The 1,061,540-nt window shown below is 46.3% G+C and overlaps 31 protein-coding genes, 1 long non-coding RNA gene and 7 pseudogenes across 84 annotated transcripts; 18 read left to right on the top strand and 21 right to left on the bottom strand.

The window, feature by feature from the left end:
• Positions 1-13,524: 13,524 nt before the first annotated feature.
• Positions 13,525-20,941, bottom strand: LOC132527904 (RWD domain-containing protein 1-like; annotated as a pseudogene).
• Positions 20,887-47,501, top strand: ZNF318 (zinc finger protein 318). The gene is made up of 10 exons (XM_060162957.1): positions 20,887-21,401; positions 23,851-24,002; positions 28,986-29,625; positions 30,634-32,079; positions 34,011-34,110; positions 35,948-36,252; positions 40,992-41,195; positions 41,654-41,753; positions 42,670-42,788; positions 43,077-47,501. Exons 1-10 carry the CDS (start codon positions 20,940-20,942, stop codon positions 46,395-46,397), a joined length of 6,849 nt encoding a protein of 2,282 aa, XP_060018940.1. The 5' UTR covers positions 20,887-20,939; the 3' UTR covers positions 46,398-47,501.
• Positions 47,502-51,713: 4,212 nt separating this feature from the next.
• On the top strand, positions 51,714-68,204 carry CRIP3 (cysteine rich protein 3). Its single transcript, XM_060164197.1, has 10 exons — positions 51,714-51,819; positions 58,336-58,448; positions 65,153-65,367; positions 65,628-65,722; positions 66,137-66,194; positions 66,291-66,422; positions 67,213-67,284; positions 67,407-67,501; positions 67,600-67,657; positions 67,834-68,204. The coding sequence occupies exons 2-10, from the start codon at positions 58,387-58,389 to the stop codon at positions 67,887-67,889; spliced, it is 843 nt and encodes a 280-aa protein (XP_060020180.1). The 5' UTR covers positions 51,714-51,819; positions 58,336-58,386; the 3' UTR covers positions 67,890-68,204.
• Positions 68,205-68,963: 759 nt separating this feature from the next.
• SLC22A7 (solute carrier family 22 member 7) lies at positions 68,964-74,718 on the bottom strand. 2 transcript variants are annotated; one of them, XM_060164195.1, is made up of 10 exons: positions 74,323-74,718; positions 73,573-73,700; positions 73,284-73,438; positions 72,992-73,160; positions 72,044-72,167; positions 71,599-71,708; positions 70,890-71,104; positions 70,576-70,684; positions 69,427-69,633; positions 68,964-69,018 (listed from the first exon to the last, which is right to left on the bottom strand). In XM_060164195.1, the coding sequence occupies exons 1-10, from the start codon at positions 74,716-74,718 to the stop codon at positions 68,964-68,966; spliced, it is 1,668 nt and encodes a 555-aa protein (XP_060020178.1). The 2 variants fall into 2 exon arrangements, with proteins under 2 accessions (XP_060020178.1, XP_060020179.1); XM_060164196.1 differs by having other exon boundaries at positions 73,573-73,676.
• A 9,448-nt stretch (positions 74,719-84,166) lies between these two features.
• TTBK1 (tau tubulin kinase 1) lies at positions 84,167-119,954 on the bottom strand. Its single transcript, XM_060164194.1, has 14 exons — positions 119,847-119,954; positions 114,563-114,710; positions 114,242-114,315; positions 113,901-114,041; positions 113,013-113,117; positions 112,507-112,572; positions 111,965-112,057; positions 111,754-111,879; positions 110,299-110,453; positions 109,137-109,368; positions 108,724-108,902; positions 105,015-105,576; positions 85,234-86,801; positions 84,167-84,566 (listed from the first exon to the last, which is right to left on the bottom strand). The coding sequence occupies exons 1-14, from the start codon at positions 119,952-119,954 to the stop codon at positions 84,167-84,169; spliced, it is 3,957 nt and encodes a 1,318-aa protein (XP_060020177.1).
• On the top strand, positions 115,928-116,316 carry LOC132528156 (small ribosomal subunit protein uS8-like; annotated as a pseudogene).
• Positions 119,955-135,409: 15,455 nt separating the features above from the next.
• DNPH1 (2'-deoxynucleoside 5'-phosphate N-hydrolase 1) lies at positions 135,410-137,889 on the top strand. The gene is made up of 4 exons (XM_060163924.1): positions 135,410-135,821; positions 137,280-137,348; positions 137,530-137,628; positions 137,783-137,889. The coding sequence occupies exons 1-4, from the start codon at positions 135,410-135,412 to the stop codon at positions 137,887-137,889; spliced, it is 687 nt and encodes a 228-aa protein (XP_060019907.1).
• Positions 137,890-138,448: 559 nt separating this feature from the next.
• On the bottom strand, positions 138,449-176,688 carry CUL9 (cullin 9). 2 transcript variants are annotated; one of them, XM_060162954.1, is made up of 42 exons: positions 176,593-176,688; positions 174,266-174,869; positions 173,558-173,712; positions 172,723-173,235; positions 172,067-172,202; positions 171,720-171,913; positions 171,035-171,434; positions 170,425-170,617; positions 166,901-167,108; positions 164,862-165,058; positions 164,261-164,478; positions 163,176-163,425; positions 162,981-163,086; positions 162,222-162,449; positions 161,873-161,963; positions 161,578-161,749; positions 161,132-161,227; positions 160,029-160,134; positions 159,641-159,736; positions 159,262-159,437; positions 158,883-159,016; positions 158,322-158,501; positions 158,030-158,139; positions 157,767-157,949; positions 157,481-157,641; positions 156,987-157,215; positions 156,709-156,898; positions 148,055-148,200; positions 147,775-147,904; positions 147,425-147,624; positions 146,731-146,981; positions 145,410-145,755; positions 142,227-142,367; positions 141,925-142,089; positions 141,594-141,757; positions 141,133-141,226; positions 140,531-140,605; positions 140,272-140,382; positions 140,026-140,143; positions 139,563-139,696; positions 138,876-138,949; positions 138,449-138,795 (listed from the first exon to the last, which is right to left on the bottom strand). In XM_060162954.1, the coding sequence occupies exons 2-42, from the start codon at positions 174,858-174,860 to the stop codon at positions 138,597-138,599; spliced, it is 7,665 nt and encodes a 2,554-aa protein (XP_060018937.1). In that variant the 5' UTR covers positions 174,861-174,869; positions 176,593-176,688; the 3' UTR covers positions 138,449-138,596. The 2 variants fall into 2 exon arrangements, with proteins under 2 accessions (XP_060018937.1, XP_060018938.1); XM_060162955.1 differs by lacking the exon at positions 161,132-161,227.
• Positions 176,689-177,351: 663 nt separating this feature from the next.
• SRF (serum response factor) lies at positions 177,352-186,901 on the bottom strand. Of its 2 annotated transcripts, XM_060162953.1 has the most exons (8): positions 185,996-186,901; positions 185,012-185,086; positions 184,106-184,372; positions 182,373-182,634; positions 181,694-181,813; positions 180,451-180,642; positions 179,965-180,041; positions 177,352-179,739 (listed from the first exon to the last, which is right to left on the bottom strand). In XM_060162953.1, the coding sequence occupies exons 1-8, from the start codon at positions 186,512-186,514 to the stop codon at positions 179,644-179,646; spliced, it is 1,608 nt and encodes a 535-aa protein (XP_060018936.1). In that variant the 5' UTR covers positions 186,515-186,901; the 3' UTR covers positions 177,352-179,643. The 2 variants fall into 2 exon arrangements, with proteins under 2 accessions (XP_060018936.1, XP_060018935.1); XM_060162952.1 differs by lacking the exon at positions 185,012-185,086 and having other exon boundaries at positions 185,996-186,898.
• A 7,412-nt stretch (positions 186,902-194,313) lies between these two features.
• PTK7 (protein tyrosine kinase 7 (inactive)) lies at positions 194,314-254,819 on the bottom strand. The gene is made up of 20 exons (XM_060162943.1): positions 254,558-254,819; positions 218,051-218,338; positions 217,563-217,665; positions 217,027-217,217; positions 216,781-216,931; positions 215,653-215,801; positions 215,137-215,403; positions 211,441-211,574; positions 211,144-211,279; positions 210,913-211,032; positions 209,470-209,619; positions 209,202-209,352; positions 208,977-209,104; positions 207,475-207,678; positions 206,461-206,616; positions 205,604-205,836; positions 204,626-204,706; positions 196,804-196,955; positions 195,812-195,990; positions 194,314-195,318 (listed from the first exon to the last, which is right to left on the bottom strand). The coding sequence occupies exons 1-20, from the start codon at positions 254,634-254,636 to the stop codon at positions 195,158-195,160; spliced, it is 3,213 nt and encodes a 1,070-aa protein (XP_060018926.1). The 5' UTR covers positions 254,637-254,819; the 3' UTR covers positions 194,314-195,157.
• Positions 231,408-232,455, bottom strand: LOC132527353 (large ribosomal subunit protein uL10-like; annotated as a pseudogene).
• Positions 254,820-256,038: 1,219 nt separating the features above from the next.
• KLC4 (kinesin light chain 4) lies at positions 256,039-268,013 on the bottom strand. 7 transcript variants are annotated; one of them, XM_060162950.1, is made up of 17 exons: positions 267,953-267,971; positions 267,471-267,618; positions 266,064-266,345; positions 264,831-265,061; positions 263,126-263,207; positions 262,331-262,541; positions 261,793-261,880; positions 260,608-260,709; positions 260,191-260,364; positions 259,777-259,876; positions 259,525-259,577; positions 259,241-259,311; positions 258,951-259,059; positions 258,220-258,360; positions 257,803-257,918; positions 257,385-257,448; positions 256,039-256,511 (listed from the first exon to the last, which is right to left on the bottom strand). In XM_060162950.1, the coding sequence occupies exons 3-17, from the start codon at positions 266,319-266,321 to the stop codon at positions 256,461-256,463; spliced, it is 1,851 nt and encodes a 616-aa protein (XP_060018933.1). In that variant the 5' UTR covers positions 266,322-266,345; positions 267,471-267,618; positions 267,953-267,971; the 3' UTR covers positions 256,039-256,460. The 7 variants fall into 7 exon arrangements, with proteins under 7 accessions (XP_060018933.1, XP_060018930.1, XP_060018931.1 ...); XM_060162947.1 differs by lacking the exon at positions 267,953-267,971 and adding an exon at positions 267,042-267,126 and having other exon boundaries at positions 267,471-267,923; XM_060162948.1 differs by lacking the exon at positions 267,471-267,618 and having other exon boundaries at positions 267,953-268,013.
• Positions 268,014-268,180: 167 nt separating this feature from the next.
• MRPL2 (mitochondrial ribosomal protein L2) lies at positions 268,181-271,744 on the top strand. The gene is made up of 7 exons (XM_060162951.1): positions 268,181-268,377; positions 269,504-269,672; positions 270,232-270,373; positions 270,483-270,598; positions 270,675-270,785; positions 271,064-271,137; positions 271,496-271,744. Exons 1-7 carry the CDS (start codon positions 268,282-268,284, stop codon positions 271,706-271,708), a joined length of 921 nt encoding a protein of 306 aa, XP_060018934.1. The 5' UTR covers positions 268,181-268,281; the 3' UTR covers positions 271,709-271,744.
• A 425-nt stretch (positions 271,745-272,169) lies between these two features.
• Positions 272,170-286,604, top strand: CUL7 (cullin 7). 2 transcript variants are annotated; one of them, XM_060162941.1, is made up of 26 exons: positions 272,195-272,462; positions 273,305-273,892; positions 274,326-274,477; positions 274,618-275,115; positions 275,651-275,789; positions 275,887-276,083; positions 276,355-276,583; positions 277,357-277,594; positions 277,681-277,786; positions 278,793-279,020; positions 279,297-279,387; positions 279,491-279,662; positions 279,837-279,942; positions 280,240-280,335; positions 280,470-280,645; positions 280,778-280,911; positions 281,251-281,433; positions 281,692-281,798; positions 281,899-282,081; positions 283,684-283,844; positions 284,008-284,224; positions 284,339-284,627; positions 285,304-285,449; positions 285,566-285,692; positions 285,782-285,987; positions 286,213-286,604. In XM_060162941.1, exons 2-26 carry the CDS (start codon positions 273,313-273,315, stop codon positions 286,534-286,536), a joined length of 5,085 nt encoding a protein of 1,694 aa, XP_060018924.1. In that variant the 5' UTR covers positions 272,195-272,462; positions 273,305-273,312; the 3' UTR covers positions 286,537-286,604. The 2 variants fall into 2 exon arrangements, with proteins under 2 accessions (XP_060018925.1, XP_060018924.1); XM_060162942.1 differs by lacking the exons at positions 285,566-285,692; positions 285,782-285,987; positions 286,213-286,604 and having other exon boundaries at positions 272,170-272,462; positions 284,484-284,627; positions 285,304-285,444.
• Positions 286,605-290,616: 4,012 nt separating this feature from the next.
• Positions 290,617-301,898, bottom strand: KLHDC3 (kelch domain containing 3). Of its 2 annotated transcripts, XM_060162936.1 has the most exons (15): positions 301,720-301,898; positions 299,295-299,507; positions 298,940-299,116; positions 298,672-298,787; positions 298,412-298,483; positions 298,089-298,302; positions 297,924-298,010; positions 297,669-297,777; positions 297,468-297,541; positions 292,662-292,809; positions 292,464-292,530; positions 292,280-292,384; positions 291,916-291,990; positions 291,690-291,807; positions 290,617-291,251 (listed from the first exon to the last, which is right to left on the bottom strand). In XM_060162936.1, the coding sequence occupies exons 2-15, from the start codon at positions 299,446-299,448 to the stop codon at positions 291,115-291,117; spliced, it is 1,653 nt and encodes a 550-aa protein (XP_060018919.1). In that variant the 5' UTR covers positions 299,449-299,507; positions 301,720-301,898; the 3' UTR covers positions 290,617-291,114. The 2 variants fall into 2 exon arrangements, with proteins under 2 accessions (XP_060018919.1, XP_060018918.1); XM_060162935.1 differs by lacking the exons at positions 290,617-291,251; positions 291,690-291,807; positions 291,916-291,990; ... (1 more) ...; positions 292,464-292,530; positions 292,662-292,809 and adding exons at positions 295,928-296,138; positions 297,266-297,344 and having other exon boundaries at positions 301,720-301,895.
• Positions 300,061-304,087, top strand: MEA1 (male-enhanced antigen 1). 4 transcript variants are annotated; one of them, XM_060162937.1, is made up of 4 exons: positions 300,061-300,219; positions 302,921-303,200; positions 303,284-303,386; positions 303,692-304,087. In XM_060162937.1, the coding sequence occupies exons 2-4, from the start codon at positions 302,931-302,933 to the stop codon at positions 303,841-303,843; spliced, it is 525 nt and encodes a 174-aa protein (XP_060018920.1). In that variant the 5' UTR covers positions 300,061-300,219; positions 302,921-302,930; the 3' UTR covers positions 303,844-304,087. The 4 variants fall into 4 exon arrangements, with proteins under 4 accessions (XP_060018920.1, XP_060018922.1, XP_060018921.1 ...); XM_060162939.1 differs by lacking the exon at positions 300,061-300,219 and adding an exon at positions 302,351-302,437; XM_060162938.1 differs by lacking the exon at positions 300,061-300,219 and adding an exon at positions 302,409-302,546.
• On the bottom strand, positions 303,965-323,583 carry PPP2R5D (protein phosphatase 2 regulatory subunit B'delta). 3 transcript variants are annotated; one of them, XM_060162932.1, is made up of 16 exons: positions 323,456-323,583; positions 318,496-318,573; positions 309,332-309,542; positions 308,877-309,076; positions 308,668-308,778; positions 308,454-308,546; positions 307,895-308,025; positions 307,698-307,757; positions 307,483-307,591; positions 307,215-307,268; positions 306,726-306,896; positions 306,492-306,619; positions 305,744-305,845; positions 305,577-305,649; positions 305,318-305,434; positions 303,965-305,171 (listed from the first exon to the last, which is right to left on the bottom strand). In XM_060162932.1, the coding sequence occupies exons 1-16, from the start codon at positions 323,480-323,482 to the stop codon at positions 305,034-305,036; spliced, it is 1,803 nt and encodes a 600-aa protein (XP_060018915.1). In that variant the 5' UTR covers positions 323,483-323,583; the 3' UTR covers positions 303,965-305,033. The 3 variants fall into 3 exon arrangements, with proteins under 3 accessions (XP_060018915.1, XP_060018916.1, XP_060018917.1); XM_060162933.1 differs by having other exon boundaries at positions 305,339-305,434; XM_060162934.1 differs by lacking the exon at positions 305,318-305,434.
• Positions 323,584-324,860: 1,277 nt separating this feature from the next.
• Positions 324,861-325,664, top strand: LOC132527902 (zinc finger and SCAN domain-containing protein 5B-like; annotated as a pseudogene).
• Positions 325,665-328,487: 2,823 nt separating this feature from the next.
• On the top strand, positions 328,488-340,145 carry PEX6 (peroxisomal biogenesis factor 6). 6 transcript variants are annotated; one of them, XM_060162927.1, is made up of 17 exons: positions 328,488-329,442; positions 330,973-331,136; positions 331,611-331,694; positions 334,746-334,848; positions 335,215-335,348; positions 335,989-336,100; positions 336,466-336,674; positions 337,052-337,214; positions 337,445-337,521; positions 337,671-337,803; positions 337,885-338,090; positions 338,209-338,270; positions 338,494-338,602; positions 338,904-339,020; positions 339,144-339,221; positions 339,374-339,513; positions 339,708-340,145. In XM_060162927.1, the coding sequence occupies exons 1-17, from the start codon at positions 328,561-328,563 to the stop codon at positions 339,842-339,844; spliced, it is 2,910 nt and encodes a 969-aa protein (XP_060018910.1). In that variant the 5' UTR covers positions 328,488-328,560; the 3' UTR covers positions 339,845-340,145. The 6 variants fall into 6 exon arrangements, 5 of the variants coding, with proteins under 5 accessions (XP_060018910.1, XP_060018909.1, XP_060018911.1 ...); XM_060162926.1 differs by having other exon boundaries at positions 337,052-337,247; XM_060162928.1 differs by lacking the exons at positions 337,445-337,521; positions 337,671-337,803 and having other exon boundaries at positions 337,052-337,247.
• Positions 340,146-340,266: 121 nt separating this feature from the next.
• On the bottom strand, positions 340,267-343,334 carry GNMT (glycine N-methyltransferase). Its single transcript, XM_060162924.1, has 6 exons — positions 343,000-343,334; positions 341,806-341,933; positions 341,240-341,356; positions 340,952-341,094; positions 340,726-340,847; positions 340,267-340,634 (listed from the first exon to the last, which is right to left on the bottom strand). Exons 1-6 carry the CDS (start codon positions 343,242-343,244, stop codon positions 340,463-340,465), a joined length of 927 nt encoding a protein of 308 aa, XP_060018907.1. The 5' UTR covers positions 343,245-343,334; the 3' UTR covers positions 340,267-340,462.
• Positions 343,335-350,488: 7,154 nt separating this feature from the next.
• On the bottom strand, positions 350,489-358,836 carry CNPY3 (canopy FGF signaling regulator 3). Of its 3 annotated transcripts, XR_009542953.1 has the most exons (7): positions 358,515-358,836; positions 354,550-354,673; positions 353,837-353,891; positions 353,637-353,759; positions 351,538-351,660; positions 351,185-351,409; positions 350,720-350,860 (listed from the first exon to the last, which is right to left on the bottom strand). XR_009542953.1 is itself a non-coding variant. In XM_060162925.1 (6 exons), the coding sequence occupies exons 1-6, from the start codon at positions 358,687-358,689 to the stop codon at positions 350,637-350,639; spliced, it is 861 nt and encodes a 286-aa protein (XP_060018908.1). In that variant the 5' UTR covers positions 358,690-358,799; the 3' UTR covers positions 350,489-350,636. The 3 variants fall into 3 exon arrangements, 1 of the variants encoding a protein (XP_060018908.1); XM_060162925.1 differs by lacking the exon at positions 353,837-353,891 and having other exon boundaries at positions 350,489-350,860; positions 351,185-351,302; positions 353,637-353,733; positions 358,515-358,799; XR_009542954.1 differs by lacking the exons at positions 350,720-350,860; positions 351,185-351,409 and having other exon boundaries at positions 353,637-353,733; positions 358,515-358,832.
• Positions 358,837-362,056: 3,220 nt separating this feature from the next.
• On the bottom strand, positions 362,057-368,103 carry PTCRA (pre T cell antigen receptor alpha). Its single transcript, XM_060164192.1, has 5 exons — positions 368,046-368,103; positions 365,205-365,234; positions 364,027-364,347; positions 363,131-363,175; positions 362,057-362,526 (listed from the first exon to the last, which is right to left on the bottom strand). The coding sequence occupies exons 1-5, from the start codon at positions 368,101-368,103 to the stop codon at positions 362,057-362,059; spliced, it is 924 nt and encodes a 307-aa protein (XP_060020175.1).
• A 15,709-nt stretch (positions 368,104-383,812) lies between these two features.
• C10H6orf226 (chromosome 10 C6orf226 homolog) lies at positions 383,813-384,673 on the top strand. Its single transcript, XM_060164193.1, has one exon. It carries the CDS (start codon positions 383,828-383,830, stop codon positions 384,158-384,160), a length of 333 nt encoding a protein of 110 aa, XP_060020176.1. The 5' UTR covers positions 383,813-383,827; the 3' UTR covers positions 384,161-384,673.
• A 2,892-nt stretch (positions 384,674-387,565) lies between these two features.
• Positions 387,566-392,540, bottom strand: LOC132527901 (mitotic checkpoint serine/threonine-protein kinase BUB1 beta-like). Its single transcript, XM_060163923.1, has 2 exons — positions 392,510-392,540; positions 387,566-388,743 (listed from the first exon to the last, which is right to left on the bottom strand). Exons 1-2 carry the CDS (start codon positions 392,538-392,540, stop codon positions 387,566-387,568), a joined length of 1,209 nt encoding a protein of 402 aa, XP_060019906.1.
• A 788-nt stretch (positions 392,541-393,328) lies between these two features.
• On the top strand, positions 393,329-965,475 carry TRERF1 (transcriptional regulating factor 1). 19 transcript variants are annotated; one of them, XM_060162906.1, is made up of 20 exons: positions 739,566-739,584; positions 765,497-765,582; positions 818,929-819,038; positions 819,571-819,738; positions 847,651-847,733; positions 902,306-902,420; positions 927,540-929,201; positions 930,616-930,662; positions 931,557-931,707; positions 932,757-933,059; positions 936,481-936,865; positions 938,270-938,336; positions 939,382-939,521; positions 939,656-939,759; positions 941,269-941,344; positions 948,964-949,052; positions 951,074-951,187; positions 958,235-958,438; positions 961,113-961,360; positions 964,930-965,475. In XM_060162906.1, the coding sequence occupies exons 7-20, from the start codon at positions 927,798-927,800 to the stop codon at positions 965,252-965,254; spliced, it is 3,657 nt and encodes a 1,218-aa protein (XP_060018889.1). In that variant the 5' UTR covers positions 739,566-739,584; positions 765,497-765,582; positions 818,929-819,038; positions 819,571-819,738; positions 847,651-847,733; positions 902,306-902,420; positions 927,540-927,797; the 3' UTR covers positions 965,255-965,475. The 19 variants fall into 19 exon arrangements, with proteins under 19 accessions (XP_060018891.1, XP_060018895.1, XP_060018894.1 ...); XM_060162905.1 differs by lacking the exon at positions 739,566-739,584 and adding an exon at positions 764,939-765,077; XM_060162916.1 differs by lacking the exon at positions 739,566-739,584 and adding an exon at positions 764,940-765,077 and having other exon boundaries at positions 932,757-932,999.
• On the top strand, positions 396,626-400,765 carry LOC132527339 (uncharacterized). The gene is made up of 2 exons (XR_009542952.1): positions 396,626-396,764; positions 399,803-400,765. It is a non-coding gene; the product is annotated as an uncharacterized LOC132527339 (long non-coding RNA).
• RPL7L1 (ribosomal protein L7 like 1) lies at positions 400,259-405,310 on the bottom strand. The gene is made up of 7 exons (XM_060162904.1): positions 405,044-405,310; positions 404,326-404,434; positions 403,491-403,654; positions 402,234-402,371; positions 401,453-401,562; positions 401,105-401,319; positions 400,259-400,682 (listed from the first exon to the last, which is right to left on the bottom strand). The coding sequence occupies exons 1-6, from the start codon at positions 405,082-405,084 to the stop codon at positions 401,111-401,113; spliced, it is 771 nt and encodes a 256-aa protein (XP_060018887.1). The 5' UTR covers positions 405,085-405,310; the 3' UTR covers positions 400,259-400,682; positions 401,105-401,110.
• BICRAL (BICRA like chromatin remodeling complex associated protein) lies at positions 411,091-493,563 on the bottom strand. Of its 2 annotated transcripts, none has more exons than XM_060162902.1 (12): positions 493,464-493,563; positions 445,161-445,206; positions 444,698-444,746; positions 444,541-444,609; positions 439,486-441,165; positions 424,762-424,867; positions 423,818-423,918; positions 422,695-422,756; positions 421,054-421,199; positions 419,873-419,967; positions 417,047-417,149; positions 411,091-414,977 (listed from the first exon to the last, which is right to left on the bottom strand). In XM_060162902.1, the coding sequence occupies exons 2-12, from the start codon at positions 445,199-445,201 to the stop codon at positions 414,190-414,192; spliced, it is 3,240 nt and encodes a 1,079-aa protein (XP_060018885.1). In that variant the 5' UTR covers positions 445,202-445,206; positions 493,464-493,563; the 3' UTR covers positions 411,091-414,189. The 2 variants fall into 2 exon arrangements, with proteins under 2 accessions (XP_060018885.1, XP_060018886.1); XM_060162903.1 differs by lacking the exon at positions 493,464-493,563 and adding an exon at positions 446,041-446,142.
• Positions 421,908-422,411, bottom strand: LOC132527410 (histone-binding protein RBBP4-like; annotated as a pseudogene).
• On the top strand, positions 460,219-460,764 carry LOC132527900 (mitochondrial inner membrane protease subunit 1-like; annotated as a pseudogene).
• On the top strand, positions 516,466-519,211 carry TBCC (tubulin folding cofactor C). The gene is given in 2 exon segments (XM_060164191.1): positions 516,466-516,611; positions 516,613-519,211. Coding segments are annotated over 2 exon segments (1,344 nt in total). The 5' UTR covers positions 516,466-516,480; the 3' UTR covers positions 517,826-519,211.
• On the top strand, positions 536,294-550,030 carry PRPH2 (peripherin 2). Its single transcript, XM_060164190.1, has 3 exons — positions 536,294-536,874; positions 546,709-546,955; positions 549,818-550,030. The coding sequence occupies exons 1-3, from the start codon at positions 536,294-536,296 to the stop codon at positions 550,028-550,030; spliced, it is 1,041 nt and encodes a 346-aa protein (XP_060020173.1).
• UBR2 (ubiquitin protein ligase E3 component n-recognin 2) lies at positions 554,760-670,519 on the bottom strand. Of its 9 annotated transcripts, none has more exons than XM_060162901.1 (47): positions 670,147-670,519; positions 660,585-660,844; positions 635,801-635,879; positions 633,645-633,758; positions 626,926-627,056; positions 624,838-624,976; positions 624,059-624,121; positions 619,690-619,810; positions 617,790-617,897; positions 617,356-617,444; positions 616,327-616,425; positions 610,831-610,994; positions 610,642-610,741; positions 608,498-608,626; positions 605,596-605,779; positions 604,417-604,478; positions 603,433-603,543; positions 602,283-602,348; positions 600,864-600,986; positions 600,663-600,726; positions 599,588-599,712; positions 597,251-597,303; positions 596,258-596,360; positions 594,984-595,032; positions 594,052-594,206; positions 592,226-592,328; positions 589,096-589,205; positions 588,909-588,989; positions 588,389-588,567; positions 587,456-587,655; positions 585,341-585,434; positions 584,373-584,534; positions 582,751-582,854; positions 581,967-582,045; positions 578,986-579,134; positions 578,520-578,575; positions 574,988-575,084; positions 574,663-574,730; positions 573,290-573,425; positions 572,788-572,878; positions 571,279-571,409; positions 564,245-564,353; positions 561,971-562,027; positions 561,572-561,649; positions 560,687-560,857; positions 558,317-558,418; positions 554,760-556,991 (listed from the first exon to the last, which is right to left on the bottom strand). In XM_060162901.1, exons 1-47 carry the CDS (start codon positions 670,222-670,224, stop codon positions 556,850-556,852), a joined length of 5,268 nt encoding a protein of 1,755 aa, XP_060018884.1. In that variant the 5' UTR covers positions 670,225-670,519; the 3' UTR covers positions 554,760-556,849. The 9 variants fall into 9 exon arrangements, 7 of the variants coding, with proteins under 7 accessions (XP_060018884.1, XP_060018878.1, XP_060018879.1 ...); XM_060162895.1 differs by lacking the exon at positions 616,327-616,425 and adding an exon at positions 616,158-616,256; XM_060162896.1 differs by lacking the exon at positions 616,327-616,425 and adding an exon at positions 616,158-616,256 and having other exon boundaries at positions 582,751-582,851.
• Positions 747,780-749,840, bottom strand: LOC132527899 (small ribosomal subunit protein uS3-like; annotated as a pseudogene).
• Positions 965,476-972,999: 7,524 nt separating the features above from the next.
• On the top strand, positions 973,000-983,737 carry MRPS10 (mitochondrial ribosomal protein S10). Of its 2 annotated transcripts, XM_060162893.1 has the most exons (7): positions 973,000-973,101; positions 975,780-975,844; positions 975,933-976,005; positions 977,953-978,089; positions 979,066-979,174; positions 980,297-980,386; positions 980,853-983,737. In XM_060162893.1, the coding sequence occupies exons 1-7, from the start codon at positions 973,054-973,056 to the stop codon at positions 980,934-980,936; spliced, it is 606 nt and encodes a 201-aa protein (XP_060018876.1). In that variant the 5' UTR covers positions 973,000-973,053; the 3' UTR covers positions 980,937-983,737. The 2 variants fall into 2 exon arrangements, with proteins under 2 accessions (XP_060018876.1, XP_060018874.1); XM_060162891.1 differs by lacking the exon at positions 973,000-973,101 and having other exon boundaries at positions 975,191-975,844.
• Positions 983,738-990,755: 7,018 nt separating this feature from the next.
• Positions 990,756-1,002,830, top strand: GUCA1B (guanylate cyclase activator 1B). The gene is made up of 4 exons (XM_060162894.1): positions 990,756-991,040; positions 997,611-997,760; positions 999,148-999,268; positions 999,976-1,002,830. Exons 1-4 carry the CDS (start codon positions 990,834-990,836, stop codon positions 1,000,101-1,000,103), a joined length of 606 nt encoding a protein of 201 aa, XP_060018877.1. The 5' UTR covers positions 990,756-990,833; the 3' UTR covers positions 1,000,104-1,002,830.
• A 638-nt stretch (positions 1,002,831-1,003,468) lies between these two features.
• GUCA1A (guanylate cyclase activator 1A) lies at positions 1,003,469-1,009,954 on the bottom strand. The gene is made up of 5 exons (XM_060162888.1): positions 1,009,895-1,009,954; positions 1,009,269-1,009,618; positions 1,004,412-1,004,561; positions 1,003,958-1,004,051; positions 1,003,469-1,003,641 (listed from the first exon to the last, which is right to left on the bottom strand). The coding sequence occupies exons 2-5, from the start codon at positions 1,009,467-1,009,469 to the stop codon at positions 1,003,469-1,003,471; spliced, it is 618 nt and encodes a 205-aa protein (XP_060018871.1). The 5' UTR covers positions 1,009,470-1,009,618; positions 1,009,895-1,009,954.
• A 5,729-nt stretch (positions 1,009,955-1,015,683) lies between these two features.
• CIMIP3 (ciliary microtubule inner protein 3) lies at positions 1,015,684-1,035,555 on the bottom strand. 2 transcript variants are annotated; one of them, XM_060162890.1, is made up of 2 exons: positions 1,035,091-1,035,555; positions 1,015,684-1,017,330 (listed from the first exon to the last, which is right to left on the bottom strand). In XM_060162890.1, exons 1-2 carry the CDS (start codon positions 1,035,178-1,035,180, stop codon positions 1,017,001-1,017,003), a joined length of 420 nt encoding a protein of 139 aa, XP_060018873.1. In that variant the 5' UTR covers positions 1,035,181-1,035,555; the 3' UTR covers positions 1,015,684-1,017,000. The 2 variants fall into 2 exon arrangements, with proteins under 2 accessions (XP_060018873.1, XP_060018872.1); XM_060162889.1 differs by lacking the exon at positions 1,035,091-1,035,555 and adding an exon at positions 1,018,206-1,018,380.
• On the top strand, positions 1,035,093-1,061,049 carry C10H6orf132 (chromosome 10 C6orf132 homolog). The gene is made up of 5 exons (XM_060162882.1): positions 1,035,093-1,035,427; positions 1,045,546-1,045,652; positions 1,053,136-1,053,211; positions 1,055,271-1,058,547; positions 1,059,179-1,061,049. Exons 1-5 carry the CDS (start codon positions 1,035,283-1,035,285, stop codon positions 1,059,294-1,059,296), a joined length of 3,723 nt encoding a protein of 1,240 aa, XP_060018865.1. The 5' UTR covers positions 1,035,093-1,035,282; the 3' UTR covers positions 1,059,297-1,061,049.
• The last annotated feature ends 491 nt before the right edge of the window (positions 1,061,050-1,061,540 follow it).

Raw genomic sequence — 1,061,540 nt, 5'->3', positions numbered from 1 at the left:
TCACCCAAGTTGGAGCATGTGTCAGTACTTCATTCCTTTTTTCTTTTTATTGTGGTAACATAAAATTTACCATTTTAAACATTTAAAGTGCACAGTTCAGTGGTATTAAATACATTCACATTCATAACCACTACCCATCTACAGTACTTTTTCCATCTTCCCAAACTGAAACTCTAGACCCATTAAATACTACCTCTCCATTCCCCCCTCTCTCCAGACGCTGGCAACCACCATTCTGCTTTCTGTCTCTATGAATTTAACTCGTCTAGGTATTTCATGTAAGTGGAATCATACAATATTTGTCTTTTTGAGACTGGCTTATTTCACTGGCTTATATATTTACTTTCATTCTGGATTGTTTACAGGAGTATAAAAATAAAATAGATTTTTTATATTGATCTTGGGTCCTGTAACCTTGCTGAATTTGTTTATTAGTTGTAATAATTTCTAGTGGATTCCTTGGATTTCTTATATACAAGATCATGTCACCTATAAACAGAAATAGTTTTGCTTCTTCCTTTCCAACTTGGATGCCTTTTATTTCTTTTTCTTGCCTAACCAGCCTGGCTAGAACCTCCACTACGATATTAAATAGAAGTGGTGAGATTAGACATATTGTCTTGTTCCTGATCTTCAAGGGAAAGCATCCAGTCTTTTTTTTTTTTTGAATTTTTTTATACAGCAGGCTCTTATTAGTTATCTATTTTATACATATTAGTGCATATATGTTGATCCCAATCTCTCAATTCATCCCACCACCACAATCCCCTGAGCATTCAGTCTTTCACCATTAAGTATGATGCTAGCCATTTGTTTTTCATAGATGACCTTTATCAGGTTGAGGAAGTTCCCTTCTACTCCTAATTTGTTGAGCGTTTTTATCGTGAAAGGGTATTGGGTTTTGTAAAATTATTCTTTGTCTACTGAGATGAACATGTAATTTTTGTTTTCTTTTCTATTGATAGAATGGATCACATTCATTGATTTTCACATATTGAACCAATCTTGCATTCCATTTCTTTCCTTTGTATTCCTGAATAGTATTATACTGTATGAATACATCATATTTTGTATATCCATTCATCCACTGGTGGAAATCTGGGTTGTCTCCAGTTTTGGCTATTATGAATAATACTGATATAAACATTCCTGTAAAAGTCTTTGTGTGGACATAGGTTTTCATTTCTCTAAGGCAGATACCTAATTGTGAAATTGCTAGGTCTTATGGTAAATTTATGTTTATCTTTTTAAGAAACTGACAAACTGTTTTCCAAAGTTGCTGGTACCATTTTACCTTCCCAATGTGTAAGATTTCCTGTTTCTTCACATCCTGGCCAACATTTGTTATTGTCTATCTTTTTTATTTTAGCCATTCTAATGGGTGTCAGATGGTATCTCATTGTGGTTTTAATTTGCATTTCCCTGATGGATAATAATGTTGAACAGGAGGTAGGGCAAAGCATAGTCCATGGCCCTTATAGGGGTTTCCATGGGAAAGACAAGGAAGAGCAAGAGAAACAGTTTAGGATTGGCTACTTTGAATAACTATGGTGGGCTATAAGCTGTAGGGGTAGTCCCTAGTTAGCTGGCACGTAGACCTAGCATGATTTAGGGTAAGGGAAATATAGGTTTGGTGTGTGAGAGTTAGATAAGAAGGTAGCTGGGGATATAAACCCTGGATTGGTTGGTTTACATATGAAAGGTATGCTTGTAGGTAAGTTATTATCTTTACGAATTACCTACCTTGGGAGGGGCAGTCTCTCCCCAGACAGAAAGGTTTTTTTAAAGATGTCAAACCATTATAATATATGGAAAATTTACAATGTGTTTATGATATATTTTTTTTCTTTTTTTGGCCACGCCGCACAGCTTGTGGGATCTTAGTTCTCCAACCAGGGATCAAACCCGGGCCCTTGGCAGTGAAAGCATGATGAGTCCTAACCACTGGACCTCCAGGAAATTCCCTTATATATTTTAAATATACATTTCTAATCCAAATCTTGTGGTGTACTTTTTTTTAAATAAATTTATTTATTTATATTTATTTATTATTTTTGGCTGCGTTGGATCCTTATTGCTGCGTGAGGGCTTTCTCTAGTTGCGGCGAGTGGGGGCTACTCTTCGTTGCAGTGCGTGGGCTTCTCTTGTTGCCGAGCACAGACTCTAGAGCGCACAGGCTTCAGTAGATGTGGCGCGTGGGCTCTAGGCGCGCAGGCTCAGTAGTTGTGGCACACGGGCTTAGTTGCTCCACGGCATGTGGGATCCTCCCAGACCAGGGCTCGAACCTGTGTCCCCTGCATTAGCAAGCAGATTCTTAACCACTGCACCACCAGGGAAGCCCCTTGTAGTGTCTTTTTAACTCATTCAAGAGTACTGGCAAAGTCAGTCCCTTTTGTCAAATACTTCATCTTTCAATTAAAATAAACAGGTTAATAATGGCCCTGTGATGACAACACCTCACTCTGAAGTTTAATGCTAAATAAATTGAGAATATATGGCATCTTGCCATGAATTTATCCTTGAATGATATAAGGTGGCATCACCTGCTGTGTTTCTTACCTACATTCTCTTTGTTTTGTTCTCACAGGGCCTTCCCTCAGGAGAGTCTTTGATAGTAATCAGGGAGCATAAGAGGGGAGGTGGCTAGGTAAAAATTACCATCACTCCAGCCACACTCCACAACATATCTGAATTCAGGACACCCCATCATGGGCCAAAATACCCCATTCTTAATCATGCTTGCCCAAGACAGAAACATATACAGCCACCCCTCTCACCTGCAGGGCATTGGTTCCAGGAGCTCCATGGATACTAAAACTCGAGTATGCTCAAGTCCCTTGTATAAAATGGCATTGTGCAGTTGGCCCTCTGTATCTGTGGTTTGACATATGTGGATACATAGTGTCTGCTGTATAAGACAGAAAGAGACAGCAAGTCCTACCACAGAACCCTGAGGAAAGAGGACCCTTTTGCCCTTGTTCCACAAATTTTTACACACTAGGGAATTAATCCATGCTTTTTTGTTGAATTTTTTTCAACTTTTTATTTTGAAGTAATTATAGATTCACAGGAAGCTGCAAAGGTAGTACAGAGGACTCCTCTGTATCCTTCACTTCACCGCATCCCCGCATTGGTTACATTTTACATAACTGTAGTACATTATCAAAACCAGAAAGCAGATTGGTGCAATATGTGTATAAAGTTTTATATCATTTTATCATGTATAAATTTGTGTAACCAGCTCTGCAATGAAGATACAAAACTATTCAATTACCACAAAGATCTCCTGATACCCTTTAGAGTCACAACACCCCTCCCCCAACTCCTGTCCTTAATCACCGGCAACCCCTCATCAGTTTTCTATCTCTGTAATTTTGTCATTTTGAGAATGTTATATAAATGAAATTGTGCGACATTTTGAGGCTTTTTTTTCACTCAGCATAACGCCCTTGAAATCCATCCAGGTTGTTGTATGTATCAAGTTTGTTCCTTTTTAATGCTGAGTAGTACTCCGTGATGTGGATGTACCACAGTTTGTGTTACCATTCACCTACTGGGGGACATTTCAGTTTTTTTCAGTTTGGGGCTACTACAAATAAGCTGCTATGAACATTCATGCATCAGTTTTTATGTGGATGCAAATTGTTATTTGGTGGGGATAAATGTAGAGGAGTGGGACTGCTGTGTTACATGGTAAATGTATGCTTTGTTTTTTAAAATAACTGCCAAACTATTTTCCAGAGTGACTATACCATTTTACTTTCTCATCAACAATGCATGAGAGATCTAGAGATTCAGTTTCTCTGCATCCACACTAGCATTTGGTACTGTCACTTTTTTTTTTTAATTTTAACTGATCTAATAGACCTAATATCTAATGGTAGTCTTAATTTGCATTTCCTTTTTTTTTTTCTTTTTCTTTTTGCCGTGCCTCACAGCTTGCAGGATCAACCCTGTGCCCCCTGCAGTGGAAGCTCAGAGCTCTAACCACTGGACCAGCCAAGGAACTCCCCTTAATTTGCATTTCCTTGATGGCTAGTGATGTTGAAAATTTTAATCATGTATTTATTTTCCATTTGTATCTTCTCTTTGGTGAAATGTCTCTTCATGCTTTTTGCCCATTTTCTAGTGGGTTATTTGTTTTTTTGTGTTTTTTTTGCGGTACGCGGGCCTCTCACTGTTGTGGCCTCTCCTGTTGCGGAGCACAGGCTCTGGACGTGCAGGCCCAGCGGCCATGGCTCACGGGCCTAGCCGCTCCTCGGCATGTGGGATCCTCCCGGACCGGGCACGAACCCGCATCCCCTGCATCGGCAGGCGGACTCTCAACCACCGCGCCACCAGGGAAGCCCGGTTATTTGTTTTTTACTGTAGAGTTTTGAGAGTTAGTTATATATTCCAGATAGTAGTATTTGTCAGATGTGGTTTGCAAATATTTCCTCCCAGTCTATATCATGTTTTTTCATTCTCTCAACAGTTTTTCACATAGCAAAAGTTTTTGAATTGATGGATTCCAATTTATGGGTTTTTTTTCTTTTATGGGTCATGTTTTTGGTATCAATTTTAAGAGCTCTTTGCCAGGCCCTAGGATCCAAAGATTTTCTCTTATGTTTTCTTCTAAAAGTTTATTAATTTTATGTTCTATATTTAAAACTGTGATTTAAATCTATTTCATTTTTTTGAGTGATTGTAAGTGGTATTGTATTTAAAATTTTTGTTTCCATGTGTTCGTTGCTAATTATAGAAGTACAACAGAATTTTGTGTATTTACCTTGTATCTTAAAACTCCACTGAATTCACTTTTTAGCTCTAGGAGTTTTTGTAGATTCCCTGAGATCTTCTATGTAGACTATCATGCCATCTGAAATTGGAACAGTTTTTATTTCTTCCTTTCCTATCTGTATAAATTTTATTTCCTTTTCTTGCCTGATTGCACTATCTAGATCTCCCAGTACAGTAGTGCTGTGTTGAATAGATCACATTTATTTTTATTTAACAAATTCATACTTTTTACTTTTCTGTTCTAAGCACTTTACAAATATTAACTCATTTAACCCTCATAACAATCCTGATTCAGGTACTATTGTGTTATCATTCTTATTTTACACATGAGGAAACTGAGGCTCAAAGAGGTTAAGCAATCTGCCCTACAGTTATCTACAGCTGTGTAAAAATTACGGCCAAGGACTTCCCTGGTGGTCCAGTAGTTAAGACTCTGTGCTTACACTGCAGGGGGTGTGGGCTTGATCCCTGGGCAGTGCAGCCAAAAAAAAAAATTACCACCAAATGTAGTGACTTAAAACAACAAGAACCGTTTATTATCTTTCACAGTTTCTATGAATCAGGAATTCAGGGATGGCTTGGCTGGGAGATTCTGGGAGATTCTGGCTAGGGGTCTTTCATGAGATATCAGGAAGATATCATCTGGGGCTCTTGTCATTAAATGCTCTATTGGGATAGGAGAATCTGTTTGCAGGTGGTTCTGTTTGCAGGGCAGTTCACCCACATCATGGGTGAGTGGGTGCTGCCTGTTTGGGGAGGTCTCAGTTTGTCTCCACGTGGACCTCTCCTAGGGCTGCTTGAGTGACCTTATGACGTGGTAGTTGGCGTTCCCAAGAGCAAGCAATACAAAAGAGCAAGGTGGAGGATGCAATGCCCTTTATGGCCTAGCCTCAATAGTCATACATTAATCACATAGACCAGACCTGATTCAGTGAGGTACAGGACAACTCAAGGATATGAATATCAGGAATCAAGCCATCTTGGAGACTGGCTACCATCATAATCACTGTGCTACACTGCCTAACTATAGTGAGATTTGGGCTGAGTGAGAGGTATGACTTATGTAAAGTGGGAGAAAGGCAATTGAGGAAGGGCAGCTGGCATCTATTTTGAGAAAATAGATCAATTTTAGGAAAAGAACATTTGGAAATTGAGTATCTGGAAACTGAGTCTCTTAAAATTATCTATACTGTGAACATCTTGGAAAGTTGCCTTATTCTCCAAACTGCTGTCCTGAATGACTGTTCTGTGCCTTCTCCAACCTCCTACACTTTCTCCCCTTCTCATTCTCTACTGATGACATTGCTTCCTAATCTACAGAGAAAATTAAGGCATCCACCACCACAGCTACCCACTGGTAGCATCTGTACCTAGCATCTGCCTGCCCTCCTCCTGCTATAGGTGGACTGTCTCTGCTCCCAAGGCCAACTCCTTGACTTGGGCAATAGATCTCTTTTTGGGAATTCCCTGGTAGTCCAGTGGTTAGGATTCTGTGCTTTCACTGCCAAGGGCATGGGTTCAATCCCTGGTCCAGGGCGGGGCGACTAAGATCCCACAAGCCCCGAGGCACGGCCAGAAAAAAAAACAGATCTTTTTCCTCTTAACTACTCAAGGACATTGGGCCTGTCAGCCGTTCACCCCTCTATCTTCAGTTTGTCCCATTCCCATCATTCCCATCAGCAAATATATAAGGCTATATTATCATCCTTTTTTTGTGTGTGTGTGTGTGTGGTATGTGGGCCTCTCACTGTCGTGGCTTCTCCTGTTGCGGAGCACAGGCTCCGGACGCGCAGGCTCAGCGGCCATGGCTCACGGGCCTAGCCGCTCCGCGGCATATGGGATCTTCCCCGACCGGGGCACGAACCCCTGTCCCCTGCATCGGCAGGCGGACTCTCAACCACTGCACCACCAGGGAAGCCCTATCGTCTATTTTTAATTGTTCTCATGGTTCACGGTGTTGTTGGAGAGACAATTTACAGGCCCAACAAGGCCCATAAATAAACATAAACAACATATGAAAATGAAAATTTTAAGTATAAGGTAACAAATGGTAATGTGCTAAGTTGCACCGATTCTTTTATAATGCAATAGAGACTTAGAAAATATAGAGAAAAGTGTGGTTTTAGGTGGTATAGAGAGAGAGCTGAGGACAGCTTTCTAAAAAGCTATATTTGTCAGAGTTCTCAGTCTCAAGCAATGGAAATAGATTCTGATTTTAAGTTAAGCTAAAATAGCACACAGAATCACTGGGAAAGCTGGAGAACCAGGCTCAGAGCCTAAACAGTTACCACCATGGCCCAAACCACTCTATAAATAGTGTCTAGTGAGGACACTGTTGTCCACTAGATGTCACACCTCACACTGTTGACACCATCAGGCAGCGACCTGAGCTCGGCACTGCTGCCACAGCTGCCATGGAAACTGGAAGTTGCTGGTGCCAGGAACACTCTTCCATTGACTCTGCTTCTTTTCGCCAATAACTCCAGAGTCAAAGTCTAAAATAGCTGCATCAGATTGACCCAGCCTAGGTCAGTGCCAGCACCCAGCTTCAAAAGCGGGTCGGGAAAACAAATATCTGGCATTTTCAGCTTCTATAGTGAGAAGTGGGGTCTGCTTCATAAAATATTCATAAGGTGGGACATTCTTAGATGCTGAACAGCCTCCATCCCCCCGCCGCAAGAGAAGTGTCCACCTACAATTGGCCAAAGCTAGAGGGCAGGAAAAGAAAGGGAATGGTCAGTCAAGAGATCAAGTAGTGGTCCAAGGTAGTGGGAATGAGCCTTGAAGAGCCTGGAAGGAGCATTCGAGGAAGGAAAGGTTAGAGGTCAAGAGCCTTGGAGAGTTCCAGGGAGAGTAGGAGTGGTCTTCGTATTTGGATTGAGAGGGGTGTCTTGTGACCAAGGGCAATTTCAGGCAAGTGTGGAGGTAGAAGCCAATTACAGGGAATTATGGAGAAAATGAGTACAAAGACAGGAAGGAATCTGGTATTGAAAATATTGAAAGTGTTTGCCTCTTTTAATCATCACAAAACCACAATGTGATGTGTGTTGATTACTTTATGAAGATGATCATCTTTTAGTGGTTTAATTTATTTATTAGACATTTATATGCCTCTTTTGTGAACTGTCCGTTCATATATTTTGCTTATTTTTTTATTAAGGTCTTTGTTTTTCTCCCAACAAATTGTAGGTCCTTTTCATAGACTACAGGACTGGATTGAGGGTATGAATTTTGAGGAAAGGAACTTTTTCTTCTGTTCAGCAGTAAGAGTCAAAACAGGCAATTTTCCTTACAATCCTCTGTGAAAAAGGCAGATTTATTTCATTTTTAAAAATAACAGGGGGGCTTCCCTGGTGGCGCAGTGGTTAAGAATCTGCCTGCCAATGCAGGTGACACAGGTTTGAGCCCTGGTCCGGGAAGATACCACATGCTGCGAGCAACTAAGCCCATGCGCCACAACTACTGAGCCTGCACTCTAGAGCCTGCGAGCCAAAACTACTGAGCCCGTGTGCCACAACTACTGAAGCCCGCACGGCTAGAGCCTGTGCTCTGCAACGAGAGAAGCCACCGCAATGAGAAGTCCACACACCACAATGAATAGTCCCCGCTTGCCGCAACTAGAGGAAGCCCAGGCGCAGCAATGAAGACCCAAAGCAGCCAAAAATAAATTAAAAATAATAATAATAACAGGGACTTCCCTGGTGGCCCAGTGGTTAAGAATCCATTTTCCAATGCAGAGGACGCAGGTTCGATCCCTCCCTGGTTGGGGAACTAAGGCCCCACATACCGCGGGGCAACTAAGCCCCTTGCGCCACAACTACTGAGGCTGCGTGCTACAACTACTGAAGCCCACGTGCTGCAACTACCAAAACCTGCATGCCTAGAGCCGGTGCTCTGCAACAAGAGAAGCCCCCGCTCACTACAACTAGAGAAGGCCCAGGCACAGCAACGAAGACCCAATGAAGCCCAAAAAAATAAAATAAATAAATAAATTTATTTTAAATATATATATATAACTCACATACCATAAAATTCACCTGTTTTAAAGTTCGCAATCCAATGGTTTTAGTATATGCACCGGGTTGTGCAAACATCACCGCTATCTAATTCCAGACAATTTTCAGTCCCCTAAAAAGAAACCATAAACCTAACAGTGGTCACTCACAATTTCTCCTTCTCCCCAGCCTCTGGTGATCAGTAATCCTCTTTATGTTTCTGTTGATTAACTTACTCTGGACATTTAATATAAATGGAATCATACAACATGTGTCCTTTTGTGTCTGGGTTCTTTCACTTAAAATAATGTTTTCAAGGTTTTTCCCTGTTGTGGCATGTATTGAAACTTCATTCCTGGGACTTCCCTGTTGGTGCAGTGGTTAAGAATCCGCCTGCCAATGCAGGGGACATGGGTTCGAGCCCTGGTCCAGGAAGATCTCACATGCTGCAGAGCAACTACGCTCACAAGGCACAACTATTGAGCCCACACGCCACAACTACTGAAGCCCGTGCACCTAGAGCCTGTTCTCCGCAGCAAGAGAAGCCACCGCAATGGGAAGTCCACCCACCGCAACGAAGAGTAGCCCCCCACTTGCCGCAACTGGAGAAAGCCCGCGCACAGAAAAGAAGACCCAAAGCAGTCAAAAATAAATAAATAAATTTATATATAAAAAAAAACTTCACTCCTTTTTATTGCCAAATAACATTCCACTGTATGGGTATACTACATTTTGTTTATCCATTCATGAGTTAATGGAGATAACGATAATTACTGATTACTATTCATTGACTAGAATAGGAAACCACAAGTCTATAGTGACATAAATGAATTGAATGTACAGTGAGGAATGAGATATTTACAATTTCATATACCTCCCACAAAATATTTATTAATTACTAAAGAAAAAAGTAACTTCACAGCCTGGCAGACACTACCTTCATCAAGTGACGAAAGTGGACATTATCAGTACTGGGAGGGAATGTTTGAAACCTTGCACCACCTGAGAGGATGCAATGAGAGTAAGGTATCATCCCTTCTATACTATTCCTATCAAAGCTGCATAATCTGAATCCAATCATGAGGAAACCCCAGCAAACCCAAGCTGAGGGACATGAAATAACTGGTCTGTAATCTTTAAAAATGTCAAGGTTATGAATGTCAAGCAAAGAGTGAAGAACTGTTCTTGATGAATAAGACTAAAGAGATATGACAATGAAATGCAATGTATGATTATTTATGATTACGATCTGGATCTTTTGGGGACGACTAGAGACTCTTGAAAGGAGTCTGAGAATTACATGGTAGTTATGTATCAATGTTGATTTGTATTGTATTGGAGTTATGTAGGAGAATGTCCTTATTTTGGAAAATACCTGCTAAAGTACTCAGGAGCAGTGGGTAACAGGTAGCAATTTACTCTCAAACAACACAAAAACAGGAAAAGCTCTACAATTTGTACAATTTGCATTTTTTCAAAATAAAAATATGTAAGAAATACAAAATAAAAAAACGAGAAGAAAAGAAGCACATGCCTACAGCAACTTTGGATCAAGAGGAAATAAAAAATTGAAATGGGGATTAATTAGGAAACCAGGTTAGCCTCAGATAATACCTATCTGTTAATAGGCTAGATAGCTGGTCTATTATTGGGATAGATACCAACTGTACTAAGAAAGAGCTAGATTAGCTCAGGTGTACAGCCTTAAATTAAGGTTTATTTAAATCACCAAATAAAACTTTCAATTGGAATTTCTATAGGAAAATTATCTTTGTTATTGCAAGGGTGAAATCCTGTAGGCCTAGTTTCCCCCATTTATACAATTTTTTTAATGTTGCTGTTCTTAATAAATCAAGGTTTCTGAGGTATTACAGGAAAGATGGTTAGGTCTATAGATTATTTTGTGTGTGTGTGTGTGTGTGTATAAATCAAGTTAATTACTTTAGGGAAGAGCTAAAATTATAATGAGTGATTAATTTGTCTTGTTTTGAAATGAAATTATGTCAGAGTATAACTACTTAGAATTAAGGTTCCTGGTTCTTTTTAATTTAATAATTATTTTGTTTGTAAAACTTTTTAAAATGAAGTGATAAACCATCTAGAAAGGAATGAAGAAAAGCATTGTATGTAAAATCCTACAGGACACAGCGGAAGAAAATGCATAGCCTTAAATATTTCACTATGAAATAATTTTTTTTTAAGAATTCATTGCCCATTTTATGAAACTAAGAAAAGAATGACAAAATAAACCCCAAGTGGAGAGAAATAATATAGACAACAACAGAAAATAATGAATTAGAAAACAAAAACAATAGTAGAAAGGAAAAAAATAAGTTCAAGTGTTAATTATTTGAAAAGACCAATAAAATATATCAACATTTCATGAATCTGGTTAGGGAAAAAAGAGAGCAAAAATATCAAGGTTAGGGGCTTACCTGGTGGCGCAGTGGTTGGGAGTCCGCCTGCCGATGCAGGGGACACGGGTTCGTGCCCTGGTTCGGGAAGATCCTGCGTGCCACGGAGCGGCTGGGCCTGTGAGCCATGGCCGCTGGGCCTGCGCGTCCAGATCCTGTGCTCTGCAACCGGAGAGGCCGCAGCGGTGAGAGGCCTGTGTACAGCAAAAAAAAAAGAAAAATCAAGGTTAGGAATAAGAAAGGAGATACATTCACAGACACAAAAGAGGCTGAGAGAATTATGTGCAGCTCTACAGCAACAAATGTGAAAAACTAGAGGAAATGGATATTCTCAAAGAAAAAAAATTACCGAAACTGACCTATGAAGAAATAGAAAACTTGAAAAGACGAGTTATCACAAAAAAAGATCAGGAAGATGAATACAGATTTACCCTTAAAGAAAGCACCAGAACCACATGGTTTCACAGCTGTATTTTATTTCTTTTAGCAAACAGATGATTCCAATGGTGTTTAATTATGCTAGACTATAGGAAAAAAATAAGAATTTTCATGCTTTTTTAAAGTAGATCTTGTAACTACTTATTTGATTTCTTTAATGGTTATAGGTTTATTCAGGTTGTCTATGTCTCCTTGATATAGTTGGGTAAATTGTAGTTTTAAAGGGAACCAATCATTTGTGCAAATTATCAAATTAATTGGCACAAGGTTGTTCATATTGTCTCATAATTTTTTAAACTATGCTGATCCACGACTGCCAATATGGTGGTTTAAGCACAAGCTTGTCTGGACAAGGAGTGAGTGGGAGCAGCCTGTACCCGGCTTTCCAAGTAACAAGCCCTAGGTATTAGGGCTGTGGCCACCCACAGGGGAAACATTTTCCTAGTTCACACAAAGGTACTGTAAGGGCTAGTGGTAGCCTAGCTATAACTTATCTGTAGCCCTCTTTTCTAAGATTATTTATTTGCTCTCTCTCTTTTTTCTCTTGATCAATGAATTCTGCCAGAGTTTTGCTTATTTTATTAGTTTATTTCAAAGAATAAAATAAATATTTATTTTTATTTTATTTGTTTTTTTACCATCTCTGCATATCTCTGTCGTGGCCTCTCTCGTTGTGGAGCACAGCCTCCGGACGCGCAGGCTCAGTGGCCATGGCTCATGGGCCTAGCTGCTCTGTGGCTTGTGGGATCTTCCCGGACCGGGGCACGAACCCTTGTCCCCTGCATCGGCAGGCGGACTCTCAACCACTGCGCCACCAGGGAAGCCCTCTGCTTTCATTTTTTATTACTGCCACTCTTCCTCTTTCTTCAAGATTACTGTGCTTGTTTTCTTCTTAAGTTTTTGAACTGGAAATTTAGATGAATAATTTTTAACTTTTCTTTTGTAATATAAGTATTTAGGACTACACATTTCTCTTTATGAATCACTTTATCTGCATCCAATGAAGGTTTTTTTTTGGGGGGGTTGTTTCTACACTTATTTTTTTATTGAAGTATAGTTGATGTACAATATTATATAAGTACAATATAGTGATTCACAATCTGATGAGGTTTTTATTTAATTCTGAAAATGTTCACAAAGTTGCAAGAATTGTAGTGATGCCCAAATACCCAGCACCTAATTTCTACAGTTAAGATTTTACTATACTATATTTGCCTTATTACAGCACTTTCCATTTATCCATCCCTTCTTCTATCAATTTCAAGGATCTTATTTTTGATTCATTTCGAAGGAAGTTACAGACATTAGTACATTTGCTCTTAAACACTTCAGCACACATATCACTACCTGGAGTTCAATATTTTTTTAAAATTTAATTTATTTATTTTTGGCTGCATTTGGTCTTTGTTGCTGCGCACAGGTTTTCTCTAGTTGTGGCGAGCGGGGGTTGCTATTTGTTGTGGTACGTGGGCTTCTCATTGTGGTGGCTTCTCTTGCTGTGGAGCACAGGCTCTAGGCACGTGGGCTTCAGTAGTTGTGGCTCAAGAGCTCTAGAGTGCAGGCTCAGTAGTTGTGGCTCATGGGATTAGTCGCTTGGTGGCACGTGGGATCTTCCCAGACCAGGGCTCGAACCCGTGTCACCTGCATTGGCAGGTGGATTCTTAACCACTGTGCCACCAGGGAAGCCCCTGGAGTTCAATATTTTTATTTATTGATCGATTGATTGAAATGTTAAGGTCAGTTTATTAAGTTTAATGATGAAAGCTGTCAGAAAATTGTTCTCCTGAAAATTATTTTTTCTTATGACTAAAGAAAAGAAAATCAACACACACTCTCAGCATAGACACAGATGCTGTGGCAGTCAAGCCTCTCTAAGATGAGGATAGTTCACTAGTTGGTCAAGTCGCTCTGTGGTCAGCAGGATGGTAGTCTGGATCATCCACCTCATCCTGTAGCTCCAAATGATTCATTTCCTGGACCAACGACTCATCTACCTCCACGCTGTATCCAGCATCCTCCAAGAACTGGATATTACATGTGTCAAGATTATGATCTGTTTCAAACAGCTGTTTCCCACTTAATTTAGCTTTTCCTGCTTGTTCTTTTTAATTCATTTCTTTTTAACTTCCAAGAGTTCTGCATCAAACTTGGCCTTCCAACTTAAGAAATTCTTAATGGTAACAGGAGTGTCTTCAAATAATTCCTTTTCTGCTTTGCTTCTTTTGTTTCTTTTCTCCTTCTCTTCCAGTTTTTAGTTGATCTACCATTTCACTTAAATTTTCTTGCACAGCTGTAACTAAAGTAAAGATCGTCACCATACCAAGGTTTTCTCTGTTTGTAATACTAATAATTTTTAAATGTCTGAGACATCATTATCTTCTAGGTTTTCCTGGGAGAGAATTTCCTAGAAGGGAGCTTCATCTGGGTGCTTTTCCCTATATGTAAACTTGAGGATAGTCTGGAAAGTTTCATCATTTTCTCCAGCCTCAGATGTCACAGTAATGGTGAAGCTGGTTGGGTTTTCTGATAATACTTAGCTAAAACACTACTGAAGGAGAAAGTGGTATCAGGAGAGTTCATTTCTATTTTGGAAGACCAGTTGTTAGGAGGGTTGGATCAATGTATAATCAAGCTCTGAAGGAGTCAGGATAGATGGACTCCAGAGCCTCCAGTTGCTCTGTTCCTCTTGATAATCTGTCACTGTGGCCCTCACTGCTGCCCATGGATTGTGCAGACACCCAGGTTGCCAGGCAGGGACAGGTGCAAAGTCCCTAGCTGGGAGGCCTGGGGCCCAAAGCCAGGCCAGGCCTGCTGAGCAATGTATGGTTATTTTTTAAGGTAAAATTTATATACAATGAAATAAACAAATCTTAAATGTACCATTTGATGAATTTTGACAAATGTCATCCCATGAGTTTCAATATATAGTATACTCTCTGTCATTCAGTTCTTGTGCTTTCTAATTTTCACTATGATTTCTTCTTTGATCTACCAGTTTTTATTTTGTTAATGACTGATTTCTTTATACGGCCAATACAATAGTAGGCTTATACTGATGAAAAAACAGATGCAATCACTACATGGGTCTTTGCATCTGAGTTTAGTTATTTGAAGGATAGAGGAGGATGTCAGCACAAGCAGGAAGCATAGCATATAGATCAATTCTAACAATTTCCTGGACAGAAGGAAGAGTGGGTTTCCAGACCCCCAAATCCTAATAGATAGGGTTGCCAGATTTAGTAAATAAAAATACAGTATTTTATCTGATAATCCTACAAACAAGAAACAACAATTCTAGATAATAACTCTTAAATGAGTGAACATCATATCATTCTTTCTGGATGGCTAACTGCCCCTCTCCTGGCCCAGCGTAATGTGTGCAAGGCTGGAGTCATTGCACACTGGAGCTAGTCTGGATATGCGCCAGCAATTCCGTCATCTATGCCAGTTGCCCTCGTTAATATCAGACTTAAAAAATATACAACAGGATTAAGCAGTTGAGTCAAGTATAGTATGTACACAGGCATGAACACAGATTAATATTAAAAATATAGTGGACATAATCAACCTTCACCTACATCTTCAGCTCCCTTTCTCACTTTTCTTCTTTTTCTCTGCCCTCCAGTCACACTGGCCTTCTGTGTGGTCCTTGAAATCACTATGGTTTCTCCTGCCACAGGGCCTTTGCATATGGCAGAGCTTCCCAAACCTTATGTCAGGAATGGGTTACAGGTGTGTCAAGAAATGATTCCTCTCAGCCCTGGAGCGAGGATGGGTGGAGACTGAGTAGGTGGTTGGAGTGGACAGAGCCAAAGACAATGAAAAAGGTAAATGTAGGGAAACACTGGGTGGGGGTTCCCTGTGCCTAGAAGGCTTTACTCTCCACTTCTACCTCCTACTTACCTTCAGATCTCAGTCAAACATCACTTCTCGGGGAAGCCCCCCTAACCCCTCTGACCATGTCAGATCTCCTTACTATATGTTCTCAGGCCATCCTGTGCCCTTTCTTCATTGTACTTATCACAGTTGTAATTTTGTATTTATTTATGTCTTCTCAGCTTGACCTTAAGTTTTATGAGAGCAGGGACTGTGTTTTCATATAGTTGTTGCATCTAGCGATAGTTTATACTTTTTCATTGTTATAAGGTATTCCACTGTATGAATCTACTATAATGTATTCATCCTACAGCTGAAATTTTTACTTTTATAAATAATGCCATGAGAACATTTTTGTATATCTTTTTTATCGTGCTAAAACATACATAATATTTACCCTTTTAACCATTTTTAAGTGTACAATTCAGTGGCATTAAGTACATTCACGATGTTGTACAACTATCACCACTATCCATTTCCAGAACTTTTTCTGTACGTATCTTTTTGATGCACATATGGGCATATTTCTGATAAGCATACATTTAGGAAATGCTGGATCATAGTGCATATATTCAACTTTAAAAAATATTGCCAAACAGTTTTCCAGAGTGGTAGTAATAAGTTACATGAGCCCTGTATGACAGTTCCCATGGCTCTATGCCCTTGCTTACACCTGGTACTAGCGATCATTTAAATTTTAATTATTCTAGTAAATGTGCAGCGTATATTTTTCCATTTCTCTGATAACTAAGACAGTTTAGCACCTTATCACATACTTAATGATCATTTAGACAATAAAAAGGGCTAAAGAAACAGAAAGAAGACAACCTATAACTTATGAAATTTGAAGCTCAAGTAGTAGTATTTGTGTGCTAGCAAGCAATTTACGTTTCTAAACATATGTCTCTCATTGATCAAATTCCACTCCACAGGGCAATATCTCTCTCACACTTCCACATTGCACATATGAATTTATGTCTTAAAAGACAAACAAAACCCTTTACTGGCACTTTAGTGGGGTTTAGGGACTTAATAGTGACAAATGTATGGATCGAATCCACCATGTTTAACATAATATCATATTTTCTAATTGGTTATTACTGGTGTATAGGGTATCACACTATTGCCATTCCACTCACCGAGCAGGGAGTGCCTAGGCTCAATTCTCATCTACAGACTGTCAACATTTTTGTCCCACTCTCTTGGCACACAGCTTTCCATAAGGCTATAACCCCAAGCAGAAGGTTGACAATAGTTTTGTTCGAATGTATGTAGGGGCAGGGGTGTCCTTGGCTTCAAGCTGAAAACCTGGCGCTTGTCCCCACCTCCTAGGAGGCACTTATATCTCCATCTACAGGAGCCAAATCTCTGACTCCTACCCTTGCTTCCAGACTTCTTTCAAAGCCCGGGGGGTCTGTGGCTTCAGCAAATTCACAGGGGTGTTCATGTTTTAAAGCTTAGATATCTTTACCCTTTTCAAGTTTTATCTGTCATTGCTGTATGTCTGCTACATGGGGTGTGTGTGTGTGTGTGTGTGTGTGTCTGTGAGTGAAAGCCTTAAGCCATTTTACCATTTTCATCAGTCTAGTAAGAGTTTCTTGAATTGATGACAGACAAGAGTTGTGACAGGATGTTTAATTAGATTCTCCCTGTTTTCTGTGAGGTTTCTGCAAAGGCCTAAAAAGCAGAAAGCAAACAATAGATGCCAGGTAACCTCTTCCCCCATCCACCTCAAAGGGAGATGGGAAGAGATTGTGAACCAGTCTGCCAGCATTACTAATTATCCACACTGAGTCAATACAAGAGAATGAGAATTGTGTTGGGGAGTTAACTGTGAGCTCTATATTTCCTCTCTCGCCATTCTAGGGAGGGACAAGTGAGATAGAGGCCTCCACTAGCACCTCTCAGAATGTTTGGCTTATATCTCCTGGGGTTTGGAAGTCCATAGGGACTAATGTTCTAACTCCCACCTGAGGTAGTCCAGATGCAAGGTGCTGGCTGACCGGCTTCCCTGGGATGGTGAGTAAGGTGGGTGGCATGGAGAGCGAGCTGCACCACCCTTGCCAGCAAGGCAAAGACGCATGAGTTGTCCTGTGGGCCAAGTGTACCTAGAAGGAAACCAACTTGGAGTCATTTAAAAAGGGTCCTTCCCATGAGGGATACCCAGAGAGGAAAGTGACCTCAGGAGAATATGTTTTACATGGGATGAACCTCCAGAAGGCCAAGAAGTTGGGGGGAGAGGAGTCATAGGCAGTCAACCAGAGGAGCGGCATTGCCTAGGCCCCAGCAAGAGGGTCATAAAAAAGCCCACAGAGGTGACACACACAAGAGAGAAAGAGCCAACATTTGTGAGTCCTCCACGTCCATAGGGAACCAACTTCCAAAGATAATAGTATCCTGCACCAATTGGAAAAAACTGTACCCCTTTCCTTTAATCCCTTCTTCTCCTCACTAAACCCTGGGGGAGAGGGGTTCATAAATAGCAGCTGGCCAGCAGGAGAGGAGGAGTAAACTCTGAGCAGTAAAGGCAGGGATGTGGAGAAGCTCGGCACACCTTCCTTTATCACAGCAAGCATAACACCTGAAGCAGGCAAGAGATGGGCGAAGGGAGATCCTTTAGCTTGAATGAAGTTTAGAGTTGAGTAATGTTTAGGGCAGGTGTGAAGGGGAAGCAAGACAGTTTTCCAATTATATACCATGGAGTCCAGCTCCCTTGATAAAAATAGTTATTGAATATTAGAGAAGGATTGAGGAGGAAAAGTTGATACAGAGTATAACTAACCCTGATTTAGAATGTATGTACTCCAAGTATCTACACATACCTATTCACATTTTCTTCATATTTACTTAGATCCCACCAAAAGCATGGGTAACCAAAACTCATATACAGGTTAATAAAGACAGGGTATACACCTCTGGCAGAGTTTTAATTGGTACTCTGCTCTACACAGTCACTCAGGACCCAGGCTGATAGGCTGCACCATCTGGAACACGTAGCTTCCTCTGTTGCCACAGCAAGAGAAGAGCATCTTATAACTCGTCTTTCCTGATTGCCTGGAAGTGATACAAGGTGCTTCCATTCACAGCTTGTAGTGATTAGAAATAGTCATAAGACTCCCCTTTCTGAAATGGGGAAGGAAGCGTTGTCCTTGTGCCCAGCATGAGAGGAGCCCCAGATATCGGTGAGCCCTGGTAATGTCTCCTAGATCTCCTAATCCCACCAACCCAGAGATGACTAAAATCAACTTCCATGACATTTTACATGGCAGCTTCACTTACAGAGGCTGTCACCTTTCTCTGACAGACCTTTTATGCTGCTGAGCTGGTGTATCCGAATCTCTGATTGCAGGTCTCTGCTGCACAGGACACATTATGAAATACGTTTTTAGACTGTTTGGAAACCTTGTACATAACTCATATTTTCTGGTTAAGAGCTATCACTTTCTCAGATTGTTTACTTTCTTCTACTTTTACCATCAATCCTGGTAGTTTTCTTTTCCCAAAGAAATCACATTAAACATTTTTTTCTTTACTGTCAAATTACACAGTCAAAAGAAAACAATGGAATTGGATTGAGATGTGGACAATGGGCATTTAGCAGTGTTCATTCATTAGCTGATAACTCATTTCCTCACGATGACTTCCCAGTATACAGATAATCCCAACTCATGTTTCAAATAAAATTGGCTATCCATCTGTAAAAAATAATCTCAGATCTTAATTTAATGGATTATGTGAGGATTCACACAAAGAACTCCTTGTAAACTGAATATGGGTTAACAAAATATATGGAAGAATATATTAAGAAACTTGACACGATGGCCTTCTTAAGCGACAAAATCCAAAAGTCAGGAATTCGTAATTCAAATGCCTGGAGGGAGCAAGCAAGTAATGTTGAGTGAAGAAAGCTGAGTGTGAGACCAATCAAATTGTAAAAAATTTATTTTTACTGAGCTATGACATAAGCAAAAGCCATTATACAAACATGTGACACTGGATACTTTTTAAATTTAATATGAAAAATGTAAATTAGGAATTGGAAATCTTGGGGAATTCCCTGGAGGTCCAGTGGTTAGGACTCCGTGCTTTCACTGCCAGGCCGGGGTTCAATCCCTGGTCTGGGAACTAAAATTCTGCAAGCTCAGGAGAGGCCAAAAAAAAAAAAAGAAAAACAAAATGGAAACTTTTTATAATTAATTTTTTCTTTGTCCTGCCTTTGCTTTGCAATCCCAAACCTGATTTTCATACCAATTTTGGGTTTTGTGTTTCTAGTTGATACATGAAAACTGTCAAGCCATTACTTTATTTTGAAGTTTCACTTGGTCAGGGTCAGCATTTTTTTTTTTCAGGTTTTGACCATTGCTTTTCTTCTTTTACGTGTTATCTTTTTTTTTTTTTTTTGACTTTTGTACTTAGCATGCAGGACCCTGAGACTGGGGACTACCACTACAGCCAGGCGTCCAGGAAAATTCTAGTCACAGACTGGGGGCTCCAAATCGCTCGCAAAAACTATCCAGGCCTCCTATCTGTCACGATGTGGACCCCTAGCGGTGAGTGACCTTCCCCGTAAGTACTCTGGGTTAGACAGCGACAATTCTACTCGGATGCCTGCTTTGAGTTTGATTCTCGCTCCCGAATCCGCCCCCATTCCGCACTTCCCCATCCTCAATTTCAGCCTCTAAGAAAACAGGCAAACTGGAAAGTAAACTGTTGGCCGTCGTGCGGCTTCTATGGGATCCGGGACTTCTTTGGTCGCTCTTGCCGAGGTGCGTAACTTCCAACATAACCTAACGCTTTGCGGGTTATTTATATTCCCATCATTTATAACCATTTATTGTCCCCACGTAAATTAATACCGTTGCGGGTAGGGAAAAGGCAAAGATGCTTCCGCTCCCTCGAAGCCCACAGCGTCCCAAGGCCTGGAGCATCCCCGGAAGACCCGGCTCCACTCCCGCTAATCCCTTCCCTTCCGCCAGGGCCAACCGGCGCGGAGCTCTCGGGGTCACGTGGTCGCCGGGGGAGGGGAAGTGGGCGGCTCGGCGGCCGCCATCTTGCCGGCTTGGAGGCGGAGCGTGAGGAGAGCAGGTCGCGCGCTTTCCCGCGCCTTCCCTCGCCCAGCGCCGCGCCGCCCTCCGTGCTCCTCCCCACTTCTGGCTCCTGTGGCCGCTCCCTGAGTGGAGGAGCGGGGAGCCCCGGAGGGCGGGGGGGGGTGTGTCGGGCGCGTGCTCGCGCCCTCCAACCGCCAGCCGCGGCCGCGGAGGCGCGCTTGGCCGGGCCCCAGGGGCGGCGCGGGGCGGCGGGGAGGGGGCTGCTCTGGGTGCGGGGGCGGTGCGCGGCGGCTGTGGCGGCCCGGGCTGCAGCTGCGGTGGCGCGCTGGGGGCCCGCGTCCAGGGCGCCCCCGGTCGGAGCTGCCGCCGTGGCCGCGGCTGCCGGAGCCATGTACCGCAGCGGCGCCCGCTCCTCCGTCTCTTCGCACCGGCCTAAAGAGAGCGGCGGGGGCGGCCCGCGCACCGGCCGCAGCTCCGGCTCCTCTTCAGGCCCGTCTCGCCGCACATCGCCGCCGTCCTCCGGCTCCTCCTCGTCGCGGACACCGGCTCGCCGACCCCGCTCGCCCTCAGGGCACCGCGGCCGCCGGGCCTCGCCATCCCCTCCGCGGGGTCGCCGCGGCTCCCCGTCTCCGCCCCGCGGCCGCCGGGCCTCGCCGTCCCCGCCGCGGGGTCGTCGCCTCTCCCCGTCCCCGCCGCGGGCCCGTCGCGGCTCCCCGTCTCCGCCGCCGCCGCGGGGCCGACGACTCTTCCCGCCAGGCTCGGCCGGATTCCGAGGGAGCAGCCGGGGGGAGTCTCGCGCCGATTTCGCCCGGGACGGCCGCGGAGACCATCCAGGCGACAGCGGCAGCCGGGTAATCCCACCCCCTCGACCCGGACTCCCTTTCTACTGCAGTCCTGTCGCCCGGGGTTCCCGCTTCCAGAAACGCCCTCAGCCCGGGCGACCCGAGGCCTCCAGGCCGGGGTCCCCACATCGAAGGCCATCCATCCCCCCCGGCCTCCTCAGCGACGCCCAAACCAGGAGGTTCCCGGTCAGCCCATGGAGCTTCATTTGCACAATAACGGACTCGGGACGCGCCCGGGCGCCGGGTCGGGAGGCAGTGCTGCATTTCCTGGCAATAGGTTGATTCTCTCAGTCTGGGTGAGGTGTGGAAAAGTTTGCCGGGGCAAGGGGAATCTCCTCCAAGCCGTGTGCCTGATACTTTTTCAATAGTTGGTGTCCTCAGAGTTCCGTGGTTTTGTATCCCCTAGACCTGAGCTGCGCCCTGGATCTTGGAATGGCTGAAATGTCTTTGTGGCGAGTTAGGGTGGCTTACACAGTTCCAGGGTAGACACCGAGAGTGTAAACTGTTAGCTCTCTAAGTTAGAGCTGTGCCTCCGAAATCGAAGTGTGGGTACCCACAGTTATTGTAATAGCTGTTGCTGTAATAGCTACCTAGTTATGTGGCAGGAATGATGCTTAGCCCTTCACTTTACACGTTCTCTTTGAACATTAACGACCGTTTGAGGTGAGGGTTCCTCATCTAACAACTGAGGAACTCAGAGAGGTTTAAGTAACTTGATCAAGGCCACGCAGCTAAGAAGTGGTGGAGTGTGATTCAGTTCATCTCTGCCTGGTTCCCAACACCCTGATTATAACTGTTATGTTTCCCTGCTAAAGGGACAGAGCATGAGGTTAAGAAGTTGAGTTTAGACGTAATATTGACTTCTCACCATAACCACCTTGCTAGTAGAGCCTCCTGGCAGAATCTGGTGTTTTGGAATTTGTTTTTATTATCAGTTCACCAATCTTTAAAAAACAAACCAAAAAAAACCCACCCCGTGACAAAGTTTCTGTCTTACTGAGTGGCTTTCTAACAGTATCTGGATACTCTGGTCATAGATGAGTTGACTTGTCACTGTGTTAAGATTTTCATAGCTGAGCATGTATAGTCTGAATGTTAGTCACTACAGAGAAAGTAAGGAAGACAGAAAACTACTAGTTTGTATAACCTCCCCTTTCTTCTCCAACGCAAAACCTATTTGCTCCAGTCTTTTCCGTCTCAGTAAATGACATCACCCATTGCTCAGCCAGAAACAGTGAACATCTCCCTTCTCCCAATCCGTAAGAATAACTTCATCTATCTAACCTGTCAGCTGTACCTCCAAAATACATCCTCCAAACTGTCCTGCTGCCATCACTCTAGTCTAAACCCTATGACCTCTTGCCCAGGTTATTACATTAGTCTCCTTTACACTCTTGTTACCATCCAGTTTTTTCTGTACCCAGCAATCAAAATGATTTTTAAAGACCTTCATTTTATACATTTGAGAAGTATTTATTGAACATTTACCATGCTGTTCTGGGCACTGGGGATACAATACTGAACAAACCTGTCAAAAACCCCTGCCCTCATAGAACTTATATTGTAACAGCAGGAGTCGGATAATAAATAAGAGAAGTAAAAAGTTTTGGCATGTTAAATATGATTAAGTGCTAAGAGAAAAAGAAAACAGAAGGGAGTTATAATTTTTGATAGGGTAGCCAGAGAAGGCCTTCTGGGAAGGTGACTTTTTAATAAAGACCTGAAGAAGATGAGGGTTATGGACAATATGAGCATCTGGAGGAAGTAATGTAGTTAGATCATATCACTCCCCTGCTTGAAACCCTTCTGTGGCTTGTTATACTAGGAATAAAAACCAAGTTCCCTAACTGTGACTTCTGACTCTCTTCTCCTATCACTTTGCTTCAGTCACACTGGCCACCTTTCTGTTGCCCAAAACATGCTAAGCTCATTACAGAGCATGTTCTTTTTGCCTGAAACATCTTCCATCTGTTCTTTGCAAGGCTGACATCTCATCATTCAGGCTTCAAATTAAGTAGTATCACCTCAGAAAGCCTCCTCTAACCAGCTTATCTGAAATAGCTCCTTTTCCCCAATCTCTTTCATGTTATTGTGTTTTAATGACTTTATACTGCTATCAGAAGTGCTTTATTTTTTTTTTAAACCTGTTTTTGGCTTGCCTCCTTTACTGGAAATGTATAGGTTCTGGCAGCAGGCTTAATTCACTCCTCTAGCCCCATGCCTGGTACCAGGAAATTAAAGAATAAGAGGTCACTGATTAGGAGGGTTGGAAGCATGGACTTTCATCTAAGAAAAATGATAATTTTTTTACAGTCCTTTATTTTTGGAGTAGAATCTTACCGTAGCCATTTCACACCTTGTAGGACCACAACTTTGTGACTAGGGAGGAGAACATTTTTGAATGTAGAGATATCTTGACCTTATTGACTACTTATTGTGTTATTTTTTACTTTTGTAGAGACGCTCTCCTGGTCTGCGTTCTGACTCTTCTTTGGAACAGAGCTTAAGGATCACTGTTGGCAATGACCACTTCTGTGTTGGCATACCAGAACGGCGGCGGCTTAGTGATCGACTGGGGTCACCAGCGGATAATCTGGAGGATGTGGACAGGTAGGCTTCATCGGAGACAGGGCACACCATAGTAGTGCTTGAAGTTAGAAATGTTGCTGTTTTCTGAATGATGTATTTGAAAGGGTGGCGACAGCACTGAAGTTATACCCTGCATCCAGTACAAAGTATAACATTGGAAAAGGGTTTTTCAATGGGGTAGACTCTGAAAGAATTATGTAGGACTTCCCTGGTGGTGCAGAGGTTAAGAATCCGCCTACCAATGCAGGGGACACGGGTTCGAGCCCTGGCCCGGGAAGATTCCACATGCTGCGGAGCAACTAAGCCCGTGTGCCACAACTACTGAGCCTGTGCTCTAGAGCTCGCAAGCCACAACTACTGAGCCCATGTGCTGCAACTGCTGAAGTCTGTGCGCCTAGAGCCCTGCTCCGCAACAAGAGAAGCCACTGCAATGAGAAGCCTGCACACCGCAACAAAGAGTAGCCCCCGCTCGACGCAACCGGAGAAAACCCGCATGTAGCAACAAAGACCCAACACAGCCAAAAATAAATAAATTAATGAATGAAAAAGAAAAGGTTTAGCTAAATTCATGATATATCTATATCTATCTATCTATATATGAAACATATACACATTAATAGAAAGTGAGAGATCTTTTAAAATGTGTGTTTTCTTTTTTATATTTTCTCGGCTGCGTCGTGTGGTATGTGGGATCTTAGTTTCCCCGACCAAGGATCGAACCCGTGCCCCTTGCATTGGAAACGCAGAGTCTTAACCACTGGACCTCCAGGGAAGTCCCTAAAATGTTTAATTTTAGTTACTACTTTACAACCACTGAGGGCTGAGGAAGGGCATTTAATACTCCATAGTATTAAATATAGATCTCAGGTACTAGGAACTTAGGTATATCTGGGAAGTAAATAATCACATTAGGTGTTTTTCACCTCATAAAAGAGTAAGGATGGGAGTACAGGGAAGGCACTCTTTCTGAGAGCTGAGAACCATGTCTATTAATGGTCTCTGCCCAGTACACTAGGAGTTTTCACAAATGTTTAGCAGTACCAATAAATCAATATAATGTTCTTTCAAACTGAGATTGTCCATGCAGTAGTGCACAGAGTATAGGCCGGCAGGTTGGGGACAGCTGGGCAGGAAATCTGAGGACCACTGCTGCCCTTTGGTAATATTTACTTCAAAGCTTCAGTGGCTATTCAATGTAGTGAAGCAAAGCGGGACAGTCACATAACAGTGAAACTTCTGAGTTTCAAGGTGTGTAACTATTAATTGAGGCAACAGCTCTTGCATTTCTGGCTGCTTCTATTTTGGGAGATGATTGAGTAGGTGGTGCATGGTGTGATTCTCTTCCTTCCTTGCTGAGGTTTTGAGGTAACTTTAGCATTTCCTCTTGTTAGTTCTGGGTATCACCTCACTTTCCCATAAACTTTGTTATGCATGTGTGCTTCAGATAGCCAATTGTCTGTTTAAGTTATAAAAATTAAAAATTTCCTCTTAGGATGTTTGAGGTTGTAATCTTCTTTCACGAATACTGTTTCAGAGAGACAAATTTATTTTAGAGAAAGTGAGATTAAGACTCTAAAAGGAGGTCCCAGGCCATTCTTTAGACTTTTTGCCCCCAGCACTCTTGCTCAATATAGTTTGTGTGGATAATAACTGTCGGCTAAAACCAGGCCATAGGAATGTTGGCACTCTCAAAATGTCTTCTCGACTGTGAGTCCACTGTTCAGTTGATGAAATGAGCCATTTCCATCCTTTGTATGTAGGTGTGTGTTTATTTTTTTCCTGAGACCCTCTATTCTTTCTCTTCCCATATTGAATTTGTTAAATTTTAATACCTGGTTTGGGTTATAGCCAAATCAAGGGTTGTCAGTCTCCTCACCATGGCATCTCTGTGTGTACGATTGTAACTTACTCTGAAAAGGGAACGTGAACATGTTGTATGAAGACTCTTAGCTTCTAAAAACTTGTGGATGTGAGGTTGATTTCCCTTGTTTATCAAAATACTACGCACATTATACGTTCCATTCATGGAATTCTCATCTCCTAACTCCTCCTTGCCCTGACGTAGGTTGAGGGAGTAGAATTTTTTCCCTCTGATTTGCCTTAGGGAACAGACAGAAGCAAACAACTTTCTTCAGGCATTTTGGGGATTCAGCAGAGGAAAATAATGGGAAGTTTGGGTTCTGGAGAACCTTTTTTTTTCCTTATATACATTTTAAGCAGCTTTATTTAGCCATAATTCACGTACCATACAATTCACTCATTTAGAGTGTACAGTTCAGTGACTTTTAGTATATTCATAGAGTTGAACATCTACCACTGTGATCAGTTTTATTTTTATTATCTTATCCTTAGCTATTAGTCTCACCGCCCGCCCCAAGCCTATTACTAATCCACTTTCTATCTCTATAGATTTACCTATGCTGGCCATTTCATAGAAATAGAATCATACAACGTGTGGTCCTTTGGTGACTGGCTTCTTTCGCTTAACATATGTTTTCAAGATTCACGTTTTTTCATATAACAGTGCGTCATTCCTTTTTTTTCTTTCATATAACAGTGCGTCATTCCTTTTTTATTGCTGATAATAATTTCATTTTATGTGTTTTGTTTATTCATCAGTGATGGATGGATAACATTTTAGTTGTTTCTGCTTTTTAGCTATTATGAATAATGCTTCTATGAACATTGGTATACAAACTTATGTGGATGTATATTATATGTTTTTTTAATTTCTTTAATGGAATTTGTAAACACAGAAAAAGTAGAATAGTACACTGAGCCTCCATGTACCCATCCCTACAGTGAACAATCAATTTTTTAAGTAGATTTTATTTTAGAAAAGAGTTGGACTTAACCAAAGCTTTCAGAGAGAGTTTGTCAGTGGACTATTCTGAGCTGCAGGGGATCGGGGCCCTTTTTAGGACTTACTTTTATTGCAGCCAATTCTCTTTCTTATCCTTTGGGAGAACTGGGGAAGGAGGACGTGAGCTTCTAATCAACCTGATTTCTGCCTGTATTTACATGATAGCTCATTCTTTTAACTGTTTCTATTCCTTCTTTCATTGTTTTTTGCCTCCTTTTGCTGGAGATTGCAAGTTTAAAGTGAGTCTTTCTGAGAGCCATTTCATTATTTCTAGCTTCTTGATATTTAATGTTGGATTAGATCTTGGGCTAGTATGTTGCTTGGTGGAGACATGTAAGAGTCCTGGTGAGGAGCAGAATGTGGGAGCACGGATGCACTTTCCACTACCCATGGAGCCTGTGATTTTCCTCTACACTAATGTGATCAGAGACTATGTATGGTAGATGGTGTTTTGGCAGTGCAGTGACTCAACTCATGGATGTTCCTCCCTGGAAATAGATGTCTTCGTGGCTGACAAACCTACAGAGTAAAATGTTTTACTCTAGTTACGTTCGATTTCGGAGATCATCCTTGGTCATTCTCATTCTTTCCTATTATTTCATAGTACATTGGGACCTCAGAATTCCCCAAATTCTTAGGGAGGAGGTGAATAACAGGAACCTCAATTCCCATATGTGGCATGCTTATAGAGGAGGTGATAAAGTTTATCCTTTATAGTCTTTCATAAAGTTATTTATAGCTGTTACCCAGGTCTAAAACTGAACAAAGACTGGGCTGGCGAATGAGAAAAAGCAACTCTTTGATGTTCTACTTAGTCCCAGAAATAGGAAAACAACTATAAAAAAAAAGAAAAGTCATTTCTCAAAACTCACAAAAAAACAGAAGTAGCTACTAGCATGTAGAAGACAGCAATAATTACCATCCTCTGAACAGTAATTCACTCTGAAGTGTGAGTGACATGTAAGTTTTTCAAAGTGGTATGCTTAAAGTGCTAGGGGATCTTTATTTCTATCTGTGATTTAAGTCAGAAGCTTTTAGGGGGCAATAGAAACTCTGACCATAGTGCCCAAAAAGATTAGGATATTGTGTGTGATATAGAGATCTGCGCTAAAAGGACAGATGTCCAATCCTGTATTTTTACCTTCATGCCATGAAAGTCTAAGACCTTTTTGTTTCTATAAAATAAAAATATATAGTGAGATAAACCATCACATACTCTTTCTGGGCCAAAGATTAGCAGAGTGCTTGTGGATATCCAGGCAGGGCAGGAAAGAGGGTAACAAACAGGCTGTGAGGGAGTTTTATGGTTTTTAATATATGAGCCAGCAAAACAAAGCATTGGAGAACCTTCTAAAACTTATGAGAAGATCATGCCAATTGGATAGATCAATGGTTAAAAAAAATTTTTTCCCCACAGTGAAACTCTTTTTTCCCAAAGGAAATATTATACAGAACTTTATTATATAAACAGATAAAGTTGGGACCAGTATGATTTCAGTGAGGTGGAAGGCCCAGAGCCATGCAGGCTCTTAACCTCCTTCCTTTAGGCAGCTCCTGAGCACTCTTCAGAATCTCTGTGGAACACAGCTTGAAAATCATTGATCTGAACTGGTGTTTCTCAAATTTTAAAGTGCATACAGATCACCGGGAGGGCTTGTTAAAATGCAGATTCTGATTCAGTAGGCCTGAGTGGAACCTGAGAACCTGCATTTCTAAAAACTTCCTGGGTAATACTGATGTTGCTGATTCAGACCACAGTTTCAGTAGCAAAGAGCTAGAATTTAGCTAGTGTGAAGTTGGGTAACCCATGTCTCTTTGTAGTCTGGTAGTGGTGTTTTTGCGTCTCCCAGACCCTAGCATGATACTATGCATCCCCAAAGTCTAATCAGAGAGATTAGCCTAAGAATTCTGTCTAGATACATTAGTAGTATCTTTGGTTAGAGGCTCCAGCTGCTTGTGCCCTGGGGAAAGGGAGAAGAAGTATTCCATGTATATACATAGATTTGTTCTTGGACTTCATGATTATTGTCTTTTGTTCTAAGCATTCTACAGCCCCCTTGCCAGATGTCAGTCTCTTAGCCTTGTCTGGTCTTGCTCTTTCCAAGTCCATTATATTCAGTGATGCTTGTCTCTTTTCTCAGGGATGACCTGACTGATGATTCTGTCTTCACTCGAAGCTCCCAGTGCTCTCGAGGTCTTGAACGATATATTTCCCGGGAGGAGGCACCTCTCAGTCCCTTCTTGGGACAACTTGACGAGGACTACCGAGCAAGAGAAACTTTCCTGCATCGGTCTGATTATAGTCCCCATGTCAGTTGTCATGATGAGCTGTTGCGGGGAACAGAACGGAATAGAGACAAACTCAAAGGCTCCTACTCTATACGACCTGAGGAAAGGAGCCGGGAGGCCAAACGGCCCCGTTATGATGACACAGAGAAGATACACAGCATGGGAGGTGATCACACAAGTTTTACATCGGGGGCCCGCAACTATCGACAGCGTAGACGGAGCCCGAGTCCTAGGTTTTTAGACCCTGAGTTTCGAGAGCTGGACCTTGCCAGGCGAAAACGAGAGGAAGAGGAGGAACGAAGTAGGAGCTTGAGTCAGGAACTGGTGGGAGTTGATGGTGGTGGCACTAGCTGTCCCATCCCTGGATTGTCAGGTGTCCTAACAGCATCGGAGCCAGGATATTCTTTACATCGGCCAGAGGAAGTATCTGTGATGCCCAAGAAGTCAATTCTGAAAAAGCGGATTGAGGTGGACATGGAGCCTTCCATGCAGGTCTATGCTGCATTTCTTCTAGGGTCTCTTGCTAGTCCCTGTAATATTTTAAAGCCTAGTTACTTTCCTGGGGGCTGTGTCCCTAAGGTATCTTTGGAATATGTGTTGGACCAACATTGTTATGCCTATGAGCCGTACCTTCCAGGACTCTCCAAAGGAAACTGTAGGCTTCATAATGCAACAGTAGAGGGCTTCTACTGTCATGTATTAGGCTTTCTAAACAGACATTTTGGAGAGTATCTATTAAAGGTTTTTTTTTCCGCCTCTAAATTGGATAGTCCTTTAGGATCTTTGAATATGGGTTTCTTGGAAATGAAGCTTGAAGAGCAAAGGGAGGAGCTGATCTGAATTTTCCTCATCTCTCTTTAAAGAGAAGAAAAAATGTATGAGTGGTAGGACAGTAGACCAGAAATCAGATGATTCTGATTCTGGACCCGTCTCTACCACCAACTTGCTGTGTGATTTTTAAATAAGTCACCTAACCATTCTGGACCTTGATATTTTTTTCTCACTTATGAAAAGATGGTCAGGCATGAGCACTTGTTTTTACCTGTCCTTTTAGGAGCTAAATGTTTCTGAAGAAGTGCCTGAGGGCACTTAGGGAAGTAAGGGAAGGCGATCAGTTAGGGTTAACAGAGTTTCCTGACCCTACTTCAACCAAAGTAGCTCTGCTTTTATGTTTTTTTCTTTCAGGGATCCATAAAAAAGAAAGCAAGTAAGCTAGGGCATCTCTAAAGTCCTTCTGAATTCAAATTCCTTGATAAAGACTACAACAAATGGGCAAAAATGAAGACTCAATCTGCCTTCTTTTCTGTTTCCCCCTGCTATGGCAGAACCATCTGGAGAAACGGGAACCCAAATCTTGAACCTGGCTAAGGACCTCCCTTTCATCCACATTTATCTTTTCCCTATTAATTCAAGAAGAGCAAAGTATTTATGTATTTATCTCAATTACTAGTTTTCTGAGATTCTGCATAGAGGCTAATTCAGTTATGTTTGTCTTTGCAGCTTGAGAGTTTTTCCAGCAGTACCAGCTCCAGCCAGGATCACTCCCTTTACTCTGGACACTCATCTCTTCCACTAAGTGGTGCTATTGCTGCTTTTGCCTCAGAGGTTGAAAACAACAAGGGAACTGTGGTAGAGACTACCCTGAAGGAATCTCAGGGCAACCTCTACCAATGGGGCCCCCTCTCTGGGATACCCAAAGACAGCAGTCCCCTCAGAGAGCAGTTTGGAAGTTTTCTGTGCCACAAGGAAAAATTGGATATGAAGGCTGAGGGACCAGAGCGACACACAGACTTCTTGCTTCCTCATGAGAGAGCTAGCCAGGATGGCAGTGGTTTCTCCTGCATTCTGAGCATGTTAGCAGATTCTACCAGTACACAGGAAAAGAGGCGACGTAGCTTCCCTGACATTGAGGATGAGGAGAAATTTCTCTATGGGGATGAAGAAGAGGATTTAAAGGCAGAATCTCCACCAAAGCCCCTTGGGGGCTCTGAAAGTGAAGTTATGAGGCAGAAGGGAAGCTCCCTACCCTCTTCAGCTCCAGCTGTAAAGCTAGAATCAATAGAAGAGACCAGTCCAGAATATGCAAAGATTCATGACTTGCTCAAGACCATAGGGCTGGATATTGGAGTAGCAGAGATTAGTAAACTGGCTGCACGCACCCAGGAACGACTTCATGGCAAGAAGCCATCACGTTCCTCTGCTGACCGCCGTTCCTCTGTTGACCGGCACTTTTCAGCAGACCGCTGTTCCTCAGTTGACCGCCGTTTCTCAGCTGATCGGTGCTCTGCAGATCCTCACAGACTGGAGAGTGGAGAGGCACACCATAGCAATACCCACTCCCCAGAGGTATCCCATCCACACCCAGTCTCCCCTGTGGATCCTTACCTGCTCACAAAAAACAGCCCCCCGTTCCTAAAGTCTGACCATCCAATGGGTCATATTGCAGGACCTGAGGTGGTTGGCAGTGGGTTTCAGTCATCTGTTGCAGTCAGGTGCATGTTGCCATCAGCCCCATCTGCCCCAATTAGACTTCCACACCCTGCTTCTTTATCTCAGTTTCATATGCCAAGGGCCTCTCAGTTTGCTGCAGCTCGGATACCTCCAAACTACCAGGGACCTGCCATTCCCCCTGCTTCCTTTGATGCCTATAGGCACTACATGGCATATGCAGCCTCAAGGTGGCCCATGTACCCTGCCTCCCAACCTTCAAACCACCCTCTACCTGAACCACACAGGATAATGCCAGTTACCAAACAAGCTACCCGTAGCCGTCCCAATCTCCGTGTGATCCCCACTGTGACTCCTGATGAGCCCAAGCAGGAGGAGTCAGTGCTGGGCTCAATTCCTCCTGCCCAAGTGCCTGTCCATGTGTCCATCCCATCACTCATAAGATATAATCCAGAGAAGATCTCGGATGAGAAGAACCGTGCTTCCCAGAAACAGAAGGTGAATATTAGCTTTGGGCATCCTGTGCCTGAATCTTCTATTTTAACATAAATTTTTATCTTTTAGAGGGAGCTGAAAATTTGCAAGGCCCAAGGCAGTCTTTAGAGACTGCTGTCTTACCATAATTTTTTCTTTTATGTTTTCTCATTTGGACTAAAGTCTGGCCGTAGGTCCCACTGTGATTGCTAGACTTCTTTTTTAAGTTTATTTCTCTATCTGAATTATCAGCCTTAGGACCCTATGGGTAGGAGCTGGGAACCTTGAAGTCTTTAATATGACCTCATCAGGGAGAGAGGAACCAAAATTGGGCTGGGTGAAAGAGAAATCAGGAAATCTATGTTTCATCCCAGTGAGTTTTGGATCTTTCTCCTGTAGTGATTATGGGGTGTAAAAACTAATAACTAGTTGTTGCTTGGTAATTAAACCAAGAAGTAAGCTTTGCTTATTCTGGTTTAACTTAGAGTCCAGGAATAATAATATTTTTTGATACTTTTTTTTTAAAGTAGTTTTTATAGTGTCAAAAATAGTTTTTATACTTTTTTTTTAAAAAGTAGTTTTTATACTCTTCATCGGGTTCCCAGGCTATAGAAAGGGAGCAGTGGCTGGGGTAAAGATATAATAATTCTAGATGCTTTAGAGCAGTAGGTAAAAATTATGTAGGGATGAGGAATACAGAATAGAAGAATTTTGAATAGAAAAATTAATATGTACTGTTAATTTTACAGGTCCTTAATAACTAAAAACTCATTTTGTTAAACAAGGTGACCTAAGGATGATAAAATTGTAATATGTGTAAATTTGGTTTGCTAATAAAATTAGAAGAATTTCGAATAGAAAAATTAATATGTACTGTTAATTTTACAGGTCCTTAATAACTAAAAACTCATTTTGTTAAACAAGGTGACCTAAGGATGATAAAATTGTAATATGTGTAAATTTGGTTTGCTAATAAAATTAGAAGAATTTCGAATAGAAAAATTAATATGTACTGTTAATTTTACAGGTCCTTAATAACTAAAAACTCATTTTGTTAAACAAGGTGACCTAAGGATGATAAAATTGTAATATGTATAAATTTGGTTTGCTAATAAAATAATTAAGACCTGAGGAGAAAAGTAGAAAAGGCAAAATTGTAGGCCTAATCTCATTTTTTTTCCAGTTGAACAGAAATTTAGCTAATCCTTGAGAAGACAAAAAACACCTCTTAATTTTCCATGGTACTTGGGTGCCCTGAACCTCAGTCTTTTGGTTTTTTTTTTTTAAGTCTTTTGGTAAATAGGAAGATACGTTCCATACAACAAAACCTAAGACTGCAGAAACACTGTCTGGAGACTAGTGCTTTCCCTTTACGTTTAAAAACCTAGTACTTAAGTCAGGGCTGACAATACACAGATTTTTCACATGAGCTCCTTATATAGACAAGCCATATTTGTTTTTCCATTTGGTGATAGTAATACAGTTGAAAGATCAGGGCTTTAGGGCATGCGTAGCTGGATTTTAAATCATCTTACTATATGATCTTTTGGTATGTTACTTAGTTTTTTGCAACCTCAATTTTCTTACCGTGAAACAGATAGTTTCATGACTAAATAAGATGATATATGTAATGCAGCTAACACAGTGCTTCATCCGGTAACACATATTATTTCCCTTCTTGATGGCTCCTTTTGGGCTCAGAACTACTATCTAATAGTGTGGTGCTTCCTGTATGAAAAAAGTACTTTCCGGTCAGTACAGTTCTGGAAAGGATAATTCTATTCTGGCACTTGGATTGGAATGAAATATCACCTTCACTATAAAGTCAGAGCCTCTGTGTGCAGGCATTTGGATTCTTGCATTCAGATATTATCTAGTGTGAAGGTTTATGGAAAAGAACAATAGAAAAGGGATGTTGGAGGCTAAAGGATCTCTTACCATTTTGTACTTTGCAGGTTATTGAAGAGAGGGAAAAGCTGAAGAGTGACCGGGAAGCTCGCCAGAAGAAGATGTACTATCTCAGGACCGAGTTGGAGCGGCTTCATAAACAACAAGGTATCAGACACTTCTTTGCATGACTGCCTTTTGTAACTTTAGTAGGAGACCCAAATGGAGAGCTTTGGGGATTCTCAGACAGTTCATTGACACTGAAGCTTCACTTTCAAACAATTTTTGATATAATTAGACTTATAGAAAAGTTGCATTAATGGTGTAAAGAATTCTCAGGTTCCATGATTATTAACATTTTACTATATTTGCCTTATCCATTTTTCTCTCTCAGTTGTGTTTGTGCATATGTGTATATTTTTCCTGAACTGTTTAAGAGTAAGTTGTAGATATGTATTCCTTTACTCCTAAACACTTAAGTGTGTGTCTTCTAACAACAAAGAATTCCCTTGGATAACCACAGTATGCTTATCAAAATTAGAAAATTAACAGTAATATACTAGTCTACTGATCTTACTCATATTTCATCAGTTGTCCCAATGATGTCCTGAAGCAAAAGAAAATGAAAGATTACACATTGCATTCAGTTGTCATGTTCTTTTAGTCTCCTTTAATCTGTAGTAGTTCGCGAATCTCCAGAAGAGGTCACATGTTTTGTAGAATGTCCTTTAATTTTGGTTTGTCTGATGTGTCCTTATGATTAAATTCAGGTTATGCATTTTTGGCAGGAACATCACAGAAGTGATGCTAAGTTCATATCAGGTGTTGATTTGTCCCATACTGGTGTTGTCAACTTTGATCATTTGGTTAAGGTGGCGTCTGCCAAGTTTCTCCACTGTAAGGTTACTATTTTACCCTTTTCAGTTAATAAGTATCTTATAGGGAAGATACTTTGAGACTATGTAAATATTCAGTTACTCCTCAAATTTTGGCCCACTAGTTTTAGCATTCATTGATGATCCTTGCCCAAATCAGTTATTATTATGATGGTTGTTAAATAGTAATTTTCTAATTTCATCATTCCATCTTCGTTAATTAGTTGGCTTTCTACTATGAGGAGGAGCTTTCCACCCACACCTCCTCCCCCATTTATCTGTCCATTTATAACAGTATGAACTCATGGATTCTTAATAGGTAATAATATTTTACTATTATTATTTATCTTCATGCTCAAATTGCCCCAGATTTGGTCATGGGGCAATTTAAGTTGACTCCTGTGTCCATCATTTTTTGAGTACTTCCTTTTTGGCACAAGAAGATGCTCCATGATGCCTCTATTGATTCCACCTCTTCATCTATGCTTTTAGGAATTCACATACACTAAGAACATAGCAAGGCTTCTATATTACAGCTTGGTGATAGCATGGAAGAGTAGAAGTGGGAGAATATATAATTTCTTCTGTTTGGGTTTGGGCTGTTTAGGGATGAGAAACTTAGTTATTAATCCTGTGAGGATTAATTCATGAGGACCTGCAATTTGGAATAGGAGATAACATTAGGTGAGCTTGAGGCAAAACCTAAAACTCAGTGGAGGTATTGGTGAAGGGTCGTTAAATCAGGTAAAGTCAAATATGTGACTGAATGTTTTTTGCCCTCTGAGTAATTCTTTAGTTCTCTGAAGAGGACAGCCACAGGATTCATAGTCACACATGCACACAAACTTGTATATACCCTTTTAGGGATTCATGCAGTGCCTCCCTGACACCTATCCATAGGTGCTTAGTTAATGACCCTTACATAAGAAATAATGTAATCACTCAATCACTTTACCTCCATAGGAGCTTCAACTAAACCAGCCCATGTGGAAGGCAAGTCTCACCTGCTTTTAGAATGTTTTATGGAGAAAGATTTTGTGACCATAAAGTCTTGAGAATTAGTACTTATGACTGAAATATGACTTGTTAACTTTCCTTGTGCTTCTTTCTGTTGACATTTGACTACTCAGGGGAAATGCTGCGTAAGAAACGAAGGGAGAAGGATGGTCACAAAGACCCACTCCTGGTAGAGGTGAGTCGGCTTCAGGATAACATTATGAAGGACATTGCAGAACTTCGACAAGAAGCAGAAGAGGCAGAAAAAAAGCAGTCTGAACTGGACAAAGTGGCTCAGATCTTGGGAATTAACATTTTGGATAAATCTCAGAAGTCTTCAAATGACAGTAGGGATCCTACAGAGAAGACTGGGAAAGCAGAAAAATCCAGGAGTCCAGAAAAAGTGTCATCATCCTCAAACTCCTTTTCCAACAGCAAGGTAACAACTCAACTTTTCCTTTTTTATTGTATCTTTTATTTCCATGGACTCCTAAAGAAGCCTTCTAACTAACCATTTTCTTAGCATCCTTTTCCAATCTGTTCTTAGTCTTGCTAGAGTTATCTTTGTAAAGCATAGTTCAGATCATGGTATTCTCCTTCAGAATTTTCGCAGTTCCCCATTGCCCACAAAGTAGAATCCTGGGCCCTCCATGTTCTAGTTCTAGCATTTACTCCTTAACTCACTCCAGTTTGGCTTCTAGTTTTCTCATAACTCGTAATGCCATTTTGTAGGTTCATATTTAGCAACAAGGTCACCACTATGTTGTACAGCCTCAAATTCAGTTCTCAAATCAGTATTTGATATAGGGAACCACTGTCCCCTAAAAACATGTTTTCTTCCCTTGGCTCCTATCACATTTCTTTTCCTCCTATATGCTGGTTGCTCCTGTTTAATCTCCTGATCTTTAAATATTTTAGTTCTTCAGGGCTCAGTTCTAGCCTAATTCTCTAGAATTCTGCTTTCTCCCTAGGTCATTTCATTCAGTCCTATGCTGAAATACCATACTGACAACTTTCAGTTTTATACTCTAGCTCAGGTGATTCTTCTAAGGTTCAAATCTGAGTGTCCAACAGACTACTTACTATTTCCACTTCATTGTCTCATAAACACCTCAAAATCAATATATCCTAAAGTAAACTAAGATTGTGCTCAACCTCCCTCTAACCTTTTCTTCCTCTGTTGTTACCCATCTCAGTGAATGATACTACTATCCAACAGTTTTCATGCCAACAACCTGAAGAGCATGCTTAGTGCTTCCCCCCCGCAAACTGCTCCACACACCAAGTCAATTACAGATTCTGCCAATTTTCCCTCCAAAGTAAATCTCAATTCCATTCATCTCATCATCTCTATTGCCATCCAAGTTCAAGCCACCTTCAGTTCTTGCTTGTGCTGCTACACTCTTAATTCTTTCTCCATATTCAGCTGGTGATTGAGATACTTCCTTGCCTACCTCTTAAGCCTCATTTCACGCCTCTTTTTTCCTTTGCTCTCTGTAATTTCGTTACTGGCATTTTCATTCCTTAAATGTTTCATCATTAATGTCTTTGTGTCTTCTCCTCCTTCTGGTTACCATGTGAAACCCACTCTTGTTATCCTGTCTTCTAACTAACTCATATTCATCTTCAGATCGCAGATTAAATTATTTCCCTGACTCCCTTCCTTCATTTTCCAGGTTGTTAAATTTGCCTGATATACACTATCATAATACCTGACATTTTCCTTCTTAGCATTTATGGCAGTTGTAATTATATAATTACATGTGTCCCCCAATTAGATTTTAAGGTTCAAGGGATCAGGGACCATATCTGTCTCATTCTCCTATATAGTCCCCAGTACATAGCTCAGTGCCTGGCATGTAGCAAATGGGTAGTGCTCAAGAAATATGACACTACACTTTATACTCCTGCCACCTTAGAATGCTTGCACTTTTCCAGATGTGCCTTATGCTATTGTGCCTCTCTAATTTTGCATTAATAATCTTCTTAGCCTGTCTCCCAACCCTACTCATCCACTAAGGTCCAACTTGAATACTACCACCTCCGTGAAGAATTCCTGAATTCCATACAGATTGAGTCAGCCCTTTTTTAGCACTCCCGTAGTATGTTACTTTGTTTCTTTATAAGATTTATTTCATTCTGTCTTATTGAAAACATGATTACGGTCATGCCTGGGGGCTTCCCTGGTGGCGCAGTGGTTGAGCATCCGCCTGCAGATGCAGGGGACACGGGTTCGTGCCCCGGTCCGGGAAAATCCCACATGATGGGCCCGTGAGCCATGGCCACTGAGCCTGCACGTCCAGAGCCTGTGCTCCGCAACAGGAGAGGCCACAACAGTGAGAGGCCCGCGTAGCGCAAAAAAAAAAAAAAAAAAAAAAATCATGCCTGTTCTCATGCCTGTGTCTTCCACTAAATGAGAGCTTCTTGAGAATAACAGAATATAACTTATTTATTTTGGTGTGTCCCATGGCATCTGGTATATCTAGTACATAGTAGATGGTCAGTTAATGTTGGGGGTTAGAGAAGAAGATATTCTGTATTCTCTGTCAGCCAAGCTCTAATTTTTTCATGTCTTCCTGGGAGAGTTCTCTTTCTCAACCAGGTAAGACTGTATTCTTATATCAGGATCACTGAGTTCAGGGCCTTTGATGGGAGAAGAGCTTGAAAGTTCCGACCCTTTGTAGCTGACTTACACGTTGTTTGGGGTTCCATTTATGCACCAACCCCATGATAATCTATCATCTTGACTTGAGTGAGCCTTCATGCTCTCTGAAGCTAATAAGGATATGTTGCAATTGGATTTTCATTTTAGCAGTAAGGAATATTCTCTTTACAAGCTCTGTTTCCTACCTGTCCTTGGTATTTCTTCTTTCTTTGCCTCTTTTTATTTTATTATTTATTTTTTTTTTTTTTGCGGTACGCGGGCTTCTCACTGTTGTGGCCTCTCCCGCTGCGGAGCACAGGCTCCGGATGCGCAGGCTCAGCGGCCGTGGCTCACGGGCCCAGCCGCTCCATGGCATGTGGGATCTTCCTGGACCGGGGCACGAACCCGTGTCCCCTGCATCGGCAGGCGGACTCCCAACCACTGGGCCGCCAGGGAAGCCCTGCCTCTTTTTAAAATGCATAGTTGGTTTGAGATTTTCTTTCTCTTGAATAGGTCATTTCATAAAAATAAACACATACACACAATTCCACAGTTCCGTTCACCTAGACACAATTGTTACTAATACCTTGGTGTTTATTATTCCAAATTCCGTTCTTCCGTTCGTTCATTTAACAAATATTTCTTGATCTCCAAAAAAGTGCCAGACACTGTTCTAGATATGGGAAGTATAGCAGGGAACTATATAGACAAGGTCCTTATTCTAATGAAATGGGAGAAGATAGTCAATAAGTAAACAAGTGCAGGTTAGGTAATGACAAGTGCCTAAAAAAAAGAAAACAGGATAAGGGATATAGAGTAGTTAGGGAAAGTCTTTTGGATAAGGTGACATTTGACATTCTGTGCCTATTTACATATCTGTATTGATTATTCAGATGTATTTTGTTACTTACTTTCCTAGTCTATCATGAACATCTTTCCATGTCAATAAATAGACTTTTATAATATCATTTTTAGTGACCTTATTTTTGTTGTTGTATGGATACCAAAATTTATTTAACCAACGAAATCACCTGTAGTTTGACATAATTTTCTAAGGATAAATGTCAAGGAGTAGAATTGCTGGGTCAAGGGTATAAAGAATTTTGAGGTATGTAATATGTATTCCTAGGTTATCTTCTGGAAAGATGGTGCCCGTTAGTACTCACCAGCAGTGTATGCATGTGCCCATCCCTTACCTGCTGGGTGCGATCTCTTTAGTGACTCTTGAATAGGACTCTAATAGGGGAAGATTATCTTTGAAGTCTTAATTGTTTCCCTTTCTCCATATTGTCTTCCTCTCCCCACCAGCCAGTATTCAGAATGCCCAGTTCCCTGATCTTGTCTACTGTGGAACCTCATTCATACTTACCTTCTCTGTGTTCCAAAATTTACTGTTTGTCTGTGCCTCACTCCCCAATGTTATTGGGGAAATTCTCATTTCCTGAATTATCTTGTTCCCAGCTTGCTGACAAATGATTTCATATTAAAGTATTTTTTAAATTTATTTATTTATTTTTTGGCTGCATTGGGTCTTTGTTGCTATGTGCAGGCCTTCTCTAGTTGAGGTGTGCGGGCTTCTCATTGCGGTGGCTTCTTTTGTTGCCGAGCACGGGCCCTAGATGTGTGGGCTTCAGTAGTTGCGGCACACAAGGCCCAGTAGTTGTGGCTCACAGGCTCTAGAGTGCAGGCTCAGCAGCTGTGGCGCATGGGCCTAGCTGCTCCGCGGCATGTGGGATCCTCCCGGACCAGGGCTCGAACCCGTGTCCCCTGTATTGGCAGGCAGACTCTTAACCACTGTGCCACCAGGGAAGCCTTAAAGTGTTTATTATTGATACCTAATGTTGGGGAGTTGATATGTTTTAAAAGAGGATTCATGTTAACTCAAAGGTGTTAAATTCTAATGGTGATACTTTAGGCAGGTAGAAATATTTTACCCAGATCCTTTTAAGTCATCCCACATAGATGACTATCCCCTTTGTCTATGCCAGCCTTACTCTCTAGTTATCTGTATCAGGATGTGTCTGTGATAAGAGAGTTCACTATCATCTGTTTTTTGCACTTGCTTAATCTGTCAGTTACCTTTTCCATTTTGGTTTTTCTTCCCTCCCTAGTTGTCATTACAGTTGATAAATTTAATGTATTTAATCGCATAGGTAGCACATTTAACATCTACCAAAGGGTATACGGTAAAAGACTCCTATCCATTTCTGTTCTGTATTACCCCTTCCCAGAGGCAACCAGTGTTTCCATAATCTTGAGTATTCTTCTAGATATTTTAGGATATATAAGTAAATATATTGCCATTATGATTTATTCTCCACGATGACATGGCACTATGGAATCTAATTAGTTCTGTTTGAGCCTTGCAGGAAGATTTCTCATGGGGTTATTCCTAGTTTGTGCAGTTTTAGGCACTGGAAATATGGTCATATGGTCCTATTTCTGTTATTGTGGTAGGCTATTTGCTTTTTCTGAGAGAAGACAGATCTAGACTACTTTGAATTCCTTCTTAGTGCAGGTTTTTCCCCCTCTAGGAATCAAAGGTAAACAATGAGAATTCCCACACTAAGAGCCCCAAGCCTGCCGAGAGCCCCCAGCCAGCTGCTAAGCAGTCTGATCAGCCCATTGCTACCTATGAGTATTATGATGCTGGCAATCACTGGTGCAAAGACTGCAACACCATCTGTGGGACCATGTTTGACTTCTTCACTCATATGCACAATAAGAAGCACACACAGGTAGGTATCCTGCCCTCTGTTATTTCCATTCTTGCCCTCCTTCCCCTCAAACTCCTATACCCCCATCTGCATTACAAAGCTGGAAAATGAAACATTCTCATATGGGCAGGAGCCCCAATCTGAAGAGCCAAGAGATACCAACAAAGGAGACACCATCCCCAGGGCTCAGTCCAGGGGACCTGCCTGTAACTAAACACCATGACAAGTGTAAGTGAGGCTTCTGCCTCTTTTGATTCCTTGAGTACCTGATTATTTGTTTCATTTTATCCATTGCTAGTACTTGCTCTAACATATGTTTACCTTTTCCACAGGTGATTTCCGTTTAAACAGTTGGCAGAGTGGGTGGGGGTGGTTAGCTGGGGGCTTCTTGTCCCCCTGGTGTGGGGGAGAGAAAGAGAGAGAAGTGGGTCATTGAGTTTTTAGTGCTGTGTGTGAGCACCTCTGCCTCTTGCAAATAGACACTGGATCCCTACAACAGACCTTGGGCTTCAAAGACCCAGAGTGAAGCCAAGCAAGATGCTGTAAAGCGCATTGACAAGATAACTGTTCCTGCAAAAGGTGTGTTTCCTCCCTGCCTTTTCTGTGGTTTCCTTACATTCAGTCAGGGAAGAGGTATCCTTGAACTAAGGTACAAGGAAGCAGCATAGAGTGAGACATAACCATTACTTCTAACAAAGCTGTAAGATTGCCTTCTATATGCAAAACTAGTTCCTAAAGAAATAAAGAGAGCTATAAGACAAGAATGATCTCTACCCATATGGCTAAAAATCTAACAGATGTTAAACATACACATTCCACTGAAAAATATAACTTCCTTTGTGCTTGCTTTGGCAGCATATAGACTAAAGTACGGCTTTCTTCGTCACTGGCTTATGCACCAAAATCTTATTTATTTGAAATCTAGGTAAAAAAGAACAGTCAGAGGTGCAATATGACTGCCTTTTCAACTAAGAACTATAAAATATTTTTGAATAGTTGTTATTAGGGGCTAAGTTGAGAAATAGAAAGTTTCTTTGTCTTTAAACTTCTTAATTTCTTACCTTTATAAGTAGTCAGTGCTGCTACATCCTTTACATCTGTAGAAGATAGATTCTTAAGTAATTAATACCAACATGAGAGATCCTCATACCAATAGTACTGGGCTATTTGGGAGTATAATTTTTAAATCTCCTAAGATGCTTAGTGCTAGTTGGAGTTTGAGGAGAATCAGCAACAGAATTGAGTCTGGCACAGAAAACTCCTGAATTAACCAGTTAGTGTTCCCAAAACGTAGAAGGGGTAAAGGTCCTGAGTACAAGCTTTAAGTTAGGAAGACATACCACTGGGATTCATCTAAATGCTCCTGACTTGAAAGTGAGTAAGGTCCTCTATACCATTAACCATTTTACTACAAAAGGGAAGTGGGATTTCCTTTGGTTTCTGTCATCTTGGGTAGAAATGACTTATTTTCTTGACTTTCTTCCACTTCTTCCAGGCTCTGAGTTTCTGATTCCCATCACTGGATATTACTGCCAGCTCTGTGAGGAATTTTTGGGGGATCCAATTTCTGGAGAGCAACATGTGAAGGGTTATCAACACAATGAGAAATATAAGGTTGGTCTTTGTAGTAGCTTATGGAGTTTCCTACTTTCTGCAGTAATCCTTTTGATGTTGTCAAACAAACTCAGAGCCAGAAAAAATCATTAATATTTCAAATTCCATATAATCACTGGGATGTTCTCCTCAATCCTAGTAAGCAATGCTGACCTGAGAGAACCATTTATCCTTGAGGAAGGTGACTCTGAGGATTTCCACTAAATGAATTCTAACAGTGGTAGGGCCAACTTTTCTCTCTTATAGTATTTTGACCAGTTATTGAGCCTTTATCTTTTCTCTTCCTAGAAATATGTGGTTGAAAACCCATTGTATGAGGAGCGGCGGAATCTGGACCGCCAAGCTGGCTTGGCTGTGGTCCTAGAGACAGAACGGCGACGGCAGAGTGAGCTAAAGCGCAAACTCAGTGAGAAACCAAAGGAAGAGAAGAAAGAAAAAAAGGCAAAGATCATGAAGGAAGTAAAGGAGGATGACAGGGTGTCTGAGGAATTAGAGGACCAAGTGTCTGAAGGTGGGAACTCCCCTGAAAAGGCTGAAAATAAAAGGAAGGCTAGCATCAAACTCCAATTAAAAGAAGAAGTAAAGAAAGAACCACCAACATCTTCCTCTTTTGGGAAATTCAGCTGGAAGAAGCCAGAAAAAGAGGAGGAAAAAAGTTCAGTGGCCCCAAGTATTCCCAAAGAAGAGACTGTGGAAAATAGTAAGGACAAAGAGGATGGCAGAGCTGAAGCTGGGAAGGCAAAGCCCATCAAAATCAAACTCTCTGGGAAAACTGTTGTTGCACATACAAGCCCTTGGATGCCTGTAGTGACAACTTCAACCCAGACTAAGATCCGACCCAACCTGCCTATCCCATCCACAGTCCTCCGCAAGTCAAGTTCAGCCACAGTAAGCAAGCCAGCTCCTCTTAACACCTTTCTATCCATCAAGTCCTCTGGAACCACTGCTAAGCCTCTGCCAGTGGTGAAAGAGTCTTCAGCTGATCTCCTCTTGCCTCCCGACATCATCTCTAAAGCATTTGGAGGGGAAGAGGTGATTCTAAAAGGGTCTCCAGAGGAAAAAATGGTGCTGGCTGAAAAGAATGAGCCATCACATGTACCTGAACAAATGCTACCACCTCCACCACCACCACCTCCACCGCCACCTCCACCACCCCCAGTTATACCTCATCCAGCTGCCCCATCTCCTGCTCAAGCAAATGCTATTTTGGCTCCAGTAAAATCAAACCCAACTATATCTCACACTGTCAGCCCTGGCTTCCTGGGTCCTAACATTTTGAACCCAGTATTACCGGCAGCCATCATGGCCTCAGCACAGCCAGCTGCCATTCCTTCTGATGAGACGGCTCCTGGGGTGAGTGAGAGTGACCGGGACCAGACCCTATTCTCTGTGTTAGTGCGTCCTCCACCTCCCCTCTCAAGTGTGTTCAGTGAACAAGCCAAAAAATTGGAAAAGCGAAATTCATGCTTAGCCACAGCCAATGCTAAGGATCTGTATGACATATTCTACAGTAGTGGTGGAAAAGGGGCCCCTGAGACTAAGCTGAGTGGTGGTCCATTGGCTAATGGGGAAAATAGAGCTGAAAGTTCAGACATCTCTTCCACTTCTACTTTGAACAGCAGTGCATCCCAAGAGGAGTTGCCTCCAGATAGAAATTTGGTCTCTGCTCCTTTAGTCAGCAGCCCTAAAAAGCCCATTTCAAAACCTCTGGTGTCCCTAGGGAAATGGTCGGTTGTAGAAAATGTAGACTCAAAAAGCAGAGGCAGCAGCTATGGCTTCTTACAGCCTCTGACAAGGTTGTGCCAAAACAGGCCTTATGAAACTGTTACCCCAAAGACAGAGACTTTGGCCATGTGGACTTCTAGTTCCTTCCAGAGTGATGCTAATAGGGATGTATCTCCAGAGGGGAAAATTGAACTTGACCTGGGAGACCCTGGGCCACCAGGTGTCAAGCCAGCCCCTGAGCTGTCACATGTACACTGTCATACCATGGAATCTCAGAAGCTGTTAGAAACCCACCTTGTGGAATCTAGTAACCAGGATGAGGAAAGCCAAGAGCTCCACCAATCTAAGGATTGTGGAAAAAGTGAAGTAGAGACAAGCGCTGAACTAAAAGAAGGGGGAGTGAAGCTCTCTGAGAGGACAGTGGGAGAGGGAACAGATACCAATGTTGGGCCCAATCGTGTAGAGGATTCTAATTTGAACCATGGGAACAGATACATGTGGGAAGGAGAAGTAGAACAGCCCAACATGCAAATGACTGACAAAAAGGCTAAACAGTCCAAGAAATTGATAACAGGAAGTAAAACTCAAAGTAAAGTAGTGACTGAATTGAACGCACAGGCGCTCTCTTCCACAAAGGCAAAAATAGACTCATTTCCGTCAGAAGCTAGGTCTTTACTCCAGAACCCACAAGATATACCTGTGAAAATTTCTGCCCCAGAATTGCTCCTTCAGTCCCCAGCCAGATCAGATATGTGTTTGAAAGATAGTGAACAGGAGCAAGGAGTTTCAACTGCTAGTGAGGAGTGGCTAGAAAATTCAGCTCCAGGATCAGCTTCTAGAGCTTCTAGGTACAGAAGCCTTAAACTGAAGAGAGAACGATCAAAAGAGTTTCAGGGTAAAATGATCTATGAACTGACTGTTTGGGATGAGAACAAGAAGCCAGAGACCTGGGAGAGCCCAGAGAAACCCAAAGCAGAAGCCCTGGATCTTCGAGATGTCCATCCAGAACTAACACTGACAATAGAAAGCAAGACCTTAGAAAACTTTGAAGTTACAAACTTAAAAGTAGAAGAGCTTGCTGCCCTGGGGAACCTGGGGGATATAGGTGTTGATTTCTGCAATACTCGGGTAGACCCAGCACATAGATCCGCAACTGCCCTGTCTCAGAAAGTACGTGAAGAGAATTCTATGTCACCTATAGGAAGTAATCCCTCCATTCTCCCTGACTTTGAACCAATACCATCCTTTTCTGAGTTTCCATTAGATTCTCCCAAAACCCTGGTGCTTAACTTCGGAGCAGAGGGTGAACAAAACTCATCTAATCCCGGAACTGGGAGGATCACTCCTAACATTTTGAAAACTGGACTTTCTATAGGAAATGTTGGCCTTGGCTTGGGGAGCCTAGAGGGAACACACCAGGCCCTTGACCTGTTAGCAGGAGGAATGATGCCTGAGGAAATAGAAGAAACTTCTCAGTTAGAGAAACAAGATTCACTCAGATTGGAATCAGAAACAATTAATCCTTTAGGCCTTGGGCCATCTCCTTGCCTTCCGGACCTTGTTGACTTTGTCACACGGACATCTGGAGTTCAAAAAGAGAAGATATGTTCTCCTCTCTCTGAGCCAAGTGACCCTCCTGAGTGTAGTTCCCTGGAGATGGGACCACTACAGTTAGAAATACCGAATGCATCCATCACGGAGGTAGCAATTCCTCAAGTAGCTGAGTACAATGACAGCCCTTTGAATATGGTAAAATCTATGGCTTCAGGGTCCCATACAAGGGAGCAGGTAGTTGGAGGCAATACAGTCCCTCAGGAAATAGCTGCACAAGAAGCTGCAGTTGATGACATCCAGGACCACACAGAATCCAGTGTTCACAACTGAGAATACAAATTCAGAGCTACTTGTGGATGAATCAAATTGGCTTCTAGAAATCAGGTGCCCAGAAGATCCAGGACTAGTTGGCTCTCTCATCTGGAACCTACATCAAGAGATGCAGTCAGCATCTTAGAGTAAATGTTCATGGAAGCTAAAAAATTTACCTCCTTTCCTTTTTTCCGTTTTCCTTAAGATACCAGACAAATCAATCATAATTTCTATACATATCTGTAAAAAAGTATTTTCTGTTAATTATTATTATTATTTTTGCCAATTTATTTTCTTCTACTTTGTCATTAAAATCAAATGTCTATCTGGCTCACCATATAGTGTGCTTTGATTGTATTTTGGCTTTGACTCTGCCATTTCTGGAATGTGGGGGAGGAGGGAGACAGAGCTGACTTCTCCAATTGCTGTGTTGTATTCCCACCCAATTTTTTGGGCAGCTGATGGATCTCTGGGAGAAACACAAGAAAACCTGCTGAAATGGAAAACTACTGCTGAAGGAAGGATTGTTCATCTCTTAGGCTTCCATTTGGATGGGCCTGCCTTAACATTGTTTGAAATGCAGCGTGAGTAACTCTTTTGTTTACTGTTTACTTCCTTGTGGCATGTCAACCCCCCACACTTCCCTCATTCTGTTGCCTTTGCTTGAGATGGTCCTGCTAATCCACAAACCTGTTTGGAAATGGCCTCAGTAAACGTGGAAGAAAATCTAGCAGGCTCACTTTTCGAAGACGACAAATCGGTAAGGCTTATTCATGCCTCAGTGCCAGGAGCAGATATGCTTTTTGGGTCAGTTTTATTTTCGAAATGGCCTTTGTTCACTGTATTGTGATTCACTGACACTTTGTGTGAAATTGTTTAGCAGCCATTTCTGTTCTAAAGAGGTAGAAGATCTGAAACTTGCTTTGGGATTGGACTCATTTTCTCTTCCCACACTCATATGTATTTCTTCCTCTGCCTCTCCCTTTCCCAAGTTATTTCCACCATAGTGTGATGTTTTGGGTTGTACATTTTGTTCAAAAGATTAAAGATTTATGAGTGGCTTGGACAAGTTTAACTTTATTTTTAATGTATTAATTACTTGGAATAAATGCATTAATCTCATGTTTCTTTCTGGATTTTTGTTTTGAAACCACACACATTTGAACTCCACAGGGAAACTAGAACAATGCTGCTGCCCTATTGCCTGTCTCCCCCTCCCACCCTTCTTTCCCCAGTTGTTAGGGCTACTTTTGTTAGCTTATATAGTCTGTGCCCCAGTGCTTCCTGTTTGGGTAGTGAGTAGGCACCAGTGGTCTGGTTTTGGCATCTTTCTATTGTGAAGTTTTGTATATACCCTTATGTTGGCTCTCCCGATGCTCCTCTGGGAACTGAGCTCCCCAAGAATACTCATGTTCTTGCTGAGGGTGCTCTTGGGATCAGGGAGCTTGGTCCTTATATTTCTAATCTCTGCCCCAGTTTCCTCTTGATACCCTTGTTGTCAGCAATTCATAACCTGGCTCAACAGAGGCTTCAGAGTCTTGTTCTCCTACTCCTCAAACATAATGCAAAGTTGCTGATCTTTTTTCCTAAGAACTCTAGTTTTCCTGTTTCCTTGTGTGCAGAGCTACAGAATCCCTAGGTTGAGTGCGAGGAGGCTATTTTTCTTAACTAATTTAGAAGTTTAGAAGTTGTACAGGCCTCCCTTCTTCATCTTGTGGAAAGGGCACAGATTTGGAATAGTTAGGTCCTTGGATGTTCCTCGGCCATTTGCCTTGCTGTGATTTTAGACAAGTTACTTTGCCTCACTGTGCCATAGGGTTTTTTTTTTTCTTTAATATGGAGGATCATTATCTCCATCTCACACCAAATGTGTACAGGGTAGGCCATCCTGAGCAGTCTTCTTAGGTCTGCTTTTTAGGCTGAAGCCTGAGTTCAATGCATCTTTCTGACCTGGAAACCATAGACAGACTTAGAAGATGCCCTTTAGCAGAACGTAAACCCAGGTGAGCTTCAGAGATATATTTGTTTCTCCAGAGAACTACTCCCTCTCCATTCTAGGAGCCTATCTACAGGAATTTAGAGAACATAAAAGAGTTTTAAAATGCCAGTTATTACTCATTTTCAGGCCTGTTCACTTAGTAAGTTCCACCTCCCTTTGGGGAGAGATGGGTGGGTTTAGGGTAAGCATGGAGAGGGGTTAATCCTATCCAGATCTCAGTCCTAAACTCACTCTGTCTCAGAAGGAGTCAGAATCTTACTCTCTAGGTTAGGAGAGGGCCACTTGAGAAGGGTGGAGAAGGGAAAAGAGGCAAAATCTAGGAAGGGCAGAACTAATTCAAGTAACTGGGTCTGGAGTACTTAGAGCCGCTCCTCTTGTACTCTCTTGATAACTCAAAGGCACCTACCCATCTTAGGCTTTTTCTAGAATAATGCCCACTTCTAAGAGTTGAAGCAACAGTGTTCTTCATATTTGCCTTGAACCAGCAGAGGGAGAGCTTTTAGGATTCTGTAGTTTGGGCGGGAAGTGTTGCTAGCTTCCTCTTTGATCAGTGGGATCAGGTTTTGGAGCCTATCTAGAGAAGCCATGTGAAAGGAAGGGCAGAACTCTAATCCAGTTGCCAGCGCCTAGAGGTAGGGCCTGTTTCTTTTTATTCAGTACTATCACAGTGCTGAATAAATTTTCGTCTTAGGAGACAAAGGCACATGCAGAGTGGGCCCTAATCTTCTCATGTGGCCTTTGGTGTCATATAACTATGGTTTAAATTTCTGCAAACATCAGAAGCAGTTTTTATTTGACTCCCTCAATTGTGAGAACAGGTGATCAGCAGTTAGTTTTAAATTTAGGCAAACACCAAGTTTTACCTAAGTTATGTAGATAACCCCCTAAAACTTCCCCTTGGCTTTGTGAATGGAGGCCTCTTGCTTTATAAACCTCTTTCTTCACAGCTAGCTTCAGGACACATAATACTCTTAGTGACCTTTCTGCTAAGTATACCCATTTTACGCTATGCCACTCCATCTCTCTAAAACAAGTCAAAAAGTTAGCTAATGTTTTGGTAGTAAAGCATGCCAGAGCATATGTCCATTTATCAGACTGCCAGGTTAAGGGACTGAAAAAGAATGGGGAAGTGGGAATGGGGGGTTTGGATGTATAGGATACAGGAATCCAGTAGGGACATTAAGTGTGTTATAAAAAAAAAAAAAGCTGGAGGTGGGATCATGGAGACAGCATATAAATTATGGAACTAAGTGAGGTGGGGTTTTTAGAAAATACATATTCCAAAGCCCTGGTTCTCACTTTCACAGCGCTTACCTACCAAGCCCGGGATGAGAACCTAAGCAAGCTCTTCATTCATTGACAATTCTGTGAGAATATGGACAAATGAAAATAGTTTGGGATTGTGAGCACATTTCTTCTTTTAGAGTTTAATTTTACAATAATGTCTAATTTTTAACGAAAAAACCCTTATACACTTTCAAAGGACCATGTGCATTTTCATTGTAGCACTTAATGTGGTTGTACTTTTACATTTATGTGTTTCTTTGATTAATATGTGCGTCCTTCCCACCCATCCCCCCCCAACTAGATTATAAACTCTCGAAAGCAGGAAGTCTGTCTTTGCGTACTGTTTTTTCATCATTGTATTCACAGTGCACTGTTGCCTGGCACATTAAGAGTGCTCAATAAAAATTCATTAAAAGAATCAGTGTGGTAATAGTAGCTATTTTTTTAATTAACTGTGAATACTTAGCAATTTATAAGTGAGTAAAAGCTGTAAATTGCTGATTGTATTTGCTGGGTGCTTAATACTGCAGAAGCCAACTGTCCTCTTGCTTCTGTCCTAGATCTTTGTATACAAGGCACTGTCTATAGCAGTGAGTGCATATCAAGGCTGCCTGTGGCCCCTTCATTTCAACAGCATTTGGAATAGTGGTGCCAGGCCAGGAGGGGGACACATTGCCCCTGAAGCTCCTAGAAGAAAAACAGGATAGGAAGGGTAGGGGTACACTGACTTTAGAGTTAGCAGTAAAAGGCTTTGGGGACTCTGATTTTCAGATGGCTCCCTTTCTCCTTCCAGCCAGATTTCATAGGCATGTTGAAGTAAATTAAACCCCAAATCCCTCTGATGTAGCTGAAGGAGTAATTCAACTTTTCATGGCCCAGCATCCTCGTCATGTCATCAAAACTGTAAATCAAGCCATCAGTTTTATTTCTGGAAGGAAACCAAAAAATTAACCAAAAAAAGTTGCCTTTGGAAGAGGAAGGAGTGATGCTTTCACTCTTTATTTTTTATCCTTTTTGTTTGAATATTCAGACCATGAAAATGCATTTTATATAAAATACAAATATTTTATACACATAAAATATGTACACACACATATAGGAAATTTTTATGTCAGTAGGGGTTATCTGGTGATGTGGAATTACAGACCAGGTTTTTTTTCTCTTCTGTATACTTTTATGTATTAAAAAACAGTGGTTTTTTTTAAAGTTGTGTCTCTTCCCACTCAGTGCATCTCTGTCTCCCCTCCTCACATCAGTTTTCCATTATTACAAATAGGTCTTGCTGCTTTTCCCTCAAGATTTCCTAAATTCCTCTACTCCCATCAAGGCTACGTTACATACATTCAAGAATACCACTCATCTTCCTCTCCTCCTCTTCCCTTTCTCTGGCTCCTACCTCTGTGGAGCTGGTTATGCATTTCCATTCATGCTGTACAAGCACTTGGACATTATATAAATCAAGATACCTGTCTTCACAAAGCTTACTTTAATGCAGGTACACAAAAGATACCACAAAGTCTTTGTTGCATGCAGAAAGACAGAAGATAACTCATATCTAGATGTATTGATTGAAAGCTTTACAGGCTTTTACTCCTTCCACTCATGGAGCATCAGGCAAGAAAAGTGTTTTGTAGAAAACAAGGGAAATGAGCATGTTTAAGAGAAGTGAAAGAGCAGAGTAAAAAAAGAGACAGAGGGACTTCCCTGGCGGTCCAGGGGTTAGGACTCCGCGCTTCCACTGCAGGGGGCAGGGGTTCTATCCCTGGTTGGGGAACTAGGATCCCGCATGCCACACAGCGCGGCCAAATATAGAGACAGAGTTACGTTACAGTAGAAGAAGATAGCAAAAAAATTAAATCAAGCATATTCTGGTACTGTTTTCTTTCATCTCTCCGATACTTTGCCCCTCCTAAAGTTCAATCCAGCCCTCCCATAGCCGGTATACCTACATAAGGATGATTATGATGACATTTACCGACTCTAACCCACCTATCTTCCTTTCTTTTCAGGAGCAATTGCAGAAGTCTTCATATTTCTAGAAGGAAGGACTGCAGAAGACATTTTTGCCCCAGGGAGACAGGGATAGAAGCCACAGAAATGATGAGTACCCTTGGGGCCAATGGGCAGTCACCTCTAGGGTCTGACTTCCAGAAGGTGGGTATGGTTGCTGGGGCAGGAATGGGTTATGGAGAAGGCTCTGTTATTTTAGCTGCCAGGAAATGGTGAGTTGGGTGAGCGAATATGTTATTTATGTATGTCTATATCTTTGTACCGGTAGAGGAGGAACAAGATGAGGATAGGCATAGAAGGTGTATATTTTAAACTTTCCACTCCTCATCTCAAATTATCTCCTAACTTCCATCTCTCATTTTGTGCCACGATACTCACGTTAAAGCTGTGGAATTCAGATCTTCTCATCCCTCCTGGGCCCTGAGCCCAATGCTCCCAGCTAGTAGAACATCTCCTATCTTGGCTTTAGCCTTCCTACCTGGTCCATACAAGAATCAGGGTAAAAATTGGGTATGTCCTTAGAGGAGTGGGGTATAAATAGACAAAGGAGTCTCAGGGAAGGGGGGACAATCACAAAGGATGTGTTTGAAAAATTCTGGGATTTCAGACTTCAAGACAGCTGTCTTGCAGTTTCCATTCAGTCTTACTACCTCTTCTACACACAGTAGAACTTTTGGTACACAGAAACAGGCAAGCATTTCAAAATACCAAGGAAACACCTTACTCTCTGTTCATCTAAAAAGCCAGTAGGTGTTTCTTTTACGCCCTTTTGTGCTTTGGAACTGGGCTCGGGAACACAGTGAGGATGAGAACCTGACCTTTAAGTCCTTTAAACTCTGAGATTTATTTAAATCTGAGCTGCCCCAACTCCAAATTTACCCTTAAAACTGTTAACCTAGTTTTATTTCTGATTTGTAAATGCTGGCACTTTTAGAGTCCTGGAGGTCTGCTTTACTGCCCAAATAAATCTGTGGTTTGGGTAACTTTTGGGACTACTCATAACACTATAAATATAAAGAACTGCATAATATACAATCAAAGCCATCGATAGAATAAGAAGGAAGAAGTAAGGGGTAAAAAGTATCTCAGGACCTCTTTTTGCTGAGCTTATATCAGTTAATGACTACTCATTCCTCAGGCATGACACTGTGGATGAAGCAATGGAAAGCAGCCTGGTGCCAGGGCTGCCAACACTTTGTCACCACTACTTTCTCTCCCTTGCTCCAGTCCAAGATCTGTTTCTCATCAGCTACCACATTCCTCTGCTCAGGGACAATCAAGGGTGTTGGTCACAGCTTTTATTCCTAAATGTGACTCACCTACCTACCAGCCTGTGGTTTGCTGCTTACACCTCCCTTCTTCAGTAATGTCTGGAGTCCACCTTTGAGATGTGCTGATCTAGGGCATGGGCAGAGGGAAAGGAAATATTTTTTAGAATAATATTTTTCCCCTTGGACTTTTAAAATTTGATATGCTAGAGTTCACATACATTATGAATGATTAAATATTTAAAATCTACTTTTTTATTGAAATATAATTCATATAACATTAAATTTCACATAAGATTAATCATTTTAAAGTGTGTACAAGAAGATCGTGTTGAAGATTGTGCAACAATCACTGTTATCTAATTCCAGAATATTTCCATCACCCCACTTAAAAACCGCAATTAGCAGACATTCCCAATTACCCCAAAGCCACCAGCAATCATCAGTCTGCTTTATGTCTCTATGAATTTACCTATTCTGGACAATTCTGGGGTCATATAATATGTGGTCTTTCGTGTTTGGCTTCTTTCACTTAACATTTTCAAGATTCATCCATGTTGTACCATGTATCAGCACTTCATTGTTTGTAGTTGAATAATATTCCACTGTATAGATATAAACACATTTTGTTTATCCATTGGTTGGTAAACATTTGGATTATTTCCACTTTTTTGCTATTATGCTGCTGTGAACATTTGTGTACAAGTATTTGTGTGGACATACTTTTCAATTCTCTTGGGTATGTACTGGGTCATGACAACTCTTAACTTTTTTAAAAATATAATTTTGTATTAAAGTATAAGGTACATATTACAAAACAAAAGCACACACAAGTGTTAAGCTCAATACTTTTCACACAGTGAACAGTTTGTGTAACACTTCGGGTAACCAACACCCAAATCAAAAAATGGAATGTGACCAACAGCCCTGAAGCCCCTCTCCTGTTCTCTTGCAGTCACTACTTTCCTGAAATATAACTGCTATCTCAGGTGCTTTTTGTTTTTGTTTTATGGAGCTGAAATTCACATAACATAAAGTTAGCCACTTTAAAGTGAACAGTTCAGTGGCATTTAGTACATTCACAGTGTTGTGCCACCGAACCCTTTGTCTAGTTGTAAAACATTTTCACCACCACAAAATAAAACCCTGTGTCCCTTATGCAGTTAGTTCCCATTCCTACCTCCCCACAGACCCTGGCAATCACCAGTCTTCCTTCTGTCTCTGTGGATTTACATATTCTGGATATTTCATATAAATGGAGTCATACAATCAGTGACCTTTTCTATCTGCTTTCACTTAGAAGAATGTTTCTGAGGTTCATCCGTGCTATAGCAAGTATAGGTATTCCATTACTTTTTATGGCTAAGTAATATTCCATTGTCTGTGTATACCACAATTTATTGATCCATTAATTCATTGATAGACATTTGGGTTGTTTCCACCTTTTGGATATTATGCCTAGTATGCTATGAACATTCATGCATAAGTATTTGTTTGAGTACTTGTTTTCAGTTCTTTTCAGTATATACCTAGAAGTGGAATTTCTGGGTCATATGGTTATTCTATGTTTAACATTTTGAGGAACCACCAAACTGTTTTCCACAGCACCAGAATCATTTTACATCCCTTCCAGTAAAATGTATGATGGTTCCAGTTTCTCCATATTCATAATACTTAATTTCCTTTTTCATATATTATAACCATCCCAATATTTCATTGTGGTTTTGATTTACTAATGTGGTTCTGATGACTAATGATATTGAGCATCTCTTCATGTGCTTTTTGGCCATTTTGTATCTTTTTTGGAAAAATGTCTAGTGAAGTCCTTTTCCATTTTTTAATTGGGTTGTTTGCCTTTTTGTTGTAGAATTATAAGAATTCTTTTTTTTTTTTTTTTTTTTTTTTGCGGTACGTGGGCCTCTCACCGTTGTGGCCTCTCCCGTTGCGGAGCACAGGCTCCAGACGCGCAGGCTCAGCAGCCATGGCTCATGGGCCAAGCCGCTCCACGGCACGTGCGATCTTCCCAGACCGGGGCACGAACCCGTGTCCCCTGCATCGGCAGGCGGACTCTCAACCACTGCACCACCAGGGAAGCCCCAAGAATTCTTTATATATTCTAGATACTAGATCTTTACCAGATATTTTCAAATATTTTCTCCCATTCTGTAGGTTGTCTTTTCACTTGCTTTTGTTAGCTCCGTTTTTTTCTAGTTCCTCAAGGTGTAAAAGTTAGGTTGTTGATTTGAGATCTTCTTTTTAAAAATGTTTACAGCTATAGTTTCCCTCTGAGCACTGTTTTCACTGCACCCCATACATTTTGATATATTGTGTTTTTATTTTCACACATCTCAAAGTATTTTATAATTTCTCTCTTGAATCTTTCTTTGACCCATTGGTTCTTTAAGAGTGTGTTGTTTAATTTCCACATTTTGTGAATTTTCCAGTTTTCCTCCTGTTATTGATTTTTAGCTTTATTCCATTGTGGTTGGAGACGATCCTTTGTGTGATTTTAATCTTTTTAAATGTACAAAGACTTGCTTTGTGGCCTAACATACGATCTATCCTGGAGAATGTTTTATGTGAGCTTAAGAAGATTGTGTATTCTGCTGTTTGGGGATAAATGTCTGTATGTCTGTATGTCTACAGACATTCTGTATGTCTGTTAGATCTAGTTAATTTAGTATTGTTCAAGTCGTCTATTTCCTTAGTGAACTTCTGTCTAGATGTTCTATTCATTATTGGAGTATTGGAATCTCCAACTGTTATCGTAGAACTGTCTATTTCCCCTTCAATTATGTCAATATTTGATTTAAAATATTTGTCTAATAAGTCCAGTGTCTGGGCTTCCTTGGTGATGGTTTCTATAAAATTCTTTTTTCCTGTGAATGAACAATACTTTATTCTTTTTATACCTTGTGATTTTTTGTTTAAAACTGGACATTTTGAATATTATGATGTGTCAATCTGGGAGTCAGATCCCCCTCCCAAGTTTTGCTGTTGTTGATTATTGAAGTCTGTAGTCATCATTTGTTTACTGACTTTTCCAAACTATTTTTGCTAAGACTGTATGCTTGTGTTTGGTCCTTAAATCTCTGTTCCAGTATCTCAGCAGTCAGTGACCTGACAGAGATTTCCTTAAATGCCTGGAATGAAAAAATGAACAAAAACAAACAGACAAAAACCCCACTTCTCTTGGTCTTTGCAGACACTGACCTGGGGCACCACTTTAATGCTAAGCCAATCTGCCTAAAACTCTGCCTTGGCCTTCACCTCCTGGCTGCCTGGAACCCAAAGTTCAGCCAAAGGTGCAAGCCTAGGGTCCTCTCAGGTCTTTTCTGAACTCTCATCTGTCTCTGGGCATATACTTTACATGCTGGATTTCCCCATACACACGGTAGCCCTTCAGAGTTCTTATTTCCCCATGTATCTTCCTCCTCAGACTCCTCCTTTCCAGACTTTTAGATCCGTCTGATGCTTGTTCCATTCGCTGTTTCTTTCTGTATGCAGCCACTGGTAGTATATGTCTTTAAATGCTTTCAATGGATGCTTTGAAAGCTGCTTCAGCTTGAGGGGGGCAAAACAAGGTCAGCCTCAGCACAGATTCCTCAGGGAACCGCTAGACAGGGCAAGATTCACAGCTACAATCTTTTGAGAACAAGGTGCATATTATCTTCCCCTGGCACCCGCAAGCCACACCAGGAATATGGGCTGCTGTCCCAATGGCCACCTCCAAGCTGCGGAATGGGGGATGTTAGATGGGTAAGCAAAAATGCTACAATGCTTTGTTACTGAAATTTTGCAGCTGCTTTTTTCATTAAGCACACCACTGGTTGGACTCCATTATAAGTTTTTTATTAGATTCCAGAGTTCTGAAAAAGTTGATTCTGTCAGTTTTTGCCAGCTTAATGATAGCTTTAGTGGAGGAACTGATTCTTGGAGATCTCTGCGGTGCCATTTCTGTGACATTACAATATGTTGCTTTTTGAGGAGCTGTCAAACAAACTGTTTTCCACAGCAGCTGTACCACTTTATATTCCTACCAGGAATGTGAGGGTTTCATTTTTTCCACATCTTTCCAACACTTGTTATTTTCTGTTTTTCTTTTTTAATTATAGCCATCCTAGTGGGTATGAAGTGGTATCTCCTTATGGTTTTGGTTTGCATTTCTTTAATGACTAATGATGTCAAGCATCTCTTCATGTGCTTATTGGCCATTTGTATATCTTCTTTGGAGAACTGTCCAAATCCTTTGCCCATTTTTAATTGGATTACTTGTCTAAAATCCATTTCTTACATATTATTTTCTAGTCTTTTTCTTACAACGTTATCCTGAAAATCATGCATTAAGAAAATGTGTGTATATTGGGCTTCCCTGGTGGCGCAGTGGTTGAGAGTCCGCCTGCCGATGCAGGGGACGTGGGTTCGTGCCCTGGTCCGGGAAGATCCCACGTGCCGCGGAGTGGCTGGGCCCGTGAGCCATGGCCGCTGAGCCTGCGTGTCCGGAGCCTGTGCTCCGCAATGGGAGAGGCCACAACAGTGAGAGGCCCGCGTACTGAAAAAAAAAAAAAAAAAGAAAATGTGTGTATAAAACTACCTACGGTTTCAGAACTTTACACAACGTGATGTAATTCTTAAACACAAGAAGAAGCACTTCTGTCTGTATAAAGATACATATTGTATTAATTAGGATTCTTTTGGTTGTAACAGAAACTAAACTCACACAAGCTTAAGAAAAAAAATGAATAGGTGGTAATTTGTGGTTTGGTAATTGGGAAACCGAGTCAGAATTAGATCCAGGAGGTCAGAGATGTCATCAGCACTCTTTGTTCCCCATTTCCTCAGCTCTGCTTAACTTCTTATTTTCTCTCCACTCAGATGCAAGTTAGCACCTGCAGGCTCAAGCTGCCATGGTTCTTATAGGCCTCTGTCTAGAAAATGAGGTGTATCTTTCCTTATAGCACCAAAAAAATCTCAGGGAGTATGTTGATTAGTGTGACTTGGGCCACATTTCTCTCTCTGAACAATTACTGTGACCAGGTGGATGAAGTATCCAGACCAGGCCCTGGTCATAAGCTCACCCTGGGAAGACAGGGTCTACCCTAAAGAGGAATCTAGACTAAGTTGAATTAATGTGCAGTGGGGGAAGATGAAGTTCTCCAAAGGAAATGCTTTCTAAGTAGAAAATAAAATGTCCCCTATAGAGCTGCGAAGATTCAGTGCCGCCTTTGTTTGTAGCCTTCCCTCTTTGTGGCTTTTTATCAAAAGATGGTGCTCAGGTTCTTATCCCCACTAAGATACTAGTAATTGCTGCCCTTTTTTTGGTGGTGAGGGTATGGGGTAGTAAGAGATTAGAAATAAAGATCTTACAGTTCTGCCTGTTCCAAAAGCTCAGGAGAAGAAGAGAAAAAGCCCAATCGTTTTGGAGTTGGGAAGAGGCTAGAACATGGCTTCTGATTCTGTGACCTTGAGCTTCATAGAGGAACCGAAAGACTCCTCTATAAAAAGGTAAGCATTTGCATTTGTCTGAATTCATAAGATTAAACTGTTTTTAGTCTTATTACATAGTCTCGTGACATGGAAGGACTATTCTTGTATATTGTAAAAAAAAATTACCCCCCAGACCTTAGTAAGAAGATGAGGAAGTTGCTGGTAGTTTCCACCAAGGAGCACTGTCACCATCTATCAGATTTATAAGTAAGCTGACCACCAAGTTTCACTCTTATTCTTCTCTCAGTTTCCAGAATATGGATACATTTTTCATGCTGCAAATTATTTGGAGGTCATTTTCTAAAATATACTTTCAGATGAAATACACATTCCCAAGTGATACTTGAGAGCCCAAATCCATCTTTGCATGGAAAACCATCATTTAAAGCTGTTGTTGATATCTTCACAAGCATAGGTTGAAGGCACACATGGTGAAGGGGCAAAAAGTCCTTTCCAGCAGTCTTGATTCTGAATTAGTCCAGCTGATACCACTGAATCACAAAATGTAGCTCACTCAATAGCCCTAAGCAGCTAACCACAAGTAGCTAATACAGAGTGCTCTCAACAGGTTCATATGATGGCAAGTTGATGCTGGGAAACAAGGGCAATATCGGACAGACTCTTGCAAGAGCCATAAATAATGTGTGATTATACAGCAGCAATTATCTACAGGTGGGAGGATTAGTGTATTTTAAGAAAGCATTTCAGTCTGGTTTTGTTTTGTGTGTATGTTTCTATTTTTATTTTTTGTTCATAAACTATAGAAAGTAAAACTAGTTGTAGGGGATATTCAAAACATGGAGTGAGAAAGCACAAGGGTTATGGGTAATAAAGGTTGAGAAACACAACAATAAAGAGGTAAGACTGATTTTTCATTAACATACAGAACTGAGTGAAACCTTTTAAGAGTCATCCATAGATACAAATTTTGATAATGCCTTAAAGTGACAAGCATATGGCCATGTACTTGAACAAATCTACAAAGGTATAAAATGAGTGGAATTTATAGTTATAATCAAAACTCACTGCAGTGCCAACCTGACACATGATAGCAGCCATATTTGTAAGGTGCTTTACAGTTTACACAACACTTTTCCCTCATTCTCTCTCTTGCCATATATTTAATGATAGGCATAATTGTGCTACATGCTAATTAGGCTTAATTAGTAAGTTCTTGTGAATGGCTGTAAAGTGGGACTGATTTGCTGCCAAAGCAAATTTTCAGTTCTTTTTACTGTATTAGTCTCCTAGTATTTATAATCAGGATCAGTTTAAAGCGTATTCCATTTTGCATCATACATGCTGATCCTCATGTATATTAAGAAACAAACTCCTGAGTCTACTCCTAGACAACTGAGCTCCCCTTGCTCCAGGGCTTTTGTTATAACAAAACTCTCAACCCCTACCAGTCCACTCGTAATCGCACATCTCTCCCACTGGTCCTCATCTACTCACACTTGAGGGAGACTTGTGTGCAAAATTTAACATTCATTCACCAACAAATTTTTATTGAGCACCATGTGCTAGAGATTGAGCAAGGCATTGGAAGCATATGCAGTGGTTGGCAGAATAGTCCTGGTCCCTGCCCTCATAGGGCTCACAGAGTAATGAGGTACACAAAGCCTAGAATGTGGCAGGGGAGGTGGGTGGGAAGTTGGCAGACCTATTTTACCCTCCCACTAAGCTACAAACTCAGCTTTTATCATGGGGTCTCCATTTGACTTTTTCCCTCATTTGGTTCAGCACTCAGGCAGGGAAAACACAGCTGTCATAGATTGTACCCCCTTTACCCCCAGCACAAGATGCTATAGGAGGGAGTGCCTGGGGCCAATAACCTGGTATTGAATAGGTGAGGGGAGGGAGCAGGATTAGTGAGGTGAAGATATTGGAGAAGCAAGTTCCCAGAAAAAAGATAGCTTTTGCAAAGGCCCCGAGGCAGGAAAGAACTTGGCAGATTTAAGAAGCTCATTTACTGTAATTACAGAGGTTGAGGCAACAGGAGAAATGACTTAGAAGACTGGAAAGGTGGAGGGTCCTAGAGCCAAGTTAAAAACTTTATCTTGAGGGTACCGAGAAGCCATGGAAAAGTTTTAATGACATTTCCCTGCCTCTTGTATCTCAACCCATTATTTACGTGGATAGGCCTTCTTATCAATTAGTACAGAGATGCTGTACAGACAAGAGTAGTATCCTTTCAGACTGAAACACATGGGTAGCTTAGCAGAAACCATGCTTAGGAACATCAAGTAGAAAAAGTATGAGTTCAAGAGTCACAACGCATGAGGGTCTGTATGGTGTTGAACCATTTCTTAACCTCTCCAAGCCACTTTCCTTTTCTGTACAGTTGGTAATGTAATGTTTAAATCCTTCATCAGGTTTTGTAGGATCAGAAATAATAACGCCTATGACTGGCATTCCATAGGTGGTAGCTGTCACTATTTTAGCAATGCTCTCTTGCTAACACAGATTTCAAACTCTCTTGGGGAATGGAATCACAAAATAATACATCGTCAAGTTGTGAAGAAACCTTAAAGATCTGTCTGTATATGCTGCTTGCATTCCTTCTGCAACAATGACAATTAGTTGGTTTGTTCTCCGGCATTACTTATAACATCCAGAGACAGGAAGCTCACTACTTTCTGAAGCAGTCACTGCATATTTGGCTCTATTAGAAGGTTCTTTTTGTGGACTGAATCCAAATCTGCTTCCCTGTGGCTTCTATCCAGGGGTCTCGGTAGTACCCCTAATGCCTCTTCCATGTGACAGTCCTCCAGGTATTTAAGGCCATTATCTCCCACTACCACTCACCTAGAGTTGAAAAGCTTGTTTCTTCAGCCTAAGAACAACAATAAAAGGGTCAATTCATCAAGAAAATACAACAATCTAAAACATATATGTACCTGACAATAAAAACATGAAGAGTGTTAGTGGAAGATTTTAATAATAGTAGTAGTAGTAGTAACTATCATTTACTGAGCACCGCCACTATACTTGATACTATAGATACACAGATAAGTAAGTCTCAATCAATCCTGTTAACTGAAGAAAGTTAGAAAAGTAAATAAGTGTAACACAACATTACAGATACCGTGACAGAGGTCTGTGCAGGAAAAAAGTGGGGTGGGGCACCAAGGGAATAGTTATCTTTATGAAAGAGGGGTCTGCCTCTTATAAGAGATAATATAAACTACACCCTCTCAACTGAGTAGGCAATACTTACACTCAACTGGACTTATCCATTTGTGGTATTTGTTAAAACATCATTTTAGAAGTTTTAGTCACACAAAGTATTCAAAACAGCCACTGTTAGTGACTGCAAACACATTCCTAAAAAGATGTTAATTCTCCCTGTTAACATTCTTTTTTTTTTTGGTACGCGGGCCTCTCACTGTTGTGGCCTCTCCCATTGCGAAGCACAGGCTCCGGACGCGCAGGCTCAGCGGCTATGGCTCAGGGGCCCAGCCGCTCCACGGCATGTGGGATCTTCCCGGACCGGGGCACGAACCCGTGTCCCCTGAATCGGCAGGCAGACTCTCGACCACTGCGCCACCAAGGAAGCCCCTTGTTAACATTCTTTACAAAGACTTTTGGGTTAGGGGCTTCCCTGGTGGCGCAGTGGTCGAGAGTCTGCCTGCCGATTCAGGGGACACGGGTTCGTGCCCTGGTCCACATGCCGCGGAGCGGCTGGGACCGTGAGCCATGGCCGCTGAGCCTGCGCGTCTGGAGCCTGTTGCTCCGCCACGGGAGAGGCCACAACAGTGAGAAGCCCGCGTACCGCAAAAAAAAAAAAAAAGACTCTTGGGTTAGAGTCAGAATAATGGAAGCCAGGCAAGGAAGAAGAGTGGAATACTGTGATTTGTTGTACCTGTAAATAGATGGCAAATATTTGAAAACGAGGAGCCTCAACTAGTCTTTCATAAGCACTGAAATAGAAAAGATGAGGCATACTGTGTTTGTTGTGGCCATGCAATATTGGAAGGCCACAGAAGATGGAGAGGAGTAAAGCACTTCAGTCCTTGTTTCTTTATATGGGGCCCTGTGCTGGATGCCAGGGTAAAGATGACCCAACTAAGAGGCTGAGGCATGGGCACAAGGCGATTGAATGCAGATAGAGGTGGGGAACCTTAGAAAAGGATTATTTGATGTGGCCTGGAAATTCTGAGGATAGATCCTTGGACAGATGAAGTTAGCCTTCCTAAAGGAGGCAGCTTGTCCAAGAATAAATACAACAGTGAAGTCCTCCCAGCCTCCTAATGTGGACCTTCTTCGTGTGAGCCTTAGAGAGCAAAAGGCAGTGAAACTTGAGCTGCCGTCTTGAAGAAGAAACACATGAGAGGCAGAAACACGAGAGTAAAATAACAGTGGAAACTAAAACTAGTACTTTTCAAGTTCGTTAAAGAAGAATCCCTTCCAGAAACAGTTATAACACTAAGGATCTTGAAATGTTCCCCAAAACAAACAAATAATGAGAAAGTGTAGAAAAGTTCATTTCACAATGTGCAAGCCTTCCACCTTCAGAAGTCATCAAGGAGGATAAAGCAAGTGTTGTTAGAAGCAAAAAGTACTCATGGAGACAAGTGAGGAAACAGGAGTGTTAAGCAGAAGTTCAGAGACACCAGTCCCATCCCCATTGCCCATCTGAGGGGATTGAAGTCCAGAGAGGATCTCCAACTCCTAAGACACAGATAGGACTCCTTTCACCTAGCAGGGCACAGCGCTGCAACCCAGTGATGGGGTTAGTGCACGCCTCATTCAGCCATTTCTGAACTGACTTGACAAAACACAGGAACTTATTCCCGGAAAACTCTTCATTTCACCATGATACTTCATCGAGGAATTTTCTCCTCTGCTGGGGCCCTGGCACAAAGTAATCAAGGCCTCTCTTCTGCCCCTCATTTGCTGAGCTACCTTTTCTTGTTGTCGTTTTTTTATTTTGGGGGGCGGGGGGGGCCACACCTCACAGCATGAGGAACTTCCCTGACCAGGGATTGAACTGATGGCGCATGCATTGGAAGTGTGGAGTCTTAACCACTGGACCACCAGGGAAGTCCACTGAGCTACATTTTTTTAAAAAAGTTCCCTTCAGGCATAATTATTAAAACATAATCCACATACCATAAGTTTCACCTTTTTAAAGTATACAAAGCTATGACTTTTAGTATATTCACAAGGTTGTGCAAATATCACCACTAATGCCAGATCATTTTCATTTCTCCTGTAAGGAGACTTGGTCCTCATTAGTAGATACTCCCAATTGTCCCTCCCCTAAACCCCTAGCAACCACTAATCTACTTTCTGTCATTATGGATTTACCTTTTTTGGACATTTCATATAAATGGAATCATACAATATGTGGTGTTATGTGTCCGGCTTCTTTCACTTAATGAAATGTTTTTGTGATCCATTCATGTTGTAGCATGCATCAGTACTTCATTCCTTTTTATGGCCAAATAATACGTTATTATAGATAGACCACATTTTATTCATCCATTCATCAGTTGATGGGCTTTGGGTTTTTCCATCTTTTGGCTGTTGTGAATAACAATACTATGAATATTCATTTCAAGTTTTTGTGTGGACATATGCTTTGTGTGTGTGTGTGTGGACAGTTGCACCTAGGAGTGCAACTGCTTGGTCATATGGTAACTCTAAGTTTTAACTCTTTGAGGAATTGCCGGACTATTTTTCGAAGGGCTACACATTTTACATTCTCATCAGCATTGTATGAGGGATCCAATTTTGCCACGTCCTCACTAACACTCTTTATTATAGCCATTCTAGTAGGTGTATAATATTACCTCATTGTGTTACTGATTTTCATTTCCCTAATGACAAATGATGCTGAGCATCTTTTCATGTGTTTGTTGACCTTTGTATATCTTCTTTGGAAAAATCTCTATTCAAATTCTTTTCCCATTTTTTAATTGGGTTGTCTTTTTATTGTTGAGTTGTAAAAATCCTTTCTATATTCTGATTACTAGACCCTTATCAGATATATGTTTGCAAATATTTTCTTTCATTCTGTGGGTTTATGTTTCTTGAAGTGTCCTTTGAAGCATTGCTGAGCTACTTTTAACAAATATTAAAACATCTTAAACCAAATTAGGAATATGTAATTGGTGTCTGAATTATACTTTTAAATTTAATAAATAAGCATTATAATTTTATGAGCAAACCATAGCATGCAGACCCCGTTTGGGGGCTTCCAAACTGAGTTTTGGGTTCACTATGGGATCCATCATAATGATAGTTACTGCTTTTATAGCATTTAGGTGCCATGTGCTGTTTGGGCACTTTGCAAGTATTAACTTATCTAATTCTCACCACAGTCCTATGAGGGAGAAACTTATTACTTTACTCATTGTACAGATAAGAAAACGGAGGCAGAGGGAGGTTAAGTAATTTGCCTGAAGCCAAAGAATGAGTAAGTAACAGAGATGGGCTCCAGATTCCGTAGCTCTTAACTATCTGCCACGGAGAAAGCGGAATGAAACCATTTCAAAGAATGCCTAACTCCTCGCTTTGGGGAAATAATGGTGTTTTCATGGCGTTTACACTCTGAACAGTTTTCCTCTCTGTACCAAGCCAGGAACTAGTGCCACCCTTCCAGGCGTCTTCATTACTCCCTCCCCTCCCAGTCTAGCTTCAGGATCTTCTCTCCTGTCCACCGGTCCGATACTTCAGTGTTTGGAAGTAACAGCAAATTTGCCTGCGTTCCCCAGGTGGAGTGGTTCTAAATTTCTGGCAGCCAGTGGGAACAGAGGAGCAGCGGATTCAGCCCAAAGAGGCTCAAGGCTGAGCCATGGGAGGGGCCAGCGAAGGGGGCGGGAACTGAACCCCGGAGGACTTGACCACAGTGTGCAGTGTGCGGCGCCGGCTGCTCAGAGCGGAGCCATGAGCTGGACCTGCCCACGTTGCCAGCAACCCGTTTTCTTTGGTGAGGCCTGGGCGGAGGAAGGGGAGAAGACGGGGCGAGTGAGAGCCTTTGGGCTCCATGAGGACGCAAGGAGCTGGCCACGGTGTGGTCCCAGCCCCCTTTTCCACCTATGGGGCGCACAGCACTCGGGCGGGATGGAACTGGCCTCCCGGAGACACTCCCCATCGTCTCTAGGAATCACGGTGGGGGGGGAACAGGGGGGAAAGGAGGGCGCCTTGTGCTTGGACTGGCTCTGCCCGGTTGCACCTTGTCCCCCACAGCAGAGAAGGTGAGCTCCCTGGGCAAGAACTGGCACCCATTCTGTCTGAAATGTGAGCACTGCCACAGCGTCCTGTCCCCAGGAGGGCATGCAGAGGTGAGGCCGGGCTGGGGTGCACAGCCTTGTGTCTGTCACTGTCGCCGAGTCACCAGCCCCCGGTTTCAGCCCCATTGGCCCACCAAAGGCAACCTCAGCAGCCAACTCCCAAGATCACCTACCCAATAGGCACCACACCAGCCAGCATGTGGGGAGCCTGAATTGTGCTGGTGGATCCCATGCCTTTCGTCAGGTGGGGGAGGGAAGCAGCACTGCTTCCTGAGCTGCTCTTTCCCTGTCTCCCTGACCACAATGGCAGTTCTGGCATGCCAGCCCACCCATCACTGCTCCCAGCCCCCGCAGCCCAGGCCAGTAGACAGACACACCTGGCAGCCTGTCCTGGGGAAAAGCCTGTGGGGCACAGGAGAGCCCCCTTGGGCCCTAAGCAGTCCTCTTCCCTCTGCTTGTGCCTAGCACAACGGAAGGCCGTATTGCCACAAGCCATGCTATGGGGCTCTCTTTGGACCCAGGGGTAAGTACCAGCCTGGAAGGGGCCAGGGGACAGCAGAACCCTCCGTGTGGCTGGGAGCTGGAGGCTCAAGCCTGACCTCCCCTCTTCTCTCTGCAGGGGTGAACATTGGTGGTGTGGGCTCCTACCTCTACAATTGCCCCACCCCCACCCCTGCCAGCGCTACTCCTCTTAGCCCCAGCAGCTTCAGCCCCCCCAGGCCCAGGACTGGCCTCCCCCAGGGCAAGAAAAGTAAGTGAGATCGAGCCCCAGCTACTCCTCCTCCTGACCCTTCCCCAGGATGGAACAGGGGATGGGGACCAGGTGGCAGTATCCCACCTAGTCCTTTGCTTCACATTCCTACAACTTTGTTCATGGCAAAGACTTCTCTTCTCTGTGGCCCCTTTTTTGATGTTTCCTCCTGTCAGCTGCTGAGTAAGAGGTAAATCGGGCAGGTGGCATTATCACCCCCATTTTACGGGTGAGAAAACTGAGGTCTGTAGAGGGCAAATGACCTTGTGCAGTCACACAGCTAGTCAGAGGCAAAGCTGGCCTGGAACTCAGGCCCCTCCCAGGCCAGGGCCATGGAAGGAATGACCTAGAGTAAGGGGTCATTGAGATGGGCCAGCCCCTCACATTCTTCCACTTCTCCCCTCTCCCTGTTCCTTCCTCCATCCCCTGGAGAGGGCAGTGACATTGTGCTCCCCAACACCTGACACCCCTGCCCTGGCCAGCTCCTATATCAGCTCAGGTTTCCTGAGGATTGAGTTGCTGACGGGGTTGGGCTGGTGGGCACCTGAGCCCCTGGGAGGATGAGAAGGAAGCAGGTGGTCCCTCCTGCAGGTAGGGATGGGGCAGGAAGTGGAGTCAGAGGGGACTCAGCTCTGCCTGAGGAAGGCAGGCTCATGTCCATGAGGGTGGGAGGCTCTGGGATGAGCATGGCTTTTGGAAGAGGACAGTGCCATATGCAGGGCAGGGCTGATGGGTCCTGTTTAGGCCTGGCCTCCACCTCAGCCCTAGCGGGGGCCTCTTCCCCTTAAAGGCCCTCCCCACACGAAGACGTTCACTGGGGAGACCTCGCTGTGCCCTGGCTGTAAGGAACCCGTCTATTTCGGTAAGTGACAACAGAAAGCTAGGAGAGAGGGGTGCAGGATGGGCATCAAAGGGCAGGGAGGTGGTACAAGGCAAGTGGGTCTCCCTGCCCTGCCCCTTGAACTACCATCTCTCCCCCACCAGCTGAGAAGGTGATGTCTTTGGGCAGAAATTGGCACCGACCCTGTCTGAGGTGCCAGCGGTGCCGGAAGACCCTGACTGCTGGGAGTCACGCTGAGGTGAGCAGGGCAGGGGTGGGTGATTATGCTGGGAGGAGGGAGGCTGGAGATGGGAAAAGAGCCAAGCTGAGATGTCTCTCTTTCTCTCTGTGTCCCAGCATGACGGCGTCCCCTACTGCCACATCCCCTGCTATGGCTACCTGTTTGGCCCCAAAGGTGGGCAGCCCCACCCCAGACAATGGGCCTAAAGTATGGCATGTGGGTCTGTGGGGATGTGTGGACAACTTCCCCTGTGGTCAAACACACCCCAGACCCCTCCCAATTCCCTCCAGCCTTCAGCCCAGCACCCTCCCCAGCCCCAAGGCCCTTGGTGATGCGGCTCTCTCCCTCAGGTGTGAACATTGGTGATGTGGGCTGCTACATCTATGACCCCGTGGAGATCAAATGAGATGCTCATAGCAGAGGTCACCCTAACTCAGGCCTCCCATCATCCTCTCCATGGTCCAATGGAAGCTACAGAATTCTCTAGTCCCACGAGGGTGCGAGAAGGTGTGATTCTGGCAGCCTGGGCCTAGGCTCCATGGTAGACCAGAGTCTACACTTTCTCTGCCAACTCCTCCCTTTCCCATTCCTATCTGGTCAGGCAACATAGGCCACCCCATTTGAAGGTTAGTGTCTTGGTCTTCCCAATCCCTTGATCCAGCAAATTCTGTAACTTCAAGGTACTCATAAAACTTGTGTTTATTTTGGCTTCTCCAATAAAATGTTGGCTCCCATGCCTTCAACTCTTCTTTGGGCATGAGGCCTAGACAGTGGGTTGGAGGGTGGGGAGTGTAGGGGTGTGGGGATGCATTACCCTGCAAAGTGACTGGGAGGTAGCAAAGCCAGCCATGGGAACAAAGAGCTCTGTTCTCCTGGTCCCCTGGCTCTGGCACTGGGCAGCTCCCAGCACCACGCAGTGGACAGCATGCCCACCAGCCTTGTTGGTACCAGAAGTTGTCATAGGACAGTTCTTTCTTTAGCACCATCTCTAGAGGAAGCACCTTATTCAGCATCTCATTTGAGCATGAGAGCAGATAGATCCTGCGGCGAGGTCTGCTAAGAGGCTTCATTATCCATTTGAGAGATGACCAGACAGACCCAGAGAGGGAAAGCCACATGCCCAAGGTCACCCAGAAATCAGTGACAAAGCTGGGACCAGAACCCAGGGCCAGACTCAGTGGCTTCCCATCCAGGGCTCATCCCACAGCTCCTCACTGTTGCCCTAACCCAAGGGGCACCTTTATTTACAGAATCCCCCCAGCCATGAGAGGGGTGCCAGAATTCTCAGCAGCCCACTGCATTCTGGGAAGTTGCTCTGTTGCTGGAGGCCAAATAGTCAAGGCTGGATGAGCACAGAGAGGGGGCAACTCCAGCCCTGGACAGGGGGCTCACTGCCCCCAGCCCTGGTCAGAGGGCCTGCCCTTCTGTTCTCCCAGCCCCTGCTGCAGAACTTCCATGGAGGGCCTGCCCCTGATTCCATTCAGTCCTGGACCTGCTTCATGGGCATCTCTTCCTCCTGAGGGTTGGATGGGGCACTGAGGAGGAAGGAGTCATGAGCAATGGTGGGGTTTATCCTCCCAGCCTACCACCCCAGCCTGCCCCATAGGGCTGGCCTAGGGCTCCCCCCAGCTCTTGATATACAAACACATGTACTCCCACAAGTGACTCCCACACATGCTTGACACATCCCTGACATGTAGGCATACCTGAGTGTGTGTACACATCCTCTTCTTCCTGGACACACACACAGGTATGGACTCATTTACACCTCTATACACGCAGTTTACATACCTCAGGTCACACACCCATGCACACTTGCATACACGTACCAGACACACATGTGCAGACATGTCTTCCTCTCTGAATCTTACCTAAGGTGTCAGGTACCTCAGCACCCATACCCACATGCATGTGCTCACACAGATACAGTCCTGTGCACACACCTCTTCCTCTCCACGTCTTGGATGGTCTCTGGTAGTTGTGCCTGCTTTGTCTCTGGTAGCAGGAGGGCAGTGCAGGCAGCCAGCAGGGCGATCCCCCCATAAGCGAGCTTGGGCAGTGACAGCCATACTCCGTCCAGCAAGGCTGCCAGTGGGGCCAAAGAGCCCCCCAGTCGGCCCACCAGTGCAGTCAGCCCCATCCCTGTCTGTCTGCTCAGAGAGAGAGGATGGAGGAGGGGGTTGCGGTCTACTTGCGGTCATGCCTCATGGGGCTCCCTTTCTGGGCTGGCAGGGCCTGGTGCCCCCTTCTCCCCAGACAGCTAAGAAAGCTGAGTCTTCTTTCAGGTGGTCTTCCCACCCACCCCTAGGCCAGAGGCCCCCAAGCCAGCACCCACCAGAGGATGGGCCCCCATTCTGATAGTACCAATCAGGTATTACTGAAGGAAAAAAACAAGTCATCAGAAAGAGGATGGGGAAAGGGTAGCGTGAAAGGAAAGGGTCAGCAGCTGGAACAGACCCTGCCATGTTACAGGAGACACAAGGCTTTCTAAACATGCCCAGCTGCCTACCCATCTCCTCCCCACCTGTCAATAGCTACCTGAAAGGGCCAGGGCCTTATGTCCAGAGACAACCCCCAAGGGCAGTTCTGCTTAGGCTGTGTTGAGTAGGATGGGATGGACAGATGGGGCTTTTTTTTTTTTTTTTTTTGCAGTATGCGGGCCTCTCACTGTTGTGGCCTCTCCCCTTGCGGAGCACAGGCTCCAGACGCGCAGGCTCAGCGGCCATGGCTCACAGGCCCAGCCGCTCCGCGGCATGTGGGATCTTCCCAGACCGGGGCACGAACCCGTGTCCCCTGCATCGGCAGGCGGACTCTCAACCACTGTGCCACCAGGGAAGCCCCAGATGGGGCCTTTTGCGACTGTTTTCTTTTAAAGGAGGCCCAGAAAAGTTGTCTGACCTTGCTCAAGGTCACTTAGTAAAGAAGATTAAATGCCCCACCTCCTCCCAGACTTAGGCAAACACAAACAGCTCTGATTAGCTCTGTAAGGAATGGGCGACAGGGACTGGGGTGCAGTGTGTGTATGTAGGCGTGTTGATAAGAGTTGTGACTAACAAGCCCTCCCTCCAGGTGGCTTGCCTGGGACCCCTCACCTGAGCACGGTAGGGTACAACTCCGACGTGAAAAGGTAGGCAGTGGTGAAGGCAGCTTCAGAAAAACCTTTCCCCATCACCGCCAGGGCGGTGCTCCAGGACTTCACCTCTGGAGGAAAAGGGGTTCAGGCAGTGACGAGGCCTTGCAGAACAGAGGTTCTCCCAGGATAGGAGGTGGAGCCTCCGGAGAGGGCCAGACTTAACTGGCTTTGAGTCGGGGCTTCCGGGAAAGAGCCGGGTGGCGGTGGGGGGCGGGGTTTTCTCGGCCAGAAGGCGGGGCCTACGTGAATGGGCGGGGCTTGGGCGGGGCTCACCGGAGGACACCAACAGCCTGAAGCCCAAGGCGAGGGCGGCGCCGAGCAGCGTTCCTGCCAGCGTGAGGCGGCGTCCAGCGTGGCGCACCGACAGGTAGACCAGCAGCTTGGAGGGCAGCTCCACGGCCCCGAAGAGCAGCTGCGTCTGGTACACGTTCAGCCCCAGTCCCGACACATCCAGGCTCACGCCGTAATAGGAAAAGTTCACGCCAAACCTGAGGGGGGTCGCGATGCCACTCAGGGGTCCTCCTTCGCGCCCCCTTGTCCTCTCTTCTCAGGAGCCTTGGCATTTTAGAGGGACCGTCTCCCCCACCTTCGGAGCCCGCTGCCCACGGTCTTCCGTGTCCCCATAATCCCTTCTGAGTGTGCAGCACATGCCAGTAGCCCAAGCACCTTTACCTAATCTTCACAGCAACCCTGTGAGATAGGAACTAATAGCGTCCGGTTGTACAGAAGAGGCACTGAGGCTCAGAGTGTTAAGTGACCTGTCAAAGGGCTCACAGTAAGGAGGTGGCAGAGCCTGAATTTAACCCCACGTGTCTCTGATGCCTGCTCCATCCTGACCTCCCAGAGCCCCCTTCCCCCCTAGAGGCGGATCCTCCTGCCATCCGCAGTTACAGTTTCACTTGTCCCTTGTCCTCTCACACTCAGCACCAGTGGAGTGTGCCCCTCCCCCACCCCACCAGGCCCAGGTCAGCCCCCGCCTCACCACACCACCATGCAGCACAATGAGATGTGTCGCAGCCTTGGAGTCCGGAACAGGTCTAGGTATGAGGGTGTTCGGACCACCCGCTCCGCAGCAGCCACTTTGCTCAGAGCCTGGTGGGGAAGGAGGAGAGTTTGTGACCTCGGAGTTGGCTATGTGGCCTGAACAAGGCACCTTGTTCTCCCTGGGTTTCCATCCTTCTCTTCTGCAGTAGTGGGGGAGGGGATGCACGTGGGAGCTGAGTAGGTGGGTCCTGAGTCAAGGGTGTGGCCCACCAGGGCCAGTAGGACATCCTGAAGAGTTTGGAACACTCCATTGGGGGCCAGGAGCTTTTCTTGCACACAGAGTGGATCCCAGGAAGGGGACCCTTGACACAGGGCACACACACACACACACACACACACACACACACGTACTTGCATGCACTCACACATACATTCACTCTCACCTCCTGGCTCAGGCCGTCCTCACCCAGAGGCCGCCCATTGAGCCTGGCACAGCGGAGCAGGTACCTGTGGGCCTCTTCCACACGGCCCTGGGTCAGAAGCCAGCGTGCAGACTCAGGCACCCACCTGGGGGGCAGGAGGAGGCCCTTCAGTCAGAGCACCCTAAGCCACATCTCCCTCCTGGGCACACCACAGGCTGTCAGTTTCCAGACTCTTCCCCACACAGTCCCCTCAGCCTGGAATGTGTTCTCTTCCCAAGCCCTCCTCACCTGATGAACTATTATTCATCCCTTAAGGCCCAATTTCAAAGCCACCTCTTCCCACTCTTCCTTGCCCAGGCCTAGGTCCTCCACAGCCTGGGAGTCCCTTCTCTACTCAACTGAATTGGTCTTGCTCCCAAAACCTCAGCCCCCAGGACCAGCTACCCACTTCACCCGCAGGTGACAAGAGGGCATAGGATGGAAGAGAGACAGACATACAGACATACCCACAGGGATCATCCAAAACCAGTTCACTTTGGGGAGGCAATGAAATGCCCACCTCACCCAGCCCCCCACCTCCTGCTTGGACTCCCTACCCCTGTGCTGGCTTGGCCGCCACCCCCACCCCTCCAGGGTGCCAGCCTGTCTGTGCTTGGCTCTGTCTCTTCTGTCACTCATGTGTTCATCTCTATCTGTGCCTCTGAGTCTGCCTTTCGGTCCTGGTTTCTCACTGTCTCTCAGTGGTTCTGTCTCTGTCATTCCGTCTCTATCTCTCTATATTTTGTTCCCTGTTTCTCTGCTTCACATGCCTGGTGCCATCTTCTTTGTATTGATCTCTGTCTCTCTTTCTCTCTGTTGGTCACTGACAGTTTCTCTTCATCTCTCAGTCTGTCTTCGAATCTCAGCCTCTGATTAATTCTGTCTCTGGCCTCCTGTATCTCCCACTCCCCAGCTACCCCCAGGTCTCACCAGATGCTGAGGATGCCTGGGGCACAAGGCAGGGTGACAGCCAGCAGAAGCCATCGCCAGTCCCGTATCAGGTAGCCGACCAGTGCCAACAGCATCACACCCCCTGTCCAGAAGGTGCTGCTCAGGACACCTGCCACAGTACGGTGTCCCACGTCCAGCCACTCCAGCTCTGGACCCAGGGCGCAGTTGGAGACAGGAAGACAGTTAGCAAGGGCCAGAGGGGCTCAGTCTCACCCTTGACAACTGCCTCCCTGCAGTCTTCTAGGCCCTACCCGTCCTTTGCCTGCCTCACCCAGTGGCATCACGATGATGGTGAAGCCAGCCAGAGCCGTGCCAGTGAGGGTGCGAGTGATGGCAAACATGGTATAGCTGACTGAGGCTGCAGATGCCAGGCCCAGCACCAGGGAACTCACATAGGCCACGAGCAGCAGACGGCGCCGCCCAAACCTGCACAGGGGTCACGCAGGGTCAGTGCCCTGTAGAAGGGAAGTCCCAAGACAGAGGTATACTAGGCCCATACCCCAGCTAGTGGAAAGAGTTCCCCACCCCACACCCTTATTGGCCCCCCTACCTCACCCCACCTGTCAGACAGGTATCCGAAGGCCACGGCCCCCACCAGCACACCGGCGAAGAAGAAGGTGGAAGTGGCTCTGTTCAGGCCTTTCTGCTCACACACCAGGTCCCACTGCAGGGACAGGCAGGGAGGGGCCTCCTATGGGCACAGGGCCCTCTCCAGCTGGTACCAATCCCTCTTCTCCTAGACCCCAGGTTCTTCTGAGGTCAACTGTGCCATCCTGGTACCTCCATGTCAGATAGCCCCCAACTATTCACCCCAGCTTGGGGGGGGGGTGGTGGAAAACTTTGCCCCTCCCCAATTCTGCAGCCTCAGTGTCTTCCCATAGAAGGCCTTGACCCTGACAACAGTTCTGCTCCTTCCCAGAGAGACTCTGCCCCCACCTGCACTCCTCTAGATGGATTATGCAAATTCTAGACCTGGGGCCCGGAAAAAAGGAAGAGGGAGGAGTCCTCTATTGTTTCTCCACCTCTTAGTACAGAGACACCCTTCTCAAATCTCTGCCCCAGCTCCCTAGAGCCATCTTAGCCCTCACCTGCCCTAATCACCTCCCAGTTAATGATAGCAGCTCTCACACAGGGGCTTTACTACAAGCCAGGAACGAAGCTCAGTACTTTGAATTTATAGATCCCATCTACAGATTGGTAAGCTGAGACTCTAAATGGCAAAGTAATGTGTCTAATGCCCACATGGTAATCACCCAAGGCAATGGCAGGCCCATCCACTCGCATGTCCCCCAACCTCCCAGCTCGGGTACCTCAGTTGCAATGGTGGAGGAGAATTCCGAGTGGTCGTACTCCCAGCCCTGAGGGCAGGGCACTGTGGAGGGCTCACCCTCCAGCTGCTCCCCAGGGCTCTGCCCCCCTCCCCACAGCGTGGTGTTGGGGAGGGCCTGGAGATGGGTGAAGAGGAGGCAGGAGCTGAGCCTGCCATCAGGCTCCCGGGGCAGGTGGGCCTCCAGCCACTCGTCCTGGTGACTGAAGTTGGCAGGGACTCCAGGCAGGGCACAGCGGTGGGCTGGTACAGCAGCCAGGAAGATGGGCAGGAGGAAGTGCATGGGCAGCAGCACACGGGGCAGGGCCAGCAGTGCCACATTCCGCAGCTGGAAGGGCCCAAAGCCTCCCACCTTGTGTAGCAGCTCCTCGAATCCCATGCTGCCCACCTACCAACCTTCTCCAGCACGGACTCCCTCTGTAGTGCCCAGCACAGCTCAAACTGCCCACCACTTGGACCCTTGGACTCTGGAGGCGGGAGTAGACTGACTGATGAGCAGAGAGCCTGCAGCCAGAATCCAGCCCTCAGGGGCTGGCCCAGGATTGGGCCCTCCCAGGCCACCCAGGTCTCCAGGGATCCCTGCCTGTCTGGCCCAGTGCCTGGGGGGAGGGGCTGCCATCCATTCAGAGGTCACTGACTCCGTGGCTCTGGGACTTACATATTGGTGCTCAAGGACCAAGTGGGGCAACCTTGTGCTGCCATGATGGGGTAGCTGGGTATGTAGGAGGTGAGGCCCTAGCCCCTTGGTCAGCAGAGCTTCCAAGGGTCCCTAAAAGGGGAGGTCCCCTGGAGCATAGTGCCAGCTCTCCCTGGTTGCCCTTTGTCCTGTGAAGCCTTAGTTCAGCTTGGTCTATTTGCAGCCACAGCCTGACCAGCAGCTCAGGATACAAGACTGACAGCCAGGCCCTAACCAGGTGAAGGGTTCTTCCTGCTGAGCCACAAGGCCTCCTTGTACCCCTACCTGGAGCTTATGCCCTGGCCTGAGACACACCTGGAACCACACTGGACAGCCTGGCTGATCTGGGGGTCTGAGACCTATCACCCTCCCACTTCTTCACTCAGGGGCTCTTCTCATATACACAGTCCCTTCTGCCTGCCCTCTGCCCCTGTTTCAGGAGCTTCCTAGATTACCCCGTGGTGTCTGGGGGGTGGGTGGTGGTGGTAGGGAAGGAAAGGGTTTGCCAAGGTCCTGGCATAGTTGCCTGCAATGAATGCCTAAGACTCAGAATTTGTCTGACTCCCCACTCAGTTCTCATTCATGTCCCCCTGCCGCGAAAGCACAGAGAAAGCCAGCAATGTCAGATTTATTCTGATCTGATTCTCCAAACACCAGGTTGGCAAATAAGCTTCTAAAGAGCCTAAGCGACAAAAATATTTGAAAACCTCTTATTTAATCTAGCCCCCACTTTGAAGAGTTAAGAAAAACTGTTTTGGAGGCTGGGAACACGGCTTGCTGGGTTCACACAGTGACTCAGCAGCAGAGCTGGAGAGAGGACCAGGACCCCTGGCGGTCCAGTGATTAAGACTCCGCCTTGCAATGAAGGGGGTGCGGGTTCAATCCCTGGTCAGGGAGCTAGGATACCACATGCCTCGTGGCCAAAAAACCAAAACATAAAACAGAAGCAATATTGTAACAAATTCAATAGACTTTTTAAATGGTCCACATCAAAAGCAAACGAACAAAAAAAACTCCTCACCAGCTCCCTCTGCTGGAGGGTGAAAGTCCAGCTCCCTAGCTTGGCCCATATGACCCTCCATATGACTCTTCTCCCCAAGCCTGTCTCTGACCCCTCCCTACCATGCCCCATTCCCTCCAGTACCCTGGGTGCGGTCCTGAAGGCAGCCCTGGCCTCCCTCCTATTCACCTGGTGCGTGCCCCAGCCACTCTGGAGACCAGCTCAAGAGTGAGAAACTCCTTCCCTCTTGCTCTCACCCATATGTGACCCCCACATTGTTGGTTCCTCCCTCATTTGATACTATGTAATCATTTCTATAAAAATATAAAATACCATAACTGTTTGCGGTTCCTGAGAGGTAAGTTTTGCAGCCATCTCATCACCATGGTCCCTCCAGCGACTCCACAGGGGAATACTCTGAGGTTTTTCCACAGCCAGAGAGAACAGCCAGTGAGGCCAACCCTGGGCATTGGCTGTGGTGCCTTCGTTTTCACAGTGGAGGGTTCTCTCCTGCCTTAACATGAGACGTAGCTAATAGTCACCTCTCTCTCTTTGCATTGGCTTCTAGGCAACTCAGATATAAATCTGAAGCCCCTTTCTACAGAGAGTAATTTGACATTAACTGTACCACCAGCTTCATCTTATTCCCTGCCTCCACCCCATATGGCAGCTCTCCTCTCTGATGTCATCAAGGAATGGTGGTGATAATGACCATGATGTTTGGAGGCTGGAAAAGCAAGGACAAGCAAGGTAGGAAATGCCAGGAGTCTAACCAGAGTACTGATCAGCTCTGAATCACCAGTCAAGAGCTGGTTTTGATTAAATTTTTAACCATCCCCATGCCCCTCCAACCTGGGAATCCAAACTTGGGCTCAGAGGCCAAGATAGAAGGAGACCCTCATTTATACCAGACTAGATGAGAAGGAGCCTTGTGCATGGGAAAAACAACTCCTTACTTGAAATTACACTAGAACTGTTGGAGGGTTTGGGAAAGAATAAGTTCCTGGGGTAAACAATTCCCTATTTGGGATTGCCTGCAATAGAGACTTCTTACACTTTAGTGTTTCTTACTCTTTTTCCTCTCTCTCCACTGAGTGACCTCCCTATCTTACTTGGGGCTTCACTGACCATTAATCATTGCTACAACCCAAGTAATCATTTCCTACATTGATGATGGTGGTAATGACAGAATCCATTGTAGTGGGAAATATGGTGATGGGATGGATGGTATACCAATGATGGAGGTGGGCATACTGATGGCAGAAATGATGGTGACTGGAATAGGGATGAAGGGTATGGGGCTAGGGATAGTGGTAATAGTGATGTGGTTATGAGGGCAGTGGTGGTGATGATGGTGATAATGGTGGTGGTGGTCATGTTGAAGATATATAAGCTCCTGGAGAACAAGAATTTTGTCTCTCTTGTTAATCGTGTCATCAGAGCCTAGTAGTGGTGATGGTGATGGTGGTGGTGACTGCAGCTGATGGAGAAGGGTATCTGTGATTTGAGTGATAAGGGTGCTGGTAGTGGTGGGTAATAGAGTTAGAAGCAGGTAATGGAGATAGAGGTGGTGATTGTGGTAAAATTGATGGTGGTGACAATGGGTGATGTTACACTACTTCGGGCTTAATTGTACATGGGATGGAGAGGAATGCAGAAGATGCCACCTGGAACGGATGAAAATGTGCTTGTCTCATATTTCCCTCTGACTAATGGCCAAATTCCAATGACCATGCAGATTCTCCTCCCCCATCAGCACATCACCATGGGCAAGACTAGGCTCCTGCATCGGCTGAGGACTTAGAAGTTCATCTTGACCACCCTTCAGTCTTGGCTTGGTCTCAGCTCTTATCCTGGCCTTGACTCCTGAGTAGACAATGGGAAAATCTCAGCAGGCCCCAGTGTATGACGATCAGAGACATGACACCCTCCACGTTCCCACTCTGGTCTCTTTTTTCCAGAGTGTCCCCCATGGACCTCTCTTTACTAACAAAGGCCCCTCCAGTGTCCTGGGTCTTTTGGCCCCTATCAAGTCCCTGATTGAGGAACCTTGCTCAAGCCACTCATTTCTCTGTGCCGCTGTCCTCAGAGCTCTCTTGGCCCTAGAACAGAAAAGATAGTCTTTCTGAGGGAGTGGAGAGAAGGTCAGCAGGGGGCTGGGCAGGTCCTCACCTGTGGAGCCAAGCTGTGAGGGAAGTGAGTGTGCCTCGCAGGTCTCAGGCTCCTGGGGGAGGAGGGCGGGCAGGGGTTCTCTGTAACCCTCTAAAGCTGTCCTCCTTGGCGTAGCCCACTCCTGCCACAGGCTTGGTCCTGCCCCCCCTCACTCCTCTCTCTACTCCCCGAATCACACCAGGGACCACCACACTGAACCACACATAGTCCTCACACCTCCACACCTTGCCCCCGCTGCTCTCTATGTGCCCAGCTCCTGTTTCTCCTTCAAAATTCAGTCTAAGAGTCATATTCATCGGACGGCCTTCCTTCAAGTTTGCAGTCTGACCTGGGAGGCCCTACCTGAGCCTCAGGTATCAGCGCACATAGAGCCTCGTGTAAAGTGAAAGTTAATTTACAGCCACCTCCTAGAGGGCACACTCTGCCTTGTCTCAGTTCCTGGATGGTGTCCCATGTCTGGCATAGCTTCTGGTACATGTGGGACTCAGAATTAGTTGAACGAATGAATGATTGAAGGAATTCTAAACAACAGTGAATGAATAGTCCTTGGCATTCTTTCATTCATTCATAATAATAAAAGAAATTACAAAATAGAACAAGATATTTTTCATCTACTTGATTATTCTGGGGATTTCTCCTAGAATTAGACGTAAGCAAAGATTGGAGCCAGGATATTGATTTTGGCACTATTTGAAATAGTGAGAAGTTGGAAAGACTCTAATGAAAGCACAATGTGGAGCTGGTTAGATAGATGATAGAACATTCATGCCATGGACCATTACGTAGCCATTAAAAAGAACACGAGGATCCTCCTACATTGCTGGTGGGAAAGTAAAATGGTATAGCCCTTGTGGAAAAGTTTGGTAATTCCTCAACATATGAAACATAGAGTTACCATATGACCCAGCAATTCTACTTCTATATTCTACCTATATACTTAGAATATAGACCCAAGAGAAATGAAAACATATGCTCACACAAACACTCGTAAATGAATGTTCATAGCAGCATTATTCATAATAGCCAGAAGGCAGAAGCAACCCAAAGTCCATCAGTTGATGAATGGATAAACAAAATGTTGTCTATCCACGCAACAGAATATCATTCAGCCCTGAAAAGGAATGAAGTACTGATAAAAAACTAAATATGATGAACCTTGGAAACATGCTGTGCAAAGAAGGCAGTCACAAGAGTCACATAGGGTGTGATTCCAGTGATATGAAATGTCCAAAATAGGCAAATCTATATAGAGCCAGAAAGTAGATTGCCTAGGGCTAGAGGGGTTGGGGGGAAATGGGAGTGACTGCTATAGGTATGGAGTTTCTTTCTGAGGTGATGGAAATGTTCTAAAATTGATTGTGATGATTGGTTGTACAACTCTATGATATACTAAAAACAAGGAAGATCTGTATTTTAAGACATTGCTGGGTGTAAAAATCATGTTTCTGAATAGTAGGTGTAATATGCTCGTCTATTTATAAGAAATATATGTGGAGAGAGTGCTATTATTATAAACATAAGAGAAGGTCTGAGATGGTATACACCAAGTGGTTCACAGGGGTTACCTGTAGATGGTCACATTTGTGGATGGGAGGCTTTCACGTTTTATTTTATATGCTTTTAGCGCTTGCCTTTTCACTACAAATATGACCTGCTTTTGACATTTTTGAACAAGAAGGAAGGTAAAAGCACATGGGGGCCCCACCGAAATCTAGTGAATCAGACCCTAGAGCCCCCTTGCATCGCGTCAAAAGAAAGGGGGGCCCAGGAAGTCACGGAGGGAAACAGGAGATGGTTACACAGATTCTGGAATGTCAGAGCTGCGGTGGAGTGGTCTTCTCGGAGGGAGAGCAGGACATCAAAGCCTGGGCCCTTCTCTCTCTGATCTCAGACAGGGCTGGGAGCCTACCCTGGGACAGAAATTATTTACGTATTGCCTAGGTGAAAGATTCACACATAGTGAACCTAGGGTCCAAAATGCAAAAAGCACAGCGAGTACACTACACTGCAGCCTCCCTCCCCCCAGCTCGCCTCCCAAAGCAGCCAGAGGCCTCTAACTCATCTGCCCAGTTGGACATTACACACACAGTTCTTCTACTGTATACAAAAAGCCGCCTCCTTCATGGTAGAGCTTCACAGTACCCCACGGTGTCACACGGGTGGCCATGTTCTACTAACAGGCCCCAATTAACGGACATTTAGATGACTTCTGAGCACTTGCTTTTACAGGTCTACAGTCTCTTACCCAAACCATCGAAAATCTTTTAGAATCCAGAATATATTTATATTTAGAAAGGCAACTCAGTGCATATTCCATATATTATGAAACACCCTAGTAGGATCTAAGGCAGCGCCGTGCAGTCAAACACATGAATATTTCCACTGCAAACATGTATGGTAAATGGAATTAATAAAGACTATAAATGGTCTTGGCAGGTTTTGTTACCAAATGAGTTTATGCCAATCTAATGGGAAGACTCCCAAGTTTCAGAAACTTTTGGCTTTCGGAATTGCAGGTGAGGCTTTGCAGAGTTCAAAGAATGCTGCCATGAATAACTTGGGACACATATAATTTTGCAAGTTTACAAGTATATCCATAGGATACATTTCTAGGAGTGGAGGCTCTGTTCGTTTGTGATTTACATAGGTTTTGTTAGAATAATGACCATTTATCTTCCTTGCCTGTAAGCTGCTGTACTTTATGGTTTTCCAAACACTTGTATGTTTGTCTGTTAATTTGGGGGGCAATGAAAATTCTTCCTCCCTCCCTCTCTGCACAAAGCTAGACTTAGAGTCTCTGGGAGCCAGGGGAGCCAAGAGAGCCTGAGCTTTGCTGTCAGAGACAGCAGGACCATCCCCTTCCACCGGCGTAAGCCTGAGCAAATTTCCAGTATCCATCCTGAGCTTCCATATCCTTTTCTGTAGACAATCTGCCTCCATGACAGTCCCTCCCCACTTTCCCACCAACCTGCTCTCTTCTCTCCTGTCTACCCCCAGCCCCAGGGCCTGGGCTTTGCCCTCTCTCCCAAATGAAAAAGAGTCCAGGCCAACAGAAAGAAAGGTCCACAGGCATTTTAATGGTGTGATGGCTACTTCCCTTCCGAGACCCGATCTAATCATGGGCTTCCAGGGGGTGGGGGTGGCGGGTGGACAGGTGCAAGGTGGGCAGAGGCCATGCAGTGACTAGGAGGGGTGGGGGAGGGTGTTACATTCTTTTTGGCATGTAAACATTCTTCAGTGGCTTCCCCAGGGGGAGGGCAAGGGCAACTCTCTGCCCCCTACCCCATGACCACCAGGGCTGGTCCCCAGAGCTGAGAAGACTGAGCAAGCCAGGCCCCTGCGAGGATCTGGGAAGGGGGCAGCCCACGTGTTTGGGGCCCGGCTCCTCGCCTGCACCTTCTTCGTGCACAGTGCGGCTGGGGAGGGGAGGCATGTTTTGGGGTGAGCAGACCTGCATCCGAGCCAGTGACACAGGCTGTGGTGATGAGGAAATGCTGGAGGGGTGTGGTGGTGGTGGTGTGACACTCTTTTATAGAGAAGGCTCTCAGGACTGGGAAGGCTTGGTGGCAGGGAATGGGTGCCCAAGGGGGAAGAAGCTGCAGCTGGGGGTGGGGGCACTGGAAGGTGTGGTTTCCTCTGCCCTGGATCCTTCTGAGGGAGAAGAGCAGAGTCAGTCCCCTAGCCCCCTCGCACACTCGCCCCTTCCTCTCCTCCCCCCACCTCAGTGACATTCAATGACGCAGAGGCCTGAGGTCAGTTGGGAGCCCTAGGGAGGTCCGGAATCCCAAAGGCAGACAGGGTTTTGTGTCTCTGCCCAGCTCCAGTGCTGGGTGAAGCGAGAGGGTGGGATGGGCCTGGGGCTCTCTCAGGCCGCCCCCTTTTCCCTCCCAACACCAAACCAGGGTGTTGTTGGTCCTGGGGCAGGGGTGAGGCTGGGGGCCCTACATTCACAGTTCGGTTGGTGGCAAGGAGCAGGCCCAGGACCTGGGCACCAGGGGGCATGCCCGGGTCCCCACCTGGCACGAGCTGATTGTCATTCGGAGAAGCTCTAGGTGGGAGGGAGTGGCCCTTCCTCCACCCCCTCTGCTGGATCCAGAGGGCAGCAGAGGCCTTGGGAGGGTCTCCGGTTGACAAAGAGGGCTCTGTCCGGAGAGGTTTCCTGAGTGTTCTGGGAGCTTCTGCGTCAGCATTGGGTGAATCTCGAAGGCCATCCACCCTGGAGTCCTCCCCCGGGCTGGTCTGCAGAGAAACCACCACCTTGGCATAGAAGCAGCTGCCCAAGCTGCCGACTCTCCATCAGGGGCTTCAGCTGGCACCACCAGGCTTCTCTCGGGGCCCATTTCCTCACGGGCATCCTTCTAAGTGATGGTGGCTGGATGCTGCCAGATCACTGGGGCAGGCTGGGACCTTTCTTCCTCTTCCCTTGGTTGTCTTGCCTTGCTGTCTATGACCCAGGGAAGAACAGAGGGGCCAGGCCAGGGGACAGAGGCTGTGTGTGCTGAGGATGGAGAAGGCCTGCAGGGGACCTGTCCCAGATGGGCAGGGTTGGCTATCCCTCCTGCAGCCCCTTGGCCCAGATGTAGGCAGTTGAGGCTGATGATGAGTTGGGATGAACTATGCAGGAGCCAGACCCAGGAGGAGGCCCCATATCCATTCACGGAGCAGCAGAGGCCTCCCCCGCTGCAGGGACTGCTCAGCCACATGGGTTGGGATTAGGACAAGAGGGGACAGGCCGAAGGGTGAGCTGGAGGCGGAGGGGGCTGGGGCTGGACCTATCACACAAGCATACAATCTGGAAGTTAAAAGGGCCTTTCTGTCTTGAGTCCGGGGCCAGCTGTCTGTCTGTCTGCCTATTTCTGCTCTCTCTCCCACTGGGGGAGATGATGGTCTGATCCAGCCTACTCCCCACAGGCAGGAGGACAGGCATGGTGACCCAGCTAGAACTGAGTCCCTGAACCTCCAAAGGGCCACTGCAGAGAAGATGATAACCAGCCGTTCTCCACCTCCACTGAATTCAGGAGAGAGAGAAGTTGGCTGAAACTGCAGTAGGCAAGATTGAGGTTAGATGGCAAGAAGGAATTCCTGATGGTGAGGGATCCTGAGCACTAGATCCGGGGACAAAGGGAAGGGGTGAAACCTTTTTTAAAGCCCCCCTCTAACTTCCCATTGGGAAACACTTGCCCAGGAAGGCAGCCCACACACACTTGATGGTTCCCACTGAGGTCCCACACAAACTAAGGGGGAGGGGGTCTTGGCACCCTAGAGGCGCAAGGGAGCACCCTTCCCCCATCACCTGTCCACTGCCTCCTACAGGGGTGTCCAGGATGACTGACTTTGGGGCAGGTCAGACCTGCCTCCTCACACCACAGTAGACCAATGGCTCCTAGGTCTCACCTCCCCAACCCCCATCTGGCAGCTGAGAAGAGCCCTTTCCAACCACCACAGCTCCCGGGAGATGTGAGATTAACCCCTAGTGGGAGGCTGGAGCCTCCACTTCTGGAATTTGAGGCTGCCTTTCCGAAAGGGTTGGGGCGTGTAGCTTTGGCTGGATGAGGGTCAGGAGGAGGGAAAGGCGCCGCAGGACGTGTAAGCAGAGTTCCCTGGGGGGCTTGGAGAGCAGCAGAGGCCTGGTGGTTAGCAGGGCGTCCCCATTCGTGGAGTCCTTGGTGAAGAGTCGCTGAGCCTTCCCCGGGGCGTAGGGTGAGCCTGCCCCACCTGAAGGGCAGCAGGGGGAGGGGCGGAGACAGGGGAGGATGGGGAGGCGGACACTTCCCCCGCGGCGCCGCGTCCCCTTCCGCAGGGCCGGCGGGTGGGCGCGGCGTGTGCTGGCGCGCGTCCTCGCGGGTGCAGGCAGGAAGCTGGGGCCGCGGGTGGCGCGCGTCAGGCGCGTAAGGCTGTGCTGGGAGCTGTTCCAGTGTGGCCGGCTGCAGGTGGGGGGCCGGGGTGAGGGTGAGGGGCCACGGAGCGCCGCGCGCGTCATTATCTGGCCCCAGCCCGACCCTCCGCAACCCCCGCCCGGCCTTTGGTTGCGCGCTGAGTCTGGAGTTTCCCTCTGGGTCCTTTCTTGGGGGCCCCCGGGGAAGGGGTGCCTTCAGGCTGGGCCCGGGCCTGCGGGGCGCCCCGGAGTGGGGGGGCCCCCGGCCGGGCCTGGTGCGAGGGGGAGGGGCTCTCTTTGCGGGACAGGGACCGGCTCCGGGGGGAGGCGCTGGGATGGTGCGCGGAGGAGGCGGGGAGGCCGGGACTGCGCGGGGCTGGGGGCCTGGTGCCGGCTTGGGCTCGCCCTGGGCCCGGGCCACGGCTCGCCCTGGGCCCGGGCCACGGCTGTTTGGGACGGAGGTCAGCAGCAATGGCCGTCCCTGGGGGCTTCTGCAGCTGGAGCCTGCGGGAGGTGCGGAGGGCAGAAGGCAAGAGACAAGAGGAGGGCAAAGAAACAAAAAGACATTTTCAGAATCTCCCTGGGCACTGAGCTCCAGAGTCCTGCATCCTCAGAGCTGGATGAAACTGAGGAGACCTTGGCACAGATGGATAAACTGAAGCATGGTGCCCCATCCTCCAGAACGGGACCTCTAAGGGCCACACACTCCCAGGCTGCTACCAAAAGAGCTTGCTCCAGGCTTTGTTTGATGTCTCTGTTTTATCTTTAAAATTTGCATGGATTTTACATTCTACTCTATTATATACCCATGTTTATATTAATATGAATAATGTTTTCTCCCAGCTATTCTGGCCTTTATCCTTTGGCCTCAAATGCCCCATGGCGCGCCAGAGGCTGTGTGTGGACCCCACTGGCCCCCATCAACCTTTTCCCAAGCCTGGCCTCCTTGGAACCCCTCCAGACACACTCACTGCAGCCACTCCCTTGAGCCCAGTGAGAGGGCTGGGACCTGAGTCAGAAGAGAGACTTAGTTGGGGAGGTGGTGGACAGGGGGTGTGGCTGAGGGTCCTTCCTGAATTATCAATGGCCCTTGGCTCCAGGGAAGCGTCTGCCGGTGGAGGCCTTCTGTAGTCACCCTCTGCCTGCCCTGGGACTAGCAGCAGTTTCTCACCTGCTGGTGATGGCTGTGTCAGATGCTGGGGCCGCACCTTGGGGTCTGTCAGGGGGCTGCTGGGCTGCGGCAGGCGTGGGCATGCGTATGCTGATGGGACGGGGGATCCGGCTCCGGGTGGCACCTGCCCGCCCGGCTTTCCTGGGCACCGCGGGCTCAGAGGCAGGCGTGTCCTCCTCCGAGCCTGTGCCTGAGAGCGTCTCAGAGGCACGGCGCTGCTCCTCACTGGAAGAGGATGAGGCCCCAGAGGCCAGGCGCAGCAGCAGGCGGCCCTGCCTCTTCTCCATCACCAGCCGCGCCAGGTCCTGCTGTGGTCGCGCCCTCTTGCCCCACCGCTCTTTGGCCGACAGTGAGCCTGAGGGCTCCGAGCCTGTGTCCTCCTCAGACAGCAGGACAGGGATTCGGCTCCTGGGGCGAGGGCCTGGCCTGGCCTGGCGACTGGGGGAGATGGTGGCCAGTTTCTCGGGACCCGGCTCCAGCAGGGACGCCGGGGCTGGCCCATCGGCAAGGGCTGGGCCATTGGGCAGTGAGTCTGTGGTCATCTCCAAGGGGCTGCTCCCGGGGGGGGCGGACAGGACACAGCTCACCAGCCCTGATAGGGCAATGCCGTTCTCCAGGTACACGGAGGCCCCCTCCTCCGCAGCCCTTCCATCAGAGGGCACCTCCAGGCCCAGCTCCCCCCCAGCGCTGAGCTCCTCAGACCGGGAGGCTTGTCCACCAGAAGACATGACATTGAGGTGGGTTTTCTCTGCAATGTGCACAAAGGTCCTCTCGACTTTGGTGAAGGGCGAGGAGGTGACTGCCACTCCCCCTGCCCCTATGGTCACTGCCCCAGCCCCCGGCCCTGTCCCGGTCCCAGGGGGCTTGGGCTCAGACTTGAGGACAGAGGACAGGGTGCCTGGCTCAGACACGTCCAGCTGGCTGCCAGTGGGCTGGGGCCGTTCGTGCTGAGGAGTGAGGGCAGCCAGAGTGCCCAGGTCAGGGTCGGGGGCCAGGTCGGCAGTGACAGGCGACTTCTTCATGTCGCCAGGGGAGACGAGCACCAGCGTTTTGGAGCCCTCCTCGGGCTCCAGGTCCCCGTCAGCCATGGAGGCTCGGCCCCTGGACTCTTTCTGATCATCGGCCAGCAGCGTGGACGGGGCGCCCTCCTGGCTCCGGTCCGTGCTCCTCTCACTGCCCTCACTGCTGCCGCCACTGTGTGGCCCCAGCACCTCCCCCAGGGCCACTGCCTCCTCCTCCTCCTCTTCTTCCTCCTCTTCTTCCTCCTCTTCCTCCTCCTCCTCCTCTTCTTCTTCCTCTTCTTCTTCCTCCTCCTCCTCCTCCTCCTCCTCTTCCTCCTCCTCCTCCTCCTCTTCCTCCTTCCCATTCGTTTGAGGCTGAACAGGAGCCAGCGGGACCTGTGGGGTGGCAAGTAGCATGTGCGAGAAGTCCACCCTCCGGACCCTGTTGAGCAGCCGAGCCCGTTCGCGGTAATCGGAAAGATCCTTCTTGTAGTCCTGGTAGGGCAGGCTCAGGGGCACAGCTCGCGGGAGACCATTCACCTCAAACGGGGGCGCCACGGAGAACACCTGCAAGGGGCACACACAGGGACCCACTGAGGTCACCCCCCCATCCTGGGCCGGAGAAGGCCCGACTGCACTCCCAGGCTACGAGGCCCACGAGACTGTGAGTTCCACTAGAGCACATGCTGGGGCTGTTTTGCTCATCGCTCTGTCCCCAGGGCTTAGAATGGTCCCTGGCACCTAGTAAGTGCTCAGTAAATCTCTGATGAATAACTGTGTTCATGCTCCAGTTCCCCTGAGGTCCCAGGCCTTGATCCTGGTGGCTTTTCTGTCTACCAGTCTTCCATTTACCCCCACTCTTCTGTATCCTATGTGTATCCTGAAACCCAGAGGCAGCTCTAGTTCAATCAACAGAAGAAAATGACAACTGCAAGCCATCATAGCCACCATGTAGGAAACCGGGTCCAGAGAGAGGCAGCAAGTGTCTGGGTCAGCCCTCACTGCCTCCTCACAGGGCACAGTTCCTCTGCAGCCAGGGAGCTGGCCACCAGGGCCACCAGAACCTGTCAGACAAGGGCAAAGTCCAGGCTGTCCTCCACCCCTTGAAGTGCAGGCTGGGCCCCTGGAGCTCCAGCCCCCTTCCCACCTGCCTGTCAGCCAGGAATTTTCCCGTCCTCTGTAGGTATGTGTTGAGTCCACACTTCCTCCAACAACTCACAGCCAGCCTGTGAAAGGCAGTTTCTTTTCACTTGATTAAGTTTTACCCTTTGAAGCTTTGTGCAGAGTTCTTGGCAATGTGATGGCATGTCCTTGGTTTTCTAGATTCTTGCCACATCTGCCCTTAGCCCCCTTCCTTCCAGACTCAAAAGGCCTGACCATCTCACCAGGACCTCAGCTGCTGTGTCTTCTCTAGCTCTGCCCTTGTCAATCACACACATCCCCAGGCACCCACAATGCACCAGGCCCCATTAGGGCGGACATGGCTTTGTTCCTGGTGGGATGGTACTGATGGTATCCAGCACTTTGTTAGCCTTTTGAACACACAGGGCCTCTGTTTTCCTAAACACAACCCAGGCAGACCAGAAGCCCTGGAGGGGCTCCAACACCTTCAGGTGCCATCCAGACTCTCAGGGAGTCCTGCCAGGCATTCCTCTTGAACATCTGTGTCTGCTGCCCTATGCCCCTGGGCACAGCCCTGTCCTGCCTCGTGGTTCCCCAGCCATCAGCCTTTTTCCATTCTGCATTGCCCATCCGTTCTTTTTACAGCTGCCCAAGTGATCTTCCTGAAACTTAAATCTGATCCCATTTCTGTCTGCTTCAAACCTGCAGAAACCTATGGTGGGTCCCACAGTCCTCAGGAGACAGTTTCAGTCTTTGGCTTGGCACATGACCATCCCCACCCCCCCCACTTGGCCCCACCCCACCGCATGATCTGACTCCTACCTTGTGCTCCAACCTCACTTTGAGCAGCACCCTCTGGTCCCCCACTTACGTTCCAGCAGTTCTCTAAATGCCTCATGCATCTCACACTTCTGCGTCTTTCCCTAGGCAGTTTCCTTTGCCCAGGGGGTCCTCTCACTCTCTCTATTGACATGACAAATTCCTATTCTTCCTCCAGGACCCAGCTAAAACAGCTCATTTCCCCAAAAGCTTCTTGTCCACCCACCAAGCCGACTTCATCACTCTACTTGTTTTCCCACATCCTTCCATTACAGAACCTTCCACCCTCTATTTCACAAACATGTGTTTACATGGCTCTCTTTCTTGATAAACACTGAGCCTCTTAAGGGTTTTTCATTCATTCATTCAAGAAGTCCTTGAATGTCTATTGCCTTGGCCGCTGTGTTAGAGGCTGTGAATTTGTGGATCAGCAAGACAGATCTGGTCCTTGTTTTCATGGAGTGTGAAATCTTTAGATTAGGAAATTAAATGGGGATAATGCATTCTCCACAAAGGCTGTGACCATAAATGAGGTCATGTTAGCCATGAGGCTGACTTACAGCGGTTGACTGATAAATGTTAGCTCCCTCCCCACCCTGCCCCCCACCTCCTACCCCCACCCTGCTCACTCTGGTTTGAAGATCATTGATTCCTTCCTCAACCCCAGAAACTCCTGGATGCCACACCTGTGGGCGGGGAGTGGGGGGTGGGGAAAGAAGGGGCTCTCCCAGCTGAGGTCTCTGTGCAGTCAGCCCAAAGGCTGGTGGAGGAGAAGGAATTTGCTCAAGCCCAAGATTTGCTCGAGGCTGTGACTTCTCCCCTCCTTAACTGCCATAATCTTCCTCACAGTCAGACCATCAGTGAGGCCTTGATGGAGTGGGGAGGAGTGATGCAAGACAAAATAGCATCAGACACTGGACAGGACCCCAGCACACTCGGGGGTGTGTTCTGATTATGTTTTTATCCTGTCTGGCTCAGAGCTCACCCACCCAGCACTAGATACATCCTACCCAGTAGGGATGTCCTTCAGCCCCACCAAGCCATTCTTTCTCAGCAGAACCTCTGCCTATGTTCCCTGTCCCATCTCTGACACTTCGGGCATCCCTGTTAGAACCACCTTTTCCCTTGCCATCTGGCCAGTTTTTGGATCTCTCAGGAAAAGCCCCATCCGTAGGATGGATCCTCTCCTCACAGTGCCCACATTAGATGATCACAGCTGGAACCCTCTCTCCTTTCATCTCAAAGCCCTCCCCTTCCATCACATGAGGGATGAGAGCTGGAAATCAGGCATCGCCGATAATATCAGACTGGGAAACTGAGGCTTGGAGAGAAGCATCAACATGCCCAAGTCACAAAGCGCACCACCCAGGGTAGCCCAGAGCTCAGAATTCTCTCCACTGCCTCACCGGCCTCCCATCCTCCCACGTGGAGAAACTCAGGACCCTCTGCCCTCTAGCAGAGCTGTGAACCTCAGAGTAGGGACAGGTTTGCCCTAAGGATCACTGCCAAGCCCACCCTGGCCTGGGCATGCTGGGTTTTCTATTTCAAAGCCCCTCCCCATCTGGCTCCATGTTGGGGAGGGCCAGGGCTGGGCTCAAGTTCCTCCTTCCTCAGAGAGCGGGAGGTCCTCCCACACCCTTTCTGGCCTCTCCTGGATGCCTGGGCCCAATGAGTATTCATGCATTTGCCCATGTGATCCTGTGCTCATTCAATCAGCCAACGGTCACTGGATAGCCTCTGTGTGATTGGCCCTATAGGCCTGAGGACACCATGGGAGGGGGACAGCAGTGACACTCTCCCAGTCTATCTCAGAGGGAAGAAACAGTGCTGGGTGTCACCAAGCGGAAGTCGGGGTCTGGGGAAGCTCACACCTTCCTGCTCCCTTCCCAGGGCAGTGGCCCTTTATGATTCCAGTCTGCTTATCGTGGTACTCCAGCATGCTTGGCACAACGTGACTTGGGGGTGCTTTTTAAAAAAACAGAGCCTTGAGTCCTACTCCCTAGATTCTGTAGGTCAGAGTTGAGGCCCAGAAACCTGTTTCAAAGCTCCCTGGTGAACCGATGGAGTTTGGCCAAAGGCAGATGTGGTGAGGGTGAATAGTGTGGGAGGAGGAGAGGCAGGCCTTTGGAGCTGAGACAGAGAGAATGAAAGCCTCAGCCCTGCCCCTGCCTCCGCTGAGCCCAGAGCAGCGGCATGTGGCCTCACCAGCTTCAGAACTCAGCCCAAGCCCGTGTTTACTCCAGTCAGCCGGAGAAGTGAACAGAGGTAGACGGACCAGACTCCCAACTGCCCCTGCCACCAACAAAACTGGGCTCTCCTCAGCCTTGACTTCTCTGCTACTGACGCTGGAGACAGGTTACTCCACATACCCCCATCCCCACACAGCGTGCATTGAGCAACTCTCCTGCCTGGACCCTAGCCAGTCCCAGACATTGTGCACTGCACATCAGCCCACAGTCCCAAGGGCAAAGAAGGGGGGCTGCCGATGGACAAGAGGAGTGTGAACTCTGACACCTCGCCCCTCCCTCACTGCAGGGCGGGGAGGGCTTTGTGCCTCTCACAGCAGTGCCCCATCTCCTCCCTCAGCGGCTGCCCAGCGCATACCTCCCATCTCCCCTCCTCCCCAGGGGACCCCCCCCCAATTGCTGTAATTTCCCAGACTGAAAATTGGAGATGAGAAGTCAACAGGGTAGCTTCCTCTGCCCACCTCTGCCTTTCCCAGATTCTTCATCTGTCTGTCCGGGTCTCTATTCTCAAACCACGTCTGCCAAGCCAAGAGCCCTCCCTCTGCTCCTCCACCCCACACCCAGGGCTGCCACCCACCACGGGCACACTGGCCTGTGGCAGTCATCTGGGTGGAAGGGGTAAGATGACCTGGGAAGGCAGCTGCCTACCCTAGGTCTCTACAGATCCTCACATACTTGACCCCCAGATCTCAGTGTCCCCAACCCCTCCCTGGCTGCCCCAGGGCAAGGATCTGACAGCATGGGGACATTCTAAATGCTCTTCGGGTCAAGAAATGCAGCTGCAGCTTGCCCTTCTTCTACCCACACACTTGCTTTAGGCCCCGAGAAAAGCATCTTCCTCTTTTGGTGCTGTGGCTGCAGGCTTGCAGGGGTGGGGTGGGGGACAGAGAGAGGGTGAGCCCCCCTCCACTTTCACCCTCTCTCTGCAGTCTCCAAAGTCTCTGTGATCCTCTCCTTCTTTGAGTCCCACCCCTCTCCTTGTCCTAGTTTTCCCTCAACCCACATTCTATCCCTGCATTCCCTTGGCTCTGCACAGTCCACTCTCTCACTGATCCCCCTCAACAGACCATTCTCCCCCAAGCCAGGGCTACTTCAGACCCCCCATTAAAGCAGGGGACGGAGAAGGCTCCCGTGCCCTTCCCTCCCACAGGGCTCTCTGGCATTCTGGCTTCCCACCCCCAGCACACATTTGGTCTCCATTGTCTGATCCATAGAAAACTGATTAGTACGCCCACCTTCCTACTCCGCATCCCCCCTCCAGCAAGTTGGCGATTTGGAGTCGGCCCCAAAGACCAGAGTCCACCCCCAAAGCCCTCCTGCGGATGAAAGGAGACAGCCAGCCGCCTCCTGAGGGTTGCTCAAGTCCAACTAGGCTGAAACCTCCGGTCCCTTCCCGATCTAGCCCGTCTTAGCGGAGGTAAGAGGAGTGGGACTGGATCCATTGATCTGGAGTTTGCCCCCCACCCCATCCCTGAGTCAGCAGAAGACTAGACCCTGCCCTCTGCCCAGCCCGGCGACCCCAGAATTGGTTCTGCATCGAATGGTGGGTTAGGAAGGAGGAGGGTGAAAGAAAGCAGGCGCAGCGCAGGTTCCTGGAAGGCGTCTTTAATCAGGATTTGGTAGTACACAAGCTCTCCGGATTGTCTGCATTAACATACAGGGACTTTAAAAGGCACAAGATCCCTCGCACAGCGACGCCTGAAGGCGGGGCGCCCCCCACCCCCGCCTGTGCGTGGCCGTGTGCGCGGGGTGCGTGGCCGTGTCCCACCCCCCTCCCCGGCGGCGCCGCGCGTGTGCGTGTCAGTTTCAAGTGTTGGATTTGTACAGTACTCGCAGTCTAGGTGCGGGGTCTCAGTGCATGCTCTTCTACCCGGGCCCGGGACCGACCCCCCCCCGCCCCCGACGCCGCTTTGTACACTGAGGACGCACCCCGGAGAGAGAGAGAGAGAGAAAGAAAAAAAAAAAAGCGTCCCATCTTCCTGTGTGTGTGTGGTTTTGAGTTTTTCGCGCATGCTTATGCTGGCCGGGGTCGGGAAATAGTGCAAGCTTATAATACAGTATTATTGCAGTACAAAATGCGGGGGCGGGGGGGGGTGTGATGGGATGGGGAAGCCCAGGAATAAACAGGCTAGGATTCGGGACCTCCGGGAGGGAGGTCCTCTCACCAATCCCCTTCCTATCCCTCGCTCCCCTCCCCACCTCGATCAGGAAGTGTCTCCCAACAATGCGAGGGGGCTCCTTGGGTCCCTGGAGGGAAAGGGCTCAGGTGGGCCCCAGGGGTGAGCTTCCCCCATTCCACCAGTCTCACCTCTTAGGGGGCAGGGGCCAGCCCTCTCCTCGCTCAGTACTGTCAGCCACATGGGCCCCGAACCCCGCCTCTTCACCCTCGGAAGCCCCTCCAAGTGTGGGGGCAGGGGTCGACGGAGCAAGTGCAAAGGAAGCAGATGTTGGTCCCTGAGTTTTATTTTCGGGGGTGGGAAGAGAGAAGAGCTGGAAGTGGGGGCATGTTTGGGGACCCCCAGGGCCCTCAGTGGTGTAAGTGGGGTGGGGCAGGAGACATGGACGCAGGGGCTTGGGCCAAAAGGGGGTGTTGGGTGGCTCTGAGAGACCTAAGCTCAAAGCTTGGGTCCCCCTCAACTCTGGGCTCTTTGGCATCCAATTGCAAGGCCAGTTATTTAGCGGGGGGAGGGGGCAGCTCTGTAGGCGGTGAGGTAACTGGAATCAGGGGTGGGCGACAGGGGCTCTTCGAGCCCGGAGAATTGGCCAGCTTCCACTCCCAGCCCTCGTCAGCATCCTGCCCTGAAGCCTTGAGGGGCGAGCTACCACTCCAGCCCCGCCCCGCCCTGGGCCAGGGACTCTGCGACCGAGAGCCTGCGGAGGGGAAGCTAACACAAGCACAGCGCAGGGCGGGGGCGGCGGGCGGCTGGGGGCGACAACCCGGGGGAGGACTTTAGCAGCAGGCAGCTCGGCGGGAGCGGGGCGCAGAGGCTGACACCCCCTCGGGCGCACACGTCGGGGCGCCCGGGAGGGCAGCTCTGGCGGCGTGAGGGGCGGGTCTCGAGCCCGGGGCTCGGAGGCCTGGCGGTACCCTGATCACGCCGCTTAGCAGCTAGTTAAAAAGACTGAACGTACATTCGTGGTGCGACGGCCGCGGGGGCGGGTCCAGGGGTCGCGGACAAAGGGGAATGTGGTAGATGGGGGTCCCGATACAGTGAAAAACCTGTGAGAGGGGCCCGGAAACACGATCCTCGTGCTCTCCTGGGCGGGGGGCTGCTAGTTTGCTGTCCGGAGAGTGCATGAAGTGTGCCTGCAGCTATGTGTGTGTGTGTGTGTGTGTGTGTGAGAGAGGAGGGGCTGTTAGTCGTGGCAAGGTGAACCCCAAGCCCCCCCACCCTCAGAGCCTGTGCAGGTAGAAGGGAGGGTACGTGGTGGGACGCACGGCGGAACCAAGTGGAAGCGGAGGTCTAGAAAGGTTCCCATAGTCCTTTGGGCTTCATTGCCCCTCTTCCCCCACTGCTTCTTAACTACTCACTTGGGGGGCTGGGGCCATTCAAGCCCAGGGGCTCCCTAAGCTGGGAAGCCCACTGGGTGGTGTGAGAAACCATTTGGGATATTTGAGGGATGTGGTCCTCAGACTGGGAGCCTCTCCCTTAGGGAGAAGGATGCTTTAAAGTTTTCAGAGGCTGACCCCACCAGTCCCAGGGGGCACCTCTGTCCCTAATGGGAATAATGCGAACTTTGGGGACGTGCCCCCCAACTTAAGAAGAGTGATTTGCCACACTCCTTGTTACCAAGGACTGCCCATGGGGGTGGGCTGATTCCTGCCTATGGGCTGGAATCTCAGTGGAGTTTGGGGTGGGGGGGGTGTTCGGGCCCTCCTTAGAGGTCTATTCTTCCATCCTCAGGTACCAAATCAACCGAAGGACAGCAGGAGATACAGCATTATGCTCCCACAGCCAGGGGCCCCCATATCCTCCCTAAGCATGGTCCCCTCCCCTGGCCACCCAATATAGACACATTGCCACAGCTCTTTCTGCACACCCCAGTAGCCCAGGCCCCCCCAACCACTGCCTGGGCAGACAGCACCACCCCTCCCCAGAAAAGGAGATCTAAGCAGGGCAGAGGAGAGAAATAGCAAAGGAGGGTCCTGGGCCCCTCCACAGAGAGGAACCCTGGCTTTTCCTGGGATTGGAGGGGCCTGCCCCTCTTGGCTGGGGGAGCAAGGGTTAAGGTACCAGCATGGCTCAGAGTTTCCGCTATTCCCCCATGTGCTGGGCAGGGCTATTCCCCTTTTCCCTACAACTGGAAACGCAAAGGAGATTGCCGGGTTCGGGATGCTAGCGGCAGGGGTGAGTGTTGAATGGTTATTGCTGTGACCCAAGCTGCCTTAAGTGGGTGGGGGGGTGTCTATTCATTACTGAGAATTTACTAGAGCATTTTTCACTGACTCAGGTTCCTGCCCCACAGAGAAAATACTGGTCCTCTGAGGAGGACCCCACTTGCCATGAACAAACCCACCGGCCCACACACACACTTAGGCACACACACCATGAGCTCACTGACATGTACACACAGCACCCGGCACACAGCCCCACTGGCCACGAACTGCCTTCTCTTAAGAAGCCCACCCAGTTTGAGTTCCTGGGGCAGAACACTGCCCCCATTTGAGTGCTACAGCCTTGGATAGATTTGGGGGGGTGAGTGAGTCCTCAGGCTCAGAGAGGTTCAAACTGAGTTCAGGGTCTCTGCCTGTAAACCGGTTTTGTTTAGCTCACACAGTGATTTTTCTTTAAAAAGTTGTTGCTTTTAAAAAATTAGATGCCACTAATTAAAAATTGTGAGATTTCACTTAAAAATTGGAAGATACTGGCAACAGTTGGCTGAGCTGAGGACTGGTGGTGGTCCTTCTGTTTACCACAATCCCCACAAGTGCCCTCTCCCTGACACTGCTCGGCTCCTGTTGACATGTGAGTTGGTGACATATCACATCTCCATGGTCAGTGGTCACCAATGCCAGTACCTGCCCTGCCTGTGAGCCTGACCCCAAGGATTCCACCAATACCACTGAGGACAGGGTTTTGAGCACCTGCTTTCTCACCAGAACTCTTACTCCACCCATCTAATCCCCAGAGCTGCTATGGGATGCTTGGGGCCATGTGGGATTGAGAGGTTGGGGTCTCTGGAGAGACAGGGTCCAGCCATTTCAACCAACCCCAGTACTCTGGAGTGACCCCCACCTGGACTCTGGGATGGAGAAGGAAGGAGAGTCTGACTCATAGACAACTTCCTTCTTCCTAGATAGAGCGAGGAGGGGCCAACCAGAAAGGACAGTAAATGGTAAACAGACCAATACACAGACTAAAATGCTTTAAAACTCCCGTCAAACAAGACCTCAGTTATTCGGCATTGGTGGGGTTTTTAATACGCTTTTGTAAATTAGATATTCTGACTAATCCATTTAATGCAGATAATCCTGGGATCTACTTCCTAGGCTATTGTGAGGATTAAACAAGTTATTTTTGTAAAGTGCTTAGATCACTGCCTGGCACGTAATAAGCTCTGTGTGCCAGTGACTGTTAAATAAAATAAATTAATTCATAATTGGAAGCCAGCACTACATGCAGGGTGTGACTTTAAAGTATGAAAATATCGTTTTCCAATACAACAAAGAGTACTGCTTCTTTTCAAAGCCGACCTTGGGGAGGCTATGTGCTTTCCCCAAGCAGGGCATCATTTCTTGAAACACACTGACCTCTTCTTTGGGAAACCCAAAGGAGCCTGACAACACTGCAGGGCCCTACCCAGCCTGGGACCTAGAGACAGGCACTCCAACTCCAAACCACGCAGGGCCGGCTGAGCTGCACATGAACTTGCTCCAACACACGTGGCTTCAAATGGCCTTAGATGTTCCAAAAGTCAAAACTACCTTTAAAAGGTAATCATTCCTAGATGGAGAGGGTGCTCTTGGCCCCGATAGCCTCAAAAAGAAGCAGATTTTGGAGAAAGGAGAGTGGTGGGTGCAGGCTTAGCTCACATGGATGAGACATCCACGAGAACAGTCTGGCTCAGGGCACTGCCCACTCACTACAGCATCCCTAGGCTGGGGCAGGGGCCCTGAGATAATCTCAATATTATCAAGATCACTTCCTGTTAGTTCAGAGCTTTATGGCTTATAAGACAGTATCTCCTCCACTACGGAGGACACGTAAAAGGATGTCCCCCAAAGGACAAAATGTTTTGAATCAAGATCTTACTTTAAAGGACACACCCTCTCCCACAGTTATCAGTTCTGGTGTGTGTGTGTGTGTGTGTGTGTGTGTGCGCGCGCGCGCATGTGCGTGCGCGCGTGTGTGTGTGTTTGAAAATTCAGCCACTTTGGGGTTGCTAAACAGGATTCCCCACCTCCAAAAGCTTTGGAAACAGAAATATGTGTTTAATGCTAAAACGAGGCTGAAGCTAGTGCCACCGTCTTTGATATGTCACAAGGCACTTTGGGATCTTAGAGCACCTCAGGGTGCTGGTCACTGAGTGGGAGCTGTGCTCAGGGTCGGGTAGTGGACCCCTCTGGAAGGAAATGCCGGATAACAGAGTGCTTGGTTTCATCTAGTCCCAGATAACAGGGGCCCTGACCCCACTGCTGCTGACTTTTAGAGTGGCTGGTGGACAGACTCCTCTTCATTTCAGCCCCTGTCACTAGCTGGAGAGGATGGAAAGAGGGCCAGAGGGCAGCAGGGAGAGAGGGGGGCAGTGCCAGAAGACGGGGAGTAGGGCTACTGTCCATCCCACCCCCTCACCTTTGTGCTTTGTGTTTTCCCTCTTTTCTTGAGGGTCTACCCTGACCCTCCTCTACCTTCTGCCAACGCAGGATGCAGAGACACACAAAACGTCCCGGAGGGCAACAGAGGCTTGGACTTGGGGAGGTTCAAAAATGAGCAGTCAGGATGGGGGTGGGCCCGAGTCTGGCTTTCATCCCTAGATGGAGAGGGTGCTCTTGGCCCAGATATCCTCAAAAAGAAACAGATTTTGGAGGAAGGAGAGCGGTGGGTGCAGGCTTAGCTCACATGGACGAGCCATCTAGGAGAACAGTTTGGCTCGGGGCACTGCCCACCCACTACGGCATCCCTAGGCTGGGGCAGGGGCCCTGAGGCCTCTACTGCAACCAGAGACAGGAGTTGAAGGGAGATGAGTTGGGAGGGAAGCAGACATCAAGAGAGGAAGGAGGGAGAAAGAGGAGCCAGGATGATAGTAGGTACATAGGAAACTACCAAGGACTGCACAGACATGTTTCTGACTCCCTAACACACACACACATGCGCACTCATACACATGCACACACACAGGACTGCAGCACTGTGCAACTTCAGTGGATGCCATTCACGTTAGGGTCTATGTAAATGGCAGCGCACAGCCTGAGCATCTATCCGTGACAACCCTGCCACATGCACAAATGCTCGTACATAAGCACACTCGTACTCATAAGCGTCCCTGCATGCGCACAAGCACACACACAGATGCAACCTTACTGCAGTCAACGTTTTGCAAACCTTCAGGTCTCCTCCCCTCCTTCCCTCCCTATACAGGTACTGCCCTTCTTGGAACCATCTTCACCACTGCCGCATTCCCCAGGGGAACAGAGGTGCTGGCTGACGTGGGCAGGAACGAAAAAAGAGAACCTTGGGGGTCCCTTCAGTGACAGGTAGGGTGCTGAGAAACAGGCAGAAAAAGCATAAGCAATCTGGCATCCTGATCCCCCACCCATCTCCAGATCCCCATCTGATCAGCCTACCAGGTGCCCTGTTGCTCTGTCTTCACCACCGCCCCTGGGGGGCAAAAAAGGTTGGCGGAGCACCCACAGGAATGAGTCACCCTCTGAGAGGGGCAGTGGCGGGACTGCTGTGTCTGGAATTTGTCCTGAGCTCACAGGTCCTACCTCATCCTTTACAACCACCCTCTCTGCCGCTGCTACTAGACGGGGTCCTTTCACGCCGAGGTTCCAGCTCGCTTTGAGAGGCAGATCCCAGGCCCCTGTTCATACTTGCTCAGCTCCTAAGGAGCTGGGCCAGGCAACCAATCCCACCAGTGGATGGTGACACATATGCCTTGGGGGACAGGCAGCCTACAGTGGATTGAGCTCCAGGCCTCCTGGGTTGAGATGTGGGAGGGCAAGGACTCTGTCCTCTGTGACAATGGCATGGGAAGGGCTCCGTGGGTTACAGGGCTGCTTCCTCCCATACCACTGAGTGTAGAGGCACTTTCCCACCAAGCCCCAAATATGGCTGGCCAGGTCCCCGTCTCACACACAGGGCCACACACCTTGCCCCACGCGGATAGACAGACACACACACAGCACACCAAGAGGGACCCAGTCTCCTGGCACTCCCCTCAAGGGTGGACCAGGCCCAACTATGCCAAGAGATCACAGATTAAAAAGAATAAGCCTCATTCCAGACTGACTCTGACCCAGCATGCCTCTCCCTGACACCCTGGTTTCCACTGGACTCTGGACTCACTGGTGGCTCCAGCCCAGGGCCCCTGTCCTGTCCCAGAAGCTGCACCAACAGCCCCATCCCTCCCTGCACCATTTGGCTGGCGCCAAGCAAAGGGAGACGATGGGGGGTGAGGGGCGGGGCGTTACAGTACCTTGGGCCAACGTTATAGGGGGCTGTATTGCATGATGGGGAGGGACAGGGTGTATGAGTGTGTGATTATTGCGTCCTGGGAAGGAACCACGGTCTCTGCCTGCTCCCCACCCCCCCCACCTGCCCCCTCCAGGAGGGGGGGGGCCCAGCCTAGGTCTTGTGCGTGAAGCGGGCCCACACCTGCTGCAGCTGTGACCGCGAGATGCGGAGCACCGAGGGCACGAGTCTGTGGTTGCCGGCGGCCAGGGGCGCGTGGCGCCGGTGGGGCGCCCGCACGGGGCTGCTCTCCGCCGAGCGGCTGCGCTGAATGAGGGAACCGGAGGAGCCGCCGCCGCCAGGGTGAGGGTAATGCTCGGTCTCCAGCGTGGAGGAGGAGAAAACGGAGGACGCCAGTCGTCGCAGGGGGCTGTACCGCGGGAGGGAGTGCCCCGAGAGTCTGTCCTCCTCCAACTGAAAGAGACCAAGAGAGTGGAGGGAAAAGAGGCGTCAGGCACAGACTCGACAGCTCCGTCTCGGGGGGCCACCCCACCGCTGACAGCCCCTGCGGCACCGGCGTCCCGGGCAGGTCGGCAGGGTCCGGCAGGGTGCAGAGGGGTGCAGACTGTAGTACTTTCCTGCCTCACAATCTAGGCTCCGGCCTCCAGTGCCCTTTCCCGGCCTCCTCCTCACACCATGGTCTCCTTGCAGAGACCTTGGTCACTCACTTTCTCCAGGATGCCTTCCTGGCTTAGCTCTACATAGCTCGGGGTTCCCTCTGGGCTGGGGAAATCCTGCCCCCCAGGAAGGCCGCTCTAAAATGTATTAGCATCTGTGCACCATCTGTCTTCCCGGCTGGACTCCATGCCCTTCATGAGGTCTAGAGAACACCAGCTACATGCCCTCTGAGGTGGCACTCCTGCCCCCATGACAGGGGCAGCCAGGGTCTCAGTGACAACGTAGCAGAGGGTAGGACTCTGAGGTCCGACTACTTATGTTTGAATCCCAGCTACACCACTTACTACCTGGGTGACCTCAAGCAAGTTACTTTACTTCTTCATGCCTCAGTTTCCTCATCTGTAAAATGGGGGTGACTATGGTTCCCACATCATAGGACCTTTATAAGGATCAGATGTTATAATATGCAAAGCCCTTAGAACAGTGCTGGCCATGGTGTAAATGCCGTGTCATGTGAACTGTTCTATTACCCTTTAAATCACTCTTGAGAATGAAGAAAGGGATAGAGGACTGGAGGGTGGAGGAGTCGATTGAAATCATTTCTCCAAGGTGGCTTTTTCCCTGTCCTCTGCAAGGTCGAGCCACATGGCAGGGTGTGGCCGCCTCACTGGGCCACCGTTGGGAAGAATCACGCCTGTGCCCTGCTGCCCTCGTGCCCTCAAAGGGAAAAGGGAAAGTGGGGCTCAGTGTCCCAGGCTTATGGGGATGGAAATGGTGACTTGGCTGTCATCAGATGTTTCCCATCCTGACCCCTAGCTCTTCCTGGGACTGAGGCCAGTTTACATATCGTTAGGCGGGACCAGTGAGGACTGGCTGGGCCAGCTGCTAGAGGGCTGAGGAGGAGGGGGCCCCTGAGGCCATTGAATGGGGGTCCAGGGACCCGGCATGGAACCTCCAGCAGAAAGGCGAGGAGACAGAACATTCTGTAGGATTGTCTTTGCCCTCACTCTGCTTCCCCTTCCAGCTTCTTTGTGGTCAAGTCTAGGATCCTTCTGAACCGGTCCTGTCTGCACTAAGGGTTAGGGGTCCAAGGCCCACCTGGGGATACTGAGGGCCAGAGGTACCCACAGTTGCCCACAGTCCCTCTAGCAGCACATGTGGGTGGCTCAAGTTCAGCATCTCAGCCAGAGTTTGGTCAGCTGCCAGAGGGATTTAATCCCAGCCTGCTCCTGCCCTTTCAGGCCAGGTACTTCTTGTGGCCACCTCCCTGTCCTCAGCGCCCCACTGAAGTGTCATGTCTCTGAGGCCACCCCGGCTTCCCAGGCAGGCTGGCTCCCTGTTCCTAGCAGAGGAAAGTTCTCTGTTATCTCCCTATGTCCCTTGACTGTAAACATCGTGTCTCCACCTTTGCATCCCCACCCCACCCCCTTGACTGTGAGCTCCGATTCATCTTTGTCCCCCAGCCCCTCGCACACGTGGCAGGGAAATGCTCTAGGGGCTGCCAAACAAATGTCCATGTACTCAGGGAATGCTGACCCCCTGGGTTATCAGCCAGAGACAACCGCGAAGGAGGGTAAACATCCCTCCCCCAAATCACACACTCTGTCCGCTGCTCTCTCCTCTGCTCTGGCTTTCCCGGTCGCTTCTAATTTGCACCGTAAATTCCCGAGAGAAGAAAACGAGGTGTGTGGAAGAAAAAAATTAAAGTACCATGCTAGGCACACCAAAGAACAATAGATGCTCTAAAACTGCCTGGTTCCACGTTATCCTCGTCCCTGCTCCCCACGGGGGCAGGTGACAGAGTTGCAGGTGCTCCTATCTTAGGAGCTGTTAGGAGGAAGTTCACACGTCAGACACCAAGCCGCCGGAGCTGGGACTAGGAGGGGCTTCCTTGCAGAAAGGCGGCAGGGTGGGGTCCCTATAGAGACTTCCTGCCTGCCCTGAGCCGCTTAATCTAGTTACATTACAGGATGGGGGGAGTTCCACAAACTGTGATTCCAGGGTGCAGCCAGCTTTGGATCCCCCACCCAGGCTGGGCTCAGGACTCTTTCCAGACCAAAAGAAGGAAAAAATGTGCCCGTCCATTCCTCCCTCTTCCCCTGCCCTTGGCGAAGGAAGGGGTCAGCTTCACCCTGCTGTACTGAAATACTCCAAGACATGTCCTGCCCCATGTGCTCAAACCCAGACACACACAGAGGCTGCACCACACGCAATGACACGCCCACAGGCACACCTGCTGCCACAGTCCAGCCAGCAGGCGCACACACATGTGTGCATGCAACACACATATACACACAAAGGCTCTTCCTGATCCCGCACAAGTCATCTGCTCTCTCTGGCCTGTGTTTGCTCCTCTCTTAAACACACAGGCCTCAGACTGTGTGGCTCCGGGGACAGCCCTGGAGCCAGCTGCCTGGATTCAAATTCTGCTTCTACCACTTAGCCGCTGGTGACCCTGCGCTAAAGACTTAGCTACTCTGAGCCTCAGTTTCCTTACCTTGTAAATGGGGATGGCCTCTGCACGGTATTGTTGTGAGGAATACGCATGTAGAATATGGAATTTCGGGAGCAGTGCCAGCTATTATATCCTCATTAGAACTATCACTGTGATGATTACCCTGCCAGCTGTGACATTCTAGCCTTCCATGGATCTCCACACACTCGCAGACCCACTACGCGCTCTACACAGACACTCTGACATGTGCACCCACACGCGTGTGTACATACATGGACACGCCCACACACCGCTGCACGCTCTTGGGTAAGCTGACACCGACATTCTATGGCACACACGCAGCCATAGAATGCTGTACGCTGTGGGGAAACCAAGGCCCGCACACGCCTAACATCCCCTCCAGGCTCACACGACTCATCAGCTCATCGCTCACTGAGACAGGCAATGCCCACCCTTGTCACGAGGAGGACCTGAGCCCAAGACTGACTGTACGAAAGGCCTGAGTCTGCTCCCCCAAATCTCTCCTCACCCCCTTGGCTGGAATTCCCCAGTAGGAGGCTGACTCCTAGGACAAGGGGGGTGCATCTGAAGGTGAGAAACACCTCCCAGATAGCTCAGCACCCCAAGTCTGAGACCCAGTTGGCCTACAGTCACCAGGAAGGGACTGGAAGAGCCCAGGTCCAGAACTCGGCCTCCTGATTTTAATTCTGGGCTTTCTCTCCACCCCACACCACCACCGCCTGTCTCCTTTCCTCCACTCTGCACGTCCCAAGAGCACGACCTATTGTGTGTCTGATCTCTGATGCCTCCGGTCCCCGGCACAGTGTAGTTACGCAGTAATAGGGAATGACTAGGTGATGAATGAGTGCATGAATGAATGAGAGGGGAGCAAGGGAGCCCAAACAGCTCTTGCTCCCTCTCCTGCTTCCCAGTGCTGGTTCTGGTGCGCACAGTGTCCAGGTCAGCAACACAGCCGTGCTGCCCACATCCTGCCACAGCTGAGCCTCCAACTCAGGCTGGCTAGGACCCCTCTGGGTGGAAGCTCATGGTCCCCACTTTTTGAGCCCCCAATTTTCCAGTGTCCAGGGCAAGGCCAGGATGAACACTCCTCAGGATCTTGGGTCAGAGGTTGTCTCTTCTACACACAGGGATAGGGCGTAAAGACAGCCCTACTCGGAGCTGCCTTCTCCAGAGCACCTGCGATCTCCCGGCCAGACCTCCCAATTCTGAGCACACAGCAGAACTGGCCCCAGCCCTGCACCTGGCATCTCCCAGAGCCTTCTGCGTGCATGCCCCCGACGTGGGACAGTCCAGTGGAACGCGGCACAGCCCCTGAGCCCTCTAGCATCACCTCCTTGCTCTCCCCAGTCCTCTGAGGGAGCACAGACCCCATTCAACACCCAGGGTGAGTGCTGGAGCCATATTCCTGGATCAGAGGTCAGCCTCTACCCCACACAGAGAAGCCAGGCCAGGCCAGTGGCCTGCTGCCTATTCTGACACCCCATGTTTGCCAGAAGAAAATACCATGAGACGTGCTGCAGACCCTCCCCCTGGCATTTATGATGCAACCACCATCCGGCCCCTCCCTGCCCGTCCTGCCTTGTCCCGCAGTCCTCCCACACGAGAAGGTGCCATGGCAGTCTGACCGGGTCCACCCAGGGCCCCCAGCATGCCCGCCCCTGTGCCCACTTTAGGGTCCCTGCTGCCCAGGCTCCTTTTCTCCCCATCACTGTCTGAGCGTCCTGGTCCTCAGGGCTCACCCCCCGCATGGAGCCTGCCCTGACCACAGGACATCCCCTGCTGGCCTCACCCTCTTTCAGCAGCTCCTTCGCTGACTTCCAGGAGCCCTCTCCCCAGGTGTTCCACGCTCTGACCCCTTCAGCTCACTCGTTCTCAAGGGCTCCCTTTCCTTTCTCCTCCCCCCTCCCAGCTCTGCCTTCACCCTTGGCTCTCCCCACCATCTCGGGTGTCCTCTTGGGTGACATCATCCACTCCTGTGGACTACAAGACCCCCCAGTCCGTATCTCCTGGCGAGATCTCTCTGCTGAGAACTGATGCCTCCACAGTGGACATCCCACAGGTACCACGAGGTCATTGCTTCCAAAGCTGAGGTGCTACTCCTTTTAAAGCCACTCAGTGACGGCACCGCCACCCACCCGGAACACTGGGCGTCAGTGGAGAGCCCCTCTGCTCCGTCACAGCTCCCTCAGTCCTCACCCAACACCTCTCGGCTGCATCCACCTTGCCCCAAATCCGAAGTCCCCACCCTGGTCCAAGTCACTAGGACACTCTCCCGCTGGCGCCTGCCATGTGGCCTTCCTGCTGAGAGTTTTGTGCCCCTTCAATCCATTTTCCACACAGCAGCCAGAGGGATCCTTCAAAAGTACCCGTGTCATCATGTCGCACCCCCGTTTAAAAGCCTGCGGTGGCTCACCAAGCCTTCAGCATCCAGCCCCAACCCCAAGGCCCTCCCAGACAGGGCACCAGGACCCACCTCGCAGCCTCATGTGCTGCGAAGTGCAAGCAGAGCAGTGCTTTCTGATGGCCCCCTCTGGGGCTTTGCACACCCTGTCGCCTTGGCCTGGGAGGTCCTTCTCCTGCTATGTCACCTGGCTGACACCGCCCAGAATGCAAGACTCAACTCAGACCCGGGAGGTACTTCCTCTGGGAAGCCTTGCTGCCCCCATAAGCTTGGTTTCAGACCCTTAAGCCTGTCTCCCTTTATCAGAGCTGCAACAGTTTGGTGCTAGTCGGCAGCCCCCAGGGAGCACACAGGAGCACTCCCGGCTACGTGCCAGGACTGCGGGCGTCGGGCGTGGGGAGTGGGGTGCAAGCCCAACCTTACCTGTCTCTGAGGGCCCGTGGGATCCGACTCTCTCCGTCGAGGGCGGGGTCCGGAGTGCAGGGGCGAGTGGGAAGGGCTGCCGGGCGTGGGGGGCTGTGATGTCTCTGACCGGCCATCGGCCTGGTTCAGCTGGGGTGGCAGGGGCTGAGCCGGCATCAGCCGCAGGTCCTCCTCGGCCAGTATGTGCATGCTGCGTCCCCGGGGCCGGACGGCGGGCTCCGGCCCTGGCCGCCGACGCTCCTCGCCCTCCTCGGGCAGCGGCCGCAGCTCCTCGGGCTCCTCGTCCGTGGTACCCGACGTACTAGGCTCCGCCCCCGGGGGGAAGTCCTTCAGCTCTGTCTCCTTGTCAATGATGACCCACTCCTTGCTGTCGAAGTCCTCCTCCTCGGCCAGCGGCACCGAGCGGAAGGCATTGCTCAGGGCCTCCTGTTCCACGGAGGCTGACACGTCCATGCGGCCGCTAGCCTGCCGGTCGGCGTGGCCCGTGTCCACTGACAGCATCTGGGCCGGCTGCGAGGAACAGGCCTGGCGCGAGGGTGAGCCGGGCAGATCCATTCGTGACCTGCAAAGCCACCCAACGTGGGGCTCAGTGCCCAGCCTCTCTGGACCCCCAAGGACCCCAAGGAGGTGGCAAGGTGGAAGCTGATGCCTGAGACCCCCTGACCACTGCACTTCTCCCACCCTGGGCCAGGCTCAGCCACGTCCTGGGTTGCCACCCTCCAACCTCAGTCCCTGCAAAGATCTCATTCATTCATTTAGTCATTCATTCAACACACAATTTTTTTTCTTTTCTTTTTTTTTTTTTTTTGCGGTACGCGGGCCTCTCACTGTCGTGGCCTCTCCCGTTGTGAAGCACAGTCTCTGGATGCGCAGGCTCAGCGGCCATGGCTCACGGGCCTAGCTGCTCCGCGGCATGTGGGATATTCCCGGACCGGGCACAAACCCGCGTCCCATGCATCGGCAGGCGGACTCTCAACCACTGCACCACCAGGGAAGCCCCAACACGCATTTTTGAATGCCTACTGTGTTCCAGGAATCTAAACGGGCGAAAAGTAAAACCTGGTTCCTGTGCCCAAGGAACACTGTCCTCCAAACCACGCCCAGGAACCTGGATCTTCTGACTTTCCTAAAGGCAATTTGATGTTTGCCCAGCTAGGGCTCCCACCCAACGCAGGCTCTCTCCCGCTGCACCCAGGGCAAACACACCCACCTAGCCCTCGAGCTGATGGTTTTCTAGCCTCTTTTACCACCACCCTTCAAGCCTACCTGGCTGGTTTCACCACCTCCAGCAAACTCCAGTGACTCCCAGCCCAGGACAAAGTCCGCATGCCTTAGTTTGGCATTCAAGGCCCCTGACGGCCAGCCAAAGGCCCCATTTCCCCCTTCCCCTAGCCAGACCCATCTCAAATTCATTTGCTTTTCCACAAATTGCTCACACCTCTGTGCCTTTACGAATGCCACTCCCCACACACAGCCTGTCCTCCCACGCTTTGCCGTCCACCCCAGCTCGATGTCACCTCCTGCAGGGAGCTGTTCCCTCCTGCATTGATGGGGGTTAATTTGCCTTTCCAGCGCTGCCTGTGTCCCCTCTCATCACAGAGAGGAGCATGTGTATGTTTACGAATCTGCCACCCCAGGAGACTGCGAGTTCTGCCAGGCAGGGGCTGGATCCCTTCTGACCTTTGCTTCTGGGACCCGGATCCTACCTGGGGACATCTCTTCCATCGTTATCTTAACCTGTGCTGTGAATCTCACGTTACTTGCAGAGGTTCTCAACTGGGGAGTACCAGCCCCAAGGTGAGGGTATTCCTGGTTGTAGGATGCTATACAAGGAAGAATTGTCCTCTCCCAGATGCCAGGGTGCCCCCCTGAGAACCACAGAGGCCTCACTCACACTCAGGCTGTGGACAGGGGGCAGACTGCCATCCTCCCCCTTGCATCGAGCCTGTGAGGGGAAGGGTGAAAGATCAAAGCCTCCTGTGGGGCTTTCTCAACATCGTACCCCAGCCTATGTGGGACCTGCCAACTCCAATCTGCACAACATTTTTATCAATTTGTTCATACGGCTTAAAATAAAACCCCCGGAGGGAGGTCACCCAGGTCTTACATTCATACTCCCATGTAAGTGGCTAATGTCACTTCCTTTCCCAAGAGCATGGTTTGTCTAAATAGATGTGAAGGAGAAAGGAAGCCAGAGGAAGAGAGGGGCCGAAGATTGTGGGGGGAGCGGGAACTGAAGAAAGCAGGGAGGTGGGACACCCTGATCTCACCAGCTTCATAGGTTCTCCTGCTCCCAAGTGCCCCAGAGCACCCCAAACGCTTTTGCCCTGCCTGAGATCCTGAACCTTCCAGAAAATCTCTCCTCAGCCCTCTCCTCTCCCCAGCATCCCTGAAACAAGGGTTCAGTCTGAACCAAACCAATGTGCTCTTCAGGACTGTCTTTGCTCAGGGCATTTCCCACCTCCCTTCTCCACTTGTATCCCTTCCAAACTGCCCCTCCTGACTCCTCCCTGTTTCCTGAACCCTCTGGGCGACGATGGATGAAAATGTGGTCTTCTGGCCCAGGTAGTTCAACCTGTGAGAGTGTGAGTGTGGTGAGGGTGTGTGTGTATGAGTGTGTGAGTGTGGTGGGCGTGTGAAAATGAGTGTGTGTGAGTGTGAGAGTATGCGTGTGAGTGTGAGTGCGGTGGACGTGTGAAGGTGAGTGTGTGGACGTGAGTGTGAGAGTGTGCGTGTGTGTGTGTGTGAGCGTGGGGGTGTGTGTGGATGTGAGTGTGTGTGTGAGGGCTGTCGGCTCCCTCCGGACAGGGCCTGTGTCTCTTTGTCCTGGGGTCGCCACAGGGATTGGCACAGGGCTGCCCTGACTCGGGCGTCTCCACACCCCAGAGGGGCACTGTGCCCATCCCAGCGGGGGCGTGCAGTTCGGGGCAGAGTCCAGAGGGGGGTTCCTGGCTGAAGTGGGGCATGAGGAGACAGGGACCTCCTACCCCAGGGCTGGACCCCGGGAAGAGACGTCTTTCCTGGTGCAGAGAAGGCCTCCGCCTTGCTGTGAGGTGAAGCCCCACCCGGAGCCAGGGGAGGTGGGGTCATGTCTCCCACCCGAGGTTGTCCCACCCATCAGATCTAAGGTGAGGATGGGACCCTGGTCCCTAGCAGCCATCAGCCACCCAAGGTCAACCAGCCACCCTCTCATCCCCCATCCTAAAGGCTCACCTTAAGTCTAAACTCTCCAACACTGCCACCCACCAACCAGGTCCCTCCTTGACATTCAGATCCCCGAGGCCTGACCCCCCAAAACTTGGTCTGTCTTCTCCTCAGGCGCTCCCGAACCCTTCTCCAGGCCCCTCCCCCAGAGCTGAAGGGGGAGGGGCCTGGAGAAGGCCCCAGCTGCTCTGAGGCATCTGTGATTAGTCCCCAGGGAAAGAGGTTCTGGAAGCACGCCCACCTACATCTCAGCTCTCACCTCCTCCTACACCTTCCTCCAGCCCCACGCCCCTCCGTGGTCTGAGCCGGGCCCTCTGCATCCCCCACCCCCTCTCCAGGCTGGTCACTGACTCTAACTGAGTCTGACCCCAGGCCCAAGTAGAACCCTCTTAACGCTTCCAAGGTCCCCCCACCTCTGCCTGGGATCTGAACTTTCCTCCAGACCAGGCGTGTGAAGGTGGAGGGGACCAGGGGCCCCTGACCATCCCCCTGGCTCCAGACCCACCTCCTCTCATGCAGTTCCACCCGCCCATCCGCCGTGGACAGCCTCTCCGACTCAGGGCTGTTGACCCTCCGGTAGTGCAGAGAACGGACTGGGGTTGTCGGTGAGTCTGGGGGGACACGCACCGGGGAGCCGGGGAGCCCCGCAACTCGGCTCTGCTCCTCCTCCACCACACAGGGGGTCTGCAGGGCAGGGGAGCTCCATGAGTGGGGCTGACAGGGCAGCTGTGGGCAGGTGGTTTTCTGGGGTGAAGGAGAGAGAGGGAGGTCCGAGCACTGGGATGCCGGTGATCCTGGGATGGGGCCGGGCCAGGGAGGCAGGGCGAGCAGGCAGGCGGCTGGGGAGAGGGGCCCACGGGTGGGGAGCAAGGTGGGAGGGGGAAGGCCACCCGCGTCCCCCTCCGCAGCTGCAGTTACTTTGCCAATGTTGATCCGGAGTTTGTTCCGGTTGACATCTGTCTCCTCCCAGACTTCAGCCTCAGGACCCCCGGGGTGGGGGGCGAGGTGGGGGCTGGAGCCCGGCCCCTCGGGGGGCCGCCCCGGCAGGATCGGAGGTGCGTTCTCCTGGTCACTCAGGTGTTCGCCCTGCAGCACATCCTCAGTGTTTTCCCGGAGCAGGTCGCCGGGCACCGGCGTCACGTTGACCACCCTGTGGAGGCCAGGAGGGGGCCGTGGGCAAGGCTGGCAGGGGTGCCCTCTCCTCTAGCACAGGCCCTGGAGACCACCCGCCACCCATGAGAGTGGGCACAGGCAAGGTCTGGCAGGGTCGGGGCGTCCGTAGGCCCATCTCCATCCCTGGCTTGCAAACCCTCTGGGACCAGACCACTGTCAGGTGGCTCAGGTGGTCAGAGGGCTGGAGGGCAATTACGGCCCCACCTGGCTCGGTTTATTTAGGAGATCTCGATGCTCTCCGGCCCTGCCAGCTCCCCACTACATTTCACTGGCTGGCTTCCTTGAGACTAGGAAATGGGTCTAAAGAAAGAATCACTTTGGAGTTCCTGGACCAATATCTTTACAGACCCGGCACCTCACGTGCTGGCAAGTCCTGTGGAGTCTCTGCAGTGTCCCCTGGCTCACCCCTAGGGCTGGGTGGGGAGCCCTTCTCACTCGGGCCCCTCCCTGGGCCACTCTATCTTTGTGCTTTTCAGTTAGATCTGAAATCGCTGACCCATCGATTACAAACATCCCAGACTCAACTAAGAGTGCTTGGAGGGCAGGGGCTGCACACCTCTTCTCGGAGCCCCCACAGGGCCTGGTGCCAGGGCTCAAGACCTGTTCCCTGAATGGATGCGTGTGACCACCAAGAAACAGACAGACTGTGGCACTGGGGGAATCTCACTCAGGGCTCCCTGCTCCCCAGTAAGGTCAAGAACTCCAAATACGGATGCCCCCTCCATCTCCAGATTGAAGGGAGAGATGTGGCAGAGCTCCCTGGGATTCAAGAACCCTGCTTCTGAGCACCAAGAACAGAAGAGACAGCCAGGTGTGTCCAAGTAGGAAGAGGAGGAGAGGACTGGCTTCTCAGGTGACACCTCGGGGCAGGGGTCATCTGCCCCCCGTCGCCCCTCCCAAGACTCACCCAAACATGGCTGCCGTCTGCCGGGTGTTCTGCTGGGGCGGGGTGGAGGTGCTCGTGGACAGGAGGGCATCATTGCCCGCCTTCTCCCAGTCAAAGGCCTCGTTCTCGGCGATGCCCCGCTCCTTCATGCTGTTCTCAAACACTGACATGATCAACTGCAGGGATGGGGGTGGCGGGAGGACAGAGAGGTGACCCAGGGGCTAGCCAGGAGGAGGGGGCAGTTGCTGGGATTGCAGGGGGAAGAGAGGGGCCTTCCAGGACAGGGATGGGCCACGAGGGGGCATTGAAAGAAGGGCACATTGATTTTAAATGACAACATGCACAAAGTATGCAAATCAGCATGCAAATTATCATCTTGACTTAAGCTCCACTGGCTGGACACAAGCCCTTGGAGATCTGTCCCCTGATTTCCAGCCCCAGCCTCCTCTGCCACCTCCACATCTCAGCAGAAGCAGCAGGAGTAGTTTCCCAAACCCACCACCTGGGGTCATGCCTCTGCACAGGCTGCTTCCTCTGCCTGCAGTGCCTTTCCCACTGTCTTCTCCACTCTGAAGCCTTCCCTGAATACCCCGCCCACACGATTGGGCACAGAGCAGCGGTTTGAATTGTTCACAGGCCTATCTGCCACCTCTACATTTCTAGCAGCCAGCCCAGGGCCCAGGACAGGGTGTGCTCGAAGCTGTGTGGTCTGGGGCAACCCATGAGGCTGAGCTAGGCCTGGGGGGCTTGGCCTCCCACTGCCCGAGTAAGGGACCTCTGCCAACAACTGGGTCCCTGGGTTCAGGAGGTGGCGGCCCCACAGACCTTTCCACTTCTGACTTAGGTCTCTCCAGAGGGTTGTCTCTGCTAGCAGGACCCCCTTCACTGCGAGCCCACTGTGTGCCTGACACTATCTGTGCTCCCTGCGGTGTGTAGCCGTGCCTCGCACATAGTGGATCCTGGGCAGAACATTCTCTGATCAGTGGGTCCCATAGGGGTGTAGTGATGGCGCCTTGGAAAGAGCACTGGACTTGGAGTCAGATGTGCCTGAGCCCTGCCCTGCTCCTAACCAGGCTGTCAGGCCTCAGTTTCCTCATCTATGAGATGGGGATAATCATCCCACTTGGCCTCCTGCAGAGTTTCAGTGTAAAGTCCTTGAAAGCACTTGGCTTCATTAATTGTTAAGTGCTGGAATAATAACATAAAGAACACGCAATATCACCAAAGGCTTGTTTTAAAGCTTAAATGAGTTAATGCAGGAAAAGTACTGAGAACAGGGTGAGCTCTTGATAAATCTTAGCTGTGACTACTGTTTACAAGAGCACACAACAGTTTCTTTCGTGTGGTTGGAAGACCGGGGAAGGTGCTCAGGGCCAAGCCGGCAGGGGCGCAGGGCCTCAGCAGGATGGGTGGCGCTGGAGACAGTCACCCATAGAGAGGCGTCGGGGGCGCAGGAGCAGGCAGGCAGGCTCCCACCTGGTAATCGGGCTTGGTGAAATAGTCGAGGCTGGCGATGTGGTCCAGGAAAAGGTGGAACTCGGAGGGCATGTGCTTCAGCAGCATCCGGTGCTCGTACTTCTCCTTGATCATCCCTACCTGCTCCTGGAGACAAGAGAGCACTGGGAGATGCAGCCCCAGCTGCCCCACACGCCCTCCCTGCCCTCAGACCCAGCTGTACCGCCCTCACCTTGTCCTTGATCTTCCTCCAAGGCAGCTGACCCACTGCAAACTCCACAAGCATGTAGAAGAGGGACCACAGGTCATCGTGGCGGCCCATCTCCTGGGGGTGGGAGCAGGGAGGGGGTCACCCATGGCTCTCAGGTCCTTCCCTGGGAGTGGAGGCTGACCCTTCACTGAGGGACACCAGTCAGGGTGCCTATGGGCAGAGCTGGGGTCTCCCTGAAGTCACGGCTCCATTCCTGACCCGCCAACACACAGAATCCCACAGTCAAAAGTTCCGTGTGTGCTTTCTCATCCACAGAGATTTGTGATGGGGACAGAGAGGAGGGGATCCCCAATACAAGGAAGAAGGTGACGTCAAGGGGAGACGCCCGCCGAGCCCTCTTCCAATCAGGGTCTCTGGAGGAGCATCTTCCAGCCCCTGCCCTGCACTCCTCTCCCCACCTCCCATCACAGCTGCCTGCCCTGCTCTCTTCCTCAGCAGCATATTCTGCACCTGATCTCTGCCCTTACTGTTCCCACATCCCTCAGTCCCGCCCTGCCACTCACCCGGTTCTTGTGAGCATTGACCGAGGCATAGCGAACAGTCCCGCGAAACCCGGCCACATTCCGAGGCTGCAGAGGGGAGGACACCACCAGGAACGTCACCCACTGCCCCTGACCTCGGCCACATCTCAACCCTGCTTACCAAGCCTAATTCTGCCTACTTTAGCCCTGACTGCCTCCTCCCCCATCACCCCCCGCCCCCCGCCACTGCACTCCCCAGTGGGTCTGGTCAGGAGCAACCTGACACACCAAGCCCAGTCCTAAACCCGTCTCCCGACCCTGCTCATTGCCCCTGCGTCTGCCCTTGACCAGGCAGACCACAGGGTGTGGAAGTGGCATCCACCCAGGCCAAGGGGGAGAGGGGGACACGCCGAGTGTGGACCCAGCACTGGGTGACACTGAACACGAGGCCAGGCCTGTCTAGGCAGCTGCAGGGAAAACTGGTGAAGGGTCCCCAGATCAGGGGGTGGGGCGAGGATGCCAGGATTCCCGTGAGCGGCGGTACTCACGGGCCGAACGTCCCCCGTGGTGTTGGTGTACTGCCGGGCCAGCCCAAAATCCAACATGTAGCACTTTCTGTAGGTGGAGGGCAGCCTGCCCATGGCAAAGTTTGACTGGGGGAAGACAGTAGCTGTGAACCTTGGGGCTCCAGGCCCACCTCAGGGGACACCAAGAAACAGCTCTGGTGAGGGGCCTTCCACCCCACATACACTCACGTGAGAGTAAAACATCAATATGTACAGCAGGTCACGGACCTTATCTGAGGGGCAGGTGTGATTATGCTCATTTTAGATAGGAGGAAACTGAGAGCAAACTGCAGGCTTCTCCAAGATCACACAGCGAGAGGTGACCCAGCCAAGGTCACCTGGCTCCGAATCCTTGGAAGTCCCAGCAGGCCTGGGAGTAACTGTCCTGCTCTGAGGCATCAGGAGACCAGCATTGTTCTTGCTGTGTGACCTTGGGCCATTCAACCAACCGTTCTGGGCCTCAGTTTTCACCACTTTAAATTGGGTCCAAGCACCAAGATCCAAGATGTTACAAAATCAGCTACTTGGAATCTCTTACCAAGCCCCAGCCCCTCGTCGCCCTTCCTTCTTCAATCCTTCCATCCTTCCCCAACCCCTTCACCTTTCCAGGTTCAAGGACTATTCAGGTCAGGGGTGAGAAAAAGGAAGAGAAGAGAAAAGAGGGGAGGACACCGGCACGCCCAAGGGGCAGGCAGGGGTGCTCCTGAGAGGCAGGGGAGAGGAAGAGTTGGAACTTGGGATGGAGAGCAGGAGGAGGGGACGGGTAGAAGAGGCTGTCCCCACCCAACCACTGCTCTGGAGAAGAAACCAGGGGACCCAGGGAAGGAGAGGAGGCGGGGTGTGTGCTTCAGAGGAGGGGGCAGCCCTCACCGGCTTGATGTCGCGGTGCAGGAAGCCCACGGAGTGGATGGCCTCGATGGACTCCAGGATCTGCTTGCCCAGCCGCAGAGTGGTGCTCAGCGTGAAGGTGCCTCGAGGCTGGCTGCGTCGCAGGTCAGCCAGGTTCCGGCCCTGGGGTGGGGGTGGGGGTGGGGACAGGCCCAGCTCAGCTGCCATCCGACCACCACCGCCATGACACTCTGCCCAGCCTCGCCCCAAAGGCTTGCGCCCACTCCCCATTCCTCCCAGGGCCACAGTCTCCATCCCACCCCAGGAGCCACCACCAGAGCTCCTGGGGGAGAGTGAAGGGAGGACGGGCCACGGGGACTCACCTGGAGCTGCATCACTACATAGTTAAACTTCTCGTTGCGGCCACAGCCAATGAACCTGCACACGTGGTCTTTCCCTGAGGGATACAGACAGGGGTCTCCCAACTCCTACTCCTTCTTCCTCACTCCCAGCCCTAAGCTGGGCTTCCCGTGCACTCTTGATTCCTGGTTCCCCCAGCCCTGGCCCCATGGCCACTTCTCCCACCTCCCCCTGCCCTTAGGCCCATCATCACTCTTGGACTCTGTTCCCACATCCCCTCGCCCATCACCTCTCAGCCCCTGGCTCCATCACCTCTTCCCTCCCACCTTGCCCTGGACCCGCACCTTGCAGCTTTTTGAGCACAGCCACCTCCATCTTGAGGACCTGCTTGGGTTGCTGGGCCGACTCCACCTTCAGGGCCACGTTCTCCCTGGTCAGCAGGTCCATGGCCTCGTAGATCTCACCAAAGCCCCCGCCCCCGATCTTTTTGAGCTACAGAGATGGGTGAAAGGGGAATAGGGGACACAGGGATCAGGCTGAACAGCTCCTCACCCCACCCATTACTGGGTCACTTCCTTCACTGATGGGGGCAGGGGCTGTCCTTGAAGGGGAGGACCCCGTGGCTCCCTTCTTCACCCCACCCACCCGTGCTCCCACCTCCTCTCCTAGTGCTGGAGACAGAGAGCTCAGTCCATGGGTGTACAACTATTCACAGACACAGACAGACAGACAGACACACACACACACACACACACACGCATGGGGCTAGATGTCAGAGTGGGCAGTGGGAAAGTTATGAGACCTGAGACTCCACAGAGACAAGGAGACAAGCCGATGCAGGATTCTGAAGAGATAATGGGCCATCGTGAGCCTTTTTTTTTTTTTTTTTTTGCGGTACGCGGGCCTCTCACCGCTGCGGCCTCTCCCGTCGCGGAGCACAGGCTCCGGACGCGCAGGCTCAGCGGCCATGGCCCACGGGCCCAGCCGCTCCGCGGCACGTGGGATCCTCCCGGACCGGGGCACGAACCCGCGTCCCCTGCATCGGCAGGTGAACTCCCAACCACTGCGCCACCAGGGAAGCCCCTCGTGAGCCTTCTAAGGACAATAAATATCACGCTCCCCCATCCCCCACCTAGACTGAGCAGCCTCCGTCCAGAAGCCAAACTAATTTCCAGAACCTTGCAGCTTCAGGTGGGTCCCTCCCCCAGGGAGGCCAGCCCTTCCTGGGGTTGGCAGTCTCCTGAAAGATGCCACCAGGGGCAGAGAGCATTTAGAGGGAAGTGTTCGGGGGAGGGTACTCAGCAAAGGGTGTTCTCTGCCCAGGCCCCCTGCTGAAGCTCACGTCACTCCCGAGGCCCCAGGTCAGATGCCCCAAACCAGGGTGAGCCTCCTGTCCAGGGGAACATGGTGGGGATGGAGGTTTGAAGAGTGTGTGTTCCCAGGGAGCATTGCAGTGGAGCTCTGATGTTCTGGGCAGGCAGTGAGAAAAGGCAGAGGGGAGAACTGTGACAGAGGCGGAATTGGCCAGGGGAGATGAGCAAAGCTGAGTTACGGGGTGGGATTAAGTCAGGGGCCCAGGGGTCTTGGAGAGTGAGGGTGCTGCTGGCAATGATGGGGGGACAGGGGAGAAGGTGCTGAGTTCTAAGTTGGGACTCATTTGGCTTAAGAAAGATGTACACCTCTTTCCGCCAGCTTTCCGTGTCGTCATAATGGTACGCACAAAGGTCCCAGCTGATGCTCTCAACAGCATCAACAAAAGTGAGGCAAATGCCAGGTTCTTATTAGGCTTTGCTGCTCCAAAGTCACCGTCCAGTTTCTAACTGGGATGCCGAAGCATGGTTACACTGGCGAGTTTGAAATCACTGATGCTCACAGAGCTGGGAAAATTATTGTGAACCTCACAGGCAGGCTAAACAAGTGTAGAGTGATCAGCCCCGGATTTGATGTGCAGCTCAAAGAGCTAGAAAAATGGCAGAATAATCTGCTTCCGTCCCGTCAGTGTGGTTTCATTGTACTGATAACCTCAGCTGGCATCATGAACCGTGCGGAAGCAAGATGAAAAAACACAGGAGGGAAAATCCCGGAATTCTTTTTCTAGGGATGTAACACATCTGTGCAAAGAAAATGCCTCAACAGAAAAAAAAAAAAAGCTAAACAGTTCAATTCTCCCCTCCCCAGGGAGCCCCCCACCCATGGGTGGCCTGGCCTCTTCCAGAGTCCTCACTTGTGTCCTGTTGGCTTGTAACGTGCCAGCCGCAGCAGGGCTTGCTCATGATTGGATGGAGGCTGCTCTGAGCATCTGTAAACTCCTGACTCTAAGCCTCCTGCATCTGAGCCCGCCCCTTGGCATTTATTCAGCACGCGGATGCCCAATAAATGTTTAATGGTGGTTGAAACATGGGAATGGTGAGAGATAGGGGGCAGGGCAGAGCTGAGGACTGCGAGTTCCCAGCAGGTTACAGTTGTAAACACTCTAGAAAAAGAGAGAAGGATGAAGGGAAGATTTGGAAGACAAGTGGAAGGCTGGCTGGGTTCTTGTGCCCAGGAAAGAGGAGGGAGGAAGAACAGTGATAAACCGGGGTCCCTCTCTACTTGAGATGAAAGTTAAGGTCAGACTTCTAGCAGAATTTCAGGACAGGAGGAGACAGACGCAGACTCAGGGGAAGCAATGGCATGTCTTCCTCTGGGAACGGGAAACTCAGGGGAGATTCTAGTATCTTCTAGATTCTTTTACGGTTTTCTTTGTGGGAACGTGGAGGAAACACCTCGTTTTCTGTGCTCCAGACTCACAGACATCATCTTAGCTCATCCCCAGAGGCTCCCAGCAACACAGGTAAGGAAGGTCACAGGAGTTGTCATTTTGCACAAAAGGAAAACTTAGGCACAGAGAGTTAAGTACCTTGCCCCAGTTCACACTGCTAGTAAGTTGCAAAGCCGGGTTTCACTTAAACCCAGGGAATCTGATGCAGAACCCACAGTCTTAACTGAAATAATAGGAACCATTGACTATACTGTGATTAACAGTGTGAGTGCTGAGATTCAAGGCCAGATCTGCCAGGCTCCAAAATCCTTGCTGGAGATGGTAAGGAGGGCTCGGGGCACCCAAGACATTTCTGACACCTACTGTCCAATTTCCCAGGATGCCAAAGGGTATTTCTCTACCACCTCCACTTCCAAACAGAGTCTGTTTCTCTTTCCTTAGTTCCTTCCTCACCCCCCACCCACCCATTACAGAACCTCTGGGGGCAGGGGAGTACTGCAGGCACCCTAATAATACTTTTAGGAGGCCATGAAAATGTTTTCATTTCTTTTACAATCAGAAGGGGGAAATGAACTTTTAGGTCAAAAAAGTTGTATTATATAGTATTAATTTATTCCTCATTATAGCAATGCAGTCATACAATTGCAATCTTTAGTACTTTATTATGTTGGAAGGGGCCGGTAAGGGCAAAAGTGCCCAAGGCCCACGAAAGTCACAAAACAGCTCTGCCCACAGCCCAGTGACAGGAATGTTCTCTCAACCTCCCTGCACCAGACCCTATTCCTCCCCTCCTAAATTTTTTCTGGACCCTCTCCCCTGCCGAAGGACCTCAAGAAACATGACACAATAGGACTAGCATTCACTTAGGAAAAAGGAAACCAGGTTTCTTGGCCCAGTTCTGGGTGAACTGGGGTGAGTTTCTGCTTTTCCCCTTCTGTAAAATGAGAGTTGGACTAGAATATATGTCACAACTCTCCCTCCGTTCTCTGATCCTGATTCTCAGATGGGCTAATTCTTAGGAAGCAACATAGTTCAGTGACTGTTGCCCCAGCAGTCAGACAAACCTGGTTCCACCGACTAGTCACGGGAACTTGGCAAGTTAGCTAATCCCTGTGCCTCAGTTTCCACAACTGTGAAACGGGGATAATAACAGTATCTACTCCATAGGTTGTTGAGATAATGCATGTAAGGCATTTTGCATAGCGCCCGGCCACAGTAAGTGCTCAAAATGAATGCTAAGTTTTTATTGTTATTATACTTTGACGTTCTGATTCTAAGGGGCACCCCTCAAGAAGAAAAAAATGCTATTATTTTTAAATACTCCACCAAATGCCATGGACCCTCATTTTCTCTTGGCACAGCCCATCTGGGCAGTTTTCTTGGTTCCTGAGCTGTGCCTCACTCTCTGTCTGTCCCTCGTGGAGACTGGCTGAGGGCAGGCATCTGGCACCCCACCCTCTCTATTTCTCCAGGGTCCAGGGAGGGAGGGGAAAGCGAGGTCACCTGGCAAAGACTGAGGGCTTGCCCCTTTCCCCTCCCCCCCTGCCACTTCTCTCCCCACTCATCTCCCACCCCCTCCCTCAAAAAGCACAGGAAATTTCTAACCCAATTTCACTATGTGCGTGAATACCCTCTTTTTCTCACCTATTCAATGCAAAAGTCCTCCTGCCTCCAATCTGCCAGAAACTATGCCCTGAGCAGGACCCGGAGGGGGTGAGGGTGGCGTCTTGGAGGAACACGCCTCACTTTGCCAGACCCTCATGCCTTTGATTACTGCCCTGGCTCCTCCTCTCCCAGTTTCTGTCCCCTTCCTCTCCCCCTCAGGAAGTCCCCCTCTGGGACAGAGACAGCCCTTTCCCTCAGCTCTCGGGCTCCTCCAGCTCCATCCCTCACCTCCTGCAGTCCCAGAGACATCTCTGACAACGTTGCCACCTTTGCCCCTCTCCCTGGCCACTAGGAGACCTGCTCACTGGGTAGTTGTTGCCATGGAGACCTGCCCGCAGCCAGGCCCCACTCTCCTCTCAACCCCGCACCTCTGGTGAGCCGAGCACGCACCCTATGCAGACCCACAAGCTCACATAGTCACCCCAAATTCTGCCCCACATCATCCTGCCCCCATAAAAACAGGACATCAGAGTGCCCTCAAGCATCGGAAAGAAAAGGGGGGCGGTGGGACAGGGATTGATTTTTCATAGGTTCCGCTCAACATACACTACACTGCCTTTGCCTCGACCCTCATGTGTCGCCCTCCCATCCGAGAGGCAAAGCCCTGAAGAGGCTCGGACTACAACTCCCAGCAGACCGAGCAGCCCGAAGTCCTGGGCTGGAGGAGCAAGGCACGCTGGGAGATGGAGTCTCGGCATGTTGCACCTGCCGCAGGAAGCAGTGAAGGGAGGAGGATGGATAGAGAAGATGGAGTGCGGATGCGGTGGGAGCCGCCTTCAGGTCCTCTCTCCCCGAACCCAAGCTTTTCTGTCCTCTGCGGAAGAGGAGGGGCTCACTCATTGCCCTTCTCCAAGGTCCAGCAGAGAAACGGCCCCCTCCCCCACCCCCGCCCTCCTCCCCTCAATGAGCTCTGCAGCTCCTGCTCTGACATCCAACCAGGAGTTGTTGCAGGTTGGGCCCGACCAACTTGACCTAGCGGGGAAAGGGGTGAGAGACGGCGGGGTTGGAGAGAGGGCACTGGGAGAAAGCGATTGTCCACAAGTGTAGGCAAAATAATGACCTGCAAGCCATATGGAAATGAGCTTAGGGGCACCTCCCTCTTAGGGTAGGGGCGCCAAGGGCACCTGTTTTAACAGGTCTCCAGATCCTCTCCTCCCATCCTCCCCCACCCGTCCCTCTGCCCTGCTGGGTCACTCACTCACCACCTTCCAGCGATCCTTGACCACGTAGTTGGCCGGCAGGATGTCGGCCTGCTCCCCTCCCCCACTCATGTTGGTTTCGTTCTTAAGAGCGGCCGCTAGGCACTGCATCCGCCAGCCGGAGGGAGGGGTGTCCGCAGGGCCTGCCCTGAGGGGGCCATCTACCTGGGGGAGTGGGGAGGGACTGTGAGGGGGGCAGGCTAGGACCCGGAACCCACTTGCAGATATGGAGGATGGAGGAGGGGAGTTCCATTCTCCTGGCAGGCATCTTTCCCTGGCCCACTGGGTGGATGCTCCAGGGGTCAATGGGGGAAACATTGTGTAAAAATCAAGTGGAGGTCAGAGGAGAAGACAGAAATGCCATTCACAGGAAGGGAGATACAAACTGGAGATGTGAAAACCAGCAATGGGCACACACATGTAATGGAAAAAGGAGAGGAAAATGATTTGTGAACAGGCTGTGGGGAAAGGGTTTCCCAAAGAGACATGCTAACTAATGTGGGGAAGACTTGCTGACCGAGGGGCGCACCAGACTGGAATCAGTGCCTAGGCCGGGGAGACCTGAGCCAAGAAGGGCCAGTCTGGGGATTCGATCTGTAGCCCCCACACCCGCACATTTCCTGTGCCACACCGTTCCCAAGGAACTGTGTATCTGAGGCTTATTGAAAGGGGAGACCTGCTGAACCAAAGGGTGACCCAGGGAAGACACACACCAGAGTGACAGAGACCTCCAATCAACCATGGGAGATGTGATTATCTGAAAATGAGGAGCTACCCAACAGCCCCTTGAGGACGGTGCTGAGTGAGGAGGCTGCCACCGTACTCAGAGCTGAGCCCAAACCACTGACACGGCCATGGGCGTGAGAAGCAAGGACGTGAGTGATGGGGTGAACATAAGGCGATAGATTCAAGACATGGATTTTAGAGGTATGGCAGCCCTGTGGCCACTCAGAGGGAGAGAGGCAGGCTGAACTGGGGGGAGGTGAGGACAGCGGGGAAGTGGAAGCGACCTAAGAGAAGGCAGATGTGCCAGGGGGCAGTGGGTCTGGATGGCCAGTGGGTGAGAGAGCCCCTGCCCACACTTTTCTGTGTCTGCTAAGGAAGAAACACAGCTCTTGTCGCATTCGGATAGGTAGAAGTTGGATATCAGGGGGAGTGTCCCAAGTGTGAGGGCTGGGAAAGCCAGCCAGGGTTACCCAGGGGAACGTCAGTGTGCGCATGTGTGTGTCTGTGGGTGTACCCTCTGTGTGAGTGTGTATATGTCTTTGTGTGTCTTTTTGTGTGTGTCTATCTATGTATCTGTGTCTTTGTGTCTGTACATCTGTGTCCACGTGTGCTTATGTGTGGTTTTGTGTCTGTTGGTGTGTGATGTGCCCGTGTGTAGGCAGGGTTGAGATCTCTTTGAGATCTCTGCCACCCCGGTACAGGAATGGATCTTTTCCTCTCTCTCTTCCCCCTACACTTTTTATAAGTACACGGCTCTGGCCTCCCAGTGACCCAGGACAGTCACAGATAGAAGGAAGCTCCTCAGGCTGGATATGGTGGGGGAGGTGGAGAGGAGGAAAGTGCCTAAGATACCGGTGGATGGGGCGGGAACTCCATGAGCCTGTCTTTACTTGGGATGGACTCATTCCCCAGGGCTCCTGTATCTGACCATCCAGGTACAGGGGCAGCGTGGGATAGCGAAGGCGTGGGAACAACCTTCCACAGGTCATGGTGTGCTGTGAGGGATCTTCAGGGAGAGGGACACTGTCACTCTTGTTCTGCCAAATGACTCAGCTGACTGTTTCCTCCAATCCACACAACTTCAGAGTATCAGGACTGTGAGGATATTAAATAGGCCTCTGCCTTCCTTCTGCCAAGTGGCAAATGGGGCATCAGGAATTCAGAGGGCAGTGAGAGCAATGGCAGGATGAAGGGAGAGGGAGGGATGGGGGATTCTGAAATAAAGGTGGAGAGACAAGTTGAGGACAAGATCGAAGAAGCAATTGAACCAGTAGGGAGGGAGCCTTAAGGAGTTAAACAGGGTGACCTCTGGTGGGCCTTCCAGTCCTGTGATGGTGGATTCTATAGACTGATGAGGAAGATGTGAGTCCTGCCCCCATTCTATAGATGGGCAAGCATAGAGGAACAGGTGAGGTGGGAAAAGGGGGAGTGGAGGCAAGAGGATAAATGAGGGTTCCCTGCCTCTCCCTGCCCACCATCCTTCCCACTCTCTGCCTCAGAGGACTGCACTCAGCCCAGGCTAGGGTTGGATGACACAGACACAAGGAACCTGACTGCCCCATGACCGCCCCCTCAGGACCCTTTAGTGTGTGGAGGGATGGGTGTGTGGAGAGAGAGGGCTTGTGGAGGAGGTTTTATATCTGTCAGCAAGTGTGTATGTATGAGAGTGTGGGACCGATGATGTGTGTGTGTGCGTGCAGGTGTGTATGTTGGGGGTGTATATCTAGGTGGTTGCGAGCTCATCATGGCATGTGCATATAAGTGTTGGCATGCACCTATGCAAGGTGTAAGCCAGGTGTGTGTGGGAATCTGGGAGCCCAGGTAAGGAGAGGTGAGGGAGATCAGTGAGGGGTAATGGGAACAGGTGAAGAGAGGTGTGGAAGGAGGCACAGGGAATGCAGGGGACAAGGGTGACAGGATCAGAGGAGGGGGTTGCATAAGACAGAGACAGGTGAGGGATAATCATGACAGGTGAAGAGGGGACAAGACCATGAAAGGGGCTTCTGGGCACAGTTGAAGAGATGAGGAAGTAGGCAAGGAGGCTGGTGGGAGGACGAGGGAGAGAGGTTATGGAGAGAGCAGGGAACGACTGTCAGGGATGCCAGGAGAGTGAAGCCATAGGGACGGGGACAGAGGTGAGAAGCAAGGAGCAAAACCCCTGGAGGACAGGCTGGAGAGGGTGGGTGTGCTGGGGGCAGGGCGCCGATCCAGGCCTCGGGATGCGGCCCAGGCTGTGTAGGCCAGCGTCCCACCTCGGGCGGAGACGGAGACGGCACAGGGAGGGGGAACTGGAGAAGGCTGCGCTGGGAGGTGAGCCAGGCCGGAGGCCCGATGGGTTCACAGAAGGAGACCCCTCCCCGACCCCCGCCCGGCCGGCCGGCCCCGCCCCGCCTCGCCTCGGCTCGCCTCGCCTCACCTGCTCTGAGCCCGCTGCGGCTGCGGCTGCGGCTGCGGCGGCGGAGGCAGCGGCTCCAGGCGGCGCATCCCCCGGGGACGGGGCGGAGAGGGGGCGGGGGTGGGGGCGGCTCAGTGCGGTGCTGGGAGTCCCGCTCCCTCCAGCGGCGGTGGCGGCGGCCTCCCGACCGGGACCATCCCGGCCCGGCCCGGCCCGGATCCTTCTCGGGCGACGGCGACGGCGGCGGCAGCGGCAGAGCGGGGAGCTGCCCACAATGCACTGCGCCGCCAGCATCAGCACCAGCCCTGACATCACCTCCTCACCGCCCCGGCTCTTACATCACCGCCCTTGCTCTGACATCACAGTCTACTCTGCTCCTTTCTCCACTACTGCGGCCCTAGGACTCTCTCTCGTATGGACCTGTTTCTGATCATAGATTCTCTTCACTGGTCTCTGCCATTCGCTTGACCCCCATCCCCCAGCAGGGCCCTGTCACTCTTTACCTGTCCCCACAATCCTCACCTGTCTCCATCCTGCTTTATCTTCTCCACTCCCAGCGTGTCTCTATCACTCCTCACCTGTTCCCATCAGCCTCAACTGATTTTCCCACATAATCTTCCATACGTTCATGTTACTTTCCTCTAAACTCATTTCCCCTCACCTGTACCCATCCTCTCATAAGCCCCCCCCCCATTTCTTCTAACACCATCCCTCACCTGTAACTCTCACCTCGCCATATATATATATATATACACCTTACCTCCTGGCTCAGCCTGGCCCTTTCTTTCTTTGGTCCTTTCCCCCATCTGTTGACAAACTCTCGTTTCTCTTAGCAAATTAGATGCACACTCTTTACTGTGACATGAAACATTCTTCCCAATATGGGCCCAGAGAGGCTATTATTACCCTTCTGACAGATTGGATTACTCAACATTCCTGAGCATACTTTTGCAATTTGTCTCTCTCAGGTCCCTTCCTTCCGTCCTTCTTGTCTTCAACAAATGCACACTGAGTAACTTCAACAGCAACCACAACGACAACAACAATAATAATAGCAGTAACGATTTACTCCTGCCAGACACTGTTCTGACCTTTCACATATTAACTCATTTAACCCTCATAACAACCCTTTGAGGTAGCGTATTAGTGTTATACCCACTGTATAGATGAGGAAACTAAGATGCAGAGAGGTTGAATAATTTGCCTTAAGTTACGTACACAGCTAACAAGTGGCAGAGCTGGGATTCAAACCCTGGCCCCAGGGTGCATACTTCTAACCTCTATGCTGGCAAGAAGGATCATTGAATCTGCAAAAGTAGCCAGAAGAGACTTCTTGGAGGAGGTGCACTCGACTGTAATTTGAAGGATTAGTAGGAGTTTTTCAACAGATGAGTGGGGCCAGGGCAGAGGGTGGGACAGACTTCCAGGCTGAGAAGATAGTGTGTGGTGAGCTGGGGGTGACCTTGTGCAAGATCATTAATGATGGGCCTTGTGTGCTGCGCTAAGGAGATTAGATTCTCTCCATTTAGTTTTTGGAAGCATAGTGGACAATGTGGTGAGCCATCAGATCCTCCTTCAGAATCCAGGGACACATTTCCCTGGCTGCCTGGGGTGCTGCAGACTGGCTCTCTCAGCTCACTGTCTGTCTGGAATTGCCCTTGACCAAGGGAGCTGCTGTGCCCAAGATCATGTGCCCTTCCTGGGGCATCCCATAGCCAATCGATGATAGACCCGTGAATACAAAGGCCTGGCACCATCACCCCAACTCAAGGCCACTCTGAAGGAACATCCCATTTGCGAACCCCCGATAGGGTGAGCCAAGGTTTCTGTTGAGGCTGCGTCAAAACTCAGCATCTACTCTGCCCAGTGCTGCTTCCTTCAGTCCTCCCCAGATGTTGATTCTCAGAGCACACCCCAATAAGCCTACTGCATGAGCATCTCTGTCACAGAGTCAATGTACAGAGGACTCAGACTTCTAGACAGGAAATCACTGAAGAACTTTGAGCAGAGATAAGACAGTCTGATCTGAGTAGACTTCTAGGTTAGACTTTTAGGTTGACTTTTTTCTTTTTCAGTATTTTAGAAATGTTGCTGTACTGTCTTCTAGCTTGCATTGCTTCTGATGAAAAATCTGCAGTTATCCTTATCTTTGCTTTCTCTGTATGTAATGTTTTCTACTCCTCTGGCTACTTTTACGATTTTCTCTTTATCGCTGTTTTTAAGCTACTTGATCATGATGTGCCTTGGTGTAGTTGTATGCATGTTTCTTCTTTTTTTAAGTTTTTAAAAAATATTTATTTGGCTGCATCTGGTCTTAGTTGTGGCACATGGGATCTTTCGTTGCAGCACTTGGGCTTTGTTTCCGTGCCAAGCTTCTCTCTAGTTGTGGCATGCGGGCTTAGTTGCCTCTAGTTGTGGCATGGCATGCGGGATCTTCGTTCCCCAACCAGGGATCGAACCCGAGTCCCCTGCATTGGAAGGTGGATTCTTAACCACTGGGCCACCAGGGAAGTCCCTGTGTGCATGTTTCTTGTGCTTGGGGTTTGTTGAGCATCTCGTATCTGTGGATTTATAGTTTTCATCAAGTTCAGAAAACTTCTGGCCACAATTTACTCAGATACTTTTTCTGCTCTTCTCTTTCCTTCAGGGACTCCAAACACTCTGTCTACTAGGCTGCTTGAAGTTGTCCTGCAGCTCACTGAGCTTTGCTCATTTTTTTCCCAGTCTTTTCTCTCACAGTGTTTCATTTTGGATAGTTTCTACTGCTATTTATTCAAGTTTATTCATCTTTGCTTTTGCAGCATGTAATCTGGTATGAATCCCATTCAATGTATTTTTTTTATTGTAGTTTACATTTCTAGAAGTTTGACCTGGGTCTTTTAAAAATCTTCCATATTTAATTTTCCTTCTAACTTCTTAAACACATGGAATAGTAATAACTCTTTTAATGAACTGTCTACTAATCTTATTATCGGAATCATTTCTGAAACCATTTCAGTCGGTTCATCTTTGCACTGTAGGTCATACATTTCTGCTCCTTTCCATAGTGTAATTTTTTAAATTGGATGCCAAATATTGTTAATTTTACCTTGTGGTGTCCTGGATATTTTTGTGCTTCAGTAAATACTCTTGAGCTGGACTTCCCTGGTGGCGCAGTGGTTGAGAGTCTGCCTGCCGATGCGGGGGACACGGGTTCGTGCCCCGGTCCGGGAAGATCCCACATACCGCGGAGCAGCTGGGCCCGTGAGCCATGGCCGCTGGGCCTGTGTGTCCGGAGCCTGTGCTCCGCAACGTGAGAGGCCCGCGTACCGGAAAAAAAAAAAAAAAAATACTCTTGAGCTTTGTTCTGGGATGCAATTAATTTACTTAGAAACAGTTTGATCCTTTCAAAGCTTACTTTTTAAGTCTTCGTTAGGAGGGAACTGAGAAGCATCTAGTCTGGGCCTAATTTTCCCCACCATTGAGGCAATCGCTTTGGTATCATCTACCCAATGCCCCAAGAATTATGAGGTTTTACCCCTTCATCTGGAGGGAAAGGCATGATTTCCACCTTGTGTGGGCTCCAAAGATTGTTCTCTCTGTTCATTTCAGATGGTTCTTTTCCCACCTCAGATACTTTCCTCACACATATGTGCTGATCAGTCCTCAGCTGACTGTCCCAGGGAACCCTCTGAAGATTCCAGAGCTCTCTCTCCTATCCTGTGCTCTGTCCCGCAAGCTAGCTGCCTTGGCCTCCCCTTCCATCTCCTAAGCTCAAGGAGACAGCCAGGCTCAGCCTGGATCCCTCCTGCCTGCAGCCTAGAAACCCTGCAGACAATACTCTCACCTGGCTTGTTTCGTCTTTCAGGAGTCACTGTCTTAGGCCGCCTGATAGCCAATGTTCAAACGTCATTGTTTCATGTATCCTCCCAGTTTTTTGGTTGTTAAACATGGGAAGGTATACAGCAAAGGAAACCATCAACAAGATGAAAAGGCAGCCTACGAAGTGGGAGAAAATATTACAAATCATATATCTGATGAGCAGCTAATATCTAAAAAATATAAAGAATTCATACAACTCGAAAAAATCTGATTTAAAAATGGGTAGAGGATCTGAATAGACATTTTTCCAAAGAAGATGAACAAATGACCAACAGATATGTGAGAAGGTGCCTAACATCATTAATCATCAGGAAAATGTAAATCAAAACCACAATGAGGACTCCCCTGGTGGTGCAGTGGTTAAGAATCCACCTGCCAATGCAGGGGACACGGGTTCAAGCCCTGGTCCGGGAAGATCCCACGTGCCGAGGGGCAACTAAGCCCGTGCACCGCAACTACTGAGCCTGCACTCTAGAGCCCGAGACCCATAACTACTGAGCCTGCACGCCACAACTACTGAAGCCAGCGCACCTAGAGCCCATGCTCTGCAACAAGATAAGCCACCGCAATGAGAGGCCCGCGCACTGAAACAAAGAGTAGCCCCCACTCGCCGCAACTAGAGAAAGCCCGTGCACAGCAATGAAGACCCAATGAAGCCAAAAATAAATAAATAAATAAATTTTAAAAAAACATGAGGAGATACCACCTCACATTTGTCAGGATGGGTATTATCAAAAAGACAAGAGGGAGTGCCCTGGTGGTCCAGTGGTTAGGACTCTGCACTTTCACTGCCGTGGACCCAGGTTCAATCCCTGGACAGGGAACTAAGATCCATCAGGCCGCACAATGTGGCCAAAAAATAAATAAATGACAAATAACAAGTGTTGGTGAGAATGTGGAGAAAAGGGAACACTTGTGCCCTGTCAGTGGAGATGTGTGTGTGTATATATATATATATATATATATATATATATATGCAATGGAGTATTATTCAGCCATAAAGAAAGGAAATCCAGCCAGTCACAACAACATGGATGGACCCTGAGGGCATTAAGCTAAGTGAAATAAGTCAGACAGAAAAACACAGATACTATATCATATCACTTATATATGAAATCTGAAAAAAAATGACCTCATAGATACAGAGAACAGACTGATAGCTGCCAGAAGTGGAGTGTGGGGGTAGGTGAAATAGGTTGACGTGGTCAAAAAGTACAGACTTCCAGTAATAAGATAATAAAGTCCAGGGGATGGTGACAGTAGTTAACAATACTGTATTGTATATTTGAAAGTTGCTAAGAGAGTAGATCTTAAAGTTCTCATCACAAGAAAACAATCTGTGACTATGTGTGGTGATGGATGTTAACTAAACTTATTGTGGTGATCATTTCAAAATACATACATGTATCATATTATTATATTGTATACTTGAAACTAATATGATGCTATAGGTCAATTATATCTCAAATTTTTAAAAAAATCCACATAGGAGAAAGCATGACAAACAAATAAAAAGAAGTGAGGAAAAAGCATAGTAAATATAAAGGGATGAAACAGGATAATAGGAAAAACTTCCAAACATATAAGTAATCACAATAAATAAAAATTGCCGAAGTTCACTGATTAATAGAACATCGGCTTTTTTAAAATGCAGATATAAGCTGCTTACTAAAGACACACTTGGAATACAGAAAGGTTGAAACAAAAGGTGTAAAAATATATGAGTCCAAAAGAATTTATTAGGAAAAAAGTGGGTCACTTCATGAGGACAAAATGCATACCACCAAGAACATATAACAATTCTGAACTTGTACTCACCTACTAGTCTCAGAATACAAAGTAAAAGTGGTTAAAATTACAAGAAAAAAATTTTAAATCCACTGTCAAAGGGAGATTTTAACAAAATTACCTCAGTAATTGATAAATAAAATAATTTAAAAAAATATCGTAAGGATATAGAAGATTTGAAAATAAAACTGTAACTAACAGGCTTCTCTGGTGGCGCAGTGGTTGAGAGTCCGCCTGCCAATGCAGGGGACACGGGTTCGTGCCCCGGTCCGGGAAAATCCCACATGCCGCAGAGCGGCTGGGCCCATGAGCCATGGCCACTGAGCCTGCGCGTCCAGAGCCTGTGCTCCGCAACGGGAGAGGCCACGACAGTGAGAGGCCCGCGTACAGCAAAAAAAAAACAAAAACAAAAACTATAACAAGCATGATCTAAGGTGTATGTGTGTATAGACTATCATATATATAAATAATATATTATCTACTATATTATTATATATTTAGGTATTAGGTTATTTTTATACATAGATATCAATACTATATACATACATATATACACAATACATAGTGTAATATATGTGTATTTATAATATTTATAATATAATATAATATATATGGATCTGAAATAGATATAACAAAATTTAAAAATTTGATGAAACTGGGTAGTGGATACAAGGATATTTGATAAACTATTCTTCATTCTTTTCTCATACTTGCTAAATTTTCTGATAAATTTTAAAATTCATAATTATTCACAAGAAAATACAAAACTGAGCACTAAGGCTGAGTCTCCTGTTTAGGCCTTTATAGATTCCAGACCCAGGAAAGACAAGGACTAGGACCCCAGATGTTCCCCACTTTGACAAAATTGTCCTCATAAATGACGTCACCAGCAAGAAAACAGCCTAGATGCTGGGATGGGGAGGAAATCAAACTAAGAATGTACCTGAGTAGGTGGGTATAGTATATATTAGGTATAGTACATATTGGGGCAGAAAATCTCAGCGCTGCTCTCTCTACAACATTCTGAGAAGGGAAAGTCACATTTGAAAAACAAAAAAACAAAATATAAGGGAGGGTAAATCTGCTGCCTGCTACTCCTTCTTGGCTGGAAGTGATATTTGATCTGGGAGTTAATGGCTGGAGTGCAAGGATAAACGGGAAGGGATACCCCCATGCTTGATTTCTACTTTCTTTGAATCTCTCCACTCATCGCACATCCCTGCATGACATTGATTTGATTTCTACTCTTGAGCTAACTCTGGCCCTTCTCCAAGCCAAACAGAGTCTCAAGTCTCAGACTCCTCTTCACTCCTTTTTTTTTTTAGTTCTTTGAGTGCCCACTGAGTGTCTCACACAAAACACATGCTTAAAAAAATGTATCCCCAAAGCTATAGCTTAAAAGAGATTTAAAAGGCCTATAAAACAATGAAGAAGGTTAAAGTATATGACGAGGGATGCACATTGAGTGATAAAACCATAAAGAAACATAAGGACGTTTATTTTTGTCCTTACCGTAAAAGTATGGGCAGTGGTTACTTTTGGAGGGAATGAGGAGGCTGAGATTGGGATTGGGCACATGGAACCTTCTGAGTGGGAGAAGCTCTATTTCTTGACATGCATGAGTGGTGGTTATAAGAGTATTTTATTATACTTCATTTGCCTTAAGGTGGCTTTCTGCTGGTGAGTTTTATTTTAATATTAAGACATTTTTATTGGTGTATCCAATGAATGAATGGGTCTGGGCATTGACCATCCATGGTTGCTAACATCAAACAAGAGAGACATCCAGACATTCTGTGCCCTGTGATGGGAGCACACACCACCACCTGTGACGTAGTCTAACCCCAGATTGAACCTGAATCTGGTCACGCCTCTAGATCCAACTCCAATTTATAGCACAAAGGAACACTTTAAATGGCACTACAGGTATATCATCAGTCAACTCCAGACTGTAAGAACCTCTGCAGGACAGATGAGGGGAGGAGAGAAGATATGCAAGGGGAACGTGTTGATTAAAATAGACTTAAAAGGCATGTCAGCCAATCACAATGTGTGGACTTGATGTGGCTCCTGATTTTATTATTAATTTATTTATTTTTAATATTTGTTGTGTTTCTTTGAGTCCGGAATCAAGGTGTGTCTCTCATAGGTTGTAATCAAGTTATTTATTTATTTATTTGGCTGTGTTGGGTCTTCATTGCTGCGCGTGGGCTTTCTCTAGTTGCGGAGAGCGGGGGTTTCTTTTTTTTGTGGTGCGTGAGCTTCTAGGTGTGGTGGCTTTTCTTGTTGCAGAGCACAGGGTCTAGAAGCGTGGGCTTCAGTAGTTGTGGCTCGCAGGCTCTAGAGCGCAGTCTCAGTATGTGTGGCGCACGGGCTTAGTTGCTCTGCGACATGTGGGATCTTCCCGGACCAGTGCTCAAACGTGTCCCCTGCACTGGCAGGCGGATTCTTAACCACTGCGCCACCAGGGAGGTCCCGTGGCTCCTGATTTTAAACAGATAACTTGTAAACAAACATTCATAACATTTAGAACATAATTGGATATACCAATAAAAACAATTCAAATTTGAACATGGATAAAATATTTGATGACAAGTAAGAAAATCTTACTAAATTTTTCAGCTCTGATAATAGTATTATCATTATATTTTTTAAAGAAAAAAGAGTATCTTTTAGAGACACATTAAAATATTTACAGGGCTTCCCTGGTGGTGCAGTGGTTAAGAATCCGCCTGCCAGTGCAGGGGACACGGGTTCGAGCCCTGGCCCGGGAAGATCCCACATGCTGCGGAGCAACTAAGCCCGTGTGCCACTCATACTGAGCCTGCGCTCTAGAGCTCACGAGCTACAACTACTGAGCCCATGTGCCACAACTACTGAAGCCTGCGTGCCTAGAGCCCGTGCTCCGAAACAAGAGAAGCCACCATGGTGAGAAGCCTGCACACTGCAAGGAAGAGTAGCTCCTGCTCGCTGCAACTAGAGAAAAAAGCCCGCACGCAGCAACGAAGACCCAACGCAGCAAAAAAAAAAAAAAAAAAAAATTACAAATGAATTAATATGATCTTCAATTTGCTTTTTCTCACATAACTTCTTTTTAATTCATCTGTATTTGTTACAACTTTTAAAGGAGGATGTGACTTGAGCACTACATTTCCATTCACAAAACTTACTCTCAGTTACTTTTCAAACAGCTTTACAACATGCCTAGGTAGGCTTATAATCTTGCTACTCTAAACAATACTTTTCTTTGGAAAACAAGCCCTATGTATGGATAGTGACTCCCATCAAGTTGGTTCAGTTTAACATACTAATTTCTAGAGGCCTGGCACATGCTGTTGATAACTACAGGGGATAGAAGTTTTAAAAAGTAGATCCCAGAAGATGAAAAGTTGCTTTAACTAATATTTTTCTTTTAAACATCAAGGTATATGCTTCAGAACATTTCAGTGACAAAAGATTTGGTCTACTAAAGAATCCGCTTGATAGCTAGACACTTCAGACCACGAAGTTAACATAGGTTACATACACCTTACAACAAACGCTACTTCCGTCTGTTAAAATAAAATTCCATCTGTTAAAATGCCAATATGAAACTAGAAAAGAAGAACTAGCTGTGCTTTAATGCCTAAAGAATCACAGTATCACACTTAGTAGAAAGAAATCTTATCTTCCCCTTAAGTAGTTGTCAAGCCATACAGATTTTTAAATGTAACAAAAAAATACTTGAAAACATATTATCAGAGGGAATGAAGACAGTGTTGAACACGTAGCCAATTTGCATCACAATAGGACAGCGAGGAAGTTGAATATGCATGTAGGTGAAACAAGATCATAAATTGGTCATAAATTGATAATTGTTGAATCTCATTATATTGATACTACTTACTATTTTCAGTACTTTATTTTTGCCTTTTTAAAAACAGCGTTAGGGCTTCCCTGGTGGTGCAGTAGTTGGGAATCTGCCTGCCGATGCAGGGGACACAGGTTCGAGCCCTGATCTGGGAAGATCCCACATGCCGCGGAGCAACTAAGCCTGTGCGCCACAACTACTGAGCCTGCGCTTTAGAGCCCGTGAGCCACTACTGAGCCCATGTGCCACAACTACGGAAGCCCGCACGCCTAGAGCCTGTGCTCCGCAACAAGAGAAGCCACCGCAATGAGAAGCCCAGGCAGCGCAATGAAGAGTAGCCCCCACTCGCCACAACCAGAGAAAAGCCCACGTGCAGCAATGAAGACACAACGCAGCCAAAAATAAAATAAATAAAATAAAATAAATTTATAAAAATAATTAAAACAGCTTTATGAGGAATAACTTACATGTCAATAAAATCTGCCGTTTGTAAGTGTACAATTTAATATTTTGTAAATTTATAGAGTTGTGCAATCTTCACTACAGTCCAGTTTTCGAATATCTCCATTACCCCAAAAGATTTCCTTGGGCCCTACCCTGCAGTCAGTTCCCACTCCCACCCCAGCCCTCCACTGCTCTGCTTTCTGTATCTCTAAATATGCCCTTTCTGGACATTTCACTTAAGTACAATCATGCAATAGATAGTCTTCTGCTGCTCCCTTTACTGTTATACAAGTTGGATACACTGACCTGCCCACCACCGTTGCTCCCCCAACCCATCACTTAGTGCCCTGTCCCTCCGACTCAGGCCTCTCTGCATTGAGGCAAGGATCTGAGCTGCCAGCCATGGCTGGCTCTGCATCCTCACCCAACTCAACTGTGGACATAGAACCAATCGCAGGGCTTTATATCGCATTTAGAGAAACAGACAAAATATCTCTCTCCTCTTTCTCCTTCAGCCTGAGGTGGGGATGCTAGGCACATCAGAAGTGTGGGAGCTAAGGAGACGGAGGCCAGCTTATTTTCTTGAAGACACCGAGGCAGAAACAAGGTGCTCTGTGTCTATATGTGCACGTGTGTTCCTCACTGTGGCGAGAACCAGAGGACGGCATGACCGAGGGTAAGGAGAGTGAAGGAAGTTGCCCCTCAAGGCCTCTGGCACCTGAGGCCAGCCTCCTAAGTATGCACCTGTGGCTGTGTGTACGAAGGTGCTGAGAGCACTAGTGCACAGCTGTGCACACACGTTTGCCCCATGGTTCATGTATCTTCGGAGCTGGGCCCATCAGAGGACAGAGATAGCCTAAGATGTCTTTGCCTTCTCTTTGTGTCTTTGCATTTAAAACAAATGGTTATTGTGTCTGCTCTGTCACCCCATGCTTTGATATTTTATAGTTAATCAGGAAGAATTCAGAAGAAACCTCCGATGATGCGCTCCTCTGGGGAATGGGATTGGGGTCTCAGGTCTCCCTTTCCACTGTGTACTCTCTCGTTCCACTTGAAGTTTTTGTCCTATATTTGTGTAATTTTCAAAATAAAATGAGGGAGAAATCATTGTTATTACCAGTGAGCCATGGTGTGTTTGCCTGGCTCCCTGCAGACTCTGCTTCTATTAGCTTAGTCTAGGGCTGAGCAGATTACAAAGTGCTATCAAATGCAGCTGCTCATTTAATCCACTCATTCATTCAACACATATTTGGTAAGTGTTTCCTATGTGCCAGGCACAGTTTTAGAAGCTAGGGATAAAAAAACAGAGAAAAATGCCTGCCCTTCTGGGGACTTACATTCTACTGAGTGTAGAAAGACATACAACAAAATTAATCCGTTATATGGTAATGAGAGGAGAAAAGACAAGGCACCGGAGGGTGATAGGGATGGGAGGCTGCCATATTGAAGAGGGTGGTCAGGGAAGGTGACCTGAGCAGACTTGGAGGAGGTAAGGGAGTGACCAGGGAGCTCTCTGGGAGAAAAGGGCTCCAGAGAACAGCAAATGCAAAGGATTGGAGGCAAGAGCATGTCCAGCTTGCTTGAGGAAGAGCCAGAAAGGCAACGTGGCTGCAAAACAGCCAGTGAGAGTAATGGAGCTGGGATGAGAGAGGTAAGCGGTCCCCAGATCCCGTGGGGCCGGTGGGCCACTGCAGGGGGTTGGGGTTTTACCCCAAGTGAGGTGGGAGCCGTTGGAGGGTTTGGCTGAGGAGGGCATGACCTAACGAATATGTTCACAGGGTTCCCCCGCTGGAGACCAGACTGTGTAGCAGGGAAGGGAGGTGACCCTGAGGAGGCTGTTGAGAGAGGTGGTGGAGGTGTAACTACGCAGGACCTTATGGGGTCTTCCCGGGACAGACCCCGCTCCCATATCCTCTGCTCTAGCTGCTCTCTGAAGTGCCTATAGGTAACGGTATCTGCACATTTTCTGAGCTGTTGGGCAGATGCTCAAACCACCACCAAATGGAAGAAATTAACCACCTGATGACCATGAGCTCGTAGCCCCCAGACCTGAGGGACCTGAGGGACCTGAGGATTGATAATGTTCACCCCCGTGACACAGCCCGTTACCTCACCATCAACCAATCAGAGAATTGTGCTCGAGTTAATCTCCTACCCTGGGACTCCCCTCCCTCGCCTGGCCTTTAAAAATGCTTTCCTGAACCCCAAAGGGGAGTTTGGGTTTTTTGAACACTCCTGTCCTGAACTCCTTGCTTGGAGCCCTGCCGTAATCGCTGCCCTTTCCTTCACCACAACCAGGTGTCTGCAGAGAGGCTTTACTCGGGGGGGGGGGGGGGGGGGGCCGACCCAAGGTTGGTTCCCCAACAGGTGGGCGTCAGAGTCTGTATTTATTTGGAAAGGAGAAGCCACCCATAGAGGTCGCCGATAGATTGGAGGTAGGGTTTGGTGGAAAGAGAAGAGTCAAAACTGATTCCAAGCTTTGGGAGCTGAGGAGCTGGGAGGATGAAGTTGCCTTTGGCAGAGACGCGGTGGCCTGGGGGCGGCGGGGAGCAGTGTATAAGATCGGGAGGACCCCGCCTTCTGCCTGGACGAGTTAAAGAATTCCGGGAGGCAGTGGCTTCACACACGTGGGTACAGTTGACGTCTCTATTTCACAAGTGTGGACACTCCTGCACCGGAGCCCCGCGGGCTGGCCGCATCACGTGCCGTAGGCGGGCGCCCCCTGGCGCGGGGAGGGAAGTGCGGCGGCTGCGGCCGGAGCGCGGGGAGCCGGGCCGCCCCTCCTTGTACTTCGGCGGGAGCATCCCCGGCGGACGCGAGGACCGGGAGCTGTACGGGCGGATCGTGTCGCGGCTGCGGCGCTTTGGGGCGGAGCTCACCGAGCACTTGGCGGCCGCCGATCAGGGCGCGGGCGGTGAGGCTGCCGGGGCGCGGGGCGCGGACGGCCGGGAGGGCGAGGGCAGGTCCGCCTCCTCGGCCCAGGCCCGCTCTCTTGCGGGGAAGCTCCCGGCAGGGCCCCTCCCCTGCCTGATAAGGAAAGGCTGCCCGCGTGCGTCCGACCTGTGAGCCCACTCTCCGCATTCAGTTACTATCTTGACCTTTGGGTCTTTGGAAAACTTTGTCGGGCTCTTTCCGGAGGCGTTTGTAGAGAGGAGCAGAACGGGAGTGGGCCGGGTGCCTCAGCGAGATGCCTCACCCGCTGGCATCTCTCCCACCTAGGACTAAAGCTTTCCCTCCTGCTACCCCTCTTTGGGCCGAGGTATCAGCCCTCCCTCAGACCCGACAGACCCCAGCTCCCGCGACCACCGTCTCTCTCAGGCCCTCTGATCAGACTGTTACCAGTATGTGCTGCTCCTGCGGCGTGATTGGCCCGGAATCTGGCTGACTTTCTAGAAATGGTGCCAGAACTCTTGTACTTCTCAGAAAACCTTAAGTGTTTTCCCCTTTTCCCACCAGGGGCAGATCTAGGATCTGAGGGACCCAATGCAATTCTGGGCAACCTCTTTAAAGAGACGAAATCACAAATCACAATTGCTGGGGCTTTTGGAAGGGCCTGTGCAAGCCAGGGACCCTGAAGCTTAAGTCTTTTTGGTTTCAGGGTCTGTGCCCCCCTGCCTGGTGGCTCTCCAACTTTACTGTGCTCAACAATCATCTGCGGGAGCATGGTGAAAATGCAGATTCTGGGATAAAGCCTTAGAGTCTGTTTTGAAGAAGTTCTCCAGTTATTCTGCTCTGATCTGGGGGGCTGTGAGCCTCGTGCTCCTGGTGGATTTTAATCAAGCTGGAAAGCTGGGCTCCTTGCCCTGTGACCCCAGCGCCTCTCCTGCCTTCCTTGCCAACACCCCTACTGGTTACACTCTGCATTCCAGCACAGGTTCTCAAACTTACCTGGCTATGAGAATCACCTGGAGATCGGCCTGGGCTCATCGACACCTGGGTCTTTGTAGTTTGGTCAGGTTCTTGGGTGGTTCTCATACCCAGCACAGTTTGAGAGCCTATGAGGCCCTAGTTTCCCTGCACGGGGCCAGCTTCTTGCTACTGCCTGCCTTTCCCCCACCTGGGATGCGATTCCTCCTTCTCTCCACCCCAATCACGGACCCATGGTGAATTAGTCCTTCCTTCCCTTCATCTCAACTGTATCACTCCCCTGGCCCTAATCACACATCCGCCTGCACAGGAGTAAATTTTTTTTTCGGGCTGTTTCATTTCCTCACTCATTTTCATGGAATCTTAGTGTTGGGTGGGCCCTTGGAGCTCATCTCTTCTGTCTCCCCGCTTCCATGAGCAGGGTGGGGCTGGGCGGGGGGTCGACATCAGAGGAGAGGAACTGAGGACCAGGGCGGGCCCTTGACCAGCTTTCCCTCAACCACAGGAGAAGAGGCTGCTGGGGGCGACAGGCTCATCCATGAGCAGGACCCGGCCTGGCTGCAGCAGGCAGAGGGTGAGTGGCGCCCCCCTCTGCCTGCAAACTCCCCTGGGGTCTTAGATCCCCTGGACACGCCTGGCCTCCCCACCTAGAAGGGACTTTCTAGAGCTCCCTCCCCACTACAACCAGACTCTCATGTCTCCCTTACAAACCCAAGTGAGCCTTGGTCTCCTCTTTCTTCCCAGTGGTTGTGTAGAAGTGGCCCAGCCCTGTCTGGGTATAGGCTACGAGCTGGACCGGGCCGTGGCCCGCAGTAAACCAGTCCTGTGCCTGTTCCGCCCGCAGTCTGACCGAAGTGAGCACCCCCAACTCTGGATGGCCACCCCTGCCTCCCCCTCCCCAGCTCTCTGAGGACCCCACCCTCCGCTCCTTCCCACCCAAAAAGGGACAGGAAAGGGAGGGGGGGGAGTGTGGGAGGCAGCCACCTTCACCTCCCTCCTCCTTCCCAGTGCTCTCGGCCACGATCCGGGGAGCAGCCGAAGGCTCGCAGGTCCAGGTGTGGGGCTACGAGGCGGCAGAGGCGGCGGATCCTCCTGAGCGGTGGCTGCCCCGCTGACCCCACCACTTGACTTCACCCCAGCTTATTAAATTCTCCTGACCCCAGACTTGCTCTAGTACCATTCCCACCCCTTAGCCCCAGTACCAGATTCATGGCACGTTTACAATTCTAACTTTCCGCCTGTGTGAGAGTGGGGTGGGGGCAGGTCCCCCATAATATCCTCTTAACACCCCACTTCACTTCAAGATGTAGAGACCCTTTAAAGATCCACAGACCCCCAAGACGAGGATACTTCCTACGCCCTCAAGCTCCCCCCAGGAATACTCAGGAGTGTGGAGGAAGCTGATCGATCATGGGAGTGGCCATTCCTCTCTGTCTCTGATGCAGGGCTGGGTCTGGGGCAAGTGGGCCAGCCTGTACCTGGCCCTGTTATCACGTGGACCTTTATTTCCCTTTATCGGTGTAAGTCACACAGGTCCGCCGTGGGCTTTCTCTGAGGATGGAAGTCTGGACGCCTAACGAAAACAGTAAAGGAGGAGGATGGCTGGGTGTGTGCGATGGAGGGGGAAGTTGAAGTGGCCCATTGAGGAAGCTGTCTGGTCTGCTTCCAGAGAAGTATATGAAAAAAAGAAGTTTATTCAGTGAACAGAAGACGGTGCCGCAGACACTGGTAACCGCCTACCCTCACGACAGGGGGAAGGGTGCACTCCTGAGCCCGTGGCCCCAGGACTCTGGCGGCTCCAGCGCTCCCTGCATCCTACCCCTCAATCGTAGCCCTCGTCGTCTTCCTCCTCGTCGCCAAAGAAGAAAGTCTCTCGGTCCAGGTTCTCAGACTCCTCGTCATAGGAGAAGCTGTCATTGTCCAGCTCCTCTTCAAACTCATCCTGCTGCCACTCAGGCACATCGTCCTCGTCGTCGTCCTCCTCCTCCTCCTCCACCTGCAGCCCCGAGGAGCCCTGGGGCCTGGGAGAGCGCCACGCTCAGCCCCAGAGGAAGCCTAGCGCCTCCCACGCCCCCTCCGTGGCTCTGCCCCCTCCACTCACTGACTGCCAGGCACGTTGGATCCTTTCACCTCCCGGGCCTCTGATGATGGGCTCTGGAGACCAACCCGGAAATCCTGGAAAGGAAACAGGAGGATGCGGGGAGCAGGAGAGTAGAGGACACAGGGCCTCTGTGCCCAGGCTCGCTTCACCCAGCGTCCTCTGAGGGCCAAGGGGGGCCCGGCCCCTGCCAGGAATGCCCCCCGCTCAGCACCGCCCTCCACAAGCCACTGCCTCTGTGTAATGTGACTCAGAGGTGGTCTCCAGGGACCCAGGATACTGCGGTGAGGCACCACCCCCACTTCCCATGTATGTTCATGCCTTTTCTGCCCAAGTTACTACCAGTCCGCAAGCTCCCTGAGGGTGGGATTCCTAGTTTAGACTAGACAGCAGAGTGTTAGAGCAGAAAGAACCTCAGATCCCCTATTCTAGTGGATGCCAGTCCCTTGCCCCAAGTCCCAGGATTCTAAATCCCCATCTGCGAAGAATCTTCTGAAGAAGCTCCCCAAGTGATTCTGGGGAGCAAGCAACTGGCCAAATACTCTTGATCTGGGATAACCAACTCCATTTTCCAGGAAACGCCAGGTGGCTAAGGGGCAGGCCTGGGAGCTGGGATGAACGCCAGGTCCATTTGCCCTTGACGCCTTTCCTTCAGGATCCCCCAGGCGGCCGGGCCGGGTGGGCGGCTACCTGGGTGGAGTGCTGCAGGATGGCCAGCAGCCGCTCCTGGATCCGCCGCAGCAGCTCCAGGCCCGTGCTGAGGTGCTCCGCCCGCAGGAGGCGCAGCGAGGAGCCCAGGTCTCTGCAGCGCAGCAGGGTCTCTTCTGCAGAGGGGGCAGGGCACGGGGGCTCCCTCCCTTCTTCCCGTCCTTCCACAGATGCATACTGGACGCCCACCATGTGCCACCCACATCTACTGGGGCCTAGCGCCTAGAGGTGGGGACAGGTCGTAACCAAAGCAAAGGTCGGGTGAAGGGCTGTGTACTGTGTACCTGAGGACTGGAACTTTGTAACGGTGATAAGGCTATGAAGGACAGGAAGGGGACAGAATAAAGGTGGGCAGCTGGCTCTGGTCACCCACCCGTTTGTGTGTCGGGGGTGGGTGCTGGGGGAGAGGGGGCAGGAGAGAGCACTGAGTGGGCAGGGGGCTCACCCAGGAGGATCTGCAGGGCGTTGGTGTGCAGCTCCAGGGCCTCGGTCTGCTGTTCCACCACGTCCATGTGCTCCGTGTCCTGGTTGTAGAAGCTGTACACGCAGGCGTAGGCCAGCACCTGCGGAGCCCAGGCCGCCGATCCCGCTGAGGCCGCCTCCCGCCAGCTTCTTCCTCCCTCCCTCCCTCCCTCTCCCAGCCCACCAGACCCCTGGGCACATCGCCCACCCCCCCCGCCCCGCCCCACACCTTTCGAGCCTGCTCGAGACCCCGGCAGGCGTCGCTGAGGAAGGTGAAGGATCTGGGCGGGGGGACCTCGTGGATGGCAGACACGTGGTTCTGCAAGTTCACAGCAAAGTCCTGCGCAGGGAAGGCGGTCAGTGCCAGCACGCGCAGCCCCACCCAGTCAGGAGAGCACTCGTCCCGTTGGGACCTCTGGCCTCTGCCCGGCCGTCTGGCCCAGCCCTCTGACCTCCTCACCGACCCAGCCGTCTCCCCCGCTGCTCACCCGGGCCTGGTGATGGAAAGTACACCTCTCATTATAGTCCTGGAACCGCTTCTCCTGGCGAGCTGCTTTGCTCACCTGGTAAAGACAGGTCGAGAGGGCTGTCGGGTGCTTGGCAGGACAGGATGAGCTTAATAATCAGACCAACTGCCATTCACGGAGGCCTTCTGATGCTTTACCCAGGTTTTCTCACTCAATTCTCATAACTGTGAGGTAGGTCAGACTACCATCCCCTTTTACAGATAAGGGCACTGAGGCCTGGACAGGTTAACTGAGTACACAGTGGGGCCAGGCTCTGACAGAGTCCTTGCTCTGTTCTGGGCTGGTGCTTCCTGGGAGCGCCCAGCCCGCCCCGGCCTCTCTGTAGCCACCTCGGTGTGAGACGTCTGACTCCGGAGCTGAAGGTCTTCATGCACAGACCTCCCAAGATAGAACTCTCAGCACCCGTAGGCCCAGGTGGCTTCTGTCTTCTCCCCACCGAGCCTTCGCCCCAACAGCTGTTCGGCTGCTTGGGACACAGAGACGTCTGTGCCCAGGCCCTGCAGCAGCATCTCATCCTCACTGCCCTTGGGCCTCTGCCCCTCCTTCCGGCACCGGCCCCTTACCATGGCAGAGCAGTTGTAATAGTCTTTGTGATTTGGCTTCCAGGACTTGAGGCAGCGCCAGCAGAATCCATGGTTGCATTTGGCACAAGTCATGCTGTGGAGGAAGCTAGCTGGTCAGAGGGCTCCTGCCTCTGGCCAGGGCCACACCAGGAATGCCCAGGGCCTGGACTCACCACTGAAGATGCCCTGGTCCCTCTCATGCCCTCTTAGTCTCCTTAACCTTACCAATCCTTACTGACCACACCCTGGCTTCTGAATTCCCCTATGCAGCGTGGGCTTCAAAGTGCGGGAAGGAACACTCAGATCCAGGGAACACTCTGGAGGGTGCAGCGAAGGTGGCTGAGTAACTGCCCTTGTTTGCTGAGCTTTCGGGTAGGCCCACTGCCCCTTCCTTCCGCCAGGCCTCCCACCCTCTCCCATGCCCCCCGACCCTGCCGGTGCCCACAGTACCCCCTTCTTACTGCAGACACCCCTCGTTCTTCTCGATGGGAGCCTGACAGCTGGGACAGCGCTTGGAGATGAGCTTGGCCAGATGCTTGCTCTGGGCCTCCACGCTCATGCCATCGTAGTAGCCACCATCGTCCACCCACTGAGACATGTGGCCACAGCTGGCAGGGTAGTGCGCCTAGAGCAGGAGGGGCAGTGAGGACGCAGCCCACCCCTTACTGCGGGGAGGGAGGGGGAGGCCAGGTCTGGAGGACGGCAGTGTGGGGAGGACAGGGAAGAGTCCTTGTGGGTGGCAGGGAGAGGTGCGGATCCCGGCTCCAGGGCAGAGCCAGGGTGGGCACCCACCTCAGGGAAGCTACAGTTGAAGCAGGAGGCCCAGCCACACTTGGAGCAGCTGGTCCCACAGCCCAGGCCCTGGCGGCACAGGATGCGGTCGCAGCCCTGGGGGTTGGTGCACCAGGTCAGGTTGGCACAGCTCTCCACGTAGCCACGCAGGAGGGCCTTCTCGTACTGTGGGGACGCAGGTGCCACGAGGTGAGGGCCTGGCTCTCCGGATGCCACACCTCCGGGCCCCCCCACCCCCCGCACACTGCATGTCAGCCCACCCCCTGGGGCTGTGCACTGGAGCCTCTCCGAGGAGGCGGTACCTTGGAGATGACCTCTGGCGAGGAGATGATGGTGCGGATGAAGGCCCCCGTGGGCTGGGCGGGGCAGTCGGCAATGGGGCAGGTGCAGTTCAGCACAAGGTTCTGCTCAATTCGAGTTGTCAGGTACTCCTTCCAGCAAGACTGGGAGGGACACAGGAGCAGCCGCTCAGGGGCAGCGCGGGAGCAGCACAAGTGTGACTCACCTAGCACCCCTCCCCGACGGCGCACGAGGCCAGAGACAAGCCTGCTTCTACGTCAACCCGGAAACTGACCCTAAGCTTTCTGGCCTCCATGAGTCTTCCTGAGATTGGCCCAAATTACAGTTCACTTTGAGGATGTGCAGGCCATGGTAATGTAATTATAATTATTGTTGGGATGGATGTGAAGGGAATGGGAAAAGAGAATCAGGAAAAAGGAGAAGATTCAAGTTCTAAGAAAGATTTGGAGACAGCAAGAAGGTCAGAGAGAAAGGAGGCCTGGGGGGCTGGCCAGGGTCACTGCACCGCAGCTGCAGCCTCGCCTCCCGGCTCCACTGCTCACCTCAGTGACTGTCTCGATGCTCCCGCTTCCCCAGACTCAGCCTCCTCCACAAAGCAGCCTTGCCAGCTGCACCCCCAAATCCTAATCAGCCACCCCACCGCTCCCCCAGTCCCCAGTGCTGGAACTGTCACAACTCCTGAATCTTTTTCTTGCTTCCACGTCACTGCCCCCGCCAACCCAGGCCATCATCCCCTCACCCCTCAACTGCAGCGGGAGCCGGTCCCATCAGTGCGCTTCCTTCCCCCATCGCTCCTGACACCATGAGCACCCGAGCCTCCAGAAGACTCCATTAACGACCCTTTCCCTCACACTGCCAATGGCCGAGCTTCCCCAAATGACGCGTCCAACCCCTGGAGAGTCCCCCGGGTGGTTTCAAAGCTCCAGGATAAGTAAGAAACACTTCACCGGACTATTTTCACTCAAAGTACTAAACAAAACCAACCCCTTCTATAGTGAAACAAGCCCAGATAAACTGGGAAGTTGAATGCAAAATTCTTGCATTTTTGAGATCATACAGGGGAAATTTCAGACCCCCACGCTTGCAAGCACACAGGCCATGAGGGCCCCTCACCACCATGGGGTGGGAGCCCTGCCCTGTAGGACGAAGGCCAGCATCTCAGTTCAGAGCCCACTCCACTCCCACAAGGGGTGGACTGGACTCCCCCTCCCGCCCTCTGCCACTCAAGCCTCACCCTGGGGAGCCACCTCCGACTGCTCCAGACCCCAGGATTTCCCGTCTGATCGCTCCTGCACTGCCACTGGCTCCCCTTTGGCTGGGACCTCTGCCATCAGCCTGCTTTTCCTCAGTCCCATTTTCCGGCTCCCCGTCTCTTCACCTCTACAGGGGCGGGGTACAGCTTGGGCCTGCTCTTCTCTCCCTGGGTGTTGCCAGCCAGGCCTCTCCACTTAATTCCAAATCCAAAGATCCACTGTCTGCTTCCCAGTCCCACTCAGGTGTCCAACAAAGCAAAAGCAGCTCAGACTTCACTTGGCCCAAACAGATGGAATTTCCCCTCAAAAACCTGCCCTCCAGCCCAGACATCTTCCCCAGCTCCGTAGAAGATGACACATCCCCTCCTCCCAGATGCTCAGGTAAAAAACCCAGAACTGCCTTGATTCCCTTGTCCTAAGCCACCAAAACCTGTCAGCTCCATCTCCACATGCGTCCCAATCCGTCCACTCCCCTCTTCACTGTCCCTAGGCCCAGCTGCCACCCACTCTTGCCTCTTTGTACAACAGTCTCCAAACCAGTGTCCCTACTTCCACTCTTGTTCCATCCAAGTCTTTTCTCCACAAAAAGTGATCTTTTCAAAAATGGAAATCAGATCATATCATCTCCCTGCTTAAAACCCACCAGGGCTTCCCATAAATTAAAGGCCACTGTCCACCAACCCAACCCATCTGGGACCCTGTCCACCTCCCAAATCGCCTCTCCTTCCGCTGTCCCACCAGTTGGCTCACCTACCTCACAGAACTATTTTGGGAATTAAGCAAGATGATGTGTGTAAAACAGCACAATGGCCCAGAGTGAGTCCCCCATAAATATTAGCTGTGGTTAGTACTAGCTCTCGGGTCCTTGCCAGTTGGGGTTTCCCCACTCCCTCACACAGCACCCACAGCTGTGCACATAGTAAGTCCATGACAAGTATTAGTTGAATGAAAAAGTGAAAGTGTAAAGGAAATAATTAAGAACCTGGAAAAAGGGAGCAGAGGCAACTATGTGAGAAGAGTAACCTGAAGCCGAGCAAAAGGGAAGGAGAAAAAAGTACAAGTACACACGCATGCAAACGCACACAGCCCCGGTCACCCACCACTGGGGCAGCACTGCTGAGAGAGGCGACTAGAATTCAGGGCAACAAGGGAGCTCATCCCGCTAAGTAGATGGGTTTGGACACCGGTCCCACAAGCTGTGAGGCAGGGAAGATGAGGCACTCAGTACCCGGCTTCCTGCCTCAGCCCCTCCCCCTCTGAGGACTACTCCCTCTCCATCTACAGCCTTCTCTGCCTCAGCTTTCCAGCAGCCTGACTTCTCATGCTGCCCTCTGCTTTTGTGCTATTTTTTGGTTTAAACCATTCCTTCTTATTTTTATATTAAATGAGAGTATATATGGTAAAAATAAGTGATGATGTTCTGGGATAAAGAGCCTTGAATGGTGATAAGGAAACCACAAACTACAGTCATCACCAATTTCATAACACTTTTCATTTAGAAAGTACCTTGATTCTGTATATGTGTGTGTATATCTACCTACCTACCTACCTACCTACCTACCTATAGTTCTCAAATTTGGCTGAACACTGGAATCACCTGAGGAGCTCTTAAAACTCCAGATGCCTGGGTTTCACCTTCAGAGATTCTAATTGGTCTGGGCCATAGTTTGAGCATCGGGATTTTTCAAAGCTCCCAGTGATTACAATATGCAGCAAAGAGAGAACCACTGACACGTACCGCCAGATCCTAACAACCTGCAGGGTGTCAAGGCGCCACTTACGATGACAAAACCAGTTTAAGGGAGACTAAGAGACTCGTTCAACATTGCCCAGGATGGGAAATGGCAGTGCTGGGGCCGAAGCCCAGAAGTTCCCAAGGAGTTGTGCTGTCGGGCGAGAGCCGGGGCAGGAGAGCAGCTGGCAGGGCCTTACCTTACAGCAGTAGTGCATGCAGCACAGAGAGGGCAAGTCGTCGTCGGGCTCCAGGGGGCTGACACACACAGGGCAGTGGTCCGGGCGTGCAGGGGCAGCCTGGGCCTGGGGGACGCACAGCCCGGCCGCCAGCAGCAGTGGCTCGGGGTCATCGCTGTAGCGCTGCAGCAGCTGTTCGGCGCCCCAATGGGAATGAGCCAGAAGGTGCTGAGCCACGTCTGGCTCTAGGTTCAGCGTCTCCTGCACCTGCCTCACCGTGTGCTCCATCAACCCTTCCACCTCCTGGGGGCTCATGGTGCGGCCCGCAGGCAGCTGTAGGGATGCCAGGGCAGCCACAACTTCCGGGCTTGAGGGACAGAAGAGTCAGCGGTCAGTCTCGCTGCCCTGCTTATCCAACCTGCTAGCTGAACCCCACCCTGGTCCACCAGTCCCCGCTTGCACATCTCCATCCACACTTGCTTAACCAACCTGAGGATAACCATCCAACCGTCAGAGCACAGCCTCCACAGGAGCATTTGTAAGGGGGGGGTGCTGGCAGTTGCAATGACTGGGGGCACTACAGGAATCTAGTGGGCAGGGGTCACGATGCTAATTGACCTACAGTGGATGGGACAATCCTACTGCAGGTCCCGCCCAAAATACTACCAGGGTGTCCGGTGAGAAACAATCTACAGCTTTATGCCTCCAAGTGCGGTCTGTGGACCAGCAGCCTAAGTGTCACTGGGAGCTCAACTGAATTTGAACGTGTGTGCATGTGAAAGTTGGAGAAAGATTACTCTAGAGAACTTGTTTTACACACAGTGTGAACAGCAGGCATAAAAATAGAGCCGTAACAACTCCTGGTGAACTGGAGTTGATGTAAAAAGCTTTAGGGGTGCCAGCTACTTAGGGGAATCCTACGGCAAATTCCTCTGTAGAACAGACTTCCTGAAAGCTAGAATTTGTATATTTCACTGAGCAACGTGCATGGTTAGGACTCAATACATATCTGCGTAATATTTCAATTTTGCTTAGAATGAAAGACACCCAGAAAGGAGTTTACATGTCTGGGTCCCTTGCCTAAGGGCTGGCTTTAGGAGGCTGAGGAGAGCAAGGCCCCTGCTTGGGAAGGAGGCAAAGAAGGGGATGACAGTGCTGGGAGGGGGAATGAAGACTAGCAAAATGGGGGAGATAACAGAGACAGGGAAAATGGGGTTAGACAAAGAAAGAAATGAAATATTTTTCCACTGGGAGCCTAACTTTGGCACTACGACCCCTCCCATGTCACTGCAGTGCCGTCCGTCCTGCGTGGCAGTAAGGGGACAGAGCTAGGGGTGGCTACCTAGGCTTGGAGGTCTCAGAGGTCTGGCTGCCACATAAGGGGACCTCTGCCTGACCTCGGCAGGGCCCCATGGGCTCTGGGCTGGCATACATCAGGATCTGGGGGCGGTCATCCCGCCGTTCCACGTAGCCCTGGCCCAGGAGGTGCAGGATGCAAGAGAGGACATCGGTGCTGGTACAGGCCACGCCCCCGGCAACAGCACGGCCCAGGCTTCCAGGCGGATTTGGACCCTTCTGCCAGGCCTCCAGCACCTGGACGGGAGGAGAGGAAACAGGCGGGACGCTTTTACCCAGAGAAGCCAGCTTGCCTGGGTTCAAGGCCTGGCTCTGCCCTTACCAGCTGGGTGACTATGGATCAGTGCCTAATTCGTGCCTCATTTTCCTTATCTGTCAAATGAGAATAGTAATAATAATAATAACTCCACCACCACCTAGCTCATAGTATTTTTGTGTGGATTAAATGACTTAATCACATAAACTCTTAGAATACAGCCTGGCACATGGTCAGCACTCATGTCTGGTCTCTACCTTCTATCTAACTGCCTGTCGGGAATACAAAACCCAGATGGAAATGTCACCCTACCAGGTCTCGGGCTGAGACAGTTCACCTTCCCTGTGATGACCCCTGCCTTTAACCCCACCCCCAAGCACGACTCCCTCCCTCTCCCACCACCATCATGGTCTCCTCTGCCTACCAGACAAACCAGCTGGTCGATGTGGAGGCCCTTCTCTCCGTGGGCTTTGAGAATACGGACAAGAAGACAGCTCAAGAGGTTCCTCTTCTGCTCCAGGGTTTGGCCCTCATCCTCCTCTACGTTCAGGTACGTCTGGGGAGGTAGCAGCCACAGGGCCTCCCCGTGGGGCCAGAGCCCAGGCTCACGGAGCTGCAGCACACCTGGAACCCGCTCCCAGTCAGTGCCCGAGGAGGGGAAGGGACAGAGAAGTGGGGGCAGAAGGGACCCCATTCTCATTCCCTACACCACCCCCACCCGGAGAGCCCCGCCCCCTCAGAGCAGAGGCTCAGCCCAGCCCCCCTCAGACCTACCCCCACGTGGGAAGTCCTGACCCTCCTGCAGGGTCAAAGGGCCGCTATCAGCGGTGAGGGGCAGGAGTGCCTGGAGCAGCAGCTTGGGGCTGAGGTCAGAATTCTTCAGCAAAGCCTCTACTGACACCTCCTGGTCAGGAGAAACAGGGCTAGTCAGGAGAAGACAGTCAAGGGAAGGGAAAATAAGAGGGAGGACAGAAAGAAGGAGGGAGACACTTGAGAAGCACAGTGACAGACAAAGAAGAGAAGAAGACAGCGAGAGGCCAAGGAGCTGAGGCACCTCCGTCTGATTGAAATTCAGCAGCAGCCACATCTGCACGGTGGACACATGCAGCGTCTGGTCCCCAAACTGCAGCTCAGCCCGGCCCAGCCATGTCCACTGCAGTCGCCGATGTGGTCCCATATCCAGGACTGGATGGTTCTGGCCTGGGAAAGTGTTGAGGGAAAATGTGGAGACAGAGTAGGGGAAACAAGGGGTCAGCGTTGAGGTGAGGGTGCACCATTTACCAAACTTTGCTAGTCTCTGTGGGGAGCAGGGCTCAGCATTCACAGACACAGAGGTGCCTCGTCCAGCATCCAGGGCTCAGCCTCCTCTGTGTCTGCCACAGGGACCTGGGAGCCCACCCTGAGCCTAGCCCTGCGCCAGGCGAGCTCCACAGCAGAAACACCAGAGAGGAGAGCTGGGTTTTGCTCCCAGGGAGCTGACAGTTTTAAAGACCCGCTGGGCTGGGTCTCTTCCTTCTCCTGTGAGCCTGGGCTGTCTGCTCAGACTAGAAAACAAGGATGCTGTCAAAGGGAGAGGGTATCAAAAGGAGCCAGCCTGAGAGGTGCTCTCTGGCCAAAGATGGGACAATGTGAAGATCAAAAAAAAAATAACACCTGCGATGAACTGAAACACATGAAATGTTTTAAAAGCCATGAGTTCAAAATGATATATTTTTTTAAAAAGACCTCACCAGTCATCTTTGGAGGAAGCTAGAGAACCAACACATTATTTTGAAAACTGGTTAAAAATAAGGGGGAGAAGAGAATCAAGCCTTTCCTGTATAAACAGTACTTCAGGGCAACCAAAAAGCTGATGAGAGGAAGTTTCTCTTTATAGAGGAAGCATTCTGGCTAACACATGGAGAGGGAATGACAAAAGCAGAATGTCACTAGTTCCTAACCCTAATGGCAATGAGAATGAATGAGCGTCTAGCAAACGGCTAATGGGAAATTATATATAAGGTATAAATTGGACAGACAACAGTGAAATCCACTGATCCACTTTAACATCACAGAGAGAGACAGCCTCCAGGAGGAAGTACACGATACTACCTATGAAGTGCCCTTGCCCGAGAAATCAACTCTGAATCTGAATAAGCTCCTACGTCTAAATATCGGTCTTCGGGAAAGCAGACAGAATACGGTGCCTAGAGGACACCGTGTAGACACAATCAGCAAAATTCAGTCAGTGGACAACCACCCAGTTTATTCTACAAACAATTGCAGGGGGAAGAAAACAGAGGCAGGAACCTATACATTAAGGGCGGCAGGAGATAGAACTCATCAAATGTAATGCGTGGGCTTTGCTTGGATCCTCAACAGGCAAAAAAAAAAACAACCTAATTTTAAAAGCTCGAGATAATTTGGGAAATATGAATATTGACTGTATATCTGATAATATTAGGAACTGTTACTAATTTCTGTACGTTTGATAATTGTAGTGTCCTTGCTTTTAAAAAGAGAGTTCTTACCTTAAATTTGAGGGCTAGGGAAAGCGGGTGGGGTACAAATGAAGCAAAATCGGCCATGAATTGATAGATGTTGGTATACCGAAGTTTATCTATTCTGTCTACTTTTGTGTATGTCTAAAGTTTCTCATAGGGCTTCCCTGGTGGTGCAGTGGTTAAGAATCCACCTGCCGGGCTTCCCTGGTGGCGCAGTGGTTAAGAATCCACCTGCCGGGCTTCCCTGGTGGCGCAGTGGTTGAGGGTCCGCCTGCCGATGCAGGGGACGCGGGTTCGTGCCCCGGTCCGGGAGGATCCCACATGCCGCGGAGCGGCTGGGCCTGTGAGCCATGGCCGCTGGGCCTGCGCGTCCGGAGCCTGTGCTCCGCAACGGGAGGGGCAGCGGCAGTGAGAGGCCCATGTACCACAAAAAAAAAAAAAAAAAAAAAAAAGAATCCACCTGCCAAGGCAGGGGTCACGGGTTCAAGCCCTGGTCCGGGAAGATCCTACATGCCGCGGAACAACTGAGCCCGTGTACCACAACTACTGAGCTTGCGCTCTAGGGCCCGCGAGCCACAACTACTGAGGCCCTCGTGCCTAGAGCCCGTGCTCCGCAACAAGAGAAGCCACCAGAATGAGAAGCCCACGTACCACCACGAAGAGTAGCCCCCTCTCGCCGCAACTAGAGAAAGTCCACGTGCAGCAACGAAGACCCAATGCAGCCAAAAAGAAATTAATTAAATAAAAGTTCTCATAATAAAATGATTTTTTAAATGACGGTAAAAATAAGCCATTCTGAAATAAAAACTCATAAAAGTCTTCCAACAATATTCCATCAATTAAGAGACTTCTTCATAAACGAAGCGACAAAGGATTAATCTCCAAAATATACAAAAAATGAGCAGAACGATGCTTTGTGACCACCTAGAAGGGTGTGATAGGGAGGGTGGGAGGGGGGCGTAAGAGGGAGGGGATATGGGGATATGTGTATATGTATGGCTGATTCACTTTGTTATATGGCAGAAGCTAACGCACCATTGTAGAGCAATTATACTCCAATAAAGATGTTGAAAAAAAAATCACTATGCTGTGACAGCCACCACCATCCATTTAAAAAGTACAAGACAAGCTCTTTAACAATCAGACATTTTACATCATTCCTTTTACTCCTTGAAATTATATTTCCATTTCACTTCCCCCACAGAATTTTATCCTGATGTAATACATTGATATTTTTATGCTTGTCAGTCTTTTACTGATCAGTGTCTCATATATCACAGCAACAAAACATGTATGCAAATTTGTTTAAAATTTGTTTCCTGTAACTGTAAATAATAAATAATTATTACATTTTAAAAAAGGAGTGGAAAATCTAAATAGACCTTTCTCCAAAGAAGACATACAGATGGTCAAAAAGCACATGAAAAGATGCTCAACATCACTAATTATTACAGAAATGCAAATCAAAACTACAATGAGGTATCACCTCACACCGGTCAGAATGGCCATCATCAAAAAATCTACAAACAGGGCTTCCCTGGTGGCACAGTGTTTAAGAGTCCGCCTACCAATGCAGGGGTCACAGGTTCAAGACCTGGTTCGGGAAGATCCCACATACCATGGAGCAACTAAGCCTGTGCACCACAACTACCGAGTCTGTGCTCTAGAGCCCGCAAGCCACAACTACTGAAGCCCGCGTGCCTAGAGCCCGTGCTCTGCAACAAGAAAAGCCACCGCAATTAGAAGCCTGCAAATCGCAACGAAGAGTAGCCCCCACCTGCTGCAACTAGAGAAAGCCCACACGTGGCAATGAAGACCCAACGCAGCCAAAAATAAAATAAAATAAAATAAATAATTTTTTTTAAAAATCTACACACAATAATTGCTGGAGAGGGTGTGGAGAAAAGGGAACCCCTTCTACAGTGTTGGTGGGAATGTAAATTGGTACTGCCACTATGGAGAAGAGCACGAAGGTTCCTTAAAAAACTAAAAACAGAGCTACCATATGATCCAGCAATCCCACTCCTGGGTATATACCCAGAGAAAACCATAATTCGAAAAGATACATGCACCCCAGTGTTCACTGCAGCACTATTTACAATAGCCAGGACGTGGAAGCAACCTAAATGTCCACTGACAGAGGAATGGATAAAGAAGATGTGGTACATATATACAATGGAATATTACTCAGCCATAAACAAGAACGAAATAATGCCATTTGCAGCAACATGAATAGACCTACAGATTGTCTTACTGAGTGAAGTAAGTCAGACAGAGAAGGACAAATACCGTATAATATCACTTATATGCGGAATCTAAAAAACTGGTACAAATGAACTTACTTACAAAACAGAAATAGAGTCACAGATGTAGAAAACAAACTTATGGTTACCAGGAGGGAAGGGGGGTAAGGATAAATTGGGTGATTGGGATTGACATTTACATATTCCTTATATATAAAATAGATAACTAACAAGGACCTACTATACAGCACAGAGAACTCTACTCAATACTCTGTTATGACCTATATGGGAAAAGAGTCTAAAAAAGAGTGGATATATGTGTATGTATAACTGATTCATGTGCTGTACAGCAGAAAGTAACATGACACTGTAAATCAACTATACTGCAATAAAAATTTAAAAAGAAAAAAAAACTTGGGCTTCCCTGGTGGCGCAGTGGTTGAGAGTCCGCCTGCCAATGCAGGGGACACGGGTTCGTGCCCCGGTCCGGGAAGATCCCACATGCCGCGGAGCGGCTGGGCCCGTGAGCCGTGGCCGCTGAGCCTGCACATCCGGAGCCTGTGCTCTGCAACGGGAGAGGCCACAACAGTGAGAGGCCCACGTACCACAAAAAAACAAAAAAACAACTTCTAAAGGATGTACTTTAGGAATAAAATTGAACTCAGAAAGAAGGATCAAGATGCAAAAGGAGGGACTTCCCTGGTGGTGCAGTGGTACAGAACCTGCTTTCCAACACAGGGGACATGGGTTCAATCCCTGGTTGGGGAACTAAGATCCCACACGCCACAAGGCAACTAAGCCAGTGCGCCACAACTACTGAGCTCGCACGCCTCAATGAGAAAGTCCACGCACCACAACTACAGAGCCCATGTGCCACAACTACGGAGCCCTCACACCACGACTACAGAAAAGCCCATGCACTGCAACGAAGAGCCTGCATGCCACAACAAAAAAATCCTGCATGCCACAACTAAGACCTGACGTAGCCAAAAAAATAAATAAAATATTTTTCAAAAATGCAAGAGGAATGGTGACTAAAGCAATTGTTATGATGGCAAATCCAAACTGAATAAAACAATAATAATGATGACCAGCTGGAAGGTAAAAAAAGATACAAGATGGGAGTTAGAGCTGGAATTAAGATTTTCTATGGTCCTTTTATTGTTCAGGAAGATGCAAAGTGATAGTAACAAGTTAAGTTTACATTAAAAATATAAGGGCAATCAACTATAGAAATAGAATGCATAACTTCCAAAACTGATAGAGACAAAAAAGGAATTTTTAAAATCCAAAATAATAAAATGCATAAAACCTCAGGGCAGAATCACATCAATAAAGGTGTTCCTTTTTTTTTTTTTTTTTGCTTTACCTGTACATTTTATATACTCTTTTGTGTATATGAAATAACTAAAATTTAAAATTAATAAGAAGAGTGAACTAAGAGGTTAAAAATAAAAGCCAAATACGTCATTACTCATAATAATTATAAATAGGCAAAAATTGACAATTCAAAAAGAGATTATTAGGTTGATTATAAAAACAAATTCTAGGTATTTATAAGGCACATTCCTAAAATATAAGAGCATGGTAAAGTTAAAAGTTAAATGAGGGAATTCCCTGGCAGTCCAGTTAGGACTCCATGCTCTCAGTGCGGGGGTCCGGACTCAATCCCTGGTTGGGGAACTAAGATCTGCAAGCCACAGAGGCAGCCAAAAAAAAAAGTAAAATGCTACTGGGGGAAATTCTGATGAGAGTAGAATATTGGCATGTTTTAAAGTATACTGCCAACAGATTGCTTATTTTTTTTTACCTTTTTATTTTATATTGGAGTAGAGCCGATTAACAATGTTGTGAATAGTTTCAGGTGCACAGCAAAGGGATTCAGCCATACATACACATGTATCCATTCTCTGCCAAACTCCTCTCCCATCCAGGCTGCCACATAACATTGAGTTCCCTGTGCTATATAGCAGGACCTTCAGATTGCTTATTAATAGTAGCAAGGGAAAAAATATTAACTATACAGTGGAGAAATCAAACCACCTCTTGACCAGGTTGTCAAAATTAACATCACAAACAAGGGGCAGATGGTAATCCTGTGCTTCCAGATGTAATACCCTAAGAAGTATATAATATCAGTTAGTACTCTGGCCAGGAATACATAACTTGAATCTAATCATGAGGAAATATACCAACTTAAGATAGGAACTACTTAGAAAATTTTAAAGGACTATATTCTCCCAAAATGTCAACGTCACAAAAGACAAAGAATGGCCAAGGAATTGTTCCAGACTAAAGGAGACTAGAGACATGACAACTAAACATAACGGGTGATCCTAGACTGGATCCTCTCCTGGACTGGGAAAAAAAAAAAAAAAAAAGATTTTGGAGTAATTGACAAAATTGGAATATGGAAAGTAGATTAAAAGTATTATATGAACGTTAAATATTTGAAAGTAATAAATGTACTGCGATTTTATAAGAGAATATTTTATTCTGAGGAAATGTGTATTATTTAGGGGCAAAGAGCCAGCATATATGCAGCAGTTCATGAGAAAAAAGTATACACACACACATACCACATATACATACATATACACATTTATAGATATGTATATGTACACAAAGAGCAAACGATAAAAGCAAATGAGTGAAAAGTTAACAAAAAGTAAACTTGGATAAAGAATATATGAGTGCTCTTTGTATTATTCTTATAATTTTTCTGTAAATTTGAATTTCCAAATAAAAAAATTTTCAAGTAAAGGAACAACTGAATTTTATACTTAAAATGGTTAAAATGGCAAACTTTGCTATTCATATTTTACCACAATAAAAGACACCTAAAAGAATGATGAATTCAAAAAAAAAAAGTAAAAGGATAGAAAAAGATATACTAAAAGATATACTAGAAAGATACTAATCAAAGAAAGCTGGTACAGGGACTTCCCTGGCGGTCCAGGGGTTAAGACTCCGCGTTTCCACTGCAGGGGGCACGGGTTCCATCCCTGGTCGGTGAACTAAGATCCTGCATGCCGTGTGGTGTGCCCAAAAAAATTAAAAAGAAAAAGAAAGCTGGTATACTATTAGTACCAGATAAAAATAGATCTTAAGAGAAAAAACTTTACTAGAAAGAAAGATGGTCATTTCACAATAATGAGGCTTAACTGACCATGAAGATTCTAAACCTGCATAGTCCATTACGGTAGCCACTAGCCATATGTGGCTCTTTAACTTTAAACTGGTTAAAGTACATAAAATTAAATATCGAGCTCCTCAGTCACACTAGTTCCATTTCAAGTGCTCAACAGACACAATTGGCTGTCATACTGAACAGCACAGAAAAGAACTTTTCCATCATGGCAGAAAGCTCTATTGGACAGCACTGTTAAATGATTTTAAGCTTGTATCTGATAATACAGTCAAAAAATATATAAAGCAAAACTGACATGATTAGAAGTTTAAAAATTCACTATTATAATGGTAGATTTTAGCATACTTCTCTAAGTAACAGAGCAAACAGACAAAAATGAGTAAGGTTACAGATTTGAACAACATAAGGTCAATTTAGTGGAATATACCGAAATCTATATCCAACAGTTGAAGAATACACATTTTTCTTAATCACACATAGAACACTTATAAAATCTGACCATCTACTAGGCCATAAAGGAAGTCTCAATAAATTGCAAAGATTCAGAATCATAGAAATCGTGTTTTTTGGCCACAAGGGAATGAAGGTTAAAATCTAAACCAGATAGATAACTAAGCAAAATAAAAGTTTGGAAACTTAAAAATATACTTCCGGGACTTCCTTGGTGGTCCAGTGGTTGAGAATCCACCTTCCAATGCAGGGGACACAGGTTCGATCCCTGGTCGGGGAACTAAGATCCCACATGCCACGGGGCAACTAAACCCACGCACCACAACTAAAGAGCCCACGTGCCGCAACTACGAAGTCCACACACTCTGGAGCCTGCGTGCCACAACTAGAGATGCCACACGCTGCAACTACTGAGCCCATGCGCCACAACTAAAGCCCACGTGCCTCAAGGAAAGATCCCGCATGCCGCAACTAAGACCCAACACAGCCAAATAAATAAATAAATAAATAAATATTTTAAAATATACTTCAAAGAAACTAATAAATCAAAGAAATAAAAATGGAAATTAGAAAATTCTTAGAACTAAACAATAATAAAGTACTACATGATAAAAACTTATGCAACATCCCAAATGTCCATCATTCATGCAGTGGAATATGACTAAGCAATACAAAAGAACAACGTAATGACATAACTGACAACCTGAATAACTCCCACAGACGTTATGTTGAGTGAAAGATATCAGACACAGCAGAATACATACTCTATGATTCCACTTACCTGATGCTTAAAGGCAAAAATCTATGATGATAAAGGGAAAAAGAATAATTTCTCTTGGAAGAAGATGCTGACTAGAAAGGGGACATGAAGGAGGAAGCCTTTTGGGGTGCTGGAAATGTTCTGTATCTTGATCTGGGGAGTGGTTATGGGAGGGCATATGGACATTAAATTCATTAAGCTGTAATTAAGATTTGTGCACTTCACTGAATATTAATTATACATCAAAAAAAAACTCTAAAAGAAAATAAAACCAAAAAACTTACTGAATGCAGCTAAAGTAATGTTGCGAGGGAAATGAATAGCCTTAAATAGTTTCATTTGAAAATCAGAAGCCTGAAAGGACTAAAAATTAAGTAAGCATGCAACTTGAAGTTAAAAAAAGAAAAATAGAACAAATTCATACAAAGGTGAAGAAAATAAGAGAGAAATTAATGAAGATCTAATCCACGCTTTTCCACCCTTCCTTAGGAGATGGTTCTCTCTAGAGGCTATTTTTCTTCATATCTACACATTCCTGTCCAAAGATCCTCTCCTCTTCCTCTCTGAGATGCCACCCCAAATCTCACCCCAGTCTCCAAATGCCTGCCCCTATCTCCTCACTCTGGTTGTAGAAATTGGAGAAGTGGTCAAGGGCATCACAGAATTCTGTGGGAAGGCACTTTCTGGGATGGTACAGGTAGCAGAGTGGAGAGACCGGCCAGCAGCGTGGTGACAGGACCAGTACAGAAACTGTTGGACTTGGATCTTCGATAAATAGTTCTTTCTCAGCCTTCTCTTCCTCCTCTTCCTCCTGAGAGACAGAAGGATTTCAAGGGCTCTTGGGCCCCCTTCTTTGGTCTAGTCTTCCCCTGCTCTCCCACTCTTTCCCTTGCTCTCACCTCCTCTTCTTCCAGGCCCTGTTCCTCCTCATCCTCCTGCTCCAAGAGCAGCTTGTCCAGCTGTTGGAGCTGGTACACATGGAACTGGCGCTGCAGCTCCTCCGAGGTGCTCAGGCTCCGCAACATCTGCTGGGGGAGGCGGTTGGGGAAGCAGGGGCCGATCTGCTCCAGCACGGCCCCCTCCAGCCAGCTCGAGCCCACGCTCAGGAGACGGTCCGCCATGTAGTGCCTGCAGCACACACAGCCCAGGCCGAGCCTCAGTGTGGGGGCTCGGCATGGCCCCCCCACTCCAGAACGTAGGTACTACCTCTGTTGTAGCCTGCCTGGGTCACAGGCCATCCCTCACCTTGTCCTTCCCACCAGTGCCACGGCCATCTCTGCATCTTAATCTCTCCTCCCTACTGCTCCTCCCTCACCTTCCCTCTAAGACTCAAGTCTCCCCCTTCTCTAGACTCTATGCCTCCCATGCCCTACTTCTCCAGCCCTGCACTCACTGGTAGAAGTGCTCAAAAGTCGTGGCCAGCTCCAGGCCAGAGAGGACCATGATGGGCTCCAGGTGCCACTGGAGCCGTCCCAGCATTTCCACTCCAGGAGTTCCACCCATCAGGCCACCCTGGATCTGCTGGTCGATGTGCCTGGCAAACTGCTCACTCATCTGGGGGCAACAGGAAGGGCAGCAGCAAACCATGAAGAGGGAGTGGAGTAGAAGGGTGGCGGGTGGAAGGAGGTGAAAACGCAGAGCAGAAATGGTCTGGGAAGCCGGCGGTCCCCAGCACTCACGTGGGCAGCGGTGAGGAAGGATTGCTGTAGCAAGGCGCCCGAGAAGCCGCTGCGCAGGGCCAGCATGAAGGCTGCTCGGGGCCCGAAGAGCTCCAAGCCTGCTCTCTGCAAGCGCCCATAGAGTTTACAGTAGCGGGGCACGAAGTCTGGCGCCCTCCAGGCCGCAGCCAGGAACCTGCTGACCTGAGGAGAAAGGGGAAACTGCATCCAAAGGGCAGCCCAGCAGCCTCGGTCCCGCCCAGACCTCAGCTCCCTCTGCCCACCTGCTCCTGCACCACACTCAGCCAGCACTGGGTTATGTTCCTCAGGCTGCTGCTTGGAAGAACTGGTGAAGGCCCAGGGCTCCGGTCCTGACCCTTACTGTTCTTGCTGACTGTGGACACAGAGGTCAAAGAACGGGGTTCATCTCAGTCCCTGGGCGAGTCCCAGCATCCTGGGAACTGACCCCTTGGAAGGCCCATGGCAAAGCAGAAAGGATGAGTAAAACCCAGGAGAGAGGAGTCAGATATCACCGCTGCCCAGATTCTTAGTTCAACTGGCCAGACTGGGACTCACAGGGCCGAGTGGACGGTTCAGGAGAAGGCCCAGGAGGAGGCTCCACGTGCACCAGCAAGTGGCAAAGGCGACGGACTCGAGAGGCAAAGGCTGCTGCTCGACTCAGGGGGTTCCGAGAGCTCTCTCTTTGCTCTAAGTACTGATCCAGCAGCCACCCCAGGGAGCTCACACCTTCCACATCTAAAAGGAGGTGGGTCAGGAACAGGTCTCCATGGGTGATGGGGAAGGGACAGCCCAGGAGAAGGACAGAGAAGGAGTGATTGTACAAAAAGGATTTGGGGGCAGCAGGGCCTTCGTCCTCCCCTCACCAAGGTTTGCTTCAGCTGGAGTCTGGGGACATGGGAACAGGTTGGGGGTGGGGGTGGGGGTGGGGGTGGGGGTGAGAATTCAAATACCAGAGTTTCAGGGAGCAGTCCCTGGGGCAGGAAGGAGAGGAACACTGAGGTGACAAGCCTTCAGGGATAAAGACAGGAACCAAAAGAACCAAGAGCATTAACTCAGGTCAGCCCTGGGAATAATTACAAGGAGCGGGTTAGTTGGGCCAGGGGTGGGGACGGTTACCCGGGGAGGTGATGTTCTGCACCAGGGGGCTGACCAGGGCCTCCCAGCAGGTCTTGCCCAGTGCTTGGGCGGCCTCGTCGTCAGGGAGGAATCGATCGGCAAAATTCTGCTCGTGACGCAAAACCCTGTTCAGTCTGGGAACAAAGAGTGTCTGGTCAAGGATTAAAGACTTCCCTGAGGCCTCCACTCAAGCCCGCTCAACTCCCAATCCCCCCGAGCTGAGCCAGTCCCTTACCCTGCTCCCCGCCTCAGCACACACTTCTCACCTCTGCTCTGTCCCCGATCCCGGCTGCTGCTTTACCCTTCAGACTCCCCTGAAGCACATCTCCTGCTCCCTTAACCATCCCCTCTCCTCCCTGCCTGCCTCCCGCCCACTCACCTGGGGCAGAGCTGGAGGAGGCGCTTGCGGTCCTCTGCAATGTCCCGGCTCCAGGCTTGCGCCCGAATTGTGTAGAAGAGACATGTACGGCGACACAGCTGCTCTCGGAATAGTGGCCAGAAAGTGGGCTTGGGGCCCAGGACCTCCACGCCCCGAACCCGGGTGTCAATGCCGCCCTGCAATGTGCACACGTCTCATACCCTCGGCTCCCTGGAGACATTCCCGCATCTCTGGAACTCAACAGGTTCCTGGGCCATCCACGAGCAGACCAAGGGGGACCCTTGGCCTAAGCCTGGCCTGAATGCTGAAGAATCCAGGCACTGCGGAGACCCTGCACTTCCTCCTGGTCCCCAGCCCCCAGCCTTTGCCCTCGCCCCACCTGCTGGCAGCGCTTTATGCGGATCTGGATGACAGGCCAGAAGCGGTTCAGGTTCTCCAGGAGGACCACCCGGCTGGCGGAGGGCATCACGTTCACCTGGTGGGGCAGGGGAGAAGAGTAAAGAGAGAGCTGTCACCTGCAGAAGTGGAACGGGAAGGGCTGTTGACAGCAACCACGTCTGTGACAGCGTGTGCCCTCACCTCTCCCGCCCTGCGCCCGTGGACCTACACGCCTCCACAGTCCTAATGCTATTCTCGCTGCTTACGAGGCAGTTGCCTGCCTGGGAGGAAGGGATGTGGGAGCTCCCCATGGACTGGGTCCTTCTGCTAAGGCCCCGGGACCAACAAAAGGATGGAGAGTAAGGGGAAGCGGGGCACAGGGTCCCCACCGTGTTGAGCTCCGTGCTGATGCAGCTGACACCGTCACCCCCAAACACCACCACCCTGGCCGGCATGTAACTTGAGTCCTCGCTGGCCACCAGAAGAGTCAGCTGCCTGGCAGGGGAGAAAGGAATCAGTCAGAACCAGGGCCCTGGTCTTGGTTCAGAACTTCAGCCCACCACTTCCTCTTCAGACTCCTGTCCTCTGCTTAAGCGTCAGTTTTCCCCAGACCCCTGCTCTTACATTTATCCTCTCCCAAAGTGGCTTCATTTAAACCCATAGTTCCAGCTGAAAGTTCACACCCTAATGACTCCAAATCCACATCTCTACCCTAGACGGCTCTCCTGAGCTTTCACGCCATGCCTCCAACAGACGTTTCTATGTCGCGCCCACAGGCACCTCCAAGCCTACATGCCCATACAGACCGGTCATTTGTCTGTAGAAACCTGCTCCTCTTCCTATTTCTCTCTCCTGGGAAAGAAAACTGCCATCCACCTAGTTCTCCAACTAGAACACATGGCTTCTCCCTCGCGGCCGCCCTCATCCAGTCAGTGGCAGGCGCTGTAGATGCCACCTCTCAAGCTCCCCCAGTCCACCGCCCCCTCGCCATCTATTCCCATCCCCTCTGCCTCACTGAACGTTCATCACTCAGTATGCCTTCCAACTCTCTCCCAGCCTGCCACCCGAACTCGCATAGTTGCCAGAGTTCTCTAAATTAAAAAGCCTACTTTTGTCTCTTTCCCTCTTAAAATCCTTCAGTGGCTCCTCGAGTTTCAGAATAAAGCTCAGAGTTGTTAGATCAGAACTCTGTGGTCCAGCTCTGCCTCCGTTTCTGGCTTCCTCTCCTGCCACTTCACTACACATACCCTTCGTTCCAGCCAGACACAATTACTTAAGGTTCCCCCAAATACATCATTGTTTCTTGCTTCCATTTTGCACATACGTTGTCCCTCGACCTGGAGTATCTGTCGCCCTCTCTTTACTACATCAATTTCTACTGCAAACTTAACCCAGTCAGCCCCTCCTTCCGGCAGCCTCCTCTGAGCTCTCAGCTGGCATCAGGATCCAGTGCACACATCAACCGTAACTTTTTTCTTACTCTATTTCTTACTGATTTTCCAGCCTGGCTCCCCAACAAGACTGTAAGTTCCCTGAAGACAGGTCCCTTATCTTACTGTCCGCGCAGCTCCAGACCCTTGCAGGGTGCCTGGCACAGAGTACACAATAAACAAATGCCCATGGGAGGAGTGGATAAGTGAGTCATTGCTCTCCCTCGACCAAAACCACAGGGCAGTGACATGTGACCTGTAGGGGGACTACGGCACAGGCTTGGGGAGTGAGGGGAGGTCTACACTTAGCTCAGGGAGATGAGGCCAACGTGTCTATGTTCACTGCACAAAATGGGTTTCAGCGTGTCCCTCAGGCATAGGGGTTCAGTCGGGGTTGTGTGTATGTGGGCAATCCGCTGAGGATGTGTACTGCGGCATATCAGAATATTCGTGTGTGTGCACATTCGTGAGGGCACACATGCACACATGGACATGGGCACGCTCACACCTAACAAGAACACCGCGGTGCATGTGTAGGGTGATGTAGTGGGAGCCGGTGCTGCCGTTGGACTCCCAGTAGGTCTTGGGGTTGCGGTCTGTCAGCTTGCTGGCCCGGTGCGGGTTGGAGGACACCTCCACCTTCTCCCAGCACTTGTCCTCCTTCACCTCCACGCTGGAGCCTGCGGGCAGGCGGGAAGCCTGGTTAGTTGAGAGAGAAGAAAGGAAGGGGACTAGGGAGCACGAAGGGAAGGGGGGAACAGATGCTGGGGTGGCAGCAGGAGAAAGTAGATGGGGGCACGAACCCTGGCAGAGATGCCTAAGGAACACGTCAAAGAAGGGGATGTTGATGGGGCGGTAAGTTCGTCTGTGGTCTTCGATCTGGCCCAGCACCATCTGCAGCCCGGACATCAGAGAGAAGGGGTGCGGGGAGGGGGCAGAGACACGGAAACACATGTGGAGGAAGAATCAAGGGGCAACAGAACACTCAAGCCCTTTCTTCCCAAAGTGTGGCAGAACAGAACCATGTGGGGTAAAGGCTGGGGAACAAGTGCCCTAGATTTGCTACTACTTATGCCAAACAGGGACAAGCACTGAACCACCTTCCCCTGCTTCTGGCTTACTTCTCAGCTCCGGACCCACACACCTCCTCACCTGAATGCAGCCAGCCAGGATGCTGGAGGTGAGGTTACTATAGAGCTGGGCGTGTTTCTCACACTCTGTCACCAGGTCCCGCAGCTCACAGGCCAGCAGCAGTTGAGCCGGGTGTTTGACCAGGACTTTGGCCAGGGCCTCTTTGGCTCCCAGGCAGCAGAGCACCACTGCATAGTCTTTGTGCATGGAGGCCAGGCGATACAGGAAGCAGAGCAGCTCCTGAACAATCTGGCCCAGAGCCACAGAGATTAACGTAGGGAAACAAAGGGCAGGCTGTACAGGCTGAGGGGTGGGTTTAGAAATGGGGATGTGGTGGCTGAGATTTTGGAGAACTTGAAAGCAGAGTACCAAAGCCAGGCTGGCACAGAACACTGGGGTGCCAGGACTCCAGAGTGAGGCGGCAGGGGCGGAGCTCAGGCGCAGCTCCCCAGGCTTCTTCCTGCCAGGACCAAGCTATCTCAGGAGCCAACCTCGGTGTCTGAGCCTTGTTCCACAAGGCACAAACCCCAAAGGCGGAGCGCAAGGACTGCGTGGACTGGTGAACGTGGGCTTCTCCTAAACCCAGAATCTTAAAATTCAGGTGCAGCCAGAAGGCCTCAGTTCTGGAGACGCTCAGATGACGCTGGCCTCCTTCCTACACACCCCTCCCAGTTTCCAGACTCATCCAGGAAGGCTGTGCTGTGCCCTCCAGAGCCTCACTAGGTAGCTGGTGTCCAGAAGCTGCCTTTCCCTCCCCCACCCTTGCCAGGGCTCTGGTACCTCAAAGTCACTGCTAGGGCCACTCAGACAGTTGAGGCAGGGCTCCAAGACCTCGTGCCAGGGAAGGACCATGGCCTCCGGATGATCCAGCAGCCGGGTCATGACCCTGGCGAGGGATGGAAACAAGTGAAGTCCCTGCAGTCTGCCAGCTGCCCTTGCCCCCGACGCACAGGTGCCCCCGAGCTGGCCTCTCACCTCAGCGCCGTCAGCAGCAGAGTTTTGTTGGGCCCGGGGGCGTCCAGAGTCCGCAGAAACAGGAGGAAGGGCTGGCTCTCCTGCTGGAGGCGCCTGAGGAGAGGTCTCACGGCACCCCCTGGGCTGCCCTCTCGGCACAGCACACGCTCCAAGTCCAGGAGGAGCTCTGCAGACGGGCGCCCCACCAGGGATCGGATCAGCAGCTCAGGGGACCCATCCTGGCCCTGGGCGCCAGGCGTTTCCAGTGCTGCTGCTCAGACACACAGGAGGCAAAAATGGGAAGGAAGGAGAGTCATACAAATTGGTCAAACTGAGAAACTGGCAGATGCAGAAAATAACCGCCGCCCCCCACTTTTCCTCCCGTTGTGAGGATGTCTGAAGTTTCTACTCAACTGTGGGGGATTTTCTTTTCTGGCACCAAATATATACCTAGCTACATCTGTAAAAAAAAATTAGTATGGCAAAAACTGTCAAGTTAAACAGCACAGTTTTAATCTCATACAGTCACACAACTACCTTTTATTATTAACTATCAGCTTTGTTATTACACAAGTTAATAACTATTAGCTACTACAGTCACATCCCTATACTACCTAGCATGGTGGCTTCAGATGTACAGACTAAAAGACACACAGTGCTTATTCTGATTTGCCCCCATACTTCCAGGTTTCACTTGTTTGTTAAATACAAAAGGTTTCTTCCCTATGGCATCAGTAGGTTCACATTCTAGTCACCAACTTTCTGTACCATAAGCTACAATTCCTCTACAGAAGGCCCCTCTAGAAGTTATTTCAACCAACCTTCCAGTGTCCAATAAGAGCGGACCAAACCCAGCCCAGAGAGATGGAACCCCTTTACGTTTAAAGCCATTTAGAGAAGGCAATTTCCTTGTACCTATTCTACAGTCCCCCTCTCCTCTCGGTCAGGAAGTTCTACTTGAGACCTAACTTGAGCACCAGAACCCTAACTCATTTCCTGAAGGTTCATCGTGTCTTTCCAGCACGGTACTAGGATGTAAACCTGAGCCCTCCTGGCCGCGGGCGGGGACCGATTCCTCAGCACAACCACTGCCTCCCCGATGGTACCTGCACGCTCGGGACTGCCCGGTGGCTCCGAGTAGCGATTGAGAAGCATCATGAGGATGGTGCGTGTGGTGGGCATGGCTTCTGTCCCCGGTGCTATCCCTGAGTGTCTAAACAAGGTGTCTCTCAGCTCTCTGGTTATGATCTGGTCTCCCAGAGTGTGGTGGTTACACAAAAGCAGGTTGAGGAGGAGCAGGCCGTTTCTCACCGCGGAGGAGCACCTGGGAGGAGGGAGGTGACCCAGAAAGAAGTTGAAAGAGAGTGAATGCAATGGAAGCAGGAAGCCAGCCTCCTGGAGGGAGGAGCCCTGCAGCTGGGGAAGGAGGGGCTCCGGGGGTCCCCCTGAGGCCAGACATCTGGCCTCTTGACCTCAGGTCACTCCTCCCAACTCCAGGAAGGAAGATCAGGTGTCTCTGATCTCTCTGGAATCTCCCTACCCTCAACCACTGGCCTCTCTTCTAACAACAGCCAGAGAGGGCCACCACATTTCCTCCAGAGGCAACGACGTGAGGGGAATTTCTGTGGAATGCATGAGACCTGGGCAGGGGAGCAGCAGGGCTTGGGGCTTAGCAGGAGTTTGGAGTTTGGAAGGGGAGGTCCTGACCCCTCCGTGTTCAGCATCAGGATCACGGCAGCAGGGACGGCGAGGAGCAGGCTCTCGGAGCCCAGGCGTGTGGCCGAGTCAATGCTGGCAAAGATCTCCCTGGTCATCTGGGCATCAAACAAAGGGTGGATGGAATCTCGGCCGGCAACAAGAGTGGGGATCTCCGAGGAGCTGGCAATGGCCAGCATCTTCAGCGCCTGCGAGGGGATGTGAAGGCAGAGTAAGGAGTGGGCAAAGCCATCGTGCAGAGGAGGGGAGAGCCGGGCCATCATTCTAGGCCTCAAACTTTGGGGCAGCTGAGCTGTTTGCAAATAGAAATGAAAGAGGTAGTGATGGGACATCAAAAAGAAAGGAAAGAAAAGAAAGCCAACCAAAACACCTAAGGCTCCACGGTAATGTGAGCCTGTAACTTCTCTCTGCCAGCACCGAGGCTCGCCAGTGCTGGGGTGGCCACCCCTCCGCAGCTTCCCCTCAGGACGGAGCCCTTTCACAGCCTCTACTTGCCTTCAAGGCTTTCCTTTAAGCTGTCTTCCATCTCGCTTGGCCACTCCTCCCTTTGAAAAACCTCTCTTCCCTTGAGTTCCATAACTTCTTGTCCTCCTGGTCGTCCTACCTCTCTGGAGTTTCTCTGCTGCCAGGTCCCAAATACGGAAGTTCCTTGTCCCCCTTCTCCTCGATCCCCGCACCCCCTCCCCACGCAACCTCGGCCATTCCCACAACTGCCGCTAGCACCTGTGTGTCAACACTCCCACCCCTATGTCCCCTGGCCTCCAAAGGCAGTAGCCAGCCTGCCTGGACGAGGCTACTTGTGCTGACTCACAGGCAGGGCAACTGGAATTATAGGAAAAAATACTGGTAATATGCCAACTTGTTTGCTGGTACTAAAGAGAATCTTAAATTAGGATGAACACTAAACCATCAGGGTGGAGAACGTCTTGGCTGGTGAAAGGGTTGACTCTTGAGAAGAAACCTTCTAAGGATGAAGTAAATTAGAAATAATTCTCAGGACGATCCCCCTTGTGAGGGCTGGACCCTTCAAGCAAATGCTACCTCATAATGAGGCTTTTTCCCTTTAGCTACCTCCCCCTCCCCCAAGCTGAATTCTGTAGACCTTAAGTTATATACAAAAAAATGCAATTCTGTTATAGAGCAAGAGTTCAAATTTAGAGGCAAATGTCGTATTTTGGTCATGCGGTTTGAAAGGATCAGGGAATTTTTTGAGCAGACACGGCCTCAACTAGGAAAGCTTGGCTGCTCTTGGGAGGAGCAGCACCAGGCTGGCCCCATAAAGGACGAGCCTCCCGGCCTCTCCCCGGGAAGCCTGCCCTAAGAGCACCTGTGTTCCAGTCCATGCTGCTGCCGTTACACTGCTGGAATCCATTCTCAGAACTGCTCTGGACGAGGTCTACCTGTCCCCTGCCCATACCTCCCTATCAGCCAGCCCTTCTGTCTGGAGTACTCAGGAAGCCAATTCTTCCTCCCTGAACGAGGGCCTCCTTTCACCATTCTCTGGGCCCGGGGAGGGGGCGGGGGATGGGGGTGGGGGGCGGGGCAAGGCAATGGCAATGCTGGCTGGGCTTTACCCACATCTGATGAGGAGGTAATTTCTGTGTACCGGTACCACTCAGACAAAAGGGTTAAAAAATACTCTGTCACATCTAGAAATTTAGTCTTTAATCAGACACCTAGTTGTAACTAAAAAGCCATGGGAAAGTCAGCATACCTAGAAACTCAACCTGACCTTCTCTCCACACCTCTTCCCCCTCCAACATTCTCCCCCTTGGCAAGTGACCGCCTCATCCATCCCTGCTGCTCAATTTTCAACCTGGGAGTCATTCTCAAAAACATCCTTCTCCCTTGCTCCAAATACACATTCAACCTCCAAGACTGTCCAGCTGGATCTCTTCCATCCACCTGCATCTTTCCATCCCAATGTCTCCTCCTTGTCCGAATCACCAGAGAACCTCCTTGAGATCAGCCACGCCCCCAACCTGCCCACCCTGCCCATCACTCTCTACCCCCAGGCCCGGTCCACTCACCGCCAGCCCTGCCTGCTGCACCAGGACAGAAGTCTTATATTCTTGCATGCAAACCAGCACAGCGTAGATGCCACCCTCCCTGGCGAAGAGTGGACGCCACTCGTGCTTGGTCATGAGCAGGTAGAGGAGGCGCAGGGCCAGCACCACCACCATCTTCTCTCCCACCTGGTTGGTCAGCAGCTCCACCAGCGTCTTCACTAGCTTCTCTCTGAGAGAGAAGAGACATCGGGGTCCCCCATCCCAAGAGTCATGTCTGACTGCCCGCCCAACCCTGTCCACCAATATCCAGTCCATCACCCCCCAGCCCCCTCCATCCTACTCTCCCTGCCTCAGTCCCAGTCCTGCTGCCCTCTCCTCTGCAGTCTGTCTCAGGCTCTTCACCTCATCAAGTAGGGAGTACTACAAAAAGGTTATGAACTCTGGTTCATCTTTTCAAATAAATCTATAAATTTAGTATAATGCTAATCAAAATGCCCAAAAGGTTTAAAAAAAAAATGACAGGCAGAGATTTAGGCATAGGAAGAGAAAATGCAAGAATTGTCAAGAAATGTTTGGAAAGAAATAATTGTAGACTTGCCTACTACTTATCAAAATATAAACTTACAATAATTAAAACTCTGGAAACAATACAGGGTAGCCAAACAGATGAATAGATGAGAAGAGAGATAAGGGTAGCATCTCAGACAGTGAGGACAGGAAGGACCATACAAAACGTGAGGCAGAGACATGTGGCTATCTATCTGAAAAAACGAAGGCTGGAGCTCTGCTTCACTCCATTTGCAAAAATAAACCTCAAACAGATTTTAAAATAAACATGAAAAGTAAAATCATAAATATTTTTAGAAAGTAAAAGGAAATATTTTTATAATCCTAGAATGGAATAGACCCTCTTAAAACCCAGAAGCCATTTTTTAAAAGTTGAAAATATAGCAACATGAAAATCTGAAACTTCAGCATAATGAAAGATACTACCCACAAAATTAAGAGCCCAGCCACATAAGCTAGAGAAAGGGTCCGGTGGAAATGCTGATCTGAAGGGAAGGAAGAAGTGTCTCCAGAGTTTCTAGATCACAGTGAGCATCACAAGAGGAAAAAAGCCGGGACTGACATTTTTCTCCACAGTGACAGAGATGTATATTGAGGAGGTGGCCTGGGAAATAGGAAGGAAAGGAGGACAAAAAGAGAAATTCTGGGAAATAAGGCAAATAAAAGCACTGAGAAAGTTCTGTGTTTATCTCTGTCTTTTTTGTTGTCATTGTACTGGGGTCTCGAGGTCCAGAGGTCCTGGGGTCCATAGAGCCCTAACTCGACCAGGTGCCGATGGGGACCAGCGGCCAGAGTGCTAACAGCCCCTCCCCATGTAGAGATGCTTTCTGTCTTCTCTCATGAGCTTTATGATGACTACAACGTGAATCGAAAAGTGCTTTAGATATATATCCCTCTCTGTAGCCATGATTTACTATAAACAAGTTAACATACATATGAATGCATCTGAACATGAATAAATAAATATGAGTAAGGATGTTTACTAAAATGTTAACAGTGACTATCTCTGCATAAAGGGTTTTCAGATGATTGTTATCCTCACAATTTTCTATTTTTCTTACAGTGAGCATGTATTTTATATTCAGAAAATTAAGTTAATATGATTTTGAAAGAAAAAGACAAGCAAAATATTTGAAACAGAAGTAATGGATTAATATCCAAAATGTCTGTAAATTAAAAAAAAGGTTAAGGCCAGGGACTTCCCTGGTGTCACAGTGGTTAAGAATCCGCCTGCCGATGCAGGGGACACAGGTTCGTGCCCCGGTCCAGGAAGATCCCACATGCCGCGGAGAGGCTAGGCCTGTGAGCCATGGCCGCTGAGCCTGCGAGTCCAGAGCCTGTGCTCCGCAACGGGAGAGGCCACAACAGTGAGAGGCCCGCGTACCACAAAAAAAAAAAGAAAAAAAAGAATCCGCCTGCCAGTGCAGGGGACACAGGTTCGATCCCTGGTCCAGGAAGGTCCCAAATACCGAGGAGCAAGCCCGTGCACCACAACTGCTGAGCCTGCGCGCCACAACTACTGAGGCCCGTGCACCTAGAGCCCGTGCTCCGCAACAAGAGAAGCCACGGCAATGAGAAGCCCACGCACTGCAACAAAGACTAGCCCCCGCTTGCCGCAACTAGAGAAAGCCCACAAGCAGCAACAAAGACATAACGCAGCCAAAAATAAATTAACTAATTAAGAAAAATACATTAAAAAAAAAGACTAAGACCCAATAAGAAAGTGGGCAAAAGATAAGAATATTTATAGAAGAAGAAATACAATACATGCAAATATGACTAACTTCTCTAGAACTAAGAAATTAAAACAAGGAGGTACCAATCACTTCAAATTTTCCCAACCTGATAGATTTAAAAAATGATTAATATCCAGTACTGGCAGATGTGAGGAAAAACAGATCGATCAGAACACTATTTGAGAGAACAGACTTGTGGTTGCCAAGTGGAGGAGGAGAATGGGGGGGGAAGGATTGGGAGTTTGGGATTAACAGAGGCAAACTATTATATATAGAATGGATAAACAACAAGGTCCTACTGTATAGCACGGGAACTACATTCAATGTCCTGTAATAAAACATAATAGAAAAGAATATGAAAAAGTACATATATATGCATAACTGAATCATTTTGTTGTACAGCAGAAATTAACACAACATTGTAAATCAACTATACTTCAGTAAAATAAAATTTTTAAAAAGAACGCTATATTTGAACTTGGGTATAATCATACTGCAGAGTCCGAGGCAGTAGTGAAGAATGAGGTAGCACCATGCGGACTGACATACTGAGTGTAGACCTACTGCGTGCAGGGGGAAAGCTGCAGAAACAGGAAGAGTGAGATCACATATACGAAAACACAAACTCAGAAAACACACTAACAAACGTCAATCTCTATAAGGTCTGAAGGATATGTGCTGGGACATGACAACAGTGGTAAAAACGGACCTTGCCTTTTCATTCTGTTCTTTCATATGCTTTAGATCTTTTAAAATAAGAATGCAGTTGTGTATTATGTGTATAACTAAGAAGTATTTAAAATTTTTTTTTAATAGATAGAAAGCAGGGAGGGGGGAAAAAGAGGGGAGAAAAAAGAAAACTCAAGCTCAAAAGCCAAAAGGACCTAGATTTGAATCCTGGCTCTGTTATCTGTGAAACTGGACAAGTTACTTAAATTCTCTAAGCCTCAGTTCCTGACCCACACAATGGATAAGAACAGCATCAAATTCTCCTCTGGAGATAGAAGGATTTAATGAGAGAATGCTTATAAAATTTTAAGCACAAGGCCTGGCACTGAACAAATGCTCCAAGAATATTAACCATCGTTAATATTCCACCCTTCTGCTCAGCTACCCCTCAGGCTGACCCTTCTTTCCTCCTAGCCTTTCTAACTCTTGATCTCATAGCTCCTTCCCTCCCCAACCATCCTCCCCCACTGACAGCTTAAACCATAACCCCCTCCACCTCTCCACGGTTCTAACCTTAGGGATCTGTCGGGACTGACCAGAGGGTGGTCCCGTTCAGTGACTTCCTCCACGGCCTGAGAGAGGGCATAGAGTCCCGAAAGCTGCAGATTTGTGTCCAAGCTGGATACCTGCACGGTGGCCACGACCGCTGCCACATGCTGATCCAGGGAACTGCGTGGCCCAGGACCCCGCAAGGCTCTAGCCATTTCTGAAAGCGGTGAGGGAAAGGCAGTGCCTTCAAAAAACTGTGGCACCTTCACGTTGGAAGTCTTTAAAGGTCAAGTCCAGTTATCCTACTGACATTTTAACACACTGTTCACTACTGTAGCTTGCACCTAGAACTTTCCCAATTCTGTGTGAGGGATTTAATAGTCAAGCAATGAAGATGACCGTACTCTGGAATATGGACCCTCCTTTTCCAGGGATACTGAAGAAAGGGAGCAGTGATCAATTACCGATGATCAAGGTCGAAGGAAGGAAAATGGATGCACGCTTCCAAAGCATTTTCCCATACAAAAGTGACCTCCCTCCACGGCTTGCCCTCTGCCCTGACTACCCACTTCTCTGGGGACCACCCGGGACTTGCTCCAACCTCTTTGCCCTCACCTCCCAGCACCTGACTCACCACTGGCTGCCTCCTTCATCTCGGCGGGCAAAGCTATCCCCTCAGTCACCAGAAGCTGGTTAAACAGCTGCGAATCACTCTGTGCCATGGGGGGCTCAGTTTTTCCCCTGGCAGGCTCTGCCTCTAACTTAAGGGGCTTTGCTTTGGGGGACTCAGCCTCTTCCTCTGAGAAGTTGGCCTCTGACTTGGACTCCTCTTCCAGAACTGGAGAACTGGAGTGACTTCGTGAAGACGACGAGCTGCTCAGTGCCTTGGGTGGCAGCCCGTACTTGGTGTAGATCTGAGAGTTGAGCAGGTCGCTGAGGGCGCTGCCCTCAAACCGATTACTGAGAACCTGCAGCAGACCCTCAGCCATCGCTATGGGCACGGAGATTTCACCTAGGGCCTTCTCACCCAGGGTCTGGCAACAGAATGGTATGTATTTTTTAGGAAGGAGCAGACGCAAAGGCCTTGGGGACAGGAACAGAAGGGCGGCCACCTCCCACCGTACCTTGCACACCTGCTACATACTAGACCCTCCCAGCATTTGCCTCCTCCCCCAGCAGGACCCCCCCCCCCCCCGCCGCCCGGCTCTCTAACCTCTCGCTTCAGCCTTCCCCTAGGCAGTCCCATATGGCAAACTACCTTAGAGGATCCCGCCTCCAATGCCATTGCAAACCCCCCAGGTATCGCAGGCCTGTAATACCTCATCCAGGTTCTCCCGAAGATTCTGGAAAATTGGCTGCTGCTCACATACATCCAACTTCTTGATGAAGAAGAGGAGCTCCCACCACTCAGCCTGGGTCAGGTATCCCAGTTTCTCGTTCTTCTGAGGCTCGGGCTGGAGGTAGGGCAAAGAGTAGAGCCCATCCACCGCCTTCCAGTCCCAGGAGGGAAGCGCTGAGGAGACAGGGAGGAGGGGCCTCAGCTCCGCCAGGAACAGACTGAATTTCTGAATCTGTGGGGCAGTTCCTGGTCGGGAAGGGCTTCATTCCAGCCACTCCTCCTCTGTTCAGAGACACGACGTCCATGTCCCCTCCCTCCATGGCTCACCTGTGCCCAACACAGCGGTCCCCGCCCCCTTGGCCACAGCTGCTGAAGCCATATCCTCAGCAGTTTCCTGGGGGCCCAGGATCTCCAGCACGTGCCAGTGCACCCAGTAGGTGCGGCCCGTTGACTGCCAAAAGACCTAGCGTGGAGGGAGAAGGGAAGAGAGAAGACAAGGGGGCTCAGCCCTGTGAACCCTGAGCTGTGCAGGCTGGAGAAGACACGGCTGGACCCAGACCTGGGCACACAGTCCTCAGGGGCACACCTGGCTAGGCTTGGGAAACCTCCGTTCAGCAAAAGGCTCCCTTCCCCTACCAGGCAGGCCCTGCCTCTCATCTCTTCCTAATCCGGATGGCCTCCGCGCCCACACTCCCTCCTAGCCAGCTCCACTGGTGGGGGCCAGGGTGTGTGAACATGTCAGCTCTGCTTCCTGGGTGGGAAGGAAGAACTGTTTCCTTGACCTCACAGCCCACCCACTCCTGCCAGATTTTCTCAGCCCTTCAAACAGCCCCCCTCTCCATCACTGACCCCCTTTAAACCATTCCAATTTTCTTGGGGTTTTCTCCTTGGGTGGCCTGCAGGAGTCCCCTGTGTGGATGCCCCAGCTATGCCCCACCCAACACAGACCCCCAACGGTGGACCGCCACCGCACTCTTGCTCACCTGCACAGGGGGCACGCCATTGTTGCTCTGCCGGAACTCGCCCTCGTCCCCGGCACTGATCTCCTCGTAATCGTCCAGCATCCGCACTCGCATGCCCGGCTGCAGGGTCTGCTGCACGTACTCGCCGTAGCCACTACGGCTGGAGAATTCAGCGCGCTGGCGGAAGGCCCGCCCTTGCCTCCTGGGGGTGGCGACGTTGGTGGGGAGTAAAAGGCTGGGGCCTGAAATGCCAGGCTGAAAGATGGACCGGGTTGGCCGGGGTGGCGATGCGGCCTGTTCACTGAGGTTCCGGGCCCAGCCCATGTTCCGCATGAGCTCTGAGATGAGGTTGCCCACAGCCATACTGAACTCCAGCTCCCGCTGCCCCCGGCTTTTCTCCCGGCCAAAATCCTCCCTTGAGGGTCGGGAGCCTCGGTCTCCAGTCCCTGGCTCTGGACTGTTATTCAGCTGATCCAGCAGGGAAGTGACACATAGGTATCGTTTCACCAGGGAGAAGAGCAGCTTTCCTGGGATCTGGAGGACACAGTCCATGGTGTAGGCTCCTCTTCTCCCGGCTTTAGCCCCTCTCCTTTCCCCTCAATATCACCCTCTCCAGAAAAAGATAAAGGCCTCATCCCCATACCTGTAGTTCTCAAACTGTGATTTATAGAAGAAATACACAAGGAGTGCCCTAAAACAGAGATTCCTGATTCTCATCTCAGAGATTCTGAGTGGGGAGGGTAGCATGAACCTTCATTTTAATAAGCTCCCCAGGCTGACGCAGTCCTGAACCACATTTTCAGAAATGATGCCATAGGCCTTGTACACAGCATTTCCCCCACAGCTGCCAGGGTACCTGAGGCAGATGAATGCCCTCAAAGGCCATGCAGTGCTCCTCAGAAGACGTGGTCTCTGCAAACAGCTCCAGCAAAGTATAGCGGCTGTCAAAATCCATGTGCTGCTCGATGCCATCTTGCTGGCTCAGTGACAGAAGGACGTGAGCCCGACTCCCTGCAATCCACACCCAATCTGTATCTTCTCCTCAGTCCCCACTACTTACCCACTGCCTTCCCCCAGACTCTATCCCCTACCCCCAGAGGCTTTCAAACTTCTCTCTGACTGAGACTCACAGGAACACACACATTTTACATGGTAACCTAATGCAAGTGTACACATATGAAACTGAAACATATACTTCAGGTTACAAAACCTACACTACCAAGTGCCATGTACTGATATGTTACACTTTTAAAAATGTTGGTTACAACTCACCAAACTGATTTCATAACCAACTAACAAATCTCAAACCAGTTTAAAAATATAAATTTATTCCCTTCTCTTCTCTGCCACTGCACTGAGAATGGACAGATAAACCAGGTGCTATCATTTTATCCTGTTTACGCACCTGTGATAGCTTAGTTTATATTTTTCCCTTTGCAATGAAACTGATGTCCACCAAATACTAGGTATTCTTACAGAGCTGGGAAATCCCTCCGCTTCCTGTTCTTACTCCTGTAGCCTCATTCTCCCCAGTGTTTACCTTCTTCCCCTGGCTGTCTCTTACCAGCATCATGGGCTGCCAGCGCCTGCAGCATCTTGCCCGCACTCCGACGGATCTGAGGCTCAGGGTTGCACAACATGTGCATGAGCAGGTCTAGGGCGCCTGTCTCCCTGAAGACACCAGTGAGGGGCCCGATGCTGGCGTAGGCGCTGAGCACATGGATGGTGTGGAGCACAGCGGCCGTGAGGCTCGAGGTCCCACCTTCTGCCAGCTGCCTGGCAGCCCTGCGCACCAGCGCCCGCACATCAGCCTCCATCTCTCCCATTGCCACATCATCCAGGCCTCCCGGATCTCGGGGAAAGCTTCCGGAACCCCCAGCTGTTTCATGCTGAGGTCCCTTAGGTAATGCCCGCTCACCTAACAACATGGGGCAGTTGGCGTAGACCTCGGGGGCTGACAGCCACATGAGGATGTGCTCTGCCTTGCCCTCTTCCACACCCACTCTTCCCACTTCCTCACACTTCAGGACACTCCATCGGATCAGGTATTCAGGACGCCCATCATGCCCAGGCCGCTGTCGAAGAAGTTCTTCAGGATATGCTTGCAGCCGGGGCCCCAAGGGCACCATGAGGTCCCCAGGGCGCCGTTCCCCCACCATCCTGACTTCCTGGGACACACAAGGAGAAAGACAGAGGCTGTGTTGGAAAGGGAAAAGGCTACATGAAGGGGGTGGAATCTTGAGGCGTAGACAGGGTGGGTGGTGATTGGTAGGTTGCATGGAATTTAGTGGCCAAAGAGAAAAGGCCAAGAATAGGATGGAATGAATCACTTGAACACACTTTGGGATTTATAAGAGAAGGAGAATGGAGTGAAAAACGGCGATAGAAGGAAATGAAAAGATTTAAGAAATACAAGAAATTACAAAAGAGGATGAGAAGAATAAAAGGCAAGGTGACAAGAAGAGTTGACAGTTAATCAGGACAATTTGGGCAGAACAGCAGGGTGGCTGAGGGGTACAGATCAGGACTTAGAAGGATGACACGGGTGAGCAGGTAGGACAGCAGCCTGTGAGACAGTGGGGCCAGAACAAGCCAGGAAAGTCAGGATGGGGAAGTGGCAGGACAAGGAGTATAAATGACAGGGTAAAACTGGACTGTGGATATAAAAGGGTGGGCCACAGCAGACACAGAGAACAGAGATGAAAGGAGGCCCCCAGGTGCAGATAGCTGAATGGGAAAGGGGTATGAGAATATTGTGAAAGGGGGAGGGGACTAGGGGGCCAAGTAAAATCATGCGAGAAAAAAACCAGGTCCCACCCTGCACTTATGCAATAGGTACGGTGAGGCTCTAAGTCAGGTAGTTATAGACAGAGATGGTAATCGTGGAGTTGAAGGCTAGGGAATGAGGTCAGGAGACAGTAGAGATTCTAGAGAGGCAATATATCAACAGTACAGATTCAGAGTCAGATAAATGGGACTCTGAATTCTGGCTCTTTCACTTACTGTGTGCATGCTTTTGGACAAGTTACTTAACTTCTACGCCACAGTTCCCTCCTCTGAAAGATGGTAATAATATTCATACCCAACTCACGAAGTTGTTGTAAAAACTAAAATCGCTACATAAAGCATTTAGAACAGCCTCTAACATACAGTGAGCGCTTAGTAAACAGAATCTAATATTATTATTCTTAGAGAAGGAGAAGGTAGGATCAGTCCCCAGATAAACGGAACGCTGTTAAGCCAGAAAGGATTATAAATACGTGTGGGGTGATGGCTATGCTAGTGGTCAGGGAACACTATGAAGCAGTGGGGGACAACAGGGAATGATGAGGATAAGAACGGAGGATAAACCAAGATGAAGAAATGGTGATCAGGGCAGGGGTCATGTTGGGGTACAGGGATAGAAGATGAGAACAGAAGGCGTGAAGAGGAGGGGAAACATGGGATGTGGACCTCGATGGGGGTAGGGGTCCAGTTAGCATGGGGGGCAGGACAGGGAGGTAACCAGAGATGTGCGATGGACAACTGATGAGCAGGGTGAAGTAACACCATCGGAAAGGCCTAAATGGGGGGAGAGGGAGGGCTTAGAACAGGAGCAATAAACTGAGGTGTGGAGTCGAGGTCTGGATGCGGGGATGAGACAGCAGGTAGGCGTAGGTGGCAAGATCAGGCCCGAGCTTGCAGGCCCAGGGGCCGTAGAGGAGGCCTGTATCGCCACAGGAACGGGCTTGGGGGGCTGGGTGAGGATGGAGAGGCGCGGTCGCAGGAGGCTGACTGGTCCGAACGAATCTCAGCAAGACCTGGCTCCTGTCGTCAGCCCCACGGAGAGTGGGCAAGGGACCGGGGAGGGAACGAGGCAGGGACCGGGTCGTCGCAGAACTCTCCTCTCACCTCCCACCGCCCGGCTCGGCCCTGCTGGGACACAGCGCTGGTCCTGCCGTCCTGGCCCCGCCGTCCTGGCCCCGCCGTCCTGGCCCCGCCGTCCTGGCCCCGCCTCCTCAGCAGCTCCCTTCCGGGTCACGTCGCGAGTGCACGCACTGCCGGGCGGCTACGGGTCCCACCGCGGCCCACAGCCGAGCGCGGCAGCAGCGCAGCGCGCAAGCGGAGCATGCGTAGTACTCGGGGGCTGCTGCGCTGGGGCGAGCGGCCGGGGGAGGGGTGAGTGGGCGGTTGCCCGCGGAGCCCGGGGTAGTGGTCACATTGCTCCTTTCTCAGCAGCCGTAGGCAGCCCTTTCCATCCAAAATCAACTTTGAAGCCCTCCCTCCCCTTCACTAGGTCTGCCTTCCTCATCCCCCACTGAAACTCACACTCCCACCCTAGGGCTTTCCTCTTATTTTGCACTAGGTCACGTGGCCCTGAGTTTCCCAAACCCGATGCTTTGGATTGGTTGCGTCACTTTTCCTATTAATTAAAATTGCTCCTCTCTGTGTTGACCTAAGCACCTAGCACAGCTGGGGCCAAAGATAAATGCCCGAGCCCCCCCGGAAATGTTCCTCAAGTATAATCCTAGAATTTCAACAGCCCAAAGCACCCCTTAGCATTTCATCAAACAGACCGGCTTGCTTCTCAGAGCAGCAACTTTTGGGGTTTGATTCATGTTCACACCTCCCTCCCTCCAATATGGGAAAACAAAGGCAAAGACCCCACAGTCTGTGCACAAAAATGATACATTTATTGAAAGAGTATTTTTTCTTAATACAAAAGAAAGCTCTGTACATAGGACTGTGACCATGTCCACTATTCCTGGGTCAGCATCCCAGGGAAGTAGAAACCACTAACATACACACCCCACATTCACACACACACATTCACTCAGGCACACACACACCCCCCAGAGCCACCAAGGAAGGGAAACACCAAGGGTCGCTGCACATATAAATGCCACCTCATCCCTAACGCACACATGTTCTCCCAAGGCCACGCTCACACAACACACATTATAAGCACTTCGCCTGATTCACTCACTGGGTCTGTCTTTTGTGGGAAGGAGAGGAGGAATTCATCAAGGTCTCCTCCCCTGGGTGAGAGGGGGGAGTGAGTGAGTGATGGTGGAGTGAAAACAAGAGCAGAGAAAAGGGGCTGGGCAGTTACAGACCTGAGTCCCAAGCTCCCCCACTCTCTAGCCCCTGATTTGCCATGCCCCAATCTTGTAAGCCACCCATAAGCCCCCAGCTACCTCCAGGAGAAAGCCAGAAAGATGACTTCCATCTTGGCACCCCAAACTGGGGCAAGACAGCAACGGGGGTTAGAGGTTCGGAGGTTCTCAAACACGTCGGCAAATCACCCCCTTGATAACTAGGCTGTGCGTAAAAATTTCCCCCACCCCTTCACCTAATCACAGAAGCAGGCTTGTTCCTACTGAAGGCAGTCCTAAGGGGTTAATAAAACTCCACTCCACCGCTGCCCTGTTCTGAAAAAGCTCCCTCTCTGGATACAGGTGGTAAAGGTAGGCTCTGACACAGGGTAAAAGACCCTCCCCCTATGTTGGCCCACCCTCAAGGTCTACCCCGAAGCAGGTAGAGGGCGTGGGGCACGGCCCCTGTACAAATTACATAAATACTGAGGTTACACTTAGAAAAATAAAGTCATTTTCTTCAAGGCTTTTTGTCTTAATTTTAAAAAGTTACAGTAGCTGCTCACTCCCTGGGAGAGCTGCCATTTCTGGCTCCCCTATCCCCACACTCAGCCCAAGAGCTGCTCCCATTTCTTCTGCCCCCCCATTCCTGCCTTCCGCCCCCTCCCAGACCCCACCCTGCTCACTGCAACTTGGGCCCCAGGCAGCTGCAGGCCTGGGGGCACACAAGGCTGCAATGCCCATGCGTGTGGCACAAATGAAGTCGGTTGCCTCTGACACCCTCCCACCCCCATCCCCACATTTGGTCTCCCTTTTCCCTCTCCCTAGCAACAGCCCTGAAGGACAAAAAGAGGCCCAGAGCTGTGGGTCACCCTCCCCACCCCGTTGGGGCATGGCCTGAGGGCCCCTCCCCCGGTTTTCTCCTGGAAACAACCCAGGACCGGGTGATCCCAGCATCTCCCCCATACACTGGCGGGCCCCAAGCTCATGGGGCAGCTCTGTCCACAGAAGCCCAGCCAGCTCCAGGGAGCCCCAGGGCTCCCCAGGGAAGGGGAGCTTGGGCAGGGAGGGGGACGAGAAAAACGCCATAAAAAAAAGTTAAATATTTTAAAAATATATATTTATAGATTTGTTTTCACTTCGTCTCCTCAAATAAAAAGTTCAAAATCAACTTTAAGTAAAGCAGCTGGGAGGACGGGGGGGAAGACGGGGAGAGGGAACACCGGTGGTTCCCTCCAACCCAGTAGCCCCCGGAGTTCCGAGGGGAGCGGCTGGGCAGGGCAGGTCACCCAAGGAATCTGCTCCGCGCACAGGCCCCGCTACTCAGGAGCTGCAGGGGCCACAGGCATGGGCAAGTCTTGAGGGAAGAAGCCCCATCTCCCCAGCTGGCTCCCTGAGGGGCAGGGTTAGGGCTCTTTTGACCCAGCCTGTGGCAGACGCAGAGCTGACGTGGGGTCAGCAAGGAGGCTGGGGAGAGGACCCCGACCGCTTCCTCAGGGGGACACAGTGCCTCGTCCCACAGAGACCTGTGTGTGGGAGGGGGAGCACGGTCCCATTGGGTAAGCTAATACTCATGGCAAACACGGAGCCAAGCTGGCAAGGGGAGTCTGAGGAGGCAGGACAGCCCCACCATCAACAGAGATGGGAGGTGGAGCTAGAAGGAGGGGAGGGTGAGGGAGGATGGGGTGGAGGGCAGGCTGGCCCATTTCTTTGGCTGGAGTGAGAGGGCTCAGTCCTGTGGCTGCCCACTGCTCCTCCCCGCCTCCCTCCTGCGGCCCGTCAACATGTGTGTAAAGAAAACGTGAAAAGGCAACAATAAATAAGTGGTGCCGTCCCTTGGGCCATCTGTCCAGGGCGGCAGGGCGGATCAGTCACTCTTGGTGCTGTGGGCGGCATCCAGGTTCACCACCTGTAATTCGGTGAGGTTGCTGCTGCTCCCGGCCTGCTGCCCTATCACAGCCATCTGGAGGGAAGGGGATGTGTGAGGAGGACGTAGGGGGCTGGACCTGACCAGCCAGCTCAGGCTGCCCCCTGCTCACCTGCCTGCCTGCCCACCACACAGGCCTGACCAGGCAAATGGAGAGGCCTCTCGGCTAAGGATCTTGGCTTGGACCACCCAGTAATGGAACCCCTGAGGTCAAGATAAAGAAGGGGCTGGCTGACTGGGGTGAAAGGTGCCCCCACCTACCTGGTGAAGCTGAACTGCAGAAACAGGGATCTGCACTGTCCCAGATGGCGCTGTCAGGAACACCTGGGGGACGCCACCTGCATTAAAAAGCCACAGGAGAAACTCAAATCACTTGCTCAAGAGAAACTTCCAGATCTTGGAGGTGTGGTGATAAATGCACAAGTGACTGGGTGAGTCTCAGATGTAAGTGCCCAAAGGTAAGTGTCCAAATGTGTCTAAGTATGTATGTGGGTGTGGGTGTTCAAGTGTGCATGAGTGTCCAAGTGGACAGCCTGGGTGCTGGAGTATGTGTGCAAGCATCTGTGTGTGTAAATGTGTAGGTATATGTGTGAGCACCTGGTTTGGGTTACGTGTGAGTGTGTGCATCTGAGTTGGGGGAGGCATTTGAGTGTGAGTGTGTGAGTGTGTGTGTGAGTGTGAGTGTGTGTGTGTGTGTAAGGGAGGAAATGGCCCTCCTTTCGGCAGCCCTGCCCCCCCAAAACTCACCTTGCTCCTGGACCTGGCTGTGGGACACCTGCATGGTGGATGGTGCCTGGGAGAAGGCATTGAGCACGGTGAGGCTGCCATCAGCCAGGCCCGAGGTGGGTGCATACATCACTGCATGGGGGCTGGGGTACATCATGTGGCCTCCCACAGTTGTGGGCACAGATGACGTCATGATGGTAGCGGGCAACGTCACTGGCAAACACAAACACCCGTCAGGGAGGTCGGCACTGGTCCATATTAACATCCCCCATCCCACCCCCGGGAACCCCAGGCCTCCGGAGCCCTCTTGCCATTTCCCAGGTCAAAAGCTAGATAAAACTTATTCCTCGGTTCCCTGTCATCAACTAAGAATATCCTTATTTTTTCTTGAACACAACCACACCAACCTTTAAGTGTATCCTATCACATTGTTCTATTCCATTATCTATCTGCTCTGTTCCAAGACCCCAAGGCCCTGGGAAAAGCAAAGATTACAATGACTGACCCAACCCAAGGAAACTCAGATACTCTTCTTTTAGAGAGCTCCCTCATCCCGTTTTTCACTTGTTCTCACTCCTCTTCCCTCTTCTTCAACATGTGGCTAACAGATTCAGCTTTTAAATAAGCACTTCTCCAATGTTAACGTGCATACAGTCACCGGGGGAACTTGTTAAAAGTGTGGATTCTGATTCAGTAGGTTTGGGGTGAGGCTAAAGAGTCTGCATTTCTATCAAGCTCCCAGGTGATGCTGTGATACTGGTCCTCTTTCCACAGACCAAACTTCGTGTAACAAGGTTGCAAATAACTTAAAGTACTTAAAAGTACTTTTATTTTTAAAGTGTCTCGTCATTTCTGAAATGACTAGAAACACAGAGGGGAATTATGGTTACTCAAAACCTAGAACACCCTCCCACAAGGAGATAACTACTCTAGAAGTCCTTCCTGGTAATTGAGCAAACGTGTGTCTTTGGGCAAGTAACTTCTCCTTTCTGGGCCTCAGGCTTCTCACCTAAGTAAGGAGTGTAGCTTCAATGGTCCCTAATTTCTTCCTGAAATCCACAGCCCTACTGCAAGGCAGGAGTCAAAACCCAACCATCCTCACCTGACTTTCTCATAACGATTAGGGTAAGGGTTAACCCCAAAGCCTCAGTCTCCACATGAAGAAATTCTCTGACCTTAGTTATGGGATGGATACTGCTGGGCACCTGCTGCTAGGCCTCATGAAGGAGGCAGAGCAGGGAGGTGACAGAGCTTCGAGCTATACCTGTCCCGCTGGAGGAGGTCTGCGTGAGGTCTGTGCTGCTGTCGCGAGAGGGAGACGCTTGCTGTGGGGCCTGGTGCACCTGAATGGCCTGCACTGGGACCTGCTGGGCCACTGCCCCACCTATGAGACACAGAGACTTACTCGTGCTCTGTCCTACCCAGCCACCACCTGCACCAAGCACCCTCAAACACCCCCAGGCCCAAGGTCTGGCATTCTATCCCCGACTCCCATCACTATCTTTCCTGGGAGCCAAAGAGGCCCTTCATGACCAGAATCTTGTCTCCAGGGGCTTCCACACTCTGCTCTTGCCCTTCCCTCCTCCTCCTGCCCTAGGCCCTGACTCTACCCTCTTCAGTTGACACAGGAGCAGGCACTGACCCATCAAGGACATGACCTGCCTTCCAGTCAAGGTAAGGAAGTGGTAGAATGTCTGCTGTCCTTGTGGCAATGGAGGCACAGGACTGGCTTGCTAGACAAGGCCAGAGCATATGGCTGAAACTTACTGACAAGGATAGTTCAAGTCCCAGTGGGGAGGGACCCAGTGCCTACCAATGGGACATAAGAGGCTTCTCTCAGGCTCTGGCCCCTGTTTACCCTCCTTCTGAGTGAGGAAAGTCATTCTCCTTGTGCCAGCCCTAAACCCACTCTTAGCATGCTCAGTTTGCCCCTTGTGACTCACCAGGCATCAGGGTGAAGCTGGTAGGCAGCTGCATGAGGCCCCCAGAGGAAACAGGGCCACTGCCTGTACTCTTCAGCACAGTCCCGTTGGCACTGCTGACAGCGCTGGGGCTGACGCTAGCAGACACTGGTGCCAGGTAGTTGGTGATGGGAAAGGAGGGGCCGCTGCTGACTTGCATGGTGGTAGAGGTGCTGGGTGCTGTCTGGATGGTGGAGGTGGTACCCGGCAGGTTGGTGACAGTAAAGGCCGGTTTCAGTGTATCCTACACCCAGAGTAAAGATGGAGTGGTGAGCCTCTACCAGACCCTGCCCCTTCAAGAAACTGTGTGGATTGACAGCCCAGAATGGAACCAGTGTGCTTGCGTTCAAATCCCAAGTCCACCATTTACCTGCAGCCTGACTCTTAGACAAGTTATTGAGCTGCTGAGCTTTTTTCTTTAGTCTTCTGTCTGTAAAAGAAGGATAATACCTACCCCATAGGTGTTGTGAAGATTAAAGAGGTTAACATATGTAAAACACTTAGAATAGTGCCTGGCTGATAAAAAAGCAGTATTTGCTGCTCTTATAATGATGACAATGATAATGTCACCTGAGGTCTGTTCCCAGCTCTGGCAATGATATCCTGTGTGACCCTTGGAAAACCTCTTCTTTCTGAGCCTCAGTTTTCTTCTTCTGTAAACATGAGGGGGCTGGGCTACTATGTCATCCTTAAAAGGGTCCTTCCAGATCTGAATTGCCAGGCTTCTGAGATAGGGACCGACAGTTTTTCAGGGAATTTAGGGTTTGAGAGCGATCTTGGGGGTTCGGCAAGGAAGCACCAAAAGAATTTATTCATTCAGCAAAATTTCATGCGAATAAATTAGCCCTACTGCTAAAAGAGTGGGGAGCCTAGAGCACTGACTCGCCCCTCAGGGAGGCTTTGTTCTTAGAAGAGGAAAGAGGAAGCCACGAGCTGAGAACCAGGCCCAGAGAACTGAGGTGGCTCCGATACTGGAGCTGGGTCAGCGCGGGATGTTTGCTAAGCAGTGGAGCTTGAAGCCCCTGATTGGCGGAGGCGTTGCTAAGGCAAACAGTGCTGCTTCCTCCGATTGGCCAGTTAGTGAAGGGCCACACAGAAGGTGGAGCTCCCCAGAGCAGCAAGGGAGGAAGCTCCGCCCCCTCTCCTTACCGGGAAAAGGAAGGGGGAGGCGTAACCACGGCTGGCATCCCTAGCAGCCGGGCGAATACACTCCCTAACGTGCGCAGACCCGGACATCCTGAAGAGGCAGGCGGCTGGCTAGCAAGGTAGTCTCCAGCCTAGTCAGCCAGCCTGCCTGCTGACAGTGCTGGCTTCCCAGGACCCTGGAACCCATGAGCACTCCCTTCCTACTCCCCGGCCACCCAGCCGGCCAGGAGGGCAGGACTAAGCGACGCCCCCGCCCCCAGCAGGGAGACAGCTGGCGGGAGGAATGCAAGGGCCCTGCCAGGCAGGCGGGCTGCAGGCGGGAGGCCGGCGTGGAGCCGGAGCCGGCCTTATATGGGCACGGAGGCCGCCCGCTTATCTAGGGGGCCAGCCTCCTGTCAGAATAGAGAGGATGGACACCTGTACCCTAAGATGCGGGGCACTAACCCGGCTCCACTCCACATCAGTAGGCACCTATCCACCTGTCCTGGGCGAGGGAGAGAGACCCCTTCCCCTCTCTGCCGGTCAAGTCCCTCCCCTTCCTTCCCCTCAGACAGGGGACCCAAACACACCTTGGTCTCCCCACTGCTGTCGGACTCCGACACCTGGTAGGTGAGATCTGTTTCTTCAAAGCCCGTGGCACTCATTCTCTGGTCTGTGGTGGGGTCTGAGCGGGGTGGAGAGTCTGGCGAGTTGAGGCAGGTCTGAATCAGTGCCTTGCCAGTCTCACTGGTGATCATGGGCTGCAGTTTGCGGGTGGCAAAGGTATACACATGGCCTGTCTCACTGGCCACCAGCAACAGCACCTGTGTCCCTGTCAGCGTGGACAGCTCATAGGCCTGGGGGTAGGGGGGGGAGATGGGTAGGTCAGCAAAACTTTTAATCTCTACCTTCCTTGGGTAGTGGGAAAGAGAGGGAAGTACACAGTGATCTCAAGCCCCCACTCCCATAATTACCTTCCTCTCCAGTGACTCTATAGGGGTCTTATCTGAAGGATATCTGAAGGTGAGCTGAAGAGTAGAAAAACCCCATGCTTCTCTTTTGAGGAACAGCCTCACTGACCTGCAGATACCCCAAGCAAATAGCCACAGCTCCCAGTGACAGAACATATAACACCTCAGCAGACATGGAGGGGCCCAGGTAGCTGCTCCTCATTACAGCTTGGTGCCCAGAGCCTCACAAAGAGATGGCTCCCACTACCTCTTCACTGTCACAGGGACCAGGATGAAGTCGCTACTACACTGGAAGTCACATAGATATTAGGGATAAGGGGCCACCTAAGCTCTAAAATGTCCCATGTTTCTTCCCAGAAACTGCACAGACACTAACCTGTTGCCATTTTGCCCTGCTCTATAATACTCTGCTCCCCCTTTTCTCTTTCTTTGTCTTGATTCAACAGTGTCTGGAATGAGGGGAGATGGCAGCTAGATTAGCAGCTACCACCCTGCCATAAACCCAGGAAGGGGACCTTCACAGACCTTCAAGGATGGCCCCATAGGTAGCATCCTCACTCCCAACAAAGTTCCACAACCCACTGGAAGCAGCCTTGGTTTCTATATGGGATAAATATAAACACCGGCCAATGTTCCCAGAGTTCTAGCTTCTTGTTTCCCAGTTCCTCTGCTTTCATCCCTTCCCATGTCTTCTATACCCCAAGACAACTCCTTTCCTCATCCTTTTCACTGGATAATCAGCCAGAAGAGGAGGCATTTCTAGGTACCTCTGCAAACCTTCTCCCCAAACTCCGTGCACAGATTTTTCCCTAGGCCTGGAAATCCCACTTGTTCCAAGGGCAAATGGTTCTGAAGCCTGTCCTGCAGGGAGTGTGCCAGCTTCCAGTGGATGCACGGAAGACACATGGCCATCTCAGGACTTGGTTTCTGATGCTCAGGGCATCAGGTCTCCTGCCCTGCTCCCTTACCTGGGGCTCTTAAGCCCCATTCGGTCATCAGCCCTGCCCATCCTTCCAGCCTGCACTACTCTAGTGATGCCCACCTTCCTCCCACACATGTTCGCTCATTGTTGTTATGCAGCTCCAACCTCCTCACCCCCATACCTTCTCTTCTCCCTGCTTTTCCGGCGCCTTCCCCCCAACACCAGAGCGCACTGGACCTACTGACCCCCGGGTCTCATTAACCACCTCCCGGGCAGCCCCGCAGCCTCCCATTACCACTCCTCACTCCTCCGCTCTACGAGGGCCCCGTTCCTCTCTGGCGCCCGTCACTCCCACCTCGGCGCCTTTCCTCTCTTTTCCGGACGTTCCCGGCATCTCCCCTCTCCCCACATTTCCCTGGCGGCCCCTCCCCTTTCACCCTCCTGGGGCAACAGCCATCCCCTCCCACACACCTCCTGCGGACTCGCCGCCTCTCACCTCCGCCTCGGCTCTGCCTCCTTACCGGGCTCCCCTTGCGCGTCCCCACCCTCCCGGTCTCCCGTGGCCAGCCAGCCTCCCGGCCCGGTACCTTCTTCATGATGCCTGTCTTCCTCTTGCTGAAGGTCGTGTAGCGCCGCAGCTTGTTGTCGATGAACTCCATCTTGATCTTCACGCGGCCCCGAGTCTTCTTACCCGGCTTGGCGCCGCTCACTGCGCCGCTCACCGGCCCGTAGCCCCCAGTGGCCGCCGCCGCCGCCTCGGGCCCACCGACCACCACGCCGAGCTCCATCTCGCTCAGGCTCCGCTTCAGGCCGCGCCGCTCCGCGCCCAGCTCCTCCTCCTCGCCCGACTCCGAGTCACCCTCGCTGCCGCTGTAGAGGGCCCCCGCGGTGGGCGCCGGGGTGGTTGTCGCTGCTGCTGCAGCCTCCCGCTCAAGGCGGCCCGGGCCGAGCCCCGCGCCGTTCCCGGGGACCCGGCCCCCGTTAGCCCCGCGAGTCCCGCCGCCGCCTCCACCGCCTGGCCGCCCCGTCGGGGTCCGGTTCAGGCTGCCCCCCAGGGCCGAGCCCCGGCCCAGCGCCGCCGCGGCCCCAGCTTGGCTCGGTAACATGGCGCTCAAAGTAGGAGGGCGGACGGGCAGTCAGCGAGGAATCGGAGCCGCCGCCGCCGCCGCCATCGGCTTCCCGGCTCAACCCGGCGCTCCCGCTGCTGCTTAGTGCCGCTATCGCTGCCGCCGCTGCCGCTGCGAACCCGGGGCCCCTGCACGCCCGGGCCGACCTGGGCCCTCACTTTCCTGCCCCTGTGGCCCGGGTTGCCCCAGGCCGCGCGGAGCGCCCCCTGTCCGTACTCTAGGGCGGCGCGCCCGGCGGCCGTCAGCGTCCCCCGGGGGGCAGGGGCTGCTGGCCGCGGCCGAGACGGCGGGTGGAGGGGGCCGGGACCACGCGCTGGTGGCGAGGGATCCCCCGACCCTTCCCCCCATATAAAGAGATACAATGTTTCCTTTTATGGCGAGGCCGCTCCTTATATGGTGAGCCCCTGCACCCCCGCCCCATTGGTCCGCGGTTCCAGCACCTCCGCTCCCCATTGGCCCACAGGGAGCGCTTATTTGCATAGACATACCGAACTCGCTGCTGTCATCACGCGTCAGACGGCTACTCCGAAAGGGGAGGAGCCGACGCCTCTTAAAGGAACAGGAGAGGAGATACGACTCCGCCCCCCTGACCAGAGAATGGTAGAGAATTGGGAGGAACCTGCGGTAGAGGAAGCCTGGCAGAGCACTGGAGCGCAGTCTTGCGGAGGAGAGGGAGCGGTACTGGGAACCCGGAGCTGGAAGGGCTGGAAGCTAACACTGGGATAGTCCCTGAGTGGATTGTGCGGATTGCAGTAAATGATATGCAGCCCAAATTCCCAGGGACTGCAGGGATTAGAGCATTTCCCCACGCCTTCCCGAGGGAGTCAACGTTACTGGCGGAGCAAAGGGGGCTTGTGTCCCCGCTGTCTACACTCTTCGCCCTGCGGCCTCTCTGCTCCACCGCTTCCCCTCCCCCCCACCACTTCCTTTCCCTTTCCCTCTCTTTTCAAGGCGACGACACTTTCCCACCAGGCCAGCTCCCCGGTCCTCATTCATCATTCTCTATACTGGTTTTGGGGGGGGCGGGGATCTTTGGCAGACGTACATCTGGAAAAGACCGGGGGAGACAGTCGGCCTCCCGGTCCCCAATGGGGGCAGGGAGGAGAGATGATGATCTGTAAAGACTTCCAGCTGCGGCCTGGGCTGGGGGAGGGGGTGGTCGCGGGGATAAAGCCCACCCCTCAACCAGTGCAAAGGCCTGGGAAAAAGTGTAGCCGGACAGAAAGTTTAAGCAAGCAAGCAAGTGCATGCGTCACACACACACACACACGCACACACACACACACGCACACACACACGCCCTTCTTTTGAAAGCCAAGCAAAGCCCATAGGAGGAAAAAAAAAAAGAGTGGAGTGCTGCAAAACCCAGGTTCAGGGTCTGGGTCTGGTTCTTAGCTCCAAGGCAGTGAAAATAGCTTGAGCTTTACTATTACAGAAATTATTAAAATCTGGAAGCTGCCTCTTCCCAGCCCTGTGCCTGGAAACAAGTTTTTGACCTCTCCAAACTCCACATTGCTCATTGTCGGTATGAGGTCCTTAAAAAGATTAGATGAGATATAAAGTGCAGTGGTGGTCTAAGTAAGTGGTTAGGGAGTTAATCACCTTGTCCCTAGGATAAACAGCCTCTTGTGTTTAAGGGGATGGCATAGGGTGATGATTCCCGCCTTAAAAATTGTTATGAAGATTAAATAAAGCAGTCAGTTGTGAATAAAGTGGTAGTGATAGTGAAATCAATTTAGTATACTGCAACCAGCATTTAAATTAATAAAGTAATGGGTCTCACAAAAAAAAGAGACAAGAGTAAATATTGTTGCATAAAACTTTTCTTTGCATTATTTTTAGTTTGAACCATAAAAAATTGCCATTTTATAGGTCAAGAGGGTAGGATACTGTCAGTTTCATATGATTCAATGTGTGTATACGGGATGACAACGTCAAATGCATTTCTTACTGTGAATCGCAATCCAAAGACTGAAAAATACTGAAATAAAGTATGTTCAAGTGATTTGTGAGATATCATGTGTGTATATATACATACATATACACATACATACTAAAAACATGGCTTGTTCATCAAACCCCTAAATACAGGAATTAAGAGCCCTCCTCTCCCCCCCCCTTCCCCAATAGTTTTCTGAAGAGGTTTTTTTTTTTCTCTTTTCCTAACTTACTCTGCACAACAGGTAGTTAAACATATGGAATGTGTTAGCTCAAGAGGAAGAACAGGTCAAATAGATAAATAGGTTCCAGACGGGCTTCAGGGGCCACAAACATTTGCTTGGGATTTGTCTAAGCCGCACAGTCAAAATCACAGCCGTTGGGGTTCATTCTTGCCTGGCTTCTAAAGACTTTTCCATTTGAAAAACCTACTTTAGACATGCAGGGTGGACAGCCCTAAGCGGTGGCACTCCACTCAGCAGAGGTCGACAGCCGTCTGTCACGTCCGCAGGGAAGGGGGTCCAGGATGACAAAAGTACTCAGCTTCCCTTCACAGAGGCTGCCATCTCTCCCAGTTCACCGAACCCCAGGGCAATTGCACAGCAGCATTAGTGCCACAGCTCCTTCACAGCCCTTTATCACCGGCGGGGGAAGGGGGGCACCACTCCACCCACACCACATTACTGCAGGTTCAGGAAACAAAACTGCTGACGTGGATAGTTACAATCAAAAACTGGCTCATAGGTGTGTCTTCTTTGGACCATAGAATATTTTAAAATCAGGAGATTTTACATAGAAATCTGATTATCTGGCCTCTCTCAAAAAATTGGAATTTTTAGCAACCCCGGGCCTACGCGCCTGCAGGAGCCCAATATTATGGAGCAGAGTTGAATGGTGGCCAGAGAAGAGGCATCTGCTCCCAGGTTCACTATAGACTCTGCACAGCCCACTGAACTCAGATAAGTCCCCTGCCTGGCCTCCCTGGAATGTGAGTTTGGTGCTTCTCCGATAAGGCCTCAATCGCAGTAGCCCCCTGTCCATCCAGACCATGAAGGACCTCCAGAAGGGCATCAGAATTTCAGCCAGATCCCCTCATTCTACACCATTCCCACCCTGAACTTTCTTTCTCCTGATTTTTATCACCCAAATAAAATTGGAACAAAAATTTATTACTTTTTTTAAAAATTAATTTATTTTTTGGCTGTGTTGGGTCTTTGTGGCTGCATGCGGGCTTTCTCTAGTTGCAGCGAGCAGGGGCTAATCTTTGTTGCGGTGCGCAGGCCTCTCATTGCGGTGGCTTCTTTTGTTGTGGAGCACGGGCTCTAGGCCGCGGGCTTCAGTAGTTGTGGCACATGGGCTTCAGTAGTTGTGGCTCTCGGGCTCTAGAGTGCAGACTCAGTAGCTGTGGTGCACGGGCTTAGGTGCTCTGCGGCACGTGGGATCTTCCCGGACCAGGGCTCGAACCCTTGTCCCCTGCATTGGCAGGTGGATTCTTAACCACTGCGACACCAGGGAAGTCCAAGATTGCTTTTAAAAAAATTGCTATCACCAAAAAAAAAAAAAAAAAAAAATTTGTAACACTCTAAAACTGTTTTCATTGGGAAATAACCAATTAACAACGTTGTGATAGTTTCAGGTGCACAGCAAAACGACTCAGCCGTACATATACACATATCCATTCTCCCCCAGACTCCCCTCCCATCCAGGCTGCCACATAAGATTGAGCAGAATTCTACACAGGGATTCTTAACTTCACATAGAAGAAAAGAGGTCTCAATGGTGATGGCAGCATTAGGGGGAATGGAAAGGTCATGAGTCAGTGTGCCCAGGAAATTTCAGGAAAAGCCACACTGCAAACACTCATCGTGCTTTCCATCAGACAAGAGGAATGTGTTTAATTTTTACTGGCGTATAGTTGCTTTACGAGGTCGTGTTAATTTCTGCTGTACAGTAATGTGAATCAGTTATACGTAAAAATATATCCCTTCTTTTTTTTTTTTTGCGGTACGCCGGCCTCTCACTGTTGTGGCCTCTCCCGTTGCAGAGCACAGGCTCCGGACGCGCAGGCCCAGCGGCCACGGCCCACGGGCCCAGCCACTCCGCGGCACGCGGGATCCTCCCGGACCAGGGCACGAACCCGCGTCCCCTGCATCGGCAGGCGGACCCTCAACCACTGCGCCACCAGGGAAGACCTAGCCCTTCTTTTTTAAGAGTTCTTTCCCATTTAGGTTACCAGAGAGCATTGAGTAGAATTCCCTGTGCTATACAGTAGGTTCTCATTAGTTATCTATTTTATACATAGTAGCCTATATACGTCAATCCCAATCTCCAAATTCATCCCACCCCCCTCTTCCACCCTTAGTATCCATGAGTTTGTTCTCTACATCTGTGTCTCTATTTCTGCTTTGCAAATAAGTTCATTTTTTGGATTCCTTTTATTTCTTTTTCTTCTCTGATTGCCATGGCTAGGACTTCCAGAACTATGTGGAATAATAGTGGCAAGAGTGGACATTCTTGTCTTGTTCCTGATCTCAGAGGAAATGCTTTCAGTTTTTCACCTTTGAGAATGATGTTTGCTGTGGGTTTGTCATATATGGCCTTTATTATGTTGAGGTAGTTTCCCTCTGTGTCCACTATCTGGAGAGTTTTTAATCATAAAACGGTGTTAAATTTTGTCAAAAGCTTTTTCTGCATCTATTGAGATGATCACATGGTTTTTATTCTTCAATTTGTTAATATGGTGTATCACATTGATTGATTTGCGTATATTGAAGAATCCTTGCATCCCTTGGATAAATCCCACTTGATCGTGGTATATGATCCTTTTAATGTGTTGCTGGATTCTGTTTGCTAGTATTTTGTTGAGGATTTTTGTGTCTATGTTCATCAGTGATGTTGGCCTGTAATTTTCTTTTTTTGTGAAATCTTTGTCTGGTTTTGGTATCAGGGTGATAGTGGTCTTGTAGAATGAGCTTGGGTGTGTTCCTTCTAGAGGAATGTATTTTTTGCTTTATGCAAGTCTATACCACTTGACTTCTTCCATGATCAGTATTACTTCTATGCGAAGATTTTTCTCTTAAAATTAAGCAAAGGGCTTCCCTGGTGGCGCAGTGGTTGAGAATCTGCCTGCCAGTGCAGGGAACACGGGTTCGGGCCCTGGTCTGGGAGGATCCCACATGCTGCAGAGCAACTAGGCCCGTGAGCCACAACTACTGAGCCTGTGCGTCTGGAGCGTGTGCTCCGCAACAAGAGAGGCCGCGACAGTGAGAGGCCCGCACACTGCGATGAAGAGTGGCCCCTGCTTGCCACAACTAGAGAAAGCCCTCGCACAGAAACGAAGACCCAACACAGCCAAAAATAATTAATTAATTAATTAACCAAAGATAGAAACAGGGCAGAGGTAGAATAAATGGATCTTGGTGATGGCCTGCATGGGAAGGGGGTGCACAGAGAAGAGGGCTCATGATGGGTTGAGATTCTAAGTAAGGGTGACTATTCTCCACCAATAATGGGAACAGGGAACTTGGCTTAAAGAACAGGTTTGGGGCTTCCCTGGTGGCGCAGTGGTTGAGAGTCTGCCTGCCGATGCAGGAGACACGGGTTCGTGCCCCGGTCTGGGAAGATCCCACATGCCGCGGAGCAGCTGGGCCCGTGAGCCATGGCCACTGAGCCTGCGCGTCCGGAGCCTGTGCTCCACAATGGGAGAGGCCACAACAGTGAGAGGCCCACATACTGCAAAAAAAAAAAAAAAAAAAAGAACAGGTTTGGGAGAGAGGTAAGTTCAGTTTGGGCCCAGGGAAACAGGTAGAGAGAAATGTCCTGTAGAAAAAGGGGAGCGTGAGTCTGAAGCTTGAGGTAGAGGCTGGAACTGGAGCTAATGCTTTGGGAACTGTCCACACTGAAGGGCCAGTTAGAGTCACATGAGGTAAGATGAGATTCCTGAGGGTGAGAATGTCGAGAGAGGAAGGCCAAGGACAGAAGCCAGTGGAACAGCCATCTCTGGGGCAGGCAGAAGAAGGAAGCCACAACCGGGGATGGAGAAGGCCTGGTCAGAGAAGGTGGATACGGCGTACCATCACCAAAGACAAGAGAGGAGAATTTGAAAAGGCAGATGTGGCCAGCAGTGTTAGCCACTGCAGAGCGGTCAAGGAAGACCAGGCATCTTCCTTGATGCCTCTAAGAAGAGGCTTAGTGATAAATGACCTTCTACAGTACTGCCTTCCCAGTACTTCTGAGTGCATCCCACAGGAGGAAATAATTTTTACATCACAACATCGAGTGAATTCAATTATTGTATCCCATTTTTACACCCTGTGTTGGAATAAGATATCCACATCCTTTGCAGTCACATCCTACTAGTGCTGATGTTGGGTTTTGACATGTGACTTGCTTTGGCTGATAAAATGTTAATAGACCAACGCTTTTAAATGTGCTGGCATGATCTGGCGGGACTTCTTTTGCTCCTGCTACTGCATGGGAGCATGCTCTGGGGGCCAGCAGAGTAGACCCAAACCAGACCTACCACCTGGTGCCAAGCCCGCCTGAACTCAGCTAAGTCCAGCCAAGATCAGCCAAACCTCTCCAACTTGCAGATCTGTGAGAAAAATAAATTGTTGTTGTGAGATTTGGGGTTTTTATGCCGCAGCACCACCCCCATAGTTGACATAAGCTAACATACCCAAACGCATATCAAATATAATAAATGAAATTTTGTAAAACAATACTTACCCATAAGGTATACAATGTACTCAGATAGTTTTTTATTGTCTCATATTTTTAAAATGATGGTTACAACCCACAATTTGAAAAGCACTGCTCTAGAGAAATTGTTCTTATGGGTTTTTCTTGGTTTTGTTTTTGTTTTCTTACACTCCAACACACCTGAGGGATGTACCACACTGTATATCTACAACAGTGGCTCACTTACCATTTAACCTTAGGGAAACTACCTGACCTCCCTGAGCCTTGGTTTCCTAATCTGTGAAATGGGAACAATAATATCTGGCTAACAGAGTGATCACAGAAGTTCAATAAGATAATGCATGCTAAGTGCTTAGCAAAGAGACTGGTACAGAGCAAGTATTTAATAAAAGCTGTTCTTTTCATTACTGAGAAATTTGGTGAAGAAAAGAAGGAACTAGGGCAATTCCAGAGGTCAGGACTTATCTCTTTAGGATGGGGAACCATGCTGAAGTTACGATATGGTAGAGTGTAACTGATGACACAAGGTCTAGGTAATGAAGAGGCAGGAATCAAACCAGCTGAGGGCTGAAAGCCCTGGAGCAGTGAGGCATTAAGCGCATCTCTGCTCAGCCTTATCTCCTCCATCACCTTCCTAGAGTCTTAAAAGGGATTCAGAGACCTGAATCTGTCACTAACTCCTTCTCCAATCCCACTCTAACTAGTTCCCTCCTCACACTTCTACGCTCAATACCTGAGTGTGAGTACCAGGCCAGCCAGCAGAGAATAATTAGTTGGCATCAAAGAGCAACACAGGGTCACATGAACAAGAGGTGGCCTCACCTCCTCTGAGCCCACATTCTCAACTTCCCCAGGAGGAAACTCCCTGGCAGTCCAGTGGTTAGGACTCCATGTTTTCACTGCTGTGGCCCGGATTCAATCCCTAGTTGGGGAACTAAGACCCCGCAAGCCACGCAGTGTGGCCAAAAATAAAAAAAAGTATTCAACTGCTCCACAAACCAGAGAGAAGGACCAGTGTCTGCCAGTTATCCCTGCCCAAGCACCCCCCAAGACTCCGGGAAGGCACATGGCTCCTTCCGATAAGCGAGGGAAGAAGGCACATCATTTATGGGCAAAAAGTAGGGAATGAGCATCAGAAGCAGGTTGTAAAAAAGGCTTCTTTATTGAGAGCAGCGAGTGTAAAAAAAAAACCAAAACAAACAAACAAACAACAACAACAACAATAAAGGTGTGAGGCAGGGGTGGCCCACTGTCCCATCTCCTCCAGGACCCACCCCTACGTCCCATGCCCTCCCACCCCACACTGCAATTACATACAAAAGCCGCCCACGGTGCATACAAAAAGGGCGGGTTATATAGTGTCAAAAGCTCCTGAAAACTCCTTCATCTGCCAGGCACTTAGGATGAGAAAAGGAGAGAAGGGTGGGTAGGAGGCGCAGGTCTGGGTCAGCGTGCACATGTCCATTGCGGGGGTGGGGGTGGGGGGGGGGACTCGCTGGCTGGGTCCTCCATGATCCTAGTGCAGACCCCACAGTGGTCCCCAGAGGCCAGAACAATCCAGGACTTGAGTATATTAAGGAAATCCCCTTGAAGCCAGCTCACCTCCAGCCTAGCCCTCCCCCGATGAAGTTGGCAGGTGAGTGGCAGAACTGGACCTGGTAGAGGGGAGGAGACCCAGGCCAGAAATTGGGTTTACCTGAGGCACCCACACTGCCCCTGATGGGGGAAGGGGTGGTAGAGAAAGCTGCCCAGCCCAAAGCCCCAGTCACCCAGTCTGGGTCCAAATCAGCCTCCCCAAGGGCTGAGAGTGAGGAAGAGGAAGAAAGCCCAGGCCCTGCCTGACCTCAGCAGTGCCTGTGGTGCCCGGGCGGGGCCCCTAGGGCCCGAGAGGACCAGGATCTTGCCCATCATGCTGTGGGCACCCCTCAGGAGGTCCTCCCCTGCCCACGCCATCCTGAGGCACAGCCTGCCTGGGCTCCCTCCTCACGGCTTGTTATCCGCGGGGTTGTCTCCCAGGGTGTTGGCGATCTCGCTGAAAGAGGGCCGGTCCTTGGGGCTGAGGGCCCAGCAGCGCTGCATCAGCCGGTAGAGTTTGGAAGGGCAGCCCTCAGGCTGCGGGAGTCTGGCCTTCCCAGCCTGCAAGTCTGCAGAAAGACGGTGGGAAGAGGATTAGTCAAAATATTTAACCACCTGTCCAATACTCTGTGGAGCCTGCAGTTCCCACAGGCAGCCACGTGAGGGAGACTCTGAGGGACGCTGGCCAGTGCGGATGAGCAAGGATTCAGGGAGTTTATAGAAAGCATCTTGCAAGCAAAGGGGAGGACTCCCCTGATCCCAGCTCTCTCTGGCTGGCGGGGGCAGGGTCCAAGCAGCACAAGAAGCAGCCAATACACAGGGGCTGAAGTGGGGTCAATAGGCAGGCACCACAGTAGCTGGAGTGAACGCTGGGGACAAGGGCTATTTACCAACCAGTATGAAGGTATTTCGGTAATCTAACAAGTGGAGTGGCCATATCCACGAACGTGCTGATACCAGCCCTGAGAGAGGAGGGCGGGGGCTGAACTGGCCCCGGGACCCTGAGCAAGCTCTCCACCTAGAGAACATCTGGAACTGTCTCTCGGAAACAGAGCTGCCTACCTGCCAGCACTTCGTCGTCTGCCTGCCCTCCGTGGGGCATTTCCCCGTGAGTGAACACTTCCCACATCAGCACACCGAAGGCCCAGACATCAGACTTGGTGGAGAAGTCGCCCTCCAGGATGGCCTCAGGGGACATCCAGCGCAGCGGCACCCAGGCCTGGCGGAAGTGGTAGTACTCACTGTGGGACAAGAGGACACACAGGCATGGGGGTAGGGGGGTGAGGGGCACAGCCTGGGATCCCCACCTCATCCCAGGTCTGGGTCTCATACCCAAGCTACAGCCCAGATTTTCTGTATCAAGGCATTCAGGGAAATTGGAAACGTTTTTGCTTAGCAAGGGGTAGGGTGGGGGGGTTGTATACTGGATGAAACCTGGAGGCATCCACATGGGGTCTGACGGTTAAAAAATTCCCTTAAGAATCAGACTTCGCCTAATGTCAATATTTAAAAGCCACTAATCGTACATACTTTCTATATTAGTTTAAAAGTGTGAAAAATCAACACGTTAAATGGAAAGAAATCTTAAAGAGCTTTAGTAGTGATAACCCAATCATGACTAAAGCAACGGTCAGACAAACCAGGGTGAGTCAAAACTGGGATGACTCGAGGGGAAGCTCCCGGAGGCACCAGGTAATGTATATTCCAGCGCGATCTCTGGCTACGGGTGCTGAGCTTTAAGTCTTAGCCTTAAAAATAACTACTGAGTTCAGGAAGTTACAGAGAGAACCATATGAATAGTTAAATTCTATAGAAAACCATATAAAGTGTGACTAGTTACTTTTGAAAAAGGTTTATAATTTTTTTATCACTAGAGAAAATGTGTAAGATGAGGGAGCTGTGGTCCACTGGCTGGGATGCCTACTGCACCCTTGGGAGAGGGTGGGAAGGTTCTGCCCCTCCAGGGGCCTCCAGCTTTGGACTAAGCCCTTTCCCACCCCCCCACCAGCTGTGTCTGCCCTCTGCCCCTCGCCCACTCCACCTGTGCCCCCTACCTGTTGTACACGTCCTTGCTGAGCCCCAGGGCCGACACCTTCACCTGTCTCTGAGCGCTGACCAGGCAGTTTCGAGCGGCCAGGTCCTTGTGCACAAAGCGGTTGTTGGACAGGTGCTCCATTCCCAGGGCCACTTGGGTACACAGAGCCACCTGGAACGAGAAAGGGGGCTGTCAGAGCACATCAGGACTGGGGTACTGGCGGACCGCCCTTGACACAGCTCTTGGTGGGGTCTCAGCACCATTAATGTGATGCTGAAGGAAGCCCCAAAACAAAGGCACAACAGCCTGTTCCCTTCTCTGTAAAATGGGAATAACAGGACCTGCGCCTCCTGGGTTGTTGGAGAACTGAATTGAATGAAATAAAGTTTTCGGCCCCACTCCCATGCACAGCAGGTGCTAGATTAAGTGAGTGGCAGGTGGGGTGGGGAGACCACACAGTGACCACCTGCTGAGTGAAAAATAACTGGGCAGTAAGTATAGCTCACATCTTTATGGGCTGCTCCTCTTTTTTTTTTTTACTTCAAAGCTACATATTTTCTACTAGTTACATTTCATAAAAAACAAAATAAACAATCATATAGATCTATATATAAAATATGTGTGAGCAAAGGTAGATAGGCACACACACACACACACACACACACACACACACACACACACACACACACACACACACACACACACACACACACACACACACACACACACACACACACACACACACACACACACACACACACTGGTTGCCTCTGAGAAGGGTAGCTGGAGGCCAGAGAGAAAAGGTAGGGAAACTTTTGCTTTATATTTTGGTGTGAACTACATATAGAAAAATTCATAAAATATGTCTACTTTCACGAATAACTATAACGCCCACACCCAGGTAACAGTCACCAAGTTAAAAAAAGAAACCAATGATAGGCCCCCAGAAGCTCCTCACTGGCTCCTTCCCCATCACAAATTCTCCTCTCTCCTCAAGAGGTAATCACTATCCTGACTTGTATGAAAATAATGTCTTGTCTGTTCTTTACAGTTTTACCGCTGACGCGTATGTTCCTAAACAAACAATACAATTCCATTTTGCCTGTTTTAGAGCCAGATAAGGCTGCAATCATACAAATACGTATATTCCTTTGTGCCTTGATTCTGTCACTTAACATTGCAAGGTTCATCCTTTTTTTGGGATATCATTGTACTGAGTTCTTTCTCATCATAAACACATCATAATTTATTCCTTCTAATGTCAGTGGAAATTTGTTTCCCCCGCCCCCTGCCAGATTTTCACTATTAAGAACAGTGCTGGGCAACTACTGAGCCCACGTGCCACAACTACTGAAGCGCCTAGAGCCCGTGCTCCACAACAAGAGAACCCACCACAATGAGAAGCCCACGCACTGCAACGAAGAGTAGCCCCTGCTCGCCACACCCAGAGAAAAGCCCGCGTGTGGCAACGAAGACCCAACGCAGCCAAAAATAAAATTTAAAAAAAGAACAGTGCTGGGTACTTCCCTGGTGGCACAGTGGTTAGACTCCAAGCTCCCAATGCAGGGGGCCCGGGTTCGATCCCTGGTCAGGGAACTAGATCCTACATGCATGCCACAACTAAGGAGCCTACGTGCCACAACTAAGGAGCTGGCAAGCCTCAACTAAGGAGCCCACAAGCCACAATTAAGGAGCCCACCGGCCACAACTAAGACCCGGCACAACTAAATAAATAAATAAATAAATAAGAGCATGACCTCTCTCTTCCTCCCTCCCTTCCTCCCTCCCTCCCTCTTTAAAAAAAAAACAGTGCTGTTATGAATGTTCTTATGAGTGTATATATGCATGAGTTTCTCTAAGATACCTCGTGGGGGGTCATGGACTGTGAGTAGCTCTAGCATTACAAAATAATGCAATACTATTTTCCAAAGTGTAAGAGAGTTGGGGAGATTTTTCACTGATACCTTTTAAAAGTTTTTGAGCCATGTGAATGTATTACATATAATACATTATATAACATATTAAGTGTAATTATAATTAAGAAATATTAACATTTAAAAAATATACACCAATGCACTGAACGAATATCAACTGAGCATCTACTATACACCACATACAATTGGGTGCTGATGGAATATGACAGGGACGGCAAGACTGGGCTCCTGGTGAGAGGGCAGTCTAGAAGGGAGGTAAGAATTGTACCTGCAGAAGGGTGTCACCAATTGGGGGAAGGTGAGCCATGCCAAACAGAGGTAAAATCAGAGCACCAGGACAGTGCCTGTAAAGACCAATGGTCCCTGTGCCTCTGTCACCTTATCCAATCCTTGGGAGCAACACCAAGGGACACAGGACATGTAGCATTTCCTTGTGTATAAAAACAAGGCAAACAGAAATGCAAAGAGGTCCGCGTGGAAGGTTATTTAACAAGTTACTGGCCAGCTGTGTATTTCTTCCAGCACACAGACTCACTTTCAGGATCCATGAGGGAGAAGCCACCCACCACATACTAAATCACGGAGAGACAAACGTGGCTAAGGACCAGTATCATGGGTGACCAAGAAAATACTAATCAAGACCTGACAAGGTATCATTTGCCACACATCTGATTGCAAAAGGTCAAAAGTCGGCCTCTAACCTACCTCCAATGGTTCAGAAAAATGCATAATAATAATTATACAGACACAGAGAACAATAAAGCAAATGGGGCAAAATGTAAACAACTGAATCTGGCTAAAGGGTTTGTAGGAGCTCCTTGAACCATTCTTAGTCTTTTAAGTTTGAAGTATCAAAGTGAAACAAACATACACACATACATACACATGTCAATAAACACATTAAAAAAATAACAGTAAGTAAGTAAAAGCAGCCTGTGTGTGGACCAATGACAGTATGTCACCGATTAACCAAGATTATGGTTTATCTGATTCTATGTCCCTGAAGTTCAAAAAGGAACAAAGGTGAATGTGAGTGGTAGAAGGGCTGCTCCCACATTACCCAGGGCAAGGAGGAGACCAAGCAGTCAGAGAGAAGGGGGTGGGAACACTTGTTGTGCACCTACTGTGTGCCCGGGCCCTGAGCCAAGCTAGCCGCTCCCCTTCTTGCTCTCTGTGAGGTGGGCTCCTCCTCAGCTTTGCCCACAGTCCCAGCCGAATGCCAAAGCCTGGCTCTTTCCTCAACACTGCAGCCGCCTTTCCTGGGTCACCTCACTGTGGATGGGGGCACAGGAAGGGCTGTCTGCCATCAGTGACCCCAGGGGTGGGGTGCTGGCTGTGGACTGGCCCTTCGGCATCCCTGGCTGGCTCCAAGCAGCTTCACCGGCCTGGCTCCCAGGGTCACGGAAAGGCCAGGAGAGGAGCTGAGTCCAAACACTGGGAGAGGGGTCACTCCAAAAACAGATCTTCTCAGTCTGTGTGCTCTGACCAGTGAGATCCCTGCAGGCCCCACTGCCTCCACTGGAGAGTTGCTAATTGTGGTCACAACCTACTAGTATGGCATAAAACCCATTTAGTGAATCTTAACCAGCATTTTTTTTTAAAGGAATAGAAAATATCAGAGTATCACACGTGGTAAGGATAACTATCATTCATGGAACTTTTTTCATTTTTTAAATATACACGTCTGGGACTTCCCTGGTGGCGCAGTGGTTGAGAATCCACCTGCTAATGCAGGGGACAACGGTTCAAGCCCTGATCCGGGAAGACCCCACATGCCGAGGAGCAACTAAGTCCATGTGCCACAACTACTGAGCCTGCGCTCTAGAGCCCGCAAGCCACAACTACTGAGCCCACGTGCCACAACTACTGGAGCCCGTGCGCCTAGAGCCTGTGCTCTGCAACTAGAGAAGCCACCGCAATGAGAAGTCCGTGCACCGCAATGAAGAGCAGCCACCACTCGTCACAACTGGAGAAAAGCCCGCACGCAGCAACAAAGACCCAACGCAACCAAAAATAAATTAATTAATTAATTTTTAAAAAGTGATACTTTAGAATATTTAAAATAAATAAATAAATATGCACGTCTGTGTTGCATTGTGATGTAAAATGTGCTCTCTTTTCTTTTTCTTTTTTTTGCTACTGTGGGTCTCAGTCAAAAAAAGTTTAAAAACAATGGTCTACACCTGCGCTGTCCAAAACAGTAGCCCCCTAGACCCGTGTGGCTATTTCAGTTAATTAAAACTTAATAAAATAAAAAACTCAGCTCCTCTGTCTCTCTAGCCACATGCTAAGTGCTCAGTAGCCACGTGGGGCTGGTGACCACTGCACTGGACAGCACAGGTATGGAATGTTTCCACCACCTATTCTATTCAGTTCTATTAGGCAGCACTGATCCCAACCACAACCAGTCTGGACCCATTACATATCCAACATATCGACTGACACTGCATATGCAGACGGGCTGAATGCGGGCCACTACCAAGAGTTAGGGGAAATCTCATCTTTTTGGTGCATTTTCTTTATCAAAAGTGAAGCCACGGGCTTCCCTGGTGGCGCAGTGGTTGGGAGTCCGCCTGCCGATGCAGGGGACGTGGGTTCGTGCCCCAGTCTGGGAAGATCCCACATGCCGCGGAGCGGCTGGGCCCGTGAGCCATGGCCGCTGAGCCTGCGCGTCTGGAGCCTGTGCTCCGCAACGGGAGAGGCCACAACAGTGAGAGGCCCGCCTACCGCAAAAAAAAAAAAAACGAAACACCAGGGCATTGTCCAGCCTTGCCCCGTTGTCCGTAAGGGGCAGACAAAGGATTTTGTAACAAGCCCTCATCAGACTTGGCTTTCCCCTCAGCCTGCCCTCTCTGCTCTGGCTCACAAGCTAAACAATCTGCTGCTAGTCATGGGAACAGAAGACAGAGGTCTTGGCCCAGTGACTAACTTGCTATCTTTCCAGAGAAGCAGTGCTTCTGGAAATACTGGCTAAGCGAGGACAGTAAAAGGGAATTCTGTTAACCCAAGCCAGTTAAGTGTTTCCTTACTGCTGGGCAAGCCGCCATCAGATGGCCACGGGATTAATTTTCAAATGCTGTTATAAACACCTGCACTTTGGTAAAGACCAGATCCACCCCTCCTTTCCAACTTTAACACCCTGGGGGCTCGCCCAAGTTCTGGCTAAGCCACCGTGATGCTTCCCTGCTCTTCCCAAACAGGCTGCTGCTTCCTATCCGGCATCTGACTGCTTAAAGCAAAGCGTTGTCCACCAGGTGTGCTAAGCGGCCCCTGCTCCTGGTCCCATCATTAGCTTGCAGGTGATCCATGGAGAAATCACAGGTTACAGTGCTCCAACTTCAACATCTCCATTATCTTATCAGCTACTCTAACAAGCATCACCTACAATTATGCCACCACCCAGGGCCTGTGTCTTTGATTGCTATCACGATCCCACAGCTACCCTGGAATCCTCCTGAGGCTCCTCCCTGTCCAGGCACAGCACCCTCATTCCAGCTCTAGCTGGCCAGGGAGCACCCTGCTTACCACTCCACCTCCCTTTAAAAACTGAACGTTGGGCTTCCCTGGTGGCGCAGTGGTTGAGAGACCGCCTGCCGATACAGGGGACAAGGGTTCGTGCCCCGGTCTGGGAAGATCCTGGGCCCGTGAGCCATGGCCGCTGAGCCTGTGTGTCCGGAGGCTGTGCTCCACAACGGGAGAGGCCACGCCAGTGAGAGGCCCGCGTACCGCAAAAAAAAAAAAGAAAACAACCTGAACGTTTTCTCCTTCTATTCCCCCAGAACCCTAGGAATATAAAGTGGCACAGCAGCTCACTAAATTATTAGCGCCAGAAAGCATCTACAAATTTTAATATAGCTTTCCTAAGAATTTTCATTTTCATGGAATCCCCCAAAAGAAGTGTTTTTCAAACTACTGATTGAGACCCATATGGGTCTCAAAACCAATTTAGTGGGTTAAAAAAAAAAAGGATAGGATAGGAAATATTAAGTGCATCAAATACAGGGTTGTGAAAGATTTAGTTGCGTGTGTGTGTATGTGTGTGTTTGCTGGGCCATGATGTAAAATGCATTTTTTTAAATAAATTTATTTATTTTATTTATTATTTTTGGCTGCGTTGGAGTCTTCGTTGCTGCGTGCGGGCTTTCTCTAGTTGCGGCGAGCAGGGGCAACTCTTTGTTGCGGTGTGCGGGCTTCTCATTGTGGTGGCTTCTCTGGTTGCGGAGCACAGGCTCTAGGCACAAGGGCTTCAGTAGTTGTGGCTCGCGGGCTCTAGAGCGCAGGCTCGGTAGTTGTGGTATACGGGCTTAGTTGCTCTGTGGCATGTGGGATCTTCCTGGACCAGGGCACAAACCCATGTCTCCTGCATTGGCAGGAGGATTCTTAACCACTGCGACACCAGGGAAGCCCTAAAATGCATTTCTTATAGGGGACTTTAACCAAAACCATTACAAACGCACTATCCTTCTCCTGGGCTCCTTGAACCTTAATGAGCTTAAGAATCAGCTGGAGAGCTTGTTTAAAAAATGCAGATCCGGGCTTCCCTGGTGGCGCAGTGGTTGAGAGTCTGCCTGCCGATGCAGCGGACACGGGTTCGTGCCCCGGTCCGGGAAGAGCCCACATGCCACGGAGCAGCTGGGCCCGTGAGCCATGGCCGCTGAGCCTGCACATCCGGAGCCTGTGCTCCCCAACGGGAGAGGCCACAACAGTGAGAGGCCCGCATACTGCAAAAAAAAAAAAAAGAAAAAAAAAGCAGATCCTCAGACCCCACTCTCACAGATTCTGCAAGTCTGAGGTACGGTCCATAAATCTCCAATTTTTTTTTAAAGCAATGCCCTTCCCCCACCATCCAATGCAGAATATTGTCCTTGGAGAGTATGAAACCCAACTTACTGAATTTTCCCCATCAAGTTCAAGACACTTGGACAAAAAAGTGTGGAGAGATCTTCAGCAACAGTGGTGACGACTCAGCCAAAGAGAGTCCCTCGGATCACGTGATGGAAATAACTTCCCGTCACCTGCCTACGCCCCTGTCCCAGCCAAAGCAACAAACCTAAACTCCTCTTCTTCCCACCATTCACCTACTTCTTGTCCTCGAGACTTGAACTCGAATGCCTTTCTCTACCAGGAGACCTTCTTTGTTAACCACACTGTCTGTCCACCTAAAGGACCTGGATGTCTTCAACGTCTCTTATTTTACGTCTCTCACTTGCTTTCTGTGTCTTACCTGAAGTCTGTAAGGCACACGCCATACTCACTTACCCAAGCTCTCCCACTAGATCCTAAGTGCCCCAAGGACAGGCACAGTCTCAATTTTGCATCCCCAAGGGCCCATCATGCCAGATTCACTGGCTCCACGCGTGCCCTGATTTGTGAGCTCTGGGGTCCTGACATCCCACCCAGCTGGAGAAGCACATCCTGTCCTGTGGCTTTCCATATACAGCCATAGCAGACAATCCTGTGGATTCTCGGAGATGGAGGCAGGGGCACCATGTCAGGAGGCCAGTTCACACGCGGAGGATGAAGAAACGCGCTCAGGGCCACGCCCAGCCCCGAAGGCCCCTAGACGCCCAGGCTGCCTGCTGCTCCTCCAGCTCAGCGTCCAAGGCAGGGGACAGAAGGTCTGCTCCAGCGGCCAAGGTGAAGGGCAGCTCTTCTCTCCGAAAGCAACATGGCCACACAAAGGCACTCACAGGCTCCACGACTGGGACAAGTCACCTAATCTCTCTAAACCTTGGCGTCTTCACCCACAACTCGGACAGCGACATGTATCGCAGAGGATCACCGTGATCGCTGAGGTAAGTACTTACACGGGGCCTGGCCCACAGGATGCCTTCAACCAGTGCACTGTTAGGTAACTGCCCCAGGTCCTGGCCCACCTTGGGGGCCTCGACCCGCCCCCGTCCTCACCTTCTGCTTCGTGCTGAGGGGCTGCGACTTCAACTTTTCATCCTTGCTCTTGGAAATCCTCAGGAACTGTTTGAGGTCTCCCTGAGGAAAAGCCAAGTGTCTCTGTCAAGTCAGAGTCCAGTCGGTATCTCCAAAGCATCCAACCCAGCAGGTGCTCACAAGGTACCCGCCCCGGGGGGATGGTGGGTGGGGGGGGGGTTGAGGAGCTCTGACCTGAACGCCCAATCCCCAGCCCAGACCCCCTCCCGTGGGGAGTGTCCAGTGGGAATTAAAAACTATAGGAAGTGCCTCCTAGAAGCTCTCACGTCGGAAAGGGAGGAGGACGGTCATTGCGACCCTCAGGGGAGGCCCCAGATGGGCAGGTGAGGAAGCCCCTGCCCTGAGGGAGCCAGGAGAGGAAAACCCCACAGCCCCCAACCCTCCATCCTCACGGGGTCTTCACGGACCCGACAGGAAGGCTGTGTCCTCCAGACATAACGAAGAGGGGACATCAGCGGCAAAAACATGCACAAAGTGCTCACGAGCACTCGCTAACGGAAAGACGAGGGTCACTCCGCCCCCTTCCTGCCCCGAGCTGGGGAATTTGACAAGCAGCAGCTCGAAGACCAAGGGGATTAGGCCTAGATGGGCGAGGGAATGAAGGGTGAGGGGTGGAGCTGGGCGTGCCAAGCAGGGTGGAAAGAGAAGGCTAGTGGCTGGGTTAACACTGTCCCTCAAGTGGTGCGGGCTGCAGGGAAAGAAGGAAAGCCAGTTTCTGAGCAGCGGGCAGAGGGAGAAGCCGGAAGAACCTGGGCCCCACCCCCAGACCTGGGGCTGGCAGACGGGGTGCGGGTCAACTAAAGGTGGGTGTCGGAGAGCTGGGGGGACAGGAGGCTGAGCATCTCAAGGTGGTGACAGCAGGTTCCCACGGTGCCCCCCGCCCCCCAGGTCAGAGCACTGCCCAGCCCGAGACAAGCAGGGCCCCGGCCAGCAGCATACCAGGTCCACATACTCCAGCACCATGTAGTGGGGCTCGGCCTCCCGGCACAGTCCCAGCAGCCTCACCACGTTGGCGTGGTTCAGCTTCCCAAACATCTCGAACTCCCTCCGGAAGTCCAGCTGCTGCTGCTCGTCCCGGCTCTGCAGGCTCTTCACAAGCACCAGGGTCTCTGGCACCCCCTCCTCCAAGCCCTGCGCCTTTGCCAGGAACACCTCCCCAAACTCGCTCTTCCCTGCGGGCACACGTCTGAGTCGGCCAGCAGCCTTCCCCCGAGCAGAGAAAGCCCCTGACTTGGGAGGCACCTGGCCTGTGTCACACAGCAGGGAGTCTCTCTGCTCCACCCACCTGGACGGGGCGGTGGCCCCAGCTGTGTGGGTGACCCTGAGCAAACCACTTCCCCTTCTGCCCTGGGCCTGGCAGTTGCTAACAGTGAAATAAAGGGGTCAGATTAATAGTACTTTCTAGAGGGTGGTCTGTATGAGAATTTTAGGTCATTCACCATAAATAGATCTTAGTTCTACATTCTAACCTATGCTCAGAAAACATTTAACTAGCACAGATCCGTAACTTTCAGAGTTATTCCTAAAACAAAGCTAACTTTAGTTGATTTCTTTTTAAAGGTGAGGGAGAATCAATCTAAATAAATCGTCAAGTGAATAATACACAGGAATGACAAAATCTGTGGAGGTGGGGTGTGGACAACAGGTGGGGGACACACTGGACCGGGCCTCTCCAAAGCTCCCTCCATTTCTGATGTTCTAGGCCTCAGGGACTCCAGAGCCACCAGCCCTAGCGCAGCCCCAAGACAGACCAGAGCCTGTAGTTAAGCAGGGGTGATGATGGCAAGGCAACACACCCAGTGTGGTGATGGGCTGCAGGCTGGCCCGAGGGAAGTGCATCTTGTCACTTGTGCTGTGGCGTTTGTTGGTGGCCACGGAGCTGGAGCCCAAGCTGGTCAAGGCCACTTCCTCTTGGATCTCTGCTGAGGGCTGTCCGTTCTGCAGAGGGCCGCCTGGGAAGAAGGGGCAGGGAGGGTGTCAGGATAAGACCTGACACTCTGGCCACCATGGCGGGGACTGCAGTTCTTTTCCACAATCTCCCACTTCCACCAAAGGGGTCCAATCCTGGGGTCCCACACAAAATCCACACACAATCCAACCGAAGAACTGATGGGGCTGGGGCGAGGGAGACAGGCATCCCTTAGGGTATGACCACTTATTGACACAGCCGATTACAACTTTTGAAATGGAAAAAACTGCACAAGTCTTATCTGAGTCAATGGTCCCTGGACAGCATGGTGACATAAGGGTTTTTGCTTTCATAGGGTCTCCTACAGGCACAAAGGGAAAATCACGACAAGGGAAACCCAGGCCCTGCTCCTGAACTCCTAAACTGAGAGGGGAGACCCAGCAATGTCCCCAGGGGGCTCCCAGTCGGAGGAGAGAATGGCAGGAGGAGGGAAACAGGCAGACAGATCGCCCCTGGGGAAACTCAAAGACTAATGGGGGGAGACAAGGTGTGCAAAGAGACATGAACACATATACTTAAATTATGTCTGTGGTTTCGAACTGCAGGGAGAAGGCAGGGAAACGTAGGAGGCTGGCCCAAGAGGCTCCAATGAGCAAGATGTAAGCCAGGTTGCGCAGAAGCCAAGGCCCAGGGAATCGGCCAACTCCAGGCTTCCAGCTGGGATTGGGGCAGGGGGGCGGCGGGGGAAGGGGAGGGGGGCGGTGCGGAGCGGCTCTGCTCTGGCTCCAGCAGTTCCCTCCAGCGCCACAGCGCTGTCCTCCGTGGCCACGGGAGGGCGCTCAGCACCTGCGCACAGCACCGCCTCCCTCTTCCTGGGCCTCCCTCCTCCAGGGCCCCTCACCGTTGAGGCACTCCATCTCTGGCTCCTCGCCCTCCGGCTGCTTCTGAAGCCGCTTGGCCTTGCAGCGCTTCTTGCAGTAGAACATGAGGCCCAGCACGGCAATGATGTAGGCCACGGCGGCGCCCACCGACAGCCCTATAGTCTGGATCATCTTGTAAGGTGGAGGGCTGCCCAGGCCCTCCGACTCCTCCAGCACCGGCTTGTCTGAGAGACATACAGATAGGTGTGAGCAGGGGCCGCTGAAGCAAGCCCAGCCCTACTTCTCTACTGGCTGCTCCCTACCAAGCCAGAGCGACCCAGGGAGGGTCACCACCAGCAATGGCATCAACAAGGGCCAGGTCCTCAGGGCCCCACCAAGGCCAGAGGGAGCTCTGCAGGAGTTGAGGCCAGTGATTCCCAAGCTGGCTCTGCATCTGGACACGAGGCCGGGGACACACCTAAGAGGCACATCTGTCGGCCCCACCACAAACCCACACTGTTTGCTAACAAGCTTCCTTAATGACTTAACATCATGAGTCAGGCTCTGAAGAGCTGCATCTGGGAACTTTTGGTTTAGAATCGCAGCCATCGCCCAGCACAGAGTGGTTCTTCAGAAAAGTATTGGTAGGGACTTCCCTGGCGGTCCAGTGGTTAGGGCTCTGCACTTCCACTGCAGGGGGCATGGGTTCAATCCCTGGTCAGGGAACTAAGATCTTTCATGTGCGGCATGGCCAAAAAAAAAAAAAAAATTAAAAAAAGAGAAACGTATTTGCAGAAGGGATCTTCTAGTCTAGGGGCTTTCAGTGGCCTCGGGTCCCATGGAGAAAGAGGTGCCTGGAGGGAGAGAGGCCCAAGGGGGAGGCCATGCAGGATTCCCCAACTCTCACACACACCCAGTGGCTTCAACCAAGGAGGCTGTCACTTCACCTTACTCATTTAAAGTTCCACATAAAACTTTGTCTAGAAAACCAGTTCTGCTGCTAAACCAAAAAAAGTTTGAAACCTCTCATTTAAACCACGCCCACCTTACAGACAGAGAAAAAAGCCCCTGGGGAGGAAATAACACCTGCAAGGGCACAGAGGTGGTTAACAAGAGAGGCCAGACCCAAACCCCAAGTCCCTGACCCTAGTCAGGGTGTTTCACCTGACACACCATCCTCTCTGGGCCTCCAGCGTAAAGGAAACTTGTGCTGCTGCTTCCTGGCCTGATCCCCTCCCTGCCCACCCAGGGACCTGTGGGGAGACCTGGGAGGAAGCATTTTAGGACAAGGGCACCATCCCCTGACTTCCCCGGAACAGGCACACACCCACTAGCCGTGGAATGTTTAAGGGAGAGCCCAGGTCCAGGCAAGGAACCCGAGACTGACGGTGAGGTGGCCTGGTGGAGGGGACACAGCTGAATGCCCGCGCCCACCGCAAAAATGGTTTCGTGCCTTCTGTGTACAGGGGCTGATGAGCACAAGGATGAGACAGAAGTGAGGTGCCCCCACTTCCTGTGCAGGACACCCCTCCGGGCCCCATACCCACGACATAGAGGGGGGCCTCCGTGTGCTTGATGTTGCAGCTGTTGCCCGCGATGCAGGTGTAGCGGCCCGAGTCCTCGGGGGCAACATCGTGGATCACCAGGGAGCCGTTCTGGAAGATGTGCATCCTGCCAGGAGAGAAGTCACAGCGTTGCCCACCAGGCCAGCTCCAGGGAGACTGGGCTGCAGGAGAGGCAGGGTGGGTGTGGGAAGGAGACAGCCTACCTGGGTCCCAGCTTGGTGGGGTCCAGGATACGGTCTTTGCCCTTCCACTGAATGAGTGGCTTGGGGTCCCCCTGGGCCTCGCACCGCAGCAGGGCCGTGTGGCCCTGGTACACGGTCGTGCGCTCCGGCTCCACCTTGAAGGTGATGAACACTGGATGGGAAGAGCCCGGTGAGGGGCAGGGAGCACTGAGCAAAGGGGCTGGCGGGGTGCAGGCAGCTGCCCCACAGGGCCCGCCAGCCCCAGCCCCAGCCCCCTGCACGGTCGCACCTGCCACGGTGAGCTGGACGTGGGCACGGATCTGACCCTGCAGCCCATTGGAGGCAATGCAAGTGTAGTTGCCGGCATCATTGCGGGTCACCCTGGAGAAGTGCAAGGTCCCAGCGTTGTCCGTCACCCACTCTGGAAGGCTGCTCCCATCTACAGGGGCAACATTGGGGAATGATGGGATGGACCAGAGTCCCATGAGTGGCCAGCAAAGCCCTCAGTCACTCACCTCTACTGAAAAACACGGCATCGCTCCTGGCTATTCACAGACAAGATCCAAACGCCTGAGCCAGGCATTGGGAGTCCCTATTACTTACTCCTTTTCTAATTTTTCAGTCTCACGTCCTTCTATTGCCCTGTATAACGTTCCACTTCCACCAAACTGGACTTCTGGTTGGGCTTGGAATTTGCCTTGCTCTCACCCTCACTGCCTGTCACTCTCCACTCCTAGAACCCATTCCTGCTCTTTGCCATCGTCCCACCCATTCTGAGTCCCACCCCCCACAGACAGCTCCCCCAGACACCTGAGCAGAGACAGCCCACTTGCTGCTCAGAATCTACAACCCCCCTCTCTCTCACTGTTAATGGGAATGTAAAAACCTTTTAAAAAACAATTTGGCCATTTGCATCAAGGGTTGTAAAAATGTGCATACCCTTTTATACATAATTATTCCATTTCTGGGAATCTTTCCCAAACGAAATAAACCCAAGTCCAGAAAAAACTCTGCCTCAAGATGTTTATTGCAGCAATAAAAAGACAGAGAGAGAGAGAGAGACAGAAAGAGGCAGAGAAAGGGAGGGAGGAAGGGAGGGTGGTTAACAACCCAAATGTCCAACATTTAGGGGATATTTAAGTAAATTACAGTGAATCCAATCATTGGAATATTATTGCAATCATCAAAACCAATGTTTATGTACAAAACCACGGGGAAATGCTTGATAATGTTAAGTAAAAAAAGATAAAATTACATACAGTTATCTGCATCTTCCATTTCTATAGTAAGCATGACTCAACTCATGGAAGTATAATAAGTGAAAATTATATGTACAGTAAAACTGCTATGTAAAAACAAAAAGATGTACACACAAAAAGGTACACACCCAGAGATGACTGATGGTGGGATTATGCATTATTTTCTGCCAAAATTTTCTAAAGGATTACTTTTACATTGGAAAGGATGACTATTTTGAAAAGAGGGAAAGGACTTTACGGCCCTGTCTGGACCAATCCAATCATTTGTTGCCTTGAGTCGTCTTATATGTTGTCTAATGCTGTAACCTGACCTCTTTTGTGTCTGGCTTTTTTTTTTCTAACTGGACCATAAATCGGCCCCTACATTTCTTGTCTATCCCAAAGTTTGGGGCACTCAGCTCGTCCTCAGACAGGCATACATCTGACCAGTGGACTGCCTGCTGCCCCCCACCCCATGCTCACACAGTACCCACCTGCCCGGACCCACTTAATAGTGGGCTTCTCTCGGCCTGTGGCTGAGCAGGGAACCGTGGCCTCCTTGTCAAACTCCATGCACTGCTGTGGCCGGGGCGGTGGTGTGAACTTGAGCTTTTCTGTTTCAGTAGCAGAAAAGGGGAGGAATTGAGGCGGCAGGCTTGAAGATTCTGGACGCTGCTGCTCCCTCCCTGGTCCTCTCCTGCCCAGGAGGCCAGGCGCCAGCTCACCCAGCACTTGGACGCGGGCCTGGGCCTCGATGCTGCCAGCGGGGGTGCTGCTCACGCAGCGGTACCACGTCCCGTCGTACACCTCCACGCTGTTGATGCGCAAGGTCCCATTCTTGAAGACCTCGAACCGCGAGTCCTGCAGCACAGAAGATGTGCCTGAGAGCGGGTCTCGGCCTACCCCCCACCAACATCTCCCTGGGGGACAGCCTCAGGGTGGGGGGAAGCGAACCTTGGAGGTGAGCACAGAGGACTCCGTGTCCCCGCCCCCCCCCCCCCAGCAGTAATCCCCGTTCTCACCTCCGAGATGAGCATCTGGTTTCTGTACCAGGAGACTGTGGGTTTGGGTGTGGCCTGGGTCAGGCAATGCAAGTAGCCTGGCTTGCCCTCCTCCAGCTGGCTGTCTTGGGGCTTCTCCAGCCACGTGGGCACAGCTTAGAGGGACAGGGAGGAAACAGAAGGTTGACCAACACATCTACAAAACCAACAGATCCAATCCCAAGAAATTTTAATACCCTCCCCCCCAACCCCGGCCCTGAGTTTAGAAACCCTTGTCTGCTCCGGCGATCACTGCAGCCATGACCCCTTAGTGAAGGCCCATGTGCCGGTACCTTTTGAACATTATCCTAGCTAATGATCACAATATACCCCCCAGGTATTTATTTTTATACCCATTTTATAGATAAGACAACAGAGGTTCAAAGAAGTAATGGTGATTTATTAATCCATGATAGAGAGAGGATTGAAAACTGGTCTGCATGACTCCAAAATCCTTGCTTTCTTTATTACACCATAACGTTCCGAGGCTTGGTCCCTGAATCTCTGTTCCGTTTTAGCCATGCTCATCCCCTGAATGATCTCATCCAGTCCACGGCCTTCAGTACCATCCAAGTGGATGAGTCCCAAATACACAGCCTGGCTCCTGGCCTCCCCCCAATGAACTTCAGACCTGCAAATCCTACCGGCATTTCCAACTGGATATCTAATAGGCACTTCAGGCTTTATACGTGCAAAAGAGAATGCTCAATTTCTCCCCAAACCTGCTCATCACAGTTTTCTCTATCTCAGTAAATAGCACCACTATCCAGCCAACTGTATAAGCCAAAAACTTAGTTGACTTCTCTCTCTACGGCTCCCCCCGCCATCACATTCATTCTATACAAACCTCATCTACCTCAGCTCTAAAATGTATCCTAACTTTCACCACCTCCCACCTCCACCGCTACCACCTCTGTTCAAGCCCCTTAAACACCTCCCCTAGATGATTACAGTCATCTATTAACTGGTTTCCTGTTTAGACTCTTGCCCCTAACAGTCTAGTCTTCTCAGAATAGCCAGAGTCACCTTTTGAAAATGTCACTCACACTCAGTCCCTGCAAGGACTTCTCATCCTCTGACTTGGTGGGGCAGACTTTGCAAAGGTGGCTTTAAACAGTCCTCCCATCTCTTGCTTCTCTTTGTAATGTGGCGTTGCCACTTTCCCATCAAGAGGCAGGGTCTATTTCTCTACTGCCTGGAATCTGGGTGGCCTGAGACTTGCCCGGTCCAATAGAATATAGTGGACAATGTCTAAGCTAATGCCTTGAGAAGGCTTGCAGCATCCAGTTTTGCACTCTTGGAACCCAGCCTCCACGTGAGAAGCCTGAGCTAGTCTGTTGGAGTGGCTGTGTGGAAGGGAACCAAGGCACCCTGGTCGATATCCTCCCTCAACTGCCAGACTGAGCGAGGCACCTGAGGGAGGACATCAGGGAACAGCCAGCCACCAGCTGACGTACCAGCTGCCGCCAACAGCACATGGAGCTGAACCATACCCACAGAATCAATCATGAGCAAATCGGTGGCTATTGTTTCATGTTTTGGACTGGTTTGTTACACAGCAGTAGCTAACTGGTACACTTGTATTACAAACCAAAGTCCTTACCATGTTCTTACAAAGCTTCATATGATCTAATCTCTGCCTCTCAGACAACCTCAACCACACTCACCATCACTTATTCAACACAAGCCACACAGGCTACTGCTGTCCCTTCAATTTACAAGCCCATTTCTTGCTCAGGGCCCGTCCACGTGGTTCCCTCTTTAATTTAAGCATCAGCTCAAATACCACCTTCTAAAGAAGCCTTCTCTAAACTCCCCCTGGCCCTCATGCCATCTCTCTGTCACTTACCCTATTTGATTTTTCTTCATGGCTCTGCTGCCACCTAAAATCATATATTTGTTCATTCAATTGTTTTCCTTGCTTGCTTTGTTGCTATTAGACTACGAGCTCCACAAGGGGAAGGATTTTTGTCTGCTTTGTTCATTGCTGCATTCCCAGTACTGGGAGCAGTGCCCAGCACAAAGAAGGCACTCGATAAAGCTGTTGATGGAATGCAGGGATGGAGTCCTTCCTCCTCCGAACTGTACCCACTACCCCTTCGCACCAGTCCAGCCCTGCGTGCGTCACGCACTCTCTCTAATTCCACAGGTCTTCTCAGGGAGCAGGGCAGGCACAGGGCACTGTTGGTGCCTGTCAAAAGACTGATCAATGCCAGCACTCCCACCTCCAGCACGCATATGCCTCACTTGGAGCATATGCTGAACACTCTTTGTCTGGGCCCACCCCCAGAGAGGCCGGGGGCAGGAGATGTGGAGTGTGGTCCCAGATTCTGTATTTTTAAAAGCATCCCCGGGACTTCCCTGGTGGCGCAGTGCTTAAGAATCCGCCTGCCAATGCAGGGGACATGGGTTCGATCCTGGTCCAGGAAGATGCCACATGCCGCAGAACAACTAAACCCATGAGCCACAACTACTGAGCCCACGTGCCACACTACTGAAGCCCGCATGCCTAGAGCCCGTGCTCTGCAACAAGAGAAGTCACCACAATGAGAAGCCTGCACACCACAATGAAGAGTAGCCCCTGCTCACTGCAACTAGAGAAAGCCCGCAAACAGTAACGAAGTAACAAAGATCCAACGCAGCCAAAAATAATTAAAAATAAATAAATAAAAAAAATGCAAAATTAAAAAATAATAATAAAAAAATAAAAGCGTCCCCAATGAAACAGGTGAACAACAGACCCCGACTGGAGAAAGGCTGATCATGGCTGCTTGCATTTGTCTGCACATCGCTGTGGAAGTGTCCTGAGCGCATGTTACCTGGATGCTGCAGCTTCCCACCCGATCCAGGTACCTGAGCACGAAAGTGCATGTCTCCTAGGTTTTAGTATCTTAATGGGAATAATACCATCACAACTTCCAAGTGTACAAAGCTCTTTTCATGTTTGAAATCTTTTTGAATTTTTGCAATTTACCTACTTGGAAAGATGTAGAGGTAAATGGAAGAAGCAGGTTGCAAAATGGTATGTGTGTGTGTATGAATTTGTCTCGGATATCCTTTTAAATTATCATAAACGTTTGACACAGGCATGGTGTAAATAAATAAATCTCTATGCCTGTAGCAAGGGTATATAGGTCTTTATCATTTATTTCACAAGTCATATGTTCACTGTAGAAATTTGGAAAGTATAACAACAAATAAAATAATTACTACCTATAACTCTGACACATCACCTTCCCCAAAAAGAAAAGGAAAGATCATTTTTATCTACTTCACTGATCTTTCTGGCCATCTAGTAGGGAAGGTAGTGAGTTATTAAGCCCTATTTTATGGATGAGGAAACTGACGCCTGGCAAGGCAGGTGACTTTCTACCCGTGGTCATTCCATGCACTGGGGACGGAGTGGGACCTGGGTCTCAAGACTCCCACTCTGTTGCTTTGTCCTCTGCAGCCAGAGGACCACTCTTCTGGCACCACAACCTCTGTGCCTGACTCGCCACTGTCCACTCCAATATCACCTCCCAACGGCTGACTGGTTCCCAAGCCGGCAGGGCTCAGAGCTGAGGCAGGGCCTCAGGTGAGCACCAGGGAAGCCTCTATCCATCACACCCAGAGCCCAAGACCTCCTGGGACCTGGGCTCCCCTCCTCGCCTCGCCCTTCAGGGCAAAGGTGCTCACTGGCCACGGTGATGTTGACATCCTGTCTCCGCCAACCAGCCAGGTTGGCTGCATGGCAGGTATAGACACCAGCATCGCTCTCGGCAGTGCTGGCAAATACCAGCTCATGGCCCTGCTGGTAGACTCTGCCGTGGGCAGGCAGACGGGCTCCCGCGTGCTCCCACCACACACTGGGCTCCGGCAGACCCTGGGGGGGCGGGCAGGCCACACGCTCCTCGCTGCCAGCCGTGAACACCCGTGGCTCAAATGGTGGCATATCTTCAATCTCTGCAGGGATGGGAGCAGACAGCCTGGTTACTGTGGGGCCCAGGGTACCTGACGTTCTCCCGCAGCAAGCCTTGCCCTTTCCAGCACGAGCCCTCCCCGTGACCTTCAGCATTTCCTCTTCCAAGCCCAGCATCCTCTTCCTCCCTCTGCCCTCCAAGCTGCTCTGAGTGGAAACAGGAGCCTAAATCTCTACGTGCCCACAACGTTGAAGGCGGCTCCCACCTCGGCACCCCAGACCCAGGGACCCACCTGCCAGGTGGAGAGTGGCCTCCAGGATGACAGGAGGGCCCCTCTGGCCCTGGCCTACGCAGCGGTAGACCCCTGCATTGCGCGGCCGGACCTGGGTCAGCAGCAGGGACCCGTTGGCAAACACCGTGGCTCTGCGGACGTGCGGGGGGCTGTGGAGGGGAGAGAGTGCTCTTTGAAAGGAGTGGCCCACAGGCCTTCTTCTGGAGGGCGGCCAGTGGAACCCCATCCTGCACAGGTCAGATATGCAGGAAGGAATCAACCAGGAACAGGGCAGAGAGAAGGAAGCCAACACGCCACTCTGGTGTGTGCGTGTGTGCCTGTGTGTGCACGTGTGTGCGTGCGCTTGTCCGCGTGTATGTGGAGGTGTGTATTCTAATTACAAGAGACGCAGCTTTGGGGCAGCCAGGCGAGCAGCAGTGCAAGTGGGAGGCGGCAAGCAATCAATGTGGAGACAGAGTCAAGATACGCCTGCTGGTAAAGCAGCAACTCCAGCACCAGAACTCCCTCAGACGCACCAGACGGACTACTGATGATGTCCTCAGGGCTGCAGCCAGGCGGGATCCCAGCCCACAGCCTAGGGAGCCACACCTCCAAAGGACCATGGCCACACCTGACACCACACAGGTGGTGTGGTCTCTGCTCTCATAGGGCCTGGATGAGGACAGAAGTCCCTATAGAGGGGCTGACACCTCCCGGCACCTTCTAGTAATGTCTGCTTCTTCCAAAAAATGTGCGTGTGCGTGCATGTGTGTGAGTAAGGTATCCTTGCCCCCCAGGACCTTCCTGTGCAGACTGTGATCCCCCAGGTCCCCTGTGTCCCTCCATTCTTGGGTCTCTACCCCCCATCCCAGAGGACCCATGTGGGCAGAAGGGGAGGAGAGAAAGTAGCAGAGCCATCGCTGGCTCACACAGTGTGTCTGTGGGAACTGGAAAAAGATGCCCTTCCTGGAGACCCTTCCCTTTGTTGGAATCATTTTGTAACAGGAAGACATTCTACTGCCATCTGCTGGAAAGTCGAAGTAATACATGTATAGATCTATGATGTCTGTGATAAGAACTTCATTCCCTTTTAGAGAACCATACACAACTTCTATCACCATACTGGAAAGCTGCTGCCAGATGCCTTACCGGCTGCGGTTAGTGATGGGAGTCTCATCCTCAAAGACCCACTGCAGGCTCGGGGGCGGGTGGGCTGAGAACTGACAGTGGAACATGGCCTCCTCATTCCTTGCCACTACCACGTCCTGGGGGGCCAGTACCACCCTGGCAAAGCTCTCATCTGGGGTGAGGGAGGCACAGACACATGAGCAGGCAAGGTGGGGAGGCCCCTCCCCCATCCCCAACTCACCTTCTCCATCCCTGCCCCAGGCTCACCAGCAATGCTCAAGGTGAAGTTCTGACTGCTGCAGGCCTGGCCAAAGGCATTGTGGGCACAGCAGGAGTAGATGCCACTGTGCTCAGGGCCGGCCGGCCGGAGGGTCAGGTTCTTCTCCTTACTGCTGACCGTGTGGTTGCTCTGACCATCAGACAGGGCGCTGCCATCTTGGAACCACTGGTAGGTGGGCCTGAGGGGCCGAGGGGGTCAGTAGCAGGGGGGCAGGGAGGGCCAGAATCAGAGGGTCAGGGCTAGACCCCTCAGTTTACAAATGGGGAAATTGAGGCCTGGAGAGGGACCGTGACTTGCACAGAGGCACACAATTCAGGGGCAGAATCTGGCTGAGATTCTAGGTTTCTCAGCTCCCAGAATCCAGGATCACTCCACAGCACAAGGCTGCCCCTTCTCTGGTGACCAGGGCCCAGTGTGGAGCAGCATGGGGCAGGGACGGTGGCAGAGTCCACAGTTTGGGGAGACAGCTCTTGACATCAGTCCAGAATAACCCTTTCCCTCCCCACCCTCAGTGTCTCCTTACCGAGGGTGCCCGTCAATGTGACAACGCAACATGACCTGGGTCTGTGGCTGGATCTCGGCTTCCGAGGCTGGATGCTTCAGGACCACGGGACCGGACTCAATCCCTGGAGCAGAGGCCGCGGTTGCAGAGTGAGGGGCAGGGCAGAGCAAGGGTGAGAGAGCAGAGGAGGAGGACAAGCAGGAAACGATGGAACCTGGAGGCTCTGGAGCCAAGAGACACTGGGGCACACTGCCTCACCGCTCCTGCCATTTGCAAAAGTATCTGGCAGATCAATGGGTTCAAGATTTGAAGGGGAAAAAAAATAAGTTCTGGAAAAATTAAAACTTTTTAACTTCCTCTTATCCACACAAGCAGAGAGCTGACCCCAACTGCATTCTCCCTGCCCCATTCAACTGGAAATGGGAGAAGCTGAGGCAAAGGAGGAGTCCCGCAGGGCTCAGGAGTTGAGGGTCTAGAGGGAGGGGGCGGGCACAGCTCCCGGCTCTCACATTTGATGTTGAAGGAGGCATTGGCACTGTGGGCCTCCTCTCCGGTGGCATCATCCCGCGCCACGCACTGGAAGGCTCCCGAGTCCTGCAGCCGGTCCACAGCTGCGAAGCTCAGGCTGCTGCCCTGGGCGAAGCGCCGCTCGGTGTCCTGGACTGGGGCCCCATCCAGCAGCCAGTACACGTGCACTGGGCCTGGGGCCTCGACCTCACAGCGGAGCAGCGCCCGGCGCCCCTGCAGCGCATCCTGGGAGGATGGCTCCTTGATGAAGACAATGGCTGCCTGGGCACCTGCAGATGGGGAACACGGGAGAGGCAGGGTCAGGGGGAGCTGCAGCCACTGTTCTAACACAGGTCACCCACTGTCCTGTGCACAGGAGACGTCCAGTAAGTGCAAGTGAGAAGGATCATTAGACCACAATTGCCAAGTGTCCACTGAGGAACGTTTACACTGTGCTGGGCGCTCCGCAGGATACAAAGATGCAGTACCCTCCAGGACGCTAGTCTGGAGGCGGACCCAGGATAAGGCAAAGCTCGTGCCAAATGAATGATGTGGGCAGTCGGTGCCTCTAGAACACCGAAGAGGGAGGGAGCCCCAAGGGCTAGGGGAAGGAGGGGATTAATGCCACATGGGACACTCCCTAGAGGAAGAGGGCCTTGGAGCTACGGGACCAGATCATAGGAAATGCCAGACCAAGGAGCGGGGAACATCAGCAAGCAACCCTCCCACCATCTTCAGAATGCAGGACACTGAGCAAAGTTAAATCATGATCCAAAGAGCTTCTTGGAAGGATTACTGGCACTCACATACCCGCTGAGGGTCCAGCATCAGAGGTGGCCACAGGTCAGGGAGGCGGCTCTGAATCCTATCCACAGACCACTCTGCAGCCCAGCATTCCCCAGGGGCGTCTTTGGGAGAACCCATCCCATCACAGGAGAAGCCAATATTCTCTTGAACTGGCATTATTCCCAAAGACATGCCAGGGCCACCCCCACGTCCTTCTCTCCATCCTTAAGGATCCGTCTGTGGCCAAGGCTGGCTCTTCTGTGCTAGGTGAGAGGTGAGCTAAGTGGTCCCAGGTTTTCACCTGAATCCACTCCTCCTCCTGCATGGCTACAGTTCAGCTCTGGCAGGGGTCAGGGGGGCACCCTCGGAGGAAGGGGCCCTGCAATCAAAGGTGGAACTGTAGCCAAACAAAGGGGAGAGTGAAGAGCCTGTGCAGAGTGGCAGATGGGCTGGGGAGGCGGAGGGCAGGGCCACGCAGGTGGCATAGTTACCAAGCCAGGAATAATACACCGGGCTTTGTTCCTGGTCCGTGTGGGCGCCCTGCAGAGGCCCAGAGCTGCAGAGCCCGGGACACCAGCCGCCTGGGGAGTTTGGCAGGTGCGGGGGGGCGGTGATGGCACAGAGGAGGATGTGTTACCCCTCCAGGAAGAAGGAACAGGCCACCTGGGGCTGCTAGGTGAAGAAGCAGGCTCTGCCTCTGGCCAAACTGGGCCCAGCAAGGGCAGGAAGGAAGAGGCTAATGGGGTTCTGCCCATCCCATCCCAAACCACTGGAGACTGATCTTGGCCCAAAGAGCACCCTTCCCAGTCCCTGGGCGGAGCCGGGGGGGGGGGGGTTGGTTCTTTAGGGCACAAGAACCTGTCTCCTCATAAAGTCAGTTTCAAGACAAGTTCAGGATCCCCCAGGGCTGGGGCCAGAGGAGGGGCTGACCCGATGTTGGTCCGCTTCCCAGCGTTCCAGAGGGGCCGGCCCGCAAGACACACAGAGCTGAAAGGGGCTGGGAGCTCCCGCATTACTTCTCATTGGGTTCCTGCTGGCTCTCTGGATGGGACAATTCTCCACCACGCTGGGCTACCCCACCCACTGTGCAAGTTAGCAAATCTGCACCCAGTCACCCTAACAGCCCAAACAACCCCACTCAGTTCCAATCTCTGCACAGGAGTGCGGTCCTGCCCCCGCTGAGCAACGTGGTACAACCCCTGTGTAGTACAGATGGGTGGGTCAACTGAGGTCCAGAGAGATGAAGGGATTTGCCCGAGATCAAACAGCTAACCGGTGGCAGAGCCAGGACCATGATCCAAGGAGGCCAACTCCATACCCCACGCTCTTCCCAGCCCCGTCCAGGAACTCAAAACCAATCCTGGAAGTATCTGATCTCAGAATGGGTCTCACTCCCCGCAGCCAGGTAGAAAGATAGACACACCTCCTGCAGACAACGCCAGGCTCACAGAGGCACTCAGCGAACACTAGCTGAACTGGGGTGACCTCAGGAGAAGCGTGGGGCAAGAGCTGGCGGACACAGGGGCATCCGGAACACTTCCCGACCCCCACTCCTGACACAGATGGGCAGCCTCACACCGAGGCCTCAGCAGGCCTCTGCAAACGTGACTCACCCAAATCTTGGGGCCCTCGACCCAGAACTAAAGATGCTCATCAAAGACCAGAGAGAGATCATCTGCCTCAAAGTGTAGGGGACTCCCCACTTCCCAGCTCAGCTTCTCCAGACCCAGTGGGGGCCAGGAGTCTCGTCCATACACAGGAGCGTTAGTTAAGCGTTTGCAGTCAGGTCCGACTCGATCCTGACCATCACACTCGGTCTGCCTGACCTTGGGTAAGGAACACAGACCGTGCCCCAGCTTCTTCTGCCTCTCCCATGAGGCCGTCGTGACTCAAAAACGCAGTAACACGTGTGAAGTGTCTTGGATGAGCTCGCTCGGCGGGCGGCTACCGTGATCCTTACCACTGTCACCCATCCTGCCCAAGGACTCGAGTTTTAGGGATATTAAGAAGCTCCCCCCAGGCAAGGCCCAGCACCATCTCAGACCCCAGATGGGAAAGGGATAATCAGGTGGGGGGTAGGATGGAGGGAAAGGGGCTGTGGGGTTGCAGGAACCACAGACCACTTGCCACAGAAACCTGAGCTGGGAGAAGAGATGGCATGACTCAGAGGGACCCCAGCTCAGCCTCCAGCATCCCGTCTTGTCCCGGGGCTGGAGCTGCAGGAGCTGTGGTGAGACGCTGCATTCCCAGACTGCCGCTCAGAGCCCCCGCCGCACCCCCAAGACAGGGCCTGGGAAACATCAAAGCCGGCCCCGCGGGGCCCTCTGTCCTGACGTCAGCTCACAGCAGGTCCTGGTTAGTGCTTGGCTGGGGCAGACTTTAGATGTAACAAAAGGCAGGGAGGGCAGCCACCAGGCCTCCTCTAAGACCCCGGCCCCTGCTCTGAGCGCACACCCCTGGCCGCCAGGCTTCTCACGCAGGAGCCTGGCCCAGTGCTGTGGCACCCACGTTTACTGCGCCCAGTCTGGCCATCTGCATGGTCTGCAGGAGAGGCTGGTCTGTTGTTTTGTTTGAGGGGAAACGGGCAGGCCGAGGAGCCCCTGGCAGATATGCCAGACTCCAGACACGGAGGGGCTGGGAAGTGAGGGACTCTTCAGAAGCTTCGGCTGAATGACAGAGAAGGAGGAAGGCTCTGGGGATCGAGGTGGTACCTGCCTCGAGGTGGCACAGTCCCCAGCACATCCCTGTCCCTGCACCACCTGACTTGAGGATGCCCCCAGGGCTGTGGTCCAGGGAAGACCCACTCTGGAAGCACACCGGTCCTGGACTTCCCAAAACCTCCCCCCTTTCAGAGTCCGGTCCTCCGTGCATGACACCTTCTGCACCCTCACGGAACACCTGGCCCACGTGCTCCTCAAGGAAGCCGCTCAGCATAGCAGCAGCCAGTGGCCCTGCCGCTCCCTAGCAATGCCACCTCCGCTGGCCTCTCCCTTGACATGAAATGAGGACCCCAAGCCTACCACTCAGGGGCTGTGTGAGGCTAAGTGGGTTCATAAACGCAAAGCCCGAAGCAGAGAGGGCATGGTGGGCTCAGGAAGCACAGAGAGGGCATGGTGGGCTCAGGAAGCACAGAGAGGGCATGGTGGGCTCAGGAAGCACAGAGAGGGCATGGTGGGCTCAGGAAGCACAGAGAGGGCATGGTGGGCTCAGGAAGCACAGAGAGGGCATGGTGGGCTCAGGAAGCACAGAGAGGGCATGGTGGGCTCAGGAAGCACAGAGAGGGCATGGTGGGCTCAGGAAGCACAGAGAGGGCATGGTGGGCTCAGGAAGCACAGAGAGGGCATGGTGGGCTCAGGAAGCACAGAGAGGGCATGGTGGGCTCAGGAAGCACAGAGAGGGCATGGTGGGCTCAGGAAGCACAGAGAGGGCATGGTGGGCTCAGGAAGCACAGAGAGGGCATGGTGGGCTCAGGAAGCACTGGCACCGTGACCGGCAGGCAGAGTCATCTGCCCACATCAGGCACGACCCCAGCAGAGCTGGCGCTGCAAATACCCAATAAGGACATTTTCCAAGCCATTTCCTTGGCTCCTCGACAGCCATCTACATGCAGACACTCACTCTGCCTGCGCCCTGGCCCCAGCCCCCTGAGAAAGGCCTGTGTGGGCAGCAGCCCAACTCCCGCCCCCCACTCACCAGCAAGCGGCTGGTCTGGTGCCCACCTTCCTTGATGCTCTCTGGGCTCCAGGCCCAGTCTACCCACGTGTATATACGTGTGCATCTGCGCACACACATGTGTAAACATGATTTTGTGGAGAGCAGAGAGCAGCAGGAAGTTTTTCTGCTTTGATAATTTCAGCTACTTCGGTCCAAGTAACCATCTGGGCCACTCAACTACCTGTCTCCCAGAGACCAGTCCTCTTGGTCTTGGAAAGACAACCCCTGAATCTGTACAGGTCCCAGAACCTGCCAAACCTGACCAGTTGATTCCATCTACCTTCTCTCCCTCCTACTAAAGAAATTCCATCCTTCGGACAGCTGCCTTGGGACCAGGCAGAGGTACCAAGATGACCCTGGGTGGCCCGGGCATGGGCATTCTGCACGGATGTGTGTAATCACGAGTGACTGTGACCTTTCTCACGCACGAGGCCAACGAGCCACAGGCAGGAAGCTGACTCCTCCATCCCCGAGACTCAGTCCTTGGTTCCAGGGCCCACGTCCCTGTGGGGACATCCTGCCTCCCGGATGACCTCGAGAGCACAGGCCAAGACAGCTCCTATTGGGCATATGGTCCCCTGAGGGAGAGGTTTGCCAACTTCCTGTGTCCCATGTTGGGTGACAGCATCAGGACACAGGCCAGGAGAGACAGCCCTCAACCCAAGAGGCACAAATGCTCTGTTCCAGGAAAGAGAGCAGCCCCAGGCCTCCTCACCCACACGAGGATGGCCCTGCTCACAGGTCCCCTCCACGTGGAAACTCTAAGGACACCAAATGAGAGGCCCCAGGGGTACCAGGGTCCCTGCCCCACTTCTCCTCCCCAAGGGGCCAAGGCACCACTGGACTTTGGCCTTCAGGGTCTAACTGGTGCACTTTCAGCTGCTCTGGGACACTCCAAGGGTCCACGGCTCACAGGCGTGCGTCAGTTTTTTGAGGGACAAATCTCAGTCTCTGTAAGAACAAGTCGTTTGCATGAACAGCAAGCCCTCCCCAGTGCACCTGGGCCGGCGGGAACACAAAATGCTGCAGTGGGGTTTGTGAATCTGGGGATCTGGAACGTCCCCCTCCACCACCACCAGTCCACCACCAATATACCACAGGTGGTTTTAGCACCAACAACCCTGTATGATGATAAGCCCCAGAAAATCAGGGTTCAGAGGGTCGCTGAAAATCCACCACAGCTGACTCAGAGACCCAGAGGCAGAGCACAAAGTTCTAGCTGCCCCCCTACCTCGGCCCCCTCTCCCGAGTGTCTGCAGAAGGCCCCAGGTTCGCTGACAGCAGCCCCGCAGCCCTCCACAAGCCATCCAGCCCTCGCTTGGAGCTATGTGGGAGGGAGCAGAGCCAGGGGCCCGGCTGAGTTTTCGTGTCCTGGGATTTAACTGTAAATATCTGGAGAGGCTCCCACGTCCGGATTAGAGAAACAGAACAAAATCACCAGGGATTAGCACAGAAACAACCTAGCGGGCCAGCTCTTCTACCTTAGATGAAAACCACAGCTCAGCCTTGCCCTGCCCACTCCTGGGAGGCCCTGGAGGGGGAAGATCAACCTCTGACGGCAGAAGCGGTCCTCGTGTCCAGTATCAGGCGGCATCCGAGCCCAGAGGGGCAGATACACCGGCTGGGAGATGTGCTTTAAGAAGCTCCTCAGCCAGCAGCCACACCACCTGATCCTCGAACCAGCCTGTCTTCTGCTGGGGCTCAGAGGGCCACACCTAGGACACATCTCTCGCCCTTAGTAACCCTCAGATGGCTGCGACGTCTCCAAGGAAGCGGCAATAAATTAAAAGCTCAGCCAGAGTGACGTGGTGTGATCAGGCAGAAGGAACATGGGGTAGAGAGACCTGGGTTCTAGTCTCGATACAATCCCTCACAAGTAGGGTGACCCTGACAACCACCACCCGCCACCAGGTAGTTTTATTATATGTAACATTAGAGAACTGAAAGGATGTGACTGGACAGTCACCAAGACCTAGTCCTGGATTCGCTGGCACTGAGCCTGAGAGGCAGTTACAGAAACAAAGGGCTCACTCCCCAGAGTCCCCTTCCTGCCCCCCAGCCTCCAGCTGCACAGCCGGCCCCTAAAGCCCACACACCACATGTAGGGCCAGCCCCGGGAGGGATTAAAAGTGATGCTATAAATGGCAGGTGTGCAGTTAGAGGCAGCTGGGAGTCGCAAACCGGGACCCAGCATCACTGCTGATGAGCTACTCCCATTCCTGCGGCTCAGCTTGCATCCTGCCTCCCCAGGAGATCCTGCCTCTGCCTTGGCCACACACTTGCACTGCCAGCTCACTGCCCATGACACCCCTGATACGCCCGCCTGTGCTGTGACCGAGAGCCATATCTTCCAAGCTAGACTGCAAGCTCAAGGTGAGCTTGAATGGGCACCTTCTATGCCCATTCTCAGCTCCAAGGAGAGAGGGAGACAGCAGCCAGCTGTCTCCTGAAGACGCCAGTGAGCGGCCTGCAGAAATAATCTACATTGCGGGAAGGCAATGGGGCTGCTGGACCACGAGACTGGGAAATGATCCAGGAGCTCAGGCCCAGGAAGACTTTTGGGATGCTCAGATGGTGTGCTCAAAGAGTCCGCCCTCATCATCCAAAGATGGAAAGGGACTCGCTGCAGGTTCCACAGCCATTCGTTAGGTGGGCCCAGACCCAGGCCCCAACCAGGTCTTCCTCCCAGGTGCAGTGGGGAGGGGCCCAGGGACACCACAGCAAGAACAGTGCCAGGGTGAGCCCGGGGGTGAGCTTCCCACGGTCCTTCCTGTACAAGCAGAGGGCAAACTAAATGACAGTCTGGGGACTGGTTGGACCTGACTTCATCTATTAATTTTCAAGACAGGCTCAGAAAACTCTGGGAGACTGTTTTCTGAGCTCTTTTTACTCATCTCTGAGGCACACACCCTAAACTCCCTATGCAGGGAGAACATGATTCCCTGCCCTTTAGGTGGAGTGGCCTCAACTGCACTCAATGAGGGAAAATCCTCCCTGGCTCCTAAAGACAGTAAAACATCCCTTCGGCCTGTTCTGTCCAATATGGCAGCCACTAGCCACATGGAGCTATTCAAATGTAACTTAATTAAAATGAAACAAAACTGAAAACTCATTGCCTCTGTTCCACTAGCCATATTTTTAGTGCTCGGGAGCCGCACGTGGCTAGTGGCCACCGTACTGAACAGCGCCGATGCAGAACAGTTCTGTCCCCACAAAAAGTCCCATCAGTCAGCACTGCCTTAGCTACTCTGACCGTCTGCTTCTTGCCGGCCCTTATTACATGGACGCATTACTTCTCATCCAAAGAACTCTCCACACGGACCAGCCTCATTTCACAGAGGAAACTGGGGTCAAGGCTATCCCAGTAATGGCAGGGTCGGGAACTGCCCCTGGATCTGTCTGGCTCCCACGTCTGTGTTCTTTCCACGCTGCCACGCTAGCTGCTCTTCATTTCTTTCACTTTGCTCCCTTTTATCCAAGTCCCCCCAACAACCATTCTGTCCTGTTTCAGGTAGGTCCTCTCTTTGTATGTGCTCTGGTCAAATGTGATGTTGTTTCGTGCGCAGCTATTTTTAACCCATATAAATGATCTTGCATGATCTCTCATTCTGCCTCTCACTTTATTCCATTCAGCACTATGTTTTGAAGCGCCTTCCCTGGGGCCATCACCTACATCCTGCTGTTTTTCCCAGTAGAAGAACATACTGTTGGGTCTGGGGAAGCAAGAAGCAAATGAAATTTTTGAAAACAAGTTAAGTGGCTGAACATAGCTGCCCAAAGTTTGAAAATCAGTCTTTGAGCCTACACCCTCCTCTCTGCCCGGGCCTCCAGCACTGCACCTAGCCTCACGCTGTGCCCCGGCACGCATACGGGTATCAGCAGAGCCCGGGGAAACACGCATGCAGGCATACCCCCCCCAGCTTCTCCCGTGCCCCTTCCTCCTCCCACCAAACCCCAAAAGTGACTAAAGAGGTTGGTCCTCAGCTGGTTCCAAAGGGATAAGAGAAAGAGGCAGTCTCATACTTTTATATTTAGAAGTGCTCTGCAAACCACTTCCTGGAGCAGACAAGAGTGGGGAATGTGAGGACATCGCTTTGCTATGTGTGATGTGGAAAGCACGAGCCACCCAGGGCCTGCAGCAATGGGCTGCGGGTACCACACACCCGATGACATGCGGCGATGCCAAACACATGTGCAGGAGATGAACGTGGCCCTCGGCAGCCTGGCCATCCCCTCGGGGCCAGGGCACAAGGCAGGGCCCAGGAGTCGGAGCCGGACACAGTCCTCCAAGTGCCCCTCTCCCAGCCTTCCTTTCTTTCCTTCTCCACCTGTCTGACCAACAGCTGCTTCTGGAAACCAACCCTTCTCTCCAGGGAAAGGGTTGCTCCAGGCTTTAAGCCTCAATCTGAAACACAAAGAGAAGAATCCTGACTGAAGGAGCCGGTATGGAAGAGCCAGTGTCTTCAAGAGGCAAGGGTGCCCTCCTCGCCTCTAGGCTGCTGGGGGGGGGGGGGCAGGATTTTGCACAGTGTCCACTGCCTTCTTCTGAAGGTAGACCTGCTGCTGCCATCAAAGGCCCTCCCCTCAGCCACCTCTGCTACCACGTGTGGCTGGAAAAATGTCGGAGGGGGAAGCTATCTGGAGGTGGGGATCGACTACTGTGGCCATGGTCACTGCTCCGACATCACTCAGATGTAACTGATGCTTGCCCAGTTGGGGGAGGGTGTGGTCAGGGGACAGAGAGGGGGAGGGGAAGGCAAGCCAGCTGCTTAATTAGAGTCAAAGCATCAGACTCCTTATAAACTTCACTTTACAGCTTAAAATATAAACTCTCTAGTAAGACAAAACCGATTTTATTCTTTTATTTCTTAACTGCATCACTGATGATTTGCTCCTTTATTGTTTAAAAGAACATAACCAAAAAAGAGTCGTTTTTGAAAAATCAGCTGTTCTGAAAAAGCATTCTGGCTAAAGATGGCAAAATATGTATTTCAATCTCCAAATCAGTAACAACAGATGAAAAAAATACAATCTGATGAATAACAGACAGAAACAATTCCTTGTAAGTTATTTTTAAAAGCACCAAAAACTTGCAACACATTACCAGATGCTTAAAGCCTAGGGATAACTGACTTTTGGGGGCCGGGGGGCAGGGTGGTGTTATAAAACATAAAGCACACACAAATAGCTAAAGAAAAAAAAAGCCCCTAGGAGTGGCTGATGCAATAACTGAATAGCCAAAAAAATGACAAAGACCTAAAGTTTATTTTATGCCTACTCTGTCGATCTTGAAGTCAGGGTCTGGAAGGTACCAAGATCTGGCTTCACTTAAGTCTGGAACCGGCTGCCCCTCCATCCCAGGAGGTGCCTCTTACAGGCCTCTAAAGTCACGCAGAGAGAGAGAGAGAGAGAGAGAGAGAGAAGCAGACACTGATGGAGAAAGACAGAGGGAGACAGGAAGATGAGAAAAAGGGGGCTGGAGGGAGATTGATGGTGTGGGCGGGGGAAGGGAGGGAGGAGCAGAGGAAGGGAGGGAGGGGGGAGGGACGGGGACAGAGAGACACAGAGAGACCCAGATCAACAGAGAGACACGGACAAACTGAGAGACAGAGAGTAACATACAGTCCTAGAGAGACCCAGAGAAAGGGACAAAAAAAACAAAGACCCAGAGCACACACATGTGCACACACACACGTAAGCACACAAAAGGCTCCCCATGCCTGTAGAGCAGCCCCCAGCCCCACATTGACCCCAGCTTCCCCCCGACCCCCGGCCAAGTAAACCCCCCACAGGGCTTTCCCTGCATCTCTAGTAGGAAGGGTCCTCCCCACTCCCTCCTGCCACCCAACCCAGTGGCCACAGGGACTTCAAACTCAAGAGAGTTTGGCAGCCACGGGGCTGCCCAGTGTAACACTAGACACGGAAGGTTACAGCAAACCTGTAGCTGGGAGACCGGGGGAGTGAGAGGAGTCAGGAGGGACTCTAGATACACCCGATTCAGACCACTCATAGTGGAGAGCCTCAAATTAGAGGCTCCTGGTAAATAATTCACCAGGAAAAATACAGCACCTTCCCTGCGCTCATCCATTATTCACCAAGATAAATGTACCATATTGTTACACTTCCTGACATCTAAAAATGGTCTGAGCCATTAGGCCAGGAGCAAGAAGACAGCAGGGCACTTTCTACCCAACTTCCAGAACCCCTGACCCAGCAGTCCTGGTGCTCTTGGAACACACTCTGTTGCTCCTCACACAAGGGCAAAGACGTCAACTTCCAGAAACGGCCACAGCCTGGGCTCAGACCATGAGATCCCGAGAGCAGGCCCGCCTCCACAGCCCTCAGGAGCCCAGCAAAGTCCTAAGTAAGACGCCCCCTGTTCACTAGACCCCAGAGGGGTCAGCCCTCTCAAAGGGAAAAGGCAACCACTGTCTGTACCTGTCTAAGAGCAATTCTGTTCCTAGGAGATTCAAAGAGTTTGACTTTGATGCCAAACGAGTGTCACCTACAGAAAGACCTGCATCTGACTTGCAGACGGCTCTGAGCAAATCACTCTGTCCTTCAGGCCTCAGCTTCCCCATCTGTAAAGCCAGCTGCTCCTTATCCTGCAGGGACGAAATGCCCCCTGGGAAGTCTGAAGAGCTGCACCACTTTAAGGCCCTGGCTCACAGTGTACAGGCAGGACCGAGGTGCGACAAGAGCTCAGAGTCTGGAGTCAGACTGTCTGCACTTCAATTCTCCTCTCCCACTTACCGAGCATATGACCTTGGGCAAGCTGTTTATCCTCTCGGTGTCTCCGTTTCTGTAGCTATAAAATGGTGCTAATAACAGTATCTACCTCCTAGGCTTGCGAAAAGTAAATTCACATGTTAACCAATGTAGCGTGTTTGGAACAGTGCCTGGCACGTATTAAGTATCATATGAGTTTGGGCTCTTAGCCATTCTTGCTCGTCATTATTATGTTCAAGATTTTTTTTTTTTAAATCTTTTAAGGGCCTCCGTCCCATGACAACCACCTCTCACCCAGTGCAGGCCTTGGTCGGCACCCCTCTCACGTAGACCGTCTGCAGCTGCCGGCTGCCCTGTTTGACTCGCCACCCACTCAATCTCTGCCATGTGGGTGTATAGGTTCTGAACAGACCCTGGGGTCCAAAACTTTGTCCCACAGCTGCCCCATGGAGCCTTGGAGCTGGCGGGTCACATAAGCGGGTCTCCACAGGGAAACAGCTGACTGCTGGGACCTCTGCGCTCTCTGGCCCACTGCCCCGGGAACCTCCAGGCAGTGCCCAGATTAGCAGTTGCTCATCGTTTCAGTCACTCCCCCACCTTCACTATGAAGAAGAGTCAGAGCGAGTCTGTCTGGGTGAAAATATGGATCCAGACCATGTTGGAAGGAGGCAGGACTCTGGCCTCAAGGGACCCAACAGTAGTTAGGTGAGGACAGCACAGTGAATGTTTGGGTGCCAACTAATGTCTGGAGATAACTCTTAGGGCTCAGCTTTCTGATCCCGGAAGTCCCCAATGAGAGAGGACTGGAAAATGCTTTATAAAGGAAAATATCTGACTACATAAAATACAAGTTGTCATCAACTCTCAATGGCAAACGACCGATTAGGAAAATGGTTTCTAGCAATCGACAGAAAAGGGGTTGCTGGCTTTGATACACAGTTACAAATCAATCATAATAACTACTAAAATTCTAATAGTAACATGGTCAAAACAGCATGTCTTCTCAAAACAAATATAAGTGATTAATAAAGATAAGAAAACATTCCAAGGCACCAGTAACCTAATGAATGCAAATTGGAACATAAATGCAAATAAGAAATGCAAATCATTCTGCCCTATCAAATGAATGTCAAGTTTTTAAAATAACACTCAACACTGGTTGAGTATATGGAGAAAATGGTCCTCATGCCTTGAAGATGGGAGTGTAAATGATAATAATGTCCTTCTGGAAAGTGGTTTGGTAATATTGTACCAGTATCCTAAAAAATTCATGCCCTTCTTCCTTGGAGAAGTACCTGATTCCAGGTCTGGGCAGGAAATGTGCCAAATGAACCTGGAACATCTTATCATACCAGGAAATGAGCAAAGACAAGCAGGGCCGCATCAAAAGGTTCAGGGCCAGCTTGAAGAGGCTCCCACGAGGCCAAGAAGGGACCTTTTAAGCTTCATAAGGGTAAGAACTACATGGCCTTAACACACTGGTAAGTTTAAAATCTGTGAGTTCATAATGATGTTTAAAAAAAAAGAGCCCAGGGCTTCCCTGGTGGCACAGTGGTTCAGAGTCCGCCTGCCGATGCAGGGGACACGGGTTCGTGCTCCAGTCCGGGAAGATCCCACATGCCACGGAGCGGCTGGGCCCATGAGCCATGGCCGCTGAGCCTGCGCGTCTGGAGCCTGTGCTCTGCAATGGGAGAGGCCACGATGGTGAGAGGCCCACATACCGCCAAAAAAAAAGAGCCCAGAGGGGAGGGATAAATTGGGAGATTGGTACTGACATATACACACTACTATATATAAAATAGATAACTAATGAGAACCTACTGTATAGCACAGAGAAGTCTACTCAGTACTGTGTAACAGCCTACATGGGCAAAGAATCTAAAAAAAGAGTGGATATATGTATATGTATAACTGATTCACTTTGCTGTACTCCTAAAACTAACACAACATTGTAAATCAACTATACGCCAATAAAAATTTTCTAAAAAGACACCGGTAATGCCAAATCATAAGATTTAAAAAATTAAAAAAATGTTTTTAAAATTAAAAAAAAAAAGAGCCCAAAGTCCTCCATTGGTCACCTTTGAAGGATGCTAGAAAACCAACTCATTATTTTATTTTATTTTATTTTTTGGTAAGAGACGTAAGCGTTTATTTCCTTGTTTCACAAATAACGCCGGCTGAGTCGGCTGCTTTTTGGCGATTAGTCAGAGAGACCAAATCCCATATACTCGTCCGACTCCTCTGACTCTTCCTTTGCTTCAACCTTGGCTGGGGCTGCAGCAGCAGCAGCAGGAGCAACAGTGGTGGCAGCAGCCACAAACGCAGACGGATCAGCAAAGAAGGCCTTGACCTTTTCAGCAAGTGGGAAGGTGTAATCAGTCTCCACAGACAAAGCCAGGACCCACCTGTACCCACTGATGATAGAAGGGGGTACAGATGCAACAGCTGGGTAACCAATCTGCAGACATACGCTGGTAACACTGCGGACACCCTCCAGGAAGCGAGAATGCAGAGTTTCCTCTGTGATGTCGAGCCCTTCAAGGTTACAGATGCTGCCATTGTCAAACACCTGCTGGATGACCGGCCCAAAGGAGAAGGGGAAGATGTTCAGCAACGGGGCTTCACTGGCTCCCAATGTGTCTCCAATCTTAATCAGCTGCACATCACTCAGGATTTCGATGGTGCCCCTGGAGATTTTAGTGTATTGCCTAAAGCCTGGAAGAAGGAGGTCTTCTCAGGGCCCAGACCAGTGTTCTGGACCAGCACAGTGACTTTGCAGGGCGGCAGGCGGCATGTCATTGGCCAGCAGCATGTCCCTGATCTCAGTGAGGTCCTCCTTGGTGAACACAAAGCCCACGTTCCCCTGGATGTGAGGCAACGGTTTCTCCAAAGCTGGGTTGTTTCCCAGATGCCCTCGGATCACCTTGTCCATCATCGTGTTCTTGCCCATCAGCACCACAGCCTTCCTGCGGAGGGACACGCGGATCTGCTGCATCTGCCTGGAGCCCACATTGTCTGCTCCCACAGTTAAGCATTTCGGATAATCATTCAGAAGTTGGATGATCTTAAGGAAGTAGTTGGACTTCCAGGTTGCCCTGTCTTCCCTGGGCATCACGGCGGTGCATTAGGGATTGCTACGCAGGGTTTAAAGACGATGTCACTCACTCGAGGACACCTGGCAAGAGGCTCATTATTTTAAAAACTGGTCAAGAAGCATTTACTCTCCCTTTCGTGAACAGCTATACCTCAGGGTAACCAAACAGTTAATAAGGGGCGGTTTATCTTTATAGGAGTCTCCAGCTGATACACAGAATATCACCATTTTATAGTCCCTAATGAAATACTGGATCTAGCAATGATTATTGACGGCTGCTAATTCCAGAGAGACAACCAGATGTTATGTGCCTACTGAGAAAGTATACCTGGAAAAAAAAAAATCAAATCGGACCCTGACGAAGCCTCCAGATCTATATGTTTCATTATTAAAAAGAAGCTCTCTATGGAACTTCCCTGGTGGCGCAGTGGTTAAGAATCTGCCTGCTAATGCAGGGGACAAGGGTTCAAGCCCTGCTCCGGGAAGATCCCACATGTCACGGAGCAACTAAGCCCGTGCACCACAACTACCGAGCCTGCGCTCTAGAGTCCGTGAGCCACAACTACTGAGCCCGTGTGTCACAACTACTGAAGCCTGCGCGGCTAGAGCCCACGCTCCGCAACAAGGGATGCCACCGCAATGAGAAGCCCGCGCACCGCGACGAGGAGTAGCCCCCGCTCGCCCCAACTGGAGAAAGCCCACACACAGCAACGAAGACCCAAAGTAGCCAAAAATAAATAAATAAATTTATTTTATAAAAAGAAGCTCTCTAGAAAGAATTTGGAAAACAAGGGCTGAAATAGTTAACTGTGAATGCACATTCTTCTGTTGCTCCCACAAACGGTTAAGACCTAATATTGTTGTTGTTAATGTTTCGTGCACTTCCACCATCTTCTCCACCAGATTCTCAGCTCCCTGAGGTCAGGGGCTGGACGTCCACTCTTCCATCCCCTCCACTGTGGACGCCTTGCCCATTGGAGGAGCTTGGGAAATACCAGCTGATCTGTGGTGGGTTCACTGGCCCCTGCATGATGTGAATCCAAACAGAGTTGAGCCCAATATGGGATCCTGGTCGGCAATTACATTAATTATCATTATTAATTCAACAAACATTTATTTAATGCCTACCATGTGCCAAGTACTCTGCAAGACACTGGGGATGGAGAGAGAAAAATACAATTACTGCCTTTAAGTATCTCTGTTTAGTGGGGGAGTCAGACAAGTAAACATATAATTACAACAGTGAGGGCTTACTGACCGCTTATTACGTGCCAGCCACTATTGCGAGAGCTTTAACCCCATTGTTAATGCTTAAAACCACCCAGTGAGGTAGGTACTACGACCCCCGTTATGCAGATGAGGAAACTGAGGCACAGAAAGGTGAAGCCACTTGCTCAAGGTAACATAGCTAGTAAGTGACAAATGCAGGATTCAAATCTCCAGTCACCTGGCTCCAAAGGAAAACCTATCATAATCACTAGGCTTTACCACATTATCACACAGCATGATGGGTGGGTGCACGATGGGTGGGTGCACAAGGCAGGCTTTTAACTCAGAGTGAGGGTATAAGGGGGCAGAGAAGCATCCTGGAAGAAGGCTCTTCAAAACAAGATTTTAAGAAGGAACGGGGCTTGGGGACTTCCCTGACGGTCCAGTGGTTAAGATTCTGCAATTACAATGCAGGGGGCATGGGTTCAATCCCTGGTCAAGGAACTAATATCCCACATGCCACACAGAGTGGCCAAAAAATAAAAAAATTAAAAACACAAAAAAAGAAGGAACAGGGCTTGGCAAATAGAAAAAGAAGCACAGAAACAAAACACGAACTCAGGGTAATTCCAGATGCTCAGAGTTTAAGGGATGATTGAGGGGGAACACAGCAAAAGGCCACTAGGACACTGGTTTGTGAGGGGTGGAGAAGGCAAAGGAGGTGAAATCCAAGTTTACCCTGCTTAGGCTGCCCCCGGACAAAAAAAAAAAAAAATCACCAATACAGTGAGTCCCCGTTCCCAAGGAGGTGGCTGTTAGGTTAGAAAATGGACTGAAGAAGCTCTTTGTCACGCTACATTCACAGAAGGCATGATCATGGGATAACGTCATACCTGGTCTATTAGTTTCCTAGGGCTGCTGTAACAAATGACCACAGCTGGGTGGCTTAAAACAACAGAAGCTTATTCTCTCACAGTTCTGGAGGCCAGAGGTGCCAAATCAAGGTGTCAGCAGGGCTGGTTCCCTCTGGAGGCTCTAGGAAGAGTCTGTTCCATGCCTCTCTCCCAGCTTCTGGTGGTTGCAGGCAATCCCTGGCACTCCTTGGCTTGTGGCTGCATCACTCCAAGCTCTGCCTCCGTCATCATGTGACCTTCTTCCCTCTGTGCGCATCTGTGTCTCTTCTCTTCTTGTAAGGACATCACCAGTCACATAGGATTAGAGCCCACCTTAATGACATCTCTTTACTTGATTGCATCTACAAAGGCCCTATTTCCAAATAAAGTCATGGTCACAGGTCACAGGGCTTAGGACTTGAACATACCCTTTTAGGAGACACCATTCAACCTATGAACACCTGCTATTCTGCAAACTGCTTTTTTTTGCCCTACAGCTAGCCACAGGTATTTTTCCGTGTCTGTTCACAGGGTTCTGGCCCATTCATTTCAACCACCGTATGTTATTTCACTGTATCGGTGACCCAAAATCTATTTGTCTAACACCCTAATCATGGACATTCAGATGGTTTTCAATTTTTTGCCATTACAAACAATGCCCCAACTGAATCTCTCTGTACAGGCACCTATGCACATTGGTAATGGGAATGTTTCTTGTAGTATGACTTCCTAGAAACAGGACTCCCCCTGGACCAAAGAGAACACAATTTCAGGGCTTTGATAAATGACAAATTGCTCTTTAAAAAGGCTGTACCAATTTATGCTTCCTTACCAACACTGATACTTATTAATCTTTGCCAATCTGAGAGACGTAAAATAATACTTTGTTTTATTCTGCAACTCATTTAAGACATTTAGTCTGTTCTTGACAACATAAAGCCATCTTTTGTATGTTCACTGGTTAGCTGAATTTTCTATTCAACTTCCTTGTCTACTTTTTTCCTTGTTTATTTTTACTGTTATCTTTTTCTTATTAATTTGTAATCAATAAGATCACTAATATAAGGCCTTTTCTGCATTTCATGTTACACTTTTCCCCCCGAGAATGGTCATTAAGTTACTGAATGCCTACTAAGTGCCAGGCATTGTTCTAAGTGTTGGGAATACGGCAGTGAACAGGGCAGTGAGGCTTCCTGTTCTCAAATGTTACTTAACTACTCAGAAGAAAATGGGTTTGCACATAATTTGGGCTTGGAAATAGATAGGAAGTGAATTTTCACCCTTGGGTGCAAAGCTGTCTTGGAATTCATTTAAATACTGTCCTGTTTTGCTTCGAGAGCCTTTTAGGGGGAAATCTAGTCTGTTCTCCAGGTGTTCTGGAAGCACCCACAAAGGAGCAGTGCGGTTAGTGAAGGTGGAAGCAGGAACAGCTGACAGCTGTGCCCTTTCCTTGAAAGGAAGAGCCACACCCCAGGCACCCACACCTCCTAGAAGTCCAGGGCCTTCAACAATTAAGCCCTGGTGAGCTCAGAGAGCAAAGGAAGTTTTAAGGAGGAATAACTCTTCCCCATTTCAGTGGAGGGGGTACCACTGGAGTCTCACTCCACCTCCTCCCAGAAGTTCCAGGGAGGCGTGATGTCTCCCCGAATATGTTTGGCTCTGATCCTTCCTCTCCTGCCCACTTGGGGGAGGGGGAATATACCCCCTGCAGACACACACACACACACACACACCCTAATTCAGGGATGAATCAGACAAGCTTATCCTGTTCAGATTACAGCCTTGTTCCTCAACCTAGCCTTTATCTGTAATAAAGGTGATACATTAATTTCCATCTGTCTAATTCCTGTCTGTCTTTCTTTCCTCCCTACATCCACTGGTTTAAAATTCAGAGGAAAGAAGTGTGTTATTTACTGACTCCTTCAACATACAGTTTCCATTCTATTGCTGTACGCCTGCGTATTTTATGGGTTTTCTTATTGTTGTTGATTTTGTGAATGGGATAAACGTTTCCATTGTATTTTCAAAAAGGTTACTTGCTGATAACTAGTGAAACTTCTGGGTTTTGTGTAGTTTTGTATTTGGCCAAGTGACTCAACTCTCTTACTGATTCTAATGGTTTTCAGTGGATACTTGGGTTTCACATGTAAAAATAATGGCACCACCTGCAAAGAGCATTAACTTTGACTTTCGTTTTCTTACAGTATTATCTCAGCTACAATTTCCAGAATAATGTTAAATAGTAGAGACTTTATTATTTTAATGTAGTGACTTCTTTAAAGAGAATAGCATTAAAATTTCATTTTTTAAAATTTATTTATTATTTTTTGGCTGCGTTGGGTCTTTGTTGCTGCACGTGGGCTTTCCCTAGTTGGGGAGAGCGGGGGCTACTCTTCGTTTCGGTGCGCGGGCTTCTCATCGCCGTGACTTCTCTTGTTTCGGAGTACAGGCTCTAGGCGCATGGGCTTCAGTAGTTGCGGCACGCGGGCTCAGTAGTTGTGGCTTGCGGGCTCTTGAGCGCAGGCTCAACAGCTGTGGCACACGGGCTTAGTCGCTCCGCCGCATGTGGGATCTTCCCGGACCAGGGCTCGAACCCGTGTCCCCTGCGTTGGCAGGCGGATTCTTAACCACTGTGCCATCAGGGAAGTCCCTATAATTTCATTTTAAAATACGTTAGCTGTTGTTTAAGATTAAAAAAAAACAGGAATGGATGTTAATTTGTATCTAATGTCATTTTCACATCTACTGAGATAACTGTGTGACTCCTTTGACTTATTTTGATGAATTACATTAAAATAAACCATCCATGCCATTTTTGGAGTAAATCCTAATTATTTATGGTACATTATCTTTAACGTAGTATTTGCCAATATTTTCTTTAGACTTTCATACCAATATTTCTAAGTAGTGTATTTTCCTCTTCCGCACTGTCAGTCAGCATTTGGGATCAAGGTCATATCAACTTTGTGACATGCACGGGGTGGCCATCCATCTGTTCCTTGGCTCTGTGACTGCCTATAAAGCACTACAAGGCTCGATTTTCTACATTTTTCAAAATTTCCCCTCAAGGCCCTCTGATACAACAGTTTGGTGGGGGGTGTTTTGTTTATTTTCTCACTATCTTTCAATTGCTTTTAATAGTTACTGGTCTAGTTAGTCATCCTAATGGCTCATTACATTTCAATAATTTATACTCTCCTAGCATCGACTTCTCAGCACAGCATTGAACATGGTAACCCTTTGTAACTTAAAAAATCTTTTCCATGGCAATTACCACAACTGTAATTATTAGTACACATTTTCATAAGCCCTCCCCACTAAAAGGTAAGTTCTATCTCATTCCCTGCTCTAAGTCCCCAGAATCTACCAGGTACCTAGTATGTTGAAATTGGCCTCAAGAAATTGTTGTGAGGCCAGGAATGAGGTTAAAGCTTCTTTTTCCTTTCTTGCTTTGCTTACTGACCATGTCTCTCCTTTTCTTGACTGCATTGGCCAAAGTTTTGTTTCTTTTGTTTTTCCTGAAGCAATGGAAGTTACCAATTCTATATTTTTTCATTTCAAATTTATTAATTTCCAAGCTGTACTCAGAAGAAAATTAACAACCTTAAAATTCTTTCCTAAATAATAAGTGAAATAAATTAAGCTATTGGTCTAAAGTTAAAAAAAAGAATAAAATGAACTCTGTCTGTATTTTAGGTTTGTCTCATGTAAAGAACATGAAACTTTTCTAACTCAACCTTAATTTTGTCTTACCTCTGTGGGAGACATATTCCACTGAAGTTTATCATACTAACTGCTATATTTACCTCTGCTTTTATCTGGTTTATGTTTTAATACTACAATTCTTCCTTTGTTATATGTATTGTGTTTTATTTGCCTCTTAGGATTTGCTTTTTAATTCTACTTGTATATCCTTTGTTTATTCCTTTTTAAAATCTTGAATCTATTTCTCTAATTATCACATTTTTTCATCGTTTTCGTCTCACTGTACATTTTCCTCTGGAATCTGAGAGCTCCTCAACTGCATGACATTGATTAGATTAACTGCAGTGCTGATTCAGCTCCTTAAAGTGAATACTGGAAACTGAATTCTGCTATTGCATTTTTTGTCTCCTCATACTCCTTCATTATCTCAGCCAGTCCTCTTATTACTTCTTCATCCTTCTCGGTCAGTTTCCTTTTTATCTCAGTCTGTTGAGACTCACCGGATGTTTTTATCTTAGGTTTCATGAAGTGCATGACTTCTTGACATTTTTGAGAGGGAAAAAAAGATGCTGCCTTCAAAAACTCACTTCTTTTTTCCAGCAGTATTCCAAGGGAGAAATGGCAAAGCCACAGACAATAGGATAAAACGGGAGGGAATAGATACGAGAGCAATTAAAGGGATGGTAATAACTGGAGAAGTGGAAAACACAAATCTACAGCCAGCAATGCTCAAGGGCTCCCAAGTCTATGTCAATAAGGAGTGACAACACATGTCAATATGTGTGTCCCTGAAGCCTGCCTCCCACAAACAAAGGCCACGCCGCAACACCCCTGCACAAACGTTCCTTCATTAGACCCTCACCATAGCTCTATGAGGTGGATATTATCATTGTCATCCTGCAGATTAAGAAATGGAATTCAGGGACTTCCCTGGTGGCACAGTGGCTAAGACTCCACGCTCCCAATGCAGGTGCCCCGGGTTCGATCCCTGGTCAGGGAACTAGATCCCACATGCATGCCACAACTAAGGAGCCTGCCTGCTGCAACTAAGACCCGGTGCAACCAAATAAATAAATAAATATTTTTTAAAAAAAGAAAAGAAGAGAAATGGAATTCAGAAGTTACAGTGCTTCCAGGACTCAAATTCTGGTCTTGGGAATCCAAGAACAACTTGAACAACCGAGCATCTGGGAAAACAAAGGTCAGGAACTGGACCCACCCTACTAAGCTCATCATCAAGTTGGGAGCAACAAAAAGAACACAGCTGCTAGAATGGAAAAGAAAATGGAGCAGGTAATTCAGAGCTCCATGGTGTAGAAGAGAGAACATACATGGTCCCAGAGATCAGGGGAAGAGATCTTGGTGGGCACTGGGCTACCATCCTCCCAAGTTACTGGAACAACCCTGGCTTATGCAGGTTGTCTTCGCATAATTATTAACAATGCCCCAGGTTGGATGATAAATTCTCCAGTCACCCCAGCAATGTCTCACATCTGAACCATGCTTACTAGTTTTCACACTTTAACCCGTGCGATTTTCACAGGCCCACTGTACAGCAGGGATTCAGAAATTTGATGAAAGCTATAAACACCCTCCCCAGAAAAATAACATAAATACAGAATGCTGTACCCAGTTGTGATAATATTCCTATTCTTTGACAGAGCAGCTCCACTTCTGGGAATTTACCCTTCAGGTACACAAGCACAAGGGTACAGATAGATACAAGGATATTTGTGGTGGCACTGTTTACAAGAGCAAACCCTCAGAGACAGCCTAAAGTCCATCAGTAGGGAACAGGGGGTGGGTGGGGTGAATGGAGGCAGCACTTGCTTTCGGCTAAGCTTCCCCTTAAAATACGTAGGAGCCTTCCTGCCCCCGCTTGTGCCCCCAACTCAGCAAGGTCCCAGGGGAGGAAGAGACACGAGCAAACTCGCAGGAGGAGGCTAAATAATGAATTGTAAGTGTATGTTTTCTTTGGCCAGGGCAGTCTGGCCAAGCTCTGGGGGCTTCTGGGCAGACATTTTTCATATTTTAGCAGCTGGCCTATGCCCAAGGCAGTCAGAAGTTAAGTAAGCTCTGAATGAGCTACGCCCATCCACTCCCCGGCCCCAAGAATTCTTAATGAGGCTCTAAGGCAGCAGCCTCCACTATCACTCACCCTTCGATACTTTTTTTTTTTTTTTTTTTTTTTTTTTTTGCGGTACGCAGGCCTCTCACTGTTGTGGCCTCTCCCATTGTGGAGCACAGGCTCCGGACGCGCAGGCTCAGAGGCCATGGCTCACGGGCCCAGTCGCTCCGCGGCATGTGGGATCTTCCCGGACCGGGGCACGAACCCGTGTCCCCTGCATCGGCAGGCAGACTCTCAACCACTGCGCCACCAGGAAAGCCCACCCTTCGCTACTTTTAATGAATGCAAATGATTCAGCAACAAAACACTTAGCCTGCGGTGAAATCCATCTCTGTGCGCCTGGTTTCTCCAGCTTATAGCCCAGCTCAGGTGGGGCCCTACCGGGAGGGCAGCCCAGCACAGCCCGGGGTGCCCAGGCTAGCCCAGGCAGACCCCTGCACACCAGGACAGTGGGAGCAGGATGCAGGAAGCGCACAGCGGGAGGGAAGACACCCCCCCCACCGCCCCGCCTCCACCTACCACCCCAACTACCAGATGCAGACCCTCACAACTCCACCTCTTTACGACCCTGGCTCCAGGGCAGAGGAAAGTGTGAGCAGAAAAACAAAAGGTATTTCTTTGATCTAATGAAAGAGGCTGGTCCCAGGCACCTCAAAGGCCTGTCCAGTCACCACACTTCCTGCATTCAAGGGCACTTCACCCCACACGCCCACCCCCTCCTCCTCTTCACCTGATGTCAGGTACCAGAGGAACCTGAAAAGCTCCCTTGGACTGGCGCCCTCCTCCACCAACCTCATGGAAGCAACAAAAACAGAGACAGTGTCAATAACCCAATTTACACCGCGTTTTCAGAGTTCTCTTTTGGCAGCAAAAACTGAAAACAATTTGTCAGGAGTCTGAGAGCAACGTTTAACTAATGTACTTCCAACCTGGGGCTCAGGGGGATTTGTTGCCCCATCAGCCTGATCAACACCTCTCCCCAAGGCTGAGGCAGCGGCCTGGCCCAGAACAGACGGCTGTTAAGCCGCACCCTCAAGGCCAGCAGCTGGCAGGAGCCCCAGAGAGGTCCAGGCAAGTCCTCTCAAGGCTTCTCAAACTGGACAACTAGTTACACTTAGGACAATGGAGGGCCCCGCGGGTAGTGCTCTGGGTGCTTGAGATACAAAAAGGGCTTCAAAGAATTCGTTGACCTGGTTTAAAAAGAACCCCTGCCTCCCAGGACAGACGATGGGAAGATCAGCTTCCCCAGAAGTTTCAGAGTTTTATCAAAATACATTTTTATATCATCAAAAATGCCCTGAAAAGAGCACTGGAATTTTCTTAACCTCAATGCCCTTCTTCCTGATTGTTCAAGGCACATGATCTGCAACACTTTATTCTCCTTCAAAACATTCCCAAAGGAAGTAAAGAAGAGCACTGACTCCGTGGAGGGGCTGAGTCTCTAGACCCTGGGACTTCTGAGTTCTTGCCCTCCAGGCGAGCCCTTAATCAGCCCCTTTCCTAGCTGGGCACACCTACCAAGGGTTAAAGTTTTGGGCAACCACACAGAAAGAATGCATTCTGAAACTCCTGTAAGGTGAGGTGCCTAAAACACGTATCGACACAGCAATCTACTAAAAAAGAAAAGAAGCTTTGCTCTCGATATCCACTAACACATACAAAAGGGACATATTTTTGTCTTTTCATGTGCCATCCAAACCCCAACCTGACAGCCAATCCATCCCACCATCAGATGAAGCAAAACTCAAGCAAAGGAAGAACTCCCCAGCCTTTGGGCCACTTGTGTCCTGAGGGGGAACGGCACCACCCAGCCAATGCTCCAGTAGCACCAAGCAGAATGATTAGCACCAGCTGTCTCCACAAAGCTTCTATCAACCCCATGCAACTGTGCGGCTGTGAGCGGAAGCCCATGCTACCACCCCCTGTGCGTCTCCCGCATGCCCCCCTCAGGTCTTCATCCTCTGAGCACCTGGCATTTACTGTGTCTCCCCGCCTTTGGTGCTTCTCTGTGTCCTTGCCTTGTTCATTACCCTCTTCTGGTTCTGTCTCAGTTTGCCTACCAGACAATCCATTCCTGGAGTGAGTCTCCAGTCTCCCCCATGGAATAGCTCAGCCTTTTTATGTCTTTTTTTTTTTTTTTTTTTTTTGGCCGCATGGCTTGTGGGATCTTAGTTCCCTGACCAGGGATCAAACCCTGGCGCCAGCAGTAAAAGCGGCAAGTCCTAACCACTGGACCGCCAGGGAATTCCCCGCTCAGCCTTTTTAATTTTTTTTAATATTTTATTTATTTGGCTGTGCTGGGTCTTAGCTGCAGCATGCGGGATTTTTTTTTTTTTTTTTTTTTTTTAGTTGCAGCATGCATGCGGGATCTATTCCTCGACCAGGGATGGAACCCGGGCCCCCTGCACTGGGAGCATGGAGTCTTACCCACTGGACCACCAGGGAAGTCCCTCAACTTAGCCTTTTTAAATGGAGACTCTAGGGGAATTCCCCGCCCAGGCCCAGGTTCAATCCCTGGTTGGGGAAATGGGATCTCATATGCCAGGTGGTGTGGCTAAATAAATAAATAAATAACTAGAGACTCTACCATAAGAGAGGTATTTTCTTTCCACAAGAGACTGTTTGCCCTCTTAGGGACAGCTACCTCATCTTCTGGGTATAGCTTGCTTTTTAAGGATTTAGAAGTTCCCCGACCTCCCCTCCCACATTACCTAGCATGAGGCCTTCTGTCTTAAACATCCTTTGTTATTTATGTGCCAGACTAAAAGGAAGACAGCTTCAATTGGAAGTTACTAATCGACAGGAAGCAAAAACAGGTCTGTAACGAAATCACATTCTAACTACCTTTTATCAAGTATTCACAATAGGACAGACAAGTCCTTTGCATACACTGAATTTCAAAGATGTCACTGATTTTAAGATGCACCATTATTTATGTTCCAGCAAAAGGAAATGGTACCAGTTAAACTAAGACACAACATTACATAATTATCTCACAACCAAAGAAGTGAAACTGGGGAGGGGGAGAGAGAGCATCTTAGAGTTCGTGAAATACAGTACTAGCTCATTTAATTCTCACGAGACCTCTAAAGGGATGGGTATTACCACCCCCATCTTACAAAAGAAGAAACTGAGGCTCAGAGAGGCGAAGTGAACGAAGGTCTCTCGGGGAGCAAGCTGCAAAGCCAGAACTCAGTTCCTGAACAGATTTCTGAATTTCCGGGGTCGGGGCGGGGGGCACGGGGGCTGGCGCGGGGCAGCCAGGCCTCAGACAGCCCAGCCTTGGTTAAGCTGCCCCGCCCCTTCAAGGGCAAACAACACTTGCTTGCTGATTCCTGAAATTAGGGTCTTTTTGCAATTGCACCTTCACAGATCCTACCTCCAAAAACAACAAAAGGAAAACAGGTTTTCCTAGCTCCTTCCTCACAAAACTGGCTGGAAATGAAGGGGGGAAGCTCTCAGCCCACTTGTTATACATAAAGCACATTTAATGAGCCTTTCAAGCTCTGGGAGTGGGAGAAGGAAGGGTTCATTGGAAATCTGATACTTTGGCAGCCAAGTGAGAGGGGCAAGGCCCTGAGCATCAACCCTGGGGATTAAACACCATCCCAAACCCCTTTGTCTGCCAGAAGGAGATACTTCCTGGGGGGCAGGAGGCAGCAATGCTTTTTATGGCAAAGCCCACCTAACAACAACCCTCCACCGGAGACCTGGCTGGGGCCTTTGTACAACCCACCTAACCATAAACCCTCTGTCCTCTCCCAAACTTGCTGGGGTTCCTCTTCCCACAAATACCTGTGACCGTCATAAACGCCCTTAAACAGCCCCCGTTTACTGCCCAGCCTGCCTGCTGCTAAATGAGGGCATTTGTTTCAAATTTGCAAATACCAAGAGCGCTGGAAACCTAAGTCCACTCCTAAAATGAAATGTTCTGCATTCCTCTGGGCCGAAGCTCCGCGCTTCAAAAGCTGCAAGAGGCCCTGGCTGTTTACTCACTGGTGGGGCTATTGGGAGAGGCATTTCCCTGCTCCCTGAGGAGGCTGCTTTGATCCCGGCCGGGTGGGAAGGGGACCGAGGGAGGTGCCACCCAAGCCCAGGCCCGGCTGGGCCCAGGCTCTCCTGCCCCCTTTCTGGGTCGCCAGTGGCAAATCTGGGGGGCCTGGGAAAGTGAGTCTCATGGGGAGGCTCAAAGTAGAGACTCACCGGAGACAGAGCAGGCCAGCTCAGCGGACCTCTCGGACCATCTTCAAAAGGCCCTCGAAACAAAGGCAAAGAGAGTAAGGGAAGGCACGGAGGCTGAGAAGCAGCTGACGCCACCCCAACCTCTTACACAGAAATAAAGAGGCAAACTCCCCACCCATCCCCCTTGCGGCACCAAGCAACTCAGGACACTGCATTGGGCTGGGTGCCAAGCGGGTGTTTACTAAATAAAAGCCTTTTGTTTTAAGGAGGGTTTTTTTTTGGTGGGGGGGGTAAAGAAAAGACAGAGATCCTCCTCCAGGCCCCCAGGGCTGTTCCAAGGCACAGCATTCCCCCCTCCCCTCCAAGCTCCTCCTGCAGGAGGCCCGAACCCCTACGGTAGAGGAGGAGCCCAGATCACAGGCTACAAAACTGCTGGCAAGTTGGGCATTTTTTAAATTGGTCAGTTTAACAATTGGTTTAATCTGCTAAATTAACCAAACAGAATGATTTGCTCTTTGTAGCTGCAGCTCCAAGACCAACAGCATTTCCTTTCCCCGCCCCCCCGCAAGACTGTAAGACAACCGTTTTCTTTGTCTGTGATTTGTTTTGTTATTCAGGTGGCTGGACGTGAACTTGGGATCACAAATGCCATCCTAGCACACCACCTCTCAATGGAACTGCCAGCCTGAAGGAGCCTACTCTTTCTTCTCCCAGCTGGGAAACAGCTCATCTTTGTGGGTTTTTTTAATAGATGAGCTACAAAAGAATCAGAACACTGAAGTGTCGCTTTGCACCCTCCATGATAGAGCGTAAGTTCCCGTGTTGCAACCTGAGAACTTCAGAAGCGGAAGAACAAACAGCGGGATTGCCAAGCACGGTCAACGGCTGAGCCAAAGGGAGATACACCTGGCACCAAAGAACCTACGTCTCTCAGGATGTCGAGGTCATTGTTCAACCTCTTCCGAAACCTCTTGAGAATTAAGACTCGCCTCCAAAGTCAGAAATGGAAGGAAACCTACATCCATCAAGCCCCTACTATGTGCCAGGGCACGGGCACATCTCTCTATACAAAAGACGTTAGAGGCAGTAAACTGAGAGCAGAGATGATTCTGTTACCACCTACGTAGTCTCCACCGCAGCATAACCCAGTATGCAACTCCCAGCAGGCACACCAGTCTGGAATGTGGCAGCACACCTGCAAGCCCGGGCCTGTAACTGCCCATGACCTTCCAGAAGCACCAGGCGGAAGAGACTCAGGACTCATGGGTTCATGAGAAAAGCTCACATCTTGGGGATGCAGGCATAGAGTTCTGGACTTCTAGATTACATATAGTCTGATCATAACACTAAAAACTTTAAGACGTATACACACCTCTGAATGGGCCATCGAAAACTTTAACCTGACTGTTGTAACCAAAAAGGCGGGGGGGGGGGGAGAAAAATGAGCAATCCTGAATGCTGTGTCCCAAAAGATCTCTCCAGGTTTAAGTTATGGACACACTCCCTCTGACTCTAGCAGGGTTGCCTCTAAGCCCACCCAGAGAGTTATCTCGGCTGCAAAATCCACTCCCCAATATTTACCTGGTTCCAAGGCGTATGTGCAACATTTCATAGCCTCTAGTGATGACATACATACAAGGACATATGAGAGCACGGAAACAGCTCTATTACTTACCATCTCTGCAGTCCTGAGCGGATCGTATTTTGTGCCTCAGCTTCTTTACCTCTCAAATGCCTCCCACCCCCACTCCTCCGGAAACAAACAAACAAACAAAACCCAACCACCCTCATCCTGCCTCTGGGGCTTGATAGGATGGAAAGTCAGTGCGCGTGAAAGCATTCTGTAAACTGCAAAGCTGAGTACAGCTGTCGGTTATCACGGACGAGGCTCTCCCAAAGCACACCCAACCCCTCTTCCCAACTCCAAGCCTCCCTCCAGTTGTCCTCCCTTCTGTGCAAAAGAAGAAAAGGGGTTCCCCACCCGGACACTGGTTCCTCAAATACTGAGACTGAAACGAACCAGGTAAAGATTGCTGCTTTCCCATACTCAGATAAAAACTCTCGTGTTTTTTTTTTCTCGTAAGAACTCCCTCCCCAAACTCTCCAAACCTTTCATTCCCTTTGGCACCCAGGGAATGACACCCTAATTCCAGCTGATCGAGTCCAGACGCATCTGTGCCCATGCACTAGACACTCCAGGATAAAACGCAGTCCTCAGACGCAAATGCTCTCCCAGCACTGAGGGCGAGGAGGACAACCTTACAAGGTGTGGCAGAAGCACAGCTGGGGGTTGTGGATGGTAAGGCTGCGCTGGCCTCAACGGTCACCACAGGCAAGGTCCTCCAAGGGCTTCTCAAGTTGAGGCCCGAGAGGTAGGTGGGATTTGCCCAAGGTCACACGAGCAATCTGGGGCAAATGTGGAAGCAGGGTCCACATCTCCCAAGTCCCAACCCGGTGCTCCTCACAATGTCTCCTCAGGCTAAGAGGGAGGAACACCCGTAGGGTACCCAGAGCTAAAGTCCAGCAAGACCTAGGACCCATCCTTTCCACTGAAGTGACACCACTTCTACTGCAGGAATTCCTCTGAATCAGGAATGCCCACACACTTTACCTGGGGCTGTGGGAGGCCCCGGGGTCCCAAGAGAGAGAGGACACAGGAGAGAGGTAAGCATGAAGCTTCTTAATGAAATGGGAAATAAACTGTGAGCAGCATTTCTTCCCTGAAGACAGCCAGTCTTCTACATCAGTGATCACATCAGGCTAGATGCCTGAATCTGCAAGGCAGCAAAATCCTCTGGCGGGGAAAGGAGCCCAGAAACAGGCCAAGACCTCAGCAGCCACAGACATATACTATGGAATGGGTACAGCACTGGGGGCCCAGCCTCCCAGGCTTCTCCTAGTGTACGTTATGAGCAGTAGTGCCCCACGCCCCCACCACAGGAGACAGGAGAACAGTGGTGAAAAGGGCTCCTATGAAACATATTATTAGAATAGAGGTCGCCAAAATCATCTTGGCCTACCAACTGGGAAGCAAAGAGCAACTAGTTGCAAGGCTCTCATTCCAATGGCACAGCCATGTACGACCGTACAGGTTGTGCACTGCTCAAATGCCCGGCCAAGGGGGTAATACTGAAATACTGCCTGTGCTCCACTAGCCAAAGCCCTGTGTCCTGGTGCAGGGCTGCAGTCACTTGGAGGAAGGGTGCCTATTTCTAATTTGCACAAAGGCACCTTATGAGCTAGCTGCTAGGACATCCCAGAAGTCCCAAGAGCAGACAAGCATTCTCTTCGTTGCCCCACCACCACCACCACCACCACCACCAATCCAAGAAGGGGACAAAAGAGTCAGTGTCTCCTGGAGGAGAAGCGGTGCATGCCAGCGCCCACTCTGGCCACCTTAACCCCCTCATAGGGAGACCACACCGCACCTCGGGAACCTCCCCATGGTTCTCATAGGAGGAGTTCCTGCAAGTTATACAGAGTAACGGACGGGGGAGACCCCCACAGCCATCCTGTGATGATAAACACCCTCCCTTGGGTATTATAAAAGTCCGCCTCGGCTGCAAGAAGCACACTTTCCTACTCACTCCCTGGAAGAACCTCAGCAGGCTGAGGGAGGTGGCCCTGAACCAGCATTCATCACCCTGGGGAGAATCTGCCACCGGGATAGAGGGAGGAAGAGTTCCTACCAGGAAACGCAAAGTGGCTATGCCCACATTTCCGAGCTGCTGTTGGAATACTGAGACCCGTTTAGAAAATCTGTGCTTTAGAATGAGAAAACCTTTTCTAAAGCTATCGGTCAAGAGTGACCAGGTTGAGCCCTCGCAAACCATTCTAGACAGACGGGAGTGGAACGAAAGGTGACAGCTTAAAGGGAGACAGAAGGTCAGGACCGTCTCTGGGAAGAGACAGCAGGGCTGGCCAGAGGGGCTGCTTCCCCGGGTCAACCACCTTCACAGCTGTGACTGCTACACCCTAACTTCCCGGAGGCGGGCAAGGCAGGGGTCAGCGTCATTTGCATTTTGCAGAGGAGAAAACTGAGGCTCGGAAAGGTTAATTAAACAGTTCAGGGTCGTGTGACCAGCAGCGGTGAGCCAATAGGTGTCACTTCTCTTCCTTTATCGTGTGTGGTATCAGCAGAGAGCCACCCAAGTTTTCAGAGTCTTGATCCAATGCCTTTCCATCGTTCTGATCAGTCACCACAGACTACAGCTACTAGCAAAGTGAATCCTTTCTCCTCTCTGAAGCCCTCCCACTGCCCCCAGTTGCTCCTGCATCATGGACTCACCTTCCTACACATTCTGGAATGTTATTCCATCTATTTAGCACTTTACCAAGTGTTGCCTCCCATTATATTTCATCTGATTCTCATCATCTTGTCTCCTTCCTGCCTCCTGCGCCACCTGAAACAGCTTCACCCAAAGAAGACACCCAAAAGCTTTGAATTGAGCCCATCCTCAACCCCTCTCAGCATTAATACCTCTTTCTCATCACCACACCGCCACTTTAGACAAATTCTCCTTACGGCTACACAGTGGTTCTCAAACTTGAGAGTAGATAAGAATCTACTGGGAAGCTCTTTTAAAATGCAGTTTCCTTTTGAGACTTGAACTATGTGAGAGGACTGGCTATTCAAACAATACAATGTAATCTAACAAATGGGAAAATAAACTACACGTTCTGGCTCCTCCCCCAACGACTCTGATGGGCAGACCTGCAGTTAAGGTTCAGGGGACTCAAATTTTAACCAGTACCTCTGGCTACCTGCCCTCCCACTATATTCCCCAATGGTCTCTGGACCACGTATTTGAGAAACACAAACCTACGTCTTCTTAATGTGTGACTCACAAACCCTACCCCAAAGACTCAGGACCCAGTTATCAAAAGTTACATACACACCAGAGCCAGCCAGTTCATGTCCTGCACATCAGGGTCTACGTTTCTGGCAGGGAACGTAGGATCTGCAGGACAGCCGGTAGATTGCATTCCACTCACCTGTGCGTTCACTCAGTTAATGCACCCAGGGACACAAGAGCTCCGGGACCCCAAACCAAGCTGCGAGAGGGGGAAGGCACCCGCATAGGTCAGCCCTTCCAGCACAGCTTCCTCCCTGCCCCACTGCCGCTGTGTAGCATTACTGGGAGGGAAGTGGCCTGAACTCAGAGAAGAAAAGAGGATGGAAAAAGTGACAGACTACAGAGGGCTTCCTCAAACCACTGATTAGCTGTAGCAGCTCCTGCGCCAGCTCCACCAAAGCGCCAGGGGGCTCGGCGGGGCTGAACGTGCACTGAGCAGTGAACGCCAAGAACCCCAAGGCGGGACTCTACCTCAGCCACATGGCAGAACCCCCATACCCTCGGGACAAAGGACCAGACAGCTGGGGGGTGGGGGGCAGCGCAGGACTCAAGGAGAGAGGCAGGCTGGCAGCCCGAGGGCAAGGCCAGAGCCCGCGCCAGCAACCGTGGTCCCACCACGTGGCTCTGCCGGGCAACAGAGCAGAGAGGCATGTACTGAGGTTAGGGAGAGCCGAGGGAGGCTAAGGGACGCAGGCCAAGGATACCCAGCCGGGTTTAATGACCCTTTCCTCCATCAGGAACACACCAAAGACTGAATCCCTGGTCCCACACTGCTCTTGGCTCAAATATTAAGAGTCTGAACTGGCCACCCTCCCTCCCAGATGAGTCTCACAGAAGCTGTACTGGCTTAAAAACACACAACTCACCCAAACCCGCCCCACTCCAAAATATGAAATCCTCCAAAACTTTAACAACTGTTGCAGCCCAGTGGAGACATTGCCTCCCTTTATGAACCAAACGTATTCCTGAAAAGTCGTCCACAGACCAAACTTCTTCCTAACAAATCCAATTTCTCCACTGGCTCTCTTTATAAATTGAGACACACGCTCCTCTAGGAAAAGCTCCCAGAGGAACAGAGCTCCACCCTTAGTGTTGCAAATCCTCTGGAGTCACACCTTTAATGGACAAGTTTCCTGACAAAATCTAATTCAAATTCAACCCAAAGTGAGGTCATTTTTAAGTGTATAATATCACACCGGAGAGTTCACATGAACTAAAGGTTATTTAAGCTAAGTCTTCAAATACTGTGCAAGAGCTAGGGCTCCTGATTCGTACTGTTGCAACGGGAAAGCTCTGTACCTCGAGTTTCTATATAAGGAAGGATGCTTAGAGCAGGACTTCTGGAACCTTGGGTGCAGTCACCTGGGGAGCTTGTTAAAATGCAGTCTGGAACTCCGATTCATGCTCTCAGGGAATGCTGATGATGCTGGTCTTTGGCCCTTGGTTTTTTTTTTAATAATTTTATTTATTTATTTTATATTTATTTTTGGCTGCGTTGGGTCTTCATTGCTGCGCGGGCTTTTCTCTCGTTGCAGTGAGCGGGGGCTACTCTTCGTTGCGGTGCACGGGCTTCTCATTGCAGTGGCTTCTCTTGTTGCCGAGCACGGGCTCTAAGCACGCGGGTTCAGTAGTTGTGGCTGCGGGCTCTAGAGCACAGGCTCAGTAGTTGTGGCGCACGGGCTTAGTTGCTCCGCGGCATGTGGGATCTTCCCGGAGCAGGGCTCAAACTTGTGTCCCCTGCATTGGCAGGCGGATTCTTAACCACTGCGCCACCAGGGAAGTCCCTGGCCCTCGTTCTGAGTGGCAAAGTTGTAGATAATCTAGGCCCCTATATAGCTCATGGTGGTTAAGCTGTGGCCTTTCCAGGCAGGTCAGCTCCATATGCAGAGGTGGATGCCCATGCCTAGCACTCTTAGAGAAAGCCAGAAGCCCTGCCACATCAAAACTCAGAAAACCGCCGCAGAGGACAGACAGCCCAGAGACAGGGAAGGAAGATCTGGTCCCTTGACTGGGTCACAGTAGAACAGGCACAAGGAGAGGGGACAGGCAACCCCAACCCAGAGAAGTGGGAAAGGGCACAAAAGACCCCCCCACTGCCTAGCAGGCAAAGGGACTGTTTACCTTTGCCATTGGTCACTCTGCCCTGTACCCAAATGCTTCATTCACTTTTTAATAAACCTAGATAAGGATCTACTATAAATAAGATACCACCATAATAAATTCTACAGTAAGTTAAATCCCTTCAGTAAGTTAAAATCCAAGTGGGGCAAAAATATGGAAGATGGCCTAAGAGTCCAGAGGTTCTCCAGGCATCCACCTTCTGGTAGGAGAGATGGGACAGCTTCAGGAAGGAAGTGGAGGTGGGGCTGGGCAAAAGAGATGGGGAAGGCGGCATATACCAGGAGACCGGCCAGAGAGAAAAGAAAGGTCTGCGAAACCCCGTATGTTTTAGGGGATGGGAAAGAGACTAGTTGGGCTGGAATGGAGGGTTCCAGTGAGTGGAACATGTTTATTGTTGGGGGTGACTGTCAAGCTGGAAAGGTATGCTGGCAGCACACCACCAGAGAGGGAAGAACAAGAAAGGGGCCCTTTATATACTTCATTACATTTGATCCTGAGCACAACTCCAGGAAGTAAGTCCCTTTACAGAGGAGGCAAACTGTGAGGTGAAGAAATCTGCCAGGGCCTGTCAAAGAACCTCGAGTTGCTGTTTTGGCAAACGCTTCGTCCCGATGGCCTGGGCTCTCTCCACCACTCAGCCCTGCTCTGAACGCCAGGAGTCTGACTAGATCCTTTGGCAAGGGATGAGCAGAAATTACTCTAGCCCTCCCGCCATACTTCCCAACATCTGAGAAAGCCCATCACTGATAAAAGGGCTGAATTACAGGCTGCGGAAGCCATCTCAGGACGTGACAATTCCATTTCCCCAAAGAAACAAGATCCTGGAGGAAAGAACCCAGTGTCGGGGGTGGGAAGAGGGATGGGTGGTGACCCCAACCAGCCACTCCAGCGGCGAGGCGAAGAATCCCAGGTTCCAAACGTCAAGCCCTCTCCGCCTCCTCCACCATGTTTATCACAACGGGGACCTCAAAGTTCGGAAAGTTCCTCAGCCGTTTACAGCATAATTACCCAAACTTCAAAATGGCCTAATCCACAAACCTAGCCGGCCTAGGTCCCCGACTCCTGCCTTATTAGCAGCGGGGTCTCACTACAAATCCAGCTAATTACACAATGAGATGGAAAGATCTACCGTTTTCTATTGAAAAATCATCGCCCGCTGAAGTCATGCCATCCAGGGGTGGGTTGAGCCCCCGGATTTCACCAGAAGACAGACAGCAAGCGCCTCAGCCTCGATTGAAACTGTTTACAGCGCATGGGCAGGTTCCACACTAAGACACATCTGATGGGACTGATTTAAGGCTCTCATTAAAATGTTCCTTTGTTGAGCACAAGACATCTGCCCACCCCCAGAGGAGATTCCAGACCTCCAGTCCCCAGCCCTCCGCCTGCCCTAACTCCCCCCACCAGAACCCACCCCTTCGCTAAACACCAGTCACCGGATTAACATCGCTGAACATCAGAGTCGTCTTCTCACGGAAGGAATTTAGGAATTTAGCATTTGTTGAACAAGAGCCCCGTCTCCACCAGAATCTTCCCCAGAACTCTAAACATCAGCAGTGAGGGCAGCCATAGCTGGCACCCCACACACCAAAACCCAAACAGCCTGCAGACCGAGGAAGCCTGCGAGCTCGGGCTACCGGCCCATATGGCTGGGCCCCCATGCTGGCTGTGCAAAAAACTTCCATACTTCCTCCCGGAGCAGATGTGGGTTCTGCCGTGAGCCTTACCACCCCACACATCAGAAGGAACACGGGGCAGCTCCAGAAACACCTCCTCCGAATCCCAGGAACTTGTTCTTACCTCTGGGTCCTGGGTTACAATTACCTCTCCTTTTACAACTACGGGTGTGGGAGATGTTCCATTCCATCAGCACCAAACCCCTCAACAGCTGGCAGGCCAGGGAGATGTCAGAAAAGGCAATTCTCTACCCCCACCCTCCCCACGGCCACTCTTCAAAAGAGGAGGAAAGTGATAAGCTTGGACCAGGTCTCTTGGGCAGAGTTGCCCCAGAGAGGGCTGCTGCCAGGATCATCACCAAAGATCGTGGGTTTTGGAAGGGGGCACAGGGTGCGAGGGGCATACTTCCAGTCCAGAGTGTTTGGGGTGTGCGGGTAGCTCGGGGCTTTCCTCTAAAGCACTTCAACACCTCGGTGGTGACTCTCAGGTGTGACCAAGCCAGGAAATAAAGCGAGGGGAGGGTTCGGGTCCAGTCTGCCCTAGAGATAGGGGCCACACCCTCATCAAAATGCTGAGGCCCTCCAAGAAGACGGAATGAACTCTTTTTGCCTTTCTGCCCGTAGAAAGAGAGATTTTCTTTCCTTGCTGGGGAGAGGATGGAAATCCAGGAAGGAGCAGAACCAACCCCGTCCGCACCTTTGCAGGCCGGCCATGCCCGATTTTGGCAGCGGCCTTCACACATGAGTCACCGAGACAGCCTGGGACTCTCAGCTCCCAGATCCGACCCTGGGAGGGAGTGGGCTCAGGGCTGGGGCCGGGAGCTGGAGGAGATGGGACGGACCCTCACTCTTCTTTCCCTTCTTCCGCCCTCACCAGCAGGGCCGTCTGGGTCCCAGCCTGGCCCAGGAACTTGGAGGAGGGAAGCCGGGAGCGTCGGGCCGGCATAGGTAACAAAGCTCCGCGCTCCGCGCGCCGGTCGGTCCCGCATCCGGCCACAGGCCGGCCTCCCTCACCTAGGCTGAGCCTGCCGGGGGGACTCCATCTCCCCCACCCTCAGCCACCGCGCTGCACCCCCTAGGTGGGGGGGCGGCGCCGTTTCTCCCCCGCGAAGAAACGCCCCACTGGAGCCCGGGAGCCGGCAACTCCCGGCAGTTCCCGAGCAAACTCTCGGCTCGGGCAGGGAAAACTCCGGGGAGGCTGGAAACGCGTCCTCGCGGGCGCGGGGACGAGAGGGGCCCGGCCGAGTAAGCGGGGGCTTCGCCATCTCCTGGCCGCCGGGACCTCGTCCCCCGCCCAGCGAGCCCCTGCCCTACGCCCGTGTGTCTCCCCTGCTCCAGTTGTCCAAGCCCACCTCCACGGCGCCCCCTTTGGCCCTAGGGGCTCCCGCGCTCCCCCAGCTCGCCGGGACTCACCGCCCAGCAGCGGCAGCAGCAGGACACTGAGCAGAGGCAGCCGGCGAGGGCTGCTCGGGGTTCCGCGCGCGGCTCCCATCCCGGCGGGCCCGGGAAAGGGGGCGGGCGAGCGCACGGCGGGCTAGCGGTCAGCGCTCCCCGGCGGGCCCAGGAGGCCGAGCGCACCGGAGCGCGGGTACCGCTGCAGCAGCCGCAACCAGAGTCAGAGCCCGAGGCGTCCCGAGCTGGAGCCGCGCGCGCCCGGTACCTCCGTCCGAGCCGTCGCGCGCCGCCGCCGTCGCCGCCGCCGCCGCCGCCAAGCCCCGCCCCGCGACGCCCCCTCGACGCCCCCCTCCCCGCCGTTGTGGGGAGGAGCTCCTACTTGGGGGAGGGGTCTGGAGACGGATGGGGGACAGAGAGAAGGAGGCCCCGGGGGAGTGTGGGGACCTGAGAGAGATAGGGGAGCGGATGCTGTGCCTACCACCTAGTGTGCAGGGACTCAGGGGACCTAAAGTGACTTTTGTGATTCCGTGGCTCCTGGGGAAGATCGTGGTTTCTGGGCTTTCCTGAGGGCTGTGACCAACAGTTCCCCCAAATTCTCCGGGTGGGAGGGGAAAGGGTGGGTTCTGGCTCACTTCTCAGCAACCTGAAATCCGGAGGGAGATCCAGAACAGAAGGGTGTCCTTGGTGTCCCCAGGCAAGGTAAACTGGAGATACTGTGGCGCCCCAGGAGAGAAGTAGCCTGGAGAAGAGGAGGACCAGTGCATGGCTAGGGTCTGGTTTGGCTCTGGACCAATCTGAACCCAAAGGTAGAGAGAGACTGGGCTCTCTGAACACCAGGCTGAAGGCTGTTAAACTGACAGATTCATCCCAAGTCCATCTCCAGGCAGTCTGGGCTGTGTCAGGGCATGGCCAAGTCTCCAGCTGTGGGGAGGCCCAGTACAGCCCTTGTTCCAGGCGCCCCCCCCCCAGCGCCACCACCCCCACATTCTTTCTTTGTTGTGAAAGCAGCAAGGGGTGTAGGAGGCGGGTCAGGAGGAGTCAAGCTTTGGAAGATGGGCCCCAGCTGCTGCTGGGCCTCCAGGATATGCCGAGAGGGTATGGATAGTAAGTGCCTCATCCCCCTCTGGCTCCAGAGGGCCCCCCAGGCCTGCTTAGACCTCCCTTCCCCCAAGCAGCTGGGAGGAGGAGGGGCCACCACAGAGGGCCTCACAGGCCAGGAGCAGTGGCGCCAGGACTCCAGGGTCCTGCCACATGGCCGCCACATGTCCCTGACAACGCAGTCCACAGCACCTTCTCCTTGGGTTGTGGGCCTCCCCCCATCCCCCAGACGCCTGCCTGCAGGCCCTGCTGGAGAGGATACAAACAGGGGAAGGAAGAGAGGAGAGATCCAAGAAGCAACATTCCTCCTATTGCCCCATCCATCACTGCCCCTCACCCTTCTGTGAGGGGCCCCAACACCACCCTTGCTTCCTACCCTCTTCAGTTAGGACTCAAGTGGCTGAATGGTTACCTGATTCTTTTATTTAGGTAAAGTGAAATACACGGACCTGAAGTGAGGCAGCAGAGGGAACAAGAGAGGCCAGGGCAAGGCAGGTTGGCTGGCCAGCCCCAAACCCTCTGACAGAAAAGCCAGCTGCAGGCTGCATCTCTGAGGTGCAGACCCGCTCCTTACCCACTCTGGGGCCCCTAGTAGCAGAGCTAGCTACTCTAGAGTACCACAGGGTGGGGAGAGGATGTCCTGAGGGTCCTTCCTGAGGGGGATTCCTGAGGAGGGAGCTGAGACCCTAAGGGCAGCAGCAATCTTCTGGTTAACTGCTCCCCCTTCACTGTCCCACCTTGGGGCTGGAAGAGCCAGGAGCAATAGGGAATGCTGTGAGGACTGTGTGGGGGACCCAGCAGACCTGGGGGGGTGGGATGAATGTCAGCTGCTTGAAGAGAGGTCCATACTGCTGGCACTGAGGCCTCGGGAGACCTGAAATAGACAATAGCATGCCATCAGCCCAGGGACCTCAGCCTCCCAAAGACTGTCCCCTGGAGTCTTATCCATCTCACGGCTGCAGTCTCTCTCTGGACCTAGGATGGAGCCCGTAACCTCAACCCCAAGCTCTGGGCTTTGTTTAGTCTTTGCTACGATTTCCCAGAAGGCCACAATCTGGTGGAGAAAATACCTGGAAGAACCACATGAATATTGGCATATACTTTGAATGTGTTGATACAGGTGGTCGTTTCCCATTAAAATGTCATTGCTACTTCTTTAACAGAGACTCATTTCTTTTTATATAACTTGTACAGTCTTTATACGATCTCTACAATATCATGATGTAAAAGTGCTTCGGGGTAACCTTATAGAGACTAATTCTCATCAATACATCCTTTGCATAATTTCTCACTGACGTCGCTAATGAAATAAAGCAGAGAACTCTTCTCCAAAAAAAAAAAAAAAAAAAAAAGTCATTGCTGTTTTCTCAAATGGAGATGAGTTAATGCTTTTTTTTTCTTTTTCCCTTCTCATCTACTGCTGAGTCCCCAAGGTGAGGAGTATGGTGGCTATAGGAGGAGACCAATTAGTATCCCCAAATCATTCCTGAATTATTCATAATTCCAAAGTACCCATTTAGAGAACATTCATTCCCGTTCCCCTCCTGATTAATTTATCTGCTACTATCTCTGGCCCGAAACTGTCCCTTGGCGGTCACCACCCCCAACAAGCTGCTTGATTCCTGTCTGCCCACCTCCAATTCCCTGGCAAAGCCTTCATCCCAGATGATTCTCGACTCTCCCCTCTCCCCACTGGGCTTATCCTTTCTTTCTCACCCACCAACACACTCACGAGCACTGCTCTCACCTGGAGGGGTGCTGCACTTGGTTGGTTCAGATAGTTCAAGGAGGCTGCCCGCTTCATGTTGCCGCTACAATGGAAAAGAAAGAATCGAGGACTCTTCTCTTCCCATGGGTGGCCCTAACGCTTGGGACTCTTGGGCACCACCATACACACTCAGATCATTGCCTCCCCACCATCTGACCCCCCGTCCCCGCACACATACACGCACTCTCTTGTCTTCATCAGTCACCAGCATCTTCTCAGGTACTGTTGTCCCCGCACTGGGGCACCCATTTTTCCCACACTCTCTCTCCACAGCCACCCCAGTGACCTCCTCCATGTTTCTCTCCAAGATTCTTCTCCTCCAGAGGTGAGGGGCCAAGCGGAGTTGGAGGCCAGGGCTCACCTGCCCACTCTGCCATATCTCAGTCTCAGTGTGTACCTGGAGGGCCGGGGCTCGGTCCCCTGGAGCTTCCTCACCAGGAGTTCGCTGCTTCTACGAAGCACATCTCGGATCTTGCCCAGAGAGCCGCTCCTCTGCAGGGCCCCACTGCCATCCTGGCAGAGAGGGATGGGGAACAGAAGCTAAAGGGGTCCCAGGCAGACTGGCCTCTGAGTCCACTCCTGCCATTTATTCTGCACACCTCCCCCTCCCCCCAAAAGCCCAGCGACTGAAAACAAGAGCCTGGTCAACAGCTGGCTTGCAGAGAGACCCCTGAGAGGGATGGGCTAACTGAACTGGGACGGGGACAACATCCCCTCCGACACGCACATCCTACATGCATCCTACAGGCTCAGAGCCTCTCACCACCACCAGCAGGAGAGGCAGGAGAGATCAAGGGGCGACGATCAGACTTACCCCTGACCACTCCACAGCCACTGAGGCATCTTCACCTCCCTCGAATTTCACACTGCCACCAAGGCCCTCCTGGGAGGTCCTTCCACTGTCACCCTCCCCAAGCAGCTCAGCCACCTTGGTCTGGCTGATAGGGTCAGTGCCCTGGAAGGAAAAGGAAGGAGCTGGGACTTCCCACTCCTGAACTCCTCAGGATGGGGCTTCCAAACTTTTTCTCACCATCAGCCGCAACAAAGAATACATTTTTCTTTGAGACTTCCCAGTACACACATACTGGAAAGGAGACACTCACCTTTTCTATTTGCAATGCGTTCCTACATAAAGATACACATCCATCTTTAGCCGAGGCCCACACTGAACTGATTTCAGGACCCACTGAGTCAAGACCCTCAACTTGAGAAACTCCGATTCAGGGCTCCCCTCAACCACAACCCTCTCACCCACACTGCCCGTGCCCCGCCTCAGAAGATTCTTCACATTATCAAAAGGCAGGGCTTCCCATAATAGTCCCATTTAGTGAAATGAACCTTGGAGTCCTGACCACAAAGGGCAGGTAGGGGGTAAGAACACACTTAAAAAACAACCACGGTCACAAAAGAGTCTCACCTGCCTGTCCTGCCTTCCTCCTCAGCCTCTCCTCTTACCCTTCAGAGAGTCACAAGCAGCCTCAGTGGTCCTCCATCCTGTCCCCAGGGCCCTACCTTGCAGACCTCCTTCCCCTCTTGGTCTCTGACCTGTTTCCGGGAACGCAGGGCACATTCCTCCAGGGTCTCAGCTGCCTCCAGCTTTCCCTGGCGCCTGTACAGAGCTCCGAGGTTTCTCAGGGTCGTGTTTACTGTGGGGCTGTGACAGGGGAGACCAGGGAAGGAAAAGAAGATGGACTCAGAAAACAAGCAGGAGAGAGAGGGAGCAGAGCTAAGGCCGAGGGAAGGTCCAAGGGAAGAAGGGGAAGGTCCAGGAAGCCGGAAGCCAGGCTTGGATGGAGGGCATCGGAGGCCAAGCCGGCTGCTCACCCGCAGCTCACCTGCTCACTTTGCAGGCCTTGTACCAGCCTCCATACTCGGCGTAGGGCGTACTGCCCTCACGGTGCCGGCTCTGCAGGAGGACAGAGGGGGAGGTGAAGCCAGAGATGAGAGTACCGAGACGCTTGGGTACAAGCTGGCACAGGGCCGGGGTGCAAGCTGGGCTGGGGAAGGCACCATGCACCTGGGGCTGGTGCTTGGATGGGAAATGAGGAGCTGGGCTGGGTCAGGAGTAAGTCAGAGGCCCTGGTAGCCTCGGGCTCCCCAGGCTGGGCCCCCCACTCACTTTGCTCATTTCCTCCCGCTCCTCTGCATGCATCCAGATGGGCTTGTGGTCGTCTGGGGGTGATACATGGGATGGGATGGCACGGTTAGAGAACGGAGCTGGACAGTACGGGGGAGCCAGGACCCAGAGGCCGACAGGGCTGGACTAAAGGGGTCTGGTTCCCCCTTGGGAACCACTGTGGTCAACCCCCCAACCTTTGGTCTGCATTTCCTTTCCTCCCTGCAGCTCCCTGCCCAGGCCCTCACCACTCACCATCCACAGACCCAAACTCCTGCACATGGGCACGGGTCAGGATCTCTTTGTAGAGTGTCTCAGCCTCAGCATACTTCCCTTGTTTCAGGTAACAGGAAGCCTGGGGGCAGGAAGGCAAAAACACAGGAGCAAGAGGTAGAGATAAGGTCTCGGCCAGGCCTGGGATTTCCACTTCTTGGTCTCTTTATGACTTTCCCCAGAGATCCACCTCACACCTCTTTGTCTAGCTGCAGGGTCCAGGGTGTTCCCACTCCACTCCACTCCCAAGAGGCTATGGAACTTCTGCCTTCCCATGGGAAGGAAGCAGACCCCTCAGCCCCAAAGGCAGCCCCAGAGCTGGGCACAAAGGCGATGAGGTCAGTGTACCAGACTGTGATGCTCCCCCTTCCCTCCTCCCACCGCCTTTGCCCTCACCAGGTTGTTCTTGGTCCGGGCTACGTTAGGGTTGTCCAGCCCCAGCTGCCCCTCGTAGATGGCCAGTGCCCGCCGGTAATAGCGCTCCACAGCCTCATACTTGCCCTGGTTTTGGCACAACAGGGCCAGGTTGTTCAGCTGCTTTGCCACATCTGGGTGGTTGGTGCCCAGGACCTGGAGGAGTACAAAGGACAGACAGCTGGCTGTGACTATGTGTGTGCTTGTGTGTGTGTGCGTGTGCGTGTGTGTGTGTGCATGTGCCCATGCAGGGAGCAGGGGGAAGGGAATGATGGAACAGGGAATAAGGCAGAGATGGGGGGTGAGACGAAAAGAAGTGAGGGGCAAGGGTAGATCAGAAGAGAGATGGTGGGCGAGGGGTCACCGCAACAGGGAAGAACAGGCAGAGGGCACAGGCACCTTTTCTCGAATCTCCAGGGCCCGCTGGCACAGCGGCTCCGCCTCCTTGTATTTGCCCCTCTTGCCATAGAGCACAGCCAGATTGTTGAGTGTGGCAGCCACCTAGGAAGACAGGCCTGCCCCCATCAGAAACTGGATGCAAAGGACCTTGAACAGCAGGGCCCCACACTGCACAACGCCCAGACAAGTGGACTCTGCCACCCGAACCAGAGGCGGCGGAGGGGAAAGTACTGACCCTGAGGTTCTCCATGGGGGTGGTATCACCCTCTAAATAGACTTTTAGACATTTCTGGAGGCAGGGTATTTTTGGTTGCCATAAATATTGGGGGCCTTTGGGGAGGCAAGGATGCTACAGATGTACTGCCTGTGTGGGACAGCTCAGGCAACTTTTGAATGTCCTGCCAGGCTTTCAAACACTGAATATAAGCTTTGAAGCTTGGTAGGATATCAAGACAGGAGTTATGTTTTCTGAGATACATCATCCCTGCCTATCATGCGTCATAACACAGGGAATTCTTTTTCCACAGTCAGCTCATTTTCAAAAATATCTTATTTCTCATTGTCTCCACTTTGACAAATCTAGCATTTGTCTTGGCATGCTATCCCTACTTAAGGTTATTTCTCTCTCTCTCTTATCACAGACAAATAAATCTGGTCCATTATTACTTATTCTAACACTGGATTTTAATCTTGCATGCGCCAATTCTTCTACTCTGTCATTTTTCTAATATGTACTTTTATGTAGAATGACTTACTGGTTTTACTTCTTCTAAATCTAAAGTTATTCTGTCATTATATATCAGACTACTATATTATGTCTTCTAGCATTGTTGTACTCAACACAACTGTTATTGTTTTGCATTTTCATCTTACTGTAATGTATTATACATATAATTTTATTATAAACTACCTTCCTTGTTTATTTTTTATATTAATAGGGTATCATTCAACTTTTGAGGAAATTATACAGGTAGGTTGGTTACATTATCTACGAGTTAAGTTTTAGGAAAATATTCATTATAAGGAGTCATTGGGTCTCAGAGTTGAGACCACTGGGATCAGCAGACAGTGCCTAGGAGAAATGAGTCTTCATGCCTCCCTCCTGAGAAGCCCCAGGGAGTGGGCTGAGGGAAGCAGATGAACAAGCTGAGAGAGCACAGGGGAAGGAGGGCAAGGAATACTGACAGCAGGGTGGTCCCGGCCCAAGGTGCTCTCCCGGATGCTGAGGGCATCATTCAGCAGGAGGGCAGCTTCCTTATACTTATTCTGGTCCCTGTAAGAGGACAAAAGTGGCAAGGGGTTAGCCCGAACTGTGGCCCTAAGCCATCTCCTTACTTCCTTCCCTTTGGGACAATTGAGGTACATTTAGGGATTGGGCCCCCCCCATGAGGAGACAGGAAGCCTGGTGGGAGCAGTGAGAGGGGTTCACTGACGCACACTGAGAGTTGCCATGCCCAGAGAAGGCCATAAGGCATAAGATGCAAGAGACAGAAACAGAGAAGGAGACCCTCCCCAGAGGAGAGATGAGAGAAGCAAAAAACCTGAGGGATGAGTATTCTCTGAGGTCAAGGGCTCAGGTATGAAAGAATAAGAGTCTGGTATAGAAGAAAGCCCCCAGGTGGGAGGGAGAAGAGGTTCCCTGTGGAGAGGAGGAATGAGAGCCAAAGGCGGATCAAGGCGGGAACGTGGAGGCAGGTTCGTGCGAGGAGGACGCCATACTCACCGATACACCAGAGCCAGGATGTTGAGCATAGTGGCCACGTCGGGGTGGCCGCGGCCGGACGTGCGCTCCAGGTCCTCCAGTGCCTGCTTGCAGAGTGGCACAGCTACCTCATAGCGACCCTGGGCTGCATACTGGATCACCAAGTTGTGCAGTGTCCGCAACCTTGCCGGGATCTCATAGCCACTGTGCTGGGCACCCGGGCCACGGGCCACTACACCGTCGCAGAAAAAGACAGGAGACTTCCTCAGATGACGCTGCCTCTCCCTTTGCTGTCTGCCCTCCCCACCCCACTCCAAGACTTGTTCCGTGCCTGTGCCTACCCCCCACCAGGCTCCCTGCATAGACCTGCCTCAGCTGCTACTCTTTTGACCATTCCCTTGCCCCGTGCCCAACACAATCCCATTTGTTCACCCATTCCTTCAACAAACTACTCAATAAGCATGAGGCATGGGCTGCCAGGGATACAAAGTTAAGAAAGACCTGGTCGTTTCCCTTGAGGAGCTCATACTCTTCCCCTCCAGGGTCACTCTTCCACTTGACTGTGAGCTCCTTACTGGCAAGACCTGTGTCATGCTCATCTTCGTCTCCCTGGTGCCCAGCACAGTGCCTGACACAGCCTACGTGCTTAATACATGTTGATGAATAAGGGGGAAGCTGAGGAAATCAAAGTACTGGTCCCTGGCCCATCTCCAGAGGAAGTGGAAAGCCTATTCCTGGATGGTGAGCATCCTGTGTTCAGGGTAGGCCACAGCTGCGACCAGCCTCCTGACGCCCCTCCTTCACCCTCCAACTCACAGCCATTGCTGGGGTCCTCTTCCTCCTCATTGGGGAAGAGGTCATCCAGGGAATCCTTGGAGGCATCACCTTCCTTCTCCTCCTGGAAGGGAAGAAGCAGCATGTCTGGGCCAAGATAGCCTCAGCAGCCTCTTCACGCCCCCTCTAAACCATGAAATCATTGACAGGTGGGGCCTAGTCCCTTGTTCATGTCCCTGCCCCTGGGAAGGCCAGCATCTGTCCCGCCAAGCTTAGGCCTCTCTTGTTCATAAAAAATGAGAGATGGGGACTTCCCTGGCGGTCCAGTGTTTAAGACGCCGTGCTTCCACTGCAGGGGGCACGGGTACGATCCCTGGTCCAGGAACTAAGATGCCGCATGCCGCACGGCACAGCCCAAAAAACAAAAAATAACAACGAAACAAAAACAAGAGATGCTTCGGCCAAAATGTCATGACTTTCCCTTCCTTCACATCCAGAGAGCTTCCTTCCTTCCTAAGCACCCTCACCCTCCACCTCTCTCCCCCTCAACTCTTGTAATTATAGTCCCGTGTTGAGCCCTGTGTGTTTACACTGATTACATGTCTGTCCTGTCTCTCCTGAGGGCAGGAGTGTGTCCTATCTTATTGACACGTACCCAAAGTGTCTAGCTCAGCCTGACACCCTTATCTGCCACCACTAACTCTGTATGTAGTGCCCAATCCTCACTGAATAACCTTTCACACCAGGCAAAAATGCTTCACCCCACCAGGCACTGCAGCCTTGTACAAACACTTGCAACTCTCCTGCCCAGATTCACCAGTGTGTCCCATACAAATCATCCCACTTTCCCTGGGTCAGACCACCTTTCCAGCCCTGGCGCCTTATCTATGAATCTATCTCACACACACACACAGACACACACATACACAGACACACACACACAGGTCTAGAAAACTCCTCCCTCTCCCTCATAGACGACCAACATCCATCCCAATTCCTAAACCAAATAAATAAATAAATTAAATAAAATTTAAAAAATCCAACCTAAATCTTGCCCATCCCTGTTCCCCGCCTCTTCTGTGAATCTTTCAGACCATTCCAGCCCCCAGGAACCTACCTCCTTGGGACCCTCCCACACTGACTGAACCACTCCTCCAGCACTGGGCACTTCCTGTTTGTGTTGTCACATACGTGTTCTCACACGTAAGCCTTGTTCCTACAGCTACACTATAAGCTCAAGAAGGCAGAAACTCTCTTTTGTAGTTCCTTACATCTACCTGCCACACATCTTCTTGCATTGCCTAAGGCACAGAGATATACAAATGCCTGTTGAGTGAGGGTTAAATTCCACACATTTTGAGAGCAAATTTTAGGACTTGCTCAACTGGGCTGTGCTTTCCCTAATTGCAGAGCTCAGGATTCTGAACTGGAATTGTCCAAATGCCTATCTGTCCCCCTCAAAAAAACCTATTACTGTCAGAGCAGGAACCCTGCCTTGTTTACTTTGCATCCCCAACAGAGTGCACTGCGCCTGACATATAGTAGTCATTTGATCAAATGTTGACTGAATGAGTGACTCTTGTTTCTCCCTTGCTGTCATCTGGAGTTGGTGTCAGGACCTGAATTCTGCGAGGTGGGGGCAGGCTGGGCAGGGCTGCTGGCCCTTATGGATGATGGAGCAATTGCCCATGTTTGTGGTGACTCCCAGCTATCCGCCCCCCAGCCAGCCTCGCCTGCACGTGCTCACCGCGGTGTGCCCATCCTCGTCATACTGACGCAGCTGTCCCAGGAACTCTAGGTGCTTCTTTTCCTCCTCCAGCTGAGCCACGGCCTGTTCGCTGCGCTGCAGCCGCTGCTGGGTGCCCGCCAGCTCGTCCCGGAGCCACTGGTTCTCCTGGCACAGCCGCCGGACCTGAGCCCGCAGCTTCTGTTTCTCCGACTCCACTGTGCTCAGGTGGTTGGCCAAAGCCAGCATCACCTAGGTGGGCAATCCTGTGAGCGCCGGGCTCTGGATAGGAGTGTTGAGGGATAGGCGGGAGAGAAGCCGGCAAGACTGGCAGGGGCCAGGAGGAAGGGGTGGGTAGTGATGACTCTACCTTCAAAACATACCCTGAATCCAATTTCTCACCACCTCCAGAGCTACCGCCCTGGGCCAAGCCACCATCAAGTCCCACCTGGATTATGAGAATTGCCTCCTCACTGGCCTCCCTGTTTCTGCCCTTGTTCCCCTAGAGTCTGGTCTCAACCCTGCAGCCAAATGATCCTTTTAAAATGTTAAACCACATCACTTCTCCACTCAAAACATTCCAATAGCTTCCGTCTCACTCAAAGTGGAAGCCAAGTCCTTACAATGGCCTACAGTTCCACAGGATCTGTCCCCTGCCTCCACCACCTCTCCAACTTCATTTTCTAGTTTGCTTGCCCTCGTTCACTGTCCTGCAGCCACACTGGCCTCTCAGTGAACTCATCGGGAAGGCTCCAGGTCGGGGCCTTTGCACTTGCTGTCCACTCTGTTTAGGATGCTCTTCCCCCATTTACTGTATGACTCATTCCCTCATCTTCAAATCTTTGCTCAAATGGTGCCTTTTCAATGAGGCTTTTATTGACCACCCTATCTCAAACTGTATCCTCTCCCCATACGCCCCAGTCCCCTTCCTTGCTTTATTTTTATCCTTTTACTCTTAACAGTTATCATTGTGGCATACTGAATCACTTAGTTATTCATGTATTGTCTGCCTCCCCCAGCTAGAAAGTAAGCTCCAAGATGGCAAAGGTTTATGGCTGTTCTTGTTCAGTGATGTGTCTCTAGTGTCCAGGAGAGTAGTGCCTAGCACATGGTAGAAGCTTAATACATATTTACTGGGTGAATGAATGCAAGCAATTACTAGGACAAGGGGATCCCGAGTGACCTCAAAGCCCTAATCAGACAACTGCTCCTCCATCTACCCTGGGCCACGTGGCACCACCTCCTCCCCCTCACCTGGGCCTCACTCAGCCCCAGCTCGATGTTTTCCATGGAACGGCGCAGCTGCCGGGCCTTCTCATGCACCAGCCCTTCTTCATGGCCTCCCTGCTGCAGACACTCGATGGTTTGGGAGAGGCTTTGCAGCACAGCCTGGTGTTCACTGTGGAGGGCCTCCAGCCCTTGGCTCACCAGACGAGTGCTCCCCAGGATCTCCTCCTGGCTGAGCCGGTGCCCTGCAGGCTCATCCCGCTGTCCCAATACCAGGCCCGACATCCTGGCTGGGGGACCTTGCCCGGGCTACAGAGAAACAACAGAGCTCAGGCGGGGTAAAGATTGGAAAGAGTGGCTGAGCGCCTTGGGCGGGAGGGATCCAAATGAAGGGACGAGAACCAGTAGGGGGGGACCCTGTGGTTTAATTGGAGAGAGAGAGTGACCAGTGGGGAGGCAGCCTGTGATGACACTAGACACAAACTAAGGTCGTGGGAAAGAGAGAGGGAGACAAATTGACTTGAACGAAAAACTGTAGAAAGAACAAAGGTGCTGAGAAGTAGCAGAGGGATTTAGAACTAAGGAACACAATAGAAGAGGAGCTGGAGAGCGAGCTTGGGTTAGGAAAAGGAATCAAGAGAGGAGAGACAGCACTATAGGGAACACAGAGGGTGTCTGAGAGAGCTGCAAAGGGAATGGAGTTAAAGCAGACCAGAGGTATGCAGAAAATAGTGCAGAGTTTTCAAAAAAGGGGAAGGAATAGTTTTCAAAGTTAAACCAAGAAAGAGAGGGAGAAGAAAAGGAGAGGAGCCTTCATCACAAGACCCAGATGAGAGGGGCCTAGAGGCTCAAAGTCTTCAGGTTGCATCACCCACGGGGCTAAGCCCAGCATCTCCAAACCTGGTCAGCTCTGCCTCTTTCCCCACTAGCCTGAAACCCCAGGTCTCAGGCAGTCTTCCTACTTCCTCAAAAGGGCCTTGTTTCTCATCTTTGAAGTTTTCTTACCTGTATATAGCCCTTGGTTGTGGTGTTCAGGCAGGAGCTCAGAGGAAACTCTGTTCAAACAGCCAGGAACTCAGAAGGATCTGCCCTGCCCAAAGTCCAGAAGCCCAGAGTTCCCACCCCTTCTCTCACCACTTCACAGCCACCCAGAGGACCTGGCATGGAGCCCCACCCAGGACAAACGCCCTCCCTCCCCTGCCTACAGGTCTTCAAAGACTACCAATGTCCCTCCTCCTTCCCCAAGCCAACCTCCCACCCCAAGCCTGGGGAGCTATTTTCTCCCAAGAAGGGAGTGAGATTTGATCTGAGACCTGCGGCAAGGGGCGTGTCTGGGAAAGGGTGAGGAGGAAGACCTGGTCACTCCTAGCCCAGTCATTTCTATGGTTTTGTGTCTATCATGATCACATACTAACAGGCTCTGAGAGGAGTCACCTTAGGGTACCTCCCAGACGCCCGATGATGCAGGGAAGAACGGCAAGTCTGCTGAGCGGCTGCGGGATCACAGGGAAACGCGGCGCTGGGAGCTGGTCTCCCGGGCCTGGGAATGCGGTGGAGAAGTGTCCCAGGCTGTCGACCTGCCCTGAGGCCCAGGGTGGGGATAGAGTGAGATGGGCAGAGGTGACGGGAGGTGGTGCGGATGGACGGCCGAGGTCCGCGTCACGGACGAGGACACGGGACTGTCAATCCCGAGGTCACTGAGTCAGTCTGTAGCGCAGGGGGCGGGGCAGGCCGTCTGTCCCTCTGTCTAGACGCCGAGGGGCGGGAAGAATCGCGGGGGGGGGGCGGAGTTTTTAAGGCTGACTGGAGTTGTGTAAGTTCGGTCGGAGGGGCTTATTTGTTCATTTGTCTGGGAGTGCAGGAAAGAGGTAGCGGGACTTCAACTCTCAGCCCCAGAGGTACCCTCAAAGACTCACCCGCAGTCCGTCGGTCTGGCTGCCGCTCTTGCCGGTACTGCGCCTTTAAATCCATCATGGCTGCCGCTCGAGGCAATTGTTTTGACGGCTCCAAGGGGCGGGGCCTGTTCCACAGTCACGCGACCTAAGAGCCACCCGGGGATTGGCTCTACCGCGAGCAGGGAGCGTAAGTAGTGTGTGTCCAGCTTTGTCTCGGGTTCTCTGACTGCCTCTTTTTACGTCATTAAGGAGCGACAGAACGGGGACCTGTTAGAGTCATCCAGTAGCACCAGACGGCCTGGCTACAGGTAATGGTGGCGTGCTGAGCCCAGCCGAGCCTGGCCCAACTCATGGCCCTGCGGGCACTGACCCGCGCTCTTGGCTCTCTGAGCCTGACGCCCCGGATTGCCGCCGTCCCCGGCCCAAGCCTGCTCCTGGCCACCCAGGTAATCCACCTTACCCGGGAATGTGGCTGTTTCCGTTCGGGCAGCCGGAGAGGGGGCTCCAGGAGAAGCGAGGTGGGGGATGCGAGTCTGGTTAGGAGTCACGCCGGCCTGTGACCTTGGATAAGTCACTCTCAACCTCAGCTTTCTCCTCTGTAAGTGTTGCTATCTCACAGGGTCCCTGGATTCCTCAGACAAGATACTGGAGGTGAAAGTGCTTTACAGACAAATGTACAGGTTTCAATAATAATTAACATTTATTGTCTCTCATAAGCCAAGCATAAGTAATAGACGTTTTAAATAAATGAATTCCTTTCAATCACTTTACAAATTAGTTATTATATTCCTATTTTACATATGAGAAAACATAAGTAGTCGAAGGTCATACACCAACCATTGGAGCTAGGTAATCTGGCTTCAAAGCCTAGGCTCCTTAACCATTATTATAACCATTAAGGATGAGTTACTACTGAGATTAGAGAATTCAGGGCAAGATACCAAGAATAGGAGCCTAACATGAAGATATCTCAAGGTTCCTAGCGGGCGACTGGTGAGTTACAGGAAAGAGAAGTTAAGTCTTACCTCCCCGGACCTTTCAGACTTATGGTAGAGTTTGGCAGATGCATACTTAAAATTCAAAACCAAACCAGCCTGGGAATTCAGCAGGGAACAAGACATAAATGATCTCTCCCCTCCATTCATATCTGAAAAACTCTCAGAAACATGCAGCAAAATGGGCAGAAGGTATTGATGCCAATGGTGGTACATGGGTGTATGGAAGTTACCAGCCCTGGAGAAGGGAGTTGTTTAGGGAAGGAAAAGTTTCTTAGAGAAGAAGAGTTTTGAGCCAAATTTGGAAGAAGATGCACCAAGGGGAGAACATTCCATTGAAGAAATACTTGAGAGGTGAGAGGATCAGATGAGGAGAGGTAATCAACACACATACACCTAGATGAACATTCCGAACTGGTATTTGTGCAAGCTGTGATGGGTGGAGTTTTTGGATAGCTGGTCTGGGACTTCCAGGAGGAAGGAGGCTACAAGCTAAACTTTGTGCCCTCTCCCTTGGTTCTCTGAAGCTTTTCCTTCAATTAGCTTTCAAGTGAAAGAGATTTCTGTTTATCTCTAGGTGACAAACAATGTCCTCCTTCCGCTGCCCTCTCCCTCGATGTTGCTTCCCTGCCGCCCAGTCCTTACCTCTGTGGCCCTTAGTGCTAAGTTTGTGTCCTGGAAGAGTCGTACCAAGTATACCGTTATGCCAGTGAAGATGAGGAAGTCTGGGGGCCGAAACCACACAGGTGGGAGCAAGGACACGAAGATTTCAGCAGTAAAGGGCAAAAACATGGCAGGATCCTAGGCCTGTATTTTGATACAGGCAGAGGAATGTAATTAAAAAGCATTTATTGGACTCCTTCTGCATGTAGTATGTGTGTAAGAGTGAGAGAGTAGAATACAAAGGAATAAACAAGTGGTCTGTGCTTCTAAAGATAATGTAGGTAGTTGAAGAAAACTGGACATACTCAGGAAGTTATATGACATTTCTCTTCACACCCTTCAAAAATTGACAATAGTTGAAATTGAACAGGAGTTACATGGCTCTCAGTAAACTTACTGAATTCAGTAATTTGTAGAGATTTTATCTGGATGTTTTATACAATTTCAATATCATAATTATGTTTTTACCAAGCTCCATGTAGGTGTTCACCCTGACCCCATTGTGCTGTGCAAATTTTTATCATTTTCTGCTTGTGTCATAATGTTGGGGAGTGCTGCTCTCTGCCTAGGATGGGTCTGTTCCCAATGCTGGGAACTGACTCATCTGACTGGGGTCATGTCCCTGCACTGTCCTGACCACAGGCCGAATCCAAGTGCACGGTATTGGTGGGGGCCACAAGCAACGTTATCGAATGATTGACTTTCTGCGGTTCCGGCCTGAGCAGCAATCCAAGCCAGGACCCTTTGAGGAGAAGGTCATCACTGTCCGCTATGATCCCTGTAGGCAAGTTTGGGATGTGAGGTGGTGGTATGGCTGAATGACTGCTCTGTGGCTTTTCAGGAGATGTGAGGCTGCCTAGATGGTCTGCTTACCTGTGCCTCACTCTGAACAGGTCATCAGACATAGCTCTGGTTGCCGGGGGCAACCGGAAACGCTGGATCATTGCCACAGAAAACATGCAAGCTGGAGATACAATCCTGAACTCTGACCACATAGGCCGAATGGCAGGTGAGAGATGGCTGCCAGATGTGTGTGGCCTGGGAGGCTGCAAGGGTTCTGGTGCTGATGAAATTCTGTCTTTTAGTTGCTGCTCGGGAAGGGGATGCACACCCTCTTGGGGCCTTGCCAGTGGGGACCCTCATCAACAATGTGGAGAGTGAGCCAGGCCGGGGGGCCCAGTATATCCGAGCCGCAGGTATGAAGAAAGGAGCTGCTTGGGATCTTACAGTTTGGAAGGCCAAGGGGTACCTGCGGTTGCAACTCTCTGAACCCATGGGCCCACATCTGGTCCAATGGCAGAGAAAAAGAAGGAAAAACAAGGCTGAAGAGGTGCTTGTGTTTTGACCTAAAACCTTACATGCATCCTGCTTCAGTGTTTCTCCTCCTCAGAGTGTGTGGGGTGTGGCCCCTTGGAAATCTGCCCCCCACCTCCTGCTCTGTGGAGGGTTGCAAAGCTGTTTCTCCCTTTCCCAGGGACCTGTGGTGTGCTGCTACGGAAGGTGAATGGGACAGCCATCATCCAGCTGCCCTCTAAGAGGCAGATGCAGGTGTGTGTGGGGTGCAGGTGGGAGGGATCAGCGAGGGAGGAATTTTTGGAATGTACCTAACCTGTCCAGGATAGCTCCCAGGTGTTTTATGTTGAGAACTGCCTCGAGCTGGGTCTGTCCTTTTCTGCCATGTGACTAGGCGTGCCTTGTCAGGCTGGCACCATGATGGAGTAGGGAACAGTGCCTTCTGTTTTCAACTACTGTAGGACTTGCACTCAGGTTCAATTATGTTGTGCTTTCCCCCTCTCCTCTCCTTTCTCTCCTTAAGTGTAAGAAGTCTCCCAAGAGTCCATGCCCTCAACAATGTCAGGCTCTTTCCCCCCACGGTGCATTCCCCTCCATCTGCTTTCTCTGTCAGGTGCTGGAAACGTGCATAGCAACAGTGGGCCGAGTATCCAACGTTGATCATAACAAACGGGTCATCGGCAAAGCTGGGCGGAACCGCTGGCTGGGAAAGAGGCCCAACAGTGGGCGATGGCACCGCAAGGGGGGCTGGGCTGGCCGAAAGATCCGGCCACTGCCCCCCATGAAGAGTTACGTGAAGCTGCCCTCAGCTGCTGCCCAAAGCTGATATCCCTGGACTCTAATAAAATGGCCCCCATTTTTATCTGTTTCTGGTTTTTGTGGGAGGGAGGAGGTACATACTGGATGGGGGGGGCCGCGGGGACAGAAGCAAACAACCGTTGGCGGAAGGAGAAAGGAAAGCAAAGTATGGGGCAAAAACGGGCCGTTCCCCTCTCATTTCCAGTGCCCCCGCCCCACCTTGCTCCGTGCCTTTATATGTAATGGAGGAGGGGGGAATAAATCACCTCCAAAGTCTTTCCCAATTCTGACTTTGGGAAGCGGGGAAGGCGCTTCCGGTGCCAGGAGGAGGGAGACGGAAAGGGCGGAGTAGGAGGTGCCGCGCGTCGCCGAGGTGGCACCGGCGGCTCCGCCCCGGCGCTCTCCCAGGGCCCCTAGCTTTCCGCTGGGCCTGGCGGAAATGAGCGGCGGCTCCGGGCGGGCGGGCGACGGGCCCCCAGAGCTAGGCGGGCGGCGCCGCTGGTTGGGGACAGGCCCCGCCCTGCCAGGCCCCGGAGGCCGCAGACCTGCGCGGAGGCCGGGAGCTGACGGCGCCACGCCCCCAGGGCGTTCGATCCCGCGCGCCACGCCCCCTGCGGCCGCCTGGCCTGCGGAAACACGCCCCCTCCCGCCTCTACGCCTCGACCCCTTCGGGGGGCCCAGGCGGGGCCCAAATCTCCGCCAGCGCTGCCGCCATAGTCTGCGCCGCGTCCTTAGCTCGGCGAAGGACAGGCCTCACGCCGGGACCCCCATCGACTTCTGAGGTGGCCACAGCCCCGCCGCGGCCCCCCGCCCCGAGTCCGGGTTTTCCTCCGCCCACTCGCCCACCGGGCCTCGCGCCCCCGATTCCGCCGCGCTTCGGGATTCTTGTTTATCTGGCCTAGCCCCCTCCCCCGCACCTTGCCGCGCGCCCCTGGCTTCTCCTGTCTTCGACCCGGTCCTACAAGCCTCGCGCCCCTCACCCATCGGGTCTCCTGTGCACCCTGTTCGGGGCCTCACGTCGCCCCCACTGGCCTTGCTGCTTAAGCGCCTCCAATCTTGGGCGCCTCCAGCCTACCAGCAGCCCCTTCTCCCAGCCCGTCGCGCCCTGCACCCTCACTCCACCACCAGGTCTCTGGGTCTTTTGCCCCTGCAGACTCACTCTCCGATGCTTCAGTCATTGGAGCTAGCACCCCTTCCCATAGTCACTCGGGGTCTCGATCCCCAGCTCCCCAAAACACACCCACCCCTCTGGGCTTCGCATACCCCCTTCTCAGGTCTGCTGGCTCCTGTCCCAGGGCCCTGGGATTCACTTTAATTCTAAGGCTGCCCTGCCTCCACTGTCCCCTTTCCTCTGCTCCAAACCAACTCGCTCCATGCTGCATGCAGGGCCTTGGAGCCTCCTTTTAGCCCCCAAATTTTGAGTTCTTTCAGAACAAACACCCCAGTGTTCCTCTGCGTAGGCCTGGCCCCACCCAGCATGCAGCAGGCAACTCCTGGGCCCTGCTTTACCCCACCCAGCCCGACAGCTGTTGCCACATTTGCTGTCCCAACTTCTGGGTGTCCTTGATTTTCTGACCTCCCCTCTCACTCTAGCTTGCCTATTCTCTTTTCCTTGTGTTGCCAGGTGCCAAGATGGTGGGGGAACTCCGCTACAGGGAATTCAGGGTGCCCTTGGGGCCCGGCTTGCACGCCTATCCTGATGAGCTGATACGCCAGCGAGTGGGCCATGATGGGCATCCTGAGTACCAGATCCGCTGGCTCATCCTCCGGCGTGGGGATGAGGGGGAAGGGGGTTCTAACCAAGTGGACTGCAAGGCTGAGCACATCCTGCTATGGATGTCCAATGACGAGATCTATGCCAACTGCCACAAGATGCTGGGCGAAGATGGCCAGGTCATCGGGCCCTCCCAGGAGACAGCAGGGGAGGCTGGAGCCCTGGACAAATCTGTGCTGGGGGAGATGGAAACCGATGTGAAGTCTCTGATTCAGAGGGCCCTTCGGCAGCTGGAGGAATGTGAGGGCACCATTCCTCCCGCCCCTCTGCTTCACACTGTCCATGTGCTCAGCGCCTACGCCAGCATTGAGCCCCTCACGGGCGTCTTCAAAGACCCAAGGGTCCTGGACTTGCTCATGCACATGCTCAGTAGTCCCGACTATCAAATTCGCTGGAGCGCAGGCCGGATGATACAAGCCCTGGCTTCCCATGATGCTGGTGAGGGGCAGTGTGGGGAGGAAAGGGGAGCAGGACAGGGACTGGGTCAGCTTAGCGTCTCACAGGTCCCTGTGACAGAAGCCTCTGATCTCATCAGTACGTAAATGATTCTGTTGCCCTTGTCTTAGGATTGGAAGAAAAGGAGGTGGGATGGTGAGTGTGGGCATCTCGGCAGAAAGGGGAGACTGAATCCTCAAGAACTTCCTGTTAACTGTCCTTCTATGCAGAGGAAGAGTTTAGACTATTAGATTATTGCATATGAGACAGTAATAGGATAGGATAAGATAGTAAGTTTTGGCTTTTGAAGCAAATCAGCAAATCATGTCATTCTTAGTGTGTGGCAGCAGAAGGAGTGAGAGAGTAGAGCGTCTAAGAGAGATGCCTGGGAAGGGCAAGGTTAGGGAGCTGTTACTGATTGGGTTGTGGGTTACAGGGACCCGGACTCAGATCCTTCTGTCACTGAGCCAGCAGGAGGCCATTGAGAAACACCTGGATTTTGACAGCCGCTGTGCTCTGCTGGCACTGTTTGCACAGGCCACGCTCTCTGAACATCCCATGTCTTTCGAGGGCATTCAGCTGCCACAGGTATTCTGTGCGGAGTGTTGGGAGGTGGCTGTGGACAAAATCTAGGGATCAGGCCTTTGCACCTGTCCACAGAGGACAGTGTGGAAAGAGGCACTAAAGCTGGAGCAAGGGGGACATAGGCCAAAGATTGTGTCCTACAGGTCCCAGGAAGGCTGCTCTTCTCCCTGGTGAAGCGCTATCTGCACGTCACCTCCCTCCTGGATCAGTTGAATGACAGTGCTGTGGAACCAGGAGCCCAGAGCTCCACTCCCGAGGAATTGAGTGGGGAGAGGGGTCGGCTGGAGCTGGAGTTCAGCATGGCCATGGGCACCCTGATCTCGGAGCTGGTACAGGCCATGCGCTGGGACTGGGCCTCGAGCAGACAGGGACCCTCGGCACGGCCCTCCTGTTCCATCTTCCAGCCCCAGCTGGCAGATGCAGGCCCGGGGCACCCACCCGCCCAGGCCCTGCCCTCCGTTAGGAGGTCAAGGCGGTTTCGCCCTCGCTCTGAGTTCGCAAGTGGCAATACCTATGCCTTGTACGTGCGGGACGCGCTGCAGCCGGGCATGCGAGTGCGGATGCTGGACGATTACGAGGAGATCAGTGCTGGGGACGAGGGCGAGTTCCGGCAGAGCAACAGTGGCGTGCCCCCTGTGCAGGTGAGCAGAGTGCGGTGGCGGGCCACCGTTGGGGGTCTGTCTTGGGTGGGGCATAGCTGGGGCTTCAAGCTGGGGCCTCTGGCGGGCCACTCAAAGCGAAAACCCTCAGTAAGCTGGGTATGGTAAAAGGGGGTCAGCAATTGAGAGGGGAGCTGTTTGGAGGGCTGAGAAAATCTGCCTTTAGGAGACTCTGAGGTCAGGAGGACTCACTCCCAGGAAGAAGACTGATACAGCAAGACCATCCCAAAAGTCAAGTTCAGGAAGACAGTGTGGTTAAGGCCAGGAGGAAGTGTGGGGCATAAGCCACCAAGGATAGGTGAGGGGAGAGAGCCTGTTCCCGTTTGGGGAAGGCATCCTTTGTGTGCGTGTACGTGTTCTCCATATACCACAGGTTTTGCTCTTTAGAGGTTTTTCCACACCTGGCCAGGTGGTCACCCTGAGGGCTGTGAGGGCTGTGTGTCCTCGTCATCGGGCCACAGCCAGTCATTAGGTGAGCTCTCTTCCCCTTCCCTCTCTTCTTTCCCATATCCCCCAGGTGTTGTGGGAGTCAACAGGCCGCACCTATTGGGTACACTGGCACATGCTGGAGATTCTGGGCTTTGAAGAAGACATCGAAGACGTGGTGGAGGCTGATGAGTACCAGGGGGCAGCGGTCAGCGGAGCTGTGGGTGTAGGTGAGCCCAGAGGGGAAGCAGGGATCAGCTCTGTGCAGAGGAGCGGCGGTCTGGCTGGGCGGGCAGTGACGTCCCTGTGCCCCTCTCATTTCCACAGCCCTGCCCTCCTGGCGGTGGAAGCCCATGGCAGAGCTCTACGCCGTGCCCTGCGTGCTGCCTGAGGATGAGGACGCTGAGGAGAGTGAACACCTGAGCCAGGCCGAGTGGTGGGAGCTCCTCTTCTTCATCAAGAAGCTGGATGGACCCGACCATCAGGAGGTTCTCCAGATCCTCCAGGAGAACCTTGATGGGGAGGTAGAGCTGCCCAGAGACACACAGAGGTTGGAGGGCTGGACTGTGACAGAGCATTTGGAAGACTCGGGATGGGAAGTGGAGGGTGATAGCATAAGGGCTGCAGGGGAGGGGTCTAGGATGTTCGGAGATGTTGGCGAGCTGTTTGGGAGGAGCCCCCATGAGAGACTGGGGATGGAGAAGGTGTATGCAGAACTCCTTTCCCCTGGCAAGTGCCTCTGGAGCCTCTGCGCCGGCAGAGCCGCCTGCAGTGAGAGCTTCTCCCCAATGACAGATTCTGGATGACGAGATCCTGGCCGAGCTGGCCGTGCCCATGGAGTTGGCCCAGGACCTGCTGCTGGCTCTGCCACAGCGACTCGATGACAGCGCTCTCAGGGACCTGCTCAACTGCCATGTCTACAGGAAATACGGGCTCGAGGCCCTGGCAGGGCAGCTGGCCTACCCATCCCTGCTGGAAGCCCAGGCCCAGCCTCAGGAATCAGCAGATGCAGCCAGAGTGGAAGGTGGGGTGCCAAACAGACAGCAGCTCTGCACACTGGCCTCTGGGAGGGCATTAGCCCGGGAGAGACGTCTGTGCTGGTTTTTGTGCAAATCCTGTCTGGAAGAGATGGCACTTTAGGAAGAATCTGAAATTTCGAGATAAGCAGTGAATGGAAAAGCAGACATTGTCCTCCCTCCAAAGTATGAAGGAGAGTGTCAAGTTAGAACATTGCAAGAAATTTGAAGCCTTGAAAGCCCTCACGTTGAATTTTTTCTATTGTAGAGAAAAACAGATTATTGCATGCTTTCCGATATAGGGAAATGCTCTTCTATTTGCAGATAGGAAGCTCCTTTGCTATTTTAAGAATACAAAATCAAAGGTTTGTCATGAAGCTGTCTTAAAAGTACATTAAGAGGGCTTCCCTGGTGGCGCACTGGTTGAGAGTCCGCCTGCTGATGCAGGGGACACGGGTTCGTGCCCCGGTCCGGGAAGATCCCACATGCCGTGAAGCGACTAGGCCCGTGAGCCATGGCCACTGAGCCTGCGCGTCCGGAGCCTGTGCTCCGCGACGGGAGAGGCCACAACAGTGAGAGGCCTGTGTACCGCAAAAAAAAAAAAAAAAGTACATTAAGAGATGCTATGAGATCCCCAAAACCTGGCGTTTAGGGGGAAGAAATGTAAAATATTTGGGAGAGAAATGAGGAAACAAGAGTTGAGAGTTATGAATGTCTCTCCTTTTATGATCTCTCACGTCACTAACAATGGCCAACTCTTCTGACTTTCCCTTTCCTGTAGCAAAAGAAGCCCCAACTCAGTGCCCCAACACTCCCCTGAAGCATCTGGTGGAGGGTTACGGTCTGGCTGGGAAAATCTTCCTGGATCTGGAGCAAGCTCTCAGCTCAGAGGGGCCCCGGGAGAGCGAGGTCAAGCCACTCCTGCTGCAACTGCAGCGGCAGCCCCAGCCCTTCCTCGCGCTGATGCGGAGCCTTGACACTCCCGTGGCCAACAAGGCCCTGCACCTGGCCGTTCTGAGGTGAGGGGGTGGTGAGGGGCGCTGCTGGGCAGAGGGGTCTCTGAGGCAGGCTGCACATCTCTCTCCTACTGCCCCCTGCTCCCCAGAATCCTGATGCGGCTGGTGGACTTTCCCGAGGCATTGCTGCTCCCCTGGCATGAGGCCATGGACGCCTGCATGGCCTGCCTGCGGTCCCCAGACACTGACCGAGAGGTACCCCTGCCCTGCCCTGAGGAGATGCTGAGAGGGGGAGGATACCAGGCAGCTTCTGGCAAGGCAGACCCCCTGGGCAGGGCTCAAGAGGGCACCATGGAGCCTTTGTGCTCTTGGTTTGGGTTTCATTTTTAAAATTGAATTGTAGTTTTAAAAATAGATCGTACGTTCACACAGTTCACAAATCAAAACAATATAACAAGGTAGAAACAAAATTCTCACTCCCACCTGAGTCCCTGTCCTCCTAATGCCACCCACATGCCCCTTACAAACGGTAACCATTTGTATTAATTTATGTATCTTTCCTGTATTTTATTTTGCAGATATAATCCAAATGGGGGATCTTATTTGCCATATTCTTTGTTACATAAAGGATGATATCTGTATTACATTAAGAGCCTCAGTGGCTCCTGTTTGGCTGGGCCTGTGAAGGAAAGGGGGGTGAAGGAGGCAGAGGGGACCATCACATCCCAGAGTCCCCTGCCACAGAGCGCTCCTGAGCACAGAAGGCTTGGGAAGCGGTCAGAGAACTAGGGTCATGGAGGCAGCGGGTGTCTGCAGCACACCCCTTTGGCGGCTACCCAGATTTTAGCTCTGTGGTGGGCTTACTGAGTGTCCACACATACATCTGGTCCCTCTCGGCCCCCTCTTTGCTGTCACGTGTCTGTGCTTGGGGGCTGAGCATCTCATAACACAGCCCCACAGCTGGTTCCTGGGACAGCTGGGCCTGAGAAGAAACAACCGGGGATGCCCCCTGCACCTATTGCCAGCGTAATCAGTAGTCAAGACCCCCAGGGTCCAGGGCACCTCTTGGCTTTTCCACTGCAGTTTGTTTGGTTCTCTAATTCCACCGAGCCCTCATGTCTCCTCATCCTTGTCTTTTTACTTCCTCACTCTGTGAACTGCAGTAGCCCTGGCACCCAGCACACAGTAGGTGTGTAGTCAGTACTACTGAAGACGCTTGTGGTCTGTCCCCTTTATTCACCTCCCCCTGCCTCCTTCCCAGGTGCTCCAGGAGCTGATCCTCTTCCTGCACCACCTGGCCTCGGTGAGCAGGGACTATGCCGTGGTGCTGAATCAGCTGGGAGCCCGAGATGCCATATCCAAAGCCCTGGAAAAGCACCTGGGAAAGCTAGAGCTGGCTCAGGAGCTGCGAGACATGGTGTTCAAGTGTGAAAAGCATGCGCACCTGTACCGGAAACTCACCACCAACATCCTGGGAGGCTGTATCCAGGTCAGGAGGGAGGGCAGGGGGAAGCCTTTGGGTTCACAGCTGGGTAAGAGTATGACACCCAAGCAGTGGCAGGGGAAGGGGCTGTGTTCCTGAAGTTGGAAGGCAGGTGAATCTAGTGAACCTGGGGGCGTTTGTTCCTGGCCCCGCTTTCCCAGCTGCTCCTGCTCTGCCAGTGTTACGGAGTTAGTCCCGCTGCTGCTGGGGTTTTTCCTCCACGTGCGTTTCCATGTTCCTGCCCCCTCCCCGCACCCCTTCTCTCCGATGTCCGGGCTGCAGATGGTGCTGGGCCAGATCGAAGACCACAGACGAACGCACCGCCCCATCAACATCCCCTTCTTTGACGTGTTCCTCAGATACCTGTGCCAGGGTTCGTGCCTGTCCCCCCGTCACCCCGCGTCCCCACACCTCCGTGTGTTTTCCCTCCACACCTGCCAGGGCTGTGACCGCCACCCCTTCCCACCTGCCCGCAGGCTCCAGCGTGGAGGTGAAGGAGGACAAGTGCTGGGAGAAGGTGGAGGTGTCCTCCAACCCGCACCGGGCCAGCAAGCTGACGGACCGCAACCCCAAGACCTACTGGGAGTCCAGCGGCAGCACCGGCTCCCACTACATCACCCTACACATGCAACAGGGCGTCCTCGTCAGGTAACATGCTCCACGCCTGTGCCTAGACACACACCCACGCTATCCTGTGACTTCCCTGCCGTTTGTCTTGGGGAAGCACCCACACCCCCCTGAAGGTGACCAGAGTCCCCTCGGCTGTGTCTGTGAGAACACGACTGGATCCGGTTCCGATTGGTCCCTCTGCCCTGCTCCCAGGCAGCTGGCTCTGCTGGTGGCTGGCGAAGACTCAAGCTACATGCCGGCCAGGGTGGTGGTGTTCGGGGGTGACAGCGCCACCTCCCTTAACACGGAACTCAACTCGGTAGGGACCCCTGTGCCATTAGGCCACCCCTCAAGGGATCCACCCTCCTGCCCAGACCCCAAAATGCCTATATTCCTCCCTGCTTTGAGCCCCATAGTAGATGAAGTCCATGCCTGTGCCCGTGTGGCAGCATCAGGCCCTGAGCAGTGAGGGTGGCATTAGGACCCCTCGGTCAGGACCCCCCCAGGGCTGGGGGAGGGAGGGACACAGCAGGCAACAGGAGCAGACTAGGGTTCTTTCAGCACTCCCATCCACACGCGTGACGGCGCTCTCTGCCTACCACCCCCTTGCCACCAGGTGAACGTGATGCCCTCCGCCAGCCGGGTGGTCCTCCTGGAGAACCTGAACCGCTTCTGGCCAGTCATCCAGATCCGCATAAAGCGCTGCCAGCAGGTGGGGCCGGGGGAGGGGGGCAGCCGTGGGCAGGAGGCTCTATGGCCTGTAACCGTTGCAGATCTTGGGCCACCTCTCCAGCCCCTCCTGAGGAGAGTATGGGGCCGGCGGAAATGGGCCTTTGCACATTGCAGGGCGGCATCGACACGCGCATTCGGGGATTAGAGGTCCTGGGCCCCAAGTCCACGTTCTGGCCGGTGTTCCGGGAGCAGCTGTGTCGCCACACACGCCTCTTCTACATGGTCAGGGCGCAGGCTTGGAGCCAGGACATCGCGGAGGACCGCAGGAGCCTCCTGCACCTGAGCTCTAGGTGTGTGTGAGTGCGTGTGTACCTGTGTGCGTGAGAGGGGTAGCTGGCGATCTTAGGCTGGTGGACTCTTAGGCCTAAGGAGTCACTTAGGTCTCCAGCCTCCAACACCTTCCTCCCCACTCTTCTCCCCAGACTCAACGGGGCTCTACGTCAGGAGCAGAATTTTGCCGATCGCTTCCTCCCAGACAGTGAAGCTGCCCGAGCACTGGGCAAGACCTGCTGGGAGGCCCTGGTCAGCCCCCTGGTGCAGAACATCACCTCCCCCGGTAACTGTCCCTGCCCCTGGCCCCTTTACTATCCCGTTGCTCGGCCCTGCTTATCAGCCCCTTCTTGCTCTGGCCTAGAGCCACCTGGGTTATGCTCTTGGCCCTGTGGATACCTGCGTTCATTCAGTACCCCCAAGCCCCCTCTTCACAGCCCAGGGGCCGCCTCCTTTCCCGTGTCTCCCGGCTGCCAGCTGACACCACATGGTCAGGAGGGACCTTGCTACCTCCCTTGCCATATCGCTCTGTCCTGCTGCTCTTTCTTGGCACTGCTGTCCAGCCCAGCTTCCCCACTGCCCTGGAGACATGCCCTGCCTTGGCTTGTTTTTCCCCCGCCTCCAGATGAGGATGGTGTCAGCCCCCTGGGCTGGTTGCTGGACCAGTACCTGGAGTGTCGGGAGGCTGCCCACAACCCGCAGAGCCGCGCAGCAGCTTTCTCCTCACGAGTGCGCCGCCTCACCCACCTGCTGGTGCACGTGGAGCCCTGCGAGGCAGCCCCTCCGGTGGTGGCCGCTCCTCGGCCCAGTGAGTGCTGGGGGCTCAGGCGGGAGCTCGGTTGGGGGCCTTCCCTCCCCCAACTACAGGTGTCTGTCCCTCCTCACCCCCCCCCCCTGCTCCCTGCATGCTCAACCTGTTCATCTTCTAGTTTGTGTCACCCCCACCTGGGAGCATCATTTTGGGTGGCAGAATGTCAGGAAAGAACCCCAGGCTCACCCTCGAATGGGGACCCAGGAGCTGAGGGCTGCCACCGCCTTGCCTCTGCCCCTTCCCCTGTCTCCACAGAGGGCAGAAACAGAAGCCATGACTGGAGCTCCCTGGCCACCCGGGGGCTTCCTGGCAGCATCATGAGAAACCTGACCCGCTGCTGGCGGGCAGTGGTGGAGGAGCAGGTGGGCAGGAGCGGCGGAGGCGGGGCGGGGCGGGAGGGCGGAACCGTGCCGTTGATTTGTTGGGTTTCCCTTCACACTGCCGCCCCTTCCCACCCTCCAGGTCAGCAGTTTTCTGACCTCACACTGGCGGGATGATGACTTTGTGCCCCGCTACTGCGAACACTTCAGTAATCTGCAGAAGTCAAGCTCCGAGCTGTTTGGGCCACGGGCAGCCTTCTTGCTGGCGCTGCAGAACGGCTGTGCTGGTGCCCTGCTGAAGCTCCCTTTCCTCAGAGCTGCCCACGTAAGCCTCCCATCCGCCCCTCCCCTGGGGCCTCTCCCCCAAAACTCTCCCTTCCCCTTCTCAGAATGGCCCACCCTTCCATTCCCACGCAACAAGGAGCATGTACAATACTAATATAGAGCCATGTTATCAAAAATTCAAAAAAACAGGAATACCCTGGTGGTCCAGTGGTTAGGACTCTGTGCTTTCACTGCTGTGGGCCCAGGTTCCATCCCTGGTCGGGGAACTAAGTTCCCATAAGCCATGCCCACAGCACCCCCCCCCCGCAAAAAAAAAAAGGAAGGTAAAAGAAAGAAATGACGCGCTTTGTACCATCCTAATACATCTGGGCATACTTTCTTCTACTTGTGTGCTTGATTTCACATAGTTTATTCACAAGTAGCTAAAATGCTTTATCCTGTTTTCTTTTGACCCTTACATGAAAAGCCATTTTCAGTGTTGCTGTTTGTCTTCAAATTTTGGTATAAATTCCATCCAATAGATGTATCAATACTATAATTTACTCCACCATTCCTGTCATTCCACAAATATTTAATAGGCACTTACAATGTGTCAGGCACTGAGATAAGAGCTGAAGATAGACGAAATCCCTTCCCTCAAAGTTTACAGTCTCCTAGAGAAGATGCACAGTTAAGCAGAGTGCCCTGGTAAGCAGAGAACAGCAAAGTGGGAGCCGGAAGCATGGCTGTAACAACGTGGTGTGACCATCTTTGTGCACATAACTTACAGGAATACCTCCTTTTATTGCTCTTCGCTTTATTGTGCTTTGCAAATAATGCATTTTTTGGCAAATTGAAGGTTTGTGGCAACCCTGTGTTGTCAGGTGATGGTCAGCATTTCTTAGCAATAAAGTATTGTTTAATTAAGGTATGTACGCTGTTTTTTAGGCATAATGCTATCGCACACTTAATACACTATGGTATAATGTAAACATCCTTTTGTATGCGCTGGGAAACCAGAAAATTTGCGTGACTTGCTTTATTGCGGTGGCAAACCTGCCATATCTCTGAGGTGTGCTTGTGTCTCCTTGCATTGAGTTACTATTGTTTGATTTTAGACATGCTAAATGTGAAAAAAACAGTTTTCAGGGCTTCCCTGGTGGCACAGTGGTTGAGAATCTGCCTGCTAATGCAGGGGACACGGGTTCGAGCCCTGGTCTGGGAGGATCCCACATGCCGCAGAGCAACTAGGCCCGTGAGCCACAACTATTGAGCCTGCGTGTCTGGAGCCTGTGCTCCGCAACAAGAGAGGCCACAATAGCGAGAGGCCTGCGCACCGCGATGAAGAGTGGCCCCCACTTGCCACAACTAGAGAAAGCCCTCGCACAGAAACGAAGACCCAACACAGCAAAAATAAATTAATTAATTAATAAACTCCTACCCCCAACATCTTCTTTAAAAAACAAACAAAAAACAGTTTTCATCATTTTAGTATTGTTAATGTACGCAGTTGTTAATGATTTTATAAGAGTTTTATAAAATCGCTGACCAGTTGATGAACCTGCTGGCCATTCATATCTCCTTCCTCAGACCCTCCCCCTGTTCCCACTCACCACCTCCGTTCTCTCCTTCATAGTTTTCCTGTGCTCTCCCCACTGCCCAGGTAAGCGAGCAGTTTGCACGGCACATCGACCAGCGGATCCAGGGCAGCCGGATCGGTGGGGCCCGGGGGATGGAGATGCTGGCCCAACTGCAGCGATGCCTGGAAACCGTCCTGATCTTCTCTGGCCTGGAGATAGCCACCACTTTCGAGCATTACTACCAGTGAGTGTGGACCAAGGGAGTGGGAGGTGGGGGGACGCAGGGTGACGGGCAGGGCCAGCCCTTGGGGCTGGGAGGCCGGGTTCCCGGCAGGCTGGAGTCCCGGAGCCGGGGGGCCATGCCGAGCCCCCACACTGAGGCTCGGCCTGGGCTGTGCGTGCTGCAGGCACTACATGGCGGACCGTCTCCTGAGCGTGGGCTCGAGCTGGCTGGAGGGGGCCGTGCTGGAGCAGATCGGCCCCTGCTTCCCCAACCGCCTCCCCCAGCAGATGTTGCGGAGCCTGAGCACCTCGGAGGAGCTGCAGCGCCAGTTCCACGTGTACCAGCTCCAGCGGCTTGATCAGGAGCTCCTGAAGCTGGAGGACACAGAGAAGAAAATACAGGTGGGCGCTGGGGAAGGGAATTAGCAAGTGGGAGGGTGGGAGGCACAGAGAGAGGCACGGGGCAGACCAGAGGAGCCGCTGGCTTTGGGGCGCCCTGTGTTCCGTCGTCTTCAGGTGAGCCACGAGGCCAGCGGCAGGGGGCACGAGAGAGGGACCGGAGAGGAAGCTGAGCTGGAAGCTGGGGCAGCATCGGCGGCCGGCGGGGCGGGAGAGGAGGCAGCGGAGGAGGAGGATGAGAACGAGGACCTTTACTATGAAGGGGCGATGCCAGAAGTGTCTGTGCTCGTCCTGTCACCACGCTGCTGGCCCACTGCCTCCATCTGCCACACGCTCAACCCCAGAACCTGCCTGCCTGCCTACCTGAGGGGCACCTTGAACCGATACTCCAACTTCTACAACAAGAGTGAGCAGTGGGCCGAGAGAACTGGGGGCTGGGACACTGGGAAAGAACCTGGGCTTGGGGGTGACCCCTGGGGCTGGAAGCCTTCACGGGGTAGATTTGAGGAAAAGGGCAGGAGCTTAGGTTCTGGGTGGGGCTACAGGCACCAGATCCCCAGCCTGTTGTCTTTTCTGTCTTTAAAATAAGACCCAGGACTCCCTTTGTGGGTGGTGGGGAGGATGGAGGCAGGAGGCACCTGAGCCCACCAGAGAGTGGTGGGTGTCTCGTTCCTGGTCAGTCATCGTAACCTAAGCTCCCCAGTGGGGGCTGATCCTGGGCTGGGCAGCGACAAAGGAAAGGGGGTGAGACTTAGACCCTGCCCTCAGGGAGCTCCTACACTCCTGGGGGAGACGTTTCCAGTTTGATGAGAGCCCCAGTCCTTCCTCACTTCATGGTTTTGTCTCCCTTAAAAATTGGGGAACTCCTCGAAGGCACTGATCACAGCCTGCCTGGCACAGGGTGGGCTCCCCTTACTCAGGAGGCAGACACAGAGAGGGCTGAGCTCTGGAAACTCAGACCAGGAACCACAGTGTCCAGAAACACTGGGCCCCAGACTCTGCAGAGATTAACGGGGACAAAGCTCCGCCAATGGTGCGTCCTCACCAGCCCCCCTGACTCCCTCCTCCTCCCTGACACTCAGGTCAGAGCTACCCTGCCCTAGAGCAGGCCCCGCAGAGGCGACTGCAGTGGACATGGCTGGGCCGGGCTGAGCTGCAGTTTGGGGACCAGACGCTGCATGTGTCCACCGTGCAGATGTGGCTGCTGCTGCATCTCAATGAGCTGAAGGTGGCCCAGCCCCTCACGCCTCCCTGCTCTCTCCCACCTGTCCTTCCTTTTCTTTCCCTCCACCCTCTCTGCTCCACCTCCTGGGGAGGCCCTGACGCTTCCCTTCTCTTCCTAAGGCCGTCTCCGTGGAGAGTCTGCTGGCGCGCTCGGGGCTGTCTCCAGACATGCTGAATCAGGCAGTTGGGCCTCTTACCTCTTCAAGGGGCCCCCTGGACCTTCACGAGACAAAAGATGCCCCAGGAGGTCTGTACTTAGGGCCCCGGGGCCTCTGCCCTGAGCTGGGGCCAGCCTCCTCGAGGCCCCCCCCACCAAGTGACCAGCGCTTATTTCAGGGGTGCTCAAGATTCGAGATGGTAGCGAGGAACCCAGGCCTCGGAGGGGCAACGTGTGGCTCATCCCAGCTCAGACATACCTGAAAGCTGAGGACGAAGAGGGCCGGAACTTGGAGAAGAGACGGAACCTTCTCAACTGCCTCATTGTCCGAATCCTCAAGGCCCACGGGGACGAGGGCCTGCACGTTGACCAGCTTGTCTGCCGGGTAGGCGGGGGTGGGCGTTGGGTGAGGAGGCTTTGCCGGGAGCAGGGGGCAGTCCACAGGAGGAGATGGATCCACATCTGAAGTCCCTGGCTCACTGTAGAGCCTCTAGTGGGTGAGGAGTGGGGTTGGGGTGCCCCTCTTGGCCTCGCTGTCCCGGGGCTGGGAGCTAGAGGTACGGTAAGCTGGGCGGCTGACGTATCGTTTCTCCTCCCCGCTCCATACCAGGTGCTGGAAGCTTGGCAGAAGGGCCCGTGTCCTCCCAGGGGCTTGGTTAGCAGCCTTGGCAGGGGGTCCACCTGCAGCAGTGCTGATGTCCTCTCCTGTGTCTTGCACCTCCTGGGCAAGGGCACACTGAGACGCCAGGATGACCGGCCCCAGATGCTGTCCTACGCAGTCCCCGTGACTGTGATGGAGCCGCACACCGAGTCCCTGAACCCCGGCTCCTCGGGCCCAAACCCACCCCTCACCTTCCACACCCTGCAGATTCGCTCCCGGGGCGTGCCCTATGCCTCCTGCACGAGCACCCAGAGCTTCTCTACCTTCCGGTAGCCCTGGAGACGGGCTCAGGGTTATGTAGGGCGGCGCTTTCTACAGAATAAAATGCAGCAGTTTGATTACTTGGCCTGTGTGGTGACTGCGAGGGAGCTGACAGGGACAGGGGCTTTCCTGGCTGGAAGGGAAGAAGAGCCCTCCGCTCTGAGGCAGTCTCATGAGGAGAGACTCATGAGGAGTCTCTCTTCGGGTGAGGATGGCAGGCTGGGGAGGAGGGTAGAGGGAGTTGGGTGTGACTGAGCATCCCCCTCCTGGCCAGGGGATAAAGTGGACTCCGGGGATGGGTCTTCTCGGAGGGTACGTGGTCAGAAGTGCTTTCACCTTGGCAGGGTGGAGATTCAAGCCCACCTTGCCACACGCTGGATGGCTTGCAACTTCGGCAGACCATCCAGCAGGGCTCCATTTCACTTGTTTGTGGAATGGGACTGTCACTGTGGGACTCACGTGTGGGAGCCTTTGACATGGTGAAGGCTTTGCCACCAAGTCCCTCTTCTGGCCACCACACTCAGCAGTGTGGTGCATGGCGCCGTCCCGAGGTAAGGCTGACAAGGGGACGGTGAGGTAAAGGACCCTTGCGGCCACTACAAGCACCCAGGACCCTAATGTGTTCCCCACGGACGCTCTAGGGTCTGGGTTAGAAGCTGACCTAGAAGGATCTGCAACTCCCACGGGCTCCTCCTCTTTGCCCCTCTCTACTCCCCTGCCTCTGCCCCCCTCTGGCTGTGCAGAGCTGCACCCCAGCTAGCTCCAGAGGCAGGCCTGTTGCTCTGTGCTGCTGATTGGCCCCCCTGGCCCCACCCACACTGAGGCAGGGTAGGTCGGGCTAGGGGACCCGGTGCCAGGGGTGGAGCTCTGTGTCTGGGCAGGGCCCTTAGCGCAGGAGGGAAGGAGTGACCCAGGCGTCCTGAATCCACGACTAGGTGACTAGGAGAAAGCTACAGAAGAGTCAGGTGGTGGGAGAGGGCACATCGGCCGGAGGGAACTGGGTGCCACCCAGGACTGACATTTGGAATAAAATCTGTAAGGGAAAAAACAGCCAGGGCTTGGGAGTCAGGATGCTCAGGATGAGGCAACAAAGCAAAGTGTGGACACAGAGAGCCCCTGCTTGCTTTGCAGTGTGGTGGCCCTGTGGTGCCACTGGTGGTTCTCACAGCAGAGCCGCCCTGTTGGTCCGTGCTATTCTGAGGCAGCAGCAGGCTGGGGCAGCAGTGGGCACACTGGAGTTGCTGCACCTTGTCACTTGGTTGCTCCTCCACCTTTGTGCCAGAGATCATGGCCTGTCTCTCTTTCACTGGCCCAGGCCATGTCCTCCTTTTTGAGCCAGCTCTGTGGGGCCAGCGCCTTTTGCTTCTCTGGGTTCTCATGCTCTTTATGAGCCTATCCTTTCCCACAGAAACCCAGAGAGCCCCCGGGCTCTAGTAGCCAGGCCAGCATGCACCACATGCGGGGACCAGGTGGGACTTTCTCCCACTGCCACCTCCTATACTGCTGCTGTCCCACGGGCTCTGGTGTGGGCTGAGCTCCAGGCCACTAGTCTCATCCACGGCGTTTGCTCAACCCCTTATTTGTCCCACTCAGTCACAAAGTCTCCCACAGGGTACCCACCTGCTCATCTGCAATGGACAAACCTCCAACAGTCCTTAAAGAGCCCACCAGCCATGACGCCAAAACCCTGCACATTCCTGTCCGCAGTCCTGCTCCTACATTGCCCACTGTCCTCCACACAGTCTAACCCCACTTCGACTCTGATCTGCCTGATCTGGTACCCAAATCCACCCACCCAGGTGAGCAGTTCCGATTGCCCTTCTCTCACCCACACCAGTAAAGATCTGAGCCTCCTTCCCTGCCCTCAGGCCTTTCCATCTCTACAGGGCAAACACTTCCTGGCTGACTCGGGATGGAAGTTTGCTTCCCTGATCCCCTTGTGAGACCATCCTCACAGCCTCAATTCCTTATATCCCTTTAGCTGGTTTGCACACCAAGGACCACATAATGATCCCATTTATGTGAAATGTCCCCAAATCGGCAAATCTAGAGACGGAATGTGGTTTAGTGGTTGCCTAGAGTTGGGGGGATTGGGAAGAACTGAGGAGTGACTGCTAGAAGGTACGGGGTTTCTTTTTGGGGTGTCACAAATGTTACAAAATTGTGGTGATGGTCACACAATTCTGTGAATATACTAAAAACCACTGAATTGTACACTTTAAATGGATACACTGTATGGTATGTGAATGATATCTCAACAAAGCTGTTAACAATAAAAACCAAAACCAACCAGACCAACCCACAGCTGCAGCTCAGGGCTCTCCATCTCCTCTGGCTCCTCGTTGAAGGGGAAAAGTAGCAGTTTGGAGGCTCGGGGACCAATACAGCCGTGTGGTGGACATACATTACGGTTTCTTGACTGTCCTTCACCTGAACCCCCTTCTTGTGCTTAGAAACTCCCTACCACAAACCTAGGGAGAAGATAGAGCCCACCTCCCACCATATGAAAGACCAGACACTTGGCTTTCCCAGCATCACCTTTGCAGCCAGGTGACTCGATGCCTCTGCCAGGAATGCCTCAGTCTAGCGCAGAGCAGGGGGAAGTGGGGCACCTCTGGTGTCGGCACTGACATCTTCACGTCGACACTCGTTCCCAGGTAGGGCTTACAGTGCTTTTAACTGCTCTGACTTTATCCCCCACTCCTTTTTTGGAGCTTCTCTCCAGCCTTCTTAGTGTTTCTGTGAGCCCAGTAGTTCAATAGTGTATTTCTGCTTTTATCAGCCAGAATCGGTCTTTTGGCTTTAAACTAGGATTGACACACGTGACACTGGGGACCCTGTAGCACTGGCTCCCTCACTCCCCCTGGGACAGGCGAACTATCCTGGTAGCTAGAGCCCTCATCTAACAATCACTGGGAGAAGCGCACTTTATGCATTTCTGTCATCCGAACTACATCTTTTCCCCCATCCCAGAAGCATCAAGCAATAACAGATGTCTTAGCTTCTAATTCTACCTCTTCCTTTCCCTTACAGCTGCTTTTTATTTTTTAAATTATTATTTTTTTGGCTGTGCCACACAGCACACAGAATTTTAGTTCCCCGACCAGGGGGCCCCCTGCAGTGGAAGCTGGGTCCTAAACATTGGACTGCCAGGGAATTCCCTATAGCTGCTTTTTAGATGTTAATCTTTCTAATGTTCTGTAGTTTTTGTGATTTACCTAGGTCCCCAACCCCACCGTCTGTGATTAACTGGTGTTCCTGATTCTTAGGGTTTATAAATTATCAATTATAATTCTCATCCCCTTTAACATACTCTCTGCTTCTGGAACTCTGATTTGTCTCACATCTCCTCACTCTATCCTCCGTGTTGTTTAACCTCTTTTCCTCAGTTTCCATTTCTCTCTATCCCTGGGCTCCATCTGTGTAACTTCACATCTACTTCCAGTTCATTCTCCTTCTAGGTGTGTCTAATCTGCAGCTTAACCATAAAGTTTCTAACTTCAAATATATATTTTTCAAATATATTTTTCATTAAAATTTTTTTTTTATCAATCTGGTCCTTTTTGATATTTTTTTTCATCAGGCATAGCTTTTCTTTAAACGTAAGTAAGACATTTTATATTTTGTATTTTATACTTCTAACATCTCAGTCTTTGCTGGTCTGATTCTCTTGCCTGTTGTTCCTAATGACTCTTGCTTATGGGTTTTTTTTTTCCTCGTTTGCTTTGTTTTCACTGTAAGCTTAGATTCCTTGAAATTTTATCTGAAGGAATTCCTTGAGGCCTGGGTTTAAAGTACAATCCTCAAGAGAGGAATGCATTTGCTTCTGCCAGGTGCCTGAAGGCACTATCAACCTGAGATCACTTTAAACTGAATTGTCAGCTCGAGGATTTTCCAGTCCACACAGGCAATATGAATTCTCCACCCAAACAGTACTGAGAGCCAGCTGTGCTTACATATTATCATATTTTTGTCCCCACCTTCTACCTCCCCTGCATCCAAGACCAAAGCTAAGTAGGTGAGTTGTGGGATTGGTTCCGTCTTTGAATGATCGTGTCATCTGTTCAGTTTAAATAGGAAGGGTCTCTGATCTGACTTCCCACTTTGTAGGAGCATTAGATTTATTGCCCACCCAACACGTGGCCCCTGAAATGGTAACTCTAGGCCACCCACAAAAGAAGCAGAATAAAAAGATGAGTGACACGAGTGTTCATGAACTGGCTCCTACATATAAAGTCCCAGTCCTGGGAGCCACTCACAGACTCTGTGGCCTTCAACTGGCCTCAATGTCACTCACCAGTCCTTTTCCTTCTATGCCAGAATCATTATTTTAAGGCAAGAACGGGAGGACTTGAGGACATGATGACCCAGATCCAAGCAGAAGAAGTGTGGAATGGCAGAAGGCTGAGCTGCTCTTGTCCAGCCCTCAGGCAGTCCAAGAGCCTTCTAGTCATCTCTGAGCCAGTTGGGCTCCCAGGCAGCTGTCACCCTTGCCCTTGAATGGGAAAGAGTAGAACGGGCCAAGCCCAAATGTGTCCCCACAGATGCATTTCTCACTGGGACAGTGGCAGAGCTGAGGACAGCTCCTTACTACTCTTTGCTCAAAGGGAGATGTCTTCTGTCCTTGCCTGCATTTCGGCGCCTCTTTCGACTCAAGAAGCTCTCTAGCTTCTTGCTTCGTTTCAGCTCCTTGAACTTCTCAGCTAGGACCAACTGGCGCTGCTCAGCTAGAGGACAAGGAGAAAGAAAGCCGGTAAGCAAAGGAGGAAGCTCGCTTCTTTCCCCTTCCCCAGGTCAGTAATTCTCAACCACTATGCAGTGATATGTGACTCATCTGGAGTTCACCGGTGTGTGTAAGCAAGCTGACTTCTATGAATCTGCTCCTTCTCAATTCAACCAACTACGAGCTCCTTCTCTGTGCCCTACCCACATATGTGGGGGTGGGACAGAGATAAAAACAATACTCCCTGCCCATGGTCATTAGGGATACAAGAATGGTTACAAACAACAACTCCCTACTATTTCTACTTTCCTCCAACTTACCATGGGATCCAGCCTTCATGCCTCCCTTAGGGAGCTCATGGACCCCTAACGCAGTATCCTGCCTCTATGGCCACCCAACCCCTGTTCCTGTAACTAGCCTGTCATAGCTGTGTCCCACTCACATTTCTTCAGGAAGTATGGCCGATGGCCCTGCTGGGCCTGAGCCCGCCGCTCCTGCTTCAGGGCCAGGTGCAGCTCCTGCTGCCGCTTCCGTTCCTGCTGTGCCATTTCTTGCTGCTCCTGAGGAGCAAAGATGAGATCGGTGAGACACGTGAATAGCGGGGACTGTGAATCACCTCCTGCCTCGACCTGCTCTCACCTTCCTCCCCCGTATTCTGACTTACTCACCATTTGCTGAAGCAGCTGCTGCAGTTTCTCACGCTCCTCCCCTGAACGGCGCTTCTTCAGCTGCTTTTTCACAAGCTCCACGTTGGAAAATGAGTATGACAGTTAGCATTCTGTAAATGTTAGGTGAAACTCTGTGCCAAGCATTATTCTAAGAGGTTCGCATATGTTGTTAACTCACATAAACACTACGAGATAGGAATTATCTTTCTGTGATAAGGAAACTGAAGCAAAAAGAGGTTAACTAACTTGTCAATGATCACACAGCTAGTAAATTGACACGCCCTGCTCCCCTCTGCCCGACTCTCTGACCTGTGCTCTAGTCTCACCACTCGGAATCCCCACAGACCAATCTCACGTTACTCACATCTTTCTCTCTGGCTCGGATGTCATTTAGGAATTGATACGTTTTATCAAACACCTCAGGATTATATTCCCCTGACAGATCGTCAAAGCGGGGGTCCCGGGCTACCTTTGGAGCGAACAGAGAGAATATAAAAGAACTGTTCAGTCTCCTTTCACTGAGAAAGAGCTTACTGGCTCCTCCTCACCTTCTTACTGACAGGAACAACTTGACGCAGAAATGGCACCCGGACCTTGGCTGACATTTCCAGAGGCCTATGGAGAAATTAAACAGGTCAAGGGAACTCCAGTCTTGTCAAAGGCCTCCCACCTGCCACCCAAGAAAGCAGACACCTACTCAAGGTCCCACCTATCCTCCAACTCCTGGGGCAGGCCTTGCTCCTCACCTGTGTTTATCTGCAACACATGCTTTTTGGACAGGTGGTCTGGAACTTTGCTTCTTAGTGCTGTTTCCAGTTACCAATTGTTTGTACGTCTTAGTCCCCACTTGGCTCTGCAATTCTAACAGCTCCTCAAATGACATGTGAGATGTGCCTGTGAAAGGTAGGTGGGGGTGGGAGGGAACCGCAACTCAGCTCAGCATCTGCCACTGCTGCAAAGGTGCCACCCCATCTTCATTCTTCATAGGTAACTGATCCTTTCCAACATCCCCTTCAGACCAATCACTGCAGGTCCTGGGCAGCACAGCTTGTAACGGCGCTACACTGACACCTAACTCCCCATCGGTTCCAGGTACCTGGGGCCTCACCTTGCTAAAGAAGGTGTATATGTAAGGCTCTTTTAAATCACTCCTTCACAGGTTTCCCCATAAGGACCTCTGTCTCCCTTGCTCAGCTACCATCGCCATTATTCTGGTTCAGGATACGCTCAGCACCTCTCACCTCAATCAGTACTCTAGCCTCCTCACTGCTCTCCCAACCTCCAGTCTCACTCCTCTCAAAGCTATGCTCCCCGCTTCAGCCTGGGAGAGGCATCTGAAAAGCAAAACCTGGGGAGGGGGTAAATTGGGAGATTGGGATTGACATATACACACTACTATTGATATATATAAAACAGACAACTAATAAGGACCTACTGTAGCACAGGGAACTCTACTCAATACTCTATAATGACCTATATGGGAAAAGAATCTAAAAAAGTGGATAGGACTTCCCTGGTGGCACAGTGGTTAAGAATCCGCCTGCCAATGCAGGGAACACGGGTTTGATCCTGGTCTGGGAAGATCCCACATGCTGCGGAGCAACTAAGTCCGTGTGCCATAACTACTGAAGCCCACGCCTGGAGCCCGTGCTCCGCGACAACAGAAGCCACCGCAATGAGAAGCCCGCGCACCACAACGAAGAGTAGCCCCCACTCACCGCAACTAGAGAAAAGCCCACGTACAGCAACGAAGACCCAACACAGCCAAAAATAATATAAAATTAAAAAATAAGAGTGGATATATGTATAACTGATTCACTTTGCTGTACACCTGAAACTAACACATTGTAAATCAACCATACTCCAATAAAAATTTTTTTAAAAAAGGAAACTGGGCTTCCCTGGTGGCACAGTGGTTGAGAGTCCGCCTGCCGATGCAGGGGACATGGGTTCGTGCCCCGGTCCGGGAGGATCCCACATGCCGCGGAGCGGCTGGGCCCGTGAGCCATGGCCGCTGAGCCTGCGCGTCCGGAGCCTGTGCTCTGCAATGGGAGAGGGCGCAGCAGTGAGAGGCCCGCGTACCGCAAAAAAAAAAAAAAAAAAAAAAAAAAAAGGAAACTACTTCAGACCTGAAGTTTTCACTTTAAGTTCTTTAATAAAATAACTTTCTCTTTCCAAAAAAAAAAAGAAAAAGGCAAATCTGATCTTATCACTCCCACCTCATTTCTACATACATATCCTACACGTTATGTCACTCCAGAACTCAAAACTCCCCAATGGCTTCCATCTTGCTCAGAAGAAAAGCTCTAGGCTTTGTAATAGCCTGAAGACCCCATGTGACCTAGCCCGGGTTTTGGCTCTAATCTCATCTCCTACCATCTCCTCCTTCCTACTCCTCTCCAGTCAACTGGCCTCCAAGCAGTTCCTAAGCAGGAAGGTATGCTCCCACCTCAGTTCCTTTGCACAGGACTTTGCTTGGAACACTTCCTCCAGTTGTACTGCTTGCTCCCTCACCTCCTTCAAACGGTTTCTCAAATGTCACCTACCCAGTGAGGCCTTCTGTGATTACATAAAACTGTAACCCCTCCCCTGCGTTCTCTTCAAAGCTCTTATCACCTTTTTCAAAAAATTTACCCTTTAAAAATCTGCAATTCCGTGTTTTATTGTCTTCTATTAATTTGCTTGGTTTTTTTTAACCCCTAAAAGGTAACCTTCATGAGGACAGTGTTCTGCTGCTTTATCTACTACTGTATCTCCAGCATCTAGAACTGTGCCTGCACACAACAGATGCTCAACAATGTTGGCAAAATTTGTTGAATCCTCACCTACTAAGCCTTCTCCAACAATCCATCCCCCTTCCTGACTCTGCTTTTGAACATAACGTTTCCTCCCCTGCGAAAAACCCTCTTCGCCCTTTAAAAAACTGCTCAGGATGTTCTAATCCAGGAAGCATTCTCTCTCACTCCCCACTTTCCAGTGCGTTGGGGGGGAGCTCCCGGTGTTCGCATCTTTCAGAGAACTTAAGTCTCACGGTCACGGCGTCTCCAGGCTCCGAGCCCGCACCACACGCGGTGCCACTGGCCCCTCACCCCGCCTCCACGGCTGCCCCTCGGCCCGGCGCCGTCCCCTCACCCTTCTGCAGGTCCCCGGGCCCCAGGCCCCCGCCGTCCCGAGACCCCCGAGGAGACCCGGAGGCCGCCCATTCCCGGGAGTTTGCAGCCAGCATCCGCTCTCGCAGCGCGCCGAAGACAAATGGCGCTACTTCCGCTCCGGCGGCGGCCGCCCCGCCCCACTCCTTCCGGCATCTCCGGCAGGCCGAGTCCGCGAGGCTTGGTGACAATAGAGCAGATCCCGTCCAGCGCCGGGCGGGCCGCTGGTGCGCTCCGCTGGGCGGAAAAGGGCGCCCACCGTAAATAACGTTGCCCCCTCCCTTTTGTCGCTTGGCGCTGCACCCCGCGCCGAAGAGAAACTCCGGCCAGTCCGTGGCGGTATTTGGTTTCCTAATGCTCTTGGCTGAGAAGCCAGAACCTCAGCACCCTGGCCCCACTGCAAACTCCTGCCGTCCCCTGCCTATTCCACACAAAAGAGAGCACACGTTTGGAGACTTTCAATTCATTTTTATAAAATGTGAGCTGGCTGAGAGCGTCAGGGTACAGCAACAGCTCAAGGAACGGTAGGATTATCTGCTGGTCCTCCCCTCCCCAGGTCAGGGAGAAGGAGATTTCATGCCAACAGCTGCAACTCCTCTCAGCTCCCAATCAATGCTCAGGGCTCAAGCAGCGGGAAGAGGTGGAAAGAGGGGTGGGGAGGGGAAGCTCCTGAGGCTGACACTGCTTGCTTCTCCCTCCTCCCCATTCCCTTCGCTTCCCAGCAGAGCATGGCTGACCTGGGGCAGAGCAGAGGCCCAGGAGCAGTTGGAGGGAGGTGAATGGGACAGAGCACCAAGGGGACGGGGCCCTCGGCCCAAGGAGGAAGGGACCTAGCCCTCCCCCCTGCAGCTCCCCACTAAGTTCACAGCACAGAAAACACCTCTAGTCCAACAACTCCATGTGGAGGTATACCAAGTCCAGGGTCCAAAGGGGCAGGCGGGGGAGAGATGGGCAAGGGCAGTGAAGACACCAGCAGGCTCAGGAAGGGAGGCGGCAGAAACTTCCTCCTACCCATGGGAGGAGACAATGGGGCGACTGATATTGCTGTTGGTGGTCATGGCATTCAGCTCCCACCTGGAAGGCCAAAAATGACAGGCAGAAAGGACAGAAGGGGGAGCCTCCGCCCCCAAGTCCAGAATTGCTCAAACAAAGCAATGAACACACCAGTGCCTTCAACTTCCTAAAGCTCAACCACCCACGGCCACCTCTTCCTTACAGCCCTATGAGGGTTAACAATCAGGTCTCCACCCACCACCAAACCCACTACCACCCACTAGTCCACCTGCAAGCTCATGTGGACTTCCTGTTTATGTTTACATATTGATATTCTTGTGCCCAACACCTGGAGAAAAACATTTGTGTATATATTATCTCAATAAACTTCCCAACCTACCTTTCCTCCTCTGCTCAGATCCAACCAGGATGCCCCTCCCCCCCACCAGGAATGTCAGTTTTTGCTCTCAACTCCCATCCTTTTAAGGCCCTGATTCAGCTCTCCTATCCTCCCTGAGGCCTTCCCCAGCCATCCCACCATATTAAAATTAAATTCCCCTCTTTTTGACAACTGTCATTCTACGAAGTACCTCCTTATGCCAAGGCTCTACTCTACTTGGTACTAGGCACTTGCACATGTGTTCATCTTGGGCCAGCCTGGGATCCATCTGTTCAGCCTTGTATACTCTATCACCAAATACTGAACACACAGACCCTCAGCAAGTAAGGATTAAGCTGAACTGAATCAAGGAGAGGAAAGTGTCGCAGAATGACCCAGAAGGGCACAATTATACACAAGATAACTTTCAGTGCTTGATTTAGACCTAAGAATGGAATTCATAAGGGAAGGAGCTAGGAAGGACCTCCCTTAATTCTGGAATTAATGTGATCCAGAGGCTCCTAAACTTGTTTTTTTCTCCACAGCTAGGGTCTAAGATTTAATCAAATTTTCTCAGCATATTAACAAAAATAACTGTATAAGCTCAGGAATTAGGAAGTGATGCCTGAGAGCTTGGTTTGAAAACTGGACATTTTTTCCATAAAACTTACCCAGCTGACAGTTTTATATTTCCTTCTAGCTCCCTCTCCACAAGTACACTACAGAACAAAATCTCTCTCCTGCACACTGAGACCAAGCCAATCAGGTCACGCGCCTGTGCTGCCCACTCACCCTCAACCAGTCCCTCCTTTCCAACCATTCACTGTACCTGATGTCATGGGGCAAACAGGACTGGTCCAGGTTATACTGAATCACAGCCAGTTTGCACAGAGTCTTCAGACTAGGGCCTTTAAAGGAGGAGTGGGGGAGAGGGAGATGGTCAAAGCCGAGGAAAGGGTCCAGTCCTGGATATCACCACCCAAAGACAGGGACCCTGAGGGCAAATGCATTTAGGGAATAAGTGTACTTACTAAAGTCCAAAATGTGTAAGTCAGAATGATCTATGAGGTCAAATTCATCTCCCAGGCCTTCCTCAGGAGACGGACTATAGGGATCAAAAGAGAGATGAAGGAAGGAGCGAAGACTACCCACGAGACCCTCTTGCTCAAATGTCTCCCATGTTAGTCACAGGCTTAGGCCCTTCCTGGAGCCCTCCCCTCTCTCCTCCTAACCTGGTACCCCCAAAGAGGACAATCTTGTCACCAACAATACAGCAGCACTGGCGCCGGCGGGGACATGGCCCCTTCCCCTTCGGTTCAATCTTTTTCCAGGTAAACGACACTAAAGAGAAGTTTAAATGGAGGTTCAACACCTGCTAGCCCAGATATCCTCTCCACTCCCGCCCCTCACCCACTCAGGATTATTCTTTTCTTTTCCACGCCCCCTCAATTGCTCCCTGTTCCTCCCTTAAAGGCAGTGCTCTTTACCAGGGTTAAACTTCCAGAGGTCATGGAAGTGCCGGTTCAGCCTTGCATTATAGCCACCAAAAATGTACAGCTCCCCATTGTAGCCAACTGGAAGGGGAGAGGAATGTCAAGAATGTAGGGGCAATGGGGGGACGGGGACTCGGCAGGGACCTAACAGACACTCACAGGCTGAGTGGCTCCGGCGCCCCTCAGGCAGCACTGGGGTGGGTGGACAGTCCAGCCAGGCCTCAGTCCTCGTGTCAAAGACACGGATGCGGTTGCAGTAAATCTCATTGTTGGAATGGAATGGCCCAAAACGGTCTGCACGGCCCCCAAAGACATACATGTGACTGCCCAGCATTGTGGCCGAGTGGAAGTCCCTCCAGCGTGCAGGGTTGCCCTGGGCAGGAGCAGAGATGGGAGGGGGAGGGGTCAGCTTTCACTGTTTGAGCTCCCTATGGTTCCTTAAATTGAGGGTGGGGATCTGGGAGAGAGCAAGAAGGGCCAACCTTTGTACAGATCAGGGTCCATGTCATGGTGCTGGTGTCCAGCTTGTGAATGTCATTGGAAAAGCAGTCCGCCTGACAAGGAAGAGAAAGGAAGTGAAGGAAGGAATAAAAGAGAGGAGCAGGGGTCACTCTCCGACCCTCCGTCCCTCCCACCTCAGAACCTGCAAGCAAACCAAAGCCTCCCATTCCACTACTTTCAATTCCCCTTCCTCCTTCTCATTCCCACCCTAGGGAAACCTCTAGTTTCTTCCCAGACCTACCAGCTGCTCGTAGCCCCCGAAAATGTACATGGTCTTGCCCAGGACACAAGCCGAATGTCCATCCCGGGCCCCAGGAACTGTTCCTGCCACTCGGGGTGTGGACCATTTGTGAGTATCTGAAGGAGGGGAGAGGGTGGGCCCAGTAAGCAAGCTGGTGCTCCCTCCTCGACTCTGGGGCGCCTTATTCCCAGCCCCCCTCAGCCCACACCTCCCCCAGTCCCGCGAGGCACCATTTGGCAGAACACAGCCTCCAGAGACTCATACTCACTGACGTCAAAGGCATAGAGCACATTGCAGGCCCCTTCGGTGTCATTCCGCCCACCCCAAAGGAAGACTGTGTCGTCGATGAGGACGGTGGAGTGTCCATACCGCATGTAGGGTACCACGGGAGCCTGCCCGCGGGTGGCGGGCCTCACTGGGGGCAGCTTTGTCCAACGCAAGGACACTGTGGGCACAGCTCTGCTCAGCCCTGGGAACCTCTCTTCAGGCTATCCACATTCTCGCAAACCACATGTTAGTTTCCCCCACCCCCTCTGGCCGTGGGGGCCACCATCAAACCTCACTCAGCCACCCACTGTCCTCCCTGATGTGAGCACCCAGAGATGATCCCTGAGTTAGCTTACCTGCATTGAAAATGTGCACATCAATCTGACGCAGCGTCTCATAGTCTTCACCAGAGCAGTAACCCCCGAAGGAGTACACCCGGTGTCCGACAGCCACTGCAGCATGGTTCACCCTGCGGGGCCCGCCCTCCAGGTGCACCGTCCACCGTAACATCCCCTGGGCCACTGGTTACAGCAACATGCCCCCCCGGCACGGCCTGCTGCCTCTGCTACCTGCACACAAGTTAGGGCCAGGGGCTCCTCAGGCAAAGCCTTTGCCTGGTTCACCGAGACTCTGCCCAGGACTAGCCTTGCCTCTAAGTGTCACCCTGGTGGCCCTCCCACACCACCCCTCCACAGCTCAGGTGGCTGGCTCTGCTCCAGGGGAGCTGCTGAGGTCAGGAAGCTAGCCCTGGCCCTGTGTTCTCCAACAGCAAAGGGTGGGGCCACTCTGACCTGACTGCCAGCTCAGACTGCTGATCAAGGGCTCAACGTGGTCGTCCCCTACTCATGGCGGCTGCACCCTGTCACTGGCTTGGCCCAAGCTCCAAGCCCCCTTCAAAGGTCAGTGAGTTCTCTTGTCTTTCTGCTTCTGCTCTGCTTACTGCCACCTCTCTAAGAATCTCTGTGCTCTTTGAGGTGGGGAGAGGGATCTCAAAATACTTAGAGCTATTAATAGCCCAGCCAACCCCAGACAGTCCACTGAAAGCTGGCATGAGTGCCTCCAAGCAGAAAAGCTTTTAGGCTTTTAGAGTGGAACAGTTCCTCTATCCAGGATGGGGTGGGATTGATCCCTGACAGGGACCTTCATGGATGAGTAGCCCCTCATAGGGGTCTCTTGTCAAGCAGAGCTGTTGTCATCGGGGTCACCCAGGGCCCCTCACAGGCAGGAGGAGTTCCTTTGACAGCTGTGCCTGGCATGCTGCCAAGAACTTAAGCCAGAAAGGTATGTGTGTGCTGGGGATTGAGGGGGTAGGGTTTTCTCCTCTTGCCACTTGCCCAACCTAGCCATTGTGGTAGAGAACGAGCTATTTCCAGCAGCTCTTCTCCCACTTGGGTCTCTGAAAGGGGACAGGGGTGGGGGTGTGCACTGGAAAGGGAAAGGAAAGCAAAATGCCCTTGGGCAGGACAAGAAAAAGACCCAGGGATGAGAGATCATGGTCTCTTAAAGACAACCCGCTAACCTAGTGATAATGGGTACATCTGAAGGCTCTGTCAGGCAAATCCTGCAGCTGGCACTGCCTGCTCTGGCAGGCACCTGCTGGGTTTGGGTAGATCATCTGCTCCCTGTTCAAGAAGCCCTGGCAGAAGGGGGAAAAAAAAAAAAAAGAAGCCCTGGCAGAAGGAAGAGCCAGGCAGAATCTCAAGCAAAGAAAAAGCTCAAGTAAGGGAGGCCCCTCGCAAGAAAGACACACTGGTTTCAGCTGGCTTTTGCCAGCCCTCCTGCCCCTGCCCAGCCTCCCTCAACCCCCAACCCCATGCTTTAAATAGCCACTCTGCCAAACCTGAAATAGCCCCTCAGGAAACCACTCTCACTTCATTACTCCTGTCCTCAATCCAAAAGCTCTTGGATCTGGGCTTGTAAGGACAGATAGGAAGGAGGTTGAAGAGCTTAAGAACCGGAGTCCATCTTCCCTCATAGCTTCCACTCCCCACTTCAGCTATATCAAGGTAAAGCAAAGAATTCAGAGGACAAGAGAGAAGCAATTCCATCCAAAGGTGGAGAAAAAAACCTTAGCTTCTCCTCCAAAAAAAAAAAAAAAAAAAAAACACAACTCAAGCTCGTGAAGAACAAGCCCCCAGGGTCTCAGGGGCTCCTCTTATCCCTGGGTCTCTCCCATCCTCCATCACTGCCGCATCCTCAAGCTTCTTCAATTCCCTTCATGTACCTATCCCCCTTGCTATTCTCTTGCAATTTTCATTCCCCGTTTCTGGCCCTTCTTGATCTCCTGAGAGCTTTGCCGTTTTCTCCTTCTTCCTTCTCCCACAACTCCAAGCTCCACCCCGACAGCCCTCCATTTTCCCTCTTCCACTAAGGGGAAAAAAGCTAATATCCATTGACCTCTTTCCGCCAGAGATATTCCTCCCTGTATATGACGCTATCCCTGTCGTCTCACAGTCATCCCAACCTCCCCTCCCGCACAACTCCAGACACCCCCGCCCTTTTCTTCCATTATCCTCAGCTTCCCTGTTCTCCTCATAACCCGATCTTCTTTCCAATTTCCTTTAGTGCCTCCTCCGGCTACCAGGCCTCTCCCACTGGTTTCCTCACCATCCTCCCGGAGCCCTTCTTTCCCCATTAACACTTTCCTTTCCCATCATCCCCCTAGCTCCCTCCCCACCCCCACCTCTTCACTCTCAGGCCCGTCCCCCACGACTCCAGCGCTAACCATGGGCATCCCCAGCCCCTATAGTTCTCCTTGTCCTTCAACCCACCCCGGACTACCTGCCAGGCCGGGCCGGGGCGGGGCCGCGGGTCCTCGCGCTGCCTGCAGCCTAGAACCCGTTGCACGCCAACCGACGACTCGATCCCCAACGAGATAAACACAACCAGGCTCTATCCTTCCGGCGGGCAGCTGTCTGCGAACATGCAGTCAGAGCTAAGTGCCCGAAGCCTACCGGGACTTGTAGTTCATGGGGTTCCGGAGGGACGTCGGGGGCTGAAGAGTGGGCAGGAGCCTGAGGAGATTCTGGGCATGTGCAGATACGTGTCAAAAATCGCGGGGTTGGGCTTCCCTGGTGGCGCAGTGGTTGAGAGTCCGCCTGCCGATGCGGGGCACACGGGTTCGTGCCCCGGTCTGGGAAGATCCCACATGCCGCGGAGCGGCTGGGCCCGTGAGCCATGGCTGCTGAGCCTGCGCGTCCGGAACCTGTGCTCCGCAACGGGAGAGGCCACAACAGTGAGAGGCCCGCGTACCGCAAAAAAAATAAAAAAATAAAAATTAAAAATAAAAATTAAAAAATTAAAAAAAATCGCGGGGTTTACTGGGTAATGTAGTCCTTGGTTGTCCGGGAAGAAGACGGTGGAGGCGGGGCAAGGGGCCGACTCTTCGTCCTCGCTCGCGTCAATCATGAGCGCGCGGCAGGGTTGGAGGACTAGGCACCCCGGCACGTCCTGCCGCGCCGGAAGTGAAGGTGCGAGTTTGGCAGCGGGCTCTGAGCGGGTAAGGCGCGCGGAAACGCCAGCGCGGAGAATCGGTGGGGCGGCTGGGGCCGCCGCAGCTGCGGCCGTTTGAAGGAAGCCTCTGGGACCCGAAGGGCGTTCGTCAGGCGGTACAGAGGGGAACCCCTTGGAGAGGAGAGAAGGGGGCGGGTACGCCTTGTCTAGGGGAGCTTATTTGGCGACCCGGAGTTCCTAAGTGGACTGGGGGGGAGGGGCGTCCTCGAAGGGATGTCTTTTGGGAGGTGGCATGGCCTCTGGCTGGGCTGTTAAGAATTGGCGGAGTAAGGCGGGTGGGCCTCCGTTGAAGATAAGTCGGCTTAAGAGGTGAAGGGCCCAGGAGAGGCTTGGATGGTGGGGAGGGGGGCAGGAAACTTGGGGCGTTTAAATGTTTCGTGACGTAGGAGACCACAAGGAGCTGGATGAGAGGCTGAAGGTGGACTTAATTTCATCTGATCACTATTCTCCTGCCGCCCTGTTCTTGCAGCCCCTGCCCGATGGCAGCAGTAGTTCTAGGGGGAGACACCATGGGTCCTGAACGTATCTTCCCCAATCAGACTGAGGAACTCGGGCCACACCAGGGCCCTACAGAAGGCACTGGGGATTGGAGCAGTGAGGAACCAGAGGAAGAGCAAGAGGAAACGGGGGCAGGACCAGCTGGCTACTCCTACCAGCCCCTGAACCAAGATCCTGAACAAGAGGAGGTGGAGCTGGCACCAGTGGGGGATGGAGAAGATGTAGTTGCTGATATCCAGGATCGGATCCAGGTATGGTGGAGGAGGCATTGTTCCTGAGCAGGTGAAGCTGGAGTCCTTGGACTGGCCCTGAACTGTCGTCTCTGGCTCTGCAGGCCCTGGGGCTTCATTTGCCAGACCCACCATTAGAAAGCGAGGATGAAGATGAGGAGGGAGCTATAGCATCGAGCAACCACAGCTCTATTCCTATGGACCCAGGTAAAAGAGCTCATTCTTTTATTCTGGAATAATAATGGAGGAAGGGAACTGGTTAGTGCCAGTAGAGGGAAATCACAGGAACACCCTGTTCCTAAAACAAGTTTGTAATCTAAGGTTTTGCAGACTTCAGAATCCAGGTGAAATGCTGTTCTTCTAGGCTGGGGGAGGATGGGCAGGCTTGCCTAGGAATAACAGGACAGATTCAGTGACCTCACTAGCCCAAAAGCTCTGGGTTAATTCAACGAATGGGGAGAGGAGCTGGTCTTACTGTTTCTACCCCCTAACTGGTCTGCCTGTGATTTCAGAACACGTGGAGCTGGTGAAAAGGACGATGGCTGGTATAAGCCTACCTGCGCCAGGGGTTCCTGCCTGGGCTCGGGAGATATCAGATGCCCAGTGGGAAGATGTGGTACAGAAGGCCCTCCAAGCCCGGCAGGCTGCCCCTTCCTGGAAGTGATCACCCTGAGAGTTGCCTTATCTCCCTGCATTCCAGGCCAGAACCAGCACAGGACTGAACACATCCTGGTTGTAATGTCCATCTCCATCCTCCCCATCTCCCTTCCACGTCAAGGCAAATCAGACTTCTTCTCAGAGACCCACTTTATTCAGTTCTGTACATATGGGGACAACGGTCCAAGCCCAACCCACCTTAGCATGTATCACTCTGTGGGGAATAAAGCACCCTATGTACACAGCCAAAAGCTGCACTGCCTGTGCCCCTGGAACCCGGGTCCGGCCCCCCCCCAGCCCCTCGCCCCTCCAAGGTTCCTGAAAGGGACAAGTGAGAGCCTGCCCAGCATCAGCACAAACAGGGAAATAAATAGGTGTTGGGGGGAGCCATGCTTAGGGCACTGCCCCCTGCTTCCTTCTTCCTAGCTTTGGGGACCAACAGCACAGGAAAGCAGTCAGCCCCAGGATGGTCCCTTCCGTGTCAGTGATCCCAGGGCTGCTGCTCACCAAAGAGGGGGTACAGGGTAGGGTGTTTGTTCATCCCCTTCTCTTGGTCCATCTGGGCCCTATATTCATCACCTACTGTCCAAAGCCTATGCTTTTCTCCTTTTGCTCTCCTATGTTGTCTTGATCAGGCAGGGGTAAGAGGAAATAATGCAGCCCCATCAGCCTGCACACTGCTGGGGCTGGGGGCCTATTTGTGCTGTTGGGGGTTGGCTCCCCTCCAGCTAATTCACTCCAGGGGCCAATGGGGTTTGACATAACTTTGGTGAGAATCATCTCCTGCTGCTCCCTATATGCCTGCAGGGGAGGGAGACAAGGAGGAGACACCTGGAGTTCAACTGGGGCTGCAGGGGAGAGAAGAGGAGCACGTTATTCCCGTGTGTATTTCTCAGAGCAGCCGCAGGCAGCTGTGGGATAAGGAGCAGGAGGGGGCCAGGCATCCCCAAGTTGTCTGAGCGCTGAGCATTGCCGCGCTCAGCCTGTCTGTACTAGCCGCGGGGAGGCATGAACACATTTCGGGGGAGAAGAGGGACCACTCTGCGGGTGTCCCCGCTTCAAGTGCCTCATCCCCCTCCCTAGAGCAGAGAGGCCCTGCCTTGCCCCAAGTCAGCCAGTGGGGAGCAGAAGGTGGAGGGCTGGGGCAGTGTCCCAGGGCTGAGTGGGCTGTGGCCCTGTGGTGGGAGGGTGAGGAGGTCAGAGCGCCTCCTGGCTGGCAGTTAGAAACTCTTCCGCCCGCTTGTGCGCCTCCAGTGCCTTGATGGTGTACACGTCCTGAGGCAGCTCTGACTTCCGCCGAAGCAGCACTTTCTCCTTCTTGATGTCCTTTAGCATCTGTGTGGGGATGTGCAGGAGGTGAGGAATGGTGACCAAGTCCCGAGAAATCCCACTGTTTCCTGCCCTGATTCCTTGGCTCTGCGGCTCTTGTCTCCTCTCCCTCCCCGGGCTGTCTTGTCTTTCTGCTCCCCGTGCCCTCCCACCTGCACGGCCTCTGTCTCCACCGTTCTCTTCAGAAGCTGGATGTCCTCTGCCGTGGGGGTCTCCGTTTCCATTGAGTACACAGGAGGCAGTGGTGGAGGCGCTCGGAACATGGGATACTGAGAGGAAAGGAGGCAGACAAGTGGCGAGAGCCACTTGGGAAGTATGGGGACCCTGTTTGCTTCCTGCCCCTCCTCAGACAAACCCTCCCCCAACCCAGGCTGGACCCCTCAGTTCAGGGCAAGGGCAGAAGCACCTCACCTGGGGGTTAAGGCGAGCTAGCTCCTCAATCCTTTGCCACATCTCTTCTCTCTCCTTCATTCGGAACCGGCCCCTGAGGGAACAAAGACAGGATTGGGGTGGGCTTGAGAGAGAAGCACAGGGGGCTGGTGTGGAAGCGGAACACCCCCAAGGAGAGAGAGACTCACTTCTGCTTCTCTGCCTTGTACTGTTGTGTACAGTCATCAAACAGCTTCTGATTCATCTCCATAAACAGCTTCAGGGCATTGTAGATCAGGCCATGGATTGTCCTGCCACCAGGAAGAAAGACGAGGTGTAAGAGGCCAGAGCCTGCCCTCAGTGCCGGGACCTCAGTTCGCTCTCTCCCACAAGGTGTCTGTGCTAAGAGCTTTCTCATGTACTACTCCCGTCCCACCAGCCTCTGTACAGTGTAAGCTCATCGCTCTGGCCAAATCACGTGACTTGAGATTGGCAGTTCAGGCCCTTTACAAATATGAGTCTGCCTGCCCATCCTTCCTGCACCCCGTGCTCCAAGAGCTCCCTTTTCCCCACTACCTCCTACTCTTCTAGCCCACACGAATGGCCTCCCAGCGCACAGCTTTAAACAGGAAAGCCTTTTAACAATGCTGGGATTTAATACATACTAAGAGGATCACATCAGCTTCCCACAACATGGAATTACATCTCCAAAGCTGCAGAATATCTGACCTCAAGAAGAGATGCGACAGAGGCCACTGCTCTGCTGCTGGGTAGCACAGATCTCTCACGTGGGTATCTTTTCTCCCCGGTCAGTCCCTCAAGGCCCTATTAATATGCAGTGGGCACCAGCCCCGCTTGCTGAGGGACCAGATGAGACCACTGGCTCTTGAGTCCATCCACACCCTCCCACATTCCAAAACCAGATCCTCAGTGCCCAGTGCCACCCCAGTTCCCTACTTGTTCCAGTGGCTCTTGGAGTTCCTGTAGAGTGCAGGGAACATGATGGGAAGGACTCGGGCAGCATTGTCACTTATCAGGCTCATGATGTACTCATTGTTCCAGTAATAGAGGGCACGCTCTGCCACCTGGTGGGGACAGGCGAGACTCGGTGGGGACATGGCTCGCTATGCCGAAGACCCTCCTCAGTTTTCTGGGAGGCAGGGGCTGGGATGTTCTGGGTCTGGGTCTCACCTGGAAATGGGGGCTGGAGACACACTTGGCAAGCTGGCGGAAGAGTGGTTCCATCACTTTGCTGAACTCTGAAGGTTCAATGACATCCAGAATCTCCTCTAGCTCATTCAGGAACATCACCTCCTTGGGGCTGTGGGTCTTGGGCCAGAACTTGAGAAGGCCCACGATCACCTGCGAGAAGAGGAGGACACGGGAATAAAATTCTCACTCAACACCTGTCTGGGTCTCCAGGAAGCCACCCTGCCCTCTCCCCCCAACCCCGGTGGGCACAGCTTGGGTGGCCTCAGCTAAGTGCTCGTGTTTCTCCGGCTTGGATGCTTCCTAGGTGCACAAAGGTTTTACTTCTCCTTTAGAGAGGAAACCATGCCACCTGTCGGGTTACATCGCCCGTGAGTGCTTGCGGCACCGCTCGATAGCTGCTGCTGGCAAGTGCTGCTGACAGGGAGAGCAGCAGGGGAGTTACCGGCTGGGGCCCAGCAGGGGAGTTACCGGCTCAGTGAGGCTGCTTTCCTTCTCCAGGAACTGTACCACGCAGTACGCCAGCTGCAGAAGGTTGAGACAGAAAGGAGGTGAGGTGCAGGGCTCAGAAGGTCACAGAGAGGTCGGTGACAGAAACCAGACCCCGGAACAGAAGGGGAGGCGTGGAGAGGAATTCTGCCCCCTGCTCCCTCTGCCGCCCCATCACGGCTGGAATGCTTCCCCTTCCCTCTTTTTTCTGCAGCCAGGGCCGGGGATCAGCAGGAGGAAGGCCGCTCACCTGAGGGTGGTAGACACTCAGAGACTTGACCTTGTGAAGGGGAAGCAGGACACGGATGAGGAACATCTTGTGCTCTTCTTTCAGGGGCAAGGCAAAGCCATTGATGATGCTGGGAGTTAAGGGAGGGTTGTCAGGACCAAAGGGCCAGGTCCAAGCTCAATGCATCAATCCTCCCGACCTTCTCTAGGCATGTGTGCCCCCGCCCCACCTCTCACCTGCCCAGGATCTCCAGGAGCTCGGCAATCCCATTGTGATGCTCCGTCTCATAGATGAACCTGAGGGAAGAACAAAGACTCTCTTGATAGCCCCTGATGCCCCTCCAGCATTCTGTGGAGTCCCGCCTACCACCCTTCTCCCACCCCATCTTAGTGAGGGGCTTGCTTTGCTCCTGAGCCCAGGCTCCTGGCCTCACCTGTAGAAGATGTGGTTGATCTGCCTACGGATATAAGCCCGGAGCCCCAAAAACTTGCCATAGATGCGATGCAAGATGGTCTTGAGGAAGTCCCGCTCTCGAGGGTCCTCACTGTCAAACAGGTCCAGGAGCTGGGAGCAAGCGGGAGGAGAGGCGGCAGTGAGGCAGGAGCCGGGGAAAGCCAGGGCTGCGGTGACTTGGGTCCTGGCCAGAGGAAGCCCTCTGAAGAGGGTGCGTGGAGACAAGTCTCTGGGAAGAGTGATTCTATTGCACTGCTCTACCCCAGGTGATGTCTGGGAATACGTGCTGCATTCCCCATTGGGTGGGGCGGGGGGTAACAGTGTTGCTTTTTTGTTTCCTTCCATTATGCTGGAAGCTTCTTATGGACAGAGTAGGTTTGTTTAACCCCCATGGTCAATTTGCACCAGACACAGCTGAAACCCAATACAGTACCTATATTCAGCAGAAGCAAAAAGAGCAGCTTGGACTGGAGTCAGGGGACGTGGGGCTAGAGTTCATGGACTGGAAGGAGGGGAAGGCAGGAACTTCAGGGACTCACAGCAAGGACAAACTTCTGGTCAATGTACTTCTTGGCTATGTTTGGCTGGAAATCGGGAGACTCAAGGAAACGTAAGAAAAACTCGTACACGAGCTGCGGGGGGAAAGGAACATCACTTAGGGGCATTCCCCAAGGACTGGGAGAGCCCCCTTGCTGCAGGGCTCAGAGTGCCCCACTGCCCACAGCCAGGCCCCTGCCCTCTTTGCTCTGGTACCTGGAGATGTGGCCAGGCGGCCTCCAGGGTGGGCTCATCTTCCTCAGGGTCAAACTCGGCCCCAGTGGGATTTGAGGAAGGTGGCAGCGTCCGGAAGAGGTTCACTGAAAACTGAGGGGTAGGGAGGGCCCAGGTGAGAGCTCTCTGGGCAGGTCTGGGCTTTTCCGGGGCCCCCGTCCCTGCCCGCTTTCCCCTTTCCCTGTGCCTACCATAGTGACGGCCTCAGGGTAAATGGCCTCGGTGACAACATCGCGGCTGTGGGTGATGTACTCCACCATTTCGTTGAGCCCCGCCCGCTTCACCTCCTTGAATTTGAGGTCACTGAGTGGGTCTGACACAAAGTCAAAGAGGACGCAGCACTGGCGTAGCTTCTGGATAAACAGCTCCTCCCGCTCCTGGGTTGGTGAATCTAGGGGCGGATGGGCCATGGTCAGGTCTCCTCTGTGGTCCTTCACTGCTATGCCCTGCTCACCTCGCAGGGCATTCCCCGATCCCTTCCTGCCACCATCCTGCTCCCCTGACGCCCACCCCCAGCCCCAGCGCAACTCCCCCTCACATTCTCTAGAGCTTCCACCCTCCCCCAAACACCCCCAAACCTCCATTCTGCCAACACCCACTGTCCCCTAGGTCTGATGCCGCAGCCCTCTTGACCTTTCCCAAGTACCTTTCAGGGCAGGAAGCTTCTGCAGCTCCCGGTTCTTGCTGAGGTTGAAGCGGGAGGAGCTTTGCCGTCGCTCCTTCTTGACAATCTGGGGCCCCCCTGAGTACTTGATTTTGCTGAGCTGTGTGGGGGGCGGCGTGCTGTTGCTAGGCCGCTTGTTGGATGATGGCGGCTGCGGTGGTGGCTGCGGTGGCGGCTGCGGCTGGGGCTGGGCCTGGTCAAACGAGCGAGTCACTGGAGTGCACTCGCCAAGCTACGCTTCCCACCCCAGGCCTGGCCCACCGCCCAGCCCCGGGTCCGTTTATGCCTCTATGGGCCTGGGCAGCAAGCAGCTGCCTCCCGCCCCGAAGGAGCCAAGACCAGGGTCAGACATAACTGCAGGACGTGGTCCTGGAAGGGGGCGGTCTAGAAGGCGTGTCTCCCAAAGTGACGCCCGCTGCCTGTGCATCAAGAGCCTTCAAAAGGCTCACTCCCGTTCCTGAACAGGCAAAGCTGATTGATGGACTGACAGTGACAGAAGTCAGACAAGTGGCTCTCCTGCCGGGGAGGGGGTGGCAGCGGTGTGGGTTGGGGAGATGCGGGTGGTGACCGAGAAGGGGCACGAGGACCTTTCTGACTAATGGAAACATTCCGTATCTTGACCGAGTCTGGGAGGTGGTTCATAGCATAAACATATGTAAAAATGCATCGAGCAGTACAGCGAAGATTACTCTATTTTATCATTTACTGAACGTGTGATAGTCTTCAGTTAAAGAAACTCCTCCCCATACCTCAGCAGTTTAACTACTAGAAATATAGATTAAGCGAAATCCTAAATATAAAAAAGGCTTTGTGCAAAAACACTTTTTATGGTCTTATTTATAATGGCAAGTATATAAATACATGGAAATCATGGAGTTAAAATTATGTTTATGAAAACTATGTACTAAATGTAATGATACGTGATTCAGCTGTGAAAAATGTTTACACAGTCAGAGTAATTTACCCAAAACGGGTGATAAGTATTCTGAGAGGAGGGGAAAAGTCTGCACGGAGGTATAAGACACTCGGGCCTTAATTTTCCACGTTAGGAAGTCAAGAGATATCTAAAGCTCACAAATTAAAGGGAAAAAAAATCAGTAAAAGGATCTCGTTTGGAGGTATAAAAGTCAATCTGCAAGCAAAGAGTTAGGAGGTGAATGTGGTTGCCACGAAACAACAGGAGAAGAGGGGCTGGCGACAGGGGCTGCCCTGCTCATTACAAGCCTGAGAGTATTATCTGACCTTCTGAACAATGCACCTATCACCACGCTGATAAAAATTAAAAACAAAACAAAAAGAGTAAAACTATGGAATGAGAGAAAATTGCTTCCTATATGCTAAGTTAAATAAGGATAATACAAACCTGTATATCAAAATGAGCTCACCCATATTAAAACATGCACAGAACCCAAAATCCAGTTAAGAAAAAGAAAGAACAAGTGCATTGTGTTCATGACTATCTCCTGTAATGACAGAATGAGACATGACTTTTTCCTATTTTCCTAAATTTTTTACAAGCTGACACTGCTTTTATAATGGAGAAATAGGGAATGCCCTGGCAGTCCAGTGGTTAGGACTCTATGCTTCCACTGCACGGGGCCTGGGTTCGATCCCTGGTCAGGGAACTAAGATCCTGCAAGCCACACAGCACGGCCAAAAAAAAAAGGCAATATAATGGGAGAAATACAGCTAATTTCCAAAAGTTACTTCTTTACTTCCTCCCAGACACGGGTGTCAGAGCCCCACGAAGCCCATTTTCAGAAGCATACAAACAGGTGTTTGCAGGGCTGTCCACTCATAGGTACTGTCCAGGTAACCCCCTGCTGGGAGAGGGGAGAGGCTGAGCCACAGGACAGCCCTTCCCCCCAACCAGAGAAGAGACTGCGACAGGACCAGAGGAGTGAGGTCACGTCCAGCCGGGTCCCCACACCACAGGAAAACTGCCCTCCTGTGCTCACACCTGCCATCCCCGCCTCCTCTCCAGCCCGCTCCATAAACTCTTACTTCATAAAATAAGAATGGGAGAATACGAAACTCTCTGGGATAAGGGGCAAGGAGGAAGACAAATGTTATGCTTTGTACGCTCTTGAATTTTTTATAGAAACAATTACGTCAAGCTTGTGACCTATCTGGGGGTCAGAGGCAGGAGAGGAGCGCTGGATCCAGCCCAGGGCAGGCCTTGGGTTCAGTGTAGCTCATTACCGCTTTGGCCATCTGGCCCTCTCCTCCTCCTGAAATGAGCCCCAGACACCAATTTGACTAGGGGAATGCAAAGAAGTGGGACAAGAGCAGTCATCACACACCTCCCTTGCCATGACTACACTCAACCAGTGTGATTTTTCTGGTTAGACAGTGCAAGGCACCCTGAAGTCTGGGGTCTCTCTTCCTGTATACGGAGGATGGATCACACCTTGGTAGAGGATGAAGGAGAGGGGCAAAAGGCCAGGGGGCCAGAGCCTGGTGTGCATCAGACTCTCCCCATTTCCCTGTCGCAGGAACAACCCAATCCTTATCAGTGGAGCTCAACAGTCAAGGGCACAGACTTGAGCCTGACTGCCTGGGTTTGACTACTGGCTCTGCCATTTATTAGCTGAGTAACCTCCAGGAGGTCATATAGCCTCTCTGTGCCTCATCTGTAAAGTGGGGATGGCAATAGTACTACCTCACAGGGTTGTAATAAGGATTTAAATGAACAGTATATGGCACACAGAAGTGTCTTATAAGCAGTATCTTCTACTATTGTTGTTGTTATTATTATTATTTCCCATCCCTGGATTTTAGGAATACAGCCTGGAAATTCCTGAAAGTAGCACACCTCAAATGTTCCTTAGAGTTTATTATCTTTCTTGTTTTAAAATGGGGGAACCCAGGGAATTCCCTGGCAGTCCAGTGGTTAGGACTCCGTGCTTTCACTGCTGTGGGCCCGGGTTCAATCCCTGGGTGGGGACCTAAGATCTCACAAGCCACATGGCGTGGCCAAAAACGTAATAAAATAAAATGGGAGAACCCAAGAAGGCACTGCATCTTTCAAGACCCACCTTCTTCCAAAAAGCCTTCTCCAATCACTCCAGGACTTGCATGTCCACCCTCCACCCTCAACCTTCTGACACTGCTTATCTGTTCCATTGGCTCTGGGATCATTCCCAGTGACACCTCTTGATCACTTTGCTCATGTGTCATCTCCCCACTAGAAAGCAAGTCCCTTTAAAGCCAGGACCCTGGTTTGTGCCCCTCTGGGTCTCCTCAGCACTGGCACTGACACCTAACAGGCATTCAGTGAACGACTGGTTATTTGATTGATGGGGGGACAGGGCGGGTGGGGGACACCAAGCCCAGGCCCATCTCCATAGGTCCCTCCTGTCCTGACCGGGGACCTTCAGAACAAAGCCCTGCACAGTGGTGGGAGCAGAGTGGGAAGGAGAAACATCAGAGATACTAGGCTGAGGGGCTCAGTGGCAACTGAGGAACAACACTCGGGAAAAATATGTCTCTCTCCATCCTTCCAGATAAGATGCAGAAACCCTGCATCTCCATGAATCTCGCACTTAGGGGACATCCAGAGAAAGGAGGCCTTCTTCCCAAAAAGGGAAAAGCAAGACCTCAATTTTCTCTGCTAACGAGCAGAGGGTTGGACTAGATCAGTAGTCCAAACACTCTCCAAGTAAGGTGTTTTTGTTTTTGTTTTTTGCAGTACGCGGGCTTCTCACCGTTGTGGCCTCTCCCGTTGTGAAGCACAGGCTCCGGACGCGCAGCGGCCATGGCTCACGGGCCCAGCCGCTCTGTGGCATGTGGGATCTTCCTGGACCGAGGCACGAACCCATGTCCCCTGCACCGGCAGGCGGACTCTCAACCGCTGTGCCACCAGGGAAGCCCCCAAGTAAGGTTTTAAGAAAACAGAGATTGCATGGCTGAAAATCCTAGTTTAAAAAGCCACCCAATGAGTTGATGCCTAAGGTCCCTTCCCCTTCAGGATGGCATTATTGAAGGCTGGGGTGGCCGGAGAGCAGCTGAGCCGGCTTAGTCTGCCCCGCCCCCAGCCCACCGGGCCACCCTGGTTTTATAAGGACCATTGGCTCCCAGGCCCCAGATACAAGGAGCAGCTGAGAGACAGCTGGGCCGGCCAGCAAAGCCCTGGAAACATACTTGTCAGAAGGGAGTATAGGTGTGTGCCGGCAACTCACTTCACGTTCAACCCTTTCTCCTAAAAGCTCTAGCTTCCAACTTCTCCTTTATTGACCTGGGCTGGAGATGAGAGGCAGCTGCATCCCCAGGAGAACCTTCTGCAGCCATCAGAGCATGGGTGGACACGGCCCAAAGGCAAGCTGGTGACCTGCCTGCTCCCACTTCTGAGACTCCACAGTGGCTGTCTCCTCTGCCTGAACAACCGTCTCCTCCCACTTCTAAACTTGCAACAGGATCCAAACTCCAAGAAGCCTTCCTAGATTCAGGCCTCCTGCAATCCAGTGGGGCTTTTTTTTAAAATATAAATTTATTTATTTATTTTTGGCTGCATTGGGTCTTAGCTGCTGCACGCAGGCTTTTCTCTAGTTGCGGTGAGTGGGGGCTGCTCTTCGTTGTGGCTCGTGGGCTCTAGAGCGCAAGCTCTGTAATTGTGGCGCACGGGCTTAGTTGCTCCGCCACATGTGGGATCTTCCCGGACCAGGGCTCGAACCCGTGTCCCCTGCACTGGTGGGCGGATTCTCAACCACTGTGCCACCAGGGAAGCCCCTCCAGTGGGGCTTTGAATTTATACACCACCCTCACACTCAGGAGACTGCAACTATACTTGCCCACTCTGAACCAATTCCATTCCAACCTGACCCTAACACAGACACCGGTAATCATTAAACCCATATATTTAAACATAAAGTAGGACGTAGAAATATAAGTTAAGCACTATAGAAGGTACTGTAGTAGAAAGACGAAAGATAAAATTATCAGTGAAAAACGCAAAGATTAATGTTATAGCTTTTGCATAATGAATTAACTAGCTGAGTGAAGATCATTTTAGTTTCAAACCCTGAAAATCAGAGAGGCATTCTCTCCTATATTGACACCTAGAGCACTGTTGGGTTGGCCAAAGAGTTCATTTGGGTTTTTCGTAACAGCTTACAAAAAAACCAAATGAACTTTTTGGCCAACCCCATACCCATTCTTTTTTTGTTGTTGTTTGTTTGTTTGTTTTGTTTTTTTCAGTACACGGGCCTCTCACTGTTGTGGCCTCTCCCGTTGCGGAGCACAGGCTCCGGACGCGCTGGCTCAGCGGCCAGGGCTCACGGGCCCAGCCGCTCTGCGGCATGTGGGATCTTCCCGGACCGGGGCACGAACCCATGTCCCCTGCATCAGCAGGCGGACTCTCAACCACTGCACCACCAGGGAAGCCCCCCATACCCATTCTTAATTCATTTATTCAATAAACATCATGCTACGCATTAGAGATTAAAAAGGGAATAAGACATGGCCCGTGCCCTCGAAGAGCTCAAAGTCCAGTGGGCAAGACACGAAAGCGGCCATTAGTACAGGGCAATGCAAAACCAGAGCGCCGCAAGAGATTCAGGAACTCAGAGGGCTGAGTGACAAACTCTGCCTGAAGAATCAGGGAAGCCCTCCCTGAAGAGGTGACTTTTGATTTGTCTCTTAAAGGATAAACACGGGTTTAGGCAAAGAATGAAAAGAGAGAGATAAAGCAGTCCAGGCCAATGGGATGACACCAATAAGAGCCCTGAGCCACAAAAGGCTTGTCGGGTTGGAAGATGGAAAGTCCAGAGGGGCTGGAAGAACAGGGCAGGGCCAGCCCAGGAGGCCTGAGGCTGCATATTTGAATTTGTGAGCAATGAGATGCCAAGAGGGGCTTTTAAGTAAAGGACTGATAGGACCAAAAATGTTTTTAGGGTAACAACTCTGGCTACAGTGATGTCAGGCTGAAGTGGGGGAGACCAGGATCGTTTCTTCCTCCCTCTGTCCCTGTTCCCAGAACTCAGGACAGGGCACAGCACACAGAAAAGTCCACAGCACTGAAATGCTTTTTCCAAAGACAGGCCAGGAAAGACCCCTGCCTTGTAGCAGAGTCTGACCTAATCTCTCAAGGCTCCTTTCCATTCTAAGACTCTTCTAGAATCTTAGAACCAGTCTATTTGGTCATTAAGAACACGGGAGCACTGGCCACAGACCTGGGCTGAATTCCAGCTCTGCTATTTTACTGCTGAGTAAAAGCTACTTAACATCACTAAGCCTCAGTTTCCTCTGTAAAATGGGGCTGATGATGATAACAGACGACCTCAGGGACTGCTGTAGAGATTAAGTGAGAAGATTATAAGATTAAATGCATGCGTACTTAGCACAGTGCCTGGGACAGACTGTACTGGGTTGAACAGTGTCCCCCCAAAATTCACATCAACCCAACATCTATGAATGTGATCGTATCTGGAAACAGGGTCTTTGCAGATGTAATCAAGTTAAAATGTAATCAAGTTAAAATGGATTTAGGGTGGGCCCTAAATCCAACATGACTGGTGTTCTTATAAGAAGAGGGAAATTTGGACACAGAGACAGAGGCACAGGGGAGAACGCTGAGCGAAGACGGAGGCAGAGATTGGAACGATGGTTCTACAAGCCAAGGAGCAGATCGCAGAAAGCCACCGAAGCTGGGAGAGAGGCGTGGAAGAGATTCTTCCCTAGAACCTCAGAGGAACATGGCCTGCTGACACCTTGATTTCAGACTTCTGACCTCCACAGCTATGAGAGAATAAATTTCTGGTATTTTAAGCCACCCAATTCATGGTAATTGCTTATGGCTGTCCTAGGAAACTAATACACAAGTAACTGCTCAATAAAATAAATGTTGGCTGCTATAAATTATTAAGATCAGTTGGAAAGACTGGCAAATGCTTGACACGGGGTAAGTTTGGCTGTAAGAACCCAAAATTCTTGACTAGAAAAAGGGCAAGGGAGGGATTTCCTTGGCGGTCCAGTGGTTAAGACTTTGCCTTCCAATGCAGGGGGTGCAAGTTCGATCCCTGGTCGGGAGCTAAGATCCCACATGCTTCGCAGCCAAAAAAAAAACAAAACATAAAACAGAAGCAATATTGTAACAAATTCAATAAAGACTTTAAAAATGGTCCACATCAAAAAAAAAAAAGGAAAAGAAAGAAAAAGGGCAAGAGAAGGACTGTGACAAACAGCTTTTGATGACCTGGGCCTCACAGCCTGGCCCCCAACTATTCCATGTCCCACTGCCTGGGGCCACCTGGGTGCATTTCTGCAAAATCATGGAGAATTCCTGCAGCTGCCTCAGACAGGTGAGCCCTGAGCGGCATTTCATAAAACAGAGCCCAAGGTGAACACGACACTCTCCTCTTCCAGAGGGCGGTGGAGAAATCACAGCAGCTGGTCTCAGCTTATTTCTTAAGGTGCTTGAGCCTTCGTTTTCCTACCTATGAAAGGAGACGTTCCTTCCAGGTCTAATTTGAAGTTGGTTTGTTTGCTCATCCATTCACTAATGCATTCAAATGCTGGTGCTTCCGGTGGGCCAGGCCCTTCGGTGTGAGCGAGAGCCTCTCAGGAGCTAAGTGTTAACACAGGAGACAACTGACACACAATGAATTCCCACGGAATTGTTTCATCACAGCTGTGGTTAAGCACTGCCGTGGAGTGATGCTGGGTACCAGGGGCCCTGACCGCATCCTGGGCATGGGGATGGGGGCAGGTGGTCAAGGAGGGCTACTTCCAGGAAATGACAGCCAATCTGTCTAGTAACTGAATGAGCAGGAGGGAGTCAGGCAGAAGGCAGGAGTGGCCCCCCAAGCTATTCCTTTCTGTGCCTTTAAATCCTGTTTCCAAGTCTCTTGCTGCTTTGAGTATCAGTTGCCGGCTCCCGCCACCTTCCCTGTGGGTCCCACACATGTCACGGCTCCTGAAGGGGAGACTGAGCCCAGAGGGTGTGCCCTCCAGAAGCATCTCCTGGTGATCTCCTGTGAACCAAGGGCGTCAGCACACAGGTGTGGGGAAGAAGCAAGCGCCTTCCCTCAGAGGTCACAGTCTGGGGGAGAGAAACACATCCGGGAACCAACAGTGCCAGCACTGAGTGGCCAGGACTGGCCTAGAGACATGTTCAGATGCCAGTGCATGTGCAGAGGAAGGAGGAATTTCTCTTCTGTGGTCCTCAACTCTCACGTCTGTAAGATGGAGAAAACCTACCCTGCTTCCTCCCATCACTCAAGTGAGGGTAAAATGATGGTCGCAGGTGTGAAAAGTGCTTGGCTCTCTTTGGAGGTGACAGGGACCAGAAGCATCCAGAAAAATCCAAATCCAGAGTTAACCCCAACCAAACACTTTTCAATCGATCTCCTCTCCATGACCTGCCCCCAATCCACAAGACCTGCTCAGAATTAGACAGCTCCATTTCCTGTTCACCTCCATCCCTCTGAACAGTTTAGCACAGGAGGGAGGAAGCACAGAAAGCAAGGATCACCAGCTTCCGGGTAACACAGGCGCTCGCTCAGTGTGCTCCCAGGACCGTTCAGCATCCAAGCATCCCACTGAGCACACGCCCAAGCTTCCACGGACACACTCTGGACTTCCTTAAGTCCCTCCACCCCCCGTGTGCTCTCTGCTTGCCATTTATTGCTTTACAGCCCTAGATTGCCAAGCTGCGCTGACCTCTGCTCATGCCTGTCCTTCAGCAGCTCCCGTCTGATCGGGACCAAGAGAGGTGTGCCCAGCCCTGCCCGACTCAAGGGCATCAGCCACTCCCCACCCCTGCCCCACCCAGAGCTACCCTGAAGTCACCCCACTGAGCACCCATGTGCACCCGTGTACTTTTCCCTCCTCCCCAGGACTCAGTGCCCCTAGCTTCTTGCCCTAAGAAAAAAGGAATTCTCAACACTTTGGTAGACAGAGAATTGACTTTCACAGGAATCCCTGCGGAATCGGAAAAACTGGAGGGCTTATTTGGTTCATAGCCGCCAAAGGGAAAGCCTGCCTGGGGGCAGCCTGGATGGGCTGTCCAGGCCCCTCCCTGGCTATGAAAGTATCCTTCCCTTCTGCCCCAATAATCTCCGGCCCCCTGAGATCCCCCACCCCACTGGCCATCAAGCAGGTGGAACTGGCGCCTGCACCGTAACTAGGGCTATGCCCACGTTCATTACCTCTTCAGCGCTCTCGCCACCACCATCCTTGCTCGAGCTGCTGGGCTTGGCCGCGCCTTTGGCAAGCTTGGGGGGCTCCTGAAGGGAGAAGACGGAGGTAGAGTTAACAGATGCCAAGGAAGGGAGAGGCCTCATCCTCATCCCTCAGGTCTCTGTTGTAATTCTCCTCCGTCCAATTGAATCAATCAGTCAATCAGCACCACTGAGCACCTACCTTAAACCTGGGGCGGTGGGGTGGCAGGTTGGGGTACACAAAGGGAGATTCAGTCCCTCAAAGGCACCAACGAGTTCAGAATCTGGTTAGGAAGACAACTCTAACACACATAATCCAGCATGACCATGCTCCTTCACCTCACAAGGCTGTTTATGCCTTAGGCCTCGGTCAAGTAAGAACCAGGGTGACGAGGCTCAAGGGAGAAGCAGCATGGAAGAAGCTGCTCAGACTGGCTTCTGGCTAAAGCGGGCAGAGGGGGCCTGAGGCTCTCATGCTGGAGGGAAGGGAGTCACCACTCTACCTTCGAGGCCATCTGGAAAGACCTGGAAGCCTTTTTAGGATATCACAAACAGCACCCAGACTAGAAACTGCTACTGGCATAATCAGTGGGGCCCAGGGATGCTAACAGGTATAGGAATCGTCCCAAGAACGCCTCGGTAGACAAGCACAAGGACAGGGATGGCGACAAGGCCCAGAATTGCTATAAAGAATGAGCACTAGTCCAAAGTCTCCCTTGGGAACCTGGCTGCTGGCTCAGAGCCCTGGCCTGCCCAGCATCTCTTCCTATGCTTTGGGCCAAAAAAAAGCAACTGCCCAGGGACAGGATGAGGAAAATGTGAAAAAGACTTGGGGATTTAGGTCTGACTGCAAGCTCAACACAAATCATCCATGTGCTGTGGCTGCCACGGCAGCTCATGTGACCTGCCATCCAGTTAACAGACCTGTGCAGAGTGCCTGGCACCAGGGGACGTGGAAGTGCCCCGTCCTTGGCACTGATGGGGCCATTCTGGAGGATCTGGTTCAGTCCAGAGCATCACACTTTGGGAGGGACAAAGACAAATGCTAGGTTTTCTTCGGGGAATATACAACCCATAGAGGGAGTAGATTCAAAAGCAGGTCCTGAGAGCCACAGCTGCAGGAACTGGGATAGTTAACAATGGAAGGGAGGAGTCATGGCGGGTGGGGGAGCAAGAGGGATCTTTACGAATAAATGAAGGGCTGCCATGTGGACTAAAGACGCAACTTGTTCTATGTGGATCCAGAGGCCCAAGAGCCACGGGCAGAAGTGGCAGGAAGATAGGCTGAGGCTCCAAAGAAGGAAGACTTTTCTCCTGGAGCAGCTGCACAGAAACCAGCTGCCTAGTGAGGCTGTAAGCTCCCCAACCCAAGAGCATTCAAGCAGAGGTGCATTCATGCCTCCTCCAAGGCATGATGCAAAAGGGTCCCGAGCCTTAAATGCAGATCGGATCGGAGGACCTTGGAAATCACTTCTAGCTCTGAGATTCTGCCACTTGATAGCACCTGAGCCCCTTCAGTGAGAAGTGTTAAATCCAGTGATTATACCCATGGGGGCAAAAGGATTTCAGGGAGAAGAGAGCTCTGCGTAGGCTGGAGCAGGGGGAAGGCTTCGTGGGGGTGGGGAGGCAGGAAGCCGTTCCCAGGTGTGGAGCAGCTCCAGGCAGTCATAGCAGTGGGAAGGAGCCCTGTGCTCTGGGTGGCTAGGCACTCTCCCAGGGCCCACTGACCAGGTGGGGCACACTCACCCCTTGCCGAGGGGCCAGCGAGTGGTGCAGAGTGTGGGGTGGAGAGGAAAAGGATGAGGGGGGGTGCAGGCAGGACGCAACACTGAGGTGACCGTCTGCACATACCCCAGACGTGGGCCTCTCGGACAAAGCTGGCCCATCTGCACCCACGTCTCACCTCTCTCCTTGATCGTGAGCTCCTTGTTCCTTTTTGTACCCCTCCACCCACCCTGCAGCACTCAGACATATCTCCCAGGCAATGTGCAGAAGAAAGATCCCGGCTGCCTGGGGGGTGGTGTTGGGGGGTGGGCATGGGAACCAGGCCACCACCCTTGCTCCCTGGCTCCCGCAGAGCAGGTGAAATGCACGCACTTCAGCCCAGCCCAGCTATCCAGTGTTGCATGGCAATGTGGTTTAGAGCCAGCCCTGTGTTCCTGGCCCAGCTCTTACTGGCTATACAATCATGGGCAAGTTAACTAGCCTCGCTGAGCCTGTTTCCTCACCTATTAAGTGCTGACAATCAAAGTACCTAATTCCCTTTATTTTTTTTTAAATTTTTAAATTTTAAATTTTTTTCTTTTTTGTCTGTGCCGCACAGCATGCAGGATCTTAGTTCCCCGACCAGGGATCGAACCTGTGCCCCCTGCAGTGGAAGCACGGGACGACTGGACCGCCAGGGAAGTACCCCTAATTCCCTTTAGCACAGTGTCTGGCACATGAAAAATGAAATGTTAATCAATGTTATTACTATTATTATGAACAAGAAGAGTATGGGAGGGCGCAGAGGCACGCCACCATCCAGAACCTAAAAGAGAGAAGTCTTAGATCAGAACATGAGGGAAGAGGAAGGATGAAAATCTCCCCAAGGATTGACTCAGCACTCATCCATTGAGCACCTACTGTGTACAAGGAGATGCCAAACCAAAATGGAACTTAGTTATTATCTCAAGGGGGAAGAAAAGACTTGTCTACAATTAATTCCAGTCCAAGGGAACACAAAAGGGCCATAAGTGACCTACCGAGTACTCTGCAAATCCAGGGGAGGAGGGAGAGCTCACGCCCAACTAAGGGTTCAGGATGGGCTTCAGGGAGGAGGCCATGTGGTTAGGCCAGGCATGGGACCAGCAGAGATGAAGGAGAAAGGGGAGAGGTGATGGATGAGCAATACAGACCCTCCATCCCCACCTCCTCTCTGCCCCCACCCCTTTTAGGCAAACCCCAGTGACATCGTCAGGACTTGTCCACCACTGAAGGAGGCCAAATGCAACTAGAAATCAAAAGTGGAAAGTTAAACCTTAAAGGGGATCAGAGATGCCTGGCCCCATGCAAACCAATCCTTCTCATACTCTTTCCCAACCAAACACTTAACACCTGTGGTCCTAGCAAGTCTTAAGAATTTTTCTTCTTCTTCTCAGTCCTCTAGTAGATTAAGGCTTTCTGTGGATGGGACAGTATCTGTTCCATCAGACTAACAACTACAGATCAGTGAGGACCTCACCAGCTTCCCCTGAACTGCCTTGCTCTCCACACTCTTTGTAGGAGCCCTTCAGCCCCTGGTGTGGCTGACTTTTGTGTGCATCACCTACTGCTAAGCTGCCCAAACCACCTCAGCATGCCTGCTCCCCAAAGACACAGGGCCTGGGTGGGGCACCCAAACCTGCCCAGCTCAGCACCCAAGGAGGTTCAGTGCCTGCTATACCACCACCAACTCAACACTCAGAATCTCAGGCCCTGAGAGGTTATGGGGACAATCCAGAATCAGAGCTGCCTGGCAAATCTCCAACAGCCCCAGGATAGGGAGTTTAACTGATAAGGTCAGAGATGGCAGCCCAGCAACCCAGCCAATCAGAGGGCAAATGAAAGCAAGACACCTCTGGGGTCATAAAGTGGGTGAGCAGAACACCAGGCCAGAGCTAGCGCCCATCATGAAGGACCAGCCCCAGGAAAGAAGAAGCTGGGGGAGGCTGGAACTGGTATCCTAGCATCCTCTGTGTGAGTCTGTACCTCAAAGGAACCACACCTCTGAGTCAGACATCAGCAACAGCAGGAAACAGAGGGTAGGGAAAGACAGGGATGAAGAAGAGGAGAAGGCAGTTCGGAGGTAGAAGAGGAAGGCGAAAGAAGGCAGCATCAAGAAACAGTCTGTGTCAAGACAACAAGACAAAGGCAAGGGTGTCCAGGGGTGGCTGCCCTGTGGAGTAAGAAGGATAGCTAATCTGATAGTGAGGGCAGATTCCCAATTTGAGGACAGTGTGGCCCAGGAAAAGCAGAAACCCAGCACTGGTACAAAAAAGGAAAAATGCAAAGGTTATCTTCAATTAGGAATAAGGGGAGTAGCCTGTCCAGATTAGGAAAGGTGACTGGTTGACGATGAACCTGGGAGTGGGTTGATGCCTGTTAGAGGGGCTTTGGAACAGAGGAGGCCTTTAAGTCAGGAGACCTGATATTACAGCTGGGCCTCCAGCAGGCTGTGTGACCTTGGCCAAGTCCCTTTCCCTGTCCCCCTGTCGGGGCTTCAGTCTCCTCGTCTGTATCACTAGGGATTGCACTGAATGCGCTCAGACACCCTGACGTTCCGAGGTTCCATCGGCAGAAGGAAGGGCTCAGTCCTGGTTTACAAGTTTGTGTGTGAAGGAAGAACTAGAGGGAGGGGTCTAGGCCAGATTCGGTGGAGGAGAGAGAAAGCAGAGCCGTTCTAGGTCAAGGAGCCTGGCAAGGAGGGAGAAGGGGCTGTAGGGGACGGTGGAGAAGGCAGGCCCAGGCCCAGGCCCAGGCGGGTGGGAAGAGGAGGGAAGAGAAGGGGCTGCGCGAGGTTGGAGAGGGGGCTTAGTTCTGGAGGGAGGTGCAATCTCAGATAAGCGGCTGTCCCAAACGGCAAACGGGTGGGGGATGGGGAGGTGATGGGGAGGGGATGGGGGCAGAAAAGGCAAGGGAGTAACCTGGGAGTGGGGCAGGATCTGGAGGGAGGAGGTTACCCTGGGCCGGGGGTCGGTGGAGGGAGGTGCATGTCGGGGGACTCTACCCCGGACAAGGGAGGGAGCTTTCTCAGCTGCGGCACAGGCTGGGGGTGCGACCAGCAGCCGGGGCGGAGGGCCGGCCCCGGGAGTCCTGCGGGGGCCGGACGGGAGGGTCAGTCCGGGGCTGTCCCGGGCCTGGCTCGGGCCCCTCCCAGAGCTCCGCACAGGCCCCGAGGCGGAGGCGCGGGGAAAAGGGCCACGCTTACCTTCTCCTTCTTCAGTTTATAGGGCATCTCGGCCCGTCCGGACCCGGTCCGGCTCTTGCGGCCCCGCTCCGGCTCCGGCTTTGCTCGGCCGCGCTCGGCCCGCTCGGCTTCTCTTCGCCACCGCCTGCGCGCTGCGCCCCGGGTCGAGCGGTGTCTGTGTCTCCAATTGGCCCGAACTCTTACAAACCTGCCTGACAACCAGGCGCCGCCTTCTCCGATTGGTCATTGGAACCAAGCGGCTTCCTTTTTTTCTCATTGGAAAGGAAGAGTACAAACCGCCAGGGTTCGGCTCCCAGAATTGGCTGAAGTGGGAGGTCCCGCCCTAAAGGGGGTCGAGCTTAGCGTGAGAGGCGCGGGTCAGGGGATGCCCGGGCTTTGCACCCAGTGCTGCACTTCGGCATCTGGTGTGCCTCAGCTTCGGCCGTCCTTCGCGGCCCGTTCAATTCTAAAGTGGTTCTCACTCTTTCCCCACTGCGATTCCGCCCAGTCCGAATTGAAGGAAAGAAGCCCTAAAATGAAGGGTGCCTTTCTTCGTCAGGGTAACGTAACACTAATTGCCTACGCAAAATCGGTGGTGAGAGCTACCAGGAGCCCTCGAGGGCATCCTTTCCAAGACAAGGCTTGAGGAGGATCAAAGGGGAAGCCTGGCAGGCCGGAACCGGGGTGAAATGAGATGAGAATCTAGGGTTTGTTGCAACTTTGGGAAGAGGATCCCCGTTCCTACTGCATATGCTCTAGGGTTGGGGAACCGGCTAGACCTGAGCACTTGGGAACGCAGTGGAAATGCTACCTCATTGTTGAGTGTCTTGGAAATACATCCCTTACTCCCCACCCTGCCAAAGCCAGTGTCCTAATGCATAAGATCAGTTCCTGCCCTCAAGGAGTTAAGAGTCTGGTGAAGTTAACAGCCGTGTATAAATAGATGATTAAGAAACAATGTAGTAGGGCTTCCCTGGTGGCGCAGTGGTTAAGAATCCACCTGCCAATGCAGGGGACACGGGTTAGAGCTCTGGTCCAGGAAGATTTCACGTGCTGTGGAGCAGCTAAGCCCATGGGCCACAACTACTGAGGCTGCGCTCTAGAGCCCATGCTCTGCAGCAAGAGAAGCCACGGCAATGAGAAGCCCGCGCACTGCAACGAAGAGTAGCCCCCCTTCTCCGAAAGCCCGCCAGCAGCAACAAAGACCCAACGCAAACAAAAATAAATAAAATAAATTTATTTTTAAAAAGATACAATGTACTAAATTACACAAACCTAGAGGTGGCTGGAGGAATATGTTTCAGAAAGTCAACTCCAGTAGCAGGTTGACTACTGGAGAAGGCTTAAGAATAAGCCTGTGGTTGCTCAGGATTTGTTGATTCACAGGATTGTGGGGAGGATGGTAAGGGAAAGGGAGGAGTTGAGGATGAATTCTGGAAGCCATCAGAGATGTAGGAGGTAAACTGGTGTCATAATGGCAAAGGAAGTATAAGAGGATTGGTCAATAGTGTCAGATCCCAGAGACAGGTTGAGTAAGATCAAGATCAAACAGCATCTCAAGAGCCTGAAATTCTCAAGGGTCCTGAGGGAGAAGTTTCCACTAAGAGTGGATACAGAAGAGGTTCTCCGAGGAGTCTAAGATGTTTCAAATGGAAACAGGCCAACAGTCCCACTTCCCAAGAAGTGCGTCAGGAAGAAGCCACGTCTTTGGACAAAGGAGAATTCTCAGGACAACTTGGGTCCCATTCTGTTGGTACACCTAGCGCAGTGGGACCAACCAGTCTTCCTGAGGGAAAAGAAGCCTGGGGATGGGCACCCTATGAATATGGTATGCAAGAAGAGATTTCCTTATCCATCTCAGCTTACCCTTCACCAGAGGACACACATGGGAGAGACACCCTTTAAATGAAATATCTGTTCCAAAGGGTTTATGCAGCCTTCGGACCTGCAGGTTCACCAGCGAATCCACACAGGAGAGAAGCCATACTGCTGTGATCTCTGCCCCAAGAAGTTCACCCACGACTCCACGCTGGACGCTCACAAGAGGATCCACACCAAGGAGAAGCCTTTCCGATGTGAGCACTGTGACAAAGTCTTTAGCCACAGCGAGAACCTCAACATTCACTGACACACTCACTCTGTGCTCAAACCCTACTTGTGTCCCGAGTGTCACAGTGCCTTCCGTCAGCTGGGGACTTTCAAATGCCACCAGAAAACACATTCCAAATGACTTTCCCAGGACCCTGCACGCAGGTCCACGTCCCTTCTGCTCCAAGAAGGGAATTCAGGATGATTTGTCACCTCCGTGATACAAAGGATGGATGACATGTGAAGAACTTAGGAGGATACTGGAACCCAATGGGGTTCCATCCACGTGTATTAAAAGGATCTTTGAGGGCTTCCCTGGTGGCGCAGTGGTTGAGAGTCCACCTGCCGTTGCAGGGGACACGGGTTCGTGCCCCGGTCTGGGAAGATCCCACGTGCCGCGGAGCGGCTAGGCCTGTGAGCCATGGCCGCTGAGCCTGTGCGTCTGGAGCCTGTGCTCCGCAATGGGAGAGGCCACAACAGTGAGAGGCCCGTGTACCGCAAGAAAAAAAAAAAGGATCTTTGAGTGATGACTTATCTTTCCCTTTGGATTTTGTTTTCTACTTTAGTATAGCCTATGTTTTTTAAAATAAATTTTTGTTTGTGTTCTTCTTTCAACAATGCATGTTGTAGTGGTTTTAAATACTTCATCATGAAACCTAGGCTGCTGCTGATTGTCTTCCTTTTAGGCATGATTTCATTGTAAAATAGGATGCTCCTGGCATGGCAGCCAGATAAAATATAGGAAAACCAGTGAAATTTAAATAAACAAATGCATTTTTTGTCAAAAAAAACAAAAGATCAAACAACCTCACCTATATTCTGCAGTTAAGAGGTTACAGATGATCTTTGCAGGAAAGTTTCAGAAGAATGGAAGGAACGTTATAGCAGGTTGAAGAGCAAGAGGTATGGAAGTAAAGGCAACAAAATCTAGGCTCCTGGCTATCTTACAGAAGTAATATTTGGCATTCAATGACAAATGACGATTTCAAGGTAATGCAGAGTGGAAGGCATGCCAACCATTATTTGCTGGGGGAAAAGCCTAGAAGGAAAGCACGTTTATTTGTGGATGGATATTTGTGTCTGTATGGATGCTGACCCAGGCAGGATACCAGATGTATTTACCCATTCCCAAGACCTCAAGGAGCACGATAGCCATGAGGCCTGGAGCTTGCCTGCTACTGTGTAAAGGAGGCATATCCTGTTTGGACTCACCCCACCATCCTCCCAGTCCTTGGTTCCTCTGAGAGGCAGGGGACAGAGCCACATAATAATTTAGAACTATCAAATGGGAACTTCCATCCTTGTGAATTCAGGTACATTCTTTTTTTTTTTTTTTTTTTTTGGCTGTGTTGGGTCTTCACTGCTGCACGCAGGCGTTCTCTAGTTGCAGCGAGTGGGGGACTACCTTCATTGCGGTGCTCGGACTTCTCATTGCGGTGGCTTCTCTTGCTGCAGAGCAGGGGTTCTAGAGCGCAGTCTCAGGAGTTATGGTGCACTACTGAGCCCGCGCTCTAGAGCCTGTGAGCCACAACAAGTGAGCCCACGTGCCACAACTACTGAAACCCGCATGCCTAGAGCCCGTTCTCTGAAACAAGAGAAGCCACCACAATGAGAAGCCCGCACACCGCAACGAAGAGTAGCCTCCGCTCGCCACAGCTAAAGAAAGCCTGTGCACGGCAACGAAGACCCAACGCAGGCAAACATAAATAAATAAATTAATTAATTTAAAAACAATGGTCCACATCAAAAAAATACCTTATAACATGTAAATCTAATATTCACCTCTCAGATTTTCAGGAAAGTAGAATGTACAAAGTAGAAGACTGCCTCAAGATGAAGGAAAGGAGAAAGTTAGGCAGGGAATGCAAGGAAGAGAATGCAAGGTCCGGAAAGAGGAGATTGCCACCAACCAATTCACTGATTCTTTTCTTTTTTCTTTTTTTCTTTTTGGCCACACCACACGGCATGTGGGATCTTAGTTCCCCAACCAGGGATCAAACCTGTGCCCCCTGCAGTGGAAGCACGGAGTCCTAACCACTGGACCACCAGGGAATTCCCCAGTCCATTGATTCTAAATGCAAGAATATTGTTAATAACCGAAAGTGTGGCAAGCCAGTGTCCAAGTGTTTTATACAGAGCAGTGGAGGTGGAGACAAGGATGAACTCTAAGTAACAGCACAGATGGGAAGCAAGCAAGCTGTTGGTTTGGTACTCGTGACTGAAACCTTGAACCTCTCTCTTCTGTCTGCTCTGCTGCCCACTCCTCTGTAGGGTGAAAGTTAGGAATGGATCTCCACTCTGCAAGAATTGGTGGGGGGAGAGCATCTGGTTTTGGAGAGATGAAAGAGTGAGGCTACTTTGTCGTTGCTTCAAGCTTGGTGGGAGTAGAACAAACAGGACAAAAAACACTGGAACGTGGGTTTTGTGTAGGATGTGTTGGAACAGGTGTGGCAGCACCAAACACTCCAGGGCTACATGAATCACATGTAGTAATTCAGCCAGCAGCCACTACATATCCCCATAAGCCCGTCTGAGCCAGTTTTATAATCCTATCACTCCCTCCTGCAACCTTCCCCACAACCCTCAAACCTCAGTGCCTACAGTTCCACAGAGTGGACTCCTTCCTAAACACTCCACCCACAGCTCCCAGCAGTGGGCCGAGTTTAGTGCAGAACATAATGACCGTTCATTGATCATTCAGTAAACTGTTAAGTACATGTTATGGGGAGGGTAGTTGACAGGACTTACTCCCCAAGCAGGCGCGGAAGGTAAATCCCTGTAAACACTTCTCAAAGGGTGCTTGCGTAGACTACCCGACCACAGTGACTGTGTTACTGCCACCATGGCACCACCCGGATCGATCCAAGGCTTAGCTCACCTTCCTGGAGCAAGCTCTTGCACCCGACGCCCCGCCCACTTCCTCCGCACCTCCCCTGACGGAAGCGGAAGCGGCGTGTGAGCCGCTTGGACGTCTGGCTCCTCGGCTCCCGAAGGCGGCTTCCTTCGCTGTGCTCTGTGCTTGTTGGTTTCCTGTCACCATGGCGCTGGCAGTCTTGCGGGTCCTGGAGCCCTTCCCGACGGAGACACCCCCGTTGGCGGTGCTGCTGCCACCTGGGGGCCCGTGGCCTGCGGCGGGGCTGGGCCTGGTGCTGGCGCTGCGGCCTGCTGGGGAGAGCCCGGCAGGGCCGGCGCTGCTAGTGGCCGCCCTGGAGGGACCGGGCGCGGGCACCGAAGAGCAGGGGCCGGGGCCTCCGCAGCTGCTGGTGAGCCGCGCGCTGTTGCGGCTCCTGGCCCTGGGCTCCGGGGCATGGGTGCGGGCGCGGCCGGTGCGGCGGCCCCCGGCGCTGGGCTGGGCGCTGCTCGGCACCTCGTCTGGGCCCGGGCTCGGACCGAGAGTCGGGCCGTTGCTGGTGAGGCGCGGAGAGACCCTGCCAGTACCCGGACCGCGGGTGCTGGAGACGCGGCCGGCGTTACAAGGGCTACTGGGCCCAGGGACGCGACTAGCTGTGACTGAGCTCCGTGGGCGGGCCAAACTGGGTCCGGAGACTGAGGACAGCAGCCGGCCCCCACCCCCGCCGGTGGTGTCCTCCTTCGCGGCCTCTGGCGCAGTCCGGCGACTCCGGGGAGTTCTGGGAGGGACTGGAGATGCATTGGGGGTGAGCCGGAGCTGTCTCCGTAGCCTCAGCCTCTTCCAGGGCGAATGGGTGTGGGTGACCCGGGCTGGAGAGTCATCGAACACTTCCCAGCCACACTTGGCCACGGTGCAGGTCCTAGAGCCTCGCTGGGACCTCTGTGAAAGGCTGGGACCCAGCTCTGGGCAGCTGGGAGAGCCCCTCGCTGACGGACTGGCCCTCGTGCCTGCTACTCTGGCTTTTAATCTCGGCTGTGATCCCCTGGAGGTGGGAGAGCTTAAAATTCAGGTAGGATACCAGACTGAGGTCAGGAATGCTTCCTCGTCTTTATCCCCTCTTCTTTGTCTTAACTGATTTAGAAGATCAGGGCTGTAGAATTTAGGTCCCTTACTCCTTTAGATCTTGGACTTTTCACTTAATGCCTCTTAGCCTTGTTTACCCATTCTCTACAATTAAAAACATGGTGGTGGTGCATGGGAAGGGCTTTCACGATTTGGGTGAAAGGTGAAAATTACGGTCAAATTACCACTTGTATATATTAATCTACTAAATCTAATCAGTTGTTTGTTGAATTGCTGCAGTGTATCCAGTATTGTACTGGGTGGTATGGAGGATGATACCTCCAGCTTTTGCTCATGCTATCCTTGACTTCAAGTTCCTTCCTATTCTTTTAGCCTCCTTGGTTAAAATCCTACCATGCTTTCCTTGAAGGCCCATCTAAAGGTGGCACTGTCTTCTCAAAGCCTTATATAGTCTCACCACCACAAATTTAACATTACTTCTTCTTACTGTAGCATTTTGTATTGTACCTTTCAGAGAGCATTTATTTTATTGTGTTGTTATGCTCATGTCATCTGTCTAATGCTCAACTGTACATTGTAAATTCCTTGAAGGGAAGGGCTCTTGATTATCTTTAGTGCTTGGTGTTTAAGTTTAATATTTTATTAACTATATCCAGGAGGAGTTTTTGGTTTCTGCCTTTAAGAAGCTTACTTCAAGAAGGTAATTATTTTGGGGGTACAAATATAGTCTACTGTTTAATTAAGCACCTGGATGTGTGGTTTAGGCCTGCGCTGTCCAGTGTGGAAGCCACTAGCCCCTTGGTGGTGCTTTAAATCAACTGAAAGTAATGCAGTAAAAAATTCAGTTCGTTAATTGCTTTAGGCATATGTTGAGTGTTCAACATCCACATGTTAATATAGAACATTTCTATCACTGTAGAAAGTTATATTAGGTAATGCTGGCATAGCCAGTTAGTGCTATGGGTTGTCAAAAAGAGATATAAGATACGCACGAATGGGAGTTAGGTGTGGATTTCCTTCTGAATGGAGGGAAAATACTGGATTACTCAGACTGGAGCTCATTCAGCTAACAGCAGCCCTTTCAGCTTCATTGTGATCATATCCTTTAACTACAGCCTGAATTCAGAGTGTCCCCACTAATGTCCAATTAATATTCCCAGTGGCTGCCTGGTGTCACTCAAATGACTTGTGGGCATTAAATGTCTTCACTGTTTCACTGGCTCTGGGCCAGTATAAAGGTATTACGGAATGGTTATCTTTCCTGGTGAACTTTTTGGAGGGAGAGTCAGAAAAGTCAGAGTCAGAAATCTCTTCCTGGTGCCCATTAGAAGGAGAGGTTTCTGTTTTCTCAGGAAGATATAGGTATTCAGCTCTGCTACCTTAGGTCTCCTCTCCCACAAGCCTTATGGTTATGGAAAGGATAAAGGATGGAAGCAGAAATATTGATTGCTAAGGGATTGGGTAGAGCCTGACTCCTTGGGAGAAGGTTATAAGGTGGTGGTTATTTCTCTAATAGAGATACTTGGAGGGCTCCAGCACCCCTGAAGACAAAGGAAGCTGCTCAGTGCTGCCTGGGCCTCCGTTTGCCAAAGAGTTACACATCGAAATTGTGTCCTCTCCTCACTACAGCACTAATGGAACTTATGACCATGTTCTTTACCGGCACTTTCAGACACCCAGGTTAGCTGCGTCCCCCTTTCAGGAGGATAGCATCTTACCCTCATTGCTCTCCTCCCATCCCATGCCTTAGATTCAGGTACCACAGAGCATCTGATTTTAAAAAGCCACAGTTTAAGGCAATATTGTGGCTAGAAGCCTCTTGCTGTGTCAGGCGGACAATAGAAGAGTAATCTGGACCAGGAGGTGAATCCAGCCATCCTAAACTGAGAAACCACTTTGATTTGGGAAGACCCCAAAGCAGCCGGGATCCTGCTTTGCCTCCCTCTGGTCTCTGATCCCCTCTCTAGCCTCTCTGCCATTTCCCGCAGCTCTTTCTAGGTCAGACTTGTTCTCTGTAAAACTGCTTGGGATCTCTGGGTGGGCAGGAGGCCCCTAAGAAATAGTCTGCATGTTGGGGTTGGCTGTGCGGGCACGTGTCAGGCCCATGCTCTTGACTCCCATCGTGAGCTGACCAGGGCCACTGCTGTGTTACAGGGCAGTCCAGGAAGGGGATGTTCTGTGTGTGCCAACAGTCGGACAAGTAGAGATCCTGGAAGGAAGCCCAGAGAAACTGCCCAGGTACGCAGCTGCCTCCTTTCCCACAGCTGGGATTCTTAACCTGGGTGCAGGAGTCCTCAAGTTGAATGGAATAATTTTGTGCATAAGAACATTTTGTTGTTGTCACACATATTTCTGGACAGAAGGCACATACCTTCTTCAGGTTCTCAAATAGGCATGTGACTGAAAAAAGAATTAAGAACCACAGCCTGCTAGCTTTTGGGAGTGTTTATCCTCAAATCGATTGGTGGTCCTAGACAAAGTAAAGCATTTAGAACAGTTTAATGGCCTAGACCAAGGTGAGATTCCTTGCTTTCCATTCTTAACCAGTGTTGTTTAGGCCACACCTCCCATACACTCAGCAGGAGGAGACCCAGGCCTTGATTTCTACCCTAATGGATGGAATGTGCACACGCTGCTTTCAATCCTGTCTCCCAAGGCAGGGGAGGGAGGGATTTCTGCTGTCCTTGGGATGCCTCCCCTCTTTCCTTATCCTCAACAGAATGAGAAATAGAGCATAACTGAGCTAGGGACCCAAAACAAGGAGTCCAACCTTTCTCCTCCTCCTGTTGACTCTGACTACAGAAGTTGCATGTAAAATGGTGAGGCGAAGAATTCAGAGACCACTTGGCCTTATGTGAAGGGGGAAGAATGTGTAGCTCCACACCCCAGGACTGATTTCCTGTAGGGATTTACTAGAAGGAGAAGACAGCTGGTAGGTACACTAACCCAGCCTTCCAGGAAATCTCATTGAGGTGGTGGGACCCGCCTGCAGGAACTTGGGCATAAGAGCCATAGTGCCCAAGGTTCCGGGCCGAGCCAGCCTGGGCCCTCTGCCAAGAGAGGGACGCCTTGTCTGGAGCTCCTGATTCGTCCTTGGTCGGTATTCAGAGCTGGGTTCTGGCCAGCACTCTGTCTCCCCAGTCTCAGGGCTATGGTACCCAGAGGAAGGGGCTGGTAGTGCCCCATGTAATCCCACTTGGCGCTGCAGGTTCAAATCTACAACTGGGAATTTGAGCTTTCCCAGTTCAAATCTACAACTGGGGCCTGGTGGAGAATGCCAGGCTGCTATCCGTCACTTCCTACTCTGTATCCCATCTTAAATATAGCAAATGTCTATGAGCTAGCTTTCTGTAGGAAAACTGCAGAATGCCCACCCTTTGTACTTTGAAAGGAAAAGAGGCACTAGGCCCTCCTGAAGCAGACTGGGAAGCCCATCCTTTTCCTGGACCTCTGCCATTCCAGCCCCCTGGAGACCTGTCTCCCTCCTCTGGTTGCTGAGCACATGGTTCTTCCACCCTGAGCAGGTCCTGGAAAGCAGGGTTGGGGTGGACAGGTGGGTCCAAGGACAGAGATGAGTGCTTTAGCCCCACTTCTTGGACTTGGTAAGGGAAGCCCTGCAGGGAGGCTTCTGTGATCCCTGGCAAGGAAGTCCACTAAAGCCCCTTCAGACTCCCCAGCGTTCCGCTTCCACGCCAGGCCTATGGGTTCCAGCTCCACTGTTTCCCGTCTGGCTCTCGGGAACGCAACCCGGTGTTCCTCAGCAGTGTCCAGATATGTTCCAGAGGTCTGGCCCGTGTGCTCACTGAGGTGGTCCCTCCACTCTCCGTGGAAGGGGGTGGGCATGTCTCCCTCTCCCTCCCCGCCCCAGTGCTGTTCCTCCTTGGATTCCACTGCCTGCCATATGCACTCTGACTCAGGATGTTCAGCCTGACTGAGTGTCTAGGTTATGGACCCACCCATCATTTATTTATTTATTTCCATCATTTATTTATAATGAATAACAGTAGGACAGTTTTCCTTATGTTCTAGTTTTTACCACAATCACTGCCTATGGTTACGTGAGTTTCATAATACTAACCTGGTATGCTTCCCCCTCCACCTGAAAGCATTCCCACCCCCACCCTCCTGTGCTGCCAGAGGGAGCAGTTCTGTGACTGTGAGACACTGAGCAAAGGAATTTGCACCCTGATTGGACCTTAAAGAGGCCCAGGTTCTGTCATTGCTGTTCTGCCTGAGGATTAAAGATGGGAGTAGTTCATTTCTTTATCTGGAAAATTGGACTAGCGACTGCTATCTGCTACCCACCCCCTTAGTAGGCTGAGTAACCCTAACTCACTCTGACACTAGCCAGTGACTGCACAGCCCTGGTTATGGCCGGGAGCTTTCGAAAAATACAAATGTGTGAGTCCCACCCCAGACCTATTGGAGCAGCAGGGTGAGGCTGGGACCTGTGCAGTCTTTATTTTTTTTCCAAAGGAAGGAAAATGTTAATTTTTAAATTGAGATATAATTCACATACATAAAATTCATGCTTTTAAAGTGTACAATTCGGTGGCTTTTAGTATATTCTCAAGGTTGTGCCATCAACGTCACTAATTCCAGAACATGTTCATCACCCCAGAAGGAGACCCCTCCCCGTTAGCAGTCACTCCGTTCCCTCCTCCCCTCAGCTCCTGGCAGCCACTAATCTACTGAATGGAATCATACAGTATTTGAGAGATGTTGATTTTTTTTTTTTAAGTTTCACAGATAATTCTAATGTGCAGCCAAAATAGAGAATCATTAATCATTAAATGTCATTATGAAGGAATCTGCCTGCAATTAGATTTTGTGGATGCTTGAATAAGAGCCAAGGGACTCTTTCCTCTGAGGTTTTGGGTGGCCTTGGTGGGTACGTATTTGAGGGTGGGACTGTTCTGAAGCCAGTGAAAACAGTCAGATGGTCACTGCTTGGTGCAGGGGTGGCTTCTCCCATTGGAGTGGGTGGGCAGGCCATTTACCTGAAGAAACACACCCTCAGGTGATGTTGTCATGAGGGATGCGGAGGACAGGCACAGTTCCTGCGCTCAAAATGCATGTGATCCAGTCAGGGAGATAAGAAAGACCATCTGCTTTCCTTTTCCTCCACGTCCCCCACTTCCTCCCCACCTCTGCCATGTCTAGGGACATGTATTTATGCTGCTCTTGAGTTTGTCCCTGCAGTGGACCTCTGACTGAGACAGCCACCTTGCCCTTGGGGAGGGGTGTGTGTGCTCTGGATCTGGGGTTCATTGGGCCTCTTTCCTGCAGGTGGCGGGAGATGTTCTTTAAAGTGAAGAAAACAGTTGGGGAAGCTCCGGATGGGCCAACCAGGGCCTATGTAGCTGACACCACCCACACCTCCTTGTACTTGGTGAGGCCCTAGCGGTGGGGGTAGACTTGGGGAAAGGAGCAGAAAGAACTTCTAGAGAACAGACTTGTGGTTGCCAAGGGGGAAGGAGGGTGGGGGAGGGATGGACTGGGAGTTTGGGATTAGCAGATGCAAACTATTATATATAGAATGAATAAACAACAAAGTCCTACTATATAGCATAGGGAACTATATTCAGTGTCCTGGGATAAACCATAATGGAAAAGAATATGAAAAATAATGTGTATGTTTATATAACTGAATCATTTTGCTGTACAGTAGAAATTAACACAACATTGTAAATTAACCATAAAATAAATTTAAAAAAAAAAACTTCTAGAAACTAAAGCTTCCTCCCACCTTTCACAGGTGGGTTCTGCCCTGAGCCTTGTTCCAAGGCTCCCTTCAGGTGAATCCACTCCCTGGAGCAGCTTGTCTCCTCCAGGCCTGGAGGGCTTGGTGACTGAGCTCTGTGCTGCCCTGAAGCCTCGCCTCCAGCCAGGGTGAGTGAGGCCTCTGTGTGAGGAAAACCTGCTGAGAACGTCCCTGGAGGAGCGGCAGGCCAGACAAGTAGTTCCTAATGCCCTGTTCAGAGTGGAAGAATTAGGTGGACCTCCCTCCAACTGTTCGGCCCACGCCACTAGCCCATGTTCTTTCTGTAAGCAAATTCCCAGGCTCCTTTCCTGGGATAACCACAGTCCTCCAGGGTCAGCTATGGAGGAAGAATCTCCACTGGGGACAACTGTCTCTGAGACTGCCATTCCCCTTGGGGAGCCCACTAGCCATCCTGACCTTCACCATCCTGTACCTGAAAGACACAGGTCCTCATACCACTGGCCTAAGTGTAGCCACACACGCCTCCCTAATTCCGCCCAGTACAATCCAAACCAGACAGAATAGCCAAGACTTTCTTGATGACAAAAGAGAATTAGTCTCAGCTGCTGGATATGCTCCATGCCCCTGCCAGAGTACCAAGGTGGTGTGGGAAATATGGCCTCACCGTGTGGCGACAGCCCCGAGGGTTGGGGAGGGGGTTTGCTTCAAGGATGGTATCTGCTTTCTGGATCCAAGGGGCCCTGTGTCACTGGGGACTCTCACATTTGGGCAGAATGGAGGAAACAAACGTCTCTTCTCTGGTTGCAGGGGTGCCCTGCTGACAGGAACAGGCAGTGTCCTTCTACGGGGCCCCCCGGGCAGTGGGAAGACCACTGCAGTCGCTGCCGCCTGCAGCTGCCTCGGGCTCCACTTACTGAAGGTGAGGGTCCCTGGAGAGTAGATCCCAACCACGTCTCCTCCCCAGCCCAGATTCTCCCTCTCCCCCTGGCTACAAGCCTGACCCTGCCACCTCAGCCTAGTGGGCAGTGGGTCAGGCATAGTCCCATGATGCTGAGCTACTGAGAGATGCTTTCAAGAGGGAGGATGCTCCAAGGTTTTGGTGGACAGTCCAGGAAGTGAGGTTAGGGTAAAGAAGAGTTAGGGCTCGGCCAGTGTTACCTTCCTCCCCCATCCCTGCCCTCCAAAAAGAGATGGCCTGTACCTTCTAGTGACTCCTCCCTCCATTCTCCTGCCCCAGTCACCCCTGCCCCCTTGCTCACAGGCCCATCGGGACCCCCTCCCCAGGTGCCCTGCTCCAGCCTCTGTGCAGACAGTAGCGGGGCTGTGGAGACAAAACTGCAGGCCATTTTCTCCCGGGCTGGGCGCTGCCGGCCTGTGGTTCTGTTGCTGACAGCTGTGGACCTGCTGGGCCGGGACCGTGATGGGCTAGGCGAGGATGCCCGTGTGGTGGCCACACTGCGTCGCCTCCTCCTGGATGAAGACCCCCTCACCAGGTATCATCCAGCGCTGGGTCTGGAAGGGGGTAGGGTCCAGCCCTCTCTTCACCACCCCCTCAGTGGCTTCTTAGACGTCTGCTGCCCATCTGGCTGCTCTCCAGGCAGCCCTGAGCTGAGGGGCATGGGGGTACCCAGAGGGAGGAGGACGCAGTCCCTGGTATTTCTTGGGGGACACTAAAGCACAGCCTCTGCCCTCACTGAGCGCCCTGTGTAGGGGGGATGCACCATCCAGGAAGCTTTGGGGCGCCCATCTCCCTGTCCCATCCCAGCCCTACCCTCCTCCCTGCCCTCCTGCACCAGCCTCAGGACGAGGCAGTGCTCAGGGGCTGCCGGCCACCTTCTTGCCCTGAGTGCTGCCCACTCCCTGTCTGCAGCTGCCCTCCCCTGATGGTCGTGGCCACCACAAGCCGGGCCCAGGACCTGCCTGTGGATGTGCAGACAGCGTTTCCTCACGAGCTAGAGGTGCCTGTGCTGTCAGAGGGGCAGCGGCTCAGCATCCTGCGGGCCCTCACTGCCCACCTCCCACTGGGCCAAGAGGTGAACCTGGCGCAGCTGGCACGGCGGTGTGCAGTGAGTACCCAGGCAGGATACGGGCCGCCCTGCACTCTTTGCCGGGGGTACTCAGTCCTGCTGCCATGCAAGTGTACAAGTGAGGGTAGAAAACCCGAGGCATCAGTGATGGGCCTCTGCTGCAGCCAGGGGTCCAGCCCCGCATGGGTTCCTGCCTACTGTGACCTGCTCACGTGTCCTCTCCTGTGGTTCCCCAGGGCTTTGTGGTAGGGGATCTCTATGCCCTTTTGACCCACAGCAGCCGGGCAGCCTGCACCAGGATCAAGAACTCGGGGTAAAGAAATTGGGCACAGGAGGGGCAAGGCGGCAAGAGGCGGTATGGGTGGGTAGGGGCTGGTGAGGAAGGGAGGAGGGTGAGGGCCCTTATGGGGAGGAGACCTCAGGTTAGGTCCTCCAGAGGCCTCCCTGGATTTTCCTTTGCAGCTGGGCAGGTGGCTTGAGTGCGGAGGATGAGGGGGAGCTGTGTGCTGCTGGCTTTCCTCTCCTGGCTGAGGACTTTGGGCAGGCGCTGGAGCAGCTGCAGTCAGCTCACTCCCAGGCCGTCGGAGCCCCCAAGGTAGACACTCCAGGTCCTTGGAGGTGGGACCGGAGCTCCCTCCACCAGCAGGTGTCCAACTGTGCCCTTTCCATCTCCTAGATCCCCCTGGTGTCCTGGCACGATGTGGGTGGGCTGCAGGAGGTGAAGAAGGAGATTCTGGAGACTATTCAGCTCCCTCTAGAGCACCCTGAGCTGCTGAGCCTGGGCCTGAGGCGCTCCGGCCTTCTGCTCCACGGGCCCCCTGGCACGGGCAAGACCCTCCTGGCCAAGGCAGTAGCCACTGAGTGCAGCCTTACCTTCCTCAGGTGGCGAGGGGGCCTGGCAGGGAGGGTGGGTGGATTGGGGGCAGCGGCAGGGGGCAGGAGGTGTGTTGTGTGCTTTCTGCGTCTGAGGAGTCTCACCCTCTCCCATCCCCTCCCTCAGCGTGAAGGGGCCCGAGCTGATCAACATGTACGTGGGCCAAAGCGAGGAGAATGTACGGCATGGTGAGTGGGGGGTGGGGGCAGGGCTTCTGGCCCCCGAGCCGCCCCTACCCTCAGGCTGCTCTCGGTCACTGCTAGTCTTCCTCTCCCCAGGTCAGGTTCCTGCTGGGTGGGGCCTCTTACCTGAAGTGCTAGTGCTGAGTTGTCAACATGGGTTTCCCTCCCCATCTCCTGACTTCAAACCCCCCTGGGCTTCCCTGTCCTGTGGGCCCTTCTCTCTCCTAAGTGTTTGCCAGGGCCAGGGCCGCAGCTCCATGCATCATCTTCTTTGATGAACTGGACTCCTTGGCCCCAAGCCGGGGGCGAAGTGGAGACTCTGGAGGTGTGATGGACAGGTGGGGGTCTGAGCCAGAATGGAATCTGGGGTCCAGGACAGAGGGATGTGAGACAGGCTGCACTAGTCTTTGGAGCCCAAAGAGTTCCTGCCCTTCTGGTTCTGCGATAAGTATAACAGAAGCTAAAAGGGGCCGTGGAATTGGGTGTGGGGCATTGAGGAGATGGGGGCCTGTGTGGAGGGGTACACAAAGCACAACCGGGCAGGGGGCCCTGTGGAGACAGCCTGCAAGGAACACCGCAAGCAGGGCAGAGGCTGGGGATGCACCAGGCACTCTCTCACCTTCACTTCCTCCTTCACAGGGTGGTGTCTCAGCTCCTGGCCGAGCTGGACGGGCTTCACAGCACTCAGGATGTGTTTGTGATTGGAGCCACCAACAGACCAGACCTCCTGGACCCTGCCCTTCTGAGGCCCGGCAGGTGTGCACCCCGTACCTTTCACCTCCGCCAGGCCCATTTGGGCCTGTCCCTTGACCCCCATCCGGTGGCTCTCCACCCTCATGCCAGGCACCCTGGCACTCACACCCAGCTGTCTCCCTAAAGGTTTGACAAGTTGGTGTTTGTGGGAGTGAGCGAGGACCGCGCCTCCCAGCTGCGTGTTCTGAGTGCCATCACGCGCAAGTATGCCCTGTTAGAGGGAGACCCCCACAGGGCTTGGGCCTTGGGATGGTTAGGGGATAAGTGCAGAGTGCACAGTAAGCTGGTCAGGGATGCCTTCTGACAGAGTAGGGGGTGCCAGGTAAGTCTCTTTGTTTCCTGTATCCCCACAACAGATTCAGGCTCGAGCCCTCTGTGAGCCTGGTGGACGTGCTGGACCACTGCCCACCCCAGCTGACGGGCGCAGACCTCTACTCCCTGTGCTCCGATGCCATGACAGCTGCCCTCAAACGCAGGGTTCGGGACCTGGAGGAAGGTGAGCCACTCACCAGCCCCAGAGGTCAGCCAAGGACCTAATGGGCACCAGGCCTGGTTCTGGATTTCAGAGGAGGGACTGTTGACCCCTGGGGGACTCTGGGCAAGAAGGTGCCTACCAGGGTGCTCTCCTGCTTGGGCAGAGACCACAGCCTCCGTGCCCCAGCTGGCCTCACCTCCCCTTGTCGCCCCCAGGCCTGGAGCCCGGGAGCTCGGCACTGCTGCTCACCATGGAGGACCTGCTGCAGGCTGCAGCTCGGCTACAGCCCTCGGTCAGCGAGCACGAGCTGCTCCGGTACAAGAGCATCCAGCGCAAGTTTGCTGCCTGCTAGGAGCCTCCTGCAGCCCGGGACCTTGCCCGCAGGGGCTAAAGGTATCTCCACAGAGACCTGAGAGAGCAAAGGCTCTTTCTCAGGCCAGTGCCACCGGCCCACCCGAACGCTGCCTACCTCCAGGCACTCCCTTGAGTGCCGAGTGGCATCAGGAGCCCTGAGAGAGCTCAGGAGGCATCCTCTTCCCACCTGTCCGCCCTCCAGGCCAGCTCCAAGACTAAGGCCCCTCTGCTCAGGAGGAAGGATCAGGTCCTGAGGGAGCCCCATCTGTGGCTGAAAATAAAGCATATGCCGCCCCCTGCTGGTGTCGTGGTCTAAAAGGTTGGCGTGGAGAAGCCGGTGGCGGAGTAAACTCAGGGGAGGGCAGGGTGGGCACCGCAGGAGCCTGATCCTTCTGATACAAACACAAGGTATACAGGACCTGAAAAAGGCATAAACTATATTGTTCAGCCTTCCATCTGCCTGAACCCAAATCCCTGTCCCCCAGCTGCAGTCTGCCCCTCCCCACACCCCCAAGATCTGCACTGGAGGGGGCTGGGCTTGGTGTGGGACTACTGGTCCCTCCTCCCCAGAGCCTGGCAGCGCCTGGGCAGAGGGCTGTGGGAGCTGAGGGCCCGTTCAGTCTGTCTTCTTGAGCACGTGGATGAAGTAGCAGGGGATGTAGGCCTGGCCCGTCTTGTAAGGCTTGAAGTCGCCCAGGACGCTGTGCTGGCACTTGCCCCCGAAGGCTGTTTGAAGCAGCTCCGTAAAGGATGCCAAACAGTGAGGGTAGTAGGAGAGCCGGAACTTACTGCAACAGAGCCCCCGACCAACCATGAGGACTGGTGGTCTCGGCACCCTCACCCCGCCCCCCCCACCCCCCTGCCTTGCCAGGTGGGTACCTCAGGTCAGGAGAACCGCTCTGGCCAGTCCCTGGCACCTGCACCGTGTAATCCAGGGTCACCATGTGGGCCTTGTTGTTCACCGTCAGTACTGATGTTGTGATGTCCTTGGTCAGGTCACTCTGCAGGTGGTGGTTAGCTGCGTTAGCCTCTGCAACTACCAATGGGACCTGGACCCCAGTACCACACCTCCCTCTCTGGGCGGCTCCTCCCCCAGGGGCCCCACCTTATAGTAGATGTTCTTTCCTGGCGGTGCACAGCCTGTGCTGAGGATGTGGTCGTAGTTGCGATGATCGATGACCAGCACACCCCCTGACCTCACCATGCTCGCGATGTTCTTCAGGGCCAGCCGGTGCTCACTCTGGTCCCCTGAAGTCCGCCGGCCAGGGACAGAGAGGCTGCGTCTGCTCAGGGCCCCCAGCACCAGTCTCCCTCCCATCTTTCTCCTCCCCAGGGGCATGGAAAGGATATAGTTCAAAGCAGTGTCCATGCCCAAGGCCACATCCTCTCTCACCTTTGCAGTCTGGCAAGTGGGCAAAACTGTTTCCAAGGCAGATGACAGCATCGAAGCCACCCCGTGGTGGGTGGGGCACATCTTTGTCCAGAGTCATCCAGTTGGCTTCTTCAATGACTGAGGGCCGGGAAGGGGAAGAGGGATCAGGGTGGCACCATGGTACCAGCAGTACCCACCTCCACCAAGTGGAGTCCTGCCTCAGTTTCCCCTTTAAGGCACACACAGGGACTCCCCATCCAGTCAGGGGGAGGGGATCATTATGGACATGGAGGGTGAAGGGGAAGAGGGGCCCAGGGAGGAGGAAGCCATGGTTGGGAAGGAAGGCTCTGTGCTTACGGGTTTTTATTTGGGGGAAAGACAAGACACTATAAACATAATTAAAACTAGCCCCTCGTACTCAATACCTCATTCTGGTGCCTAAGCCTCCCTTTTCAGGGAAATGACAGTGGTTTTACTGTCTCCCTTGAGGAAAACAAAACACCCACCACAGGAGCTAAAGGAGCCCAGGGCAGAGAGAACCGTGTCCTTGGTGGCTGGGCTGAGGGCGCCTGGCTGGACCCACGTACCCCACTTGTCAAAGGCAGGCTCGTGCCGCCGGTTCCAGCGCTCTTTAAGCGCATACTTCAGCATCTTGTCACTGGCATCCACGCTTGTCACACTGAAGCCCTCTTCCACCAGCATGATGGAGTCCACCCTGGGCAGGACCAGGGATGACAGGCAGAGAGGGGCAGTCAGGGGGGCCTGGGAACGCAAGGAGGAGACCCTGTGCTGGACACTTCCGTCTCCTCTATATCCTGTCCCCAGCCTCTCTCCACTGACCTCAATTGACCTGGCAAATCTGTTACTGAGAACCCGGTAGCAACTTTTCTTTTTTGTTTTAGCACCGAGTCAGGTATTCTACAAATGTGCATTAATCCTTATGGCAATCCAGTAAGGTAGATGGTGTTATCCCCATTTGAGAGATGGGGCAAACTGAGGCTCCTGGAAGTTAGGTAACTTGAGCACAGGAGGTAGTATAGCATGATTTTTTTTGTTTTTGCTTTTGGCTGCGCCACAAGGCTCGTGAGATCTCAGTTCCCCCAACAGGGGTTGAACCCCGGGCCCTCGGCAGTGAAAGTGCGAAATCCTAACCACTAGGCCACCAGGGAACTCCCAGCATGGTGGTTCAGAGCACAGGTCAGACCCTAAACAACCTGGGTCCGCATCTTCTCTCCACCTTTACCTCTCTGAGGCCAAATTTCTACAGCTGTAAATGGATATCACTTCTTACCTCATGGGGTTTTGTGAGGATTTTAAAAACTGATGTATCAAAAGCACCTGGCACAGTCCTTTGGCCGAGGCACATGTCGAACAAGTGTGAACGCTGCAGCGCTGGAGCCCGAACAGAGCTTCCGTCGGTGTGGCCCCAAAGCCTGGCCTTTGCGCCGCCCTCCCGAACCCGCCTTCCCCACCCGATGTGCCCACACCCTCGCTCTCACCCTGGGTCTCCTGGGCCCCGTCCTGCCATCGTCGGCCTCGCCCTGTCTGTTCTGCCTGGGCAAACACTCATTCCTGGCCCTGGCGTCGCGCCCCCGCCCGGCTCAGGGTCGGCGGAGGAGGCTGCCCTGACGTGCCCGGCCATGGTCCTGCGATCAAGCTGCCCGGGCCGAGCCAACTCCGTCGCCCCAATGCCCCGGGTCCCCACTCACCCCGGTCCCCCACCACCCTACCCGCTCCCTGCTCCCGCTCACTCCGGTCCCCTGGCCCCTGCCCGGGCTCACCCAGTGCCACAGGCCACGTCGAGCACCCGCTGGCAGCCGTGCTGGCGCAGCAGCCCGAGCAGCCAGGCCTTGTACTCGTCGGTGCGGCTGCGGGTGTCCCCGATGTAGAGCTGCCACACGCGCGCCGCCTCTCCGTCCGCGTACTGGTCCGGGAGCCCTTCAGCCGCCACCCCTAGGGAGCGGGTCCGGTACACGCTGTCCACCATTCTGCGACGTCCCTTGCTCCGCTGCCACCGGCTCCGCATTTATAATACGGCCCCTGCCAAAGCTCCGGCTGCCCCACCTGCCCAATGGCAGGTGAGCACGGGGACACGCCCCTGCTGGGCTCCGGGCCCGGGGCCGCGGCTGCTCGGGCCGCGGGGAGGGCGCTGCCTGGCAATCCTGGACAAGCACTTCTCGCCCGCCTGAAGATCCGGCCCTCTGGCCGATCCCTCGGCGGGAAAGGATCTTCCCAGACCCCTGCCCACTTAACCCAGGTCGCAGGAGGGCCCAGGAAGGGCCAGGAGAAAGGGGAGAAGTGAGAGTGCCCGCTCCACCCCCGCCCCAAGCTGGAAAGAAACTTTAAGTCCACAGAGATGGGCGCCCAGGGCTGGACCCTCCCTAGCAGGGAAAAAAAGGTATTCGAGTATCTAAAGAAGGACTGTCCAGGGACTTCCCTGGTGGCCCAGTGGTACAGAATCCCCCTTACAATTCAGGGGACGCGGGTTCGATCCCTGGTCAGGGAAATAAGATCCCACATGCTGCAGGGCAACTAAGCCCACCACTACTGAGCTCGCGGGCCTCAACTAGAGACCGCTTGCTGCAAACTACAGAGCCCACACGTTCTGGAACCCGCACGCCACAACTAGAGAAGAGAAAACCCGCACGCCACAACCAGAGAGAAGCCTGCACGCCACAATGAAAGACCCCGCATGCCTCAACAAAGATCCTGCGTGCTGCAACTAAGACCAGAAGCAGACAAAAAAATAAATAAAATAAATAAATCTTAAAAAAATACCCTGTCCAGCTGAAGGAGGGCCTGGTCAGCCAGGGAAGGAAGGAATGGGGAATATCTGGGTAAATGCTGGCTTGGCCATTCAAGTCCAGGAGCAGTTCTGGCCCAAGGAATCATTCCACCCACCTGGGGGCAGGTGTTCCTCTGTCCTGTAGGTGAGGCATCAAGCTTTTTTTTGAGCTGCCTAAGGTGAAGTCTGGTTCCAATTCCTCTCCAACCAAGCGCCCTTCTAAAGACCAACTGCTTTTCATGGAGGTGCCCACAGAGTGTGAAGTCCAGGGTCAGGGCTGGGAGTGCTTGGTGCTCTTGCTATCATATTGCTCACTGTCACTTCATAAATGGGTCGTTTTGTTTGGTTACTGTACATCCATCCTTCCTCCCCAAAGCAGAAGGTCTCTTCCTGGGACAAGACCCTGGACTGAGGTGGATTCAGGAAAATGATGCCACCCAGGGAAGCCCAAGACAGCAAGAACAGCCTTCCCCACCTGTCTTTGTTCTTCTGGCTTCAGCAAAGCGGAGGTATGGAATTTAGAACAAAGGAGCCTCCCTATCCCCTCCCCCTTTTACCATCTATAGAATCCGGGAGCTGGAGGAACCCCAGAGATAGGTAATCATTCTTACCTTTCTATTTTTAGCACACAGACGACCTCAAATGGGCCTGCCCATGCCCAAGCAGTGGAGTCTGTGCTCACACTGACCCTACAGACAGGTCTTTGGCTACAGGCTTAAAAAGACACTGTACTAGGGAGTCTATAATATGATTTTTTTTAATAATATGAATGCTGATGGTAAACTTGGCTTTTAAAAAAAATATATAGGTTGTGAATAGCTTCTAAACGTACTTTTCATTTCAAAGACAAGATTTTTGTCCTGAAGTTAGTAATTATTTGATTTCTTTCTCATCCAGAGGCATTTAAATAAAAAGTCGAGATCACAGTTCACATGGAATTGCATGGGCCTTTTTTTTGTTTTTGTTTTTGCTTTTAACTATCAAAAGCATATTTTCTTCTCTTGACCATAAATTACTTGGCCTTAAGCATTTCTTGGCTACACTGAGAGGATGTGCTGCAACCTGTTTACTCACTCCCCAAGCTCTGAACATTTAAAATGCTCCCACAGTTTTTCAAAAGAGTGAACATGTGGATGGTTATGATGAAATTATTTTCCAAATGAAATTTTTCTATTTATTGATGCTGTCACCCAAAACAAATGTTTGTTTCAATCTTCTCTACATGAAGATATTATTCACTGGTATTTCATTGGGTAGAAAATTGTATTTAATTGTTGTAATCGTCTTTAATTACCACCAAAATGTACCAAGTAATGGCAGTCCTTCATTGCTAAATTGTTTGTCCATGTCTTCTACCCACTGAAATATATCAAAACCGCCTTTTGTTTTACTTGGTTACTCTATGTGAATTTTAGATAACCCAAACCCAAATTTAGATAACCCTGGGCCATGGAAGACAAGGTCACAGAATATAAATCAATTTACAGTTTGACTTAGCTGAAAATAAGGTGCTATTTTTAATATGCAATGCTTATTATTTGCAACTGGCTGAAAAGACTAAATTCTTCATCCCCAAATGTATAATATGTTTGCAAAGAGATTTTAGGTTGGGAACATGGCTGCAACTGGACAAACTCCAAGGCTATACCTATTTGAGGACACATGAAAATCTTAGAATTGTGAATTATGTATATAACAGTAACTACAAATGGAAGACATTCTGGCTGGTTTTGTTTTGATTCAGAACAGGTAGAAATACATTGCTCAGAGGAGGGATGCCAATTTCCAAACTCTAGTCCAAGCCGCTGGAAAAAACTCTTCTCTGCTGACTATCTGTCCAGATTGACCATTGGGATGCCACCCACCCACATGAACTCTGCTAGCAGATTTATTACAATGGATCCTTTTTTAGCCTTTTCAATATATGATATGACTCACTCTGCTTTAATAAAGCCCCGTCAAATGAGTATAAAATTGGTCCCTACATTGGTGGGTTATAACACTAATTAATGGTGGCTACATTACTTTCTTTTTTTTTTTTTTTACATTTTTGGCCACGTGGCATGTGGGATCTTAGTTCCTGGACCAGGGATGGAACCCGTGCCCCCTGTGGTGGAAGCGCAGAGTCTTAACCACTGGACCGCCAGGGAATTCCCACACCTGGCTTTTTGAGTGTCCTGTTTTGTTTTGTTTTTTGGACAGAGAACCTTTTCTATTTTAGAAAAGTAATGATGGTAGGAGACGTTGCCACCCCTGGAGCTGGTTGGCCCACTTCTCCCGTCTCAATGTGCAGCTACATCTCCTGTAGAGAATCACACCCATTTTAGCGGAAGTTTAAGCTCTGTTGGCCTGGATAAACTTGATAGATGGAGAGTACACTTTTAAAGAAAGAATGAGTAAAATTGGATTCCTCTTAAAGACACTGTAGAGAAGCCAGGTCTTGAGGGCAGCGTTAAAGGTCAAGCTTCCTTTAAGCTATACAAAACTGTAAACTTTGAAAAGGGAGAAAAACTTGGTTAATTCACTCCTAACTGCATGTCCAACCTTAAACTCTGAAAACATAAATAGACTAGTGGACAGCAGCTGGTCTGCTTTCTAGAAGAGAGAGCCATGTCTAAGGGGAGGATGGTGGACGAGCCAACCAGCTATGGCTGCAAGATTCTATGGCATGGAGGCTATGTCCCGGGGCACTGAAGCCATTCCATCTGGGTTCAAAACCTGGCTGGGCCACTTCCTAAATGTGTGGCCTGGACAAGTTATGTAAACTTTCTGTGCTCCGTTCATTCAACAGATATTTATTAAGCAGCTACTCTTGGAATTCCCTGGCAGCCCAGGGGTTAGGACTCTGAGCTTTCACTGCCGAGGGCCCGGGTTCAATCCCTGGTCTGGGAACTAAGATCCCACAAGCCCTGTGGTACGGCCGGCGGTGGGGGGGAAAGCAGCTACTCTGTGCCGGGCACCGCTCTACTAAGCACTGGGAATATAGCAGTGAACAAAGTAGACAAAAATCCCTGTTCTTTTTGTAGGGTGTGTGTGGGATGTTTCTGGAGTGATGGTAATAATGTTTCACAATCTGCATGCTGGTGACTTTGGTGTTCAGTTTGTAAAAATTCATTGAGCTTACACTTATGTGTACTTTTCTGTAGGTGTATTTTACTTCGATAACGTGTTTAAAAATCCATGGCCTTGTGTGGATCACAGCTGTATTAAATGAGTTAATTAAAGCATGTAGAGCTGTGCTTGCCACATAGTAACATGCACTCAAAAAACAGTGGCTACTATTATTATTCCAGTGAAATTTCTTAATAGTGCAAACCAGGCCATCAGTGGATGTTCAAGAGGGATTCAGCTGGCTCTGCTGCTAGGATTAGTACACAGAGTCCTTCCACAAACCAGTTAGGCATGGACCATGCATCTGTCACGAAAAAAATGTGTTTTTCTTTCAAGATCAAAGATATGAAGAATTTTGTTCATACTTGTGAACTAAAGTGATTTAGGGCTGCTGTGCACATGTGGACAAGTTGTGAACTGCACAAGGTGTCCTTATTTAAAGGGCTTCCATTCAAACTGCAAACCTCATGGGCTTGTATATTTATTATCATTTTCTGGCAGGAATTCTGGCAGTCAAGTGTCTTATTCTAACAAAACTTTTATTAAAACAACTTTCTGACAGATGGGGAGTCAAAGGTGTGAAAAGCACCACTTTCTAACTTGCGAAAAGATGTTGCATGAAAATACCACCCAGGAACTTGGAAATAAAGAGAGGAGCCTGCCTCCTAGGAGCTGTTCCTTAAAACGAATACACAGAGGCCCCGATGCAGCCACTTCTGAGACTACAGAACCCCAACCCCTGAGACTTGACTGTCATTGAACTGGAACGAACTGGCCTTGTGCTTTGTCCATCAGCCTTTGTGGTTCTGGATGACAAAAGTCTCCAACAGAGAGACAGATCCTCTCTGGGGTTCTGATAATTCCTGTTTCTGAGGACAAGACTTCCTTCCAGTGTGGCTTCATTGAGGTCTTGGCCCCTCTTAGCACAACACCCGAATTTCTCCTGGTGGAGTGGGTTGCAGCTGGCCTCATCTTAGGACCCACACAGACTCCCCAACCCAGCAAGTATGAGGGGGGGCCCATCTGTATGTTTAACAAGCATCCAAGTGACTCTCATGTCCAGGTGAGGGTAGGAGACACCGTTCTAATTGGGTTTCTAACAAAGGGACTGAAATCAGGTTCACTCGAGCTCAGCCAGACCCCTCACCTTATGGGAAAGTGGGAGGCAGTATCCAGTTCAGAAAGGCTTGTGTGTGTGGTGGGGAGAGGAAAAGAAAAACCTGGGAAGCCAGATCCTGCCTTCTTTCTTTTCTAGGCTGGGCCAGGGAGAAGCTGCCTGCTGGGGTGGGTGCGTGGAGAGCCAGTGAGTGTGCAACACGCCTGGCCTTGTGGGGAATGGGGGGCAAGTGAGGGCACTCATCCTGCAGCAGCCGCAGGTCAAAGAGCAAAGCAGTCGCAGCGCTGCCCTCCCTCTGGTCTGGGCCTAGGCCTGGGATTGGGCCCCTGGGCCAACACCCCAGTAAGGGGATAGGTCTTTGTCTCATCCTATTCTAAGGACAATGAAGCTCTGGGGACAGACCTAAGCCAAGTACTGAAGTGCTGTGGGTTAGTGACAGGATGGGGTTGGTCAGAGACTGTCCACCAAATCCTAGACAGTCCAGGGGCCTGCAAATGGTTCCCCAGCCCTGGGTTCCAATCCCAGACCCCCGCAGTCACCTCCTATGCTCAGACCAGAGTCCAGGATGGGACCACAGTCTAGGCTGGAATCTCTGCCCACAGCCCCTTCAACAGGCACCAGTATCAGCGCTGGAGATGGGGAGGGGGGTGCTAGACCAAAAAGTATCATCCTCCAAGGGCCTGTTCTAAGCCTCATGGGCCAGAGAAGCAGCTTCCAATTTGCTCCACTCTCTATGGCCTTGGTGTTCCCAGCCCTGGGGAGCGGGGAGGGGCTGAGCCCGAGTTGGGGGGACCCCAGAGCCTTTTTGCCAGAAGCTGGGAAAATCCTCCTGGGGCACCTCAGCAGTGACCCCTCCTACCTGCTGGGCCCAGCCTGGAGCGTGAGGGAGCCTGGGTGCGGGTGCTCAGGGGATGTGGTGTGGGCGCAGTGCTGGCGGGACCTTCCACTCTTCTCTCCTTTCTAGAAGCAGGGGCTGCGTCCTATTTTCCTTCTAAAAGAGACTTGTTGGTGGGCATGGGTTACGGGCAAGAAACCAAACTAGTTCAATGCGAATCACATGGCCAGTGCCAGGTGTTGGGAGAGGGGCCCTGGGGCTGCGGGAATACAGTGGGCTGGGGTCTCAAAGCCAGGGTCCGCGTGCAGCTGTGCCACTGCCAACAGGACTTTGGGCGCGTCCTGTGACTTGAGCCTCAGTTCCCTCTTCTACAAAATGGAGCTAACAGCGCCCACCCGAGTGCACTGCAGGGTTATAGCACTGACTACTCGCAGCTGTCACCACTATTGCTTCTGACCCACCACAGATCTCTGCCTTCAGGACAGACAAGGAGGTGCCGGAGCCTCCCATCCCTTCTCCCCAGAGGCCAGCCTTCCTGTTTCTCCCTCACTCCCAGAGAACATGGTGCAACCAGCTGTTTTGGGGGGACTGGGGTGTCCTCCCTCCCCTGCGGGCTCCGGGCACAACAGCTAGGAGGCATGGAGTGGTCAGGTGTGGTCATCAGGGAACAAGGTTCAAGACCAACAGGCAGGGCCAGGCGGAGGTGGAGACGAGGGGCGGGAGCTGGTGGGGTCACTGGCGTACACTTTACACAACCAACGGGAAGGCCTTGGTGGCGGGGAGAGGAGAGGCGGGAGGGAGGGAAGGAATGAGGGCAGCCAGGTACCAGGGCACAAGTGAGGCCCCTCCCAGCCTGGGGGGCTCGGGGAGACCAAGAGCAGCTGAGGGGCCCCACCGCATACCCAAGGCCCACCCCTCGCCCCAGCGCCCCCGGGCCCTCCCTGCACTTGCTTTCCCCACAGTCAGCAGGTTCGGCCTCAGGGATGGGAGGATGGGAACAGCCTCCCATCCTCAGCCCCCAAGGCTGGAAGGTGAGGGACAGGAAAGAGCCACAGGGGGCTCCAGGCCCCTCTGAGGGGCTGAAAAGGACTCAGAAATCCAAACGAAAAAGGCCGAAAGGTTTTTACTCTGTGAGCCCTGGGGAGGGCTGGGCAGAGTGCAAGGTGTCCACAGGACGGGTGGGTGCAGAGAGGAGGAGCTGGGGCCTCAGTCTTGCTTCCCGGTGTCAGTGCCGGAGAAGCGAGGGGGTGCGGGGCTCTGGAGCCCCAGTCCTGGGGCCCAGCTCGACACCTGCCTGTCCGAGTTCACACTGGAGTCCTGGGCAGTCCTCAGAGCGCAGAGCCCGCCTGAAGTCTGGGTCAGGAGAGGAACGCTGGGCAGAGGGAAAAGGCCGGCCTGGGCTGCCCGCAGCTGATCTGAGTTCTTCCAGGGCTGGAGTCTGTCTGCGGCAGAAGAGGCGCAGCCCAGGCAGGCACAGCTGAAGCCCGGTGCCGCTGTCTGCCAGAGCCGGGGCCCAGATCCTCCAGCTCCCAGGTCAGGGCTCTGGGTCAGCAGGAGAGCGGAGTTAGGCTCAGAGCTCCTCGGGGGCGCCGCGGGTGAGGGGGGAAGCCTTCTGGATGCCCTCGTCCTCCTCGGGGCTGGGGTCTCCCTCGAGGCCACCCAGCTCCTTCCTCTGTTTGCTGCCACCGCTGCTGCCACCCGAGGCCTTGGTCCTGCCACTCTTCTTCTTGGATTTCTTCCCCCCCAGGGCGGCTGTGTCCCCCTTCTTGCCAGACCACCGCTCTGCCAGGCAGCCTGGGGCAAGGAGGAGAGACACCGTCAACAGACTGCTTTGCTGGGTGAGGAGCACTGGCTGCGGAGCCACTGGGGGCGGCGACTGGAACGCGTCCCAGCTCTGCCTCGCTGTGGCCCCAGGCCCGTTTTGGGGCATCTGAGGCATCCACACGTTACTCTGCACCGGGCGCGTCAGGCCTTGACCCCACCCTGTCCCATCCAGCTCCCTGAGGACAGATGCTACGATGCCCCCATTTCTTATTTCTTTTCTGTCCTCCCCCTACCCACCTCCCCTGAGGGGGAGGCAAACAACACAATCGAGGGCTGACGTGCCCTCAGACTCACTGGTATCCTTGCCCTTCAGCACGTGATTGGCACAGAGGAACTGAGTCAGGTCCTCTTCCTGGTGGTTCCTGTACCAGTCCTCGATCACCTCCTCAAACTCCTCCACCAGCACGTCGCACTGTTAACCACAACGCCTCGCGTTGGCAAAGCCCGGCGCCGACTTCTCCCAGAGGAGCCCAGCTGAGCCCCGCCGCCCACCAGGCTGGTGGCTGATTCCCGAGGAGGCTGCAGCCAGAGGGGTGAAACGACTTGACCACAGTCCCCCGGCTCCTGGTGGCCTTCCTCAGCTGAGGACCCCCCACCACCCAGCTCTGTGGGGCACAGCTGGCCTCTGAGGGCCGAGGGGTCCGTACCTGCTTCTTGAGGTCAGCCACCTCTGCAGAGGTCTCGTTCCACAGCTCGTAGGGGATGTCCATCACTACCTTGACCCCTTTGTGCACCAGGTTGTGTAGCGTCTCAAAGGTCTCCGACATGCCCTGGAAGAGGCGACCAGACATGAGAGGCAGAGACCCTTCCTCTCCCTGCCTCCTCCTCTCCCAGTGGAGCTGGAGGCCCAAGGACCCAGCTGGAAGTCAAGACGCCCTATAGCTTCTCACACTTGTCCTGACCTTCCCCTCCCCTCTTTGAGACCTGCATCCCACAACCCCTCCACACACACGCCCTGTCCTGCCTCCCCTCACTCCTTCTTTCCAAAAGGTCTGCTGGGGCTTCCCTGGTGGCGCAGTGGTTGGGAATCTGCCTGCCAATGCAGGGGACACGGGTTCGAGCCCTGGTCTGGGAAGATCCCACATGCCATGGAGCAACTAAGCCCATGTGCCACAACTACTGAGCCTGCGCTCTAGAGCCCGTGCTCTCCAACAAGAGAAGCCACTGCAATGAGAAGCCGGCGCACTGCAATGAAGAGGAGCCCCTGCTCGTTGCAACTAGAGAAAGGCTGTGCGCATCAATGAAGACCCAACACAGACAAAAATAAATAAATTTATTCAAAAACCCAAAAACCAAAAAAGCCTGCTGTTGCCCTCAGGCCCTTTGGACAAATACTCCTTTTCCAGGAAATAAGTTGGTCTTGGCTCTTTCCCCTCACTGTGACCTCCCCCATATCCAGGCCCACTCCCTGCTTCGGGTTCTTCCTATGGCTTGTGTCTTTCCTTGAGGGGAAGAGGCACAGGCGAAGCAGGGAGGACTCTTGGTTGCATAAAAAATATTCTTCTCCACGGAGACAACACACTATTCCTCCTCTATCTTTCCAGAGATCATGCACGCGACTAGAAGCAAATATACACACAAATATATCCTCTCTTCCACCCCCACATTTTACACAAGCAGCAGTATGTATCATACACACCATTCGGCACCTTGCCTTTTTCACTTAATAATATACTTTGGGGCTTCCCTGGTGGCGCAGTGGTTGAGAGTCCGCCTGCCGATGCAGGGGACATGGGTTCGTGCCCCAGTCCGGGAAGATCCCACATGCCGCGGAGCGGCTGGGCCCGTGAGCCATGGCCGCTGAGCCTGCGCGTCCGGAGCCTATGCTCCACAACAGGAGAGGCCACAACAGTGAGAGGCCCGCGTACCGCAATAATAATACTTTGGAGATGATCTTAGTTCAGTTCATAAAAAGCTATCTCATTCTTCGTTTTACACTTTGCAAAATGGTCTACTGAATGGCCACACTGATTTATTTAACCACTCCCCTACTGGTGAATGGTTAGGTTGGTTCTACTTTTTTTGCTATGGAAAATAATGTTAAACATTTTTAAATTAAACATGGATTTATTACCAAGTACAACATTAACACCCATTATAAAGATAAAACCTAAGACTTCTGTGGTTTGATACTATTCATCTAGGTTTCCCAGGAGTTTCTGATGGATCTCCTTTGCTATAAGGGTACTTAGGTGGAGAAATGTGGGAGACAACTCTCCTACCAAACATGGAAGATGCAGAGACAAAGAAACATGGGCCTTGTTGCAAGAAAGCTCATTCTCCAGGGAGAGAAGCATTCGTGTACACAGTAAGCACAATAAATGTCACAAAGGCACCATGATGGAGGTCCAGGTAGGGGCCCTGTGGGCCCAGAGGAGGGACGTGGCAGTCACCGCCCCCTAAGAGTCTTCTGACATCTCCTCTAAACCTCACAATTCGGCACAGCCTGAGTTCTCACTGCACGAGTGCTTAGGCCTCCGAGGGGGCTGCCACCCGGGAGCATTTCTATCTGGGGCTGAGGCAGGACCCCAATGGGCAGGCCCAGACCATCAGGGATGTGCCCACTGCCACTGAAAAGTCAGGCCGCTCAGGAGGGGAGGGGTGCCAACAGCAATGGATGAAGAACGGGGAGAGACCGAGGAGGGATGCTCCCAGGGCACGATCTTCCAGTGGCACCCAGACCAGCAGACACACTTAAACATGCAGCCTGGCCCCGGTGGGGATGAAGGGCCAGCACAAACCCAACCTTGGCAAATCGGTTGCTGCCGGTCCTCTCCTTGTGTAGGCTGTAGTCCAGGAGCCGCTTGCAAATGGTCTCAGTGACTTCGATTAACCGTAAGTCCCTGCCGAGACAGCAGCACGAGAGGGCCTGAGTTCCCCTCCTCACCCCCGTGGATTAGTGGTCCGTCCCTCCAGCCCTGCTACCCCAACACCTGCACATCTCACCAACGGGAAGGCAGAGCTGGAAGGAAGATAGGTCATCTGGGGGGGCTCTGAAATGCTGGAACACAGACCAGAGAGACACAATTTTAACAGCTCTACAGGAAGGAAGTTTTGTTTTTGTTTTTTTTAATAAAGCTAAATGATTCAGTAGATTTTTAAAAAATAAAGTAAAAATGTATTAAAGTTTGATGTTAAGATATCACTTCATTTTGAAAGGATGATCGTAGTTGATGGAAGTGTTTTTTGGTTTGTTTTTAATATTTGTACCTGGCAAAGTTAGAAGTTGGTAATCTTTTCTTTTTTTCTTAGGCCACGCTGCGAGGCTTGCGGGATCTTAGTTCCCTGACCAGGGATTGAACCCGGGCCACGGCAGTGAATGCGCCCAGTCCTAACTACTGGACCACCAGGGAATTCCCCAGTAATCCTATATTTAAAAAAATTAATCCATAAAATCCAAGAGCCTGGGAATCACTGATAAGGTCCAACAGTCTTGCTTTTACAGATGAGGAATGTGAAGCCCAGAGGCATTCAGGGATTTATGGAGGCCACACAATTAGTTGGGGATAGAACCAGTGGGCAAACTTAGGTCTCAGTTAGAGCTGCCTCCCTTTGGTGGGTCTGCCTAGCCAGAAGGGAGAAGGGAACTTCGAGCTGCTGATGCCTCGAGGGACAAAGCAGACCAGGCCAGTGCCCCCCCTTCCTACCACTTCACTTACGACTTGGTGTATTTGACTCCTGAGGTCTTCCGGTCCAGGATGCCATAGCCCATGTCAATCACTTCCTTGGTCTTGCCAGTTTCCTCAAAGGCTGACTTCAGCTCCACTGCGACGTACTTACACACTGGGGGAAGGAGACACAGCACAGCCTACTGAGTGCATCTGAGCCTTTGACGGGAGCTGGCTCCCAGCAAAACAGACCCGAGTGGACGCCTCTCCGGGACTGGGTTGAGTCAATGCTTGGGGCAGAGAAAGGAGTTAGCACCAGACCACCAAATGGAGCTCAGTAGGTGAAAGCGGGCTCCAAGATCCCACTGCCCCCTGTCCACTCCTGGCCCTTATTCCTACTGGCTTCATTCCTCCCAGCTCCTTCCTGCTCCCCACCCCCACAATCATTTATTTTACTTAAAAATTTTTCAAACATATAGAAAAGCTGAAATGCTGAAAGAGTACAACGAATAACTATATACCTTCCACTCAGTCAACAATTGTTAGTAAAAACAAACAAACAAAAAAACAGTCGTTAGCGATTTATCACACTCTCTCCCCAATATATAATATAAAGCAATGTGATAATAGATGTCAACAATATACACATTGTTTTTGCTAAACCATTTTGAAAGTAAGTAGACTTACATCACTCCTAAACAAGTCATCACGCATCTCTTGAGAACAAGGACCTTCTCCTACCTAACCATAAAAATCACCATACTCGGAAGATTAACAACAATTCCAATATCATCTAATACTCAGTCCATATTCAAATTTCCCCAGTTGTTCCCCAAATGTCTTTTTTAAATTTTTTATTTATTAAAAAAAATTTTAATTAATTAATTTATTTTTGGCTGTGTTGGGTCTTCTTTGCTTCGCGCCGGCTTTCTCTAGTTGCGGTGAGCGGGGGCTACTCTTCGTTGCGGTGCGCGGGCTTCTCATTGCCGCGGCTTCTCTTGTTGCAGAGCACGGGCTCTAGGCTCACAGGCTTCAGTAGTTGTGGCATGTGGGCTCAGTAGTTGTGGCTTGCAGGCTCTAGAGCACAGGCTCAGTAGTTGCACTGCACAGGTTTAGGTGCTCCATGGCATGTGGGATCTTCCTGGGCCAGGGCTCGAACCCGTGTCCCCTGCATTGGCAGGCGGATTCTTAACCACTGCGCCACCAGGGAAGCCCCCCAAAATGTCTTTCATGGCTGTTTTATTTCTTGATTTCATATGTTGTTCCAACACCAGCTCTCTGTTCCTACCAAATTAATTTGCTGCATTCCCCCCACAGGCCTGTTTCTACTGTTTTTGTTCATTTATTTTCTCATTTCCTCTTATGCTTCCTTGAACAGTTATTAAGCAACTCCTGTGTCAGGCACTGCCTGGGGATACACAGACAGAAAGAAGGTCCCTCCCTTCTAGATACTCAGTCTAATGGAGCAGAGAGAAGGGTAAACAAATAATTACCATTGCATAAGGAGTGCTACCACTGAAAGTGGGCAGTGCCACCACTGAAAGTGGGCAGTGCCTGGGGCTTCAGGAAAGTGCATGATGTCCCCCTTCAGGGGTTGTCTGTCCATTCTCCTAACCTCACCTTAAAAACCCCCTCCCCCAGGAAGCCCTTCTGGATGAATCCCACCTGCTCTTGATTTCATTCTGAGACTGCAGGATCCATGCTCTCACTAAGGGCCTCCGTCATCTCATGTGTCTCTCTGATTCGACTACAAGGGCACTCAAAATGAGGATCATGTACTGTATTTTTTTCTTTATTCCCCTAGTCTTGGACTTTATCAGTTGGATACTTGATAAATATTGCTCAGAGAGACTGTGCTGGTGCTCGAGCAGCTTCTGACATCTCCGAGTGGAACGTGGTCTGCAGGCTAAATGCCATCAGCGTTGTTATAACACCAACAGCAGAGTTGGGTAGAAAACCAACTTACTACTGAAACAAATAAATCCCCTGCAGGCTTGTTTGGTGAAATTTTATAACATATGCATTAATAGATGGCTTGGAGAACTTGGAACACGTGAAAATTCCAAAATGTAAGCCAGTGACCTCAGAGTCTGCAATGAATTGTGGGTGTCTCACCTCCCTGGCTCTCCATCCAGGACCATCTGGGCTCCCTCCCCTCTTCTGTCCTGTACTGTGTACAAGCTCATCATTTTTCTGGCTCCTGTGCCCCCCGCCTTCCACACCCTCAACATGCAGTATGCCAGGCCCCGGAGGTTGGAACCCATCAACTCATCTTATACCCATCAACCACAACCTTGCTGCCCAACTCTTCCAAACCTTACCTCTTCAAGACCCCCTCTGGGGGTCCCACCCAGAGCCAGACATGGAGGAGACTCATGGCACAGACCCCAGAACCTCATGCACATCCACCCACTTTTTTCTGGGCAGGTTCTCCTTCCTCTGTGCCAAGGCCGCTTCCACTCAGGCTACTGAGCCAGGAGGCAGGATTTGTTGGCCAGATAGTCAGCATTTAATACCAAAGATGTCACAGTGATAAGTAAAAGTAAATATACGTGATTAAGAGGAGCCTAAGGGTTGGAGTTTGCCAAGCCTTCCTATGACTGAAAATCCCTTTAAAATTATTTTTATTAATTACCTATAAAATCAGGTTGGACTAGAATGATCTAAAGATCTTTGCCAAGCTCTGTGCTATTATGAGTCTAAGGAAAAGAAATGTGAACTTCTTAGGCTATGAGAATAATAAGAGAAACAGTAAGGGCTCTTTGGTATTAGAATAAGATAGGAAATGAGAAGGGGAACTGAAACCCCCAAAAGATGTTGGCTATGACTAAAAGAAGAGTGAAAGAAAGGAAGGCATCATAACCCTCTGACTGTCTATTCAAGACAGTGGGGGAGAAAGTAGAGGCTAGAATCCACATTGGGAGGCCGACCAGTGAGGTCAGCTCAGCTCTGAAGCATCTCACCTTTAATCTCTCAAACAAAAAGATTATGCTTTCCAAACTACCCCCACTTCCCAGTGCTTGGGGAACCTCTGGCCGACTGTACGCTTTGTGTTAGGATGCAACAGATTTATAGCCAACTTTCGTGGGGGGCTGGGGTTAGGGAGGGGAGAAGGAAGGAGTGGGTGTAAAGGCCTGAGGAGGAAACTGAGAAATGGAGGGGAGGAAATAAAAGGTAGGCCCTTCCCAGTCCGTAGGCCCTTCCCAGTCCTGAATCGCTGGTTTGCGTGCTGGCGCTCTTTTCTCTCTTTCCCACTCCCTCTCCTTCTCTCTCTCTCCAGTGCCACACCTTGGGAGGCCTTTGGGATTCACTCTTTTCCCATATTCCTAAAATCTTCCTCCCTCAGGAAGTTCCCCCAGGCTCTCTTCTTCTCCTCAAGTGACCCCTTCGGCCTCAGACCCTCCTCCCCCCTCCACACACACCCACAGCGCCCCCCACCCCCTTCACTCATACTTATTCCAAATACAACTACTGGCTGCTTACTAGGCACTGTGTGAATCGCTATCTGAGTCAAGGTCGCTGCCCGCAGCTCACAGCTAGTGGGGGAGACTTCCAATGACACAAAGTAGGTTGCCGTGAGGGCACAAAGGGAGCGTCTCAAGCTCTTCTTCCCCCAAGACCAGTCATGTGGATCTTTTCAGTTCCTCAAACTTGTCCTTTGCTTGTAGGCCTCTCCATCTGTGGCTTCACTTCTCTTCACCCGGCTAACTCCTAATCGTTCAGGGCTTCCTGGACGAAGCCTTTCCCCCCATCTCTGGGCTAGATTTAGATGCTCCTCACCCAGCCCTCAAAGTTCTGTGCCTCCCCTACCACGGCATCTACTACCCCGATTATAAGTGCTTGTTTTCACCGATTTCTGAGCTCCAAGTGCACTGAGACCTGAACTCTCGCCCGCCCCTGTGTCCCCAACATCCAGCACAGGGCCAGGCACATAGCAGGTTCAGGGAGTGGAGACCCGCTGGAGAGCCCAGGGCCTTCGATCCCCCGACGCTTCTCCTCAAGCCCCGCCCCCTCACCTTCGCATTTGCTGGGCAGTCGAACCCAGTCGGTCTCCTCTGCTCGGGCCTGCCTCGGGCCCAGTTCCGGGGCCGCCAGAAGTAGCAGCAGCAGCAATAGCAAGGGGAGAAGCAGAAGACAGCGGGGCCTGGGCCCGGGCCGGGGCCGGGACGCAGGCTCAGGTAACGGCTCCATGGCCCAGCCGGACCCGACCCGAGCGGACCCGGCTGCGCTTCCTCCGGCTGCGCGAGCTAGGCAGCTTCCCGGAGCCACTTCCGGGACTGCGCACGTGCCTCAGCGTAACCAGGGCAACGAGGAGCCCCTCCTGCCTACTCCCGCTTTAGGCCGCTCGTCCGGCCCCCAGAGCCGACGAAGGCCCGCGGACTAGGCAGCCAATGGGCTTTTCGGGGTTTGCCTTCTAGCGAAACGGAGAACGATCTTTTTTCGGCCTCGGCCAATGAGAGAGCGGATGGTGCCCTCAGTGACCTATGGCAACATCTTTGCCCATCCCATAACGGAGTCTCTGGGAGGGGCTGGAGGACCAGGGCTAGGGAAGAGGAAGCAGCGCCCTGGTCCTGAAAGGTATGGGAAAGAGAGTCTTCACTGCCTTCTCCGCCTCCTTGCACGTCGCTTCTCCCCTGGGGTCATTATGAAGCTAATACTAACTGAGCACCAGTTTTAAAATTTTATTATTATTATTGCTGCTGTTGTTATTGTTCTAATTGCTGGTCACTCTAGTAGGCGCTGTGGATGAGACCTGGACGATTCCAAGAGTCCCCAGCCTTCAAGCAGCTTTCTTAGGGCCCAGTAACCCTAGATTTGTCCCAGTGAGAACTAGAACAAATCATTTCCTCTCTGAGCCTCAGTTTTAATCTGTATGATGACAAAGTGATCCTCCTAGCTGCTGTTCAAGACTTGCCTGTTCCTGCGACGCTCAAACAGGTTAATAGAATTAAGGCTTACTGAGCAGATTGTAAAAAGGTCATGCAATAATTTTCTTTTTAGTGTGTAATCTGGCTCCCTTTTCTGGCCTATTGTTTTTTTCTTTGGATTCTGAGCTCCCACAAGGCAGGGACTTGGCTAATGAATGATTGATTTCCCTTCCGCTTCCCCAGCAACAGGGTGCCTAGCACAAGGAGTTGCTCAGTGAAACCCCCTTGTGCTGTGTCATCAAGAGGAGGACTCTCTGGGTCTTTGGGGCTGCAGGCTGGCCCTGAGCTCAGTGTTCTATGGACATGCACAGACCAAGGCTGCTTCTCTGGGAGGTTGTCTGCAAATTCCATTTTTGTCCATAAATCCGTGTTTCCCAGTGCCTCTTGTTTCCTTCCTAGAGGTTGGATATTTATGCTACTTTATAAAGACTTTAAAGGACTGATGCTCAGTCCATTGACTTGTCATTTCCTGATCTTAGTTTCTTTTTTTTAAATTAATTAATTTATTTATTTATTTTTGGTTGCGTGTGGGCTTTCTCTAGTTGCGGCAAGTGGGGGCTACTCTTTTTTGTGGTGCACGGGCTTCTCATTGCGGTGGCTTCTCTTGTTGCAGAGCACAGGCTCTCGGCGAGCGGGCTTCAGTAGTTGTGGCTCGCGGGCTCTAGAGCACAGGCTCAGTAGTTGTGGCACGCGGGCTTAGTTGCTTCCAGGCATGTGGGATCTTCCCGGACCAGGGCTCAAACCCCTGTGCCCTGCATTGGCAGGCAGATTCTTAACCACTGTGCCACCAGGGAAGCCCCTGATCTTAGTTTCTTAGCTTAAAAGAGTTGTGTGGGTGACAAGGCACTTTGGATAGGCAGGAGCTGTGGTATGTAGAATTTCACAGTGTAGAGGGTCAGGACATTGTCCTGAGGTCCTCCATGCTCTCTAGGCTTTAAACGACTTGAGGAGGCTCAAGAGTCTGGCCAGGAACCCTCTTGGGAAATAACATTAATGCAGCCACAGTGGGGATTCAGAGTCTGGGGCAGGGCAGGATTGGGGGAAGGGGGGCAAGATGGGTAGGAGCGCTGAAGCTAAGGGAAGCCTGCTTTCAGGATAAACAAAAGGGCCTCTGGGAGGACATTTACGGAGACACAGATTAGTTTGGCAGGAGCCCTGGGCTCAACATCTGGGCTGAGAGCTGGGAAGGGACGGTGGCTGGAGAAATTCTGAGATTATGGCTGGATACGCCCCCACCCCCACCCAGCCTACCCCTCCCTCATTCTGTGTGTTAGGGAAGGAGCCGGCTCTGTGGGGATGGTGGACAGGTTGATTCCCCAGAAGTTGTGCCCTGTCCCTTCTTGAAGGATCCAGAAAAGAGCTAGGAGAGTCTCCTTACAGGCTGGTGAGAGATGAACAGTGGAGGAGAGGTGAGGGTTTTCGTGGAAGAGTAGCTAAAAGGGCAAAGGGGCTCTGGCAAGCTGGGAGTCACTGACGCCATGTGTGTGGGGAGTGTTAAGAGTACAGTTCCTCACCGCCACGTTGGGGGAAGGAAGACTGAAGTAGGGCCATTGATCCAGGGAACTGTCCTGCACTGCCCCAGGGGACATCTGGATTCACATGAATGCACCCAGAGATTCTTGGGGTGATTACTGGAGAGGAAACTCTGGAAAAGGCAGGGTTTCCTGCAAGAGCTGGACTAACGGAGGACACACAGGTTACACCCCACTGTGGGAGCCTCATATTCTATCAGTGCAAGAACCCTCTTTAGGAAACAAAACAAAACGAAACTAAAACCTCTTTAGTGCCTGGCTCAGAGTCGAAGCTCAGTGAATATTTGTCAAATGAATAATGACCCTTAATTGATTAATAATGTATAAGTTTGGAATTACAATCTGTGCTCTTGGCAGTGGTTATGATCCTATTACTCTGGAATCCTGGCCCTATTCTTTTTTTTTTTTTTTGCGTACGGGCCTCTCACTGTTGTGGCCTCTCCCGTTGCGGCTCCGGACGCGCAGGCTCAGCAGCCATGGCCCACGGGCCCAGCCGCTCCGCGGCATGTGGGATCTTCACGGACCAGGGCACGAACCCGTGTCCCCTGCATCGGCAGGCGGACTCTCAACCACTGCGCCACCAGGGAAGCCCCGGCCCTATTCTTTTCTGTCAAGTCTGTACAAGACTTCACATCAGGACCAGCGCCCCATCTTCCTGGGTTCCTGGTCTCCTCACCCTGACCTCTCAGAGAGGTCAGGGCGAGGGTGAGGAGACAGAGAGGGGGAGGGGGCCTTGCCCCATGCCTGGTGATGAGGAAAGGAGACAGAGTTGGGACCACATCCACCCCAACCCCCAGCCCCACTCTGCAGTTTCCAGGCTCTCACCCTCAGGAAGCCTTCCCAGATTTCTGCCTCCTGTAAATCTGCCAAATTCCCTCCTCCCAGAGCAGACAGGAGTTAAAATATTTTTCATTTGCTTGTGTCATATAAGTTCTCCTTTAATTGTTCTCAGTTATCAGCACCTCAAATGTCCCAGTGTCTGGGTCACTCACCACCCTCAAGGCACTTCCAATCTGATGGGAGAGACAAAGCCTTTTCCCTCAGAAAGCCGTCAGTCTGAGGGGGAGAGACGGAGCCTAGCCCCCGGGGAAGCTCGGGTCAGCTGGAGGAGGCAGATCGCAGAGAAATGCTCCAAGGCTGGAGGCAGGAGTACTGAGGGCAGGTCCCGATCGCCACGCCCTGAGCACCGGCGGCCCCCTCCTCCCAGACAGGGCTCCTGGGATCCCGACCCGGAGGGCGGGTGTGAACCCAGCGGCCGTCCCGGGGCTGCAGCGCCGGCGGGGTGGACAGGCTGAGCCCTCGGCCTGTGGTCCACCCATCATTGCGGCGAATCCAGTCGGTGGGGTCTGCGGACGATCCTCCCGGTGGCGGAGGCTGCGGGAGGAGAAGGTGGTCCGCCCACGGGGCCGCGGGGAGCCCGGGGTCCCCAGGGCGAGGCGCCCGGGCCGGGTACCCCCGCGCGGCGGGCGGGGCGCGGAAGCGGCTGCAGGTCAGAAGCACATCCAACAGCAGCAGCTTGAAGAGCAGCAGCCGCAGCGCCTCGAGCCGCAGCGCCCGGCCCCGGGTCCCTGCGGGAGAAGAGGAGCCGGTGAGCGGCCTAGAGGCTGGCGCTCAGCCCCACGCACGCGAGAAGGTTCACCAGAGGAGAGGGAACCCAGGGGACGTCCTTCCTGGTGTCTAACCTCAGCTCTGACTGGTGGTAATAACACACACCTTCCTAGCCTTCATTTAATTTGATTCCCCAGCAACCAAGGCGATGCAAGCCAGGCAGGAATTAGCATTCGGTTGCAGAGGAGAGACACCAGCTCAGATTTCTGTTTGGTAGGGAAGTAGAACCTGGCTCATGACTGCATCCAGCGGGGGGTGGGACTTTCCTCCGCTCTGTCTTCAGGGGCGCCCTAGACTCCTAAGAGTCTCCCAAGGCTCGGATGCTGAGGCCATCCCTCTGAGCTGCCCAAGGAGAGCTTCAAGGACCCTTCTGCTAGCTCTCACCTGTGCTTCTCAACTGGCGTCCAGGAGTTATGCTGGGGTCAGAGGATCTATCCCCACCTGACCCAGGGGTAGACGGAGGCCCAGGCTAGCCAGTGTCCCAACCCGGCAAGGCAGCCTCTTGAGGGGACCCATCAGTCCCAGAGCCCAACAGGGCCTGAGGTCCTGGTTCCTGGTACTCACCCCTGAGAGGCTCCCAGTGGCAGGTCCTGGCTGAGGAAGCCTCTCCTGCGAGTCAAGGAGAAAGGAGTAAGTCATTGGGACGGGCTGTGCCCTCCACCCCAGTGCTATGCCCTGGCCCTGCTCAGGGCAGCTCTTCTTGGAGCACTGGATAAATGGACAAATGAACCCGTGGTGGGAATCCTGAGCCCATCTGCAGCAAGTCCTCTGAGGGGCCCAGATCTCCCTCTCTTCTGGCTGTCCTCCTGCCCCTAGAGATGCCTCAGCACTTTTAGACAAGGAATCAATTTTCTTAGCAGCCTTCTTTGGAAGGCAGTGCATTTATTCAACAAACATTCCTATTTGGAGGTTGAGAAAACAAACATAATTCAAAAAGAGAAAGTAAGTCATCTGGTCAATAATAATAATAGCTGGCTTTGGACATGTTACTTAACCTTTCTGTGCCTATAAAATGAGAATAATATGACCTACTTCATAAGTGTAAAGTGTTTACAACAGTGCCTGGCACAGAATAAACAATAAGTAAGTGATAGCAACTTAATATTTAATTATTGTTTGATTCTAACAGGGTGTCATGTTTAGGGTGATATAGATATAGATATTAACCCTGGGTATACATAGAAAGATATTAACCTAGGAGGGAGGAGACATTATTACCTCTTGGAAGTCATGCATCAGAGCCTGGATTTGAATGAGATATCACTGTTTCAAATCCCAGAACTCAGGGCCCTGAAGCCACCCTCCTTTGACCCCAGACATCACATCACCTAGATGGTTGGCACTTAGATGCCCTTCATGCCCCCATGGCCTGGATTCTGCCCTCCCTGCCACCATATCCTGGTTTCAGGGTGTGTGAAAGGGGCAGGGAGCAACCACAGGGGCCCAGGCTCTGTCCCCACCTGACAGCTGTAGAGGCTGTGTGCTCTGGCTGTGGTCCCCAGTCCCAGGTCCAGTGTGGCAGACCAAGGTCTCCCAGGCTGCCAGGTCCTCAGAGGGCAGGGAAAGCTGAGCCAAGCTAGTCCAGGTGCCATCAGCTGCTGGGGAAGGGCCGTAGGTGAAGGCATCTAGTGAGCTGCCATTCCCAGCTGAGAACCAGATGGGACTCTCAAGGCCAGGGGGTGCAACGTCGAAGACCAGGCAAACCACCAGAGTCTGCTGCTTCCCATCCACCAGCAGTGTGATTGGTGGGGCCAGAGAGGGGAAGGGTGTGCTGCCCACACCTGCAAGAGAGCACGCACTTGTAGGGGGCTAGGTCTGTCCTTGCCCTCCCAGGTCAGGATCTCACATCCTTCCCTCTGGATTTCTCTCCTTCCATCTATCCTTCCACCAACCATCAATCTATCCTTCTACCCACTCATCCATCCCTCTCTTCTTGCATTTACCTATCTAACCACCTTCCTTCCCTCTATCCTTTCATTCTCCCATCTATTCATCCATCCTTTCTTTTTTAAAAAAAAAAATTTATTTATTTATTTTTGTCTGCGTTGGGTCTTTGTTGCTGTGCGCGGGCTTTCTCTAGTTGCGGCGAGCAGGGGCTGCTCTTTGTTGCAGTGTGCGGGCTTCTCATTGCAGTGGCTTCTCTTTGTTGTGGAGCACAGGCTCTAGGCATGTGGGCTGCAGTAGTTGTGGCACACGGGCTCAGTAGCTGTGGCTCGCGGGCTCTAGAGCACACCATCAGTAGCTGTGGCACACGGACTTAGTACTTCCGCGGCATGTGGGATCTTCCCGGACCAGGGCTCGAACCTGTGTCCCCTGCATTGGCAGGTAGATTCTTAACCACTGCACCACCAGGGAAGTCCCTCATCCATCCTTTCTTCCATCATCCATCTCCTCTACATCTCTTCTTTCTACTTTCCATCTATATGTTTTTCCATCCATCCATCCATCCATCCATTTATCCATCTTTCCTTCCTTCCATTCATCCATCCATCCTTCCATCCTTCTGTCACCTATCTATCATACGTGAATCTCTCTGTGCCAGGCACTGGGGATACACATTAATTAAAATATTGTCCCTGCTCTCAATGATCTCAGTCCCATGAGAAAGACAGCAGATGCAAACAAATACTTATAGTACCTTGTGCCAGCCTCAAGAGAGTGGTTACCTCTGAGGAGGAAGGGAAGGAAATAGAATCTGGAATGAGATCAAAAGGGGCCTCAAATGTATCTGTAACTTTTTGTTTCTTTTAAATAATATTTGATTCAAATATGGCAACATTTTAACTATTTGCTAATCTGAGTGGAGTATGCATGGTTGTTTCTTGTATTATTCCCCGTTCTTTTCTGTAAGTTTGTAGTATTTTTTAACAGCGTTGTTTAGATACAATTCAAGTACCATACAATTCACCCATTTAAAGTGTATGTCCGGGGCTTCCCTGGTGGCGCAGTGGTTGAGAGTCTGCCTGCCGATGCAGGGGACACGAGTTCGTGCCCCGGTCCGGGAGGATTCCACATGCTGCGGAGCGGCTGGGCCCGTGAGCCATGTGGGCCCGCCGAGCCTGTGCTCCACAACGGGAGAGGCCACAACAGTGAGAGGCCCACGTACCGCAAAAAAAATAAAATAAAATAAAATAAAAAAATAAAGTGTATGTCTGGGGACTTCCCTGGTGGTCCAGTGGCTAAGAGTCTGTGCTCCCAATGCAGGGGGCCTGGATTTGATCCCTGGTCAGGGAACTAGATCCCACATGCTGCAACTAAGAGTTCACATGCAGCAACTAAAGATCCCGCATGCCACAATGGAGATCCCGAGTGCCGCAACTAAGACCCGACACAGCCAAATAAATAAATAAATTAAATAAAGTGTATGTCTGTATTATTTTATAATTAAAAAAACAAAAATAAGTCATGTGGGTACTGCAAACATTTGTCTTATATCTTTCAGAATAGTCCTGATTTTCCAAAAACTTATTCTTTTTGGTAAAGATGACTCATTTAATATACGACAAAATCTTAGTTTTGAATAGTTGGACATCAGGAATTCCCTGGCGGGCTAGTGGTTAGGACTCAGTGCTTTCACTGACATGGCTTGGGTTCACTTCCTGGTAGGGGAACTAAGATACCACAAGCCACTTGGTGCAGCTGAAAAAAAAAGAACAGTTGGATACCTTTTCATATAAATAAAATCTCAAAGGTTAAAACCTACAAACAAGGGACTTCCCTGGTGGCACAGTGGTTAAGAATCCACCTGCCAATGCAGGGGACACAGGTTCGAGCCCTGGTCTGGGAAGATCTCACATGCCGCAGAGCAACTAAGCCCGTGCACCACAACTACTGAGCCTGTGCTCTAGAGCCCTCGAGCCACAACTACGGAGCCCGCGTGCCACAACTACTGAAGCCCGCGTGCCTAGAGCCCGTGCTCTGCAACAAGAGAAGCCACCCTAATGAAAAACCCGCGTGCCACAACGAAGACCCAACACAGCCAAAAATAAATAAATCAAACAAACAAACAAACAAACAAACCTACAAACAAATTCACACCATGAGTTAGGTGCAGCCAGGCTAAAGAAATGCCCCAGGGTGCCGGGAAGGGAGGCCATAGAATCTCGTGGGGACTTAGAGGTGGGGGGGGTGTTCTCAAAATATTTCTTTTTTTTGGCTGCATCACGTGGCATGTGGGATCTTAGTTCCCCGACCAGGGATCAAAACTGTGCCCCCTGCAGAGGAATCCTAACCACTGGACTGCCAGGGAATTCCCTCACAAAAGATTTCTTGAAGGTCAAATAACTGACCTAGAAGCAGGAGTATGGTAAGTAGCCCGCTCAGGATTTGAATTCAGACCTCGGTGACTCCAAATCCCACAGACTACCCCACTTGGAAGGATGACTAAGATTTGCTACATGACACAGTGGACCAAGCCTGGGACATGTCCTCAGACAGAGTTGATTTGACTCTTGACTTGTCCACTTAATTTAGAGTCTTAATTGTCCCATTGATATAATGGGGTTAATTACACCAGCCCAGTAAAATTGCTGTGAAGAATAAAAATCATGAATATAAAACACCTTGGCAGATAAGTATCAATACTAATATTGATAAGGCATCACAAACAAAGGGAGGAGAGAAGGTTGGCAATGAGCTCCAGGACCCTCAACCTCCTGAGCCTTCTCAGCTGTACAGAGAGACACACTCCCCTAGCTGAGTTCAGCATCTCCCTCCTCCTTGAAACCTCCCAGGATTGCTCCTCCTCACCCTAGCTGCTTCTTTCCCAGAGCTCAGGCCTCCCGACACTCCCCGATCCACATGGGTGTGGTTTATCTCCCTAGCGAGGGCGAGGTGGTGACATACTGGGGGCCAGCTTTAGAACAAGATGCCCCAACTCAAAGTCAAGGACCTATCCCCACCACACACATGCAAACATGCACAAGCTTCTAGATGAAGCCGGAATTCTCAGAATTTGACTCCTTTGTCTCCAGCCTTGATCTTTGGAGGACCGGGATCGGGGTTGGGGGTCAATACACTGGGAAGTCACTGAGGCCTTGAGACTTCTGAGAGCCCATTTTTAGGGGGAGCTGGGAGTGAACGTGAGATACCCTGAGCCCTGAGGGTAGGAGACTGGACAGTAAGGAGGGTGGGACCTCACCATGTTGCCCGTGCCCCATCACCCCATATAACACAACACAGCCAGGCTACCCCCCCCATCATACACACCTGTCCAGCTTGCTCCGAGAGGTGAGTACCCTTCTTCCCAACACTGTGGGCTCCAGGGGAGCAGGACTTGGGGGCCCCAGAGCAAGATAGCTGGGAGGTATAATACAATGGGGAAGGGGATGATGGGCTTCTGGTGAGACCCTCCCCAGAGGACCCAGGTACCTCTGTCCTGCCTGCCTGCATCCCTCCCACACCTAGGGACGCCCAGAGTGAGGGAGTAGGCTTGGGCAGACTAACGGGGCACAGAGAGGGATGCAGGGAGGGCGCTCACCTGTGGGCAGGGCTGGACACCCGAGGGCCAGGAGAGGCAACAGCCAAGTCCCAGGCATGGCCCACCTGAGAGGAGGCAGGACCCAGCTGCAGACCTGGGCTGTGGGCTGGGGGAGGAGGCAGCCACAGGACTGCCTCGCAGGCCACAGGCCCAGCTGCATCTCAGCTGCTCCACCACGGAGCCGTTTCCCCAGGTGAAGGGCCCCTCCCACCTTCACCCTGGCCCCCAAACCCAGCATTCTCTCACGGGTCCAGGGAACTCAGAGTGCCACTACCACACCAGGAGTCAGATGCCACACCCCCTCCCATCTGAAGAGCACTTCACAGTGTGCAAAGCCTTTTCCCAGTCACTGCCCCTGCCATCTACAGGATCCAGAGCACTTGACGGTAGGTCAGGGGCTTAACATACAGCACTTCATTCCATCCAGCCAACAACTGTGAGTTCCATTTCACAGGTGAGGCAACTGAGGCTCAGAGAGATTGAGTGACCTTCCCAAGGCCACACAGCTGGCAGGTGGCAGAGCCAGGGCTTGAACTGTTTTCTGATGGCTGGCCTTACTATAGCCAAAAAGCCCAATAAACTTACTTCCATGTAGTTACAACCCTTTTAAATAGAATTTATTTTTTAGCGCCATTTCAGGTTTATAGCAAAAGTGACCAGAAATTTCAGAGATTTCCCACATACTCCCTGCCCTGTCATATCAAACCTCTTCTTAAAAATAAACGTTTTAGGGAATTCCCTGGTGGTCCAGTGGTTAGGACTTGGCGCTTTCACTGCCATGGGCCTGGGTTTAGTCCCTGGTTGGGGAACTAAGTTCCCGCAGGGTACGGCCCCCTCCCCGCAAAAAACTTTATAAATTCTATTTTCAGTGACTCCACTAAACTTAATCTGTAGCTGTTATTTTGACCCTGAAACTTTACATCTAAGTATATACCCTAAGGGAATAATAAGAGATTCAGTCATTATAAGACAAAGATTTATGCACAAAAATATTCTTTGAAGTATTATATTAAAAAACCAAGAGAAATTGGAAACAACCTAATTGTTCAATGCTAGGAGACGGTTCAATGATGTTTGGTGTATTTATATTAGTGAATATTATGCAGCAGCTTTTTTTTAAATTAATTAATTTATTTATTTTGGGCTGTGTTGGTCTACCTTGCGGTACGCTGGCTTTCTTTTGTTGCAGTGAGTGGGGCCTACTCTTTGTTGCGGTGCGAATGCTTCTCATTGCAGTGGCTTCTCTTGTTGCAGAGCACTGGCTCTAGGTGCGTGGGCTTCAGTAGTTGTGGCACACAGGCTTAGTTGCTCCACGGCATGTGCGATCTTTTCGGACCAGGGCTCAAACCTGTGTCCCCTGCATTGGCAGGCGGATTCTTAACCCCTGCGCCACCAGGGAAGTCCCCATGCAGCAGCTTTTTAAAAAAATATTTATTTGGCTGCGTGGGCTCTTAGTTGCGGCATGCGGGATCTAGCTCCTTGCCCAGGGATCAAACCTGGGCCCCCTGTATTGGGAGCACAGTCTTAACCACTGGATCACAAGGGAAGTCCCTATGCAGCAGCTTTTAAAGACATGTTTTCAAAAGAATGTTTAATGACTTGGGATATAGAATAGAGTTTGGTTCAGAGTGTGGGCTGTGAAGCCAGAATACCTGGCTTTCAATCCTGACTATATCATTCAGCAGTTGTGTGACTTTCACCAAATTACTTACTTCCCTAATCCTCCATTTCCTCATCTGTACAATGGGAATGATAATACCTCAAAGGGGTTCTGTGATATTTAACAAGATCATCCTGAAGCAGCTCTAGCATTATTCTCTATACATAGTAAGAAGTCAATAAATGTTCTCCCTTTCTTTATATATGTGTATACATAATTACATACACAGAAAGTCTAAACAAACAGGATGCAAATTTAAATGGACAATATATACCCAATTTTGTATAAGAAATATATAACTGTTCCTAGAAGGATGCAGACCAGATGTTAACAATGGTTATCTCTGCATGTTAGGCTTTTGGATAGTTTTTATTTTCATCTTTATAATTGTTCATTTATTAAATTTTCTATGATGAATTTTCTATGATGAATCTGTATTATTTTTAAAATCAGGAAAATAAACATTATTAAAACATAGAACTACAGATGTACTATAGTTTATTTAGCTATTCCTTTACTTTCAGACATTTGGGTTTTCCAATTTGGGGCAATAAATATCTTTGGTCATAAAGTATTTTCCAAATTCATACTTATTTTCTTAAAATTGGCTTAAAGGCCTCTGTGATTTGCGGGGGGGGATTTGTTTAACTTAAAAAATTTTAAATTGTAGTAAAGCACATATAACAAAATTTACCATCTTAACCATTTCAAGTTCAGTGGCATTAAGTACATCCACATTCTTGTGCAACCACTACCACCATCCATCTCCAGAATTCTTGCAAAACTAAACACTCCATTTCTCCTCCCTTCAGCCCCAGGCAACCACAATTCTACTTTCTGTTTCCGTAATTTTGATTACATCATTAAAGTGGAATCATACAGTATTTGTCTTTTGCGCTTGGCTTATTTCATTTAGCACTATATCCTCAAAGTTCATCATCCATGTTGTAACTTGTGAGAACCTCCCTCCTTTTTAAAGGCTGAATAGGGACCTCCCTGATGGCAAAGTGGTTAAGAATTCCTCTGCCAATGCACGGCACACGGGTTTGAGCTCTGGTCCGGGAAGATCTCACATGCTGCGGAGCAATTAAGCCCATGCACCACAACTACTGCGCTCTGTCACCTAGAGCCGGTGCTCTACAACAAGAAAAGCCACCACAATGAGAAGCCTGCGCACCGCAGCGAAGACCCAACGCAGCCAAAAATAAAATAAAATAAAAATACATTAAAATAAAAAGGCTGGGGCTTGCCTGGTGGCACAGTGGTTAAGAATCCGCCTGCCAATGCAGGGGACACGGGTTTGAGCCCTGGTCCGAGAAGATCGCACGTGCCGCGGAGCAACTAAGGCCGTGCACCACAACTACTGAGCCTGTGCTCTAGAGCCCGTGCTCCACAAGAGAAGCCACCGCAATGAGAAGCCCGCGCACTGCGACGAAGTGTAGCCCCAGCTCACGGCAACTAAAGTCCGCGCACATCAACGAAGACCTAATGCAGCCAAAAATAAATAAATAAAATAAATTAAAAATTAAAAAAAAATTGTTTTTTTAAAGGCTGAATAATAGTCCACTGTATGTACATTCTACATTTTGCTTCTTATCCATTCATCTCTCAGTGGACATCCCTCAACGTTTGTTTCCGTTTTAACTGTTGTGAACATGGGCATACAAAACTCTCTTCAAGATCCTACTTTCAGGTCTTCCCTGGCGGCGCAGTGGTTGAGAGTCCGCCTGCCGATGCAGGGGACACGGGTTCGTGCCCTGGTCGGGGAAGATCCCTCATGCCGCGGAGCGGCTAGGTCCGTGAGCCATGGCTGCTGAGCCTGCGCGTCCGGAGCCTGTGCTCCGCAACGGGAGAGGCCACAACAGTGAGAGACCCGCCTACCGCAAAAAAGATCCTACTTTCAGGGAATTCACTGGCAGTGCAGTGGTTAGGACTCCGTGCTTTCACTCACTGGACCCAGGTTCAATCCCTGGTCAGGAAACTACGATCCCAGCAAGCCACGTGGCATGGACAAAAACAAAGAAATAAACAAAAAGATCGTACTTTCAGTTCTTTTGTGTGTATACCCAAAAGTGGAATTGCTGGATCATATGGTAATTTAATTTTAATTTTGATAGTGGCCATCATAATTGATAGTGTGAAGTGTTATCTCATGGTGGTTTCAATTTGCATTTCCCTAAAGATTGAGCATCAGAGGCCTCTGTGTTTTAAGTCTCCCTGATACACCTGTTGTACTAATTTATGTTAGTATAAAACCACCACAGTGTATGAAAGGTCCACTTCATCCCCATCAGCATTTAACATTTCTTTAAAACATAAAATTAAAAATTAAAAATCTTAATTTCTTCAGTTAAGATGGTATTCATTTCTCTGATAACATTATTTTCCCATCTTACTTGTTTCCTTCACTGTATTGTCTGTTGTCTGCTTGTAGTCTTAGTGTCTTACTAGTTTTTTTTTAAAATTTATTTATTTACTTATTTTTGGCTGTGTTGGGTCTTCGTTGCTGCGCATTGGCTTTCTCTAGTTGCAGCAAGGTGGGGAGGAGGGGGCTACTCTTCCTTGCGGTGCGCGGGCTTCTCATTGCGGTGGCTTCCCTTGTTGTGGAGCACGGCCTCTAGGTGCACGGGCTTCAGTAGTTGTGACACGCGGGCTCAGTAGTTGTGGCTCGCGGGCTCTAGAGCACAGGCTCAGTAGTTGTGGTGCACGGGCTTAGTTGCTCCACAGCATGTGGGATCTTCCCGGACCAGGGCTCGAACCCGTGTCCCCTGCATTGGCAGGCAGATTCTTAACCACTGCGCCACCAGGGAAGCCCCAGCCTTTTTTTTTTTTAATGTATTTTTAAAAATTTAATTTGATTTTTGGCTGTGCTGGGTATTCGCTGTGGTGCCAGGCTTCTCATTGCGGTGGCTTCTCTTGTTGTGGAGCACCGGCTCTAGGCGACAGGGCTCAGTAGTTGTGGTGCATGGGCTTAGTTGCTCTGCAGCATGTTAAGGTCTTCCTGGACCAGGGCTTGAACCCGTCCCCTGCTTTGGCAGGCGGATTCTTAACCACTGCGCCACCAGGGAAGCTCCTCACTGACTACTTCTAATTTCACTTTTTTTTTAAGCCTACAGTTTTTTTGTTTTTGTTTTGTTTTGTATGAACCAACATGTCCATCTTCCCTATCGGGATTTATCTCATTCCTTCAAGCCTAGAAAGTCCTCTCTCCTCCAAAGGATGGATACATTCCTACTTCTATTGTCTTTTTGTGCACTTGTAGTTTAATCTCCCGCCCCCAATTTAACTCCATCAGGAATTGAATTAATTTTCGTGTATTATAGAAGATGTGCATCTATATTTCTTTTTTTTCCCCAAAGAGCTAATCAGTTATCCCAGGATTATTCATAAATAATCCTTTCTGTCCCCACTATTTGCAAAACATTCTCTATTACGTGTTAATGTCTTTTACATTGGCGGATTTACTTCTTCCTGGCTCCCGGATTTCTTTATTTTGGTGCCAGCCTCACTCCGTTTCCTTCTGGATGGTTATTTTAATAATCATGTCAATAGCACTCTCCGGTGTCCTAAGGGACTCCCTGCAGCCAGGGCTGCGCTCCCGCCCCTTTTCCGCGGGGTAGCCTGGCGGCCTCTGGCGCCAAGTGTTCCCAGGCGCAGCGGGTGCCCAGGTGCGCGCAGTCTCGGTGGGTTCCCGCCGGGCGGGGGAGGGAGAGAGGCAGGTGTCCCTAACGACTCTCCCGCCTTCCAGCCTGGGGAGGTGCTAGCTCGGGCTCAGTTACCACAATACAGATGGGGAAGAGCCCTCCGGCTTGCTTCGTTTTTTTGAGTTTCAAGATCTTCCCAGGACGAGAAAGCCGAAGATCCCCACCCCGCGCAGCCAGCCGCCTGCCTCGCCGGCTGCCCGCTTGGGCCCCCTCGCGCTGAGACAGCTACCCTTCCCCTGGCCCACTCCCAGCTCCCTAGACACAGGTCGGCCTGGAAGCTTTCTTTGCCCTCTCTTACAACGATTCCCTCCTTCCAGGAGCCCCAGGAATCTCCCCCTACCCCACAGTCTTGCTGGTCCTAAAGATGCCCTCCCCCAGGGCGGTGAGGATGCCCCGACATGCTGGCTTTAGATCCCCGAGCTGAAACCCTGCTCTGAGCTCCTCACTCGGGACGGAACCTGTCATTTGCAGACCCGCTACCTAGAGCCAGGCCATGTTCACAGACATCTCATTTAATCCTCACAACCACACATCAGGTATTTTCATCCCGGTTTTGCAGTCGAGGAAACGGAGGCTCTGCAAAACGAAGTTACTTCGAGGAAGATTCTCTAGCAGGCAAGTGGTGGAACTGTGCGTTCATTACAGGGTTGTGTTTACAGGTCTGTCTCTCCAAAACTCTTTTCACAAGCTTTTGGGGAGAATTCAATTAAATATGAGGGCACACCTGAGTACCTGGTACACAGCAGATTATCCCTCTTCTCTCTTTTTTCACATGCACAGGTAGAAAACCAGGGCTGTGGTTAAACTGAGATGAGCCACATAGAATGTGAAAGAGAAAATTAAGGAAAAGTAGCAGGGCTTCTTAGAGAAGATTGCTGATATTACCAGATAATTACTGAGTGTAAATCTGACCTATCTGATTAGACTGTAGCCAGAGGGGCAAACGGGGTCAGCATGCCTGTGTCTGATGAAATAGCAAGTATAAGTCTCTTCCAGGGGCACCTATTCCATTGATCAAATGAAAATCCTACAATAATATTTAAAATGAAAAACTAAAATCACCTAAATGTTCAATGTTAAAGTAATAAAGGAACAATCTAGGGTGAGTCTACATGATGAAATATTTTGTAGGCCTTAAAATGTCCTTTCATTCAGACCCATTTATTGGTCTCTGTTTTATGCCACAGATTGGGGTTGGAGATAATAAGACAAAAAGAGAAGCTCCCTTCAGTCAAAGAAGGAGACAGACTCATAAACAGATAAGGGACTCTAGTGTGACAGATGCCGTGACTGAAGCGCGTGCATGCGTGCGTGCGTGCGTGCGTGCGTGCGTGTGTGTGTGTGTGTGTGTGTGTGTGTGTGTTTAGGGGTAGAAACTGGGGTTCTGAGAGAGGGAGATTATTCTTCTAGAGCTGGAATGAGCATCAGGACAAGTGCTTTAGAAGATGGTACTTGAGCCAAGTCTTGATTCTTTCTAAAGAGTTTGTAATGCTATTGGAAAGCTTTTGTTATGATGTTAATTTTTAAAGGATACAAAAAATAGTATGATCTGATCTTCATGGAGCTACCATACCAGCTTTGGGTTGCTTAACACCAAGTTTAATTTATATAAGAAAGACAAACTTATCTTGCGTACACTATTGTTATTTTAGGTTTTCTGTTGCTCATTGCCAAAACTAATCCTAATTAAAATACATGCTCTATGTGCCAGGGTCCTAGCAGGAACACTCATGGGTAATTTTGAAGAGAGTTTAATAAAGTGATTGTTTATAAAGGTGTGGGTGGGGTATGGAGAAATCGCTGGGGCTGCTGCAGTATCTCATGGTTAGTAATAGTGGGGTGTCAGCACCTGAGGTCTGAAGAGGGGAGGGAGCAGATGACAGGAACCCCGAGCCAGAGAGAGCTGTGTGGAGAGGGTGCCTGACAATAGCTGTGACCTTCAATCATCCTAGGTAGTGTTGATTCTGCAGGGAAGGAAGCCGCGAATAAATTCCCTGTCTTCACTATCCTCCCATCTTCAGACCCCCGACTGGTCCCTCACTGGCTGAATCCAAGTGGCGGGGTGTGGGAGTCCTCTGATGCCGCTCAGCTTTCCGGGGCACAGGGCTGTGGGGGGAGGTGGGGAGGGGGAATCTGGAGCATCTGCAGGAAGCTCCTCTTAGCCTTTTCCAGAAGAAAAACCCATGTCCCCAGCACAGAGGACACACTGGGTCACATTGGCTACTATATCATCGGGAGGTGATGTCATATGTCCACTGAGACCTAAAATATTAGCTCCCATAAGTTAGCAGGGGACAGTGGGGGTTATGAGGCCTAAGTTCATATTCAGAGCTGCCCACTTTTTCCTCCAATGATGTATTCTTCTTATCCTTTACCAGCACCTTGGCTGGGCAGTTTTTTTTTTTTAATCGATCAATTAATTAATTAATTAAATTTTTGGCTGCGTTGGGCCTTTGTTGCTGCATGCGAGCTTTCTCTAGTTGCAGTGAGTGGGTGCGAGGGCTTCTCATTGTGGTGGCTTCTCTTGTTGCAGAGCACGGGCTCTAGGCGTGCGGGCTTCAGTAGTTGTGGCTCGCGCACTCTAGAGCGCAGGCTCAGTAGTTGTGGCCCACGGGCTTAGTTGCTCCGTAGCACGTGGGATCTTCCCAGAAGAGGGCTCAAACCTGTGTCCCCTGCATTGGTGAGTGGATTCTCAACCATTGCACCACCAGGGACTGGGTTCTTTACCTGGTGGTGACTCAAACCTTTATTCCTGTGGGGTCTGAGTCCTTGGTAGTCTTGACACTGTGGGTTGCTGAAGTTTTCTGCTAACCAGGACAACCGAGCAGAGGATTATTAAGAGGCACTTTGTGAATCCCCTGGGTTCCAGTTCTAGTGCCTACCTCTGTTACGTGGTAGCAAGCTTATTTTCTCTGGTAATTGGGATTAGTCAACCCAGGCATTACAGTAACCCCTTTCTCTGCCTGTTGGTTCAGTAGCATGAGAAACCAAAATGGCCAGGGCCATCTCAGCTTCCAAGTCATCAATACTGTGATCATTCCACAGTGCAAATGTTTCTCCCTCGAATGCTAAGGATCGCCAGACTCCCTGAGGACAAGGTTCTGGGGATGGGTAGCAAAAGTTCTTCCAGTAGTTTACAGACTTTAGCTATAATAGCGAAAAGGCTGCTGCTACCCCCACCTCTCAGTTACATATAATACGATTCTGGTTTTGGTTTAAAGAATACACCGCATCCTGTAGGATAGCGCTTCCACCTTGTAGGGTGTAGTTTCTTAGCTCTGCTCTAACTGTGCCTTTAGCTGGCCAATCCTCCATTCTGTCAAGCCAGCTGCTCCTGGGTCATGGGGCACATGGTAAGACCAGTGGATGCCTTGGGTGTGAGCTCATTTGTCCATTTCCTTGGCTATAAAATATGTGCCCACATTGGAGGCCATGTTATGTGGCATGCCATGGTGACGGATAAGGTATTCTGTACGTCCATAAATGGTGGCACTGACAGAAGTACTGTAGGCAGCAGTGAATTTATACCTAGAATATGTGTCTGTTCTCTCTTTTTTTATATACGTTATTTTATATATGTATGTATGTATGTATTTATTTATTTATTGGCTGCACCTAGCGGCATGTGGGATCTTAGTTCCTTGACCAGGAACCAGTCCCATGCCCTGTGCATTGGAAGCGTGGAGTCTTAACCACTGGACCACCAGGGAAGTCCCCTGTGTCTGTTCTCTTGAGGATAAAGCACAGTCCATCCACACTGGGGGGGGGGGCAGTCAAATCAGTCTACACCAGGTGAGAATGGCACCCAATCAGGCTGTAAGTAGGATGGTCAATCAGCACTGGCTACAGCCAGATTAGCCTCAGAGAGGGGAAGACTATGTTATTAAGCCAAAGCATAGCTTCCATCCCTGCCATCATGGGTCCACTGAACAAGCCCTGGAGTGCCTGGGGGAAACGGCTGACTGTGGTCCAGCGCCTGTCACTTTGTCCACCTGATGAGCATTCTTTCCCACGCTTTATTCTGGGTCATCGTAGTTACCTTGCCTTTGGCTGTTAAGTACTACCATCTGCTCTTTACCGCACCAGGATACCCTTATTCTCATCAAGATCAAGGAATTAAGTTTCAGTATCCAGTCCCCCATTAGCATCTCCAGCCTACAGAGGACAGCCGTCAGAGCTAGCCAAGGATTCTGGTGGCCCTTACCAATGCATTTCTTTTTTTTTTTTTTAAATTTATTTATTTATGGCTGTGTTGGGTCTTCGCTTCTGTGCGAGGGCTTTCTCTAGTTGCGGCGAGTGGGGGCCACTCTTCATCGCAGTGCGCGGGCCTCTCACTATTGCGGCCTCTCGTTGCAGAGCACAGGCTCCAGACGTGCAGGCTCAGTAGTTGTGGCTCACGGGCCTAGCTGCTCCGCGGCATGTGGGATCTTCCCAAACCAGGGCTCGAACCTGTGTCCCCTGCATTGGCAGGCAGATTCTCAACCACTGCGCCACCAGGGAAGCCCACCAATGCATTTCTTAATGCGTTGGTGAAGGGAGTGTTTTCCAGACTCCCTTAAAATACATGGCTGGGGTGGCTAAGCAGATTGCACATAATAAATCCAATCCAGCATTCCCATCTCTCTGAGATTTTGGATTCCTTCCTCTATAGTATTCCAGGGAAATTCTGGCATTTCAAGTTTATGAACTCTAGGTTACCATTAAGTCCAGGCTTTAGTTAAGCAAGCTAGCAGGCTATGAATTCCTCTCCCAGGTGCTCAAGCCAATACATGAAGTCCCAAATCCTGGATGAGCATCCGTGGCCATGAGTTTGGCCAAACTGGATCTTCCATTCCACGCTCCTGAGTGTGTTTCCCTTCGAACCCTCTTCCACACATGCTCCTGGGGCTCCTGCCAAGGCAGTTTGCTAGGGCCTGTGACTCTTTCCGTCTGGGGGCATTCTCCTCTTAGCGTGGGTCTTGTGCTTCTCCACCCAGGCTGTACTGGGATCTAACTCATGAAGGGCATGGGGCCAGGAGGGATGGAGGCAGGAAGGGTTCTGAGGCTGATGTCCCAGGAGACAGGATCACGACAAGAGGAGATTGTCTCTACAGACAAGACACTTCAAAAGAATTTAGGAGTTCAGAATTAGCCTTTTCCATGTCTGTACGAATGTCCCCATCTCAGGGTCCCACCCCTTCCCCATCAATGCCTTCGCCTTAACATAGGAGACCTAGAGGGCTGAGGTTTTTTTGTTTTGCTTTGTTCTGTTTGGCCAGGCTCTGTGGCTTGTGGGGTCTTAGTTCCCTGATGGACAGAGAAGGCTCGGAGTCCCAACCACTGGACCACCAGGAATTCCCTAGAGGGCTGAGTATTGAGTCAGCCATATGAACCCTCTCTGTAGGAGTGAGGGACTCCTTCAGGGTCCCATCAAGGAGTCCTAATTGCTCACTCACATTCCTCATTAGGCACTGGTAACTCCCAGTCCTCCATTCCCTTGCACATGTTCCCGGAGGCCTCAGAAGCCAAATGACTCCCTACCATAGTGAAGAAGGGCCACAGCCATTCCATCTCCCATCTCCCCACCCCAGCAATGCAGTACCCTACACTTCATCCCATGCCACCCCCAATGATAATTTTTGTTTTTCTTTTTTTTTCCAATGAAAATTTAAGTAATAGTGATACCTCTGCACGCAGTGCATTACCTGGGTGCATTTCCCCCACTGTAAGGAGGTTTCCTTTACTCCCTGAATTTTTTAAACAAATTTACTTATTTATTATTTTTGGCTGCATTGGGTCTTCGTTGCTGTGTACAGGCTTTCTGTAGTTGTGGCGAGCGGGGGCTACTCTTTGTTGCAGTGCGCAGGCTTCTCATTGCGGTAGCTTCTCTTGTTGCGGAGCACAGGCTCTAGGCGTGCGGGCTTCAGTAGTTCTGGCTCGTGGACTCCAGAGCGCAGGCTCAGTAGTTGTGGCACACGGGCTTAGTTGCTCCGCAGCATGTGGGATCTTCCCAGACCAGGGCTCGAACCCGTGTCCCCTGCAATGGTAGGCGGATTCTTAACCACTGCGCCACCAGGGAAGTCCTGGACTGCTTATTTCAGTTGGCACATGACATTGTTACCACACCAGGCATCATACTGCATTACTTATATAATAAATTCTGTGATACATGTATATCATAATTATCATAATAATTTACTTCTGTGACTTTTCAGTAGGTTGTGAGCCCCTTGACGACAGGGGTCTGTATACTAAGCACTTGGCACTGTGCACAGCACATGGCAGGCTCTCAACCAATGCTTGCATTGAGTTGAATTCAGTCTTTTCTCCTTGAGTTTATAATAATAGATTCAGTCAGGCAGGCATTTAGTTAACATTTTCTTTCTTTTTTTTTTTTCTAGCCCCATCCCAGTAATACTAATACAAAACTTTAACATACTATTGTACATTAATTTATAATTGTAACAGTGTACATTCCTTGAGGGTAGTCAAATTTTTTAAAAAATAAATTTATTTGTTTATTTATTTTTGGAGGTATTGGGTCTTCATTGCTACGCTTGGGCTTTCTCTAGTTGCAGCAAGAGGGGGCTACTCTTCGTTGCAGTGCGCAGGCTTCTCTTGTTGCAGAGCACGGGCTCTAGGCACGTGGGCTTCGGTAGTTGTGGCTCGTGGGCTCCAGAGTGCAGGCTCAGTAGTTGTGGCACACGGGCCTAGTTGCTCCACGGCACGTGGAATCTTCCCGGACCCGTGTCCCCTGAGTTGGCAGGCAGACTCTTAACCACTGCGCCACCAGGGAAGTCCCTAGTTAACATTTTCTGAGCACTAGGTCTCTGCAGGTGCTGGTCTGGGCACATAGGGATACTAGATGTGTAGGACTCATGGCCTAAGAGTATGTGGATGAGCAAGGGACTGTGGGAGCGTAGAATAAGGATCGGTTCATTCTGATGGCAACGATGGGAGGGGTGGGCCCACTGAGAAGCCTTTGAAGGATGAATTGGGCTCCAATAAATGAGGGGGGTGTGTTTCCTATTGAGATGCAATGTTGAAAATCATGGGTGAAAGATGTCTAATGGGTTATAAGTGAGCTCAGGGGTGTTTGGGGCCTGTCTCTACACCTAGAGGTTGACATCTGGCCTTGCCACCCCCTGCCGACGTGACCTCTTGTCTTCTGAGGTCCTCGCTGATGAAGGCTGTGGACGGGCCTGGATGGGAAGTGTCTTCCCCGGCCTGTGGGCTTACTCGATTTTCCTTCTTTTGCCTCCCTGCCTTCTGCATGCACATATGTGGCAGGGCACAGACTCAGAATGGCTGCCCACAGGGGCAGGAGCCTCTGTGCCCCATCAAGGGGAGGCAGCCTGGGTTACGAGTCAGCGGGCTCAGGTTCCCACCCCAGCCCTGTTACTCCTTTTCACAGGCTCGGTTTACCTCTCTGTATATAAGAGGGTTATGCTCAGTGATGTGTGAGGTTCCTCCTGACAGCCCCTGCTTCCTAGACTTGTCCTGTCCATACTACAGACTTGTGCTCAGGAGATGAAAGAATGCGAGGGAAGAAAAAAGATGACACTGAGACAACTCCCCACTTCCCAAACACATACATATTTTTTTTTTGTTGTTTGTTTTTTTTTTTGCGGTACGTGGGCCTCTCACTGTTGTGGCCTCTCCCGTTGCGGAGCACAGGATCCGGACGCGCAGGCTCAGCGGCCATGGCTCACAGGCCCAGCCGCTCCGTGGCATGTGGGCTCTTCCCGGACCGGGGCACGAACCCGTGTCCCCTGCATCGGCAGGCGGACTCTCAACCACTGCATCACCAGGGAAGCCCTCCCAAACACATACATATTACTGTCCCTAATTCTGAGGAAATTTGGTCCTTACTGAGCCTGGGAGGACACCCAAGGTTGGTCTTAATCTCATAAAGATGTCTTCATCTTGCCCTTGGCTGGTCGGAATGGTGGAGCAGAAAGCCCCCAGGTAGGATGTTGGGAGTGGAACTGGGGCCAAGGACATCTGAGAATGGGAACCTGGTGATTAAGGAGGGAGTCCAGAAACTGATGCAGGCTACAGAGAGAAAGGTGAGTTCTTCCTTCATTCAGCGTTCGGTTAAAAACCCCAAATGGAGTGCTGCCATTCAGCTCTAGTGCTAAGCACCCGTAGTTAGCGCAGATCCCACAAGTTCAAGAGCACAATCCCCAACAAGACTGCTCTTAGTTCAGGTACCAGCTGCAAGTTCAGAGGGGTCCCAGGCCACAGGCACTTCTGATTCACTGGGTACAGTTTGGGGGATCCCACAACCCCCTTCAGTTTCAAGAATTCACTAGAACTACTCACAGAACACACAGCTCAGGAAAGTGCTATTCTTAGGATTACAGTTTTATAGAGAAGATACAAATCCGCAGGACCAGACAAATGAAGAGGCACATAGGGCAAGGTCTGAGAAGGTCCGGCATGCAGGGCTTCTGTGTTATCTCCTCGTGGAACCATGGTACATCACCCTACTGACACATTGATGAGTTCACCAACCGGGAAGCTCCATTGAGCTTTGTGTCCAGAGTTGTTATAGGGGTTTCATTATGTCGGCATGGGTGATTAAATCATTGGCTGGAGGCTGAACTCAATCTCCAGGCCCCCTTCCTGGACCTCCCTCCCAATGGCTCAAAGCCCCAACCCTCTTCCCATAACTGGCCAGTCCCAGTCCTGAAACCATTTAGGGGCCACCATGAGTCACCTCCTTGGCATAAATTATCAAGGCCCACCATGAATATCACTTCTAATACTTGGGAAATTCCAAGGATTTAGTCTCCCCATAAGGAACCAGGGACAAAGGCCAGTCAAATTCTTTGTTATGTACAACACTTAGTTTGGTCAGTTTCCTCCAGACTGGCTTCTCAAGCTCACCCCTTCCAACTTTTCATCTTGACAAATTTTTTTAAGTTATTTTTTATTTTTCTTTTATATTGGAGTATAGTTGATTTACAATGTTGTGTTAGTTTCAGGTGTACAGCTAAGTGATTCAGTTATACATATATCCATTCTTTTTCAGGTTCTTTTCCCATACAGGTTATTACAGAATATTGACTATAGTTCCCTGCGCTATACAGTAGGTCCTGTTGATTATTTTATATATAGTAGTGTGTATATGTTAATCCCAAACTCCTAATTTATCTCTCCCCCCCCACCCTTTGGTAACCATACGTTTGTTTTTGAAGTATCTTGAGAAATTTCAAACCATTTAGATTCACCAGCTCTTAGCAATTTTGCCACATTTGCTTGCTCGCTCTCTCTTCCTCTCTCTCTCATGACATTTCACCCATAAATACTTCAGCATGTCTCTCCTATGAACAAGGTCATTCTCCCACATAACCAAAGCACAGTTACTGCACCTAATTTAACATTGATGTAACACTGTCATCTAATATACAGAGTATATGCAAAATTTCCCAAGGGTAAAATGTCCTTTGTAACTGATTTTCCCCTCATTTTGCTCCAATACAGGATCACAGTTTGGATTTTTCACATCTCCTTTAGTCTGACATAGTTCCTCAATCTTGTCTTTTTCTTTCTGTCTTTGTCTTTTATGGTATCAACATCTATAAAGCATCCAGGCCAGTCATTTTGCAGAATGTCTCTAACTTTGGTTTGTCTGCTCATTTCCTCCAGTTTAGATTCCGAGTGAACACTTTTGGCAGGAACACAACAGAGGAGATGCAGTGTCCCTGCACCTGTCGTGTCCCTGCAGTGCATCACTTCAGGGGGCAGATGCTGCCAGTGTGTCCGATTAGTCGTAATTAAGCTTTGCTTACTTGATTAAGGCGGCCTGTGCCAGATCAGGCTAGCTTTCGATAAACTTAGAAACCTGGGTTTTACTGGCATTGGCTTCCCAAGCAGCTGGAGGGAATGTAGCACTCCTGGCCCGCCTTCATCTTCTCTTCTCCCCTCTGGGAAAGTCTGGAATAGTCCTGACGGCAGGAAATGGGGAGAGAGTGGCGAGGCTCTGCAGTGGTGTCCTTTGTTCCAGTTTTCCTGAGACCACTGGAGACATTTCCTCCATTATTTTCTGTCTGGTGCTCTGGAGCCTGGGATGGAGGTTATCTCCCCCACCCTCCCCCCACCACGTGGCTATGCAGTAGTCTCAGCGCATGCATGAACGCAGGTGTGTGCGCGGTGCCCGGGCGAGTGTGCAAACTCAGGTCTTTTTGCCTGCATCGGCGTGTCGGCAGGCACGTTCCATTCTGTGCAAACCTTCCCGTGTTCTAAAGCATTCCATGTTGGAGGCTCTGGGGCGGGTTAAGTGGTGTATGTGTAGGTGAAGCGTTTCCGCGCAGAGCATGTTTTCCAGTGCTCCCCGCTCTCTGGGCCGCTTGGTACGGTCTACGCCCCCCTTCACTTCCTCCAACGGTGGTTGCACCCATCCCTCCCGGAAGCGCTCAGGCTCCACGTCAGCCATGGAGCCATCCGGCAGTCAGAGCGGGAGTGGCGCGGCTCCTGAACCCGCGGACTCAGCCTCAGCTTCGGTGACCCTGGCGCAGCTCCTGCAGCTGGTCCAGCAGGGCCGGGGACTCCCCGGCCTGGAGAGACGCCACGTCGTGGCGACCCTCGGCGAACCCACGGCGTCCCGGCTCCCGCGGAGGCCCAAGCCCTGGGAGGCCTCGGGCTCCGCCGACGCCCTCGCGCCGCCCTTCCAGACCCGGGGCCACAGGCCCGACGACCCTCCCTATGGGCAGAGGACCCTCCTGGAAGAGCCTGGCTCCGGGGAGACTGCGACAGCGCCTTCCTAGATGGCACATAGTGGGTTCCTGAGGCTCGAGGTCCTTTGCAGCTGTGAATGAAAAATGTTGCTGCCCTATCCGCAAAGGACGCTGCAGCCATCTAGCCGTCAGCCAGTGCTGCGGCCCCGTCGGCGAGCCCTAGGGAACCGAGGATGGAGACAGACGGGCCGCCGGCTGCCAAGCCCTCAGCCACTGCAGACACTACCAACGGCGCACCCTGAGGGGGCTCAAGATGGGAAAGAACAGGATACTGGCCTTGGATAGCTAAGGCGCATATCAAAGGCAAGGTGTCAGTGAGCCCAGACTCTTGAATCTACCTGTTCACAGAAAAAAGCTCAATCCACTAACGTGAGATGTCGGGTTTTCTTTAATTAACAGTAATCTTTTGATGTTCTGACTACCTGATTTTGTCGCAGAACTCCTATCTATCCTTCAGAGCAGTCTCTCAGAGCTATCTGAGAGGCTGCCTCCTGGGCTTGCGTCCTCAGAAAGTCTGCCAAATAAAATAATTCTCAACTTTGAGGTTTTGCTTTTTTTTTTTCTTTTTCAGTCTACAGTTTTGGTGACCATGGAGGGAACCAGAGCAGACTTCTCTTCGCCTGAACTCTACGAGGAACCGGACCCTTGGTACTGGCAGAGGCTCTTGTGCCCATCCGCCTCCTTGGAGAGTTCATACGAACTTGGGTGAGTCTCTCCTGGTTCTTGGATCTCCTGATTATTGGTTGATTATCCTGAGTTTTATTTGGCAGTGTCTAGCAGATGCCTGGCTCCCCAGTTGAAAGACATTGGGGAGTGACCTCCCTAGTTGAAAGATACTAGGGGAGCCCAGTTGTGAAAGACACTGGAAGAAAATGCCCCCCAGCTGAAAGATACTGGGGGGAACCTGGTTGAAAGACACTTGGATTTGCTCAGTTGAAAAGATATTTGGGGACTTCCCTGGTGGTCTGGTGGTTAAGCCTCTGCGTTTCCGCTGCAGGGGGCACGGGTTCCATCCCTGGTCAGGGAACTAAGATGCCACACCTGCGCGGACAAATAAAAAAAAAAGTACTGAGCAGTCTGGGCTGAATGTTTAGATAAGAGGGTGACCTGATGTTTTCATCAAATTGGCTACCTTAATAAGACTTTGTCAGGATAAAAGTGCAATAGTAAATTTTATCCCCGACGAATTCAGCTTTAAAACGGGAAATAGATTCTCTCAAACAAAAACGAAGGGCATCAGAAAACCAACCTCCGATTAACACTCCAGCCAGATTCATGAATGTACTGAGCTCATACTTGCAAGTACCTACTTAATTGGGAGAGGAAATCTCACCCTGAAAATGACTCAGATTGGGCTCATTTATTGAATACGCAGTTAAGTTAGAAAAAGCCGGCTTGATAAAAACATCTTTTCAAAATTTTGACCTTAAAAAAACAAAAACAAATAAAAGCCCTTCCGGGGGAAGTTTCATTTCTCTTCCTGTGTCTTTGAGATGTAAATGTTCTACTTGATCTTCTTCCAGCCTTTTGCGTGTGTGGCTTTTGAGAACTTGGTCTCTGCCATCCAAAAGGTGCACATATGGTGTACATTTGGCAGCCAATCAAATAGACTGGGATTCTGAGCAGTCTTTTGTCTAGCTGTACCAACTCTCGGGGATTTTTTGCCATCTTAACCTTCATTGCGTCAGCCTGTACAACAAAGGCCTTTACTTTCTTAGACTATTTTTGGGAATAAACTTTCTGGATCTTGTTTAGGCAGCAGCCTTCACACACTCTTGTGGGGAATGCCTCTTGCATCTTATTGGTTTGAGTCACTATTAAGATACATCTTATTAATGGCCAGATGATGGAGCCTTTAAATTGGGAAAACTCTGAATTGGTAAAGTTTTAGGGAGCTCTCATTATAACTAGCTGTTTTATTAGTACCTATGAGGAAAAAAAAAAAGGTGGGAAAAATATATGTAATGGTTAACCTAAGAACTCCCTTAGTTTAAAACAACCCCCCACCCCCAAAAAAGTGGTTTGGGAAGCCTTATTGTGGTCTCTCCTTCCCCTCAATGGGTCTTACGGATAACAATAAAAACAGAATAATTAATTTAAATTAGGTTGATTAACAGGAAAACAAGAAAAAGGTGAAGGGAAAGTCTAGGGACTTTTTCCCAACAAGTTGGAAATTTTCAGGTGGTTACTTAAAAATGGAATAAATAAAACATGTTAATGGAATTAAATTAAAGGTTTGATACAAAACTACCTAAGGTTGGATGGGCCAAAGGGACGCACTATTGGTTCCCAACATTAAAGGGCCCCAAACAAGTCTGCTCTACTTACCCCAGTTTAAAAATACATATTTAAAGGGCTGGAAAGAATTACACTGAGATACTTGACCAACAATTACTTGGGACAACAGGCCAATTAATCAGCTTAAAAGATTGACAAAAACGCCTGAATTCCTTGGAGCCCACTGGACCACCAGGGGAGTCCCTGTCTTGCAAATCTTGACGACAGAAATGTAAATACAGCCCACAGAAACCTGAGACTGAGCCTAATTAACTCAATCAGAAAGAACCTGAAACTAAGGAAGGAAAAAAGGAAAAAGTGGCCTTTTTAAACTCAAACAGGTGGAAAGTCTCCCTCAGCCAAAATCTAATTCATAGCCTCCTTAAAGGTTTATCAAGGACAAATACAAATCTTAAGTCTTTTCCATAAATAGTAAAGGCTTAGTAATCTGAGCAAGCAAATTTAATTCATTCCAAGTGTTATTTATAAACTAGTAAGTTTATATTGTAATAACTGATTCATAACTAAGGTTTTTTTTTTTTGGCTGTCGCACACAGCATGTGGGATCTTAATTCCGCAACCAGGGATCAAACCCGCGTCCCTTGCAGTGGAAGCTTGGAGTCTTAAACCACTGGACCAACAGGGAACTCCCAATAACTAAATTTTTTTTTTAACAAATACTATTTTATTCTTTACAAAATACATAGTGGTCTTAAGGGTACAGGTCACAAATTACAAACGGGAAAAGCACAGGGAAAAGTTGAGAAAAATGCGTTAAATGACAACAAGGTTGTGTTCACCTAGAGGGGTGGGATAGGGAGAGTGGGAGGGAGATGCAAGAGGGAGGAGATATGGGGATGTATGTGTATGTATAGCTGATTCACTTTGTTATACAGCAGAAACTAACACACCATTGTAAAGCAAATATACTCCAATAAAGATGTTTAAAAAATGACAACAAGGTACCCATTAATACGGAATCCATTTAGAATAAAACAGTTCTTTGTTAGACAAGGCCAAGAGGAGGTACCTTGCTGAGTAGAAAATGCCAGTTACCTAGAAATATACTTCTATCAAAAAGTAGAAAAGTGTTAGTAGTGTACCTATATTAAATCATAGCATATACAGGTCCAGTGTTCCACAGTACAACCATTGGTTTTAGGCAGGAATCTGTGAGAAACTTGACTGCATATCTTGCTGGAAGAGGAAAGCCCCAGGACTGATTAACTTCCCTACCTTCCATAAAGCTTTGTTCAGGTGACTTTGGAATGTGGTGTCAAACACCCTATTCATTTCTGCCGCAAGTTCCCGCAGAACAGACACTGTGGACTCATCCCTGGCATTCAGAATCCGCACAAAGAATTTATTCCACAGTTCACCACCTTTTAGCTCAGAAATATTTTGGCTAAGTTTCCAGAGGGACCCATCCCAGAAGACCTGCAGGTGTTCCTTGAACAATAGTAAATGTGCTAAATCTGCTATACCAAACAGATAGGGAGAAGAACAGTTAGCCAGGATCTTTTGTCCTTCCAGGATCTGTACAGTCTGAAAGCCGCTGAGGTTAAAAACGTCTAGCTGTGCCCTAAGGTCAACACTGTAGGAAAAGTCCACTATCTTCAGAGCTTGATTGTTCTTATTACAATCATAGGGATCGTGGATTCTGTTTCTAAGAATCAGACTCCTTGGATTCAAGTCACCATGGACTATTTCTGCTTTGTGTAGTTTCTCCACCATTGTCAAGAGGTTATAAATAATCAACACTGTCATTTCATGGGTCATAAAGTCACTGTATTGAAGAAGATCCTGAAGGGTGAAGCAGTTTATATATTGGTGCCAAACGATACAGCCATCTTGGTATTGATACCAGCGACACAAATTATCACACTCCTTATTTAAACGTTCCTTTAACTTGAAGTTGATATAAAAGTCCCATGGGACAGGTTGAGAAGATACCTTTATTATGGTTAACTCTGCAGAGTTTCGTGGCGTCACCCAGAATAATTTATGGTCTTCGCATAACGGGTATTCTTGTTTAATGCAGTAATCCTCATTGTCTAATTCAATTTCCTTCTCTATTTCCAAATTAGGCATTGGTCTATCTTCTACGAAAAACTCTGCAGAGGTACTCAGCTCTGGTTGGGATTTTAGCAGTTGTCTGTGGTACTGTGAACACCAGGGTGACTGAGTAGGGCTGTCTGTAGTCTCGCTAGTGAGCTCCAGTTTCTCAGGAATTTGAAGACATTTGATGGAGGAGGTGCTTGCAACTGAGGGAGAAGATCCGGAGAACCCAGAGGAGTGTGTGGCTTCACAGCTGTCTTCAATAATTGGGCCCCAAACTGCTGAACTCCACACTCCAGAGGCCCTCCTTTCCACATGCTGCCTCTCCCCTTCTGCGCAGTTCCTCCCAATAACTAAGTTTTAAAGTGAAGCTATGAGATCTCTAGTTTTGTCTGTTTATGTGTCTGTGTGTACATTATTATGAGATATTATTATGAGAAGTATGTACTTCTAGAAATATCAAAATTGAAATTTAAAAAGCTCTATATAATTAACTTAAAAGTAAGGTGTTACAAACTAAATATTTCTAAACATAGAAGAAAGTGGTCAGAATGAATTTCAGGTTTATGTGATCTAAGAAATATTCAATATTAAATTAACATTTCATTTTTAAAAATATGTTTTTATTGATGTATAGTTGATTTACAATGTATTAGTGTCAGGTGTATAGCAAAGTGGTTCAGTTTTATATATATACTTTTTTTCTTTTTCAGATTTTTTTCCTATAAAGGAAAAGAAAGTATTGAGTATAGTTCTCTGTGCCATACGTAGGTCCTTGTTGGTTAACTGTTTTATATATAGTATAACATCTGGTATTAAAGCTAGCTTAAGCTCACTGACTTAATTTAACATAGACATGTCTTACTGTATTGTACCTAGGTTTACTAAAGGTTAATACATTCATGTCTCTTTTTTTTTTTTTTGGCTGTGTTGGGTCTTCGTTGCTGTGTGCGGGCCTTCTCTAGTTGCGGTGAGTGGGGGCTACTCTTATTGGTGGTGTGCGGGCTTCTCATTGTGGTGGCTTCTCTTGTTGTGGAGCACGGGCTCTAGGCGCACGGTGTTTGGTAGTTGTGGCTCGTGGGCTCTAGAGCACAGGCTTAGTTGTGGCTCGTGGGCTCTAGAGTGCAGGCTCAGTAGTTGTGGCGCACGGGCTTAGTTGCTCCACGGCATGTGGGATCTTCCCGGACCAGGACTTGAACCCGTGTCCTCTGCATTGGCAGGTGGATTCTTAACCACTGTGCCACCAGGGAAGCCCAGCATTCATGTTATTTCTGTTACAGACTTTGTCAACAGCAACAACAGCAACAAATTAATGTGGTAGGATAATATTTTCATAAGTTATAAAATGAAGGTAAATGAGATAGGAGTTTTCAGGTGAACTCTTTTAGAAATAATTATATCTTGGGTATGTCTGTCTAAAATAGTTTCTCTAGATTTTTGGTAACTTGAGTTTTGCTAAGTTAAGTTAAATGATGGGAATTTATTGAATGTCCAGGTCGTTTCAAATGAGATAAAATGCTGAAACATTAATTGCTAAACAGGTCTAAAGTTAATCACTTTATTCGTCTTAGGAAAGGAAAAACTAAAGATGTCTGGGTTTATTACAAACATACCTTGTACCACATTGAGGAAAGAAATTATTTTATATGTTTCTAGAGGTTATGGGATACTCCAATCAGGGAATGCTGGTATGACAAACAGCTTATAATTACTTGCTGCTTGTTGGTTTGTACTTGAGATTAAGTTTTTTTATGTTTCTTTTTTTTGCGGTACGCGGGCCTCTCACTGTTGTGGCCTCTCCCGTTGCGGAGCACAGGCTCCGGACGCTCAGGCTCAGCGGCCATGGCTTACAGGCCCAGCCACTCTGTGGCATGTGGGATCTTCCTGGACTGGGGCACGAACCCGTGTCCCCTGCATCGGCAGGCGGACTCTCAACCACTGTGCCACCAGGGAAGCCCAGAGATTAAGGTTTTTAACAGTTAAAATTGTGGTATGTAATTAGAACTACTAAAGATAATAAGGGAAATATTTCAGTATGCAAGGAAAGTAGGATGTGTGTTTTCAGCAAAAGAAGGTATGAGGAATGGAAGTACGTTTTGTTAAGGGGAAAGAATGATTTTGTCATAGAGCTGGTTATTTCTGTATTAAAAAAAATAAGGGACAAATTAATATGAATACAGAAACTTGTAGAAGATTTGTAAAAAGGGAGCCCTGAAAAAGGAGTTTTATACATGGTCAGGCTCATATTAGATTCAATTTAATTTCGTAAATGGATTTTGTTATTAAAAGTAGACTGGGGCTTCCCTGGTGGCGCAGCGGTTGAGAGTCCGCCTGCCGATGCAGGGGACACGGGTTCGTGCCCCGGTCCGGGAGGATCCCACATGCCGTGGAGCGGCTGGACCCCCCGTGAGCCATGGCCGCTGAGCCTGCGCGTCCGGAGCCTGTGCTCCGCAACAGGAGAGGTCACAACAGTGCGAGGCCTGCGCACTGCAAAAAAAAAAAAAAAGAAAGAAAGAAAAAAAAAAGTAGACTGGTGCAAGACTGGATTTGGTTCTCTCTTTTAAGAGAATAAAGTTTTCTTGAAATACTGCTTTTGGTAACAGATTTTGTGAGCCTTTAAGTGATCTTTTTTTTTTTTAAGTGATCTTTTTTTTTTTTGAAATTTTTTGTCACTTTGGTTAAGTGAGTGTTGTTTCACAGTGACCTGTGATCCTATTTGACCAAGTGTTAATATTTCTGACAAATATCCCAAATATCAAATTCTAACAAAAGTTCTTTTGACCTCTGGTTACCTCTGGGATCTGGGATGCTTCAAAGAGACCCTAAGACATCTCAGAGAGGATTATTAAACTAATTAGGCCTATTTGGTATGTTAAATTACTTGAGAAACATTGTCAAATGATTGGAGATGAGCCTTAGTTATATGGCATGGATAAATGTTATAGATATTCCAAAATTTATGTGAAATTCCTAAAATTCTGATATGCTCTGGTATAGTGTTATCAGTCATAATTCTAGTTATTATCTTAAAATGTTACATGTCATAGAAATATCCAAGTTTCTTGCCAGTTGCCTTGTAATCAGATCTTTAACCATGCCATTTAAGTCTTGTCATTTATAGACAATCATTGTTTTACTCTGAAGCTTTTATAAAATGGAAATCTTCAAGAAAATTCATAAAAAGCATTTCTGACAAATATAAGTTTCTGATAACTTTTGGATCATACCACTGAACTAGGTAACAAATTGCAAAACTAATGGAAAACCTGAACACTTCATCCAGATCATCAGAAATTAATTACATGGGACTGAATGAACTGATAAACGTGATTTATAATTTTATGACTTTTTCTGTAATATCCTGGCTTTTAATCTTTGTTTTCTAGAAAAACCTTTCCTCTTATGCTATGACCTACAAAAAGTTGATAAAGTATACCTTTATAAACAAAGATGAATCATTTATCTTCTTCACTCTACCTAGTCCTTACAGAATTTGGCTTCTCCAGCTGGGTCTCCTGTGGACTTGATGGTTTATTACAACCAAATTACAACTAGTTATACTAATCATTGTTTTAATTTGTTCTCTTTGTTTCCAGATTGTTTATGCTTTGTGTTTCTCTCTGCTGTACTATGACCTTATTAATGTTACTAGCTTTATTACGTATCCCATCTAGTTTATAAGATTGTCTCTTGCATTACCCAATGTGTAACCAGGTCTCCAACAAAGTTAATGATGGCTAAACATCTTGAGGAAATAGATCAATAATTATAACAGTGTGATTCTAGATATGAGAAGAAGCAACAAGGGAAAACATTTCCTGGATCATAATAGACTAGTAAGACAGGTGATCCAGAGGATTTTACATTATCAACAGGGCCTAATCCAAAAAGAGTTAACACATCAAGTAGGCTATCAACAGAATCTTTGCCTGATCTAGGAATGAGCCTTCCTAGCACCATGGGACAAAATTGGTCATGAAATGTCTCCCAAATGTTGGTCAAATTTTATTACTAAGGGGAAGCACTGTGGGTGAAAAATGTTGCCTGCCATATCAACAAAGGATGCTGCAGCCATCACGCCATCAGCCACTACAAGCGCCCCTGACGGTGAGCCCTGAGGGAACTCGAGGAGAGACAAGCGGGCTGCCGCTGCCAAGCCCTCAGCCACTGCAGCCACCCGAAGGGCGCACCCTGAGGGGACTCAGGAAGGGAAAGAGCAGGATACTGGCCCTGGACAGCTAAGGTACATAGCAAAGAAATGATTTCAATAAGCTCAGACTCTTGCATCTTCTCATACATAGAAAAGTGTTAAATTCGTTAACTTGAGATGTTTGGTTTTCTTTAGTTAACAGTCATCTTTTGATGTTCTGACTACCTGGTTTTTGCTGCAGAACTCCTGTATATCCTGTAAGGGCTGCTCCCTTACTTCTTTGGAGCGGCCTCTCAGAACTGTCTTGAGAAGCTGCCTCCCAGGCTTGAGTGCTCAGAAAGTCCACCTAATAAAACATAATTCTCAGCTTTTAGGTTGTGCATCTTTCAGTCGATGTAACTCTGAGATCTGGAGGGTGTGACTGTGTCCTGCTTAGACTAGGACCCTGGATACTGGCCACTGCTGTTTCTCTTTTGTGCATTCACCACCACCTGTCAGCTGGACTTAAGCCTCCTTGGAGCATCACTGTGGTGGTGGTGGTGGTTTTTTAATTTATTTATTTATTATTTTTGGCTGCATTGGGTCTTCATTGCTGCGCGTGGGCTTTCTCTAGTTGCGGTGAGCGGGGGCTACTCTTTGTTGCCGTGCGCGGGCTTCTCATTGCAGTGGCTTCTTGTTGTAGAGCACGGGCTCTAGGCACGAGGGCTTCAGTAGGTGTGGCTCGCGGGCTCTAGAGCACAGGCTCAGTAGTTGTGGCACACGGGCTTAGTTGCTCCGCGGTATGTGGGATCTTCCCAGGCAAGGGCTTGAACCTGTTTCCTCTGCATTGGCAGGTGGATTCTTAGCCACTGCGCCATCAGGGAAGCCCAGCTGTGGTTGTTTTGTATTTGTATCTCTAGACAGTGAGCCTCAATTAAAAAAAAGAAAAAAAAATGTAATCCTGTTTCAGTCCTTATATGTAATTGAAACAAATCTCATACTTTACTACTTGCAGTGCATAGATGTGTTTTTATTTTTAAAATGCTACTTAGGACACACTAAACGGTTCTGACCAACTGGGAACGATTTCTTAGGAGTGTAGAAATTAGTGTTTATCTCCCGATTCAGCTTATTCTGGTGGTTGTGGAAGTGAATTTGGGATCCAAGTGGCATTTTTATTTCAGACAGCCATTCTCCAGATAGGCAGTGAAACACAAGGCTTGATGAAAAAACTTGGCCCCAGAATGACAACGAATGAAATCTCAAAGCATAAAAAAGAGCCAGTCAACAACAACCCCTAGAACCTCAGGCTCTAAGAACCAGCTGGGTCAGGCAAGGGGCTAGAGGCTCTAGAGCCAAGGAAAAGCTTTAACTACCTTGTAAAGTCAGTCTCTTTAAATCAGCCGCATGACTCACTGCACCTACTATTGTTTCCTGAAACTAGGTCTTTTGTTCTCCCTACACCTAGAACATATCAGGTATTTATGCTGACTGTCGTGATCCCACATTAGCACACACTAATAGGACTAATTTTCCCCAGAAAAAAGGATAGTCCCATAACTTGTTCAGGGAATGGTATATAACATGGTACACAATACAGAAGAGCATAATTTTTAAAACTTCCTTTACATAGATTTCTAAGTTAAAAACTGTTGTTTTGCTTAATACTCTTAACCATGGGAGGCAGACAGGCTAGGCTATATTAGCCTCATTTTATAGGCAAGAGTGGAAACATTTCCATATTTAGTATACAACAGATCTGGGATATAAACCCTGGGGCTTCCACACTCAACTGCTCTTTTCCCGTGACTTTTTTTTTTTTTTTTGCGGTTCGCGGGCCTCTCACTGCTGTGGCCTCTCCCGTTGCGGAGCACAGGCTCTGGACGCGCAGGCTCAGCGGCCGTGGCTCACGGGCCCAGCCGCTCCGCGGCATGTGGGATCTTCCCAGACCGGGGCACAAACCTGTGTCCCCTGCATCGGCAGGCGGACTCTCAACCACTGCACCACCAGGGAAGCCCTCCCGTGACTTTTTGATACATCATTTTAAAGTAATCTGACTTCACAGTGCTTTACAGTATAAGAGTAACATCTATAACATCTCATCCTGGCAGGTTCACTCTTGAGCCAGTTAACTGTGAAATAAAATTCATATTTTATGGAAAGAGAAGAAAAATTTAAACAAAAAATCTTCTCTGCCTTTTGGCCTCCTCTCTCCCACCACTGTGCATTGTGTATCTTGTATTATGCATTGACCAAACCTTTACCATCGGCGGAAATTTCTACTCAACCATAAAGAGCAACATTCTCCTAAGACAGTTCCTTAAAGGTAACATTCCTTCTTGATAAGGGGTCACATGGTGCTCAGATGTGGATTATGTAAATTGTCAATAATATGTCATTTGATGTACAGCCCTCCTCTGTCTCAAAAAGCATATATAACTGTATCTTGACTTCTAATCGGCGGAACAATTCTCAGGGCTTTGTGAGATGCTCTTCCTGGGTTATAATCCTCAAATTTGGCTCGAATAAAATTTTCCATTTCTTTTTTAGATCGACTGATTAAAATTTTTCATCGACATATGCTTGGTGTAGTCAGCAGGATATCAGAGACTCCTGCCAGAGGCCACCGGGAGTCTATGCAGAACAAGTGCTTGGTGCCAGCGTGGGCCCATTGAGCCCCACCTGCTTCTCAGCACTCCCCAGGTGTTTTTGGTGGGTTCTCCTGATATTTGGATCTCATTGTTTGGGTGTTGATCCTAAAAGTTTTATTTGAGCTGGTTTTCACTTAAGACTTAGAGTCTTAAGGGGCACCGGTGCATTTCCTAGGCACCTAGGGCGTCTGGGCAAGAGGCCCAGGGAAACATGTGGCTGGGGTTTTGTTAAATTTGGCTTAAAAAAAAAAAAAGAGTTGATATATGGTCTGAACAAAACTTTTGCTAGTGAAATCAGAGACTGAATTATTCAGCGCCAAAGAATAAAGGGACATTTTGCTCCTTCCAGCCACAAGCCATCCTCAGATGACTGAGGATCTCTGGGAAGTGTCTGAGGATCAATTTTCATGATGTGTAGCGGTCCCATAGGGAAACCCCATTACAGTCATTAAGTAAGTACTGCTCATCCAGGCGACGTGACAGAGGCTGATCACCTAGTGTTCCGAGCACCCAAGATGGTTTTAGGCTGTCATTGGGAGAAACTGAGCCACCTAAAAGAAGTCGAACCAGGGAATTCCCTGGTGGTCCAGTGGTTAGGACTCTGTGCTCTCACTGCCAGAGGCCCAGGTTCAATCCCTGCTCAGGGAACTAAGATCCAGCAAGCCACATGGTGCAGCCAGAAAAAAAAAGGTTAGTATCTGCAGATTTTGGTAACTTGAAACTAAACCCAGGTAAATTATGAGAATTCATTCACTATCAGGGTCATTTCAAGCAGGATAAAATTCTGGAACATTAATTGCTGGGGAGGTCTACGTTCTTAGAAGAGGAAAACTAAACCATAAGCATAAGTTTGTCAATCAGGAAATGCTGATATGACAAACACCATTTTTATTTATTTATTTTGGCTGCGCCATGTGCGGCATGCAGGATCTAGTTCCCTGACCAGGATCGAACTCGTGCCCCCTGCAGTGGAAGCTTGGAGTCCTAACCACTGGACCACCAGGGAATTCCAGAGAAAAATTAAGGTTTTAAGGTTAAGAATTATAAGGGAAACATTTCAGTATGCAAGGAAGTAGGATGTGTGTTTTCAGCAAAGAAGGTATGAGGATTGAAAATGCATTTTGTTAAAGGAAAAAAGGTTTTAAAAAAAAAAAAGGTTTTGTCCTAGAGCTGGTTGTTTCTGAATAGATACAGAAAGTTGTGGAAAGTTTGTGGAAAAGGAACACTGAGAGTTTTGTGCATGGTCAAAATTGGCTGAGATAAGATTGAACTTAATTAAGGAAATTTTTTTTTTTTTGCGGTACGTGGGCCTCTCACTGTTGTGGCCTCTCCCGTTGCGGAGCACAGGCTCAGCGGCCATGGCTCAGCAGCCATGGCTCGGCGGCCATGGCTCACGGGCCCAGCCGCTCCACAGCACGTGGGATCTTCCCGGACCGGGGCACGAACCTGTGTCCCCTGCATCGGCAGGCGGACTCTCAACCACTGCGCCACCAGGGAAGCCCAAGGAAATGTTTTAAAGGTAAAGTAGTATAAAACCTGAATTTGGTCCTCTAAGAGGACAAAGTTTTCTTAAAATATTGAACTGCTTTTGGTAATACATTGTGAGTTTCTTTGTGTTTAAGTGATCTGTATTTGCCATTGAGATATTTTAAGTTTTTTATTTTTTTGGCCATGCTTTTGGCTCATGGGATTTTAGTTCCCCGACCAGGGATCGAACCTGGGGCCCTGGCAGTGTGCGCACTGAGTCTTAATCACTGAACCACCAGGAAATTCCCTGCTATTGAGAACTTTTATCGTCACGCTGGTTAAGTGAATTGGTATTGTTTCACAGTGACCTGTGATTCTATTTGACTAAGTGTTTTAAAACTTTTTTTTTTTCGGTACGCGGGCCTCTCACTGTTGTGGCCTCTCCCGTTGCAGAGCACAGGCTCCGGACGCGCAGGCTTAGCAGCCATGGCTCACGGGCCCAGCCGCTCCGCGGCATGTGGGATCCTCCCAGACCGGGGCACAAACCCGTGTCCCCAGCATCGGCAGGCGGACTCTCAACCACTGCGCCACCAGGGAAGCCCATAACTTTTTGATATTTTTGACAAACTTTCCTAAGATCAAATACTAAATGAAGGTCATTTGACCTCTAACTTTGAGGTTTTCCAAAGGGTCCCTGGAGCACCTCAAAATATTTGTTTTCTCTCCATCTCAGAGAGAGGAGTATTTGGTATGTTAAATGGGGAGCAGTTAAATAGATGGTGATAAAACTTTAGTTTATGTCATATGTGTAAACATTATTAATATATACATTCTAGAAATTAAGTGGAACTCCCAAAATTGTGGTATGTCCTGGTAAGTGATATCAGTCATAATTTTAGTGTATGTCACAGCAGTAACCAAGTTTCTTTTCAATTGCATTGTAATCAAGTTCTTTAACCTTGACTCTTAAAGTCTTTTGTCATTTATAGCTAGCTATATGGTCAGTTAACCAGATATTTGGTAGAAATGAGGTTAACTTTAGAAAGAAAAAGATTATGTTTCAGTGAATATTCTAGTTTTGTTAATTCAGGCATTTACTGGCTAAGACTCACTTCTCAGATAGCTCCTTGCAAAGTTTAATTAAAAGGACACTGTTTCTGAAGGCTATCACAGTACTCTAACTTTGGATGAAGATCAGATCCACCGTGACCTGCAACCAGGACATTATTCATATTGGAAAAGGCATCAGGTAAAGGACTCCTTGGGCTTCCCTGGTGGCGCAGTGGTTGAGAGTCCGCCTGCCAATGCAGGGGACACGGGTTCGTGCCCCGGTCTGGGAAGATCCCACATGCCACGGAGCGGCTGGGCCCGTGACCGTGGCTGCTGAGCCTGCTTGTTGGGAGCCTGTGCTCCGCAACGGGAGAGGCCACAACAGTGAGGCCCGCGTACCGCAAAAAAAAAAAAAAAAAAAAGACTCCTTGCAGCCGTGTTGGAAGGGACCATATCAGGCCTCTCCTGAATGAACTGAAACTCGCTTTTGTTCTTTTTAATACATTTACTTATTTTTGGCTGCGTTGGGTCTTCGTTGCTACACGCGGGCGTTCTCTAGCTGTGGCGAGTGCCACAGCTAGAGCGGTGCGCCGGCTTCTCATTGCGATGGCTTCTCTTGTTGCAGAGCACGGGCTCTAGAGCACAGGCTCAGTAGTTGTGATGCATGGGCTTAGTTGCTCCATGGCATGTGGGATCTTCCTGGACCAGGGCTCGAGCCCGAGTCCCCAGTATTGGCAGGCGGATTCTTAACCACTGCACCACCAGAGAAGCCCTGGCAGGTAGATTAACCATTGCATCACCAGGAAGCCCAGTGAGACCCCCTTTGACCAGCTAATTAATGCTGCCTGTTCTGGCCATAAATAATCCTTTATATTAGATGTTGAGTATCAGGTAGCTCCTAATGGGAACCAGTGGATTTATGGAACAAGTTTATGACCTTGGCTGTCCCCAGTAGGGAGATTCACAATTGGTTTCCCTTGGTCACTTACTTACAGGCAGCCTTGGAAATAGTTCCTGCCAAGCTGTCAGTCTGCCTTTAGCGCAGGCACACTGGTTTCTATCAGTTTTCCAACGGTACTACCATTTGGCCGTGATATTTAATTCACCTCATGACCCATGAGGAGTCAAACTTTTGCTCTGAACAACCCTCTCTCCCAGTTTAGAGGAAGTATTGATACTACGAAAATGGTTTGGTCCAGAATTTTGGCTTGAACTTTTGCTAATAACATTGTTCCTCCTCCTACCAATTTAAATGAGTTTGTGGAACTTACAAGGTGATAGTTTCTTGCCTTTCACACTGTGTCATTTGCTCCTACTAAGATAATGATGTTTTAATGACTTGGAACTATAGGTCACATCTATAGTTTTCTATAAAATTATGGACATACACAATGTACATGCAAGGAAAACTGGCTTAAGTACCTTTTTGGACAACTTGGAATTGGCTGTCAATCCTTGACAAATATTCTGCCAGTATAACCCTCTAAAAGAGAGAACCGGGCTACTAGGAGCCGGCATCAAGGGACATGATAGACACTGAGGCGGGCAAGCAGCCCCCTAGCTTTGAGGGACCAAACATTTGGTCACCTAATGCTTTCTGTCAAAAGATTAATGATCAACAGGGGCAAACTGTAAGATACACATTTTATGGCAAGACAAGAAAAATTTAAACAAAAAATCTGTGCCCTTTGGCCTCCTCTCTCCCACCACTGTGTGCTGTGTTATCTGCGTTATGCATTGACCAAACCTTCCCCATCAGCAGAAATTTCCACTCAACCATAAAGAGAAACGTTCTCCTAAGACAACAATTCCTTAAGGGTAAAATTCCTTCTTGATAAGGGGTCACATGGTGCTCAAGTCTGGATTATGTAAATTGTCAATTATATGTCATTTGATGTACAACCCTCCTCTGTCTCAAAAAGCTTATACAACTGTGTCTTGACTTCTAATGGGCAGAACAGTTCTCAGGGCTTTGTGAGATGCTCTTCCTGGGTTATAATCCTCAAATTTGGCTCGAATAAAATTTTGTTTCTTTTTTAGATCAACTGATTAAAGGCACAGGGGCTCAGCAATCTACCACCATGTTCTTAATAGGAAACACCCACTGGCTTGAAGGGAAAAAAGCCACCTTGGTAAGCCTTGGTCTTCCACAGGGCACAGAACCAGAGGACACTAGCAAGGTCAAAGCCCACGTGACCAATCCTGGTAGAGCAGGACTTCTTCACATAAGATGCCTGGGTCCGAGAAAGATCTACCAACACCCTAAACTTCCAAGAAAAAAACTGGAGTGTATGCATGTTTGTTTTCCTGGGGAAAGGGTCCTTCCCTTCGCATAGATCCAAGAGTCGGTTAAAATCCTGAGCTAGAGAAAAGCACTAAGCCAGCTGCAAAGATGATAATAAGGAAGCTACCAGATACACCCAGAGCCAGCCAGTCGGAGAGCTCACTAAGCCGTCACGGAAGTTAGAACACAGACTCACAGCAGACAACAGGGCATTGTTTTTGTGCGCTTCTTTCTAATTGTATTTCAAGTTCTTTCTAAAACAAGGCCCTTGGATACCCCAGGTTCAATATGCCCCTGGGCCTGGTCCACTGCTGTCTTGTATTCATATGTGGGTATTTGTTCGTTCACCAACATTAAATCCCAGGATAGGTGTGATAAAACAGGACTCCCTCCTCCATGGCACAAGTCCTTTGCTGGTTTGAGGTGGATGGCGGTCTTCGCAGAAAACACACAGGAACTTTTTCTTGGAACTGAAGTGGGATGAAAAGTGCCTGCCCTGAACATCACCATCTTTTCCCTGACCCTTCCCCTCCAGTTTCTGAAGATACAGCAGAAAATAATCTTGCTTGAAGATACTGGGTAACAATTCCATAAAACAAAAACACATGCTTCCAATGCACTGTGCTTTCAGATGTGCTGAGGAAGAAAAACACAATTTCATTAATTCAAATGCAACTTGGCACCTAAGAGTAATCACAATAAAGAGCAATTTCAAAGAATTAACATTCCTTCAACAAGTGATGATTTAGATCTTCAGGTCCTTTTTGAAATTAGTTTTCAATATTATTCTCTCTCTACCTCCAGCTAAATGACCACAGCAACACAGAAGGTTTTCTGGTTAGTCAGTGTTTTCTATCCTGTAACTCTTGGGGTACACAAAACCCCATGCCCTAGCCAGGCATTCACTCTTCCAAGTATCTCCATCCATTAGACTTGGGAATACCAGCCCCCCTACCCCGAGTTATTCTCATACATTCGTAAATGCAAAAAGATCTTTTAAGAGGCAAGGCATAGCCCATCCAAAGTCAGCCCAAGGGCAGTTTTCAGCCCTGCCTTACCTGGGTTTAGTTCAGCTGCCGGATGAGCTGATTGATGCGTTCACCTCGATAGCCAGGTGAGCCCACTTCCTTGAGGAAGCCCACTCTATTCTTGGTAGCGTGACGGGCTACTGAGAGTTGGAAAGGGCGCAAGAATCCTGAGATCACCTGAAAATTCTTCCCCGGAAAGGCAATTTCGTGAATGAGGTCTTCCAAGCAAATGACACCAAACTTCCCTAAGAAACATAAAGTTCAGATTCCTTTATTCATTTTCCCAGCACACAGAGTGAGGCTCTTATATGCCAGAGCTCGGCACTCTGGCAGGTTCTTGGGACTCTTTCTGCTCCGACTCCTAAGGTGTTCACTTACCCAGGTGCTCCTCAATCACCGTGTTGTCTGTCAAAGGGATGATTTTATTCTTGACCTTGGCTTGTCCACGTTTCAAGATGAGTTCCCGAACTGACTTCAAATTTGGAAATCTATGTGTGGCAGAGTAAAATACAACCTCAGCCACCTCCCCACAGCCACCAGGCGCACTGTATTAACTGGCCACACAGTCCAGCAGCCTGGCTAAGGATTCTACCAACCCCCCTCCCCAACGTGTCCTGCAACATGCTGCAGCTGGGATGCCTGGAAATTCACCTGAAGGAGGTGAAAAACCCAAGCGGCCCTATGTAATTAGAAATTAAAATTTATGCATACAAACGCTCACCAAATAAAGATTTAGTTTCCAGGCAAAAATACGTCCTGGCTTATCGTCTAGGACTTTGGCCTTAAGTGACCCTATTCAAGAGTTTGAAATGAAATCCAAGGCTTTTTTGGGTTTTACTGTTTGAAGGAATACTACCTAGCTCTGCTTCAAGATTCCAAGAATTAATCTGTCCTCTACTCGTCTTACTCAGCCTTAGCCTACAGCTGACCAAGCCCTGCCACAGCCCTGTTCAGACCATTGTCAGCCGCTCTGGGAACCCCCGCTCTACCCGCCCCGTGTTCTGAGACTCTCAAGGCTGGCAGCTGATTCCTGGTGACTGTGGTCGCAGCAAAACGTCCCCTGGACATGGCAACATGAGCACTGGAGGACAGTACCCTGTGCCTCCCAATGTTCTCAACCTTCTCAAACATGTGAATTCACACAAAAATCCATACTCACCCCCAGGTCACATAAGGTTCCACTATACGAAGCGTTTTTATGGTCCGAGGAGTTACTTGCATAAAGACACCACTGAAAATCTTACTCAGGCGAAGTCTTGCGATGGTCCTCTGCACCAGTAAACTCACCCCATTAATCCTGAAATGAACACCAGAGCAAGTCAGGCTCTGTCCAGCAAGCACCCATGAAATGTCTGCCACTACTGGGCACCCAGAGGGTAGGACACAGACTGACTTACAAAGTGCAACTGAATGGGAAGCAGCTATGTAAACAGGTCATTTCCATGCTATGTGGAGCAATACCTGAGGTGCTAAGGGAACAGAAATGATCCCTGAATTTGTGTGTGTGTGGGGTTGAACACATCAAGCTAAGGAAGCCAGGCTTGCTTCTGTGAGCATTAAAAGCTATGGAAGATTTTAAGGACTTCCCTGGTGGTCCAGTGGTTAGGACTCCAAGCTCTCACTGCCGAGGGTCTGGGTTCAGTCCTGGTCAGGGAACTAAGATCCTACAAACCACACAGCAGGGCCAAAAAAAAAAAAAAAAAACCCCAGAAAAAACCAAACTATGGAAGATTTTAAATAAAGGAGACATGATCAGATTTGTTTGGCCATCACTGAGGGAGCATATAAAACAAAATAGCGCATGACACCAGAGTTCAGGAAACCCAGCTAGAAAGCTGATGTGATAGTCCAGGAAAGAGATTATGGCAGTGGTAGGAGACTCATACATATTTAAAACCCACGGGTGACTGGGTAGGGAAACAGAGGCAGAGCTGTATGTGCTGATAGGAATAGGTAAGGTATCACTAAACGTGGAAAAAGCTTTCTGTACTCTCCCCAGCACTGAACATGCTCCATCCACTCGACCCTGGTTCAGTTCCTAGAAGATGCCTTGATCCCCCACTTCAGGACTTTTTCCATCTGTGCCTGGAAAGCCTTCTCCCAACCCTTTCATGTTTGTAGGTCTCACCTTTAAGTTCCTGCTTCCCAGTGTCCCAAACCATGACACACCACACCGAGGGCCCCTTGTCCCCACATCCAGCAGTTTACCCTCAAAGCAGTCAGTGTATTCTCATGTCTGTTTGCTTAAGCTCAGTCTCCCTAATCTTGAAGACAAAAATCTATGTTTTGCTCAACCCTGCATTCCTAGCATAACTTGCATTAATGGCTTAAGGCCTACTATCTCATGTCTCTAAAAAGGGCCTAAAGCTGAACCAATAGTTTGCCCCAGCCTCATGAAATCCAGCAAGTTCCCTACCTTTCGATGCGTAAAACAAAGGCCAAGGAATGTTTATCTGGCACTTCCAAGCCATGAGGTTTCACTTCTAGTCGTCTGAGTCGCACCTTGTCACGTAGTTGCCGCCAGGAATCGTGTAGGAACCATTCTAGTCGCTTAAACTTGATCTCTTTTCCTTTCCTCTGCTACAGAGAAGGCAAACCATCACCGTTTTATGCCTCTGGTCATCTTTACTTCCACAACAGTAATTCATTAGTCACTACTGATAAAGCTTATTTCCCCCTATGTTCTGGAAAGGGGCGCAGACAAACATTCTCTATTCCTATATAGTGGGAAAACCAAAATACCCGAGTGAAGGTGATGTTGAGAAAACTTGGGAACTTATTGGGAAAAGTCCCTGCTAAATAAACAAAAACCCAATTAATTTACGTGCTGTCAGCCAATGTTTACCAGCAAGTGTTTATGGAACCTAACACTATGTTAGGCATCATAAAGCTCACACTTCTTTTGTTACCTGCCTCCAAAATACGTATTTCTCCAAAAACATTTAGCAAATAGCAAAAATCGTTTGGTATATTAAAAAAGTTTTCTTTCAGGTACACAAGCATGTTTGGTCTCTCAAGTCACTTGGTATGAACCTGGAACTCTCCATTCACTTTTTCCTTAACAACTTTATGCCAGTATTTTGTTCGCTGAAAGTGATACATATTTGCTAAGCAAAGACAAGAATCCTATACCTTGCATAATCCAACCGATGGGAGAAGAGACTGTCAGTACCAAATCTAGTTCAACATATGCTGGATAAAACTCATCAAATACAAATTCTAATTCCCTCCACGTGGTTCTCCACCATTACCTCCTTCCTTTGCAAAAGCGCCTGCTTTGCCTGGGTGGCTTTCAGGGCCTGATAAGCCTTCCTCTTTTTCAGGAGATTTTCTGGAACCAAAGGGATCTTTTTTCTTGGCCTGACACAGAAAATGGAGACAAACGATAGTATTAAGTAAACAAATCTTCAGTGGATTTCCGAAACATATCCTGGGCTTCGGGAAACATTACTGTCTTCAAATTACTAAGGACTGAGGCGCCTCTTAAATCTGTGGTTTCTGGCGCCAGTCTTCAAAATGGACCTCTCACATTCCCTCGTCTCCAAAACCTTTTAAAAAGTCATGAACCCCTTAACCACTGGTCCTCATATACGTCAACAGAGCTTTTAGTGCCACAGCTTTACAGACACCATCAGCGATGAGATTCGGCCCCGTGGGGCTGGGACGGGTGCAGACCCATCTGTAGGGGTAACACTTAAGCCAGGCTGGAGTAACCCACTCTCCAGCCCCGCTGCCTAAAAGTCAATCCTCTCCCCTTGAGGTAACCCGAACTCGACTGCAGCCCTCTCCGCCCGCCCACCCACCCAACCCCTACGGCTCCTTACTCCTCCCTCTGTAATCTGGAACCTTTCCTATTCTCTCCCTTCAGTCCACAATTATCCTTATTTTCCGCCACCGAGAAATAAACACTGTGGATGGCACCGGATGCTCGAGACGCCAAGCCAGCGGCTCACAGCCCCCAAAACTTACTCTTCCTCCGCCATCTTTCCAACTCTGCGGCTATTGCTCATGCGCAGCCCCACCGCGTGGGGAAGAGAGAAACTTCTGTTTACTCGACCATAGAGACGTCTACTCTAGCCCATGGAGGGGCGGTCCGGGCCGTTTTAGCGGCAGTGAACAGCTGAGGTTTTGCTAATCCCGATTCCCGCCAAAAGTTGCACAAAGCTTCCTTCGCACCGCTTCGAAGCTTTTTAGAGCCGTGTTATCTTCAAAACACAGCCTTTTTTATTCCAGCTGTACTCTCATAATGCTGGAGGCCACAGTGTAAACAAACAACGAAACGCTTCCCACAATGCACCGACCTCCGGTGGGGGTGGGAGCTGCTCCTCCAATTTCCGCTCGCTGGGCTGCACGTTTCCTTTCCTGGGTGGGGAGAGCTGGGGCTATGGTTTTGCCTCTCACGTGTGGGTGGAGCTGTGTATGGACTACCTAGGACGGTGGAAAAAAGGCAACTCTGATTCTGTCGGCCTGGCTCCGTCAGTGGGTCCCTGAGCAAGTTCTTTAATCCCTCTGTCCCTTAGTTTCCTTTACCCATTAAATTGACATAATGATGGATCTTGCTATAGCCTTAGGCGAGTTATATGAGCTACTCCATATAAAGCGTTTAGCACAAAGTCTGGCAGTAAGCAGTTAACACTTTGTTAATTATTATTGAACCGAAAACTAGAAATTCCAACTTACCAAGTCAGGACCTTCCCTCATATAGTTCTTAACCACCTGCCATATGCTTCCTTCTTTCCCGGTCTTCATAAAACAATGAAAAGTCCCTTCCTGTGTTTTTCTGAAACCTCTAGAGCAGGCGCGTCTCAAGCATTAATGTGCATAGGAGTAACCCGAGGATCTTGTTAAAACGCACCTTTTTTATTCAGGAGGGGGCGGGGGTCGCTATTCTGCACTTTAAACATGCTTCAAAGTGATGGGGATACTTCACGTCTGTGACCAGCAGAGTTCTTGAGTAGGCTCTATCCTTCTGAATTCCTTCAGCAAGTTGTTATATTTTTAACATTTCTTCGCCATGATACTAGGAGAGCAGAGATCATGCCTGCCTTGCTCATCACTGATCCTAAGAGTCTAGCACAGGTTTTTCAGTCTCGGCACTATTGGCATTTGGGGCGAGACAATTCTTTGTAACGGAGGCTGTCCTGTGCATTGTAGGATGTTTAGCAGCATCCCAAGCTTCTACCCACTGCATGCCAGTAGCATCCCCACCCCAGTGGTGACAACAAAACTGTTTCCAGGCATTGCCAAATGTCTAGCACAGTATGTATATTTCTCTTAAGGTCTAAGGCAATGTCATATTTTGACAGTGCTTACAGGCATATCCACAGACTTTATCCTGTATTGTTTGGCTTGTTTTTCCTGATTAGACTGGCTTCTCTGGAGGCTGAGAAGTTGTCACATACTTCTCTGAATCTTCTACAGCACCTCTGACAACAATGGGCACCTGCAGGGGCTTGTTAACCATCTTAAGCGCAAGGCATCGTATTGGTATGTGCTATGTAATTAGTTCAACCAGAAAGACAGTACCTTGCGCAGAGCGCAGTAGCTGATGAATAAACGTCAAAGGTCTACATAGTCTTCAGAGTCACAGGCTATGGCGTGAGCCTCATTTTTACTCGCTCTTTCAGCACCTCACCATGTGTCTTACTTTGTGGAAAGGCAAAAACAGAAAGGTTGGTAAACTGTAAAGTGTCCATTAAATAGTAAACAAGAAACAAAAAAAGTAAACATTTTGTAACTTCCCTGTCTACAGATAAAAGGTAGGTTCTGTGCTACTGAAGGTATTTCAGAGGTATTAACAATACAATACTCCTGGATGAAAGACTCGGAGGCGGGGATTCAGGAAAGGCTTTCCAGTGCCAGCAGATGGTGCTAGAAGAGCACTTATTCTCAGTGTGGAAGCCATCGTTCCACCAGACTGATCCAAAGAAAAAAGAGACAGAGTCCTCCTGAACCCAAACATGTTCACTAACTGAAAACATGCTTACTGATCATTGAGCATATGCCCTGGGCCCTGGGCAAGACATGAGATTTTTAACTGACATTCCTGAATGAGAATGGGGCAGGGCCATTTACAGCCTGAAGAATCTTATTCTTTTTAGCCTGTCCTCATAGGCCTCTGTTCTCTTTTTTCTTGACCATTTCAGTTGTCCATCATTAGGGAATAGTTAAAAAATGTATGGAAGACCATGCAATTATACGGAGTGAGGTAGGTCTTTGTGTCCCGAAATCTCGATGGGGAGTATTTTTTATTTTTTTGCCCACCGACATCCATCTATTTCTCTTTTGGACTGATCGCTCCCTCATTGAATAGTCTTTGGAGGGTGGGGTATCTAATCCAAACACACTTGCTCTCCCAGTACATAAAATGAAGGGGGTCTTTGGAAAATCTTTTCAACTCCTCCCACTTCTCCATAAGACCCTCTCTTCCAGGTTTTGAATCTTCAGCAGAGTGATGTTGGAAGAAGAGGAGGAGACCGGTTTTTTTTTTTTTTTTTTGCGGTATGCGGGCCTCTCACTGTTGTGGCCTCTCCCGTTGCAGAGCACAGGCTCCAGACGCGCAGGCTCAGCGGCCATGTCTCACGGGCCCAGCAGCTCCGTGGCACGTGGGATCTTCCCGGACTGGGGCACGAACCCGTGTCCCCTGCATCGGCAGGCGGACCCTCAACTACTGCGCCACCAGGGAAGCCCAAAGGAGGAGACTTTTAAGGATTTCCACCTACTAAGACCTCTTGGAGTTTTCTTATTCCTATCTTTCTCAAGCCCTTTTTTTTTTTTAATATTTATTTATTTAGGCTGTGCTGGGTCTTAGATGTGGCACGCAGGATCTTTGTTGTGGCATGTGGGATCTTTAGTTGCAGCATGCATGCAGGATCTAGTTCCCCAACCAGGGATCAAACCCGGGTACCCTGCATTGGGAGCTTGGACTCTTACCCACTGGACCACCAGGGAAGTCTCTCTCAAGCCTTTAAGTTCTTCAATCTTCCCTTTAATTTTTATCCTTCCTATAAAACTCCTTTATGCTGGTTAACCAAGCAGACTGGTCTCTGATGCTTAAAACCAAAGAATCCTGACTATAAAACTGCAGATATTTGGTTACATTTGAAAACGCAAGATACAGAAGAGAATAGGGTGTTAAGAGAGTGGTTCCCAGTTGTTTTGTTGTTTTTGTTTCTTGGCTATAGATGTACTTGTATATAACAGTTTTGGAAGGATGTACAAGAAAGAGTTGATGGGGGTTATTTTTGGGAAATGGGAGTGGGTCCTGGAATGGGAGGAAGACTTACAGTTGTGCTTTGCCTTTGTTTATCACTTACGTATTAGTTTAAGAAAGCGTTCTCTGGGTAATTAGGTTCTTGTGATTTGCCTGTTTTAGAAACCACTTGACTATACTTTTTTTTTTAAAGACTCCTTTCAGGACCAACATTTTGTGGTTCTTTGAATTGACTCCAGGATCCCTTTCCTAACATATCCCACAATAAGTTATTTCAGTATTGTCTGCATTTGGGGATTATTTGGAATCCATGCCTTCTCGGTAAGGCAAAACCACCACACCCCACACACCGAAAAGGGGGCTCAATTTGCAATTTCCCATCTGCCCCAAACCTCTTTCTTGGATTATGACCCTTCTTGCAGTTGACTTCGTTTTGCCTCAAGTTTTCCTTGTTGCTTCCTCAGAGAGTGATGTGGGTTACCAGGAGGCAAGTGGGAAGAGCAGCCAGATGAGCCTGGAGTCAGGGAAGACAACATGGACAACAGCTTTTGATCCTGATGCAAAACGAGCAAAGGGAGCAAAAGTGAGAAGGAAAAGGAGAGAACAGCTGGAGGGCAGCAGCCTTCTGAGGGTCGAGGGTAGACACAGGAGAGCTAGGGTAGGAAGGAGACAGTGTGCAGTAGGTAAGAATAAATGCAAAATGGAAAAAACCCAAACCTCTTCTCAATTATTTCGGGGATAATGGAACATTAGCTTTTCCTACCTTCCACACTTCTTCAGTAAGACTTCATTTTACACCCTAAGAAGTAGAGGGTCGGGACAAGTCTTCCTAGTTTATCTGCAAGGAAGCTGAGGCTGAGAGTAACTTGCACAAAGGTGTCTGATGATGGGTTAGGTGAAGTCCTGGGACCTGTTTCCAGATTCTGCTGCCAAAGGCACCTTCTGCACCCGCCCGCCTCCCACCCCCCATTGTACTGCTTTCCTTGACCTTCACAGACACGATTTTTCCCTAAGGATCTCACCTTTGAAAGTGTTTTCAAAGGCCAGGCTCCAGCACATGCCTAAAAGGAATATAGATGAGGGACTCATACAGGCCTTTTACCTGCAGCGGTGTACATACAGGCTGTTTACAATACAGAATCCACTTTATTACTGCAAATGTGCTTCTACAATTTGTGTGTCCGCTGAACCAGTTTTCTCCACGTAGTTAACACTATAAAATTCCTCTATCTTCATTCCTGTGAAAAGTGTCATACTTTTTTTCTCAAACGTACCTCAGGAAGTTTCACTAAGAACCATGGAACTAAGCGGGGCACAGGAATAGAGGTCACAGCTCTCTACCAACTGGCAATCTGGAAGAATTTTAGCCCCAGTTTCTTCTCTCTTGAAATGTAGTTAGTTATGTGCTTGTTTCCTCTCTAGACTGAGCTGAGAGTAGAAATCATACCTGAATGATCTGTAGACTCCTAGTGTCTAGCACAGCGCCTGTAAACTGCTCAATAGTTCAGTGCTTAATGCCAGACACCCAGGAATCCTCCGTCTCAGAGCACAAAGGCTGAAGCAGAGCCAGAGCCCAGATCCAGGGCTCAGCCCTCCTGAGCACAGCAGAGCTCGAGTCCTGCCTGAGCAATGCTGTTTCAGTGCCCCCAGACACTGGAGTTTCTTTCTTTTCCCATTCCTTTCCCCCCAGTAAAACCCTGGCTACTCTCTCCACACCAGGCAGTGCTAGGGCCCCTCTCCTGGGACATGGCCTCCTGTACACAGGCCTGAGGGCTTTAACCATCCTAGGAGAAGGTGCCTGGTCTTTCCTCTGGGCGTGCCTCTGCGGAACACACAGACTCTGATCCCGATTGAGCGGTCAGATGATCCTTCTAACTCTTTGTTCATGGGGCACACCCATTGCAAATGGCCTGAAGAGGGGCGAGACAAATGTGTGTCATGTTGGACACACATTTGTCCTTAGCAAGGAGAGAAGCTTGACAGCAGGACACCACTGTAAAAGACATTAAGGGATCCATCCACTGATGTAATTATTCTAGCCATAATTATTTTAACTTCTGTTAGTTATATGAGGACAACTTCCACTTTATGTATCGATTACTGAAGAATCTTGATATCCTGACTGCTACTACCTTATTGGTGGTAGTGGAGAGCAATTAAACCATAAAGTAGGGAGTCTAAAAAAATAAAAAATAAAAAAATAAAAAATAAAAATAAAATAAAATAAAGTAGGGAGTCTAAGTATAAATTCTAGGCCCCGAAGGAAAATTTAAGGAGTCTTATACCCTTACCCCAGGAAGTTACCCCTCTGTTAGTTTCCCTAACAATTTGCGTAGAGTCACACTTGTGAGGGCAGGAACTCAAACGGGCTCAGTAGGGCTGATCTTACAGATAAGGTTACAATTTGGTCAAACGTGTGAATCCAAAGAGAAACATGTTAATTCTGGAATAAGTTTTATGTAAAATAGGTTTTTATTTTTTTCATTTCTTACCTATCCCTTAGCCTTCTCGTTCCTGCAGAAACAAAAGAAATGTAACGATTAAAGAAAAATTCCTGCAGATTGAGGCACATTTATCTAACTTTTAAATGACCTCATTTTTCCTTCCTCAGTTAAGGGCCCATGTGAGGGGAGCAGGGAGGGAGGCGGAGATGTTCATGACTAAACTTTCTCCTTGACCAATTTTGTTTAACTTGTAATTTAGAAAGGCTGATCAGTTAAAATCCTACCCCCTCACTGGCAGGGGTATTCTTTGGTAATGGTATTTAATAACAGAACTCCCACTGGACATTTACTTACCCTTTTCTTCTGGGAAAAGCAGCCATTCCTCTTTGCAAAATCAAGACAATCACAGTTGCACATTTTCCCAAATCTTTGGCTGTATTGCAATGGTTGTTTCATTTTGTAATCTCCAACTAAACATTTCCTAACCATGGATTAACAATATAGTTACTGACTGGTTTCTTTTAACAGTATTTATCCAACATAACAAAATAAACTGCAATTTGTTATACTTTTTTTTTACAAAACATTTTATAAATATTTTTACAAAATGTATACAAAGCAATTTCAAGTGAGACATACTATACAAATGAAGGTATTTAAGCAAATAAAGCCCACACCACACTGACAGTGAGTGACGCGTCCTCTTTAAGTCAAGTCAGTCTGTAAGGCCTCCCTAATCTAACAAAGTCTGCTAAATTCTTCAGCGCTAAAATAGTTCTTTTTCGTAATTGCCAGTTTAAAATTTGCTTTATCTTTAGGCAGTACTTAAGGACACAGAAAATCAAATGCTTAATAACAAATTCACACTTTTCCACAACAGAAAAAAAAAAAAAAAGAAAAGAAAATGATTTTTGTTACTGAGTATGAGTAGCTCTAAAACTTAACTTTGACTAATGAATCTGAACAACTGAATGTTGGCCATCCGAGGCTGAGCTCTCACCCTCCACCAGAGGGGCCTCGACATGCGAGTTATGACCTAATCACAGGAGTAAAATACATTTCATAATCGTCATTTGTCATTATCTAGAATCTTTCCTCCATAAAAAGTAAACTTACATACAAGGACACAAAAATTTACAAGTTTCATTTTGGTAAATTAGGCTCTCCGTTTTCTAGACAAGTGTCAAGGCTTAAAAAACCCTTTAAGATGGTATATCGAAAAGTTGGGACTGGGGTAGCAGGGCAGGGTAGGGAAGAAAGAGAGGTGACAAACGTACATGGAGCTTATCTTGTCTCTTAAGCATTCCACTGATTCAGTAATTAGTGTAACTCATTAGTAGCCTCCGTGAAGGCTTCTAGGTATAAATTTCCACAATGAGAAGAATTTGATCAGGAGGGACCATCTTTAAGTCTTGCTAGGAATTAGGGGAGCATGAGCCCTAAGAGAAGAGCCTATGAAATCATGGGGTTCAGGGCAGGGTGTTACCCCAGGGCTACCCAAACAGAAAGTTCCAACTGGCAATACCAACTTATCTTTCTAATATGTTACAATACAGGAAGAAGGGGAAATCTGCAACTTGGACATTGGCACAAATAAGGAAAACATGGTCACCGTAAAATGGCCCAGATTTTCCAATTTCTATTGGCTCAGGGGTGGGAGTGGGGAGAAGGTATTTTGCTTTTGTAAAGACTGGCTGTCTCACAGGGTTTCTTTGTTTGGGGAACTAAGGAGCAGGGAGAGTCTAGGTCTTCTGTTACTGTGTTTTCTAGTAATCAGAAGCCTTCCTTTCCATTGCAGGCCAACCTGGAAGAGAAATGCCCAACATGACGACAGGGGGGTCATCCCCATTCTGGGGATGGCCAGAAGCGGATCTTGGCAACATGTTAGAGTGGCGCAGCATGGGTTGCGCCTCTAAAGCCAGAGAGATGGACAGAATAAATGAGAGCCCGTGCACATAACAGGGAGGGTGAGCGTGTACACACTGTCGCCAAAATGACCTCTGGATCTGAACAGCCCAGACACACGCACGCACACAGGTATGTAAGAGGGTACATACAAAATACCATATGTAGCTTTCCCAATGCTAGGAGATACTGATGGTTACAATGACATTGAGAATGAAAGTGTCAACAGAAACGGGATGACCTGGGGCAGGTATACAAGAAAGGAAACTGGGGAAAGCTCCCTGAAAAGAAATATAAATAAATAAAGCAATAAATCACGTTCACGAACATGAACGTGGGCCAAACACCAACTATGGCAGGGAATGTCCTTTGGCTCTCAAGTGGGAATCCCGGGTCTCAGATCTTTCCTCTCAGTGGTGGGCTGGCTGGTTACCTTTGGTTTGTCTGTGTTTTGGTAATGATTGCTGCCAGGGGTGACTACTGTTCTCAGACAACAAGAAGCAGAAACAAGGCCAAAGTCCCCTTAACGTTTAAACTGAAAAATTACAACATAGTTTTCAAATGAAAATACTTTTGACGCTTGCCTATTTGTTGTGGGAGGGGTGCAAAGAGAGGTTAAATGCAACAAAACCCAGCAACCAACAAAAACATACATTGTATGCTGCCTAGATCCAATTATAGAACGCAAAACCCTTGTTTTTTCTCAATAGTTAACATATATATGCTTTTACATATATACATATTATAATCCTCATGGCTCTATCCTGGCCTCCCCTGTACACTGTGCCACTTAACTGGTTTCCATTTTCTTTTATTTCGCCTGGTGAGATTATCTCAAGTCGTGCTGTTGCAACTCAAAACAAAGTATTCCCTAGATGAAACTCACCGCGGATATGCTGAAGAGGTGAGGTTTTGCTCCGGGAGCATCAGAAAAGCACTTGAACGATGAACAGGAAGCCCTGCTTGTGCGCTACAGGTGCTCACGCCAGGGCCGTGGGTCCTGGCAGAGCAGCTAGGACTAACTGCTCGGAGGCGGCCAAGGGGAGAGCCATGTGGTCTCCCGCCCATGACACCCCAAGACCCCCCCCAAAGCCAAAATTTGGAGATGCAGTGGGATTTCTTTAACAGGTATCTTCTATCAGTCCTGTTTGATTTTCTTTAATAAGTCTGTTCTTTTCAAATGACTTATGATTGTCAGAATTTTACCCAGGGCCTAGTGTACTGTGATCTCATTGAGTTACAGTGTTTAAAAAAAATAAAACAGATAAACAAAAACAAACAAAAAAATGACTATAAGCACTTTCAAAACACTTGAAATGTGTAGGGCCCATCAGACTGCTTTCTAACAAGGATCAGTTTTACTGAAGGATCTCCCTGTAACCACGACGAGTATTGCTCTTAAACAAAGAATGGGATTGAGATTAGAAAGAATAAGCTGTGATGAAAGATCAAGCAGGCTGGAGACAGGAGACTATTTCCATTGCTTTTGCCAGGAAAGAATGTAACTTGTCCGGGGCAGGGTCTCAGGGGCAGGTGGGGGAGGACTGCGGTTATTAACACTCTAGGATACTATTTACAGCTGCTTCTAAAATGGAGTCAGTTTCTACAATGCCTTCACTGTGGTCCGGGATGAACTTTTCCAGGCAGTTTTCCTGCGAAGCCATTGGAGAAAAGTTGGGGAAATCTAACTCAACAGAGCCGCTAACCGTGGGGTCACTCTGGGGCTGCCGCCCCGCCTTTTTGAGTTCCAAGATGTTCTTAAACGTTGTTTCTAAACTCTTAGTGAGCTGGAGATCAGGCTGGGGCTCGGCTGACCCTTTCATGATGTCTGTGTGTAAAACTTCATTCTTTGGAGAATTCCGCAGAGTCTTGTCCTGGAAGGAGCTATTACACGTCATCTCCAGGTGCGAATCTACTAGGAGGCTTGAGAGTTTGCTCTCAGGACCGTGATCTGGTCTGGACGAGTTCTTCCGGTGCCCTTCAGGGCCGGGAGAGCACTCACTGCCTTTCACGGAGTCCTTCCGGCTGGTTTTCTCTTCAGACGCACTCCGGTACTGAACTGAGCCCATTTTGTCAAATTTCAGCGCTCTGCCGAGGCATTCGGTTTTTTTAGCAATGTTTCCTTCTGCGGAGACCACGATGTGATTAGGCACTAGATGAAACTGGTCATGATTCGTGGGTTCTGCCGCGCCTGCTTTGGCTCTGTCTCTGCTCTGGGCCTTGGCCGTCAGATGCACGGAACTGGCTGTTTTACTGCCGTGCTGGTCACTCCTGCCAAACTGCGTCTCATGAGCAGCTTTATCGAGTTTGAAGGAACAACAGAAATCAGCCTGAAAGCCCTCTGGAAATGGGAACAAAAAGAACGTTAATGAAAGAATGAGACAGGACTAGACAGTGGCCCCTCAGTGGGTCAGGTGCAAACCCACCCCACCCTACCCCACCACACCGAGTCAGCTGTTCATGGCCAGGAATGTGCAGAAGCACAGTACTTGAGGGGCGTCCTTGAAAAGGAACTGAGGCTGCGGGGCTGCAGCTTCCAGAGGAGCTTAAACCTCTTTGAAAAAGGAGCTGCTGGATGACAAATGGGAAAACCCAATGGGCAAAAAGCTCCACTTTGTCTTGGTCTCTCACTGTAGTTTTGGATCAGTTTTTTATTAACGACTGCTTTGAAACAGTCTGAAAACAGCAATCAGATGTTAGTATCAGCCTCGTTTCTTCCTTGGAGCAGAAGGCCCTGAACAGAGGCTCTGGCGGGGGGCCGGGGAGGACACAACTACTTGTCTGTGGGTGATCGCACTTCAGTCCCTCTAAACGCGTGGCAGGGGACCTGGCATAACTGGTGGCACTTTGCCAGGAACACAAAACGAACGATCAACATGCACCTTAAATGGCATCTGCTTGGAAGGGCGGTGGGGTATGGAGGAACCGGGTCTGAGGGTGAGTGCTGACCTGTGCCAGGCTTGAAGAGCCAAGGATGGCGAGAGAAGTGTTAGTGAGGATTTAGCGGGTGGGGGGTACGGAGGGAGGGAAGCAGGTTGCTGTTATGCAAGGGCAAAGAAAGTGTTCACTCTGGAAGTAATGAAAGTGAAATAGAGCTTTGGTGATACCTATAAAGCCACAAACGTGGATTTGTTCACTAAATCCCAAAATATGAGATCTAGGGGATACAGCCTTGAAATCAAAAAAGGCGATTCCACCCAACAAACACTGTGCACGTACAATACAGAGGAGGACGGAGCATGCCCCTGCCCACGTGACACCAGGCCTGAGGGGCTGTGACAAAAGAGGAGGGTTTATCCCCAAAGCCCAATTCACCCAGTGGCAATAGGGGATTTCACGTTCTAAGAAAGAGGGGCAGAAATATATCTCACATTATTCTCTTGTTTTTTGGAAAGATTTGAGGATTCTCCTAGGTATACAGCAATTCCTTAGGACTCTCCCTTTACACTGAGTATAAGGATCATGTATTCTCTTTGAAAATTCCTTAAGCCACATCAAACACAAGGCTGAACCTTAATATTTAAGTATCAGAAAAGATGTTAGAAAAATAGAAGTAAAGCCAGAGGAAAATAATATTCCAATAGGAGGGGAATGGATTAGCCAAATTATCGAATTAGTATATTAAAAATTTATTAAATATTATTTTGAAGACTATAGCAACAGGATAAAAACTTCAGATGTGTTAAATGGAAGAAAATTAGAATAACAAAATCACATCTAGCACACGACATATGATTATAATTATATTATAAGTGATGTATGCAAATGGGAACCATAACTGGAAGAAAACTTGGAGAAATGAAAACATTCCTTTTCTAGGATGGTAAAAGTCTGGGTAAAAATTGATATTCCACAAATTGTTATGTTATTCGATTTAAGAAATTTTAGACGCTAGAAAGAAGTACAGAGAATTCATTTTTAAACGGCAGAATGTGGGTTGAATCTAGCACAGATGCAAATGGCAGGAAGCTGATGGGGTGCGGGAAGAGTACCAACAAGGAGCACTACAATCTACTAGAGCCTGTGGGCAGGGACCATGTTGCACTGATTCCCCCCCAACAATGCATTGCACATAGTGAGAAAACTCAATCATTTGCTGAGGTTTAGTTGCTTCTGGGAAGGCTTCTGACTTACTTTAGTTCTCAAAAACTAGGGAAAGATTGATAAGTCTGAGTTTACAATGGGGAAGAAGAATCACTTAACTGAACGTAAAATTCCAGTTTGGATTTTGCAGAACAACCTTTTCAGAGTATTCATATCCTGCTCTCAACTCTGGATTTTTTTCTCCCCAGAATTCAGGATCTACCTTCAGGTTTCAAACTCCAAGGTCACTTCAGACAGTCTCCGCAAAGCCATAGTCCCTGAACCCTGGCGGTAGCTCTCCTCTGCTTTTACTCTGGCGTTTCTTACCGGGGTCTACAAGTGCCAGACGCTTGTCCCGGGACAGAGAAGCTCTTTCCTCTTGGTTGAACATTCTGTCGATCATCACCATCTCAGCGGAGGGATTGATCCGCTGAAAATGAGAAAGCCTAGTCATTTCAAATGCCCTTTAACAAGTGCAAACAGCTTGCTGTGTTTTGGGGACAAAGGAAGCAATCAGAAAGGAGAATATGTTTATCCTTGACATACTTTTTTGAATCGTGTTTTTTGGGGAAAGGTAATTTACCACATTGGTACAAACTTCAGAAGGTACTAGAGGGGATGTGGAAAGTCAGCCTTCCTTCTTCGCCTCCCCTGTGCACTGCCTTCCTCACCCACCCAGGGCCCTCCCTGCAGGAACCCTCGTGCCAAGCAGTTTAATAAACTCTTCCAGAGATAGTTTATGCACACACACAAATTTACGTTCTTCGTTCTTTATTTTTGCACACAAATGGCAGCAACTATACACACTGTTCTGTACTTTTCTTATTTCCTCCTCTGCTTAATATGTGGGAAATCTTTTCATTAGGATAACCTTTTACTTTATATTCTGCTATGCTATAATTGTGTTGTGTTTTGACCATGCTGCATGGCTTGTGGGATCTTAGTTCCCCAACCAGGGACTGAACCCGTGTCCTCAGCAGTGAAAGCACAAGAGTCCTAACCATTGGACCTCCAGGGAATTCCCTATAATTATGTTTTGTATTAAGGCTTTCCTTAGAATTATTTTTTGCTGCACAGAATCAAATCTTAAATTATATTTCTGGGTCTTATTTAACATAAAAATTCATGGCAGATATAATTTGTCCAAGTAATTAGTCCATTTGTCCAAGTCTGTCCAAATGGTCCTTTTCTCACAAATGACAGAGTTAGTCTTTTTGATATCACAGAGTTTAGTTTCAGAAATGACTGTCAATATAAGAACAACTATTTCAGACTTTGGTGGCACAGTTTTAATATACATAAGTATAGGCATATCTCATTTCACTGCGCTTTGCAGGTATTGCATTTTTTTTTTACACATTGAAGGCTGTAAGCAACCCTGCATCGAGAAAGTCTATTGGCACCACTTTTCCAACAACATTTGCTCACTTCATGTCTCTGTGTCACGTTTTGGTAATTCTCCCAATATTTCAAACCCTCCACCAGCAAGAAGACTACAACTCACTGGAGGCTCACATGATGGTTAGCATTTTTTAGCAATAAAGTATTTTAAAATTAAGCTATGCACATTGTTGTTTTAGACACAACGCTACTGCACACTTAATAGACTGCAGTATAGTGTAAACATAACTTTTATTTGCACCAGAAAACGAAAAAGTTCATGTGAATTGATTTATTGCGATATTCACTTTATCGAGTGGTCTAGAACTGAACCCCCACTGTTTCTGAGGTATGCCTGTAAATATATACACGTTAGTTAAACACAAACACACACACATACATATTTATACTATATTGCGTACGTGTATAATGTAGTTCAGCTAATCTCTCAAGGTACATTTTCAAAGCTGATCTCAAATTAAAAGCCACTGGTAAGAGACCAATTTATTAAAGTCTGTATGATTTTAGAACTGCTTCTAAAATCTCAGCTAGGTTTGGTCTTTCCATCATTTTCTGAGATACCTTACTCCTTTCTCTAATTATCTGGTGTTTTAAAATTAATTTTAGGGGAGTTCCTCAGCGGTCCAGTGGTTAGGACTCAGCGCTTTCACTGCTGTGGGCTGGGGTTCAATCCCTGGTTGGGGAACTAAGATCCTGCAAGCCATGCGGTGCGGCCAAAGGGAAAAACAACAACTAATTTTCGTGTCTATTTGGGGTGCTGAAAATGCTCTGGAATTAACGAGTGGTGCTGCTTGCACAGCCTTGTGAATATACTAAAATCCATCAGGTTGTACGTTTTAAAATTAAGCGTGATTTTTTTGGGGGGAAATTATTATTGTAATATATGACAAAAGAGTCATATTTATTTATTTTTTTATTTTACAGTTATTGGAGTATAATTGCTTGTTGTGTTAGTTTCTGCTGTACTACGAAGCGAATCAGCTATATGTATACATACATCCCCATAACCCCTCCCTCTTGAGCCTCCCTCCCACCCTCCCTGCCCCACCCCTCTAGGTGGTCACAAAGCATCAAGCTGATCTCCCTGTTAAGCATGATTTTTATGACATGCTAGTGATCTCTCAATTGAAAACAAGACAAAACTAACTTTTTTTTTTTTTTTTGGCTGCACCACGTGGCTTGCAGGATCTTAGTTCCCAGACCGGGGTGAAAACCCGAGTCCTCGGCAGTGAGAGCACAGAGTCCTAACCACTGGACAGCCAGGGAATTCCCAAGACAAAACTAATTTTAACACCTGTCACCACCTCATCTTTTCAGATATTATTCTGAACAATATTCAGCAGAAGTGTTGCTGGTCCTCTCCCACGTCTTCTGGTTGGTGAGAGGCAGTGGACAGCATCGGAGTGCGGATGGGGGTCAGGTGGTCCTGGTCTGTATTCTAGCTCTGCTAATTACACTGCAAACTTACTGGCTGTATGATGTTGGGCAAATTACGTAACCAAAGCCCTAGTTCCTCATTTGGAACCAGGAAAACAATAGCACTGACTCAGTGTGATCAACCATGGAAAGCATAGCAGATATAGCTGCTGTTAGTAGAAGATTCAGTCAAAGGTAAGTTTTTCTACAACTTTAAGTATCTGTGCCTTTTAAGCTATGTTGGCAAAATGTAATTTCTTGAAGTTTTTCTCTCTGAATTAGTAGCTGTGACCTGTGGAGTTTAAGAAACAAACATGCTTGGTAGTGGAACTTTACCATGGCATCTTCCAGGAGCAGGCATCTGTACTTGTTAAGCATAGCTTGGGTCCTTTTTAGGAGCTGAGTGGCAACTGTTTCAAATTCATTGTCAACTTTAAAAAGAGAGAGAGAGAGAAAAAAAAAAGTAAGAGTGCAAATCACTCACTAGGTCCTTTTTTCCTTAGGACTGAAATGAATTATTCCTCCATTTTCTCTTCTTAGTTTAGTTCTCCCTTGGTTAAACATCATCCTTCTGCACTCCTGTCCCTCACTATTCACTGGAATGTGATCACAGAAACTCATTTTAATACTAGCTTATTTTCACTCTAATCAGGAAACTAAAAACATAATGCCTTTAATTAAGATCATTTATAAAAGAAAACCACGTTAACACAGACCAGCAGCAAATATCAATGAACAGAGAATGATCTACTAGTAGGTGACCTAAGCCTCCACTTCCTTCCAACAGCATGAAAAACTGAAACCGCTGAGACAATGAAGTCCTACTGTCCGGGCTGGGCAGACCAGTTTCACGTAACGACACCAACTCGTCTGTGGCATCTCGCAGGTCATGGTCCTGTGGCTCTGTCCTTTGTCTCTCTGTCTCCAAAGGTCTCACGTTTTCCACTTCACTCTTCTCAGAACCTCCACATCCCTGTTTAATGCTGGATGTGGAGGTGAGCTTCCTCCCAGGGAAGCTCACAGTGGATTGACTGCTGCACTCCCCTCAGAGACCCTGCTCTGGACTCACTTTGGAACCTCAAAGAATGCCTTTTGGGAGCTACAGGATCTATCTAATTCATAAAAGTGATAGCAGCAGCTCAGGGTACGTATGCATTCTATCTAAACGCAAGGACTGTGCTTGAATCACCGTGCACAGCACCTCGTCCAGGGCCGTCCTGTCTGCAGCCAGCGTCCACACAGTGCTCTGGATTCACTGCCCTCAAATGCGTCCATAAAATATTCGGACATCTGGGTATCCCTCCAAAGAATGCTGAGAAAAATAAGTCACAACCCTCAACGTGGACTGGGAAATCGAGTAAATTGGGAAGAAGGTAGGTCTGCAATGAAAAACAGTAACCTGGCTACCATCTGAGGGTGACGAGGCTCTGGTTCTCCTGTGGGGTGAGTCCCCAGGAGGGCGTCCCTAGGAGGGTGTCTGGTGTCAAGGTGGCACTCTGGGGGTCCAGCCTGCTTACCTTTCTTCAGGTCTTCCTCCGTGGGCATGGAGCCCTGGCACACATGGTAGGAGAGCAGCCTTTGCACTGCGTCACTGAGTGATCGGAACTGACTTTTATCAGGTGTCACCGTGTGGGTTTGGTCCCTCTGTAACTGCTGGAGAATGCTGTTAAAGAGAAATCACCAATGGCAGTGTTGAGTCATGTGAAGAAATCTAATCACGATGGTTATTTGCATGCAAAGACAATGAGAGACACAGGAATGTTATTATCCAGAGTATAGCAGGTCTTTTTTCCCCTCAGTTTTTTTGGTTTTTTTGCGGTACGCGGGCCTCTCACTGTTGTGGCCTCTCCCGTTGCGGAGCACAGGCTCCGGACGCGCAGGCTCAGTGGCCATGGCTCATGAGCCCAGCTGCTCTGCGGCATGTGGGATCTTCCCAGACCAGGGCACGAACCCGTGTCCCCTGCATCGGCAGGAGGACTCTCAACCGCTGCGCCACCAGGGAAGCCCTCCCCTCAGTTTTATACTTCATACATCATGGTGGGTTTAGAGTTTAGTCTAACCATCAACACAGGGGACTCAAACTATGACCCTGGCCTCAAAAGCATGGTGTTCCCCCCAGCCATTCAAGTGTGGGCGCTCACACAGACCTTGGCAATGCCTGACCACTGGCCAGCTACGCTTATGGTAATATTTCTGTTCTGAACATAGAAGTTTATTTTTTTTTATTTTTTGGACTAATAAACATCATTGATAGAACTTATTATAGACGAATAACCAAACAAAGTCTGTGTCTCAAAACCAGTGTTAAATCAATCTCAGGGCTGAGAGGAAGAAAAGGGGAGCCTAAAATCACAAGAAGTGCAGACATCCCCTAGGATCCCTGTCCTTCTGGATCCACGCTCCCTTCAGGGTCTTCACCATCATCCATGTTCTCTGCCACTGGACAAGCTTGCATGATATTGTCTTCTGATACAGAACAAATCATCCAAGGTTCACTGGGATTTCAGGAGAAATCAGATAGCTTGGCAGTGTGACCACCATGAATAAACAACAGCTCTGCTGGCCCATCTTCTGCATCGTCCTGGGATTGTTCCTCTCCAATTTTACTTAAATCCCAGACATTCAGCCTGTGATCAGTATAACTGCAAGCCAAAATGGTCTCATTGTGAGGCGACCACTGAACCTGGAATATTTCATCCTTATGTGATTCAAAGGAATGCAACTTAAGTTTCGGATTTCTCAGATCCCACAAGGCAACAGTCTTGTCAGCTGATCCTGTGGCAAGAAGGAACTCACTAGAAGGACTGAAAGAAAGGCAGTTCACTTCAGCAGTGTGAGTACCAACTGCGCGGCTTGGTTGGACATAGGACTTCATTAAACCTTGCTTCTCCTCAGAGACCCTCAGGCCAATCAAAGGGTATGTGGTTGCTAAAAAGACAAAGAACTATTCTCCTTAAGAACAAAAGGGTGAACGGTAGTCTCAAACTACATTTGAGATAGATATAGATATCTCCTAACAGAAATAAACTATAGGGAAAGATTTCCAAAGTATACTTTAAAAAATACGTAGTATCATAACCTGACTGTTGTTGTATATTTGTTGAAGGTTAGGAACCTAGAAAAATGTTCAAAATGGGTCATTTCCGAAGGTAACTCACAAAGCTCCTTTAGTTAGCTGTTTTGCAGCAGGCCTCTTTTGTCCTCCCGAATGACTGTCCACCTAAAGACAAAACACACCTCTTATTATTCCCTTTTGTAGAATAAGCAAAATACAGTTATACATAAGGGTCACTATGTTTCCAATATTTTCAAATCCTTATCAAGAGCAGACTCTAAATGTAGCATTTGCTATAATTTGCCAGTGTTGAAAAATGAAACAAAGAAACCCACAGACCCATGTAGCGAAGTTGCACTGTGTCAAGATTATAGAAAGCTGTACTATCAGCTCCTTGGAAGGACTTAGCTGTACCCTAAAGCCTGATTTCCCAACTCCCTCTACAAAGCTTCATTATATTTTTGAAGAAATATATTTTAAGTAACAACTCCATAAACATCTGAAAATTCAGTAGACGGTCCTTAATTCATCCTCTCAGTGGTAAATAAGGGAGCAAACACGTCTGAGCTCCTGTCACATACAGTCCAGGTGTGTGACCTAGCAGAGGGCATTTCTTGGATCACGGTAAGGAACAAATACGCCTTACATCAGAACCTGAGAACTGAACCAGATCCTTCACTGAGTATTCCAGGCAGGCCCAGACTACCACAGATTTCATTAAGCTATTATAAGTTTGATGGAGAAGAGACTAAGGCCTTAGAAAACTGAAAACAAAAATTTTTTTTCTTCTTTTTCAGACAAGTATGGGTTAAAAGACCATAGGGACTGACTACTTCATACACTCCTGCAGGAAAAAAAAAATCTCTAGTAACTAAGAGGAACAGATTCACTCTTGATAGGATAATAATCATTATCATTCAACAGTAAACGACATTTTTTGAGTGCCTATGATGTGTTGGCTGCTGGTATACTATTAATTCATGAGGAAATGAAAGAACTGTAAACATGTGAGAAATAGAACAGACACATTCATCCTATAAACATTAACATTACAAGGCACGGCTCTCGGGGAAGGTCTTCAGTGAGCACTTTTGTGGGCACACAGGGTGACAAGGCTGACTGTGCAGGTGATGCCAGACAGCCACTAGCAAACAGAAGGCGACGCGACCACATTTTCTGTCAGTCGTGCTGAACATTGAGAAGAAGCTGTGCAAACTGTTTTCTACCTGCACAACTGGCTGGCCAGGAGATGATCCAACGACTTTTTCCTGCTGTGGTTGTGTGGTTCCTAAGGACACCGGTATAGCTTTGCTTCCAGAATCCTGTCCTATTAGAATGAACACATGAGACGACGTTCAACAGAAACAGTAAATCAGGCCCATTGTGTAACCCCTAGAGTCCAATGTACACAGATTACTGAACATTCTGAAAGGGATTTGTTTATCATGGGTGCTGGCTGTGAGGAAGGAGAGCAGGAAGTACACTTATCTACCAAAGCTCTAAAGACAGAGGTAAGGATTATTAAAGCTTATTTAGGTAATAAATAGAAATAAACACATAAATAAATGGTAATAAATAAAAGCTGTCAATGCTACAGTTTCAAATTATCTAAGGTCTAAGGAATAGGCCTCAAAGCAGTGATCTGTCAGTATTACAGAACCCCTGAATACTCACAACTTAAGAAAGGGAGGCCCAAATAGAGGACTGGCTAGGAGTGTTCATGCCGTCATCTTTTCTAGTACTTATTGAGCAGTGCGGGTGTTCAAAGCTTTAGAAGAAATGGAAGACACGGCCCACCGTATTTTTTGTTTTTGGCTGGGGTGGGGGAGTGTGGGGGGGAGATTCTAAATATACAAATACAGGATAGTCACAGAGTCGCATGTGCCGTATGATACTAGGTTTCATTGTTTCTAAGCAGCACATTTTTTTCACATAATTTAATGTGTTGTAATTTAAACAGAAGTGCTTTTCTTTTCCTCATTAGTATATAAGATACTACAGATGCAACATGGTACATTATTTGGGTGGAAAGGATACGGAAAGAAGGAAGGATCAGAGTGGAGGTGAGGCTGAGTGGAAGAGATGCAGGATGAGGGATGCGTGAAGAGTGTGCCCTGGTGCTGGGAGGACTGGGACAGACCAAGGAGAGCTCACAACAGGGGCTCCTGACCTGGCAGTGCTGTGCTCAAGAGGCCTGGGATGGGCGCTTGTCTCAGGCCATCTGCAGTCTTGGAAGCAGAAATGGGGGAAGTCTGATTCAAACTTTTTTTTTGAGCCTGTGAAAAAACATTGCCAAGATGGAAAAATTAATATCATGATAAAAGCTTTAATCACTTAAAGTGCCAACCAAGTCTGTTAACGAGTCTCCCGCATCACCTTCGGTTTAGCTTACAAAAGTTTATTATACTTTTATACTATAAAAGTATAATAAAAAAATAATAAAACTATAAAAGTTTTATTATACTTTTATAATATACATTATTCTCCTATCGCATCGGGAGAACTGCAAAGAGTACCCTTTAAAGTCTACAAGCCTGCTGAATTTTCTTGACGCCATTCAGGAGGGATGACTGATCCCAGCTGAGCTGATTGATAGCCTCTGCTTTCTCACTCCTGGAACTCCTGTGTTCATGGTGCTCAGATGCAAAGCTGAGCGTGAAACCAGTCTCTACCCCCAACAGTTTCTATCCTCAGTAATGCAATGTCACGCCTGCAAGGATTATGACCCTGAGTATCAGTTCCCATGTGGGGTCTGCAGGGATGCTGAGCACCCGGTCAGGGCCCAAGCACCAACCCCAAATCTACTGTCAACATTCGCTGTCCACTGTGTGGATGATCTAAAGGAAGTCTCACCCCTGCCGTCTGGGATGTCTCTAGTTCATGTCATGATAACCTCAGGTGCCATGTAATTGGGAAATGTAAATTCAACTGAATATTAGTCTGAGCAAAATATTATTAGAAAAATTAATCTAATGTTTAAACTGTTGTGTGCTTCCCTTCTATAAATAAGGAAGATGAACTGGATGATGTTTAAGGACTAACAAATTCCTTTTAGCTCTAAAAAAATCTGTTATCTCTATAATGCATTTAGAGTAAGATGATAAAGTGTTTCTAAACTACTCCCAAATTTTAATCCTTTATGTCATTACTACTTCACAGTGCAGTAAGTTTTCAGTTTTTCCTTCAGTTTTATATTTTGTATACCAGCAGGTGATTTAGAGTCTAGTTTAACCATCTCCTGTGACCTTGGCCTAAGCAAAATGTTCCCACCAACCATTCACATGTCGCCGCTCACACAGACCTTGGCAATACCTGGCCATTGGCCAACTAAACTCATGTTAATATTTCTGTTCTAAACAATGAATTATTCTAAACAATTAATTATCTATTTGGTCCTTTTTTCTAATACAGAAATGGAGATGGATTTGACATCAACCAAGAAAGACTGGAGGAGGTCTTTACAAAGTTGGAAACCGTCACTTTGCTCATCCTTCCATTAGCAGGGAAGGTCGGACCTGCATCTCTTAGTGAGAACACCATGGGGGAAAATCTCCCGGTCTTCACAGCATTTGCCCTAGAAGATAACTCCACACTTTCCTACTGTAGGGAAGCTCTTCACAAGAAGGACACCTGTGTTGTGAGGAGGCCTAGGGTGAACAGTGAGCACAGGCCTTCCTCACAAATATTTCCAAGGGACGAACACTAAGGGCCACCTTGACCTAGTGGTTAGCATTCCGGGCTTTCACTGCCATGGCCCGGGTTCAATCCTTGGTCGGGGAACTGAGATCCTGCAAGCCGCTCGGTGCAGCCAAAAAGTAAATAAATAAAAACAAAACTAAGGGCCACCTTGAATAAAACAACAAACAGGTAAAAGTTGGAAGAACGTAGTCTAACAGGGCAAGGCTATATTCTAGATGGGACTCTGAAATAACGAGATCAACAGATGAATAGATGAACCAGAATGAGTATGTTCAAATGACCAAAATCCTCATAGCAGTGTTGCCAGGACACAACATTTTTGGAATTTCTTTCAATATGCCTAGTTCACATGAAACAGAAGAGTATCACCCTAATTGCTTAAGAGCACACAAGTTTTTTTTTTTTTAATAAATAAATGTCATTACCCAGGCTGATCTCCCACCTTATTTATCAGATATCACCTTGAATGATTCCTAGCTATTGAACAGACAGATAAAACAAAATCCATGCATACAGAAGTAGTAAAACTGTAAGAACAGCAAGGAAGAAATCACCATAAAAGTCAGGAGAGGGGCTAGGTTAGGAAGGTACATGGAAGGGGGTACGTTCTGGGGTACCGATAATCTATTTCTTGAGTGGTTACCTGCATGGGTATTTGCTTTATAATTATTTGTTAACTGTACATTTATGTTTTCTGTATTTTTCTATGTGTTTCTTCATAATACAGAAGAGTAAAGAGAAAAAAAAATACTCTGAACAATGTAATCTAATGTCAAAGCTTGAAAAATTGCCATCATTTAAGGGTATAAAGTACTGTTGTGTCTGAAAACAAGGTTACTAACTGTAGGGACACCTCTTGTTTGAGCAGGTTTTTTGTTTTTTGTTTTTTTTGGCTGCAAGGTCGTCTTTCTCTAGTTGCAGCGAGCGGGGGGCTACTCTTTGTTGCGGTGCGCGGGCTTCTCATTGTGGTGGCTTCTCTTATTGCGAAGCACGGGCTCTAGGCGCGTGGGCTTCAGTAGCTGCGGCACGCGGGCTCAGTAGTTGTGGCTCGTGGGCTCTAGAGTGCAGGCTCAGTAGTTGTGGTGCACACGCTTAGTTGCTCCGAGGCATGTGGCATCTTCCCGGACCAGGGCTTGAACCTGTGTACCCTGCATTGGCAGGAGGATTCTTAACCACTGCGCCACCAGGGACGTCCTGAGCAGGTTTTGGTGTGTTTTACAGTCCCCTTGCCCACACCCATGTGGGGGTTGAACACTGGCATCAGTGCATTTTCATCTTTCAGCTACTGCCAGTACCCCTCACTGTGTCCCTCCCCTTGGGACTGGAATGATCTCCCCACCTCTTATGCTATGAGGGTAACACAGGTTGGGCGGGGCGGGTAGGGCCAGGATGGTGGTAGAATTGTAATCCACTGGGAACTTGGTTTGGTGTCCCAACTGGAATCTCCTCCATTCACTAGGTCTGTATGTTTGGAAAGCTCTGCTGCCCGAGGGATCTGCTCTGTTCCCAGATGTTCGCTGGTCACTGGTCACTCCCAGTGTCCTGATCTCAGAGCAGGACTTTTGTGTGTCTGGTTCACTGCTGTATCCCCAGCACCAGAAGAGGGCCTGACGCCATAGTGAGCACACAGTAAATCATCGTTAAATGAAAATAAGTGAGTGAATTCCACTGTGGCATTAAGTCATAGGAGTCTGTACTTCCTCCTAGTCCAATGCCCCTGCCCAGGAGCCAGCAACTTTCTCTCATTCCCCCCAAATTTAGGTTGCCCCCGAACTGACAATTTTTCCAGAAAGAAAATAAATCATTCAGGTTTTTTTTTTTCTGAACTCTTAGAGAAGACTTTTTTAAAATTTTATTTATTTATTGCGCCGGGTCTTAGTTGAGGCAGGCAGGCTCCTTAGTTGCGGCATTTGAACTCTTGGTTGCGGCAGGCATGTGGGATCTAGTTCCTGGGCCCCCTGCTTTGGGAGCATGGAGTCCTATCCACTGTGCCACGAGGGAAGTCCCTCTTAGAGAAGACTTGCTCTTGAAATATATTTTCTTCACAAATAGAGAAGCTATTTAAGGATATTTTGTTGAGAACTTGGCTCCAAGAACTCTGCTCATAACAATGTACAATTTTAACTCTTTAGACCCTGTATTATCTTGATACCACGTGAATATACAGAAATCCACCAATGAATCAGAATACTCAATATATCTCTATCCCCCTCTGTGGTACACTTTGTAAGAAGCCAACGACAAACTAGCAAGATGATATTCGTCAACCGACAGGCATTTGCTGGGTGAGGGAGGCCATCTGGGATCTTCCCAGCCCACAGTCTCCTCTGGAATTGCCCCACTGCCATAGCAATGGGTTGGAGCCAGCACAGTTGGACACACAAAGGTCTGTTACCTGCTAGAGGGCATTAAGAGCTAGAATCCAGGGAACGAGCACCTTTTCTTCCCATGGAAAAGTGCCAAGCCTGTCAGTGAGCAGCTTCTCTACCCAGAGGGGTGCTTTTTTCTATTTTGGCTCAGAGGGGCACTTTTTCCTAATTTGAACAAAGGCTCCATATAGAGCATCAGCTCTATATGTATAGAGCTCCGTATAGAGGCCCTGCGTGGCCACTTCCTCATGTTCCCCACGACTGGCTCCTCTGGTCAAGGGTGACTGAACCATGGGTGGGCCAATCAGACTCTCTGTCCTTGGAACTGAGAATTGGGGGGGGGGAGGGATACCTAAGGGCCGCGGTTCTCAAATGCAGGTTTATAGCCTAATTGCATCAAGATCACCTGGGGGAGCATCTGAAAGACAAAGTTTCTGGGTTCCATCCACAAAGATCGATTCAGAAATCCAATGTGGGGCTTAGGAATCTATAAATTTCAGAAGCTCTCCAGTTAATTCTGATACATTGCTAAGTTTTGGAAACCACTGCACTTGCCAGTCTGTTTTTGTTTTTTTGTTTGTTTTGTTTTTGCCAGTTTCTGTTAAACGCTTGGAAGAGTGAGAGAGGACCATGAAGGAGAGAGGTGAGGCCATGCTATCTTGAAGAGGCCAAGGGAGGAGCAGAGAGCCTGGTTCTGACTCTTATAAAGAAGCTCCACTACACGAGACGTTCTCCTTTTTGCTAAACGTGTTAGGGTGAGTTTCTAGAGAGCTGCAGCCCGAAGTACCTTGACTAAGACATTTGGGTGTTCACTGTATGCACAGCACCATGGTAATCACAGAGAAGGCAGCTGAAGGATACCACACACAGTCTTTGCCCTCTGAAAGTTTACCATCCAGAAAACAACCAGGCCCACCCAAACACAGTGTACCATATTATGGTGTCTGACCTCAGGCCCTCATGCATGACCAGCAATCCTCTTTTTCCCCTGGCCAGCTCCTTGCTTATTTTCCACTGAAGCCTATTTCATTATCTTCAAACCTGTAAGCCAGGTGAGAATTCATTCAACTTTCTACCACTAAAGCTACGACATCACCTGCAACCCCATTCATCCCTTCCCGCTTCTCTGTTACAGTGGAAGAAGCATCCCCCAATGCTTTTATAAAAAGAATCCCACCAACGTTCTGGAATTCATATCCTTCTCCTTCTCATGAGCTTGGAAAAGAGCTCAAGCCTTTCTCGTATCTTATAAAAACCACACCCTGACTCCACACATCCGTGGAGCTACTGCAGTGTCAGTTACTGTCATTTTTCTGGAAGTTGTCTGTGCTTATCACCACACTCCCCTACTCCCCTTAATCTATTGCAACTGGCTTCTGCACATATCACTCCATGGAGACAAATCTTACCAAGGTCAACAACTGCCTCATTGTTGCTACATGTGTCAGAAACATTCCCATCCTGACTTCCACCCACTTCCCAGCAACACTCCACTCTGTGGACACCATCCCTCCCGTCTGCCTCATTTTCCTTTCTTAGCTTCCAAAGCTAAGGGTTTTACGCCTCCTCTCTGGAATATTCTGAGTCTTACCTGCGGACCCCTCTTTGTGTGTCCACCCCCTAAGTGTGTTGGTGCTTTGGGGCTCTCTCCTGGCTGCTCCTCCTCTACTGACACACTCTTCCTGATCCGTTTCATCCACTCCCACCGCTTCCATCACGATATATATGCTGGTCAATCCCACTTCAGCTTACAATTCACTCTCTGCTTCAGCACATGTAGCTGTTGCCCATACAGCTTGGCTGTCCCAAAGGTACCTCACCCTTGACAAACAACCTAAATTGAACTCAGAACTTCCCTTCAAATCATGATTTCTTCCCATGTTCTCTATTTTGGTGAACCTGGGTGTCACTGCCAGAAACTTCTGTGTCACCCTTATTCCTCCACTATAGCCAATCAATCAGAAGTTCTATCTAACCTGCCTCAAATCCATTCACTTCTCTCCATTTCTTCTGCCACTAGGCTCAAGTGGGTCTGCACTATTTCATGCTTACGTTACGACACTGGCTCCTGAGCCCGGCATCAGCGTCCTGTAGCGTTTAGGGCTCGCTTACCTTTCCCACCTAAATCTTCACATCTCACTTGAACTTGTTTTCCTTCTCCTGCAGAACCACATTCTCTTCTCTCTGCAAGGCTTTGCACTTGCTGATTCCACTGCCTGAACATTCTTTACTCAGACCCTCTCTTGCTGGATAACTTCCTTCTCCCATAGTAGGGGTCAGTCAGAAACCACTATTTCGTGGAAACCTGCTCAAACCATCCCATCTTGGTGAGAGGCTCCTTTTTGGAGCCTGGTGCCCTGAGCTGCTTCCATCAGAGCACTTAGAATACTGTCTTGTGGCTGTCGGCTTATCTGCTGCCTCCTACTCTGCAAAAGACTGTTGCATCCCTGGGACTTGGCCCAGGGCTGGCCCCGGCAGCTACTGATACACTGTTGAATGAATGAATCAGTGAAGGAAATATTGTACCTGGTGGGCAGTATAAATAAAAAGTGCAGAGGGGAGATCAGTGGAGGGTCCGAAAAAGGCTTCATTCTTTTAGGGGCTTTGGGTGCCCTGAGGGAGGAGAAGCATCTAGGCCAGACAGGAAAGGACATTCAGTGAATGCCCATCAGCAAAGGCTTGAGGCTCACGATGAGTCTGGCCTGTTCAGGGAGCCATGAGGGGTCCTGCCTGGCTAACCTGGAGCAGCAGTTCAGCTTGAGAACCTTAGCGGCCAGGCTGGGGGTTGGTACTTTCTCCCGTGCAATGGGAAGCTCCCAGATGATTTGGTTCAGGTCACCAAGCAAATGTTTTAGGAAGATAAATGTGGTGGAAGCCAGACTTTAGGGAGAGTCTGAAGGCAGATTAATCACCCCGACAATTGTTACAGCTGTCTAATTACAGTACAAATGGGCCTTGGAAAACATCTACCCAGCGGTCCATTCTTCCTCCTTTGCACTTCAGAATCACTTGGGGAGCTTTTGAAAAATGCTGCTGCCTAGAGCCTTTAGTCTAGACCATGTAAATCAGAATTTATGAAGGTGAGGCCCAAGCATCCATATTTTTCCACAGCTCCCCAGATGATTCTGTTGCATTGCTAGGGTTCCTCACTTTCAAGAGAAAACTAGGGCTCAGAATGTAAGATAGGAACTTAGATCACAAAACCAGTCACTGGCAGAGGAGGACCTTCAAGTGAGCTCTGACTCCTATTCCAACTCTTGTTTTCCCCATTATACTGCTGTCCCTCTTAAAGTCTAGCTCAGGGTATAGATGTAGAAAAGAGAGAAATGGGAAGCAGTGTGGTAGAGACAGCTAGCTGGTGGAGTCTGCCTTTACAGCAATTTGCCCATGCTCTGAACCTCCATCTCCTTGGCTGTGAAATGGGAACAGTAATGCTACTTGTAGCCCCAAAGAAAGGATTAGAAATAATACAGATAGCCCCTGCATGTACCAGTTGTTAATAATATGATCATTATTTTCATTATTATTGGGAAGAATGGATATAAGACGTTCAAAGAAGAATTTGTAGGATTTGTAACTTATTAAAGGTACAAAGGAAGAGGAAAAAACAAGAACATCTAGATTATGAAGTCTGGGTGTCTGAAAATACAGTGCCTCCACAGTAAGGTAGGCAGGCTGAGCTGGATGGGGAAAGGAATTAGGGAGGGGCAGGGCAGGCTGGAGACTTCAGTGGTAATCGCTTTGGAAATCTCACACGGCAAAGCGCCGCAAAGCACCAGTAGGTGCTGCTCTCAAGGAATTTAAAATCTACTAAAACTTTTAGTGATCTAAAGAGATTTGGACTTAAAATAATTTGTTTACTTTTGTTTGATAGGCTAAACTCTTGCAAACTGCCTTCTTTGTCACTAACTTTTGAAATATTAATCCATTTAAAAGAAAGTTTAGGGCTTCCCTGGTGGCGCAGTGGTTGAGAGTCTGCCTGCCAATGCAGAGGACACGGGTTCGTGTCCCGGTCCGGGAGGATCCCACGTGCCGCGGAGCGGCTGGGCCCGTGAGCCATGGCCGCTGAGCCTGCGCGTCCAGAGCCTGTGCTCCGCAGCGGGAGAGGCCACAACAGTGAGAGGCCCGCGTACGGCAAAAAAAAAAAAAAAAAAAGAAAGTTTAAATCCTGGAAATGACTCCCTGCATTAAGAGATTTAAATTCACAGGGCTCCTCAGAGACACGGCTGGTTCTAGGTCTGTGGCAAGGTAATCACAAGACATGCCTACAATATCTTGTGCTTCAAAGTGCTCAAAGGAGGTAGGGATGTGTCAGAAGTGTAGAAGTCAGCTTAAGTAGGCCTCCACTGACCAAACTTGGGACAATATAAGCATCAAAAAGAATAATGAAAGCAATAAATTGCAATGTTAACTTTAAAGAGAATACATGGCCTTTTGGAGATATACACTAAAAAATTACAGATGAACTTATGTCTGGTTTAGCTTCAGAGTAATACTGGGGAGGGGAGACTGAGTGGGGTATGGATGAAACAGGAACAGCCATGAGCTGGTAAGCACTGGAGCTGATTGAGCATGGGGGCTCATTATACTAACTTGTCTTTGTTCGTGTTTAAAATTCCCTGTAATAAAGTTTTTAAATTAATGCAAAAAAACAACTATGATTTCATAGTGTTGAACACACACACAATGTGAGAAGAAAAAGCTCTTTTTTATGGAAAAATCCCAGTCAATAACAGTAGATAGGATAATATAACTAGAAAATCATTTTGCAACCACTAATGCAATATATACCAATGGAGTCAAATCACTGGGTGAGAGGCCGGGAAACAGGAGAGTCACGTGGTCCCAAAGCACCATCCTAGAGATCATTTCTTCCTTATGTGGGAACAAGATACCTTTGAATACCTTGAGGAGAAACCTGGCAGGGGGCCACCATAACCAAGTGCTCACATCGGAATCACCCATAATGGGAAAAATCAACATTATGTGCCAACCATTCAGCCAGAATCTAATCACGAGGAAACAATCAGACGACACACTGAGGCCACCCTACCAGACAACTGATCAGGCTGCTGTAGCCTGAAGAGATGTGACAAAATGAAATCAGTGTTCTCTGCTTTCTAGAGTGAGGCATTGTCATAAAGGACATTACTGGGTCAGCTGGAAGAAATGTGATATAATGTTATTATGTTAATGTTAAAGTTCTTGGGGGTGATAGTAATACAGAGATTGTGTTGAAGAAGGTCTTTGTTCTTGGGAGATACCTGCTGAAGAATTTAGGGGTCAAGGGTCATACCATTTGCAAGTTACTTTCAAAAGGTTCAGAGAAAAGAGTGTGTGTATATATGTGTGCGTGTGTGTGTGTGTGTGTGTGTGTGTGTGTGTGTGTGTAGAGAGAGGCACACAGAGACACACACAGAGCAAATGTTGCAAAACATAAACAACTGGTGAATCTAGGTGAATAGGTTCACGGTACTCTTCCAACTTTTCTGTGGTTCTGAAAGTTTTCATAATGGAAAATGTGGGGTGGGGACTTAAGTTCGCTCTTCAAGAAGCTGGTTACACTGGTTGCCTGCAGGCAACTGCGTGCCTGGGGAGCAGGAGGAAGGAAATTTTTCACTGTAGTATACACCTTTCTGCACCTTTTGAATTCTGAACCAAATAAGTGTATTATCTATACCAAAAATAGTTTATATTTAAAAACTCATTGTTCTCTAATATTAATGCTTTATAGTATCAAAACTTGACATATTAAATTTCTCCAAATAGATAAACACTGTAGGCCCCTGATAATGGTATTTTTGTTCATTACAATGTTCTATAAAGTAACTTATACAGAAATTATAAAAAGAGTCACTGCAAGTGTCTCTGGATGTCCTAGGAGTTTAAATGTTAGATGACACCTCAGCACTATTTTTCCAACTTGTGTTGCCTCCAAGGCTGTGTCTTCCTTACTCCAAAACACCTGATGCTTTAATTGTTCTGGAAAACCTGCAGCAGAACACACAGGACATAATGCAACTGATCTAGTTCCCAATACTCTTTGGCATTAAAAGTCACAAAAACTACTTTGGAGCTGCCAGTGTAGGCTTCTTGTTACCTTTGGATAGTTGAAACTTTGGGGAGTCAGAAAGACAGATTTTTTTCCCCCCTCATTGAAAAAAAAAAAAGGAAAAAGAAAGGAAATGACCATGCTGTGGCTGATTATGTATAATTGATTAAAATAAACATAAAGCAGATCAATATATATAGATATAAAGTAATCCTCAAGTTCTATAATTAAGTAAAAACAGGTATGGTGTGTTGCAGAGATAAGTATATATGTGACGTTTGTGCTGTATATGCAGAGGACATATCTGGGGCAAGAGAAAGAACCTAGAAACAGTGGTGGCCTCTGGAAGAGGAAGGCTTACTTTTCATTCTGAACTATTTTGGAACTGTTTCTAGTGATTACCAATGGCATGTTTTACTTATTTTTGAAAAATGCATCAATATGTTGATAAATGCTGTCCAGGTATCACCTCATCTACCTGGGGTAAGTTTTTAAAACTAGAAGAAAACAAGAGTATCTGTAATTCCACCACCCAGAGAACTGCTGTTAAGCGAGCAGTACATTTCCTCCTAATCAAGTTTCTGGTTGTTTTGTAAGCAAGAGGGTTTTCTATTTTCTAGTTCACCATATTGTCTTTTAACATTTTTCTAAAAGAGAAAACAAATTGCTTATTAAATATTTTACAGTTAAATGTGCATTTTAAATATTTCACATTTAAAATGTCACTTAAAATGACTTTGTAAGCCTTCCCCCAGATCTTTAATTATTTTTCAGAAACATTTAAAATGGCTACATAATACTTCATTATATCCAATAATCCTCCTACTATTGGAGAATTATTATATTGGGTTTAGAACACTTTTTTGCACCCAAAGTATAGAAGAATATCTATCTATAGTATGCTATATTTGAGTAAGAAAGGAGGGGAAATAAGAAAATATACATGTAAGGAAATAAGAAAATATACATGTATCTTCTTATCTGTGTGAAAAAAAACAGAGGATAAATAAAGGAGAAACTCGGGCTTCCCTGGTGGCTCAGTGGTTGAGAGTCCGCCTGCCGATGCAGGGGACACGGGTTCATGCCCCGGTCCGGGAAGATCCCACATGCCGCGGAGCGGCTGGTCCCGTGAGCCATGGCCGCTGAGCCTGCGCGTCCGGAGCCTGTGCTCCGCAACGGGAGAGGCCACAACAGTGAGAGGCCCGCGTACCGAAAAAAAAAAAAAAAAAAAAAGGAGAAACTAATGATATTGCTGAAAATAGGGGATGGATGAGAACTGGCAGGAAAGGATGGAGGGAGGGGTGGGAGCAGGGAGAAAGGCCAGGGAGGAGGGAGACTGCCCGGCACACTTTCTGCATAGCCCTGACTTTTGGGACCGTGCTAATGGTTCACTCATTCAAAAGAAATTAAATAGATAAAATCAACAAGAGTAGTGGGAAAAGAATTCTAAAATGAAACACAAACAGAAACAAGCAAAAGTATAGTTCAAAAGAATAGCATAACCATACCAAGAGAGGAAAAAAAAAGTACTAACTCTAGTAACTTTTGAATACAGTATTTTTAAAAAAATTTTTATTGGAGTATAGTTGATTTATAATGTTGTGGTATTTTCAGGTGTTGAACACAGTATTTTGACTACACACCTTTAGGTTAAAGACAGAATGTAAACCAATACTGGAGTCTGAAGTAGGTTTGTTTTTCACAGTGCTATGAATTAGCAATTCTAAAACTATTTTCTTTGTTTTCTAGGATTGGGCAAATAAGCAAATATATTGTGGGGCAGGTTTTCTCACTGTTAGAAAAGAGAGCTACAAATATGGAAAAGGAGACTTGAATAATGAACCTGGTGGTACTGGATTAGAATTGAAAGTATCAGTAGGAACCCATGGTTTTTAATATAGATAGACAGCTATAGATGTTGTGTATGTGTAAATACATATAAGTCCCAGCTGAGACAACCTCAGTAGCAATGAATATGTAGTGCTCAGATCTTGGCTTCTAAATATTGTTCTCCACTAGAAGGAACAAGGTCCCTCAAGTGGTTGATTCCAGGGCAGGGGCAGGGAAAGTGAAAGACGAACGTGGAACATCATGTTTTGCCAGAAATTAAAGGAAGTGCTCAAAGCACGATGGAAACATGTCAGAAGGACCAGCAGCCAATATGGAGGGGTGCCCAATGGCATCAAAGCAATTTGAGCATCAAAATAAATGATTGTAACAATTTTTAACACATTAAATAAAATAAGAATCTATGTGTCCATACTGGCATAAGTAAAAGGGGGAGACAGAAAAACTCTTCCTTAGGGTAGAATGCCAACAATTAATGTAGAATAAACAATGGAATTAGAAAGTCTCTATTTGGTGACTGTCACAGTAACAGCTGATTTAGTAATAACTGATTCAGTCAGGAATTATCAATGAAAGTTTAAACTAGTGTGTTCAAGTTTGACAAGAAATTGGATATCTACATAATGTCAATGTAACTCCCCGAAGAAACTTATTAACTATGCATCAGACACCACATGAAGCAGACACCATCTTAAGCAAGTGTTCAAAGTTAACATCACCAGGAATGCGACAAGTTCACATCGTGAGGACACATCCATCACCTCTGTGGCAATCCTACCAAAAATGTATAATCTGAATCTAATCATGAGGAAACAACAGAGAAACCCAAATTGAGGGACACTCCACAAAAAAGTTGGTTTGACTCTTCAAAAAAAATCAAGGTCGGGCTTCCCTGGTGGTACAGTGCTTAAGAATCTGCCTGCCAAGGAAGGGGTCACGGGTTCGAGCCCTGGTCCGGGAAGATCCCACATGCCACGGAGCAACTAAACCCGTGTGCCACAACTACTGAGCCTGTGCTCTAGAGCTCGAGAGCCACAACTACTGAGCCCACATGCCACAACTACTGAAGCCCACGTGCCTAGAGCCCATGCTCCGCAGCAAGAGAAGCCACTGTAATGAGAAACCTGTGCACCGCAATGAAGAGTAGCCCCCACTTGCTGCAACTAGAGAAAGCCTGCGTGCAGCAATGAAGACCCAACACAGCCAAAAATAAATAAATAAATAAATAAATAATCAAGGTCATGAAAGACAGCAAGATGAAGAAACTGTTTCCAGGACTTCCCTGGTGGTCCAGTGGTTAAGACTCCACGCTTCCACTGCAGGGGGCATGGGTTCGGTCCCTAATTGGGGAAATAAGATCCTGCATGCTGCGCGGTGTGGCCAAAAATTAAAAAAAAGAAAGAAAGAAAAAAAAACCTGTTTCCAATTTAAAGACATGACAACAGAATTAGGCAGTGATCCTGGGTTGGATCCTAGACCATAAAAACAAAACAAAATATAATTTATTCTCTCTTGCTGTAAGGGACATTATTGGGAAAATGGACTAAATCAGAATAAGGTCTGTAGATTAGATGATAATACTGTAATAATGCTGTTTTTCTTGGTTTTGATGACTGTACTGTGGTTATGTAGGGGAATGTCCCTGTTCTTAAGAGATACACACTGAAGTCTGAAGTATGTAGGGGTCAAGAGGCATCATGCCTGCAATTTACTCTCAAAACTATGTGTGTGTGTGTGTGTGTGTGTGTGTGAAAGAGAGAGAGAAGGATAAAACAAATGGGGTAAAAAGTTAACATCTGGGGAATCTTGGTGAAGGATATATGAGAATTCTTTACACTAGTCTCGAAACTTTAACTTTTCTATAAGCCTGACGTTATTTCAAAACACAAAGACACACACACACCTTTAACACTAAAAGTAATACAATGAACAGCCTTGATCATAAATAATCTTTGTTTCCTTAGGATTCTTAGTGGAATTACTAAGTCAAAGGTATACAGTTTTAAAAATATTGATATACATGGTAGAGAGAAGTTTCTGAATTCTTCTAAATGTGGAGAAGAAAGGCAGGGAAAATGGAGGAGTAAGGAGGGTAGACCACCGGCAGGGGGTTGGTGGGGAATTGGGTATGGAGCTGGAACTACAGAACATGCTAAGAATGAGTGAGAACCAAAAGCCAGAGGAGTTCAAAGATCGGCAGATGGGGTGAAGGACCAAAGCTGATGACCCTTTGAAATGCTTTTCAGAAACATAATCCTTAACAGATTGCCCGCAGTCATTTACCGGCACAATGCTCTGGTAAGAGTAGGCTCAGGTACTTGGTCAAATCCATTGCCCTGGATCCCTCCCTCCATATGCATCCCTCTGTGCGGGCCAGTTACCCACTGCTGAGTCTCACTGAGTCCCGGAGCCTTTCCAGTTGGCACCCAAGAAACAGCTGCGACTTCCCTACCCAGTCCATCCAAAACAAGCTTTCCTTTTAAATGCCTATAATACATTCCATCAAGTATATGTCTTAATATTGGCTCTTATTAAGTATTTACCATTTGCCAGGGACTTTGCTAAGTGCTTTATATAGATTATCTCATTTAATTCTCCCAATAATTCCATGGGATAGTAGTATTACTATGTCCACTTTACTGATGAAAAAACTTAACCTCTAGAGAGGTTAGTTAAGGTAAGACTTGCTCCACGTCATTAAGCTTAGATTCAAATCCATGAGTCTCCACTCTAAACCACAACACTATCCTGGATAAAACATTTTAGTTAAGAAGAAAAAAGGCAATCAATAGTAAGTTGAACATCTTAAGATAATAAATTGGGAGCCTAGGATGAAAATTATATTCTACCAGATACTCATTCCACTCTTCCATTCCGTAATCAACCAAACATTTGTTTGATATTATCATTTGTTTGATAATATTACCTGACAGAAGAACTGTTGCTGGCTTCCTGCTCCAGGTGTGTTATTGAAGGTGCTAGTAGATTTGGAAGAAGGAACTGGAAGACGATGAGACACACTGACCGGTACTGGAGTCCTGTTTGGCTGGGTCAGCTGATCTCCCGTAAAGTTTGATCCTGATGCACCAGACTGAACCGCAGCCCCAAGACTAGGATGGGCAGTGCTGGATGAGCTGACAACAGGGAACCGACTAGGTCCTGACATGCTTGTCACCGAGGGCATGGCGGCGAAGCCAGGTCTTCCTTGGGAGACGCTGCTCTGCCCAGGGGACAGGTGCAAGACGGTTGGCGATGCCTGCTGCAAGGGCATCTGCCCACCAACGATCTGAGGAGAGGCATGATTGACTATCACTGGACTTCCAGAGGCGGTGAACGTCTGCCCAGACACTAACTGGACGGCAGTATTCTGGTTGTTCAGCATCTGTCCAGAATATGGTTGGTTGGTCCTGAGCATGCTGGAAGAGTTTCTGTTCAACATGACATGCTCTGAGGTCACTTGGCCAGAAATGAGCTGAGAGGGTTGAGTCTGAAGAAGTTGCCCATTTATGGTCTGGACGTGGTGTACCGAGTTGGAACTGACGGAAAGGCTTGTAGGTATGAGGAACTGACTCTGGGGTGTGTGAGGCTGGCCCATGGGAGAGTGAATAACGATACTGCCCCCAGCGCTGCTCACGGCCTGCGAGGTGACTGGCTTCCTTGTGTTCTGTTGGTTTACAATGTTCACCGACATGTGCGGACCAACCACTGAGCCCTGGGGTGAGCTCGCAGAGGCGAACGAGATCCCTGGCTGAACGTGGTGCTGCTGTATTCCCAAATTGTTCACATTGTATGTGTTTTGCTGACCCATTTGGATAGGCTTTGGCTGGATATTAATTGGGACTTTATTTGAATTTGGTGCAAGACCCCTTTGTATGATGATGTTATGCACAGGTAAAGATGTTTGGAAATTTGTGCTATTAAATGGAACGGTAACAGGCTGTGCTGCTGGGCTGGAACTGGAGCTCCCAAACAAGGAGCTGCCATTAGGAGTCTGTCTGTGGACCAGAAGCCCTCCACTCACATCTGATGGGGCTTGTTGCCCACTGCCCTTTAATATGATTTGAGATCCATCTAGGTTATTAATAGTCATCATGGAAGGTTGACTACCAAATGACCCAATTAACTGTATTTGACCAGAACCACTAATCTGACTGTTATTAGACAAATGCTGGCTGGGCACACTGATCCCCACATGGTGCATAAAGCCATGGTGCACACCCACTGTATTGCTTGCAAACGATGTGCCAACAGGCACATGAGTCACCCCTATAGGCTGCAGCGTCTGACCTGAGTAATTAGAAATATTAGAAGCCTGAGTAAAGGATGCTGATGAAGAGGGATGAAGCTGAGCTTGTGCAAACTGTTGGCTTGAACCTATACTGGCGTCCAGATATGCCTCTTCTGCCAATGTCTGTTCAGTGATATTGGCCTCCTGCAAGGATTTCTGAAGAATGTCGAAAGGTTGGTCCTCACTGAGATCAGGAAGAGGAGAAGACTCAAGTTCATCTTCAAGAAACTGAAGGCTACTTGAAAGTGGCAGTCCATCACTGGGCCCTTCTCCAAGCTGGCTGCTTACAGCTTTGAGGGATGACTTAGGATCAGCATTCTAAAAAAATAAGCAGGATGTTACATGGCATATCTAACCTTGGAAAGAGATTCTTAAACAAAAAACTCATCTCACTTTTGAATATGAATAAAGCATAACAGTCTGCTTTTCAGGCACAACTCTCCAAACTGCTCACCTCATTCTCTTTTTTTTAAATAAATTTATTTTTATTTATTTATTACTTTTGGCTGCGTTGGGTCTTCGTTGCTGCGCATGGGCTTTCTCTAGTTGCGGCGAGCGGGGGCCACTCCTCATCGCTGTGCGCAGGCCTCTCACTGCCGTGGCCTCTCTCGTCGTGGAGCACAGGCTCTAGACGTGCAGGCTCCGCAGCTGCGGCTCGTGGGCCCAGCTGTCCCGCGGCATGTGGGATCCTCCCGGACCAGGGCCCGAACCTGTGTCTCCTGCATTGGCAGGCGGATTCTCAACCACTGCGCCACCAGGGAAGCCCTGCTCACCTTATTCTGATACTTGATTTCCTTAGGAATGATGTTTAATGTTGTTTTTGTAAGTATATGCATTCACTGCTCTGATAAAATTATTATAGGAAACAGATCAATAATGCCACAGCGGTGTCTAGTTTTTTGTACCACAGGAGTAGCTGTGAGTTTTGAGAGTTCCAAGTGTGGTTCTACTAGAGGTCCAGAAGGTATCCCAGATCCAGGCTTGACTTTAAAGGTTTCTCGGAACTCCCCTAGTTCTAACCTGCCCCACTCCAGGCAAAATCGGCCTGGATAAAAACAAGCTTCCCATATGAAATAAGTGAATAGTTATTTGATTTCTTAGAAGTTATCAGCTTATTATGATGCTTTAAAAACCATTTCAATGTCCTATTCAAGAGCAAAAGTTGGTCAACATTTGTCAAGCGCTCACTTCTGCGTTTGTGTCTGTCAGTAACGAGTCCTTAAGGACTGCGCATTCCAACTAGAGACAACAACACAGGCAAATGAAGGGAACTGAACACAGTCACTGACAAATAAGAGACACGCTGCTGGCCAGCAGTTTATCATGGGATACGTCAAAATTATAAAAGAAAAAAAAAATGGAATCAGTCGTTATTTAACATAAGGTGAAGACAATGTGAATATCCTTAACACTACTGAACTGTACACTTAAAATGGTTAAGATGGTACATTTTGTTGTTATATATATTTTTAACACAATTAAAAATTTTAAAAAGATGAAGAAAAAAATCAAAAATAGATCAATCAAGTATAAACAGTCCAGGACTTCCCTAGTGGTGCAGTGGTTAAGAATTTGCCTGCCAATGCAGGGGACACAGGTTTGATCCCTGGTCTGGGAAGATCCCACATGCCGCAGAGCAACTAAGCCCGTGCGCCACAACTACTGAGCCCATGCGCCGCAACTACTGAAGCCCACGCACCTAGAGCTCGTGCTCCGCGAAAAGAGAAGCCACCGCAACGAGAAGCCCGTGCACCGCGACGAAGAGTAGCCCCTGCTTGCCGCAACTAGAGAAAGCCCGTGCGCAGCAACAAAGACCCAACGCAGCCAAAAGTAATAAATAAATAAAAATTAAAAAAAAAAAAAAAGAAAACAGTCCAGGGAATTCCTTGGGGGTCCAGTGGTTAGAACTTGGCGCTTTAGCTGCCAGGGCCTGGGTTCAATCCCTGGTTGGGGAACTAAGATCCCACAAGCTGCATGGCGCAGGCAAAAAAAAAAAAAAAAAAAGAATGAATAGAATAGTCCAACTTTCAAAACTATACAGATTCTCAGCCCTAGGCTAATAAGGTGTGTTGGGGGCTAGATGATGGGAAGACCCAGGTAGAAAAGCCAAGACTAGTTCACTTGACACCCAATCAACAGTTGAAACGGGACTAATGTGGCCTCAGTTAGGGTGGACACCACCTTAGGACTTGAACAGTCATTTGAAAGGAAGTGGGAAAAAGCAACTGAAAGCAAGGAGGTTTGTTTGTTTTTGCAGAGAAATATCAAGGCAACAGTGGATTATCTCCTGAGTGGTGGTACACAGATTAATGTTTCTACAATGCACAAATTAACAGACCATAGGTTTAAAATTCCATATTTTTAAAAGCTTTTAAAATGTTTTACTGACATGAGGCAACTCAAGTTTACAATAAATACACCCTGAATGAAGCAGCCTGGAGAGTTAGAATTAATACTTACGTGGAAGTGGGAGAGCTGGTAAGTAAAAATCATTAGTGTTGGCAAACAAGCTCAGTATCTACTTTATGGGTTTAATGGCATCACATGCAGTTATTGCCCACTCAGAATGAATTTCAGCATTGCTACTAATTCATAAGCCTTACAGGAAATCAGTGTTGTGACTTTAAAGCCACCCCTAGCATGTGGAGGAGTCTTGCATGTTATGATCTGACATACTTTACACATACTCAAATACTTTAAAGAATTGTGCATTCCCAAGGACTTTCTGAATACTATTCCATTTTATGGATGAAGAAAATAAAGACCCTGATGATGACGATAAGTTGACATTAACTGAGCACTGTGTCAACTGATTTCCATGGACTAGTCCATTCATCTTAACCACCCTATGAGGTAGATTTATCATTCTCCTGGATTCACAAATAAGGAAACTGAGGCTTAGAGATTTAGTGATAGATGCAAGGTTATAAAGCTAGTAAGTGGCAGAGCAAGGATTCAAACTTGGGTGGTCGGACTCTGGACTGCCATCCATGGTAGAACAAAGCAGTTGAAAAGATTAAAGTAACATAGGCTTAAACACAACAATCCGGATATAGTTTCCAGGCAGGACTTCCCTGCCCTCAGGTCAGATTTCTTGTCTAGATGTTCCTAGAGCTTAAGAACCTGCGCCCTGGAACCTGGTGGCCTGGGTTCCTAGCTTGCGACTCCTGGCTGTGTAATACTGGGTAAATACCAACCTTTAGTTCTCTCATCTTTAAATATGGATAATAATAGAACCTACTTCACGGAATTATTGTAAGGTTAACGAGGTTAATATATGTTAAGCTCTGAGTGCCAAGAACATACCAAGCGCTCAGTAGGTGTCAGCTACTGTGATCTTTCTCCTTGTTTAAGATGAAAATGATTAGAAAGTAACCACAATACAGAATGATTTTTTTTAAAGCTTATGTAACAACATTCAAAAGACTCTAATATAAGTTTCTCAGGCTATAACGTTTCTGAGGCATTTTAGAAAGAAAGTTGAAACCTTAGGAAAATGGCAAAGTAAAAATCTTAATAGACTAAGTTAAAAGTAGAAAATGTCAACAAAATTCAATAGATTTTCCTCTTGTGTCAATTACAAAAGACAAAGTAGGGATTCCCATCATGATACAAAGGCAATTAAAGCTTCAATTCACTAGGCATCAATGAGACAGAAACATCTGATCATTGCATTCAGTTTCCAATACTCACACTAGAGTTGGCGAAAATTGAATTTGAATTGGCTGCAGAATATCCTGCATTAGTCAAGTCCTCATTGCTCTGCAAAAGTACAAATTCAAAAGAGTGATCACTTTGACTCTCAAGAAGAAACAAAATGTATGCCTACGATGGTCTGAGTATTACTTACCGATTTATTACTAGGTCCATGTAGAAAATAGTTCAATGCCTGTGGGTCTCTAGAAAACAACAGCCAAAAAGAGAAAACAGCAAATAAATACATTACTTATATTTAGGGTTCATTTTTACAGGGGAAAAAGAAAATGATGTATTAGTTTGAGTAAAATCCTCTCCCTGTTTTAAAACTATTAGTAGTTTTTTTTGTTGGTTTTGTTTTGTTTCATTTTGATGTTCCATTTCCTATCATCACTCATTTCTGCCTCCTAGGATTTTTTATAAAATAAATTTAATAAAGGATTACCTAATTATGACCCCTATGTTAATCCATGTCACTTTGTCTCCCTTCTATATCTATGATGATTATTTAATCTTTATTTTAAAAACCCACTTGGTTTTAATATGCTTATTAGGTTGTTTTAGTACAGCAAACCTCACACATTTGATTTACCCTTATTTTGGAATGAGCATCTTACCCAATAAGATCAAGGAGACACGAGTCATCATCATCATCCATGACAACTATAAAGAAAAGGAATAAGAAAGCACTGTTTCAGCAAAGCAGATTAAAGCCAGTAGCATCAATGCAACACAAAAATATACCTTATACTTTCCTAGATAAATAACTAATTCATGTGAGTTTTCCCTCTAATTGCTTATTATGAATGTGACTTTTAAATTTTTGTGGTCATTCAAGAGATGAAGTATTCAATTTACGTTGTTTTTATTGAACACAAATCCTTAACTTACAAGTCAAAAAGCAATCTAGACAAATCAAGGAGAGTTGGCAGCAACCACTCACACACAGATTCCTCAAAGGGGCGGTAAACCATGAACAGTAACTTCCTCAAAATGTACACAGTGAACAAGAGGAGAAATCGTATTTTTGTTTTAGAAAAAAATCTCATGCATACAGAGGTCTTTGAATTTTGCGACTGGATATTTCCAAACCTGGTGAGCAATCTGGATTTCTAGCCATATTCTGGCTATCTTTAGGAAAACAGAAAAGTCAGTTGTCCCTACTTTTTGAGACAGAAGAGGCACCATCGCCCCAGGCAGTACTGCAACAGGCTCTGCCCTGAAGGTCCCAAGTTTCTCCCTCTGCAGCAGTAACGCCAACTGTTCAATTCCAAACAATCTGCATCCCAACACTGGAATCTTTAAAGTTGAAACCCTCAACCCCAAATTCACCCCAGCTCCAAGCCCAAATCTCTCTCTCTCCCCAGCCATCGACGGCATCCAGCTTAACCAGCGCAATCACTGTGCTCTGGCTGAAACAATAACAACTGTATAAATTCCAAGAGCAGCTCTCCCCCTTTCTTTCTCCTCCCTCCCCCTGAGATCCAGCAAACTTACACTAGTGATCCGACACCTGGCAACACTGCTTCGCACCCATTTCGAGCCATGCAGTGGAATAATTTACATCATGGAATGCCAAGGCCAAGAGTTCTGGAGCCGTTGGAAAGGGCAGTTGTGAACGGCAGTTGGACGGAGGAATGAAATCCTGAAGAGATGCCCAGAAGAGGGACACGCCCGAAGAAGGCAGAGGCAGAGTTTCTACTAAGTTTTTTTTCTCCGTTAAAACTGCCATCTCCTCTCCACTTCCCCTCAGCTTCCCATCCTATCAGTCACAAGGCCAAACAAATATAAAATGTACTCCTGCCACATGGAAGGAAACTTGCTCTCTTCAGGAAGGGTCTGGAAGGGGTAAGTATCCCCCCATGTGGGACCTTCTCATTGATGGGAGAATTGGTTCAGCTGCTGAATGATCCGGACGATTACAATCCATTTGAGTGGATCATCAGTGGAGAGGAGAGGTGATGGGTGAGACAGGAGGAGGTCAGAGTGGGGAAAGCCTGTCAAAAGGTAACATCCATGGCCAAAACTGTGAAAGGCACAGCAGGCTAAGTGAAGTCTGCATCTAGCACTCAGATGTCCAGGTGCTCAGGGGCACGCGAGGACGACTCTACTAATACGACTTTGAGGAGTGAAAAGGGACAGGAAAGAGAAACAGGAAAACTATCATTAAGTAGATATGTAGACATCAGTGTGAAGAGCTTCCCTTAAACCATGGTAGTTAATATGTAGAACTGCACTAGCTGTTGCTCATTACCGTATCCTGGGCTTATCTCCCAGACTGCACACTCGCATGGACTAAATTAGCCAAATATGAGGTATAATTAAGCCTATAAAGTGGATATTATTTCTTTACTTCAACGTGACCATTTAAATGGAGCTCCACTGTATCCTTTGTAAATTTATTTTTTTAAAGTGTCTAACAGTCTCTGGAACAAACTAATTAATAAAAACGTACGTGAAAAATAGCTTACACCAAAGCAGAACACTTTCATGCCTCTCCCAGCTTCCCTCACTACTTTACACCTGTACCCGGCTCCTCCAGTGGATGAGATGCCCAAGGGTTAACACACACTGAGGGAGGGAGGCAGCGTCAGTCACTCCTCCGAGGAGGTGTCACTGCCACTGGGACTTTCAAGCACAGAGAACATTTGTTACCCCAAAGCTCAAAGTGACAAGCTACTCCTTGAGTAGCCCAAATAAAAGAACAATTTTACAATACTGAATGAAATTAAAAGCCATTGCACATCCCCCACAGCAAACCAAGCAGACCGCTCAAATGCTTGACGAAACGCTCCTGGGGGACATCCGCCCTACTCGGGGGCATCAGTCCTAACAGACAGACCTCCTCCTCCAGGCCTCCTTGGGTAGAACTCTACGAGCCTTTATCGTCAGGGGTCCCCTGAGAATTCTGCTTTTTAAAGGGCCGCACTCTTTTCTGACTATAAACAGTTTCAAATTAGAAGAGATGACTCTTATCCCTACATGCCCAGCTCTACATGGTGCCAAAACACAGTCATATTACAGCCCGAGCCAGTAGTCCTTTCCCAGGAGGACACACGGCCCACCAAAGCAAATCTACCAAAGTAAAACTGTAGAAATTGCCTACGATTCTAAAGTGGGAAGACAACCTGAGGATCAGAAACTGACTCAAAAGTGAAGAGCTTAGTTTTTTTTGGAAAAGATTCGCCCATTACTTCTGGACTCTTGTTGAGGCTCTTTTCTCATTAAAGTAACAACCCTGGATTCACTAGATGGGCCTCTGGCCACAGGTGAAACCTATGAGGCTGTGTGAAAGATAAGTCCCCCCTCTAAGGGGTTAAAAACTACTTCTTGGTTCAGCACACTTGAGCAAGACACATCCCCTAAGTAATAGCAGTTTACAGCAGTAGAATTTGTCAGGGAGAGAAGGGGATTGCAGCTCTTACAGAATCCTCATAGGCACCCCAAGAGATCAGAAATCACTGCCCCAGACACCTGACTACCACTCTCAAAAAGTTAAAGCTAATATTTAAAATGGCTCTTACTATTCTTAGTCAAGAGGCACTATGAAAGTGACATTTCCAATCAGTGGGGGAAAGATGTTAGCCTTCTAGAGAAAAGGAAGTGGAGCCATACCTCACATCTTACACAAAAGTAAATTCCAGGTGGATCTAAGAGTTAAATGGGAGGGAGGAGGAGAGCTTAAAGTACTAGAATAACATATGGGAGAATTTTGTTTTTATAATCTTGGAGTAGGGAAAGGCTAAGTATGTCACAAGACGCAGAAGTCATAAAAGAAGATTGCCAAATGTGATGACAAAACATTTTAAAATTCTGCATGATAAAAGAAAAAAAAACCATGAATAAAGTCAAAGACTAAAAAACCCCCAAAAAACATACGACGGGAAAATACTTTCAATTCATATCACAAACAGCTTTTCTCCTTAATACATAACTCCTATTTTTAAAAAGTCAGCTACCCTGCAGAAAATCAAAGGGTATGAAAAATCAGTTCATAAAAAAAGGAAAGACAAGTAGCTCCTAAACATGTAAAAGTAATCACCCTCACTTAGAATAAGAGAAATGAAATTAAAGTTACAATGAGATACTATTATTTGTCAGACTGGCAAAGATAAAAAAGTTTGGTTAAGGACTATGCTAGTCAGGAAATGGGAAATAGGGACTTTTATACCCTGGTAGTGAGAGTGTAAACTCATGTGACCTCTGGAGAGGGCAATTTAGCAGTCGCTTTCAAAGTTTTAAGGGCACAAATCACTTCACCTAGCAAATATTTCCAGGTACTCGTCCCGCAGATACTCTTCTACATGTGTGAAATGATATGTGTATAAGAATATCCAGTGCAGCATGATTGGTTTTAGCAAAAGACTAAAAACCTTGATGTCAGGGGTAGGGGGTTTCTTCTTAAGGTGATGGAAATGTTGTGTAATTAAACCACTGAATTGTACACTTTACAGGGTACATTTTATGGTATTTAAATTCTATTTAAAGCATTTTTAAAAACTCTATGTCCATAATGAAAGAGGTGTGTACCTTTCTTGTTCCTTTGATCATATATCTTTCTAAGTCAGTCTGTATAAATATGCCTCATTTTTCTTTGTATTTTTGAATTTTATTTTTTACACTGCAGGTTCTTATTAGTTATCTGTTTTATACATATTAGTGTATACATGTCAATCCCAATCTCCCAATTCATCCCACCACCACCCTCCACCCCCGCCACTTTCCCCCCTCGGTGTCCATATGTTTGTTCTCTACATCTGTGTCTCTATTTCTGCCCTGCAAACCAGTTCATCTGTACCACTTTTCTAGGTTCCACATATATGCATTAATATACGATATTTGTTTTTCTCTTTCTGACTTGCTTCACTCTGTATGACAGTCTCTAGATCCATCCACATCTCTACAAATGACCCAATTTCATTCCTTTTTATGGCTGAGTAATATTCCACTGTATATATGTACCACAACTTCTTTATCCATTCGTCTGTCGATGGGCATTTAGATTGCTTCCATGACCTGGCTATTGTAAATAGTGCTGCAATGAACACTGGGGTGCATGTGCCTTTTTGAATTATGGTTTTCTCTGGGTATATGCCCAGTAGTGGGATTGCTGGATCATATGGTAATTCTATTTTTAGTTTTCTAAAGGAACCTCCATACTGTTCTCCACAGTGGCTATATCAATTTACATTCCCACCAACAGTGCAAGAGGGTTCCCTTTTCTCCACACCCTCTGCAGCATTTGTTGTTTTTAGATTTTCTGATGATGCCCATTCTAACTGGTGTGAGGTGATACTTCATTGTAGTTTTGATTTGCATTTCTCTAATAATTAGTGATGTTGAGCAGCTTTTCATGTGCTTCTTGGCCATCTGTATGTCTTCTTTGGAGAAATGTCTGTTTAGGTCTTCTGCCCATTTTTGGATTGGGTTGTTTGTTTCTTTAATACTGAGCTGCATAAGCTGTTTATATATTTTGGAGATTAATCCTTTGTCCATTGATTCGTTTGTGAATATTTTCTTCCATTCTGAGGGTTGTCTTTTTGTCTTATTTATGTTTTCCTTTGCTGTGCAAAAGCTTTTAAGTTTCATTAGGTCCCATTTGTTTATTTTTGTTTTTATTTCCATTACTCTAGGAGGTGGATCAAAAAAGATCTTGCTGTGATTTATGTCAAAGGGTGTTCCTCCTATGTTTTCCTTTAAGAGTTTTATAGTGTCCAGTCTTACATTTAGGTCTTGAATCCATTCTGAGTTTATTTTTGTGTATGGTGTTAGGGAGTGTTCTAATTTCATTCTTTTACATGTGGCTGTCCAGTTTTCCCAGCATCACTTATTAAAGAGACTGTCTTTTCTCCATTGTATATCCTTGCCTCCTTTGTCATAGATTAGTTGACCCCAGGTGTGTGGGTTTATCTCTGGGCTTTCTATCTTGTTCCATTGATCTATGTTTCTGTTTTTGTGCCAGTACCATATTGTCTTGATTACTGTAGCTCTGTAGTATAGTCTGAAGTCAGGGAGTCTGATTCCTCCAGCTCCGTTTTTTTCCCTCAAGACTGCTTTGGCTATTTGGGGCCTTTTGTGTCTCCATACAAATTTTAAGATTTTTTGTTCTAGCTCTGTAAAAAATGCCATTGGTAGTTTGATAGGGATTGCATTGAATCTATAGATTGCTTTGGGTAGTAGAGTCATTTTCACAATATTGATTCTTCCAATCCAAGAACATGGTATAGCTCTCCATCTGTTGGTATCATCTTTCATTTCTTTCATCAGTGTCTTACAGTTTTCTGCATACAGTCTTTTGTTTCCCTAGGTAGGTTTATTCCTAGGTATTTTATTCTTTTTATTGCAATGGTAAATGGGAATGTTTCCTTAATTTCTCTTTCAGATTTTTCATCATTAGTGTAGACGGATACAAGAGATTTCTGTGCATTAATTTTGTATCCTGCAACTTTACCAAATTCATTGATTAGCTCTAGTAGTTTTCTGGTGGCATTTTTAGGATTCTCTATGTATAGTATCATGTCATCTGCAAACAGAGACAGTTTTACTTGTTCTTTTCCAATTTGTATTCCTTTTTCTTCTCTGATTGCTGTGGCTAGGATGTCCAAAACTATGCTGAATAATAGTGGTGAGAGTGGACATCCTTGTCTCGTTCCTGATCTTAGAGGAAATGCTTTCAGTTTTTCACCATTAAGAATGATGTTTGCTGTGGGTTTGTCATATATAGCCTTTATTATGTTGAGGTAGGTTCCCTCTATGCCCACTTTCTGGAGAGTTTTTATCATAAATGGGTGTTGAATTTTGTCAAAAGCTTTTTCTGCATCTATTGAGATGATCATATGGTTTTTATTCTTCAATTTGTTAATATGGAATATCACATTGATTGATTTGCGTATATTGAAGAATCCTTGCATCCCTGGGATAAATCCCACTTGATCATGGTGTATGATCCTTTTAATGTGTTGTTGGATTCTGTTTGCTAGTATTTTGTTGAGGATTTTTGCATCTATATTCATCAGTGATATTGGTCTGTAATTTTCTTTTTTTGTAGTATCTTTGTCTGGTTTTGGTATCAGGGTGATGGTGGCCTCATAGAATGAGTTTGGGATTGTTCCTTCCTCTGCAATTTTTGGGAAGAGTTTGAGAAGGATGGTTTTTAGCTCTTCTATAAATGTTTGCTAGAATTCACCTGTGAAGTCATCTGGTCCTGGACTTTGTTTGTTGGAAGACTTTTTATCACAGTTTCAATTTCATTACTCGTGATTGGTCTGTTCATATTTTCTATTTCTTCCTGGTTCAGTCCTGGAAGGTTATACCTTTCTAAGAATTTGTCCATTTCTTCCAGGTTGTCTGTTTTATTGGCATAGAGTTGCTTGTAGTAGTCTCTTAGGATGCTTTGTATTTCTACGGTGTCTGTTGTAACTTCTCCTTTTTCATTTCTAATTGTATTCATTTGAGTCCTCTCCCTCTTTTTCTTGATGAGTCTGCCTAATGGTTTATCAATTTTGTTTATCTTCTCAAAGAACCAGCTTTTAGTTTTATTGATCTTTGCTATTGTTTTCTTTGTTTCTATTTCATTTATTTCTGCTCTGATCTTTATGATTTCTTTCCTTCTACTAACTTTGGGTTTTGTTTGTTCTTCTTTCTCTAGTTTGTTTAGGTGTAAGGTTAGATTGTTTATTTGAGATTTTTCTTGTTTCTTGAGGTAGGCTTGTATAGCTATAAACTTCCCTCTTAGAACTGCTTTTGCTGCATCCCATAGGTTTTGGATCTTAGTGTTTTCATTGTCATTTGTCTCTAAGTATTTTTTGATTTCCTCTTTGATTTCTTCAGTGATCTCTTGGTTATTTAGTAACGTATTGTTTAGCCTCCATGTGTTTGTGTTTTTTACGTTTTTTCCCCTGTAATTTATTTCTAATCTCATAGTGTTGTGGTCAGAAAAGATGCTTGATATGATTTCAATTTTCTTAAATTTACTGAGGCTTGATTTGGGACCCAAGATGTGATCTATCCTGGAGAATGTTCCGTGCGTACTTGAGAAGAAAGTATAATCTGTTGTTTTTGGATGGAATGTCCTATAAATATCAATAAAATCTAACTGGTCTATTGTGTCATTTAAAGCTTGTGTTTCCTTATTAATTTTCTGTCTGGATGATCTGTCCATTGGTGTAAGTAAGGTGTTAAATTCCCCCGCTATTATTGTGTTACTGTCAATTTCCTCTTTTTAGTTGTTAGCAGTTGCCTTATGTATTGAGGTGCTCCTATGTTGGGTGCGTATATATTTATCATTGCTGTATCTTCTTCTTGGATTGATCCCTTGATCATTATGTAGTGTCCTTCCTTGTCTCTTGTGACATTCTTTATTTTAAAGTCTATTTTCTCTGATATGAGTATTGCTACTCCAGCTTTCTTTTGATTTCCATTTGCATGGAGTATCTTTTTCCATCCCCTCACTTTCAGTCTGTATGTGTCCCTAGGTCTGAAGTGGGTCTCTTGTAGACAGCATATATACGGGTCTTGTTTTTGTATCCATTCAGAGAGCCTGTGTCTTTTGGTTGGAGCATTTAATCTATTCACGTTTAAGGTAATTATTGATATGTATGTTCCTATGACCATTTTCTTAATTGTTATGGGTTTGTTTTTGTAGGTCCTTTTCTCCTCTTGTGTTTCCCACTTAGAGAAGTTACTTTAGCATTTGTTGTACAGCTGGTTTGGTGGTGCTGAATTCTCTCGGCTTTTGCTTGTCTATAAAGCTTTTAATTTCTCCATCAAATCTGAATGAGATCCTTGCCAGGTAGAGTAATCTTGGTTGTAAGTTCTTCCCTTTCATCACTTTAAATATATCGTGCCACTCCCTTCTGGCTTGTAGAGTTTCTGCTGAGAAATCAGCTGTTAACCTTATGGGAGTTCCCTTGTACGTTGTCATTTTTCCCTTGTTGCTTTGAATAATTTTTCCTTGTCTTTAATTTTTGTCAGTTTGATTACTATGTGTCTCGGCGTGTTTCTCCTTGGGTTTATTCTGCCTGAGACTCTCTGCGCTTCCTGGACTTGGGTGGCTATTTGCTTTCCCATGTTAGGGAAGTCTTCGACTATAATCTCTTCAAATATTTTCTTGGGTCCTTTCTCTCTCTCTTCTCCTTCTGGGACCCCTATAATGCGAATGTTGTTGTGTTTAATGTTGTCCCAGAGGTCTCTTAGGCTGTCTTCATTTCTTTTAATTCTTTTTTTCTTTATTCTGTTCTGTGGCAGTGAATTCCACCACTCTGTCTTCCATGTCACCTATCCATTCTTCTGTCTCAGTTATTCTGCTATTGATTCCTTCTAGTGTATTTTTCATTTCAGTTATTGTATTGTTCATCTCTGTTTGTTTGTTCTTTAATTCTTCTAGGTGTTTGTTCTTTAATTCTTCTAGGTCTTTGTTAAACATTTATTGCATCTTCTCGATCTTTGCCTCTATTCTTTTGAGGTCCTGCATCATCTTCACTGTCATTATTCTGAATTCTTTTCCTGGAAGGTTGCCTATCTCCACTTCAGTTAGTTGTTTTTCTGGGGTTTTATCTTTTTCCTTCATCTGGTACATAGTCCTCTGCCTTTTCATTTTGTCTATCTTTCTGTGAATGTGCTTTTCGTTCCACAGGCTGCAGAACTGTCTGTCTCATTATTTTTAATGGCTGTGTAATATTCCAGTGTGCATGAATCATGATTTATGCTCCCAAGTGCTGGGTGGAGGCAGAATATATACATGTGTTTGTAAATATTCAGACCCTGAAATGAGGCACAAATAACCAGCAACACCAGCTGCTTCTGTGAGGGAATCTGGGTGGCTGGAAACACAGAGGAAGGTATACACTTCACTTATATGTCCTTTTGTACCTCTTGAATGTTATGCCTCATGCGTGAAAGGCCTATTTTAAGAAATAAATACAATTAATATGGGAATTTCCTGGCAGTCCAGTGGTTAGGATTCTGGGTTTTCACTGCCTGGGGCCCGGGGTTTGATTCCTGGTTGGAGAACTAAGGTCCTGCAAGCCACACGGTGCCCCCCACACCAAATACAATTAATAAAACAAAGAGGATGGGGGAGACCCATGAAACACAAGAATCTCAAATCAGTCTCACTCTAGGTAAGCACACCAGAGATCAAATACCTGGAAAATTTTCAAGCAGCCTAGTGGCCTCAAGAATAATCTACATCAGCTATCTGTAAAAAATATCTTCCAGACAGTCTGATTTTCATTAAGATCACAGAAAGATTTTAAAGACCTCTAAGACAGGGATAAAAAGGAAGATGACAGGCTATTTAAAATTTTTTTCATACAGTGGGAACAGTCTGAGCTCTCATATCAAGAAATGTATTGGTTTCAAGAACAGCTATTTCAGGAAAGCTAGCTAAGCAAATCAATTCTACTGATTTAAGATATTATAACCTAGCAGCAGTAGAAGAAAATTTTTAAAGTCATACACAGGATTTCAAATACTTCACAAAATGAAATTTGGTATGTGACTGCTATAACAAATGATTCTCTTCTCTTCCTTATATGCCTCTCTGTTCTTTTTCTTCTTCCAAAAACATTACATAGTGAAAATGACTAGGAAGCTAAAACTTTAAAAGATCACCAAGAGTCAATATAATAGGCTATTTTACCAACATACAAAAAATTACTGACATTTGCTTTATTTGCACTAATTTGGTATAGCATCAGTATATGCCATAATTTCCCAATCATTTACAAACAAATTTACCTTTAAAAGGTGCTGAGGCTAGCAGAGGGATCATTGGGAAACTTTATTTAAGCAATCATGAGCTGTGGAATGGTTGCAGTGTTCTCATGTGATCTGTGCCTGAGCTATTCAAGGTATAACGAGCTGTAGTCACTTTTATTTTTACCCACATATTTACCAGTTCCAGTGCTGTTCATTCCTTTGAGTAAATCCAATTTTCATCTGGTATCATTTTCTCCCTTATGAAGGATTTCTTTTTTTAAAAAAATTAATTAATTTTTGGCTGGGTTGGGTCTTCGTTGCTGTGTGCGGGCTTTCTCTAGTTGTGGCAAGTGGGAGTTACCCTTCGTTGTGGTGCGTGGGCTTCTCACTGCGGCAGCTTCTCTTTGCTGCAGAGCACGGGCTCTAGGCATGAGGGCTTCAGTAGTTGTAGCACGCGGGCTCAGTAGTTGTGGCTTGTGGGCTCTAGAACACAGGCTCAGTAGTTGTGGTGCATGGGTTTAGCTGCTCCGCAGCATGTGGGATCTTCCCAGACCAGGGCTCAAACCCTTGTCCCCTGCATTGGCAGGCAGATTTTAAACCACTGTACCACGAGGGAAGCCCCTGGAGGATTTCTTTTAATATTTTTGTAGTACAGATCTGGTGATGAATTCTTTCAGTTTTCGTACGTCTTTAAAAAAAGTGTTTATTCTGCCTTCATTTTTGAAATGTATTTCATGGGACATATAGTTCTAGACTGAGTTTTTTCTTCCTTTTGGATCTTTAAAGATATTGCTACACTGTTTCTTGCTTGCATTGTTTCCAAATAGAATTCTGCTGTCATTCTTACTTTTGTCTTTTTGTACATGATAGGTCTCCCCTCCCCACCCCACCCCCACTCCAATGCTTTAAACTTTTTCTCTTTATCACTGGTTTTAAGCAATCTGATTCTGATATGCCTTGGCATCATTTTCTTCATGCTTCTTGTGCTTGGGGTTCATTAAACTTCTAGGATCTGTAGGTTTATAGTTTTCCTCCAATTTAGAACAATTTCAGCCATTCCTTCATATATTTTATGTCCCTACCCCTCCTTCAGGGACTCCAATTACCTACGATTATGCTGCTTGAAGTGGTTCCACAGTTCACTGGTGCTCTTTAAAAAAAATTTTTTTAAGTGTCCTTTTATCTCTCTGGCTTTCATTTAGGATAGTTTCTATTGCTATGTCTTCAAGCACACTAAGTTTTTCTTCTGCAGTGTCTAATCTGCTTGTTAATTGCATCCAATGTATTTTTTATTTTCAAACATTGTAGTTTTCATCTCTAGAAGTTGGGTTTTTTTAAAATATCTTCCATTTCTTTATTTAATATGTTCAATCTTTCCTCTACCTTCTTGAAATTATGCAGAATAGTGACAGCTTTTTAATGTCCTTCTCTACTAATTCTATCATTTATGTCATTTCTGGGTCTTTTTCTACGGATTGATTTTTGTCCTCCTCATAGTGGGTGGTATTTTTCTCCTTCTTTGTATGCCTGGTACTTTTTTATTGGATTCCAGACATTGCTAATTTTACATTATTGAGTACTGGATATTTTTGTATTCCTATAGATACTTTCGAACTTTGTCTAGGACACAATTAAGTTACGTGTAAATGGTTTGATTCTCTTGAGGTCTGCTTTTAAGCTTTGTCAGTCTTTAGTCTAGGGCTAATTTTGCCCTATAGTGAGGCAATACCCTTCCGAGTACTTCACTTGATGTCCCATGAATTACAAGGATTTTTGCAGTCTTGCAGGTGGAAACACAAACTCTTCTCTGCCCTGTGTGAGCTCCAAGTGTTATTTCCTATAATGCTTTTGGTTGATTCTTTCCCATGACTTGGGTAGTTTCCCCACACACATGTACCGATCAGGTTACCAGCTGAAGACTCAAGAGAGACTCTCTGCAGCTCTCCAGGGTTTTATCTTCATGTAGCTCTCTCCTCTGGTGCTCTGCCCAATGAGTTTTAGCCACTTTTACCCCCCAGCTGCATCAGCTCAACTCAGGAAGATTACTAGACTCCATCTGGATTCCCCTTCCCTGCGCTATGGCCTGAAAACTCCCCAGACAGAAGCTGGGGCAGTTACAGGGCTTACCTTATCTGTTTTCTATTTCTGATGAATCCCTGTCCTGTGCTGCCTGATATTCAATGTCTAAAAACCATTGTTTAATATATTTAATCTAATTTTTAACTGTTTTATGCAGGAAGGTCAATCCAATCTCTGTCATTGCATCTTGGTCCTCTAGTGATTTTTAAGGTTTTGGAAGAAATCACTTTAGGAGGTAAAAACAGCTTATATGAGTTCATTAGCATGAATTATAGAATCAGAGCATCCTCAAAGGAGGAAAGGAGAAAGGGAGGACAGTAAATTGTAGTTTTATCCCCTGCCTCCTTCTGTTTTCTACCCTGAAGAATAGCTTAGGGAATGGGGAAAGCCGCTTCACTAATTACTACCTTTAATGAACTTGTTCAGTGGTTGAAAAGAATAAGCATTTAAACAACATTTAGCACCCACTATGTGCCAGGTCCTCTGTTAAGGACTGGGAATATCAAATGAGTATGAAATAAAATGCAATAATAAATGTAAATACCCTTAACATTTTTGTAGGACTGTAACAGCAAGGCCAAGAAGTAAATCATTATGTTTAAGCGAACAATATTCTGATAAGTGTCATGATGAAAAAGTTACACCATAAAACAGTCACTTACCCAGGGCAAGTAACTGTTTACGTCACCTAAGATATAAAGTATTTTCATCTTATTCCTTTTACTATATTGTCATTGTTATGCACTGTTAAATTTTATTTTTATTATTTTTTGGCTGCACCGTGCAGCACACGGAATCTTAGTTCACCAACCAGGGATCAAACTTGTGCCCCCTGCAGTGCAAGCACAGTCTTAACCACTGGACCACCAGGAAAGTCCCTGGACTGTTAAATTTTGTAATTGCAAGGCTGTGTCAAACTTCCTGGCACAGTTCCTGATTGTAAGGAACTCCCTTTCTTTGGGGAGAGAGATGCAACAATTCATCACAACGCAAGGTAAGAAGTGCTAGAGCTTTTGGCGGGGGTTCCCAAGCTTTTTCAGGTGAAGTCACTGGTCATTTTTTTTGTGAAATAATATGACATTTTACTAGGAGAAAACACTAGTATATTTTCACAATTATGCCCATTTGTAAGAAAAAGAAGCTGTCAAACTCAACAAGATGGGCTCTGAGTTTTTCCTTTGTTATTCAACCAAGACCTTCATTCTTTTTGTAACTAGCTAGAGCATACTAACAGCAAGGAAGAAAGGTGGAAAAAACTAAGAACATTATTAGGAGAAAAACTTAGGAATCAAAAAAAAAAAAAATTCCGGGCCTTAAAGCTGCTTTAATTCCAACTTGGAATGAGGTGGAATAGAAACAAACCTAATATATTAAGCAATCCAGCTGGCTAAACAATGCACTATAACATGGGGGGAAAGAGTGACCAACCTTGGGGGGTCAGGGAGAAGTCTGGCCAGGCTTTACAGGGGCTGGGGACATGTACAGGTTGGGGCGGGTGGGACACGGAATTTGGAAAGGGCTTGTTCTGGATACTGACATTGACTAGGCTTGTGATTACTGACAAATTCCAATCTCTCAGGGCCTGTTTTCTCATCTTTAAATGAAATTAATTGCCACATCGGTGATTTTAAAACTTTGATCCCCAGGGACCTAGGATTCTCCGAGGGGTCCAGGAGCTGTCTTGGAGGCCTAAAGGTTGGTGGTAGAGGCACTGTAATGCTCCACTTCTCCCCTTTAACTCAGTGATAGAACTCTTAACTGGGAGAAAAAAGTCTGAAAATCATTTAACTTATCCAACTCCAGAACTCAGCGATTTGTTGTGTGCTGTAAAGGAATGACCTTTAATGGCGGTCAAACTGAAAATGGAAACACAAGGATCCACAGAAAGCAAGACATTCATGATTATTTTAGCAAGAAAACAGTGATAAATATATCAAACTTCTTTAAGATAAATTCCAACACAGTGATAACGATCCTAAGTTTACTGACTATAGAACCATTAATTGTACACAGATTGGTGTTTCTCAAACTGGGATCTGCAGAAGTAATCTTGGGTGGTCTGAGTTCTCAAGTTGGAGAAACATCAACAGATTTTAAAACCAGCCAGAAATACACATCCTGAAAATTTTCAGGGCTGATAAAATTTCTGCTTAAGATGTTTACTAAAAGCCTCTCAAAATCTTGAGATCTAATGGGAATCTACTGACAGAAGACCTGTGTATGCATTGTCTGACTGATGCAAAGATGGTCCTGGGGAAAACATTTCCAGGTCTCTCTTTATCCTCCTTTAATCTCAACTGCCAATGCTGTGCCAGGCTGGGTAGAGTAGGTCTAAACAAAGGATGGCATCAAAAGAGACTGTGGGTTGGGTCTCAAAAGTCTTTGAGGTGGTTCAAGAGATACCAAACTCTGGAAGTAACAAAGCCCTGCAGCGTGGGAGGATGCACTTAAGTGCCTACTCTCTCCCACTGCACAGCTAGTGGTGGTAAAGAACTCTGGGTATTAAGTTATGGCTCAAGTATAGTGGACTAAAAGACTGACTTCAAATCTAAATGTTACTAACAGACTACCTTCTAGAAGCTTACAGTAAAAAACATATTACAGTGCTACCATCAAAAGTAGGAATCTTGTCATATTCATCTTCATATCCCCAGCAAATAGCACATAAACAGGTATAATAAATACTTAATAAATATCCCGGGCTTAGATGTAGGGCAGCTGTGGAGAAAGAGCCACCTGAGTGCTGGGCGAGAGCCTTCCAGGGTTCTTTGGGGCTAGAGGAATCTTGAAACCATGGATCACCTATATATGTTTTGAGACATGCTTTAGATGTTTTTTTCTGGAAGCCCTGCAACTACCGTAAAAATTGAATGTATTGTTGAAAAGACATATGGCCAATGGTGGCAGAGTCTGCATAGAACCATGCTTCGTGGTGTTCCAGGAAAAACCTTTCGGCTTGTTGGTTATATTATTCAGTCTGGCTGTATAACTCATTGTGTTTTTGAAGACTTTGGTGGTGTTGTCATGTGTTCTAAACCATCAATAGAGCTTAAAATTCAAAATTCAGATATTGTCTTTGCAGAAAATTTTAGTCGACATTTTTATGGTATCCAAAGAGGTGACACTGTGATTGCAAAAAGCCCGAGTGATCCAAAATCAAATATTTGTAAAAGAGTAATTGGTTTGGAAGGAGACAAAATTCTTATCAATAGTCCATCAGGTTTATTTAAAAGCACAGTTATGTGCCAACGGGTCATGTTTGGTTAGAAGGTGATAATCTATAGAATTCTACAGATTCCAGGTACTGTGGACCTGTTCCATATGAACTAATAAGAGGATGTATCTTCGTTAAGATTTGGACTCAATGATTTTGGATTTCTACATGACAGCCCTAATGGCCACAGATTTTCTGATTGGCAAGCATTTATTCTTTTGATTTGATTACTGTCTTCTGTTCAAGTGAATTTATTATTGTCACTAAAACCATGTACTTGCTAATAAACTATTTGCTATTCAAAATAAATAAATAAATAAATGAATGTAGGGCAGCTGCATTTTATGCAAATATTGTGTTCCCAAAGGCCGTGCCTTAAAAACTCACATAATTCTAGTTTAATCCTGAAGAAGAAATTTATAATTTCCCAAAGTCCATCAGCATTGAAAATTTGCTATTACATTCTGTTAAAATTTTTTTTAAGGGTTTCCCTGGTGGCGCAGTGGTTGAGAGTCCACCTGCCTATGCAGGGGACGCGGGTTCGTGCCCTGGTCCGGGAGGATCCCACATGCCGCGGAGCGGCTGGGCCCGTGAGCCATGGCCGCTGAGCCTGCGCGTCTGGAGCCTGTGCTCCGCAATGGGAGAGGCCACAACAGTGAGAGGCCCGCGTACGGCAAAAAAAAAAAAAAAATTTTAAGGTGTAACAATGAAACTTGGGTTACATTTTTAAAAATAACTCATATCTTTTAGAGATCCCATACTGAAATAGGTATGAATGAAGTAATACGATGTCTGGGATTTGCTTCAAAATAATATGGACTGGGGAATTCCCTGGTGGTCCAGTGTTAAGACTCCACGCTTTCACTGCCAAGGGCATGGGTTCAAATCCTGGTTGGGGAACTAAGATTCTGCAAGCTGCGTGACACGGCAAATAAATAAATAAAATGAAATATAATAATAATAATAACAATATGGACTGGAGTTAGTTATTAAAAACATGGAAATCCGTCTCCCCTGCCCCTTCCAGAGATTCTGATTCACCAGCATTCTGGGGTTACTACGGGGTTTTCCCCCTGACCCCCTGAGGTTGGTCACTCTTTTCCCCCCCATGTTACAGCACACACTTGGGCACATTTCAGGCAAACTGGGGAAACTGTCCCCAACTGCAGGCAGATGGGACCTGCAAACAATGGCCTCTGGTCAGCTCAGAGACCCAAATCTAGGCTGCCAACTTTCCAAACTCAGGGGAAGGGTAGCTTCTTGGTAATCTGACTAAAGGAAATGCTGTAGGTGAAACTTTATTTGAGGATTCATCACTCTCAACCACCTTCAGTACCAGTCCCTTTCCACTACTTCCTCTCAAATAATTTATTTCTCCCTTCCTCTCTGTACTGTATTTACTCATATTTACATTACGATGTCAGCTCCACCAGGGCAGAGGTTTGTCTGTTCACCGACGAACCTCAGAATAGTGTCTGGCACGTGACAGGAGCTCAATGAACATGCCCGCCAGTTTTATTGAGATATAATGGACAAATAAGATTGTGTAAGTTTAAGGTGTACAATTTGATGATTTGATATATATCTATATTGTGAAATGATTACCACAAACACATCCATCCCCTCATATGGTTAATTTTTTTTTTTTTTTGGTGTAGTGAGTACATTTAAAATCTACTCTCTCAAGAAATTCCAGGTATACAATATAGTATTGGTAACTATAGTCACCATGTTATACATTAGATCCCCAGAAATTATTCATCTTATAACTGAAAGTTTGTACCCTTTGACCAACATCTCCCCATTTCCCGCACCCCCCAGTCCCTGGCAACTACCAATCTACTCTGCTTCTACAAGTTCAACTTTTTTAGATTCCACATATAAATGAGATCATACAGTATTTGTCTATCTTTGTCCAACTTATTTCACTTAGCTTCTGTTTCATCCATTTAGTCACAAACAGCAGGATTTCCTTCTTTTTTACGGTTGAATATTATTCCACTGTACGTATGTGTATATCCAACTATCTATATATTTGTATTTATATATAACAATTTCTTTATTCATTCATCCAACAACAGACATTTAGGTGGTTTCCATATCTTGGCTATTGTGAATAATGCTGCAATGAATCTGAGGGTGCAGATATCTCTTCAAGATAGTGATTTAATTTCCTTCAAATATACATATAGAAGTGGGGTTACTGGATCATATGGTAGCTCTATTTCTAATTTTTTGAGGACCCTCCATACTGTTTTCCATAGTGGCTGCATCAATTTACATTCCCACCAACAGTGCACAAGGGCTCCCTTTTGTCCATATCCTTGCCAACACTTGTCATCTCGTCTTTTTGATGATAGCCATTCTAACAGGTGCGAGGCGGTATCGCACTGTGGTCAATGAACATTTTTTGAAACGAACTTATCACCCTTTCCAATATGTTGGTCACATGATGGCAAGACCTGCAACAGGATCAGGCGTACCAGGGAAAGTGTGCTTATTCCCTTTTTCTTGAAACTTACTTCAGTTTTCCAAGAAAGCATGCTTACTTTGGACACCAGGTTATTCCTATGGGAGAGCAATCTAAAGTGGAAAACAAAGAATTATATTTAAACCTAGAACATACAGTGGTGCTAAAGTTACTTCCCACTATTCCCCTGCACACTATTCTAGCCAAACTGCCACTCTCCTAGCCCCCAAACACAATGCACACTTTCCCAGCATCTGCCCTGGTTCAGGTGACAATTTTATCTGAAATGCTCTTCTTTCTCTCCTACATCTACTGAAATTCCATCCATTATTCAAAACTTAGTTTGAATCTACCTCTCTGAGTCTTTCTCTGACAACCTTGGGCTGTCTTTTGGATTTTCTACCGAGAATTCTAAAAGAACCAACCATGTCTCATGTCTTTTGACATTGATCAGCCACTGTTCTGTGTGATTAGCTTCATTATACCTATCTTCTGTACCCAACTAAAGCAGAGCCCAAATTTAAACAAAAACAGTATAAAGTGCTACAAGAGTACAATGAATTCTCCCATCCTAAGGCCAAGCAACTTTTAGACTGCATGGCTTTTCGGCATTAGCGAACTTAAAATTCTGGCCCATTACAATAGGCTCTGGCCTCATTTTGTACCTTAACCCACCTCACCCTCCCCTATATGGAACGCTTGTTTCTTCGCCATCTTGACCATTTGATGTCCCCCAAACTTATCATGCAACTTTTTCAATTCTTTGGCTTTGCACTTGTCCCTTTACTTAGAAGACAAAAGATCTTCCCGCCCATCTCCAAGTGGTCAACTGAGAATACCTCTTTATCTTTTAAGGCTTTGAGTAAAATGATTTTGCCTTTCATTTTTTTTTTTTTTTTTTTGCGGTACACGGGCCTCTCACTGCTGTGGCCTCTCCCGTTGCGAAGCACAGGCTCCGGATGCGCAGGCTTAGCGTCCATGGCTCACGGGCCCAGCTACTCCGCGGCATGTGGGATCTTCCCAGACCGGGGCATGAACCCGTATCCCCTGCATTGGCAGACGGACTCTCAACCACTGCGCCACCAGGGAAGCCCTGCCTTTCATTTTTAAAAAAAATCCTGGGACTTCCCTGGTGGCACAGTGGTTAATAATCCACCTGCCAATGCAGGGGACACAGGTTCGAGCCCTAGTCCAGGAAGATCCCACATGTGGCGGAGCAACTAAGCCCGTGCACCACAACTACTGAACCTGCACTCTAGAGCCCACAACTACTGAGCCTGTGCTCTAGAGCCCATGAGCCACAACTACTGAGCCTGCGTGCCTAGAGCCTGTGCTCCACAACAAGAGAAGCCACTGCAATGAGAAGCCCGCGCACCGCAACAAAGAGTAGCCCCCGGTCGCCACAACTAGAGAAAGCCCACGTGCAGCAATGAAGACCCAATGCAGCCAAAAATAAAATTAACTAATTAATTTAAAGAAAATCCTGAAGCAAAATTAATTGCTCATTTATTTGTATCCCTAGAGCACGTCTGACATGTTACTAGATCTGACATGTGTGTGACAAAACTTTGCTTTTCTGACTCCCTCATTAGCTTACAAGTTCCATGAAAGCTGGGTCAATTTTGTTCCATCTTCATGTTACCAGAGTTTAGTGCAATGCCTGTTACAAATGTGCCCAATAAACATGTTTTACTCCGTACTTAAGTAAAATTTTGGTCTTAAAACTAACTTTTTCAGGAGTGATGTCAGTTCCTTATCATTTGGTTTCCAAGAATATTCAGCTAGGCTACACAGGAGCACTTTAGCACAATCATAAAACACAGGATTCGGATGCAGGCTGGTCATTCATTGTCCAGGATCCACCAGCTTATGCTGGGCCCTTATGTGTTTAGCCAGGCATTCCTGCCAGGGAGAAAAAGGCTTTCAAGGTCAACTGATTCCCCATCTGATCAGACAGTTCAGCTCTCTGAGGCATATGAAAATGTCATTTTTTAAGATCCATATGACAAAAAAATTGTGTATCCTTCCATAATAACCTAATTAATATTTAACAAACCTCCTTAAAACAGGGATTTGGGCTTCCCTGGTGGCGCAGTGGTTGGGAGTCCGCCTGCCGATGCAGGGGACACGGGTTCGTGCCCCGGTCCAGGAAGATCCCACATGCCACGGAGCAAATGGGCCCGTGAGCCATGGCCGCTGAGCCTGCACGTCCGGAGCCTGTGCTCCGCAATGGGAGAGGCCACAACAGTGAGAGGCCCGCATACAGCAAAAAAAAAAAACAAAAAACAAAAAAAAAACCAGGGATTTATGCACTGAACATAAACATAAAATAACTCCTGGAGTCCCAAAAACTTGAGCAGTAATTTATATTAATAACAGTTGTGTTCAGGGACTTCCCTGGTGCTCCAGTGGTTAAGAATGTGCCTTCCAATGCAGGGGGACGCGGGTTCGATTCCTGGTTGGGGAACTAAGATCCCACATGCTGCAGGGCAACTAAGCCCGCGCGCTGCAACTACTGAGCCCACCCGTCACAACTAGACAGAAGCCTGTGCGCGGCAAGGAAGAGCCTGCACGCCCTAATGAAAAGATCCCACGTGCTCCAACTAAGACCCGACACAGCCAAAAAAAAAAAAAGTTGTGTTCATCAAAAGACTCAGAAGTAAAAGTCTAAGATGAAGTCTCTGGCACAGCCATGTATGGCTTTGTGAGGGCATCAACACTAGACCTTTAAAGAAAAGAAAAAAACTCTGCAGTACAGGAAAAACAGATGCTCTGCCAAAAATGTTTTCATAATTTCTTTACTGTGTTTTATAAGAGACAAGACTTTAATGACTATGGAAAACAGTAAACAGGAAATGATTGAGAAATGACTGAGAAATACTGCTGTCCTGATTGCTATTAAATGTTAAATAAAATTAAGTTAAAACTATCTTTGTGATAATTCACAATACTGCACTACATAGAATAATAAGTACTAAAAAGATGAGTCAGTTCTTTTCAGTTACACTACCAAATTTCAAAGAACTCTTGTATTATACTTCCAAATAAAAGGTGAGTTTCTGTTTTAATCAGTGATTGCCATATTTATTACTTTCTTCCACTAAAAATAAACAATCATTCAGAGAATTGGCTCCAATGACAAGCTGACTTAGCAAAAGGAAGCAATGCCAACATTGAAATAAACACTCATGAAGATGAACCTGGTCATGCATCAACCAAAAACACATTAAGCCAAAATTTTAGGAATAGGAATTAAAAACTAGAAAGGCAAAAGTAAGTCTTACTTGCATCCTCTCCATAAAAACAAACTACCTAAATATTAAACACAAACGGCTCGTGACACTTTTTATATTTTTAGTTTCATTCAGAAAAAAGATATCTTTTATTAAATGGAGATTTAATGAGTCATTTGTGTTTTTTTTCTAATTGAAAGGGATTTCTTTTAGAGAGCATTTTAAATGAAGCAAAAGAAAAATCCTCCCAATGCGTTCTTTTCCTGCTTTTAAAAACAATGGATATTATTGCACAACACCGGTCATAAACAGAAAAAGGACTGCTGTTTGCATTTCCATCTTACAATCACAAAATTTACTAGAGTACAGTATGGTAATAATTAAGCTATTAAAAAATAAAAACTGCCTGATCTTTCTCTATATTTCCTCACATACAATAGGACACCATTGCTCTGTGTTAGTGCAGTTTGTACATGTTATTGTTTCTATGTATGGAACTGCTTTAAAAAATACTTTGAAATGGCAGTAATTATAAATAAAAAATCTTTTTCTTTTATTGAGCTTTAGTATTAGCAATCTGGTTAAAGTTATCATGCAAACTCTTGACTCTCACTGCTCTCTGTCAATGAGTAACATTCAAAATATTTTGGTTTTACGGTATGTTCCAAGAAAAACAAGCCCTATAAAAACAACTAACAATATTAAACAAAATTCCATTTTACAAAGTCAATGATGTTACCAAGGAAGAGATGCTGAGGATTCTCTTTTATAAAAGCAGGCTCAAAAGGAAGATGTGTGCATGAGTCAATTTTTTAAGGAGAAGAAAATAAAAGGAAACTTTTAAAGCTTAAAAACGATTTAAGAAAGAATATGGGTAAATATATATGTAGCATATTACTCCAAGAAAGATTTCCCAGTTTACACAAAAATTTTAAAGAAGCTGAATTAATCTCACTCTTCTAAACTCCGTTTAAGAAATATAAACTTCTATCTAGTGTGAAATCTTTTACAAACTTTAAGAAATGCCATGTGGACTGGAATTTAAATTGATAGTTTTTTCTATCAAAAGACCATAAGATACAGAGTTTCAGTTGAGGAAGATGAAAAAGTTCTGGGGAAAAACGGTGGTGACGGTTATACAAAAAGTGAATGTACTCAATGCCACAGAACTGTACTTAAAATGGCTAAAGGGCTTCCCCGGTGGTGCAATGGTTGAGAATCCGCCCACCAATGCAGGGGACATGGGTTCAAGTCCTGGTCCAAGAAGATCCCACAGACCGCAGAGCAACTAAACCCGTGTGCCACAACTACTGAATCTGTGCTCTAGAGCCCGCAAGCCACAATTACTGAGCCCGCACACCACAACTACTGAGCCTGTGCACCACAACTACTGAAGCCCACACATCTACAGCCCATGCTCTGCAACAAGAGAAGCCACCACAATGAGAAGCCCACGCACCGCAATGAAGAGTAGCCCCTGCTCGCCACAACTAGAGAAAGCCCTCACACAGCAGCGACGACCCAACACAGCTAAAATTTTTAAATAAATAAACAAACAAACAAATAAATAAAATGGCTAAAATGGTAAATTTTATGTTATGTATATTTTACCACAAAAAAAGAAGAAAGCATCTCTGAATATTCCGACTTAAAAAAATACCCAAAAGGGTTTATTTGAAAATAACTAGCTGTACATCTATGATTAAAAATCTTAAAAAATTGCAGAGGAAGGAACACTCCCAAACTCATTCTATGAGGCCACCATCACCCTGATACCAAAACCAGACAAAGATTTCACAAAAAAAGAAAATTACAGACCAATATCACTGATGAATATAGATGCAAAAATCCTCAACAAAATACCAGCAAACAGAATCCAAGAACACATTAAAAGGATCATACACCATGATCAAGTGGGATTTATCCCAGGGATGCAAAGATTCTTCAATATATGCAAATCAATCAATGTGATACTCCATATTAACAAACTGAAGAATAAAAACCATATGATCATCTCAATAGATGCAGAAAAAGCTTTTGACAAAATTCAACACCCATTTATGATAAAAACTCTCCAGAAAGTGGGCATAGAGGGAACCTACCTCAACATAATAAAGGCCATATATGACAAACCCACAGCAAACATCATTCTCAATGGTGAAAACCTGAAAGCATTTCCTCTAAGATCAGGAACAAGACAAGGATGTCCACTCTCACCACTATTATTCAGCATAGTTTTGGAAGTCCTAGCCACAGCAATCAGAGAAGAAAAAGAAATAAAAGGAATACAAACTGGAAAAGAACAAGTAAAACTGTCACTGTTTGCAGATGACATGATACTATACATAGAGAATCCTAAAAATGCCACCAGAAAACTACTAGAGCTAATCAATGAATTTGGTAAAGTTGCAGGATACAAAATTAATGCACAGAATTCTCTTGCATTCCTCTACACTAATGATGAAAAATCTGAAAGAGAAATTATGGAAACACTCCCATTTACCATTGCAACAAAAAGAATAAAATACCTAGGAATAAACCTACCTAGGGAGACAAAAGACCTGTATGCAGAAGACTATAAGACACTGATGAAAGAAATTAAAGATGATACCAACAGATGGAGAGCTATACCATGTTCTTGGATTGGAAGAATCAATATTGTAAAAATGACTATACCACCCAAAGCAATCTACAGATTCAATGCATTCCTATTAAATTACCAGTGGCATTTATTACAGAGCTAGAACAAATCATCTTAAAATTTGTATGAAGACACAAAAGGCCCCAAATAGCCAAAGCAGTCTTGAGGGAAAAAAACAGAGCTGGAGGAATCAGACTCCCTGACTTCAGACTATACTACAGAGCTACAGTAATCAAGACAATATGGTACTGGCACAAAAACAGAAACATAGATCAATGGAACAAGATAGAAAGCCCAGAGATAAACCCACACACCTGGGGTCAACTAATCTATGACAAAGGAGGCAAGGATATACAATGGAGAAAAGACAGTCTCTTTAATAAGTGGTGCTGGGAAAACTGGACAGCTACCTGTAAAAGAATGAAATTAGAACACTCCCTAACACCATACACAAAAATAAACTCAGAATGGATTCAAGACCTAAATGTAGGACTGGACATTATAAAACTCTTAAAGGAAAACATAGGAGGAACACCCTTTGACATAAATCACAGCAAGACCTTTTTTGATCCACCTCCTAGAGTAATGGAAATAAAAACAAAAATAAACAAATGGGACCTAATGAAACTTAAAAGCTTTTGCACAGCAAAGGAAACCATAAACAAGACAAAAGACAACCCTCAGAATGAGAGAAAATATTCGCAACCGAATCAATGGACAAAGGATTAATCTCCAAAATATATAAACAGCTCATGCAGCTCAGTATTAAAGAAACAAACAACCCAATCCAAAAATGGGCAGAAGACCTAAACAGACATTTCTCCAAAGAAGACATACAGATGGCCAAGAAGCACATGAAAAGCTGCTCAACATCACTAATTATTAGAGAAATGCAAATCAAAACTACAATGAGGTATCACCTCACACCAGTTAGAATGGGCATCATCAGAAAATCTACAAACAAATGCTGCAGAGGGTGTGGAGAAAAGGGAACCCTCTTACACTGTTGGTGGGAATGTAAATTGATACAGCCACTATGGAGAACAGTAAGGAGGTTCCTTAAAAAACTAAAAATAGAATTACCATATGATCCAGCAATCCCACTACTGGGCATATACCCAGAGAAAACCATAATTCAAAAAGACATATGCACCCTAATGTTCATTGCAGCACTATTTACAATAGGCAGGTCATGGAAGCAATCTAAATGCCCATCGACAGACGAATGGATAAAGAAGATGTGGTACATATATATAATGGAATATTACTCAGCCATAGATAGGAATGAAATGGAGTCATTTCTTGAGACGTGGATGGATCTAGAGACTGTCATACAGAGTGAAGTAAGTCAGAAAGAGAAAAACAAATATCATATATTACCGCATGTATGTGGAACCTAGAAAAATGGTACAAATGAACTGGTTTGCAGGGCAGAAGTTGAGACACAGATGTAGAGAACAAACGTATGGACACCAATGGGGAAAAAACTGTGGTGGGGTGGGGATGGTGGTGTGCTGAACTGGGCGATTGGGATTGACATGTATACACTGATGTGTATAAAATTGATGACTAATAAGAACCTGCAGTATAAAAAAACAAACACAAAAACTAATAGTAAACTTTCTTTGGGTTATTTGTATGGAAATATGTTAATATAAATATTTCAGACATTACATGAAATTTCTAAAAATCTTATATGTTCTGGTATAATGTTATAAGTCACAATTCTAGTTATTACTTTAAAATGTGTAACTCAGAAATAACTAAATTTCCTTGTCAATTGCATTATTATGAACTTTCACCAAATCTTTAACCATGGTCATCTTTAAGTGTTTTGTCATTTACAGACAGTTCTGGACTCTGATGCTTTCGCAAAAATGTTCCTATAGAAGGGTTTCATCTTCAAGGAATTCATGGAAAATACTCTGACAAGTACAGGTTTTTGGTAACTGACTAAACTGCTCAACTGAATGAATAAGCATTTTCAGAACTCTAATGGAAAACTGATGAATTCATAAAAGTGCTAACAAAAGATCAAGATGAAAAAAGAATTAATTACATGGGACTGAGTGAACTGATGAGGATGATTATAATTTTTGTGACTTTGTTTGAATAAAAAAAAAAAATCCCCCCCCCCAAAAAAATCTTTCTATTTCTGGAAAAGTATTCTCTCCCTCAAGCTGGCAGCTTCAGGACACACACTCACTGAGGGAAAATGAGGGACCTATGGCACATCAGTTAAAATTAACCTCAGCAAACAGTGGGGTGAAAGAAGCTGAGGCAGATCACTCCACAACTACCAAGAGGCACAGATGTAGGAAGAAATCATCCCACAAAGGAAGGAGGAGGGTTCTTAACCCTGTTGTGCCTTCTGTTTGTCTGGCGAGGCTTATGGATCCCTTCTCAGAGTAATATTTCAAGATGCGGAGTATATGGAAGATTTTTAAAAAGTTATAAAAATATTTAAAAATTGTAATATAGTTATATATGTGGTTCTTCATCAATCCATTAATATACTAGATGTAGTGGTGAGTCTAGTAACTACTATCATTTAGGAGATAGTAATCTTTCAAGATACCTGCAAATGTAATGTGATAAACAATATTTCTACTGGTAACATTCCCCAGGCACTGTTAATACTACAGTGGCTGGTGGCCTCCACTCATAGATTTAGGAAATAATAAATTTCAATTGGAGTCTAGTGAAAATAACATGCAATTTTTTTCGTATCCAAGTTCACGGGCCTCCCTCTCCCCAGTTCTCCCTAATTCTAACCACAGATCCTTTAGGGGTCAGTCCATGGAGCCCTTGTACCGTTGGGGTCCAGGACAGTTGTTCAACATGTGAAACAAATAAACTCAATCCAGTAACAAATAACAAAGGAATTCTGAACATCTGAATATAATTCACAATATATTTTTAAACTTGCTAAGCACACAATGGCCATTTCTACACACTGTTTGGATGTACATTTTTGCAATGCAAAGATGCTGAAGGTGCTGCCAGATGCACAGGATGGTAGCAGCAAGCTGTCAATTTCAACAGTGCAGAAAGGATACTCTTCACTATCACCAAAGATACCAAAGAATGCCCTGAGAGAGGAAGGTGAAGTATAACCTAGTTTTCTGCAAGCTTAGTAGAGGGCAACAGAAATCCATTTTACAATTTAAAAAACCTGACACTGCAGTGGAAAAGCCCATCTACATTCTCCACCTTGGACCAGAGTGAGATACAAAGGTAAGTTTCATCTGATAAACATGCAACAGTCCTTTCTGGAAAGCTTAGTCAAAATTCACATCTTTATTCTCCCAAATGTCCACTGTAGAAATTAGCCACATAATCATTTACTTTTCTAGTTTTTACATGAATGCTTGGAATTGAACAGACATGTAAATTAACACCTTTTTCTACACTCACTTCTGGGCTATCCTGCTATAGATTATTGAACCTTCATATAAGAGTCAAGTAACTTAGAAACAGCCTCTGGCGATCTAAGAATAAAACACTATGTTTCGTTTTTAAGGCCAGCTCAGTGTAATTAAAAAAAATTTTTTTTTGACTTAAAACCACATCATTCTGAAGTGGCAGTCACATGTGCTAGAAACAAGTGATGTCGGGAAACTGCGTAACTGGTTTCGAACACAGTCCCAACTTCTGAGAGATTTGTGCCACAACACAACCCTTTTCCTTAGGAAAGAGGTGAAGACTTTTCATTTAGTTTGACCCTCTTCTATCACTTCTGGGTCATTTAAAATAGGATAGATCCATAGCTCTATTACCGCCATTATTCAGTATCGTTCTTTTGAACAAATTAGAATAAATTTTTTTTGCTTCATTATGTCTTCATAGTCTTGCCTTTAGAACACCTTATTTACCTCTCTAAATATTTAAGTTCTTCAGTTTTGCTTCACCTAGTAAAATTATTTTTCTATGAAGGTTTGTCATTATTTAACTTTTTCTTAAACTTCTAATGAAAGCTTGCAAATTTTGTTAATGAGTCTCATATCATTAATATCATAATTTTTCTTTAACAAATTACATTAAAATAGCATGAGGCTTCCCTGATGGCGCAGTGGTTGAGAGTCCGCCTGCCGATGCAGGGGACGCGGGTTCGTGCCCCGGTCTGGGAAGATCCCACATGCCGCGGAGCGGCTGGGCCCGTGAGCCATGGCCACTGAGCCTGCGCGTCTGGAGCCTGTGCTCCGCAACGGGAGAGGCCACAACAGTGAGAGGCCCGCGAACCGCAAAAAAAAAAAAAAAAAAAAAAAGCATGATATATTAAGCAGAACTGTAATTTATCATACTAATGATAATGAGGGTTTGATTCAATGATCATTTATTTATTAAAATAAGCCTGTGATGGAAGGGCAGGGTAGAGGGTTAAAGAAACATAAAAAAAGCCCCACACAAGTGTATAATATGTCCCAGCTCTCAAGTAGCTGATAATCTTATTGGAAAGGCAAGACAGCTACATCTGAAATAATCTTCCAAACTGTAGTAAGCATTATCAATGTGCATGAAAATAAACATATACTAGCATGGATATTTACAGTAACATTAAGCCCTTTTTACAATTAATGATTCTTGCTATAATTATTACTATTACCTATTTAAAAATATAAATTAAATTAATATTATTAATATACCAAGGCGTATGATATGATAAAAACTGTAGTAGCAGCTAACATTCACTAAGCGCCTTCCCTCTGCCACACACTTTACACAGTCCTAATCCTTCTAATACAATCCTGCCAGGTATGTATTATTATCCCTATTTTTAGAGAGAATGTAAGACAGTTGCCCAACATTGCAGTTTGTAAGCAGCGAGACAGAAGTTTGAATTCAAATCTCTAATTCCCAAGCCCATGCTTCTCATCTCTGTGGGTGGATTTTTGGAAGGTCTGATTTCTGTAAATGTTTCCCATGCCAAAAAACAGCAGTTGAGAATCTTAAAACACTTTCTCCCACAGCAAAAAACCTCATTATTCCATCAATTACAATTCTAAAATTTTAAATCAACTTATTATAAGGTATTTTTGCTGAGAAAAGTGAAGCACATTATTGTAAATCTATCACTATAAAAAGTAGGGAGGGATTTCCCTGGTGGTCCAGTGGATAAGACTCCGACTCCCAATGCAGGGGGCCCGGGGTTCAATCCCTGGTTGGTGAATGCATGCATGCCGCAACTAAGAGTCCTCATGCCACAACTAAGAAGTCCACATAATGCAACGAAGATCCTGGTGCCACAGTTAAGACCCAGTGTGGCCAAAATAAATGAATAAGTAAATAATTATATTAAAAAAGTAGGGAGAAATATAAGTAAGGAGAAATACACTGGCACTGGCTTCGAGAAAAGGAGCTGTGGGAGCATCGTAGCTGAGAGCAGCACTTTAGTCTTTTCCATGTAAGACTTCAGGGAAAGGAGTCCTTTAAACAAAAAAGGCTGGCAGAGGTTCCATAATGAAATAACTTTGGGAAGCGTAACATATCACATACCCGTCTCAGTAATTCATGATATACATCAGACCTCCTGCTTTTTATTTATTTATTTTTAAAGTCCTTCCTTCCTTCCTTCCTTCCTTCCTTTCTTCCTTTCTTGGCTCTTCGTTGTGGTGTGCAGGCCTCTCTCTAGTTGTGGCATGTGGGGTTTCTCTCTATAGTTGTGGCGTGCAGGCTCCAGGGCGCGTGGGCTCTGTAGTTTGTAGCAGGCAGGCTCTCTCGTTGAGGCATGCCAGCTCAGTAGTTGTGGTGCGTGTGGGCTTAGCTGCCCCGTGTCATGTGGGATCTTAGTTCCCTGACCAGGGATTTAACCCGCGTCCCCTGCATTGGAAGGCGGATTCTTTACCACTGGACCACCAGGGAAGTCCCCAGACCTCCTGCTTTTTAAAAGTCACTGTTTCCCACACTGACTTTGCCACAGAACCCTCCATTCTCTCCCAACTCCACTCCCAAAACCTATTAACTCCCGTGGGTCTAGAGCAGCACAGCTGTCCAATAGAAACACCATGAGTCACAAGTGAGAGCCACACATGAGATTCAAAATGTTCTAGTAGCTAAATTTTTTTTTTTTTTTTTTAATGCGGTACGCGGGCCTCTTACTGCTGTGGCCTCTCCCGTTGCAGAGCACAGGTTCCGGACGCGCAGGCTCAGCAGCCATGGCTCACGGGCCCAGCCGCTCCGCGGCATGTGGGATCTTCCCGGACCGGGGCACGAACCCGTGTCCCCTGCATCGGCAGGCGGACTCTCAACCACTGTGCCACCAGGGAAGCCCTAAACTTTTTAAAGTGTAATTTGTTGTAATATACAGTTGATCCTTGAACAATGTAGGTTTGAACTGCGAGGGTCCACTTATACACAGATTTTTTTTTCCCAATACATTTACAAATATATACATGTAGAACATCATGAGCAAGACTTGTATGGAAGTGGATAGCCTCTCCTTACATAGGCATAAGGTGAGTGATATTCAATACAAAATTAACAGTGCTTGTTTTCTTACTGTTTTATAACTTTGCTTTCAAAGAATTACATTACCGTGGGGCTTCCCTGGTGGTCCAGTGGTTAAGGCTCCGTGCTGCCAATGCAGAGGGCGCAGGTGTGATCCCTGGTTAGGGAACTAAGATCCCACATGCCGTGCGGCAAGGCCAAAAAATTAAAAAAAAAAAAGGAATTACATTACTGTAAAGTATGCCTCTTTCTCTTGTAATCGGAGACCTGCATATCAGCCTATCATAATAGGTAAGTGGTTTTTTAGAAAAATATAACAATGTTTCCAATACTGTATTATGAATATGACTGTAATACTATATGCCATAAACATTTTATAATGAATGATTCATTCATTCATTCATTTTATAATGATTCATTCATATAATGATTCATTCAGCCCACAGAAGCTGGGCTACTGTGAAGCAAGCGTACAGGCCACCATAAAGCAATCATATTGCTACTTTTTCTTTACCAATGCATGAATCACTATACCCATACATAAATATAAATTTCTTTTTCACATTATCTTTTCATTTTTGATGTCTAGTGTTAGAGATACATGTAACATCTATAGTGTTTTGTATTATATAAGACAATATTGATGTAGGTACTGACAAGACAATTCATCTTGTAAACAGATGTCATAAACTTAATGGTATGGATATACGTAGTATAGTACTCTAAATAATGTATTTTCTCTTCTGTATGATTTTCTTTTCTTTTCTTTTTTTTTTTTTTGGCCTCGCTGCGTTACCTGATCAGGGATTGAACCCGAGCCCTCCGCAGTGGAAGTACAGAGTCCTAACCATCGGACCACCAGAGAATTCCCCCGTGTATGATTTTCCTAAAAACCTTTTCTTTTTTCTTGCTTACTTTTTTTGGTAAGAATTCAGTATATAATAAGTATAACACACCAAATATACGTTAATTGACTGTATGTTATCAGTGAGGCTCTGTTCAACAGTAGGCTATTATTTAAGTTTTGGGGGGATAAAAAGTTATATGTGGATTTTTTTTTTTTTTTTTTGCGGTACGCGGGCCTCTAACTGTTGTGGCCTCTCCCATTGTGGAGCACAGGCTCCGGACGCGCAGGCTCAGCGGCCATGGCTCACGGGCACAGCCGCTCCGCGGCATGTGGGATCTTCCCGGACCGGGGCACGAACCCGTGTCCCCTGCATCGGCAGGCGGACTCCCAACCACTGCGCCACCAGGGAAGCCCCCTATATGTGGATTTTTGACTGCATAGGGGGTTGGTGCTCCTAACCGTCACATTGTTCAAGGGTCAACTGCGTTTTATTTTGTCCAGAATACCCAAAATCTATTTTGGACAAAATTAAAAAAAAAATTTATTTAGTATTTATTTAATCATTTCAACATGTAATTAATATAAAATTAATGAGATATTTTACATCCTTTTTCTCATACAAAGTCTTCAAAATCTGGTGAGGACTTTATACTTAGAGCACATCACAACTGGCGCATTTCAGGCACTAATAGTCGTCTGTGGTTAGTGTCCCCCATACTGGACAGCTCCCATCTAGAGACTTTTATAGAACTTAGTTTAGGAAAAACACTGGCCTAGAGGCTCATTTCCCCTTGTTAGCCTGTATGGACAGCCACAAGGTGGAAATCTTTAAGATTTAAGAACAGTTAAAGAGGTATGAATAATATTTACCCTAATTATTTACATATGGTTTCCAAGAGGTTTTGCTTGTGGGATTTTTTTTTTTTTTTTTCGGTACGCGGGCGTCTCACTGCTGTGGCCTCTCCTGTTGCGGAGCACAGGCTCTGGACGTGCAGGCCCAGCGGCCACGGCTCACGGGCCCAGCCGCTCCGCGGCATGCGGGATCTTCCCAGACCGGGGCACGAACCCGTGTCCCCTGCATCGGCAGGCGGACTCTCAACCACCGCGCCACCAGGGAAGCCCTGCTTGTGGGATTTTTTTATGGAAGGGGGGGATGAAGGGAAGGGAGTTGCCATAACCCTTGTTTTCACCAGATTACAACCCCCTACACACACACACACACACACACACACACACACACACACACACACAGATATAATTTGGAAAAGGAAAAAAGTTGAATATTAAGTATCAGTTCCAAAGATAACCCTAGTCTAGCCATTGGACTGAAATAATCCTAATCTTCTAAGAAGCAAAGTTAATTTCACATGCTTCTTACATATTTAAAGACTTTAATATATATTTCTAAAAATAAGTTTCTTCTATAGCACAGGGAACTCTATTCAATATTCTGTGATAAAGAATATGAAAAAGAATATATATATGTATAACCGAATCACTTTGCTGTACAGCAGAAATTAACAATATTGTAAATCAACTATACTTGAATAAAATAAATTTTTAAAATAAGTTATTTCTTCATGTTTGTGTAAAATGATCTTAAATACACGAGAAAAAGATCCAATAGTAAATTATTTGAGGAAAAAGCAAACAAACAATCTGCTAAAAAGAAACTAAAACTGATGCTGAGAGCTCCTGAACCAGGTACTCCCACATAAGCCTCACAGCTGACAAACAGACCCACTTTTACAAACAGGGAACTTGCTGTAGGCTCTCAATCACCTGGGAGCTTGTTAAAAATCCAAATTCTCAGGCCCACCCCAGACCTACTGGACCAGGAACTCAGGGGGTGTTAAACAAGCCATCCAAGTAATCCTGATGCACACTCATGTTTGAGAAGCACTACATCAACACAGAACTAGTATTTAAACCCAATCTGTCTAATTCCAAAAGCTATATATTTTTTAGAAGTTTTTTGGGGCCTTTCTTGGAGAGGGGGCTGAGAATTTTTGTGTGTATGTGTGGTAAAATACACATAACATAAAATTCATCATCTTAACCATTTTTAACTGTACAGTTCAGTGGTATTAAGTACCTTCACACTGTTGTGCAACCATCGCCACCATCCATCTCCAGAAGTCTTTTCATCTTGCAAAACTGAAACTCTGTACCCATTATATGCTAACTCTCCCTTTCCCCTCCCCCCAGCGCTTGGCAACCACCATTCTACTTTCTGTCCCTATGAGTTTGACTACTGTAGGTAACTCATATAAGTGGAACCCAGTTTCACCCAACAGCCTCAACGGCAGAAAGTTTGGAAAGTACAGAAATGCATAAAGAAGAAAATGGAGATCACTTATGATTCCACTGCCTATAGCAGTAACTGCTGTGGACTGAATTATGTCCCCCACAAAACTCATGTTGAAACCCTAAGCTCTAATGTGACTGGATTTAGAGACAGGGTCTCTAGGAAATAATTAAGGTTAGATGAGTTCACAAGGGTAGAGCCCTAATCCAATAGGGCTGGCGATCTTATAAGAAGAGGAAGAGAGTCCAGAGCTACTGTGAGGACAGCAAGAAGGTGGCAATCTGCAAACCAGGAAAAGGGCCTTCCCCAGCCAGCGAACTACCTGGCACCCCAATCTTGGACTGCCCAGCCTCCAGAACTGTGAGAAAATAAGTTTCTGCTGTTTAAACCACACAGTCTATGGTACAGTTGACCCTTGAACAGCTCAAGGGTTGGAGCTTTGACCATCTGTGCAGTCGAAAATCCATATATAACTTTATAGTCAGTTCTCTACATAGGCAGTTACTCTGCATCTGCAGACTCAATCAACTGTGGATCATGAGTACTGTAGTAGGTATTCCGTGAAAAAAAAAAAATCCGTGCATAAGTGGACCCATGCAGTTCAAACCCATGTTGTTCAAGGGTCATCTGTATTCTGTTATGGCAGCCTGAGCTAATACTTTGGAACATACTTTTTCAATCTTTTTCTTTAGTATATTTTTATTTTTTAAAGTATGTTTTATATTTAAACGAAATCAAAGCCCATATGCCTTTTTTCACTTTCCCAGCATTTTCTAAACCTCCATTCTGCAGACCAGTGATCAGCAGGACACTGATTTTTGGAAAGTGGGTTTTAGAGTGACATCAGGCTTCTACTGCTAAATTTCTCAGTCTTTTCTATACTAAACTGAGAATGTCAAGATGGGAATTTGTTATATTTGATCTCTAAGTGTTTGAGGGGAGAGCTCTGTATTACATCCCCTGCTGTTCTGATAAAAGTATACCACTGGACAACTAACAGGAATTTCAAGGGGCATTGCCTAGTCTTGGAAAGCAATACTGACTGACAGAAATAATTCACTTAAGACAAAAAGTCAATTTCATTTTCTAAAGGAGCCATTCACTCATTCATTCACTATTAGCAAACTAGTCTAATTAAACACTGCTTTAACATTTTTTTATAACAATAATTTTAAAAAGTAGTGATGGTTAAGCTCCAAATTAGTGAGGCACTGTTAACTCTTTGTATGCATGGTCTCACTTAATCCTGGCAAACTTCCTCTGCAAATCCTCAAGCCAGAGAAACTAAGGCACATGCCCCCAGAGAGGTTACATAATTTACTGGAGACAGCACAGAAAGGAAAAGAGCCAGGACTGGAACACAGATCTGTCTCGTTCCAAGGCTATTATTAACTACAATGCTTCTTTCTCTCTTAGTCAAATAACTGCCTTGCTTGAAAAACTTTATGATTTTTTTGTACGTAAAGAAAAATTCAAATACTTTGGCCTTGCATTGAGTGCATTTCACAAACTGTTATCCCAATGTCCCATCCCAGCCTTCCTTCTTTTCTCTCTCGTCTTTGAGAAACTTCTCACTTCATCCAACGAAGATTCCCCACTGTCTTGCTCCTCTTATATACTTCTCACTTAATTTCTTTCTTTCCCACCTAAATTCCTCTGCTTTGCCATCTTCTCCTGGTCAACAAATTCCTTAGGTTCCAGTTCAAATTTAATTTTTTATATGTGACCCTTCATTGCTCATTCTCTCACGCCCCACATCCCATCCATCAAGAAATCCCATCCGCTATACCTTCAAAACAGATCCAGAATCCAACCACACACCACCTCCACTGCTACCTCCCTAGTCCAAGCCGTCATCACCTCTCATCTGGCCTCTCTGCTCTCCCTCTTTTACCCCCTGCATCTATTCTCACCCCAACCTCCTGAGCAATACCTTTAAAACAAATCAAAACCCTCCAATGAATCCCCATTTTTCTCATGGTAAAAACCAAACTCCTTTTCTATGTTCAATTGTGAATAACCATTGAGTAAACAATGGCCCCCACCCCCACCCCCAAACCTCTCTGACTTCTTTCTGATTCTAGCCCTTGCTGACTTCCCAGGCCTAGAACTCACCAGGCATGCTCATGCCTCAGGCCCTTTGCACTGGCTGCTCTCTGCCTGGAATGTCATTCTTTAAGATAAGGCTCACTCCTTACTTCTTTCAACTCTCTGCCCCGAGGATCATGACCTACCAGTGACCACCTTCCCATCCCCGCAGCATTCCACATCTTCCTTGTCTTGCTTTATTTTTCTCCCTATAACTTACAAGTTTACCTAGGTATGCTGTCTGTCTTCTCATGAGAGTCGTGCTCATTGAGGCATCTTGGAGCCTAGAATGGCACCTGGCACATATTAGGTACTCAATAATATTTGCTGAATGAGTGAATGGATGGACGCGCTCACACACTTCGGTCCAAGGCTCTCTCTCCTTTGCTCTCTCATTTGGCACTTATCACATGCTGCTGTGTACTTTTCTGCATGTACTTATTATCCACCCACCTAGATCACATGTTCCTGTACCCTCCAAGTGCCCTGTACAAAATTAGCATTTAATAAATATTTGATGATCAATTATCAGTGCAGTGCCTTTTTCTTTCCAAATAGTTACAGTAATAACTTTTCAAAACATGACATTCCATTTAGAAAAGAGACATTCTGGAAAGGAAGAAAAACACCAGAATATTTTTTTTATTTATTTATTTTTGGCTGTACCACGTGGCTTATGGGATTTTAGTTCCCCAAACAGGAATTGAACCCAGGCCCTCGGCAGTGAGAGCACCGAGTCCTAACCTCTGGACTGCCAGAAAATTTCCAGAATATTTTTAACTTTAAATTAATCTTAGGGCTTCCCTGGTGGCGCAGTGGTTAAGAGTCCGCTTGCCGATGCAGGGGACACGGGTTCGTGCCCCGGTCCGGGAAGATCCCACATGCCGCGGAGCGGCTGGGCCCGTGAGCCATGGCCGCTGCGCCTGCGCATCCGGAGCCTGTGCTCCGCAACGGGAGAGGCCACAACAGTGAGAGGCCAGTGTACCGCAAAAAAAAAAAAAAATTAATCTTAAAAGGGTGGAAAATATTTTAAAGGTATATACATACAACGCATATACATACACCAAATCCATGTCATGTTCTGAAAATAAATTATTTGCTTTGTGCCTTTCATGTATATTATATCCTGAAGACATACTTGAGAGTCAAGCTCAAGGTAACATTTGGATAGTAAGGTAATTTGGAACATAGAACATATTTTAAATAATGAGTTGAGAATTTATGTAATGTGTGACAAAAATAAAAGGTTAATGTCAAATAGGTTTTATGTCACATTTTTTGACACTATCAGTTTTCGTTGGGGAGCATCTAATTGTAATGAAAATGTGTTCTATGAACAATTTAAGTTTACATGTATGTATAGAACTAAAGTATTCATTTACATGAAGACTTTAACACATCTCTCTATATTGTTCATTTTGTGCTGCATATCCAATGTGCACATTTCTGAAAAACAGTTTAGACAACTTTTTAACATTAGATGCAGATCTTTTCAGTCATCTTGACTATAGCACATGCACTATTCTCTTTGTGAGTATTGGTGGGGAAGACATGTAAACAGACCCCTGCAAGACTTATGGTGATTTCTTAATTGATTATTTATCTCATTTAACCTTAGAACCTTAACATGACAGTGCAAATGAAAAAAGAATGTACAGTAATAATATGGTACTCATAAAATATATTAAAAAGATAAGGAAATCTTCTCTGGTATGCACAGGTTTTCACATGGCACAATGTCCATTTTACATTTCTAGGTAAGTTAAAGCCCTCTCCACTCCTCTTTTTCAAACACAGTTCCCCAAATTTCATTTTTCTTTGATTATTCTCTTTGGACATTTACTTTCAGATTGTTTTACCTACGTAATATATGCTGTAACAGAAAATAATTCTAAGTATACATGTGACATAAAAATCAGACTAATCAAGAGAAACAAGTAAAATAGTTTTAAAACTTTGGGGAAAAAAACCCCAACAAAGCTAGAGAAGCAAAGAATTAGGGCAGTAGCTGGAGGGAGAAGTGAGCTCAAAAAAAAAGAAATCAGTTATTCTTTACCTTGTAAATTAGACCAATAAAGTGAAAAAAAAAAACTAAAATAAATAAATAAGCAAGCAAGCGATCTTGAGGTTTATGGATAGAGGTAGCTCCAAACATCTCTAGGTGTAAATCTACATCTTTTAAGTATGATCACACCTAGAGAAAAGGGGCTGGACTCTCATGATCTTTCCAATCCTGATTCTCACAGATCTGGAGAATCAGAATACAAATAGGTCAGTTTATTCTTACTTCCTATTCCTAAATATATTTCTTTGCACTTCTAGGAAGTATCACAGTTAAAAAATCTAAATGTAGCAGCATTCATTTTTATTTTAAATCCTAGGAGAAATACTTCCAAGTTAAAACGACACAATCGAAAACTTTTACTCTCAGTAATCAGGAGAAAATAATCTGATTTTTTTTGTGTGTGTGGATAACAGTCTCTACACATGGAATGAGTTATTTCTAAATCTGAAGACATTTCTCCAAATTAAAAAAAAATCTATTATTCTACTTCCCAGGTTAGGTCCAGTTTAAAAAACTAAACTTTGCTCTAGAAAACTTTCTTTGACAGTAATTTAAATTTTGTATGTAATACCTTTGTTTGGCAAACACAGATATAAAGATTTTAAATTTAATCTCTCAATATGGCATCCAGGTTTCTCCAGCTCTACTACTTATTGAGAAATGACTACTGAAAATAATTATAAACTATCCTAAGTTATTTTATATTCATAAAACTTTCGTGTATATTACACTAAAGCTAAACATTCAACAACTATGGCATTTTTTTTTTTTAATTCAGGGGAAATGCTTAGGGCTTTAAAAATTATTGCTAAAAATCAAATGATGGGGCTTTCCTGGTGGCACAGTGGTTGAGAGTCCGCCTGCCGATGCAGGGGACACAGTTTCGTGCCCCGGTCTGGGAAGATCCCACATGACACGGAGCAGCTGGGCCTGTGAGCCATGGCTGCTGAGCCTGCGCGTCCGGAGCCTGTGCTCCACAACGGGAGAGGCCACAACAGTGAGGGGCCCGCGTACCTCAAAAAAAAAAAAAAAAAAAAGAAATCAACTGATGGTTGTGGCCCTAACACTGTAAAATATTATTCGAAGGAGAGATGAATACCAACTCTACAATAAAAACCAAGAAATCGGATAAATAAACTGATTATCTTTTTAAAAAAATTACAATAAAAATCTGAAATCACTGCAAGCAACTGTTAAAGATGGGTGATTTTAATACATACAACAGCAGTCTTAACATTCCTTAGTAATGTTCAAAATATTTAGTCTACATAACAAATTTTGAAAGTCTCTCCCATATGACATTTACCACAAGATTCTGAAATTTTTCATCTCCCCAAATTAGGCTTACCACTAGTAATAGTGAGAGGGCTGGTTCTCACTGGGAAAGAAGGAAAATTCAGGTTAGCTCTGGCAGCCTTGCATGAACTCATGCACTACCTCAGACTGTTCAGGGACCAACTTAACGATCAAGAGCTGTAGGTCAGCCCCAGTGAACTAAAAAATCCACAGTAAGAATGTTTCATCATCTTTTATTACTGTTGTCCATCAGGGCTCAGCTTTCTCATAGGGTCAAAAAGAAAAGGAAAAAATCCTTCTGACACGTTATTTTACTGGCCTTATATTCAACCTACAGTATGGCCTCTTTAAAAGAATGTTTCCTTAAAGCGAATCACACTTTGTACGTTTTAAATCCAAATCTGTACTTTGATTACACTGACAACATTCCAAGCAAGGGAACAACTTGAGCTGTACCATATCATGTTTAATTAAGGTTCTAAGTGTTCTTTTTTCCAATTAGGATTTTTGCTAAGTGAAAGATATGATTCATAATCCCTGATTGCTCCCAAGTATAGAGCTTGGGAGCAATACTATGCATGTCTGACTCACCATACTATGCAAATAAAAAACTGAATTATCTGCAGAAGGAGCAGAATAACTGCTCTGACCTAAAATTTGACTATCGACATAAGATTCTGGGTTAAGATTCTGGGTTTTTTGATCACCACTTTTATTTATCAATAAAACACTACTTTTCCCTATTCGTCCTATTGAAACAAAGGTCATCCAATTTTAATTTTAAAACCTCAAAATGTTTAACTAGTAGGCAGTCATTTGTAAATAAAATCTTATACATGGGCTTAATACTAAGGGCAAAATGTATCGTGCATGGACATGCAGTATATATTCAAATCCCAGCTCTACCGCTTAGTAATGTAACCTTGGGCTAGTTATTTATCATTTCTAAACCTCAGTTTCATTATCTAGAAAATGGAACAAACCTACCTACAGGGTGTTGTCAGAATTTAATAATACTAAACACCCGTCAGGGCTCGAAATAATGTTAAGGTTTAACAATATTCTTTCTCCTTTCCCCCATTTTCTTTCTTGTGAAAATGTTACAGTCACAGGTTGGGACACCTGTGACACATGTTTAATTTCTGATGCTACAAGGAAGCACCCTGGATTTCAGATGAACTGAAATAAGTCTTTCCTAGAAAGGCAATACCGTTCATACCTCATTCCCTCACATTTAGGATTTTTATTTCAGGTAATATGAATGTTCAATGTGTTTGCAAGATAAGCCAAAGAACCCACAAAAACAGAAAATGTTCAATTTTCCAACTTTATTAAAAAGAAATTTATAATTAAATAACAACTATATAAAGTTGATTAGGATTACAGGGAAGGGGAACCTGGGTTTCAGATCTGGTACAGTGAGGTCTCAGGATCTTTTCCTGAGCGGAAGCACATATTAGGTAAGGGGGAAAAAAGATCAAGCTGCCTCTCCCCAAGACCTCTTTCTTCCATGTTCCCAAACTGGGTATGTTGCCAGCCCTGAGCACTTGTGAACTGCACTACACGTGGGCAAGCCACCCCAGCAGAGCCGCCTCCTGGGCCCATCTCCATTCAGCGAGGTACCACTTACAAGGTTTCCCTTTTAGGGCTTTCAAGTCCACACCTCCTTCCTTCTCTGTCAGCTCTCCCACTTCACATTCATTTAACATCCACCCCCCCACCCCCCCGCTTTCTGCCAGCCCCCTCACCCACTGTATTTTCCACTTCTACCCTAGAACATTATTGATCACGAGAGAACCATGCCATGCAGATGGAACTGGTATGTTGCTTAATTCATGTTGCCTCACTGCAGCTAAGTACCATTCCTTTCATCCACCTTCCCCACATCTGACACATTCCACAAATTTACTCCCCTCAAACTCAAAACCTTTTGCCTCTGCCCCTGACAAATGACCTTGCTATCTTCCCAGGAAAGACCACAGACCTCTATTTTGTTTTGTTTTGTTTTTTTGCAGTACGCGGGTCTCTCTCCGCTGTGGCCTCTCCCGCCGCGGAGCACAGGCTCTGGACGCGCAGGCTCAGTGGCCATGGCCCACGGGCCCAGCCGCTCCGCGGCACGTGGGATCCTCTCGGACCGGGGCACGAACCCGAGTCCCCTGCATCGGCAGGCGGACTCTCAACCACTGCGCCACCAGGGAAGCCCCAAATCTCTATTTTGAATCCTATCATCTACCCTGCTCTCCTCTTCTCTAATTTTACTTTACTGTTACTTATTCTGTAGGCCATTTGGGGAACAGAGGAACCTTATGAAAAGAATGACAGCAGTCTGAGGAAAGAATAGAGAAAGGGAGGTTAGGGAGAATGCTACAAAGTTCCACTTGGTATTATCTGAATTTAAAAAAAAATGACTTTCCCTGTTTCTCTCCCTTTAATCTGATTTTCCTCTTACCCACAGAGATCACAATGTACTATAAGGCCTTGCTGATTTCTACCTATCTCAAAAATGTTTTTTTCTTTGGTTCCCACCATTCTACTCTAACCTGGGTTGTCTAAGTATTTAGCCAGAAAATGGTTACTAAGTGCCCAGCTTGTTTTAAATGCTATGCTAAAGGCTTAGAATAAGTGCGGGAACAGGGAAACATAAGATTTCATGGTCCTACGCCAGAACCTCTGTGTCTACAGGTGACTGTTATGCCTACTCAAGTTTGGGACCATGATAAGAGGGGATACTGTCTCTTTAGCCTCAATAATTTGAGATATGCTTTCTAAGCCTTTCTTCCATAGAAAACATAGTACTTTGCAAATAGTCCAAGGCAGTGTGCAAGTAACATTTGTACCTGCCACAAACCTTTAAATGTTAATTCTTTTTCTTTCTTTTTTCTGGCCGTGCCATGTGGCTTGTGGGATGTTAGTTCACCGACCAGGGATTGAACCCGGGCCCTCCTCAGCGAGAGCACGGAGTCCTAACCACTGCTCTGCCAAGCAACTCCCGAATGCATTTTTTTAAATTGTGGTAAAACATACATAAGATTCACCATTTAAGTGTACAGTTCATTAGCTTTAAGTACATTCACATTGTTGTACAACTGTTGTCACTATCCAGCTCCAGAACTTTTTCATCATCCCTGGCTGAAATTTTCTACCCATTAAGTCACTTTTTATTAACCAAAACTGATTTTCATGGTTAAATTCTTCGCCCCCCACCCTCATTATCCTCTCTTGCTTTCCTACCCAAATAACATCTCAAGGTTCATCACTAATCACACCCTTGCAACCACCCTCAATTCCCTAGCTCCTCTCTTCCTATCACACCTGGGGGGCCAAACGCCAATCTTGGTTGAACTGATCACCTGGCTGCTTTTGCTTCCCTTGTTATAGCTGAACGTTGGTGGCAGAAAACCACACAACTAACTGGGTTGATTGGTTTCACCTTAAATTCAGACCTACCCCCTACCTCCAGCCATTCAATAATGCCCAGCCACCCTATCTGGTGTCTCAGTGAGTTCACTTCCTGCTGTCCAAGGTGAGGTGTCCTCCTCATCTCAAACCATCCACACCCTTTCCTCCTTTACTTTAGGTTGCTGGCCCTGCCTCAGACTTCACTGAGAAAACAGAAGCCACCAGAACAGAAAGCCCTATATTCTATCTCCAATTCCTAAACCTCCTTGCACTTGTGCCAATTTTTTGCCTTCTCTCCTGCTACACTGCAAGATGACTGCAAGTCATCTTGCCCCCACCAAAGGCAAACCCTCTTCTTGTGTTTTGAATTCCTTTTCTCCTTCTGAAGAATTTTGCTCCTTTGGCAGGAATTCCCTGGTGGTCCAGTGGTTAGGACTCGGCGTTTTCACTGCTGGGGCCTGGGTTCAACCCCTGGTTGGGGAACTAAGATCCCACAAGCCGCGCAGCGAGGCCAACAAATAAATAAAGAAAGAAAGAATTTTGCTCCTTTGGTAGTCTTATTTCTCTTCTGCATTAGTCTCTCCCTATTAGATATTCTCGCTAGCCTACTTGAAAATGCTCTTCTATTTCCCATCATTTCTTAAAATGCGCTTCCTTGATCACACCTCTCCAACCACTGCTGCGCAGTTTGTCCTCGCTTTACGGGAAAACTTCCCCAACAAGCAGTTTACATTCACTTCACTCCCATTCTCTCAATGCATTCCAACCTGGCTTCCATCCTCATGTGCCACTGAAACTACTTGTCAAGAGAGCCAAATCCAAGTGGAATTTCTCTATCCTCACTGTTTAACTTCTCAACAGTATTTGGCAGAGCAGACCAGTCCTTCTTTTCTTGAAAGGGATAATTCGCTCTCCCGCTTTAATGCTTAACCTTCTCGGTCTACCTTACCCAACCTTTACACACTGGAACTTTAAGGGCTTGATCTTAAGTCTTTCATGATCACAAATGATCTCAACCAGTTCCACGACATACTATCTCTATGATAGTGACTCCCAAAATTTATGTCCACTCCACTCAGCTCAACTTGAATATTCACTGCCTACTCGACTTTCCACTTGGATGTCTCACAAGTTTTTCAAAAACCTAAAAGGTTCCACAAAGAACCCACCCCTCACACCTCTCCCTCTCCTAGTCTTCTCTACAAGCAGTTGGCACCACCAGCCACCAAAGCTTAGGCCAGGAATCTGAAGGCATCCTTGATTCCTCCTTCTCTCTCCACAGCCAACCCATGAAGAAAATACTCCTGATTCAACCTCCAAAACATATCTGAAACCCACCATCTACTCTGCTCCATCTCCACTGCCACTGTACTTGTCTAAGATACTATCAGCCTTGAGCTGACCATTGCAATAGTCCCCTAACTGCCCTCTCTGCTTCCTCTCTTGCACCACAGAGCAGCCAGTGATATTTAAAAACAAAAACATATCACTGTCCTAATTAAAGTCCTACAATAGCTTCTCATTTTCATTAAAATCTCAAAACTCCCAGAAGCCCTAATATAAGAGGCCCTGCACTCTCTCTCTCTCTAGGTCACTGCATTCTCCTCCTGCTTTTCTCTTTTCCAACACCCGCACCCTCTGGGCCTAAAGGTCTTTGCACTTGTTCCCAGGCCAAGAATGTCTCCCCAGCTTTTCACATGGCTAGCACATGCTCATGTGTCAAGTCTCAGCTCAAATGTCACCTTTTCAAAAGGGACACTCCTTGACTCTTACTAGCCAAAACAGCCATTCCCTACAACACACTCTTTTAGACCCAACAGCTTATTAACTTCTTATAAATTTTCTTAACCTGTAATTATCTTGTTTGTGTTTACTTATTTCCTGTTTTTCCCACTATACTATAAAGTCCATGAGGGCAGAGATCTTGTCTGTCTTGAATTTCACTAAAGGCTACTTTAAAATAAAGAAGCTACTCTTTCCCTCTGAGCAGGTTTATTTTAGATTTCCCCTCCTTTCAAGCTTTATTGGATTTTAGTCAAAGAAAATAATTACTCTGGCATTTACCATGAAAAACAAGGGGAGAAAAACCACATGACACAAATACTAGGACTCCACCCACTCACTAGTCTAGACTGGACACAGACTGCACACAGGTATCCAACAGTTTGCCCTTTATAAAACTTTTCAAAATGTAGGACAGAGGAACGTGGATATACACAAAGATAATATAATTTTGACATCTGCATCAAAAATCAAAGTTTCCAACCATTCCCCCTAGCAATCACTAAACACTTTAGAATAAAGAAAATCTTAGAATTTTAGAATAAGGAAAGAAAAGCACAAAGTAACTAAAATACGTAGTCCTTGCTCCAGAGAAGTTAATGATTTCCTCACTGACTCGGTTCTCATTTTGGTCTGGTTGGCTATTCATTACCTGCTCTGGATGTTTCTTCCTGACCTTCTGTTTCTTTAATGCATACTCTGTTCTTATCAAGTCTCATGTTTAGAATAACTTTCCCATCCTACTTCCCAAAACCCAAAAAAAATACCTTCCCAATTCAAAATCAGAAAGAACCCTTCCTTTCTAGGTTTTTATTTCAGGGTATTTCCTACCCTATTCCTAAATTCTGTATCAACCCTAGATTCAATTCTATCAATATTTTTGTTGCATAGCTGTCTTGACTAAACTAGATGGCCCGGCTAGACCTAGAAGCCAGTATGTTATGTAACTTGTAATAGAATGAAATTATATACTTTAAAATATATGCTAAGATTTTAAAGGCTTGCAATACTTAAGTTTTCTTTCTGTAAGAAAATCATTTCAACGATTTGATAAATGGCAGAGGAGAAAAATAAAAATAATGTGAGCAATAAAACTGTGCTGAGGGCTTCCCTGGTGGCGCAGTGGTTGAGAGTCCGCCTGCCGATGCAGGGGACACGGGTTCGTGCCCCGGTCCAGGAAGATCCCACATGCCGCAGAGCGGCTGGGCCCGTGAGCCATGGCCGCTGAGCCTGCGCGTCCAGAGCCTGTGCTCTGCAACGGGAGAGGCCACAACAGCGAGAGGCCCACGTACCGCAAAAAAAAAAAAAACAGAAAAAAACTGTGCTGAAACTCAAAATGATATAGACCTCGTCTCATGTTCCAATTCAAGAGAGCCAGCAGCACAGTCCATAGTGTAGTACAGCGATGTTTTGAATGTGTATCTGTGTCACAATGGAATCACCTGGAGAGCTTTGGAATAACACAGAATCCTACATATTCAGGGGATCCTGGATGAGCCAGAATTTCAAAACTGGAGGGAGTTAGGGGCATTGAGAAGTTGAAAGCAGGAATCTTAAAACTGAGACTGCCTAACACATTAGACCTTTTGAAAAAACCTCAACTGTCCCTGACAAATGGATGTTACAAATCTGTATTTTAAAACATCTCCCCAGTGGATTCTGATGCTCAGATTTGGAAACCACAGATACAGAGCCAGGAACATGGCTTTTGGGATCCACTGTCAATTCTACCACTTAAAACTTCCGAGACCTTGAACAATTCGAATATCTTGGCAAACATTTTTAGTTCCTCCCCTGGTAAATATATACAATTCCTGGCATACAACAGTGTTCAACACATGGTAGGTCTTATAGGGCCTAAAACATCCACTATAGTATTTGTAAACACAAGCACACACCTAATGGTGCCACTACGTTACTTTTATCCACCAGAAATTAACTATTTACTTTCCATCTCGGTGGGCTCCTAGAGAGATCAGAGCTTTACCGATGTTTTTCCTCCTCCCAATAATCTTTTCAGTAACAATTGAAAACAAAGTTAAAACCCACACACACCTTGATAAACAGCTACTACAGGACAGATAAATACTTATATGAATGCTTCTAAGGAAACACTTTAATGAGTGGGGGAACTGAGAAGTCTTGTATGATCAGAAAGAGATGAACCAAAACACAGTGCTTTTTTGTTTGTTTTGTTTTTGTTTTTAGAAAGGAAAAGGAAAAAAGTCTCCGGGGTGTTTCAAGACGAGTTTAATTTTTCAGATCAGAGTTCTAAGAAACTATTGTAGTTTACTACCATTTGGAATAGGGGATATGAAAGCCAAAAAGAAGTTTCAAGTCACTGGAACCCATCAGCTTCCCACAATTTGACAACTAGAGGAAAGTCTCTCGAGGGTTGTGATAAGACAACCAACTAAAAAAACTAACATAGGGTACCTATACAGAACCACGCTACTAGAAGGCAGGCAGACACTGTCCTCGACTCTTTTTCCTGCAATTTTGTAACCTGGTTCGACTTTACTCTCAAAATGAAGTGGAAGAGGATGAACGAAAAGCCTCCATGCCCTCCCTGCCCGAAGCCGGGCCAGGGAAAGCAAAGCCGTCCAGGTTCAAGCCGTAGGAAGACGACGGGAAGCCCTCACCTCCAATTTTGACTGGGGCGGGGGCGGAGGGGGCTGCGGGTTCAGGGAGGGAACCCCTCGGCTGCAAGGCCCGACCCTCAGCCCACTTCCTTCCTCAACGCAAGTGGTAAAAGGAACAAGATGCCGCCGGCCCCAGCCCCTTCCCGCTCCGAGCCGGCTGCCTCGCCTTTCGGGTCTGGGGGCACTGGGAAGGACCAGGCTACTCGGCCCCGGGCCCAAGTACAGATTTCGGCCCCCGGAGCGTAGCCCCCACGCCCCGGACCGCGCAGCGCTGGGGTCGGCAAAGCGTCCCCGAAGGGCGCCGCCCGCGCCGCCAGGTAAGATGGCGCCCGCGGAGCAACTGCGCCACCAGCCCTGGCGACAGGCCAGGCCCAGCGCCATCTTAGCGCCTTCCAGCTACCACCCCCCCACCCCGACCCGCAAAACCCCCGCAAGATCCTGCGTCCGGGATGATCCGGGGCGCGAGCCGCGTCGGGCCCGCGCACTCTCGGCCAAAAGAGTGCCACCGAGCCTCTCGTGTCTTCGGACCGGCCGCACAGGCCCCGCAGGAGGCGCCTGGCTGGGCCGAGGGTCCTCCGCGCGGCACAAGGGCTCGTCCGGGCCAGGCCGCGGGTCGTCTGCGGTGCTTTGGACCCAGGCAGCGAAGCGACGGGGAAGGGTCAGTCCTGCCGGCAGGCGCGCTCCGAGAACCGGGCCGGACCGGGCCGGGGAGGCTGACCGGCCCCGAGCTCTCCCAGCCGCGGCCGCCCGCACAAGCAGCGGGAAGGAGGAAGCCAGGATGAAAAATAAACCCCGTGCAGCCGCCGCCTCCCTCCCACCCGCTCCCCTCCCCCTCTCGAGACGCGGGGTCCATTTTGCCGAGAAGAAAGAAAATGCGATTCACACCCAAGAGCTTCCGAGAGAGAGAAGAAACGAGGGGGGGAAAACCGAGGGGAGGAGATTGGAAAAGCTTATTTTTCTTCCTCGCTCGCCGTCACTCCTGGCCCTCCCTGCCCCTGCTCACGGCCCCGCCGCGCCGTCCTCCCCTCGCCGAGCCCCGCTCCCTCCTTCCCGGCTCCCGGCGGCTCCGGGGGGTGGGGGGGGGGCGGAAAACACACTCGCACACACAACTAATTTTAAACCGGCTCAATCAATGAGTCATTAAACGGCTTCCCTCCCCTCTCCTCCCCACCACCAACAGCCACGCCATCCCCCTTCCCAGGCTCTCCCTCTCCCCGCTCCAGAAATTTGCATCCGCGGAAAAGAAAAAAAAAAAAAAAAGGCGCCGGGGCCCCCACCCCGCCTAGGCGCCCCCATCCCGGCCCCGCCGCCCCCTGCCCGCCCGCGCCCTCGCCCGAGACACTGAACTTGGTCTTCCCGGGGCCCGGGCATCGCTGGGAAAGGCATAAACACTCGATTCCCCTTTTCTCCGTGTCCATTAAACATCCACCCACCACCACCATCACCCACCCACAAACCCACCCCCCCCCCAAAAAAAACACAGCCTTAGCCAATAGCTCTCTGGGCTGAAACCTAATATCCTGGTTTTGGCAACTCGGTGTTTAATTTGCTCCTCTTTCTTTTCTGTCTGGAGATATATCTCCAGCTCCCCCCCTCGTTTTTCCCCTCCCCGAAGGAAAGAGGCAGAGGAAGGAGGTTGTGTGTGTTTTTTTTTTTTCTCCTTGAAATTTTTATCACAAAATTATAATACACTCAAAGGGAAACTCACCGTCATGAAAAAGCAGTGCCTTGTCAACGGGGTTTCTGCGCCATCGCACCAGGGGCGGCGGCGGCGGCGGCGGCGGCGGGCGCGGGGCGCGGGGCGCGGGCGCGGGAGCTCCCGGCCGAGCGGCGCCGGCCACACGCGCTCCGCTCTCTCTCTTGCTCACCCCCGCGCCGGGCGGCGGGCGCCCGCTCCCCGCGCCCGCCCGGCCTTCATGCTCTGCGCCCGGGCAAACCGCTCGCCTGCTCGTCTACCTCCAAACTTCGGTTCTCGCCTAGCAAAAAATGTGAAGATTAGGATTTTTTCAATTAAATTTTTTTTTTTTTTTAGAAAAATCAAGCTCCAAAGCTGATAATTCCTGTTTCCTTTGGGATTCTTTTTAACTTCAAGAAATGCCGTGGTTTAGTCAAGAAACAGGGTTATTGGCTTTTTTTTTTTTTTGAAGATCTACAAGATGCGTGCTATTCTCCGGAGGCGCCCTACGCGCGCACACACACACACACACACACACCAGTTTTAGCTGGGGGGGGGGACGCCGATGGGGGGGGGTTAAAAACAAAAAACAATATTTGTTTAGAACTCTAACTGGAACATGTCCCAGTACATACTTTCTGCATATGCTTTAAAAAAAAAAACACACAAAAACGAAAACAACTTTTAACTTAGTTATTTGGCAAATAACTGATTCATTCCAACTTTTAAGTCTAAGCTTTCCTTTGCAACACCCTCTTTCCATTCCAAAATGCAGTGAAACCTTATCTGTAAACCTGTATATTAACATTAAAACAAAAACAACAACAAAAAAACTTTAGCAGCCAAGATGAAGGTGAGGAGCTAAGTAAGTCACTCTCAAAACATCCAGTTCCCACTGCTTTCTCTTTATTGCAGATAATTGTACGGCCACATTTGTAGAATTTTCATGACGTGATCCCCAGTCTTAAAAAGAGAGCTTCCCAAACATCCAGTGAAATAGAATAGGTTAAAAAAGAGAAAGAGAGAGCTACCCAACCTTTTAACATTCTGTAGTCCAAGTATAATTACCACCCATTTTTAATATCAAATCTCAAACTGAGACGTTTCCATAAACCATCCAGCATCCAGAGCATTTAAATAAATGTTAATTATGACTGTGGATTGGGAGTGGGTGCCTTTGTGGTTTAGGTTAATTACATTTACTTTTCCTGTAAATGCCCACAAAAATATAGTGGGGGTTTTGTTGCCTTTTATTTTAAATAAACATCAAGGTAAAAGATAAAGTGAACAAAAATGTGATTCAGATTTTAAAAAATACATACGTAAGCCCCAGAAAAACTCTAAAATTATTTTATTTATTTATTTATTTATTTATTTTGCGGTACACGGGCCTCTCACTGTTGTGGCCTCTCCCGTTGCGGAGCATAGGCTCCGGACACGCAGGCTCAGCGGCCATGGCTCACGGGCCCAGCCGCTCCGCGGCATGTGGGATCTTCCCGGACCGGGGCACGAACCCGTGTCCCCTGCATCGAGCAGGCGGACCCTCAACCACTGCGCCACCAGGGAAGCCCTCTAAAATTATTTTAAATTAGTTTGTAATGCATATAGCAATGGGGTCCTGCTGATAAACAGGAAATCTCAAACCCATATCCCCCAGATATTTGTTGAGTTCTAAATACAATTATCCCTAGATTTAAATTACTTAAGTAGAATTCGTTAGTTTCTAATATAATAATATCCCCTTAGCATTAAAAAACATAATGGTAGCACACCTTGTTTGCTTTTAGAAGGATACTGTAACTATGCTATTTTATTGCACAAGGTAAGTATGTCAAGGTTGGCATACAATGTTGTCATATTTAAGATAGAAGATCTTCTTAAAAAACAAAACATATCTTGTTCTAGTAACTGCCACTCTGTCACTCACAATGTGTGCTTTGTATTTAGACCTACCTCAATAAATACAGTCAGTGATTTAGTATCACATAGTATCATGGAGGTGTTTTCTTAGATGTGTGTTGTGTTCACATTCAGCCAAGGTCTTCCTGGAACAGTAGTCTTTGCATAAATTTGCATATTTCTCTACACTTGACAGTTGGACCAACCAGTTTTCTAATTGGCTTGGGGAATTTTAAAACCTGTTTTAAAGTGCCTTTGGATTGGCTGGATTTTAATTATAATACACATTTTGAAGAATTACATTTCAAAAGAGTCCATAGATTATTCATTGCAATTAGGGCCCACCAAGCAAGTTTTACAGCTGTTGCTCCACAGCTCCAATGAAATATTAATGGATTTCAGAAAGCTGTTCTCCCAAGTAGGCCAAGACCCCTAAGAAACACAAATCTGACTTTTAAGAGATCACCTAACAAAGAGGTGAATTCAGGAAGAGGATAGGGCATGGCAGGCTTTTTCATGAATGCCCAAATATAAGAGCACTAACACTTATTGAGGGCCTACTAACTGCTGCCAGGCATTATTCTACATACTTTATTCTTATCTTATACATTATTGCATGAACCTTAACACAAACTGATAGAATAATGTTTAATTATCCAGATTTTTGCAGATGAGTCTCCCAGTGGTTTCTGTAATTTGCCTGAGGTCATCAGTCTAATAAGGGCTGGAGGAACCCAGGCATGGTTGATTCCTCAACTCACCCTCTCTTCAAGGCCCAAAACGGATCCTAGGAACAAGCAGTCCTTGATGTTTCAATATAAACCAAGTTCAGTGGTGTGGTATAGGCAGAGGGGACCACCCTCTAATTGGGGAAGACCTACTTTGAGAATGCCAGTTGTCAAAGGTAATTTAAAATATTTCAGGGGGGGGGTCAAAAAATATTGGGACAGCAGTGGGGAGAATCTCAGATTCACCAGGTAACATGAAAATCGATATCATTTAATAATAAAAAACAACTTCTTAAATTTTTTTGCCTGCAAATAAAAAAATGTAACATTTTAAAAACGGGATATCCCTTTGTACATAAAATTTTAAGTTATGATTTATATAGACAGGATTTTGGTATCTGAATGTAAGATTAGGAAACTTCTAAAGAGGAAAGTTCTTAAAATGGCTTGACTATATGCAAAAGACTTTAATTGTATTGCCTACAATTTAATTATGTACAATTAAATGTTCACTCCTATGATGCTCGTCTGTGTATGTGACCTAGAAAGAAGGGCAACTGGACACAGGAGAAAAAAAAAAGTTGTAATCATAATTGATACATTCTAGCATGTGTTTGGGCCTCTAAATAAAAAGGTCCAATGTCCACATAACAAGTAAAAGTGGAAATGTTCCTCTTTTTCTGTGTTCTTCCTCCAAATGTTCCCCTTGGTTGGTTGGCTGTTCTCAGAGGGGGAGAATGCAAATGCTGGAGATTAAGTGGTGATATGCATGACCAGATGTGTCCAGATGTGACCAGATCACAGAAATCTGAAATATACCTGATAAGTTAGTAAGTGCTCTATACAGTGTTTGTGACATAAAAAATTAAAAGTTCTCAACATGCATAAATAAGGTAGTTACTTTTATTTGTACCTCTTGAGGTACTTATATTCTGAGACTTAAGGGCACTGGCTGTGTACTGAGACTGACTACAGTTCAAATTCCACCTTTGTCACACACCAGGTGTGTGGCTCTGGGCAAGTCACTTCACCCCACAGAGCTTCAACTTCCTCATCTATAAAACCGGGATAATTATAGTACTCACATCTGAGAGTTATTTTAAGGATTCGGGAACTAGCGCACATAAAATGTTTAGCATGGTGCCTGAAACATAACGAGAGGTCAGTATATTCAGCTAATCTTCTATCGCCTCATTTTAGTTATGTGTCGAGTTGAACCATGTGAAGTCTTCCCATGTAAATTTCCAATGGCAATCTCACATGATTCCACCTAATATATCTCTCTCATGTTCTGTCCAGGATAGGGAGCTCCGCAAAGGCTTTTTATTTTCTAAGGGCCTAGCAGAGTACTTTGTATACAGCTAGCTCTCAATCAGTACTTGTGGGATAAAAGAAAAACAGGCCCAATCCACAAGATGTATAAAAATATAAGAAATCAGGGACTTCCCTGATGGCTCAGTGGTTAAGAATCCGCCTGCCAATTCAGGGGACACAGGTTCGATCCCTGGCCCGGGAAGATCCCACATGCCTCGGAGCAGCTAAGCCACAACTACTGAGCCCACATGCCACAACTACTGAAGCCCGTGCACCTAGAGCCTGTGCTCTGCAACAAGAGAAGCCACGACAATGAGAAGCCCGTGCACCACAACGAAGAGCAGCCCCCACTCGCTGCAACTAGAGAAAGTCCGCGCGCAGCAACGAAGACCCAACACAGCCAAAAATAAAACAAATAAATAAATTTATTAAAAAAAAAATCTGCCTGCCAATGCAGGGGACACGGGTTCAAGCCCTGGTCCTGGAAGATCCCATATGCTGCAGAGCAACTAAGCTCGTGTGCCACAACTACTGAGCCTGCGCTCTAGAGCCTGCGAGCCACAACTACTGAGCCCATATACCACAACTACTGAAGTCCGTGTGCCTAGAGCCCGTGCTCTACAACAAGAGAAGCCACTGCAATGAGAAGACTGTGCACCGCAACAAAGAGTAGCCCCTGCTCGCCGCAACTAGAGAAAGCCTTTGTGCAGCAACGAGGACCCAACACAGCCAAAAAAATAAATAAATAAATTTATTTAAAAAAAAGAATACAAGAAATCAGTGTATTTCTACCTAGATACCTATATATTAAGAGGGTAATACAGTAAGTCTCCCTGAACCACATAAAACCATTGCCCAGTTGATCACAGGCAGTATTGCCTAACGGTTTAGAAGTTTTTCCTCTCCCTCTCTCTCTCTTCCTCTCTCATCAAGTAGACCTTTATCATTGCCACTTTTTAGCCATGTAAACTTGGCCTATTTTTTTTTTAACTTCTCTCACCTCAGTTTACTCATATGTATAGTGAAGGTGACAATATGTATATCTCGGGTCAGTAGCAGGGAGAGTTCAATGATATTAGGATGCAAAACCCTTGTTTTAGTGCCTGGTATACACTAAACATTCAATATTAGTTGCCATTACTGTTGTGGTTGTTAATAGTATTATTAGAAGTAAGTGGGGACTTCCCTGGTGGCTCAGTGGTTAAGAATCTGCCTGCCAGTGCAGGGGACACAGGTTCGAGCCCTGGTCTGGGAAGATCCCACATGCCGTGGAGCAACTAAGCCCGTGTGCCACACATACTGAGCCTGCACTCTAGAGCCCACAAGCCACAACTACTGAGTCCGTGTGCCACAACTACTGAAGCCCGCATGCCTAGAGCCCATGCTCTGCAACAAGAGAAGCCACCGCGATGAGAAGCCCATGCACCGCAACGAAGAGTAGCCCCCACTTGCCGCAAACAGAGAAAGCCCACGCACAGCAACGAAGACCCAACACAGCCAAAAATAAATTAAATTAAAAAAATAAAAGAAGTAACGTGGAACTGTTTTCAAAGCAATGGTAAACAAGCAAATTACTGGAGTAATTACAAATGTTTTCAATAACTTGCCTACATTATTATTTTATTCAATACATGAGTATAAACACTTTAAATCATCTTTGTAGAGACTAAGGCTATTCTAGTCCTGACACATTTCAAGCTGGTTATTTTCCTTGACAGACTTTAAAAAAAAAAATCTGAACTCCTACAAGCTTCTAGTACAAGGATAAGGAATATAGCAGACCTGTTTAAAAAAATAGAGGCATCGGCACTCCCACTGGCCTTGCTGTCTTACACATCCAGCCTGTTTCCCCACAGAGTATGTGAGGGGGAGGATAGTCATCAGGTTAGGAGGATGCCACACACATGCCTTGGAGGTGCCTCTCACCAGCTCCCAGGCCCCTGTGATGCCAGAACTCCCAACATCTCCTCAACAGAGCGTCCCTTCCACTCCACCACACCCAGGAGGATGACGGGTTGTAGAGGCAGTGGAAGAGAGGTCTCATAAGCTCAGAATTTGGTGAGAAAGTCAGCCTTCAAGATAGGATACGCATGCAAAGGGGCTTGCTCAATAAATAAATGTCAGTGTCCTTTCTGAAAATGAAAGTAAGAGGTAAGACATCTGAAGAAAGAACCACCCCTAAAAGATGACTTGTAAAAACAAGTCGAATACAAATAAATAAGTAGGTACAAAGCAGGCACCAAGATATATCCTCAACGCTGAAGAAAAACAGTGGAGTAGAGACACTGTATCACCTCCACAAGTACTTCGATCACATTACGTGAGCATAGTAAAGTTAATAAGGCAATTGTAGAGCTCCCATGAAATACCCCTCAGACCATACAATTCTCTCTTTCCTAAATCTTCTAATTACTAGGGCCATTTTCCAGGTACTCTGATACTGAACAAAGGTACAAGTACTTTTGTACCCAAAAAGGTTTAGACACCTCCCTCACTGTAAATCATACTAATCAACCAGCAGTTTGGGTATACTGATCAGTCCCTTGTGAGTTAGATTAACTTGAGTCAGGTCTAAGACAGCAAGGAGGTTGTTCAGAGATGGGCAATCAGAGCAAAGGACATGTACTCTCAACATATTTTAGGATCATGTATGATTTCTTCTTATTCTCTCATCTACCTTAACCCATGCAACCCACCTCCAAAATCTCCCTCAAATCCAGCCCCTTTTCGCCACTAACTGCCTCACCTAAATTCAAGCCTTTACCTCTTGCTTCCTCCCGATTTTACGTTCCTCCAATTAATCTTCTATCTAAATTACTACCCCAAATCACCTTTTGAAACCCCAGAGCTGTTCATGTCACACCTCCATTAGCACCTCACTGCCTGGGGAAGCTTATTAGAAATACAGATTCTCAAGGCCAAACCCATCACCAGAAAAATGGAGTTTCTGGGGAGAGCTGAGGCCCTGATATTTGTACTTACAAGTGGTTCATTAGCTCCACCTGTCTTCCCAGGAGCATCTCTAGCCGCTCCTCTCCTGGTACCCTGCAGTCCAATCACAGAGAACACCTATCCCTGAACAAGAACAAACTTTTCTCTATTTGGGCATATCCTTTTCCCTCTGCCTGGAATATCCTTCTTCTTCTGGGGCAAGCCCACCGTTCTGCAAGGTCCAGTTCAAATGCTACCTCCTCTGGGAAGACTTCCTCCACCCCTACATCAGTGGCTTCAAAACATCGTCTGAGATTCAACTTCAAGAAATAGATTTCACATTCCAATGCAATAGATATATAACTGAAATGAAGGTTTCAGAAAACAATATCTAAACTTACTATGGAGGATGTAACTTGATCTATTTCATCCTATCATCCCATTTTAAAAAATGCTGTTGGCCGCCTTCTACATCATGGATTTCATGATCCACTAAGGGAGGCAACATTCATTTGAAAAATACTGCTGAAAGTGAACAAATGACCCCCTTCCCTATGCATGTGATATGTACTCTATTATACTGTTTATCACACTCTACAATAATGATCTGTTTACAGTCTGTCTCCCACTCCACTTCCCTCCCCCCATCACGCAAGCACCACAAGGAAGTCAGCATATCCTTGGGCAGTTACCCAGCCGTTGACAAATGCGGAAATGAGAATATTGAAGAAGGAATAATTTAATTGCTTTTGCTCATGTCTAATTTTTTTTTTCCATTTCTGGTTATGGTTCACAGCATAGTCTATCAGTGATTCCCATGAGCCTGGAAATCATATTAGCTTCAACCCTTTAAGTTAACAGCAATTTTTAAAAAACAGCCATTTGTACTTCAGTACAATTTAACCAAGGTGTAAATTTTTCTTCCCCTCAAAAATAAAAACCACGTATAGGCAAAACCAACCAGAAAATATTCTGTCGGGTTGCTAGCTTGCTAAGATAGTACAAATGTGGGCAAACAAATCTCTTACTTAAGACACTTAGAAGCAAATATTCAAAAACCTCAAAACCCTCCTTCCGTACCACTTCAGAAAGGAAACCCCCCTCCCTCAGGGCGGGTGCAGATATAGAGACCTTTCTACCTGTGCTGCCTAAAGCTCCATGTCTCACTAGGCTGTCCCCATCGACCCAAGCACATGCAAAAAGTAGGGAAAAAAACCCAAAAAAACAAAAAGAAACCAGACCAGCTAAAATGAACCACAGCAATGAACCTAAGCGGCAAGTTCCGGTGCGAACTGTACCTGTGAGGGATGCGCGGGGGAGACAGCGGACTCGCAGGGGGAGGGATTCTTTTTCTGCAGCACGTGGCTCCATCGACAGGAAACCTGCCTGCAACACCCCCCAACTCTGCACACCGCTCATTTGCAGCATCGTCATTTGTGTGATGCTAATTTGCTCAATGTCCTCCTAAACGTACTGAGATTCAGTGAAAATATATTGTGGGCTTGGAGGAGCTGGCCCTAGGACAGGCTGGAAGTGGAGGAGGGACCAAGTGTCAGTGAAATGTTCTGGGGGCCAGAGGATGGGGCAGGCAAGTCTTTCCAAGGAGAGAGGGGAAGAAGGGTCACTTTAAAGCTGGGTTTTAAAGGATGAATAAGAGTTCTCCAAACCATGTGCGGAAAGAGAGGAGAGAGCTCCAGGTAGAGGAACTTTATGTGGGGGAGTCATTATTAAATATGAATGAGGAGGGGAGCTGCAGACAGGTAGATGGTGAGGGGCTTTGCTGCTCATGGCAGAGAGTCTGTATGACCCTTTAGGCTGCCACTTTCCACTCTGCAGGTCACAATGCAATAGGTTGTGAAATCCATGAGATTGTGACCAGCTTTCACAAAAATGAAATTGCCTAGAATAGAAAATATTTGAATATATTGCAGGCACTGAGGGTATAAACTCTTCTGTGAAATTTGTTCCCAATATAAATGTGTCTATGTATATACTGGTTTGTGATATAAAATGTTATTTCTTACTGTGGTGGTGATTTAAACTTAAAAAAACAAAACATCTGGGCAAGAAAGGGATCCATTGGAGGATGATTAAATAAGAGACTGCTATGAACAGATGTGAATTTCATGAGGATAAGTGTGATAGCTCAGGAGACACATGGTGATGTTTTTAAAAGGTATCCCCCGGGCTTCCCTGGTGGTGCAGTGGTTGAGAGTCCGCCTGCCAATGCAGGAGACACGGGTTCGTGCCCCAGTCCAGGAAGATCCCACATGCCGCGGAGCGGCTGGGCCCGTGAACCATGGCCGCTGAGCCTGCGCGTCCAGAGCCTGTGCTCTGCAACGGGAGAGGCCACAACAGTGAGAGGCCCGCGTACCGCCAAAAATATATATAAATAAATAAATAAATAAATAAAAGGTATCCCCCACCAGACAGTGAGCTCCTCAAGGACAGAAACTCTGTGTCACATAGCTCTCAATTCTTAGCACCTGGCACACAAGAAGGCACTAAATAAATGTTGATTGAGTATGGTAACTAATGTTCAAGAAGATTCCCAAAGAACCTCATCTCCTGGCATCTCCACCTTTGTGTATCCCCCTCCCACAGCGTACCGGGGTTGGTCTGTGTGACCAACAGAATAGGGCAGAAGTGACTGTCACTTCTGAGGGTAGGTTATAAAAGGCTGCAACTTCCATTTTAGGTGCTCTTTCTGGAACACTCGCCCTGGGGAAAGCCAGCTGCCATGTCCTAAGGATACCCAGCCTATGGAGACACCCATATGGCGAGAAACTGAGGTCTCCAATAGCCAAGAGCCAACGAGGAAAGGAGGCTTTCTCCCTGTCATGGAAGCAAATCATCCCCCAGCCCACCCTTCAAATGATTACAGTCCCAAGGGACAGCTTGACTACAACCTCACGAGCGACTCTGAGGCAGAAACACCCAGCTAAGTGGTTCCTGGGTTCTGGACTCACAGAACTGTGTATATAACATAATAAATGCTTATTATTTAAGCTGCTAGGTTTTGGAGTACTTTGCTATACAGCAAAAGATAACAAATACAGTGAATTATTCATGAAGTCTAGAAAAGCTGAACAATAATACCAGTATACTAGACTTATCCAGGGTTGACTACCTTTTTTTTTTTTTCCTCTAAGAATCTATCATGTCACGTTTTCAGCCTGACTAGATTAGGAAAAGGCCTCTGACCCAACTTGGACAAATGAGATCCTCTCTTCTAGTATTAGTACTTGAGACACAGAAACTGGGTCAGCTGTGAGAAGCAGACTGTAAGTCTGGAAAGACTAGGGGTCAAGGCCACCATTTTGGAGAAGTTATAATGGGGCCCATGCAAACAGATGGGAACAGAAAGGCCAATGTGTCTGGAAGAAGAAGAAAGCAGATTCTCAGTGGACGTGGAGAGAGGGAAGTGGGGAGGGGAAACTGTCTGAGATATTCTAAGTCCCAGGAGGTCTGGCTGCCTTTCTGGTATTAGGGTTGGAAGATTCCCCTTCCTTATAATTATTTCCCATTTTACTTGCTCATTGATGACTGAGTTCCCTTTCTTGAAACCAAAAGATCCTCGAATATGCCTCGGGCCAGCTTCTCCCCAGTGCTGGCAAGGGGAGTGGCTCCTCCTGCTGCGGCAGGCCAAGGATCTCTCCAGAGAAGAGCAACAGCTGGCCAGAGACTAAGCTGTGTTATTACCGCTATGCAAAAATGGCTACAGATGGAGTAAAAGGTCCTTTCAGACCATCCAACTCCTTTTGCCTTAACTCCATTTTCACCAAATAATCCTGTGATTATTAATGTACTTCAATTTAGAAAGCTGTGTTCTGGCCAGCTGAATTAATCATTCGAGTGGTTGGGTAGGTTCATGCCCATTATAAATTCACAGATTGGTTTTCAAGTACAAATCATTCTGGAGTAACCTCCATTTCATTTCCACTGCCCTTGGTCAAGCCCTGTCATTTATCCAATGACCCACTACAGTAGCCTCCCATGGCACTAGCCCTGCTCCAGTCCATCCTCTTCAACTTCTCTTCCTAAAACACAAAGAATCCAATGCCTTGCTCTCTGCTCAAAACCTCTGATGGTCCCCGGTGCCTTGGGAATGACTGCAGGCAACAGCCCTATCTTCCACCACACCCCTCGACACTCCTCCTGACTCCTTCTTGCCACGTGGCATTATTCCAAGTTCCTCAAATGCAACTGGTACCCACGCTGCTCTGCTCCTGTTCTTCCCATCACTAGCATCCCTTTCCTCTGGGTACCTCCCCTGCCTGCTCACTTTCCCTCACTCCTCTCTGTGCCCCTCCTCCCTCTTCCCTTTGTACTTCCACAGAATTTCCTCTCTCCTTTATAACACACACTGCAGTCGACCTGACTTATAATTAGTTGTCTTCTTGTCTATCCCTGTATGGTGAGCCTCAAGGAGACGAGGACTAAGCTTTTTTCATGTTTATCTTTTTCTCATCCCAGGGCCAAATAAAGCATCTTCCATCAACACTTTAACATTCATTGAGTGTTTTCTGTATCCAGGTGATGGAGGTAGCAGGCACTCAACAAATGGCCACTGAATCGATGACAGTCAGTTAGGTGGCAAGAACAAGTTTCCCCTGGGTCTGATGATGTTCAGGTGAGGTGCCCACCTAGCCTCTGCATGTGCAGAGGTGAGAGAGCAGAGTCAGACTCCTCGTGACACCCACGGTGCAGCAATGAATGAATGAATCTCAGCCTCACTTTTTTTTTTTGAATAAAAAGCGAGGCGCTATTTCTCATATCCTGATAAACTAACATGCTGCTCCCCTTTTCTTCTCTTTCCCCCTCTTTCTACAGTTGCAACTATGACTCACAGGCACATTACAGAATGGAAGCTTTAGGTCAACAACTACTGGAGAATGGGAATGGGGGTGACCTCCACAGTTATATAATTTACATGTTCTAGAAGAAGGGCACGTGAGTCAACCCACAAGTGACTTCATTGCCCCTCTTTCAAAAGAGTCAGCATCAACATGTGAAGGAAGAAGCAGAATCTGGTCCTGATTTGTCCACTGATAATCCTTGTCCTGTCCCCAATTCTTCCTCTCCCTCCCAGAGTTGTGGGAAGGACTAGCTCTGGGAAGACATGAGACAGACAACCCAGAATCCTAAAGAAAATAGCAGAGAAAGTCACATAGTCATTCCCAAAGCAATGGATCAAGAAGTATCGGAATTAATAAGCAAAAAAACAACCCCCCCAAACCCATACACATGTTTTCTCCTCTTTCTAAACAAAAGTGAAGATTTCTACATTCTAAATTTCTATCTTCCAGAGACTATATATTAAATGAATATTGCCTCAAATCAATGCTTACCCCACAGGTTCTAAAAACGCAGCAAAGCATATTGCATAGACCCCTGACAGCCTCTAGAGCTACCTACACAAAGCACCAGGAATAACCAACTTGTAGAACACCGGAATACCCGCAGCAGCTTTGGCTCTCCGGGGAATCACACTTCTGTCAAGAGGCTATCTTTCTCAGCTTATCTTCAGATCCCAAGTTTCACTCAAACTTCACCTTTCACTTCGTGGTCATTCACACAGAAACAAACTTTTTATTACTGTAAGAGAATTGTGCTCTTAAGACAAAGAATAGAAAAACTCTCATGCTCTGTTGAAATGCAGATGGAGGGCAGGGGACGTGGCTCACTCATGAGCTGAATCACTGTCTCTCCCCAGCCACAGGCTTTCTAGGATGTGCTCAGATTTGTGCCCCAGCAAATTTCAACTTACGACAGGTCACGGACCACTGGATCCCTCTCAGAGAGTGGCACTCACACTTGTCAGAGCCACACGTGCCTTATGCTGTAGCTCCCGTACACAGCCACATCCCTGAACTTTATGTGCCATTGTTCCCACAACCAAATTGGCATCTTTTACAAATAAATAAATAAATAAATAAATAACAAATTGGCATCTTTCACTTTTTGCAAGCAAAGGTTCATTATCCTGACAAATGAAGGAGGAGAAAGTATCTGCAGCACAAATGGGTTCCCACTGTGCATCCACATTTCTTTATCCTTATCACATCATAATGACACAAAGACATCGCGTTATCCATGTCAATGAGCATGTTTGAACACCATAATGTGCAAGGCAGCAATCACCAAACCATTTTTTCCAAACTTTTTTGACCATAACCTATAAAAAGAAATACATTTTTATCCTGCAAGTCATGTATATGTAAAATGTATATGTACACTATAAACCTGCTTATGCAGTACAATGCACTCTGACAAATCTATTCTATTTCGTCATTTTTTAAAAAAATGCAGACTTCCACCCACTAAATGGATTTCATGTCCTTATTGGGTTGGAACCTGTGGTTTGAAAACATATAGTATTTCACACATAAGTGGTGTTTTGTAGAAAATAATGAAATTCTATCTAAAGAAGAGAAGCTTTCAACTTTTAGGCAGAAAAGTTGAAGAGGAATACTTTTTTGCTTCTTCTCTAACTTGCAACTGCCAGGACATTTTAAAAGCACTTGATTTCAATAAATGAGCCATTTCTACAGAAACCTATCTCAAAACTTTGTGGGTCACTATTCCCCTTACACTGAAGAAAAAAACTGAGGTTGAAAAGGTATTCCCCCAACCACGTGTATTAAAAATGCACATCTGTTTGGGAATTAAAATTTGGCTGTATCTTTTAAAGAATCTTAAAATTGTGTTGCTTCAAATTATTACTCTCCTGGCAAGGTTACCATGAAGATTAAATGAGATAATGTGAGAGAAGGGCCACGTGGCTCCTGCTATCTTTCAGGTTCTTGGATTATCTTTTCCTGGACATGCCTGAACTCTGTGTGACTTGGGGGCTCATTCACTGAACACCTACCCTGCTGGGCAACGGAGGACAGAGGATCCCACAAGGAGTTTACTGGCTCCATCAATAAGAATAAATATCATCACAAACTAGGATTCTAGAGTGCCTGGGTTGAGTATTTCACTTATTCCTCCAAAAGATAATTACTGTGAGCCTTCCATGCCAGGCATGATCCGCCTGTGTGCAGGGATTATGGGGTATAAAAAATAGACACACCACAGCCCTCACGGAGCCTACAGTCAAGTAACAGCTTAGAGTGTGTGAAAATACTTCACAGTCCATTAATGTTACATAGCATGCGAATGTTTCACACTCCCTTACCTGTAAAGGGAGGTAAGATTAGATCAATGGTTCTCAAAACTGAAGCTATCACAGATAAAAAGGATTTCATAAAAGAAACTGAAAAAAAAGGGGGGGGGGAGAAAAAAAGAAAAAGAAATAATATGATCTCACAACACAATTCTTTAAACTGAATGACTTGTCAGTAAAAAAAAAAAAAAAAAAAAATCATTACATAGCCTTATTTTTCCCTTTTACTATATAAGCCAGTTTTTGTCCTGGAATTTAAGAATCCCTCAGGGCTTGCCCAGCTCTGACTTTGTAGGATTCTTTGGTTTTCTTTTGCAGTACTACTTACATGTAAATTCTGACCAAATATCCCCCAGAATTGCAGCAAGGCCAGAGACCTGTTCCTAGGAGAATCATTACAGGGTACTTTCTGAGAAAGTCATAATATATACAGCAAATTCTGACTCCATTCTTGACCCTGAGCTCTGGGAAGTACAAAGGGACAAAGGTCCTGGTGATTGGAAGGCAGAAAGGAATACTTGTTGAGGATCTACTACAGGTCTGGCCCAAAACTTGGTACTTTCCCACACGTCACTTTAACATCACAACTATCCCATGAGAAATATATTTTTTTCTTTATCTCCACTTTTTAGTTGGAGGTGACTGAGCTCAGAGAGGTTAAATATCATGCCCAATGTCACACAGCTAGTAATCAGAATTTAAACTCAGATCTCACTGGAAGGAAGAGACATCAGAGAAAGACATCACACCTCACTGGAAGGAAGAGACATCAGAGAAAGAACAGATACAGAAAAGCTTTAAGAGATTTATGTGCCTTTTGACATGAGAGAAATTTGAAACTATGTTCAAAGGACAATTCAGGGCTTCCCTGGTGGCGCAGTGGTTGAGAGTCCGCCTGCCGATGCAGGGGACACAGGTTCGTGCCCCGGTCCGGGAAGATCCCACATGCCGCAGAGCGGCTGGGCCCGTGAGCCATGGCCGCTGAGCCTGCGCGTCCAGAGCCTGTGCTCTGCAATGGGAGAGGCCACAGCAGTGAGAGGCCCGCGTACCGCAAAAAAAAGACAATTCACACTTTTGGTGGGAATGTAAATTGGTGCAGTCACCATGGAAAACAGTATGGAGGTGCCACAGAAAACTAAAAATGCAACTACTGTATGACCCAGCAATTCTACTCCTGGGGATATATCTGAAAAAAAGAAAATATTAATTTGAAAAGATACATGCACCCAAATGATGTTCATAGAAGCATTATTTATAATAACCAAGATGTGGAAGCAACCTAAGTGTCCATCAACAGATGAATGGATAAAGAAGATGTGGTACACACACACACGTGTGTGTGTGTGCGCACATGCACAATGGAATACTGCTCAGCCATAAAAAAGAATAAAATTTTGCCTTTTGCAACAACATGAATGGACTTGGAAGGTATTATGCTTAGTGAAATAGACAGAGAAAGACAAATACTGTATGATATCACTTAAATGTGGAATCTAAAAATTAAAACTAGTGGGCTTCCCTGGTGGCACAGTGGTTGAGAGTCCGCCTGCCGATGCAGGGGACACGGTTCATGCCCCGGTCCGGGAAGATCCCACATGCCGCGAAGCAGCTGCACCCGTGAGCCATGGCCGCTGAGCCTGCACGTCAGGAGCCTGTGCTCCGCAATGAAAGAGGCCACAACAGTGAGAGGCCTATGTACCGCAAAAAAAACACAAAAAAACAAAAACTAGTTGTTATTTAGGGGCTTCCCTGGTGGCGTAGTGGTTAAGAATCTGCCTGCCAATGCAGGGGACACGGGTTCGTGTCCCGGTCCGGGAAGATCCCACATGTTGCGGAGTTGTGAGCCACAACCACTGACCCTGCGCGTCTGGAGCCTGTGCTCCGCAACGGGAGAGGCAGCGACAGTGAGAGGCCCGTGCACCACGATGAAGAGTGGCCCCCACTCGCCACAACGGGTGAAAGCCCTCGCACAGAATCGAAGACCCAACACAGCCAAAAATGAATATAAAATAAATTAATTAAAATAAAATAAAACTAGTGAATATAACAAAACAGACTCACAGGTATAGAGAACAAACTAGTGGTTACCAGTGGGGAGAGGGAAGGGGGGGAGGGGCAAGATAGGGGTAGGGGAGTAAGAGGTACAAACTATTGATACTATGTATAAAATAAATAAGCTACAAGGATATATTATACAGCACAAGGAATATAGCCAACCTTTTATAATAACTATAAATGGAGTATAATCTTTAAAAATTGTGAATCGCTATGTTGTACACCTGAAATTTATATAGTATTATACATAACTGTACCTCAATTTATTTTTTTGCTTGTTTTCTTGCGGTACGCGGGCCTCTCACTGTTGTGGCCTCTCCCGTTGCGGAGCACAGGCTCCGGACGCGCAGGCTCAGCGGCCATGGCTCACGGGCCCAGCCGCTCCGCGGCATGTGGGATCTTCCCGGACCGGGGCACGAACCCACGTGCCCTGCATTGTCAGGCGGACTCTCAACCACTGCGCCACCAGGGAAGCCCTAGATGACTATTTTTAAAAGTCTATTGAATCTGGGGGCTTCCCTGGTGGTCCAGTGGTCAGGACTCCACGCTTCCACTGCACGGGGCATGGTTTGATCCCTGGTCAGGGAACTAAGATCCCGCCAGCCGTGCTGTGCTGCTGAACCCATAGAAACAGAGAGTAGATTGGTGGCTGCCAAGGGTGGGGTGGGAGGTGAGGAGTTGGATGCAAATGAGTGAAGGCAGTCAAAGGGTACAAACTTCCAGTTATAAGATGAGTAAGTTCTGGGGATATAACATACATCATGGTGACTATTGGAAACAATACTGTAATGTATATCTGAAAGTCGCTGAGAGAGAAAATCTTAAAAGTTCTTACCACACACACACACACACACACACACACACACACACACACAAAGGTAACTATATGAAATTATGCATGTGTTAACTATATGGTGATCATTTCACAATATATAAATATGTCAAATCATCACAATGGGCACCCTAAACTCACACAGTGGTATATGTCACTTATAGCTCAACAAAGCTATAAAAAATAAACCTAATTACCTCCCCCCAAAAATTTTTCAAAAAATAAATAAAATTAAACGTCTAGGGCTTCCCTGGTGGCACAGTGGTTGAGGGTCCGCCTGCCGATGCAGGGGACGCAGGTTTGTGCCCCAGTCCGGGAGGATCCCACATACCACGGAGCAGCTGGGCCCGTGAGCCATGGCCGCTGGGCCTGCGCGTCCGGAGCCTGTGCTCCCCAACGGGAGAGGCCACAGCAGTGAGAGGCCCACGTACCGCAAAAAAAAAAAAGTCTATTGACAAGGGGCTTCCCTGGTGGCGCAGTGGTTGAGAATCTGCCTGCCAATGCAGGGGACACGGGTTCGAGCCCTGGTATGGGACGATCCCACATGCCGCGGAGCAACTGGGCCCGTGAGCCACAATTACTGAGCCTGCGCGTCTGCAGCCTGTACTCTGCAACAAGAGAGGCCGCGATAGTGAGAGGCCCGCGCACCGCGATGAAGAGTGGCCCCCGCTTGCCACAACTAGAGAAAGCCCTCGCACAGAAACGAAGACCCAACACAGCCATAAATAAATAAATTTAAAAATTCACGACATATGTCAATATTAAAAAAAAAAAGTCTATTGACAAGAGAAAGAGAAAAGAGCATTCGCTTGGGTAGATGAAAGGACAAAAGGAAAATTGTTTTAAGCTGAGGGAATTTGCTTGCTCAGAGGTGATGCCAAAGAAGAGGCATTAAAGATCACAAAGAATGAGAGGATGGAAGTGGCTCGAGGTCCTAGGAAATGGGAGGGACACAGTTCAGGTGGAGGGCTTGGCTTCGAAGAAGAAGGACAAGAGGCAAAGGGGTGGATCTTCACGGAGAAGTCATTAGTGAGATGGAGGCAAGGTGAGGTTCACATCTATTGCCTTTTTTTCTCAGAGAAGAGTAGGTAAGGTCATCTGCTGACAGGCAGTGCGGGTCTTGGAAGAGTGATGTAAATTTCTGAAGATTTTGTAGGGAATGCATGAGGGGCAACAGAAGTCAAGCCTCCAGACTCTTCGACAGAAGCTGCTCTATGGGGATTCCTGCCTTCTGAGGGCCAGGCTCTCCACACCAGCTTCTCTCCTCTGGCCTGAGGGTCAGGCTCTCCACACCAGCTTCTCTCCTCTGGCCTGACCCAAACCCATCTCCTTCCCCTGAGTCAGTCTAGACTGCCGCCTGGAAGGTTCTTCACTCTCCAAGTATTTTCTGAACATACACACCACGAGCCCCATTTTCTCCGGGCAACACGCTCTCCCTCTTCCCACAGGGTTTCCAAACCTTCCCCCCACCTTTGCAGACACCCCCACCCCTTTCGCCCCCACCCACTGTCTACTTTACAGAGCACACAGACACCATCAGACTCATCTGCCAACTACCAAACATGCAAATTTACCTACAGCTGCACCCTCTGCTGCTGATACACCATTTTAAAACTGCCGTTGAACTTAGGGGGTCTTGACCAACATTTAAAAATACAATAAAAAGAATAGAAAACAGCATCTATTGTACATCCTAAGAGTATATACTGTTTCTTAAAGCTTCTGTTTCAATTATGATGCATCTGTTACTATGAGTTGAGGTCAAAAAGTTTGTGTATGTTTGAAAACTTTCACAATAAAAAGTTAAAACAACACTGCCATGGAGAAGGCTGTCCTTCCCTCCATCTACGGCTAATCCTCACACCTGTGTTTTGGGCCCCATCCCCTCCAGGACCCTTATATTATGGACCTTATGTCTTCTTTCTCTGTAAAAAACAAAAACACCTCACTGGCCTCCTCATACCCCCCATTTATTCCCTGTTCCTCCCTCACAGTCAAACTTCTCCAAAGAGTTATCTGGGTTCAGCATCAACTCCATACCCTGCTCCCACCCCTTCGTCTCACCCCTTCGGTGTGCCTCCTGCCCACAGCACTCCTGGGACACGGCTCTCCGCAAAGTCACCAGTGACCCCTGAGCCCACACATCTAGAAGACACTTTCCAGTGTTCATGACTCCTTGTTCATTCCTGCTCTTTCTTCCAGCCTGGGCTCAACCCCTCCCCCTCCCTCCGGAAGGCTTCACTGACCTCCCAACAAGGTCAAACCTCCCACTAGGGGCACTCACTGTTCCTCTGTCCTTCCTAACAGTTGTCAATTGTTGCTGTTACAATTTTACATGTTTTTGTAATTATCTGCCCAGATTAGGCCTCCTCAAGGAGGAAGGGGACTCTGCCTATCTTGATGCCCCTTGGCAGCCCAAGAGCCTCCTGGGCTCAGCGCCGGGCACAGTGCTTAATAAACTGATGTTAGATAAATAATCGGCACCAGCCCCTGTGCCAGGCATTACGTGTAAAATGATGAAAAACGTCCCAGAAAGTGAAAGGTGTTGAGGGGGAGGAGAAAGCCAGGGGCAGAGGTGGAAATAAGGGGCAGCTCCTGTCCTGCTTCCCGGACCAATCTGGGGCCTTTTGCAGAACAGCACATGCCTTCACGGCTGACACGTTTCACTGTCTTTGTGTCAGAAAAGTCAGCAACTCAGGTAGGAAAATTTGCTTAATAGTTCATACTTGACACGCAGAACTCTTAATGAATCCTTTTAAACCACTACATGTTCAATATTTGCCGAAAGATGAATAGGGGACACCTCTTTCTGGCATCGAGCTACTAAAAAACAGGACCTGGATCTTTTCATTTGCCCAGGTGTGGCTGGCATGTCCCACCTGCACAGCGTTCCTGTAAACTCCAGAGAACACAAAAGGCCTCATTCTTTGCTGTCTAACCACACCCAAAGACTATTTTATTGTGTTACACGCTTTCACTACTTGGTTATTGATTTCCTGTGGCATATCACTATACAAACACTCACTTAAAGACTTTAAAAGACCAAATAAATATGACAAGTATTTAAAATTAGAAACATAGTACGGAGATGCAACCAGCAAAATCCAGACTGTGGGAAACTCTATTAAACAAATGACCGTTGTTTTTTTTTTTCCAGCAAAACACTTGGGAGATGGGGGAAGGATTTAAAAGTGATTAAAGAGGCACATTAACTAGGCACGTTGTATAGAACTTGTTTGGCTCCTTAATCAAATATAGTAACTTTTAAAAAAGGAAATTATAGGGCTTCCCTGGTGGCGCAGTAGTTGAGAGTCCGCCTGCCGATGCAGGGGACGCGGGTTCGCGCCCCGGTCCGGGAAGATCCCACATGCCGCGGAGCGGCTAGGCCCGTGAGCCACGGCCGCTGAGCCTGCGCGTCCGGAGCCTGTGCTCCGCAACGGGAGAGGCCACAACAGTGAGAGGCCCGCGTACCGCAAAATAAATAAATAAAAAAGGAAATAATAGGATAATCAGAGAAATGTGAATATAGCCTGAAACTCTGATTATAATGAGGAAATAATCAGCACTTTTTTGGAGTGTGGTAATGGTATTGCAGCTATGTTTTTAAAAGATAGCCTTGATCTTTTTGAGATACATATTGAAATATTTATGGTTTGTAAAATATGAAATAATATAAGGTTTGGGATTTGCTGTAAAATAATCAGAGTGAGGTGGGGTGGGGAAGGTCTAGGGTTGTAGAAGGAACAAGCCTGCCAGTGGGGAATTGTTGAAGTTGGTACACATAACACTCTGCTCTCCACTTTTAAATTTTCAAAAAGTTAAAAAAGAAATCTAACGAACAAACTGAACCATTAAAGTATCTAAATTTTTGTTAAATGATTTTTAAAGTCTGGAACACCTTAGAATTCTTTCACTTTCCAAGATGTCTACAATAGAGCAGTGCTTTGATTCACAAGCTCTGTAAAGTATCTTTGAAAGTGGGATTCAGCACTCACCGGCTGCTTGCCTTTTGCCACATTTCTACTGTAATGCATCACCCTCTTTCCTTCCATCAGAACAGGCAAATACAGTCTGGCAATGCCTTCCTACTGCTTTTGAAATGCAACTTTAAACCCATGTCTTGACCACCTACCTTGGCCTGCAGTTGTGCTGGGGTCTGTCAAGAACTGTCAAACCAATGCTTCATGATGACCATACGCCTGAGCCCTGTCCATTCCCAATGGGGTCTCACATCAGTCTTTGAAGGTGCCTCCCACACACTGGGCCTGCAGGGTAGCCTGTCCATTCTTGTCCTTTACTGCTCCCTTCCCATAAAAGTTTGAACTGGCCAACTTAAAATATTCGGAAACTTACAAAGTCTACTGGACTCTATGCCAAAACCTCTTGTTGGGCAGAAATGAAGTTCTTGAGAGGGTTTAACGATCTTCCATTCCACTTCTGATACAGACAACACTACCCCCTACCCATAGGTTCACTATAGCTAATTCAAAAATGTTGCCTAACTCCAGCTGCAACTCTCAAGTCCAATAAACTTTGTTTGGCTACAGACTTTCTTAACTTGAGTAGGACAGATTGAACTGCTGAAAAATTTAAGGGAGGCAGGTCAGATTTTTTTCCCTAGCAAAAATAAATCTTCTCTAAACCTTCCTTGGGTAAATCAACACTTTATAAAATAAAGCATCTACTGCATTCCCCCGGACTACCCAAAGACAAGATAACCAGTTATATTTCATTCACCAGCCTTGGAACCATACCTCATAAAAAACCAAAAGCCTCCATCTATCTCGCCCATGAAACAAAGAGAACAAAAACTTAGAATATATACTACAAGCGCAAGCACAGGATTTTTTTTAGCAACCCCGTTTCCATCAGGTGCACGTCTACCCACACAAACACACAATAACCCTCACCCCACCCCCCCGTGGAATTTGCCAGTGTGACTTGTGCTGACTTTCAGCGGAGAAAGACAGGAATTTATGTTTAGTTGTGGTTTTGGCTTTCAATGGGAAGGAAAGGAAGAGTGTGGGGCGTGAAAAACTGGAAATGAGTCTTAATTCTCTTGTTTCCTCCCATCCTTCTCTGCATCAAAATACAGGTATATCATTGAAATTTCAAATGTGTTTCTCGGGCAGTTAAATACCCCGACGGAGTCTGGGAACAGGGGGTGGAGATAAAGGTGAAACCGAAGATTGGAAGGGTGGGCCGGGTCAGAGGCCCCGGCGCTCTGCCGGGTTGCACCGAGCATGCGAGGTCGCCCCGCGCCTGCTGCCGGCCGCGCCCTGGTTCTGGCCTGGCCAGCTGTCCTGGGTTTTGCCAGCGACTGCGCCGTCCGGGGTGCCCACTCACACCTCTGGCTGGTCCTGACTTTAGGCTAGGTTCATTCACTTCCGGTGACAAATCCCTCCCACCACTTCTAGAAATAATGTAACATTTCCCCCATCACTTTCCTAACAACCGACTGCCCCTCAGACAGCAGCCGAGTCCGGGTCCGGGGTCTCACCCCGGCGAGACCAGCAGCGCCCAGCTGCGGAGGGAGTGACGGCCAAGGTCGGGGGTGGGGGGAGGGCGTGGGAGGAAGAGGAAGGAGGTGTGGAATCTCACCTCCCCCGCCCCCACCCCTCCGACTGCAGTAATTGGCAAAAAAAATAAGCCGTTTTTAGACTTCCCCAGGGCCCCCTGAACCTGGTTGCAGTGAGGAACCCAGTCTCTCCCATTCCGGTGCCCCTCGCCTTCTCCCGGCCCCGTAAGTGACTGCGGGAATCCTGGAGCCCCAGGCCACGCGGAACTGCAGCGGCGGGGGTGGGGTGGGGTGGTAGGATGAGGGTTTAGGGGCGGCAGGAATGGGTGGGAGGAAGGGGTGGTGGAAGGGAGAAGGAGAAAAACAGAGGCATGCAAAAGGCTCCGTAGCTGTTCCAGCTGCCGCTTCCTCCGGCGCGGGCCGGGCGGTGTAATATTCCCCCCCCTCCATCTTTCTCACCACTACCTGTCCCACCCACCCACCACAGGCACACATTCCCCCCACCAGTAGCGGATCTGCAGCCTGTAAGGGGGTAGTAGGAAGGAGCTGGGGGGAGGGGGAGGCCTGCGAGTTTCTAACCTTGTTCTTATAAACAAACCCACATGTGCAGCTGCCGCTGCTGCAACTCACCCCACAATCCCGGATATAAGTCCTGCCCCTTTAAGAGGAAAAAAAGCTTCCCCCGCCTGCCTTCCACCCTACCCATCCACAAGGACCTTTGTCTCCCCACCCACTGTCAGTCGGCCCCGCCCCATATCCCCGCCCCCTCCAACGCAGAGGAACCAATGGGTGAAGAAAATAAGGCCGGGGTCTGACGTCAGCATGTCCGGCCAATCACAGGGCGCGTTGGTGGGAGGCCTCGCGTTGGGCGCGCCGGGAGGAAGGAAGGCAGGAGAAAGGAAGCTTGAAGGCAAGATGGAGAATGCTAGTGGCTCTGCTACTGCTGTGGCGAGCAGGGACTTGGGATCCCAGAGGGGCCGGAGCCTGGTGCCTGAGCGGCTTCAGAGTCGAGAACATGAGCGGCAACTGGAGGTGGAAAGGCGGAAGCAAAAGCGGCAGAACCAGGAGGTGGAGGAGGAGAAGAGCGACTTTTTCGCCGCCGCCTTCTCTCGGGAGCGATTGGCCGTGGAAGAGCTTCTGGAAGGCGGGGAGTCCGTCGAGCAGCTGGAGGAGGCGGCCGCTCGGCTGCAGGGGCTGCAGAAACTAGTCAACGACTCGGTTTTGTTCTTGGCCGCCTACGACTTGCGGCAGGGGCAAGAGGTGTTGGCGCGGCTGCAGGAGGCCCTGGCCAAACGTCGCCAGGAGCTGCAGCCTAAGAAGCGTTTCGCTTTCAAGACCCGCAGGAAGGATGCTGCTTCAGCCACCAAAGTAGATTCGGCTCCCGGCGCCCCGGCAGCGGAAGGCATCCTGGCCTCCCCGCCGCCCTTGAAGGAGGAGGAAGGCTTCGACTCCAGCTGGATCTGCGGCTTCTCCAATCTGCAGTCCCAAGTCTTGGAGAAGAGAGCCGAGGAGCTGCACCAGCGGGACGTCCTTTTGACCCAACTGATTAACTGCACGATCAAACTGTATGGCAATCCCAACACCCTGCGGCTGACCAAGGCTCGAGGCTGCACGCTGCTCTGCGGCCCGGTGTCCACCTCCGTGTTCCTGGAGAACTGCAATGACTGCGTGCTGGCCGTGGCCTGCCAGCAGCTCCGCGTACACACCACGAAGGACACCCGCATCTTCCTGCAGGTGACCAGCAGGGCCATCGTGGAGGACTGCACCGGGATACAGTTCGCCCCGTACACCTGGAGCTACCCGGGGATCGACAAGGACTTCGAGGGCTCTGGTTTAGACAGGAGCAAAAATAACTGGAGCGACGTTGACGATTTCAACTGGCTGGCCCGTGATGTAGCCTCCCCAAACTGGAGTATTCTTCCTGAAGAAGAGCGAAGGATCCAGTGAGACTAAGCAATTGTCACTCTTTTCTTCACTCCTACCAAATACACTCCCTTGTGGGACTGACTCCAGCTAATGGGACCCCAAAATTTACTTCTTGTCACGCTGTCTGTTTTCATTATTTTAAGGCTTTAGATTGTGATAGGCTCCTACTTTCGATTTCCATTAAATTTGTGGCAGGTCTGGCACTTTAAAGAATTTTTGCTATTTTGGTGATGTTTCGGAGCTTTTGTTTGACGGTGATAATTTGAAGCCATAAGGGGAAGAGAGTGTGGTTTTTAATGCTTTGTGGTGTTTAAAACTTACTGCAGAATAAAGTAAGCCTTCAATAAATATTTGTTTAATAAACGAATTCAGTAGGGCTAGTAGGAGCCAGTTAATGTTGAAGTAAGGTATCAAAACGTGTTCAAACTGCCATTAACCAAGAGCTTTTTTGAATTGCAGGTTTGACTTCCATACGTATTTTTCAGTGGGGCAATGGAAATATTCCTCTCTGGTCTTCAGTTACATGTTAGCTTGGGTTTTTGGCATCCAGCTAGGCTTCGACTTATTTGGATCCAAACTTTTGGCACGGACCCCAAGAGCCTCATGAGTCTTAATCACCTGTAAAGCCAAAATAGTTATAGCTGCCAATTTTTTGTGCACTTAAAATGTTATCGACACCATTGTAAGCACCTTACTCATGTAAACTTATTATAAGTCCTCAAAATATTATGAGGGTAGTTTCTGTTAACTCCATTTTTCAAGTGAGGAAACAGATAAGTTGCCCAAAGGGCACACAGCCCAAGTGGCGGACTGGGATTTGAAATCGTGTAGTCTGGCTCCAGAGCCCACGTTCTTAACCTCTACTAGATATTGATTTTTGAGTAGTGTTAATTGAGTTGGAAAGAAAGCTTCCAAAAGTAAAGAGGGAAAATTGCTTTTCTTAAATTCTCAGGCATAATGGCGCTACGTATCTATCCTCATACAAAAAGAATTGAGGCAAACATCTGGCTGAGTCTTGATTTTTCCACCCATTTTGCTACATTTTGTTATTCGCTACTGTTACAAATTTGGCTTTCTGCTCTATATACTACCACTCATTATTCTTAAATGGAAAGTTGTAAGATTTTCAAAAAGCTTTTCTGGGCCTGGTGGCCTTGTAACTATGGATGTGCTTTTTATTTAATAATTACCACAAGTATTAAGGTGCTTAAATATCTCAAGTATTTATGTATTTAATATTATATGTTCTCTTTTGTTCTGAAAAAGGATTTAAAGTGGCTTCTAGGATATGTGAAATGTAACAAGATAATAAAAACAAATGACAAGGAGGAACAAGGGTAGAATGATGGATTGGAAGCAGAAATGAAGCCAATAAAAAAAATGTAAGCTGCGAAGCCCTATTCCTTAGCTGGATGTGAATCCTGATTTTTTTCCCCTCAACTATTAGCTAACTTGAAAAGGGATCCTAATCAATTTCACAGTTCGCAGCATCCACAAACGAGGGAAAATCGTTTACTTGGGAGAGTTAATCCTTATGATAAAAAGAAACAACATATAATGAAATTTTCAACCATATCTTTACATTAGAAACTGACCGGTATCCTAAAGCTGTGCCCCTAGAGACTGATAGTTTAACACAAGTGCACTTAAGAATAAACCATGCTTGGTTTTTTTTGGTTGCCCCACCTGGCTTGCAGGATCTTAGTTCCCGACCAGGGATCGAACCTGGGACCCTTGAATTGGAAGCGCAGAGTCCTAACCACTGGACCGCCAGGGAATTCCCAACCTTTTTCTACTAAAGCTCATAATTTTACACCTGTAACTCTGCTGACCACCTGACCAGTTGTAGGCCATCCAACTAGCTCCCCCTGACTGACGTCCCTCAATATTTGAAAACATTTCTATCTTTGCTGGTCTTCTTCCTTACTAGAGGCATATCTCTTTTTGCCCAGAGATTCCTCTTACGCTCGTGCCCATCCCCTCCAACCTCCTGTGGCCTCCCTTTCCACTGGCCTTTGTTCTTTTAAGACACCAGATCCTGAGGTCCTCCACCCTACATGTCACTGAATGATTTTCCAGCTCCTTCCCTGTGTGTCAGACATCTTAAAAGAATAGCTGTGTCCACATACACCTACATTTTTCACTCTTTCAGTCTTTGTAATTTTAACTCTTCTCTGCTGAAACTGCTCTTTGATGGTATTAGTGGCCTAATCGCCAAATCTACCGGCTCCCTCCCCTCGCCCTCCTCAGCACTTTTACTCTTGGTGAAGTTTACCCTTTTTTGTTTGTTTCTTTGTTTTAGGTACAGTTTACTCATCCTTGAAGTTCTCTCTTTCCTTGGCCATAATCTTTAACCTGTTTCTCTTATGTCAGCTTCCTTCCTTTCATTGGGATTCTGATGATTTGTAGCCCTTAAATATGAGTGATGCCCAAAGTTTTGCCATTAGCTTCTTTGTATTCATTCTCTCAGAGCCTCAGCTCTCAACCTATATGCATAGTCTTGTGTCTGTCCCTAGCCTCCACCCTTATTGGGCTCACCTGCCTTTCAAATTCCATATATTCTTTTTTTTTTTTTTTTTTTTTTGGCCACGCCTCGCGGCTTGCAGGATCTTCTTAGTTTCCTAAGCAGGGATGGAACCTGGGCAAACAGCAGTGAAAGCACCACGTCCTAACCACTGGACTGCCAGGGAATTCCCTCAAATTCCATATATCCTTTTTTTTTTTTTTAATTTATTTGTTTATTTTTGGCTGCGTTGGGTCTTTGTTGCCGTGCGCGGGCTTTCTCTAGTTGCCGCGACCGGGGGCTACTCTTCGTCGCGGTGTGCGGACTTCTCGTTGCGGTGGCTTCTCTTGTGGAGCATGGGCTCTAGGTGCGTGGGCTCAGTAGTTGTGGCACACGGGTTTAGTTGCTCTGCGGCATGTGGGATCTTCTCGGACCAGGGCTCAAACCCGTGTCCCCTGCATTGGCAGGCGGATTCTTAACCACTTTGCCACCAGGGGAGTCCCTCCATATATTCTTAAAATCTCCATTTTCACTTCTTTCCCTCCCAAGTTCCATGTTTATTTTAAGGATGTCACTCTTCTCCAGGCACCCAATGCTTACCAGGGCCAGGCAGGTGAAGTCCATGAGTAAGGCTGCTGAGAGTAAGTCGCTAGGGAGTGGGGGACCAGATAACGTGGTAGACAAATTCAGGCATTTAAAAAACATTGGATAAGACAAGCAAAACTTTTTCTGCAGTCTGCGTCTGGTCCTGGAGCTGGCCAACTTGTAACTAAAATAAGTGATGCCCCAAGTGATGAGTGACGCCCATATCATGTCAGCTCCTTCCCTGGAAGGTCTTGCCTATTCATCCTGTCCTCTCAAGTCTCTCTGCCGTTTCAGGAAGATAGGCCCTATATGTTTCCCGACGCTTAAACTGGGATGGATTGTTTTTTGTTTTTTACAAAGACAACAACAAGACAAAACAAATCTATATTAAAGTCACACCCCTGAATTAAAAGCATTGACTTAAAGTCACTTTAGTAAGTTTTTATCAAGCAAATCTAATGACAGTGGTCATTGCAGTGAGGGCATATTCACCAATAAGTGTAATGACCATATATTTTCATTAAGATCAACTCTGGAAAAGCAATAAAATTGCATATTAGTCAAGCAATCAGTTTATTAAACTTCATTTATGATCAGGTATGTTAAATACAACTTAGTACAGTATTATATGAGTATTATAAAAGTGTCATTCCAGGGCTTCCCTGGTGGCGCAGTGGTTAAGAATCTGCCTGCCAATGCAGGGGACACGGGTTCGAGCCCTGGTCTGGGAAGATCCCACATTGCCACGGAGCAACTAAGCCCGTGTGCCACAACTACTGGGTCTGCACTCTAGAGCCCGCAAGCCACAACTACTGAGCCCGCATGCCACAACTACTGAAGGCCACACACCTAGAGCCCACGCTCCGCAACAAGAGAAGCCACCACAATGAGAAGCCTGCGCACCACAACAAAGAGTAGCCCCCGCTCACCGCAACTAGAGAAAACCTGTGCACAGCAATGAAGACCCAATGCAGCCAAAAAAATAAAAAACCCATTATGTACAATATAATGCAAAATTTTAAAAAAAATTGTTACTCTAGTCTCAACTGCATAAGAATAGAAGAAATGGTCAATTATGTTTTAATGCTGAACTTCTGATTGCAATGCAAGAGTCATTATTTAACAAAAAAAATTTAGTTTTATTTGTGTTAATCAGGCAGAAATAAAAACAGCAAGATGTAAAGATTCAACTTTCTATGGGTAATGTTACATGGCAATACGTTTTATAAACATCATGGCAATTACTGTAGTACCACAGAAATTGGACAGCTAAATTACATTTAATTCAAATGTTTCACCACCAACTCAAAAACTTAATTGCACTATTTGACAATTTTCTTCTCTTATAAATGAGTTGGCCATTACAATTAGACGGTCAGTTATTTACTAGCTTTAAGTTTCAAGAAGGGCAGGGACAATATGACACAAAAGCCATGTTCAATTCAACTAAATAAATATCGGAGCATCCACTATGCAACTTTTCCACGTTGGGTGCTAAGAGCACAGTGGTAAACAAGGTAAGCGTGTGCTCTTCCTTGATGGAGGTTGCGGCCTAGTTGAAGATCAGATGAATGAAACAACAATCATGAGAGAGAAACCCTGAGAGCTCCGATAGGGTAGTGCCCTATTATTATCAATATAACCTCTCCTGGTTAGAAGGGACCTTAAGTAAGGCTTCTATTTTAACCACCAACCCAGGGTTTGAATTCCCTGGCTGAACTCAGATCAGCGGCACTCACAGAAGGAAGTAGTTACTATTCAAAGGCCTGCTTTCCAAATTTTCAGATACTGTTACACTCGGAACTTTAAGAACTGACAAGACCAAGCAAAAAATTCAAGGCCATTTACTCACCTGGTAACCAAGCTCAGCATTCTGTGCAGGCATTTAAGTAATTTATTATATTTTGAAAAATATTTTTTAGTTGAGTACCTTTTAGTTGTGTTTATTTCACCAAGAAAGCTATACATAAACTAATTTTTAGAACTGATAACAAGGTAGACGTTTGATTCTGAGATGATAGTGCAATGGATTTTCAAAACAGATAATTCATGTACAGGTACAAAAAGATTAAAATAAAATCTCCCTCCTTCCTTTGATCCCAGTGATTCAGTTTTCTCTGGAGAGTAACCACCCTTTACCTGTTTCCTTTGTATTCTTCTGGTCTATGCATTTACAAACTTATGTGCAATATATCCTTCTATCCTCCCACCCCAGTAGAAGCACACTATGTATACGCTTGGGCACTTTGCCTTTGTCCTTCACATTATATTGGAGATCTTCCCATATAAGTATGTAGTCATCTCATTCTCTTTAACTGCTGCCTAGTGTTCTGTTATATGCAATGTGCCATACTTATTTAACCAGTCTCTAACTGATGAACATTTAGGTTGTTTCCAATCTTTAGCCAGTAGAAAAATGCTACAATGAATATCCTGATACATGAATTATTTAGCATATGTGCAGTGGGTTCTTAGGGGTAGGCTAGGTACCTAGAAGTGGAATTGCAGGATCAATAGGTTATGAACATTTATTATGTTGATAGATATTATCAAATTGCCTTCTGAGGAGGTTTATCAATTTACACACTCACTAGCAATGACTGAGAGTGCTATTTCTTCACATCCTTATTGACATACTGTGCTATCCAATTTTTGGATCTTTGCCAATCTGAGAGTTACAAAATGTTAACTTTCTGTAATAGTAATTGTCTCCTAACTTGTCTCCTCAGCTCCAATTTCTAAAGCGTTCTGCATGCAGCTACCAAATTAGTTTTCTTAAAACATGTCACTCCTGGTCTAAAACCTTCTGAGATTCCCATAGCCCGCTGGACTCCCTGGCTTGGAAGACAAGTCCCTCCACCACCTGCTTTCAGCCTACTGTTCCTACATGATGTTTTGCTGTTTCAGCACACACACTTCATGCTCCAACTAGTCTGAAATAAGCCCCATTAATCAAACACACGGTGTCAGTGAGGGACCTGGCAGGAAACAGATGGCACACTTAAAATGGATAATTTAAGAAAAGCCTAACACAGGAGCTATTTACAAAGCTGTGGGCAGAGTTTAGGGAAAGCAATAACAGATAGTGCAATACCTCTTATCACTCCTAGGGCTGAAGGGACAAAACTGTTACCTGAAACCAGAAAGAGAGCACGCTACGTGGCAGGAGCTGTGGCCTTCAGTAGAGGGATGTAGCCAATCCGTTGTGACCTGTGGGCCGAAGAGCAACAGGAATTTCAAAACTCTCTTCAATTGTGCCTTCCGTTGGCTGAACCCAATTAGAATTTTAGGGCAAGGACGTCTGTTTCCCAGTTTTAGGGCAAGGAAGTCTGTTGATGCAGTCCATATGGGCCAGCTCCCAGGACAGCTCCAGGGTGGAGAAAAGTAAAGAATAGATTTGGAGGAACAAATGGAAGATATTTCCTACAAACACCTTCTGCCATACTTTCTGGTCTTTTCTCAAGCAGTTCCCACACAGCTTGAGTCCATGTGCACTTGCCAAAATTTTGCAAAAGCCAATCTGGGAAGTCTTCTGGGATTTCCCTCAGTCTCTTTGAGAACGAAGCCTGATATTTTGAGACAATAAGAGCAAGAAAGAAAAGTGAATGAGCCAGTCTCTGAGGCCAAGTTGTTGCATTCTCCAGTAGAGACAATTTTTGAGGGAAAGAAAAAAATTTGAAGAAAGTGAGACGTGTAGGCCAATTCAGACGACATTCATGTGATGGCAGAACTTTAGAAGGCCTGGCAGCATGATTAGATACAGAGAATCCGGTATGCCTCTGAGTTAAGCAATACTTTCAGCAGTCATTGTCTTTTAAGAAGTTTAAGAAAAGATAAGACATCAAAGGAAAAACTTCTTGGGACTTCCCTGGTGGTGCAGTGGTTAAGAATCTGCCTGCCAATGCAGGGGACATGGGTTTGATCCCTGGTCTGGGAAGATTCCACATGCTGCAGAGCAACTAAGCCCGTGCGCCACAACTACTGAGCCTGAGCTCGAGAGCCTGCAAGTCACAACTACTGAGCCTGCGTGGCACAACTACTGAAGCCCGAGCACCCAGGGCCCGTACTCCACAACAAGAGAGGCCACGGCAATGAGAAGCCCGCACACTGCAATGAAGAGTAGCCCCACAACTAGAGAAAGCCCACGCGCAGCAATGAAGACCCAACGCAGCCAAAAATAAAAAATAAAATTAAAAAAGAAAAAGGAATAACTTCTCAGAAAGACCAAAGAATGACCTCTACAGGAAAGGAAAAAGGGAAGCTTCCAGTGCCAATACAAACGTACCGAGACTTACACAAAAGTTAGCTGTAATCTTTGAAGACAAGGAAATGGAGGAGGGAGGAGAGGGGGAGAGGCATTCACACACATCTCATTGGTCATGGAAATTTCCAAGAAAGATGCCTGGAACGTTGAAAGAGTTTTAAGGTCCCTGAGTAATGAGAAGGCTTATGGACATTCACCAAGAACATTTCATTGAAGCTGCAGTTTACGAAACATTAGCAAACCCAACTTGTGCACAAATTTTCCTCAAAAAGAATATCAAGGGCTTCCCTGGTGGCGCAGTGGTTGAGAGTCCGCCTGCCGATGCAGGGGACATGGGTTCATGCCCCGGTCCGGGAAGATCCCACATGCCGCGGAGCGGCTGTGCCCGTGAGCCATGGCCGCTGAGCCTGCGCGTCCGGAGCCTGTTGCTCCGCAACGGGAGAGGCCACAACAGTGAGAGGCCCGCGTACAGCAAAAAAACCAAAAAAAAACAACAAAAAAATATCAACAACAGCTTTTTGACCTTATACATACTTAGTTTATGTTTGTTGTATATTCATATTTTACTTTTATTTCTTTTCATCTTCAATTTTGGCATTTTTATGATAGGAAATGTGTTTCCAGCGCTGGAAATATGGGTGAGACCTGAAGTGGCTTGACTTGTAACTGACGATAAGGAACAAATTAACTTGTTCAGTACAGTAGCTCCTACTGACTGGGATATGTCCCCAGGGGGCTTAATAAAAAGTGCTGCTTGTGACTCATAGATACAGAGAACAAACTAGTGGTTACCAGTGGGGAAAGGGAAGGTGGGGAGGGGATTAAGAAGTATAACAAAGGACTTCCCTGGTGGTCCAGCGGTTAAGAATCCGACTTCCGGGCTTCCCTGGTGGCGCAGCGGTTGAGAGTCCGCCTGCCGATGCAGGCGACATGGGTTCATGCCCTGGTCCGGGAAGATCCCACATGCCGCGGAGCGGCTGGGCCCGTGAGCCATGGCCGCTGAGCCTGCGCGTCCGGAGCCTGTGCTCCGCAACGGGAGAGGCCACAACAGTGAGAGGTCTGCGTACTGCAAAAAAAAAAAGAAGAATCCGACTTCCAATGCGGGGGAGGCAGGTTGGATCCCTGGTCCGGGAACGTGGGGCAATTAAGCCTGTGCGCCACACGAGGACCCCGACCGCACCCCAACGAAAGTTCCCACCTGCCGCAACCAAGACCCGACGCAGCCAAAAATAAGTAAATAAATAAAAACAACTACTGTATTAAAAAAAAATTCTGCCAATGCGTCACTAATCTTTAAAAACATGTTCTGAGACCCTTGTATTATCCTAAAGGAAGGAAAATATACTTATTAAGTTTAGACTTTATTAAATACACATGAAAAAATTTCCAGGATAATTATTTAAAACATAGTAATAAAGTGTATAACTTGTAACCGGTAAAAAGGGAAAAGTTAAATGAGGAAGAACACCTTAACCAATCCTAAAGAAGTCAAAATAAAGGGAAGAAGAAAAAGGAGAAGCCTAGAAAAAGTTGGACAATGAAAAAACACTAAATAAGTTTGGTAGAAATAAATCCAAATACATCAGTAATCACAGGAAATGCAAAAGAATAAGGCTTCCACTTAAAACACAGATTGTCAGTCTGCATTTTAAAAATCAACTATATACTGTTTTCAAGAGTTAGATTTAAACATATGGACTGAGAAGTGTTGAAAGTGAAAGGCTAAAAATTATCAGGCAAATACTTTTAAAGAAAGCTGGTACAGATCTATTAATATCAGAAAACACAGACTGTAAAGAATAACTTTACTAGGGATAAAAAAGGTCCCTATAAGATGAAAAAGGCTCAATTCACAGGAAGATATAATAGGTCTAAGCTTGTATGCCCCATTACAGAGCTTCAAAATGTATAAAACAAAATTTGGCAAAATAGCAAAGAGCAAACAACAAATTCATTGTCAACTGGGAGGATTTTAACCTTCTCTCAGTAATTAACAGATAAGTAGACAAAATTCAAATATAACATGAAAGATTTAAACAACATTAACAGTTTTTAACAAGAGCATTGCATCCAACTATTATATAAGACACACATTCTTTTCAAACACACATGGAATATTGACCACATGACAATTGGCTACAAACAAGGCCATAAAGCAAACCTCAAAATTTTTTTCTAGGTTTGGTATTGTTACATCATTTTACTACAATGCAACTGAGTTAGAAATCAATTTTTTAAAAAGAGAGAGAAAATTTGAAAGTTATAAGGACTTAAAAGAATGTAACAAAACTTACTCCGTGTGTATTATATGATCATAAACATAAAAATTCCAAAATAATCTATAGAGCAATTATTAGTGCTAATAAGAGCATCACATTTTTATATATCAGCAATAAACATCCAAGATATTCTTGATGAAAAAGGAAAAGGTGTGTGTGTATGTGTGAGTGTGTTGCCTAATCAAATATGAAGACCTTTTTTTTTTTTTTTTTTGGCCACTCCGTGAGGCTTGCGAGATCTTAGTTCCCTGACTATGGATCTAACCCAGGCCTATGACAGCGAAAGCCCAGCATCCTAACCACTAGGCCACCAGGGAACTCGCAAGACTTATTTAATTAGAGCAAAATGATGATGGCACAGGAATATACAAAGTGACTAATGGGACAGAATAGGGAACTGAAAAATAGATCCATGCACGTATGGAAAACTAGTTCACGACTGGGCAGTTAAGACTATTGGGAAAAGGAGAGATTATTCAATGAACTGTATGCTGGGACAACTGGTTATGCATATGGAAGAAAATTAAATCATATTCCTTCATCACACCATACACACAAATCTACTCTGGATACACTCAAATCTTAAAGAGAGAAAAAGTATAAAATTTTAGGAGGCAATGGAGGATAGTACCTTTGTTTCTATGTATGGGGTAAGGAATAATTTCTTAAACAAGCACTAGGAAAAGATTGAAAAATTCTACTATATCAGTAAGTACTTCTGATCTTCAAAAGATGCCATAAAGAAAGTGAAAAGTCAAGTCACAAATTGGGAGAAAATCATTGCAACACATATAAACACCAAAGAAATATTATATGGAAAATATAAGGAAGTCAATCAGAAAAATGTTAACTACTGATATGAAAAACGGGCAAAAGACAAGAACATACGTTTTGCAGAGGAAACACAAATGGCAAGTAAATTTATGACAATGTACACAAACTCATTAGTAACCAGGGAAATGCAAATTAAGACCACAGTTGAAACAGGGAAAACAAAAAATTAAGAAGTCTTGACTCAATAGTAATAGTTGGAGAAATTGTGGATGATAAATATTCACTGCAAGTGGGAGTAGAAGTTGGCTTGATCACTTTAGATAATATGTGGCATCACTCCATAAAGGTGAAGATTCATATACCCTACTTCTCAGCAGTTCCCCTCTTTTGGCTACACCCCAGAGAAACTTCTGCTCAGTGGGAGACAGGTACAGAATGTTGAGGGCAGTTCTGTTCATAAAAGCAACACTAGAAATCATTAAAAAATAAACATTAGGGCTTCCCTGGTGGCGCAGTGGTTGAGAGTCCGCCTGCCGATGCAGGGGACATGGGTTCATGCCCCGGTCTGGGAGGATCCCACGTGCTGCAGAGCGGCTGGGCCCGTGAGCCGTGGCCGCTGGGCCTGTGCGTCCGGGGCCTGTGCTCCGCAACGGGAGAGGCCACAACACTGAGAGGCCCGCGTACCACAAAAAAAACAACATTAGAAATCATCTCTGTATCCACCTACAGGAGAATAGATCATACGTGTTATGATCAACATATGATAATAAACTGAAGCTGCATGCAGCAACATGCATGAATCTTAACACATAATGTTGGATAAAAAAAGATACTGGAGACTATGATACAATTTTGTAAATCTCAAAAACAAGCAAAAAAATATATATATGTAGGGAAACACTACATGCTTTTTATATGAAAAGGAAAAGCTAAGGTATTTAGAATAATGGCTACATCTTGAGTGGGAGGGAAGGTGTATTAGTCAGCTCAGGCGCCATAACAAAATGACACAGACTGTGGCTTAAACAACAGACATTTATTTTCTCACAGTTCTAGAGGCAGCAAGTCCAAAATCAAGGTAGTGGCTGATTTGGTTTTCTGGCGAGAACTCTCTTCCTGCTTTCTTGCTATGCCCTCACATGTCCTCTTGCTATGTCCTTTCCTCAGTGCCTGTGAGCCGAGAGAGAGCCCTGGTCTCTCCCCCGCCCCACCCTTGTTTTTGGCTGAGAGGCTTGTGGGATCTTAGCACCCACGCCCACAGAAGTGAAAGCGTAGAGTCCTAACCACTGGACTGCCAGGGAATTACCTCTCCTCCTCTTCTTATAAGGACACCAGTCCTCTCGGATTACAGCCCCATCCTTATGACTTCATTTGACTTTAATTACCTCCTTATAGGTCCTATCTCTAAATACAGTCACATTGGGCTTCCACATATGAATTTGGAAGGGACTCAATGAGTCTAGAACAGAGGAGAATGTGATGAGAAGAATCATATATATTGATACAAGTTACGTGTGATATTCGAGTTGTGTGATGAGTGAATATTTAATTTATTATGATGATTTATAACTTATGTTACATATATTCTTTATATCAAAAATTATATTTAAGATTCAATGCATCCTATCAAAATTACAATGGCATATTTCACAGAAATAGAACAAATAATTCTAAAATTTGTATGGAACCACAAAAGATCCTGAGTAGCCAAACAATATTGAGAAAGAAGTACGAAGCTGGAGTTATCACACTCCCTGATTTTAAACTATACTACAAAGCTACAGTAATAAAAACAGTATGGTACTAGCACTAAAACAAACACACAAATCAATGGAACAGAATTGAGAGACCAGAAAGAAACTCACATTTATATGGACAATTAATTTATGACAAAGGAGCAAATAACACAATGGAGAAAGAATGGTCTCTTTAATAAATGGTGTTGGGAAAAATGTACAGCCACATGCAAAAGAATGAAACTGGACCCCTATCTTCCACCATACACAAAAATTAACTCAAAATGGATTAAATGTAAGACCTGAAACCATAAAATTCTCAGAAGAAAAAACAGGCAGTAACCTCACCAACATCTGTCTTAGTGAAGTTTTTGTGGATCTGACTCCAAAGGCAAGGGAAACCAAAGCAAAAGTAAACACATAGGACTACATCAAACTAAAAAGCTCCTGCACAGCAAAGGAACCCATCATCAAAACAAAAAGGCAACCTACTGAATGGGAGAAAATATTTGCAAACCATATATCTGATAAAGGGTTAATATCTAAAATATATAAAGAACTCATACATCTCAACAACAAAACCCCCAAACATGCCAGTTAAAAGTGGGCAGAGGATCTGAACATTTTTCCAAAGAAGACATACAGATGGCCAACAGGCACATGAAAAGATGTTCAACATTACTAATTATTAGGGAAGTGCAAATCAAAACCACAGTGAGATAGCACCCCATACCTGTTAGAATGGCTGTTATTGAAAAGATAAGAAATAACAAATGTTGGAGAAGATGTGGAGAAAAGGGAACACTCATACACTGTTGGTGGGACTATAAATTGGTGCAGCAACTATGGAAAACAGTATGGAGATTCCTCAAAAAAAACTAAGAATAGAACCACCATATGACCCAGCTATTCCACTTCTGGGTATTTATCCAAGAACACAAAAACACTAATTTGAAAAGATATATTGCACCCCAATGTTCATTGCAGCTTTATTTACAATAGCCGAGATATGGAAACAACCTAAGTGTCCATCAGTGGAGGAATGGATAAAGAAGATGTGGTATATATACACAAAGGAACACTACTCAGCCATAAAAAAGAATGAAATCCTGCCATTTGTGACAATAGGATGAACCTTGACAGTATTATGCCAAGTGAAATAAGTCAGAGAAAGACAAATACTGTGTTATTTGACTCATATGTGGAATATATATTAAAAAAAGAGCAAACCAACAAACACAGATATAGAGATCAGATTAGTGGTTAACAGAAAAGAACTGGGTTGGGTGTAGGTGAAATGGGAAAAGGGGGTCAACTCTATGGTGACAGATGGTAACTAGATTTGTAGTTTATATAGACCACTTTGTAGCGACCTCTTTGTACTATATACAGATGTTGAATTATAATGCTGTACACTTGAAACTTACATAAAAATTATATTTAAAGATTAAAAATTAATGAACTATAGCTGTGTGTATTAATATCAGTGAAATTCAAAATAAAATTTTAATGCTGATTGTACATTTATGATATGTGGGCTTTCCTGTATGTACAAAAGATTTAAAAGTAATGTTTGGGTGAAAAATACAAAAGCAAAAAGAATACTTACCATATGATTTTATTTATGGCAAGTTCAAAATCATGCAAAACTAAACAATATATTGTTGAAGCACACACGCATAGGTACTAAAGAAAATCAAGAGAAGAATAATTACCAAATTTAGGTTACCTCTGGGAGTACAGAAGGAGGGGCACCCAGGTTGCTCCATGGGGCTGGTGATATTCTATTTTTTATGCTGGGGGAGGGAATATGGGGGAGGGGGAATGTTCATTTGAGCATTATACTTTTTTTTACTTATATTAATTTTAATTAGTCAAAGATTGTATATAATTGGTTCCTTAAGATGACTATTTTCCAAATGCTTATACTCTTCTTTGAGATACATAAAAACGAACCTGTTTAGTTACTATTCTCACTTCTGTCTTCTTCCTGCTTTAGTCTAAATCCAGCAAACAATTAAATATGTGTCAAGTGATATCAAGTGGTGTAATCTCACTCTTCCACTCAGATTGGCACCTGTGGGAGGAACACTGCACTCCTCTGCTATCTTGGAGATGTTTACATTTTGTCTGTAAAGTTCAGGGACATTATACCTGCAAGCCAGCTCCAGGTCAAGCTTTTGGGTTAGCTGGCTGTTGCAGAGGGACACTCAGAGGGATATTTTCTTGCTCTTTACGTCTTTCTGAAATATTCTTTCATAAACAGTCCTTATGATCTTGATTTGTTTGTTCTTATGTGTTGATCTTGATCTTGTTTGTGTTCATTATGGAATTTTCCATTTTAAACTGGTTCTAATGGCTCTGTTTGATCTTCATTCTGAGGAGAAACCAGGACTATACCTGAAAGAGGGAGGGCAAAAATTCATGAGAAAAGGTTTTTGTTGCTTTGCATTTCCTTCCTTTATTTATTTAATGAGCATTATTCTTTATGCTCTTTATGTATAATATATTTAACAAGAGGAAAGGAAGAAAGAATGAAGGAAAGAAAGAAGAAAGAAAGAAAGAAAAAGAAAGAAAGAAAGAAGGAAAGAAAGAGGGAGTGAGGGAAGGAGGGAGGGAGGGAGGGAGGAAGGAAGGAAGAAGGAAAAAGAGTAAAGAGAAGTCAGGATGACAAGGGAGAGAGGTTAAGAAAGCAAGAGTCGGTTAATTATTCAAAGAGCCAACCTTTGCCTCATTCTTCCTTGGGTGGGAAGTCCAGAGAGATGATCTCTTGGGTTCCTTTATTTTTTTGTTTTAAATGTACAATTTCATTATTTTCATTCCATTATTATAATAACATGACAGGAAATTCTAAGGAAGAAAACTAATCACCCCTAATTCAATTAACCTATTCTATTATCTTTGTAATAGATTTATAGCGTCAAGACTTACATCCATTGGTCCAGCAGGGGAGGTAGCCAGCTTTCCCCATCCTCCAGCAGGGATGTATTATTCCTTCCTCTGCAGTCTGTTTTTCTTGGCTCGTTCCTCAGCGTATCCTGCCTTGCTTCCTACTTGAAAAGTTTGGCCAGGGACATTTCTGATGTGTCTGGTCTTTCTCTTTTGCCTTTCTACATAATTTAACATCCTCAGAGATGCTAGCCTGAGAGGTGAAATCTCCCTTTCCCATCCACTGAAGTCATTATATTTTTGGCCACCAGGGGGCATCCACAGACTTGCCATAGACTCAACCCTGCCTCTGGGTCATTTGAGGAGAAAGAGGTCGTTGACTAATTGGTTTATCCCTGTAGAACTATTTTTAACTTTTGTTTCTGTTTTCTACAGCAAATCTTTCTTCTCCTTCCCTCTGATTGTCTCACATGCATGTGTGCTCCTAAGAGATTCTCTGAGACAGCTTCACACTCATTCATGTCCCTTTTCTCTTGGGACAGTTGTCCTCAGATTTTGTGTATATGAGGTACAAATCTGGTCGTACTTCTGGCTGTCTGAACGTCCTCTCTTGGGGGGAGGGGGAACTTCAGAAACTGCAGCACATTCTATTCGATGTCTCTGATGATGAAGAGTTGAAATCCTTTGAAGGTCCAAAGCTACTTAGAAGCTGAATCTTGGCTGTTAGAAGAGTGATCATTCTGGGTAATATTGTTTTTGACTCAAATGTGGTCTGACAATAAAATAACAAGACTGATTTCCCCAAATGGCTCAGAACCTGGCCTTGGAAATCACTCTCAAATTGGAGTTTAGACTTGGGTCCAGCAATGGAATATGTGTTTTGTTTTCCGAGGTGACTGTGCTGGAGGACAAAAAAATCAGGTCCCGTTGCTTTGTTCTCACACCTCCTCTATATGTGGAGAAATACTCCTTCGATTTTACTTAGTGATTTGGAGATCTTAAAGAGGAGTGTGTAGGTGGTGAATCTAGTGGAACCCAACAAACACATAGGGAAGAAAGGAGATTCCAGGTTGGAGATTTGACCCTCTTACTGCCTTGAGCTCATGGGCCTCTTATTCTAATCATGAAGACTTCCTTGGTATTTGGTGGACATGAATTTGAGGACAGGATCGGTTTCTTCTTAAAATGGCTTCTGGTTATACACAGGCTGTTCTGAGAAGTGGAATTGCTGGATCACTGGCCATATGCATTTTAAATTTTAATAGAGATAGATAAATTACTCTCCCAAAAGGCTGTAAAAACTTATAATCGAAAGAAAATAATCCAATTAAAAAGTGGGCAAAAGTGCTGGACAGACATCTCACCAAAGAAGATATACAGATGGCACATAAGCATAGGAAAAGATGCTCTGCAACGTATGCCATTAGGGAAATACAAATTAAAACAAGTGAGATGCCACTACACACTTACTAAAATGGCTAAAATCCAGAGCACTAACAATACCAAATGCTGGCTAGGTCGTAGAGCAACAGGAACTCTCATTCATTGCTAGTGGGAATGCAAAATAATACAGCCACTTTGGAAGATAGTTTGGCAGGTTTTTACAAAGCTAAACATAATCTCACCATATGATCCAGCAATTGCACTCCTAGGTGTTTACCCAAATGAGTTGAAAACTTATGTTCACACAAAAACCTCCATAGTAGAGTTTTGGTAGCAGCTTCATTTATAATTGCCCTAAATTGGAAGCAATCAGGATGACCTTTAATAGGTGAATTGATAAACACACAATGGTACATTCACATTAATGGAATGTTATTCAGCGATAAATAGAAATGAGCTATCAAGCCACAAAAAGACATGGAGAAACATTAAGTGCATATTGCAAAGGGAAAGAAACCAGCCTGAAAAGGTTATATGCTGTACGATTCCAACAATATGACACGGAAAAGACAAAACTATAGAGACAGTGGCTGCCTGGGATTGGGCAGGGAGGGGAGGAGGAATGAACAGGTGGAACACAGGGGTTACTAGAGCAGTGAGAATATTCTGTATGATACTATATGATATAATGGTGGAAACGTGACATTATGCATTTGGCAAAACCCATAGAACCGTGCAACACAAAGAGTTAACCCTAATGTAAACTATGAGCTTTAGTTAATAATGTATCAAAATTGATTCATCAATTGTAATAAATGTATCACACAAGGGCAAGATGTTTAGTATAGGGAAATTGGTTGGGGGAAAGCAGTATTTAGGAACGCTCTGTACTTTCTGTTCAATTTTTTTTGTAAACCTGAAACTACTCCAAGAAATAAATTAAAAATAGTAATAAATTTACAGACTCATCAAGAATGTATATCTCATTTCTACTACCTTTGTTTATATTGGTGACAGAATTTTGACAGATGTGCAAGTTTGGTCTTTTATTATTGTTTTAATTGCATTGCCCTTTGTCCTACTCAGATTGACAAGTTTTCCAGATCCTTGGACTTTCCAGGTTCGCTTGTTATAAATCACCTGTTCCTTTCCTTTGCCTGTTTTTCCAGTTGATGATTTTTTTTTTTTTGATGTGGAACTGTGGCAGTTAATTTTTTTTTCTTTTTTTGCTTATTCATTCTTTTTTTTACATGTTGCAAATGTTTTCTCACAATCTGTCATTTGTTTTTCAACTTGGATAATGATGTCTTTTGTCCCATTAGAAAGTTTTAAATTTTGAAGGAGTTTGGCCCAGAAACATGCTCTGGGGAGACACATGATGTGATCTGAGCCAGACCTCCAGATAAAGCCCATTTCTCTGGCCAGTCTTGTCTTTTTGTTTTGTTTTGTTTTCGCGGTACACGGGCCTCTCACCCCTGCGGCCTCCCCCGCTGCGGAGCACAGGCTCTGGACCAGCAGCCATGGCTCACGGGCCCAGCCGCTCCGTGGCATGTGGGATCCTCCCGGACCAGGGCACAAACCTGCATCCCCCGCACCGGCAGGCGGACTCCCAACCACTGCGCCACCAGGGAAGCCCAGTCTTGTCTTTTTTACTCCTGATTCTTCAAGCTGAACCCAGAGCTCTCTGCTCCAGGGTGTCCAGGGAGGCTCCTCTTGACCATGTTCTGAAACTCGCACGGCTTTATCTAATGGGATGAACCTGGCTAAAGAGATTAGCAAGATGTCTTGTGGATCCCACTTTTAATCTGCAGCCTTCAGTCTGTCCCTCCTCTGCTGGGAAGGGAGCTGCAGAAACGACACGCGGAGGACTGGCCCCTTCATGAGCTGTGACTCTGAGGCCCCTGCTCCCACTAGTGAGTTAACAGGGGTCCCAGGCTAGGGGACGCAGCATGGGCAGCCCCCAGAGCAGCTCCCTGCAGCTTGGGCCATCTGCACCCTTCCCAAGGCCCTGAGTCTTCAGGCTCCGGGCTTACTGAGGTCAGGAGTGAGAGGCTGCCTGGACTGCACTCTGCAAGTATGGCTTTGCTGAAAGTCAAATTTGACCAGAAGAAGCGGGTCAAGTTGGCCCAAGGGCTCTGGCTCATGAACTGGCTCTCCGTGTTGGCTGGTATCATCATCTTCGGCTTAGGGCTGTTCCTAAAGATTGAACTCAGGAAGCGGAGCGATATGATGGACAATTCCGAGAGCCATTTTGTGCCCAATTCCTTGATAGGGATGGGGGTGCTGTCCTGTGTCTTCAATTCTCTGGCGGGTAAAATCTGCTATGACGCCTTGGACCCTGCCAAGTACGCCAAGTGGAAGCCCTGGCTGAAGCCATACCTGGCCGTGTGTGTCCTCTTCAACATTGTCCTCTTCCTGGTGGCCCTCTGCTGCTTCCTCCTGCGGGGCTCCCTGGAGAGCACGCTGGCCCACGGGCTCAAGAATGGCATGAAGTTCTACCGGGACACAGACACCCCAGGCAGGTGTTTCATGAAGAAGACCATCGACACGCTGCAAATTGAGTTCAAGTGCTGTGGCAACAACGGCTTTCGGGACTGGTTTGAGATTCAGTGGATCAGCAACCGCTATCTGGACTTTTCCTCCAAAGAAGTCAAAGAGTGAGTAGCCTCCAGTCCCGGGGTCAGAATGATATGGGGACACGGAGACACGAGCCTGTGACTCCCCCTGTCCAGTGCCTTTTCCTCCCCATTGGGTGCTCTGTGTGCACAACTTATTACTGCGTGTGAGGGTGTATTGGGTTGGACCATATGGAATTGTCAATATTCTATCATTTTTGAGCGATAAAAATAGCAACTTCATATGGTTCAACCTATTGTTTGGCTAAGATGGGAGGAAAGTGTCAAGTTATAGAAACTATTTGAATGGGGGTCACCAGGGGGAGACCCAGCCAGGACCGTGTGTCTGCTTCATTCGGGAGGAGGGAATTCATGGATCACATATACCGAGACTTCATCTGGCTGCTTGTCTCATTCACTCAAAGTGAGTGCATTCGGTCCTAAAAGCGTAAATTTCTGGGTTGGTTCCCTTGTTTTCCAACCTTTCAACCCTGAGCAACCATTCTCAAGGTGTTTGTCCTTGGATACGGTGGAAAGAGCAGAGGATGGGGCAGTCAGGGGGTCTAGGCTGTAGTTTTGTCTCTGTTGTTAATTAGATGGTGATCTTGGATAAATCATTTGATGCCCTGGGCCTTTGCTTGCCCATTTTTTAAAGGAAGGCACCAGAACACACAACTTTGGGGGTCACCTCCTCGCTCTGTCTAGAACCTGGCATACAACAGGTGCTCAATAAATGCCTGCTGGTGTTTACTACTTAAATCATGATAGTGCAACTAGATAAAGTGTTTCTAAAGTGTTCTTGGCATGTGTAAGAATAAAATCCTGAGCGGCGGATGTAGGGAGGTGTTGGTGGGAAAGAGAATCTCACCCTTTGTGCTGATCCCAGCATACCCCTTCCCAGAGACCCACCATTGCGGGTCTTGAGTCGTTTTCCAGGGAAAGGTCAGCCTGTCCAGAGCCAGTGGCTCTCCCTCACCTCTTCCTTCTGTCCAACTCTACCCATTCCCTGCCTGAGGCTAGGGCTTCAATTGTTCATCCAGCTGGTTTATCCTCTGAGTGAGGCTGGTGAGTCCAAGGGGACATGCACCCTAGGCGCTGGGCACACTGGCATCAGGACATGGTTGAAGCCCAGACAACACCGGTGAACCCCAGATGGCTAGCTTAGCTGCTCCTCAGATGGAAGCGAAGTCAGACTGAAGGTCACTGCTTGGGATGGTATTTTCTCTGTGGGTGGGGATTACTGCTACAAATCCCTTGTCAAGGAGGTTTGTAAACCACTCTGCCCTTCCTAGGGGACAGATCCGCAGGGACAGCACAAGGTGGCATGATTTATACGAGTTGCCCTAGGAGGGTGTGAAGCCAGAGGGACAAGCAGGATTCCTGGGGATGGGGAGAGTGGGGGAAGCAGAAGCTGAGGGCAGAACTAGCCTTTGTGATGGACGGGAAGGGGCTTCTCATCTTCTCCTCTGTCATTTTCCTTGATCGTCTTCCGCACAGAGTCAGTCCTTGATGAGACTTACAAGATCTCTCTGTGATCCCCAAATCCCCTTCTGTCCCAGGGTGGAGAAATGCTCCAGGCTGCTCCACTCCCAATGGTCGGCATATCCAAATTTTCAGGCAAACATTAAACTTGATCAAAATTACCTCAATGCCCCATACCAACTTATTGGTGTGAAACAATCTTAACTCCATTGATTTGGAAAAAATTTTCTCTGCGACACACACACACACACACACACACACACACACACACACACAAATATGGTCACAACCTTAAGAGGAACTGAGCATCCCTAACTGAGCCTGGCACTTGTGAGCTTGGACAAGCATGGAGGGATGGCTGGTTTTTGGAGATTTCTCAGGGGAATATTTAAGGTCAACAGCTGGTTCCTGAAGGCTCCTGATCTAAACATGGAGATCAGGTAGGAACAATTCAAGATTTTTTTACAAGAATTTACAAGCCTTTGACCGCACCCCACCCCCACCCCAGCCTGCCCTGTTGCTAAGTTGCTGGGTCTTTGGGGAGGAAAAAGGCCCTTATTTGGTGTGCACAAAACCTCTCCTGGGGGGTTTGTATTTTTGTTGTTTTTACTGTTAATCTCTATTTTGTGGATGAGAAATCTGAACCTCAGAGAGCTTAAGGGATGTTCCTAAAATCTCATAGCAGGAAGTGGCAAGCTGGGGTTGGGGGTGTGGGGCAAATTTTTGGAAAAACCAACCAACCAGCTTTATGGAGATATATTCCACACACCATACAACTCACCCATTTCAAGTGTGCAATTCAACGGTTTTTAGTACATTCACAGAGTTGTGCAACCAATGCTGAGGTTGATTTTAGAATGTGTTCACCACCTCACAGAGAAACGCTGCACCCTTCAGTGTTCACTCCGGCCTCCCCTGCCCCCAGGCCCAAGTAATCACTACTCTACTTTCTGTCTCTATAGGCTTCCCTGTTCTGGACATTTCATTTGAATGGAATCATATAATATTTGTCCTTTGGGGTCTGGCTTCTTTGGTTTAGCATACCGTTTTCCAATTTCATCCGTGTTGCAGCAGGCATCAGCACTCATTCCTTCTTCTTTTGGGACGGTATCCCACTGTAGGGAGCGCCAGGTTTTGATTCTGCTCTTTCCACTCTGCCTCATACAGATTCGGTGTTAGATGAGTGCTTGTTCTCCGACAGCTGGGGGGTGTTGGAGTGGGGAGGGGCCTCAGGTCTTCCCTCTTCCTCTCTCTGTCTTGCTCTCTTCTTCCTCCTCCAGAGGGACAGTGGAAGGTGTGGGCAGATAAGAGACAAGCTCGACAAACACCTGTGGATGGTGATGGGATTCTGGTCCTTCTGTGCCAGGGTCTCAGATCATCATGAGGCCCCACAGAAGCCAGAACTGCCCCCTCCCCCCCACCCAGCCTTTCCGTGGGCTGTGGCACGTGGAGCCACGCTGTGCTCCATCCTCCTGCATCTGGGTTTCCCTTCTCACTCCCTCCCCAGCCTGGTGGTCCTGGGGTGGGGGTGGGCGGGGACACTCTGTTATAACTGGGGGAGGCCCTCAGAGGGAGGAGTCCAGGAATGCCGCCTCCCTCAGTGACTCAGTCTTCAGAGCACGATATCGGGATATAGATTTGTGATTCTTAACCACCAGAGCTGCTTTTTTTTTTTTTCATTTTCAACTTTTATTATGGAAGATTTCATGCATTCACAAAAGTAGAGAGATTATAACAAACCCCCACGTACCCTCGCTCCCCCATAACATCTTCCCCCTTCTGAGTATTAAGAAGCGAATCCAGGGCATTGTTTCCTCTTACCTGTAAACACTTTAGGAGGAATTTCTAACAGATAAAGAGGGTTTGCTTTATTGCCTTTTTGTTTTTAACAGAAGCACAATGTTAATAATGCCTACTGACATTACTATCGTCTAATACCCAGCCTGTGTTCAATATTCTCTGATTGTCTCAAGATGCCTTTTACAGGTGGTTTATTCAAATCAGGATCTAAACCAGACTTTGCATTTGGTTGTTTGGTCTCCTAAGTCTCTTACTCTAAATAGTTACCTTTCCATGCCATGTGCGTCTTGGAGGAAGTCGGCCATTTGTCCTGCAGAATTTCCCACATTCTGGGGTTGGGCCATTGTAGCCAATTGCTGTCTTCTAACGTGTTCTTCTGTATCTCCCTGTAAACCAGTAGTCAGGGCTGAGGTGTGGCTGGATTCAGGTTCAGTTTTGGCAAAAGCACCCCCTAGGGTGCTGCTATGGGTACCTTACTGCATCACACCAGGAGGCAGAGGTCTTCAGCCAGTTTATAACAATTCCTTTAAAGTTTCCTCCTGTTTTCAGGATGAGCTGAGCTTCAGTGTCTTGGGGTGAAAGGCAGAGCATGAAGCAGCTCAGGGGTCTTGGCACTGTCAGCCTGAAGGAACTGTCAGCCAGGAAAGCCTGGCCTGGGGCCCTCAGTTTGAGAAAGAAGCTGGCACTAAGCTCTCACTTTACTGTCCTTCCCACAGAACCCACAGGCCATGACACCTGTTCCCTCTTCTTAAACAATTAATAGATACCTAGAGAATTCTGGACCTTGGCCTAGGAGATTCCTGAGGGCAGGGCTGTGTCTCCCTTCAGACTGGGGCTCCCTGAGGGCGGGGCTGCATCTCCCCTCAGACCAGGGCTCCCCGATGCGGGGCTGCGCCTCCCTTCAGACCGGGGCTCCCCGAGGGCGGGGCTGTGTCTCTCCTCAGACTGGGGCTCCCTCAGGTCAGGTCTATTTCTCCCGATAAGACAGGACTCTCTGTTGCTGTCTAGATGTCCTGTCGATTGGTTCTCCCTGAAAGCAGCGCTGTGTCTCCCTTCAGACTGGGGCTTCTTTAGGGCAGGGCTGGCTCCCCTCCTTCTTGTGTCCTCCATCACCACCTGCAGTTCTTTATATCCAGTGACTACTCAAAAAAGAAAAGAAATACTATTAGTATTTCAAAGAAATACTAATACTGCACTTGTTGTATACCAGGTGCTCTATGTGTATTATCTCAATTAATCACCACCACACCCGTCAGAGACTTATATTGTCATTTCTCAGGTGAGAAAACTGAGGCTCACAGAAAGAAGTCAAGTGAGTTGCCAAGATTCCACAGGTGTCACTCAGCTGGCATTTGGGTTGGGGATTGACACACCATCAGTTACACTCCTGGCTCCCTCCTCTGCTCATTTCCATATGGCTTTCCTTATTGATTCACCTACTAAATTATGTTGCTTTTTCCAGGAAAACTCCAACATGACGATTTTCCCAAGTCATATGTAGCTTGGCTATGGGAGAGTGGGCTAAAAGAAAGCTTTATCTTAAGACCCTGACAAGCCTTGGTGAGCCCTGAGCAGAGATTTGTAGCCTGGGAAATACTCTGATATAAATAGTCAGCTCACCACCTAAGCAGCTCTCCTCTGCCTTTGTCTTAAGAGGGTGAGTGGAGCCTTAATCTGTGGTTGGAACCAGGGCAAGTGCTAAGTCAACAAGACAATGCTTCTGATGGAGAGGGAGGGCTAGTTTCAGAGATGTGGGACCCCAAGAGGTCCTAGGCTGGGGGTCTGGAGGAACCCCAATGTCCACCAAGCCAGGCATACCCTCAGGGTCCCCAGTCTGAGGGAAGACACAGCCCTGCCTCAGGGAGTATGAGGCAGATCTGTAGGCTTCACCCCACCTTAGGGACACCTGGAGAGTGCATAGGAGCGATGATGCTGGACAAGGAAGGGCTCCTGGGACAGGGAACAGGGGAGAGAACTCACACTTTCCCAGGAAGTTTAGCTAGAAAAGCCAACAGGCAGGAAGGACCTGAGAGGCTCTGAGGAAACTCTGAGGAGGGGTGGGCAACTGCTGTGGGCTGCACTTCCACTTACTGTGTAACTTTGTGTGAGGCCCTGCCCTGCTCTGGGCCCCACCTCCTCCTCTGTAGAACAGCCTGGTGGGTTGTAGGGTCCGCCCCAGATGGCCGTGAGTGGGGAAGAGCCAGCATTCTCATAGGGCGTGTCAAGTGCATCCTCCTACTGCCTCATTTAAACCTCCCACAGCCCCTGAGAGGGGCTGTGATTCTCGCACCTCACACAGGTCCACAGCTCACAAATGCATATTTGAGACTCAAAGGCCAGCTCTCTGTGCTCTACCCACTCCGTTCCATAGGGACACTGGGAATGGCCCAGGTGGGACATTGTGCAGGTGGAAGCGGGCTCCAGGGACAGCCTGCAGGTCAGGAAGAGGGACGAACAGTGTTTGCATTTGGGGACCAGGCCTGCTGGGGTTGGTCCTAGGGGTAGGAGACTACGTCTGCTCAGTCCTGGGTGGGGCTGGCTCGCCCCTCAGAAGGGGGTGGGACCCCAAGCTGAAGGGCCTCTGCTCCAGTCCTCCCACTGGGACCACCCAGGACCACCCCAGCCAGCGGAACCAGGTGCCGTGCGGGGCTGTGCAGGGAGAGCTGCTCCCATGGCGCTCGGTGCAGTTCAGCTTCAGCAGCAGCCACTCCCATCATTGGACAAATGTCTCACAGCCCCTGCCTCAGGCTGGCATTGAGCTCTGCCCTTGCAGTCTTTTTTTTTTTTTAATTTTTAAAAAATATTTTATTTATTCATTTTTGGCTGCATTGAGTCTTCGTTGCTGTGCGTGGGTTTTCTCTAGTTGTGGTGCGCGGGCTTCTCATTGCTGTGGCTTCTTTTGTTGAGGATCATGGGCTCTAGGCGCACAGGCTTCAGTAGTTGTGGCACGTGGGCTCAGTAGTTGTGGCTCATGGGCTCTAGAGCACAGGCTCAGTAGTTGTGGCGCATGGACTTAGTTGCTCCGTGGCATGTGGGATCTTCCTGGACCAGGGCTCGAACCCATGCCCCCTGCATTGGCAGGTGGATTCTTAACCACTGCGCCACCAGGGAAGTCCCTGCCCTTGCAGTCTTGGTCACAGAAGGCACTCTTCTCCACAGCTGGCAGAGGCCACATCACCTACGCACAAGAGACTATTCCCCAGCGGTGTCATGTGGTCTGTTCCACTGTCACAGCTGCTCCCCAACGACACACAGAGCTCACGTGAAGTCTCTTGCTCTGTCACCCTTCCCAGCCCTAGCCCAGGCGTCCACATGTCTTACACACTTAGTACCAAGCACTCTTCTTAGCCTCTTTACGTGGATCCCTTCATACAACTCTTATGTCAACTCCATTTTACAGATTAGTAAGCTGAGGCCTGGCGAGGTTAAGGAATTTTTCCAGAGGGATGAACCAGGAGTAAACTCAGGCTGTCCTGCTCTTATCGTGGTCCTGGTCCTGGACCACCTGTGCATCCAGGGCCAGCTGTTCTCTGGGCAGTGGGCTCTGACCATGAAACAGAGGGCAGGGACTACAGGGTGTGTGGAAATACGGTCGTCATAACCCAGGCGAGGACTGTTCTGGAACCAAGGAGGCCACGTTTTTCAGAGCCTTCCTCAGGTCTTAATCATACCGATCAGCAGACAGTTCACTGAAAAGAAACCACAAATGGATCTTAAACACATCAAAAGATACTTAACTTCACTTATAATGAGAAAAACAGAAATCAGAACGACTCTGAGATATTACTTTTCATCTGTCAGGTTGGCAAAGATCAAAAACAGGACTTATGTGGGTCTGGCTGGTGTGGGTGTGACTGTACAACCCCCGAGAGGAGAAATATGGCAGAGCTCGGGTGCAATCACAGGTGGACCCTTTGATTCAGAGATGCCTCTTCTAGGAATTGATCCTCTAGATATATTCCCAATATGCAAAATGACCCATGTCCATGTTTGTATTAACAAGTCACTGGGGGGACTTCCCTGGTGGCACAGTGGTTAAGAATCCCCCTGCCAATGCAGGGGACACGGGTTTGAGCCCTGGCCCGGGAAGATCCCACATGCCACGGAGCAACTAAGCCCGTGCGCCACATCTACTGAGCCCACACGTCGCAACTACTGAAGCCTGCGCGCCTAGAGCCCGTGCTCTGCAGCAAGAGAAGCCACCGCAATGAGAAGCCCACGCACCGCAACGAAGAGTAGCCCCCACTCGCCACAACTCGAGAAAGCCCACACGCAGCAATGAAGACCCAATGCAGCCAAAAATTAAATAAATAAGTTAAAAAAGAGAAAAGAAAAAAAAAATAACAAGACACTGGGAAAATCCCAAATGTCCATCAATAGGAAATGGATAGTACCCTATGGGCCATCCGCACAAGGGGGACACCATGCACCTCATTAAAACCTGGAGAACACTCTCCATTTGACAGATATAAAAAGATCTCGCGGGGGCTTCCCTGGTGGCGCAGTGGTTGAGAGTCCGCCTGCTGATGCAGGGGACGCGGGTTCGTGCCCCGGTCCGGGAAGATCCCACATGCCGTGGAGCGGCTAGGCCCGTGAGCCATGGCCGCTGAGCCTGCGCGTCCGGAGCCTGTGCTCCACAACGGGAGAGGCCACAGCAGTGAGACGCCCGCGTACCGCAAAAAAAAAAACAAAAAAAACTCTAAGGTATTGCTAAGGGAAAAAAAATGATTCAAGACAGTGTGTATATAATGCTACCATTCGGATAAACAAACAAACATACAGGAAGAATAAGAACTCTGCAAAATCTGAGCTTGCTTATCCATGCTTGAAACTTCTGTGAAAGGACAGACAGAGCTGGCCACAGTGAGGGAACTTGGGGGCCAAGGGACAAGAATGAGTGGGAGACTTTTTTGTATTGAGGGTATTTTATTTAGAAGTTGAACACGAACATCTGTTTTTTAAAGAGTATAATTAATTACCATTTCAATGAACATTGTTGGAAACAATTTCTATCATGAACAATTACATGCTCCCTATCCTTGTGCTGTAAAAGTCTGCTGCTATTATGTAATGCATTGTTCATGTGCAACTTAAAAAAAACCTTTTTTACTCAAGATAACATGTACACAGTCAAGGGTGCAAATCTTAAGTGTGCAGCTCCATGAATTTTTTTTTTTTTTTTAATTTTTGGCCGCGCCATGTGCCTCGTGGGATCTTAGTTTCCTGACCAGGGATTGAACCTGTGTCCTTGGCAGTGAAAGTGCGGAGTCCTAACAACTGGACCGCCGGGGAATTCTCTCCATTAATTTTGACACGTAAAGTTGCCTGGGTAACCACGAACAGGTCAGATGGAACATACCCAGCCTGCCTGATGGGGAGGGAGTGAATTTTCATTATAATGATGGCTGCCCCTTTTGAATTTTGAACCTGCATGAATGTATGGTGTGCTCTAACCAAATATATGTATAAGTAGAGAGATGCAAAAGTTGTGCAAGTTGCATCCTTCAGGTGAGTACGGAGCTCCCACCCAGCTGGGGGCAGAGGTCAGTGTGTATGGAGAGCAAGCCATGGGCAAAGACCCATTCTCTGCTCCTGCAAAGGCCCAGGGACAGAGCAGGCCTTCTGGAAACATCTGTTGAGCAGAAGTGATCTGGCCAGAGGGGACCTTGGTCCCCAGTGATCTGTAAGGAGGAGATGAGGTTGGGGAGGGGGCTGCTGAAGTTGATGGTCATGAATGCTAGGCAGTCTTGTCTCAACAGTCACCACCTGTCCTGCTACTCTTCCTACCAGCTTGGCACGGACCCAAGAAATCATTGCATGCCAGGGCCTGGCAGCACAGAGTGGTTGATTTTTTTAAAAAATAAATCTTTATTTTGCAGTTTACAATGCAGTACTCCACAGACTGGTGTTAAATGTTGTCTACAGTGCAACATCCATGTTCCAACACACCTAATAATTGCCAGGAGTACAGTGCTCTTGTCGATCTTGTATTCAGTCAGGTTAAAACAATGGGCAATAAAAGAATGAACACGTTTCTCATGTGTGTGACTCACTCTTGTCTAAATGCCCCAACTTGTGACTTCTTTACTATCTATACCGCTAGTTATCCAGGACCTTGAAGAAATCCTGAACCTCTAACAGGCCATCCTCTGGCAAATCAGTACGGTGAACAGCATTCTGGATCTTAGTTTTACCAAAGATTGCTCAGAGGCTTCCAGGACGTAAACGCCAGGCAGTTTCAGGATCAGCAGGTCCACAGAATTCTTGAAATGTCATTGTTAGGTTTTGTTGAATCTCCATTGCTCCACAAGGGCTAGAATACGTATGTTCCTTATTTACTTGCCTCTTGGTTTATCATCTATCTTAACCCTCTAAACATAAGCTCCAGGAAGGCTGGGGCATTGGCTCTCTAGGGTCACTGCTCCATCTTCAGCACCTAGAACAGTGGCTGGCGCATAGTCGGTGTACAGTAAATATTTCTCAAGACAGCAAATGAATGAATGAATATTCCAGATTTTCAGAAGGGGATGGGAGGAGCTGGCCCCTGGTGAGAAGTTCAAGAAGCTGGTCTTAAGCCGTCTGTTTCTCCTCCAGTCGCATCAAGAGCAACGTGGATGGGCGGTACCTGGTGGATGGAGTCCCCTTCAGCTGCTGCAACCCCAGCTCGCCACGGCCCTGTATCCAGTACCAGCTCACCAACAACTCTGCACACTACAGTTATGACCACCAGACGGAGGAGCTCAACCTGTGGGTGCGCGGCTGCAGGGCCGCCCTGCTGAGCTACTACAGCAACCTCATGAATTCCGTGGGCGCTGTGACGCTCCTCGTCTGGCTTTTTGAGGTAGGCCCTGGGCTGGTGGGGGGCAGGGCAAGAGGGAGCCACCTGCCCCATTGGGATTTGAGGGGGTGGAGCTGGGCCTGGGTCTCCCTCCTGGGAACCAGCCCTCTGCCCGCCGTGCAGGCAGGCCCAGGCTTGAATACCAGCACCTCTATTTTTTGTTTCTGTCCCATCACTTAAAAAAAAGAATTCGTTGAGTTGAAATTCACAGCACATAAAATTAACCATTTTAAAGTGAACAATTTGGTGGCATTTGGTACAATCACAATGTTGTGTGACTACCACCTCTACCTTGTTCCAAAATACTTCCATCGCCCCCTCAAAAAAACCTCATACCCATTAAGCAGTCAGTCCCCCTCCTCCCCTCCCCCTAAGCCCCTGGCAACCACCAGTCTGTGTTCTGTCCTTGTGGATTTATCTATTCTGGACATTACATATAAAGGGAATCATATAATATGTGACCTTTTAGGTCTGGCTTCTTTCACTTTGCATGTTTCAGAGGTTTATCCTGTGTCTCCACTTTTTGAGTCTAAGGACTCGGAAAGTTATTTAACATCTCTGTTATAGGGGGCTGCCAGCATTTAGCTTTGGAACTATTGGGAGGCAACAGGAGCTACAGGCACATCAAAGTGTTGAGTCAATGATTTGTGCTTCTCTTGAGATTCTGGTAGCAATTTACCTGGTATTCTAATTATTTGTAGGTTCATCTTATCTCATCTATTAGGTTTAATTCCTCTCTGTAGCTGCAGGTCTTGGGATATAGCAAGCCCTCATTCATTCATTTACTGAAGAAATAGTTTCTCAAAAACCTACGAGTGCTGGGCGCTGTCCTGGGTGCTGAACGAGAGCCCACTGTCAGCGAGGGGTAAACCAAGGTGGCACAGAGAGTGACTCATGGGCTCATGCTTTGAGCTGACAGCAGAAACCCAAACTCCAAAACCTAAATGTACAAAACCAGAAACATTAGGTGGGGAAACTTTGCCCATCAGAGAAGATTCACTGAAAGATTCCCTTAAATAAGTCAATCTTTAGTGCTATGGAAATTCACACATAGCTGGGCTCTCAGCTGAGACGCACCACTTCTAACTTACCACATCACACCAGAAGAACTGTACTGCCTGTTGAGGGGGTGAGATGGGGAGGAAGGCCTTCTTTTCACATTAAGGCAAACGCAAGCATATTCATGATGATTTATTAGTCACCAGCTCCTTGAGGCAGAGTCTTGGGAATATGTGGGTAGAATAAGGAGAGAAGCTTACTGCTAGAAGGTTAGAAGTTTGCATCCCTTGAAAACACATGAAAAGAAGACTGAAAGGATAAATGAAGTCAGTGGGGAAATGGAGTTCCATTGGCTGCCTCTCAGTTTACCCACCTTTCCAGGAACCTAGTGACCGCTTAAGGAGAGGAACTGTTCACTGGGAACAGGGAGTTTTAATCCCCTTTCACTTTTCCCCTGAGTCTTTTAGTGGGCAGAGCTCTGTGATGGGCACAAGGGGGGCTGATAAGATCCTGCCCTCAGCCTTGCCCTCCTGGGTCTCACAATCCATGAGTCCACATCAGACTCATGAACCAAAGGGACCATTACCTAGCACAAAATTCATAGTGCAACAGGGGGCCTTCTTGAGGAAAGCAGGAAGGAATCAGAGTGGGTACACGCACACCAGGAGGACTTCCTGGAGGTGAGTCTTTCCACTGTAAAAATATCTTATTAAACTTTCAGTCAACAATAACCTAAAACTATTCGTTACTATTATCATCTACTGCTGTAATTATAAAATGCTCCCAGAGCATTCATTCAACAGACGTTTACTGAGGCCCTACCACCACTGGGTGCTGTTGTAGGGGCTGGGACAGCAGGTGAACAAGATGCATCAGGGCCACCCCTGCCCTCAGGGGGTGGATGTTCTCCATTAGTGGGTCTAGGCCTCTCACAGAGTTTGCTATACCATCAAAGGAAGAGTGTAAGACAGCAAACCAGGAATTCGTGTAGAAACAAGTGGCTAACACCATACAGGGTTAGAAAAGTGGAAACAGTACTTACCATGCTCACTAATAACCAACTACAGCTGATATTCCTATTCATCCCTGCTGTGCACCAGGTACCATGCTCTACACATATGGAAGCATCACAGCATGCCCATGGAGCAGGCGGTACTTCATCTGAAAATCTGCAAACCAGATGAGTAAACTGAGGTTTCCTGGTCACACAGCTGGCTAAGTGCCAGGGCTGAGGTTTGAACCCAGGCATTCTGGCACCAGAGTCTGCTGCAGTGACTTCCAGTGAGCAAATCCAAACAGATCACCCACTCGTGCTCTAGTATCACAATAACACAAGTAGAGGGGAACTGTATATCACTATTGTTTGCAGAAAAGGAGATGACTTTCTAATTCTGTCCAGCGAATAGATGCTGAGCACCTGCTATGTGCCTAGCAACGTGCCAGGAACGGGGTGGGGGTGGGGGTGGACACAGAGAGAAGGAGCCCAGGATTAATGCCCCCAGGAAGGGGGAGACCTGAGGGCAAAGAGGGGAGAATTCAGGTGCAGGGGCACCCATAATGTTCTAAGTAGAGAAAACAGCAAATGGTAAAACTGGAGAGGAGAAAGGCTGGGTGTGGGCAGGATCCAAAGAAACCCAGGGTGACTGGAAAGGGAGGAGAATGGGGTCTGAGATGAGGCTGGAGCACAGGCAGATCGCGAGCACCCAGGCCTGGCTGGGGCGGGCAGGGCCTCGCCAACCCAGCCCCAACAGTACCTTGTTTGAAGGGCTCCCAGGATGAGCAGGCTGGTGGCTGCCATGGTTTCCTGGTAACCCCTGCCCCAGCTACTTCTCCCAGATCTCCTCTAAGTCTCCTCTCCCCACACAGGTGACCATCACCATCGGGCTGCGCTACTTGCACACGGCGTTGGAAGGCATGGCCAACCCCGAAGACCCCGAGTGCGAGAGTGAGGGCTGGCTTCTGGAGAAGAGCATTCCGGAGACCTGGAAGGCCTTTCTGGAGAGCCTGAAGAAGCTGGGCAAGGGTAACCAGGTGGAAGCCGAGGGTGTGGATGCAGGCCAGGCCCCAGAGGCTGGCTGACGGTCGCGGGACCCCCTCCCCTCTGAACACTGAAAAGTAGTGGACTCCAGGAAACGCGGATACCCCCGATCCAATATGAATCTCCCAAGGAGGGTGGCCGTCTCACAGAGACTCTTCTGGATGGTGGGATTTAAAATTCAGGGTCTCTAAAAACTTCCGTTGAATGACTGTCCAAAGTGTGAGTGAATGAGTCCCACTCAGGCTCACTGCCCTAGGACGCACCCTCACGGTGGACTCAGGGGGGCCTCTCAGTGGATGACTCCTCATGGCACAGGAATTCAGTTCCATCCTGAGGCTACTGGCTACACCTGAGGGCTGCTCCCTCTTTATGAGCTGGCTGTCACGTTGAGCTCCGAGTCGCTTCATTCTATATACAAAGTGTCACTTGATGCATAAGCTTAAGAGTCTGAAAGATGTACTGGCCACGCTGTCATGTTTTTCAAATGCGAAGATTGACACATCAGCCATTTTATGTAATTACAGAAGGTGAGGGACAGTTACACTTTTCTAAGAGTAATGGTCTCTCCAGAGGACTGAGGGCTCAAAAGAGGAATTCTCAATCATGAGGCAAGAGAACTTAGAGAGAGGGGATTATGTCCCTCAGCAAAAATACAGCTTTTGGGCTTCCCTGGTGGCGCAGTGATTAAGAATCCGCCTGCCAGTGCAAGGGACACGGATTCAAGCCCTGGCCTGGGAAGATCCCACATGCCGTGGAGCAACTAAGCCCGTGCGCCACAACTACTGAGCCTGCGAGCCACAACTACTGAGCCCGCATGCCACAGCTGCTGAGCCCGCGTGTCACAACTACTGAAGCCCGTGCGCCTAGAGCCCGTGCTCAACAAGAGAAGCCACTGCAATGAGAAGCCTGTGCACTGCAACAAAGAGTAGCCCCCCGCTCGCTGCAACTAGAGAAAGCCTGCGTGCAGCAATGAAGACCCAACACAGCCAAAAATAAATAAATAAATAAATTAAAAAAAAAATACAGCTTTTGTGTCACCTTCACAAGCCCTCAGTCACTTGGCCAGGAGTGAGCCACGGGCTGAGGGAGTTGGGTTGTAGGCATGTTCTGGCTAAACTGCCGGGTGACCTCCTTTGGCTCATCTATGGAAGCACTGGGTTAGACGGCTGCCCTTCTGTGGAAGAGGAGCAACAATCAGACAAGAGTCCACCCTTTGGAGACCAGGCCTCACCTTCTGGGACGCCCACACAGGTGCCGTGACAGGCCCCACGGACAACACTGTCTACAGTGGAGGACAGAGTCCTCTGCGAGCTTCGTCCTGCTTCTTGCCCCAGATACCCATCCTGCAAAATGATATTTCCCGAATGCCTCCGCATTAAAGGAGATTCTTTGAGACAGCTCATCTTCCCATGCTAGCAACTGCAAAAGAAGTTTTTACTTCCTTCTGGAAAAAGAGAGAAAGGAAGCTTTCAGGGGAAGGAGGGAATGATTTCACTGCTGTCCTAGGAGTTTTCAGTGTGGAAAAAATAAGACTTCTGGTGCTGCCTGGGGTATGTTCTGGGGCTCTAATTCTTTCAGGCTTAAGACCAGATCAAAGATGTTTGGACATTCTGTCAGATTTTGGTCCCAGGTTTAATTCAACTCGACTTCTGAGTGTGGAGACCAAGGAATGACCCACATGGACAACACTGAGGGAGTCAGCCCCTCTGATGAGGGTCCCGGAGCTCTCCCCTCCCAGGAGCACTGAGAACCATCAAGAAAATGCTGCTCTAGGTCCACACGTATAACGATGCTGTTGACAGCTGTACAATAGACATTAAAAATTATATTGTATGAAAATCACTTTTGTTAAGTGCCTGTCTTAAATGTATGTGCTACATGTATGTAGCACAGGATCCCTGATTCTTGCTAACATTTGTTAACAAAACCAAACCAAACCTGACACTGAAAGGTAGCACTGCTAATGATCACGGCAGCTGTTTCAACAGCGTGGGTGTCACCTCTCTCCCTCTTGCTATCTCTTATCTGCAAGAACAGGGACTATTAGGTTATCCAAATAATCTCAACATTTGCTAGAATTTGGACCAGAGCTGAGTTCAATATTTTAGTATGTGGAATCTTAATTTAGTGATTTAAGCAAAAATTCCATTTTCTATCCCCCCTGCTCTGGTCAGAATCCGAGAGCTGTTGGGAGGATCAAGGGGAAAATGATCCCACAATAAACACCACCAGTTGGTTCAGAGCAGACTGTGCAGGGGGCCTGGAGCTGGCGTACTGAATTAAGAACATGCAGATTATGACCTGCTGAATGAGGGGGCACTAAGCCACCCACACAGGGTTGGCAGGTAGCTCCCTCAGCATCCCAGCTCCCACTTTGGGGAAGTGAAAACCCCAGGGTTGTTTTGATCGAAGGCAGTTTCAAGGCACTCATACAAAGGGAGTAAATTCACAAGGTCTATTACTCGCAGGTCCCAGAACAGAAGCAAGGGGTGTGTGTGCAATGAGCCAGTGGAAGGGGGGTCCTCCATTCCAGGTCTCGAGAGCAGGAGACAGAGAGCAGGGTAGCAAGCACCTATTACTTAAGAAGTGGTTGGGACAGGCTCCACTCTAAGTGGTTATTTTGAAACGTGCTTCGGGAAAAGCAAAGCAGGAATTCCAGGGACGGGAAACCTAAGCTCAGGTCCTTATCTAAATGACCTGAGCAGGGCTGTCACACTGTAAATGCTCAGGCAGCAACTCACAATAGCTCTTTTCTCATTACACAGACTTAGGGTGGGCTGCATTCTCACAGTCTTCTCAGGTAGCCAGGTAGTTGCTAGAGGAAGCTGCCCATCTCATTTGGTCATCTACCAGTGCCTAGCAAGACTGGGACCAGGTTTTTCCTTATGTCTAACCTCAGTCTTTCTTTGGGCCAATGTAGGTTCATTTCTCCCAACGGACTCAGCCAGCTTTTCAAGTCCTGTCAGCCTAGCCCTGGGGAAAGGTAAGAGGTAAAGACAGTGCCTTAGAACTTTTATTTCTGAAACAATTACTCCACAGTGAAGTAGTAATAGCTACTTATTCCCAACATTTAGGAAGATAAGTGTCCTAGTGTCTGCAGCTCAAGAGCCCACAGCCTCTTGCAACATTTTCAAGCCCAGGACTGAGCCACCAGCCAATAAACCCTTAGTAACCTCAATTTAGGTTAATAAGATTAGGGGCTTGCTCCGCACACTCCCCCGCCTCCCCTCGTCTGGGCACCTATAATGCTAGGTCAGCAGGTTTGCAGCTTAGCCAGGGGCCGGAGGGGGGGGAAGGGGGGGGCACTATGACAATTATGGTCTCTGACCTGCTACTACATAAAAAAAAAAGGCTCCCGATGTCAGTGTGGCAAGCCAGCAGCACCGTGTGTTAAGGACTAGGAATGTGGGGGAATAACACGGAGGTTCAGGGGGAGAGCGGATGCCCTCTTGGTGTTCAGAGGACATGAGACTGGCTGGAAGGGAGGAAATATCAGCCCTTAACTCCTGATGGCATTATATCTTGTCCTTCAAATCAGAGGATGCGTATAAGTAAGCAGCAAAGTCAAAGTGTGAGGATGGTGTAGAGTGGATTAAGATATGAGTCAATTCCTAGCTATTTGCCTGATGGGAATGAAAACTCAGGTCCATACAAAAACCTGTAACAGGATTGTTTGTCATGGTTCTATTCATAACCACCCAAAACTGCCCAAATGTCTTTTACCTGGTGAGTGGGTATACATCTGCACAATGGAACACGATTCAGCAACTGATTCAGCAACCAAAAGGAACGTGGACGGCTCTCAAATGCATCAGTCTTCTTAGAGAGAAGCCAGACTCAAAACTCTACATATATGATATATTTATATAACATTCTGGAAGAGGCAAGACAAAGGGACAGAAAAAAATTAGTGGTTGTCAAGGGTCAGGATGCGGGGAGAAGGTGCCCACAAAAGGGCATGAAAGAACTTCCTGGGTGATGGAATTATTCTAGTCTTGAGTGTGGCTTGTTAAAACAACTATATGCATTTGTCAAAATGCATAAAACCATCCACTAGAAAGGGTGAATTTTACTATTTGGAAAATAAACGTCAATAAACCTGACTCAAAAAACAAAAGCAGGGAGAAAGCAAGGAAGGAGCATGTCAGAGGGAATTAATGAGTCCTGGAGCTGATGACATTAGGACCAGGGAAGGTAGTAAGCTAGCTAGGAGCAGCATTAATGACCAGGAGACAGAGAAACCTAGTGTTTTTAGTTTGATGCTTTCCTTTTAAGAGGATTTTCAAGAGCACAGCAGAACTTTCATAGGCAATGACTCCCTTGCAAATATAGGATGTAGCTTCCTTCGTACATGTGTCTTTTCTAAGCAGGAAGTGTCTGGGGAGTGTGTTAGAACAGGCACCTGGAGATCACTACGTAAGAATAAGCAAGAAGAGTTTAACCCTTCTTGGAGGAAATGACTTGGAGCTGGGAGAGACTTTGAGTGCCCTGTTTTCCCAGTGATTTGAGGTCCACAGTGGTTCAGAAAGGTCACAAGCTGTCACAGTCAGTGAATATGAAACTTAATCAGCTGAAATGATGATCAAGCTTTCTTCAGAAGGTCAAGATCGTTTGGCCAACAGCCATAACTGACACTAATAATATAAGCGTCTTAAATTCCAAGCTAATACAGGTGTCCCACTTTATCTATAGGAAGGTGACATGTGGAACACCTCCACTGCATTTAACTGTGTGAAACAAAACAGGAAGAAAATGTAGGCAGATGCAAAGTAATGTCAACACCTAAAGCATTTATTTGGATATCTTTAAACTTTTTACATATGCTACATTCCAAATTTTACAAGTTGTCCACAGATAATAAAGTTATAGCCAATTTTTTAAACAGATATGATTTTCCCTGATATGGAAAGCATGTTATATAAACATTTCTACAATAAACATAATACATGCGGAACAAATCATAAGACTAAGATGATGCGTTAGTTAGGGAAGACAATTAGATTAATGATACACACACCAGAAGATAAAGGGGCACATGTGTTGCTATCTCATGTAAACCCATCATCTCTCAGACTCCCTGACATTCTCAGAGAATGGAACCCAGGGACACCCTCTGCTAACAACAGGCTTACATGAAATCAGCTCTGAAAGCTGAAGTATTGTTACGATTTGGTGAACATGTTTATAAATTCAACTACAGAAGGAGAAACCTGGTCTTATCATTCTAAATTTAAGCTTGGTTAACAACTGGAGAAAAGCCAAAAGAAGCTGAACTTAAAAGCTAAAGGAATGAGGATGTGACAAAGGCCAAAACAAACATTAAAATCACGATGCCATCCACAGCCCATACCACCAGATCTTATGAATGGAAGGAAGGCCAGAAAAGGGGGGTGAGTGCTGTGTTCTAAAGCAGATTTTCTTCCTCCTGGGTGAGAAGTGCCGTCTCTCAGATGGGTGACTCAGTCCCAGGCAAGAAGGGTCAAGGTCATCCTTTCAGAGGAAGGGGTTCTTCACACACCACCCTGGAGAAGCACTCAGTGTGGCTTCTACATCTCCACTTACTTTAGCTGAAAGTCTGGATTTCCAACCTTCCTCCTGGGTGTACCGTGGAGTGTGCAAAGCTGAGCAGGATGGAACTTTTAGATGCAGAGTTCAAAGAAAACTGAGTGAAAGGGTTATTTTCATTGGCTAAAAAAAATCCAAGAGCCTCTAATTATTCATTTATCCCTTAGCCTCACCTCAGAGAGGCTCTGTATTTATTCTTCCACCAAATCTGCCATCACTCTCCATGTACCCAAGCTCTCAGCACATGTGTATCACACAAGAGTGGTACATGGCATGTCATGGTTATAAACTATTTTACTAAGCGGCTATCATTCTAGGAAGGCACCTCTTAGTAAGAACAATAATGTTTAAAAATAATAAAAAGCCTGGGCGCACAGGTGTCCCAGAAATGTACTAAGTGAGCCAGCAGGTAAACAGCAGTTGATCTATTCCAGGAAATGCTGGAAGGGGTGGGGGTGAAGGAATTTTAAAACACTGAATTCTCATTTTTTTTGCTAGTGTTTGATTCTAGATGTATACACTCTTTCAACTTAGTCTTAGAAATAAGAGACTATATCATCTGAAAAATTAGGATACTCTTAAGTTTTCAATAAGCCCTTGAACATGAGTTTATTCCTCAAAGCCAAAAGTCTTGCAAAAAAAGGGGGGGGCGGGGGAATCCCACCTTGTATAGCCCTGAAAATCACCCAGCACACAAAGACACCACCTTCTCTCCTTCTTCCCACAGGTTCCTCCAGCATGAGAGTCCCCCAACCCCCTCACAGCCGGTAGAGACAAGGGAATGCCACTTTTGAAATCCACTGTTTTGCTTAGAGGTAGGGTCCCATCAGCTGTGGGGACACTGACCCAGGCCCAACGTTGAGAGTCACTGAGAGGGATCAGGAAGTGTGACCCCCAAAGACCAGAGACTTTGTTTCCTGCTGCTGTTGCATCAGCTTCAGGCCTGGAGTTCCCTGTGTTCAGTAATGTGACACGGCTCAGACTACTGGGAACAGTCAAATGCAGTCAGATGCCCACAAAGGGGTTGAGTCCAGCCCAGGAAGAGAAGCTCCTTCCTGGATTCTAAAATTCAAGAAGTTACGTTTGAAGTACACAGCAAACAATGCAAGAAAATCTGCTGACCGAAGATGATTTTCATCAGTCTCTGGAGCCAGAAACTATAAAAATAAAACTGGGAAGAAAAGCTTAAATAAAGAATTTATTTCCAAATTCAGTAGAACCTATTTCCTATTCTCTTTCTTGAAAAGCGAACTGGGTTACAAAAATCCAAATTTATGTATTTGGTAGTGAAGTAATTATAAATGTTGCCAGTCAATGCCAACCAGTGTCTGATTTGCTTCCTGTGCATGTCCAATTTCCTCTGTGATACTGTGCTGGTGCCAGAGCTTCTGAATCTTCTTAAATCGCTCTCTGCACAAATGTAAAGGATTTCCCCGTCTAGAAAGAAGACACATGTCACTCAGGATGCATTCGGTTTATTCATCTATTATACTCCAATCTTTCCTGATTTAGGAAAAGTTACAAGTTATTGGTTTTAGATCCTCTGCAGAATTTCTCTTTGGCAGGCGCCTGTGGCTATTAATGTGTTAGCTCTGATGGTTTGCTAGGAGCAGCTGAAGGGGAGTAAGTGCTGAAAAGAAGAGGAAAATGAACACAAGCTACATCTACTCAGACTGGGGTGAGGAATTGGGGGTGGGGTTGAGCAGGAGGGTTTACGCTGAGAGGCTAAAACTATGCATTTATTATCCATTTTGTTGGTAAAACGTAAAACAGGGAGGGGCAGGGAAGAGGATGGAAAAATTGCAGGGGTGAAAATGTTCTTCTAAGTACTGTTTTTCAGCTACAAAGTCTAAGCAAAGCAGTCAAATGTGAATAACTTCGGGGTCTAATTTGACCAAAGCACAGGCACTGGTGAGCTCATGCCTGGGGCCTTGGCTCCTGGCTCAGAGTGCCAGTCCTCTCACTCTCCGTCCAGAGCTCTTCCTCCTAAGAGCCCACATTTCGCAGAGCAATGGTAAGAACCATCAACAGGTGGCACAAGCCCGTATCCTTGCAGTCAAGTGCCTGAGGAACCCATCTACTTATCTTGCCTTGGTTTCCAGGCCTTCAACTTCTGCTCCCCAAGGCTGGGAAGTTACATCTAGGTTAAGACTTTTATCCCATTTGGGCAAAAAGAAATGGTCTGAAAGTTCTTTAACAGTGCTTGAAGGAACTGCTGTTAGCATTTTGCTTGTGATGTAACAGAAGCTACCAAAGTAGAAGTGATTAAGCCTCAAATACTGTTGTATTGCTCTATATGTTCTAAATCTTTGTTCTCTCAGATTCTTATGTAGTAAGATAAGCACAACTCTTATCAATCAAGATTTGCTCTTTTATATCACTCGAAGAGGACTGGGTCTCCCATACAAAGCCGCACAATTTACAAAGAGCTATCCCTGCAGTGCTCTGATGCTGTGGATGCCACAGGACAATTCAAACAGCTCTCTGGAGTAAGAAATGGAAAAAAGTTGCACTCTGTCCCATCTTTTCCCCTTATGTATCTTGATGGCCTTCGTGACACTCTGAGGGCTGGGAATGGGAATGTCAAACCAGCCAGCCAGGGTAGCCTCCTTGGAAGTGTCCACAGACAACAGCCACTTGTGCTAACCCTCCAGGCAGTTAGCAGGCAGGCTTCAGGACCATAAGGTTCATTGTGTTCACCCCATGCTGAAGGCTCTGGTGGCCCAGAGCCAGTCAACCTAGTTCCCCAGGATGGGCCTTACCTGAGACCCTGGTCAGTCTCCCCATAGTCATCAAGGTAAGGAGGAGAATAAAAACAGCCTTTGGTTTTGCCAGCTAAAAATAGCACTTGACATTCCCGTACTCTGTAGAGAGACCATTTATACATTAGTAACCAAGGTTTGGATTCAGTTCCAAATGGACTGAAGTCTTATAAAAGTAAACAAAACCATTGGGAATATGGGGTTAACAGACACAAACTATTATACATAAAACAGATAAGCAACAAGGATTTACTGTATAGCACAGGGAATTATACCTAATAACTTGTAATAACCTATAATGGAATATAACCTGCAAAAAACAAAACAAAAAAACACTGGATCATTATGATGTACACCTGAAACTAGTGCAATATTATAAATCAACTATATATCAATAAATATAAACAAACAAAACCACTGTTGGAAGAGAAGAAATGGCGTTTATAGCAGAGACACTTGAAAAAGTATCAACACCCCTAAGTTTAAAAATAACTAAAAGGATTGTATTGTAACCAACATAAGGAGGGAGAGGGACATTTAGGATTAGGATTCGACAGCTCATATAATAGTGGCATTTAAAAAATTAAGTGTGAGAAAGTTAACTACTTCTAAACATAAGGTAGTTATTTATGTATCAACCACTATTATGAGGAAATTATTCATTTAAAAAATTGTACACAGGGCTTTCCTGGTGGCACAGTGGTTAAGAATCTGCCTGCCAATGCAGGGGACACGGTTCGATCCCTGGTCTAGGAAGGTCCCACGTGCTGTGGAGCAACTAAGGCCATGCACCACAACTACTGAGCCTGCGCTCTAGAGCCCGCAAGCCACAACTACTGAGCCTGTGCTCCACAACAAGAGAAGCCACTGCAATGCGAAGCCCGTGCACTGCAATGAAGAGTAGCCTCCACTCGCTGCAAATAGAGAAAGCTCACATGCCGCAACTAGAGAAAGACTGTGCAGCAATGAAGACCCAATGCAGCCAAAAATTAAAAAAAAAAAAAAGGCACACAAATATTACGAACTAGGTTGACCTGAAACACAAAGCAATACTCTACACGACTAAAAGAATTCTGAAATGTGCCACACAAGGTAAATGCTACTTTTACATTTCTCCTAAGGGTTTTTTAAAAATGTGTCTCCTGATCCCTTTGAGAGGTTTGCTTAACTCTTTCTGGTGTTAACAATTCAGCTCATCTCAATATCTATTGAGAACCTATCATATACAAGAAATTGTCAGGCACTGGGGGGTACTAAGGTGACTAAGATGTGGATATAATCTATGCCCCAGAGGAGCTCAAACTCATGTCACTTCTCGCCTTCAGACCCTGTGATGGCTTCCATCTCACTCAGAGACCTCGCTAGGACACACCAGGCCCATGACTCTCCCCCTTGTGCTCACTACTGCAGTAGCAGCAGCCTCCTTGTTGTTTCTTTTCTTTTTTTATTTTTCTTTCTTTATTTTTTGGCCATGCCATGCGGCTTGTGGGATCTTAGTTCCCCGACCAGGGATTTAACCTGCACCCTCAGCAGTGAAAGCACGGAGTCCTAACCACTGGACGGCCAGGGAATTCCTTTTTTTTTTAAAATAAATTTTATGGAGGGATAATTTTTTTTTAAAAAACCTATCCATTTTTACAGGACAGTTAGATGAATTTTGTCCTTGCTCTTTCTTGAACACGGCAGGCACACTCTCCAGCAATTCTGCACTTGCTGCTCCCTGCCTAGAATGTTCTCCCCACTTCTTTAGGTCTTTATTCAAGTCACCTTCCCAGGGAACCTTCCCTGGTTCCCTATCTAAAATTCAACTCTCCAGCTGCCATTTCATATTCCCCTCCCTAGTTTATTTTTTCTCTTCTGCATGGATTGCTTTCTAAATTCTTATTTTATTTTCTATCTCCCTCACTAGAAACTGAGCTCCATGAAGGCAGAGATTTTCGTATGCTTTGTTGACTACTGCATTCTCAATATCCATTACACAGTCACTGATAAGTATTTGCTGCACGTTGTCGAATGTACACAACTACATACATCAGCCTGTGATATGTATGACTCCAACCATGAGGATACAACAAAAGAAGTAATTCTGACTGTGCCTGGGTAGAAAACCAAACACAGCTAGAAGTTTCACATTACAATGAGGCACAAAGAAACAACAGAATTGTCATGGGGATGGAAATGATAATGAAAAAACAGCACAGAGTTAGCATGAGCCAAATATGAGATGTGTGGAGACAAGGCTCCCCATTTTCCTCAAATGAATAAAAGAGTGGCCTCAAATCTTTGCAATGTAGCAGTTTCTTGTTCCACCCCTCAACAGATGTCTACTGTGGCAGGTCCAAAGCTAGAAAGCTCCTTCCAGGGCCTTACCTCAGGAAGATGCCCACCCCAGAACCACAGGAGTAGGTGTGGGCGGTGCAAGCTCCCACGTCCTCCCCTTCCAACTCCGTCTGACAGCAGTAGCTCTGGGAGCACAGCAGAGTTCCACATACAAGGCACAGAGTTGGAGCTCTGCTCTTGTCACCACCTGATTTGGGGCACCTCCATGAAATAAAAAAGCACAAGTCAAGGCTCTATAAGACTGGCTAAAGAGCTGAGGGTGGTAAAACTGCCCTGGAAAAAAATTCTGCAATATCAAGTAGAGCTGAAGATGCATACAGACTATGGACCAGGCAAATTTATTTCTAGAATAGGTAACATCTCACATACCATGTACTGAAACAATCAACAAGTGGAGAAAAGAGAAATAAAATTATCAATAGGAGGAAAAAAATATGTAAATTAAAAAAAATTACTGCTACTGTCATATAATGAAGTACTACACAATAGTGAAAACTGATGAAAAATTATATGTGTCAAATGTATAAATAAATCTTACAAACAATGCTGAGTGAAAAAAGCTATAGGATAATGTACAATGCTATTCTAAAGCTTAAAACAATAATATATGCAAAATAATAATAACTGCTTAGGAATATAACCATTTGTAGTTAATGTGTTATTTAAAGTGCAAATTGTTTAGATAACATCTAATGAATCAAACTTGTCCCTCATCACCCGCTTTCTCATACCTTATTCTGAAACATGGAATCATGCTTTTTACAAGTTTGGTAGTACAAGTTAGGTGGTACTACTGATGTTATGATTTCCCTACCCAAACAAAAGAAAACAATGACAAAGTCCTTCAAGTTCTGTGTAGAGAAGTGAGTGTTTCCAGTGGTAGGAAGTGCTCAATAAGCTAATATAAAAACTTACAAGAAATTAGATGCTTGATTAATGAGGCTGCTGTAATCCTCTGGAAGGTCTATTAATTTGTTAGATTCTCTTGGATAGCTAAAACAAAACAAAACAAAAACCACATAAAAAACCCAGTTAATATGAGGACATATTGTAACAATGACAGGGAAACTCTTAACTTAGTCAAAATAAATAAAGGAAGCCTGAATCTAAGTGACTGGGCACTACCCACAGCAGCAAAAAGCCAAAGTAAGAACTTTAAAATGCATGCTTAAATAACGTAGGGCCTTAGGGCTCACATTTTTACTTGAAGAACTCAGGATGAATTATCAGGACAATGGGCTGTCCTGTACACTTATATCCTGCTTCCTTCCTACTTCTTGCCTCCAACCAAGTCTTTGACAATCTTCAGCTTACCTTATAGCGTCTCTTTCACCTTCCAGGTATCTCTTAACTTCAATGTTATGACACCAACTTTAATGTAAATGGAGAAAAAAAAATTTTTTACTTTTGAAGGGCTAGAACCAAAAAATTTTCTTCTCTAAATCCAGTAAGAGAGAAACAGTTTTCTTGGCTTATTATATTTATCTCTTCATAAGAAGCTTAGAGGAATACCACATACTTTGCCTACCATATTTTAAAATCAGAAGAATATGACCTTTGATTTTCTGAAAGCAACAATGCTTAACATATTAAAATTTGCTATTACCCCCACTAATTGGACACTCTGAAAAACCAGTCTGGGGAATTCCCTGGTGGTCCAATGGTTAGGACTCTGCGCTCTCATTGCCAAGGGCACAGGTTCAATCCCTGGTCAGGGAACTAAGATCCCACAAGCCACGCAGTGTGGCCCAAAAAATCAAACCAAAACCCAAACCAAAACAGTCTGAATCAATGAGAAGCTCTTATAATCTAGAGCTAGAACACTCATATAAAATAAAAATTTTTTAATTGTGGTAAAATACACAGCACATAAAATTTACTATTTTAACCATTTTTAAGTGTACAGTTCTGTGGCATTAAGTATATTGACGTTGTTGGGCAATCATCACCACCTCTGTCTCCAGAACTTTTTCAGCTTTCTCAAATGAAATTCTGTGCTTGTTAAACACTAACCCATTCCTCCCCCTACTCCCAGCCCCTGGCAACCACCATTCTATTTTCTGTCTCTATGAATTTCACTATTCTAGGTACCTCATATAAATAGAAACGTAATGTTTGTTCTTTTGTGACTGGCTTATTTCACTTAGGCTGCCTTCAAGTTTCATCCACATTGTAGCATGTGTCAGAATTTCCTACCTTTTTAAGGCTGAATAATACTCCACTGAATGTATATAACACATTTTGTTTATCCATTCATTAGTTTATGGACATTTGGGTTGTTTCCACCTCTTGGCTATTGTGAATAACGCTGCTATGAACATGTGTGTACAAAATTCTATGAGTTCCTCCTTTCAATTCTTTTGCAATACACACCTAGAAGTGAAACTACTGGATCATAGAGTAATTCTGTTTAACTTTTTGAGGAATCACCATACTGTTTTCCAGAGCAGCTGTACCATTTTCTATTCCTACCGACAGTGTACATGGATTCCAGTTTCTTGACATCCTCACCAACATGTGTTATTAATGTCTGCCTTTTTCATTACAGCAGTTCTAATGGGTATGAAGTGGTATCTCACTGTGATTTTTATTTGCATTTCCTTGATGACTAGTGATGTTTAGTATTTTTTCATGTGCTTTGCTTATTGACCATTTGTATATCTTCTTTGGAGAAGTCCTTTGCTCATTTTATAATGGGTTGCTTGCTTTTTTGTTGCTGAGATGTAGGAAATCTAGATGTATATATTCTGGCTATTACTCCCTTATCAGATATATGATTTGCAAACATTTTCTCCCATTCTGTGGGTAAATTCAGCCAAATTTTATTCTTAACTTAGTCACTAACTTGACATGATTAACGGGTCAATTTCTCTAGACTTCAGTTTTCTCAAATATAAACTGAGGATAGGGTGTCCCTGGTGGTGCAGTGGTTAAGAATCCGCCTGACAATGCAGGTGACACAGGTTCGAGCCCTGGTCCGGGAAGATCCCACATGCCATGGAGCAACTAAGCCCGTGTACCACAACTACTAAGCCTGCACTCCAGAGCCCATGAGCCACAACTACTGAAGCCACAACTACTGAAGCCCGCACGCCTAGAGCCTGTGCTCTGCAATGAGAGAAGCCATGACAATGAGAAGCCCGTGCACTGCAATGAAGAGTAGCCACCGCTCACTGCATCTAGAGACAGCCCGCAGGCAGCAATGAAGACCCAAAGCAGCAATCAATCAAGCAATAAAATAAAATAAAAAAATAAAGTGAGGATATTAGACTAGATAACCCTTAAGGTTTCTTTCAGTTTCAAAAATCTACAGAACATAGTATTTAACAAGTAAGTTAATATGAGGAAATAAACATTTCCACCACTACTCTCCTTCCAGGCAAATATGCTTACGCTATTCAGTAGGCCTGGCAAAAATCTTACCATAAAGGTAAATCCTTAACTAAGAAGACCTAATAATTATACTTTGAATCACATGGATTGAATTCTGCCAGGCTATCTGAGAATTTTGTAAAATATGTGATAAACTGAAGTTTGTTTCCATATATATATATTCCAATATAAAGAAGAAAAGTGTATAATCGTTACCTTTCAATCAGTAACTTCATTATCTCCTTATTTTCTTGAAAAAGGCAAATGAAGTTGTTTGGCAGGGAAAGATAGTTACATAAATGTTCAAAATGGCTTGTTCCAGAAGCTGCAAATAGAGAAGAAAACAGTTTTGCATATAACAACTAAGAGTAGATCCTATAGGAGAGTAAGCAACAGCAGAGCTTAAAACAAAAAAGGCATGAGATGAAATATTTCAATTTTGCTAGGTACATAACCTGTAGGAAGTAAATAAGATGGCACATGGAAGGGATCCACAGAAAATGACATAACTGAAAGTGGAGTCAGGCGACTCCTTTACCAAACTGGTCACAATTTCTTGATGTTTCAGTTTTACCATCTGCAAAATGGGGTACCTGTGTGATATACTTCATGGGGTTGTGAACATTAAATGACAAAAATAACATGGGTAGCTCTGGAAAAGTATAAGGCAGTACAGAGACGTAAGATGATTTTATCACCGAGAGATGGATTTAAACACTAACTTAATCATCACTGAAAATGATTAGGAAGGGTAAATTATTTTCTCAATGGTGCCTGGACAACTAGCTAAATGGAGATGCTATTCAACAAACTTCTAGAAAGCAGCATAACATGCAGGCACCCCATGACTTGTGCCAGGCACTATGAGGTACAGTAAACTTTAAGTCTACCTTTAATTCCTACATTAAAATCAGATTTATGTGTAATTATGGCTATTTTGAACTTCAAGGCCTCATGTTTCAGATTAAAAAATACCTGAGGGGGGCAGACAGGAGAAGCAAGAAGAACTACAATCCTACAGCCTGCAGAACGAAAACCACAATCACAAAGTTAGACAAAATGAAAAGGCAGAGGATTATGTCACAGATGAAGGAACAAGATAAAAACCCCAGAAGAACAACTAAATGAAGTGGAGACAGGCAACCTTCCAGAAAAAGAATTCAGAATAATGATAGTGAAGTGACCCAAGATCTCGGAAAAAGAATGGAGGCAAAGATTGAGAAGATGTAAGAAATGTTTAACAAAGACCTAGAAGAACTAAAGAACAAACAAACAGAGATGAACAATACAATAATTAAAATGAAAAATACACTAGAAGGAATCAATAGCAGAATAACTGAGGCAGTAGACCGGATAAGTGACCTGGAAGACAGAATGGTGGAAATCACTACCGCAGAACAGAATAAAGAAAAAAGAATGAAAAGAAATGAAGACAGCCTAAGAGATCTCTGGGACAACATTAAATACACCAACATTTGCATTATAGGGGTCCCAGAAGGAGAAGAGAAAGGACCCAAGAAAATATTTGAAGAGATAATAGCTGAAAACTTCCCTAACATAGGAAAGAAAACAGTCAACGAAGTCCAGGAAGTGCACAGAGTCCCAGGCAGGATAAACCCAAGGAGGAGCACACCGAGACACACAGAAATCAAATCGACAAAACTTAAAGACGAAGAAAAAAATCAACAAGGGAAATATGACAAATAACATACAAGGGAACTCCCATAAGGTTATCAGCTGATTTCTCAGCAGAAACTCTGCAAGCCAGAGGGAGTGGCACAATATATTTAAAGTGATGTAAGGGAAGAAACTACAACCAAGAATACTTTACCCAGCAAGGATGTCATTCAGATTTGACAAAGAAATCAAAAGCTTTACAGACAAGCAAAAGCTAAGAGAATTCAGCACTACCAGTCCAGCTTTGCAACAAATGCTAAAGGAACTCCTCCTCTAAGTGGGAAAGGGACTAGCAACTTAAAAAATAAAAAACCTTGTACATACATAGACTGCTGTATCAAAACTGCATGGGAGGGCTTCCCTGGTGGTGCAGTGGTTAAGAATCTGCTTGCCAATGCAGAGGACATGGGTTCGAACCCTGATCCAGGAAGATGCCACATGCTGTGGAGCAACTAAGCCTGTATGCCACAACTACTGAGCCTGTGTTCTAGAGCCTGCGAGCCACAACTACTGAGCCCACGTGCCACAACTACCAAAGCCTGCACGCCTAGAGCCCATGCTCTGCAACAAGAGAAGCCACCACAATGAGAAGCCTGCACACTGCAATGAAGAGTAGCCCCCACTTGCTGCAACTAGAGAAAGACTGCATGCAGCAACGAAGACCCAATGCAACTGAAAATAAATAAGTAAAACAACAACAACAACAACAAAAAGACTGCATGGGAACAGCAAAACCAAAACCTACGATAGATACACATACAAAAAAGAAAAAGCAACCCAAACACAACACTAAAGATGGTCATCAAAACACAAGAGAAGAGAGCAAAAGAAGAAGGGAAGAAAAAAGACCTACAAAAACAAACCCAAAACAATTAAGAAAATGGCAACAGGAATACACATATTGATAATTACCTTACATGTAAATGGATTAAATGCACCAATCAAAAGACATAGACTGGCTGAGTGGATACAAAAACAAGACCCATATACATGCTGTCTACAGGAGACCCACCTCAGACCTAGGGACCTATGCAGACTGAAAGTGAGATGGAAGAAGGTATTCCACGCAAATGGAAATCACAAGAAAGCTGGAGTAGCAATACTCATATCAGACAAAATAAACTTTAAAATAAAGACTGTTATAAGAGACAAAGAAGGACACTACACAATGATCAAGGGATCAATCAAAGAAGAAGATATAACAACTGTAAATATATATGCACCCAACATAGGAGCACCTCAATATACAAGGCAAATACTAACAGCCATAAAGGTAGAGATCGACAGTAACACAATAATACTGGGAGACTTTAACACCTCATTGTCATCAATGGACAGAACATCCAGACAGAAAATCAGTAAAGAAGCACAGGCCTTAAATGACACATTAGACCAGATGGACTTAACTGATATTTATAGAGCATTTCATCCAAAAGCAGCAGAATACACTTTCTTCTCAAGTGCACACAGAACATTCTCTAGGATTGACCACATGCTAGGCCACAAGGCGAGCCTCGGTAAATTTAAGAAAACTGAAATCATATCAAGCATCTTCCGATAACAGTGTTATGAGATTAAAAATAAACTATAAGAAAAAAACTACAAAAAACACACACATGGAGGCTAAACAATATGCTACTGAACCAATGGATCACTGAAGAAATAAAAGGGGAAATCAAAAAATACCTAGAGACAAATGAAAGCACAACAATCGAAAATCTATGGGATGCAGCAACAGCAGTTGTAAGAGGGAAGTTTATAACAATACAATCTTATCTCAGGAAATAAGAAAAATCTCACATAAACAACCCAATCTTACACCTAAAGCAACTAGAGAAAGAAGAACAAACAAAACCCAAAGTTAGTAGAAGGAAAGAAGTCATAAATATCAGAGCAGAAATAAATGAAATAGAGACAGAGGAAGTAAGAGCAAAGATCAATGAAACTAAAAGCTGGTTCTCTGAAAAGATAAACAAAACTGATAAACCTTTAGCCAGACTCATCAAGAAAAAAAGGGAGAGGACTCAAATCAATAAAATTCGAAATGAAAAAGGAGAGGTTATAACAGACACCACAGAAATACAAAGGATCATAAGAAACTACACGTGGCTATATGCCAATAAAATGGACAACCTGGAAGAAATGGACAAATTCTTAGAAAGGTACAGTCTCCCAAGACTGAACCAGGAAGAAATAGAAAATATGAGCAGACCAATCATAAGCACTGAAATTGAAGCTGTGATTAAAAATCTTCTGACAAACAAAAGTCCAGGACCTGATGACTTCACAGGCGAATTTTATCGAACATTTAGAGAAGAGCTAACACCTATCCTTCTGAAACTGTTCCAAAAAATTGCAGTGGAAGGAAAACTCCCAAACTCATTCTATGAGGCCACCATCACCCTGATACCAAAACCAGACAAAGATACCACAAAAAAAAAGAAAATTACATGCTGGAACTTCCCTGGTGGCGCAGTGGTTAAGACTCCGTGCTCCCAACGCAGAGGGCCTGGGTTTGATCCCTGGTCAGGGAACTAGATCCCACATGCATGTTGCAACTGAGAGTTTGCATGCCACAACTAAAAAGCCCGTATGCTGCAACTAAGGAGCTGATGAGCTGCAACTAAGGAGCCCACCTGCTGCAACTAAGACCTGGCACAACCAAATAAATATTAAAAAAAAAAAAGAAAGAGGCCAATATCACCGATGAACATAGACACAAAAAGCCTCAACAAAATACTAGCAATCCGAATCCAACAATACATTAAAAGGATCATACACCATAATCAAGTAGGATTTATCCCAGGGATACAGGGATTTTTCAGTATCTGCAAATCAATCAGTGTGATATACTACATCAACAAATTGAAGAATAAAAACCATATGATCATCTCAAAAGATGCAGAAAAAGCTTTTGACAACATTCAGCACCCATTTATGATAAAAGCTCCCCAGAAAGTGGGCACAGAGGAAACATACCTCAACATAATAAAGGCCATATACAACAAACCTATAGCTAACATCATACTCAATGGTGAAAAGCTGAAAGCATTTCCTCTAAGATTAGGAACAAGACAAGGATGTCCACTCTCACCACTTTTATTCAACATAATTTTGGAAGTCCTACCTATGGCAATTAGAGAAGAAAAAGAAATAAAAGGAATCCAAATTGGAAAAGAAGAAGTAAAACCGTAACTGTTTGCAGATGACATGATACTATATACATAGAAAATCCTAAAGATGCTACCAGAAAACTACTAGAGTTCATCAATGAATTTGGTAAAGTTGCAGGTTACAAAATTAATACACAGAAATCTGTTGCATTTCTATAAACTATGAAAGATCAGAAAGAAAATTCAAGGAACAATCCCATTTACCACTGCATCAAAAAGAATGAAATACCTAGGAATAAACCTACCTAAGGAGACAAAAGATCTGTACTCAAAAACTATAAGACACTGATGAAAGAAATCAAAGACGACAAAAACAGATGGAAAGATATACCATGTTAGTGGATTGGAAGAATCAATATTTGTCAAAATGACTATACTACCCAAGGCAATCTACGGATTCAATGGAATCCCTATAAAATTACCAATGGCATTTTTCACAGAATTAGAACAAAAAATCTTAAAATTTGTATGGAGACACAAAAGTCCCCGAATAGCCAAAGCAATCTTGAGAAAGAAAAACGGAGCTGGAGGAATCAGGCTCCCTGACTTCAGACTATACTACCTATAGTCATCAAAACAGTATGGTACTGGCACAAAAATAGATATATAGATCAATGTAACAGGATAGAAAGCCCAGAAATAAACCCACACACCTATGGTCAATTAATCTACAACAAAGGAGGCAAGACTACACAACAGTGGAAAGACCGTCTAGTCTCTTCAACAAATGGTGCTGGAAAAACTGGTCAGCTACATGTAAAAAAATGAAATTAGATGGTTCTTTAACACCATACACAAAAATAAGCTCAAAATGGATTAAAGACCTAAATGTGAGAACAGATACTATAAAACCCTGAGAGGAAAACATGGGCTGAACACTCTCTGACATAAATTGCAGCAACATCCTTTTCTATCTGTCTTCCATAATAATGGAAATAAAAACAAAAATAAACAAATGGGACCTAATTAAACTCAAAAGCTTTTGCACAGCAAAGGAAACCATAAACAAAACGAAAAGACAACCCGCAGATTGGGAGAAAATATTTGCAAATGATGTGACCGACAAGGGATTAGTCTCCAAAATTTACAAACACCTCATGAGGCTTAATATCATCAAAACGAACAACCCAATCAAAAAATGGGCAGAAGACCTATATAGACATTTCTCCAAAGAAGACAGATGAGAAGATATTCAACATCGCTAATTATTAGAGAAATGCAAATCAAAAGTACAATGAGATATCACCTCACACCAGTCAAAATGGCTATCATCAAAAAAATCCACAAACAATAAATGCTGGAGAGAATGTGGAGAAAAGGGAACCCTCCTACACTGTTGGTGGGAATGTAAATTGGTACAGCCACTACGGAGAACAGTATGGAGGCTCCTTAAAAAACTAAAAATAGAGCTACCATTTGATCCTGCAATCCCACTCCTGGGCATATATCCAGAGAAAAACATGGTCCGAAAGGATACACGCATGCCAATGTTCATTGCAGCACTGTTTACGATAGCCAAGACATGGAAGCAACCTAAATGTCCATCGACAGAGGAATGGATAAAGCGAATGTGGTACATATATACAATGGAATATTGCTCAGCCATTAAAAAGAATGAAATAATGACATTTGTAGCCACATGGATGGACCTAGAGATTGCCATACTGAGCAAAGTCAGTCAGAGAAAGAGAAATATCATATGATATCTCTTATATGTGGAATCTAAAAAGAAATGACACAAAGGAACTTATTTACAAAACAGAAACAGGCTCATAGACTTAGAGAACAAACTTACGGTTACCGGGGGGAAGGGTGGAGGGAAGGGATAGTCCAGGGAGTTTGGGATCGACATGTACACACTGTCATAATTAAAATGGACAACCAACAAGGACCTACTGTATAGCACAGGGAACCCTGCTCTATGTTATGTGGCAGCCTAGATGGGAGGGGAGTTTGGATACATGTATATGTATGGCTGAGTTGCTTTGTTGTGCACCTGAAACTATCACAACATTGTTAATCGGCTATATTCCAATATAAAATCAAAAGTTAAAAAAAAAAAAAGCAACAAAAACCACACCTGAATTTGTCACTTTTCACTTTTTAAAATCTGAAGAACCCAGTCTATGAATAATAAACAATTGAACAATTTTAACATCTGAAAGCAAAACAAGTACATTTTTGTACATGTACAAAATCAGTACATTTACTGAAATCCAAATAAAATCAGATATTTACATAAATATGCACCTAATTATATAATCGGTACATCACCATAGTCAATTAGCTGTGACCTAAATTGTTAATAAGTTTTCATTTTTGCAATGCACTTTAATTCTTAACTTGCTAGAGTGAAAGACTACATACATTTCCTACATTTTGAAAGAAATTAGAAATTACCTTGAATTTCAGGTGGGGAAGGAACTCCATTTAAGTAATGGAAAAACAAAGCAGAACACCTCAGGAAAGGCATGATTCCAGCTCTGACATTCCTCAACAGATGCCAACCAGAGTGCATTTCTTTCAAGGCACTGTGAAAGAGAAAAATGATAACTGGGAAATGTAATTAAAAAATGGTCATTCTAGTTATAGCACAGTGTGAAAACAGACAACTACTATTTGGAATTGATAGCACATTGGCTTAAAAGGTATGGGTAGCCCTAACTATTACAGGACATCAGGTATAATTGGTGATATACCCTTTAATGCTGTTATTAAAATTTGTAAAAGTTATACAGCTATATAAAGAGAAAATCTGGAAAATAAAAAAACTATCCACTATTCTATAACCTTATATCAGCAAGCATTACTTTGGAAAACTATTTTCATACTAATGTGTCTTACACAGTTGTACTTGTAACATATAAAATTTAAAATTAACATGATTTTCAGATCATAAACCATAATTTTATTGGAATTTTAAGATTCTGGATAACATAAATCATAACCTACACTAAATTACTTCCCTGTAAGCAAACTCTTAGATTGCTTCAAATTCTTTGCTAATATAAATAATATCAGTGTACATCTTTATGTCTGTAGGTTTTTCTATATGTTGGATTATTTTGCTAGTGTGGATTCTCAGAAATGGGATAACTTAGTCAAAGAACAAACAGTATGGTTCTTGACATATACTGTTGGAAAGCCAAGTGAAGGGACTTATCTGCTGGCACAGTGGTTAAGAATCTGCCTGCCAATGCAGGGGACACGGGTTCAAGCCCTGGTCTGGGAAGATCCCACATGCCGCAGAGCAACTAAGCCCATGTGCCACAGCTACTGAGCCAGCGCTCTAGAGCCTGTGAGCCACAACTACTGAGCTGGCACGCCACAACTTTTGAAGCCCACATGCCCTAGAGCCCGTGCACTGCAACTACTGAGCCCACGTGCCGCAACTACTGAAGCCTATGTGCTGCAACTACTGAAGCCCGTGTGACTAGAACCAGTGCACCACAACAAAAGAAGCCACTGCAATGAGAAGCCCGCGCACCACAAGGAAGACCAGCCCCTGCTCGTTGCAACTAAAGAAAGTCCGCACGCAGCAACCAAGACTCAGCACAGCCAAAAATTAAAAAAAAAAAAAATTAAAAAAAAAAAAAGAAAGCCAAGTGAAACTGTCGTAACCAAATCACAATGACTCCAATAACATGAGGTTCTAAGAATGTCACTCCTGCCGGCCCTGGATATACCTTAAAAATGTGTGGGAAGTGCTGTATATTACTCCTCTCTCAGAGATTTCCAATCATGTTAGTATATTAAAAGTTGAGAAGTCCTGCAGGTCACTCCCCCATCTCTTATTTTAAACATGTCAACAGACAGCAACTTCCCTTATTTAACAAATGAATTCGTTTTTCATACTACCACCTCCTAGTATTTGGGGAACTGCCTATCGTGTAAAGATTACGACCTCACCTTCCTGTATACTGGTGAAGTGTTTTATACAAAGCAAGAACTGCTAATTCTTCTTCCCCAGAAGCATTTTCTTGATCCATGCCATTCTCTTCTGAAAGATAAGGCAATATTAGTACTCTGTATTTGCCTACTAAGTGGATTGATGACCACACCATTTAAGCACTCAAATATATTCATACACTCACATGTAATATGAAAATACTCTCACAAAACACACATAACTTTAATCCCTCAGGTCGGAACACAGTATTGATCTCCATCCTAACAAGGAGCCTCTTAGGGAGAGGAAGCCAAAGTGCCTCAGGGTGCCAGGCAGCAAGCGGTGAGTAAAATCTGCTAAATATACAGCCTGTGGTACTCAAATATTACTAAACTTATGAAATAAAAAAAATAAGTAAAAACATTCACATCACTAAGGTTTTTAACAGAAGGGAAATTGTTTCAAAAATTTTCACGAGGATAAACAGGATTTTACTTCAAGAATCTGACAAAAAGGAGTTACCTGTACATGAGGTAAGTAAGATCTGTATGATGTGTGCCATAGTAACCAGATGGAAAATGTGAAGGTCCCCAGTGCCAAGGCTGATCCCTGAAAAATCTTGACACTGCAATGCCGGGAAGGCGAGCACCAAGCCCACCTGGATACCAAATACAGAAGGTCAGACAGAGCACCTTTCCTTTCACAGCTGAACACGTTTCCATTTTCTTAATGTGATCTCTTTGTGAGCTCAGTCCCTCCCCTTAAGAAATCTTTGTTCTTAAAGGGTACACATGTTAGAAATTCCACTAGGATTGACTAAAGAAAATTATTTAGAGCGTTATTATTTCATTTGATGGGCATTATTATTTCATTTATCCACTGATTCCCCTATATATAGTTTATTGTTAATAATAACAAAAATAAAACTTGAACTCTTTCTAGGTAGTGAGCAATGGAAAAAGCATGAGGTTTGGACCCACAAAGATCTAGGTAAGAATCCGAGATCCTCTTATGAACCTTTTAGACAATTCCTTTGAGTCTCAGTTTCCCTGCTGGTAAGCTGGAGATAATATACGTGTTGTTAATACCTCAGTAATAAGGATGTAAGGACTAAATGAAGATGAATGTGAAAGCAGTCAGGTACACAATAAATGCTAGCTCCTCTGTTAACCTCCTGCTGCCTGTATGGTGGTGTCAGTGGTGGTGGTTTTCAGAGGGGTAATGGGAACAATAACAATGGCTGACATTTACTAGGGACACATTGCTCTAAGCTCTTTACATTGATTATCCCATTGAGTTTTGACACAATTATATCAGGTAGGTATTAACCAACTTACAGGCACAGAATATGATGCCCAAAGAGATTAAGGGGGCAGCACTTGGGGCTGCTGTGCATGGCAGTACACTCAGTGTCCTGAGTAAGGGGACCTGGTTGAGGTGGGGCTGAACTTCAGCCACCCACTGCCTGGCCAGTGCTGACCTGGTACCACCTGCACCTGTTCAGAAGACATGACTTTCCCTAAATCACACAAATAGACTGTTGCTAAGTAGTGTTACCAGAGGGCTGTATCTGCCCCAAAGCACCGTATGGGTTGGCAGCAGCCCTTACATTACTAGTGTTTTTTACTTCTCTATAGTGAAAAGCATAGAGAGGTTACATTACTGACCTCAGCCACAAGGCAAAAATAAGAGACCGGATTAGACACCCAGGTCAAGTCTCTCAACTGGATTCCTTAACATTTTCTTTTTGAGGATCTTCAGGAAAGAATTATACTCAGAAGTAGTAAGAATAATAGGTGATAATTCCTCTTGTCTGCCTCTGCATTACTCATCAAGTCTAAGATAAAGCTATATAATATGATAAAAATTTCAAACACAAATTACAAGATACCCACCAATAAATGAAACATGTCGATATCTAATATGCATGGAAGGTCTCCGTGGTTGTCACCAGGCACCAATGCTAATGTTTAAAGAAAAATACATGAGCACATATTATATGTCAACGTAAGTATTAAATTATTTTTAAAATGCATATAATCTACTTTAAATTTATTTTTTGCAAGCTATATAGGAATTCATGAGCTAGAACTTGTATATAAGACAAACAGTATTACCAAAATATTTCTTTCAAAATGGAGGGAAGTTTCACCACTAAAAACAAAATTACAGAAGATGAGAAATTATCATAACATATATGGTACATGTATTAATACTCACATGCAAAAAGTTTACAAAAGTGTCCTTGTACCACTGAAAGTGATGCCACTGTCCAATGTGCTGCAGCAAATCTTGTTAGTGACCTAAGACAGTCATCCTGAAATAAAGAGACGACAAAATTAACAAAGAAGCCAGCATATGAAGTAGTTCTCCTCTTTCAGGAATGTTAGTTCAAAGCACAGCTAGTTGAAGTAAAGCTGGATGCACAATGAAATCTCTAGATGGTATGGAACTGAATCTATGACATCTTTAATGGCATGTCTCTAACATGGAATGCATGGAATGGAGAACATCTAATTGTATGATGAATAAAACAAGGCTATCTCCTGTTACCATGCTGCTAGTTCTCTATGGAAAAGTTAAGAAGGACACATGTGTCAAGACAGACAGCAAACAAAAGAGACTCCCAGGAATGTGATGCAGTATTTCTTTATATTTAGTCTATAAATATTCTAAAATGTGGGAAACACTTCAAATACTGGGGAAACTACGTGAAAGAAGATGGTTATACAAATCAGGGTGTCTGTAAACATCAAAAACTGTTATGGAGACTATGTAGGAACAATGAGAAAACTCTTAATGTAAAGTGAAGAATAGAGTAGAAACAAAACTACATGTAAATATCTATTATAATAAAGTATAAACATGCTAATGAAAAAGACAGATGGGTGATTGATGTAAGTTTTTTCTTCCTGCTTAATTCTCTATTTTCTAAATTTTTTGTAATGTTTGGTTCAATAGATATTGAGGACCTACCATACATTAGTCTTGGTTTTGAAGATCTCAAAATGAAAACTCACCCCCCCACCCCCTGCTCTCAAGGAGCTCACAGCCTTGAGGGTGGGAAGGAAAAGAAAAGCGGGGAGGGGACAGCTAAAGGAGGCAGTATCACAGATGAGGTATACCCCACTTCATGGCTCAGAAATTTCCCAGGGAAGGCAAAGCTTGAAGAACTTCTTAAAGAGGAGTCATTTGCTTAGGGCACTTGGGCAGAGGCAAAAGTCTGGGATTAGCATTTGGGGACCAGTAATGATTCTGCAATCCTGGCCCATGGATTTGGGGATTGGCAGGAGGTGAGTGACAATGGAGAAGTAACATTTAAGAGATATGATCAGGGTTACTTTTTAGAGAACCTCTCTGATAATATATTAGGAGAGAGTGAGATTCAGGGTAGAGACAGTTACAATAATCTAGGCAAGAAAAGATATAGGGGCTGAACCAAATCAGTAGAAGTAGGAATGGAAGAACTAGGACAAATATGCAGGAGAGAAATTCCACAAACTCTGCTGATCAATTGGATATGAACATCCAGACCAAAAGATGCATCCAAAAGGACTTGCAACTTTCTGGCAGGCTTGGTCACCTGGATGGACAGTGGTGACATTAACTAAGACTCTAAATATAGGAAGAAAAATTAATTTGGATTGTTCAGTTTGAGGTATCTTTAGGAGATCCAGGTGAAAAACTGGCACTGAGATAATAGATCTGGTTTAGAGATAAACAGGTGGGAATCATTTGGATATAACTGGAATCAGAGACATAGATGGGGCTGACCAGGGAAGAGTATCAGATGATTGAGTCATGGGCCAAACTCTGGGGGTTTCAAATAACATTTACAGCACAAAGGAGGGAAAGTAGACTGAGAAGGAGCCGCCAGAAAGGCAGGGAGAAAACCATGAATGTCACAGAAATCAAGAGAGAAAATGAGTTTCACAAAGAAGTAGTTATCAGAATTAAGTAAATACAATGTCAAATAAGGGCTGAAAAATGCCCACTCACAATGATAATGAGATCATTTGGTGAACTTGGCAAGAGGTGTTTCCGAAAAGTGAGAAAGTGTTGGCGAGGGGTGGTGGTGGTGAAGCCAAACTGCAGGGAGTTGAAAAGTGAAGAAATTGGAGCCAGAGTATACATTATTGTTTAAAGACGTTTCGCTGTGTATAAAATTTCTCTTAGGATGTGAAGTGAAATTAAAAACTGTAGGTGCTATTTATCTGTATTTAAACATTTTTCATTGCATGGTGAAATAAGTGAAATATGCTTTAAAATCGCTTGCTTGGTCATAAAAAGGAATGGAAAAGCTAGGGTGATAGAAGATATATTGAGGGCAAGAGTAAGAGGAATAATGGAGCACATTTGTGAACAGGGCAAGTGCCAGGAGTGAAAGAGGTAGAAGAAGGGATAACTGATGGAGAGGGGATGGATTCCAAACAATAGATGGAAAGATAAGCTACTTTACCCGGAGGTCCCTTATCCTCTGATATAGGAGGGAAAGGTCAGTGGAGAGGTATGTAAATTTGAAAAGCAGAAGTCAAAAAAATAGAATGAGTTCGTCTCTAATGGCTATATACTTAAAAAAATTAAATTTCTCTTATGAACGTAGAAAAAAAACTTAGATAAAATATTAGTAAATCAAATATAATCATATATAAAAAGGATACTCTACATGACCAAGTTGGGATTATTTCAGGAATGCAAGGTTGCTTTAACAATCAATATAAACAGATTACACAAAATCATATTAGCAGAAAAACAGATGAAGAGCTGACAGTGTGCCAAAGAGGTAGAGTGAAGTACACAAAATCAAGAAAATGTGTAAGAACTGCCTTAAAAGCCAAAGTAAACTCTATTCTATACATGTGATTGCCTTTTCAATATCAGCATACTTATCAACTCTTATTTACTGTAGCAAAAGAATGTCACAGTCAATCCATCATGTATCACAGTTAAGAATACAGGGTACTGCTATTCTGCTGATTTACCACGAAGATACAATTCAGGGCAGTTTTAATACCAGGTCTACTCCTAGATATTCCAATTTAATAAGTCAAAGTGACCAGCTATTTGTATTTTTTAAAAACTCCAAAGAGTTAGGGCTCTTACATCAGTGGTTCTCAATCCTGGCCTCGGGGGTGGGGGAAGCTTTTTAAAAAATATTAATGCCTGGGGCCTATCTCCAGAGACTCTGATTTAACTGACCCATAGTAGGGCCTAGGCACTTTTAAAAGCTCCCCAGGTGATTCTACGTGAATAAAATTACATGCACTTTTATGATTATAAGTTTGAATGGTAAGTAGTAGAAGCAGCTGACACTAGCTACATTGTAAAAATTAGCAAGCTTTAATTGTATATTCCTTCACTTTTCTAGGCATTAAATGTACTGTTTTGAAATTAATTTGTACTTATTTACATGTTGCTTATAATGGGTAGTCAAATGTGGTAGAGAGTATGTTCTGATCTCTATTTCCAACTACGGCACTAAACATTCAAGAACAAGCACTTTGTTTTTAGTTCCCCATCCCCCCATTTTTTCACATGTTTAACCAAAAGAGATGAAGTCTATTTAAAAGAAAAATAATGAAAAATTAAATAAGAAACATTACGTCTCCAGTGTTGTTACAGAAAATGGGTTTTACCGCAAAAGGAGTGAACCTATGCTTAAATAACCACTTCAGGTTTTTTGGATTAAAAAAAGCAGAACAACCTAATTTCTACTCCACCATTCCATGAATTGAGTAAACTGATAACTTACCAGTCTGCAAGGCAAAGGACTGAACAACGGTTTATCTTCATCATTTAAAATTCTTTCTGAGGATTAAAAATGGTAAAGATGGTAAATTTTATGTTTTGTACATTTTATTACAAGTTTAAAAAAAAAGTAAAAAAAAATTCTTTCTCCCGAAAGCACAATATTGTCAGGTTTTGAAATCTTTAAGTCATTTCACAAGAATTAACTCTGGATAAGAAGTAAAAATGAGGAAATATTCCCTTAACTGACAAGAAGCTATAACCACCATTAAAATGAGTTCTCTGCTGCTGTGGTTAATTTATAAACCGTCAATCTAATATTCTGTCAGCACACTACATTTCCTGCTTCAAAGTCTTTATATTATTTGATATTGTTGCCCACATTAAACATCTCTGTTTAAATACAGGATTCTACACACAACTCATGTCAATGTATGCTTGAGATTTAAAGACACAACTGAATCTCTTACCTATGCTTTGGATGGTGTACGCACAACTACCCCAGCACATTATGGGGACACGGGGATCCTCTTCATTGGGATGAACCTTTAGTCCCACCTTATAAGTAGCAGTTCCAAATGTTGTTAGCATTTCTTTTATGCTTTCAGAATAAGGATTCCTGAAGTGAACATGTACAGGATTAGCTCAAAACAATGTGCTCACATCAATCAAAGGGCTCAGTTTCTTAACAGCTATTTTCTATGTTGGAATTGAACCACTGAAACTACCTAAAGATAGTTGTATGAAAAGGGGGAATGAAAGACATGCAAACGGTCCCTGCCTGAGAGGGGTTATGCTCTACTTGGGTTGGCAGCAGTGACGCACAGGCCTGAAAACAAGCTATTAGGGTGAAGGTCTACACACTGAACTATTGGATCCTGGACCTCTTCCCCATCTCAAGAACATCAGCAATGTGTACCTACTGCCATAGATTTTAGTTTCTCCAGTGAAGAATTCTCAGGAAAAGCCGTTTTTACACATTGACATTTGGGGGTCCCAAGCGAAAGACTGGCCGGGGCCTGATCACCTCGTGAGGCTTATAGGTCAGCAAGCTCCAACCTGCCCACCAGGTATCCAGTGAGCTTCTTAGTGCCTTGTTCTTGAAGTCACCCAAGGACCAATAAACATTTAAGAAAAGAATCAAACATCAAAGACATAAACACCAAAACAAACAAGCAGAAAAAGGAACTCAGGGAAAACGGAGACAGGGTAGAAAACAACCAATTTATAAAAAAATTCGGGGACTTCCCTGGTGGTGCAGGGGTTAAGAATCTGCCTGCCAACGCAGGGGACACGGGTTTGATCCCTGGTCCAGGAAGATCCCACATGCCGTGGAGCAACTAAGCCCGTGTGCCACAAATACTGAGCCTGTGCTCTAGAGCTCACGAGCCACAACTACTAAGCCTGTGTGCCACAACTACTGAAGCCCATGGGCCTAAAGCCTGTGCTCCGGAACAAGAGAAACCACCACAATGAGAGGCCCACACACTGCAACGAAGAATAGCCCCTGCTTGCCGCAACTAGAGAAAGCCCGTGTGCAGCAGTGAAGACCCAATGCAGCCATACACACCTACATAAATAAGTAAGGAGATCAGTCCAAGAGGGCCAAGAATGAACTAACAGTAGGACTACCTCAAAGAATGGAAAAACCAAGAGAAAATTATCTAAGGAACAAAATAAAACATTCCCCAAACTGAAGGATATGAATCTTCAAAGAGCCTGTTGAAAACGTGGCGAAATGAATGAAGACTCACATACCAAGGAATATCACAGAGAAATTTCGGAACATTGGGAATTAATGAGACAATCACAACAGTTTCCAGAAGTAATAAAGTTACAACGGAACAGGAATCAGAATGGTGTTAATTTCTCAGTGGGTGCTAGAAGTTAGTTAACACTGCCTTCAAAATCTAGATGTAAAGTTACTTCTAACCTATAATTCTATACCCAAACCATCTATTAAGCATATGGATATAATAAATGTATTTTCAGACATGGAAAATTTAACACCCAGGCACCTTTTCTTAGGAATCTGCTGAGAGATGCAACATGAGGGAGTAAATTAAGAAAGGAAGAAGAGGACTTCCCCAGTGGTTAAGATTCCGCACTCCCAAAGCAGGGGGTGTGGGTTCAATCACTGGTCAGGGAACTAAAATCCTACATGCCACAGGTGCGGCCAAAAAAAAAAAGAGAGAGAGAAGTACAAGATCCAGCAAACAAGAGGAGCAGGGCTAGGGGAAGTCTTAGGGTGACAGCTGTGCCCTGTCCTGATTGGCATGGGAGGGCAAAGGCTGTGGGAGGAGGGCTCCAGGAAGGAAGATCATTTGATGAATCTGAGCACTGATAGCTACTGCTAGCCATCTGACAGGTCTACTGCAATGTTTAGGGGAAAAAAAAGTATTATATACAAAGAAAACCAAGTATATGAAAAAAATAAGGTAATTATTAACCACAGGAAAACAAAATGTATAAGAAAGGAAAATTTACCACACAACTTATCAGTAGAAACAATTATAATATAAAAACTGACAAATGATTTAACCAAAAATTGTGAAATTATAGGTAGACTGGCGAGGAATAGTGAATAGGGTAGAGGTCAAAGTTGAATCCTAAATTACTAGTCAACAGAAAGATACTGTTTAAAAAAATGATAAATCAAGACACAGCTGATTAAGCATTTTAATTAGAAATATGGAAGTACGTAGCAGAAGAAACAAAATGACAGGACTGGGGATAGGGAGGAGGAATGTGAGAGGCACAGGACTGATGTTCTTTCTGTTTAAGCCCTCCAGTAGTATTTTTACTGAGTAATTTAGTATTTGCCAGGCACAGCTTCCAGGTAACGTTAAATGTATTGTCACCTTATCTTTATAACACTTATGAGGTAGATATTATTATCTTCCCTTTACAAATGAGGAAACTGAGTGAGGTACAGAGAGGTCAAGCAATTTGCACAAAGTTGCACAGCTTATAAGCAGTGGTGCTGGAACTGAACAAAAGCAGTCTAGCTCTAGAATCTGGGTTATACCTTGTAACTTACTGGCTATGGGTAAAATTAGGCTGCAAACACTCTGGTTTTGGTCCTGAGTTACTAAGAGGTTGATGGGGCCATAAATAGAAAACAGAAGTCAGAAGGAAGCATGGGCTTTGGTGGGGGAGCTGAGCACCTTAGGTTTAGATGTACTGATGAGGTGTTGTCAAGGAGAGCCAGATCAAGGGGTGTAGGAGGGAGTCAGGAACACAGACTAGGAGAGGTTTGTGAGAATTAAACATGCCATGTAGTTCATAGGTTTTTATCAATACACCTGCAGTAAATATTCTTAAGTCTCAGAATTCAAGATCAGTGTCCTGTAACATTTTGCTCCCTAACTTGACAAACAATATTCTTACTAACTGCTGACTTAATTTTTCATTTCAAGTGGGCCAAATTTAAAAGGAATAATATACTCACTTAGGATGAAAATCAGGCCTAAATCCTTCAGGGAGCTGCAATTCATCCACATTTTCTAAATTCTTTGATAAGGCAGTATCTACAGAAACAAGCATTTTATACTATTATTCTTTAGTCCACAATATTTCTATAAATTTCAGTCACAAATTTCATTCTAAATTTAGGTCAAAGAAATTTTAAAAAATGGGAAAAATTCCCATTAATGAAAACCAGTATAATATACATTCAAAGCATGAGAAACACTATTGCTCTGGATGACCTAGGTACCTTCTTCAGTCACCTGTGCTTCTCCTCAAAGTAAAGCCACTGGAATGTAGCTAGGGAAGGTAAGAAAAGGAAGAGTATGCCGTTTTGTTTCCTTATAAACCAATGGTATAAATTCTGCTCAGACTGTTTTCCCTCAAGGTCGGAAGTGCAGTGCATGTCTATCAAACTTGGGAAGCCTTTGGTAATGCCAACAATATAGTGAGTCAGCCCACAGAGAATAAAGCCAGCTCTTCCATACTCAGTTACATCTCCCCGACCCCCAGAAGCTCTTCAATAAAATGGGGGAGTAAGTGAGAAGTATTTATCATAAACTTCACATGAGCTTGTGTGTTTTCAAGGAATAAGGAGTAATGTAGCAGATTCAAATTTAGTTCATTAAGACAAAGAAAATTAGAGAAAGTCAAATTTTAAAGTGACAGGCTTCATTTTTAAAATATTTTAAAACAATTTATTCTGAAACTATTTCCCAATGGTTTCAGACGTTAGGGAAAAATGAAAGCAGGTTATCAGAACTTACTAGGAGTATTTTCTTCTTTCCTAAGAACCTGTAATGCTTTTATTTGCTGAGATATTGTTCTAATCCACTGAGTCAGATTTGGTTGGTCTGAAAAATGTAACCTGCTAGAAAAGATTATAGAGAGTGTTTAGTATTCTGTTGCTGCTTAGTTTAAGATACAAAAAAGACTCCTTAAACGATCACAGGTATATTTTAGACACACTTCAAATATTAAAAAAACAAAAAAACAAAAAAAAACCTAGGGGAAAATTTGTTGCTTTTTAAGAAGTCAGAATAGGTATTTACCAATGGAAATGAAAATACATTATTCATCAATATGATGCTGATAATTATTAGCACCATATTGAATTATCTGTCAAATATTTCACTTTTTCGGTACTGGAATTTATTAGTATTTCTTAAATATCATAATCACCACACCACGGACACTATTTATTGAGTGCTTATTATATTGCAAGCCCTTAGTTATGTTGTGAGCATTTTACAGTATTATATTTAATCCTCAGAATCTTTAATGAAATAGGTTATATTATTGTCCCCATTTTACAGATGAGGAAACTGAGGTTTAGAGCTATGTTACTTGACTAAGGCCATATATGGGACAGATGTGGCATTCAAACCCAGCTATATCAGACTCCACAGCCTGTGTTCTTTTAACAAATGTGCCATAACTGACTCTCCTGGGAAAAAAAGCAAAATCTGAACCACAAAAGTGATTGTTTTCTCCTTACATGCAGAGAATTCTTAATCTAACAATGACTAATTTCTTTACCAGTTCAAATGCAGGTATAAGTCAGCACCATGATATGCTTTTCTGATTAAAATGCATGAGCTTACATGCACATCTAATGGTATTTTAAGAACACTGTGTAGTAGCATAGACTAAGACACCATGGTTTTAACTCCTAAAATTGAAGAGAAAAAAACTGACCCTGCTTTATTTAAACCCAAATAGTAGCACAGAAATAAACAGATGATTCATATTCACAAAACTCAAATTAGTATTTGTGAATGTAAGACAGACACCATAAACTGAGTAACAAAGGTCAGGTTTGAAGAGGAGACACTATCAAATTCATATCTGAAATGAGTATGTCTAATACTCCTATTAACTAAAAGTGCACTAAAATTATGAAATGACAAAAACTTTGCATTTTAAATACACTAACAGATTTTCACTTTTTGGCCCAATTTTTGAATTGGCCAGTAAATTGCAAAAAATTATATTTAATTGTTAGTATGTTCAAAAATGTCCGTTTGAGCTGCCCCTTCTCCCCCTATCAATTTACTGAGCATCTCTTAAAACGTATGAGGGAGATATTTAAAGTGGGGTCTTAGAAATAAAGGAGACAGTTTTCATGAACACATGGGAACTTTATATCCTTTATAGTGCTTACAGGTGACCAAGAAACTGTTAAATTTTAGCCTGTTCCTTTCTAAAAACCAAAATCATATTTCATAGGTCAGCTAGAAGAAATAACTAAATAAAAAGTTTGGAAAGTACCTGGAAAACATTATGCATTTACCTAGAGTGATCTCCTCACCCAGCTGTTGTTTATTATTTCATTACCTTCAAAGGAAACTAGTTCTTTGATATAAAGGTTTTATGAGCCAAAACTTACCTATTAAAAATATTTCTTGGAGGAAGCAGCAGAGGAATAACAGTATTACTCAAGCATTCACAAAGGGGACAAAGGAATTCTCCATTTTCTACATCATAGCTTGTATGTAAGCGTAATCTCTGTTGCCTTCGCTGTTCTTTAGCTTGAACGGAATCAAAATACCTTTAACAATTAGAAAACATGAGGTATCAAAAACAATGGTAATTTTTAAAAATGAGAGCCACAAGCTTCAACATTTTAAATAATTTGTTTCCACAAAAAAAATCTAAAAATTAAAATCTTGAAATGACCTGAATTATTTTTAACAGTGATACTCTAATTTTGAGTTGATGTAATTACCAAAATGGGTTAAGAGTTCTAAAACAGGAGAATCAAAAAAAGACTGCCTTGCAAACAATCATTCACAATGTAGCATATTTCTTGGTCCCAGTGCTCTGCGGTTACTCCCCCAGTGCTGGTGACTACTTACTAGGGGCAGTTCATAACAACTCCCTGAGCAGAGCACTAGAATAACAGCACTGATTTGTTGGTTTTGCGGAAGCATAGAAAGCACCAAAGTAGAATAAGTTTGAAGTTATCCCATCTTAGCTCAGGGAGCCATGACAATCTTAGGAACTAACCAGACAAGCACTACCATCTTCAGAATCAAGAGCTGTTCACCCTGGACCCAAAGAAAGACATATTTCTAGGGTTTATACCACTGTAAAAGTCCTTTACTTCATCTAGTCTGTTAGATCCCCACATTAAAAAATACATTTGATATACTATGAAGTTTCTAAGTCACTCCTTTAAATGTAATGACAAAGCAAATTAATTTTGTTATTTATTAGGCAGTAATACGGAGTTTTCTTCTTCAAACATCTTTAGTTCTTTCTCCCTTTTTCTAGAATGGAATTTCCTTTATTAAAAAATTTAATTTTGAGCCTTTGGATAAGCTTCTCTTGCCTAATATTAAGAATATAAATTACCTTTGCCAACAATGGGCATGCATAATGTGCCCACAGCTACCAGTGTGTGTTCCACAAGACAGATCAGGGTGCATGAATAATGGATCATATTTTTCTGCATTATAAAACAAACAAAAAACAAAGCGAAAAAACAAGCATTTAATATTCCTATAACAAATGTACAACTTTAAACTGTGAAATCCTTACTAAGGGCCTGTAAACTTCAAATGATATGCTAGTTTATTCCTTTGATTTGAGATACCAATAATTTATGCAAGACCCCGGATTATTCAGAATACAGGACTTTCTAATTTTCATTACCCTGAGCAAGTTAATGAAACATCCCTGAATTGTTAACTGAAACTGGGATCCCATATTTAAGTACATCTAATCTTTTGAACATTTCACATTTTCAGGGCACTGAGAGACTCCTATTCCCCGAAAATGCCCTGAGCCTGAGGTAAAAGGGATATTCTTCAGGGAGAGGTCTTTAATACCTTCAGGGCAGCTGGGTCACAATGATCTCTAACAAAAAAAGATGTCCTGGCAGTAGAGGAGAATCTGCCTAAAAACAATCATGCAGAGACTAGCAATAATTACTATACCAGAGTCAAAGCTGCAGCAAAATATCTGGGACAGCAGCCCAGACCAGAGTAGGGAAAAACAGGCAATTCAGACAGTCTTCTGCTCTGGTACTAATTTTTTATATTTAAAGGAGATGAAAAATGAAGACAAACATAAAGTGGGTAGCTGGCTTCTTTGGGAATTCTTGAATTCTCTACATAAATTAGTATAATCTTAGAAATTCCCTAACATTAAATTACTCAAGTTTCAATTTGCTTTATATAATAGAACAGTACAAATTTCACAGCATAAAGAAAATCTTTTATGACATAAATTGTGAAAGCATTAAAAAAATCCACTTATAGCCAAGTACTAAATACAATTGGTATTTTATCTTTATCTTCAGCCTGGAATAAAATTTGTAAATCGCCTAGTACAAATGATCATTTCTTAAGGTGAAGCTGACCAATGTATCTTAACTAGGGTGCTTGAGAGCCACACTGTGAAGACTTTCATTATAGAGAAAAGGCAAACTTACCAGTGGTCTCTCACACCTCCTTCCAATCATACAATGTGAAAAGCACTGGCTAAATTAAGTGCTTTGGAAATTAAAACACAGTTCCTACTCTCAAGAAGTTTACTGGTATCATTGAGGCATATGCACACATAAACAAATGTAAGAGTAGAAACATAAAAGTATCTGCGGAGGACACAATAAGGTGCAGCCCAGAAGCCCCTGCAGGAATGAATGACTTACTCCCTCAGCTGTTAGAAGAGAGCACTCAACTGTTATCCCTCTTTAAGGGACTTTGCTCAGGGTCACACTACTTTGATCAAGGTCACACCTCTTTCCAGAGGTAGGCCACAACCAGTCACTGATCAGTGTCAGGGTATAAAGACCTAGCCCCCTTGCCCCAAGTTGGGACACCTCTGAAGGGCCATTCAGCTCCAGAGATCCCATGGGGTTGGTTAAGGTCTTTTGGGGACTGCATCATAGCTCAACTTCTCCCTTTGCCCAAACCTGCTTCCTTCCCCTCCATTCCACGTTGATCCCAAGACTCTCCTGAATAACATCCTGCACTGCATGGTAATCTCTATCTCAATAATCTAAATGAGAATCTGGCTCAAGGACAGCTTCTCACAGGGGTGACTCACACCACTGTTAGATCAAGGGATTCCACTGATAGATCAAGGGATTCCACCCTGGATCTATCCATGAGATAAAATAATTATGGAGATAAAATAGTTATTGTTATTTAAGTGTCAACTAATTATTGGACTTTACAAATGTGAAGAATGGGAAAGACTGTTAAGTACCAAAGTAGTTAATGAAACAAAGAACAGCTTTCTTTTGAATCCCTGCTATTTATCAGCTGCGTAATTCAGGCATAATACTTAACCTTCTGGAGTGTTTCCACATCTGTCAAGTGAGGAATTCCTGTCTAAGTTACCTGCTCAAGATACCACCAAGCCTACAGTTACTATTAGGTTAATAAAATCTCTGTATATCACCTACCATACTATGTGGCAGTCATTATTAAGAGGGAGGATGAGGATATAGCTATGGCTTACCTGGATCCTGAATGAATTTACTTCTGTTTTTAGATAATACAGTTGATCTCTGAACAAATGCTGCCAGGACCATTGCCCTGCTTTCCACCTTGACCTCTTGCTCTTCTTGACACAATATACAGGTAACAAATTGTCTTTGTTCAGGGACCGGAGTCTGTGCTGGGCCCAATGCCGTACGAGTCGTATCTGAAACCATAGGGCTGGAATAAAAAGGTTAGGAGTATAATTAATGAGCCTAAGAAGTTTCTATAGAATCATAAAACAGTAGATTCTAGGTAAGTAGAAACGTATTTAAAACACGCAGTTTTTTGTTTTTTTAAAAAAATATTTATTTATTTGGCTGTGCCGGGTCTTAGTTGCAGCACGTGGGATCTTTGATCTTTGTTGAGGCGTGCGGATCTTTAGTTGCGGCATGTAAAGTCTTGGTTGCAGCATGTGGGATCTAGTTCCCTGACCAGGGATCGAACCCAAGCCCCCTGCATTGGGAGCGCAGAGTCTTAGCCACTGGACCACCAGGGAAGTCCCTAAAACACACAGTTTTGATGACTTGATTTGAGAGATCCAAGTCTTTCATATGTATCAAAACCATCTCCTTCAATCCTCATAGCAATCCAATATGCAACACATAAGCCAGACACGAAGTTAACTGAGCCCAGTGTATTCATTCTTTTATGAATCTCAAGGGTCTTCTGTATAACTTACATTTTAAGCATACATATGAATTCTCTTATCTATAGTCAAGAGACATGCTCATAATCATATGCTAATAAACTCAGATTTCTAAGATTAAGTCCTCTAACTACAAGGCCACAAAATTTATCAACTCTTCTAAGTTATTCTATGATTAAGTGTACTTATAAAGAAAAAAAACCAAACATCTTCCTCAGTTGAGAACCATGGTCAAGAGTTTCAAAAATTGTGATTAATTTTTACCTATTATCAAGAACAGCAGAGATAGAGGCATCCAGTTCTAATGTCTGCTGAAAGAGTTCTTTGTTCTCATCAATAAAGTGCCGCTGCATCTCAGACATCTGGGCCATGATCTTTTCTCTGCGCAGTCTGGCAATCTCGGCTTTTCTCTTCCTCTCAGCTTTGTCTTTGTCTCTCGAACTCTGAAATTACGCTTCATTTAATTAGACCATTAGAGGCTAAATGCATATTTTTTCCCCCAAAGCAGAAACATCTTTATTGTAAATACTAATTAAAAACTATTCTATAATCTCACTTTTATAAACGAAGAGCAAAGATTTCTTAATCAACCTAACATGTTAAAAGAAAAAAAAAAAAGGCAGTCCAAAAAGACAGCTACAAAAATATAAACAAATGGTGGCACACTTCTTGGGATTTACATGTTTGTGAATAACATCAACTACCAACTTAATGCAGATAAATTTAATTTTTTATAGTGAGCTTGCCACAATTTTTCAGCATTACCACACTTTACATCTTATACCTCTTCCATTATGGTTCCTTCTGTCTCTGCCACAGGACTGGTGGATGAACTCTCCCTTATCTTCTTAATAGCATTAAAAGTCTATGAAAAAAAATATCGTTATTCTGAAGCTATGAAACATTATAAAAATTTAAAGATAAACATTTAATATTTCTCACAAAAAGCAGAGTGATGCAGGAAATTGTACCTTTAATATCCACTTAATCATATCTTTGTGGACTTCTAGGTAGGGAGCATTTTGTAGTGTTTCCAGCATAGCTAGTATGCTAGGAGAGTTGTGTGGTGCTTCACCAGGTTCTGAGGCAGAAGAAAAAAAGGGCACACGAACAACAGCTAAGACTTCATAGTGCTTATTACTGTGCACAAGAAAATACATGAAGTTGCTTATAACATTTGCCCATCATTTGATTACAGCTCAACTTAGAAATTTTCAATACCTCTCGAAATGTGACATATTTGTATTTTACAAACAAGTTGTTAACAACTAGAATGCTTTAATCATTCAAAACTGACATCTTACACCAAATGATTATTTTAACATAGCCTCTAGCAAAATCAAATAAAAATCCAGCTGAAGGGCTTCCCTGGTGGCTCAGTGGTTGAAAGTCTGCCTGCCGATGCAGGGGATGTGGGTTCGTCCCCCGGTCTGGGAGGATCCCACATGCCGCGGAGCGGCTGGGCCTGTGGGCCATGGCCGCTGAGCCTGCACGTCCGGAGCCTGTGCTCCGCAACGGGAGAGGCCACAACAGTGAGAGGCCCGCGTACCGCAAAAAAACCCAAAAAACAAAAAAACACCCAGCTGAAAGGTCTACCTGAGATTTTACAAGTCTAAGAAAATGAATCAGGATTATAGGAGTCCATGTGTATATAACATGTATCTATTTGTTTTGACCTTTTCTCTAATGAAAACCTAGATTCAAAATAAAACAAATTTCTTCCTCTATGGATTACTTTATTTTGAGAAAAAGACATAAAAGTCTATTACTCTCAGGAGTACATTTAATACAATATTAGCTAATTTAGTTTTATAGTTGGAAATATCCAATTATTAATTTTATTGATTTAAGAAACATTTGTGGCAAAATATTACTCTTTCCTAAGAGGGTAAGAGACCAAACTATGTGATATTTTTAAAAAAATGTAATTTAATTTAATTGTTATTTTTTTGGCTGTGCCACATGGCTTGTGGGATCTTAGTTCCCCGATCAGGGACTGAACTTAGTTCCTCAGCAGTGAAATCTCCAAGTCCTAACAACTGGACCGCCAGGGAATTCCCTGAACTATGTGATCTTTAATATTCTTCCAGATCTGAAATTCGGTCGCTGTGGATTAGGGATCTGTCTCTAAATGGTTTGTCTTTTGTTTGTATGCATGTATGCATGTATTTATTTATGGTTGCACTGGGTCTTTGTTTCTGTGTGCAGGATTTCTCTAGTTGTGGCGAGCAGGGGCTACTTTTCGTTGCACTGTGCTTGCTTCTCATTGCGGTGGCTTCTCTTGTTGTGGAGCACAGGCTCTAGACGTTCAGGCTTCAGTAGTTGTGGCACGTGGGCTCAGTAGTTGTGGCTCGGGGGCTTAGCTGCTCCATGGCACGTGGGATCTTCCTGGCCCAGGGCTTGAACCCGTGTCCCCTGCACTGGTAGGCGGATTCTTAACCACTGTGCCACCACAGAAGTTCCAATAGTTTGTTTTAATTATATAAAATGTTTAAAGAGAAATAGGAGGACTGTCTAGAGAAAATGATGATTGTTGAAAGAAAAAGAAAGAAGCAAAAGAGAACCTGAGATCAAATGAAATAAGGGAGATTTCTGTGTGGTTATCCCAAAGTAAAAAAACTGCAGATAAAGAATGTACAACAGATACAATGTTAATGTTAATCGATAGAAAGAAACACTGGCAGAGAAAAGAGCTGGGAAAGGCTGGCATCCAAGAACATAGTCTTCAGTGGGGAAAGACAGCTCCCCTTCTTCCTCCCACTTACCTGGATGTGGGCAAAATGGGAAAAATAGAGATTTAGCAGCAACCAGGACTATTCCTCCTCATCCCCCAGTGGAACCTAGTATTCTCACAGTCATTATCTTTTAGGAAGAAATGGCAGAGAACACAATACTAAACAAAGTTACAGAAATGCTCCCTTGCAATCAGGAATTCAGAAACTCCTATTATACCACCACAAATTCATTTAAGCATCTCAGCAAATCACTGATTGCAGGTCTGGAGCAGGTAAAGTACAAGATGAGCCTCAGACACCTTTTGTGCCAGAAAGCAAGGTGGTGCTCAAATACTAATGGGGTTGGGTCAAAAGGACACAGAGCCAATTGAACAGACTCCCACTACCCAGAAGTGGCACAGTTTGAGCATCAAAAGGAGTATTGATTATAACTGACTATAAAACACTGAAAAAAACCCCACGAGTAATATTAAAAAACAAAAGAACCACAAAAGAACGTAAGCAAACCAAAAAGATTCACAGCTGCCACTACTTCAGGTACCTATTAGAACTGCTTATTCTGAAAATTAATAAAGGAAACGTTTTTATTTAGAGATGAAGTATTATGACATCTGAAACAAATGGTTCAGGGAATTCCCTGGCAGTCCAGTGATTAGGACTCTGTGCTTCCACTGCAGGGGGCCCGGGTTCGATCCCTGGTTGAGGAACTAAGATCCTGCATGCTGTGCAGCACAGCCAAAAGATAAATAAACAAAAAACCAAATGGTTCAAAAAAGTGTTCAAACATAAAGCAAATATAGCAAAACACTAACTACTGAATCTAGGTGGCAGGTATATAGATGTTTACCGTACAACTCTTCCAACTTGTCTGTATGTTTGAAATTTTAATATTAAAAAGCAAGAAAAAATATTTCTTTGGTCCTCTCAAAAAAAGTCACATTACTTTATATAATATGTAATCCTCTATAGCTAATTTTCTTATTTTCATTATTTTTTATAAGATAATAGCAACAATTTAAAAGTGAAATCCTAATAGCAAACTCTGTGTTTTTAAAAGTATATACTAGAGTTTAAATTTATGTCCTATACTGATTTCAAACTAAGGAATCCTCATTACTTTTTCCTGTTTATGAATTAAAATTTATGTTTTTAAAGTATGGGTAGGCCCTAAGTATTTTTATAAAAATGTATCAGGATCTGATACAGTACACAGGATCTGATATAATACACAGGTGAATACAGACAGTCTCAGAAATTTGGATTCATTATAACCTACTTAAAACTTATATGATCAAATAAAAGAGGTTATACTACATTTAAAAATCATGGACATGTTGAGTTAGTTTAGTAAAAACTGTATACATACTCGATATCTTCTGAGTGAAGGTAAACGTTACTACATGCTCCTCCATGACGTTCTCTAAATGCTGTTTTTCTTCTTGTAGTGCCATTCCAATTAAATGTAACACCTAAAATACAGTATGTTTTGTAACTTTTAGTGAAACAAAAATCAAGTACATATTTTTATAAGAAATAAAAAAAATTCACTATTGAAAAAAGATAAACTATTAAACACTAAGTGCAGTAAAAAATAATTCGAAGTACCAATTTTCATGAAATCCAAACTCTAAAGTTCATTTTCTAATAAAGAATTCTCAGCAAGGAAACAAAAATTTCTATTTCAGCTAGGAAGAAAATTCAATTGCAAATTCTTAGGGTAAGTTAAAATTACTAACAGCTGTGACCAGCAATCCATATAATTTTCAGTTTTATTCCATCCCTACACTACAGTCTTAAAAATCACTGATTCTAAGAATCAGTGGCCAAATAATTAGACCTGAAATCATCTATCATGCAATGATCTAATCTATAATACTCCTAGTTCAATTTCTCTAAGGACTAAAAATCTTAATCATCTAAGAGACACACTTTTATCTCTAATGCCATATCATTTATAAAGATGTTCAGCATACCTCATGAAAAATTCCTTACTAGACTTCTAAGAATATAACTACACTAATCTATTTGCACTTTTATTGTTCTTTATCCTGCTCCCCAATTTTTGAAGGAGATAATGTGTGTGGTGTCTCTGTATCATTCCCTACACATAGGGCTACTGTGGTTGTTAGACTTGGAAGAACTAAGTTAGCCTGAATGACATAAAGCAAATGTATATATAAGATAAATGATGTTCATTCCTCTTTTCTCCATCATTTCCCATACATCTTTTGCTCATTTAATACTGATGGTCTCCAGTATACTGCAACTCCATGCTTTTATATTTTAAGTGTATGTTTGTAAACTGGAGGAGGGTATACATATACAAAAATCTTAGCCAATGAGATACTAGAGCCTGCTGAGACAATGGAAAGAACAGTAACTTTGAAGGAAGGCTCTGGAGGAAGGCTCACCTTCATCTGAATTCTGGCTTCACTGCTTTCAAGTCCCACTAAGCCTAACTTCATCATCTTCAAAATCAAAATAAAAAAAAAAAGCTTTCCTCTAGAGTTTTGAGGGTTACAAATATGGTACATACAAGTGCCTAGCATAGAATAAGGCACAGAGTAGGCTAATAACTGAGTATTATTATTATTATGTTACTTACTAGTTGGGTAACATGGACAAGTCTATCTCACTGAAACTTGCCTTCCTCATCTATACAGTGGAAAAACTATCTACTGATACTCATAGGGGTATTACGTGAATTTAATGAGATAATAATTTATGAATGACTTACATTAAATCTATAAAGTAAAATACAAACAACGTTCTAGACTTGTCACTAATTAGTTATAGGAACGTAAGTCTCTGACTTTCAATTTCTTCAACTGCAAAACGTAAGTATTAATGAACTCAGAGGTTTTTAAAGAGAATTAAGTAAAAACAAATGCAAAGATAACACATAATACAAATATCAGAGTACTGTATAAACAAAGACATATCAGGACCAATCAATGAGAGCAGATCTGCCAACAAGACCAAGGTAACCACAACCATGTGGTGTAAAAAAATCTGCCAGGCTCTCATTTTTATGGTCAGACACAAACAGTAACAAAATACTATATTTCGAATTAAGTTAACACTACATTTTATCCTAAGTTTCCTGTGTACAGGTATTGACAGGAGTATTTTGTATTTTGGTTTTTACTACAAGACCACTAAAATATAAATAATAAATGTCTTCAAACTTACCCTTTGCAGCATGGACTCAGACCAGACATGTCCGTTATGTTCTACAGTCCACTGCAATACTGTTCTCATGATTAACAACATGACATCTGACTGCAAAATGTTAACCAGACTTGCAAACAGAGGGCAGAATGGGGGCAAAACTGGAGGTGGAAGTGCTGAAAATAAAGTTATAATTGGCTTCTTTTGTAGAACATCCTTTAAAAAACAAATGAACAAACAAAAAAAACAGCAAAAAACTATCCCTTTGTTACATACTTCTGATAGTCTTCAAAGAATATTCATTTACACACATCTTAAAGCTATGTTTTACCTTCTCAGGTCAGTCAAATGCATAAAAACAGCTGTGTAAGTAGCAGTAGTACAAAAGAAGGCCTTTCTTTTCCCTAGAAATGTCTTACGATCCGAGATAAAACCATTAACCCAAAGGTGACTCAGTACAGACTATGTCTACATTAGCATATTTATTAGCCCTTGAAAGTTCACTCATGGGGCTTCCCTGGCGTCCAGTGGTCAAGAATCCGCCTCCCAATGCAGAGGACGTGGGTTCGATCCCTGGGTGGGGAACTAAGATCCCACATGTTGCAGGGCAACTAAGCCTGTGCGCCACAACTACTGAGCCCACATGCTCTAGAGCCCAGGCACCACAACTAGAGGGCCTGCGTGCCACAACTACTGAGCCCACACGCTCTGGAGCCCATGCGCCACAACTAGAGAGAAGCCCGTGTGCCACAATGAAAGATCCCGCGTGCTGCAAGGAAGATCCCATGTGACGCAACTAAGACCCAAATCAGCCAAAAAAAAAAAAAAAGCTCACTCAGAAAGCTTGTATTTAAATCTACCACTTCATTAAGAATCATCATCATAGTCAATAGAAAACAATGTTTAACAAGTAAAAGAGACTGAAACGAGATTTTGGGAAAGATTAAAAATACCTGTATCTTCCTTATTTTGCCTTTTCAATTTCCGTTGGGCTTCCTCTGCCTAATAAAAATGAATGTAATTTGGACAGGGAATTAGTAACATGAAACAATTTAATATCCAAAACTACTGATATATGTTAATCTTTGCCATACTAACTTCTGATTTTAGAAGATTTCTATCCTTAGTTTTGCAACTCCCCCGAAATTGGTATCAAGGTTAATTTCCCCCTGCCACTAAGAGAATCCCAAGTGGATTCTTTCTTGATTTAAAATGCAGGGGAAGGGCTTCCCTGGTGGTGCAGTGGTTGAGAGTCCGCCTGCCGATGCAGGGCACACAGGTTTGTGCCCTGGTCTGGGAAGATCCCACATGCCGCGGAGTGGCTGGGCCCGTGAGCCATGGCCGCTGAGCCTGTGTGTCCGGAGCCTGTGCTCCGCAACGGGAGAGGCCACAGCAATGAGAGGCCTGCGTACCGCAAACAAACAAAAAAAAAAATGCAGGGGAAACATGCACCAACTAAAACCAAAAACTTATTTTTGATTTGAGCTTTATTTCATGCATCAAACACTAATATACACTGCTATATATAAAATAGATAACCAACAAGGACCTACTGTATAGCACAGGGAACTATACTCAATATTCTATAATAACCTGTAAGGGAAAAGGATCTGAAAAAGAATATATATATATGACTGATTTCACTGTGCTGTACACCAGAAACTAACACAACATTGTAAATCAACTATACTTCAAAAAAGCAAAGACAAAAAGAAACCCCAGAAAACTAATAAACAAAAGCTTCATGTTTAAGTTTCATTTACTGCCATTTATTGAAAACTTATTTTTAAGAGTAGACTGCTAAAAGGCAAAATTTAACCCGCTAAGAATGATCAGGAAAATTCCTTAAGTCACCATGGAAAAGCATGTTAAGTACTAGCAATTCTGAAATGAGTGTAAAATAGGTTAACTGATTAGAATACACGTTGATGATGTCTTCAAAAGCTAATAAAATACATACAATTAGATATGTGTGGGTATGTATATAATTATATAGACCTTTTTTATGTACGCACAAAATAAGGGAAAACCCCAAATGCTACGTGGTGGTATAGGTAATCTGTACTTTCTGCTTTATACCTTTTCATATTTTCCAAATTTCCTACCATAAAAATGTGTCCTTTTTCAATCTGTGAAAAGCAGTAAAAGTTGTTTAGGAAAAAACAAAATAAAAACAAAAAAACTCCAAGCAACCCTTTCTCAGTACACTTTTAATTTTCTCAATTACCTTGGACTGCTCTGCCCTCGAAAAGTGATAGAAATACAAATTGAACTCTTTGGCACATTCTGGTTTCAGTTCATACATGCCTCGTCCTGTTAATCCAGGTTTCCTTTGGGGGAAAAAAAAATTCTTCAATCTCATATACTGTTGGTGAATGTAAGCTGGAACTACTTTCTGTGGGTTCATTTAATCATCTACATTCAAAGCTTTATGTGCGTTCACTTTATCTAGCATGTCCACCTTGAATTTATTCTAACTGGACAAGTGAATGTGACGGTCACTGCAGTGACAACAATTTAAAGTCTAACAACAGGGGACAGGTTACACACATTATGACATCTCCAAACAACTGAACACTATTAAAATTGATGTTAACTTGTATACTTTGACATGTAAAGATGTCTGTGATAAGTTCTACCAAGTGAAAAAAAGCAGATGCAATTTTAGGGTTTAGAGAATCTTTTCTATAATTTTTTCTATATTTTCCCTAAAAATATGTACTGTTTTAAAATCAGCAAGAATAAAGACAATGCCATTGGAATGAGGAGCACAGAAAAAGCAGGATTAAGAAACTGCCTCAACAACCTTAAGGGGATAGACTACTTATAGTTTACTGACTGGGCAACACACGGGACACCGAAGAAAGCATTATTCAGAGGCTATCCCACAACTTAGGTGGCACATTCAAATGGAAACAAAGAAAGCACAATGCATTTACTCAGATCACCTGCTCAGGTTAGTTTCAATTATCTGAAACTATCAGCTAGGGAACACCTGAAAACTGAAAACTCTCATAAAGCTACTTCAAGTTGCTAAGTGCAGGGCTAGATCATAAAAGTGAAATGTCAGTGAGAAATCTAGTTCAGAATTATATGTTTGAAAGTGGTTGTCACTCTCTGAAAACAACAGTTTTATTCTTAGTTCCATCAAGGGAAACACTCTAAGAAAAATTAATGTATAAAATAAAATTGAATGTGAAAAAGCAGAAAATAAACTCACTTGAAATGGGCAACTGCTTCAATTACACTCTCCATGCCAGTTTCCTTGTTCTCCTAAAGGTACAGGAAACAAATTAAGTGTGTTTCATGTTAATAATAATATCTGCTAGCACTCTTGAGCATTGTGCTTTTATCTCATTAAGCTTCATACAGCAATTGCATAAAGCAGATATACTATTCTCCTGATTTTTACAAATGAGGATTCCATAGTAAACATAATGATTAACAGGCAGTTGGGGAAATTCAGTTGGTAAGCTAACATTCATTCAGATTGACATAATTAAAAACAAGTTACTACCATATGGAATCAAGGTGACAGCTTTCAAAAGGAATAAAGTAAAAACACAAAGTACACATAACGTTTAAATTTTATATTTAAAATTTATATATTTGCAGTATTTTGTGAAATAGCTACACTAATTTCTTATCTATTTTTGTTAAAACATCATTTCCCAAATCATATCCCATTCACGACAAGCTGTTCACAGGAATTCCGTGAAATATTCTCTGGTCAAAAATGTTTGGTAAATATAGATGCCATCACTTTGTACAAGGCAGTTACACTTTTAAAATACTGTTTTAAATTTTATTTCTTCCTTATTCCAATGGTCTAAATGAAACTGTTAATTGTTTCCTCATTTCCTGCATTAAAAAGTACATGTATACACAACTAGAAATGGCAAAGTAGTCCATTAACAAAGATCTATTAAAAAAAGTACATGTAATTTTTATTCTGACTAGATATTCAGTGATATTAAAAAATCATTATTTTTTTTTAGGTGTGATAATTGGCATATGCATAGGTTTCTCTAAAAGCTCATATCTTTTGGATCAACCTTGGCACTACTGACATTTGGACAAGATAGTTCTTTGTTGTGGGAATCTGTCCTGTGCACTGTAGGATGTTTAGTAGTATACTGACTGGCCTCTGCTGAATAGATGCCAGTAGCATCACACACCCTGCCCTGAGTAGTGACATTGCCAAATGCCACCCCCTCCAGGGGGTGGGGGGGGAATCATCCCTGGTTGAGAACCACTGTTTTAGATATATACAATTCTATTTATAGATGAAATGGTAAACTTGGTATTCTCTACAAAATAACCCAGTGAGGGTGAAGAGATCAGTGGCTGGGGTATAAATAAAATAAGATTGGTCATATGTTGAAGCTGGAGATGGTTCACTATACTATGTTTTCTATTTCTATAGATGTTTCAAGTTTTTCAAGTTTGAAATAATACGAAGTTTAAGAGAAGTATTACAATGCAACAAATAAAAAGGTTTAAATCCCAGAAGAATGAACATTAAGGTTAAGAGTTTTGATCTATGTTTCAAATTCGGGAAAACATTTTGAAAAGCCTCGATGAAAATAAAGTCCTTTCACAACTGTAATCTGGGTTTCTGAAAAGCCCCAGGGCTGAAAAGTAGGCGGCAGAGGAACTTAAGGTCCTGGCAGGAAAAATAGTTACAACTGAATCTATGAATGCCCATATGAATATTAGCTTACATTCACTAAAATGAGAGAGATGGCTTAGCATAGTCTTTGGATGCTTTAGAAGGAAAAAACTCTAGCAGACTTTAGTCAACACAGCTGAGTAGATATTTCTAGGTTATAAAGCGTTCTCTCTACCCATGGCAACTTTGTACTTAAACACCCTATAAAAACCCCTCTTTAATGGATATATAAATTCTGTTCTGAGGAACAGGTTTTTTTCTCTTTTTAAAAAAAAATTAATTAATTAATTTTATTTTTGGCCGCGTTGGGTCTTTGTTGCTGTGCGTGGGCTTTCTCTAGTTGCGGCGAGTGGGGGTTACTCTTCATTGTGGTGCGCAAGCTTCTCATTGCTGTGGCTTCTCTTGTTGCGGAGCACAGGCTCTAGGCGCGCAGGCTTCAGTAGTTGCGGTGCGTGGGCTCAGTAGGTGTAGCTCACGGGCTCTAGAGCACAGGCTCAGTAGTTGTGGTGCAGGGGCTTAGTTGCTCCATGGCATGTGGGATCTTCCTGGACCAGGGCTCAAACCCATGTCCCCTGCATTGGCAGGTGGATTCTTAACCACTATGAAACCAGGGAAGTCCTGGAACAGGTTTTCTTTTATTCAGCATCCTTATCTCTTTCAAGGCTTCATTGTAAATGATTCTATTCCTAGGCTGCTTTCCACTCCCAGCCCCTAGTATTCTCTTTTTCTAATTATTTCTAATGAGAGTGACTAGAGTTATACATATTCTAGAACTGTAGTTTTTACAATTATGGAAAAGGTACAGAGAAGTAAATCTATACATACTAGACTGGTAGGTAGGGAAGGATTTCCATAATTTTCTTTTCTTAAAATGCAGGTACTTACATCTTCAGGTAAAGACTTTACCAATTCACTATGAGCCATAGGTTTGATGCTCAACTGATGGATAATCTCTCGTTTAATCTCATCTGTAGCATTTACCTGTCCAACTCCAGGACTAAATCTCTCTCCTGTCAACAGTGAATAAGTACATATACACACACTTAACAATCATAATACTTATAAGTGATATATATTTATAATTCATGCAACACAATGTATTTTTCTTTCTGTGCAATGGGAAAGCAATGACTGGTCTGGCAACAAGGTAGGGTGAGAGCAGCACTTAACCATCTTTGTGAGTCTCTGACACAACAGGTGAGTGTAGTCTTCAGCAACAGAGAGAGAACTCTGGTTGCTGTTTTGAAAAAATGGGATCAGAAGGTGGGAAAGGATTTGAAGTAGTCAAGAACTGGTACAGCAGTAGCTGTACTAGCAGCCTAGGTAGGAGGGAGAGCCTTCCTTTGTTCTTTTATCTAGTGGCAAATAAGATATCACCTTCTGAGACCTTCTTCATTGGTATTACTTCCTGACAGTAGCCAGGATTCTCTGCTCTATGGACTGTAGAGAGACTGAAATAGTACGGGAGGTAGGAGAAAGTAAAGGATAAAAGAATAGGAAAGATGGAGGCAACAGGACTGAAAATTTAGGTAATAAGAAAAAAAAATCTGTGTCTATTAGCCATAGGTCTCTATTAACTTGGAATTTTCATATCTGAAGTCAAGAGGACACTTTTGTACCACAAAACCATGGAGAAAAACATAGCTAAGATATAAAGTAACTGTAAATAGCTCCTAAATATCCTATTCTTGTTTGCTGAATTCTCCTGTCCCCCGTTTTATTCCCAACACAGTCTTCTAGTTTATCCTGCTTTAGCAGTTGTCCTCTCTCCTTCCAAAGGACCACAGTGCTGTTTCTCTCATCATTACAGTAACCAGAGGGGAGATAAAAACAGACACCCTCATCTCCTTCCCCTAAAACTGAGTAACTGCTCAAATAGAGGAAACAGTTCAGATTCTAAACTATTTGATACCACAAAAGTCAATATAATACATAAATGTTCCAAAAGATCCAAACTTACCAACAAGCATTATAATGAGGTATAGCATTTCTTCTATTAGAGTGTTGTTCTGCTGAACTAAATCCTGTAACAATCAGGGACAGTGGGAGAAAGTTCACAGATAATAAGAATACTGTATTACCTCAGATGATCAAAATAACCAAAAAGAATGAAAGATGCTTCTCTAACAGTGTGTTGTGGTCTCATAAAGCATGCTCTTACCTTATGAGTAGTCTCAGAACTAATTTTTTTTCCATAGTCTGGAGTACTGAAAATCTGATGAAGTTCAAAGCGGCTAAGCATTATCATCAGGAAATGATTTGGATCCATCATGGAGACACCTGTCTTTTTTTAAAATGTTTGAGATAAAGGAAAAGAGGAAGGTCAAAAGGGCTACTAAACAACTAGTGAGAGATATTTTGGCTTGCACAAGAGGAAGCAGCTAACTCGTTCATCAATTCCAATAAAAGATGAAAACCCATTGAGCCCCAATCTCTACTTGTGGTAGCTACAAGTGTGGACAGGGATCTATGCTGGTAAAACAAATCAAAACAAAACACTCGCTAAACCCACATGTCATAATTCCTATAAATTCAGTTCAAAGATTTGTGTCAGGGCTATCTTACCACTGCCAGGTGTACAGACAGAAATGTGGTATGGTAATAAAACTTCTAGCATTTAAAAAAATATGTATCATATTAAACTCTTATCAAGAACTCAAACTAATTTTTAGTGATAAATGCTATACTAAGTGAAATGACAGCTTTTAAATATTATCTTGTATAGCTTCTCAATCAACTTGAATTTTAATTTATCTTGAACCAATAATTTTTTTTGAAATTTACATTTTGTAACTTTTTCTATAATTTCTAAATCCATTCAGCAATAATATGGAAACACTACTTTGTGACAAGCACTGTGCTATGTAAAATGGACATAAAAAGGAACAAGATAGAGTTGCCACAGTTTAGTGTAGGGGACGAAAAGTAAATAGGCAACTACAATCCAGACTTATGAATGCTATGGTGGGGATAAGCATCATGCTATGGGCCCTCCCAAAAGGGACACAAAGCCACATTTTAGTGTGTCAGGGAAGGCTTCCTGGAGAAAGTGACTCTAAACACAAAGACACGCAGGAAAATATTATACATGGTAAACAGAAAAGGAAGCGGGTGGGGTGGGCAATCTAGGGAGCAAAAGAAATAAATGTGCAGATTTTAAGACTTAAGGGAGAGTATGACAAATTCATGGAATTTTAAACATAGCTAAGTACTGAAGCCCTTGAAAATCAGTTTGAGGGATTTGGGTCTTCAATCAGACGACAGTGAAGAAAGGATGGCTTTCAGGTTTCTGACTCTAATAACTACAGATTGTTGAATAATTCACTAAGGTAGGGAAACCTCAAAGATAGGAAGAAGGTATGGAGGACACAAGAGGAGTTATTTTGAATGTGTTAACTGTGAGATGTGTCCAGGAAACTAGATGTAAATGTTCTATCAGCTGTTAGCCATATGAGTTTGGAGCTTAGTAGATAAGAGCTAGGCTGCAGTTATAGATTTGAGAGTGATCATAAATGACTGGGTCCTGTGGAAATAACAAGAAGAAAAACTCCCCACAACCTTTAAATTTAATGCTTTTTACCTGAAGCATTACTATATCCTTGTCAAACATTTCACGTCTGCATTTCACATTGTGGTAGTAATAAATCTAAAAAAAAAAAAAAGTAATTATATTGGGTAAACAGGTTTTTATTTGTGCAGTTCCCTCCTCTCCCCACTCACCAAAAGAGCACATGGGGGCTTCCCTGGTGGCACAGTGGTTAAGAATCCGCCTGCCAATGCAGGGGACATGGGCTCGAGCCCTGGTCCGGGAAGATCCCACATGGCGCAGAGCAACTAAGCCCGTGCGCCACAACTACTGAGCCTGTGCTCTGGAGCCCGTGAGCCACAACTACTGAGCCCACGTGCCGCAACTACTGAAGCCCAAGCACCTAGAGCCTGTGATCCGCAACAAGAGAAGCCACTGCAGTGAGAAGCCCACGCACAGCAACAAAAAGTAGTCTCTGCTCGCCATGAATAGAGAAAGGTCACGTGCAGCAACGAAGACCCAACACAGCCAAAAATAAATAAATAAATAAATTAATTTTTTTTAAAAAAAGAGCACATGACTCTTGTGCATGTGAGCATGAACACGCAAATGTGCACACGTAATGTGGTTTCCCCAGCAGTTAATGCTATCTTAGTAGAGATTATTTAATTAGAAATCTCCAGATTATAGTAGTCACTCTATGGTTCACATTTTGCAGCCAACTTTCTGGGTCTCCTAATAAAGTTCCTTCAGTGAGATTTATTATACCTATCAAAAACAGAAAAGTCCTATACCAAGCCTTGGTGAGGTTTAAAAATTAAAACCTCAATTTCAGAGCTATACTAACAGAACTTTTATCTTTTAACCCAGTTTAATTTAAGTAAGTGAAATCCAGACTTTTTATGTTTTAAAGATATCCAACATTGTTCTAAAAATGACTGCAAGTGAAAATAAAGCTCATTTCTACTTTTGATATTGTTTCTTAACAAAATATGAATAAAAGCTCTAAAAAACCTTTTGGTTTAAGGTTACATTTCTTTTGTCAAACAGTTTTTTAAAAAAAATTCTTTTAAGGTTCGTTTCCAGGGGCCACAAACAGTTTTAATATAGAGGACTTTCAGTGACTAAGTACATTGAAAATTATAACCTTCATAGAAGGTAAAGAATGGACTGAAAACTCTTCGTAGAATTAAAAAACACTTACTTGATTTACAAGAGAGAAACCATTTCTTCTCCACATTCCTGCATGTACTTGGGCACATAAAACAAGGCATCTAAGAGGGTGTTCTATCAACATGGGTGGGCTAAGTTCACTCTGTGTATACAAAAAAACCACAAAAATCTCAACTCTAAAAAGAAGATTGGTTTATAGGGATGGAAGCTTTATCTAAAACACAAGTCAAAATTATTTTAAGGTATGTTTGTGTGATAGTTAATTTTATGTGTCAACTTGGCTGGGCCATGGTACCCAATTTTTGATTAACACCAATGTAGATGTTGCTGTGAAAGCATTTTGTAGATGTGATTAGTATTTATATCAGTAGACTTTGAGTAAAGCAGATTACTCTCCATGATATGGGTGGGCCTCATCCAATTAGTTGAAGGCCTTAAGAGAAAAGACTGAGGCTTCCCCAAGGATGAAGAAATTCTGCTTCCAGATTGCCTTTGGACTTCAGACTGTGACATCAACTCTTAAACTCTTAGCCTGCCAGGTTGCCGGGCTTATTTCAAACTTGCCAAGCCCCATGACTATGTGAGTCAATTCCCTACAATAAATCAATCTCTCTCTCCTTCTACACACACACAAACACACACACACTCACTCACTCACTCATTCACTCACTCTTTATTGGCTCTGTTTCTCTGGAGAACCCTAGTAGTTTGTTTCAAAGTGATTTCAAGTATGTAGAACATAGTAAATATTTACTTTTATTTATTTGTTTGTTGATTGCTGAAATATAGTTGATGTATAGTATTACATCAGTTTCAGGTGTACTACATAATGATTTGATATTTGCATACATTATGAAATGATCACTGTGATAAGTCTAGTAACCATCCGTCTCCATACAAAGTTGTTATGATATTATTGACCGTATTCCTTATGCTGGATATTATATTCCCATGACTTACTATCTAACTGGAGGTTTGTAATAGATATCTACTTTTAAATGTCAGCACTACTTACTAGAGGTAGGAGCTCTGGAAATTTATATGCCACTTCACTTTTGCTTACCAATACATGCAAACCTGCATGGAGAACAAATAAAAAAGTATTTCTATAAGTGAAAATAATTCAGATTAAAAAAAAAACATAAATATTCACTCAACTTTATAGCTAACTTCTTTTCTGTTTCTCTTTGGGAACCTATCATGTTACACATTAAGATATAAAATGAATTGCACCCATAAATGAAGCTTTTCAATTGTTATTCTCATGAACCTCAGAATTAAAGGCACACTTGAACTGGAGTCTTAATTACAGGTACCAACATACACTGATGACATTTTACAGAAGTAAATGTTAGACATACAAACATAGCAAAAGCAGCTACATAACTATCAAAGCAATCTGTATACCAATTTTAAGAGTCGTATTCCACTGGATCATGGAGTTTGTTCCATTTAAAGTATAGTAGTGAGAGATCCTCCTGGCAACTGAACAGAGAAACTGGCCATGGAATTCATGGTCTGCACTGATCCTGACCTCAGAATTCAGTTCCCCAGAACTTCCAGTTTAGGATCAAAGCCTCTTTAGTCCCTAACTGCAAAGGGCTCTTTTATAGCTCAACCTTAGTTAATTGTTAACTAAGAATTAATTGTCCTGTTTATGTTGTTGTCTAAACAGAGAATGCTTTTTACAATCTTATTACCCCAATTTGGGACTCACTCCAACCTGCTGATTAAAAGGTTATCAATAAATAAGAAACAGCTTAGAGAGAGAGGAAGTATAGGGTGGTTTCAATTTATTAGTGATCACTTAAGTGATAGACCAATTTGAATCCTAACAACACAGACTTTGAAGCTGGGCTGAGATAAACAATAAAACATGTGGTATATGTAGTTAAGAAGTCTGAAAAGGCATTATGGTATGGTCATTACAAACATGGTTTCTGGTGCCAAACTACCTCAAAATCCCTACTCTGACTTGTTGCGGTGTGACGCTAAGCGAGCCACCTCCATGTCTCAGTCTTCCCATTTGTGACAAACCTAACAACAATACCCACCTCATAGGCTGTGATGATTAAATAAGTTAATGCATGTGAAACTCTCAGAAAAATGCAGTGTAGGTATTCAATTAATGTTAACCACAAACAACAATTTAAAAGACAATTTCAGGGTTCTCTTTTAGGGAGAAATGCTTTACCTGCAAGTAAGCGAGAAACTGGGAGGTGAATGCTAACTTTTTCTTTGGAAACACAGTATCTGATAGTTTCCACTGAATGTCCACAGATGCTTAATGTTACTGGCTGTTCACCATCAGTAAAACCACCATGACACTGCGTCAATACAGCAAGGCATTTCTTGTAAGCTTCAATTAATACCTTTTCCTAAAAAAGATGGTTTTCTGTAAGTTACTCAAAGGTTTCTACAGCATTAACCAAGCACCTCAAATTCAACGATGTATAAGTACTTCAAATATCAATATGGGCAAAATTAAACTTAGTCTTTTCTTCCCAACTTGCTCCCTCTTCCAGGGCCCTGTTTCAGTAAATGACATCTTTATAGAGCTGTAGAAATCTAGAAGTCATTCCAAAGTCCTCCTTTCCCTCATTCCCAATTTTTTTTTTAATTGAGGGATAGCTGATTTACAATATTACATTAGTTAGAGATGTACAGATAGTGATTCAAAATTTTTATAGATTATATTCCATTTACAGCTATTTTAAAATATCAGCTATATTCCTTGTGCTATAGCATAATCCTTATAGCTTATTTATTTTATACACAGTGGTTTGTACCTCTTAATCCCCCCATCTTGCCTCTCCCCACCGGTAACCACTAGTTTGTTCTCTATATCTATGATTCTGTTTCTGTTTTGTTATATTCACTAGTTGTTTTTTTTTTTTTAGATTCAACATATGAGTGATAACATACAGGATTTGTCTTCCTCTGACTTATTTCACTAAGCATAATACCCTCCAGGGTCCACCATGTTGTTGTGAATGGCAAAATTTCATTCCTTTTTATGGCTGAGTAATATTCCATCACACACACCTACACACTCACACCCTCCCACATCTTCATCCACTCATCTACTGATGGACACTGAGGTTGCTTCCATATCTCGGCAATTGTAAATAATGCTTTAATACACAAAATTTTTTTTTCTCTTTCTGACTTACTTCACACAGAGGAATGGATAAAGAAGATGTGGTACATATATACAATGGAATATTACTCAGCCATAAAAAGGAAATTGGGTCACTTGTAGAGACATGGATGGACCTAGAGACTATCATACACAGTGAAGTGAGTCAGAAAGAAAATAATGCTGCTATGAACATTGGGGTACATGTATCTTTTTGAATTAGTGTTTCCGTTTCTTCAGAGAAATACCCAGAAGTGGAATTACTGGATTATATGGTGGTTCTATTTTTAGTTTTTTGAAGAAACTCCATACTGTTTTCCACAGTGCACCAGTTTACATCCATACTAACAGTGTACAAGGGTTCCTTTTCTCCACATCCTCGCCAACATTTATTATTTGTGGTGTTTTTGACGACCGCCATTGTGACAGGTGTGAAGTGATAACTCACTGTGGTTTTGACTTGCATTTCTCCAATGATTAGTGGTGTTGAGCATCTTTTCATGTGCCTATTGACCATCTGTATGTCTCCTTTGGAAAAATGTCCATTCAGGTCTTCTGCCCATTTTTTAATTGGGCTGTTTGTTTTTTTGATATTGAGCTATTTATATATTTTGGATAATAACCCCTTATTGGGCATATCATTTGCAAATATTTTCTCCCACTCAGTAGGCTGTCTCTTTCCTTTGTCGTGCAAAAGATTTTAAGTTTAATTAGGTCCCATTTGTTTCTTTTTTGCTTTTGCTTCCTTTGCCTTAGGGGACAGATCCAAAAAAAAAAATGTTGCTATGATTTATGTCAAAGAGTGTTCTGCCTATATTTTCTTCTAGAAACTTTATGGCTTCAGTCTTACATTTAGGTCTTTAATCTAATTTGAGTTCATTTTTGTATACGGTGTGAGGAAATGTTCTAATTTCATTCTTTTACATGTAGCTGTCCAGTATTCCCAGCAACACTTACTGAAGAGACCATCTTTTTTCCATTGCATATTCTTGTCTCCTTTGTCGTGGATTAATTGACCATAATGTGTGGGTTTATTTCTGGGCTCTCTGTTTTCCTCATTCCCGGTTGTCCAGTCTATTACCAAGCTGGCAATTTCATCTAAATTTCTCTCAAACCTGACCAGTGATTATTTCCAGTAACTCAAAGGAAAGCCAACATGTCTCCACTGAACTCCCTGCTTCTACTCTTACCCTCCTCCATCCATTCTCCACACAGAGTAACTTTTAAAAACATGTAAATTGGATCATGTCACTTTTCTGCTTGGGAGTCTCGAATGGCATCCCACTTTAATTAGAATAAAATTCAAACTTCTTTCCATGGCTTCCAAGGTCCTGCAAAGCGAGGCACCTGTTTACTTCTCTATTTTCAACCTCTGTTCCGACCAGAGCCTTCTCACAGCTCCTGGATCCGTACTCGTTCTCATCAGAGAGCATGATGCAGCTGTCCCTCAGTCAGGAATATTCTTTACTCTTTGATCAGTTAACTCTGACACATAGTTCAGATCTCACAGAAGCCTTCTCTGACCTCCCAACTTACACAAGCTCTCATCTAGATTTTTTTTTTTTTCTCATCTAGATTTTATAGCCAAAGGAAGGCCAAAATAATTTTAAGACATAGGACAAATGTACCAATAGTAAAATTTCATTTTTGGATAAATTTATAAACTTCTTTTTATATGCTCAAAATCTTGACAGGATTTTATATATATATATATATATATATATAAAAGATAGTAACATAAAAGAAGAGAGAGTGTGGATTATATCCTCCTTTATCTATCTTCTAAGGTTTCAGAATTTGAACTTTTACTGAATATACAAGTGAAAGCAGAAAATATGCTGTTTTATGAACATATCACCACTATCCTCTCCAAACTGCCTCAGATTTTACTTAGGAAATTGTTTCTCTCTGTCTCTCCTCCATTTATCTCCTATCCCTGACCCCAGAAGAGACTCACATCTAAAGCACACCAGTCCTGCATCATTGAAATGACATGTGTTAATTTCATTTGCAGTGTGAAGGCTGCTTCCCACTCTGGTTCCATTTCAATATGCTGTCCTACTTGACGTGTAACTGGATCCATTCCCTTAAAAGGAATGAAAAGATTTTTTAAATAAACTAAAATTACATCTGTTCTTTTACATCAAAACTTAAGAAATAATGCAGAAGAAATACTGATTACAAAAACATATAAAGTAAAAGTTCTAACAGGAAGTTTCAAGTAGTATGAGAAGTCCAACTTCTTAAATAACACGTTTATATAACATTCTCTAAAATTTTATAAATTAAAAATCCCAGTAAAATATAGAACAACTTATTTTAGAGGCAATCTTCTATATGTTTTAGACAATAAAATGTATATACTTCACTGCAACAATCCTTCAAATCCCTTTTTAGCTCTATCATCCATAGAAAAAACTGTCAGAAGAAACTTGGCAGACTTTTAAAACGCTACTGAATTTATAAATATGTTTTATAATATACTAAAATAAAATTTTTATATTTATTTGTAATCTGTAACTAAAAGTTTTCATAGGGCTTCCCTGGTGGTGCAGTGGTTAAGAATCCACCTGCCAAGGCAGGGGACACGGGTTTGAGCCCTGACCTGGGAAGATCCCACGTGCCGTGGAGCAACAAAGCCCGTGCGCCACAACTACTGAGCCTGTCTTCCAGAGCCCGAGCTCTAGAGCCCGCGAGCCACAACTACGGAAACCTGCGTGACTAGAGTCCGTGCTCTGCAACAAGAGAAGCCACCACAATGAGAAGCCCGCGCACCACAACAAAGAGTAGCCCCCGCTCGTCACAACTAGAGAAAGCCTGGGCGCAGCAACGAAGACCCAATGCAGCAATCAATCAATCAATCAATAAAGTCTTCATAGAGACCGAAAGAAAGCAAAACAAGAAAAGATAAACAGCTTTTAACACAAAAGAATATAACTTTTTTAGAAACTAGCCTAACTACCCTGGTGCACTGGAACTGATTAAAAATAATAGAAAATACAGGACACTTCAAGTATTCAAAATGACCAAGGTAGATACTCTTTCTATAGGTACAAGGAAAAAAATAGAAGTACTATAATAAAACACCCAGAAACCACCACCAACATGGGAACTAGAATATATCCTACAAATGATAGGTTAACTTTGCTTATTCCTTTCTTAAGAAAGCCAGACAGCTACTAAAGGAATCATAATGATATTCCTCAGATTTTCTGAAATGTCATCTATCTTTTTACAGTTAGGAGAATTCCCTGGCAGTCCAGTGGTTAGGACTCTGTGCTCTCACTGCCAGATTTAATTCCTGGCTGGGGAACTAAAATCCCGCAAGCCTCGAGGCATGGCCCCAAACAAACAAAACCAAAACAAAAAACTGGTTAACTATACCAGTTTCTGCTTCTAGATTCTATTTTGTATACAGAAGTGTTTCCAAAAAGAAAATTAAATGGGGGGGGGAGTTCTATATCATATAAATATGGTATCAATGAAAGAAAAATATGGAAACATTAAGGAGACATAGTTTCCTAAATAACTAATTTGACAATACTTCCATGTAAGCATATTCAAAACAAAACCATCTGACACCCCCAAGGAAAGAACATTAATGGTAACCAAAAAAATAACCAAATACAAAAGTACAGCAGATGTCAGAACCTCTGCTGGGATCTCATGCATTCTACACCTTTCTAAGAGTTTCCAATTAAGAGGAGCTTCTTTTTTTTTAAGAGGAGCTTCTTGATCCAAATTGTAGCTATCCAAATTATTCTTTTAAAAATGTGCCCAGTATCGGGCTTCCCTGGTGGCACAGTAGTTGGGAGTCCGCCTGCCGATGCAGGGGGCGCAGGTTCGTGCCCCAGTCCGGGAGGATCCCACATGCCGCGGAGCAGCTGGGAGCAGCTGTGGGCCATGACCGCTGAGCCTGCGTGTCCAGAGCCTGTGCTCCGCAATGGGAGAGGCCACGGCAGTGAGAGGCCCGCGTACCGCAAAAAAAAAAAATGTGCCCAGTATGAAAAAAATGCACAGACAGAAAGGTATTTAGTTCAGTGAACTGAAAAAGGGAGAAAGTAAATGTTTCACTTTTGAAATGCGTCAGCTTATACATACCTGCATACATTTGAGTAATTCCAAAAAGGCATCAAATCCTTCTAGGAACTTCTGCCTCAGATCATCTGACCATTCAGTTGGTTTGCTAATTAACACATACCTGAACAACACAAAAACAGCAATGAATATATGGACAAACAATGACCTTTTATAAGTTGCAACTCGTTCAATAATTAAGCGAAAACTTACTTAAGATCTAAAATAAGGCTCTGAACTCTCCTAAACTTGAAGGCTTGTAAAGCAGTATATCGTTCAAACTGAAACCTGCCCTGCGCATCTCGATGTCTCAAATGATCCATAAAAGTCTTAATGATAATGGTCATTAGGTTTTCTTCTGTGATGAGCATCCGAGCCTAGGACAAAGTATATCAGAGTACATGGTAATAAAAAACTATTTACCATAAAGCTAAAAAAAAAAGTCACCAACGTTGGTTAGCTCTTTCAGTTTAGACCTTTTTCAACACAGCTATGTAATATCATAAATGCATTTTTGTGTATTTCTAAATAACAATTACTTACTCCAATTGCCACGTGTATGAAGCAACAATTATATCACGGAGAAAGATGCCAGAATGTAAGGAGACAGATCCAAGGCTCATTATTCAAAGACAATTCAGGGTGGGGGATCTGAACCAGGCTGCAAATTTTCCTTAACTGAGACATTTAGACACCTATAATGGTATGGTATAATTATTCTAGGAGCCACAGGTTTATATCACAGATTCTGTAGAACTCAGTATGAAACTATATTTCCTCTTAATCTTAGTTGAGATTTATTTTTTTGTTTTTCTTTCTATATATAGATATACATATTAATATATTTTTGAATAAGCAAATACACTTAAATGATGCAAAAAACAGGTAAAAAGTTAAGTCTCCTAGCTCCCAAAGTCCCCCTTGCAAAGGCAATTTCTGTTAGCAGTTTTCTTGCATATACTTCCAGAGATGGTGTGTATATTATACGTGTATGCATATATACACACATATATACATTTATAGTACATGGATAACTGTTATTAAGTAGATGTAAGTATGGGTATGTATAATGATCTCCCCCCCTGCCCAAAGGACAGCATATTATAAATACGGTTCTGCACTTGGTTTTTACACTTGATATATTTTGGAGATTGTCCCATACCAGTTCACATAAATTCCCTCATTCTTTTTAATTATCCCCAGTACTCTTTTCTATCATACTTTATTAGCCAGGCCCTTACTGGTGAGATATTTGGGTTTTTCCCAGTCTTATGCTATTTATCACAAAAGATACTGCAACAAATATCTACTATGTACAGTTGCAAGGATATTTATAGGATAATTTCCTAGAAGTGGAATTACTGGGTTAAGGTGTATATACATTATAAATTTTGACTGATATCACCAAACCCCTCAAAGAAGACAAAAGAATGCAGAAGTTAGATGTCTAAGAATATAGTAAAACTGTATTCTAATGTAGAGGTTAAGTTGTAAAGTCATCAGATAAAGAGAAAATCGATATAGTTAAACATACCTTTGAAAAACTCTGAAATCATCATCCCATTGCCAGGACTTAGGCCCCCAAAAGCTCAAAAGTCAATAGGATTAATTTCTGTTAATTTTCCTAGACAGTGAAGACTAAGTTCAAGTTCGAAGGAGGGGAGGTGTTGACAAGTAAAAGGATTTTCCTTCTTGTTTGCTATATTAGTCAATTTTGAGACAATTAAATGACTATATGTGATTTCACTGACCTAAGAAAAAACTCTGGTCTCGGGGAAAAGCTTTTACTATTTCGCCATCAAGCATAATGTTTGCTTTGGGTTTTTACTTTTTGCTTTGTCTTCAGGTATTTTATCAGATTAAATAAATTCTTTCATTCCTATTTCATTTACTATGAGGTATTTTTCGTTCATTTTAAATCATGAATTCAGGAAAAGCATCTAATATGATCTTTTCTCTCCCTTTTGTCTGTTAATAAGTTGAATTACGCCAGTTGATTTTTTTTTCAAATGGTATACTACTCGCGTTAAGGAAATAAAACCAAACTTGGTTGTGATGTATTATCCTTTTTCTATATTGCTTGATTCAATCTGTGCAACCTCGTTTGTGAGAGAAATTAAATGGTAATTTTCTTTTCTTGTAATTGTTGGGTTCTGGTATCAAGGTTACAGAGGACTTAATTGGCAAGTATATTCTCTTTCTCTATTTTCTAGAAAAAGTTATATAAGACAGGTATTATTTTTTTCTTAAATATTTGGAAGAATTCTCCAGTATAGCCTTTGGGCCTGGGGACTTCTTTGTGAGAAGATTTTTATATTAATTAAAATTTTCTATTTCTTGTTTCTCTTCTAACGACCTGTGTTTTTTTCTTAGGGATTTGTTCATTTCATCCAAATTTCCAATTATATTGATTAATTTGATCCTAATATTGCCTATTTTCTATTTAAAATCTGTAAGATTTGTAGTTTTTTGTAGTCCTTTTTAAATAAAATTTTTTCTGTTTTTCTTATTAAACTTTCTAGAGATCTACCCCCATCCCTTTTTTTCAAAGAAAAATCTTTTTTGCACATTTACATTGTTTTATTAATTTCTGTTCTTTACTATTTCCCTTTTTCTACTTTCTTTAGACAAAAAATGTAAGTACTTGTATTACAATGGCCTTCAAGGTCTGGCACTAATCCACTCCCATGTTCCCCTTATCCCCAGACTCAATGACCTCATGGATCATTCTCCTCTTCACTCACTCTAGCAACACGGGCCTGTTCTGGGTTCTTTCTTCCAAAATGCCAAGTGCATATTCATCTCAGAACTTTGCACTTGCTGTTCCCTCTGCCTAGGAAGCTCTTTCACCAGTTAGTCACATCACTTAGTCCCTCACGTCTCTGTCCAAACACTACTTCTCTGAGAGGCCTTTTTTGATAACCTTGTATAAAGTATGACCCTTCCATTGTCACTCTCTAACCCCTTAACCCGCTTTCCTACTTTACAGCACTTCTCAACACTTGATTTATTATAAATATGTAAATATTATACACATCTGTCTCTCCCCAGTTGCACTATAAATCCCATGGGAACAGGGTCTTTTGTCTTTTTTGTTTACTGCTATATTTATTTCCAGAGCCCCAAACAGTGCCTAGTTAATAAAGGTGCTAAATAAATATTCTCTGAATAAATGAATACATATGTTATTTTTCTAGTGCTTCTAACTAAAGGAGTCAGACAAGAAACATAAAAGGTTGAAATATCAGAAAAAAACAAAAATTATTATTTGTAGATTACCAGAAATTCCAAGGAATCAACACAAAATATCGGAGAAAATGTTAATAAGAAAACCAGCCTCATACAAGATGGATATATAAAAATCAGTAGTTTTCTCTTTTTTTTGCGGTACGCGGGCCTCTCACTGTTGTGGCCTCTCCCGTTGCGGAGCACAGGCTCCGGACGCGCAGGCTCAGCGGCCATGGCTCACGGGCCCAGCCACTCCGCGGCATGTGGGATCTTCCTGGACTGGGGCACAAACCCGTGTCCCCTGCATCGGCAGGCGGACTCTCAACCACCATGCCACCAGGGAAGCCCAAAAATCAGTAGTTTTCTTGCTTATTAGCCATAGTGAGATTAAAAATGTGAATAATTTACAATAGTGTCAAAAATATAAAACATAAACACTTTTAGGACAAGTTATGTTCCTGGATGGGGATACTCAATATTGCAAAGATATCAGTTCTTCCCATATTATCTATAAATACAACATCTTTTCAGTCAAAAACCCTAATGTGGTTTCTGAAATTGACAAACTGATTTTAGTTCTTCTCTAAAAAAAAGCCTAAAATAATTAAGAATTTTTTTGAAAAGAATAACGAAAGAAGATTTAGCTCTATAAAATATCAAAATGGAATAGTAAGCTAATATTATTAAAACTCGGTACTGGCATGGAAATGGACAAAAGGATCAATGGAGGAGAGAAACAGATTTGAATACACATGGGATTGTCTCAGAGGCTTCTCAAACTCATCCCTGACTCAACTGAAAGCAACACTTTCCTTTTTTATAAGTTCTCATTCTCCACTTGGTTACAAAAGTCAGAAACCCAGATATCACCTTTATATTTTCCCCTCAAACCCAACAACCAATCACTCACCAAACCTAATATTCCTCAAACCCAACGTGTGGCCCGTCAGTAGATTTCACTACTTACATATCTCTCACAACTTCTATACCCGCTGCCACAATCCCCACAGGTTTCCCACATCCACTACTGCTCCTGCAAATTTGTTCTCCAAATTACAAGCAGCATCATCTTTTAAAAATCACAAATGTGATGATATAAGTGTCACCTAAAACTCTTCAGTGCCTTCCAATGTTCTTAAGAGAAAAACCAAAATCCTTAATTTGGCCCCAAATATCTCATTAGTGGCTAAATAGACTTCAGACAGCTTCAAATGTCCTACAATATACCCTTGAACATAAAAATAATCTGGGGAAAAAACAGTCATTAAAAAAAAGAAGCTGGAACATAATACCTTGTTAATAAAATAACTGTAGAATACTCTTAATTCCATACAATTAGGCCCTTGCCTATGTTTCTGGTCTCATTTAACTCCGTGTTCAAGGATCTTCGACCGTACTTCTTCCCTTCTCTTCCCTTCCCTACTTCAGGATTTTCTCAAGTGTTGATTCCTATGCATGATTTCTCGTCACACTCCTACATAAAGTTACCTTCCCTACAGAATCCTCTTCTGAACTGTGGGAAAAGGTCAGATCTCTCCTACTCTATCAAAACAACAGAATTCTTCAGTTTTTATTATAATTTTAATTACCATTTATGTGAGTCTTTCCCTCCCTACTGTAAGTTCCATGACGGCAAGGCCCATATCTGTTCACCGTTCATTCCCAAAACCTAGAATTGTGCCCAATAAATAATAGGTGCTCAGTAATTTTTTTAATGAATTAAATATTAATAAATTATTCAATAGAACTAAAACATAGTGATGTCTCCTGGAACAACTAGTGAAACTTAGTACAAGATCACCCAATCACCATGATTCAACTGCCTTAGTTACCCCTTCCCTTAGCAGGGAAAAGGAGGCTTCTTAGAATGTGAGATTATACACAATATGCTGTTTCTTCTTTTTTTGGCCGTGCCATGCAGCTTGCAGGATTTTAGTTCCCCGACCAGGGACTGAACTTACAGGCAGTGAAAGCACTGAGTCCTAACCATTGGATGGCCAGGGAATTCCCACAATATGCTGTTTCTAATGGATAAATTTGTTAAACTAATGAATTTAATTTTAACTCATCAGTTCAAAACCTCGGGGAAGTACTATGAGAAAGTACAGATTAAGTTCAAATGACTTTCCCCCTCCAGATTACACATTCAAAGATACATGTTCTAGTATGACTGAAGGCATCTGAAGTCTGATCACCCATTAATAAAATATTTTTCTATTCAGGAATATACAGATCTCAGTTCTCTATTATTTTAAGGCTTTACTTCTTCTAATGGAAAACAAGAAAATTCTTCTTAGTCTTTTAGTACTTACAAGTGAAGGGACTGTGAAAATCTGAACCGAGAGGTCTGCGATTGAAAACTCTCTGTCGTGGTCATCTGTCACATAATCACTCTGCAAACGCTCATAGTTCTATTAAGAAGGCAAAAAAAGGCAAGGAGTGCCAACTATCAGTTACAAAGAAAAGGCAAGCACTACTCACCAGAGTAGGTGCGGTGAAGAACTGGACAGACAGAGCAGTCACGGACACTGCTCGCTCGTGATCATCCTCCATAAAATCTCTCTGCAACTGCTGGTAATTCTAAACAACAAGGGGGAGATTCACCTCTAATCCACAATGACCAATGTTTAAGGATTATAATGAAATATCAGTGCTGGAGGAGTCAATAAGATATTCTATGAGAATGATAACTGGAATGTACCAACTAAACTCTGTGTAAATATCAATTCACTATACAATCTTCTTTAGCACAATGGCAGTTTGTGAGCTCAAATAGGAGTAACAGCTACTAAAATCCTGGGACGTCACTGTACATGGGTGGAGCCAAATCACAGTAGCTTTACACTGTCTCTGATGAAACCACACTTTCATTACTTCTGGATGCCTATCAGAGTCACCTGATGGCTCTTTCAAAGTATACATGCTTGGGCCCCATTCTTGGTGAATCTGCTTCAGTAGGTTTGAGAATGGAACGCAAACACATGCATTTTGAAAGAGCTGCCCAAATGATTCTTGTATGTTTCCTTTGTTAATAACCCCTAATTCAGGTGAATAAAAAACCAAGCAGGTAGTTTAATCGCATGCTGCTGAAAGGGAGAAGAACATAATTCAATAATATCAACAACCTAGAGTTATGATTCTTAAATCACATCCAAATATACAGGTAATTTCAACTAAAATTATCTTTTCTTACACAAAATTTAACAGGAATAACATAATTCAATGACATAGGTTTAAAGTCTTCATTTATCATTTCACATCATACACACTGCAGAGATGGATATTCACATTATCATGGCAGATGATAAACAAGAAAAACCTCACTGCTAGAATTTTATTCTATTGATGAAAGATAAAATGATCATTTATGAAGTTTCTTAGAATTTAAAATCAATGCATTGACATATTACTATCAGCTGTTAATTTTACAAACACTGGATGTAATCATGGACTACAGTTACTCTGTATATAACCTATTTTGTTAATCTTTAAAAGTGAGAAACTACTTACCTTTGCAAATCGAACAGCAAACAGTTTCTTGTATTTCAAATCCATAAGTAGACTGCTCATGAACAACTGATGATACACACTCCTAGCACCTTTCACAAAAAGAGCAGACGTTAAGATAAGGATATATCAAACAAGCCAAAAATTACATTTCCAAAGTTTTCATATGATCAACTGTATTTTAAGTGTTAAGAGCAACACTCTACATGTGTTCCTTAATCAGTTTTTCTAAATATATTTTTCAAACAAAACATAAAGGTGATTTAATTTGGATCATGGATCCCCAAATCTGTTTTTTCCCCAAAGAATAAGACTGCATGTGTTAATTCTAAAAACCATAAATATATTTATTAAATACCTCCCAAATGAAAAAGAAACTAACATCCCAATTACTTGTGTAAGTTCCCCTATACCTTAAAAGTAGTTAAGATACGTACCTTTCCACAATTTGGAATCACTAAGCATCAACCTATCCACTAGAGAAGAGTTTTCACCATTTGGCCCTTCTTGTAAACCAACTTGACATAAAATTCGGCGAAGACCATCTTAAAACAAGAAGAAAAGTAGTCAAGAAACAGTAACTTCAAATATTAAAATAAAATGACATATTAGTAGAAATTTTCAAATGGATCTACTATAGAGTCTTACTTTTTTTTTAACTAAAGGTCAAATTTATTCAGAAAAAGTAAACATATTAACTATTTTATTAACATGTTCACAAAATGGAGAAAAATTCCAAATCTTGCATTATACACCAACTCTTATTCCAGAATACCAAAATACATGTGTATCGGAACGGCAATGACCTCTTATGCTGTAAAGAATTTAAATAAACAACAAAGAACCCAAAAGCCACTGAAATAAATATGGTTCTTTAAGCATCTATGCTAATTAAACCAGGTTACAGTAAAATTGTTACATATCACATGATAACTGAAGATACATATAATATAAAATTGTACTACCATTTAAAAGAAAGAATACATTACCTCTGTACTTTAATATATACCAGTCCATTTTATTAACGTTATGCAAAATGTTCTTCATTAAACAAAAATACACTATGTACTTATGTATACCTACTATATGAGGGGTTTTGGAAGGCAAATTCCTTTATATTCTAAATGCTAAACTTATAAACTATATATAAGCATTAACAAAACCAGAACTTTAATACCTTCTAGTTTCATATTTTATATTTAAAATCACTGTTTTTAAGTCTTCTACAAGCATGCAAAATAATCCGAAAAAAAACCCCCAAAATAGAGTAACTTTAAAATTTAAGAGTCACCAACTAGAAATTGTTTACAAGGCTAAAGAGAAAACTTTATATATGAATTAAATAATAGATAAGGTCTTTAAATTGTTGATGGTAAATAAATTTTCTCAAAGAAAATTTTCAGCAGAAAACTGATTCCATGATACTATTCATTAATGCTGTAGCACAGTACTTGGCATACAGATATCCAATGGAAAACACCAAAGCCAAAAAAAAAAAAAAAAAAAAAAGAGGATGAGTGAAATAATTGGAAAGACATTTAGATTAAACAAACACATTCTCCTAAATTTCCACACCCCCATATTTTCACCTGTCAATTCACAGTGTGGCAATACTCTTTCTAGTAGCCTTTTAATACAAACGTTTTAGAAATTTTCTTTATAGCAAACATTGGAATGTCATTATTCAAACCACCTCTCTTGCCTGAAGAACAGTATGACAGCTTAAATCTATTCCTAGTTTACTCTTCAGTGTTACAACAAACTTGTATTTTTGGCATTGGACGTGCAGGTTCTTAATTCTGTTTATCACTACTTTTAAAAGATTATCTAATTTGTAGACTGGAAAAACAAAAACTCAAATACACAGTAACTTCAAATTTGCAAATTTTCAGAGTTGCAAATTATTAGTAACCACAAGTTGTAGAAGTCAAAACAAAGACAGCCTTTAAACAGTTAATCATTTAGGTTTTATATACAGCAGCATTATGCAGCTTGCTTTGTGGAAGAGAATTCCACAGGATACGCCATTAAGAAATAGGTTCTTTTATCAAGTTGGTAAGATTTAGGTTTCATTAGCGTATTATAGTCATTTACAATTGTTTAACCCACTGTTTCCTGCATTTATTTGAACACAGACTCCTCTGTATGCATATAAAAAGATCCCGTGGATCAAAATTGGGAAACAGATTTTTTTCTATATATAAAGATATTATGAGATGGTATTTTAAAACATGAAACTAAAGCAAAAAAATGATTCCACTTGCTATTTTTTCCAAAACAGTTTTGCAAAGGCATATGAGCTCATTTTTAAGTCAATTAGCACAAGTATGAACCTACCTGAATATCCAATAATACTTCCCAGCCAAGACAAAAGTTTCAAACCAAAATTCTGATGTGCGACAATAGACGAATGCATAACTTGAACTTTGAGTGGCTTTGTCTGTCTACTGGTATTTCTCTTAAAAAGAAATGGCAGGATGAAAAAACAAACTTAAAAAGGCTATTTTAGAGAAAGAAGTTAATATTTTTATTTAATATAGCTACACTCTCATCATTATAGGGGAGTTTTTCATGTATGTATGTAAGAAAAATACCATGTGGCTTGCTTTACTCAGATTCTAATTTTCTAGAAGGAATCTTAGGATTCTTACAAAAAAGTAAGAAGTTACAGCTTTAAGTAACCTGAATTTTTGGTCTTATATTTGAAAATCTGCCCCACCAATTATAAATTATTTAAATGCTTAAATTGGCTTTATGTCTTTAAACTAATTTTTAATGTAATTACACACTAATTTAAATAAGTTACTTCATTGCACAAATGTGATGTTATCAATACTTTAAAAAGATTGTAGTAAATACACACAAAACTTTCCAACTTAACCATTTTTAAGTGTGCAGTTCTGTAAAGCACACATTGTTGTATAACCAGTCTCCAGAACTCTCTGTCTTGCAAAACTAAAACTCTGTACCCATCAAACACTCCAGGTACCTCATACAAGCAGAATCATACATTATTTATAATATCTTTTTGTGACTAGCTTATTTCACTTAGCATAATGTCCTCAAGGTTCATCCACACTGTAGCATGTATCAGAATTTTCTTCCTTTTTAAGGCTAAATAATATTCTATTGTATGTATATAGACTTCGTTTATCCATTCATCCATTGATAGACACTAAAGTTTCTTCTACCTTTTGTCTACTGTGAATAATGTTGTTATGAACATGAGACCCTGCTTTCAATTCTTTTGTGTATATACCCAGAAGCAAGACTGCTGGATCATATGGCAATTCTATTTTTAATTTTTAGAGGAACCACCATACTGTTTTCCGTAGTGGTCGCACCATTTTATATTCCTACCAATAGTGAACGAGGGTTCCAATTTTTCCATATCCTTGCTGATACCTGTGATTTTCTGTTATTGTTTTGTTGTTGTTGTTGTTTGTTTTTAATAGCCATCCAAATGGATATGAGGTGGTATCTTATTGTGGCTTTTACTTGCATTCCCCTAGTGATTAGTAATACTGAGCATGTTTTCCTGTGCTTTGGCAATCTGCATATCATCTTTGGATAAATGTCTATTTAAGTCTATCAAAGCTTTTAATTTAACATGTTTTCCCCCCTTTTCCTTTTTTGCTTGGATCATCTTTCTACCCACCAGTTCATCCCATCTCCATAACCCACATTAACACAGTACACCTTTGCATACTTTATCCATCTATACGTATTATATATGTACTCATTTATAAAGGTTTTTATTTGATTTACAAAAAATGGGATACTACACATATTCTGTCGCATCTTTGTGTTAACAGTTTTTTTGTTGTTGTTGTTAATGACTCAATAATATTCTGTGGTGTGGATTTATTTAGACATTCTTTAGAGAAGGGCATTCATAGTCTCTTTGTTTACAGTCTTCTATGACTATAAAAAAACGAAGTACTGAACATCTCTGTACACACACTAACTGGTGTTTGTATTTTTACAGGATAAATTCCTAAGAGAGATTATAGATGCTACTAGATTGTTTTCCAATTATGTGGTAGCAATTTATTTTTACACAAATATTTCTGTTCTCTGCATCTCTGCCAGCAAGGTACTTTATCACTCTAATTTCTCCATCTTGTTGGGTATGAAATCTCTGTCACTTTACTAAACTAGGTAGTTTGAGTCTCTTTTTACATATATTTACCACCTAGATCTTCTCTGTTGTGATTGTCTTTTCATACCCTATGTCCATTTTTCTATTTTGTTGTTTGCTCCTTACCTGATAATCTATGAGTGCTGTTTATCATAAACATTAAATGTCTATCCTTTGTGTTAGAAATAATTTTTCTAAATCTACTGTCTACTGACATTTTTTATAATATTTTGCTATGCAAATTTTTTATGTAGCCAAAAATAAGTTCTTTTCTAACTCCTGGGGTTCTAGTCTTGGTTAAGAAGCTCTCCTCCTCCCTTAGAATGTACTTGTTTCCTAGATTTTCCTCATACTAGTATCTATTTCTGGACTTTCTATTCTATATTATGCATATAGTATATCTATACAGACACTACCAGAGATTACAAGTACTGATTTTTTAGGGAAAAACTGTAGTAACACTGTGAAGCAACAAATGTAAAGGGAAAAAAAACACCTCCTTTACCTGGATTCATCTACTGTAAACATTCTATTCCAACTGCTTTATCATTTGCACATTATCTTTCTTTCTCCACACACACACAAGCATTAAAAAAAAAAAAAAAAAAACCACTGAAGGTTAAGTTATATGCATAATGTCCCTTTATCCCTAAAAACTTCAGTATACATTTCCTAAGAATGGGAATGTTCTTTTTATACAACCACAGTATAGTTTCTGATGTATTATTAAATTGGGTATGTCCAGTTATCAATAAAGAATTTCTTGAATAAGACACAAACTCATGAAGAGAAAAATATATTTTGCTACATTAAAATTAAAGCTTTTGCTCAAGGAGAAGCATCACAAATAAGCTTAAAATAAGTCACATATTAGGAAAAGATACTGCAACAAAAGATCAGGATTCAGATTATGTAAAGAGCCCCTACAAATGAGTAAGAAAAAGACAAGTAACCTAACAACAAAAAAATGGGTAAAGGGTATGAACAAGAAATTCACAGAAAACTTAAATGACCAATACAATAAATATGAAATAAGATACTCAGTAATCAAGGCAGTGCAAATTTAACTGATGAGATGCCATTCATACACATCAGGTTGGCAAAATTTTAAAAATCTGACAATATATAGTTTTGACAAAGCGGTAGAGATATGGGAACTCTACTTCGATGCTGGCTGGAATGTATATTGGTACCACCATTTTGGAGATTAACTTGGCAAAATCTAGTATAGCTGAAAATGCTCAAAAGCTAACAACTCAGAAATTCCATTTCTTGGTATATACCCTAGAGAAACTTTTGCTTCTATGCAACAAGAGGACAAAAAAATGACCACAGCAGGACTGATAGTTATAGGAAAAAATTGGAAATATCCTAATTGTCCATCAACTGGAGAATGGAAAAATTATGGTACAGTCATCAATGGAATACTTACAGATACATGCATCAACACAGATAAATCTATAAACAACACTGAAATGAAAAGGCAAATTGCAATATAATATATTCAGTATGAATCTTGTTATATAATGTTTAAAGACTTCCAAATCAATACATATAATATGGATAGATATTTAACAGATGAAATATAAAGGCATGTATGAAAACGAAAGATAAATTAATGAAAGTAGTTATCTCTAGGGAAGGAGGAAGGGGAATGGGATTTAGAAGGGATAATACAAGGGCCTCTATACTATTTTATTTATTTAAAATACGTATGAAGAAAATAAGGTATAATGTAGCACACAGGCATTTACTGTTATATCTATTGTCATCTGTATATTTAAAATATTTCACAATATATAAAATTATATTTTAAAAGGACATTTACATAAAATGCAGTTACATGGAATAGTTAAAAACAATAAATTATAACTTTTAAAAATAAATCTAAATGTGGGGAATAGTTTTCTTTCAGATAAATTATACACTAAATGCTATCAGGATATGCAGCATACCTTGCTATTAGGTACCAAGAAACAACTTCCCTTGAATTCTAATCTTGGTGCTAAAGGCCAGTTTAATTCCTAAAAAGTAATGTGAAACCCTATCAAAAACAAAACAGAAAGCAAAAAACTTTCTAAGACATCTCTGATAAAAAAATAAGATGACAGAAATATATACAAATATGTCTCATCTAAACATTCATTTTCTGTATCAATCTTACGTAGCTTAAAAAAAAACTAGATAAAGCAATAAGCAATGCTCAGGTAACATATATTTAAACATGATTTTTTTTTTTTTGCGGTACGCGGGCCTCTCACTGTTGTGGCCTCTCCCGTTGCGGAGCACAGGCTCCGGACGCGCAGGCTCAGCGGCCATGGCTCACGGGCCTAGCCGCTCCGCGGCATGTGGGATCTTCCCGGACCGGGGCACAAACCCGTGTTCCCTACATCGGCAGGCGGACTCTCAACCACTGCGCCACCAGGGAAGCCCCTAAACATGATTTTTGATTGATGTGGCTTTACATTCAGGAAGGCGGAAAAATGTGTTCATACACACCAAAATGTGGGATTAGTTTTATACTAATAAAAAATAAGAGTGTAGACATATTTTTAAATTACTTACCACAATTACTGATTTTGCTTGTTCACAATACTGGAAGTCTCCATATCGAACAGACCTACGTCCCTGTAAATAAAGATATTTGAAATTAACTTGCAGAAATATTTATATTCAGTATTAATAACTTTTGAAACAGTAAACAAACGCAGTGTCATCTGAGCACATAACAACTCTGGTCAATTTTTTTTTTTGCGGTACGCAGGCCTCTCACTGTTGTGGCCTCTCTGGTTGCAGAGCACAGGCTCCGGACACGTAGGCTCAGCGGCCATGTCTCACGGGCCTAGCTGCTCCGCGGCATGTGGGATCTTCCCGGACCGGGGCACGGACCCGTGTCCCCTGCATCGGCAGGCGGACTCTCAACCACTGCACCACCAGGGAAGCCCTGGTCAATTTTTAATATCTACAATGTTTATTCTATTTATTAATTAAAAAGTAAATTAAAATATTTTCCTTCAAAGCTATCCTAACATTTTTCAAGCCATTAATAAGTTCAAGTTGTTATCCTTGAACAACACAACATTTATTCTTCTAGGCTGCTATCATTTCTATTTTCATAACTGAATATTTCTAACCACTGTGTAGTATGAGAGCAACTGTATCTATGTTTCCTCCTAAACTTTCTGACAACAGCTTACAGTTATACCCAATATATATTTGGGTCAATATTCATATGAAATTAAAGAAAAATAGCCTAGATATATATACCTCTAACTCAATTTTCTAGGATAACTTATCTGTATTAAAAGTTTATTATGTGACATCAATATAATGAAATTACTTACATCTCGATCTACTGTAGTTGCAAAGCCAATGGCTTCTTTTTGTGTACAGTTAACAGCTTTCTGAAGAGTATAAATAACTTGTTCATAGGTATGAACCTCATCATTAAACAGCATGCAATAGTAGGTGTCACTCTTCTCTCTGTGGGATAAAACATTAATTATATATTATCTGCATTATCACCTTGCCAGGATGATTTATTAAGAGCACAGTTTGTTCTAGGGAACGTGCTAGGTACTAGGCACATAACTGTAATGAAGCCATCTGTGGTCCCCACACTCTATGACACTACCGGATGGTGGGAAAGATAGATACTATACATATAATCTATGTGAATTGGCTTTTATCAAGAAGAATAGGATGCTAGAGTGGGATAAAACCAGTATGGGAGTTCAGAGAGCTGCCAAAGAAGTAATTTGAGAGCTGAAGTCAGAATTGGCTATCAGTGGTGCTCAACTGGGGGCAGTTCTCCTCTACCCTCCATAGATGACCACTGGACAATGTCTGGAAACTTTTGGTTGTCATGACTGGGGTGGGAGTGCCACTGGCATCCAGTGGGTAAAGGCCAAGGATGCTGCTAAAAATTCTACAGTCCACCAGTTAGAGCCCATAATATCTGGCTCCCAAAGCCAATAGTACGAAGGTTGAGAAACCATGGGCTAGAAGAAAGTGAAAGCAAAGGACCTGAGGTGGCAAAAGTAAATACTGGGAGCTGGAGCACAGGGAGGAAGGAGGAGATTAGTCTGGAGATAGGCAGAAATCTTAAAGACCTTGTAATGGATTTCGATTTTGCCATACTAAGGGCAATCAAAGATTTGAAAGAGTGAAATAGGAGCTATGGTCAGATTTGTCTTAAAGTTCACTTTGGCTATATGTGGAGAATGGATCATGAGAGACACGAGTGGATATGGCAGTCTAGTTAGGGATGTCATGTTGTCCAAGGATGAAATTAACGCAATTTGGACTAGGATAGTAGTAATGGAGATGAACAGAAGTAAACAACTTGAGAGAGGGAGAACCAGCTGGACCTGAAATCTAAATGGATATGCGTGACTCAGGTTTTTGGGTAGATGAAATGCCATTTACTAAGATGGGAAAACATTACAAGAGACGCAAGTTAGATTCTTTTCCCATTGTAAGCTGGTGGTCCCAAACTTACAATGGAACAGAAAAATAAAAACACAACTCTTCTATTCTCTACGGTCTAAATTTGGATCTCAGATTTAGATCTTAGTTGGTCCCCAACTCAAAATACATGAAGATAAAGTCATAAGGTAACTAAGCCATTTTCAACATTTCCAAAAAAGGAATACTAACTCCTCATTTTACTAAAAAACAACCTACAACCTAATTATTTGGAACACTGTTGAGAAAGCAAAAAAGAAACACCACCAATGTCCTTTAGACTCTCACTTGTATTCAACCTTAACTGTGAATACAATTCCAACAAGCTTGGCTAGAATTAAAAGTAGAAGAGAAGGCTGCTTGAGGCAAGCACATTCATGCAGAAAAGTAAGCCCTTAACCTTAAATACAGCTATAGCAGAATCCAGCTCTCTGGTCACAAATTTGCAATCTCCTCAATAATCTAAGAACAAATGGTAAAAATGTTAGATGTACTCTAAAAGAAGTACAAAGTGTAGAATAAATTTTATACAAATTTAGAATCAAAAATGGTTAAAATTGAATTTGTGTATTTAGTCAAACCAGAAAACTCACTTAGATCAAAGTGCTCATTCCCTAATCAAATCTCATACACAAACAAAAAGAACTGTAGAGTTAACTTAACAGCTTTATCACACAAAGAAGAGAAAAATGTCTGTGCTTGAAACCGTGGTAGAGCCTTGATGTGGCTAAAATATGGCTATAAATCGGCGAAATCAACAACAGGGAAAAACCTCTACCAATTAAATGGCTCACACATATTTAAAAACTATAAAACTAAGGTTATTATTATGCTGAAAACTAATTATTAAAAACGATTATGTTCTATCCTAGCTGTATTAAAGTTAATTTGAGGAATTAGAATCAAAATGCTTAAAACTGAGTGTGAGCAAATACAAATACAAGGAATAAACGGGCTGTACTTACACCATCTCTAAATCTGGTGGCAATTCACTTTCCTTTTCCCAGGTTAATATCTCTACTGCATACCGAAACATAATAGCAAAAATGTTATAAGTTCTTGCAATCACATCTTCTGATAAATGCACAAGAGGATCCTGAAAGAACAGAAAAAAAAAAAATGCAACCATGTTAAATGTACATTAATTCTCCTTTTTCCCATCTGCCTCCCTCCTCAAAACACTACTGTAAAAAGCTGACATCTTCCAGCTTCAGCTTCTCTTCAATTTGATCCTATACGTTACATCTCAGCAAATCAAACTTCCTAAAACATTCTCTTCATAATAATCCACATTACTGAATCATATGAACCACAATATTCCACGGCACTCCAATGCCTAATAAATAAATCTAAAAATTTTAGAATGGCATTCTAGGATCTTTAAACCTAACATCAAACCATGGTTACAGCTTCACATCCCTCTAATCCCCAATTTCCAGAACAAACAAAGGAATGTTATCTAAGGATGGACAAGTAATATTTAGTTTTATAGGTATAAAGGAGAACCCGATTTTGAGGATTCTAAAGGCGAGAAGTCAACAAGGTCAGAAAACTGCTCCTCGATGTTGTTAAGAATCACTCACTTTCTCTCAGCGAGTCAAGCTGTGTATGTATTTAACAGAGAACTTTGTATATTAGACTTAACAGTGAGTAAGTCACTAAATTTCAAGGTTAATGTAAAAGAGTATTACTATAAACATACTCTAAGGTTATCTTTCAGTCAAGGTTGGCAAAATGTTTTACACAATCTAATCTTAATGCTTTATCAAATCTAAACATGTTATTTAGCTTAATGGCTAAATAGTGTTATATTCATCTCTCAATAAGAAAATCAATATATTCCAACATCATTGAATGGGAACCAGCACATTCTTGAAAATATACATAAGGATACAGAACATTTCTGTGCATCTTCACCAAGGATCAGCTTAGTGGAACTGATATAAAACAAATGGAGAAGGAGAATAATGTCAAGGATGAAGGAAAAAAGACAAAGATTCCTAAAGGAGATGGGTCTAGGGCTTAAAGAATGTAAGAAGTAAGAAAAAGATTTTCCAAAGTCTTATAGCACTTTTTACCTACAACTCTTCTCAATAAACTGCTTTATATGTCCCATCAAAAAAAAATTTTTTTTATACTGCTACCAAGGTTTGCTACTATTTCTTATGGAGACTTTAGAAGTTAACATGGCAAAACCACCTGCTACAAAGAAGGTACTGGAACTGGTACCTTCTGGCGATTCATAAAAGAGTGGCTATTAATCATAATACGAACCTCACACTGTACTAAAATAGAAAGTAGAACCAAAACTCAGTTTTCTTCGTGATACTATCTCACTATACAGTCATTCCATTTCTTACAATTACATCCCATAATACAAGACATTTAGAGGATTGAAGAATTATGATAAACAGGATATATAAGAATTAAATGGTGTTGGGACAGAAACAACCGCCAATTCTTGAGAATCCAAGCCAGCAGTGTCCAAACTCTGTTCTAAAAATCCCAGGGCCTGGTAGAGATGTTTCCTATTTGAAATACACACCAGTTTAAAAACATATGATTATCCATATTTTAATTATTTTTTTATTTTTTTGCGGTACGCGGGCCTCTCACTGTTGTGGCCTCTCTGGTTGCAGAGCACAGGCTCCAGACGCGTAGGCTCAGCGGCCATGGCTCACGGGCCCAGCAGCTCCGCGGCATGTGGGATCTTCCCGGACCGGGGCATGAACCCGTGTCCCCTGCATCGGCAGGCGGACTCTCAACCACTGGCGCCACCAGGGAAGTCCATGATTATCCAAATTTTTAAATGGCCTATGGATATAGATTCTTCTGCCATCTTTGTATGCACATGTTAACTTCTTGAAAATGGGTTACTGATTAAAAAACATTATTTCTGAAGTGAAGAGATGCTAGGCTGTGCAAGCCTACTCATATACAACGGTAAATTAAACGTTATTTGAATAGACTTCTGTTCCAAGTGCTCGTATCACAGCATAAGTCAGTTGGAATGAGAAAATAAATAACCATCTTATCCTATGTTGTATTATCTAAGACTAATAATTGTTTTTCGTGACATTTATGTTAGAGAATGCAAGCCTTCGTGAGTCAACTTTGATTTATTCTTCTTCCAAACTAGAAGAATAGCATGCTGTTAAAAAGGTTACCTGTGGTTGGGACTTCCCTGGTGGTCCAGTGGTAAAGAATCCGCCTTATGATGCAGGGGATGCGGGTTCGATACCTGGTCAGGGAACTAAGATCTACATGCTGCAGGGCAACTAAGCCCATGCGCCACAATACTGAGCCCGCGTGCCACAAACTACGGAGCCCGTGCGCTCTGGAACCTGCGCGCCATGATTACAGAGCCCACGCGCCCTGGAGCCTGCATGCCACAACTAGAGAAGAGAAAACCTGCCACCACAACTAGAGAGAAGCCCACGCACTACAATGAAGAGCCTGTGCGCTGCAACGAAAGGTCCCGTGTGCAGCAACTAGACCCAATGCAGCCAAAAAAATCAATCAATCTTAAAAAAAAAGAAAAAAAACTAAGCACATATTATAATAGTTTAACTGTTGTCATATGCAAATAAGGTACGAATGAGGGTTTTCTCCACACTGCCCAACTAAAACTAGAAATAAACTAGAAACCAAAGTTATGAATCGACTTTCTAACAAGAAATAATATACATTCCAACTTATAAAAAATAAATTCATTAGTAATACTGCTTTTATCTGTTTATTATTGGGATTTCTTAATTAAAATTTTATTTAAAAAAATTCCACTGCCAAAAAATGTTTTCAAAAACCAGTATACTGTACTGTCAGAATTGTCTATACTACCTAGGTTTAAAGCCCAGCTCTAGCACTTACTGTGTGGGACACTGTAGGCAAGTTTCTTAATCTAAGACTCAAGCTTCCGCAGCTATAAAATATGGGTAACAGTAGTATTTATCTTACAGGGTTGTTCTGAGAATTAAATGATATAAACCAAGAATCGTATTTAGTATGATATTCAGCTACTAGTTACCACTGATCTGTATTCAAATGGGATGAAAGCAGCATTGATAAGTGAAAATTTCAGATAAAAAATTTCTCACTGAGGTTGTTCATTCAGTTAATATATGTTATTGAATTAAATTTCATTCCAAAAAGGATTTACAGCAACTTTTTTTGGCCAAGTGCAGCTTGCGGGATCGTAGTTGCCCGACCAGGGATTGAACCTGCACTATTGGCAGTGAAAACATGGAGTCCTAACCACTGGACCTTCAGGGAATTCCCCTTCAGCAACTAGAATACATCCAGTGTAATAAAACAGTATTAAAAAATAGATATACAAAGCAGGTAAAATGAAAATAAAGGAAGTAAAATAAACTGAAGTCAAGATAACATCTATTTATAAATGCCAATCATATAAATTTCCATACAGCTACTACAGACAAGCTGTTTTCAAGATGCCCCAACAAAAGGAAACACAGTCAGTTACGAGACTCACACCAAGAGAAACGTAACATTTCCTAATGCAGAGACCTAAGACAAATTTCTTACGGTTTTTATAAAGATCAACAAAGGAGACACTAGGAAAGGTACCATCCCACCAGCCTCTGTACTCACCCCCCATGCTCAAGGGCCCATTTGGAAAACTAGTTGGGCATTTATTGTCACGGTGATGGAAGATGCTATTACAATTTAATGAGTGGGAATTAGGTATAATAAACACAGTGCTTCTGACAGTGTATACCTGGAGTCAGTAAAGTTTTTCTATAAAAAGTCACTAAGTATTTCAGTTTTTGCAGGCTACAGGGTCTCTGTCATAGCTACTCAGTTTTGCTGTTGTAGTGGAAAAGCAGCTATAGACAATACATGAACAATTAAGCGTGGCTATGTTGCAATAAAATTTTATTTATGGATAATGAAATTTGAATTTCACATAATCTTCACATGCCACAAAATACTACCCTTATTGATTTTTCTTCAACTATTTAAAAATATAAAAACCATTTTTGGATTATGGTGGTGCCAGTAACACGTTGCAGACAAGATCCGGCCTGTGGGGCCAGGGTTTGCTGATCCCTGGCCTGTACAATGAAGAATGTCCCACCCCAAATGCCACAAGTTGAGAAGACCTGTGGAACTTCTAAACACTACCCCAACAGAAGTATATAATAAAATTTTTTACAACTTTTTCTTAAGATGTAGGCTGAATGTATAACAAAAAAATTACATTCAATAAAAACAATCCTATGACAGGCTAAAGAGGTTCATTTCAAATATTATATAGCTTTCTTCCATTTCAAGCATAAAATAGAAAAACCCTAGATAATGTATGGATTTAGTGAGTGGGGACCAGGTATGCTAAATATAATGTTATCTGTTATCTTTTTAATATCTTATAGTCTTCTCGAAGACTTCATTTCTCTTAACTGAATTCTTAAATAGGAATTAAATGGCAAAGTCTGGAGGTTCGATTCTCTGTCAAGTTGCTGGAATATATATTCTCCAGGCAGAACCATACAATTTCAGCCAGGCAGGTTATTTTGCTGGCATCTTCTAAAAATTCAGGAAACTAACCAAAGTCTTCATTATTTGATAGCTACCCCGCTAATATATGAGGATAAAGCCAAGAGAGTAACTGCAGGCAGATTCATAAGTTTTCTTAGAAAATTTAAAGCGAACAATCTGGTGGTATCTAGTACATTCATAATGTTGAGCCACAATCACCTCTATCTAGTTCTAAAACATTTCTATCACTTCAACAAAGTAAAACCCCTTACCCATTAGGCAGTTTTTCTCCATTTTTCCCTTCCCTATTCCCTGGCAACCACCAGTCTGTGTTCTCTACAGATTTATTTATTCTGGATATTTCACATAAATGGAATAATACAGTATGTGACCCTTTGTGTCTGGCTTCTTTCACTTATCCTGATGTTTTGAAAGTTCATCCACGTTGCAACATGTATCAGTACTTCATTCCTTTTTACAGCTAAGTAATATTACACTGTATGTTTATCCATTCGCATACTGATAGACATTTTGACTGTTTCCACCTTTTGGCTATTATGAATAATGCTGCTACTAATGTGTGTGCATGTACTTATTTGAATACTTGTTTTTAATTCTTTTGGGTATATACCTAGAAGTGAAATTACAGGCTTACATGGCAATGTTTAACATTTGAGGAATAGCCAAACTGTTTTCCACAGTGCTAAATCATTTTGCATTCCCACTAGCACTGTACAGAGTTCCAGTTTCTCTATAGCCTCGCCAACACCTATTTGCCACTTTTTTGATTACAGCCATCCTAGTGGGTGTGAAGTGGTATCTCACTGTGGTTTTGATTTACATTTCCCTAATGACTAATACTCTTGAGCATGTTTTCATGTGTTTGTTGGTCACTTGTATTATATCTTCTTTGGAGAAATGTCTATTCAGGTCCTCTGGCCACTTTTAATTGTGTTTTTTGTTGTTGAGTTGTAAGATATATATTCTGGATACCAGACACTTATCAGATATGACTTGCAAATATTTTCTCCCAGAGTCCTGAAGTTTTACACTAGCTTTCAATTTTTTTTCAAAAGCAAAACCGTTTTTTCCAAATATGTCTTTGTTTGCCTTGCTTATATTTTTATATACAGAATGCCAACCCAGTATGTAAGAGATAAAAACAGAGCTGCTCCAATTGCAGTGGAGAAATCTGAAACCCTGATCACTTGGCATCTCTCTGTAGCAAATCCTAGAGCACATGCACAAAGCAAATGAAACACAAATATATGTTTTCTATAGCACTGAATCATTCTGCACAAATTTTCATCTGTCTAAAACACAGTGAAACACAGTCTAAAAGATACTGTCCTACACCATAAGTTCTCTGGTCGTTCTGTTAAAATATCTGAGACCAGGAAGACATGTGCACTAGGAAGGACTATTAATGTCCACTTGCCCCAAATCGGTATCAGACCTACTTACTAACAATGCATAAGTTCTTTTAATGTACCCACCTCTCTGCCATTTAAAATTAAAATCTGAAATAAGGATCTTAAATCAAACATCAGATTGTCACAAACAGCAGAGTTTCAAGTATTTGTTTAGTGAGAGCCCATTATATCATTACAAATATCATCTAGAAAAAAATAATAAAGGATCAACAACAATTTTAGAAAGCACATATTTACAGCTGGAATGAGTGTAACTTGTACTGAGCTATCATCCCAGTGTTTGGTCTCATCACATATCCAATGACATTGATTTACCAGGAGATGATGAGTAGGATTGGCTGCCATATAGGACTACAGAAAAGAAAGGTATCTGATCTACAAAGTCTTAGTCACAACACAAACAAAAACCAACTAAGTTAACTGATCTACATATATAGGAAAAATAATCCCTTTAATAATAAATGAGGACTTAAAAAAACTCATCTATGCTTAAAATAAAACAAACAAATGCAAAAGTCCAAATTAAATTAAATTTCTAGAATTTCAAGTGTGTTCTACTAGTACTGGTATGCCATCCATAAAATGCAAAAAACTTTCGAAGTATATACTTGGTCACTGTTAATAGTGAGAGGACTATTGATATTTTACTTATCCATTGCTATATTATAACCTAATTCTTATGTCTGAAAATATTTCAAACACATGGTTAAGACAGTATTTCCTTAGGAACAATTTTGTGAAAATGTTTTTACCTCTTCTTCCTCAATTTCAGAGGTGTTAAGTTCATGTTTCTGACAGTAAGGACCCTCTTTCCAAGCTTCAGTATCACCACAGTCACAGAAACCTCCACCTCCTGATGTTGTCATCTTGAAAAAAAATTGTAAAGTATCTTGTCAATAAGTATTTACTGAGGTCTACTGGATTATAAATAGGAATATCAAGTGCTAAGGAAATAACGTTGCTGAAGTGTTAATTTCTTTGGAGGGATAAAATTAAATAAAATGCCAAACCTCTCAATGTTTTAAAGCTGATTTTAAATAAGCCTATAGGCTAATTTAAGTGATTTCAAAATAAAATAAGCTATTCTGTAGTGTCTAGCAAGCTACAGCTATTTTAAAGAGGTAAAATATGTCCACTTGCATGACTTCCTAATTAGGAAAATAACAAGGGCTTTCTTGCTAGGTTTTGGCTAAATTGGTATACTGTTGGTATCTATGCTACCAGGTTATAAACGTAACAGATTCAAGAGTGACAAAGATTCCTATAGCTGCTGTCTTCTACAAAAGTCTAATAAGAGTGCATCTGCATTAGAGAAAGTGACCAAAAAAACTACAGAAATAGTTTATTTTTCTTTTCTAACACTCTCTAAATAGCATTCTTTGAAAAGGAAACATGGAGTGCCTAGTCATAAAACCTTTTACCACCTGTGGGCTTCAAAATTATTCATGCTTCCTTCAGATGTAGCAATGATTCAAGGAATCTAGCAAGATAAAACCTATTATTTAATAATTAGTAGACTGGAAATTTTGCTTTTTTAAAAAATACTGTGAGAGTTTATGGATGGGTATGAGAAGGAAATTTTAGAAAGAGCCTTTCATATTTTGCCCAAAGTATTTGCGTGTTACATATCACAAGGTAATTAATGTAAACTCACAAATGACAGTTATTCTTAGGGGCTGCAAAGATATATGCCAAGAAACATGGGCAGGCAGCCATATGGAAAATGATAACATCACCCTATAGCTTTTATGCGTGTTCTGGTAACCAAAGATAGGTAGAACAGTTTAAAGGAAACTAGGATTCTCTTACTGATTTATGAAAATAAAAAGAACATATAGGGCTTCCCTGGTGGCGCAGTGGTTGAGAGTCCGCCTGCCGATCGGCAGGGGACACGGGTTCGTGCCCCGGTCCGGGAAGATCCCACATGTCATGGAGCGGCTGGGCCCATGAGCCATGGCCGCTGAGCCTGCGCGTCCAGAGCCTGTGCTCCGCAGTGGGAGAGGCCACAACAGTGCAAGGCCCGTGTACCGCAAAAAAAAAAGAACATATAAAAATATGAATTCAATTTTGCAGCTGTTTTAGTTCACTGTTAACAATACTCGGGTAGAGTAAATAAAAACAAACAGGAGGAAAAGTCCTGAATCAAAAGTCTTGAATTAGTAAGACTGTAGTATTTCTTCTCTATTTTTATTTGAGATTAGGGTGAAAAGTTCCAGCTACTAACAGTTCCCTAAATTTTTGAATGTTCATAGCTCTGTTTTCAGCTTCCAGTAGAGGAACCAGGACAGGCTTAGCAATAATCTGCCTATGTATTTTGTATCCCTGACTTAAAAGCAAACATACTTGATTTTTGGAAAAGTACTGATTGCGTTACAGCGGTTAAAAAAAAATTGATTAGTCTTATGTTCTGAAGTTGGCCCTTTTCTACATTGTAGTAGATGCCTCTTTAATATTAAGAAATGACAATTCTGTAGAAGCTGACCAATAGATAGAACCATTTCTTAATGGTATAATCCTGTCACTTTTACTTCATTGCTCACTCATCTCCCTTCAGAACCTCCCTCTTGCATTTTAACTCTCACCTTTATCCTCTAATTTTTGATAACTTGCTTTATAAACCTAGAATTATAAAGATAATAAACATTAAAAAAATAACAAAACAAACTAGTTGAAAACCAATACTGAAAGAGCTGTTATCTATAGTCTTTTAATCTTAAACCATGTGTTCCATGAAATCTGGATTCATAATTCATCTCTACACTGCCATCGTATGTTTAATGGTATTTGAGTAACACATTTCTTAGACCACTCTCCCCTGTTTCAGTGTTAAATCTTGGAATTTTGAGAAGAAAAGGTATTGAGTATAAAATTCAATACTAGGTGTGGTTATTATCTGGATATTACTAACCCTATATCGATGGTCTCTGTGAATACTTCCCAAAAAGCACTCCATGCATAAAACACAAGTTGGATCAACTGCACAGTCTCTGTAAAGTTAAAGAAAAAAAAAAATCAGAGTGTCATAAAATAACTGTATATTTTACCACATAATATTTCAAACTGGAATCCATCTTGGAAGAGCCAGAATAGTGAAATGCCTTAGTGTTAGAAGAAAAGAAATTATTTTTCCCAAAGATCTGTGAGATCTTTGATCAATGCAGTCAGCTTAAGAACCTGCTTCTCATACTGGATGTGCACTAGGGGGTCTTAGAAGGCACATATTACTAGAATGGCAATTTTCCCTAAAGATTTGGGGAAATCCTATTTTATATTAAAACATACAGATGTATATGGAATAGATTTTAAATATTATAAATTCTTAAGATATTTTAACTAATTTAAATGGTAATAACGTATTAAGTGTTCAATATACAAGCTGACATGGGTCTCCACACTCCGTCTGTATATCTGATGGTCACACAAACCTATGGTTCATAAGACATCCTGATGGGGGAGTAGGAGTTCCACAAAGTGAAGGGGTTGACAGTGGTGCCTTCGATCATTTCATTTGCTTTTATCATACTGCCATTTAGATACATTTACAGATCATATCTTAAATAATTTCTATGATTCTATGAAATGAGATGGGGTGTCATGAAAATCTTTAAATTTCCCCTTATCCTTGTTTCTGTATCCTCATAGGCAACCACCCTACTATGCCTATTGTATGCCCTTTAATTTGTATGTGTTCTTGCAAAATGTTTTGAATGCATGTATTTAAAAAAAATTTATTTTTAAAATTGTAGTTGATTTACAATATTTTATTAGTTTCACGTGTACAGCAGAGTGATTTGGATATATATATGTGTGTGTGTATATATATATATTTCAGATTCTTTTCCATTATAGGTTATTACAAGATGCTGAATATAGTTTCCTGGGCTATACAGTAAATCCTTATTGTTTACTGAGTGCATGTATTTTTTTTTTGTGATACGCGGGCCTCCCACTGCTGTGGCCTCTCCCACTGCAGAGCACAGGCTCTGGACGCGCAGGCTCAGCGGCCATGTCTCACGGGCCCAGCCGCTCCGCGGCATGTGGGATCTTCCCGGACCGGGGCATGAACCCGTGTCCCCTGCATCGGCAGGTGGACTATCAACCACTGTGCCACCAGGGAAGCCCCGAGTGCATGTATTTTTGATGTGTGCAAATCTTACTGTGTTATATCTCATTCTGTTCTTTTTCAATTCTGTAACATAATTCATTCATTTTGTATGTGTACATTTGATTTGCTGTTTCTGATTGGTATATAATATGCCATGGCATGTATCCAAAACATTTTTTCTCTCTACTATCCCTGCACCGGACACCTGGATTACCTCTAATGCCTTTCTACCACAAATAATGCTGCAATGAATATCCCTGTAAATGTTTTCTTATGGATCTGACTGAGATTTTCTTCGGCATATAAACGCAAGAGCAGAATTGCTGGGTCATATACCTATAGAGTTTTAATTCTGAGTGCCATGCTACTGTCCAGAGTGGCTACATGTGCCCCAGCAGTGTGTAAGAGTTTTTTTTTTTTTTTTTGTAAGAGTTTTTATAACCTGCATCTTCATCAGCATTTGGTTTTTATCTCGTTTGCTAATATGTGCCAGCTTAACATATATGAAATATCTTACTGTCTTTTTTTGTTTTTGTTTTTGGCTGCATTGGGTCCTCATTGCTGCACGTGGGCTTTCTCTAGTTGCAGCGAGCGGGGGCTACTCTTCATTGCAGTGCATGTGCTTCTCATTGCAGTGGCTTCTCTTGTTGCAGAGCACAGGCTCTAGGTGCGTGGGCTTCAGTAGTTGTGGCACACAGGCTCAGTAGTTGTGGCCTGCGGGCTCTAGAGCACAGGCTCAGCAGTTGTGGCACATGGGTTTAGTTGCTCCGCAGCATGTGGGATCTTCCTGGGCCAGGGCTCGAACCCGTGTCCCCTGCATTGGCAGGAGGATTCTTAACCACTGAGCCACCAGGGAAGCCCCTATCTTACTGTTTTAATTTGTATTTCTCTGACTGCTAATACATTTGAGCAACTCTTCATATGCTTACTGCTTTGAGGATTTCCTTTTCTATAAACTGCCTGTTTATATCCTTTGCCCATTTTTCTGCTGGGATTGCTTTCTTTATCTTGTTTATTTGCAGGAGTTTCCTATATAATCTAGTATAGAGGACATTAATCACTTGGCAATTTAAACATTGCAAATATTGTCTCCCATTTGTCACATGTATATTAGTTTTGCCCATGGGGTCCTTTGTTAAATAGAGCTCCCTATTTTGATGCAATTAAATTTACACAAAAATTCGTTTGTGCTTTGAGGTTTTAGAAGTTCCTTCCCCAACCCTAGGTCACAAAAATATATGTTTTTAAAGAAAATAATTTTCTTCTATTAAACCTTTTGGTTTTATCTTCCCCATTTAGGTGTTTAATCCATCTGGAATCTACCTTTGCATATGACACAGGATAGAGATACTGTTTTACTTCTCCATATATAATGAGCTTTTTCTAAAACCATTTACTAAACAACGTAACTTTTACCTATTGATTGTGCTGTCACCTATATAACATATTAAGTTTCCCATATATCCTTGGGTCTATTATCTAAGCTCTCTAAGAGTGATCTATTTGTTTGTTCTTATACTATTCCACATGGTATTACTATGGCTTTTTGTAGTATTGATATATCTTAATATCTGATAGGGTAAATTCCCCATTATTCTCCTTTTTTAAAGGTTGATTTAACTATTCATGAATTATTATTTATTCTTCTACACAATAAGTTTACAGAGTTCCTCGAAAATACCCAGCTAAATTTTGACAGAGATTATCTGGAATTTATTGATAAGAGTAAATTATCATGTCCATGATTATTTCCTATATCTTTTATTGAAGTTTAAAATTTTTCTTAATGAGTCCTGTGTATTCTTGATTAGACTAATATCTAGGTATTTTCTAGGTTTTGTTGTTTTAATGATACACATTTTTTAAAAATTTCATTTTCTAGCTGGTTAAGGATGATGAAAAGAAATAGTATTGATTTTTAAGACCCTTGATGAACTCAAGGCAGTTTTAATAGTTTGCTGATTCTGTTTTATTCCCCTGAAGTAAATGTGTATAGTCTGTACATAATGACAATTTTATCTTTTTCCTTACAATAGTTATTCTTCTTCCCTTATACTGTTGACAAGGACTTCTAGTAATATGTTAAACAAAAGCAGTAATAGTAGGCATCCTTTTCTTACTTTAGGTATTAAAGTAAACACATCTAAGTATTATGTTCACTGTAGGTTTACTAAGAAAGTGCTCTTCTAGAAAGAATCAAGCATTTATCTTGTCTTTCCTATATAAACTGTGCCTCAGGGTTATCGAAGGATCAATGAGGACTGTTTCTTTCATAAAAGACTAGCTCATAAACAAAGAAGAGATGATAAATTAGAGTAGCAACATTTTGCTACCCCCTAATGAATAACGATCCAGGCAGCAAGCATCAGTGACTGCTAAAACATTAGGCAAAAAGACTGATGGAGGGACTTCCCTGGCAGTGGTTAAGACTCCGTGCTTCCAACGCAGGGGGCACAGGTTAAATCCCTGGTTGGGGAACTAAGATCCCACATGCCACAGGGCGCGGCAAAAAACATCAATAAATAAGAGGCTGCTGGAGACCTTCACGATGGTTACTTGTGCCAGGTGCCTAAACCCACTGATCAATTTTAACAAAAGCAGCCAAGCATCATATACTTCCTGATATTAAGAAGTTATGCATCAGGCTTCCTTGGTGGCGTAGTGGTTAAGAATCTACCTGCCAATGCAGGGGACACAGGTTCGAGCCCTGGTCCGGGAAGATCCCACATGCCGTGGAGCAACTAAGCCCGTGCGCCACAACTACTGAGCCTGTGCTCTAGAGACCTTGAGCCACAACTACTGAGCCCACATGCCACAACTACTGAAGCCCGCGTGCCTAGAGCCTGTGCTCCGCAACAAGAGAAGCCACCGTAAAGAGAAGCCCGTGCACCACAACGAAGAGTGGCCCCTGTTCCCTGCAACTAGAAAAAGCCCGTGCAGCAACGAAGACCCAATGTAGCCAAAAATAAATAAAAATAATAAAGTTGGGCTTCCCTGGTGGCGCAGTGGTTGAGAGTCAGCCTGCTGATGCAGGGGACACGGGTTCGTGCCCCGGTCCCGGAAGATCCCACATGCCGCAGAGCGGCTAGGCCCGTGAGCCATGGCCGCTGAGCCTGCGCATCTGGAGCCTGTGCTCCGCAACGGGAGAGGCCACAACAGTGAGAGGCCCGCGTACCGCAAAAAAAAAATAAAAAAAAAATTAAAAAAAAATAAAGTTCGTTAAAAAAAAGTTATGCATCAATAATTATGAAATTATTATCCACCCCCCCCAATAATAGAAGTTAATCAAGCCTAACTACCTGTTCCGAGGAAAGACAGGGAAAAAAGAAACATTTAAGCAACACCATGGGGCCACAATCAGCCAAATCTAGAATGTGGAAAATTCCATAGAACAAATGACCTGGTTTCTTAGTAACATAATGGAAAAAAGAAGGAAGGAAAGAGGTAAAAGAGCTATTATAGTTTAAAAGAAAAAACGAAGAATAACAAACAAATGCAACGTGTGAACTCTAAATTCACAGTTATGAGTCAATCAGGACAATTTCAACTCTGCTAGACAGCAGATAATATTAAGGAATTAGTGTTAATTATTTTAGGATATTAATGGTTATAGAGAAAAAAGGTACATACTCAGTATTGATTAAAAAGAGCATGTTGTCTGGAATATGCTTCAAAATAATCTAGCAGGGCAGGAAAAAAGTGTATGAGAGTGTATGTGTGTGTATATAGATTAAAAAGAGTTGCCATATATTGATAATTGCTGAAGCTGAGCAATGATTACCTGTCACGTCTATTGTACCACTCACCCTACCTTTATTATGTTTGAAACTGTCTATAATAAAAAACTTTAAAAATCTAATATACAAATACTCAATAAAGTTCCCTTATATATTCTTTGTTTGCTAAGAATTAAATCACAAACAATAATTGAAATACATGAAATGCTTTTCTGAATCAAATCAGAAAAACATTTTTCTTTTCTCAACTATTAAAATGGTGAATTACATCAATAATTGTTTTAAAGATGAACTACCTTTGGATTGTTAAACTAAATTCCATTTGATCATGATGCATGACTCTTTTAGTATATTCTTGGATTCAGATAGCTAATATTTTATTTAGGATCCCTTTCATCTACATTAATAAGGGAAATGGCTTTATAATATCTCCTCTTGAATTTATCAGGGTTTCAAATCAAGCTTATTAAGTAGCTGCATAAAGAGTTAGGCAGTTTTCACTCTTTCCCTCATTTCTGCAGTAACTTGTTTAAGAAAGGAATTAACTGTTCCTTCAAAATTTGATAGAACTTACCCATACACAGACATCCAGGTATGCGATTTTTGGGAGGGAAGATCTTTGATTACCATTCCAATGTTTTCATACTATATTGAAGTTGCCTATCATTTTCCTACAAATCTATCCATTTCATCTACATTTTCAATTTCTTTTTAGCATTTACTTATTCATAATTCTATTTCAGAGGTTGTCAAACTTTCTTAGTTCATGGCATCTTTAGTGTCTCAACAGTTTCTTTCAGGGTATCACTAGACCAAATGAAACACCTAATCATTCTATTTATCAAACAGTTAGACTCAAAGAACTTAGTACCTGTTAGGCACTGCACAATTTCTCAAATCTTAGAATCAGACTGGATACTGCCACCCTCATTTCTTATTCCACAGGTATTTGCTTTTTAATCACAACAACGGAGAGGGCCCAGCTTCGGCAAGAAATGACATCACTAAAAGGAATGCAGTGAGTGTACGTCTCAATCTTCATTCTGAATTTTATATATGTGTATCTTCTCTTTTCTTACTCAGTCTTCTCAGAAGACTACCTTAATAATTCCAGAGAGTAAGTATCTCAACTTTTTACTTTTGCTTCATTTTCTGATCTTTTTATTTCCTTTCTTCTTTTTCCTTTGAGTGTGCTCAATTGTTCTATTTCTACAAACTTCCTGAACTCAATGTTTACCTTATTTTTCTTTTTTATCTTTGAAATAATTTTATTTATAGAAAAATTGCAAAAATAGTAGAGTTCCTTTACACCCTTACCAAGCTTTCCTTAATGTTAACCATAGTACAAGGAAATTGGACAAGGAAATTGTACCAAAAACATTGGTACAATATTATTAACTACAGACCTTATTCAAATATCATTGGTTTTCCCACTAAGGTCCTTTTTTTCTTTTCTGGATCCAACATAGGCTCCCACATTACATTAAATGTAATTTCTCCTTAATCTCCTCTAATCTCCAAAAGATTGACAGTTCCCCAGTCTTTTCTTGACTTTGAAACCATAACCCTTTTGAAGAGTACTGGTTAGTTATTTTGCAGATGTTCCACAATTTGCATTTGTGATGTTTTCATGATTAGACTGAGTTATGCATTTTTGGCAAAAACACCAGAGGAATGATGCTGTGTCTTTCTCAGTGCATGATAACATGGGGCACGTGTTGATTTGATATGCTTTATTACTGGTGATGTTACCTTTGCTCACTTCATTAAGATGGTGTCTGCCAGATTTCTTCACTGTAAAGTTGTTATTGTTCCTTTTGTAATTAAATATATTTGGGGAGATACTCTGTGACTATGCAAACATCCTCCTATTTCTCCTCAAAATTTCATCCACTAGCTTTAGCATCTATCAATGGATCTAGACTACAATTATTACTGTGTTACTTGCCTAATGATGATTTTCTGTTTTATTTATTAACTGTAACTCTTCAATACAGGAAAACTACTGAAAACATCCCTTCTCTCCCGCTTATTTACTCAAAGAGTATGGACTCATGGATATTTATTTTATTCTATGGGTTATAATTTAATACTATCATTACTTATTTCATTACCCAAATTGTTTTAGCTATGGCCATTGGGAACTCTTTCAGTTTGGTCCCCATGCCCTTTCAACAGGCCCTGTTCCTTTTTGAGGACTTTCTTACCTCTGGCAACATAACATGTTCCAGGCTTATTTTTTATCTTCCTTGTCCCAGCCCTGGAATCAATCATTCCTCCATGGAACTCTGATTCTTTTTATTGGACAATGGTATTTAGAAACCAGTATTTGGGTACCAGGTATGCTCACTGCTATGGTAGTTTCATTGTTTCTAGGCCCTTTCAGCAGACACAGCCAGGAAATGTATGTTTGTATAGTTTATTTTTAACCTTTCTTTTTTTGGGCAAACATTTTAAAGTTATACATTTCCTTCTAAATACTATTTTAGCTATGCCCCCCAAATTTCAACATGTAATCTTATATTCAGTTCTGTTTCTAAATTTCCTCAGTACTTTCAGTGATTTTCTTTTACTTAATGTTAGCAATGTTAGTTCTCAAACTTTGTTTAACCTACTCTTTTGTTATTTGTTTCTAATTCTTTTTGCAATAAATATAGTGGGAGAACAATCTGCATGGCTCTAAGCCTTGAGAATTAAGTGAGGTTTGGTCTTTAAGACAAAATATACAGGTCACTTTTTTATTTTATTTTATTTTATTTTATTTATTTATTTATTTATTTTTGCGGTACGCGGGCCTCTCACTGTTGTGGCCTCTCCTGTTGTGGAGCACAGGCTCCGGACACGCAGGCTCAGCGGCCATGGCTCACGGGCCCAGCCGCTCCGCGGCATGTGGGATCTTCCCGGACTGGGGCACAAACCCATGTCCTCTGCATCGGCAGGCGGACTCTCAACCACTGCGCCACCAGGGAAGCCCCAGATCACTTATTTACAATTGAGATATAATTCACGTATTATAAAATTCGCCTTCTTAAAGTATACAACTTAGTGGTTCTTAATATATTTACAAGGTTGTGCAACTATAACCAACCGGAGCATTTAGAGAAATGTCTATTCAAATCCTTTGCCCATTTTTTAATTGGGCTGTCTTTCTGTGTCCCTTACGTTTTCTACCATAAATATTAAATTTGTCAAATATGGAAACTGCTACTTTAGCTTTCTTTTTTTTTTTTTTTTGTGGTATGCGGGCCTCTCACTGTTGTGGCCTCTCCCGTTGCGGAGCACAGGCTCCGGACGCGCAGGCCCAGCGGCCATGGCTCACGGGCCCAGCCGCTGCGCGGCACGTGGGATCCTCCCGGACCGGGGCACGAACCCGCGCCCCCTGCATTGGCAGGCGGACCCTCAACCACTGCGCCACTAGGGAAGCCCTTTAGCTTTCTTTTGTATCATACTTTTTGCCTGGTATATTTTTCTCCACTGTTTCTATTCCTATTTTTAGCGACTTTCTGTTTTACTTTGCCTCTCACAGATAACATTTTTGGATTTTTAAAAATCTGAGAACCATTGTCTATATTTTTATACAATTATTAAGAAAAGTAAAGCCAGTGACTTGTCCTCTAGGAGCCCATCATTTAACAGAAAAGACAAATGTGCATAGTTACTGTACCAGTCGTTAAATGCCATTATATTAAAGGTAAGTTGGGGGTTGGTGAAAGCACCCATCTCCAAACTCTCTTGATCATGGATCCCTTTTATTAGAATGTTTAGAGCACACACCATCTATCTATATGTAAATATACTCATATTACATATATATTTATATTAATAAATTTATATTGATAGGTTATACATATGCACTGCTGTACTAATTACAGTCCCTCAATTATACTGTAACTGGAGTCCCAAGAGTGGCAAAAACAAGGCAGAAAATATATCTGAAGATACAGTAACCTAAATTTCCCAAATTTGGTTAAAGACATCAACTTACAGATCCAAGAAACTCAAGGAGCCTCAAGAAGATAAATACAAAGAACATATAGCTAGGCGTATCATAATCAAACTGTTAAAATTCAAAGATAAAGTAAAACACTTGAAGGCAGCTAGAGAAAGCCAACACATTTCACATAAGGGAATATAGATATGCTAATAAAAGCTGACTTATCATCAGAAACCATAGAGGTCAGGAGTGGATCAGGATCTTTAAAACACTGAAAAGGAAAAGGAAGTATCAACCCAAAATTCTATATTCAGGAAAATATGCTTTAAAAAAATGAGCACAGACTTGCAGTTTCCAGCCCAGCATGTAAGAAGTTTGGAGGTCGCCACTCTGTCCTAACAACAGTAAAAAGCTGAACAAACTGAAATATCAACAACTCTTCTTAGACAAGTAAGACAAGTGAAGTCATAGGGCAAACTGCTAACCCCAAAATTGGAGAGACCAACAGGTGAACACAGAGAATAACAACTTATGAGAGCAGAAAGCCACTAGCACAAACCTCCACAGGAACCAGTGCTGAGGTAGGGAAACATGAACTGTAATTAACCAACTGTTGAAGGCTCAGTGTGATCAAGTTTGAAAAATTAAAAATTCCAGGGGGACTCCCCTGGTGGCTCAGTGGTTAAGAATCCGCCTGCCAATGCAGGGGACACGGGTTCGATCCTGGTCTGGGAAGATCCCACATGTCGTGGAGCAACTAAGCCCGTGCACCACAACTACTGAGCCTGAGCTCTAGAGCCCGTGAGCCACAACTACTGAAGCCCGTGAGCCACAACTACTGAAGTCCGCGTGCCACAACTACTGAAGCCCGCATGCCTAGAGCCCGCGCTCCGCAACAAGAGAAGCCACCGCAATGAGAAGCCTGTGCACCGCAATGAAGACTCAACACAGCCATAAAAAAAAAAAAAATTTCCAGCGACCTGGTCATTGGGGGTCCCATACTTTAGTGACTTTAATTTCCTGGAGTTCTACTAGGTTCTCACAGTGAATATCAGAGAAAAATTCTCTCGTGCTTCCAGCAGAAGATGGGTAAAAGGAACCACTTTGAAATATTCCAGAGCATTCTATTCTTAACAAAGTCTGCCTGCAGAAGAAACTATTTAATCAGAGCCTAACCTGCTGGGGTATTATCAGTCAAACTGACCTGAAAGAAGGGAAATACCCAATTCCAGCCCACTCTAGCCATCCTATCCCAACTAAAGGGGGAATGCAGGGGCATTGAGAAACACATGTGAAGTTCACAGCTCAGAGGTACAGGCACACTAAAAGACTGAGACTTAATCACACGACTACGGAATGCTTCTACTCCCTGACCCATTACCACCACGTTATTTTTTTTCCTGTAACACATTTTCTAGCAGATGCTTTTTGTTTTTTTTAAATTTTATTGAAGTATAGTTGATTTACAGTGTTGTGTTAATTTCTGCTGTACAGCAAAGTGACTCAGTTATACATATATATATATTCTTTTTCATTATGGTTTATCACAGGATATTGAATATAGTTCCCTGTGCTATAATGTAGTACCCTGTTGTTTATCCATCCTATATACAATAGGATTGCATCTGCTAAGCCCAAACTCCCAACACTTCCCCCCTCACACCCCCCTCTCCCTTGGCAACCACAAGTCTGTTCTCTATGTTTGTACCACCACATTATTAAAGGACTATTTACAAGATCCCTTTTACCCAGTATATCACATGTCTAGCGATCAAGAAAAAATTATAAGACACACTAAAAGACGAAAAAATACAGTTTGAAGAGACAGAGCAAGCATCAAAATCAGACTCAGATATTGGAATTACCAGACCTGGAATTAAAAACAATTATGATTAATATGCTAACGGCTCTAATGGATACAGTAGACAGCCTGCAAGAACAGATGGGCAATATAAACAGAGATTGAAATCCTAAGAAAGAACCAAAAAGAAATGCCAGAGATCAAAAAACACTGAAACAGAAATGAAGACAGACTTTGATGGACTTATTGGTAGATTGGATATAGCCGAGGAAAGAATCTCTGAGCTTAAGGATGTCTCAACAGAAAGCTCTAAGGCTCATGTATGGGAGGGGAATTTGGGGGAGAATGGATACATGTACATGTATGGCTGATTCCCTTTGCTGTGCACCTGAAACAATCACAACATTGTTAATCTGCTATACTCAAGTATAAAATAAAAAGTTAAAAAAAAACAAACCTTTAAATATACGTCTTGGGGGAAAAAAGAAAGCTCTAAGGCTGAAAAGCAAAGAGAAAAAAGACTGGAAGGAAAACACAACAGAATGGCCATGAACTATGGGACACCTACAAAAGGTTTAACATATGTGTAATAGGAATACAAAAAAGAGAGGAACGAGAGAAAGGAACAGAATATTGAAAACAATATTTATTGAGAATTTCCCTAAATGAATAGCAGGCACCAAACCATAAATCCAGGAAGTTCAAAGAACATCAAGTGGGATAAACACCAAAAAACCTTGTACCTAGGCATATCATTTTCAAACTACAGAAAATCAAAGATAAAGAAAAAATCCTGCAAGAAGCCGGAAGAGAAAAACAACTTACCTACAGAAGAGCAAAGATAAGAATTACATCTGACTTTTCCTCAGAAACCATGCAAGCAACAGGAAAGCAGAGTGAAATATTTCAAGTGTTGAAAGAAAAAATGCCTACCAACCTAGAATTCTGTACCTACAAAATTATTCTTCAAAAGTGAAGGTGAAAGGAAAACTTTCTCAGGCAAAGTGGACTTGGGTTAGTTGTAATATATCACAAATTCTAGGGCAACCACTGAAAAAGGTAAAAAGTATATATAACACTGATATGTTATGAAAGGAGTAGCTATATCAACATCTGATAAAATAGACCTTAAGACAAGGACTAAGTACAAGAATTAATAAAGGTCACTGATATTTCATAATGATAAAATATATCAGTATATAGGAATTATAAATATCTATGTATGTGGTTAATAAAAGAGCTTTTAGATACATGAAACATAAACTGATAGAACTAAAAGAAGTAAACAAATCCACAATCACATTTGGAGATTTTTATACCCCTTTCTCAGTAACTGAAAGAACTAGTCATAAAAATCAGTAAGTATAGAAGACCTGAATGGCACAATCAACCACCTTGTCCTAATTGACATTTATAGATTACTCATCCAGCAACTGCAAAATACACCTTCTTTTCAAGTGCATATGGAATGTACAAGACTGACCATGTTGCTAAGTCATAAAACAAGTCTCAATAAATTTAAAGATTGCAAACTTACAAAACTTTAATTGTGTTAGAAACCAGTTACAATATATCTAGGAAAGTCTCAAATATATGAAAATTAAACAATGCGCTTCTAAATAACCCACGGATTAAAGAATAAAATATGAGCACATTAAATCAAAAGTTAAGTAGAAAGAAGAATAAAAGTAGAAATCAAAAAAACAAAACAGATAAAAAAGAAAACTAACAAAGCCAAAAACTGATTCTTTAATCAGTTTTATTAATCTTTTCAAAGACAGAAAACACAAATTACTAATATCAGAATGGAAGAGGGGACCTCACTACAGATACCACAGATATCAACAGCATAAGGAAATATGCAGAGCTCTATGTCAATAAATTTGACATTATACAATGAAACATATTTCCTGAAAAGTACAGTGTACCAAAATTGCACAAGATGAAATGAAGCTCTAAATAACTCTAGTAAGCATCAAAGAAATTTATCAAAAACTTCCTCTGAAGAAAATACCAGGCCTTAGTGGTTTGTTTTACTGGAAAATTCTTCAAATGCTGAAGGAAGAACTCATACCAATTTTATACAAATTCTTCAAAATTATAGGAAAAAGGAATACTTCTCAATTCATTTTATAAGGCCAGCATAACTCTGCTCTACCAAAACCAGATGAAGACATTACAAGAAAGTACAGGTTTATATTATTATTTTCTTTTTTAATTTTTAAAAAACATACAAATGAACTTATTTACAATACAGAAACAGACTTACAGATATCCAAAACAAACTTACGGTTACCAAAGGGGAAACGTGTGTGGGGGTGGTGGTGATAAATCAGGAGCTTGGAATGAACATACACACACTACTATATAAAAGACAGATAACCAACAAGGACCTACTATATAGCACAGGGAACTCTACTCAATATTCTGTGATAACCTATATGAAAAAAGAATCTAAAAAATGTATGTGTATGTATAACTGAATCACTTTGCTGTACACCTGAAACTAACACATCATTGTAAATCAACTATACTCCAATGAAATTAAAATATATATATATTTTTTTGTGGTACGTGGGCCTCTCACTGCTGTGGCCTCTCCCGTTGCGGAGCACAAGCTCTGGACGCGCAGGCTCAGCGGCCATGGCTCACGGGCCCAGCCGCTGCGCGGCATGTGGGATCCTCCCGGACCGAGGCATGAACCAGTGTCCCCTGCATCGGCAGGCAGACTCTCAACCACTGCGCCACCAGGGAAGCCCCTAAAATATTTTTTTTAATAAAAGAATGGCAGAGGACAGGGAGAAGGAAGCTGAGCCCTGAATGATATGATTGAGCCACTGAATCAAGCAACCTGAAAGCTTGCCCCATCTCTGCACTTGCTGTTCTGACAGGTTTATGCTATAAGTGACAGTGTTATATTAAGGTTTTTTTGTGTCTGTAATCCATGAAATGTACAGACACAAAAACACCTTAATAACACTAGCAAACTGAATCCAGCAATATATAAAAGTTACAATACATGATAATCAAGTAGAGTTTATCTCAGTAATGAAAACCATTTGGAAAAATATCAGTCAAGGCAATCATTAATGGAATAAAAAAGGAAAATTATGACAATCTCAATAGATGTAATAAAAGCACCTGACAACATTCAGTCATTTATAAAAAAACAAAAAACAACCAAACAAAAACATCACTCAGCAAACTAGGAATAGAAGGGAAAGTCCTCAATGAGATAAAGGGTGTATATCAGAAAACTATACCTAACATCATATTTAACAGTAAAAGACTGAATACCTCCCATCCAAGGCAAGGATGTCCTACTTTCGCCAGTGCAATAAGGCACAAAAAAATAAAAGGCAGAAAGACTGTAAAGGAACAAATAAAACTGTCCATTCAGAGAGGACACAATTATGCAAAAATCCTAAGGAACAAAACCCAGAAGATAACAAAAACTACTAGAACTACTAAGCGAATTTAGCAACGTCACAGGACACAAGATCAATATTAGAACCCAACTGTATTTCTTTATATTCACAGAAGAAAACTGAAATTAAAACTAAGAAACTAGGGGCTTCCCTGGTGGCGCAGTGGTTGAGAGTCCGCCTGCCGATGCAGGGGACACCGGTTCGTGCCCCGGTCCGGGAAGATCCCACATGCCGCGCAGCGACTGGGCCTGCGCATCTGGAGCCTGTGCTCCGCAATGGGAGAGGCCACAGCAGTGAGAGGCCCGCGTACCACCAAAAAAAAAAAAAAAAACTAAGAAACTAAAACTAAGAAAAAAGAATACCATTATAAAATACTTACAGATATGTATAAATTCTACATAAAAACAAAAAACACGGTTAAGAGATTAAAGAAGACCTCAATAAATGGAGAGACGTAAGATGTTAATGGACTGGAAAACTCAATATTGTTAAAACGTCAATTCTTCCCAAACTGATCTATAGATTCAATGCAATCCTGATCATAATCTCAGCAGTCTTTCTTAAAAATAAACATTGACAAGCTAATTCTAAAATTTATAAAATGCAAAGGATCTGAAACAGACAAATGAAACTTTAAAGGAACAAAAATGGAATCAACTCAAAGTTTACTACAAAGTTACAGTAATCAAGTTAATGTGGTTATTGGCATACGAATAGCCATATCAATGAATGGAATTGATTAGAGTGTTCTGAAATACACCCACACTCATATGGGCAAATGGTTTTTGATAAGGTACCAAAGCAATTCAATGGGCAAAAGAATAAACAGTGCTAGAACAACTGGATCCCCACATGTAGTAAGTAAATGAAACTCAACCCCTACACCTCAAGCCATACAAAAAAAAATTAGTTTTGAGACAGATCACAGACCCACAAATAAAATCTAAAATTTCAAAGTTTACAGAAGAAAACCGAGAGAATGTCCTTGCCACCTGGGAGAAGGCAGACATTTCTTTAACACAGGAAACAATCATAAAATTTAAGTTGGTAAGTTAAACTCCATCAAAATTTAAAACCCCTGCCATCAGAAGACACCGCACAGGGACTTCCCTGGTGGCCCAGTAGTTAAGAATCCGCTTGCCAATGCAGGGAACATGGGTTCGATCCCTGGTTCGGGAAGATCCCACATATCATGGAACAACTAAGCCCGTGCACCACAACTACTGAGCCCGCGTGCCACAACTACTGAAGCCCGCGCGCCTAGAGCCCGTGCTCTGCAACAAGAGAAGCCACCGCACCACAACAAAGAGTACCCCCACTTGCCGCAACTAGAGAAAGCCTGCGAACAGCAACGAAGACACAGTGCAGCCAAAAAAAAGACACCATATAGGCAAGTCACAGACTGGGAGAAAATATTCACAAAACATGTCTGACAAAGGACTCGTATCCAGAACACATAAAGAACTCCAGAGAATTCCCGGCAGTCCAGTGGTGAGGGCTCTGCTCTCTCACTGCCGAAGCCCCGGATTCAATCCCTGGTTGGGGAACTAAATCCCATAAGCTGCACAGCACAGACGAAAAAAAACACCACAAACACAAAGAAACAGAACATATAAAGAACTCCAAAACTCAGTAATAAAAAATATACAGAAGCCAATAAAAAACAGACAAAAGACTTGAACAAAAACTTCATTAGGTAAATGGGCAATGAACACATGCAAAATTGCACCAACATCATTAGTCATTAGAGAAAATTAAACTGAGATATTTTAAATTAAATTAAGATAAGATAAATTAAATTGAGATATCACTATATAGAACAGCTAAAATTTAAAAGACTGACAACATCAAATGTTGGTGAGAATATGGAGCAAGTGGAACATTACTGGTGGGAACAAAAAAAAATTTTAGAAAAAGTTTTGGCAGTTTCTTATCAAGTTCAAATATACCTGACCCTTGACACAGCAATTCTACTCCTGGAGATTTACCCATGAATATTTAAATATATGTCCACAAAAAGACTTGTTTTGCAAATGGTTGTAGCCAGCTAAGGGTGCCTTCTCTTAGATAACAGTTTAGGAAAGCCTATTTTAATGGTGTCTTAATATTCCTAAAATGTTTCATAAAAAGCTGAAGATTTTTAATAGTGCAAGATTTATTATCTGGTATTTTATCTTATCTTATTTTTGTTTGGCTGTGCCGTGGAACATGTGGGATCTAGTTCCCCAACCAGGGACCAAACCTATGACCCCTGAGGTGGAAGTGAGGAGTCCCAACCACTGGACCGCCAGGGAATTCCCTTATTTGGTACTTTAAACACACAGATTTATAGTCGAGTACAAAATAATAATGCCTAATACTTTAATATGTTGCATTTAATATAATGTTGGCATAAGCTGATATGATTCATGAAATAAACCATTTTCCTTAGCTCTAAATATTTAAAGTATCTACCAAAAAGTAGAATGAGCTGATAAAAAAGAAGTCATAGAAGCCTTATTTATGATACCCTCAAACTGAAACAACTCAAATGTTCATCAGTAGTACAATGGATTATGGGCAATTACAATACACTCATACAATGGACAACTACTCAGCAATAAAAATGGAAACAATCTCTAATAATCATAGGATCATGAATGAATCAGATATATATTATGCTGAGTAAAAGAAGCCAGGCACCAAACAGCATGATTTCATTTTGATGAAGTTCTAGAATGGACAAAACTAATCTAAGGTGAAAATATCAGAATAGTGGTTACCTAAGGGCTGGAGCTGTTAAGGAAATCTCTAGTTAGATGAAAATGTTCTCTATCTTGGGAGGATGTGAGTTACATGAGGTTAACTATTGTCAAAAATGTACAATTAAGATTTGTGCCTTTTGAAATATATAAATTTTCCCCTAAAAAATAAAGAACTCAAATAGGGTATCAATAGGAAAATTTTGTTGATATAAATCCAAGTCTCCTTACCCAAAAGGATTACCAGTAATCTATTCATACCTCTATTATTTCCTAACATCTGGACAAAGGCATACGTGTAAAGTTGATATTATACCCCACATACTCCTATGTTCGATCTTGCACCAAACTGGTGCATAAAAAATAAATAAATAAAAATGATCACAAATGTCCAAACCAAGAATACAAGATTCATTTTAGACAACCACAGGAATCCAACCTATCTAGGAGATATCAACTTCCCACTCCCTGTTATTTTCCTAGGTTGGAGACAGCAAGGTAGACAAGGGAAATTCCAATATATTGAAGGCCACAGTGATAATATACAGCATTGAAATTTTATTTCTAGGTATCTCCCTTGGAAAATACTGAAATGGGTATAAAAAGAGAAGTATACAAATAGGTACACAATATTCTTTGTGGTGCAGTTTGCTACAGAAAAAAAAAATCCTAAAATATACCGATTTCTAATTTCATTAATAAACAGGGCAATCAAATAAATCATGGCCTGTCCTTACTATGGAAACACAGCAGTTAAAAGAATGATGGAGATTTATATATACTGACTGGGAAAGATCTCTAAGACAAATTGTTTCATGAAAAAAAGACACATTTACAATACATACAGTATAATTTCATTCATGTGTCACATCCATAATTAGAGGTAACCAATATTTTTTAAACTAACACAGCATTCATTTCAATCTCTGGACCATTCATGTTAAAAAGAAACAGTCTTAGGAACTTCCCTGGTGGCGCAGTGGTTAAGAATCCACCTGCCAATGCAGGGGACATGGGTTCAAGCCCTGGTCCGGGAAGATCCCACATGCCACAGAGCAGCTAAGCCTGTGTGCCACAACTGAGCCTGCGCTCTAGAGCCTGCGAGCCACAACTACTGAGCCCACATGCTGCAACTACTGAAGCCCGCGCACCTAGAGCCTGTGCTCTGCAACGAGAAGCCACCTCAATGAGAAGCCCGTGCACCACAACGAAGAGGAGCCCCTGCTCGCCGCAACTAGAGAAAGCCCGCATGCAGCAATGAAGACCCAATGCAGCCAAAAAAAAAAACCCAGTCTTAAAATAGAACTCTCCTAAAAAGAGATCAAGTGTTCAAGTTTTCTAAAAAGCAAGAAACTAACAAACAACTCTTCTTACTAGAAATAAGTGGTTCTTCCATATTAGAGCTTTATATTTCCAAACAGAAAAGGAATGAAACCATCTCTATCCCTCTGCTTAAGATATTACTCATGGCTCAGTAATGTATTTTAAGACTGAGTATTGCGCTTAAAAAATCTTACATACAAAAATTCCTTATAGGGCTTCCCTGGTGGCGCAGTGGTTGAGAGTTCGCCTGCCGATGCAGGGGACACGGGTTCGTGTCCCGGTCCGGGAAGATCCCACATGCCGTGGAGCGGCTGGGCCCGTGAGCCATGGGCGTCCGGAGCCTGTGCTCCGCAACGGGAGAGGCCACAACAGTGAGAGGCCCGCGTACTGGGGGGAAAAAAAAAAATTCCTTATAGTTCCCCAAGTGCTTTTATACACGTTATCTCATTTTATCCTAACAACTCTGTGAGGGAGGAAAAATAACCCCCAAACCCTGAAGATCACTGAAAACACTTCTAATGTTCATCCACTTCCAAGTTTGCATCTCTTACAGACATAGGAGAATTACACTTCCCTGCCCTGTTTTGCAGTTGGACAGAGGCCTTCTAACTAGTTCTAGCTAAAGGGATGTAGGCATGGACATCATTTCTGAGCCAGGGCAATTTATCTGCTGTGCAAGACCCTCCTCTTCCCTTGCTGTGGTGAACCCTAAAAACATTAAGTTTATGGAGATGTTACATGGTATGAAGTAACTACCTAGAGTAGAACCCTCCACTCATCACCCCCACTGATCTGAATTGGTCACACAGTCTGAATAATAAATGTATTTTGGATATTTAAAGTCTCTGAGATTGTAGGGTTGTTTGTTATTTTTAGCATAACCTTATCCATCATTATTGACAGAATTGGAGTTAAAAAAAGTTAAACAAGCAAAACTGTTTAATAAAGTTTATAATAAAGCATCATAAAGTACTATCTGGAAACATATGCTAAGAATATTCCTAACTGGTGGCAGCATAACTCCCAACCCCAAATTCTGGTAATCTATAACATTCATGCAGTAAGTTTTTAAATGTTAAAAAAGAATGTTTTTAATTTAACTATACAACAAAAACAATGGAACTAAATCTAGCTTAGTTTAAGTTAAAATGTAAACCATACACCAAAGTATGATTTCATATTTTACTAGTATTTTATTTTTCTTAATGGTTATGAGATGTCAAAATATACATAGCTATGATCAACATCAACACTAAGATGATTGCCCCTAATAACAATCACCTCACAGGGTGATAAAGACGCAGACGTAGAGAATGGACTTGAGGACGTGGGGAGAGGCAAGGGTAAGCTGGGACGAAGTGAGAGAGTGACATGGACATATATACACTACCAAATGTAAAACAGATAGCTAGTGGGAAGCAGCTGCATAGCACAGGGAGATCAGCTCAGTGCTTTGTGATCACGTAGAGGGGTGGGATAGGGAGGGTGGGAGGGAGAGGCAAGATGGAGGAGATATGGGGATATATGTATATGTATAGCTGATTCACTTTTTTATAAAGCAGAAACTAACACCATTGTAAAGCAATTATACTCCAATAAAGATGTTAAAAAAAACACAAAAAAACAACCACCTCTATTTAGAAAGAAATAACAAGTGACAGGTTTGATTACATTTTTCCTAATAGAGAACTAAGTACAGACAAATATAAACATTAGCCCACTGCCTGAAAACACAGCTTTTTCTGACATCACAGAGGCTTCAGAGAGATAATTTGGGACCTACACAATTTTAGAAACAATGAACAAATAACAGAAAAATTAACCTAATTCCCTTCACAGACTCCTTTTCTAAGTACTAAACATAAAAGACTCCTGAATATCATTTTTTCTGGCTAAAGAAGACCTCCACCCTATAGACATAAGTCACCTTTATCCTGAAGGGTCAGTTTACAAACTCTCCCAGAATTCCAACAACCATATTTCATCTTTCCAAGTAATAGACTCCATTGTCATTTTATCAGGGTCCTGGGTTTCACGGGAACACCTACTTTTAACATAAGACATTCATCCTCAGGACCCCAGCATGGCCATTTACTAAGAGTTTACTATGTACCAAGTACCGTGGAAAGCACTACACAAAGGACCTCATTTACCTTCTCAACAACTGTGTGATAAAGAATATGGCTGACCTTTGTCTAGGGTTCCTAGGAGGTAACCTGTAAATCCTCGAAATTTCCCATGTGATAGTGTCTTTGCTAGTCATGCTCCCACCCGTCCCCCACATATCTGAAAGTTTATACTAATGAGATAACTTAGAGTGGAGGTTGGCCATATCAGAAAAATCAACCACGTAATTAAAGGGCTGGGGTTTTCAGGCACATAATATTAGCCCCACCTCTGGGAAGGGAAGTAGAGCTGGATATTGAGTCATGTGGGCAATGATTTAATTAATCATGCCTATATAATGAAACCCAATAAAAACTCTGGACACCTAAGCTTGGGTGAGCTTCCCTGGTTGGCAATACTCTGTGTGTTGTCAAGCATTAATGTGCCAGGAGGATAATAACATGTCACTGAGAACAACAAAAACTTAGCACTTGCAAATCTTGCCCTTTGGCTGGTTCTGATTTGTGTCTTTTTGCTATGATAAAACTTTAATCATAAGTGCAGCATTTTCCTGAGTTGTGAGTTGTTCTAGTGAATTATGCAACCTCAAGTAGTCTATGGAGATGCCTGAAATTTGTAGCCAGCTGATGAGAACTGAGGATGGCTCTCGGGTTCCCCAAACTTGCAGCTGTATTTTAGACAGTCTTGTGGAAGTCTGGGCCCTTAACCTGGAGTCGGCCAACTTCAAGCCACAACAAAGTTTAGAAATATCCTCTAAGAGTCTGGTTCAAACTTGAGTCCTAGTGGGGCCATCATATATTATATCCCTCTCCCCCATTCCAGGCTACTTGTCTGTCCAAGTGCAGGTCCCCAGATACTGCTTTCTTTCTTCAGTAGTTCAGGGAATTGGCCAATCTGCCTCTTCTTTCTGGCTGCCACAGCCTATCCTCTGCTCCCTGGTTTCTTCCCCTCATAAGGCTGGCTGAAAGACATTTTCCAATCTCTTCCATCATAACTATAGCAGTTTCTGTTGTTTGTTTTCCACTCTGCCTTTCCTCCTCCAACTAGGGTATTATATCTCCTTTTCATTTGTTAAGTTTTTGCTACCGGCTGTTAAAAGGAAATAAATGCATGCATCCTTCCATCCCAAAATTCTACTTCTAGGAATGTATCCTGTGTATATACTTCTACACGTGCACAAAGACACAAAGTATAATAATGCAGTATTATTTATAGTCCCAGAAACAACCTAAATGTCTACTAATAGAAGACAAGTAGGTAAAGAACAGAACATCCATACAAGAGAATAATAACCAGCCATTAAAAAGATAAGACAAAGTCAGCTCTCTCTATATATGTTATTTAACAATCTGACGGACAAATTTTAAATGAAATAAGCAAGATGAAAACAGTTTATGTGGTATGCTAGCATTTATTGAAAAAAGTATAAATGTTTGGATCTAGATATTCATATGATATCTAGATGAATACCCAAGAAACTAGTAACAGTGGTCACCCCTGGATAAGGGAACAGGGAAATTAAGGGATGAGTGGGAGAGGGTACCTTTCATGGCATATACTTTTGTACCTCTTGAGAGACACAACAAAATACATGTTTTGCCTATTATATTAGTTTTTCAAGTCAATTTTTAAAAAGCAGTGGCCAACGCTGTTCTTGGTGTTGCCTATCCTTAATAAATGTATCCTTGTGACCCTTTAGATGATGTCATGAAAATGAAAGTTCTCTCCTCAAACCATGAGGCAATCCCCTTACCCAAGGTGCCTTCCTTTTCATTAATTCTATACATCCTCTAAATATACAGTTAGAGTCCCAGGACAGGTATGAATGGATTAACCTATACCTCCATGCTCTAGTAAAATGATTTTATATCTCAAAGAAACTCCAGACTGACACATCCAAGTCCAAACTCCACCATGCACATACAGGAAAACTCAGCTGAGATCATCCCTGACTTGGTTTCATCCACAAATCCTTTAGGCACACTTAATCTTCAAGTACAGGCAAACAGCTTTTCAGTGCACCACTTTCATTGAGGGAATAGATATACTCCTCCTCCCGTCATCCCACCTCCACTCCTCCAAACTCCCAAAAGCCTATTCCATGAACACTGTTGAAAACACAATTCTTCCTACTTCTTCTTCTAGTAATGGAAGCTCTCAGAACTCTGTCAATTTAATCAAGGCCTTCCTACAAAGCATTCAAACCTGCACCAACCTGTTCTCCCCTGGGATGGACCCCACACATAGACACATATGACATCAGCAGAGAAGGGAGTTAAAATATGCGAAGGAAGAAAACAAGAAAGAATCCTGTGGTGTTGGACTGGAACTAGAGAGACCTACAGATACATAGATCCACTGACAGGGCCTGGGATTAGTGACATACCAATGGCAACAGGCACACTTAGTATCTTATTTCTGAACATTAATCTCTACTAAAAAAGAACTAGGCTCCTTAGAGAAATGGTTCATTTCAGGGCTGAGGTAGGGAAAAGCCCAAGATGTGTCCAAAATATCTTGTGTCAGAAAGAAAAAGGAAGTGCTCAAAGAATGATGGGGACATGAAAAACAACAAAGACATCTTGAAGGGTCTCCCACTGGTCAAATCTAGAACAATTTTGACCACAAGAATAATGGAGCTCCATGAACATATACTGATATAAATAAATTAAAAAACTGAACATTGATAAGAAACAGGATATTTAATAGTCTCAAAGTATCTCCCCACCAAATACTTACTGATTAAAGAGGGAAAAAGAGTAACTTACAGTGGAGAAGCCTTGCAGAAATCCGCTTAATCAAGTGATCAAACTTAAAGAGTTATTGAACCAAATCAAAATCATATGCTACTAGATAGGATACAATGAGAACACGTGATTTCTGCAATATTTCTGTGAAAGAGGCAACCTGACTCTAATCATGAAGAGTATCAGACAAACCCAAATTGATGTACATTTACAAAATAAATGGCCTGTAATCTTCAAAATGTCAAGATCATGAAAGTCAAAGAAAAACCGAGGCAACATTCCAGATTGACGATTAAAAGACATGACATACAAATGCCTTCTTTGGAACTGGATCTTTTTGCTACAAAGGATGGTACTACAACAATTGGATCTCAGTTTTCTCATCTGTAAATCATGAGGCTGAACTAGATCTACTGCTCCAAACACCAATAAAGGACTCAAAGAGGTTTCTGTATAGACAAAAAACTAGATCTAACAGCCTTTCAATATATAAAAAGATCTCTATCGGTATTCTAACCATGCTGATAAAGAAAGATTACCATAGACACCCGGAGGTCTTAACCAAAATTAAGCTTATTAAATTTAAGTTGTATGGGAAAAAGTCTTAAGAAAAAAAATGACTTTATCAATAGTATATCCAAACAATGGAATATTACCTAGCTATATCAGCTGATATGGACAGATGTCAATGTCAAGATTTTGTTAAATAGAGAAAGGAAAATTTAGCCCAGTATAGCTAACGTATTCCCTTTTCTATGTATGTGTGCGTATGTGTATGTCTAAGATAGCCCCATATGTGGGCATGTACATGCATAGAAAATTTCTGGAAGGACATATAAAAGTATGTTAACAATGATTAGTTCTGAGAAACAGGAGTAGATAGTCATAAAGGGAGACAGAGCACTTTCCTCTCCATCTTCTACCCTTGTATACTTAATTCTCAACAAGAAATCAAAAAAAAAAAAAAAAAAACTCAACCTAGTAGCAGTAAGTACATATAGCACCCACATCATGATTTCTAACTAACATTCCCAACTAAAAGGAAATTCCCTGCATAAATGGCTGATTCTACATATGGGTCAGAGTAAGTACAAAGTGAGGTGTGGACATCTTATGCCAGAAAGCAGAGGCACTCAAAAACTGATAAAGGCATGTGAAAAGGGCAAAGAAGCTAGTGTAACGGGGCTCTCAAAGGTCAAATGTAGGATAATTCGAACATCAAAAAGAATCACTGTAACCATCAAGAAAAGCAAGGAAGTGGGCTTCCCTGGTGGCGCAGTGGTTGAGAGTCCACCTGTCGATGCAGGGGACGCGGGTTCGTTTCCCGGTCCGGGAGGATCCCACATGCCGCGGAGCGGCTGGGCCTGTGAGCCATGGCCGCTGAGCCTGTGCGTCCAGAGCCTGTGCTCCGCAACGGGAGAGACCACAACAGTGAGAGGCCCGTGTTAAAAAAAAAAAGCAAGGAAGTGATTATTACAAGAGTCAAGGTAGGAGCTAATTATGGGGGAGGAATAAAGTACACAATGGGTTTCTGGAATGCTGGTGATGTTCTATATCTTGACCTGGAAAATAATTATATAATGTTTGTTTATAATAATTTATTAAGACACATTTATTTGTTGTGGAAACTAACACACATATATACATATATAATACTGATATTTCATAATTTGAAAACAAAAATGTAAGGTTTCAGGAATAAAAAAGTCAAGTAAAAACAAGGAAAGAAAGAAAATGACAATATCTTACCTGCAAGAGTATGTAGGTTCTCCCACTTTAAAAACACGACCACAAAGATGAGAAGGTTTGTTTGTTTGTTCAAGTTTTGAAAATCCCAACTCAGGATCTTCACCACAAAGGTACCATTCCATTGGTCCCAACAAAACTTGGTGTGCCAACATGTCTTCTTTCTGTGGAAAAGGGTTGGGACCCCTGCAGTAGATTTTGGGTACATAGTGAGCCAAATGCTGGTTCACTTCTCTAGTGAGGTCAGTTGCTTGCAGCCATTTCTTTAAAAAAGAAAAAAGAAAAAATAGTTTTAAACAAGGTCAATAAACTGCTAATTTGAATAAACATACTCTATTTTCTTTTAGGTGCAAAAATAATGAGTCTTATAAATTATTTTATTGACATTCATCACTGCATGTCTTCTTTCCAAAAAAGGATAAAACTCAATTTAGAATTTTACTAAAATGCCCAGTATTTTAAAATTCAACTTAAAGTGAAAGTAAAGTGGAACGAGCCCATCTCCTCAAAATGACTCTTGAAGCAACCTTCTGTAGGCAATACAGGAAAATGACCACAACATATCATCTTGTAAGACACTAGCCATTGAGCCCATCTGACTTCCTTTCTAATTTCTAATGCTTTGCTCAAATGATATTCTGATTGTGATCTGGATTCTCCTGTCGGTTTGCTGACAGGAAGAGCATACAGTGAACATGAACAGCCAATACACTAATTCTATTTCTCAATGATTATAAAGGACACGCCAGTCTCTTATGAATGTCAGTCCATAAGAGAGTTTGTTCTATCGATTATATCTTTATTCCCTGATCAACCTCTCTATAAGCCCTTTCTGCTTTGCTCTCCCTGTTAAAAACATTTTAAAAAGTCACTTTCCCCTGTCCCCAAACTTTCATGTCCTACTACCTGTGATAATTATACTTAGATATCTAACAGATACTGTGATATTATGATAAGAAAAACATATTTGGTCTTCTCATTCCTAGCACAGAGCTCTTAAAAATCTTCCAATTTCCTAAGTGATATGTGAGATAAAAGTGAAAGGAATGTCTTTTGCTATTCATAACAAGCCCCCTTCAATCAGGCCTGAGTTGATATTACTAAGGTGAGTTTTGGAAAGCCCCTAAAGATGGGAAGCTAGTTGCCAGGGGAACTAGCCACATGATTAGTAGGGTGGAACTTACAGTCTCCACCCCAACCAACTTCAGGGAAGGGAGAGGTGCTGGAGGTGGAGTTAAGCACTAATGACCAATCATTTGATCATCATGCCTATGGAGGCACAAAGCCTCCATAAAAATCCAAAAATGTCGGGGTTCAGAGATCTCCTTGGTTGATGAACAAACAGAGGTGCTGGCACGCCCAGAGAGGGCATGGAAGCTCCACACCCCTTCCCACATACCTTGCTCTATTCCATCTGGCTGTTCCTGAGTTGTATCATTTTATAATAAGTAATCTAGTAAATAAACTGTTTCCCTGAGTTTTGTGAGCCATTCTAGAAGATTATCGAACCCAAAGAGGGGATCATGGGAACCCCCTAATTTGCAACATAAGTTGTGGGTAACCTGAGGACCCACTGCTTGTGATTGGCATCTGCAGTAGTGAAGCGGGGCAGCCTTGTGGGACTGAGCCCTTAATCTGTGGGATCTGATGCTAACTGCAGGTGTACAGTGTCAGAACTGACTGAGTTGTAGGACACCCAACTGGTGTCTGCTGAGAACGAGAGAATTGCCTGGTGTAGGAAACCACCACCACCACCACCACCCCACACACACACACACGTTTGGCGGCCGGAAGTATTGATGTGAGAATAAAAAGAAAAGGAAGAAACAGTTTTTCCTTTCAGACACCAACTCAATATGTCCAAAATTGAACTCATGATCTCCCACACCACAAAAAACACCCTGCTATTTTCTCCATTTCTCTATTTCAGACACCAGCATCTACCCAGGTATCCAAACCAGAAAAACTCAGAAATCTTTTTTCCTCACCCCAACATCCAATTAGTCATCATGTCTTGTCTATTAGGCCTCCTAAGTATCTGTTGAATCCATCCATTTCTTTCTCTCCATCTCCGGTGGCACTACTTCCACTACCCTAGTCCAAACTCCCCACTCCTGTCTTTTGCAAGGATTAATGCAACTGTGTCCTAACTAGTAATCCCCACTAGTCTGGTCCCTCTACAGTCCATTTTTCCAACCTCACTACCAGAGTGTTTCTTGCAAAATGCCAGTCTGATCATGTCATTCAGCTTCCCCTTCTATTTAGGGTCAAATCAAGTCCACTGACATGGTTTACAACAGCGGTCCCCAAACGTTTTGGCACCATGGACTGGTTTAATGGAAGACAATTTTTCCACAGACGGCGGGTGGGGGAGTGGTTCAGACGGTAATGCTAGCGATGGGGAGCGGCAGATGAAGCTTCGCTGGCTCGCCTGCTGCTCACCTCCTGCTGTGCAGCCCAGCTCCTGACAAGCTGTGGACCACTACCGGTCCTCAGCCCGGGGGTTGAGGACCCCTGGTTTACAAGGTCCTTTGCCTTGTATCATACTTTCCAGTTTCCTCCTCCTGATCAGTATTGCTCCTCTCTCTCTGCTTTACAGGGCTGTTATCTACTCATTCTTCAGATCTCAGTTTATGTTTCACTTTCTCTAAGACGTCTTCTTAGCCTCTTCCTCACCCCCATCTCCTGTTCCCCTATCCCCCATGTCTAAAACAGAACCAAGCCCCAGTGGGCAGTTAGTAAAATCCGTTAACTGAATGACTATAAATATGTATATACTACTGACTGTCACTTAACATTGACATTACAGAAAGATGTTTGGCTTTAATGGAACGTGGCTTCAATGGACACAGAAATAAAGCAGATCCAGGCCTGCAGGTTCTTAAAAACCAAACCAAATAAGTCCTATATAGGCATCCTTCAAACCACCTCCTTTCTTTTCCCTTTCTATTTCCTTAAGTCCTAAGGCTTTCCCCTATATTCTGTCATTTATTTATTCCTGCTTCCCATGCCAATTCCATCTGTGTTTATTTGTCCTCCAAATAAACATAATTTATTTAGTTACAAATTATGTCATTAAGACCTGCTCATTTTGGCTCTAAACCAAGTGAAAATTTGAAATCAGAAAATATGAAACAACTCACTTCTACAAAAATGCAGTTAACTGTTAACTCATAAGTCCAATGTTTACCTATAGATTACAACCTAAATTTCAAATTACATCCTTGTTAAAAAAGAGTTTATGAAGATTGGGACTGACACATATACACTACTGATAGTATGTATAAAACAGACAACTAATGAGAACATACTGTATAGCACAGGGAACTCTACTTAATGCACTGTGTTGACCTAAATGGGAAGGAAATCCAAAAAAGAGGGGATATATGTATATATATAGCTGATTCATTTTGCTGTACAGGAGAAACTAACACAACATTGTAAAGCAGCTATGCTCCAAAAAAAATTAATTAAAAAAAAAAAGTTTACGTTTATGTGATGTCTAACACTGTTAAGACAAGAGTATAAGGTCTTCTTTTTAACTATTACTTGCACAATCTTCAGCTCACTTCCTTCCTCTGAAAAAATAACATATATAGAGAGATTTTACATATTCATGAGGTGATATATACTACCTTTCTAGTCAATTTCACATTTTAGAGAACTTTTCCTAAAAATGTAAAAATCTCTTCATAAGTTAAGGGGCTGGATGGAAACTTGTAACAGTGAAAAACTTTTCACCCCGGAAGTGAAACAATCCTTTCTAAATGTTATTAATTTTGCTGTGTTTGCTTTATGCAAGTAGGAAAGAGACTAAATTACTCTTAAAACAGTACTTCTGGTGAGACAATCCCATAGGTTTAAAGATTGTTCAAGAGATGTCTAACACTGTAAGACAAGAGTATAAGGTCTTACAAGGAGAAGTGGCTCCAAATCAAAATTATACACACACACACACACATTAAGTTCAGTAATTATAAAACAAACGAGAAAAAAAAAAAAGATAGTCAATAGTAAAAGACAGAGTCAACCAAAAAGCAAACAAAAATCTAATTCTTTGAGCTAAAAAACATGTTTTTGGCCACATCAAAGGGGTTTTCACCCATTGTCAGCAAACCCTAATTCAAAATATGAATGCAGTCAAATTATCCTAAGCAATTTATTGTTTATGGATGAAAAATTAAGCATTCAGATTCAAGAATTCACCTCCACAATCCTAGAAAACTATGCTTCAATTTTAATTTACAACACATTTAAAGGTTTTATTTTAACAGCAATTTTTTGTTTTATATTTTATGTTCCCATTTCTCTTAAAATATCACTTTTGCAGAATTTTAATCCAGGGAGGATAAAGGGTGATGCTTTCTAAAAGAAATTATGTTGTCTTGTGGCTCTAACAACACTGATGGGTCAAATCTGTTCACAGATTTCTTAAACAAAAAATTCAGAAACTAATATCAGCTTCTGGTTAAGGAAAAAAAATCAGTTGCCTTATACAAAATATATCATTAGTAAAACAAGCATTTTACTCTAAATATCTTTTATTATATATTATTATAAATTATTAACAAGACACAAAAGTCTGTTTCAAGAAAGGCAGGCATATGCTCCATTTAAAACCACCTCACAGGACTTCCCTGGTGGCACAGTGGTTAAGAATCCGCCTGCCAATGCAGGGGACACGGGTTCAAGCCCTGGTCTGGGAAGATCCCACGTGCCACAGAGCACATAGAGTGCACCACAGCTAATGAGCCTGCGCTCTAGAGCCCGTGAACCACAACTACTGAGCCCGTGTGCCACAACTACTGAAGCCCACACGTCTAGGGCCCATGCTCTGCAAAAAAAAAAGCCACTGCAATGAGAAGCCCACACACCACAACGAAGAGTAGACCCCGCTCACCACCAACTAGAGAAAGCCCACTCGCAAAACAAAACAAACAAAATCAAACAAAAAACCACCTGATTTGGGATTTTAACTTTATTAAATAATAAACACTTAATATATAAAGCAAGACACCTTTACATGAAAAAATCTATACCAGAAATATAGAATTAGTGGTTAGCGACGCTATAGATTAAAAAAAAAAAGTTGTGAAGAGAAAATTTCTGGCTGCCAGAAAATTTCTGGCTGCCTTTAAGAATAATGGTTCACATATTTCTCAAAAGAAAGAAAACCTATAGCTTTTCATATCAGATCTCAGTAATATAAGCTAACTGTAACTGTTTCTTCAACATGAAGAATTATTGATATTTCTAATTTGGTTGCATGTTAATCTGTCCTTATTTCAGACACTTGTGGCTGTCACACTAATGTGCACACCAGAGTAATAAGCACTATCTTATTAGAAGTCCTCAATAACGGAAGTAGAGAAACTGTCAACTCATTCCACTAAAGTAAACATGTTATGACAATGTTTGCAGGAGCTCGCCTTTTTTTGAAAGCTAATTTCAGCCTTGGGATAGAGAGCAAGTACAATAAACACAAAAATCAAAGAATCCCTAGGGGTTAGCCTTTTATCACAGTATCTAATTATTCTATGCCAAATTAAAATTGTACTCTATTTAAGCACATTTGATTTTGTTTTCGAACAAGGATAACCAACATGTAAGTTAACTACAAAACAACAATCTAAAACAACAATTGCTAGGGCCAAAATGGAGCTTTCGGGACTATACTAAGAAAAAATTAGAACTAAGAAAAATTTAAAACAAATCATATTAAGAGTTCTAGAAATGAAGTAAAAACATTCACAAATCAAAATAATACAGAAACTCAGTAATAAAAAACAAGAGAATCTAATTTAAAAATAGGCAAAAAACAGAAGACAAAATGAAAAAATAGGCAAAAGATCTGAATTGACACTTCCAAAGAAGATATACAAATAGCCAATAAGCTTATGAAAAGATGTTCAACATCATGAGTCACGAGGGAAATACTGATACAAATCAAAACTACAAGGAGATGCCACTTTACACCTAACAGAATGGCTATAATCAAAAAGACAGACAATTAACTAGTGCTGGCAAGGATGTGAAAAAACCCACTGAAAACTTCACATCTGCTAGTGGGAAGGTAAAATGATGCAGCCATTTTAGTCTAGCAATTCCTGACCCAGCAATTCCACTCCTGGGTATATGCCCAAGAGAAATGAAAACATATGTCCCCATAAAAAATTGTACAGAAATGTTCACCATAGCACAATTCATAATATCCACAAAGTAGAAATAATCCAAACATCCATCAACGGATGAATGGATAAATAAAATATGGTATATCCACGTAATGGACTATCATTTGGCAGTAAAAAGGAATGAAGTATTGATGATACATGCTGCAACATGGACGAACCTTAAAAACTTATGCTAAGTGAAAGAAGCCAGTCACAAAAGACAACATATTACATGATTCTGTTTACATGAAATTTCCAGAATAGACAAATCTATGGAGACAAAGAAATAGGTCAGCAGTGGGCCTAGAGTTTGGGAGGCTAGGAGAAAATGGGGAGTGTATAGCTAATGGATATAGGATTTCTTTTTTGCAGTGATGAAAATGTACTAAAATTGATTGTGGTGAGGGCTGCACAACTCTGCATATACTAAAAACCACTGACTTGAATTGTAAGATACGTGAATTTTATGTAAAACTGTTGAAAATTTTAAGGCAAAAAGTAACCAATATAGGTATAATACTCTACATAAGACTTCTATAATGAATATGTATTTCTTTCAGATTTGGGGAAAAACAATATATGTACCTCTTAAATCATAATCATCCACTGGAACATATAATCAAATCTGTGGAGCATGAAATGTAGATAGAGTCAAGAAGTGTTGGGGAAGTCATACTTGTAGAATCAACTCTATCAAGGAAAAGAAAAAACTACAACAGAGGGCCACTTTAATATCCTAAACTTAAAATTATTGAAGTGAGTAGTACTTAAATACTTTTATTTGTGAGGCATTCTAGTAAGAATAGATGGGATCACAAAAAGTCCTTCCTCTTCATAATACAAATAAGAAAAGCAAGTGTGTAAATAAATTGTGCGAAAAATGCCACTAGTCATTATTAAGTAACTTTAGATGGATGTGATCCCAACAAATTATCAGCAACAGAGGTCTAAAGGCTGTTAATAACTGCTTTGCTTGTTTACCCTCTCTAAAATTTATTTTTACCGGAGAAAACTTTATTAATTCATTTTAATTTAAAAAAATATATTTATTTATTTTTTTGGCTGTATTGGGTCTTAGTTGCGGTAGACGGGATCTTTGTTGCAGCATGCAGGATATTTAGTTGCAGCATGAGAACTCTTAGTTGCAGCATGTGGGATCTACTTCCCTGACTAGGGATTGAAACTGGGCCACCTGCATTGGGAGCGCTGAGTCTTAATCACTGGACCACCAGGGAAGTCCCCCAATTAATTTTAATTTGTGATAAATGGCTGGGCTGGGGCCTAAGCTGAAAGAACAGTAAAGTGTTATGCTGTTTTAATCAAATACAAACAATAAACTCCTCACAAAGTAAGGGCAAATTATACTGCTGCAAGAATCTTGTATTTTAATATTAGATGAACGCTTCTTTAAGAAATTTTGTTGGCCTTCAGACTAAATTTTTTTTTAATCTTATTTTTCAGAAAGTCATTTAAAAGTAAACAGAGCAAAGGGACTTCCCTGGTGGTCCAGCGCTTTAAGACTCCGTGCTCCCAATGCAGGGGGCCTGGGTTTGATCCTTGGTCTGGGAACTAGATCAAGCATGCTGCAACTAAAGACCTGGCGTAGCCTAATAAATAAATAAATAATTTTAAAAAGAAGAGTAAACAGAGCAAAACTAAAATGTAGCTCAGACTGTGAACTTCACAAACTCGAATTACGTCCAAATTTATAAGTTTTGACTGCATTTTCCTTAATTTCCCCCACTACATCTGAGAATTTCACTACACAAGGACTAGGAGCATTGCTCTCTAGCACCAGTTTTATAACTAGTTTCCTCAGGAACCTCAACAAACTGGAGAAGCTCTAATCACTTGATAGCTTGCACTTTTATTTGTTTATTTTAATTTTTATTCTATATTGGAGTATAGTCCATTAACAATGTTGTGTTAGTTTCAGGTATAAAGCAGCTTGCACTTTTAGAATTGGAAAAACAGAGTACATAGCCTGTATCACTGGGTCAACAGACAAAATTTGGTGGGAGTAAAAAAAAATTTTTGAGGTAAATAACAGATTAGCTATCAATCTAGATATTGATAAGATCACATGGATAGCGAATAGCTGTCATTACCATTTTACTATTTACTTTGAACACTGCTTTCGTTTTCTTTTTCAACCTCTTGATAAATGAAAAGGCAGATGGGGAAAATCCTTGGGTTGCAATACTAAGCGGAAAGTAAATGAAAACAGAACTAGACTAAACAAGTTGGTTTAAAAACAAACAAACAAACAAAGATGCATCATTCAACAATGTATTTCTTTAAACTTTTCACCTCTACTCCTGACATTTATTTCCACTATGAGTTTCGTGTCTTCATCAATTCACCCAAAATAACTCCTCACTAACCAACAGCCCCACAACAATTTTGCTCCTAACATTCAGATTGTTGACTTGTGCTCAAAGGTCACTCCCTTCCTATGAGCTTTTTAAATTGGAGGCCCTAGAGGTGGGGCCTCTGCTGTTTTGGCCCATTCAGAATCATTATGGACAATTTGTTCTAGGGGGTGTTCCCTGTCCTTGAGGAAAGATACCATCGAGTTTTATTAATTATTTTACAACTCTGCTACTTATACAGCATATTCGTATTACAGTTTAAGTACAAGACTAGGTCTGAATGCTTTAAGTTTGGGGCGTAACTGCTCCCACTATGCTGTGACCAAACCTCACATTATTAGCTTCCATTTACTGAGAGGTGCTCTCTCAAAGTTATATAACGTTTGTTCTCCATCCAACTACCCCCAACTCCTAGACAAATTATTGTTTTAATCTCCCAGTCTCCACTACCACTTTCTCACACTCAGTTAACGTGTCAAGACACTACTTTCCGCACATTCATCAACGTTGTAGACTGACCAAACCGGTGCGAAAACGCACTGAAGAGGTAAAGAGGGTGAACAGTGTCGCTGGCATCCTTTGGTGCCTAGGGCGGTCCCAGAAACAAAATAAGGTAGCAGGTTTCAGAGGAGGAGGCAAATGAATCAGGAAGACAAAGTACCCAAAAAACCAGGAAGCGTCTTTCCCTCCCCTCTTCTAAGAGTTGACATAAAGGGCAAAGGCCCTGTGCTGGGGACTTACTGGGAGTGTGGGGGAAAGCAGAAATAATGGAAGAGCGAAAGGGTACGTGAGGGTGGCTGGTGCACCCAGCAGCGCTGCGGGCTACTCGTGGATAAAGAAGGAAGGAGAGGAGCAAGATCTGGGGCCTCCCCAGGCCGTTACCCACAAGGCGAGGCCGGCGGGGCCAGCGCGGTCGTCACCCCAAGTCAGGGCCCGGCCGCTCCGGGATTTCCAGTAATCTGTTCCTCCCCCGGGGCGCGGCCTGCGACGGCCGGACGTCCCCGCCTGGGTCCCGGCACTCACCCCCGCGGTCTCCTCAGCCGAACATTCCAGCAAACTCCGGTCTAGGCCCTGCACCTCGGGCTCCAGCTCCGACGCCATCTTCCCTCCTTCGCCTCCCCAGCGCTGGCGCCGCTACCGCCGCCCCGAGGGCCGCGGCCTCGCCACAGCCCCGGCGGCCGAGACCGCCACCGCTGCCCCGGGCGGTCGGTCCCGAGCCGCCCAGGCGGCCGCGGGTGGAAAAGACGGAGAGTAGCGTGAGGTGAGCCGGGCAGAAGGGACGGCGCGTCCTGCGCTCCCTCGCGGGCTCTGCGCCCAGAGTCAAGTCACTGCCTCGTCCCTGCCCCGTGGAAGGACACAGAGAACCCGGGCCTGGCACTCTTGCCCGCTTCTACCGCGTCCCGCTCCGGGAAAGGGGCAACAACACCCAAAAGGCGAAGCAGAGCACTCTGGGAACTGTAGTCGTCCTCCGCACGGCCAGGGAAAAGGTGGAGCCCTTACAAGGAGGCCCCAGGATGGCATTGTGGGAGTTGTAGTCCATCTCCTCCTAAGAGCCTTGGGCAAACGGCAGATAAGCGGGCGGGCGGGGCTTTCGTGCCCAGCAAGAATCATAGAATCATAGCGGCGAGAGACGCCCACCAGGGAAGAGGCGAGAAGCGCGAGATCATGTGTGGTACTGAGTTTTATTCCCTTAACACCCTTTGTTCATTTTTGTATCCCCAGAGCTTAGAACAGTGCCTGGCACGTGGCAGAACTCGAGTACTTTTCAAAGCCTGGCATATGTACGAACTCAAATACTTGTCGAATGAACGAATTACGTTCTATCCCTATTGTTCTAAGGCCCTGTCATCCATCAACCCCTCATTCTTTAGACTGGTAACTGAGGTGTACATTTCTCAGGTTTTTAAAGGTTTTAAAACACGTTAAAATGGTGTTAAAGGAAACGTTTCCAAGTGATTTAGATATGACCGTTTATTAAAATTTATAACAAATCTTGCTGCAGAGGAGAAGGAGTCTACCAAGCCAATTCAAAGGTTCACTCTTGATAGGGACATTTTATAGAAATAAATAATCATTGTTAGATTAGATACAAAAGAAAATTACGTTTGGGTAGAGGTAATTAGGCTCTTGACTGATAGTTGGGTGAGTGGATTTCTTAGAACAAGTCTCCAATTCCTTTAGAGTTATCAGAAAATTGCTTAACATTTTATTAGGCATGCTGATTTATTCCCACAAAGAAATTGTGAATTACATTAGGCAAAAAAAATTCTGAACCAATCCAGGTTTGGGACATGTTTTTGTTGTTATTGTTAACAAAATTATAATATTAACCAAGTTTTTTTTTTTAAGGAAATAAAAATTACCCATCATCCCACAGTCCAAATAAGCCTTGTCATCACTTAAAAAAAAAAAACTAATATATGTATAAGATTAGAACTTCAAGCTCAATGGAAATATTCAATATTTTTAAAGGAAAAAAATTAAAACTATGCCTCTTACCCCAAGTCCCTCTCCCCAAAGAAAAGCCTTTTTAATACTTTCTTATGATTCTATCCAGAAAAAAAAGTATGCATCTATCTGCATAGATATCTAGAATGAGAGATCTTGAAATGTTCTACTATATGTTACTTTCTTCTTTGCCCAACTTCCTTGCACTGATGCACTCCCTAGTCAGAGTCAACCTGGAGGAAAACTGGGGTTGTTACAACCCAGAAGCAAAGATAATGCCTCTTTAAGAGTCCTAATATAGAATTAAAGCCATTAAAATACATTGTAAAGAAATTTTTATTATTTTTTATTCTTTTTGGATTGATTTTAGTGTCCTTTTTTCGAAATTCTTGAGTTGGATGTTTGCTATTAACCATTCTCTTTTTTTTCAGTATGTACATCTAAGGCAGTGGTTTTCAAACTTGAGCATGTATCAGAATTACCTCGAGGTCTTGATAAAATACAGGTTTCTGGACCCCACTCTCAGAATTTCTGATTCAATAGATTTTGAGTGGAGACTGGAAATTGCATTTCTGTCAAGTTCCTGGTCATTCTGTGGGCCTGGGGACCAACTTCAAGAATCACAGATTTATTAACGCAGTACATTTCCATTATATAATGCTTTAATTACATTACACAAATTTGGGTATATAGTGTTTTCATTATCATTCTTTAGTATGTTCTTAAATTTTCATATGTGTATGGCATTGTGATCTTTTCTTTTCTTTTCTTTTTCATATACATGACTCATTTATTTTGCAACTGGAAGGTTATACCTCTTAATATCCCTCACTTTTTTCTTTCCTCCTCCCACCCGCTCCCCTATGGCAACCACCTGTTTTTTCTCTGTACCTATAGCATTGTTTCTGTTTTGTTATATTTGTTCATTTGTTTTGCTTTTTAGATGCACATATAAGTGAAATCATGCAATATTTATTTTATTCTGTCTGACATTTTTCATAGCATAAAACCCTCTAGGACCACCCATGTTGTCACAAATGGCAAGATTCCATTCTTTTTTGTGGCTGAGTAATATTCCATTGTATATGTGTACCACATCTTCTTGATCCGTTATCGATAGGTGCTTAGGTTGCTTCCATATCTTGGCTATTGTAAATAATGCTGCAATGAACATAGGAGGGCATATATATTTTCTAATTAGTGTTTTCATTTTCTTCAGATAAATACAGAGGAGTGGAATTTCTGGATCATATGGTAGTTCTATTTTTAATTTTTTGAGGAATCTCCATACTGTTTTCTATAGTGACTGCACCAATTTACCTTCCCACCAACAGTGCATGAGAGTTTCCTTTTCTCCACCTCCTGTTATTTATTGTCTTTTTGATAATAGACATTCTGACAGGTGAGAGGTGTTATCTCATTGTGTTTTTGTTTTTAATTTTATTTTTGGCTGCACTGGGTCTTCTTTGCTGCACACGGGCTTCCTCTAGTTGCGGCAAGCAAGGGCTCCTCTTCGTCATGGTGAGCAGGCTTCTCATGGTGGTGGCTTCTCTTGTTGCAGAGCATGGGCTCTAGGTGCACAGGCTTCAGTAGTTGTGGCGTGTGGGCTTCAGTAGTTGTGGCTCACGGGTTCTAGAGGCTCAGTAGTTGTGGTGCACGAGCTTAGTTGCTCCACGACATGTGGAATCTTCCCGGACCAGGGCTCAAACCCATGTCCCCGCACTGGCAGGTGGATTCTCAACCACTGCACCACCAGGGAAGCCCCACTCATTGTGATTTTGATTTGCATTTCCCTGATGGTTAGTGATGCTGAACATCTTTTCATGTCCCTGTTGGCCATCTATTTGTTTTCTTTGGAAAAATGTCTGTTGAGATTCTCTGCCCATTTTTTAATCAAGTTGTTTGTTTTTCAGATGTTGAGCTGCATAAATTCTTTGTATATTATATTTTAGATTTTAACCCCTTATCAGATATACTGTTTGCAAATGTCTTCTCCCATTCAGTAAGTGGCCTTTTCACTTCGTTGATAGTTTCCTCTGCTGAGCAAAAGATTTTTAGTTTGAGGTAGTCCGATTTGTTTATTTTTGCTTTTGTTTCTCTTGCCTGAGGAGACATATCCAAAAAAATATTACTAAGATCAATGTCAAAGAACTTACTGCCTATGCTTTCTTCTAGAAGTTTTATGGTTTCAGGTCTTACATTTAAGTCTTTAATCCATTCTAGTTTATTTTTGTGCATGATGTGAGAGGGTAGTCCAGTTTGGTTCTTTTGCATGTAGCTGTCCAGTTTTCCCAACACCATTTACTGAAGAGGTTGTCTTTTCCCTATTGTATATTCTTGCCTTCCTTGTCATAGATTAATTGCCCATATAATGTGGGTTCATTTCTGGGCTATCTTTTCTGTTCCATTGATCTGTGTGTCTGTTTTTGTGCCAGTACCACAGTGGTTTGATAGTTTAGTTTGAAATCAGGGAGCATGATAACTCCAGCTTTGTTCTTCTTTCTCAAGATTGTTTTGTCTATGTGGAGTCTTCTGTGTTTACATACAAATTTTAGAATTATGTATTCTAGTTCTGTGAACAATGTCATTGGTATTTTGATAGGGATTGTATTGAATCTGTTGATTGCCTTGGGTAGTATGGTCATTTTAACAAAATTAATTCTTTCAATCCATGAACACAGTGTATCTTTCCGTCTGTGTCATCTTCAATTTCTCTCGTCAGTGTCTTATAGTTTCCCAAGTACAGGTCTTTTACCTCCTTAGTTAGATTTATTCCTAGATATTTTATTCTTTTTGACAGGATTATAACTGGGATTGTTTTCTTAATTTCTCTTTCTGATAGTTCACTGCTAGTGTATAGATATGCAACAGATTTCTGTATATTAATTTTGTATCCTGCAACTTTACTGAATTCATTGATAAGTTCTGGTAGTTTTTTGTGGTATCTTTGGGATTTTCTACATATAGTATCATGTCATCTGCAAACAGTGACAGTTTTACTTCTTCCTTTCCAGTTTGGATTCCTTTTGTTTCTTTTTCTTGTCTGATTGCTGTGGCTAGGACTTCCAATACTATGTTGGATAAAAGTGGCGATAGTTGACATCCTTGTCTTGTTCCTGATCTTAGAGGAAATTCCTTCAGCTTTTCACCATTGAGTATGATGTTAGTTATGGGCTTATCATATATGGCCTTTGTTACGTTGAGGTATGTTCCCTATATACCCATTTTCTGGATAATTTTAATCATAAATGGATGTTGAATTTTGACAAAGGTTCCTCTGCATCTATTGACATGATCATATGGTTTTTACTCTTCAATTTGTTAATGTGATGTATCACACTGATTTGCAGGTATTGAACCACCCTTGCATCCCTGGGATAAATCCCACTTGATCATGGTCCTTTTAATGTATTGTTGAATTTGGTTTGCTAAAATTTTGTTGAGTATTTTTTAAAATTTATTTATTTTTGGCTGCATTGGGTCTTCATTGCTGCTCTAGTTGCAGCGAGTAGGGGCTACTCCTCGCTGCAGTGCGTGGGCTTCTCATTGCAGTGACTTCCCTTGTTGTGGAGCATGGGCTCTATGTGCGTGGGCTTCAGAGCGCAGGCTTAGTAGCTGTGGCGCATGGCCTTAGTTGCTCCGTGATATATGGGATCTTCCTGGACCAAGGATTGAACTCATGTCCCCTGCATTGGCAGGTGGGTTCCTAACCACTATGCCACCAGGGAAGCCCATGTAATTTTCTTTTTGTTGTGTTATCTTTGTCTGGTTTTGGTATCAGGGTGATGCTGGCTTCATAGAATGAGTTTGGAAGCCCTCCTTCCTCTGCAGTTTTGTGGAATGGTTTGAGAAAGATAGGTGCTAACTCTTCTCTGAATGTTTGGCATAATTCACTTGTAAAGCCGTCTAGTCCTGGACCTTTGTTTGTTGGGAGATTTTTTTTTTAAATTTTTATTTTATATTGGAGTATATTTGATTAACAATGTTGTTTTAGTTTCAGGTGTACAACAGAGTGATTCATTTACACATATATGTGTATCTAGTCTTTTTCAAATTCTTTTTGTTGGGAGTTTTTTTTTTATTACATTCAATTTCATTACTGTTCATATTTTCTATTTCTTCCTGGTTCAGTCTTGGGAGATTGTACATTTCTAGGAATTTGTCCATTTCTTCTAGGTTGTCCATCTTATTGGCATATAGTTTTTCATGGTAGTCTCTCATGATACTTTATATTTCTGTGGTGTTCATTTTTTTTAATATATTTTACATCCTTATTGGAGTATAATTGCTTTACAATGGTGTGTTAGTTTCTGCTTTATAACAAAGTGAATCAGTTATACATATACATATGTTCCCATATCTCTTTGTGGTGGTCATTTAATTTCTCCTTTTTCATTTCAGATTTTATTGATTTGGTCCCTCTTGCTTTTTCTTTTGATGAGTCTGGCTAAAGATTTATCAATTTTGGTTACCTTTTCAAAGAACCAGCATTTAGTTTCATTGATCTTTTCTATTGGGCTTTTTTAGTCTCTATTTCATTTATTTCTGCTCTGATCTTTATGATTTCCTTCCTTCTGCTAACTTTGGGTTTTGTTTGTTCTTCTTTCTATTGTTCCTTTAGGTGTAAGGTTAGGTTGCTTATTTGAGATTTGTCTTGTTTCCTGAGGTAAGCTTGTATCGCTATACACTTCCTTCTTAAAACTGCTTGTGCTGTGTCACATAGGTTTTTGATTGTTATGTTTTCATTTTTATTTGTCTCTAAGTATTTTTAAATTTCCTCTTTGATTTCTTCAGTGATCCATTAGTTGTTTAGTAACATAATTTTTAGCCTCCATGTGTTTGTGTTTTTTGCAGTTTTTTTCTGGCAGTTGATTTCTAGTCTCATAACGTTGTGGTGAGAAAAGATGCTTGATATGATTTCAGTTTTCTTAAATCTACAGAGGCTTGTTTTGTGGACTACCACGTGATCTATCCTGGAGAATATTCCATGTGCTCTTGAAAAGAATGTGTATTCTGCTGCTTTCAGATGGAGTGCTCTATATATATATCAGTGAAGTCTGTTTGGTTTAATGTGTCATTTAAGGTCAGTGTTTCCTTATGGATTTTCTTTCTGGATGATCTGTCCATTGATGTAAGTGCGGTGTTAAAGTCCCCTAGTATTATTGTGTTATTATCAATTTCCTTTATGTCTATTAATATTTGCTTTATGTGCTCCTATGTTGGGTGCATATATATTTATAATTGTTATATCTTTTTCTTGGATTGATCCCTTGATCATTATGTATGTATAATAATGTCCTTTTTTTTTTTTTTTTTGCGGTATGCGGGCCTCTCACTGTTGTGGCCTTTCCCATTGTGGAGCACAGGCTCCGGATGCACAGGCTCAGTGGCCATGGGTCACAGGCCCAGCCGCTCTGCGGCATGTGGGATCCTCCTGACTGGGGCACGAACCCGTGTCCCCTGCATCGGTAGGCGGACTCTCAACCACTGCACCACCAGGGAATAATGTCCTTCTTGGTCTCTTGTAACAATCTTTGTTTTAAAGTCTATTTTGTCTGATATAAGCATTGCTACCCCAGCTTTCTTTTGATTTCCATTTGCATGGAATAACTTTTTCTATTTTCACACTTTCAATCTGTGCATCTTTAGATCTGAAGTAGTGTCTTGTCAGCAGCGTATAGATGGGTCTTGTTTTCGTATCCATTCAGCCACTTTGTGTCTTTTGGTTGGAACATAGTCCATTTACATTTAATTACTTATAGGTATGTACTTGTTTTGGGGTTGTTTTGTAGTTCTTTTTTGTTGTTGTTCCTTTCCTCTTCTTTTGCTCTCTTCTCTTGTGATTTGATGACTATCTTTAGTGTTATGTTTGGTTGGCAGTTACCATGAGTTTTATATACAGAAATCTATATATATGTGATTATTTTAAGTTGTTGATCTCTAAAGTTCAAATGCATTTTAAGAACCCTGCATTTTTACTGTCCCCCACCCACGTTTACTGTTTGTGACATCATATTCTACATCTTTTTGTTTTGTGTATCCCTTAACTATTTAGTATGGATATGGCTGATTTTACTACTTTTGTCTTTTAACGTTCCTACTAGCTTTATACATAGTTGATTTAATATCTTTACTGTATATTTGCCTTTACTAATGAGATTTTTCCTTTTTTAATGTTCATATTTCTGGTTGTAGCCTTTTCTTTTTCACTTTAAGAAGTCCGTTTAACATTTCTCAGAAAAACAGTTTGGTGGTGGTGAACTCGTAGCTTTTGCTTGTCTGTAAAACTTTTGATCTCTCCATCAAATCTGAATGAAAGTCTTATTGGGTAGAATGTTATTGGTTTTAGGTTTTCCTCTTTAATCATTTAAAGTATATCATGTCACTCCCTTTTGCCCTGCAGAGTTTCTGCTGAAACATCAGCTGATAATAGCCTTTGAGACTGTCTGTGAATCCTGAACCTGGATATCTGTTTCCATTCCCAGGTTAGGGAAGTTTTCAGCTATTATGTCTTCAGATATGTTCTCTGCCCCTTTCTCTCTTTCTTTTCATTCTGGGACCACTATAATGCAAATGTTAGTATGCTTGATGTTGTCCCAGAGGTCTCTTAAACTGTCCTCATTTCTTTTTATTCTTTTTATTGTTGTTGTTCATCTTCAGTGATTTCCACTACTCTGCCATCCAGCTCACTAATCTGTTCCTCTGTATCATCTAATCTACTGTTGATTCCTTCTAGTGTATTTTTCATTTCAGTTACGATATTCTTCATCTCTGGTTCTTCTTTATATTTTCTAATTCTTTGTGAAAAACTTCCAACTTCTCATTCTCTTCATCCAGTTTTCTCCTGAGTTCTTTGAACATCTTTATGATTACATTGAATTCTTTATTGAGTAGATTGCCTATTTCCACTTTACTTAGTTCTTCTTCTGGGGTTTTATCTTGTACTTTGTTTGAGACATATTCCTCTGTTGTCTCATTTTTGCCTAATTTGCTGTTTTGATTTCAGTATATTTGGTAAGTGCTTGTGTTTCCTGCCCTTGGACAGGTGGCCTTTTTTAGGAGGCATTCTACGTATCCCAGCAGTGCACTCCCCTTTGGTCACTAGAGGTATATGCCTTAGGAGTACCCTCTATGTGGGCTGCATCGGTCCTCCTGTTGTGGCAGGCTGATGACTGTGGGTGGTCTGATAGGTGTGGCTGTCCCCCTGTCTGGTTGTTTGCGAGGCCCTGCATTGTGTGGAGGCTGCCAGCTGCTGGTGGGTGGGGCTGGGTCATGAGGCAGCTGACTGTGGAGCCCCATGGGTCCCAGGGCTAGTGCTGGCACACTGATGGGTGGAGCTGGGTTCCAGGCTGGTTGGTTGCAGGGAAGAGGGTTCTGGGTCTAGTATCAGCCTGCTAGTTGGTGGGGCTGTGTTCCCCATCCCCCAGCTAGTTTCTCACCCTGAGGTGTCCCAGTACTGGTCCCAGCAGGCTGGTGGGAGGGGCCAGGTCCCAGCTCTAATAAGCTAGAGGGAGGATTTCAAAATGGCCCTTGCCAGCAACAGTGTCCTCGTAGAATGAGCTCCCCAAAATGGCTACCACCAGTGTCTGTGTCTCCAGGGTGAGCTCCAGTTGCCTCCTGCCTCTCCAGGAGACGCTCCAAGATCAGCAGGTGGGTCTGACCCAGGCTTCTTTCAAATTATTGCTTTTTCCCGGGGTCCCAGAGCATGTGAGATTTTGTGCACACCCTTTAGGATTGGAGTCTCTATTTCCCACAGACCTCTGGTTCTCCCAAAAGTAAGTGCTGCTAGCCTTCAAAGCCAAACATTCTAGGAGCTCGTCTTGCTGATGCAGGACCCCTGAGCTGGGGAGCGATGTGGGGCTTCAACCTCTTGCTCCTTGAGGAGAACCTCTGCAAGGGTAGTTATCTTCCTGTTTGTAGGTCACCCACCCAGGGGTATGGGTGTTGACTATATCACGTCTCCACCCCTCCTACCTGTCTTGTTCCTTCTTTATATCTTTAGTTGAAGAAGATCTCTTTTGTTAGTCTTCCAAACTTTTGCATCAATATTTGCTTAATTTTATCATAGTTCTGGAGTTTGTAATTTTGGTGTGCCCGTGGGAGGAGGTGAGCTTAGGGGTTTTCCTTCTTTGCAATCGTGGCCGCCTCTGGCATTGTTATCTTTTGTTATTGATTTCTCATTGTATTGTACTGTGGGCAGAGAACACGGTCTATATGATATAGATCTTTGGTATTTGATGACATTAACTTTGTGGACTAAGGTATATGGTCAAGTAACTCTCCAAAGCCATTATTTCTTAAAATAGTACCTTCCTTGCATTCTCTCTATTTCCTCTTTGTGGAATTCTTTTCTTTTTTTAAATTTATTTATTTTATTTTATTTTTTATTTTTTGCTCTGTTGGGCCTTCATTGCTGTGCGCAGGTTTCTCTACTTGTGGTGAGCGAGGGCTACTCTTCGTTGCAGTGCATGGGCTTCTCATTGCAGTGGCTTCTCTTGTTGTGGAGCACAGGCTCTAGGCACACGGGCTTCAGTAGTTGTGGCATGTGGGCTCAGTAGTTGTGGCTCGCGGGCTCTAGAGCTCAGGCTCAGTAGTTGTGGTGCACGGGCTTAGTTGCTCTGTGACATGTGGTGTCTTCCCAGGCCAGGGCTTGAACCTGTGTCCCTTGCATTGGCAGGCAGATTCTTAACCACTGAGCCACCAGGGAAGCCCTCTTTGTGGAATTCTGTTTGACTTCCTTTTATATTTTCCATGACTTTCAATCTCTTTTTCATTTTCCCATACTTTTAACTGTTTTGCATTCTAGTTTTATCTTCTAGCATACAAATTCTCTCTTCAACTGTGTCTAATCTGATATTAACTATCTACTGAATTTTTATTTTCAGTGACTTCATTTCTCATTTCTAGAAATTATATTTAATTCATTTTCAAAGATTCCTGTTCTTTCATAATATCTTATTATTTATTTATGGCTCTGAATCTTTCTTTTATATCTTTAATACTTAAGAAAATGCTTATTCAGTAGTGTTCAGTAGATTGTTGTATTTATAAAGACCTTGCGAATTGAATCTTACTTTCTGTGTCTGTGTGGATCCTCATTTAATTGATTGTTCCTTTGTGCTTTGTGATTATCAAATTTGAGATCCTTTTCACTTAACATTAGCTGTGGGAATCTTAAGAGGCCTGTGTTAAGAGCATGTATCTTCAAAAAAGTTTTCCCTTTGCTTCTACAAGGCCAGGTATTCTAGGAATATCCTATACTCAGGACCAGGCACACTAGGAGTATCATATACCCAGGACCAATTTTTACGTCAGTTTCTTGGCTTGGTGATTCCCTAATAGTATTAATTCAATCGTGTGGTATTGTTCCTGTTTATAAATTCCTAAGGGAGAGTTATTTTTCCTACTCAGAGTCCAGTTTAAAAGCTTCTTTGTCATTTTCCTCTGCCAGTCAATGAGTTTTTTCCTAGTCTATCCTTTCACTGATATTCCATTCCTTTGAAAACTCTGGCTTTATATGGGGATCTCAGTTTCAATTCATGTTTCTTGGGTTCAAAGTCTTATCTTCTGTTCCCATGTGGGCATTAAACCCTAATCTCGAGCTTTCAGTTAGACATGGCACACTGAATACCTCATGACAGTAAAAGGTGAAAAAAAAGAAAGGTAGACTAGGTATGGAGATGACAGCACCAAACTTTTGGAAGATAGAAAGCCCATGGATGAGAAGTAACTGACTTAGCAATCAGTGAATGCTGAAACCTAAGACAGCAGTAGAGCAACACAGATTCAAGCTAATTCATATCCAGAACTCTGAAAAACTTAGAAAAATGAAGCACCATGTTACTCCGAAAGTGGGTGAGGATGATGCTAAGAAGAAGAATATTGTTTGAAAGTCTGTATACAACAAGTTAGGGACTTCCCTGGTGGCTTAGTGTTTAAGGATCTGCCTGACAATGCAGGGGACACGGTTTTGATCCATGGTCTGGGACGATCCCACATGCTGCAGAGCAACTAAGCCGGTGCGCTACAACTACTGAGCCTGCACTCTGGAGCCTGCAAGCCACAGCTACTGGGCCCGCGTGCTGCAGCTACTGAAGCCCGGGTGCCTAGAGCCCATGCTCCACAACAAGAGAAGCCACTGCAATGAGAAGCCCTCACGCCGCAACGAGGAGTAGCCCCCACTCACCTTAACTAGAGAAAGCCCACGCACAGCAACAAAGACCCAATGCAGCCAAAAATCAATCAATAAATAGAACTTTAAAAAATTTTTATTTATTTTTAATTTATTTTATTAGATAGGTTGGTCAGGGAGGCATATCTGAGGAAGGGAAAATTGTGCTGAGCCCTGAGTGAAAAGAAAGAGGTAGTCATGTGAAAATCTGGGACAAGAGCATTGAAAACAAAGAAAAGAGCAAGTGCAAAGGCCCTGAAGCTGAAACAGACTTGGAATAAATCAAGAACAATAAGAAAGCTATGGCTTTACGGCAAAAAGTTTTCGGATAAACTGATAAATGCTATGCTCACTAGTAATAGTAACTGTTATATTATTTCTATTCTTTTTTTTTAAAATAAATTTATTTATTTATTTATTTTTGGCTGCGTTGGGTCTTAGTTGCTGCGCACGGGCTTTTCTGTAGTTGCAGTGAGCAGGGGCTACTCTTTGTTGCGGTGTGCAGGCTTCTCATTACGGTGGCTTATCTTGTTGCAGAGCACAGGCTCTAGGTACGCAGGCCTCAGTAGTTGTGGCTCGTGGGCTCTAGAGCGCAGGCTCAGCAGTTGTGGTGCACAGGATTAGTTGCTCCGTGGCATGTGGGATTTTCCCAGACCAGGGCTCGAACCTGTGTCCCCTGCACTGGCAGGCGGATTCTCAACCACTGCGCCACCAGGGAAGCTCTATTCCTATTCTTTACTAAAACCGTTTCAGGGACTTCCCTGGTGGCGCAGTGGTTAAGGATCCGCCTGCCAATTCAGGGGACATGGGTTCGATCCCTGGTCTGGGAAGGTCCCCAATGCCACTGAGCAACTAAGCCCGTGTACCACAACTACTGAGCCTGCGCTCTAGAGCCCGCGAGCCACAAACAAGCCCATGCACCACAACTACTGAAGCCCACATGCCCTAGAGCCCGTGTGCCGCAACTACTGGGCCCATGCACCGCAACTACTGAGCCCCTGTGCTGCAACTACTGAAACCCAGGCTCCTAGAGCCTGTGCTCGGCAACAAGAGAAACCACCGAAATGAGAAGCCCATGCACTGCAATGAAGAATAGCCCCTGCTCACTGCAACGAAGACCCAATGCAGCCAAAAATAACATAAAATTAAAAAAACAACCTTTCAGATACCTGTTATTATTTTCAGTTAAGATGTGATGAAACTGAGGCTCATGAAGATAAGATAACTTGCCCAAAGTCACTGTGGTATTGATTCAGTTTTACGGCCCTAATTAATGGCCTTTCTGTACTTACTCCCTTGGCTGTGTGACTCTGTCAGTCTTTGAGTGGCATATTTTCCCAACCTTTGAACCTGGGCTGGCTTTGTGACTTGCGTTAGAGAACAGAATGTGGTGAAAGTGACAGTATACCAATTCCAAGCCTAGGTCCCTAGATGTGGTCTTGCACACTTCCACCCTCTCTCTTGGACCTCTGCTTTCTCTGTGAGAACATATTTGGACTGACCTGCTGGAGAATAAGAGCACAGGATGGAAAGCAGCAGTACACAGGTTAACAGCCAGCCAACTCCTGGAAGCAGAGCCACCTAGCTGACCTGTGGGTACCTGCAGGCACCTGAGGGACTCCCGGGAGACCAGTAGAACTGGCCTAAATTAACTGACCTGCAGAATTGTGAACTAAATGATTGTGGTTTTAAGCCACTGAATTTTGAGGTGGTTTTATACGCAGAAATATCTAATCATTTTAGGATACATAGTTTGATTAGTAGCAGAGCTGGCATTTGAACTCACGTCTCTCCTGAGTTCCAAGGTCTCCAAGGCTCAATGCCATTTTGCTCCCCCATGGACCTACTTCTAGGGAAATTAATTTATTATTATTTTTAATATTTAACCAAGCTCAAGTATAGTATGTCAAAATCCAGTCTCCCTTTTCCTTGACAGATCCTAAAATAATTAATTGACCCTTCTTAAAGGCCATGGGTAAAAGGTTGAGAACTTTTGTTCTTGAATTGTTTCAAAACACTGAGCTGAGATCTTCCCATCTCAGGAGAGTCACACCAAGGTAGGTCCATCTACGGTTAAGTCTGTGGATACCTGCTCTGCTTTTCTTGGGGACAAGGTTATCCACCTCCCTCTTTCATACTGAGATAATTGACTGTGATGACAGTAAATTGCAACTTTTTTTTTCTCTTTGGGGGTTAAGAGTAGATTTCCTCTAATCTTTAATAGGAAAGTTATAAAGCAGCTGGTCTCTAAAAAGTCCTCAGGCAATGAAAAAAGTAAACAAATGAATACATTATATAGGCAAAGATTTTGAAGAATATTTCATATTTTCTGTATCTGTTGTCACTGATATAAATGATCTCCTCCAAGTGTGGTTTTCTGCTTCTTAAAGTCAGCTTGTCAAGGCCATCTTTCTTCTAGATGTGGGAATGATTGTCACATGCATGTTCTGAGGCAGAGTTGTCCAACTAGCACATTCTATCCCCTCCCCAATTATTTCTGTCCATTGGGTACTGAGCAGTGTGACAAAGACTCTCTCCCTGACCAATCTCTCGTCAGGTTCCTCTGAGTCCTCTTTTTGGCTCCGAATTGGGCTCTGTCCTTAGCCTGCTTCTTCCAGTTTTAGCAAGAATCCTGCTGAGTCAGTTTAGCAAGAAACTCCTACCCTTGGTCTGATCACGTTGATATTCGATCAAATTCCTCATCCCCTATCCTTGCTGTCTTATCGCCCTGGCCTGCCTTCAGCAAGAATCCTGTTGAGCTGGTCTAGCAAGAATCTCCCTAGCCCTGATGTCCTCTTAGTAATTTTCCACTCATTGACCCCACTCTGCTCCTTGGCTATAAATATCTGTTTGTCCTTGTTGTTTTCAGAGTTGAGCTCGTTTTCTATCCTCAACTGCAAAACCCCATTGTAGTAGCCCCTTTTGAATAAAGTCTTCCTTACCATCTTTAACAAGTGTCAGGAATAATTATTTTTTCGTTGACAGGTGCAATATATTCTTTAAGGCATGTAAATTATTGTACTTGGTCATTATGGGAGGCAAAATGAAAGAAAAGTTCTGGTGCCTTTCTGGCTTTGCAAAGGCATTAGAAAACTAATGGCACCGAGCCCAAAAGGGACAAGGGCTGAAGGCTGCCAGGTATGGTGCTATTATATCAGAGTCTCAGAAACCACCTTCACGAGTTTAGTTACTGCGGCAGATGCTGTGTATTGGCTTCCCCAGACAATGTCATCTCCTGATATGTTTTCATTCACTATAGAGTGTGGTAAGCTAAACATACTGCCCACCCTCCTTTGCAACTAGAGTCCAGGAAACAAATTAAATTTCATCAATTATATGTGCTCTGGTGAGCTTTAGAAGTTGGAAGTGAATTGGAGGCTATCTCTTCCTGTGGCTGTTACTGACATCAAGCTTGGTGGTGGAGATATGTACCTATTGGTTCTGTTTCTCGGGAGAACCCTGACTGATACAGTTACTAATTAGCAAATATCCATTTGCCTTGTCTTTGGGTTCATTTAATTAATTCTGTGTTTTTCCATTTTGTATTAAAGTTTTTTAATTTAAATTTTACTTTTTTAATAGATAATGTCACATGGTCTGCAGTTTTAAAAGTACAGAAGGGTATAGTTAGGAAAAGTAAGGCACTTTCCTATCCCTTCCATTAGCCATTAAGTTCCCTCTCCTGGAGACAACTACTGTTTCCATTCCTTGTGTGTCCTTCTAGAGAGTTTCTGTACATTACAAGTGTGTTTATTTTTGTTTTTATACCAGTGGTAGCATGTATGCAAATTTTCTGCATTTGCCTTTTCATTTAGGAGATTCCTCCATATCAGGATACATAGAGTTGCCTCATTTTTAAATGGGCTACCTAGTATTCCAATGGAGATGTTTCATTTATTTAACAATCCCTTATTGATGATGTTTAAATCATTTCCAATCTTTTGTTCTCATAGACCATAGGCAATAAACGACCTGGTAAAAATGTAATTATGCACATGTGTATGCCTGTGGGTTAGATAAAATTTTAGAGCTAGAATCCCTAGATTACAGGATATGAGTGTATTTTAATTTTTAATTTTTGTCAAAATTATTTATGTGCAAATTTCAACAGTTATATAGTTCTACAAAGTTTGTTAAAAAAAAAAAAAAAAACGAAAGAAAAGATAAAGGAAAAGAAAGCAGAGCAGTCCCTAATCCCTTTCCCCCAACTTCTGCCTTCTCAGAGGCAAACACTGAATTATTTTAACTGCTTCCACATCTCAAAATAGCTTCCTTGTATTGCTTCTTTTTTGTTGTTTTGTTTGTTTTAAAGATTTTTTTTTAATGTGAACCATTTTTAAAGTCTTTATTTGTTGCAATATTGCTTCTATTTTATGTTTTGGTTTTTTGGCCACGAGGCGTGTGGGATCTTAGCTCCCCGGCCAGGTATCGAACGCGCACCCCCTGCATTGGAAGGCAAAGTTTTAACCACTGGACCTCCAGGGAAGTCCCCCTTGTACTGCTTCTTGATTTTTTTTTTTCCATTTTAGGCATCATTTATGCACTTCCTGTTAGGAAAGATGAGGATTTCACTCTCTTTCATCCCCTGCCTGCACCATGTACCTATACCCTTCATATTCCTCCACCCTCCTAATGCAGTTATATTGTAATTTAGATAGGCAAACTTTCAGAGCTTACATTATTATGCTGATAAAAATTATTTATAACTGAGCCATCCAGTAAAGTTTGATGACTTTTCTTTTCCTGAACAACTTTTTATTTTCCATTGAGTTAATAATTATCTTATTTTTCATTTTCATCATTTTCTCTGAGCACACCAGAATGTGCAAACCCTAATTCTCCACCAATTGTCTAAGTCTCTCATTATACTGAGTCACATCCAGTTGTCTATAAATTTTATCTTGTAGAAATCTCTGCTGGAGTTTTCTGACCTCCTCCTAAATGGACTGGCTGCCCTGTCAGCCTAGAGCCAGCAGTGGATTTCCCATGACACTATGAAGCTTAAGCTTCAAGATCTTTCATTTGCCTTAGTAATGTGTCCACATGATGAGTTCTGTATAATTTGCAAAGCAAGATATTTTAACTTTGGTTAAATACATTGTCTCTTTCCTATCCAGCTTTCCCTCTGTCACAATTTCTCTCACATTGCAGTTTTGGAATCCAACCAAGGGGAAGTAAGTTGGAAATCCATTTAACTTGGATTGAGTTGGATTTATTTATGTAGTTTGAAGTCACATCTGTATAAAGTTAAGTTATTGTCAGTCATCCCAGTAGGAATTGCTATAGGAATATTCCTACCTTCTACTGCGCTAACTCACCCTGGGTTGTAACATGAAAGTGCAGGGTCAGAGGTTATAGCAAGATATGAACATGTCCTATGGTGCCGGACAGCAGAAATAGGTGTGTAGGGGCAGAGAAACAAGATCTGAATGTAAGGAGCCAGAAACTAGCCAGTAGAACAGTTTTTTCCATTCACCAGATGTAGGAGATTATAAGTGACGGATTCAGTTTCCAGCAATTTAGTTTTCTCCTATCAGGGAGATACTGATTAGTGCAACACATACAATTATAATTGCACTGTACAGTTTTTCTTCTTTGGTGGGAAATACATAAATAGAATTTATCAGAATTCTGCTTAAGCCTGTAGCACTATTACAAACAGTACTATGTATATGTAAAAGTTGCTTATTTCATACATCTCTACTATTGATAATAAAAACAAACTTTGATTAAGCACAGTGGAGAAAAGACTGAATTATCTCCATATTCTCTCTAGAGAAAAATATCACAAAATCATTGTCATATGTAGAGATGACCAAAAAGTATACAGCGTACACTTAAGATTTTTACATTTCATTGTATGTAAATTTTACCTCAAATGGAAAAAAGGCAAGGATTGTAAAAAAAAAATATTGATCTCCTATTAAGGATAGGCATCCTGAGGTAGCTGGTGGGAAATGTACTGACATCTGCAAATTGTTCGGTCTGATATGCATCAAAAAAATAAGATGAATTGATGGACAGAGAACTGGATAGATGGACAGATTTGTGATAAAGTATAGTAAAATGTTAAATGTAGAACTTAGGTGGTAGGTATATGGTATTTTAAAGTTCTTGTAAATTTTTTTTTTTTTTTTTTTTTTTGCAGTACGTGGGCCTCTCACCGTTGTGGCCTCTCCCATTGCGGAGCACAGGCTCTGGACGCGCAGGCTCAGCGGCCATGGCTCACGGGCCTAGCCGCTCTGCGGCATGTGGGATCTTCCCGGACCGGGGCACGAACCCGTGTCCCCTGCATCGGCAGGCGGACTCTCAACCACTGCACCACCAGGGAAGCTCTCTTGTAAGTTTTTCCATAGGTTTAAAATTTTTCATAATAAATTATTGGGAGAAAAATTATGCAGCTGAAAAATATAGAGTAAAAAGTATTAGGGACATGAATCAAGTAGGTAACTCATGAAAATAATATTCTATTTTTCTGGATTTGTGTGATGTTTGTGGTATTTGTCAGCTCTTTAAAATTTATAGTTTGTTATGATTTATTTTCTCATTCTACATATTCATTTTCAAACCTAACTTTGTGTTTGTAATTTTGTATTTTATTTTCTTAAAGAGGATCCCCAAATTGTATAAGCTTCAAGCTCCACAAAGCCTGGATCCACCCCGTCTGGTACACAGCCAACATTCTGAAATCTCTTTTCACATTCTCTTTGGAATCTCGTCTCCATTATCCTTAAGGTTCCCTTCATCTTTCCTGTGTTGAAGCTCCTGTTTACTGGATCCTATGTCTTCTTATTTTCTTCATTCTTGAATCCACCCCCGTTTTGGACCATGTATTCCAGTAGTTTCCAAAGAAAGGTTGCATGAGAAATTCATTTTGGGGACCTTGCAATTATGAAATTATCTTTATTTTATTCTCCAACTTGACTGATAGTTTGTCTGAGTATTGAATTCTAGGTTGGAAATAATTTTCCTCCAGAATTTTGAAGGCAGTTCCCAGTTGTCTTCTATCTTTCAATATGTTTACTGAGCAATCTAAAGTATTCTGATTTCTTTTCTTTTTTTTTCTTTTGGCTGCATTGGGTCTTCGTTGCTGCGCACGGACTTTCTTTAGTTGCAGCAAGCTGGGGCTGCACTCTTCGTTGCAGTGAGCAGGCTTCAGTAGTTGTGGCACGTGGGCTCAGTAGTTGTGGCTCGCGGGCTCTAGAGTGCAGGCTCAGTAGTTGTGACGCACGGGCTTTGTTGCTCCGTGGCATGTGGGATCTTCCTGGGCCAGGATCGAACCTGTGTCGCCTGCATTGGCAGGCGGATTCTTAACCATTGTGCCACTGGGGAAGTCCCCATTCTGATTTCTGATTCTTTATTTATGATCAGTTTTTCTATCTCTGGAAGTACAAAGGAGCTTCTTTTTATTCCTAGAGTTCTGAAATTTCACAACGATGTGACTCACTGTGGGTCAATTTCCATTCATTAATGCTGAGCACTAAGAGGGCCCTTTCAGTATGAAAACTCATGTCCTTACCATCTGGGAAATTTTAAAGAATTCATTTTTAAAAATAGTGTTCTCTCCTGTTTTTCTTTCCTCCTGTAATTCCTGGGCTAGTCTTCTATTTCTCTTATCATTTGTCTCTTATTTCCATCTCTTTGCCTCTTTGCTTTTCCTTCTGGGAGATTTCCTCTTCAGTCTTTTTTTTTTTTTTTTTTTGCCGTACGCGGGCCTCTCACTGTTGTGGGCTCTCCCATTGCGGAGCACACGCTCCGGATGTGCAGGCTCTGGATGCGCAGGCTCAGCGACCATGGCTCACAGGCCCAGCCGCTCCGCGGCATGTGGGATCTTCCCGGACCGGGACACAAACCCGTGTCCCCTGCATCGGCAGGCGGACTCTCAACCACTGCGCCACCAGGGAAGCCCCATCTTCAGTCTTTTTAGTGAATTTTTCACTTCTTCTTCCCATTTTTCACTTCCAGGAATTCAGTTTTATTCATTGACTCCTTTAAAGAACATCTTGTTCTTTTTTTTTCTTTTGAATTTTATTTTATTTTTTTATACAGCAGGTTCTTATTAGTTATCTATTTTATACATATTAGTGTATATATGTCAATCCCAATCTCCCATTTCATCCCACCACTGGCCCTCCGCCCCTGCACCCCCCCCCTTTCCTCCCTCGGTGTCCATATGTTTGTTCTCTACATCTGTGTCTCTATTTCTGCCTTGCAAACCAGTTCGTCTGTACTATTTTCGTAGATTCCACATGTATGCATTAATATACGATATTTGTTTTTCTGACTTACTTCACTCTGTATGACAGTCTCTAGGTCCATCCACATCTCTACAAGAACATCTTGTTCTTATTTTGTGGTTTCAATAGTGTGTCTCTGAGGGTATCAATTATAGGTATGGTTTTGGCTTTGGTTTTGTTTTGTTGTTGGAGCTTTCTTCCCTCCTGTATAGCTTCGGTTTTATCCAGGTTTCTTCTCTTCTGTTACTTTTGGTCTCTATTTCTCATAGTAGAGGCTGTAATCTGTGGTTGTTGGCTCATTTTTAAGAGTGGGAGACTAAAAATCTGATGAGATGCTCTGAAAGCATGAGTAGGGTGTGTCAATTGTGAAACTTGCTGTAGCATGATCTGCCTGGGACGTTTTGCTGGGAAACCTCTGCTGTCAATATGTTTAGGTCTTTTGTCTTAGTCTTGCCAGATTTCTCATAGGAGACACTTATTCTCTTGCCTGGATGGGAAATGGCGCTATCTTTTCCCACTGTCAAGGGAGTAGTTCAATATGGCATCCAATATCAGAACTTGCAGGAACAGAGTTCCCAGCCTCCCAAGTTGAGTCAGTTAAATTCATTGTAGACTAGAAGGGATGGGTGTGTTCACTTTTTATTGCTAAAAGGGCACTAGTGTATATATATTTTTAAAAATCACACCCAGTCATCTATGGTCTGTAAACATCAGTTACTATAGGCATTTGTTTCAGTCCATTACTTATTGTTGCCAATGGTTACAATAGTTGAATTCTTCCATAGCTGAGCTTACACCCATATAACTTTCTGTCTGCAAAGACTGTAAAATTGAATATTATTAATTAGAATAAGTGGCTGTTCTCTATTATACATCCCACCCTGGTTTGGGAGATTCTTATGTGTTCAGTTTGTCCACAGCTGATGCATAAGAAGCGACCTCATGCTGTAAGGTTATGCTGCTTCCCAATGGAGGGAATAATGCCACATACCAAGGATTGGTCTTTGACCAGCAGGAGCCATCATGAAAAGATACAAGATCAGAGGAGCTATACTAGAAAAGGAAAATTCAATCAAAGACTTTTCAGATGATTTGGGGGATACTAAATTTGTGATTATGATCATATTCAGTGTTTCCTGGGCCTCCCTACTTCTCACCTTCCTGATTTGATTCCCGGATAGTAAGTTTATAATTTACCTACCATTTGGTTATAAGGAGTTTTAATTTGACTTTAATATTTCTGGTGAATTGTGAAATCATAAGTTCCTGTCCCAGATTACTCAGTGAATTATCATCAGACTGGTCGCCCATATTGTGTAAAACCCAAAAGGGAGAGGGAACTTTCATTTTAGACTCCTATGTTGTTATTTTTCCCAATTCATAATTATTTTCCCACTGTGCCTCAACCCTTCACTTGTGCTTTATCAAAGCTGAGTTTAAAACTCCTTATTTGTATTTCTCAGGCTCCTTCACAGGTGGCATCATCAGATATAAGGTATCAGGAATGTCATATTTCTGCACAACTTTCTAAGTAAGCTCCCTAAGAGTTGATTCCATAATGACTGTTTTTAACTAGTTAAGCATAAATTTTTCTGAGGACATACTTTGGGCCTTGATAGGCTGGGCAGCAGGGAAAATGATCTACCTTTCAGCAATGCGCAGGACGTCACCTCCAGGCTCAGAAGTAGGTAGGGGAAGGCCAACCTCACAGGGCTGTTGAATGTAGCACGTTGGTTGTTAAATACTTCAGACCCTTGCCCTTGCCAAGGCAGCATCCGTTTCCCTGTGATCACTGTGTGATCACTCTTGTGTCCACTTGCCTGCCTCCCTCATCTTGTCAGAATGTCTCCGGCTTTGTTCCAACAGGATTCCTTACCAAGGATTTGGTGGCATCCACAAGAAGAACCAGGAGCTTAATTTTGTCGGGATTGCCAGTCAGTTGAATCAAGCGGCCAAGCCAATGGTCTAAACATTAATCACTGCCCAGGAACTTGAATACCTGAGAGAATTTCCTGTTTTTGTCTCTAGAGCCCAGTTTCATGTCATGGGACTGCCTTTAATCTTGCAGTGGGATGAGACCCCCTCATTCTCTCGAAACAGCCCCCTCCCCCCCCAGGCTAGGTGTAGATTTTAAAGTGAGGTGGCAGAGCCACCCGTACATCCGGCAGCAGGTCTAAGAAGACAGCGCTTCCTCGGCAATGATGCCGGTGTCTGCAGGGGGCGCTCTTGCCCAGGGCTGGCCTCTGCAGCACCGGGAAGAGCGACGAACGTTGGTGGGGCTGGGCTTTCCTATCCCTGGGGTTCCTCTTCTTTAACAATGGAGCTTGCATTTATTTGAACGTGACCTATTCCCACTGCACAGCTTGGGACGCAGAAATACTTGATGTCCATTTGTTGTTTTAGATTCAATAAGCAGCTGGTAACTGACATTCAAAGGGAGAAAGGGGCCCGGCATCCTCAGGACCGGAAGCCTGAGGCCAATTCCTTCCTCTCCCTCAGGAATCCCAAAGAGGCTCTAGCCTCCATTAGCGAAGGAGGCACACCTCCTATACTGACGGATGATATGGACCCAGAGGAAGAGCAGCAGGTACAGCTGTCTATAAGGCTTCCAAGGCAGTGTGTGGTTCAGACCCTATACAAATTTTGGTACAACACCGAAATGTGGGGCGTCTGTCTCCAGGGTCCAACATGACCATTAAAATCTATGGCTGCTTTTTAGTGGCAAGGTGCTTGAAGAACAAAAGCCTCTGCCTGGTCCCGGGTGAATGCCTCTACGCTCCAGAGATAGAGCCAAGCTGTATCTTTAAGGGCCCCTGCATTTTCCCCTGGTGGATAATGCATCCCTTTTCAGTCAAAAAAACAAGGGAAGACAGAGCTTCAGGCACAGTTGTTTCTGAATCGTCCCTAATTAATATGTCGTAAGTTAATCAAGTAACTTCAATATCTTAACTAGGCCACCTGTTGAAATCCTGCTTTATCAGATGTGGCTCCTGGAGAACTAATATTTCACTGTGGCAGGACCGAGGGAATTGCTGCCCTTGCCAAAGGAAGGGTCATTATAAGTAGGTTGTCAGATTTAGCAAATAAAACTATGGTACACCCAGTTACATTTGAATTTCAGAGAAACAAAAATGATTTTTTGTGTGTGTGTGCAAGTATCTCCCAAATGTTGCATGGGATGTACTCACACTGAAAAGCAATTTTTTTTTCTAAAATTCAAGCGCTAAGTGGGTGTCCTGTATTTTATCTGGCAACCCTAACTGTAAAAAGAAAGTTCAAACGATCTGAAAACTAAGATCCTGCAAGCAGCGCAGCACAGCCAAAACAAAACACAGCAAAGCAACACAAAACAAAACTTAGATTCTCAATCTCACTGGGCAGAGATAACCAGCATTAAGTTTCTCTGGATCTTAGTTTCCTTAACTGTAAAATGGGAATAATAATATTATCAGCCTTATAGAGTGTTAATGGGGGTTAAATGAGTCTGGCACATAGAAGGCACTGAATTATCTGTTATCAATTATGATAATTATTAATCATTAATATCATATATCATTCTTAAAAATTCAAATGGAGACATGTTATATGAATTGTTCTATACCTTGCTTTTGTTCACCTTCTATATCTTACTTATTCTTTTTCACAGATGCATAGAATTCCTTTTTAAAAATTAATTAGTTGCTATTGATGGTCATTTATTTTCAACCCTTTTCTATTTGATTACTGCTTCAGTGAACATCTTTGTGCTGCAAGGATTGTCCAAAGGCACTTCTTCTGGGTAGTCTAGGCAGTGAACCAGTCACACTTGGAGCTGACCTCCACTCTACTTCTCCTAGTGGGCGGGGCTACAACTGAACTCCTTGCCGGTGGAACCGGAAACCGGGCTCCCTCATCTAGGTGCTGGCAGTTGGCTTTCCCAGAGAACACAGTAAACAATGGCAAAAAGGCTGAGACTAGGATGCTTGGATGCAAAATTAAGAGGGTACTCAAATCTCAGTAATCAAGGAAAATAACATTTGATGCAATACTTTTTTTGTTTTTTAAAGAAGATGTTGGGGGTAGGAGTTTATTAATTAATTTATTTATCTTTGCTGTGTTGGGTCTTAGTTTCTGTGCGAGGGCTTTCTCTAATTATGGCAAGCGGGGGCCACTCTTCATCGCGGTGCGCGGGCCTCTGACTATCGCGGCCTCTCCCGTTGCAGAGCATGGGCTCCAGACGCGCAGGCTCAGTAGTTGTGGCTCACGGGCCCAGTCGCTCCGCGGCATGTGGGATCCTCCCAGACCAGGGCTCTAACCTGTGTCCCCTGCATTAGCAGGCAGACTCCCAACCACTGCGCCACCAGGGAAGCCCCTAATGCAATACTTTTAAAAATTAATGTTAATTGCAAAAAAAAAAAATCCACGATGAGCAAAATATCAAAATTTTAAATGAAGACGGGATCAGTAATAGTGCTATCCCAAGTCCTTTTGGATTATACGTTAATTTTTACTTTAAAATATTTTATTAAAATATAATTTCTCTTGATTACTGTGTTTTTTGGTGCCCTCTTAAATTTTGCACCAGAGATGAGAGCCTTACTCGCCTCACTCTAATGTCTAGACTCTGGCTGGCACCATATCCAGGTGGCACAATGTCCAAGCTTGCGCTTCATTGATAAGGTGGTTCTCATGCTTGCCCTAAAAGAAGGGAGCCCCTCATGGCAAGGGGGTCTCTCCTATGGAACACAAACCCACATTGCATATACAGTAGACTGCTTGGTCCTAGCCCACCTCTCCAGGGGCAAATGGGTTGATGAGGATCACAGGCCTTCTCTTGCTGGCCTCGACTTTTCTTTTTCTTTCTTTCTTTCTTTTCTTTTTTTTTTTTTTTTAGTAGAAATGTATTTTTATAAGCTCAAGTTTTAAAAATGTTGCTTATTACAGATTGATTCAGGGGGAATGCTAGGTGTACTTGAATGCAAAAATATGCATTCTTTAAATGTCTATTCTTTATCCTGAGTCCTGTTACACAACAGGAGTCACTCCTGAAGGGATCTAAGACAACAAATCTTGTTTACATGGTTTCGTAAACATATAAGAATATATCTACAGTATAAAGAACTGCCAGTCCAAATGGTGTGTACACCACAAGTTTTGATAAATACAACCAATTTCCTCTCCTATGATAATGTATTAATTGACATTCCCACTAAAAGTATGTGGGAATAACTGTATCCCCATATTCTTTTGTTTGTTTGTTTGTTTCCCCATATTCTTGACAACATTGAGGATTGTGGCACTTCTTAATCTTTGCTAATTTTACAGATAAAATAATATTTCATTTTTGTTTTAATTTATAGTTCTTATTTATGAGCAAAACCAAGCACTTTAAGTCTTTTTATTTACAAAAATATATATTTTTATAAATAAATATTTTTATTTACAAAAAATAAATATTTTTTATAAATAAATATTTTTATTTATAAAAAAATTTATAAAACATTAATTTGTTCTTCTGTAAGTAAGTTCCCTGGTCCCATTTTTCAAGTAGATTATTGGTCTTTTCCTTATTGATTTGTTAATACTCTTTATATATTAAGGAAAATGACTCTGGCTGTTATATATATTGCAACTATTATCCCTGATTTTTTTTGTTGGTCTTTTGACTTTTTAATGATTTTTTTCACGTGAAGGAATGCTTTACATTTTTATGTAGTCAAAGTTACTAATATTTTTCTTGGTTGTACTGGATTTTGTATTTTATTTAAAAGTTGTTTCTCACAATGTTTATATGCTGTCTACCTAGGTTTTCTTCTAGTACCTTTTATGGCTTTATTTCATCTATTTACATCCATCTAGGATTTACTTGGGAATAAAGTAAGAAAGACATCTACCTCTTTTCTCCTAAATGACTAGCCAATACGATTTATTGAGAAACTATTTTTCCCCCACTTATTTGAAATGCCACCCATATCACATTTAACATTCTCATTTGTATATGGGACTTGTCCTGAATTCTTTAATCTGTTATAATTGTGTATTCCTGAACCAGCACCAAATTGTTTCAAATAAGGAAGATTTGTAATGTGTTTTAGTATTCAATATTTGTTTTCCCTGGAGTTAATTATTGCCACCACCACCCCCGCATTTGTTTAGTTGTTTTTCTTAATGTCTTTATCATTAATTCACTTCAAATTCTTTGCCAGTGTATAAAGCTCTTCTCAAGATTGATTATTTTATCAGTTTTAGCTTCCTGAAAAAAAATCTGGACTTGTTGGTCTGTATGCCTGGTGCATATTTGTCTGCCTTTGTCATTTGTCCTGGGGATTCCCTTGGCCTTTCTCCTGTGATAGAGCTCCAATTTTTGGACATTAGACCTTCCTTTTGCTTGGTTTACTATCATGTTTTAGTAAAGCGTATCCTTCAATAGCTTCATAAGGAAGCTATCCTTCAATAGCTTCATAAGGAGGTAAATTTTTTCACAACTAAAAATGTCTTTACCTTACTCTCATACTTGAATTGCTAGGCATGGTACTCTAGGTTGAAAACCACTTTACTCCAGAATTTTGAAGACATTGTTCTGTTGCTTTCTAGCTTTCTCTTATAGAAGTCAGAGCCATTTTTATCCTTTATCTTTTATATAGGCCTTTTGTTTTCCTCTCTAGAAATTTGGAGGATTTTTTTTCTTTGTCCCCTTTGCTCTGAGATTTCGCAATGATATGCCTTAGTATAGGTCTATTTTAATTCTTTGTTCTGAACGCTTTCAGTTTGGAAACTCATGCTCTCCAGTTATGGGAAATTTTCTTGAATTACTTCTATAATGGTCTCCTCCCTTTTATGTTCACTGTTTATTCTTTCTGGAACTCGTATTGTTTTTGTATTGGGCCTCCTGGACCAGGCTTCTAATTTTTCTTGTCTTTTCTCTCTTATTTCCCATCTCTTTGTTTCTGTGCTGTACACTCTGGGAGATTTTCTCAATATCATCTTCCAAACCTTCTGTAGATTAAAAACAAATCTCTGATATCATGTCTTTAAATTTCAAGAGCTCTCTCTCACTCTTTTTCTCTGAATATATTTTCTTTATAGCAGCATATTCTTATTTTATGGATGCAATATCACAATAGCTTTTCATTTTTTGAAGGATATTAATGATAGTTTTTCTTTTGTTTGTTTTTGTTTTCCTCTCCTTGCATAATGGCCGTAATCCATTTCCTCCAAGTTCCTTTTTCTCTTTTCACATTTTGGTTTCTATGCTTCACGTTAGAAGTTTTCCTCAGATGCCTGGTGATCTCTGGTCATCTGCTCCTATTTAAGCTGAGTGGAAGCTTTGATGGTGCTGAGAAGGATTTGTTCGGTGCTGTCCTTGATATATCTTCATGTCTTTCCTTGTGAGCTGGTCAGATTCCCCAAGTAAGTCTTCTCCAGTCTCCTCGTGGAATGGTGAAAGGCAGGCTGACATCTTCTAGGAGCAGAGACAGAGGAGGGTAGAGGTTTCAGCATCCAGTACTTACACCTAACCCTGTTTTCTGGTACCCCTGCCCTCAAGTGTGCCTAGTGTCCTCCAGACCAGAAGAGCCGCCCCCTGCCCCCCAGGTTTTCCCTTTACAGAGAATAAACCTGCAGTCTTTTGCTGTGGTGGGACAGGTAGTTCGGAGAGTATTTAGGTCTCTAACTGCTTCTTAAACAGTATTTCAATCAGTATTCTTTGTTTTATCCCTCCTTCAACCACCAAATGTAACTAGTTCCACCAATTCCTGAGCCTTTGGGGGATTCTGTGCTATAATTGGTTTGATTATTTTTCCCAATGCCACCTTAGAATCCTGTTCTCTCACGTCTGAGTCCTTTACTTATAGAACAGCTGTTCATTTTTGTACATTTATTTTACAGTTAGACACTGTAGTGCATTTTCTTACTCTTAGGTCTTCAAAGTATACAATCTCAACATCTGCAAATAATGAAAATTTTCTTTCCCTTAACAGTTTTTATACTTTCTATTTCTTTCCCTTCTATAATTGCATTGCCTTATACCTTCAGTACAACGTGAAAGAGCAGGGGCGATGTGGGCATCTTTGTCTTTTTCTAGGTTTACTGGGTGTCCTTTTAGAATTTCACCATTAAGCCTGACGCTGGTTTTTTTTTTTTTTTTTTTCTGACGCTGGTTTTGATACGACTGCGTACATTTATTATGTTGAGGAAATAGTCCTCATTTCTATTAAGATATTTTTATCAGAAATTACTGTTGAATCTTTCAGATTCATGAGTGAAATTTGTCTGTAGTTTTCTTTCGGCTGCTGTGTTTTTCAGGGTTTGGTATCAGTGTAATACTGGTTTTGTAAAACAGTCTGAAAGCTTGCTTTCTCTCTTATGCTTTTGAACAGTTGAACAACATTGGAACTATCTGATGAGTAAATTTTAGAAATAATAGTGTCCAGTACTTGAACAGATCGGTGCTACACCATCCTTCAAATCAAATTATAGTTTGTAGGGTGATGCCTACCTCTAAGCAGATGCATATTATAAGCTGTAGTATCAGCAGGCACAACAGAGGTAATATTGAATGAAATATGTAAAATTTACTTTCTGGAAGCTTCAGGGAGCCGGAAAAGGAGGAGAAGGAAAAGGAAAAGGAGGAGGAGGAAGTTGATTGTATTGTTTGGACAAGAATTTAGTTCAACAGAACCATGCTTCTCTTCAGCAGGCCTGATAACATAGGACAAAGGAAAAGGAATAATACTACTCCTTTCTCCACTGTCCTCAGACTTTGCCCACTATTCTGTGGTCTCCCCAGTCACCTTTGTAGAAACTTTCCCAGAGGAAACATGTGAGGCTGTCTTTGTACCACTGGAACAAGGTCTGGGGTTGCCACGTGCTGACAAACAGAAAAGCTCTGTGTTGATTTAGGGACTCGATCATCCCTTTCTCTGCTGAAAGATGGTGTTTGATACATTCTACCAGATTGACTTGGCTGTCTAATTCAAGACCTAATGGCTTTTCAAAGTTTGTCTACCACCAGGAAAAATGCTGAGGTGGAAGTTTCTCGAAAGAGTTCAGTATGTTATAAGTGAGAAACTTCTGGCTATGTTTGCAAATGGAAGTTGCTGCCTCTAGAGGCTGAACAGGGTGTCTGGGTGACTCTTGTAATTCTCTAATGTCCACAACTCTATGACATGGGGATGTTTTGAAGATGTCTTCGTATTTTAATTAGGGCTTTGCACTTAGATCGTCTCTACCTTTAACTGTCATAATTGATGAGAGAGTCAGTAGAGTTCAAGTGACCAAGAACATAGACTCTGGATTCAGACAGACACAGTGTGAATCCCATTTCTGCTCTAATTAGCTATATGACCTTGGTCAAATTAATGAGCCTCTCAGAGCATCAGCTTATCTATAAAGAGGGGACGTCCTAGTACCTACTTCATAAGGCTGATGTGAAAATGGAATGAATATTGGGTATAAGGCTTCTGACATGGTGTCTTATTACAGGACTTATTATATAGAAGCTATTGTTAATGCTGTTAATATTATTCTATAAGCCTTCTGAGACTGATACTTATATCACGAAATAGGAGCTTTTGGAGAGATACTGGTAAAATCCAGGCCTATCTGGGAGTAGATGGGAGCTGAGGACCTGTCAGTCAGTCCTGTGGTCCATCAGAAGACCCTGATCCCTGACTCTCCACTTCTTGCTCCTGAGTCTTTTGTCTTAGGGAAAATGGCAGAAACTTTTTGGATGCCTAAGTTCTGTCCTCTGAATGTAGACCAGACTCTTTTGTTTCCGGCTAGAGACTGGACTCTAGGTCTGCAAATCTGGTTGCTACTTCTGATTGGTCATCAAAAGAACAAAGGCCACCTCAGGGGAGTTGCTGCTCCCTGCGCCATCTGAGCTTTCTCTGGTCATCACAGTGTCCCCTCGCACCTTCTGGATAACACTGTGCAGCTCAGCTTCCCTTCCCTTTGACTCCAGCCACCTGTTGAGTCCTTTTTCTAACTGGTCAGCTAGGTTCCCAGGAATAGCCTAGACTGGCTACAGATGAAGAAGTTTGTTCCCTTCTCCCCCCCACTCTACCTTCTCTGCAATGTCCCCTCTTGCTCCCCCAGGGATCCCCCAGTCCCCATCTCCTTCCATTACCCTGTGTTTACATTCTTCTTCCCATTAAAATCAGATTTTATATCTTCTATTCACAAAATTTAATAAGTGAATCAAATTACTGGGAGTGCGTGTTGGGCTCTTTTGCTGGTAATAGGAGTCTTCCTCGGTTTACCACAAATAATTCCCTTACCCCCAGTGGGAGGGTGGGGTACACAATTATTGCAAGGAGTCCACATGGTAATTAATCAGGGCTCTACAGGCACCTACAGTAGTTTCCCAGCTGGGCTTCATTGGAATTAGAACACAGCTCAGAGACCGGAAGGGGGTTCAGGACCCAGAGCTCTAAGGACAGTGATGTGTCCCCACCTGGGCAGGAGACTGCCCACTCCCCAGCATGACAGTGACACAGCCCCCTTCTGCCTCTGCTTCTCACACTTCTGTCACTACCAACCTACCTCTCACTCTTCTTTTCTCTGCCTCATGGCTTCTGTTCTCTCCAAGCTTCTGCTTATCGAGAGTTCTGGGCCTCTATGGTGTCTACTACCTCGTGATACTGCCTCCTGTCTGATGAGCAGGAGTTTTCATAGCATAGCTCCGTGCTGGCTGGGCCACACTCACTGTGTTGGTTTCCCACCTCTGGTCCATCCATCTGTGACCGTGGAAGATCTGTGGTTCTGTCTGGGGCTTTGCTCCTCTGCACAGGGATGTGGCAGGGCCATGACTGTGCCCAGCACTCTGAACTTGGCTTTATTCAGGAAACGCTGTTATCCTTCCCAGGAGCACAGAAGGGTTAAATTGGAATTTCAATGATTCCCAAACCGAGTGAATAGCAGACTCTCATGGGCAAATTTTTACAAATTCAAATTTCTAGGAGACACTCATCTGTAAAATGGAGGCAGTAATAACACTTACTAGATTGATGTGATCTATTCTTTTTTTTTTTTCCAGAATTTTTTGTGTGCTATGTTTGTTATGAAAAACAGTTGGAAATCTAATGCCCCCCAAATAGGAACTTGTTAAGTCAGTGGTTTTCAAGGTCTGGGAAGAGAGAAAGGAACAGTATATCAGAAATGCTTGGGGAGCCCCATCCCTGATCTCTGTCACCAGAATGGAGGCAGGGATTGAACTTCCCAGATTATATACCAGCTGCAACCCCCAGCCCCCAAAGCACTGCACTAAGTGACCTACAGTAATATATCCTTAAAATGGAATCTCACGTAGCCAGTCAAAACGATCTTGCAGGCGTGTATTTTTTTTTAACATGCAAAGGAGGTCATGATGGATCATTGAATAAAAAGGGCAGATTATAAAACAGGGGTAGGAATTTTTAGAGAAAAGGTACATATAGGTATTTATGAATAATGAAGCATATGGAATATTAAAAGTATGTTTGGCAGACCTGCTGCATTAGCATTACCTGGGAGCTTCATAGAAATGTAGAATCCGGGACCTCACTCCAGACCTACTCAATCTAAGTATGCATTTTTGACAAGATCAACACCTGGTTGGTGTGCAGAGTCAAGTCTGAGACTCATTGCTCTAGGGCACTGGCTCTTGTATTGGGTGCTCATCAGAATTCACCTGGGGAGCATTAAAAGAAATCCTGATGCCCAGGTAGCACCCAGGCCAATTAAACCGCAGTCTCTGTGGGTGGGACTGGGCATTGTATATCTTGGAACTCAGGTGATGCCGAGGAGCAGCCTGGGTCAGAAACACCTGCTGTGAGACTACACCCCAGCTGTTAGAGTGCTTATTCTGTGGATGGTGCCAGCCTCATGCTTCTGATTTTGTTCTTTCTGCTTTTCTATATTTTCTGATTTTTGTTTAGGAAGCGTGCATTATTTTTATAGTGATAAAAAAGTTATTTTAAATTAAAAAACCCTAAATGAATGCAAGGCTCATCTGAAGTTTAGACAGCAACCTTGAAGTGAGGAAGATGTTTCAGAGCAGGATTCACCATAGAAAGGGGAGTAGAGGGCACATGCTCCCAGGTTGGGGGAGGGAGAGTGATAACAAAGCAATATGTTGTGCTATTTCTTTTAGTTTTAGTCATGATATTGAACTTTTAAAATTCTGTTTTGAAATAAAAACGATCAAAGAAAGCATGCGCTTTTAATGTTTAGCAAAAGGGAACATGGGTTAAATGTTGAAAAACCCTGTTTTAGAGGAAAAAGAGGAGTCATTCCATTTGCCACCTGACCTGGTGCATCTCTTCCCCTTAATAAAAGAAACTAAACGTTGCTGAGAGCTCGCTAACTGCCAGCATCATAATAAGCATTTCATTATCATTGCAATAATGCCGAGGAGCAGCATTACCATGTCCCCATTTTAAGGGAGACCGAGCCCTACAGAGGTTACTTAATTTGCATGTAACCCCTAGCCTTGCCAATATGGCAGCCACTGGCCACACACTGAGCACTTAAAACAAGGCTGGCCCGAATTGATATGTGCTGTGAGCATAAAATAGGCACCAGATTCCAAAGACTTAGTATGAAAAAAACTGTAAAATAACTCATTAATAATGTTTCATATTAATTACACATGGAAGTGATATTGTTTTGGATGTATTGGGGATAAATAAGATATATTATTAAACTTTATTTCAGCTATTTCTTTTCCCCTTTTTAAATGTGGCTACTAGAAATTTAAAAATTATTTACGTGGCTTGCCTTTTGTGGTTCATACTTTATTTCTAGCCAGGCAGAGGCAACTAGGAGTTAGACCTAGGGGGATTATTTGTTGTTTATTCTCTTTGGAACCCTTCTAAGAGCAAAGGAAGAGGTGAGAGAGGAAGCAACCTCTCCCTGTCTGATGGAGGATTGGATGGAAAAGAGGTTAAAATCAGTTTGAGGGCATCCCTGCCAACTTTCTTTAGTGTACTGGTTCTCAGCCTCAGCTGAATTTTCAAATTTCCTGGAGAGCTTTTTAAAATCCTGATGTTCAGCCACACTACTGTCGGATCAAATCAAAATCTCTAGAGAATTTCTATTTTCCGAGATACCGAGGTTCAGCCAAGACTGAGAACAATGGCTTTAGCCAGATTTTTTAATCCATCCTGCCTGGGAACAAACTACAGCTGTTTAGGAAAGCAAGCTAGCAACTTTTAGAAAGCAGAGACCTTAGATGATATTGAGGGGTGTTATTTGGGTCGTTATATATTTTCTTTAAGATTAAAAAAAAATGAGGTTGCTTTATTTCTGTTTTGTGAATTAATCTTGAAAGAACGGGGTTGGTTTAGTTATCTTGAAAATTCAGTCTCTTGGCCACTAGGGGGATTGGATTAAAACACTTGCAGAAGGATAAGCCTTTGTCCCTTGGAGAAACTCCTTAGAGTGGAGGTAAATTGGCACTGTCATCCTGGTTGGCAAAGGAGCAGCTTGTATTGCTACTTTTTAACTTTTATTTGACTTAAATCCTATAGCTGAAAGGGCTTGACCTTTGTTTTGCTTTTTTTTAAATTGGGGTACAGTTGTTTTACAATGTTTTGTTAGTTTCTACTGTACAGCGAAGTGGAGTTCCCTGTGCTATACAACAGGTTCTCATTAGTTATCTATTTTATACATATTAGTATATATATGTCAATCCCAATCTCGCAATTCTTCCCACCTCCCCTTTCTCCTCTTGGTGTCCATACGTTTGTTCTCTACATCTGTGTCTCTATTTCTGCCTTGCACACCGGTTCATCTGTACCATTTTTCTAGATTCCACATATATGCATTAATATGCAATATTTGTTTTTCTCTTTCTGACTTACTTGACTCTGTATGACAGTCTCTAGGTCCATCCACATCTCTACAAATTGAAAGGGCTTGACCTTTGTGTCAATGAAAAGTGATATAATCTTTCTGAAGATCACTTTAGCAATATAATTATAGAAAATATTTATGGAGGGCTCACTCTGTGTCAGACACTGTGCTCAGTCCTTCACACACATTATCTCACTGAAATCCTCACAACAATCAGATACAGCAGGTACAATTATTATCTTAATTTCAGATTAAAAAAACATAAGGGCTGGAGGGATTAGAGAACAAACCCCATGGCCACAGAGCTGGAAAATAAGAGATTTGAACCCAAGCAGTCTGTCCCTAGAACCTGCCTCTTAGCCTCTAAATGATATCATATAAAATATACATAGACTTTGCCCCGTGATTTTAGTCCTAGGACTTTACTCAAGGAAATGATCAGACAACAGCATAATTCAGAACACAACTAGATCTAGAAAAATCTCAATGTCCCTATTCTTGTAGGAGACTAAACAGATTAGTGTATCGCCATAAAATGAAAAAATATGTAACAGCTAAGAGTACTGATATAGAAGTGATGTACTGAAATGGACAAAATCTTCATGAAGTATTATTAAGTTAAAAAAGCAATTTAGAAAACATATACAGTACAATATCCAGAAAGAAAAAGCCAGCGGGTATGTGTGTAGGCGGGAACACTAAAACATTAACAGTGGCTATTTTTAGAGGGAATATCAGGAATTTTAACTTTCCTCTTTACATTTTTCCTTATATTCTAATTTTTTCATAATGTCTTTTCAGGCAGTAATTTTTTTAGAGCAATGCAAACGAAGATATTTCAGCATATGAAAGAACAATGCCTGCTTAAAGGAAGTGAAAGGAGTTAGTGGGAACATCGTTGAGGTGGCCCTGGGCACTAAATTTAGCACTAGAACTCTGGCAGCCAAAAGAAAAAGAGAAACATGTTGGTTGTATAAATTTCATAGTATTTCATCTAGTGTTTTATGAGAGAGTCTCTTAGGTGGTTTTCTACATTTGTAACTGTTTACTCTTGTGCACTTCAGAGTGTGCGACCCTAAATAGATGCTACACGCATATCCCAATTCTCTGTTACCAAGTGCCCTGAACTTGATTGAACTTGTGTTCACTGAGTACCTGCCATGTAGCAGGCTGGGGGGCCGAGTGTTAAATCTTCTCTTCCTTGCAACAAAACTCTGATTCATACCTTCCGCTCATCCCCCACCTGGAGTCCCATCCCATGCAAATGCTTCTGGTTCTAAAGTCTAGTTCAAGCACCACTACTAGAGCCTCCAGGGCAAGCCAGTCATCCCCTTTTGAGATGCCTATTGTACCACCAGTCCTCATGGGACAATTCAGTACGTACACATTCCCTCATCTTTTCATAAGCATTCACTATGTCTCCCCTATTAGACCGGAAACAGCCTGGGAACATGGGCCTATTTTCTCTTATGTATGGAACTCTGGAATTCTAGCATTTTAGAGTTTGAAGGGGATGCCTGACAGCTGGGATGACCAATGCACCCTGGTTTGTCTGGGACTTTCCTGGTTTTAGCACTGAAGGTCCCATATCCAGAAAACCTACTTAATCCTGGCAAGACAGCTGGGTACTTTCTGGGTACTCACTAATTATTATTTGATTAGTTGGATTATTTTATATGGTAAAATGCCTACTGAGCACATACCCATTTTTAGCTATATATTCACAAAATAATAACCCCTGTATTAACATGGCTCTCTCTACTGCTGTGTTAGTATAATCTTCAGGCAAACTCTGAAAGCAGGAAAAGGCAGGGGTTATTGGTCCAGCTGAGAAAAGTAAGGCAGAGAAGAGTTTTGTAAATTTTTCCAGGTAGTAAGTGAGTAGTCAAAATTATGAATTGGGTCTTTTGATTCCTATTCAGGGCTCCCTGGAATTTGAAAATACCCACCATGGAGCTTCCATTGTTTTAAATAATTGCGCAAGGCTTTTGTGAAGAAAAACACAAATTGTAGTTTGAGATCCAAAAGCCTTGCATAAATGGAACGTGGAATATCATCATCTTTCTAAATGGAACAATTCAATATTATAAAGATTATTTCCCCCAAATTAGTTAATAAGTTGAATGCAGTTTTAACAAAAATTCCAACAAGATTTTTCTTAGAACGTGACAAAATTATTCTTAAGTTCGTCTGCTTACAAGACCCACTGACGAAGAGTTCAAGAAAATTTTGAAAAGGAACAGTTGTGAAGGGGGTAATTGTACTTCTAGGTTTTAAAAGTTATTAAACCACAGTGCTTTAAGCAGTGAGTGTTAGCACAGAATCGGTTGGTCAATGGAATGAAATAAAAAGTCCAGAAAGATTAGAAATTTGGTATATGATAAAGCTGGTTCAGGTCAATGGGCAATGATTATTTTGTAAATGATGTTGGGCAAATAGACCGATCATTTAAATGCAAATAGGGACTTCCCTGGTGGCGCAGTGGATAGGACTCTGTGCTGCCAATGCGGGGGGGCCCTGGTTCGACCCCTGGTCAGGGAACTAGATGCCACATGCATGCTGCAGCTAAGAGTTTGCATGCCACAACTAAGGAGCCCTGGAGCCGCAACTAAGGAGCCCGCCTGCTGCAACTAAGACCTGGTGCAACCAAATAAATAAATATTTTTAAAAAATAAATGCAAAAAAAAAAAAAATTTAGGGCTCTGGGGCTTCCCTGGTGGCGCAGTGGTTGCGAGTCCGCCTGCCGATGCAGGGGACACGGGTTCGTGCCCTGGTCCGGGAAGATCCCACGTGCCGCAGAGCGGCTGGGCCCATGAACCATGGCCGCTGAGCCTGTGCGTCTGGAGCCTCTGCTCCGCAACGGGAAAGGCCACAACAGTGAGAGGCCCGCGTACGGCAAAAAAAAAAAAAAAAAAAAATTTAGGGCTCTATCTCTCCCAAAGTGCCCAAATAAATTAACTTTTAATGTAAAAAAAATAATGCTGCAAAAGAATCAGAAGAAGAACCAGTGAATGTTTATGTGATCTTTGGGAGAAGAAAACCTTTCTAAATAAAACATGAAAGGCAGACGTCATAAGGGTGAAAACATTAAATTTGACTACATGAAAAATAAATTTTTAAAAGGTTTGATAGAAATGACAATGTGGGAAAAACCTTTGCTGTGTATATGACAATTTGAAAGAATTCTTACAAATCATTAAGAAAAAGATAAACATACTAATAGAAAAATGGCAAAGTACACAATTTGCCACGGAAGTACAAATTATTAAAAGTTCTATTTCCTTAGTAAGCAAATGAAAGTAAATAAAAACCAAAAAGTTCTCCCCCTCCATTTTTTATCTTACCTAATGATACTGGAAAAAAAAATTAAAACCATAATATCCTTTGCTGATGGGAGAATAAATCAGCAGCCTTCCTGTAAGGCCAGTTGTAATAGGAATTAGAGCCTTATTAACCTGTGTTCATTTTGATCCAGCAATTCCACAACTATATATATTTTTAAGTAATAATAAAAAATATGTGCAGATACCTCTTTATAACTATGTGTGTGGGAATTTTATTTATTGTAGTTAAGAGAAAGAAACAACTTAATGTCTAGTTCTAGGGAATTGGTTGCATAAATGACAGAATATTGCTCCAGTAGAATGAGAGGCAATTATACAAATATACTTTGCAGTTAATGTTGTAGAAGAATATTTAAGGACATGAAAAATATTCATGATGATGTATATTGCTAAGTGAAAAAAAGTATGTTACTAGGCTGTATTCATAGCATGATCCTGTGTTTGTTTACCCACATATGTAAACATATACACAGAACATGACTTGTGCATTACAAATGATTTGTTCTCTTTTTACGTTTTTGCATTTCTACTGTACACATTAATGATTTTTTAATAAGAAAAATGAATAATTACTATTAATTATTGTTAAAGAGAACTTAGATCCTGGGTTAGTGTTTTTTTTTTTTGAGGGTATGGAATTGTTTGTGTGCTATGATATATATTTCTATAATGCTTGAATTTTGTTTACTGAATTTGATCATTTTTATAGTCAAAAGGAAACAATTTTAAAAAGTAAAAAAAGGGCTGGGGAACAAAGAAGTTTATACTCTTTAATCCAACAATTTAACTTTTAGAAACTTTAGTTCTTAACCCTGAATATGAGTAAATATTTATACAGAGATTGCTCATCATAGCAGTATTTACAACAGAAAAAACAAACAAAAACCTGATAAAAAAACATATAAGCACCATTTAAACAATACAGAGCTAGATAAATTATGACAGGCCCATTAGATGAACCTACAGCAGCATAGTGAAGTCAGCATGAATCCAGCCTGCCTGGATTCAAATCTCAGTTCCACCACTTACTTGCTGTGTGACTTTGCACAAGTTACTTAACCTCTCTGTTTCAATTTCCTCTAGTAAAATGAGGATAACAATAGTACCTACATCATTGGATGGTTATGAGGATTTTAAAGTCAGAGCCCATGCAGGAAACAGATGACACACTCAAATTAGATAATTTGAGTAGAGTTTAATAAAAGGACTCTTTACAGAGGTGTGGACAGGGTGTAGTGAAACCACCAAGGATAGTGCAGTACTCTGGGCAAGTAGTAGTAGGAAGTCATAGGGAGCAATTGGGCAGGTATTGGAACCTGGAGAGAGAGAGAGTTCCTAGGAGGAGCTGTGCTCTTTGTGAAAAGCCCAGTGACCCTTCATACCTTAACCTCACCCTCCAGGCTTCTGAGACATCTGTGATAAGTCTGCCACTGCTGCAATAATGGTGCATATAAACAACCCCAAATCTCACTGGCTACAAACTGCAGACATTTGTTTTTCTCACTCCCAGGTTGACTGAAGCAGCTCTGCTTCAGGCTTTGGGTTGTTTGGGTTCAGGTCAGCTTCCTGGGCCTCTTATTTTGGGAACAGCCACCAAGAGGCCAAACCAAACAGGCAAGTCCCTTTCAGGCCTCTGCTCACAACAAGTGTGCAAACATTCCATTGGCCAAAGCATGTCCCATGACTGAGACTAAAGTAAATAGAATAGAGCTATTTATATTCCACATACTCTAGTAGAAGGCAAACTCCCATGGCAAATCCTAACAAGGGAGAGAGGAAGAGAGTGGAGTTGGGAATGATAATCCAGTGACAACTTGTCATTGGCCAAATCCAAGGAAGTGAGAGGGCACAGAAGCCGGGTGATGCAGTCTGTACAGGTTGGCCTCCGGGGGCACAGAGCAAGGTGGAAGAGGGTAGAGGGGTCTGGAGAGGCAAACAAAAATATCTGTGCAGGATTACATGAGTTAATATTTTTAACGAGTTTAGCATAGTGACTGGCATGTAAAAAAATACTATATTAAGTGTTAAGTAATAAAATAGGGTGCCATTGGAAATGATGTTTTCAAGAATAATTAAACATTCTAAATGTTTATAATTAACTGTTAAATGAAAGAGATTATAGAGCAGGCGTACATTATAATATCATTTAAAAATACAGTATACCTAGAAGAAAGACTGGGAGGAAACGTAGCAAAATAATAATGTTGTTGCTGGGAGGTAGAATCATGGGGAATTTTTTCCTTTCTGTGCTCTGTGTTCAGAAATAGGTTGCCACATACGATCTCATTGGTTGTGCACTGCACAACTCCAGGAGCCCCATTTGTCCCTCTGCACACCTTCAGCTTACGCAACCTCCTTCATTGGCCACAGCTTCTAAAACACACACGTATTACTCTTGTGTAACCAAAGAAATGCAATAAAAATTGCAACCTTGCTTTTTCTCCCTAAAACTCTTCAAAGACAACAGAAATTGACCTAGTTTGGCATTTTCACTAGAGTGGCAAAGAAATTATTCCAGTATAGTTGTCCTTCAGGATCCTGGGGGAATGGTACCAGGACTCCCATGGATACTAAAATTCATGGATGCGCAAGTCTCTTTTATACAATGGTGTAGTAGTTGCATATAACCTACACAGTCCTCCTGTACACTTTAAGTCATCTCTAGATTACTTATAATACCTAATCCAATGTAAATGTTATGTAAATAGTGTGCAGCAAGTTCAAATTTTGCTTTGGGGAACTTTCTGGAATTTTTTCCCCTGAATATTTTTGATCTGTTGTTTGGTTGAATCTGCAGATGTGGAATCCACAGATAAGGAGGGCCGATTGTGCTCTAAGATGATTGTTACAAGGCACACTCACCAATGCTTGCGGCAATCGAGGTTATACTGTCACTGTTGCAGAACTGAAAGGTATTTCTTCACGTGTGTCATATAAGTAGAGAAAACATGTTTGGCCTGCGTGAGTTACTACAATTTTTAAAATCCTGTAATATATCTTCTTTAGCGGAGAAATTCAGAACTGCTGGATCAGAAATGATGAATATAAGAATGGGATATTTCTACTAAATCCACAATGGAGAAGATTTAAAGTAAAATGAAAGCTTCTCTCCCCATGCCCAGGATGAAATGAGCCTAGCTCTTAAAGGCATTCAGGCCAACCCTGTACTTCCTGTCTCTGTATTTCTTGTTATATGAGATGATAAGTATCTTTACTACTTAGGCCACTGTATTCTATTACTTGAAGCCAAAAATTATATGTATTCTCTTCAAAGCCCTCCTTTCCCAAGATAGAGTTAAACATGCCTTCCTCTGTGTGTCCACAACCCCTGTGTATGTACCTCTATTCTAGAATTTAACATATAGTGTAATAGTCATTGACATGACTTGTTTATGAGATCATCCAAAGAATTCATGGATTTTCCTTTCATTTTTGTAACCTCAGTATCCTTCTTGGTACCCAATGCAGAAGCATTTGTTGAGTAGGTGTCAAGACTTCCTATGTTCACTGTTCTGGGAGGTGCGGAGGGCACTGTCTCTTGAGAGTGTGGGACAACGGTGGACAGCCCATGTACATACTTGGGTGAGCCTGTTGGGAAAGGCTGAGTCACAAATACCCTAGAGAACCTCCAGCCCTGAGCCCCCGACAGCGCACTCCTGAAAACTGGGGAACCAAAAGCCATCCTAGATGTGGGGTGGGGCAATTCAGAAGAGTATGTCTCTTTTCCCATTTGATTCTTAGGATCCTTTTTAGGTATTATTTTTATAAAAATATTTTTGGAGATTAAAATGTCGGTTTCATTGCAAAGTTAGATTGGAGGGTGTGGCTTGGTTGTGAAGTCAAATGGGTTTGCTAATACTCTCCTGTTTCGAACTTAACCCTCCAAAATGCCATCCTCCACCCCTGCTGGGAAAGAAGCTGTCCTGTTTGCCTTACCACATGGCTGGGGGTACAGACCAGAAAACACCTGCACTCCACAGAGCAGGTTCCCAAGCAAAAGTGAAGTCAGAAAGCCAGGCCTGCCAGGGGAGTATATACAAAGACATGAACTTCTATACTGGAGAACTGGTGCTGCACATTCTTTGTAATCTTTTTCACTTTCCTTTCCTGGGTTGGATCATTGAGAGGTCGCAGTATTTAAACATTTCCCCCAACCTTGGTTTGGCTTTTGCTTTCTTACAATATGAAGAAAGTAGCCTCCAAACCAGCTGAGGAATGTGGGTGGCAGAGTGTGGACTGTTTCGTGTTTGATATCATCATATTTTGATACTTTCTCCACAAAGTCTCAGTGTGACGGCTGAAATGATCATTGGCAGAAATACACAGGATTCTGAATTTGAAAGTTTGGGCCACAGGTTGCAGTAAAAGTAACCAGTCCAGGGTGCTATTTTCAGAGTTCAAATATCCTAATGGGCAAATCTGCTAAACTAATTTGAAAAGTGTTAATGGGAAAGAATAGGTTTATGTGTTAGACCACCCAAACCTCATTTGCTTTTTTTAATTTGATTTTTATTGGAGTATGTTGATTTATAATGTTATGTTAGTTTCTACTGTACAGCAAAGTGAATCAGTTATACACATGCATATATCTGCTCTTTTTAAGATTATTTTCCCTTATAGGTCATTACAGAGTACTGAGTAGAGTTCCCTGTGCTATACAGTAGGTTCTTATTAGTTATCTATTTTATATATAGTAGTGTGTATATGTCAATCCCAATCTCCCAATTTATCCCTCCCTCTGCATTCCCCCCAGTAGTAAGTCAGAGAAAGACAAATATCATATGGTATCGCTTATATGTGGAACCTCATTTGCTTTTCAGCAGTCACTTTCAGTGTCTTGCCTGAAAGGAGGGTGTCCCGTAGGAATGGTAAGCCATGTGGCAGGTCTCTTCAGGGAGGCGGCTTTATCTGGCACCCCTAAATCACGGCATATAGGAAGCTCCTACTTTATTCTCCCCCACACAAGGCCATGTAAGATTGTAAGAATGCAGTGGAAAAGGGGGAATCTTCCAGGTTTAATTCAGAAGGAGCAAAGCACAGATGGCCCCAGAACAGGGACCCTTCCAGCCCCACGCCATCATGATACACTTCACCAGCTTGGGCAGAAACAGCAAGTAGGTGAGAGCAACACAGAGCCCTGAGAATGTGACCAGGGCACCATTTCTGGGTTCTGTAGAGTAAGTTGACCGGACCAGACTCTCTCCAACCAGTTTGAGACTCAGCCTCTGCTGTCAGCCTCCTCAGCCTAATACTGCCTTGGGCCCCAAAAGTCCACAGTTCACCAGCCCCAGGCTCCATGACACAGCCACAGTCCCTGTGCTGCTAATCCTGGCCAATTGTCAAGTTAATGAGTCTCCGGGGTTCTTAGGGGACTGGGCAAGAGTGTGGATGACTCAGTGTGGCCCATCCCCGTTATTAGAGAAACAGCTCAAAGCAAATGGTTTGTGACGGTGAGTTAGTAATGTCAGCTTCATTAGAGAATATCTCGTGGAAGGTGCCGCAGTGAATAGCATTTGCAAACCTTTTAAGACTAATTTTTGTGTCACGGAAGAAAGGGGAAGTTAGAGTAAATAGCCCGAGACTCAGATGATTTATTTCTCAGTTTAGACTTGTGTGTTTCATTCACTTCTGGGATGTTTCTTCTCGACTATCTGCCTTTGGGGATCAACACTGAAAGAGGAGTGAGTCATCATTTGGCCACGTCTTCTTTTCTGTGTTTAATCCCTTAATGGAAAAGAGAATTAGGCAAGAGGATTAAGAGAGATTAAACCAGATTCATTAGTGAATTATTAAAAATTAAGCTGTGGCTTAAAACAGCCTAAGAGGAGGCGCATACAATAATGTAAGGGACAGAAAAACTCCACAAAAACTCCTTATTCAAGCACAAGAGATGGTATCCATTTGTTCTTGATAAAAATCAATGGTTAACAGTAATACACTCAAAAGATATCATAATGTCTCTTCATTCACGAAGAGACCCTACCAACCCGCCTCTGGGAGGGTAAAGACTTAGAGAAAAATAGCTCTAGTCCTGAGATGGGTTAACCTGATATTTCTCTTCATCTGCTATAGGACCAGGTCTTCTTTCCCAGTGGGTACTCAGCATTTCCAACCGATACGCCATCAAACGCTTGTAGGATTTATAAGTCCCTAAGTAGTACTCTAGGGCAGGGCTTGAGTGAGATACTGAAAATGAACAAACTTCCCCTTCATCCTTTTGAATCACAGACGTAGCCTCTGAGGTCAGCTTCTCAATCTCTTCAGGCCTTCAAGTCTTTATGTGGGAGAACCAGGGAAAATTCTGAAGAAATTAAAATTAGGTTTTTCTCAGAGAACCTCTCAAAAAATGAAAATTTTAGATTATAGAAAGATGTATAAAACCTTTAAGATAAGATGGTCATGGTTTGCACATTCAGCTTTAGTCTTCTGAAGACATTTCTTTTAAAAATAATTTTATTATTTATGTACGTATGTATGTATGTATGTATGTATTTACTTGGCTGCGCGGGGTATTAGTTGTGGCATGTGGGATCTAGTTCCCTGACCAGGGATTGAACCCGGGGCCCCCTGCATTGGGAGTGCAGAGTCTTAACCACTGGATCACCAGGGAAGTCCCCGAAGATATTTCTTAAACCACAAAATAAGGGAAATTTCTGTAGGGTCCGCTCAGTCTCAGATTACACTTCGTGACTTCAGAGGCAGACTGAGACTCTCAAAAGACAAAATGTGTGTTTGCCATCAGAGCTGCTGTGATTTTCATGAGGACTCACTGCCTTCTGTTTGTGGGCTTGTGGCCGCTGTGTTTAGTCTAGAGCAAAGGTTTATATAACTCTCTACGAGGACCATGGATGGACAACTAGGGGTTTTTGAACTTGTAGCAATTTTCATGATATGTGTATTGGTTGGGGGCAATGTGGAGGATCCAAAGCTTTCATTAGATTCTCAGAAAAGTCCATGACCTCATATGGAAGAGGGTTCCAAGGCTTTTCCAAGGCTGGAGCATCTGCATGCTTTCTGGTTCAGCAGTAGCTCCACACCTGAAATATAGGTAATGTTATTATACTCACTTTACAGATGAGGAAACAGGCTGACAGAGTTTTAAAAACCCGTCGAACCTCCCACAGCTGGTAAATGGCAAAGCCAGGTTATAAACCCAGATCTGTCTGACTTCAGAAACTGAGCCTCTCATTAGTGGGCAATGCTTTGTCTACATTTAACAGGTTTAAAAGAATAAGATCTGGAATTTGTTAGGGCTCTTCCAGCTTTCCCGAATCTTTACGGTAGCATCCCTGACAGGTGACCCAGCTCTGTCCGAACCCTTCTGGGGATGGGAGCTTCCTACCTCACCAGGGATCAGTTCTGTTGTTGAACTTAATGAGTGCTTTTCAAATATAAAACCCCAATTTACCTTACGATTGGATGCTGGCAAGGTGCTTTCAAATGTAGTGAAATACAGAATGTCTTCAGGTGTGCTATTCAGGACTGGAGTCTGAAATTCTGAAGCATGAAGACCTCTGCTTCTCTCCCTCTTCAAAGTGGGGCACATGGGGGAAGGTGGCCTGTGTTGGAAAATCTAAGCATGCACGTCAAGAAAGAATCTAACATGTGGAATGATGGACAAGGCAATCATTCAAAGACATCAAAAGGTGTGCTTTGAAAATAAGAATGACCTGACAGTTTCCATATACAGCAAAATCTTTATTAGCTGACATTGGAGGTCTTTTTTTCTCTAGCTTCTTTGGTAAAAATGACCCTTTTTGTATCTCCTTTATGCTTTAGTGAATAAGAAATCTGGAAGGTGGTGGAGGATGCTTTCTGAGAGTATTGGTGGTTTCTTGTGAGCTCAAGTTCTTTCCTGCCTCTCAAAAGGTCCTCAGTGATAGATGACTTAAATGCCTTAAAAAATGGAAAGCATTTATCAGTAATGTTAGTAAATTAGAAAAATTACTATTATCGCCTGAGTAAACTATTCTTTTTGGGGCATTTAGTCTTCATAGATGGTCACTAAGGGTCCACACCTCCCAGGACTCATGCCTCAGAATCTAGACTGGCCCAGTGGAGTGTGATGGGAGTGATGCTGTGCCAGTTCCGAGCATCAGCCTTAGAAAGGTCTCAAAGCTTCCACTTTTGCACTTTTGGGAGCTCTGTGCTGCCATGTATCAATCCAACTACTCTCATCCTGGAGGGGGCCATGTAGAGAGAGAGAGAGATGCCCCAGGATGATGTGGAGAGTCCCAACTGCTCAAGTATTCCATCTGAGTTCAGCCTTCCAGCCATCCCTGTGAAGTCACCAGACGTGTATCTGAGCTATCTTGGATGTTCTGTGTAGTCGAACTTCCAGGTGACTGCAGCCCCAGCCGATATCACACAGAACAGAAGAACCACCCAGCTGAGCCTAGCCAACCTACAGAATCATGAGAGATAATAAACTGGTTGTCATTTTAAGCCCCTGAGTTGTGGGATGGTTTGTTCCATAGTAATAGATAACCAAACACTTCATATTCATATAGCAAAACGGATTATTTTTATGGGTAAACAAAGTTGATAAAAATACATATTATAGCAAAGTGATTAAAAACACTCATTTATCTTGCAAAACACCCAATCAGAAATAAGCCTCATTAAAGCAGTATTCTAACCACAATGACATAGTGCTTTATAACCACTAGGATGACTACAATCAAAAAGACAGATAATAACAAGTGCTGACAGGGATGTGGAGAAGTTGGAGCCCTCATACACTGCTGATGGGAATGTAAAATTGTGCAGCTGCCTCAGAAAGCAGCCTGGCAGTTCCTCAAAATGTTACTTATAGAGCTGGCATGGGACCCAGCAGCTCCACTACTAAGTATATACCCAAGAGAAATGAAAACATATGTTCCCATAAAAACTTGTACAGGAATGTGCATAGCAACATTATTCATAATTGCTGAAAAGTGGAAATAGCTCAAATGTCCATCAACTGATGAATGGATAAATAACATGTGGTATTATCTATACCAGGGAATTGTATGGATAAAAAGGAATAAAAAGGGATGAAGTATGGATCCATGCTACAGCATGAATGAACCTTGAAAATGTTAAGTGAAAGAAGCCAATCACAAAGACCAGATACTGTATGATTCTGTTTATATGAAATGTCCAGGCAAATCTGTAGAGACAGAGTGTAGATTAGTGGTTGCCTAGGGCTGGAAAGCAATGGACAGTGACAGTTAATGGGTACAGAACTACTTTTTGGTATAATGAAAATATTCTAAAATTGAATGTGTCGATGATTTCAACGTCCGTGAATATACTAAAAACACTTAATTGCACATTTTAAATGGGTGACTTGTATGGTATGTGAATTGTATCTCAGTAAAGGTGTTACCAAAAAAAGAAAGTCAATCTCCTATAAGACTGATGTTCATTTTGTTTTGACTGCTTTGGGCACCAGACTCTTGCCTATGATCAGATAAGGCTAAATCAACCCAGATAGCTAACAGCAGTTGAATGGGCTTTTTGATGGGGGAGTTTATAGAAACAACATATGAAGCGAGAGCTGAATGACAATTTATTATACAGTTAATATAGTGTAAACTTACAGTTAATATTCTTAGCTTCTTCTTATCAATAAGGTGAAGATCAATACAGAGATTTGCTCTGAATCCTTAAATTCTCTGATTGTGAGGTTTGTTAAGTCACCTCTTTGGGACCTGCTGTGTTCTAATTATGACGTGATATTAGCTTGTTAGTATGAGGGCAGTATTGCCCCCTCCTCAATTTCCCAGAAAACAAAACAATGTTCATAACTATATTTGCAGAAACTGTCAAAAGTATCTGAGTTCATTACCTACATAGAAAACATAAGTTCCAGTTAGACTATCCTGCAGCAGTGTAATAGCACATTTTTCATTGTCTAATGGCTACTTAATGGTTGACTTTTGTAGATGTTTTAGGTGGCTTTTTATTTTTTATTTTATTTATTTTTGGCTGCGTCGGGTCTTCATTGCTGCACACGGGCTTTCTCTAGTTGCAGTGAGCGGGGGTGGGGGTGTGGGGGGGTTACTCTTAGTTGCCATGCGCGGGCTTCTCATTGAGGCGGCTTCTCTTTGGTGCGGCGCAGACTCTAGGCACGCAGGCTCTAGAGCGCAGGCTCAGTAGTTGTGGCGGCCCGGGCTTAGCTGCTCTGCTGAATGAGGGATATTCCGGAACCAGGGTTCGAACACAAGTCCCCCCCGTTGGCAGACGGATTCTTAACCCCTGCGCCACCAGGGAAGCCCAGTTGTAGGTGTTTTTGAAAAAAGTATGTATGCTCTATTTGTTGTGATGTGCAATTTTATACGTATCCATTAATTTAAGCTTAATTGTGCACTTTTGTCCTCTATAGCCTTATAATATTTTAGCTACTTCATTTAGAATTATAAATATTATAAATATAATATTTACTCATTGATACCCTAAAATGTGTCGGGTCCCATGCCAGGCTCTGAGGATTCAGTCCTGATCAGTACACAGTTCCTGTCCTCGTAGAGCTCACAGTAGATGACAAATGTCTCAGCGAATGAGGATATAAGACCTGCAATGCCAGTTTGTATTTACTTTGAATGTATATTTTTAATTTATAGGTATATTTAATTTAAAGTTTTGCCTTTTTATCTTTTTTTTTAATAAAGTAATGTTAAAATTTATGGTCGTGAAGTCATCAAATTCTCCGTTAGATCTGTTAATTTCTGCTTAATATACTTTGAGTCTCCTTTGTTAGATGCACCAGTTCAGGATTTTTGTAACTTCCTGATGAATTCTCTCTTTTATCTCCTGCAGTGTCTAATCTTCACACCATCCAGTAAAACTTTCATTTTCATCTCTAGAGGTTCAATTTGGGTCTTTTTATATCTTACCATGCTCAATCTTTCCTCTACCTTCTTGAATTTATAGAATATAGTTTCAATAACTTTTAATGTTCTTATCTACTAATTCTGTCATCTGCGCTGTTTCTGGATGTGTTTCTATTGATAGATTTTTCTCCACATTGTGGGTCAGAGTTTCCTGCTTCTTTGCATCCCTGGTAAGTTTTGATTGGTTGCCAGACATTGTGTATTTTACCTTGTTAAATGCTGGATGCTTTGTATGCCTGTAAATATTCTTGAGCTTTGTTCTGAGACACAGTTAAATTACTTGGAAACAGTTTGATCCTTTTAAGGCTTTTTTATTTTCAAGCTTTGTTAGGCGGGATCCAAGTAGACTTTAGTCTAGGGCTGACTTTTCCTCGCTACCGAGGCAGTACCCTTCTGGTTACTCAATGCCCTATGAATTACAGGGTCTTCCACTCTGTCTGATGGAAGCCCAGTTCTTCCTAGCTAGCCCTGTGTCATCTTCCTGGATTGCTACCTCTGCTCTTTTTGGGTCATTCATTCTCTGGCTGTGGCTAGGTTTCTCACACTCATGGGCTGATGAGCATTCAGTTGAGGACTCAAGGGGGATCCTGTGCAGATCTCTGGGACTGACTTTCTCTGTGTGCAATTTCTCCTCTCCACTGCTGTGCCTGCAAACTCCAACAGCTTTGGCTTCCTTAGACTCCCGGGATTTATCCCTTCAACTCGGAGACCCTGCATCTGCCTGGGTTCCCCCTGCCTGGCTATGGCTAGAAACTCTCCAGCACTAAACTGGAGCAATCGTAGGGCTCACTAATGTGTTTCCCCTATCAGGGATCACTGTGCTGTGTGATGTCCAAAGTCTGAAAGACCTTTGTTTCAAATATTCTGTCCAGTTTTTTAGTTGTTCCAGGCAAAGAGGGTAAACCCAGTTCTCGTTACTCCATCTTGGCTGGAAGCTGAGGTCTGCTTAATTTCTAGTAACGCTTTTTGCCTTAATATCTATTTTTGTCTGGTATTGCCACACCAGCTTTCTTTCCAGAAGTATTTGCCTGGTGTTTATACGTCCATCTCTTTACTTTGAGCCTTCTTATTATCATTAAGTCTCAGGTTTGTCTCTTTAAAAAGAACTTAGCAGTTGGACTTTATCTCCTAGTCTGAGAATTTTTGTCATTTAAACACTGGGTTTAATCGTTTAAATTTATAAGGGTTAGTAATCTATTTGGATTTATTTCTATTTCCTTTTTTGTGCTTTCCCTTTATTATGCTTTTTATTTTTTCTTTTATTGCTTCCTATTGTATTAATATAGTTTTTCTTATGCTCCCCCTTTTTATTTCTACAGGTTTGGAAGTTATGTATTCTATTTTTGTTCTTTTAGGAGTTACACTCTGAATTGTTTTTTTTTTTTTTTTTGTGGTACACGGGTCTCTCACTGCTGTTGCCTCTCTCGTTGCGGAGCACAGGCCCCGCGGCCATGGCTCACGGCCTAGCCGCTTACACTCTGAATTTTAATATGCATTCTTGACATAATAAAGTACAAAGCTAATTGGTATTGCCATCCCCCCCTAAAAAAATACAAGGTCTTATAAAGATTTAATTCCTTTCTCTGTCTCCCACATTCCACATTACTGTGGCCTAAAGTGTATTTCCATCTTGTTTTTAAACATCCCCAACAAATTAGTAATTTTTAACAGTCAATGTTTATTAGGGTTTAGATTACCCATTTGCTCACACTGCTTCATGCATCACACTCCTTCAACTATAATACCATCTTACTGAATTCTTTCCCTGAGAGTTAGTGAGACATGAACTCTGAGTCTTTTGTTTGTCTGAAAATGTCTTTATTTTATTCTGTGCTCAGTGTTAAAACATGATTTTGCTGAATATAGAATTCCAGGTTGACAATTACTTTCCTTAATACATTGAAGATATTGTTTCATTTTCTTCTGGCATTTGTTATCTGATAAGAAGTCTGTTCTCAGTAATTATTGTTCTTTTGTAGACAGTCTGTCTTTCCAGTTTGGCTGGATTTATCTCTTGTCTATATTGTTCTGCAGGTGTGATGATGTGTTTAGGTGTGGATTTGTATTATTTATTCCGTTCAAGACAATTTACTACTTTAATTAGAAAGACTCATTATGTTCAACACTGTCCTGCACCACCTGGATCCCTCTTCAGGACTGAAGGACCTAATCCCCCAGATGCTAGGAGCTGGGGGTGCTTCCAGAAGACAACACTCAGATGTCAGCCTTCTCCAGGAATTGCCCTCAGCTGAATAGTGCTGTTTTGCTCAAGAGGTTACACCCCTTCCTAAGGGCAGCCGGCATCCAATGATTCGTCAATACAGGGGTACAAAGAGCCAGCCCTCTTGTCTCAATGTGGGACAATTCTAAAGGTCCTTCTTAGCGTCAGAGCTCCCTGTGGTAGGATAATCAACCAGTCCTTTGCCAAGGACTCATGTCTCTAAAACCCCTCAGTCTTGCATCCTGGGAAACCCCTGGATCCTGGGCAAACGGCGACAATTGGTCATCCTTCCCATGAAGTTGGCCGAAGTCTTTGTCGAGGCTGCATCACACCTCACCTTCTCACTCTGCCCAGTCCTGCTTCCATCCCTTCCACTAATATTCATCTCAAGAGCTCTCCATAATAAGCCTCCTGCACACTAATCTCTGTTTCAGTCTACTTCCCGGGGAACCGAACCTACAACATTCATGTCTTTCCAAATTTAATTATAGAAAATTTCTCTTTAAATAGTGCCTTTTACATTCTCTATTCTTTTCTTCAGGGACATCCACTAAATGCACCTTGAATCTCTTCATTCTATCAATTTCTCTTTTTTTTTTTTTTTTGCGGTACGCAGGCCTCTCACTGTTGTGGCCTCTCCCGTTGTGGAGCACAGGCTCCAGACGCACAGGCTCAGCAACCATGGCTCACGGGCCCAGCCGCTCCACAGCATGTGGGGTCTTCCCGGACCGGGGCACGAACCCGTGTCCCCTGCAAAGGCAGGCGGACTCCCAACCACTGCGCCACCAGGGAAGCCCCATCGTCCCTACTTCTAAATGATGAAGTCCTAGGGCTCAGTTCTTGAGACTCTTCTCTTTTTCACAGTTTAAATCACTTTCCAGATGAAGTCATCAGTCTTGTGACTTCAAATACCATAGATATGCTGATAACTTCCAAATTTCTATCTCCAGCTCACACATCTCCCCTAAACTCCTGACCCACATATCCAGCTGCCTATGAGACAGCTCCACTCGGAAAGTTAAAAACTGAGCTCCTGTTCTTCATTCCCAAACCCCAAAGGTTTCCCTATCTCAGTTATTGGTAACTGTTATTACAGGCATTCAAGGTAACATCTTGGAGTCATCTTTATTTCCTCTCTTTGGCTCACACTGCAAATCCTGCAAATCCTATGGATTTTCCTTAAAAATGGATCCAGAATTAGACCACTTCTTATAATCCTCACTGCTGCCCCCCCCACCCCCCCCACCCCCGGTCCAAGTCACCAATACTTCCTGCCTGGATTATTGCAACAGCCTCCTGACTGGTCTGCTTTCAGCCGATTCTCAACATGGCAGAGTGACCTTGTTAAAATGTTAGTCAAATCCTTGCCTCCCTCTGCTCAGAACCCACCAGTAACTCCCTTGTCACTCAGAGCAAAAACAAAGTTCTTACTGTGATTGCAAGTCCTTGCATGATCCGGCCTGTTGTTACCTCCTGGACTCATCTCCCACTGCTCTCTCTCTCTCTCTCTCTCTCTCTCTCTCCACACCCCCGCACACCGAGTTCCTTGCTGTTATTTAAAAATACCAGGCATGGTTCCCCATCAGGGCCTTTGCTCTGGCTGTTTCCTCTGCCTGAAAAGTTCTTCCCCACACATCCATATGGTTTGCTCTCTTACTTCTTCAGGTCTTGAATAAACACCACTTACTCAGTGAAGCTTTCCCAGGTACCTTATCTAAAACTTCAACCCCTCCGTCTTAACATTTCATACCCTTTTTCCCTTCTTTATTTTTACTCCTTAGCACTTATCCCCTACCTCATATGCTACATATTATATTTATTATCTATCTTCATTAGTAAAATGTAAACTCTATTAGACTAGGCTTTTCTGTTTATTTTGTTCACTGCAATGTCCCCAGAGCCTTGAACTGTGTCTAGCACATACTATGGGCTCAATAAATATTTGGTGAATGAATGAAAGAGTGACTCTTTTTCATTTCTAGAAATTTGACTTTAAAAATCTGCATGTTCTTATTAAATAGTGTCCTTTTGCTTTTGATTTATAGTGATGAATAGCGAGTGCTCTAGAGCTAGACTGCTTGGGTTCAAATCCCAGCTCTGCTACTCTAACAGCTGTGTGACCATGGGCAGATGTCCTAACATCTCATCTGTAAAATGAAGAAAATAATAGTAGCTGCTTCACAGGGATTTACTATATAGCTGTAAAAAAATTAGGAAGCTTTTTATGTACTGATATGGAGAGAACTTCAGGATCTATTTTAAGTAACAAAAGGAAGTTGTAGAATAGTTGTAGAATATATAACTTTCTGTCTTTTATGCAAGAATTTGTACCTGCATAGACACATTTTGGAAGTATTTAAAAGAAATTAATAAAAGTGCTGAATTACAGAGAGAAGGGGGGAGTAAGGGTAGCATATCAAGAAAGAGAGTGACTGGATTTACTGTTCAAAGAGGAGGATAAAGATGTTGGTTCACTTTAGGTTTTGTTGATCAAGTCAGGATGGGCTTGGTTATATTGTAGTTACAAACACACCAAAGTCTCAGTGGTCTTCACCCCCAAGATTTTCTTTCTTTCTCTGACTACATGTCCATCCTGGCAGACTGGCAGTTCTATTACATAGTTCTGGGATGGGCATATAACCTAGTTCTGTCCAATGCGAGGTGACAAAATACCCTGCAGTGCTTCAGGGAAACATTTCCCCATTCTTGAAAAGAAACAAACAGGAATAGATATCCCTTCTGCATCCCAGATTTATATAGGATGCTTGGTAATATGGGAGCCATCTTGTTGCCTTGGGAGAGGCAAGCTTGGAAGATTTACAAATCTGAGCTCCAGGGGATGGTAGAGTTAAAAAATAGAAAGAACCTGGGTCCTTAATGAGGTCAGCAAACCACTGAATTAGCCAGCTCTGGAGACTTCCTACCTCAGGATTTCTTATTATGTGAGATAATAGAATTTATTTATTGTATAAGCTATTTCAAATTAGATTTTCTCTAATTTGTAGATGAAAACATCCTCATTTATAGGTTTCTCATTCATTTTTCTTATTTCATTTTACTGACTAGATCTCCCAGTTTAATGCTGTATAGCATGAAAGCAGGTATCCTTGTTTTATTCCTGATTTAATAGGATTACCTCTAAAATTACCCCTAAGTATTATAATAACTGTAGGTTTTCATAAGTTGTTTTATTAAGATAAGAAATTTCCCTTCTAGAGCTAGCTGCTTAGAGGTTTGTGGGTTTTTTTAAAATCAATAATAGATTTAAATTTTACCAATTATTTTTCAGCATTTGTTGGTATCATCAGATGCCTTAATCTGTAAATGTAGTGAATTATATAAACTTTCTAAGTTAAAATTAGATTCTTGGACTTATGTAATTAACCTCCCTTTGTCATAATATATTCCCTTGATACACTATTGTATTTGCCTTGCTGAAATTTAAATAGAATTTTTGCATCTATGTTCCAAGTGAGGTTAATCTTGCTGAGTTTTGGGCGTCAGTGCTTTGCTGGATGCACAAAACAAGTCAGATACCTTTCCAACACTGGAATAATGTATATAACATAGAAATTATCTCTTTTTGGAACGTTCACCAGTACTTGTTGTCTATTAAACTTCTTAGGCGTAGTGTCTTTTTTTCCTGGCCGTGCTGTGCGGCCCGCGAGATCTTAGTTCCCTGACCAGGGATTGAACCTGGGCCCTCTGCAGTGAAAGCACAGAGTCCTAACTACTGGACCGCCACGGAATTCCCTCACAAATTTTTTAAAAGTTAGAAAAAGACACTAAGGGAATTCTCTGGTGGACCAGGGTTGGTCCATCCCTCCCCCATCCCCTTTCCCCCTTGGCAACCACAAGTCTGTTCTCTATGTCTGTGAGTCTGTTTCGGAGACAAGTTCATTTGTGCCATATTTTAGATTCCACATATAAGGGCTATCATATGGTATTTGTCTTTCTCTTTCTGACTTCCTTCACTTAGTATGATAATCTCTAGGTCCATCCATGTTGCTGCAAATGGCATTATTTCATTCTTTTCTATGGCTGAGTAATATTCCATTGTATATATGTACCACAGCTTCTTTATCCATTCATCTGTCAATGGACATTTAGGTTGTTTCCATGTCCTGGCTATTGTGGATAGTGCTGCTATGAGCATAGGGATGCATGTATCTTTTTGAATCCTAGTTTTGTCTGGATATATGCCCAGGAGTGGGATTGCTGGATCATATGGCAACTCTACTTTTTGCTTTTTTAGGACCCTCCATACTGTTTTCCACAGTGGCTGCACCAATTTATATTCCCACCAACAGTGTAAGAGGGTTCCTTTTCTTACACACCCTCCCCAGCATTCGTTATTTGCAGACTCTTTTTCTTTTTTTTTTCTTTATTTTTGCGGTACACGGGCCTCTCACTGCTGTGGCCTCTCCCGTTGCGGAGCACAGGCTCCGGATGTGCAGGCTCAGCAGCCATGGCTCACGGGCCCAGCTGCTCCGCGGCACGTGGGAACTTCCCGGACCAGGGCACGAACCCATGTCCCCTGCATCGGCAGGCGAACTCTCAACCACTGTGCCACCAGGGAAGCCCTGCAGACTCTTTAGTGATGGCCATTCTGACTGGGATGAGGTGGTACCTCATTGTAGTTTTGATTTGCATTTCTCTAAATAAGTGATACTGAGCATCTTTTCATGTGTCTGTTGACCATCTGTATGTCTTCTTCGGAGAAAAGTCTATTTAGGTCTTCTGCCTGTTTTTCAACTAGGTTGTTTGTTTTTCGTTATTGAGCTATATGAGGACTCCTAAGTGGTTTTGACACTCTCTGTGGCCTTTGGCTTTCTTATCCCTAATATAACAATTTGTTCCAGACTCATCTTGTATGTTTCCTGCTCCAGACCTGGAATCAGCCTTTTCTCAAGTGAGCCCTAATTCCTTTTAGTGGTAAATGATGTTTAGAGACCACTATTTGGGTATCAGGGGTGCTCACTACTACTGGGTGGATCCATTTTCCAGCTCTTCATTGATTTTTTTTTTTTTTTTTTTTTTTTTTGCGGTACACAGGCCTCTCACTGCTGTGGACTCTCCCGTTGCGGAGCACAGGCTCCGGACGCACAGGCTCAGCGGCCATGGCTCATGGGCCCAGCCGCTCCGCGGCACGTGGGATCTTCCCGGACCGGGGCACAAACCCGCGTCCCCTGCATTGGCAGGTGGACTCTCAACCACTGCACCACCAGGGAAGCCCTTCATTGAATTTTTTTAAATTTTATTTATTTTTGGCCATGTTGGGTCTTCATTGCTTTGCACAGGCTTTCTCTAATTGTGGCGAGTGGCGGCTACGCTTCATTATGGTGTGCAGGCTTCTCATTGCCATGGCTTCTCTGCTTCTCTTGTTGCGGAGTGTGGGCTGTAGGTGTGCGGGCTTCAGTAGTTGTGGCTCACGGGCTCTAGAGCACAAGCTCAGTAGTTGCGGCTCACAGGCTTAGTTGCTCCACGGCATGTGGGATCTTCCCGGATTAGGGATTGAACCCATGTCTCCTGCATTGGCAGGCAGATTCTTAACTGCTGTGCTACCAGGGGAGTCGCTCTTCCTTGAATTTTTTTTTTTTGCGGTACGTGGGCCTCTCACTGTTGTGGCCCCTCCTGTTGCCGAGCACAGGCTCTGGACGCGCAGGCTCAGCGGCCATGGCTCACAGGCCCAGCCGCTCCGCGGCATGTGGGATCTTCCTGGACCAGGGCACGAACCCGTGTCCCCTGCATCAGCAGGCGGACTCTCAACCACTGCGCCACCAGGGAGGCCCTTGAGCTACTTTTTACTTTTTGAAATTCAAACAAATGCTATTGCCAACTTTGAATGTGGAATAATGTTCCACATTCCCCGGAATTCCCTGGAATAATGTTAATGGACCTTGCAAAAGGTAAAAGACACTTTATGGGGTTCTCATGAGGTAGAATGTTTTGCAGCCATTAAACATGGTGCTCATGAAGACAATGTATTACAAGAAAAATATTTATGATCTAATACCAGAGGGGAAAGCAGGATTCAGAGTTGTAAGTATGCTACGGAAATAAGAGCAAGACCACTTAAAACTATGTAAAACACTTCTAGGAAAAAGACAGAAAGGAAATATGCAAAATAATAACAATAACATGGTGGATGGTAGAATTATGGGTATATATTTTTCTTTCCTAAATTTTCCAAAGATCTGTAATGTGCTTATATTACTTTCATTAGGTAAACAATTATACATGAAGAAAGGTAATAGCTCATGATCATTGACCTTTAGCAGCTTTCTGCTAAGTCATCCTTGATTCAGCCCATCTTAAAAGGACATGCAGACCCACATGTACTATATAGATAGAAATCTTGAAGTTAAATGATTGGAAAATTACACAAGAGCTTCTTCTAATGTTCATTGTGGAAGGATAACTGCCATTGGCTTGCCTTGTAGAGGACAACTCCTTTTAATAAGGTCCTTTTTGTACTTCATTAATCCCCCTTGGATGGCCTTTAATTAGACCAAATTCTGCTTACTGTCTGCTTCTGAAAACAAAAGCACATGGAAGCTACCAGACCATCTATTATAATGTGCTGGGAAGGACGTTGGCTTGGGTGTTAGGAGGCCTGAGTCTGAGCCTTAGCTGTGTGGCCTCGGCCAAGTCAACTTCATCTCTGAACTTTATCTTCCTCCTCTGCACCATGGGGATGGGGGTCCTGACTTTTATGGAGCTCTAGATGAGAAGGAAATTCTCAGCTATTTGAATGACCTTTGACTTCTCCTAAGTAGGGACAATCAGAAAGGTGTCTGACTCCTACTAAAGTAGAAACAGCTGCAGAACAGGAAAGGGAAGAGTGATCAAAAAGGATACACTTGAAAATAAGCAAGACCGAGAGCACTGGAGGGTGACTCTCAGGAGACCTGAACTCTAGTCCTAGCTATGCCGCTGGCTGAGGGCGTGATCCTGAGTTAGTCATTTCCTTTTTGTAGGGCCTGGCTTCTTCCTCTGTGAAATAAGGTGACAGGTCTAAGGCCCCTCCTGGTTACAAATCTATTAATATATGATTCTATATTATAGGACGAGGGGTGCCTGTTGTAACGCCTCACTTGGTTCTTGCAGGGCCTCTTTGTTATTCAAGAGACTCGGCGCAGTGTTGACTTTTTAATCTTTTAATTAATTCTCATGTCATCCATGAAGTAAATCAGATGAGAAAATCCAGATGAACATTCCCATTTAAGCCAGTTTCTTGAGGCTGATATTTTAACAAACAATAAACTGAAGAATCATGAGATGACCTTGGAAAATATTAGACTCTTAAATCTTCTCAACATTTTTCAGGAAATAGGCTGTAAATGAGGGAAGAAAAATGTAAATGTGTTCAAGATGGGGAACTACCTTAAATAAAAATAACTGCATTTTACTTTTAAATAAAAAAATAAATCTCCTCCTGAAAAAGTACTTGGGATGGGTACAAACGTAGTATCAGGGATTTTTCTTTAGATCGCACAACCAGCTTTTTATTTGCTAACCAGAGCATTTTGGAAAATTTGCATCATGAATGCAGACCCAGGCAAGGAGGCCGGTTGGGATGGGTGACTTCCCTAGCCACTTTCTCAGTTATTTGGTTTTCCTGATGGTCAGCTCTGCCCTAAAACCAAACTCATCATCATCAGGGGAAGCTGTGGAGTAAAAATGTGAGTGTGGCAAGATTTATCTTCTGGTTCAGCATCTGGTTCTCCCTGCTCAGTGTCAACTCGCCAAAGCTGCCTTATATACCTGTATTCTTTCCTCTGTCTTTCCTCCCACCCTCCCTCCCTCCCTCTTTCCTTCCTTTCTTTCTTCCTTCCTTCCTTCCTTCCTTTCTTTCTTTCTTTCTTTTTCTTCTTTCTTTCTCTTCTTTCTTTCTTTTTCTTCTTTCTTTCTCTTCTTTCTTTCTTTCTTTCTTTCTTTCTTTCTTTCTTTCTTTCTTTCTTTCTTTCTTTCTTTCTTTCCCTTTCCCCTTTCTTCCTCCCTCCCTTCCTCCCTCCCTCCCTTCTTCCCTTCCTCCCTCCCTTCCTTCCTTCTTTCCTTCCTTCCTTCCTCCCTTCCTCCCTTTCCCTCTTTCCCTTTCTTTCTTTCTTTCCTCCTTCCTTCCTTCCTTTCCCTCTTTCCCTTTCTTTCTTCCCCCCTTCCTTCCTTCCTTCCTTCTCTCTTTCTCTCTTTCTCTTTCTTTTCTCTCCACACATTCAATATATTTTAGCGGGATAAATTTTCTACATTTATTGTTCTGACCTATAATTGGTTGAGAATATCCTACAGAGGGTTATATATTCCCATGTTTGGTAAGCTTATAGGACTAAAACGCTCAAACAAACCCACAGCCTTGAGGGAAGATGGGGGTGTGAGAGGAAGGGATATTTATAGGGTCTGTCAATCAGGGTCCATCTGCAAATAGCAGAAACCACTCTGGCTAATTTCAACAACCCTTTAATAAGGGAATTATATGCTTACAAAATTGTTTGAAGGGTTATCGGAAGAGCCCTAGGTTGAGCTTCCAAGAATGACCCCTAGAACAAGATGGTAGAAGTGGCCCACAAAGGGAGCTGTTACTTCTGTCAATACTAGTAAGTTGGGGGATCAGGAAGTGCTAGGACCACATTGCTCCTGACACCCACAGAGCTAAGAAACAGACACTGGGACTCCTGCCACTGCTGTCACAGAAGAACCCAACCCATCTCTATTTTCATGTGTGCCAACAGAAATAACAGAAAACAGCAGAAGCGTGGCCTGTATCTTATTTCTGCCTTCCAAATCCCCAGATGTGTTTCCTTGATGGACTCAGAACTCTCGCTGTCAAGGAGTTTAGGAAATATATAGTCTATCTTTTTTTATCTGAAGTACTTAGTGAAGCATATTACAAGGGAGTTGGAACGGAGCTGAGTGAGCCTAACTGTGATATGTAACATGGGAGGAGGGAGGGGGAACAACTTCATTTTCCCCAAGGGCCCTGGAGGTTCACTCCCATACGCCAAGGCCAGCTATGAACATCATCATGGGTATAGAAAGAAGCCACATGGAGCATAAAGCCCTCTGGTAGGGTAGGACTCAGAGTATAGAGTGTAAGTCACTGCTGGCTTCCTAGAGCTTACACTGTCTCACCTGAGAAATGGAAACACAGACTCACAGTCTGGCAGGCCAATTATATACATAGATATATAGATAATGATATCTCTCTCTATATATATAATTATATATATGTGAATATATATATATATATATGCCTTTGAAAACAAATGCATTTGGTAATTTAATTTGCATTTAAAAAAATCAACCTTAGATGCCATCCATATGGAGAGATATGTCCAACTCACAGCATCTACTTGTTGTGAGCCTGCTAAGTGCCAAGGAATGCTTTCGCATGTGCTTTCTCATTTAATTTTCATAGCACATGAATTCAGAATTCCTGGGCTCTGAGCTCTATTGTATATGTGAGACAGTTATTAAACTTCTTCCAGGGGGCAAGAAGGGACTACCTTTAGTATGTGTGAAGGCGATTCATGTATCCTTACTGGAGAAAGTGAAAGTTGAAATATACGTGCAACTATTTAGAGAAGATGTCAGATTTCCAAAATCAGAATGTGTGAGGAAATTTAAATATATGTCTAACCCATGTGACATTGGACTGCCGAACTTTAATTTAATGGTGTTGCAAAAGAAGTGTTATGACCTTAGTAGTATTGTGTTCTTGTGTGTGAACAGAGCATAGTTTATTTAACCAGTTCCTTATTGATGGGCATTTGGTTGTCTCTGATCTTTTTCTATTGTAGACAATGAAGCAATGATGAATTATCCTGTACATGCATCATTTTGTCAGTGTGGAAGGAAACATATAAAATCTCCAGAAATGGAAATGTCAGGTCAAAGGGTAAATGTATTGCAAATTTGGGAAATATTGCCAATTGCTTCCTATTATGGTTGTGTCACTTTTCACTCCCACTGGCAATGGTTGAGATTACCTGATTCCCCACAGCCTTGGTAACAGAAACTGCTGCTTAACTTTTGGGTTTTTCCTAATTTAATAGTTATCTCAGTTTAATTTCAATTTTCTTTTTTCATATTATTACTTGAAGAAAATTTACTTTCTTTTTATATGTGTAAGGGCCACTTGTATCTCTTTTTCTATGAACTTTCAGTTCACGTACTTTGCTTATTTTTCTTTAAAAAGACTGATCATTATTGGTCTTTTTTGTATTGATTTATTGTAATTCTTCATATATTTGGATAATTAGCACTTTGTCTAAGATGCAGGTTGCAAATATATCTTTCCCAGTTTATCATTTGTCTTTCAACATTGCTTTGGCATATTTTTCCATGTACTTTAAAAAGTTCTATGTAGTAAAAATTGCTATTTTTTGTGTGTGTCTTCTGCATTTTGAGTCATAGTTAGCTTGTAAAGAAGTTACTCATGTTTTCTTCTGATAGTTTTATAGTTTCATTTTTCAACATCAAAACTTTAAAGATAGTTGCCTTTTTCCTGGTACATGATGAGAGGAATAGATTCAACTTTATTTTTTCCAGGTGGCTACTCGGTTGTCTCAACATTTATTTGAAACTTTTTTCTTGCCACTCTGATTTGAGTTACCATCTTTTCATATACTAAATTTTTGTATGTATTTGGCTCTATTTCTGCAACTTAAATTCTCCTCCTTTAGCCTGTTTAGTCATGCACAATTATTGGGACCTGTTAGCATGTTTTAATATCCATTTGGGATAGCTCCAACACATTTTTCTTCATTTTTCAAGTTTTTTTGGTTACTCTTGCTTATTTATTTTTTGGAATGAATTTAGAAAAATACTTATCTATTTCTTGGGAAAAAATCAGTTGGTAATTTTATTAAGATCAGGTTAAATTTATAAATTGACTCAGAGAGAACAGACTTTTTGTCATGTTGAATTTTTCTACCAAAGTATAAGGCATATATTTCCATTGTTCTATTCTGCTTTTGTGTCCCACGGTAGCGTTTTGAAATTTTCCTCATAAAGATGTATATTTCTTGTTAAGTTTATTCTTGTGTTTTATCTATTTGTTGTTGTATTTGCTGTTGCAGATGTGCTTTTCTTTTCCATTGTATTTTTAAAACTACTATTGTTTTATATGAGAAAACTATTCATTGCTGTATATTAATTTTATAACCTGCAATTTACTGCATTCTCTTATTAGTAGTAGTAGATTTTCAGTTGGTTCTCTTAAATATATAGTCATATCTTCTGAAAATAGTGACAGTTTTACCATCTCTTACAATTCTTACACTTTCTCTTGTCTAATTGTATTTCTTAATATCTTCAGGACAATATTAAATAGTGATAGGGAGCATCTTCAGCTTGTTTCTTACCTTAGCATGAGTTCTTCCATTGTTCTCCATTAAGATTGTTTCTCATTTCCGGCTTAATAAATCATGTTAAATAAATCATCCATTTATATTTCATGGGGTGCTTTTAAAAATCAAGAATGGGTTTTTATTTTTTTGCAAATCCTTATTAGCATCAGTTGAGATAATTTTTCTCCTCGGATATATTAATATAGAAATATCACTGATATTAAACCATCTTTTCATTCACAGAATAAACAACACTTGATCATTATTTTAAATGTACCCCTTGATTCTGCTTGCTAATATTTTATTTAATGTTTTTATGTTGATATTTATAAGTGAGACTGGTCTGTAATTTTCTTTCTTTGTGCAGTCTTTGCCAGGTTTTGATATCAATGTTATATTTGTTCTGGAACCATTAAGAAATAAACAATCAGATCGAGATTTCTCAGAAAACATGGGCCTTGTGAATTTTTTTTAAAATTTAATTTCATTTATTTTTGGCTGTGTTGGGTCTTCGTTGCTGCGCACAGGGTTTCTCTAGTTGTGGTGAGCAGGGGCTACTCTTCGTTGCAGTGTGTGGGCTTCTTCTCATGGTGGCTTCTCTTGTTGCAGAGCACGGGCTCTAGGTGCACGGGCTTCAGGAGTTGTGGCACGCGGGCTCTAGAGCGCAGGCCCAGTAGTTGTGGCACACAGGCTTAGTTGCTCCGGGGCATGTGGGATCTTCCCAGACCAGGGATTGAACCCGTGTCCCCTGCATTGGCAGGAGGATTCTTATCCACTGCACCACCAGGGAAGTCCCGGGCCATGTGAATTTAAGCCATGCACCTACGTGAAGCCTAACTGTGGTTCTATATTTTCAGAGGATATTTTTATTTGCCCTTCCATCCACCATCAAGATTGAAGTGCGTAAGTTTTCTTACTGTACTTTTCTGTACGCTGGATTTTTCTAGCTCATCTTTTGGTATTTTAGCTTTGTGCATGGGTCTCCTACCCATCTCCCTCACTTTGGGAGGACTTCCATGCTCTAGACATTGGTGGGATGTCAAAATAGAAACTTGAGGTCATAAAAGATGACTTTAAGGCACCTGGCATTGCACTTGGATTTCTCCTTTCACCCATTTGGCCTATGTAACTTTTTGTAACTTTATTGCTAACCTATTCTTAAAACTGAAAACAAATCTATTTTGTCCAGAAGTTTTACTTGTCTTGCAGAAAGAAGCTGTTAAGGATATCTGGCCTACCATACTGCCAGAAACAGATATTAGGACTTGCCATATGAAATATCAAAATATTTTATAATACTAAAGCAATTAAAATTGTGTGGTTTTGGCATAGAGATAAATGGGTTAATGAGGCAGAATGGAGACTATAGAAATAGATCTGTCTCTATATAAGAACTTAGTATATATCCTTGCCACTACAACTTTTAGAATTAAATTCCAGATGGATTAAAAAAAACCCAAAGCTACAAAAGTGTTAGATAAAAATACAGACAAATATATGTATAACTACTGAAAAGGAAAGATCCTCTAAGTCAAACACACATACACTCATATAAGAAAATATATTTGTAACAAATATTTGTAACCCATGGGGTAGAGAAATTCTCTAAAGCAAGACATACTCATGCTTGCACAAAGAGCTTTACAGGAAAAGTTGATAAATTTGATTACTTCAACATCAAAACCAAAGTGAAAGAATATGCAAGAGCCTAGAAGAAAAGATTTTCATCATATATACAGTAACAAAAAATTACTGTCACAAATCTGTTAGACAGTCAACAAGAAAAAAAAGGAATTCAGTAGAAAAATTGTCAATGGCTATAAAGGAGTAAAACAAAAACCCAATAAAGATATTAAAAGATATGTCCCTTTTACAGTTAATCAGGGACATGCAAATCTTAACAATGAGAAACTGTTTGTTAACTATGATGTAGTCAAGAATTTCATACTGGTTATATCAAGTGAAGGCAAATAGGCAGAAAATTGATTTCCTAATTTCAGTTGGGGATCTAAATTGATATAATCTTTTTAGAGATAATTTAATGATATCAAAATTCTAAAAATGCATACCCTTTTATGTAAGCATGCTACTTACACAGCATACACTGTAAGAATATATGCACTTATGACAAAGAGATTCTATAATAATAAAAATTTAAGACATTATTATTCTATAATAATAAATTTTGTTTTAATTTGTTAAATGATCCATGGATTGTACATGTGCACAAGGAGACATGTACAATAATGTTTATTGCCTCACTATTTGTGATAGCAAATAGTCAAAAAGAACTTAAATTATAATGATGAAGGAATGGGTAAAGTGTGGTCTAATCATATGATAGATTACTATGTAGCAGTTAAAAGGAATAAACAGACATGTTTATCAATGTGGATGGATAGCAAATGTAATTTGCATGATAAAAGCAAGTCGTAGAGTCATACAGAAAGAAGCCATTTTTGTAATAATTTTTTTTTTTACATTTTTTGTCTTTAGTATTAACATAGAATAGATTCTCTCATTCAGTAGTATTTTGAGTATTCAATAAATATTCTATGATGAATTATAGGAAACACAATACTTTGTTGCAGACCTCAAGAAGCTAAGGAAAACAGATGTAATGAGAAATAATATATCTACTGGGCCAAGTGCCAGGTACTTTTACAGCTACTGTATTACTTATTTCTCCCAAGTGTTGGAGGTGCATATTATTACCCATTTTTTTTCCAATGGGAAACTAGCTAAATTAATTATATTGCATATACATAATAAAATACCATGAAGAAAGCAGACACATATATAGTCTTTGATTGAACCATATACCATTCTAAGTGCTCTAGATCACATATACTATCTCACATAATTTCCCAACAATACTACTACTATCCCATTTTACATATGAGACAAGAAGTTAAGTAACATGCCCAAGATGACATATATATATATATATTTTTTCTATGTCATAACGTTGATATTCAGTCCAGTAATTCTCCACTGTAACAGCTCCTTTACTTTGCAGTGAAAATTGATTTGTATATTTTTTGCCTCTGAGTCCTTGTGGGATTTTTTTTTTAATTCAAACAGAAAGTCACAAAAATTATAATCATCCTCATCAGTTCACTTAGTCCCATGTAATCAATTATTTTTTCATCTTGATCTTTTGTTAGCACTTTTATGAATTCATCAGTTTTCCATTAGCATTCTGAAAATGCTTATTAGTTCAGTTCAGCAGTATAGTCAGTTACCAGAAACCTGTACTTGTCAGAGTCTTTTCCATGAATTCCTTGAAGATGAAACCCTTTTATAGGAACATTTTTGCAAAAGCATCAGAGTACACCCAGAACTGTCTGTAAATGATAAAAGACTTAAAAATGACCACAGTTAAAGATCAGATGAAAGTTCATAATAATGCAATTGACAAGGAAATTTAGTTATTTCTGAGTTATACATTTTAAAGTAATAACTAGAATTATGACTTATAACATTATACCAGAATATATAAGATTTTTAGAAATTTCATGTAGTGTCTGGAACATTTATGTTAACATATTTCCATACAAATAACTCAAAGAAAGTTCAGCATTAGTTGCTTTTTTTGTTTGTTTGTTTTTTTATACTGCAGGTTATTAGTCATCAATTTTATACATTTCAGTGTATACATGTCAATCCCAATCTCCCAATTCAGCACACCACCATCCCCACCCCACCGCGGTTTTCCCCCCTTGGTATCCATACGTTTGTTCTCTACATCTGTGTCTCAATTTCTGCCCTTCAAACCGTTTCATCTGTACCATTTTTCTAAGTTCCACATACATGCATTAATATACGATATTTGTTTTTCTCTTTCTGACTTACTTCACTCTGTATGACAGTCTTTAGATCCATCCACGTCTCAACAAATGACTCAGTTTTGTTCCTTTTTATGGCTGAGTAATATTCCATTGTATATATGTACCACATCTTCTTTATCCATTCATCTGTCGATGGGCATTTAGGTTGCTTCCATGACCTGGCAATTGTAAATAGTGCTGCAATGAACATTGGGGTGCATGTGTCTTTTTGAATTATGGTTTTCTCTGGGTATATGCCCAGCAGTGGGATTGCTGGATCATATGGTAATTCTATTTTTAGTTTTTTAAGGAACCTCCATACTGTTCTCCATAGTGGCTGTATCAATTTACATTCCCACCAGCAGTGCAAGAGGGTTTCCTTTTCTCCACACTCTGTCCAGCATTTATTGTTTGTAGATTTTCTGATGATGCCCATTCTAACTGGTGTGAGATGATACCTCATTGTAGTTTTGATTTGCATTTCTCTAATAATTAGTGATGTTGAACAGCTTTTCATGTGCTTGGCCATCTGTATGTCATCTTTGGAGAAGTGTCTATTTAGGTCTTCCACCCATTTTTTGATTGGGTTGTTTGTTTTTTGATATTGAGCTCCATGAACTGCTTGTATAATTTAGAGATTAATCCGTTGCTTCATTTGCAAATATTTTCTCCCATTCTGAGGGTTGTCTTTTTGTCTTGTTTATAGTTTCCTTTGCTGTACAAAAGCTTTTAAGTTTTATTAGGTCCCATTTGTTTATTTTTGTTTTTATTTCCATTACTCTAAGAGGTGGATCAAAAAAGATCTTCCTGTGATTTATGTCAAAGAGTGTTCTTCCTATGTTTTCCTCTAAGAGTTTTATAGTGTGTGGTCTTAACATTTAGGTCTCTAATTCATTTTGAGTTTATTTTTGTATATGGTGTTAGGGAGTGTTCTAATTTCATTCTTTTACATGTAGCTGTCCAGTTTTTCCAGCACTACTTATTGAAGAGACTGTCTTTTCTAAGCTCACAAAATAATGCTGTATGTTATCAAAGAAAAATATGGCAGGTGGATTAGAAAGACACACATTAAATATCTGAGAGTAGATGTCTATGGTGAAGGGGGAAGAGTGGGGGTAAAGGAATAAAAACCCAAATTGGCTGTAACTAAGGTGTATGAATAATCAAATCATGTCAATCCATTTGTACAACCGAGGTCTAACAATTTTTGAAAAACAAAACAAACAAACAAATAAAAAAAACTCTGATACAACCATACCAGTTCTTAGGTAAGAATTAAAAGAAGTTAAAAAAGCAAAATCAAGGGATTTCCCTGGAGGTCCAATGGTTAAGACTCCACTCTCCGAATACAGGGGGCACGGGGTTCAATCCCTGGTGGGGGAACTAAGATCCCACATGCCACAAGGCCAAAAAAAAAAACCAAAAACAAGTCAAAGAACCACATGTACAGTGTAATAAAACATAAAACAAACTTACAAAATAAAACTCTCTTTACACACACACACACACGTACACACACACACACAAATGCATAGAGAAAGTTTTGAAAAAGGTAACTATTGGAAAACTATAAATAGTGATGTGGAAAATTTTCTTACATTATTCATAAAAAATTATAAATAGTATAGGATAAAATAAATGCAGATAGAAACTCCAGGAAAAACAAAAAGCAGTAAGAAAGGAAATCTAATGGTCACTGCTTCTGTAATGAATAATATTTTCACAGTCACAATAATGTTAAGAGGTGGGGTTTTTTGGCCCTCTTTCTCTCACTCTACACAGGTGTGTGTGAATGATGTGTATATATATATATATATATATATATATGTTACATATGTGAGTATTTAATTTTCACAAGGATTTTATGCCCCAAATATTCATGCCATAGTAAAATTTTTCTCATTTATGTATAGAATATAACTCCCAAGCAGACCATATACTTGCTCTTTTTTTTTTTTTTTTTTTTTTTTTTTTGCGGTACATGGGCCTCACTGTTGCGGCATCTCCCATTGTGGAGCACAGGCTCCGGACGCGCAGGCTCAGCGGCCATGGCTCACGGGCCTAGCTGCTCCGCGGCATGTGGGATCCTCCCGGACCAGGGCACGAACCCGTGTCCCCTGCATCAGCAGGTGGACTCTCAACCACTGCGCCACCAGGGAAGCCCTATACTTGCTCTTTTACAGTCACATCATCTCTACCTATCTGAATGTCTGTCTGTCTGTCTCTCTGTCTTTGTCTCTGTTTCTCCCCAAATTTATATATATATATATATATATATATATATATGTATTTCTCAGCTATACAGCAGGTCAAGTTTTTAGAGACTTCCAGGAGTTAAAATGAGAGGAGATAGACAATGCTACTATTGAACAGTATCTGACTCTGTAATTATAATGCATTTATTGCCAAGAGCAAAGAGTTTTAATTGATTTTTAGTTGTTCATAACCAACCTATCGGTAAAGCTTAGGAGACCTAGTTATAAACTTGATAATGCAAAAATCAAGTATGGATGACAGAAGATACAAAGTGAAGTGTAGAATTACTGAGTGGATTTGTTGGAGAGCTAATATCTTAATTCTATAAAAAGATAGTTGACGAAACAAAAACTAAAGGTGGGGGCTTCCCTGGTGGCACAGTGGTTGAGGGTCTGCCTGCCGATGTGGGGGACACGAGTTCGTGCCCTGGTCTGGGAGGATCCCATATGCCGTGGAGCGGCTGGGCCGCTGAGCCTGCGCGTCCAGAGCCTGTGCTCTGCAATGGGAGAGGCCTCAACAGTGAGAAGCCCGTGTACCGCAAAAAAAACAAAAACAAAAACTAAAGGTGTTAGGATGTTATTTAGTTATAAAGGTATAGAGCAACTAAAAGGGGAGGTAGAGGAGGTGTTGGAAAATGAGCTGAGTTTTTCACCTATCATAGGACAGATTAAATAGATAATGTCAAACATTGATAAACCAAGAAATGGCAGTAGAAGCTTATTTAGGAATATGGAAATATAGCAGAGTGCCTTTTCTTTCCAATAACAAAAATAACCCTCATTCCGTTTGACTTGGATTGTCAGGAAATGTATTGGCTCTCATCACTGAACTTCCAGAGGTAGGGCAGGTTTAAGATTGATCCAATCCAGTATATCTAGCTCTGTTTCCCTGCATTTCTCTTGGCCCTGAACTTATTTGTGACTTGGCCTCTCCTCAGGTTGGTATTAAGATAGCTGGCATTCTAGGTCTTTCCACATTTCCAAGTCCTGGAAAAACTGGTCTCTAGTTCCCCAGAAGGAAAATGAAATTTCCTCTTTCTCTCTCATTTAAGGGTCTTCTTCCATTTTTTATATTCCGACTGAAAATGAACCTATTTACATGGTGACTGATGGTGGGAACAACCATTCTTCATAGAAAGGAAAGACTTGGCCACTTCCATGGTAGAGGGTGAGCTGCTTGGAGCAGGCCAGGAGAATGGCCATGGGCTTGCTTAGACTTAGCAAGTAATTATAAGTTGTTCTTGAGTAGTACACCTGCCTATTATTCTCAATCTCCAGTAGGTGTTATTTTTTTTAAACCATTTATTTATTTATTGGCTGTGTCATGTGGCTTGCAGGATCTTAGTTCACCAACCAGTAATCGAATCTGTGCCCCCTGCAATGGAAGCGTAATGGTCCTAGCCACTGGACCACCAGGGAATTCCCTCCAGGAGGTTATTAATGTTACATCTCAGTCTCAGTGTTGCTGGGAGAAGTTAGGAAAGAGCTGGTGCCCAGGCTTGGAGCAAAGAGTTACAACTAAAAGTGGAATCCCTAACCCCTAGATGGAGATGGTTAGCAATATCAGTCAGCAGAAGGAGCTGGGTCCAGGAGAAAGGTGACACATGACGTGTGGACTAAGAAGAAGCTTCTCAAACACATTGGGGGATACGTGTGGTTATTTATAGCAAGGAGTTTGCTAGGGGCTTGAATCATAATTATGGGTATAATTGTTGGGGTATAAAGAGGATGAATGACCAAATTTTATATATGGGTTTCAAATAGATTGGATTTCAACCCAATTTTTCATCAATCCTTCTCCCTTTTGGAAGAATATTTGGAAAAAAATATTCCCTTATTTTACAGAAAGTCGCTCTCCTCTGTAAATGAATTTCCTGGACAGAATCCATTACCTGGCCAGTGGAAGGCTCCTTAGGTAAGACATGGATACCTCCTTGTTCACTTAGCTATTGATTTGATTTTTTTAAAAACCTCTACCGTTTGTGTGCAGGTGTGCCTGTTCATGTTCAATCAAAAATTATAGCAAGACAGAGGTGGGACCTGTGAAATTCTCCTTCCACAATGCCTACCATTTCACTATGTGTAATTGGGCTTCTAATAAAAGATTCCATGTACTGGTGTTCTTCTAGGGGAGCTTTCTAGGGCAGTTGTGAGGCTGGAGATGTAGATATTCTGGTCAAATATGAATATAATATTCACTTTTAAATTCTGGAGAAGACTCTCTGGGATAGCAATGTATTTCCTGTTTCCTAGAGACTATGAATGGAATGGACTGAAACTTGTTTTTGATAGTTTACCTGTTCATCTATCTGAAGGAAGAATGCAAAATCAGATACACTTTCAAGGTCCTTTTCTAGTTCTGGCTTTTTACATATTTAAAATTCAAGAGCACAAAAAAATTTTAAGCTTCCCATTTCATTTTGCCCCCAAGGTACATAAGTTTGATGAGAGCATGGACATGGTAAATGGAAAGAAAAATTATAAACTTGGGTTTAAACTTGTTTTTCCTTAAAATGACAAAGCTATGATTTGTCACGTATTCTATATAGCTTTGGAAGAGAATTCTTCCTCCATTTACTCCTAACAATTATTATATTCAGGAGAAAGACATAGGGAAGAGTGTTTCTAAATAAAATTTTATTCAAGGTTGGCAGACATCGATGTTCAAGGAAATAATAATAGGGCAATAATCATTTGTTCCTGCAAAATGCTTTTCCATGGAAGCATCTTGAAGAACATTTAGAAATGGTGACCTCATTAATCCCAGCCACATTTATGTGAAAGAACAGGCACACGTGTGACAATGTTTCAGACAGCCAAAGGGCTGCAAAGGAAAGTTAAGTGATTTGTCAAAGGTCAACATACAGATCCCTAGGAAGAGTTTGACGATTATTTTAATCACTGACAGTGGCTTAATGTGTTTCTCTTCCAAGAATATGGGAAGATCGTCTTAAGTCTTTGGAATAAGCGTCGTCTTTAAAATATAATTTGTTTTACTTTCTTGGATTATGAAAGTAGTACATGATCATTGTGGAAACTTTGGAAGACATAAGACAGTAGAAAGATGGGAAAAAGTCATCATCATTCCACACTCTCAAAAACAGTCTCTTTTCTTTCTTGTAAGAGCTGGAATGGCTTTGATTTCTTGACCAGGTTCTGACCGATACATTGGATAGCATGGTTCAAAACTTCTATAGCACTACTTCCTGCTAAGTGACTGGGGTCCATATCATAGATCACATGCTGGTTCAAGTAGGTCGTTATCAGAAGGTCAAGTAAATGAAAGAAGGCGGGGCTACAGGGAACTGTACAGGTATATAAATGCCTTGTTTCTCCTTTGCCTGAAATGGAGCAAAATTAGTCAGATGAAATTAAACCCATGAAAGACATCTTTTACATGGGCTCCTCTGCGCCATAGGGTAAACTTTCCTCCTTCTCTCTGTTATCTAATAATGGCCTCCTCCCTTTTTTTCCTGCTATCTCTTCTATTTCTTAAGTGACTTCATCTGTAAGCATAAAAAACTTTTTATGCAGTACCAACTTTAACAATACCAGATTTTGAAACTGGAGCATAAGACAAATGGGCATGATTTTAAAGAGAGAAATTGTAACATTGATGACAATGAAAACTGTTATGAGTCAGAAGGAAAATATTTTCAAGTTTTAACAGATAGCTGTTCAGAATTTATCATGTACTGTGTCAGGCACTGCTGGTGATACAATGGTTTTTTTTTTTTTAAGATGTATTTATTATTTATTTATTTATTTTTGGCTGTGTCGGGTCTTAGCCGCAGCACGAGGAACATATATTGGGAAGGGCTAAGCAATGAGTTGCCGAAATTTGGAGGAGGAAGAACAGGTGTGAAGGCAGTTTGATTCTTGGAAGAACTGGGATTTGAACTCCCCTTTGAGGATAAGAAGGATTCAATAGGCACAAAAGCCTGGGGAGGTCATCCCAGCAGGAGGCACTGACCTGAGCAGAAGCCTAGAAGCTGGAAAATGCAGAACAGCCTCCGGGTAGGAGCAACAGAGACCAAATGTTAAGCTGCAATGTAATGGAGTCTTTGGCTGAAAGGCAAGGAATAGGACTGATTTTTAAAAAATTACCCCAGGCAAAAGTTCCAAGACCACTTGGCCAGGATAAAATGTGACTACTGAATTTGCTTCCCTGTTACTGGAATTGACACTCCTGTGTTCTATACACAACTCATGCCAGCAGAAATGGTCGCATTATTTACTCTAATGAGTTCTCCTAATTTTTGGATTGTCCAAAATAACGCAAAGAGTGTAACCAGTGAATATATGACAACAGTAATCAAAATAAATACATGGGATGCCCGAGACCACAGCCCAAGGCTATTATTCATTAAATGGGGGAAGAAAAAATCCTACAAATACAGGGTTCTGGGTCCCTTTCCTAAATATTAATTGTTTATTTCATGATGCTCCTCCACTTTAAACAGACCTTAAACCACCCCTTCTTAATATGCTCCCCTAAAGGATTATAAACTAGAAAGGAGGTTGGTTTAAACAAAGTAATCAGAAAGTAAGCAATCTTCTTCTCTTTCTCTCTGGCTCGAAGCTTGTTATGTCTGTTAAGGAACTTTTCAGCGCACAGACCTCAAGGTCAAACAGAGGTCACTCTTCTGCTTTTTGAGGTATGGGTGCTTTCATGTTATTTGCTCATTTTTATTGCTGAGAATAACCATCCATTTGCCCACATAACCAGGGCCTCCCCAACACAAAGACTTGAGAGTGGGCTCTGGCGGGGGAGGGGGGGTTAATCCCATTCAACACAAAGCAAACAAGTTCAAATCTCATTAAATGTTGGACTTTGAAGCAAGAATACAAATATTTCCAATTTAGAAAAGGAAGATAGAAATGTGACAGAAGTATTCTAATTATTTAGTGGAATAAATCGTACCAACATGATCCTAAAACTGTCAACTTGGTGGAAAAAACAATAAAACTCCATTAATAATACAACAGCACTGCTTACTTTTTCACATGAGGAAAATTCTATTATAACAGCCTGAGGCTTTTAAATTGCTTTTGTTCTAGATCAGTGGAATATTGTTATAAAGAATATATTGCTAGCAATGATGGTTTGGATCTGAAGATGAAAATTTTTTTTAGTGTGAACTAAAAAAATTTTTAGTGTGAGTGATTTTTTAGTGTGAACCAGCAGAGATGGTGGTGGTTGCACATGGGGCCGTGTGTGAATAACCTCCTTTGTGCAAAATTTTAAAAGGTAGACCCTTCATTTGGGCACACATCTTGGTGAGCAGAATGCAGGGTGGAATTCAACTCCATTTGTCCCCTCAGCCAGGGCACAGCTATACAACCTTCTGCAGAGGCCCTGGTGGCATGAGATTGTTCTTTTAAGACCTATTTATAAGTTATCCTCTGAAATTATTTTCCTTGAGTCTACCCCAGGACAGGCCTCATCTATGCCTCCTTTTTAGTTATAAGGTCCTCTATGATAGAATTTCCCATTTAAAGATTTGGACCAATGTTTTTTTCCCCTGGTTTTGGAAGCACTTTAGATGCATCCTATAAGGGTCTTGTAGGTCTCTCAGTTACCAACTGTGGCATCTTGGGGTAAGTTAGGGTTTTTTTTTTTTACTCTCTTAGCCTAGCTTTCCTTAACAAGGAACTATTAGTTCACTGGTTCCCAAAAAACATTTTGTAATGTCCTTTTTCTATACCAAAATGAAATTCATAGGTAATATGATCATTCTACACACAAAATTTTTAAATAATTATAATGTCCACATATAAAGGGGAAAGAAAAGAAGAGCTGTTTATCATAAAACTATATAAAATGCAGAGGCCTAACTATAATAGAAAACGTAATGAAGTTGTCAATGCTGAGCAAAAGAAAGTTAGAATCTTCTCTCAGTTTAAATAGTAGTTTACATTCCTGGAAAAATCAGTGTAAACCCACAATACACTTTGTGATTATGTGGAAAAGAGTTAGGTGCTAGTCTTGATCATTAGAACAGGCTTTCCACCCATATAAATGGGCTTTTGAAAGTTGTGCGGAACATTCATGGAAATTGTTTGGTGGGTAGTACTGTCTCATACATGGAAGGAGGTATAGCACCCCTGGTCCCAATCTCCTAATGCCAATAACGCCTGATCATTGTGATAATCAAAAATCCCCCCAAATTTCCACAACATACCTTAGTAGGGATGTATTTCTCTCATTGACAACCACTGGCTTAACTAGTCTTGAATCCAAGAAGCCTGAAAAACTCAGGACCAGAAAAGACCTTCCTCAGTGAAGATTTTACTACAACTTCCACTTTCCTTCAGCCTCTCCCAGGGATTCCAGCTCTTAGGGGAAGGGAACACAGCTGATGTGACAATTGGCCAGGACCAGCCCTGAAAGGACCTTGAGGAAGGCAAATGATACCTCTACCTTCTCCCCACTCCATCTCCTCCCATCCCTACAGAGGTTTTCCCACTTATTCTTCCCTCTCAGGCTTTCTCCCTATCAAAAATCACTTTCAGAAGTAGGGATATGTTAGCGATTTATACTTCCGTGTGAATATGTGTTAATTGTACATCTCTTAAATCCAAATGGTTTATGAGCATACAAAAAGGTGCTCAGCCTCACCAGAAATTAAGGTAGTGAGAAATTTATAATACAAATGAGATACTATTGATATTTCATACTCATCAGGTTGGCAGAAGTCTAAAACTCCAACAATACCAAATGTTGGAAAAGAGTGGGGAAATTGGTACAGCCACTTTGGGGAGCAATTTGATTTTATCTATTAAGATTGGAAATGCTCTTAATCCTACATCACAGGAAATCGACTCAAGTCTATACCTTAGAGGAAAACTATTTGTTTGTACCTGAAGATATATATGTTTGTGGCAGCATTACTTTTAGTAGTGAAAAACTGAATCAGCTGGAAATATTTAAATGCCATTAATGGAAGATCAGATTCATATATCACTGTGTATTCATACAAGGGAATATTATACAGCGATTACAATGATGACTCACAGCTTTGTGTCTGCACAATGATAAATCTCAAAAACAATGAAGAAAAGCTAATTGCAGGGTATGTAGAGTGTGACACGGTTTAAATAGTTTAAAAACCTGCAAAACAATGCCATATACTGTTTATAGATACATGAATATGCAGTAAAAGCATAAAGCATGTATAAGAATGATTAATTATTCATGATCTTGGTTATTTCTGAAGGAGAAAGTATGAGATTGGGACGAGGACACACAGAAAGCCCTCAGTTGTATCTGCAATGATTTTGTTCTCCAAAAAAATATCTAAAGGAAATGTGGCCAACTGTTAAGATTTAATTTGCTATAGATAGTGCTGGATATACTAGGTACTCATTATATCTTTTACATATTTTGATGAGAAATAATACCATAATAAAAATAATTTTTAAAAGTGATGCATCTTTAAGGGGTATTTGTAACCTTGATTTAGCAGATTCTTCATGACCTTCTAGGCACCAGGTGCTGAGACAGAGAACTCAACAATGAACAAGATAGCTCCCAGTCTCAGATGGTGGTTCTTAAACTTTATTGTGCATCAGGATCACCTGGAAGGCTTGTTAAAACACAGACTGCTGGGCCCCACCACCAGAGTTTCTGATTCAGTTAAGTCTAGGATCAGGCTTGAGAATTTGCATTTCTGACAAGTTCCCAGGTGATGCTGATGTTGCTGGTTCGGGGACCACATGTCTCCTGAAGTTGTTTTAACACTATTGTAGGAGGACTTTATTCCTGCTATAAGGATTCCAAGAACTGGTGGGAGAAGTATATTTTCTGGACAGCACGCTCTGCCAGGTCTCTAAAGCACACTCATGCTGCCCGCCCTGGGCCACAAAGAGCACATCATCTTCCTGGCGTCTCAAGAAATGTCACTGCATCCTCTTACCCCTTCTAACTTGTGGTTGTGTATCTTTCAATTTATTCCATTAAAACTTTAGGTCCTCTATACATCCTATTTGTTGTACACCCTATACAAAATGTCAACAGCAGTTATTCTCTGATATTGGAATTATGGTTAATTTTTAAATCTTTTTGCTTGTCTGCATCATCTAACATTTCCATAATGAACATTTTCATTATGAACAAGAGTTAATTATATAATAAGGATATTAAAGTAAAATAAATGTATGTCAAATTGTGTTAGGCTCTGTGATGCGGGCACAGGTGCTAAGAAGTAGTACGGATATGGACTTGCCTTTAAGAGGTGTATGACCTCATTCATACCTACACTGGAAAAACATTTAGCAATAAGACAAGCTATTCAGGAAAGTGTTCACCGAGAACTAAATGTACAGTTGGCAAGTACTTTGGAAGGAAAAGATGACTAGGCTGATTGGCCCTAGAAGGAGCATTTGGGCCCAGCCTTGGATGATAAACCTGCCAGAGACTAAGCAGAGGGCGAGGCAGGATGCAAGGGTCTCTGCAAATCCCCAGTATACGTATAGGTGCTCAGTGAACACTGAAGAATTGAACACTTACTGAACTCATATAGAAACTTCACTCAGGCACAAGTACATTCAGCATAACAGTGGCTCATACCCAAGACACATAAATTGAAACCAAAATTAATTTCATTGTGGGTTTATGACAAGTCAAGAATGGGAGAAAATGTCATCTTCTTTTATGTGATTTCTTCACTGATGATTACGTCTCAAAAGTGCATCTGTGGGTTTGCAAAGAAAGACCCATCTGGACTGGACACCTCTTAGGTGTGTTCTCCTCCCCTTTTGCCCTTAATTAAGATGGGGGAGTTCTTACTGGTCTTGTAGATCCTCTGTGCAAAACCTTACTGGTCTTCTAGTTCCTCTGTTCAAAACCATACTTACCCTAAAGGAGCATCTCTTCACCTCTGTATGTTTGGATTGATTATATGTTTCTCTGTGTTAAAAAAGCCTGGAGGCATCTACTTCTGGACAAGATGAAACAACAGGGTCCAAATTTATCCTTTTGCCTTAAACAACTAGAAAAGCAGATTAAAATATATGAAAAAATGGGGGCGGAGGTATAAGCAGGGGCTGGACAGAAGAATTACAAAGGTGCATGAGGAAACTTTTGAGACTGATGAATATATTCATGATCTTGATTATGGTGATTCTTTCGCAGGGGTCTACATATTTCAAAACTTAGACTGTATACTTCAAATATGAGCAGTTTTTGTGTGTCAATTATATCTCGATAAAACTTTTTAAAAGTACTGGAGAGAGAGAGAAAAAAAAAAGCCTGGGAGCACAGGTACCATCAAAAAAAATACTCCTGTGCCATTAGTTGGATAGTTTCCCTTTCTTTTAGCAGATTTTAAAAATTACGGTTAAGCAGAGGTGAATATACAGAGAACAATAATCCTATGCTATTTAATTGAATCATTTCCCTTCTTTTTCTCGGATCTGTTATTCATGTTAAGCAACGGGGTTGCTAATGAACTTAAAGCTTCTGGACCCTCACTTACAAGTTCTTCCCAAAGTTCTATAGCTGATTTTCTGTTTGTAATTGTGTTTTCTTTTTTAAAAAAAGAGGCCCCAGACTTCCCTGGTGGTGCAGTGGTTAAGAATCCACTTGCCAATGCAGGGGACACGGGTTTGATTCTGGTCAGGGAAGATCCCACATGCTGCGGAGCAACTAAGCCCGTGTGGTGTGCCACAACTATTGAAGCCCGTGCACCTAGAACCTGTGCTCTGCAACAAGAGAAGCCACTGCAATGAGAAGCCCGCGCAACACAACGAAGAGTAGCCCCCGCTCGCTGCAACTAGAGAAAGCCTGCGAACAGCAATGAAGACACAGTGCAGCCAAAAATATAAATAAATTAAAAAAAAAAAGAGGCCCCAGATTGTATAAGATTCAGGCTCCATGAAACCTGAATGCAACCCTACTTTTTTAAAAAAAGATTTTGTTAAAGGTCTTTATAGAGCAACATCAGACTCCAAATCCAGCTGCCAAGGAGACTGTGTTATGCAGTGGGTACTTGCTGGCATGGCAGGCGTCTATGGCTTCCCTCCCTTCTGCTCAGGGATGGGGAAGGTGACAGGGGGCAGTGTCTCATCTATGGGTTCCACCATGCTCAGTGGTCAGGCAGGGGCTTCTTAAGGGCCCATCTTTCCACTTGGGTCCCAAGGCAGCATGATCTTCACTTTGATGCCCAGCACACCCTGTCTGAGCAGCACATGGCACCCGGTGGTGTCTGTGTAGAAGCTAACAAGGTCCTCACTGTGGGTCATCAGGCCATCCACAACTTCATGGATTTAACCCTCTGTCCTTGGAGTTGCCCAGGCATTACGACCTAGCAGCCCTTGTCCCCACTCTCCATGATGACCTTCAGCACACCACAGCAAGCCCTCCTAGAAGTGTGTACTGCAGATCCCGCCTGGGTGATGTGCACAGAGCTCTCGTATATTCCTTTTCCTCCTAAAGCTCTACACTGCCCTCAGGGAAGCCAAATCTCTTCTGAAGCACAGCGGTCAATTCCTGGATCCGCCAGCCCTTCTCACCAAGAACATTGTGCGTCCTGGAGGCCAAGATAATGATTTCCGTCCTGGTTGGTGTAAATCGGACTTCAACTCCAGAGTAGTCATCTTTGGCCAGCGCCCGAGTGAGACACTTGTTCAGTTCAACCTTGAGGACGCCATCAGCGACATCTTGGAAATTGACACTGCTATCTTGCCACCTGGCAGCACCTTAAGGAATGGCCCAGTGCTGCTGTTAAATGACCTAAGGAGTGTGATGTGAGCAAATGGTTCCCACTGCTATTGCAGACAGAACACAAACACCCAAAGAACTTTAGGACTATGGTGGCCTAGAGCACCATTCTCTCCTTGGATAAGCCTTTGTGTGGACTTGGTAACAGCAGCTGAGGGGCTGTGAATAATACTTCAGACTTCCTCACTTTCTTTTTCATCAATTGCTCTATCTGGAGGGACCCAAGTATGAAGGAGAAAAATGACCCAATAAATACAATTCAGCTTCAGCAGCTTCAGAATGCCCATTCCCTGTCTCCTCCGTCGGCTCCAGAATTGAACAAGCAAGGTAGGAGAGGAGAGCTTTGCCTCAGGTGCTCTTTGAGACTCAACATTGGAGAATTTCAGTTCCAACACCTCCAGAGAAGGTGTCTTGAAATGATCATGGAAATAGGATCTTTTACTACATGTGGGCCACATTTCACACTGTTCCTGAGTAGAATATCCTTGCTCTGCCTCTCTGTCAACCAGATCCCACTGGTTCCTCAATACAAGCTCAGTGCCTCCCTCCTGGAATTGCCTTCCCAGATCTATCCAGTGCAGAGTGAAATCTTCCTTCCCTAAACCGAGCACTTAAGATATGACAATTCTTGAAGCTGTCAGGAGTTTAGACCCAAACTCCTACAACCATATGATCTTGGGTAAGTGATAATTTTTCTGAGCAGAGAGTCCCCAATAATCATTCATTTTCCACACTAATATGTGTTAATTTTATTTATTTATTATTATTATTTTTTAATGTGTTAATTTTATAATTAAAATATTTTATGATGGCAATAACAATTCGTACTGATGTCACGGAGCCGGCATGAAGCTTAACTAAGATAATATATGTAAATACCTTTTGTAAACTATAAAATGCTGTACAAACATAAGGTACCGGCAGAGGTGATATTCCAAATATTTAATGACCGGTAGGCACTGGCCTTGACCAATCAGAATAGTTTCAGTCACAGCACTGGAGCTAAGTCCAGTAAACTCCTTGTGGTGTCAGACATTAACTCTCTAGTAGCTAAATTAAAGGAAGGTTTGGGGTTTCCTGGAGGAGAAGCTAAAGTAAAGGGGGTCTAGTGGAAAGAGACTCAGGGGACTAGGGGCTATATTCTTTTTCAGATTCTCTTCCCTTATAGGTTACTACAAGATATTGAGTATAGTTCCCTGTGCTATAGAGTAAGTCCTTGTTGGTTATATATTTTATCCATAGTAATGTGTATATGTTACTCCCAACCTCCTAATTTATCCCTCGCCCCACTTTCCATAAGTTTTTTTTCTATGGCTGTGAATCTCTTTCTGTTTTGTAAATAAGTTCATTTCTATCATTTTTATTTTTTAGATTCCACATATAAGTGATATCATATGATATATGTCATTGTCTGGCTTACTTAGTACGATACTCTCTAGGTCATCCATGTTGCTACAAATGGCATTATTTCATTCTTTTTTATGGCTGAGTAATATTCCATTGTATATATGTACCACATCTTCTTTATCCATTCATCTATTGACAGACATCTAGGTTGCTTCCACGTCTTGGCTATTGTAAATAGTGCTGCAATGAACATTGGGATACATGTATCTTAGAAAATATTTTTGCCTGGACAAAAATGAAGCAGGACACGTAAAAATTTGTGGGGTGAATTAAAGCAGTTCTTAAAGCAAAATTTGTAGCACTATAAAATAGCTTACCTTAGAGAAGAAGAAAGGTCTCATACCAACAACTAAGCGTCCATCTTAGGAAACCAAGGAAAGCAAAACAAACCAAATGCAAGCAGAAAGAAGGAAATAATAAAGAGCAGAAAAAATGACCTTGAAAACTGAAAAACAGTAAAGAAAATCAATAAAATCAAAAGCTGATTCTCTGAAAACGTCAATGAGATCGATAAACTTTAGCCATACTAAAAATTTAAAAAAATAGAAGAGACACAAATTACCAATGTCATTAAAGACCCCACAGATATTAAAAGGCAGTGCTCTGAACAGCTCTATGCACATAAATTCAATAACTTAGATGAAATGGACCAATTCCTTAAAAGCCACAAACTTCCAAAACTCACACAAGGAAGAAATAGGCAACATATATATTAAATAAATGGAATCCATAGGTAAAAACCTTAAAAAAAAAAAACAACCCTCCAGGCCCAAACGGTTTCACTGGTAAATTCTACCAAACTTTTTTTTTTTTTTTTGCGGTATGCGGGCGTCTCAGTGCTGTGGCCTCTCCCGTTGCGGACACAGGCTCCGGACGCGCAGGCTCAGCGGCCATGGCTCACGGACCCAGCCGTTCCGCGGCATGTGGGATCTTCCCGGACCGGGGCACGAACCCGTGTCCCCTGCATCGGCAGGCGGACTCTCAACCACTGCGCCACAAGGGAAGCCCTACCAAACTTTTAAAGAACAAATAGCACCAATTTTACACAATCTCTTCCAGAGAATAGAAGGGAAGAGAACACTTCCCAACTCATTTTATGAGGCTAGAATTGCCTTGATACCAAAAAACTAGGCAAGTACAGTACAAGGAGAGAAAACTATAGACCACTGTCCCTCATGAACAGTACACAAAAATCTTCAAAAAAAAAAAAAATACTAGGAAATCAAATCCAGCAATATATAAATAGAATACTACTCCGTGACCAAGTGGGGTTTATCCTAGAAATGCATGACTGGCTCCAAATTCAAAAATCAATCAATGTACTTCACCATATTAAAAAACTGAAAAGGAAAAATGACATGAGCATATCAAACAATGCAGAAAAAGCATTTGAAAACATCCAGCATCGATTCATGATAAAAACTCTCAGCAATATAGAAATAGAAGGAAATGTCCTTAATTTGATAAAGCCCATCTACAAAATACCTACAGTTAATGTAATGTTTAATGGTGAAACACTGAATGCTTTCTCCTAAGGTCAGGAACAAAGCAAAGATGTCTTCTATCAACACTCCTATTCAGTATGGTACAGGAAGTCCTAGTCAGTGCAGTAAGGCAGAGAAAGAAAGTAAAGGCATACAGATTAGAAAGAAAGAATACTGTACCTATCTGCAGGTGACATGATTTTCTACATAGAAAATCCCAAGGAATTTACCGAAAAAGTCTTAAGTTAATAAATGAGTTTAGCACAACTGCGAGAGATAAGGCTAACTCACAAAGAAGATTATATTTCTACATGCTTAAACAATTTGGAAATCAAAATTAAAATATATATTTCATTTAAAATTTTTAAAAGAGAAATACTTAGGTATAAATTGAACAAAACTTGTGCAGGATCTGTATGCTGACAACTATAAACACCGAGGAGAGAAATCAAAGGACATAAATAAATGGAGAGACATACTGGATTCATGGGTTGGAAGATCCAATTTAGTTGAACGTGTCAATTTTCTCTGAAGAAATCTATAGATTTAATACAATTCCAATCAAAAGTCCAATAAGATTTCTGCAGATATAGACAAGCTGATTCTAAAATTTATTTGGAAAGTTGAAGGGACCAGAGTAGCCATAACAATTTTGAAAAAGAAGGATAAAGTGGGAGAAATCAGTCTACCTGATTTTAAAACTTACTGTAAAGGAACAATAATTAAGACACTGTGGTACTGGTGGAGGGATAGAGACATAGACCAATGGATCAGAATATATCAAGCAATGGAGTCACAAAATGTCAGTTGTTAACAAAAGTAAAAAAGCAATTAAATGGAAAAAGGATAGCCTTTTCAATATGTGATGTTGGAATAACTGAACATCCATATGCAAAAGTATGCCACGAAAAGCTAAAGACAAAAAAAACTTGACCTCAGTCTCACATTTTATACAAAAATTAACTCAAAAATAGATCATAGATGTAAAATGTAAAACTATACAACTTTTAGAAGAAGAAATAGTAGAAATGTTTATGACTTGGGATCAGGGAGTTTTCTTAGACTTGATATTAAAAGCACAACTCATAAAAGAAAAAAAATTGACAAATCGGACTTTATTAAAATGAAAACCTTTTGCTTTGTGAAAGACACTAAGAGAAAGAAAAGCTATAGACTGGGGAAAAATATTTTCAAGTCACATATCAACAAAGGACTTGTATCTAGAAAAACTCTTAAAACTCAATAGTAGGAAAACAAACAACCCAATAAAAAATGAGAACATCTTGTTATAGTTTAATTGTTATAATCCTTAAAACAAAGGTACCTATCCTGATACGAAACAAAGACCAATGCCTTTTGTTTGTTTGTTTTCAATGCCATTTTAAAATATAGTGCTTTCTGGATAATTTACATTACTGTAGATGGGAACAAAGTAATCGAGGTTTAAAATTAATTCTGTTTAATATTATAGGAAAAGTATAAACTAAGCATTTTATTCACTTCAGTTTGATTTAAGTGATCAGCTCTTTTAGAAAGCTTTCCTTGACCCTTAAGAATATGAATTCCGTATTCCCCCACTGTGCTTTGCCAGGTTCCTGTGCATATCTTTATCACAGCACCTTTCTTATTTTACAATATTAACCTGTCTCCTAAGGTTAAACCTCCTAAGGTTTCACTTTATTCTTAAGCCCTAGCATAGTAACTGGAAGGTAGCAACGACTCAGTGTGTTTGTTGAACAATTAAAGACTTGTAAAGAATAAATAAAAATTATTGATGAAATAATAAAATAGCAACAACACTAACAAAATCTGAAAATATTAGGATGCTTTTAGAATGGTCCCTGACACATAGTAAGTATGCAATAAATGCTCATTTATTCAACAAATATTATTGTAGTTTTCCTACAATGTATGAAGCACTGTTATAGTTGATAGATAAATTACATGCATTTTCAGTTATAGCCCTTAGAGCAAAAACAACACAGACTAAAACCCCCGCCCTCATGGAATTTACATTTTAATAGGAGAGACAAACAATAAGTAAAATAAATAGGTGAAATATGTAGTTTGCTAGATGGAAAAAAAAAAAGGCGAGGGGCAAAAGACTTAAACGTCTATGTACGTTCACCAAAGAGAAAATAGCACGTGAAAAGATGGTCAATACAATCAGCTATTAGGAAAATGCAAATTAAAATCACGATGAGATACTACTACATAGCTATTAGGATGAAAATAAAATCAATAGCAACAAAAGCCTGACAGCATCTACTGATGGCGAGGTTGTGAAGCAACTGGAACTCTCATTTGTTGCTTGGAATATAAAATGGTAGTCAGGTAAACAATTTGCCTGTTTCTTATAAAGTTAAACACATACTTACCATATGATATGGTATGATCCCCCTTCTAAGTATTTACCTTAGAGAAATGAATTTTATGTTCGCTCTAAAACCTGCACATGAATGTTTATATCTGCTTTATTCTAATCATCACCTAACAGTGGAGACCACCCCAAGATCCTTCAATGGGTGAACAGATAAACTGAGTACATTCATACTCTTTAGCATTAAGATACTATTTAGAGGGGCTTCACTGGTGGCGCAGTGGTTGAGAGTCTGCCTGCCGATGCAGGGGACACGGGTTCGTGCCCCGGTCCAGGAAGATCCCACATGCCGCGGAGCAGCTGGGCCCGTGAGCCATGGCCACTGAGCCTGCGCGTCCGGAGCCTGTGCTCCGCATTGGGAGAGGCCACAACAGTGAGAGGCCCGCATACCGCAAAAAAAAAAAAAAAGAAAGAAAAGATACTATTTAGCAATAAATATTACTGCTAGTAGAGTATGAACATTATTGAGCAATAAAAAGGAATGAAATACTATCATTACATGTAGCAACATGAATGAGCCTCAAAGACATTATGTGGAGTCAAAGAAGCCAGTCTCAAAAGACTGTATATTTTATGATTCCATTTCTATGACATTTAGGAAGAAGGCCAAGTGAAGGAGTAATGGAGAACAGACCAGTGATTTCCAGGGGTTACAATGGGGGAAGAGCGGAACTCTAAAGGGGTTTTTTAGGGTGAAGGTGATAGAACCATCTGCATCTTGATTGTGATGATGTTTACACATAGGACTGTACACACACAAACGTCAGTTTTACTTACTATATGTTGATTTAAGAAAAGAAAGCCTACTGCGTGCAGCAATGGGGACCCAACACAGCCAAGAATGAATGAATAAAATAAATAAATTTACGTAAAGAAAAGAAAAGAGAGCCTATGTCTAGGTAGGACCTCTGAATCCATCTGAAAGAGACAGTTTGTCAAAATTTTGTGTTCCTCAACTCAATTCCAAGGGAGAAAACAAATACTATTAAGTCAAATAAATAGATTAAAAAAAACAACAAGAATAAACAAACCAAAACCACACCTTCTATATGCAGGCTCAGTAACTCAAAGTCAGAGTTGATTTACTAGGTAATTATCCTACACAACCATACAATCATGCTTCAGGTTATTACAGCAACAGGCTGAACTGAAAAAACTAGGTAAGTGTGCTTTCCGATGTGAAATTGTTACCATTCACAGGTTTACTGTGTTGTTTTTCTTCTTTGACTTAATTTCATTTTCTATTTCAGGCTGGATTTATTGATAAGCGCTCTGATAAGCTATTTTTGTAAAAAAAAAAAGTGTGTGTGTGTAAGAGTTCACAGTGGGTTACAAGTGATCTGTATTTTCTTTTTGACTTAGTGTTGTTTTAAAAATTTCTCCAATGAGCATGTATTACTTTATAAACCAATAACCTAAATAAATTATAAGAACTCAAGTCAATTGCTAACTAGAGTATCTCCCACACAGAAAAATTTTTGGAATGTGTTTTATTTTATAGGCAAGAATGGGCTTAGTTACTCTAGGTATGATATCTAGTGGTTGTAAAATGGGTGCTTCTAAAAGGATTTCAGAGTTCCCTTAAAAAGGCTGTGTAAACAATTTGGCAGCTCCTCAAAAAGTTAAACATAGAATTACCATATGACCCAGCAATTCCACTCCTATGTGTATACCAAAAGAACTGAAAATAGGTGTTCAAATAAGTACCTGTACACTCATGTTCATAGCAGCATTATTTATAATTGTCAAAAGCTGGAAGCAACCCATATGCCCATCAACTGATGAATTGATTTAAAAAATGTTGTATATCCACACAAGGGGATATTATCCAGCCATAAAAAAGAATGAAGTACTGACACATGCTACAGCATGAATGAACCTTGAAAACATTATGCTAAGTGAAAGCAGCCAGACAGAAAAGGTCATGTATTTTATGATTCTATTTATATGAAATATTCAGAATAGGTAAACCTAAAAACAGAAGGCAGATAAGTGGTTGTGAGGTGCTAGGGGGAGGGAAGAATGGGGAATGACTGCTTAATGGGTATGGTGCTTCCCTTTGGGGTGATAAAAATGTTTTGGAACTAGATAGACGTGATGACTATACAACATTGTGAATTGTGAATTACACAATTCAGTGCATACTGAATTATGCACTTTAAAATGATTAATTTTGTGTTCTGTGACTTTTACCTCAACTTTTTAAAAAAGATGAAATGTGTCCTGCAATCTTATTCACATTTGCAGCAAAAATCTTTATTTTTCAAGGAAATTATAAAGGATAAATATAGTTTAGCCCGTATCTATCTACATAGTTAAGAACTCTGAGTGGCATGTGAATTAATAAGTGATATGTACTTTTTGGAAGGTGATCTGAATAGTATTAAAATGTTCAGAGGAATTGAGTAGTCAGAAAAGAAAGTTACAAAGCAGCATAATGAACTCCCTCTGTACAAGCTTTTCAATGCTCCTCATGTGTGAAAGGTATCTACAAATATTTAATTATACCCAAATCCTTGGTTGGAATACATTCTATTTAGCTGCTGTTGCCCTAGTGGTCCTTGCAATTCTTGGGATGCTGTGCCTGTCAAAGGTACTTTTTTGTTGTGATGTTGGCCTAAGGGTGAAGGGGAGTGGGGTGTTACCTACAAAATTTGACTTTGGGGCCTGGAATGTTTCTAAAAATTTTGAAATCCCAGGCTTCTCTCTTCACTTAATGATGGCTCTTTCAAACATCTAATTTTCTTGAAAATTCTTGGATCATCTTGTTTTTCCTTTGAAAGTATGTAAAACCTTGTACGTGATGCATACCAAATGATTACCCTTTAATAATCAATACAGAGTCCTTTACTGAAATTCATTGTTTGAATTTTCCATTTTCATGTTATTTACTCTTAACCATGATCCTGAAAATTTCAGGTAAAAGTCCTGAGCTGGCTATTCTCTGCCCTTTCCAGATTCACTTTTACCTTTTTCCACTGTACCCTATGCCCTGGCAGGCTGCCCTCCACTGATTTCATCAACAGGCTCCCAGAGCCCCTGGCTTCCTGTAGGGTTCAGCCAATGGGAGGCACATATAGGAGGTCAGAGGGCAGGGGCAGAGAGAAGCTGGGGTAGCTATTCACCTGCCTGTGCTCTCTGCAGGCTGTGGGTTGACTATGGCTGTGTTCTGTGTTGTGTTCTTACAGAAGGCCGTCACTTGTGTTGTGTGACCCTCTCTTACAGCTACAGTCACAGCCATAACTTCAGAGACAGCGTTTCCTCCATTCCAGGTATTTCTCTTTCTTGCCCTTTCTGACTTATGGGTGGTAAAGGTTCCACACTGTTTTTAGTTCTTTGGTCCTATACCATCCCTTGCTGGTTTCCCTTAGCCCTGCACAAAGGACTAACTACATAGTTTGTGGGGTCCAGTGCAAAATGAAAATGCAGAACTTTTTATTCAAAAACCACAATGGATTTCAAGATGGCGACCGCAAGGCATTAAGCAGTGCAGGACCTTCTAAGTGCAGGGTCCTGTGTGACCACACAAGCTGCACATTCACAAAGCCTGCCCTGACTGCACACTATTGTAAACAGTACTTAACCATAAATGCTCCTCAGTTACCTGTGGAGTGTGCCACCCATTTCCTGCCAGGATCTTTTCTAATACAAGGTCTTAATGGTTCTCCTTCCCATTTAAAAAAAAAATGTGACTCCATTAGGGGTTCTGGAAAAGTAGCTGTTATCTATACTTAGATTTAAACACTCTGCAATTTAAAACTTTTTAATAGATTTGCATCTGCAGTAGGAAATTCACTTATTCTCTGTCTTCCTCACCCTTACATGGAACAAAGCCACTCATTTGGGAACCAGCGGGGGCCACCACAGCCCTTGAGCACTACCCACCATGCGCTGGTACCGTAGTTGAAATATGTGACTCCCAAGCATGCCTTCTGGGCGGGTGCAGGAAGTTTTAGCAGTGATTTCAACCACTGAGTTGCTTTTTGATTTTTGTACTGGATACAGAATCTACTATCCTAGTTTGCTTGTTTGTTTTCCCTCTCTTCCAAATAAGACTTAAACCGAGAGCTTTCTCATAGCCTTTCTCTCTCTGGCTAGAAACTTGCCTGAGATAGTGATCTCTTAGTATTACTAAACAAACACCAGTTAGGCCTCCTGTCTTGAGTAAGGCCTGCTCTCTCAACACCATCCTTAACAGACTTGGGGGTTGAGGTGACAGTCAACAAATTATGCTATCTTATTGGTTGCAAAATGGGAGTCCCATAAGCTCTTCTGTGCCAGGACTTTTTGCTTTCATTGCTTTGGTTGTTACAAATTCAGGGGTGGCAAAGAAACATGAGTTTGAGAAATACTCTACAACTATAGTGTTTCACTGCTTGCACTTGCCACAGACTTATTGGTGCTTGACCACTGAGCTTTCTTCAACAACTGCATTAGTGACATCCATCACTCATTTCTAAAGCACCCACTGACTTTTTCTACCCTCACAGTCCCTTGATTTGGTCACGTTGCCTCTCAGAGCCTTGGATAGAGCAGGAAGAAAAGTTGGGATTTTCTTTCCATGCCTTTTCTCCCCCATTTCTCCATGCCTCCAGTTTTCCCTGTTTTTAAGAAGCGCTCCTGAAGAGTCACCTTTAATGTAAAGTACTATACGGAAGGGTTCACTTCTTTGAAGAGTTACCAAATATACTGTCTCATCTTTTCTCTGAAATGCAAATTTTCTCTCAAGGAGGACAAACTTGCATTTCAAAAGGGGGTCATATGAAAAAAATAATTCCAGCTGTTTAAATCCAGAGTACAGAAAAATTATTCCTAGAACAGTACACAGAATGTTCACTGGGCCTGAAACATTTCATTTGGTTGTGAATTGGCTACAGTTCCATTTCCATTCAGTTTTTTTTTTTTTTGCCGTACGCGGGGCTCTCCCTGCTATGGCTTCTCCCGTTGCGGAGCACAGGCTCTGGACGCGCAGGCTCAGCGGCCATGGCTCACGGGCCCAGCAGCTCCATGGCATGTGGTATCTTCCCGGACTGGGGCACGAAGCCGTGTCCCCTGTATCGGCAGGCGGACTCTCAACCACTGCGCCACCAGGGAAGCCCTCCATTCAGTTTTGATCTGTTCTTGAGTTAGGCAAATAACCAGTGTGGTCTCAGAAATGATCCTTCTCTTGTGAAAGCAACAGCATTGCTTAGACTTCTAGTCCGCATGGCTGGAAGGGGCCTGAGAGGTCTTATAGCCAAACTACAAATGAAGAAACTCAGAGCAGTTCTGGACTGGGTGACAGAACTGGTAAGCATAGAGTTGAGAATTTTGCCCAGTGCATCAGATTCTTAATCCATGCAATTTTGAAGTAGCTCTGTGGAGACACATTCTCAGGGAAAATTGGCTCCCAGTTTTAATTTGCCTCTTCCTCCATCACCCAGTCCTGCCATTTTCCTTCCTGTACATTGTCCTCTGAGTGGTGTCCTTAACAATGATATGTCCACCTTGCTCTCCGCAGTGTTCATTTCTGCCCCCTCCCTGATTTACCTGCCAGACATAAGTGTTGCTCTGAATGTCTCACAGTAACAAAATTGCCATTTTTGCATCTCTACTATAAGCCAGTACTATATTTCAACAATTTAAAAAATTTCATAGTAAATATTTATCACAAATTAGATCACAGGCAAGTTTTATGTGCGTACAAATACATATATCCATGTGCATCTGTCTAAAAATGTGTATACAGACATACATTTATCTATGCACATATGTTTGTTATCACTTAAATGTATAAAATAAATTGTTTGTTTTCATTAATTAACAGTACTGAAAAAGTGTAAACTAAGAAATAAAAAATGAAGACTAATTACAATAAAAACAAACTACTTAAAAAATTTCATAGTTACTGATAACATTTCATAGTAATTGAATAAGCCTTATCATTTTAAATTTCAGTGCTTTAAAATAGAATTACTTTACTTTTAAATTTATTTCAGACTTATTTGAATCATTTTAAACATTCAGCAGAAGTAGAGTGAACAGTATAACAGATAGCTCCACCAATTATCCATACTTTGCTAATCTTGTTTTATTTATCTTTTGTTTTTTTGGGAGGGGGCTGGATTATTTGAAAATAAATCCTAAACATACTTTCACCCCAGACTCCCCATTATGCATTCTAATAGATAAGAACTCAAGAAGAAATTTAACCGCAATACCATTATCACATGTAACAAAATTAATAATTTCTTTTATTTTTTAATTAAAAAAAATAACTAATTATTTTTGGCTGGATTGGGTCTTCGTTGCTGCACACGGGCTTTCTCTAGTTGCGGCAAGCGGGGGCTACTCTTTCGTTGCGGTGTGCAGGCCTCTCATTACGCAACAAGACTTCTCTTGTTGTGGAGCACAGGCTCTAGGTGTGTGGGCTTCAGTAATTGTGCCTCGCGGGCTGTAGAGCGCAGGCTCAGTAGTTGTGGCGCACCGGCTTAGTTGCTCCGCAGCATGTGGGATCTTCCTAGACCAGGGTTCTAACCTGTGTCCCCTGCATTGACAGGCGGATTCTTAACCACTGTGCCACCAGGGAAGTCCCATTTCTTAACGTCTATATCAAGTCCACATTTTATTTCCCTGATTATCTCAAAGTCTTTTAAACAATTGGTTTATTCACATCAGAGCCACACAGGATCTAAACATTGCATTTGGTTTACTACGCCTTTTAAAAACCATTATTTACACACATTTGACTTTCACTTCATTTGACCAATGAGGAATGTATGGTCCCAGTACACAGGTGGGTGAACTAGGGCTCAGAGAGGTTAAGAAACCTCCCCAAGTTCTCATTGTTGGTAGGGGCCAGACCCAGGACTTGCATTAAGGCCTGCCTAAGTCCAAAGACTCCATTCTACTCCTTCCCCTTCAGGCTACCAGAATTTTCCCTGTGTTGCAGAGAGGCAAGAGGCCTAGTGGTTAAGAGAGAGGGTTTGGGCTCAGGTTGGCCTGGGTGCAAATTGGAGCAAGTTACACAATCTCTCTGATCCTGCACTTGTGTCTGCGTCTATAAAATAAGGTTAATGATGATGGTTTGGGGCTGATTAAATAGGAGAACGCATGTCTAGTACTTAGCACAGTGACTGGCACATAGAAAGCACTCAGTAAACCTTAGCTATTATTCCTAGCATAAAGGAGGAGAAAGAATCACAAAATGGTTGTTTGCTTTTGTCAGTAGCTCAGGAATTGTGGCTCATCATTGTTACTACAACTTGTGTAGGATTGAGGCTGAAGGGGTGGGAGGCTGGGAGTAGGGTGTTGATTCTGCCTGGATTGGAGAAGGAAGCCCTGGACATAAAAATTTAAGTAGGCATCCAAGGAATTCTTCCCGAGACCTCAGCTGGAAAACAGTTGAATATGTCTTCTGACCTTCCATAGAGGGAAAACCGGTGGGGAGCAGACATGGTGGGAGGGAGACTTCTCAATGTTTATTTGAATTTGGAACCATGTAAATGCATTAAACCAATTCCAATAAAATGAATTGCATTAAAAAGAAAACCCCTCTTTTACCATGGGGTAAGTGCTGAGAATGGGAAAACTAGGATTTAATGACAATAATAATAGTAATAATAATAATCCCCTTACAATTTTTGCAGCCCTAGGAGGGCTTCGGTCATAAGTCAGGTTTTGCAGCAGGATGAGACTATTTCAGCTTGACTCTGATTTCAGAGATCTAAGGTAATATTTTAACTTTAGCTATCCTCCCTCTGACACTCATTCTAAGAGTCCAGAACCAGTGCTCCCAGATTTGGAGTTGTCTTCAAGCATAGGCATTGTCAAGGGCTGAATCTATTGGCTAACTAAGGTCTTTGTATGTACTGTCTGTACATTTATGGGTGCTTTCCCAGTTTATTAGGCCCTAAGTTGTTTCTGATGCTAAGTAAAGACTCTGGGGCTCTGATTTTCTAGAGTCCTTGGGAAGGGAGGGGTCACATAACCCCACTCACAAATAATCAAGAACTTGCCTCTGTTCTAAGGCCTTTACATACACGAAACTCATTAGAACCTCACAATAACAGTACACTGCAGGTACCATTATTCTGATTTTACAGGCAAAGAAACTGAACCAAGTGAGGTGAAGTAACTTGCCTAAGGTCAGAGCCTGCACGACTAACCACTAGGCTTACTACCTCTCTGTTGGCAGTGGGCCAAGCATGTAGGGGTCCTTTGAAGGTGATGCAGGCGTCCTTGGCTGTGCAGCAGCAAGGCTTTAGGTCCCAAATCCTTCCTTCTAGTTCAGGACCAAGAAAGACCAGGGTGTCAATTTCCTCATTGACCCTGGTCAAGTCACTTACTCCCTTCAAGCCTCAGGTTTCTTATCTGCCCCAGGGAGGAGTTTTAGATGAAAAGACCTCTCCTTGCATTACGAGTGTGGGTGTGTGCTGGGGGGTGGGAGGTGTAGGGGCTGAGGTTTCTGGGCGGTACTGCGCTGCTTTTCCTAGGTCTCTTGCGGAAGCAGGGTGTTTGGAGGTTTTGTCCTAGTCAACTCCCTCCCAGGAGGTGGGGCCCCCAGTCAGTGATGGCGCGCAAGCTTGGCTATGCCTCCTCCGCTTGGAAAAGGGCCGCCACTGCGGCCAGCTCCGGGCAAAGTCCGGCTGCCCGGAGGTCAAGGGTGGGTCTTTTTTCCCTGTGGGAGTTAAAGCTGAGATTGTATACTTAGGAAGGCTTCTTGGAGGTAGTGACAGTTGAGTCAAGTCCTGAAGGTCTAGCAGGAGTTAGTAAGAAGAGGTGGAGGGGGAAGGGTTACCCCAGGCCCAAACAACAGAACAAAGCACAACCCGGCTTACAGTATGGGAGGAGGAGCTGTGAGAGTGGAGAGGTCTGTAGGGGCGAAATCGCGCGGGGGCTTCAAAGCTTTATTCTAAGAGCAATTGGGAGGGGTTTGAAGGAGGGTAGTCCGGAGTTTTAGAAAGACTCTTCTAGCCACTTGGGAAGAATGGGTCGGAGAGGGGCAGGAGGCTATCGTAGAAAGCAATCGGGTTGGAAAATGACCGAGGACTGAGGAAAGTGGCGCTGGGGGGCGGAGCCGAGCATCTGAGTCTTTCTCAAACCCCACGACACAGTGCGCTGTCCCTCGACTTTCTTTGCTTATGTGGAAGGGCCCCATAAAGGGCAGGGCACCGGCCAAAAGCTCAAAGAGCCAAACAGCGCAGAGCCCCCCCCTTCTTTCGGGGGCTCTCTGGTCCAGGTGCCCCAGAATTCGTAGGGTATTGCGGGAGAACTTAACACTGCTTAAGATGGAGAACCGTTACCCCTCAAAATACACAAAAACCTCGGCCGCTTTTGGCAGCAGCCTCCTCCGTCCATGACCTCATGCTTTAAGCTCCCATATAGCCTTCCCCCGCCCTGCCCACACCCGGTGCCCGAGTGGGGGTGGGGTGAGGGGACAGTGGCGAAAGTCTGGGTAGAGGGAGCACCTTATTTATACTGCGCGAAGATTTGGGGTAAGGGGCACAACGATTTTCCCATACCGAAAAAAACATGGTTTAACTTTCTCCTGAGCAAAAAACACTCGCTGTCTTGTGGGACCTCCCTAAGATAGATGCTCCGTACCCGGCCCGAAGTAGTCTGTTTAAGCCCAACCATCTTTGGTTTACGTTTCCTTGGACCAGAGAAGCCGCCTGGAAGTGCTGGCGTCCCGGGCTGGACCGAAGGGCGGCCGCGCCTTCGAGGGACCAGGGGGCTGTGGGGCTCTCGCTCCTATGGCGCCGCCGAGGTTTGAACCCTTGGCTTGCCTTTCAGCCCGCGCCCTGCCCCCTGCTCGCAGCTGCTCTCGGTTTAGGTGCAGCGGTTTCCCCCGCAGAGGAGGAGGAGGAGACTGCGCGAGGAGCGACTCCCTGCTCGGGTTTCCGCACCAATGCCGAGCGGCCCCAGGCGGCCCCCGGCGGCCGGCCCTCCTCCCCGGCACCACGTTCCACAGTCATGGCGCACGAGGAGGGGCGGGCGCGCGCCGCGGCAGCACCCGCGCCCCTTCCCCTCCCCTCCGCCGCCCGGTTCCGGCCCCTCTCCTAGGCAACCTCCCTCCCCGGCCTTCAGCGCCGCGGAGATGGAGACCCCTCCCCAGAGGGATGCAGTTCCAGCGCCGTTTGCAGCACCCCCTCCCCGCCCCCATCGGGGCGGAGGGATGGAGCCGCGCGCTTCGCGAACCTCCAAGCCCCTTCCCGGGAGCCTCAGCCTCTCTCCCAGCCCCACAGAAGCCGGGATGCAGCGGGGGGTAGGCGCAGACCGTTTCCCCGAAGCCCACCTAGACCTTGGCATCTTTGCAACCCCTTAAAAAATAAACATAAAACCCAAACCCCAGTCGTTAGATTGCAAAGCGCGTTACAATAACCGGGACGGCTACGCAGGAAACAATCCTGCACTGGTCCGGGTCTCAGGCGGCAGCTTCCCGACCACGCCACCTTCTCCCGGGCCTCGATTTTCCGGCCTTGCCAGAGAGTCTGCCACACCCCGGGGCTGACAGGTCCCGCGCGGGGCCGCAACTTGGTCCGCGCCCCCTGCCCCATCCATGTCCAGAGTCTCGCCAGCCTACAAAAGGTGCAACCTCACGTACAGGCAGAGCACACAGATAAGGTCGGCAGCGCACGCCAGGGAGGCTGCGAACAATGCGCCGGGCGGCCCGCGCCGGCCAAAGCGCGGCGCCCCGGGGGACAGGGGGCGCGGGCGGGGGCCGCGGCGGAGGACCCGCCGGCCGCGGCGCTGGACACCTTACTTCCTGCTTCCCCGCCCGCGGCCAGACCCAGCTCTGCGGAGGGATATCTCTCCCCTCCTCTGTCCCTCTCTCTCCCTTCCCCCGCCTCCCCTCCTTTTTGCTTCTGCTCCCCCCCACCCCGCCTTTCTCCTTTTGCAAGAAAATAATTTGACAGTCGATTTGCTGACAGGGGAGGAATTTGCATCCTGGATTAAAAAAAAAAAAAAGGCCGAGAGGAGCTTGGGAACGGTTGCTAGGGGTGGGTAATGGGTGAAAAAAGGGGGCGCCGGGAAGCGGATAAGGAGGGTTAAGGGAGGGGGCGAGGGTGGGGAGCAATGCAAAAGGTAAGGCCAGGTTACAGCGGCTCGGCCCCGAGTGGGCTGCGGCCGGGGGAGGGGCGAGAGATACATATGTATTTCTGTCTCCCTAGCACACCCCCTTCCCTCTAAGCGATGGCTGAGAGGCGGTGCATGCAGATGGGGAGTAAGTTTCCTGAAGGGGAGGGTGGATGCACGCGCGCGGCCCCGCGCTGCAAATTTCCACCGGGGAGGGAGAGTGGCTGGATGCAGAGAGTTTGGAGTTGCTTGCGGCGGAGGGCAGGAAGGGGAGCAGGGCCGGGAAAGGGGGCTGGCGGGCGCTATATCTGGGAGTAAGTTTCCAGGATCGGGAGAGCCTGCACGCTTTCTCGCTAGTAAGTTTCTGGCCGGGGAGGGCGCGTGGGGAGGAGGAGAGGGAGGGGGTGCATGTATATAGAAGGGGGGAGGGGGGAGCAGATTTCCTGCGGGGAGGCTGAATGCATATGGAGAGTAGATTTCCTGAAGGGAGGGTGGAGGCGTAGACGGACCGAGTAAGTTTCTTGCTGGGGTGGTGGCGGAGGTGGTGGGTTGGTGCTCTGGAAACCCGGAGCTTCCTACCCTGGGTGGGAGAGCACGCTGTTTTGGGGGGAGGGCGTGAAGGGCCAGGTTCCCTGCTGGGGAGAGGGGCTTGCATCTGGGGAGTATGTTTCCTGGCGGAGCGATATTTGTTTACAGGCTGAGGGCAGTACTGTAAGTGAGTAGCGCTTCGAGAAGGCGGCTCTGACAGAAATTAATATTGAAATTACTCCATCAGCTCTGCTCGCCCCCCCATCTCACCCCCCAAGCGAAGACTGGCCTTCTTGTCGGATTGCCCATGCACTTGTTGCAGAAACAGCCAAGGTAGGCAAGAAGCTTATTAAGTTTCATTTTTAAAAAATTAGTTGGGGGATGCTCCGTGAGAAGACGGGGGAGGGGAAGAGAAAAGTAGGGGGACAGATTAGGAGAAGTCTCCCCCCACTTCTTTACTTTCAGTATGTTAGCAGGGCCTTCTCTGCTTCCCTTCTTCCCTCTTCCCTCTCTGCGCTGCAGAGCATCCCAGCAAAGGGGGGAGGGGTGAGGTGGGCGCTATAATTGGCAGACCCGGCTTAAAGGAGGGGGGGGCTTGCAACTGAAGATTGTGTTGTTATAAAGCCTTCATTATTCCAGCCAAGAAGCCGCAGGACCCTAGGGATGTGCCTTTTGGGGTTTTTGACATGATGCATATGTGTATGTATACGCTCCTGAGGGCCCTTCGGCGGCTGGGTACTCCCCAGAAGTTAAAGTGGCCACCCAGATGGGAGAAATGTGTAAGGGAGTAAACCTGCCCCTTGACTCCCCAACTTCAGTTCGGAAGACTGTGAAGTTACTGCCGGTGGTCTAAAGAAATAGATGTTAAAAAAACAGCATAAAACCACTCATTCACTGGCAGAGGCCGAGAGCACCTGGCGGGCAGCCTCTGGCCAGCACTGGGCTGGAGCATGTGCGCCTGCCATCCTTAGGTTAAAAGAAAATGACTTCTGGTTCCTCTGTGTGCCTTCGACTGGCCCGTTAGAGCCAGCTTTGTGGAAACTCTTCCCCACACTAGACGCGGCTTTGGCAAGTGAACGTGTTGAAGCGGGTTGCTAACAGCATGGCCCCGGCTGTCTTGTGAAGTGCATGGAAGTGATGTTTAAGAATGACGGATCCAGGGATGGCTGAAGAGTTCTTTTAAAAAAATGCCGGCTGTTTGCACTTTTTTGCAGGCCATGGAGCAGAGCTTTAAGAAAGGAGTTTTAAGTTGTCCCAATTGGTACCAACCTTCTGCATCATAGACTGTCTCAAGAAAGCAGTCTGGTGATGGAAAATGTGGTTTTGGTGCTCTCTGGAAGGATAACAACCAGGAGTATTCAGCCCTTAACTAGTTAACCAGCCCTCTTTGCTTCTCTGTGCCTCTTTTCCTGGTCCTCAGCCTACTGGTTTCTGCAGATGAGTTGTAGGTCTTAGCTGTCAGGTACCTTCACTAGGCTGGGAGCTTTATTTATTTCCTTCTTTTTCTTTTTCTTTAATTGAAGTATAATTGACTTAACAGCATTGTGTTAGTTTCAGTTGCATAACATAGTGATTTGATATTTTTATACACTATGAAATGATCGCCACCATAAGTATGCTAGGAGTTTTAACTTGGCCAGGATAATTTTAGCACCAGGGATTCAAACCCAGACAAGTTTAGTAGAGTCAGGGAGTGAACACTAGGCAGTGTGGTTAACTAAAGTTAGTTAAGCTTTCTGCAGTGCTATAGACAGGCTCAATACTAGCAGGGGAAAAAATGGGTTTTAAAAAAAATGATCTCTTTACATGGACAGTGGTTTTTCTTTTTTTTTTTCTTTCCTTTCTGTCATCAGATTTCCAGATTGAGAATTTGATTTTTGGCAGCTTGAGAGTTGAGTTAGTTGGGAATTCAATATTATTGCCACTTATCAAATGTTCCTAACTAGGCATTCGTTAAACAAATTAGCTATTATTTTTCCCCTGCTGAAAATCTGCTTCTGGTTGATATATATGCTGGGAAGGTAAACAGAAACTTTATGTGTGTTTATCCCAAGGTAGAGGAATTATTTACATGTCTACCCTCCAAGCCAAGAGTGGTTATGGTCATTCAGTATTTTTTTTTTTTAATTTATGGGATTTATTTTATTGTCTTTCTTTGGCCATTAATCAAGTCACAGTAGCTTTTTTTCCCTCTTCTGAGAATGTTCTGTGGTAATAAAGGTTTGAAGGCCCATGAATCATAATTCATTCTTTTAAAAATATTGTCAGGATTTGATTTATAGGAATTGATACCAGGAGTGACACACCTCTTTGGGCTCCGCCCTTTTAGGCATGTCCATTTTCGCCAAAGAATTGTTTAAGAAGCCAGCTTAACCTGTCAAAAAAGAGCATTTCCCTTCTGCTTTATGGGCACTGAGAAGATTAATTTTGCAGGTTCCGTAGTAAGCATGGGTCTTTTCACAGCTTGGTAAGCAGGCTTCCACATAGCAGGCATGTGGTAATATCACATAACATTTATGTGAGCTTGCTGTGAAAACACTTGTTCTATGAACTGTGTGGAAAGTACTCAGTTTTGCATCCATTAACCCACTTGGGCCTGTGGTTTTTGTCAAGGTGGGAGCTTTCACTGTAAGAGAGGGGACAGACTGTAGTGTTCTTTGCTGCTTATATAATAAAATGTGTGGTCACAGAAACAAGCTTACTTAAAATTCTTTTTCTCCTGCTCTGATGGGTGGATTGGTCATAATAATTGAAAGCATCAGAGGTTTTTTTGGGGGAAAGTCTGAGGATTCTCCGTAAAGTTGATTAATCAGAACATGTTAAAATTGTGTTCAGCAGTTGGCTCAGTTTACAGGATTTGTAAAATGACAAAGAACTTTTAAGGTGGTTTTATTCTCAAGGCAGGAGCACAGCGGCACTGGAAGAAAAAGTGGGGAGGGTATCAGTGTCTAGCCATTTCTGGACTTCAGAGTTTTTATCTTAAAAACGCATGGTTTGATCCGTGAGTTCCATTCATGTCTGAAATTCTGTGACTCAGTCTTGTGAAGAAAAGTCTCAAGAGATCTCCACAGTCTGTCTCTTCCTGGGCCAACGGCCAAGTTGCCTCATGGACTTGGGTGAGTTGATTAACTTCTCTTTTTGTCTTCTCCTGGAGAGAGTGGATTTACACCTTGGATTCCAAAAAGGACTCTTGAGTGGCCTGGTAATCTTGACCGTCAAATGCAAGAAAATGCTTGTGAAAGTCTGCCACCGTCTTGGAAAAAAAAAAGTGCATGGTTGAGTCCCAATTATATATGCTAATAGAGAGTGGGGCATATAATCCCAGGCACCAAAAATAATTTCAGTTCATCTTGGAAGTTTTCCCCTCCAGCCAGCTGGTTCACCTGCCTAATTATGCCTGGTCAAGTCTAAGGTTAATTGAGCTGTTAATCCCAGGCAGCAGGGGGAGGTAGTCTTGGGAGGAGTGGGAGACCAGAAAGCCTAGTGTGGCTTTACCCACTTTCTGTGGAGAATTCACACGTGGGTAATTGGGATATGGTCGTATATTTGTGATAAGATTCAAAATAATGATATTGTATTACTGTCACTTCTGGGATATCATACATTTCACCACGGGCACTTTTGGAGGAAAAGCTCTTGGTGTTTTTATTGACTTTGAGCATTGACATGAGAAGTAAGGATCCAGACAAGTGGCTCAGACCCCAGGCAGTAGAGATGGGTGCTGACTGCTCTAAAAGCAGTTGACTTCAGCTGGTTTTATTTCTGACTTCATAAAACTGTGTGATTTAGGGAGGAGAATCAGCTGGAATCTTGTGGATTAATAATATTTCTGAATTTGCCTGTTGGAGGGGAACCAATGAAATAAAAGGGAAACTAAAACATAGTTGATTTCCTTTGCGGGGAGAGGGACACAGGAGCAGCTGGAGTCCAGATATTGGCATGTTTTTCAGCTAGGATACTGTGGCATCATAAGGAATAACAGAGTCCTGGTAACATGAGTTTGATCCCATGTCTGTCTTCTGGGTTAAAGAAAATACACACCAAAAAGCTTCTGTGGTATTTTCTAAAGATGTTTAAGTTCTCAAGGCAGCTGCTTGTAGGGTCTTCTGGTTAATTGGGGTTTACTGAAGAAACATGATTTTTACTTTTTCCTCACGGAAGACAACAAGCTGGGGATGAGTGGAGTATACTGAGCTATTGGGCTGTTGGTTTAGCAACATTAAAAACCTACTTTTTTGACAGACAGGAAGGGGAAAAAGAACTTGTGTACCTAAATGGTAACCAAGGGCTTGTGGGAGGTTAACAGTTACTTTCGTGCTGTGACTGGATCTGGTTTATTCATGCGTACGTACTGGCAGCTACTTATTGAGCACCTACTATTTGCTAAGCACTGTGTTACCGCTCTGGGTATACACTGATAATTAAAAGACATAATCATCTTCCTCTCCCCATCCCCCACTCCACCGCCTAGCCTATAGTCCAGAGGGGAGGCAGACATGTAAAGAAATATATCTTGCAAAATGTGGTAGATGCTCAGATGAAACCACAGGGAGCAGTAACTTGCAGTTACTTAGCTAAAGGAGCCTAGCCTCTCTGAGGATTGGGGGTGAGGGGAAGACAGAGAGCATCAGGCAGAGAGAGGAGGGCCTGTGTGGAAGGACTTTGGCCTTGGCGGGGGACGACTAAAAAGAGGCACAGGTGGACAAGGGGGCAGGGGGAGAGGGCAGCATGAGATGATCATGCAGGACTTGGGGCCTTGGAAAGGTTTGGGTTTCATTTGAAGGGTAGTGGGAAGCCATTGGAAGTTTGCAGTGGGAAGTGACACCCCCTAACTCGTGTTTAAAGGGGGTGGCATTGGTGGAGAGGGCAGGTGTGGAATTGGGGAGCGTAATAAAAAGGCATTTGGAGCAGGCCAGGTGGGGAGGTGACAGGAGGTGAATGCAGGGGAGCAGGTGGGTGTGAGATGCTTATTAGAGGTAGAATGGGCAGGGCTTGCTGATGGATTTGGTGGAGGTTGGGGAGGAGGAATCTAATAACTGAGGTTTCTGACTGAGCAGTTGGGTAGATATGGGTGGTGCTGTTTGCTGAGATGGGGGCGAGGAAGAGTCTCGGGGAGCAGAATCAAGCGATTTCAGTTTGGACACCGCCAAGTTTGAGATGCCTGTTAGACTCAAGGTGGAGATGTTAAGCTTGCAGTCTGATATAATGTCCAGTGCCAGAGGTATGGCCAGGCAGGAGATAAAAATGTGGGAACCATCAACTAAGGGGTGGTATTTAAATCCAGGAGACTGGATGAGGTGCTCTAAGGAGTCTGTTGAAAGAAGAAAAGGCTGTGTGTGTGTGTGTGTTGGGTCGGAGTGAGTGTTAAACGTTTCATGAGTTTAAGGTCAGAAAAGTCACCACTGGATTTGGCAAAATGGAGGCCATTATCAACTTTGCAAAGAACAGTTTGAATGGAGCAATGGATTGGGTGAGAGCAGGATCGGAAGGGTTGGGAGGGGAATAGGAAGTGAAGAACTGGGAGTAGCATGTGGAGACAACTTTGGGGCAAAATTTGACTGTGAAAGGGGGGCAGAGAAATGGAGGGGGAGCTGGAAGCACATGTGTGTAGAGGGAAGGGTTTTGGGGGCGGTGCTGCTGGTCTGTGTGTGTGATGATGGGAGAGACTAGTGAAGAGGGAGGGATTGTTCAAGAGCAATGGGTTGGGTCAGCGGAGCAAAAGCCATTGAGAAAGTCTGTGGGGAAGATCTGGCCTTGGCCGGGGGGAGGAACACTTCCTTCATGATGACTGGAGGGAAGATCCAGGAAGAGTGAAGGTGCAGGTGAGGGAAGGGTGGGGAGCGGTGCTGGGGCACAGGTGCTCTGTCTCTCCAGGCTGAGGCCGCGCTAGCCTTGGGCAGGGGTTTGGGCTCGGGCTTTGACACCAGCCAGAGACGACAAGGGTTAAGACTGCATCAGAAAATTGTACTGCATTTTTCTGAACATTTGACTGCATTACCGAGCAGTACAAAGGAAAGACCGGATTCTTTTGCTTGGGGAAAAGAGTCTTCAGTTAAAGTAATTCGGGCCTTACGTTAGATTTATTTGAAAACTATGATTGGGAGAAGACATCTGTGATTTGCAACCCTGTTCAAAAGTTGGTGGGCACTGTGTTGTACGTTTTGAGCAAGGAAAAAACAAGGCGAAAGGGCTGCTTCTACTTCAGGCGGCCTTTCACAAAAATAGGCCATAGACTGCCCTGCTTGCCCCGGTGGCCCCAACGATGGGGTCTGTATGGCAGGTGAGTGGGTGAGCAGAGTCAGAAGACCTGGGTTGGGGGGTGCAGCTCCGTCGTATGGCTCTGGACAAGTCAGCCTCCGAGTCTGTCTCCGCATCTGTAAAAAGAGGGTGATACCATCTGTCGCCTCTTCTCTGAGAGTTGTGAGGACTGAATCAGATAATGTACGCAAAGTGCGATGTAAACTGTAAGAGGCATCGCACACAGGCGGCAGCGAGGTGCAGTGATCTTCAGCCAGTGATCTTCAGCCAGATCGCCTTTTAGATGTGAAACCTGACAACCAATGAAACACTGCCGTCAGTTCCCTAAAGCTTCTGCTAAAAACCCCTTTCACCATGTCTACTCTCTCTTGTTCCCTCCTTGTAGCCCCTTTCTGTTTGGGGTTTTCAAGTCCTCTGTGATTTCTTTCAGCGAAACTGGTCTTACTGCTGGAAGGCTGGCATCAGAAAAGCTGGCTGTGAAATGCCAGTCTGTGTAGGTTCACACTCTGATTCCATATATAGAATTTGAGACCTGCCTATTCAAAGGTCCACATAAACTTGGTTTGTGAACTTGGTGCAGGGGAACCTTGAACCCACCCAAGAATCCCAGCTGTGGCCCAGTGGTCATAGCAGTGATTCATTTGCCTTCCAAGTTTGTTTTGCAGATGAGAACTGTTCTATAAAGCTGAGTCTACCTTACAGTCCTTAGCCCTTAGTCTTACTGTGTATGCTGGAAAGTCATTTCTAGTTTTAAAAAGCAACCAGTGCTTTTTACTAATTGGACTTCTGGCCTCTGCCTAAGAGGGTGATGCTTTATTTATTTATTAAAATTAATTTTTACTATGAAAAAACATTAAACACGCGCAAAAGCAGACAGACTAGTATAATGAACTCCAGTTGTGCCCATCACCTAGATTCAGCAGTTAGTGAGATTTTGCACACCTGTAGATAAGAGGACTTCTTCCTGTGTTTGTAAAATAAACACAAGTTATCAGTTTTGAGAGATCAGTGGAACCGATATCAATTTGGTTTCACAGAGAGGGAAAATAATCAACAAAAAATCAGAGAGCGAGAGAGGAAATGGGTGACGTCATTGTAATAACCAGTGTTTACATAGCATGTTATGGGTCCAAAGCCTCTTTGGCATGTCTTGTTTTAACTGTCTTGCAACAACCATAGGAGGTAGATATTATTTTCATTTTACAGCTGAGGAAAGTGAGGCTCAAGAAGTAGAATTGAAAAAATATAAGTAAGTGATTAACCCAGAGTCACATGTCCAGCCAGCATTCAAAGCCCTAGTTTAATGCCAGAATTTGAACGGTCTCCAATTTTGTGCACTCTCAGATAATGCTGTATGGTATTCAGTGAGAGATGTGGTACAGAATATATGCAAAGGATCATGGAGACCAAGAAGATCATCTGGGAATTTGGGGCTTAGAACTCAACGACCTTAGCTGGAAATACTCAGATGATTTAAGCATGTTTCGGGCATTACATTTGTCAGAAAATTGAATTGTCTGGCTTGTGCTGGAGCACACAGCTTTAAGGCTGCTTCATAATGAAAGCCCAAACTTGACTTTAACAGATCTAGGGGCTATTCTTCATTAGCCTCCTACTCTCAGCCCTGTCCCCTCTGTGGAGCGCCTCCGTGGTCATTTCTAGAGATTGCGGCCTTTAGTCTGCAGGCTCTGACTTTGAACACACGGGACCTAGAGCAGGTTTACCACCTGGGTGAGGCTTTCTGAGGGCCCCCTAGGGTTCTTTGTTGTAACAGAGGGTATAACAGAGGCTGCTCTGAGAGCCTCTCCTCATCTTTGGGAAACAGCCTCCAACCCAGCTTCTTTGGAGGACTTTTTAAAACAGAAAAAGAAAAAAGAATGGAGTCGATGCCCAAGGAGTTGTTTGTGTTTTTTTTAATCTTTTTTTTTAAACATCTTTATTGGAGTATAATTGCTTTACGAGGGTGTGTTAGTTTCTGCTGTATAACAAAGTGATCAGCTATACCTATACATATATCCCCATATCCAAGGAGTTTTAATAGGAGTGTCATATGAGTTCCCTCTGTGGTCATCACAATGGAAGATACCAAACTGTCTTAAAATTCAACTGAAGGCTATCCGTAATGAGCTGATTCTCAAGTGCTGGGACTTGTTCACTTCTCTGTTTTAATTGGGTGAACACACGGGAGCTGAGGAGGGGTTTTCAAGGGGAGCCGGGGTAGGTAAGGACATTCAGCGGCCTCTTTCCTTTTGAAGAGTCTGAGCTTTAGAGACCAGCATGGAATTCCAGCAATTTCACTGTGCACATACTCATTCCTTAAGTCTTTCTTGAGGGCCCTGTGTGCCTGGTCTGGGGCCAGACTGGGGGGTGGGCTAGAGGGGGGATGCCCTTGGGCTCCTGCAGCCCTTGGCTCACAGGGCTGTGGTCATCCTGACCACTGGGCGTGTCCTTGACTCTTTCTAGACTGCCCTGGGAGGGCAGAACTGGGTCATCACTCAATTTTGCTCCCCCGTCACCTAGTACAGAGCCTGGCGCTAGTTAGTACAGTATAAATGCTTACAGCTCCTTTGTTGCTTTGGTTTTGCCTCTCTGGTTCTCTCCCCATCGGTTCTCGTTGGAGGAGGGAGAAATCCGGGCCTCTCTGCCACCAGGGTCAGCTCTTGCAGCCGCTGAAGGAGACCAGACTGGAGAAATGTTTCCTTCCCCCTTGCCTTTCTGGCCTGGCAGCCTTTAGCTGGGGTGGTTTAACTCAGATGCAAATGTGGCCCCATCCCCCATCTCTTTTAATAAGTGACATTTTGTTGAATCACTTATTCAAGGCCTTATCTATATTTCTGTCTGTGCTGGCTTAGTCAAAATAGGAAAGAGTGAATATTAGATTCCTTCGCCCATCCCCTCCTCCCTCCCCTTTAAGCAACTCTACGTAAGATTCCTGATAGGGGAGGGGTGATGTGTCCTTGAAGTAGTAAAAGCTGCCTGCAGAAAAAATGTGGAGGGCTTTGACTTGTAGCGAATGCTGTTTTTCAGCAGCTGTGATTTTTCCATTTTTCTTTTTCTTTCTGTTTTGATTAGTGGAACTCATTGTGCTCTGGGGTTGGGATTGCGTTGGGGGAGGGTGCAGAGGGAACAACATTTACTGGGAGAGCTCAAGTTGGGGAGGAGGAAGGAGAGAAGGGATTTATTGAAAATATATGTCTACTTCTGCTGTGATAAAGCAGCAGGCATGTAAAAATGCAACCGGGAAATCATTATTGTGGTAATGTAGGCAGAGCTCTGCTTTCTCATTAACGGAGCTTAGCCCACGTGGAGGAGGGGGCTGCTTGGCTGCTTTGAGGGTCGGGGTATTCAATAATAGCAGAGACTCAGGGGATTGTCCCCATCCCCCAGTGCTCACCCCCTCCAGCTGCCTTCTCCTTTCTTTCTCCAGTCAGTTTGTAACCTTTTAAAAGCGGCTTGTTGGATTTCATGGTCTCCTTCCTCACCCCTGCCACCCCAAAATGCCGTGAGAACTGTTTAATTTTTAAAGTTAGACGGAATTAAAATAAATTTTCCCTTGGGGACTCGAGGAGATTTTTGGCAACACATTGTGAGTCACAGATTGGATTATACCCCTTGCATCCCAGGGAGCATCACGAAGAGCCGATTTAGGGGCTTGGGAATTTGCATATACCTTGGGGTACCGAAGTGAGGGTTCCACATCGCTTTAGGAGCAGTAGCTACTGCTTACAGACAGCTTACTGTGTGGCTGGCCTCGTGCAGATGTGTCAGGCATTTCATCTGCACAACAATTGTAAGAGGCAGACGTGGTGCCTTCTTTACACTTGAGGAAACCGAGGCTTCGAGAATTTCAGCAACGTGGTTAAGGACATTCAGGGGCTACGTTGCCCAGCTGGTCTCCAGACCTAGGACTGACTCCAGAGACTGGCTCCTGATCACTAGGCTATGCTGCCTTTAAAAATTGGCTAGTCACCTTCCTTGTATAGGTCTCTAGATTCTAGGAACTTGGGGAAAATAGAGCCACCCCAAGGCTTGCCAATGACAGTTCAGGGTAGAGTGCTCAGGACAGTCATGAGAACCTTTCCCGAGTTCCTGGGCAGAGCCGTCATTCTAAGGAAGGTCAGGTTTAGGGGCTCACATCTTTGATAGAAGAGGTGAATGCCCTCCCCCCGCCCCATCCCTGCCAGGCTATGGTCCCTGTGCTGACAACTCACTTGTTCGTTAGGCATTTACTGACTGCCTCCCATGTGCTGGGATTTTACCAGTGGCTAGAAGTACTAAGACAAATAAGAGAAGGTGCTCAGAGTTTAGTGGAGGACTGTTACGAGGACACATAAGTAAGATACACAGTGATGCCTGCCTAGAAAAAGACAAAACTTCAGAAATAGTAAGTAGGAGGAAAGTCTTCAGAGAGAGGTGGTACCTGGGTGGATTGTGCGGGTCCAGCGGGCGGCTTACAGGTAGACAGCTGATGGCCTGGTGAGTATAGGAAACCACATACAGTCTGGCCTTACTGCAGCACCACTTCAACTTCAGGGCTTACCTGTCTAGTTGCATTTTCCATCGCCCTCAGTTGGATACTCTAGAACGGTGCCGTCCAGCATGGTAGCCATTAGCTATTCATGGCAAGTTAAATTTAAATTAATTTAAAAATAAATAAAATTAAAAATTCAGTTCCCCAGTTGCACTAGCCATGTGTCAAGTGCTCAATAACCACACACCGCTAGTGGCTGCCATATTGGAGCGCGTAAATGTAGAACATTTCCATTAGTGCAGAAGTTCTGTCAGATAGCACTGCTCACAGACTTTGCTCTGAGGTGTTTTTCAGCATGGAATGTTCCCTCCTTTGTCCCTCACCTGGCTCACTCCCACTTCCTCCAGAGGCCTTCCCTAAACAGCCCGGCTGGGCTTCCATCCGACTGTCCATCTCGACTGCAATGCTCCCTTTCTGTGTCTGTCTCCCCAGCATGACTTTCAGCTTCTTCTTTTTTTTTTTTTTAACATCTTTATTGGAGTATCATTGCTTTACAATGGTGTGTTAGTTTCTGCTTTATAACAAAGTGAATCAGTTATACATATACATATGTTCCCATATCTCTTCCCTCTTGCGTCTTCCTCCCTCCCACCCTCCTTAACCCACCCCTCTAGGTGGTCACAAAGCACCGAGCTGATCTCCCTGTGCTATGCGGCTGCTTCCCACTAGCTATCTATTTTACGTTTGGTAGTGTATATGTCCATGCCACTCTCTCACTTTGTCACAGCTTACCCTTCCCCCTCCCCATATCCTCAAGTCCATTCTCTAGTAGGTCTGTGTCTTTATTCTCCTCTTACCCCTAGGTTCTTCATGACCTTTTTTTTTTTCTTAGATTCCATATATATGTGTTAGCATATGGTATTTGTTTTTCTCTTTCTGACTTATTTCACTCTGTATGATAGACTCTAGGTCCAGCCACCTCACTACAAATAACTCAATTTCGTTTCTTTTTATGGCTGAGTAATATTCCATTGTATATATATGCCACATCTTCTTTATCCATTCATCTGTTGATGGACACTTAGGTTGCTTCCATGTCCTGGGTATTGTAAATAGAGCTGCAATGAACATATTGGTACATGACTCTTTTTGAATTATGGTTTGCTCAGGGTATATGCCCAGTAGTGGGATTGCTGGGTCATATGGTAGTTCTATTTGTAGTTTTCTTAAGGACTCTCCATACTGTTCTCCATAGTGGCTGTATCAATTTACATTCCCACCAACAGTGCAAGAGTGTTCCCTTTTCTCCACACCCTCTCCAGCATTTCTTGTTTCTAGATTTTTTGATGATGGCCATTCTGACCTATGTGAGATGATATCTCCTTGTAGTTGTTTTTTTTTTTTTTTTTGTGGTACGTGGGCCTCTCACTGTTGTGGCCTCTTCTGTTGCGGAGCGCAGGCTCCAGACGCGCAGGCTCAGCGGCCATGGCTGACAGGCCCAGCCGCTCTGCGGCATGTGGGATCTTCCCGGACCAGGGCACAAACCCGCATCCCCTGCATCGGCAGGTGGGCTCTCAACCACTGTGCCACCAGGGAAGCCCCTCATTGTAGTTTTGACTTGCATTTCTCTAATGATTAATGATGTTGAGCATTCTTTCATGTGTTTGTTGGCAATCTGTATATCTTCTTTGGAGAAGTGTTTATTTAAGTCTTCTGCCCATTTTTGGATTGGGTGGTTTGTTTTTTTGTTATTGAGCTGCATGAGCTGCTTGTAAATTTTGGAGATTAATCCTTTGTCAGTTGCTTCATTTGCAAATATTTTCTCCCATTCTGAGGGTTGTCTTTTGGTCTTGTTTATGGTTTCCTTTGCTGTGCAAAAGCTTTGAAGTTTCATTAGGTCCCATTTGTTTATTTTTGTTTTTATTTCCACTTCTCTAGGAGGTGGGTCAAAAAGGATCTTGCTGTGATTTATGTCATAGAGTGTTCTGCCTATGTTTTCCTCTAAGAGTTCGATAGTTTCTGGCCTTATATTTAGGTCTTTAATCCATTTTGAGCTTATTTTTGGGTAGGGTGTTAGGGAGTGTTCTAATCTCATACTTTTACATGTACCTGTCCAGTTTTCCCAGCACCACTTACTGAAGAGGCTGTCTTTTCTCCACTGTATATTCTTGCCTCCTTTATCAAAGATAAGGTGACCATATGTGCATGGGTTTATCTCTGGGCTTTCTACCCTGTTCCATTGATCTATATTTCTGTTTTTTTTGCCAGTACCATACTGTCTTGATTTCTGTAGCTTTGTAGTATAGTCTGAAGTCAGGGCACCTGATTCCTCCAGCTCCATTTTTCGTTCTCAAGATTTCTTTGGCTATATGGGGTCTTTTGTGTTTCCATACAAATTGTGAAATTTTTTGTTCTAGTTCTGTGAAAAATGCCAGTGGTAGTTCGGTAGGGATTGCATTGAATCTGTAGATTGCTTTGTGTCGTAGAGTCATTTTCAGAATGTTGATTCTTCCAATCCAAGAACATGGTATATCTCTCCATCTATTTGTATCATCTTTAATTTCTTTCATCAGTGTCCTATAATTTTCTGCATGCAGGTCTTTTGTCTCCTTAGGTAGGTTTATTCCTAGATATTTTATTCTTTTTGTTGCAGTGGTAAATGGGAGTGTTTTCTTAATTTCACTTTCAGATTTTTCATCATTAGTGTATAAGAATGCCAGAGATTTTTGTGCATTAATTTTGTATCCTGCTACTTTACCAAATTCATTGATTAGCTCTAGTAGTTTTCTGGTAGCAGCATCTTTAGGATTCTCTATGTATAGTATCATGTCATCTGCAAACAGTGACAGCTTCAGCTTCTTAAAGGCATGAACTAGGTTTTGTTCATCTGTGTCATGTCTTGTTTATCACTGTGTCCCCAGCACCCAGCTGGGGCCCGGCACCTAGGAAGTTCTCAGTGGCATTTGCAGGTGATGAGGCTGGAGGAGTAAGCAACGGATTGGGCAGGGGGGAGCCAGTGCCTCGTTATGGAGCTTGGTCTTGACCCTGTAGGCTGTGGGGGAGTCACTGAAGGGTTTGGGGTGTGGGAACAATGGGGTCACGTCAGTATTACGTATTAGAAAGATTACTCTGAGAGGCGTGGAGGACAGGCTGGCTTGACTGAGCCTGCAGGCCAAGAGATCAGTCAGGAAAGTGTTAGAAGCACAGGGGCAAGAGGGCTAAGGGTCTGGACTTCGTAGTCTGTGGCAGTGATGTTAAAGAATAGCATCATTGGGGCTTCCCTGGTGGCGCAGTGGTTAAGAATCTGCCTGCAGATGCAGGGGATGCAGGTTCGAGCCCTGGTCCGGGAGGATCCCACATGCCGCGGAGCAGCTAGGCCTGTGCACTACAACTACTCAGCCTGTGCTCTGGAACCCGTGAGCCACAACTACTGGAGCCCATGCGCCTAGAGCCCGTGCTCTGCAACGGGAGAGGCCACCGCAATGAGAGGCCCGCACACTGCAACGAAGAGTAGCCCCTGCTCACCGCAACTGGAGAAAGCCCGTGCACAGCGGCAAAGACCCAACGCAGCCAAAAATAAATAAATAAATAAAATAAAATAAATGAAAAAAAATAAAGCTGTCCTTTAAAAAAAAAAGAATAGCATCACCATCTTGCCAAGTCAGGGCCTCCTACCATTTCTCTTTCCATATTAGCTGCTCTTTTCCATATCTGAGGGAAACTGCAAAAAGAGTTCCCTTTCACTTCTGGGTCCCCAATCCCTTTCCCTTTTGGGGCCCCCGGCCACATACTCGGAAACCCTCCCTGTCCACTCTCCACTTTGTTGGTGGCTGCCCTCTTTCCACCTCCCCTTCCACCCTGTGCCCACCTGTTCTTTTTCCTCCAGGGAATGTCTCACTCTGGGTCGTCCCATGTCTCAATTTATGATCAAATCTGAGCACAAGCGCAGAGCACAGAGGCTGGGGTTTCAGCCTTCTGTCTTTGACAACCCATGCCAGGTTCTTCTCCGAGGACACTTTTGGGGGCTTAAATTTAAGAAGAGAGTTTTGAAAAGGAGTCTAGGATGTAACTGAGATCAATCCAGTAGCTGTGAGATAGTTAAGAAGGAACCAGGATGGTGGAGTTCAGAGAAGCATAAGAGGATTCTTTTCTTTCGGAAGGTGAGGCTGTGTGCTCTGGTGGTGGTGACCTCGCATTGTGCATGTTTGGGGATAGGATGCATTTCAAAGTGCAACAGCTACCTAGTAAGTGCAAAAGCATGCCATCATTTTACATATGTTACCTCGTTCAATCCTCAAAGCAGCTCCATGAGGAAGGCATTATTATCCCCATTATACAAGTGAGGAAATGGAGGCACTGAGGGATGTAGTATTTGGGCCTGAACATGCTCTCAGCTCTGCCCCAATTGTTCTACATGATTTGAGGGAACGGTTGGTGGGCAGACCTTTGACCAGAGCTGGAGTGGCGTTCATGACCTCAGGAAAGTCACTTCACCTTCCTAAACTTCTGTTTCCTGAGATAGTCACATCTACTTGAATGGGTCATTGGGAAGATTAAGGGCAGAATATACATAAAAATTAGCACCTTGTCAGCCAGAGGGTAACACGTATTTGTGGAATGGAAGAGTCCATAGTCTTGGCTCATCCCCTTTCCCTGGTCAGAATGTCATGCTCAGATTTACAAATATTCTCCTGCTTGTAAAGCCTGGAGAAGACATGATTCAAAGCTTCTTTAGAGCTAAGACTTTTTCACTGAAATCGTGTAAATGGTAAGTGAAAAGAGTACATAGAACTTTCTTTTGGAGAAGGAGACTATAAATAGTACATGGTGATCATAGGGAATCCAGAAAATATCGACAGTTCTAAGGAAGAAAATAAAAATTGTCTTTAATTCCTTCCTGTGGGCTTCCCTGGTGGCGCACTGATTAAGGATCCGCCTGCCGGGCTTCCCTGGTGGTGCAGTGGTTAAGAATCCGCCTGCCATTCCAGGGGACACGGGTTTGAGCCCTGGTCCGGGAAGATCCCACACGCCGCGGAGCAACTAAGCCCGTGCGCCACAATTACTGAGCCTGTGCTCTAGAGCCCGCGAGCCACAGCTACTGAGTCCGCGAGCCTAGAGCCCGTGCTCTGCAACAAGAGAAGCCACTGCAACGAGAAGCCCGCGCACCGCAACAAAGAGTAGCCCCTGCTTGCTGTATCTAGAGAAAGTGCGCGCGCAGCGACGAAAACCCAACACAGACAAAAATAAAAATAAATTTATAAAAAAAAAAGAATCTTATATTCCTTCCTGTTAACATTTTAATAATTTCCATCCAGTATTTTTTTGAGGCAGTGTAGTCTAGTGATTAAAAGTATAAGTTCTGGAATCAGACTGCTTGGGTTTGAATCCAGGATCCTGCACTTATTGGAAATAATAACGCCGCAACTAGAGAAAGCCCGCGCACAGCAACGAAGACCCAACACAGCCAAAAACAAATAATTAATTAAAAAAAAGAAATTTAGCTTGTTTATCATTTTTGATTATTATAAATAGTGCTTTGATGAACAAAGATCATAGAACATAGATGTACATAGATCTTTGATCACATCTCAGATTATTTTCTTAGGCTAAATTCCTGGAAAGGAGAATTACTGTGTTAAAGAGAGTGGGCGTTTTTAAGGTTCTTGATAAGATTTCCTAATTGTTCTTCACACAGTTTCAAAATTAATTTTCATTTGCACTACCATCTGCCCTAATATTATTGATTTTCAAAAAATGGTCATTCTTGTGAGCATGGATTACTCTCTAAGCAATATACATTCCTTTTCTGGGGCGCAGTTTTTTTCTTGCTGCAAGGTGGAGTACAAACGTCTCTTGCTTGATGAATGTTATTATTTATTTATTTTAAAAATTTATTTATTTATTTTTGGCTGTATTGTGTCTTCGGTGCTGTGCGCGGGCTTTCTCTCTAGTTGCGGCGAGCAGGGGCTACTGTTTGTTGCGGTGCATGGGCTTCTCATTGTGGTGGCTTCTCTTGTTGCAGAGCACGGGCTCTAGGCGTACAGGCTTCAGTAGTTGTGGCATGCAGGCTCGGTAGTTGTGGTGCATGGGCTTAGTTGCTCCGTGGCATGTGGGATCTTCCTGGACCCGGGCTCGAACCCATGTCTCCTGCATTGGTAAGCGGGTTCTTAAGCACTGTGCCACCAGGGAAGCCCCTTGATGACTGTTATTAATTTAGCAAGCTCTTTGGATTTCTGTTGTGGAAAGACCATACAGATGACTTGAATTACTCTCAAAAGCGACTCTGCCAAGTTAGAATTTCCTCATACTTATTGAGAAGGAAGACTTTAGGAGTGCTCTCTCTCTCACGAAACCCAGTGTGAGTGACCAGTCATTCCGCACCCAGGGCACAGGATATGTCAGATAGCTGGTCTGTAATCGGTAGACAAACAGTATTTTTAGAATAAATGTTGCTAATAATTGACTGCAGAAATACAGGGTCTTGGTTCAATTTTCTAGGATTTTTTTCTTTTTGAACGTTTATAAGAAAATGAAGGCTACTTTCACCTCCTGCAAGTATAAGAAAATAGTGTCTAGTGTTATATGAAACCAAATATTGAGAAAAAAGTTTTTCTACTGAAAAAGCCAAAAAATTTAAAGACAATGAAAACCAGTCATCTTGATAGAACCTCAGTTTTAAAAAATGGGGTTTCTTTCTAGTATTTTTTCAATATATATACCTTTGCATAGTTGGATGCTTTGTCTGTGATTTTGTATTTTTGTTTTTGTAGAGTCTACCCTAAAGTAGTATTTTAACCATTTCCTGGGCATTGCAAGCTCCTTAGAACACTTAGACTTCTATACCTCCTATACCTTCATATTGACTTTTGCGGTCTTGTTGTGATTTTAATTCTCACAAAACTTTTATCCCATAAAATTATCATAATACAATATAAAATATAATCCAAATATAAGAGACTATAAGAATATAAAATTATCATAAGAATTTAATCCCTAAGATATTATTTTTAAAAATTAACAATATTTTAGATTAATCCACATATTTACTCTTTTTGGTATTCTTCATTTCTCCCTATATAACCACGTACATGCTTTCAGATTAATTTTCTTTTGTCTCTCCTTATTGTTTGTGTGTGTGTGTGTGCACGTGTGCGTGTAATGTGTCTGCTGGTGTCACAATTCTCTCAGTTCTTGTGTCTGAAAATGTCTTTTTCACCTTTATATTTGGAGGATATTTTCACCAGGTATAGAATTCTAGCTTGCTTTTTGTTTTTTAATAATCTTTTAAAGATATCATTCCATTGTCTTCTGCCTTCCTTCATTTCTGTTAAAAGTCATCTGTCAGTTTTATTATGATTGCTTTGAAATTAACATATATTTTTTCCTTTGGCTCTGTGTTTTTAGCAGTGTTACTATGAGGTGCATAAGTATGGTTCTCTTTGTATGTAAACCCCTTGGAGTTTGGAGAGCTTCTAGAATTCATGGCCTGATGTTTTTTGTCAGTTTTAGAAAAGTCTTGGGCAGTTCTCTTCAAAGGTTGCTTTGGTCTACTATTTCTCTCATCTCCTTAGACCTCTGCACATGAGTTAGACCCTTTCATGGTAGCCTGTGTGTCGCTGAATCTTGTTTTTGTAATTTCTGTGCTTTAATATGAATATTTTTTCTTGCTGTCCTGTCTTCCAATTCACCCACCATCTCTTCTACTGTTTCATCTATTTAATTCTTAATTTGTTTGTTTGTTTTTATTGTTTGTAAATATTTACAATAAAATATGTCTTGGACCGTTTTCAATGATTGTATTTTTCTCTTGGTTTGGTCCTTTTCCTGACATGCTTGGTCATTTTTGTCTGAATGTTGGGCATTTTACATGGAAAATGTAGGGGCTCGTATGTTGTATCACCTTGATTCAGTCAAGGCTGGTTTTTCTGGTTTGCCCTTACTTGTAGGATGGGTGTTTATTAGGATCCCCCTTTCTTAATAGGCCCTGATATCCAAATTTTGTCTCCCTGCCCTTGTGAAACTACTAAAATCTCTAGCTACCTTTTAAGTCTTTTAATAGCTTCTTGCTGCTAGATTCCCAGAGTCTAGCCTTGTACACCCATGGGTTAGGTGTCAGCAAATGCCTTCAGCGGAAATTGCTGCTGAATATTGAACTCACTTATGTGTGGTTCCTTTTCTCTGGGATCTTGGCCTCTTAAATCCTAGATATTGTCATAGCCCTGAGCTCCAGTTTTTGTCTTCTCAGTCCAGGGAGGAAGCTGCTGCAAGCTTTAATTTGCTGCCTTTTGTTTCACCTTCATGTTCTTTCTACCAAATCGGCAAATGTCCTGAGGGGAAACATTAGGACTAATATATACCTCACAAGCTTCCCTTTCCTATAAGACCTTGGCCTCTCAAGTCCTAGTTGCCTTATTGTACTCCTATACCTGCAAACAGTTATTATTATTGTTATTATTTTGTATTTTATTTACTTTTTATGGTTCTATACAGGAGAGTTAGTTTATTAGCAGTTATATCATAATAGCTGAAAGTGAAGTCTAGTTTTTTGTATCCTTTATTATTTGACATTATAAGTATTTTCCATGTCTTTAAGAAAATCTTCATTAGGTGATTTTTTTTTTTTTTTTTTGGCTGTGTTGGGTCTTCGTTCCTGTGCGAGGGCTTTCTCTAGTTGCGGCGAGCGGGGGCCACTCTTCATCGCGGTGCACGGGCCTCTCACTATCGCGGCCTCTATTGTTGTGGAGCACAGGCTCTAGACGCGCAGGCTCAGCAGTTGCGGCTCATGGGCCTAGCCGCTTCGTGGCATGTGGGATCCTCCCAGACCAGGGCTCGAACCCATGTCCCCTGCATTGGCAGGCAGATTCTCAACCACTGTGCCACCAGGGAAGCCCCCATTAGGTGATTTTTAATATCTGCACAAACCCCTTTCTTATGGCTTTTGTAATCTGCTCAACCATTCTACTGTCAGATACTTAGGTCATTTACCATAATATTCTTATGTAAGTAATGCTGCAATCTTTGTGCCATAATACTTTATTACTATTTTAAAAGTATGGAATAGGAATTATTGGAGTTGAAAATATTTATCAGTAGTAATTGTTTTCATGCACATGTCATGTACAAAAATAAAATATAAACTTTTTCTCTCAGGTGTTTTAGAAAGATGCTATCCTTTTTAAAGAGTGTTTTTCCTTCTTTTTTTTTTTTTTTGGCCTTGCTGCGTTGCTTGTGGGATCTTAATTCCCCGACCAGGGGTTGAACCCGGGCCCTCTGCAGTGAAAGTGCCGAGTCCTAACCACTGGACCGCCAGGGAATTCCCTGTTTTTCTTTCTTTAGAAGTATTCATATAGGGCTCCCCTGGTGGCGCAGTGGTTGAGAGTCCACTTGCCGATGCAAGTGGGTTCATGCCCTGGGTTCGGACATGGGTTTGTGCCCTGGTCCGGGAAGATCCCGCATGCCGCGGAGTGGCTACTAGGCCTGTGAGCCATGGCCGCTGACCCTGTGCGTCCGGAGCCTGTGCTTCGCGACGGGAGAGGCCCCAACAGTGAGAGACCCGCGTACCGCAAAAAAAAAAACACAAAAGGATTCATATAATGTTTACCATGTGCCAGACATTCTTTTACATGCTTTATAATACTAACTTTAATTTTCCTAATTGAAGCCCTAGGACACAGGAACTAGATAATGATGAGGAATCTGGGGCAAGGGAGGGTAAGTAACTTACCCAAGTTCTCACAGGTAACTTGTCTAAGGTCATGCACTCTTCAGTGGCAGGACTGGACCGTGCATTCTGGCTCTAGATCTTGCGCTTTTAGCTATTACACTATACCATCTTGAGCTAATTGTTATAATTCTACCAATTTTAGCTTATTCCAGGGCTTCCCCAGCCTTTTCTTTTTAAAAATTTTATTTATTTATTTATTTTTAAATTTTTTGGCTGTGCCACGCAGCATGTGGGATCTTAGTTTCCTGACCAGGGATCGAACCACGCCCGCTGCGTTGGAAGCACAGAGTCTTAACCAGTGGACTGCCAGGGAAGTCGCCCTGAGCTTTTTTTTTCTTTCTTTCTTTTTTTTTTTTTATAAATTTATTTATTTATTTTTGGCTGTGTTGGGTCTTCGTTTCTGTGCGAGGGCTTTCTCTAGTTGCGGCGAGCGGGGGCCGCTCTTCATTGCGGTGCGCGGGCCTCTGACTATCGCGGCCTCTCTTGTTGCGGAGCACAGGCTACAGATGCGCATGCTCAGTAGTTGGTGGCTCACGGGCCCAGTTGCTCCGTGGCATGTGGGTCCTCCCAGACCAGGGCTCGAACCCGTGTCCCCTGCATTGGCAGGCAGACTCTAAACCACTGCGCCACCAGGGAAGCCCCTGAGCTTTTTCTTAATTGGGCATTTATTTTTTTTCTCCGTGTGGTTGCTGGGGGATGAGTGTGAACGTGGGGACAATTTGGAGGAGGAGGTGCCATGGACAGAAGTTGCTGTTGGGCCTGGGCAGTGTGGTGGCAGCTTACTTTATAGATTGGCCAGGTGAGGTTGCCCAGTGGCTTATAGTGAATCTCTTGGGGATCTGGTGTGGCTTTAATGACAAGGGAGTTTCTGCTTCCACCTGACAGGCTAGTGTTCGCTGGGCCTTTGTAGTTTAGAAAGTAAGAGTAAAGGAATCTGTCTCTTTCCTCCCTTGACATCAGGATAAAGAGTAAGGAGGTATAAAGAGAGGGCTCTCCACTGATTGGAGTGTCAGGGCAGCCACAGGGCAGCAGGGATTGATAAGCTTAAGTGCTTTGGACTTAGTAAACTGGTTGGAGTGGATGAAGAATAAGGGACCCTAGGAGCAGTTGGGCTCCTGTTTCTTTGTCTTTCTGCCTCTCTTTGGAGCCTTCTGTTCATTCCCACGTGTTTCCCTGTCTCTCTCTGTTTGTTGTTGTATTTTCCTAGTACCCGTTCCCCTCTCTTACCTTCCTACCTTCCTTCCCTTTGGGTCTGATATTGATTTGAGGGAGAGGTAAGTGTGGGGCTTTCTGGTTTTCTTAGAGTTGTTTGAGTTTGTAATTTACAGTGATTAATCAGAGAGGGCTCTTTTTTTTTTAATGCTATTTTAGTTTAAACTTTTTAAAAACATTTTTATTTGCTTGTGCTGGGTCTTAGTTGTGGCAGGCGGGCTCCTTAGTTGTGGCTCACCGGCTCCCCACTTGTAGCACGTGGGCTCCTTAGTTGTGGCAGGTGGGCTCCTTAGTTGTGGCATGCAAACTCTCAGTTGCGGCAGGCATGTGGGATCTAGTTCCCTGACCAGGGATTGAACCCGGGCCCCCTGCATTGGGAGTGTGGAGTATTAACCACTGCGCCACGAGGGAAGTCTCCAAAGAGGGCTTTGCACGAGAGATGGTTTTGAGCTGTATTTATTAGATGTATCAAAGGAGGTCACTGGGGAAGAATGATAGAGTGGCAGAGAATTGCAGGGGATCTGTTCCTCCCTTGCTCATCATCCTTCCGTGGTCCCCCACCTCAGTCAATGAAAGCCCGAGTCCTTAGAATGGTCTGGTGACACCCTGCCCTCTCCCCCAGCTCGCTTTTGTGACATTATCTTCTACTGTTCTCTGCCTGCTCACTCGCTCCAGCCACATTGACCCCCTGGCTCTTCCTTGGACACACCTGCCATGTTTCTGCCTCAGGACCTTTGCCCATGTTGTCCTCTCTGCTTGGATTGCTCTTCTGTAACCCAAATACCCATCTGCATTGCTCACTGTCTCCTCCTGCAAGTGTTTACACAGATGTCTGTCTTTCTCATTGAGGCTTTCCTCACCACTGTATTTAACACCACGCCCTGAATTTTGCGTCCCCTTTATCTGCTCAACTTTTTCTTTTTTCCCAAACCCTTTAACTTTATAACATTCCATTATAGCTTACCTGCTAATTACCTTTATTGCCTGTCTCCTTCCTCCTAGAATAGGAACCCCAAGAAGCCAGGGATCTCTGCTTGTGTGTTCCCTGAAGCATCCTAAGCGCCCAGAATCCAGCCAGGCACATAGTAGGCCCTCGATAGGTGTGTGTTAAATGCTGGGTCCTTGGGGGGCTCTGTAGGGCCCCCAGCTCAAGAGACTTTCATCACGTCTTAGGATCTAGTAAGTCTCTGCCTGTAGGAATTTTTTTTAATTAAGATTTTTATCATTGTCATCCCCTTCCCCCTTCCAGTTCATTTAAGACTGTTATGAAACAAAACTCATTATCCTTCAAAATCTGACAGAGCTCAGGCCCTGGGGAAAGTGACAGGGGGCGGTGGCAGCTTCCTCCATTCCCTTCTGTCCTTGGTTTTCTCGTGTGGTTGGTTCACTTAGGACGGCCTGAAGCCCACGGGGTCGAGGGGAGCAGGGGTCCCAGACCTCCTAGGGTGCATCCGCAGGAGAGTCTGTGGTCAGCCAGAGGAGAAGCCTGCCTTCCTGCAGTGAAGGTTTTTCTTCAGTCGCCAGTAACCAGGGCGGAAGGAAGAAAGAGGCAGGCTGGAGAGGAGAGGAGAGAGAAGGGGGAAGTGAGGCGTGTTTTGTTCGGTTCAGTTGGAGGAATAACATCACAAGGAGAAATTAGGAGTGTGGTCCTCCTGGAGTGATTGTTAGTTTTCACTTAAAGTGACAGATGGATGTCATACCTTTGTTCGTCAGTAGTCATGGAGAGGCTGCTGGGATACAGATAGGCTAGAAGGGTCTGTGGGTCTGGGCTGGAGTCAGCTCTGCCATCACGACTCAGCGGCTGCAGGAGAGGTGCTACCAGGGGACCTTGGGTGAACCCAGTGGCTCAGAGCCAGTGTGTTGAACTTCTCCTGGATCTGTGGGTCCCTGGGAAGTGGGAAGGCCCGCTGGCAGTAATTAATGTGTGTGGAAGGGAGGGAGGAGGCCCCAGCGGTTGATGAGGAAGTGGCTTCGACTCCTCCCAGCATTCTTTTCTAAACATTTCCCTAAATGAATCCATCCTCGGGCTTTTCAGAGTCAGGGCAGGCCTGTCCTCTGACTTCAGGGGGCCAAGGGTTTGTTCTAGGCCTTGGAGCTTCGTTCAGCTGTGAATCTCCTTGTGACTTTTACGTTTTCCATATGAACAAAGGAAGGGAGCTTAGGGAGTGATACTCACTCTTGGATCCTGATAGGGATAGGCCAGTGTTACTGATAGGCTGTCACCATGCAGTGATGTAAGATGTGGAGATCTGGTGAAGGATGCCTGCGGGGAGCCTTTGCTCTCCAGAGGGGGCTTTCACCCTCGACCACCCCTCCACCCCAATCTTAGCATCTTATCTGCTAATAAAGTAGCAACACCAACTGATTTGAGTTTCACCTCCTTTCATTTCCTCTCTCCTGTCTTCTGGTTCTGGGGCCATTATGAACCAGGCTAACCATCAAAAAGCCACCAGCCTGACCATCAGCCTCCGAATAATCAAGTCTACAGAACTAAAAATACACGGTTGCATTATAATGCAGATGTACTGATAAATGAAGGAGGAAATTATTGAGTCTACAGTTGTCTACTGATGCGTTGTCCCAACCAGAAGTTACATAGGAAATAAATCATTTCACCCTAGTTGGTTCTGGGCCTGTAGCTTACTTATTTAGAATGTAAGGCTAAGGAGGCCAAAATCCTGCTTTGAGCCCCACTTGGAGATTATGACAGCGTCTTGATTGGTTACCCGGACTTGACTCCTACTTCTGCCCTCAGATGGCCTGCCAAGCCCTTGCCAGCTGTCTCTCACTGTAGCTGTACAGTGTGCATAACTTGGTGTGATCCATCTTCAAGGCATACCTCCTACTGAGGATGTCAAGCACCACCACCCCCCCCTTTTTTTTTTGTAATATAAAAGAACATATCTCCCATTTGCTAGGCATTTGTTAATGTGTGCCCTGGGTCAGTAAGGTCTTCGTTCTTATGTATTAGCTTAACTTAGGCTTATTTGAAATAATTAATTCAATAAAAATGATTGAATCCTCACTGTATGCAGAATACCAGGCTAAGCATTGCATCAAGGATTGGCAAACTTTCTATGAAAAGCCAGAGGGTATAAAAAAAAAAAAAGCCAGAGAGTTAATATTTCAGCTCCGTGGGCCATGTCTCTGTCCTGAGTACTGAGCTCTGCCACTGTAGCATAAAAGCAGCCACAGACAACGCGTAAGTGGGTGAGTGGCTGTGTTCCTGTCAAACCGTGTTTACAAAACCAGATGGTGGGATTTAGTAGCAGGCCACAGTTGCTGACCCCTAGTCTGTCTCTTTCAACCCCTTTGTTAGAGGCATAGCTATGAAGAAACCAGACCTGATCATGACCCTCATGGAGCTTTCATTCCACTTGGGAATAATTCTTTGCTACTGTAAATAACATTGCTTTGGAACCACACCTGTTATTGACAAGTGTTGACAAGTAGTTGACAAGTAGCTTTTGGGGGGCATTGGAAACTGAAGTAACATACTGAAGAAAGTTTCTAGTGAACACTCAGTTCTATTTATAGTATCCACCCCTTGCCTGGGGGTACTGTGTGTACCTGATTTGTCATGTAGATCCTATTTTGAGTTGCTCTTTTTCCCACTTAATTTTGCCTGCATATTTCTATGCATTGCCCTGGATTGTATAATTTAGTGGCTACCTAGTATTTTTTGCTGAGTTAAGTAAGACATGTCATGTGTTGGTGGGGAGGGGTGGGGGGTTGGGGGCGAGTGTGTAGTAGGCATTTGTTAAATGTTTGTTTCCAGTTGCAGTAAAAACCCTTTCAGAGTTGCAAAGGAGCTGGTTTCTGCAGAAGCTCCACTGGTGAGAACTGTGAATTTGGGAGACTCTGGGAGAGCCGGGTGTGGGTGATTTCCTCGTACCAGCCTGCTGGGTGACACCCAGCCTCTTTGAGCCAGGGACCTGCCAGGTAAGTGTGTCGTCAGCAGACATTTGAGTGACAGATAGCACAGTGACCTTTTACTTGAGCACCGCTCCCCAGGTGCAGGGAAAGCATTTGTGGGCTGCAGAGCGAAACTTGGAGTCTGAGGAGCTTTGTGGGGGCTGATGGGGAGGAAAAGCAGCCCATGCAGAGAAAGTAGAAAGCCTGGGGCGGGGGGGAGGTTGGCAGCAGGTGTGTGGAAAGGGCATGGGTTCTGGGGCCAGACCGCCCTTGATTTGACTGTGACTCTTGTCCCTTATATGCTATGACTGGGCACTTTCGTAGCCTCTCTGAACCTCAGTTTTCTGTGTTGTAAGATGGGGCTGTCATATCCATTCCATGGAGATGTTGGGAGGATCAGAATAGTCTAGTAGGCACAGAATACAGTGACTGGAGTCTAATAAGCACGCTGTGTGTGTGATCGTTGTTATTTGGTGTGAAGTGTGTGGCCCATGTTAGGCCCGCAATTCACAACAATAGATGTTATTTTACTATTATTGTTATTGAGGAGGCACTAATGGCCATGGGTGGAGACTGGGCTTGACTCTGCCCTCTTGACTCTGCCCTGGGTGGACCTTTCCCTCCCTTCAGTCCAGGTTCAGAGGTACCACCTCATCACCTCTACCCCTCTGAATAACTCAGTTGTGGAGGTCAGACCCCAACTGGTGAGCCCAGGCTTTTAACAAAATCAGATCAGAGACTGAAGATGAACTGGATCGTCTCATTTACTCAGCTCTTTATGCATTCATTCATTCGTGCGTTCATTCATTCGCCATACACACAGGGGCCCTACTTTGTGGCTTGGTACAGTGTGCGGTGGTGAAGAAAACAGGCATGGCGATGGGCTTTAATCAAGTAATCCCACAAATGTTTAATTATAGACTGTGATAAGAGCTGTGAAAGAAAAATACAGGGCCTCTAGGTTGGGATCTCTGTCTCTTTTTATGAGACACTTAATTTCATTACTAATCAGGGAATACAAATCACAGTGAGATTCCATTTTATTCCCATTTGATTGTCAAACATTAAGAAGCTGTGCAGTAGCAAGCATTAGAGAGAATATAGATCACTGTGGCCTCTTATGTGCTGCTGGTAGGTGTGTAAACAGATGCAACCCCTTTGGAAAACAATTTGATGTTATCTTGTAAAGTTGTAAGTGCACCTACTGCGTGACCTGGCATTTCTACTTTTGCGTGTAAAATCGTCATGAGAAACTCATTCATGTGGGCACAGGTGGGGTGTACTAAGAATGTTCCTTGTGGCACAGTGGATACTAGCAAAAAAACTGGAAACCCAGTTGCTTATCAGCAGGAGAATGGGTCAAAACACTGTGGTCACACGATGGGCTGTTATCTGGCAGCAACACGAATGCACACCATCTCCATGCAACGATATGAGTGAGTCTTAGTCTCCTAAGGTTGGATTTATAAAAGCAAGACCCTGAGTATTCCATACGGCATGATACTTTCGGAATAAATTTTAAAGTCAACAAGTATTTTAAAACACATTATTTAGGGGTGCAGATAGATATAATAAAGCCATAAATTTTGGGCGGTGGGTTCATGAAGCTTCGTCCTATTGGGAGAGACTCTTTTGAACGTGTTTGTGTCGAGATCCCTAAGTGCAGGGATAGAGGTAGGAGCCAGGAGAAGCCAGCTCTCGTTTTGAAGGCACAGTAGACTTTTTTTACGTATTGCTTTGTAAACTTTTTAAAGCCCAGATTACAAAATGTTACCCATCAAAGTAGTGACGCTAGGTGCATGTGTGTGCATTTAATTTCTTTTTTTATCACCACGAATGCATTTTTTTGATGACCACAAACGCAGATAGGATATGGGAAACCATGGCCGTATCTAATATCTATCGTTTCTTGCGGGTGCAAGGTGGTGCTGGGAGATCTCAGCTCTGAAGGGCTGTGTTTGCAGCCAGGTGTGAGACTCCTTGTAGCAGGGCCGCTTTCACCGTGAAGGGACAGATGTGGCTGGGTGGTGAGGCCTTCTCGGTTTGGTTCCAGGGTTTGCAGGTAGAGCTAGTTCAGAGGTAAGTAAGAAGGGAGCACTTTATGCCTATAGATTTGGGCTCAAATAGGCATATTGAAACTCTTCCTCACTTTCCGTCTTCTTGTCAATGGGCCTTGAGACATCCTAATCTTCATTTGTGGAAGGACAGAGGAGGGAACACCTTTGTATGAAAGAACCAGCTTTCAGAGAGGAGGTGGGGATGGGCTGGAGGAGACCAAGCTGAGTTCCTCTGGATGAAGAGCGCATCTGTTGGGAAGGTTCAGAAAGATGCTCTTGTCAGGCTGCTTGACCCGAGGAGACATAGAAGCCACCAGAGGAGCAGAACGGCCGCTAAATGAGCATGGCATCCTGGGCAGCGGTAATTGAAGGAGGAAAACTTGCAGAGGGAGGAAGAATTCCAGAGGAGGGGATGCGGACGAAGAGGGATTGGGAAGCCGGATCACACACAGTGACTGCTCGAGAGAACAGGGGATGCTGCACATGCTTGAACATTTAACATGTGGAAGACGGAGCAGAGTTGTTCTGTGTGGTTCCAGAAGGTAAAGCTAGAAGTGAAAGGTGGAAGCTATAGGAGGAGGTATTTGCTCTTCGTATAGGTCAGGGTTTTTCAAACTGCAATTTCCATTAGTGGGTTGTACAGTCAATTTAGGGATTAAGCCAGCAATTAAAAAACAAATGAAATAGAATAGAAAGGAAAGAATAGAATAGGATAAAAATCTTGAGTGGATCAGCTGTGTATGGGTCAGCCTTGTTTCTTGAAAATATTTGTTCATATAAATATTTATTTATATGTATGTATCGATATTTTACGTTCTGAGTTATGGTATAATATCTTACTAGGGGTAAGGTGGAAAAGTTTGAAGGCCATTGTTATGAGCTACAATTAATAATAATACTTACATTTATTGAGTACATACACTGTGCAGGCACCTTGCTAAGTGCTGTATATACATTTTCTCGTTTCAATTTTACAATGACCCTTTTAAGCAGATATTATTGTTCTAGTCTTAAGAGATGAGGAAATTCAAGTTCACAGAGGCTAAGTGACTTTCCCAGTGTCAAGGAGCACGTAAGAGGCTGAGCTTGGAATTGAACCAGAGTCTGGGTCTCTTAAAAGCCTGTGCATATGTCAGAAAGAGAAAGACAAATACCATATGATATCACTTGTATGTGGAAACTGAAATATGACACAAATAAACTTATCTACGAAACAGACACAGACTCACAGACATAGAGAACAGACTTGTGGTTGCCAAGGGGGAGGAGAGATGGGGAGGGATGGATTGAGTGTGGCAAATGCAAACTGTTGTATATGGAATGTGAACAACAGGGTCCTACTGTGTAGCACAGGGAACTATATTCAATATCCTATAATAAATAATCATGGAAAAGAATATGAAAGGGGAAAAAATATATATGTATTACTGAATTGCTTTGCCATACACCAGAAACTAACACACTATTGTAAATCAACTATATGTTAATTAAAAAAAAAAGTCTGTGAAATAAAACCCTACCTGATTAAAAAAAAAAAGCCTGTGCATATAATTATGACCATCCTCCACTGTAAGAAGAACCATTGGAGCTTCCCTCAAATGGCCCAGGCTGCCTTGAAAAGGGCTGGAAAAGTGAGAATTGTTGGAGCCTCTGCTGGGTGGCCACCTGTCAGGGACAGTGGAGACAGGGGGATTGTACTGGATCATAATAATCCCCCCCGACATTCTATGGCATAGCCCAGGACGCCACCTGTCCCCCTCTAAGGTCAATTCCAACTCTGGGGTTTCTTTGATTATCAATTGGAATGTGATTTAATTAATAGATTTAGATCTGTTTAGGTGGGATTTTTCTTTTAACAGGTTTTCTAATTTTTCTGTAATGAATGTACATTTATTTTATGATTGTAAAAAGTCATTAAAAATGAAATGTTTTCTGGAGTGAACACAAATCAATTTTATAATTTAAAAAAGTCATTGAAAAGAAAATAATATTACAGTGCAACAAAAGACTTTAATTAAGAATTCTTGCTGGCTAGTTTGTGAAGACAGCTGGCAGCTTGCTGCTCCTCCTCTTATGTGGGCTGGGGAAGCTGTGTGTGGACCACAGGAGGCCACTGGTGGATAGGTTCTCTATGGACTGCAGCTTCTCATCAATTGCCTGGACCAGCCCACCCTCCCTTCACAGAGCAGGATGAGGCAGGGACCATGGCTTGGGGGAGCCCCTTTTCCCTCTCAACTACAAAGTAAAGCTTCCATTGATTCTCTTTAAAGCTGGAAAGGATCTTAGAAGTCATCTCCACTAACCTCTTTGTTTTAGAGAAGAGAAAACTAAGTCCTTTTCTTAGGGGATGGGACTTTGCTTTGCCCTTGACCCACTGCATGGGGAGCAGAAGTGGACCAGCTCTCAGATGGGTTATATTATGTTGCTTCCCCCAAGAGAAGGGGAGTCCTGAAAGTTGGTTGAGCTTATGGGAGGAATAAAGAGCAAAGAAGTGGCAAACCTTCTAATTTCATAGGTGAGTTCCAAATTGGAGGTGAAGGGAATGTGATTTAGTTGGAAGAACCTCAGCCTGGGAGTTGAGTGACCCAAGTTCTGTTCCCAGCTTTAAAACTCACTGTGTAATCTTGGGTGAATCATTTACTCACTGCTGGAGGACAGATTAATTCTTTTTCCTCACGTATTGCTTAGTCAGCACACAGCAGGAGTACTCACCTGCAGCAGAGGATGTCCTTGGGCTTATTTCCTTTTAGAACCAATGGCCTAATCTTCACAGAGGAGTTGCCCTTAGCCATGTTCTGTAGAACTTTAGGCCACAGGTATAGGGAGTTCTTCAGATTGGTGGGTACTAGCCATCGGGGAACTTAAGAGTATGGTAGTTGCCTGAGTATGAGGTGCAGTCTCAACTCTTTGACCAACTCCTCAAATTCAGGGGTTGTGTTTTCTGAATCCCCACAGTCCCACAGTGTGTGGTAGGGTGCTGCATACTTTAGATGCCTGATTCACTGAATTGATGATGTGTGTTGTGTGAGTGGTTTGTGGGTCACATGGGAGTGGGGTCTAGGTCTACATTCAGACAGTCTGATTGTCACTCTGCTGATGGACCACCCGCGTGAAGCTTAAACACAGGCTGTCTGATTTCAGAATCAAGCCATGTCGAGGAGCTCTGTGGTTTGTGATGGGGTTGATTTGAAGTGGGTCACTCTGTGCCTAAGTAGGCGACCCGAGGGAGGGGGCTCAGGAGCAGGCGGTAGGGAGAGGCAGAAGCTTCTTCTAGGCTTCCAAGTTACCCCAGGAGATGGGTACATTAAGGAAGTCACTAGGATTGTGGCAGATCATGATCGGTTTTCAGATTCGTCTCAGATGGGTCATAAGAGAGCTGATAAATTTCTCTTGTGTGGCCCGTCTTGGGTACGAGATTCTCACAAAGGCATTGTTCCCTTGACCCGGGATGTAATGCAAACGTTACCCTGCCAGACGGCCTCAGCTGAGAGGGAAGGCAAATGCAATTGTTGCTGGAGTTTGTTTTACGCTCTGTTATCAAAGCTAATAATATGACACTTTAAGGCTTTATGACTTGATTAGTGGCATCCGCCCTTGAAAGAGCTGGCTTAGGGCTGCTGTTAAAGGTTATGGGAGAGTAATTAAATGGTAGTTGTGAAATGCAGGGGTGGTTTCTATTTACCAATGGCCTTGCGGGAGCCCTGCCAGTTACTGAACCCCCCCCCAACCCCCGTGGTGAATTTTTCTAGTAAATGAGTTGGTTAGTTTGGGTGCTCTGCTGTTGACCCCAGACAACCCTCAGTTTTTTCTCTTGTCTATGGTTAATGCCCTTAATCTGCTGCCTGGGAGCCCTCTGGGAGCCCTCATCTAGTCCTTTGCTACTCAAAGAAAGCATAGCCCCAGGACCAGGGATATCAGGCATCACCCAGGAACTTCTTAGAAATAAATGCAGAACCCATGGTTGCAGAATCAGGATCTGCATTAAGATCCTCAGGTGATCTGGGTGCCTTTTAAGTTTGAGAAGTGCTGGGCTAGCACATATGCCCCCTGAGGTTAGAGATTTGTGGCAGTGTGGTTTTTATCGTGTAGTGTAATAAACTGTTTAAACTCTAGTGCGGCGGTATGATTCCCAGTGTGCGTCTTTAATTAGAGCCTGGACTTGTGTGTGTGTGTGTGTGTGTGTGTGTGTGTGTGTGTCCATTGTCACTTGTGGCATCAGCATAAGGTTGTGGTTTACAGTGCCCCCCACAGCTCGCCAAGTTCTTGGCCCAGCTAGTCATTCCTTTGAATGCAAGTCTGGCATCCTAGAATGTGGGCCATGTGACCAAAACACCACTTTCTTCCTGTTACTCCCCTGCACAGGAGCCCACGGTGGCTCCCACTGCCTGCTGTGTCATGGCCAGACCTCTTGCTGGGGCTCCCAGGCTTATCTGCCCCCTTTGCTACACCACTAGCACACTGGGTTGATCCTCCCCCAGCCTGGCTTTGAGTCCCTTGCTTGAAGTGTCTTTCCCACTGCCTTCCTGACCATCAGTGATTCCTCTGTTCTCAGCCCTCCTGATTTGCTCTGCTGTGCTGGGCTGCTTACTGAGGCCTTGCGGTTACTTGTGGGCAGGTCTTAACCCCTCATTCAGATAACACACTTTTTTTTTCTTCTAGTTGTATTGAGATATAATTGACATACGGGCAGCATAATGATTTGACTTACATACATCATGAAATGATTACTGCAGTAAGTTTAGTGAACCTCCATCATCTCATATAGATAAGAAAAGAAAAGAAAAAAAATATTTATTCCTTGTGACGGGAACTCTTAGGATCCACGCTTTTAGATGGCAGGAAGACCCTTGTATGCCAGGAACTCCGGGCATCTGGCAGGTGCCTGATGAATGAACACCTGTGGATTGCTTGGTGCCAGCCATCAGGAGGCCGAGGATTTGGTGTGAGTGGGGTGAGGCAGGCTGCTGGCTTCAGTGATGGGGTAGGGGCTGGTGAGGGCTCCAAAAAGAAGCCCAGGGGAGAGTGAAAGGGACTCCACTGAGGGGAGGTGAAGGGAATTGGTCCATTCACTTCCAGTCCTTCCCTGATAGTACTGGAGGTGAAGGAGGAGTGCCAGCGTGTTTCTGGTTTATTGCAAACCTGTCCATTCTCATTTTATGTGAATCTGGTGGTGAGAGAAGAGGGGCGAGGAGGGGTGAGGAACAGGGGGTGCAGAAATTAGGAACCAGGCCGTTTGGGTGTTGTCCTGGTAAGGTTTGTGGTAGAGGCTATATTTACTTCTTACAGCGATGCTGGTAAGATCTTTTTCTATGTTTAGAAATAGTTTATGTAATATGAGAATATGTGTTCTTTAAAAAAAAAGAAACCCTGAAACTAGAATAGAATAAAATTTAAACAGACCAATTATCATAGAAGAAATTGAGAAACGTATCAAAGAGCTGTTCCTTAAAATAGTTGTAGGACCAGACGGTTTCACAGGTAAATTTTTTCAAATATTGAAGGTGCAGGTGATACTAATGCTATTTAAATCGTTCTAGAGCAAAAAAATAAGGAAGGAGTAAATTCTTTTTATGAAGCTAGTGTAACAAAACGTGACAAAAGAGCGGTATGGGCACACACAGAACTACAAAGTGATCTTAGTTTTGAATATCGTTGCAAAATCCTAATAACATAATTAGCAAGTAGAATCCAGCAACCCATTGGAAGAACTCCATGGGCATGTGGGTTTCAGAACAGGAATGCAAGGATAGGTTAATTTTAGGATTCCTATTAATAAACTCCCCATATTAAAGGATCCAAAGAGAAAATAAGATGCTGAAAAGGTTTATGAAAAGTTAAGCATCTGTTTCTAATAAAAACTCATTATATAGGAATAATTAGATACCTCCTCATCGTGAGAAAATGTATCTTAATCAAGCTGGTAGCCAAATTTTGCTTAGTACTGAAATAGTGCATAGTTGATGCATTCCAATTAAAACCTTGATTAAGTACCATAATTATATAACCTTGTTTTGGAGGGATAAGCTGGTATAATTGGATAAGAGAAAGAAATAAGAGGTGTAAAAACTAGAAGGGAGGGGGCCCAAACTAAAAAACCATAAGAGAATTCAGTAAGGTAGTTGAGTGCATAATTAATGCACAAAAATCAGTAGCTCTCCCGCATAAACAATATTCAACTAGAAAATATGACAGAAGAAAAAATATTCCATTTACGTAAGCAACAAAAGAGAGAAAAAACTAGCTATAAGCTTAATAAAAAATATATTTATCTGTTACTTCAATGCTACTAAGGGACATAAAAGGCTTAAACAGGAAGATAATATAACCCTGGCTAGAAGGAGTCAGTGTTACAAAAATCCTGTACATTTAAGATGTGATCACAATAAAATTACCAATAGGATTATTTTGGTAGTAGAAAACTGATTCTGAATTCACATGGGAAAATTAACATACCTGAAAATATAAAAAAGAAAAAGAGAGGAGGGGGTAGCTCTAACAGATATAAAATATTTTAAAAGCTATAGTGATTAGGATAACTTGGTACTGAATAGACTGAACAAATGATGAGACAGAATAGAGAACCCTGAAATAAATAGTGGTGTTGTGTGTGTGTGTGTATAATTTGTGATAAAGGCAGTATTTCAAATTTGTGGGGAAAGATAGTAACTTCATACCAATTCCCACCTTGCGGGAAGCACATTAGGCAGGCTCCCTACTTTGTGCCTTAGATCAAATAAGTCTATCAAAGATAGATCAAAGATTCAAATGAAGAATGAAAGTATAGAAGTACTAGAAGAATTTTTCTACAGTCTCGGAAGAGAGAGACATTTCTAAGTTTGACACAAATCCCAGAAGACATAAAATAAACTATTGATAAATTTGACAACATAGAAATGAGAACTTCTGTATGAGAAAAACAGCATCAACAAAGTCAAAAGATATGTGATACTCTGAGGAAAAAAATATTTGCAGCATATATGATAAAAGGAGCTAATTCTCTTAATATGCAAAGAGCTCTTAGAAATAAAGAAGGAGCATTAAATTAATTGAAGAATGGGCAAAGGACAGGAACAGGAATTCACAGGAAAAGAAGGGTAAATGAATCTTAAAAAGAAAAGATGCACAAACTCTTTTATAATAAAACATAAAATCAGAACTACAGTAAGATGGCACTTGTAACGTATTAGATTAGAAAAGATCAAAACTTTTGATAGTAAACTGAGTTGGTGAGGGTGTAAAGAAAAGGTACTTTGGTACATTGCTGGTGAAAATAAATGGATACAACTGCTTTGGAAGGCGATTTGTGATTTTTATCTGAATTGTTAATGCCCATATCTTAGGGCCCAGTGGTTCTCTTCCTAGGTATCTGCTGTAGAGAACTATTCACGTACATGCACAGTGTTCATGGAACATTGTTCTCATAGTGGAAAATTAGAGACAACAATGTAACTGTCCATCAGTAGGATGGATAAATAAATATTCATTTATTAATAAGGGCAAAATAAAACAGACGGTTCAGACCATTAGTGCGTCAATAAATCAACTTGGTGGGTTTTGACACAGTGTGAAACAAAGAATAGAAAATAACAGAGTGCATTGCGCAGAGTGGGTAAATACTGGGTGAGATTTTTGTTTCAGTTTTGCATATTCACAAGTGCGAACTGGATCACATATTTCTTACTGTGGAACTCAGTCAACAAAGTTGGAAAAACACTGCCAGAGTAGTTGAAAGGAATATATTAGGTTGATACCTTATGATAAGAATAGATCTCAGAAATGTAATGTTGAGTAAAAAAAGCAAGCTGCAGAATGATATGTACGATGTGATGCCATTTTTGAAAAAGTATATTTTTGGTGGAATCATGTATTTGTACGAAACAGGCCTGAAATATGTGCACCAGGCTCATATCAGAGAAGCCGTCTGGGGACTGGAGTGGTATTGAGAGAGGCCTCAGCTTTAAATTACATCCTTTAATTTGTAAAAAGCAAAGCATGAGTGTTTTACTTGTGTATTTAAGTGAGCAAAAAAATGTTTACACATTATATGGAAGGACTTTGCAAGGACTCAGGTGCTTTTCCCTTTGTTGATTTGCGTTTTTCTAACTCATCTTCTTTTACTGATCAGTTTGTGTCTTTCCTTTAGCTTTAATTTCAGTATCTTATAAATTTGTATCGGCTTGTTAACTTTGATTTTCAGCTATTAGTTTAAGATTGCATATAAAATTCCTTAAACAGTGTGTCAGTGGCTCATTTATTGGGTCTTTGTTTGTCTTTCCTAACTTTTCCAGCTTATTCTTTTGGAATTCATTGGGCCTATGGTTCAGTAATCTCAGATATTTTTTCTAAGAGCCAACTTCGGCTTTTATTCTTTTCCCTGACATTCGCTCATATTCTTGTTTGTTAATTCTATTTTCACTTTTCCTTTTTCTCCTTCCTTTTTGCCTTCCACGAATTTCCTTCAAGACAGGTATAGCAGTGCTTCTCAAATTTTAAGGTGCCCATGAATCACCTGGGGCCTAGAGTCCCCTGTTCAATGTGGATCCTGATCCAGCAGGCTGGGAGTGAGGCCCCAGATTCCACACTTCCAACCAGCTCCAGGTGGGGCTGATGTCTGAGGAGTGAGAAAGTGGAAACAGTGGCACCTGCTTCTCCTCTGACCTTAGGGCACCAAGTATCCAAGTGTCCAGTATCCAGCAAACCCACCAACTGTATAAACGTGATGCTTCTAAGAATGTCCAAAAAAAAATTCACAATGTTCTCCTTTAAAGCAGTGAAGGTGGGATGCCCTGACTCACCCAGTTGCTTTCTCTGGCTTCATGTGTGACCAGCCACACACTTACCCTGTGATCTGAAAGGACAGAAGAGAGTTTGTGGCTGCAGAATTTCTCAGGGCATATTTGGTTGGTTGAGCTGACGGCCTTCGCTCAGCACAGCTGTCTAGACTCTACTGACTTAGCTGACTTTTTAGGTGCATTTGGATCAGTTGTTCTGAACCTTCTTGGTGGTCCATGGACCTTTGCGGGAATATGATGGAAACTACGTACTTCCCCTCCAGAAATATGCCACCCCCATTTATGGACACTGAAACCCCAATTTTTCTTTCACTTGTATGGGCTTCAAGCACCCAGAAGCCTGTCTGTAAATTTAAATGAGGACCCCTTATTTAAATGGTGCTGCTAAGGGGAAGAATCCCAAGATAAGGAACACGATGCACAGCTCCCGTGCTCCCTGTGGTGGTGGGGGCCCGCTTGGCTGGATGCTGGTTCCCCTTGTTGTGGTCTGTTGAGCTGAGCGGGGGCAGACCCACCCAGACTCAGCCCGTATCGCTTTGGGGGAGGGCAGCCCACACATTACTTCCTGCGGCTCAACCTTGCCCTCAGCTCGCAGAGTCACGTCTGGCCTGAGGAAGCGGAGACTCAGATCCCTTCCGGCCAGGATTCTGGGCTCAGTCGCTGTTCTGGCTTTGACATGGCAGGGCCTCCTGCCTTGTTCCCGTGTCCTGTTTCCTTCTCTAAGTCTCGGTTCTTCTGAGAGGCTTCTGTGTTGGTTCCTGTTCTGCTGACATGCCTGATATCCAGGTCCTGTGCTGGGGCCGAGATCCTGTGGTGGGCTTTGCTAGAGACAGCAAGGTGCGGTGGGAAGGCATCCATCTGGATTCCAGCTCATCCACTTGCTGGCTGTGTGGCTGTGGTATATTACATAACCCGACTGGCCTCGGTATCCTTACGTGGGTGACGGGAACTATAGAATATACCTTTAAAGAGGACTTGGAAAGATAACTGTGTGCCGTGTCTGGTGCACAGTGTGTGCTGCTAACCAGTAACTGGCATGACTAGTCCTCCTCCCGGGGGTTGGATCTGCTGGCTGCAGCTAGCTGGGGCCTTGGTAATCTTCATAGATGTCCCGATGCCTGTGTTGCCGAGGTTCATCTGTTCCCCCCACCCCCCCATCACAGGGCTTTGCCCACTTGTTGGGACAGTTCAAACCTCATCTTATGCTGTTCCCTTCCTCAAAGTCACTGTGAGGTCAAACTCTAGCTGGAGTTTTCCAGTATCTCCTTGGACAGGAGGCCTGCCCAACAGACCACAGCTCCTTTGTGTGTGCATGGAGTTGGGCTGGCTTGTCCATGCCCTACTGATCCCAAGAAGGAAATTACCAATCAATTTCACTTAAAAATACAGCTGCAAAAATCATCAGTGGAATAAATTCACAGACGAATGGCCTCACTACTTTGGGAAACATTTATTGTGTAACTCCCATCCACTAGTCACGGTGCTTAGCCCTGGTGATTCTTCTGTCCTGGGGCCGTGATGGAGTCATGAGGCCCGTGGGGGTTAGGGGGAGGGGTGGAGCAGACCTGTGGACATTGGGTTGTGTTGCAGTCCCTGTGATACATGTGGTAGTGGGGCGGGAGGACTGTGGGAGCCCAGAGCGGGGGAGCTGGGAACTCTCTTTCAAAAAAGTAAGGGTTGGGAAGGCTTCACTGAGTAGGTGACGTTTGAATTGGTCCTTGGAGGTTGATATCTCCATATCCTTGTCTCTTAATTTTTTCAGATAAATTTTATAGTCACTTAACAGGGCCTTGAAAAATGAGTTTTGAAAAATTACCAAGCATGGCTCATCACAGAAATATATGCCTGGTTCAATACAAAGAGACTAATATTAACAGAAATAAACCACAAAAATCACAACAGCCAGTATTTAACATAGTGCCTAGAATATAATCGATACTCAACAAATATCTGATGAACGAATGAATTTAGTCTCAGTAGATGCAGAAATATACTGGAAATAATTGTATGTGCATTAGAAAGCATCGTAAATCTAAAAATAGGTGTGTTAGAGGATTTACTCCTAAATATGATAAAGAGCCTGCCTGTGTATAATGACATACCAAGCCTTTCATGGGGGCTGCAGGTACGGAGTGGAGAAATTCTAGAAGCGTGCTCTGCAAAACAGGAACTAAACCAAAATGTCGCTTATCGCTACTCTTATTTAACATAGTTTAACAGATGCTTGTCATAACAATATAGGAACAAAAAGAAACTAGAGGGATTGGTATAGGGAAGGAAGAGATAAAAATATCACTGTTTGCAAATGACACAATTTCTATTCAAAGAAAATTACAAAATCCTACATGGATGCTTCTGTTCAGAAGTTACAGTACTGGAGGGTCAGTATCCCAGGTTTTTGCCTCGATTTCATGCTCTGGCAGTTAAAATTCCAATGAAATGCTTCATAAAGCATGAAAAATGATCATAATAATAATCAGGAAAAATTGGTGGGCAAGCATACTAAAGGACGTTTTGAAAATCTTTTAGCAGTGGGCTCCTCTAAGCACACTAGGCAGGTAAGCAGTACTTATTAAAACTGTACAGCATTAGGATAAAACAGAAAAATGAGAGATGGGTACAATAAAATAGATCTAAATAAATAGCAGCCTCTTCTATATGGCAAATTTGGAAAGGCAGAAAATAGTGAACGAAATTATTTAAAGTAAATGGCTCTTGGGAAGAACTAGATCACAATATGAAGAAAATGAACTCAGACATGTGTCTTATATTTATAAATTCTAAATGTATTTAAAACTTAGTTTTAAAAACTCTTTAAAGGGCTTTCCTGATGGTGCAGTGGTTAAGAATCCGCCTGCCAGATGTAGAGAATAGACTTGAGGAGAGAGGGAGGGGGAAGGGTAAGCTGGGACAAAGTGAGAGTGTGGCATTGACATATATACACTACCAAATGTTAAATACCTAGTGGGAAGGAGCTGCATAGCACAGGGAGATCAGCTGGGTGCTTTGTGACCACCTAGAGGGGTGGGGTAGGGAGGGTGGGAGGGAGACGCAAGAGGGAGGGGATATGGGGATATATGTATATGTATAGCTGATTCACCTTGTTATACAGCAGAAACTAACACAACATTGTATAGCAATTATACTCCAATAAAGATGTTTAAAAAAAAAAGCTAAAAAACATCAAAGAAAAAGAATCCGTCTGCCAATGCAGGGGACATGGGTTCAGGCCCTGGTCCGGGAAGATCCCACATGCTGTGGAGCAACTAAGCCCATGTACCACAACTACTGAGCCTGTGCTCTAGAGCCTGTGAGCCACAACAACTGCCCGCATGCCACAACTACTGAAGCCTATGCGCCTAGAGCCCGTGCTCCGCAACAAGAGAAGCCCCCGCAATGAGAATCCCGCGCACCGCAACAAAGAGTAGCCCCCGCTCGCCGCAACTAGAGAAAGCCCACATGCGTAGCAGCGAAGACCCGACGCAGCCACAAAAATAAAAATAAAAACTCTTTAAAACTCAGAGAAAGTAGATGGAATATTTATCCTTGCTATGGAGAGCAAATGTGTTTGTGAAAATTCCATAAAAATGATCATTGATGAAATGGGATGTGTTCAACTATAAAGGCATAAAATCTATAAAGCAAAAATAATAACCATATACCCAGTCATTTCATGGTGGGCTTATGTGGCCTGAGGTTGGGGTAGTGCTCTCACAGTGACATGTTTACAGCTGGGGTGACTCAGTAAAGTGGATTTGTTTTTCCAAAAAAACTCCATAGTAATTGTGATAAAGGGGACCGTATAGAAGAGGGAAACAACTGTGATAAACTGATGGATGAGAACATGTTGTCAAAAGTATGCCCAGAACTTAAAGATCAGGATCTTTAAGGTAAATATTTGGGCTGTATTGGTAAAATAACCAAGACATAGGAACAGATAATTTCATATGAGGCCCAGTTGAGTGAGATGTGGAGAACAGTTCAATTTCCTAAACACGAAAGATATGTACTACTCTGAGGTAGTACTCCAGTTGGCCTATCATATTAGTGACAAATTGATCAAATTTATAAAACCCACTGTTGAGGTCCGTGGGAAAGAAAACAGGGTACCACCGTCATTACTGAGACGGAGAGCATGGCGACTTTGGACTGTAGTAGCAGTGACACTGTTTATACCTTTTGACCAGTATTTTTACTTCTGGGAATAAGTTCCACAGAAGTAATCCCAAAGGGGCAGAACACCAACTTGTCCAAAGATGGGAAAAAATTGGGAATCATCCAATTGTAGGTAATCCGGGAAAGGTTCAGAAAACTCGGACAGCAGTTTGGAGGAATACTTACCCACGTAGAGACTGGGGATTACAGTTATGTGTATCCAGAGCAGCATGGGGTAGCTCACCCGTGCTCACAGCAAGCTGGTAAAAATCTATGCACACACATTGAAAAGAATCTGGAAAAGGGCAGAGTTTATTTGATGTGTTTTCGATCAGGTTCCCCGCCCCACCCCCCACCGGTAATATTGTTAATATATAATGCAGGTTTTTCAAAGAAGAAAGGAGGGGAGGAAATAATTCTGGTAGTAAAAAGGGGAAACGTGGGCAGCGTATGGTGGAAGACAGCCCTGGGCAGGGCGTCCACGTGGGCTGGATTTGAGTCACTGCATTGCCATGTGGTTTGGGGAAAGTCACACATCTTCTCCAGCTTCCCTTGTCTTCCCCCTAGAAGGAGGTAATGGTGACACCCACCAATGAGATCCCGGGAGTTCTTGCCTTCCAGGCAAACACTCTTTCATTAAACAGCTTTGCAGCATGCTGGGGGCCCTGGCTGCTGTCCTTCGTTTTGTGCCCGTCTCCACTTCTAGGGCGGCAGTAGAGAGGGGGAGGCAGACAACCACACCCCAGAACTAGGCAGGCAACAGAACCGTTGCGGATAGCCTTGTGAAGGTACTGCAGCCCCCAGGAAAATTAAGCAAAGAAATAGGGGCCCTTTCTGTTTCAGAACTGGTGATGTGGCCCAAGGGGAAAAGACAGAGCCTTAAAAGAGAACATTCTGGTAAGCAGATTCAGATTTACCATGCTGTCGAACGTTTTTTTAGAAGACTCACTTGTGGACAAGGCAAGAAGGGAAGGAGGCCAGCCACTTATCTGGTGTGTTTGGGACACTTTGGGGCCTAACTAGTAAATTCTAGTGTGGAGCTCCTCTCCTTGGAAGTTGGGTGACCTTGAACTTTGTAACCTGAGCCCCAGATTCTTCGTTGTGAAAAATGAGGATAACCTCTCCCGAGTCTGTTGTGAGAATGACTTAGGATGTTGGGCCTAAATGTTCTCTGTGCTTTCAGTGACTGTTTGTCAAGGTTTTTCCTGGATGCATGCCCAAAATGGCACGATGCTGGATCCCGTAGGGAATACAGAGCCGTCTGAATTATCGTCCCTGCCTTTGGGGAGCTTGTATAGCCTGGGGGTCGGGGGGAGGTTACATGAACCCCTACAAAAGTATGTCATGAGAAGGCAGCAAGGTCAGGGATGGTGTTTTTAGGATGAGGGAAATCGGACCCTTCAGGGTGAGGGATGAGGGACTAGTGAAGAGGCAGAGTGTGGGGATGCCCGAGAGAGAGGTGGTATTTGGTGGGAGAAGGTTCCCGAAGGCCTGAGGTGGATTTAACAGCCCTATAGGACGTCCTGAACACATCTGTGGCTGTTACCTCGTGTGGGCCTTATAGCCACCTGTGAGGTGAGGGCGCTGGGGTTTGCAGGGACTGAGGGATCCGAGCTCCTTCCTGGGCTGACTGGGCCCAGGACAGAGTCCTCTTTCCCGCTGTCCTGCTCTTGCATCTGAACCACACACCCTCTCAAGAAAAGCAGTCCCAGGCACTTCTCCCTCTGAGTGAGGAGAGGGGCTGAGGAGAAGGGGATGAAGGGGCAGGAGGGTTTTTGAGGTGGAGAAGAAGGTGAAGGTCATGAAAGGTGTCTGACTGATTTTCGGGAGGCAGTGATAGGATGTAGGACCTGGAGTCAGTCCCAGCTTTACAACTGCCATGACTGTGACCGAGTAAATTAAGCCTTCTGAGCCTCAGTTCCTCCCTCTGTAAAATGGGGCCATTCAGCTTACCTCCTGGGTGTGGGAGGACTAACTCATTTATATGTGCAGAAAGTGTTTAGCACTTAGTAAGTCTTCCATACGCAATAGCTGCTGTTATGATGATGATGATTGTTATTATTATTTTATTTCATTTTTTTGTAATTATGAAGGATTGGTGCCTCTTGGAAACAAATAGTTGGCTTTGATGCCTAGTGGGTCAGTAACTTTTTACTTCACATGGGCAGGTAGATGCTTCTCTCTCTCTCTGTCCCTATTTATTTTCAGTTTAAAGCAACTAACCTTTATTAAACACCTTCTATGTGGCAGACATTTTGTTCTGTAATTTTACATACATTATCGCATTTAAATCCTGCCAGTAATTCTTTGGGGGGTGGTTAATTATTCTTGTTTCTCAGATAAGGAAACAGGCTTATAGAGTCCACAGGAGGGGATCCAAACTCTGTCTCAATCTCTGAGCAAACATCCGATGGGCACTGGGTGCAGGACCTGGTATCTTAGGGCCCTAGTGAGCCCAGTGCCCTGCCCCTTCCTAGTCAGTGAACTGGGACATACTGGGCGGGGGCAGGGGGTGTCCGTTATTGCTGCCTTTTCCCCCTCCAGATTTAACTTTGAGTCAAGGTATTTAACCCCTCAGTGCTCACTCTTCTGTGGTTACATGACAGTGATAACAGCAATTAATTGGAGGGTGATTGTAAAGATTAAATAAGATAATACCCAAAGCTCCTGAGCACAGCTGCAAGTGGTGGCTGCCGTCACCCCGTCTGCAGCCTCAGACTCTCTCCAGCCCCCTGGGAAGGGAACCTGTTTGCGGCTTTAGCCTGGGGGATGGGTATATAACAGCCTTGATTAAATATGTAAATGCTTTAGGGACAACTCCAAATCTCTGTGTTTGTGCCCGTAGCAAGAGGAGTTTGCTGAGCATTGCAAGTGTGAACCTGCCTCCACTTTGGATGAATCCAAAGCAGACTTGGTGTGAGCGTTTCCTAGTATGAGAAAGCAGGCAGTCCTAAGGTCTTGACTTCTTGGGGCCTTGGGTTCTGTGGTTGCTTAGCCAGGACAGGAAGGAGGAGTTGGCAGGGAGAGCAGTTAGAGAGTGGGATCAAGAGGAGGGAGGAGAGTGGATTGCTGGGCTGGGAGGACAGGGAAATGAGGCTGGGTGGGGCCCCTGACCGACTAGAGGCCCGTGGATTAGCCGGAGGCCTCCAGGCTGGGGGCCGGGGGGCCAGAGGTCAGGTGTTCTGAGAGCTGAGCTTCTTGGGGTTAGCCTTGGCTGTGGTATTCGGGACAGCTGGATTGGGGTGGAGGGTGGAAAGGAAAGGGGAGTCCCCTTAGGGGGATGGAAACCCATGATGCAGCCACAGAGAAATCCAGGAGGGAGAGGAGGTGGAAAAGAGGGTGTGGGATGGACAGCCAGTTGGTGACTCCCTGGTTGTGGAGGAGAGCAGGGGAGTCTAGGGGGAGCCCCAGTTTTAGGGCAGTGACTGAGAGGAACCCAGCAGAAGCAAGGTGGAAGGGAAAGATGCAGAACTGACGTGGGACATGTTGAGTTTGAGAACCTGTGAGAACAGAAGGTGGAGGCGTCTGGTCAGAGCAATGTCCTGGCTGAAGGTGGGCGCCATTTGCAGACAGACTCTTGAAGCCCCAGGTGTGGATGAGCCCAGCAAGCAGAGTGTGGGCAGATGGGCGGTGGAGTCCTGGAGGACACTAAAGGGATAGGACTGGAGGCCGCAGGTTGGAAGGGTATAAGCTCCAGACTGGTTTTTATAAAACACCCCCCTACATGCACCCCCTCTCTGCTGCTTAAAATCCGCCCCATGGCCTGCAGCAGGGAGTCCAAACTCCTTAACCCAATGTGTAGGTCCTGTCCAGAGCAGACCTTGTACTAACCTCCCAGGGCTGCTGTGACAACGTACTGAAAGCTGGGGGACTTAAAACAACAGAAATGTATTCTCTGGAGTTCTGGAGGCCAGAAGTTTAATATCAAGGTGTCGGCAGGGTTGGTTCCCTCCAGAGGCCCTGCGGGAGAATCTGTTTCACGCCTCTCTCCTAGCTTCTGGTGGCTCCCATCAACCCTTGGCGTTCCTTGACCTGTAGCTGCATCACTCCAATCCCTGCCTCCGTCATCACATGGCCCTATGTGTGTCTGGGTCTTTGTTTTCTCTCCTTATAAGGGCACTGGTCATTGGATTAGGGTAGGTTTAAGATGACTGTGACCTCATCTTAACAGTTACATCTGCAAAGACCCTATTTCCTGATCAGATCATATTCTGAGGTTGCCGGTGGTCATGAATTTCGGGGGCGGGGGCACCATTCAACACAGTATAGGCCTCGCCTCTTCCTGCTTTTTTGGCCTTATTCCCACCTCCCACCACCATGACCTCCTTTCGGGAAGATGTCCAGAGCCAACCCTAGCTCAGGTTCATTGTCTCCGTCTCATGAACTCCCCCCTCTGCGAACACCCCAACACTCCCTTCATTGCGCATGTCCTCCACCAGGCTTGAGCTCCTTGGGACAGGGACCAGGCCTTAGGTGTCCCTCCTCACTGCAAGGTAAGTTGGCATTTGAGAGCCCAGCCCCAGAGTGCCCTAGAAGTGGATTTGAGTCCTGGCTCCGCTTAACCAACCATGTGACCTCAGCCTCAGTTTCCGCATCTGTCAGATGGAGCTATTAAATGAGAATTTAATAAATTAAATGAGAAAAAGTATGTAAAGCAGCTAGTGGGGAACTTAGGGTCTCCTTGAGGGTGGTTGCCGTGTTTTTTTAATTCACCTTGTGTATCTGGCACTTGGTCCAGTGTCTGACTTGGTAGGTGCTGTATAAAATAGTTGTTGAATAAGTGATTGCATGAGGAGACGTAGCTTGATGAGAAGGGACTCTGCTGTGTTTATGGATGTGACCCTCTTAGAAGCCCCCCTTCCTTCTGCTCTCGGTCTCCAAGAGCTGGGTAATTACAGTTTGAGTTTCAGCTAAATGCTGACGAGTGACCGTGAACGGGGGTCACAGTTTGAGTCAGGCTCACAGCCCTGTACCCGGCGTTTCTCTTTCATGTGGATGGAACAAACTCTGGCTTTTTACATTAGCGGTACCTATGGTGGCTGCAATAGATGAGTCACCATTTACTGTAAAGCTTTCAGATGCCCAGCAGACATATGCCAGTCTGGAGTGACAGTGCCTTCTGCGATCAGGCACCCCAGCCACGAGCATCTCAAGAGGGAGAAGTGGTAGGGAGATCTTGGGTGAGGATCCGTAGCCCTCTTAGCTTCCTGCTTCCCAGATTTCCTGCTGGACTTTTATTTTGATCTGTAGGCGTAGTTTTGCAGTCACTTAAATAAGTCTGTGCAAGTTTGCGTCTGCTTGCTTCTAAGCTAGAGGTTTATGCTTCTGTCTGGTTTTGGTTTTACGTGGAATATTAATTTATTTTTAAAGCGACCTACTCCCGTTTCTTGATGATCGGCCACTGAGAGCAGTGGTTCAAAGCCTAAGAACTTTTTTTTTTTTCCTTTTAAGTAGAACTGTCTTTGGCTCCTCTTTGCCTGCAGGTGATGGTTTTCTTTTCCTTTCAAGAGATGAACCTATGAAATTCCATTTGGTCTCCAGTGGTAGACAGGGCTTGGGAATTTCAGTCTTTGAGGATGAACTTGGTTGTGAAGAACCGAAAAGACTGGCAGGCGCAGCATGTTCCCTCTTGCAGGTGGGGCTGGGTGGGGCAGGGTGTGGGGAGCAGTGAGTGGCTGGAAAGGCACCCACAGAGTGCCCTGTACGTGCCTGGCTCCATGCTAGGAACCAGCTTCCCTGCAAGCGAGCTGTGTGGCCAGGGCCTGGGGCTGTCATGGAATTTCAAATCTGATTGAACAGATACAGCCTTTTTGTGCGTGTCTGTGTGGAGATCTGTGCCATGGGGCCTTGCGCAAGTTATGTAACCTCTCAGCCTCAATTTCGTCCTCTGTAAAATGGGCATACTGACCCTTTCCTCAATCAGGTGATTTTAAGGATTCGATGAGATATTTAAGGCAGCTAGTACAGGCCTGGTACATTGTAGGGGTCAAAAAATGATCGTTGTAATTACGAGAAGTGCTGTGAAGCTCTTATTTTGAGAGCGTGGATGGTGGAGGGAGCCTTTTGGTGAGAAGAGGGGAGTTAAGGTGTTCTTTCTAGGTAAGCAGTGGTCAACTCCCTGGTTTTTGGTGGTAATTAATTTAGTATCTTAGGTTGGCCTCTGTGTTCATTTGACATGTTTCTGCCTCTCCACCTTGGATTTGCTGTTGGCCCGTGTGGAATACCCCCTTTCCCATCCTCCAGGGCCCGTCCCCTCCTCTTGGGCTTCTCCTGTGATTGGTCAGACTGTGCTTCCCTGCTGTATTTAGAGGATGGCCATGAGCCCCTGCCGTGTAGTTCACACCCTCCCACCTTACTCTGACCAGTCAGAGGAGGTGGTCCCAAGTCCCCAGTCAGACCCCGGGGTCTCCCAGAGACTTTTGTGCCTCCCCTGGAAGCAAGAGGCTGTCGAGGACATCTGTTTTGGATTCTGAAATTCGGGGTGCTTTGGGAAGAGCTGAGGTTTATGGGGACAGTGGTGATGGACTGTTTGAAATGAGAACTTGGGGACATTCAGGATAGTGGTAGCTGTAGCTGGACATTATCTGTGGTGAAGGATAAAGGGGCTGTGCTTGGCTTCCGCCTCCTTCCTCGTTGATGGTATCTCCTGAGTCCCTCCCTTCTCCCCTCCCCAGCTTCTGGAGGGGAAGATTCTTCACTTAGAGCAGAGCACACTTTCTTCCTGAATTTGCTAGTCTCACTGTGATAGGGTTGCCTCTTTTAGCCCGGTGTCTACTGCCCTCTCCCATGGTACAGTCCTTGCGGTAAGGGAGGCTTTGTGTCTTGTTTGCAGCGGCATATCCCTAGGACGTGCTGTCAATAAGCCAGTGTTGAGAGAGGGAGTGAATGAATGAAGGGCCAGATGAAAGCCCCGCACAACGAGAAAAAAATTCAGACAGGGTGAAAGTGCTGCTCCCACCCCTGCAGCAAGAGGGTGGTTGTAATTTGTTATTCTTTCTTCTCTGTGTGTGTTTGTGTGCTGGGTTGTGTAGCCGGCACTTGGGTTGTATCACGTTGATTCACAAATCCCTTTGCTTGGTTGTTCCTGGTGTAGTGATGATGTGGCATCTCTGAGGCGGCTGGCTGGGACAAGGGGGACAGTCCACGGCTGGGACCAGGAGTATTTTTCTCTGCACTAAAGATGCGGGTCCTATGACCTCTGTTTCGTCATAACTGGGTCCAGTGGGAGGAGGGAAGCCCACTCATGTCGGGTGGGTCAGAGAGGTTGAGTGACCTTTTGTATGTAATCATCAGGATTCTAATGCCATTCTGAGTCCAAAGACAGTGTTTCTTCTGCAGCATCACCCTGACTCCTAAAATGCTAGAAGGCTCTTAACACCGGAATTCCCATCCACCCTGGGTCCTGTGTTACCTGCTTGGAGAACTGAAAGAGTGTGATAAACGGTGGTCACCAACACTGGCTTTCTCCACTCACTGCCACACTGTAGAGTATCTGACCACCAGGGATGGGAATCAGGACACAGAAGCTGGCCACTGTTCTCGTTGCCCTGAGTTCTCCTGCATGTGTCTGGAACTCCGTGGCTCTGGTCTCAGCAACCCCTGGAGCTCTCTTCTTCCCCCCACTCCCCCTCTGACCCCATTGTCAATTTCTGGTTACTTCCAGTCAGCATTAGGCCTGGCTCTGTCTACAGCAATGCACATTACTTTTCTAAAGCCTTCCATCTGGAAGAGCTCTCTTGTCCCGGTGTTTCTCGTATAATTCAGGTTTGCATTTCCCGGGCACCCAGCACTGCAGCCACTCAGAAGGTGTGGGTCCTTTTCTGGTTGAGCATTGACATTTGGGGATCGGCTTCCATTCAGCAGTGCTTCTTCCCTTCTTTTCATGCAAGCAGGTACCTGAGGTACTGAGGTACCCAGAGGCCCCAGCTGGTAATTGGGAAAGGTAAGACCTCACTGTCAGGGGAGGTCTGGATGTGGAATCTAGTTGCAGTGGGGCCTATACCTTCCCTTTGATCGTTTTAGGTTTAATACGCTCTCCGCTGTAATGGAAACCATAACATAAGCTGATTAGTAAAATTTGACTCTTGGTTTAATGAGAAACCTGAGAGGGACCCACTTCCTCTTGATTTTTGTTTTATTTTTAAAAATTCTGTACATGCTGTTTCATTTCTCTTCCTCTGGACTTTTCTTTTAGAAAAGTCACAAACAACATACTATACAAACCAAAACCATTTAGAAAATAAAACCAGACCCTGGGGAATACACAGCACTTAGCCTCCACGGCACCTTCTTCCCACCATCTGGTTGAGCCTCTCCATGTGTCTGATGGGGGAGCAGGCAGTAGTTGACATGGAGAAGCTGAGGCCCACGGAGAGGCTGGGAGTGGATTGTAGGCCACACTGGAGTAGGGCTAGAATCGGGGCTGCACTGCTGAGGTTCCAGGCCGGTGCTTATGCTTCTGCCCAGAGCACTGGTATTAGATGCGAGATATTCTCCTTGTCAGTGTGTATCCTCAGCCCTCCCTCCTGTGGTTTCATTGGCTTACTGAATGTGAGCTCTCACTAAAGAATTGTCAGGATCATGCATTTATATGGTATCCGGACAATCTTCAGTGGATTCCTTCCCCATCCATCCATCCATCCATCCATCCATCCATCCATCAAAATATTTTTCGACCTGCTCTGCATGGGGCAATGTGCCAGTCCTGGAAGGCTGGAGGGATGAGAGAGTCAAACCTCCACTTCCGAAGAGCCTTTTCTTTGGAGTTGGGGCACGGAACCATAACTGTAATACCAGGCACAACAGAGTAAGTACTATGATAAGTATCAAGCCAAATGGAGTAGTGGAAGAGGGGTTAAGTTTTGCTGAGAGATGCAAAGATGGCGCTGGAGCTGAGTTTCGAAGGATGAATAGAATTTTGGTGCTGGGCAGACTTGGAGAAGTAAGGACCAAAGGCATGATGCTATGGCTACACTCTCGTTTCCTTAATACCACACTGCACAAATACAGAGGTGATCCGGTCCTGGGTTTAAGTGGTACTTGCCTAATAATGGTTTCGCACAATTGCTTGGGCCTCCTTCACTTTGGGATTAGGACTGGAGGTGGAAAGTCGGCGTTAGGAGAGGGCTAGTATTTATTGAGTGTTTTACTTACATTTATCCAATTGACATACATCATCTAATCAGGGGCACGTAGCTTGCAAGCGCTAGAGCCGAGATTTGAACTCAGAACTCTCTGACTCCAGGGCCCCTACTCTTCCCATAGTACTGCCTTATCACCTTCTCCTGGGAAGTCGCTAATGCTAAACAGTCATTCCCAAACAGCGGGATTCAGGTTGCAAAGTAGAGTGGCCGGTGGGAATGCTTGCGAAAATATTTTGTCGTCTTAACTCACGTCATTCAAACTTCCTGTGGTTAGTGGAAGGAGTATTTCTGCGTCAGTCATGCTTTCTGGAGGACCCTCTGTGGTGCCATTCTCTTGTGATGCTGCAGTTTGGCTGATGTTTCAGACAATCGCCATTTATATTACTTTCTGATGAGCAGGTATCTTCAGGCCTCTCACCTGCCCAAGATGACAAGTCACATTCTGTGCTTGAATGGGTTGTTAATGGATACAAGCATTTGACCTGGCAGAATCGGCCAGGTGGGATGGTGTTTTTATTGGACAGACAATGCTGTCCCATGAAATCTAAGAGAGAAACAAGGAGAGTGAGGGGGTTGAGGTGCAGCAACTCAGTACGAGGTGGACTTCCTGGGGCAGAGGCGGTAGACTGGGCGTTGGACCCAATTTTCCAAGGGATGTCTCGAGACATGGCGGGGGGTGGGAGGGTAAGGTAGGTGATAGTCATTGGGGGCAGGGTGGGTGCTTGAATCTTAGTAAATATTTAGTAATTGAAAAAATATTGTAATTCTAGAGTATATCTCAATGGTCCTCTGTCCTGATCCCTCTAACTAGGGGTTTGTGCCGTAAATACTGTCTGAGGAAGGTGCCTGAGGCTGTCAGTTTTGTCACAAGAGGAAGGTGCTGTCCCCATGAGATCCCAGTCCTGTTAACACAGCTAATTTCTTGTCGCCACTCTCCACCGATGACTCCCTCTGCCTCCTTCCTCTCCTTCTCCCCCCCACCCCCCGCTTCTCCAGTACAGTGCAGTTTTAGCTTGCAAGATTCTTTCAGGGCTGCAGAGCAGTTAATCTTAGAATCCGCTTCTCCAAGAGCATCTTGCTTTTTATCTCTGTTCTCTATATTGGGGTCTGGGATTCTGCTGCTAAAAAAATTTTGAAAACCAGATGTCTAGAGCATTTCTGCAGTGTTCATGGTCTGCAAGGGCGGCCCAAGGGGTTTGTGAGTGAGGGCTACACCTCCTGCTGTGTGTATTGCGGGGGTTGGGAGGTGCGTGGACCGATGCACCTGCGTGTTGCTCTTAGTCTGCTTCTGGAGCCTGGGTCCTTCTGGTTCTTCGGGGACTCATGATTCTCCTCCTTTCATCCCAGCCCGCTGAGGAAAACAACTTGGGGTTCAATGAGTAAGTCCCAAGTTACATATACTCTCTCCTGTCATACTCATTTCACAGACTAGGAAGCTCAGAGGGGTTGAGTAACTTGCTTGAGGTTACCCAGTTTGTAAGTGAAATGGCTTAGATTTGAATCCAGGTCTGATTCTAGAATTCATCATTTTTTACTACTGTATGCATCAGCCGTGCTTTTGCCTACAATCAAAACTATTTATTATTCTCTGTCATTTCCCCCTCCTGGGGAGGTGGGCTGGGTAAACTTAACACTGTGTAAAGTAGTATAATATGTATATCCCAATTTTATTCACCTTGAAGGTACTGCTTTTGGATGTCTGGCTGAGGTGGGAGAGTTGGGGGCCCAGGCTCGGGGTCCTCAGTTCCATCAATGTCAGGGTCAGGGGAGAGGTCTGGGAGGCTTACCTCCCAGCTCCTGAAACTGGACAGTAACGTCAACATCTGAGAGCTTCCGAGCACTTTGGCCGCTGGTTGCTCTCCTCTTTCTCTAAATCTTTCTCTGATGCTTTCTGGTCTTCCCCTGGATTTCTGATGGAGTCCTTAGAGCGTGGCTCGGCCATGAGGAACTGGGAACAACCTGCTTGGTTGTGTGAATGGGGGCAGGGCTTGAGGAGGACTGAAATGGAGTGTGTGTGGGGCCATTGATCAGCTCTGGATTGCTGTCCACTGACTGTAGAGATTGGAGCCCCAGGTTGGTGAGACAGTGCAGCCAATCCGTGGGTCCCATCGGGCACAAAGTTGTTTAATGGTGTCTCCAGTATGGAGCTGTGAGTTATGCTACTGTTATGGCCATGCTTCTCCTCAAGTTGTGAATATTAATTTTATTCCCCTTTTCCAGGGTGCCCCATGTCTCCACTTGAGGGAGTGGATACAGACCTACTGTAAGGGCTTAGATGCCCTCACGAAACACTGGAAGGAAACTTGGAAAAGAAATCCAAGGACTAGGTTGCTGGAAGAAAAATCCAGCTAGCTTGTAGGCCCCCAAAGCCTCAGATTCATCCAGAAAACTGGGGAGAGTTTTTCATTAGCTAGCTTTTCTCTGGTGCAATCACGTTTAAAAAGTCAAGTGTGGGGAGAAGGGATCAGGGACACCGAGTTTATTGAGTCCTGGTGGGCAGAATCCCTCCCCTGGACAGGACAGAGGGTGACGAGCCCCAGAGCCATCCAGGAGGCTGAGCCCTCGCTCTCCCTCCTGTTGCCAAATATTTATTTACTGAGAACTGAATACTCCAAAGCTGGAGCTTAAGAGCTTCAGCAGCTCCAGGACGGGCCGACTCATTTCGCCCTGATCAGCCACAGCTTGGGTTGCCGTTCATTCATTCTGTGGAAGTGGGGTGTCTGGGCCTTGCCCATTGGCTACCCTCTGCACATCAGGGTCCCAGGAACGACAGAGCTGTACGTTGAGATGGGCCTTCAAGATCCCTTTTGTCATTCCACCCCTGACTTTGTAGAGGGGTGGCTGAGACCCAGAGAGGGGAAGCTGCCGCCACAAGGCCCCACAGCTCCACGCAGAGAACCAGGTCACAGAAACTCTCTTTTCGAAGGGGTCCTCCGAGGCGCAGACCCAGGCTCCCCCAGGATGCTGGCCCTATGTGCCCTGCCCCGCTTTCCTTGGAACAAGGGCTGGTGTTTCAGATGAGGACTTTTTATGACTTCATTTCAGATAATGCAGTTGGGTACAGTTTGCCTGGTGGTTGCCTAAATTTAAACGAAGTGGGCTGGGGTGGGTGGTAGTGAAGAAGATTGGCTTGGTGCTTTCATTAAAGCACAATGTGTTGGGGGAAGGTTCGATTTTTATTTTTACTTCACTGAATGAGGGATGCACAGAGCTGTGGGTCTTTTTTCCCCTTTCCTTTTCTTTCTTTCTTTTTTAAATTATTAAATCTTTATATTCTCGAATCGGGACTGGTGGTGCATTTCGCTTTTAGGCTGAGTATAAATTAAAGTAGGTTGAACTGGAATATTATTATTTTGCATTTCGTGATGATCAGGGACAGTGGTTGGGCCTCTTAAACATCTATAGATGAACTCTGGTTAGACTTGGGTTTCGTTCCCGATTCTGGGCACTCGCTGGCTGCGTGACCCTGGTTATAATTTCTAAACTTGACTTTCCTCTTGGTAAATTGTTGGTATCAATACCTATGTTTTAGAATTGCCGTGTATCTGAGTTCACATGTTGGAAACTGTGCCACAACATAGCTGCGTGCCACATGGAGGATACTCGTGAATTATTACTGGTTGTCCATCCTCTGCTGTGCTTTCCATGCTTTGCCCCCAGCAAGGTGGGACTGGATCAGGGGGTGAGGTTGAGAGGATGGCCTCCTGAAGGAGGGGTGAGGGGGTGGTGTGGAGGCACGTGCTGGAGTGTGTGTGTGTGTCTGTAGAGGACTTGGCGTTTGGGGGGAACCTGGCTTGTCTCCTCGGGGGGATATTAGAGATCTAAACATCTGGGCCTTTGCCCCAGAGGATTGCCTTCCTGGGGTTCACCTCACTGATTTTTGTAATTAGTTTTCTCAACCTTTGAAAATCCAGATGTATAAATATGGTCTATTTATTGTGTCTCTGGTTAGAAAAGCAACATGTTATAGAAAAGTGGGAGCAGACAGAAAATCATAGAGAAGAAAATAAAAATCGTCCATAATCCCACCCTTCTGGGAGAAACCAGCATGAGGATTCTGAGGTCTGTGTGTCCAGTTTTTTTTTCTGTGCCTGTATACATAGGGTGTGCTTCCTGCTAGTTCATTTTTACAAAACTGGAATCATATTGCACATATTGTTATGTAACATGCTTTTCAAACAATTTTCTGTGAGCGTTTCCTAGTTGTAAACTGTTCTTTTAAAACACGGCTTTGGGTGGAGGCGCAGCATTCCGCTATGCGGATATTCCATAACTTATTCAACCAGCCTCCCTATTGTTCGTCATTTAAATTGCTTTCCGTTCCTTTTGCTCCTTCACCTCATGGTGCAGTGAATTGGGGAATGCAGATTTTAATAACTGCATCACTGTTTTAGGAAAGCAATTTTCTGGCGAAGCACACTGAACAAAACGGTTTCATTAGTTTCAAGTTTGTTTTCACGCCTTCCACGCTCCCCTAGATCTTTGGGCTTTGTAGTGAATTCGCCATCTGGGTAAGCACTGTACCTCTTCTGCATTTCCACCCCGTCCTCCACATACTGCTCACCCTTCAACTAATTTCCCCTCTGGTTATTAGGGGAGCGGGAACAACGAGAGATCACGACTGCCCCAGAAGATCCCAGTTCAAGCTCTGACCACGTCATTCGCTAACAGAGTGCCCCTGAAAAATGTGGGAGCTTTTAAACCCTCTGTTTCTTTATCTGCAAAATGAAGGTGATAAGACCTTTCTGACCAGAGGATGAAGGTGAAATACAGTCATGGCCTCACATCCGCTTTGTAACCTGAAGTTCCATAAAGATGTTGGTTGTTAGTGAAGATCACTTGGCGCTTGACCTTGAAGAATAATCACAGGGCCTGGTCCAGCGGTGCCGCAGCTGGCTTGCACCAGCTCTTGAGAGTTGATTCTGCCCATCTCTTCCCGACTGTATGACCGCTGGCCCTCATGTTGGTAGCTTGAGATTGGCCATACTGAGAGTATTTACACCATGGAAATTGACAAATACTACAATGTCAGCTGTCCCCAAAGGTTCTGAAGAAAATCAGTCAGGGGAAGGAGATAGAGGCTGATGGGGCAGGGCTGGGGGATGTCTGACTCTCTGCCCTTGAAACACAGCCTACCCTGTAGCCAGCCGAGCACCCTGTGTGCTGTAGCCCCTCGTCACCTTGTTGTTGGTTGGGTGATTGGGAGCAAAGCCTTCCTCCATGGGGATGATACAGGAAGGCACATGGAGAGCACACGGTCATCTCAAATCAGGCACACATATGCATTGCACCCTTCAGTGTACTGATCTCCGTTCTGAGGGCTCCCAGGATGTGCTGGGCTGGTGGAGTCAGCAGGAGGGCAGAGCAGTGAATGCAGGCGGGGGAGGAGGAGCTCTGTGGGACTCAGGGGGTGGGAGAGGATACAAGGGTTTAGAATCAGAGACCCACGGGATTAGCGGCTTCTTGGAGGCCAATGTTCTCATGGCACACACAGACCCAGGAAGGCATGGAGGGCAGGATGGCTCCCCTGAGGCCACCCTTGTGTTCACCAAGGGATGAAGCCCAGTGTTCCATTCCCAGTCCTGTGCCTTGTGCAACACCACCATCTCCCAGATTTTGTTTTTTTTTGTTCCTGGTTGGGGAATAGTGGCAAATGGGTGCAGTAAGCTAGTTTAGGGACCTGCTGAAGGGCACCCCCTAATCCCAGGCATTCAGGAGCCAGAGTGGGTTATGAGGATGGGCTGCAGTACCTCCCAAAACATGCTGCTAGAAGATGGGCCCTCCTGGTATGTAAGAGACAAAAAGTATTTTAGGCTGCCCTCCCGTCCCCACCCCCATGCGTTACGGACAAGCCAGTGTCCACCGTGGCTGAGCCAACACTTATTCAGCATCTGCTCCACGTTCATTTGCTAAGGTATTGAAAATCCCTGCCCTGGGAGATGGAGAACTGGGATCTAGGGTCCGCTCTGCTGTTATTAAGTCAGCTGGGGGAGACAGGTCTTGGTCTGGTTTCTTCCTCTGTAACAGGGGGTGCCTGGCCAAATGGTTTAATGTCTCTTTTTGCTCTGACCCCTTTTTTTTTTTTTTTTTTTTTTTTGGTGGTACGCGGGCCTCTCACTGTTGTGGCCTCTCCCGTTGCGGAGCACAGGCTCCGGACACGCAGGCTCAACGGCCATGGCTCACGGGCCCAGCCGCTCCACAGCATGTGGGATCCTCCCGGACCGGGGCACGAACCCGTGTCCCCTGCATCGGCAGGCGGACTCTCAACCACTGCGCCACCAGTGAAGCCCTCTGACCCTTTTTCTAAGCCGGAGATTAGACAGCGTCCCACTTCCAAAGCGTTTCAGTCTTTCAGTTCCTTTCCCAGGTGGCGACCACTCCTTGGAGCACAGGGTTTGGGGAGGGATTTCAGGGTTGGCTTGTGCTCCTCCAGGGCATTTCTTGGTCTGTGGGTGCCCAGTATTTTCCCGCATGGTTCCGAGTTCTAAGCCACCTGGTATTGGCTGGTGGTTAGGTGACCATTGCCCACATAGAACGTTCCCCACAAAGTAAAACTCGCCCACAAGTGCTTTCCTAGCAATGGGTGCACTGCTGGTGGGCAGGGGTGAGAAGTTGGGTGTACTTTCCTCACCGTTGGTCGGTTGGGATTTCGTGTCTCAGAACTGTACTGTCCTCATCCTGGTACCGCCGGTGGCCTCCCACCGAAACTTTACAGTGATACCAGAGCAAACACATACGCTTCAAAACTAAAATGTGACGGGGTGAGGTAGCAACAGGAAGTGGGGAAGTGAGCAGAGCAGAGCTTGTGATGTGTGCTCAGAATGCTGTTGACCTTTTTTCCCCCCCTTTTAAAAATCATATAGTTCACTTCAATGGTTGAGGTAGAAGTTCTTGTTTTAAACGGTTCAGCCTCTCGAGAGGCCTAAGGAGAGAGCACATGGCGGGGGTAAAACAAGTTTAGGGAAGATGCAAACCACCCTTTCCCCACCGTGCTCGGCAAAAGGTATGCAAGTTCATGTCAGGTTGGTGTTCTCGAGGCTGTTTGATCCTTTCACTCCACTTTTCTTTACTAAGGGCTGGGGCAAGCTATTTAAATTGCTCTTCTCTTAGACCTCCCTCTGTAGGACTCTTCTTGACCTTGATTGAAGACGCGGTGGGGAAAGTGGAATCCTGCCCCCATGGTTTTTCTTTTTCTGCCTCCCCCTCAGTTTCTTATTTTCTACCGATGATTGAAGAAGGAGAGAAAGCAAATTCAGTAGTTTGTTTCTGGTATCGGGAGGGCCCCGTCTGTTGACTTTAGCAAGACCGTGTCAAGCTGTCACTGCCCAAGGTGCCTCCCGCTGGAGAGGGCACACTTCACACAGGTGGGGACAGAACAGGGGCAAATCGCTGGCTGGCCAGATGGAGAGAGCGATTGTTAGTTTAGACAAATAGCTTTTCATCTGAAGAGCAAATACAGTCCTGAGGATGGAAGCTACGGGTAGGCATTCCCTGTTTGGATATTGGAGCCCAGTTAGCTCAGGTTGAATTAGCTACGTCGGGGCTTTGAGTGGGGTGCAGCCAGCAATAATGGTGCTGTGTGATAAGAGCTGTGTGTTTGTAGACGCTTCACCTGCCTTTCCACAAATTACCCTCCTCCTAAGCCTATAAGTTTGGGAGGGAAGATAGTATAGGCTCTCAGTGATGGCTGGGTAATATTAATAATGAAATAACGAAACAGGAATGGTAAGCCACCACTTTCTTGGCACAGTTTTGGATACCAGGTCATAGGTATCATCTTATTTAATGCTGAGGGAACTCTACTGTACAGGTGGGCAGTGGAGGCCTGGGAACAGTAAGCTCAGTGACCCGAAATGATGAAGCAGGTGTCCTGTCCCAAAGTTCACTTGGGTCAGAGCTTGTGTCTCCCGTGTTGCCCTCTGTGTTCACTGCAACTGGTTTCTGAAATGGCTGGGTTTAGGGTGTGATCTGTGGCCTGGCCATAGAATGTCTCTTTGGGGGAATTTTGCTGATCCAGGTGACGTCCTGACCCTGACTCCACTAGCTTTGTTGGTGGATAGGCTGCATTGCCATGGATACAGGTACACCTTGCTACCCTCCGCAGCCTTGTAGGTTCATGTTGCAACTGTATTTCATTGGAAATGCGCCAGGGTGAAGGTTATTCCAAAGAAAAACTGAAGTTTTTTTTTTCTTTTTTAAGGTACCCTTATCCCCAGTTCTATTCAGCGTCTATGGCATTTTGGCTTTGCCGTGATCAAATTGTAGTAAGGCCTGCTCTCAGTGTCTGAGCTCAAGTCTTGAGGGAAGGGCTGTGTGGTACAGGCTCTTTTCACATGATTTTGGGCACTTTCTTACTTTCTTGTGGCTTCATTTCTGCTTTGTTGGTCTGTTTTTCAGTCTTGTTGGAGTTAGAGGTATGGAAGGCATAGTGAGCTGGACGGTCTGCTAATTCAGAGAACTTGTACGCAGTGAGTGGAATGAATAGGACATGGGGCTGAAACAGTTTTTTAAAACCCCGAGCAGGATCGCCTCCAGTGGAGACTTGGCATTCATGGGCTTGTTTGGAGAGTCCTAAACAAATTGCTAGCAGAGTCGCCACCTTCTGAAGAGCCCAAGCCTATGGTGTCTCTGACTCTGGTGATGCCACCGAGCTGTGTAGAGGCGTGCTAGGAGGGGTGGTAATAGCTGGTATTTTTGAAGTTGGTGAGACTTGAGGAAGGAAGGTAGGGCTCTCGTGGCAGTCTGGTTTTTATTTTATTTATTTATTTATTTATTTTTGGTTGCATTGGGTCTTCACTGCTGCACGCGGGCTTTCTCTAGTTGCGGCGAGCAGGGGCTACTCTTCGTTGCGGTGCGTGGGCTTCTCATTGCGGTGCCTTCTCTTGTTGCAGAGCACGGGCTCTAGGCGCGCAGGCTTCAGTAGTTGTGGCGCACGGGCTCAGTAGTTGTGGCTCGCGGGCTCTAGAGCGCAGACTCAGTAGCTGTGGCACACGGGCTTAGTCGCTCTGCGCCATGTGGGATCTTCCCGGACCGGGGCTCAAACCCGAGTGCCCTGCATTGGCAGGCGGATTCTTAACCACTGCGCCACCAGGGAAGTCCCGGCAGTCTGGGTTTTTAGTGTTTTATGAATCAGACAGGCAGAGAGGTTGGTTTGTGTGATTGGGAGCTGTACCACTTGGCTGTGGTCAGTGGAGGGTCGTGTAGGTGGACCCTGCTCAAGTCTTTCTCATTCTTCTGCCGCTGGGGGTTGGGCACCATCCAACTGAAAGAAGAGTATAAACAGATGAAAAGTCATTCTCAACTTCCGGTCCAGCTTTATTTTAATGTTTCCCATCCTGTTCCTTAATAAAGTTAACCTTAATAAAGTTAACTTTTTAAAAGAAAATCCATGATGAAATCAAAGCGGAATCTTTCAACATGTATTGGAGTTCAGCCCATGTTCTGTTATCTCCCAGTTGGTTTTAATACCCTACGAGCCAGACAGCTCCCCGGTGGAATCTTGCAAATTAAATGTAGTATCTTGGTCTGTTGATTGTAAAATTCTTGCGGGAAGTGTGGCCCGGAATGTGAACATGGGAATGGGTTTTTTTTTTTTTTTTTTAATTAAAAAGTGGTTCTCTATCTTTGATTATTTGTTTAAGCTCTGTAAGGAGTTCAGTGTTCAGCACTGGGGAGGGGTTGCCTCCCCAGCTCGCCCGTGCACAGGGAGAATATATTTGAACAGTTTAGAATTAAGAGTGCTTGTGGTTTAGAAACCCACCTTTTCTGCCATTAACCACCAGTGAATGCCAGCCTGAAATGTGTTCTTGTGCCAGAGTAAACCGCAAGGTTGTGGAAAAACGTAAAGGAAATGGGGGGTAAGTTAGTAGTAAAAGGTGAAGGCTGGTTGTGGGCTGGGGGAGGGAGAGGCTGCAGAACAGATGGAGGAGAAAGGAACGCAGTCTGTGGGGTCCTTGGCCTTAGGCAGGCTTGGACTTCGCTAGAGAGAGAAGGTTCACAGTGTGTGAACTAAACACTGATGTGCTCCCTTCTGCATTTCCTTAGATTTGTATTTTCAAACTTCATAGAACAGGCAGCACGAAGGACACGGTTTACTTTTGTTGGAGTGGTTTTAGCTCCACCAGCCCACCTCTGTCAGGTTAGACTTAAGGCATCGAGGAGACTGGTTCTCAGTTAGGGGTGGTGTTGCCCCCAGGGGACATTTGAAAACGTCCGGAAGTTCCCTGGTGGTCCCCTGTGGCCTGGGTTCAATCCCTGGTCGGGGGACCTAAGATCCCGCAAGACCCCACAGGGTGGCCAAAAGAAAAACAAGAAAGAAAGAAAAGAAAATGTCTGGAGACATTTTTGGTTGTCACAACTGTTTGGGGGGCAGGGGGGAGTCTTACTGGCGGCTAAAGGGTAGAGGCCTGGGGTGCTGCTAAACATCCCACGCTGCACAGGACAGCCCGCAGGACAGAGAATCATCAGCCCAAAGCGTCAGTAGTGCCGAGGCTGAGAAACCTCGATCTCGGGACTTGGTTGCTGTCCATTCATCCTTCAACACAGCAGTGTCTTGGCCCTGGGCTGTGGGAAGTGCACACTTCTACTGGAGTGGAATCGCCAGGTCTGGAAGGCTTACTGCTCCCAAGATCTGAGAGAGTCCCGAGGAATTGGCATCTTGACCCAGCTGTAATAATTTTGCAGCTTAGAGTCATTTTTTTCCCACACTTTTCTTCTGACAATTCTCCATCTTATCTTGCTGCTCCGTGAACCTGTCCCCCAACATTAATTCTCTAACTTGGTGCGTTTTGCCCCTGCCCCATACAAAATGCTATAATTGGAATTTTTCTTTCTTTTCTATCTCTACCACCCATCTTAAAGCTGTATTGGATGAGTCCTTGGTCCTCTTCGGGGAATCTGTTTTTCTCTACCCTGAAACAGGTTAATGAGTCTCCAAATTGCTTTTCTGCATAAGATGTGTCCCATGTGCCATTTTCTCCCTCCCCCACAGAGAATTAAAAATATGAACTATTTAATAAACTATAGACTTACCAGCAGTCAACTGTAAAACACATGCCTCTTTCAGGCCACTTTTTGACAAGTTTCAGGTAAGAATGATAGCATATTAAATTATTAGGCAGTTTTATGACTGTGCAGGGAAGATTTATCCTTCGATGAATAAATATTGCTGTAACCCAATTTAGAACTTGACGAATACTGATTTATGGCTTAAAATATATAAGGGTTTTATGATGAAGTGGCAGTGGTGGGGGGCAGGGTTAAAGTGATGGCTGTGGCACCTTTGAGTAATATGCCATTAAAATATTGCTGCAGGCAGAGCTGCTGGGAGGATTCTCGGTGGCTTCTGCGGGTACCTGCCACTGCTTGTGGGAATCGGGGTCCAAGTCACTTTGTGATGCACAGTCCCAGCTGATAGCACTTGGAAGCACTATTAAAAATGTGGGTGCCCCCGGGTCCCTAGCGGTTGATGCTGCAGTGCACCTTCTGAAGGATTCCACTTGCCTACGTATGGAATTTCAGGGTAGCAGTGGTCAATGACAGTACATTTTTCAGGTAAGGAAGGCAGCTTTGAGGATGAATGCTTTCAAAACCTAATTGAGGAGGGAAGCCAGTTTCGTGTTTTGGATGTGGTGGTTGTCCTACATTTTTTTTTTCCTCAAATCCTTACTTTTTTTTTTTTTAAATTGAAGTATAGTTGATTTACAATGTTGTGTTAATTTCAGGTGTACAGCAATCAGTTATACATATATATGTATGTGTATATATATATATATATTCTTTTTCAGATTCTTTTCCCATATAGGTTATTACAAAATATTGAGTATAGTTCCCTGTGCTATACAGTAGGTCCTTGTTGTTTTTCTATTTTATATATAGTAGTGTGTATATGTTACTCCCAAATTCCTAATTATCCCTCCCCTCCCACCTTTCCCCTTTGGTAACCATAAGTTTGTTTTCTCCGTCTGTGAGTCTCTTTCTGATCATCCTACTTTTGAACAAAAAATCTGGGACATTTGAACTGACAAATATGGATGCTTAGAGGAACAGAAGAGAATTTATCATTGAGACTGACCTGTAATATCTGTTGCATGTATAGGTGCCTCATGATGGTGGAGCTAGATCAGTTACTCATGATCTCTTCCTATTTGTTTATTGAATAATGTGTGCACAGGGTATGAAAGTTGGAGGTCACAAAGAGTCAAAAGTGGTGTATAGTAATTCTTCCTCTCCTTCTTGCCCCAGTCTCCCGATTCCCCTCTCCAGAGGTAACTCCTGTTATTAGCTCTCGGGTTATCTTTTTCAAAGTTAATCTATGCATATAAATGCATATATGAACTCATAGTATTTTTGAACAACTGCCGGCGTACTATTCATGTCGTCTGTGCCTTACTTACCTTACCTAACAGTATACGTGGAAAATTATCCCGTGTCATGACATACAGAGTGCCCTTACTGTTTCTTACAGCTACATAGCCTTCCATTTCATGGATGAACCATAATTTATTAAAGGATCCCCTGACAGTGGATATTGAGGCTCTTTCCAGGCTTTTGTCCTTACAAATCACACTGCAGTGAGTATCCTTTTATACACACCATTTTGCACATGTAGGAGTATGTCTGCAGAATAAATTCTTAGAAGCGGAATTGCTGGTAGAAGCATATATACATCACTGGTATTGGTAGACATTGCAAGTATCCTTTCAAGGAGGTTGTAGCGATTTACACCCTCAATGAATGAGACATCCTCGCCAACACAGTGAGTTATCAAACTTTTTGATCTTTGCCAGTCTGATAGTTGAAAATTGGTAGCGCAGTTTGTTTTAATTTGCATTTCTTTTATGAGTGCGGTTGAGCATTTTTTCACAAGGGTAAGATCCATCTGTATTTCCTTTTCTTGCGATTCATATTCTTTACCCATTTTCCTATCAGGTTGTTGGTCTTTCCCAAGTCTATTAGCTTCGGTATCTCTTTGGCCCATTTCTGTATCTGGCAGAGCTCAGTCCTGCAGGCTGAGGCAGACCGTGCGTTCAAGTGAGGCTTTGGAGAATGAGGTGGATGACGAAATGGGTCCATTTTCTTGGGTGTGGCCATTGCTGCCTCTGAGGCAGCTGGAGTCCCTGAGCCTAGTGGTTTCTGGTCTCACCCCAGCTGTGCTCCTTCAGAGCGGGCAGCAGTCGGACTCAGGCAGACAGTGAGTGCCTGCTGGTGTGTTGAACACGTGAGGATGGATTGGTTTGGGGGATGGACGTGAACGAGGCTGGGGAAGCCGAGGTTGGGAGGAGGAACGGAGCATGGGGATGGGGCACTGAGTATTTGCATTTAGCAGGTTCACAAGAAAGAAGGATGGCAGCCACACTGAAAAATTTCAAATACATTGTGTCTGGGAAGTCAGGAAAAATAGGATACACATATTTTTAAGTAGTATGTCAGTTCCATTTTCCGTACGATGCTCAATATGTTTATTTCAACCTCAGTTGAAGTTTATCTAAATGTAAAGTGTTGGTTCTTAACCTAGAGTGAGCCCTCCCCCTCCCTCCCACCCCAGCTCCAGGGCATTTGGCAAAGCCCGGAGACATCTTTGGTTGTCACATTCACAGGGGAGGGGAAGGAGAATGTCATTGGCGTCTGGTGAGTAGAAGCCAGGGATGCTGCTAAACGTCCTACAATGCGCAGGACAGCCCCACAATAAAGAATTTTCAGCCCCAAATGCCAAGTGTCAATACATGAAAAACCCTTATATAAAGCAATGGGGTCCAGTTGTTAATCTGGGCGGTGGTGGGGGCGGGAAGCACAACAGATCCACTATTTCCTTCAGTTTTCAGACAGTTTGGACACTCTGTAATGTCACAGTTGAACTCACTGATTTATTACAGTTAGATGAACTTCACCTGAAAAGGTATGGAGGTTGAAGAAAAATAATACTGAGAATTTTATTTGGAAACGTAACTAGCGTACTGTTTTAAAGGAAGTCTATCCTATGTTTGCTGAGTCTGGGGGTCCCCTGTGGGCTTCCAGTGGGAGCAGGGACCTGTCACTGCCGCCTGCCCCTCCTTACTGCTTTCGCTCTTTGCCCTGTGCACACACTAGATACAGAGAGGGTAGGATTTTCTTAACCTGAGACTCCCGAAAGGAGAGGGCCAACAGTGCCCCAGCAGGGTGGCATTTTCTGGGTATCCAGGCTCTGAGCACAGTGGGAAGACGGTGCTGGGACCCCGCTGGTCTCTGCTTGAGTCTCCAGCACCCCCGTCTCCCAAGCAGGGTGCCTGCTGTGGGTGGCCTTCAACCCCAGAGGTTCAGAGGAAGCAGCAGAAATACCCTTGGATTTTCCCCTTTTTTTGTTTTCAGAGACGGAGGTGGCTGAGATCGTGGGGTGGGGAGCCAGACTACCCAGTTGAAATCTTTATTCCTCACCTATGCGTAACTTTGGGCAGGCCTCAGTCACCACCTCTGTAAAAGGGGAGTAGTATTAGCCTAGTTATGAAGATTAACTGAGTTAGTATATGGAAAGTACTTAGCACAGTGCTTGTAAGTGCTAGCGATCGTTTCAGCCCAAGGAAGTTCCAGCTTTCTTGCCCCTCCTCTGCAGTTCTGTGGAAACCCTTTGCTGAGATGAGCCAGCATTCTAGATTCCAGGGGGAGCCTGGGGGCTTCCCTGAGTCCCCATGTACGGAAGTGCCCTTCCCCGAGTCTGGGGTGGCCTCTGCTTCCCCCAGGAGGCACCAGCCCTGTACTGTCTGTCCCCAGCTCCGCCCACCCACCCTGACCTCCTCCATCTCCCCTGGGCCTGCCTCTCTGAGGTGGGTTTCCTCTTCATCCCACTCTCCTGATTCTGGTTTCCCATTTCCCACCACATCATTTGGTGTGACTGCCTTGGAAAAGCCCAAGTTGGAAGGTGAGGGGACGGTCATATCTGGGCCATGGGCCGCCCTCCCACATAGGACTTGGCTTTGGTCAGGCCTGGGCTGGTGGGCTCCCTGCCCTCAGTCCCCAAGGGGCATTTCAGCTTGGCCTCCACCACCGTCACCAGAAAGGGTATTTATAAAATGGGGACAGCCTTTGGCCGGAACCTATAAACAGTCTACCCAAAAGTTGTTTGGGTGAAGCCAACTTTTAATTTTGTTTTCTTTTCATTCAATGTGGAGGTCCATATTCAGATAGTTTTCACGGATCATTTAATGGCCGGGGATCACAAGGGTCTCATCCCTGGGTGGGTGGTTTAACTTGAGGGCTTCAATCAGCACCTTGTTTTAAGACATCACTAAATATACAGAAGCCTCATGGGATGCAGTGAGGGAAAGGAGCAGGTAAACCCTGTCTCCAAGGAGCTTCCATCCAATGGGGGTGGTACAGCCCCTCACATCAGGTGCTCCCAATCTGTTGGGGGAGATAGAGCCTCAGCTCTCATGGGACCCCCAGGCTGAGGGAGGAGACATAGGATGAATTCACAGTCCGATTGATGGGTGAAGTTGTTGGTATTCTAGGCGAGCTCTCAGTCTGATGCGGGAGAGACAAAGTCTGCTAATTCAGCCCAATGGAGGAGACCTGAGTCTTGCTTTCAAGACCTTCAGTCTGATGATGTGAGACACAGACAGAACCCTCAAGGAAACGGATAGGATGGAGCAGTTCTTAACTCTATAACTTTCTTTCTTACGCACGATGGAAGTGGGGGAGATAGGAGAGACTTCGGCAGCCTGGGGTAGAAGCAGGTTCAGCAGCGGCCTTTGATTTGACTGCAGAAGCCACTTTCACCGGCCTCTGCTGGTGGAGCACCCCCCTGAAACATTGTGTGGGGCTGTGCTATCTTTAGTGGTCACCCTTCGTAATCTTTAGAGGACGTTGCTGACGTGGCTGCTTCCTGGGCTGGACCTTTCTCCCTAGTGAGCCGTGCCTTTCGCAGGGCGAGAATTTGTTTCGGGGCGGGGGAGGCAGTGGGGAGTGATTGGGGACTTCTAAAACTGGGCTGCTGTTCTATGCCTTCTCCCGAGTCAGGGGGTGAGACTTTTAGACCCTTTGAGCAATCCATCTTAGGGTCAGAAAATAAGAATATTGTAGAAAGAAATATCATTAGGCATCATGTAGTCTTCTTTTTCTAATTAAAAAAAATTTTTTTTAAAAATTTGTATTCACCGCATGGCATGCGAGATCTTAGTTCCCCGACTAGGGATCGAACCCGGGCCCCGGAAGTGAAAGCGCTGAGTCCTAACCACTGGACCGCCAGGGAATTCCCAAGACATCATCTAGTCTTACCTTCACATTTCACAGAGGAGAATGTGGAGGCCAGAAGGGAAGTGTTTTTCTCAGTGCTGCTTAGTAGCTACACTGGGCTTATGGCCTGGTTCCTGAATCTGGTCCCCAACACAGGCCTAGTAACAATAGTTTCAGGCAAGTCCTGCTAAACCTTATGGCAGGTCAGTGATTCCTCTGCTCAGAGCCCTGTATGCTCCCATCCCGCTTGGAGTTAAAAACCAAAGGCCTTATCGTGGCTTCAGGGCCAGCCAGGTCAGGCTCCCCACCCCTTGCCTCTGTAACCTGCCACTTTCTTCCTCATTCATGCCACTCTAGACTTCTGGTTGTTCCTTGAATACACTAGGACATTCCTACCTCAGGGCCTTTGCACTTGCTGATCCTTTTGCCTGGAATATCTTCCCTTAGATATCTGTGTGGCTCACTCCTTCACCTTTTTCAGAGAGTCCTTACCTGGCCATCCTAGATAAAATGCTCTCCTTCTCTGCCCTTCTCTATCCCTCTTCTCCTGCTTTATCTTTTCTCCAGAGCATTTGTCACCATCTTACATGGTATATATTCATTTACTTATTAACTCTTAGTTTCCTCCCTTTAGAATACAAACACCAAAACATGGTCTGTTTTGTTTGCTGCTGTGTCCCCAGCAACCAGAACGTGCCTGGCACGTAGTAAGTGCTCGGTATCTATTTGTTCAAGGAAAGAAAAGAAGAGTAAAGGTGGGGGTGGGGGGCGGGTGGAGGATGAAACACAAATTGAAATCCAGGCACTTTGTGTTAAGGATGGTTAGATTGGGTTAGTTGTCTTTCTTTCTTTTTTTTTTTTTCCTTTCTTTTTTTAAAAATTTATTATTATTATTTTTTTTTTTTTTGGCTGCGTTGGTTCTTCGTTGCTGCACGCTGGCTTTCTCTAGTTGCGGTGAGCGGGGGCTGCTCTTCGTTGCGGGGCACGGGCTTCTCATTGTGGTGGCTTCTCTTGTTGCGGAGCACGGGCTCTAGGCGTGCGGGCTTCAGTAGTTGTGGCACGCAGGCTCAGTAGTTGTGGCTCGCGGGCTTAGTTGCTCCGTGGCATGTGGGATCTTCCCAGACCAGGGCTCAAACCCGTGTCCCCTGCATTGGCAGGCAGATTCTTGACCACTGCACCACCAGGGAAGTCCTTGGATTACTTTTCGATTTAGAAAAAGGGTAATATGTATTGGGGTGGCAGCAATCCATCACTTTCCAATGGCCATCTGGACCTTTCTGTGTGGTGTGGTAGGCTGGCGGCATTTCCTGTCTGCCCCCAAGCTCCATCCACCCTGCGTGATCCTTGTACCTATAACTGCAAAAAACTAGGTTAAACTTCATCTTCCCAGAAAAAGAGTGTTTTATGAATGTCCTGGATGTGGAAAGGCTCTGAATGCTGCATCGGAGCTCTCTGGCCCTTCGCCAAGCGATGGGCTAGAGATTGCACTGGTGGAAAGAAGCTGTATCTTCTTCTTTAGGGTGTATAAATCTTACGTTTATCTGCACGACCAGACTCCCTCTTCTGAGGGACAAAGACAAGCACTGGAAGATTTGAGTTGAGGATCCAGGAGAAAATTGGGTGTGGGGGGCATACACCCCGTATATGAATTTTGGTTGGACTTATGAAATTGGGACATAGGAAGGGGAAGCTGCAAGCTCCCGGGTTCTGGTCCTGCCCCTTTTTGTGGGTGGCCTTGGTGGCTTACTTCCCCTCTCACAGCCTAGCTTCCTCATCTATAAAATGAGACTTGGACCACAACCCTGGGTGGGGGGCGGGAGGGATGTGTTTAAGGCTCCTGGGGATCCATGTGTATGTGGTCCCCATGGTCCCTTCTAGTTACTGACATCAGCATAGATGGCTGCATTTAAGTTCACTGCTGTCTTTGGATCAAATACCAGATACTTGGTGAAACCATGGCTTCCTTGATATGCTGGAAATGAAGGTGACAGTTTTTTAAGAAAAGTAAATGTTTAAAAAATTTTCTCAGTGCCGGTTACTTTAGTAAGTATGGGGTTTTTTTCCTTTTTTCTTCTTGGTCTTAACCTGTAAGCGATTACAAGATCAAACAAGTTTCAGTTTGAGTCTCCCCGGCTTTACAGTCTGAGCCTGTATCACGTTGACTTATCACATTTACTTTCAACTAGTCTGGCTGTTCCAGGGAGGCCTTATCAGCCAACTGTTCAGGCCTCAAGGTAGGAAGACGTGGTTTTGGGCAGTTTGGAAGCTGGGTTTTCAGCATCGCTATAGACCTGGCCCCTCTCCCCACTTATCTGCAGACCCCACCCCCCGCCCCCCAGCCCGACTCAGTGAGCTGTTTGTTATGCAGCGATCTGCTTGGGAAGATTGTCTGAGTTCCAGCCCCGTCCCAAACCCTTGCCCCTTGCCCAGGACCAGCTACATTTGCTGGGCCCAGTGCAAAATGGAAATGGGGGGCCCCTTGTTTAAAAATTACTAAGAATTTCAAGATGGGGACAACAGAGCATTAAACCAAGCTGGGGGGCCCTGTGAGCCTGTGAAGCTGGCTCTGCTCTCCCATCTTCCATTACCAGGGCCATGGAGACTTATAAAACACATTTTAAGAGTCATTATAAATTCCCTCAGAAGGAATTTGAGTTGTTTCTGTCATGGCCTGTCTGATTCAGGGCTGCTGTCCTGAGCCACTGTGTGTTTGGAAAATCATGCCAGCCCAGTGGGGAGGGTTTGGACAGTGTCCATGGGTGCTGATGGGAGGCGCAGAGAAGGATGGTTTACAAGTGGTTGCATTGCCCAAGCCGCCCCGAGGCTATCGGGGGCTCCTTTCTTGTAGGAGCACCATTTGTTTGCCTTTTAAAAAGTCTTTTGATGGATGAACAAAATGTGGTTTGTCTCTACATTGGAATATTATTCAGCCATAAAAGGGTATGAAGTACTGACACATGCTACAACATGGATGAACTCTGAAAACGTTATGTTAAGTGAAAGAAGCCAGACACAAAAGGCCACATACTGTATGGTTCCGTTTATGTGAATTACCCAGAGTGGGCAAGTCCATAAGATAGAAATTGGTTGCCAAGGGAAGAGGAGAAGGACTGACTGCTAACGGATATGGTTTTTTGGGAGGAGGATGAAAATATTCCGAAATGAGGTGGCAGTGATGGGAATACAACTTGGTGAATGTGCTAAGAAACACCGAATTGGTCCGCTTAAAGGGTAAATGTTATGGTTTGTGAACTATACCTCAATTTTTTAAAACTAGAAGGAAAAAAAAGGTCTTTCGGGGGCTCAGCATTTAACTCCCTACCCCTCTGCCCTTGGTGGATGTAGCTGATTCAGTGCAGGAGCGGCCGTTCTCTCCTTCCACAAACCCCATCCCTTTTCTTCCCGCCTCACCCTTGGTCACAGATAATCTTTCCAGCATCCCTCCTGCAAAGCCCGTTTTCCAGGAAAGATCTTTTGGAAGTATTCATGCTGAGCAGATATGTGGCTGCTCTCCCGAGGCATTTGCATATTAGCTTCTAAAGGGAGAAAGCTTTTAGGTGAGAAGAACAAACGTTTAATTTTAGAATTCCAAGTAAGAGCAGGTGTGTGTGAAAGGTTATTATTTTTCACAGGGTGGAGTGCTCTCGGTGGTTCTGGAGCTCCGGGGTGGCAGGTCCCCTTTCCACCCATGCATCCGGCTGGCCCCAAGGCAGGGCCAGGCTGGTGGGGAGTGGCAGGCTTAGAAGCATCCCTTCAGGACGATCATCTTTGCCCAGACCCACCCAGAATTCCTCCAACATTTTTCCAGAGAGGGGGGAATTTTGACTTTGGGGGGCTGCTGGGAGGAAACACCCTTCCGGTCAGGTTTCATTTCTGCTCTGTGGATGTGCTTGGTTCTTGAATCAGGTGGGTCCGATTTGAGACAGACCCTTTGCCTGGCTCTTTTCTGCTCTTGTCCCTGACAATTCAGCACTACGTGTCCTTACCCAGTGCCCCTCCACCCCCACTTCCCTCTTTACATCTCCTGCTGCCTTCCCCCACCTTCCCTACGGTCACAGCCCCGTCCTCCAAGACCTAATGTGGTCCAAGTTCAATCTTTCTTAGAATCCCCTTTAGTCAGTGTTAAGCCCTCTTCCTTCGTATTTTCTGTGGCTCTTGGATTCCTGAGACCTTTATCTTAATCATATTGGGATCTTCAGTGCCTGATACGGTGCTTGTATACAGTAAGCACTTAATAAATGCTTCTGGATTTCACTAAACCAAGACTGTGTTTGGCCCTGTGGGGAAATGGGGAACAATGAAATCAGAGAGGGAGGTGCTGAGGAAATTATAAGCCTCAGGAATGACTTGATAAGAGACAAGAAAAGAGCATTTGTGATACGAAGGGCTGGAGATGGGAGCACCTCAGAGCCTCACGTCATGAGCTCAGGGCATCTCAGGAGCCACTGGTGGAGGAGCTGCTTCCGTGGAGTATCCTTTCCTGAAAGATCTCTTGGATTTCAGGCTTCCATCCTTAGCCGGAAGGACCTGCACGAACAAATATTTATCGCGTCTACTGTGTGCCAGGCACTCATCTAGATTCTGCCACTTGGTTGGTGGATTTGGAGGAGCACAGGGCTTTTGAATATGCCCTGCCTGGGGCTGGGAGAGTTGCTTTTCCCTGAGCCTTTTGGGTTTTCCCCAGATTCCTAGGGATGTTAAAGTCCCAAATGATCACTCATAGGAAAAACACACTGGTGCTTCTGTCTTAAACACTGCCATTCATACCCTGCCTCTGAGAGGAGGAAGGGAGTGAGAGTAAGACAGGGCTGCCCTTTCCACCCCGTGCATCTGGTGGATGGATGCGGCCTTGGCTCTCTCCGTTAGGGTCCCAGCATGAGATGGCTGGCACATGCAAAGGGTTTACTGGGGACACTTGAGTGAGGGGGAGGTATTTAGAGAAGTGTGGTCAGGGTTAGGGAAACCAAAGGGAGGCACCGCCGGGGTTGGCAACAGTGGGAAGCTGTGCCCTCCCCTTGGTCAGGAGGGCGGAGCTCCAGAGTTGGGGAGATGGGGCCCCTGACGATAGCCATGATGCTGAAGGGACACAACTGCCACCGAATTGTGGTGAAACAGAAGGAAGAGGGGAATAAATGCTTTCCCTTTGCCCACTCCAGCTGGAAGCTTAGGGAGCCCAGTTGCTGCAGTAGGTGGTCCAATAAGGGCAGAGAACTGTGTGTGCCACTGTGTGTGTGTGTGTGTGTGTGTGTGTGTGTGTTTGTGTGTGGTTGAGAATACCCACCACCCCCTGGCCGCCTGGGCATTCCAGTGCCCTGCTGGCTCTTACATTTCTTAGGTTAAAGAAGAAAGTATGCTGTCTGCATCAGCAGGATGGGCACTGGGTAGTTTTGACTGTAGCAAGAGTAACAGATAACATTCATTGACGGCAGGCACCCAGCATCCTAAGCATTTTCCGTGCATCCTCTAGTTTAGTCTTCACAATAGCCCCAGCAGGTAGGTACCGGTATTATCCTCATCTTCATCCCGGTACTGAGAGAGTTAGTAAGTTGCCCCGTCGGAGTCGCACAGCTAACAAGAGGCACAGGTGGGCTCAGAGTGATTCTGTCTGACTCCTGAATGCGTACGTGTACCCCCCACTGCCTCTGGTTCTCCTTCCTCCGCAGGGGGGCCCTACCCACCCTGTGGTCAGTGCCACGCATGTGCTGGTCCCACTGCCTGGGATGGTCTTCCCACTTCCTCTGCACTTGACCCAATTGAATCCATTTTCGAGACCCAACTCAGATCTCACTTCCTCCGTGAGCCCTTCTCCAGCCATTTCAGCCCCCAGGCCTCCCCGTCACAGGCAGTGGCAGGGGACTGCCCACCGTGCCCTCAGGGTGTGTTATCGGCTGTTCTGAGTGTGTACATCTCCTCAGTCTCCACGAAGACTCCAACTTTCTTCCGTACAGATCTTAGGTCCTGAGTTTTCTTGGAACTCTTCCCTCACTCCAAAGTTTTAATTGAAGAGACTTCAGTAATTATTCCAGGGTTCAGGGAACCAACAGCGATGGTGCCTATGGACCAACAACATAGGGGAGATGCCATTACCACACCAGAGCCTGAGGGAACTTCTTCAGAGGGAGCTGCCGCGGAGCCCAGGGAGGGCTGTAGCCCTGGGAGAAGGGCCACGTGATAGGAGATGATGGATTGGAGGATTGGTTTTCTACTTGGTTAGTAAATGCCCACTGAGAGCCAATAGGGAGGGTTTTTTAAAAGGAAAGAGAATAAGCTAGAGATGAGGTCACAGGAGCATATGGTCTCTTTGAGTGTCTGCAGGAGAGATGATGGGCATGTAGCCCTGCCTCAAACAGCATGGTGCTTTCACAGAGCTATATATCTCTCCCGGTCAGATGCACGCGTCATCAGCCGGGTGGTCAAGCCCAATGGAGGTGGACGTGTGAGGAGCCAGAATTGTCGCAGGCGGGCTTCCCTGGTGGCGCAGTGGTCAAGAATCCGCCTGCCGGAGGGTGGGAGGGAGGGAGATGCAAGAGGGAAGAGATATGGGGATATATGTATATGTATAACTAATTCACTTTGTTATAAAGCAGAAACTAGCACACCATTGTAAAGCAATTATCCTCCAATAAAGATGTTAAAAAAAAAAAGAGAGAATCCGCCTGCCAATGCAGGGGACACAGGTTGGAGCCCAGGTCTGGGAAGATCCCACATGCCGCGGAGCAACTAAGCCCCACAAGCAACAACTACCGAGCCCGTGCGCCACAGCTACTGAAGCCCGCGCGCCTAGAGCCTGTGCTCCACGACAAGAGAAGCCACCACAATGAGAAGTCCACGCACTGCAACGAAGAGTAGCCCCTGCTCGCCTCAGCTAGAGAAAGCCCGCACACAGCAACGAAGACCCAACACAGCCAAAAATAAATAAATAAAATAAATTTTAAAAAAAAGAAAAAAGAATTGTCGCAGGCTACCTTCTTACAGGACAGGAGGTGATGCTAGTCCAATGGCCTCCTGGAGGATTTCCCCAAAGGCCTCACGCAGGCCACAGAGGCATCGGAGTGGAGCATGGCCAGTCTGTGTCTCGGCAGTTTTGAAGTCTCACAGTTCTTTTGAAATGTCTCTGGAGGGTCCCGGAAGTTTGGATAATTGGCAAACGTCCTTCACCTTTGGGGCTGACATCAAGGACAGGGCTATGCACTGTGTCCCCGCTCCCCTCAAGCATCACCCAAGGCCACGTGGTGTTGCACAGGGAGGACCTCAGCCTCTCTCAGTGTGGTGTCGCTTAATCTCATTTCTTTTTTCTCTATTCCTATTTTTCCACCCACTCCTATTGGCCTGGACCCAACTAGACACTGGAGGGGCTTTCAATTGTGAATTGTGGGGAAGCAGTTGGAAGGCTGAGTAGCAGATGAGAGGCTGAGAACCCTTCGCTTTTGGGCCTCTCTGTGCTGGCCCTTGTAAATTTTGCTAAGTGTCTCTGGATTTTTCTTTCTGCTGAGCCTTGGATGTGCTAGGAGATGCTCCAGACATCCCAAATGCCTTTTCCTCCCCCGAACTCATCACACACCCTACGAGCTCCGGGCCTTTGAGCTTGTGGTTCTTGCTGCCTGGAAGACGCCCTCACCCCTCTGCTTTGCCTTGTTAGGCTTGGGGAGCAGTGGGGACTGTGGAGAATTCCACAGTTTCCGCTCCATTGCAAGAGTTTCTGGGCTCCTGATCTTCAAGTTGTGGGTTTGAATGTTGCTTGGAGTAGGCGTGGCTGCTTGCCTTCGGCAGAGACTCAGGAAGGAAACAAGTAGGGGTGGGTGACACAGCCTGGGTAGAAACTTACAGGCAGGGGGGACCAGAGGGGACACTCAGGAGAGGACAACTGCTCCATGTGGCTCAGACTCAGGGAGCAGTAGGAGGTGAAGCTGACGAGGCCAGATGGGTCCCATAAGGGACTTGACCGCTGTGCTAGGGCATCTTTTCTACATCTATTCTTGGGAACTGCCAGGGCCTGGGTGTATGGCTAGGGTCAGTTGTAGTGGTAGATTCGACCCTTGGGCAGACTGCAGAAGCCAGGGCCTGACTGGGGAGAAATCTTGCATTTTACAGAAAAGGAGATGTTTCTGCACACCAGACTGGGTCCTGCTCTGATGCCTTGGCTTCCTGATACTGTGTACGTTTCAGAGAGCAGATAATGCTTTGGTTCAGGTTTTAAAACTTTCATTATTCCTTTATTACATAAATAAAACATAATAAAGATAAGCAGAGAGGAAAGGGAAGTGAAATTAACCTCACCCGTAATCCCACCACCTAGATATCATTTACATTGAAAACTTGGGTATGGAGACTTCCCCACCAATTTTCTGTATTTTACAAAGTGGAAACAAACCGTAGGTGTATTTTGTAACCTGCCTTGTTTTATTATGTGTGATTTTTTTTTTTGATTTGTTTATTTTTGGCTGAGCTGGGTCTTCGTCGCTGCGCGCAGGCTTTCTGTCTAGTTCTGGCGAGCGGGGGCTGCTCTTCGTTGCGGTGCGCGGGCTTCTCATTGCGGTGGCTTCTCTTGTTGCGGAGCACAGGCTCTAGGCACAGGGGCTTCAGTAGTTGCGGTGTGTGGGCTCAGTAGTTGTGGCACACAGGCTTAGTTGCTCTGTGGCATATGGCATCTTCCCGGACCAGGGATCAAACCCGTGTCCCCTGCATTGGCAGGAGGATTCTTAACCACTGTGTCACCAGGGACGTCCCTGTATGTGTGATTTTTGTCCCATTTAAAAAATATATGCTTGCCCAAAACTCAAACTGAAGGGTATAAAGAGAACCATTCCTTCCCACCTCCCCACCCCATCCCCTAATTCTACTCCTCAGAGGTAGCCCTCTTTAAAAGTTTCCAGTAAATCTTGGAAGGCATTATGCTCAGTGAAGTAAGTCAGACAAAGACAAATACTGTATGATATCACTTATATGTAGAATCTAAAAACATATAACAAGCTAGTGAATATAACAAAAAGGAAGCAGATGTACAGATAACAACAAACTAGTGGTTACCAGTGAGGAGAAGGAAGGTGGGATGGGCAAGATAGGGGTAGGGGAGTAAGAGGTACACTCTACTAGGTATAAAATAAGCTGCAAGGATATATTGTACAACACAGGGGATATAGCCAATATTTTATAATAACTATAAATGGAGTATAACCTTTAAAGATTGTGAATCACTATATTTCACACCTGTAACTTATATAATATTGTACAGCAACTATACTCCAATTTAAAAAAAGTTTCCTGTACATCTTTGATTAGGGAGAAATTTGGAAGGGATTATGTGTGTGGAAGAACAAATTGTAAATATTGGATGCTGTGACTTGTACAAATATTAGGTGTCATGTGTTGGTTAGGAGAAAGGCCAAGGGTGGGTTTGGAGGGACTAGGAAGTAGTTTGTGGTCAGGGAAGGGACTTTCAGAAATCCGTATTGTGGACGTTCAGGAAACGGGGAGATGGAGAATTTTGGAGGCCTGGGTTTAGTTTGGATTTGTCCTGTGGGTGTTGGTGAGGGGCAGGGTGAGTAGAGGTGAGTGAGACTGTGGGCAGGGGCCAGATATGGTCCAATCTTACCTCCTAGGCAGGGTTGGGGTGGAGAGGGTGGCAGGTGTGCACATTAACATGAGACTTGACAGGAAGCAGTGACAGTATTTGATAGATATTTATAAAAATACCCTTGCTTGACACAACAAAAAGTCGGCAACTCTGTGTTGGTCCTCCAAGTTAAAAAAAAAAAGGACTTCCCTGGTGGCGCAGTGGTTGAGAGTCCGCCTGCCGATGCAGGGGACGTGGGTTCGTGCCCCGGTCCGGGAAGATCCCACATGCCGCGGAGCGGCTGGGCCCGTGAGCCATGGCCGCTGAGCCTGCGCATCCGGAGCCCGTGCACTGCAACTGGAGAGGCCACAACAGTGAGGCCTGCGTACCGCAAAAAAAAAAAAAAAAAAAAGGTTTTAACAATTCAGTGAATATTGAAAATCTGAACGAGACTGTTGATCTGGACGGCGAGTTGTAAATGTCACATTTGGTTCTGGTTTTGTGTCTGGCTGTGTGGTCTTGGGCTGCACCTTAATTTGTTTAGACCTCCCCGTTTTCTTATCTGCAGTAGATCAGTGGTCCTCAATCCTGGATGCACATTAAAATCACCAGGAAACTTATTAAAAAAAAAAGAAAGAAACCAATGTCAGAACCCCACTACAGTCCAAATGTATCCAAATCTCTGGGGGTGGAGCCTGGGGATTTTTTAATGCAGCCAACGTTGAGAACCCCTGGAGTAGGATCGTCCTAATTGCACGTTTGAGCCCTAAAATGTTATGATTCTGTGTATCATATCATACAGTTTTGTTCCTTTCAAATACCGTGCACAAAATGTTGTAAACTTCTTACATATGAAGAAATTTTACCTTTTACAAAAAAACAAAAACAAAAAAAACTCCCCATAATTCTCATTAGGCCAGTGGTATAATGTCAATGTCCTTTGTCCAGTAAGTCAGAATCATAAATGTAGTAAAACATGAAATAATTAATTTTTGACCCAGGACTTCCAAGTGTGGACTTTAATTTCTCATTCCCACATTTTAAAAAAGGTACTGACTGCAGGCCTGAGGCCACCTGCATTCTTAAGGAAGACCCTGAAAAGTTCAGAGAGAAGACGTTACTGGAAATGTTTTTTGCTAGAAGAACTGGGTATACTGTAAAGTTCCAAATTAGGCGGTCCAGTTTAGGGAGTCTTTATCGGATCTAAATTCTACATGGAGTAGGAGGTGTTTAAAGAGACTCAGTGCTGTTTTATCTTCACCATTGAAGTTTTGGGTTTTGTCTCTTCCTAAATGAGTCATTTTTTTAAAAAGGAACCTAACTTGGGGAGGTGGGGAAACCACTGCCGGAGGTGCCGAGGAGGGGCGGGCACCGAGGCTGATAATCAGGGGACTGAGTTTACAGTTGGGCGGTTCACCTGGGAGGGGTGGAACCAGGGACCCGCCTGCGGAGGGTGGTTCAGGACCAGTGGGACACAGTCTGGTGGGGGGTAGGGTAGTAGAAATGGCATTGATATTGTTTATTAATTTACCAAGTATTTTCTGGAGCACACCCACCAAACATTACAGCCTGGTATCAAGGCTCAGTCCACACGTGCTAGGAGATTAAGAACAAAGGGGAAGGAACCTTCTAGTTTTCACTCCAGTTGGGGACACAAATCATGGAGGTTAGGCATGTCTGTATTTCCCTGCCATCACAAGTAAGTGAACTGAGGTTATGGTGCCCCATACCAGTGTGAACAGTAGAAATGAAAATGTTAGTCCCAGGCAGGATTTCAGAGGAGAAAACATGGCAGCCTGGAGACCCCATTGTGGAGCACCAGGGGGCCTCGTGAAACATGCACTGGGATCAACAAGACATTGGTCGAGAGCCCTGTGGGATCTCCGCACATCACTGCCTCTTTCTGTGCTAAGTTCTCCCAGCTGAAAAATGATCTCACACACCTGAATCCCCCAGGCCCCTGAGAGCTGTTCAAAATGTCTGCTGCCCTTGATGCCTGGGGAGGGAGGGGAGGGACAGAGAGTGGGGAGGTGTTGACAGGCTCCATGTGGAAACCAGAAAACCAGGGCAGCCACATGGGATTGGCCCACGTGCGTGGGGTGAGGAGAGGAGCACAGGGCAGGTGCTCCCGACACCGGGAGGAGCTGTATGTGTTTGGAATGTCGGCCAAGCACACTCCTTTTATTCCACGCTGCCTCGCACCCCCAGGAGTGCTCATTTTCATCTTTTCTGAGTGGTGTCAGCCTCCTGCAGTTGTGCCTGCATGTTTTCTAAGTTTGTCACAAACTTCCTGTTTGGGTCTGGTCTGAGGCTTGAAGCTTTGTGTGTTTTGAAACGCTGGCATTTACAGAGGTCCAATGCTTCTCTCTTTGTGGCCATGGGGTGGCCCTTTTGTCCTCCTCCCTTTAGCTGACTTTGGCCATCCTTCTTTGCAGACCTTCCCCCTGGGAAATGCTCTGTAGCTTCTGCACTTGTTCCTCTTAAGGAGGGTTGAGAGTCGTGAGATCTGAAGGAGGGAGGGGAGCCACACTTACCGGGCCCCTTATATAAGGCCAGACACTGCGCTGGATGTTTTCCTACATTTCTTGTTTTATTTAGGCCTCGCATTAGCTCACGCAGAGCCAGGCTCAGAGAGGGGAAGTGACCGACCTAAGTTTGGACAGCCACTGGGTGATGAGGTCAGGATATGATCCCAGTCTTGACTCCAGAGGTCTTGGTATTTCCACTGTGTCACGAGGACCACAGTGTGCCTTTGGTTCCACTGGTTTGGGGAGATCTTGATTTCCTATTGGGCATCTGGTGGGCAGCATCACCTTCCCCTCCATAGATTCCTCCCAGACCCTTGTTATTCAGGTGCTGCCCATTCTGTCTGCATGGGGTGTGATTTGATGACCCTTGAGTGCCTTGTTGACTTTCACCATTCTCAACCATCCTACTTCTGTGACCCCAAGAATCCCAGAATTGTATGGTCCCTGGCTGATAGTCAAAGTTGGTTAGAGCCAACTCCCAGCTTCCCAGAAATGGAGTATCCTTTCTCTTCCTTCTGCCGTTCTGCTAGTCACCATGAGCTCCACTCAGCCAGACTTGGACTGCTCACATTTTAAGCTCTTCCTTTGAAGAGGGAGGAAGATAGGATATCTCTGTGTGTGAAAGCCTGTACCTAAGGAGGGATCCCAAGACCCTGAGTATGTAGGAGCAGGAAGGAAGGGAGAGCTACATCCAGCCACCCTCCCTCTTATTACAGTGTCTGTTATAGGGTGTCAGACTCTGGGTGCTCCTGCAAAGGAAGAATAGTTACACTTCCAAAACTTCAAGAGGGCCCTGTGTCCCTTCCAGTTACCATCCCAGTTCTTTTGTATTTTCTGAAAAACTTCTAGAAGTATATCGTCTGTGTTTCATCAGAATTGTTTTGTAGATCAAGTAACATTTACCATTGTAGACTCTGTGTTGAGCAGTGGGCAATTCCAAGCATTCAACGCATATATTAATTACCTTCAGGGGGTGTGCCATCTGCACGGAAACTTAGCAAGTGGAACACTTGCCAAGAGAAGCTAAATGCAGTGAACTCAGCAAGCGGGGGCGTGAGCAGGGCGCTCAGAGGGGTGGAGCTATGGGGATGGGGTGGGGAGGAATGTCCTGGCATCGGGCCTTGAGGGGTGCATGGAAAGGGGAGGAGCATTCTGGACGGGGTGCAGTGGAGTGCGCGTGTGGGAAGCAAGATTGAAGAAGGAGCCCTTCCAATTGCATGGGACGGGGATAGGTAAAAACAGTGCTGTGAACTATTATAAATACACTCCACATGTTCAACAAGGAGAGGAGATCGTAAAAGAGAAGTAGAAGATTCCAATGGAACTTTTAGAGCTGAAAGATTCGAAATAAAAAACACACTGCATGAGATTAAAGCAGATTAGACGCCAGCTTGAAGACATAGCAACAGAAACTATCCGAAAAGAAGCACAGAGATATTTAAAACAAAAACATAGCATTGACAACTTGTGGGACAACATTAAGTGGTCTAACGTATGTGTGATTGAAATCCCAGTGAGAGAGAAAGGGGAGAGGGAAAAATATTTGAACAAATAATGGACAAAATTTTTCGTAATTCCATGAAGACTATAAATCAGTGGTTGGAAAACTGTGACTTACAGGCCAACTATGGCCTGGTGCCTATTTCTGTAAATAAAGTTTTATTGGAACAGGAAAACAAAACAGTGTTGTAAGAAGCTTCATTCGGATGTGTGCCCTGTAACGGGAATGCTGGGAAGTGAGTTAGAAGACATTTATCACATTGAATTTTAGGAATGAAATGTTGAGGCCTTGGACCAGGGTGGTGGCATGAATATGGACAAGAGGAAAGAGAGATGGAAGATTTCAAACCCCAGCTCTGCCACTTGCTACCTGTGTGACCTTGAGCAGGTGACGTCATCAAAACTCAGTTTTATCAACTGTAAATAGACACTCAGAACACCTCACAGGACTGGTATGTGAGGGTTTTAGCTTGGGTCGCACCCAGCACACAAGTGTAATAGGCAGGATTTGCGACTGACTGGGAGGAATCAGGGGAGTGGAGAGTGAGGACCCAGAGGGGCTCAAAGGGCTGAATCTGGGGGCCTGGGTGAGTGATGCAGCCCTGACAAAAAGGGATGGAGCTGTTTGGGGTCTTGGAATTCTTCAGTTGGAGGAAGACCCTTCTCCTAAATCCACGCTGCCAAGGTCCTGTCCCAGAAATGCACAGCCACGTGCATTGTGTGTGTCTGAGCCCACGGCCTCTTGTGTCAGCTGAGCCCTCAGTGATGCTGGCCAGCGGCCGGCTCTCTCTCCCGTCAGGGTTCGCACTTCACAAGGCGAGGAGGTACGTGGGGCACAGAATTCGAGGAGGTACTTGGTTTCAGGGCTGACCCTGCAGGATGTTTCCCACGGTCCCCACTTCATCCAGCCCCCCTCCCTGTCTTCCCTTCGTCACTCAGGAGACCTCCTGCCTTCACTGACTACTGACAAGGTCCCCTCGCTCAGCAGTGAGCTCACTCAGGTTCTCGCCTCCCCGCCTCGTGCAGTTATCCCCATCGGGGCTCATCCCAGCATGGTTTCCTTCCACTCAGAGGAGGACACACCCCTCCTCCTCTTCCTGGCCAGATGGAACCTTCCTCCTGCACCCGGGTGCCCGTGCAGCTTCTGGGACGTCACCCGCTCCAGTCATTCTGCTGTAGTCTTTCTTCAAACCTTCACCCCCTCTTTTTCTCATTCTCTCTTCTCCTTCCCTCACGAGACGCCTGGAAAGAATCTGCCCTCGGGTTTTGCTCCTTCGCTGAGGCAGCCCGCTCAGGTTGGCTTCTGCCCGTGGGAGGTGTGACTGGCGCAGGGGAGGGACCTGGTGGGTTTGCTGTGAGGGGCTCCTGCTTCCACGTGAGCTGTCCCCTCTCAGGTCACCTGTGGCCTCCATATTACCACACCCAACGGACACTTCGGTCCTTATCTTTCTGGACCCTTTGCTACTTTTGACACCGTGGACAACTTCCTCCTTCTTGCAACTTTTTCTCTTGGCTTCTTTCAGTCCGCAAATAAATCTCTCAGCCACTATTACATAAGCACCTACTATGTGCTGGGCTCTGGGGCATACCATAATTCCATGTCCCTGCTTTCAGGGAGTTCCTAGTCTAGTGTGAGGAAAGAGGGATAAAAATATAAACAAATGTCAGGTGGTGATGAACACTACGAAGAAAAATACAACAGGGAAGGCTGCTGGGGTTGTCAGGAGGGTCTCACTGAGAAGGTGATATTATCGCAGAAACCTGAAGGAAATGAAGGAAGCCTAGTGGAACAGTGTTCCAGGCAGAGGGAAGAGCACGTGCAAAGGCCCTGAGGCAGGAGCCTGCTTGGGATGCTTGAGGAAGCCATTGTGGCTGTAGGAAATTGAAGAAGGGCAGAGTAGGAGAAGAGGTCAGAGAAGAGGCTGGGGCAGGTCATGGAGCCGTGTAGGACATTTCAAGGACTTTGTCTTTTACTCTGAGAGATGTAAGATGCTATAGGAATGTTTTGAGCAGAAGAGTGATTTTTAGGCTGGTGTGGGGAGCATGGTGGCTTAAACAATAAAAATTTACCATCTCACAGTTCTGGAGGCCAAAAGTCCAAGACCAAGGTGTCTGCAGGGCCACGATCCCTCTGAAGGTGCTAGGGAAGGATCTGTTCCAGAGCTCTCTCTTAGCTCTGGTAGTTTCTTTGCTTGGGGCAGCGTGAGTCCAGTCTTCACATGGTGCTCTCCCTGTGTAGGTGTCTGTGTCCAAATTTTCCCTTTTTATAAGAACACCAGTCATATTGGATTAGGGACCCACCCTACTCAATGTATGATGTGTGAGCTCATCTTAATAGTTAGTTACATCAGCTTCAACCCTATTTCCAAATAAGTTCATATTCTGAGGTCCTGGGGTTAGGACTTCAACATAGGAACTGCGGGGAGACACAGTCTGACCCATAACACAGTTCAACCTGCATGATACATGGATTATAGACAGGCAAGGATGGAAGTAGGGGGACCAGCTAGGAGGTTATTGCAGTATTCTAATGAGAGAAGCTGCTTGGACCACAGTGGTAGCAGTGGAGGTGGATACATTTTGCAGATAAAGCGGGCATCATTTGCTGATGGATTGGACGTGGGGTGTGAAGGAAACAGGGGAGTCACAATGACTCCTGGTTTGGGGCCTGAGTGACTAGAAGACTGGAATTGAGTGTCTTTCTCTCCTAAGTCCTCTCCACCCTCAGGGACTTTTCAGGGCCCTCCTCCCAGGCAGGTCCATCCACTGCTGGGTTCTTCAGGGCTCCATCCTTCGCTGCCTGTCTAGTCCCTCCCTGATTGATATATGATCTGTCCCCATGTTGAAGCCAGATATCCTGAATGTGCTTTCTGGGTCACCCCTACAGGCCCCGGCTCTGGAGGATGCTGAAAGAGGAAGACACGGAAGCAGGACGACCCTGAGAGATTAAGCCTCTTAATCGTGAAACAGGTAGCTTCTCCGACATTCTGGGTGTTTGAATGCTTTATGATGAAGGGGTCATAAAATCGTTTCTTTGATCCATGTGGTGTGGAAAATGCCCCACAGAGGGGAGGTTGGCTGCTCTGGGCCTGGACATCCATAGGTGTCTGGGAAACGGTCAGTGCTTGTGGTTTCACGTATTGGAATTCAGCATCACTTGGCATGGGGCTGAGGGCATCCTGTCTCGTCTCTCTTGGCTTTGCAGAGTTGTTGCAGATAGTGAAGGATCCAAAAGATGTTCATGGATGGTAGCTTCTATAAGTGGGAATTAAACATCTCTGGAGAATTGGTATAGAAGGCCACTCTGAGAAACTTCACAGAGCCTGTCAGAGGCAGATTCCTGGACCAAGGAGCCTTTGAACTGGCCCTGGGGCATTTCTAATGTTTTTGTCAGTTCTGGCCCTGTGTTCTCTTTCCAGGCTCAGTTTGTCCCTCTAGAAAATGGTCACATAGCTATGATTCCTCTACCAGATCTCACACAGAAGCTGTCTGGAGGGTCAATAGGTTTGTGTATAAAGAGAATTTTTTTTTTTCAGTTTTAAACCCTGTTCTCGCAAAAGATGACTCCCACAAATTCTTAGTAACGGTGGGGAAGGAGGGTGGTGGTGTCTAATTTGATTCTTTCAGTGTGTGCAGGTTTGTTTCTTGGCAAGTTCCACACTTTTCCTGTTTCTTCTGTGAGACTCACAGTTGATTGCTTCTGTTTCTTTTTCATTGTGCCTGATTTTGATTTAATTTTTAAGCCACTGTGTCTTGGGGTTCCAGTGGGAAACAGATGGTTCACTCAAATGGAGTAGTCCAAGAGTCTCTACTGAAGGAACTGCTTATAGTGGCATCAGCAGGGTTAAGAGAAACCAGCACGGGATGTTGAAGCATCCCAGGGTTAGCAATGTCAGGAAGCTGTTCCCATACCTGGGCCTGAAAAGAAGAGGGAGGGATTGTTTATCAGAAGCTGTACAGAAAGGCAGTCTCTGGTAGGAGGCAGTCAACCTACAGCAACATGGCTGGGAAAGAGCCAAGAAAATGGATATCCTCATTGAACTCCCTGTCAGTTCTCCCGTCTCCTGACGGTGCCTCCCATTAGGCATACTCAGCCAGAAGCCAGGAGGCAGGAAGCATATTGAAGCTGTGCAGAGATCAGAACCTCTAGGGGTGCAAGCTGAGTGGAGACACATCGGGGATGGGTATCAGGGCACAAATGGAAAATATCTGGCCGACCAAGAGATGCAGATCGCTTGGAATATATTAAAAGGGTTGTTTCTACTTTAGGACCCAAAGAGGGTTTTTCGTTTGTTTGAGTGTGAAACTTTGCAATATTGGGTCAGCTCCATAGAACCATTGGCTGTGAGGGCTGGAAGGAGCACCAGAAACCCTCTAATCAAACTTCATCCTTCTTATAGTTGAAAAGACCCAAGGAGATCAAGTGACTTGCCCAAGGCCGCTCATGAATTCATGAAAGTGTTTATTGAAAGCCCATTATATTTTCTCAAGAAAAACAGCACAAAACCACTTGAAACAGGACCAAGCAGAATCTGAGCAAGTGCTAGGAAAAAGCTGTGGATGAGTGCTTATTTCCAATTTATCAGTTTGGATTACTTGGGGGTTGTGAATATCATAAAACTGAACTTAAAGGGGTTCCCACAGCACAGGGAATTAATTAAGTGGCTTGTACTAGCAAAAAGCAGGGATGGGACGGACTACAGGGTGCATGTGAGACAACAGCTCAACTTGTCATCAGGAGTCCAGTTTCTTCCCATCTCTCTGCCGCTCTTCCATGGTATCAGTCCATCCTCAGGCTGGCCTCTCTCCTGGAGGCAGAATGGCCACAGAAGTTCCTGGGCTTATTGTTGCACATCCCTCTGGCCGGAAAGAAAGAAACATCCCTTGCCGTAACTCTTGAAAAGACTGAGAAAGTGTCTTTCCCAGAAGCCCCTCCCCAGCAAACCAACCCTGCATTTCATTGGCTTGAACTGAGTCATGTGCTCATTGTTTAGCCAGTCACATTGGCTAGGTGAACGCCTTCTTGTTGATTGGCAGGGATGGGAGATTTTCCTGATTGGCCTATCCCTACACTGGCGAGTGTAGCTTTCCTCAAAGCACCAGGGTGGGGGAAGCAGAGCTGTGAGTACTGTTGAGGGAGGAGGGAAATGGACATGGGGAGAGTGACAGTGGACATCCACTGTACTGTATCATATATAGAGACCTTACTAATTAGGACTAATTGTTGGGGTAACAGTGAGAGAAAACTCATTCTTAACTAGTGAAAGTCTGAATTTTAAAGTGCTTTAACATAGTATAGTTTCAGACAGAACCTTCCCAAACAGTTCCTGTTGGAAGACTTGCAATTAGCATCTGCTTTGCAGTATGTCTTAAGATGTAGGACCTTCTGGGAGGTTAACTATGCCTTCTACAATGCTGTTTTATTTCTAATATGCTTATTCAACCTTTCTATAGCCAGAGTAAACACTGAACTCAAATTCTGGGTTATTGAAGATTAAATTACAGTAATGAAGTTCCTCATTTATAACCTCATCTATAAAATGGGAATAGGAGTAATACCTGCTTTATAGGTCTGTTGTAAGGACTAACTGGGGTAATCCAAGTAAAGTGCCCAGTGGCCCAGTGGCTGGCCCAATAAATGTTACCTTTATTAGCTTCATATAACTCAAAATATTGTCACATGTGTATGTTTATGTACATGTTTATTCTAGGAAATTAACTCTTCACAACAAATATAGGTCACTGGTTAGCTCAGCTAGAGACAAGATAAATAAAGATATTAAAATATTTAGTGTTTATGGATTTTTTTTTTTTACTAGAATGGTTTTTTTAAAAAAATTCATTTTGGGGGCTTCCCTGGTGGCGCAGTGGTTGAGAGTCCGCCTGCCGATGCAGGGGACACGGGTTCGTGCCCCGGTCCAGGAGGATCCCAGATGCCGTGGAGCGGCTGGGCCCGCGAGCCATGGCTGCTGAGCTTGCATGTCCGGAGCCTGTGCTCCGCAATGGGAGAGGCCACAACAGTGAGAGGCCCGCGTACCAAAAAAAAAAAAAAAAAAAAAATCATTTTGGGGAAAACCTAAATAAAGAAAAATTTAAGTAGCACACAGTTTTCAATTAAAAGTAGTTATAATCCCTGGAAAATAAGGAATTTTAACTTTACGGTAACATATTAATGTATTCTTGGTTGAAAAAGTCTTGTAAATAGTTGAAAACCTGTCATGACTTATCCTAGCTGATTTTCTTGCCATTGTTATCCGTTTGGAGGCTCTGGAGGGGCAAGTGACCCTCCTCAGCTTTGGCTTCCCAAGCCAGCCTCAGTGGGGCTTTTCTAGGCGGATGGATTTTAGAATCACCTGGATTGGGTGAGATGCTGCAGTAGTGAGAAGCTAGCCTTGGGCATTTATTTCAGTGGGATTTTAGCTGACAAAACGCTGTGAATCATTCTCAAAAGCCTTGGGTGCTGTAGGGCTGACTTCTCAAAATCCCAGGAGGGTGAAGTGTCTTGATTTGGGGTTCCCAGATTAGTGGTAGGAAGAGCAAAGGTGGGCGCAGCACCCTGAAGCTGATTTCAAAACTGGGAGGCGATAACTTTGAGGGTAAGGGGTGGATAGGGTGCAGCGAGGGGCCTGTGGATGGAGGATAAAGTTCCAGAGTGACCAGGAACTTACAGACCACAAATTTATAAACCATAAAATTTTTCATTCCCCACTCCCCTGAATATTGACTAAAATTAGACTTAAATTTTCTGTAGGTTGTTTGTTGCCCCCAAGGCTGTCTGGTCACAATTGTGATAAGTAGATGAGGACTAGTGATAACTGGACAACTGACCCTGAATTCCTTGGTTCAGAGGGTGCTGTAGACAAGTGGTTCTCAAATGTAGTTTGTCTGGACCAAGAAACTACCAGAACAAAATTGGGGGGATTGGCTTAGGGCTGCCAAGTTTTTATTTTGCCAAGTAAGGATGTTTTTAAAAACCTAACATTTATCACTACAGTTCTTATAAAAGAAAGGACCGGGGCTTCCCTGGTGGCGCGGTGGTTGAGAGTCCACCTGCCGATGCAGGGGACACGGGTTCATGCCCCGGTCTGGGAAGATCCCACATGCTGCGGAGCGGCTGGGCCCGTGAGCCATGGCCGCTGAGCCTGCGCGTCCGGAGCCTGTGCTCCGCAACGGGAGAGGCCACAACAGTGAGAGGCCCGCGTACCGCAAAAAAAAAAAAAAGAAAGAAAGGACCATCTTGATCCTAAAATAGTAGGAAGGAGACAGACTAAGGAATAAAATCTTCACATTGAAAACATTCAGCTTTAGGAATAATTTATTGCACTCTTCTTATTTTGCTGATATCACCTGTGAAAACAACATTAAGGGTGGATGCTTCCCTGCATCTATGCATAACAGGTGTTGGGGAGATGTGGAGTTAATGTGCAACTGTAGGGCAAAAAATCGTATTTCTTTTGAAGCTTCTCATGAAGCCTAGGAATTCGCTGAAATCATGCCTTTACTTGATTTAAAGGGACAGGAGAAATTCACTTAAACGCAAGTCTTGGTAAACCCAATTCATTTTATAAAAGAAGGAACTGTTTACCCTCAAGTCATTAACTTAGAATTGTTAGTTTAATTTCCCACCGGTAGGAAGAAAATTTTGCAGTATCTAAATAGTTCAAATGAAAAGGCATGTCAATAGTTTTTTCTTTTTCCACAATTTAACCCTAAAAATGGTAAATTTGTTGAATTTCATTTGGCTTTCAGTTGTGTGCTATGTCTCTGTGTGTGCATGGGCACACACACACACACACACACACACACACACACACACTCACACACAAAAAACTTAGTTTGGTCTGAAAAGCCACAGGAGGGAAAGGGTACTTTTGAGAAAAGCAGTGTGTCCATCAGTCAGTTGCTGGTAAGTGTTAGTACTTGTAGCAGCAGTTGCATCTTGGAACTGCCAAAAGACTATGACTTTTTAAGATGCCTTTTGAAGTCATTAAAAAAACCTCCAAACCAGGGACTTCCCAGTGGTTAAGAATCCGCCTGCCAATGCAGGGGACACAGGTTTGAGCCCTGGTCTGGGAAGATCCCATCTGCCGCAGAGCAGCTAAGCCCGTGCGCCACAACTACTGAACCTGCGCTCTAGAGCCTGCGAGCCACAAATACTGAGCCCGCATGCCACAGCTACTGAAGCCTGTGCACCTAGAGCCCATGCTCCGCAACAAGAGAAGCCACCACAATGAGAAGCCCATGCACCGCAACAAAGAGTAGCCCCTGCTCACCACAGCTAGAGAAAGCCCGCACACAGCAACGAAGACCCAAACAGCAATAAAATGTTTCTCGTTCTGCTTCACTTCACATTCCTGCTTGGCTTTGCCACAAAGATGTTTTGCCTTCCAGCCAGGGATTAAGCTTCTGTGTGAGGCCATGACTGGTGTGAAAACAACATCTCTGCCCTTGTTGAGGGGAGAAAAAGACTGCCTGCATTTGTGAAATCCTGAATGGAATCATGGAATCCTAGTGCCAAAGAGGGTTTTGAGGTCCCTGTCTTCCTGCCAGACTATCCTAACACTCATCACCTTGACCGACAGTCCTAACATTTCATCGATCTCTAACGTTTCATGGATCCTCCGTGAATGTGGACATGAACTGAAATGTGTCTTCGTCAAGAAAGAGCAGATTGTTCTGTGCACGCTTACATCTGCAGTTACTGCCCTATTCACAGCCTCATTCCTGGGCATTGTCACTCTTTGAGTGCTATTTATATTGTCACATATGTTCATACGGCACCGTCCTTGCATGTTCTAGTAGACGCTCAATTGTAATTGGTTCAAACTCCGTACCACTTGTTTCTCCTAAGGTGTATCTCATCGTACAGCAGGCTACGCAGTCTGCATAGCTACAGCTCAGCGTTCTTTTGGGCAGACATTACCACAACCCTCTCGTCTTAGCTTGGGCTGCCATAACAAAATACCATAGACTGGGTGGCTTAAATAATAGAAGTTTATTTCTCATGGTTCTAGAGGCTAGGAAGTCCAAGATCAAGGTGCTGGCAGGGTAAGTTTTATGCTGAGACCTCTTCTCTTGGCTTGTAGGTGTCCACCATCTTGTGTGGTCACATGACCTCTTCTTTGTGGAGAGAGGAAGCTCTGGTGTCTCTTCCTCATCTTATAAGGACACTAATCCCATCATGGGGGCTCCACCCTTGTGACTCATTTTAACTTAATTGACTTCCAAAGGCCCCACCTCCTAATACCATCAGATTGGGGGCTAGGGCTTTAACATATGAATTTGGGGGGTGAGGACAAACATTCAGCCCATAGCTATGCTAAATCTTTTATTTATGGTCCCCTTGAAGTGCTTGCAGGGTCTTTGGTCCAGGAGCCTTGCAGTAAGCAGAGAAAACCTTAGAGTTAGGAGCTTTTGCTGCTGTGGAAGAGATGCAGTGTTCTATAGCTGGAACAGATGGTCCTGTGGACTAGAAATTTGGGATACCTTTACCACAGAACTAGAGGTGACCTGGGGTAGACTGGTGATCCCCTTGTCTTTTCAGATCTTAGGTTTCTTAGTTCCATATGTCAGTGGTAAATTTGTGGTTGCCAAATTTGGTCAGCCTCAATGAAATTTGGATGGTGTAACATTCAATATTCTCTGACCACCTTGTATACCTTCCTTGATGGCCCTCTAAAAAGGAGGCTCTTGGAACCAAAGCCTGGGAAAATGGGTTATTTCCTAGGTCTACATCATCTTGGACATTTACTCCCTTTTCAGCTGGGGAAGAAAAGGCAGTAAATTACAATAAAACTACTCCCCATTCCATTAGAGATCAATATCTTACAGTGTCATGTATACAAACACGGTCATGTCCACATGGACATTAGGTGCCAGGTAGAATATTTAAAAATATAAAAAGGACTTCGAAAAATTTTTTTAACCTTTCGAAGAACCAATGATTCCTGTGTTATGTAAAGTGTTCCAGGATTTAGAAAAAAGATGGAAAACTTCCAGATCCTACTTTCAAGCAAACATGACCCTGATAACAAGTCTGGCAAGTCCCCAAAGGGAGGCTCTGTACCAGTCTTGCTTAGGAATGTAAAAATATTAGATAAAATTCTAGTGAGTCGATTTCAACACTAGAGTATGTGAATGTTCCACCATCCCCAAGTGGGTTATATTCCTGGAATGTAGGAATGGCTTCACATACATATATTTTCATTTGATTCACATAATGAAGCAAATGAAATATTTTAAATGGTTTAAGTGAAAATATGTAATAATCTCATTAATTTCAAAGTGCATTCAGGGCTTCCCTGGTGGCGTAGTGGTTGGGAGTCCGCCTGCCGATGCAGGGGACACAGGTTCGTGCCCCGGTCCAGGAAGATCCCACATGCTGCGGAGCGGCTAGGCCCGTGAGCCATGGCCTCTGAGCCTGCGCGTCCGGAGCCTGTGCTCCGCAACGGGAGAGGCCACAACAGTGAGAGGCCCGCATACTGCAAAAAACAAAACAAAACAAAACTAACAAACAAAAAAATGCATTCAATCAATTCAACTTCTAACTTCTACAAACCACTTAAAAAGGAATATATAAAATGACCATTCCTGAACCTGATAAGGAAGATTGAGTTCATACAGTCCACTGGCATTATACTTTATTGGAGCCTCATAAAGGTATCATTGCATATGACTGAGATCAAAGCAAAAAGCCAATGCAGAAAGTTATAAAAATAGTAACTTTAGAGAATAAATACTGTAAAGAAAAGAATAAAATAATCATTAACTACAGATTGCTTAGTTGTAAACCAAGAAGAGTTAAAGAGATTAACTGAAGACCTTATTTCTAAATGGTGAGATTAAAATTCAGGATTTGGATACTTCTGGAATTAGTTCGTGAGTCTAATGCCATTCCTCTCAAAGTCCCATCAAGATTTTTAAAAATTTCACCAGATGGTTTTAAGTCTGTTTGGAAAAATAAGTAGATGAGAACCTCAAGGGGAATTATGAAAATGGTTTTGGGGGGAAAGGAATTAGATCTATTGGATATTAAAATATGTAGTCCTACCAGATATTAAAATGCATTATGAAGCCTTTGTAATTAAAACACTGTGGGGCCGGCAGAAGAGGAGGAAGTAGATAAGTGAACTAGGACAGTTCAGAAATAGACTCTTGCAGAAATAATGTAATAAATCATAAAGAAGGCATCGCAAATCAATGGGGAAAGGAAAATTATTCAATAAATAATTTTGATGTCTAGCAATTTGGAAAAAAATCATTTGACTTCATCAAAATGAATTGCAGATGAATCAAACAATTAAGTGCAAAATGTAGATGCATAGGAAATCAGTAGAATTGAATATTGCTTGGAAACAAAAGAAAAACACTCAAAAAGGGAAAGCATAGTCCATCAAGTTACAGGATAATCAAAGATTTCTTTACGTAAAAAACCAGTGGGGAAACAATAGCCTGGGAAAAAATTTGCGGTAACATGACGGAATTAATCTTTGTTATGTGAAATGCTCAACAAATTAAAAAGAAAGGTACTAAAACCTTGGTAGAGCACTTGAATAACATTATATTTAATAACACTATTATATTTAATAACACTAAACAAGTATATGGAAAATGTTCAATTTTGTAATAAGAGATATGTCGATTAAAATAGCAGTAAAGTACTATTTTAACATATTAGCAAAAAAACCCTTTTTTTTTTTTTTTTTTGCGGTACGCGGGCCTCTCACTGTTGTGGCCTCTCCCATTGCGGAGCACAGGCTCCGGACGCTCAGGCTCAGCGGCCATGGCTTATGGGCCCAGCCACTCCGCAGCATGTGGGATCTTCCCAGACTGGGGCACGAACCCGTGTCCCCTGCATCGGCAGGCGGACTCTCAACCATTGTGCCACCAGGGAAGCCCCAAGAACCCGTTCTTAATGATAATCCCCAATTCTGATGTCATTACAATATTATGAAACAGTTTTACAGTGTAATAAAGAATCATGTTATTCATTCATCTATTTGATCCAGTAATAACCACTTCTGTGGACCATCTTCCCACATCCCTCCATGAAGGAAATAATACAAAATATTTAATATGCTGTTTAGACAGTGATGCTTCCCTGATGCATTATTTACAAAGCAAACTCACACACACACACACTCACACCATTAATGTCCAACAGTTGGGTAACTATAAAATTAAATAGTTCTTCTCTCAGCATAATACTCTACTATAATGAATAATTATTTTGAAGATACATAGCATTGTGACAAGATATTTACAGTATAATTTTATGTGCAGAAATTGCAGTACACACTGTGGCATAGTCTTACTGTGGAATGTAGCTATATTAGCTGTGCTGTTAAAATGAATGAACCATAGCAGCTGTGACAACACAGAAGGCTCTCAGGAACATAACGTTAAGTAAAAAAGCAAGATGTAGAATAGCTGCAGTGTGATTCCAATTACATAAGGTTCAGATGCATGCAAAACCAATGATACAGTTTTTAGACAATGTGGCAATACCTATAAGACTACGTGAACATAGACAAAGATTCAAGATAGTGACGGGAGGCGAGGCTAGGAAGAGGGAGCAGCCATAGAGGCTGTGTAGGGGATTAGTAAAGTTCTCTTCCTCAAGCTGCGCTATGGACACACTATATTTATTATTGCTATTTTTTATACCCTTAACATAAGCTACAAATATTTTAAATGTATTTAATGTTAATGAAAGGGATATTAAAACCAGTATTCACGGATTACAATTTGGTCCAAAATATTATCCCTAATAAAGATGGTACAGAGTGTATAGGTAACAATGACTCTGTTAGAGGGGTGAAATTAAGAGTGGTTCCTTCTTTCATTTTCTCTCATTTCCAAATTTTCAATTATGTGCTTACATTACATTATTTTTAAAAGAAAGAAAGGAAAATTGAAGACAATTGCAATTATAGGATGATGTAAGCTTCCAGTGGAGGGTGTGCCATTGCTCAGAGGATGGTGGACTTCAGCACTGAGGCAGAAGGGGAGATGGATTTAAACTGTAAAAGCAGTGTGTTTGGAAAATAAATCAGACCATCAATAGTCACTGAGCATCCTTCCTGTGAAAAAGCATTGGTTTAGCCTGCCTTCCAAAAAAACTTTTGGATACTGCGTTTTAATGAATTGCTAAAATGGATGAATTAGAAAAACTGGTGTTTCTTTGAGTTCCTTTAAAAATTTTTTAAGCTTTATTGTTTTGTCTGCTTATAAAAATAATACAGTTGATTTGAAATAGTCTTATAAAAAATATAATAGAACCTGAAGTTGATTAGACACTAAAACTAAATCTCAGTTGAAATGAAATACAGGGAATAGAGGAACCTGGTAAAAGACACCATGGGGATGCAATCAGGAAGTTCTTGGGCCTATGACCCATATGTTTCTCAATAAATAAAATGGCCTGGAAAAGGATGGCGGGGCACTATATAATAAACTTTAAAAGAGACAAAAGACATACCAACCAGGTGCAAATGTAAATCTTGTTTGGATCCTGATTTAAATAAACCAACTGTAAAAAGGCATTTATGAGATAATTGGGGAAATTGGGACACTGACTGGATATTTGATATTAAGAAATTACTAATACTTACGTGTGATTTGTTATTATGGGTATGTTTTATTAAAGATACATGCTAAAGCATTTATTCGCAAATGAAATATCAGATATTTACTCTAAAATAATACAATGGAGAGCCTGAGTATGTTAACTATAAAAAGTCCTTATGTCTCATGTATATATGACATATCCAGGATTTACATTAAAATAATCCAGGGGTAAGAGGCATAGAGTGGTATGGATGAAATAAAGTCAGCCATGTGTGATAATAGGAGCTGGGCAATGGGTAAATATATTCTTGCTACTTTTGTATATGTTTATTATTTTTTTCATAATAAATCATAGAAATAAAATTTATATATTTTCATGGTTGAAAACATAAAATATAGAAAAGTATAAAAAAGGAAATGAAAGTCACCCATAGTTCCACCCCTTGGAGAGAACAACATTTTGATAAAAATCCTTCTGTATTTTTCCTTATGCACTTACAACGTAAGTTCTTATACATATATACTTTTAAGCAATTAAGAAATTATACTATCTGTATTGTTTTGTATACTGCTTTTTTATATTGTGGGCATTGTACTTCAGTACATTTAGATATTCATCATAATTTTAAATTATGTCTATTATTCTAATATGTGAATACACACACACGCCATGATTTATTTATCTAACAGGTACCTCACAGATGGGTATCTAAGTTGTTTCATCTTTTTTCCCCATTAAAGCGATTCTGCATACTTGTTTACTTCTTTTGACAAATATGTAGACAAAGTCTTTTTTAAAGGCTTTTTTTCTATCATGCCCAAGTATTTGTTAAAAATATGATACCATTTTGAACTCCCTCCATTTCATCATAATTTCAGCCACATTGAATGCTATATTCACAATATTTTAAATATTTGCCAATCTGATAGAAGGATAAAGATGATCTTAATTTGCATTTATTTGGTTATTAGTGAGCTTGAAAGTCTTTTTATAAGTGTATGTTAGTATTTTTTATTTTGTGACTAGGTGTTTATATCTTTCCCCCCAGTTATTGTATGTATCCCTCACTTGTTTCATAAGTGCTCTTTACATATTAAAGGTTACTAATAATTCATATATTGTATAAATTGCAGTATTTCCTAGTTTGTTTTCATTTAACTTTGGATCATTTTTGAACAATCATTTGTCTGGAATTGTTTTAGTAGATTTTTAAATGTTATACATCTAGATTTCTTTTCTTTGAGTCTTTATAATTTTCTACATTTTAATTTTTGTAACCTTATTCAGTACTTTATTGAGAGTTTTCATTATATAGCATTGCCCTCTAAAGTCTGCTTTTTTATTTTAATATATTTTTTGGGGGGGCCACACCTCACGGCATGCAGGATCTTAGTTCCCCGGCCAGGGATAGGACCCTTGTCCCCTGCAGTGGAAGCATGGCGTCTTAACTGCTGGACCTTCAGGGAAGTCCCTTTTTTTTTTTTCTTTTTTTTTTTTATGGCGGTACGTGGACCTCTCACTGTTGTGGCCTCTCCCATTGTGGAGCACAGGCTCCAGACATGCCGGCTCAGCGGCCATGGCTCATGGGCCCAGTCGCTCCGCGGCACGTGGGATCCTCCCGGACCGGGGCATGAACCCGTATCCCCTGCATCGGCAGGCGGACTCTCAATCACTGCACCACCAGGGAAGCCCCCTATTTTTTAATATTTTTATTGGTTATAAAATAAGACATGTTTGTGGTGGAAAGAATACACTTTTGAAAATAATTTACCTTATACTTTGTCGTACAGTGCATCAGATTAAATTTGGTAGTTTACCTTTCAGTAATTTTTCTATATGTGTGTATTAGTTAGAGTAACACTTACTGAAGAAACAATTAAAACTCCAAATTATAACTTAACACAGTAGAGGTTTATTTTTTACTCAGTCCAACATAGGTGCTCCTGATTGGTGGTCAGCCCTCCAATGAGTGATTCAGAGGCCCAGGCTCATTCCATCTTATGGCTCTTTCATTCCCTAGGGCTTTGGGGTCCTCTGCATCTAGTTGGCAGATGGAGGAAGAAAGCACGGAGAAGGCACATCACTTTCTAATCACCTTAGCCTGGAGGTGCTGCACATCACTTCTGTCTGTATTCCATTGGTGGGAATAGTAACATGGTGCCATGGGGATACAAGGGATGCTGGGAAATGAAGTCCTTGGCTGGGCAGCCACTTTCCAGTGAAAACTCTACACTCTGAAAAGGAGTGTGAATATTTGTTGGATATTTAGCTGAACCTGCCACCATTTATCGCACTTATAGTGCAATAAATTTGCATTTATAATGCATATAAGTATATATTATACACATATAAATATATATTGCATTTATAATGCATATAAAATATGTGATATATATTTTCTTTACAAAATGGAATTATCCTATTAAGGGTGTTGAATTTTAGCATCATTTTGTGAGCATTCCCCTGTGTCTTTAAAGTTTTCAAAAACATGAGTTTTAATGTCTACATATTATTCCTTGTATTGATAATATCATAATTCATTTTGCCATTTTTCTATATAGTAGTTAGGTTTTTCTAGATTTTTGTTATTATGAATAGTGCTGCTGTAACTGCCCTTGTACGTATATCTTTGAATATTCCTCTGATCATTTCCTCAGGGAAGATACTTGCTTAGTGTTAAGGCTGGTGATACATCTTACCAGATGGGCCTTCAGAGATGTGGACTAATTTACACTCTCGTCAGTGGTGTTTGAGGATTCTTATTTCAGAGCACCCTTGACTGTCCTAGGCATTATACTTGGGTTTTGGTTTTTGCCAATTTGTTGAGAACAGTATTGCATTGTTTGAATTTGAAAGCTTTGCTTAGTAATAGGTGTGAACATTTTTTCATGAGGCCATTGGTAATCTTTGTGTGTGTGTATGTGAATTGCCTCTTTGCATCCTTTTTCATTTTTATTTTGCAGTGTTCCATCTTTTTTCAGTCACTGATAAGAGATTTTTATGCAGTATGTGTTAACTTGTCATACGTTACAAATATTTTTATCTAACTTCTCCTTGCCTCGATTTTGCTTCATAACCTAATTTTTTTGGATTAAACTCTATACTTGGAACCCTGATGTGTGATATCACACCCGCTGAATATGCCCAGTTAGCAGTACTGCTGAGATTAATACCATTTAAAAAAAGCAATGCAGATTCTTTTCTTCTGACCCATCATATGGTTTGAATGTTCTTAATGTGAATTTTAGTTATCTGGGAGTCAGGGGGTTGAAAGTAGTCATCAAGAAAATGGACTTGACAAGAAGGCTTTGGGGTGCTGGTCTAAGTCACCCATGGAGATACTGAGACCTACTTCTGTATCTTCCCAGGATACTTAGGAGAGGCAGGAAGACGTCAGATGGTATCTGACGACTCTGTGGTTTTAGCTAAGTGAGTAGCAGTGGAGTCTCAAAGGCCCTCTGGCTGTTTTTCATGTTAGGTCTTATTAAAAACACATGTAGTAGAGTGGCAGGGACCCAGACTAGGGGTCAGGGAGCTGAGCTGTAGTCCCGGCTCTGCCACTCACTGACTGCGACCCTGTGCAAGTCTCTTGTCCATCAATGCCTCAGTATACTCCACTGCAAAATGCAAGAGTTTGTTGTAGGTGGTGTTCTGGGTGCATGAATTCCAGGACTTTGCAGCGGGGTTCTCCACGAGGCCTCTTTTACATTTACCACCTGCTCTGACCTGTGTCAGGTGGGTGGGTGGGGACCGGGGAGAAGGTTAGTCTCTTTTGGTCTTTCGAGTGATTTATGAAAGAAATCAATTCAGTATATGTCTGTTCCAGATATAATGTGATCTAAATGTGATATTCACCTAATAAGATTACATGAATCTAATACGGTTTTCCTCTAAAACACAAATACTGCGCCACTTTTAATTGTAGTAGCTAAATTAAATTACTCATCCCAAATTAGATTTCCAGCAAACTTAATCTGAACATGAGCTCGGTACTGCAGGCCCTGTGTAATTTTTTAAGATATAAAATAAATCAGTGGGATACCTGTATTGTTCCTCTGGGCTCTTCAGTGGTTACCATGAAAGAGAATAAGTAAACATCAGGAAGAAGCCTGCAAAAGTAGAGCTGAGATGGAAACTGATTCTTCAGCTTATCATGGAGGGGTTTTTTCCCCCTTCTATCTCTTCCATCACTAGGACCCTCACTGGTCTCAGAGGACAGGAAGCAAACAAAGGCAGGCCCAGTAATCACTGAAGACTCAACTGCTTATGATTGCCTTTCTTCTTTTTGTTCCTTGAGTGACCCCCTTAATGTGTTCACCCCCTCAGGAGGACAGAGGACACTAGGTAGGAAGCGAATCCCGGATAGTTTATGGATTTGCTGAGGGACTAGAGAGGTTTATAACATTGATTAGCCATATTTTCTCTCATTTTATGTCAGTTAGGTGACAGAGTAACTGAAAGCCAGTCCAAACTGGTTTAAGCAAAAACAGAAGATGCATTGGCTGATGTGATGGAGTGCCCATCCTGGCGTCAGGTGAGGCTTTCTCAAAGGCTCAAATGAGGTGCCTCAGACACAGTTTCTCTCCTTCATTGCTAGTTCCTTTCTCAGGCATGACCTCCCCTTCTGCCCCCAAGATGTCAGCCCAGGCTCCTGTTCTCATCCAGTGGGAGAAAAAGCTTCCTTGATGGGTCAGCCAAAGGCTTGTCATTGAGTCTAGTTGCCCCCGGTTGGCTCGACTTAGATCCTGTGCTTTCCTGAACCAGTACCTTGTGGAGGGGATGGGATGGATGACTGCCTGGGGGACTCAGGGGACTGTTGGGAAAGTAGGGTAGGGAAGCTGGGGAGGCACCTCCAAATCCCACGACACTATAGAGGCATAGACTTCTGCTTTTCCCAGCATTCAGGCTTACGTTTTCTCACTTCAGTAAATGAGAAGTAGGTAGGTAGTACATGTTTGCGGATGAGGAAGTGAAGTCCACCGTGGGATCAACTCACCCAGGGCCTTGTCAGTGGTGGAGCTAGGACCAGGCTCAGTGTCTTATGAGTCTTCCATTTGTTTTCACTGTATCCTGCCTTCGTCCTACTGATCCCGTGCACGGTCTCCTCCTCACCGCCCCCGCCCCCCCATACCAACTCAGGGCTCTTCATTAAATAGACAGTCAGTCAATAGTTGTTAACTTCTTATTGACCAACCACTGCACCATCAGACCACACGTGGCCTTTCTATTCATACTGTGTGAATATCATCACAGCAAACCAACAATGTGGTCGATTCCCAGTTATTAATTTGTAGATGGTCCCTAATAATTCAGTTTTCCTTTCCCTGAATTATGGAGTTCTCCTAACAGAAAGATGGAGTTCGGATCACTTGAGGATAGACATACAGAGAGGGGCTGAGGGGTGTGTGTGTGTGTAGGAGCATGCACATGGATCTGCATTACAAAATTAAGTATGTTTCGATCCCCTGCCTCCTTAGCCCGGACGGCTGAAATTAGATCTGATGCCTGTCTTTCCACTTAAATGTAACTTACATTTGTGGAAGTCACCATTGGCAAGGTCCCCAAGTACTTAAACCAGAGACCTGTGAGTAGGTGTGCCATTTTGAAACATTTTGAGTAACGACCATACACTTGCTTTTTCATTTTTTGGGAAAAATCACAAGTGCCTATTGTCTTCTCCCTGCCTGGCAAACTCTCCCTCATCAGTTTTTCATCTCAGGTTTTACTTGTACTTCCTCTGGGAAGCTGTGGACTTTCTCCAGCTCTGTGTCTCTTTGTGCTAAAAGTCTGTATTCCAGGTTAGCACTTTGCCCTGTATCTTGTGGTACACTAATTGTGTCTTATGTATGGTTTTATCTCCTGAATCATTTGGTTCACTCTTTCAGGTCAGTGCTTCGTCTTCCTGCCCTATCTTCCTTCCTTTCTTCTTTTTTTCCTTACTTTTCCTTCCTTCTTTTCTCCCCTCCTTCCTTCCTTTCTTTTCTTTCTTTCCTTTCTTCCTCCCCCCTTCCCTCTCTCCCTCCCCCTCCCTCCCTCCCTCCCTCCCTTCCTTCCTTTCTTTCCTTTCTTTTTCTTCTTCCTCTCCCTTCCCTCCCTCCCCCTCGCTCCCCCTCCCTCCTCCCTCCTCCTCCCTCCCCTCCCCCCTCCTTCCCCACTTCCTTCCTTCCTTTCTTTTCTTTCTTTCCTTTCTTTTCCTTCTTCCTCCCCCTCCCTCCCTCCCTCCCTTCCTTTCTTTTCTTTCCTTTCTTTTCCTTCTTCCTCCCCCTTCCCTCCCTCCCCCCTCCCTCCCCCTCCCTCCCTCCCTCCCTTCCTTTCTTTTCTTTCCTTTCTTTTCCTTCTTCCTCCCCCTTCCCTCCCTCCCCCCTCCCTCCCACTCCCTCCCTCCCTCCCCCTCCTCCCTCCCTCCCTTCCTTCTCCATAGCACTTACCTCCAGGCTAAAGTGAGGTGGGTTGGTATTTGGTTCAGTAACTGGGGTAGGTGCCCCCACATCCCCATCATTGTACTTAGAATGGTTTTGCAGTTGTCTGGTTACTTGTCTCTATTCCCCCAGTACAGTTCTTGGCATCTGTTAAGGGCAGTGTGACTAAGTGTCGACTACTGAATGATTCTCCCCTTCTCTACACCAGCCCCACCCTGCCCCCCACCACTGAACCGTAACTTCTTTGTGTTCTCCACTGTCCCGAACAGTGTCTGTCACACAGTAAATGCTCAGTAAGTCCTTGTTGAGTGAGTGGATTCTACCCCCTCAGGACCTGCCTTCGGGGGAGGCAGATGGGAAATGAAGCTCTGAGAGGGCAGAGGGAGATGGAGACTGGACAGGGGTGCGTTCAGGAGCTGGGTGTGACAGCCCCTCTGCTGCTTCTGATTTCCGTGTACAGATGTGGCATTTCCCTAAGGGCGGAGCGCCATGTCTTCTCCCAGCTGGGCAGCTGGTGAGCCCAATGCCTGAGAAACAGTTGAGTAAAGGATAGTGGCTGTGATTCTAGGTGTTATTTTAACAACAGTAAAGAATTTTCTCTGCTGCCTGAACCCTTTCAGACATTTGCATGGTTGAGATGAGAGGACTCAAGCTAGAAGGAGAGGCACATGGTCACGTCCGTATGTTGACCTCCTTATCCTTCCCATTGCCCTGGGGGTGCCAGTGGGCAGTGACAGGTCCACGAAGGAGGGAGGGAGAGCACCAAGGGGTCAGCAACCCCTTAGCATCCCCGAGTGACATGCTACCACTGGGCTGACCAACTCGTCCCGGTTTGCCTGGGGCTGTCCTGGTGTTCGTCCCGGAAGTCCTGAGTCCTGGGCCACCCCTCCATCCTTGGCAAACCAGGACAGATGGTCTCTTTAGATGCCACTTGCTCCCTTCCCTACCCTGGCCAGCTCTCTTGATTTCTTTTCCCTTTTTGAGGTTCTTGCTTTGGCCTTTTTCTTCCTTTCTTTCTGTCTTTCCACCTCTGCTATTTCTACCCCAGCTCTTTCAAGCTAAGCCATGAGACTTGCCTGCATCTCAGAGGCCTTTCAGACCGTTTTCTGAATCACTGTGGGTTGACCAGAGTCCCTGGCTCAGGACACAGCTGCAAGTGTTGCCTTCTCTTCCTCTCTGGCTCCACTTGCCTCCTGAAATCAACCGAGCTGTGAAAGCTTCTGTCACTTCAAGGCAAAACTCATGTAGCTCGGGGAGCGTGTGCCCTCTCTGGGGGCGGCTCTCCGCACACATGCGGCGCTCAGAGCAGCAGGCTCTGCGTGCAAGTCAGGGCAGGGGAGGCGGCAGGGCGTGTGGCGGGCACTGAGGCCCACCTGCCTCGGCCCAGCCTCAGCCCTCAGCCCCTCTCTTGTGGGCGCACCACGGCCCGGCTCTCAGCGAGGCCTGGGTGCAGCCTGCCCTCTTCCCCGAAGCCTCCTTTCCCGCACTTACCGCTTTGTTCTCAGAACTCTTACTACTCGGCTAGTAAGTGCCGCTCCATTAAGGGTGATTGTTTTCTTCCGCCTTTCTCGTGTGTTAGCCCTTCCTTGAAGGCAGACGTCTCATCTTAGGTTGCCTTTCCTTCCACCTCACAGCACCTGGCCTTGCGGCGGGCCCACAGCTGGCCCTCACTTTGCACGTGTCGTTGTGGTCAGTGCCTCGGTGATTTGTGTGTGACGGAGCGTGTGAGTCCGTGGGTGGGTGCCCTGTGAGCCCCTGTATGCAGAACACGTCGGAGGCTGTGCCCGAGCCAGGCCCAGGGTCTTGGGTGGAATTCAGCCCTCCTGACTTCCTCTTTAACACAGGCATGAGAGAATGAGGCTTTTTTTTTTTTTTTTAACTGCGAAGTGAATTTTTTTGTTGCAAAATACCTCACTTGATGTCTTAGATTTGCTTTACATGTTCTGGAACCTTCAGGTGTAATTTACAAATGATCACAGGATTAAACAATTCTGAGACTGCTCCAGAGAGGCAGGAAAGTGGGGTTGGATCTGGGAGGAGTTCTGAAGGAGGGGCTGCCGAGTGCCAGCCCCTGTCGACCTAATCCTGTGATTTCTTCCGGCGTTGCTGATGGATGAGTGGGGATGCTGTGTGGCCCACCATTTGGGAGGTGGGTGCTGTGTGCTGCCACCAGTCCTGACCTCCTGCTTCAGTCGTTAATAACTAGTTGCATGCTTCGCTGTGTGTCTGCCCACAAGCGTGCACAAGTGTGTTCGTTTTCAACTGTAAATAGGTTTAGAAACATATAGGAATAATGCATGGTCTTTGTAAAACATTTGGAAGGAAGTTAAAACTGTTTTTACTCCTACTCCTTAGAAACAGTCACAATGAACATTTTCATGTGTATCTTTCTAGATTTTTTTTCTGTGTCTTCACACATGTGCTCAGACACACACATGATATATTTACAGAGGTGGGATCGGGTTTTTTTGTTTTGTTTTTTTTGCGGTACGTGGACCTCTCACTGCCCTGGCCTCTCCCGTTGCGGAGCACAGGTTCCGGACGTGCAGGCTTAGCGGCCATGGCTCACGGGCCCAGCCGCTTCGCGGCATGTGGGATCTTCCCAGACCGGGGCACGAACCCGTGTCTCCTGCATCGGCAGGCGGACCCTCAACCACTCTGCCACCAGGGAAGCCCCGGTGGGATCGTTTTATATAAAATTTAGGGGCCTGCTCTCTTTTGCTTAACAAAATGTTATGGACATTTTTGCTATGTCAATAAAGATGAATTTGTCATTCATTCAGCAGATACTTACCGAGTGCCTGCCCACGTGTCTAGCACTGTTCTCAGTGCTGGGGGTAAAGCGTGGAACAAAAGAGATCAAATTCCTTGCCCTCCTGGAACCTATGGTCTCGTTGGGGAGACCAGCAATAAATAAATACGATATGTAGTAGGTTAGTAGGTGATAAGTGCTATGGGAAAAAATGAGATAAGGAAGGTGAGAGGGAGTGAGGGGGGTAAGGTGCATTTCGTGGTTTTAAACAGGGTGGTCAGGTGAGGGGGAGGCCTTTGAACCAGCACGGGGGCTATAATGTTTAGCGAACAGCGTGCACTACTGAGAGGCTGCCAGGGTGAGGTCCATAGTTGGGGCTGGAGGAGACACCAGCTGAGCCTTGGGAGCTCAGGGCAGGACGCACTCCGGTCCCCTGTGGTGGAAAATCCAGACTTGGGCATTCAGGCAGGGCCCTATGCCGGTCATTAACGATAAGAATGACCACTGTTTAGGTAACATGACAGAATTTCAAAGCAGCTTTTTATCTATTATCCTGGTCCTGCTGCTTATTAGCTGCCCAACTTGGGGCACATAACCCACCCTCTCTGGGCCTCAGTTTCCTCCTTTGTGAAATAATAGTGTTCTCGTACAGTTTAAATGAGTTCATCCAAGTGCATAGAGAGCAGTGCTGAGAAGACCTATTACCAAATAGTTCAGTTGTTATTATTATTGCCTTTCATTTATTAGTTGCGACAGTCCTGCGAGGAGGACACTGTGCTCAGTGTAGAGATGAGGAAGCTGAGGCTGGAGGAGGTTGGCCTCCGTAGTTAGCAAGTCCAGGGCACTAGTGGGTGGCGGGGTCTCCAGGTCCAGGCCCAGCCCTGTCCATGCAAACACCTGCCCTCCTCCAGGTGGGTGCAGCTGCTCCTGTTTCAGGCAGATGCCCCAGAGACATGGCCACTACCTTCCTGATTGCTGCATAGTCTCCTCAGAAGAGAAGCAGCTCTCGGGGTCGCGGGGGGCGGGGAGGGAGGGTGGCCTGGTTGGTCAAGGCGGAAAGAAGGAAGGGTGTGGAACTTCCACAAGGAAGAACTGAGACTCAGGAGCTCTGCTCGGCATCCCCACTGCTGTCCATTCGGTGTCAATGCGTCTTCTTCTCCCTCCCCTCCAATCGCCATAAACACCAGCTTGTAACTATCCCTCTTAAGGACTTAGGGAGGGACGCGATCATTAGTGACTTTGCTAGTTTTAAATTTCTGATTTTGAGAACCATCCCCGTTCTTGTGTCTGTGGGAGATGGTTGAAAAGCACCAGCACCACAAACACAACCAAACCCCGTAACCACGATCACTGGCCTCCTTCCCGATGGCCTCCGGGCAGCAGCCTCACAGCTCACCTGGTCCTGACAGGCCTTCATGTGTGTAGGCCGTTGGACCTTTAGGACCACACACTGTAAAGGACCTGTGGGTCTGAACGGAGCTGGGGTGCCAGTGACTAGGGTCATTTCTCCCGAGTTCAACACCCCTATCCACCCCGCCACCCACAGGGACAACCTAGAGTAAATGCAGCACCAGGTTTACTTTGTGTCTGGTTCTCTGAAATGGAGCGCAGAGTGTGTTACCGTGGAAACCATAATAGAAATGGTGGCTGCGTGGAGTTAAAATAGCACTGTTAGTTTTATGCTGCAGGTACATTATGAGTTCAGAAGGCTTTTGTGGGCTGGCCTGGGAGTCTAACCATCATTTAAAATATGGTTTCTGTGGCTACATGCTGTCAAGATTCTGAACAATTACTTTTAAGCAGACCTTTAGAGCAAGTTGTTTGTAACCGGGAAATTGGCAGTCGGTAATTTATACGATATTTTCTTACCATCTCATGGGGTTTCTCCTGTCGCGGGACTGCTAAGCTCCCGGGAAGCCCTGTGGCAGATGGATGGAGCTGTGGCTCAACAGTAGCGTGTTCAGAAACGGCGTCAGGGTGTTGGTATGAGCCAGTGCCTGGTGGAGCTGCCAGGTGCTATAGCAGAGTAGAGAATCTGCCAGGAGCAAGGTAACTGGCATGGGGGGCATCCTTGGGTACCACACCCCAAGAGGGGCTTAGGTGGGTTGTTGTAAGACTGGGACAGCACTCCAACTTTAAACCAAGTCATGTGAGTAACATATAAGGAACTTGGGCCTGGAAAAGGGAAGACTTGGGAGGAATTTAGTAACTGTGTTTCATTATTTGAAGCACCATAATGTGGTCCCCAAAAAGAGACTGATAAGAGAGACACTTTAGTAATTTAAGGAAGGAGTTTGGCAGCCAAAACTATTGAAGATAGGAAGAGTTGCTTTAAGAGGTAGTGAGTTCCCCGTCATTAGAAGTATATAAGGAGAGGCTGGCTGGTTACTTGTGGAGGATACTCTAGAGGGGATTTAAGTTCTGGATGAGTGATTACTAGACTTCAAAAGTCTTTGCTGGCCTAGAGCTTCTATGATTCTAGGGCATAGATGGAAAATTAATTTTCTGACCCTCCTATTCAGGGTGATTAATAGTGGCTGCCTGGAGCAAAGGTGAGATGGCTTTGGAGCTGGCTCAGTCTGGAAGCAAGTAGGAGCTCGTTAATCGATTAGCAGTGTCTGCTATGGCAGGGGGCCATGTTGCAGGATGCCCAATATTAGCCATTGTCTTTCCAGTGGTAAGTGTCCAGTGATGAACTTGGACTCAGGTCAAGTAGAAGCAGGATGACCTGGTTTGCTTGGGATCAGCGGGGTTCTCCCGACCTGAACTTTGACTCCGAGACAATCCCAGTAAAACCAGGATGAATTGGTCACCCTCAGCAGAATGGATGGTCATCGGCGACTACATATTGGGTTCCATCTCTACTGATGGTGAAGATGCCAGGAGCATCTTCATCTTCTCAGAGCACGAGTGTGGGGCTCTGCCCTCAGTAGGAGCCCACTAGACACATGCAGAATAAATGAGTTGGATGCAGTTCCTAAGATATGGTTGCACTCTCCTTGCAATTAATTAATTTGTTTAATTAATTAAAATGACTTCACTAATTATATGTACAGGAGATTGCACATTTCATTTGTCTGAGCAGATGGCTCCACTAATAATTACGAAAGCCTGGGGTTGCAGGAAAGAGGGGTGTTGGCATATGAATTGATATTGAACACTTCAATGCCATCCTTCCTACAAATAAAGTTGAAACTCCTATCCCCATTACGTCCAAGATGGATTGAGGAACAGATGTTTCATTTGCTTCTGGTAGTGCCAGGAGGTTGTTGTAACTTGCTTTTTGTGACTGGTGATCATTTTATTCATCAGACAGCTGGCTGTGGAAGGGGTGTGGGCTCCACGGCTTTGGAAGAAGTAGCTGAGTCAGGGTTAGATCTGGGGCCTCTGCATCATTCAGATAGCTGGCTAACCCACTGAATTGTGATGGTAAACCACATCTCCCAGAAGAGTAACAGGCACCTCATCTCCGAAGGGAACGTGCCTTCTTCTGCTACATTATCCAGACCTTGCCCTGCCCTCACTCCGCTCCCATCCCTGGGGCCTTAGAATCTAAGGCAGACCCACGGACGTGCCAGAGAATGAAAACCCTGACCACACACAGACCAGGCAGTACCTGCACTTAAGTGATTCTGCATCACATAGGTGAGTGAGTGTGTTTCTGGAGCATCCTCGCTATGGTGATAAGGAGGAAAATTATTGGTAATCGAGGAGTGTTGAGCATCCCCGCTGGGCCAGAAACTTCCCGCACTCTTTGTGTTTCTTAAAACAGCCCTGTAGGGCAGGTGTTAACTTACAGATGAGAAAATGAGGCTTGGAGAAGTTAAGTAAGATGCCTGGGGTCACACAAAGCTGAGTTCATGCCCAGAGCTTTCTATCTATAAAGCCTCTTGTTCTTTCCACCCCCTGCTCTGCTGGTAAATGATTTGGGGTCATGAAAGTCCCGTAGCCAAATCTGGAAGGATGTGATGGGAAGCCACCGGGCTGGGCTCACTCCTGCACACAAGCGGGGTACTCCTTGGGAGCCAGTCACCGCCCATGGGCCCTCAGCACCTTAGAACCTGCAGGGGCCTTGGGGTGATCGGTTCTGAGCAATTTCCCAGCACCCATAAGCAAGTGCTCAGTGCATAAAGATTCTGCTTTAAACACCAGTCAGCTGGCTCTGTTATGACAGAGTGATGTACTCGTCAGAGAAAGTTCCAGAAAGAAATTGATCATTTCAGAAGAATCTTCAAAATGTTAATTTAATGCGATCTGATAAGAGAGTTTTCTTTCTTGCTCATATTTATGGCTGGGGAAAGGTGACCCTTATGAAGCTTTTTGTGTGGTATGTGAAGAAGAAACAAAGCTAAGGAAGGGGGAAAATACCCGCTGTAAAAGAACAAATAGATCAGTCTGCGTGCTGATGAATACATCTGAACGTGGTAGCAAGATTCCTGTTTGGGCAGATCAAGCATTGCAGTTGGAGAATACGCTCAACCTTGTGTGATGACCCTGGTGAACCCCCATCCCTCTCTGGTCTGCCTGCCTGCCCCCCACCCAGGTTACTCTTGGGGTACTTGTCCATCCCTTGAAGCTTTCACTCCACACTCCTGATGAACTAGAGCAGGAATGGGGTGGTGTGTCTGAGTCACAAAAAATTGTGAATCATTCTTGAGATGAGGGAGCCCTGAAACTGTGACTCATTTCTGTAGCAGGTACAGGTAAGAAATGGCTGTCTGGTTGTGACTGGCAACTGCCATAGAATTTCTAATTCTGACTTGGTTGCTGTTGTTTTGGGGGATGGGATCAGACCTGGCCCCGGGTGGGTGCAGCGTGGAAGGACGCAGTGCCATTTGGACCCGGTTCCTGCCTTTCAGCGCTTCGCCACCTGAAGGAGGCTGAGGCGTGTCCATAGTTGCAGAAAACATGTCGGTTTGAATGTGCATTAAGTAGTAAACTGAAAGATGGAAATCTTAAGCTTAATCAAAATTAAAATATATTTTTCCTAATCACATATCCAGATAAGTGCTGGAGGGAGGCTGCAGGGCCCAGCCAAGTAGCGTCCAGATGACATCAGTGTGTGTTAGGAAGAGCACTGGGCTAGTTCATACATTGTGTTTCTGTTTACACATCTGCTCTCAGATGTTCCTTATTCAAGGCCTTCTGTCTTAGTTGGTGTGTCAGCCTGGATGAGCTGGCTGAGTCTGCATACCTGTTATGAAATTCAAGATTTGTTCAATATAAATGCACTTGAGAAATATCCTTACATACCTTTATTAGCTCATAACAGTAACCCAAGAAGTAAAGGAACATAATAATGGAATTTGCTCATTGTTCTTTCACGTTTGGGTAAAATTTGTAGCTAGGCTAAAGTTGCCAGAGATCAGAAGAGGTTGCTGCATGAGGACCAACAACTGGACGTTCAGACTTGACCTTTCAGAAATGGAGGTTGGGCATCTGAGCCTGTTATATTATGGGCTGGGAGTGGAGGATGTGAATAGGAAAAGAATAAGGGAAAATGGAGCAGTCTGGGGGCTGGTGCAAAAACTAGATGGAAATAGTAAGTGGGCAAAGAGGTGAAGCATATGGGGGGGAGAGGAGTTGGGGATAGGAAAAGACCACAGGCATGCTTTTGGCTATGAGTAACAGAAAAGCAAATGAATCGTGGTCTGAGTAACACATCCTCTCATAAAACAAGAAGTTGGGGTGAACTCAGTGGTTGTCTGGTGTTGATCTGGCAGTTCCACAATGACGTCAAGGACAGGAGTGTTTTCAGTTTCTCTGCTTTGCCCTCCTTAGTGTTTTGACTTCTTGTCTTATCAGTTCTGGGAGTAAGATGTGGTTGCCCCAAAGCTGCAAGGGAGGCTGTGAAGGGATTAGTAAGCTTTTCCAGCCTTGGTAGTAGAGGTGGGCAAGAGGGGTTAGGAATGGCTGGAGGGTTATCCAGCCAGCCGTTGGGCGTAGACCAGCTGTGAACAAATAAAAATAAAAACAAATATGTGTTGAATCATCACCACAAAAAAAACAGATGCTCCTAGGAGTTTCCTACACGTGAATGGTAGTACAGTACAAGCGTGTTATGGTGTGGAAGGGCATCTTGTAGGTCCCATTCCAGCAACGAGGCTGATCACCACCAAAGTGTGTGTGCAGCCCTGCAGGCTGGATTCAGGGAAAGCCGTCTGAAGTCCTGCTAGGCGGGAATGGAGCATAGGGAGGGAAGAGGCAAGGTGGCACCATTGTGGATCTACCTTTGCTCCAGTTTCCAGCCCATGATTCTCAGAAGCAAGAGAGCTGCTTTTCAAAGGTTAATGGTGGAGCTTGCTAATTTCTTTGTAAATTCCATTTTAATGAATAGACGCATTTAACTTAGGACACTGAGCTTCTGTTAGTAGCTCAAAGACTGATACCCCTTCAGCACCATTTTGAATTCCACACCTGTGTACATGTGCATGTGTGCACACGTGTGTGCATGGCTGCACCCTCTATTCACATCCCTGTGGCCCAGGTCTGTTTTTCTCATTGCCTCACAGAATCCCAGTCTTGTCAGAGCACTGCCCAGTTTCTTTCCTCTTTCCTGTATGGGTGCCATGTGGTGACGCTTCTTTCCCCACGGTGCTCAGTAGAGACCAGCTCTCTGATCTGTGGCCCTTGCTGCTTTTGGTCATTTGGTTATTGTTGAGGGGCCTGCCGCTCACCCATAACAGTGAGTCAGATGCCTTTGATCAAAAAAATGGAAGTCGGCTGGTTTAAATGCAACTTCTCGCTCTCCCTCTAGTACTCTAGAGCAGGGCCTCTCAAACTTCCACGTGCACGTGAATCACCTGGGGTTCTTGTTAAAGGGCAGATTCTGATTCAGGAGGTCTGGGGTGAGGCCTGAGACTGTACTTCTTCTTTTTTTTTTTTTTTTTTTTGCAGTATGCGGGCCTCTCACTGTGGTGGCCTCTCCCGTTGCGGAGCACAGGCTCCGGACGCGCAGGCTCAGCGGCCATGGCTCACGGGCCCAGCCGCTCCGCGGCATGTGGGATCTTCCCAGACCAGGGCACGAACCCATGTCCCCTGTATCAGCAGGCGGACTCTCAACCACTGCGCCACCAGGGAAGCCCACGTACTTCTTTTTTGGGTGCGGGGGGGGAGTGGAAAATTTATTTTATTAAGTTTTATTGGAGTATAGTTGCCTTACAATGTTGTGTTAGTTTCTGCTGTGCAGCAAAGTGTCTGCACTTCTTCTTAGCTGCCAGGTGATGATGATGCTGCTGGTCCAGGAAGCAGGGATCTCAGCCCTCAACCAGATTTCAAATGCTCAACAGCCACACATAGCTACGGCTACCACATTGGACAGCACAAATATTAAATATTTCCACTATTGCAGAAAGTTCTACTGGACAGCGTTGGCTTAGAGTCTAGCCAGGGAGAGAAACCTTCGTTAAGTAAACAGACAACCAAATAACGTGGAGCCATGGACAGCGATAAAAGATTGAGTAGAGGGAGTCTTGTCAATGAATAACCTAGTGGAGAGGGAGCCAGAGTTTCCTTGAGGAAGTGATGGTTGAGTTGGAGTTGGATCAGGTGGTAACCAGGCTTGCAGGGAAGTTGGGGAGGAGAGTGGAGGAGAGAGAATCCCAGAGTTCAAGCATGTGAAAGTGCCTCAGGATGGCACTCACGCTCGCCGGCATTCGATGAATGTCACTCCCCGTGCACACGCATGTTGACTGTTTAATCCAGAGCTGTGTGGAAGCACAGACCCTGGCTATCCCTGGTGAGCGCAGGCTCTGGAGCCGCATCTCCTGGGTTCAACTCTGCTTGCTTAAACGCTTAGTGCCTCAGTTTCCTCATCTGTAAAATGGGCAGAATAATATGGACACAGTAGAGCTGTGGTGAGAATTGAGTCAGTACCTGTAAAGCACCTAGGAGTGCCTGGTATACTGTAAATGCTATTGAGTTGTTGGCTGTTATCATTGCTGTTCCCCATGCCTGTGACTTGTGAGCAGGGGGCTGCCCTGCCTCGAGCTCCTGGTAGAATCAAGGAGTATCGACTTGGTGCTGGCCCCAGCGCTTGGGAGCAGGGCTTCTGGGCTCTGGGCTCCCACTTCCAGGGGAGCCAAGAGTTCTGAATCCTGGTGCCGCCCCCCTCTCCACCCTGCCCAATCCTGTCCTCTCTGCTTTTAATCCTCCCAACTGATCCCATAAATGCTTGGTTTGGCTGTGCAGAAGGCACAGCAGTTGTAGTCATTTCCATGGCCTGTGAGCCAGGTAGCCTAATAGCAATCCAGCAAGGTCAGTCCCGACGCTAACATGTCAGATTCACATCATTACGGATGTTAGGACTCCAGAGGTGGAAGCATCTCGCTGACTTCTATCAGGCTGAAACCCCCGTGCCCGTTCCTGTCCCCCACGATGTGTCACTCAGGCACACATGGGGTGTCTTGATGCCATTCAGCTACCACGGCTGGATCAATCACTCACAGCTTTGAGATATCAGAGGGAGCGCTCCCGCCCTCCCATTTTACCTTTTTGGTTCCGGTGCCGCTGGGCCTGTGGCCCTTATCTGGGTGGGGTTTCAGGGTTTAATCTCTTTTCCTGTGAGGGAGTTGAGGCCATCATCAGAGCCGTGACCTTCTTCACTGGCCTGTCTCAGGTCTGTCCTGCTGCCAGCACAGAGCCAGCGATTTTTAGCACAGAGAGTGACCACTCTAAATGCTTGGGTCTAGCTAGAGGATTTGCTGCACAGGATTTATTCCCAAAGAGACGTTTTTTTCTAACCAGGTCAAGACATCACCATGCCTTGGCCCATCCAAGCAATTCTTTTTTGAAATGAGATGTGATGCATGAGATGGGCCTGTATAATATCGTTAGATAATATAATCGTTGAGAATATTAGAGTTGGGACTTGAGTTGCTTTAAAAGTTGAAAGGGGGTAGTAATGGTGGAAGTTGCTGAGATCACTGTTCTGGAAGGAATGAGTGTGTTAAGTGATTGCTGCCACCAGGTCTCCTGGGCTCTCTGTCTGAGGCTTGCTGTAACCCCCCATGACTCAACCGCCTTCAAATCGTTGGGTTCCACTTGCTCTTCCGAAGTTTTCTTCGTTTTATTTTTAGATTTCCACATTTATGCCTTCGGGGCTTCTTGGCTCGTGTATCACACACACGTTCATATGTATGTGTGTGTATACACCCCTTTGAGTGCACGCACACACACAGACACGCACACACACATCTCTTTGAGCTACATGTGTCCGTATAGTCGTTTTGTTTCGTTTATCTTTTTAGTGGTCCCAGCTGAAAGCCCATCTGGGACTACCGACCCCAAAGAAAAAATATCTTCGCTGTATCCTTGAAATACTCCATTTCCTTATGGCCCGGAGGTGGTCGGATGTGGCCGTTGGGATTCGTCACTGCCCTTGGCCTCCGTGTCTCTGCATCCGTTGGTGGGTGTCTGTGGGGCAATTTCCTCCTCACGTTAAGTAAGCACTGGAGGGGCCCATGTGGCCCTTGGAGGCTCTTACATTTTCCTCCCATGGAGGCTAAAGTCAGTAGCAGGGCCCGCTTTGGATCTTGTGATTTTTTCCCATCCCTTGTGCCAGTTGGAATGGGGGTGTACTTTTACTTAACGGTGGTGGGAACCCTGCATCCTTGCCCAGGGACTCAGGTCCGTTCTCGGGCGAGAAGAACCTTTATCTAGCTCCACAGGGTGGAGGGAGCTGCTGGCTCTGACGTGGCTGCTGCAGGTTTGTGTCAGGCCACGTGAGCAGCATCAGGGAAGGAGTTGGGTGCCTGACAGAACCACGTGACGGGACCTTCGGAAAACATCCCCTCGGGCGTCCCATTCACTTCTCAGGAGGAGGATGATAACTTACTCATGTAAGTAAGACCTTAAACCTTGACTGCAGTCGTGAACACCCCAAAATATTGCCTGAACCTCGCTCCCCAGTTTATAAGGACCCCAACCAAGGATGATAAAAGCAAGACGTGAAATAAGCTTGTGAAAATTGACACATTTTCCTTTGCTGATGATTTGAGTCAGGACCCATCTGAGTTAACACCAGCCAACGAACGATTGATTACTATTAAGGAACAAGCCCCTAAGCGATGAGTGCGCGCTTCTGTGCTGGGCTGTGAGAGCTCGGTTCATTTTGCCGCGCGCACACCTGACTTTTACGTGAACCTCTAAGCCCATCTCTTACTAGGATCTCCTTGGGGGCAAGGATTGGTTCATTTGCCTTCCAACAGTCCCTGGAACATCAGGGACGCTCTCTTTCTATGTGTATATCTTTGTTGGAAACATGGCAGAGGTCCAGATCCATAAAAGCAGACCAGTTTCCTGTCCTTTGCTCTCAGGTTGGCACAAAGATGTGCCAAATGCTCCGTGGCATCACTGAGCCGGGTGCTCCATGGAAGATCCTCTTCTTACCCGACTGGAAGTATTTTTCCAGCATGACCTGGATCTTAAAGGCCAGAACACAGCCTTCTGGAATTCTTAGAAAGTAGACACTGTGACAGGAAGGTAAATATTGACTGTCTTTAAAAACCAGTGGAAGGGGCTTCCTCAGGCCCTAAGTAAAGTGAGAGCCCTTTGAGCACATTTACAGAGGTCAAGTTCTCAGTGATGGAGAGGGAGGCCTAGAAAAGGAGCGAGAGCTGTCTCCTTGCCTTTAGACGGGACTGTCCCACCCGGCGGGGAGTTGGCACTGTCACCTGCCTACCAGGCTGAGGAGGGATGCTCCTGCCCCCCCCCCACATGAGGTCTCGCTCCCTTTTCAGTATCACCTGCAGCCCAAGGAGATAAGGGGGCTCTGCTGTGAGCTTCACCTTGACCGTCTGAGAGAATCCAGTCACGGATCACCTGTTTTCTGAGCTGTTGTTCTCTGTGTAGAAATCCCAGGAAAATTCAGAGTGAGCAAAGCTTCCTTGGGCTCAGCCCCTACACTCCACCTCGCCCCGTACCTCACTGGGCCTCTTCTTTCAAAGATGTCACACCTGGTTTAGACCATCTCTTGACTTTTGCAGGAAAAGGATGGCTAGTGATGCACATTTGACTTCTTTGGAAACAAATTCTCCATTCCCAACTCTCTGGCAGAGCTCAAGGGAAGCAGGGAGGCTGAGGGCAGGACTGTCCACGCAGATGTGTGGGTTGGGAGAGCACGTGCCTCCGGCAGCGCTGCTAGTCTGGCTTTACCTGGGACTCAGAGTGGCCTGGAGGTCAGACCCTACGCTGGGCTCTGAATGCCTTCCTCTCCTCTGCTCAGGGACCTACAGCACCCAGTGGCCCTTCATTCTGCATCTGTGCCTTTGCCCCTTCTGGCTTAGTGGTTAGCCGCTGGGGAGCTTTTCTGAGTGACCCTTGGGGAACTGGTTACTAGTCGGGGTGGCCCGTTTGTCATTCAGTTAATCTGAGGGGGAGACCTGCAGTCTCCTACCTGCAAGGTGCCTGTGCATGGGAGAGAGGGAGTGAATGAGAGAGAGGGTGTATGTAAGTGTCAGTCTTCTGTTTTCTTACCTCCAGTTAGTCCCCATTTTCAGCCCCACTCCCCACTCTTCCCCATGCCTGGCATCCTTGCTTCTCTCACCCTCTGGAGTTTACAGAGCAGATCACACCCTTCTTGTCCACATCTTTCTCTGATCATTTGTCTTGCTATCTCAGTTATGCCTCTTGTCCATTTGCTGTCATCCTGTAATGGGCTAATTGCATCTTTTCTGTTCTTTTCAATGTTGTAAGTTTATATAATTTTAAAAATTCCTTTACTATCATTTTAGTGGAGCCTTAGAAGGAAAAGGAGATCAACACATGTTTTGAATCTACCGTTCTTTTAACCAGAAGACCGTGGCATAATTTGGAATCACTTCCTAGAATTCCACTCTATTTCTATAGCTGCTATTTACCCTGTCTTGGCATTTTACAAATTTATATTTTGCCCGCCCTCCTCTACCTGTCCATTAAAAACAGCGTATGAGCATCTTTGTAGCTAAATCTTTAGGCATATTATGACCTCCTAAGGGTGAATTTCTGTAAGTAGAATTTCTGGGTCAAAGGATATGTAAAACTTTAAGGTATTACTGGTGCATATTGCTAAATTTCTCTTCATAAATACGACACTACTTTGCATTCCCACTAGCCATAGATGAATGTGCTTGTTTCTCCACACTCTTTTTGATACTGGGTGTCTTTGAGCATGTATGTTTGGGTATATAATGTGAACACTCTGTGAGATAGATCCCTGGCTCAAAATGCCTGCACATCAAAGTTTGGATAAACATTAGTCAACTTACCATCGGTGTATGAGCATGCTTGCTTCTTCCACATTTTTACCAACACTGCACTATGATATAAAAATCTTTTCCAGTTTAATAGGTTGATTTTATTGATTTCTCCCGAGGTTGAGGATTTTTCATGTATTTATGCCATTTGTATTTCTTCTTTCATGGACTGCTTGTAACCCATTCTTTTCTTTGTGTGTTTGTCATTTTCTTGATTTTAAGCTCTCTTTATATATTAAGGCTATGAATGTGACAAATTTTTTAAAAATTTTGTTGACATTTCATTTTGTTTGCCTTTTTTGTTTACACATCCAACTGATAAGTTTTTTTCTTTTTTTTATTTCTGAGATACACATTTTAAAGTAATAACTAGAATTATGACTTATAACATTATACCAGGACATATAAGATTTTTAGAAATTTCATGTAATGTATGAAACATTTATATTAACATATTTCCATACAAATAACCCAAAGAAAGTTTAGTATTAGTTTTTTTGTTTGTTTGTACTGCAGGTTCTTATCAGTCTGATAAGTTTTATTACTAAATTTAAAAAAATTTTTATTTATTTTTGGATGCACTGGGTCTTCATTGCTGCGTGCGGGCTCTTCTCTAGTTGCAGAGAGTGGGAGCTACTCTTCGTTGCGGTGCACGGGCTTCTCATTGTGGTGGTTTCTCTTGTTGTGGAGCACGGGCTCTAGGTGCACGGACTTCAGTAGTTGCGGGCTTGTTGCTCTGTGGCATGTGGGATCTTCCTGGACCAGGTCTCGAGCCGGTGTCCCCTGCATTGGCAGGCAGATTCTTAACCACTGCGCCACCAGGGAAGTCCCTCCGACTGATCAGTTTTAAACAGTAAAGTTTATCAGCCTTTTGCCTCTGTGGTGTGCTTCCAGAATTACCTGAACCTTGGGCTTCTGGGGTGTTCTTTATTTCTTCATTTGACCACACCTGAGGGATGGGCTGGCTGCACATGTGAATGTGACTGAGTTCCAGCGTGGTCCTCAGGTCCTGCAGAAGGAGGGCAAGGTCACCATGGACAGTTCTCCAGGGGCTGCTTAGCCGCAGTGGGTGTGGGGGGTTGGTCCTGGGGAAGAGGCAGCCCCGCCTGAGACCCAACATTATTGACCTGGGATGCGGCTGGCAGGAGTGTTCCAGGACCCACCTCACATTGGGGTGATCCAGAGGCAGAGGGTGAATGTCATGAGGGGTATGGATGTGATGTGGACAAGCATGGCTGCTAATCTCAGTAGGCCCCCCCGCCACTAACAGCTGGCCTCAGGTCCCAGGTGTTGATCACTGGGAACAGTGATTAAGAGGAGGGGCTCTTCCTGTCCAAATCTGATCTGATTGAGCCTAAGAGGAAGTCAGGACAAGACAAGTGGGACCAGGGCTTTAAATGGCCCACATTAATTTGGTTCAACTCAGGCTTTCTGTGATAAAAGCATAGAACAGTCTCAGATGACACAGGACAATGTTGCTTCGATGGCTTTACTTCCAATTTGTGTTTCTCCCCAGTGCTTACCTTACCAACTTGCCTCCTGCCTCTGCATTTTCCAGATTTACCCCTGGTGAGACGTGCTTGGGGAGGAGGCCGAGGGGGGCGGATGCTGGTAAATTGCATTCAGAGCATAAGCTGGGGACTTCCAGGACGGAGGGGACTTGGAGCCTCATTTTCCCCAGCCATTAGCCCATGGGCTAGAAATAAGATCTGTTTCAGAAATGTGTGAACGGTGCTGAAGGGATTTTCTTAAACTTTCAGCAAAGTGAGTTCTTCAGACCTATTTGAGATACTTTGACCAAACCTTCAGAGTGGCCTTTAAGATGCTGTCTACTATGGGGTGGCTATTCAGACGTATAATTCTACATTGACTCCTAAAAATTAGGGATAGGAATGGGGATGTAAAAACCGTAAGAAGCTGGATTGTGATCATTACAAAACTGCTACTTCCTTCTGCTCCTCAGACTCACCAAGTTCGCTCCCATCTCCAAGCCTTTGCCCCTGCCACGCCCTCCGTCTGACCTGCCCTCCCCCAGATCTGGTACAGTTGACTCCTTGTCTTCATTTAGGTCTTGCTCCAATGTGGCATTCTCAGAAAGCCCTTCCCCACAACCCTAGTTAAGGTAGCACACCCCCGCCCCCATCATGCTAGTCTCTCTCCTATTGCCTTATTCTCTTTTCTTCATAGCAGTTACAATATCAATGATAACAGTAATAGCTAATATTAGGGAGTACCAACCACGTGCCAGACAGAGTTATAAGAGCTTTACTTGTATGAATACATTTGATCCTCACATTAAGCGTATGAGAAGAATATTATTATTCCCATTTTACAGATAAAGAAATCAAGTCCAGAGAGAAGTTAATGTAATAGTTTGGCCCTGGGAGTCTTCTAATCAGTAAACATTTATTAAACACATATTATGGACCAGGACCAGGCTCTCTGCTAGGATTAGGGGATCCAAGAATGAGTAAGTCATTGTCCTTGCATTCAAGTCATCAGGAGACCAGTGTTCCAGACCAGGCTGGGCCAGTGGCTCCTCTCTGAGACCCTGGAGCAAGTTGCTTACACAGATATATGTGCTTTAATTTCCCCATCTGTAAAATAGGAATAAAGGAACCTGCCCCAGCTAGTCCTCTGCATTCTTGGAAGATTTGTTGGTGAAATCACTTTGAGATGTGCACAGGGTGGTGCAGATGCAGGGAGCCATTGGGCATCCTCACTCTGGAACTAGGAAACAGCAAACATATTCTCTCTTCCTACCTGGATGAGGGAAAGGTAGATAATTAGCCACCACTCATCTCTGTCTTGGTGGTACCAAGTCCTTATCAGATTTCACCCCCTTCCCTTACTTGCAGTCATTTTGTGGTATCAAGCAATTCTTAAATGTCTAAAAGAGTCTAGCTAGAATCTCAAAATCAATTTTTGGTCCATTGATGTAAGAGATGTTGTACTTATATAACTGGTCAATAGGATTATGGTATGTAGGGCAGCTGTCCCATCTGATTGAAAGTGGTGAGTTTTATTTTCCAGGGACCCCAAAATCCCTTGCCTACTGATGGTACTTTTTGTTTTTTGTTGTTTTTTTTTTGCGATACGCGGGCCTCTCACTGTTGTGGCCCCTCCCGCCGCGGAGCACAGGCCCCGGACGCACAGGCTCAGCGGCCATGGCTCACAGGCCCAGCCGCTCCACGGCATGTGGGATCTTCCCGGACCAGGGCATGAACCCGCGTCCCCTGCATCGGCAGGCAGACTCTCAACCACTGCGCCACCAGGGAAGCCCTGATGGTACTTTTTTGAAGGAAGTTGTTCTTATTCATCATTAGGCTACCAGCCTGGCTGTTTAATTCCAACAGCTGGTGTTATTCTGAAGCCAATGCAAGAGCACTGTTTTGGTTTCTGTGGTTTTGCCAAGGCCATTAATTAAAAACAAGCTCGTGATAATGGATGGGATGTTGGTATGTGATGGGGAAACAGCCCTGTGGAAAGGGATTCTTGCTCCTTGTCATCCTCTTGAGATGGACTTTAAAGAATGGGTGACCAGACCTTTCAAGTAAAGCAGGCCAACGTGTCTGACCCCATCCTCCTAAATAGTATGTGAGAGGGAGCTTTGGTCGCTGGTTCTTGCCCTGGGCCTCACCCCCCTTTCTATCATCATGGTTTTTTCCCTGTGTCTAATTTGTTGCATGATCTGTTAATAACCAAACATGCCCTCACAAGCTGGGGAATATTTGCAGAGTGATAAAGCAATTATGTTATAATCTCCCACTTTCTAAAAGAGGCATCAGGACTGCACACTCTGGGAAGCTTCCAGGTGCCAGAGCCTATTGACTCTGTTCTTTCATTCGTTTGTACTGTTGCCATCCAACTGTAGGCCCCTGTCACCCCATCCATCCCCCACCTGTCCGTCCATCCATCCATCCATCCATCCATCCATCCACCCACCCACCCATCCATCCATCCATCCATCCATCCACCCACCCATCCATCCATCCATCCATCCATTCATCCATCCATCCATCCATCCACCCACCCACCCATCCATTGATCCATCCATCCAGACATCCATCCATCCAACCACCTGTCCCATCCAGTGGGTCTCTTATTTTTGAGCACTTATTATGGATCAGGCCCTGAGCTAGGGCCTGGGGATGTAAAGATGAGTAGGTCACCATCCTTGCATTCAAGTGATTCATACAGTAATAGCAGGACGTACGAGAGTTCAGTGAAGTGTTTCACGCTAGCATAGTTGGGGCTTTATATTCCCACTACCAAGAAAAGGCAGGGCTTCCCTGGTGGCGCAGTGGTTGAGAGTCCGCCTGCCGATGCAGGGGACACGGGTTCGTGCCCCAGTCTGGGAGGATCCCACATGCCGCGGAGCGGCTGGGCCACTGAGCCTGCGCATCCGGAGCCTGTGCTCCACGATGGAAAAAAGACAAGCTAGGTGCTTACCTATATACATCCTCCCTCCTTCCGTCCCTACCGGCCTCTCATCCTTCCACAGATATTAACACCTACTAGGAGCAAGTCCCTTCCTTGTGTGTATCCCCACCTTCCCTCGCTTTGACATTGGTCCATTTCCCACCCATGTAATTCCCTTACTGCTTCAGGCATGTCACCTGATCTGAAATTTGGGGCAACATCCTGTTCTAAAGGTAAAGTTCCAGCTCCTGAGCTTGGCGTTTTGGATCCCTCCACTGCGCTGCCCCAGCCTGATGACCAGCCTGTGTCTCACTCGTCCTGTGACCAGCAGACCTACTCACTGCTCCCAGATGTGTCTTGCATGCTGCCATCTCCCGTCTAATTCCACTCACCCTGCAAGGAAAGCCTGGGAAGGTGTGTTGCCTCCTGGTTTGGGCCCTGGAGGCAAGCATGGCTATTTTCACTGGATGCCCGTCCTACCACATTGTATGGTTACCTTTCTGTGTGTGTCTGGCTCACTTTCCTTTTGTCACGTGGATGGGATTCTTGCTTCATATATCTTGGTTCTCCTCAGTGACTAAAGGGCCTACATATGGAAGTCACCATCTCTATTTGCTAATTAAAATTGGGGGAAATTATACATTATTTATCACCTCTTCCTGGCAGTCCCTTAGTTCTGCTGCTGAACTAGACAAGGTTGAAATTACCACTCTGGGACAAATGTGTGGTTTATCTCATCCATTTTTTAACTCTCAGATAGGTAATGGAGAGTGTGAGAATGTGTGCTGTTTATTCTCCATCTGCCCACCCCCCCCCCAATCTATTTCTGCCACGCTGTGCCTGGGGAGGCTGGCCCCTATGGATTACATCAGCTGGGCTCCTTTATTTTACCTTCTGGTTTCACTGGGTTTGGCCAGTAGGAGACACCAGCAGGAGATATAAGAACAAGGAGGAGAGAGAGGTTGGAGTATTAATCCCCCTGATTTCTGGCAATGGCTTCTTTTCCATCTGCAGCCCCTCTCCCAGTACTGGAGAATCACTGGGCTCCAGGAACAGTTGTTCCCTCCCCTTTCCCTTCTAACTTAGGGATGATCAAGGCTTCTTGCTGGTTTCAGCCTCTGGGTGCCACACCGTATCTTGTTGGTTCCCTTAACCCTTCCTACACCTCTCTAACTGGTCCATTCATTAAATTATTTCCATTTAAACCTTTTTGAGTGCTATCTATAGTATTACCGAGAGTCAACCTTGCAGGCTTAGTTTAATCAGCCCATGAATTGATCTGTTCCATTTTCTTACAAAAGGGTTTTGGGGTTTTTTGTTTTTTTTTTTTTTCGACGGGGAGCACACATTCAGAAGAATCTATGATAAAAATAACAGTCTCTTGGCTTCTTCCCTCCCTAACTTGTCACTCTCCCTTGAGGCAACCTCTTGTAACTCTTTCAGTTATCTTTTTCTGACATTTACCTCCATATTTAAAAGTAATGTGCTTTTGTTTTACTCCTATTTTAGAAATTACCTGCTTACTTCCTGTTATGATAGATGACGATTTAGCTCGCTTATACCACCCTCCTACCTCCCCTCCCCACATCCTCACAGTATAGTTGTATCGTTATTTATAGTTCCTCTACTTGGTTAGCTTTATAAGTAATATTTTTACTATCATATTTCTTGCTTGTTAACAACAGTATCTCGACTCCCTTAATCAGTAAGATGAAGGTATCAGTGCCCTTACCCCGACTGCCTTCCAACTTTTCAATTTCTGTCATCTCTATTTTTACTTTTACATTGTTAAGGGTGATAACACTTACATTTTTATTTTGTAACTGCCAGTAAAAACTGTGCTGTGTCTGTAGTTTGACTCTAAAGACTGAAAAATCAGCAGATAGGGCTTATGTGATTGTGAATGTAGAAACAAGTCGTGAATTGACAGTCTAACCCTCCGACATACTTGTTTGGTTTGCCTGGTGATTTTTTTAAAAAAGTTTCAGCCAACATTTTAAAATAAGGAGAGTTTTCCTAACAGATTCAGAGTTTGGGATATTGTTTTAAAGGCTGTAAGATCTGGTCTGACGTTCCATGTGGCAACACTCTGCTGGAGGCTGCCCGCTTTAGAATGGGCTTTCCTACTCCAGTTTGCTGCAGTCCCTACTACTCATACAGTGTATGCATGTGCTCAGACTCCTAGCCTGCTGTGTTCATTTACTTATTTACCTGACCCTGAAGGCGTTTAAGTGTGTGACCCTGATGCCTGATCTGTTGTCCTCTTTGGAGTCCATAATATGTATTTCCTTTATATATGTGGCTTTATATTTTTCCAAGAGTATGTCATTGCCTTCGTTTTTTCCCCCCACCAATTGCTATTATCATATCCTCATTGTTTTTCCTCCCAAACTCTCTAGCCAATTGGGTATTTTATATGTTCTCCCTTCCCCCCAGAGTTCTCTATCCTCCTCAAGTTTGACCTGGTTGCTGTCTAGGCCTGCTACACAATTGACATTTGGGATTTTCCTGTACTGTTATACTAGGTTAGTTCTGCTGCTTCCTGGATCTCATCTTTTCTTTGGGTCCATTCAGTTTCTTCAGAGAAGGAAATTCCTTTTTTTTTTTTTAATGCTTGGGAGAGTAGATACCTGGCTGCCCCATGAGTACCAATGGCTCGACTGTTCTGACATCAGATTTTATATAATCCCTGCCTCCCCCACCCCGCCACCTTTTCATCCTCACATTTGATTCCTGCCCTCCGCTGCCTTGGCGGCTCTGAGTCGTGAGCCTCTTGGCCATTCTGCCAGGCTGATGGACTCTCATAACATCTGTGCCTACTACAGGGTCAGGCTCCCTGTGGCTGCCTCATCAGTTTCTAATCTTTCATACTCTGTCTCTTTTCCACAAAGTTGTCCCAACCTCTTTTCCAGTAGCCCTTACCTGTTCCCTTTGTTGTTTGAAATTATATCTTAAAAAAACTTATTTCACTCTCATCTTGGTGATGATGTGTCTAGATGGAAAGAATATAAATGAATGCAGTTAATTTGTTGTCCACCATCTAAAGTAGGTGTTTTTCATCCTAAATTTACCTCTTTTAGGATTTAGAAGTTCCTTGTATTATCAACATGTTTATCCAATTCATAATTTTCTTTTAACTATCAAATTTAGATCTTGTACTAACGCTGTTAAGGCAGTGGTAGCTGCCATAATCATCTCCCAGTTCTCAGGGGCTTACCACAATTGAAGTTATTTCTTGCAGCTCTAACAGTCAAATGCAGCATGCACCTGGCATGACTGGCGTTCTTCCACAAAGTAATTCAGGGACCCAGGCACCGTCCGTCTTGTGACTGTGCTCTACCTTAGAGGATGCATTCTCAACTGGGGCAGTATCACGCTTAGGGGGGCAAAATTAGCTCTTGGGGCCAAAAAAATCTCATTTTAATACATAAATCACAGATATACATTTGGTACATAAACAGATAAACAGTGTATTAAAATTTCCTAGGCGGAAGAAGACACCTAGGAAAAAAGTATCTGAAAACGCTCCTTACAAGGGCAACAGTGATGAAAGAAGGTTGAGAAACACTGCTACCGGGCCTAGGAGTACCCTGTGTTCAGGTGGAAGGGAAAAAACAAGGTGGTGAAGGCTCACCCACTTCTTAACAATCTTGGCCCCCAAATGACAGAGACCTCTTCGCCCACATTTCATTGGTGAGCTCTAGTCACGGGTCCCACCTTGTCACGGGAGGAGCTGGGAGGTGTAGCTCTGGGCTAGGCAGCTGCCTCTCAGTGACAACTCTCAACTAAATGAGGGGGAACACAGATTTTGGAGGACGGCTGGCCTCCAAACACAGGGGTCAGCAGACTTTGTCTTACAGAGCCAAGTAGTAAATGTTTTAGGCTTGCAGGCCATGTGGTCTCTGTCACAACTGCTCAAGTCTGCTTATTGTGGCCCAAAGCAGCCATAGACACTATTGACATGAATAGGTGTGGCTGTGTTTCAATAAAGCTTTATTTACATAAACAGGTGGCTGGCTGGCCTGCAGGCTGTGGTTGACCAACCACTACCGATCCCTACACCTGATGACCATTCCAGAGCTTTTCCATTGCCCACTTTTCCTTGCCTCTCAGGACCTAACCCAGGTTCTTCTACATTCCCTGTGCCGACACGGGACCTACAGCTGCCCCTTAACTGAGTGAGGAGTCCGTAGTTTTTCTGTGAGAAGAGTGGGATGGGGTATGACCCTCAACCAAGTGAAGTGTACAGGTCCCAAGTCCGGAGACAAGGAATGCATATTGCATGTGACAGTATGGTATTAAGCCATCCCCACCTCTAATCTCCACTGCCACCTGACACGGTAGGAGGCCGAGTACCTGGCACATGTAGTAAGTGCTCAGAATATGGGGACAACTCCTGTATTCAATGCTCAGGGGTCCCTTAAAATACCTGCATTAGATGAAATAAGTCCTCAGAGGATCTGCGCTCTGCCTCTCATAACATTAGAAACTATACCATATTTTCAGTGGATTATTTCAATGATTAAAGCTAATAGTTTAATAACACGGCCATATGCTCGCATTAGAAACGGAATAGAAAACTACATATACAATATGATCTCAACCATCGTATTTTAAAAGTTTAGCAAAAAAAAAAAAAAAAGGAAATATTCTCACAAAACGATGGGATTATGAGTGGCTTTTCTTTTTCTCTTGTGTATGTTTAAAACTTTTACAGTGAGCATGCTTTCTAGGTGGAGGAGAATAAGCGTTATTTTAAAACTATAGGGGAAGGGAGTCAGCGCTGAGTGCGAGTGGTAATGAGGGCGTCTGCCCGCTTGTGGGCATAGACATGGACCCAAGGATTCCACCAGCAATTCTGTCGGAACAACTCCCTCTGAGGCAGCCTGTCCTGCTCACCCTCCCCCAAATTAGAAAGGCTTCTTTACATAGCGACTGTGGAAGGGTTCCAGCCTGCTTCTCCACTGAGAAATTCTTCTCATTTCTAAGTGATGAGAACCTCATCTAGATTCTGTTTCCGCTGAGGCGGGACCAGCCTCTCCGAGTGAATCATCTAGATTATCAATAGGGTGAGGAGGAGAGGTGCCCGGGGTTAACTGCGTGTCACAGGCATTGGTCATCTCGGCCTCTCCCCGGTGGGCTTACTTGACTTTGGGGAGAAATGAAATCACTTGCACCCTAAAGTGCTCTCTGTGTTGGACCACCAGCCCGGTGGCCTGACCTCCAGGTGCCCCTGCCCCCCAACGGAGCAGAGAACAACCCATTCTGTAGTCGTAACCAAATTCAAGATCATACCCAAATGCCCGTAATTGTCCAGGAGCCCTCTGGGTTCCTCATTTGCCTCTTCCAGGTATTGAGTGATGGGGTTTGGGGGCCCTCCACCCATGTCCTGCCCACCTGAGTCCCTTCTCTTCAGCCCTTGGCTGTTTCTTCTGGTGATTTTGTTCTTCATTCCTGGGCTGTCTACACACTGCCTCAGCCTGTGCCCTCCACACTCATCAGACCTGTTGCATTCTCCAGCTCTTAGCCCCTTCACTAGGACAGGGTGGCCCCTCTCCCTTCACCCAGGGCCCTGACTTGACTCTCAAGGGACATCATCTGCTTGAAAACAGCTCCCCGTGGCCTCCGTCTGCTTGCCCATAGCCTCCATGCCTGCCTGTATTCAACTTCCTCTGTCCTTGTGCCAGGACCTCCCTCTTCGCTCCCAATTAGGTTGGAGGAACCTTATCCCAGCTCTTTGCCTCCGCCCTGGCTCCTGTGTTCTGAGATCTGGTCCTAGCATCCTCTCTTTCATCTCAACACACATACCCTGGATGTGCACGTGATGTACGCGCATGTGTAAGGACCACACTCCGGCAGGCACAGGCACCGTTTAGTCCTGTGTGCGCACATGGACTCCTTACGGTGACTTGAGAGACCCTATACCAGGGCTTCTTAGCCTCAGCACTATTGATGTTTGAGCCCGATAATTCTCTGTTGAGGGAGGCTGACCTGTGCATTCAAAAATGTTTAGCAGCATCCCTGGCCTCTACCCACTGGATGCCAGTATCATGTCCCCAGCTGTGACAACCAGCTATGTCTCCGGACATTGTCAGATATCCTCTGCAGGACGAAATCACTGCAGGCTGAGAACCACTACCCTACATGTCGGGGATCCCCTGCCCCCCCACCACTCCTCTGCTCTGTCCCACCCACTGTGCCTGCCGTGTGCACACTGATCCTTGCCTCGGGGCCATTGCTTCAGCTGTCCCTGCTGAATGTCCAGTGTCCTCCACTCAGATTTTCACTTGGTCATCTGGGCCTCAGCTCAACTTTCACCTCCCCAAGGCCTTTCCTGACTGCCCTGTGGGAGCAAACCTAGTTGCTTCATCATGTTTACATGAGCACTATTATCCGAGGCACCCAGCCTCGGATTTGGAGTTGAGAGATGAAGACGGGTGGGTGGCAGAGTCAGAAGGCTGCCAAGAAGCCCCTCTCGCCGGCTTATGTAATTCGCTCCGCGGAGAGAGAGCGCAGTGGGGCTCAGCAAGTGAGTCCCTGGCTGCTTGTCATGTGAAGAAAACTGATGGGAATGACACTTTTCCTCCTCTGCTTCCTGCCCTGCTTTTTTGTTCTTTGTATCGTGAATAATGTGAATACAGGAGGAGCCTCATACTTGGAGTTATTTTTATAAGGTCTCATCTCTGCTGCAGATGACTCAGAGCTGGGGCCTTCTCTTGAAGACGTTTCTTGGGAAACGCCAGAGAGATGCTGCGCCCTAGGTGAGCTGGGGGTCAGAGAGGCCCCTGACCCATCTGGAGCCGTGTCCACTGGGGGCAGGAAGTGGGGCTGGAAGGAAGGCCTTGCTGAAGGCCAGCGCTTCTCCCGGCTTCCCTCTGCCTAGCCAGCCCTGCCTTTTCCTCACCATCCTTTTCTGCTCCAGCAGAAATGACCAGGATGGCCTGCCAGTCTGGAGAAGAGAGAGGGCACTGCCCCCAAGGTTGGCCCTGCAGGCTGCTGGTAGACAAGGCCCCAGCAGGCTGGTGGCTCTAGTCTAAAGGTGTGAAAACTACCTGGACAGTGGTCCCCAGGCCCTGAGGGAAAAGGAGAATCAGAGAAACCTCTTCTCATGTCTCCAGCCGCCCCCGCTGCCCATGTTCTTGGGGTGTGAAGGCTGCATCTTACTCTCTGTTTCTTCCATGTCTGGCGCTAAGACCCAGTGAATGTGTGTTGAATAAAGGAATTAATGAAAGAGAAGCACCTTTTTATGTGTAAAGCTGAACTACCTGGGCATGTGTATCGCACAGAACCTCATGCCGTGGAGGATGGTGGGTTCTGCACCTGCTCCAGAAGAGGGGCGTGCCCAGACCTCGGCACGTGGACTGGAAGTTGTCATCACCCTCGGCGCGGGCATCATCTGACTTGACCCCTCACTACCACTCTGAGGGGCAGAGGTGTCGTTTCCTTTTACAGAGGGTCACGGAGGTCAACAGCAGCATACTCAGTGCTGTGCAGTTAGTAACCAGCACAGCTGGGTTCTTCTGTCCTAAATCTGCCGATTCTGTGACTGTTGCCCTGACCCTGTGATGCCCTCGAACCTCAGAAACCCCAGAAGTAGAGACTCCCTTGCTTTTGGAAAAGACTCCACACCCTCCTTCACTCACAGCTGCAGTGCTGTCCTTCCGGAAGATCTGGTCCTTTCCCTTCTGTTCTGCCTATAGCAGAATTGCTGGTTCTCACCCATCTGCTACCCGACAACTCTTGGGAGAATTGGAAGGCCCCTCTCAGACACCTCTGATGGTTCTAGAGAAAGGGGGATTTGGGGGCATACACCCTTTTTCCTCCTGCTAAAATTCCCTAACCCCCCAACTCCCTTTCTTGCTGTCTTCTCCCAGGTCACACGGTCCCCGACTTACAACCCAGGTGGATGGAAAAGGTTTCAAGTTGATCATTTGGAACTCAGAATGCATTTCTCCATAGAAGTAGCTTGGACATGATGCTGAGTCTACCTGTAATATATCTGAGATAGAGTATTAATAACATTGGCCAAGTAGAGAGCTAGTATTAATATTAATGATTTCATTAATTAATTAACTAATAATAAGCCATCACCATCTCTTGCCTGGAAGACTGTAGCAGCCTCGTCACAGGTCTGGCCTTTTCCACTCTTGTCCTCCTATAGCTTGTTATCTATGTGAAAAGCTGATCAAGCCCCATCTCTCCTCTGCTCCGAGCCCTCCAGTGGGTTCCTATCCCCGTGACCTGGCCCGTTCCTGCCTTGCCAACCTCACGTGCCGGCCTTTTCCAGCTCCAGAAAGCTTGTTTCGCCAGAGGAGTCAGCAGCCGCTGTTTCCTCTGCTTGGAACTCTTGTCCCTCCTCGAATTACCTGGTACAATCTCAGTTCATTCAGGTCTCTGCCAGATGACACCTTTTCAGTTGCCCCCAGGACACTTCAGATAGGTGACCTCAGATACCCATCCCCCATCACTCCTCTGCACGCCTCCCCTTCGTAGCACTGATCATACCCATTCCACTGCTGGTGTATTTGTTTACTTGGGTCCTGTTGGTCTCCTCCACTAGGATGCCAGCTCCACAAGGGCAGGGACCTGGTTTGTTTTATTGGCCGTTCTGCTTTCAACGCTGGAAGAGTACCTGACATATGGTAGGTGCTCAATAAATACTTTTAAGTAAATAGATACATGAACGATGTGTCCACACCTGACCGATAGGCAGATTGTGGTTTCTTGTGGAATTTATCACACATTCCAAACATCAAAAATTAACTTCTTCATTTCCCAGCCCTTGGGATTTGAAGTGTAGGGACCTCATTTTAGTAATGAGTTCGTCGATTATTCTGGAAACCAGGACTTCTTACTCTGCATTCTTGGCGAAAATAGATACTCTTCTCCGGTTCTGAATTTGGCAAAGGAGGGGGGTGGGCACTTTGGTGTCGTGAGTCTCCTGCCTCCAGTTTTACTGAGAATGGCCATGTATTTTTGATTACTCTAGCTGGGTGCTTCTCACCTCGGCACCACTGACACTTTGGACCGGATAATTCTTTGTTGTGCTGTCCTGTGCACTGTAGGATGTAAGATGTTTAGCAGCATCCCTGGCCTCTACCCATATGATGCCAGTAGAACCTCCCAGCTATGACAACCAAAAAATGTCTACAGACATTGCCATTCCCTCGAGGGACGAAATCATCCCAGGTTGCAAACTACTACTCTTCCATGTGCTGGAAGTCTCGCCACACCCACCCCCCGCAACAAAGAATTATCTAGCCCCAAATGTCAGTGGTGCCAAGTTCAAGAGAGCCTTCTCTAGCACAGCACTGATGGAATGTTCTATTTTCTGCTGCCCAGTGGTAGCCACTTGTCACACGTGGCTGTGGAACACTTCAGATGTGGCTGGTACAACTGACGAACTGAGTTTTTAAGTTTATTTCATTTTAATTAATTTTATTTTTTTTAAGATTGTTTTTATGTGGACCATTTTTTTAGTCTCTTGAATTTGTTACAATATGGCCTCTGTTTTATGTTTTGGTTTTTTGGCCCCGAGGCATGTGGGATCTTAGCTCCCCGACCAGGGGTCAAACCCACACCCCCTGCATTGGAAGGCGAAGTCTTAACCCCTGGACTGCCAGGGAAGTCCCCATTAGTTTTAATTTAAATAGCCACTTAAATAGGCTAGTGGCTACCATATTGGATAGCACAGCTCTAGAGAAACCTGTGCGGCTCACACTTTAGTGTCACACAAGTCATCTGGGGAGAGCAGAGTCTGATTCGGCAAACCTGGGGTGAGGACTGAGAGTCTGCATTTCTAGTGAATTCCCAGGAGATACCAAGGACCTCCATTTTAGTAAGATGACCTAAGTCTCTAACCTAAAGAGCATATAAACACAAAAATGACATTTCTGCTGCCTGGAAGGGCTTGTTAAAAGACACAGTGGTGTAGTATGGGGTGATGGGGAAACTATGGTCTGTGGAGTCAGACAGATACTGGTATGAATCCACTGTTACTCAGCTGTGTGCCCTGGGCAACTTACTTAACCTCTCTGAGCCTCAGTCTCCTCAACTATAAAACAAAACAGTGATCATTCCCAGCTTGCAGTGTGATTCTGAGACACTGTATTTGAAAGCACCAAGCCCAGTGCCTGCCTGGCCCATACTGGGCACTCAGGAAATAGCAGCAGGTGTTACCTATTCATCTAAAGTAAAGACATCATTTACACACATCAGCCCTTAACGTTTAGGCCATGCCTGAGACCCCCATGTCAGAATCACTCAGATGTTATTTGGAAAAGCAGATCCCTGGGCCCAGCCCACACCTACTGAGTCAGAGCCTCTCACGGTGGGGCCCTGGAAGCTTTGTTTATTGTTGTTTTTAATTGAGGTAAAATTCGCACAGCATAAAATTAACCACTGACCATTTTAAAGTATAGAGGTCAGCGGCATTTAGTGCGTTCTCAGTGTTGTGCAGCCATCACCTCTGTCTAGTTCCAAGGCATTTTCATCACCCCAAAAGGAAACCCCATACCCCTTAAGCAGTCACCCCTCATTCTCCTACCAGCCCCAGCCCCTGGCAGCCACTGGTCTGCTTGATATCTCCGTGGACTTACCTACCTTCTGGGTATTTCAGATAAAAGGAATCATTCAGGGCTTCCCTGGTGGCGCAGTGGTTGAGAGTCCGCCTGCCGATGCAGGGGACATGGGTTCGTGCCCCGGTCCGGGAAGATCCCACATGCCGCGGAGCGGCTGGACCTGTGAGCCATGGCCGCTGAGCCTGCGCGTCCGGAGCCTGTGCTCCGCAACGGGAGAGGCCGCAACAGTGAGAGGCCCGCGTACCGAAAAAAAAAAAAGAAAGGAATCATTCAATATGTGACCTTTTGTGTCTGACTCTTTTCACTTAATGTTTTCGAGGGTCATCCATGTTGTCGCATGTATCAGAACTTCATTCTTTTTTATGGCTGAATAATATTCCATTGTATGTCGATACCAGATTTATCTGTTAGCCAGTTGATGGACGTTTGGGTCGTTTCCACTTTTGTGGCTGTTGTTAATAGAACTTCTTTGAACATGTGTGAACACGTTTTTGTTGGAGCGCCTGTTTTTAGTTCTTTGGGGTTTACACCTAGGAGTAGGGTTACTGGGTCATTGATAACTCTAAGGAACTGCCACACTATTTTCTAAAGCAGCTGCACCATTTTCCATTCCTGCCGGCAGTGCAGAAGGGTTCCAATTTCTCCACATCCTCACCAACACTTGTTATTATTTTATTATTACCAACGTAGTGGGTGCAAGGTGAAGCTTCATTCTTAACTTCCCCAGGTGGTCCCTATGGGCGCTAGAGCTATATTCAGGAGAGCTTGCCCTGCACTGGGTTAAGTGATGGTCTGCGTCTCACAGAGGCATGGGACTTGGGACTCAGTCAGACAGTGCTTTTGTTGGGCTGGTGAAACCCGTCAGAGGATTGGAGTTGTTAATTTGAGTGTGTTCAAGAGGTTGGATTTTTTTTCACACATCTTACTGTCTTAGCCCGTAACGAAAAACCACAGAGGATGGCTTATAAACAACAGAAATTTATTTCACACCTTTCTGGAGGCTGGATGTCCGAGATCAACATGCCAGCATGGTCGCGTTCTGTGAGGGCCCTTTCTTCCTGGTGCATTGCTAATACTTTCTCACTGTGTCCTCACATGTTAGAAGGGGTGAGGGCGCTATCGGGATCTCTTTGATAAGGGCACTAATCCCATTCATGAGACCTCCACCCTCATGGCCTAAGCACCTCCCAGAGCCCCCACCTACTAATAGCATCACCTTTGGGGGTTAGGATTTCAGCATATGAATTGGTGGGGGAGGGACAGAACATTTAGCACGCAGCACTTACTCCCTCCCCTTTAGTAAGGGGAACTGAGAGGATAGGGACAGCTTGTTCTCAGCTTGCCCTGGAAAGGCCAGATCAGTGCAGATGACCCGTGGGAGCTCCCCCACCCCAGTGCCCCCATGGGCAAGTTACTGCAAAGCGCCTCTACCTGCGGCTTGGGGCTGGCCTGGAGGGCCTGTCCCGTCACGAACTGGCTTTGAATTCTTCTGTTTTAATAAAATTTAATGTGAAGTTTTGCATTCCACCAGATAGTATAGCTGGGCCTGATTTAATTTTTAAAATTAGGGGTTATCCCCCCAAATATTAAAGTGTATTTCAGGAACACATCAGGTTAATCCTGTGGCTCTGAGGATAAAGGTGATAAACCAGGGTTAGTGGGCAGAGGAGTTTCGGGGAGGGGGTTATCGTGGGAGTGCTTCATGAAAGGAATAGTATTCCTCTCTAACAATGAGGATTTTGTTTTCCTCTTCCGGAATTTCCTCGAATATAATCTCTGGGGTGGAAAACAACATTTAAACGATGCATTGTATCCACAAGCAGAGGGAGCAAGGTCCTACTGTAACTCCCTGGGCCACTTCAAGATTGCTCTAGGACAGAAGCCCAGCACCCGTGGCCTCCTTAGGTTCTCAGCCTTGGCCACATGTCGCAACACCTGACCAGCTTTAAGCACTATTGTCTAATGGGTTTTGGTGAACCCCAAGCATCTGTGTTTTTTAAAGCTCCCCAGGTGATTTTGATGTGCAAACAAACTGCTGTGCTCACCCATGGGACACGATGGTGCAAAAAGCATTTGCTCATGCCCTCAGAGAGCTTACAGTCTGACTGGGGAGGCCCCCTCGTTAATCATATAATTAATTAATTGCAACTTTGATAAGTGCTGTTGCACACTTGCGTTTCTGGAGAGTCAAAGAAGTCTCACTGAAGCTGTATTTGAAAGCTAACTAGATGTTAATGAGGGGGGAGCTAGGAGAAGAGCATCCCAGTCAGAGGGACCAGCATGTGCAGAAGTCCTGGGGTAAGAAAGAGCTTGGAGTGTGTGAAGACCTGAAAGACAAGCTGACTGGAGCTGTGAGCAAGGGAATAGGAGGCCTGAGGAGGTTGGAGAGTAGATGGTGGTCCGCCATCCATTGTCAGCCTATGATAAGTCTGCCTGATATGCTCTCAGTGTTTGAGCTGCTGTGATATTGGTGAATACCCCAGCTTCTGTGTTCTGGAATAACCAGGTGCATGGAGACCTGATGAAGTGGCCACCTATCTCTCATAATGGTCTGAGCAGGAATGCCCTCTTCTAGTGCCTATAAATTATTTATTCTTTTCTCAACCTCCATGGAGGTACGAGTGGGGCATCTACAGAAGAGGAGAGATGGTTGGAGAGAGAATGGGAGTTTTCACCACATTGGAAAAGCTTCCAGGCCTCCCCATCTGTTGATAGAATGTGTCTCCCTTGAAAATTAGATCTTCTTCCGTGTCACCATCATCTCTGTACAGGAGAACTTGTTTGACAGAATGAGTGGCCCCCACGTGACTGGAGTCTAAGATTTCTCATTGCATTGATGACTCTCCACCCTGTTTCTTAGATGTTCTTAGGTTAAATCTACAGATTTAATTCCTCTTCCTCCTCAATTTCTTCTCCTCCCCCTCCTGCTTTTCCTTCTTTTAAAAATCTGTGCCAATTTCTAATTTATTGTGGGTGGCATGGAGGGAATTCTTCACACTTCATTGGGTCCTGCTTCCCATTTCAGAAGCTCCACAGTTTGTCTCCTGTGTCCCCTCCCCTCCCCTGGCTGCCACCCTGCTCCTGTCCAGTTTTTGTTTCAACTGCTCTGTGGCCAACAGGAACCCTTCCTCTTGGGTTTGAGCCTCTCAGTACCCATTTAAAGTGTTCATGTCTCTATAGTAGTTTTTCCCTCCCAAGACTCTTACATCTTCATTCTCCCCTTAACTCTAACAGCAGTGTGGTCTGTAAGGCGTCGTTAGTCACCACTGTGTGCAGAAGGGAAACTGAGACCCAGACAGCCATGTGGGGCATGGGGCAGAGTCTGGCCTTGCCTGCTGGCTTGCTGCCTGTGGGTCCCTGGAAAATCACAGAGCCTCCCAGGGCTGTGTCCTCACTGGTCGTGTGGGAAAGACCTAAGTAAGATTTCCATGCCCTTAAGGCAGTGCCGTGGTAGAGAGGAAGGGCTTTCCGGCTTCCCGTTCTGGTTCCGTCACTTAGTTCTGTGGTCTGGGACAAACCAGCAGGCCTCAGTTTCCTCACCTGTAACATGGTGATACCAACAGTGACCCCACAGGACTGCTGTGACTATTCGGGTGCTTCTTGGGAAGGCCAGCACCAGGCCTGGCCTGTGTTCAGGCCTTCAGGGTGTAGTAGCTGTCCCGCCGCCTCTCCCTTCTGGAACTCGGCTGTTTGTCCAAGGGAACCCCAGCCGTTAGTGGTGGAACTAGAACCCAAGTCTGCTGGCTGCCGGCCCGGAGCCCCCGGGTGGAGCTCCCTGTAAGTCCTGGGGTGGCATCCAGAGAGGGTGGGCCTGGGGCCACTGAGGTGAGACTCGGTGCCCGTTAGCCCTGGTGCAGGGGGACTTCCCGCTGGGAACTCTCAGCACAGTGGCAGGGGACCCATGAGGTCACACACCAAGAAACTGTGAGTCATCGGGACCCCTGCACCCCTGCAAAGCTGCCCTGCAGCCCCAGTGCCAGCTGGGAAATTGTTTCCTGGATTCCTGTTGATTTTCACGTTGAGGAGGAGTATGGCTGTCCCCACACACTGCTGTGTGATAGTAATGCTGACACTTAACCCAGGGCCAGTTGGGAGCCAGGAAATGTGCTCAGTGTAGGACCTGTGCTCTTGCTAATCTCACAGCAAGGAAGGCACTGCTAACTCCATTTTATGAAAGAACCAGGCCAATTGACCAGTGAGGGGCGGGGCCAGATTTGAACCCAGGTCTGCTTGGCCCCAAAGCTCATGTTCTGTGCATGAAATTGTATGACCTTCTGTCGAGTAACATTCACCACGAGGCTTCTCCAGCAGTCATTTAATAATAGAACGCTGGGCTTCCCTGGTGGCGCAGTGGTTGGGAGTCCGCCTGCCAATGCAGGGGACACGGGTTCGTGCCCCGGTCCGGGAAGATCCCACATGCCATGGAGCGGCTGGGCCCGTGAGCCATGGCCCCTGGGCCTGTGCGTCCAGAGCCTGTGCTCCGCAACGGGAGAGGCCACAACAGTGAGAGGCCCGCGTACCGCAAAAAAAAAATTAAAAATAATAGAACGCTTGTTCACATCCCAAAACCCACATCCACTGTCAGTCTATGTCAGCCCTGACCAACTAATTTTCACCATGGGTCAAATTGGATTTGGCCAAGTTACCACTGTTGAAGAGAAAAATAGATGAGTCCCAAAACTTGCTATAAAATGGGAGGGAGGATAAGGTGGCCCCTGTGTTGGATGCCTCGTGCCAGCTTAGGAAGAGGGAGAATTAGCTGACATGCACGTTACTTTCCTGGTTCGCCTTAAGTAACTTCTTGGGCACTTTTGGAAAAACCTGCACATCTATAATGCATGGTCTGGATACCATCACAGTGGAAGCATGCTGTGAGTCAAGAACCGATTCGGTCCTTATTGAGAGCCTCCTTTCATCGCTCGAATGTGCCGTGTTCCTTCCGTCACAGGAACTTTGCACAGCCTATTCATTGTGCTGGCAACACCTTTTCTTTCTGTCTTTTCCCTCCCGCCCCCACCCTATTTTGTTTCACTAATTTATTCTTAGGGCTCAGATTAAAGACTAATTCTTTAGGAAAGCACCACTGACCCTTTCCTGTGGCTAGATCTACCCGACATATGCTATTATAGCAGTAATCATACTTCTTCAGAGCACCGCTATTATAATTATTTCTAATTTATTAATGTTGGTTTCCCCACTAGAGGATAAGCTCCATGAAGGCAGGGACCACATTGGTCTCAACTGTTGTATGCCTAGTGGTTTGCACTTGCCTGCTATATACTAGGCACTCAGTCAACAATGGATGGACCAATGGATGGTTGGATAGATGGATTGAGCTAGTTAACTTCATTTCCTTTACCTTAACTCCAGCCAATATACTCTTCTTGCAGGAAAGGGGGATTGTAATCGCCTGTTTATATGTCTCCCTTGGGTCTCTTTGAAGAAGAACCCATATTGAGGACACTAGAATCTAGCCCAGCACCTGATCTATAAAAGTTGGCTGTGTGGTCTAAGCTTAATCTTGCCCATGAGTGATTCCAAGAACTATTGCTCCTGTCGGGGAGCCTGGAGAAATATTTTCCCATGTTGAGAATAAGGATGAAACACTCATGGAAACTGAGGGAAGTCCATCCCTGCTTCCCACCTCGTGCCATGGTTTAGCTTCTTGGTAAGATCTGCTATTGAAGTTGCCAGTTACTCTGTTGACTTATTTATACATAAATAGTTATTCCTGTAACCTTCACTTAGCCAACATTCAGAGATGATAGACAATCTTGGTAACATCACAGACATCGCTTCCAAAGCATTCCCTTGCTATAGGAATGTTTATGATGTGCTTATCGCTAGAATTTCATGAGCAGCAAACTCCCAAATTGCAAATGACTTAGCATTTGAAGCAGCGAGTGAGAGTGTATGTGTGTACGCACTTAAAAAAAAAAAAAGACTTTGAAAAGGGAATTTTTTCTTCTACAGAGATATCTTCTAGAGTTTAAAATAAGAACTACATAAAAGCTGAGAGTTTAGAGGAATGAGCACTTTCTCTTAAGCGTTCAAATGGGGGAAAATGACTTGTAATCTCTCCCTCAAGTATTAAGGCAATAGGCATTTAAAGGCTTTTTTGGGAGCTGGCTGTCACAGACAAAAGATTTCTCAATTTAAAAAACATCATTTTTATAACATTAAATGGTAGGAATGAACGCCAGCAGCCCTCTTGACATTTTGGAAATGCTTTATTTTTTGAAACGTCCCAGTCCATTTTAATAGATGACACTTTTGTTCTTCCCATTCCGGGCAGTAGCTTCGGCTGGGGTTGCCATAGTTACAATTGGAAGTTCAAGGTAGAGCAGGACAGGGCTCCAGGCACAACTTCTGACCAGGTTCCCGTGAACCCAGTGTGTTGGTGCCACCACCTCAGACACCCCCCCCCCGCCACACTTTCCCAAAGTCCCTGCTGTAACTCTCCTTCTTGGAGAGAGACTCTCTGAACAGTCTGAACTATAGTCCAGAGGGTGAATTTGACATCATTTTTATTTCCAACCACCCTCTCTGAACCAAGAGCTCAGCCAGACATCTCAGGAAGGTTGCACTCTTTACAAACGTTTCCTATAGCAATGCTTCTCAGCTGTGGTTTGTGGAATGGTGCTGGTCTGCAAGCTGTTAACCGGTCCACGAGATCAGTACAGAAATTGAGAGGAAGCGCTTAGAAACTCTGATGCCGATTTGACAGAGTAAGCTGTTGAATCATTAAGAAGTAGGCTTGTACTCTATGAATATTTTTGTCATTTCATTTTTCTACCAGTTCCTTTTCTTATATTTTATAAATGTGTTCATCCGTGGGCTTCCCTGGTGGCGCAGTGGTTGAGAGTCCGCCTGCCGATGCAGGGGACACGGGTGCGTGCCCCGGTCCGGGAAGATCCCACATGCTGCGGAGCGGCTGGGCCCGTGAGCCATGGCCGCTGAGCCTGCGCGCCCGGAGCCTGTGCTCCGCAACGGGAGAGGCCACAACAGTGAGAGGCCCGTGTATCGCAAAAAAAAAAAAAAAAAAAAAGTGTTCATCCGTGATGGATCAGAAATTAAAAACAAAGAACTGGTCCTTCATAACAAAGAGCTTGAGAAGCCCTGTGCTGTAGCGCTTGTAAGCTGCCTCTGCTCCCTGTGGGACAGGTAGGCTGTTGAATGAACTTGGGGAAATCACAGCACTTACCAAATTATCTTGTAGTGAAACATGTGTATGTCTCTCTCTCTCTCTCTTCTCTCTCTCTCCCTCTCTCTCTCTCTCTCTCTCTCTCTCTCTCTCTCTCTCTCTCTCTCTCGCTAGGCTGTTGCTTGAAAGCAGGGACTGCATCTGATTCATCTTTGTAGCCTCGTTCCTTAGAGCCCTGCCTGGCACATCAGAGGGCGTGGGAAACATTCGTCCTGCGCCTGTCTGCTCCCCAATGACATGAGAGTGGCTGAGGCCAGCCTCGCGAGCTCCCGCGGCTTCTGGATAGTGTCCTTGGCAGGCTGGTGATGGAGAGCTGGGAGCAGACGATGAAGAAGTGACCTTTCTTTCTCTTTTTCCCACAGAACTAGGCCTCCTCTTCCCACCTGCCCAGCAGCATGAGAGCAGCACGACTGGCCGGCCGCAGGAGAAGCCCCCAGAGCCAGGCCCCCAACCCGACCATCTGCTGCGGAGGCCAAGGTGAGCTTGCCTCCCTTTTCCTGGAAAGTCTCGGCATTTTCATTTGAACTAATTCTCTATGCTTTTGTAATCCCTTGCCATATGCTGGGAAAATGGGGTTTACTGGGACATGGGTAGACTGAAAAAGTACATGTCAGCCTAATGGGGCAAAACGTGCTCATTTCGGCTAATGGAGAGGCCGATGGTGGAGCAGAAAGGACACTGGATTGAGTTTCTGGGGACTGAAGCTCTCATTATTCCTCCACCACCTCCTGAATCTGGGACCTTGGGCAGATCTTTTGGGGATCGGGTATCCAGGGAATTTTGGATGAAGGAATCTCTGGGATAGGATAGAATTGGAAGGATGGTCCACTCATGGTCTGGGACTCCCTGGACAGTCTCCTGTCCCACACAGGGTCATAAAGGGCCTTAGAGGATAAGCCAGGCCAATTCCCGGCCAATGTTGAGCAATGAAGTGTTAGAAAATTCTTCCTAATATTGAGAAATTCTTCCTCTCTGAAATTTCTATCTTCTCTCCTCTACTCTGCCACATGGACCCACAAAGACTGGGCTTTCAAAGACTCTTCCACATGACCCTCTCTTTGGATTTGGAGATGGCTGTCGTGACTCTGATTTTCTTTTTTGTATAAATTCTCCCTGGAGACTGGCACCACTCACCTTGTCCTCTTGTCCCGTCCGTGTTAGAAAGGGCTTCATCACCTCCAGTGTTGGTCCTCAGTGCTCACTCAGCCGGTACCATCCTCAACAGAGAATCCTTCGTTCGCCACTCATTCTTCAGGACATATTAAGAGACCCCTTTGTGACAGTCACTGTACTAGACTCTGGAGATACCTCAGTGAACAAGAAAGACAGGGTCTTTTTCTTTTTTAAGATAAAATAGGTATGGATCCTTGGAGAGAGTTTGAAATAAGCATTGAACCATTTCTGTGTGCTCCTTTTAAATATTTTATCTTTTCAACTTTTTTCTTAAATGTTTTATGAGTGCTGGAAAAAACGTGTACTCTCTAATTATTAGATATGTAGTAGTTTTTTATATATGATCATTAAAATAAGCTAGTTCATTGTGCTGTTCAAATCATCTGTAATATGTCCTTGTCTGTTTTTGTCTGACTAATCTTCTCAATAACACATTATTGAGAGACATGTTAAAAATCTCCCATTGGATTTGTCCATTTCTCCTTGTAGTGCCCAAAATTTTGCTCATGTATAAAATTTTGTATATTTTAAGGCAATGCTGTTTGGTTAGAACAGGTGTATCTTACTGATGAATTGGGATTCATTTCAACCATGTTTATATTTGTTTTTTTTCTGCTCTTTCTTTTTGGTTGAGATGTTTTTCCCTCCTCATTCCATCTTCTGTCTTCTTATTTGGAAGTTATGTGCTCTGTATCTGTTCTTTCAAATGTTTAGCCCATCTATTTTAACAGGCATACTTAACAAAGTCTAAAATTAATCTGTCTTTACCTGCCTCCCCCAAAACACAAGAACCATAAACTGGTTTAATTCTAACCACTACCTCTCCCAATTTATATACAATTGTTATCCTGTGTTTTCATCCTGTCCTGTTTTTTTCCCTACAATTTAGACATCATTGTTTTATATGATGTGTTTGTATCCACATTCTTATCCATATCTTTTCTCACCATTCTTTCATGAATTGGAGATCATTATCCTTCTGCCTAAAATAAACCCCTTTAGCATTATCCTTTAGTGAGAGTCTGTTGGTGGTAAACTTTCAAGTTGTTTTTGCTTTGGTTTGGTTTGGTTTTTGTTGGCTTGACACTATATTTTGCTCTCAATTTTGAAAGGTAGCTTTACTGGATATTTTCTCTTCGGTCACTGAAACCATTATTCCACTACCTCTGGCTCTGAATGTTGCTGTTGAGAAGTTGGCTGTTGGTCTTCCTTTATAAGTGACCTGGCATTTCACTCTAGTTACATTAAAGATGTTGCTGCTTTCTTTGGTGTTCTGCCACTTCTCTCTCATGTAGCTAGGTGTCAGTTTCTCTGTCTTTATTCTGTTCGGGTTTCATTGGGATTCCTAGAGCTAAAGATGAGTGTCTTTCAACAGTTCTGGAGGATTCTCACCCTTCATTCTTTGAATATTGACTCTTTCCCATTCTTTCTAATAGCTCCTTTTGGAACTCCAGTTAGACATATGGTGGACCTTCTCATTCTGTTCTCTGTATCTCGTAACCTCTATTCCATATTTCTCACCTCTTTGTCCCTCTGTGCTGAACTCTGAATAATTTCTTCCAACCTGTCTTCCATTTAATTTATTCTGTGTTTCAAATGCTGTTTAATCCATCCATTGAAATTTTTTCCTTTCAGCTTCTTTATCATTTCTAGAAGTTCTGGTCCATTATTTTTTAAATCTGCTTGGTGATTTTCTCATTTCTTGCTTATATTTGCAAACTTCTTGATTTCTTTAACATATTGAAATTGCTATTTAGAAATAGTAGAATTTCATGTCTGGTAATTGAGAATCTGAAATCTTTGCAGGTCTGATTCTGCCATCTGTTGCTTCTGCTGGCTAGTACTCATAATGCCTTGTTGTTGTTATTTTCTTTGAGCTGTTCATTTTCCTTAGAACTTTACCTTTGTGAACTATTTGAGGTATGGCTTGAAGTTAATTTTTCCAGAGACGTTTTGCATTAACTTCTGCTAGTTGTCTGGGAGCACTCCCAATCAAAAATCACTTTAAATTCATTTTCTACCCAAAGCTTTTCTGGCTACATAAGTAGCATGAATTCAAACTGCAAATCTGTGTGAGATCCAGCTTATGGGTTCAGATTTCTACGCAGCCCAAGGTCAGGTTTCCTCGTGGTCTCCTTTTGTGTTGGGGGTCTATTTCTCATTCATTGAGGGTGGAGCCTTTTGAAGTCCCAATTTTATGAAGGAACTAAGCTTTTTCTCCTGTTTCCTGAACGCTATGCAGCTCTCATGGGAAACTTAGAATCTGTAGGGTTTGGCAGGAACCCTCAGGGCAAAATCCAGGTTTGCTGCTAGCTTACATCCCAAAGTTCCTGCTTTTGGTTTTGTTTTTGGTCTTCGAAGAATCCTTCCATTTATACCAGTTCAGCAGTGTGTATACAGTCATTTTATTTTAAATTTTAAACAGCATGTTAAGTTGTTTCAGTTGGGAAGGTCAAGTAGGGTATCTGATCTGCCATATTGCCAGAAGGTCTGTTTTCTTTCTTTTCTACCATAGCCCCATGGGGCAGGAATTACTATTCCTTGTTCACAGAAGAATGAACCAAGGCTCAGAAAGGACACGTAACTGACTGCAGTCACGGGGCTAGCAGGTGATGGACCGGCAAGGAGTATATCCCTCCCCTATCCCCTTTTCCCACCTTTGCTCTACTCAGAATAACTTAACCAATTTTGGGGGGATTAGCTTTATGCTCACAGAGGATATAAGTTCCTACCAGAATAAATAAATAGTTGGGCAGCTTTGTAAAATTTGTTTATGAATCTATTGTTTATCTTCCTCGAGAGAGGAAATGGCTTCTGCATATTTTGTGGTTTGTTTCTCCTGTGGTCCCCAGCAACCTTCCTGCTTCATTCCCACTTGGCAAAGACCTCCTGGACCTGCAGCCAGATCCCATGTGCACCTCAAGGTTGAGGACAAGACCCCAACTTCCTCTTGTCCTCGTGCTCTCTCTCCTTCTTCTCCCTTCCCTTGTGCCTCTTTTCTACGCCCCCCAACCCCATCCTTCCTGCTGTTAGTTTTCCTGTCTCCTGTCTGTGTGCCTTTCATCAGAGGGGAGGCCACAGAGCACAGTGGTTAGACGTTTTGGGCTTGGGGGCAGGAGAAAGAGCTGAGTTTGAACCTAGCTCTGCCTCTCACTAGCTTCGTCTCTCTGAGCTTCCATTTCTTCATCTGCAACATGGGGACCACAGGCAAAGCTGTTCAAGGTTGAAATGAGATGATGTATGTATGTAGAGCTTGTAACAGGAGCTTGGAGCATCACAGGCACCCAGTCCGTGGTACTCAACACCATCATGACTAAGAACAGACCCCTTCAAGACTCGCACCCTTGTTCAGTGATGCCCTCATGCTGGCAGAGCTGGTTTATGAAATGTGATGGAAATGGAGGCAGGAGTCTAGGGTCAATGTGGGATTCCCAGCCCCGCTGGGGTGTTTTTAAAAATAATCGGAGGGAAAGCAGAACACACTGGTCTGGCCAGTGTTTGCACAGGCTATAAACCATGGGTTCTAGAAATGTTCATCCCTAGAGATGGGGCATCTCAGCATCTCAGCCCTCCCTCCAGGCTGTTCCTTCTGTCTTAGAACCATGAGAGCTCTGGAACCTCATGACATCGCTCGCTGGGGAGTTGTCCCTGTGGTGCCCACAGCCCGGTCAGTGGATGGCACACCGACTCTGCTGGACACGTGTCCAGAAGGGGCAGGATGGGTGGTCTCCACTGTCCATTTGACTTCCATTCTTAAAGCTGACATGACTGCTTATAAACACATACTCCCTGCTCATAAGTAAGTGACTTTATATTACACTCAGATTTGTGTCACTTCCTGATTTGATATCTATCAGGCAACAACTTTTTTAGCACCTGCTATTTGTAGTGACTCTGGGCTTTGTACAGTGGGCAAGTGTTATGAAAAATGCATAGAGTTGCTATGACCCTAAAACTACTCTGAAAAATAGTCTATTCATTTAAAAAGACTTTATGACCAAAAAATGCATAAAGGATAAAACTCCTTCACAAGATTAAGTGCCAGGTATTCAGAATAAGTTTCCAGGGGGGACAGCACTGTGCCTTCGAGTGCTCAGGGAAGACTTCCTGGGGAAGGCTAGGAAGGGGAAGGCTAGGAAGAAGATTGGGGCTGGCCCCGTGGGGCAGGTAGGGTGAGGTGGCTGGAAAAGGAACCTTGTACATTGGGGGTGTCGAAGTGGTGTGAACTGAGGTTTAGAGATGGGCATTCTCTTGAGCTAGTGAGACCCAGTGCAGTGCTTCTAGCCCCACAGATGGCCTCTATGGCGTCTCTTCAAGAGCCACCTCCACTAGCGTATCAAGCGCCCTGACAAGTCCTGCAATCATGTTTGACTGTGCTTCCCCAGGTTTCCCAACTGTGTCTGATCATGCATGGCCAATGAACATGGTGGTCTTGAATGGATTTGCATTTGCCTTTTTATCTCCCTGCAAATGCTACCAACTCACTTTTGTAAAACAGGGATTGACAACTTTCTTTAAAAATTCAGGCTGTGGGGATCAAAAAATTATTTCCAAATGATTTTCAAAGACAAGTCAGCCACTTGTCTTCCTTTTCCAAGTGTGGCTCTAATACTTAGAAGGGTGGGGTTTTGCAGGAGCCTGAAGATTGATGCTGCTGCACTAGGGAGGGAGCTGACTCCCAAGACGATGTCCACCGACATTCTCGACCTAGCTGAGGGGCCAGGCCCAACCCCACCCCATCCCCACCCTGCGTGCAAACCTCAAAGTCTATTAACGGCCTCTCTCCAGATAATGATTCATGCTTCCTGTCCCTCCTCCTTTCTAGTTACTCAGAGCTGTGAGCCAAGATTGATTACTTACACCATCCAACTGGCCTCGCCCATGGGGAGCTCAACTGGTAGATTAAATATTCTTCATGGGCGACACCCCAGGTTGAGTTCTCCTTGTCAGCTGAGTCCTGCGCAGTGAAACAAGGGGTTGTCCCAGATGCAGATGTGGAGATGGTTTGCAGAACTAGGGAGTCGGGACACATCATGTTCGGGAGTATGTGAGGAGTTTGGGGAGCCGGGGTTACTGTGAATAGAGAAACAAGGAGGTGCCCCAGGCACGGGACTCATATACTGCCATGGCCTCATAAAATCCAACAGAAATAAGTTCTAAGCTGAGTCTTTAGATGCTTCTCTGGAGACTGACTATCTGTTCCTTCTTGCTGTTAGGTGGTCCTGTTTCTAAAAACATTTTCATAATCTTTATTACACTCGTCATATAGATTATTCTATTTTTAAAAAATTAAAACACTCTAACTGAGCTTAAGTCTGCCCTGATAACCTCCCCCACTCACTCAGTTCCTTTACCAAAATACCGCAGAACCGAGATGGACATCCAGGTGTCCTGATTCCCAGTGTTCTTTCCCCCCAGGGGGCCAGGGTCCTTAGGGATCGGCTGTCAGTGGTGGAAAACCATACTGCTTCAGTATCCTGCCTCAAGGTTGCTGGGTGTCCCAGAGACAGGCAGGGTCTGGGAGGTTCACCCAGCTAAGCCCTCGCTGGTCAGAGCCAGAGGGACCTCCTTGCAGTCTGTCAGGTCCAGCCTCCTCATTCTGCAGATGCTGAGTCTGAGATGCAGGGAGAGGAAGTCATTTGCCCAACAAGGTCGCAGGGCCAGTCTCCTTTTCTGTTTGGCCCGGGTTATCTTTATATTGGGTTTGCATTTCCTGAATACGCAGCAACTGGGTAGGGGGTGGAGGGCAGGGGAAGTGGGCTTAGAAGAGCCCCGTCTGAGAATGTTTAAATTTCCTGTGAGTGTCCCATGAAGAGGGAGATAATCTATGTGCACATGATCCAGAGGAGAGGGGGAGGCTTGGTTTAGGTCCAGAAGATGGAGAGTGGAGGGGAGAAGCAGGAGGGCAAATGGAAGCAATTCAGAGACGTTTTTGTGACGTTTTTATAGGTGAGATAGAAATAAATAGAGGCTTGTTTCTTTGCATTTCCTTGTTGCCTTCTTGTTTGCGCTTTTGGAGAACACTCAAGGCACGAGGAGGCTCTTGTTTTAGTGGTGGTCCTTTGTGGTTCTGGGGGGTACCTTTGGCCGAGGACCGGAGACCTCTGCTCTTGTCTCCCTCAGGTTGGCTTCTTCCTGGCACGTGTGGTCCTTTGGAAATCTCTTCCCCCCTCAGAGCGTCCATAGCTTAGCTCAAAATGGGAGTACAGCCTCCTGCTGGGCTGCCTCACAGAAAGACTGGGTAGGAGGGTGCCCCCCACATGTTAAGGGTTGGCTTCATCTTCTCCCTAACTTCTGGGAGGCTGGCACGGACACTGAGTGATTCGGAGCTTCCACCAGGAAGGGTCTCATTTGCCCGTCAGATCAGGCGGCAGATGTGGGCACCAAGGCCGCCCCAGGCTTGCCTTGGTACAGCCTTGCCAGACAGTGTGCCCCACGTTCCTTAAAGGGGGCCGTTGTTTAAGCAGGCCAGGAGGCTGTAACTGAAAGTAAGGAAACGGCAGATACAGACAGAGTTACCGCCAATTTCCTGGAGTCTGGGAGCTGGGGGCCCCCTTGCAACAGGAAGGGAAGTAGATTATTTCCTTATCTGGTATCGTGGAGGGAATGAAATGTCTCTTTCCGGGTAACTGGGGCAGCACCTTTCAACTTCTCGCTTTAATCATAACCACAAATATTCCTAACCTTTAGGTGGCCACTCAAGAATTACATCTCTTTCCCTCTCCTGGGGTCTTGAGCAGCTTGAGAGCCAGACCCCAGAGAACAGAACACCCCCTTCATTACCAGTAACCACACTAGAGAGCTTGGCCTGACTCATGGCCACACTGAGTCCCTCTTAGGCACCTCCAAGTCTCACTGACCCATGGAGATCCACAGGCCTCTCTCGCAGGGACCCACCTGCCCCAGAAAGCAAGTCTGCCTCATGAGCATGTCACATGGGCATCTGTATCCTCCTGCTTCTTCCTCTGCCTGGTGAACAGTATGCTAAATGCACATCAGCCTTTCCACGGTGACGCTGGATCTTTAGGGATAAAGGAGAATGTCCTCTGATGCAGTGGTGCTTTCAAGAGGATGTCAAGGAGGGCCCACACGACTGTGGGTTTTCTCTCTTCCTTCCTGTGTCCACTTCTAGCCATTTCTGCCCCTGAGCACCGTGCTGCTCACTGAAACAAAGGGAGGGCTGAAGGTTGCCCAGGAAACAAATAACCAAATGTATTCAATCATGACTGAGTCATTGAGCCTTGATGTCAACTGTACTCAAGTCAAAACAAACCAACAGAAACCCCACCCAGGCGGTGAGACTTTGTGAGTTCTCCCTGGACACCACGCATGTCCTGAACATTCTCCTGTTTAATCTTCACCAAAAACCTGGAATAATTAGGTGGTGTTATTCCTCTTTGACAGATGTCAATACTTAGGCTCCAAAAAACCAAAAAAAGATGAGATCAGCCTGCCCGGTTCTCACTTTGCCGGAACATTATGATTTGAACTCTGGTCTTCTGACTCCAGAGCCCAGTACTTCGGGTGTTTCTGTGAGGAAAACGCCTGCCACATAATCCATGTGTTTCTCTCCAGTGAGAAAAGTTCCTGATGAGTTCAAGAAAAAAAAATTTCCAGAGAGCTGAAGCTAGCCCTTTAAACCTGGAAAGAGAAAGGGTTTTTGGTATAAAGTGCATCACATTCTTTCTCAGACTTCCAAGTTCACGGCTATATGCTAGAGGGTTGGAGGCTGCCTGCAGCTGATGGCCAGGACGTGTCTATACCAGGGTATAAGCCGGCTCTCCTTGACCCTTCAGAACGTGGAGAGCGCTGCAGGGGTCCAGCTAGGGGGAAGTAGCTTCATGCTACTCAGATCTGCGATGGGTGAATGAAGGACACCGCACGGTATCAGAGAAGCCTCATCCTGGCATCAGAGGGCTGGAGGTTTAACCCTTCGTCACAATTGTGTGGCCTTGAGTGCATCGTCCCCTGCATGTGAATTTCCTCATCTTTCAAATGGAGAAAACAATTCTGACCTCACCGGCTTGTTGTGGGGACAGAGTAAGATAGTGGGTGTCGGTGCTTTGTCCAGTGCTTTCCAGAATGTTACTGTCGGCCATGAGAACAAGCACCCCCTCCCATGAACTCCTCAATGTCCCTACCAGAGACTCCACGTGGGCCAGAGGATTCGTGGCTGTGGCCCCGGGGGACGGGTCTGCTGTGAGCTCCACTGACGTCAGGCAGACACACCCACGGCCTCCAGGGCGGGTCACTCTCCATGTCAGCACTGACCTCCTCGTGCCAGGGCTGTTGGAGAGAAGGAGCCATGAGCTTCTCACTCTTCTGCTCAGGAAAAGGAAAGAGAACAAAAAGAAAGGGGGAAAAAAAGAAAAATTGATTTTCTTTAACCTGTGGCTTTTTTTCCCTTTCTCCCCTCCTTGTTATGAGTGGGATTGCCACTTAACTTTTTTATAATTAAAAAAAAAAAGATGTTCTGGGTGAGGGAACATAATATTCAGACATGTTGAGCTGACAGCTGATGGGCGTGTTGTCAGTACATCATCACCACAAATCATGTGGCAAGGGTTGGTGGGGAGGAGCTTTGTGTGTACGTGTGTGCGCGCGCACACATTTGAATGATTTTAAGTGTTTGGGGAAGGTCCCGTGACCCCTATGGAAAGCAGCTCCTGTGGAAGGTTAGCCAGGGAGATGGTCAGCCCTTAGGGTAGGAATGGGAAGTGGGCTTCCATTGTGAATTGGGGGGGGGGTCTTCTCCATGTGAGCCTGTGGAAGCAAAAGGTCTCCCCTTCCTCTCTCTTTCTCTCCGTCTTTTGTGTCCTTAGCACCCAGTGGGTGCCCTGTATTATGCTGACCGCAGTAGACAGAGTTGATGAGGCACTCCTTGGAAGAGATCTCAGTTTGATGGTGGATGCGGATAAAGCAGCTGGGACCAGTGCTCTAAGGGGTGTAATAAAGACACGCAACCTGAGTCCTGCCATTCTCACTTGCCCTCCAGGCATTCTTCCTCCCATCCCTGCCTTCACTTACTGCCCGTGTCAGGGGACTCACCAACCTCTCTTGAGCCTTGGAGCCCTCGGTCCAGCTGCCTCTGTGACAGCTCCAGTGAAACAGCTTTCGTGGTGCTCCGTCTTCACAGATGCGAATCTAGGCATCATCTTGACACTCCTCCCTCCCACACCCCCCTGGCCGTCTCATCACTAAGTCCTATCAGCTTCACCCCCAGATGCCCCTCCATCACCACCCACATCCAAGCTGCCTGGCCTGGACCATCGCTAAGTCGAGTCCCGCTCCCCATATCCTCACTCACCCTCCTCCAGTCTGTTCTGACCAGGGGTCCACAAACTATGGTCCATGGGCCAAACCCAGCCACTGCCTGATTTTGTAGAGCCCGTGAGCTAAACATGGCTTGTGCATGTAAACATTTGATGATACGCGGCACTGACTTTGAACCCAATTAAGCAAAATGTTATCCCTGTAAAAAATAAGTCCATTCTTCTCATTAGTAGATCTATTTACATTAAATTGTACTCGATTACTATTATATTTTGAGTTGCCTCAAAAAGTTTGCAGAAATTTGTTTTTTCTCTTACTCTGTAAGCGTCTACATCATAGCCTCGATTTTGCTTCCTGGCTGTGAACCCTGCAATATATACTTTCTGGCCCTTTACAGAAAACGTTTGCTGACCTCTGGTCTATCCTGTGGCCTTTTCAAAATGGAAATCTGATCAGTCACACATGCTTGTACATGCACACACACACACATACATACATCATACATCACATACACACATCCAAACACTTCAATCGTTCCCCATTGCTCTTGGTATAAAGATAAAACTCCTTACCTTCAAGAACCTGGGGTGGTCTGGCCCCTGCCCCCTCTCCATTTTCATTGCCATGCTCCTATCCTGGCCACTCTGGCCTTCTCTTAGTTCCTGTGTCCACCGTGTTCCCACCTGCCACAGGGCCTTTGCCTGTGCTATCCTTGACTTTATCTGGGAGGCAGCTTTCCACACTCTATTTTCCTTATTTAAGTGCTTCTCATCCTGCAGATTGCAGTATCACTGTGACTTCCACAGAGGATCCTTCCCTGACCTTCCTGCTGAGCCCTCTATTATAACCACTCATCGCAGTCATAGATTTGTCATTGTCTGACACTACCCCTACCCCAGACGGCAAGCCCCTGACACCACAAGAGCTGACACCATGTCATACAACCGCCTCGTGGTGTCCCCTGGTACATAGTGGGCACTCAGTAAATACCTCGTTACATTGAATGGCTGAGAATCAAGGAAGCCTTCATAAAAGATAAGTTTGAACAGGAACTAGTAGGTTGAGAAGATGGAGAATGGGAAAAAGGGGGTTTTAGGCAGAGGGACCAGTATTCTGGAGATTCTGTGTGGCTCCATGGGGGGGGGCGCTCAGAGTGTATATGGGTGAATGGTTGGGTAAATCATTGGAAAGGGAGGTGAGGCCAAATCATGAGGGGCTCCCTGTGCCAGCCTGAGCTCTTTGGATGCTTCTCCTGTGGGCAGAGGACACGTGGGTGGTTTGAAGCAGAAGGGTGGCGTGGACAGAGCTGCTGAGTGGACAGTAGACTGGAGGGGGCAGGACCAGCTATAAAGGGCTCTTCCATGGACCAGGCAGTGGGGATGAGAGGAGATGGTCAGGGAATGCTATAGAGGAGGCGGCAACAGGAATTGATAGCCTACTGCAAGTGGGGGAGGTGAGCTCTTGGGGGTCCCATGTTTCTCCAGTATTTAAGATGAGTGAAGAGAGAGGAGTTAGAGCACAGGTGGAGGGATGGACATTTGTTTGAGGGTCAGGAAGTGGAGGTGGTAAATACCTGCAGTCCCCCGGTGTTCTCTGTGAAGGAGATTAGAGTTATCTGCTGAGACAGACACTTTTTGGGTTCAAGTCATAGGCTTTGGCCTCTTCCCCCATTGGCACGCAGTGGGTTCTACATGCCCCCTAAACTGTTGGGGGGTTCAGCTCGGCCAGGAGCAGCTGGGGGCTCGGGCTGGCGGTTTCTATCCCAAACAGCTCCTCTGGGGGTTAAACAGGCACGTAAAAGAGATCTTAGAGACCTGCCTTTCCTCATTCTTTTCCTAAAATGTGATGTCTAGATGTCAGCTTTGTCAGAAATCCTACCTTGAAGGCCTTTGGAAAAAAGAGTTCCACTCATGTCCGAAAATGTTCACCGAGGCCCTACACCACCCAGCTCTGCTCTGAGCACCATGGGGAATCCAACTCTTGGCCCCCAGAGGGTCTGTGCCTGACCTGAAGACACATAACTAACACATGAAATGCACAGAGACGGAATTCCCTGGCGGTCCAGTGGTTAAGACTCAGTGCTTTCACTTCTTTGGGCCCGGGTTCTATCCCTCTTCGGGGAAGTAAGATCCCGCAAGCGATGCAACGCAACAACAACAACAAAAAAGCAGAAATGCACAGAGAACAGTGCAGGAAGGTGTCATTCAGCGACATCATGACTTTTGTTTTCTTTTTTTTTTTAACATCTTTATTGGAGTATAATTGCTTTACGATGATGTGTTAGTTTCTGCTGTATAACAAAGTGAATTAGCTATACATATACATATATCCCTATATCTCTTCCCTCTTGCATCTCCCTCCCTCCCACCCTCCCTATCCCACCTCTCTAGGTTGTCACAAAGCACCGAGCTGATATCCCTGTGCTATGCGGCTGCTTCCTACTAGCTATCGATTTTACATTTGGTAGTGTATATATGTCCATGCCACTCTCTCACTTTGTCCCACCTTACCCTTCCCCGTCCCCATGTCCTCAAGTCCATTCTCTAGTAGGTCTGTGTCTTTATTCCCATCCTGCCCCTAGGTTCTTCATAACAATTTTTTTTTTTAGATTCCATATATATGTGTTAGCATACAATATTTGTTTTTCTCTTTCTGACTTACTTCACTCTGTATGACAGATTCTAGGTCCATCCACCTCACTACAAATAACTCAATTTCATTTCTTTTTATGGCTGAGTAATATTCCATTGTATATATGTGCCACATCTTTTTTTTTCACACACACACACACACACACACACACACACACACTGTATTTTATTTTTACAAGAGATAAATAAACTGACACCAAGCATTGTAAATGGATGACCACAACAAAAGCAACAATGATTGCAGTTACCAAACACGAAACACACTCATACTATGTCATAATATTGACATTCAGTGCAGTAATCCTCCACTGTAACAGCTCCTTTACTTTGCAGCGAAAATTGATTTGTATACTTTTTGCCTCTGAGTCCTTGTGGGATTTTTTCTTTTTTTTACTTCAAACAGAAAGTCACAAAAATTATAATCATTCTCATCAGTTCCCTCAGTCCCATGTAATTAATTTTTTTTTCATCTTGATCTTTTGTTAGCACTTTTATGAATCCATCAGTTTTCCATTAGAGTTCTGAAAATGCTTATTCATTCAGTTCAGGAGTATAGTCAGTTACCAGAAACCTGTACTTGTCAGAGTCTTTTCCATGAATTCCTTGAAGATGAAACCCTTCTATAGGAACATTTTTGCAAAAGCATCAGAGTACACCCAGAACTGTCTGTAAATGACAAAGGACTTAAAAATGACCATGGTTAAAGATTTGAGGAAAGTTCATAATAATGCAACTGACAAGGAAATTTACTTACTTCTGAGATATACATTTTAAAGTAATAACTAGAATTATGACTTATAACATTATACCAGAACATATAAGATTTTTAGAAATTTCATGTAATGTCTGAAACATTTATGTTAACATATTTCCATACAGATAAACCAAAGGAAGTTCAGTATTAGTTGTTTTTTTAGTTTGTTCGTTTTTTTATACTGCAGGTTCTTATCAGTCATCAATTTTATACACATCAGTGTATACATGTCAATCCCAATCGCCCAATTCAGCACACCACCATCCCCACCCCACCGCGGTTTCACCCCCTTGGTGTCCATACGTTTGTTCTCTACATCTGTGTCTCAACTTCTGCCCTGCAAACTGGTTCATCTATACCATTATTCTAGGTTCCGCATACATGCGTTAATATACGATATTTGTTTTTCTCTTTCTGACTTGCTTCACTCTGTATGACAGTCTCTAGATCCATCCACGTCTCATCAAATGACTCAATTTCATTCCTTTTTAGGGCTGAGTAATATTCCACTGTATGTATGTCCCACATCTTCTTTATCCATTCATCTGTCAAGGGACACTTAGGTTGCTTCCATGTCCTGGCTGTTGTAAACAGTGCTGCAATGAACATTGTGGTACATGACTCTTTTTGAATTATGGTTTTCTCTGGGTATATGCCCAGTAGTGGGATTGCTGGATCATATGGTAATTCTATTTTTAGTTTTTTAAGGAACCTCCATACTGTTCTCCATAGTGGCTGTATCAATTTACATTCCCACCAACAGTGCAAGAGGGTTCCCTTTTCTCCACACCCTCTCCAGCATTTATTGTTTTTAGATTTTTTGACATCATGCTTTTTTGTAGTGTATTGAAGCTCCCAAGGCACATTCACATGCAGACACAGGAGTCTTTAACCAACTCCTACCTCACCACCTTCTCCCAGACACCCACACACATAGCACCCCCTGCCCCAAATGAGGTTGGGGGCTGAGTGAGCATCAGCTACGTTCCCAAACCTACTTGTGCCCGTTGTCCTTGTTACTGTTAGATACATCAGTTCATTAGATGTGACCTGTGAATGCAAAAGAGAAAGAGAAGTTTGACAAACTTGTTGGCTGCATTCCATAAACACCGAGTGGGTCTGCTTTGAGTGACACACTGCTCGTGGCACAGTGGAGAAGGGAGAGAGAGATGTAAAGGCAGAGGTATGAAGATAGTCCTGCTCCTAAAGAACTTAAAATCTAGCATTGGTTGAAAAATAGAACACCCAAGGTTCTGGTCTGGTTCTGGTCTGAGGACTGGCCTGGAGGAGTGGCGTTTCACACAAACAGAAGGATGCGTGTCTGGGCCTGCAGATCCTTCATCCAGGGCTTGGTCCTCACTTTCCCCGAGGCCCCCAGGCTCCAGGGGCCCCATGTCTGCCTGCTCACTTCAGCTGCCGGGGCCCCTGGTGGATGCATCACTTCGGCCCTCTGGTCTTGTAGCAGCCGAGGGAGGCTTATTTGGCAAGAAATTGAGGCAGTGAGATGATGAGGGCCAATGACAAATGGGATATCTGTCTTGAGCGAGTCCAGACAGGCTTGGGGGCTTCCCAGGAGGGATATAAAGGATCACCAGAGGAGGGAGCAAACCCAGAAAAGGGCAAGACACCCTCTTGATTCCCTGAGGCTTCTCAGTAGCTGTTGGGTAGACGGAAGCCAAGCTCTGTGGCCCTCCCACCATCGCACGCAGAACTTCAACAGCGGGAATCTCAGGTGAATGTTCACTTCCAACTTTCTTCTGTAATAATACTTGAATTCCCAGAAGCATCTGTAAATTAAAGCAGGCATTCTTCCTCGATCTTGGCGCTTGCTATCATTTGGAACAAGACCTTCCTGACAAAACTGGTCTCGGCAGCTCCCATCGGCTTGTCTCCTGCACGATGTCTTCCCAATTCAATCCCTGGGTCTGTTCACCCTTTGCTTCTCCTCCCTCAGCAACTTCCCACGGGCCCTGGGAGCTCGCTCAGGGTGCCCCTCTCATCTGATTGAGAAGGCCAGCCTCCCTCACTTGGCACTAGGACAAAGGAGACATCGCCAGGGGCAGCCAAGTCACTGAGTCAAACCTCAGTCCAGGGGCTCCAGGGCGACGGGGGATGTGAGGGGAGCTGTGAGGTCCTCTGTCTGGCTCCCTCAAGCAAACACTTGCTTAGCGTAGTGCCAGATGTGAGGCACGGGCTGGGTCCCAGAGATGAGCGAGAGGCACCTCCAGCTGCCCTTGGAGAGTTCACCCCCGCTGGGAAGGTGGGGGCAGGGTGAGGATGATCCGCCAGAACCTGGTCCACAGGGGCCTGGAGGAGGGAGTGACTCAAGACGTGCCGGTGGGAAGGCCTCCAGCCCCAGGCATCAGAGGTCCTCCTTTCTGGCTTGTTTCTTGACTCTCAGAATTCCCCCCAAAGTCTTAGAACCCTGAGCCAGAAGGGCCTTGGCATAGCCCCAGAATGGGGCCCTGTGTTGACAGGATGCCCAAGTGTGGCTCTGACGTCATAACCCGGGGTACCTCCCATCTGAACCGCAGACAGAAGGGCCGAGAGAGACTGACAGACAGCCGAGCACGAGAACCTTCATGCAGTTATTTCACACACAAGGGAGCATCACAGACTTTGTTACCCAGTGAACTGTGAGCTGCTTTCCAGAAAGAAGGGGCATTTGTTTTTTGTACAGTCTAATGTCTTCAAGGTCACAGACCGAAGCCGAGCCAGCTGCTGCATTTGGGAATCGATCCTCTAACCGCACAGCCTAGCTGGAATCCTGGGCAGCACTGGGGATGCGGTCCCAGGGCACAGTGCTGGCCACCCGGCTCCCATCCCCTGCAGAGGAAGCCAGTCTGTGCTGCTGACCTGCTGGAGGCCCTCCCGGCAGCTCAGCTCGGCCCAGGGCGCTGGGTGTGGGGCTTGAGTGATAGGAGCAGAGCCCTCCGGTGCTTGACTTGTGTTTTCTTAGGTTTATAATTTGCCCTGATGCTGGGGCTGGAGCCTCACGCCAGATCTACCCGCCAACCACCCCCTTCCCCTCCGTCTTTACCCCACACTCCCTGGGGCTGTGTCAGAGGGAAGCCTCCCAACCTCCCAGCCCTGCCCTGCCCTACCCTGCCCAGGAGAGCTGTAGGGAGGGTGATCCTTTCCTCGGTTGTAGTTCCAAGTGCTGATTCACAAGGTCTGAGCCTCAAGTCCTTGGGGGCAGGAGTGGAGGATCCTCCCTGCAACCCTGGCCCAAACCACTCCAGCTGGCCACCCCGCTGAGACCCTCCCTGAGGCCCCAGCGGCAAGGATTTGCCCACGGTGCCTCCTGAGTCCTGGCTGGTGTGACCTCGCCCCCCTGCCAGGCCTTCTTCCGCCTCCTCTTTGTGAAATGTCATGGATCTTTAGGAAGCCTGGCACCTGCCCCCCAAGACTATAGGCCTCAAGACACAGGTTTGCGGGTCTTCATCTCCCCTAGCAGAGTCCTGGTACAGTAGGTCCTCCTTGTGAGTTTGCAGGAAAGCATAAGGTCGGGTAGAGATGCCAGTCTCTGGGCTTTGAGGCCAGGCGTCATGACCTAGTCAGATCTCCTGGCACAAAGTAGGTCTTCAGAATACGGTCACATTGCTCCTGAAATTCTCCTGGCAGCAACTCCGTAGGAGAAACTTGTGATTATGAAGTAGTCAGCGTTCGGGTCACCCAGGGACTCACGTGTGACTTCTTCAGGTGTCTCCGTTGTCCTCCCTTCTTTCCGCAGACCTCTTGCCAACCTCTGGCTACTCCCATATTCTTTTTTTTTTTTTTTCCCATATTCTTAATCTCCCCACCCAGACCTAGCCATTTGTCAAGGTGGGTGGTTTGAAAAACTGTATCCGGGAATATATCAATAGGGCCCACTCAGACCATTCCTCCAGGAAGCCACCCTAGACTCCTGAGTCCCCTACTTTTCTTCCTGTGTCCTCAGCATCGTTCACACTGCTCCATGCCAGCTAGGGCGGGAGGGAAGCGGGGTGTGGCAGTCACGGGGGGAAGACGATGTTATTAATTCCCTGGTAGAGGACTGCTGGCCCAGAGGAGAGAGCACTGACAGTGAGGGTCTGCACACCAGAAAGTGAAATAGCTCCCATCTCCATGTCCTGGTTCCTGGGGCTCGGAGGAAGCAATGGATGCTACAGGGTGCTACTGAAAGATGGAGAAATAAATGTCTCTTGGTGTCCAAAGGAAGCCTTGGGAATCCGCCCCGGGGCTGAGAGTCAGCGTGAGACCCGGGGCAGGGAGCAGTGGGGCGGGAAGGAACAAGGATGCGCCAGTCACTCTACATGGAGGATGATTTCGGCACTAATCTCTGGCATTGGCAGAACTGATCCACAGTAATTGGGTTACTGGATTATAAAACACCCACTGGCTTTATTTAGAAGACTAATCAGAAACATTTAGAACAACAACGTTGCTATAAAGGAGACCATGAACCATGAACCCATGTCTTGGAGAACTGCCCTTGGCTTCAGCCTCTTTTGGGGAGCAGAATCCCAGGAGAATCCAAGTTAAGCTCCTTTGACAGACCTGAGAGGAAGTCTTGACGAAAACCGAAGCCAAGTCACTTGGGGAATTGTGTATATAGTCTCTGAAGGATGGCCCAGTGTCAGAAAAAGAAAAATCTTTTTGGTTTTTTTTCCTCAAACAAGCAGTGGTGGTCTGGCGGGAGCAGGGTGTTAACCCTTCTGAATTATAAGCAAACAAGTCTTGCCGAGCCGTTGGCCAAAGTCAACTTCCTCTCTTCCCCCCACCCGTCTCTCTCTCTCTCTGGTTCAAAGGATGGTCCTTTTGGACAGATATCTTCCTTGCAGACTGTGCCCCGTCTCCTAGTGCCCCTGGGGGTGTGCGGGGAGGGGAGGGGAACTTTGATGCACTAGAACAGGGGTCAACATACTATGGCTGGGACCAAATCCAGCCCCCGACTGTCCTTATACAGCCTGTGAGCCCAGAAGGGTTTTTTACATCTTTAAATGGTTAAAGAAAAATCAGACAAAGAACACTATTTCTTGACATGTGAAAATTATATAAAATTCAAATTTCAGTGTCCATAAGTAAAGTTGTATTAGGACACGACCACACCCATTCATTTATATATGGTTTATGGCTGCGTTCACGCTGCAACTGCAGAGTTATGACAGACATCGTATGGCCTGCAAAGCTGAAAATATTTACTAGCTAGCCCGCAAAGCTGAAAATATTTACTAGCTGGCCCTGTACAGAAAAGCCCCTTGCTAAAACATCTTTGTAGAGCCTTATTATTATGTACAGCATTCCATGAACCTGGCACTGTAGGGCCCTGTGAAAATAGTAAATTCTGGCCCTTTGTCCATGTCAGAAGCATGGAAATCTAGGGGTGAAGTGCTTTGGGTCTCATTTGTCTGGCTTGGCATTTCAGCTCAATGAGTGTTTATTGAGCAGCTACTGTGTCTCAATCACTGGGGACCCAAGATGTGTAGGATGCTGTCCCTGCCTTGGAATGACTGGACAGACAGTGGGGAGATGGGCTCCGAAGCAGGTCGTTTGACTATAATGCTTCAGGGGGATCAGAGAGAGCATCTCAGATTCTGAGCAGACAATTTTTTTGTCGAACTGAATCCAGAATCCTGGAGCCTTGCTCTAATAAGGGAGGACTTGACCCAAGAAATGTGAAAGCGGTAGTTCTGTTCATTTGTTCATGAATGAAAAAGCTCCTGGTGCCAATTACCCAATGGGAAGTGTTGTACATAATGAGCAAATCAGTTACCTTATTAGAAAAATAACAAAGACTTGAATCTTGAGTTGGTATTATAACAGTCCTGTGGGATTGACTAATCCACCTAGAAGAACAGTTTCCAGGTTTAAAATGATTTGTTTAAAACAGCCTTTTGACAAGATGCTGAACTGTGTGCTACTGCCTGTGTAAAGGGGGTAGGGGTGGGGGTGTGTACAAGCATTCTTGTATGAGCATAAAATATCTTTAGAATATACAGGAACCTGAGTGACTGTCCCAGGAGGGGGGCTGGGTATCTGGGGACAAGACTGAGAGGAAGACTTTGGGCAGATACCTGTTTTAAAGTTTTTGCTCTAACTTTTCACTTTATTTTCAAGTATTTATTTAGGATGATTTCCAGTCTTTTGTCTGCTCTTTTATACCTTTTGAATTTTGAACCATGTGAATATAGTACCTATTCAAAAAATACATAAATTTAACGTAAAATAAGTAGCACATGGTCTTGCTATTACCTTCGTACATCTTCCTAGGAAGGTCATTTTTTCTCTCATTCAGTATATGATTTTTTTTTTAATAGATCTTTATTAGAGTATAACTGCTTCACAATACTGTGTTAGTTTCTGTTGTACAACAGAGTGAATCAGCCATATGCATACATATATCCCCATATCCCCTCCCTGTTGAGCCTCCCTCCCACCCCTCTAGGTGGTCACAAAGCACCGAGCTGATCTCCCTGTGCCGTGCTGCTGCTTCCCACTAGCTGTTTTACATTCGGTAGTGGATATATATCGATGCCACTCTCACTTTGTCCCAGCGTCCCACTCCCCCGCCGTGTCCTCGAGTCTGTTCTCTGTGGCAGGGCAGGAGTATATGACTCTTGACTGCCTACTGCTGTGCGTCAGGTACTGTTCTAGGTCCAGCAGTTACAGCTCTGGGCCTCAACTTGTTCCTCTGAATGTGGGGAGTTGACCTCTAAGGCAGCCTTCAACTTGAGAGGGCATCAAGCTCAACAGGAGGGCTCATTAAACACAGACTGCTGGTCCCCACCCCCCAGATTCAGTGGGTTTAGGTGCGCCTCAAGAGTCAGCATTTGCAACAAGTTCCCAGGTGATGTTATATGCTGCTGGCCTGGGAACCACACTTTGGGAGCTCCCCTCTGACTTCCTAGGGTTCCCTACTTTCTAGGGTGCTTTATAAATAAACTACATTCCCAGTTCAGAAAATATGAACAAATAAAGAATAGATTCCTGTAACTCAGAACACAAAGGAATCTCTCTTACCCTGCAGTTTGGGAACACAACAAAGCAGACAGGTCAACAGAAGTAAAGTTATCTAGCTTCCATTCCCCCCACAGGGGCATGATGGAGGAACGCAGAATCAGATCATCATCAGGGTTTGATGAGTTTCAACAAGTAATTCTTCCCGGGGGAAGTGACTTGGTGCAAAGCTTTCGAGGAAGGTTAAGTGGCGAGGTTTAAGCCAGGCAGCCTGGCCTAATCCCCACAGGATAACACTACTGGACATCATTTTAAGGCCTCACAGTTATCCCTGACCATACAAATTCAGCCTGATCATCAGTGAGTTCCTGACAAGGACATGGTCCCCAGCATGGACCCCTGCACCTGACTCCATGCCTTAGTGCATGCTGTTCCCTCAGCCGAAATACCCTTCCTGGTCCCCTCACCTCTGTAAACCCTATTTGTCCATCAGGATCCAGGTAAAATCAAACTATTCTTCATGAGAATTTAATATCTGCTCAGCCTACACTTAATATCTTTTTCTGTATATCAATTCATTGGGACGCTTGATCATTATTATTTTTTTCATTTATTGATTCATTCATTCAACGATATTACCATTCCACCAACAAATTCTTATCAAAGGGCCTACCATATACTGGGAATTACGGTAGATTTGGAGAATAGAATCATAGGTCAAAACAGACTTGGTCCCTGCCCTAATGAGAGAAAGATCATTAATCAAATAATTGCCCTGGTGGAAGTACAATTACAGGCTGAGGAGAGTGGTCTGAAGGAAAGAAATATGGTTTTATGAGAACATAAAAGAAATGACCCTGATGTAGCCTTGGGGGTGGGTGTCAGGATAGACTTTCCAAGAAAGTATAGTTTGGGCCGAGAGCTGAAGGTTGCCCAAGACTTGGCTGGATGAGGAATTGGAGTGGGGAAGGGGAACGCTCTCCAAATTGGGGGACCAGCATGTGCAAAGGTCCTGTTGTAGGAGGCAGCTTGGCAGATTCAAGGAACTGAGAGACCACAGTGGCTGGGGGGTGGGGATGGGGAGGTGTTGGAGAACAAGGAGAAGAGGGGTACATCGTGAGGCTGGGAACAAACCCCGCGGAGCCCTGTCGGCCTTGTTAATGATTTTGGTCTTTAACCTAAGGTTGCTAAGATGCCATGAAAGGGTTTTAAACAGTGGGTTGATGGAGGCAGAGTTATGTTTGGAAAAGTTTATTCTGCTGCTGCTGTCTCGAGAATGAACACGACTGAAATCAGGGAGACCAATCAGAAGGCTGTTGGAAGAGTGCAGAAGGTAGATATGGTGTCTTGGACTAGGGTTATAGTAGTGGAACCAGAGAAAAATGGGTGCAGTTAAGAAAACGTTAGGAAGTAAATTGCTGGGTTGTGGTGGTTGGTTAAGAGAGAAGGAAGAGTCAAGGGCGAGACTTTGGAGGAGCATCCATTTGGGGGGATGTGATAATGAGTTTGCTTTGAACCTGAAAGTGGAACTGTGGAGTAGGCAGCTGACCAGGAGCTCAGACCCTCTGAGCCGGGAGTGGTCACTGGGAGTCCTCAAGGCTCACCGCATCACTTCACCTTCAGGATCTGCTCCAGCCATCTTTGGCCAACCTTTGTCCCATACCACTGCTTCCCTTGTTCCAGCATTCATTCCACCAAACCAAACCCCCCATCTTGAAAGTCCATCTCCTTCTCTTGTCATTCCGAAAGGGACAGAGACCAACTCAGGCTTGCTCCCAGTTGGAGGAGGCCTACTGCAGTGGTCTTCAAGCTTTCTGCTTAAAATCCCCCATAAAAGGATTTTGTAAAACCATTTACCCTCTCACACATTTTTAAGTTTACATCTACATTTTTTATTATACGTCTGCCAAAGATGCAATTTCCAGTATATTGTAAACACTGAGATTTTTAAGTAAAACGATTGCATCACTGTTTTAAATGTATCCAGTGGAATCTAAACACCGTAGGAATTTGACACCCACCATCATCCATTTTAAAAATGCATGAACACGCTCTTCGTTAATAGTCAGTGTTCCCTTTTCTCCTTGAAATTTTACTTCTGTTTCACTTCCCCTGTGGAATTTTACCCTAATGTAATATATGTAATATGTTTTTGTGCTTAAAACTCTGTCGTTTGTTTCCCGGTCACATTTCGCGGTAACAATTTCATATGAAGTTAAAACTTTTTAAATTTCCTGAAATCAGGCAGTTCTAAATACTAAAATTTTCTTCGTGTTTGAGGTATAATTATGATTATTAATAGTATGCAGGCAATCAAAACAACAAAATATATTCTAATTTGGATAAATAATTAATAAACATAAAAACTAAAATTACATTGAAAATGTACATTAGGTGGTGATGCTGGAGACTTTTCAAAGTAATATTTTTTCATGTAAATACATTGTTCTTTTGTTTGCTTTTGGGATTTTTTGGGGTTGTTTGTTTGTTTGTTTGAAGTATAGTTGATTCAATTACAGTGTTTTGCCAATCTCTGCTGTACAGCAGTGACTGTTTTAAACACATACACATTCTTTTAAAAATATTCTTTTCCATTATGGTTTATCCCAGGAGATTGGATATAGTTCCCTGGGCTATACAGTAGGACCTTGCTGTTTATCCACTCTCAATGTAATAGTTTGCATCTACCAACCCCAAATTCCCAGTCCATCCCTCTCTCTCCCCACCTCCCCCCTTGGCAACCACAAGTCTGATCTCTATGTCTGTGAGTCTGTTTCTGTTTTGTAGATAGGTTCATTTGTGCCATATTTTAGATTCCACATATAATGGATATCATATGGTGTTTGTCTTTCTCTTTCTGACTTCCTTCACTAAGTATGATAATCTCTAGTTGTATCCATGTTGCTGCAAATGGCGTGCTTTTTTATGGCTGAGTAGTATTCCATTGTATATATGTACCACATCTTCTTTATCCATTCATCTGTTGATGGCATTTAGGCTGTTTCCATGTTTTGGCTAAGTAATTTTTTTATTGACGTATAACATACATGCATGTATGTGACGAGGTCTGAGTGTACAGCTCAGGTTATTACAGAGTGAGCACAACCGTGCAGTTAGCACCCAGGTCCAGAGATAAAATCTTGCTTGTGCCGGGTTATCTCTTCTGTTTTTTTATTTAGCCATGGAAGAATACTATTTGTTGCATGAGATATGAGACAAGGATCAGCGTCGATTGTATTTCCATTTTTCATTTATATAGATGTAAACACTGAAAAACCCTCATTCACATAAACTAATAGATAAAAATACAAGTTTTATTAAAGCAGGGTCAACTCAGTTCTTGATCTGCTTCTGAGTTATGTACCAAAAATCACATAGTGATCTATGGCTAACAATTATATTATAATTACTTCTATTAGGCCTTCCTAATGAAAAAAAGAATTGGAAACCACCCAGCTTGCAAAGAAGATTTACTACTTATTTATTAGTGTTGCTCACTTTCAATGTTCTGTGCCCTCTCGTGTGGCGGCTGGGGGAGTTATCCCTGGGGCATAAGCCCAGTTAAGATTTGGGATGGAATGAGTAAGAAGTTTGTCTTTCTTTTGTAAAGGAGGAGGGCTGTTGTGAAAGAGCAGGTGTAAAAGGACAACTTGCACCTCTGTCACTGGTTAGCAGACATCTGATCCTGTCCAAAACCATTTGACATGGACCAAATATGCTTTATGGGCATTTTGGATAAGACCAAATTTCAGGGACCTTTTGACGTGGACCAAATACCTTACAGACCCAATGTCTCTTGGATGTTTTGGACGGGACCAAATGTCCTGCAATTCTGTCACCCATCAGTTCTAGAAAAGGGTTATTTTGGAAGTTGAGGATCTGGAAATTGACTCTCTTAAAGCTTTGAATGTGTGTGTATAGTGCTTGGAAAGTCTTCGTGTACTCCCTGGGGTTGATATACCCCAGTTTGAAGTTCACAGAGGAACCTGTATGGCTTCAGATCAGACTAGACCAGTCACTCAAAATTTCCTAGTTCATGTTTCTAAGAGAGGGAATCTGATTGGCCCAGCCTATTTTTTTGAGTCAGGCCACATCATAGGCTTCCGACCAGGTGGTCAGCACTGTGCACAGATGTTTCCCTGAGCAGGGACCCCAAGGAGGCAGGTAGCTGTGTACTGACACATGTACTGCTTTTCCTTGAAACTGTCTCCGGTTCTGTTCTTCTGCTAGAAATACGCTCTCCAGACTATGAGTTCCTTATCTGTTATTTTTTATCTTTTTATTACATGCATCTCTTTCCTCCTTGTACTGTAGTTATTCATGTGGCCAATTGCCTTTTCTAGCTGTAAGCTCCTTGAGAGATGGCCCATGTCTTAATGACCTCCTAGCATTGTGTCTTGCACTTAGTAGATGTCTATGTCTAGTAAGTATTTTTTGACCAGATGAATTGATTAAGGAATGTCTTAAGCTTCTTTATATCCCCTACAGGACCTAGAATAGTGCTGGGCTTTCAATAGCAGGGTTCCAGAAGAATGGATGAATTAATCAGTGAGCAAAACAATGAATTAACGAATCAATGAACTAATGAGCCATGGAGCAATGGCTTGAAAGTAAGAGAGTTCATATCTCACATGGGGGGTCAGGATCTGCAGAATCAGTGTAAAGGAGTGACATGTATGAAACTGGCTATTTCTAACCCAGGCTCCTGTTTTGTGTTTATTTCCATAATGGGTTGTGGTAGATACAGTAGCTCATTGCAAAACATCCAAGTAAATCCTTTCCTGTCCTTTGCATCTTGTCTTGCAGTTGTGAGCAGCATCTCTTCACCACCGTGGTGTTTGGTCCGTACCTCAGCCCGGGTGAGGATGTAAACCCCCCGGCCCTGCACATGCGTGGTAGAGGCCAACAGGAACACCTGGCTCCAGCCACAGTCATGGACATGTCAGCCGTGGAGTAGTGTGGACGCTTTCTCTCTGCTTCTCAGGGTTTCAGTCCTTTCGGGTTTGTGTCATTGATCATTTTTTATGGTTTTGTGGCTGGACGTTCACGATCAAGGCAGGCAGCATGGGGGATCAGCAACTGTACAAGACCAATCACGTGGCCCACGGTGGTGAGAACCTTTTCTACCAACAGCCACCACTTGGCGTCCACGGTGGGCTGAACCACAACTATGGGAATACAGTCCCCGGGGCTGGAATGGATGCCCCTCAGGCATCACCCATCTCCCCCCACTTCCCTCAAGACACTCGGGATGGTCTGGGCTTGCCTGTTGGCTCCAAAACGCTTGGCCAAGTGGACACCTCAAGGCAGGGAGGGTGGGCAGGCCATGCAGGGCCTGGAAACCATGTCCAGCTACGTGGCAACCTGACCAACTCGAACATGATGTGGGGATCTCCAGCCCAGGCGGAGCCCACCGATGGCTACCAGTACACCTACTCCCAGGCCAGCGAGATCCGGACCCAGAAGCTCACCAGCGGTGTCCTGCACAAGCTAGACTCTTTCACCCAGGTGTTTGCCAACCAGAACCTGCGAATTCAGGTCAACAATATGGCCCAGGTGCTGCACACCCAGTCAGCGGTGATGGACGGAGCCCCTGAAAGCGCCCTCCGCCAGTTGCTGTCCCAGAAGCCCATGGAGCCCCCAGCACCGGCTCTCCCTTCCCGCTACCAGCAGGTGCCCCAGCAGCCTCACCCTGGTTTCACTGGCGGGCTGTCCAAACCAGCCCTTCAGGTTGGGCCACACCCAGGCCAAGGGCACCCGTATTATGACTACCAGCAGCCACTGGCCCAGATGCCAGTGCAGGGAGGACAGTCACTGCAGGCCCCCCAGATGCTGTCCCAGCACATGCAGCAGCTGCAGCAGCACCAGTATTACCCGCAGCAGCAGCAGCAGCAAGCCGGGCAGCCGCGGATGTCAGCGCAAGAAATGCAGCCGCCGCCGCAGCAGATTTGCCCAGCGCAGCCCCAGCAGCTGCAGCAGCGGCAGGGTTCGATGCAGATACCTCAGTATTACCAGTCCTCACCCATGATGCAGCATTTGCCAGAGTCGCGGCAGCCACAGATGCACCTGCAGCCCCCTTCTTATCACAGGGACCCCCACCAGTACACCCCGGAGCAGGCGCACGCTGTCCAGCTGATTCAGCTGGGCTCCGTGCCCCAGTACTACTACCAGGAGCCCCAGCAGCCCTACGGCCACCCCATTTACCAGCAGAGCCACCTGCCCCAGCACCAGCAGCCTGAGGACGGTCAGCCCAAGACTTATCCAAGCGACAGGCAGGCCCAGGCCATGCTGAGCTCCCATGGGGACCTGGGGCCTCCAGATACAGGAATGGGTGACGCAGCAAGCTCGGACCTGAACCGGGTCAGCAGTGTGCTCCCCCACCGGCCGCTCCTGTCCCCCAGTGGCATCCACCTCAACAACATGGGGCCTCAGCACCAGCAGCCGTCTCCCAGTGCCGTGTGGCCCCAGGTATTCTCACAGTGGCTGTTTCTCCTGGTGTCTCAGTGTGCCCATGGGCCAGCCAGAGCTGCGTCTATGCAGTGCCCAGTCCGCTCTCCAAACCCCTCCAACACTTCTGTTCTTTATGTATTCCACAAACGTTAGCCAGACGCTGTGGAATACAAAAGCAATTTTGACTCAGTCCTTTGCCCATAGAGCTTACAATCTCACTAAGGAGATGGCCAATACACCGTATCAGGTCCTGAATGATGCATGTAATGGTCAAGGCCTGATCAGGTGCCCAGGGACCACCACCGTGTCTGGTGCCCCTTAAGTCTGTATCCTTAGGGAATTTCCTATGAAATCGTTCCCCTTTTGGGAGGGAGACCACATTATGATAGCCTATCTCAAAGTCTAATGCCCAGAATAGGAGTTCTGTAGAATGTTGAATGGATATTGCTGGGAGGAGGGGAATGGGTTCTCTGGATAAACAAATTTGGGGTTTCTTAAAGTGAAACAGGCTGCAGTGCTGCTGGGCTTCTCAGAGCCTTTAATATGCTCATGTGCACTGCAAATCTCCCCAAGGGGATACCTTGTGTCGTTGCAGAGGTGAAAACCTTAGCTGCCCACAGGATCTAGGCAGGTAAAGTCAGTAAGCAAAACGGCCTGGTATGAGATGATAAGGACTGTGTGGACTAGAGAGCAGACGTCCCATCTAATGACATCCTTAGGATTTTTTAAAACAGTCCAGCCAAGCAAACCATGTCTGCAGGCCAGATTCAGCCTGAGGGTGACGGTTATTAACCCTTGATTATTTCCAAAATGTATTTGATCACAAAACTGCCTACTGTGTCCTGGGCACCGTTCAGACCTTGGCGTGTCCCAAGTGCTACACTTAAGTGACAACAAGGTCGGGGGAGGAGGGCACCTTGAATAGGACTGGGGTAGATGGAGAGAGGGCTCCGATGAAGGTTGAAGTCCCCTTGACCCTGTTTTGTTTAAGACTCAGGCCTGTAGTAACTGAGAGACTTAGTGAATATAAGAATAAGATGACATGGCCAGAGCTGAGGTCTCCCAGCGTGAGGCTGTGTCGTCCAGCCCTCCATTCGGGAATGGAGCCTGTCTGTGTACAGAGTAGGTGGACAGGGAGAACAGGAAGGAAGGAGGTGGGGGATTGAGTCCCAGTGGGCTTGTGGCTGGTGGGGCTCCGTGAGGGGCCGTGGCCCCAAGCCAGGGAGCATCAGGGGAAATTACTCTGGAAGCCTCAGGTGTGGAAGGGCAAGGGCGTGTGTATCTGTGAGCCCGGTCAGCGTGAGGCAGAGAGCGGAAAGAATCCTAGAAGTGTGCAGGCCCTGGGGTTCCTGCCGCTCAAGGACTCCTCCCATCAGAAACACATTTGTTTTTTTTTCTTCTTTCTTCTGGTGTCCTGCATGGCTCAAAATAGATGCACCTACCTGATGGCAGAGCCCAGCCAGGGTCCCCTGACTCAAGGTAGGATGGATGCATGGAGGCTTGTTGGCATTTGGGGAGACTGGAAGGTTTCCCTGAACTGTCTCATGATTCATTTCCAAATTCAAAGTCAATTCCTTGAAGAAATTTATAAGAATAATAAGAGCAGCTATTGTTTTTGAGCGCTTATCATTACTCTGTATCATATGTAATAAAAGTCGCTCCAAGAGGGTTGGTGTGATTACCATGTGCCTAGCACACAGTAAGCACTCAACCACTGTTAACTATTGTTATCATTATTATTTTACAAATGAGAAAACTGAGGCTCAGAGAGCTTAAGGTTGCACATCAAGAAAGTAGGGATGCTGGGATAGACTCCAAAGCCCATGTTCTGCCCTCTGTCCATTCAGTGAGTATTTATTTAGTACCTACTGTGTGCTAGGCATGGCACTAAGCTATGAGGATGCCCCAGTGAATAGTACAGTCTTGTTTCCTCCCCTCATGGGTTTGGTAAATAAAGACTTAGCCAGAACCTTACAAACTAAGACATGCAACCTGGAGGCTGAACCAGAAGACTGAGACCCATGTGTCTAAGGGAAGACTTCTGGAAGAGGAGAGCCGAAGCTGATTCTAGAAGGGTCATAAGCCAGAGGTGGGAAAAAACCCAGCACCTGAAGGCCTGGAATGAAGAAAGACGTTTGGTTCAACTCTTGCATGATCTTGAGCACGCCCTTTCCTACTCTTGAGCCTCAGTTTTCCATCTGCAAATTGGGCTTAGTTCTCTGAAGGGAATTGGGGTAATACAAGTAGGGCCATGGCCATGGGAGCTCTGGATGAATGAAATGGGTTCATTGTAGGGTGTGAGGTCTTGTGATGAGTCACTGTTTCCCGTCATCAATGTGTGTGTCCTCTCCACTTGGTCCTACCCTTGAGCAGTGGCCAACCAAAAGGAGTGTTTGGGGAGCAGTTTGATGCCAAGAACAAGCTGACATGCTCCATCTGCCTGAAGGAGTTCAAGAGTCTGCCTGCCCTGAACGGCCACATGCGGTCCCACGGGGGGATGAGGGCCTCCCCCAGCCTCAAACAGGTGAGGAGGAGTCAGCCCCCGGTCCTTCCCAGGCCATGTGCTGCTTGCTTTGCTTTGCTGCCATCAGAGAGTGATGTGAGCCCCACTCGGGGAACCTGAGGAGGCATAGCCCTTCCCTAACGAAAGTACTCAAGCTTTGACGCTGGGAGCCAGCCAGGTCACACAGTCTCCACTTCCACTGGCTTCATGAACAAGAGTCCAGAACTGAGGTGGTAGAAATCCTTTTAGGGGATCCCAGCCTCTCCAGCTCCTGGAGAAGACAGCAAAGAAAACATGTTGATGCACTGTTGTTTTCAACTTCCGCTTCCTCAAGTACTCAAGACCAGGGTCCCTTGGGCCTTCCAGATCCATAGTCAATGGCCAGGGAAAGCTAGTGTGACCATCGGGCTCCCAGCCAGCATTTTCTGTTCACCAGGGCACTAGTGGTAGACTCTAGCGTCCGAAGACCTTTAAATGCCCTTAGGATTATCCAAGTAGGATACCCTTGTGGTGAACTACCCATGCAGTTTTAGAGTTAAATTAAAATTCAAAGAACTTTCTCAATTCTTTGAATGCTGTTAATCTTAATTTAAGTCTATGGGATTAACTCTGTTCACCAAAAACTTTGATGTGACCCAGGTCACTCCGTCTCCCGACCATGCCAGTTAAAAGAGCTTTTCCTCCATTTGACAGATGAGTAAACTGAGGCCCATAGAATTAAAAGGTCCTGCACAAGAGCTTGTGTTGTTTTTTTTTTTTGGTCTGATTCTAAGTCCATGTCCTTTTCTTTAAAAGCAATGACAGCCACACAAAAATTTTTCTTCACTATTTGTTTTAATATACAAGTGATACACGGTCAAGATTTTTTAATGTAGAAAATCAAGTGCCTTGTCCATTGCCGACGGGCATCACTGGAGCCGAGGGACTCAGGCTGGCAGGAAGGAAACCACCCTGCAGCGGTTCTCTGTCACCCACGCGTGATGTCCAGGAACGTTTCAGGAAGAGCAAAGTGCATCCCCCCCATGAGAGCTGCTCTCAGCCCAGGATCAAAGCCTTTATTGTCTGTGTAGGAGGAAGGAGAGAAGGCCTCGGCGCCTCCGCCTCAGCCGCCACTGCCGCCTCCGCCTCCGCCGCCACCGCAGCTCCCACCCGAGGCGGAAAGCCTCACGCCTATGGTCATGCCCGTGTCTGTCCCTGTCAAGCTTCTCCCGCCCAAGCCCAGCTCTCAGGGCTTCGCCAACAGCGTCGCTGCCGCCCCCTCAGCCAGAGACAAGCCAGCCAGCTCGATGTCGGACGACGAGATGCCCGTGCTCGTGAGGATGACCCTCTCTCCCCCACACTCACCCCAAGGGGCTGCCCCCCACCCGCCTGCTGTGAGTTGCTGCTCTGCCCTGCCTGCCTGGGGTGGGGACATCCCTTTGCTTTCTTGGAGATGGGGACAGCTCTGCCAGGGCCACTGGCCTGAGCTCAGACGTGGCTTGGCCTCTCCGGGCTGAGCCCCCCGCGGCCACCTTGGGAATCCCATCCGTGTCCGCACTGCGTGCCACCCGGTAAACACTTGGCACTCTACCAGGCTAATGGTCTGGGTTAGATTCTGAGAGACCCGAAGATGTTCCTAGATTAAACAGAGGTGATAACTCAGCTGGTGATCACAGTTATTAAAATATGGAAGTACTGTCCCAGATAATAAATAGCTACTGCCCGGGGTCCTGGCCCCTCCCCCAGGATCTCCAGACCTCCCCAGATCCAGCAACCAAAGAGGCAACCCCTGGCACAGCAGGTCCTCCAGGCAGTAGCGCTGGCATCCGTTCTGATGGTCAGTCAGCCTTACCACATGCTTAATATTTTCAGTATCACCCCTGTGTAAATAAATACCCTCAGAGGACCGGATTCATTAAGATTCCCAAAGTCATTCCCCTGAGACACCCCCCCCCCAATCTCAAGAAAGCAAAGGGATTTGTGTTTCTTATTCACCGTTCTTCTCTTTCTCAAGTTCCGAGCACATCACCCAAGCAGCTTAGCTTGGCTCTGGGACAGAGAGCTCTCTCCCTCTCCTTCCCTCTCTCTCTCCCTCTCTCTCTCTCTCTCTCTCTCTGTCCCTCTCTCTCTCTCTGTCCCTCTCCCCCTCTCTCTCTCCCTCCCTCCGCCCCTCCCCTGGGGAGTCTGTAACCCATTCACTACATCAGATGTGTCCCCTCCCCACAGAGTAGCTGCTGAGTCACATTTGTCCTCACAGAATAGGCAGCTGCTGGGATTCCAGGAGACACGAGTGGGGTTGGGCCAGAATAGGGATAAGGAGGATAATTAAGAGAACTAGAAAAATCCAGAAAGAGCCTTTTTGGTTTTCTATGTGATATCAGGGCTCAAAAGAGGAAAGACAGGTGGAGAACCTCTGGAGGCCAGGATTCTCATCAGCTGGCAGGTCTTGGGGGCCAGCAACAGGCAGAGAGATGAAACCACACAGCCAAGCCCCCTCTTTGCCCAGGGAAGTTCCTCATTTGGTGGGAGGGATGCTGTTTCTGCCCTTTGGAAACTCTCAGCCTGAAGCTGGAGAAAGTAAGGACCGTAGTCACACAGGGGGCAGAGCCCCAGGCAGCAGCCCCGCCCCAGTTCAAGACAGAGCAAGGCAGCAATGCCCTGCGTGGGGCTGGTGGGGGACATACCTGGGGAGCTAAGGTCATTAGGGACTGGGATGAGGCAAGGGAAGTTTGACGTGAGTTTGCTCAGAAGATCGTCACGAGGGGAGTTCCAAGGCAGAGGTGAACTTGGTTTTGTGGGAAGGGTGAGAGACATACTGTGAGGAGATAAGCCGATATGGAAGCGTGTAGGTAGGGCTTGAGTAAGTGTGAGCAAGGTCCTGACACTTAATATAAAGAAATCAAAATGTCCAGGTAGGAGCCCTGTGTTTTAATCCCCACTCTGCTCCTAGCCGTCTGGGATGCAGCCAGCCGAGACCCTTCCCCTCTCAGAACTTCAGTTTCTCCCTGATCTGGGTTTGGGGGGCGGGGGTGGTGTTGGCCTCCTCAGTGACTGTCACCTCTCTGGGGAGCGTTTAAAACCCCTCAGCGCTTGGCCCTGTCTCCAGCTTGGCTGGAACTCTGTAAACGCTTCCTCCCACCTGACATCCAGGTCTGATATTCCGGGGGCCTTCCCTGGCCCCGGGTCTCAGAGCCTTGCCTGGAGGATTGGAAAGTCCCAGAATAGAGCTGTTGTAACAGAACCCAGAGGCTCAAGTAGAGAGAGCCCGAAAGGGACCTTTGGCCCTGTGGTCAGAGGTCTGGATCCCAGTGCAGGGTTGAAGTCACTCGGGGTCCTCAGGTGACCCCATCCGTTACCCAGGAACCAGATGTGAAGTGTCAGGATGGCTCCCCAAGTTGGGGGCACGTGCACCTTCTTCCCATTCCTCAGCCCCCTCTCTGCACCTCAGCCTCAGGCGGTGAGGAGCCCCCTGGTGGGGAAAGGAAGCAGGTTGGGGCTCTCTGACCTAAGGAGAGCCCCCCGGGGGCCTGGGGGTCCCCGCTGCCCCTTCCCCTTTCCTCACCTTTCTGCTTCCCTAGACTCCCCTCCTAGGGGCTGGGACGGCACCCCAGAAGATGATGAAGCTGAGGGAGAGACACGAGGGGCAGCCTGAAGTGCTGAAGGCCGCAGAAGGGGCCCTGAGGGGGAGGAGCCCAGAGCTGAGGGGTGACTGGGGCAGGTCACATGGCCTGGAGGAGGCTGGTCACGTGACCATGGCCGACCCTTCCCATCACCCCCTGCTGCCTCCTACTCAGGCGCCACCCTGGGCACAGGGATTGCCAGGGACCACAGCTGTGACGAGCACTGGCCTGCAGGGCCTGGGAGGGGACCACAGACGGCCCAGAACTTTTCTGCAGGTATCCTCACAGCCCCTCCCAACCGCACGGCTGCCTCTCCAGCCGCACCCAGCTCTCGGGTTTTTCTGGGCTGATGCTGGTACACAACCAAGACTGTTTGTGTTTGGCTTTGGCATGCCCTGCTTATCTCTTTCCGTGCGTGCGTTTACTTATTAGTATATCTGTATCCATGTGGCAGATCTTCCTTCCAGAAGATGCTTGGTTCTGCTGGAATAAAATAAACTAACCCTGCTGACAGGAAACCAACCTACGAGAAGGGTTTGCCACAGATAAGCCACCAGTGCTGGGAGCAGTAATGAGGGGTGGTGAGGCGGGGAGGCTCACCAGATCCACTTCTAGGAGAGCACATGAGACGGGCCTCAGAGATCCGGGATGGCGCTCCTCAACCCTAAGGTTACCTTGAAGAAGAGCCCAGTGTGGGTCACTGGCCCTGGGAGCCTTGGCCAAGGCCTGACCCCCTCTTCCTGCCCCACAGCCTCTGCCCAGCTTCCCTGAATAGATTCTTCTGTCGCCGCCTCAGAACATGTGTTATCTGTCCCCGATGTCAGTCCCCGGGGAGCAGTGGGGAATTAAAGGGCCCTCTCAGCTGGATTCCACTCACCAGATGGGAATGCAGTGATAAGCAATAAAGAATGTGAATATATTCTTTCTTGCCCACCCACTATTCCTACCACCCCCATCCCTCTCCAGACATGAGGGATTTCCTCCAAAACCAAAGTTTTCTCCCTAATCAAGCCACCAGATCTCGCCTTGTCTGAAGTGGATGTGGCCGTTTCTGAAGGCGGAGGATGCTGGGGTCAGACGAGTGGAAGGGGGGAGGGGGTCCCCGTTAGGACAGCAGTCCCCCTTCCCTCAGCCTGTGGAAAGGGCCTGTGGGAAAAGCCCAAGTATTTGAATCGGATCATTCTTCCCGTTGTAGGAAATTCCCAAGAAGCATCAGCCAGGCTTGGCCAAAGCTGAGGAAGCCCTCAAGACCGCGCCGGAGAAGAAAAAGTTCCGGCACCGGCCGGAGCCGCTCTTCATCCCGCCTCCGCCCTCCTACACGCCCAACCTCGCCGCCTCGCACTCTGGCGCCACCCTGTACCAGAGCCAGCTGCGCTCCCCGCGCGTCCTGGGCGACCACTTGCTCCTCGACCCCGCCCACGAGCTGCCCCCCTACACGCCCCCGCCCATGCTCAGCCCGGTGCGCCAGGGTTCGGGGCTCTTCAGCAACGTGCTCATCTCCGGCCACGGCGCCGGCGCGCATCCGCAGCTGCCCCTCACGCCCCTCACGCCCACGCCTCGCGTGCTGCTCTGCCGCCCCAGTGAGTCGCCCCTGTCCCCGCCTCCGCTGCCTCAGGGGCGGCGCCCCGACTGTGCTGGGTGCTGCCCCAGGAGGCCTCGCGTTCTGTCGTCTCGTTTTCCACAGACCTTGGCGGTGGCTCGATTCTGTGTACCAGGCAGTGTGCTAGGGGCTAGAAATAATTAGGATTCTTCTCAGGGGAAACACAGTCTAGCCGCGGAGACTAACACGTAGAGCGATAATCAGTTTCTTTGGGATAAGGAAAAACAGTTGAAGTGTGCTGTGGATAACCGTGTAAGACACCCAATATAAATGTACTAAGTAGGGGCTTCCCTGGTGGCGCAGTGGTTGAGAGTCCGCCTGCCGATGCAGGGGACGCGGGTTTGTGCCCCGGTCCGGGAAGATCCCACATGCCGCGGAGCGGATGGGCCCGTGAGCCATGGCCGCTGAGCCTGTGCGTCCGGAGCCTGGGCTCCGCGACGGGAGAGGCCACAACAGTGAGAGGCACCCGTACCGCAAAAAAATTAAAATAAAAAAATAAATGTACTAAGTAGATGTACAAATGGGATTATATGCAAGACCACACCTTCACATTTTAGCATGCTGTGTAAAGATCAAGCAAGAGGGCTTCCCTGGTGGGGCAGGGCTTAAGAATCCGCCTGCCAATGCAGGGGACACGGGTTCAAGCCGAGGTCCGGGAAGATCCCACATGCCGCGGAGCGCCTAAGCCCATGCACTACAACTACTGAGCCTGTGAACCACAGTTGCTGAGCCCGTGTGCCACAACTACTGAAGCCCACGGGCCTAGAGCCCGTGCTCCGCAACAAGAGAAGCCACTGCCTACGCACTTCATCAAAGAATGGCCCCCGCTCACCACGACTAGAGAAAGCCCATGCACCACAGGGAAGATCCAATGCAGCTAAAAATAAAAATAAATAAAAAATAAATTTATTTAAAAAAAAAAAGATCAAGCAGGAGAGGCCTGTAGCCAGGATCTCTTTCTGGAGCAAGAATAGTTTCATAGAAATAAGACAAATTAACAGGGGAATTCCCTAGCGGCCCAGCGCTTAGGACTCCACACTTTCACTGCGGAGGGCCTGGGGTCAATCCCCGGTCGAGGAACTAGGCTCCCACAGGCCCCGCACACACAGCCAAAAATTATTTTTAAATAATTTTAAAAATAAATAAATAAAAAGCTTAGCAGACCAGAGTGGGGCAGCTGGCCACTCCTTACCCTGTGTGAGAAGTGGGGAAACGCTAAGCCATGTTGCTCCACATTCCATCCAACTCCTCGGAGACTGCTGGGGTAACTCTGGCATGCGTTGGGTAGGAGAGGGGCCCTGTCACGACTGTTTAGCTAACTGCTCATTTAGTTTCTTCAGTACCCTTCCCTGTTGACCAGTGACCCCTGGTTTTTGTGCTTCAGACAGCATCGATGGCAGCAACGTGACAGTCACCCCAGGGCCTGGAGAGCAGACCGTTGATGTCGAACCGTAAGGAAAAGCCAATTATTCTTTAGAACAGAAGCCTCAGCCTAGAAAAGGGATGGGGAGCTTTGAGAAGTGTAGCTAGTGCTTCTGGGATCAGAGTGGCCACTGGGCAAGAAGTTGTAGAAAATGTAGGATCGTGGTATTTCTCAAGTACTGTTGTTTCCCTGTAATTGCCAGTATTTCAAGGCCTTTTCTAAAGACTAAACACATTAAAAGCAAGGAGCCTTGTGTTTGGAGAACCAGGCGTCCCCATCTGTGGCACCGTGAGCCAGTTTGGTTGGGGCCACATGCCTTCACATCCCCAGTGACATTGAGACATCTGTCTCAGGGTGCCTAGCTCTCCACGAGGCTCCATCCAAATGCCCTTGATCCCCCAGCCCCTCCCTAAGATTCTTAGCTGATCCTCCAAGTGGCCTTGTTGAGTAATTGAGTTGGGGGGTATAATGGAAGAGAAAGCTGGTTATTTTCATGGATAAGCACAGAAGAGGCCAGATGGTAGAGTGGTGAGTAGATTGAGTCAGGAATCAGGAAACCTGGTTCCAGCACCGTTTTGTTATTTGATCTTGATCAAGTTAACCTTTCTAAGCTTTAGTTAATTCATCTATTGAGTAGGAATAATTATCACTGCCTTGCTTACATCACAGGTCTTGGTGAGGTTCAGATGGGATCATTTATGTGAACGTGGTCTGAAAGGGCTAAAAAATGGAATAAGCACTTTGTATTTGTCCCATTGGGTTAAGTGATACCCTCGGCCGTGCTCTGGGCAGCCGTTCCCTTGGAATTAGGACCCTCCCTCTCCCAGTTACAGGGAGCTTTGAAACCCCAGGCAGGCTTCTCCCTTGCTCCCCACAGCATCTCTCCCCAATCGTAAAGATGTTCCTTATGCCGGTGGAAAGGCCATGCCTGGAATCTTCAGATCACCCTGTGAGGAAATGCCCCTGCATTCTTCTTGCAGAAGGAACCGGTTTCCTTCTTTTTCAAGTCCCTGACAGTTGCCCTTGGTCTCAAATTGAAGACCACACTGTTGCTTTTCTTCTTGTGATTAAAGACGCATCAACATTGGCTTGAGATTCCAAGCGGAGATCCCGGAACTCCAGGATGTCTCTGCCCTGGCCCAGGACACACACAAGGCCACACTGGTATGGAAGCCCTGGCCAGAGCTGGAAAACCACGACTTCCAGCAAAGAGGTATTGGCAGCATGGGAAGAACTGGGCAGGAAGGGCTGGATCCTCTCCTGGGGGCCTCTGGCTCCAGGATCAGTTTGTCTTTCCGGTGACGCTGAGCTCTTTCTGATGCAGTGGCCTCTCTTTGTTCCCAACAGTGGAGAATCTCCTGAATTTGTGCTGTTCAAGTGCGTTGCCAGGTGGAGGGACCAATTCTGAATTTGCTTTGCACTCTCTCTTCGAGGCCAAAGGTGATGTGATGGTAAGGAACTGTGAAAAGGAGGCTTCCCAGTTCATATGCTTCATGTCGGAATTCTGAAAAGAATTTTACCAAGTTTCTGTGTTGTTTCATGCCCCTCGCAACCAGCTCTTAAGATGATGACCAGTTGGTGTGCCTCCCATGTTCCTTATCTCAATGAGTAGGCCAGGATTTGAAAGCCTGCAGAAAACCTCCAGTTGGATTTCTGTTTACACATCTGTTCCTAAGTAATAATGATGGCAACATCTGTTTTGGGAAACTAGAATTTCTTTTCAGCAGTCTTGTAATTCACATCGGGAAACAGGTCTGCAGTGATGGAAGTAGAAGGCCTTCCTGAAGCAAGGCTTGGCCTAAAATAGCCTGTCATACTCTGCTCATCATTCCTCCCTACCTGGAAATCAGCCAGAGTTTGACGTTCATAGAACCGTTTGCTCCCCTAACCAAAGTGAAATGTTCGCTGTGCACCATCTGGTGTCATTCTTCCACTTTTGGCACAGTTCTCTGGCATCCCCAAACCAGAACTTTGGTGCCCTTTTCCCAGAATCAGAGCTGACCATTTGCCTGCTCAACCTGGACCCCTGGCTGGAGCACTTCGCCACTAGCCTCAGCTTCCCCTTTAGTAAATACATGATTCTTATACCAGAGCTAACCTCCTGCTTTTTTGATTTTATGAAAATGTGAAGGTAAACAAATGTCCCAATACTACCTTTTCATGAGATTACTGATACCCTTCAAGGGTTCTCTAGAATGTGGGAGAACTCTCCTTGACCTTTTAAGATCAGTGCCACAGAGCCGTGCTTCTCAAACTGTTAACGTGCACGCACATCACCTAGGGAGTCTTGTTAAAATGCAGGCTCTTATTCAGCAATTCTGGAGGTGGGGCCCAAGGTGCTGCACTTCTAACCTGCTCCCAGGGGATACCCGTGCTGCTGGTCCATGGCCGACACTTGGAGTAGCAAGATTTGAGATCCCCAAACCATCCACAGCTCAACTCCACCTGCACCACTTTTTTAACAAACTCAGTGAGGCTGAGGGTCGTAGATTTGAAAGGGTTATTTAGCAAGGCTCCCTGGAAGGACAGTATGTAGTACAGTTATTACTAATATAGCTGTTGATGTTCAGTTGTAATGAAACATGTGATTTTTCTGCAAAAACAGTTCCAAGTCACCCACTCATTTCCTTAGAGACTCAGCCTCCAAACAGAGGAGGCTCCACCGTATCTCTGAAGCTGGGGCCCTCACCAAGGAAGGAGTGGGTTTTGGCTGCCACCTGGGTTTTTGGGACAAGACCAGCTGGCTGCAGGCATGGGCGGAGGAGGTATTAGGATGATGAGTCCTGTTGAGTGCTGACCAGAAGGAAGACCCCAAATCGGGGAGTCTCCTCTGTTTTTCCTTCCAGCCCCCCAACCCCGGGCCCTGCAATGCTGGCTCGTTTCCCCCATTAGGCAGATGGTCTTCTGAGGACACAAGCCCCGTGACTGACTCTCGCCTTTTCTCTCCCACGGGTCTGCAGGCTGCTCTGGAAATGCTGCTGCTGCGGAAGCCAGTCAGGTTAAAATGTCACCCTTTAGCAAATTACCACTATGCCGGTAGGTTGCCCGGAGCCCTGTGCCCCCTTGCTTCCCGAGAGCGGGCTGTCTGCGTGTTGGTCGTGTCCCCTTTTAATAACAGATAGCACCCATTCTGTCCTCAGCGCCGCTTGTGCTCTCAAGGCCTCTGGGGCGTAGGTGGTGGGGCAGCTATGTCGGCTGGCTGGTCGCTGTCGGGCGTTTGTCTGTCTGGGCCTGCCCCTCATGGGTGTGCCAAGAGCTGGACGAGGGGACAAGGCCCGCACGTGCAGCAGTGAGATCGGTGCACCCGGAGGAAGAGCCACAGGGGGTAGACCACAGAGGCAACAGCACGCAGCGGCCCCTGGGCTTTGGGATCAGTAGATGTGGGTTCACATCTTGCCTGCACCCCGTGGCCTTCTGCAGCCTTGGTTTCCTCACCTGTAAAGTGGGGCTCATACTCCATCCCTTGCAGGACTTTGTGAAGATTTGAGAGAGTATATGGAGCCCAATGCCTGGCACAGTCTAGTAGCTTTATTATTCATTGGTTGAACAATTAATGAGCACTTCCTATGTACAGGAAACTGTGCCTAGCACTAAGAGGGGGAAGTGACGGTGACAGATGTAGACAGAGTCCTGTCCTGTGTAGTTTGGAGTCTGAGGGGTAGGCAGTTATTAAATGACGGATCACTAATGGCGGGAGAAAGACGTGTACATGCACATGTATATGTGTGCACGCACAGATACATGTACACGTGCACACACACGTACATATACATACGAGTCTCTCTTAGGAGGGGGTTGATTAACGATGGCATCACCAGTACGAGGGAAAGAGGACACACCTTGGAGAGTTGAATGGAGTTAGAGTCGTGCAGAGAGAGTGAAACAGGCTGGGGAACCTGCGGTGACAATGAAGTTGGAGTCAACATTTGTATTTCCGTTAACCAGTAGCCCTGTCCATTCTGGGGGTCTCCACACACCTGCCTGGGTTCTCTGTTTCAGAGAGGGCTGGGTCCTCCAATGCCCCTTGGTTGTTAATCATTTGAAGGTGTCTCTGTTGCCTGGGGGGACCGTGCGTAGATGGGTGCTAAGTACTTCAGTGGCCTTGGGGACCCAGTAAATACCTTTTCCAGTCCTCAGTCCAGGCGGCCAGATGTGGCCTCAGGTGAGGGCTGTTCTGCAGATTCCGGCGTGTTCTCAGGGGGCCCCTGTGACCCCCACCACCGTCTGCCTTGCAGAACGGGCTCCTCTCCCGAGTTGGCCCTCTTGCCTGTCATCACAGGGTGGAAAGGCCTCAGAAGCCACTCACCTGAGCACAGCAAGCCCGGGATGCCTGTCTGGGGATCGCTCCCGGCACACAGGCTGCTGCTGGCACTAGGCAAGCACAGAATGGACACATTGGATAAGAAATCCATCATGTAACCCCATGGCCTCAAGGAGCCAGTTTCTTACTACTGTCTCCATCATTTCCTGCTTGGTGTCTGCCCCAAGTGTGGGTAGAAGATGTGGGAGTTCTCTCTAATCTGCCATGGAAACAATTCAATCCTCTTAATTCCCAGCGTCATCTGCTGCCCATTAAACCCTGACGGGCCGTCCAGCCTCCTGGAGCCTGGGTCAGGCTTCTCTGCTTAGCGAGGAGACTTCCCTAGCATCTGCTGTGGCTGCCCTCGGCCCCTGGGGTGACTGGGGTGGGCGGCGCCCCTGGGCTGCTCATCTCCAGCTGTGAGCAGCCTTGTCTGGGCCCCAAATTCCCTCCAGTTCTTCCCAGCATGCCAAGCAGGTATTGTGATCTTTTTAGTGTGTGTCATGACATAAAAGAGACGGGAAAGCTATGGGCTAGAGACCACCTCCACCCCAAACAACACCAAACAACAACCTTAAAATAGTACTAAAAGCTTTGAAACTAGAAGGCCCTAAACTCTGCTAAAATTCAGTGATCTTCGGGAGTTGGGGGTTCCTGGGAAATCCTTTGCCCATCCCTTGCGCCCTTTCCCTATAAGCAGACCAGGAAGCACTCTTGTTGCTTCCAGAATCCTTTTGACCCTTGGAGACAAGAGAGGTGGAGCTGTCCGGTGTGAAGGGTTGGTGTCCCATTAGCTGTGTGTCCCCAAGAAAAGGGTGCTCACCTAGGTCTGCCAGTAATCTCTCTTCTCCAGGAACTGATCACAGACTGGGTCCCAGAGAATCTTCTAGAATTATGAGCACAAAGGACAAAGGTCACAGATCTCTGAAGTCTGGCCTGACTCCATCCCCTTGGCGGTTCCCTTCCAGAACACAGAGGAGGCCACAGAGTCTACCCCCGTCACGTGCCCTAGCTAACAGCCGCGACCGCCTTCCGCCCTTTTAACCACCCCACCCTCTGACTGGTTCCGGGTGTTGGTGAATCCCACCCCCGTGGCCCCATCCTGCCTTGGCCTTCGTGCCAAGCCCTGTTTGGGTTGCTCTCCAGCAGGACTGTCAGCTCAGGTCCAGCCTTGCTGGGACACTGTCTTCTGAAATCTCCTTTGCTTCCAGCTCTGCGGCTGTGGCCAGTGTCACTCCCGCCCGACTCCGGCCCTGGAATTGCACCCCAGGCTTCCAGTTGTCTAGAGAGAGGTCAGACCTCCCCAGCCTGTGCCCTGGAGAGAAGGTGGCAAGACTGGTTTCAGGGGTGCAGACTGTGAATTGGGGGAGACAGTGACAGGAGCCTGTGAAAATCACTTCCCTCCTGACCTGCCCTTCCACCCCATCCCATCCCATCCCAAGCAGTTCAGTGAGAAAAGGAAAGAGCGACCAGTGCTGGGGCCCAGGAGAGACATCACTGTAGGTGGGCAGCTTGGCAAGCCCGGAAGAGTCCTGTTAAGATCCTCAGAGGAAGGGGGCTGTCACAGTGGCCCCCAGGCTCTCTAATTCACATCCGGTCCAGACCTCTCTCCACACCCTCCGCCCATAAGTGGCAGTGGTTGTTTGCAGTGGCTCCCAGTCAGCGGTTGGGTTGGGTGGGGAAGGCTTGAGTGTGGGTCTGTCAGGGTGACAAGGATGCCTGGTTGTGATTAGAGAGCTTCCGGCGTCTTTGGTTTTTCCGTTGAGCCGGTAGTTCCTGCAGATGGGCACGGAGTGGAGGGGTGTCAGACCTGGCCCTGGGAGTCTTGGCAAGGGTTCAGCAGAGGCTACTGTGGGCCCCCACCATAGCCCAAGTGCTCACTGGGTCCTGAGCCCTGACCTGACTCCGGAGATGGGAGAGACCTGGAGGGAATGTACCCGTTCAGTCGGGGGGAGGCCTGGTCTCTGTCTCGGAAGCTGCCCCAGTTTGGTGAAGAGACAGAATTACGTTCTCCAGAGAATACTTTGTAAGAAGCGCAGCTGTGAAGTCATCTCACAGGCATCCTTAGCCCATGTTGCTAGCTGGAGAGTGATCCCCTGAAGGGCAGGAACGGAGTTAATACTCACTCTGCTGCTTTGCCTGACGTGGCACTTGTGGAGAAGAGGCTAGTGGACAAGCTCAGGTTCTGGATTCAGATCAAGGCCTCCCTGCCTTTGGCCTCCAGAGGGAACTTTGGTATTACCCGATTCACCTGCACCCCTAAAAAAATTACTCAGTCTTCACCCATCATGGAAAACCTTTCACGGAAATGAAGATCTGGTGTAGAAACAGGTCCTCCTTTTTCTACAATGAACGTGTCTTTCTTATGTAACTGCTATAACAACAGCATCGAGAACAGTTTTTAAAAGCTTGAAAGGAAGACAGAAAGCCCCTCTTTAAAACATACTGTGCCCAAACTTTCTCTCACCCCTCCACGTCTCTTTTTAATTGCCTGCATTCGCTATAGATTGCCCCAAATTTCGCCACCATCCGGAGCCTGTTTCCCAGCAACCGAAGCTCAGAACATTTTTCCTCTGGATACTGTTCCAGCACCAGTTTCCTCCAGTTAATTAGGCTCTTTGTAATTAGCCTTAATCGTCTTGTTAGGGACCCCTGCTCATAATAGCCCACTAGCCAGGAATCCCCAGGGAGAATGGATGGGGGTGGGGAGGGAGGGTGTGTCATCAGCCCATCAACCCCAGGGACATGCTGAGTGGACAGCAGGGATCTCAAAGGGGGAGGGCAGGTGAGGAGTTGGGGCAGCCCCCTGCCTCGCTTTTGCATTTTATCCTGGACTTTGTTCAAGAAATAGAATCCAAGAAGGGCTGGCTTAGAAAACCTTGTCCAAGACTGAGGAAAATGCTCCTGCCAGACAGACCCCAGGAGGAGAGACGCTGAGCCTTGTCTGGATTACAGGAGGATTTCGGGGCAGGGAGGAGAAGGCTGCAAGTTACAGGTAGCCCAGAGTAAGGCTGTGGGTGAGCCCACACACGACAGGGAATGCTGCAGGGACCGGCAGGCTTCATGAGTACCCACAGATGTCAGCAGGGGACAGCGTGTGTCCCACGGCTGCAGGCTGATTTGGGATCTGCCGTCCGAGTGGCCAGATCTGAAGCATTCTCTGTGCACATACTTCGGACTAAACACTGCCAGTCACAGCATGACCGTCAGGATCCCCGAGTCACAAAAGAGGAAACTGAGACTCAGAGAAGTAAACTTGCACGGGCCCCAGAAGGAGTGAGTGGCAGAACCAGGTTCGCAGCCTGTGGTCTCCTGCGTAAAGTCACCCCTTTTATCACAGCACAGTGACTTTATTATTTGGGGCAAGCGCATCCAGATACTATGTCTATATACCCAGCTTCAGCCTGGGAATCCAGCCCAAGAGCCCAGGAGTGGATTCTCAGTCCTGTGGGCAATCCCATGATCAGGGTGCAGTGAAGATGGAGCGTGAGAACCAATGGACTTGTCTGGCCCCGCCTCTGCCTCTCAGTTTGTGGACACCCTTGTTGGACAGACACGCACGCACAGCACAGTCGCGTGTGCTAAAGCGCAGACCCTAGGACTACGTAGAGGAGCCATCTCTCACCGTCTGAGCACCTCAGGTCGGGGGCAGCACAGAGAGGAAATTGCGAGGGTGTAGCCCACTTCCAATCCAGGACTGGTGGTGTCGAGTGGACACTCTGGGATTGGGAAGACTAAAGACCCCATCACAGAGCAGCAGCCCTAAACACCACCAAAGAGTTGATGGAGAGAAGGCCTCCTTCCCCCATGAGGCTTGAGGATCCCCCATAACAGATGGTCCAGGAGGTCACTTCACCTTCTGTGGGGTTACAGCTGGAAGGCCATCTGGGGATGTGTAGGGACATACCTCTCACAAGTAAACAGACCTGGGAACTTAACACTGCGGTTTGGACAGTAATCAGATGACAAGCTTGGCGTGGGGTGGAAGAAAGTGTGTCCACCATAGAGGCTGGGTGCTGGCCTGAGAAGGCTGCGTGGCCCTGTGAGTGTCTCACGGGGGTTTCGAGCTGCTCTCTGACTTGGGAAACATAGGATCTGGCTGAGGGTGGAAAGGATTCTCATTCATCTAATTGGGGGTTTTCATCAGCAAAATATTCCCTAACTTCCTATGTGAGGTGCAATCCAGAGCTGCACAGACTGGACCTGTATCAGGGCAGCACAGCAACCTCCCTATATGCTTGTCCAGGGGCTCAGCTAGTGTGACATGTCCCCATCATGGTCCTCTTACACCATTGCCTCTCTGATCTCTCTTTGCTGTTTCAATGGATACCTAAAAGGAGCCATGACTCTTCTTTGGTCTTTCAGTTGTTGGTTCAGCTTTTCTGTTTTGCTCTTTCTGTCTCTGCCTCTGGGCAAGGGGAGCAAACGGGAGCTGGGACCCGAAGCCCTTGAGCGTTAGACAGAAGTTGAGGAATGGTGATGCCGGTGCTCCAGAGCTCCAAACCCCACCGACATGCTCTGCTCACATCCACTCTAGCAAAGCCCCTCCGAACCTCTGGCCCCACTTCTCCCTGTTATGGTGGTTTGCGCAACCAGAGATGTCCTGGTTTCCAGAACCCGTGGAAGAGGCTTCCTTCTTCCGAGGGTTAATCAGAAAGCTGCTTTCCTTCTAGAATTAAAGAGAGAAACAAACCAAAGAAATCAGGTGGTGGCCCTACTTTTATAGGGGCCTGAAGCAGCCCAGCTGTGGAGAGCATATCCTACATCTGGAGCCAGAGCTCTTGGCTTAAGGACCCATCAGGGAGTTGCACAGAGAAGGTGTTTATTTCAGAAATCTGAGCTGACATCACTGAGTCACATATTTTCTCAAGGACCCGAGGCTGTCTGTCTCCTGCCTGCCTGCCAGGCGTGGTTTCACTTGTTTGAATGATTTGGGCTCAACCTTTCGAGGGAAGAAGCAATTCAGGTTTTCTTACTTGAGCCCCTCCGTCAAGCATAGCAAAATGGAAAACTTGGGCTTGTTCTGGTTGGAAGGAAAAATACTATAGTTTGGGGGATTACAGCTCTGAAAAGTAGAGGCTTATCAAAAGCCCAGCCATGTACCATCCAAAGAATCAGAGATACAGGGAATTCAAAAAATCAGAATGAGGCCGAGTTTCTGCAAACCAGCCACAGTGACTGAGCCCCCAAAAGTAGGACTTGCCTTGGAAATAGGCCAGTACCATTCTCTGTAAACATCTGCATATCCTGCTTTGACGAGAATGTCAAGTTCAGCCAGCAAGGCAAGATGCACCAGCCTGGCACTGCAAGGCCTCTTCTTCACTGGTCTGCAGATTCGCCTGGAACCGGTCCCTCTCACCTCCCAGCCTCATCTGCTTTCCCTCTGCTGGAACCCTGTAGTCGAGCTGTACTGGATTACTGCTTCTTTCTTGAACACCTCCATTTCCTCATCTGTAAAATGGGTAGCAGTAATACCAATCTTACAGATTGTCTGTCGAACCAAATGACTACTCTCTGTGAAGTACTTTAGAGCCTGGCACATAGTAAGCACTTACAAGTATTAGTTTTTTTCCCCCTTGTGTCTTGCATGTAGTAAACTCCTAAGAAGTATCTGCCCAATGGATGAATGAATGAATGTGTCCTCTCACTGCTTGCCTCTGACTTTGCACATGCCACTTTCTCTCCCCAGAATTCCCTTCCATCTCCTTCTTGCCTGACTTGCTTCTGTGTCTTTTTAAACCCCGCTCAGGTGTTCTCTCCACCTGGAAGCCTTCCCGGCTGCCCTAACCTGCGTGTGGTGTCCCTCCTTTGTGCCCTATCGGCACCCGACCCCTCCCTTCATCCTCGCAATCATCACCTTGAATGCAGGGCCTCCTGGTTTTCTCCCCACTAGATTGTGAACATCTTGAGGGTGAAGACTGCTGAATCCAGCACATGTGAGGATCACTTGCTCCGTGAATGCTTGCCCTCATCCTAATTACATTAAAAAAACTGTAGCTAAACTCCGTTAAGCATTCATGGTTTTCCAGTTACTAAGGTAGACACTTTTTGGGCATTACCTTCTTTAACCTTCACAGAAATCTTAAGAGGTGGAGACGATCAGAATTATTCCCATTTTAGGTAATAAAACTGAGTCTTAGGCTCAATAACTTGCCAAGGTCAAGGCCACGGCTGAGATCTGAACCCAGGTGTCAGGGCTCCTAACCATTACACTGCACTTCCTGTTCAGAAAGGAGTGTGATATGTATTCTATCACATGCTGAACAGTTGTAGTTTGTAACTTAACTAAGTGAACCAGCAACCACAAGTGAGGAGAACTGAGCTGTTTTTTTATGAAATGTGTGTTTTGTTGTAGGTTCGGACAAGTGGACCTCCCTAGAAAGAAAACTGTTTAATAAAGCACTAGCCACTTACAACAAAGACTTTATTTTTGTACAGAAGATGGTAAGTATTCTTTTTCCCATTGCTTACGTGAAACCAAATTTGGGAAGTTGTACACCTAAAGATATATAGAACTATTTGGTTACTGGCTTAAGACTCTCAACAAAAGAATGTCTTCCATCTCTTGCTGGTAAAGGATGGTATTTGTTATGGATGGCTTGGCCCTGGTGTTAGGGATGTGGGGGGAGGAGAATATAGATTATTTGGATGTGGCAGTGGGGGGGAAGGGGTATTCTTATCTTAATTAAAATGTGTAATTCATGCATTCTGTCAGAATAAATAGACCTGAGGCTTCTGGTTCACAATTTATATAAACTATTTCATGTGTATTTGACAGATCTATAGTGTTTCTGACAGAATTGGGGGAGGGGGGATTGGAGAAGGGAGAATATGAGCCGTCCCCCTAGCAGAGTTTCTGGTGTTGGGCCCCTGATCATAAGGACAGTGTTAATAAAAATAATATGTTACAGGGACTTCCCTGGCGGTCCAGTGGTTAAGACTCCGAGCTTCCACTGCAGGGGGCACAGGTTCGATCCCTGGTCAGGGAACTAAGATCCCGAAAGCTGTGCGGTGCAGCCACATAATAATAATAACAACAACAATAACATGTTACATATATAGCATTTCACAGCAAAGTAGAGCTCTTTAACAAAGATGAAATAGCGCTTTATCCAGCACATAATAAACGTAATAGGCCTTAATTGGCTGAGAGATGGTTTAGGCCAAAAGTTACAATGATTCAAGAGTATTTCAGCAAAATGATGAATGATGGAGCCATACTGAGTTATTAAGATGCTCAGGTCCACAGAGAACAGGGTCCCAGGTGACAGCTGCCATTGGCTCTGGGCTGGGCCTCAGTGTTGTCCCGGGTTCATGTCTCCTGTCCTTAATCCTGGGCCTTGACTGGATGAGAATCAGAATAGGTGGACTTTTTCTCCAACTTGCCTCCGTCTTCAGATCTGAATTCGCACCCGACTTACTCTGCCCTGGAGGCCACTGGACTCTTTGCTGCCCTCTATCCCAGCAGCTCCCAGGCTCCCATCTCTCCTGGGTCACCTTCCCCCGGGACTGGTCTGTCCTCAGCCTCATTCCTTAAAGGCCCCGCACCTGATGGATTTATGTGTCGTGCTCACCAGGCAATGCAGGACTTAAAACAAGGGTTCTCTGGGACTCTATCCTCCCTCCCTGGGTGATTCTAATGTAGAAATTCATGATATCAGGTGGACATGAAGGGGCCACCTTTGAGGAGACCAGACTTCTGAAGGTACTCTTTTCATTCTCACTATGCAGGTGGCCATGTTCCTGCCCCCAAGGGGACAGCCAGCCTTTTTATCTACCTCCAGAAAACCCACATTATTGAACCCCACTTTGAGCTTAGAGCACTATGAACTAAACAAAGGAATGTTTTTCTCTTTAAAACACATTTATCTTTGCCCCTTTGGGGGAGAAGAGGGCAAGGCTTGTTTTCTGCAAACACTAAGCTCTTATCGTCATAATTTGTCTTATATTCCTGTTCGATTACTAAGGAACATTTTTCATAAATAGATTTTGAATGTCAACAAGTTGGAGAGCCAAATACATTCAAGCATTTGAAAAAGGATTTGCTGCTTTATGGGTTAAAAAAGGGAACGAGCTCTCTATGGACGAATGTGAAAAAAATCTCCAAGCTTTCTTGCGAAAAAAAGTCAAGATGCAAAGCAGTACATAGAGTATGCTACCTTTTGTGAGGCAGAATGGTGGGGAGGAATATATTTTCCTGTTCGTTGGTATATATGTAAAGAAATTCTGGAATGACACCCAAGATATGAATAAGAGGGGCCAGCTGTGTTGCAGGGGTATGGGGGGAACAGATGGATGGATGGATGGATGGAGAACGGGTGTGGGGAGGAGATTTTTCACCATGTATATGTTTTTATTCAACTGCATAAACCTAATACCTATTACAAACTTAAACTTGCACAAAAGCTTGCTGCTTTGCACCCTGCCCACTGCTGGAGCTGATCTTGAGGTGCCTTTCCCGGCAGGTGAAGTCCAAGACGGTGGCTCAGTGTGTGGAGTACTACTACACGTGGAAAAAAATCATGAGGCTGGGGAGGAAACACCGGACACGGCTCTCGGAAATCATCGACGATTGTGTGGTGAGTGAAGCTGCCTGGGTGCTGTTTCTTCGGGCCCTGCTCCTGCCCCATGCCCAGGTCCCTAAGTGGCTGGCACTGGTGGGTGACAGGCCAGTTCCCAGGTGAGATTCAGGCCTTGATTTCCTGGGATAATTAGGCGGAGGGAAGGCAGTTTTGGGTTTGACCCGCAGCCCAGTGATCAGTTAAGGAGATGAGGGCTGGCTCGCGTTCCAGGGCAGGTAGGCACCGGGGGAGTTAAACCGTGGTGGTTCCAGCCTTGATGTGGGTGACTTATAAGAGGCACCCCGACATTCTGGGATAGCACTTCCTGATCCTTCCACAGTCACAGATGCTCCTTACCAGAGAACTAACATGCCTTAGAAAGACCTAAGTGCACTCGGAGTTTACACAGCTTCTGTGAAGCATGCCCAAGGAGCAACATTGACCTCTAGATGGCGCCAGGAACTCTCAGTTATTGGGGAACTAGTTAGCAGTGTGTAGATTATTCTGATCCTCACATCACCATTTATCCTTGGTACTGATTTCCTTCATTAGCAGACAATCCAAAGTTGTCTGCGTATTAAGATGAAGAACCTACTAAAGACATCACTAGGGACTTCCCTGGTGGCACAGTGGTTAAGAATCCGCCTGCCAGTGCAGGGGACATGGGTTTGAGCCGTGGTCTGGGAAGACCCCATATGCTGCAGAGCAACTACGCCCATGCGCCACAACTACTGAGCCTGCGCTCTAGAGCCCCCGAGCCACAACTACTGAGCCCACGTGCCACAGCTACTGAAGCCCGCACACTTAGAGCCCATGCTCTGCAACAAGAGAAGCCACTGCAATGAGAAGCCCCCACACTGCAACAAAGAGTAGCCCCCGCTCGCCGCAACTAGAGAAAGCCCGCGCAGCAACAAAGGCCCAACGCAGCCAAAAATAAATGTTGATTAATTTAAAAAAAAAAAAAAAGAAAAAGAAGTTTTAAAAAAAGACATCACTAGATCGAAATCTTCTCTGAATGCCTCTGTGTGGCTTTGGAAATTACTACCACTTTTGTCCTTGTGGTTAACTCTCTTCTCTGCATCCACAGCCAAAGGGAAATCTTCTCACATGTTGTGGAAAACACGTATGTGTGTGTAAAAATTACGTCTTACAACAGATTACTAAACTCTCGTCTGCAACCATCAGGGAATGTGTTTAGAATTCATAAACATCGTGAATATTTGTAATTATACTTTCATTCCCAATTGTGTCCCCCATGTAAGTGTTACTAGCACATATGTGGGTTAATCTCTTTCACAGACGTTTACATAGTGCTTCATACATTCCAGGCATTGTACTAGGAGGCACTTTACACATATTGACTTTTTTACTCCTTATACCAATTCTGTGAGGTAGGAAACTGAGGCACAGAGCCTAGGTAACTTAGCCATGGTCAAAAGGCTGGTGAGTGTGTTGTCTGAGCCTGATTCCCTGGTGTAACACTTAAGAGCAAGCAAATGCAAATCCTCTTAGAGAAGTGCAAAAACACTTGGACTCATTAATGCTTCAAAGCCTAAGTTCCTAACTAAGAATTGATCCTAGCTAAGAAATATATACACATATATAAATTTATATTTGGACCCAAATATAAAAAAAAATAGACATCTGTAGAATAGAATGGTATTGCCATTCTTTTGATCAGAGATGGCAGTATTCTATATTCAGGGTTTCCTATGATGAGTTTTGTTTGACTGCCTTAAGTAGTGATATCTTATATCTGAATAGCCTTTTTCTCACCTGTGGCTAATGTTTAAAAAAGCAACATGGCCTCTTCTGGTTCAATCAACTAAAAACAATTGAGTTCCCACTATGTCTGCAGTGCTGTGGGTGACCCGGGGCTGTAAACCGGCCTCTGCACCCTGCCCCAGGAGCATATATTATAGGTGGGAAGATGTGGCATACACAAGGAGAAAGTTTACTGTGAACCCCAAGAGTCTTTAAAAGTAGTATGAGATGAGGTCCAGAAAGTCTTAGATATGGCCTTTGGGGACTCTCTCTCATCCAGCTCCACCAGTCCTCAGGCAGAAGGTTGAGGCCCAGCGAGGGGAAGGGGCTTGCCCAAGGTCACACAGAGCATTGCTTTCTGAATGAGCAGAATAGACAGTAAATGAGGAAGCGCAAAGAATACTGGCCTGGGAGACCTAGGACCTGGCCCCTACGCTTACTGACCAGTAAAAGGGGGCCGATGGTTTAGATGATTTGGAAAGTTCCTTCCAATTCTGGAATGTTCTGGGATCTGTCAGAGTCATGTTTTGGAAGAGAGCAAAATCAGAGGATATGGTTTCCCAAATCAAGTTGATGTCTCTTCAACTTTGGTGTTACCAAGTGCCTAGGACAGTGCCTGACACAATATCAGCACTCAGTAAACGTTTGTTGAATGAATGAGTGAACGTTTTTCCCAGGTAGGAGTCGCTCTGGGTCATGGCAACAATCCCTCTATGAACTCCCTGGGAAGAGAGGGGGTGAACCAGGAGATTCTGAGTGGAGGAGGGCTACTAAGGAAGGTGTGACCACGTTAGGCACAGGCGCCATCTTGGACCAGCAGTGTCTTGCAGGTGGGTGGAAAGGCCCGAGCCAGCGTGTAGCCTCAGACTGAGGAGGAAAGGTTAAGACGTCACCCCAGGCACCACACCTCCTTGGGCTTATTTGCCAGGAGCCGATATTAGGCTGGGTCAGGTGCAACCACACCTTGTGACCTGTGAGCTGAATGTGCAGAGATGATTCAGGCCCCCCCAAAAACAAGAAAATCTTGATTCAAGGCCACTGTGGTAGCTCACAACTCCCTTTAGGGCACTGTGAAGACACAGTCAACCTTCTGAGGATAGTTTGCCAAGTGGACATGAAAAACTGGGACCATGCAAGGACGGCGAAGGTGCAGGAGGCACAGTCCTAGGAGGGGGTCCTGCTCTTGTCCTCTGGGCCTGCCTGGGACACTTGGTAGCTCTCCTCAATATTTTATTAAAGGGAGTATATTCCCCCCATATGGAGCACAGTCGGGTAGCTCAGGGACTTTTCAAGGGAGACGGGGGGGGAAGAAAGGAGGGTGAGGAGTGACTGCTCTTTAGGGGCCAGGAGGTCAGCATAGCACAAGCTCATCCAGCAGGTGACCTGACTTCTGGCCTGAGACCGTCACAGGCCCTTCCACCCTTGCAGGCCGAAGAGGAGGCCAAGGTGGGCTCTGCTGAGGAGGCGAGAGGGAAGTGCTGGCCATAGCTTCCTGTTCCCTGCCCAGGCTCCTGCTTCCACTCAAGGCGAACCTGTGGGTCTGGCTGTGAGCAAAATTCAGCACAGTTCAAGATACCAGCGGAGGGCTTCCCTGGTGGTGCAGTGGTTGAGAGTCCGCCTGCCGATGCGGGGAACACGGGTCTGTGCCCCGGTCTGGGAAGATCCCACGTGCCGCGGAGTGGCTGGGCCCGTGAGCCATGGCCGCTGAGCCTGCGCATCCGGAGCCTGTGCTCCGCAACAGGAGAGGCCACAACAGTGAGAGGCCCGCGTACCGCAAAAAAAAAAAAGAAAGAAAGAAAAAGAAACCAGCTGAGCCAGTTACCTGACTTTGGAAGACAGCGGTCAAGGCTCCGAGGGCACAGCTCCCCCATGGTCCCAGGCCTGAATTGCCTGCAGTGCGATCCACTGACAAGGGGCCTGGGGAACATCCTCCTTCCCTCTGACACGGAAAGGCGGCTGGTTCTCAATGGTTTTGAGAGGTTTAGCTCTGTGTTTGAGCTGAAAACCTAAGCCGTGTCCAGATGGACAGATGTGCATCTGTGGACCTGTGCAGGCAGGCAAGGAGCTAAGGCTGAGGCTTTAGAAGCAGACGGTGCAGGGTTTAAATCTCGATTCAATTTCTTTACCAGCTATGTGCTCTGGGGAAAAATCGTTCTCTGGCCAATTTCTCATTTGTTTAAAAAATAAAAATTTGTAGGGAATTCCCTGGTGGTCCAGTGGTTAGGACTCCATGCTTTCACTGCTGAGGTTCTGAGGGCCCAGGTTCAATCCCTGGCCAGGGAACTAAGATCCAGCAAGCTGCATGGTGTGGCCTAAATAAATAAATTTTTTTTAATGAAAAAAAAATATTGTGCAGGATTTTTGTGAAAACTAGCAGTGTGTGTGTGTGTGTGTGTGTGTGTGTGTGTGTGTGTGTGTGTGTGTGTGTGTGTAGTCCCTGATTCACAGCAGGCCTTCAGTATGTTGTCATCACCATCATCATTCATCAGTGACTGTAACACTCAAATTTGTGTCGTTGAAGAAATTTGGGTTGTTGAGCATTTGTGTTTTAACTTATAAATTTCTCATAATACAAATGCCATTTGCAGGCCTGAGAAATAAAAATCTCCTCAAGAAACTCTTATTTGGACCCAGGGTTTTGAGCACTTTGTGTAATACATAACCATCTCCCTGCTCTGTACTTGCCCACTTTTCTGCCAATTTTGGAATAATACCAAATGTTTCCTTTCATGATGCATCACGAAATGGCCAACTTGTTGATACAGAGTTCTACACGTTAGGGTTTTGTCCTCTGTCTTTGCATCTCTCGTCACATCGGTGAGCACTTTCACTTGATGATAAATCATTTTGTGAACATGCGTAGATTGCTGTTCGAAGTAAACCTGTCTACGTTCATGAGACATATATAATCACAGGACAGTATAATTTGATCTGTAATTTAATGGCTCTATGGAACTTTTAAGAGCTGTCAAACAATAGCATGGTGAGAAAATTGTATACATTTGTATAACAACTTGAAAATTGTATAACAGCTGCTGTGGAATAAGTGCCATTGCCATTGAAAGTTACATGTAATTTACTTTAAATGGTGAGCTGTGGGCCTCCGTCCGCTTAATATCCTGGTACCTGAGACCAGAGTTCCAGTTCTGTAAAGGAATGGAGCGAACCCGTGGAGTTAGACGTAACATGATTTTACCTGAAATTCTCTGAGGTTGGAAGGTGGTTGATTCATATGAGAATAAGGCCATTTAAGTGATATCCACCTGTATATTCTATACTAGTAAGAGATCTGTAAGCTTATATCATAAATCACTCTGTAAAATGTATTAAGCCTACATCTGTATTCGTTGAAGTCTTTCAGCAAATGTAATCATTACTGATTAATCCTAATTTACCCACTGGAAACTGGGACCATTTCTTAAGTATACCCTGTTAATACATTGTCTCAAATATGCATATATACTGTATTAAATAAGGATAATACTGAAACAGTGAGCAGTGTGCTAAATGCCCGTATTTACTGGGATTATCTTTCTCTCCCATCCCCAATCCAAACTGGAGAGAGAAAGCTGGTGGTTTCTGGATCCCAGGGTACTGCTACTCTCAGAAATCTTTGTTCTTGGAAATTCTGGCTTCCAGGTTCTAAGAATTGTAGGCTTACCCAGAGTTACATTACTGTCTGGGGTAAACCAAACTGCAGACCATGTGCATGTTTTGTTTTGTTTTGTTTTGTTTTTTGGCTGCATAGGATCTTCGTTGCTGCGCGGGCTTTCTCTAGTTGCGGCGAGCAGGGGCCACCCCTCGCCATGGTGCACGGGCCCCTTATGACGGTGGCCTCTCTCGTTGCGGACCATGGGCTCTAGGCGTGCGGGTTTCAGTAGTTGTGGCACACAGACTCTAGTTGTGGCTCGTGGGCTCTAGAACCCAGGCTCAGTAGTTGTGACGCACAGGCTTTGCCACTCCGCAGCATGTGGAATCTTCCCAGACCAGGGATCGAACCCGTGCCCCCTGCATTGGCAGGCAGACTCTTAACCACTGTGCCACCAGGGAAGTCCCCCGGCCCACATGCTTTAAGCAGTGGGTATGCAGAGAGCCCAGCAGAGACAGATGACCCATCAGGGTGGAAGGCAGCGGGACATCCCTTTTGTTTCTTCATTTGTAAACTAGGAGGACTGTTTACAGCCTATTCAGTGACACAGCAAACACACTTTGTACACCACGAAGTGCTGTAAAATAGACGCTAAAATGAGGTTGACGTAACACGGAATTCCCATCCCTGGTCCTCAGTCCTTCTAGGCCCGGAGGAGCAAGCATCCCTTACACACACACCCTCCCCCCACCCCACCCCCGTGAGGACTGAGATTGCAGAGTAAGGTAGTTAGTTCACTAAAAGGGCCTCCTAGATCCCTGGCCCCCATCCCCACCCAGCCCAGGTACCTCCTCCAGGCTATTCCATTAACTGTCTTGTTAACCTTGACGAAGGTCAGGACCTTCTGCTTAATTCTGCACCTTGTTGCTGTTCTGAAGCAGAGGGAGGGGACACAGTCACAAAGAGGATAATTATTCATAGAAATATTTTTCTTATTCTTTTTTATATAGGGCCCATGATCAGAGACCATTATCAGAGACCAAAATATATATATATATATATATATAGCACATGATAAATAAAAGGGAATATCCCCTTCCATTGCTGCTCCTTTTCAGAGTCACTGTGGTTCAGTCTCTGATCCTGTTTTCTGACAAGAACAGAGAAGAAGTGCATCAGAATGCCATGGGTCATGTGCCTTCCACAGGTCAAATCAATATCTCGGGCATCTTGCAAGGAAGTGTGTTAGAAGACCTTTAAAAACAAATCCTGATAGGTCTTTAGTCTCTGTCCAGAGGGGCTCCACAGTGTCATTACTGCTTGAAAACCCTCCTCACTGCTCTGGGGAGGCAGAGCTGCTGCAAGTGGGGTATCCTGCCTGTGTTTTAGTCAGTGGGACTAAAGGGGGAGAAACTCTACATACAGAAATCTGTATATCCTCTGCCTTAGGATATGTTTTTATAAGTGATAAGGGAACCCAAAGTGGGCTGGGGGGACTTTCTTGCCCTCAGAATTCCAAGTGTCCAATGACCAACCTTGTAGGAACCATATCGCTCCCCAGAGGCCTCTGCCAGCCCTTCCTTATGCACAAAGAAGCCGATGCAGCCCCAGTGTCCAGCCCTTCTCTCCTCTCCTAGCTCCTGGGTTCTGTTCATCACTAAACATGCCATTTGGGGATTTTCCCCCTTTTGCTTTTATTGCCGTAACACCAGACGAGTGAAGAAGATGAAGAGGTACAGGAGGAGGAGGAAGACCCAGAAGAAGACAGGAAATCCATGAGAGAAGAGGAGAGTGAATTGCCCAAGTCTCCAGAGCCACCACCAGGCCCGGTCCTGGCTTCCGCAGAGGGGCCGCCCCTGCAAGCCCTGGGCCAGCCCTCAGGCTCCTTCATCTGTGAAATGCCCAACTGTGGAGCTGTAAGTGTCTCTGCGCCCTCCAGGGATCTGGGACTCCTGAGAGCCGTACATACAGCTGTGCCCGGCTTTAAGAGATGATGCACTTTGCAAAAGGTGTACTTTCAGCAGTGAAAGTTTGGCAGAGGGAAGTCCATGTGGCCATGCTTTTCTTTCTTTCATCCATTTACTTATTCATTCAGCCCGTAGATATTTCTGGAGTGTGTGTTCTCTGTTGAGCACTGTGCATGTGCTTGGAGGACACAGGTCCGTCCCTGCCCTCAGGGAAAATGTGATTCAGGCTCTACAATGGACCTTGACCTCCAGAACTTACACTCCTCGTTACTTGGTGCCCCCCTACTCCTCCTGGGCTGTGTCACACAGGTCATGTCCTGGAGACATGCATTTAAATGCAGTGGGAGAGCCCACAGAGAAGGAGTGTCTTTTTATGGCATAATTACAAAGATTTAGCTAAAGTTTATCTTTGTACTTTTGGGGGGAAGCAAACAAGATTTACTAAGCAAATTATTCATGTAAACAGGCTAAAAAGGTGTCTGTGTAATTACCTAACCTAGTACTTTTCAAGTACATTAGAAGCATCATTTAGCTAAAATAAAACCAGTTCACCATTTGATCACTAAAGGATGGCCTTACAGAATCTGTACTGGCCTGATCTAAGGCTCCCTGTGTATTTTAATGGATATGTTTTTTTAATTGTTAACTTTGGACTCTCAGTCCCCCGGGTACCCCACTCATCTGAATTGTTGAGCTTTTCCCAAATCAAGTTTCTAAAAGCTGGGCACACCTGTGCAGGCAAGCTCTAGAGGTATTATGCAAAAACTTAGAATGTTGCTCCTTTCATATGAAGCCCTGTTTTCCCCAAGTTAGTGCTTATCCTTGCTTGTGTGTTACACAGGATAATACTGTTTTCCAGAGTGCATTGAATGCTGCTTATTGAGTCTGTCACTTAGATGAAGAAAGCAACAGTCTTTAAAATAGTTAGATCCTAAAGCAGAAATTCACTTGACTTACATTTAAGAAAAAATGAAAAACTCCTTTTAAATGATACATACATTTTGCATTAGCTCTGAAGAGAACCTAAGAAATTGCTAGCTTGTTTCTATCTTTGATGTTTAATGAGCTGGACGCTTCACTCCATCATTGCCATATTGTATACAGCACTCCCTTTAGGGGATGATTAAGATGTGACTTTTTATTTATGTTTTACACATCTTTATTGGAGTAGAATTGCTTTACAATGATGTGCTAGTTTCTGCTTTATAACAAAGTGAATCAGCTATACGTATACATATATCCCCATATCTCTTCCCTCTTGCATCTCCCTCCCACCCTCCCTATCCCACCCCTCTAGGTGGTCACAAAGCACCGAGCTGATCTCCCCGTGTTATGTGGCTGCTTCCCACTAGCTATGAGATGTGACTTTAAATAGACAGTGTCCTTGGTGAATTTGTTTAGAAATTGGATGCTTCCTCAATTCATAGTCTGGGTGTACAGTAAATTCTTTCCTGAGCAGGAAATCATCTTTTACTTTACCCAATCAAAAATGCTCAGCAAGGTGAATATTTTTTCGTGACTTTAAAAAACAACAGGGAAAAACCATGTTAGTTTTATTCGGTGCCTAACCATGGAGGTTTTGGTTGCTAAATCAGCGAAAGATTTTTTTTTTTCCCTGCAAGACTATAAACAGAACTCATGAACTTAACACAGAGTGACCATCTGTGTCTGGACAGTTCAGTGGGTACTCCCACTAGCTGATGCACTTAGCAATCTGGAAGTCAGAGCTCTTGGAATTCAGGGGTGTGGATTACATCCCTTTACAGCAGTGGATCTCTGCCGGGAATGATTTTGTTCCCCATGAACATTTGGCAACGTCCGGAGACATTTTTATCACATCTAGGGAGGTGCTCCTGGCATCTGGTGGGTAGAGAGGCCAGGGTTGCTGCTGAAGATCCTGTGATGCCCAGGACAGCCCCACAGCAAGGAATCATCCAGTCCCAAATGTCAGTAATACTGAGGTTGGGAAACCGTGCATTATGGCAGCCTTCAAAAGACCAGGTCGTTCCCCTTTTTTTCATCCTACAGTACAATGTCGGGGTCGGAAACGTTGCTTCAACACGGGGCTACTGATTGGGGCTTAGAAATAACATATAGAATATATCAGAGCAGCTAGTCAGTGTCTTCCAAGCTGTGTCTCTTGGGGTTCGAGGGCTTCCTAGGGGGGAGATAGAGCTGAGCAAATAGATTCAATTTTGGGGGGCTGTCTATTTCAGCCAGAGTACCTCTGCTTTGAGCTTTTGAATAAGACCTGATTTTTTTTAAGTAAAGAAAAGAAAGAAAAGAAAAAAGGGGTGGAAGGTAGCTTCTGGCTGTTAAAAAGTTTGAAAGCTGGTCCAAACCCTCTCATTTTACAGATGGAAAAAATAAGGTGTTCAGAGGGGAAATGGCCCAATGGCCTCCCTGTGAGATGGAGGCAGTGGATTGAGCCCTAGTCTTTGGTTATAACAGTGATGGGTTTCTTACTGGCACAGCACTTGTGGTTGTGGTATTCGATCTCTACTTTCTGTGGCATTTGCCCAGAGTTTGCTTATGTAAAACCCCTATGCCTTGTCATTAGACACTGTTTCGAGTATCACATGTTCTACCAATGAGTAACTAATAACCCTAATTTCCTTTTCAGGACTGTAGATGTCATGTCACTCCCTTTCTTCCCCAGGTGTTCAGCTCCCGACAGGCACTGAACGGCCATGCCCGCATCCACGGTGGCACCAACCAGGTGACCAAAGCTCGGAGTGCTGTTCCCTCTGGAAAGCAGAAGCCTGGCAGTGCCCAGAGCGGGTACTGCTCAGTGAAGAGCTCACCCTCTCACAGCACCACCAGTGGCGAGACAGACCCCACCACCATCTTCCCCTGCAAGGAGTGTGGCAAGTAGGTAGAATTGGGCTAGGGACTGAATCTAAGTGTGTGATGAATAATGCCTCTGTAGGGGCTGGGCCAAGGTGGTTGGAGGTGTCTCCAGGTAGAAAAAGAACCCAGACTCTCCAGTTTTTCCTCATTTCATCCTTGGGGTCTACATGGTGCCTCATGGTGAGTGGACCTTGTCTCTGACTCAGAATATGGTCATTCTGATGTCCTAAAGCCTAATAAGGATGGACATCATCAGAGAGCAAATCTCTAGTGACAAAACTTCACTCTTTTCCAGAAATGATGGATGGAACTCTGATTCCCACCTCTTCCCTTCACACCCAAACCATATTCACTAGTACTGACTGCTCTCTTTGCATCCCTGCCGAGTGATTTGAGAATGGCTCTAAAACATCTAATCAGGAACTCTGTGGCAGAGATGGCTTTCCTACCAGTACTGCTCATTCCTGCACCCAGGGCAGACATCACTAATCAATTGCTATACTTTTTGCTACCACATTAAGATAAGACTCAAATCCTTTAAATCCTAATGCTTCAAGCTGGCACAACCAATTGATCAGAGTTGACTCACGAGGTAAAGTCTATTTGTCATCTCTGCCGTTTTAAGTGTAATTTAAAACAATGAAAAGGGGAAACTGAGAGTAGGTGGTAATAACAGCATTAAATAACGTTTACTAAGCACTTAATTTTGTTACATACTTCATGTAGATGAGATCATTTAATCCCCACACAGAAACTCCATGTGGCGCAGATACTGTTTTATCCTTGTTTTTACAAATAAGGACTGAACATTAGGTAAATTTACTTGCCCCAGGTCATACCCCCAGTAAAAGCAGAACTGAGATTTGAACCCCTATGTGTTCAAGTACAGAGCCTGGGCTTCTGACCACTGTTCCAGCCTAGTGGTTTGCTTTGTTTGCTTATTTATTTATCACTGATGGTGAGATGCACACAGTTCCCTCCCACAGCATCTAGTATAGAATTCCAGTTTACTTCTCGGTGAGGCTGCCTCCAAGAAGGGTTGTCATAAGTGACTTCTTTTAGGAGCCTTGCCGAGTTTCTCTTCCTGTAACCTCCAGTGTCTCAAACGTGCAGTGTTACCTGGAGAGATGCCCACGAAGTAGCTGCTGAAACTCTACCAAGGGAACATCCCTAGTTGTATGAATGAGGCCAACTGGGACCTCTGTTTATAATATTCATCCTCATGGAATATTTCAGGTGTATTTCAGGCATCTTAATAATTCTGTTATTTATCAGTTACTCAGTATTTGCCTGGCACTGTTTTAAAGGATGTTTACGTGTATTGATTAATTTAATCTTAAGCCCGATGAGGTAGGTGCTCTTAGCCGTAGGTCAGTGGCACCTGCCAAAGTGAGTTGGAACTAGCAACTCTCTTCCTGCAGAGATGGGCAGAGAGACTTAGGCGTGGGTCCCCTCCTCTGGGCTCTAATGTCCTTCAGAGCCAGGACATGATATCATCTTCATGTCAGCAAGGAATAAATGAGCCCCTGGATTGATCATCGGGCTTACTTACTTGAAATAGGGAAACCTCCTCAGTAGGGCTCCCCCCTACTTGCCCTGGGGTGGGAGAGGCAGGGAAGGAGGGTCTCAACCAGTTTCTTCCCAGAGGAACCAGCATCTTTCCTCCACTCACTCCCCTCTAACAGGCGACAACTCCTTATTCCACTAGGTGGCGACAAAGGACATTTTAACAACCAGAAATAAGTATTTCAAGCTCTGGTTGTCTTTCAGTGACGTCCATAAAATGTTTTTCTTGTCTTGTTTTTATGTTGCTTGGGACCTTTTTCTACCATAACTCCAGTTAAGATTTTTATGGCAGAAATATTTTGTATGGTTTTCCAGATGAGGAATAACATCAGGCACATGTTTGCAGAATCCTTTTTTTAGCTGCTGAAATTATGTTCATTACGTTAGACAGTTTTCAATATGTCCAGTGGTGATTCAGCAACTCTGTTCTAAGACAGGGGTCTTAGAAATCAGGGGTTTTTTTTCCCTTTATGAGCTCAGGAATAAATATTTATGCCACCCTCCCTCTCTAAAAACAGGCCGTCTCACATCTGGACAAACTTGCTCTGAAAAAGGTCCAGATAGAAATATTTTAGGCTGGGTTTCCCTGGCGGCACAGTGGTTAAGAATCTGCCTGCCAATGCAGGGGACACAGGTTCGATCCCTGGTCTGGGAAGATCCCACATGCGTAGAGCAACTAAGCCCGTGCGCCACAACTACTGAGCCTGCACTCTAGAGCCCGCCAGCCACAACAAGAGAAGCCATTGCAGTGAGAAGCCTGCTCACCGCATCGAAGAGTAGCCCCTGCTCGCCACAACTAGAGAAAGCCCACGTGCAGCAACGAAGGCCCAACGCAGCCGAAACAACAACAAAAAAAAAAACCATAATTCTCAACTTTAAAAAAAAAGAAATATTTTAGGCTTTGCAGGTCATTCTGTCTCTGTCACAACTGCTCAGATGTGCCATGTTAGTGCAAAAGCAGCCATGGATGATACATAAAGAAATAAACGTGGCTGCGTTCTGGTAAAACTTTATTTACAAAAGCAGGCAGTGGGCAGGATTTGGCCCACTGACCATAGTTGGCAGACCCCTTTTCCCAGGATTTCTCAGCCTTGGCACTGATATTTTGGGTCTGATGATTCCTTATTTGGGGAAGAGGGCCTGCCCTCTGTATTGTAGGGTATTCAGCAACATCCCTGGCATCTTCCCACTCGATGCCAGAAGTACCACTACCACCACCCAGCTGTGACCATCAAAAATGTCTCCAGACGTTGCCAGATATTCCCTGTGGAGGCAGAATCCCCCCTAGCTGAGAACCACTATTTCATTCTAAAGCAAGCAGGAGGGAACTATGATATATGATGGCCAAAACGAGACAGGATCTTGGGTGAAGAGGAATGGTCAGTGCAGCTCAGAAGTCCAGTACAATGAAGACAGAAGAGGGGCTGTTGGATTTGGCCACACGGTCACTAGCGAACTCAAGCACTTGGACTGAAGTGGAGGAGATGACAGTCCAGTTGGAGAGTGTGGAGGCAAGAGGCACTGTACGTGTGTGCAGGCAGACCCTCTAGAATTTTGACGGGAATGACAGGGACAGGAGGCCAGAGGCAAAGGATGGGTTGTTTTATGGTGGGAACCAACAGAGCTTGGCAGCATGATTTGGGGATTCTCAGGTTGGTCGAGAGGGCTTGGTCAGTGTTGGAGAGAGAAACGGGGAAGATAAGGAGGAAAGAAACGCTTGTGCCCCAGGCCGTAGATGGACAGGAAAGCTTTGAGGATTCATCCTCCGTTGTCACAGAGAGAAAGCCCAACACACCGTAAATGTGTTCCTGTCCCTATCCCCTTTCCTTGGAACGCTTGGAGAGAAGAGAGGTCACAGGTCACCAGGGGAGGAGGTCTTGGGAGCTAAGGAGATGGGAACTCTGTCAGAGCCACCCCAAACCAGACAGCAGACCATGCACCTGCTGTTGCCTATAGGATCCCTTGGATTTCCAAGAACTCAGATCTTCTAAATTTCACATGCTTCTTTTTCTTCATTTTTATAGAGTCTTCTTCAAGATCAAAAGCCGAAATGCACACATGAAAACTCACAGGCAGCAGGAGGAACAGCAGAGGCAGAAAGCCCAGAAGGCGGCTTTTGCGGCCGAAATGGCAGCCACGATTGAGAGGACTACGGGGCCGGTGGGGCCGCCGGGGCTGCTGCCCCTGGACCAGCTGAGTCTGATCAAACCCATCAAGGACGTGGACATCCTCGACGACGACGTCGTCCAGCAGTTAGGAGGCGTCATGGAAGAGGCCGAGGTCGTGGACACCGGTCTCCTCTTGGATGATCAAGATTCAGTTTTGCTTCAGGGTGACACAGAACTCTAAAGCCCTGTGTGTCGCTTGGAGATGGCGAAAACCCACGGTCTCCATCCTCATTCATCAGGAAAGCTGAACTGCCTGCTTGTTTTGTAACCATTTTAAACTACCTGTTTAAAAAGTGGTCGTTTTCTGCAGGTTTAGAAAAAAATCGGGGTTTTTTTCCTTTTATTTAAAAACAATTGTTTTGTGGGAGGTTGGGGGGGGAATAAATAATTGGCACAATCCTACTTTAAGATGTGTTTCATCTGGGCTACATTCCCATGAACTCATTCCTGGTTGGGAATGAACCTGACGTTCATGTTCTTTTGCTTTCAGATGCCAACCATCCTGGTAGCCTTTTATCCCAAAGCTTGCATGAGTGAGCGAGTGAGAGAGTCTGTGTGTGCGTGTGTGTGTGTGTGTGTGTGTGTGTGTGTGTGTGTGTGTAAAGCAGGCTACTTTCTTTGTGCTGGGGTCTTGGGCCATCCTTTCCCACCAAGAGTCATTTTTATGCTGACCTCATTCCACAGTTTGCAGTGAACTTGGCGTCTTTGCCGGGAGACCATACTAGGAAGTAGCTTTCCAGTGAGCAAAGGCCGCCCTGTGTTCCACAGCTTTCTTCTAGCACACACGTCATTTGAAGAGTTGACCAAACGTGAAAGTCATTTTTCTTCCTGCCCTGCCTGTCACTCGGCCTGTTTCTGAAAACTGAGTGCTGTGTCATTTCAGGCTTTTCCTCCCTGGCCGTGATTTACTATGAAGGTGATTCCTGGAGCAAATGCGTCCTCTTCCCAGTTCCGTGAAGACCGGTTGACTCCAATTCATGGGTTAGCAGGATCCCTTGGATTTCCAAGAACTCAGATCTTCTAAATTTCACATGCTTCTTTTCCAGTTGGCCTGAGCCGACTAGAAATCCGTCTGGAGGAAAATAACCCCAACTATTAAGTTGCCAGGGCTGTTTTCAGGGAGCATGGTGGAAGAGCACAGATTAAAGTCCCTGGAATGCCAAGAGGCCCAAAAACTAGATCAGAAGAGCTGATTCTTTTTTGCCACACTGTTAATGGTCAGTGGAGTTCTGAAATTATGCTGTGCCACTTAGAAGTACTGTGAAACCTCATTCACTAGGATTCTGCTGTCATTCGCCTGTGCTGGACCGAAGTTTACCTTGACGCTAACTCTGAGGAAAAGGGTTGTCTAACAAATCTGATGGCAAATACAAGGGAAATAGCATTAAAGGCCAACAAAAATGGTTTCAGATACCACTTCAGCTACAGTGTTTACATTCAAACAATGAATGAATTCATTAAAGTCATTTACCAAAGCCCTTCTAGAATTCTCCAAGCTACATACCCCTGCTATGTCTCCTCCTGTCCCTGCCGGCAGGGTTGCTGTTTGTACTTGAAGGTAATAAACCTGTAATCCTTCAAAAATGGCATCGAGCTCAGGCTTTTGAGCTGAGTCAGACTCCTCCATGGCCTCCATCAGGGCAAATGAGTGCGCGCGCCTTCAGGCCGGGATGCGGCCCCGGCACAGAGCTGACGCTTCTGACGCCCCAGCTCCTGCAGGTGTGGCAGTCCTACCAGGGCACTTTGCTGGCACAGTAATAGTTTGATGTTAAAGAGGATGTCAGCGGAAGCATGAGGATAGGACTGGAGCATCTTTAAGTTGTCTCAGCAAAAGCTTCTAGCACACACTGAAGACCCCCAGCAGCCCCACGCAGGCAGTGTCCTCTGAATCTCAGGAAAGCCACGGACAGAAGATCAATACAAAGGTTCTTTTCATTGCCACCATTCGGTTTTCAGAAAAAGAGGTCTTGAAGATTTCCTTTATCTTTTTTTAGGGGGAAAAAAAGTTTTTCATTTGCTGCCATTTCTGACAAGTTATTCTATGTTCTGAGTTCAGAACTGCCTGGGGAGGGCATCAGCTTTGTGGCAGAGCTATTCCAGAACCATTCCAACTGTAATATCGGCTGATCCCATCTGTCCCAGTGACTACTTCCCTCCACTTGTGGGTGTCTGAGAGGGATTCTGGAATGGTTCTGCTATTGGGTCTATGAAAGCTTATCTAGCAAAGGAGCAAACACCCGGAAAAATGTTTATAAAGCAAATGTACTCGTTCTGTTTGGAGACTTGCCCGGCTGTTCCAGTTTAAAACATTAAAATAAACTGAGTTGCCAAGGCAAAAATATAATGCACAATTTAATTTTGATTTTCCATGCAGTATAGCATTTGGATTTTTGACTTGAAATAACCAAAGAACTCCTCCTTGATGAGACAGTTCACTTTCCTGAATTAGTATTTTTCTTCACAATATCAACTTAAAGAATTGACTTCATAGTAAAATATTGCACTTATTTTTTTCCTGAAGTGATTCTGCCTGCATGTATGTGTTGTGTTTTAGCTCCTCAGCGCCCCATCTCTCCCCACCCTAAAGAAATTTTCTTCCCAATGGTTTGTCTTCAACACAGTTACTGTTTACTATCAGATAGTTTTTCATTAGTGAATTTAGACCTCTTTGAGAAAGCTTGTATATAAAAAGTTAAAAGATATATTTTATGGAAAAACCCATCTTATTTTCAAATATATTTAACTGCTGTTCTATTTTATTAGAGGAAGGTTGTAAATATTTTCTAGGAGTTCTATTGTAAAGAAAAGTATTTTTGAAAAAAATTAATGTAATAAAAAGGAAAACATTTTTAAATAGTGGTTGTGATTGCTTCCTGTTCTGGCTTCATTGTGTTCTATTCGTAGGAAATGACTTGCATGCCTTCCCATTTTAGGATGTAATTTATTCTGGTTTGCACTATTTTAAGTTGACATCATAATATCTAATGTGCTTCACTGTATTTTCCCCAGAATGCAGGTCCCTTGGTCCATATCAAAAGCACTATGTATAGCATATTCATACTTTTTTCTTTTGTAACGTGTGTATTTTTAATAAGGATTTTATGTAACATTTTGGCAAAAAGAGGACAGTATTTTCTAGTGAATTTTATAATACATTTTGCTAAAAGTGTTTCTTCCTAGGTCAGTTTTTGTTAAGGCGAACCCAAAGTCTTATTTTCCCAGGGGTTTAAAAAAAAAGTTTGAAGCTTGAAAGCAAAGTTATATTTAAACATCATATGTAACAAATAAATAAAGATGTTTTATAGACTTGTCCTCAAAAGGTTCATTCCTTAAAAACAAAAACAACTGGGGCATTCTAGATTGGTTTTCCCCGAGCGATGAGCATTTTATTTTAATTGCCACAATACTTTTTTTCAGAAGCAAGCCAGGAGAATTTTACTTAAAAGGTTCCGGTCATTAACCTCCTCAGAAATTTATTACAGTTCTTACAGATAGACATTCATCAAACAGAGATGTAACCAAGTAGACACTGTCATATTTATTTGTGAAAACCTGATTCAATATTGCATCAGCTGCTCTGAAAATAAAATGTTATCTTTTTGACTTTCATTTGGCTTAAACATTCCTTCTTTCTAGCTGCTGAAATGACTTCTCAATGCTAATTTACCGTTAGTTTGTTTCTGGAGACCGGTTTAGAGGGCTGCTGATTAGATTTTTTATATATTTATCTATTTATTTATTTATTTTTGGCTGCATTGGGTCTTCATTGCTGTGCGCGGGCTTTCTCTAGTTGTGGCGAGGAGGGGGCTACTCTTCGTTGCATTGCACGGGCTTCTCATTGCGGCGGCTTCTCTTGTTGCAGAGCACAGGCTCTAGGTGCACGGGCTTCAGTAGTTGTGGCACGAGGGCTTCAGTAGTTGTGGCACACGGGCTCTAGAGCTCAGGCTCAGTAGTTGTGGCACACAGGCTTAGTTGCCCCGTGGCACGTGGGATCTTCCCCGTCCAGGGCTCGAACCTGTGTCCCCTGAATTGGCAGGCAGATTCTTAACCAGTGCGCCACCAGGGAAGCCCATGCTGATCAGATTTAATGCTCATATAAATGCCCTCACCTCTACCCTGGAGGCCAAGATGAATATTTCTGCTTCTCAAGCTGTGGATGAGCCACTTGAAGGGTTGATGGCCTCTAACCCGTACTACTCACAATGCAGTTTGAGGGAGCTCAGTATTACACACAGGTTATCTCACAGGGAACCACCAACAAAATCCAGTCCACGCTGGATTTTTTTGTTTTTTTGTTTTGCGGTATGCGGGCCTCTCACTGTTGTGGCCTCTCCCGTTGCGGAGCACAGGCTCCGGACGCGCAGGCTCAGTGGCCATGGCTCACGGGCCCAGCCGCTCCGTGGCATGTGGGATCTCTCCGGACCGGGCACGAACCCGTGTCCCCTGCATCGGCAGGCGGACTCTCAACAACTGCGCCACCAGGGAAGCCCCACCCTGGTTTATAGGCATTGCTAATCTGGATTTCCAAATTCTACAAAGTGTGTTCACTTTTTAATGGTCAACAGCAAAGTTCAGGAGAAATCTGAAATTCTGGATTTCATACAGAATTTGATTTAAGTAGGGCATACCTGTTGAAGACCTTGATCTTCTTTGTTCTTTTGGGGTTTTATACTTTTAATTTGGGCAGTGTTAGTCATGTGCCAAAGAAAATAGCTCTTCCTTTACAAACACTACATTTAGCCAGTGTTGGAAATTTAAATTCTGCTTCCAGGGCCTCAGGTGTCCAATCTGAAGACTTTTTTCCTACTGTATTAGTCTCATTCATTACTCATGTACCAGGCACTATTCCACGCTGTATTATACACAGGGCAGTTGAGTAGCTAAAGATGACTGTGACATCATTCCTGCCTGCCTGCCAAGGAATTTAATACTTAGAAAAAACATATAGGGGCCTGGGAACAGATCCAGTTCCATCACTGGGAAGAGCAAAGGTCATGCTTTATTATTATTACTGAACCATCTCACCATCACCCACATATTCACAGCAATTTATAACAGGTGCTCAGCAACTATTTGTTAATTATCTCTCTAATCTTCCAGGTATGCTTATCCATGTGTGTGTGTGTGTGTGTGTGTGTGTGTGTGTGTGTGTGTGTAAATAAAACCTCTTTTGACTTTACCTAAAGTCAATTCTGAATTCCACAGACTCCCAGTCTACCTTCCTCAGCCACAGCCAGCCAGCTGTGGACTGAGGCTGAGTTTTAATGTTGGTATAAACAAAACATAATTAGGAAGGCATGTTAAGAAATTGAATAATATATTCCTAAGTGAACCATAGTGATCTTTGGGTCTCAGATATCCCTGTATAAAAGAGCCAAAGGGCTGATTATTTCTTTATATGAGAGAGAATCTTTTGAAAAGAGCTGTCCTCCTCCCACACCCCCCAGCAAGGGAAGTGTTTAATGTTTCTGTTTGAGTCGTAAAGGCCAAGCAGCCATACATGCTTCCAAATTTGCATTCCAGCACACATATCCTTAACATACAACATGGATCTCTCTTTGGGCTGTTTGGGGTCATTACTTCCTTACTTCCTCTGCTTATGTAATTTTATTTTTGGCAGTCTTGCTATTTCTTTTTTTTTTTCCCCAACCACTTTATTAAGGTATGATTGACACATAAAAAGCTATACATATTTATTGTATACAACTTAATGAGTTTGGAGATAAGTGTATAACCATGAAATCATCACAATCGAGTGAGAAGATCTGTCTTTTAAAACAGAACAACTGGGGGCTTCCCTGGTGGCGCAGTGGTTGAGAGTCCGCCTGCCGATGCAGGGGACACGGATTCATGCCCCGGTCCGGGAGGATCCCACATGCCGCGGAGCGGCTGGGCCCCGTGAGCCATGGCCGCAGAGCCTGCGCGTCCGGAGCCTCTGCTCTGCAGCGGGAGAGGCCACAGCGGTGAGAGGCCCGTGTACCGCAAAAAACAAACAAACAAACAAAAAACAGAACAACCGGTGCAATCAAAGTATGATATAACTTAGAAATGTTTGATGCACACACTTTTATTTTTCCTGGATATAAAGCAAGGTGGACTTGCATCAACTTGATCTCCTGCTCAGTTACACTAGTTCAGAGGTTTGAAGGCTTAGTTTGTAGGGAAAAGACCCATAATGGGCTGGCCAAGCTTTAGAACATTTTCCAGGCTAATAAACTAAGAACGCTTACATGTCAAAAAAAACCTCCACACTGTCCATGCCCACACACCATACCAAAGGGCTGTGTCCACAGCCCCACTGTTGGCAAAACCCGAGTTTGCCCCTCACAATGACTCCCACCTTACCCCCAGCTAATTGGACCAGGGCCAGCACCTGACCCCAAGCTATTAGGCCCATAGTCCATTTGATGACACATGATGTGATTTAGCCCCGGAAAATGAGGGGACCAAATCCAGTTCCCACATTTGAGAGTATGAATGGAGAAACTTGGTGAGCCAAAGGCAGCACGCAGAATTCTGAGGGAGCATCAACTATTTGTAAGCAGAGAAAGCCCATCAATAAAGAGACCATGTTTGGCCTTAGGGGTGGAGAGGGCATCCAGTCCCTAAGGCTGCTTTGAGCCCACTTTTCCAATTGCAGGAGCAGTTCAGGCCATACATGTCTTTAAAAATAAAAAACAAACTCCTTTTCTTGCAGGAGCATGGGGAAATGGGGACCTCTATGCCTCACATCCAAAAGAGACTACTAAGAGTTCTACTTAGTAGAACTGGACCTTATTACAAAGTCAGCACCAGGGGTGCTGCAGGGGTGGAAAAGTCACTGAACTAGGATTTTGAAGATGGTTATTGGTTCAGCTGTAACTAACTCACCCATATGACTTTGAATGAGTCATTTCATCTCTGAGCCTCAGTATCCTCACCTATTAAATTAGGACAAGATACACGTCTTCTTGTGAGGATCAGATTAGGTGACATAGGGAAAAGTTGTTTGCAAGCTGTTAAGGTCACCATCACTGGCAGCTGCAGAACCCTCACCCAGATAAGGCTGCTCAAGGGGGCAGAGGCAGGCTGAGGAGCCATCCCAGAGGAGAGACTGATGCTTCAAAAGCAGCAACAGAGTTGGAGAGCTATAGGAAAACTCCACTGGCTAAGAGAGACCAGCCAACTCTGAATGTCACAATTGACAGAGGGAGCCTGATTCTGAAAAGGATACTGGGCAGCCTGCCGAGGCTATTGCTGTTATAGCTATCACCATTAAAGTACAAACTCAGGTTGTTTCTCCAGGGCAAGATGAGGTAACAGATCCCAAGTCATGGACCACCTGGCCAGGGAATCGTAAAACAGAGACACTGTGACTCCCAAAACTACAATTCAGAAATGTCACAAGGTGATTAATCCCAGTCTCTTTGATCTTCTCCTTTAAAAAACAAACAAAAAACCCCTAACTCAAATACCAAGTTGGAGTGGATCTGAGGCTTGTCTCCTACTCCCTTGCTTGGCGCCCTGTAATAAATCCTTAATCGGATACGAACTCCCGCTGTCAGTTTGGCTTTCTGCGAGCCACAGGCACACAAGCCCTTTGCTCCGTTATAATAGGAAAAAACATCAACCATTCATCCACTACTCAGAGATAACCAGTGTCAATATATTACTCATATTTTTTCCAAGCATGTGTTTGTTGTGTTTGCATCCAACAAAACAGGAACCGCAAAGGACAAACACGATTTGAAAAGGAAAGCGCTGACAGAACTCGGTAACTAGATACGAGGTGAAACTATTACAAGACGGCGTACAGGTCAGGTTGCGACCGGAAGGAAGCCGGCTACATTCACAATCCCACCCTCGGAGCGCGTGGAATCGCGTCTCTATGGTTGTTCCGGTGCCGGAACACAAGGGTACACTCTCTCCCTTTGCAGAACTCTATGGTCGGAGGACTCCTCTGTGACCCCGGAAGCGATCCGGGGAAGCGGAATCGGCAAGATGGCGGCGCGGACGGCGTTTGGGCCCCTTGGACGGCGTCTCTGGCAGGTATGAGGTGCGCTGGGGGGACGCGTTGGGGGGACTAGGCGGTCCTTGGGTAACTGGCCCAAGGACAGTTACCATTACGTCTGGCTGCCACCTGTCATTCTTAACATCTGGAGCTTTCCGCGATATTTATTCCGCGCGGCCCGTTGTTTGCAGGAAGGTGGCGAGCAAAGGGCTGATTTTATCTCGAATTCTCTCATAGGATAAAACGTAAGTTAATGAGTCAGGGCAAAGACAGGAACTAGAAAAATCGTAGACTGTCAGGGCTGGAAAGGATATTGAACAGCGAATGTTCCAGACCCTGCGTTTCACGTTTGCGAAATAAACTGAGGCTCAGAGAAGTGAAGAAGGTTGACCTCGCGAAAATTAGGTGGCACGAGATTTTAGACGCTTCCCACGGAACCAGATTGAGATACTTTACGGATACCCGGGTTTCTGAGATTTAGATGAGAATCGCTGAAGTCAGAGGAGTGGGTTCTTTGGAGAAAAAGCAAAAATTTAAGCGGCGGTTCTTAAGTTATTTGGCCTCAGCACCCCTTTCTTTACACTCTAAAAATGGTTGAGGACTCCGAAGAGATTTGGTTTTTGTGGGGTTTAGCTATCAATTTTTAGCTTATTAGAAAATACAACCGAGAATCTTAAAAGTGCTTGTTCACTTAAAAATAACACTAATAAACTCATTACATGTTAACATAATTAACGTTTTTATGGGAAACAACCATATTTTCCCAAACAAATTGAGAGAGAAGTGTAGCAATATTTTACGTTTTTGCAAATCTCTTTTATGTCTGGCTTAATAGAAGACAGTTTGGCTCTCATAGCTGCTTCTGCAGTCTGTTTTTATATCACACGTCCTGCAGCCTCTGGAAAACTTTACTGTACACTGGTGAGAGAATAGAATGGGAAAGTTGCAAATTACATCTTACTGTTATTATGAAAATAAGTTTAGTTTCCCTGGCCCCTTCTGAAGGTGTCTCAGGAGCCCCTCAGAAGTCCTTAGACCACACTTTGAGAACCACCGTTATTAAATCAGGCGCTGTTAGTGGTTGAAATTTTGAACTATTTTAAGACGCACTTACCCAGAACAGGCTCCACCCCCTCAAAAAAAAGAAAGCAAAAGAAGGAAAGCTTAAGAACTTCTTAAGGTTAGTTTGTGGGTGTAATAGCACTTTAGGCTCCAACTTTTTAAAAGCAGGGGGTTTATACTGGGAGAAGATGCCTGGGAAGTGTCATATTCCTTAGACCTGTGGGCCTTCTACACAACTGGATTGTGGGCTTAGGGGTATAAATGTGGGGAGGGAATTTCCTCTGTGATTATGTGTGGAAAATGGCACATACCTCTTACTACCTTGTATTGTGCTTGATTTCCTTTCTTCTTTTTGCTTTTCTCCCTTGATCCAAGAGAGACTGTGAAAGTTTTGATTTGCTTCCATCTTCGGTGAAGAGTAGAAGAAGGATAATTAGCTCAGAATAGTTGTTTTTTTTTAAACATAGGTGACCCTCTGTTGTTCTAATTAAGTTTCATTTGTACTAAACTGTTATTCTCATCTTTAAAGTATTTTTCAGGATCCTGTTGAGCTTCCAGTTTCTCAGTTTACACTTTTAAATCTTGGGAAAGCTTAAGAAAAAAACGGGTGGCAAATGTGTATTACATACAGTACCATAGGTTTCCTACAACTAGAAATTTTGTTCCACCAGGGGGAGCTGACAGTAAGGAGTTGGAAACGCTGTATTGTTGCAGTATGAGGCACAGTAGTGGTATATAAGATGGGTGTAAATTCCAATGTGTATTTCAACTTACTTATAAAATTAGACGTTTATAAGCTAGTTGTCTCACCCAAGCCAAGAAATAAATATGCTGGAAAAGGTGTATGAAAGCTTCAAAGAAGGGTACTTTAGAATTCTTATTCCAGCTCCATAAATTAAATTATAAAGACGCTTTTTTTTAATGCTTGAAAATATTTAAGTAAAAGAAGTATTATGTTGAAATATATTTAATCTGTAAAAAAAAATGGGAAAATGAAGTCACATGTTTTCTTCCTTGATGTCTGCATATTTAATTCATAGCTGTTAATGTGAGAATTGTTTTTTTAAAAAAGTTCTTGTTCCTGGGCTTCCATGGTGGTGCAGTGGTTAAGAATCTGCCTGCCAGTGCAGGGGACACGAGTTCGAGCCCTGGTCTGGGAAGATCACACATGCCGCGGAGCAACTAAGCCCATGTGCCACAACTACTGAGCCTGCGCTCTAAAGCCTGCGAGCCACAACTACTGAGTCCGCATGCCTAGAGCCCGTGCTCCGCAACAAGAGGAGCCACCACAATGAGAAGCCCGCCACCACAACGAAGAGTAGCCCTCGCTTGCCGCAACTAGAGAAAGCCAGTGTGCAGCAACAAAGACCCAACGCAGCCAAAAATAAATAAATTAATTAAAAACAAAAAAGTTCTTGCTCCTGAGCTTTAAAAAATATAGTATCTAGTATTTTGAGAGTCCTTTCTGATTATCAACTCTACCACTTTTTTTTAAATGAAATCTAACTTGGCAGTTTAGTTACCCCAATATCTTCATCTAAAATAATGAGATAGCCTGTTATTTGAAGCATCCTGCATCTTTTGGGTTTTAATGGAAACTATGAATGGTTTGGGAATTGATTTTAATTCTAACACACATCCCCCTGTTTTTAAGGGTTCGAGGAATTTTTCTGTATGCAGTTCTAGGAGCAGTACAGCCAAAAATGGTGGCCGCCTTCTGTAAGTATATAATTGGATGTGCTAAATTGAATAAGAAAATGGGCACTTGTGCTGTTTTACTTAGGTTTCTCTTTGTTTCCGCACATAGCAGCACCAATATGAAGTGGGTACAGTTTTCAAACCTACACGTTGATGTTCCCAAGGATTTGACCAAGCCTACGGTATGCACTCCCTATTTCTTGGCATAAGAAGCTACATTAGCAATAAATTTTCCTCATTATTTCATTTGGGGCTGTTTCCCAAACACTTTATGAATAAAAGAATTTGTTCTGGAATACTGGCAGGTGCACAGTGCACCTGAGGAAAGTATTCACTGATGTCCCTGAGTGCTCATGGTCGCTTTCAGGCTATTAAGGTAAGAGCTAATCGAATAAAGTATTTACCCCAAATAACTGTGGGGATTAGTAGTCTTTTGCTTTTAGCTCAGCATAGTGTACAGCGTTGTCATAATTAATGATGCTGAACACTTGGTATTATATTATGGAATTTGTTGGTTGTGGTGGTAGGCTTCACGTCTTTATTGAACAGTGAACAGTGCTTTATTGTGAGAGAGAGCATTATCACAAATAGAGAAAATCCAGGAGCAGCTGTGTAACCTTGTTTCCTTTAAGTGAAAGCCATGATTTCATCAACCCAGTTTTTGTATTATTTGTAGTTTTTTTAAATCCTAAAACTACAAACTATAATTTGTAGTTTTTTTAATTCCAAATGCTTCCAGCCCCACCCCTCAAAAATAATCCCCTTTAACAGTTTGGTACGTATCCTTCTAGACCTTTGTCTGTATATAATCATCTGTGCACACCATGAGCACCAAAGTGGAATTGTGTTATACCTAATGGCCTGCTGGTTCAGTGTTTTCACTTCATAGCATATATAAACCCCAGGTCTCCAGCTCAGATGCCTGCGTAGGCCAGGCCTGTAAGGAACGGTAACAGGGTGGGCACAGTGACAGGCTGTACCCTTTATAAGCAAGACAGCTGCTACTTACTGTAGCCAGTTGTTGCCATGTGGGAAATTAGACCTAGTGATGTCAGATTGTCTGAATTTTCCAAACTAAATGAAATTCAAATATTTGTGCAGAATCTTTTGATTTTTAATATTTGTAACAGATTCAGAATTATCTTTAAAACCCTGTAGAGACCAGTGATTATACATTTTAGGGCTATATTCCCCTTCTCTTGTCCCTCAACTTAAGAGATAGGATATCAGTGTACTCTCTTCTTCCAACAACCCTATTTGGGGTAATTGAGAGTGAATATCTAGCTTCCTGGTTAGTAAGTAGATCTCCTATCAAGGGCAAAGTAATTTAACTCTGAAACATTGGATTAGTAATATAAATTACTGGTTTGATGGATGAATGAAGTAAAGGTAATTCACCTCTTGGAAGAAAGTCAGAAATGTCAAACCCATCATTTCTAAGATCTTTAAGTATTAGGGTGGAAGAGGTAGAAGTTATTTGTACAGTCAGTGTCATGACATTTTAGTTAGAAATGAGTAATTTTTCTATTAGAGCAGGCAAAATAAACATGGACAAACCTAATAAAAAGAATATGAATAGAAATAGCTCGCCTTTGTTTAACAATGTTTTATAACTTATAAGCACTTAAATCCATGCTCTCTTATTTGTTCCCGACAGAAATACCATGAGCTGTAGCACAAGTATTGTCCTGTTTATATGTGAGAAAACTAAAGTTCAGTGAGATTATATTACTTGCCCGTTGTTATTCAGCTTTAAGTGGCAGAGTTTAATTCTCAATCCAGGTCTTCTGACCAGGCTACTTTTATCAACAGAACCCCAAATCCTTTCCTGTTGTATATTTGGGGTTTAATAACTATTAAGCTTGAAGGTTCCGTTGGTGATTTTATAGGTTGCTTGAAAATCCTTTTGATTCAAACTGTATTTTAACTGATTCTTAAGGGTCATTGTGGAGTCTGAATGTGGTTGTATCTAGATATTTAAGCTGTGTTAAGATGTTACTCAGCATTTTTCTCCCCACTTATTAGTAAACTCTGAAGTTGTTCAGGTGAGGGTAATACGTTAAATTTTCCAGTTGTAAATATTAGAGGAACCATGACTGAAGCTTTTCTTTTTGATTTTAAAATTGCAGATAACCGTTTCTGATGAACCAGACACATTATATAAGCGCCTATCAGTTTTAGTAAAAGGCCATGATAAGGCTGTATTGGACAGTTATGAGTATTTTGCGGCGCTTGCTGCTAAAGAACTTGGTATCTCTGTTAAAGTGTAAGTATGATCTTTCTTAATCTGACCTGTTAGCTGCTATAACACAATCAGTCAGGAAAATGCTGCCAGTCCCAGCTAGGTCTGAGCTCTTAAAATGGGATAAAAACTCACGATGGGGAGAGATTAGGTTTGTTATATTATTCTAAGCAGGATCATCCCTTCCTGTCTACCAGAATTTTTAAATACTAGAATGAGTGAACAAGGAAAATGAAGGAATCCTTTCTCTAGAAACTGCATAGACTTAGGAGGCCCAAGAAGCCCTCGTGTCTGGGATCTCCATGGGGCAGGGAGGTGGATTAGGTGAACAAGCAATTCTTTCAGGCCTCTTGGATTTGGTATCTTTGCTATTATATTCACTGTTTCAAATCTGCCTTAAGAAACACCGTTCACCCAATACTTTCATGCACGAGCAAGGCGAGCTTCGTATGGCCTTGAAGTCACTGCAGGGTCAAGTATAACCACCTCCTATGTTTTGTCACCTGCTCTCTCTGATGTTGAACAAGGCCCATATGGAGCTTTGCCAGTCTTGCCTTCTAGCAAAACTGAAGGAACTCACACATTTCCCGTAACAGACCATGGTTTTGTGCTTTTCACTGTATCTGTAATACATGGCAGACATTACAACCATGTCCAGCCCACGGTGCTGCGCCTCACAGTTCATGTGTTTAGTCAGTGTGAGACCTCAAGGGTGTGAAAGCCGGAGGCATGTGTGTGTGCACTTGCATGCCAAGGCTTGTTTTTGGGTCGCTGGCAAATGTTCCTGTTGCTGTCTGCAGGTTTATTTTAGCCGGAGCTTCATGACAGCAGTTGTTAGAGATGACAGTCTTGACAAATGGAAGTCTGTAAAATGGTAGTTAACGCCTATAATTGGGCGTGAGCCTGACCTGCAAAATTGTGGAATCATGCTTTGATATCAGTGACTCAGGTTCTAACATCACTTAGCTTAAGTATGTTGCTTCGCCCATTAATTTTCCAGACATGAACCTCCAAGGAAAATAGAGCGATTTACTCTTCTCAAATCAGTGCATATTTTCAAGAAGCACAGGGTTCAGTATGAAATGAGAACACTTTACAGATGTTTAGAGGTGAGTTTATTTCAGACATTCAGGCATTTTTTTGAAATGCCCCAGATTTCACACTAGCACATCATAACTTTCCTTTAACCTTGCCCAGTAGACTTCCTTTCAGTCAGCCCATGCCGGATAGTGGTAGAGAAGGTAAGTGTTTTTTTGTGTTTATAGAAGCAGCATGATAGGAAAATCAAACTCAAGTAAAGCCATCCTTCAGAGTAGTTCATACTTTAACTCAGTAGTGCACATTATGTTGACTAATTTTTATACAGTAAGCTATCATTGGAATAATTTTGCTTATATTTCAAAAATTCTAGCTACGTTTTCACACAGCTCTAATAATTCTTCTCACATGCTCACTGAATTCTCCATGTCCATGATGGGCAGAATTAAGGTTTTTCATTCGTCAATTATCATTCATTTGTGCAGCCTCCCAGGTCAGCACAGTCTTGTGGTTAAGGGAAAGCATGGGCTTTGGAGTTGGACAGCCAGGTCCAAGTACTGGCATTTACTAGCTGTGTGACCTGTGCCTCAGGTCCTTCATCTTTAAGTTGGAAATAATAACAGTACCAATTTCATACAGTTAGTGTGAGGATTAAATGAGATATTTATCTAAAGCACTTAGAATATTTCATCTCATAGTAAATGATTGGTAAATGTTACTAAAACAAGTGCTTGTGCATGTTTTATATGAGAAGCTCTGTATTAGGCATTGAGAGTTACAAATATTAAGACATAGTCCTACGCTTAAATGAAAAAGAAAAATCCAAAATTGTATCCACCTTGCCATGGAGCACACAAAATCTTATACTAACTCTATTTTATAATTTAGTCTTTTGTTTCCTTTTGTTTTGAGTTGTTTTGTGAAACGCTTACACTGTTTTGATACCATGCTTGCCAGCTGGGTTCCATGGAGCCCTGGCTTTAAGGCATTTAGGAGGAAGGGGGACATTGCGCCTGTGCTCCCCTCATTCAGTTCAACCAGAGGATCTGCACTTTTTTCCTTTTAAGTTGGGATTCTGTAAGATTTTACAGATGAAGAAAAGACTCTACTGCTTTTACCAGAAAAAAAAAAAAACCTCAAAATTTCTGCTTTAACCAGCATAGCATGAATCAATTTCACGTTTGAAATTTTAGTTAGAACATCTCACTGGGAGTACAGCAGATGTCTACTTGGAATATATTCAGCGAAACTTACCTGAAGGAGTTGCCATGGAAGTTACAAAGGTATGACTTGAATTTCTGCCTCTTTGGAGGGAGATGTGTATTGTTGTGTTGATACATTGCTGCCTGATTCCAGCCCACTGGGTGGAGGGGAGGACCTGGAGGCAGAGTTGCCACAGTGGTTGGGGGTCTACACCTGCCATGCAGGGCGCAGCTCAACAGAATGCTGCCCCCGCAGCCCATGTCCTCCTGGAGCCACCTCTGATGCCTCCCTCCCTCTTAGCAGTTGTCTAGACACGGGTTCCACGTTGATTGGTGGTCCCTGGAGATCACGGAGGAGCAAATAGATTATGTATGTGAGAGTGTTTATCTACTATCGAGTTTTCTTCTCTGTTTCAAAGCCCTACAACAAGATGAGAGGGTAAAAGAAAAAAGTCAAGAGGACCTGAGGGAACAGAATGAATAAATTCCATTTGTGGCTGAAGAGTTAAGTCCACATTATATTATAATTTTGCTTTTGTCTCTTTAGACAAAATTAGAACAGCTACCAGAACACATCAAGAAGCCAATCTGGGAAACGATACCAGAGGAGGAAGAAGAAAGCAAGTCATAAAGTCTCAAAGTGACCACTTGTGCTGGGATGTGAAGTGAGCATGTCGGGTGGAGGGAGTCTCCAGTGAAGACAGTTTCAAATCACCCTGACTGCTCTCCTGAGGCCGCACAGCCTGATCAGTAGAAAGCAGGGATTGGAAGTTTACGATACACCAGACTATTGTGCAGGAACCACTTTATCTATTCTTTTATACATGTCATTGTTTCAGTTCGGATTTTAACAAATGTGAGCAAACCGTTTGGACCACTCTGTACCAAAACGGTCAGATTCATGTTTTGTTATTCCACTGTTGTTCAAGTATTAGTTTGCACTGATCGTGATTTGTATCATTTCATTCATCTAAAAGTGTTTCAGATATTCCTCACACGCGTTTCTTTCTTTTGAGGAACCTAGAAGGAAACTTTGGTTAAATTAACACTGAGCAGTTAAAGGTTTTGATATTTACCTCAGTGCAGGCTGACATATGCTAGTTTGGGGGTGGTGACCTCCAGGTTTTACCTCATGTAAAGCATTACATTCTTGAAAATTGATATACTTTATAGCAGATCAAGCACATTTGTGGCATGTGCCGAATTCTTCTGTAGCCCGAACCCTTTCAGGGCCGCCTAGAAGGGTCACTGTAATGGAATTTCAGCTCTCAAGAAATTACTGTATCATTTCATTCATCCTGTAATTCATTTATTCAATAAGCTTTTCTTTTGTTGACTTTGAACCCAGCACTATAGTAAATACCAAAAATTGAATAGCAATAACAGCTTTCAAAAATTGTGCAAGGCACAAATAAATACTTTTCCCTTATTAAGTTCCATGCTGATAAGACCTCTTTCTTTTGGTGAATAGCACTCTTTTTGTTTGGGGATGTCTACTTTTCCATAAAATTAAATAGTAGTTAAAAAGCTCTGAAAGAGGCAAGATGACAGTGGGCTGAGGTTGTTGGTGTATCAACCCCAAGGGAGTGATACGTTTCCTTTTTACAGCAGAATCCGGCCCATGTCTTTTGTGGTTTCCTTCATATCTTTGGGGTAGTTATGACTTCTCAGTTTTCCACCTTTAAACTAGAGTCCCTGTTCTCTTTTCCCGACCTGCTATCAGGTATGAGTGTTCTGAATGCACACTGCTCATGTATCAGACTTACATTACTGTCATTAACGTGAAAAGAATTACAGCCTTGTGCCCCATGACCTCATTCTGTTTGCAGCTCAGTTGTCTAGTGTGTCATTCACAAATGCCTAAAGCCTGTTTATCCCAGGTATAAGCCTCAGGATTAAGAACTAGTCAATAAATCAAGAGCAGTATAAAATTAACTGTATCTAGCAAAGCAGCCATTGTGACTCATTTTCATTTTGAAAGAAATAATTCTTTAAAAATGTAGACCCACATCTAATCCTTTTTTTGTGCTTTTTTTACAGACAGTGTCAATCACTTTATTATAATAGGATGACTTCTGCATACTCGCCTCCAGTGGCTCTCTTTTAAAGGTGTACATCCACTTCCAGCTGTTTTCAGACTAAAGTAGCCTCTAAACCAGATTACTTAGCACTTCAAATTATATATTAAAATCTTGTTTTAAGATAAATACAGAGATAAACTACACACACAACACACAACAAAAATTAATGGTATTTCCTTGACATAAGTACTTGGCATATTTGAAGCCTACTTGATATAAACTAGGTAATTTCTTTATTCTGATAGACTGAGAAGGGCCTTTTTGTTTGTTTTTTAATTGGGTCTCCTGAGTAAAATGTATGTTCTGAAAATTAGAATTAATGCCCAAGTCTCAACTTTCTGTTCATGGTGGTGACGGGAGGTAGTGAGAAAAGTAGACCTGATGTCAGGATGGCAGAAGGCAGGTAGGAAGTGAGACGGTTTTTTATTGAGGTGAAGCCCTGAGTTCACTGTTATTTTCTCTGATCTGAAGTATAGTTTCTTTTCATATTAAATAGTGTAAAGGTCTGTTTTAAATTATTGGTAGACTCTACAGATTAAACTCGTTCAGTGCCTAGTTTTGATGCTTTCAAAGAGAATTATATGTCCTTTGGCCACTTAGATATGCCACAGTAAATACATAAAGCAATTATTTTAAATCAGTCTATTTTTGTAACATTTCTGTTTGTCAGCTACCCTTTTTCCTTTCTTACACTATTAAATTAGCTTTACTGCCACATTCATGAGTAGCCGAGTAGAGAAAACAGGCCTGAGTCAGATAAGAGTTCAAACCCACTAACTGCTATAAACAGGCAAGGTGTTTAACCCTCTCAGAGCCTCAGTTTACTCATTAGTAAAATGTAGGAAATAAAACTTATGAAGGTTGGAGTATTGAATTAGGTAACTTGTAAAGCACCTCACACAGTACCAGGCAGATAATAGACATTCAATAAATACTAGCTATGTGAATGAAGAACATTGCCTGCCATATCAGTAAACAAAGGATGTTGCAGCCATCAAGCCGTCACGTTACAGCCACCCTGACAGTGCACCCTGAGGAGACTCAGGATGAGAAGCACAAGATACTGCCCCCAGATAGCTGAAGTGCATATCAAAGGAATGATTTCAGTGAGCCCAAACTTGCATCTCCCCATACTTAGAAAAGTGCAGAATTCCTTAACTCGAGACACCTGGTTTTCTTTAATTAATGGTAATCTTTTGATGTTCCGAATACCTGGTCCTTATTGCAAAAACCTCTGTATATCCTGGCTCTCCCCCTTGCCTCTTCGGAGCAGTCTCTCAGAGTTATCTGAGATGCTGTGTCCCGAGCTTAAGTCCTCAGTTTTGTCCACTAAATAAAACATAACTCTCGACTTTTAGATTGTGCTTTTTTTTTTTTCAGTTGACAGCTATTACCAGATGGCAGAACAAATTTGATGATACAGCAGATGCTTGTGTGCTGTACTGTTTAAAAACCAGCTGGAAAGGACTTCAGAGTATCTCTAAGGTGAGGATAACACCTTACAGTGTTGCAAAATTTAATTTAGATGAGAAAACATGCAAAACCAACAGTGGTTGCAAAATTTAATTTAGATGAGAAAACATGTAGCATGCTTATTATGATAACCACCATACATTATGCCAAGCATTTACAGATATTATTTTATTTAATCTTTATAACAACCCAATAAAGTAGTTACTATTATCCCCATTTTATAGGAGAGAAAACTAAGTTTGACTTGCCCACTTAATTGCACTTTCAGTTGACAGATGAAACTGAGACGAAAAGGTGAAACTGATTTGTCTGAGTTCAGGTTAGTGAAGACAGAGCTCAGAACCTAATTTTTTTTTTTTTTTTTTTGTGGTATGCGGGCCTCTCACTGTCGTGGCCTCTCCCGTTGCGGAGCACAGGCTCCGGACGCGCAGGCTCAGCGGCCACGGCTCACGGGCCCAGCTGCTCCGCGGCATGCGGGATCCTCCCGGACCAGGGCACGAACCCGTGTCCCCTGCATCGGCAGGCGGACTCTCAACCACTGCGCCACCAGGGAAGCCCAGAACCTAATTTTTAAAGGCTAGGATGCACTCAAATGCCCACACATTAAATGCAGACTATTCAAGCCTAAAATCCAGATTTATTTCCCCTTGCACATTAGCAAAGTGTGCTACTCATTTCCCCTAAGGCTTAGAAGTAAAGAGATTGACTGGGGGAAAATAAAGAATAAAAGATGTAAATGTGTATGAATAAAGGCAAGAAGCATAACCCACAGCGTGATCCCTGTGGTCTCAAGGCTGACATTGGTCCTGACTGTCTGAGGCAGCAACAGGAGAGTTTAAGCTCCAGCAAGGAGGGGCCTACTGGGTTGTAGGAACCCTGGCATGGAGACAGTTAACCCTGGGGCTTTGCGCCAGGCCCATCTCAGGCTCTGCAGACACTGGTTTGCTCACATGCATTTCATTACCCCTGGAGCCAGGCTTATGGCTGAATGCCTGCGATCCCCAGGGTCCTCTGCAAATCCCTGCTCAATTCCTAACCCTGTCCTCCTTAAAGCCTTACTATTGTTACTCACTTCACGCTACCGTTCTCTGTGGGGTCCTAATCCTCTTTAAAACTGATATATTTATACCTCAACAGCTCAGCAGTATTTAAGGGCAGGTCATGGGCAACTGACCCACATGAAAAGCCAATTGAATTTTCGATTCCTCTGCCAGAGGCTAAATCAAGTTCTGTTTCATTCATACGGTCTCTTGAGCACAGGTGCCCACAGCAGTGGGTTGCATATGCTGTCTTCAGGTGTGATGAGATGGGGACAAGTTCGAAAAATCACTGGAGACCTCTTCCGGTGCTAAAATCCCATTATCTTTTCCCATTGACAAATATCTGCTAGGGAATTCCCTGGTGGTCCAGCGGTTAGGACTCCGGGCTTCCACTGCAGGGGGCACAGGTTCCATCCCTGGTCGGGGAACTAAGATCCCGCATGCCGCATAACGTCGCCAAGGAACAAAAAAAAAAAACAGGAAAAAAAAAAATCTGCTAACCCAGGCATTCTCAAAGGAATCAAGAGCTGTTGTCTTGTAAAATTAAGAGTAGCACACATCAATTCAGCTCTGACCGTGTGTCAAGCACTTTGCTCAGTTACTCAACAAGTCTTGTTTCTGCCAAGAATTCCTTGTTTGTGCCAAGCACTGTTCTAGGTTTTGGAAATTCTGCAGTGTGTATGTTGAAGTCCCTCTCCTCAAGGACCTTAGATTCTAGTGAGGAAGACATGCTAGGGGAAAAAATAATAGTAAGATCATTTCATAAGCAGTTAAGCACTATGAAGCAAATAAAGTAGGATAATGTCAGAATTACTTCAGTAGCTATTTGAGGTGAGGTTGGGAAAGTTCTCTCTGAGGAGGGGAGAATGTCAAGAAGGAGGCAGCCATGTGAGGGTCTGGGGAAGAGCATTCCAAGCAGCAGGACCCATCAGTGCTAAGGCCCAGTGAGTGTGGTGTGTCTGGATAGGGCAGAGCAACATGAAGATGAAGTAGGAGGATCCTATAGTGCATCACGGCCATGGGAAGGAGTGTGGATTTTATCCTGAGTTTCATTGGGAAGCCATGGGAGGGTTTGGAGCAGGACAGTGATAGGATCTGATTTACGCTTTAGAACACACTCCTCTGGCTGCTGGGTGTGGACTGGAAGGAGGGAGGTGATGGGAAGGTGGGGGCAGGAAGGCCAGTTAGGACTGCTGCAGTGGACCAGTGAGAGGACGTGGCCTGGACCAGAGCTGCAGAAATGGAGGGGATGGGAAGTGGTTGGATTCAGAATAAGTTTGGAGGTGGAGCTGATGGAATGACCTACTAATAGATTGAAATGAGATCTAAGAGAAAGAAAGGACTCAGGGATGACTCCTCATTTTTGGCCTAGGCAGCTAGATAAAATGGTGATGCCGTGACTGAGGTTGAGAAGGGTTGAGGAGGGATTTGGGAAGGAAATCAGTACTTTGGCTTTGGCCTTGCTAAGTTTGTGATCTGAGTTGAGCTGTCCAGTAGACAGCTGGGCTCATGAATCTGGAATCTACAAATGGTATGTAATGTTGAGGGTGAGTGAGCTCTCTCGGGAGAGCATGTGAGTAGACGGGAGAATGGTACTGAGGACAAGCCTGGGAAGCCCAAGCATGAAGAGATTTGTTTAAAAGGAGGAGGTGCTGGCAAAGGAGATGTGCAGTCAGTGAGATTGGAGTGAAATCAGACACATGTGGGTCCTTGAAACCTAAGGTGTTTGAAGGAAGAACTCACTTGGTGAGCTGTGCTGAATCTGCTGGCAGGTTGAGTAGGAAAAGTAGGTCATTGGTGACCACTGTAAAGCCTTCTCCATGGAGTGATGGGGATGAGTATCCAACTGGAGTAAGTTGAGGAGAGAATAAGAAATGGAGAGGATGCAAAACAGGTTCAGTTATCTACTGCTACCTTAAAAAATGCCCGGCACTTCATGGCTTCATGACAACATCTACTTTGCATGTAGATCTGCAGTTTGGGAACACTGTCTGCTCCATTTGGTATCAGCTGGGCTGCTGGAAGGCCAGGCCTGGAGGCATCTACAGGTTCACTGACTCCCTCAGCCTGGTGGTTGAGGCTGACTGTCAGCTGGAAGCCCTGCGTGTGCTCTGGGCTTCCCCACAATATGGTGGCTGCATTCCCCGGGCAAGTCCCGAGGGAGAGCCAGCCACAAACCCTGTCGCCTTTGATGACCTAGTCTCGGAAGTCACATGGTGTCGCTTCTGCGCATTCTCTTCGTTGAGTACCATAAAGTCCCATCCAGCTTGAAGAGAGGGAGAAATAGACTCTTCCCCTTGATGGAAGGAACATGGGAGACCAGACCTCCTGCTGTGCCAGTTTCGGAAAATAACATCTTCCACAAGGGGTTTTGTTGCCACAGGAGCCAAAGTTAGGACAGTGGCTGGAGGGGAGTAGGAGTCGGCAGGGCCAGTGGATCCAGTAGGCACAGTACCTAGGGCCCACAATATTTATTTTTCTTTATTTTCTTTTTGGCTGCGTTGGGTCTTCGTTGCTGCACACAGGCTTTATCTAGTTGCAGTGAGTGGGGGCTACTCTTCGTTGCGGTGCGTGGGCTTCTCATTGCAGTGGCTTCTCTTGTGGAGCACAGGCTCTAGGTGCGTGGGCTTCAGTAGTTGTGGCACTGGGCTCAGTAGTTTTGGCTCGCAGGCTCTAGGGTGCAGGCTCAGTAGTTGTGGTGCATGGGCTTAGTTGCTCCGTGGCATGTGGGATCTTCCCGGACCAGGGCTCGAACCCATGTCCCCTGCATCGGCAGGCGAATTCTTAACCACTGCTCCACCAGGGAAGTCCCCGGGCCCACAATATTTTTAATTTCTTTTAAGTGTTTTAATTTTCAAAACCAGAAGAAAGAATTAATATAATGCAACCTAGACTGGACTGGATTATATTCATCTTTTTACAAATGAATGATAAAATAGCACTTTTAATATTTTCTTATTTAATATTTAATTATCAATATTAATCTTGAGACCCATGAAGGCAAACGTGGGTAGGCCCAAAAAAGTCACAGTGGGATCCTGAATGTGGGATCAAGGAAGAATTTTTGTTTTGTTTAATCTTGTTTTCATAAAGGTGATATTAAAGCACATCTGCAAACGGGAATGATCCATTAGAGAAGGATAAATGGAGGGTGCAGAAGAGAAAGGGATTACTGTGGACACGAAGTGCTTGAGTAGGCAAAGGGAGGTGACATCTAGAAACCAAGTGGAGGAGCTGACAGGGGGAGAAGTGGGAAAGGGACGCTGCATCCATCGAACCAGGAAGAGAGGCCGGGTATGTGAGCACAGGTGCAGAGAGGTGTGTCTGCTATGGGAGGATGAGGTGGTTGTCAGATGCATCTGCTTCTCTGTGAAGTGAAGGATGTGACAAGGTCATCAGTTGAACGTGGGAGCAAGGGGAAGTTTTGAGGGCAGGAAGCGTGGTGGAAGAATCATCTCGGGGAGAAGGGACTCAAGTCAGCAGAGGAGAACGTGCAGTACAACTGTCCGGCATTATTTGAAGTGTGTGCGGCCAGTGTGATTTTCTGACTTTTTCCAGCTGTGTTCAGCCTCGGGTGCCGATGAGGTGTTAGTGCCTAATTAAGGGGATAGCTGTAGCCAGGGTCAGGTTTTGCCAAGCGAGTAGTTAGAGGGAGAGAGGGGCGCAAAGGTCAAGGTCATGGCAAGGAAATGACAAGAGTTCTGGGCCGTGCGTCAGGATAAGGAAGAAAGTGAGAATGTGACATGTTAAAAAGCATAGTGATAGACGGGTTGGAAGTCTCAACAGGGCTGGTGAGTTGCTGGAGTGAAGCTGTTAGTGTAAGTGAGTGGAAGGAGAGGCGATGACAGTGTTTGAATGTTTCAGACCATCGGTAGAGAAATTCATGGTAGCAAGGCCTCCGGTAGACATTCTCAGACTCACGTGCCGTGGAAGCACCTGGAGAGCTTTTTAAAACACAGACTGTGGCCCTGCAACCCCAAGTTCCAGATTCACTAGGGGAGGAGGGCCTGAGAATCTGCATTTCTAACAGACTCCCGGATGTTGCAGCTGCTGGCCCAGGGACCACAGTGAATGGGGGCCAAGGTGGGGTGGAAGAAAAGCTCTTGGGAACTGGGGAGATAAGAACCTTTGAGGCCAGAGTGGGAGGGACCAGCTGTCCACCTGATGCTTTGGGACAAATGGTGACGTCACCAGTGAATGATGACAATATGGACAAGTATGGACAAGGTGGGAGGGTCAGACGTGGCCTCGAAGGCGCTGGCATTTCTTAGGGAGAAAAGAGGAAAGAGGAAAGGTAGAGGCAACAGCTGAACAAGGAGGAGACCAGCTTTAACCTCCAGACCCAGAGGCACGTGGGGTTTGTGAGAAAAACCCATCGGCACTTGAAAGGATGACAGAGGAAGCGGGGTTTCACCTTCAGGGATGGCAAGGAAATTAGAAGAACTTTGAGAGATTAGGGACGTCTGGAGGCAGGGAGCTGAGAGTGAGAGCGAGCGAGAACGAGCAAGAGAGAGAGAGAGACTGGAATGTACAAAGCAATTCAGGAATGAACATCCAGTGGGAGGCTGGCAGTGCTGCGCCTGAGATTATGAGACACACTGGAAGGACTGCCCCTAAAATCTCAAAAAAATTAGTGCTCCAGGTTTTCTGATTTCTTGGAGGTGTCATTTCTATATTCCATTAACATAAGCATGAGTATATAACTGATTCAAAAATAAATTCGCAGGACTTTCCTGGTGGTCCAGTGGTTAAGACTCCACACTTCTAATGCAGGGGATGCAGGTTCGATCCGTGGTTGGGGAGCTAGGATCCTGCATGCCTAGCGGCGCGGCCAAAATAAATAAATAAAAATAAATTTCAAAACCAAATTCGCATGAACCTTTAATATAAAAGTAAGAGCCGGGCTTCCCTGGTGGCGCAGTGGTTGAGAGTCTGCCTGCCGATGCAGGGGACACGGGTTCGTGCCCCGGTCCGGGAGGATCCCACATGTGGAGCGGCTGGGCCGCTGAGCCTGCGCGTCCGGAGCCTGCGCGTCCGGAGCCTGTGCTCCGCAATGGGAGCGGCCACAACAGTGAGAGGCCCGCATAACGCAAAAAAAAAAAAAAAAAGTAAGAGCCTTCAGAGATAAGTTAAGCCACGCTCCCAGATCCTTCTCATGTGTTTATACTTTGGAGAAAAAGTGGGAAGAGCCCTGCTGATAGGTCTTGGATGAAGGGTGTAGGAGGGAAGTATTTGTACTTTAAACTGGGAGATGGAGAACTTCCAAGACTCAAGAGTGTGATCTGTAAAGGAGCTTCAGATATCGTGCTGGGCACTGAGTTAGCCTGGAGACAGAGGTGCTCACCCAGAGCCCTTCGCATCATATATCCTGCTGCTTCTCATTAGGCCAAGTGAAGGGCAAGCCCCAGCTCACCAGTAATTCTGTTTTATGGGCTAGGAGTTGGCCTTGCTTCCTCTCTGGACTTCAGAGTCTCCTGTATCTCCAAGATGGGCCTCCCTGGAGCAGCATGGTGCCCAACGGAAAGGGACAGGGAGCACGTGTGAGATGGGAGGGTCTCAGCCTGTCTTCCCAACTCCCACTCCATCTGCCTACCTCTCAGTGTCCTCCCCTTCTCCCTCTTCAGAATCTGCCCGGCAGCTTAGTTGAGTGGTTGATGAGACTAAAGGGAGGGGTGAGGCTGGGGGAGCTTAGCTGACTGGAGGTCAGACCTTCCAGGGGAATCTTCTAATGATCTTAGGGCGCTTAGCTGGCCTGGTCCCGCCCCCTCGCTGCCAGCCCCCTGCACTGCCCATCCTGTTCTGTTGGCTAGGAGGTGATGAAGAGCCTGGCTAAGAGGAGGAAAGGGAGGAAGAGGGCCCTCGCCTAAGGAATCCATTGGCAGAAGCCCGGGAGGAAGCATAGACTCTTGCTCCCTGACGTCCCCGGGAGCCAGGATGGGGCAGCAGTTCAGCGGGGAGGAGGCAGAGAAGAACGGTGTGCTGGACGTGGCAGAGCTGCAGGAGTGGTACAGGAAGTTCCTGGAGGAGTGCCCCAGCGGCACGCTCTTCCTGCACGAGTTTAAGCGCTTCTTCAAGGTCGCGGGCAACGAGGAGGCCTCCCAGTATGTAGAGGGCATGTTCCGAGCTTTCGACAAGAACGGGGTAAGGCGCCCTGAGGGGGAGGACTGATGGCTCAAGTCTCATCCCGGTGCTACAGGAGCATCCTCAGTGGGAGCTCAGTTCCCCAGTCCTCCTGCTTTTCCTCTGCTCTTAGTTTCTCTCCATCCCCTCTCGCCTTTTCTGTCTCACTGTTCCCCCAAACTCTTCTCCCCATCATTCCTCTTTCCGTCTTCTCTTCCTCCCCTCCACCTCTCCGCTCTCATGTGACTGGCCTTCCTGAGAGCTGAGGGGAGACACTGCAGAAAGGCGCACGGCCCAGCCCTCTCTGCGTGTATTTATGGACAGGGCTCCGTAGCCGGAGGACATGGTTTTTCGCACCCACCAGAGTACCCCTCGCTGTAAAGATAAGGGGCTCCAGAGCTGCCCTAAATGGGCGGAGCTATCTTGGAACAGGTCGTGAGCGCCCCCTTGTTGGGGTCCTTCGAACTGAGACCGGTCAGCTCTTCCCACCCAGGAAGCTGGAGGAGGCTCCTTCCTGGACTTGGAAGTTGGACGGATTATTGCAAAAGCCCCTTTCTACTCTTCAAGCCATAAAAGATGTCATGAAATCATCTATCCACAGGGTTTCTTCCAGCCCTTGGATGGCACCAGGAGCTAAGAAGATAATATATTTTGTAAATGCGCACCTGGGAATTGAATTCAAACATTGAAATCCCTTCATTACTTAAGGCCATCCAGTCCAGCGCCTCCGCAGTACTTTAAACCATTAGGTTTGCCTCAGATACCTATTTCAGTCCCCCAAATTGAGGGGGAGGTGGGTTGGACCTAGATAATTAATCTGGAGAAAGCGGTGGGTATCCCACTTCTTTGTAGGGGTGAGCTTCACTTTCTAGAGAGAGTCACTGGGAACGCTTCTTCGGGTCCCAAACTGACCCTGGTACCGGTCAGTGCACATCTCCTCATCGCCTGTAGGGGGCGGGAGGGCGGGGTCAGCGTCATTCCCTGCAACAGAAACCTCCTTGGAGATGAACCCTATCTCGGGGCCCAGAGTGAGCTTCAGCCTTCTCAAAGCTCCTCTCCACAGGCGCCTCTGAGGCAGCAGCAGGCCTGGGAGGGAACAGGCAGAGGTTGTTATTCCAAATTCAGTGAATTGATTGACCAAGATCATATACTCAGGGGTCCTGAGTTCCAGGCAAGTGCTCCTGCCAAGAAGGCAGTTTGTTGGGTTTTTTTCAGAGAGAAAATGATTTTTCTAAGTGTTGGATGTCACAAGAAAAGTAAATAAATAGATTATATATAGCAAGAGTCACTATCATAGATTTATCAGTCTTCCTCAAATTCATTTAAAATTCAGTATAATAACAATTCAAGATCTCAAAGGGATTATGAAGCCCCTGGGAATAATATGGCTGACCTCTTATACCTAATCTCCTCCTATAAATCAGCATATAATATTCATCAATTGTTTTTAAAACAACCTTTTAATTTTGGTATGATTTTAAATTTACAGAAAAATTATAGTAGTGCAATTAATTCCCATGTACAATTTATCCAAATTCTCCAACTATTTACATTTTGCCTCATTTGCTTTACCATTCTCTCCGTGTAATGTATTATGTATTTATGTATATATACATACACATAATATATACATATATGTGTATATTGTGCATATGCATACATATTTTTTAGAGAAAATTATAGGCATCACAACCTTTTACCCAAGTATTCTAGTGTGTATTTTCTAAGACCAAGGGCATTCTCTTAACCTAATAAGTGATCAAATCAGGAAATTCAACAGTAATAAATTCTGTTACCTAATCGACAATCCATATTCAAGTTCGGTCAATTGTCCTGGTGACATCCATTATAACCTTTTTTTTTTTTTTTCGTTTGATCACACATTGCATTTACTTGTCCTGTCTCTTTCTTAGCCTTTAATTTGGAATCTTTAATCTCAGCTTTTCTTTATCTTATTTGACTCTGACATTTTCAAAGACTGCAGACCAGTGATTTGGGTTTGTCCCATGTTGCCTCGTGATGAGATTCAGGTTACACTTCTAGCAGAAATGCCCCAGAAGAGATGCTGTGTCCTCCTGAGTGCATCATGTCAGGGGGCACATGATGTTGGTTTGTCCCATTAGTGGAGTGGTTCACTTCGATCACTTGGATACATGGTGTTCTGCCAGGTTCCACCACTGTAAAGTGACTCTTTTTCCTTTGTAATTTATAAGCATCTTATAGGGAGATACTTTGAGACTAAGTAAATTTCCTGTTGCTCATCAAGTGCTTATCCCCTGGGTTTGGCCTCAGCTGATAATTTTGTAACTCCACCGTCCCTTCTCTATTTATTACTTGGCCTCCTGCTGTAAGGAAGAGCATTCCAGGCAGGTGTTTTCAGCTCCTCTGTCAGGGACTGAGCCTTCTTTCTTTTCTTTTCCCACTTTGTGTCTCCAAACCTCCACCCGACTCCACTTTCCACCTTGGCACAGTCTTTGTATCAGCAAGTCTTGTTTCTAGGCAGTTGGTCTGAGATTTCTGGGGCAAATAAAATCAAAAGAGCTCATAGATCTTGCTCACACGTCAAAATCTGAGGTGGTGGAAACAGGGTTTTGGTGGAGGCAAGGAGGTAGGAGTACCTGGTCTCTGCTGCTGCTACGCCCCCTCCTGGTGGTGGTAGTAACACTCGTCTCTGGTGCTTGCCTGTGATGCACTGGATGGAAGAAAAGGGAGGATGAAGCTCAAATGTCCTTCGGGATCCTTATGTAAGGAGTTGGTTCACCAGTGCAGCCCGTTCAGGGAGAAACGACGCAGGTAATCCCACAGAGCAGATCACGTTCCTGTCACTTCTGCTCCAGCTCTTGAGTAGACAGGCATTTCCATCATCTTGGGCCCCTGTGAGTAATTGAAGCTGATGAGAGCTCGTGTGCAATTCATGAGATTAGCCCCAGCTGGAAGCTTTCCAGAGCTGGTCCGGGGGGGTAGGTGTTTTTTTTTTAATTTTTTTCTATTTCTTTTTTTTTATTTTTATTTTTATTTATTTATTTTTGGCTGTGATGGGTCTTCATTGTTGCGTGCGGGCTTTCTCTAGTTGCGGCGAGCAGGGGCTACTCTTTGTTGTGGTGTGCAGGCTTCTCACTGCGGCAGCTTCTCTTGTTGCGGAGCACAGGCTTTAGGCGCGTGGGCTTCAGTAGTTGTGGCACATGGGCTCAGTAGTTGTGGCTCGTGGGCTCTAGAGCACAGGCTCAGTAGTTTGGCGCACGGGATTGGTTGCTCCGTGGCATGTGGGATCTTCCCTGACCAGGGCTCGAACCCGTGCCCCTTGCCTTGGCAGGCGGATTCTAAACCACTGTGCCACCAGGGAAGTCCCTAGGGTTGGGGGGTTTGAAGTAAACTCGCAGGGGAGATCACTTGTCTGGAAGGGGCTGCTCTACAGTGGGCCTCAGGTAAGGCGAGGGGTCTTTGTGGAAACCGTATCATGGTCAGACAGGATGTTACGAGAACAGAAGGTTCTAGACAAAGAATGTGGGGGAATCTAGAGATGTGGAGAGTAGGGATTTGTCCGTGGTTTTTTGTTTGTTGTTCTCCCCTTGGTGCTAGACACCAGGTTCATTTTGTAGACAGTAATAGACCTTGCATGGAGTAAGACATTTCTCCCAACCTGATGAACTGGAGAAGGCATGTAGCTTGAAAGGCTCTGCCACTTGCTGGGTTGGAATTTCTTGGGCAACTTATTCAACCTCTGAGTCTCTGTTTCCTCATTCATAACATGGGGATGACAGACCTGAGGGAGATGATGTATGTAAAACAGATGATCCCTTCCAGCCTTTTTTTTTTTTTTTTTTTTGCGGTACGCGGGCCTCTCACTATGGTGGCCTCTCCCGTTGCAGAGCACAGGCCCCGGACACGCAGGCTCAGCAGCCATGGCTTACGGGCCCTGCCGCTCTGCGGCATGTGGGATCCTCCCGGACCAGGGCACAAACCCGCGTCCCCTGCATCGGCAGGCGGACCCTCAGCCACTGCGCCACCAGGGAAGCCCCCTACCAGCCATTTTGCGCACATTTTCCTACCCAATTCTTATTTTAAAAGAAACCTAACATCTATTTTTAGTAAGCTTAATAGTAATTACTAATGAAAATAGCCTTTTAAAGAACAACCAATTTTCACATTGTACACCTTAATCTTACACAGAGTTCCTTAAAAGGCTATTTTGCAATTATTACCTCAGTAGAGCTGGGGAAGAAAAACTGGACACAAGCCAAATAACCTTCAGTGAACAAACAGAAAGCAAACTAGGGACCATTCATACAATGGTGCACCATGCAGTAATAAAAAGGAAGGAACTGTTGATGCATGCGGTGACTGAGATGAATCTCCAGGGCATTGTGCTGAGTGAAAAAAAGAGTTACACATTATATGATTCTATTTATATACCATTCTCAAAGTGAAAATATTATTGTGATGGAGAACAGATCAGTGGTTGTCAAGTGTTACGGTTGGGGGAAAGATGTGACCCTTGAGAGGTAACACAAGAGAATTTCTTTGTGTTGAGAGTTATTCGTATCTACACGTGATAAAATTTTGTAGAACAAGTGGGGAGGGGCAATTCAGGGGTAGGGGATTAAGCGGAACAAACTATTACATATGAAATAAGCTACAAGGATATACTGTACAACACAGGGACTATAGCCAATACTGTATGCTCCAATAAGTGGAGCATAATCTTTAAAAATTATGAATCACTGCATTGCACACCTGGAATGTATATAATATTGTACATCAACTATATTTCAATTAAGAAATTCATAGAGGGGCTTCCCTGGTGGCGCAGTGGTTAAGAATTCGCCTGCCAATGCAGGGGACACAGGTTCGAGCCCTGGTCCGGGAAGATCCTACATGCCGTGGAGCAGCGAAGCCTGTGCGCCACAACTACTGAGCCCGCGTGCTGCAACTATTGCAGCCATGCGCTTATAGCCTGTGCTCTGCAACAAGAGAAGCCACCGCAGTAGCCCCTGCTCACCACAACTAGAGAAAGCCCACGTGCAGCAATGAAGACCCAACGCAGCCAAAAAAAAAAAAAAAAAAGACTACTGGTGTGGGGCGAGGAACACCCAGCAACTGCTAAGAATCTACCCTACAGAAATTACCAGAGACATAAAAAATACATATGCACAAAGATGTTCATTGTGTCACATAAAATATCAAAACCATGTTCAGCAAGAGGGACTTCCCAGTATTCCTCTGAAAAAGAAGAAGAAAAGATATGATTTAAAATAATTTTGAAGGCATGGGAAATTTTTAAATAAAAATCCAGGAACTAAAATTATAGCTACAGTCTAAGCTCAATTAGGTAAATACATTGTGAGGAGTGTGGAGGACTGGAAGGAATTATGTAAAGGATGTTGAATAAAACTCTTCAGGTAGGCTCATCTTATTTTCTTGGTTTCTCATTAGGCTTTTTCTGTTTCCCTCATTTGGGGCCTTGTTCTTCTGTTGCTCAAACCTTGCCCACCCAGGCACCCCTTGAACCGGGGCTGAGTGACCTGACCCAGTGGGACAGTGGGGCTCTGGGCCAGCAATGCCATTTCTGATTACAAAGTCATGGGAATGGGCTTCCCTGGTGGCGCAGTGGTTAAGAATCTGCCTGCCAATGCAGGGAACACAGGTTCGAGCCCTGGTGCGGGAAGATCCCATGTGCCACGGAGCAACTAAGCCTGTGCACCACAACTACTGACCCTGTGCTCTAGAGCTCACAAGCCACAACTACTGAATCCACGTGCCACAACTACTGAAGCCCGCATGCCTAAAGCCCATGCTCCGCAACAAGAGAAGCCACCACAATGAGAAGCCTGCGCACCTCAACGAAGAGCAGCCCCTGCTCGTCGCAACGAGAGAAAGCCCACGCGCAGCAATGAAGACCCAACACAGCCAAAAATAAATAAATAAAATAAATAAAAATTTTTAAAAATTTATATTAAAAAAAACAAAGTCATGGGAATGACAGACACTCCTGGGAGAGATGACAATTCCAATTTTTGATTTGGAGGGCTGAGATCCTGACCCTGAAATACATGAGGTCCTGCTTTTTAATTTCCTGTCAAAACTATGTTAGTCTGAAATTCAGACTTAATCATTTCTTCATTGATTCATAAATATTTATGAGACTCTGGGTGGAAGTGGCATTGTGCTAAGCATGGAGGAGGGATAAAAGCAATGTAAACCCCTCTCCTTTCTCCTGGAGCATAGACTGTAGCTGGAGAATGAGACACACGAAACACTTAAGGGTAGAATAGATGGTGGGTGCTGGGAGTGTCGGAAGAGGGAGAGGGAGATCATTGTGGCTGAAGTGGTGTGAGAATGAAGGCTTCCTGGAGGAGGGGACCCTTGAGTTGAGCCTTGAAGGACAGATAGGAGTGGGTGAGCATGGAGACTGGGAGTAGATCCCAGGGCAGAGAATAGCACAAGCACAGATGCAGAGGCACACGGAATGCAAGGAGGAGGCAAAGCCCTCAGTTTACAGGGATGGTGGCCTAGATTAGGGCTCACACCTGCGCTCCACGGAGATAGGGCAGCGGGCGGGAGGGAGCCTCACAGCTCCCACTCCCAATGCAGGACGACACCATCGACTTCCTGGAGTATGTGGCAGCCCTGAACCTTGTGCTGAGGGGCACCCTGGAGCACAAGCTGAAGTGGACCTTCAAGATCTATGACAAGGACCGCAATGGCTTCCTTGACCGCCTGGAGCTGCTGGACATCGTGGAGGTCAGTGTCTACTCAGGGCGGGGGTGCAGGGCAGGCACCTGGGCATGTGGCCCCGCTGGGCTGTGAGTGCTGGCTGCTGAAGTGGGGGCCCCTGGGGCTGGGGGTGGGAGGGGGCATTGGAATCCTTCAGAGTGTGCTTTCCGACCACAGTGAAATTAAGCTAGAAATCAATTACAAAAAGAGAATGAGAAAATCCCCATGTGTTTGGAAATTAGGCAATCCACTTCCTAGTACTCCGTGAATCAAAACAATAATATCACACATACACACAAAGTATTGTGAACTAAATAATAATGCAAACATAACAAAACTTGTGGAATGCAGCTAAAGCTGGACTTGCAGAAACATCGGTGGCCTTAAAATGTATATACTAGAAAATAAGAGAGGTTGAAAATTCAATGATCCAAGAAGTCATCTCAAGAAATTAGAAAAAAGAGTAAATTAAGGCCAAAGAAAGCAGAAGGAAAGAACTAATAAAAAGCAGAAATTAATGAAACAGAACACAAATGCATAAGGAAAGTCAACAAAAGCAAAAGTTGGTTCTTTGAAAAGACTAACAAAGCTGATTGACTACTAGCAAGAACAAGCAAGGGGTAAAAAAAAGTACTACAGCTCAGACTCTGCACGAAACCTGCATTAGCCTATTACTCCCCAGAACCGCACTCCGAGGAGGGGCTTGTTGGTCCATTTTACAGATAAGGAAATCGGCCCGTGGAGGCTGTGTGGTTTGCCCAAGTTCATCCACCAGGAGGTGCTGGGCTGCCTGTAACCCCTGAGCCTCCCAGCACCGTTAGTGGGGCGTGTTTTGTGCCAGGCGCTGCACTGGGCAGGGGGGACCCAGAAGGCACACCTCTGTCCTCAGAGCCCCAACCAAGGACTAAGGATAACCCTCACATTTGTCTGTCTCTTCCCCGTTTCACATCCAAACGTTGCCTCATTGCCAGAAACAGGGCAAGGGAGACACCTGTGCTTTTCCCTCTCCCGTCATCCTATTTCACACACATACACACACATCTATAAATACACTAAAATCTCTTTTCCTCTCTGAATCTCCATTTCTTCCTCTGTAGTGTGGAGTTTAGACCATCACTGTGCCGTCCACATCCCTCCTTAAAGGTTTTGGGTGTCAGCTCTGACACTCCCAGTGGAAATGCCAAAGGCGTGGGGCAGAGGCGGTGTGTGAAGCCGGGAACTCCTCGGTTGGAATTAGGCCAATGGGACCCTGAGGGAACAATGGGACCCACGGGTCACTTTTAATTTGGTCCCATGGTCCTCAGATGCACAGACTGGGGGGCAGCGCTGGGGACAAGCTGCAAAGGGATGTGGGTCCTGGGGAGAGGGCAGGGTGTGCAGGGTCTTGTGGATACCGCCGGGTTCTCTCCCACAGTCCATCTACAAGCTGAAGAAAGCCTGCAGGGTGGAGATGGAGGCTGAGTGGCAAGGCAAGCTGCTCACACCTGAGGAGGTCGTGGACAGGATCTTCCTTCTGGTGGATGAGAACGGAGATGGTAATGGGCAGAGAGGATGGTGGGGCGGGTGGCGGGCACGGCACCCATCCTGGATCACCCACTTTCTATCCATGTGACCTTAGGCGAGGCCCTTCACCTCCTGACAGTGAGATGGGTATAGAGGGGAATACCTAAACTAACAAGGGTGTCACTAGCAGGTGAGGTTTGTAAGAGTGATTAAAACTCCTGTGGGAGTTGCTGATGGAGGCCAGGCAAGCGCAGTGGAAGAAGAGCAGCTTTGGAGTCGGGCGGACCAGGGAGCTACATTTACCCTCTCAGCCTGGTCTCAGTTTCCTCACCTGGAAAATGGGGCTAAGAACGGTTGAAAGGAAAAAATGGGGTCATGTACTTAAGAGCCAGCTACTTGGGCTCTCCTCGCCGTAGCTCAGAGCCCCAGCCCCAGGCTGCACAGGGAGGCAGCTGGCTGGGAACACACCCAGAAGAGCCCTCGAGAGCATTCTGAGGGTACCGCGGGCAGAAGTAAAACTTAAACTCACTTGCAGATAAAGTCCCTTAAAGAAACCCTTGAAGGTTCCAGGTGACTCCTGGAGAATCAGGGAATCGACAAGGCCCAAGCTTAGGCCCTGAGGCCGCAGGCTCATCTGTGGACAAGGTGTAGGCGCACCCAAGGAGAGAAGGCCTCACCTCTCACCCCCACCCCACTTCTTCCATTCCCCCTGTGACCGTCTCTCCTACCCCTTGTGCAGGCCAGCTGTCCCTGAATGAGTTCATTGAAGGTGCCCGTCGTGACAAGTGGGTGATGAAGATGCTGCAGATGGACGTGAATCCCGGTAGCTGGATCTCTCAGCAGAGGCGGAAAAGTGCCGTGTTCTGAGGGCTCCGGCGTCCTGGGAGCCCCTCCAAGACTCCAGGCTCACCAGGTTTCCAGAGCAGTGGGAGGGTCCCTGGCTCAGCCTGCTTATGCCCACTCTCATCCTGGCTTGGACTTCCCGGCATCCCCTGTGCAGGGGGTGGGGCGGAGTGGGGAGGGGAGGGGCCGTTGGTCTCAAGTGGCCAACAGGACCCGGTCCATTGGGAGGATTCACAGGGTGGTGAAGGGAACAGGCTTCCTCTCCCCCTTCAGCTGCTCCTGGGAAAGCTAGGCCTTGGCTAGGTGGTTGTGGGGTTTCCACAAACTCCTACGTGGTTCATAGCTGGAAGCAGGAAAAACTGAGGGGTAGGGGTTCCATAGATGAAATTAGCAATGAGAATGCCTACAGTGTGAAACTGACTAGCAGAAGGGTGGGGCTGGCAGGTGTTGTTGACTCTGAAGAAAAGGTAGGAATCGGGGAGAAGGGATGGATAATAATTACATCACCCCAGGATCCTGAGGAATGTTCATGGGAGGACTCTTGCCTCTTCCTCTCCAAGTTGTCCTTGCCAAGGGTGTCAGGAGGGAAACTTGCAACAAGTAAGGCCGTGGTCTTCCTGCCCTTGGAGGGGGTCAGCTGTGCTTAAAGGGGCTGTTTCAGCACTGCCCTGGTGCTGCTCCCCCAGCCCCTGCTGCCAACCCCTCCCAACCCTCCTCTCCCCCTCCCTACCCCTCATCCCTCACACTCACCTCTCCAACCCCTGCCCCCAGAATGGACCCTCCACAATTCCCCATCACAGGCCCACAAGCCAAATGTGTCTCCTTAAAGGATGGAGAAAACTTTACTCTGTCTCTGGAGAGAACTGGGGCCTGCCAACCTGGGTTCTAGGCCAGGCTTTGCCTCCAACTGCTGTGTGACCCAAGACGGCCATTTCTTTTCCCTAACCTTGGTGTCTCATCTGCACGGTGAGCAGGTTGGGCTAGACAAGCAGTTTTCAGATTATTATTTTTTTAGATGTGGAATTCTTTTGGCCGCACTGCACAGCTTGTAGGATCTTAGTTCCCTGACCGGGGATTGAACCCAGGCCCTCGGCACTGAGAGCGTGGAGTCCTAACAACTGGACCGTGAGGGAATTCTCTAGATGTGGAATTACTTTTGTTATACAAACTCTATGTGCAACCCCAGTACATAAACTAGATTAAAAGGCAGTCACTCTGGGGCTTCCCTGGTGGCGCAGTGGTTAAGAATCCGCCTGCCAATGAGGGGGACACGGGTTCGAGCCCTGGTCCGGGAAGATCCCACATGCCGTGGAGCAACTAAACCCGTGCACCACAACTACTGAGCCTGCGCTCTAGAGCTCACGAGCCACAACTACTGAGCCCACACGCCACAACTACTGAAGCCCACACGCCTAGAGCCTGTGCTCTGCAACAAGAGAAGCCACCGCAATGAGAAGCCAGCACACTGCGACGAAGAGTAGTCCCCGCGACGAAGAGTAGTCCCCGCTTGCCGTAACGAGAGAAAGCCTGCGCGCAGCAACGAGAGAAAACCCGCACGCAGCAACGAAGATCCAACGCAGCCGTAAATAAATAAATAAATTTATTTATTTAAAAAAGAATCCGCCTGCCAATGCAGGGGATATGGGTTCAAGCCTTGGTCCGGCGAGATCCCACATGCCGCGGGGCAACTAAGCCCGTGCGCCACAACTACTGAGCAGCGAAGAGTAGCCTCCTCTCGCTACAACTAGAGAAAGCCTGCACGCAGCAACGAAGACCCAACGCAGCCAAAAATAAATAAATAAAAGGCAGTCACTCTGGTTGCATGGGGTGCCGAGGAACTCAGAAAAGGAACTCATGTGACTAGATATGTTTCTGTGTTGTATGAAGAATAAAACTAACTTGTAGAGCCTGTGATTTCATGGGCATTATATTCACATAAAGTTTCCTTTAGAAACAAATGTAAGGTTAAAAAAAAATAGTTGATTAAAAAATAATAGTAATCCAGCTGGGACACAGATATGCCCCAAATCATGAAGATGGTATGTGAATGAGGTTGGGGATATGTCCCAGTTCTATCCAAATACCCCCCCAGCTTTGACCTCCAGGATTTCCCAAGAGGCAGCCACCAAGAGAAGCAGCAATGTCAACTCCCTTTTTTTCCAGGTTGCCCCAGGCATTGAGCTCCACCTTCCCTCCATGTCTGTGCTCAGGCTGGCGGCCCCTGGCTGACTTCCCAGTCTGAAGTGGTTCACGTGATGGACAGGACGGTGTGAGCGAAACACATCCTCTCCTCCCCGCCCAGGGGGCTCTCTGCAAGCTGGGGATTTACCCCCGTTTCCGCTTGTTTGCTCTTTCCCACCCCTGGATTTTTTTTTACTCCCTGAACTTCGCCCACACCCCACTGAAGCGAAGACTCAAAGTTCAGAAGGAAAGAGCATCTTTGAAAAAATGGTCATAACTGCTCCAGCCTATGTCTCTCCCCAGGTTCTTGGACAAGTGTTCCTAAAGTTGGGGTGTGCAAAGAATGGGGATAGAGCCCACCTATAACAGACTGTTCCACTTTCCAACTGGCTGTCAGGTGTCACTGCAGCAAGAGGGATTTAGGCTAGATCAGGGATGGTCAGGACACTTGCCATAAACAATTGAGTCATAATCCTGTGGGGAACCATGTGGCCCCATGTGCCACCGAGGGGCCAGCAGGGGAAGAACGAGGGTGTTGTGCAGTCACTTCTGAATAAATATGGATTTCCTCTGGATAAAGGAGCACTGTCTATAGTATCATATTTTATTATAATGATGCTTGGCCTGTGAGTTCTTTGAAGATGAGAACTGTCATCTTCTTTGCACGTCTAACATCTAGCATTAATACAAAGTAGGTGTTCGATAAATGCTTGTTGAAGGGAGGAACGAATCAACACAGACCACACAAGTACACTCTGGGATGCTGGGGGCAGGATGGGTGTGTGATACAGCACCCAGATGGAGGCCGCAGCCACCAGATCTGTGTGATCCCATTAGCGCCCCGGGAAAGCCCACCTCTGCATCAAAGCTTCTCTGTCCAGAAGAGCGTGGAACTGGAGAAGCTCAGTGGAAGAGCTGGTAAAAGCTGGGGGAGGGGCCAGAAGGGGCTGGGGAGGCGCCTGAGGAAGGTTGAAGGCTTCCCCCAGCAGGGAGCGGTCACCACCAGCTGAGTCGCACAGAGAGTTCAGGAACCCTCCTTCCCCGTCCCCTGCTCTGAATCCCCACCCCTGCCCCTCTGCTGCCACCATGTGCCCCAAGCAGGTGAGCTGAGCCTCTGAGTTCAGAAGACTCCATCTAGTATTAAAACAACGAGACACCAGGCACCACCACACACCCGTCCCCAATACAGAAACAGCAGGGCGGTGGGCTCAGCCGGCTGCTTCCGCTGCCTCACTTTCCCTGCCACCAGCTTCCTCCTCATCCTGCTCTCCATTCTGGAGCCTGCGCACAATGCGGGTAAGGTCCAGGCTTCGGGTTAGCGTGTCCAAGAGCATCTTGTCCTTCTGGACGCCCTCCATGAACTCCTCCAGGGAGAGTTCCCCTGGGATAGAGAGAAAGGGCATCATGGGCAGGAGGTGTTCACATCTGCTGTCTGGGGCCCAGAGCTGCAGTCTTGTAAGGGGGACAGAACCAAGGCTGGAGGAAGTGGCTGTGAATGGGGCTGGCCAAGGAGCCAGAGACCAAAGTCTGGTGCAGGCATCCCCAAAAGCCAGCTCTGTGGCCGGGGCGGAGGCAGGCAGAGGAGGTGGCCAGCAGCGGCCCTTTTGTGCCTCCGTCTCCCCTTCTGCCCTCTCCCCTGGGGACCCTGGTGACACCCCCAGTGACCCCTCCCTTGGGGACCCCCAGCGCGGCCTCACCATCCCCATTGACGTCAATCTTGGAGAACACTGTATCGGTGAACTCCTCTGCGGTCATGGTCGAGTCGCTGCAGGGGTTAATGGTTCGGATGGCCTGGAGGGAAGAAGTGAGATGACCCGTCCTAATTAGTCTCAGCGGTAAGAGAGGGGCAGAGCGAGCACATCAGGCTCCCAACAGCGCGTGTGTGTAAGGTGAGTACAGATCAAGGTGCCTGAGGTCTCAGGCAGAGCTGGGACTGTGCTTCGACATATCTTGGTACAGATTAGAAAACTGAAGCCCAGAGAGCAGAGGAAACCTGGCCCGGGTCACGCAGCTGGTGAAGGCCGAGCCACCCAGGGCAAGTCAGTCCCAATCCTGTCCCCTTCCTAGCACGCTGTTCCGCCATCTTAAGACCCAGCCCCAGACTCTCAGCTCTGGCTCCGCCCCTGCCCGGCTCTCTGCACCTGGAGTTACCCGGATGATGGTGAGAAGCTCGTCGCGGTCGATGCATCCGTTGCCGTCCACGTCGTAGAGCTTGAAGTACCAGCGCAGCTTCTGTTCCACCTTCCCCTTGAGGACAAGACTCAGCGCCGCCACGTACTCCATGAAGTCGATGTAGCCGTCCTGTGTGAGAGGCACGGCCGCCTGAGCCCCACCTGCCTGGGCCCCGCCCTCAGAGCCCCCGCGGCCCCAGGATACGCTGAGCCCAGGCCCGGACCCCCCGCCCCGCCCCCTTGGCGCCCACCGGCTTACGCCCTCCTGGACGCCCGTTATAGCTCACCCTACCTGCCGCAGGATGGTTTATCAAATTTGATAAACCAGTCCCCCCTAGAGTATGAATGGCTTATGCTATCCCTTCACAGGTATTTTGGTTCCAGACGTCACTGGCTGCTTCCCTGTGATCCTCAAACTTCAGCCTTCCAGTTTGGGGGGTGGGGTGTAAGAGTGCGTAGGTGGGAGGAGAGACAAGGACTCCCCAGGGATGGGGGCGTGGTTTGGATGAGCTCTAACTAACCGAGATAAGGGGTACAGGTAGATGGGGAGGCACCGAGCGCCTTTCTCATTCTTCCCTTTATTCTTTGAAACTTACCGAGCACCTACTACGTGCTGTGATAGGCTGAGGATTCAGAACTCCGTAAGATAGAACCCTGTCCTGATGGGAGCGCAATGTTGAGGACGCAGGTTTGAATCTGGCCTCACCCTCTCAAATATGTGGGATCTGGGACAAAGGATTTAGTATGTCTCTGGCCCTCGATTTCCTCATCTGTAATAGTTATAACAGCTGCCACCTGCATGGGATTGTTGTGGGCTTAAATGAGTGCATGAGTGTAAGGCACTCAACACTGCCTGGCACATAGTAATCACTCAGTAAATGTTAGCTATTGTTATTACCACTATACTATTACTGTTATTATTATTACTATTATTATTATCAAGAGATCATTGTGCCATCATGATGTATATTCAGTGACAGCACATCTGGACAGGACATTATGGACTCACAGAATAGGGGAGCACCCAGGCAAGGGCAGCAAGGAGGCTTCCTGGGGGAGGTGCTGCCCTCATTGAGTCTTGGAGGGATTGGCCAAGGGAGAAGGTGGTGTAAGACATTCCTGCGGGATATTTCCCCAGGACCCTCCAAATGTTCAGCAGCTGACCCTCTGCCTGGCCCTGCCAGCCCTACCAATAGGGTCAGAGAAGCAGGGAGCACAGGCCTGCTTCTGCCCACCTCCCCCAAGCCAAGTGAAGCTGGGAGAGGGAAGCCTTGTCATGCAGAGAGGCTGAGTACTGTAAGGAAAGGAGCACTGGACTCAGAGCACATGACTTGGAGTCCAGTCCCTGTTCCTCCACTTACTCACAACCATGACTCTGGAACCAGGAAGTTACTGAGAGGCAGATTTGGAATCGGTATCAAGAACTCTTAGGCAGGGTTGCCCGTGGTGGAATGAGCCTCGTGCAGTAATGACCTCCCTGTCACTGAAAGTGTGCAAGCAGAGGCTGGGGTAACGTTATTAGGGATGTGGCAGAGGTTGGGTATGAAGGCCTCTGAGATCTCCCGATTGTGTGCTGCCCTTTGGCCTTAGGTGAGACCTTAACCACCTGAGCCCCGTGGTAGGCATCACACTCGTAGTGAACATTTGCGTAGTGCTTCCCCGTGTTTAAGGGCTTTCCCTTATGCCTTAGCTCAATCAGTCCTTGCCCAACCCTCCTTTCAGGATCGTTGTCAGGATGGAGCCAGGCACCCCTGCAGCTACGCTCAGAGAAGCAAGAAGACTGCTATCGAAGTTTCCTCTGGGCAAGGGGACAAAGGGTGAGGGTACTTTTGCTTTTCATTTTTTATCTTTCTATATTGTTGGAAACTTTTACAATGAGCTGTAAGTTTTTGGTAATTAAAATAGTTCTTAATTTTGGAATTTTTTGTAATTTAAAAAAAAATGGCTAAAAAGGGGCAATGGAAAGGTATGTGCACTGGTGCCAGAAAGACCTAAACCATGTCTTAAGAGAGGTGTGACCTTGGACAAGTCCCGTAGCCTCTGCAAGTCTCATTTCCTCAGCTCTGAGATGGGAATGACAGTATGCGCTTTTCAAGATTGTGGTCTGGGTTAGATTCAGTAATAAGACTACAGCGATACTTTTTTTTCATGCTTCATATGATGTTTTACTCTTTACTCATTTAATCTCGCAACCACCCCTGGGTATTTTTGTCCGCATTTTCAGATGAAAAGCTAAAGTTGAAAGAGGTTAGGCCACACACTAGTGAATGACAAAGCCTTTCCTAGAAACTGAAGTCTCCTAAATGCCACCCAGCGCTCAGATGCAGGTGTGGAAGATTTACATTGATTTGCCTGCACCTGTGTGATTGCCGGGTACAGCCAAGCCCAGGCAAAACTTTGAAGTCAACGAAGCATATGGCGGTTACCCAGCTCACACTCCCCACTCACAGCTATACCCCCAAACCCTGCGCGCCCAGTGCAGTACCCTAGGATACAGCTCTCTTCTAATTCAGGGGCTGGCAAACTTTTTCTATAAAGGGCCAAATAGCACATATTTCAGTTTTGACAATCAGTAAAATAATGGGTGTGGTGTGTTATAATAAAAATTCATTTACAAAAATAGATCCATGGGCTATTGTTTGCACTGCCTTGTTTAACTTCTCTCTGTATCAAAACTTCCCAGTGCTGTGCCCCGTCTCGTAACTAACCTGCCCTACTGCTTTATGCTGGCGACAGTGGTTGGAAGCAATGTTGCCTGAAGTGTGATTTATCCCATTGGTGTGTACAAGGCACTTTAGATGTTACAAAGATGCTCTTCAGTTTAACAATTAGCAGGTATGTATTTAAATTAGTGTATGTTATATAATATATAACTATTTCATAAAATTCATAATTTCTCATATAGTCATTCACTCAAATAAAAATATTGATTGAGCACCTACTGTGTTCCAGGCACTGTTCTAGGTGCAAAGGCTACAGCAATGAACAGGAAAGACAGAAATCCCTGCCTTCATGGAGCTCACATTCCAGCAGGAGAAACTGACAATAAACATAGCAACTAAATGTTATTCAGTATCATGTATTAGAAGATGAGACATGCTCTGGGGGAAAAGGGGAGGAGTAGGAAATGCTACGGTGGGGGCTAGTCCTAGTTAAATGAGGTTGAAACCAGGAGATCAGGGCAGGTGTCAGTGGGAAGGAGACATTTGAACAAGTCTTGCAGCAGGGGAAGGTGTGAGCCAAGCAGAATTCTGGAGGAAGAGAGTCCAGGCAGCACCCAGGCCCGAAGGTGGGGATGTGTGTGGAATTGAGGAGGTCAGGTTTGGGACAGTATAGGTGGTGCTTACATGTGACAAGAGATGGCATATGAATGACTCAGGTTAGGCAAATACAGGGTTGATGGGTTGCCCCTCCCTGGTATCATACATGTAATCTTAGGGGGTCCTTCTGAAGGTTTCCTTAACAGGCAAGAAGCTGAGCTATTTCAGTGCATTTGGGTACAAGGTGTTGAAGCTCAACCGTGGACTCTGCCCCCTCCTTTTCGGGAAAGATCACTTCTTCTGGAGCATCTTGGGGGACCAGCCTGATGATGCCATCCCTCTGGGTCTCCATACCTTGGGCTCCAGTACTCTGACCCTGCATCCCTTTCAGGAAAGCCCTTGGGCACCATGGTGCTGCCCTTGAGGCTGGGACTCAAAGCCCATAATCTGCTTTGGCCCCTTGATCCTAAACATTAGTGAGTTTTAAATAGCCTCTGAACCCTGGCTTTCCCTAGGAGCCCTGCCTACAATGATGTTGGGCCCCTATGGGCAGTGAGTGGAGCCGGGAAAGCTCTGGGCGACCTCTCCCTGGTGTGCAGTTGGACATATGGCAGCATCACATCCTCACCTTCAAGGGAACACCAGCCAGGGTGGGGACCAGCAGGGGTGGGGAGATGGGTGTGTAGATTTACGTTCTTCTACCACTACATCTTGACTGAATTGCTCCAGATAAATAGAAGATTTGCTATGAAACACCAAGGAACACCTTAACTAATGCTCCCGACCTCCATGACAGATACAGATGAATAAGCTGAGGCGGAGAGCGGGGAAAATGGGCTCCAGGCCACCCAGCTGATGAAAACTGGGGGCCCAAACTCACAGTGCCCCTCTATCTCATCAGGAAGTCCTTACCCAATGCACCCAGGTGATTCCTTGGGGAGACATATAATTTGACAGCTGCGCAGACCTTTAATCCCTCTTAGGATGAACTGAGGTCACCAGGTGTTTGGGAATTGGAGTAGCCTGGGTTCCCCAGTGACCAGGCAACCCTGACTGTCCCCAGTTCTAGTGTCCACAGACCATCATGGGTTGGGTGACCCAAGTAACATGGGCCTGGGCTGAAGCTCATCACCCTGCTCTCTGCTCTCCACCCTTCCTCCTCCTGCATCCCCTGAGCATCTAATGGCCTGTGCAGAAGCACCATGTACAGTGCCAAGCACTTAGTAGGTGCTCAATGACTGTCTTGTAAGTGTTCATATTTGTTCTGGAATAAACTGTGCATGTGGAAGAGGCAGAGGAAGCCAATAGGTTTGGCCTCTGGGCGCACTGATCGGGGGCCTCTGTCTTCCCCTGGAGAGTGAGGGCAGGGACGATGGCTGACTCCTTTCTGAACCCCCAGTGCCTGACGCACAGTAGGCGCTCAATGAACGTTAGAAAACTGGAATCCCTGATGGCGACACTCGACCTCCCAGATAAATGAAGTCACTCCTCCAGCCATTCTCACACCTTCTTCTCCCCACCCCCATGCTGGCTGGGGGGGCGTCCCTCCAGCACTCCCCACCCAGACCCCTGCTCACTTTGTTGAAGTCAAAGGTCTCAAACATCTGCTCCACGTACTGGCTGGCCCACGGGCTCAGGTTCTTGAGGCCGAAGAACTGGCGGAACTCGTAGAAGGTGAGCTGGCCGGAGGGGCACTCGGTCATGAACTTCTTGTACCACTGGTGGCACTCGGTGCTGCTCAGCTCCTCCACCGACTTACCGTCTATAACGTTCCCCATCGCTCAGGCCCACGGGAGGCTGATGCCCCAGACGGACTGGTTCTTTTTTCCCTGCTGCTCCTCCCACCCGGGCCTCGCACCTGGGCTTCCTAACACTGGGCCCTCCTCTCCCACAGGCCTGAGTCCCGCAGATCTGAGCGAGGGAGGGCCTGGTGAATCAAAAAGTGCAGGGAAATGATAGGAGGAAACGAGCAGAAGGGAGAAGGTAATGGGGGCTGTGCAAACCTACACCCAAATCCAGGGGCTGCTGGAGAACTCGCGTTAAAAGTCCCCACTAAATCCTGGCAGCCAATGGAGACCTACTCCCTGGGAAGAGGAGTGAAAATAGAACAAAGCTTAGAGGAGCAGAGGCCCAGGATTACAGCCCTGAGCTGGAGGTGAGAGGATTTTCTTACCCAGTATGCAATCTCCTTATCCCTTCTTACCAGGACAGAGTGGGTGGCCAGCCAGCAGCTGTTCTGATCCTGTCACTTCCTCTGCCTTCTCCTCCTATTTTGAATGGGTCCTCAATGTTTCTGGTTCCTGCCCTCAGACACGGCATTGAGGTACCTATGAGAAAGAGCTGGGTTTTCTTCCAGAGCTGGGCCAAATTCGGGCCCTTGGTAGGGCTGCTGTGTATAGTTATCCAGGCTGTGCACTGCTTGGCTGTCACAACCGAGGGGTTCAAGTCACACCACGGATGGCTAACATATGAGAGTGTCTGGGTGATGCAGAGTTTGTGGGCTTCCAAGATGAGTCCTAAGTAGCCAAAGGGAACCCCTTCCTACATAAAACTGCACAAATATCTATAGCCACACACACACACACACACACACACACACACACACACACACACACACACACACACACACAGAGATCCTGTTCTGACCACACTCTCATATTCCTGGAGGTTGCATCTTTCCCATCCTGGGACGCTTGAATTCAGCCCTCCATCTGACCCTAAACCTGATACCATCAGCACCCAGGGGCGTGGGGATAGGGGACATTGAGTGTGTACCTAACGGCCTGTGTGTGTGTGTGTGTGTGTGTGTGTGTGTGTGAGTGCAGGCACACAGTTGCACGGGTGTGCTCCTACCTGCTGGTCCTAGAAAGCTCCCAGGCTAAGCCTAGGGGTCCATCTATGCAGCAATATCTTTCTCTGACCCCTAGTGGGATGCTCTCCAGCCATAGAATTTAAAGCTTGTTCTTTTCTGGAGCCAACATTTAAGTGCACTTAAGCTGGATGCTACTGGGAAAGCTCAGAGCCAGCAGTCGCTCTGTCCTGACCCTTCCCTGTTTCCCTCCCTCCTCTGCTATGTGGACCACCCCATCTTTATTTAAATAAAAAGCAAATTAGAACCCTCAGAGGCAGTTTGGAGATGGAGGCAACAGGAAGATGGTGGTTTTTATGCAATTTTGTGAGAAGAGTGTCAGGCTCTTGATCTTAGGAGCATTTCCTGAGAACTGGACAGAAGGAGGACCAGGGCCTGGAGAAGTTCAGCTCAGAGAGATGGCCCAGCTCTGTAGAGGAAGGGCAGTCACAGCCTTCCAGCCATTAGGGCTCAGTCCTCTGTATCCATAGTTGTGACCACTGGCTGGGCAGAGGGAGGAGCCCGGAGTGATGGGGTCAGTGTGCCTAGATACTCCTCAGCCCCAGAAGCTCTTCCTCAAGTGGACACCCCCTTCCAACAGCTCAGGGCACAGAGGAACCACTGGAAGCAGAACCCTGGACACCTGGAGAGGGATCTCGCTCTTTGACCAAGTGCTCCAGATGGAATGAGACAAAGTTCCCTGAGAACTAGAGGAGCCTGGGAGGGCTGCTTCTCTGGCCCTGTCTTATGTGGCATCTGCCAGGTATAACTGGAGGTGTGGGTGGGGGCTATGTGCTCTGGGCAGGGTCTGCCTTCTCAGACCTGGTCTTCCCCCAGGAGCAGTTCTCTTCCTTTCCATCATAGAAACCACTAGGTGGCCTCCTTTCCAGTTTTATAACTCTTTTTGCCCATTATCCTGAGAAAGTTCATCTAAAGGGCCCAGAGCTAAGAATGCTCCTTAGAAGACCAGAGAGAGAGAAAGAAAGACTGAGACAAGAGTGACATTAATACTGTTGTCCTTGTCACTTGTTGTGTACATGATACCTATGATGAGAAGGAAACCACCAAAACGTTAACAGGTTCATCTCTGAGTCATGGGATCACCAGTCATTTTTTATTTTTTTTAAAAAGATTTCTTTTTATTTATTTATTTGTTTATTTAGGCTGCTCTAGGTCTTAGTTGCAGCATGCAGAATCTTCATTGTGGCATGTGGACTCTTAGTTGTGGCCGCACGCATGTGGGATCTAGTTCCCTCGACAAGGGGTTGAACCTGGGCCCCCTGCATTGGGAGCGTGGAGTCTTACGCACTGGACCACCAGGGAAGTCTCACCAGTGATTTTTTTTAAAAATCATTTATTTATTTATTTATTGGCTGTGTTGGTTCTTCCTTGCTGCCTGTGGGCTTTTCTCTAGTTGCAGCGAGCAGGGGCTACTCTTCGTTGCGGTGCGCGGGCTTCTCACCGCAGTGGCCTCTCCCGTTGCAGAGCACGGACTCTAGGCGCACAGGCCTCAGTAGTTGCGGCACATGGGCTCAGTAGTTGTGGCTCACGGGCTTTGTTGCTCCACAGCATGTGGGATCTTCCCGGACCAGGGCTCGAACCCGTGTCCCCTGCATTGGCAGGCGGATTCTTAACCACTGCACCACCAAGGAAGCCCTCACCAGTGATTTTTTAATCTTTGCTTTTAAAAAAAATCTGTATTTTTAAACATTGTTTATTATGAACATATGTTGCTCACATAACCAGAGGATAGTTATTTTTGAAAAAAGAATCAAATGGGACTGTTTTACTTCTCTTCTACCTAAAGTGATCAATTTTTGGTGCATTGCAGGGGGAGGGGAGGGCTTGGATCTGCCTACTTTGATCAAGTTTTCCAGAACATGTTTTTTTTGGGGGGGGTGGTTGGCTTGGGGGCGGGAGGGCTCCTCCACTGAACTTGCTTGGGGCCCAGGCTGGAATCTGTGTCATTGAAGAGTCCTCTCAGGCCCAGGGTTTGAAACGAAGAGGTCAAGGAGGAGATGGCAGCTCATCTTTCCATCTCTCCCTATTTACATCCTCCTTATTCTTTATGTGTGAGCACAAAAGCCAGCTCCTCTGTGAAGCCTTCTGAATCTCTGCAGAATTCTTCTTTCCTGCCTCAGCACACTAACGTCTTGCTTACGTGTTATATTAGTTTTCTGTGTCACATAACAAACTACCACAAAATCAGCAGCTTCAAAATATGTACATTTATTACCCCATAGTTCCTGAGGACCAGGAGTCCAAGCCTGGCTCAATGGGGTCCTCTGTCCAGGATCTCACAAGGCTGGAATCAAGGTGTTGTCTGGGTTATGTTTTCATCTGAAGGCTTGACTGGGGAAGAATCCACTCCCACCTCATTCGGGTCATTGGTGGAATTCATTCCCTGTAGTTCTAGGACTGAGGGCCCTGGCTTCCTGCTAGATATTGTCTGGAGGGCACTCTCGGGTCCTAGAGGCTGCCTAAAGTTTCTAGAAGCTGCCCACATTTCCTTGTTACATGGGCTCCTCAACACAGATGCTTATTTTGTCAAGCCAGCGAGGGGAATCTCCCTCTAATCTGCTAAAATGGAATTTTATATGATGGAACCTAATCAAGGGAGTGACACCCATCAGCTTTGCCATATTCTGTAGAGTAGAAGCAAGTCACAGAGGGAGGGGATTGTACAAAGGCAGGACCAATAGGAGGTGGAGATCATGGGACATCACCTTAGAGTCTATGACAGTCACACTTCTACGATAACATAGACACAACACTCATTTCTTTCTGGAATTATAAGCAGCTGTTTATTGCCAGCCTGCCCTCAAGAATCCAGCAAGTTCCCCGGGTAGAGACGACTGTCTTACTCATTTCTCAAAACCTCCCAGCACCTAGTACCACGGATTCCACATGGTTGTGTGCTGGTTGTTCGGTTTGCCCCTCCCCACTCCTTCTCCACCTTTCTGGGTCTGCGCTGAGCGCCAGGAGGCTGACCCCCGTGGACTGGATCACCTGGGCTCCCCAGCCCTCTGGCTTCAGTCTGGATTCGCCCATTGAGAAGTACTGGAAGGAGACTGGAGGATGGAAAGAGACAGAAGCTGGTGTCTGTTCTCCTCCCTCCCTGCTGGGTCACAGTTTGGGCCCCAGTTGTCTTCTTTGACCTTCAGCTACAGCTCCTGCCAGAAGGTCTCCAAGCTCCTGTGACAAAACCCCCTCCCTCTACCCCTCAGGCTTAGGGGTAAGAAGGGCCTTCCTCTGTGCCACCCCCTGGGCATACCCCCAGTCCCTTAACCGTGCCCGCTTCTCTGCGAATAGTCCCCTCATTAAACTCTCCCCAGTTACCTTTTTGAGATAACATTTGACTGACGGGCTTGAGCTCAATAAAACATGACTGAATGAATGAATGTATGCATGATTAAAGAAAGGATTACAGAGAGCTAACGTAGGATGGAGCTATTAGGTGTAAGACACCATGCTAAGCTCGATGAATAAGCTCATGGCAGCCCTGTGGGGTGGGTGTTGTTATTTCCACGGGAGACGAGAGAAATTAGAGGCACACAACACAATGTTCACAACACATTTGAACAACACACAACACACAACACAATGTTCAACAACACAATGTTCACAAACATTTTAAGTGGTGGTACCAAAGTTTTTCCTCCTCCTCATCTTGCTTTTAGCCTAAGTTTTTAAATCTCTGGGGAAAGCCTGACTGGAGCTAGAGGACCCTGTAAGCCCCTCAGTCCAGCACCTTCCCCTGTGGCCCCTCTGCTTGAGCAATCCCATCAACAGGGAGCTCACTCCTGTCGGTTGTGGGGCGCCATTCCGGACTCCAGCCCAGGATGGGAATGGAATCCCACGGCTTCCCAACCCCAGAGCTCGGTGGCTTTAGCAGTCCTGCTCTCCATCCTTCCCCCAAAGACATGCAGGACTGGGATCCACAGCGAGGCATCCAGGAAGAGGTGAATACACAAGAGGGGCACAGCGGGGCGGAGCGGACAGCTCATGCGGTGGCCCCGTGAGAGAGGTCTGTGGCCTCCCCTGGCTGCTCTGTCCGCAGGACTCCTTCCCGGGACAGATGCCATACCAGAGTCAGAGGATCCACCGGGCTGAACGATGCCAAGGAGAGGAGGCAGGTGGGGCAGGGGCAGAGGCAGAAGCCGTGCCCAGAAGGGATGGGAGGGGTGGCAAGCCCCTCCAAGGCTGCCCGTCTGCCCACTAGCCACCTCCACAGAAACACAACAGAGCCCTGAGCACAGGTTCTTGGCCCCCTGGGACTATTCCGCCCAGACCGACCTGGGACCTGGGCCGGCTTCTCTGAAGGTTCCCGGGAAGCGTCCATGGAGGCTGCTCTACCAAGGTGAACCTCAAGGCGGCGACCTTCTCCAGGAGAGAGGAGGAGGCGTCAGCTGGGGGAGTGAAGATGCTGGCCCCGCCCCCGCCCAGCGAGGCTGTCGGGTTTGGGAGGGCAGAGGTGATTCTTGTTCATCTTTGTAGCCCAAGGACCCAGCCCGCACTAGGTGTTCACCCAGTGTCTGTTGGATGATTGATAGGAGGTATAACTTTTGGTTGTATGTAGACTGAAAACTTGCATGTTATCTCTGCCTCTTTTCAAAAGCGCCCTGAAATGACAATACATTTCTAAAAGCTATCAAAAGAAATCCACAGAGACCAAGAAAAAGAAGACAGTAGATGAGAGGTTCTAATAAAATTTTGGACAAGAGAAGGCAGACGGACAAGTGGTGTCTTACCAGAGTGCGCAAAGGTGAAAGCCGAGTGCTGTCCAAGGGCAGGAGGGTGTGGAGGCTGGCACAGACACAAAGCCTGTTTCTGCCGCAGGGCTCCTCGGGCTCCGCGAGGTGGGCGCAGAAGGTGCCCTGGGGGCTGGGGTGCAGGACAGGTGCGGCGGAAATAGGAGGACGGTGGGAAGCTTGTGTCAGGAGCGACTGGCTTCCCGGATGCCCTCCTCAAAGCAGCGGAACTGACATCTCCAGGCGTCTATCTCCTGACCCTGGTGGACGATTATTCTGGAGTTTTGAACTGGAGAGGCCCTAGCCCCTATGTCCAGCTCAGGAAGAGAGAAGAGCCGCTCTGGAAACCGGGACGTTAAGGGTTGATGAAAAGTGACACCCCCACCGCCCCCCGCAAGCTCCTTCTCACACTGGTTCCTTGAATGACAACCAGGCAGGAGAGACTTGGTACAGATGTCAAATGGCCTGCTTCCAGCCTAGGATCACCAGACATTGGAGGAAAGCTTCTACCTTGAAAGACAGCCTACCTCGAACGCACAGAAGAAACTGGATTCTTCGCTGTTAGGTGATATTTAGGAGGCCCTCTCGCCCTTTCTCTCCACTTACCATCTTCTTTTTAGGAAGGGTATCCAGGGCAGCCTGGCCAAGCACTGGCTGCTGGTCTGGGTCCTCAGCATCCTGTCCCTTCACCCCACACCAGCCCCAGCCTCTTGTGCTCTAGAAGAATGCTCCACTGAATACGCCACGCTACCTAGAAGGGGATGTGAATCCTAGACATGAAACCAGTTGGATTCACCCAGTGGTGAATTTAACCACTGACTCTCTGGAAAAAAAGAAACCCCACTTTATAGGTGTTTGCTGGTTTCCGTGGTGTAAACACTTCCACCACGGCTGATTTCAAGCTACCAGCAGGAAGTCACTGGTTGAGGAGTTGGGAGATGTCCACAGTCAGCTGTCACAGGCTGGTCTGAGCTGGTGCCGGCAGGCCATCGGATCCAGGCCTGGGTGGCAGTGACCAGAGCTCACTGAGCTCAAGTGCCCTCTGGCTTCATCCCCCTTCTCCATGAACCATGGCCCATGGCCTACCTCACCTCAGAGTCAGTTCTGCTGGACCAGAGGTGAGACTTGAGATGGGAAATCCATCCCTCGCCAACAAATTACAAGTCAGAAGAGGTGGTTTTATGTAAAACTAGGGCTGGAGAGGAGGCCCCCTGGAGACCGGGTTTGCTCCCTACAGGACTTCCCCATTCTCCAGGGGCTGCTCCAACCCCCTGTCATGGTCAGTTGATGTATCTCTTTCTTGTTGTTGGATGGCTTGCCAAGCCTGGGCCACGGGGAGGGCGTGGCCAGTATGGACTTTGCTTGGGACTCAGGCTCTGGAGGGGAGTTGGGGTTACTCTTGGGGTGAGGTGACGAGAATCAAGTCTTTCCAAGTCTTCAGGCACCTCTGGACATAACATTGCTTACGACACCCCTGTGGCCTCAGTCTACCCACCCACGGCCACCCATTCAGATGCCAGGGAAAGGCAGGACAAACTTTAATTGCTGCTGAGAAGTGAGACCTCCTTTGCCATTGTTGACAGTGGGCAGGGCACAGCCGTCCTAGCCCAGACACTTTCTGCTCCTCCAGGAGGGAGCAGCCCTTCCCCTCTGGGACCCGGGATCATGGCGGTGAGGGTGCAGGGTAGGGGGCTTCTGACTGGCACAGGTCTACGAGCGCCACAAGACCGGGTTGGCAGGAGGCACGTCGAAGCGCTTGCGGGTGTGGTCGGTGTCCCGGCGGTACGGGGAGCCGCAGGTAGGCTTCTGCAAGGTGTAGAAGGGGTTCAGGGTGTTGGAGTACTGGGAGGTGTAGAAATTGAACCTGAGCTTGTTCGGGTTCTGCCCCCTGGGGTCCACCACCACCGGCACATAGGCCTCCGCCAGAGTCTGTTCATGGTCCTGCTTCCACGACCTGGACAGGGGACAGCGTGGAGCCTTCACCTTTTTGCCTGATGGCATCTTCGGCCCATGGCTGAATACTGAGGGTTTCTGTGAGTCCTGGGAGGAAGGAAAGAAGGGGAGAGCTGGAGCATCGGACACCGGGACTTTGACCGCGAGGGCCAGAGGCAGGAGGGAGGGGACAGGGGCACTGGTCAGAAGCCCACAGAGCCGCCCTGGAGCTCTGCTGACCCTGGAGCCAGACACCTCCAGGTAGGGAAAGGCCTTCAAGGTCCACTGACCTGACCCTGCTTCTACAGACCTCAGTTTGCTTCTTAAAGACATAGGCCAGCTCAGAGGCTGGGAACCTGGGAGTTATTCCTCAAACCGCCCCCAGCCCCTGCCCCTTCCCCCTGCATCCAGTCTTTTTTTTTTCTTTTTGGCTACACCGCCAGGCTTGCAGGATCTTAGGTCCCCAACCAGGGATTGAACCAACCACTAGGTCACCAGGGAACTCCTTTCCCATGCATCCAGTCTGTCCATCGATGTCCCCCACATCCTCCTCTCCCTGTCCTCTGCCACCGCTCCATCAGGCATCCATCCCCTCTCCCACAGGGTTACTCCAGCTTTCTACCAAGGCTTCTGCTTCCTCATCTCTTGCCTTTTCAGCCTGCACTTCACACTCACACCGAATTAATCTTTCTATATTAATGGCCAGAACGTATGGCTTGTCCTCAAAGCATCTTTTGCTCTCTGCTGCCCAGAAAATAAAAGCCAAGGCCCCCACCCTGGAAGGCAAGACCTGTAAGGACAGGGCTCCCCCAATCCTGTATTCAGTCACGGTCTGCCTGTGACTTCCTGGTCACATCTGGTCCTTCCAGGCGTCATGTCTTAGCTCAGGCTGTCCCCCCAGACTAGTGTGCCCTCACTCCCACCCATCAGGGAAACTCTTTCCTGTTCAGCCCTGAGCCCCTTAAAAAGCAGTGCTCTCTTACCCTTACCCGTGACATAGCAGCCTCTAAAATCCTATTCCTTCTCGTACTCCAGGCCAAGGCATTGAGTGAGCACTCGATAACTATTGGTTCAACATAATTGGATTCCAGTAAGAGGTTGCTGGCCTTCCCAGCAGCCAGCCAGCCCATTCTATTCCAGAACACCTCTCATCGTTACAGAGTGTGTCTCCTACCCAACAATGCCTGCTCTACTTAACCACTCTCGGTTGATTGGGTATGGAGGTCCACCCTCCTAGGAGGGCCCCATGGCCACCTTTATCACATGGTACTGACATTTATTGGCTCCTCTGTCCACCACACACCTTGGCCATCCTGTGACCGAATCGTCGTACTTACCTTTGAACTCCCCACACGATCTCCCAGCTACTGGATACCCTTCACTAGGGATCTTCATAGCCGTGACGGTCCAACCCAAAGGATGAGACGCCTGAGTGTCAGGTGGCTCTGTCCCACTCCCCCAGGCTACAAATCACAATATTTTGCGCCCTAGGTGCCGTGCTTGCCTCATCTTAATCCCAAATTGTGGTCCTTCCGGGCTCTTGCTAATGTCCCAACAGCCTGTAAACTGCTCCCAGCGGTCAGGACCTGCGTCCCTGGGGCTTAACCCAGTGCTGGCACAGAGATAAGCTGGAGAGAGGGATGAGCGCACGAGCCATCATCAGTCTTCCCAGACTCGTCCAGGCTCAGCCTTGGGACGCAGGGACAAGCAGAGGGGCAAGCACTGGAAATGAGGTATGACAGTGATAATCAACGATCGTTTTTCACCGCCATTTATGAGCACTGCGCCAAGCTCTTTAAGTGACCCCTCACATTAACCCTTTAAGGAAGGTATATTATTAGCCCCATTTGTAATTGAGAAAACTGAAATAAGGAGGTTATTCCCGTGTTTAGGGTCACGTGGCTGGTAAGGAGCCAGGCTGCCATGGGAACCCAGGCCTGGCTGACCCCAGGGACCACACCCTGTACTCCACAGCGTGTACTGCCGTATCCACAGCACTGTGGGGCAGGGCCTGCCTATGCATTTCTGTCCTCATTCTGTCACCTTGCTGAGCCCTTGCCAGGGGTGCTGGGCGGCAGGCGAGCAGTCAAGGTGGCCCCTCCCCAGCCCTCAGGCTCACTGGTGAGAGAGGGCAGCCCAGCGCCTCAGTTTGGCAGGGACACTCGGGGTTTTGAATGCTGGATTTTGGTTCCGGGTCTGTGGACCCTGCACGGACAGGATGACACACCGCGAATGTGAGGTTTATTCTATGAATTCGCTCTTAGTGCAGCTGAGGATGTGACAGCAGTTGCTCCATCCTTTTGTGCAAAACGATTCCTGAGCTCCTCTTGTGAACCAGGCTCTGGGTGTGGAAGTAACAGAGACACTACACACATGAACACAAATATGAAACCCTGGGCAGCAGGGGTCCCAGGTCTCGGCACCACTAACACTTTGGGCTGGATAAATCTTTGCTGTGGGGCTGTCCTTCAATGAAGTATGTTTAGCATCAGCTCTGGCCTCTTCCCACTAGATGCCAGTAGCCCCCCCTCCCAATTGTGACAGCCAAGAATGTCTCTCCCATTGCCAGTGCCTCCTGAGGGCAGTGAGAATCACTGCTATAGAGTCCATGACAATTTCTTTATCCTCAGTGTTGAGGCTGACGGACTGGCCCTGCAGAATTTTCCTTACCTGGGCCACAGAAGTGGCTTGGGTTTTTTCCATGTTAAGCATGATTCTGGGGACTTCCCTGGTGGCGCAGTGGTTAAGAATTTGCCTGCCAATGCAGGGGACACAGGTTCGAGCCCTGATCCAGGAAGATCCCACATGCCGTGGAGCAACTAAGCCCCTGCGCCACAACTACTGAGCCTGCATGCTTCAACTACTGAAGCCCGCGCGCCTAGAGCCCATGCTCCAAAACAAGAGAAGCCACCGCAATGAGAACACCGTGCACTGGAACGAAGAGTAGCTCCCACTCGCCACAACTAGAGAAAGCCCGCACGCAGCAACAGGACCCAACACAGCACACACACCCCCAAAAAAAGCATGATACTGAGGTTCTGGTCCTCCTGACACCCCGGGAAGGCTCATCCTGTGGCCACAGAGGTGAAGGAACTGCAGAGGCCCCACCCCCTACCAGCCCCTGCTCCCCAGCAGTCTTGGCCACCTGGACCCTGCACCTGAGGCTCGGGAGCTGGTGTGAGGGGTGACAGAGGCATGTGCTTTCAGAAGAGTTGGTCGGGGGGGATCTTCCTACAGGGGGAAGGGCAACGCTCTTTGCTAACAGGATTGAGAATCTACCAAGTGCTAACCACTGAGCTCTGCAAAAACCCAGAAGAGCCATTTTGAGATGTTACTCCCATATTTCAAATGCAGAAACTGAGGCTCAGAGGAATCTAAACTTTGCCTAAGTTCACACAGTTAGTGAGTGGCGTGTAAGAACCTTGAAGAAGTCGCACAACTAGTGACCAGTTAGTGCAGGAACCGGGATTTGAACCTTCCCCTCCCTCTCTACCCCAGCCCAGGGCCTGGGTCTCCCGTCAGTTATGCCCCAGCTGCTGCTGCTGCCCCTACACTTGGGGCCCTGGTTAGGGGGACCCAGGACCCCCAGGACATCCAGGGACTAGACCCACACAGAAACCGGGGCAGAGGGACAGCCCCAGGGAAGGGGAGACGGAGGAGGAAGAGAGAAAGGAGGAGGAGGGGGAGTGGAAGAGGAGGTGGAGGGGGAGTGGAAGAGGAAGTGGATGGGGGAGGGAGGGGGGAGGGAGGGGGAGGGAGGGGAGGGGGAGGGAGGGAGGGAGGGGGAGGGGGAGGGAGGGGGAGGGGGAGGGAGGGAGGGAGGGGGAGGGAGGGGAGGTGGGGAGGAGGAGGCCCAGGCAGTCCCAGCCTTGCCCTGCCCCTTCCGGGGGCCCAGCCAGGCTCCAGGTGACTAAGCTCAGAGGGCTGAGAACACCCCATCCGGCCAGCCCAGGAGGGAGGGTGGGGCCCGACTGCATATTTTCCAGGTTAACATCTGGTTTCATTTAACCATCTGCTCCCCTCTCAGGAGGTCCTCCCTGTCAAATGCACAGCGTGTGTGTGTGTGTGTGTGTGTGTGTGTGTGTGTGTGTGTGTGTGTGTGTGTGTGTGTGTGTGTGTGTGTGTGAGAGACTTAGAGAAGTGGTTCAAAACTGGGTGTATTCCCCCCTCCCAGGGGACATTTGGCAATGCCGGGAGACATTTTTGGTGGTCACTACTGGGGGGTGCTACTGGTGTCTAGAGGCCAGGACGCTGCTAAACATCCCACACTGCACAGGTCAGCACACAGCCACACATCCCCACCCCCGCCCCCACAAGGAATGATCGGCTCACAAGGTCAGTAGTGAGTGCCAAGGTTGAGAAAACGGGTTTAGAGGTTGAAGGAAGATCCCCATCTCCCCTATCTGCTTCCTGCAGCCTTAAGCCTCCCATTCCTCCTGTTCTATGGGGGATGGGGGGTGGGGCAATGAAGCTTAAAGGGTAAGGAGGGGGTCCCACCAGCCCCTTCCCTCCCTTCTGAATCGCACTACCCTGTTTCAATTGGGTTTTGAGTTAGAGCCAAAAGAAAGAATCTGACCCCCTCCCGCTATGACTTCCACCAAGGCCTTTTAGATATACAGTGTATATGTTTTCCCCTTATACCAGGATGTAGAATGGGGAAGAGAGAGACTCAAGGGTGCCACTTTCTGAATAGGGCAAGAAGACCTCATTGTGATATGTCTGTCCGCCCAAATACTTCAGACCCCCTGCCCATCTGCTGGCCTAGCCCATGCCTGACACTCCACCATTAACACCTCGCTTTTTCAGGGAAGGCCTGTGCCCTGTGAAAGTGCCAACAGCATTGGGTGAGGCAGCTGGTGAAGGCTCCCAGGGCACCTGGTACTGGAAATGTGCCTGGCCTTTGAAGTTTGAAGGCTGAGCTCAGGACCGGACTCTGCCCTTACAGGTCAGGCATCCTTGGGCAAGTCGCTGAACCTCTTTGAGTTTTACTTGCCTCATCTGCAAAATGGGGCTAATAAGGCTATCTACTGCACCAGCTTGTGGTGCGGCGGGGCGCGGGGGTGATGAGTCTCGGGAGCTGTAAAAGCAAATGGTAATTATCATCAGCCTTGTCCAGCTCCTACACCGAGGTGTCGACACACCCCCCTGAACCTTTATGAGCACATATTTGCCTGCAGTGGGGACAAGGGGGACTTTGAAGGGAGTCAATGGGAAGGCCTAGCGGGGGTCTCAGCTCCCTCAGGGGGCCCTGTAGCAGGACGGCCTGGAATTTAAATTCCAGCTCCACCACCCACTGGGTACCAGCTCTTCCACAAATTTTTTTTTTTTGGCCACACCGCACAGAGTGCAGGATCTTAGTTCCCTAACCAGGGATCGAACCCGTGCCCACTGCAGTGGAAGCACGGAGTCTTAACCACTGGACCACCAGGGAATTCCCCCTGTGCCTGTTTTCCCATCTATGAAGTGGGAATAACAAGAGAATCTATCTCATAGGGTTACCATGAATTAATGAGATATTCTCGGCAAGGTAACTAGACCTCTTCAGCACTCAGTAAACGTTTGCCAGCATTATCACGTGTCACAACTTTGCCTAGGAGGTGGGGCCATGCAAACTAACAGTCCAGGAAGCCTCTCGGGGAAGTGAAGGGGCAGGAACCAGAGAAATTGATGGTAGCCCACTCCTGCCTGCCTCCGCCTCCTCCCGGGAGACAATGACAGCTCCACAGTTGGGGAACAAGAGTCAGGCAGTGTCCCTGGCACCTAAGCCTTTTGTAAGAGGCCTTCAGCTCCCAGCCTCACAGGTGGGCCTGGCTGGGGCCTTCATGCTCCTTTCTGCCAATCAAACTTCTTGTGACCTTGGGCTGCCCTAATCCAACACTGTGATGTCATCCTACCTGGGACATCCTTGACCAGGGCCTGCCTTGGTGAAGAGATGGAATTTCTGGTGGGCAGGGGCTCCAGAGGTTTTCAGGGACTCTTGAGAGGGTACTGGGATGCCAAGTTAGGGAGAATTATATAGGGCTGGGGCATTGTGACCCCTCTTTGACAACACAATTCCTTCTATCTTCCTAAGGAGATACAGGGGCAGGGCTGAGGGCTGAAGTTTTAAGGTCTGGATGGGTCTTACAACCTTGATACTGACTCACTCTGCACTTCCTTCTTCCCACAATTCCCAGGACCTTTGAGCTGTGGGTAGTGGGGTGAGTGGAGAGAGGAGGAAAGCATCCTAGTTGTTCAGGTGCCTCCAGCAGTCCTAATATTCCTCCAGCGCCCTCATGTTTCTCATGATTTCACAAGAAATCACTGACGGGGAATAAATGTACCCAGCCAACTCTCCATTCCCTTTCTTCCTCTCTTTCTATCTGCCTTCTAAAGTACAGAGATGGGGCTTCCCTGGTGGCGCAGTGGTTGGGAGTCCGCCTGCCGATGCAGGGGACACGGGTTCGTGCCCCGGTCCGGGAAGATCCCACATGCCGCAGAGCGGCTGGGCCCGTGAGCCATGGCCACTGAGCCTGCGCGTCCAGAGCCTGTGCTCTGCAACGGGAGAGGCCACAACAGTGAGAGGCCTGTGTACTGCAAAAAAACAAAAAAAAAGTACAGAGATGAAGGATGGGTGGGGTGGAGCTTAGTCACCTGGAGCCTGGCTTATCCCCAGGTGGATGAATGGATGGATGGATGGATGGATGATGGATGGACACATGAACCCATGGATGGACAGACAAAGGAGTGGGAGAGTGGATGGGCAGGTGGATGGATGTGGGCAGGTGGATAGATGGTGGATGGGCAGACCCTCCTGATTTGAGCCCTGGTCACCTTCTTAGTCTCATCTCTTGTTATCTTTTCCCTCACTCTATGCAGTAGCTACTTTCTTAAACATGCCCTGGGACTTCCCTGGTGGTCCAGTGGGTAAGAGTCTGTGCTCCCAATGCAGGGGGGCCAGGTTCAATCCCTAGTGGAGGAACTAGATCCCGCATGCATGCCGCAACTAAGAGTTCACATGCCACAACCAGAAGATCCTGCATGGCAATTGAAGATCCCGCATACCGCAACGAAGATTCCACGTACCGCAACGAAGATTCCACGTGCCACAACTAAGACCTGGTGCAGCCTAAATAAATGTATATATAAATATATTTTTTAAATGCCCTGCTCTCTCCCCTCTAAGCCTTTGTATTCAATATTTGCTGTTGCCTTTCCTGGACCACTTCAAACAGGGGGTTAGGAGATGAAGGGATGGATGGATAGGTGGGTAGACAGGTGGCTGGGTGGGGTGGCCATGGCTGAGTGGATGGGCAGATGGTCAATGAGTGGATCGATGGTGGGTTGCTGTGGTATAGAGGATGGGATTGCAGGCCCAGGAGCCAGACTTTCTGAGCTTGAATCCTGGCTCTACCATTTCACCAGTTGTGTGACATTGGGCAAGTAATTGACCTCTCTGTACTTCTGTTTGCTCATCTGTAAAATGGTTGGGCTAAAGGTCCCTAACTAATAGAGTTGGGCAGAACATTTAGGACAGTACCTGGCACAGAGTGAACACTCAATAACTATTAGTTTTTATTATGTTTGGGTGGGTAATTGCTTTGAGGGGTAGGTGGCTGAATGGGCTGTCCTCTCCCCATCTTCAAAACCTGACCCCTCCCCACACACACCTCCTTAGGGTCCCGTCTCCCCAACACCAGACTTGGTGGGCGCCTTCCAGGAATGTGTCAGAAATGCAGGAGTGCCCTGGGTCAGTGGGGGAGGAAAGGTGGAGGCCCAGGGTGGCAGAGGCCAAGTAAGCTGGCGACTTCCTGCCCTCAGCCCACTGGCTTGGGCTGGGCCCAGGGCTTGTTTCCTTCCTGGAACTGTGTCAGCACTGACTGTCGGGCACGGGGTAGACTTTGGGACCCACAGGCAGATTGGGGGTTGAGGTGTGGATGACTTGTGCGCTCTGCTCAGATTGTGAGATCTGAGGTAATGACCATCAGGTGTGAGCCCTGATGGTAATGACCCCTAATTTCTGAGGACGCTGGGAGAGGCCAGGAGCGGAGGCAGGCAGGGAGGAAGGGGAGGAAGAGCAGCCCTGCCAGAGCCTCTGTTCGGGGATCTCCAAGGCTCTGGGCAGATGATATCTTGCTTGGGAGAGGGTGGGAACGAGGGAACGGGAGCTTGGAGCAGGGCCCGCTGCATGGTAGGTGCTGAGTTATATTATTATTATCATTTCTAAGCTGCAGACAGCACGGAATCAGTCCTGTCTCCTGGAAGCCCACCCTTTCTGACTTCTCTGCCGCACTCCCAGCGTGAGATCATTTTATTCCTCATCAAAATTCCCGGAAGGTGGGCTGTGGTTGAGAGTGGCGCAGTGGTGGCTCAGTGGTTGAGAGTCCGCCTGCCGATGCAGGGAACACGGGTTCGTGCCCCGGTCCGGGAAGATCCCACATGCCGCGGAGCGGCTGGGCCCGTGAGCCATGGCCGCTGAGCCTGCGCGTCCGGAGCCTGTGTTCTGCAATTGGAGAGGCCACAACAGTGAGAGGCCTGCGTACCACAAAAAAAAAAAAAAAAATTCCTGGAAGGTGAGGACCGTGATCTGTACCCCACAGCGCTCAGTGGGTGTTTGGGAAGGATGGGAAGAGCTAGTGAGACTCAGGGCTGACTTGTGGAGCCCAGGAAGATCCAGAGACCACCCCCACCCCTTGCCACACACACACCTCTGTTGTTGAGGTGCAGGCATGTGGCTTTCAGGGTCCTGCTACTGCCTTGCAGGCTACTTAGAGGTAGCCTGCTTATTTAAACATCCTCTCTACTCCTCCTTACCTGCTGTGTGATTTGGACAAATTACTTTACCTCTCTGATCCTTACGTGAGTTTCCCTTGCTGGACTTCAAGTACAGGCGGCTGAATTATTCCTACAGCTCACTTCATGGTGCATTAGCACCACTGGTCCATGAAGTCCTCCTCTCTTGTTGTATTAATTTTCCCTCTTTATCCCCAGTCTCCAGCCATGCTCTCCACCCACCCCCACCGGAGGCAACCATTCAAATGTGCTTAATGAGTATCTTCTTGTTCATATGTGTTTGCAAAATATATATTGTTGTTTTGTGTGCAAGTAGTGTTCATTTACGTAAGTGGTTTTGTGTGTTTTAGACCTCATTCTGTTGTTTACTTTGATCGCTACATTCTGTTTTTTAAGATCCATCTGTGTTGCTATCTAGTTACTTGCTTCCAAATGCTGTGTATCCCTTCTCCACCCAGGTGTCTCCAGTTCCCCATCCCCACAAACAGCACTGCAATGACATCACATCCATGTCCCTTTATGGACCAGGGTGAAGGTTTCTCTGGGGCCTACTCCTAAGACAGAATTGACTGGTCATAGAGTATGAGCAGATGTCATTTGAAATCTTCTTTTCTCCATCCATAAAATGGGTGTATTGCCCCTTCCTTGCAGGGCTGACTTGATGGTAGTGGCTTAATGCACGTAATACACTCGGCCCCCGTGTCTGACACAGAAAAGATGCTCAGTGAATGGTAGTTGCAGCTGCTGATCCTTCCAGGTCTCAGGGACACACACACACACACACACACACACACACACACAAGCTGGACCCAGGAGAGGTCGCATGGAAACGCACCCAGGGCTCAAAGTCCCTGTTCAAGTGTTGGTCTCCAGAACAAGTGAAAAGTGTTGCAGGGCTGTGCTGATTCCTAGAGGGTAGGGACTGATCTTGAAGGCTAGACCTCCCACACCAGAGCACAGGACTGGTGCAGAGGAGACAGCCATGCCCAGGAAATGCTTCCTGTATCCCAGTGCTCACCTCACTTTCCTCAGAGACGCCCTATACAGGAGGGCCAGACAGCCTCATATGCTGTTCTGCCTCTGCTCTGCAAGCCAATGAGCACTTTAAGGAGATGAGAAACTACACCTGAGTATTGGAGCCCGCCATCCCATTTTACAGATGGAGAGACTGAGGCTCAGGAAGGCTCCATGGTCTCACGGGAGGTTAGGGGCAGAAGAGCCACTAGACTCCACATCTCCACACACCACCACCACCCCCATCCAGTGTTCTTTTAAAAAAGAAAATGTATTCTGTGCTAAATTATGTTCTTTATTATTTGTAGAATTTTAAGTTAAAACAAATGATCTACGAACAGAGCACATTACTGAAAAGTAAAAATCCCACATGTAATCCTGGCATTCCCCCTGAGCCATCTCCACAGTCTTGTTTCCTGCTAACCCCTGGCCATTCACAAATACACTTTATCTACCTGTAGTCACAATCTACATGAAATTTGGTTTTTTGCTTTTGTACTTAACAATCTTTTTTTTTAAACATAGACACATGATTTCAGATGGTGGGATGTGTTTTACAGTGGGATGTTTTGGTCTGGCCTTCGAGGTAACCTTGTAGACACCTGCCCCACCCTGTCTCCTGGGCCCCGGTGTAATGTTCCTTCTGGAGGTTCTTTGTAGAATTGGTACTGCTCTTGTGCAGACTCTCAGGGCCTCTGTTCTGTCTTTGCTCTTCTCTGTTTAGCATCTGCATGCCCAAAGTCAGGGTAGGGAACCGGGGCAGGAGCACGTAGGTACTAAGGAATCACCATGAGTCAAGACTCTGTTGGGTATCTTAACCCCTTATCTCGTTGAATCTCATAAAAACCTGCATTAATAGCCCCTGTTTTACAGATGAACAAACTGAGGCTCAGAGAGGGAGGTGGTAACTCAGCCAAGGTCACACCCTTGCTAAACAGCACAGTCAGGATTCAAACCTATTCCCCAGCAAGGGTCTTTCCCACTGTGCCATGGTCCCATCCACAGAGCCCACGGTTACAAAGGGAAATGAGTCTCTCCCCAGCACCCCCTAACACACCACTCCCTACCCAGGGCTGGACCTTGGATCCTCACACTCTTAGGCACCAGGTAATGACCCTGACCCCCTTCTCAGGATGTAGGATTCCACACCAGCCAGACTTTCTCTCAGCCTGATCACACCTCCTGGCACCTGCCCAGCCCAGAGGAAGGCCGAGGTTGGGGGGATTGAAGCCCACCCTGCCCTGCAGGCTGAAGGGGACAGTTTCAGGAGCTGGTCTGGTAGAAGGTGTCTCCAGCCTGGAACACGGGGCTGGACGAGGTGAGCTGCAGCTCAGTGGCATGTGGAAGTTGGCATGACGGGAGTTTTGACTTTTGCCCCTGCAGAGCTAGCTGCAGAGACCTGGGTCGGGGAATGAGGTGACTCTCAGGGTCTCTCAGCCTGCCTTCCCCCCACTCAGAGAGCACTCCCCCAGCCAGGAGTGTTTGGCTTTGTTGGAGGAGAGACCACAGCTCTAACAAAGGCCTGGCTGGGTCTCTGGGGAGACTGCACCTGCCAGGCCCTCATCCCACGCCACATTCCAGAGCCGGCCAGTGAAGTTGGCTCTTGGAGGTGACTAAGTCATTGCTGAGCCGAGATTTAATCACAGGATTGGGCTTTTGGCTGTTTCTTTTCCTGGGGGAGCAGGTGTGAAGTGTTGTCATTAGATGGAGCGGGGCTACAATGGTCTGGGAGGCTGAGCTGGACAGAGAATCAGGCCCCAAGCCTGCTCCAGAGAACTCAGCCTCCAAAGCTGCCCACCCCTCACGCACCAACATGGGAGTGGAATCTGGGTGAAATGGGTGGTGTAAGGGCAGGGAGAGCCCTGCTGTCCGGACTCAGCAGCCTCCAACGCTTCTGGTGTTCGTGGGTCACTCTCGTTCCCCCCTTCCCTCCATCCCCAACCAAAACTAACCCCAAAAGCAAGGGGACCAGAAGGAGGAGAAGTGAACAAACACTCGGGGAGTGGCCCCTGGGTGCCAGGCCCTGTGCCAGCACTTCACATCCTTTATCTCACTTCATCTTTCTCTCACTTCATCTTTCTCTCACTTCATCTTTCTCTCACTTCCTCTTTCTCTCACTTCCTCTTTCTCTCACTTCCTCTTTCTCTCACTTCCTCTTTCTCTCACTTCCTCTTTCTCTCACTTCCTCTTTCTCTCACTTCCTCTTTCTCTCACTTCCTCTTTCTCTCACTTCCTCTTTCTCTCACTTCCTCTTTCTCTCACTTCATCTTTCTCTCACTTCATCTTTCTCTCACTTCATCTTTCTCTCACTTCATCTTTCTCTCACTTCATCTTTATCACTTCGTCTTTCTCTCACTTCGTCTTTCTCTCACTTCGTCTTTCTCTCACTTCGTCTTTCTCTCACTTCGTCTTTCTCTCACTTCGTCTTTCTCTCACTTCATCTTTCTCTCACTTCATCTTTCTCTCACTTCATCTTTCTCTCACTTCATCTTTCTCTCACTTCATCTTTCTCTCACTTCATCTTTCTCTCACTTCATCTTTATCACTTCATCTTTCTCTCACTTCATCTTTCTCTCACTTCATCTTTCTCTCACTTCATCTTTCTCTCACTTCATCTTTCTCTCACTTCATCTTTCTCTCACTTCATCTTTCTCTCACTTCATCTTTCTCTCACTTCATCTTTCTCTCACTTCATCTTTCTCTCACTTCATCTTTCTCTCACTTCATCTTTATCACTTCATCTTTCTCTCACTTCATCTTTCTCTCACTTCATCTTTCTCTCACTTCATCTTTCTCTCACTTCATCTTTCTCTCACTTCATCTTTCTCTCACTTCATCTTTCTCTCACTTCATCTTTCTCTCACTTCATCTTTCTCTCACTTCATCTTTATCACTTCATCTTTCTCTCACTTCATCTTTCTCTCACTTCATCTTTCTCTCACTTCATCTTTCTCTCACTTCATCTTTCTCTCACTTCATCTTTCTCTCACTTCATCTTTCTCTCACTTCATCTTTCTCTCACTTCATCTTTCTCTCACTTCATCTTTCTCTCACTTCATCTTTCTCTCACTTCATCTTTCTCTCACTTCATCTTTCTCTCACTTCATCTTTCTCTCACTTCATCTTTCTCTCACTTCATCTTTCTCTCACTTCATCTTTATCACTTCATCTTTCTCTCACTTCATCTTTCTCTCACTTCATCTTTCTCTCACTTCATCTTTCTCTCACTTCATCTTTCTCTCACTTCATCTTTATCTCACTTCATCTTTCTCTCACTTCATCTTTCTCTCACTTCATCTTTATCTCACTTCATCTTTATCTCACTTCATCTTTATCTCACTTCATCTTTATCTCACTTCATCTTTATCTCACTTCATCTTTATCTCACTTCATCTTTATCTCACTTCATCTTTATCTCACTTCATCTTCTTAGCAACCCTCAGACGGGGGGGACTGTTATTACTCCCATGTTACAGATGAGGAAACGGGGTCAGAGTTCTTGCTGACGTTTTTTCTACTTCCCTATATGCAAGCTGTTTACCAAGCCCTTCCTTTCTTCCTAAGAAATGTCCCACAAACTAACAACTTTACTTTCTGTTTCTACCACCGGCATGGTGTCCACATCCCCTCCTGCTTGAATCAATACCAACTGATTAACCAATTAACCGATCAATTACGCAGCCTCTCTTAGCCCCTCAGCCTACACTTTCTCCTTCTCCTGGCCCTTCATCCAGCTGCTAGATGATCCTTATACACAGCTGTTACCACCAGTCACCCTTGCCTGCTCCGTTGTCTGGTAACCACTGACTCTAGGCCTGAGCTTCTCAAACCTTCACATGCTCTTGAATCACTTGGGGGTCTTGTTAAAGTACAGATCCTCTGCTGGGTACCTTAATGCAACAGATCACTGAATCTCATAACGGCCTTAAATTAATAGCCTGTTTTACAGAAGAACAGGCGGAGACCCAGAGAGGTTACCCAACGTCTGGAATGGAGCCAGAGATCCTATATTTCTAGTAAGATCCCAGATGATGCAGAGGCTGCTGGTTCGTGGTGGTCCACACTTCTAGACTAAACTCTCCTGCTGAGTTATTTTTTTCTTTAATTTTTACTTTTATAATTTTTTTTTTCTTTGCGGTACGCGGGCCTCTCACTGCTGCGGCCCCTTCCGCTGTGGAGCACAGGCTCCGGACGCACAGGCCCAGCGGCCATGGCTCACGGGCCCAGCCGCTCCGCGGCATGTGGGATCCCCCTGGACCGGGGCACAAACCCGCGTCCCCTGCATCGGCAGGCGGACTCCCAACCACTGCGCCACCAGGGAAGCCCATTTTCTTTAATTTTTAAACAGCAAATATATTTACCATGGTTTGAAAATTAGAAACTGTAAAAAGGTGTTCAGTGAAAATTCTCCCTCCCACTCCATTTGCCCAGTTCCCCCCACTTCCCCCCAGTAACTACTTTTACTAGTTTCTTATGTATCTTTCCATAGTTTCTCTGTGCAAATACAAGCAAATATGATCACACGTATCCTGCCCCAAATGGTAACACACACACACACACACACACACACACAGACAGACACGGTTTTGTTAACAGTTTATCAGTTTATCTTGTAGATAACTGGACACAGTCGGCTGACTCATTGATTTTTAGAGTTGCATTATTATTCCATTGTGTGAATATGCCATAATTCATTTAACCAGTCATTGTTAGCTGGACAATCTGGGTTGTTTCCGATTTTACCAGCTGGCCTTTTTCAGCCCATCATACCCTGGCCAACCTTGCTGTGACCTCCCTCCCATCCCCCAATTCCCAGCTCCACTATCCTAAGTCCCTGCAAAAGTTTTTGCTCCTCCTACATGCCCCCCCCGCCCTGATCCTCCAGCCCACCCTGATTGCTCCTCCTTTTGTTAGTCTCCCCCTCATCATTGGCCTCTCCACCCTTCATCTCTCCATGTGTCTCTCCCTGTCTCCCCAAATAGACTAAAGCAACTTGAACTCAGAAACCATGTCTTTGATTTCTCTGGATCGTTCACAGCCCAGAGCTGGGCACACAGCGGTTCTCAAGAATATTAATTATATGGTGGAAGTTGTACATGAATGGAGCCACTGGATGGTGGCTCTGCTGGGGTAGTTCAGGGTGTAAGAGCCCAGGAGCAACCCAAGGTGGGAGGGACCTCGTACCTCAGAGTCTCCTAGAAGGAAGCCCCTATCTCATGCCTGAGTGTCTTGAGCACTCCCCTCCTCTGAATTCTTGTTGTGTGTGTATTAGTGACAGCAGTCACTGTTCTGTACTTGGTCATCATGGTCCGCCACCTTGAATCATGTAAACCCAGCTTCCTGATGAGACCCTAAGATCCTCCATGGTAGAAATAAGACTTCTATAATTCTCTTCTATCCCCAGTTATCACAAACCCTGAGCACGGCACCAGGCAACTGGGACAGCCTCCACAAATACTCCTTGAATGAACAGGAGTGCCACAGGAGTGGGTGGGGTAGGACAAGGTTGACCACAGGCGTGTCACCAACCAAGAACATTTGGGAAACACGAGTGTTTTTGAAGATGCTCTGTCCCCCAATCTGTTCCTCAGTCCCTCCCCTCCTGGTGGGAAAACAATGACCTCACAGCCACAAGACTTGAGGGCCCTTCTCATCCTGTCCCTTGACACCGGGGGGACTTTTCAAAAATGTTACTGTCGTGAAAAACGAACAAAAGCAGGGGACTTCCCTAAATTAAGAGATTAAAGGAACATGACGAGCAAATGTAATCTGTGAACCTTGATTGGGCTGTGGACTGGAAAAAAATCAAAAACTAAAATGACATCTTGGGGGGATAATTGGGAAATTTTTAATGTGGAGTATATTTCAGATGTTAGTGTATCGATGTTAAATTTATCGAGTGTGATAACCATATTGAGGTCATTTAGGAGAATGTCCTTATTCTTAGGCAGTGGATACTGAAGTAGTGGTGGGTGTGGTGAGATATGCCATGATATCCACACCTTTCAGCTGTCAGTAAAAAGAAAATGAAAAGTGTGTGTGGTGTGTGTGTGTGTGAGTACAGGTGGTCATTTTACTCGTCTTTCAGATGTTTCAGGATGAAAAGTTGAAGGGAAAATATCTGGTACAAAGAGCAGTGCCACCCCAACTGTCTGAGAGAAAGAGGAGGAGAAATGCAGCGGGGGTTCTGATTGGGTAGCTCAGGGGAAACACTCTATCTGTGACTTGATCGCCCCCCACCCAGCCTTCCACCCCTGCTGCCCAGAAAGCATCCAAATCTAACCCCTTGGACTGACTCTCCCCTACTCTCTGCATCTTTCACACAGTCTCCCGGGTCCTCATCTGATGGGACCTCCCCTGGTGGACAGCCACCCCCAGCCTAGCTAGTATAGAACTTGAAGCAACTTAAAGGTTCACAGCTCATCTCCCTGGAGAATGAACTGAACCTCTGTGGGCTTGACCCACCTGGAGTTTTTAGAAATTACATCCACTTAGAGGATGAAAGGGACCCCTTATACACCGTTGGTGGGAATGTAAACTGGTGCAGGCACTATGGAAAACAGTATGGAGGGTCCTCAAAAAAATAAAAATAGAACTACTATATGATCCAGCAATTCCACTCCTGGATATATATCTGAAGAAAATGAAAAAACTAATTCAAAAGATACATGCACCCCAATGTTCACAGCAGCATTATTTACAATAGCCAAGATATGGAGGCAAGCTAAGTGTCTATCAGCAGATGAATGGATACAGAAGATATTTCATTTATATATATACATGTAAATGTGTATATACATATACACACACACACAATGGAATCCTACTCAGCCATAAAAATAATGAAATCCTACCATCTGCAACAACATGGATGGGCCTAGAGGGTATTATTCTTATTAAAATAAGTCAGACAGAGAAAGCAAATACTGACTGCTAACACTTATTTGTGGAATCTAAAAAATAAACTGAATGAATATAACACAACAGAAACAGACTCACAGATATAGAGAACAAACTAGTGGAGGTGGGAGAAGGAAGGAAAGAAGGACAAAATAGGGGTAGAGAATTAAGAGGCACAAACTACTATGTATAAAATAAAAAATCTACAAGGACATATTGTGCAGCACAGGGAATATAGCCCATATTTTATGATAACTTTAAATGGTATATAATCTATAAAAATATTAAATCACTATGTTGTACACCTGAAACTAATATAATGTTGTACTTCAACTATATTTCTAGTTAGATTTGGATGCTTTCTGGGCAGCAGGGGTGAAAGGCTGGGTGGGGGGCGATCAAGTCACAGGTAGAGTGTTTCCCCTGAGCTACCCAATCAGAACCCCGGCTGCATTTCTCCTCCTCTTTCTCCCAGACAGTTGGGGTGGCACTGCTCTTTGTACCAGACATTTTCCCTTCAACTTTTCATCCTGAAACATCTGAAAGACTAGTAAAATATATATTCACTTAGCTTCACAGAGAAAAGAAAATGAATTTGGTATTTAAAAAAAATGCCAAGATTTAGTCATCCTACATGCTCTTTGGAGCTCTGTCAATGAGGATACTTTCCGCCCTAGTCATCAGATCGGGACACTAGTTTTTTGCTTTTTTAGTTTTTTTATTTATTGCTTTTACCTTTTTTTTCTTATGGGCATTTCCTTACAGGCATGGAAGATGCCTGGCCCACATTTCTGAGGGCCCCTAGAACCCTTCAGCGCGCGCGCTGTGTCCAGCCACTTCCCCAGTGCTGGGCGCGAGAGTCGTTTCCGAAGTTCCGGATCGACGTGGTCACGCACCTCCTGAGAAGCTGGGAACTGGCCTGCCCCCTCCCTTCCCCGGGGGACGAGGGGTGGAGGAGGGGGGCTGGGAGGCGACCCGGGGGAGGGGGCGGGTCGTCTCCGCGGCTGGGCGTGGGCTGGGCGAGGTCCCGGGCCCACCGGGCCCCGCCAACAATGGCCAGTTGTGGAAGGAGGCGGCAGGAATGCGGCCGGGGGAGTCGGGCGGCGGGCCGGCGGGGCGGCGGCGGCGGCGGCGGCGGCGGCAGCCGCGGGGCGGGGCTGGGTCGCAGCCGCAGCCTCTTACCTGTCCAGGTAGCTCGCATTTCCCGGCGAGCGGCGGCGCCCGCAGCACCTGTCTCCCGGTGCGTGGGCGGGGAGGACGGCGCGGGGGCATGGCCTGGTAGAGGCCCCTGGGGAGACGGTGAGGAGTCCAGTCCGGAGCAGGGCAGGAGGCGGAGGAACGTTCCTCCCCGGCGCCTGCTCGACCGGCGGCAGCATGAAAAAGAACCCGACGGTGCAGGGCACCTTCAGCAAACTCTTCGGCAAGAAGCACGCCAACCCTCCCGCCACCTCCCTCTACGCCACCAACCCCCCCTGGATTTTCACCCAGGAGGCCCCGTCGGAGGGGACCCGGGACTTCGGTGAGTGTGCCCGGGAGCCGGAGGGCGCAGGGCTGCCGGGCGGTCCCCCCACCCCGGGGGCGACCTCCCTCCCGGGACTCCGGGCGATCCGCGGCCTCCAGGGCGGGAGACGCGGCAGCGCAGAGGGGAAGGAACGCGTTTGAACCTGTGTGCTGGCCGGGCAGGAGCCTCCGGCGAGAGAGGTGTCTCTGGGAAAGGGAAGGAGGGGCCCCTTTCCACAGCGAGGTCGGAGACCTTTGCGGGGGTCCCCGCATCTGATCTTAGTCCCTCTTCCGAGGTGTTTATTTTCCCTCCTCTGTGGAGGTTATATTTGCGTTATTGTTGCCAGAAAGGCTTCCCGCGGTTTGCAGTGCCCTCCCTCACCCTTCCCCCAGCAGTACTGTTGAGTACAAAGGGTTCCCCTGGATCTGAGGACTTGAGGGTGGTCCTTTCAACCCCCCACTCTTTCCGCTTCCGCCGTCCCCCCACCCCCATTTCCCAGCCCCGCTTCGCCTGGCCCGGGGTCACAGGCAGAGAGGGAGCTGCTATCTGCGCGCCCACACACTTGGCTCTGCCCTGGGGAGGCCCAGGAAAAATCCACAGGAGTCACTGCTAGCAGGATACCAGCCTGTGCCAGACACCAAGTCACTTACTGGGGTCACAGGCTCTTGTCAGGTCAGAGGGAGAAGCCCCAGACCCGACAGGGGAGGCTGAGGAAGCCCCTCCTGACTGCCAGCCGCCCCTGGCCCCTGCGTCAGGGTGGTGTGTCTGCAGGCATCCGAAAACACCATGCCCACCCTGCCTTTAAAGGGGTTCTGCCTGTGGGTCACCTTATCACTGCATCTTTCTGCAGTTTGTACCCTATATAACTGAGGGGGAATCCAGGGGGTGGGGACAGGAATTCACTTCTTGTGTATGATCTGAGCTTCTGGGCCCAAGGAGGGTCACCCATCACTGCTTTACCTCACCTGCCTTCATTGTCACCCCATTACCTTCACTGACCTTTATGGCCACTGTGTGGGGACCCACAGAGGATGTTACAGCCTCAGCCCCTGCTATTGGATTCACTTCAGCACCCAAGTTGTCACAGTTGGGACACAAGGCACCCTGACAGGAGCAGGGCAAACAAGACGTTGCCTCTCTCTGGCCCAAGGATCTCAGACCAGCTGGTGAACAGAGCTGACCGAATGCTGTTTAGCCCTTTCTGAGTCTTTGCTATAAAAGAGTAAGTGCAAAAGGAACAGAGAGAGATGACCTCTGATTGGAACTAGCATGTGAGCTGAGAGGGAAGGGCACCCAGCACTGCGAGAGCAAACAGCAGGAGCAAAGCCTACGAGGGCCAGGGTGGCTTGGAGGCAGGGTTTAGGACCTTAACAAACACACATGTCCTGCCAAGTACAACTCTGTGAGGCCTAAACGCCTCTCCTCGCCTGGGTCCCAAACGTTTGTCGACCTCTTCTTAGGTGCAACGTACAGTTCTAAAGTCCTTGTGTTGTTGACTTGTTGAATCCTAGCCTATGATCCTGTTTGACAGGTGAGGCAACCAAGGCACAGCGAGGTTAAGTAACACGCCCAAGATCACACAGCTTTAAATGACGGAGCCAGGGTTTTCTCAAGTGTCCAGTTCACTGATTTTTTTTTAGTAGACTTATCAAGTTGCGTAACCGTCAGTGCAATTCAGTTTTGGGACATTTCCATTACCCCACAGTTTCCCTCATGATGCACAGCCAATATTTGAACCCAGGCGGTGGGGCTCCAGAGACCACACTCTTAGCCGGCTTGCAGAGTGGACTTTGTGGAAGGTAATCAAGGGGGAATTTGACTGGAGGGGCATCTGCTTGAGAACACCTCCCCTCTCACCCCCCCCAACTCCTTCCCCAAGGGGAATGCCTTACACACTTCTGTACATTTTTGCCTTACATACTTCTCTGCATTTTTGCCTGCACTGAACAGACTGCAGGTGGGGTTCAGCCCCTCCAGTAGAGAAATGCAGGTATGGTGCCCTGTCGCCTCTAGCCAACTGCTGCCTCCACCAGCAGGGCTGGAGCCCAGGGAGGCACCTCCTCCCGTTCCCCAGGGCAGGGCTAAGTCTCCATCTGACTCAGCCTGGTTGCACCACATGGTGGGGTGGGAAGCAAGGTGCACCCAGCAGGATGGCTCTCCAGTGTTTCTGGGGTGTTCCTCAGGGTGCCAGTGGGTGCAGCAGAGGTCTTCCTGCTGAACAGGACATGTGCTCGGAGTTGGGGAGGGGAAGGACCCGTGTTGGGGATTCTGGGATGCGATGAAGATCCCAGACCTGTTTTGGAGTCCACCTCTGTCAATAAGCGGGGGCCTAGCCACTCTCTGGGCCAGTTTTTTTCTTCTGTTAAATGGGGCTGGTGTCCAGACTGCTTACAGAATGACTGCTTGAGGTTGGTATATGACAGTGCTTTGAAGAGCATTAAAAGGAAAAACACTAAAACAAGGATTGGCAAATTATGGCCCATGGCCTGTTTTTGTAAATAAAGTTTTATTAGAACACAGTCAGCCGTGCCCATCATTTGCATATCATCTGTGGTTGCTTTCATGCTACTAAGGGCAGAGTTGAGTCACAGCAGCAGAGACAGTATGGCTCACAAAGCCAAAAATATTTCCTAGCTGGCCCTTTACAGAAAAAATCTGTCGACTCCTGCATGATTTATTATTATCAGGGCATTTCCAACTCTGAGCACTTCCTGCTTCAGTTCCTGTAGCTGAGGCATGTAGAGGCCATGATAAGAGCTCAAAGGGGTTGGGATTAGTTTCATAGGGTCCCTGAGTCTGTGAAATTCTCTGAGATGCTGGCGGTATCCAGCCCTTGGAGAATAGCTGGTAGGATGGAGGGGGAAGAATCAGTGTGGGAGTGTGTAAGGGAATTAAGGAGTAACCACTTGCTCTGTGGCTACAGTCATGTAAAAATCTGTTTGCACAAGGGTAGGCTGGGTGCAGCAGGTAAAATGCAAACAGTCATGTGAAGGTGATGACAGGTAAATTTTTCTTTACAGGATTTCCCTAACATTTATCCAGTAACTATTAGAAGGGCTTCACTTAATGCGATTGCAATCCTAATTAAGCCTCCTGTGAGCCCACCCAAGGGTCTTAAAAGGCTGCACAATTGCTTTTAAAGTACGTGAGAAAGCAGAGATGTGGATCTTTACAAAGCTCAGGATAAGGGACTTGCTGCAGCCTGAGACAAGGCTGCTAGTCGCTCAGGACTCCTCCCTTGCCTCTTGGGTTAGTTGAGCCAAGCTTCTTTATCTACCACCACCCCACCCCACCAACAGGACGCCCTGATCGCTGGGGGCCCGCCTTTCTTGTTCCTCCAAAATGTAAATCACCTTCCTCCCAACCACCTAGAACACTTATTTAAAATGCAGATCCAGGGGGCCCACCTGGGGTACATGAAGTCAGAATCACTGGCTAGAACACTTATTTAAAATGCAGATCCAGGGGGCCCACCTGGGGTACATGAAGTCAGAATCACTGGACTAGGACCCAGATTCTGGACTTTTCACCAGCTCCTGGGTGATTCTTTTATATGGGAATATTTGAGAATCCTGGGGTTTCCTTCCCCAGATGGAGCTGGGCCATTCTCTTTCCCCTGAGGACTTTTTGCAGTTCTAAATAAATGTATAGGGACTGTCCCAGCTCCTTATCCAGGAGAACCCCAGTGCTCCCTAAGGTGGCTACTCGTTCTGGGGTCCCCTGCCCTGGTGTCTCAGGCCAGGCTAACAGGTAGGAAGCCATGAACCCCAGGGGCTGAGCACATATTTCTGGCCAGGGACAGGCTGGCACCAGCCTACCGAAAGGGAAGCTGACCTGTGCATGGCAGGGGTGTGGAGATTTTTGTTTACTCCCGTCCCCTGGAGGTGTGCTGTGGTTTGCTTGCAGCTCAGCTCAGCAAACACACACACACACACACACACACACACACACACACACTCACACACACTCACACACACACACACACACACCCCTCTACTGTCCCATTATATAAGCTCCTCTTGTTCCTGACACACACACACACACACACACACACCCTCTAGTGTCCCATTATATAAGCTCCTCTTGTTCCTGACACACACACACACACACACACACACCCCTCTACTGTCCCATTATATAAGCTCCTCTTGTTCCTGACACACACACACACACACACACACACACCCCTCTACTGTCCCATTATATAAGCTCCTCTTGTTCCTGACACACACACACACACACACACACACACACCCCCTCTAGTGTCCCATTATATAAGCTCCTCTTGTTCCTGACACACACACACACACACACACACACACACACACACACACACACACACACACACACACACACACACACACACACACACACACACACACACACACACACACACACACACACACACACACACCCTCTAGTGTCCCATTATATAAGCTCCTCTTGTTCCTGTAGTTCAGCTCAGAAAGCCAGGCCCTCCCTTGACCACTGCAGACTGGCCAGACTGGCTACAGGGTGCCCTTTCTCTCCCAGCCAATAAATTAATAACAATAATAACATCATCATTATTATTATCAGTTATTTATTGAAACAGGCACTATACTAAAAACTATGTTTTGTCAATTATACTCAGTGGCTCAGATAGGTTGAATGACTCAAAGGCATTTCAGCTCAAGGCAGCTGAAAAATTAAAGTGCATCCAATCACCTGGGACCTTGTTAAGATCAGATTCAGATGCACTTTGAGAAGTTCCCAGGTGAAGTCCGGCAGGTCTACAGGCCATACTTTGGGCAGCGTGTTGTAGCGGAGGGCCTATTTGCTGCACTCCTCCCCCCTCCAGTCCCCAACCCCAAGGCTCCTCCCGTTGTGCCTGCCCCCGCACTCTGTGGCCCCAGCCCAGTCCAGTAACACCTTTGGAGTCCCCTCTGTGCTTGGACAAAGGCTTCTCTCCGGCGCACCAGGTCAGACCTGCTGGGGCTTGCTGGGACAGACCAGCCTTTTCAGGTTCCTGTCATGTGGCCTTTTAATTAGCAAGGAAGGGCCTCATCAGCCATTTGTGGGTTACATTCACCTGGGGCCCCCTGCTGCATCCCTGAAAGGCTGGGCTTCCCCTAGTGGCCAAGGATCAGATAACCCACTTCAGTGGGGTAGAGGTGAGGGTCTGTTTTTGGGTTCTGGGTGACACTGGTCAAGGTAGCAAACTCTCCCAAGCTAGAACACCACCGCTTTTAAGCACCTGGAATTTGATGAGACCTGTGGCCAGTGCTCCTGGGGCCATTTGGGGGGGTCCTGGCAATTTGGGACCCCCACACCGTTACCCCAGCCTTCCTCTCACCTCTGCTAGCTTTTTTGTCTCCCTTGATTTTGGGAGGCTTCTCCCAAAATGATCCCCATTTGACGGGTGGGGAAACCCAGCCTGAGGTGCTACATGGAGGAGCTGGGCTGTGACCCCAGATCTGATTCCAAGATGCATTTGTCTCCTCTAGACCTCACCAACTTTCCAGTCTCACTCTGGAAGAACAGGAGACCAAGGAAAGAGATGCTGAATCCCTGTGTGATTTCCTTGCTGTCCTGGCTGTGACCAGAGGGAATTGGATTCTAGAGTCAGGTTGCCTGGGCTTGGATCCTGGCCCCTTTTACTCACCAGCTGTGGGACCTTGGGCAGGGGACTTAACCTCTCTGAGCCTCAGTTTCCTCATCTGCCAAATGAGGATAATAAGAGTACCTCCCGCACAGGTTGTTTTTAAAACAATTTTATTTATTTACTTATTGGCCGTGTTAGGTCTTCGTTGTGGTGCGCGGGCTTCTCATTGTGGTGGCTTGTTGCGGAGCACGGGCTCTAGAGCACGTGGGCTTCAGTAGATGCGGCGCGTGGGCTCAGTAGTTGTGGCTTGTGGGCTCTAGAGCACAGGCTCAGTAGTTGTGGCTCATGGGCTTAGTTGCTCCACGGCATGTGGGATCTTCCCGGACCACGGCTCGAACCCGTGTCCCCTGCATTGGCAGGTGGATTCTGAACCACTGTGCCACCAGGGAAGCCCCGCACAGGTTTGTGAAGGGGGATGTAAAGAGCACTTAGAATGGTGCCCAGCTCATAATATGGCGTATCAGGTGTCAGAAAGTTACATTTTTATCATTCATTTCCTCTCTAGTTTGGACCTGTCTAGGATCTGGGGAAAGAGCTCAATAACTGTCTCAGAGCTCAGCCTCCATGGAGATCCATGGGCAGCTTTTGGGCTGGGGGAAGAAGAGCATTTTATCAGGCTTTCAACCCTGACCTTTGTAAGTAAGCGAATGCCAAAGACCCAATGAGAGTTTCCTTCTTTTGGGGAGAAGGAGAAAGGAAGGGCTGGAAGTGAGGCAGCCACTTGTGCCCAGCCCTCAGCTCCCCTAAAGCTGGCTGTTCTCCCCTCCACTTAACAGACACACACACACACACACGCATGCACGCGTGCGCGCCCTGCCCCAGACTGAGAGAACCAGGTCAGCCTGTTCGGGGAGAGGTAGCAAGCCACGCGCCATGTGTAAGGCACCCCATTATTTGTGCCTGGAGCCCAGAACTGCAAGTTGGGGACCCCGTTTGAGCCCTGGCACCACCACCACTGCTCTGAGACCTTGGACCAGCCCCATCTGTTCTGGGCCTCAGTCTCCCCATCAGCAAAGGGGGCAGCCCCAAGCGTCCAGACTCAGAGCTCTCCCTGACAGGAGGGCAAAGGGCCACCCACCTCCCAGTGGCTTCCCCACCATGGGTAGGGTTGTCCAGCCTCCTGTCTGTCTCTGGCTTCATCTCCTCACTGTCCATTCCTTCTTCAAGAGGCCCTCCTTTTTTTTTTTTTTTTTGAGGTATGCGGGCCCCTCACTGTTGTGTCCTCTCCCGTTGCGGAGCACAGGCTCCGGACGCGCAGGCTCAGCGGCCATGGCTCACGGGCCCAGCCACTCCGCGGCATGTGGGATCCTCCCGGACCGGGGCACGAACCCGTGTCCCCTGCATCGGCAGGTGGACTCTCAACCACTGTGCCACCAGCAGCAGCAGTGGAAGCCCAAGAGGCCCTCCTTTAATCTCTTCAATTGAGGAGGGGGCTGCTTCCCAGGAAGGCCCATTCTAGTATCCCTGACACTGATCCTAGCAGCATTCATTTACTTCCACAGGAAAATCCCCAAGGTTGGACTCTATTGTCTTTCTGTTTAGTTTTGGACCTTGACCGTGAGGCTCAGAAAGCCCCAGCCCTGACCTTGAACTCTTGGGGAACCCCGCTTATGGTGGTGGCCACACCTGACTCACCTGCTGGTGTGCCTTGACCAACTGGGAACTGAGCCCAGGTATGAGGGGCCCAGGGAAATTCTGTCAGGTTCTAGACACACCTCTTTTTTTTTTTTCTTGAAATAACGTACATTTATTATCTTACAGTTCTGTAGGTCAGAAGTCTGACACTGATCTCACTGGGCTAAAATGAAAGTGTCAGCAACACTGTGTTATTTTCTGGAGGTTCTAGGGAAGAATGTTTTCTCACCTTTTCCAGCTTCTAGAGGCTGCCTGTACTCCCTGGCTCGTGGCCCTTTCCATCTTCAAACATGGCAGTGGCCAGCCGAGTCTTTCTCACATCACACCACTTTGACTCTGTTTCTCTCAACACATTTCCTTCCCCGACTCCTAGCCACACCTCTTAGAATGGGGAAATCAAATTGCATTTCCAAGAGGTGCCCCCTTGGGAGGGAGCCACCCAGGCCTTCCACTTCTGTCTCTACCACAGCTGCTCGCCTTCCACAGGTATTCCAGAGAACAGTCGTATTCTTAGAAAGGGCTCCCCTGCTCAAAACAACCACAAACCAACTGAGACAACAGTGGCTCAGAATCAGGGCTGAGTCGTGGAATCTGTGAGGTGTGTAGAGTGGGAGCATGTGGGGGTTAGATGGCCCTGGCTCAGATCTGACTCTGCCCTAACCCGTGTGGGCCTTGGGCAAGCTGCTTCACCTCCCACCCCTCCCCAGCACTGCTTCTTGGCTACAGCCAAGCCTCCCATACCCTCCAATAGCACCCCTGCCCCTCACACCCCCATCCTCCCATCCACATCCTATAAATGGCGGGATCAGGATTCCCCACTTCGGGAGCAGTGTGTACAGTATAGTGGTTCAGAGGTCAGCCCTGGAGCAGAGACCCCAGCTTCACCACTTACTCTGAGGCTTTGGGCAAGTTATTAGATCTCTCTCTGTGCCTCAGTTTTCTCATCTGTAAAACGGGGATGGTGATCATACCAATTGCAAGGGGCTGTTTTGAGAATTAGATGAATTAATAAGGTATAAGATGCTTAGAAGGGTGCCTGGCCCATTACAAGTGTTCAATAAATTCTACTTAGTCTTATATTATTACTGCTATTATAGTGATCAACCTGCCAGATTGCTTGCTTCTAAAACTCCTAGGCACACGATAAGAGGAACTATTCATATTGTGGTAACTCAGCTGCAGAAAGGATACTCCCTAGACCCCAACACTGGTGCAGAGATTAAGTAAAATAATGAGAGAGAAGGTCTGTTTGGAAGCGTGCCTGTGTTAGTCCCCACCCCACCCCCAGTATAACGTCTTGGTGATCAGAACGGCACTATCTAGAGAATGTCCCAGGAAGTCCTGTTGTCAACACACAGACGCTTAGAAGCCAGTGAGAATTGGGTGGGTTTTAGTGGTAGCTGTTGGGGGTGTCCTGTTATTTCTACTTTTCTTGTTTCTGATTGTGCCAAATCTGCACTCTTACAACCCCCCTCTCCCTCCCCACCCACCCTCTGGCATCTTGGTCTCCAGCCTTAGGCATGGAGCCTGGCAGCCACCACTGGGGAATCCTGTTTGCCCAGAGTGTACGGGACGGGACGGGGCAGCGCTGGGAGCTAGAATTTCTGGAGACATGGGGAAGACTCGCCATTTTGGCCCCTTTGAGAGGTAGAGAACCTGGAATGTGCCAGCCGACTCTCTGCCAGGTAGGGCAGCACATAAAGGACTCTGTGTCCCATTTCTGGGGTGCTCCCCGGAGCCTCCATGTCACAGTCAAGGCCCTCTATGTGGGAATCTTTAAAACTCTTGCACTTTTCTCCTAAAGTCACGTGCAAGAGGCAAAGTAACCACCATTCATCCAATGTTCCAGTTAGTAGGATTCTGGTTAGTTGGCATTTTGACCTTTCTTCTCTTTCCCCTCTGGCTATAGAGGAAGAGAAGGTCCCTTGGCCCCAGGAAATGGAGAAAGCCCTCCTTGCTCATGGCCCATGTAGTAGGAGGTCTACAGTGACCCCTGCCTCTCAGAGGTGACAGTGTGTGAAATTCTCATCAATGTGTCTTAAGAGTTATGAGGGAGATTGGTTGAGAAAATGTTCTACAATAGTTCCCACTCTTGTAGAAACAGCCCAGAGCACAGGTCCAGCAACTAGAGGAAGAGAAAGGTCCTGTATTGTCTTTCTACAGAGGACGGGACCACGTTTGCTGGCACTGTCATTGTTCCCGTTGTACAGATGGGAAAACTGAGGCCCAGAGAGGTTAAGCCACACGGTGAGTCAGTGGCAGAGCTGGGATTTGTACTAAGTCAGGTGGACCCTACTGTCCTATTTCTGCTCTGTCCTCAAGGGTGCGTCAGATGGAGCCGTCCCCCAACCATTGATGGTTTGGGAGCTAAAGAAATCTTGGGTTAGAGGAGTCCAGAAGGTGGGTGCTGGGCCACTGGGTGGCCTAATCTGCTCTGCTTGTTCCAGATTAGAAATTCAAACACTCAAGCGAAAAGCCAGCTTGTTTTCCTCCCTCTCTCAGAGATAAGCTTTAGCTGGGGCCTTGATCAAGCTCTCAGGGCCCCAAAAGGAGGGACTTGTTGTGGGAGTGAAGGCTTAGGACCTGTACGGGGTAGATGAGGAGAGAGAGGACTGCTGGTGGCTGAAAGCTTCAGGAGACCCCAAGAAACCGCCCCTGGAGTCCCTCCCAATCCTGCTTCACTTGGTCCCAAAAGCACACGCCCCACCCGTAGGATCTTGTTATGCAAGAGGTGCTGGGCTGGGTCCAGCAGGGGCCACTGCGGGGCCTGATTAAACTCCGTTTTCCTGATTAAACTCCATTGGCCCCTGTGCCTTTGATCTCCAGCTCATGGTCACCCCTCACTTGTCTCCTCTAGATGGGATCTATTTTGGAGACAACCGAGCTGACACAGTGAGTGAGTCGGGAACCGCCACACTGAAAGCTCGGCCAAGAGTCCGGCCCCTGCTGACCTTTCTTCCACTGGTGAGTACTGTTCCGCCCTGAGGTCTGTGGGTCTGCTGTGGATGGGCCACCTTGGCTGCCATAGAGGAGGAAGCCCCACCTGCCCTGGCCCGAGTGGTCATCAGCCTCACCCTCTGTCCATTCCCTTCCGTCCTGATGCCAACCCAGGGTGGCTACTGGGAGGAGGCATGGCTCATGGCAGAGGGGCTGGGATTAGGGGTGTCAGCTCCTCCGAGTCGAAACCTAAGGAGAGGTTATGGGGAAGTTGCATGCAGAGGCAATGCAGCAGTGGGTACCTCCAGCTCAGCAGGATTCATATTCCACAATCACCGATGGCTGACTGCTCTGTGCCACGCCCTGCATTGGATTCTGGGATTCAGAGATGATTGAGCCAGCATTGCTCAAGGAACTCCTTGCCCAGTGCAGGGGATGAATCAGTAAACAGACTATTAGAATATAGGCCAGAGCAGGAGTGGCCAATCCAGCTACAGGGTGGTGATCAAGGAAAGCTTCCTGGAAGAGGTGGCACGTGAACTGTCTCAAAGGTCAAATAGCAGTGACCCTTGGGAGAAGGGCATTTGAGACCGATTTGTTTGTGGATCTGAAACTGCCAGAAACCAAAAACTCCCTTCTGGATCCTGTGGTTGGGCTTTTGTTCTCTAAAGGGAAAGACACTCAAAACAACTGCTCTGTGACTGGGTTTTCAGGGACAGCCTAGACCAGCGCCATCCAATAGAAGTATAATGTGAGCCTCATGTGTAATTTTATAATTTCTAGTAGCTACATGAAAAAGAAAGAGGTAAAATTAGTCCAAAGATGATCATTTCAACATTTAATCAATGTAGAAAATACTACTGAGATAGTTTACATTCTTTCTTTCATACTAAGGCTTCAAAATCTGGTGTGCCACATTTAGAGCACACATCTGACTTCTGACTAGCAACATTTCAAGGGCTCAATAGCCACTTGTGGCCAATGGCTACCGTATGCGACAGCCCAGATTTAGAGCCTAAACTGTCAGCCTCATAAATTCCAGGTTCACTACTGTCTGTGAGACCTGGGTTCCGGTTGAGACAATACAGTCACTGGGGTCACAGCAGCCCATACCTCGACGGACAAGGCACCTAATCCTGGTCTGAGTTCTCAGGGGCCTGTTAGACCTCACGGCACCCCATGCCTCAGTCTGGGGCACCCGCAAGTTCTGTCCAGCACAACCATCTCCCTTGCACCGATTTTTTCTGGGTTGTCCAAGCTCACCAACCAGACCCCGAGATTCTTTGTGAGAGGCACTGAGTCTTATAGTCTCCTTGCTGCGACCCCAAGGCCTGTATGTGGAGGGCTGAGCACACAGACCTCTGGGAATACAACTTTAAGTAATTTATTTTCTGCTTACAAAAGCAATTCATGGACATCACAGACAAATAGAGAGAGTACACCACCAACAACAAAAAGGTATAAAGCAAATGAGTCCACCCCTAACTTTGTTTCCAGAGATGCATAAAACTGTTACAGGGTTATCGCACCCATACATGCAGATGAAGTAATTTTGAGATTTTCCATCGCTGGAAGTGAATTCGACTCTCTCCCTTCACCTACTCCCAGCACACATACTCAGAATTACAGTGGTGGGCGCCCAGGGCTGACACACCAGTGCCTGTTCTGGTTGTTAAAATATTTAAATAAATGGCTGTTTCCCCTTGAGTGGCTCTTGCTGTCCTGGCTCCTCCCTCAGATCTGCACCAGGAAGTAAAGGGTTAATGCAGCACAGCTGAGTTTCTTCTGATGGGCCGGCATCCTGTATCCCTGCTCCCACCCACCCACCCACTTTGGGCCCCTTCAGTGATCAGTGCAGGTCCCTGCCTTTCTGCTCTCCTCCTTTCTGGCTTGGGTCCTCTGGTTTGGATCTGGTCTGGGCCAAGCCGAGTATGACTGGGGGTGCTGCACAGGGTTAGGGACTGCTGGCTGGTACTGGCTTGGGAGCAGTCCTTCTGGGCAAGCCTCAGACCCAGTCCCAGGAGATGGGGCTTCTCGCCACCAAACTCACGGCCCCTCACTGGTGAAGGAGAGGGAATGAACACACTGTGAACCCACAACTGAAAGGGGCCTCGTCGGGTCCACACCAGCCTCACTTTACATTGGCAGGAACTGAACCCAGAAAGGGAAGGTCATTCCATTGCCGTCGGTGCCGGCTGGGTGGCCTGTGTGGTCCTAGCCAGTGGCAGGGCCATGAGATCGTGGCTGACACGTGGGGGACACTTACTGTGCGTCAGGCACCATCCCAAGTGCCTCGCCTGTGTTAACAGAGTCATTGGAGCCACCCTCTTGGGAAGATGCTGCTGTGAATCCCCATTTTACAGGTAGAGAAACTGAAGCACAGGATGGGGCAGTAACTTGCCTAAGGACAGGCAGCTCATAAGTGGCAGAGCTGGGATTTGTAGCCAGGCTCCAGGCTCCGAGTTCTATTCAGGCCGTCCTATCTTCCCCTCCACCCACGGCCCAGAAGCTTTTTTTCTTCCCTCCCAGCACCAGCCCGCAGCACCGCCTGCATCTCCCGTGTCTGCCTCTCTGAACCCCTGCCTGGCAGCCAGGGCTTTCTGGGCACCAGGGCTTCTGCCTCTGTAGGGTCATAGACCCCTTTGAGAGCGTGATGGGGCTATGAGCCACGTACACGTAATTTTGCTTACAATTCCAACAGAGGGATCTCAGGCCCCTGGAAGCCCACCTATGATGCATCTTAAGATGAGGAACCCTGGGCATGGTGGCCCATATCCCGGGGACATGTTTTACTCCTGACTCAGGTTGTAAGATACAAAGCAGCCCCGATATCCTTCATCACCGGCTCCTGGGTTGAGGGGAGTCCGACTCCTCTCCCTTAGGCTCTGGGCTGGATCCTTTGCTTTCTTCTAGCTGGGGCAGGAGGCCGGGAGAATGAGAGGCAGGAGGACAGAACTGTGGGTTCACACATAGACACACGTGCGCACACCCTGGCCCCCAGCCCCACCGAGTCGGGGCAGGGGTGGGGAGCTGGGTCGAGGCCAAGCCCTGCCTGACACTGTCCTAACCAGCTGGGCCTTGCCCCTCCCTCTCCTCCCTTCCCACACTCAGGGGGCACCTCCCAGGCCAGGCCACCCTGGGGCAGGGGAGGCTCAAGGCGGCGATGCCCATGACAGGCCCATGCTCTTCCTTGAGCACCGTCCGGGCCGGACCGTCTTCTGGGAGCACTGTCGCTGTCAGTACCTCTCAGGAGCCCGCAGAGGGACTGGTGCGAGAGGGGAGGGCAAGATGAGGCGGAGAAGGGCCACAGCAGGTGCTACTGGCCCCTTCCTGGAGCTTCCTTGCCCTGTTTGAGGTGAAAGTGCAGAGAACAAAGAAATACTTTTCCAGGCAGCCGGCAGCCGGAGGCCAATTATGAAGAGGACCTTGGGATCCCTCAGTGACTGGGATGGGATCTGCATTGATCCTCAGGTAACTGGCACCAGTGCCCGCTGTGCCACTGGGCTGCAGGGTGGCTGAGGGCCAGGCCCTTCCTCTCCCAGGGCCGCTGGCTCCTCACCCACCAGCGGGGGTTATACTGGATGGTCCACTAGGGTCTCCTCAGCTGTGACTTTCTGTGTTAAAATAACTTGCTAACAGAGGGGCAGGAGGTGGGGTCAGCTCCCTGGAGCCCCCCAGAGACTCCAGGCCCTCTGAAAAGGACATGCTTCAGTCACCAGGGCCACCCCACTTCCTGCTCTGCAAGCTCTGAGGAACTGGATTAGAATCGCAAACTTCAGAGCTGGGGTAGGGGCGGACCTTAGTGCTCATCAGGATGAGAAAACTGAGGCCCAGGGAGGGGACGGTCCTGCCCAGGCCACACAGATCAAAGGAGGGGGAGACAGGACCCAAGTCCAGGTCTCCTCCTCTCAATTCAGTCCTGTCTACACCACGTGGGCCTGGGCTGAGTCGGGGAAGGATCCTTTCTCCCCACTTCCTTCTACCTCCAAGGGGGAGCCCGGCCCAGAGCTCAAGCCAGAGCCTGTCCCTAGCTTTTGAGAGCTGACTAGTGGAACAACTGGTGGAAAGAAGGTCATACTTTCTCTGGGGCTGCCTCTTGCCCTACCCTAGTCTGAGCCCAGCCATCTCCAGGGCGATGCATATGAGGAATTAAAAATTAAATGCCAACGTGGGGAAACTGGCTGGACAGGTCCCCTGGGCTGCTGCAGGCAGTGAGAGCTCCCTGGGTCACCCCACCCTCTGAGTCAGGCAGGCCTGGCAGTGCCTGGGGAGGTGTCAGCCTGGGTTCCGGGCAGGAAGCCTGACTGTCTGGACCCTGCCCTCCTTGAAACGCAAAGATGCAGCCCAAGTCAGCCGGATTTCTCCTTCCCACTTTTCCACCCCATCCCCCGCCGTGGGAGCTCGTCTCTGAACTCAAGGCCCAGGCTCCCTTTGGGGTTGGGGTTTGAGCTCCTTAGGGTGAGCTGGGAAGGGCAGTCCTTATTGGCTTTCGAGTGATTCGCGTGGCTGACGTTAGCTGGGAGGGCTGTCAGGTGGGGGAAGCTCCATGCGTTCCTGGGGGGTGGGTGTCAGAAGCTTGCAGCCAGTGTTCGGATGGAGCACCCTCTCCCCACCGTAGCCACCCCCGCCTCTGCCCACCTGGCTCCTCCTCCATGGTGGAGGTCTCAGCCTGAACCTCCAAAGCTCCACCCACACCCTTACCCTTATCCACACGTGGCCACCCCTTGGGCTCAGGGATGTGCACCCCCAGCTTGGGCTGCCCTCAGGACTGACTGGGAAAGAAGCTCTAGAAATGGGCTCAGGGCCATTTAAATGGGGGATTCTAGGGACCTTGGTGCCTGGACCAGGGTCAAGAATGGGGTGTTGTGGGCTCTTAGGGCATGTCCCTTTGATCCCATGGACTCCTTGCCCTAAAGGGAACCAGAGCAGGGCCCTCTGTAGCTCAGAGTCCAGGGCAGGACCCTGAAACGAGGGTCTAAGAGCAATTCTGGGATGGCAGGCTGGTCCAGAGGAAGACGGCCTTGTTGGTGGAATTCTCTGTTCCCCAGGAAGGGGGTATGAGCTGTGGCAGAGGGTGGAGGGCAGGGTAGGGAAGTAATGGGGCTTTTTTTTTTTTTTTTTTTTTTTTTTGCGTATGCAGTCCTCTCACTGTTGTGGCCTCTCCCGTTGCGGAGCACAGGCTCCGGACGCGCAGGCTCAGCGGCCATGGCTCACGGGTCCAGCCGCTCCGCGGCATGTGGGATCTTCCCGGACCGGGGCGCGAACCCGTGTCCCCTGCATCGGCAGGCGGACTCTCAACCACTGCGCCACCAGGGAAGCCCTGGGGCTCTTCTTTTTTAACGCTCACTGGTTCCCAGCTTCAGAGAAGCTGCTGTGTGGGGATCACACTCTGTACCCTCACGCTGCCCCACAAAGCCAGGAAACAACTAACCGGCTGGGCTTCACCCCGCTGGGGACGCTGGGTGTCTGGAGGGGTTTCCTGTGGCTCTCACTCTGGGGGCCTGTCCCCCTGCTCCCCCAGCCTACAGCAGTGTCCCCAGCCGTGCCTGGCTCTCTGACTCAGGGTCATCTCCCTCACCCCCTGCAGCTCCACACCTCACCCTGAGGTGCCCCAGCCAGGCTACTGGAGGAATCTGGTGAGGAAGTTTGCATTCCACAATGTGTCAGTAAGGCACCGAGCTGGCCTGTGTCCAAGGCAACCGTGTGTGGCCCATTGGCCAAGCTCCTGGTGACCCACCCTTGGGGGTTGCCTGGGTTCTGAAGAATCCCAGGCATGAGGATGTGTGTGTCCCAGTCCCAGGGAGGCCAAGGGGGCAGGGCTGGGCCCATCGGTGGGGTAAGGCTGTCCCCTGAGCCCTTGGTGGTGCAGCAGGGGGCTAGCAATGGGCTCTGACCCCCTGTAACATTAAGGGGGAGACAACCTCATCCTGAATAGTGAATGCTTTCCTCCCTTCCTCTTTCCTTCTTTCCTTCCTCCTTCTCTTCAACTCTGAAATGTCTGTGGTTGAAAGGGCAGTAGGAGATTCCCGGCTACCTGACCCTGACTACGGGGAAGCACCCATGTATCTCTTCAGGTCCAGCTGGGCAGACACGTCCCGGGAGCTGTGCCCAGGCAGAGTGTCCATGGACTCAGGCCACTGCTCACCTACTGAGCCTTGTTAGGGCCTGAGGGCCAGGAGCCCGGGGAAATGCCCTTCCTTGAGTGCTTGTCTGCAGGATCTGTTTAGGTGTGGGGTATCACAACAAACCTAAGGGAGGTGGGATCAACCCCATCTTACAGATGAGAAAACTGAGCCTCAAAAGGCGAGAAGGGGGCACACTTCCTGACCACTGACCTTGTGTCCGATTCTGTCTTTGAGATGATGGAGTTAAATTAAGATTGCCAATCTGGGGACTTCCCTGGCTGTCCAGTGGTTAAAACTGTACATTTCCAGTGCAGGGGGCACAGGTTTGATCCCCGGTGTGGGAACTAAGATCCCACATGCCACGCGGTGTGGTAAAAAAAAAAAAAAGCCAATTTGATCTGCCTGCCTATAAAATCCATGCTTTTTCTTCTTGATTACAAGAATTAAAAAAAAAAACCAAAACTATGTACTGTGTGCTTCTTTAAATTATGAAGGAAACAGAAATTCATCGTTAAGAACTGAAAATAGAGACAAGTATAAGGAAGAAGATATATATAAATATTCTTGGAACAGCACTTCTGCCCCCAGCCTCCCTGCCAGCTAATCATTGCTGGGTGACTTTTCAATATATGAGGCTGTGAGGGATTTTAAAGGGCTGCTTGACTGAGCTGGGGAGCTGGTTTGCACCCCTCTGTGAGGTGAAAAATTTGAGTCACCTGATGCACATGGGCCCTGCTGAGGTCGAACAAGACACTTTGCTTTCTTGTTTCAGCCCTCATGCGGTAAATAAGCATCCTTTTCTATTTAGTGCCATGTTTTTTCATATTTCTTTGCTTTTTGTTGGTGATTTTGCTATTTAAAATGGTCCCCAAGCATAGGGCTGATGTGCCGTCTGACATCCCTACATGCGAGGAGGCTAGGTGAGGCGCCTTAACAGAGAAAATACGTGCGTTAGGTAAGCTCCGAAGGTGTGAGTTATGGTGCTGTTGGCCATGAGTTCAGTGTCAGTGAGTCAACAATAGATATTAAATAAGGTCTCTTTAAACAGAAACACGCATAAAACAAAGTTATGTATTGATCAGCTGAAGAAGGTGCCTTGACCAAGGTTTACAGGAACCTAACCCTGTATTTCCCTCGGGCATTTTGATCCAGTTTTTGCTAATTGAGTGTTCGCAGCAACTTTATAGACCCTAACTACCGCGAATAACAAGACTCGACTATATCATAAAATTCACCCTTTTAAATGAGCCCTTTTATATTTTAGTATACTCACAAGGTTGTGCAACCGTCACTGTGGATTTTCCAGCAATAAAATGGCCTCACGGAGTAGAGATTTAAGAACCATATGTCTTTCCCTGTCCCCTAACCGTTCTGCTCTCTTTCAGGATGCCCAGGAGAACCATGGACTGGCTGTGCCCACCCCCTCTGTCCCAGACAGCTTTGCAGACCAACAAATGACAGGTAAGAGGACCCTAGGCTTGGGGCTTGTCCATCTTTCTTTTTTTCCTCCTTAAGCCCAAGCGTCTGGTCCCCCCTCCCCAGCTGGTGAGAAAGCTGGAGTCCCCGGGCCTCTTGGCTGCTGGCTGTCGTGGGTGGGAGATGAGGAGAGCCACAGTTGGCTAAGGCCCAGTGGGGGAAGGATGGTGAGGGCCGAGGCCAGAGCAGGAACAAGTTCAGCGTGAGTGGTAGAGAGAACCCCGGAGTCAGGCAGACCTGGCTTCGAGTCCCAGCTCCCCTGCATACTAGCTTCGCTCCCTGGGGCAAATCACTTAACCCCTTGCACCTCCGTATCTTCCAATGAGCCACGGGCAAGACAATTCCAGTTCTGGAAGAGTAAACTAAGTACTGGATGGGATGCAAGTCACTTCTTGTCATACCCTGCTCAAAACTCCCCAGTGACTTCCCTTGTCACCCAGTGGAAGGGTTCTTGCCAGGACCGCCAGAATCTGGCCCTACCTGGCCTCATCTCCTGCTGGCTTTCCTGTCTCATGCTGCTCCGCCATCCCGGTCTCCTTGCTGCTCCTTCAATATCCAGGCACATTTCCACCCTCAGGTCTTTGCGCTGCAGTTCCCACTGCCCTGACAGTTCTTCGCCTGCACGTGTGCACAGCTCTCGCCTCCCTCTTTCCCTCTTTTCCTCTTTGCTCCAGTGTCACCTTCTCAGCCAGGTCTTCCCTGACCACCCTAGTCACATTGCACCCCTACCACCCCTCCTGGGTTTCCCCCATATTACTCATCACCTAATGTGGTAGTAATTTACTAATATATTATGTTTATTGCCAGTCTCATTGCCCCATTAAAACACAAGCTCCACGAGAGCCAGTATTTTGACTATTTTTTGGTTTGTCTTTTACTCAATGTGCTCAATGGATGTTGGTTTTCCCCCTCTCTACTCTCTGTCTGGCGTTTGTTTTGAAGTCAGACAGCTGGGAGGAGCCCTTCAGAGCTGCACATTCCCAGGTTTGTTTCTCTCTGCCCTAGAAATTGAGAGGAGGAGAGGTGAAGGACAGGTACCCCTCAGAGAGAAGTAATCAGGGCATCCTGGTGGCCTGCAGACAATAGGGAGGGGGCAGGGGCTGGGGCCAAGAAGGGAGGGATGTGAGCCGCCGGGGCCAGGGGAGCTCAGCAGCTCTCTGGTGCCTCGGTCGTCCAGGTCACCTCATTTCCACAGACCCCCATCCATCCTGCAGTCCAGAACCTGTTCCAGAAGTTCTCTGTGAGGTGGAAAGCTGGGTTCTTGGTAGATTCAGGATCTTTAGAAAGCAGGAGGTGCTCATGCAAATTTCTCCCTCCCAAACTTTCACCCAGACTTCCTTCCTGAGGTCTCCAGGCCCCCACCCCCATCCATGACTTCCTATCTCTGCCACCTTCCCTGTCTGTCTTACGGCTGAAGGAAAAGGTAAGCACAGGTGGTAGTAGTCAAAGCAATTACCATTCCTTAAGCACGTACTATGGGCCTCGCCCCTGATAAGCTCTTGCCATGCATTTACATGAATTCTCTTGCTTAATCCTCACAACAGCTTTATGAGGTAAGTGCTGACATCGTTCCCATTTTTCAGATGATGAAACTGAGGCTCAGCAAGGTTAATGAGTGTGTCTCAGGTTGCACATTTAGTAAGTGGAAGAGCCGGGATTTGAACCCTGGCCTCTCTGGCTTTGTACCAGCCAAGGCACCTGTAAGAAACACTTGGTGTTGAAGGGCCTAACTGAAGAGAGTTTAGTAAAGGGATTATATACAGGACTGTGAGTGGGGCAGAGAAGGGAGAGGCTCGGGAGCCTGTGGAGAAGATTTAGCACAGGCTCCAGAGGCTGTGCCAGGGACAGGCAGGGGCCCCTCCCCAGAAAGAAGAGGGTCACTCCCAGGAGACATGGCTGCTCCTCACGTGCTGTTCAAAAGGAAAGGCACGACACCGGCCAGCTACTCCCTCAGGAGCCCACCCCGCCCTGCCCTGGGCACTCGGAGATGGGCAAGCCCGGCTGCCTTCTCGCCCTTCTCATCTCTGCCTCTCCCTCCTTGCAGGCACCAGCAAGCTTATCAATGGCAACCTCCGATTATACAGCTCTGTGGGGGACCTGAGGCCTGGGCACTATGGCCAGGACTTGCTCATCCCCCCGCCACCCCCGGGCCCAGCCCCGGCACCACCCCCAGACGCTCCGCAGCCTCAGGAGGAGCCCTCACCACCACCTCCACCTTCCACGGCTCCCCCGCCTCCCCCGCTGCTGCCGGAACCCCCGTCCCCGCCCAGCATGGCCCCACCTCTGCCCCCAGTGATGGGGGCCCTATCCACCGCACCCCGCCTTCCCTCCCCATCCACACCCACCCCTCCGGACTTCATTCCCCCTGCGCCTCCCCTACCCTTTTCGCCAGCCCCGGCTCCCCCAGCTCCAGTGTCTCCTCGTACACCGGGGACTCACCCCTTCCCCGCTGCGGGTGTCGCCAAGTGGAAATCAGAGGTAGCGCTGAGTGACAGGCAGCCAGAGGTCCCCAGAGGCAGCCCCCCCGGGAGCCCTGCTGAGCCCAAGGGGAGCCTCCTGGGACCGGAGACCCACCTCACCTTCCCCAGCTCGCTCAAGGTGCCTCCCCCAACCCCAGTCAGGACTTCATCCATCTCCTCTCAGGAAGCACAAGGGGCTCTTCCTGAGGAAAGAGAGGCCACCAAGAAGGCCCCCAGTCGACTCCCACTGCCTCCCAGCTTCCACATCCGCCCCGCGTCCCAGGTCTACCCCGACAGGGCCACTGAACCAGACCATCCCGAGGAGCCCAGGGCTACGGCACCAGCCCGTCCGAGGCCGGGCCAGTCCCAGGCCTGGACAAGCGAACAAGCCGAGACTCCACCTCCAGCCCCTCCCCCGCCCCCTCCTCCACTCCCACTCCCTCCCCCGGCCCCCCCCCTGCCCCCAGCTGCCCCTCCTTTGCCATCTGCTGAGAAGGCAGCCCCTCCCCCGGCTGGGGTTATGAAAAGACCCAAGTCCAGCTCTCCTGCTCCCAAACCCAAACTTGACCCCCCCAGCCCAGAGGACACAGCCTCTTCAGAGTCCGTGGACTGGTGGGATCCCAGCCAGATGGCAAAGCTGCGGAACGAGCTGTCAGCCTATCTCTGTGGCTCCAAGAGAGAGGACCGGTTTGCCAGTCATAGACCAGGCCCAACTGCATCCTCTCAGGGAAAGGAGAGCCAGAAGGGCCCCAGCCTGCCAGAGAAGGAGGCGCCCCCAAGTGTTCCTGAGGAGAGTCCTTGCAGCCAGCCAGAGAGGAAGGCTGCCGCCAGCCTGACCCTCCCTCCTTTGGACTACATCCCCCAAGACTCGCCAGCTCCTAGCATCCAGCAGATCCGGAATAAGCTGGAAGCCCAGTTTTCCTCATCAGCAGAGAAGGAAGCCAAGCCCAGCAGAGGGTCTCTGCCTCCCAAACCTCAGCTAGAAGGGGTAAGAATCTTTGAAAACAGGGCTGATAATGGCAAATTCTCCAAGCCCGCGGCCAAGAATCTGCCACCTCTATCCACCGCCCCTCTGCCAACCACACCACTCCAGTCCAAGGCCACGCCTGGACCAGCCATACCACCCAGGGTCACACCTGAGCCAGCCACACCTGGACCAGCCACACCACCCAAGGCCACACCGGAGCCAGCCACACCTGGACCAGCCACACCACCCAAGGCCACACCGGAGCCAGCCACACCTGGACCAGCCACACCACCCAAGGCCACACCGGAGCCAGCCACACCTGGACCAGCCACACCACCCAAGGCCACACCGGAGCCAGCCACACCTGGACCAGCCACACCACCCAAGGCCACACCGGAGCCAGCCACACCTGGACCAGCCACACCACCCAAGGCCACACCGGAGCCAGCCACACCTGGACCAGCCACACCACCCAAGGCCACACCAGAGCCAGCCACACCTGGACCAGCCACACCACCCAAGGCCACACCGGAGCCAGCCACATCATCCCAACTGATAGCAGAGAAGAACCTAGTCCCAGCTGGGCAGTGGGAGAAGCCAGAACATCAAGAAGTTGCAGTGCCCTCCAAGCCAGAGGCAGGAGGGCGCTCCTCAGAGACCAGTAAGCCTACACAGGGAGCCCTCTCATCTCCAGCCCTCCCCGCAAAGATATCCCCTGGCCGAGAAGAGGTGCCGTTTCTCTATAAGCCCCATCGCAGCCAGAACATCCCCAGCAGAGATGTGGCCGTGGTGACGCCCACCCTGTCCAAAGGAGAGGCGGTAGGGTCATGGGAGCCTGTGGAGGTGAAGGAGCCCCGGAGGCTGCCAGCCAACCCCCCTGCCTCAGCCCAGCCTGCTGAGGAACTCCTCAGGCATCCAGTGACAGGGCAGGTGGTGGAGCAGGGCTCCCCGATGGCTCTGCTCCTTGCAGCCAGGCAGAGGGCACAGAAGGGGAGGTCCAGAGGGGCTGCCCTGGGCCAGTCCTCCCTGCCAGGGAGTCTCCGTGGCCACAGCCAGCCCGGGGCAGGCTCTGACACCATCTTCTACAACGACGGCCAGCCCAACTCCTTCACAGTGGTCCCCAAGGTACCCAGGGAGACTGAGAAGGACCCCCAGCTAACCTTGCCAGGACAGCCCAAGGTACCCAGTCAGTGGAAGCCCCAGCCCCGCAGAGACCCAGAGGGCACGGAGCCCAGCCGCGGGTACAGCTGGACAAAGACGGAGCCGCAGGCCCCCGTGGCTTGGGAAAGACCAGTGCCCTCCAGCCTCCCCCAGGGCCGCCTGCTGCCCAAGTCCTCCTCTTCCCCTCCTTCTCCTTCCCACAAGAGGGAGGAGGAGTTCAACTTTGAGGTCATCCCACCGCCACCAGAATTCAGCAATTACCCTGAGCCCCCGCCCCGCGCCCTGCAGTATCTGGGGCGCCGGGGCTCCCCTCCCCGGAACAACTTCTCAGACTTGGGGCAGCTCGCGGACGCGGGCCCCGCTCGCGGCTCCTCGCGCTTTTCCGCCAGCGCGGGCCCCGCCGGGGCCGCCATGGGCTTGGGCCGTTTCTCGGGCGGGGGCCGTTCGCTTATCAAGAAGCGCCTGTACGTCGTCGGGGAGACACACCACAGCCCCAGGCTGCCCCGGGGCGGCAGTGGCCGCAGCCCGACCTCCCCTGGCTGCTTCGGGCCGCATCCCAGAGGGCCCTTCGCAGCGCCCGGAGGCCCGGAGATGCGGCGCGTCAACTCGACGGGCCGCGCGCCCCCCGCCGGCCTGCACGCGCGGAATATGCCCCTGGAGGGCGGCCCCCGCGGAGAGGCCAAGTACAAAGCGCCCGGCGGCGGCGACTGCGGCTGCGCCCTGGCTACCCGCAGGTGAGTTGCGGGCCAGGGTGATGGCGGGAGCCTGGGCTGGGAAGCCAGGGGAGAGGGAGTCTCTCCCCTGGACCACAGGGGAGCTGGCCAGGCCACGGCCATCAGTCTGGGACATTTGGTTTTCTCCCCTCTGGCTCTCAGGGCAGAGAGAAGGGGGAGGGAGGCACACTGCGCCTGGAGAGGGCACCTTTGGCGCTTCCTTTATCTGCTTCCTTATATCCCGTTATCTCCTTTGTTTTCTCTTTCCCCCTCCTCCGGCTTTCCCCACCAGCTCCCTCTTCTCTCTCCTCTCTCCCACTCCCTGGAGCCCCAGCGCGGGGTGGGGGGAGACCTGAGTGGTCCTTGGGTGCTGGGATTTCCCATCACTGAGACGCGTCCAGAGCCAGGCTAGGAGGGACGGGTTCTGAGCAGAAGGGTATGAGGCATGTACTCTGGCATCAGGGCCTAGACAGGAGGGAAGCCCTGTGTCTGGTGAGTCAATACTGGGGTCCCACTCTGGGGATGGTGAGCCCTGAGCTTGTGGGGCAGCTCCATCGCACTGAGCCACGTCCTTCCTCTTGTGCCCTGGGGGAGATGGAAGGGGTGTTGCTTAGCCAGATATTAACCTCATCTCTCTCCTGCTCCCCACCAGGTCTCCCCACAGCAACCCCCACTATGGAAGCTCCATCAACACATTCACCGTGAGGCCTGGGACCCACCATCCCATCTCCTATGCCTACTCGGGGGCCCATCGGAAGGCCCCATCCTGAGCCCAGGGTTTTCTCAGTTCCTCTCCAAGGGGTCGGATCCAGGCACTTGTTTTTGTGGGGGTGGGAGGGACGCAGCAGGTGTTAAGTAGCCTCACTGAGACACAGAGGAGTCTGTTTCCCAAAGACAGACAGGGGGACAATGAGTGAAGCAGTGGGCCCAGTAAGATTGAACTTCTGTTTCCCAAAGCACTGGTGTGGCTGTGGACTGTCTGCAGATGGGGGTGGGAGGGGGAAGGAGGGAGGAGAGGAGGAAGGAGGGAGGAGAGGAGGGACCTTTAAGGAGCTGGAGCCTGAGTTTTCACTGTCTGGTACTATTTGCTTTAGCAAGGCTTATTGAAAGCAGTTTTCCAAGCAAGCCTACTGAGCAGGTTCTAAAAGCAAGGGCTGGAGCGCTTGCTCAGAAGGGAACCCATCAGGATGGCTGTGATTGCTGGTCAGGCCCTCATGAGGGGCTGAGGCCCAGCCCTGTCTGGGTTGGGGGTGCAGGGTGCTACAGGTTGACCTCCTCAGCCTCCACCAGTCCACCAGTCCACCATTTGCCACTCCCAGAGGCGACACCTGGGGTTCCTAGCATAGAAGCCACGTTGAGGTGTGAGCAGGAATATGCATACATACATGTAGAGAAGGTACTGGAACAAAGTGCTTTGCATTGACCAAGGGTGGGGATAGGGGTACTGGTGGTTCATTTCTCCCTGGCCCTGAGCTACAGGAAGCCCTAGAGAGAGAAGACGTGGCAGGTTTGGGATGGAAGACAGAGGATTAAGGCTTGCTTTTCTATTCAGACCCAGGCAGCCATGATTTGGGGGATCGGGCCCAAGGAGCCAGAAAGCCTGGGGCTTGACACCAAAGGCCTTACCTGGCCAGGTCCTGTATGGGATTTGGAGGGGCACCATTCCCAACCACCCCTCCCAACCCCAATACTACAGGTCTCCAATATTACTGAGGCCTTAGAATGTGTAACCAAGATGCCAGAAGGCCTTGTAGAGTACAAGGTGACAGAGATGGGAATAGAGGTCTGAGAGGAGTTTGCTGCAAGTATGGAACGTGGTTTGGAAAGTCAAGAGTGGCAGGACTGGGCCAGTTCAGAGCAGGGGAGCCCTATCGGTAGGGTGACCATTTGTACTTTGCTGGGAAGTCTGGGTTTATGCCTGTTTTCCAGTGAGTGAGAACCCCTTCCACTTTCAAAAAAGTCCTGGTTTAGATAATATGTGCTCACCAGACATATCAGGAAACAATATTCTTTGGTCAATCTTCTGTCTTCAGGTCTTGGTGGGCCGAATTCCTGGGGCCAGGCCAAGGAAGGCTACCTGGGTAAGGAGGAGGGGCAGGGGGTGCCCACCTCAGAGGAGCAGGCTGGTAGGGGCAGCCAGGAAGCAGTTCCCTTTGGGGGCACGATGATGGACCTCTATGATTTGTGCTAACCAGCCAGGGTACCGGGGTGTGGGGATAGCAGATGACCACTTCAGGGAAAGAGACTGCAGGGGTGGGTGGGCACCCTGATGGGGCAGGGTCTGGTTACCTGTGTCTAAGAAGCGAACCCCACCCCAGTGCCAGCAATGGCTCTCTATATATGTATGTATTTTCCCTGTACAATGTTTTATAAAAGAGTTCACTAATTTATCTGCTGTGTTAAGGCTTGAGGGGTGGGGTGTGGATTCCCAACTGTATCTTGCTCTGGGGTGGGCAGGGAAGGACTGATTCGCTCTTGGCTTGGGAAATAAACAGGCCAGTTTGGATGGCCTCCAGCTCTGTGGCTATGGATTGATGACTGGGAGCTACTGGGATATGATCAGAGGTTGGGGGAGCTCAGCGGGGGAAGGCTGAGCACAGGGTGGTGGCTGAACTGGAGCCATTATGCTGGACCCAACTCTCTCTCTGACCCTTAGGTCTTCTCATTCTCCAAGTCCTTCAAGGGGAAGGAGCAGAGCTGAAGTCTGGTGATAACAAACTGTGCCCTTAAGCAAGTCTCTGACTCTCTGAACCTCAGTTTCTTCTTCTGTACAGTGAGCGCGATAACCTACCTCATAAGGCTGTTGTGAAGACTAGAGACAGTCATGCGTTCATTTAACAAGGATTTGAGTGACTACTAGATGGCAGGCACTGTGCTTAGCACGGATATACAGCCATCAACACACTGACATGCCTCCTGCCCATGGCAAGACAGTAGTCTCATGGAGGAGAGAGGATGGAAGGAACGCACAGAAACAGCCTCTATTATAATAAGTGGTAGGAAGGGAAGGAACA

The sequence above is a fragment of the Lagenorhynchus albirostris genome, chromosome 10, assembly GCF_949774975.1.
Source record: "Lagenorhynchus albirostris chromosome 10, mLagAlb1.1, whole genome shotgun sequence".
Taxonomy (NCBI): Eukaryota; Metazoa; Chordata; class Mammalia; order Artiodactyla; family Delphinidae; genus Lagenorhynchus; species Lagenorhynchus albirostris.
Note: the sequence above shows the minus strand (reverse complement) of the source record. Positions and strands in the feature narration are given on the sequence as shown.

Bases quoted from the DNA above. Each gene is read 5' to 3' on its own strand.
- ZNF318 (XM_060162957.1), top strand. From the start codon at position 20,940: ATGTACCGCAGCGGCGCCCGCTCCTCCGTCTCTTCGCACCGGCCTAAA. The intron at 24,003-28,985 runs GTAGGCTTCATC...CTCTTTTCTCAG, and splicing joins AATCTGGAGGATGTGGACAG to GGATGACCTGACTGATGATT. The intron at 32,080-34,010 runs GTGAATATTAGC...TGTACTTTGCAG, and splicing joins GTGCTTCCCAGAAACAGAAG to GTTATTGAAGAGAGGGAAAA.
- CRIP3 (XM_060164197.1), top strand. From the start codon at position 58,387: ATGGCTTCTGATTCTGTGACCTTGAGCTTCATAGAGGAACCGAAAGAC. The intron at 58,449-65,152 runs GTAAGCATTTGC...TGCGTTCCCCAG, and splicing joins AAAGACTCCTCTATAAAAAG to GTGGAGTGGTTCTAAATTTC. The intron at 67,658-67,833 runs GTGGGCAGCCCC...TCTCTCCCTCAG, and splicing joins CTACCTGTTTGGCCCCAAAG to GTGTGAACATTGGTGATGTG.
- SLC22A7 (XM_060164195.1), bottom strand. From the start codon at position 74,718: ATGGGATTCGAGGAGCTGCTACACAAGGTGGGAGGCTTTGGGCCCTTC. The intron at 73,701-74,322 runs GTACCCGAGCTG...TGCCCATAGGAG, and splicing joins CCTCCACCATTGCAACTGAG to GCCCCTCCCTGCCTGTCCCT. The intron at 71,105-71,598 runs GTGAGGCGGGGG...GACCCCCCTCAG, and splicing joins TTGTGCTGCATGGTGGTGTG to GTTTGGCGTGAACTTTTCCT.
- TTBK1 (XM_060164194.1), bottom strand. From the start codon at position 119,954: ATGCAGTGCCTAGCGGCCGCTCTTAAGAACGAAACCAACATGAGTGGG. The intron at 112,058-112,506 runs GTGAGTGGCAGG...TCCCACCCCCAG, and splicing joins TCAATGCTCACAAGAACCGG to GAGATGGGCCGCCACGATGA. The intron at 105,577-108,723 runs GTGGGTCTGGAG...GTGGCTTTGCAG, and splicing joins GTGGAACTGCATGAGAGGAG to GTCACGAATGGATCTGCCCG.
- DNPH1 (XM_060163924.1), top strand. From the start codon at position 135,410: ATGAAGTTGCCTTTGGCAGAGACGCGGTGGCCTGGGGGCGGCGGGGAG. The intron at 135,822-137,279 runs GTGAGGCTGCCG...CCTCAACCACAG, and splicing joins CGCCGATCAGGGCGCGGGCG to GAGAAGAGGCTGCTGGGGGC. The intron at 137,629-137,782 runs GTGAGCACCCCC...CCTCCTTCCCAG, and splicing joins CCGCCCGCAGTCTGACCGAA to TGCTCTCGGCCACGATCCGG.
- CUL9 (XM_060162954.1), bottom strand. From the start codon at position 174,860: ATGGTGGGGGAACGGCGCCCTGGGGACCTCATGGTGCCCTTGGGGCCC. The intron at 173,236-173,557 runs GTACCCTGGCAG...TGTGTCCTCCAG, and splicing joins AGGGCATTCATCTGCCTCAG to ATCCCAGGAAAGCTGCTCTT. The intron at 146,982-147,424 runs GTAGGCAGAGGA...CCTCCCGTCCAG, and splicing joins TCGACCAGCTGGTTTGTCTG to GTGCTGGAGGCCTGGCAGAA.
- SRF (XM_060162953.1), bottom strand. From the start codon at position 186,514: ATGTTACCGAGCCAAGCTGGGGCCGCGGCGGCGCTGGGCCGGGGCTCG. The intron at 184,373-185,011 runs GTCTGTGAAGGT...CCCTACCCCCAG, and splicing joins CTATGGGGCCATCCTTGAAG to GCCTATGAGCTGTCCACGCT. The intron at 179,740-179,964 runs GTAGGTGGGGGC...CCTTCCCTCCAG, and splicing joins CTGCAGTTCAGCTTCACCAG to ATGGCTGTGATAGGGCAGCA.
- PTK7 (XM_060162943.1), bottom strand. From the start codon at position 254,636: ATGGGAGCCGCGCGCGGAACCCCGAGCAGCCCTCGCCGGCTGCCTCTG. The intron at 209,105-209,201 runs GTAGGCTGTCTC...CTCTCCTGGCAG, and splicing joins CCCACCAAGCTGGGACCCAG to GATGCACATCTTCCAGAACG. The intron at 195,991-196,803 runs GTAGGGGGCACA...CTTGTCCCACAG, and splicing joins AGCAAGGACGTGTACAACAG to TGAGTACTACCACTTCCGCC.
- KLC4 (XM_060162948.1), bottom strand. From the start codon at position 266,321: ATGTCGGGCCTGGTATTGGGACAGCGGGATGAGCCTGCAGGGCACCGG. The intron at 265,062-266,063 runs GTGAGGGGGAGG...TTGCCCACCTAG, and splicing joins TGGGGCTGAGTGAGGCCCAG to GTGATGCTGGCTTTGGCCAA. The intron at 259,578-259,776 runs GTGAGTGGTGAG...TATCACCCCCAG, and splicing joins GGAGTTTGGGTCTGTGGATG to ACGACCACAAGCCCATCTGG.
- MRPL2 (XM_060162951.1), top strand. From the start codon at position 268,282: ATGGCCCTGCGGGCACTGACCCGCGCTCTTGGCTCTCTGAGCCTGACG. The intron at 268,378-269,503 runs GTAATCCACCTT...GTTTATCTCTAG, and splicing joins GCCTGCTCCTGGCCACCCAG to GTGACAAACAATGTCCTCCT. The intron at 270,786-271,063 runs GTATGAAGAAAG...TCCCTTTCCCAG, and splicing joins CCAGTATATCCGAGCCGCAG to GGACCTGTGGTGTGCTGCTA.
- CUL7 (XM_060162941.1), top strand. From the start codon at position 273,313: ATGGTGGGGGAACTCCGCTACAGGGAATTCAGGGTGCCCTTGGGGCCC. The intron at 275,116-275,650 runs GTGAGCAGAGTG...CATATCCCCCAG, and splicing joins GTGGCGTGCCCCCTGTGCAG to GTGTTGTGGGAGTCAACAGG. The intron at 280,646-280,777 runs GTGTGTGTGAGT...TCTTCTCCCCAG, and splicing joins CTCCTGCACCTGAGCTCTAG to ACTCAACGGGGCTCTACGTC.
- KLHDC3 (XM_060162936.1), bottom strand. From the start codon at position 299,448: ATGTTACGGTGGACGGTGCACCTGGAGGGCGGGCCCCGCAGGGTGAAC. The intron at 298,484-298,671 runs GTAGGTCTGGGA...CTTCCTTGTCAG, and splicing joins TCGGGGGCTACGAGCAGCTG to GCGGACTGCTTTTCCAATGA. The intron at 292,810-297,467 runs GTAAGTACACTT...TACCTTTCACAG, and splicing joins CTTACACATTTTGGACTTTA to GCACATCTCACATGTCATTT.
- MEA1 (XM_060162937.1), top strand. From the start codon at position 302,931: ATGGCAGCAGTAGTTCTAGGGGGAGACACCATGGGTCCTGAACGTATC. The intron at 303,201-303,283 runs GTATGGTGGAGG...CTGGCTCTGCAG, and splicing joins ATATCCAGGATCGGATCCAG to GCCCTGGGGCTTCATTTGCC. The intron at 303,387-303,691 runs GTAAAAGAGCTC...CTGTGATTTCAG, and splicing joins CTCTATTCCTATGGACCCAG to AACACGTGGAGCTGGTGAAA.
- PPP2R5D (XM_060162932.1), bottom strand. From the start codon at position 323,482: ATGCCCTATAAACTGAAGAAGGAGAAG. The intron at 306,897-307,214 runs GTAACTCCCCTG...CTCTTCTCGCAG, and splicing joins AAAGCAGCCTCACTGAGCCG to GTGATCGTGGGCCTTCTCAA. The intron at 305,650-305,743 runs GTGAGTCTCTCT...TTGTTCCCTCAG, and splicing joins TACAAGGCAGAGAAGCAGAA to GGGCCGGTTCCGAATGAAGG.
- PEX6 (XM_060162926.1), top strand. From the start codon at position 328,561: ATGGCGCTGGCAGTCTTGCGGGTCCTGGAGCCCTTCCCGACGGAGACA. The intron at 335,349-335,988 runs GTGAGTGAGGCC...CTCTGGTTGCAG, and splicing joins AAGCCTCGCCTCCAGCCAGG to GGGTGCCCTGCTGACAGGAA. The intron at 338,091-338,208 runs GTGGCGAGGGGG...CCCCTCCCTCAG, and splicing joins TGCAGCCTTACCTTCCTCAG to CGTGAAGGGGCCCGAGCTGA.
- GNMT (XM_060162924.1), bottom strand. From the start codon at position 343,244: ATGCGGAGCCGGTGGCAGCGGAGCAAGGGACGTCGCAGAATGGTGGAC. The intron at 341,357-341,805 runs GTACGTGGGTCC...CCCGGCCCTCAG, and splicing joins GCCTGCCTTTGACAAGTGGG to TCATTGAAGAAGCCAACTGG. The intron at 341,095-341,239 runs GTGAGAGAGGAT...GGCGGACTTCAG, and splicing joins CCACTTGCCAGACTGCAAAG to GGGACCAGAGTGAGCACCGG.
- CNPY3 (XM_060162925.1), bottom strand. From the start codon at position 358,689: ATGGAGCCGTTACCTGAGCCTGCGTCCCGGCCCCGGCCCGGGCCCAGG. The intron at 354,674-358,514 runs GTGAGGGGGCGG...TCCTTCCCCCAG, and splicing joins ACTGCCCAGCAAATGCGAAG to TGTGTAAGTACGTCGCAGTG. The intron at 351,303-351,537 runs GTACGGACCCCT...TGTGGTTAACAG, and splicing joins TGGCTGACCTCAAGAAGCAG to TGCGACGTGCTGGTGGAGGA.
- PTCRA (XM_060164192.1), bottom strand. From the start codon at position 368,103: ATGCCTGGGACTTGGCTGTTGCCTCTCCTGGCCCTCGGGTGTCCAGCC. The intron at 365,235-368,045 runs GTGAGCGCCCTC...CTTCCTCCTCAG, and splicing joins GTGTCCAGCCCTGCCCACAG to AGGTAACCACTCTCTTGAGG. The intron at 362,527-363,130 runs GTGAGTACCAGG...CTTCTCCCGCAG, and splicing joins CCACTGGGAGCCTCTCAGGG to GGACCCGGGGCCGGGCGCTG.
- C10H6orf226 (XM_060164193.1), top strand. From the start codon at position 383,828: ATGGAGCCATCCGGCAGTCAGAGCGGGAGTGGCGCGGCTCCTGAACCC.
- LOC132527901 (XM_060163923.1), bottom strand. From the start codon at position 392,540: ATGGCTGCAGCATCCTTTGTTGATATGGCAG. The intron at 388,744-392,509 runs GCAACATTTTTC...GGAGTTCAGCAG, and splicing joins ATCCTTTGTTGATATGGCAG to TTTGGGGCCCAATTATTGAA.
- RPL7L1 (XM_060162904.1), bottom strand. From the start codon at position 405,084: ATGAGCAATAGCCGCAGAGTTGGAAAGATGGCGGAGGAAGA. The intron at 404,435-405,043 runs GTAAGTTTTGGG...TTTCTGTGTCAG, and splicing joins GGAAAGATGGCGGAGGAAGA to GCCAAGAAAAAAGATCCCTT. The intron at 402,372-403,490 runs GTAGGGAACTTG...TGTTCATTTCAG, and splicing joins TTTGTTTTACGCATCGAAAG to GATTAATGGGGTGAGTTTAC.
- BICRAL (XM_060162902.1), bottom strand. From the start codon at position 445,201: ATGGATGATGATGATGACTCGTGTCTCCTTGATCTTATTGG. The intron at 421,200-422,694 runs GTGAGTTACCTT...TCTCTTTAACAG, and splicing joins CAGCTAACTAAAGGAGCTTT to CATTCTCCAGCAGTTACAGA. The intron at 419,968-421,053 runs GTAAGCAGGCTG...CTCTTTTTAAAG, and splicing joins GGAGGAAGACCTGAAGAAAG to TTGACAATGAATTTGAAACA.
- PRPH2 (XM_060164190.1), top strand. From the start codon at position 536,294: ATGGCTTTGCTGAAAGTCAAATTTGACCAGAAGAAGCGGGTCAAGTTG. The intron at 536,875-546,708 runs GTGAGTAGCCTC...TTTCTCCTCCAG, and splicing joins TCCTCCAAAGAAGTCAAAGA to TCGCATCAAGAGCAACGTGG. The intron at 546,956-549,817 runs GTAGGCCCTGGG...CTCCCCACACAG, and splicing joins TCCTCGTCTGGCTTTTTGAG to GTGACCATCACCATCGGGCT.
- UBR2 (XM_060162901.1), bottom strand. From the start codon at position 670,224: ATGGCGTCGGAGCTGGAGCCCGAGGTGCAGGGCCTAGACCGGAGTTTG. The intron at 619,811-624,058 runs GTAAGTAATTTA...TTTCTTTTTAAG, and splicing joins AAGCAAAATCAGTAATTGTG to AGAAATACCAGTAGACAGAC. The intron at 578,576-578,985 runs GTAAGAGATTCA...TTTAATCCTCAG, and splicing joins GTACACCATCCAAAGCATAG to AAAGAATTTTAAATGATGAA.
- TRERF1 (XM_060162908.1), top strand. From the start codon at position 927,798: ATGGGGGATCAGCAACTGTACAAGACCAATCACGTGGCCCACGGTGGT. The intron at 936,866-938,269 runs GTGAGTCGCCCC...TTTGTGCTTCAG, and splicing joins CGTGCTGCTCTGCCGCCCCA to ACAGCATCGATGGCAGCAAC. The intron at 951,188-958,234 runs GTGAGTGAAGCT...CCGTAACACCAG, and splicing joins AAATCATCGACGATTGTGTG to ACGAGTGAAGAAGATGAAGA.
- MRPS10 (XM_060162891.1), top strand. From the start codon at position 975,717: ATGGAAACTATGAATGGTTTGGGAATTGATTTTAATTCTAACACACAT. The intron at 975,845-975,932 runs GTAAGTATATAA...TTCCGCACATAG, and splicing joins AAAAATGGTGGCCGCCTTCT to CAGCACCAATATGAAGTGGG. The intron at 978,090-979,065 runs GTAAGTATGATC...TTAATTTTCCAG, and splicing joins CTTGGTATCTCTGTTAAAGT to ACATGAACCTCCAAGGAAAA.
- GUCA1B (XM_060162894.1), top strand. From the start codon at position 990,834: ATGGGGCAGCAGTTCAGCGGGGAGGAGGCAGAGAAGAACGGTGTGCTG. The intron at 991,041-997,610 runs GTAAGGCGCCCT...CTCCCAATGCAG, and splicing joins GAGCTTTCGACAAGAACGGG to GACGACACCATCGACTTCCT. The intron at 997,761-999,147 runs GTCAGTGTCTAC...TCTCTCCCACAG, and splicing joins AGCTGCTGGACATCGTGGAG to TCCATCTACAAGCTGAAGAA.
- GUCA1A (XM_060162888.1), bottom strand. From the start codon at position 1,009,469: ATGGGGAACGTTATAGACGGTAAGTCGGTGGAGGAGCTGAGCAGCACC. The intron at 1,004,562-1,009,268 runs GTGAGCAGGGGT...CCTCTCACACAG, and splicing joins AGACCTTTGACTTCAACAAA to GACGGCTACATCGACTTCAT. The intron at 1,003,642-1,003,957 runs GTGAGGCCGCGC...TCTCTATCCCAG, and splicing joins GATTGACGTCAATGGGGATG to GGGAACTCTCCCTGGAGGAG.
- CIMIP3 (XM_060162889.1), bottom strand. From the start codon at position 1,018,352: ATGGGCTGGCTGGCTGCTGGGAAGGCCAGCAACCTCTTACTGGAATCC. The intron at 1,017,331-1,018,205 runs GTAAGAGAGCAC...CCTTCCTCCCAG, and splicing joins CTGCTATGTCACGGGTAAGG to GACTCACAGAAACCCTCAGT.
- C10H6orf132 (XM_060162882.1), top strand. From the start codon at position 1,035,283: ATGAAAAAGAACCCGACGGTGCAGGGCACCTTCAGCAAACTCTTCGGC. The intron at 1,035,428-1,045,545 runs GTGAGTGTGCCC...TGTCTCCTCTAG, and splicing joins GGAGGGGACCCGGGACTTCG to ATGGGATCTATTTTGGAGAC. The intron at 1,045,653-1,053,135 runs GTGAGTACTGTT...GCTCTCTTTCAG, and splicing joins TGCTGACCTTTCTTCCACTG to GATGCCCAGGAGAACCATGG.